This window comes from Anolis sagrei, chromosome 1, assembly GCF_037176765.1.
Source record: "Anolis sagrei isolate rAnoSag1 chromosome 1, rAnoSag1.mat, whole genome shotgun sequence".
Taxonomy (NCBI): domain Eukaryota; kingdom Metazoa; phylum Chordata; class Lepidosauria; order Squamata; family Dactyloidae; genus Anolis; species Anolis sagrei.
Window position 1 is genome coordinate 121,584,505 of NC_090021.1, and position 1,153,433 is coordinate 122,737,937.

The window sequence follows — 1,153,433 nt, forward strand, 5'->3', positions numbered from 1 at the left end:
TTGATATGTCTTTTACCTGTTTCATATAATATAGTGAGTTCAAGGATTTTGGAACACAGCATTGGGAAGCCAGGTTTTTGTGTTGTACTTTTATTTTTATTAAGGTAAATGTTTCCCTTGACAAGTCTTGTTGTGTCCAACTCTGAGGGGTGGTGCTCATCTCCATTTCTAAACTGAAGAGCCAGCGTTGTTCGTAGACGCCTCCAAGGTCATGGGGCCATCATGACTGCAGCGAGTGCCGTTACTCTCCCGCTGGAGAGTATTGATCTACTCACATTTGCATGTTTTTGAACTGCTAGGTTGGCAGAAGCTGGAGCTAACAGCAGGAGCTCACCCTGGCCCCCAGATTTGAACTGCCAACCTTTTGGTCAGCAAGTTCAGCAGTTCAGAGGTTTAACCCACTGCACCACCAGGGAACCCATTCTTATTATGTTGTTATTAAAAATATGAGAGTGAGTCAAAAATTATCCACACTCTATCTATAGAATTTATTTCAATCAACTTTCAGAAAAGACAAGTACATAAATTTTCAACATAATCTCCCTGCTTTTCAATAAATTTTCTCCATCTGCCAACAAGCTTTCATATTCCCTTATTTAAAATGCTTTAGACCGTGCTGTGAGCCACAAATGCACCACTGTCTTCACCTCTTCATCAGGCATTAATCTTCCTCCTCGTAGGGGTCCAAGCAAGTGATAGTCCAATGGGGCAAGATCAGGAGTTTAGCTTTAACACTTCAAAATGATTTTTTTAAAGGGTGTTGACACTGACAGTATGGGCTGTGGTGTGCAGACGTGCATTGACATGCATCAACACAACACCCTTGGATAGCCAACCTCTGTGTTTTGTCTTTTAGGCTTCAACTCTTCACTGTAATGAGCACTATTGATTGACCTTTCTTACTGCATACTCCTCTTCGTTCGTGCAAATCACAAGGGGACAGCCATTTTTTCTTTCACCACAATTGCAAATAAACACTTTCCAAACTAAACAGCAGTGACTGTGAAGACAGTGACCTCACGCAGATGGCACTAAGAAGACAGTGCAGCCAACAGGAATTTCAATATTACCAGAGTGCAAATAATTTTTTACTCGCTCATCTTCATGTGTATGTGTGTGCATAGAATAATGAGAATAACAGAGTGTCATAGAAAAGCAGTTTCGATGAGAATCTTTGCATGTGAACTCAAAAGAATCTCTTAAATCTATCATTTCTTTGAAAACTAGGTCTTGGACAGTTGGAGAATACTTATGGAAGGCAAGGAGAGCAATTCTTCCTTACTCATTCCCTGCCTGTTTTCTGCCCACTGCATTGATCTGCTGACAGGGAGGATCAAGTTGAGTATGTCCAGGCACCATCATGCTGCCAGAAACAGAAGCATGTTTTCAGCATTCCTGGGAATGTTTTGTGTTGTTTTGAGTCATGGTTATCATGGCTTCGGCTAGCCAGTCTTTGGGAGATTCAGAAAATTTCTAGACTCAAATTGACCTTTTCTCCTTCAGCACTGGGTCCTCAAACAATGAATGTCCCAGACCAATTTCTCCAATGGCTCTGCTGATCATCTAGCTCCATGAGTCACAGGGGCATAGCATCCAAATCCAATTTAAAAACAAGTGATAATCATGTTATTTCAGTACATGAGGCAGAAAATCCCACAAGTCCCTCTCCCCATTCTGGCAGTAATAACAAATCATTAAGCTATTTTGCTATTTTTAAGGACTCCATAGTTTCCAGTGATGAATTATATACCTGAAATTCTGGATGACATCCATGCATTTATTGAGTAGGCTGTAGACCATGAAAGCTAATGCCACCAGACTTGTATTTTTGCTGCAACAGTTGAATATGGTTACCACTTTAGAAAGTGACATAATGAAGTTTCCAGCTGGAACTGATTGGCCCTCATTAATTCCTCATCATTTTAGGATGGAAAGCCAATTAGCATACCCATGCTGCATTCTAGTTCCGTGTCTTTTCATGTAATAGAAAGAAAGCATTCAGACTGTTGCTGCATACATCTTATTCCTTTGTAAAACATGCAAGAAACCACATTCCAGAGCTGGATTAATTGACACGTGACTTACCACCACAAAAAAATGTTGTGTGACTTTAGAGGACCACTGCCATTTAGAGTAGATGAAATTGGATTACATAGGCAAGTAGTTTGTCTTGGAGTAGGACGACTTCCAATGGTCCTTCCAACAATAAATTTTAAAAAAAAACAATTGGCTGCCCATTCACGACAACAGAAGAGGCAATGATCTGATTCCTCTTACGGTAGAGGGGCAATGACTACTGCTAACAAAAGACTAAAACAGAAAGTAGGGAAAGACTAAACCAGTCTGTTTAGCCCACATCTGACCTCAAGATCGAAATGTCTATCCACCAGTCTGCTTCAGTTCAAACCATAACATCCTAATATGAGTCTCTTGCAGAAGAGTCATAGAGGGGGAAATAGGCAAAGGTGAGTTGAAGGAAGGAAGGAAGGAAGGAAAGAAGGAAGGAAGAAACCCTTCCTTCCTAAATTTAAAGTTTAGAAAAAATCTTCTCTAATCCAAGATGGTGACCATTCAGACTGTACAAATAGGATATATTGACTCACCAACCCAGACATTGGGTAATGGCTTCTAGAACCATCCAGAAATTATCTGACTGGGGGATTCTGGGACCATTGTTCAAAATAATAAGTTTCCAACCTCTAAATAGTCTCCCTAGACAAAAAATTACTCTAGCACATCACTTTGAAAGGAGAAACTAACCAGCTTGGATGCTTTCTCTTTGTGTATATGCATGTGCCTTCAAGTTGTCTGTCCATTTATGGTGAACCCAGGAATTTCACAGGAATTTCTTTGGCAAAGAATGCTCTGATGTGGCTTTTCCTGATATTTATTGGAAGTGCTATTCACTAGTTAAATGTATGTGTAGGACTTGCTCTTTCTCTCAGTTGTGTTTTGCCGTGTCAACACACATGGAAGAAATTCACTGAGCAGGAGCTCTGAATTTCATTCAGCACTGCATCTTCTGTCAGTCAACACAAATGCAGAGTGTGATTCATAACAAAATCTGCCTGTTTACAAAACAGCAAGGATCCAAACAGGCTGACAACTAGATGTATCTGTTTTCAATATTACAGTGAAGCTTTTCTCAGATTTGTGGACGCATGTATGAAAATGTTAGACAGTTGGTAATGCTGGGAATCTGATCAATTCATGGGGTTGGGTTCTGTATTAAAAGAATTATGCCACATTAATGGGCACATTATCATGATAAAGAATTACAAAGTAGCATAATTTCAGAGAAGTACTTACCTAAGAATTTATAGCTGCTCCAGAATAATTCTATATGAAGTTAATCATAGCGATGCACTGGATGACCTGGAGTTCCTAGAAATGTTGTCTCAGATAAAAATTGTGTTATTTTAATTGTGGTGTTTACATTTTCATGGTGGTCTTGCACCCCTAACACCAGTGAATGTGATGAGATGACTGAATTTTGTTGCTTAATTTTAGTGTGCTATCCAAGGTGTTGAACCTATTTGGAGGAAAGGGTTCAGTATGCTGGATAGCTCCTTGCACACTGAAATATAATCCAGAGCAGATCCTTCCTCCCCAACATGGAAATAATCAGCAGACATTGCTTCTATCAGTTACTACTTGCTATAGCTTTGACTTTTGCATTAGAGGTTTATTATTAATTTAAAAGGCTTGCACACATTCCCTTGACATTTCAATTGGAATTTACATTGGAGTTATATCCTCCCTTGTGTCTAGCACAGTATAATGACTTCAACTGCAGCAAGGACATGGTGTCAATATTGCTTCTTTAGATTTAAATTACTATCTGGATATCTCCACCAATATTAGAGATGGCAGCATTTTTCTCTCTCCCCCCTCCTGAGATTTAAGAAACATGGTTATTTCATTTGTTCAAATCTTTCTGAATAACCTTTACTTTTAGTCAGTCCAATTATTTTAAAATTTGAAACTAATTCTCTTATGGCTGAGGAGTGAAGAGTGAAAGTCTATTTGTAGCTATAGGGATAGGAAAGATCAGCACAGCATATTTAACATTGGTCAAGCAAGCTTAGTTGGTATCCAGACTCTTTTTTTCTAAGAAGTCAAGTTGCTCTCCATCTCTCCCTCTCCACCTTCCTCTCCTTGGTAATTATTTAGTAGAAAACAAGTCTTCTAATTTTTGTTTGATTATGTTTTGTTTGATTTATTGATGCTAGGTTCTAATGTTGTACTCATATGTGGGCTTATGCAGGATTACTATGTTGGTATTTGTTTGTTTTATGGAAGCATTGAATGTTTGCCTCTTTGTATGCTGGAATTTGCCCGGATTCCCCCTGGGAAGATATGGCAGAATATAAATAATAATAATAATAATAATAATAATAATAATAATAATTATTATTATTATTATTGTACTGACACAAAAACACAGTATGTCACAGCAAATGAGATCTATATACTGAATTTTGTATAGTTGTGTTTCAAAACTCTTTGTATTAATGTTATATGTCAATTATGATTATGATTTATAGTGCATTTTATTATTGTTGCCCACCTTAACCATCATTTTTTGATGGAACAAGAAAAGAAATATTCAACCAATAAGAGAACAGCCCATTTCAGCTGTGGATCCCTCAAAAACCTATACTAAACTCACTATTTTTAGTTGTTCCTGCAAGGCAGAAGTTCCTGCATGGTAGGCATTTGGACTGGATGGCCATTGTGATATCTTCCAACTATATGATCCTGATATATTATTATCTCTACTTTTTCCGTTGGTGAAAAAGGACAGGATATAAATAAAGAAGAAGATGATGATGGTGATGATGATTTGAAACACAAGATGATTCCACAGCAGACACTCTACTGGCTGTTGTATTGGATCACACTTCCTAAGTGTCTAGGACTGTGTGATGTATCAGCGAATAATGCATGCAGATCCCAGTAAGGTGGCCTTCTGCAGCTGGCAGATGGTAATCTTGTCAGTGCCAATTGTGTTTAAGTGCAGGCCAAGGTCTTTAGGCACTGCACCCAGTATGCCGATCACCACTGGTTTATTGTTCAGTGTCAAGAGCAAATGTGACTCAAGCGATGTCTTTGTGGTTGAGAATTTACTTCCTCTACAGTACTCCTTATAGAAGTCCTGAGAGGCAAGGATCTTCTGGGTCTCTATTGGAATGTCTGCACTTCTAATGGCCCTTCCACACAGCCCTATATCCCAGAATATCAAGACAGAAAATCCCACAATATCTGCTTTGAACTGGGTTATCTGAATCTGGATTCCAATAACCCAGTTCAAAGCAGATATTGTGGGATTTTCTGTCTTGATATTCTGGGAAATAGGGATGTATTGAAGGGTTCTTAGAAGGAATTTTAGTGTCAAGAAAAAGGATCTTAAAGAGGGTGGATGCTAAGGCTGCCCATTACATCTTGGTTTGGTTTCTATAGAGTGTAGCATTCTAGATATAAATGTGACAAAGTGGAAACCAAAGAACTGATGCTGCTGAAGCTGCTGGTGACTTTGCTATTGTGCCTATGGCCCCTTCCACACAACTGAATAAAATCCCACATTATCTGCTTTGAACTGGAATATATGGCAGTGTGGACTTAGATATCCCAGTTCAAAGCGGATATTGTGGGATTTTCTGCCTTGATATTCTGAGTTATATGGCTGTGTCGAAGGACCCTTAGACTTTTCTTTGTAGTGCTTAAGAATCCCCTAAAAGAAGAACAGTTTAGGCCAGCTTTCCTCAACCTATTGCTCTCCAATAGTTTTGGACTACAGCCTAAGGCTGAGGGGTTGATGAAGCTAGCACCTAAAGCTGCTGAAAGACATCAGATGTTGGCAAGAATTTTTAAACAAGAGCAGTAGTTTTATCCTACTAGGCAATTTGAAAAAAGTCCATTCGGTACAAAGATCTTTTAGCACTAATGCTAATGATGTACATTTGTACATTGCTTAAAAAGTGTAGTTTATGTGAGTTCATGGGAAGTGTGTTAATATTAAGCCATTCTTTCTCTGGAAACAGTGCCTCCGAAGGCCTGAGTGAAAATTTCATGAGCAATCTTTCATATATTTTGTTTCAGCAAAAAGGATTTGTCAGCTATTAAAAAACTTGATATTTCGCTATTTGTTGGGAAGATTAAGATCCTTGCTTGGTTATTAGTCTCTTCTTATGTATGAAGGACCAGGTAGAGTGATTACATTTAGCCCATGCCAGAATTCATCCTTTAATCCCTCCATTTAGAAGATCTTGTCAACATAAAAATGAACACTTTAGTAACTTAGCTAAGATGTATGAAATTCCATAGAGCCAGATGGTCTTACTGAATCATTTATGATCTTGAGTTGGCAGTGTGTGGGGGACATGCACAAAAGCTCCAGTTCATTTTCGGATGAGTGAATGGTCCTGAACTACAGTCAGGAGAGGGTGCAGATGACAGACTGATTCTCAAGTGGATGTGCCTTATTCTGTAGCATGACCTCCATGAAATAGGATCCTCTTTGGTGGAGGCATGAAGGGTACCACTGTGTCCATTCTAAAAAAATAATCAGAATCAAGGCTATCCTGCAAAAATCAATCCTACGGAGGCACGGGATGCTACATGATTGAGGTAGCCAGGCTCCCAGGGCATTTACTAAAATGTTAAAAAATGGCTACATTGTCGAAGGATTTCATGGCCAGAATCACTGGGTTGTTGTAGGTTTTTCGGGCTGTATGGCCATGTTCTAGAAGCATTCTCTCCTGACATTTCACCTGCATCTATGGCAGGCATCCTCAGAGGTTGTGACCTCACAACCTCTGAGGATGCCTGCCATTGATGCAGGCGAAACATCAGGAGAGAATGCTTCTAGAACATGGCCATACAGCCTGAAAAGCCTACAACAACCCAATGGCTACATTACTCCAACTATAGATCTTCAGCTTATGGTGGAAAATCCATACCTAATTCAACAAGAAGACTATTCTATGCGACAGTAGATACAAAAGAGAAATCCCTCCTTTGCACCAAAACCAAATGAGGCTCATTAGGCTGCAATACACTTGACAAAGCTTGCTCTCTCAGAACGTAATGACAGATGCATCCATTCAATAATAAAAAAACCTCTATTTATATTCCGCTCTATCTCCCCAAAGGGACTCAGGGTGGATTCAAAACATAAAAGGCAAACATTCAATGCCCGAATACAACAACAATACATCCATATTAACAAAATTTATACAATCCAACATATAAATACGAATTATAACTGAACAAACTAAAATTAAATAAAAAGCACAGCCTGTTATAACAGACATAAGACAAAACATCAAATGGAAATAATAAATTCCCATTTCTTTGGGGCAAATCCATTAATAATTGCTCAAGATATCTATTGAGCTGGTGGGGTGAGCAGGGCATGGATATGGATGGCAACTATTAATCAGAGGTATAATGGTAGTAATACCAACTACTATTCCTCCTCCTTGTAAGCCAGTAAGCAGAGGTATGTCTTCAGCTGTTTTTTGAAAGTGGGGAGGAAGGAGGCCAACTTTCAATCCTTAGGAAGTGTTCCGTCTCCCAGGAGACTGGGTTTATTGTCTTTTTGGGTTGCTTAAATTGGTTGCCCCTTGCCTTTCTCCTAGGCCTCTGCAGCCTCTGCAAAGGCCTAAAAAGTTAGCAGCCAGAGGCAGGAAAGCCAGTTTTCAGGCCCTCTGCAATAATTGGCCAAAGGGTAGCTCTTTGGGCACGCCCCTGTTTCCAGGATAGAAGCAGCCATTTTGGAGGTCTCCCTGCCCCTTCAGTTTTAGAAAGAATCCATGATGTGCTGCTGGCAGACAGGTACCTCAGAAAATATCATTGTAAAAACAATTTAGCTTAATTTAGTTATAGATAGATAGATAGATAGATTTAGTATAATAGATTAATTTAGTTTAATTGAGTTTAATTGAGACCGATAGATAGATAGATAGATAGATAGATAGAGTGATTGAGTTTAATTGAGTCATAGATAAGGAACAACTGAATATAGATAGAGTTTATTAATATAGATGGATTTTATTATTCATTGATTGTTTTGTAGTATTGATAAGCTGAGCCAAGTCTACCAGGACTTCGTGAATAAATACCCTGTTTATTGTTTAAAATTGAAGTGGACTCAGTTATTCCAGAAAGCTCAATCTGCCTAAAGAAAGACCCCAGCAGTTTCGCCCAGACATAGATAGCAGCACGTCAAAGTTTTATTTTAAAGCGTCTGGGCGTAACGGCACAGGAAGGGAGTTCCAGAGGTGGGAGGCAGCCACGGAGAAGGCCCTTTCTCTCGTTCTCACCAGCCTTTCATGGGACGGGAGTGGAAATGAGAGAACCTCCTCCGATGACTGCAGTGTCCGAGTTGGTCTGTAGAGGGAGATGCGGTTTGTCAAATAGTCTGGACCTAAGCTGTTGAAGATAAGATGATCTTTAATATAGTCTTGTCCTGAACTGCATCGGACTCCAAAAGTGTCAACACTTTGAACACGGCTAAAGTTCTGTTGGAATCCACTGTAGATCTTTTAGCACTGGAATTATATTTTCATGATAGGAAGCCTTTGTTATCTAATGAGCTGCCACATACTGCATTTGTTACAACTTTCAAATGAAGCCCAAGAAAAACTCTGTGTAGAATAATAATAATAATAATAATAATAATAATTTACTTCTAGACTGCCCTTTCCCCCCAGAGAGACTCAGAATGCATTACAGTACTCTGATCATAAGGTTAGGTAAAGGTAAAGATTTTCCCTGACATTAAGTCCAATCGTGTACAACTCTGGGGTGTGGTACTCATCTCCATTTCTAAACTGAAGAGTCGGCATTGTCCGTAAACACCTCCAAGGTTATCTGGCTGGCATGACTGCATGAAGCGCCGTTACCTTCCCACCAGAGGTTGTTTTGTTTTGTTTTTTTGTCATGTCAGCAGCAACTTGAGAAACTGCAAATCACTTCTAGTGTGAGAGAATTGGCCGTCTGCAAAGACGTTGCCCAGGGGAAGCCCAGATGTTTTGATGTTTTATCATCCTTGTGGGAGGCTTCTCTCATGTCCCTGCATGAGGAGCTGGAGCTGATAAAGGGAGCTCATCTGCGCTCTCCCTGGATTCGAACCTGCGACCTGTCGGTCTTCAGTCCTGCCGGCACAGGGGTTTAACCTACTGTGCCACTGGGGGCTGATACCTATTGATTTACTCACATTTGCATATTTTCAAACTGCTAGGTTGGCAGAAGCTGGGGCTGACAGCGGGAGCTCACCCCATTCCCTGGATTCAAACCTGTGACCTTTCAGTCAACAAGTTCAGCAGCTCAACGGTTTAACCCACTGCGCCACCGGGGTCTCTGATCATAAGATTATTATGGGCTAATACTATAGGCTATCATTCATGGCCGAGTATGATTGTCTTCCAAGGCAAGAGATGGTATTTATGTTTGTTTCCTCCCACAGTGGTACCCTGTTGCTTATGGTGATACATACATTTCCATAAATAGAAAACAAGTTGAAAACAACTATGCACAAAAGCCTTCGAGTGGAAGCCAAGGTTGAGTGTTGTAAAAAGAATCAGAATACAATAAAGCATTTAATACGTGGGAGAAAGGTATCAAACACTTTATTATCCCATTATACATAGTGAGAAATCAAATTTAAAAGGCCAGATGTGTATTTTAACATGCATCCATCCTGAACCAAGAAAAATTACCATGAAACACAGAGGACACAAAGGCACATCTACACTATCACATAATCTAGTTTCTGAATCTAGGTTATCTGCTTTGAACTGGATTATATGGCAATATAGACTCAAATAATTCTGTTCAAAGCAGATAACCCAAATTCAGAAACTGAACTATATGGCAGTGTTCATCCAGCCAAAGAATGCAGTCAGAAACTTTCTGATTCAAATGCAGGCATATTTTTTGTTGCCATATGTGTGTGTCTATTCACTCTGACAAAAAGAAATCAGGCATGGAAGACAGGCTTATATGGAGAACACCCTATTAAAATGAATGAGGTTCAAAGACAGTATCAGTATGTTGTTTCAGATTTCAGTAATTAAATGTAGTAGGAATACATTAAGATTCAGAGCATCATTACTATGCAATTATACCATAAAAACAATGCATTACTTCTGGTATTGCCTCAGCCTTATTGCACAATGTCATTAATTTCCTGGCATTGTTGTGTTGTAGGGTCATTGAAAATGTGCTTTCTTAACAAGTTAATTAATCTTTTGTCCACAATGATTCCTAAGGAAATCCTTGGCAGAGACCACACCTGCTGCTTGTGCAGATTTTTCTTGTATGTTCAAATCACACCGTAACCCTCTCTCTGAGTTTTCTTTTGTTTTCTGCTATACCATCTTGGTGGCACAGTGGGTTAAACCATTGAACTGCTGAATTTGCTAACCGAAAGGTCACAGGTTTTAATTCGGGGAGTGGCATGAGCTCCCGAAGTTTGCCCCAGTTTCTGCCAGCCTAGCAGTTCAAAACCATGCAAAGGTGAGTAGATCAATAGGTACTGGGAAGGTAATGGCACTCCATCAGTCATGCTGACCACATGACCTTGGAAGTGTCTACGGAAAATGCTGGCTCTTCGGCTTAGAAATGGAGATGAGCACCAATCCCACAGAGTTGGACACAACTGGGCTTAATGTCAAGGAGAAAATGTTTACCTTTTTATACCATCCTAACATTATAGCATTATTCCAATAAAACCAATTCCATTATGAAACAATGCCATGAGGAAGGAAAAACTGGCACAGTCAAAAGCATGGCAGTCTCTTTTCTTTCTGCAGGCAAAAGGAGGGAAATGTCTCTAATAGAAGAGTTATTCCAGTGAAAGAGCTGAGCAGTTGCACAGGGCTTTGTAACAGACTGTATACTTGTACCATCATTACATCATTGCGGCATCATTGCACCATTATAAAAATTAGATGAAATCATGAAATGAAATCATGACATGAGGAGCAGGGTACAGCAGTTGATAATGACACCATTAATGAAGGCAAAAATAAGCAAATAGTACTATTAAAATAAAATTGTGGCAAGGGTTTAACAGAGAACACCAGAAAATATTAACAGATTACAAATGGAAGAAATGTGACATAAAGACATAGTGTGTCCACAAGACAAGCATTCAAGGTTCTTTTTTAAACAAATGGCTTCTTTTAAAATTTGGGAAGGGACAGGGAGGATTTCAACATAGTTAAAACTGTTATTTTGAAAAATTGAAGCATGTTTGGAATTTGTAGTATGTGTCTGGGGAATTAATTTTCTTTGTTTTCGCAACTTTGCTCAATAGTCTTCTATTAGACTCCTTGTAGTCGGGCTTTAGGCCAGGTCATGTAACTGAAAGAGCCTTGGTCTCCTTAGTAGATGAACTTGACAGGGGAACCTGTCTCAGTTGGTTCTCCTGGACCTCCCAATGGCCTTCGATACCGTAAACCACAGTATCCCTCTGAGGCACCTTGCAGGAATGGGGCTTGGAGGTACTGTTTTAGAGTGGCTCTGGTCCTTCCTGAAGGATCATTGTTAGGGGGACAATTGCTTGACCCTGCAGCCATTGTCCTGTGGGGTCCCACAGGGTTCAGTACTGCCCCCACATTGTATATGAAGCCCCTGCATTCATACCTTGGGAAGTCAGACTTGGCCATGGTGATCCAGGCTCTTGTTACATCTCAAATAGACTACTGCTACACAGTCTACATGGGTTTGCCTTTAAAGACTGTTCAGAAGCTTCAAGTAGTCCAATGGATGGCAGACAGATTTCTAACTGGAGCGGCACGCAGGGAGCATACAACCCCCTTGTTGTGCCAGATCCCTGAATGCCAGTTTGCTACCGAACACAATTCAAAGTGTTGACTTTAGCCTATAAATCCCTAAATGGTTCCGGTCCACCTTACCTATCCGAACACATCTCCCTTTATGAATCAGTTAGAGCATTCAGATCAGCTGAGGGGGTCCTGTTCTCGGTCCTGCTGCCCTTGCAGGTGTGACTGGTGGGGACAAGAGACAGGGCTTTCCTGGTGGTGGCCCCTTGACTGTGGAGCTCCCTCTCCAATGAGAATAGATCTGCCCCTCCTTCCTGGTGTTTAGAAACCAACTTCAAATTTTGCCATTTACTTTGCTGCAAACTGCTCCGAGTCCCCCCAGGGGTGAGAAAAGCAATATAAAAATGAAATAAATAAATAATATTATAAGGAGTAAAACAGAGATGCAAATAAAAGACCTATCTTGGGAATGAGACATGGATTAAAATCAAATATGGCACCCAGCCTCCCAGCCTCCAGATCGCATTAAAAGAAAAAAAATGTTAATATTAGAAGCAACCTTGTATTCACTGAACCACCACTCACTACACTCTTGAATATTATCAAACTAAAAGCCACATTATCATTGAGGGGACACCTGGACAATAATAAGCTCTTGTGCATATTTTTCTTCCCCAAACCATGTATTGAGTCAGCAATGTATTTCTGAATTTCTTGATGAGAGATCATGCTTGGAACCAAGGGGCCCTTTTGTTTTCCAGTTAAGGATTTGCAGTGGCCTTGGATTACAACCCTGACATTCTCCTTCTCACCTCTTCATTAGCAGCCTCCTGTGATCGGATCATCAGATCTCTCTTCTTGACCTTGAACATACCCTGAGTATAGCTTTCCCTCCTTCCATCTCTTTTCTCACACATAAAGAAGCCTAACAGACACAAACTTTCAGCAGCAATGAGCGTGATGCATTTTGCTTTCACACAGATAATTAATTCTGCCTTGTCCTCGTAAGAACAACACATCACTACAACGCCTCCCTCTCTGTCTTCTCTTGAACAAGAAGGTGTCCAGTGGCAGGCCTATATTTGGGGCCCTGCCAAGACATTAAATTTACAATCCAATTGTCCTGAATTGGAAGAAACAGTCCCACTTAATCCTCATCACATTTTTTCAGTTGCTATAAAACTATACCAGCTTCTCCCTAACCGCATTGTTACCTCTCTGCTCCTAGCTTTGTTCAGTTGTGCTTTGATTGTGATTTTTCTGCATGGCAAGGAGTTGGAATAGATGGCCCACATGGTCTCTTCCAACTCTCTAATTCTGTGATTCTGTGATTTATTACAAACTGTGTTCAAAGTGCAAAAGAAGTATATACTTGATTTACTCAGCAAGGGGGAAGGGAAAGGAAGGAGAAGAATCTTGGTCCTGACTATTTGAGCAATCGCATCTCCTCTTACAAACCAGACCGGTCACTATGGTCTGTGGAGGCGGCCTGCTCTCAGTCCCATCTGCATCTCAAATATGACTGGTGGGAATGAGAGAGAGGACCTTCTCTATGGTTGCACCCACCTCTGGAACTCCCTCTCTAAAGAACTAAAGCTGGCACCCTCCACCTCTCCATTAAAAAACAATTGAAGATCTATTTCTGCTCACTAGCATATGGAGAGGAGAAGGATTAGAAAATAAGAGATCACTACCAGGCCTTGCTTGAGAACTATTTTGTATCTGGGCTCTGCTAGTTCATGTCAGCCCAATTACCATCATTGGCCACATAACCAACCCACACAACTCCATGAGCTCCAGTTGTCTTCTTTCAATTAAGGCTGGATGTTTGTCCAGATTTTATGTCCTTATATAATTTTTGTCTGGCTACATATGTTCAATTTATTGATGTTAGATTTAATTTGATGTTAGGTTTTATATTGTTTTCATCTCTTAGTCTACATGTTCTTCCTTCCTTTACCCATCTTGACCACACACTGATGTTGCTTTCCCCACACTTGCTCTATTTGTCATTTGTAAAATAAAGGACAGCATGCACTACAGACAACAAAAATTATAAGCCCATAACATTACCAACACCTGAGCGGAATCAAATCCAGCAATCAATGATCATCGGAGGACTTTCGGATTGCATGGTGTATTGGCAATGAAATTAACTTCCATAAGAAACAGACACATGACCACATACAGCGCTTATCAGATTGCAGAAAATTCTAAGTGTTCAATGTGCTTACTCATGGTTCTTTTTAAAAAGCTGATCCAGCTTTCTGCTGATTGAATTGCTTTTATGCAAGAAAAACTATCTTCTGTTGATTGGCCTCAAAAGTCAGCTGGCAGAAAGATCTGCTAGTGGAGTCCAAAACATCTGGAGGGCAGCAGGTTGTGCAGGCCTGGCATAGACAGTGGAAACATAATATGCCGAGTACCTTCAATGTTGCATTTCTTTTCAATAGTGCAGTTGTACTCATTTGCCATTTCATAGTCCCGCAATCGTACTTCTCCACACCTAGTAATATTAACTTCCTGCACTATTACAGTTTTTATTTTTTTAATTATTATTTTTATGTTTAACACAATTCTGTAATGTCAGCATTTTTTTTTAAAAAAAGCAAAGATACAGTATACATAAATAATAAAAGAAAAACAGTAGATGGAGAAAGGTCAAGAGTCTCCAATTCCCTGACATCACATCACTGCTGGCAAATTAGCACAGCTGCCCAGTTTGGCTTTAAAAAGAAAGTTAAGGAACTTATCTGAGCCTGGCTCCTGTTCAATTTCCAAATGAAAAAGGCAGCAATGCTGCATGAGAATATAATCCTCATAGGTATACAGGGCCCCCTGGTAGTGCAGCAGGTTAAACTGTTGAGCTGCTGAACTTGTTGACTCAAAGGTCGGTGGTTCAAATCCGGGGAATGGGGTGAGCTCCCGCTGTTAGCTCCAGCTTCTGCTACATGCAAATGTGAGTAGATCAATAGGTACCTCTTTGGCAGGAAGGTAACAGTACTCCATGCAGTGATGTTGGTCACATGACCTTGGAGGTTACTATGCACAATGCTGGCTCTTTGACCTAGAAATGGAGATGAGCACGACCCTACTGAGTTGGACACAACTAGACTTAATGTCAGAGGAAACCTTTACCTTTACATAGGCATGCCTGGGACCTAAATAAATAAAGAATAGCATTGTTGCCATGAGGTATTCTGCCCAAAGTGCACAACAGACTGGGATTAGACTGAATGCTTTTGCTTAAAAGAGGAAGCAAAGGATGAAGGAAGAAAGGATGCTAATTTGGTACCTATACATCTGTTCCTGTCTTCATTTGAAATTAGATTTTTCTCTCTCTCTTTGGAAAACTAGTCACTTTGATATTTTTCCCTCATTTAAATGGATTTTTGATTAACATCTCTTAATGCTGGATACACTACAAAAGTGCTATATTGTGAGATTTTCTTTTCTTGGCTGGAAATTATTCTGGCAGAAGTACTGTTGTGAAATGCAAACAATTAGGCGACCCCTGTTTTCTTAACTTCAAAGTTCTGTTAGAAAACTATTACTGGCAGGTGCTAAAACTGAAAGGCAGAAAAGCGATAATTCTCTGAGAAAAGCCAGTCATCATATAGAAACTCTGATTAAATTTGGTAGTGTTTAAAACTCTAGTGAGAACCGCTTGAGGGCGAACATATGACCTCTTGAGCTGTATTAAACTGGCATTCAATTAAGCTACCTTTTAGTTTAGGGTTGACAAGCAGTATGAAAGAGGGCAAAGGATATCCCTTTTGTTGCTTTTCTGGGCAATATTTCCTGATTAAAAGACTCACAGGTTTCTCTGCATTTTGGAATTGATTCTACCCTTTCGGACTCCAGACGACCTTCCTCCCATTCTCTAACCTTTGTATGGCTTTACATTCATTAAAAATACAGAAATAATTCAAGTTCACACTGAAACAGAACATCCTCCTGAGAGAAAGATAAGATTACTGCTTGTATTTCATAAATGATGATAAGTTAAGGTATTCTTTTAAACTCTCTATCAACTTTTGAATGAAACAAATGATTTTCGTTAATTTTGTTGATCATGCAGCTGTCTAGAAATAAGTTCTACTGAATTCAGTTGAAGGTGTTCAATGGAGCCATAACTTACAACAAGATTAACCTTACAAGCTGAGTTATCCTTCCCCCTTCAGTCTCATTTTTAACTTCAATCATAAAAAATAAATAACAAAAATCTCTCTCCACAGTTTACCACTGGTCAAACTACCAGTATATCTGGGTAACAATGTGTATAGTTGGTGTAAGATGTCTGCTCCTTGGTCCAGAATCAGAAATGGTATCCCCTCACACTTAGAGAGACATCCATCCAACTTGTTGTAGAACCATGGCACCCCCCGCAAAAAAAAAAAAGATTTATAGAACATCAAAAGCCTCCATGCAAGATTTTTATTTTATTATTCAAACATTTCTGCAGCTCCAGAGTTGTGAAAGGTTGAAACGCTAGATGTTCTGGAATGGACCTAGCAGCAGCTGTACCCCAAAACTCTATAGACTGTATCAAATAAAATGTATCAAATGTATCTAGGGAGCAGCTACTGTTCCATGCCCCCAGTTTGCATAATCCCTTGGGAAAGGAAATCACAGCCAGAGTCCCTCCGGCTATTTCCCAAGACAGATAAATATCAAAACGTTTGTGTATGTATGCAGATAAATGATCCCCCTTTGTCACCAGAATAAGCTCAGGGTATTTGTTCATTCAACTTGAGATTGAGAGTCTGCCACTCCTGAGAAAGAGAGGGCTCAACAAATATGAATACACCAACTCTCTATAGGCAGCCAAACCTTTGATTCTTTGGAATCACCACCTTTGTCATTTGGGTCTTGCAACTTTGTTTCACACAGAACTAGACACTTGAGTTAATCAGGGAATCATTAGCATATCCAAATCACCATTTCCTCCTGGATTGTGCCCTCGAAGGGGCATCTCTACAACAGATTGGTTCTTTAAACTAACAAACAACCAGTTATTCTTCCCACCACAAGAATCTCCTCCTGAAGGCTGTGACGTCAAAGGAAACCTGGGTAATCCAGGCATGGAATCTGGCCTGCCTTTCTTTCAGCCAATCAGAGGAGGGAGCAGGCAGTCTGAATAGTTGTCAGAACTGTATAAGATGTCTTGTAGTTTTCTGTGAGATTATGCTTGCATTTTTGAAGCATATTGCTTGTACTTGCATCTTTTTTGGCCAAACTATAATAAACCTTTGTAGCTTTGCCTTCAATCTGGACAGCTTGTTCTCTGTCCTGGCTGATATGGTTTCACAGATGCTCAGTGGGAACAGACATCTTGAAACACTTAAAATCACTACAAACTAATGGTTGTTGGTGTTGGGTGCCTACAAGTCCTTTCTAACTTATGGTGGCCCCATCACAGAGTTTCCTTGGCAAGGTCTGGCTACTCATGTTGATCAGGGGATTCTGGAGGTTGTAGTTCAAGAAATAACTGTCGAAGTAGTGAGCATGATGTACCTCAGTTGTAAATATAATATCTATTGTAAATTTAAAAAGGGGATCTGATGACTGTTCAATTGTTTAATCTTCATTATTGCACCATTTACAAAATTAATCCTTATAAAATACAACATGTTGCAACAGACATGATAAGCACTTGTCCAATGGAAGAAGAGATAAATCCGCTATTGATACATTTCTCCAAATATTCCATAAACTTGTATTAAGTTTGTTTCCTACTTCCCTGAAAGCAGAGCTTGAAGAATGAATGTTTTGCTAAACAATGCAATATTACAAGGAGAAAGAAATAAGTATAAGCACTCTAGGTAATTTTCCAGAGAAATACCTCTTCAGAAACTAATTGACTAATTTGTTTGAATACATTAAATTGTTCTTGGAAACTAAAGAATTAACATTGCAGCTTACAATCTTAAATCTGTTTGTCATTTATAATATTGCATTAAATAAACAGGAAGGAAGGACATATTCAATAATGGGGGAGTGTGTGCGATGCCTGACAGTGGTTGAACATAAATACCATTTTCAAAGAAAATAAGTTTGACAATCAATGCATGGAGAAACATTATTTTACAAGAAACTCGGAAAAAAACAATGCTAGTTTTGTTCTTTGAAAAAATATTGTTGATGAAAGCAGTCTTTGCACCAGAGAGCAGCCTGTAAAAGAATGTTTGTTGTCACTTTGTTCTTTATTGTGGTGAACAGAACACATCGAAAAGGCAAATTCGGTTCCCTGCAGAAATCAAGATGTATTATCAGATCTCTGAGCAACCCAAAGGGAAAATGATCAAATACGCTGTAGTCCTTTTAATGTAGAAAACTCGATGCTAAGAGTGCAAATTAAATACAATCTTCTATTATAAAATACCCCTCCATTATTAGCAGTCATATGTTTTTGGTGGAGTTGTACCTACACATCAAAGTCTGTGTTTCTGTGTAAGCGAAATATGCTGCCGGAGCAAAACAATGCCTCATGAGGGTAGCGCTTTCTCTCTTCCAAGCATTCAAGGATGTATATTTCACGCTCCTGCACTGCAAATACCATGTCAAACAGATGGTCTGACAATCTGTAACAGCAGCACTGTGCACGAATCTTTGGACAGGGGTCTATATATAAAACAGTCTAAGCCCATTCATTTCTTTTTAATTGCAAGTGCTGCTTTGCGCAAAATTCACACCTGTTGCCTGAAGTCTTCCTTATTAGTGCACTGACATTTCTATATCTATAGCCAAATCACTCTAAATGTGGATAAAAAAGTAACACTAAAGCTTCTCTGTCATGGCTCTTGGCAAGGCCATGTTAAGCGTTACCAGCCTTTGTAAGTAAATGTCCTTCTGTCAGCAATTATTTGCTAAGGCAAGTAACAAGGTGGCCCTAACTGAACACAATTCAATCTGTCTGCACTGCTCAGACATTAATTATCCATTCAGGCATTGGTGTCCTTTTGTATGTATTGTATACAGCAAAAGAAATCCATCACATCTGAATTCTGCAGGCACTCCATCTTGCTGTAAAGTCAAATGTCTCCCACAGCTAGTGGCTATTTGTTTTCTCCTGGAAAAAATATATGTGCAGTTCTTCTTCAATCCCTTAAGCGTTGCAATTTAAAAATGATGCGCATAAGAAATGTGTGTCTTGTGATGGCATCATTCCTGGGACTGTCATGCAGGTGGAAGATTGGTCTTGTTGAACAGACTTCTTCTTTTGGTGGAAGTAAATGTGTTCTTTGGATCATATCTGAGATCCCAGGTGAGGCTAAAAAGTCAAAGGGAATCTCTTCTTCTGAGTGAGCTGAAGGGTGCTGTAAGTAGACATACTTATTCCAAACATGCCCAGGAACACAGCTGCCCGTTGCATCAGGTTGTCTGTTGTGTTGATCACTATTTTCCCAGCTGCTTGGGTCTGCAAGAAAGAAGATTGAGGCACATGTTGAGTTTTCAAAATGAAGAAAAGCATTTTAACAACATGAAATCTTTTTTTTGTCTACTACAACCAAATGTTGCAATATATCTACTCTCTCATGGATCCACCAATCCATGCTCTCTATGTAAGACATTGCAATCCCACCAGCCTTTTGGAATCCATTCAGCCTTACAAAAAACATTCCACATTTCGTGCCTACCAAACATGCCCCACCTTCACTGGGCTCACTATGTGTGTTTTGGGCGGAAGTACTGACCACATAGGGCAATACATCCATTATGTTTCTGAATGATCTCATTTTGGATCCAGTTCTTGTTAGGACTCAACCACTTAAGTTTTAAACTATCAAGAGAGTGATGATATCCAATTCATCCCATCACCTTTCACTGCCTATCTGTACTGTAAATCCAAACAATGACAAACTGAATATTCAGCCTATGATAACTTATCCTTTGGGGCAGTATGTGCAGCTGGATTGGACCTAATTCATCCTGATTCAGTATCCAGATGGGACACCAACATCATCAACTTTTCCTTATCAGTGCAGAGAAAGGGCATGATGAATCATGGCCATGTTGCTGCCTCTCCTAGCTGGCTACAGAACTCCATAAAAGCTCCTGACTGTGGTAGGTGCCTTTGCTGATATCAGAACAAGGTGCTCGGGCAACCAGCATGAAGAAGGGGGCAAACTCACGTCCTTCCTGATTGTGCATGTGCCCCATTTTGACACTGACTGACTGCACTTGCATGACCAAGAGATCTTCCCTCCTTCTTCCTACTTGTGCAGACATCTATGCCGATACTGGAACGTGGCACCTATGCCATCAGAAAAAAGGATCCTGCTGGTTATGTGGTATCCCTAATGACTAGAAGCTTCATGGCTCGCCAAGAACGGCAGTGGTGACGGCAACATGGCAGCTGTGCTCCGTCACTATGTAAATAATGTTCATAAATTTGACATGAATGTGCTATATCCCAAGTTACTCCGTGGGGGCCCCAGTAGTGTAGTGGGTTAAACCCTTGTGTCAGCAGGTCTGACGACCAACAGGTCGCAGGTTCAAATCTGGGGAAAGCATGGATGAGCTCCCTCTATCAGCTCCAGCTCCCCATGCAGGGACATCAGAGAAGCCTCCCACAAGGATGGCAAAACATCAAAACATCTGGGCATCCCTTGGGCAAGGTCCTTGCAGATGGCCAATTCTCTCACACCAGAAGTGACTTGCAGTTTCTCAAGTCGCTCCTGACATGGAAAAAAAGTTACTCCGTGGCACATTTACACTAGCTAAACTATCCAGTGTAGCTGAGCTGGTTGAGTCATAAGTCTGGCCAGTATCTATTATTTCTCAGAGTAAGGAACTGGCAAAACCACCTTTGAGTATTCCTTGTCCAAGAAAACACGATGAAATTCATAGAATCATAGAGGTGGAAGAGACCACATGGGCCATCTAATCCAACCCCCTGCCATGCAGGAAAAGCACAATCAAAATATCCCTGACAGATGGACATTCATGGGAGTCACCATAAATTGACAGGTGACCTGAAGGCACATATGTGCACATCCAGCTACAAAATGGGAAAGAGTTACAGAAGCTGAGTTTTATCCAAATTTCCCAGATATAATTTATGTAATACTTGCCCTCTTTCTGCAAATGTGATCCTGGCATAGCTGTGCCTATAAAGTCTCACTTCGAAAAAAGCCTTTATCACATCTGAGGAGCTTTTGGAACAACGTTCCCATAGCCCTCACAGGCCAGGTTCATCATTATTCTACGTAAGTGTAAAGCATGCAAGTTATGGCTTCATCCTTGATGAATGTTTCAATGCATTGCAAACAAAGATTCATAAAGACATGTAGAAGAATATAAGAATCCAAGTTAATAAGAGACAGAGGGGTGCAAGGTGACAAGAAAGTCATTCTCTATTGTGTTGCCATAGAAACCATCACTCTGCCTTTTTGCTTGTATGATAAACTATTCTGCCAAGACCTGTGGGACTTCCTGCTCAAGCAACAGAGGGGTGCCGTAAACGCCATAAAACTGCGCTCCAGGCCTTCATCTTTTATGCTGCAACCGTGGCCGCTTGCATTCTGCAGCTACTCTCTTTCCGTGTACACAGCAAAATAAATTAGTTCCCCTGTGATTCTTCTGTATTGGCTCTAAATTGAGAACATCATCACCAAAGTCAGCAATATCTCTCCATTTGCCAGCGCTTAAGGATTTCAAAACCTGCCATATGGATGTTATTGACATTTTCTTCAGATTGTAATGCCACAGTGTTACATCAGTCCGCTCAGAAGAAAGTCACACTACATTTAATGTCACTTCCATCAAGATCAGCTGCGGAGTGTGATTGGTTGGGACAAGAGACAGGACCTTCTCATTGGTGGCCCCTCGGCTGTGGAAATCTCTCCTCAGTGACATCAGGCAGGCCCCATCCCTCCTGAATTTTAGAAAGAAACTTAAGACCTGCCGTTTTACACAGACATTTGGTGAATAGGAAACTACGGAATGAGACTTTAACAGCTTGAATAATGGACTATTGATTTTGGGAAACAATTTGGATATGAGACCATGACATGGCATTTTATATGTGGTTTTTAATCTGTTTGATAGATTGGTAAGAGTTTAAATTGTTTATATGCTTTTATGTGTGTGTGTGTGTGTGTGTGTGTGTGTGTGTGTGTATAGGGAGCCCCCAGTGGTGCAGTGGGTTAAAGCACTGAGCTGCTGAACTTGTTGACTGAAAGGTCGCAGGTTCAAATTTGGGGATCGTTGTGAGATCCCACAGTCAGCCCCAGCTTCTGCCAACCTAGAAGTTTGAAAACATGCAAATGTGAGTAGATCAATAGGTAGCGCTCCAGCAGAAAGGTACCGCTCCAGTGGGAAGGTAACAGTGCTCCATGCAGTCATGCGAGCCACATCTTGGAGGTGTCTAAGGACAACACCGGCTCTTCAGCTTAAAAATGGAGATGAACACCAATCCCCAGAGTCAGACACGACTGGATTTAATGTCAGGGGAGAACCTTTACTATATGCTTAGATTGCTTATATTTTATGAAATGTGTTTTATTGTTACCTGTGCGGCATTGAATTTTTGCCGGATTTGAAATGCCTCTTTGAGTCCCCTCTTGGGTCGAGAAAGGCAGGGTAGAAATGAAGTAAACACATAAATGTGGTGTATGGTAAAATATTGTTTTGAGTTCAATGGGGTATACAACCCTCACTAAACCTTTTTTTCCCCATTTAAAGATGATAGGACAATATGAGACTAAGAGACCACGCCCACTGGAGAATGCTAGCCGTTCAACACCATGTTAACTTCCATGGCTCCATCCTATGGAATCCTGGAATCTGTAGTTCAGTGGTTCTCAACCTGTGGGTCCCCAGATGTTTTGGCCTTCAACTCCCAGAAATCCTAACAACTGGTAAACTGGCTGGGATTTCTGAGAATTGTAGGCCAAAACACCACGGGGCCCACAGATTGAGAACCACTGCTATAGTTGGTTGTGGCACTATAGCTTTCTGACAGAGAAGGTGAAATATCTCACAAAAATGCAAACTCCAGAATTTTATAACATTTGGCCATGTTGAGTAATGTACTGTCAAACTGCTATAATTTTGCAGTGTAGGTATGTTACATAAATTGAGTTTTTTTGCACAATGGGATACTCTTTTCCTCTCATTTCTTATTCAGACCCCCCAACTTCCTTCCAGAAGTTCCTCTGCTCTTCCAGAGCCATTCTTCAGTTTTCACTTGAAAGACACTCTGAGGTGTGCAAATTTGTTGCATCAGTGGTGTCAATTCCATGGACGGGTGGACTCAATACCGTAGTTATTGTTTAACTTTCACCCAGGTAGAATTTTTTAAATGCTCTTAGGTAGTTTCCAACTTTGAAGGAACTCTAATATGATGAGGTTTAGGTTTAATTAATGTCACAGATGGGAATGCTAAGATTAGCGTTAGCGTCAAAGTTAACTTTATATATTTTTGTTTCCTGAATCTGGGACCTTAAAAACCCCAAAGACACCAGATCCTGTCTAGTCTTGAAAACTAAGTAGGCAAGTAATTGGATAGGAGGCAAACAACAAATAACTAATAACACCATCTATGAATATTTTTGTTTAACAAAAGGCTATAAAATTCATGACATTGTCACAAATTGACAAGCAATTTGAAGACACATATAGACCAAATTTCCTGAATTAATTGAATATATATATATATATATATATATATATATCTTCCCACCCAACTTTATTGGTGGGATCAAACACGACAGGAAGCATTTGGATCGTTGGTAAATCCATTAGGTGGTTTTGGGCAAGTCCAATTCTCTTAAATCTTCTCTGAAAAGGTCTTACCCAGAAAACCATGTAAATGCATCATAATAAATCACAGTGAACATGACGACACATAATAGATGGATGGACAGAGATAGATAGGAGAGAGAGTAATGGAGGGGGAACCAAGCAAGAGAAATTTGGAGAACTCTATTTTCAACTTCATGTTTCATACTTTATATATCTACATCTGTTTTGAATTCTGCAAGAAAATATGATTCCTGGGGAGCAAAACATCCTAAACCGATGAGAACTAAGAAATTATAACATACGTATAAAGTGCAATGTACATGTTCTTGCCTTTTGTAGCGTAGCAAGACACCAATGGTCAACATTTTTAAATAAATGCACTCCCCAGCGAAGATTTGATCAGACATCTATGAATTTAGCTGCACCAAATCAGTTATTGTTTTTGCTGGTACACGTATTGCAAGCTTTCCAAGCTAAAGAGAGGATTTCTAAAACATAAGGAGGGAGGGCAAGAGAAATTAATATCTTACCTGCAGTAATCTTATATATCCTGGTGTGATCCTCCGCAAATGGATAATCATTTTATCCAACTTTTTGGGGGTGATGTTCAACTTCTAAGACTTCTGCCTTTTTATACCATTAGTGAGTAAATGACACCTTAATGCAGTCTCGCAGATGTACCAGAGGTATGCATTATAACCAACATAATTAGATTGAAGACCTAACAAACAGTGAGACAAACATGCGTTTTCCACCCCAGTCCTGGGTATAGTTCTTCCCATTAAGATTTGCCCATGCCAATGGTCTATGGATATATAAAGCCCTTCCAATTATATAAGCCTTCACATGTGATCCATCTACAAAGCTTAAGTATTGGCAGAAGGCCTTAAATCTCCTGCCTGGAGCAAGGTATGTCTCCAATATTGGAAAACTCTCTTGGTATGTCCCAAGCTCATTAAGAAAGCAAATCAAAAGCTACCCAGCTTTAGAACAAAGAGGTCTAAGCCTTTCCCTTCTCTATAGATAGAAAGGTTAATGTTTATAAACTGTACTGAAAATAAAGGAGAGGGGGAAAGGAGGTCACTGAAGAGCTGTGACAATGCAAATTGGATTCTACTGATTTAATGTAGCATAAGGCCAAGGGCACCCGAGTGGTCTGTCTATGCATGGAGGTTTTAAGAGGATGAACACAGATTACTGCCTGATAAACAACCTGTGTAGGTGTGGAAAGGTGAAGTGTTTCCATTTTTCTCCTGCTAAACACATCACTAGTGCCAGTTCTCATTTTCTACTGCTAAAGTATTAATCCACTTCTTTTGAGCCTGGACACTTCCCTGCTGTGCGACTTACCATATATAGTTATTTTAAAAATAATGACCACTCAAGGCAATGATGCGCTGCCATTTTGGAGTCCCAACTGAGAAACCAGGGACACTATCCAAGGACAAAGTAGGATGGTTTCTTTAAAATCAGGCAACTCAGCCTGGTAAGTTGTCTGGTCTCCTACATCAGCCTTCCTACTTCATAGATTGAAACAACAATCATAACAACCCTACCCATGAATCTAATTCTAATCGGGACTCAAAACAAAAAGTCACCAAGGAAGATATGAGTTGACACAACGGACCAGTGCAATGAAAAGCCTAGATTGGTTGACATTGTAGTACAGGGGTCCTCAAACTAAGGCCCAGGGGCAAGATGTGGCCCTCCATGGTCATTTACCCGGCCCTCGCTCTGGGTCAACCTAAGTATGAAACTCCTTGAAAGCACACAACAACAACAACAACAACAACAACAATTCTATCTCATCAGCCAAAAGCAGACCCATGGTTTCCACTGAAATACTAATAAGTTTATATTTGTTAAAATTGTTCTTCATTTTAATTATTGTATTGTTTTTAAATGCTTTTTGCACTACAAATAAGATATTTGCAGTGTGCATAGGAATTCATTCATGGTTTTTGCTAATTATAATCCGGCCCGCCAACAGTTTAAGGGACTGTGACCCGGCCCTCTGTTTAAAAAGTTTGTGGACCCCTGTTGTAGTATGACTGATTGTATTGCTTATGACCACCTGCCAATCCAAAGATCCTATTCTTGGGTAGAAGAAGAAGAAGAAGAAGAAGAAGAAGAAGAAGAAGAAGAAGGAAGAAGAATCTCTCCCCAAGGGGACTCGGGGCAGCTTACAAGGGGACAAGTCCAAAAATTACAGATAAGAGCAACCACATTAAAATCAAGCTTAACACAACCACAACAACAACATCACAAACAGCTATTTTGATTTAATAGGAGGGGTTAATCCTCTTCAGAATGCCTTCAGAATGGCATTACCTGGCATAGGAATGGTGCACTGTGGCCTCCCAGATGTTTCCTTGACTATAAAAATGTTACTTTTCTTGTGATTTGCATAATGATTTTTGAAAATACATTCTATTAACTTTTACAGCACAAAACCTATGTAACTAAACTAATGACTACAACCTCGTGGAGAGCTGCATGATTAATCTTACAGCAAGGAAGCTATTAACTGTATAAATGGAAATATCCATCACATAGGAAAAGCATATCAAGAGAAAGTGTCTGTCCAGGCCAAGCCAGGGTTTTATAAAGTGATTGGAAGTTCATCATCAAGGCAAAAAGGCAACAGTTCATTGATGTGTTTGGTCCCTGGTGCTAAACTGCCTCTGTGGATGTTGCATAGAATCAAAGAGTTGGAAGAGACCTCATGGGCCATCCAGTCCAACCCCCTGCCAAGAAGCAGGAATATTGCATTCAAAGCACCCCTGACAGATGGCCATCCAGCCTCTGTTTAAAAGTTTCCAAAGAAGGAGCCTCCGCCACACTCTGGGGCAGAGAGTTCCACTGCTGAATGGCTCTCACAGTCAGGGATCTCCTTTCTTGTAGTTTGAAGCCATTGTTTCGCGTCCTAGTTTCCAGGGAAGCAGAAAACAATCTTGCTCCCTCCTCCCTGTGGCTTCCTCTTACATATTTATACATGGCTATCATATCTCCTCTCTGCCTTCTCTTCTACAGGCTAAACATGCCCAGCTCTTTAAGCTGCTCCTCATAGGGCTTGTTCTCCTGACCCTTGATCATTTTTGTCACCCTCCTCTGGACACTTTCCAGCTTGTCAATATCTCTCTTCAATTGTGGTGCCCAGAATTGGACACAATATTCCAGGTGTGGTCAGACAAAGGCAGAATAGAGGGGTAGCATGACTTCCCTGGACCTAGACACTCTCCTCCTATTGATGCAGGCCACAATCCCATTGGCTTTTTTTTGCTGCTGCATCACATTGTTGGTTCATGTTTAACTTGCTGTCCACAGGGATCCCAAGAGTTTTCAGAAAGCAGTGACTTCCTGACTTGACAAAAGTGTGTTATGCAGGCCTCAAAAAGGCGAGAGCCCTGACTGAATGCATACAAGTGGCCAGTAGAACATTCAAAGTATGGGGGTTAAACCAACAAAAACTTCCCTCCCAGATTTTGCAGGAAAGGGGTTCAACCCTTGTCTTAGAGCAGTGGTTCTCAACCTGTGGATTTCCAGATGTTTTGGCCTTCAGCTCCCAGAAATCCTAACAGCTGGTAAACTGGGTGGGATTACTGGGAGTTGTAGGTGAAAACACCTGAGGACCCATAGGTTGAGAATCGCTGTCTTAGAACCTCAGTATGGATCTCAATGAAGAGAAGCATCCTCTGTTAATTTGTCTCATACGCTTTCAGAAAGCCACCTAAGATAGTGTCCAGGGCCACATCTTGTAGTAATCAGTTCTTTTGCTAAATTACACTATGCAACATAATTTGAAACATTTTTTGATTCCGGTTTGAAAGTGTTATTCCCTGTTTAAATGTGTGGTACTTACTTTGAAAGTCATTGTTATACTCCAGAAACTTCTTTTTTTGTTGTTGTTGCTGCGGGTAGTAATATTATTTCCTTCAGTCAAGCCACTTTGTAATTTTCCTAAATGAACATACACCGTTTTAAACCTTTCAATGTGCACACCGCAACAAAGATTTTGCAGTTTAATCAACTTTTTCCATGTTTTTATGATAGAACCAATTAGGAATCCAAGAACAAAAATTGTGTTAAAAAATCTTATTGTTACACACTGAGAGCAACTCTTGATCAACACAAGGCAAAATTACCATGAAGTCTAAGCAAAGTTGAAATATCAAACCCTCAACTTCATCAGGAAAGATAGGAGCTCCCGTGGCGCAATGGGTTAAACCTTTGTGCCGGCAGGATTGAAGACCAACAGGTTGGAGGCTTGAATCCAGGGAAAGTGAGCTCCCTCTGACAGCTCCAGCTTCCCATTCAGGGGCATGAGGGAAGCATCCCACAAGGATGGTAAAACATCAAAACATCCCGGCTCCCCTGGTCAATATCCTTCCAGGCAGCCAATTCTCTCACATCAGAAGTGACTTGCAGTTTCTCGTCGCTCCTGACACAAAAAAATAAGAAAAGATCTGAGAGCTACCTTCATTGCCTCATATAAACAGATGAGACTAAACTCTATTTTGGAGAGATGGACAGGTAGGACAGTGGGGTTTTTTTTTTTTTTACAGATTTTAACCTTCACAGATTTCATTATCTATGCTACTTCCATGCAAATAAAGTGGGGAAAATCCATAAATATTTCTCTGAGTGTTTTTCAAATGTGTACATTAATGCATGCTTTAAAGAACATATTATGTACTGACTAGTGACAATCTGAGTGAATTCTTAAAAAGTATCCAGTTAGACTTTCAAAGCACTGCATATTTACCAATGTATATACATTATTTAATCTTTATCTCCTCCTTGCAAAAAATGTATGCTAAGCTCAGATATGAATTGTACCCTATGTTTAGTTCAGGTGGCACGGAATTGAACAAATCAATTTTTGAAAAACCATTTAACCTAGAAAATTGATCTCAAATACCTGTATTCAACGCTGGCCAGATCATATCCCATGGATTTGGCTGATTAAATGTCCCTTTATTCCTTCCAGTCTCATCATCGAAGCAGCTCCTTGAAAGAGCAAATGTATTGTATTTCATGACTTTCTCCTATCAATCCTAACTTGCTCTGGGTTTAAAGTCACAAAACTGTAACAAACAATGAATCAGGCAACAATTTCAAACACTGCAACAAGTAGACTAGAGGTTCATATGGAGCAGACATTTTGATCACAAAAGTCTTAAGAGCTGGACTGTGTTATCCATCAAAATCTAGAGCTATTCCACACCGCTCTGCAAAATCAATGGCGTTTGACTTAAAGACTTCATTTAAGTGCCTGAATCAGTCTGTTAACACAGAAGAGGATTTTCTGTTTTCTCACAAAGATGACAAAAAGTCAGTTTTGCTCTTTAAAAAGCAGCAGGTTTGAAATGTGAGTGAGTGTGATTTCTGTTTGCAGGAAAGGTTTTATGGCATGCACCCAGTGAACCTAGGTGATGCTTATCCTTTCAGCAATCTGTGATAGAATGGCTACCCGAGTGTAGCTCAAATATAGTGCCAGGTCTGGATAAGAAGCTAATGTAGACCATTTATTATGTGCCTTTTGGAGTCTACATTCAAAGATAGCATGCAAATAGGCACTATACTTGCCAGCATCAGAGTGAGGAATTAATAAGATACATGTCCTTCTGGCTATTTATTGCTGCTCTCTAGAAAGCCAAAATAAATAGGGCACATTGCCTAGAATGGTAACATTGTCTGCATATTTAAGGTGTTCTAATGAACTTCGGGTCCAATCTAATTGAGACCAAGCATTTTTAACATGTCCCATTGGCCAACAATTAAGTATGTCTTTAATTCTCTGCCACACAAACCAATGGAAGAGACCAAAAAGGCCATTCACTTCAATCCCCTGCCAGGAACACACAACCAAATCTCTCCCAACAGATAGGCATCCATCCTCTGTTAAAAAACCTTCAGAGAAGAAGATTCCACCTCATTCCAGGGCAGCATGTTCTACTGCTGAACAATTCTTATTCTCAGGAAGTTGTCCCTAATGTTTAGTTATTTACCCCTTGTGATTTGAAGCCATTGCTCCATGTCCAAGTCTCTGGAGCATTAGAAAACAAGTTTGCTCCATCTTCAATATGCCATCATCTCAAATATTTAAACATGGCCGTCATGTAATTTCTTAACTTTCTCTTAACCTTATCTTCTTGGGTCCAGGCTACTTAACTAACCACATGGACCTACATGGACACTGTGGTCATCTGTGGGGGACCTTCTCTTGGTCTCACCACCGACTCAAGCGCGGTTGGTGGGAACGAGAGAGGGGGGCCTTCTCTGTGACTGCCCCCTCCCTCTGGAACTCCCTCCCTCCAGAAGTGAGAACAGCTTCCTCACTCCTCTCCTTTAAGAAACAATTAAAAACACACCTCTGTATGCTGGCCTTTGGAGAGGAGGATTTTTTTGTCATGTCAGGAGTGACTTGAGGAACTGCAAATTGCTTTTGGTGTTCAAAAATTGGCCATATGCAAGGACGTTGTCCAGGGGATGCCTAGATGTTTTGATGTTTTACCATCCTTGAAGGAGGCTTCTTTCATGTCCCCTCATGGGGAGCTGACAGAGGGAACTCATCCGTGCTCTCCCTGGATTCGAATCTCTGACCTGTCGGTCTTCAGTCCTTCCAGCACAAAGGTTTAACCCATTGCATCACTGGGGGCTGATTAGCTTTTATTAACCTCTTATGATTCTATTCTGCCTGTTGTGCCTGACTGAGAACTTATGCCCTAACCCATTGCACAGCCACATTTTAATTGTTCACTTCTCACACTGGTTTTATTAATTCACTATGTTACTTATGAAACCTATCGTTTGCTTTAACAATTGCTGTGTTATTTGTGAACTTTAATCACTTGTTTTAATTCTTCTTTTACTGCTGTTTATCATATTTTGTTTTTGTCCTGCTAAGCTGCCCTGAGTCCCTTTGGGGAGAGAGGGTGGGTTATAAATAAAGTTCTTCTTCTTCTTCTTCTTCTTCTTCTTATTATTATTATTATTATTATTCTCCAGGCTATTATTATTATTATTATTATTTATTTATACCCCGCTAACATCTCCCGAAGGATTCAGTGCGGCTTACAAGAGGCCAAGGCCCAACACATCAATAAAATAACAGCATAACAAATACAACAATAAATAAACTCATAAAGCAAAGCAATAAACATTAAAACGATACCAATAAGCATTACACAGTAACACCACAACGCATTTAAAAACTAAGGCCGGGCCAAATGTAATGAATAAATTTTTAAAAATGCTGGACATGACAGGTGAAATTGATAGGTTTTTGGAGATAGGTGCAGTGTGCAGACAATCTTAAATCTCTAGTAAAGTGCATTTGGGACATGATGCTAGGAGTTTCCTATTCTGGGAAGGCACACTGGTACAGCCACGTCTTCAAGCTCTTCCTAAAAACTGCCAACGTTGGGGCTTGTCTGATGTCCTTGGGGAGAGAGTTCCAGAGTTGGGGGCCACCACAGAGAAGGCCTTGTCCCTCGTCCCCACCAAACGCGCTTGCAACGCAGGTGGGATCGTGAGCAGGGCCTCTCCAGATGATCGGAGAGATCGTGTGGGTTTGTATACGGAGATGCGGTCATGTAGGTAGGCGGGTCCCAAATCATTTAGGGCTTTGTAGGTAAGCACCTGCACCTTGAATTGGGACCGGAAAATGAACGGCAGCCAATGGAGCTCCTTAAACAGGAGGGTTGACCTCTCTCTGTAAGGAGCACCAGTTAACAACCTGGCCGCCACCTGTTGGACCAGTTGGAATTTCCAGGCCGTTTTCAAGGGCAGCCCCACGTAGAGCGCATTACAGTAGCCCAATCTAGAGGTGACCAACGCATGGACCACCCTGGCCAGATCAGCCTTCACAAGGTACGGTCGCAGTTGGCGCACGAGTCTCAGTTGTGCAAAAGCCCTCCCAGCTAAACATACTCAGCTCATCATAAGCTCATAAGACATTATTTTCAGGTCTTTAATCACTTTGGTCACCCCTCCCTCCCCCAGCACCTTCCAGTTTGTCAATAACAGGTAAATGTTTCCCCTGACATTAATTCCAGTTGTGTCCAACTCTGGGGTGTAGTGGTCATCTCCATTTCTAAGCCAAAGAGCCAGCCTTGTCCATAGACACCTCCAAGGTCATGTGGCCAGTATGACTGCATGGAGTGCCATTACCTTCCCGCTTCTACTCACCCTTACATGTTTTCAAACTGCTAGGTTGGCAGAAGCTGGAGCTAACAGCGGAAGCTCACCCTACTCTCTGGATTTGAACCGGTGACCTTTTGGTCATCAGGTTCATCAGTTTAACCCACTGCACCACTGGGGGCTTAATACCTTCTTGAATTGTGATATCTAGAAATAAAAACAGTGCGAGGTTTGACCAAAGCAGAATAGAATGGCACTCTTCCTTCCTTAGTTGTAGATAATATTATACTCCTGGTGATGCAGCCTAGAATCACATGGATTTTGTTTAGCTGCCGCATCACACTGTTGACTCATGTAGAGCTAGTGGTCTACTTAATTCTGCTTAACATTGGCTGGACATGTGCCCAAAGTGAGCACTCAGGCAGTCGGTTGACAAATTGGGATATAAGCCACCTCTTCCATCAGTGCCATGAAGAAAGCCACCCAGAAGTTCTATGTACACAAGCCTTGCAAATTAGCAATTAGCAATTCAGGCATACAATTTCAGCATTCTTCACACTTCACTACCAGTGTCAAGGTTTCCTGTTGCCAAGTATTTTGTACAGATGGAAAGAGCTCCAAAATGAATCTATTCCAGAAAGATTGGGTCACCCCTATGTCATATACATACGTTGAAATTGCCAGCCTCGTAGTACAACCTAAATGATGGCTCTCTACTTGGAGAGGGGCCAAATATGCTGAAATAATCCCCACCCTTTCTATATTAATTTTAGCTCTCATCAGCTTATATGACATTTTTCTCTCAGTGGGATAGCTATCCGCATGTTGATTACTTATGCCCCCCTTTTAGGAAATGATTGAATATTCCTATTTTAAGAGATTTATATGCTAATCTGTAACAAGGCCAGCTCTTATTTGGGGAAGAGCCTCACGGCAGCACAGTTGGTGGTGATTTAACTGGATCAGACAGGTCTTTTTAGAAATATCTGTAATAAGAAGTACATCATGTTGTATTTTGGCTTAATCCTGCCTTCCTTTTGACTGATTTGAAAGTCTTCTACCGTCAAAACCACATTACTTATCATGACCCTTCTAAATAGGGTTGGAGTAATCTCTCTTGGAACATTATGTTTTAATTTAGAAAGATCTTAATTACAAATAAATTCTGAGAGAAAGGGTCAAGAAAGTGATTGTAAAAGAATATAAGAAGGCTAACATTGTATCTCTCTGTGTGCATACATGTGTATGACGCAGTGGGTTAAAGCACTGAGCAGCTGGTCACAGGTTCAAATCAAGGGAGCGGTGTGAGCTTCCACTGTCAGCCCCAGCTTCTGCCAACCTAGCATTTTGAAAATATGCAGATGTGAGTAGATCAATAGGAACCACTCTGGTGGGAAGGTAATGGCACTCCATGCAGCCATGCCGGCCACATGACCTTGGAGGTATCTACGGACAACGCCAGCTCTTCGGCTTAGAAATGGAGATGAGCACCACAACCCAGAGTTGGACATAACTGGAAGAGAGAGAAAAAATGAATGAATGAATGAAAAAGATCTAAGGGTCTAGGGCAGTGTTTCTCAACCTTCCTAATGCTGTGACCCCTTAATACAGTTCCTCATGTTGTGGTGACCCCCAACCTTACAATTATTTTCGTTGCTACTTCACAACTGTAATTTTGCTACTGTTATGAATCGTAATGTAAATATCTGATATGCAGGATGTGTTTTCATTCACTGGACAAAATTTGAATACTGGTGGAATTGGGGGGGGGGGATTGATTTTGTCATTTGGGAGTTGTAGTTACTGGGATTTATCGTTTACCTACAACGAAGAAGCAATCTGAACTCCAACAATGGAATTGAACTAGTCTTGGAACGCAGAACTCCCATGACCAACAGAAAATACTAGAAGAGTTGAACTTTGGAGATGTAGTTCACCTACATTCAGAGATCACTGTGAACTCAAACAATGATGGTTCTGGACCAAATACTCAATATGCTCAAATGTGCTCACTAGTTTGGCGAAAATAGATTTTGACATTTGGAAGTTGTAGTTGCTGGGATTTATAGTTCACTTACAATCAAAGAGCATTATGAACCCTACCAATAATAGAATTGGGCCAAACTTCCCACACAGAACCCCATGACCAACAGAAAATACTGTTTTCTGATGGTCTTTGGTGACCCCTCTGACACCTTCCAGGAGTCTCAACCCCCATGTTGAGTAACACTGGTCTAGGGGAAGGAAGGGAGGATGATGGGAAAAAATGGCTTCCAAACTTCTCCATGGAGGTTTACATTATCCTTTCATAATTACTTATAATTCTGCTGTCCTCTCTTCATTCATTTCTCTTGGGAAACATTTTTTCTCATAATCATCAATTAATTTCTATTATCAGCTTCATTTTTTTCTTTTCTCATGTAGTCTCTTAATAATGACCAGTCTGTTGTTTTTATATCTCCATCTGAATATTTGGTTGATAATTGGGTTAGTTTGTCCATATTAATTATTTCAATTATTTTTAGCACCCATTGTTCTGTTGTAGGTATTTCTTTTATTTCTAGTATATATTTCTAGTGCATATTATTCTGGCTGCCGTCACTAAATAGTTAAATGGTCTGTCTTTATCAGGAGCCCCCAGTGGTGCAACAGATTAAACTGCTGAGCTGCTGAACTTGCTGACCAAAAGCTCAGTGGTTTGAATCCAGGGAGCAGGGTGAGCTCCCGCTGTTAGCCCCAGATCTGCCAACCTAGCACTTCAAAAACATGCAAATGTGAGTAGATCAATAGATACCACTCTGATGGTAAAGTAATGGCACTCCATGCAGTCATGGTGGCCACATGACCTTGGAGGTGTCTACGGACAACGTTGGCTCTTCAGCTTAGAAATGGAGATGAGCGCCACCCCCCAGAGTCAGACATGACTAGACTTAATGTCAAGGGGAAATCTTTACCTTTATTTTTATCCATTTCCATGTCAGTAATTCCCAATAGAAAGTATTCCAGTTTTAATTGCACTTTTATTTCTAATATCTTCTGAATTTGTAGATTCTTCCATGAATTGAAAGGGTAGTAAATTTGAGACGTGGCATGCTGTTTACAAGTTCAGCAAAGATAGGATGGGAAAAATAATCATTAAAATATTGTTGGTGAAGATTCATCCCTCTTCCTTCCTTTTCCTACATCACATGACCAGACATAACAAAAACAACAAAAAACACCCTCAATGCCATAGCTCATTGCTTCTTCGAACATTGTTTACTTGTCTCCCAAATGACAAGCTGAATGAGATCAGATTTTTCATGCTTACCCATCACAAACTCCCTCTTTCTCTCTCTCTTCATCTCTCGAATGTGACTGTATTCATTCAAAGCGAAGGTAACAGACTTTAACGAATTTTAATGGTGTAGGCATCTGTTTCCATCGATGGAGAAACAGAGGTCACGCCGGCACCACAGACGTGTTTCTGTACTTAAAGAAATATCTTATCCTCCTTCAAGCCTGTAGTCTTCCCAAGGCAGTTTGAAAGCTTATAGATGAATTAATGCCAAACACAAACAAATTTAAATAGTATCAGCTGCAGTAAGAAACAATTCCAAATATCCATCAGCAGTGAATAGCATTAACGTTTTTAATTAAAAGCTGGAGAAAACAGATGGTCAGTTTGAAAAAAAATGAATTTATTGACTGGAAGAGCAATTCTAATTAATTGTATGACTAACTTTTTTGTGATTCCATGTGCATTTTCCCACTTGCATTTTCCATCCAGCATTATTGCTCTTTGCATATCCCAGGGGTGCGTGTGTGTGTATATATATATATATATGTGTGTGTGTGTGTGTGTGTGTATTCTGTATGCCTTGCTATGAGTATGGGTAGGATTGTCAACTCTTGAAAGAAAAGAAAAATCTGGTGGTGGAATCTAATAGTGTCAAGAGTTAGAGCCCTTGGAGCCCAGTAAAAGTCTATGGCATAAGGGCAGATTTTTTTTCTTTTCTTGTGCAGTCCTAGGGTATCACTCATGGCCTAGTATGATTGTCTCCCAAAGGTAGAAGATTGTCTTCCAAGGGCAGATTGTATGGCTTCTCCCATACAATCCTACCCAAACACTTAGGTCCTCTGGGGGATAGCTATGTATTTACATTTGTATCCAGCTTGCCAGAATCCAACTGGCGACCATTACCCAAAGGACCTTTTCATCGGTGGCCCCAAGACTGTGGAACGACCTGTCAAAAAAGCTCTGAGGGCAAAATGAGTTGTCAGAATTTAAAACACTTTTGAAGACCTATCAATTCTAGCAGGCCTACCCAGCCAGTTTCAAAGAATTTAAAACTTGTATTGTAAATATTGAACGCATTTGTTGTGTGTATTTTAATATGTATTTTGTAGAAATATGTTTTGATATGTATATTTTATAGAACATTTTATATGATTATGTGTTTTAGCTATGTTGTAAACCACCTCAAGCCATCAGGAGAGGTGGGTAAGAAATATTATGAGGATGATGATAATGATGACGACGACGACGATGATGATTAGAGTCTTGGTGACAGTATTTACATTGACTCATGAATAACTTGGCCCTGCTTTTTCTGGACTAAGCTTTTTTACTAAAATTTCTAGACATATACATGAGTATACATCTTGCACTGCTTATTATTTCTTCATTTCTTTCTGTTGTTTTGGGAGTGGAAGTCTGTATTCAATGTTGCCAATTTTTTAAACTGATGTAGGTTACTTAAGGGGCAGTGAAGAGCTAAGTGATAGATATTGGCTTTGAGTAATACCACACAATGCAGAATCTCAGATACCAGCAATCATAGTCTATTATGTTATTACTTAATTTTTGTTTATCTGTTATTATTATTCATGAAATGCTCAGTCTTGGTGTTATATAATAGTTTAGTTTCTTATATGACTTGAGATATTTGTCTTTTGCTCTGTTTCTCAGTTTCATAACATGTGTTCAAGTGACATATTTTTGTCTTTTATTTGCAGAATAAAATATACAGGATGAAACAATGAATCTGAGGCCTTCAGATGAGAGGGTGTCACAAATGCTTTGATCAACCACCTGCTCAGCTTCAGATCCGAAAAACATATTTACCTATTGAACTGAAGATAGACATTTTAAACATTCTTGTTTCCCACTCCAAGCTTTGCAAGGCCAAGCTGAACAATGCACAGCAAGAACCATGCTGTGGTTAGGTAAGAGGAATCATAGTTGACCTTCATTCACCTGATAGGAACTTGGGCTTTGGCTATTTCATTATTACTCTTTAGCCCTTTGAGAATATTGTATACATATCTATTTATTTCTAGTTTCTCTTGAAGTGCAAAGGCTTTGCTGTACAGATTTAACTCTGTTTACTAAGCTGTGGCAGAAGCAATTTATGGCTTGCTTATCTAAACATTTCAGAGTTTGCTTTGTCGGCTACAGTATGAAACACAGTAGCCAGGCACAATTGTAATTCATTCAAGGGAGATGATTTTGCGTGTTTGCTCTTTTTCACTCTCTTTCATACACAAACACACACACACTGAAGAGCTAAAGAAGCATTCATGTGAATAGACTTCTGCCATACTAAAGGGTGGCCCATCATTTTTTGGGGTCAAAGAGAGGCCATTCAAAATGTTAAAGTACAATAATGATTGTGTAAGGAGCAATAAGGACCATAAGGAAAGAAGCCCCTCGAGTGTTAGACGAGTGCCTGACCGCTGTGGCTGTCTGGATGAGGACGAACAAGCTGAAGATTAATCCCGACAAGACAGAGGTCCTCCTGGTCGATCGTAAACTGGACCAGAGTATAGGGTGGCAACCTGTGCTGGACGGGGTTACACTCCCCCTGAAATCACAGGTCCACAGTTTGGGGGTCCTCCTGGATTCTTCACTTACGTTTGAGGCTCAGGTGTCGGTAGTGGCTGGGAGGGCCTTTGCACAATGAAGACTCGTGCACCAACTGCGACCATACCTCGGGAAGACAGATCTGGCCAGGGTGGTCCACGCCTTGGTCACCTCTAGACTGGCTGCCCTTGAAAACGGCCCAGAAATTTCAGATGATCCAACGGGCAGCAGCCAGGTTGTTAACTGGGGCTCCTTACAGGGAGCAGTCATCCCTCCTGTTCAAGGAGCTCCACTGGATGCCATTCATCTACTGGACCCAATTCAAGGTGCAGGTTCTTACTTTCAAAGCTCTGAAAGGTTTGGGACCTGCCTACCTGCGTGACCGCATCTCTGTGTACGAACCCATACGATCTCTTCGTTCATCTGGAGAGGCCCTGCTCTCGATCCCACCAGCATCGCAGGCACGATTGGTGGGGACGAGAGAGAGGGCCTTTTCGGTGGTGGCCCCTCGACTCTGGAACTCACTCCCTAAGGACATCAGGCAGGCCCCAACCCTGGCAGTCTTTAGGAGGAGCTTGAAGACGTGGTTGTTCCAGTGTGCCTTCCCGGAATAATGATCCCATAGCACTTTGTCCCTCCAAAGCACTTTATATTTTTAGGTCTGCTTGTATGTCTTCCACAAACGCCACTATCACCTTTACGTCCAGGCCTCAGCAATCTTTCCAATTTTAACTTTTACATTTGGCCTTCCCATAGTTTTTAATTTTATGTTGTCTTATTGATAATGTTATATGTTTATCGTCTATGTCTTATTTTAATTGCTTGTATTGTTGTGATTATTGCTTGTATTGTTGTGTTTGGGCTTGGCCTCATGTAAGCCGCACCGAATCCCTTGGGGAGATGGTAGTGGGGTACAAAGAAAGTGTTATTGTTATTATTATTATTATAAGGAAGGATGAGCGAAGGAAGATAGACACTTTTGAACTGTGGCATTGGAGGAAAATTCTGAGAGTGCTTTGGACCGCAAGAAGATCCAACCAGTCCATACTTCAGGAAATAAAGCCCGACTGCTCAGTGGAGGGAAGGATATTAGAGGCAAAGATGAAGTACTTTGGCCACATCATGAGAAGACAGGAAAGCTTGGAGAAGACAATGATGCTGGGAAAAATGGAAGGAAAAGGAAAGAGAGGCTAACAAAGGGCAAGGTGGATGGATGGCATTCTTGAAATGACTGGTTTGACCTTCAGGGGTGGCAACGGCCGATAGGGAGCTCTGGCGTGGGCTGGTCCATGAGGTCACAAACGAATAAACACCAAAAGGAGCAAAAGGCCAATGGCCATGTAGATTTGAGTACTACAGTCCAATTTATTAGGAAAAAGGAGTGGTAGTTTGTGTTGACATATCTTTTAATCAGTTCCAAGGTGCTGGCGAATCAATGAGATCTTTATCCCTCAGATAAAACCATCTATTTTTTGCTTAATATGGCTTAAGACATTCCCTGGGCTAGGGTTACAGCTTTTCTCTCTCAATTTCTTCCAAAATACATGAGAGTGATTTGCTTGTTTTTCTGTGTCTTAATTTTCATCAGTGGGACATTCTCAGGTCAGTGTACCTAGGAACACAATGGGGTTTACTTTGAAGTAGACATCTGTTCGGTCAATCTGTGAGAGACATCAGCTCCATTGCTGATGCTGATTAAAACTAAAATAAATTTTGGCTCTGGCAGAGTTAAGGGAAAGAAAAATGAAGAGTGCATAATGTAGATCAGGAACATTCCACTACATTTTTGCAGGATGAGTTAAGGACCACAATGATGCTCTACCCTCTACTTTGTTGAGGTACAAAACCTAAATGGAAAAGCAACTGAATCCTCTTTTACTTCTGGTATTGGAAATATGGGATGCACTGCACTGGAGGGATCAATCGAGCATAGAGGGACCATTATAGGTTATTTAACTCAAATATAGAAAAGCAACCGCTTGGGATGATCAGGAGAAGTAGTCAGATGCCTGCCATTGCTTTTCCTATCTACTTCTTCCAGGATTTGGACCAAGAGTGGGTCAAGGACTGTAGAGACAGCCACTGGTATCACTAAGGAGGATGCAAGGGATGCAAATTGCATCAACACAATGGGGGGGGGGGGGGGGGGATACCAAAATGACTTGTCTATACAATTGTTGCAGCAGAAATGTATTGCTTTTTTTAAAAAGAGAAAAGAACAGCCCTGTAGTGAGATGACTTCACGTTACAAATGTTAAAGAACTTTATTAATGGATGTTTTTCTTTGCACATTAAAGAAGAATCTATGTCCTAACTAGCTAATTAAAATATTAAATGAAAGACAGTCACTTCATTAATAACTCACAGTCCTGCTGATATTTTATCAAAGCATGGCCAAAAAAAGTAGAGATGAGAGAGAAAAGAAAAACAAAACAACACAAACAAAAATGAAGAAGAGAAAAGAGACATTATTATTGACCTTAGCAACTTTCCCAAGTTGTTGAATGATTTCAGCTCCACTAAAACCATGGATTCCACCCCACCCCCCAGTGTGTCCAGCTTCCCAGAAGGCCAAATCAGAGACAAATGGGCCGAAGGAAAAAGCAGAGGTTTATTCTCAATGACCAGAGAGGATGTCAGCGGAGAACACACTCCAAATTACAGAAATAACACAATTGAAAATACAGAGTCTTTTTATTTCATTTGACAGCTGTTCAAGAAATCTGCATCAATTCCTGATTGGTTCACAAACTATGCAGCTAGGATCCATGCCCTGAGTGGCTCAGGACTACATTATGTTATCTCCTCAAATTTCTCAGTTAATTGTGAGGGAATTGTGGAGATCAGAGAAAGAGGGTTTGGGTGTGATCAGGCAGTATTCCAGAGACAATTTATACAAAGACTTACTGTGAAATAACGGTTGTACATGCTTACCATGTCTAAGTGGAATCGTGGTTTCTATTTTATATATTTTTATAATTTGGGGACCTGATTTCTCACCATCACGGTCTAGTTACTGGGATATACAAATGGCAAAAGATAGGAGCGTTTTACATATAGGAAATCCTGTCCCATCTACACCCCAACCAATCTAACAAAAAAGAGTGGGGAGAGATAATGCGGAAATTTTCCAACATGTGGTTACTATTTGAATGGGAAATTATCTTTTATTGCCAGGTGCTGTGGGCTGTAGAGGAAGAAAGTGGCAAAAACCTGCTCTGAGTATTCTTTTCCTAAGAAACCCCTATGAAATGTATGAGGTCACTATCAGTCAACCTGAAGGAGCACACACATATAGATATACCTACTCTTGAATTCAGGGAGCCTTTAATAAGTGATTATTGACTTGAAGCCTAAACCAGTTGAAATGAAGTGGATTGAAGTGGTAAAGGGAAGAAGCTTACTGTTTTTATGCCAGCTGCTGCGTTGTAATTCCATTGATCTTTCCCCCTCTTTCTTAAAGAAAAGAATATAGAAGAGCCATTACAGTTTATCTTGTTTCCTGTCCCTATTCAGGTTTCCTTGAGTCATTAAGTCCCATTTTTTTTATCTGCATCTTCTTTAGGTTTGCAGGTAATCCAAATTATCTTGTGGGCCTGTGAGACAGATTTTTGCCAGGTAAATGATCTGGAGCATAATCTTTACCGTGTGATTATTCCTTTTTGGCATGAAGTATAGATGCATAACAACATTGTATTATACATACACACACTTAATATGGCCCCCCGACTCTGGAAGTCATTGCCCAGAGAGATTAGGAAAGCCCCTCCCTTCAAAAGCTTTAAAAAGAATCTCAAGACCTGGCTCTGCCATTGCGCTTTGGAGAGTAGCCATACAACCTTATGCTATTGCTCCCCTCCATGCTTTTGTCCTTGGAGTACACCTCCCCCTTGTATGATGGCCTTTTACTACCTCGTTTCCCTATGAACTCTCCCTTGCAAATAATCTGCTCCTTTTATCTCACCCTGAGTTTTTAATCATTTTATTGTACATGCGGCCCGCTCACTGTTATTGTGATTGTTCATTGCATTTTTATGTTTTGTGTTCATTGCTTATTGTATTCATCATGTTTTTGTATTTTACTGTGTTGTTGCTTGCGTTTCGGTTTTTATTTTATTGTATCTTACTGTATTGTAATTTCCTGTTTGGGCCTGGCCTCATGTAAGCCGCCCTGAGTCCCCGTTGGGGGAGATGGTGGCAGGGTATAAATAAAGTTTATTATTATTGTTGTTGTTGTATCATTGAGTTATATACGTGTGAAATGAAACACTGGAAGGGGGCAGAGACGGTGCACAGTGCAGCCAAGGTCTGTAGCACTGAAGGATCAGACGCTTTGATTAATCAGGATAATGGTGTCATCTACAATTACCTTCATGCCTCCTTGTTTTGCCTGAGTTGGCTGAAATACTCACAGTAGCGGGCCATAGGGTTATGTAAAAGAGACCCTCTCAACAGCAATATATTGGTGCATTTTATTGAATTGGATGCAAACAGCAATGAAACAAATAAGGAAATGTTTCAAGGAACATTTTGATTTATTTCCTTGCTGCATTAGTTCCAGGTGAAATATTTGCTAGTGAATACAGAACAACCCAATTATGGTTGTTAAATCTGTTTCAAGTTTTTATATGTTTGTTTATTGTATATTTAAACCAGGCTTTCCAAGTTGCTGTTTTCCCTTATTAATGTATTTTAAGAAAATTCTTACTCATCTAAATCTTTATGGGTAAGACAGTTTAAATCTGAAAAGCATACCGTATTTTAAAAAAACCATATTCTGTTTCCTAGATCAAGTGAGGCATGAAGTAGCAGTACTTAAGAAAATCAATTCCTTTATAATATGGTGATGCAGAGGGGTTTTACAGATACTATTGAAGCACTCAAAAGACAAATAAATGGATCCCAGAGCAAATTGAGCTTGAATTATCCCTAGAAACCAATATGACTAAATTGAGGCCGTTCTAGTTTGACCATATCATGAGAAGACATGACTCATTAGGAAAAAGGCTTAGTAAGGTAGAAAGCAATGGAAAAAGAGAAATACCACATTGCAGCTGGAAATACCACATTGCAGATGAATGTAGTGACATCACAAAGATCAACAAATTAATCAAAGAAGCCACGGTCTTTAGTCTAAAAGACCTGAGCAAGTCAGTTGTTGATAAGCGAACTTAGAAGCAGCTCATTCCTGGGCTCAGCAGAAGTTAAGGTTGACCCAATTGCAGGTAACAACAATTAATCTGCCATTGCTTAGCCTGATTTGGCTTGGCTTGAAAATGAACTTACCTGGATAATCTTATTATGGCAACTGTAGTTCAAAAAGTATCTTCCTAAGCTTTGGAAGAGACAATTCCCATTTACTCTTTTGATGCAGCCAATGGGCTAATCAATAAAATGTAATATTACTACTTTGCATTTCCCAAGGAAAGACATAGTTTAGCTGGAAGAAACTATTTCATCAAAACATAATCTATGAGAGAGAAGTCAAAAGCATTGGACTTTTCTCAGAGACAGCTGTGAGCTAAAGAAACCTGAGGTCTATTCAGTAGAAAATTGTTAATTTCAGTATCTATTTCAGTCATAGACTAACATAGGAAATAGAAATCACATTTTCATACAAACTTGGTACGTTTAGTAAATTAAAAATATAAATATAACTACTGAAGCAATTTCAGTAATACTAACGGTGCAGTCATGATGTCCTCCTGCAGCTTGGATACATAGCACCAACCAGGAATACTTTTGGCATTGTCTGAAGTCCCATCAAAATTGCCAATCATAATAAAAGTTATATAATAACTTCTCATCAGATGTTATGATTTCTGCAAGGGTCCCTGAGTTAGTCCGCTTCAGTGCAAACAATAAGGAATGCAGTGGCACCATTAAAATCAACAGATTTCATGTAACATGAGCTTTTGTAGATGACACTGTTGACACTGAATTTAATGTCCCTCTGATCTCACTGATTATAACTCCCCAGCTATGTATCTCGGGGTACACCTTCACTGTGGAATTAATGCAGTTTGGCACCACTTCAACTTCCATGGCTCAATGCTAGGGAATCCTAGGAATTGTAGTTTTACAGTCTTTTCTGCCAAAAAGTGCTGGTGGCTTAGCAACCTACAAATCCCATGATTTGATAGCATTGGGCCTTGGCAGTTAAAGTGGTGTCAAAGTGCATTAATTCTACAGTGTACATACCTCCCAGGGATGTGTATTTTACATAACACCAGAAATTCTAGCTAATACTCAATGGATCTGATGTCTTGACTATGTGACAAAACTCATTTTCTCTCAACCAGTGGTTCTCAACCTGTGGGTCCCCAGAAATCCCAGCCAGTTTACCAGCTGTTAGGATTCCTGGGAGTTGAAAGCCAAAACATCTGGGGACCCACAGGTTGAGAACCACTGGTCTATACTCAGTATCTGACTTTAGAAACAAAAAACCCTCACCTCCTCACCTTAAATCAAGATTGGCTATTAGTCTATCTAATTAATTCTCTCTCTCTCTCTCTCCCCCCCCCCCCCTCTCCACACACTCACATTTGCAGCAGTCTTCCAGGGGTGCTGTTTTCACTGCAATTGTGTACATGCAAACTATCCAAATGTTTGTTATAGTGCCTTGTTCCCTGCCACCCCCCTTTCTTCTTTACCAAGGGGAGTAGAGTGGAGCATTGAGGAAAACGTTAAAGAACGCTATGGTTCCTTGCTTCTTCATATTTCTGCTAAACCCCAATAAAAAAAATCTTAATGGGGAAAAGAAAGGAGAGGATTTATTTGAGTTCATCACAGCTTCATCTCTAACAGCCAATCATACCAAAATATTTCTGTACCTGTCATCAGAAAATAACAGATAATGCAGATAATGTGACATATCCATCTGGTTAGTTTGTTGGAACAGTGGGAATGTCAGAAACCTAAACAGCCCATTGCATGTAGTTGGCAGTAATAATGGAATGCAATCATAACGTGTTAGGGAATGAAATGAGCATAATGCGTCCTTTGACGATTCGAGAGAATGAAACTTTTGGAATAAACAGTCTTCACTAACACAAACCATTTCCTGGTAGAACCATAAAGTGAAAAATAAATACCTGACATCTGCAGGAAATGCTGTTCAGTGTAAAACACTCTGTTTTTTCTCAGGCTTCCTCGATACACCATTGAAGCCGGTGCACCGTTGGCCTGATTTGAGAAGCTCATTTATTTATTTTGTGGAAGGGGGAGGGGTATATCATATAGATATTCTTCCAAATCTGAAGCAGCAAATGGGCTCCCTGTAGTGAAATCTCAAGTTAATACTTTTTCAGGGCGATGTTTTAAAACAAGAGGTTTGGAGGTCGGATCTGCTTTAGTGATAGATGTCTTCAGTTCTTGGAAATCTTCTTGATTTCAGATATTCAGAGGTTGCTTGGTGGAGGATGAGAAAGCATAGAGGTGCATCTTCACTCACTACTCTGGTTTTTTTTGGGGGGGGGGGGGGAGAAAATGTAGTTCTCTCACTTTACTTTCTTAAAAATGAGGTGGTGGATCCATTTCACCTTTTCCCACCATTTTCCAGCAGCTGATAAAAGGTCCCTTCTTCATCCCAATTACCAATGATGTGCCTCACAGGGAGTGAACAGCAAGCATTAAATAGATTTAATCCCCTCCCACACTGTGATTTTCTTTGCCTTGTGTGTTGTGTCTTATTTAGACAGTAAGCCTGAGAACAGGTAACGGTCAGGTCAACAATTTCTAAGCTGCTCTTTTTTGACTGAAGGGCAGAGTAGAAATTCTCCAAACAAAAAAATAAAAATAGAGCTAATAGCCCTAGGTAGCTCTTTTAAAGTTTGGACCAAAACCCAGGACAAATTTATTGCCCCACTGTCATGAAATTCACCAGCAGTCACTGAGTAAAGGAATACTTTTCTACTTCAGTACTGACTGGGAATGAAAAGAACAAGAACATTGAAAACATTAGCCAAGATATTGAAAGACATCTTTGGGGATTGAACTGGAGGACTGTTGCAATCTTTTCAAACATTACAATGCTCTGATTCAATGTTTCTTGACTGTCAAGGAACTGATGAGAAGGATCTTGGACAGTTTACGTGGCACTATTCTAATGTAATGTTTGTGTTTCTGTGCCTTCAACGTGCCTGTTGACCTATGGTAACCCCATGAATTTCATAAAGTTTTCTTATGTAAGAAATCCTCAGAAATGGCGTTGACAGTTCCTTCCTTTGAAATATAGCTTATGACATTTGGGATTCATTGATGGTCTCCCATCCAAGAACCAGGGCTGCTCTTGCTTAGCTTCCAGGTTCAAATGGGATCTTGAGCCTTTAGGGCAGTGGTTCTTTACCATTGAGGATGAAAACCTGGTCCATGAGTCTCTTCTTTATTTTATTTCATTTCCATTCCTTTCCTGCCACCTGTCACTCCTTTCCTGTCACTGTCCAGCCCTGCCCCCTTGGATAGACCACATCAGCTCTAAATTATGAAATATGGTTTTAGGTGGGCGACCAAAGGCGACTACTGGATGGCGTATGTGCTGTATCAGAAACTAGAGCTGATGTGGTCTATCCAATGAAATTTTCTGGATCAGCACCAAATCAAATCGAAAGTTGACCAAAAACTAATTCATAACCCTTTTGGCACTAATGTTGGAGAGTGGTCCCTGATCAATTGGTCCTTGGTCAATTGGTCCCTGGTAAAAAAAAAAAGATTGGGAACCACTGCTTTAGGGTATTTAGACCTTAATGCACATATGGAGAACTCAGCATAGAAATATGTAAGAGCCAGTAATTTGGGTGGGGGAAGGGCAAGCTGTTTAAAAAGCTGGTTTTTAATACAGATTAGTCAGGAAATACAACATCAATTTTGTTTGAAGTATCTAAAGCCCCTTCTACACTACCATATAATCCAGATTATCAAAGCAGACAGTTCACGTTATCTGCTTTGAACTGATTATATAAGTCTACGCTGCCCTGTCACCCAAGGTAGATAATCTGGATTTTATATGGCAGTGTAGAAGGGACCGAAATCCACATATTGTATTTGTGAAGTCTGAAAGGGTTAAGCATGAAACTAATGAAACTTTTTTGCAGTGTGCTTAGCTTAATGTAATTGAAAAAAAATCAATGCATTTCAGCCTGTCAGTTAGCAATCTTGCATTTAATTGAATAACATGCCAAGTATTTTAATCTGTTTACCAGTATAAATGGAATCGTGCAGTCCAGTAATTCTAATAAACAAGAATGCTTTGCCTGACTTATGATCAGATTTGAACATGACCTTCGTTGTTAGTTTCTACTGTACATGAAATAAAATCACAATCACTGTTGTTAATTACGGACTTTGTATTGTCTTAAGCTAATCATACTATTTTTCTGTGTATATAATTTCTATCATTTAGCTAATATTTTAGTAATGTCATTGTTGTCACATAATATTTAATTAATTGAAAGTGGATATAAGCAACGGGGTAAAATTATAGTATTGTTCATTTTTCATGTCGATCCTATCAATTCACTATGTTATTTATGGACCTTATTGCCTGTTTTAACTATTATTGTGTTATTTCTGAATTTTTAATTACTTGTTTTAATTGGGTTTTTATTGCTGTTTATCTCTATTTTCTTTTTGCCTTTGTAAGCCACCCTGAGTCCCTTTGGGGAGAGGGGGTAAGTTATAAATAGTTATTATTATTATTATTATTTATTAATCTTACTCATAACTACATGGATTTTAATGGGATTTATTCCCAATGAAAAGATGTAAGGCTGCAGGCTTATTAAGGCTTAATAATTTAGGGACCCTTCCACACAGTCATATAACCCAGAATATCAAGATAGATAATCCACAATATCTGCTTTGAACTGAAATATCTGAATCCACATTGCTATATAATCCAATTCAGTGTGGATTTTATACAGCTGTGTGGAAGAGCCCTAATTTACTTAATATTGAGATAAGTAGAAGTAATATCTGCAGGCTTAAACATCCCTGCAATACCATCCTATACATATCTACTCAAAAGTAAAACTTGTGGAATTCAATGGGACTTATTTCCAAATGAGGAGGTAAAAATAGTAATCTTATTGAGAGGTTAGCTGTAGTACCCAGATGTACTGAGAAGAATCACTGGCATTGCTCATAACAGTTTTGCTTCATCCGCCTTTTTAATGTGCTCCATATTTTCACTAGTCTTGCCCTTTAGACAGCATGCCTCTCCCAGTCAGAGATCAACTACATTCATGTTCCTGAACGAAAAATAATAATACCTGGGCTGCCTTCACAGGGCCAGCCTCTAAGTGAATGCTACATTAGGCAGCGTTGTATCAGATCATCCCAAACATGTCCTCCAAATTTGGTAAAAATCTACCCAGACAGTTATGTTTGATGTGATAACAAACATACCAAAAATACAGTTACAGAAACAGGCTGAATTCAGAATTTCCGTGGAGTTAGGGACCATGCATATAAATCAGTTGCTTTAATTTTTACACATTGCGTTTAAGCACACAACTGAAGGAGTGGAAAAGGAAATAATTGATGATCTTATTTATTATAAAATTATGGTCGTTTTTATTCATTTATTAATTTGTTTACAAACTGACCTACTGCTTAGCAAAATAATTTATTACCAACAGAATGAACCATGTAAATGTCACATAGATATACAATATATATTTTTCAAAAAAATCATATGAAACTATTTCATTATTCATACATTAGGAGGAATTAATGCTCCTAGAAATCAACATGGTGGGGGGGGGGGGGAAACCAGCCATTTGGTTAGATTGAGTAGGCATTTGATAGTTGGAGTGATTCAAATGGAAGCTCTGAATAAAGCACACTGACATGGAACAACCCCTATTATATTCTTGACTGGGATTTAATTTTATTTAGTATCTTGCTGCTTTTCAGTGTTTCTCTTTCATCCATCTCGCAGTGCATTTCCCTTCCAACTAAAATCACTGTTCTTTAAAAAGCCACAGCCACTACTTGTTTTATTTGGTGCACTGTGTTCAATTTCTTCTACTCTAGAAGCTTTAACTTAGGATAGTGAACAAGTTAATTTTGTGCTACATATTCCATGATACTATAAAGCATGTTTATTTTATGTTACAGTTAATTTAGAAAGGTACCAGGAAATATTGACCTCAATTGGCTTCCTCTCCATGTTCATAAAGCTTGTTTGGTTAGAAGTCATGTTGTAGAGGCTGATAGTTAACTGATGATTTAGAGGATTGTGAGCTTTTTTGTGGCACAAAGTGAAGGTCTCAAGTCTGGGAAATTTAAGTCTGGGAAATGATGATTCTCTCTATGAGAAAGTTGCCTTGGAAAGTGCAGGGCCTCAAGGGCATTCAGGCGAGGCAGAAGCAGCAACAGCAGATAAGGAACCGAGTGAAGAGCTGAGTTATAGGGGGGTTTCATGGGAACCCACCTGTAGCTATGGAGATTAACAAGAGTCTTCATTTACAAATTAGAGCTAAAAATAGACGGCATCATTTAGAGAGATTAGATGGGAAAGTTGTGAAGGAAATTCATGGGAAATAGAATGATTTCATGGGTGTCTATTAAACAACAAGTTATTTACCTTAAGGTCAGTTCAGGCAACACTGCGTTTGAGTGAGAAGCTAAGACTGAGTTCTCTTGTTCCTAGTTCAAGTCAAGCTCTGATTTTGGATTTAATATATTCTGGAAGTTTTCTATGTTCCTATTCATGGACTCCTGTTCAAGTTTTATTAGTTATACCTTCTTGATTGTGGATTTATGCTGTATCTGTGATTTCTGGCAATTCCTGGACTTTGTCACCTCTGAAACTTCATGAGACATTTGGATTATTGTTTGGTTATTACCTGTTGCTAAACTTTGTCAGATTATATATCTTTCTTTCTTATTCCTGATTTTATATGCTTTTAATATGTTTGTACAGTAAACTGTTTGCTTATATTCCTGGACTCTTGTGTGGTGCGGTGATCATAGGTGTTTCCAGGCCTGGAGTGTATCAGTCCATGACAAATGAAATTCAAAAACTTTTAAGCGGTTTTCTGCACTAGAAACTATAGTTTCTGTTTCAACACCAGAGTTAGTGATGAAGGAAAACTTAATTTCATCTGTATTTTTATGCAAACAAGCTTGATCCACGTTTCTTACACTAATATATGAATTCCACTTGCTGCCATTATCAGAATTTTGCAATATATTCAATAATGTAATCTTACAGGGAAATATATTTAAAATGTTTGTTTTAGGGAGAATGGATACAAAGTACCAGTTTTAGGAGAAGGTGCAAACAATTTTAATGTACATTTTTTGCTATGATTATGGGACTACGTGGATATGAATCACATGGGCTAGAAACAAAATGATCATTCTATCCTAAATTTATCCTTAATCTGTACATATAGAAGAGATTGATCAGACCAAGACTGTGTTTAGTCTTCAAAATGTTACTTTGCAGTTTATAATGCCTAGAATCCCCAAGCACTATGGACACTGTCAAGGTCAAATTCTCCAACTGAAATGGGCTTCTTCCTGTAATGATTGAAGCAGAAAAGGTTTTAGTTTAGTGTGGTTCCTTGCACTTTGCCTTTTTGAGTTGGGGAATTTAGTTAATTTCACCTTTTGGTTATGAATCATATTCTAGTCCACCTCAAAACAGACAACATTGTTGCTCAAAAAGCTTTGAAGTAATGAATCTTTGTGGTACCCATAATATGCTACGTCACAGAACAGTGAGAGTCGCTTTAGTTCATGCATTTTGCCCTTTACATAATCTTGCAAGCTGCTTTGGAGGGATTGTTCTCCTTCTTAAATCTCCCCCTTCCTTTCTCTGATTTCTGTGAGTCCTTTGTCCAGGGCTGCTGCCCGGGCGTCCATTCTTGCCTCTCTAAATGATTGTTTCAATTCTTTGTAGGTTTTGGACAGAACCCAAGAAAGATAGGTAAATGTATCTCTCTCTTAAAGATTTCCTTCTCTCTAAATGGCTTTTAAACCACGCTTCTCTTTCCTCCACTTCCTCTGAAATCAGACTGCTGAGATGTGCTGCTCACACAATGCTTTCTTCTCTTCCACCTGTTATTCCATGACATTTCTCCACAGGCTACTATTCAATTGCTATACTTGTTCTAATTGTTACACAACTTCAGTAAATCTCTCTTTTCTGGGAAATCTTTTATATCTTCAGTGTTGCTTGCTGAAAACCTCACCTGGGCACTCTTGCCTAAGGAATTAGGCATATTTGGCTCTGTTGTGTTTGTTCAGAGTGCTAGTTTTGGGGTCGGTTTTACTAGACAAACAGCACTGTGTCCTCATTCACGATATCCAGCTATGATCAGAAGGAGGAATAATTTTCCAGGCACATCTCTGAACCTGGAAAGTATATTGTTTAGATCTCTTTAGAAGTGCATATCCTGAGCAAGCATGATAGGTGAACACTAAAGGCTAAGAAACATGTCTAGGCTTATCAATGGTCCCAAATACCTCTCCTGTTTCTCATTTCAGAAGTTATTCACGCTATATACCAATAAGAAATAAATAATGATTTGCATAAAAAATCTGAGAGAAGGAAGGCAGGAAAGAGGGAAAGAGAGAAAGGGAGGGAGGGAGGACCAAAATGTTTTTCTAGTAATCTAAGGCAGTGGTTCTCCACCTGTGGGTCCCCAGATGTTTTGGCCATCAACTTCCAGAAATCCTAACAGCTGGTAAGATGGCTGGGATTTCTGTGAGTTGTAAACCAAAACACCTGGGGACCCACAGGTTGCATACCACTGATCTAAGGTGTAGTTGTATTCTAATCTCAATGCACTGTAATAGAGCTGCAGTTTTCCTATATGCATATTTTCATACAATAAACAAACAAAAACACAAAAAATACATTTGTCTCTGTGATAGTAACAAATAGAAGATTGGCTCTGTGATAGTAACATATAGAAGATACTAAGTAAAAATTAATGATTTGCATTAAAAAAAATCTCAGAAGGAAAGAGGGAAAAAGAAAGAGAGAGGGGGGAGGAGTGGACCAAAGTAATATGTATTTCTCATCATCTAAGGTGGAGGCCCCGGTGGCACAGTGGGTTAAACCCTTGTGCCAGCAGGACTGAAGAACGACAGATTGTAGGTTTGAATCCGGGAGAGTGCGGATGAGCTCCCTCTGTCAGCTCCAGGGGAGAAGCCTCCTGCAAGGATGGTAAAACATCAAAACATCTGAGCATCCCCTGGGCAATGCCCTTGCAGAAAGCCAATTATCTCACACCAGAAGCGACTTGCAGATTTTCATTTTCAACCCAATCTCAACTTCTGATGCACATTGTAATATTATTTCCATGCAACACTAGTAGATTACCCTCCTGTTTAAGGAGCTCCATTGGGCTGCTGTTTATTTTCCGAGCCCAATTCAAGGTGCAGGTGCTTACCTACAAAGCCCTAAACGGTTTGGGACCTGCCTACGTGCGTGACCGCATCTCCGTTTATGAACCCATACGCTCTCTTCGTTCATCCGGAGAGGCCCTGCTCGCGATCCCACTTGCCTTGCAGGCACATTTGGTGGGGATGAGGGACAGGGCCTTCTCTGTGGTGGCCCCCTGATTTTGGAACACCCTTCCCAAAGACATTAGACAGGCCCCCACACTGGCAGTCTTTAGGAAGAATTTGAAGACCAGGCTGTTCCGATGTGCCTTTCCAGAATAGGAAAACTCCAGTAAGCACTTTATTAGAGTCCCAGAAGCACTTTATCGGAACTTTAAGATTCTCTGCACACTGCACTTCCTTGAAATCCGATAGACCACCTGTCACATCCAGCACTTTTAATCTGTACCCATTACATGGCCCAGCCCTGTTTTTATTGTGTTATGTTGTATTGTTTTTACTGTTATTGCTTTAATGTTTTTGATTTGCTTTGAATTGTATTTGTTATGCTATTGTTTTGTTGAGGCCTTGGCCTTCGTAAGCCGCATCGAGTCCTTTGGGAGATGCTAGCAGGGTACAAATAAAGTTAATAATAATAATAATAATAATAATTACTGTAAACTACCGAGTCATTGATTTTCGATACTGATTATATATACATCTCTTAATTGAGAATATGGGGACCTCAAACTCCACTTGTTTTTGAATTTACATTAACAAAGTGTTCTTTCAAAGAAAAAAAGAAAATTAAAAAAAATTACAGAAAAATGTCTTCATGTTGCTATTTGGAGGTGGTTGTTTTTTAAGGAAGTGGAATATTGGTTTCTCATTTCAAACCATGGATTTCCAGTGATTTCTGTAGGCAGCTCTCACTTTCATCCATTGAGACATTTCAAAAGAGTTTTTCCCAGGTAATCAATCTAGAAAATGAGTGATTTTCATTGCCTTTTAGAATTCCATGTGGTGCGACTGAAGACCTTTCTCTTCTGGCAGGAGTACCCAGTCCATTCCAACATTGTTTATTGTATATGTTTTAATATGTGCATGTTTTAATGTGTGCTTTTATGTTTGCATTATGTTGTTCATTCGTTCAGTCGTCTCCGACTCTTCGTGACCTCATGGACCAGCCCACGCCAGAGCTCCCTGTCGGCTGTTATCACCCCCAGCTCCCTCAAGGTCAGTCCAGTCGCTTCAAGGATGCCATCCATCCATCTTGCCCTTGGTCGGCCCCTCTTCCTTTTGCCTTCCACTTTCCCCAGCATAATTGTCTTCTCTAGGCTTTGCTGTCTCCTCATGATGTGGCCAAAGTACTTCAACTTTGTCTCTAGTATCTTTCCCTCCAGTGAGCAGTCGGGCTTTATTTCCTGGAGGATGGACTGGTTGGATCTTCTCGCAGTCCAAGGCACTCTCAGAACTTTCCTCCAACACCACAACTCAAAAGCATCGATCTTCCTTCGCTCAGCCTTCCCTAAGGTCCAGCTCTCACATCCGTAGGTTACTACAGGGAATACCATGGCTTTGACTAGGCGGATCTTTGTTGCCAGTGTGATGTCTCTACTCTTTACTATTTTATCGAGATTGGACATTGCTCTCCTCCCAAGAAGTAAGCGTCTTCTGATTTCCTGGCTACAGTCTGCATCTGCAGTAATCTTTGCACCTAGAAATACAAAGTCTGTCACGGCCTCCACGGTTTCTCCCTCTATTTTCCAGTTGTCAATCATTCTTTTGCATTCGTTTGCATTATAATATGTTTTAATTTGTGATTTTACAGATTTATTTGACTGTGTTATGTCCCACCTCAAGCCGAAAGGAGAGCTGGGTATATAATAATAATAATACCATCTGCCAGCTGCAAAAGGCCACCTTACTGGGATCTGCATGCATTATTCACCAATACATCATACAGTCCTAGACACTTGGGAAGTGTCCAACGTGTGATCCAATACAACAACCAGCAGAATGTCTGCTGTGGACTCATCTTGTGGTGTTAATAATAATAATAATAATAAATAACCATTTTTACATCTTGAGGTCCATTTGTTCATCTATTCTCTTTTTGGATTGAACAGATAATGGTCAATTCAATCTAAGAGATAATGATCACCTACTCTTACACTTCACCTTCTGTCTCAACCAGACTTTTGTGTCTGCTTGCCAGCCTTATGAAGCCTTCCTTGATGAGAATCCTCCATCAGCCAGTTGCAGTCTTTTCCATTATTATTATTATTATTATTATTATTATTATTATTATTATCATTAGCAACATTTCTACCCTGCCTTTCTCAACCCTGGAGGGGACTCAAGGTGGCTTAACAACATAGGCAACTATTTGATCCTGTTAAAACAATATAAAATTAAAATAAACATTTAAAATAGGATTATAAATACATCAAAACATTTAAAAACATTACTTTTCCTGTTGGTTCGAGATTTCATAGCTACTGAACATGCTTATGCTTTCTGTTGCTTTTGGGGGTGGGGGTGGGAGTTGCCACTCTCCAATTAGACTTCTGTAAATATTTATTTATTTACAACATTTATATTCCACCCTGAAGGGGACTCAGGGCAGATCACAGAACACATACATGGCACACATTCAATGCCGTTCAACAAACAGGACAGACAGCAGATAGAGGTACTATGTTGGCATTTTTTCCAACTTCGGTGTCCTGGAGGCTGTGCTCAATTCTGGTCACAGTGTGGTGCTGTCGCTCTATCCTCTATGACAAAGAGCCCTTGATCACAGACTTTCTCCTTCCTTTGATCGCCGGCATTTTCTGGTATTTCCTTTACAATGCCATAAAATAACTCCCTGCTTAAGTGGTGCTGTATTTCTCTACTCACAGCTCACAGCTGTTTTCAAGCTTACATGGACAGTAAGCTGGGCTGAAGGTCGGGTGCTCACCCCAACTTGCGCTTTGAATTGCCAACCTTTTGATTGGTAAGCTCTATTGCTGCTGGTGAGTAACCAGCTGTGCTAAAACCCGGCCAATACAAATTCTTTCCTTCGCTTTGAGGAATTTTTGTCAGTGACAAAGAATAATACTACTTTAGCTGCATAAAGGTTATCACTCAAGAAATGGATTCTATACTAGTAGGAGGGTCAACCAGGATGTCTCAAAAAAGAGGGACCCAATTTGAAATCACTACATCTCTGCAACCATGAATGAAACCCTTACCCTTGAAAGGGTGGGCCATAGAGTTTAAATGGATTACCGCTAGATGCCTCTCCCAGCACAGTAACAGCCCCTAGTCTTAGTCATTCACAAGATGGGAATGTCAGCTATTGACAAGATGGAGTTTATTAGAATAACTAAAACAGATCAGCAAGTTAATTTTTATTTGCAGAGTTGTTAGTAAAACTTGATGACTTGATGACTCATTAAATTGCAACATGTTGTTATCATTAAATATATTACTTTCAAATTCGGGACACTAATTTGAAACACCCTGGGTTATCTGAATAATGAAAACACATGCAATGGTTAGATCAGGAAAATAACCCCGATTAATGATGCAAATTTCAGGTAAACAGAGCACTGAGTCAGGAACTTCCCACACAATCCAGTTATTTATATGCTAACAGAGTTCAAATGGAAAGCAAATTGTGACATACCAGATACACAGGAATTGGTTCTTATCAACCATGATTTGCTGAAGAAATGCACTAACTGGAAAAAGAGATGGGCCCATTGGTAGCAACTGCATCTCTCACTCACTGTCAACATCACATGTATTTGCATTCATTTCTGAACCTTTGGAATATGCTTTTATGTATTGGAAAAACAGACCGCAGTCCATGAAAGTTAATGCATTCATAACTCTTCTAGTCTTGAAGGTGCTGCAGGTCTTCCTTTGCATAGTTTGCAAATAAGACTACTATGGAAACTGGAAGCATACTGCTGAATGCTATCACAGGGGCATAGCTAGAATAAAGTATGTTGTTACGATCTAGGTTTTAAATTAGATTTATTCTGTCTTCTATTACCAAGTATACTGAACACCCATGTTAACCAAAAAATAACACATTTTTATTCAGAGACAGGACATATTCTGTGACTGCCAAAGGTTTGGGAACAACAAATGTTGGAGGAAACACGATTGGATTGCCTGTCTGCAAGTAGGACCTCTAGATCCTGACAAATAAATGAAAATTTTATTGTGCGGAGTTTCCTCTGGATATTAAACTTTAGTTCTTCTAGGGCATGCTGCCCCCTAGGGTAACCATATGCTGGATCTGCAAGGCAGGGATTTCGAGAGATTCAGCCTTTCACGGTAGGGTTAGCAAATGCAAGGCTGATTAAAACGTAAACAAAATGAAACAAACAAACCCTTTCAGTACAATAATTATTCATGACACAGAAGCCCTGCATTTAAGTGTCTTCCTCCTCTCTATGCTAATGGTAAGTGAACTGCAGTTTGATAGAGACCATAATAATGAGAAAAATGATTATTAAATAGACAGGTTGTTTAGAATAGCTATAATCTTTATAATATGTAAAGGTCAAGGTTTGGGCACTCCTGCAATTCACAGTGTAAGATATGCATTTCACTGTACAGCATTTACAAAGAATGAACCTGCTTAGAGTTCTATACAAAATCTGTCCCCATTATATGCATTAAAATACAGATTCTGGCAAAATGTAAACAACAGGTCAATTTGGCAGTGTACACTTCCATTCAGCTATGGCCACCAAGCAGATTGGAGAGATATGATGCTTCTCACAAATGACTCCTCCTTTCAAGAATCGAGCTGCAGTAATAAGTCAAACAAGTTAAACAGGTGCATCCATGCTTCTCTCTTAACTTAGCACACATAAAATAAAAGGTCCTGATACCGTCAGTAAAAAAGAAACCCACAGCTATGCCTGATGCAGCTGCAATCTGTTCAATGGCACTGTCATTTCTGAATATTCTTGGAATCAATTCAGAATGGTGCATATGAAGTTCTAACTCTGTACAGATGGATGCGCACATTCTGCTTCCTTCATGTGCTTTCCAGGAAGTATATCTGTAATCCAGTACAGAAACAGAGAAGAGATTGACTTGGCATGATCTACAAAGAAAAGGGGGGGGGGGGGGAGAATTTTTCATGAAACATTCATAAGATTGTTTTCTGTAAACAAATTCCTTATGATAAAAAAATCAAGTGCACATCTGTTTCCAATTTGCCGTTGGAATGATGATGAACTAAGCACCTATTGACTGAAGCTAGAGACAGCAGAGGGTTTTGTGAGATCAGTTACTCTCATTGCCGTGTGGTTTCGAGGCAACGGTGTAGATCTAAAGTTGCTTCATATAAAAGGGAAGTAAACATAATGAAATACACAATTAAAGATAACAGCCCAGTTTCTATTGCTTTTACTGTATTATTACACTAGTGGACATTTGTATATTCGAATACTTATACTTTGTGAATTCAACTATGTACATAGTTTTAGAACTCATTGCAACTCACATTGAGTTCTTATGAGGATAGCTGGGATAGAAATGTGAACAGAAACACTTGTTTGTTAGTTCTTTTCTTCATTATGCTAATATTATTCTTTGCTGCTTTCTGATATCTTCTTTCTGTTACTCTTTTCTTTCTTTTGCGCTTTTAAGTCTTGCACCTCTCTCATTCCTTGTTTCTTTTTTATAATAATTGTTATTGAGGTTTATAAAGCAATAATAAAAATAATGATAGAGTAATCATATCCAACATACCAGTTTAGATAGAAGAAGGGAAAAGAAAAGAGAAAAGAAAGCTAATATATAAAGAAAGAAAGAAAAAAGATAAGTAGATAGATAGATAGATAAGTAAGTAAGTAGTTAAGACAGTCATAAGGATACCATAGTGAGATAAAGATAAGGATAAAGATTTTTGACTTCCAGATATCTTCCTGAGGTCTTTCCCCTTTCTTTCCTGTTTTTCTTTCTTTCTAGCCTCTCTCCCTTCTTTCTTCAACTCTTCCTTTTATAATACCAATTTCTTCTCCGTTAGATCAAAATCTTCTTATTTCTTTGTTTGAATTATTCAGTAACTTTTTTCCTATCTGTTTCCTTCATTTTTATTCCTTTATTCTTTAACATGAGAAATGTAAGTCTATCCATGTTTCTAATCTCTAATATCTTCGTCATCCACTTGTCTTCTTCAGGTATTTCATTTTGTTTCCACATTTTTGCATAGCAATTTGTCTGTGTTTTTCCCCCACTTCCATCTCATGTATTCCTAATAAAAATATTTCTGGTTTCCAGGGGATCTGTAGCTCTAATTTTTTTTCTGTATCTCTTTCTGTATTTTTTTCCAAAATCTTTTTGCTCTGTCACATGTCCACCACATGGGGAAATATGATCCTTCTTTTTCTTTACATTTCCAGCAGGCTGTAACATTTTCCAAGCTTCTTCGGGGTCATATACCACCTATATGCCATCTTTACCCAGTTCTTTTTTAGGTCAATTGCATAGGTTTATTTTGCTTTTTTCTTCCATATTTCCTCCCATTTCTCTTGTCTGATAGTCCTTTCTATGTTTTCTTTCCACCTTTTCATATAGTTCTTTTCTTCTTTCGAGTCTACTGCCCATTCTAGTAATTATTTTATAGATTTTTGTTATCATTTTTTTCTCTGGTTCCATTATTTTGTGCCCCTCAAAAATTGTCTGCAAATCCTGATTCTTTATCTTTTTTTATATCTTTCTTTTATTTGCCAATATTGATACCACATTTTTTGTTCAATTGTATTCAATTCTTGTTGTGATTTTATTTTTAATTCCCCTCCTTTCTTCTTTAATATTTCTTTAAATTTGGGCCATCCATTCTAGCCCAGGACCCGTCTTTGCCCCACTTCTAATGGAGATATCCATAGGGGTGTATTCCCATATAATTTCTTTTTGTATTTTTCCCATATTCTAAGAATAGCTGGTCTTAAAAATGATTGCCAAAGTTTTTTTTCCCTTTTTTGCGCCCTCATACCAAAGGTATGAGTGCCATCCCACTCTCAATTCTACTCCTTCTAAATTTAGCAGCTTTATTTTTTCCAATTTTGCCCAGTCTCTAATCCATAGTAGGGCACTTGCTAAGTATAGTCTTAAATATGGTGATGCAAGTTCTCCCTTTTCTTTTCATTTGATCATATTTTTGCAATGCGTTTTGCAATGAATTTTTTTCTTTTCCCAATTAAATTTTGTGATGTCCCTATTCTAATTCTGCAATAGTTTTTGATTTCTTATGATGGGCAATTTTGAAATAAGAAAATTATTTTTGTTAGTATCTTCATTTTCACAGTTGCAATTCTACCTAAAAGTGACAAATTTATGTTTTTTTTTTACCATCCCTCTAATTCTTTTTTATCTTCTTCCATTTTTCTATGTAATTATTTTGTAATAATTGTAGATTTTTAGATGTTAGGATGATCCCTAGATATTTTAGTTTGGATACAATTTGAATATTCCACTTTTCTTTTATCTTGTTCTTTTTTCTATATTTTTGTTATTGCTTTTGTTTTTTTTATATTTATTTTAAATCATGAAACTACACCTATTTTTTAATTGTGTTTATCCATCCTCCTAATTTCTTTTTGAGTTCTTCAATTATGCAGATTATGTCATCAGCGAATGCTCTGAATTTGTAATCATGTCCTTGTATCCTGGCACCTTTCAATTCTTGTTCTTCCCTTGTCTTGTTTAATAATATTTCCAAAGTGAGGATGAATATTAAAGGGGATAGGGGGCATCCTTGTCTCATTCCTTTTTTTTATTTCCAGGATTTCCGTTTCTTGTCCATTTATTATAATTTCTGCCTCCTATTTTTCATATATTGCCTCTATTACATTTTGGAAGTAAAACCCTATATCCATTTTTTTCATTAAAAATTTGAAAAAAATCCAATTAATATTCCTTCTTTTTCCTTGACTTTTCCTTATATACCTTCTTATTTTTTGTACTGCTCAATCTAATCGTCTAGTTTCTTCCTGACTCCTCAGCATTCTTTCAGCATCTGCCCTGTGTTCTGGCCTCCTTTTATATTTGGAAATATCTGTCTCCTTACATCTGCCCTTCCTGTTCTCTTTCTTCTTCTGTTAGTTCTGAAAACTTTTGTTAAAGTCATAAGTACAAAATGCATTCTTCTTCTGTATTTCCTGTCTTTTTTCTTTCATCCAGCACCTTTCTGAAGTATTCCCCCTTCCTTTCCTTATCAACATATTTTGGATCATGAGTCTGTGGCCTTGGCCCAAACTTTTTATTGTAGAGCATCAAGTAGGTACTTTATAAATGAAATAGAATGATAGTGCTGCTACCTCTAATTATACCCACAACAAAGACCAACATGTCTGACATACATACTACACCAATCTACACTTCCATTTCTGGTAATAAGGAGAAAGAAAAACAGTGACACGCTATATTTTTTAGGGGTTTATGCTGGGAAAAATCCAAAAATCAAACCTTAATCCTGCTGTTTTATATAAGGGACACCATAAGTAAAGATAAAGATGTCCACCTCTGAGGGGTGATGCTCATCTCCATTTCTAGGCCAAAGAGCCAGCGTTGTCTGTAGATGCCTCCAAGGTCATGTGGCCAGTATGACTGCATAGAGCACCTTTACCTTCCTGCAGAAGCAGTCCCTATTGATCTACTCACATTTGCATGATTTAGAACTGCTAGGTTGGCAGAAGCTGGGGCTAACAGTTGGAGATCACCCTACTCCCCGGATTTGACTTTCGGTCAGCCAGTTCAGCAGCTCAGCAGTTCAATCTGCTGTGCCACCAGGGACACCATACTACTATGAAATTGTCTATAACGGGACTTTAGTATCCATGAATTTTGGTATCCACAAGAGGTCCTGAAGCTATAAAGGAGGGTGGCAGGTTAAATGTCTCCCGTACATTATTCTGACCATTCACAGTTGCATATACTGTATGTGTGTGTTCCAGGGATCTGTAGATGAATTTGCAATATGATTATATGATGGGAAGACCATACATTAAAAAAGAGGTAGACTTGAACCATATTAACCCCACAATTCCATGTGTCTTCAATGTTATTTCTTACTAAAGAAATATGGGAAGAACTAAAACCCAAGTGCCATAAACTTTCTACAGGATAGGAGACTCCACCTGAACATGAGGAAGAACTTCCTAACTGTGAGAGCTGTTCAGCAGTGGAACTCTCTCTCTCTGCCCCGGAGTGTGGTGGAGACTCCTTCTCTGGAGGCTTTTAAACAGAGGATGGCCGGATGGCCATCTGTCAGGGGTGCTTTGAATGTGATTTTCCTGCTTCTTGGCAGGGGGTTGGACTGGATGGCCCACGAGGTCTCTTCCAGCTCTATGCTTCGATGATTCTAGGTATTCTTGGATGTACTTATTGTGCACATCCAAATCTTCTCTCCACATGACCCAGCTCTTTCCTCTTACAGTTTTCCTGTCTACCAGATGGCATTTATTGGGTATGTTGCTATGGTCCACAAAAGAGAAGATTCTGTAGGTTGGTTCTTAAATTGAATTTATATGTAAGTTGGAACAGACACATTTTAAAGTGTAACTCCAGCCAATGTTTTTAAATTTTGGGGTAATATAGGGAAGGGTTAACACCCCTGTAATGGTTGTTCAGAAGATTTCGTCTCACTTTTTGTCTCAGCAACATGTTGGATTTTGAAAAATTTGAGTTGTGGAAACAAGGATAGTGATAAAGCTTCACTGGAGACACTCGTGATCAGAATTTCTCTTCCTAGGGATAGATTTCCTCACACTTCCTATTGTCTTACCTCTGTTCTTAACAATGAGTCATGTGTAAATTAGATGTTTGTAACTTGGGGACTGCCTGTATAACCTACTGTCTATCTCAGTAGTTCTCAATCTCTGGGTCCCCAGATGTTCTCTCCTTCAACTCCCAGAAATTCTAACTGCTGGTAAACTGGCTGGGATTTCTGGGAGTTATAGCCAAAACACTTAGGGACCCATAGGTTGAGAACCACTGGTCTATCTGATGCCATTTATTTAAATGCTAACTGTTTTTCTATAGTACTCCCTGTAATAATAAGCTAATTTCTTTTTTATACATCTTAAAAAAAAAAAACTAAGTGCAATGCATGTGGAGAATCCAAGATGTGCATGGTGGGTGAAAGGGAACTATAATGTCTACTGGTCTGCAAAATTCACAAATAAATGGAGGAGGAATTATTAGGAGGACCGCTCTGCAGATTTTTAGAAAGCCTTTCATAATTCGTTTTTAGCTTTTTAGTGGGTGATAATTTCCTAGGCAACAAGGGAGGAAGCTATTTTTGACGTGATGCTTGCTAACAAGAAATAAAATGTTAGCAAGGAACAGGAAACCCCAAGGACCAAACCCAGCCTAGAAAGAGGAATGGCATCTTTATAACCTTTTGACACAGTTGATATCTAATTCTAAGAGTTTTTCATTCCCCCCAGTATGCGTGGCTCTGCCATTCTTCTCCTTATCCCATGTCAAAGCCACCTGGGAAATGCTGTTCTCTACAGTGCCTTTCCATTTCCTGTTTTTGAGATGTTCTGAAATATGTGAAGTACCTGCCAAGTGGATCTCTTTACATTCAGCTCTTTGCCCCAAAGATCCAGACAGTCTGGCATTAGAATATGAATGGAGGCATCTAGTCAAAAACACAGATTTTACACAACAACAAAACCCTCAATGTTAAAAGCAAGGCAAAATAATTTACCCTTTTAAAAAGCACATCATTTTACAAAAAAAAAAAACAAAAAAAAAACACACATTTCCATTATGTAAGAATTTAGCCCATTCACTTATTGTATCCAGCTGAAAAATGGAAAGAGCAACCTCCACTCCCAGCACTCGACTGTGTTCTATGGACTCGAACAGACAGCTCTTACACTTCCTCTACTCTTTTCCATCTTGGATATTCTAAAAAATGAAGTCATTTCAATGGGACCTCAATCAAAGTAGAGAGAGCATCAGAAAGCCATTGTGGTGTAGTGGCCCAAGAGCTGGGTTAGGAACCTGCGGGCCAAAGTTCAAATCCCCACACAGCCATGGAAGCTCACTGCATGACCCCCTTCCAAGCTCAGATGAAGCCAATGCCAAACATCCTCTGAATAAAAAACAAACTCAATGTATTTCCATCTGAGGGTCGCCACAACTCGGAAATGACATTGTGGTGAACAACAATAAAGAGAACATCTCCATATGTCTAAACATTAGAAATGGCTTTCAACCTCTCAGCTGTGGTTTGCTGATGGCTTTTTTATTGTCAGGAGCAATGCATAACTCTCTCTCTCCCTCAAGCTGTCGACAGTGGGAATCATGTATTCTTTCCTTATTTCTTTGCACACCTGAGAGCAACATCCTTAAACATCCTTGGGATGAAGATTCTGGCACTAACAGTAAATCTTTGCACACACAAGAACATGACCTGTCTGGTTTTGCTCAGCTACAAGGCCCTTTTTGCTCGGGTGGCTAATATCCCTATCATTGATCTAAGACAGTGGTTCCCAACCTCTGGTCCGTGGACCACCATGGTCTTCAAGAATGAAAATATGGTCCACGGCCTCACCATTACTACACTGTTGCCTCGAAACCACATGGCAACGAGAGCGACTGGCCTTGTGAAACCCTCTTATAGTGCAGAGGCAGCGGGGATGTCAGGAAGGGAGGGGCTCACTACCAGCAAAAGATTACAGCTACCACATAAGCTTTAGATTATTAAATATGGTTTTCTGTGGGTAAGCAGATGGCTACTACTCAATGGCATACGTTCTGTATCAGAAACTAGAGCTTATGTGGTCTATCCAATGCAATTTTCTGAATCAGCACCCCAAATAACCAAGCCGAATCTAAAGTTGACCAAAAACTGATTTGGAACCCTTTAGGTACTAATGGTGAGTGGTCCCTGGTCAAATGGTCCCTGGTCAAAAAAAGGTTGGGAATCAATGATCTAAGAAGAGGAACAATCCTCACATTCTGGTAAGTTTGCATCATAAGTGCCAACTATAGTCCCTCACTTTCTTCCACATTAGTGCGAGCAAAATAAAGGATTGGAATTGTGCAAGAGGGATTCAGTGGCATTTTGCATCAACTTGTGCTGGTGATGGAAGATGTGCACTCCCATGTACAAATGGATGCATGCTACTGGATTTTGTTACATCAAGATCTTAAGCAGGAAAATATTATACATGTAAAGCTTATGCTCATGAAAGAGCACCTCTATATCAAGCCCTATAATATATGCATTTACACAAATATTGAATATAGAAAAAATGTCAAAGAAGAATACATTTGCCATTTTAGCACAGGAAAAAGAAAATCTGAATCCAAGTCCAAGAAGAATAGTAATGGCACAGTTGGGTGAAGAACATACCAGGAGGCATCACTGACTGTGAGAGGAACTCTTCCACAGCAATTCTGAGTCTCTCAACATCTCGCAGCAGAACAAGAGCTTTCATCTGATGCAAAAGGTCAACGTCTGACAAAGGCATATGGCGAGATTCGAGACTGTGTAAAATTTCATGAATGCTCTGTGGACTCACAGCTGACTCTTCACATTTCGATCGTTCTAAGGATTGAAAAATAAGGAGTTTGTTTAGAAAAAATTCTTATGTAAAGTGTATCACCCCCTCTGCTCAACATCCCTTTCCTGTTTTGATATGTAAATCAAAATAGTAGGCTATGCAATCCTGATAGATATTACAGTCCAGCAGCATTTTAAAGCCTTTTCTCACTCATGATTTAAGGCCTTCACAAAACACGTTATTATTCATCTCCTGGTGGATGAAGTCAAATGTGTAAAGTGACTCATTCGATTGAAAGAACAGCTTACTGTGGGCTTCCTAATGTTGTTGAACTGCAATTCCCCTGTGTCCTAGATAGTATAGTCAATGTTGTGGGATGCTCACAGTTGCAGTCCAGCAATATCTGGAAGGACCCAGTTTCCCACTTCTGATTTAAATAGGCTCTAGTGTGAGATGCTGATATGCATACTGTCTCATTATATGGAATCTGATCTCATTCACACACACCAAGCAGTAAACATATATTAGATAACCAGCCCACAGGAATTGTATAATTGTGTCAATAATAGCAAATAAGTCTGCAAGTGCTAGATTATGTTTAAAAAGTAGCTTTGCATTGGTTCTAAAGTCTCTTTTAAGAGAAAAAGCAGCATACAAATAATAATAATAATAATAATAATAAGTAGCAGAAGTAGTAGTAATAATAATAATACAACTACAGTAAAGTCTCGCTTATCCAACCTTCGCTCATCCAACATTCTGTATTATCAAACACAGTCTGCCTCCCGCCCGGATCCACATTGCAATGTTTTGGTGCTAAATTCATAAATATAGTAATTGCTACATAATGTTACTGTGTATTTATCTGCTTTTTCTGAAGATTTGTTGCAGAACATGATGTTTTAGTGCTTAATTTGTAAAATCATAATGTAATTTGACATTTAATAGGCTTTTCCTTAATCTCTTCTTATTATCCAACATTTTTGCTTATCCAACGTTCCGCCAGCCCATTTATGTTGGATAAGCGAGACTCTACTGTAGCTTGCAACTTGCAAATCTATGACTATTGCATATGATAGTTGTGTCAAATGATTATGCTTCCATTCTGGATGCATGAGTTTACAAGAGCAGGGTCCTTCCACTGTAGGATTATTCCAAACCATTTTTGTGATCGTCACTAAAAATTCCAAATATATGGAGGTTGCTTCATATGAAAAATCATCTGTGTGCGACAGAGTGCAATGATGCTCTGGAAATAGTTTATAGTGGCACTACATTAGCCAAATATAACGCCTCAGGATCCTATACAAAAATATTTCCAGGTCATTGTTGTGAGGTACTTCACATCAAGAATTTTTCCTTGTGGAACAAACGCCATCAATTTTTAAATTCCAAGTGACAACCAAATAAATATTAATACAATCCTATGTACTGCAACTTCTGTTTGCTACACTGACAGCTGAGGTACCATAGAGACCATTTCCCATTTTCTATCATGAAAACCTTATTACCAGTTAATGGTTGAGTAGCACTTTTGGCTCTTGGGGGCTGACATGTATTCACTCTTGCTTGGTCAAACTGAGACCCAAAGATGAAGGAGAGGGAGGGGAGGGATATATATATATTTCTTTTGCATTTTACAGGGGAGAAATAAGCAGTACTTATGTATTGTCGAAGGCTCTCATGGCCAGAATCACTGGGTTGTTGTGCGTTTTTTGGACTGTATGGTCATGTCCCAGAATCATTCTCTCCTGACGTTTCACCTGCATCTATGATAGGCATCCTCAGAGGTTGTGAGGTCTGTTGGAAACTAGGCAAGTAAGGTTTATGTATCTGTGGAATGTCCAGGGTGGGAGAAAGAACTCATGTCTGTTCGAGGTAGGCGTGAATGTTTCAACAGGGACCACAAAAACACAGCGCCCAAACACGAATCAAGGAACATGAAAGGCACTGCAAAATACTTCAACCAGAGAAGTCAGCCACAGCAGAGCACTTGATGAACCATCCTGGACACAGCATATTTGTTGAGAACACAGAAATGCTGAATCACTCTAACAACTACCATGTCAGACTACACAGAGATGCCACAGAAATCCACACGCACGTGGACAATTTCAACTGAAAGGAAGAAACCATGAAAATGAACAAAATATGGCTACCAGTATTAAAAAACATCTAAAATCATAACAGTAAATAAAGAACAACACTCAAAAACAAGGGAATTCCAGACATGAAACAATCAGTGCCAGCTAATCACCTAACAACAAAGGATTACCCCAGGCAGTAAGAAGCCAGACCTTGAAACCGCTGGTCCATTAAATGCTAATCAAGGTGGCCATTTGCAACATTCGCACCTACCTCCAATAGACAAGAGTTCTTTCTCCCACCCTGGACATTATTCCACAGATACATAAAAACAATTTTCCTAGTTTCTAACAGACCTCACAACCTCTGAGGATGCCTGACATAGATGCAAGTGAAACATCAGGAGAGAATGCTTCTGGAATATGACTATATAGCCCGGAAAACTCACAACAACCCAAGCAGTACTTAATTCTCCTAATTTAAGCTACAAATGAAATGTAGGAAAGGGGATGTACCTACTGTCAGAGAAATGGATTTCTTGTGTTGCTTGCAAAAAATCTAGAATACTGTCTATTTTCTTATCTGTATCTTCAAAGTCTGTTCCTCTGTCCATCTTGGGCTTGTACATGAAATCTATACCAGTTGGCTTTGTTAACAAGCCAGCTGCTCTCATCTTTTCTTTCTGCCGCTTCTTTTTCATTTTCCTCTTTTTGTTTCTACTTAGATTCAGGGCTTCCGTGTGTTGCAGCTGTAAGTTATCTTCAATCAGATTTTCAGGCTTTCCACATTCTGCCAAGCCTCCTTGTAAGTTATCAGGGTTTTGCAAAACATTCTTCCGTTTCTTCCTTCGGAGACGTTTCCTCTGGGGTTGACCTTGATCATTCTCCTCTGCAGGTTTAAAAAGAAGCATATTGTGATTGTAAATAAAATGGGAAGTAAAAAATACATTTTACTGTGAGGGATAGGAAGGAATGGGAGTCAGCTTCGTATACTGGTTTGAGCGCTAGACTAGGACATTGGGAGATGAAAGTTCAAATTTCCTGCTTGTCCATGGAGTCCAGTTGGATGGCCTTGGGCAAATCGTACTCTCTCAGTCTCAGAGAAAGCAAAGCCAAACCCGCTCTCAGCACATTTTCCCAAGAAAACCCTGTGAAGGTTTGCCTTAGGGTCAACATAAGTTGGAAATGACTTGAAGGCACACAATAACAAAGAAAATACTGGTTCTTTCAGCCAATACTGGGTTGTTTTGGTAGATAGGCTATAGAATGCCTATTTGTTTAGCTGTAAATATATTATTTAATCAGTAAAATTAAAACACACATTTTTCTTCAGAGCAGTGCTTCTCAACCTTTGGGTCCTCAGATGTTTTGGCCTTCAACTCCAAGAAATCCTAACAGCTGGGAAACTGCCTGGGATTCCTGGGAGTTTGAGACCAAAACACTGTTTCAGAGCAACTCCCAAAAGGAACAAAAATGCAAATGCTCTACTCCAGAGATTCTCAACCCTTTCTCAACCAAAGAAGGAGTCTCCAGTACATTCAGTGGTACTCTCTGCCCTGGAGTGTGGTGGAGGCTTCTTCTTTGGAGCCTTTTAAACAGAGGTTGGATGACCATCTGTCGGGATTGCTTTGGATGTGATCTTTCTGATTCTTGGCAGGGGGTAGAACTGCATGGCCCATGAAGTCTCTTCCAACTCTATAATTCTATGATTCTTCATGGATCCACTTTTAAATACTTTTGTGGTCATAGACCCGCAAAACTTAACTCAAGATTTAGGGCATATCAAATAATTATTTTAGTTTTCTCAAGAATGTTTCTTCAAATTTAGAGAAAAGGAAATATAAATTAATCTGTTAATGCACACACCCCTGCTTTTTAATATTTTGGTTATGATTCCATACAAATTTAAAATAATAATACCAACAAAAATAGTACCAACACTAATGTAATAATTTAATCCTTTGAAGATCCCCTGTGACAACACTGCAAATCTCCAGACTCCACATTGAGAACCATTGCCTCAAGAAGCCATGGTCAACTCAAGCAGCTATGGGCGGGATTCATTCTCTGTCTTCTGAAGGCAGAACCTGATATGTTTTTACCCAATTCACAGGGATCTTTCCTCCTGGCTCAAAGCACTGAGATGCCAAATTTTAAATTGTTTCAAATTACTCCATGCAGAGACTGAACCACCGTCTACTCCCTTCAGCGGGTTATCCCAAACTTTTGTGCAGCAGAATGAGGGGGAACGAGGACCCAGTTAAACAGATCTGGATTCATTCCTATCTATGTTCCAATAGCCAGGAGCCACCAAAAAAAAAAAAAAAAGGGAGGAAGGAACATAGAAGGAACAAGAGGCATAAATAAGGTCTGGTTTGTGCACTTAGCATTTGGTTCATCTGGAGATAAGAGATAAAAAGTAAAGCTGTAAGCTTTGCAGAAATAATGAACGGTTTGAAGAGAAAAAGGTGGGCTCCTGGGGTGTTTTCAGTGCCATGTATCTTCCTCTCAACACAGTACTAAAGGAAGCAGGAAATCCTAGGTCCAATTCCTGGCATGTCTAGTGTAAAAAGATAAAGGAACAAGTTCCATAAATGGCCTTTGCTGGTGGAAGTGTCAGTCAGCCAGAGGAGATAGTACTGGGCTAAGAAAATCAATAAAGCCAGCTATTTTGGGGATATATGTCACATATTCTTTTCATATGGTAAACTTGAAATCACCATGTCACACATGGGATCTGATTTAACTACAGACAGTAAGGCACACATAGGGGTTCTGGTGTTTGGCTCATCACATAAATGCAAGCCACAAGAAAAAGCAGATGAGTAATGTTTCCCCTACCTAAACCCAGTTATAGTTCTGCTTATTACACGTCATGCTGGCGCGGGGGGGGGGGGGGGGGGTAGAGGGGGGGGGAAACTAAGCTGGAAGGTGGTGGGATGTGCATCCATATTTCCTGGTTATGGAATGGGCTTGCTGATGTGATTGCGATTTGCGGTTCTGTCCTAAATGGAATGATAAACTGCTTTCTAGCTGATGGTGGCCAACAGATGGGAATAACAAGATGGTAAGCAAGACCCAGTGGCACAGCGGGTTAAACCGTTGAGGTGCTGAACTTTCTGACCGAAAGGTTAGGGGTTAAAATCTAGGGAGCAGGATGAGCTCCCAATGCTAGCTTCTGCCAACTTAGCAGTTCTACAACATACAAATATGAATAGATCAATTGGTACCTCTCCAGTGAGAAGGTTTTTTTTTTTTGGTCGTGTCAGGAGCGACTTGAGAAACTGCAAGTTGCTTCTGGTGTGAGAGAATTGGCCGTCTGCAAGGACGTTGCCCAGGGGATGCCTGGATGAATTGATGTTTTTATCATCCTTGTGGGAGGCTTCTCTCATGTCCCTGCATGAGGAGCTGGAGCTCATCTGCCTCTCCCCGGATTCGAACCTGTGACCTGTCGGTCTTCAGTCCTGCCGGCACAGAGGTTTAACCCACTGCGCCACTGGGGGCTCCTAGTGGGAAGGTAATGGCGTTCCAAGCAGTCATGCCCACCACATGACCTTGGAGGTGTCTATGGACAATGCTTGCTTTTTGGCTTAGAAATGGAGATGAGCACCAAACCCCAGAGTCAGACACAACTAGACTTAATGTCAGGGGAATCTTTACCTAAGCAACACTAGTACTGTGCTTTTAAAAAAGCCAGTAAGTCAAAAGAAAGGGTTCATCTGCTCTCCCTAACAATGAAAATGAGAATGGAGCAAATGGCAGTAGTGCTAAAGGATGCGAAAAGAGGTTAGCCTCCATCAGGCCTTTCCTTGGTATACATTGCCTTATAGTGTTAGTTTTGGCTTTGAGTGCAAAGAGCTTACAGTTAAAATGCCAGTCATGACCAGGATCATACTCAGCATAGCCAGGAGTTAGAAAAAGTTTTGGCTTTGTTGTATGACACTTTCAAGAATTGCCATGGGCTGTGGTTTTTGAGAGTTACAATTTCACAAACACACACACACACTCATGTGAGCCAACCAGAAACACTTGTGATTGTTCATAGAAAGGGCCTGAAGGCACAAAACTGTCTCTAGTAACTTGTGTTCGGCCACTATGTCGAACAGTCACTGAAATAACGCAAATATGATAAGAGATCCAGAAGAATAAAACTTTTGGGTGGGACAATACAATAAAACCTTTATTTGCATCCTGATTGGAACTGGTTGTTCAGGCAGCTCTCCTTATCCTTCCAGCTGCAGACCTGTAAATTTATTTGGCTAATTGTTCACTAAGATTGGAGAACTCACAGGGCAGCTCAGCTATCGGTCCATTTGGCTCAGAATCAGTCTTGGCTCCTCTGCCATGAACTGCTGCGGAATAATACTTGACCCTCAGCTAGGCCACATCAGAGAGAGCATGTCTGCCCATCAAAGCCACAGAGATTTTGGCAGGGGCTGTACTAGCACATTAATGCTGTGATTTATGTCTCAAATGACTTCCTGTCTTAATTAATAGCCTTTCTTTTTTCTGGCCTAACTAAATACCACTTCTCATAAATCTCAAGGACCCCTGGATATTTCTGTTATTTCACCCTTTCACGTCATAAGTCAAAACTATCCCACATCTTCTGCAAGGCTGATTTAAACACTTACAACTCAGTTGTGGGGGGTTGCAAAGTGCAGCTTTATGAGTAAACAAACACACTCACTGTGAATATCAACAGGAATCCTAAGTGATCATATTCTTCAAATATGGACTATTCCTGTGGGAAATGGCAGCACACAAGAGACAGATGGGGTTGGAGGGACTATTGAGACCTCTGAATTTTCTAGCTGTCAATGGGGAAACACAGTCTAACCGCTTTTACAGAAGGAGACTGGCACATGGATCAACGGCTCTCTTCTGGTGTCTTTTAGATGACAATTATTGCTAATACACGAGGTCTGCATGCACCTCCTTTGTATGGAATCATTGACTTCATTTACCCACCAGTTTGAAATGTTTATTTTTGTTATTCTGTAAACATTTATTTTCATTATTCTGAAAAGAGCAGAGAGTTAAAGACTGGGCTTTTTTTGGTTGCCAGCTCTGAAAGCTAGAAATACACTGATAGAGTATATACAGAGTATAACTAAGAACAGAGTATTGCTGTACTTGGAACCAGAAGTGTTTTCGATTTCAGATTTAATTATTTATTTGGATTTTGGAATACCTGTATTTACATTAATATAGTGAGGTCCAGGTAGATAGGCTCCAATATGGAATTCATTTATTTTTCATATACAGTTTACACAAATAGCCTGAAAGTGATTTTATATAATATTTTTAATAATAAAGGTTTGTGTACATGGAACCATGAAAAAAATAAATGTGTCAACATCAATCAACCATGTGGAAGATTCTGTATTTTGGACATCTGGATAAGGGATGCTCAACCTGTATAGCATACACTGTATAATAAAGGTAAAGGTTTCCCCTTGACATTAAGTCTAGTCATGTCCAACTCTGGGGGTTGGTGCTCATCTCCATTTCTAAGCTGAAGAGCTGGTGCTGTCCATAGACACCTCCAAGGTCATGTGGTTGGCATGACTGCATGAAGCACCCTTACCTTCCCGCCAGAGCAGTACCTACTGATCTCACATTTACATGTTTTCAAACTGCTAGGTTGGCGGAAAATGGGCCTAACCCTGTTCCTCGGATTCAAACTGCCAACCTTTCAGGCAGCAAGTTCAGCAACTCAGAGGTTTAACCCACTGTGCCACCGGGTGCTCCATAACATATATAGTATAAGATACATTGGAGAAAGTTATGAATATTAGAAAGTGTGTGTGTTGTGTGTGTGTGTTACTGGGAACAAAAAGACATAATGCTGGGCAGAACACCTACTCAAACATGAATAAAGAGATGAGAACATCTGCATTTCTACCAACATTGAGAAATAGGCAGACCTGATTGCTAATAACCTTCCTATGAGGTGCAATGCCTGATGTAATCCGATGGAAGGCAGCCAAAAGCCAAGATCCAGCTCTAGACAGTTTATCTTAACTCCAACAAAACCAAAAGTGACATATTTAAGATCTCTGTTTTGATTGGATAACATAAATGAGGAAAGGTAAACTACCTTATTTATGATAGAATAGCTGATAGCCAGAGGGTTGCTAGGGATGGAATGAAAGAAGCCAAGAAGTGACCACCAGTATCCTTTGTCTGAAGAGAAGCCTGTAATATAGCCCCCAAGCCAATAAGACTCTTCCTGATAACTGATAAAATGTACAGACATGCTGATGCTGCTAGGAACCAATTAGGTTATAATAAAATAGATATAAGAATGTTCATAACTATGCAGCAGAGGTTTATAGCTATAACAATGCTCAAGGATATTAATCCTTTTTAGCAATGCGTAGTGCTTCAACAGCTGAGGCTGAACTCCTTGATGGATAGATGGTTATGAATAGAATATAAGGACAGAATTCTATGAAAGTTAAAGGCTTTATGAAATGCCTCTATAATGCCTTAACAGCCACTATGGAGAGTATGAAAGAATCTGATGACACTATAAGTTGCATCTCTCAGCTGTGTGGCCAAAGGAGAGCAAAGGAGATGGATTGACTGAATAGCAACAAAAGCAGAATACTTTCCATGGCTCTGGTCTGGAATTTTATGATGAAAGGTTTGGAAAATAATTTAAAGACACATATTTTACATTAAATTTGAATTATCTTACTGTTTTTAAGACATTGGAAGTAGATCTACCAATAATGAGAGGAAGGGAAACAAGGTGTAGAGGTTTAGGGGCATAGCTGTTAAACCACCAGTTCTCCAAATGTTTTGAACTTCAGTCCCTTTGGCCATGATGGTTGGAGCTTTTTTGTGGGTGTCAGGAGGGACTTGAGAAACTGCAAGTCACTTCTGGTGTGAGAGAATTGGCCGTCTGCAAGGACATTGCCCAGGGGACGCCTGGATATTCGATGCTTACCATCCTTGTGGGAAGCTTCTCATGTTCCTGCATGGGGAGCTGGAGCTGTCAAAGGGAGCTCCAACCCGTTGGAGGTTTGGGGCATTGAAACCAATATATCTAGAGCAGAATTTTCCAAACTATGTGTCACAACATGTTAGTGTGACAGCTGCAGTGTGTAAGCTTGTCACATGAATGTAACAAGAAAGCTGTTTATGTTTATGTGAAATAAGCAATGCTAACTTACATGCAATTATTTTATTAGTGTCACACATTTTTTAAGATTTCTGCACATAGTTACATACTGTTACTCATCAATGGCATTAAAAAAATGTCTGTTAATTATCTTACAAAGATAAATGAACAGTTTTCATTAGGTACTTTGTTTACTCAATACATTTTATTATTGAAATTTATGTATATGTCCATATCTCTTATCAGGCTTGCAAATGAAATTAAATTACTGTTACTTGCTGCACAGTTACAAAGCTATATTGGGCTCACTACACACGACATCAAGGACTCAGCCCACTTCATTGAAAAAATCAGCAATTTCAAGCTAAATACCAACGACAAACCAATCAGCTTCGATGTGGTGTCTCTATTTACCATGGTCCCGGTAGCAGACACCATGGCACTCATCAACCAGAGGTTCCCAGAAGACATCGCGGCTCTGTTTCACCATTGCCTCACCACCAGCTACTTTCAGTGGGACAATGAGTTCTATGAACAGAAAGATGGAGTAGCTATGGGGAGCCCTCTCAGCCCAGTCATAGCTAACTTCTACATGGAACACTTTGAAAAACAAGCTCTTGAAACAGCAACCAAAAAGCCCACTATATTGTTCAGATATGTGGATGACACCTTCACTATTTGGAGCCATGGAGAAGAAGAACTCAACAGGTTCTTGGAACATCTTAACAGTCTCCACCCAAACATCCAATTCACCATGGAAAAAGAAAATGAAGGAAGACTGCCTTTTCTAGATGTCCTAGTCATCCGCAAACCAGATCAACAATTGGGTCACACCGTTTACAGAAAACCCACACACACGGATAGATATCTACATAAAAACTCCAACCATCACCCAAGTCAAAAAAGAAGCACCATTAAAGCCTTGGTAGACCGTGCAAAAAGAATCTGCGAAGCCCACCTCCTCCAAGATGAACTGAACCACCTAAACTGGGCTCTACAGGCCAATGGATACTCCACCTCAGACATCAGAAGAGCTGCAAGACCAAGAACAAGCCACGAGAGTAAAGATGAAAATCCACCCAGAGGAAAAGTGTTCTTGCCATACATCAAGGGAACCACTGACCGCATAGGAAAACTGATGAGGAAACACAACATACAAACCACTTACAGACCCACCAAGAATATCCAACAAATGCTAAGTTCAGCAAAGGACAAGAGGGATCCACTCACCTCTGCAGGAGTCTACCGTGTACCATGCAGATGTGGACAAGTCTACATAGGGACCACCAAACGCAGCGCCCAGACACGCATCAAGGAACATGAAAGGCACTGCAAACTACTCCAACCAGAGAAATCAGCCATAGCAGAGCACCTGATGAACCAACCTGGACACAGCATATTATTTGAGAACACAGAAGTGCTGGACCACTCTCACAACCACCATGTCAGACTACACAGAGAAGCCATTGAAATCCACAAGCATGTGGACAATTTCAACAAAAAGGAAGAAACCATGAAAATGAAAAAAATCTGGCTACCAGTATTAAAAAACTCAAAAATTACAACAGCAAAAGAACAGAGGGGAAACAAACAGGCTCATAAAATCGCTCTCAACAAAAGATTCCCCCCAGGCGCTTCCAGGCCATTGAATGCAAATCAAGGTGATCAGCTGAAACATTCACACCTAGCCCCAGCAGACAGGGGTCCTTTGTCTCACACTGGTCATTCCACAGATATATAAACCCATTTTTCCTACTTCCAACAGACCTCACTACCTCTGAGGATGCTTGCCATAGATGCAGGCGAAACGTCAGGAGAAAAACTGCCTCCAGAACATGGCCATATAGCCCGGAAAAACCTACAACAACCCACTACCTCACAGGGTTTTTGCAATTACCAAGTGTGTCACCCTATGCTCCTGGGGAAATGAAATACACAAAATTTGACACAATTGCCACACTCACCTCAGCTCCATAAATGATTATAAGACAAAACCTTGATTATGTGATAGAGCTGATGGGTATTATAAGGCTGCTCAAGCAACCTGCAGAGTCAACACAGATAGAATAATGTTGATCTTGCTGCCTTTAAAATGCTTTATTTTCACAGCTTTGGCCTTTAACAAACAACATTTGTCTTTCCTTTTCCCTGCAACTCATCCCTGGTCCTTATAAAAATAAATTTTCTCTGAAGATGAGGACTGGATTTCATTTCTGCTACTTCCCTTTTCTCAAGTGGTGTTATCCCAGAAACACCCCTTCTCTTTTAATATCAGCATCAGACCTTCAGCTCTTCTTCTGCTGACAGATGACTGATTCACTGCAGCACAGTTGTGATACTTTCTATGAAGGAGGCGGAGGAATAAAAATACATTTGCAATTCAACATTGCAGCATGGCAAAGACTAAAATAATTTGCTGTATGTACCTACAATTCAAAAGCCTCTCTCATGTGTGACATTTGAAATTACCATATTTCAGGAGAATACAGGCAGATGGGAGGAAGAACAAATGCCTGCAAAATAGCAGTACTGTAAAAAGGGATGGGGAGAGTTTTAAAAATCCACTGAAAATTGGTTTGGATTTGAATACACCATTGTTCTGGTCAAGCTCTTTTAGGAATTATTATAAAACATTTTTCTCTATATAAGGAGGAAATGGTACTTGGTTGCTCACCATGTAGGTGAGGCAGTTTTCTGCCATGGTATTGGCACTGTCACTTTTTTTAAAAAAAGAAGGGAGCTATAAGACCCCAAACAATATAAAACCAGGAATCCTATTTTAGAGCTTTGGTGAAGTCAAAAAGGCAGCCCATACCTTCCTTCCCTGTTCCAGACAAAACTGAACAAAAGTGAGGCATGTTGTGATGTAGAGGACCAAAAGATATGTTGACAGAAGCCCAGCCCCTTTGTTTGTTGAAGAGGGGATGGAAACTGGGTGTTAGAGTTCAGCAGGAAAATTATGCTACAAGTGTACATTTCCATTAGAGGAGAAATATATTCCAACACAATAAACTTGCCAAATCAATCAAGAACCTTCAAAGTGAACCAAGAGATGCTCATCAATATCAAGAGAAAACTAACACATCTCCGTGTTGCTCATCAGAATATAACAAAACCTGCACACGGAAGACACCAATACACATACATGTTTCCAGATGCAAGCATTCTGCAGTGATACGTACCACTTGGAAGAGGTGGGTGTCTCAACACCGTGGCCACATCTGTATAATAGCTGTGTGTTCCCCCCTTTGTAAAACTACTGCAACATGCTCTACATGGGGGAGCCTTTGAATACTGTTTGGAAGCTTCAAATAGTCCAATGAGAGGCAACCAGGTTAATAACCGGGGCAGCATACAGGGAGCACAACTCCTATGTTGTGCCAGCTCAGATGGTTGCCATTTTGCTACCGAGCTCAATTCAAAGTGTTGGCTTTGGCCTATAAAGCCCTAAATGACCCTAGCCCAATTTACCTCTCCAAACACATCTCCCTCTATGAACCACCATGGAAACTAAAATCCTCTGGGGAGGCCCTGCTCTTGGTCCTGCTACCATCACAGGCACGATTGGCAAGGACAAGAGAGACGGCCTTCTTAGTGATTGCCCCCCTGCTATGGAACTCCCTCCCTGGTGAAATTAGATCAGCCCCCTCCCTCCTGTCCTTCAGAAAGATGGTAAAAACTTGGCTGTGGGACCAAGCCTTTGGGACAGTGAAATAAGGTAGTAACAGGAAACCCATCCCTGCTGACTGGATCCGGTATGGCTGTTTTGAGATGGTTTTTAACAATTGATTTTAAAGTGGATACAATTGAATTTAATGTTTATATATATTTATAATTTGTTTTATGTTCCAGCATTGAATATTTGCCGTATATATATTGTGCTCCGCCCTGAGTCCCCTTTGGGGTCAGAAGGATGGAATATAAATGCTTTAAATAAATAAATAAATAAATAAATAAATAAATAAAGTAAATCAACTAGAACAGTGTGTGTTATTTCCAAACACTGTATTATGATTAAGCATGTGCTCTTAAGTGACAGTTCATATGACAACATCAAACTTAAAGGTGGCTCAAGATTCTGGCCTGTATGGGTACACTTAACCATAATCCTAGTTTCAGACATAAAATGAAGCTCTCTCCTTCCTTATTGACTTATAAACTTTTGGAGAATTAAACTAAGAATGAATGGATAATGACTGCCAGCACACCGCTCATTCATATTTTGTTTTTGTTTTTTTTCTGACTTAAGACAGGATCCCTACCTTAAAAAGACATATATATGTGGCTAATGGGAGAGCCAGTATGGAGTCCTCGATCTGGCATTGGGGAGAAACTATAAAGGTAACAGCCTTTTCAGATTTACTTGTCTCACTCAGTTAATAAAACAGGAAACTCTCCTCCTATCTTGTCCAATATAAATCACAGGATGACATATTATAAATGTGATCATTCATAAACAGAGGCTACTGTATACTTGAATAGTACTAACTGGTATGCGAATATTAACTGATACATGAATAACAGTGGTGGCTGAGGAGGACCACAGTTGTGGAAGTTTCCTCCTTTCTTTGAACGATGGCATCGGAAACCCAAAGAAGGAACATCTCCTAGCTCTAAAAGACACACCCTTTATACAAGATGACATAGCAGAAAAGGTTTGAAACAAACTTGCCAAATGAATTAATACTACTGCTGTTTTCCTCCCTTTTTCTTTGTGGAAATTATACCCAAAATAGCTGTAAGCATACTTAATACAGGATCTTTCAGGTTTTGCAGTTCAGCACCTGCAGGAATTAATTGCTTCTAAAGGGACTTGGGGTTAGGAAGATTAGTTTTTACCTTGAAACTCAAAAGTGGCAGCTGTGTTTATTGCAGCAATTTATATTCATAAATGGAGATTTTTTAATAAAAAAAAAACAACAACCTAAAACTACATAACATGGTTTTATTTGTTTATCTCCATAAAACATTTCTAGCTTCTTCACTTTCAGATTTACATTTGAAAATGTTTCATTTTAAAAGTTTTGCCTTGCTTTGACCAGAAGATTAGTTTTCAACTTTTGGCTCTTTGTGGCAGCAAATTTGCAACAGCGGGAAGCTCATTTGCATGTATCCATGGACAAAGAAAGGGGCTGCTTTGTGGCTATTTTTAATTTATGTTTGAACAGACTGTACTTGGGCAACTCTCACAGAGCTTCAGATAAAGTAAACAGATAAAGAAAACTTTTACAATCGAAGGTATTTCTCCTAAAAGGGGCTTGGCAGCTCTTAGAAAGGTGAAGTGATAGTTATAGCCTCTGATAAGTTTGATACGTATTCTTTAGGAACATCTGCACACCACACAATGACATCAATATGATTCCACCTGAACTGCTTTGGCTCTGTCCTATCATATTCTAGGATTTGCAGTTTTCGGATGGACATTTAAATTCTCAGCCAGAATTGAACTAAATCTCATTGAACTAAAATCTCCAGGGTTCCACAGGATGCAGCCATGGCAATTAAAGTAGTATCAAAGTGCTGTAATTACCGTATGTAGTATGAAAGGGCATCAGGTGATTGTCAGGAGGCTGAGATAGCTGCAGTGTGCACAGATGCAAAATCTAAAATCTCTTGTACCTGGAAATGCTTGTGCCTGTTCTTGTTAAAATTATGAAAAGGGGAAAGCTAGTTTGACTTATCACATTCTCTCAACCCTCTTATTTATAGTCATGGGTCTAAATCTAATAGCTAGTCTTCAGTAGAATATGCTAACCATATCAAAGGTATTGTCGAAGGCTTTCATGGCCGGAATCACTCAGTTCTTGTGGGTTTTTTCGGGCTGTATGGCCATGTTCTAGAGGCATTTCTCCTGACGTTTCACCTGCATCTATGGCAAGCATCCTCAGAGGTCTCCTGGAGCTGGGAAAAAGGGGTTTATATATCTGTGGAATGACCAAGGTGAGACAAAAGGCTTTTGTAAGTTGGGCTAGGTGTGAATCTTTTCAACTGACCACCTTGATTAGCATACAATGGGCTGACAGTGCCTGGAGCAAACTCTTCTTGAAAGGTGATTAGATGTCCCTGCCTGTTTGTCTCTCTGCTGTTTTAATTTTAGAATTTTTTAATACTGGTAGCCAGATTTTGTTCATTTTCATGGTTTCTTCCTTTCTGTTGAAATTGTCCACATGTTTGTGGATTTCAATGGCTTCTCTGTGTAGTCTGACATGGTGGTTGTGAGAGTGGTCCAGCATTTCTGTGTTCTCAAATAAAATGCTGTGTCCAGGTTGGTTCATCAGGTGCTCTGCTATGGCTGATTTCTCTGGTTGGAGTAGTCTGCAGTGCCTTTCATGTTCCTGGATTCTTGTTTGGGCGCTGCGTTTGGTGGTCCCTATGTAGACTTGTCCACAGCTGCATGGTATACGGTAGACTCCTGCAGAGGTGAGAGGATCCCTCTTGTCCTTTGCTGAACGTAGCATTTGTTGGATTTTTCTGGTGGGTTTGTAGATTGTTTGTATGTTGTGTTTCCTCATCAGCTTCCCTATGCGATCAGTGGTTCCCTTGATGTATGGCAGGAACACTTTTCCTCTGGGTGGATCTTCATCTTTACTCTTGTGGCTTGTTCTTGGTCTTGCAGCTCTTCTGATGTCTGAGGTGGAGTATCCATTGGCCTGTAGAGCCCAGTTGAGGTGGTTCAGTTCAACTTGGAGGAGGTGGGGTTCACAGATTCTTTTTGCATGGTCTGCCAAGGCTTTAATGGTGCTTCTTTTTTTACTTGGGTGATGGTTGGAGTTTTTATGTAGATATCTATCTGTGTGTGTGGGTTTTCTGTAAACGGTGTGACCCAATTGTTGATCTGGTTTGCGGATGACTAGGACATCTAGAAAAGGCAGTCTTCCTTCCTTTTCTTTTTCCATAGTGAACTGGATGTTAGGGTGGATGCTGTTAAGATGTTCCAGGAACCTGTTGAGTTCTTCATCTCCATGGCTCCAAATGGTGAAAGTGTCATCCACATATCTGAACCATATGGTGGGCTTTTTGGTTGCTGTTTCAAGAGCTTGTTTTTCAAATTGTTCCATGTAGAAGTTAGCTATGAAGTTAGCCCTCTCAGCCCAGTCATAGCTAACTTCTACATGGAACAATTTGAAAAACAAGCTCTTGAAACAGCAACCAAAAAGCCCACCATATGGTTCAGATATGTGGATGACACCTTCACCATTTGGAGCCATGGAGATGAAGAACTCAACAGGTTCCTGGAACATCTTAACAGCATCCACCCTAACATCCAGTTCACTATGGAAAAAGAAAAGGAAGGAAGACTGCCTTTTCTAGATGTCCTAGTCATCCGCAAACCAGATCAACAATTGGGTCACACCGTTTACAGAAAACCCACACACACAGATAGATATCTACATAAAAACTCCAACCATCACCCAAGTCAAAAAAGAAGCACCATTAAAGCCTTGGCAGACCGTGCAAAAAGAATCTGTGAACCCCACCTCCTCCAAGTTGAACTGAACCACCTCAACTGGGCTCTACAGGCCAATGGATACTCCACCTCAGACATCAGAAGAGCTGCAAGACCAAGAACAAGCCACAAGAGTAAAGATGAAGATCCACCCAGAGGAAAAGTGTTCCTGCCATACATCAAGGGAACCACTGATCGCATAGGGAAGCTGATGAGGAAACACAACATACAAACAATCTACAAACCCACCAGAAAAATCCAACAAATGCTACGTTCAGCAAAGGACAAGAGGGATCCTCTCACCTCTGCAGGAGTCTACCGTATACCAGGCAGCTGTGGACAAGTCTACATAGGGACCACCAAACGCAGCGCCCAAACAAGAATCCAGGAACATGAAAGGCACTGCAGACTACTCCAACCAGAGAAATCAGCCATAGCAGAGCACCTGATGAACCAACCTGGACACAGCATTTTATTTGAGAACACAGAAATGCTGGACCACTCTCACAACCACCATGTCAGACTACACAGAGAAGCCATTGAAATCCACAAACATGTGGACAATTTCAACAGAAAGGAAGAAACCATGAAAATGAACAAAATCTGGCTACCAGTATTAAAAAATTCTAAAATTAAAACAGCAGAGAGACAAACAGGCAGGGACATCTAATCACCTTTCAAGAAGAGTTTGCTCCAGGCACTGTCAGCCCATTGTATGCTAATCAATGTGGTCAGTTGAAAAGATTCACACCTAGCCCAACTTACAAAAGCCTTTTGTCTCACCTTGGTCATTCCACAGATATATAAACCCCTTTTTTCCCAGCTCCAGGAGACCTCTGAGGATGCTTGCCATAGATGCAGGCGAAACGTCAGGAGAAATGCCTCTAGAACATGGCCATACAGCCCGAAAAAACCCACAAGAACTGAGCGTATCAAAGGTATTTTCAAAACTGTTGACTTATGGTATGATAGATCTACTCCAGCTAGAACAATGTTTCCTAACCTTTTTTTTGACCAGGGACCACTTTGACCAGGGACCACTCTCCAACATTAGTACCAAAAGAGTTACAAATCCATTTTTGGTCAAGTTTAGTTTTGGTTTGGTTATTTGGGGTGCTGATTCAGAAAATTGCATTGGATAGACCACATCAGCTCTAGTTTCTGATACAGAACGTATGTCATCAAATAGTCGCCATCTGCTTACTTGCAGAAAAAACATATTTAATAATCTAGAGTTGATGTGGTCTATCCAATGCAATTTTCTGAATCAGCACCCCACATAACCTCAGGAACAGACCTAAAAATGAAGACACCAAGGTGCCCCCACTTCCAATTGCCACATGGAATGGCTCCGCTCAGGGGGAGGGAGGAGGAGAAGCAGAAGTCAGGAGGCTTGTTGCTGCACCTTTCATGGGTAGTCAGCCTCTCCCCTCCTGACATCCCCATTGCCTTGGCACTATAAGAGGGTTTTGTGAGACCAGTCACTCTTGTTGCAACGGTGTAGTAACAGTGAGGCCGCAGACCATATTAGTTCTTGGGAACCACTGGTGGTCACACAGACCACAGGTTGGGAACCACTGAGCTAGAGCAAGCAACTAGATGCAGGCCATTTTATTGAAATTACATGTCTCCTCGAGTTGCATTTCTAATTTATAGTTCCATCTGCAATAAACTATCTTGCTTTCTAATCCCACCAGCCCCCCAAGTGCCACCAAACACCAAGTAACAGCATGCCCCAGTTCAGCTCAGCTTGTGTCTACCTGGGGACAAGCAAAGCTAACTACTTACAGTTCTGTAAGGATGCTTCAGTTGTAGCAGCATGATTTTTCTTTAATTTATCATTTCATACGTGGATAGCCTGGGAATGATAGGCTTTTGAATGCTGAGATATAATTGGGCAAAGAGCACCTTGAGCCAAATCAGATTTTATTGTCTTGTGCCAATCACTATGTGCTCAGTGAAACTGACATTGGAGTCTGATGAAGGCAGACAGGCAGGACAGAAGAGAAGAGTACTGGTGTTCTGACTTATTTTTATGTTGGTTTTTTAAAAACCTTCTTTAAAAACCCAAGAAAGAGGAAAGGATGGCTTTGAACGTATGTAACTGAATAATGAAGATCTTGATATGGTAGGACAGCAAGGTTGAATGTTTTTTTAAGCAGGTATACCCATCAATCCTTTTGGATTACGGTGGTGGATTGCAGTCATTGGCCAAAAACAAGCTTGCCAAAGTTCATTATTCTGACGAAAAAAAGCTTTTGCTTTTGTTATCTAGTAGGAAAAAACATGCTTATGTGGTCAAGGTCATACTGTATGAAAAGAAAGGAAAGCAACTACAGTTTCCAGAGTATTAGCAATGCATCTCCCCTGTTTTAAAAATTATGACAGATTTCTACTGTACTGTGTAGAATACAATTCTATACATACTTACCTAGGAGAAAGTCTCATTTGACTCCAGTCAGAATTATTTCCATGTAAATATGCATACAGTAGCACCGTAAAGTAATTTTACACTGACAAGATGATTATTATACAATGAAAATGTTATTATTTTCTGTTTTCAGCAATATTGTAAAGGGCAGGAGTGTTTATGAAATTGCCATAATCTGATATCTATCAATTTTGTTTGCTAATATACTTCAATCTATTGATCTTACTATTAAATTAAGACAATTGTGCTTTTTACAGGATTGCTTAGAGAAAAATCACACAGAAACTGCCTGCGCAAAACGTATCTCATTAAAAAAAATCTACTTCATTAAAAAGACTTCCTCCCACATCATGTCTGGCAATTGTCCCTTACCTCATTATTGAAAATTCACCTAGAAAAATTACCTACAGCACAAATTGGCTTAAACGGTGTTACTTTCACTACTTAATTCTTCTCAATTGAAGCGGTTCTTTTTTATTATTATTATTCCTGAGTTTAGTTACTCTACAATCCCACTTAAATCCTTCACTATTTTCCCTCTCTCCAGGACAGTGTTTTAGATACATTTATTGTATTTATTATATGCATGGATGCTCCAATGTAATGAACATTAAGAACAAAAAATAAAATAAAATTCAGACCTTGTTTATAATTTAGATTTTAAGACCGAAATAATCACTGGCAAGCTAAAGGATCCAATTCAGTGTACAAATGTGTGACCATCTATTTTTTTATTTTAGTATAGACTTATGGTACTGTTTGCAGTTAGACTATCTTTTATCTGAACAATGATACTGATGATCAATAGTTCATGACAGTTCCCATTCCACCATATAATAGACCAGTAATGCAAAACCTGTGGTCCGTGGACCACCAGTGGTCCCCAAGAATTAAAATATGGTCTCACTGTTACTACACCATTGCAACAAGAGTGACTACTGGATGGCATTTGTTCTGTATCAGAAACTAGAGCTGATGTGGTCTATCTAATGCAATTTTCTGAATCAGCACCCCAGATAGCCAAACCAAATCTAAAGTTCACCAAACTGATTCGTAACTCTTTTGGTACTAATGTTGGAGAGTGATCCCTGCCAAGTGGTCCGTGGTCAAAAAAAGGTTGGGAACCACTGTAATAGACAGATTCAAAAAGGAAGAGGGTGTATGCATTGGGGGAAAAAATGCAAAATCCACCGCTGGGTTTTATTAAAGTCAACCAAAATGTCACAAAGTACTGAACCAATAAAACTGGTACTGGAGTGAAACTGTACATAAATATGAACATAGCTGTGTTCGTAATGCCTGATAACATTTTCCCATAAAGGTGCTATAGTCCATTTCTGTATTTTCTTTTATTTGTGGCTTGCCTTTTCCCCGGGCTGAGTCTCAAGGTGTCTTACAAAATAGCGAACATCTATAGAAATAAAAATGTAATGTTTGTTTGTGGAATTAACATAACTCAAAAACCACTGGACGAATTGATACCAAATTTGGACACAATACACCTATCAGGCCAAAGAGTGACCACCACTCATAAAAACACTGAAAAACACAGTAGAAGAGACTTAAAAGGCAAAAAACAAAAACAACAAAACAAAAACAAAAATTGCATTACAATGCATGTGCAAAACCACATATATACACAAACACACACACATATATACACATACACAAATATATATACACACACAAAACACATACATATAGACTGGGCCACAGCAACATGTGGCAGGGGATGGCTAGTTGTAAATAAAAACAGATATGGGTAAAGCATACAAACATTGCGATTAAACAAGTTAAATGGTCCAACAACATTAAAACAATTTAAAACATTAATTTAAACCAAAGAATCAAAGCAGTACGCAGCAACATACATACATCCATGTAATACCATGTTTGTTACATTCCCGAACTTTTGTCCGAAAGAACAGGAAATCCGTCTCTCCACAGTGAAGTATTTTTTCAGCTTTTAAAAGAAAAATGCAAACATCTCTAAAGGCTCCCGCTCCTGTGCAGAAACTTAAAAAACAAACAAACCCCCTGCAAATGTGTTTCCTCATTTCCAGACATCAGCATCCCGCCGGGCAAAACGGAAGGAGCATCGCAGGGGCGATCTATGTCAGTACTTCATTATACCTTGGGTAAGGTATCTCTAACTTAATTTTCAGCAAGGGTGCACATGTTTCTGAGTGGTGCTAGGGTAACAAATCACATTATTGATGTACTCTGCTATCTTTACTGAATTCCTGCCAGGCTGCTAATCGGGAAGCTTCCAGACCAGCATCATTTGCCGGCTCTCTTTTGAGTTTCAATGGCACCCTTGTATATCCCTTGGTGCCAACAGCACCTTGAACTGGGGCTGCAATTATAAACAGGGAATATAAAGATGCAAAGTTTTGCTTTGGGTCTCTTATCCAAAGACAGCTGGACCACCAGAGATTTTAAAATACTATAGAAAACGGTTCTAAACGTTTTAAAAAGCAGTCAGGCCACAGTAATCTGCCTTTACATACAATAATCGGAATATCTGAAGGATGCCATTATTTGGGAAGCTGAATTTAATTTCTCCAGGACATATTTACTGTGAATTTCAATGCCATGGAGTTAATTCTCAAGATGGGCGAGGAGCTCCTATATGCTTAGATATTTCATTTATCTCAAACTGGGGAACAAACTAGCCTCATTACACATGCAAGTAGGAAGCTCCATTTGTGAGCTTGAGTTTTCAAATGTACGTATAAGAAAGTAGTAAGCATACCCAGAATGCTCTGTTCTTGATACTAAGGTATCATAAAGTGCAACCAGCTAGGGTGCCACAATTATTTGATGCCATTGTATACAGAAGAAAATTCTCGGTGTGAAGGAAGCCAATGCAAGCAGCGTGACACTGAGAATGCATCTACACCAGTGGTTCTCAACTTGTGGGTCCCCAGGTGTTTTGGCCAAAATATCTGGGGATTCACAGGTTGAGAACCACTGATCTACACTGTAGATTTAGTGTAGTCTAATATCGTTTCAATTTCTATGGCTCAATGCTATGGAATGCTGGGAGGTGTAGTCTGGTGAGTCACCAGCACTCTTTGGCAGAAAGGGCTAAAGACCCTGCAAAACTACAACTGCCAGGATCCCACAGCACTGCACCATGGGCAGCTAAAGTGGTGTCAAACTACACTGATTCTACAATGTAGATGTGCCCTTAATCCATACTTAAGGAAATGTTACCAAGTAGCTTTGACCCTGGCCTTCCATGCTGTATCCCTACATCACATGTCCCATGAAAATGACTTGTGCAGAGCTGTCAGCCTAAATCAGCAGATGCTACAGACAACCAGAGATAAAATACTCTCTACACAGTACAGGTGAGTCCATCATCAGTGTTAACAATATGACTTGCTTTAAGAAAGGGAAACAGCAGCACAGAGCACTGTGAACCTCAATGCCCGTCATCACTGCCCTCTTTAGGACCAACACTGAAGATGAGTGCCATCTTGTGGGTGAGGGAAACAGGTACATAGATTTAAAAACATACATCAAGAAGAACAAACAAAGCTTTTTAATTTCCTGCTCACTGCTGGATAAGATGCAGCAAACACTTTTAAAGCAAACTGGGAATGTTTTGGACTCTTAATAAATGATTATGTGACGAAAAGGGCACATCTCTGTGAGATGGCAAATCAAAGCACACAGAACTGCAGGTGAAATTCAGTCCCCATTTTGTCACAAAAATATGTAGCACAGATTGATAGACTTGGAAGAGACCATAAGGGCCATTCATTCCAACCCCCTGCCATTCAGGAACACAGAATCAAAGCACCCCCAAATTCATTGATGCGCCGGATGAGTTTTCATGCCTTCACATTTCACTCCAGAAATACGAGAAGACAGAAATAAAATCAAAAAGCTCTTAGTGGCTCGCTCCCACAGCCCATGTTCAACATCAAGAATCAGTCCCTTTCTTATAACTTCTGAATTCCCTTTCTCATAATCACTAAACAGCTCCCATCAGAGATTGGGAAAAGGAACCTTCAAACTAGATGAGCAAGATCTCTAGGCAGTCTGGAGAAATATCTATAAGGAGCATGCTTTCATAAAATTGTTATTTTTAATGGCAGGGCTTGGTCTAGAATACAACAGTCACAGGGTTGGAGAAGGTTCCAAGTGTCATCTTGTCCAACATCCTACTGGTGCAGAAATTCAGCATTAAAGCACTCATCTAACTTCATTTAAAAACCTCCAGCCAGAGTCTACCACCTTCTGAGATATTCCTTCCCCTCTAAAACAGTTCTGACAGCCAGATGACTTTATATAGACCTCTGCCCACACAAGTAACAACTTGTGAAGCAAATAGTATCCTCAATTGCAGCTTCATGGCTCAATGGAGAATTCTCAGGGAAAAACAAATTACATTAGCTGACTTCGGCCAAAGTATTACTGTACTGGGTGCATGAGACAAAGATTGTGTACAGAAGTTATTCTTTCCAGTGGAGTTCATCCCAGACAATTTTATCTTGTAGTAGGTGTTCGTCCTTTGGCACCAACATAATTGCATATGTGAAATGCAAGAAACATGTTGCCTCATCTTCTTATACACACTGCAAAATGAGACTACATTAAAGCTTTGATTAAGTAAACATTATTTTCATACTGTTGCTGTAGCAAACCATATTATACTTGGAGTTCTGCTGTGTAAATGTCCTAGAGACAAATAAAAATCAGCCTGATCCAAGACGAAAAAATGAGGACAGATAAGGGAATTAAGATGGTTTTCTAATTAAACAATTTCTAATTATTTTCTAATTAATCACCCACTGGATTATAGGTACATATTACAGTGATTAGGACCAAAAAAAAGGCATTTTACACATCCAGAGTGAACAAAGCTTCCGTAGTTCGGTTTCCATAAAGAATATTGGAGCAGTTTTATGAACAAACATATCTAGAGAATGAGTGATGTCTGGAGAATCCCAAGTAAATCACAGAAAAAACACAAGATTAAAAAATCTGGGCATCATGACAAATGAGATGATTCAGAGTAAGACACAGCTCATAGTAAGACCTAAGACACTAGAAAACTTGTTATGGCAGTAAGGCTACCATATGTGGCTCATTTAAGTCTCCATCTCTTGTAAGACTCTGTGGTCCCTACACACACTCACATGGCTACAATATTTTACTGCGGATGAGGCAGGAGACAATTGTGGGTGCTTCTGACTTTCTTTCTCTAGACAGCAATGGGACTGAGAGTTTGAACAGAATGATCATCTTTCTCTTCCTCACCTTTATTTGAAAATAAATAAATAAATGGGTCTTGTTCTGCTCTGCGTGCTTTCTTTTAACTGGAGGCATCTTGCCCTCTTTCACTTTAGTTTTGTTCAGATGGATGCCAAGCTAGATGGCCCTGAGTCTTCTCATAGTAAGAGGGAAGGATATAAGATGGCACATAGAAATTAGCAAAGTGATACCTCTGGGGTAAACTGGGTTACCTCCAGAGACAGAGTCTCCTTCATACAGTGATTCCCAACCTGTGGGTGCCCAGATGTTTTGGCCTTCATCTCCCAGAAATCCTAACTGGCTGGGATTTCTGGGAGTCATAGGCCAAAACACCTGGGGACCCACAGGTTGGGAACTACTGCCTTGCTACTTGAGCCTCAACTGTAGCACCTGTTCTAGTCTTTAAATGCTATGTAAAAACTCTGTTGTTGGTGTTTCAGATATTTAGTGGGCTTTATTGTGGCATGTTAGTATGTGCTTCATGCTAATCATCAGGTTTTGTTAACTTATAATGATTTGACTAGTAACAGTGGTTGACTGTTAATTTTTTATGATCTAAATTCAACGTGATTTCAACATGATGTAGAACAACTGAATTCATTTAACCTATATAAGTATAATATTTTCTTGTTCCTAATAATTTAATGTATCTACTTTATACAGGAGTAACAGCTAGATCTGTCAGCTTGATCGTGCATGGAATATTCTATCAAGACAAGTATGTTGTGAATTGATCAAATCAACAGTGTTAAATCACGTTAAATCAAGGTGGAAGTAATGTGAACTTCGGGATTTTATTGGACTGCTAATCCCAGCAATTGTTAGCTTTAGCTACGTAGCTACCAAATGTAGTTAAAGCTAACAATTGTTGGGATTAGCAATCCAATAAAATCCAGAAGGTCACATTACTCCCACCTTGATTTAACATGATTTAACATGGTTGATTTAATCAATTCACAACATACCTCTCTTGATAGAGTGATAATAATAATAATAATAATAATAATAATAATAATAATAATAATAATAACTTTATTTGTACCCCGCCACCATCTCCCCAGTGGGGACTTGGGGGGCTTACATGGTGCCATGCCCAACAACACAGCAACAAAATAAAATCAGAACATAAACCAAAACATAATCAATTACATAAAACATACACTATAAGAATATTACAACCAATATACAGTAAAATAAAACCAATCAGGACACACACAAAATGTCTTGTGATATCACTTACAGACCAGCAACACCTGCACAATCTCCACCTTTGCTTTATAAAAAAATTAAAATTGCAGAAGTGCAATGTTCGGGTTTCTAAAGGCTAATTTTAGCTCCAAGGCCATATACAATTTTGTCTTGGAAGGATATGTAGAAATACATAGTAATCTAGAAAGGAGTAATTTAAAGCATCCAGAAAAACAGGACTCTAAAAAAGATTAGTATGTTCCAACCGAACACAAATTTATTCCCTATTTCAAAAAAGCACATCTCCTTGTATAAACCAGCACAAGCACTCTGGTCTGTGGAGGAGGCCCTGCTCTCAATCCCATCCGCATCTCAAGTGTGGTTGGTGGGAAGGAGAGGGGGGCCTTTTCCGTGGCCACTCCCTGCATCTGGAACTCCCTCCCTAAAGAACTAAAAATGGGCCACTCCCTCCTCTCCTTTAAAAAGACTCATTTGTGTAATCTAATTTACGGAAAGGAGGAAGACTAGCATATTTGATACACACTCCCACCCTGACAACGGATAGTTACCCCAGCTTGCTAATGTGTTATATTATGTTTTTAATGTTTGATGTATTAACTTATATATTTTTTGTGTTTATTACACTAATTTAGTTTATACTTAGTTTCGGTTGTTTATATATTATATTGAGTTAATAAACTCAATATATTTTATGTTTCTTCCTTGACTATCTTTTTGGTATTTTTGTAAACCACCCCGAGTCCCTTTGGGGAGAGAGGGTGGGTTATAAATAAAGATTATTGTTATTGTTATTATTATTATTATTATTATTATTATTATTATTAACTTCAAGAGCAATACAGTAACAAACAAGATCTAACACATTACTCTTTATTCTGAAATATTAGACTACAAGATTTCAGGACCAACTGGACTAATTGTCGAAGTAAACACAAATATGATTGATGATTACATGTCTTTGCCTTTCATTGCCAATCCAAACCACTTATAATATATAAAGATTTTCATTTAAAAGACATCCACAGTTTATAGTTATAGGAAGATTAAATGCCTAATATTGTCTTCCTAAAAGTCATGCAAGGTAATGTACATATATTGGACTCACTATGCCATAATTCTTTCTATATTACTCAAATTCATCTCAAGGTATTTTAAAACCATCAAAAAGTCATTTTTTAGAAAGCAAATTTCATAGCCATCAGAAAAGCAAGGCAATTACCATTTCAAGCATGCAATGACATTGATCGGCACTAATAAAGAAATAATGCCCACTGCAGATAAATGGATGCTTCAGGGATTTTTTTGTGTGTGCTCTGCTTTAGTGGGAGCAATCACACAGTCTCAGCAGTGGCAGCAACAGCCAATGATTAAGTTTTAGAAACTTTTCTGTATATATTAATTTCTGCATCCTAACATTAAATTTATCTGTTTTGCCATAGTAGCAGTAACAATAGTATTCCTATATATCCTGTCCTAAAAACTAGTCATTACCATTGCTGCAATGCATAAGATCAGAGTGTCTTTCAGGATATAGAGTGGGTCTTTTGTATCCATTGGGTTTGGTTCTAAGACATCCACTGGATAATAACATTTGTAGGAGCTCAAGTCCCATTAAATATAATGTTCTAAGAAAATGATATCCCTCATATAACATGGCAAAATCAAGTTTTGATTTTTTTTACAAAAAACATTTTAAACCATGGACAGTTGAATCCATGGATGCAGAATGGGCTATATTCCCCTTTGATTTATTTCATTTCATTACAAAAAGCCAATCCCAAACACCTGGGATAACTGGTTCATGGCTCAATGTAATTTGGGAAGGAAAACTGTGGTGAGATTTCTTCAACACTTCCCCCAATGGTGTGAGGAGAGTCAAACAGGTCAGCACTTATTTTAGGATCTCCCAAGAAGGACTAATCTCTTGCCTCAGGGCCCTTTCAGACAGGCCTATGTCCCAGGATATGATTCCAGGGTTTCTGTTTATCCCAGATTATCTGGCAGTACGGATTCATACAACCCAGTTTAAAGTAGAAAACCTGGGATCAGATCCTGTGATATAAGGCTTGTCTGGAAGGGCCCTTTGTCCATCTTGCAAACTCCTAAAAGCAGGACTGACCTGCTCTCCTCTCCCTGCTGAGGTGCTGTTCTTTGAGAGACTCAGAAGGTCTCACTCCATGCCACTTCAATGGCCTTCTAATGCAATGACCTGGTGGCCTCACTGCCTTGAGCCAGCATCACCTTTGCCTCCTTGGGAGGGGAGGGATGAGATGGACAACCTTCAACTCCCTTCAACCTCTAAACTTTGTGCTGACCTTTGCAGTTCTCTAGATTTTCTTTTTGACAGTGTTATCTGAGCAGCTACCTTGGCTTTGGTGGCTTCAGTGGATTACAGTCCCACAGTCTGTATTCCAGGAAGCGTTTCCCCATTTTTAGCTGCCTCTGATAATTAAGAAGACTAGAGGAGACGGGAAGATGGCATGTGGGTTTTATGGGAGGGGGAGAAAAGAGATCCCCACCTCCTTCCATGCGATTCTATATCTTGAGATGACTTCTCAAGGGGAGAATAGTCTTCTTGCCTCTATCCTTGTCCCCCTTTTCCCTTTGCTTTCTTATCAGGAGCAGAGACTATAGTTGCCATAAACTGCCCAAACCCTTCAATTGATTTTTTTTCCTGGAAAGAAAAGTATTCACTTATGGTGTGCAAGTTGACACCTCCTTATCTGAAATATTTGGGTCCAAGGAGTGTTTCACATAACAAGTTATTTTTAATTTTGGAATACATGTACAGTATTTGCATTTGAACGAAAGGTAAGTGGGAAAGGAGACTAGTGACACATCCAGAACCCACAGAATTTTCCCTCAAGAGAACTTGCTCCACCACTGTCAAAAATTTGATGGAGGCAGGAAGAGAAGAGGGAGAGAGGGGAGTATCCTGTAATCCCACTCATAGAAATCCCCCCTAAAAGGAAGACATCCCAGGGCTCTTCCATACAGTCCTATATCCCAGAATATCAAGACAGAAAATCCCACATTATCTGAGTGTGGACTCAGATAACCCAGTTCAAAGCAGATAATGAGGGATTTTCTGCCCTGATATTCTGGGATATAGAGCTGTGTGGAAGGCCTGGCTGTTAGCATACTTTCTTTCCTTTTAGCTAAGAAGCTGGGGGAAAGTGTAGAAAAAGTAGATGTGAAAAGTACTTTTCTTTGAACAATCAAGAAACCCTTTTACTTCCCGGGACTTTGACAGTGTGAGGTGAGACAGTGAGAGGTTAATAAATTATTATTAAGCAGCATGCAATTTCAACTGTCTCCAGTACATCTGATAAAGATGAATTGTGCTATCCAATTCAGTACCAGTGGTCGGTGGGGCAGTAAATCAAACTGTTTACCAGTTATACAGCTGTGAAAGAAATATTTTGTAATATTCTGTAAATATGTTATGGAACTCTTTAAGAGTGCTATAAAATTATGTTGACAAAATGCATAGCTGTATGAAAACAATGAAATAGAGACATTACAAAATGCAAGTGTATGGCTGTACTTCATACTGCATTGAGATACAATGCAACTTTATGCCATTTTTCTCTTTCACAGCATTTATTGTGATTGCTGCAATGAATCTAATAACTCAGAGATCATTTCATATTTTAGGAAGAACATCTTATGATCATGTCTGTTTCCTACTGACTGACATGGAAGAGCCTACAGTCGGAACTGTAATCGGCTCCCTGCATTCACACATTCTACCAACAAGCAAACCTATTATGATATGTGAGCATATCCTGATGCCTTCTGCATTTTCACAGATCCTCAAGCTCTCTCCATAATTTTTTACATATAAGGGATGCATTTTATAATCAGATTTGAGCACCCACGGATTTTGATATTCAGAGGGGGTCCCAGAACCCAACCTCAGCAGATAAAGAAGACTCACTGTCCAGTTAAACTTTTGCTGAGAATAATGGGGTTAAAAGCTACAATTGTATTTAGTTTAAATAAACACTTGACATCTTTACCGTCACGTGTGCAAGACCCATGAGTTGAACCTGGCCCACCATGTAGCTCTTCAAATGTTGGACTACAAATCCTGTATACCTCATAATTAGACATCATGACTAGAACTGATGGGAGTTATGATACAGTAACATCCGGAAGGCTGTAGTCTGTTCTGTTTAGTCAGGATGGTGAGGTTTGAGTTTAGATACAAGGCTTGTGAATAGAATGCCTGACTTTAAAATGTCCTTTGACCTTTACTCAACTTCAGATCCACAAGTGTGGTTGAGCAACAATTCCAATTACCTCATCTGCATAGCAGATAATCAAAAGTGATGAGAGTTATTCAATAACACATGGGGATCCAAACTGGGTAAAAACTAGTGAGCATTGACCATTATGTAATCAAATTATAGTTGGCCCTCTGTATCCATGGATTCCCCATCCACTGATTCAATGGCCCTTAGAAGGTAACCATAAGACTGTTCCTTAGTGAAAATGAGCTTAACACCCATACTTTTGATTTTACATAGATATATCTATATCTCTATCTATCTATCTATCTATCTATCTATAAAATGTTCTGCAATGTGAGGAAAAACTCTATGTACAAATCTAGCATAGCACAGAATGGAGTAGAAATCTGATTCTGATGAACAAATTCAGTTTTTGTTTTCCTTGTAAAAACACTTGAAATCAAGACGGGTTTCTTCCATCTTCTAAATGTTACTCACTAGTGACCTGAATCGATACAATGCACCTACCACCTTCGGAGCCTGCCTCTTTTATTCCTCTGTACGCGTATACCATGCCAAAGTCTATTGCTTATGGATGCCTTCCAGTGAATTCTATATCAGCACATTTTAAGACACGAGGATTTTGTAAGATAGGATTAGTCAGGCTTGGCAATTTGCTGCTTGGCAATCTTTTAGTTCAAGAAGTACTAACATTTTGCCCTCTGAAATGTGAAAATATAAAATGCTGCAAAATTAAAATGGAATGCCTGCCCAGCTACTTGCTAATTTTTTTAAAAAAATAACTAAGGAGGCTATGTTGGAATCATGGCAAAGGTTTTGAGCATCCAAGGTCCAAGGAAGACCTAATGTAGTCCCTGACCCCTGGCAATTTCTCATCTATGGGAAAATGGTCACGTACAGGGTTAAGAAGAGTTTGGGGCAGAAAGCTGTAGAAAAATCAATTAATTGTTTGTTTGTTTTTTAAAAATGAGGACCATATTACCTTAATTTGTGGAAATTAGATGATTATTTACCTCCTCCCTCCTTTTAAGAAATGTTCTTATGTCACTTCCACAATGTATTTTGCCAAGTGTGGCTGATTCCTTCTGCTTGAATGGCCATTACATATGGTTCGTGCTCTCATTGGCTGGTAGTCTGTATTATGTATTCACTATCGATACTGAAATTGTATACCCAAAATTGTATTCAGTAAAGCCCAAAACTGAAACACACAGTATGGTCAAAACAGTGAGTATATCTAGTATAAGGGCTCAGACTATGACTGAAGACATGGGTTTAATCCTCCATTCAATTCTGAGTCTTAATTAGCAATCCTAATTGAATCACCAACTCTCAGTTGAATCTACTTTACTATTGCTGGGAGGATAAAATGAGAGAGTGGAGATAAAAATGTTTCCTGGGGAAAGGGTGAAAGCAATAGGAAAGATATCTAACAGCATAGCTTGAATCCATCAACATGGATTCTTGACATCTTCTTTGAAAGTTTCCCATGAGCAATAAACTGTAAGAGTTCACGGTGCACTCCCATTTGCCAATAGCCCAGGCGGAGAAGAGAGTGTCACTGTGGAAGGAGCAAAGAGCGGTCTCCTGATGTAGTTTACAAGCTTAAAGAAAGCAAAAACAAAGGAGAGATGCTACAAATCATTTGGGGGGGGGGGTCCATAGCTTAGGATCAGCCATCAAGAAGGCTCTTTCCTATGTCTTCACTAGACAAGTTCTGGAGGATGGGTTGTCATGAAAATAAAATGGGAGAAAGAGTTGTGCCTGCTACATACCACTCAAAGGAAAGAAGATGTGAATGGAACTAAGAAACATTGCTTCTACCAGGAGACTTCCTTCTGAGAAACCTTGTCATCATCTTTTTTTCTAACTGGTGGAGATAAAGATTTCTGAAGGCAACATGAAAGCATCCAAAGCATGAAGAATCCTTGCACATGCATGCAAGGAAACTGCCATCTTTGTGGCTCTTTGTAGGCACCTGTGGAGAACCAGCTGGGTTCTGGCTGCAATGCCACAGATTCTTTTCCTTTCCCACAAGTGGCCTGCTGTCACTATGACAACAGAAAGCCTGCTGCAAATCTACAGGGGATAAGGAGAATATGAGGTAGAATAGAGCAAAAAAGAAGGTTTCTGGTTGGGTGTGAAATCAGAGAAGGGCAGAGAGCAGAGAAAGGGAACAAAAAGAATCGAGGTGAAAGAAACGTTCCTTGCGGCAGCAGTATGCACAATAGGTAGCAAAACCTCAATACATCACCACCACCACAGATCTTGTATGGATATAAGAAAATCAGAGTAAAGGTTTAAGTGGAGATTGGCATGAGGCAGCCATGAATTGTTAAGCAACATCATACAGGTGAAATGTCAATTGCAGCAGGTCAGTCTCTATAGTGATATCCTCACAGAGAGTCCAAAGGTTGGGTAACTATGCTCACCTAAAACCATTTCTAGAAATTTCTATCTCTATCAGGAACAAAATCTTTGTCAAGCCATTATAAATACTTAGAATTACAGCAGGGATATCTCACATCTACACATCTATGCTAAGAAAACCAATTTCTCCTTCATTTCCTGTGGGCATCTGAACAATGAGACAACAGGGAGTCCAAATGAGAATAGAGGTAGCCAACATCATAGTGTGCCCATGAGAATGCCACACACTGAAACATGTGTAATTATCATATTACAAGTCAGATACATTTTAGTTGGCAACTCTTTGGCATCTGCATATCCCATTAAAATGTTTAATGGTAAGCATAATATCAGTAAATCAGTAAATAAGGGCATACAACCTGTTTTTTACTATGATAAATAACCATATATAACCTGGTTTTGATTATGGGAGTCCTGAGTTCACTATCCCTCTGCTGCTAGTACAGTAACTACTGGATCCAATGCATAGGTACACACAGATAGATACTGTTTTGGTGTAGGACTTCTAGTGTCTTTTTGAAAAAATGTATACCGTAGTTTCTACTTTAGTAAAAGCTAGTCCAAGCGAAACTTCCAATGAGTTTTTTCCTACAGTGGAGGGCAATGTTTAAGAATTGAGTGGCCAACCTGCCTCACCTGTACCACTTGCTTCAAAATGTAAAAAACAGCAAATAACTGAAAATGTCTATTTTTGAAGACAAGAAAGGAAATACACTCTGAAAGGAAAAGCAGGGATAACATTAGCAGACTCTTTCATGGTATGGACATTTATGTTTTCATAATATACACAAATGGCACAACCATGCTATGCTGCACTCTTTCAAGTTTTGTAGCAATTGAACTGATATATGTGCTCTTCTATGGCATTCAGGTTCTTGCTTTAAAACCATCACATTATTATAGCCATGTTTTAGTGTTATTGTCCTATTAGAAGGTGAATCCCAATACTGAAACAGGCTTTCATCTAGAATTGGCCTCTATTTGTCTGCATCTATCTTCTTCTCAGTCCTGCCCGATATTTCATTTACTGCTGAGGAAAAGCAACCACACTGCTGCTATGCTTCACCATGGGGATGTTGTCCTCAGAACAATCAGCGCTGTGGGCTTTGTGCCACAGATAGCATTTTGTAACAAGGCCGAAAGGTTTCATTTTGATCTTGGAATACCAGAGAACCTTTCCCTACATGGTTGCTATATCTCCCACACGCCTTTTTGGAAAGTCCAAAGGGACTTTGATATGAGTTTGTTTCACCAAACACTTTATATTTATCACTCTTCCACAAAGACCAGCTTTGCAGGACATTCAGATGACAGTTGTCCCATTGATGATTTCTCCCATCTCAGATACAGAACACTACAGCTCATTCAGATCAACCATTAACCTGGTAAGACTTGAAAGTGGGTGTTCAGCAAAACAGAGGTACAACAATGGGGAAAACCTAACAAATTTGAGATGTACAAAGCTGATGGAGATTTTACTCTTAGATGTAACTGTGTTCTCTTGAGTCCAAAGTATGGACTCAAGGGGTTTTTATACTTATGTAATCAACAAATTCAAGTTTACTTTTGTTTACTTTACTTCTGTTCCACAACAAAATATTTAGCACCTTCATAGTGTTGAGTATCTTGTGTAGATCAAGTGGTAAGACAGCCAATTGACTTTATTTCAATTCTAGGTTGCAACACAATCAAATGGGGAAGTATCAAAAGGATGTCCACACTTCCATCAGACACTATATGTTAATATGAAAGCAAAACATAGTAATAAATAAAATAAAAATACTATTTGTTTTATTGTGTTAACTGTTTTACAGACAAATAATGCATCAAGAGAACATTTCTAAAAGATATATTCACAAATTCTGAATAAAAATAGTTTCAAGAATTCAGGAGATGATTTAACTTTCATCCATAATCCTCTCAAAGAGATTTTTAGGCCCTTTATACTGTAGCAATAGATGAGATCTACAAAAGCATTTTCATAAAATGTAAAAACACCTTCTTTAGTTTATATCTCTTTCATGCATTATCCATTGCCACAACTGAAGCAAGAGGAAAAATATGATTTCACCAGAACCTTAGTTTTTATTTTACTGTTGTCATTTTAATTTTTCCCTAATGAGGCTTTATTGTTTATTTTCTGATATTTCTGAAAGGCTGTTAAATACAATACACATGGAAGAGTACACAGTTTTAAAATAACTTTTAAGAAGTCATGTTTTCATAGATTGCATCAGATGAAGAAAATATATGATCAAATAGCAAGGGGTACAGATGTCTGATTTGTTTTTGTTTTTTAAAAAGGAGAAACGTTTCAGTGTGATCCTCATCTTCAAAGCTATAGACTTTTAATTTCTTCCATAAGGTTTAATAATGAGAAGGAGATCCATAATCCCTATTGAGACCTTGGTTCACACAGAACTTTTTGTTCTGTTACCTCACATTCCATCTGTCCATTTGTCTGAGGATAGTACTCTGAGGTATTTGATGTAATAGCTAGGGAGAATAAAGTACTTTCCCATGGATTTGTTGTCATTCTGTTCCTTTCTGGTCAGATTTGTGACAATTATCCTCTGCTTCAACAGGAATTGCTGTGGCCTATTCAGACTACTGATGGCAGAGCACTGAAAATATATAATAGTGCTGCACATTTTGCAGCCTTAAATACTGGTAGCTTCATTATTAGGGCTTGCCATAACATTTTCAGAGGGCATAATTGGCAAATGCAGCAGGTTCTGAAGTTGTATGCCTTCATGCTGGTAGTGAGCTGGTTGCCAGAGAACAGCAGCATCTAGTTTAATGTCCAACTACAGGGTATGATAGATCCTTTAAATATCTTTCCAGAGACAGATCACTGAGGGCTGGTCTAAATGTCATTAACAAGCCAAAGTTCTGCTGAAGGGAATGCTAACATGAGAGTTGAATGTAAAATAACAATTTTGTAGTGCTTTTGCAGAAATTATTCTTGGGCTACAACTCTGACCTTCATCAACAGTTCACTGTAGTAGGACAAGAACTGAAGCTTAACTGCCAGTCACCAGCAGTTTTGGCCAGTTTTTTTCTATAAGTTATTGACGTGATGCTTGTAAAGTCACCAGAGGATGGCATAATTGGCTGAAACCATAGCTTTGAAGGGTCTGATATGCTGAGACTGATTTGACTGGTGGTCTAGAGGGCATTCTTCAAGCCTAGAGAGCTCAAACTACTGTAGCACTGTAATAAGATCAGAAGCATAACTGGCAAGGAGATAAAACCAGACTGACGAGAGAGCGCATTCAACCTTCCAATCAAGGCTGAGTTAAGATGGTTGGGGAATAGAAGGAGTTCCACTCCCTGCTCATTATGCACCCATTCAAAGCTTGTTTTTATACTCTGGCAGATTAGAGTTAGCACTAATGCACTAGCCACTTTTGTCCAGCTGTGAACAAACTTCCTGCTTTTGTCCCAACCAGGATGATTGAGATTACAGTCCCAGAGGAAGTGATTCTAACCATCTCCAGAGTTAGGAAAATGGGCCAGAATGAGTGGTAAATGTTATCAATACTTTGAGGTTATAGAGATTGACAGTCCCATTCCTTTCTATGGGAGAATGTCTCTCATAACAGCACTACACTGAAAGAAATGCAAGCATGTGTGAACACACATAGAACACACACACTGGCAGAAGCATGTGGCCCTTTGTTACTAAAAACCCAGAAGCATTTGTTCCAATTCTACCATTAACAAACTAGCTTTGCGAACAACTCCACTGCTATATAAGAACAGGTCTCCAAACAATTTGCTTCTTAATGTCTTAGCTATCAAGCTTAGATATACCATACAGGCCGTCTTTGAGTTACAATAATCCAACTTACAAACTACTCCTAGTTAAGAACAGATGTAAGACAACAGAAGTCAGAGAAATCTACCATTCAGAAGGGAAATTCACTCCTGAAAGTTATCATGGGGAAAAGAGGTCTCTACTGAAGATTTATCACCAACCTTTGTTTCCACAACATTTATCATAGGGACAGAAAGCGAGGAGAAATCTTCTGAACAGGGGTTCAGATGGCAAAACATCACAGGGGTGTTAAGTAGAACCCTTAACACAACTCTGAAGTGTATTATGTGGCTCCCCAACTCTGGAACTCATTACCTGGAAGATCAGGAAAGCCCCTACCCTAGAAACCTTTAAAAAGAACCTTAAAACCTGGCTCTTCTGCTGCGTCTTTTGTGAGTAGGTGCACAATATGACACTACTGCTTTCCCCAACGCTTCTGTCACTGGAGTACACTCTCCCCCCCAATGGGAAAGTTTGGGTCCACAATCCTGTGTTTTTTATGAGCTCCCTCTTGCAAATAACTTGCTCCTCTTCTTATCTCATTTGAGTGTTTTAACATTTTATCCTGCACATGTGGCCCGCCCACTGTCACTGTGATTGTGTTTATTGTAATGTTATATTGTTAATATAATGAAAGGATATTCCATCTGAACATGAGGAAGAACTTCCTGACTGTGAGAGCCGTTCAGCAGTGGAACTCTCTGCCCCGGAGTGTGGTGGAGGCTCCTTCTTTGGAAGCTTTTAAACAGAGGCTGGATGGCCATCTGTCAGGGGTGATTTGAATGCAATATTCCTGCTTCTTGGCAGGGGGTTGGACTGGATGGCCTATGAGGTCTCTTCCAACTCTTTGATTCTATGATTCATATGTTTTTATGTAACTATGATGCCGTTGGTTGTTCTTATGTTTTTGGTTTTATTTTGCTGTAATATGTTGTCTGGACTTGGCCTCATGTAAGCCGCCCTGAGTGCCCGTTGGGGAGATGGTGGTGAGGTATAAATAAAGATGATGATGATTATTATTATTATTCTCATCAAGGTGAACCAGAATTCAGGGATCCAGGCCGCTCATGGATAAAAGCCTAACAGTACTGTTCAGTGAAAAGGTTTAGACACAGGGAAGAACCAAAAGATACTCCCAGCCCTCACTTTGCTCTGCTATTCAGCACCGGAGAGCTGCTAGCTCCAAACAAGTGCACACGTACATAAATGACATGCACGCCTCTCCCAATCTCCTTTCTCTAGTATACTGAAATTTAAGCTGGCCTCAATTACCCAACCATATTTTAATTTTTTAAAACTGTCAACATCATTCTCAGTCTTAGCACAAACATATTAGCAATCCACCTATTAGTTTCTTTTAATACCAGGCTGGGGAAAAAACCCTCCATCAGCTTTATATATTTTTTTTTCATCCTGTTAAGAGGTGAAGGAAAATTTACTTCCATTTCCAAATGTGATGTGAAAGTAATATATTGTGTGTGACATAACCTTATGTGACATAAAGCAGCAGAGAGTTTCTTTGAGCCTTTTCTTCTTCCTCTTAAGAAAAGGCTGCTGCTATGATTCAGTGGCACAAGGCCATTCCCATTTAGACATTCTAGAGGACAGAAGCAGCTAAAATAGTCTGGCACTCAGTTTTGCCATCTCCATCCTGTACCATTGTGTATTTTTCCAATTAAGAAAAAAAAAACATGAAGTGACTTTTAACTCACTTCTAGTTTAAACCACACATAAAATATTTTTTTAAACTAAATCAAAATTGCACACCTTGCTTCAGAGGAGCAGCACTCCTGGAACTTCCAGAAACAAGGTTCACTTTGTTTTGAACAACAAAACCCTTCGTGATTGGTGGGGAATAGTGGTCTAGGATCCACAAAAGTGGGAATTTTGTGGATTGTACTTCTCTGCTCTAGATGCTTCTTTCCTCATTATAGTTTCATTATAGTTCTCTGAAATAGAGAATTACATTGACATTTAAAACAAATATGGTTGGGAAGTTGAGGCCAGCTTAAATTTAAGTATACTAGAGAACTTACACATTCTTGTCAGGTGTTGGGTCTATGCACTTATTTATTTATTATTTACTTTATTTGTAGCCTGCCTTTCTCTAACCCGAAGAGAACTCAATGTGGCTTTACATATGGCAGCTATTCAATGCCTTTGGACAACAAACAGTTAAGAGTACACTTAAGTTAAAAATTAAAATTAAATGCACATTAAAACATTGAATTCACTATTAAAATCATGTCAGCCTCAATCATAATCTGGGGCTGTTCCAAAGATCAACTGCACATATTTTGTGGCCATTATTGCACTATAGATTAATTTCCAAAGGTTTAGAAGACTTCTGCATATTTCAGAAGTTTTCAACATATGTCATAATCATAGTCTTTGTGCATGTGAGTGTAAATATGTGAACCAACAGCCATTCCCTTCTTCATGCATTCAGTTCTCTGATGTGTACAAGCTAGACAATTTTTGCCATTTGTACTCCCTCTTTTCACAACCCACTTCTGGTTATGCAAATTCCCAGAAGTTGACTGCCATATGCATGTACCAGATATGATGGGCTCCTCTCTAGCTCCATGAAGCTCCACTGTGACTCTGGTTCTTTGATCATCTTGAAGGACATTTTGCTAATTGCACTGAATTGCTTGTCCTCCTGCATCTCCAAACTCTGCTCTGTAACAACTGTTATCTTCACTCACTCTTGTACAAGGTTTCTCTGCTCCTCATCAACCTTTACACAGTATCAGGAGTGTCAGTGCTATTGAATTATCTACCAGATGTCACTGATGACAGTGTTAAGAAAATGATTGTCAATTTGTTAACTGAATCGGGAACTTGCTTAGCAGAACATAGCAACACCTTTGTGACTCCCACTGCTACAGAATGGTTATGACATTAGTTGTAACTGAAGTGTTGTACAGATGAGCTGTACAACAAATATTATTACTGAGTACAAAATAAGATTTTCTTTCCCCAAATGCCTGGCTTGTTCTATTTTGGAACTATTTATTTGCTTTTAATAGTGTGTGTGTGTGTGTGTGTGTGTGTATATATATAATCACATTTGAAATAAGGTTTATTCCTTTATCCCTAACCTTTCATTTAATGGAAAACTGCTCTTTCATTCTGGGATTTCACAGAACATTATGAAGAACAGCAATAACAATATTTAGACTTCACTGATTTAATGTGCTAGTATGAAATATTACAATATTCACATTTTAGCTACTATTTAGAATCTATTTTTAAGAATGTTCAGGTAGCGGAAAGTCCACAGTCCCTCCGGTAACACTCTCATCTCTTGGCTCCTTTGAGCTATTCTATCATTAACTTTCCTGCCAAGAGAGACTAGGTCTTAAATATAGGATTGTTCACATTATTAAAAAATATTTCTAATCTAAGCACATTCCATTTATACAACTGGCCAACCAAAGTCTTTAGGCAAGGATGGCACAACTGCTCCCCTACATGCTGCACAGAGTACATGGCTGGTAAATAAACTAAGCATTCATAGTAATTGTCTGAGCTTAGTATACATAATTGGAACAGTCTTGTTTAAATGCCCAAAGATGCACATTCAACACTCCGTTTATGGCATTCAGACATTGGGAAAGGATGAATCAAATTATAGGAAGAAGAAAATCACCACCTAACAGAAATAACTGAGTGCTTTAAGAATGTAAGGATAAATGATATGAGAATGGGAAGTGGAGGAGGAACACTCCTGAATATTCAGAAGGTTTAAGACTGGAAAACAGCATTCTGTTAATGGACAGAAGGAACAGGAAAAAGCATATTTTGCAGAGATATAACAATTTACATCTGATTACACTATAAAATCCTTCATAATAAAATATCCACTAACAATGAATTCCAAAATAATCTTTAACAAGAAAAAGCTTCCAGATGGAGAAGAAATGTTACTTATCCATTGATTTAATGAATACTGTTACATCAAATTAAGTCTCTGACACCAGCAAAGTTAATCAGTACAACTCTAAAGGGTTCTATATATAAGAGTTTATCAATGAGAAACATACAGGAGTTCAAAAAAACCTTTACAATTAACTGGAAATAGGCTAATGGTTTCAGACTCACAAGAGTGAGAACACTGTGTTCTTAAAACATGTCAGAACAGTTTACTGTATTAGGGTGAATTTCCATGTTGATACATTATGCTCAGGAATGCATTTTCAATGCATATCTCTCCATATATCTAATTGAAATGCCACTGGTGATGGGACTTTCAACAACTGTGATTCCACTGATGATGTAACTAGCATATGGAAGGGGTTATCTACAATATGCCACAGTATCACAAGTATGTTTTCTTTAAACTCTAGATCATGCTGAGGAGTTGCTTGAGTAGAAAGAATCTGGAAACTACATCTTTAGAAGCATGGTAATCGAACCCAAGGAACACAATATGTCACCAGATCCAGCTGTTCAATGAAGAAGGCAGAGAACTATGAACACCAATAACCCTGACATGGCAACTTTCCCTTAGCAGCAAACATGGTTCAGGCATTCCATTTTTCACTGATCTCTGCAGCCCTTCCAAAGCTTATCTTGAGGATTGGATGAACCCAGCAGAATGAAGAGAAAATTGTTCTGAGGCAGAACCTATTGGATCTGAATTCAATGTTCAGGCACCATGTGCATTCACCAGAGGAGAGAGACTAAAATTGAAGGAAGACTTTCACTGGCTTATACAGTACTGATAATTTTATTGTTAGCTATCCATTAAGCCCAAATTTACATGAGAGGTACAAGTATAGATTTCTAAGACTTCAAAATACTACTTCTATGAAGCAATGTTTCATTATACCATTATAAAGTGAGAACATGACTAATATTGTGTCCCCATTGATGCTTTCACTCTATTTCTTTCTAAATCCGATGGTGTGTCTTAAGACATTATACCTAAAGAAATATTTTTAGATGAATAGATAATAAAAATACACTAAATGAATCAGAGTTCAAAATTAAACTCTTTAAAGCAATGAAGTCATTAAATTAGCTACTGGATGTTGATGGATGGCAATTCATCTATGGCCCAAATATCAAGTTAGAGCCCTTGAGAAAAAGATCGGCTACCAAAATGTTTGCAAAGGATGTTATCAAAACAGCTATTTCAGTTTCTTTTTAAAAGAAAATGAGATGTGATGTTTCCATAACCCTATGTTTTAACCTATTTCATCCGGAAACCTGTATTTTCCGAAGTCGTCTAACCATGTCCACAGTTTACCCAATCATTTTGTAGGACTATTTTATTGCTCTTATTTCAGTATAGTGCACTGGAGTTGCTATAAATCACAGGTTTTTACAAAACAGGATCTAGCTTTTGAGTGCTCATGTCCAAACATCTTGCTCATCCTGTGCCCTGCTAATTATACTAAGCTATAATCTTAAACATATATTCAAGTAAAGGGGAAAGTAACTGAACAGAGTTTGAGCAAGAAGTTGATGTGGTGGGCGGGGGAGCAGTAAGACTGGAAGAATATATCCTTCACATTTCCTATGATTGTTCAAAACAGAACTCTGTACAGACACATTTCTTAAAAAAATAGATATGCTTCTGATGCATAAACACTACAACATAAATTATTTTCTATAGGGAAGCTTTAGAAATGTCTATGAGTTTCTGAGTATCTGGTTACATTTATCTGACATACCCATTCTCCTAAGGCTTAATCTCATGCAACTCTGTACAGTAAGATCTCCCTGTATGCATGAAGGGTATGTTCCTGGGTTTGATCACAGTCACCTGAAATTGTGACTATGAACATATGGGATTAAATTATCTGACTCCTACTCTCAGCATACCCTTGTTGCCCTGGAAGATCTAGATGTATCCTTTCAAGGAATTTGCTAGGTGGGATCTGAGGTAAGCCTGCCACAATATCATTTGGAGGACCTAGAAGATTCTTATGTGGACCACTTTTCCCTTGCCTGTAAGTAAGATGGCCCTTCAACGGTTCTTACTATATGTAACAGAAATAAGTTTAGCTCACCTGGTAGTCATAACGAGATATGGCTGTCTATGACACAGGACAATATGGATCTCCAAGAATATTAGTTTACCACTTTTGCTGGTACATGTTGTTGGACTAGATCCACATGCAGAGGGAGAGACTAAACAAACTATGGGGATCTTGATTTATTCCATGGCTAATTTATTGTGTCATCTGGCAACTTTACTTTTTTGCTCTTTTCCAAAAAAGAAAAAAAAACAATAACAAAAGAATCCAGAGTTTGCTTTTGGATTTTTTTTCTGGACAAGGAAAAAAGAAGACATAACTGTTTCCTGCTGCCAGACAAGATGATAAACTCAACTAGAGACGGAAGCATCATGTTTGTTTAGCACTACAGCGTGGAACAGGACCAATCAATCAGTGCATACCAGCAAATTGCTATGTGATGACAAATAAGGACTCCTGAAAACATAACCTAGGTACCACTGCCACTAAATCTGGCTTGGAACTTGAGTACTTCTGGAAAACGAATGTTGTGATGGGAAAGAAAGGGAAGTTTGAGGCTCCTGGTCAATTTTTGTCCTGGATGGTAAAAGAAAGAAGCAACATTATAAAGAATTTGGTCTCAAATAAAACTGAGTGGTGAGGCTTACTTATGGGAAAAGGCTTTTTATTGATAAAAACATTAAGGGCTTATCTACACTGAACATCCAGGAAATTCCTATTGGTTCCACAGGGTAAAACTGGTTTCACTCTAGATTAGAAGTCAAAGAATGATCCATGATTTTGATATCATCTGGAGCTGTCCTGTACTCTAGGCTTAATGTGGACAGAAGGACGAGCTGTAATTTGAACCAGTCCATTGTCCACATGACCCAACGCTGCCATTCCCTTTCCCTACACTGTGATGTCAGAATAGATGACAGACGACTGCCAACAGCTCTCTGGAGTTTTCCACCATTTAAGAGTGACCATCCAGGAGGGTCAAAATGGGTTCAGGCCAAATGAATGATGGAGATTTTGTTCCCAATACTCCTAACATCTCCAAGGGATCTGGGGCTGGTGCAAAGTAGAAATGCTTCAGACTGGCCCCAGATTTTGGTGTCTGTGTAAGTGCGCCCTTACTTGTAATTACGTCCACTCAAAAATATGTATATTCAAAGAACTACAGAAAAAATGAGCAATTAAATATAATTCTACACAGTCTACTGGAAATGAAGAAGCTTGAAAGCTTTTAGAAGAGGATTTATGCTGGAATATATTCCAATAGCTAAACTTTTATTGTTCCTTTTCTTCTTTGGTCTCCATTTAGACAAGTTTGTCATAAATTAGTCCTTTTCATTCTTCCTAGGCTATAAAACACCCATCCATACAGAATGGGGAAGGAATAATGAACAGAAAAATGTGATACCTTAAGTCTTAACCTGACATATTTTACGACTGACAAATTTTGTTCTACCTGTAAGCCTTAAGTACTTCCAACAAATTTTGAAAGCTGTGACTTTATCACCGGAGTATTAACTGACTGAATATTTACTTGTGTTTTCTTACTGCTTCTCCCCATAATTATCTTATTGTTTCCTGAGTGAGTCTCAATGACACATGGCTTTGCTTAATTCCCCTCCTTCCTACGTTTTCCTGCTTTAGCTAAATATGTCCTGAGATACTCAACATATAGTCCACAGTTCAAGTGAAACAAAATATTTCTTTTTCCATGTGTATATTGTGTCCCTTCATTCTAATAAAAAAGAGATCCTGCTGTAAGAAATAAACTTCTATTTAAATTTGCTTGCTTGCAACAAATTGGGGGAAAGTTGCTATTACATAGCCTAAATATATTTTCTATTGAAATGAACAGAAATTTAAGCAAGTCTTCCTGACAATGGACAGTAGTCACTATGCACTGGAGCAATAAACAGACATAAACATCATGCTTTTATAAAGTGAATGTGTCTTATTATTAAAATTCAGAGAATACATTCGTTTTGCTCCTGTCAGATCAGGCCATTTAACAATACAAATGAATGACACTGCAAGCTATTTTTCATTATGTACGAATCTCTTTCTATTTAGGAGCAGCACAGTTAAATAAAAAAGAACATGGCATATCCAGTTTGGAATTACAGTTCTAGACTATTTCTCTCACACTTGCTCTTTCTTAATCTGCCTCCTCTTTTCTCTCTCTGCCACACACCAAAAATCTCCAATCTTATGCATACAGTTCCATCCTTATCAATATTATTCTCAAGTTAAGCAAACAATTTAAAATTTACAAAAATACTAAAAATAAGATCAGCAGTTGGCTTCGATTAACAAGAATTAAAAGGATTTGACAACATTTAAAAACAATTCTGTGCTATAAAGATTATATTTTACAAAGTATTGAAGAAATACTTAAAACCAGGAGTCAAGAAGTCAGCTAAATGGATTTGTGACAGTGCATTTCTTAGACTGTCATCAGTGTAACTGAATGTTCAAAATTACTTATAGGCCACTGACAAAATTAAAAATGTTGAACTCAGAAAAATGGAAATTCTGTGTGCTTATCCAACCTTTGCTCATCCAACATTCTGTATTATCCAACGCAGTCTCCCTCCTGCCCAGATCCACAGCTGTTTCAATACATTGCGATGTTTTGGTGCAAAATTCGTAAATACAGTAATTACTACGTTACTATGTATTGAACTGCTTTTTCTGTCAATTTGTTGTAAAACATGATATTTTGGTGCTTAATTTGTAAAATCATAACGTAATTTGACATTTAATAGGTTTTTCTTTAATCCCTCCTTATTATCCAACATTTTCGCTTATCCAACGTTCTGCTGGCCCATTTATGTTGGATAAGCGAGACTCTACTGTAATGGGCATATAGTTTTATGATTTTGATTTGATGCAATTATATCTTGTAATTCTACAAGATACACAAAAGTCTAAAGTGCTGCAGGCCCACATGAATTTTCCTCCGTTTTTGAACACAGACCATCTATATGTTTGATCACTTGTTATCTGTTTATCATAAAAGCTATTAGGATCTTCATGTGTCTATAAAGTTATTATATTAAGGAGAAAGCTTACACGAGAGAGATGGTCTCTTGCACTAACAGGGGCCACCTAGTGGCACAGTGGGTTAAACTGCTGAGCTGCTGAACTTGCTGATCGAAAGGTTGGCTGTTCGAATCTGGGGAGCAGGGGGAGCTCCCACTGTTAGGCCCAGCTTCTGCTAAACTATCAGTTCGAAAACATGCAAAGGTGAATAGATCAATAGGAAACGCTTCAGCAGAAAAGTAACAGCATTCCATGCAGTCATGCCGGCTATATAATCTCGGAGGCGTCTACGGACAACGTCGGCTCTTTGGCTTAGTAATGAAGATCACTACCCTCCAGAGTTGGACACGACTAAACTTAATGTCAGCATCTACTGAACAAGCCAGTACCTGCCACATACCAGTACTGCCATCTTTATCTTTACTTGCATGAACATATAGTGACAATTTGATGTGATGCACTCCAAGCATTTAGTCTCCAATCTTTATAACTGTTGAAGACCACAAAAAATGTAGGAAGAGTATTGTACTTTGTTGTACAATGCATTTAGAACAAAATAGCACTCCCCCCCCACAGAAAAATGGGTCTCTTTTAAAGGAAATTAAAAATGTTACAAAATGTTTTAAAAATCCACCCCCACCCCCCGTCAAACGTGCATGTATTATATACATGCCATCTTGTTTATCAGGGAGATAACCAGTTCCTTTGGTTTCACAGATGTTAACAGCTCAGATATCCAAATAACTGCATTTGGGACAACATTAGTATTTGAACAAATTTGACAATTTGTTTTTGTCACATGCAGGTTGAGCATTCCTGTAATCCAAAACGGGGATGGTGAATAGTGACATCTTTGTTTTCTGATGGTTCAATGTACACAAACTTTGTTTCATGCACAGAATTATTTTTTAAAACATAGCATGCAAAATCACTTCCAGGCTTTCTGTATAAGATATATTAGAAACATAAATGAAGTTTGTGTTTAGACTTTGGTCATACAGCCAAGATACCTCATTGTACACCTATTCCTACAGGTATTATAAAATCTGGAACAAAAAATTAAACCCAAAACACCTTTGACCCCAAGCATTTCAGATATTTTCCCACTTTTGGCAGAAAAGTTTTAGAGAATACCTAAATAACTGTTTGCTAAAATCTTAGGAGGCGTACTGCTTGGCTCAGAATTGTTGTCATAAACACCATCATCACAATCACTACAACCAACATTTATTTATATAATGCCATTGCTATATGGTACTTTTAAAAGTAAAAGAAAAGCAACATGGTTCTCTGCCCCCAGGCTTCCAGCGAAATGCCTGCTTTCATCTCTCCCTTTCTGTATGGGGCAATACCATTGTTCCATCCAATACTCCGTGCTCCTGAAAACCAGTATAACTCTACAAATCCTCAAACAGTGTGTTTAGTTTCAAGTGCTGAATAAGAACAAAATCAAGAACAACAACAATACTGTAACACTGTTTTTCACCTGGAAAATCCGCTTCATGATCATCACTCTCTGAATGTTCAATACTGGTTTCGGCATTAGCAGGTGGTACATAATCTTCAGGAGGAGGAGTTACTGTGTAAATTTTCCTTGGAGTCAAAATGTCATTCTTTTTATCTAGAAAATAAAAGCAAAAAGTCCATAATTTTTGCTACAACATTTGTTTGATTATTAGAACTGAGAGAATGAAAATGTTTTTGTACAAAACAGGGATGGATGTCTCAATGCACTGCCACACTTTGTCCAAAAAACCAATCTCATCATGAGATTTCTACACTTTGGGACTGATACATTTTGTTTGTGCAAAAATGTTGTCCTTAAACAAAACACCCATTTTCACGGAGAATAGTGTATTTTGTGCATGGTAGGGCCCTCCTTGTTTCTTTTTAGGAATAGAATTTTCATGAAAAGAGTTTCGAAACACAAAAAAGGGGCAAGAACCTACATAAACTCAGCAAGGAGAAAACCTCTGAAATTCTTCATTCTTTTAAAGCTGGAATACGAGGGTTGAATGAAAAGTAATGCCTCCACCTTTGTAACTTCTCAACAGATGGTAGTACTGCTATGCGGCAGGTACTGGCTTGTTCAGTAGACTCTCCTCTACAGTTCCATTTTGTTGGGAAGACTTAGCATTGAAGGGTTGTGTTGTTAAAGTGTGAAGTATAAAACCCTGCACAGACAGTCAGTCAATGCAACTTCAGCAATGGACAGTCATTGAATTCTTGACAGCAGAAGGTGTCACCTCAACATCTTTAAATTTACTCACCCAATGACGCACAATACTCACATCTACACAATTACCATAAACAGCTTACATTCTCTGATAAATCTCCTTTGGGGTGACACCTTCTGCTGTCGAGAATTCAATGACTGCACGTAGCTTAAGTCGCATTGACCAACCGTCTGCGCAGGGTTCCATACTTCGCACTTTAACAACACAACCGTTCAATGCTAAGGCTTCCCGCCAAAATGGAACTGTAAAAGAGAATCTACTGAACAAGGCAGTACCTGCTGCATACCAGCACTGCCATCTGTTGAGGAGTTATGAAGGTGGAGACATTACTTTTCATTCAACCCTCATATATTTAAACATACATCCCTACTTTGCATCATCTGTGAATGTGGTCCTGGAAGTAACAAGGATCTCTGTCACATTTTCCCAGATCTGGAAAAGCCTCAGCCAAATCTAAGTTAGTAAACATTTTCAAAGATAGGGAATCATACAGAAAGAGCAAGTATGAAAAAAGAAAAACTTTACACTCCTAATGCATTCAAGTTTGCCTCCACTGCCTTAAGACTGCACAAATAGGGAGAAATATGTTTTCTCAAATAGGACAAGAAACTCAACTAACAGTTACTCATCAACTACACAACCGTTCCATATGGAAGAGACTGTTGTATTCCACTGAATATCCCTTACCCAGATAACTGAACTATTCCAAAATACAAAAGTGTGCACATAGGTGGCTGAAACAGTTTCTTGATATTTCAATATACATCAACTTTGTTTCATTTATAAAACTATTTTGCAAAAAATTACCTTCAAGCAATAGGTACAAGGTATACAAGCAGTCCCTAAGTTCTGTACATTTATTCTTAAATTGAATCTGTATGTAAGTTGGAACAGGGACATTTTTTAAAGTGTAACTCCCCCCTCCCCCTCCCCCCAACACACATTTTTAAAGCTTTGGATAACATAGGGAAGGGTTAACACCCAGGTGAAATTTATTTTGCTGTCTGTGCTCCTGTCAGCTCACTTTCCGTACCTGTGATAATTGAATTTTGAAAAAAAAGTCTTGTTGTGGAAACAAGGATTGGTGATAAAGCATCAGTGGAGACCTCCTTTTTCCCATGAGAACAGTCTCACTTCCTGTTGTCTTACCCCCGTTCTTACCAAGGCATTGTTTGTAACATAGGGACTGCTTGTATATGAAGCAAACCTGAATTTGATGTTTAGACTTAGGTCCCATATCCAAGGTATCTCCATTATGTATGTGCAAGTACTCCCACCCCAATAAATAAATAAATAAATAAATAAATAGATAGAATATTTCTGGTCCCAAGCATTTTAGATAAGGGATACTCAACCTGTATGTTCTGATTAAGACCACTTGCAGATGTACATTTTTCCAGAATTCAGGGATATTTTTTCTTTCTCATCTACATGATTAAAGGACTAAGCCTCTCACCTCACAAAGGTTATGAAAAGACTATAATATGGATACATCCTCAGTATCTAATCAATAGCAACTGATCTCCAGCTCAGCTACGTGTGTCTTTTCCCAACATTCAATAATGCAAGTGATAATAATTCTTCCACAAATGACAATACACTCTCGACTTCTACAAAAAAACACACAGGAACTTTGCAATAATATACAGAATAATTTTGTTAAACAGAAATCTTCTTGCAATCACCTTGTGGAAGAGTAGAAGGAGAATCAGCACTCAAATGCAATTATAGTGCATTTTACAAAGGCTTTTAAAGGAATCTTTACAGGAACATGGCTACCGTTGTCAAAATGCATTTTACTATTATCTCGTGGGTTTTACATCCTAACTACTGAGAAGTTCAACATAGTTCAAGGAACATCTACTCTCAAAATGATGGTTTCCCACAGGTCGTCACTTTACCAGGTTTCTACACACAGAAACCAGATTCCTGACTATACGATAATGGACTCCTACTGAGCCTAATGAGAAATCTAAAACTTTTTCTTCAGCAATAGAAATAAGGACATTATAGGAGGCTAACTCTTTAATGGTCATTCCATTGCATGCCTTCAATGACGATGATGATAAAAATAATAGTGCTAAAACAAACTTTCTCTCTCTCTCTCTCCAGAAGCTAAGATAAAGTCTTCACTTTTAGAGGTCAATAAAGGAAACAGAGAAATAACACCATGAGATATAAACTGATTAATCATGCATTCTGAAGAGACAGACATAAAGTTAAAATTAATTGGAACTATTTGGTAAATTCGTTTCTTTAAATTCATGCTAAACCCCCTGAACTGCAGAGTCTTGGGGCTGATTTCTCCTACCACTGTTGATTAATAATGAGGTGTTAATCAGTGCTGGAATTAATGAGAAATAAATGTGAAAGTTCTTCAAGATGTCATAATCTATTGGAAGAAATAACTTTTGCTTTGGAGAAATTCTTATATATGTCATCAGAGTCTCTAGCAGAATCTTTCACTCATGAACTAAAAAGAATTTGCAAATGGTCTTGGGAAATACTAGAATCCTCAAACGTACTGTACCCTTTCTGAAAATACTGGAAGCTTTTATGCTTAGAAAGATTTTAAGCCAAGGCGTTCAGAAGCCCATAAACAGGTTGCTTATATGTAACTGTAGTTCTTTGAGTGGTCTTCTGTGATTTCACACCAATGAGTTAACTGCGCTCGTGCAGTGCAATCTGGAACCTTCTAGAGCTCTAAAGGATATTTTTTTGATGATAACTGTGTCCACTGATAGCATTCTGATAGTATATAACAGACATGGACAATCTTTGCACACACACATACACGGGTGTTTTGGACCAACTCTCACAGTTTCTAACAATCTACCGGATATTAGGAATTGTGGGAGTTGAAGTCCAAAACACCCAGAGGGCTGAAGTTTGCCCATGCCTGGTATATCATGTATGTACGCCATTGCTTCAGTTCAATTTCCGTGGAAACATAGGTACACATGTGAGAGGCATGGTAATTAGGGAAGGCAGGTAGGTGTGGTATGAATTCACAGAAGACTATTCAAAGAACTACAGTTACAGGTAAGCAACCTGTGTTTCTTCTTCGTGGTCTCTGTGAATGCACACTTATGGGAGAGTGGCGAGCTAACGCACAGGAGGAGGGTAACACAGCTGAGTGGTCACGAAGAGTTACAGGCAAGAATGTCAAATAAGAAGAGGTTTACTGACCAAACCCAGACATGTAAAATTGTAAAGAAAACATTTCAATGTAAATAAAAGCTTTACAGCCCATCCCTGGACTTATAAAGTATGAAGTATTAAAAAGTAAGCATTTCACTCTTGAATATCATAATAAAGGCTTCATCAAATGAAAAACAAGCAGCACCATGTGTCTTTGTTAGTGGGAATAGGCACTAAGGCAATAGGACACACAAGTATAACATGTGAAGTGTCACAACCTTAAGAAGGCATATATTAAAGCATGTAAAGCTATAGATTTCAAACAGCTGCCCAAGAGGAAAGGGCACTATCAGGAGGTAGATGCTGTAGTTGTATAAACCAACAAATATAGGGTAATCCTGGAGATGGGGCAGCCCCATAAGGCACATGACTTAAACACTGAATGACATACAACAGTAAATTGAAGTCAGGCAATGCAAGAGAACAAGACAACTTGACCAAAGGAAATATCCCTTTAGATGCCGAGTCCACCCTATAGTGGGGTGCAAAGGTGGAGGGTTGGGACCAGGTTGCAGCCCAACAAATGTCTTGCTAGGAGACTCCCTTAAAGAAAGCAGCCAAGGCCAAAGTCGACCTCATGGAATGACTCCTAATGGTCTTTGAGGCAGGTACCCCTGCCAGATTGTAGGTTAGGTGAAGAGCATTTGTGACCCCTTTGGACAGTTTTGTGGTCAAAATTAGGAGCCCAAACTTCATTAGAGTGTGTGCCTCAAACAATGTAGGTGTCTGACAGAAGTGAGATAGCCAATGGAGGCAGCAGGACAGGGCCTACCTGACATCAAGAGAAGGCAACTTTCTTTCAAGCTCTGAGGAAGAAGATCGGAGGAAAGGCAGGTAACACAATGTCTTTGTTCAGGTGAAAATGGGAAACCACCTTAGATTGGAAAGAAATGTCAGGTCTCAAAACGACTTTGGCATCATAGAAATGGAGGTAAGGTTGATCATTTTAAAGCACAGCAAGCTCACAGCCCCTATGTGCTGTAACTGCCACCAAGAAGACAGTTTTCTATCACAGGAGATGAAAAGTGCAGGAATCCATGGGCTCAAAATGTTTCTTGGAATTGCATTGCGCGATGCAGTTCACCCATTGGTGTGCATTCACAGAGACCATGAAGATAACCTCTGTATTTTTGTGGGATACAGTCACACAACAATATTTCTGCTTTGGCGAAACAACTATGTATCCTGGATAGAGATTAGGAATTACTATTCCAAGCCATTAATGAGTAGTTAAAAAGCTTCTTGCTTCATTTATTGCATTGGGGGCTTCTATCTAGCACCCAGGGAATGTATTACCACCTTTTAAAAAGATTGTATAGCACTTGATTGTAGAGCACAGCCTGAATACTCAGCATTTATGAATGCACTGTGTTGAAAGGGATTTAAAATAAATTATTTGTAGGCAACCTCTGTCTTCCCAATATGTGGTTTTGTGCTGCACTTCTTTTCCAATATTGTTTTTATCTTCTAATCCTATTAGCCAAAGGTTTGCTGCTGTTATGTGAACTACTTTTCATAACAAACAAGAAGTCAAGCATTTATCTTAAGGGATGATTTATTTGATACTTCTACTAATATGTGGATCTTCAGAATACATACTGAGGATATTGTTTTTATCTGACTAATTCTATGGTGTACTGAAGAAGAAAAAGAAAGAGTAGAAGGTAGCAAAACCTATTCTATATTTTTGTAGATGTCAAATGGAGAAATACAGGTTGCTATGGTTTCTTTGATACCATCTAGAGAAGACACCATAGAATTAGTCAGATAAAACAATCTAGCAAAGACTGTTTGAGAACATTTGGGAAGAGATGGAGGCCCAACAAAAACTGGGCATTGAAAGCAGCAGTTTGTTGACCTAGAACATCATGAACAATCCACCATCTTATTGACAATTATTCCATGTTAATATAAGCAGTCAACAGAATACAAATTCTTGAAGGAAAGGCATTTAAAATGTCATATTCTACTCTACAATGAAATAATTACAGTCTGTTGCTCCTTCTTGTCATAGTAATTAACTGCTAAAATGAATTGTTTAATCAGTCTGCAAAAGTTGTTTATTCCATTTATTACACTGCCAAAAAATTCCTCATGAATATGCATCGGCAATATTTGCCTTGCTTGGCAGTGTATCACTGACACTGAATCCACAAATCAAAGTATTCGGTTTTTTAAAAACCACCTTCTAATAGAGACAAGCAAAAGAATTTTTAATAAGAACGTGTGAAAATTCAAATGTAATCGAAGTCTTAGGACCCTTCCACACAGCTGAATAAAATCCCACATTAACTGCTTTGAACCAGGATATATGGTAGTGTGGACTCAGATAACCTAGTTTAAAACAGATATTGTGGGATTGTTCTGCCTTGATAATCTGGGGGCCCTTCCACACAGCCATATAACTCATAATAACAAGGCAGAAGACCACAATATCTGCTTTGTACTGGGTTATCTGAGTCCACACTGCCCTATATTCGAGTTCAAAGCAGATAATGTGGGATTTTATTCAGCTGTGTGGAAGGGCCCTGGGATATATGACAGTGTAGAAAGGCCCTAAGGCCCCTTCTACACAGCCATATTAAATCCAGATTATCTGCTTTGAACTGGATTATATGGCAGTGTAGACTCATAATCCAGTTCAAAACAGATAATGTGAATTATATGCTTTGATAATCTGGATTCTATGACAGTGCAGAAGCATCCTAAGACAACAGCAATACCAAAATGTACTTCTTTCCTTCCATATGAGCAAAGCAGCAGAAGAAAGACGCACCCTGCTGATTTTTCTTAACTGAATTCTAAAAGAAATAATTAATCTGTACTTTCAAGACTTCATTTTCACAGCTTCCAGATACATTATTTTAATGGCAAATTGTTAAAAGTGACTTTTGATTCTTAATTAGATGGATGTTGGCTGAATGTTTCAAACAAGAAAATGTACAGTTAGGTTGGGGAAAAACCGAACACATAATATAGTAGTGAAATTCAATTCAGTACAGAAACCCAGCACAAAGAAAGGTACAATGCTGTATTTTCTTATCCATTTACTTCTTCTCTACTGAAAGCAATTTGCCTTATTGTGCCAGTTTCACTACCTCATTCTAAGTATGCCATACTCACACAGACACACAATAATCTATACAACAGCTGAACGGAAGCCACAAATTCTCTCAATCTGCAAACTGTATTACCTGGTAAACTGGAGTAGCCTGATAGAGCTGCTGTATTCTCAGAGCCTTCTTGATCTGAAGCTGGAGCTTTTGGAACAGTACTTGCCTCCACACTTGAAGAAACCACACCAGGAGGAATGGGAAAGAGTTTCTCCAGTACCTTGCTTCTGAACACTGAAAAGGGGGTGATAAAATAGGGGGTTTTAAATTGTTATTTAAAACTTGAAACGTTGTTCTGCATCTGCAGTAATCTTTGCACCTAGAAATACAAAGTCTGTCACTGCTTCCACGTTTTCTCCCTCTATTTCCCAGTTAGCAATAATTCTTGTTGCCGTAATCTTGGTTTTTTTTTTTATGTTTAGCTGCATCCCAGCTTTTGCGCTTTCTTCTTTCACCTTGATTAGAAGGCTCCTCAGCTCTTCCTTGCTTTTGGCCATCATAGTGCTGTCCCTAAAACATTTCTGGGATAGGAGAATACTTTTTGGAGCATGAGTAAGTGAAACTATAGTTGTTGTTGTTGCTCTTGTTGTTTTTAACAGGAAGACATTGGTTATTATATGGTTTTAAAGGTTTTTGTATTGATTTTATAATGTTGTTTTAAATGTTTGAATTGTATATTGTGGGTTGGAATATCAAATGGCTGACAATTTGTAAGCCGCCTTCAGGCTTGAGAAAGGCGGGATAGAAATATCGTAAATAAATAAATAAATACTACTATTTTTTATTTATACCCCACTTTTCTCTCAAAGAAAAAGACTGAAAGTGGATTACAGTAAAACCAATCCAATACCATTTAAACCCTAAAAATATGCAAATCTATACACATAATAAAAGTGAAAAATATGTGTGTGTGTGGCTGGTGTGTCCACTTACACAGACATGCTCCTGCCTCCACAAACAGCTATAGTTCCCACTACTCAGGAGACACTAAAGGCCATCCTTCCAATGACACTGAAGATTATAGTGAGCACCATGAACATATCAAAGAGCCCAGCCAATGTTCTCCACAAACACAATCCTGCCCACCACCCAAATGGGGACAATTTCATCCTAGATTTCATATGGGGACAATTTCATCCTAGATTTTATGTGTTTCCTCCATCACAGACATCCCAGTGTTTCTTACTGTCTCCATTGGTGTGGAATTTGCATGATCCCGTCCACTTCTCCCTTAACCCTTTCCTATTCTTTTCTATAGCGCACAGCAAACAGCAACTGAACATACTGGAGAGGTTTGGGGAGACTTCACCATGATTTATAGGAGTTGTAGGTACTGGGAGGAATAGTTTGCCTGCAATCTAAGAGCACTCTGAATTCCACCAACGATGGACCTGTAACTAACTTGGAACACAGTACCCATGGCTGTAAACCGGGCTGAGTCCCTCAACGAGGTTGAGAAGCTCGGTATACAAAACTGTGAAATAAATAAATAAATAAATACCCCTGAGCACTTTGGACTGCACCAAAGGTGGAATTGGACCAAACTTGGCATGTAGAACCCCCATGACCAGTAAAAAAAACACTTGAGGTCTTTGGGGAAAATTCACCTTGATTTGGGGGAGTTGTCGTTCACCTTCATACAAAGAGTCTGAGAATCCAAACACTGATGATGGATCTGGACCAAACTTTTAAAGAAGGGTAAAAACAACCTTCTTTAAAAGTTGGCCTGAACAAAATATGTTTCAACCTGTTGTCAGAAAGACCATTCTGGCTTCCTTGGGAAGAAGGGAGTTTTGGAGTCAAGGGGAAGCCACCTTGTAGGAAGGCCTGCTCTCTTATTCCCACCAATTGAGTTGAAATTGAGGTGGGACCGAGATAAGGGCTTCTTCCTGGAATCTCAGGACCCGGGCAGGTTCACACAGGGAGATGTAATCAGCCAAATATCCTGGACTTGTGCTGTTATTGTAGATAAGATGATCATGCTGTAGATGCTAGCACAAGTTGTAACTAGTCACTAGTTTATATAAAATTGTAATTAGAATTCAATCTTGAGGGTTTTTTTTTTTAAAAAAAACTATGGTCCTAATGAGCATACATGAGTAATTTTGCTTCAGTCTTTCCCCCAAATGATTCCCAGAATTATGCCTTGTCATTATAATGCCACACAGGTTCACAGAAAGAATTCACAGTTCTAAGGAAAAGATTTCAATGGTGTTCCTCTTTACCCTGGAGTTTTTCAGTAGAAAGACAGAAGCTCTGAACAAGAAAATGACACCTGTGCCTCCAGGGCAGCCTACTCGAAATCCCCAGAAAAAAATAATTAGAATATTGCCTAGGGACAAAAATGCCACTCAGGGGGTTTTATGAATTCCCAGGTACAAAGTAATATCAGCATAGAAAATGCAAATTTCCGCTTTCATATTATGTACCCTACTCAGAACAATGAACAGGACTCATTTCGAATGGAAAAAGGACACAAGCTGCTTTAGTACTGGAAAGGATATACTTCTGAGGATGAATATGGGAAATCGTTGCCTTTCAGCACTGGTCGACCATAAAGAATCATGATAACCATATCTAAGAAGCTGGAGCCGATGCAGTCTTTCCAATGAAATTTCTTGAATCAGAGCCCCAAATAACCCCAGGAACAGACTTAAAAACCAATACACCAAAATTTTGTTTTTGGTTGGGCTGTGTTATCAAGCACTCACAAACAACACACTGGTATAAGATTGAAATACAGAGACCTAGTATTAATCCTGTGGTTTTGTACTAAAGAATTCCATTATTTCAGGGGCAACCAACTGAAACCACGCTGGTTTCCCCTTAATATGTCCAGCATAGTATGTCATAATGATACTGTCATCCTACACTAACAATATAATGAATGCATACCAATGCTCCTGTCCTCATTAAGGAAAGGTATCTTGACACACAAAGATGGACAACTAAGATTGCTTTACTTTTTGGATTAAAATAAAATCCATGGACAATCTGGAAGGAGTTTTGTGAGAAGAAAAGGGGGAAAGGCTCAACACTAATAGTCCATATTGTAGTTAATAGCTTGTTTGCTTTGCAAAGTCTGTTTATGAACTTGTGTGTGTGCGCACACACACACACACACTCATGAAATACCATATACTGTACACTCATATATGGCAATCTCTTTAATATGTCTAGAGCATGTTTTGGGCCAAAATTATGGGTTTTAATATTGCTGGACAATGGAAAGCATCAGTGACCCTTCAGAGGGCCAGCTGCCTCTGGACGTCACTGCCATTTCCCTGTTCAGACTAGGAAAATTGCTTTATGTGTGAAAGACCTATGATCTAAGCATTGAATAAAACTTGTCTAGGAAAAGGCCAGAATTAGTACTATAGTGGGGAAAGTAGAAGAATCTGGTACTTATTTTTCATTCTCTCGGGACAGACTGGGCTCTTTCCATTTTCCACTGAAATAAGAGAAGGGGATAGTTAGTTTATTAACAAAAGTAAAGGCACAGTACTCAAATTGCCCCATGGATAACACAACCTATGTTTTGGGATTTATTTTCTGACTAAGGTTTCTAGACTTATATGTGAATGAATATAAAGGGTAAGGCTTTAATATTATCTTTTCCCCCCAGGCAAATTGCCAAAAACGCACAAAAGGTCATGAAATAGTGCCTAGAAAGGAATTTTTTGTTTTTTCATATGTGGAAGAACAAAATGCATTAAGATTTGCATCCATGTGATTCACCAAATGACAGTGTACAACTTGAAAATAGCACTGATGGACCTCTATCATTTAGTTCCAATATAGAAATGAACCTAAGTCAAGCTGAAGGCATTGTCAATTTTCATAAATGGGGAAAATGCTGAAAGTAACTCAAGATAACACATCAAACAAAATAGTGTGGAGTCAGTACATTGATTGTTTTATCATGCACCAGATGTCTGGGGGGCACATCTACATTGTAGAATTAATGCAGATTGACAACACTTTAACTGCCATGGCTCAATGCTATGGAATCCTTGGAGTTGTTGTTCTACAAGGTCTTTTGCTTTCTCTGTCAAAGAGTGCTGATGCCTCACCAAACTAAAAATCCCAGGATTCCATAGCACTGAACCATGGCAATTCAATTCTACTGTACAGTATACATTAGGGGCAGACATGTAGCCGGGGGGGGGGGGGGGGCTGAGGGGCTTCAGCCTCCCCCCCCCCCAAATTCTCAGGGCGGTCCGTGAGAAGGCCTTATTGGTACATTATTTAAACTGTTATGTTTATTCATATCATGATCTGATCACCATGCTCAATATATCCCATATACATGGGGCTATTGGGATAATGATACAAAAGGTTTGCTAGGGTAGATCCTCACCCCCCCTTGAATCAAACTCAGCCCCCCCCCTCCACGAATCAAACTCAGCACCCCCGAATCAAAATCCTGGCTACGGGCCTGATTAGGGGTATGTGAAAAGGCTGAAATTCATTCTCTTTTCATTTCAAATTTTGTCCCCCCCCCCCCATTTTATTTTTGGGAAGATTCTGGGAAATTAGGATGGAGGTGCATTCGGATTTGTAATTCGCGATCTGGAGTTTTGTATGTTTTCCGAAAACAGAAGGGACGGGTCACCTGAAATTCAAAACAAAAACAGAATGAATATCTGCTGTTTCGCACACTCCTAGTATGCATGCACTCTTGGAAAGAAATCACAATTACAGTACTTCAGAGGTACTGGACAAACATTTAAAAACAAGTTTGTACAACCTCAATATCTAGTTACATAATTTTCAAATCTTATGTCCTCAAAGGGTCAAAGAACATGAATAAAAATTAATGGTGGAAGTGGGAAAAATACATTTAATGATAATTTTGATGTGAAATTGCCATCCTGCATGGTACTTCAGCCTAGACTATAACCAGAATCTGTTCGCAAACAATGTGACATGATCACAGGAGGTGCAGAATGCATGAAGAGAAAATTATCCCCCTGCTTTCTCATTTTCACTAAAGCCATTTACATAATGCATTAAATTGAAGAGTAAGTAAAAAAAATAAACTTGGGGAACATCTGCTAGCCTCTTTCCATTCTTTACTCAAGAAGCTCTAACCGAAGACAAAATCTAGGAAAACCCTTTTTAGTGTTCAGCACTTCATGCTTTGCTTACTATTTATTGTGGTATTTAAACAGCAACTCCATAAAATAGTTCTCTGGGCAGCACATAAGTATACATAAATGCAACAATAAAAGCTCTTAAAATTAAAACAGTTAGGAAAAAACAGACTTTTAAACCCAAAAGCTAATGCTAAGGGGAAAATATTGCCTGCACATAATGGGTCAAGAAAAAGGACCCTTCGTTCTACCTAGAGACACCTAAGATAAGTGCCAAGTAGATGCTCCCAGAAGGCTGTTCAACATTAGTGTGCCATCTTTAAAAAGGCTCTTTCCATACTGATAACACTATGTAACACGATTTATGTCCTGGGTTATAAATGCCATTTCCTGATTGGTTCTATCATAAAAAACACGGGAAAAGTTTGTTAAACTGCTAAAACTTTGTTTTTGAGGGACATCCTGCAGCATATTTTGCTTTAGGCTCTCAATGGATATCTCATAGAGGCCTCCAGTGCAATTCAACATAGTTTGTGGCAGGCACAAAAACAAAGTTTCTGGAGCACAGCAACTACTTTCAAAGTAAGTACCACATAATTAGACAAGAAATAACACTTTCAAACCAGACACAGAAACATTTTCAAATTTTCTTACATATTGCAATCTGCCTCAGCACATTTGACAAGAGTAGCCAGTTTCTCAGGTAAAGGTGTTGAAACAGGCATCAACAATCATAATTCCATATTTTTTCTTTTAAATCTGATGGTTCCCATCATTTTCCGATAATCTGGATTTTTTTTCTGGAGTTGCCTGTCATCACTTTGCCACCATATGAGTAGTTAAACCATAAAGTCAGGACTAGCATCAACATCCACTTAAGCAGTCTTGAGCACTGCAATTTAGGGTATTTACATGGAAAATGAAAAGACACTTCAGTATTCTTTTAGGATATTTCTTCAACTCTAAGATGTCACTGATTGTAAGATGCACACAAATGTCAGTACCACTATGATTACATTACGAAACATACATACATCTCTTATATCTATTTTAATATAGCCTTACCAATATTAGGATATCAGCATATTAAACAGCATGTCAGGGCAACAAGCGGTCCATTACTTTACGAGGAACAGTTTGGCTGTCACACACAACATTAATGACAGCTGGAGACATGCCAGAAGGCAGTCTGGCATGAGCTCTATCTGAACTTCCTTTACTTTTTTCCCTTCATCTATTAAGGGCCCTTCCACACAGCCCTATATCCCAGAATATCAAGGCAGAAAATCCCACAGTACCTGCTTTGAACTGGGTTATCTGCGTCCACACTCAGATAATGTGGGATTTTCTGCCTTAATATTCTGGGATATAGAGCTATGTGGAAGGGCCTTCAGCTAATCAGTTATCCAATCAAAACAAACTTTGGTTTATTTCTATCAAATTAAAACATTATGCTTTATCTTAAGCACAATAGAGCCTTTTGGCTCTGGCATGATGGGTTATTTGTGCTTATCTTCATTAACCCATGTCCTCAGGCTCCAATAAGTGTAAGTGATTCAATTACAATGGGCCAGATGGTGCTTTGGATACCTCCGTTAGCAATGATACAATCAAAATCAATCCAATATTTTATTTCATTAACAGATTTGCGCAACTAGGTTTCTGGCCAAAAGATAAAATTCAACTATAAAAACAATTGATTAAAGTATACATAAAAATGAGCCAACTCATCTAACAAACATCTAGCAGTGGTTCCCAACCTTTAGTCCTCCAGGTGTTTCAGCTCCCACAATTCTTAATAGCAGGTAAGATGGCTGGGATTTCTGGAAGTTGAAGTCCAAAACATCTGGAGGACCAAAGGTTGGGAACCACTGATCTATGGAGTGGAACAGAACCATTAAAATCCACCAAAAATCATCCTATTTAACAAACATCTAGCAGTGGTTCCCAATCTTTGGTTCTCCACGTGTTCTGGGCTTCAGCCCCCATGATTCTTAATAGCTGGTAAGATGGCTGGGATTTCTGGGAGTTGAAGTCCAAAACATATGGAGGACCAAAGGTTGGGAACCACTGATCTATGGAGTGGAACAGAAGCACTAAAATCTACCAAAAGCCATCCTAGCCTGAAACTTGTCTTCATAGTCTGACTAAATTGAAGCAATTGCTAGGTACTATTCCATTATCTGGGTGGAGGCCACAAGGGGGAGGTAGAAAGAGAAGACGTCCATTTTACATGAGGGGAGTTGAAGGAGGAAAACCATTGCCTCTGTTTTTGCAGGTTATTCACTTTTCCCACTTACCATATCATAAACGAGAGTTGTTTCTACGATGGGGATATGGGTGAGGGAACAACAGGAAATCAGGGGAAAATATTTTTCTTCCTTCAACCAAACCTTCACCCTCTGCATAAAATGGAATATCCTTCTCTCTTTACCCCCCCCCCACCATTACCAGTAGCCTTCGCCCAGATAATAGAACAGTATCAATTGCTTCATCCTCAATTTTGCACAATTTGTGCTCCAGTCATCTTCCCACTTATTCCATTGCTCTCACAGTAGGTGTACTACAAGGGAATGTATGGGCTCAACTTAATGAAGGGGGAAATTCTTGAAATAGGGATCCCCTAGTAAAGGTTTCCCCTTGACATTAATTCTAGTTGTGTCCGACTCTGGGGGATGGTGGTCACCTCTATTTCTAAGCCGAAGAGCTGGCGTTGTCTACGGCCTCCAAGGTCATGTGGCCAGCATGACTGCATGGAGTGTCATTACCTTCCCACCAGAGCAGTACCTATTGATCTACTTACATTTTCATGTTTTCAAACTGCTAGGTTGGCAGAAGCTGGGGCTAATAGCAGGAGCTCACCTCGCTCCCCGGATCTGAGCCACCAACCTTTCAGTCAGCAAGTTCAGCAGCTCAGTGGTTTAACCCGCTGTGCCACCGGGGACTCCAATATAGAAAATATAGCTACTGTTAGAAGGTTTATTTTCTTTCAATCAGGAACTCTCATAAAACCTCTACAAACCTCTAGAAAGCAGAGCTCTACTTTTGGGGAACCCCAGCTGAGAAATCACAGCAACCTTTGCTTTGAGTAGCCACATTTTTTTAAAAAAAAAAAGTTTTATATTTCTACTCTAAATACAGGTGAGCCAGTGTAGCTATTCCTGCCAAATATCAGTATAATTACGCAACCAAATTCCTGTTCATATTACAAGGAGAGATGAACCTTGCCATTTGGCTTAATTTCAAACATAAGTTACAATAATTTGAGCTTTTAAGTCTATCCCAGCCGTAATGCAGCACTCAGTAAAAGAAAGTCCTCAATAAAGCAAAGTAAGTTTATAATTAAGAAGCAATGTGAAGACACTTCTTAGAATTGTTAAGAGAGAAAATAGTGAAATAAATTATTTGTAACGACAGAAGTAAGGCCAGAGCTACCTTCCAACTTTTAATAGCTTTAATCTTAGTTGCCCTCTGAAAAAGTGACATATCTTTGCTAAAGTAAATGCATGTAGTTATATTACTTGACCATTCATCTTCATTACTATTCACTACAGTTAAGAGTACCTGGAAATGGCCAGAATCCCAAGAGACAACTACTTTGAGATATTCCCCTTGGAATATTCCCTATTAAACCATCTTTATGGGATCATTTTATTCTGTGTACTTTACATGCATCCTTGCAGATCCAAGGAAATATATTTCATGCAGTTTGAATTGGATGACTGCTCTGCTCATATATAGTGCCCAAAGAACCATACCCCTTGAAAGCTAGAAAAAATTTATAATGTTGATCAATGTGTACTTGACATCTTCCAAATCAGATGGTTAAGAACAAGGTGCCTCTTGCTAGAAGCCATGATTGCTTTGCCCCAAATACACAACATACGTACATAAGGGCAGCTTCAGAAACAGACATGCCTATATTTTGAACTGAGATAAATGCTCATTTAAGTTGGGCAGTCACACTTATTCTGCTACAGTAATGTTGCTACCATTGTTCAATTGAAAAAGCTCTTTTTGGCAAAATTAAGGCTTTTAAATGTCAAGGTAGGCTCTTGGTACCTGCTAGGGTTTGGTTCTGGGACACACACACACAAATACCACACACACACACACACACAGATAATCTGTCCCACTACATACAATGGTATAGTAAAATGGTGTCCTTAAAATGTCAAAATAAAGGTTTATATTAAGATTTCTTTTCAAATTTTGAAGCCATTGAATCAGTGGATATGGAGGGCTGATTGTATTATTACCATATATACTCAACTATAAGCCAACCCGAATATAAGCTGGGATACTTTATTTTACCACAAAAAACTGGGAAAATGGATTGACTTGAGTATAAGCCGAGGGTGGGAAATGCAGTAGTTACTGGCGAATCTCAATATAAAAATAGATACTGAGGCATCAGTAGGTCAAGTGTTTTTAATATTTACATAAAACTGTAATTTAAGATAAGACAGTCCAGCTCTGATTAAACCATTATTCTAAGCTTCTTCAATGTAAATGTGCTTACATATCCTTCCAACAACAACAAAGGGGGTAAGATAATAAATGTAATAAAAACAACAATAGAGTAAAATAATGGAAATTTAATAATAACAGTAATAGAGTAAAATAATAAATATAATAATAATGATAGAGTAAAATAATGGAAATGCAATAGTAACAGTAGCAATAGAATAAAATAATAAATTTCATAATAATAAATAGCATAAAATAATAGATGTAATAACAGAATAAAATAATAAATGTAATAATAGAGTAAAATAATATAAATGTAATAATAGTAATAATAAAGTAAAATAATAAATATAATAATAAGAAAATAATAGCAGGGTAAAATAATAAATAACTTTGACTCATGTATAAACCAAGAGGGGCTTTTTCAGCCTTAAAAAAGGGCTGAAAAACTCGGCTTATACTCGAGTATATACAGTAGCTGTCTTTACCATTACATATTGGTAAATCCAACATGGTACCCTACAAACATTTCTTTTTATGGCATTTTTGGTAATCATCCCCCCACAACATGTTTATTTATTTTAAAATGTAAAACATTAATGAACATTGGCACACTGCAATGTGAAGCACCAGCTTCCAGTAGTAACTTTATTTCTATCAAGCTGTGCCAGAATCATTCTTGGAAATAGACAGCAGGTGGTTACTGCACAATGATTTATTCTGAACAGACCCGTACAGGAAAAAAAGAAGATTCAGGGTTATAAGGAGGGTATGGAGAACTAGAGATGGTAGGGGATTGGGGAAATATCTTATGTCTCAGAGAGTAGAAAACCCTATATTCAAAGAAGTGGTTTTCTATATGAGAACTCAAATGCTATTCTATCTTCTACTGAAGAAGTTCTCCAGTTTTCCTGGAAAGCAATTTCATGGCTGGCTATGACCACTGTGGAAGCCATTATATGCATTACTATTTTATTTTATTTTGTGTCAAAATCATTGCATAAATAAATAAATAAAAAGGGAACAGAAGCAGTGAAATAATTTTATCTCAAAAACGAGCAGCAGTGACTGCATTGTCTGTAGCTCTAAACAGTTCTTCCTTTATAAATGGGGCAGAGCACTGTGGGCAAGCATACAGGTGCAGAGTTGTTTTGTTGTTTATTTGTTCAGTTGTTTCCGACTCTTCGTGGCCTCATGGATTAGCCCACGCCAGAGCTCCCTGTCGGTCATGGCCACCCCCAGCTCCACCAAGGTCAAGACAGTCACTTCAAGGATACCATCAATCCATCTTGCCCTTGGTCAGCCACTCTTCCTTTTTCCTTCCATTTTCCCCAGCATAATTGTCTTCTCTAAGCTTTCCTGTCTTCCCATTATGTGGCCAAAATACTTAAGCTTTACCTTCAATATCCTTCCCTCCAGTGAGCAGTTGGGCTTTATTTCCTGGAGTATGAACTAGTTGTATCTCAGAAGAATCCTCCACCTTGTGTGATTGTGGAGCAGAACAAACAACTCAGTATTTCCAACTATGACAACAATTCTGTGAGAGTGTTCATAATATTTCCTCAGAATTTCAGGTGTACCAACTAGTGTGCAGAATACCAGCCCTTGAAGCTGAAAGACCCACTTTCAAATCCTGCCTAGGATAAGAATCTTAACACCCCGTTCTTTAATCAATCATCATGCTTTAGTTCAGTTGGCTCAACAGAAGGTGGGAGATGGGACTATCTTGAGCTCTTTAGAGGAAAAGGGGGATAAAATGTTAAACAAATAAATATTTATTTGAACCAGAAGTCTGTAAGGATAGTATAAACTTTGAATGATAAATGCAAGAAATTTCTTAGAGTTGGCTTTGCTATGTATGTGTTGGCATACAGTTTCAGCACATAAATATGTCAGCACTGCTATGCTAAAATCTCTCCTGCTGGCAATTCAGTATGTGCTTAAGGAATGGAAAACCTCTGCCTCTGTCTGTCTGTCTGTCTGTCTGTCTGCCTCCCTATCTATCTATCTATCTATCTATCTATCTATCTATCTATCTATCTGTGTAAGTGTGTCTGTCTGTTTCTTTGTATCACAAAGTCTATTGCTAGGTGAAGTGGCCCTCTGTAACGTCACTGGGAAAGAAAGGTGGAATGTGTATAGAGGGAGAGAGGGAAGGAAGCCATAAGAAAGCAATGTTGTCATCAAGACATTGTGAGATATGCCCTCTCAGAGCTAGAGAAGGAAGATAGGGAAGGAGATAGAAGGGAGGGAGGGAGGGAGGAAATAAATAAATAAATAAATAATGAAAGAGCGATGAAAGACTCTTAGGGAAGGGAAAGGGTCGTGAAGAGATGCTGAAAGGGTTTGGGGGCAACTTGAGGGGAGAAAGAGGGCTCTGTGCTCCAAACCACTAGGAAATCTGGATTGTTGTAGGTTTTTCGGGCTATATAGCCATGTTCTCCAAGCATTCTCTCCTGATGTTTCACCTGCATCTGTGGCATCTGTGGCATCACCTGCATCTGTGGCAAGCATCCTCAGAGGTTGTGAGGACCACACTACTTCTGAGGATGCTTGCCACAGATGCAGGCGAAATGTCAGGAGAGAATGCTTCTAGAACATGGCCATACAACCCGAAAAACTTACAACAACCCAGTGATTCCGGCCATGAAAGCCTTCGACAATGAAAAGGGAAATAGTATGAGCAGAGGGAAATAGTATGGGGGGGGGGGGCAACCCCTTCAACATCCAGGCAACATTTTCTCTATATCACATCTGAATTTCTACTTCTCATTGTTTCATGCTTTGCTTTTTCATTCCGCATGAACTTTTAGGCATATTTTAATATGTACTGTCATCTTCACAGCAAGAAATTGAAAACTAGACAGGGATTTTTATTAATAGACTTGTAATTCCCAAATTGAAGAAATCAGTGATTAGTGGCTAAAATTTGTGCAGCAGCTATAAAAAAAAATAAGGAAGCAGTTTCTGGATGATGCTAGCAGATAAAGTTTTAGCTTATTCATTTTATTATCTATACTCACAGATTTTATAAGAGTCATATATGAAGCCATGGAGATTGACTCCATATTATGGACTTTCCGCTTTTAGTGTTGTGAATTTCTGGTCTTAATGTTAGCATTTTTTTAAAAACACCTGTTTTAAATTTTTAAAATTTTGCACTTTTGGTCTGTGATGGTAATAATAAAATTCATTCATCCAGTGATTGAATAATCCCATTATTTTGCCACAAGTAATCTAGTTCGAATAGAAATGGAACTAGTGACAAAAAAAATGCAAAATAGCTGTTTGGCTGTGGAATATAGCTTCAGAGGGTGGCAAAGCTATCTTCTTTGCAGGTTTTTAAACAGAGGCCTTGATAGACTATTTCTTGCATGGCAGGGGACTGGGCAGGGCAGAACTTGTAATCTTTTTTAACTTTATGATTTTATGAATGCTTGATTTTAGTCCCTGTGCTTTCTATCATTTTATATAAGTGAATTAATTGTGGGTAAATTGGGCTGTTTATCAAATCTGCACATTACAGGAAGAAAGGAAAGACAATCTTAAGATGCTGAAGAATCTAAACACTCCTCCTGAGAATGATCTGAACTCCACTTAGAACTCCAGTATTCTTCTGGCATGGACACTCTATATAGCCTCAACAGGAGAATTATACTTGCTAAGATCTCCTATTACACATTATCTAATGTAGATTACTCTGATGTTTTGTGTGTCTCAGGAGTGACTTGAGAAACTGCAAGTTGCTTCTGGTGTGAGAAAATTGGCTGTCTGCAAGGATGTTGCCCAAGGGACACCTGGATGTTTTGATGTTTTACCATCCTTGTAGGCCTCATGTCGCCGGAGCTGACAGAGGGAGCTCATCCACACTCTCCCCAGATTCGAACCTGAGACCTATCGGTCTTCAGTCCTGCCGGCCAAGGGTTTAACCCATTGCGCCACCAGGGGCTCCTACTCTGATGGTGGAAAAACGGAATTTGAGAACAATTACAACCTCTTACAGAGGGTATGAACCAAGATGAGAACATTTTTGCTAATAAGTAACCAAAGTCTTGAACTCATTATTTTGGGCTTATACAATGTGGAACATCTATTTTTGGCAGGTTTTGTTGTGACAGATAACTACAGTTGATATCAAAGAATTAATCACGGAAATGACACGAGGAGGCTCAGAGGAGAATCAGGCAGAATATGAACTAAGTATCAGAAGTTCGAATTCTATGAAATAAAGGTCTGTTTTCCCATTCTTAGAGAACATACACTATGTATTTATGTTAAGTCTAGAAAATTTAGTAAAAAAAATAACCCTTATGTAAAGTAAGTATTGAACTTTAACTCTCTGCCGCATCCTCGCTTCTGTCTTTTCTGAAAATTGGACAGGAAAATGGTGGTGGCAACAGCAACTCTTGACATTTCCTCTCAAAAAGTGCCGAGAGAAGATGAGGAAATCTATGCTTCTTTTAGGTTCTCCCTGGATGGACTAAGCTCTCAGCTTTCGCCACTCTACTCAGAGAAGGGAATAATTCTCTTTTTGTTAAGAGTTAATACTGGACCTTAGCTTTTACCAAAAAAAAGGAACCACCTTCCTTTAATAGCATGGTGAAAGGACTTCCTGAATGTCTGAGCTAGAAAGTGGTGCTTGAGTGTATCAGAGCTCTAAGGCCATTTGGAGAAGCTCTTCTCTCTGGGCACTTCCACACAGCCCGATATCCAAAAATATCAAGTCAGAAAATCCCACAATATCTGCTTTGAACTGGGTTATCTGAGTCAGCACTCAGATAATGTGGAATTTTCTGCCTTGATATTCTGGGATATAGGATATAAAGGCAGGAAATCCCACAATATATACTTTGAACTAGATTATCTGAGTCCGCATTCAGATAATGTGGGATTTTCTGCCTTGATATTATGGGATATAGGGCTGTGTGGAAGGGCCCTTAGTCTCATTGCTTCCTTGGGCTCATTTGATGAGGTTTTCAGGTGGCTGCTCCCAAGCTAAACTTAAATTTCTTTCTTTCCATCAGCAGGTCAAAACATTTTTAAGATTTCAGGATTTAGAAAATGATTAGAATAGGCTTTTAATACTCTGGAGTGATGTTTTTAACGTTTAGATATAGTTCTTTTAATGCTTTTTAATGCTTAAGGGTTTTAACCTTATATACAGTACTTTTAAAATAACTCTTAACATTTATATTTGGATTAATGACTGTAGTTTTCGATTTCCATTGTTCATAAATATATTACCCAACTTGAGTTTCATTATTGAAAGAAAGGGGGGGGGCATAAATGAATAATAATAAAATGTTTTCCTTTTCTTTTAAAAAAACTGTTTGGCTAATTTGAGGAATAAGAGGAAGCAGCACTCTCATTCCATTCTGAGGTCTACCAGTGGACCCTTTCTACTCCCATTTGTACAGTTTCGTGCATTATTTGCATTTGTGAATCAAGCAGGATCTTATCTGAAACATTTACTAAAACAAAACACTACACTCTCCACCCTAATACATAAGCAGCTCTGTGTAATAAGGTCAGTGGGTACAACTACATCCTATTCTGTGTAATAAAAGGACTGGGCTGGCAATATCACAGCAGTGTAAGCACTTGATTGGCACGTGAGTCCTATTTCCGAAATGTCTGGCAATGGGACATCTAATCTTTTACTGCATTCCACAGCAGTAAGGAAGGATTAGAGACACTGAGCCCACCACAGGACACACAAAACTCTTTCCTTCAAAAGTTAGCCACCACCCACTCCTTGCTACCTCACCAAAACCATGGCATTCCACCATCTCAGACAGACTGATATTAGTAGATGATGTAATAATAAATGCATCCACTTCTTTCTAACAAAGGTATTCTTCAGTAATGAACACCAATCCATCCCATGATCCCACTCTTCTTTGTGTGGTTCCTATCAAGTTTTCATGAAAGAAAGAAACAACTTCAACAAAGGGGAACAAATATGTTAGCTAGGCCTTGGCACAGTGGGGAAAGCATTGCCGATCTGCCGCATCAGATAGCCTGAGAAGCACTGTGTTGCTGCACAAACTTCTGTACATCCTCTCATACCTTTTCCAATTGCAACACTCACATTTGCCTCCAACAGACAAGAGGTCTTTATCCCAACCTGGACCTTTCACAGATATATAAACCCCACTTTCCTAGTTTCCAACAGACCTCACAACCTCTGAGGATGGCTGCCATAGGTGAAGGTGAAACGTCAAGAGAGAATGCTTCTGAAACATGACCATACAGCACAGAAAACTCACAGCAACCCAGTGATTCTGGCCATGAAAGCCTTCAACAACACAGTTCTTTGCCAAACACTTTTCAACATTTTATTAGCCTTTTCCTTCTATTCCTTGAGCCTGCAGGCTATAGAAGAGGACATTCATTGCTGTGCATTACTTGGAACGTGTTTGCAGCTTTGTCATCTAGAAAAAGCAGCCTTGGTTCACCTTGTGTTTATCTGTGGCAACTTCAGTGCTGCCTAATTATACTATTTAACACAAGTTTTGTTCCTGGGTTATAAACATCATTTCCTAATTGACCCTATCATAAAAACTTGGAAAAAGTTTATTAAAGTGCAAAAACTTTGTTTTCGCAAGACAACCTGCAGCACATTTTGCTATAGTTTTTCAATGAATACCTCATCCAGTCTAAATCAATTAAAAGTAATTTGTGGCAAGCTGATATTGCACCACCTGACATCCGTCAGGAAGTAGCAACTAATAATGAAAGGACCAAGGCAGTGACATCTCTGGCCCATTCTCTGTTCAGATATCAGCCAGCACGCCAATGTCAAGAAATAGGTTCCTAAGATCTACAGAGATACTTGCAGGAACACCTCAGCAAGTGAGAGTCCAAAAGTAGCAGGTTAAAATACAGAACCTCAATCAATGGCTGAGACTGGATGAAAGACTCCCTCTTGGGTACACAGAAAACTGGGTGACTTGGAAGATGCTGTACAGACTGTGCTCTGGCACCACAAGATGCAGAGCTAACCTTAAGAAATGGGGCCAAAAGTGGAGTCCACGACATGTGAGTATGGAAAAGAGCAAACCACAGACCACATATGGCAAAGCAGCCTGAGCCCTGCCACATGCACAATGGAGGATCTTTTTACAAGGACATCAGTACAATGCCAAGTCCTTTTTTTTAACTTTGTGTTTTTAAATGCATTTTAACTGTACCCCCAACTTACTTCTGACATGATAAATACATATATGTTTGTGACAGCCACCAAAACAAAGTTTCTGGAGCATAACGACTGCTTTCAAAGTAAGTACCACACAATTAAACAGGAAATAACACTTTCAAAACAGGAAAATATTTTTTCAAGTTTTGTTACATAGTGTTACATTCCAGACAGGAGATTCTAATCTTGGGAGTTCAGGATAATCAGCCATGGAGAGAACTTAGGTGGGAGACTTCCACCCAAGACCATTCTAAAGGAGAATGGTCTTGGTAGATTCCACTGTATGATCTGATCTTGGAAACTTTGCAGAATCATTTCTGCTGAGTACTTGGATGGGAAGCCACCTTGGATGGGAATGCCAGGTAAACTATTTCAGAGGAAGGGACTGAGTATTCCTTGCCTAAAGCCCCTTCCACACAGCTGAATAAAATCCCACATTTTCTGCTTTGAAGTGGGATATGTGGCAGTGTGGACTCAAATAACCCAGTTCAAAGCTGATACTGTGGGATTTTCTGCCTGATATTCTGGGGGCCCTTCCACACAGCCCTATATCCCAGAATATCAAGACAGAAAATTCCACATCTGTTTGTGGACTCAGACAACCCAGTTCAAAGCAGATAATGCGGGATTTTCTGCCTTGATCTTCTGGGATATAGGGCTGTGTTGAAGGGCCCTAAGAAAACCCTATGCAGTCCATGGGATCACCCGCAATTGACAAGCGGCTTGAAGGAAGGCACATATCATAGATACACACAGAACACACGCCCCTTCGGTGCTGTTCGCTAATCTCTTCTGTGCAGAGAGCATCAAAGAAGGACATCAGCCCAGTCATCCACACCCTCTTTCCCCCCAAACCCTCGCCCCCTCTCCATTGGTTTTCCAGGTTTCCCCATCCATTTCTCTCTTCCATTTGGAGGGGCTTCAGAGAGCTGACTAGGTCCCCTCCTTGGCGCAGATCCCCCTCCTTTGCCGCCCTTTGGGCCTTACCTGCTGCTTTCCTCTTGCTCAGGGACATCCTCTTTCTCTTCACCAGCAGCCGAGTTGTTTCTGTCCGGCTGGGAAGAAGCAGCAGAAGCGGCAACACACAACCTCCTTTTCGCTTCTTCTCCCCTCCAGCTTTCCTCTTCCGCGTGGGCGTGGCTCTCCGTCGGAAAACCGGCTTCCTATTGGTTCGGGAGCCGAAAAGTGGGCGGGCCCCTTTGAGGAGTGATGGAACGTCGGGGCTGTACGGGAAGGGAGGGAGCGGAGCGCGCCTGCGCAGAGCGTGAGAATTTTGCCTCGAGGGTGCCTTTTTGGGGCAGCAGCAGCAGCAGCAGCAGCAACATCCGCGCGCGCAGTTGGCCAAAGCAGCAGCGGCAGGAACGCTGGCGCGCGAACGGGTTTTTTCCCCCTTCTCTCTCTCTCCTTTCCCCCTTTTGGCTTCTTTTCAGCATGTGGATGGAGCGCGCGCGAGACGGGGAGAAAGAGAGCGCGCGAGGTGACAAATCCCAGGGAGAATCATGTTGTTAGACGCGCGCCTCTGCCTCTCTCCTTCTTCTTCTCCTCCTCCTCCTTCCTCCTCTTCCTCTTCTTCTTTTTGCACAAGTATTCCTTGCACTGTTACCACCATGACAACTACTACCACCACCACTACTACTTTCTCCTGACTCGCTGACCAGCCCAGTTATGCAGCCCACTCTCTACCCTCTCTCTCTGCTCCATGAATAACGCGCTAGAATATGTCAGCGCTGAAAAAGGTAAGGGCTTCCAAGGGTGGGAGGAAAGGGGGGCCGGGTGGGGGGGGGGGGGGTCCAAGGACACAAGTTCTCACCGCGGGGCAGAGGCATAGAGGGTGGCTTGGTTGGGGTGCATATGGTGGGGAAAGCACATCGGATGGAGGTTGCGTGTGCAAAGTGCGGAGGACTGAAACGGGGCAGCTCAGGTCGGGTTTGCAATCCGGAGTGCCTCGTTACCCCGGATCTTTCGGAAATGGGGGCTGCAGGGCTTTCTCTCTGTTGTTTTTCGCACCCTTTCCTCCACCTGATTCAACTTGTCCCGGGGGTTTGACAGAAGGCACAAATACAGGGCTTGTCCATTGCTGGGGAGCCCTGCAAACTCTCTCCGGGGAGGGAAAAGACCAATTGGAATGAGGGGGGGGGGGGGGAGGATGAAACCTTTGAATAAAATCCCACCTTACCTGCTTTGAACTGGGATATATGACAGTGTGGACTCAAATATTGCGGGTTACTGTGCCTTGATAGTCTGGGTTTTATGGCTGTGTGCAAGGGCCCCTTATCTGCCATACATGCATGTAACTCTCATCATCATAAGTAGGACTGTCTTCCAGTGGGTCCGTAAGTGAACCTATTCCGGATCCACATCACCATGCCCGGGGGGGGGGGGGTCTCATGGCAGCGAGTAAACAACCCCAACCCCCCTTCACAGGGACCCCTATACATGTCTATAGCTAACCATTGCCTTGTCCCTGCAAACTCTCTCGGGGGAGGGAAAGTTCCCAGAGAACTGAATGAGGAACCAGAAGGATCAAACCACCCCTAACATACATACAACAGACCGCATAACCTCTTAGAATGCCTGCCATAGATGCAGGCGAAACGTCAGGAGAGAATGCTTCTGGAACATGGCCATACAGCCCGGAAAACTCGTAGCAACCCATACCGTATATATTCAACTCCAATATTGATAGATTGATAGATTTTTTCCATGTCAGGAGCGACTTGAGAAACTGCAAGTCGCTTCTGGTGTGAGAGAATTGGCCGTCTGCAGGGACGTTGCCCAGGGGACGCCCGGGTGTTTTGATGTATTACCATCCTTGTGCGAGGCTTTTCTCATGTCCCCGCATGGGGAGCTGGAGCTGACAGAGGGAGCTCAATCCACCCTTCCCCGGATTCTAACCTCCGACCAGCAGAGAAGGCTCATACATAATCCCCATTGCCTTGCCTCTGCAAACTGTCTCAGAGGAGGTAAATAACCGATAGGACTCAATGAGGAACTAGAAGGATGTATGTCCCGATAGGTAGATCGATGATAGATTGACAGCCCCATATAGATAACCCCGTGTATAGATAGATTGACAACCTCCATAGATCTGAAAACCCCTATCTGTAACTCTTGTCCCTGCAAACAGTCTCGGAGGAGGGAAAGAACCCATAGGACTGAATGAGGAACTAGAATGATATATGTCCCATATAGATAACCCCGTATATAGATACATTGAGAAACCCCGTAGATATAAAACCCCTGTCCCTGTAAAATCTCTCAGAGGAGGAAAGAACCCATAGAACTGAATGAGGAACTAGAAGGATATACTCCCACCCTGGACATCATTCCACAGATATATAAATCCCACTTGCCTAGTTCCCAACAGACATCACAACTTCTGAGGATGCCTGCCATAGATGTGGGAGAAACGTCAGGAGAGAATGCTTCTGGAACTTGGCCATACAGCCCGGAAAACTCACAGCAACCCAGTGATTCCGGCCATGAAAGCTTTCGACAACATAGAGAAGGATATATATCCCGATAGATGGATGGATGGCTGGATGGATGGATGGATGAATGAATGAATGAATGAATGATTGAGGCCCCTTCCACATAGCTGGGACTCAGCGTGACCAGAAAATAAAGTCAGAAAATCCCATATTACTCAGATAGGTAAAGGTTTTCCCCTGGCATTAAGTCCAGTGCAGGCAGATAACCCTGTTCAAAGCAGATATTATGGGCTTTTCTGCCTTGATATTCTGGGATATAGGGCTGTGTGGAAGGACAGTTGTATGGCTATGTGGAAGGGCTCAGATAGACAACCGCATATATATAATCCGGTATTCAGATAGATTGATAAGCCCCAAAGATATCTAACCCTTGTCCCTACAAACTCTCTCAGAGGAGAGGAAGAACCCATTGGGGGCGCGCGCAGGAGGAGAAAACCACCCCTGAAATAGATGATAGATAGATAGATAGATATAGATAGATAGAGAGAACCCCCCATTTGATTCATCACCCTTATGTGTGTGTGTGTGTGTGTGTCTGTGTACACAAATGCAATTGGGAGGCTATTTTGCCCTGAGTTTTCCCTTGTGTGGGGAGGGCAGTCAGTCCACCTGGGACTTTAAATGCCACGGTAAGGGCTCCCACTTCTCCCCATCTTCTGTGGCCGTGGATTGGAGTCTGCCATAAGTTGAGTAGAAGGAGGGAAAATAGCCCTTTGGGCGCCTATTGCGGGTTGAAGGGAGGGGGCAGCGATCATGAGGTCACGGTTGCAGTTAGGAAGCTGGGTGTCCAATGTCGGGGTTTTGAGGCGCTTGTCCCTATGAGGGCCATTGATTCCAAGGGACCATGAGCGATGGAAGACTCTTCGGGAAGGGAAAGGGTAGCTTAAAGAGTTTGGGGGCAACTTGAGGGGAGAAGGAGGGCCCTGTGCTCCAAACCACTAGGAAATCTGGGTTCTCCCCTGCATCTATGGCAAGCATCCTCAGAGACTGTGAGGACCTCACAACCTCTGAGGATGCTTGCCATAGCTGCAGGCGAAACGTCAGGAGAGAATGCTTCTAGAACATGGCCATATAGCCCGAAAAACCTACAAGTGATTCCAGCCATGAAAGCCTTCGACAATACACTAGAAAATCAATGGCTATGTTGAGAGGAGTTGGTTGAGGTTGAGCTGAAGAGTCTCTGTGTTTGTGTATGTGTGAGAAAGCATTAGGTAACGGGGAGATGTGTGTGGAGGGTACAATCACCCATCATAAGTAGCAACGTGATGTGGGGAATTCACTGGAAAGTGTGTTTGTGAGGGAGAAATCACCAGTAAGTGATAATTATTGATCAGAGTCCCTGAATGTGTGTGTGTGGCCAAGAACGAATGGTCAGCTATGCCTGGAAAGTGTATGTTTTGTGTGTGTATATCCTGTATGTGTGTGTGTGTGTGTGTGAAAGAGAGAGTGGAGAGTTCAGTAAGAGGAATGACTGGGGAGCCAGGGAGGGCTGAGTTTACGTAACACTATGAAGGTAACAGCGCTCCATGCAGTCATGCCGGCCACATGACTTTAGAGGTGTCTCCGGACAACGCCGGCTCTCCGGCTTAGGACTTGAGCTGCTGAACTTGCTGACCAAAAGGTTGGCGGTTTGAATCTGGGGGGCCGGGTGATCTCCCGCTGTTATCCCCAGCTTCTGCCAATTTAGCAGTTCGAAAACATGCAGATGTAAATAGATCAATAACTACGGCTTCTGCGGGAAGATAATGGCACTCCATGCAGTCATGCTGGCCACATGACCTTGGAGATGTCTACGGACAACGCCGGCTCTTCGGCTTAGAAATGGAGATGAGCACCAACCCCTATGCTGGACTTAATGTCAGGGGAAAAGCTTTACCAATGAAGGGACAGAAAGCGCTTCTGTTTACACCTGGCATGGGCAAACTTGGGCCCTCCCTCCAGGTGTTTTGGACTCCCACAACCTCAGGCCCCTTCCTTTCCCTCCTCAGCCGCTTAAACGAAAGGTTGGCAGTTCAAATCCGGGGAGTAGGGTGAGCTCCCACCGTTAGCCCTAGCTTCTGCCAACCCAGCAGTTCGGAAACATGCAAATGTGCTTAAGCGGCTGAGAGGGGAAAGGAAAGGGCTCGAGGCAGTCAGGATTTGTGGGAGCTGAAGTCCAAAACACCTGGAGGGCCTATGCCTGGTCTACACTGTAGGATGAATGCAGTTTGGTACCACTTTGACTGCTGTGGCTCAAGGCTATGGGATCCTGGTTAGAGCTGTTGTTTTTTACACCTGTCTTCAGCCTTCTTTGATGCCTCATCAAAAATCGTGTAGCATTAAGCCATGACAGTCAAAGCTGCATTCATTCTACGGTGTAGGTGAGTGCTCTGCTTTCCCCACACACAGGCGAGGGAATGAATGGCCCAGAGCTGGGAGGGGGCAGAGGTAACGCTGGAGCTTGTGCGCATGCGCGGGGCGCGAGAGGGACGTGTGTCCGCGCGGTGTCCTGCTCCCAGTCCGCGCGCGCCTTCCTCCCTCTCTCTCCTTTGCCAGAATGCTTTCTGCAAAAGCGCGGGAAAAAAGACGACGAAGTGCGTGCTTGGAAGAGTTTATCTGATGGGGTGGTGGTGGTGGGGGAGAGACTTTCCACACAGCCCCTATAACCCTGAATATCAAGGCAGGTAATCCACAATATCAGTTTAGAACTGGATTATCTGAGTCCGCTCTGCTATATAATTCAATTCAATGTGGATTTTATCCAACTGTATGGTATTGAAATCAGCCCCAGTTGCTTTATCACATTTCTTATCTTGGCATAGTTCATAAAGCAGCTGTTCTTTGGCAGCTGGCATGCCAGGCATGTAGGAGGGGGGGCTTGAGGGGCTTCAGCCCCCCCCCCCCCAAATTCTCATGGTGGTTCGCGAAAAGGTCTTACAGGTGCATTATTTAAACTGTTATGTTTATTCATATCATGATCTGATCACCATACTCAATATATCCCATATGCATGGGGGTATTGGGGTAATGATACAAAAGGTTTGCTAGGGTAGACCCTCTTTCACTCAGACTCAGCCCCCCCCCCCCCGAAACAAACTTACCCCCCCCCCCAATTGAAATCCTGGCTACTGGCCTGCGGCATGCCTTCCATGTTGATTGAGATTATTGTCATAGGGCCCTTCCACACAGCCCCATATCCCAGAATATCAAGGCAGATAATCCCACAATATCTGCTTTGAACTGGGTTATCTGAGACCACACTCAAATATTGTGGGATTTTCTGCCTTGATATTCAGGGATATAGGGCTGTGTGGAAGGGTCCATAGTTGGTTCTGAAAAGGTCCATTGGTTGGTTTGTTTGGCTGCAGTTTCTAAAGAGGCTCCGTCTTCAGGGATTGTTTAGCGCACTTCGAAGCTAGCTTCAGACTCCCACATGAAAGAAAGCCCTCAATGTGGCTTGTGTAATCACCACTCCAGGAAATGCACACTGCCAGATCTCAATCACTCAATTCAGAAAGGGAGAGCATCACTGCAGAATCAATGCCATTTGGTAGCACTTTAACCACCCCATCTCCGTGCTATGGAGTCAGAAGAGTTAACATTTTTATCCTGTGCATTTGGTCCGCCCATTGTGTTCTATCTTTTCATTATGTTATTTTGAAACTGTTTATTTTATTTTGTTACTTCATGTATCTTATTTTGATGTAATATTTTGTTTCTTTGTATTTTATTTTGCTGTATTGTATTTTTGGGCTTGGCCTCATGTTAGCTGTCCTGAATCCCCTTGAGGAGATGGTGGCAGGGTATAAAGTTTTATTATTATTATTATTATTGTTATTACTTTTATTATTATTATTATTATTATTATAGTCGCCGACAGGCTGAGAAAGGCGGTATACAAGCAAAGCAAATAAATAAATAAATAAATAAATAAATAAATAAAATGAAACACCACAAGATGTGTCCACAGCAGAAAAGATCACTTTGCTGGCTGTTGTATTGGATCACACATTGGACACTTCCTAAGTGTCTAGGACTGTGTGATGTATTGGTGAATAATGCATGCAGATTCCAGTAAGGTGGCCTTCTGCAGCTGGCAGATGGTAATTTTGTCAGCGCCGATTGTCTTTAAGTGCAGGCCACAGTCTTTAGGCACTGCACCCAGTGTGCCAATCACCACTGGGACCACCTTTACTGGCTTGAGCCAGAGTGAAAATGGTGTCAAATGGCATTCATTGTACCATGTAGATCAGGCACAGGCAACTTGGGCTCTCCAGGTGTTTTGGACAATGAATACCCATAAATCCTGACAGACTCGGGCCTTTTCCTTTTTCCTCTCAGCTGCTTAAGCACATTTGCATGTTTTCGAACTGCTAGGTTGGCAGAAGCTGGGGCTACCAGCTCACTCCGGATTTGAACTGCCAACCCTTTGCTTAAGCAGCTGAGGGGAGAAAGGAAGGGGCCTGAGGCTGCTAGGATTTGTAGGAGTCAAAGTCCAGAAGGTCATGATAAGGAACTGCTCAAACAGAAGAGTTAAGGGTAGTACAGGGAATCAGAGACAGAAGTGTTAATCCAGAGTGTGTGCTAGTAAAGGCATGTGTATGTGCGTGTGTGAGATAGAATGTTTACTGCAAGGAAAGAATTGCCACATTCCCGGCCTCCAATCCCATTACAATTTGGCCCCTTCTAGGGACCATGCGCCTTGACAGTGGCAATAGAGGAAAGCATAATATACTGTGTTCACTCTCTGGCAGCAAAATGCCCTCGATGACCCCAATTGGGAAGATGCCTTACCTATGTGGAATGCTCATTGCTTGCTCTCTCTCTTTTCCAGTCCTACTCTGGGATCAAAAAGACTCCGGGGGGGGGGGGTTATTTACACTCACTAACTACATCACTGTTGATGCTGCTTTAACTGTTATGACTGCATCCTCTGGAACACTGGGATTTGCAGTTTCCGTAGAAGCATTTTGAAATTCTCAGTCAGAGCACTTCTGTGATGCTTCATTGAAATACAAACCCAGGATGCCATAGAATGCAGGCAAAGCAGTTCAAATTAGATCGTAGTGCTATAATCATGTAATGCGAACAGGGCTTGGGTTATGCTCAGCTAAGCTTACATAACCTTTGTGGATCATGATACCTGGCTAGTAGATTGTGTTTAGTTTGGTGGGTTAGATGCAGTGGCATCCCTGTCTGATTGGACTGTTTCGCCTTTTCATTTGTGTTCATTGAGAAAAGGTAAAGGTTTCCCTTGACATTAAGTCTAGTCGTGTCCAACTCTGGGGGTTGGTGCTCATTTCCATTTCTAATCCAAAGAGCCGGCGTTGTTCATAGACGCCTCCTAGGTCATATTGCCAGCATGACTGCATGGAGTGTCGTTACCTTTGGCCCAAATGTATATTTTTGGCATGCACAACATTTGCATGTTTTCAAACTGCTAGGTTGGCAGAAGTTGGAGCTAACAGCAGGAGCTCACCCTGCTCCTTGGATTCAAACTGCCAACCTTTCCATCAACAAGTTCAGCAGCTTAGCAGTTTAACCTGCTGCACCACCAAGGGGGCCCTACACAGAATGTCAAAATTTGTGTTTATTCTTCCCCCTCCCTGAAGAAGTGATGTTTAGCTTGCAGAAGAGAAGGCTGAGAGGAGACACAATGATAGCCAGGTATAAATATGTGAGGAAAAGTCATAGGGAGGAGGGAGCAGGCTTGTTTTCTGCTGCCCTGGAGACTAGGATGTGGAACAATGGCTTCAAACTACAAGAAAGGATTCCATCTGAACATTAGGAAGAACTTCTGACTGTGAGAGCTGTTCAGCAGTGGAACTCTCTGCCCTGGAGTGTGGCGGAGGCTCCCTCTTTGAAGGCTTTTAAACAGAGGCTGAATGGCCATCTGTTGGGGGTGCTTTGAATGCAATTTTCTTGCTTCTTGGTAGGGGATTGGACTGGATGTCCCACAAGGTCTCTTCCAACTCTATGATTCTATAAACACTTTCCTAGGGAGGATGTTGTCACATTTTTTTGAGATCAGATGGAGGAAGGTCTCTAATTTTATCATTGTATTCTGTGACATCTGAAGGACTAATTTTATAGTAGCACAGGCTCTCATGAACTATCGTCTAGGTGACTGAAGAGCTACCAAAATTTCCGGTATATATAATGTATTCATGCTTGAAGGTAAGATTGTAAAGAGGGACATTAAAGAGAAATTAATTACTGACAGTGTTTATTATTCACACTTGCCATTTACCAAACTCCTGTAAACATCCAGGCACTAGGTAAACTAATTAATATGCATAGTTTGATAAAGATCCATTATTACAATGCGGCCCTCAAGTGATAGAAACACACTGGTTTATGTTAAATGATTTCTGATATCATCCTTTTCTCCATTCATTGTACGTAGCTGTAGAAAGTATTGTTGGCTACAGTGATTTAGGCCCCTTTCACACAGCTGAATAAAATCCCACATCTGCTTTGAACTGGGAGATATGGCAGTGTGGACTCATATAACCCAGTTCAAAACATAGATTGTAGGATTTTCTGCCTTGATATCCTGAGTTATATGGCTGTGTTGAAGGGCCCATAGTGGAGTTTACTGCAGAATAGACATATGTAGGAGTGTGTCCAGGCTGTAAGAAAGACTTTTTGCTGTTCCATTTTTTCAGTCTCCAAGGCTACACAGTTAATCTCAGTGGGATTTACTTGTGATGTGTATTGGAAAATTTTGGCAGGTTGTTTCAGTACAGTTTACTAAATGCACAATCTTGTCCTCTGAAATTGAATTGAATATGCCACTGGGTTCAGTGAACTTTATGCCATTATTATTATTACCATTACCATTATCATTATTATTCAAACCCCGGTGGCACAATGGGTTAAACTCTTGTGCCAGCAGGACTGCTGACCGAAAGGTCAGAGGTTTGAATCCGGGGAGCGGGGTGAACTCCTTCTGTCAGCTCCAGCTTCTCATGCGAAGACATGAGAGAAGCCTCCCACAGGATGGTAAAACATTTGGGAGTCTCCTGGGCAACGTCCTTGCAGATGGCCAATTCTCTCACACCAGAAGCGACTTGCAGTTTCTCAAGTCACTCCTGATGTGAAAAAAAAATAGTTTCTTGTCTGCCTCTCCCTGTGGATCAAGGCATGGAAAAACCAACAAATAACACTGTGTGTGTGTGTGTAGGGAGGATGTTATATAAAATCAATACATATTAAAGTCCATATCAGTGAATATTTTAAAAACAGAATTTTAAAATAATCTGAATAGTCATGTTGGAACAGATTTATCTTTCCTACTGATTCAAAGTCAGATGTCATCTTCAGCTGAGGAAGCTCTTCCACCAGGACATTCCACAATTTGGGGGGGGGGGGGGTGGGTGGGTGGGTGGGTTGCTGGTTATAACCGAAAGTTGCATTTTCCACTTAGCATTGCGCTGTATCATCCTTCACATGTACACTACTTAGTTTTATGATCTTTCTATGACTAGTTTCAGTTTATGCTAATGTTTCAGAGTATTACATATTACATAAGTAGCTGTGCCCAAGACACTTGTGTTATTCTCTCATTTTAGACAGTTCTCATGAATGAAGATCTAAGAATCATCATAAGAGCTGCGTGTTTTCAATACCATTGCAGTGATATGTAAAAAAAATATTACTGGTATGCAATGTTTCCCCAATTTGCTCTGAATACATTACAAAGAAGTCTCCCACTCTCAACGACAGCAGCATTTTAAAAAGGCTTGTAGGTTTTTCTGCCTTTAAGGTTGGATTTTGTTCATGAATCATCTTGCTTCCTTTTTAAAATAACTAGTATATCATGACTCATTTAAGGTTATAAAATAGATTGTAATAGTCAGTATTGAAACAGCTTATATGTAATGATTTTGTTCTCTATACAGTTATTCATCAAAGAACTAATTCTGAATACTTTTTGCTTGAGGGAAGCAATCTACCCTCCAAAAAGAGAAGGGAAAATAAAATACCCTAGTGGTTATTTTGTTTAACCACGTACTTAAGCAAAATGCTTTTATTTGCAATGAAATAGAGACTTAGGATATGTTGTCGAAGGCTTTCATAGCCGGAATCACTGGGTTGTTGTGGGTTTTCTGGGCTGTATGGCCATGTTCCAGAAGCAGTTCCTCCTGAAGCATGTGGACAATTTCAATAGAAAGGAGGAAACCACAAAAACGAACAAAACCTGGCTACCAGTATTAAAAAAAACTCTAAAATCAGGACAGTAAATAAAGAGCAACACTCAGAAAACAGGGGAATTCTAGACAGGAAACTATCAGGGTCAGCGAACACTTCCCAGCAAAGGATTCCCCCATGCAGGAAGCAGCCAGGCTTTGAAGCAGCAAGGCTATTCAGTGCTAATCAAGGTGGCCAATTGGAACATTCACTCAAGCAGGCAAGAATTCTTTCTCCCACCTTTGACATTTCACAGATATATAAAAATATTCTTGCCTAGTTTCCAACAGACCTCACAACCTCTGAGGTTGCCTGCCATAGATGTGGGTGAAATGGCAGGAGAGAATGCTTCTGGAACATGGCCATACAGCATGGAAAACTCATAGCAGCCCAGACTCAGGATAGTTATAAACTTAGTGAGAATGAAAAATATGTGTAGTCTTGGATTGATTGTGTCTATGGTACACTGGGGAGGATTTTTATACCTTTATAGCTCGTGAGAACATACCTGTTACACTTCAAGTCATGAGATATATAAAGCATCAGGCGGGGAACTGGGTATGTACTTTGATATGAGATACCATGGTATTCCCCGTAGTCATCTACGGATGTGAGAGCTGGACCATAAGGAAGGCTGAGCGAAGGAAGATAGATGCTTTTGAACTGTGGTGTTGGAGGAACGTTCTGAGAGTGCCTTGGACAGCGAGAAGATCCATCCAGTCCATACTTCTGTGGTATGCTTCCTGCACAAGTATAGTCAAAATATTGAATTCACTATTATTCATGATTTCAAATGTTCACAGAGAGTCTTGGAAAATATCTCCTGCAGATACAAGGGTTGTACTATACTATTCAATAGTCCTTAACTCTGATATCCTCTATGACAGGTTGAGACCCCCAGGTTCTCAACCTGGGGGTCATGACCCCTAGGGGGGTCACCTGGCCATTTTGGAAGGGTCCTCGGCGCGAGGCCTGACTTCGCCCAAAGGCCCCTTGTCCGCCTCGCACTTTTGCCATTTGGCGAGGTCGCGAGGTGGCCAAGGGGTCCTCGACATGAGGCCTGACTTCGCCCAAAGCCCCCTCACCCGCCTCATGCTCTCACCATTTGGCAAGGTTGTGAGGCGGGCAAGGGGTCCTCGACGAGAGGCCTGACTTCGCCCAAAGCCCCCTCACCCGCCTCATGCTCTCGCCATTTGGCAAGGTTGTGAGGCGGGCAAGGGGTCCTCGGTGCGAGGCCTGACTTTGCCCAAAGCCCCCTCACCCGCCTCATGCTTTCGCCATTTGGCAAGGGTGCGAGGCGGGCGAGGGATCTTGGCGCCTGACTACGCGCAAAGGCTCCTTGCCCGCCTCGCGCTTTCGCCATCGCTGGGACCCCTGAGCGGGTCACAAGGGGGGTGTCAGACCGGTCACCAAAGACCATCTGTTGACCGTGGGGCTTCTGTTTGGTAAGTTTGGCTCAATTCTATCATTGGTGGGGTTCAGAATGCCCTTTGATTGCAAGTGAACTATAAATCCCAGCAACTATAGCTCCCAAATGTCAAGGTTTATTTTCACCAAACTCCACCACTATTCACGTTTGATCATATTGAGCATTCATGCCAAGTTTGCTCCAGACTGATCATTGTTTGAGTCCACAGTGCTCTCTGGATGTAGGTGAACTACAACTTCAAAACTCAATGCCCATTAAATCCTTCCAGTATTTCTATTAGTAATGGGAGTTCTGTATGCCAAGTTTAGTTCAATTTCATCATTAGTGGAGTTCAGAATGCTCTTTGATTGTAGGTGAACTATAAATCCCATCAACTACAACTCCCAAATGACAAAGTCTTCCCCGCCCCGATCCCACCAGTATTCAGATTTGGGCCTATCGGGCATTTGTGCCAAATTTGGTTCAATGAATGAAAATACAACCTGCATATCAGATATTGACATTACGATTCATAACAGGAGCAAAATTCCAGTTATGAAGTAACAATGAAAATAATTTTATGGTTGGGGGTCACCACAACATGAGGAACTGTATTAAGGGGTCGCCGCATTAGGAAGGTTGAGAAACACTGCTCTATGATGTCATTCTAAAACGGTTTTACTTTACTTTATTTTAATTTAATTTATGTATTGCATTCTGATATTGCCTGATAGCTGAAGCTCTCTGGACAGTTCAGAAAGCAGTGAAATTGTCATAAAATAAAACATATAGTCCCCCTGGTGGCGCAGCAGGTTAAACTGCTGAGCTGCTGAACTTGCTGACTGAAAGGTTGGCAATTCGAATCCAGGGAGCTGGGTGAGCTCCCATTGTTAGCCCCAGCTTCTGCCAACTTAGCAGTTTGAAAACATGCAAACGTGAGTAGATCAATGAGTACCGCTTCGGTGGGAAGATAATGACACTCCATGCAGTCATGCAGGCCACATGACCTTGGAGGATTCTATGGACAACGCCGGCTTTTTGGCTTAGAAATGGAGGTGAGCACCACCCCCGAGATTTAATGCCAAGGGGAAAGCTTTTACTTTACCTTTAAAACATATAAAGTATAAAATTAAAAGTTTTAAAAATACAGGAAATAATTAACAAACTGCCTTGTTTTGCTTTTCTTTTATGATAGATAAATGTTTCATATAAGTAAGTAGTAGTGTCCTTTATAACTGTATGATCATTATACACTTTCAGCCTTCAGCTTTCTGTCTGAGTATATGTTGTCTGCACTGTAGTAGCTGTGGACTATCATTAGCCTCTTTCTGAAAGTGATGGGTCCAGCTTTGATCTCATCTGGAGTGGGAGGTAATCTGACCCAAGGGAGTCAGTGTTGCTTCATTTAGGATGCAAGTGTCAGATAAACAATACTTGTTCAGGAACAATAATTAGGAAGTAAAGAATACTTGGTGAGACAGGCCAGCCTTCTGTACCATGTTCAGCAGGGGAAATGAAAAAGCTGAGCCAGCTGTTACACATATTGTACTCACCTACTTGGTTCCTTTCAGTCACAGTGGGGTATAATAAACACGTCTTTCTGTTTCCTCCATAATGACATTGGCCTTAAGAAGTTACTGACAGTGCAAACCTATGCATGTTTACTCAGAAGTAATCCTATTAAATTTAGTGTGGCTTTAAAATCATGTAAGTTTGTATAGGATATTTGCCAAAGCCAGCGCAAAATGTGATAAGTACTAAGGAGACATCCAGGACTGCATCAAAGGCCCCTTCCACTACTGCCTTCCAGAACTGCAAGCAAATATTGACAATTTATTCACACTGTCATTACTTGCAGCAATAGCCGATGTAGTGAAGCAACCAAGTTGGGAGGGGGGGAATTGAATGCAGGCCAGACTTGGTGGAAGTGGTTGACAGGGGCGGAGCTGCAGGCTATTGAAGGCTGCTCTGCCCCCTGCTGTGCTCTTTGCTTCAGCGTGACCCTAACCCCCCCCTGAAATTTTCAACCCCCCCTCCCGAAATGTTCAACCCCCCCTCCCGAATTTTTCAACCCTCCCCGAAATTTTCAACCCTCCCCGAAATTTTTTTCTTGCTACGGCCCTGGTGTGGACTCAGATAACTCAGTTCAAAGCAGATATTGATATTCAGGGTGTGGAAGGGCCCTAAGTGACAGAGCTCATGCAAAGCCATGGAAGTAGTTCAGTGGTTCAGTGACTACATGTAGGGCTGAAGTCTAAGAAATTCTGAAATTAATGTGGTTATTACAGTACTACATAGGTACTTAGATTCTTGTCATATTCAAAATAGAATTGAAAATTGGCAAGTATTTTGGAGCAAGTTTAGAAATCCAGTGGCTAGGTATTTTGGAACACACTCAGAATGGGGATGTTTCTCTGCCTTCTATTAGGACCCTTCCACACAGCCATATAACCCAGAATATCAAGGTGGATAATCCACAATATCTGCTTTGAACTGGGTTATCTGAGTCCATACTGCCATATATTCCAGTTCAATGTGGATTTCATATAGCTTTATGGAAGGGGCCATAGGGCCCTTCCACACAGCCCTATATTTCACTTCACTTCACTTTATTTCTTAATTAGTCGCTCTCCACCAAGGTGCTCCGAGCGACTTACAATTTTAAATAGCATTTACACAATATAAAAGCATTCAACATAAAAACATTCAATAGTGACTATTTGGCAAATTAGATCTGATCACTTTACTTAAATGCACTGAGGGCCCTCCCACACAGCCCTATATTTCAGAATATCAAGGCAGAAAATCCCACAATATCTGCTTTGAACTGGAATGTATGACAGTGTGGATTTAGATAGCCCAGTTCAAAGCAGATATTGTGGGATTTTCTATCTTAATATTCCGGGATATAGGGCTGTGTGGAAGGGCCCTCAGTCCACACTCAGATAATTTTGGATTTTCTGCCTTGCTATTCTGGAATATAGGACTGTGTGGAAGGGCCCATAGTATTCCATAACAGTAAGAATGATAGACAAGAGCCCCTTCTACAAAGCTGAATAAAATTCTACATTATATGCCATATATCCTGGAACTGGGATATATGGCAATGTGGACTCAGATAACCCAGTTCAAAGCAGAGATTGTGGGATTTTCTGCCTTGATATTCTGGGTTATATGGCTGTGTGAAAGGGCCCTTATCTAGTTGCGTAAACTGTTTGATTTGTTACCAGATGAAGAACATATTTACTTGAAAGTAATGATTAGTTCTTTGAGTCGTAGGGCCCTTTCACACAGCCAAATCAACTATGCTGATTAAGAAGCAATGTTTGATTAACTTTAGGAAAGATGTTAATTGCTTCATCATAACAACAATGAGGACATTTATCAACTGTGGGATTCATCAATTGGTAGAATGTTGCTGAAAAAAAGTGTGATCACATTAGAGTAATGAGGGACGATAATCAGAGAGTGGGAAGTTTGTAGTGGATTTTTTAAAAAGAAAATTGGTTTAGGTGTAGCTTGGATATAATGGACAGTATGTAGTTGTGCAATTGCAGTAGTTTTTGTTGGAAATAACAACCTTCTTCAAGCCTCCACTTGTAATTGATTTGTATATTATTCTGTTTTGCTTACTGTATTGTATATGTTTTGGTATGCAGCTTTCCCTTTATGTTTCTTGAAGTTGTGGGAGGGGCTGCAGATCACATGATCAGATCTGGGGATTGTTCAGACTCAGAAGCCAATTTAGAAGTCAGGCTTAGTGTGTGTGTTTTGCATCAGAAGCAGTATAGTACAGTGTAGAAGTCTGTAGAAACAATGCTTTAGAGCAGGGGTCCTCAAACTAAGGCCTGGGGGCCAGATAAGGCCCTCCAAGGTCATTTACCCGACCCTTGCTCAGGGTCAACCTAAGTCTGAAATGATTTGAAAGCATACAACAACAGCAACAATCCTATCTCATCAGCCAAAAGCAGACCCACACTTCCCATTGAAATACTAATAAGTTTATATTTGTTAAAATTGTTCTTCATTTTAATTATTGTATTGTTTTTAAGTGTTTTAAAATGTGCAGTATGCTTAATTCATTTTTTTTCAAATTATAATTTGGCCCTCCAGCAGTTTGAGGGAGTGTGACCTGGCCCTCTGTTTAAAAAGTTTGAGGACCCCTGCTTTAGAGAAAGGACTATTAGACTCTCAGTCCAGAGAGCTGTTTTGGACCTTGGACTGTTGATTATAAGAAAGATGCCCTGTGTTATCTGCACATAGAAACTACTTCAAATCCCATCTGTAAGTGGATTGATAAGAAACATAGCTATATATGAAGTTTGTGAGTAAACTATGTTACTTTTAAAGAAGTCTACTTATTTTTGGTCTTTTGAGAGCCTGATTTAAACCAAGATGTTTTAAGTGAGTGTAGATTTTTTTTGGACTACCGAAATAACACTTCTGAAACTGCTGCTTTTTGTGCATTGGCACATCTTTGTCCCTAACAGTTGAAAGAGATATCTAGGTATATCAGTTTAACAGCAGAGAAACCTGGGTTTCCTTGCATAAATACTATCATCATCATCATCATCATCATCATCATCATCATTTATAACTTGCCACAATCTCCTCAAAGGGGACTCGGGGTGGCTAACATGAGGCCAAGCCCAGTAATACAACATAATACAACATAAACACAGAATACTAGTGGATATTTACCACTAAGGAGAAGGTTGACTCAAGCAAGTTTCTAAACTCTTCTCAGGAAGATTCCTGGTTTTTCCAAATGGTTATGAATGCCATCCTGTGACCAGTGGTTTTCTAAAAGGTTATGAATCCCATTTCCCAAATGGTTATGGGGATTCACATTTCCCAAAAGTTTTATATATCAAAAATTCTGGTTTGTGTGTTTTGTCTCTTTCTTGAATAACAATTATTATTAAAACATTGCAGGAAGCATCTTGTGTATAAATAATCCATCTCTGAATCATATCTGTCTTTTCTTCTTGTAAGCTTTCTACCAGCAAAGTTGCTAAGTTTAAGAAACAGAGCTAGAGAACTGATTAATTACCTTGTCCATCTGCACATTTTCTGCTCCTTAGTCATGGTGGGCAAAAAGGGTTTACTCACCCTCATGTATGTGTGTGTAAGAAATCCACCATGTTAAGGAATATTTGTTTAATTTTCATCCGATATTAGTAATGTTTTGGCAGTGCTTTCTCTGCTTTTCTGTTTACATAATTTTCCTCTGTCAGTTTCAGGTGTATAACTCCCCCTCTTTCTCTGGTAGGTAGTATATGTCAGTGTTGGAGGAAACTCATGAGTGGTCATTTATATTGTCACAATTTCAGCTTGCACACTAATATTATATTATTAGAAGCTTAAATAATCCATGCAATATTTTCACAGATTTTTAAGTTAGGGATAAGCAGATTGTACACCGATTCTGAATGCTTATGAACAATTAAGAAGTGGAATTACATCAAGGCAAATCAATTTTCTTTTACAGCTCTTATAATCCCCTAAGCAATTTTTGGCAACAGAATGCTAAAATGGGCTTTTAGCCTAAGGTAGGTCACTTGAGGCTTTTCAAACTACACAAGTCAAAGGAGAACAGCTGCTGCCATTCTGTTTTATTAACAGGAGAAACCTTTCTTGACACTTGGCATCCAGTTTCCTCATTTAAATGGGCATGGCAAACCTGAGGGCACAGGCCCTGTGTAAGGTTCACCTTGTCCAATAGTATGATTCTAAAAGTTACTATTTAAAGCAATTGCAGCACAGTCCTATCAGATTTATGTGAGTTCTTCCCTTTCTACTTGGCATGATAAATCAGGTAATATATGTATTATTTTTGTTCCGAAAAGGGCATTTTTATCCACTATAGCCAGGTCACTTAGCTTGAACAATATATCAGTATCCAAAACAAAGGTAGCTTTTAGTTGGTTTAATAACAATTCTATACTGTTGTGCACTAAATAAAAAATCTTTAACAAGGGAAAGGACTATGTCCCTGAACATTTAGATTTTTGCGTGTGTGGCTGAAGCACCGTTGTAGGGGCACGGGCTCACCAGCACTCCAAATGCACAAGCTTAGAAGTTCTCTCAAAGGCCCAGGTAGCAGTGCAAGGAGGAGGCCATAAATTAGATTCTTACTACAAAGGCTTTCATTGTGGGCTTAGCAATAACGACAGAGATGCATACAGGAATGCAATCAAAGGTTTTGTTGCACCCCATATGGGGTTGCAAGGCTTTTATCACTCTGACAACAAATTGAAAACATATTCTCATTGGTGTTCAAAGATCAATCATTTCATTGGTCTAAGCTGGCTAATACAAATTTCATTGGCTCTTTATGACTTTGACAGGCAAGAAGGCACACATGGGATCTTAACAATGGTACAACTATAGTCTATTGTTATCTGACCATGAACACTCAGTTCTATAAGTTGATACTTCAGGTAGCTGGGAAATTAGGGAAGTACAAGCGAACTAGTTCAGTCCTGATGTACTTTTATCCTGCAGCAATGTTTTTCCCAAATCGTCAGCATTTTCTGCAAAGAAAGATCCCCTGCAAAAATAGGCACATATGGTAGTAAATTAGGACATACGGGACCTACAGTCATTGGAAGCATAACTGAAAATTCCCTTTTTAAAAACTGTGTCTCCCTCATGGCCAACATAGATGAACATTATTTACTCCCCCCCCCCCCCCGATGATGTGATGAAATGCTTTTGTTTTCACTGTGTATCCTTGGTTTAATTTTTTTATTTCTGTAAAATGTTTATGTATTCCTCGTATGTTATGTTTTACAAATGTATATTATACAAAGACAATAAAATCACACATTTTAGGGCAAAATGTGTTTCTGGGAGTTGAAGTCCAAAACACCTGGACGGCCAAAGTTTGCCCATGCCAGCACTATCATAATAGGACTCTTTCCATCTCTTTTTGTGCTCTCCTTGAAACTGCTGTGGAGGGTATCCTAGACCTGAAGAGCGGGTTTTGTGTGCATATAGAAGTCCGCTTGGTGTGGGTCTCTGTGTTAAATCACACCCTCCCAGTTCTGCTGACCCTTTGAACATCCTATCAGACTCTTGGAAGCCTTAGGCTTTTGCATCTCCAGCAACAGCTCTTCCGAGGATTGTGCCTGGGGATAAGGAACGGCACCAGGCCACAACTGTGAGGAGAATTGCAACCTTTTTGATAGAAGTGATTAACATATGGCTCCCAAGATTCTCCTTTTTCCATTAGTAAAATTATATTGACAACAGAGAACAGTTGAAATCAAATCTAAGTGCAACTAAGTAGGAATAAATCAAAGTCTCCTTTTATAGCTGGCTGAACTTTTAGAGCTGACCTACATACACTATGATTTTCTTACACTATGATACAAAGCAGTTGGAGTGTTTGTTGTGCCCATTTATCCAATGTGGATGCAGACTGCCAACACCACAGAAAATTATTTATTTCCCACATTTCTATCCCATCCTTCTCAACCCCCGAAGGGGACTCAGGGAATTGATATGGGAGCTGATAAATTTTAATATAAATGTTTCCTTGCTAGTTCTCATGCTTCCAAGACTCCTGTTCACATCTTCAGATTGAAGCATATTCTATAACACAGGATAAGCAGGAGCAAAATTTATATCCATCTCTAGCGGTTCTGAGCCCCATTGAGTCTAAACCCTAGGAAATAATGATGTCCCATTGACAATGAAGCTACGAACCATTCTTCCATTTCCAGATCACTGATACCTGACACAGAAAATTAGGTCTGGAAGTACAGGCAGTCCTTGAGTTACAAACATTTGACTTACAGATGACTCATAGTTAAGAACAGAGGTGAGACAGCAGGAAGTGAGATAAAACAATCCCTAGAAGGAAATTCACTTATGAAAGTGTTATCACGGGGAAAGGGGTATCTACTGAAGCTTTACTGTCAATCCTTGTTTCCATGACAAGTCACATTTTTCAAAATCCAGTTATTACAGGGACAGAAAGTGAGGCAAAATCTTCTGAACAGAGGCAGAGACACCAAAAAATAAAAAATCACAGGGATGTTAATCTTTTCCTATGCTAACCAGAGCTTGATTATCTGTCTGTCTGTCGCTATCACTGGAGTTACACTTAAAAATGCATCTGTTCTGATTTACATATAGATTCAACATAAGAACAAACTTACAGACCTATCTTGTTTGTAACTTGGGGACTGCCTGTATAGCCAACAACCCGGGGGCAGGGAGCAGGGGAAATACCATATCTCTTGGGACAGATTTGTGATCACCATGGGAGTAATGTTTTGATAACAACCAGGAGTTGAAGTGACCGTTACCAGCTTAGGAAGGGAAACATATGAGCAGTGAGGGAACTCTAACAGAACATACAGTCCTTGCTACCCACCTTCCAAGAGGTAGGAAAGAAGGAGGTCAGAAATGACAGAGAGAAGAACGGGTAAGACGGATAATGCAGATGGAGGACTGATAGTGCAGCTTAATGTCTGAAATGTTCTGTAGAGTTCTCAAACCATCTAGAATGCTCGGAAAACCTCTGTAATGTTTAGGAATTAACATAAAAGCCAAATGCTATGCATTATATAAAGTCATAATGAAAAGTCAAAAATATTTTTGGGATTAGAGCAGTGGTTCTCAACCTGTGAGTCCCCAGATGTTTTGGCCTTCAACTCCCAGTAATCCCAACAGCTGGAAACTGACTGGAATTTCTGGGAGTTGTAGGCCAAAACACCTGGGGACCCACAGGTTGAGAACCACTGGACTAGACTGAGACTACTCTTATTTTCAGCAAACATTTCCTCAGACAGTCTGTGTGGGTATTTCCCTCTCTGTGTGTCTTGCATGTATTTTAACTGATTTTTTTTAGTATTGTTTGTGTTCAATTCTGTTTTAATGTTTGCATATTTGTATATTTTTAATTGTATGTTAATGCTTCGGGAGAGATAAAGTGGGGTATATATAATAACAACAACAATTGCAGACAACAGTGCAGAATTATTTTGTTCACATGTGTGGATTCGCCTGTGTTCCAAGCTAAGCAATTTGCACAGTATCAAGAAGCCAGTGGTGTCAAAGAAGACTTATTGGTCAGTAATGGCTTCAGCAGATATTCTTCAACACCTTTTAGCCAATAGAGAGCTGGAATTCCTTCACAGGAGATGGTGTGACAAGTCCTTAGGCAATACCTGGATATATCTCGGGGTCAACAAAGCACAGTTTCTCTGTACTGGCCCATGCATTTTCCTTCCCCAGAGCAAGACCCCAGTATAAGACAAAGGTGAGGAAGGATTCAGCAAAGGAATCCCTAGAGTGCAGGAAGGAGCAAGCTCTTCTTTCTCTCAACTCTTTAGCAACATTGAAGCCAGGCAGCCAGTTCCTCCAACTAGTTCTCACAACTAGTCTGAAACATTCTCCTAAGAAAATAAGCTCATACTTTTTATTTGCTGATATGACAGGCCAAGGTGATTGTGCAAAGAGTATTTTTGTCTGCATTAAATAAAATGCCAATCTCTTCCATGCCTACAGAGAGCAGTTAAATCAATGAGACCACGACTATGTTTAATTGGGTTATGCGCAATCATTTTACTTTTACGATATCCAATTATTTAATGTTTTAAAAAGAGAATTCTTTCTGAAAATGCTGACATAATTAAAGGTTTAAGTGTTAAAGAAGAAGCTTTTAAATTAGGCTTACTCACACCTAAACACTTACTAAAAAGTATTAATATTTCAAATTTTATGTGAAATGTGATCCTTTACCGTTATTGTTAATAATATTCCCATTTTTCTTGTGAAGGATACACAGCATTTTGGTTTTATTTTTGATTCTTCATCTTTTGTTCTTTACTTTGAGGTTGTAGCAAAGTCATGTTGAAGTTTTCTCTATAACATTGCCAAAATTGGGTCTTTTCTTTAGGGTTCCTCTGCTAAGAGCTTAATTCATTCATTGGCTAGTTCCTGCTTTGATATTGGGATCTTCTTTTGACTGGTTCTCAGTTACCAGTATCCCACTTATTCCTCTGGTTTCCATTCAGCATTCTGTTGCTAAAGTTATCTTTTTTTCCATGAATCTTGATCATGTTACCCCACTTCTTTGGTTGCCATTTCTTGTTGTTTTAAGGTTTGAAGCTCTTCACAGTTTAGCTCCACCCTATCTTTCATCCTGTATTTCTTTTTACTGGCCTGTTTGAAATATTTCAAAGAGTTCTAGAGTTCACACTCAATCACACCCTGTTCTTCATTCGGGTTCATATTTTATCACTCACTGCTTCATATTCTTGGAATTGCTTCCCTGAACATTTGTAGAATGTGCCTTCTGTTATTATAGTTAGATCTTCTTGTTTTCCAAAGTTTTTGAAATTTTGTACAGTATATATTAAGACATCTGTCTATCAGTTTACTTTAAAGTATATTGTATTTCATCTAAATAGTTTGTTTCACCATTATTTTGTATAGTGTTATATACACATTGTAATGGTATGCCTTTGGCAGGGCACACCTTTTTTTTTGGTGATGCACCGCATACACTGATGGTACTATATATAGTAAAGACCCCCCCCCCTCCCCAATTGATTCCATTAGTCAAATGGTACTTTACCTACTGCGGTTTCTTGAGATTTAGTTAGCTACTTCCCACATATGGGTTGAGGAATATATAAAATTTTGTGTTTTTTCTTTGGTCAGTTTTTAATGTTATGGGTACAGTTAGCAATGAATATTTTTAATGGGGTTTGGATTCCACTTATAAGTTGTATTTTTTTTAAAAAAAAAATCCCTACTGTTGGTATTTGCTTTCAAATGTGTTCTAACTCAGTTTGAGCCTTACTGATACGGAAAAGAAAAAGGATCTCAATATATTCTGTATAAATTCTTCATCACATCCCATCTTTCCAAACAGGAGTAAAAGATACCAAGTCTGTATTGTGGCCTCGAGACTGCTCTTGTGATTCCAAGGCAATAATTATCCTCGTTGGCTGTGTCCACTGCTTGAATTGCACTAGCTGGTCTGCACCATGCTGTCCTTTTATCAGTAGGCAAAGCTGGTCAAGGGAGACACCAAAAGTAGTATTTTGAGCCAGCCCTTCCTTTCTTCCAGAAAAGGAAGGAGTTTAGCTTTGCCCTACAGGCCACCAGGACTTATGATGTAGGAAGACAGTCCTGGGGCACATCTATATGGGTCGGAAAATGTGGATCTGGTGCAGAGTGCAGTACTCCACAGTAGCCGTAAGAGTGGCTTCACTGCCTACCTTAATTCCAGTGCAGCAGCGAGAAAGAGTCCTGAAGATCAACTGGGGCTTTTCCCAGTTCGGTCCCACTGAACTGTCACCTCTACCTTGGTTGCCCTGTCACTGTCATTATGTAGCCATGAAGCTCCAAAGATGTCTGTCTAGGCAACATTTCTGCTTGTGTAGATATGCCCTTGGTCCTCTGCAATTGCTGTCAGATTTTGATGGTAGTGATGTGAACCTCAGTATCATCCACTGTTTTGGTGCAGCACCAGTAAGTACAAATGTCACAGCTGAAGCTTCAACAAGCTACCTTTGTAGGCTACAATTTCTATTATTACTGAACCAGTGTTCTCTCCGAGTGTTTCTTGGAAATCCAAAATGTGTTTTCTTCATGCTTTAGTTAAAGGTGCATTTCCCCTTCCCCTGGAAAGTGGCCCATTTCTCTTTGTAAACGGAAATGTGAACACAGTATATCTAGACCTACTTGTGACATATAAGCAAGCCACTGTGATGGATCTAACTCTGAGTAGTAATGAGATTCAAGATTCAAATTAAAAGACAAAGTAGGTTTCACATTTTTATGTTTCCTTGGTCTTAGTTTGCAATTCTTTTTAATAAAACAGATGAATGTCTAGAATTAATAACATGTATTTGTTCTGAATGGGAGCTTGCTGCATATTGGAAAGTGCTGTAATGTTATTTGAGTTTCGGGGACATCATATTCTCTGCCTTTTTCTCCTTATTTACAGTATGTGTTTTCACTTAAAAGTGTTTGTTTTTCCTTGGTTCTTTCCACTCTAATATTGTGCTTCTCAATTATTGCATATATGGCAGAATTGATAGCTTCTATGTCCATGGGATCTGAGTGAATGAAGCAAGAGCAATAAACTCTTTTGGGAAGTCCGGTGCAAATATGAAGAAAGAATTTCCCCTCATTCATCTAGTGAAGAAGCTATTCCCATTAGAAAGATTGGATTGCTGAGATTAGAACTAGCAATCTGTCATCTCTTGCAGTAATAACCCTCTGATAAGAGTTCTCTTTGGCCATTCTGATTATTTTTATCTTTAGACAACTTGATGCTAGTACTTAATTGATGCAGTAAAACACAATTTTTCAGTATATGTGTGTGTTTATAGTATAGTTCCAGACAATATTGTTAGTTAGAAAGCCCTAAACAGTTCTGGCCCAGCTTATCTGTCCAAACACATCTCCCTTTATGAACCACCATGGAGTTTAAGATATCTGGGGAGGCCTTGCTCTTGGTACCACCTCCCTCGCAGGCATGATTGGCCAAGACGAGAGACAGGGCCTTCTAGGTGATGGTCCCTCGGCTGTGGAATTTCCTCCCCAGGGATATTCAATCAATCCCCTCCCTTCTGATGTTCCACAAGAGAGTGAAAATGTGGTTTTGTGACCAAGCCTTTAGAGAACTTGTGCAATAGATAGACTTGGAACAATGTGGAATACCATTGGAACAGCCTGGATCACGCTCGTGGATTACATGTTTAACTCTGAATGTATTGTTTTTAAACGTTTTAATTGTTTTTAATGTACTTTTTAATTCTGTTTTAATATTTATTTGTGTACATTGTGTTTTAAGGCATCGAATCGTTGCCTTAAAAGCTGTAAAGCTGCCTTGAGTCCCCTCCGGGCTGGGAAAGGCGGGGTAGAAATGTCGTAAATAAATGAATAAATAAATTAGTTCTTCAGAAATACATTGTGTAATGTGTGAAAAAATTCAATTTAACATTTTGGTCATAATAATAATGATTTTTTACCTTCCTTTCCTTATGGTATCTTAACAGGCTTCATATAATTAGGAGTTAAGAAGATATACCGGTTGAGTACCCCTTGTCTGGAATTGCATAATACTAAAAAATCGAAATGTCCACATGGGTGACTGAGATAGTGACTTTTTGCTTTCTGAAGGTTTGACATATGCAAACTTTTATTTAATGCACAAAATTATTAAAATATTTGGTAAAAATGCCTTTGAGCTCTGTGTATAATGCGTACAAGAACATACATGAATTGTATGTGTTGACTTATAATCATAGAATCATTGAGTTGGAAGAGACCTTGTGAGCCATCCAGTCCCACCTCCGAAATACCTCATTGTGTAGATGAATTATTCCAAATCAGGAAAAAAAAAATCTGAACTGTGGAGCATTTTAGGTCCCAAAGATTTCAACCTGTATCAGATACTTTATTAAAATTCAGCTTGAGTATTCTAGTACTTGTTAGTTTAGGAGGCCATCAAAATAAGAGAATAAGTCAGCGGTTCTTGACATTTCTTATTATCCTTCCTGCCCATATTAGTTTTTGTTTAGTTTAAAATTCACCATGAGAAGAGGATCGGTTTTGCATCCAGTTCATTTAGGAACATAGGATTCCATATAGTTGTTGAACTTCTTGATTATGCAGAAGTATATTATTTTGCAAATGAAAATGAAAATGCTCCAGCAAGAACCTCTGCTCATGAGGATGAGGTTCTTATTCATCTGCTCAGCTAATAGCCAACTTAATGAATACAAAAATAATTTCTCTTTCTTTTGGATAGAAAATGGAATGAGAATGTTTAGCTCAAAGGGTGACTGTTTGGGAGAATTATGAAAGGTGGTTGCCAAATAAGCTTTTCCACCTTTGCAGTATTTATTGCCTGAAAGACAATATGCATTTATTGTGCTAGCTTTGCCCCATCAGAAAGAAGGATTGACAGACCTTTACAACTGGGGAAAGTAATGCGATAAAGAGAAAATGTTCCTATTTCTCATCTTGTCTGAAAGCAACATACCCATTAGTGCAGTGAGCTCTAAGTGGAAGTGTTTCATTTTGGCAAAGGCTGGGAGCATACTGTCTTAACAGAACTCAATCTGGCATCATATTTATAAGATGCTTGTATGTAAGTAGATAATTTAAAACCTCTGCTGGATATCATTTTACTGCAGCAATAATAGATTACTACTTAAAACCTAGACTTTAGTAATATTGAAGGACCTTGAAGAGTGGAGACACTCATTCATTTTGTACCTTCATACATTATGACTGTTAGAACCTACTGTTAAAAAAATGCTTGGGTGTTTACAGGCCCGTAGCCAGGATTTCGTTTCGGGGGGGGCTGAATTTTTTTTCAGGGGGGGTTTCGGGGGGGGGGGGCTGAGTTTCGGGGGGGGGGGGCTGAGTCTGAGTGAAAGAGGGTCTAGCCTAGCAAACCTTTTGTATCATTACCCCAATACCCCCATGCATATGGGATATATTGAGTATGGTGATCAGATCATGATATGAATAAACATAACAGTTTAAATAATGCCCATTAAGGCCTTTTCGCGAACCACCATGAAAATTTCGGGGGGGGGCTGAAGCCCCCCGAGCCCCCCCCCCCTGGCTACATGCCTGGGTGTTTAATACAACTCTCGGTCCTTTATATTGCGGTTTACCTTAATGTAGTATAGTCCTAGATGATCATATACCTTTTTTGCTTCTTGGATAGGGACTATTTTCTTTCCTAAACAGGCTGCAGTTGTTTCAGAATTGAACTACAGGCAGTCCCCAAGTTACAAACAAGATAGGCTCTGTAAGTTTGTTCTTAAGTTGAATTTGTTTGTAAGTCAAAACAGGTACATTTTAAAGTGTAACTCCAGCCATATATACGAGTGTGTGTATATATACATAAAAGGCAAAGATTTCCCCTGACATTAAATCTAGTTATGTCCGACTCTTGGGGGTGGTGCTCATCTCCTTTTCTAAACTGAAGAGCCGGTGTTGTCTGTAGACACCTCCAAGTTCATGTGGTCAACATGACTGCATGGAGCGTCGTTACTTCCCACAGAGGCGGTACCTATTGATCTACTCACATTTACATGTTTTCGAATTGCTAGGTTGCCAGAGGCTGGGGTTGGCAGCGGGAGCTCACCCCGCTCCCTGGATTCGAACTGGCAATCTTTTGGTCATCAAGTTCTTTAGAGGCTTTTTGGTCCTTCTTTGGAGGCTTTTAAGGAGAGGCTGGCCATCTGACAGGGGTGCTTTGAATGCGATTTTCCTGTTTCTTGGCAGGGAGTTGGATTGTATGGCCCACAAGGTCTCTTCAACTCTATGATTCTATGCTTCTGTGTTCAGCAGCTCAGCAGTTTAACCCGCTGCGCCACTACGGTATATATATCTATCTATATCTATAGCTATTGTTTTATATCTATATACTTGAGATAGCATAAGGAAGGGGTAACCAAAAGATTTCACCTCACTTTTTGTCCTTGTGATAGTAGATTTTGAAAAATGTGGCTTGTTGTGGAAACAAGATAAAACTTCATTGGGGACCTCTTTTTCCCATGATAACTCTTCCAGGAGTGATTTTCCCTTCCTAGGAGAAGATTTATCTCACTTCCTGTTGTCTCACTCCTGTTCTTAATTATGAGTTGTTTGTAAGTTGAAACAGCATGTATATAGTAATCAATGCAAAAAAAATGAACTGAGATAAAATGGGATCCTGCTCTTGGAATCTTTGTGTATCCTTTATGTGCCCTGCCTACAATAGGCAAGGTAAATAGCAGCTGGCTCTAGAATTCTTTAATGACCAAATGTAAACATCAAAGCAGAAAGAAAGGGGGAGATTGACCTGCCTCACTAGGTGTACCCACTACGTTAAAAGAGAAATAATAAGACAAATAGAAACTGGTGAATTTCCCCTCACTGAATCTAGAAGAACAGGGGAACATGATCAATCCCATGACACAACAATAGTGGGTAGAAGGATTTTAATTTTAATTCTTTACCTATTCTAATCCAGATTGGGCCTCTTTCCTCTGAAGTTTTTACTCTCAAAAAGGGATCTGTTCAAATGGATCACTTAATGATAATACACATTATGGGGCCAATCCCATATACATGACGAATACAATCCTTGACCTGCTTCTCTGTTTTGTTACATACGGCAAAGATGGGTGATTAATATCGTTGTTATAGTTACTGGCTGTTTACAGTGAATCATGGTTAGCTATGATTTTCTATCAGTAAGGCATCATATGTGTGGCCAAACCTATACATTTGGTATTTTGTAGGAATTCCATTTAGAGTTTCAACTTTTAGTGTTCCAGTAAGAAAGGGTTTTGGTGCCCTCTACTGCCTACATTTGATTTGATTTTTTAAAGATGATTTTTATGATCGCTGGCAACTACTTCATTGCTATTAATCTCTCCTCATTCCTCAAAGCTTCCTTTTGCTCTAGGAAAAAATACATGTAGCAGATGTTGCTGGTACTACCGACTGTGGCATTTCTACTTTAATGCCAAAACAGATAATATAATTTCAAAACTAAATTTTGGGAACAGAAAGTTGTATTGTTTGCATTTCAGAATGGAAATGGGAAATGTCTAAAGATATAAAATAAAAAGTCAATTTATTTCTTCTCAGTTGCTTGTTTTCTTTTCCTTTTTCATGTGTGTGCACATTCACCAATTAACTATAACCCACATACTTTATATACTCGAGTATAAGCCTAGTTTTTCAGCCCCTTTTTTAGGCTAAAAAAGAACCCCTCGCCTTATACTCAAGTCAAGGTTATTTATTATTTTATTCTGTTATTAGTATTTATTTTTATTGCATTTATTATTTTACACTATTATTATTATTACATTTACATTATTTTACTCTATTATGATTGGTATTATTACATTTACATTATTTTTTATTATTTTTATTACTCGTATTATTTTACTCTATTTATTATTATTACATATGTTTTCCTAGTTTTTTGTGGTAAAATTAGGTGCCTCGGCTTATATTCGAGTATATACAATAATTACAAAATATGTGTAATTTTACTAAGCACTCAGGATCCTCCCTCTCTTTTTATGTTTTATGATTATATTAAATGATTATATATTTGATATTGTAGAATGGTCCTTTGAGAATACAGAAATTACAGCTAGTTTTACCAGTGTTCTAAAGAAGTCCAGTGTGAGGTGTTTCCATATATTTGCGAGGGAAAAATATGCTATCAAAATGCAGATGTCATTGAACTGCTGATGTCCTTGCATTCCTCACCATTATTGGGGCTACTAAGGAAGTCCTGTCCAACAACATCTGAAGAGGTGCACATCCCTTTTCTATTTTACCCTATTCTTTTTATTCTAAGGCACACTTTCTCCCCACATAAATATCTCTTGAAAACAGGGTGTGTCTTAAAATCATTGTTGCTTTTCTTATATATAAATAATGGTGATACTGAAGTTAGTGTGTGCTTTATAATCGATGGCATTTTAGAATCAAAGAAATATGGTATATTCCATTATTTTCTAACTATTTCTGTAAACAAACCGCATTTACAAGGAGAGTTATGTTACCCCTATTGAATGTAGGAGTGATATATTCATATGTAACATTTACAAGGAGAGCTGACATTTAAGTCAAAATCTCGAGTCCCAGAGCATTTCCTCTTCCCAATCTCTTCCTTTGTGTTAGGTCATTGTGCTGCTCCTTGATTTCGGCACCTCCCTTTACTTCATAGTCAACAGACTTCATATATTCCAGACATGGAATACAGTATGTACCATGTACAGTTAACACAGTGAGTCCTGTATTTGCAATTGCCATACTGCAATGTTCATAATAAACTTTATTCTACAACTGGGAAGAAGAAACCCCATAGTTGTTTGCAGATACTCACTTAACTGAAGATTTGGCTGAAACCAGCAATCCAGGACTAGGGCTATAAACATTATTTCTCATCTTGCATCCGGAAAAGGATCAATGGCTTCAAGATTTTTCATCCTACAGCAAGACTCCCAGCACAAATGAAGTGTATATAAAATTCCAAAAATAGGAAAAATAACTGGAAACTGTGAAAAAAATATCTTTTATTCTGTGGAGAAACTCTTTGAAGTATTTTCTTACCTTTTTTGCAAAAATGAAGTAGATGAAGATTTATATCTCATGCATACACCGTAGCTCTTTCAAGCTCCTTTACCTACACATTGTCTGAACCGACATCCAGAATACCTTTCTGCCACTTAAATTGCCATATGAATACTCCCATTTTTTATTGTGTCAGAAGCAACTTGAGAACAACCTTCACACCTTTAACCCAATCTTAAGGTCAGCAGTCAAGCCAGCACAAGGGATTAACCCATTGCCTCACCACGGCTCAACAATAATCCCATTGAAAGGAAACAAGCAAAGCAGAGAAATGACCTCTTGGAATTTGTTTCTATGTTTCTATGTTTGCCTTTTGCTTTCTTCTTATTGGTCATGCATTGAACTGCTTCTAATTATATTGTTTGTTTTGTTATATTGTCACTTACATATGGATGAGTTTTATTTAACATTTGTAAGCCACCTTGTGTTCAAAAATGGGAAGAAAGATGTGATATAAATAAATGCATATTATATGAGAAACTACACTGAGTGCTGTTTGCCATGCATTGCCAGCTATTTCCCTTCTGGGTTGCTGTGAGTTTTCCAGGATGTAGTTTCCAGTGATTTGGCCATGAAAGCCTTCGATAGCACATTTTCCCCTTCGGTTTACTACTACTCTGTGTCAGCTGCAAATAACACTCCATGTCTGTGATTTAAGTGGTGTCTGGTTCAAAAAGATTATGTTACACTTAGTAATGTAGAGAGGGCAACCATTTAGGCTCAGAAAAGCAAAACAGTTTCTGGGCTGTTGTAGGTTTTTTGGGCTATATGGCCATGTTCTAGAAGCATTCTCTCCTGACATTTCACCAGCATCTATGGCAGGCATCCTCAGAGGTTGTGAGGTCTCACAACCTCTGAGGATGCCTGCCATAGATAGATGCAGGTGAAAAGTCAGGAGAGAATGCTTCTAGAGCATGGCCGTATAGCCCAAAAAACCTACAACAACCCAGTGATTCTGGCCATGAAAGTCTTTGACAATACACAAAACAGTTTCCTTCAAATTTGGAAAAAATGTAGTTCAGTTCCAAGGTCAATGTATACCTTTTAACATCAGGAATGTGATAGATCCCAGTTCCTCCTTTATTCCCCAACTTCAGAGTGCCTTCTTCCCCATTTTTGCCTCTTTCCCTCTATTCTAATCATTTAGTACTCCAGCCATGGCAACAGGGAAATGTGGGAAAATTGTCTTTCTGTGTCTTTTCACATTAGCACCAAACTGTGTCTTTGATCTAACAGAGATGCGGGAAACGTTCAGTCAAATGTATTTCCCTGAACAAGAAGAGAAGTCTCAACACAATGCAGTAACCTTTTGAAAAATCAGCAACTGCAGCAAGATATTCTCCCTTCTGCTCATAGTTGAAATGGCAAACGCTGCCCTCTTCTCAGATCCCTTGCAACTTCAACAAGAAACCTCTGTGCAGAACGCAATGCAAAACTAGAATCTTTCCTTTTATTAAAGTGCACATGTGTTTAAACCCACATATGGGCACAGGATGACAAGAATATTGGTTCAGAAGGCATAAATGACTTCATCTAATACTTATTCATTCTAGAAGTCTATGCAAATAGGCAATGCTCATTATGAGGTTCAGAGGAGGGTAACTAAAATGTTCATCAAGGTCTCCAGAGAAGGGCGACTAAAGTAATCAAAGGACTGGAGACCATGCCCAATGAGGAGTATCTTAAAGAACTGGGTATGTTCAGCCTACAGAAGAGGTGGTTGAGAGGAGACACTATAGCCATGTATAAATATGTGAAAGCATAAGGAAGAGGGAGCAGGCTTGTTTTCTGCTACCCTGGAAACCAGGACTCTGAGCAGTGGGTTCAAATTACAGGAAAGGAAATTTCACTTGAACATCAGGAAGAACTTCCTCGCTGTAAGAGCTATTCAGCAGTGGAACTTCCTTCCTCAGAGTGTGGTGGAAGCTCCTTCCTTGGAGACTTTTAAACAGAGGCTGGATGGCCATCTGTTGGGGGGGGGGGTGCTTTGTGCTTTTCCTGCATTGCAGAGGGTTGGACTAGATGGCCCATGCAATCTCTTCCAACTCTGTGACTCTATAGTTTCAACAGAAATAATGTGCATGGAAACTTCAAACACTATTAAAAATGTTCAACTATCTCTTGCCTGACCAGAAAAGGGCATTGAAGGTTTTATTGCCTCATTCATGAGAATGAGAAATGGAAGGGCTTGCATCCCTATGCTTTGGTGATGACATTCAGGAGACCATGGTACATAAGACTTAAAATCATAGCATTATAACTACATAATGTGAAAAGGTTTCTGGTTTTGTTTAACTACACAAGAACTTGAATAATTTCATAGTATAGGTTAACAGGACAGACCTTCCATTATCTCTCACTGGTCACAGCATTTCTGTAAACATACGAATGCATATCAAGTTTTCAGAAATTGTTTCATGAAATACTTCATTGGACCCATCTCATCTGTGGGTTCACAATCCACAAATTCAACCCATTACAGGTTCAAATAAACGTAACACTGTACATTTGAATCTGGAGAGCTTGTGCGTCATCTGTTTCTGCCTTCAAAATAGAAGGGTTCCTTTGCATTTTTCATAATGAGTTGAGCATGCATATTTTTGGTATTCGCAGAGGACCCTGGAATCAATCATTCCCCCATGACTACCGAAACCTCACCTTATATGCATAGTTGGTTGAATAGTTTTATAAAGTAAGTCAGTAATAATACTGATTAGCTCCAGACTATGGTGGAAACAGTAGGGGATGGTCCAGATTGGAATGATGTTACACATTCCAGTCTTGTTGTTTATTAGTTCAGTCACTTCTGACTCTTTCTGACCTAAGGACCAGTCCACGTCAAAGCTCTCTGTCGGCCATGGCCACCCCTAGTTCCTTCAAGGTCAAGCCAGTTACTTCAAGGATGCCATCCATCCATCTTGCCCTTGGTCGGCCCCTCTTCCTTTTTCCTTCAATTTTCTCAGCATGATTGTCTTCTCCAAGCTTTCCTGTCTTCTCATTATGTGGCCAAAGTACTTCATATTTGCCTCTAATATCCTTCCTTCCAGAGATATCTAGTCTTGCTGCTGTGCAGTTTAAAGCATAATATTCCCAATCTTCAAAAAAAAAAAACCCCAAAAAAACCTGATAGGATAATTGGGAAGATTAGAATTCAGTTGTTGTGCTAGTTCAAAGAATTTCAAAAGCACTTATCAGTAGATATCTAACTCGCATCCCCAAATGTATTCATGATTTGTTGCTACACTTTGGATATCAGAAGCAGATGCAAAGTATGAGAATTAGCTTGTAGTAGAATGTACCCCATAGAGATTGCTAAGCAACACTTGACAGCAATATATATAGGAACACTAGCATTGTCTGCAAATGTAGAATCACATTAATTTTCACACGAAAAATGTTCAGCAGATAAAGATGAATGACCTATTGCTCTGAGCACTTCTAACACCAAAAGTAGTAGCGATAGGTGAGGAAAATGCAAAAGAGTCAGTGAAATATATCTGTCTTCATTTTGATTTTATGTGAAGATGGTAAAAGATATTTCACACATCAAAGGACATTCTGAGATGTTATCCATGTGATAGTTTAGAGGGTTGTTCCTTGGATTACCATAGAATTATTTTGGAATAAACTAAAATGAACACTTGTATAATGCTTGGTGAAATTACAGGTGGAATATATGATTGTTCAAGGATTATGATTTTTTTAAAATAAAATAAAAAAATTATCAGGATTCTATCTCAATTATGATGCAGTTATTGAATTTGATTTCCATGCGGTGGATGAAACTAATCCGATTTAGCTGAGAACAGATCTGCTACCTATGGAGCTAAAGATATACGTCCTTAAAAAATATGTAATATTTTTGTGTATTAAATTGAATATTCTGCTCTTTCATTAGGGCACCTAAAATAGCTTATATGAGTTCTCATTATTTTGCCATTGCAAGACTGATGACCTCTTCACACATGCAAAAGAGTTGCATGCTAGTGCCAATTTGTTTTGATCTATGGATCATTTGTTGTGTTGTGCCTTCATGGTATCCAGTATTCCGTATAAATCAGTTGATAACAATGCTAAATAAATCCATTATACTTGCAGGTTGCAACACAATGAAGTGTGAAAAAAAAATCAAAGGTAAATACAATACTTCAACACTGAATATAGTTTAAGGAAAATGTTTCTTAAAATATACCAGCAGTCCTGCACAAAAAGAAAAATAATATGAGAGGATATTATTTTAAATGATATCCACAATGGAGTAAGCCTAAATTTGGATTATTTTACAGTACACTGGACTACAGTACACAAGACAAAATTGAGTCTATTTTCCTGAGCTCCTGGTTCTTATACTGCCAGAGAATAGATAAATATATGTATTATTATCTTTCATTAATAATAATTTCCATGGTGGCGCAATGGGTTAAACCCTTGTGCCAGCTGAACTGTTGACTTGAAGGTTGGTAGTTCGAATCCATAAGATGGAGTGAGCTCCTGTCTGTCAGCTCTAGCTTCCCATGCAGGGACATGAGAGAAGCCTCCTACAGGATGGTTAAAACATCCAGGTGTCCCCTGGACAACATCCCTGCAGACAGCCAATTCTCTCACACCAGAAGTGACTTGCAGTTTCTAAAGTCGCTTCTGACACAATAAATAAATCTTTAACTTTAAACAGTGAAACGTATTTTCTTTCAAGCCAGTTTTATCTACACCTGTGAGAAAAATGGTCTGAGAGAAAGCTATTATTACAGCGTACTAAAGATACTGTATAATCAAATGAACCCCATGTTCTAGCCACATAGCACACTTGGAATCTGGTGACTCTTTTCTGTTACAATGAGCCCTTGTATGCTCAGTTCCTGTTGCTCCATTCTTGCTTAAGAGGCACAATGTAGGCCATGTTTAAGCCTTCTAAGCCTTCTATCATAGTATAGGTAAGTAATCTGAGGTATATACGAGAAGGAGCTAGAGCTAGGGAAAATAGAAAAATACAAACCAACATAAAGTTTCAACAAAGTCTTGCATGCACTGTAGAGCAGAAGGGAGTGAGTAACTGAAAGAAGGGGAGAGTTCAAAGAGAGGCACCAGAAGAAAACAAAGGGGAAAAGAGAAGTGTGAACGAAATAGTTTATGTGTGCATTCTCAAGTATGCCCAAAGTTTTGCCTATAAAGTTAAACTGTTTTAGTTTTGGTGTGGCACTTTTTTTTGTTGCTCCACCCGGCAGGAAGATATAGCCAAATAAACCTGTTGAACGATCTCCTTCCTCCTAGTGTCTGATTGGATTGAGACCCTAGACGTTTTTGGGCCAGAACTAAAGAGGGACATGGCAGTTAGCCCCAACATATTTAAAGATGTAAGTGAAAGAAGGCCTTTTTACAGGGACTCCATTGGATCCCATGTTACTTCAGTGGAGCCTTTTTTTTCCATAGATGAGTCTACAGTAGTTCATTGGTTCTTTCTCCCTAAGTTGTATTTCTATCCTGATTAGGTCTGACCCGCAATCCTTTTTGCCTTTTATCCACCCAAAGACAGCTTCGATGCCATTTTGCTGAACAACATATGGCTAGTGCCTCCCATTAGGAGTAAAGAGATGCATTGACAATTATAGCACTATTATCACACTTTAACTGCCATGGGTCCATCCTCTGAGGAATGAGAATTATAAATGTTTATCCCTACACTGCAAATCCATAAGACAGAACCATGCTGTTTTTTAAAGTGTAATAATAGTGCTATAATTTTGTGGTGTGAAATGAAGCTTGGCATCCATTTCTCAGGACTGATATCTCCCAGTCCAATTCTCTTGCTCCCATTTTCAAACTACTTTCCTCTTTCTTCCCATTTCTCCCCAAATTTGGGTACTCTTGAAAACCAAATCCACATCAATGGTGTGACATTTTTCTTCTCTCTCTTTCATGCTGCTATTCCATGTTTCAGCACAACCCCTTTCTTTTTTTAATATTGGAAGAGCTGAATTGGTATGTCTGCTCATGCCTGACATTCATTCATTCACTCACTCACTGTCCCATCTTTCTTCCAGAATGAGACTTGAGGCATCTTACAATGTACATTAAATTTATATATTTTTTAAAAAATCATTAAAATTACCCCAAGTCAAGTAAAAACATGAATTTGAAATCATAAAAGCATGCATTTGAAAAAGTAAAAGCATAATAAAAATACATCGCACACTACTGAAAAGTCTTTCAGCTTGAACCAGTTAAAAATATAAGCCTTGTTTAAATTGAAACGTCTTTGCCTGCTTGAAAAAGGGAACAGAGACAGGACCATTGGAAAGGAAGTTTCAAAGTCTAGGACCAACCATCAAGAGGAATCACCTATTTTGTCACTATATATGCAAGTAAGGATGGTGAGCTGGAAAGAGATTCCACCTCTGAATTTTAAATCTTGTCAAGTTTACAGCTTCAAATGGGAAAATAGAGTTTTTCAGATAGTCTGGACCTAAGCCACATAGAGCTTTATAAGCAGCTGTTAATTTTCAATCGAGAACAGACTGCAAATGAAGGTATTTAAACGGGAGGAGTTCAATTTTCCTTATAGCTATCCCCAGTCAGCAGTCTGGCTGTAGTGTTTTGCCCCCACTTTCGGACTGTTTCCAAAGGCAGCCCCACGTAAAGTGTGTTACAGTGAGCCAAACAGGATGCAATCATGGCGTGTGTTACGAAACCCTGACATTTCAAGGAAAGGGTGCAGCTGGCCCACCATCTTTAACTGTGCAAATGCACCGGGTGGCTGCAAGATGATTTGGAAGCCCTCAAAAAACAGCAGGACAACTAGGCATGAATGCCAAGCTGAGGGTTATTAAATACTTCGCAAACGACAAGAAGAATGAAGGATGGTAATTTAGATGGATAATGAGGAAAGGGTAGGAGACAGCTATGGGTAGAGCCAACAGTCTTAAAAGAGATTTTTCTCAGGTGGATGTTTGGACTCAATTGACATGTGATGGAGTTAATGACTAAAGCAGGGCAAATGGAGAAAGGAAATCAGGAGAAAGGCTGAGAGATAAATACAACTTTCTCTGCATTAAATCTCTATTTTGAGGGGCAAAAACAGTAATAAAACACAAATAAAAATTGGTTGTAGTTCCAGAGATGTGTAGTAGTTTTTTCTTTCTTTCTAGTCTTTCTCAAAGATAGATAAACCCTGAAGGCTGTGGAGGGAAAAATCAGTCCTTCACTGCTTGTACAGCTCACCACCCTGCCCCTTCACCCTTCTTCTCCCTTTTCCTGCATTTCATGGTCCTGTACCTTTTGCCCATTACCTTTCCCCAGGTTTGCTTCATTGTGTTATTTTGCTATTTCCTCCTCAATACTCTTTTCTTTTTCCCGACTTCATATCACAATGCTGTCTGCCAGAACAGAGCAACCAGTGTTGTTTTAAGTTGAGGACACACAATCTGATTAGCACAGTGCTCCTTTTTCTTCTTGGAGATGTGGAGAAGGTGGAGTTAAAGTGGAGGAACATGGCAGCGGGGGCAGTTGTGACAGGAGAGGGGCAGGGAAGTTGAGGCAGGAAAAATGTCAGTAGTGGAGATGACTCATTTCCTCCTAGTGAAAGAACATTAACTACACTTTGTAAAACTGAACCTTATCCCCCTTCCCCAGATGTTTGTGAAAGATGCACAGTATTTCTTCATCAAAGCAAGTCAAGTCAACCAGCAGACTCCATGAACTCTTACAATACTAATTATTATTGCCTAGATTCCAACAGACCTCACAACTTCTGAGGATGCCTGCCATAGATGTGGGCAAAATGTCAGGAGAGAATGCTTCTGGAACATGGTCCTACAGTTTGGAAAACTCATAGCAACCCACTAATTATTGTTGTTCAGTTTTTGCACTACTTTGTTGCACTTTTCTTCTGGTCCTATAGCTTTGATTTGCAAAACAGACTTCAGTTAGACTTTCCTTCAAAAGCTGTACCAACCCACAGGCTTGAGAGAGAATGGATCCTAAATGTCAGTTGTATATATTAAACTTCACTCATTGGTTAAAAATGAACTCACAAAACACTTGATATAGGGGAGTGGCTGCAGAGTTTGCCAAATATTTCCATTACTCCAAAAATTAGTGACTTGTTTTTGTTTACATATTTATTTATTGTGTGTGTGTGTATATATATATATATATATATATATATATATATATATATATATATATATATAAGCTTGAAATTGTGGCCATTAGAACAGTGGACACTGAGCATTGTGCTTAGAAACTGGATGAAACATGGACAACTGGGTGGTATGGCAGCCTGTCATATTAGAGTCAGAAATACAAACAAATCAAAAACAAATTTGAGACCAAAGTGCTCTAGCATCCCATACTAGTTTTCATTTGGATGGAACAAGGCTTAAAGGCGTCTGGGACAGCCTCATCACACCAGAGCATGGATCCACTTTAAATCCGGTTTCTGCTTCCTGCAGAATCACAGGGTTTGTAGTTTAGTGAGGCCCAGGATCTGTCTGGCTGAGCAGTTTAAAGGCTCCTTCCTAAACTACAAGCCTCAGAACTCTACAGGAGGCAGAAACTGGATTTAAAGTGGATCCATGCTCTAGTGCAGTGGTTCTCAACCTTTTTTTTTTTTTAACCAGGGACCACTCTCCAACATTAGTACCAAAAGAGTTACGAACCAGTTTTCGGTCAACATTAGATTTGGTTTGTTTATTTGGGGTGCCGATTCAGAAAACTGCATTGGATAGACCACATCAGCACTAGCTTCTGATAAAGAACATATGCCATTTATTAGTCGCCATCTGCTCACCCACAGAAAACCATATTTAATATGCCTTGGCACTATAAGAGGATTTTACGACACCAGTCACTCCCTTAGTAACAGTGAGGCCGCGGACCATATTTTAGTTCTTGTGAACCACTGGTGGTCCACGAATCACAGGTTGGAAATCACTGCTCTAGTGTGATGAGGTACTATTGGAGGTCAGTGGGAATGACCAAACCACCCACTGAAAAAAAATATTGAGAGGGGAAATGCCTCACGTTCAAAAAATTCTCCTTGGTGTCAGTCCATAGAGACACTTTACTCATCCCTGGTTTCAGAAATAGAATCCATCAACTATCTTTTAAACCTCTGTATTTCCTACACAGAGGGATAGGAATATTGCTAAGGAGCAATATGGTACTTATCTGTGAAGAGTGTATGCTATACAAACTATGAAAAACATATCATATTTTATGAGTGCTTTTGTTTCTAATTTGTGGCTTTGCTGTAATTGTGGTAGCTTGCTCCATTACTTCAAAATCTTAATCCTAATGAGACATAAGGATTCCACATTTCTTGGGCCCAATCATTTATGTTACCCTTGGGCATTAGCTTTAGGTAATAATTCGTTGGCAGCATCTCCTCCATTGCTGTAATTTTTACCAGCAAGACACTAATATGCCTGAGATGATACAAAATGTGTTCCTTTTTCAGTCTTCATCTTGATTTTATTCTGTTTTCATATGAAATAAAATGAGAAGTCTTTTTGAAATCAGCTTTCCAACTAGAGCTACCCTCATTTCTATCTCAACAAAAGAAATAGAGACTGAAATTTTTATCATTAGGCCATCAACATCACTGCCAAACAACAAACATAGTTTTTTTGTTTTCTGGCTTTACTGCACTGCAAGTAAGCAGTAATTTAGAGTAGCCAAATAGAAATATGATTAATCCGGTAGACAAGGGAAGACAGTGGGCACTTTAAGAATATTATATATATATATATATTATTTTGTATCAAATGCATTGCATAAATTAGTGTAAAATAATAAAATAGAAGGTATGCAGGTGGCTAAATATCTTTTGACCAAAAACGGGCAGCAGCAACGGCATTGTCTGTAGCCTCTAACAATTCCTTCTCTGTACATGAGGCAGGGCACAATGGACAAGCATACAGATGCAGAGTTGTCTGTTCTGCTCCACAGTCACACAAGGTGTGGGGTTCTTTTAGATAGTGCCATTTTGCTAGGTTGTGTTTTGATCTGCCCACTCCACTTCTGAGTCGATTCAAAGCCCATTCTTGGTTTGCCCCTGGAGGATGGCCCTCCATGAGGATTTCCTGATTTAGCTGCCCAGAGGGATACCCTTGCTGTTGCTGGAGGGATGCCAAGATGAGTGGTAGTTCTCATAAAGCTTTTCCTTGATTTGAGTCTATTGGGAGGAGCTGGTAGCCATGTAGTGGATGGCTTTCACAGTGTTCAACCTTATTTCTCTCACATTTAGCAGCAACTTCCCATCGCACATGGGGGGGGGGGGCAAACTTTAAGAATGAAACTATGCGAAAACAGGCATAGAGAGGAATGAGCATCATAGGGTCATTCCATGCTTGAAGGAAGAAAATACAGGTCAAGATTTGGGAGTGAATTGGAAGCAACCAAGACTGCCTTTCATCTCAGTAGGAGAGAAAACTATGGTGTGAAAATTTTCATTCATCTTGGGAGTGTTTGCTTTGGTGCACTTTTCCTGGGATGGGCAGAATTATCTCCCCTCCCTTTTTGTTATTTTCATCCCATCCTTTTTCCTTTTGGTGCAGATACCTGCAGAGGCACAATTCTTTGTTATTTCAGTCATCATTAAGTGTATTCGCTTTGGGGGGCCATAGCTTTGTGGTTGCAAATGAAAGGATCCAAGCTTTTGTTTGCTTGGGGCATTTCTCTTTGTAAATTGCCTCAAGCACTTGATGTTCTGAGGTTTTGTATGGTGGTATTATCTCCTGCAGCCCTTTCAGCACAGATTAACTGAGAAGAAGATGTTTTCCTGTTGCATTCCTTGTGAAAACTACAGACATATGGTACTTGCCACTTGGCCTTTCAAAAAGATAGTGAAGCAGCACACTATTCTTTCCAGCCACTACTTGTGTTAAGGAGGGAGTAAAGAGCGCCCCCGCCCTCTGCCTCATACATATAGCAGCAGAAGTATCCATTAGGGCTGGGCGGTTTCGTTTTGTTAATTCGTAATTCGTTAAAAATTCGTTATTTTTTTTATAACGAAGCGATAACGAACCATTCTGGAGCAACTTAAAAACGAAACGAATTTTTAAATTTGTTTCGTAATTGTTTCGGATTCGTTATGTATTCGTTTCGTTATCGTTTTGAAGTCGTTTCGTTATTATTTCCGCATGTCTGGGGCAAGTTTTATAGTTGCTTTTTGTTTAATTAGTGAAAAAAACGAACGAATGAACAACAAAAGCAGCAGAGCTTTAGAAGTGTTTTTCAGTTGCCCCAATATATATATACTCTCCCATAAAACAACTTGTTTTATAGCATGCGCTCAAGAGACAAAAATGAAGTAGAGTTGGATAAAAATAACATATTTAGTTTACTCACAAACTTCATGTGTTTACCATAAACAGTTACAAAACTTATCAGTCCAGTTTCAGATATGTTTGAGACAATTCCCTGTGCCATCCAGCCAGGGCACCTCTCTTATAACAAAACAGCTGTCAACAGGTCACATAGTCAAAAGTAGAGGGAGAGCATGTGGTCTGCAACCCCTTCTGTAACTTCTCAGAAACTACAGAGTAAAGGAAACTGCATACCAGAACATACATACAGGAAACAGTAAGCAACAGGATCATAGATCAAACCCAGTTCAAAGCATGTATTGTGGAATTTTCTGCCTTGTGTGGAAAGGCCTTGTCTTCTAGCATATACGTAAGTCACTCCTCCCAGTTTTGTGTCATCTGCAAACTTGTCAAGGATTCCCTCTACTTCTTCATCTTGAGTTCCATTTTAAGAATGTTGAAAATTAATGCCCTACAGAGAGAACGTTGATGTTGGAAATGACAACTTTCTTCAAGCCTTCTCTTGTAATATATCTCAGTCCACACTGCCATATATTCCAGTTCAAAGAAAATAATGTGGGACTTTATTCAGCTCTGTGGAAGGGGCCTCCAATAGAATTCAAGAGGACTCAAATCAACTAGAAAATGGAGAAGAAAATAATAAATTAAATTTAATATGAAAAAATGCAAAATTCTACATTTAGGCCACAAAAAGGAAATGCACAAGTATAGGATAATTGATACATGGCTCAATAACACTATATGTGAAAAGGGCTTTGGGATTATTGTTAATATAATTTGAACATGAGCCAAACGTATGAGGCTGCAGCAAAAAAGTGAATTCTATTTTAGTCTGTATTAATAGAAGCATAGTTTCCATGTTGAAGAGTCCCTCTATATTCTGGCCTGACTTGGAATACTGCATACAGTTTTGGGCACTTCAGTTTTAGAAGAATATACACAAGCTGGAGCAAGCTCAGGAATGAGCATTGAGGATAAAAGGAATAATAGAATCATAGTGTTGGAAGAGACCTCATGAGCCATCCAGTGCAACCCCCTGCCAAGAAGCAGGAAAATCACATTCAAAATATCCCCAACAGCCTCTGTTTAAAAGCCTCCAAAGAAGGACCTTCTACTACCGTCCAGGGCAGAGAGTTCCACTGCTCAACAGCTCTGACCATTAGGAAGTTCTTCCTAAGAGTTATATTGTACTCTTTAAATACCTCAACGGCTATCATAGAGAGGGGAGGGAAGCCTGTTCTTGTTGTCTCAGGCCCCTTCACTGCCCTATATCCCAGAATCCAATCCCAGATTTTCTGCTTTAAACTGGATTATATGAGTCTCCACTGCCATATAATCTGGGATAAACAGATTATCTGGGATCAGATCCTGGGATATGGGGGCAGCATGGAAGGGGCCCTCAGACTAGGCTTGAAGTTATAGGAAAGTAGATGTCATTTCAACATTAGAAAAAAATCTCGTGACAGTAAAACGAGTTCAGTATTGGAACTAATTGCCTAAAGAGGCCACGGTTTCCCTTTCTCTACAATCCTTTTGAAAGAGGTTGGACAGCTAGTTACCAAAAAAAAAAGTCACAGAATCAAAAAGTAGTGCTTTGGACTAGATGACCAAAGAGGTCTCTTCCAATCCTATTATTCTTAAAAAATAAAATAAAATATTGTACACGTAGTCTCTACACAAACCAATTTAAATACTACAATAGCTAACAAAACAGACACATTACAACATCCTAACAAACCCTTTCCCTCCCCGTGAACCCACCATCTACTCAATGTGAATCTTACCTAATAATAACCCTTATAACTTCTTTATTAGAAGGTGGCACAGTGGGTTAAAGCACTGTGCCGGCAGGACTGAAGACCGACAGGTCGCAGGTTCGAATCCGGGGAGAGGCGGATGACCTCCCTCTATTAGCTCCAGCTCCTCATGCAGGGACATGAGAGAAGCCTCCCACAAGGATGATAAAACATCAAAAATCATCCAGGCGTCCCCTGGGCAACGTCCTTGCAGACGGCCCATTCTCTCACAACAGGAGCGGTTGCTCCTGACACGACAAAAAACAACAACAACAACTTCTTTAATAAATTCCTCTCGTGGCAACTTTAAAATCTACATTTCTAGAGATACAAATGCCAGCTTCCATTTTTTGTGAACTCTTCATTTTTTTCTCCTTGTATACCATTAGATAGCCATTTGTATATAATCTAATAACTTTCCTTTCCAGTCCCTTTTAGATAATACTTCTCTCCCCCCCCCCCCCCCCCCAGCCTTTACAGGATGTTGCTAATATAAATCTGGCTGCTTCAAGGCTGTATTGACAATTTTCATCATCTCCCTAATTTCCTCCCTAAATAATCCTAAAAGAAACATTTCTGGGTTTTTCTGAACATGATTGATAATAATTTTGTTTCCTTACCACATTTTCCCCAAAACTTTGAAAACTATGATTCTGTGACGTTTTTGTGGTACAGTCCAGGAAAACTTGGGCCCCTTCCACACAGCTAAATGAAATTCCATATTATCTGCTTTGAACTAGAATATATGACAGTGTGGACTCAGATAACCCAGTTTAAAGCAGATATTGTGGGTTATTCTGCCTTGATAAGTAAAGGTTTCCCCTTGACATTAAGTCTAGTTGTGTCTGACTCTGGGGAGTAGTGCTGATCTCCATTTCTAAACTGAAGAGTCGGTGTTGTCCGTAGACGCCTCCAAGGTCATGTGGCCTGCATGACTGCATGGAGCGCCATTACCTTCCCACCAAGGCGGTAATAATAATAATAATAATAATAATAATAATAATAATAATAATGATAATACTTTATTTGTATTTCGCCCTGTCTCCCCGAGAGGACTCAGGGCGGATTCCAACATAACAATGACAAACAGTCAATGCCTACATAAAACACACGATGCTAACATAAAATCCCAGAAAAACCCCACATATAAAAGTAACATTCAAACCTAACATCACATTAAGACCTAACATCAGTAAATTGAAACCTGACCTCAATAAATTAAACTACATGTAGTCAGACAAAATTCTATAATGACATAAATCTAAACAAGACATCCACATTAGTGTACAACAGCCAGCAAGGGATCACAAAACAGTGTGGGTTGGTTACCTAGTCAAATGAGGTCATTGGGCTGATGTGGACCAGGAAAGCCCAAATACGAAGTACCTATTGATCTACGCACATTTTCATGTTTTCAAACTGCTAGGTTGGCAGAAGCTGGGGCTAACTGCAGGAGCTCACCCCGCTCCCCGGATTCGAACCACCAACTTTTTGGCCAGCAAGTTCAGCAGCTCAATGGTTTAACCTGCTGCGCCACCAGGAGACTCTTCTGCCTTGATATTCTGGGTTATATGGCTGTGTGGAAGGGCCCTAAGAATAACTAAAAAGCACCAGGCAAAGAGGATTGGGTCATGAAAAATTCTACACCTCTTACTAAATATATCAGTGGGGGACAAGAACAACAACAACACATTAAACAAGAAATACATTTTAACACACAACATCTTAAATGCAGAATCATGTGCACAAAAGGGCAATGTAGAATTTGAATTTCAAACCACTGTTTACTTTTTTAAAACTCTTAAACTAGGAATTATTTCCAACATAAATGTATTTTTTCCATCCTCATTTTATTTATTTATATCTTTTTCCCCAGCTCTGAGATTCAAGGCATGTTGCAAAGGTTAAAACAGACACATTCAGGCCACTGGAAGCTTGATTAATAGACTTGTTTCCCAATTACCTTTTCAAGACCTTTCTTGTTATTTTATATAACCACTTCTGTATCTCATCTTCAGTGGGAAGGATCGTATTCATTGTTTCTCTCGGCCGTATTTCATTTTGGTGTTCCTACTAAATATATCTTATACTTGTTTCTACTCTTCCTTGGTGCTTCATTGTGAAGCCCAAAGGTTTATTTCGGTACTCGGGGGCCTGCTAGAAATCGATGCTGCGGTTTGTAGTGCACATTACACTCCTAGCTGAGCTCCCTTGTGCATTCTGAAATCAGACTTTATTCTGAGTCTTTATGAAATACACCCCAGAGTCATCTGCCCTTTCTATATCCCATTTGGCTGCTTATAGCTTTACAGGTGTAATTACATTCTGTTATGGAGTGTGACACATTTGTATTACAGCAATGCCCACATCGTATATTGGGCAGGAAGCTCATATTTGTGCTTTTGTATATATATTTTAAAAAATCCTGGTAGTATTCTGATCATTAAAATAAAAGTTGTAGAACCAATAAGTAACTAGCAGACATCCATATTTTATGGCATGGCACAGAATTTTACATATAATGTGGTCTACAAGTTTTATCAGCTGTTGTTAAGATAGATAACGGTGAGGTGGTGTTAGTATTAAGTGTATTTATGTATCCTCTTTCTCCCAGTGTGGGAGAAAGGGAATACCGAAGCAAGCTCACAATATAGATTAAAGCAGAATGCAGGAGAATAGACCATAAATTAAAAACAAATTTTCAGATTGAAAGAATTAGCTGCTAAAAAGATAACAGATAAGGAAGAAGAGCAAACAAACAAAATGCAGTATCCCCATTTTTTATATTAAAAAAAATCTGTAACAACAGCTAATGAATGGCTAAAGCCTGTTTAAATGCATCTTTATAGGAACAGATGTAATAGTATACCACTACTATTAGGATACTGAAAATCTCAGTACAAAAGATTTGGAGAATAATAACTGCACACACCTCTTACCTTTATCCCAGGAGCTCCCACGGCAAACCGGAAAGTGGTAAAATGCCATTCTCTGTAAATGCAGAAGCAATAGCTGGCAAAATGGCAAAAAAATGTGAGATTTTCAAGGGTGGGAATATCCCAGTTCTGAGCCGAAAATCCACATCTTCAAAGGTCATAAAGACGGGATTTCTTATTTGGATTTGTTCCTGGGTTTTAGATGCTTGTTCTTGATTCGTCAGTTCCTAAAAATAAGGTGACAGTTGAGTAGAACACAAGAACTTTTGTTTGTGTGCCAGAAACTTCATGAAACATGTGGAGTGCACATGTTTTCTGGCCAGGACAAAGTTGTGGCCCTTAGCAATAAGGAACAGACATGTATAACCCAGGAACAAATCCTGCCTTCAAAAATGGTCCATGAAGGGAACTTATACAATGATTCACATTTTCTCATTTTTTTAAAAAAATGCTGAAATTTCTGGTGGAAGTCCTGCAGCAACCATCTTGGGTGCTGCAAAATCCCACAACAAAGCAGCAAGTGTGGATGATGGAGGCAGAAATCCCAGGACCAACAGGTCTGTATCTAGACATCTCAGGTCCCAGGTTTATTTGCTCCTGACTAAAGCGTGCAATTTGGTGCTGTCTGGAACTGCCCTGAGGCTACAGTCCTGTGTACATGTACATGATTTCAGTAAGTATTTTTTCCTCTGGAAATTTTTGCCTAAGATTGCATGGTATGCTTGCAAAAATCCCATGAATATATCAATGCGCAAATATTATTTTCTGAACAGAAATTCTGCAATATGTGCATGTGGTTGATTTGCCCAGAAAAATAACATTTTTCTGCACAGGAAGATGTGAGTGCAGTAGTCTGAGAAACAATGGTGCTCAAACTTTACAATAACCCAGTGAAATGAGTTAAGCAGAGAGTCTAGAGAAAGAGTCATGGAGCCGCTGTCCAATTTGTAAAGTATACTGTCTCATCAATTGTTGAACAGTAAGTCAACACATGAGTAAATCCCATTCAATAATTAGGTCTATCCTAGTAAGAATTAGCAATAGGCCAACAATACAATTTCTTAGGTTATAGGGAGGGTGATTGGGGACTTTTTTCTACTAGCAAAAATATATTAATGCTGAATGGAAGGCTGTCTCCATAATGCACGGTTTTGTTTTGTTTTTGTTGTGTCAGGAGAGACTTGAGAAACTGCAAGTCGCTTCTGGTGTGAGAGAATTGGCTGTCTGCAAGAACGTTGCTCAGGGGACACCTGGATTATTTGATGTTTTTATCATCCTTGTGGGAGGCTTCTCTCATGTGCCCGCATGAGGAGCTGGAGTTGATAGAGGGAGCTCATCTGCCTCCCCCCGGATTCAAACCTGCGACCTGTCGGTCTTCAGTCCTGCCGGGACAGGTATTTAACCCACTGCGCCACCGCGGGCTCAGTGGGTTCAATGATGCACGGTGATATCTGGCAATTATCCCATTTTTGATTGGGCAAAATTAGGGAATACTTTTGAGTTTCCTAGAAACAAACTAGGGCAAATGATATTAACTTATGCATTGACTTACCTTTCAATAATTGATGAATGGGGTGTTTTTTAGTTGAGACTAATAAATAGGATTCTGCTTTTATTTTCAGAAATGCTTATAATATTAGATACAACCACACATTTGCTAATTTTGTTTAACCTAATATACATTTTTCCAGGTAAATTTTGGAGAGTAAGAGTTAAGATTTTATAATGTTAAAAAAGCCACACTATTTTTGCATTATGTCAGAACCATACAAGTAGACGAAGGTAGTTATAAGCCAGTCATTGCATGCATTGACTGAATTATTTATTTACAATATTTCTATCCTGCCTTTCTCAAACCCAAAGGCGACTCAAGGCGGCTTACAAATTGGAAACAATTTGATGCCATAACAATTTGATGCCATATTACTTATTTATACTTATTTATACCCCTGTAATGTAATTCTCAAAGTTAGATAAAAAACGTGTGGATTATTTCTAGTAGTATATATTAATTTTAAAAGTTGACATTTGTAAGGTGAAACCTCCATGTTAGCAGCCTTGTAAGAAATGTAACCTCCCAGCAGTCCTTGTGGTAAGATGCTATTTTTGCTTATTTCTTGCCTTCAGGGGTTTTATCTGCTGAATCATTAGTAATTGATTTTCAGATGCTAGGAATACTTCTTAAAAATATGTTACAAGCACCTTGTGTGCTATATAAAAATCCTGCCTTGCAATTTTAATTAAAGTGTGTGCTATCGGGACAGAAAATCTACCTGAATTCTAAAATGTAATATGAAAATAATATATACAACATCTTCTTGATGGTAATTAACTTTTATTTTAGTTATGTGATAACCAGAGGTCTTTATTACGAGGGCATCACTGCTGTGTTGAAACCTTAACCACCTTGAAAACGCTGCTGGTTATATGTGGGAGTTTAATTGTTTGGGGATAGAAATCTTAGGAAAGTTGCTTTTGTGGACGAAGGCTCCCAGAATTCCTGTGCTAGAATGGCCAGTGAGCATGATACCGTCATGATTTGGGGAGTCATGGTCCCAAAATGTAATTTTATGATGCTCTGGTTGAAGCTGACCAGATCTGAACTTGAGGTTCATTTACACTGTCAAATTATTGCAGCTTGGCACCACTTTAATTGGCATGGCTCAATACTATAGATTCCAGGGATTTGTAGTTTAGGTGAGGTACCAGCATTCTTTGACAAAGAAGGTTAAACACCTTATAAAACTACACCTTTATTACTTTACAACTTAACTTTGGGGCTGGGAGAAAGGTTGGTATTGCATTGATATTGATATTGGTATATTGGTATTGCATTGATATTGGTATTGCGTTGATATTGATATTGGTATATTGATATTGGTATTGGTATATTGGTATTGCATTGCCTCCTCTTTTGCCTGCCTGGATCTTGCTTAGTTACTGAATTGCCAGCAATGTCAAGTGACTTTAGATAGAACTGCAAAACAGGGGTTAACACGAACATGTTCCTTTACAACTAGTCTTTTCAGCAGCCAAAGATTTTTCATTTCATGCTGCTATGGTTTAATAACTGACATTTTTGTTCCTTGTTTTATTTGTGTGTGAAGTGAAGAGCCGTAGAAATGCTCTGAGAGGTATCTATGAAAGAAGGTGTATAAGGTAGAACAGTGTTTCTCAACCTTCCTAATGCTGCAACCCCTTAATACAGTTCATCATGTTGTGGTGGCCCTCAACCATAAAATTATTTTTGTTGCTACTTCATAACTGTAATTTGGCTATTGTTATGAATGATGATGTAAATATCCAATATGCAGGATGTATTTTCATTCGCAGGACCAAATTTGGCACAATTACCCAATACGCCCAAATTTGAATACTGTTGTGGTTGGGGGGATTGATTTTGCCATTTGAGAGTTGTAGTTGCTGGGATTTATAGTTAATCTATAATCAGAGAGCATTCTGAATTCCACCAACGATGGAATTGAACCAAACTTGGCACACAGAACTCCCATGACCAACAGAAAATGCTGGAAGGGTTTGGTGGGTATTGACCTTGAGTTTTGGCGCTGTAGTTCACCTACATCCAGACAGCACTGTGGACTCAAACAATGATGGATCTGGACCAAACTTGGCATGAATACTCATTATGCCTAAATGTGAACACTGGTGGAGTTTGGGAAAATAGATCTTGATATTTGGGAGTTGTAGTTGCTGGGATTTATAGTTTGTCTACAATCAAAGATTATTTTGAACCCCACTAAAGACAGAATTGGGCCAAACTTCCCACACAGAACCCACATGACCAATAGAAAATACTGTGTTTTCTGATTGTCTTTGGCGACCTCTCTGACACCCCCTTGACACCCTCTTGGTTGAGAAACGCTGAGCTAGAAGCTTGTCTGTTCAGCAGTGAGCTGAAGCCAGAAAAAATAAATAAAGATTGGTTCAATTGAAAGTAGAGTTGGATAGGAATAGTTAGGAAGAGGAGAATGGAAGAGATCTGAGCTGGTTGTCCAATACTGATGTGTGGTGCCAGCATAAGGCTGGATCTTTATTATGTATCTCTATTATATAACAAATCTTCACTTCTTTATGTTCTACATCTCTGTCTGGATATTTTCATTTCATAATTAACTGGGAAGATTGGTACTGCATTACTACCCTATGCTATGACTAGCAATTTGGTGGGTTTGGTTCAACTGCTGCTAAGTGCCTGGAAGGGGTGAATCTCTGCCACACAGGTTGCAGAGATTATTGCTGATGGCCTGCTGATGATCTGCAGCTGGGAATCTCTCTACAAAAAGAGGTCTGGAAGAGTTATTCCTTTGGGAAACAGTAATGTTGAATTATGGGATGTGTATATTGGTTGTTATTTCTGGGTTGGATCTCAATATCCACACCGTGTTCTTGATATCTGTCTTGAACTCTGCTGTATGCTGTTTTGTACTTCATTATCCCTGGGGATCTGAACTCTGGACTGATTTCCTGGCTTGACTTATGGTCTTGAATTCTGTTTTGTACCTTTGGTCTGTGAACTTCAGTTTAACCTAGCTCGTCTGACTTGGCTTTGGAAACCCCTGACTACAGTCTGTACCTTTGGAACATGTCACTTTGTTTGTATTACTTCTGCTCTGTGCTATTTTTCTGTTCTGTAGTAAATCCTTGGGATGATTTTATGTTTTAGTTCTTTACCTAAGTAAAATAGGTTTTTGGCATATCCTGGGTGTGTTTGGTTAAACTATACCCTTGTTATCAGGATTTATTTATTTATCATACCAGAAGCAAGAAGAGAGTACAGTTAAATGTATTTAAAAACACAAACAAAGTTTTAAAACTTGTCATTGTGTAAATGTCCTTTGACCAGAACTGCCCACTTTGGAGTGCCTCTGGTGTTGCTCTAAGAAGGTCCTCCATTGTGCATGTGGCAGGGCTCAGGTTGCATTGTAGTAGGTGGTGTGTGGTTTTCTCTTCTCTGCACTCGCATGTTGTGGACTCCACTTCATTATCAGGAGAGAAACTTGGACTGTGACATCCTAAAGTCAATGACCAATTGGTCAGATACAGTGGTGATCTTTAGACCCAAGTACTAGAACTGAGAAGTGATCTTAAAGGTCAAAGGACATGGTGAATGATAGGAGCCCAAGAGTTGGAAGTATCAGTCCAACTTGAATATGCTTTTGATTTTTTTTGCGACAGTATGCAAGGTTGAATTAATGTTATACATCTTTGTTTCTTGACAGTCATGGTGGGAGCACATGGAAAACATGTAGCATGAATATGTTATTTGGCTTCAGTCTATCTTTACAATTGGCTCTGCAGGTTAGGACTGATGGGAGTTGAAGCCTAGCCACATTTGTAGGAAAATATATTCTGCCTCTCCTTGTTTAGAGTCTATAGATATACAGCTGTACTTAAATTGAAACTGTAGTTGCAATGTTGCTCACCTTGCTTGGGCATCATATATGTAATCATTTCTATAGCTTTAGTAAAGACTGCACCATACCTCTGATCTTTGAATACAAAAGTCAGGCACTTTCCAGACTGAAATGGACATCAAGAGGCTATGTGGAGATCCGGATAAATAGTGGAAATTGAGTCTCCCATCACTGCCAGCTCACCCCACAGTGAAAAAGACATTGATCTGATACTGTCTAATCCAAACAATATTTGCAACATTTGAGATTTCCTTTTTTGCTAGATTAAAAACTATTTACATTTGTTTTGCGTAACAATGACCAGAAGCAATGGATCAGATCCATAATCCTTGTACCCAACATTTGCATAACATGCAGCTTGCAATTCTATACTTATTTGCTTCAGTTCCATTGCTGCCCTTGGTTGAAAGAAATGCTCTGTGGGACCATTTTTTTTTTACTATTAATTTGCTTTGACTTGCTCTTTACCCCTATATAAATACCATATGCATTTATCTTTTTTCTTTTGCAAAGGGGTGGGGGTCGGGTGCTTCTAACCTTTTGCTATGAAATTGTTTTCTTTTTTCCATTTCTATTCATTCCTCATCTTAGGGTTTCTCATCCCCGAAGTGTGAATGTAACTACCAGAAGTTCACCTTCTGCTGCTTCTTGTGAATGCCTTCAACGTGCACGAGACTCAGACATTATGGGGACAACTCAGGTACGGTTAACTTCCTAGGGCAAATGCCTCCTTTTTTTGAACAGAGTAAATATAATGTGCATTGAGCAGGCAAAATACAAAAAGTAAACTCTATGGTGACTCATGCTGAATTTATTCTGCTGTTCTTGTTGGTACTGAGTTTCCTGAAGATCAGTTAGATGATGTTCTATCAAAAAGTGGATCCTTAATGGAAAACTTGTAGTATGAATATGTATGTTGGATGGCATTATCACTACTTTTTTGCTTTGATATCTTGTTGAACATTTGCTTGTTTAATCAACCCTTTTGATGAGGACTGCAATGAAAAATATGTACATTTATGCATTTATGTGGCTGGATTTTCCAAACAGCAATAATTTATGACAGTTGGGAAGTAGCTGTGAAAAAGTTTGTGTTCAACTTAAATTCCAAATGAAAGTATCGATTTCAGTTAACTGAGCCATGTATTTTTACATAAAAGTAGCATATTGACTACATGCATACATTACATGATGTACACATTTGTTTCTTTATGACAGGCCCACATTCTAAAATATACAGTTTTTGGCATCTTGTTCCATCTACATAAAAGGAAAAGTTTTGAACACTCAAATAAGGGTCCTTTTATTATACAATACCAAAAACTAAATCTTGCTGTAAAGATCGCTTGAATAGCAAAATTATTTAGAGGGCAAATCAGCACAGATTGGCTCAATGCCCATGGATCAATATGCAGCTTCTGTTCTCTTGAAGATTCAGTGTGCAAGAAAAAAGAAGGGGCGATGCTATTCATCAACTATAGCAAAACTGATTTTAAAAGAGCAGCAACAACAAAACGATACACAAGCTTCAGGGCTGACCTCTAGGTTACTGCAGGTTATTCCATGCTTTTGGTTTCACCTTTTAACTTCTCGTCACAAACTCTTAAAGAGATGTCTCGGGTTAGCATTTCAGGGGCCTTAAATTCCCTACCTGGGACTTTTCAGGGCAGGGAACTCCAGACTTTCACTCTCTGGGAAAAAAAAAAACCTTACAAGAAACAACTGCATTTAATTAATTATTTTGGAGTGAGCATTTCTTTTCTAAGCAGGTGAGTGATGGTTCAGCCTTTCAGTAGTATACCTGTTGTGTGTGTGTGTGTGCGCGCACACACAAGGTAAAACAAACAGCTCACAAAAGTTAGACAGAAAGGCCTGTCTACATTTTGGTTTTGTTTTTTTTAAATTGGAATATTGTCCTATTACATAATGAGATGTCTTGGAGATGGGGCCCAAGCCTAAACAGATAACATTCACTTGTTTTATATGCATCTTATAGACTTAGCTTGAAAGTAATTCTATATGCAATTTTAATAATTTTATGCATTAAATAAAAGTTAAATTTGCTTTATGAGGAATCATAAGGCAAATTTTTCATGGTTACAGTCATATATGTGGACAGTAGAGTGTTTATGAATTCCCAATAAGGGATACTCAATCCATGCTCAACACTGCTTTAACTGCCAAGTCTCAATGCTATGGAACCATAGAAGTTGCAGTTTTGCACAGTCTTTAGCTTTCTTTTCCAAAAAGTACTGGTGATTCACCAAACTTCAGATCCCAAGACTCCATAGAATTGAGCCATGGCAGTTAAGGTAGTGTCAAACAGCATTAATTCAACAGTGAGGATGCGGCCTTGGTCTCTTCACCTTTCTTAAGCAAATTACATCTTACATGAGGAGGATCTGTTTCCCTGCTATTGGAAACAGGGCACAAGACAGAAAAGTTAAGCAGTAGTTCTCAACCTGTGGGTCCTCAGATGTTTTGGCCTTCACTCCCAGAAATGCTAACAGTTGGTAAACTGGCTGGGATTTCTGTGAGTTATGGGCCAAAACACTTGTCCTACAGCAACTCTTCCCAATCTTCAAAATTATGTGATTCCTTGAATCAAAATTACAAATATCCCAAGAACCTGATTCTTTGTTATACTTTGCTTTGAGCCTAGGTGATTGGGAGTGCCTGGCTTGGGCCATAGAGGATATAGTATATATCCTTACTTAGTAACAATAGACATATATTCAAAACATGGCAAAATGTTTTCATTACCTTTCTTTGTCCTGGAAACAAATACCCTGGAATGCAGAGAGTTTACCAGCATCTCTTTCATGGTCCCAGCTTACCTTACAATAACTTATTTCCAGTTCTGAAGCAACTCCAGTTCACTCAAGGCGCAACTCTTGGCCTTCTGCTGCCTGAAATCAAGAACAAGATGAAGATCTTTCCCTTTGTTTACATAAAAAAACAATCTGGAATGAATACTTTTTATTTCAACAGCAACAATAGAAGACTGTATTCCACAGCATGTGCAAACAGCAGGACAGATTAGGCATGTGCCACCGGAGGCTGGATCTACACTGCCCTATATCTCAGGATCTGATCCCAGATTACCTGCCTTGAACTGGATTATATGAGTCTACACTTCCAGATAACGTGGAATAAGCAGATGATCTTGGATCAGATCCTGGGAGATAGGGCAGTTTATATCCAGCCTGAGACTTGGGCTCATTTTGTCTTATAGTGCAGCCAGCAGGAGTCTTATGGTACAAGTTCTGTTTTAGCCATTCGTAATAAATTGCCAATTTATTTAAACGCAAAGCCTTTGGACCTCATATTTTGAGGGCCCTGGTGCTTCTAAATGGCCATCCCACAATGGTGCCAATACATCTATTTCAACTTTTTCTCCTTCACAATTGAAAACAAAATTAGGAAAATTGCAAATGAAACACTATAAAACTCATCTATTATTCCTGTAAAATTCTGTGAACGAGACCATATGATTTCACAACAGCAGCTTCATCTTGCCCTCCATCTCCTGAACATATTTCATACCATTGGTGTGACAAAGCGATAATTTTGCATCCTAGTTGGTTGTCTGTGTGTTCATTATTTTAATTGGGCAGATTATTTCTGCTGTATTATTGGTTAAATAAAGTATTTCACACTTATATCATTCTCTTCCTCAAACCAATGTGTTTGATGTCACTGGGGATACTGTACATTAAAAATACATTATAGATCATACATGTCAAACACAAAGCCCATGGGCCAAATCCTTCCCTCCATGTCATTTTATGTGTCTCGCAAGACTTTTAATGCCAGGGCAACATAGTTACATTTATACAGTCTTAAAATTACAAATAGCCCTTTCAACGCAACCATAAGGCTGATGTGGCTCTCTGGTGAACGTGAGATTGACACCTCTGCTATAGATGAATGTTCAGAACCTGGGTTCTTTTAAAAAAAAACTTACATAAATACAACAGCAGCACCCCCTAGTGTGTGCTTAACATGTCATAACATTATCAGCAGTACATTGCTTTGTGCAAAGCATATGAGTGCTTGTAAGAAACAGCAAACTGAAGCAAATGTTGACGAAGCACCTAGTACACAGTAAGGTTGTTTTTGCTTAAGTGTATTTTCAAACCACCTTGCTTTTATGCTTGTGTGATTCACATAATTTTAAAAAGAAATCCGACTTGCAAGAAAGTCTTCAAGGAGATGTACTATTAGGATTAATTTATTGGTAGAAGTTCTTCAAGACAGTCTATTATTAGGATTAATTTATTAGTAGAATATTGACTTACTGCTGTGAGGATGAAATGAATTTTATTTCGTTTGCTAGCGCTCATTTATTAGAGTTCTTCTACCAACATAATGTGGCTCTCTAGATCCAAATGTAGTATTGCTCACACATTATGATTATCTCAGTGTGGGGAACCTGTGCCCCGTGTCCTCCCGTTGTTGGACCATAACTCCCATTATCTTATTATTGACCAGTCTGGCTGTGGCTGATGGGAAATGCCTCTGCTTACAAAGAGACCACCTGGCAGCATCCATGTCAGAAGAGTGGTAAAATATTTCCTTCCACGCATGTACAGTCAACCTTACATAGCCATGGATTCTGCATCCATGGGTTTAACTGACCACAGGTTGAATTTTTTTTAAATCCCAAAGATATCCCAATAGTAGTTTCCTTGGCTTTATCTCCTATCCTTGTTGTATCCTGGTGGTCAAACTGCGACGAAGAGGACTGTGAGTTAAAGGAGCTAACCCAAGTTCACCCAGGGCCCTTCCACACAGCCATATAACCCAGAATACCAAGACAGAAAATCCCACAATATCTGCTTTGAACTGGGTTATCTGAGTCCACACTGCCATATATTTCAGTTCAAAGCAGAATATGTGGGGTTTTACTCAGATGTGTGGAAGGGGCTCCAGTGAGTTTTCTGTTGAGTAGGGACTGGATTTCAAGTATTATTTTCAGTTATAGAACATTACAAAAAGCAACTTTGTATTTGGTGCAGAATTTTTCTAATTTGCTCATTTTCTCTGCTGTGTTGCCATTTACCACACGTTGATCTATCCGTGGAGTCTGTCTCATTGGCCAACTGGGTGTTTTTCAGAAAACTAGTAAATGATCTTGCTCTTATTTTTGAATACAGATACAGAGTCATAACACAAGTCCTTTAATGTTTGTACTGTTTGGTATTAAACTAGAAAGTGCTGATGTACTTTTTATTGATGCGATTTTAAATTGCTTCTTAATAGAATAGTGTTTTAGCATAGGTTATTTAATTGGCTTTTAACTTAACCATGTTTTAATCTGTATCCATTATTTAATTATCCTCAGTTCTACAATGAAGGTTGGATATAAACTAAATAATGTGCTTGTATGCTGTTTCTGTTAAAATACATTGGTGCATAGGGGCCCGACTATGCCTGCATGCGTGGAAGGAAATATAGGGAGAAAGCTGGGGTCTATGTTACCCGAGTTTCCACACTTTATCATGGCCCTCTGCTTTATATAATCTGATATTTTTACACCCAAGGACATGATTCTCCCAGCCCTGCCTTTTTGAATTTTGCACCTTCTCATAACTCTATCTAGGAATTCTGTGCTTTATTGCTCAGCATGGTAGTATTTTTATGATATGTTTTATTGTGATATGTTCTTATTTTGTTTTGTTTGATTGATGGTTTTAACTTTGTGTTCTTCGAGTTTGTCCCTTTGTAAGCCTCCCCAAGTCCCCTAGGGGAGATGGAGGCGGGGAATAAAAATAAAGTTGTTATATTATTATATTAACTTTGTTTAGCTATGGATGGTGGATCTAATGTAGATCAGGAGCTCTATCCAACAACATCTTGGAAAGTTTTACATGCAGGTGGTATGCACTTGCTTTTTACTTACTTACTTATGTGCCAGGGATAAGAAACCTGTGTTTCTCCAGACATTATTGTTCTGCAACTCCCTGGGAGATCTACGAGCAAGTCCTCTTCCACTGTTGTTCCCCGCTGATTGATATTCAGGTATATTTAGTTCCCAGTTGCCAATCAGATGGTTATGGAATTACCTACAGCGGGGACTGAATGCAACCATGCCATCTGACTAGTAATCACTGAAACACAAATATTCCAGTATTTTGTATTATCCACATTTTGGATCTGTCTATCATTACATCTTGTGATACCCGATTCCATATCTAGCAGTACTTACTTTTATCTGTTCTGCATTCTCCTTCATTGGATGATACTTCACACATTACACTTCTTAGCAAAAAGGCTAAGAAGTGATAATATTAGATTGTAGTATAAGTGAGAGGAAAAAAATACACATGAGATGGCACTATGAAACCATTACCTTTGCATGAACAGCACTTAATTCAGCAGGAGCTAACCTCTATTTACATATGCATCATTTTGAGCCATAGGTATACATATAGAACTCTTCTGTGTGATGACCCTATATCATTACTAAAACAACTGGAAAAATGGCAGTCCTGTGAAGGAGGAAAAAGTATTTGTTACATAAGCAATTTCCTATAATTTAAAGGACACAGTCTTTCTTAACAGGTATCTCAGATTTGTGTTACTCAGAGAATGATGGTTAAGCTGGTCAATGATTATTGAATGATTATTAAATTATTACTGAAACAACAAAGATTTAAATATTGTCTCTTATATCACACATCTAATAAATCATTTATCTATAATATTAACAAAATAATATGTGTCTTTAATCCTTTTCTATGCCCCCCCCCCCATTTTACCATTTATCTTTTTAAAAAATTGGTGTTTTGTCGTTGTACATTTTTCTCTGTAAAGAAACCAATTACATTCTAGGTCTACCACAGAAATTCTAAGCGGCAGTAAATGAGGCCATGTGTCATATTAATTTTAGTTGTGGATTAAGTGCCATCTGAACATAATATGATGTAGGAGGAATGTAGGAGAGCATAGCTCCGGGATTTTTTTCTTCAGAGAAGGAATACTGGTGCCAGGATAACTTGTTATATCAAGTGAGTGAGATGATGCAGCTTTTAAGTTGTGTTATTTTATCTGGCAAATGATTCTTTCTTTCTTTCTTTCTTTCTTTCTTTCTTTCTGATTGATTTATAGCCTGTATTCCTTGTACTTCACATTAGATAACAAATTGCTAATTTAACAGTTTCCTGCCCTAATGCTTACAATCTAAAGATAGAGTACTTAAGGAAAAGGACATTGCAGTTTGGGAGTGTATTAAATCCAACAGATGCTGCTGGTTCTTCTCTCCCTCTGTGGCCAGGCAGTGGCATTTGGAATGAAGGGAGGGTCTTTTCTCAATTTCTAAATAGATTCTGAACTTTCCTAATAAATGGGATATAGTACTATGAGTTGCTAGTTAGAACCTGGGAACATTTTCTTTCTTGACAAATTATTATTATTATTATTATTATTATTATTATTATTATTATTATTTCTTACCTGCCTGTCCTCGTGATTTGAGGTGGGTTACAACATTGCTAAACACACAGTCATCTAAAAACATTATACAAAATACACCTATTAAAATATTTCTACAAATTATATGTTAAAATACAATAAACAAAGATTAAACACAAGACACAAGTTTAAAATTTGTGATTAAAACTAATAAGATTGCCCTGATCCACATATACCCCATCTGAAGTCAGAAGAAACGTCTACCTCAAAATATTGGTTGCTATTATTATGAATAGTCCCCAAGATCAATTTTCTGGCCTAAAGCTGGAAATAGCTTTTTGTTCTTTTTCTGCATTTCCTCATGTCTGTTTGCATGAACAATATAATCTTAAAGAACGCTAAGACCACTTTAGAATTGATTAATATCCAGGGAAGTAAAATGTGCAAATGTAGGTGCAATGGGATTTGCTCCATTAAGTTATCAATCAGGTCTTTTTAAAAAAGAAGGACCTGACAATGTAAGTGATTTTCTTGAACTGTTTCAACAAATTTAATAAGGTAATAATAGTATGATATATTGCTAACTAACATTTTCTAACTGTTCAGTACTGCTTACTGGTGGTCTTTCCAAAATGTAGAATTCAGACAGTCCCAATTCCCCCAGATAATTTATTGGAAGCACATTGTGTTATAAAGAATGCATAATTTGGGAACCACTATGTTAACCACAGCACCCTAGCCATTTTTTCTGGTCACTGCCAGATGTTTGACAGCCCATCTGTCTTTAGCCCTCTAGGGAGACAACAACTTTTGGATTCTGACTGAGCCTATGGTTTATTAATCCTCTTTTATTCAACTTTTTCAGTCGGTTTTAAAATGTCCCAGTTTCCCTTTCTTCATTCACAGACTATTTCAGTTTGAGTTCAAAGTACAAAAGTTTGTACTCAATTAACTCAATTAGTCCAGAGGAAGTGAAGTGGCTAAGTTTTCAATAAGCTCAAACTGAAGCACACTGCTGCAGTATCTCCTAATTGTATATTCTTTGCCATCTTTCTCATATTTGACTGTGTGGCTTCCCCACATTGCTTCCTGGGCAACACAGAAGTTCCTGTGCATCCAGTTCTTGTGGGTTTTTTCGGGCTATATGGCCATGTTCTAGAGGCATTTCTCCTGACGTTTCGCCTGCATCTATGGCAAGCATCCTCAGAGGGTGAGGTCTGCTGGAGCTGGGAAAAAAGGGGGGTTTATATATCTGTGGAATGACCAGGGTGAGACAAAAGGCTTTTGTAAGTGGGTTAGGTGTGAATCTCTTCAACTGACCACCTTGATTAGCATACAATGGGCTGACTGTGCCTGGAGCAAACTCTTCTTGAAAGGTGATTAGATGTCCCTGCCTGTTTTTCTCTCTGCTGTTTTAATTTTAGAATTTTTTAATACTGGTAGCCAGACTTTGTTCATTTTCATGGTTTCTTCCTTTCTGTTGAAATTGTCCACATGTTTGTGGATTTCAATGGCTTCTCTGTGTAGTCTGACATGGTGGTCAGCTTCCCTATTCCCAGAGGAAAAGTGTTCCTGCCATACATCAAGAGAACCACTGATCGCATAGGGAAGCTGATGAGGAAACACAACATACAAACAATCTACAAACCCACCAAGAAAATCCAACAAATGCTACGTTCAGCAAAGGACAAGAGGGATCCTCTCACCTCTGCAGGAGTCTACCGTATACCATGCAGCTGTGGACAAGTCTACATAGGGACCACCAAACGCAGCGCCCAAACAAGAATCCAGGAACATGAAAGGCACTGCAGACTACTCCAACCAGAGAAATCAGCCATAGCAGAGCACCTGATGAACCAGCCTGGACACAGCATTTTATTTGAGAACACAAAAATACTGGACCACTCTCACAACCACCATGTCAGACTACACAAAGAAGCCATTGAAATCCACAAACATGTGGACAATTTCAACAGAAAGGAAGAAACCATGAAAATGAACAAAGTCTGGCTACCAGTATTAAAAAATTCTAAAATTAAAACAGCAGAGAGAAAAACAGGCAGGGACATCTAATCACCTTGCAAGAAGAGTTTGCTCCAGGCACAGTCAGCCCATTGTATGCTAATCAAGGTGGTCAGTTGAAAAGATTCACACCTAGCCCACTTACAAAAGCCTTTTGTCTCACCCTGGTCATTCCACAGATATATAAACCCCCTTTTTTCCCAGCTCCAGCAGACCTCACCCTCTGAGGATGCTTGCCATAGATGCAGGCGAAACGTCAGGAGAAATGCCTCTAGAACATGGCCATATAGCCCGAAAAAACCCACAAGAACTGAGTGATTCCGGCCATGAAAGCCTTCGACAATACATTCCTGTGCATCGTTTGATGGGAGCTAGTGGGCTCCATGGATGACCTAGGGCTTAACTGGTGTATGCAGCAAAACAAAAAACAAAACCCTGTCTTCCTTCAAGTAGGAGGACTTGAAGGAATTTTAAATAGATCTATGTCCATCTTTCTTCCTGATAATTATGTAATGTATGCAGAGGCCAGGATATCTCACACACTCTGTTGCTGACCTTAATCAATTGCTTTCTGAGCTAACTGCACCCAAGGCAGCCATTACTACTACTATTACTACTACTACTACTACTACTACTATTTGAAACACAACAAGATGAGTCCACAGCAGAGAAGATCACTCTGCTGGCTGTTGTATTGGATCACACGTTGGATACTTCCCAAGTGTCTAGGACTGTGTGATGTATCGGCGAATAATGCGTGCAAATCCCAGTAAGGTGGCCTTCTGCAGCTGGCAGATGGTAATTTTGTCAGTGCCAATTGCGTTTAAGTGCAGGTCAAGGTCTTTAGGCACTGCACCCAGTGTGCCGATCACTACTGGGATCACCTTGACTGGCTTGTGCCAGAGTCTTTGCAGTTCAATCTTTAAATCCTTATATTGTGTCAGCTTTTCCAGTTGTTTCTCTTCAATCCTGCTGTCACCTGGGATTGCAACATCGACGATCCATATTTTGTTTTTTAACATGATCGTGAGGACAGGAGTATTGTGCTCCAAAACTCTTGTCAGTCTTAATTCGGAAGTCCCAGAGTAGTTTGATGTGTTCATTTTGTGTATCATCATCATCATCATCATCATCATCATCATCATCATCATCATCATCATCTGCTTAATCTCTCCCAAAGAGGACTCAAAGCATCCTTTGTTGATTAAAACAACTGGATACCCATAAACTCTTTTATATGTTAAGCCAACACAGAATTCAAGACTGAGCAGAAGTGAGTTGGGGATGACGGTGGAGTTGAGGGTGAAATACAAACAAAAAGTATAATACTAACCCTGTTCTAGTGTCCAGCCAAATTCAGGAAATAACAGCCAATGAGATTGAGGTATTCAGGCATATGCTGAGAAGGTTGCAGTAAAACTTAGGGACTTTGTGTCCTTTACACAGTAGTTTGATACCACTTTTCTTGTCATGGCTCCAATTACAAATTCCAGGATTCTACAGGATGGAGCCAAGGCAGATAATGTGGTACCAAATAGCTATAATGATGGGGGTGGCAGAGGGGAGGTGTTGACTGGTTGGGTAGATAGTATCCTAAACCATTCACATTTATTTGGCACCTGAGGCAGAACCCACCTCTATTTCCTTTTTGTCACTAAAATGCAACCAAATATATTTACACCCCAAATATATGGGGATGAGAATAGGTTGGTGGTGCAAACTGTGAGTGTAAGCAGGTGTTGTATTTTGTACAAAGCATCTGTGTGGCCAAGCTGTTTGCTTTCCTTACATTCCCATTTTGTATGGGAAATATTGCTGGTTTTTATTTCCACCCTTTCTCCTGTTACTACTACTGTTCTAAAACCCTTCTCCAAACTTACACAAGACCTTTTGTCAGCCTCTTACTGTGTTTGTTATTCAAATTTCCCTACATGTTTGCAAGTAAGTGGGAGGAAGGCAAGTTGGCCTTTGAGTGTTCCTTGCCTAGGCAAAACTCTATGAATATTATGGTATCACCATAAGTCAGCTGGTAATTTCAAGGTATGTTTACACACACAGCAGGGAGGTAAGAAGCTAAGATTCTCATTGGAAAGGGAAGAGCAAAGGTAAGATGTTTCATTTCCAAGCATGGGGTATTAGCTTGCTGACAGCATTCGCTGGCAGTGTTGATCTTGTTCTTGCTCCTCCAAACATTTAATTATGCGGTTGTTGTGAGGACGCAGAGGGAGATAGTAAGAACCTCTTCCTACCCTTCTGATGAAAGACTGCTTTGAGTGAATAGTTTATGAGAAAATGTGTACTTCATTAGTACTTTCAATCATGGACTAACCTCAGCAATTGTAGTAACTCAATAGTCAATAATAAGGGGCATCTCCCAGCTCTTAACCGGGCTGTGCATTGCAGCTAATACATTAATTCTTCATTTTTTCAATTTTCTCTGCAGCATACTCCAGGCTTTGTTGTAAAGCTGTAGTAAAAATGATGAGCATACCTGCAAAGGCAGTATAAGCATATTCAGATGAACATACTTGCTCTGTTCCACAAGACTAGGGGCATATCGTACCAAGGCTTTTGTTGGAATGATATTAAGCATATTTAGGTGAATTTGTTTTCCAACTCTCCTTGCAAACCTCCCTTGTCATCATAAAATGGTCAGGAGTAGAAAGTGTAGGAACAGAGCATCCTCTTCAGTAAATGGAAGATGAATCTATTTGAATTCTAGCATTCACGTAAAATATGGACTTGTTATTTTGGTTTTTAAAATTTTTATGCATTTTAATTGTATTTTAATTGATTTGTTTTAGTGATTGGATATTTTAATGTTTTTCATATTTATGTTGTGTACATTTTTTTTGCTTTTCAGATGTGTGCCACTTTAAATCTCAGTTCTGAGAAAAAGGTGGATTAATAATCATGATGATGGTGGTTATAATAATGATGATGGTACAGTTATAATAATGATGATGGCAGTTTGCAGATTGGAGCCTTATTGCTGAAATTGAGATAAATGATCTCTGTCTAGAGAAGATCCTTTAAGTTAAAAGTCTTAAATACATAGTTAAAAGTCATATTAAATGTTATTGATTTCTGCCAGGCTTAAGAGGACATCTAATATCCTCTGGAATGTGCCCAATATGACCACAGTTTGTGAATGGGGAACAGCATGTAAAGCAAGAGGAGCACAATTTTCCTTGGCTAAACAACTACAGTTTGTATTTTCTACTGGCCAACTAGATGCCTCTGGAAGCCCACAAGCAGGGCATGAGGTTAATTGCACCCTTCTGCTCACTTTATACACCTTCTGCTGGAGAATCATTCAGATGATGGACAGGGAGGCCTCAGCTTCCATGAATTTCTTGGCTGCATTCTAGCGTACCTTGACAAGTGATGGAAGGGTTTATACCTCCCCTTCATGAAGAAAATCACTTTTTGTTCCTGCAAGAGCATGCACCTGTTTTTACAAAGTAGATCATTTAAATCTGGCATCAAGTTTTTAATACTAATTCATGCCAAATTAGATGCCCAGTGGCTAAACTGAGTGCATTCTCAGAGAATAAATCCTCAGTACCAAATAGTATGAAGAAACCTCTTTCTTCAGAGCAGGATTTAGCAATTGAATGTTTGAATTCTTGATGTCACACACAGAACGAAGGCAGCTGTCTTGGTCATCCGTTCTCACCTTTCGTCATATGACTAAATCTCACTCCAAAATGTGGAATATTCTGGTCAAACATTTCAGGTAAGGGATGTTCAACCTTTACCTCAAGAAGATGAAAATGTTAAGACGAGAGACCACTTGAATCAAATTAAGTGCATTTGCATGATCACAGTACAGAATATAAAATAGTAGCATCAGGTGCGCATTTGTGTTTGTGAATTAGCCATCATAGATGAATCACAACATAGATATCAACAGACCCAATTACTACCAACAAAGGCATCAACAGATTATCAACAAAAACAGCAGAGCCAATTCAGGCATTAATCTGAGTCATTAAGTGTGAGTCAAAGGACATAATGCATATCTGTGGATAAGCTTTAACCCATTCCACTCCTAAATTACAAATAGTGTTACTTTTGCTGTCTCATATTATTTACTTCAATGCCTCACTGAAGTTAATGCTGTAACCGACTCACAGTAAATAGGGATAGCAGCTATCTTTGTATGGAATCGGATTGATCATAAATCTTCATGATTAAAAAAAAATCTCCTATACTAATAGAATTTCATGAACTTTACTTTCATACATCTTCTTCCACTATCTGGTTTTCACGGCATTTCTGAGCATTTTCTTTGAGTGATCAACTTTTAAATTACATTTACATCCCACAACTTTAAGCCTCACCTTTCTTCACTCATGGATTTCAAAGGTTCATATGCAGAATGCTGGTGACTGCTCTGTTTCATGTTTGTGGCATCCTTTAAGTTCAAATCATGTATGTACTATTATGTCAGAGCTTTCCAGACATTTCATGTTGGTGATGCACAGTTTTGATATGCATCATTTTCTAACACAATAATTCCGTTTAACTAGTGAACTAGAACTTAAACCAACCCCTTATATGGACACTTACATAAGTGCTAACAATGGAATGTATGGGGATGCAATATATTGCATGAAAAATCATATATATATTTAAAAATATATGATTTATTGCTTGTTTCACATAGATTCAGAGGTTTCTCATTATGTTTGTGTGATACACCTACACACTGCAGCAGATACACTAAAGTATCACGCGACACAGTTTGGAAAGCTCTATATTAAGTAATTCTTAGAACCTCAATTCCAACAATTCCTAACAGCCTACCGGTAAGTTGTTAGGAATTGTGGGAGTTGAAGTCCAAAACACCTGGAGGGATGAAGTTTGCCCATGCCTGCTATAGGCCCAGGAAAAAACAAACTCCTACGACTTATATTAGCTTGTATTGTTTTCCTCACTTTTGATAACTTTTGGAATTTTCATCATATGCTGGTGTTTCTTGGCAACACCATCTACTGGTTTTCATGTGCAAAATGTTGGAGATTATATCAAAGGAGAGTGTTGGCACTAAATGGTTTGCAGTACAGTGTAAAGAATCAAGGTATTTCCTTTAAAAATCTATGTTCTGATCTTACCCACCTTTACTTCAATCAAACTCCTTTGATACCTACCAAATCCATTCCTACAGATAAATGAAACTTCTTTAGGCTTTGTCAAAATGGTGGCCATTTTTTCTCTTAAATGTGGACTTAAAAAAAGAGATCCATTTACTATTAAACATTGACCTGTTTACTTTTCAATGAGTGGAGAAGTTTGTGTTTGAGTGTGCCAATTCTGCATTCATATTATATATATTTAGGCTTTGAGCCAAACAACAACCTGCTTTATCTCTGTGTAGTCAAAAATAGAGGTTAATAAAATTTATGGTTTTCAGTTCCCTATGCTGGTTTTTTTTTGGATGACAAGCTTTCCTTGATTTTGATGGAATACTACAATTACAGCTTAGACTTGAGACTTACTCAACTAGCAATACAATGAACTAAATGAAACTCAGCAGGCAAGAGCTGTTTTGCTGTCTATTTAGAACTGCAAATGTAAATATATGTGGGGTGGTAGGACATGGTAGCTCACATGTATTCATGCTACCAAGCTCTGTAGCTTAATTCCAGTTGCTGAAAACTAGCTATATTACATGGTCAGTTATGAGTAACAAGATAGTAGCTATAAAAATAATCTTTTGAGGCAGGTTGTGGGGTTTGATGATCCATGCATATTTTTTCATAACATTTTCTATAGATAGTGCCTAACTGAAATTTCTTTCACTGTTATATGTTGGAACAATTCAGCATTTCAGCAATTGTATTTCCTGGCTTGTTTTTGCTATCTCTGCTTTCTGTCAGTCCTGTGTTTCTATATCAACCACTTTTCACTTCCCCCACCAATTCTCCAACCTGCCTCCCACATGTCTTGCATAAGCTGTATCTACAGTTCATTCAGCGATGCTCCCAGTAAATATTTTGCAGAAGAAGTCCTGGATTTTGGTGATGTTGTCTCACTATACTGCATTGGAGAAAAGAAAGAGGCCATTTGCTATCTGATATATTAACAAAGCGAGAAAAATGATTAACGATGGAGAAAAGAATTTGGCAGAATTCCTATGTAAAATGAGGTCTCTTAATTCTTAAAAAGGAGAAGTCGGAACAAAAGGGAGGACTGAAAAATTGGAAGACTGTCTCTTTCTCTCCCTTCTCTGATATGTCTTTAAGATCAATGTGAACTTCCTTCACAAAAATAGCAGCAACTGGATGCTTTCTTGTAGGCATGGAAAACATACACAAATATTTTGTATAGATGTGTGTTGTTCAACCAACATGAGAAGTTACAATACGCTGCAAGAGAACATGGACATTTTACAAAATGATAGTGTGCATATACTTTCAAGCTATGTGTTGTCTTATGGTGATCCCACAAATTTTGTAGGATTTCACAGCCCAATATAAGTATTCTTGTTGTCTTGGTTTTTAGGCCTGTTCCTGGAGTTATTTGGGGCACTGATTGAGAAAATTGCATTGGGTAGACCACATCAGCTCTAGTTTCTTAGATATGGTGATCATGGTTTTCTGTGAGCGAGTAGATGAAGACTGGGAGATAGCATATGTTCTGCTTCTCAAAAACTAGAGCTGATAGGGAAGAACCAGTGTCATTATTGGACTCAGCAGATCTAACATTTGAGGCACCAAAATGTGTGTTGGCTAGTGTTTTCTTTAGCAATGAATACTCAGTGGTTGTTTTGCCAGTTCCGTCTCCTAAAATGAAGCCCACAGCACTTGGTGTTTGTTGCGGTCACCCATCTAAGAACTAACCCTGTTTAGCTGACCCCGATTAACTTCCAAGATCATCTAGTGTCATCGCCTTCCAGAAATTCAATTCAGAAAGAACCCTACACCCCAACTTTATGGATTTTTCTTCCAATAAACATTTTAATAACATAGAACTTTCTGACTGTGAGATCTGTTCAGCCGTGGAACTCTCTGCCCTGCAGTGTTGTGGAGGCTCCTCCTTTGGAGGCTTTTAAGCAGAGGCTGGATGACCATCCGTTGGGGTTCTTTGAATGCAATATTCCTGCTTCTTGGCAGGGGGTTGGATTGGATGGCCTACGAGGTCTCTTCCAACTCTTATGATTCTATGGAATCCCCAAATGTAATGGAAGCTGTGGAAGAAATGTGAACATAAAGACTTAATATGGTAGATTATTACATACAGAATTGAAAGAGATTAAGGACAGCACCAACAATTACCAAGGTGGTTCTATAATTTATTGTTAAGTTAAAAAGATTTAGGTAGTATCATGAAATTTGGGCAAGAGTGATTATTAATTGGCAAGGGTACAATAGAGGAAAGGAGGGATACTGTCTCTGCATTTATGAAGCTAACTAGAGAGAAAGGGGCTTATTTGGAAAATGTCTTGCATCAGCATTGCTTCTTCCCTGCATATATATTCCCTGCAAACCTCTCTGGCATCTGCGGAGAGTGCCTCTATGGTGTCATATCACATTCAGGCATAATGGGATGTCTGTGTGCAGACAGCAGTGTGAAAAATGGGACTGTCTGAGTATTCCAGCACTAGGTTTGCATACCTAGCAAGATTGAAGGAAAAAGAAAAGAACTGTAAAGTTCAGGTTTTTGTAATGTGAAAACAATAGGACTGGGCTATGATACACCTGAAAATGTGCTGAATGAATATAGCTATATGTCATGATTATGCTGCATTGTCAGGCACAGTTCACAAAGCAAACACCAGAAATTTGTACAAACAAAGCCAAGGTTAGTGTTCCAAAGTCAAAACATAGAGTCCAAGCAATAACTGATCAAGATGGTCCAAAGCTCTAGTCTAAGTTCAAATACCAGAGTCAAAATTGGAAGAATTACAGGAGCAGGTCTGGAATACACAATAGCCAAGGTCTGAAAAGCTGAGCATTCAAATATGAGTTTAGTCAAAGAACAACAATGACTGCCACAAGGAGCCTTCAGACTGAGCTTTATCCTAAGATCTCAGCTGTTGTTTGTTGAGAGCTTGTTTCTCCATGAATCTTGTGAACCTGCAAGACTCTGCATGCTTCCATCTGTGTTATACAGCTGGAAGCATGTTTAACCCTTTGCTGGCTGGTTTTACCGTATTTGCCGCCGCTTGCTCAGGCTGCGAGGGAATCTTGCTGCTAAAGGCTTGTCCTCAGTAGTGACTGAACTGAGCTGGAGAGATTGCTGGGAGCAACTTACCTCCATCTTCCTCACTGGCCACTCCTCATCCTCACTGTCATAACTGGCCATGATACTGTGACTCAGTTAGTGAAACAAGTGTTTACCTGTGCAGTAATTTATTTAGATCATAGTCAGAGGCATGCAAAGAATAGGTTCCTAAACTATAAAAAGAATTGCAATTCAGTATATTTCAGAAAACCTTTTATTCCAAGCTAACAGTATGCACATGAACAACAGAGTCAACAAAGCCTTGCACAATCAAACATTTTGAACCCTTTAGAGAACACTTGAAAGATTCTTCTGAAATACACCGAAAGAGCTTTTTTTTTTAATCATAAGCCTCCACTTTCTTATGATTTTAATTTTGGTAGTTAAAAATCTAAATCTCTGCTTTTTTATTTACATGCTGAGAGGAACTAGAGGAGCAGGCTGATTTCATGTTTGCTTTATACTTTATTATACATGCATACCCAGGAAAGGATCTTGAAGGCACCTGCTGTATACCTTAATGGTTTTCTGCAGGCACACACAGTTATACTAGGACCAGTTACAATACATTCCTGTGCTTTCTCAGCTGAAGCATTGCTGGAGGCACACTGTTGCTACCTGTTACCAAAAATCTGTGTTTCTTCAACCAGAATCCTTCATGATTGATGTAAAGCCAATGCTGCTAAAGAAACTTCCAGTTAGTTAGCAGGATAAAATAGTTATTGTTAAAATGAGCTTTTTTATTATTTTTAAGTTAAGTCTATGTTAGCCTGCTTTAGTATTATTAAGAAAAAGGGTAGCTACATGAGAGATTCCAGAATAAAATATGCACAATGGAATGGACATACATCGCTTTCACTGTTCCTGTGTGTTTACTGAGAGGTCCCCTACCCCCTGTACAGGAGGACTAGAGTGCAGCATGGGTACAATTGATTTAAGGCAGAGATGGGAGTATTGCAGAGCTCCAGATGGTATTGGACTGCATTAACCAACATTCATCACCTTTGCTATGCTGGATCAGCATAGCTAGGATTTGCAGTCCAACAACATCTGGAGGACCACAGATGCAGACTGCCAGATCATTTAGTTCTATCAAGAGAGTCTTTGGCAGCTTTCCAGTTCCATGTCTGACCAATTCTGTGTGGCTTCCTTTTGAATTAATTAAATGCCTTATATTTATATTACATTGCACATTTCAAACATTTCAGAGCAGTTCTCAGACCAATATTGTTCAAATCTGGTATCATTTGGAGTAGGGATCACTGAAGTGATGTAGAATTTTTGCAATTATACAATTGTACGATCAGTATGAAGATGGAGGCGAATAGTGGAGGACCACCACCAGGAACTAGATCAACTTCCTCACATGAGATATCTGTGAGGGTTGACAAGTTGTGTGCCTTTCTGATATTGTGGAACTGCCATATTTATCAACCCTGGCAAATCTATCCAGTAGTGAGAGAATATGCCATTTGCAACCTGACAATATCTGCAGGACCATGATTTCTGTGACCATCAGATTTGACCTTATTCACTACTACTGGGTGGTACAATATGCCTCAATTAAACATCTGGCATAAAACCTTATAAACTTCCCCTACCTTCCTCCTTGTTTCCAAGAGATCAACACTGACTTTCCAACACCATCTAGAAACAAAAAAACCAACGTTTATTGACAAAATCTCAAACTTTGATGAGTAGCCTCTGCTTTCAGAGAAATCCAGGATGACAGTTCCACCTGCAAGATTTTAGCTAAAATATTGTTCACGATAAGAAAAATATTGTAGCTAAGTAAATTAACCACAAATTTCATATAAGGAGAAGAACTGATCTTTCCCTATTCAACAGCATTCCTGATCCAAGTCACAGAACTTCTTCTCCATATATGATCAAACTTCACTGTGAATTTCCTTCTGTGGCAACTGCATGTCAACTTTAGCAAAGGTGCAGTGGATCTGATTGAGAGCAACTCACTGAGCCAGGGCTTGAAAAAAATCCCCCTTTGGACATCTAAAGCTAAGCGCAGAATCCTCAAACAATATTTTTCACGTATTGAAGAAACCAGATTTTTGCAGTTTCTCTCCTTAAGGCTCTTGCACCCCCTCTTCTCATCTGCCCCAGGTTCCCTGGGAGTTAGAGAACCACCTGGAACAGAATGAGAACTAATTCAGCAGTCTAGATCCAAGGAACAGTTTAAAAAAATGAAAACGCTTTCCTCTGTTTGGAAGTGCTTTCCACTAAGATAAATCAACCATAGGATCCAGTCTTTTGTCTTGAATGCACATGTCTAATTCAGGTGTCACTGCGAACAACAGTGATCATTTTTGAGCTGGATAGAAACACTGCAATTATGCAAGATGTTGGCAAGAATAAAGAAACTTAATGATAGTTGCTGCTATAATTAAGCAGCAACCTCTGAGATCGTGACTCGTTTGCAAAATGACAGATGCCGTTTCTGTTCCACTGTTTCCGTAGTCACCTTTTAAAGGAAAATATTGGCATCCTTAAAGATGCTTCTGTCATTGGAGTGTACTAGGGATGTTCTAAAAAAGGCATACAGGATGTATGTGTAGTGGGGCATTGCTGTTACTGAAAATAAAGTGCATGGCCATTATGCAATGTCATGATTCATGGTGGAGAAAATAATTATAATTGTGGGACCACTTTTCTGCTGGCCCTGGTAGTATCTGTCACATTTGCTCCACTGGCTCATTAAATAGTCCCTTTTTGAGACTTTGGGATACTTTGAAATACTTTGTCTAGCAATTTAGTTGTAATTGCTGTTTTTTCTAGCAAATACAACAGCTCAGTTTGATTTCAACCACACACACTTATTACAGGATATCTAAAGTGTATTCAGGGCTGGGTATGTGATGTAATTTGGCAAATATGATACATTTAAGAAGTTATTGCATTATTTAATTCAACATTTAAAATTCTGTAATACATACATAAGAAATATTAATTGATCGGGTAAAAAATCACTGTTTCTTGTTGTCTGGAAGATAATTGGCAGAATTGCAGTGATGTCATGAAAGGTTTATGACAATTTTAACTACCGTATATTCTCATGTATAAATCGAAAGAAGTTTTTAAGTCCAAAATTATGGTCCTTGACATAACCCATGGATACAAATGTTATATCCAGAGTTGGCCCTCTATATCCATGGATTCTCCCTTCATCAATTCAATGGCCCCTTGAATGCAACTATAAGGCTGATGTGGTCCTTGATGAAAGTCAGTTTGACATCCCTACATTAAAGGATGCAGTTATAATATGCACAGCATTTTCTAACATGGGCAATGAAATGATCAGAATGTCTTTGCAAGTCCAATATTATCTGTCCCGATTCCATGTGTGCAATAAATCCAAATCATTGCAAAATTGTCTTTTTCTTTCCTTTATTTAGCCATTTGAAATGTATTAGTCAATTTTTCAGGTCAAAGCTAATTGCTACATCGTATAACACCATGTTGTTACAGATAGCAGCCTTAAATCCTTCTAAAATAGAGCAATAGCCAGCCCGACAGCTACCTATAAAGAACAATTGAAGAGAAAGATCAGCACCATCATAAAAATAGGCTAAATACCTCAGAGTAATAAATATAAACCATCATAATGATTCAGAATACCTGAAAGTTGAGTAAAAAAAAAAGACAGAAATTAAAACAAATAGTTGTACAAATAAGAAATCACACTTAAAGCTAAATTCATTGAACTGTAATCCACATTGTGGGCTGGAAAGCAGGGTTGGAAAGCAGGGTTTCAAAACTGTGGACAACTGATTGTGAGACCACAGATTAGTGAACAAGCATGGCTGTCCTAATGATGATGAGGGTGAACAGGGGTTGTGCAAATATTTCTCTGGTGAAAAGAGATTTCAAGTGAAAAAACATTAAGAAGCTCAGCACTTGTGAATAATGCTGTGGTCTTGCACTGAAGTTACAATCACAAAGTTGAGAGAGACAATAGTTGAGGCCACCTCGCTCTTAACCTTTGCATTTAGTATTAAATGGGTGTTCAGGAGATGGCTGCCAACTTGATTTTCCCATGCTTGGTCCAGGTAATTTAATTGACCAAAGCAAAGCGTTCTATCGCATCTAACTAAATGGTGATTGAATCTTACTTTTATAGCATCAGTGAGTTGGCATTTCCATCCACCACAATATAGGGAAGGAAAAGGTGGGAGGCAGTCTACTGAAAGACTCAACTATCTCACCAGCAGAAGAAAAAGTGAGGTCCCTTCTATGGCCACTGCATAACCCCAGAACACCACCTCTCAGTGAATACTCTCCAACATTTCACAAAGAGAAAGTGGGACTTGAGTGAAATCAACATCAGTGTGGAGAGGCTGCAACAATTTGCTTCTCCTCTCTCCTCTTCATTTGTGCAAACTACTTTTGTATGTTGAAAACAGGTCTTCAACACTTGAGGTAACTTGAGGGAAAAGGGACGGGGGAAAGAGTCATTCTTAAAGAAACTGAAAAAAGCATGAGGGCAGAGAATAATCACTATGGTCCTTGTCAAGTTGGAGGTTATAGTAATGCAAAGGCTGAGTCTCTTCTCCATCTTTCCTGTTAAAATTACAAGCTTTCTGTCTATTATATACTTTCAGCATACATTGTATAGAAACAATGGGTGGCTTTCTAAATACATGTAAAGCACAGAACACAGTGTGCCTTCCAACTCAGTTGATTGTCAAAAAGATTGTCCAGTAGTGAGTTAGATAGGATTGTAGTAGAATCTTGGGAACAATTTGGAGAGAGCAAGAACGAGATTCTATTGCTTACATTTTGGTCCCTCCACCCTTTGTTAAAGGATGGTTGCAAATTTAGGAGTGTACTCAAATTTTCTGGACTCAGATGTGCTGTAAAATGGATGAATACATTTTGAGATTTATGTTTTTTCCTCTATAGCTATAGGATGGAGAAAAGATCAAAGCTGTAGCTCCTATGAATGGTGCTGCTATTTTTTTTAAATGTTGCCCTTTGACATTATTCTGATGAACAGTAATTCCTCCCTACCCCACATTAATGATATCACCGTTCCAGAAATGGTTAAGCTATTTCTTAAATGATGGGGATTTGGATGGGGAATTACCAGGGATAATAGAATTCTGTCTGAGCCACTACCAATCAGATTGTACACTATTTGGCTAAATCAGGCATTCCCAAACTGCAGACCTATAGCTGTTTGGGCCTCTAACTCTCAGAATTCCTGACTATTGAACAAACTGGCAGGGGCTTCTGGGAATTGGAGGGCTGCTGTTTGAGGATGCCTGGGTTTAATGGTCTAATTTGATATGAGATGGTTTCTTTGGTTCACCCTAAAGCTACTAACTGTGAGTGTAAAGCTTCCATTGGCTATTGTAGCGCAGACCTTGTCAGGAGATCCTTACTTAAAGGTAAAAATACAAGTGTTGAGGTTGTGTTTCTCCAGAATCATAGTCCAACAATCAAACCAGTCTACTTTGCTCAGATGAATTCCCACCTTTAATATTATGTCATCACATCTGTCTTGCTTCCTTGTCAGATGATCCTAATACTGTTCTATATGTAGTCCAGTCAAAGCTCTTGTGTTATAAACTTTTGTGTATTGAAGTTCACTTCATCAGAGGCATGGAGTGAAGAAGTAGACTAGATCATGGCTTTTTAAACTTTTTCACTCAGGACCCCTTTTGGCCCAAAAACTTTTTACATGATCTCAGGCATATAAATATATAAAATAGATATAAAAATTAAACATTTACTGATAACTAATCATCATTTGCAAGACTTGCTAAGCAGACTGATTTTCCTATTTGTGGAATACAGCTGAAGCTTCTTCAAAGTCCACTGTAAACACTATACAACAAATCCATATAAACACTTAAAACAACCACTAGGTGGCATTCATAAAACATTTTCGGGACCCCAACAATGAGCTGGGGGGGGGCATTTGGGGTTGGGGCCCACAGTTTAAGATACCCTGAACTAAAGCTGCTAAAAGGCTGCTGCCAACATAAATTTGTTAGTATTTGAGTGTCTCACAAGAATCTTTGCTATGGCTGTCCCTCCAGTAATAGAAATGTAATAATATGCATATAAAAGTCAACAATATTTCCTCCTTGTCTATATATTATCTGAAAATGTAAAGGATATCGGGTACAAATTTATTGCATTTGCAGTTATTTAAGTGGAGATGCACTTTCACATGACTTTCCTGTTGAAATGGCTATAGAAAACAAAGCAAATACTGAAATTTGTTTGTCTCAGCCCTTACTTGCTTTGTTGTATTTGCATCTACTCTGAGCCTCTAGAAGTGGGTGCCAACCATCATGGAGCTGTCAGATACGAGCAACATTGATCAGAGTGGGGGCTGGAGGAACAAGTTGTTTGCTGAGTGATATCACCCATTTGCTGTCATGATTTATTGGGGGAATCATCTTGTGATGAGGGAAGCGCATCGAACAAAAAACCAACCTTAATTTGTAAAGGTGTGCGTCATGCCATTACTCATGAGCAGTTAACAATTTTTTTCTTGCATTTACGGATTTGACGTTACAAGTCGAGTGACTGGTTGGTTGTCAAATCTACTAAAGCAAGAGGAAGACTTTTCATGATTTGATTTCCCCCATAAATCACCGGAAAAAAATATGTTGCAAATTAGATATCACTTAATTATGAAGGGGTGCCTGGCATCAGTTTTTGAGATTCCAGCAAGTTCTTAAAGATCTCAGTATATGTGAATTCACACATAATTTTAAAATCATAGTATTTTACTGCTATGATGGTTCTCATCATAGTAGTATCTGAAACATTAATACGAATTGTTATATGACTTAGGATCAATATATCTAAAGGAGAACCCTTCTCAATATTCCATCCTCAATTATTATTAAGGTTTTCTTGAAATATTTTTTCTCTGTGTTGGTTTCTACAGTGTATAATTGATAGATACTAGGTAAAGAACAATCCACACAGTGATCCCTAATTGCTACTTCATTGTGAACCCAGAGGAATGCCTTGTCAAAAGAGATCTGTCCAACACTCTTATTATAATAAATTCAAGCTTCAGATTTAGGCCTTTCTCTTCTGCCAGACATTTAATATATATAGCTTCATTTCTGACCCAGTATATTTAATATTTTAACATTTTAATATTGAAATTGACTGCTTTATTATTTTATTATTGTTTTACTTGACAAATATTGTTTTTTTATATATAAAAGAAATGATTACTAACTACCTTGAGGACATTTGCTATTTGGGCAGTTAAAAACTTTTATTAAGCATATATATTACAAACGAAATATTAAGTAAAACAGTAAAAGTAAACAAAAGAGAGTGTTTTCAGCATTTGTTATCAATTGATATTTGATAGATTTATTAGAATAAACACACAATAAAATATAAAATAGGATTTGTTTGACAAAATCTTTTAAAATTGCTTTTGGTCATGTAAATACCTTTACTCTCATATAGTAAGAGCACATATTGTTTTGTTCCTTTTCTTACAGGTTTTGCCTGGCATTCTGCAGAAGCATTGCTGTATTTTACCAGATCGGAATACAGGTAACCATTAGATTCTTTTAATTCAGATTTTCTCAGCATGCCTTCCAAGCTATGGTGGACTACAACATCCATGGCCACTTTGTTTAGGATGATGGGAGTTTTCATGTAGCACATTTCAAAGGCACTAGTTTGACACAAGCTACTTGAATGGATCCCATTGAACTGCAATGACTTCTGGGATTGGGAGCTGTGTTATTTCTCAAGAAGTGTTGAGAATGTTTGCAGAACCTCAGACCAGTGTGTCCAGCTAATTATTCTTTAGGCAGCTGTTTCCATTGTGGTAGTTGAGGGCTGCACAAAGTGTGAGCCCTCTTGGCATAGAAGCCTGAGAAGCTTCAGTCCATCATCACATTTTGCCTAATGCTGGGACATAGAGTGAAAGGTAGAGTGGAATCTTTACATTGACACCATCCATATGACCAGATTGGATCCATATAAGCCAGTGGTTCCCAACCTTTTTTTTATCATGGAGAACTTTGACCAGGGACCAATTGACTAAGAACCAATTGACCAGGGACCATTCTCCAACATTAGTACCAAAAGGATTACGAATCAGTTTTGGTAAATTTTATATTTGGTTTGGTTATTTGGGGTGCTGGTTCAGAAAACTATATTGGATAGACCACATCATCTCTAGTTTCTGAAACAGAACATATGCCATCCAGTAGTCACCATCTGCTCACCCAAAGAAAACCATATTTAATAATCTAGAGCCACAGACCTTTTTTTAGGGAACCACTAATATAGGCCAAGGGTGGACAGCAACTGTATGCAAATAATTGTAGAATTGCAACGTATATCACACTTCCGGACACCTTTTCAACATGGTTCATGGTGATAACTGCAAACCAAAATGTGGAAGGAGCATATTAGCCAATAGTAATCAAATCCATGAAATATAACCTTATTAAGATAATATGCATTAATGCAACCTCATTCAAGGGGTAGCGAATGAAATGGAGTCCACAGAGAGCTTGCTTTACAAATATGGGAACAGAAGAGTTTGAAAAACAGATGGAAACAAAGAAAAGCACATTGCAATGATTGCTAATTAGTTTAGTTAATTAGTTTAAATGTCTAAAAAGTATAAAATTAGTTCTGAGTAATGATTAATACTTGATACGGTGATCCCTCCCCCAAAATAAAACAATTGACTCCTCAGCCATGCATAAAATAGACCCATTGAATTCAGTAGGATTTAAATAGGAACCATTTATCCAAAGCCTGTGAACTCAAAGTGTGACTAAGTCTAAATTTGATCCAGTTCATCTCGCTCTGTTTTTAAACATTTGACATAACCTCTTCTGTGCTTAGCAATATAATTAAAACTGTTTGGCAGATGAAATACAGAGAGACAAGGCAGTGAACATCTACTGAAAGGGTGTCTGGATTCTCAAAGCTAACATTTAGTGTGGTGTTATGTATCCATTATACTATAAATGCGTTCCTCTACTAGAAGGGAGAGCAGCTAAGGGTCCCTGGAAAATACTAATTACCCTTGCAGTTATCAGTTAAACTTGCTCTGCATTCCACTGGTATTAGAGTTTGTAACTGTCAAGAAGCTGTGCTCCTGCATCTCCTATAAGAAATGGATTATGCATTATGCAGCTTCTAACACATACAGATTTGTATTAATTGTTTAGGCCATAGTCTCCTCTTTAGATTACTTCAAAACTATATTCAGTAGGAATATTACTTGGTGGCTCTATTTTAAGTCATGTTAATTGTGTATTAGGAATAAATAAAATAGTATCCTCTAAAATATACAAGAAAAAATAAAGTTCCATTTGGTGAAGCTTGTGACATCTTGAGAAAAAGCTTGCTGCACATAGTTATCCATGTGGGAGTTGCAGTTTTGCTCTACAGCCCCCAACAACTCCAGCTAGTAATTTTGAAGCCAAAATTCAGCTTACCTGCCAAGGAGTGGGCTGAGGATCTAGTGCTTGGCGCACCCTGCTACTTTGCCAGCCAGATGAAGACACACAAACTGGGTTGAAGGCAGCAGGAACAGAGGTTATTTATTTTTAGACTTGAAAAGATGTCTGACACAGAGTCTCAGTTCAAAAAGAATGGGACATAACCAAGCTATACAGTGCAAAGCATTTTATCCCCTTTGACAACCATTCAAAGTCTCTGCACCCTATGCTGATTGATCCAAAATCAGCCCAGTTCAGTTGAGGTCATTGGTTGGAAAATCCTCCTAATATATAAGGGGTGGATGGAGTCTTCTCCCTGGCAGGAAAAATAGACAGCTGTCATTGGTAGACTTGAAGCTGGAGTCATTTGAAAAGACCCACTCAAAAAGGAGGCGGGCAGGTAAACATATGGTGAACCAGTGTATATAAAGTTCATGATAAGATTATGGTCTGGTTTGTACAAAGGGTGAGCCTCCAAATACAATAGGGTTGTTATGCAAATATTATTAGTTCAATGAAAAACATGCAGATTTTATCTGTACGGTTTTGGAGTCTGCCAGCGTCTCCTCTTCGGATTTAGTTTCTGCTGAAAGAATTTGGGTTTTCCAATTGGCATTGTCTTCTCTTAATGGACTCACCTTATGGTAGATGGGCAGCCAGCAAAGCCTCCCTGGGCACATACATAGACAACAAGGATATTTTGTTAATATTTTTCAAATATGTTGGACTGCATTTATACAAACATGATTCCCCGCTCCAATGTATCCTAGTTATTTTTAATATAAAACATATATGCATGGGTCTCAGAAGGATTGTAATTATAAATGGCAATTTGAGAAAAACTATAGATGTATAGTTTTGAAGCATGGAACAAAACCTCTTTTGCCAGGGAAATTGGGATAGGCTTATTGTTCTGGATTTCATGGGCATGCTTCACTTCCCTCTGGGGACTAGTCTTATAAAAGGTTAATTAATCCCCTGCAGAATGTGTAGTTTCAGCCTGGGCTGCTGAAAATTAAGTCTACTGCGGACCATCAGGAAAGTGATGTTTCAATACTGTGAAACTTAATATAGTGTAAAAATAAATGATAAAATTAATATTTTGGCTTTGAAACTTGTGTTGAGTTTTTTGGGGAGAAGGGGTTGATTTTTCAACAACAATTTCAGTAATGTGGAATCATAGGGGTTACAGTCCAATGGAGCATATCACATTAGCATTGTAAAGTGGAGGCGCCTGTTTTGTTAGTGCCCACCTTGCTCCTGCAGAATTCTGGGAAATTTAGTTTAGAGCGGGGCCTTTGGAATTCGTAGCCAGAGAGGTCCTCTGTTTCCTTAAACTACAAACTCCAGATTTATGTAGGAGGTAGTCACATGATAGCAAAGCGGGCACTTTCACTTTAGAACGCCAGTGTGATATCATCCTCAGAGGGCCAAAGCTGTCCACCTCTAACTTATTGGACAAGCCTTGTGCTCATTGATAATATTTCTTTCTTGGGAGAGGGGCATGTGGTGCTCAAGGTGATGATGGACTAAGTCCTAACAGCCCTAGCCAATGTTGAGGAAGTGTGAGAGCTGGAGTCCCGCAACATCTGGAATTCTGCATGATTACCATCTCTGTCATAGGGCTTTGGGTGATGTGTAGTTATATCTATTTATATAATTCAGCATTAAAACTAAGGAGGATTCTGGTTCAAATAAAGCACAAATGCCCTCTCAATTTGAAGACATGAGCCTTCAGTGGAATTACCTTTGCTCCATATCCATATGATCCTTTAGTTTGTTGTGCATGTGTTTGTGTGTATATTAGTTGTGTGCCTTTTCAATTTATATAAATTCCCATTAAAAGGAGGCCCAACGGTTCCTTTGTATAGCGTCAAATGTCTTCTGTCTTTTGATGAGATATTTTTATTCATAATTTATTTCAAAGGTTTTTTTCTTAAAAAAAGCAAAAAGGCCCCATTCTTCATTCTCATGGTTACATGGGCATTGTGCAAATATAACTCTACATCACCAACATAAGATGACAACAATCACCATCATAAGATGGCAACAAATGCAATTTTAAAATACAATACAAAATAAAACCATTATAATGTCTGGGTAAACAAAAAGATTTTGAGACAGTGCTGAAGCAATTGCAATGTTGGCACCATTTGCAGCAGCTTAAGTACTCCAGAGACATCAGATCCTGTCTGATCTTGGAAAATAAGCAGTGTCAGCTCTGATTAGTACTTGGATGAGATACCACCACAACTACCTGTTGCTATAGGTTTTTTTTTCAGAGGAAGGAACTAGCAAAATCACATCAGAATATTCCTCACCTTATGAAATTCATGGGGTCCCCATAAGTTAATAGGTAATTTGAAGATGCATACACACAGCTCCATTTGTATTTCTAAAGCAGGATATTTTGTAAGGGTGCCACTGTTTTCAGCAGGTCAATTAGCAACATGTATTGGCAGTATCCCTGATCCCAGTTGTTGCTCACCAGAACCTGCTGTAACTTGAAAAAGTGAACTGATTCACCCTACCTTAACCTATGCGTTTGTGAACCTTCAAGCCACCTATCTATGGCCCCACGAATTTCACAGGATTTTCTAGGCAAGGAATAGGCCAGAAGTGTTTTTGCCAACTCTTTCCTCTGAAATCTAGCCTACAGCACCTGGCCCATTCAATTGGCCCCTGCTTAGCTTCCAAGACCAGACAGAATGCATTTAACTAACTAGGACCATATATATATCAGTATACCTCAGTTTTACTGAGTTCAATCTGAATGTATCCAACTCACCACATATCTTTCCTGGTGAACCTTCAACCCCTAATGAAAAAGGATAGGTATGAGAAGATATACTCTTTTGCTTCTGTCTTTAAATTTCATAGCTATTGCTATGAACAATGTCTGTAAGTCAATGGATAACCACTGGGGATACAGAAAGATATATATATATATATATATATATATATATATATTCCTTTCAAAAGGAAACAATGAGTTGATTCATCAATCAACCATTGCTTATGAATATATATACACCCAGTCTAAATATTAACTTGGTATGTTATTTCTTCTTGATAGTTCACAAACAATATGAGATTATTATCTGTCAGTATATGCATGTGTTGTTTATTACATAATTGCAGAGGAAGGTGCAATGAAACCTTAAATACTTAAATGTTCTGCTGTGTTGTCTGTTTGATGTTTAACAGAAACATGATTTCATTCCATTTGTCTGCTGAAGCCTGTAAATTGAACATCAAACACTAGGATTTGTGCGGGGGGGGGGGGGGGTGTTGTAAATTTAAAAAAGCTATTGACAGAGTTTAAGCCTTCTTTCTTTTTAAATTGGTCAATAGCTTTTACTGTAAAAAGTAGTGCTGAATATTTATTATTCAAGTGTTAATAAATCTGTTTACTGAAAATTCAGTCTGCTGTATAACATTCACAACTATTTTACAATTCCTTGATCTATTATTAAGTGTCTTTCATTACAGCAGCTGGGAAAGGTGAAGATAACCAATGAACTCACCAGTTCTTGGATTTTTAATTTAAGAAATGTTTGGACTAGTTGTTAAATAAGTGATATGCAACAACTGCTTTGCCTGGACCGTGTGCTGTCTCTCTTTTGATGCACAAAAAGTCTCCTACTGGGCATCTCATCTAGCAGTGAAAACTCTCCAGGTTGTTGACCCTGCTTGTCTTGGTTTTCGTCCAAGACCAAGGCCTCCTGGAATGGCCATGCTTCACTGGAACTCTGAAAAATGTTGACATTGATTAGATGCCATGTGGGGAGCCTTTCTGAGCAAATATATTGCTGCCTTAAAAACCAACTGGTGCCACACTGCTGTACTTGTTGAAGGAACGAGTAACAAAGTCATTAGATTTCCTGAAAACTACTCATTTTCAGATCTCAACAAGTTTTTGACAATATTTCCCCACAGCCAATATCATCCTATATCAAGATGCAGCTAGGTCGAACTTTGTTAACCATTTGCAAGCCTCATTTGCAAAGACATTTTGGTGGGATTTTAAGTGGCTCTTTTCAAATATCATAGGGAAAAAGGAAAGGACATGGAGTTTTGCAGCATCATAATAACAGTCAAAATTTAATATATTTGGTTATCAAACAGTATGACAGACCTCCAGACAACTATAAGGGGAGGTACAAAACTCTCCTTAAATGTGGTCCATAGCTAAGGGATGGGTAAGGTTTGGCCTTTGGTCTGCCCATGTGTCTCTGGAGTTTCTGATGCTGTGAAAATGGCTAATACTGCTTCCAGAAACCTCTGATAGAAATATGAATGGCTATTTAAATATTATTACCTCTGTCAAATGTTTAAAGCCTAAAAGAGTCACAACATCTCACAACAACATAGAAGCGACAACCAACCACTGCTGGTTTCTAAATAAAGAAAACTATTCCAAAGCATTCAACTTTGCTCCCATAGCTTGGAAATAGACTCCAGAGGCTTCTGGAAGCATATTGTCCATTTGCATGCATATTTTTCATAATGGGTTTTCTTGAAGAATCAAAAAATAACCCTCAGTTGGGGTGATTCCACCATAAATATAGCAGAGTACCAGAAGTAAACTTTATAACCAGCAGAAACTTATGCGTGGTGAACTGGGATAGGCTTCTATTCTTCTGGATTACTTAGGATTGCAGAGTCAGAACTTTAGGTTCAAAAAAACATTCTTGATAGAAAAGGTCTTGGAGCTAATTAGCACACTAAATTTCATATTCTAAAAAAGATAAAAGGCAAATTGTCCATGCAGCTGCATTTTGCCCAGACAAAGGCAAAATGTGCATCTTCATGGGTAGAAAGAAAAGCAGAACACTGAAAATGGTCAACCAGGACAGTTTAAACTTAAGAGGAAATTCCCTCACAGAATTCCATTACTACACCATCAAAGGGGAGGAGACAGTGCTAGCAGTGAAGAGGAAAGACAAAACCCTTTAGGGAAACATGCATGGGAATGTTTCCCTCATCTTAGCCCTGTCTCCAGCCTAGCTATTCATTGAGTACTAGAAACTTGATGACACAAAAGACTTGTGTAGTCCAGGGATGAAAAACAACAGATCTCGGTATGAGTGTGGCTTGCTGGTCCTCGTTGAAGATGAATTTGGCCCCTGGAGCAAATGGTGATATATTCAGTGTAGTGTAGTGTATGTATTTATTTTATTTATTTTCTCCATTTATATACCACTTTTCTCAGCCCTCGGCCAACTCAAAGCAGTTTAAATAGCAATAATTAAATGCTTAAACATCATAAAACAATTAAAACAATTAAAATCATGGCATCAATATACAATCATACAAGTCAATACAACATAACTCATAGCATCTCTTAGTTAAAATCAAGATCCAAACTCGTCACCCAGTCGTTTCATGTTCCGATATTTGTTACACTGCCTTTTCAAATGCCTGCTCGAACAACAAGGTCTTAACCTTCCTACAAAATGCTAGCAAAGAAGGGGCCGATCTAATGTCTTTGGGAAGGGCGTTCCATAGCCGAGGGAGCATCACAGAGAAGGCCCTGTCTCTCATCCCCACCAAACGTATTTGTGAGGCAGGTGGGATTGAGAGCAGGGCCTCCCCAGACTATCTTAACATCCTAGCTGGTTCATAGGAGGAGAGACATTCGGATAGGTAAGTTGGGCCATATGTACACATTCATTTATGTGTGCATATGTACACATTTATGGGTATATATCAGACACCCCCAAACTGCCCCAGTTGTCCTCCAACTCCCAGAATTCCTGACCTTTGAACAAATTGGCTAGGACATCTGAGAGCTGGAGGCCCAAATAGCTGGAGGGCCATAGTTTGAGGATGCCTTGTACATAAGGCAAATGAAAATATTATATATTCCCTTCTACTTTATGGGTTGGCTGATAGTGAAGAAACCCCAGTTGGTGTTATGTGAAGGTATGGCCCTTCAGGTTGCCCAGACCTAAATTGTATAGAGCTTTATAGGTCATCCCCATCATTCAAATTATGCCTGAAAATAGTACAGTAACTAATAGATTTGTTGCAACAGGTGGGTGAAATACCCTCTTTCCCAAGGTCTTACAATCTAAAAGAGATGTCAATAGAAGAAGTAAAGTGGGGGTAAGAGTAAACATCGGGAGAATATTAGTTTAGTCAATTGTACTTGGGCTTAGTTACAAAACTTGGGGTGGTGAAGGTGTTCTTGGATTGAAATTTCCACCAGACAGAAATAGCCAATACAATTGGTGAAGCCTTATGAGAGTTCAGTCTGAACACATCTGGACGTCACTGGTTCTACAGTCTTGATATAGAGATAGTCCATGGGCAGCTCTTCCAAAGGCTTTGCAGAAAGGTCACTTCCCTACCCCACTGTCAGTCATGATAACAGGAGGAACAATGCCAATTCTATTGTTCCTGCTATGGTATGGCATATCTCCTTTGGCGGGAGTTCTTATTCTTACTTTATCTTGGAATAATGTCATAATATTTCATTGAGAGCCTTTCCTTGCAACCATTTTGCTCTGGCAACAGCTGTTTCTCAACTGTAGCTATTCTATCTTTGTAGTATAGAGTACCTGTGCTCACCTGCAAAACAGAGCAGTTGGAGAGGAACATGGAGTAAGTGAAACTCCAAGGCTGAGAAGAAATTATTGTTATTATTGTTTATTTATACCCCACTTTTTCTCTCCACAAGGAGACTCAAGGTGGCTAAATGGTCACATGAAGAAACCAGAGTCTGCCTGTACACAGATGCTATGAGAGCATCACCTTTTTGTTTGTTTGTTTTGAATCTCAAGACCAATGAATGCAATTTTGCCTAGTCTCAAAGAAAATCAGTTTTTGAAAAGAAAGCCCTATAGATCTTTGCCTCCAAAGTATTGTTTCTTTTTTTGAAAAAGAAAATGAATATCCCCTGTCAGCGACACAAGTTGCTTCAATTAAAGTTTTATAGCCTGTGTTGATGCTGATTAACTACAAAGCTAAATGAAGATGGGAAATGGCAAGAATGATTGATGTTTTGTTTAAAAGCCACTGTTTGTTTGTTTAGAGGTTCAATTTAATTCGTAAATAGGTATTAAGGCAGTATATAAATCATACTGAAGCATCTACTTTATATGGATGGCATTTTGACATGCAATTGTGTGGAACATAACATTGAAGTGCCTAGCCTAAAACTTGATGTGTCAAATTCATAGTATGTGGGTGTGATGTGAAGAGGAAGGGATTTGAAATATGAATACGCTGTCTTTTAAAGTAAGCATCTGCCCAACAATATGTAATATATACAGTTAATAACTTTCAGTTACAACAAAACAATAATCCTAAAAATTAAGGACAAACAAGAAGTAGTAATAACACTGAAACACACACGATCTTTTACATTACAGTGATAACATCTTATATATTTAAGAAGACAACACAATTCTATTTGTAAATTGAGGCTACAGTCATATATTGGAAGTAAGCACCATTGAATTCTTTGGAGACACATAGGCTTGTGAGATGTGTGCAAGAGAGAGAGAAGAGAGAAGGGTGGTTCTACACTGACATTATAATGTGGTTTGAAACTGTCTCGAGATCGAGGTGTCCACAAAATGTACACTTCCACTGTGTGCTGTGCTGTGGCACAGATCAAGCCAGAAACAGCACACTGAAAAACTCAACAGAAAATCCACCCCCCCCCCCAAAAAAAACTAGCTAATGCACTTCAGCCGATCTCAAACAGACATGGATATGTGCATCAGCGTATCTCAGTGGACTGGTTAAGAAAAAATGCTGTTGTCCAACAGCCTTTTCTGGGTTTGTTCAGCTGAAACCAGTTCATTTCAATCCACTTCCAAACTAGATTATAGGATCTGTGTAAAACTGCCCAGAGATATTAAAAACTGCATGTACTTTACAATACCCTTTCCCTTTGCAAAGGTTTTGTTGTTGTTTCTGACTTGTGATGGCCTTAATATAAATTTATCAAGGTATTTTTCTCACAAGATTTGTTCGGAAGGAGTTTGCCCTGGCTGAGTTAATGTGGCGGGAAGAGTTTACTTTATTTCTGCATATCAACAGCATCAGAGACATTGGAGAGAGAAGCAGATTTTTCCCCCGAGGGCAATGGTCCTAATTTGGTTTGCCCCAAACCGGATGATTACTTAAAAACAAGGAAGGGAATAAAACAGAGATTAGTGATCCTATAATTCATGCATATCCACGATTCTTGGATGATATTTGGCCTAGGCATTAATCCAGATCATAATGAGCTTTGTATAATCCTTAATTGTAGGTCAGAATACCCCTTTAGCTACAGTCTAGAATTGTACTACCGACTGCATCAAATGTGACATGTACTAATGGTGCATACTTTTGCAGATATCTGATGGTCTTGGATATATAATAGATGAAGGGTCTATTTTGTTCCCTCATGTCATGTGTATAGGAAAACAGCTTCCAAATTGGGGCTTGGTAATCTGACTATATCTTTGAATTTCTCTCATGCACTTTTGCCTGGTGACTAACAAAATAAAATTGAATTTCACCATATTCCATGTTTATATGCAACAGAATGACATGACTTTATGGTCTGAATCAGAGCTTTCCAAACTTTTCATGTTGATGACTTTTTTTTAAAACACGCATCCTTTTACAACACAGTAATTCAGTTTAACTAGCAAACCAGAGGTTAAACCAACCCCTTCTAAGAGTTTCATACTCCCCCCCCCCCCCATATATACAGGCAACAAACAAAATAGGTTCTGTAGGTTTGTTCTCAAGTTGAATTTCTGTGCAAATTGGAGCAGGTAAATTTTTAAGTGTAGCCCGTGTAATGTTTGATTTGCTATCTGTGCCTCTGTTCAGAAGATTTCACCTCACTTTTTATCCTTGTGATAATTGGATTTTGAAAAATTTGGCATATTGTGGAAACGAGGATTGGTGAGAATGTTTCAGTAGAGACACCTGTTCCCATGTTAACTCTTCCAGGAGTGAATTTTCCTTTTGAGGGGTAGATTTCTCTCACTTGCTGTTGTCTCACCCAGTTCCAAACTATGAGCCATTTGTAAATCGGAAGTTTGTAAATCGGGGACTGCCTGTTATCTTTACTGTATAAAAGTAGTTTGTACTACAGTTGATTCTTGTGTAGTTTCCTTTATAGCTGCTCCATGTAGTTCATCACAAACATCATTGTCAACAAATCATATTTTCTTAATTATAAACTTACTCATTTTAGTGATAAATACTACAACTTAATCAATATATTGTGCAAATTATAAAAGTTATAATAGTACCTACACTTGAAGAACACCAGCACTCCACTTTTGTAGTAATTAAACCTATCTGGAGGTTGTTAAACAGAGGCTGGATGGCTATCCAGGGGTGCCTTGAGTGTGCATTCCTTGCCTGGCTGAATGGGGTTGGATTAGATGCCCTTTTGCGAGGTCTCTTCCAACTCTGGTGAAGTATAGACTGCCTGAGAGTCTAATACTTTTTATTTTTTTAGGGGTAGGTTCTCCTTCTCTGGAAGTTTTTGAACTTAGGCTGGATGGCAGTCTGTTGGGAGGAATTTGATAGTATCTCTCTGCCTGACTGAAGGGGGTTGGACAGGAGCCTAGCTCTCCCTTCGGCAAGGGGAAAGGCTTGGCTCTCCCTTCATCTGGGCGCCTAGCTCTTCCTTCGGCTGACTGGAGGTCTTGAGCTGCAGACGATGTGTAATAGGGTGATGGGGCCTCGGGCTTGACACCTGCCCCCAACATTGTGCCCGCTGGTACATCGTCTTCTCCCTCTTGGAGCAACCAACACACTCCCTCTCTAGGTGATGCACCTGTAGACTACGGGCAGCACACGAATGTGTCACGCAACACAGAGTTTAGAAAGCCCTGGTCTAGATACTATGGCAACAATGACATTTTATGGTAAAATCCTACAATACATTACCCTTCTCAAGCTGGTGTCCTTCAGACATTTTGCAGTACTGTTCCTATCATTTTCACCCAATATGACCTATGGTCAGGTATAGTAATCAAACATCTGTAGAATGCAACATATTGTAAAAGAATGTATTAGACCCCTCAATTACCCATAATTTACTGTATGGACCAAGGCAGTGCTTTAGAAGGCTGATGTTCAAACAACTATATTTTAAAATGGTCCCTATAGTTTCTTAGAGAACACTATAACAGATTCCAAGCACAGTTTACAAAGATATTTTCATTTTTGTCAGTAAATGTAAATGCATATTGTTCATTTTCACAGTATGATCACAAACTTAGTGATAAATGCATTCCCTGTCTAAAAGCTTTTCCCTTAAATTTAAAAAGTCACTTCCAGTTCTCAGTAGGTAGAAAAAAGACTAAAAAGAAAAACACTGAAATGATTCTCTCCTTACAAAATAGAGAATTAAACAAGAGCAAAATTAGCTAGCCGTGGTAATCATACAGAGCAGAGTTCACAAGGCCAGTAAAATAATAATGCCAAATATTCAGAATGCAGCATTTTAGCTTGCAAATCATTTGGAATTGTTTTTCTGGTTGGGTTTCAAAATAGCCATGTGGTAGAAAACAGCCTCATTTTGAGAACTCCTAGTGGTTAAAAGCTGAGAAACAAAAGAGTTGGAATAATGGTCACATCTGAAAAGGGACAATGATAAATTACTCTTCCTGACATCTGGCCTATTTAAAATTCATTATTGTAAAAATGAAATGGGAATACTTATCTGCACTTGAGAGTTATTTAGGTTACTCTACTGAAGATAGAAGTAGCAAAGGCAGGATAGTTTAAGACTTTTAGTATGGCTAAGGTATAGCTTAAAGGGACCAGATCTTGTCTGATCTTGGTAGTTAATCAGCATGAGCTCTGGTTAGCATTTAGATGCAAGACCACCAGTGAATACCAAGTGCTCCAGGATATATTTCAGAGCAAGGAAATGGCAAAACCACATCTGAGCATTCTTTGCTTTTAAAAAAGCCACAAATCAACAGGAGACTTGAAGGCTCACATAAAAATATACAGTACTTTCCTCCAGATGTTACATAAGACTTCCACAAACAATAGTCAACATGGCCAATCAGCAGGTACGATGGATTTGTAGTTGATGGTGATGATGATGATGATGATGATTGTGTTTATAACCCCCCTTTCTCTCTCCACAAGGAGTCTCAAAGCAGCTTTCATTAAGATCATTTCTGTACAATTTAAAATCTACAAATATACAAACATTAAAACATAATTAAATATCATGGGTATTAAAAAATTCAGTTAATACCAATAAATACATATTCAAATGAAAAACCACAGCAACCCCTGACTTAATCTTAAAAACCATCTCCTTTAAAAGCCTGCCTAAATAAAAAGGTTTTAGCCTGCCTCTGGAAGGAGAAAGACAGGGGGCCATTCTGGCTTCCCTGGGAAAAAGGAAGTTCCAGAGTCAAGAGGCAGCCACCAAGAGAGAAGGCCTGCTCTCTTGTTCCCACCAACCGAACTTGAGATGGAGGTGGGACTGAGAGAAGGGTCTCTCCTGAAGATCCCAGGGCCCAGGCAGATTCATACAAGGGGATACGGTCAGCCAAATAGCCTGGACCTGAGCCGTTTAGGGATTTAAAAGTCATAAACAGCACTTTGACTTATGCCTGGAAACAAACTGGCAGCCAATGTAGCTGCTGCAAACGGGGTTGTCCACTCCCTGTAGCCAGCCCTAGTTAGCAAACTGGCTGCAGCTCTTTGGACCAACAGATGTTTCCAAGTACTTTTCAAAGGCAGGCTGATGTGGAGCATGTTACAGTAATCCAGACAGGATGTAACTAAGGCATGTACCACCGTGGCCAGATCTGTCTTCTCAAGGAATGGGCGCAGTTGGTGCACAGGCCCTTGTAGATACTTGGGCCAGGAACCTCAAACTGCAGACCTCTGTCTTCAGGGGAAATGCAACCTCATCCAGCACAGGCTGGATCCCTATTTCCTGATCTGCCTTCCAACTGATCAGGAGCACCTCTGTGTTGTCTGGATTGAGTTTCAGTTTATTTGCCCTCATCCAGTCCATTATGGATGACAGACATTGGTTTAGGATTAGGACAGCTTCCTTGGCTTTAAGTGGAAACGAGTAGTAGAGTTGGGTGTCATCTGCATATAGGTGGCATTGCACTACAAAACTCCGGATGACCTCTCCCAGCGATATCATGGATATGTTAAGCAGAACAAGGAGCAAAACAGTACATTGAGATACCCCTCAGGTCAATGGCCAGGGGTTTGAATACTAGTTCCCCAGCACCACCTTCTGACTACGGCTCTCCAGGAAGGAATGGAGCAACTATAAAACAGTGCCTCCCAGTCTCATGATTTCCCTGCTTCTTGGCAGGGGGTTGGACTGGATGGCCCACGAGGTCTCTTCCAACTCTATGACTCTATGTGTATTAAAGAATAACGTACGTAAGGGATGTCTATATTAAAGGCATGATAGGCGGAGTGAATATGTACATGTAATAGTTTGCAATCGTAGGCAATATTGTAAAATCTGACATTAAAATTTTGCTTGAAAAGTTTCTATTTTTCTTAGACAAAGTAATTGGAATAATGCAGAATTTATGACTAACCAAACTTGCATTGTAAAGCATAAGAAAGCACATTGTATTTACACTGTAGCTGACAATCATATGTAGGATGAAATCAAATGGGCCCCTTACAAAGAGATAAAGTTGGAAAAGATTTCGTGTTCATTTCTCTTTATGTTCCTCTTTCCAGAACTGCCATTGTTGTTCTGTCACAGTTTGTCTCAGTACAAGCTTCTGCAGTAATTAAACAGTATTCTTTTTTAAAAGTTGGCATCCCTTGATTTTATGTAATTGTCTTTGAGTTAAGTTTGTCAAACTTATAGAGTAACAACAACAAGGCAAAAAATGGCACCAAATAGTTTTAATTGTATGGTGATCGAGTTTGTGTGTTTGTGCTGCCTTTTTTTAAATGGATGGAGTGAATTTTTTGAACGTTTCCCAGTACCAAAATTTTAAAACATTCTAACTGTTGCTATAGAAACAACAATAGTGAGATAGATACATTAACCAGATGGACTCTGTTATATGCGCCTCTGTCTGTTGGATTATGCATTTTATTAATATCCAGACTATTTTCAATCTAAGCATTGCCTCCATCCATTTGAATACTGCCACCCCCAGTTGTGGGCACTGAGATGTTTTCCAAGCTTATGCTTTGCTGTTGAGCGCATCCCCCTTACGAGCCATTAGGAGATAACAGCCACGGGGAGCTCCTGGAGTATGCAAATGCTTTCCTCTTTCAGTGGATTGGGCTAAAGATTTATATTCACGCAATTATTTCCAGAGATGAAAAGCAGCCAAAGCAGAAGAGGCTGTTATTAGCAATGCCCCATTTAAGAAAGGGAAAAAAGAAGAAAAAAATAGTAATTCCTTCCCTTAATGTTTCCAATGTGTTGCCATGGAACATCCATCCACCTATCACTTGGTGACTCAGGTGGTATAATGAAACTGAGTTAGGATGGATTACTCACTCATTAAGCCCCTTTTAATATTCATCAGTATAGCTGGTGGTGTGTGTGTGTGTGTATGACACCTCTTAAACAGGATTATGTGACTTTGTTAAATTTATGATGTAATCTGATGATGTCCACGTCCATGTCTAGTATCTGGAGGAGTAGCCCTTTTCAAAATCCAGAGAAATGATGTCTGCCTGTCACTTCTAATTGATGGTGACCCTAAGGCAGGCATGGGCAAACGTTTTTGCTTTGGGATCGCATTGTGGGTCTGGCCAGGACGGCTGAGCTGGGAGGGTGTGGGGCTATTCGCACTCTGGGTGAGTATGGGCTCACAAGGGGTAGGGCCCGGAAGAAGGTGCAGCCAGGAGGGGCCAAGCCAGGGCCATTTGGCCCTGCAGGTTTTGTTTTTGTTTTTAAGGTACTCATTATGCACAGAGCATTTTTATATATATAGATTGTCCCCCCAACCCTGCTATACGCCTGTGAGATGTGGACTGTCTACAGACATCACACTCAACTCCTGGAACAATTCCATCAGTGTTACCTCCAAAAAAATCCTGCAAATCTCTTGGGAAGACAGGTCAGTGTGTTGGAAGAAGCAAAGACCATCAACATTGAAGCGATGCTCCTATGCCATCAACTCCACTGGACTGGCTACATTGTCCAAATGCCTGATCACAGTTGATTGGATGGATGTTCATTGTTGCAGAATATTAGTTTCTCTAGATAGTCACAACTCTTTGTGGATCAAGACAAAATTAAGGGCACTTGCTGCTCCTTCCTAGAATCTTATTTTGTTGAAGACTGTACAGTCAGCAGGGATTGATCCCTTGCATTCATTCTGATCCCCTTCATCTTTAATCCCAGGGAAGCCTCTCGGTTTGCTCTTCTCTATGGTTAGCCCTGCTTATGGAGGAAACGTGTGCCTTGTCTTGAGCATTTATCCTGATGTTTAACCCTCTGCTTAAATCATGACTCATTCATTTTGCCCATTAAAAATGAAACAAGACATGATATGCCCCTGAGCAACATCTTATTGAATTAAACGTAGAATTAAGAAATGTGTAAGCGCATGTCAATTTCTATCCTGTAAGCACAAGAAAATAATGGTATTTAAATGGTGTTTTAATGGGCACACCATACCACGTGAGCATGATCTGTTTTGTTTCTCTGAGGTGATGAACAATTATGGTTTCTGTGAAAGTTGAGCTTCAGTTGGGGAGTGCGGTGATACATATTTTTATGGAGGTTTTATGAGAAGAGAAAATCATTTCAATCTTGATTATTGGGCTGGTTCAGAAGAAGTACAAAATAATTTGAAAACATATTCAAGGCAGTGTGTTAGCCATGCAGCAAAATACAAGATCCAAAATCCACAAAGGAGTAATATCTTTATGGCTCAACCAAACTCCAGAAAACAGGTCATGCAAGTTCTTGAAGTTTCCCTGGCTTCTTCATTGGGCAAAGATGAGGAAGAAGTTTGCAAGGTGTGTTTTTTCTGCATTTTCATTGGCCAGTGAAATTATTGGACATTCAGAAGGATAGCATAAAATTCTACTACTACTACTAATACTTGATTTATAGGCCGCCATATCTCCCTGCGGGACTCAAGCTGCAAACTTGTCAATAAAACAAAATTTGACTTTTTTAATCCTAAACCTTCAAATCCATCATCATAATTGTAGAAAAGAGCCCCCGGTGGTGCAATGGGTAAACCCTTGTGCTGGCAGAACTGCTGACCTGAATGTTGGGTTGCTGATCTGAAGGTCACGGTTTGAATCTGGGGAGAGCGCGAAAGAGCTCCCTCTGTCAGCTCCAGCGCCCCATGCGAGGACATAAGAGAAACCTCCCACAGGATAGTAACACATCCGGGCATCCCCTGGGCAATGTCCTTGCAGATGGCCAATTCTCTCACACCAGAAACTACTTGCAGTTTCTCAAGTTGCTCCTGACACAAAAATGTAGAAGGCATCTCCTGATGAACTTGGGTAGAGGATGAAGACGGTAAAAAGGGCAAGAATAAGCTCCTTATATCTCATATCTGAACAAAGCTGTATTCTGGGTCTCTATAAAAAGACCATAAGTAGATGGTTATATGTATGTGTGTAAGGAATGATATCTAAACATTATATAAGCACTCGTTCTGATTTATAATGGGATAATGATATATCTAATGCTTTCTGGATTGTACTTTCTCTTCTCTCTTGAATGTTCAAGGTTGCATGTTATTTCATATAGCAATGGAAACAACAGCATCTGCTTGTAGTGAGTTGCAGACAAAGCCACAGGATTTCAAGTGTTTTTGTGACAGGGTAATACTGACAGCTCTGACTACATATTAAAAGATATTAAAAGTGCATACATATGAAAAGAATCAGAAACTAAATTAGGATACAGCTTCAGCTTTGTAGGTAATTTGGTGCAGTTACATATAAAAAGAAAATTAGGATAGAGTTTCTGCTTTGTAGATATATTGATGCAGTGCATGTAGGATGGATTTATGGGAAAATTGTGATTATATCTTTCTATTTTGTGGTTATATCTAACTATTGGCTTTTGGGGCTTTTTGAAGTTTCTCCATCACATCACCCAAGAAAATAATTCTGAGTGGCAAAAAATCCAAACCAAACTAAAAACTTTCTCTGTCAGGTGCCCTGTTCTTCTTTAATATTTACTGTCAGAGATTTTGTTACTTCTCTATATCTCAAGCATTTATCTATATGCTTCAATTTTACCAATTCTGATGACTTACAGGTTGTCGCAGCTGTACATAACGTAGCCTGCATTCCAGTTACAGGAGCTGTTTCAATCTACTGATGAAAATTGGTGTATAAATATGCCTGACTCCAGGTTTAGTGGCAGTCAGTGTTCTGATTTTACAGATTTCCCTGTTCAAATAATGCTCATAGTGGGATTGAGGGGTGAAGGGTAGGTACTGGAAGTAGGAGCACAAATGGTAGAATGTTAGCCTCTCAAGTTCTGTAATTGTAATCCTCTGCTGTTGATTTAATAACTAGTAGGGGTTTCCCATGTTGTCACAAATAAATAGGAAGATTTATTACCTTATCACAAAGGCCCTTGATGCAAATGCATCCCAGTACATAATGTGTATCCCAATCCCACTGACATCAATGAATTTAGTAGTCAAACTACATGCCTCCTTTCCGAGGCAATATGTTGCTTTCTAGGGATGTGTGATCCATTAAAAAATGGTTCAAAAGTCATTACAAAACTGGGGATGCTGGCACTTTGTTTCTAAAGTATACTTAGTGAACATTTCATTACTATAACAAAAGTAATGAAATTTTGTTACTATTCCATTACAGTAATTGCACATAATTAAATTATTATAATTGGGGAAAGTTCTGGGGCTCCTATCTCCCTATTTTTTAAGATATTGGGGTGAGACTTGATACAGTGGTAGAACACATTTGCCACTGTTAGCCAACCAAATTTCAGAACTTTTCATTTATCCACAGATTTTTGGTGAATTTTCAAAGTTTTAGGGAGGGACAGCCCTCTCTCCCCACTATCCTGATTGGTGCTTTCTGATGCTGATGCAGTCTAGGAAATGTAGTTTAGGGCAGGACCTTTTGAATTATCTGGCATAGGGCTCCTCCATTCCCAAACTACATTTCCCAGAGTTCTGTGCTGTTCCCAAAATGCACTGTTCCCTCTTTTGCCCGCTGCTAATGCTGAGACTGAATTAATTTCACAGAGGAATGGGAAGGCACTAAGGCAGCCTTTGGCTTTGCTTCCTTGCCTTGCGCTGAATATGAAACCGATTTTGGGAGCCTTCTCAGATTTACAAAAATAAAATGAAAAAGTATGAGGGTAAGTTTTGATTCTAAAATATTTAGTGTGGGCCACTCAAACACTTTGAATATGGCTTCCGACTTACAAAACTTCCAATTTCCAAAACTTTTGATTTGCTCAAGCCTATTTCCTTCATTACATCTTTTTTTTATTCAAGCACATAGTGATCTGCTATGACTGCCACCTTAGTGTGGGGTATAGAAGAGCTTTAATCTGTCCCCATTCATCTCCTATGGTAAGGGCCCCGATTCAGATTACTGTACTTTGTTTAACTGACAAAGGACAGGTGTGGCTGCACATAATAATAATAATAATAATAATAATAATAATAATAATAATAATCACCATCATCATCGTCTTTGTTTATACCGTGCCCCCTCTCCCCAAAGGGACTTAGGACGGCTTACAACAATTCATAGATAGAAAAAATAATATAAACAAAAATAACTGTAAACAATTATCACTACATAAAATTAAAATAACATACTAATTAAAACATTAATAAATAACAGTTTAAAAGCTATTTTGCATCTAAAAACAATTTAAATATAAATATAGTTTAAACCAGTCCATTCCTGTTGTCAGAATATCCAGCATTATGTTCTAGTAGTCATTCAAGTCCTGTCCGATAATTACCGTAAGTAGTACTCTAACCATTCTCAAAAGCTTGCTTAAGTAGCCAAGTTTTTAACTCCTTCTTGAAAGTTAAGAGTAGATGCTTGTGTTATTTCCTTAGGGAGAGCATTTCAGAGTCGGGGGGCCACTATCAAGAAGGCTCTCTCCTACGTCCCCACCAACTTCGCTTGTGAGGGGGGGTGGGATCGAGAGGAGGGCCTCCCTAGCTGATCTTAAGGTCCACGCCTTAATGCACATGATGCAATGAAGTTGACATTTGGTTCAACTCTTAACATATTCCTCATTCTGTTCAGCCCTTGTAGCACGATGTAGGTGACAAAAGCTTTGGCTGCCTGGTGACTGGGGAAGAGCAGGAGTGCTTCCCAGTCTCTGATTGAGAATACATCTCGAATATCCTCCTTTCTTTTTCTGCATTTTGCCGAAAGCACTACCTGCTGTGGCCTCTACTGAGTTGATTATTTTATGAATTGGTTCTAATCAATGCAGTAGAAAAAATCTGAGCTATTGGATAATTTCAGTTCCTATTCCTTGTTTTGATATTTTAAATTTTATTTTGTCATTTCATTCTGCTGAACAATGCGATCGTTGTAATTTTAGAGAGAAGGGACCCATTATGAAGTCTGGTCCATAGTTAAGCCTTGGTGTGGGTGAGCTGGGGATTTGTAACTTCTTCCCCAGTCTATTATGATGGCTCCATAACAAAACACGTCTTTGTGTGTGTGTGTGTGTGCGCGCTTATTTGCAATAGATGCTTTCTTTTGTGCCTTTACAACAGGGCTATGGCAGGAACTGGTTCAGAAGGGAAACAATTCCTCTTCATCTCATCATTACACATACCAGCCCATACACAGAATGAAAGTCCACCAAATTTCCTGTAACCCACTCTAGCCTGTCTTTTCCAACACAGAGTAATTTGAACATGCCAGCTTGTGTTTTTTATGGTGGGAGGAAGTGGGAGGTATAAATGTTTTATTTTAACTGTGATTGCATATCAAAGTATTCAAAATGTGTACATGCATTTCTCTTACACACACGCACACACACACACACACACACACACGGGTTGAATGAAAAGTTATGCCTCCATCTTCATAACTCCTGAACAGATGGCAGTACTGGTATGCGGCAGGTACTGGCTTGTTCCATAGACTCTCCTCTACAGTTCCATTTTGGCGGGAAGCCTTAGCATTGAACTGTTGAGTTGTTAAAGTGCAAAGTATTGAACCCTGTGCAGGTGGTCGGTCAATGCGACTTAAGCAATGCGCAGTCTTTGCATTCTTGATGAAAGGAGAATCATTAGAGAATGCAAGCTGTTTATGTTGATTGTGATGATGTGAGTACTGTGCGTCGTTGGGTAAGTTTGAAGATGTTGAGGCGAGAACATCTGACTTGCGTGACAAAGAGTTGGATGTCCTGTGACAGCAACCACGAATTTCACAAGCAAAAGGTTGACAGATTGATTCAGGACGATTGTCGTACCACTCAGAGAGAAATTTCAAGTGTAATCGGCATTTCACAAGAGCGTGTGAGTCACATTTTTGCTTTGCTTGGCTATGAGAAGAACTGTGCACGATGGGTTGTGGAAACAGAGGGTTGACTTCTTCCGTGACAGCTTCAGAAAACTTGTTCATCATTGGCAGAAATGTATCCAATTGTCTGGTGATTATATAGAAAAGTGAATAGTGTTAGTTAAAGAGCATATTCTAAGGATTATTTCTGCTTTTGATTTATTAAAATCTTTCCATCCAAACCCAAGTAACGAAGGTGGAGGAATTACCTTTCATTCAACCCTCATACCTTCCACAAAACCTATATGCATTTACCTCACTAGTATATAACATATACTAACACATAACATATAAACTAACAGTAAATATTATAAAATTGAAATAAAATAAGAATGAATTCCTATTTTCTTTGCAAAAGATTATATGCATGTTTAACTTCAATTCCCATTAACTCATAGTATTTCTGTAATACTATGAGTTAATGGTATGTTATGACTTCCATTTGGTAATTTAATTTGATTATTTAATAAATTATTGTCGGAACACAGACGCCTTAAAGGGCCAGACTCAGAGTTAGTTCCAAAACAGAGTTTATTAAATAAAGGTAAAAGACTCAGAGGCGCTTAACTCAGTGCCTCTGGTCAAAACTCAAAGTCCTGGTTCAAAAAGGTTAACCAAAGTAATAATCCGGATTATCCAGAGAAAAGAACAAAGTACTCTGAAAGCCACACAAAATGGTTAACAAAATAGAGAAGCCGTGAGGAAGAAAGCGTAGTCAAGCGAAGTCCAGGGTCGTAGCAAGCAGAATCCGAAGTAGCGAAGTTCCCAAGTCCATGGAAGCAGCGTTGTAGTCAAACCGGTCCAAGGTCAAGGAAGGGAGAAATCCACATTCACGAGAATTCAAGCCAAGTCAAAAGCACACACGAACATGAGCAGCAACCTGCAGATCCCAAACTCAAAGCCAACACAGAACAGGCAGCGACAAGTCCAGACAGTACCCAATGCATTAGCGTATACCAACACCTTGCCTTCTGCAAAGATTCCCCATTTCAGAGCCTACTTTTATCTTACACATCATCATCAGAAAATGAGCTTACATCTGCCCCATCATTATCCCTTGCAGCTGTTCTTGATTCCACACGAGAATTCCTACTCCCATCTCTCCAACTTCTCCATCTTCTGTCAAGACTTAGATCCCCCCAAGACTCAGATGTATTCCCCGATTGCCAGTCCTCATTACCAGATAACCCTACAAATGTATCACTAGACGTTGGCTCCGCACATACAGCTTGTACCTCTTTTACCTTAGTCCAGTCCAACGTGTCATCTCTGTCTTCATCACTCTCTAACCCATTACCCCCAGAGAAACCCATGAATGATTCCTCATCTGTAGGAGCAGTAAGTATATCCCAGATCCTCTTCCTCTGTCGCTCCTCATCCGATTCCTGCTCCCAAGTAACCCTCTTCGTTCCCCTATTCCCATTCATTGTATCTCCCTCCTCTGCTTCACTCATTGACCCTTCATCCCCAGAAAACCCCTCGAATGAGTCCTCATCGGTAGGTGCCATAAGTATATCCCGGATCCTTTCCTCTGTTGTTCCTCATCTGACTCCTGCTCACGAGGACCCCTTTTTCCCCTTCTGGCACCCATACTACTGCTTGCAATGTTACTTACAGGCTCTACTACAACAATTATACTTCTGATATAAGACTTTCATTTATTTTTAAAATATATGATTTGTAAGATGATATCATATATTTCCAAGATTTTTATCGGTTTTGAGTAACAATATGTAAACATGTGCATTTTTTTTAAAAAAAATGTACAACAGTTGTGTAGTTTCTTCTATATCTGCTCCATTATGTAATTGTTGTTTACCTTAATTTCTTAGTTTCCCCCCTCAAAGTCCTTAACACACACCAACTTTAAAGTTTTCCTCCTTGCTTCCTTCCTCTGTCTCTGTTTCTGTCTCTGTGTCTGTCTCTATCCTCCCCTTTTTTGTGGTACAGTTGGCATGTGGGCTTTCCTAAGGCCTCTCATACCCTGCCCATTTTTGTTTCAGCTGCATAAGGATTGGCTCTCAGAATTCACTATCAGTGTATATTTTGCCACGGAAAATAAATACCAACATTTACTTTGTCCATGGCATTCCAAAGCATGATTGTGACTAGAGGGAAGCAGGTTTTGTAATCTCTTTACCTCTTCCTCATGTAAAATAACAGAACTTTTGAAGTGTGAAGAAGCCTTCTCATGATTAAATGGAACAAAGTATTTGAAGCATATTATCAAAGGCAGCTGTTCAGTAGGAGGAGGTGGAAATGTCTTCAGTAGAAACACAGCAGTTTCACATGCACACACAACTATTTTGGTAGCTTATTAACATGCAGATCTTGAATAGTTGAGCTGAATCCCAAAGGAAAAAGTGAAATAAAATGATACCTTCTGAGTGAACAATAGCATTGTTGTCATGAGATGTTCTTGCATTGTTTGAAGAATTGGCATCAATATGTGCCTCCCGGAGGGGCTGCAGTGTGATTGGGTTGTAATTTTAGCCTGACAAATTCACAAAGTTATTTAAAGATCCTCTTTTTGGACACAGGCCTGGTTTCTCATTATGTACCTTAGGATGTATCACTTAAGTGGAAATCCCACCAGATTAATTGGCTCTTCTGTCAGCAGAATCATGTGGGGTGCTGTATCTTGTAGATGGAAAAGTGGTCTTACGAAATACTGAAATACCAAAATACTTATTTTGCTATGCAAACAAAATTACATTTATATTTAGTTTGGTTTCCCAGAGAGTTCCCAGTCTAGCTTTAATAAAAGGGCTGGTCTGATTATTATTTCTGGTCTTTTATTTCACTGTGGTTATTCACTAAAAGCTTATCTACTTGACATTCCATAGTTACTGTAGTTTGATATCACTTGATTTCCTGAGAAATCCTGTTATGTGTAGTTTGCTGAGGAACCTAGAATTCGGTGTGGTTGATAGCTCTATGCTATAGTTCAAGGATGTGGGGTTGAGTATCCTAGCAAAGAATTCTAAGAACTTCACCAAATTACAAATCACAAGATTGTTTACAATGGATCCATGACAGTTAAGTTGGGATCAAATTGCTGTAATGGTACAATGTGGATGATTTCTTCCAGCTAGCTGGTGATTTGAAAGGATGCTTAATGGCTTGTCACCAGAAGTAGCTGAGCATCATGAAGATAGCTAAGCTTTCAGATATAGTAATCCTGAAGTATTTGGTTTCTTTACACAAGCCCTAAATCTCTGCTTCAGACGCATGTGAGGAAGTAGACCTAGGGCACATCTACACTGACTGTTTAGAACAAAGGGTGTCTGAATTGGCTTTGTGGCAGCCAAATTATGTATAGAGCTGACCAGTTTAATACAGCTTAACAAGGTCTTGAACAATATTAACCAAAATTGTGGAGTCCTCTGAATTCTGTCCCAGAATTCAGAGCATCCAGTGACTTTGGACCCACTGAGATTGTGGCGCAGCTGCATTAAGATCACTTCTGACCAAAAGGTCATGAGTTTGAAGCCAGCCCGGGTCAGAGTGAGCGTCTGACCAATTATGTAGCTTGTTGTCGACCTTTGCAACCCGAAAGACAATTGCATCTGTCAAGTAGGAAATTCAGGTACCACCTATGTGTGGGGAGGCTAATTTAATAAAATTTACGAGGCCATAAAAAGACTCCAGTAATGCACTCCAGCAAAAAGCATGCGGGGAATGCAGAAGTACTTCATCAGTGTCGCAGATGGATGATGAAAGCGACACCTCCCCTGGCGGCCAGAAAAAGTTAAATAACCTCTGACTGTCTTGTCTATGTTGTGTGTCTTGGCATTGAATGTTTGCCATATATGTGTACAGGGCATATATATATGTGTGTGTGTGTTTGCCATATATGTATATGCCCTGAGTCCCCTGCGGGGTGAGAAGGGCAGAATATAAATACTGTAAATAAATGTGAACAGTTGGACTAGTTCCAAGATAGAAGTGGACACAACTGTTTACACAGCCATCCTGTGTTTGCTAGGCTCAGGCACCCAGGGACACAGGATGTCCCTTCCCATTCTCCTTTTTGGGGCAGTCTCTGGTCAAGCCATGCATTCTGCTGGTCAATTATTGTCTAAATTATTGCAGCTAGGGTGCCAGGATAATTGGAGAAGAAAGAAGGGAGAGGAAAAGGTCATTCCTCCCCCCCTCCCATCAACCCATCTGATGGTAACCAACCATCAGGTCCCATGTTGACTTGGAAATTGCCAGGACAAGGAGAATGAGAGAAGATGGCAAGGATAGCTAGCTGGTTCAATGCCATCGGCCAGTGAAGAATCCTTCCCACTTTGGCTGTGAAAACTATCCTGGGATTGATTTACATATGTTATACCAGATTTGCCTTGAGAGAAGTGGTTCATATAGATCTGTCCCTACTAAGTGGTTCATATAGATCTGTCCCTGCTACTACCTTCATTCTCCCTGATCACTTGAATAATTAAAGTTAGTTGGAATAAAACTAGGAGTGCAGTGGAATTGGGCGATTTCTTGTTCCTGTAGCCTTTGCTTTAACTACTCTGTCCCACCACACACTCAAGTACATTTGGTAGGAACACAAAAGAGGGCCTTTTCGGTGGCTGCTCCCAGACTGTGGAACTCCCTCCCAAGAGAGACCATGATGGCCCCATCTCTACTGGCCTTCCACAACCACGCCAAGACCTTCCACTGTCAGCAGGCATATGGAGAAAGATAAGGGTCACACTGCTAGGGAGGTTGTAAGTGGGATATTTGGGGGAGGTTGTGTGTTTTAAAATACATTTTAATTGTTTTTATTTTATTTTATTTGAACTGTATTTTAACCCAACACATTTTTTGTATATAGTTTGTTATAAATTGATCAAAGTGTGTGGTTGTTAGCTGCCTTGAGTCCCCTCAGGGAGAAAGGCTGCCAATAAACAAACAAATAAACAAAGTACTCCTGCTATCTGGAGAAGGGTATGTAATATGGAGCAGAGGCTGCAGGTAGAAAGGTGAATCAATGGATATAACCACTCTCTTGGTCTAATTCATAGGACCTAAGACATTTATTTCTGATGGGGTGGGCAACCACCAAGGTTTGGAGGCACACTGGCCAAGCATGAGACCTTGAAGGGCCACCGTGTATCATGCTCCCTATCCCTCAGTCTTTACAAGTATTTCTTAAATGGCAGTTTTTATCAGTCTTTCCCTCTAACATTCACAACATCTTTGGTCCTTCCCAATTTCCTTAGGTTCAGGAGAGTTTCCCCCTACTAACTCAGAAATAAAGCATGAGTTGATTTGGGGAGCGGAGCATTTGAAAAAGAAGCAATGCTGAAGAACCGAAAACAGCTTGTGTGAGCTGCTGCAAACAGCTTGTGCACAACAGTTTGGCTCAGGTGCAAGTTACAGAGGGAGACTGGCAGCTGTTGAGAGAGGGGTTTTGGATTTAGTTACCTTCCATACTACTACCTTATTTGGCTGATATAGCCCAATGGTCCCTAGCAGTTCATTAAATGTAGCATGAACACCTTTGTGCTTAGAGACTATCATTAAAAATATAAATTTAAAAGACCAAATATACATATCTAACATTTGTCATTACTGATGGGAACAGAATGAAAATGGCAATAGTGTAACCAGCCAGTAGCTAATATAGGCAAAGGAAATTGATTTAGAATGAACAGAACAAACCCATTCGTCTTGGAATTATTTGCATTTTACTAGTCAATGCTGCTTTGCTTTAACATATGGATCTCACTGCAGAGCTGCCATAATTTGTCAGCGTGGCGCGAATACGACAGTAGAACCAGCATGTCATAGTATTTAATTCTTGATGGATGTAAGCCAGTGCTGGAATGTGATGAGTAGTATAATCCTAGAGCCCATAATGGACATATTATTGTGCCAGCTGCTTTTACTTCAGGATTGTGTAGGAGTGATACAACAGCCTTTGTAGGCATATCTTCTCTGCTCTTTTATCTAGGGAGCTGGTGTGATTATTTTCATGTTAAGATGGTCCACCAGCATTCTAGCTATGGGTCCACTTTTTGTTTACCAGGCTCCTCTAATGCTGTAGATGAGTTATTCTTCCCTGGAGAAAGTTGCCCAACACAACATAGGATGATCTTTGGGGAACAACTGGTTTTTTTTCATGGGTGAGATCATCTAATGGAGAATTTGTGAGTAATGATACAGACTACAATTAGATGTTTTGCTTCAAAAATAAGTTTTTATGGTAATTCAAGAAATGGTGGTGGTGTACACTCAAAATCTCCTGACTGTTTATAATGAGAGGAAATAGAGACTAGGACACGGAACAATGGCTTCAAACTACAAGAGAGGAGATTCCATCTGAACATTAGGAAAAACTTCCTGACTGTGAGAGCCGTTCAGCAGTGGAACTCTCTGCCCCGGAGTGTGGTGGAGGCTCCTTCTTTGGAAGCTTTTAAGCAGAGGCTGGATGGCCATTTGTCAGGGGTGATTTGAATGCAATATTCCTGCTTCTTGGCAGGGGGCTGGACTGGATGGCCCATGAGGTCTCTTCCAACTCTTTGATTCTATGATTCTATGATTCTATGAAATGTGCCTTCTGATCAGTTAATATTTTTAATGATGCATTAACCTATACTTGTAAAATGTGGAAGTGAACATTCATGTGCTCAGCTAACTTTTAAATTGTTCCAATAACATTTTCAAAATATTGAAAAGAAAGTAAGCAAAGATATCAACTTCATAATGAATTTGAATGCACAAGGATGGGTCCAGAGCAGCTCAATCCCTGATTCTTCCTGATTGCCTCTATGGATATCAGCATCGGGTGCCTATGATGGTCAGGGGTTCACATGGGGATCTTTGGCCATCAGATTGCAGTGATGACAACACAGACAGGAAGGTGATAGTCTAATGCAGTGGTTCTCAACCTGTGGGTCCCCAGGTGTTTTGGCCTACAACTCCCATAAATCCCAGTCAGTTTACCAGCTGTTAGGATTTCTGGGAGTTGAAGGCCAAAACATCTGGAGACCCACAGGTTGAGAACCACTTGTCTAATGGATCCAATGAAATCTCATCCCAGCTGAATCATCTGGACTCTGAGGTCTGATGTTCTACAGTCATGTGTTCAGGACTGTGTCCATGGCCACCTCTCAGGGACTGACTCTAAATTAACCACTCAGTGTAGATAAGGCCTGAGTCAGTCTTGAATTAATTTCTCAAGCCTATGAGAGTTGGGTAGTAAAGGGAAGGCCTTCAAGGCATAAATAGAATTTTATTGCTACTTTTTGTGGAATATCAAGTAAAGCAGGGAACTTGAAGTGGACGACTGAGTGCACAGATGAAGTCACTGAGGAAAGATTGTTTCATGGGCCATGACCTCCATTTCCATGAAAGGTGGTGGACAAATAGAAATGTATATTTCTTGTCAGGATCCTTACAAGCATGATCAGGAGGAGGAGGAGGAGTCTTAGAGGTAAAGATAGCAAAATCTAGTACTACATACTGAGACAAATGTTTGAAGGCCCTTCCACACAACCCTATATCCCAGAATATCAAGGCAGAAAATCCCATGTTATCTGAGTGTGGACTCAGATAACCCAGTTCAAAGCAGATATTGTGGGATTTTATGCCTTGATATTCTATAATATAGGGTTGTGTGGAAGGGCCCAGAGATAAGAACATGAGTGACAAAGGAAGACAAAAAGGCACTGGAGCTTTACTTGGCAATTTACAAATAAATATTGAGAAACTAGGAAGAATCATATAAAGGGAAACACAAAGCTGCTGGACTCACTGGATGTATATCCTACTCCATGATGACATGACCTCGCCACCCTCTATGCCCAGGAGAATATCAGTCCCAAGCCCAAAGCCCTCTTTCTACATTTAGACTCCCTGCTATATGTATGCAGTTTAGGAACATACCTGCTTGGGAATGTAATCTCATGACAGGAGATGAAGCAGTAAAATGAACACAGATCCAAAGTTTAAGAATCAGGGGATCCAACAACCTTATTACACATGCCCCTGTGCCATTTCAACATCGATATTTCCTTATTTTTTTAATATAATGAAATGTACAATGTAATTTCTTGTTAAGTAATGCTAGGAGTAACTTATAATTATAGTCTGATAGGGTAAATTGTGGATAGTATTTCAGTTTTGAGGTGTGAAGTTATAATTTCATAGCTTGATTCTTGCTTTTGACATAGAAAAGATTTCCAGGTTACTGCTTGGCAGCTCCAGTTCAAACTGAAGGGGAAATACTCTAAGAAGCATAAAACGCTCAAGCGACACTTCTGCTTTTTCTGGTAAAATTGAGTCCAATTGGGAAATAGTCCTCTAGGTGGAGCTATCCACTAGAGTTATAGCAAAATGAAATTGGGGAATATTTTCTTGAATGTAAAGTGTGAAAGTCCTCAGGGGATAATGCCACAAAAATGGATTTAAAAGTTACTGTGAAAAGTCCAAGCAGGTCCTGTCGAGTGGTATCTTCACTTCCCCAAATGGCCTTTTGATTTTTAGCTATGATGCTAAAAGCAAAGCACAACAAGACATGTACTAGGTAATCTTTATAGAGGAAAATTAGGGACTGCCTCATAATTTGTAATTAAAATTTGGACTGTGTTATTATCTTCTACTTCAGGGTTTTCTGAGGCTAAGAGTGTGTGACTTGCCCAAAGTCACCCAGTGGGCTCGGTTAATTGAGATTGCTGCTTGATTTCTAATGAGGTAAAATATGTTCTTTGTATTATGTTTGAATGAGATGCGGTAAGCAATTCTCACTGGAATTCAATGCATAATTCTTAATCATATCACCAGAGGTCATAGTTTGGTCCCAGGTTTGGACTACAAACTGCTAGTTCTGAAATGATCTTGAAATGGCAATTCTGTCAGCAACCTAAACTTCTTAGATATTCAGATATGTCACAAGGCCTTGGTTGGAAATCTTAGATGATAGACAAATGCATGCAGAAAGAGGCAATTTTTCCAACATCCTGGCCTGAGCCCCCAGTGGTGCAATGGGTTAAACCCTTGTGCCAACAGGACTGCTGACCGATAGGTGAGTAGTTCGAATCCGGGGATTGCAGGTTGAACTCCCTCTGTCAGCTCCAGCTCCCTATGCAGAGCTCACACACACACACACATAGCACCTTGAATTGAGCTTGGAAGCAGATTGGAAGCCATTGCTATACTTCCAAGTATAGTCTGTAAAGTGCAGACCTAAAAACAGTCTGGAGTCTGCATTTTGTACTAGCTATAGCTTCCAAACACTTTTCAGTGATACCTGCATGTAGAGTGTGTTACAGTAGACTGGAAGACAAATTAATGCATGAACCACTGTGGCAAAACTCCCCCTCTTCCCCTTTTCAGTGGTAACAGCTTCCTGTGATATATAAAAATTGGTAAAAAGAGTAATATAACCTCAATTTCGACTGTCTGTATTAAAGACTGCCTGTGAGGGTCGTAACCAATTGACCTGAATTTATGCTGCACTTCTGTAATTGGTGCACACTCAGTGGGGTGCATTAATAACTCAAAGTTGTTCAGCTGGAGCTTTTGCTTGTATCTTGTCCTAAAGACCCTTTTGAGATGGTCTTAGACTTTTCCATTGGTCCCTTGCATGTATGAAGTCTCAGAGCCTACACATCTGCTGATAACTGAGTCATGTTGTGTGGGTATTACTACACTCTTGGATCCTGAAAAACCAGGAGAGATATTGGTCCTTCAATCTTGCATAGTACTGCACTTCATGAAAATGAAAAGGGATATATCTGATAAATGAGGAAGATACTTGATCACACATATTGTTTCCCTCTATAATCCACTTGTTTCTAATGTGTCCTCCCTGCACCCCCTGCAAAGAAGGTAGGCAGGGAAATACATTGCAAAGGAGGTAGCAAACTAATGAAGCCCTGGCTTAGTTTTTCTTCCTTTTACACACAAGTATTTTGCTTTTTGTAGTTTGTTTGTTTTGTTTTTTTGAGTTGCATACAATAATAAATACAACCTGGGGTTGATAACAAAGACCCCATCTACCCTGGCATATAATTCAATTTCACAATGCAGTCTAGACTCATATAATCCAGTCCAATGCTGTTAAATTGCATTATAAAAGTAAATTATTTGGCAGTGTAGATGGGGCCAAAGCGAGAGGATCTCCTGGATTTTTAGTCGGACCCATTGGCTCTCAGTCATCTTGTTTTTGTGAATTTTCCTCATGGAAATTTAGTAGTGAGAGCAATACAATGTGCCTTTCAATGTTTATTGATTAATGTTGACTCCAAAAAATTAATGAGATTTTCTTATGCAGGAAGGACTCAGAGAAGGTTTCAACTTGTTTTCCTCTGAATGTAGCCAATAACATGGTTTTCCTTCACATTACAATAAATTCAAACATCTTTAGGATTCCACAGTATTTTTAAAGTTTCCCCCCAACTTGCTTGTGTTTCTAGTGGGCATTGTAACATCCCAGGGATGCTTTTGGTGGGGTCCCTTCAGTGAATATAAGTGTCTACAACCTGAGTTTTAAAACCCACTTGCACAAGCAGAACATGAGGCATTATTGTGGCTGCTGCTCATTGACTGCGGTACTCAGGATCCAAAGGAGGAGGAGAAACAATAACAGCATGTGTTCATACTAGGTTTGGACCCGAATCACTGTTAACAAAATAATTTCTAGTTTTTAGTGGACTGTTTTCAATAATTTTCAATAATAGAACGAGGAAGAGGGAGATAAAAAAGCCCAGCAAAATGGATTCAGAGTGCCAGATAGTTTGGTTCTGGAGAAGAAAAAGTTAAGTCCACAAGGGGATCTATGGTTTCTCTTTCTCTCCTCGCAGTAGCAGCCTCCATCCATTTTTTTCTTGGAAAGTTCTCTCCTCCTCCAGAGAGGGCCCTGGGAACTTGCTTTCCCAGCAGCCCTTGCATTGAAAAGTTCCTCTAGGATCATGATGGGAGTTGAAGCCTTGGTGGTGTCCAGGCTCTGATTGGCTGAGAATGGACACAACCAGCGACTATAATTCCCAAAACCCTCTCATGCGGTTGGTCTTGTTTTTAAAATTGTTATGTTTACAACTTAAAATAATTATTTAAAAATCAGTAGATTGGTGAATTGTTTTGAAACTTAGCAGGCCTGCAGTTGTAAGTGTGATCTACAGCTGAGGTAGGTTTCAAGCAGATAGGCCTTAAAACTGCTGAGAATTGAGCCTTTAAAGTTTCCTATTGTAGCCAATGGGCCAAATCTCTGCCGACTGAAAACGAAAACACCCTTCCCCTTTCAAGTAACTTCCCAGTAAACAGAATGAGGGTAAGCTGGCAATGGAACCCGAAATGGCATGTCTTTTGGCCGAATTGCACATCTCTAGTTCTTACCAGGTTCACTTCCACATTCTCTATCCCATTTTTCATGATCTCTGATGAGCTTGTTGAATGTCACTCAGTAAACTGAAGTTGTCAAGCAGGTGTCTTATTTCTGAGTCTTTTTGGAATGTTTTTATTGGATCATATCAGAGAAAATATAACTATCTTTGTATTTTCCACTTGAGTATGAGAGTCTGAGCGAGTATTTAGAGTTGGAAGGCCAAGCCAGTTTCATTTAATGATTTGAGGAAACACATGTACAGTGGCATCCAGCTAAACTGTGTGTTTCACTGTCATATCCTTCATTCAGTTCACACATTCCAAAATGTATGGATTCTTTGCACTATAGGAATGGTGTGCTTCCTGATTTCCTGGTTATCTTTAAGATTATCTAATTATGATCTCATAGTCCTCATCTACACTGCCATATAATGCAATTTGAAACTATTATATGGCAATGTAGATGGGGCCAGAGTTGTACTGTCTCTTCTCCAAACATGTTGAGATCCAGAATTCTGCTTAGCAATATAAACTAACAGTCACTCCCTGCAGGCATGTAGCTAGGGGGAGGGGCTTGGGGGGCTTCAGCCCCCCCCCCCCCGAAATTCTCATGGTGGTCCGCGAGAAGGCCTTACTGGTACATTATTTAAACTGTTATGTTTATTCATATCATGATCTGATCACCATGCTCAATATATCCCATATGCATGGGGGTATTGGGGTAACAATACAAAAGGTTTGCTAGGGTAGACCCTCTTTCACTCAAACTCAGCCCTCCCCCGAACCAAACTCAGCCCCCCCCCCCCCCGAAACAAAATCCTGGCTATGGGCCTGAATCCCTGGTAGATGAAGCAAAAGTGATTCCTCCAGAATATCTTGCCTTGGATTATTATCAACAATGTGAAATAACTGCAGCTTGTTCTCTTTAAAAAGTATGGCCCACTATCTACCTTTATTGGCCAACCAAAAAGCATAAAATACATCATGCAGGCTTCAAAGGCTCCACTGGTTTTTTTGACCAGATAAAAGATGTTTAAAAGCCATAGAGGAAAAGAAGACAGACAAATTTGAGTCACAGGCCTGCCTTTTGTATCAGATGTTTCTTCTGTAGTTTATATTGCAATGCAGGCAATGTCCACCCCCCTTTTATTTAGCAGCGTGGGGGCTGAGACAAAGGGTAGTAAAATTTTTAACTCCATGAGAAGCAATAAAATGATTTTTCTTTGAATCTAAGTTGTCTCTGTCTTTCACTTTGAAGTATTTTATTGCTGCTCATAGAGCTTGAAATTAACTGTACTTAAGTCCCCACATGACCAGAAAGGAAGGCAGCCTCTACCTGCATTGAGATGCCCCCAGAACAACAAAGGAAACAATGTATTGTCAAAGGCGTTCATGGCTGGAATCACTGGGTTGTTGTAGGTTTTTTCGGGCTATATGGCCATGGTCTAGAGGCATTCTCTCCTGACATTTCACCTATGGCAAAATCTATGGCAAGCATCCTCAGAGATAGTGAGGTCTGTTGGAACTAGGAAAAAGGGTTTATATATCTGCTGGAGCTAGGTGTGAATGTTTCAAGTGACCACCTTCATTAGCATATAATGGCCTGACAGTGCCTAGAGCAAACTTATGTTGAGAGGTGATTAGATGTCCTTGTTTGTTTCCTCTCTGTTGTTGTGCTGTTGTAATTTTAGAGTTTTTTAAATACTGGTAGCCAGATTTTGTTCATTTTCATGGTTTCCTCCTTTGGGCTCCTTTGGGAGTATCCACTGGCTCTACAGGCCAATGGATACTCCACCTCAGACATCAGAAGAGCTGCAAGACCGAGAACAAGCCACGAGAATAAAGACGAAGATCCACCCAGAGGAAAAGTGTTCTTGCCATACATCAAGGGAACCACTGACTGCAGAGGGAAGCTGATGAGGAAACACAACATACAAACTATCTACAGACCCAGCAAGAAAATCCAGCAAATGCTACGTTCAGCAAAGGACAAGAGGAATCTTCTCACTTCTGCAGGAGTCTACCGTGTACCATGCAGCTGTGGACAAGACTACATAGGGACCACCAAACGCAGCATTACCCAAACACGAATCAAGGAACATGAAAGGCACTGCAGACTACTTCAACCAGAGAAATCAGCCATAGCAGAGCACCTGATGAACCAACCTGGACACAGCATTTTATTTGAGAACACAGAAATGGTGGACCACTCTCACAACCACCATGTTAGACTACACAGAGAAGCCATTGAAATACACAAGCATGTGGACAATTTCAACAGAAAGGAGGAAACCATAAAAATGAACCAAATTTGGCTACCAGTATTAAAAAAAACTCTAAAATTACAACAGCACAACAACAGGGTGCAGTAGGTGAGACTTTTTTGGGGGAATCAGACCCAGTTCAGAGATGAGATTGGAAAGGAATTGATATGACTCAAAAGGAACCAGATGTTTAATGAGAAATGGGAAATTTGTATACCCACTATATAGTCAATGTTAGATCACATTTCTGGATTTCGAGTTAATCTGTTTTTACATGTGCTCTACTGTAATGAGGATTTTGATAGGCACCATATGTATAATATTCTCATATTCTCACCTGCCCTTAATCTTTTCATTGGAAACAAATGCAAAGTATTAGCTCTTTTAAAGAATTAAAAAGTAGACTGGTCAAACTATTGACATACCAACCATGTTGTTCTTAGTTGTGGGCAGATTTACATTGTGGCATTTTGTGAAAGTGAAGAGCTAAACTACTGAGAGAAGCAAAGCTGTTTCTTGGTCATAGTGTTGAAAGACAGAGAAGCCATTGCCTGCCTCTTAAAAGCACATCCCTTGAAATTGATAAAATTGACTCATCTTCTGAAACTCTCCATGTATTAGCTGACTTAGGCCCCTTCTACACTGTCCTTATTTCCAAGGATCTGATCTCAAGTTGTCTGCTTTGAACTGGACAAACAGGTAATCTGGAATCAGATCCTGGAATATAAGGACAGTGTAGAAGGGGCCTTGCAGCCATGTCACATGGCCACTGGAGTTGCTCCATGTCATTGGGGGGGGGGGGCATGGGGAACCCTTTCCCAGCTGATCCCATGGGGGAAGCATTGATCACACGGCTTCCCCCCATTGCTTCTAATGGCAACACAGGAAGCTTCCCATGTTGCTACAGTGGTGGCATGCAGTGGCTCTGCCCTCCTTCACCCATAGACCCACAACAGTATCGTTTCGTGGGAGCCAGCAGGCTCCAATGGTGACCTGGACTAAACTGCAGCATGCCACCGAATTTAGTCTTTTGTGATGACTAAACTCTCTAGAGATGGAGAGCTCATCACTCTGCAAGGCAGCATATTCCTTTGTCAAACAACTCTTACCATCAGCAATTTCTTCCTAAGGTTTAGGTGGAATCTCTTTTCCTGCAATGTGCAGCCATTGTGCCATGTCATCTCCAGAGCAGCAGAAAACAACCCTCCCCCTCCTCAATGTGACATCCTTTCAGATATTTAAACATGGGCTATTATGGCTCCTCTTACCTTTGTTTTCTTGGCCTTTTGGCTAAGATCAAGTGTAGTGTACCTTTGTTTTCTCCATACCCAGCTCCCTAAGTCATTCTTCCTAGTGTATTATTTCTACACCTTTTCCCATTTGATCACTCTCCTATGGACATGTTACAGCTTCCTCAGCTTTAAAAGGTAACAAGGAAAATTCATGCAGTTTAAGGCTACTGATGGCTACTTGCCAGGGTGGTTATGTATTTTATTTCCAATAGCAAGGGCCTCTTTAACACTGAGACCTGGTGTTTACCATGGTGTTTATGTCCTGCTTATAGACTTCCCATGATGCATCTTATTTGCCAAAGTGGACATTGAATGCTGGACTAAATAAGCCTTTGGTCTAAATCAGCATGGCTCTTTTTTACCTTCTGGTCCCTTTCTTCTTTTCCGGGGAGATTTGATCCTATCAAAATGGTGAAAAGCGGGCAAGCAATGTTTGACCCAGCATTGGGTACTTTTTTAAAATCAGGTTTCAGTTCTGTTACCAGCATGCAAAGTCAGCTCTAATGTGTCGGACAGGTCCACTGGAGTGATAGAAGTCTTGTTAACATAATTACACAGTTTTTGCTAACGTAATTACACAGCCTTTGCTAGGTCAGCACTCACAGCTTCCTTTGTAGATCTGACCCTGCCATTTTCTACTCAATTGCCTTGTATTCCTCTAAATTACTGATACCTCTTTTGTCAGTACTGCTCTCTGTATGCCAGAAAGTATCTTCAGTATCTTCCTTACTGGTTTATCCTCCACACCCCCACCTCACCCTGATAGTTCACCCCACTTCCTTACCAGTTATTGCTAAGAATTCCCTTGCTTCTTCATCTGCCTGCATTAATATATTTCAGAAGAGACTTTAAAACCCCATTTTCCCTTGTCTCAGCATTTTCTTATGAAAAGGCACCGAGGAGCCAGATATTGACTTACCACTTCAATGGTAATATTAAATCCGGACTTGGGGGAAGCTTAGGGAAATATTGGCAGCAGAAGAATGAATTAAGTGCTACTGACCCTATTTAGAACCTGGAAACTTAAAAGAAGGCATTTTATTTGAAGAAGGAAAAGAGCAAGAAAGCACGCATGCACCCAAGACATGGGAAGTGGGTGTTTTTGGTTTGCACTATCATCATAGTGCAGATTGCAGCTGCCACATATGTAGCCTTCTGCTGACACTGTGGTCGCGCCTTTGTGTGTGTCTCCTAACTGTAAACTTTGTGATTCCCACCCATTTGTTCTTTTGGGTACCACTCTGAGCATAAATGCACCCACACAATATCTCCAATGGTGGACTACCAAAAGGCTCCTTACTTCCTTTCACCAAGAACCCATTTTGTCCTCGATCTCTGAAGCCAAGAAAGAACAGTGGATAAAGCTGATGACACAAGTCTACATGGGCAGGAGCAGCCGGAAGGCTTGGAGGCTGCAAAGACGGTTGAGCAGTGACCCCTCACAAACTAATACCCATGCCAACATAAAGGCAGATCAGATAGCACACCAGCTCTTGAAGAATGGGAAACCCAACCTTGCCACCAAAGAAGGAAAGAAACCAATAATCAGACAACCAAATAGCAAGAACAACAACCTCCATGAACCTTTTACATCTACTGAATTGGACATGGCTCTCAATAAATGTAAAAATGGCAAAGCAGCTAGCCTGGATGACCTACGGATGGAACAAATCAAGAACTTTGGTCCAAATCAAGGTGCTGGCTGCTGGAGCTGATGAACAACTGCACTACGTCCTGTCAGATCCCCAAAATCTGGAGGAAAGCAAGAGTCATAGCCATCTTGAAGCCAGGCAAAGACCGTAATGATCCAAAGAGCTATAGACCAGTCTCCTTCTTGTGCCACCTTTACAAAGTTCTGGAGAGACTTATTTTGCATAGAATTATGGAAAAAACAGACCCATGTCTGATTCCACAGCAAGCTGGCTTCAGGAAGGGCAAAAGCTGCACATCGCAAGTGTTGAACCTGACACAGCACATAGAAGATGGCTTTGAAAGGTAGCAGATCACAGGAGTTGTTTCCATAGACCTGTTAGCGGCTTATGATACTGTAAACCACCACCTCCTCCTGAGAAAAATGTATAATATCACAAAGGACTACCACCTCACCTGCCTCATAGGAAATCTGCTACAAAACAGGAGCTTCTTTGTTGAGTTCCAGGGCCAGAGAAGAAGATGGCAGAAACAGAAAAATGGCCTGCCTCAGGGGAGCGTGCTTGCTCTATCAATGTTCAACATTTACACAAATGACCAGCCATTGCCAGAAGGGACAGAGAGTTTCATCTATGCTGACGATCGTGCCATTACCGCTCAAGCAGGGAGCTTTGAGATGGTAGAACAGAAGCTCTCCGAAGTTCTAGGTGCTCTTACTACCTATTACAAGGAAAACCGACTGATCCCTAATCCATCTAAAACACAGACATGTGCTTTTCACCTTAAGAACAGACAAGCATCTCGAGCTCTGAGGATCACCTGGGAAGGAATCCCACTGGAGCATTGCAGCGCACCCAAATACCTGGGAATCACCCTGGACCGTGCTCTGACCTACAAGAAGCACTGCCTGAATATCAAGCAAAAAGTGGGTGCTAGAAACAATATCATACAAAAGCTGACTGGCACAACCTGGGGATCACAACCAGACACAGTGAAGACATCTGCCCTTGCACTATGCTACACTGCTGCTGAGTATGCATGCCTAGTATGGAACACATCTCACCACGCTAAACAGTGGATGTGGCTCTTAATGAGACATGCCGCATTATCATGGGGTGTCTGCACCCTACACCATTGGAGAAATTACATTGTTTAGCTGGTATTGTACCACCTGACATCCGCTGGGGAGTAGCAACCAATAGTGAAAGGACCAAGGCAGTGACATCTCCGGCCCACCCCCTGTTTGAGTATCAGCCAGCACACCAAGGACTTAAATCAAGAAATAGTTTTCTAAGATCTACAGAGACACTTGCTGAAACACCTCAGCAATCGAGAGTCCAAAAATGGCAGGCTAAATCCCAGAACCTCAATCAATGGCTGATACCAAATGAGAGACTCCCTCCTGAGCACACAGAAAACTGGGCGACTTGGAAGGCGCTGAACAGATTATGCTCTGGCACCATGAGATGCAGAGCCAACTTTAAGAAATGGGGCTTCAAAGTGGAATCCATGACATGCGAGTGTGGAGAAGAGCAAACCACAGACCACCTGCTGCAATGCAACCTGAGCCCTGCTACATGCAGAATGGAGGACCTTCTTGCAGCAACACCAGAGGCACTCCAAGTGTCCAGATACTGGTCAAAGAACATTTAATCAACTACCAAGTTTGCAAACTTTGTGTTTTGTTTGTTTGTTTGTTTTTAATGCAGTACAACTGTTTGGTTCGCTCCTGACATGATAAATAAAATATCAAGATCTCATATTGGCTCTTCTATAGCAGTACTTCCCAACCTGTGGTCCACCAGAACTAAAATATGGTCCGCAGCCTCACCATTACTACACCATTGCAATGAGAGCAACTGGTCTCACAAAACCTTTTTATAGTGCCGAGGCTTATTAAATATGGTTTTCTCAGGGTGAGCAGATGACAACTACTGGATGGCATATGGCCTGTATCTGAAACTATAGCTAATGTGGTCTATCCAGTGCAATTTTCTGAGTCAGCACCCCAAATAACCAAACCAAATCTAAAGTTGACCAAAACCCTCTTGGTACTAATGTAACCCTTTTGGTACTAATGTTGGAGAGTGGTCCCTGGTCAAGTGGTCCCTGGTCAAAAAAAGGTTGGGAGCTACTGTTCTATAGCTATCTGTTGGTAAGAGACACAAAGCTACTATAATACAGTTTGATAAACTACATTTCCTTCTTTCAGCCCATTTGATGCTTTCCAGCATCTTAGTTTCAATTAAATGGACCTTTTTCATTCTCTGCTCTTCTCGAGGTGCCCTTCAATAGCATACCTGTAAAATCCCAGAATTGCTCCTAGCTAAAACTCACTGCTTTTCAAAGCACTCAGACAATCCTGCAGTCATTTTAACATGCCTTGCTTCACTCTCTCAGTCTGTAAATTGGAGACAATGAAGTGTAGCTCCTTTTGGGTATGATATTTTGAAAACTACATGAGGATGGGGAATGCAGTGACGGAGTTGGAATCTTTGCTGTGATTAGAGCACAGCAAAGAAAGGTCCATGGAAATAATTTTAATATAAGATAATTTTTAATATAAGATAATTTTAAAATAAAAATATATTCAAAATAAACATTTTGTAGAGAGAGGAGAGTTTATGTGATTGAATCATCATATGTAAAGGAATATGATGAAAGTTGATCCTTGCTTTATGTATTGTTCTTTAGGATTAAGGGGGAATGATGCAGGGTTACACTAAATCAACATAATGGCAAAGAAAATACTGGCAGTGAAAGAAAGCAATAGTAAGATTCGTAGTGGCAAAGAGCCAGTCAAGCAGTTACTTACAATTGCAATTTACGTCCTTGCTAAGTGAATGAATGCAGTGCAGTCATAGGTAAGAAAACTGATCCCTGTGACGATAAGGAGAAATAATGAAATAAATACTTATGACCTCAAAGTCTCCAAATCTGCATTTTTATGCTTGTGAGTTATGGACAGTTTATCTATCCATACTCTTTGGCTCCACTGATATCATTCAAGCAAGACCATATGTGTGAAAGTCCCATAATTCCTGCACCACTGTAAGCTTTGGACATTCACACTCCACTGCAAATATTTCATGTTCGGCACTGAGCATGAAACACTTCCAGGATTTCAGATTGTACATTTGACAGGAGCTGGGAGCTGTTCATCTCTTGAGTGCTGAAATTTGCATCTAATGAGGTGTTTATATGGTAAATTTTCTAATGCTAGTCTTTTGGCTTTAAATAGGCTTGTGAAATAAGCACACAGGTAACTGGGCCTCTCTTCCCCCTCTCTTTTGCAGAAAAAAAAGCTTAATTTGAAAATAAGTGACTTAAAATCAAAGGCCTTCCCTCACATTTAAAATTTAGTGCCTGTGTTTGAATATTTTGAGGCATTTGGCGGATGGCAGTGCTTTTCAAACCAAAGCGTTTCATTTTAAGCTTTGTGAGTGTAGGCTGTAACCATAGTGATTCCTGCATATATAAGCTTTGCCGATGTACTTCAGCTCTTGCATGCAACATGCTTCTCCGTAAGCTGGAGCTGGCTTTCTTTTCGATGAGTGCTTTTTGGCAATCTTTGCAAAAAATCGATGGTGAATCTATCTGGAAAAAAAATTCCTTTCCCAAAGGCAGTGGAATCATAGGCATTGTGGTGATTTTTCCACTTTGTTAGGCCCATTGGCCTTTTTGACTATTCTGTACTATCCAAGGGGCCAAAGGCTGCTGCGCATGCATGGAAACCAGTGGCGCTATGGCTGTGAATAGAAAGTCTTGTAATGAATCAGGGGCACTTCTGTAGCGCACAGAGGCCAGAACGAAAGGGATAGCATTTATCACAAAATAGCTTTTGTGTGAATATGTCATGTATTTTCTATTTGAATTTGCCAAGCTCTGTTACAGCACCTGCTCATAAGGCTATAACAAGAACTTTCATGTTGTGGTCTTTGCAGTGGGAGTCATATTCTGGCTCTCTGTCACATCTGCCATTAGCCCTTGCTTTGCACAAGTCGATGCCTGCGGCTGCTGTGACAAAAGAGTGGTAAAGGGCCATTACCTTTTGAAAGGGATCTGATAAAAAGGGTATAATTTCAAAGGGCTGCCCTGCTTCTCAAGCCTGTGTTATGACTTGGGAGAGAGCTTTCTGAAAACGTGAAAACATTTCATACACTGGTTGAAACTGCCACTTAAAAGAGGAGCATTTCGCCGTCAAATGTTTTCATTAGTATGCTATTTATTTTTCTTTCAAAGCTACAACAATGGGATAAATTAATCACAGCTTTCCCAGCTTTTGTTGACTGTTGCTTCCAGTAAATTTTTCAAATAGCACATATGGGCATTTAAATATAGTTCTCTTTGTTTCCTAGGACAGCAGAAGGTGAGGCCACAAGATGCTGACTCTTTTAGTCTTCCATTGCAAAAATTGGCAACAGTTGGCTCTTATGTGAAGCTTTTCACCTGAGACGCAGAGTTTGCTTGAGTACATTCAGAAACAAAACCAGAATAAACGTGGGTTTTTACAGAAAACACACACACACAACCCACACTTCTCATTTAATCCCGTAGAGCATGCTTGATTCTATTACATGCTGCCGTTGTTATGTTGTGCTGAAGAATATAACTAACATGCTACACAGAATACCTTTAATTCATTAGAACACAGGGAGAAGGTGTTTTGTCCTATGGTATTTACTTCCATGCTGTTTGGGCTTTTGCCAAATGACTGGAATGGTAAAAAAAAACATGTTTGAAGATATTTTAGTTTTATAGCAGAAGCTGGATGCAAAGATTGACAGGCAGTGCAGCTATCTGTAATGAGACAAGGAGTCCTTTTATTTTATTTTTACATAAAGGGTGCTATGAACTTGCATTTCAGAAGTTATGTAACAGATGGGAATGAAGCTGCTTTGCCTTGCATTCTACTTGCGACGTGCCCAGTGTAACCGAAAGTGCCCATTCTTGGAAATGGCACATAGAGTTATTCCATACCCCAATCTGCAAAATTACGCCCCCCCCCCTACCAAAAAAACACCCCTCATCACATCCCAGGGCCCTACCACACAGCCATATAACCCAAAATATCAAGACAGAAATTTAATTATTTATTTATTTAAAACATTTCTATTCTTCCCTTCTCACCTCGAAGGGGACTCAGGACGGATCACAGCATATATACGGCAAACATTCAATGCCAGCATGAGAATTCATTATATGCATACATAAAAATTAAAAACATTTATCTCAGCATTAAAATACACTGTTTAAATCCGTCCCGATAATCCGCATCAAATCTAATTGGCCTGGTAAGGTTTTCTATCGCTTCTTTATTGCACTGTGCCGAAAGCTTGGTCCCACAGCCAAGTTTTTACCATCCTTCTGAAGGACAGGAGGGAGGGTGCCGATCTGATCTCACTAGGAAGGGAGTTCCATAGTTGGGGGGCAATCACCGAGAAGGCCCTCTCTCTCGTCCCCACCAATCGCACCTGTGACAATGGTGGGACAGAGAGCAGGGCCTCCTCAGAGGATCTTAATCTCTGTGATGGTTCATAGGGGGAGATGCGTTCAGACTGGTAAATTGGGCATGGACCATTTAAGGATTTATAGGCCAAAGCCAGCATTTTGAATTGTGCCTGGTAGCAAACTGGCAGCCAGTGGAGCTGGCGTAACATGGGAGTTGTATGCTCCCTGTATGCCGCCCCAGTTAGTAACCTGGCTGCCTCTCGTTGGACTATTTGAAGCTTCCAAGCAGTCTTCAAAGGCAAACCCACTGAGAGAGTGTTACAGTAGTCTATCCTGGATGTAACGAGAGCATGGACCACTGTGACTCAAGTCTGGCTTCCCAAGTTACAGGCACAGCTGGCGCACAAGTTTTAATTGTGCGAAAGCTCCCCGGGCCACTGCCATAAACTGGGATTCTAGGCTCGGTGATGAGTCCAGGAGAACTCCCAAGCTGCGAACGTGCACCTTCAAAGGGAGTGCAACCCCGTCCAGCACAGGTTGTGACCCTATACCCTGTTTGGCCTTGCAACTGACCAGGAGGACCTCTGTCTTGTCTGGATTCAACTTCAATTTGCTCGCCCTCATCCAGACCGTCATAGTGGTCAGGCACCGGTTCAGGACTGGTGGAAAATCCCACAATATCTGTTTTGAACAGGGTTAAATAAATCCACACTGCCATATATTCCAGTTCAAAGCAGATAATGTGTGATTTTATTAAGCTGCGTGGAAGGGGCCTCAGATAATCCAGTTCAAATCAGATATTGTGGATTATCTGCTCTATGTAAGGACCCTCAGTGCTATGGAATCCTTGGCAAGGCACCGGTACTCTTGGGCAAAGGAGGCTTAAGACAGTGCCAAACTTTATTTAGCTCCCAGGATTCCATACCATTGAGCCACGGCAGTTAAAGTGGTGTCGAACTGTATTAATTCTACTGTGTAGATCAGGCATGGGCAAACTTTGGCTCTTCAGGTGTTTTGGACTTCAACTTCCTGAAATCCCAGCAAGTTTACTGGCTGTTAGGAATTGTGAGATTTGAAATCCAAAACACCTGGAGGGCTGAAGTTTGTCCATGCCTGATGTACTTGCACCCATCCTCATATCTCAGGTTGCAGACACACGGGCGAAGGCTGACTTCTTCCACATCTGCCCCAGCTAGTAAATTGGCTGTGGGAGTATGTGACCAGACTGTAGATGTAGTGTCCTGTAAGTGAGGAGTGCGAGGATGGGAAAGAGAGAGAAGTTACACTTGGTAATGACCATCCATTTATCATTGCACAAATGCTCAACTTTTGTTAACACTGGTGTACTGAGTGCCATATTTCAGTTACTTTTCAATGTTTGTATTTTTATGCACTTTGATTTATGTCATCTGCCAAGAAAGTAACAAAACAGTAATGAATAGCATGAGTTATTTTCTTAAACCTTTCCATGAGTAGTGAGAATGAACTACTTTTTAAACAGTGCAGTGAATAACACTGGCTCTTTAAAAGACATTTTCCCTTTAAATTCTGTGCTTAATGTATTCTAGAGAGTGTGGTTGCTGTTATCTAATGCTCAGTGGCAAGGGTTGTGTGCTATTCTCACTTGTCTCCATGCAGCTTTGTCCTTTAGCCAGAGCTGTGTGATAGCAGTACATAAGCTGAATGCTTGTTGGATGATAACTTTCAAGCCACCAGCTCATGTTGTGAGAGTTATTTGCAGCTGCAAGTTTTAAAAACAGATACATCATTGTTCATTCCATAGGGCTGAAGTCTGATGACCATCCATTTATCATTTGCAGCAATGCAATGTGTTGGGCCTTAGGAAGACAGAAAGTAGTATTCAGGATCTTTAGGTAGTTGTGTGGCTCATAGTTTGATGATTTTGAACAGCTCTTGTTGACAAATAATGCATTGCTTCACCCTGCCCAATATACGGTTGATAATAAAGGTCTTGGCCTTCACTGGACAAAGCCCACTCAAATTCCTCAGTGAAGATTTTGTTTCATTGCTGCTTATAGCCATGAGGAAATTGTGTGTGTCTGCCAGATTGCTGTGTCTGCTACATTATTCTCTTTGTGTGTCTTATTTCTGGGGTTGTAAATTACAAAACCAACAGTTATGAAGCAATGTATTGTTTAAGGCTTTCATGGCCAGAATCACTAGGTTGTTGTAGGTTTTTCGGGCTGTATGGCCATGTTCTAGAAGCATTATCTCCTGACATTTCGCCTGCACCTATGGCAGGCATCCTCAGAGGTTGTGAGGTCAGGAGAGAATGCTTCTGGAAAATGGCCATATAGCCTGAAAAACCTACAACAACCCAGTTATGAAGCAATGTAAGGTTTTCACCCTGGCATTTAATAGGCTGATGCAGCTTTATTTTGAATTGGAGGATGGTCATATTTTATATTTTGTGCCCAGTGTGCAGCGAGTGTTGGTTTCGGTTTTAGATGTAGCCATTTCACTATTGCAGTACACTGCTAAAGTTTGCTCTCTTGAATATGTGTATATATACACTGTAAAATTAATGAGCTTTGAAACCACTTTAACTGGGATCCTAGTTTGGTGAAGCACTAGCACCCTTTAGCAGGGAAGTCCAAAACACCTGGAGGGCTGAAGTTTGTCCATGCCTGCTATAGACCTTGGAACACTACAATTCATATGATTCCATAGCATTAGGCAATGGGACATAAATTAGTGTCAAACTGCATTATGCAGTGTAGATGTACTCAGTATCTCCCCCCATTGTAACAAACAGTAGAACATGCAAATACTACACTTCGAACCATTGCAGTCGAGCAGTATCATACTGCATTAATTCAGCAGTGTAGATGTCTCCAGAGAGTGGTGACGCCTCACCAACCTCCAAATCTCTGAATTTTATAGCATTGATCCATGTCAATTAAAGTGGTATCGATCCACATTAATTCTAATGTGTAGATGCACCCAGAAACTTGAACTCTGTGAATTATTTCCAAGCAAAGGAAACACATTCACTCCTATAGAAGGTTGAATCAATACATAGGTAATCCCATTAATTCAATGCCCCCCTCCGCCCAATCTGGCCAAAGGATGGTATCCATTACAAGTGTCTTCCCCCAACAGAAGGGGATAGATGAGCAGAACCGGACCTTCTTGTTCTACCTGCTTTCCAAAATCCCTTCCAATGGGTTGTGGATACACTGGAGCAGACTCAGGACAGTTCAAGGAAGGGCTAAAGAGAGAAAGAGAAGATTTGGCAGTTAGCTGTCACCCAGAGATCTCTAATTACTTTTATGCATTTTTATTTTAATATGCATGCAAAGGTTGGTGGAGAATTCCCATCAGATTTAGTCACTTTCTATTCTGTGAACATTGATTCTTCTTTTATTTTTGCCCATTGATTCTTATGGAGCGTGAAATTGAAGTGCCTGCTTCCATTTTCCTTCCTTTTGTGTTCAATATTGTTGCGTATAGGAGAACAGTAACTTTCTTTTTATTTCAAATTGTTCTATATTTTATTGTCTTCAGAAACCATCCATTTTTATATTTATATTATCAACAAGCCACTAGTCACTGCAGGTAGTTGTTAATTTTTCGATTTTTAATAGGGGAGGAGGTGGAGGGTAGAAAGCAAAAGAATCTCAGATTGCTTTTGTAGATATGAGCAACTTGTATCTGCCACAGCATGAACATTGGGGAAATATATAAACAACTGGAGTAATGAAGACTAGATGCATGGAAGTTGTACCTGAATGCTTCCCCTAATTTGGAAAAAATGTTTTAATGCTATTTTGAGTTTTTGACTTGAGTTTTTAAATTGAAATTTTGTTTAATTCTTGTTATGTTTGTGTGAATGTTTTTTAAAACATTATATAGTAAACATTATATAGTATGACCCTTGTATCTTCACAACCAGTATCCAAATTTTCATTTATCCATGTCTGACAAAATATGTCCTCTCTAGCCATTTACTAGTTCTCCCAGTATGTTTCTATGGCACAGCATTCCAAACATTTCATGTTAGTAACATACTTTTTAGACATGCATCATTTTGCGACACAGTAATTCAGTTTTACTAACAAACCAGAAGTTAAACCAACCCATTATAAGAGATACAGACAAATACACAATTGTAATAGCAAAATGTGTGGGGACACAATACATCTCACAAAAACCTTTCATTTTTAGTTTTAAAATATATGATTTATTGCTTACTACACACAGACACCAAGGTTTCTCATTACACTTGTGCAACATTGCAGCTGACACACTAATGTGTCATGGCACACGGTTTGGAAAGTTCTGTTCTATGGTATTCTTTGGCTGGAGATTCTTCATTTCAATGGGGATCATTATAATATATGGTTTTATGTATCCAGTGAAGTCAAGAAATGTATCCCCAACAGATACAGGGTTATACTGTGTGCCATTTTGGATCCTAGAAAAAAAGGCTGGTATATCAAAAAATAAACTTTTGGGTTTTTTTTTTTGTCTGTTTAGTACATAGATAACATTGCATTCATATAAAATTGGTCCAAATTAGAAGCAGTAATGGAAGCGATGGAGATGATAGTATGGTGATGATTATTCCGACAGTACTGAATTCATTTGTGTATTAATGTAGATATAAGATCTTGGAAGAACCTGTCAGTACTATTTTGTGTACGTGTAGAAATTTCTCTCACAATTGGCTATCAAAAAGCTGTTGATATATTTTTAGTATTTACCTGCAATTCAGCTAGGAAGCTGGTGAAAAGGATTGACTGGTCTGACTTTCAACAGTTTTGTCAAAAAGGAAAAGTTAAGATGACTCAGTATGTCTGTGGACATTTTCCGGAGTCTGTATAGGATAAATGTGTTTGTTTTCCTATTGTCATTAAAAGATTGTGCCTTCATGGTGTTTCTGATTTAGGACAACTCTAAGGGGAACCTATCATGGGGTTTTCTGGGGTTCAGATTGTGTGACTTGTACCAGATCATCCCGTGTGTTTCCATGGTCAAACAAGGAACTGAACCCTGGTTTCCAGAACCATAGTCTAATGGTCAAACCACTACACTATGCTGGCTCTCATAATTGTAATTTGACATCACAAATTGTTTGAGTGTGTGGACAAGATATCTATTTTATGTTCTTGATTTTACTGGTTACTGGTGGCTTCCATGCTAGTGAAGTAACAGCTCTACAGTGGCCTTTAACCTGAACTTTAGGGCCTAACCAAGTTGCTGAGCCTATTTTGTGTATACATTTCAGTAAATTGGATCACTCCTTTAAGTCTGGACCAAAACTTAGAAACTTACTGACATCAAATCCACTAGCCAGTACAACTTCAACTACATTGCAGCCTTGTAAATGCAATTGAGGGCATGAAAGGGGAGCTACTAAATGGACAAACGGAAACACCAAGATTTCTGATTATCTATATTCACCTTAACATGGTGATTGGTCATCCACAGACAGTTAATAATGGACTTCTAAGAGGCATCAATTAAATCTGGATGTGATCTGAATAAATACACGACTGAAAACCCAATTCTGAAATATGAAAATCAAGGAACACATGTAATAAGAAAGAGAGGTGATTCTCAAACAATGCTGATCAGTGAAAACTTGGTTCCAGCAAGTGATTTATTATTTTGTTAACATTTTGTTCTAGGACAAGGGATGCGATTTGCCCACATGTCTGTATTTTGTTGCATAATAGTCGCACCCCCCCCCCACACACACACACTTTTGGTCCTCGTTTTGGTATTTTAGGATTCTTCACATCATAGTTGTACTCTTAATTCATGGGTGTGACTGTTATGCAAGGGGCAACACCTACCGCATTGCCTCTGTCCTCCGAGTTATGGAGAGAATGAAGGAAACTGTCTTCAGAGTTTAAGTCATTACTAGTTACTACTTGTAAATAGATTTTATCTAATTGCTGTATAAATATTGAGAGACAATGGTTTATGGAGAAAAAAAGGGAAAGCATGCATGATTCACCTCAAACTTAGTGGGTTATAATTACTGTCCAGGGAATGCCTGCACAAATAAATGTTGCATGATAACCACATATCCGAATGATTGTAAAGTGTAGTATGGGTTTTGAGTCTTGAAGTACACATGGGATGATGGGAGGGTATTCCAAAGAGTGGGTGCAGCTACTGCAAAGACCTGCCTTCTTAATGTTAGACAATGGCATTATGTTCGTTGCAGAACAGCCAAAAAAAAAAAAAAAGCCTCCCATGAGGGCAGTGGGATTAACTTAGCTTGTATTAGGAAAATTTAGTCATCTATGAGGGGAGTAGTGGAAGGGTTGTATTTTTCAAGCTGGTTTTAAAAAATATTTTCCCTGTCTTTTACGTTTGATTATTAAATATACAAAGGTTCCATGAAAGGACACCCAGCTATGTATTCCCTGTGGTTTGTACACCATAAACACCATAAACACCATAAACACCATAACACAAAGATTCAATGTTGCCTTTAGTACACATTTTCCATTTTTTCGTGCAATATGGGGTGGGGAGTTAGAAGATCATGGATGCATGCACTGATTTGCCCAAAATAGCTGCTCCTAAATATATAATCTTCAACCCAAAATTGAAAATGAGGCATATCTGTGTGAACACTAATCGGTAACTAAGAACGTTTCTGACTCACTGGATGCAAACTGTAGAAAGGAAGAGTTCAGAAATGGTTTACAGAAATATAATGTGGTGATAGGGAGGTTGTTGAATCAGGCCTTTGACTGGGAAGATACAAAAGCCATCTCCATATATATCTGGGGAGTGAGAAGTTGTGGGGTTGGTGAAGTACTCGAAGGCAGAACGTTTTGGTGAATTGCTGTCCTCAATTTTTGAAAGATTAAATATTTATTACTTATTAAACATGATAAACTTTGCCAAATTCCCAACTCATTATTAATGAACAACCCCCCCTCCATTCATACTTGTTTATTAGTAAATGAATTTAATATATACATGAATCATAAATGGTTTAAATGGACTATTGATAATAAAGCAAAAGAAACAGTATTGACAACAATATTTATTTATTTATTTATTGTGTCAGAAGCAAATTGAGGGTACCGTTATAATGTATTTAAGAAAACACAAACAAAGTTAGAAACTTGGCATTATACTAGAATTCCCTTGATCAGAAGATGGCCATTTGGAGTTCCTCTGGTGTCTCTGTGAGAAGACCCTCCATTGCACATGCGGCAGGGCTAAGATGGCATTGTAGTAGGTGGTCTCGCATGTCATGGACCCCACTTTGTGGCCCCATTTTTTAAAGTTAGCTCTGCATCTTGTGGTGCCAGAGCGCAGTCTATTAAGCACCTTCCAAATTGCCCAGTCTTCTGTGTGCCCAGGAGGGGGTTTCCCAACCAGTATCAGCCATAGATCGAGGTTCCGGGTTTTAGCCTGCTGCTTTTGGACTCTTGCTTGCTGAGATGTTTCTTTGAGTATCTCTGTAGATCTTAGAAAGCTGTTTCTTGATTTAAGGCATTGGCTTGTTGGCTGATATGCAAACAGAGGATGGGCTGGAGATGTCCATGTCTTGGTCCTTTCATTACTGGCTGCTACTTCCCGATGGATATCAGGTGGTACAATACTGGCTAAACAGTATAATTTCTCCAGTGGTGTAGGGCATAGACATGCTGTGATTATGCGGCATGTCTCATTAAGAACTACATACACTGTTTTAATGTTGTGAGATGTATTCTACACTGGGCATGTGTATTCAGCAGCAGAGTACAATACTGACTCTAGGACATTTAGGATCCCATTAGATAGGGCTTATTCTCTGTCTGAGGGCGGTGCCGAGATGCAATCAAGATGGAGCCCGCTGGAGTCTATCATATGATTCAGGGCTACTTCTGGTGGGGCTCGGTCCTGAGAATATGGTCAGGGGCACCTCTTAATGTGTATTATGTGATTAGGGATATTTCAGAAATTGTTGAAAGCTGCCCATGATCTACAACTCTGTGGCTGACTTGCAGATTGAAACCCAAATATTACGTTCCCCAAATATGCTGTTACAGCTTTTGATTCCTACCCCACCTCTTCAAAATACATTTTTAATTGAAAAAATGCAATTAGAGATGTGTATTTAAATATGCATTTGGATGCCAACATCTATGTAGATTAACATAGCAACAAAGACACCAACAGCAACTGCAGATCGATGCAGAAATAGGATGGAAACAATTTAGGCGTGATCACATGTGAAAGGGACACAGATCAGACCTGAAACAGATGTGTTCATCTCTAACTGTGACTGAAAGCTTCAGGTGCAGAGAGCTGTCGCCTTTGTGCCTCCCATGACAACCACTGCAGCTAGAAAGAACAATTGCTTGAAAGTTTGAGCAAACCCATCAATCACCCTCTTCTGCCTCAAGCCCTATAAGAGGTCATTGAATTGGCTCTTAACATTCTGTTTGGACACAGGTGGATTGTGGAGTCCGTGGTTGTTTTCTAGACCCCCCAAAGCACACAGTTTCTTTTCAGATTTATCTTATTTAGTATTACCATCAAACTAGTCATGAATGAGTAGAAGTGATGCATAGGTTCAAAAGTAATGTTTAGTCCTACTCTTCTGTGTGGATCATTGTGTCTAGAGGCAGTGAGAGAGTCTTTGACAAGCCTTAAAATGAGCTCTATGAGTGAAACATGTGGTTTGTATGGAAAAGTGCATAGTGTTTTTGGACCCTACACTAGAACCTCACACATTATTGTTAAAATGGCTGTTGTTAATTCTCTTTTCCAATAAGGAGAGTGCAAATGATTTATATTGCAATTGTTAACTTGGCAAAGGATCACTACTTGGTTTGCAGCATAACTGTTACCCGTAATATGTTTTTATTGCTTTGTGGCCTTATTAAATGGTGGAGGAGGAATATCACGTAGTTTAGATGCTGGCTGGTGCAGTGCCTTGTTGCTGCTGACTTCGGATTTTTGTTAAAAGTAATGAAAATTAAAGGGTTAGTTACAAAAATGGGAAAGGCAACTTTAATGGCTGCTACTATTGCACTTCTCCTCAGTCCTCCCAAGGAATCACTGCACTTACTCTGAGCCCGAACCCAGTTACAAATTGTGTAGACAGGGTATTGTTTTTATGATGTTAGTTGATTTTTAAGGTTTTATTATTTGTTGTTATTGATTGTTTTTACTGTGTCTGTTTTATTTGTCATTGTTGAGCTTGTCCCTCTGTAAGCTGCCCCGAGCCCCTTCGGGGAGATGGAGGCGCGGTATAAAAATAAAATAATAATATTAATAATAATAATAATTATTATTATTATTATTATTATGACTTTTAGAGTGATTGGAATTAAACCAGTAATTAAAAAAAAATAACACTTCCAAGCTGAACCTTACATATAGCAGGGATTCTTGCTCACCAAATGTTTTGAGTACCCAATCCAGATCACCTCTCACCTTATTGAGCCATAGTGCTGATGCTAATGTTTGGCTTCAGAAACCTTAGACTTGTGCAATCCCATGTACATTGTCACCTTATCCAAGGGACCCTCATTTGCTAAACTGTGAATGCGTTTCTTCAAACATATGCCATACTGAAGTGTTTGGTATACCTTTTGTGGCTATTTCATGGGAAGGAAGAGGGAAAAGGAGCCTAAGGTGGAGTCTATACTGTGGCTACAGAAATGCTCCGATTTTACCCTGTTTCCTTAGAATTAGATAGAAAAATCTTCCTTAGAATCATGAAAAAGAGAAATAGTTTCATGCACATATTTAAGGAACAAAATTGAGCCCTGAGGGACACTTATAGGTCAGTGGCCAGGGCATCCCCCAGGATCATCTTTGAGTTTGCTCATCTAAGAAAGAATTAAACAATGCCACCAAGTTCCATCCCAAAGATGCAAATCAGAATATTGTGGTTGATGGGATTATAAGCACTAAGAGATCCAGAAGAACCAACAAAGAGACACTCCCTATGGCATAGGTCAGCTACCAAAGTTACCAAAGCAGTCTCTATCCAATATCCAGGCATGAAGTCAGAGTGAAAGAGATATAGATAACCAGTCTCATCTGGAACCCTTGAAAATTGGAAGACACCACATTCTATAGAACCTTACCCCTGAAAGGGATATTGAAGACTGGATGACAGTTTTTCCAGTATGTTAGGGCACAGGGAAACATTTTTTTTCAATGGTGGTCTCAATACATTCTCTTTTAGGCAATTTGGAAATCTGCCTTGCTGTAGGCATTGACCACTTCCTTTCCCCATGTGGCCCATTTGGCCATCATATTTCCAATGATCCTGTTGACAACCTCACGTCAAACAAATGGAAACATGTTGAATAATAACACAAGGTAAAGAGGGGCCAAGGTTCCGACAACATCCAAATCAGATTAGATCCAAATGATTTTATATGCAAAGTTCTGTACAAATTATTCACAGCAGACTGTCAAATTGTTTGCATACTGCTCTTGTGGGACAGGCTATAAAAGGGTCCTGACAACTTGAAACAGCTACACTGAATGGTAATATACAGATTCAGTGGTGGCAAGGAAGAAAGATTTCTTTGCTTCCATCATGACCATAGCAAAAGCTTTCTAATTAACCTTTCCTTAGAATTAGATAGAAACATCTTTCTTAGAATCGGATTAAAAAGAGAAATAGTTTTATGTACATATGTATGTGTCATATAGCATGACTGCCACCAGATACTACTAGGGCTAGACCCACAAGAAAATAAGCTTTTTTGTGTTACGTTGGACTTTCTCTCGATCTCCCACCACCATCACTCTAGTCTCTGTCACACTCTTGCTGGTGGATCGGGGTACTTGCTTGGTTCTGTTTCATGGGATAGGATTGATAGCAGCAATTGCGTCCACTAAAATGATCAAGGGTCTGGAGAACAAGCCCTATGAGGAGCGGCTTAAAGAGCTTGGCATGTTTAGCCTGAAGAAGAGAAGGCCGAGAGGAGACATCATAGCCATGTATAAATATATGAGAGGAAGTCACAGGGAGGATGGAACAAGCTTGTTTTCTGCTGCCCTGGAGATTAGGATGCGGAACAATGGCTTCAAACTACAAGAAAGGAGATTCCTTCTGAACATTAGGAAGAACTTCCTGACTGTGAGAGCCATTCAGCAGTGGAACTCGCTGCCCCGGAGTATGGTGGAGGCTCCTTTTTTGGAAGCTTTTAAACAGAGGCTGGATGGCCATCTGTTGGGGGTGCTTTGAATACAATATTTCTGCTTCTTGGCAGGAGGTTGGACTGGATGGCCCATGAGGTCTCTTCCTATTCTATGATTCTATGATTCTACACCCTAGGTATTTCCCTGTTCCAGAGATCCACTATGTCTTGGGCAAGATCACTTGCCGAGGCAACAGGAGACTGTCCCAAAACCATCAAAAATCCACCTGAATTCATAAACCTACTGGAGTGGATTCTCTTCAGTGGACTCCACCTCTGCAGAGACTCAGTCCCAGTAAGTTTAAATACCATCAGAAAAGGATCTGTCCATAATAGTCACACACGTACAGCCTTTATTGGCATACAACAACCAATCACAACACAGGCATATACAAGAAGAGAAAGTCACAGATAAAAAGGAAATATACTTAAAAGTTATTAATCTAAGAATAAAATTTGCAACAGTTTGACAAAAGAATGCATCAAAGTTATTCAGGAGATATGGAATTTTATAACACCCTTGCCATTGAGAACACTGTGAAAAAATGGAATTCCTGTATTTTATCGCCCTGGTGGTGCAATGGGTTAAATCCTTGTGCCAGCAGGACTGAAGACAGACAGATCAGAGGTTCGAATCCAAGAAGAGAGCAGATGAGCTCCCTCTGTTAGCTCCAGTTCCCCACGTGGGGACATGAAAGAAGCCTCCCACAAGGATGGTAAAACATCAAAACATCCGGCCATCCCCTGAGCAACATCCTTGCAGAGGGCCAGTTCATTCATACCAGAAGCGACTTACAGTTTCTCAAGTCACTCCACACACACACACACACAAATCCATATGTTATATTTGGGGCAAACAAAGAATGGTGAGGTGTTTCAACAGAGACCAAGTCACAAGAACAAACCCCTTTGGAGCATTCTACATTTTTATGTCTCCCATTCAAAAGACCTGATGGCAACACATTACATTTTGCAGTCACCAAAGCTCTCCTCTGTTGGGATTACTCCATGATAATAGGATTATCGAAAGCTTATTCACACAGAGATCACCATCATCCCAGCATGCCTTGAAAAAAATAGCATGTCATATAGCATGACTGTCACCAGATATTACTAGGGTTAGACCCATGGATGAGGTGGAGGACATGAAGACTTGAGTTGCTGCCTGCATATTAGTTGAAGTCAAATAGAACAATAAGCTAAAAGGATTCTTAACACCACAAAACCAACTCATCCAACTCAGAAAAAGGACTGTTAAGCAGTGGATTGGTGGTACACAAATCCATATTCTGTCCCACTCACCCTTCTATTCAAACTGTGAAATGGAGCACCAGTTGATAGAGATGGAATCCTAATAGACCTTCCCAGCTACCAGACTTTTAATGTAAATTTACTGTTCACAGTTGCTTTCTAAGCTTTTGAATCCATCTACTGGCAATTGTGAAACAAAATTAGTGAAACATAAAAAATAAGGGCATGCCTTATCATTAGGGAGAGTTGGGTGATCATTACAAGCAGTAGATATCTATTACATTGCTAATGGCCAATTTTAATTGCCAGGGAGGTGGAGGGGTGCTTTGGAAAGTTCTTCTCCCCTTTGACAATACATAGAATCATAGAGCTGGAAGGGACCACAAGGATCATCCAGTCCAACCCTCTGTCATGCAGAAATACACATGATAAAGACTCCTGAAATATGTTCAACCTATGTCGATTTAAAGACTTCCAAAAAAGGGTGAATCCCACCCTCTAAGTACATTTATAGTAACGAAGTTCTTTCTTATGTTTAGGTGGGATCTCTTTTTTTGTAATCCGAATCCATAACGCATCCATAATGCTTCTACATTTGGAAGCACTGTGGAGTTTCCTGTCAAAGTGTTGCTGTGGTGAGATAGGAAGAACAACTTAAGTGTGACACTCTTGTTGAAGAATGCATCCCATCCCATGTACAGATGGATTTGGTTTAGTCTTGCTGTTGCCCAGCTCCATAATGGCAAAAGGCTCAGCTCATGGGTTAGCTGTTAGGTGTCTTCCTGTCAACTCCAATTGGAAGACAACTTTTCCTTTCTTTTCTTTTCCTTTCCTTTTCTTCTCCAACTGAGCTGTGCCAGGCAGCTTTCTCAGTACTCCTTCTCCATTTGCAGCTCTTCAGATAACAATGTTGGATTCAGGGTTATCATGGCACTCGAAGAAGCAGCAGCTGCTCCAAATGGATGGGGCCCCATCCACCTCCCACCCCCACCCCCCTGCCCACTCAAATATTATCAAGATTGGTTTCGTCAGTGGCCGTGACGTTGAGTAGGAAGTTGCCCATTTATGGAGACTAGAGCAAATGATATCATCACAATAGGTGGCTCCTCTCTACATAGGGCTCATTTGTGAAATGAGATTACAGGCATTTATCTGGGAAACAGGAGGCAGAGGCACCTGGTTTATGTAATTGATATCCTGGGGAATAATGCTCTCCAGTAATCAAGACAGATCATCTCCCCTACCCCCATCCAGTCCTGGTGATGTGATTATGGGGGGAGAAACCACTCTCCTTGCCTCCTTTTTGCCTGAGCAATAAAACCCTTTCTCCACATGGAATAAGCTCCAGACCATGTTTTCTCTTGCGCTTGAATATATGGGACATGCATTGCAATCCTATGCTTGCCACACTGCTGCAGTGTAGTTGTTTTGCAGAGCTGTGTAGCAGGCTGGTCAAAGCTGGGACTAAGCAGGCTCTTCCTTGGATACATAGTTCCATCAATCTGCTCTTGGTATCTATCTCTATCTCGGCTGGGTTTTTTAAAATCTAAATCATTCATTGGTTGCATATTTTTTCCGATCGGTGTGAAGCTTCACGCTCTGTGCTTGGATGCTGCCTGCAGTACAGCAAGAGGCTTGCATACGGTAAGTCACAGATGACTCAATTCTTACTTGCTTGCCTTCTGTGTATACTTTCATTCAATGCCCTGCTGAGACACAAGTAAGTATGCCGTGTACGCGTGTGTGTCTGTGTGTGAGGGAGGGGGATACTGACTTAATTAGCCCTTCGCCCCGTTAATTTGCAGCACATTCTTTCTCCCCCTCCCCCAGTACTTTGCACCATGTTTTCCCCTTCTTCCCAGCTAGCAAGGAGCTGCACTGCCTTCAAGTTAAATGCAAGGGCTTTCAAAATTATTATTTCAACCTTGCTGAATGGTGTGGCATCTGTCGCCTGCAGGAACAGATTGGAGCAATACACATATTAAGAGAAAGTACCGAACTTAACAGGTGATGAGGGATGTGGACAAGGATAAGTTCAGCCTATGTAATATGTCATTTCTAAGGGGACTCCTGTGAAGACATATGTTTCTTTTCTTGGAAGTCTGTGTCATAGACATTGCTGGCAGTCTGTATTCTTTGGAATATAAATGGGGACCTTCATCTGCATTCCCTTTCACTGGAAGTGAAGACAGTAGTTTGGAAAGCTATGCCTGACAAAAGAAAATAAAAGCCTTTCTTCTCTCTAATGCAGGGTGCTGGAGATGATTCAGTAGTACCTCTTACAGCTGCATAAAATGTGACAAATGAGGAGTGGGGGGATAAAGTGAATTGCCACTGTTGTTTTGCAATGATGCCACAATAGATTTTGTTTCAAAAAGATGCTGGTATGGTGATTCAAGAACTGCTAAAATTCCACTAATAATGAGGTTGCTACTTTATCAGTTATAGAGAGGATGGCATACTGTGCAAGAATTGCTTGAGAGAGAATAGAGGGTTTTGTTATATCATTAGTTTACTTGGTCTTCAAACAAATTATTTTTAAATAATAATAATAAAAACTTTATTTATATTCCGCTCTATCTCCCCAAAGGGACTCAGGGCGGATTCCAAACATAAAAGGCAAACATTCAATGCCCAAATACAACAACTATACATCAATCTAAGAAAAACCCTAAGTCTTACCTCTGATCTTTTTTATGGGAATGGACAACTTCATAACAACTCTCTGTTAGTGACAGGGAAGGATTAAGTACATGTATGTGAGCAGGCATTAGATTCCTGTCTTCTCGATGCAATGTGATTTTCAAGGGTAAGTGATTCTAGGCAATGACACACAAATATACAACATAACAAGATTATTCATTCAATGTGGATGCTTAATGAACTATTAGGTACCCATCCATGTAAAACAATCCATTTGATTTCATACTTTTCTCTTTCTCCCTCAGAAGAAAGCATAAGCACTGTGACCTGTGCTTTGGTGACAGCACACCTTTCTATGCATGATGTTACAAATTTGACGGCATGTCTCAGAATATCAGCTCACGTAATCTGTGCCCACATATTTAATCAATGCGACATCCTTCCCCCCCACCCGCTCCTACTGTAGGTGGCTTGTCCATAGGATCCATAGGCAACATGCTTTCTAGCCATATGGTGCAGCTTGTATGTTCTTTGTTCAGCAACAAGTGATCAGATAAGATCATCTACCAGGCAGAAAAAGCTTATAAAGTCCTTAAAACTGTCACTAGCTGGTTAGAAGGACTTTACAGAACCTCTACCCACAGACAGTTGTTTCTGAGAGCAGCCAATTTTGCATAGCGTTTTACTGTTTCTTGAAAAGCTGGAAGGCAAACCAAATTACTTTTGCTCATCAGTACATTAAATGGATGTGTGCTATTTTGCATTCAGTCTGAAGCAAAACTGTTTTGAAATGCTTATTTTAAAAAAATTATTCTCATCTCCTTAACACACTTGAACTTGTTCTAAATGCAGAAAATAAACCTTTGTTTCCATTTCTTGAGCATATCTCTATGGAAACTATAGGTATGAAGGCTAAGGTTTTCTTCAAGCACTGGATCCTTTATATGTTGCAATATTGTAATTGTGGCGTGCAGCATTTATGTACTCTGTCTGATTGAATTTTAATTGTAATCTGATTGGCATAAATTAACTTTCAGACAAAATTTTTGGTCTTTTTCCTCGCCTGAACAACTGCCAACCGTGCTTAAATAGTCTATTCCAATGATAATTGCACACTTTAAAGCATGCTGCTGATTTACCATAGGGAAGGAGGACAAAGTTAAGACAGGCGATGCTAGGATACAGGAGCAGCAACTCTATAAACACATTTTCCACATTCCAAATCCATTACAAATCATGTGAGGTAGCTATTTCTTCGGCCTATTGAATGAAAATTATATTTTTCAAGAAACTCAAACACACTGTCCAGATTTCAGAAAACTGAGTCTATATGGAGGAAAAGAGCACTGAACGTTGACTACACTAAATGGAGTTTGCACCAGGTGCAATTTGAAATATAAATGTCTAATTTGAAAATGTAATCTTTAATTGGAGACATGTTTCTATCATGTGAAATAAGGTTTGACTCAAATTTGATTACTCTGGAGTGAAATTGGAGCGATATTGTTTAAAGCCAGAATACCTTCTCCTGGCAGCTTACAAATGAAGTAGCCACATGATCACATGAAATGAAATTACAGATTTCATAGCATCATCACGATAAAGCTATTTTATCACCCGATCCCATTTCCAGCTAGGTTAGGTTAGGTGTACTTAGTTCTGCTGATACCAGTGAGCCCAAATGTGCATACATCTGCATAGGATTAGACTGTGGTTAGTCTTCCATGATATGTTATGGGCGATGAACTGACATTCAACATATCAGTGGGGGCACTAGTGCTAATATCATGGAAATGGAAAGTGAGAACTTCACCATTGATGGTAGTTCAGAAATGGTGCATAGTAAGTAGTTTAAAGAATGGTTGTAGAGGACATGTGTGGTAGACTATATATATTGAATGCAAAAGGACCAGTTCTTGGCATCTCCAAGTAGAAGAGCAAAATAATCAACCATGGAGAACTCCTGCTCATCCACCTGAACTGTAAGGAGTACTGACTTACATGGACCAATAGCCTTACTTGATCCATTCCTTGATCCAAGGCAGTTTCCAATGAAAACCAACATACAGTGCTTGATATCGAGAGGAAAGAGCAGAATATGTTCAAATAATGGAAGCAATCCAAAAGTATTAAAATACTGGGGAAATACTTATGGAATGCAAGGATTTGCCTTGTTGAATAGTCATTTTGTAAAAAAAAAGGGGGGAAGATTTTTGTATAATTAGAAATATATAGGTAATCCTTGTCACTGAATATAAATTACCATCAAAGATGACACATTGCAATGTATTCTGTATAACATAGTTGATTAAGAGAGACTGGCAAGCAACACACATGTTCAACGTAAAACTAGTATGATTTATATTTTATTATGCTTGAGAGTATTAACTGGAAGTTAGCATGCAGAAATGGAGTTGTAAGATGGTATGTGTCTACATGCAGGGAATGCGCAGTCCCATCTTTTCATGCTGATTTAGAAGCACCATGGAAACTCTAGTGAAATCACAATGAGTTTAATGGGATTTTAAAGGTGTGTGTAGGATTTCAGCCCCAATGCACATAGGATTGCCACCCTCAACAAAATGTTTTCTTTCTTTTCGTTGTGGCTCTAAACAAACCTAACCACCCAATTTGCATTTGTTGAATCGTGAACAATAAACTAGAGTGCAATACAGTTTTGTTACAAAACCTTCTATTCGAGCATTCAAAAGCTTAAATGCAGTCTTCTGTATGGCTGAATAAGTGTTGTAAATTGAAGTGCACCATGATCCTCAGCATTTTAATTCAGATGTAAATCTCACTGCCAAGTAAAAATGCTTAGGATTGCATCTTTGGTATTACATCAGATCCTGTTAAGCATCCAGGAACCACACTGGCCACTTTATACCACCATAGTTACTGGGAATATGCTAAATTACCGCATTATTTTTAATTCAATGCTATGGTACATGCAGCAACCTGAAATGATCCAGTGAAGAACACACTTTGTTCATAGTTGTTTTTAATAAGTATTTAATTTTGCTATTGTATTTATGTGACATCTGTAACAAATGGTAAAATCAAGCAGATGTTTATCAGTCTGTCAACTTGGGAATCAAGGGTCATCCCTACTCTCCAGTAGAATTACATGCAAATTCGTGGTAGGATTTACCCCTTTGCACCATGAAAGCTGTGGGAAAAAATGAGCTTGAATCCTTATCGGTACTTCTGTCTTTACATCTTAGGCTTTGGGTAAATTTATAAAAGGCTAATATTTTTATTGGGTGGTTCTTTTTTAGACTTACCAACCAACCAGAAAAAAATCTGAACCTTTAAAACAAAACATAATCGGAATGAGTTGCTATAGTTTTCTTTTACAAAAGGCAGTAATTTTAGCCAGTTGTTAACTGAGTAAAACTGATTTTGTTTCAGTGGAGGTCAGCCCCTTCAACTGCATGGTCTAGACCAATTCACTAAGGGAGGAGTGATTTCGGTTTAGTGTCACATCCTACTGTATGGGAGATAAGGAAGCACCCCACCATTCACCTTGAGGGTTGAACCTTTACAAACATTCCAGTCAAACCATCTCAGAATCCTAAATGCTTTATGACCCTTCACACCAAATATTTCAAAGATTTGAATGTACATAAAGTCTGAACTGCCCTTTCTAGAGAATCGGAAATGTTTCTTTCAGAGAGGTTAAGATGGTGGGTGCATAATCTAGCATTTCTAAGCCCTCAATTGAGTTGTTTTGTGTGTGTATGTTGAGTGAAACTAAACAGAAATCTCTGGAAGGAGACTGACAGGCCACAAGCAAGGACAATTTGCTGGGGTGCTGCATGCATCTGTCACTGCCCTGCCTTTACCTTTCTTGCTTTGCTTGTCAGAAGATCTATAAGGAGAGTCCATGACAGCTTGTACAACTGAGGCCAGTCTCAAACCTCGTATGAAACATTTGAGCAGGGATCCATGATTGTATGTATAGGACCTCTGCCTCAGTGGTACTAACAGCCCAGTAAATGCCACCACATGCTCTTCTGAGCCAACAAGGAAAGTATAGTTGTGGGAACTGCTATCAATTTAAGACAAGATCTGTTATACTTTTAGTATAACATAAATATATTATTATACATATTATGATGGATCCCACTGTTCCCTTCTGGTGATGCCCTGTGAATTTCGATGGACTGAAACTAACATAGTTATGCAGCTGACTGTGCAGTGTGTTTTGAGACAAAAATGGGAGAGAGGTTTATGTGTGGGTTTGCAGGTTGATTGGCTATGCTAGGGACCATACTGATAAGGACCTCATCATATTTGCAGCTGAAATTGCCATAGATCATGTTGAATCTGGTGGTGCCTGGCATGGGGAACCCGCCGCCGGATGCCCCGCATCACCCAACTTTCCCCTTACCTGTCTGACACCCAGCTTTCCCTGTTGATATCTATGCAGCACAAGAAACTTCCCGTGTTGCCGCTGTGGCAGCATATGCTGGTTCCACTTCAGTTTTGCCCCAGAGCCCTGTGAGAAGTAGATGTATTTCTGGCGGGCTCCGTGGCAGAACTGAGGAGGAACTGACATAAGCCGCCAAAGTTTAGCCTGTCTGATGAGGTCATAAAACCTCTGAGAAAGCGCCCAGTCTTTATAACTATTTTTATGCGATTGTAGTAGGTCAACAGCCTTACTTTATCCTACATTAGACAAAAAGCTCAGGCTACCATGTTTACAAGTCATAGAAAAAAATCGATTCCACTTTTGCTAGAGTTTGTTTGGCTGTGCTTCCCAACGTACCACTGGCTATGCTGCACTGGCCCCACACAAGAGCCCAAGTCTTTTAAAAATTATACATTGCCAACTTTCTATACATTTGAAATTGTCCTGATATGATTTGGAACAGCCCATGGAGCAAGACTACTGAATGCTCACTCCTTTTTTCTAAGTGTCTTTCTGATGATGCCCTGTAATTTCTGATGGTCCAAAATACAGAGAATGCTACAAACTGGCACTATACATGGGTAATGCTTGGATGGAACTTCCTTTGGACTTTCCTGCTCCCAAGGATTTTGCAGTTCATTGTTAAGTTTCATCTCCCAGTATCTTTGTAAAATTGTCAAAATTATAGAATAATCATTTCATTTTCTTTTAAAGACTAAGGAATCATGATGTATGTTTCTGCAAAGCAAAACAAAAATTTAAATGTTACTCCTGTATTGCACTGATGAAATAATCAGATACAGGAGATGTTCAGTGCCATCAACAGAGAGAATTGCATATCTTTGGGATCAGTATACACGAGTTTTTCAGGGTTTCTGGCACATTGTGGAATGACTGAACAGGAAAATGGTTATCCTTTCAAATGTACCTTTGCCAAATCTGTGTGTTCGGTAGCACAAACCAGATCGGGTATTGATGCTGTTTGGAACAACTGTTATCTTCAGATAGATGGCCCCTGTAGACACAGCTGTACAATCCTAGGAGTTAAGGCAAAATTTATGTTTCTCAAAGGAACTATATTGTCAATAGGGGAACTGACACAGCTGTATCATTGAGTTGCCTTTATAGGGGTATAAACATGTACTTTTATTTATTTTTAGTGTACCCCATTATAAATGTTGCCTGTGTGAATTACTATATCAATTACATATTAAAAGAGAGGGGTTCTTTAAAAACAGAAGGCCCTTAAGAGAACGTAAGATTTTCATGCATAAGATCCCAAATTTAAATTATGCTTTGCTCTTCAAAATGTCTAATGCATGAAGGCTGGGTTACATCCCAAGAAATCTGCTGTGAAAAGTAGATAATATGGAGTTAGTTGAATTGCTGCTCTACCTTGTCTTTGTGGTCCCAAATTCAACATAATACCATCAAAGGGAGGAAAAATGGGTAGGGTAGGTCAATTGGATTATACTATTGTATAAAACATTGTGCACAACAATTAGCTGTGAAAAAAGAATGGTATTTGATGTCATCCTGTGCTAATTCTGGAAGTATGCAACTATTAGGACCATAGGCTACTATGCATTACTATAGTGAAGAGACCAGATAAAGGCCTAAATATCCAGGGCCCATTCTCTTTCTCAACCCTCCCCTACTTTTTGGATATTTTCCTTGGAAGTTTTTGGAATACAAATCAGTTTTTCATAGCGAGGCTGCACACTAAACATGATCATATTATATTTCGACATAAGAAGAGCATAATTTTACAGAATAAAATACCTGCTAGTACTCTGAATACATTCGCTTTATTTGAAATGCTGCTTCTAGATGGCTCTATGACACTACACACATTTCTGTCTGATTAATTTTGTTCACTGATGAAAAAGATGGAACCTAAAAAGATATAGACAATTTCTTTTTGAGAAATTTATTCGTCTCTATCTTTTCACATACATTTTCTTCCTTTGACAGCTGTTTATATTCTTTGTAGTCAGCTTTGCCTTTTCCTCTTGAAATGTTTCCTGTTTATGCAGAACTTTTGCATGGCAACTAATACCATTAGAAATAGGAAGTTTAGCACTGGCTAGATAGATTAGACCATAGTTTTCTTAATCATCGCAGACAAACTGTTTTGCAAGTACACTCATGTAAAAGGCTACTCATGCTTGCTTTTTAACTGATCCAAGTTTGTATTCTACTTCACAGTGCAGTCTTCTGCACTGACAAAGGCCCACTTCAGGCCAAAGAGATGGTGGTTGGGATCCTCAAAAATAGATTATATATACCCAAGAGCTTTTACAACCTATATGGAATATCTGAATCCTCCTCCCTGCAGTCAACCATCATTCTGTATCACAAACTCCTTTTGAAAATCTCTCCAGCATATTAAAGGCAACTTGCCATATGGCATAGGACAAAGCACCATGTATTAAATAAAAAAAATAACGATGTCATAATCATAATCATCATTATCATCAAACTGGGATGTGTGGAATATCTGCATATTCAACCAACAGTGGACAAGTCCTTCCTTTTTAGTACTGAAGAATCCCGCACATGATGTACCCTTGGGGAAAATGAGTATTCACACTTGTTTCTTAACCTGTTTCCAAATTATGTTAAAGCTGATATGTTTGCAAAGCACATCTCATGAATTTAATATATATGTAGTGTGAATCATCAGGAAGTACTATCAGGACTAAAGGTTATTGGGCGTATTTGTCAGGAATGTAGCTTGCTGTAGTTCTCTGTATCCCTAATAATAGTTCTCACTAGATACAGGAATAAACAAAAGTATGAAAAATGCCCATTCCTTGAAGGGGCAAGCAAACTTTAACCTGGGCTCTTGTCTTTTCATTGGGGAAGCCACTGAGAACAGTATAATATTAAATCCCCTGCAAATTTTTGCTGAGGGATTTGGAAATGCTGAACCAGCATTTGTTGGCTTGACAGTCAGAGCTACATTTAATGATCACGTGCAGAAAAACGAAGGACGCCTGGATATATTACTTATTGCTGGCCTTACAAGCAAATTATTTAATACGTTAGTAATATACATGGAAGAATTGTGCCTTAAGCTAGGAACTGGAGATTGCACAGCAGAATTCAGACAAATTATTGAAAGTCTGAAAGCAAAGCTAAGCAGTTGTGCCTCTCTTACATACCTTATGCTTTGGAAATGATATGTATGCATAGATTCTTGATCCTCCTTTTATCTTCCATTTTCTTACCAGTATTCCCTAAGAATTGGATATGCTTAAGGAAGGGGAAAAATATAGCTTTCATAGCTTACCAAGGGTATAACCTATAATAAATATAAGTCAGGGTAATGATAATGGTAGAAACGTTAGAGCTAATATCTGATTTTTCTTTCTGCTTGTATATACCAAACTTCAAAAGATATTACTTCTGCTTCTGTTGTTCCCTTTGTTAGATCTGAATGGCAACATAGTAGAGCAAAGACCATGACAGGTTGGATGGCTGTTCCAATGGTTTTGAGCAAACCTTTGACAACTACGGAAGTCAGGAATCTAGAAGAAGAATTCACAGTACATAAAAAAGTGTTTTGACAGACTATCAAAGGACAAACAGGGTAGTTTCAAAGGTCAGATTAAAAACTAGAATGCACCTGGCAAAAATGGGGAAAGGGCATTTCAGAACTATGAAGGATGCTTGTTGCAAAAAATCTTGAGTTTTGCATAAGTCCAGGAATGGCTAATCATTTATTGCCTACCTTGTAACTTTCTCTCACTGTCTATCAAGGAAGTATTCCATGAAAATTTTGTTTGACAGGATTATGCAATTTAGCCACCGCATCAGATGGCCGGCGGCGAAAGGAGGAGGGGGTCCACTTTGCCGCGAGGCATGGGGAATCCAGTGCCCCACTCTTCGCTGGAAGGGTAATCACATGGGGGGAAGCATGGAGTGTGCGGCTTCCCCCATAGATTGAGAGACCCGGGAAGCCTCCCGTGTTACCAGGCCAGTGGTGGCATGTCAGTGCCACTCCTCTGCACTCCAGCACAATGTTGTTTGATGAGAGCCGGTTGGCTCTGTGGGTGTCTGGGTCTAGATTGGCATTTGTTGCCGAATCTAGCCCCATCTGACGAGGTCGTAGCTCAGATAGTGAAATTCTGCCACTATCCCTTTGGCTTCAGATATGTTGTAAACAGTAGCAGCCAGTGACCTAGAAGGATAATAGGGAAGGGCAATTTATTTTGAGATTGCTTTCCCAAAAGGAGCCCAACAGGCACTCTGCAAACCTTTAATATTGCAAATGGTTGCATGAGGATATAAATCCTTATATTTTATTTCATCCTCGCATATGATAATGAACAGTTACTATCTTTTCTTTCACCTGCAAAAGAAAATGGATATTTCTGCAAGATATTGGGCCCATATTAAAACTTCCCAAAGTATTGCTGAGGAATTCTTCTCTAGAGAAAAGTATGTAAGGGAGGTTTATGCACACAAAGATTTTTTCCCTGTAGAGAAATGCATTTCATACAATGTTTTCTGTATAAAAACATGTTTTTGAGCAAAAATTTCATGTACTTTTCTTCATAAAATAATTCATTCACAACACTTTGGGATGTTCAAATACTAGGGGAATATTGTCCAAAAGTATTGTTACTCTCATATTCTTACCAATAGGACTTCTAGAACAAAACATTTGGACTATTAGAAACCTTTTTAAACCTCAAAACAGAAGTTTGTGAGTCGAAGTACATCCAAATCGATTAAATACAATTGAAAACCAGGGTTAAAATCTGTAAAAAGCAACCCCTAGAAACTATGCCCATCTCTGTGTTGGGATAGCTGACTCAGGTTACTTTTAAATGAAAAGTAAGCAATCCTTTTTGTTGGCGTCATATTTTTTTCAAAGCATAGCATTATATATCTGCATTGCAAGGCCGCCCTGTGTGATGTTTCTTATCTGTTGTGTAAGTGAAGCTAAATCTCTCTATGGGCCCTGAAGCAGTAAGGTGCCTTGGAAAACATCATAGTTAGATAGCTCTGACGGGGACTAGTTGAACCAAGCAACTTACTAGATTTTGTAAGAACACTGCATATGTTTTACATTTTGTTGAGCATGGCACTCAAATTAATACATCTACACGTAACCCACTTTTCAATATTATAGGTTACTGTCTCTTTATTCCGTCATCCCAGAGCACAAAAATAGGGTTAGGCATATAGGGCCACAGTGATTCTCAGCATTCTACTTCTATAACATATCGCCATCTGTTCACTTCTATAACATGTTGCCATCTGTGCTGAAAAGAGGAAGTAACTTCACCAAACGATAAAGTGACCAGGTGCTGAATTAATTTGGTGCGCATACAACTCATAGTAACAATTATTTAGAGCAGGACGTCTTAAATGTTTTCACTCACAACCCCCTTCCACCCAAAAATATTTATGTGGACCTGTGTATATAGGTATAGAAAGTAGGTATAGAAAGTAGGTATAAAATCAAACATTTACTGATCATAAATCAGCATTTGCAAGACTTGCTAAACAGGTTAATTTTTCTTTTTATGAAGTACAGCTGAAGCATCTTCTGCACAGTCCACTGTAAATACTGCACTACAGATTCATGTAGATATCTAAAACAGATGATGTTCAGAAAACATTACTGTTGGCAAATTTTTCATGACCCCAGCATTGAGCTAAAGGGACCCAATTTGGCATTGGGACCCACATCCTGTTCAGCATCAGGGCACACTATACTAGAGAACTAGTATGGTGTAGTGGCTTGTGGATTGGATTCCCTGCTTTGCCATAGAAGCATATTGGGTGACCTTGAAGAAGTCATGTTATCTCAGCCAAAGAGGAAAGCAAAGAAAAAAACCCCACTGAAAAACTCATACCAAGGAAACTTTAGCGTCACCAGTGTCAGAAATGACTTGAAGATTCATAACAACAAAATCTCTGTATTCCATTTTACAAATAACTATTGGAACATGATTATCTCTTTTGCACAGCAAATCTTATGTGTTCAGATGCTAGAAATGAGAGGGCAATGGGCATCTATTATGTTTTATTTACTATAAATATTGTCTACATAGGTTGAGAACCACTGGTCTAGAGGAAGGAAAAAGGCAGTAAAACAGTAGGGGTGCAGGAATATAAGGAGGAATATAAGGATGACACGCTCTGAAGTGTCATGATGCAGAAAGACAAGGTGTTATGAAAGCCTCATTTAGAACTGAACTAAAGGCCTGAATGGCGAGATCATGGTGGACTCTTCCCACCTGATAATCATAGTCTTAACATGTTAGCTATATGGGAGTTTGTAAAAGTTAGGTAGTATCCATGCAGCATCGAAATGTTGTTCCAGTTAGGATTTGCCCCCCACCTTTTAATTCTCTGTTGTAAAGAAGTATTGAAAAGGAGCTTTTTAGCAATCCGCCAAATGATAAATTTCAGAATTATATAGGATGAATCCATTGCAAAGTATCATAACTATATTCTTAAACCTTTTCCACTTACAAGCCCCTTTGGTCTAAGAATTTTTTTATGTCATACCAGTCATATAGGTTTATAAAATAGATATAAAAATTGAGCATTTACTGACAATAAATCATCATTTTCAAGGCTTGCTAAACAAGCTGATTTCCTTTTCTTTTCTTTTCTTTTCTGTGTAGGATATAGCTGAAGCATTATCTGCAGCGTCCACTGTTAACACTGTATATTATTGCTAACAGATTTGTGATGTTCAGAAACCTTTTCCTATTTGTGTTCTCAACATTAAGATAAGGGAGGGGGTTAGGTCCACACTTTAAAAAGGAATGTTATATACTAGTCTTGTGCATTTGGGACTTGCCTTGGTCAGTTTTGTGTCCGACTTTCGGTGGGGCCCCCAATCCATTTTTTAACCTCCCGAAATCGGGAGGTTAGATATATGTTTTCCATTTTTTGTTTTTTGTTTTTTTTTTGGGGGGGGGGGGGAGACTTCACCCTCCCAAAGCGCCCAGACCTATGGGTTCAGACTTTAGACCTATGCACCTGGGCCTGGCAGGGCCTGCAGACGAGCACTCCTTACTCGGCACTCAGCTGCAGGCCCTGCCAGGCCCCACACAATCTATCCAAAAGGCAGCCTGCCTGACTTTCGTATCGATTGCATTTTTGTTTCATGAAGGGCCTTTTCATTTCGTGCCATCCGAATGGACGGGAAGTAATGGGAATACAAATAAAATGAATGGGACAAATTTTGGGCCCATGACTACTATTTACTGCAGATATACTTGGGACTATTATTAGGAGGAGGGAATTAAGTCCTCTAATGTAGGATTTCAGATTTTGCCTATAGAAAAAAACCTCAGGATGTAGCCTAGGCTTTTTTCTGGGACGGAAGTGAAGGGAACCTGAGTTGAATAGGTCCGAAGAAAACATCTGCCTTTCCTTTATTTAAACAACTCAGTATGTCTGGAGGTTACAGACAAAGGAATTAGGGCAGACATGGGCAAACTTGGGGCCTCCAGGAGTTTTGGACTTCAATTCGCACAATTGTAGGAATTGTGGGAGTTGAAGCCCAAAACACCTGGAGGGCCCAAGTTTGCCTCTGACTGAATTAGAAGAATCAGAGATTACAGAAAGGGTGCACTGGACAATTAGGGCCAATATTATATACTCTGCAATATTTAATTTTGTGCTCAATGCATTCAGGAATAAAAAAAACTCAGTTTAGACCTTCTTCCTCTTGCCAACAAGTGTTCGGCTCACCTAAGGACAGTCCTGATCAGCTAAAAGATGGATGGAGCTACTCACCAAATTGCAATGATAGCAATGTGTGGAGTGAGCGTATTGGGTTTTTGTTTTTAAATCGATGATAGTGGTTTGGAATGACAACCTAGATCTTTGGTATCGTTTGCTGGTGAATTATGCCTGTAGTTCATTGGATTTGGCTGCACTTATTGGTTTTATTGCTTGCTTTTAAGCCAGTTCCATGCTATTGAAAGTAGCTTTCTCCTGACATGAATTTCATTCCAGCATGCCTAATGTTTCCATCATAGAAACAGCTTTGGAACAATTATATAAAAATTGAATGGTTTTGATACAATGGCAGAAACATTGCAATGGCAAAACTTTGAACATTCTGGATGCAAAGATTAAAACCTTGGTGTTATGTTGTTTCTTCCCATCAATTCTATAACACCGATTTGTAGTTAATGAGAAGAAACAAAGAGACTGCAGAAATATAGTTTTATGTTTCCTGAAAAACGAACGGATTGATTGTGGCCTAAGGTTTTGCAGAAGAGGGTCATCAGGTATATGAAGCTATCTTCAGCTGACAGGTGCATGGGCACATGCACATTGAGGGAGGCAAGTGTAAACAGGGAGGCTAAAAGGCTATGAAATGCCAGAGATACTGTCTGTAGAAACAAATAATTCACTGAACGTGTAATTCTGAACTTAGAGAGTCCTGGAAGGATGAATTTTATGTATCCATGGGAACAGACCTAGCATAACATGGGGGGAAAACGCTTCAGATAGACAGTAGCTCCCACACTGCAAGTAATTAATGAAAAGAACATTTTGAAATTTGAAAAAAGATTGCTTGCATTTTTTTTAACCAACCTGTCTTTGGCCTTTTTAATGGATGTGTTGAAAATACAGAAAGTATTACTGCATTTTACGAATCAATTTTTATGATTCTACTTAATGTGCCTTTACCTGTTTTCTTTTCTGTGTCTCTGTTCTTTGAAGAAAAGGTGAAATATAAGCAAATAAAAGCATCACCACTATCACAACGGTTAATACTGTCGTCTTCACCACCATCACCACCATCTTAACTTTTAACCACAACTCTCCATAGCCAGTTGCAGTATGATATTGTGTTCAAATATTGATCATCACATAATACATGCTTGTATAGAAGAGATTGTTTCATAAATTTGGGTTTCATTTTGCATCTAAGATACAGTAAAATACCTGACTCCCATAAGTTATTATCAGAGAACTGTGAAGAGACACAATACTCAATTTACCATTGTTAAAATACAGAATTCCTTAAAACCTAATCATCTAATTTTCTCTAAGAAATACTTTAGTAATTTGTTTAAACTGAAACACACATTTAGTTTTGGAAATGCAGATTTCCCCCTAGTCCTTTCACAGTAATTCAGGGGTTTTTCATTCCTTTTTTATTTCTCATTTCCATATTTTGGAGCCCCCAGTGGCACAATGGGTTAAACAGCTGAGCTGCTGAACTTGCTGACCAAAAGGTCAGCGGTTACAATCCGGGGAGTAAAGTGAGCTCCCACTGTTAGCCCCAGCTCCTGCCAACCTAGCAGTTTGAAAACATGCAAATGTGAGTAGATCAATAGGTATCGCTCCAGTGGGAAGGTAACGGCGCTCTATTCAGTCATGCTGGCCACATGACCTTGGAAGTGTCTATGGACAATGCCGGTTCTTTGGCTTAGAAATGGAGATGAGCACCAACCCCAGAGTCAGATACTACTCGACTTAATGTCAAGGGAAAACCTTTACCTTCCATATTTAAGAAGTGTACTGATCAAATGCAAATACATGTTTTTCTGGTGCTGAAACATTGAAATGGAATGGAATGTATAAAGCGAAATGCATTGAATGGAGAATGAATGGAGGAACTGCAATGACACTGTGTCTGAATAAAATGTAGTATATACAATTACATATATCCAGTTAGTTTATAATGAATTTGTGAAATAACAAAATATCACACTAATTCCAATCCAGTGACTGGCCAATTCTGCAGATAATGAACCTGAGATAGTCAGCCAGATGTTAAGAAGGCTGAGATAAATCTTAGGTGTGGTGTCGATCTATAGTTTATGACAATTCGATACTACTACAGTTTTTATGACTTCATATAGAAATTCCAGGATTTCACATGATTAACCCATGGAAGCTAAAGTGGTACCTAACTGCTAGAACAGTATAATGTAGATATGTTGATATAATGGATATTGTAACCCAGAAGGGCTATAGCTACACATTTGACAGCAGACCTGGGTTAGGGAAATTCTGCATTCCCAATTGGCTAGGGAAAAATTGGATCTTTCCTAAATTATTTGGTTTGGATACTGTTAAGAATAAAATGCATATCCATTGTGTATGTGCCTTCAAGTCACCTGTCAATGTATGTGGACCCCATGAATTTCCTAGGGTTTTCTTGGGCAAAATATACTCAGAGGTGGTTTGCCAGATTCTGTCTTTGAAATATGTATATTTATTTATTTAAAGTATTTATATTCCGCCATTCTCACCCCGAAGGGGACTCAGGGTGGAGCACAACATATAAACGGCAAACATTCAATGCCGAAACATATTAGACCATACACATACAAAAGCATTAAAATCCCATATCTCAATGTTAAAATCCACTAGTTAAAACTGTCTCAACAACCATAGAATCAGAGAGTTGGAAGAGACCTTATGGGCCATCCAGTCCAACCCCTGCCAAGAAGCTGGAATATTGCATTCAAAGCACCCCTGACAGATGGCCATATCGAATTTGGTTGGCATACTAAGGGTTCCTATTGCTGCCTCATTGCACAGTCCTAAAGGCTCACACCCATAGCCATGTTTTTATCATCCTTCTAAAGGACAAGAGGGAGGGGGCTGACCTGATCTCATTAGGAAGGGAGTTCCATAGCCAAGGGGTAATTACTGAGAAGGCCCTGTCTCTCATCCCCGCCAAACGCATTAATGGTCTCCTATCCAAATATAGCTGTATTCCAGAGCACTTGATGATAATGATACATAGCCAGGGTGGCGGAGAGGGAACGGCATTGCAGGCAAAACTCCCAAGGAGGAGTTTTGTTTTAAATTATGTTGGTGGAGCTCCATGGTGAAATAGGGCAGACCTGGCTTCCCACATTGCCACTGGAGCAGTGGTTCCCAACCTTTGGCCCTCCAGGTGTTTTGACTTCAGCTCCCACAATTTCCAACAGCTGGTAATTTGGCTGGGATTTCTGGGAGTTGAAGTCCAAAACACCCGGAGAACCAAAGGTTGGGAACCACTGCTTTAGAAGCAATGGAGGAAAGGCATGTGGTTTACGCTCCCCCCCCCATGGGGGGATCCACTTACGCAAGAGCCAAGTGATGCAGAGCATGGGATGCCAGGTTCCCCATGCCCCCCGATGATGCTGGGTGATTCCAGCAGCCATGTGACAACATTGTTAGTGACTCCAACCCAGCCAATATCATCTAATTCACAGATTTGGTGTAGGAATGTGTTGGAAGAGGGGGTTGGTACAATTCAATGGCTCTTGAGGTAGAAGAATAAAAGCTTGGTTCTCTCCCCTATACCTCTCTGGAAAGTATTGCTTGCTTGTTTTGACCTTTAGGTTTTGCTGGAATTCGCCTGACGTTAACCAGAAACCAATTAGCATCCTCCAGATCCATTATTCGGCAGCCTAAGTAAGATATTCTGTAGATTTTATGGCTATAGGCCCTATCGCCCACACACAGGTGAACAACAGATCCATTTTTAATGCATAGCTGTCAAGCTGCCTCCATCACACATATCCACACATCTCTCCCTCGCACATCCCAAGCTCTCTTACACATGCTTGGTCAGGAAATCTCATTACCTTGCCTGTCTAGCAAGAAACCTTTCTCTCTCATTTCTTTAGGTCTTTGGGGAGAGGTGAAATTGTCGATTTCCAAGTGTTTGAGTACTGTGTGAGCTAAAAAAAACTTACCAATTTAGCTTCAGTACTGGCCTAATGTTCAAAAATCAATTAGTTTTCAAGTGCGTCTAAAGTTGTGAATTTGTGTAGGGTTAACCTCAACTGCTGAATGTTTACAGGAGGTAAAAATGTACCTTCTCAACTGGGTAGAGACTGCTCTGATTAATCCTCTGCTATCCCACTTTTTTCAGCTGCTTTTCTAAAAAATCCCATTTTTTCTCTTAACTTCTCATTTTTTCCCTTGTCTTTAGCATATTTCACTTGCTTTAAACTGAGTTGAAAGTCCAAAGCTGATGTGTGCTTACTTAGCAGGGGTAGGTAATGGCATATCCCCCTTACTAGTGTTGTTGTTGTTCATTCATTCAGTCGTTTCTGACTTTGTGACCTCATGGATCAACCCACGTCAGAGCTCCCTATCAGCCGTCACCTCCCCCAGCTCCTTCAGAATCAAGCCAGTCACTTCAAGGATGCCATCCATCTATCTTGCCCTTAGTCAGCCCCTCTTCCCTTTTCCTTCCAATTTCCCCAGCATCATTGTCTTCTCTAAGCTTTCCTGTCTCCTCATGATGTGGCCAAAGTACTTCAACTTTGTCTCTAATATCCTTCCCTCCAGTGAGAAGTCGGGCTTTTATGGACTGGTTTGATCTTCTCACAGTCCAGGGCACTCTCAGGACTTTCCTCCAGCATCACAGTTCAAAAGCATCTATCTTCCTTCACTCAGCCTTCCCTATGGCCCAGTAGGGTTAGTCAAAAGCAGACTGCTGCAATCTCTTCTGTTCCATGGCCATACTTAGTCTGGCTTTCATCTGGGAAATTTGGGAGGATATCAAAAAATCAGTTTTGTTATTTCCTTCTCTCTAGTACTAATATATCTATTTTAATTTGAGAGTTGGATTTTGACATGAAAAGGAAAGATCAGGAATAAGTTGTAAACTTCCATGAATCCCCTGAGGGGGAGAAAGGCGGGGTATAAATGAAGTAAATAAATAACAAATACATAGACTGATAATACTCAAATAGCAGAAACTCTAGAACTTGGTTGATAGCCTCTAGATTCCGACTAATCTTCTTCCTAAGCAACATTTTTATGGTGACTGATGACACTTCTCTATTCGTCACATTGGTAGAAAATTAGCTCCAAAAGACAGAGTTGTGATGAATCCTTGGGTGGCACTCTCTATTTTGCCATGAAAGGTTCTGTTCATTAGACAGATTAATACCTGGAATGAAATTCTTTCTGTAGTGGGTTGTTAGTGAAGACAGTGTTAACCAAATTCTTTCTTAGCCTCAACATTTATTAGATAAAGTTGGGCCAGTCACGACCTCTCAACAGAACTCCCATCAAGAGTTTTCTTGTGATAAATAATTCAATGGGGAAGACTTCCTGTATACCATCCTGCTTTTACTAGAATAATTGTCAAGTATGCACATTAAGAAACAATTTTACTCAGCTACAACAAGTGCATCTTAAAAATAATGTAATATAATTTTATAATTTTATGTGACAGAAAATGCACTTAAATGGGAATATATGGAAGTAACAAGCCATAAATAACAGGTTATCCACTTCAGCTATGCTATAAAATTAGCCAGTATGAATCTCTTAAAGTACAGTCTTCCATTTCTTCTTTCAGTAGGTGGCAAGGTGTTAATATACGGTTACTCAATTGGGAGAGCCCAGAGGGATGAAGCCCTAGACCAGATTAACATCAGAGGTGCACCAGGGTAACTGGAACTCAGTGGGGCCATTGTTTTGTTCAATTCTGCTACCAAATTGAATGTAATGTGCTTGATGTGACAATAAGGGAAAACACAGAACTCTGCATGATTACTGTATTGGATGGCATGATTTCACTGGCAGGCGTGATTGGTTTCATGAACCATGTGGGACAACCAGCCACTTATTAGGAAGGCCAATCTCAAAGGTGGGCTAAGTACAAAGCATGCAGACAATTAAATTTAAGAGATGAACATATGGTTATACTTTATCCTTGCCAAGATTTGACTAGGAAGCTTTACCAGAATGTGGACATAACGGTTATACCAAGCTGTGTCAATCTGTTCCTATTCTCTGACTGACTGCCTCTTTGATTCATATATGCTATTTCTTTTTGTGCCACATTTTTGAAATTTGGTGTCAGAGAGGCTCTCTCCCTTCTTCATGAACTGTCCGATGTGTTCTTTTATCTAGTATAAAATGGTTTCCATTAATCAATAGAATTACTGCTTGTACTGGAGTTATTCTTTATGTGGTAAACTGACCATCTTGATTCGTTTTGTAATTAGTTTAAAATTGGAATCGAGAAGCCTTAATCAGTGTCACAGGGTTTATTTCCAGAAAGGCTTTGTTGCTTCAGAAGGTTTGGAAGAACATTTTAATAAGCGTTTGAGCTCATCCAAATTGATTGTGTATAGATTGTGTCTGAAGAGAGATGGCAGCAACTTCTCCCTAAATGCCATTGTCGGGAGTGTGATAACTGTACAAATATAATTGGGCATCCTAGCCTTAGGAGGACAAAGGAGGCATGCGAATTTCTAGATTAATGCCTTGTGGAGTATTGGTTGATGGGAATAATTAACTTCACTAGACTAGATCTAGTAGGTTTGGGTCCAGGTTATGTAGACCATAGAAAGAAGTTGCATATCTATGAGGGCCAACTGTTGTGTTATATTCCATTGTCCTTTTATAAGCCATAATTTACAGCAGTGGTTCCCAACCTTTTTTTGACCAGGGACCACTTGCCAACATTAGTATGAAAAGGGTTATGAATCAGTTTTTGGTCAACTTTAGATTCGGTTTGGTTATTTGGGGTGCTGATTCAGGAAATTGCATTGGATAGACCAAAGCAGCTCTGGTTTCTGATACGGAACAAATTCCATCCAGTAGTTGCTATCTGTTCACCCACTGAAAACCATATTTAATAAGAGGGTTGATTTTTTTTATTGTTTTTTATTTTTTACATCGTGTTTTAATCTATGTTTTCCTGGGCTTGTCCCTATGTAAGCCGCCCCAAGACTGGCCCTTGCGAGACCAGTCACTCTTGTTGCAATGGTGTTGTAACTGTGAGGCCATGGACCATATTTTAGTTCTTGTGGACCACTAGTGGTCCACGGACCACAGATTGGGAACCACTGATTTACAGTCATCCAGTTCCCTTACTACTAAATCACAGAGCACAATCAAATTGGATAAAACACCTGCTTATAGAAAAGACGCATTGTGATTAATCAAACTTGTGTGGTAGAATCTAAGCTATTGAACACTTCCTTTCATTTTAGCTGGGCTGAATTGGAGGTTTTCCTTATGAGTTGCATTTCTTTTCCCTTTTCCTCCCTCTCTCTTAAATGCCTAATTTATCCCATTTTGTGTGTTTGTGCAAGAGAGAAGAAATGCTTTGCCCATTGTTATACTGCAGTCCTGACTACACAACTACTTTTGTTTTGTGCCAGTTGAAGGACAGAACTTTCTCAACACGTTTGTTGCTAGGATTGCTAACTGCTTTTTTTTAAAAAAATGCAAAGAACCATTTTGTAGGTTCTAACATCGTTTATTATACCATCCCCTTTTCTGTTGCAGAACTTAAAGGTAAATAATAGAAATAACTTGGATAGACAAAGATACTGAAGGAGGGCTGAAGATTAGACCAGCATTATCCCAGCTACCATAGGGTGCTTTGTAGTGTTTTATGTATTTTAATAGTTTTGGTGGTTTTATGTGATTTTAACTATTTTAATACTTCTATGTTTAAATCTATTTTAGTATTTGTCTATTTTGAATTGTAAATTGTGTTGTTTTAGAGTTGCTAGCCAGTTTACATCTCCTTTAGGAGATGAAACCAAGATGGTGATGATGATGATGATAGTATGACAACATCTGATACTGCATGACTACTGAGGCTACTTTTATACACTACAGATCCACCATCTCCTTTTGTGGTATAAATGTGACATCTGTAGCTTAGGCCTGTGTGAAAGAACTGAAGATGAGGCCAGCATTGCTCCAGTTGAAATAGGGCAATGCTCAACTCCCTGAAACCTGTTTACATAGTCTGAGCGTTCTTAATTATGTCATCATCTCTTAGAAAGGAGCTCCCAGTGGTGCAATGGGTTAAACCCTTGTGCCGGCAGGACTGCTGACCAAAAGGTCAGCGGTTTGAATCTGGGGAGTGGGGTGAGTTTTCATCTGTCAGCTCCAGCTTCTCGTGAGGGGACATGAGAGAAGCCTCCCATGGGATGGTAAAACATCTAGGCGTCCTCTGGGCAACATCCTTGCAGACAGCCAATTCTCTCACACCAGAAGTGACTTGCAGCTTCTCAAGTCGCTCCTGACACACACACACACACACACAGTCTCTATACATTCCATTTAGCAGGGATTCTGTGGTATGTATTTAGGAAAGCCATGTCAACGAAGGCCAGGATGAGGCTATGGATGCAGCCGTCCTAGAACTAGACTTCCTCAGAGAGAGCCATACAATGAACTGGGAAGACTTAGGCATGGGAAGAGGTTGAAGAAAGGAGTAAAATAAATTTGAAACTTTGGAGCTAGGAGTCTGATGAAAGGTGAAGAAAACACAGTTTTATCATACTTATTAGGAAAGATGAAGTTCAGGTTGGTCACTTCTTTAAGGTTCACATATGGCTGCTTTCTAATGAGTCAGTAACACTCTTAACAGCAGCTATCTAGAGGCCAGAGCAAGTATCTGAGATCTGTTTATCTGAAGATGCTGGGGATGCAGCATGGGATCATCGGTGTGCCTGTCCTATGCCACTGAGGTGTCATGCTGGGTTTCAACAAGGGTGTGCTTTATCACCGAATAATCACATCTCTGATGGTCTTGTAATGTGTGGGGAATATGCTGAAAGGAGCAGAGGTGTTTATCTTTTCTAAGTGAAATCAAGTCTTCATGGTTGGCTTCCTTTGTTCTCAATAACATTTCAAATGGTATATAAGCTTAGCCTTATAGTTTTATCCATGCAATTCATCCAAGGGACCTCGTGGCTCTTTCAAATCTTCCCATTACATGCAATGTATGTCTGACAACAGAGAAAGTAGTAAGACTGAGATTGTTAGTTCAACTCCAATCTCTGCATGTTCAGTTGAAGAGGTGAAAAGGGTTTTTACATGTCTACAGCTGTGTACACATTAAAGCAAGGGGTGTGTGAAATGCAATCTCATTTCATGTCTCTATTAGACACATTATGAGGAAACATGTTTCAGTCAATTGAGAGGTCTAGGAGGTTTGGGATGCATAGAAAAAAGTTATCATCCTTTTCATGCTGGCAGACACCAAATTTGTTTCCAAATAAAGTTTCATTTTGTGAAGGAAATAGTGACCTACATTGATGGTTCCTCATAGCGTATGATATATGGAGTTTTGAAAGTGGAAATTATATCTATCAGTCCAACTTGAATAGCTACAAACTCATAAAAATCACATTCACATAATCCAGCCCCTGGAGAAGCTATACTTCACAATGCATAATAAATGTATACTTTGCACAAACATAGTTGAAATAGTCAAGAATTTCTTGGGGACTCTAAAGAGAACAGTTCCTAAGTGTCCAGCAGTTAGGAAGAGGGAGAGAGTGGAATCTCTTTGACTGTATGGATTAAATGGAAATATTTCATCAAAAATAATTATTAGGAATGAATTGTGGCAAGTTTGAGAATCTGACCATACCATTTCCTTCACTGGTCTACATGCAGCAAGTCATTCATCATCCAAATATTGTGGTCAGGTAAGTCCCTTTTAGACTAAACATCTGCTTATTGGTGGAAAGAGAAGAAACTTATCTTAGGAGTAGACACTATCATCAGGAGATGGAGGCCTCACCGGCACTGCCATATAATGCAGTTTAAAAGTGGCCAGTGTAGAATCATATAATGCAGATTGAACTGCATTGAACTGCATTATATGAGTCTACAATGACCATATAATGCAATCTCAAACTTGTGTCCAATTCTGGGCACCACAATTCAAGAGAGATATTGACAAGCTGGAATGTATCCAGAGGAGGGCAACTGAAATGATCAAGGGTCTGGAGAACAAGCCCTATGAGGAGTGGCTTAAGGATCTGGGCATGTTTGGCCTGAAGAAGAGAAGGCTGAGAGGAGATATGATAGCCATGTATAAATATGTGAGAGGAAGCCACAGGGAAGAGGGAGTGAGCTTGTTTTCTGCTTCCCTGGAGACTAGGACATGGAACAATGGCTTCAAACTACAAGAAAGGAGATTCCATCTGAACATGAGGAAAAACTTCCTGTGAGAGCCATTCAGCAGTGGAACTCTCTGCCCTAGAGTGTGGTGGAGGCCCTTCTTTGGAAGCTTTTAAACAGAGGCTGGATGGCCATCTGTCAGGGGTGATTTGAATGCAATATCCCTGCTTCTTGGCAGGGAGGTTGGACTGGATGGCCCATGAGGTCTCTTCCAACTCTTTGATTCTATGATTCCTCTATATGGCAATGTAAGTGGGGCCACAGATGGATATAGCTGAGGCATGGGCAAACTGGCCCTCCTAATTTTCCCTGTCCTCAACCTCACTTACCTCAGGCCCTCCTCATTTTCCCTGTCCTCAGCATAAAAATACAGTGCCTCCCCCCCCCCCCCCGCCCGGCTTCCTTATGCAGAAAGGATGGGAAAGGAAGTCCCGCAGCAGCTGAGAGCCCTCTGGAGCGCTCTCAGCCACCACATGTCTCGCCTTCCTCCTGGGATAAGGATGGTGCAAGAGGCCCTGTCCTTATACCAAAAGAATGGCCTAAGGAAGGCACACAGCAGCTGTCTGTGTGCCTTCCTTGCCTGTTTCATCCTCTTCCCGGCATAATGCCAAGAGGACAGGAGGATTGGGGAGGAGGTTTGGGTCAGTCGCCGCACGTCTTGTTTTCTTCCCTGCATAAGGATTGGGTGAACAACCCCATCCTTATGCCTGGAGTACAACCTGAGGATGACCCAGGCCCTGCCCCACCCTCTCCTGCCCCACCCTCTCGCAGGCCCTCTCCCTCCCTGACCCACTCCACTGAGTATGTGCTCAGCCCCCCTCTCTCCCAGCCCGGCCCGGCCTGGCACAGCCCAGCCCTCTCAGTTGGGCCCACAATGCAGCCCCAAGACAAAACGTTTTGCCCATGCTTGATATAGCTATATAAGAAGTAAGTAGTATTACTTGGAGATTCCAAACACAAAATTGTGTTACTGCTTTTGGAAAAAGAAGGAAAATGTTAAAATGAGTGATGATTGGGCAAAAACATTCTAACTTCAATAAAGATCATGAAAAGACAGAAAAGATAGTCGTGGAGATATAGAATGTAGCTGAGAAATCAAAATAGGAAAAAGTAAGTAGAACTTTTTTTGAAAAATGTGCAGAGAAAAAGTTAAAGAGATAATAATATAAAAAGAATGAAGATAAAAACATTGTACCTTCAAGGAAAGATGAAAAAGAGAAGGCATTCACAGACAGGAAATCATCACTGGATATTGAGATTTGCAGAGTAGCCATTTTTCAGAAGTTGCCTGGAAAGTAATGGTAGAAATTTATAAAAGAAGCAGAAAGACCAAAATAACATTCCCACAAGAAGGAAAGAAGTTTTTGAGAGCAGTGGCAACATTGAAGAAAACCAATAGCTAACCATTTATAAAGTTAGTAGAATAAACTCACTCTCACACACGTGTTCATAGCATATAATACAAGGATCGTGAAAGGTTTCAAATGCCAGCAAAAATGTATTTTCAGTTTACTGGAACTTCAATAATCCAATAACAGTGGCATAGGTGATATGTGTTTGTACACATGTAAGTTTTAAAAGGACACAAAATAATTGTGAATGAATTTAGGGGAAATTTGAATTTATATTGACAATAAAACAAATGCCATTAACATTGTAAATGACATAGAGTAGGAGGAAGCAGAGAGATGGGCTTTATGTATACCATGAAATAGCAATATCAGTATATGTATAAATGTACTGAAAGCCAGACAAAATTATTCTCATTATAAAAGGCCAGGAACACAAAGAAAAGCCCACAACGCACAGCATTAATAACAGTCTGAAGTAATATAACATTAAGGTAAATGGGAAATAGAAAAATGGGAGGAGGAGGAACTATGTATTGAAAAGTAGACTGCCAGAAATAAAGTTGGACGTGTTATGCTAATTTATTTAGAAAGTTGCTAAGATTGTACGCTAGGCCTCGGTGTGAAATTTCTTTCAGCGTGCCCATTTTGACACAGATAATTTAATATGTGCATGTGTAACTATTGCTCAGCCTCTCATTCCAGATATGAGAAAAGTAAGCACTCTGCAAGGTGCTTCCTTCATTTGCTCTTCAGTTTAGTATCCTGGGCTGCTGACTTCAGACTATGGCCCATTGAACTCAGTGGGGCTTCTTTCTAAGAAGAGATGGCTAGGATTGCACAGCGTAATGCTCACACCGTTACTTGGCTGGTGAGCAGTCTTGTTCGCAGTTATCCAAGATAGTTTTTGCCAATATTATCTGTTGGCAAGAGAAAGCTTCTCTAAGGTTGCTTTGTAAAACATCTGGGTATGGAATTTATTGTTTTAATAATAATAATAATAATAATAATAATAATAATAATAATAATCTTTATTTGTACTCCACTACCATCTCCCAGAAGGGACATGGAGTGGCTCACAAAAAGCACACAAAAGTGCAGAACACACAAAATACAACAAGATACATAACACCTAAAAAAATAACAAAATAAGTTCACAAAATAATAATGGCACAAAATAACATGCAACCCTACTAATTAAAGTGCAACAATGCAGCAAAGCTGCAGATGCAAACAGGCTATGTACTGTCTTAGTGCATAAGGTGCTAACAGAATCAGTCACTAAGGCCTCGAGTTTAGTGAGTAAGGTGCTTTTTTTCGTGTCAGGAGTGACCTGAGAAACTGCAAGTCACTTCTGGTGTGAGAGGATTGGCCGTCTGCAAGGACATTGCCCAGGGGACGCCTGGATGATTTGATGTTTTTATCATCCTTGTGGGAGGCTTCTCTCATGTCCCCGTATGAGGAACTGGAGCTGATAGAGGGAGCTCATCCGCCTCTCCCCGGATTCAAACCTGTGACCTATAGGTCTTCAGTCCTGCCAGCTCAGGGGCTTAACCCACTGCACCACCGGGGGCCCCAGTAAGATGGTCCAAAGGCTTGTTTTTTAAAAAACCCATGTTTTCAGTTGTGTCCAGAAGACTTGAAGAGGGGGTTAACCTGATCTCCTCCAGGAGGAAATTCCAAATATAGGGGCCACCACCAAAAAGACCCTCTCTCTTGTTCCCACCAACTGTGTTTGAGACAGAGGTGGGACCAAGAGGAGGGCCTTCTCGACAGATCTTAAAACTCATGATGGTTCATAAAAAGAGATGTGGTCTTGAAGATAAGTTGGACCCTAATAATAATAATAATAATAATAATAATAATAATAATAATAATACCAACAAATAATAACATGCTTATTGTTAATAATTCAACAAACCAAAATTGGTTTAAATTCCTGTTAACCTGGGGAGAGATGTGGATGAAAAAATTGTGGGGGACATTTAACATACCTGTATGTCAGCTGGGCTGAGGAATGAAAGCTGGGCTGCTTGGTTTGGGGGTGGTTGGTCTGTAGTTAGTCAAGTAAACAATAAGGCCTGAAAGAGGCTGGAGGGCAGGGATCAGCTTGAGGGTTTGGGGAGAGATTCCTTGTACTTATTATCTCCTGCCCAGGATATATGTTTTTATTTGTGAAATCAAGGTTATTTCTTGAGGAATATATGTTTTCAAAATAGGGGGCACAAGGCAAAACAGCCACTAGACTGCCATCCAGCATTTAAAGTGAACCACCGGAGTTGTAGTAGACTAAGGAGAAACAGAGATATGAAATTGGAAAATAGCTGTATTATCATGTGTGATGACTGCAACAGGGTAGTGGTAGCTGCCTAGCTGTTCCTCAGTAGAAACAGCCTGTACAGCTTTGTTAATAGGCTCCTCTGGGTTGAATATGTTCCTGATATATGCCAAGTCTACACATAAAAAACACCAGCTATCCAGGATTTCATCCAGGACAACAATTTTCAGTGGGACTTGTATCATAGAAATCTATCAGGTTGAGACTTGAGGTGTCAATCTCCCACATGGGTAAACAAATTTGTCATACAGTGCTTCCAGCACAGTTCCTGGACAGATCCCTCTGGGGTTCCATCCATGAACTGTGCTGGAAGTGTTGTTCGACAGAACAAGAAGAACATTCAAGGCTGCCTGTGCTCTCATAGTGTAGAATGGGGAAAGTGGGGTGGGGGAGGAGAACCTGGTGGTGACCCCACCCCATGGGATGGGGAAGGGAGCAATTTGGGCAATGATGGGTGCCCTCAGGATTTGCTCTGCTGCCCAATGAATGCCCTCACTTTTCCTTAGCCTTAGGACCTCTGTGATGAGGTCCATAAACTCACTTTGCAGCCATGAAGAAGGTTTGATGGTAAGAAGGATGGAATTTATTGTGAGTCCATCCTCCTGCCTAGGTACCCTTCTGGGATCAAGAACCTGCATTGCAAGGTTAGCAGCTGGGACAGAATGCTAATACAATTAGCATGCCACCCATCCATCTTTTCGTAACGGTGTCCTTTATGAGTTATTTATTATTTATTTCCTTCATTTCTACCCTGGTCTTCTCCCACAAGGGGACTCAGGACAGCAGAGCAGGGTTGTGGGTGGTGTTGGAGTCTCCTTGGCTTGTTGTGCCAGATTTCAACTTTCCGCTGACACTGTCCTGGCAGAAAAGGCTCAGTACTTCGTGTCCCCTATGACAATCATGGGTCTCTCTACTAAGTTATATCTGGCCCTATTATTTATTATTTATTTATTATTTATTTACTTTGCTTCTATATCGCTGTATCTCAAGCCCGAAGGCGACTCACAGCGGTTCACAAACAGTAAAAACAGTAGAAACAGCAGTGGTTCCATACAACATATAACAATTGACTTAACACATTATCCATAAATTACCAATAAGCAATTACAATGCACAATTATTACAAAAAACAACCGTACCCAATCTTCTCATCATCCAAGCGTAGTCCAGGTTCGTCATCCATTGTTCCATTCCTATGTTCCATTACCAGATTGCACTAAATTACTCAAACGCCTGCACTATTAATGTGCAATATGCTCTCTAGAATGCATTTTTAATACCAGTTGGGATGATGGTGATTTTGAAGTGGAAGAAATCTACAAGGTACCATTACCATGTAGTTTTTTGGCTTGCTCACACTTGGAACATCTGCAGGAGTGTAGGGATAGCCTCAGGAGAGTGATAGATCTGGAAGGTCTTCTGATAGATCTTGGGTACTTTCCGCAAATGATTTCATTGAAGCCCTAGTTCAGTGTTTCTCAAACTGTGCTCCTCTAGGCAGGCCCCTAGCCAGGATTTCGTTTCGGGGGGGGGGGGGGGGCTGATTTTTTTTCAGGGGGGGGTTCGAGGGGGGCTGAGTTTCGGGGGGGCTGAGTCTGAGTGAAAGAGGGTCTAGCCTAGCAAACCTTTTGTATCATTACCCCAATACCCCCATGCATATGGGATATATTGAGTATGGTGATCAGATCATGATATGAATAAACATAACAGTTTAAATAATGCACCAATAAGGCCTTTTCGCGAACCACCATGAAAATTTCGGGGGGGGGGCTGAAGCCCCCCGAGCTCCCCCCCTGGCTACATGCCTGCCTCTAGGTGTTTTGGACTTTGGCTCCCACAAATCCTAGCCAGCTTCCCAGCTGTTAGGAACTGTGGAAGCTGAAGTATAAAACTTTTAGAGGAGCACAGTTTGAGAAACACTTCTCTAGTTGATTTCTGGAAAGGCCATAGTGATGGATGCACTATGTGCACATAAGTGATGGATGCACTTCTCTGTCTTGTCTCACAGAGCCCAATCTGCACCGTGGTGTGTTTGTGTATGAGTGTTTATGCTTTTTGGTTGGTTGCTTGTTTTAGAGATCTAATAGCAAAGAAATCAGTGAGATGGTGGTTAGAACTGTTGTGGTGGAAAATAAGTCCAGTTCAACATAGGATTCAGCCTGTTAGAGATTTGTTGACTGCCAACAGCAAAATAATATAAAGTAATAATTCAAATACCTATACTACTAATTTTGGTGTGGGTTCTTATAGGTTTTTTGGGCTGTATGGCCATATTCCAGAAGCATTCTCTCCTGACGTTTTGCCTGCATCTATGGCAGGCATCCTCAGAAGTCGTGAGGCCTGTTGGAAACTAGGAAAATTGGGATTATATATCTATGGAATGTCCAGGGTGGGAGAAAGAACTCTTGTCTGATGGGGGTAGGTGTGAATGTTTCAATTGGCCACCTTGATTAGCATTTAATGGCCTAAAAGTTTGAAGGTCTGGCTTCCTACTGCCTGGGAGAATCCTTTGTTGAGAGGTGATTAGCTGTTTCTGATTGTTTCTTGTCTGGAGTTTCCTGTTTTTTAGTGTTGTTCTTTATTTGCTATTTTGATTTAATATTTAAGATATTTTTCATTTTCATGGTTTCTTCCTCTCTGTTGAAATGGTTGTGGATTTCAGTGGCTTCTCTGTGTAGCCTGATATGGTAGTTGTTAGAGTGGCCCAGCATTTCTGTTTTGGTATGACTGCCAGAGTTATCTAGTGGAACTGTTTTGAGTAGTAAGATGTGTTACATCCTGACCCATTGGTACAGATGCAAGCAACTCAACAGGCCATTGCAAACAACTTGCACAAGACTTTTCAGATAAAATTACTTCAGTCTTTTCAGACTTGATAATGGTATAGTGCTGCAGGTTTAACCCCTGCTTGCATGGTAATAATGATAATTTTTAAATTATATTTTTCATTACTTTTTAAAATTATGGGCCAGAATTCACACACACAGTAATGAATAAATTACCTTAGTTCTACAGTGTGTCTCTCTCATCCAAGTCCCTCTTACTGTAATCAATGTCGACTGGTAAGCTGATGTTACTACTCACTCCCTTGAGCAATCTTTGGTGCAACAGCCAGAAACAGGATCTCTGTTGTAAACCTCTTGTTCTGGACATTGCTCACATGAGAAGTGGGTGATTATATTAGTCAGCTGATAGGAGAACAGTTGATAGGGTAACCGATCCCTGCCAATCACAGCTGTTACCTAGAAAGTGGGATTTGAAGGATTTTTATAGCCCCTATATATTCTCTAAATTAGTGGATACACAGGAATCATGAATAAAAGCAGTCACAAATACATAACTATGGCTTTCGCATTTGTAACTCCTTTTGTGAATTCGGATCATAGATAGATTGGTTCATTTTAATGGCACTTTTTATTGTTCTTACCTATGTTGTATTTTAATTTTGTAAGCAACCTTTTGTAAGCAGTCAATTCCAGGAAGAAAAGGTGAGGATACAGAATAAATACATACATAGATAAAATACTGCCTGCTGCCCTGATCGGTCACATATGTCTTAGACTCAGATGCTACTCCCTCAAATGTATTGATGCTCAAAGAACAGCATGGATGTATTCTATTGATTCAGCAGCTTAGCTCTCTCTCTCTTTACGTCTTAGCAGATTGTTATTGATTGAATTTACTTGATAGGATTTCTCCCCTAGAGAGAGAGTAGCAATATTGGGGGCGGGAGGGGGGAGGGCAGCAGCAACGTGGAATGAGGAGGCAGCAAAAACCTTTCATCACAAAACAATATTTTCTGATGTCTTATTTTTGATATATTTGCAGTGCAATCTTTTGATACAGATAGGGTTAGGTTGATGCCAGAAATGATGTTTTGAAATATTGCAAATTAGAACTCCTCATGGGGTCCCAATAAGTGTGACTGATATAATTTTCTATCTGGCAAATTTGTGCTGAAGATGAGCTGTTTGTTAAAAGATTTTTGAAAGACGAATTGTTTGAGCAAGAAAAAAATGTTGCTGTTTTGGAAAAAAAACTTTGGAATTTGATTTTTGTTTTGTTTTCAGGAAGAAATTGTAAATGAAGGTACTGAAAGAGTATTTAGGATATTTTAAGCCATTTGAACATAATATGCAAATTAAAGATGAATAAAAATAAAGATGTAACATGACAGACCCCGCATTACTATTTTTGTCCCATTATTATAGAATCAATACAAACAAATCACAACAACATTTAATTCTCAACTACGTATAGTATTTTACAATACCACCTTCACTCAATATTGGCATTTCCCTGGTTCTGCTAAGTCCCAACCTTAGGTCTTCTGCCAAGTACTTTGAATGAGTTCATTAACCAACAAGAACAGCAATGTGTTGTCCATATTTTGTTATATATTTTTAACCTAAATAAAAATGTCAAACGTGTTGTTTTAAGCAATTATTAATGTTTAGTTATTAAGTATTGTTTCTGGTTTATTAATGAACAACTTATATGTATTTAATTACTTGAGGAGCCCCTGGTGGCACAATGGATTAAATCCTTGTGCCAGCAGGACTGAAGACCTACAGGTCGGAGGTTTGAATCAGGGGAGAGTGTGGATGAGCTCCCTCTGTCAGCTTCAGCTCCCCATGCGGGAACATGAGAGAAGCCTCTCATAAGGATGGTAAAACATCAAAACATCTGGGCATCCCCTGGGCAAAATCCTTGCAGGCAGCCAATTCTCTCACACCAGAGGCAATTCTCTCACACCAGAAGCAATTTGCAATTTCTCAAGTTGCTCCAGACATGATTTTTTGTACTTTCCAGTTTGGAACTCCTTTAGAAAAAAATCCAGATGTAAAACGAAAAAGAAATAAATTAAACCATAAAATGTAGAGTACAAACCATTAAAGTAAAGCTGCAACAGAACTAAGAAATTGAAATGCTAGAATATTATGTGATTTAAATGTCATGAGCCAATGATAAAACACATACAGTAAAAATAGAAATAAAAATACACTAGTCTTATGTTTAGACACTTACAATGATGGTGCTAGGCAGGTTCCTCATGGAGGGTATTATATAGGTATGTAGGCTGTTTTCCTTATAGCCACTTGTCACAGTATTATGCTTTGTTTCAGCTAAGACAAGTGATGGCTTTAGTAATCAGACAGGAACACATGAGAACTGATGGTCCTTTAGTGTACTCTTAAATTTCTAGTGATTTAAGGGTAAGCATAAGCATTTTGAATCTCTTTGCTGCACTGCCACTCACTGGCATAAGGAAGGTGGTTATGTCATCCTGTTGCCCCCTTTTCACCAACAGAACTCCATTGGTTTCAACAGCTGTTTGGCTTTAAAGGTTACAGGGACAAAATGAGATGGAGTATAGCTGCAAGATCATATCTACAGCTGTACACACAGCAAATTCTTTTTTTCAGCAGAAGCAGTGATCAGTATCCCGTTGGGCAGATACAAATGCATAATCTAGAGTTGCAAACTTGTGAATGTTTAATATTCACAATACTTAGGCTACGAGCTTAATCTAGACTGTGAAACATCTCCAATCAGTGGGAGTAGATGGACCTGTTCCACTGCTTGACCGGGAAGCAATTGAGTGAAGTCCAGTGTGAAATTATATAAAAGATCCTAATTCTGCTTGTCACAATGGAGATTACTCGCAGCAGCATGAAGAAACATCAACAAGAAAGGACCCCATCAATTGCAGAAATTGGGGACTGAGGGGATCAGTCTGGGATTCATTATATAATACTGTAATTACAGTACTTACATACATGTAAATCCCAAACAGGGTCCAGACCAGTGTATTTTTAAGCAAATGGACCCTAAGTCAGTTTTGCAGAAAATCATTGAAATATATAATTTTTACATCTTGATTTATCTGGCTTTGCTATGAAATGTAGAAACCAATTTCCTTATGCTTTTAGGTTTCCAGAAAATCAGTTATTCATGAACAACGAATATGGTCCATTCTCTAAATTAATTAAAAGTGTCTTGGTTACATATTTTAATTTGCTCCCTTGAATGTTAAGTTGAAAGATCTCATGTAAAAAGGTGGTGATTAATGTCACTTGTCAAGTAAGCTATAATCGTGATGGGTGAAATAGCATTATCACAATTAATAATCTCATCGGAGATATTATCCAAAGCAAAGAACTAAGGAATATTTTAATTAATTTGGGTATGTTGCTAGATATATGCCAGTTTCTATAAAAACTCTGCTTGCCATTACTATTTTACTTTATTGTACATCACTCCAGTTCTTTCACATCACTTGCTATTTTTGACTAGCGAATAAACCCAAAACATAGCAGTAAACTTCACTGCAGTTAAATTCAAAAGTCCCTCCAGTTTACTGCTGAGCACCAGGAAGCCTCCATATGCCTGGCTTGGCCGGGGTCCTCTCTCAGCTCTTCACACAGGGGGAAGTGTGGTGAGTTGGTGGAGCGTGCAACTTCCCCAATGAAGGAATGGCAGCATGGGAAGCCTCCCATGTTGCCAAACGGCAGTAGTACACCAGTTCTGCCCTCCTTCTCCCATGTTGGCATGACATCGTGTGATCGGAGCCGGATGGCTCTGTGGATGATCGGGGCTATATCTGCATTTGCTGCTGAATCTAGCCCCGTATGATGAGGTTCTAAAAGTGCATGGATGGGGAGAACATTAAACAAAGAAGGTAGAATGTGTAATGAAGGTTAACTTCAGAGAACAATGGAAAATTGGAAATGAACCACAAAAATATATTGAAAAGTACTTGTCAATAGGATGCAGAATATCATGACAGAATATCTGTAGCAGTTGAGACTTTAGGTTTATGGACAGTTTGCAGGCTAACGGGCTGGGAAAGGTATCCAGAGGTATTGCATTATGTTACTGAGAATATTACTCCTCTTTCTGAAAAACATTTAGTCAGTTTACAGATCCACACACAATTTGCTGAGACTATAATGTGCAACAAAAAGCAATGTGAAGCATGCTGCAATGACAGAATTACCTTTAGGAATCAGTCATCCAAGGGAATAAGTTGCCTTTGCCAGTACTGAGTGACCTCAAACAGAACTGTCAAATCTGCTTCCAGGTCATTCCTGTTGGGAGTAACACTTGGAGCAATACCTGCAGGTTGTCAATTTGATTCTGCCTTCTTAGTAAATCCTTTTCAGTTAACCACTGCCAAATCATGTTCAACTTCCGAATGAGAGGCCTCCAAGTCACCAAAACACAAATCCACCAAAAACAATCACAAGCATATACTTGTTTCCACAGCTTGTAAAAGACACAATAAGCATTAATACACAATTAAACATAAGTATGTTGTATTCACAGTGCTAATTATTATTTCTTTTTATAGAAAAGGATCTTCCACAAGATATAACAAACAATAATATATAATGAAACATAAGTTTGTTACATTCACATTACTCATTGTTATTTCTTCCTTGTAGGAGGGAGTTTCCAACCAAAGATTCTTTGAAACAGATTTCTTCCTTAAGGCAACAGTTTCATTTACTCTCTTGTAGAAAGAATTTTAAAAAAAGTTTCTGTACACAGATATTCCTCTATGATTTCTTGTGGAGAGCTTCTGCTTCCTTGTAGAAGACTTCCACGACCGGTTTCGACTTTAACAATCTTCTTCAGGTGGAAATATACTAATTTTTACAAAATAAAGTGGACCTGACGTGAATGAACAGAAGTGACTTTAGGAATGGTTGCTTAATAGGAAGTATATTCACATATTTCAAACTCACAAATTATAAATTACAAATAAAGACACAATCGTTCACACCAAGTTCTCCTGAGTGATGCTTTGGTTGAAAACTCCCTCCTACAAGGATGAAATAACAATTAGTACTGTGAACGTAACAAACCTAGGTTTAATTATATATTATTGTTTGTTATGTCTCATGGAAGATCCTTTTCTATGCAAAGAAATAATAATTAGCACCGTGAATACAACATACTTATGTTTCATTGTACATTAATGCTTATTGTGTCTTGTACAAGCTGTGGAAACAAGTATATGCTTGAGATTGTTCTACTCCTGCAATAGCGGATTAGTGTTCTGTTGATTCAAGGGAATCCTTTTTCTTTTCAGACCTCCAAGTCACCCCATCATCAACAGTCCTGCCCAGGTCCTGCAGACTTCGGCCAGACTTGCTTCCCTGGTTGAGCCTCTCCAATTGCAATGCCCTCTTTCTTTTTGCCTACTGCCTTCTTCCTTACCAAACACTCTTGTCTTTTCTAGTCTTGTCTTCTCAAGTACATCAGTCTCAGTTCAGTCCCCTTGGCTTCTTAGGGAAGGTACAGGGTTGATTTGCTCTAGGATGCATTTATTGTCTTTATAGCAGTCCGTTGCACCCATACAACTCTTCTCCAGTACTAAATTTCAAACAAGTTCATTTTCCTCTTATCATCTTTCTTCACTGTCCAGCTTTCACAACCTTGCATAAAAACGGGAAGTACTGAACAGCTTTTGGCTTCTGTTGATTGTTATTCTGGCCAAAGGGCAGGAATCAGGCTGGTTTTCCTCGATAGCATCTGGACTGTATAATCTGTTTTACAGTGTTAGCATGTTGTTCATAAAAAAATTCCACAAGAAGCAGTTTTGCTTGTCATGCAATTGTGAGAAAAGCTGCACCTGATGAAATTTTTGCTCATACAAAGTTTATCTGAAAAGACAGAGAGCCCTTTTATAATTAAAAAACCCCCAAAAAATCATCAAAATACTTTATTTTTCTTTATTTGTTTGATTTAAAACTGTAACATCAGGAATGTAGATCCATTTGTAAGGCAAGGAACAGTAGTGGCAGGAAAAGAAATATGAATTGCATGCTTCACAGCTGAAGAAATACACAAAGCCATCTAAGCAGAGGCCACCATGAGACCATTAAACCCAGGGTTTAAAATTATCCAGCTGTGCCTTTGATACTTGAAAGCCTGCGAAACATAAAATCATTCCATTCCACAACAAACAGAGGCATCTATTGCAAGTTATGCAAGCTGCAGAGAAGATATTTTTCTCAAAATAATGAGTTTAACTTGATATTTAAATGTAGCCTCCTGGGGCTTATAATTCAGGTCCAAGTCATGGCGTCACCCTTCAAGTGGGGTCTGTAGAAAGGTGCTGATTTCACTGGAGGGATCTGGGGCTTCCATCCCATTTCTTCTGCTTTGTGATTGAAAAGTTTTTTCCGACCAGCACAGATATGTTTATATTTCACAGGCTTTCAAAAAAGGTGTTTTGTTGAATATAGTTTTGTTTTCTTCTTGTGTGACTGCTTAGAGTTTGTGTCTTCTAGAAGTAAAACCATGACTCATTGTAGTTAAGATACAACCAAATGCATTGGCCTTATTTACACTGCCATATAATGCAATTTGAGCTGTGTTATATGGTCAGTGTAAACTCATAAATGCAGATTGAATTGCATTGCAATGGATTATGAGTCTACACTGCCATGTAATCCAATGAGAATAAATGATTCACAGTAGCCCCATCTACGCATAATCCAGTACAATGTAGTTAATCTGTATCTTGAAACAGGATTGTATGGCAGTGTAGACTGGGCCTGTATGTTTCCCTACCTCCTACACCCTTCTCCAAGCAAACTCTTAACTAGGGGTACAGCTATTCCAGCATTTCTCAACCTGGAGATTGGGACTCCTGGGGAGGGTCACAAGGGGGGTGTCAGAAGGGTCGCCAAAGACCATTAGAAAACACAGTATTTTCTATTGGTCATGGGGGTTCTGTGTGGGAAATTTGGCCCAATTGGGTTGTTGTAGGTTTTTTCGGGCTATATGGCCATGTTCTAGAGGCATTCTCTCCTGGCATTTCACCTGCATCTATGGCAAGCATCCTCAGAGGTAGTGAGGTCTGTTGGAACTAGGAAAATTGGGTTTATATATCTGTGGAATGGCCCAATTGTATCGTTGGTGAGGTTCAGAATGCTCTTGGGTTGTAGGTGAACTATAAAGCCTAGCAACTACAATTCCCAAATGTCAAGGTCTATTTTCCCCCAAACTCCACCAGTGTTCACAATTGTGCATATTGAGTATTCGTGCCAAGTTTGGTCCAGATCCATAATTGTTTGAGTCCACAGTGCTGTCTGGATGTAGGTGATCTACAACTCCAAAACTCAAGGTCAATGCCCACCAAACCCTTCCCATGTTTTCTGTTGGTCGTGGGAGTTCTGTGTGCTAAGTTTGGTTCAATATCATCGTTGGTGGAGTTCAGAATACTCTTTGATTGTAGGTTAACTATAAATCGCATCAAGTACAACTCTTAAACAACAAAATCTACCCCCCCCCCCCACACACACACACCACCAGTATTCAGATGTGGGCATATTGTGTATTTCTGCCAAATTTGATCCAGTGAATGAAAATCCAACCTGCATATCAGATATTCATAACAGTTGCAAAATTACAGTTATGAAGTAGCAATGAAAATAATTTTATGGTTGGGGTTCACCACAACATGAGGAACTGTATTAAGGGGTCGCAGCATTAGGAAGGTTGAGAACCATTAAGCTATTCTGTAGTTTGGCACCACTTTAACTGCCCTGACTCAATGTTACAGAGTCATGGGAGTTGTAGTATTACAAGGTTTTTTAACTTTCTTTGAGAAAGAGTGCTAGTGCCTCACCAAACTACAACTCCCATGATGCCATAGCACTGAGCTATGGCAGTTGAAATGGTCTCAAACTGCATTGATTCTCCAGTTTAGATGTCCCTTTAATGCTACAAAGCTGACTTCACAAAACAGAGAACTGCAAAACATAGATGAAAAACTGAAATTTTTACAACAGTGAAAGCTGCCAGAGTGAATTATGTTTCCACAGAGATGATGATAATGGCAATAGCAAAACGCTTGCAAGAAAGAATCCAAACAAAGCAGCATTTCAGCTTCTTTCTTCTGAATCTTGGAAAGAGAAAGATCAGCATCTCTCCACTCCCAATTTATATTAACAGAATGCGAATGAATATATATCTGTGTAGAGGTGAGAAGAGAGAAGAGAGCAAATGAAGAAGATCCGTCTTCTGTGCTTTGGGGGCCTTTGAGTGGATACAGCAGATTTCTCAGGTGTTCCAGTGAAATTAGATTATGTGATGAATTTCACTACTGAACAAAGTTGTAGCAGTGCTCTTGGTTATTTATTTGCTTCTTTTGAAGAGGTTGGAGGAGGCTACCTTTTATTAGAAAAGCTCTCAGTTCCTCTGGCATAGAATATCAGCTGCCCACCACAGAACATTGCAGGAGTGTGTACAGCAAATGCAAAATACAAATAAAACCTCTTGAATTATCTCAGATAAGAGGAAAACTGGAAAAATGTTTTCAAATGTATAGATTTTAGGAAGAGACATTGATGCAAGAGAGCTTCAAAGATTTACGATGTGCACAAAAATGCTTTCTCTTTAGAGGTTAGGTGTGAATATATGTCAGGGGAAACTGAGTAAAGCATAACCAATAGCTTGTCATAGTTCATCTTCAGTGCAGATATATCACATATATATTTCTACAAATGCTTCAATATATAAACTGTCCGCAGAGAAAATGTAGATTGTGTTTCCTGAATGCCAAACATAACTGAATTTTCTCAGCTAGATTCTTGATTGGTTAAATTTGAATGTATTAGTTTCATCTATCGACCTCTTCACACATACTTTATTTTCAGCGGCTTGATAGTATTTTAGAATTTCAGCCACACAGCCCGATGGCTCCCATCACACACCAGGTAGCTACTTCCGGAATGGCTTCATGGCTGAAGTGCTACTGCCGTTGAAAAGATAGCAACAGCAGGCTTCCCCTCTTTCCATAAGGAAAGATGGGTCGAGCTGCCAAAAAAGGGCTTTCCAACATGTGATCAGGAAGAGGAAAGCCGTAATGGAATGGGATGTGGGGCAACAGGCCCCCACATCCCCTGTGCGACCGTCAGCGGGACACGGCGATCCGGGACATTTTTGGTGGCACTTGTAACAAAGCCATACAGCTGGAGATAGTGTATGACTTAAACTTTCACACTCAAATAGCTTTGCTTGCAAAGAATGTGTCCAGGAAATTCCCTACAGTTAGGGCTTAACCTCAGATTCAAACAGAAGCAACCATAAAGGATCTCAACTTTTATTTTAGGCACTCCAGGGTTTTTCTGTTTGAAAGGCTGGCATGAATATGAGCTTGCTGTATGTGTGGATTGCTAAATGCTTGTATGTATTGTTTTTACATTTAGATTAGGTAAAGGCCTGTATTCATGAGGACCTTGGAAACAATGCACTTGCAGTTTTCCATTAGTTTCTACTTGACTTTTCAACCATATGGGCTTAGTTTAAAATTATGTTCTCTTTGCTTACCTGTCACTGATGTCAGTTTGGTGTTACCTTTTGAAAACCAGAAGCAGTTTAGATTTCCCCCACTTCAAGCACTCGTGGTTAGGTGTTGTGCCAATGCTGGGCTGACTTCATAATCATGTGATGCTACACTGTTTTGAAGACCATCCATGAAATAATGAAACTAGACACCGAACTGGGTGGAAATCTAGAACACATTTTATTGAGTTGCTCCTTAGACTCAATCCACAGTACCATATAATCCAGTTTCTGAATTGAGATTATCTGCTTTGAACTGGATTATATGGCAGTGTAGATCCAGCCTGAGATGAGCAGAGTAGCAGAGAACAACCTAATGTGGATCTCACTGAAGCCACCCTGAATCAACCCATGACCACTGTTCCTTGGATGAAACATGTAACCTCTAAGGCAAGCCAATGCTGTGTGTTATTCATCTCAGCGGGGCACTCTTTCTCAAGCCCTAGATTTATAAAAGAGAGCAAACCCTTGGGTTGGCTCCAAAGACAGGGTCTTTCACAACCTCTCAGGTCCCAGGACCCAGACAGGTCATTCCAGAACCCCAACCTTCACCAAAATGAAGTGTGAAAGTTTACATTCTCCTCTTAATAATTCTCCTAATAACTGGCAGCAAAACATATTAGTCAACACCATCATTAGACAATTGTCAAAGTCCCTCTGATACAGCATTGGGTAGATAAACACTCTATGTCCATGGGAGAAAATTTCTTCCTGGACCTGAAGTATCCAGCAAAGCTCCCACTTCATTGAGGGCAGGAGGGTGGGTCTCACGGGATGTAGCAAGCAGAGATATACATCTTCAGTCCTGTTTAAATCTAGCTCCACTTCAGTTGCCCCTTCTTCTTTTTTAGTATGGGATTGGGACATACATATGAAACAGGAAAAAGTGTGTCTGAATAACCTTGTTTTGCTTGAAGGATTATTTCTCTGTCTTGCTTTTTTCTCATCAGTTTTGAATCAGATAGAGCAAGCTTATTTTCTACTGCTCCAGAGTCTAGGGATGTTATCACCCAAAGCTGCTATTTCTTTAGTCACACATCTAAATGAGCACCTACACAATCACATGACTCAGCATTTGCATAATTGCAAATAGGATGTTCATACTATTATGCAATAAGGATGATTTTCCTCCTTTGTATGATAAAGTTCGAGAACATAAATCAATTGATTAGCATGACAAAAAAAAGAGATTCCATTAGAAGGAACCTCTTTATTATAAAAGCTGTTTGACAGTAGAATGGTATAATTGTTTATTAATATACATAGTTGAAACAAGGTCTTCTACACTGTAGAATTAATGTAGTTTGACACTACTGTCCTGATTCCATGCTTTGGAATCTGGAGAGTTGTAGTTTGTTGAGGCACCAACCATCTTAGACGGAGGCATATATAACTTACCATCCCTTAGCATTTAGCCATAGAAGTGGTGTCAAACTCCATTAAATCTTCAGTGTAGTTACACCCTTCAAGCAATGACTAACATGTGAATGTATATTTTACTGCATTATCTGGGGAAAATCAAACACAATGTTTGGACCTTTTCACATGGGGCAAAATAGCCCCATTTTGCCACTTTTAGCCGCAGCTTGGATGGGGCCTGCCGAGCACCATCAGACGATGCACTGCAGGCCCTGCCCAGAATCCTCCCAAAGTAAAGGGGAGGCGCTAGAAGGCACTTCCTCCTCCACCATGAGGAGAAAAGTGTTTTTTGTGTAGCTCCGACAGAGCTACCCACACTTTCCTCCCCCTTTCCCCATATGATGGAGGAAAGGGTGACAGAACAACACGCATTGCTACCTTTCTCCCATCTGATGAGGACAGGGACAGGGTGCCAACATGTCCTGTCCATCCCCACCATGTGATAGAAAAGGGAGGAGGGTGCATGAGGCACCCCATGTGCCTTCCATTTCGCTGGCAACTGCTGGCACAAGGGCACAGCTCCCTTGGACTTTGTGAAGAGGTCCTTAGTCTTTCTGCGTACATTCAGGACCTTATCACATGGAAGTCCTTGATGCAGGGAATCCATAGGGCAGTGGGGCAAATTGTGGGGCAGCGGGGTGAATCTGTCACCCAACGCCTTGCATTGGCTGCATCACACAGGTCATTTCCCATGTTCAGAATTACCCATAGTACAACACTTTGCTGACATAGTCAGCATGGAGCTCCGCCAGAAGTAGTTGTGCATCATGTGATGAAACCTTGCAGGCTCCATACTGGCTGCATCAGCAAAGTGTTCTACAACAGGGAAATTTGCCCATGTGATGAGATCCTCAAAGGGATTCAGGAAATATGCAGTGCTCTGGCACCTTATTTTTCGTATATATCATTGAAATAAAGTGTACAAGCTCATTAGTAGTGATTCAGTCCAGTTTCAATTTGTGTTTTGTGTTTTCCTTCATTTTGTTTTTAGCGGAAGATTTTACTAAAAGGGCATTGAAGGTAGACACTCGGGAGTCAAATTAAACAAGAAAAAAGCAATATTGCAGAGACCTCCACATTTTATTGTGTTTAAAGGAGCATATGATTAACCTTAATTTAACTCAGTTTATAACCAATGAGATTTTAAAGATTCAGTTTTTTCATGTTTTTCCAGAGGGGTTTTTTAATAGGTTAAAGGCAAATAATCTAAAAATAAGCATCTAGGAGTGGTGAGATTTTACAGGACTTAATGTGGGGGCTGTAGCAGACCCCTGATGTCATCTCTGTACAGTCAAATTATCTGCTGCTTTCTTCTGTGCACATAACTGCAAAGACTCTTTGATCAGGCTGAGGAAACACTGATTCTTTTTACATCTAATTGTTTGCTGCATTTCCTTCTCCACCGTTTCCAAAAATAATAGGTTAAAGAAAATCTGTCAAAAGGGAAAACTGTGAGTAGTACATATACACTGTAAAATTAATGCAAGTTGACAGGGCTTGAATTGACATAGCTCAATGTAATAGAATCATAGAAGTTGTAGTTCTATATGGTCTTTAACCTTCTCTGACAAAGAACGTAGGTGCCTCACCAAAATACAACTTCATACCATAGCAAACAAGTCCTGAAATGCAAAAATGAACCCTAATAGCTATGCTGTAAAATAATTCCAGGTCCTTGGTAGTCTTTGCAAGTGATTTGATGTCCAAACGAGATGTGAGCAAGCATTTGGGAAATCTCCATACCGCCATCTTTGGCACTCTGAGAAAGAAAGAGATTGTGGGCAGTGAAAGGGAAATAATGCATTATCTGTGCCCTTGCTTCCCTTGCTATCATGTCTGTGTGCTCTTCCAATCCTGAACCAAGATAACGAGGATATTATTATTATTATTGGACTTGCCTTTTCTTCAACTTTATGTTGAATCAGATTTCCAGAGAGACAAAATACTTTTTACTCTGATATAAGAGTTCACACTTTCCAACCTGGAGATGACCCAGAGACTCAAATCAATGTTTACCCCACAATTCCCCCCCCCTCTATCTTGACACCTTTTCATGTTGCCAAAATGGATGTCAAGGAGGTAATTGGAATCTCAGAGTTGCATGCGGATACTATTTTGTATGGACACACATTTACCAGCCTTGCCTGTTGTGCTGTCAATATGCCCTTGTGAAGTGCTTTCTTCTTCCGAGGATTATTTACTGAATGTGCAGCAGTGTGGGAAGTTACAAGAATCTTTCACTTGAATGAACCAAATAAGTTATTTGGTCTTATTTGTTCTTCTGTGTTTTACAGTTTATGCTTTTTGTACACAACTGTCTGAAAGGGTTTTTTTTAAAAAAGCAGTTTCAAGAATAGATAAATACATGTGGTTTTATTAGCTGAAACAGAAATATAGAAAGTAATTAGGATAGAGTAATTATGGTCTCTTTCAGACAGTGGCAACTGTTGTGAAGTGAAGGTAAAGGTTTTCCCTTGATATTAAGTCCAGTCATATCCAACTCTGGGAGTTGGTGCTCATCTCCATTTCTAAGCCAAAGAAGTGGGGTTGTCCAAGGTCATGTGGCCGGCATGATTGCATCAAGCACCATTACCTTCCCACTGGAATGGTACCTATTGATCTACTCACATTTGCATGTTTTCGAACTGCTAGGTTGACAGAAGCTGAGGCTAACAGTGGGAGCTCACCCCACTCCCCGGATTTGAACTGGTGACCTTTTCATCAGCAAGTTCAACAGCTCAGCTTTTTAACCCACTACACCACCGGGGGCTTCTGTTACAAATAATTGCTGTCATAGTGTACCCTCCAACAATCCACATTAGGCAGAGATCGTCCTGATTAATCCTATGTCTTCCCACGTTTTTAGCTGCCTTTAAAATGTCCCCGTTTCTTTCTCCTCTTCTCACTTTCATCCTTTGTCCTCAGCTTATTTCAGTTACTGCAGATGGAATAATAATAATAATAATAATAATAATAATAATAATAATAATAATATTTTATTGCCTGCCTCTTCCTGCAGCTCAAGGTAGGATACAACATCATTAAAACAAGAGATAAAATACAATTAAAAGACATGAAACAAGATACACTGGGTTAAAATACAAGCTAAAATGTACAGATAAAATGCAGATTAAAATTCACAATTTAAAATTGACCCAGTAGGCCTGCTGGAAGAGATGAATCTTCCATTGTGTCTTAAATTTTGACAGCTAATCTAGCCGTGGAAGCCAGCCATAGGTGCAGGTGAAATGTCAGGAGATAATGCTTCTAAAACATGGCCATGTAGCCCGAAAACTTACAATAACCCAGTGATTGTAGCCATAAAAGCCTTCGACAGTACATTGTGGAAGCTCTTCTGGTAGGTCCTGGGCAGCTGATGAAAAGGTCAACTGGATTATGGTTGCCAGTTGGGTTCTGGCAGGCTGAAATAGACACCCTTCAGAGGACGTAAGTATGCAGGGTGGATTGTAGGGGAGAAGGATATCCTGTAGGTTTGCACTCAGTTCACTTAGCCAAAGTGGGATTGATAACACAGTCCAAAATCATGACCTTTTCTTTAGATCAAGCAAAGTAAACTGCAAGGTTGGATTTTCTTCCTCATAAATAACTTTTGCCATCTTATCGATATTCTGATGTTGTTTGGTCACATTTGTCCTGGTTTCCATCTATGAAATGTTAAGAGAGTATTCAATATTTGTAGGCAACAGATTCTGTCTGTTCTTGGAAGCTAAGTGGGGTCAACCCCAGTTAGTCCTTTGATGGGAGATCATCAAGGAATACCAGGTGCTGTAGTCTGTATTTCAGAGGAAGGAACTGGAAAAAACAATTTTGAGTAATCCTCACCTAAGAAAACACTTCGAAATCCTTGTGATCACCAAAAATCGACAAGCAATTTGAAGGTCCATACACAAACAAACGCGCGCACGCGCGCGCACACACACACACACACACACACATATTTAAGAATAGTTTTGAAGTGCGGGCCTCCATTGTGTTCAATTGTGTCAATGAGGGAGTGCATGCTAACTTAGAAGCCCTCTTGATATTAAAGGGAAAAGATGTAATGCACTCTTAGAAATGTCAAGGCAGATGCTGAGATAAGGCCCATTTGGTAGTTGCTTCCCCAAGAGAAAATGTATTAATAGATGTTCCAATAAGAAAAGAAAGCTGGTCAGCCATGAAGGAGGCTGTAAATAACAAAGTATTTCTTTTCTGTCTTCCACGCAACCTTCTTGTAAATTACTTCAATATCTTCTGCACAAATCCAGAACATATTTTCTCCGTTGGTTGTCCATGATCAGCTAATGGAAGTTAACACTGCGAGAGAACATAAATATTCCAAGACCATCAAGGTTCATGGTGAAGGGAAAGTGCTTTATGAATTCATGGAATGGGCGAGATTGCATTTTGCAAGCATTGCAAGAGAAACATTTATTTGCTTAATAGATCTGCTGCTCTAGATTAAGCAGTCCTCCCCGCATTCCCTTGTTCTATTTAACAATTCTGCTTTTATAAACTGTGCATGGGAACAAGACTCGTTCTTTAAAAAAGGACTTAAAATTCTTACAATTACCAAAATGGTTTGAACTACATGCTGTGATGCTCTTGACAGCCAATGCCATGATATTTTTTTCCAAACATATCTCCCCACCCCAGAAATATAGTAGGGGAAAGACTCTGTCTGGAAGTGTATGGATTAGTGGGTCTCCTGTCACTACATCTCAATGTCTGGCCCCAAGTCCATAGTGGGCTATCTCCAGGTAGAAAACAAACGTTCAGATTCTCCAACTGTGGTGATCTCAGTTTCCAGCAAGATGAAAAGGCTATGGACTTCATCACATTGAGGTCCAAAGGGTGGACAATAGCATTGGGATTTGCCAGGCAGCATGGCAAACACAGCGAGCAGCAGGGGAAACCATTGCCCTAGGCCCTGCATTGCCCCCTTACCCTCCCATGGAGGTCAGCATCATTGCCCGGCTCCCCCCCCCCCCCTACACACACATACTGGAAGCATGGATCCCTGCCAGAAGTAGCCCTACCTCATCTGATTGACTTTGGCAGGCTCTGTCTTACCAGCATCCCGGAAGCGTCCTAGGACGGTGAAATTTTCAAATGTGATGTCCTGTGTGCCAATCTCCAACTCATCTAGCAGCTAGGTACAATTTTTCAAGTCTTAAATATTTTGTTGTTGCAACTCTTCAAGCAGATCTATGTATTTGCTTAGTTATCATCTTCCCTCCCAGGCACTATATCTCTGTTTGGTATCCACCTTCTAGATAAATTAAGTGTTCTTTAGCCAGTACCCCTAAGTAAAAACAGTAATGGCCTAGTTTCACCTTCATCTGGAAACAGTCCCTTTAAATAAAACAAAAAACATGTCATTCTTTCTTTCGCTCTTTCTGGGTATGGACAATTGTGGCTGGTACTTAGTACATAACGGTTTATGCATTAACAAGGACTGTCAGAAACACCAGAGTCTGGAATAATCTTGAACTTGCAGCTTTAGCTCCTGGGATAAATACATCCTTGTAGCCGTGAGGAGAGGGGGATAAAAAATAAAATTATTATTATTATTATTATTAGTAGTAGTAGTAGTAGTAGTATTTGCAATAGAGAGACATTGGGCCAAATACAATATCTGTAGTACATCTCCCCCTCCCAGCCCCTTACCTCCCCAAAGATATCAGCAATTTTCCCACTATTGTGGGGGCACTGCACCCCTAACCCTTGCCAATGTTGAGGGCCGACTGTACATTTCCATCCTGAGACCCAACCAAAATATTGTTACAAAAATCACCATGATAACGTTGACACTGACAATAACCAAGCACTTTTATTTGCAGCAATTGAAGAATCATTTTCAACAATCCATAGTTATCATTCTGAAGTATGTCCAAACACTACTTGCACTGACTGACTCCAATTTTCTCCTCTTGCAAACATGATCTTTTTTTATATTCTCTGAAAACATCCTCAATGTAGAAAAATTTGGGAAATAATAGACAATCTGAGAACATGGTAGAACAATGTGGACAACACTAAAGCATGATGCACATTCTGAGTAGTTTTGATTTTGCTATTTAGTAGTTATTTTGTAATTATTATGTGGTTTCAGGTGAAAATTTGTACAAATAACCAACAGACGGCATTGAGGTCATTGTATGATTATCTTTCTGCTCACCACCTTCCTTCCTTAAATATTAAAGCTCACAACTTTAATATTTAGGATTTCACATACCCTTTATGAAGACATTGTGCCTCCCTGAGGTTCTACAGACTACAGGTTAAAAATTGCTTCCACGGGGATTGCTGTGAAGGATTAAATAGGCTACCCCTTTGGAATATACACTTTGAGGGTAACATCTCTTAAATAATATTTGCTTTGTTTATTTACAGTGTCACTTGGTGATCTTGTAACAGGGGTTTGGTCATAATAAGAGACATCCAGAGTTTTATTGCACATTGTTCTTTTTTGGTTATACTTATTGTTGTACATCATCCAGGAGTGGGGATCATGCCACTCTTCAGAAGTTGTTGGAGTGCCATTTCCAGCATGCCTAAAAATCATAACTGATGGTGAAGAAGGGTCCAAAACTGTCTGTAGGCTACAGGATGTTTATCACAGATAGAATCGACAGTATGTGTTCACATTCCACTGATTTTTGGTAATACAGTCATATAGGTTTATTTCAAAGGAAGCTGATCAGTTTTCAGTGGTATTTACTCCTAGATATAGCTCAGAAGTTACCCTAGCAGATGAGATCCTTTTTCTCATCACCTTGCTTGATGTTCAACATTTTCTTTGTTTCTGGTGAGTTTTATGTTGTACACAGTCACCTTGTTTACATCTCTGAGCCTAATTTAACCAGGAAGTCTATCAATTCAGTTCAGAACATCCCCATTACTCCTGTAAAATATACAGAGTACATTTAATTCAGCGTAAGGCTGTCAGGGTGCATAATAAATTGACTTTTCTTTGTTTTGTATGACTACAGAGGCAATGGATTCTGGAGAAACTGATATTTAATTACAAGACTCATTTATCCACTGAAAACAACAACCAAGTTCTTCACTAGCATTTTCCCAAATTCATTAGACTTGATCATATTAATGCCTATACATTGCTATCTGCTTTGCTTTAATTCTTTTATTTTGACCAGTGCTTACACTTTAAAAAAATAATTTAAATCATTCATATCAAGCATAAAAGGAATTTAAAGACTGAGCCACCTTGCCATATGTGAAAATGCCTTAAGTAATCTTTCAATACAGTGATGGAAGCAAATTTCCTTCCTTGCTTTACCTACTAACAGAAGCATGTAGATAAATTCAAGCAAAAGGTCCTGGGGAATGGAGAAATTGAATTGGAATATGTGAAAATTGGCAATTATCATCTTGTCCTTGGTACAATATGAAACCTGCAAGGCGTATAATGGAGCCTAATTCATTTAAGCCTATATTTCCTCTTCAACTCCATTTTAGGTTTCTAGCCATGTAGTTTCAACCTCTATTTGACCAATCCCTTTCCTTTCCATTGTCCTTGTCTTTTGCAACATCTTGGCAATGAAGCAGCCTCCTATCTAGGAATAAAAACATCTTGTGAATTGCAGGATGGTTTTTCTTAAAAACAATATTATTCTAATATTTATTTATTTATTTATTTATTTACAGTATTTATATTCCACCCTTCTCACCCCACAGGGGACTAAGGGCAGATTGCACTGCACATATACATGGCAAACATTCAATGCCATTTAGACATACAACGGATATAGACAGACGTAGAGGCAATTTAACATTCCAGCTTTTCTGGCTTCATGAGGGTATGCTTGGTTCTGACCACAGGGGGAGCTGCTTCTTCACCATCCACTTGTGACACCGGGTCCTTTGATGGAGTACTTTCTCATTCTTCTGCATGCTGCTGGAAGGTTTCATGGCATTGTAAATTGGTTAAAGTAGCCTCCCCGCGTAAAGCGGTATCTAAATTTCCTACTTGTCAGATGCAACTGTCTTTTGGGCTGCACAAGTCGACAGCAAGCTAGACTATTAATGGTCAGGAGCTTACTCTGACCCGGCCTAGCTTTGAACTCATGACCTCTCAAGCAATAGTGATTTCATGCAGCTGGCTACTAACTAGCTGCCCACAGCCTGGTCTTTGTAGTCTGTTATCAGAAAACTGAAATCCAGATATGATCTGACATCATAGTTTTATGAAGTCTAAGAAATATGTCTGGAAAGTCTAGATATTTGATCTATGGGATTGATATCCTCTTTTCTACTAACTTGAGCAACAATGTATTGTTTTAGTTTCCAGGCAAAGAAAGGCATTGCTCAGAAAACAATCTCACTAAATTGGTCTGGGAGAATGGCTCCTCCACCAAGATCATGGATTTGGATCACTGCTAGAAAGTGATTGGGAGATAAGAGATGTTGGCCAAAATGCACTTGTGATAATTAAATTGACAGCTGGCAACATGTCAATAGTTGGATGTTCTTGCTGCCAGATCACCTCTTAGCTTGCTGTAAGTTGATAGAGGTCTGAAAGATCTGTCAATCATCTGGATGTGCTTCTGCCTATAATAATAAATAAACTGTATTCCAGGATGTGTCAGTTTTGTTCATATTAAAGTCTGAAGTGCTCTTCAGTCATGAGAGGCATGCAAAATCCGCTAGCATCACAGACAGTGTTTCAGTAGTTTACAAATGGAGGACTCTTTCTCCCTGAGCAATTTAGCAAGTCTATTTTCTTACAACTAAATTCTCTCATTTGGAAACTCATAACAGTGCATTTTTATTCATGTTAATAGTGTTTCAAAAGATGCATGTTAGGAAGACAAGCTGATTTTTTCAAGTAGAGTTATTTTTTCTATACTAACATACATAATCAGGTAAGTATCTTAGCCCACCTTCTCCGGGTTTCTGAAAATGATTGGAAGAGGATAACCAAAAAACAGAAGGGGTGGAGAATAGATGAAGGCTTAATAACTAGAGGCTTTTGAGCCAAATCCTGAACCCACCTTCTGGAAAGAACTAAAGACATGGATATTCCATTGTGCCTTTGACTAGCTAGTCCCCCCAAATAGTTCTGGCTCTCAGTTCGATCCTAATTAGATCTTGCATGCTACCACTGCCCTGGTTAGAAATATAATGCTCCCTTTATACTACTCTTTAGGTCCAAATCCTGTTATGTCCTTTCCTTTAGCACTTTACCCATCAACCCTATTCTTTGCCAAATGATCTGCAACAGTTGTCTGTCCGAATTCAGTATTGTACACTATTCAGACCATTGAAGGTTGCCAGATGTTCGCTATATAATGCATTTTGGGGTGGTTTTATATTGTTTGAAATATTTTTATAAATTGTGTTGTTATTTTAACAACGTTGGATTTCGGGCTTGACCCCATGTAAACTGCCCCGAGTCCCTTCTGGGAAATGGAGGCAGGGTACAAAAATAAAATTAATAATAATAATAATAATAATAATAATAATATACTTAAAAACTCTTTAACTAACAACTCAAATAAGAATGTATTTTGAAAGAGAATGCATCTCTGACCCCCATCTACACTGCCATATCCTGCAGTTTCATAATGCAGTTTATCTTCATTAACCTGCCTTATATGAGTCAACACTGCCATATAATTCAGTTCAATGTAAACTCCATTATGAAACTGCATTATAGGTCAGTGTAGATGGAGCCTCTGTGACAACTGAATAAGCCAAACAACTAATTTTAAGCTTTGGTTCTCTACACGTGCCTTCATTTACAAACACTACCACCCAAAGATTGTGAAGAATATTTGGTTTTCCATCATCCCACCACAACTAATCACCAAGTGAGGAACATCAGATTGGTGTTTTTTTATAATCCCATCTCATTCCACCAAAATGCCTCCTATTTCCAATGTCCTTTATTTTATCCACTCTTCCAATTCCAGTTGTCTCTTATCTTCTTAACACAATCAGTAGTGAGGTTCGAGTCTGTTCTGGTATATTGAAAATTAGATATTATCAAGATGATTTGATGGTTATTTGCTTTTAAGGGAACAGATGTTTCTTGAAAGTAGCAGCTGTCTCTTGAAAGAAACAGATCCTCCCTTATTCTATTTTCTTTCCTTTGTAAAGCTTTGTGGCCCAGGACAAAAGTCACCACAATTAAGATGTAACTCTTCTGCTTTTCTACTAGTCTCAGAGCTTCTTGAAATCAACTACCTTTTACTGACAATTTGGCCAGAAGCCGCCTTCAAAGCAGCTTTCAGGTCTCTCCAATTTTACAAACGAACTTCAGACATGTTGACTTTCTGACATGTGCACAGTGTGATATGTATTTATTTGACATAGTTCTGACACTTGGCTCAGTAAGCCATTTTATTCAAGAAGGAACAGTCTGAATTGCTGCCAGGAACAAACTTAAGATTCTGGAGTGTCTGCATAAGAATGAATGCCAGAATGTTATGCTGTCCTGCCTTGATTAGATTAAGGAGGCATCTACACTGCAGAATTAATGCAGCCTGTTACCAATCTAACTGTCTCAGTGTATGGAATCATGGATGTTTTAGTATGGTGTAATTTTACAAGGTCTTCAGCCTTCTCTGCCTAAGAGTGTTGGTGCCTCACCACTTTAGTGCTGAGCTGTGGCAGTTAAAGTGGTGTCAAACTGAATTAATTCTGTAGGGTAGATGCACTCTGTGAGAACAGAATTCTGGTTCAGGTAGGCTTTTGTTATGATCTTCTGTAGTTTTCCCTATGCCCAAGCCTGAATAGTCATAAGACTAAATTAAAGCTTAAATGTAATAACATACCCCTAACCTAAAACAATGTGCACTAACTAAAACACTAAAGTATAAATAGGCGTATTTATTCAAGTTTAACGTTCCATTGAATGTAATACACATTTCAATTCCGAAGGTGCACATTACAAAAAAATGGATCTGCCCTCAAATGTAATGCACCCAACAACACAGGCATAGCATGTCAGGGAAGCAGGCAGCATGAATGTGTCCATTTGGGAAGTCATGCCACTCTGTCAGGCTATGCACAATTCCCAACTGGTCTCATTCACAAGGTCTTCAAAGTAGGGGCAGTTTTTGAAAGCTTCGTGAATGGGGCCAATTGAGAACCTCAAGGGACTGAGCCTGGGGATGGAGGGGTGGCAGGATGCATGGCAAAGCAACAGAGATGACTGGGTCATTAAGCAGGTGGGCTTCCTTGTGGTGCCACAAAGCTCTGAGACTGCTTCCGCCTCTGGGAGCAGCCTCTTCGTGTGCCCACTCCTTCATCCACTTCCGAGCTCCTTGGGCCTTTTCATGCAGGCTTATATGTACAATTCTAACACACCATCAAATTACATTTGCACCTCAGTGTTGGCAATGTAATTTAGCTTTAAAACAGGGGTCCTCAAACTAAGGCCGGGGGCCGGATACGGCCCTCCAAGATCATGTACCCGGCCCTCGCTCACGGTCAACCTAAGTATGAAATGACTTGAAAGCACACAAGAACAACAACAATCTCAACTCACCAGCCAAAAGCAGGCCCACACTTCCCACTGAAATACTAATAAATTTATATTTGTTAAAATTGTTCATCATTTTAATTATAGTATTGATTTTAAGTGTTTTTTGCACTACAAATAAGTTATGCACAGTGTGCATAGGAATTCATTCCTTTTTTTTTTTCAAATTATAATCCGGCCCTCCCAACAGTTTGCAGGACTGTGACCTAGCCCTCTGTTTAAAAAGTTTGAGGACCCCTGCTTTAAAAGGTGAACATTAGACTCAAGTAAATACAGTAACTGAAACACTAGTATTAAAGAACTGTAACCACCATCCAAACTAATGAAAAAAGTAAAAATCGAGAGAAAAGGATATTTTCCCATTATAGATCAATTAAAAATTAACACAATTACTGATTACTAGACCCACATGAATATTGTATTGTTAGATCTTATTGCTCGCATTGTCCATAAACATTTGAAATGTCTTCAGTTGATTTATCCTTTTTAACCCATATTAGTTTGACAATGTAGCTAACTTGGCAACCTTAACAATCTATTTTTTCTGTTGTCAGTGGCTCAGACCATAATCAATATTTACTATCCAATTCTTTACCTATAATACCCCTCTCCGGCAACAAAACCCATTTCTAACAGCATTGCAAGATCTAGGACCAATAGTTTTTTTGCTTACTAGTCAATTACATATGAAAAAGGCACCTTACATATGTTGACAGCCTCAATATTGATTTGAGATACTCCTACAAACTTATTTGTTGTTTGATACCCTTTAAACATGATCTTATACACATTTTCTTGTACATTACAGAGTGCATTTGATGTCTTAAAGAAGTTTGCAGTTGTCTCACAACCTCAGTTGATTCCACTTAAAAATAATGATTATTTCTCAGTTAAAAGAAACCTTTGAAACTCTCGTATTTAGGTACAGCAGAGTCTCGCTTATCCAATCTTTGCTCATCCAACGTTCTGTATTATAAATAGCAGTCTGCCTCCCACCTGGATACACAGCTGTTTCAATACATTGTGATGTTTTGGTGCTAAATTCGTTAATACAGTAATTACTATATAACATTACATGTGTATTGAACTGCTTTTTCTGTCGATTTGTTGTAAAATATGATGTTTTGGTGCTTAATTTGTAAAATCATAACGTAATTTGATGTTTAATAGACTTTTCCTTAATCCCTCCTTATTATCCAACATTTTCACTTATCCAACGTTCTTACGGCCCGTTTATGTTGGATAAGCGATACTCTACTGTACTTATAATTATCAGTGTCAAATTGCATAACACTAATTTATACGTTTTATACAGTTACGTCCTTCAGAACCTGAAAAAAATAGCTGGAAAATGTTCATTCTTCCCTAGTTTCTCATGGTATGTTCTTCACCAGCTATTTTTCATGTCTAAAATAAACTATCTGAAGTAAACAGATAATATCATAAGGCCAATTCAGAAAGATGTCTGTAACCATTATCCTTACTCTGAATAAACATGTAGAAGCTGCAGAATAGACAATGGCTTGTCCTCTGCTTGGCCTCCTTTCTTCTTTATGCATTAGTAAAAATGTTCATGAAAAATGACCCTATGTCAGCTCATCTTAGAATTTTCTAGGAAAGAAAAGTACAGTTCTGCGCATAGCGTACAACAGAGCCAAAAGGAAGCTTTAATTCTCTTGTCCTAGAAAATTACATTTCCATGTTAAATGTTTCACTCATGGTAGAAACAAGAAGAAGGTCAAGGGGGCTTGTCTCAGTAATATTCGCAAGCTTAATTATTTAATGATTTCCAAAGTTCTATAATTTTGGGGGGGGGGGCAGGACTCATCATATTGCAAGTATAGAATTATCTTATGTATTATTTATCTGTTATCAGACCTGACCAGGAAATATAGAGACTGCATTTTACTTATTTTTAAAAATTAAAAAATGTAGTTTTGCTTTTAAAGTTATCAGCTCAATACATGTAATTCAAAATATGATTTACTCTGATGTTTTTTGGTAAAGAATAGGTGACATTTATCTGGATAGTATCAAGAATGCTTGGCCACATAAGATGAAGTACTTTGGACACATAATGAGAAGACAGGAAAGCATTGTTGGAGAAGATAACAATGCTGGGGAAAATGGAAGGAAAAAGAAAGAGGGGCCAACCAAGGGCAAGATGGATGGATGTTATCCTTGAAGTGACTGGCTTGACCTTGAAGGACTTGGGGGTGGCCATGGCCAACAGGGATGTGGGCTGGTTCATGAGGTCACAAAGAGTTGGAAGCAACTGAACAATAAACAACAACAATCTATGGTGCAGTTTCACCAAAGCAGTGTCTATGGCCTCATCTTATGTATGTCAAAGAACAAATTGGCAGAAGCTTTAAATAACAAAGTGGATGAAACAGTTTGAAGTTAAAGATTGGGATGCCATTTTTGGGGAACCTCCTTCAGAGATGAAGAAATCTTTGACTTTTACATCCTCTTATTATATAGGGCATTCTGCTATTCAGAATGAACAAAGCCCAACCTATACTCATGATTAAATCTACATTCATTATTCTCCAAAACTGATGATGATTGCTGTTAATCACTGAATAAGTAGCAATAACATTGCCCTTCTCTGCATTCTCATTTTATTATGAATACCCGTAATTCATTGAGAAAGAGCATATTATTTATTATTATTTATTATCCGCCTCTCCTTGTGGCTCAAGGCAGGTTACTACACAGCTAAAACTCATAATAATCTATGAGGATGCCTGCCATAGATGCAGTTGAAGCATCAGGAGAGAATGCTTCTAGAACATGGCCACACAGCCTGAAAAACCTACACAACCCAGTGATTCCAGCCATGAAAGCCTTTGACAATAAATATCAAAATCCATAATGTTGTCTGCCGCCACCCCCAACTGACTTTGACTTATATATGAGATTGACTTATACATGTGTATATAATAAGTCTTACAAATTTCATATAGCTAGATTTCACTTTGTGGGAAATTTGGTAAGAAGTCAAAGAAAACTGCTCACAGGTAATGACATTGAGTGGTGCTATGGTGGCTAGAATAATAGAAGGAGCCATAGGGAAACTGGATTCAAATCTCTGCACAGCCACAAAACTCATGATGTGACATAATCCAGTACTTTTCAGTCTAAATTCATAGTGAGAATGAAAATGTAATAATCTTCTCTGTGCTGTGCTAGACTCCATAGAGAAAGCATGCATTATAAATCTGTAAAATCTAATTCTCTTCCCTCCCTCTTGTTCATGCTCCATGAAAGGGATAGATGTGATATTCCTTAATATGATGAATCATAGAATGTGACCTGAACCCTCAACAAAAGGAACAGAGAAAGGGCAGCTGTACTGCAGAAAGTTTGGCTCACAAATTACTGTTCCTCTCGGCACACATATATCCCAAGGGACAGTGGGACACAGTTGACAGAGGTAGCCTTTTCTCTTCCTGCTTAGTAAGGTAGCCTTTTCTCTTCCTGCTTTATTTCTAAAAAAAATCCACACATTTAGCATCATAAAACTGGCCAAATGGCAATGGTCAGTCCTACAATTTAGGTCAATCTGCCCAATAATTTCACAGATCTCTAGGGCTTAGCCATGCTAAAGATGCTTCCGGTTCCAAACTATCTTTATGATGGGGTGAAGAATGTGTGCTGTTGGGTTGCAGTCCCATCAGTCTCTAGCCAGCAGGATCAATAGTGAGGGGTGGTGGTAGTTACTCTTCTGTGGCATTTGGGAGACTGCATTCTGTCAGCCCTTCCACACAACCCTATATCCCGAAACATGAAGGCAGAAAATCCCACAATATCTGCTTTGAACTGGGTTATCTGAGTAGTCCACACTGCCATATATTCCAGTTCAAAGCAGTACTTGAAACCATTTCTCTCAAAGCTTGCTGTATCAATAGCATTCGTATACAAATGTTAACCTCTTTTAAAATTAGTTGGTTATTTTAGGCACAGACTGCCACCAGTTCTGCAATGATTCATTGCTGCTTGATTTAAGTCATAGTGCCTAATCATTCTAAAAATCTCCATCTGGACTTCTTATTCCATGAAACAGACTTCCTGTGCTATGTTCAGATGCCAGGGCATGCTAGTAAAATATTGTGGTGCAATAACAGCATCAGAATCACTCCAGAATTACTCCAGATTATACTCCAGATTTAAAAGTATAGCTGTAAAGCAGTGGTCCTCCACCTGTGGGTCCCCAGGTGTTTTTGGCCCACAACTCCCAGAAATCCCATCTAGTTTACCAGCTGTTAAGATTTCTGGGAGTTGAAAGCCAAAGAAATCTGGGGACCCACAGGCTGAGAACCACTGCTGTAAAGCATGCCTTCCCATACACAGAACTTTTTATCAGTGGCAACATTTAAGCGTGTTTTTATCTTATAGAACTAGCATGGAAATACAGAAACACGTATGGAGATGTAGGTGTTTATGAAAAGCACTTTTCTTCCTTTAAAAACTTTGTATGGACCAGAGCTTTCCAAAGTGTGTTTTGCAACACATTCATGTGCCAGCTCCAGTGTGTTGCATGAACGTAATGGGAAATCTCCGAGTCTATGTGAAGGACGCATAAAATCTTATAATGAAAGGTTTTCATAAGATACACTTCATTATTTGAATTTATATAAGTGTCTGTGACCTCATCACACAGACAAACTTATTTATTTATTTACAAAATTTCTACCCCGCCTTTTTCCAACCTGGAGGCAACTCAAGCCGGCTTTGCAGCCAGGCAGCTATTCGATGCCTTCAACAATATGCAGCTAAAACAACATTTAAAACAGAATTATAAAATACATACATTAAGATATTTAAAAACATATAAAATAATATCTTCACTGTTACCCATCCTATTACATTTTTCCTCCAGTTCAGGGTCAGAGCCCACCAGATCCCATCAGATGATATAGATGTACTTCCATCGGGGCTCCGTCCCTGAAGAACTGAGGTGAAAGTGTTGTAAGAGGGAGCAAGGAGAATTGTGGGGAGCTGGGTGGTGAAACCTTCCCCCTATGTTATAGGTAAGGTGGTGATGTGGGGCATGGAGTGAGGGGTTGCCTTGCTGCCCACTAAATTCACCATGATACATATCGAATCCCCTCTGCTATTGTCCGCAGTTTCGACCTTGACCTGTGATGCGGTCCCATATCTCTTGTAAACAGTTGATTTAACTTCTGGTTTGCTAGTAAAACTAACTACTGTGTCACAAAATGTTGCATGTATAAAAATGGTGTGTCGCCAACATGAAATGTTTTGAAAGCTCTGTAGACATTATACTGGAAGTAAGATATATCCCAAGTATGCATTCCTTGCAGATGCGATATTATGTAGTCATTTTTCATTGATATGTCAGTCCTTTGTATCATGATGCACACAATTTTGATTCAGTCAGCGTTGTCATAGTACTGGAAGATATAACCCTCTGGTCCTCAACCGGGGGTCCAGGGACCCCTGGGCAGGCAGGCGATACTGTCACAGGAGGTCCACAAAGGATTGAAAAAACATTATGATGTTTTTGTAGTTAAATCTGAATTAATGAATGAAAGCAAGCCATAAAGGGAAGTGGAACAAAATCTTAGTTTTCTATGCTTCATTCTGAAAACCTGGCTTTTTAACCTACTACCTCAATAAAAACAATCAGAGGTAGAAATTGGCAATGAGAGTAGCTGGGTGGGAAGTGTACCATATTTACTTGAGTCTAATTGACCTTTTTTTGACTAAATTAAGTCTTCAAAAATAGAGCCTGCACATTATAATTGTGTTTGTATAAGGTGAGCCCCTTGTTTGCCTGTAATGCTGCCAGAAGCACATTGCTCCTTTCAGTTGCTGTTTATTACTACACTATTATTTCAAATGTGTATGGAATCACATTTAATCAGATATTATATAATAATGGTATTTGTGTACATTAACAAATTAACTTATATCCCCTTATCTATAAATCTGAAGGAACTTTATGGGAAAATTGAAATAATTACCGCATTTACTCTAGTTTAATGCACCATCAAATCCCTGAAACAAAAAAAGTATTTGCTGGCTAATGTAATGCATAGCAGCAAAAAGTGCACTCTTTGTAATTTGGCCAAAAAAAGGGCATGCATTACATTGCTGCCTGCTTAGAATTCTTTTTTTTCAAAACAAAAGTTAGACTACCAGAGCTTCCAGCAATGGAAAGGAAATCTTGGGGTGCAACTATGCTGTAAAATGAATCCACTTTAACTGCCCTGGCGCAATCATATGAAATTATGTAGTTTTACGTGTAGTTGAACTTTCTCTGCTGAAAAGTACTGGGGGCTCACCCAATTACAAATCCTAGAATTGCATAGAATTGAGTCGTGGCAGTTAAATTTGAGGTGATATCCCTCAAATAGGAGCTCCAGGTGCTCCTGATACAGCATCTCCCTTTGTTTTGGCTCAACATTAAGATTATCATATTTTGCAAATCTAGATTGCCTAATTTTGGTGAGGCAATTTAGACAGAAAAGGTGAGCATTAGTTTTGTGTAAATATGGTATTAGATGCAGTCTAGTGCCTTAAATCTTGAGTTGTGTCTTGGGGGTTTGCTGCCACTAAAGGGGTCTGTGGTTGTGAAGAAAATGTTGAGTACCACTGATATAACCAACTCCAGCAGGGATGTTGTCCGGGCTTGGCCCCATTTAAGCCGCTCCGAGTCCCCATCAGGAAGATGGTGACGGGGTAAAAATAAAGTTGTTTATTATTATTATTATTATTATTATTATTATTATTATTGGTTTGGCTTGGTTTTTCGCTTCGCTTTATTTCTTAATTAGTCACTCTCCACCAAGGTGCCCCGAGCGACTTACAATTTAAAGCATTTCATAATATAAAAGCATTCAGCATAAAACATTCAACAGTGATTATTTGGCAAATTAGATCTGATTACTTAAATGCACAACCAAACAGTCAAGTCTTGAGCGCTTTGACAAATGGTCGCAACTCCGACATTGCTCTAACATATGGTGGCAATGAGTTCCACAGAGTTGGGGCATAGGTCGAAAAAGCTCTACGCCTTGTAGCTTCCATGTGTACCTTCCTAGGACCCGGTATTTATAAGAGATTTTCGTGGGTGGATTGAGGTAACCACTGATGGAAAAAAGGAATGAGGCGGTCCCTAATATATAAAGGTCCTTGGCTATTTTGAGCTCTAAATGTCAGGATCAGTATCTTGTAAGAGATCCGGTGTTCTATTGGTAGCCAATGTAGTTGTTGCAGAATCAGTGTAATATGGGATCTTAGATGGTCCTGCTAGCAGCCTGGCCGCCGTATTTTGGACCATCCGAATCTTCTGAGTTGTTGACTTCGGAAGGCTGACATATAAGGCATTGCAATAGTCCAACCTAGTGGTGACTGTTGCGTGGATTACCGTTGCCAATGCTTTTACCGAAAGGTAGGTTGCCAATTTCCTTGCCTGGCAAAGATGTGTGTGTGTGTGTGTGTGTGTCAGGAGCAACTCGAGAAACTGCAAATTGCTTCTGGTGATGTTATTTTATGTGATGTATTTAATATTGTTTGATGGTTTATCAGAGGAGGGTCAATTTTGATGTTTTATACTGTTTTTTATTAATGGCATTGCATTGTTGCCAACACTGTGAACCACCCTGAGTGAGTTGAGAAGGGCAGTATACAAATACTGCAAATAAATAAATAAATGGTGTGAGATAATTGGCTGTCAGCAGGGATGTTGCCCAGGGGACACCCTGATGTTTTACCATTCTGTGGGAGGCTTCTCTCATGTCCTTGCATGGGAAGCTGGAGCTGGCAGATGGGAACTCACCCCCCTCTCTGGGTTTGAATAGTTGACCCTTCGGTCAGCAATTCAGCCGGCACAAGGGTTCAACCCATTGCTCCTCCAGCTGAATGTTTGGTGGCAAGTATGTTCTTTGGCTATATCTCAGAGGAAAGAACCAGCAAAACTACCTGTGAGTATTTCTTGCTGAGGACAATCCTGTGAAATTCATGAGGCTGTCATAAATCAATAGGTGACTTGAAGGCAAGAACGCACACACAAAGGCACTTTCTTAAAAGCAAAGCATGATTCCTTCCTAGGCAAGAGAGGAGGCAATGTGAGCAATGGCAAAAAATAAAAGCTAAACATAAACCCTGTCATTGCTTATCACTTCTGTTGCTTGGGAAAAAATCACAAGAAGGAAGATCACATTTCACTTTGAGACTAGAGATGTTTCATTCATAGAATGAACCGGCCCTAGAGTCTTACAGTAAATATCAATCATTCATATATCCGACATTCTTCACTTTCCTGACACCTTTGCTGCTGCCAGGGACAGTGGACTCATCACCTACAATATAACAAAATACAACAAAAGTCTATTGCTATTATTCCATGACCTTGTGTTCCATCATTTTTACCGTCTCTACTTTATGCAACATGAGACATGATATACATTTCAAATCAGGTCCATCTTTTTGAAACACCTTGTACTATACACTGGTTGCCAATGAAGGGTGGAAGGTAATGCATAGTCTTAGCATAGTATTATCATAGTTTATACTACATAGTGAATCGTAAACCAGAATTCTTGAAGACTGGGTTTTTATAAATATAACTGTAGTACATTTTTTCTGCTTTGCTTCTCTTGATAAGCTCAACATTTTGCCTTCTGTAAGAGGTGGAGGCATTAAGCTAGTATCTCCCAGTGTTTATATGATCACTACTTTGCAGAGCTTTCAGGCCAGATTATGAAATTAGGAGCATAAATGTCTTTAATACTTTGACTTTTATGTTCCAAAGCAGAGTGGAGCAAATTGGGAACAAATGGTAACCTGCACACAGCAATAATTCAGGAATCCCAAGAGGTGAAACATACAATTAAGAACCTAACTTCCTGAGCATGATTCTGGCGCCTATTCTTGGAGATGTGAATCATCTTCGACTCTTTGATTATATAAAGGGATGCTTATGTCATTGAAGATGGTTATAAAAGGGCTTTTTTTCTCCCAAAAACCCAGAGAAAAATGGCAATCAAGAGTTCCAGTTGAGCATTTTCAGACCACTTGAAATTTTGCTCTATTTGTTGGATCACACAGTTATTAATAATCATAATTCCTGTCCTTTTTGTGATTTCTCTTAAGACAGAGATTTGTATGCCTTCTTTAGCTAGAGCTGTATCTACTCTGAGGAATTAATGCAGCTTGACACCACTTTCACTCCCAGAACACAATGCCATGTGATCCTGGGAATTGTAGTTTGGTGAGATGCCACCACTCTTGAGTACAGATTATATAAAGGGATGCTTATGTCATTGAAGTTGGTTGTAAAAGGGGTTGTTTTTTTCACCCCCAAACCCAGATAAATATGGCAATCAAGAGTTCGAGTTGAAGATTTTCAGACCACTTGAAATGTTGCTTTATTTGTTGGATCACACTGTTATTAATAATCATAATTCATGTCCCTTTTGTGATTTCTCTTAAAAATATAGAGATTTGTATGCCTTCTTTAACTAGAGCTGCATCTACTCTGTAGAATTAATGCAGATTGACACCACTTTCACTCCCAGGGCTCAATGCCATGAGATCCTGGGAATTGTAGTTTGGTGAGGCGCCACCACTCTTGGGCAGAGAAGGCCAAAGACCTTGTGAAACTACAAGTACCGTGATTGCATAGCATTGAGCCATGGCAGTTAAAAGCGGTTTCAAACCTCATTCATTCTACCGTATAGATGCATCCTTACTTTATTCTGTATATTGACTGGGGATATTTTGAGTTGTTCATAGAATCATAGAGTTGGACAAGACCTCTTGGACCATTCAGTCCAACCCCTTGCCAAGAAGGAAAATTGCATTCAAAGCACATATATTAGATCAATACATGTGCCAGTTGATTGGAACTTTCTTTCTGTCCATGCACTTGACAGAAATATTGTCACATGCAGAAACTAATTGCTCACGTATTTATAAAGTCTCATTTTTAAATAAAGAGATATTACTTCTAGCACAGACTTAAGTTCCAATCATATTTATCTTCAAGTTTTGTTTCACTTTTTCCCTTCAAAATAGTCACTTTTTAATTATAAGGGCACTGAGTTGGAACGAAATTAACGGTAGACTCATCAAATTAGTTATTAATGGCAAAGATTCACCTTGAAGTTGATCTCCCACATTGCCAGGTTTTACAGAGATCAAGCAGTGATCCAGAAATTATCAGATAATCAACAGTGTTTCTGAGATATAACTATAGTTCCATCTATTATCAAGTTGCTTACTGCAATTCGAAATGGTCAGACCTGTATGTCTAATGAAGTGAGTTATCCTAGAGCTCAATTAATCCTTTAATCTTTAGAAATTCAATAAAATTAATTGGACAACCCTCCAGGTCCCTCAAATGTGAATATTTAGAAGAATATAATGTATCATTATCTGAGCCAATCCTAGCATTAAAATCGGAAGCGATAATTACATGAGCTGGCGGACAGCGAAACTTAAGCCTGATAAGACATTGTTCCACTTATCTCAATAGGCTGTCATTTACTGCCTCTAAGGCCATGATGGTGTACACGTAGACATGCGTACATGCATGCGCGTGGACACACAGGAAAATTAGACTACAGTTTTATAATTTTACCAACTAGATCTTAGTGGCAATATACATCTAATGAAAGAGTGGCATAAGTGAAGCAGTTCCTGTACTTGGTCTTTAGCCTTCATCTTTTGGTAGGATCTCTGGCACTTTATTCCCAGACTCCAGCCTTACAGTTTATGTTGCACTAGCCCTGTCCTGCCCTATTAGTCTCAAATTTGGACATGCCCACTTTCTCGGCCATGGGTTGTGCGTTGTTTGGTTATGTTTTATGATGTCTTAGAGTTTATTGCTTTTATTATTTTGATGTAGTTTATTGTTATATGTTTTTAATTGTGTTACTTTGCAACCTTGTTTATATTGGGCTTAGTCCCCATGTAAGCTGCCCTGAGTCCCTTTGGGGAGATGGTGCCGGGATATAAGAATAATGTTGCTGTTTTTATTATTACTATTTAGTTATATCCACACACACAAACTTCAGGATACCCAGTGATTGCTCTCACTTGTACATATTTTGTAATAAGTTCAATTGCTTGAATACATGCTTAAGAAAGGTAGTTAACTCCTTTGTATTTCATTGTAGAATCAATAATAATAATAATAATAATAATAATAATAATAATAATAATACTTTATTTGTATTCTACCCTATTTCCCCAAGGGGAGTCAGGGTGGATTCCAGCATATACAGACACAAAGGCAAACATTCAATGCCTAGAAACAATGACACACAGATACACAATAAAGGTAAAGGCTTCCCCTTTCATCTTCAGTTCCAGGGGTGGTGCTTATTTCCATTTCTAAGCCGAAGAGCCTGAGTTGTCCATAGATACCTCCTTGATCATGTGGCCAACATAACTGCATGGAGCTCTGTTTACCTACCCACCGAGATGGAACCCATTGATCTATTCACATTTGTATGTTTTTGAACTGCTAGGTTGGCAGAAGCTGGGGCTAACATCAATACAGTTTAGTACCACTTTACCTGCCATACCTCAGTTCTGTGGAATATGAGAGTTGTAGTTTGATGAGACCTCAGCTCACCCTGGCAAACTAAAACCTTTGTGAAACTTCAACTCCCAGGATTTCTTGAGCCTTGGCAATTAATATGGCATCAAAATGTAATAATTTGGGAGTGTCTTTTGGAAAATTATGTAATCCGTATTTGCAGTTGGTTTTAGCATTTTGTTTTCTTTTGTCCTTTTTTAAAAAAAACTGAACAAGGCTGTTAAGAATAGCTGCCACTTCATATGACCTGCTAAACATTTGTTCCTCGAGTCTCTTCAGAGATTTCTCACTTGTGACAAGAGCTGTGCGACTTCATTGTAGCTCCTAGGAAGAAGCTGGTCAATAGTTTCCCCACTAGGCTAAATATGTGTCTGCTTGATGGCCGCTGATGGAAATATTCTTAAAACTAATCTGTTGGAAGTATAATAGTGGTTAGCACTGAAGAGTCAAGAATACCTCAAAGTGGGCAACGGTAATAGGGTTAGTTTTCATAACCCAAAGTGTCCTTCCTCCTTGTCTCTTTATTTTGACCACTGTGTGATATAAACTTGATACTCTTAGGAATGCCTTTTCCTTCTCTTTTCTTCTAGCCAGTTCTCTCCCAGGTCTTCTCTAGAATGGAGCAAGATTAGATAACCCCCTGAATAACTTTCCTATTTTAGGTCCTTATTGCACAAACTCATTATTCCACTACAGTCACACTGTCATTGATAATGGGCACATATTGGATTGAGCATCTCTGATACCTCATCTCTCTTCAAATGAGCAATTCCACTGATTGCCTATTTGTATACCTGCGATCACACTTTTCCATACCCATGTGACCTTATCTTCCTTCACCACCACTCTTCTGTAATGTTTTATTTTCATTTTTATTTAGCAATTCCATCTTTGGAAAGCAAAAAATAAAAGCAAATATAATGATAACTATACAGTATGAAACAGAAAATGTATGTCTTTGGAATGATGAGGGACAATGGAGAAGGACAGAAGAGGGGAAACCTGCCCTCTGACTATGGTCGGTCCTGGCAGGGACAGTCCTAATTACTCCCGTGTATAAGACTACTCCAGTGCATAAGACTATTCCCATGTGTAAGACTACTCCAGTGTATAAGACTACTCCCGTGTATAAGACTAACTCCAGTGTATAAGACTACTCCCGTGCATAAGACTACTCCAGCGTATAAGACTACTCCCGTGTATAAGACTACTACAGCGTATAAGACTACTCCCATGTATAAGGCTACTCCCGTGTATAAGACTATCGCATAGAAGACGACCCCGCATATAAGACGGCCCCTGACGTTTGAGAAGATTTTCTTGGGTTAAAAAGTAGTCTTATACACCAGAATATACAGTAAGCAAAAGCAAAGCGCTGCAGCCTTTCCCAGCTCATTAATAACTTTTTTTCATCCAGATCACATACTAATGTTACTTGGAGAATGTTTCCCAGTTATGTTTCTGTGACATTAAACAGCCTCATTCAATGTTATGAGAAAATGTGTGAGTAATGCCACATCATTCTTTCTTGAGAGGTGAGGGTAAGAACATCTATTTGAGAAAAGATTTTTTGAATGGAATTGTCCATTCTTTCTCTGCTTACCACTTCTTAGCACTATGGATTTCCAAACACAAGTTTACCTTTTAGTTCTCCTCTCACCCCCCCCCCCATTATTTAATATCATAAATAATATCATAAAACTGAACCATAGCTCTAGTGAATATTGTGAATTATATACCTTAAGAATTATATACAATGCGTATTCATTTGGCAACATCCAGTGCGTAATAAACATTACAAACAACGCATGTTCATATATTTTAAAAATCTTTTAAAGGCCTTTTGCTACTATTGGAAATGTCATCCATATTACTAACTGCTTAAGTGTATGTAAGTGCAGCTTATCAATCCTGTGTGATGTGTAACTCTTCAAGTCACTAGAAACACAATTGCTGTGCAAACTATCCTTCTGCCGGGTTGTTGACAGCCTTTTTCTTTTTTTCCAGTTTTGGGCAGTCAGCAAAAGCCAGTTTACTGAGCCTCTTGAGGGCTGCCAGACATGTCTGGTGTTTTCAGTGGGTCAAATGTTGGACAGGCCCGTTAACAAGGAATTTCTGAGGCAGTACTGTGATCTACATTTACCTTGTTGGTCATGTTCAACAGATTTTCCTTTCAGGTTTACTGTGACAAGCAATTTTTGTGCCAAGGTAGGGCAAATAAAGATACACTGGGAGTTCAAGACTGCTTTTGTCAAACCACAAAAAACATTTTTCACCGTTTTGATCCATGGCAGAGATTCTTAGTCCATCTACTAGCGGACTGATACTATGCAATGCATATCTGGACAGGTGCAACAAAGTTAACTGCAGAGCAAGATACTCTGTTGTTGACCTCCATGGTTAAAGAAAATACAGCTTTGTGCCTAGAACAAGGTACCAGAATACATCGTATGATGGGGCTGGGAACATAGACAATTTAAGGCCTGGTATCAGTGTACAGTTTGGCACCCTTTTGTTAAAGTTCTGGAGGATGCAGAAGAAATCTACCCTTGAGGTTGACCTGGACATTTGGCTCTCACTTATAAGGTCCTGGGACTTACTCTATATACTCGTGTGTAAGTCTAGAAATTGTAGCGAAAAAATAATCAACACCTCAAAACTGAATTGACTTATTCCTGGGTCAATTTAAGTACTGTACTTTACTATTTATTTGTAAAAAAAACACACCATCCCCTTCTCTGAGTAAATTGGGGAAAAGGCAAGAGTGTTGTCCATTGCAGGAGAACCTTACAAAAGCAGCACGGTTAGATGTCTGGGTAAGAAAATGATGGCTGCTCACCAAGGCATCTTTTGTTCTTTCCTCTCCATGGGATGACATTTGACTTATCCATGGGTCATACAAAAATCTATAATTTTGGCTCCCAAACCTGCCCTCAAGTTATACATAAGATCAACTTATACTGTGCATAAGTATAAATTGTAAGTGGGATTGCTCTGGGATTATCTTCCATTACATGCCCAGCTGGGAAGCAGCCCAGTTGTTGGGTTGCCATCAAGGCTTAGACGTTTCATCATAGAGAAGACTAAGAAGATAGTCTAAAGTAGGGACCTGGTCTCATCTGGACCTGCATCAGCTTCCTCTTCCCTCTTGCTCCTTTCAAGTCTAATTAACTAAAACAGAATGTAGGTAAAATAAACTCACGTTTATTTAATTATGATCAAGTGTGACAAGTAACTTGTTTTATGAAGGCAAATCTCATTGAATGTGAACTGAGAGACTAGGATAAGGAAGCAGGGCTTTCTCGGTGGTCTGGCATTCATTTCACACAGTTTTCTGTGTCCTGTTTTGTCATTTCATGGTTGGACATCAAAAGAGAAGTTGTATACTGTCAGAGATATCAAGTTTTTGTACAAGTTTGATAAAAATCTAACATAGAGATGCAGACAGTCAGGCATAGACACAATATACACGATATGCTATGGAACTCTTCAGACATCCTGCTGGAATCGCCACAGACCATGGTGATTCCAGTGGTGCCCATCAAGGGACATGGGTAATCCAACGCCCCACACCCCACATTGCCCGACATACTAGTAAGTCCATCCCATAGAGAAAAGCATCCACCGCCTGGCCTCCTTCTTGACACAAGGCAACATGGGAAGCCTCCCGTGTTACCACATTGGCAGCATGCACCTCTTCACCTTCTCTTTCACAATGTAAGCCTGCCAGAAGTTGCATTGTGTGATGGGATGAAAGCCAGCAGGCTCCATGGTGCAAAGGATGGCAAACTAGTATGTAGTACTGATTGCACCCTAGTCTGATGAGGTCAAATATCATACCCTACAACCTTTGTTATTTGAAATAGATATTCCCAATGAATCCACTGTCTTTCCACTTTCTCAGTTGCTTTTAAAATGTCCCAGTTTCTTTCTACTCCCCCCTCCCTTTCTGCCTTTTCCACCACTTACTTTAAATACTGCAAATGAAGGGCAAAATATTAAAATACTTTTCAGTTCCGGGAGGAGAGGAGAAGAGAGAAGAGAAGAGAAGAGGTGAGATTGGTCTCACCTTTCCTTGTCGATTTATGCAAAAACTTGCAATTGCAACCTCTTCTAGCTTTGGTATTCTTCCTTAATAATGTTTCTCATCTTGCCCACACTGTGATGTTGTTTGGCCACATGAGTTCCAGTTTTCATCTGTGCAGCCTGTGTGCCGCATGCAACCTTCCCTGCAAGGATTTTGGGCTGCCTGAAGAAACTGCCACTCTCAATGGTTCCCCTGCACCCAGAGTCTCTAAGCTTTTTCACTGACGCCTCCTCCTCCATCGGCATTGGTATTTCTGTATCCCCTTAAATGTCCTCCGGCCCATAAGGATGCAGCCCCACACCTCTCTACCTCAGCACCCCACAGCAGACCACAGAGAGGTGAGAGAGCCCCTTCCTGCTCACTAATTGCACTGCCCAAAGCTCCTGTTAGTGCCATCTTCTCTGTTGGCATGGCTGGGGAAACTCTTTTTGCCTAGTGGCACGGACCTTCTTGCCCAGACCATCCTGTGGGCAGGAAGGAGCCCCCCCCTCCAGCCCAGATGCCCTAGTCCCCAGATGGATGGGCCACTTGCCTGCCACACGAACCATGGAGTGGGTGCCTTGAAGGGAAATGGGTGGCCAGGCAGAGATGTCTAGTGCTGGGCTAAGGTCAGAGGGAGCAATAGCAGATACAAGGCAAGGGAGATGTGCAAGGCAGGAGTGAAATGAGTCACAGCTGCTCATGGGGAGGGAGTTTGTGGAGAAATGAGGGGGGATGCTTTTATACAAGATGGAGAATATGGGAGAGAGTGCATCTATACTGTAGAATGAATGCAATTTGACACCACTTGAACTGCCATGGCTCAATGCTGTGGAACCCCAGAACTTCTCATTTTAGGCATATCTCACCAGTATGCCTAAGCATACTGGTGAGATACTAAAAGCCCATCTGTGTCTTGAAGAAGCTTAACTTATTTTAGTTTTGGCCTCTTACTACTGCCAGGTTGTGCAGGGTTAGTGCTACGTCCTTCACAGATACACACACAAACCACTTGATACAAAACAATGAAAGAGATTGTTGAAATTGTTGCATCAAAACAATAATGAAAAACAATTGTTTTTTTTAAAGGCCAGCATGGTTATAGTAAGCTATTTTTTTTCCAGAGAAAAGAACACCAACAAAAACATGTCATTGTGCTTCTCTTGTATCAACCACTCTTTTAATACTCTGAGAGCATTTTCAATTTACATAATAATGATACAATATAATCCAATGTCCTATGACCACTGAAGTGGGGCATAACAAATCGCAATGGGTTGATATGTTAACAATTTACAATTTCACTGGAGGATTGAGAACGGACACCCTCAGCCCTACATTTCTGTCAGAATATATTGTTTTGATGGCATATTTGCTTTTGAATTAAGGAAATGCAATTTAACAGTCACAGACAAACAAGTTTTTCGAAATGATAAAAACAAAGAAATGCATCTTCAGTAGGGCAATATTATTATCAGAGCTAAGGGAAATTTCACCAAATACTGAACAAGTTATATATTGAGCACAGAATTGGGCAATTGATAAAACTACTGTCGTGATTCTGAATGAGTGTTGGTTAGCAGGAATAGGAAGCAGATGTAGTCTTTGTTTCTAGGATATCATAACATTCAGTACTTTTTTGTTTATATAAGAGCTGCCCATCAAATCTGAATGAATAAACATGCAGTCATTGTCAGCAATGCTCATAGCTTCCTCTTAAGTTGTTACAAAATATTTTTTCTTCAAAGGTGAAAGCGCCAGCATGGTGTAGCAGACTAGGACTCTAGAAGCTATGGGTTAAGACTCCACTTGGCCTGGGGTGAATCACCCTCTCTCAGCCTCAGAGGAAGGCAAAGGCAAACACCCTGTGAACAAAACCCATCATGAAAAACCCATAATAGGTTAGAATCACAACAGATTAGAAACAGCTTGAAAACCCACAAAAAAAACAAACAAAAACCCAATGATGTCATGGGGAAATTATTTTCCTCCACAAAAAAATGTGGTTTGCAGAAAAAATAATGGTTTTTGAATGAAAGTTTTTTTTCTGCATACAATGAATGTGTACTTCTGAAAATGTGTTTTCCCCCTCAAAAGATGAGTTTTTTTGCACAACACACAATGGTGTTTGCATAATAATTTCTCGCAGTCATTCATACGGTAACCTAATGAAAACTGGGGAAAATGCTTAACTCTGCATTATATTGCTATCCCGAGTGTTGGAAAATTTCTTTGGAAAATGAACAATAGCAAATATTCTTTCCTTCCCTAGCTCTTTTCTCTGGACATATATTTTAAAAAAATACATGTAGCTACAATAATTAACTGAATAGGAACTAGAGATGAATGCACCTTATACAGCAACACAGCAGTGTGCATTGTTTAGTGTGACAGTCCCCTTTCCTTTTATAAAGTGTTCTTTGAGTCACCAGGAAAGGGATCAACTTTAAGGTTTTTTTCTGTCAGTCACTTTCCTTCAATTTCTTCTCTGCCTAAAGCTTCATTTATCCTGCAAGGTTATATATCCACGCTTGTCAAGTCAACATGGGATTGACACATTAGCAGATGGGGAGGTTGACAGGGGAAAAGGAGATGATTTTTCCTTGTCTCCATATTGAAAGAGGCAAGAGTCAACTAGTCTAGCATCATATTGGCTATATAGCTGCATGTGGTTCGATTCTCTTGCATTTTGCCTCAGGATACATGGGAAAAGGTTATTTTCAAGAATGTGGATTATATTTTGTATTGGTCAATGTGATTGCATTCATGTGGCATGTTTCAAAGCTCTTACTGTGAGGTTTATGAAATCATATGTTGAGAAATCTCCACTTCCTTGTCCCCAGATATCTATGGTGAGCATTTCTGTAAAGTTATTTGTTTTCTTTCATATTCTTGGTGAGATTTTCCCATCTACAGCCAGCCATTACCAAGAAGTAGTAGTCGTAGTTGTTGCTGTTGTGTTGCTACTGCTGCTGCTGCTGTTGTTTTGTGTCCTCATGAATCACCTTTTCTGCAATTACAAGATGGATTTACCTGAAATGCTTGTGACAGGAAATTATTTAGATTATGTCATATTTTGGAATACCTTTATTATAATAGTCATAGTGAAAACGGGATGGGGGAAAGAGAGCTAGTTACATACTGATGGATCCCTGATGGGAGAAAGAGAAGTGAGAAAACAGGGGAAGGACTCTGCTTACACAAGCCCCCTGTATAAAGCAGACATTCTAGATTTTTCTGTACTGGTCTTTTTCCTGGTGAACAGCACCATGCAGCAGAGTGTGCATCCAAGAAATATCCACAATGTGTGACCCAATTGGCTGCCATCTATACCTGCCTAAAGAGAATTTAAAAGACTTATGCAGAGGATGACTTTTCCCTCTCTACCTGGCTACTTGGCTAAAAGGGCTTGGGATGCTTGCTATTAAAGGGTCTTATGCAAGTGGAGGACCCTCTTTTCCCCTCTTCTCTCTCTCCCATCAGGGTTCTTTGAATTAAAACTCAGCAGTCTCCGGATGTGTGACTACCCCCTTTCCCTGAAGGCAGACGTGGCAGCAGAAAGTTTCAATTTTTGGAGTATTTCAGTTTTCAAGTTACTGGATGAGAGAGATCAATGTAATACTAACAACAACCACACTTTATTTGTATTCCGCCCTGTCCCCCTAAGGGGACTCAGGGTGGATTCCAGCATATACAGACAAAATGCATGAATGCATGGAATGCCATTTACCTTCCCGCCGAAGTGGTACCTCTTGACCTACTCACATTTGCATGATTTCGTGCTCAGTGGTTTAACCGTTGCTCCATCACAATATATTTTAAAGTGAGGTAGACCAACAATCAGGGCTACACCAATTTATTTATTTATTTTACAAAAAGAAGTGGGGAAACGGAATTGTTTATAAAAAATATTGATTCCTGTTTCTCAAGTAGGATCAGAAAAAACTTACAATTGTACTTGAAACCTGCCAAATTGTTTGATTACCAAAGAATAAGATTTCATAAGACAAAGTTTGTTCTAAGAAGCCAGAGAGCGAATTCTGAAGAGACACTTCTCCATTAGCTCCTCTGTGGCACACATTATTTTGCATGGATGCATACAGTGTGCCCATGACATTGGCCCACTCCATACTACCCCACTTCTAAAGCAAGATGCTATTCTGATTGCAATATCTGTGTGTGCATGTGTGGTGAGGGAAGTTATACAGAATCAGTAGGTTGTGTGTAAAGATGTTTCTAGTGGTCAATCCCACACCTAAAACATTCAGAGAAATCTTGATTTCCTCTGCTTCTAGGGTGCACTGTACACGGCCACATATAATGATGGATGGAGACAATTATTAAACCCCCTCTGATTAAACTCATTGCTAACACAAAATTTCCAATCCTGTGAGTCAGGCATGTAGCCGGGGGGGGGGGGGAGGCTTGAGGGGCTTCAGCCCTCCCCCCCCCGAAATTCTCATGGTGGTCCGCGAGAAGGCCTTACTAGTATATTATTTAAACTGTTATGTTTATTCATATCATGATCTGATCACCATGCTCAATATATCCCATATGCATGCGGGTATTGGGGTAACGATACAAAAGGTTTGCTAGGGTAGACCCTCTTTCACTCAGACTCAGCCCCCCCCCCCTCCTAATCAAACTCAGCTCCCCCAGAAACAAAATCCTGGCTACGGGCCTGCTGTGAGTGCTTTCTAAGGAAAACCACAAGAGGCAGAAAGGAAAATGAGAATGAAATGAGAAATTTAAAGATTTTCAGAATGGAGGAAGAGATTGCAAAACAAGAAAAGGAGGGAGAATGGTAATATTTTATTAAGATACTGGGGACAGAAACTTCATGAAAAACTAAGAAGCTAAGAACCTACTGCCATGATAATAACTGTCTCTTGTTAAGGATTATTAGAGATGGTCTCACCCAGTCCATTAGCTGAAGATTCACTGTCTCTGCAACTGTCCCTGAAGTGTGATGGCACTCTGGACCAAACCAAAATTCAATAATAATAATAATAATAATAATAATAATAATTATTATTATTATTATTATTATTATTTCTTACCCATCTTTATTGTTATGCACCTATCATCATCATCATCATCATCATCAGATAGACAGATTAATTTATTGACTTTCGGAACTGATCATTTCAAGCAATTTCAAATATACATCAATACAGAGTATGAATGCCACAATACTACTACAATAAAAAGATTGCCATGTCGAATTATGTTAAGGTTACATTAAGCAAAAACAAAACCATGCCATGCAATAAAATAAACATTTCCCCTTCCATTTATGACTTGTTTTGAATTTTTTGGCCTTTTTGAATATATTGATGCTCACAAGCACATTTCCATTTCCTAAAAAAGTATTTGACAATTTGTGGTTATTTCAGTTATTTTCTGCTCCTCTTTTCAACCCACATGGAAAATGCCTCAAATGTAAATGTTAAATTCTAACTGCACTCTAATAGAAAAGATATCAAGCTGTAAACATTTTCAATAAAGCTGAATAGTTAGTAGAATAGATCAAGAAATAGCAAGACTAGCAGGAAGCAATATTTTCTCTTTCTTGTAAAGCCAGGCACATAAATAGACATACATATTTCCCTAGTTCTGTTAGTTTTGAATGTGTTTAGTTTGGAGAAAAGAAGACTGAGAGAGGACATGGTAGCCACATTTAAATATTTGAAAGTAGTAAGCTAGTTTTCTTCTGCTCTGGAGACTAGAAACCAGAGCAATGGATTCAAATTGGAGGAAAAAAGATTCCACTCAAACATTAGGAAGAACTTCCTGATGGTCAGAACTGTTTGGCACTGGAATATACTGCCTCAGAGTGTGATGGAGTCTCTCACTGGAGGTTTTTAAGCAGAGACTGAATGGCTTTCTATCAGGGATGCTTTCATTGCGTGTTTCTGCATAGCAGGAGACTGGACTAGATGGCTTTTAGGTCACCTTCCAACACTATGATTCTATGATGCTAATATTTCCAATTGGCTCAGGCTCAGGCAAAAGCATCATTAAGTTTTGACGACTTGACCACATTCTGACATTGCTGAGATAAATGTGTCCCTGTTTTCATCTGTGAAAAGTTGGAGGCCATGACTCAATTGCTTCCCCTGCCAATGGCCATTGAAGCTGAGCTATAAAGATTACTATAGAGAATGAATGAGAACCTAGATCAGGCATCCTCAAACTGTGGTCCTCCAGCTGTTTGGGCCTTCAACTCCCAGAATTCCTGACAATTTGAACAAGCTCATCGGGGCTTCTGGGAGTTGGAGGCCCAAACAGCTGGAGGACCACAGTTTGAGGATGCCTGACCTAGACTGAACTCATTTTTTCTTGCATTTTCTTGCTTTGCTGGCACTTTGAAAAAATGAGATTTTACTTAGAATTAGTTTGGATGAAGTATAGCTTTCCTTCAGATATTATTGGACTACATTTCCCACCAGTCCTAGCCAGTGTAGCCAGTGGTGATGAATGCCACTGGCTACAGTACCCCTCTGCCTCAGAATGAAGGCTGTCTGTGTTTACTGGACCTTGATTGTCACTTCATCCACCATCACAGCCTTCTTCATCCCAACTTTGCTAGCTTTCCGTTACACCCAGCTTTATCTGTTCCCATATTTTCTTTTTATGAAGAGCACACCACCTTTTCAGTCATCATGACTTTTCAACAAGCTGTCCTTCATTCTTCTGTCTTCTGACCTCAGTCGCTTCCACCTTTCTTCTCCTCAAGGTTCTTGTATTTCACCATCGTCCATGTAGAACTGGAAACCTGTCAGGAAGACTTGCTCTGGAGAAAATCCGGATCAAAGAGGATGTTTTGTTGTGATGCATAGAGAGGCGAGGTCTCTGTAAACTACTTTTTTCTAATAGAGCTGTCATGTTTATTTTTCGGTTTGAGGTACTGCGTTTTAGGAAGGGGAGTGACAGGTTTAACAAAAATATAGGCATAGAGAAGGGGGAAATGCCAGCAAACATGACAAGAAAGATGGAAATTGAACATAATTCTTAATGCAGTCAGACTTTATAGCTGTGACACATAGTTGTATTTAGATACAAATCCTGAAACCAAATCCTGAAAATGACTAATAGCCTCTGAGCATTGCACTAAATTATACCTTGGCTCCCAGCTGTAGTCAATCCCATGATAATATATACATATTTTATTCGTCTTTAAATGCCAGAAAATGGACTGTAAATTCCATTTCCCTGACATCGGTAAAGCAATAGGCAGACAAATGATGACAACGAAATATTTTGTAGTAGCCTTTCATTGACATAAATGAGAAGAAAATGTGAGGCATTAAATGTGGTATTTAGAACAAAATTTTCAGTGTTCATTCTATGTCAGACTAGCTAGATCAATAGTTTCAGTTTAGTGGCGGGGAGGGGGCACATGGACGACGACAACAACTGATTTTTCAAATTTATAACCCCTTTCCAGATGACATGTCATTTCATGAACTAACCATACTTTAATGCTTTAATCAAACCCACAGAAGACAGACATAAAAATGTGGGGGTTCAACTATATGTCCTCCTTGCAAAACATAAATCAATACATTTGCAAAATATAAAGGTCCATTTCACCTTGACCTGTTCTATTATAGCCAATCCTGCTATTAGGCAAGAGCTGAAATTGACTCCAATGTCACTGATGATCCTTTCCCTTGACTTCTGTTGGAGAACATAAAAGCATATGACCTATGCTGGATCAGATGAAAGGCTAATGTAGGTCCAACATACTGCTCTCACAATAGCTAACTAATTTCCATAGGATGTCTATCAGCAAGACATGAGTATAGCTGCTGAAGCTTGGATAGGCCATGACTAACATTTTAGGGAGTAATTTTTAAAAAAAAGATATCCAGAAGGCTTCTTGTCAAAATGGTGCTTTATTTATTTCATATCAAAAGCATTAGTATAAAACGGATAAAAATACAACGAGCACAAGTGGCAAAATATCTTTTATGACCAAAAACAGGCAACAGCGATGGCATGGTCTGTAGCCTCCAACAATTCTTCCTCTGTACATGAGGCAGGGCATAGTGGACAAGCATACAGATGCAGAGTTGTCTGTTCTGCTCCACAGTCACACAAGGTGTGGGATTCTTTTAGTGCCATTTTGCTAGGTTGTGTTTTGATCTGCCCACTCCATGTTTGAGTCTGTTCAGGGTCTTCCAAGTTGCCCATTCTTGGTTTGCCCCTGGAGGAAGACCCTCGTGGGGAGGGGGCATCCAATTGGGATTTCCTGGTTTAGCTGTCCAGAGGGATACTCTTGTTGTTGCTGGGGGGAAGTTAAGAGGAGTGGTGGTTCTCATGAAGCTTTTCCTTGATTTGAGTCAAGGAGAGGAGAGGGGACTGATAGCCATGCAGTGGATGGCTTTCACAGTGTTCAACCTTATATTTTTCACAGTTTGCAGCAACTTGCCATTGCACATCGAGGAGGGGGGCAATGCCAGCTAGCTTGTAGAGTTTAGCAACAGGTGTAGGTTTAAAACATCCTATGTTTATTCTGCATGTTTCATTCAAAGCTATATTCACCTGCTTTGCATGGGAAGACTTGTGCCAAATAGGGCAGGCATACTCAGCAGTCGAATAAGACAAGACTAGGGTACTGCTATTACTACTTATTTATTTAGATATTTTCTTTATTTGAATAGTCATTTTCCCTTCCAGATACAAAAGAGCTGTCACAGATTAAAACCAATGTAAAATACAGGGAAAGAGATTCAATTTAAACATTAAGAAAAACTTCCAAATAGTAAGAGCCAAAATTGACAGTAGAAGCAGCAAAGTGTTGGCAATCAATTCTATTTTAAGACATTGTGATTCCACAAAGCTAGAGGTGCCTACATCTACAGCTAGATATGGACCCCGAAGTCTCTGTGTATCCTCCTCATTCCATGCGCAGTAACCTTTTATTTCTTCCATTTATCCCCTACCTTTCTCCTGCCAAGGGATCCAAGGGCCTCATCAAAAAGGCCAGGTGAAGAATCCTGCTCTGTCTGGCCTTGTAGTGAAATGAGAAAGGCAGTGGAGTGAATCTGTCACCCCATGTGCAGCTCCTTCTCAGTGATGCTTTCCCCATCACACACGGGAAGCGTCACCCTCCTGGAGAGAACCTGTGCTGTCTCCACTGGAGCCAGCACAACACAATAAGCCTCCTGTGTTGTGGGAGAAGCCTGTTGCAGTGCTTTCACCACAGTTGGGGGTGGGGACTCTGCCAGAAGCCACACAACATTATATAATGGCCATAGTTGGGCTCCTTCCAGAAGCCAGGGTAAAAGCATCCCAGGACACTAAATTCCCCCCATCTGATGAGATCTGATGATGGCTTATGATATTTAATTATAAAAAAAATAGGTAAAATGTATCATTGTCTTCAAATAACAATCAAACATAAATAACCTTAAAACCTATAGTTAAAGCAATGTAAAATAAATTTTAAAATAATTTAAAACATATAGAATGAAAACAGAGCATACCACTTTGAGTACTATTCTGCCATAGCAGGTCTTAACATGGGCAGGAGCTAACCAGACTGCCTGTGGGAAGAACTTGCACAGTTTAGGATCAGCCCTGTCCTCTGTCCTCATCAGCCATGATTTTGGAGGTTGTGGGACATATTCCCCCACAAAAATGTTGGGATTGATCTTTTAGATAGTCTATGATCTTTTAGATAGTCTAAACCCCATAGTGTGTATGGGCACTTTTCCTTGAGCTGTTTTAGGTTTGAGGGACTTTTTTCAGCTTTTCTTATTTTACTCTTATATGCGAGAAGGAGGACTATCAAAGGTTTTCTCCATGTTAGGTGAAATAATAAAAAATATACTTTTTAATTATTTCACATAACAGACAAGGATTCAGATGTAAAACTGTTATAATTTCCACAAAGGTCCCTTTGTGAAATTTTCCATAAATGTCACCAACACGTGAAAACCTTTTTTAAAAAATCCTTCGGCATTTTCTCATCCTTTAGATTTGTGGGAGAAGCCACCCAAATTATGAAAGGCAATATGCAAACATAATGAAATCCTTCCCCTTATTCTATACCTAGAGTATGTGAAAGATCACTTTCAGTTTTTAAAAACTGGATGTAGGGAAAAGATCCAAAGGGATTGGTGTGGAAGGTCATATGTAAATTCAGATTGTGGGAAATTGCCTTTAAAAAAAAACCTAAAGGCTAATACCAGTATTAGAGGGCCGCTTAGCATTATCTCTCACCGAGACAGAATCATAGTTGGAAGAGACCTTGTGGGCCATTCAGTCCAACCCCCTGTCAAGAAGCAGGAAAATCTCCTTCAAAACACCCCCGACAGATGGCCATCCAGCCTCTGTTTAAAAACCTGCAAAGAAGGAACCTCCGCCACACTCTGGGGCAGAGAATTCCACTGCTAAACAGCTCTCACAGTCAGGAAGTTCTTCCTAATGTTCAGGTGGAATCTCTTTTCCTGTAGTTTGAAGCCATTGTTCCGCGTCCAAATCTCCAAGGCAGCAGAAAACTTTCCTCCCTATGACTTCCCCTCACATATGGATACATGGCCCTCATCAAGTCTCCTTTCAGCTTTCTCTTCTACAGGCTAAACATGCCCAGCTCTTTAAGCCACTTCTCGTAGGGCTTGTTCTCCACAACCTTGATCATTTTAGTCACCCTCCTCTGGACACATTCCAGCTTGTCAACATCTCCCATCAATTGTGGTGCCCAGAATTGGACACAGTATTCCAGGTGTGGTCCGATAATTGTTCTAAAAGATTTGTGAGAGAAGTATTTAGAGGTGCTTCATACTTTGAGGCATCAAACTGTTGCTTGCCTAGCTTCTGAATAAATCTTCCACTGCTGGAACTTCAGTCTGAACTAAAAATTGAAAGGAAACATTTCCCCACAAAACAATGGGGAGGAAGCAAGGAATTTTAATTAAGAAATTATTAATTTCAGTGGAAACTTCAGTTATGAACCAGAGGTGCAACTGTGGGCATTAATGCTATAACAGTGCCTGTCAATGTTATGCAAGACATACTTTCAGGTGTTTTAAGTTTGTAGACATAAGAAAATATTCAGCACTGAGCAGACAGTTGGTTTAGGACTGAGTGCATTTTTTGTATGACAAGCATTAATTAAAAATTGTTACTGCAGCAGTTATTGATATAGACTTCTATCTAGGTCAGAAGATACTCACATTCTCACTGTAAATGTATGTTACATCTGTCATATTTTCTGACAGCAATGGAAAACAACTTAATTAAGAGGTTAAATGAGTTGACTTATTAAAACATGTGAACTCCACAGTGTGACTGGGCAACTCTGCTAAGCCACAATTGTAGCATCGGAAATATGGAATGTTCATAATTAGCTATACATTTTTATTTAGCCCTAAGGTGTAGAATTTTTGTCTGTTGGAAGTAATGCTGATTAGCATGTTAATTTGCTTCTAATTTTGTAATACATTTTTTAAAAAAAATCTCTACATCAAAACCAACTAGTTAATTTCAACCCACTGCAGAGAGAAAAGAAGTGGGGAGAATGAGTGCATGAGCTAAAGAACAATTTCACTCAAACAAAGGGAACTATAGGTCTTTGCAGTGTTTGAAAATAGTATTATGCAGACTTTTTGGGAGAAAAGTGGCACAGCGGTTTAAACCACTGAGCTGTTCAACTTGCTGGCAGAAAGGTTTGCAGTTTGAATCCGGGGAGTGGGGTGAACTCTGACTGTTAGGCCCAGCTTCTGACAACCTAGTGGTTTGAAAATATGCAAATATGAGTAGATCAATAGGTGCCACTTCTGCAGGAAAGTAATGGTACTCCATGAAGTCATGCTGGCCACATGACCTTGGACAAGTGTCTATGGAAAATGCCAACTCTTTGGCCTAGAAACGGAGATGAGCACCACCCCTCAGAGTCGGACACGACTAGACTTAATGTCAGGGGAAACCTTTACTTTATTTAAGTAAAGTTTAATTTGTTATGCCTTGCAAAAGCTGTTCTTGCTGTAATTAATTTGTATCCCAATTTTCTCTCCAAATTGAGTCTCAAGGCAGCATCCAATTTAAAAGAACCCTACAGCTAAAAAATACAAAGGGGAATTAAAATAACCACAGTTCAGATCTACATTTAGCTACAGCATGTGTAGGAATGTGGGAAGAGGAACTTGGTCCATGTTGGATAGGAAATTATGGGAGCTGTGATAGAAAAACACATTTTTTTTGTTTTCAATGTCCTAGGGAGAGGCATAATCACATAACCATACATCAAAGGTTCAACTGAATGCTAGAATGGGACAGGAAGTGTTGTGAGGCAATATTATGACATGGGAAATGAAACTATGGTGGTTCAGGGTTCTGATCGGACTAGAAAAGGAAGTTGGGGGAAAATGAAACATTAATATGCCTTAGGAAGATACAAGACGTCTTTTCAAAGGCTTGCCCAAGTTCTAGAAATAGTGGAACCTAGCAGACAAAAGAATATGGAACTCCCTATTGCTGACACTCATACCTTGCAATGCCAAGTTTTAGAATTCCTTCAGAGAAGCTTATGACCTCATCATACAGGCTAATTTACCCATCATACGGCTGTTCCTCTCCCCTTTTGCCACAGAGCCCATTACATGACATAAATCTACTTCCGGCAGGGCTCCATGGCAAAAGGGGCAAGGAAGTGGTGTACACCACCACAGCAACACAGAAGGATTCCCGTGTTGTATTTGCAACAATGGGGGAAGCCCGGCAGCAGACGCTTCCTACCGTCAGATGGGACCAAAGGTAAGTTGGGCAATATGGAGCGATGGGTTCTCCCGACCCCTGCCAGGACTGCATGGATTTGCCACGATGTGTGGCAAATCTCAATGTTATTGTGATTAGGTCCTTATTTAAAAACTGCTATTTAAGAAAAAGATATCTCACAATATATTTTAATTACTGTGAATGATCAATGTCTCTTTCCTTCTCAGCTGAAAGATGGCACTTCCCAATAGCAGAAAGGTAGCTGAAATAAAACTGAGATAATAATGACGTAAAGAAGAAACAATGCTATATTTTGAATGATTGACACAGAAACGTTTTCTTTAAAATCTGCAGTTGTTTGTGAGATTTAGACCTTCATTTACATGTTCTGTTTTCAAATTAGATGTTTCCTCTCATCTTCTGTTCTACTCCCTTTCTATTGCTATACATATTTCTCTTTGTAAAATAACTCCATCACACATCTCCGTGATTAAATTGGTGTGACATTAATGCAAACAATGACAGAAAACATATACTGACTTTTTAGTTATTCCTGATTTCAAAGGTCTTCAAAGTGAAGGTGAAATGATTTGTATTTGAACATACACTCTTATTTTTTAGACTACAATGAGCTGGAGAATTCTACAGTTGTATTCCAAAAAATAACTCATCCAAGTTCATAGACACATAGATAGACTTTATACCAGGGTGTCAAATTCATTTTCATCAATGGCAACATCAGTCTTACGGTTTTTTTCAAAGGGGCATTGAATCCATGGACAAAGAATCTATGGATACAGAATGAACTATATTTTTTTACATAGTGGTCGGTGCTCTTTAGTTTTTATCCAGTTTGAGTCCCCAGAAGTTATTGAACAACAACTCCCATCACTTCTGCCATGCAGAGTCGGGATAATTGCAACCCAGCAGCACTTGTGGTACTGAGATTGGGGAAATATTAAAGACCTGAGCATGGATGAAGATGGGGTCTTATAAAAACTCACACCTCTTCCACACTGCTTCTATATACCAGGACCTGATCCCAGATTATATTCACAATGCACACTCACTTCTGGCAAGACTCCATAGATGAACGGTGCCACAAGCATCGTAGGATGCTCCACCCAAAACATTATATAGGCAACAACCGGGCCAGCACAGTGGGAAGCCGTGCAGCAACACTTCCCCATGTGTGATGAAGAAGTGTCAATGCGGGGCAACAGAATTGCCCCACTGCCCTGCATATTAACCACAGAGGCTGGCAAATCCCTACAGATCCAACAGTTAGTGTGATGAAGACATTGAGAGTGTGAAGGGGCTGTGTATGTTGGAAAGTGGATCCTTCGTTTTTTGTTAGCAGTAGAATCCAAATTGAACAGAAGCAAGATTTTCTCAAGTTCCAGTCGCCCTTCTCTACCACCTTGCTTGTCATACTTTATACTGAGCCATGGCAATTTAATGGAGATCAACCACTGTGTATAATAATATGTGTGTTGGCGGGCAAGAGTCAATTGTTTAATAATCATCTAGTCATAACCTGAAGGGCAAACAAACTTGGGAACTTAAGAATATGTAAACTACACTCAGAATATGTTCATCAGTGGCTCGGAGGAAATTACTGTAGGAATACAGTAGACACAGAAAACTTGTTTACAGTATTTTTTTTATAAGTGGACTTCAATCTTTTTAGAAAAAGTCATATAAGAACTTTTAATTGTCATTTTTGTAATAATAGATTGGAGTAGATAGGCTTCTCTTTTTTGCTTTTTAACTGGATGGCTAACACAGTGTATCGGTTTGAGTGCTGGAAGTGTGCTCTGGGACACCTGGGTTTGAATCCCCACTTATCCATGGAAACCCCATTGGGTGACCTCCTCTGAACGAATCCTGCTGCATAAACCTTATGATAGGATCACTATAAATCAGAGGATGACTCTGCAACATACAAATTAGCCTACATATTGCATGTAAATCTGTACTCGGAGTAGTATAGTGTATTAATAACTTGGGGCTACATCTGCCCTTCTGGAGTGTCACCTAATCAGTGTCACCACCATTATAATTCCTAGCCAGCCAGATACCATCTGAGCTCCTGGCTGTCTCAGACACTTTTGCTGATGTCAGAATGGCAAACTCTGAAGTATACACAAGAAGAAAATGGATTCCCACCAATACAAAAAACACAAATTCACTAAAAGTTGTGGTACATAAATCACAATGGTCGATATTGCCTAACAGTTTGTATATTACAATATTCAACAAATGGCAAAATTAAATGGTATAGGCAAAACCCAGTATATAATGAACAACAACCAGTTGTTTACAAAGATTACGCATACATAACATAAAGAGTCTTTTGGTGTAAAGACAACTTGTCTTCAGGGCATAAGATCACTTGCTTTAGAAAAATTTTGGATATCCACATCCACGACCGGTTTCGACAGGAGTCTTCCTCAGGTGGATATATGAGACATCAAGTTCTTCACAATAGTAATCCCTCCTCGGGTGTTTTAAACTTTGAAGTATGCCTCGACTTTATTTGAAGTTGAGCAAAGTCAAAGTATAGCTGCCCACCCCCCAAAAAACATGTGATACTCAAATGGAGCCTCTCTGCGTCATGAAAATAGCCAGTGATCCATTTGTGCTGTGGCTGGGTTTTTGGACCACTGTAAACAAGCCAAGAGTCAATTCAAAGGCACATGACACCAACAATACAGGCTGGATCTACACTGTCGTATAATCCAGTTTCAGAATGCAGATTAACTGCTTTGTATTGGATTATATGAGTGTATACTGCCATATAATCCAGTTCAATGCAGTTAATCTGCATTCTGAAACTGGATTATATGGAAGTGCAGATGGGGCCGCCGAGCTATTCTTAGATATATATTGAAAACTGCAGCTCAAGTAATTAAAAAATTAAGGAACAGTGTTCTTCTGAGCACATCTTCATTCCAGAAAATTATAATCAGTATCAAACCAATCTCTATACCACAATGCATTCCTGTTTTCCACTCAAACATTTTTAGCAACTCACTCCCTCCTTCTGTACATACCATTCCTGTATAAGTGGGAGTTAAATACTCTTGCAAATTTAATTGCTCAGGTCTTCAGTAAATATAATTGGCCTTCTGAAACCCACTGCTTCTACAGAGGTGCCTCCTCACAAAATCAGTATCTTCACTTGTTCTCCTCTGGTGCAGGAGGCATCTCAAAGGAGGCTCATAGTTTGAAAACAATAACATTACATATCCTGGGTCTTGCTGCTGACTGCTAATGATGAGGCATAAAATAATAATGGATAGCCATTGCTGGAAGAAAATTCAGAGAGTGCCTTGGATTGCAAGAAGATCCAACCAGTCCATAGTTCAAGGCAAAACACCCGGCTGCTTACTAAAGGAAGGATATTAGAGGCAAAGATGAAGAACTTTGGCCACATCATGAGAAGAAAGGAAAGCTTGGAGAAGATGCTGGGGAAGATGGAAGGAAAAAGAAAGAGGGGCTGACCAAAAGCAAGATGGATGGATGGTATTCTTGAAGGATAGGCTTGACCTTCTTGGAGCTGGGGGTGGCGATGGCCAAAAGGGAACTCTGGCGTGGACTGGTCCATGAGGTCACAAAGAATCAGAAATGACTGAATGAATAAACAAGCCATTGATTTTGCTGAAGGGAAAGAGGAGTTTGAAACACAACATTACCAGATCAGAAAAGAACTTTATCTCCTCAATTCCAAATCAGTCAATCAATTATAATTTCTACTGCCAAAAGACAAATACAAGTTTCCCTGGCTTTTTCAAACTTCAGGTGAACAATTAGCAGACAAAAAATAAAACCAGGTCTTTGACAAAAAGCTATTCATACCTGTTCAGACCACAATTTGAAATATGTCAGGTAATGTAAATGGGAAATGTTTTCAATGTATAGAACCACCTGTTATATCAGAATATAATACACAATTCACGAAGTGTACCAGAAAATATACTATGTCATGTTCTTTCTGCAGTCATATGGAACATATATTATAAATCTTATTCCAAAATGCCTCTGTAATCTGTTTCCACCTTGAAAAGTCCCTCTTTGAAATGTTTCTTTGTAAAAAGTTTTCTTGAGCCAGTCAGCTTTCCTACCATACTCTGGCTTTGGATCTCTGCTCTCTTTTGTTTCTTGTACTCTTTGTAAATCCCTCTTTTCCTGAGCCCCATATTCTCTAAATCAGATTATAAACATTCCTGACAAGGACTTAATCATTTTCCACCCCTTCATTCTGTACAGCCTCTAATTTTCTGTGAGCACCAATGTCAATAGATTTAATTATGATTTTCATGTGAACTCCAATAAAGAGGTATCTGAGGGAGGAAGGAAGAACATAACATTTAAGAGTAAATTATATAGCATTTGTTGGCTTTGTCATAACGGGCTAATGTGGCTATCTTTCAAAAGTGGTTAAAATGGAAGGCATCACTTGTAATGAGAGAATAGAAATCCAGAAAAAAAATGGTAGTCTTTAAGGTTCCTCAGTTTTCTTTGCTTTTGTTGCCAGAGAGTAACATGGCCATCTCTATGATAATCATGGGTTTGGCCAGCAATGTAATCATTTCATATTTAGTTAAATGTACTTGTAAGAATTATAGATCGAAGATCTATGATAATTGTGTGCAGCTTTTCAAATTCTTACAGTATTCTGATTTTTCCCTCATTTTTTTTTACAAATGATTAAAGACACAGATTGCTTTAGGTAGAAAACCTGGGTCATCTCAGTTCATCTTATCCCTTCTTTTCCATCTCTTTCTTTTTTGTTCTGCTTTGTCTTTCATCCCACCACATGTGCTGATATTATTTTGAGTATTTTTTTTAATGCTGGAAAGGGATCATGATTGGTGCACTTAGCCTAAAATGTTTGTGGACATAGATGCAAATAATGTATCCTATGTATCCTATTGAGACATGTTGATCTCATGGCTGGAGATCCTCCATAGCAGTCATACCATCGGGCAAATTTATAACTTTTGACCATAGAGATTAATAACATAGAAAAAGTACATAATTATCACAATACCCTTCCATGTGCACATAAAAATAATGCCCAAAATTCATTTGGTCAGTTACGAATGTGTAACCATTTTTGTTCAATAGCTAGTCCTAGACTGACACTACCATCCCCACCATCCCTGCCTACCGGGTAGCAGCTACTGCAAGCAACAGAGGCTGGTTCTCCTTTAAATTGGGAAGCAGATGACCGATATCTCCATTTTACCCCACAAGTAATCTGTGTTACTACTAGTAGAAATGTGAATGTCTAATTTATTGAATTCTGGCCACAACCCCCCCCCCCCCCCCCACTCTATCACATATGCAAGATTATTCCTTTCCTTCATGGTTATCCAAGACTGTAGGTAAATACATCCTGTTACTCCTAGAAAAAGAGAGACAGAGATGATCTGCCCTCTGGTGTTTATTGTCTGAGATGTAATACATCAAAGGAGTGCAACAGCAGGCTAGGAGAAGCTCAAGGAGGCATTCCTGTCTTAAAAACAACAATTTCTGTAAGAAGAGAATTGTATTGATGAGTTTCTCTTTCTCTTTGCTTTGCAGAATCACAGTGTACACTCTGTGGTGAGCCTGAAGGTGAGTTGTATATCTATATTGTTAATAATTTTCAAAGCCAACAATGATGATGTTTGAGTTGCTTGATCTGTTTAATCTGTTAGCAATCGTTCTACTGTGACATCAGACTGAATATGGAATATTGGAAGCAATGGTAAAAAAAAAGTCAAGGGAGGTGGGTGAGACACACTGCTGTGTGGTAGATGCCAAAAACTGAATTGAATTAAGTGCTGAGTAAAGCACAGTACATGCTTCGGGCAGACAATGACCAATATTCTTTTGCAATAGAAATGAAAATGTTTGCTCCTTTACAGTAGTTTTGTGCATCCATAAAAATAGGAATAAGCATGAGCACAAGTATTCAAGCATGACTATGTTTTAATGCAGGTGTTTCATGTTCATTTGTTGAATTCCTTCATCATCAAACCGATTCTTTGGCCAAGACAGAGGTGCTTGTTTCTTTTCTTGACATTATTATTTTATCCTATGAAAACTCTAATAAGGTAGATTAGGGTGAAAGATAGTGACTAATCCAGGATAATTCACCATAGCTCATGGATCACTGAAAAATTGAACTTAGGGTTCTCTTGGTATACTTTAACTGAGAGGTGATTTTGTGGCTAGAAAGTTGCTCCGCCATTTTATATAGCCCCAATCACTTGTGTGAAGACTGGCATGTTTAAAAGTAAGAGGGATACACACCAACTAAACTGGGAAAATCAGTTAAATTAAGTATTATTATTATGATGTTTATAATGTTTCTTTATACACCGCTTTTTCTCTCCACAACAAAACTCAAAGTTGCCTGATCCCAACCTCCAGTGACTCTCAAATGCTGTCACTAATGTGAGTGGGGAAACATCAACCTCATTGGAGATTAGGAGTACTTCATCACACTAGAAGAATAGTTCTCAACCTGTGGGTCCCCAGGTGTTTTGGCCTACAACTTCCAGAAATCTCAGCCAGTTTACCAGCTGTTAGGATTTCTGAGAGTTGAAGGCCAAAACATCTGATTACCCACAGGTTGAGAACCACTACACTAGAGCTATTAATCCAATTGCCACCTACTTTTTTTTAACCCAATTGCCACCTCCTATAGAATTCTGGGATTTGTAGTTCGGGGAGGGGGCATATGACAGTCTCAGGTTTGAAACTTTTGCATTCCCTTGTTTGTGGACTGGTTTCCCACATGCTGGTTCTGTCAGTGTTGTTTGGAAATCAAAACTGTTAAACATGACAATGATATAATCACAAAGATTGCAAAAAAACAAACAAACCCATATGTCACTGAATATTATTTGCCAGAATAAAGGCCTAAATCAGAGGTCCCCAAACTAAGGCTCAGGGGCCGGATACGGCCCTCCAAAGTCATTTACCTGGCCCTCGCTTAGGGTCAACCAAAGTCTGAAATGACTTGAAAGCACACAACAACAACAACAACAACAACAACAATCTTATCTTATCAGCCAAAAGAAGCCCACACTTCCCATTAAAATACTCATAAGTTTATATTTGTTAAAATTGTTCTTCATTTGAATTATTGTATTGTTTTAAAATAAGATATGTGCAGTGTGCATATGAATACATTCATGTTTTTTTAAATTATAATCCGGTCCTCCAACAGTTTGAGGGACTGTGACCTGGCCCTCTGTTTAAAACGTTTTAAACAGAGGGCCAGGTCACAGTCCCTCAAACTGTTGGACCCCTGACCTAAATTTAAAAAGTCGTCCAACTTCCCACAGGATCACAGTGGCACAAGGCAGAACAAGAACAGCCTCTTTGATTTCGTAGGAAAAGTATATAGCACGTTACTTACTTGCCCTTTAAAACAGTTTTGAACAAAAGGTGCATAGTGTTGTATGCAGGGTAGCTCTAGATTTGGTTAAGCTCTTGGCATGTTAGCTCTTAGTCTGTGCCTCCTACAGGTCCCTTACTCCAACATCTTGTACTGAAGGGATGAGGAAAGTATGGCTTGCAGGATATGAACTCTCTTTATCATCTTGTTGGTGGCTTCTGAACTCCCCAAGAGACCTTCAAACCATCAGATCTCCCATTTTTTTTAAAAAAAAAAAAACTTTGACTATGAGTTGCTGTTGAATTTGTTGAACAGAAAGAGAATCCTAGCAATAGGTGGAATCATCTGGATAGAATGGAATGGATCCAGTGATTAATCCCACTTGTAGAAAGCCTCTTATACTCAGGGAAGAGCTTTATGCAAATTAAGTAGAAAGAGTTATGTTCAGAAAATGACCTCAAGTCCAGCAGAACTTCTGCTCATTCTTGTGTAAGTCTTTACATGATTTCAATTTCACCATGTATTTATGTGCGTCAAGAGTTCATGCTCATGGCTTCTGGCCTGATCATTTGTATAAGCATTGAGAGTTTATATTGTCTGTGTTTTTCTTATTTGTTAACCAAACTCTCTTACGTGCAATTGTTTGATGTTTCCTGCTAGCTTTTTCACAAGAGGTCACCCTACAATGCTCACATATTTTCTGGTTTTGCTCATGGTTCTTTGAATCCAAGCCAATATATTCCATAGCTGTTGAAAACTATTTCTCTGTCTGCCATTCATAACGCAACCCTTTGGAAATCATTACCCAGGGAAGCCTGACTGCTGCCACTTTTGTTTTCATATCAGTACCAAGGAGGGGCTCTTGTTCTGCATCGTTTTAGAAAGTAGAGTATGACTGATGGATTGTACTGGCTTTTGAAATGCTCACCCATTCTGATCTTCTGCCTTCGTGTTCATCTGTACTTTAAAGATTTTTGAACTTCAATTTGGAAGCTATCCACATGTATGACACTGGGGGACAAAATTTTGTCCTACAAGTTGTGCTCCTCTGTTCTTTGTCCTATAAGTTGTCCTACAAGTTGTGCTCCTCTGTTCTTTGTATTTTCCACTGCAGCCAATAATCTTATTTTTTCTAAAAAAATTGTAGTTATCTATGAAATCTATCAGTAAACCATTAAATTCATTATAGTAAAGAAGAAAAAGAACAAAAATGCGATAATGTGGTTATCATTTAATTGTCAACTGTACACTTTATCATTGTCAATGGTTACTGATTTCACTCAATGACATTACCTAATCTATTGTTAAATAATGGTATGAACTAAACTATAGTTAAAGTTCGTCCATATTTATTTGTTAATATTAGAAGTCATTTTTCTAAATATGAATTAATTCAACATGTGAGATGGACTGTTTTATTAATAATTATAGAGACTAGTCTGTATTGTGTATTTTTTTCTCATTAAAATGTGAACCCCAGTCCTTCTCTTTAGACCAGTGGTTCTCAACCTGTTGGGCCCCAAGTGTTTTGGCCTACAACTCCCAGAAATCCCAGCCGGTTTACCCGCTGTTAGGATTTCTGGGAGTTGAAGGCCAAAACATCTGGGGACCCATGGGCTGAGAACCACTGATTTCGACCATGCTATTTGGTCTAAAGGTTCTCAGCCACTTGTCTACACTGAAAAGTACTCTTAGTCTCATGGAGGTTGACCATCTCTGCATTTGCTCCTAAGTGGAAACCTTTTTATGGAAACAGGCCTTCTCTGACTACACACAATAACAGCTTATCTCGGTCAGACAAAGCTCACATGGCCAAAATATTGGAGCTCTGAGATGTTCCATTTAATGTTTTAAAATTTTAGGACAAGCTCAGTGGCCTGAGGCATAGGGATTTTAAATTATAATTATATATGTGATTGTTTTTATGCTTATATTTATGTAATTTGGGTTTTATGCAATCTGTTGATTTAGTGTTTATTTGTCAGACTGGTGGGAGGATGTTAATTTTTTTTATTATGTAGTTTGTGTTTTCTAATTTATTCATTGCTTTGAGTCCCATCTGTGGGAGAAAAGTAAATAAATAAATAAATGTTATTCTATATAAACAGCCCAGCCAACTCATAAAAAGTATGAATTCTTAGTCAGTTCAGTGGGAGAACAATGTGCACAAATGTAGATGGGAATTGTCTCTTTTTTAAATGAAAATTATTTTATTATAAATAGGTTTGGACAGAAAACAAATAACAAATTTGATGTTTTATTTGGAAATGTCAGTAAAGTGCTCTATGAAAAGAAGGCTGCCATGTCTGAAGTGTACTGAATAGGGATTCCTTCAGAAAACAATACTTCTCAGGTGAAAGTTACTATAATTCATCTAGCTTTTTATTTTCCTTCCTTCCTTCCTTCCTTCCTTCCTTCCTTCCTTCCTTCCTTTCTTTCTTTGTGGAAGAAGTCTGCTCACACAGCTGATGCCAAAGCTTAAATTTCAAATGCAACCATGTGGCTAAAAACAAGTGTCGCAAAATGTTGTGCTATTACATGATAAATTACTTTATTTTGTTGACACGGAGCATGGGCAATACTGCTAATCTGAAAGCTATTATAATTTATAACTAAAGTTTGTATAATTTATGTCAAATGAGTTTGCAAAACCTAGAGAGTATGATATGATGTGCCATTAAGAAAGAGGAAAATGCAAAGCACAGTGAGTAAAAATATTTGGCCAGTATTTATGATGGAAAATTGTCCAGTATTTATGGAAAAGATGTCCTCCCCTAGCATCTATCCATATTTTGTCATTTTAAAGCATATATATTATATAGAATATTTGTGCAATATTAATGCTTAAATGAAGTGACTGAAAATATGAATAGATGCAGGAAAACATTTCCATGAAAAATTATGTTGTTTGTGTTTAAAGGGCCACTTCAATATTAGTACACACAAACGATAAATAAAATTATTATGGCCTTCAGTGTTATTATTCAGTTGTAATAGATGGCTTTTATTTTCAAGATGATTTTCTCATTCCCTTGGCTGAGATTGGAGAGGATGTGGAATCAGATTTTACCAAGCATGGCCATAAAAATACAATATGAGATTTAGAAGAAATCCCTCTTGGGCCCTTAAGTTGTAAATCTCAAATATCATTTTCATGCTATCAATATTAAGCTGGGCTTGGTTTTAAGATACTGACAGCCTTACTTTCAGAGCTGATAAAAGAAGCTAGTGGAAATATTTAGTGAGAAAGATATGCAGGTGCCCAACTGGGTCAGAATTATGTTTCAAGTTAGGATTTTTCTTCAGATTAAGTCTAATTTAACCCCCAGCTAAACCAAGCTTCAGTTCCACTCATACTAATGTAGATGTGTGAAACACTGGGCAATGAAGAATAAGCTGTACCCAGTGATACCCATGAGAAGACCCATAAACCATGGAAAGCTGAAATTACTTATGGGGCCACTAATATTTAGGCAGAGACCAATCTGCATATACAGCCAGCTCTGGTGTTAGGGGTGCAAGATCCCCGTTGAACTGGAAAAAGATATTAAACCCCTTCTTTAAACATCTGAAAGAACATAACTCTGGGATTTTCTAGGCCCTATTGATGATAGAGCTTGATTCTGATCAGAATTAGGCAGATATTGACCACAGAATCCAACTAAGAAGATAATCATATCCACAAAAGGTGAAGGGCAAATTTTGTAGCAAATCGTGGCTTTACAAATACCTATGGTAGACAACACTGTCTGATTTCACTGAGAACCACAACCAGAAGCTATTTCCATTCACAGCTTTGGAGTGTGCCACCCATTGTGTCATAGATTGGAGTTGAATTGAAGCACCTTAAATCTGTTACTTTCGTAAGCAATACAGAGCAACAACTGATCTTTCAGAGATTGGTTTTCCTCAAAACAGGAGGGGCTTAGGGGCATCTTAGGAGTCCCAGGAATGGCAGGGGAATTTCATGAGATCTGCAGGCTTTTCTTTCCCTTCCACCAGTTTCTATGTTCTGAAGGTCATGACTCTTTTGTAAGCAAAATGAACTTGTTTAAAACATCTATCTTGCCTTCAAAGAGATGTTTTAAGGAAAACATGATAAGGATCTGGTGAAAATGAAGAAATCCAAATTGTTTATACCCACTGCCTGCACCGGGATTGGAATGATATCTAGGTATTTATTTATTTATTTATTTATTTGCCATATTTATATACTGCCCCTCTCAACCCAGAGGCAACTCGAGGCTGTTTACAGTTGGCAGTCAATGCCCCCAAACAACATAAATACTGTTAAAAACATTACATATAATATAAACCATATAAAAGCAATAAAACTATAAAAACCATAAAACACAAGTCCTCAGCGTCCCATCACTAAAATCATTTCTCCGTCGCATCGTCCAATCGTTCAGTGGATCTCAATTAGTCTGTTACACTGTGTGTGCAAATGCCTGCTCAAACAGCCAGGTTTTGACTCTCTTTTGAAATGTTAGGAGGGAGAGGGCCGATCTAATATAATATAATAGATATGTAACACAGAGGCACACCTTCATGATTTTTTGTAAACAGAATTTGCAAACAGAATTTGTGATACCTATTGTAAAGTGTACATTACTATACTGAGCATTGTCTGGCCATGTTTTAGGGATGAATGGCCTTGAAAGACATCTTCATGCTGAGCAATGTCTAACATAAAATTGTTAGAATAAGTATTGTTTAAAGCCTGTAGAATTATTTTGACCTTATTAGCATTACCATTTCCTTCAAAATGTTACCTGTGAAAATGGTGGAAAACAGTATAGATATTAGGTTGGAGGATTAGACACCTACTCATCATATTAGTATTACTTGCATCTGTTTTTTCTAAAAATAGTTGGGCAGAACGTTTCTGAAAATAGTTGAACAGAACTATTCCATTTCCTGTAATATTGACTTTTATGTCACAAAAGTATAGCTACTTGACTGATGGATTAGAAATTCAAATCCTTCAGATTATTATGATTTTATAAGTGTTTTTTGTGCTAGCCTGAAAATAGTTGAGCAGAAAGTATAACTATTCTATTTCAGGTAACATCAACTTTCACATCACACAGTATAGATGGCTGGAGGATTAGAAACTCCAACTCTTCATATGGTTATCATTTTGTGTCTGTAGGATTAGAAACTCCAACTCTTCATATGGTTATTATTTTGTGTCTGTTTTGTGTGCTGGTCTGAAAATAGTTGTGCAGAAAGTATAGCAATTCTATTTCAGGTAACGTCAACTTTCATGCCATCTGTGCTTCGTGTAAGCCTGATGTTTCTGAACATCTTTTATCCTCCCCCACCTCAAAAAAATTAAGAATCTGGGCAGTCATTCAAGAATAATCACTTAAACATGCAATAGATGGTTCTCAGAAGGCTTTGATTTCCACCCGAGTGGTTCTGTGCTGTGATGGTTCAGTGGCGTTTTCTCTGAGTCTAAAAGAAATCAAACAGAGACTCATAAGCAGCCCCAGAGAACCTTTGCAAGCACTACTGGAGCAGGGATTAATGCTTCATAATTCCTGGCAACCTGTGAACTCCCAATAATGTATTCAGTAATTTTGTTTGACTGTCACAGTGAGATCTAATATTACAAACTTTACACTAAAAAAGGAAAAATGGAGGAAGGAGGGAGGAAACCTCAAAAAAACTTCTTGTTGTTGTGTGTCTTCAATACAAAAAACAAGAACTCTTTGTGTGTGTGTGTTGATATGTATTTGCATGTCTGCATACACTTGCATAATAAAGCATGTATTTTGGTCTGAAATCTGAATAAGAGTGTTACACAAATTTTTCTCCAGTAGGAAGGAAATTGTTACTCTGAAACAGAATGCAAGACTGATTCAGAGGAATGAGCACATTTCATAATTACAACACATATTTAGAAGGCATGGGGCTGACAGAAGGGCTTATTTTATCCCCACACCTTCCTGTCAGGACCCTCACCTCTCCGCACAGCAACCCAGCTCTCCTTCCTTTCCTCTCTCGCGCAGTGTGCATTTTCCTCTCCTCCTCTCTCAGCATAGTGTGTGCTTTCCCCTCCTCCTCTCTCGGTGCCGTATGCCTTCCTCTCCTCCTCTCTTGGCACCAATCTTTCCCACTTTTCCTTATTCATATACACACAGCATTTTCCTCATAATTTATAGTTAAAATAAACTATGGTGATTATTGGAAAGATATGTAAGCACATTTACATTGAAGAAATAATAGAATAATAATTTAATCAGAGTTGGGCAGTCTCTTAAATTACAGTTTTATGTAAATATTCAAAAACATTTAACCTATTGATGGCTCAATTGATGTAATTTTATTGTTATTTATTTTCAGTTTGAAATTTACCAGTAGCTGCTGCATTTCCCACCCTCGGCTTATACTTGAGTCAACAAGTTTTCCCAGGTTTTTTTGTGGTAAAATTAAGTGCCTCGTGTTATATTTGGGCCGGCTTGTACTCGAGTATATATGGTAATTTGTATATGAAACAGAAATAAAGTTCATGTTTAGACATGAGTTCCACATCCAAGATATCTCATTATATTTCAATTGCATATATGCAAATATATATATTTAAAAGTCCAAAATCCAAAACACATCTGGTTCCAAGGATTTCAGATAAGGAATACTCAACTCCTATTACATCTTTAAAATACTAGTGCTAATTGTCCTTGGTCAGATTTTCAATTTATTTATTAGCAAGCTGAGCCGAGCAGCATGTAAAACCTTCATTTGATTGCTGTACTGCTACATGAAAGATGCCTTGCAGAGATTACAGTTTGCAGAGATTATTCATTCCCAGCAGCCCCTCCTTTGATCATGCTTCAAGGAAACAACTCAAACCTCCAGAAACCAAATTATAGTTTTATGGTGAACTCTTAATTAGGTGCTGAATTCAGCGACTGAGATTTGCCTTCATTCTGCAGTGACAGAAGCCCAGGGAGTTCCGAAGCTTTATTGCCCTTTTCTTATTGGTTTTTTCCCCACTCAGAAATCTTTAGCTCATCACATTGTTATAAAATTTTTGTGGCAGGGGCATATAATTCTCCCCACACCACCACCAACACCACATAAAAATTATAGGGCTGGCCTTCGTAGTACAAAATACCATTTTGTTCTTTCATGTGAAGCAGCTGTACACCTGGCACAAACAGTTGTGTAAACCAGGTTAATGAGTGCTGTGCATCATGGAAAAGCACAGAGCAGCTGGAAAGTAATTGTCAGCAAAAGGCCAAAATGCTCTGCTTGTTATATCTATTTGCCATTTTGAGAGTAGATGTAGGGTAGTAGAGTTGTGCCCCCAACCACAGTTGCTTATTATTTACAAATGTGGCAAAGAGCACAACAGCTGATGCATGCTTTTGCCACGTTTGTTTCTGCCGGTAATCTAGCCAGGAAATCTCCCATGAAGTGGTGGTGGTGTTCTAATAATATCTCAAAGATCTATATCAGGGGTCCTCAAACTAAGGCCCGGGGGCGAATGCGGCCCTCCAAGGTCATTTACCCGGCCCTTGCTCAGGGTCAAACTAAGTCTGAAACTACTTGAAAGCACACAACAGCAACAAAAACAATCCTATCTCATCAGCCAAAAGTAGGTCCACATGTGTAAAAAAAAATAGAAGTTTCAGAAATCATAAAAAATTGGAAGGTTTGTAAGTTGGAACCAATATTTGAAGTGTTTCTGTGGCCCACATCAAATATTTTAGAATCAAAACTTACTCCCATACTTTTTCATTTTAGTTTTGTAAATCTGAGAAGGTTCCCAAAGTCAGTTTCATATTCAGTGCAAGGCAAGGAAGCAAAGCCAAAGGTTGCTTTAGTGCCTTGCCATTTTTCTGTTAAATAACTGCAGTCTCTCGACATTACCAGCGAGCAAAAGACGGAACAGTGCATTTTGGGAGCAGCACAGAACTTTGGGAAATTTAGTTTGTGAAGGGAGGCGCCCCATGCCAGAGAATACAAAAGGCCCTGCCCTATACTTCATTTCCGAGGCTGCATCAGCATCAGAAAGCACCAATCAGTTCTTTAATTTAAACTACTTCCAAAGTAAAGAGCACACAATTAAACAGGAAATAACACTTTCAAAGTGGGAACATATTTACTTTATTATTAAAAATGTTTTTTTTAATAAAAACTTTGATAATTCACCAAAATCCGTGGATAAGTAAAATTTGGTGGGCTAACAGTGGTAAACGTGTTCTACCATGGTAGCAAGTTTCGCCTCAATACCTTTTATAATGAGGGAGATAGGAGCCCCTGAAGTTGCCTCAATTATAGTCATTTAATTATCCGCAATTACAATAATAAAATAGTAACAAAATTTCGTTACTCTCATTATAGTAACAAAATTTTCACTAAGTATACTTTAGAAACATTTTAGAAACAAAGTGCTACCACCCCCAATACAGAGCTTGGCAGTAATTAGTTGTGAATAACAACTTACTGTTTACAAATAACTACTAATTAATTTCCTTTTTTCAAAAATGGGCTATAAAAACATTAAAGGGTGTCTGCGCCCTACACCACTGGAGAAATTACACTGTTTAGCCGGTATTGCACCACCTGACATCCACCGGGAAGAAGCAACCAATAGTGAAAGGACTAAGGCAGTGACATCTCCAGCTCATCCCCTGTTTGGATATCAGCCAGCACATCAATGACTTAAATCAAGAAATAGTTTTCTAAGATCTACAGAGACACTCACTGGAACACCTCAGCAAGTGAGAGTCCAAAAGTGGCAGGTTCAAACCCAGAAACTCAATCAATGGCTGATACCAAATGAGAGACTCCCCCCTGGGCACATAGAAAACTGGGTGACTTGGAAGGCGCTGAACAGACTGTGCTCTGGCACCACGAGATGCAGAGCCAACCTTAAGAAATGGGGCTACAAAGTGGAATCCACGACATGCGAGTGTGGAGAGGATCAAACTACAGACCACCTGCTGCAATGCACCCTGAGCCCTGCCACATGCACAATGGAGGACCTTCTTGCAGCAACACCGGAAGCACTCCAAGTGGTCAGATACTGGTCAAAGGACATTTAATCAACTACCAAACTTGCAAACTTTGTGTTTTGTTTGTCTTTTAAAAAATGTAATGTAACTGTTTGGTCTGCCCCTGACACGATAAATAAATACAACATTAAAGCTATAATTTAATGATGGATAAAATCACAACTTCTTAAGTATAACTAAGTTACATGTGTAATTATGAAGGTGTGTTCCCACTAAATATTTGGAGAATGCTTCACATTTCAAGTATTGTGACATGCTGTGACCCATCAACTGAACAAAAGGAAACCAGTTATTATACATATACATATATATATATACACACACACACACACACACACACATACATATACATATACATATATATATATAGAAAAAAGTAGTCACTTTTGGAAAAAGGGGCCTGGCTAGAGTTGATCATCCACAGTATGATCCAGCTAAAAATCAAACAAGTCGGAGACAGTAACTAGTTACAAATAAATAAATAATTCTGGTTTTTAATACATTAAAGCATTGTGCTATGGTTCCTGAGGGGCTGCGTCATTCCTTTTAGAATAGTATTTTGGTAGTTGCTTTGGTAGTTGTAGTTCTGGGATATAGTCTCATTAAAAAGTGGAAGAGGAATACCAAATGGTTCTAATGCTGCTGCATGTTCTCTTGTGATTGTTAAGTCAACAATGCAGAGGCCTGAGGAGAATACATTTTGTATTACTATGGAGCACACAGGTACTTTTTCTTAAAGTAAAAAAGAAACAAAACCCTGCTATATCTCAATTTTATTTTTTGCGCAACTCTAAAATTACAACATTACTTGAAACTTGCAAAAGTTCTAGAACTGAAATGTGATGGTTTCCTTTGAAAAAGATCTGAGTGCAAACCCAGACATGCCATCATCCTTTGCTTGAATTTCATTTTGAACATCAACAATGTGCATATCTTCTTTGGCACAATCCTCCAAACAGTCTTGCAAATGAGAGACCTCTCGGGTTTCCTGATATGATGAAAAGAGCTGCCATTTTTATGAAACTCTGAACACCAGTGGACATTGTGAAGCATCTATATCTGCACATCTATTCATTGTGTGGAGGTCACCAGGAACTGATGACAGCTGAAGAAGCATGTGATAATTGTGACAGTGCTGAGCTTTTCACGGCTTTACTAGGACATCCAAAGCTGTCCAATATCTCCAAGACACCTGTAGGAAAATGTTTAAGTGAATACAAAGGGAAAGATGTGTCTGTCTTGCAGAACGAAATTAACTTGCTTTCACTTGTCAGTGATTAAAGAAAGCCATTAGGAAGGATGTTAGACAGTTTAAGAAGAAACACATCCATAATCTAAGATGTTCTGAGTGGCCTTATTTACACCTGCCAAACATCATGAATTTTAATATTCATATTCACCTATTCCTCTCCCAAAAAACATAATTGGCTCAAATAAAAAAACACATTTGGGAGGGGGGGACAAATAATATATCTTTTATCAATCAATCATTCATCCATCACTCACTTCATTTATACCCTGCCTTTTACCTATTACTGAGATTATTCTTGGATTACATAGCTGTGTAGAAGCAGCCATTGACTTCTCAGACTTTTAAGACAGTTATTATTCTTGAACCAACCTGTGCTGAAAAGATGTTACAGACTTCAAATTTGTTTTACTATGGAAGAAAGAGGATTTCCGTGATTAGAATTTCATTTACAATATCACAGTAGCACATAGGACATAGTAGAAAAAGAACTATTCTTCAAACCCTTCAAATTCATTAGAGGGGGTGACAAAATAGGCAATGCCAAAATAGGAGAAAATAGATAGTTTTCTTTGATTTTCCAAATAAAGTAGAGTGCATCCAATGATGTAAACAAGGGGAAGATTCAAGACAGAGGAAGTAATTCTCTTCACAGCATTTAGAGTGTGTTTATGCTGGATAAACACACTCTACATAATGTCAATCTAGTCTTGGAACAACTTTTCATTCAACACTTATGTGCTGACTCTGGAGCCATTGTCCAGTAAAGGTGTACAATTCGGACAAAAGGCATGCTGTTTCGGGGTCCATTGTCAACTAGCCCCTCATTCTGTTTACCGGGAATTTACTCGAATCGGAAGGGGGGGGGGGTTTCCATTTCCATTTAGCAAAGATTCTGCCCATTGGCTAAGATGGGAAATTTTAAATGTTCAATCCTTGGTCATTTTAAGGTCTATCTGCATGAAATATACCTCGGTTTTAGACCCCATTTAAAACTGCAGTTTTGCCCAGTTTCTAAACAATTCACCAATCTACTGATTTTTTAGAATTATTTTAAGTTTTAACCATAACATTTTTTTTAAAAAAAATAAGACAAATCGCAAGAGAGGGTTTTGGGAATTGTAGTCGCTGTTTGTGTCCATTCCCAACCAATCAAAACATGAACACAACCAGGTATTTTATCAGCTGAGAAACAGAGAGAGAGAGAAACTTCAGCTCCCATCATGCTCTGATAGGAACTTTTCAATGGCCAACCTATGCAAGGGCTGCTGGGAAAGCAAGTTTCCAACAGGGCCCTCTCTGGAAGAGGAGCCTAGGAAACTTTCAAAAAAAGAAATGGAGGGATTCTGCTTCTGCTGGGAAGGGAAAAATAGAAAGCAGGGTCGATCCCTGCCTGAGGTGTGCAGACTTAACTCCTTCCTCTCTGGGAACTGATAAAACCTGGCTCCCTTAATCCATTTTCGCTGGGCTTTGCAGCTCCCTCCTCCCCATTCTGTTTTTGGATATTATACAAAACAGCCCACAGAGTATTATAAATAATTTTTGCTCAAACTGATTCGGGCTTGAATGTATTGTCCAGACAATACATTCTTGACAAAACCTCTGCATCTGCTCTGCTGGACTGCCACTTCCTTGACAGCCACCAAACTTTGTCTGAGCTCCACGTCATCACTGAAGCTTCTGCTAATGTTAATACAGCATGAATTTCAAGAAATTGAGTGGCTAGAAGCATTGGTCGAGATGGTGACACAAGGACAATCCATTCTCCTTCCCTACTCTGATCAGTGCAAGGAAAATGTTATGTCAGCAGTGTCTATCTAGATAGCAAATTTGACTCGATTCTGCTGTTCAGATTGCCCCAACTGCCCTGAATTCCCCAGAGTTTCAAGCAAATCTGAAGTATCCATCTATTTTGCAAAAAAAAGAAAAAGAAAAAAAAGATCACCATCAGAAGCCACTGCGCGTTCTGGAGACAACCCTCAGCCCATTCACAATGGACAAGCCCCTTGTCAACCTATGGAATTCACTGCAAGAAAATGTCAAGACAGCCATTAGTGGCTTTTAAAATCGATGGAGGGTAGCAGCTGCTGGTATTAAAGATGATTCTGTATTATTGCATCTATAGCTTCTGAAGACATACATATAGGAACAACTGCAGGAGAGAATGCTGCAGGCTTCCCAAGCAACATATGGTTACCTTTTGCCAGAAGCAAGATCATGGTGTGCATAGGCTTTTATTCTATTCAGCACATTTTATATCCTCATTTTCATCACTGTAACACTCAATATTCTCCATAGATTTAAAACTGCACAGTGTCAGAATGTTTTTTTATTGTTTGCCTTGTGTTTGCTGTGAAAATGTTGTCAACTCAAATCACTTTTTTATTTCTATAACCAGCATGCTAGTGAACATTCCTTCAGCTCCAGTGGAAGCAATGCATTTATTATAGGAGAGCGTACATTTTAAAATCCAAACTTTTTTTTTACATTTGATCTTACGTTGGTCTTTATGCTGATTCTTAAAGTTCATGCCAGTTCTAACAATGTCAGAAATACTTAGGAAAAAATCACATTAACCCTCCCTGTTGTTGTTTATTAGCATAAGGGTTTCTACATAAAATCCTGCCACCTTCCACATTTCAGCATGTCTGAGGAGCAATGCATGATTGTATTCAACATTCTGGTTTTGACTTGCAAACCCCTTTAAGGTTTGGATCTGGTCCCAAATCTGTCTAAACTGAATTAAGGGTGAATCATAGAATCAGGCTCCAAACTGCATTGGAAGATCTTGGAGCAGCCCTGTGATTTATTGGGACCAGAAACCATTTGATGGACTGTTTTAGTGGATGGGATTCTACTACTCGTAGTGCTGGCTCCTGACCTTAGAAGCACCACTCTTTTCCTTTGAATTTTTATTTTATTCTGAAGGAAAAACAGAGGCAACAGAAACAAGGTTATAAAAACACAAGAGGATGACTAAACCATAGAGAACTTCACTTAGCATAATTCTTGTTACGTCATGTGGTGAGACAGCTAGAGCAAAATAGCCATTCTGAGTGGGTGGGTGAGTGGATGGGAGTGTGCTTTAAAGGCTGGAAATAAATACATTGCTACTTGATTGTAGTTTGAAATTTGAAGGACTTCCATATAAGATATTACTGAAAAGCATGATCCTACTGTATCTTTTTTTAAAATAATAATAATAATAACAGCATTAAGATGCATTGCTTGGTGCTGTTTCACTGAGCAACCTTGTAAATTATAATTGCTTCCTACATTATATTGAAAGATTGCTGTTTAGTTTGTTGGTTTGGTGATGTTTTTGCTGTGAGGTGCAGTTGTTTTCATAGGAAACCAGGTCACTGAGTTCAGAAAGAAGAGACTGCTACATGCATTTACCTGCATGGCAAGCTGTTGGTAACACAATTGCCTTGTGCTGCCATCAATCTGATTTTTATGTTTATGGTTTTATTATTTTTACAGTTGGGTAGTTCTGTTTTCACCCAGAGGCATTCGGGAGTATTTCTTTCATTATTTTAAATGAATCTTACTCAAGAGTGGAGCCCAATGTTGTGAAACTTCCACCAATTAGTACCCATCCTGGGTTTTTTGCAAAGTTTTCATTGTGTTTTTAAAACCTTCTTCAATGCGTCTAATATTTACTGATAGATGTATTGAGACGTTACTGGTGCTGGTATCCAGTGGGTACTTTGCAATACTTCTCTGCCATCAGGGTATCTTTACCATAACATCTCTGCCCACAACATCGCTACCTTGGGGAAAATGTAATTGCTTCTGGAAGTTTTATTGTCAGTCACGGTACAACTCCAGTGCTAAGGTGATAACCTTCATGCATATTTCATATTTTCCCCCAAGCATGTTAATTCAGCTGTGACTAAGAAAAAAAGTTTCAGTGACTAGTCTATACTGTGTAAGCAGGTCCTTTTCTAGGGGAGCTCCGTACCTGTGTTGTGCCACAAGGTCTATTACCTTTAATCACAATTGATAAGGGTTAAGGTTGATTGATCAGGGAGGATTCCGTTTTTGCAAATGTTCAGATCAATTTCACTGTGAAGTCCTGCAATATATGTTTGTACCTGCTATACATGTTATACTATGCCATTCTAGCCTACAGAACCTGGCAGTTTTCGTTACTCTATGAGTTTTGTTATGATCATTTTGAAGCTATAGCAGTGTGTTCAGGAGCAGCTGAAGATTCCCCTGTCAATTACAAGTTAAAAACTCAATTTAAGATTTTGGTGTTAAAGACCTCTCTAAAGTGCTGAAACCATTAAAGAGGGGGATGGAGTTCATCACTATGTAGATTCCTTGGAAAATCAAGTTAAAATGCAAACCACATTCCTTGCCCCTGTTGCAATCCAGAGCAGGGAACGAGGCCCTAAGATAACTATCCACCACACTTGACTGTGAAAAACAATCCTTTTTATTGAAGAAAAAATGGTTACAAAATAAAGGAAAAATGCAAGTCAAAAGCCACAGCAAAATCAGCAAACATGAATTTAAATGCACAAGAACAAAACCCAAAGCCACACTGCAAAATACTGGAACCTGTTTAGTGATTCACTAACCGTACTTGATATCCTAGAAATCTTCCCAAGCTATGGCCAGGGAACCGGGAGAGCTGCCAAGGTCTTCATCAATTCTGAAACGATGCCTGAACTGAGACAGTCAGCCCGGCGGAAGGCAATTAAAACCCAAGAATTGGTTCCATGAACCGCCCCTCTTCTTTGAAGCCAATGTTTTTAATTCTTGAATTCGGGAGGATCGACGCAAGCTGAGTGATTTATTTCTATCTTGCCAAATTTGGCCCCTTCTGTTGTCATTACAGTTAACAGGTGCAGAAGGGAGGGAAAGTTCAAGGCTTCCCTCTGAAACATTCTCATGAACACTGGTACTTTCATTTTCCAAATCTACAGAAGTTCCTTCCTCACTAATTTCAGGAACATTGGCATTTTCCAAACCTACAGCAGTTTCTTCCTCACTAATTTCAGGAGCATTGGCATCAAGAGGTACATTTCCATTAGCATCAGTAAATATATTTTCATTAGCATCAGGAGGAACAAACAGAGAATCAGGTTCAAGTTCAAACTCAGGCCGAACCCCAACAGCCCCATTGAGAATGGATTCACCTGCTGAAATCTAAAGGATTCATGACAAATTGTTCCTGAGGATTAGATGTCTAGTGAAATGCTTTATGTTATTAAAAATGGAGTAGAAGGTGAGAGAAAAAAGCTCAGCTTCATAAATGCAACTGTTCAGCAACTGGTAGTTAGGATGGAAGAAATCAAACTATTACAACCATTTCAAAGAAATAGAAGACTATGTAAAAAGATATCTCTTCTAGCAAGATCTGATAAATTAAATTTAAACCAAGAGTAGGAATGCTATGTGACCAATAAGGAAACATGTATGATCAGAAAAAAAGAAAAAAGAATGATGGAAGCAGTAGCTGAACAAATGTATCAACAATAAGATGACAGATTCTGTTAAAGAAGAACATTTAGATGATGAACCCATACATTGAGAAAGTGAAGTGGAAGTGACTCTCAAAGCTCTTGGAAGAAATAAATCACCATGATCAGATGGCTTACCAACAGAGCTGTTTCAAACCATAAAGCACCAACAGCTTGCCAGCAGATATGCACAATAAAGCAAAAAAAAAAAATGGCCCTAGAAAATGGAAATGCATCAAAATATATTTCAATGGCCAAGAAAATGTCCATCAGAAATTGCAATCCCTATTATCCTATCTTAATAATCTTCATGCAAACAGGTGTTCAAGATATTACAGCAAAGACTTTTTTCAGATAAATATTCAAACTGGGTTTAGGAAAGGAAGTGACACTAGGGATCACATTGCAAGGACATGTCAGCTAATGGAGCACACCAAGGAACTTCATAACAAAACGAACCTGTACCTGTAGAATGGCGGGGGGAATAAGGACACACATTTTGGACAATTTCATCCTCACATGTTTCTGTGGGAGCATCAACAGTGTAGAATTAATACAGTTTGAGACCACTTCCATTGCTATAGCTTAGTGCTTTGGAAAAATGGGAGTTGTCATTTTATAAGATCTTAAGTCTTCTCCGTCAAATAGAGTTAGTGGTTTACCAAACTACAGTTCCCATGATTCCAAAACATTGAGCCGTGAGTGTTGAAGTATTGTAAAACTGTATTAATTATACAGTATAGATACCCCCTATTCTATCCTTCTTAATATCCTTCACATATTGAAATGTCTTAAAGTGTTGCATAGGAAATATTTTGCAAGGAAAAACAAAAGTGTGTTTTCTTTTGAGGAAACCCATTTTCTGCACAGAAAATGAGGTCTAGGAAGAGATGTGCCATCCAGGAAAAACGCCAGTGTAGTTCTCTACAGACTCATTCCTTTGCAATCCTACAGGACATTCGAATATATCAGGAAGAAATTGTGCAAAATTCTCACTGGTTTAATCTTAACAATGAGTTTTCCAGACTTTTGGGAAACCCATTTTGGACCAGGGAAAATAATATTCCATCCCTTATAAAAGAGTCCCATGCAGTGTGGAAGAATTTAATTCTCAAAATAGCTTAATGAAATTCAGCCTGAAAATATTTGTGTAGGCTTTTTTGTTACTTTTAATAACCCCTGAAGAAATCCATACAGATATTTTCAGGCCAAATGCAGCTGGCTATTTTTGAAAGAAAGTTTTATCTCTGTGTTGTCGAAGGCTTTCATGGCTGGAATCACTGGGTTGCTGTAAGTTTTTCAGGCAGTATGGCCATGTTCCAGAAGCATTCTCTCCTGATGTTTTGCCTGCATCTATGGCAGGCATCCTCAGAGATTGTGAGGTCCGTTGGAAACTAGGAAAATTGAGTTTATGTATCTGTGGAATGTCCAGGGTGGGAGAAAGAACCAAACATATTATTTGAGAACACAGAAATGCTGGACCATTCTAACAACTACCATGTCAGATTACAAAGAGAAGCCATTGAAATCCACAAGCATGTGGACAATTTCAATAGAAAGGAAGAAACCATGAAAACAAACAAAATCTGGCTACTAGTATTAAAAAAAACCCTGTAAAATCATAACAGTAAATAAAGACAGGAGAGCTACAGACAAGAAACAGTCAGTGACAGCTAATCACCTCTCAACAAAGGATGCCCTCAGGCAGTAAGAAGCTGCACCTTGAAAACTGCTCGGCCATTAAATGCTAATCAAGGTGGCCAATTGAAACATTCACATCTACCTCCAATAGACAAGAGTTCTTTCTCCCACCCTGGACATTATTCCATAAATATATAAACCACATTTTCCTAGTTTCCAACAGACCTCACAACCTCTGAGGATGCCTCACATTGATGCAGGCGAAACATCAGGAGAGAATGCTTCTGGAACATAGCCATACAGCCCAAAAAACTTACAGCAATCCAGTGTTATCTCTCTCTTTTATACCGAAGTATGGGATGTTATATTTGTATTGATTTAACTAGTTTGATTACTAGATTACAGCAATATCTTTGACTTTGTAGATCATAAAAATATGGATTGCTCTGTTGCATCACAACTTTTGATTGTTGTGATGTGTAACCTGTGATCTGGAGAAGAGGCTATGGGCAGGACACAGAGTGGATTTCAATTGGCAAGAGAATCAGAAGAAGGCTGCATTTTTTTCCTGTTTCTTTAATTTATATGCAGAACATACATATGGAAAGTGGGATTAGATTCAGAGGAAAAAGGTGTGAAAACTGGTGAAGGAAACATCAATAATTTAAGATATGCAAATGACACCATTATTCCTAGACTTGGAAGGACTACTGAGGAAAGTTAAAGAAGAAAGTGCAAATGCAGGGTAACAGCTGAATCTTAGGAAAACAAATAATGACAACAGAAGATTTGCATAACTTTAAAGTGGGATCTGAAGACATGGAAATTGTTAAAAGTGTTCTATAACTCTATCTCAAATGGAGACTCTGTTCAAGAAACATGAAAATAATTAAACTTGAAAGGATAGCTATGAAGAAACAAGACAAGATTGTCAGGTATAAAGGTATATCATTGAATACCGAAGTCAGGAACATGTGTGTATTTTTTGTGTATGGCTATAAAAACTGTACAGTGAAAAAAAACCTATATAGTAGAAAAAAGTCAATTCATTGGGAATGCAATACTGGAGAATAGTTCTACAGATACCATCAACTGCCACGAAGACAAATGAATTGGTCCTAGGGCAAATCAAACCTAAACTCTCAGTAGAGTCAAAAATAACAAAAGTGACACTATCCTATCTTGGACATAAGACATGATTCACTGGGAAAGATAGTGCCTGGTAAAGTTGAAGGCAGTAGGAAAAAAGGAAAGCTGTATTACATGGAGTCAATGACAGTAGCCACTGCTCCGAGTCTGAAAAACTTGGAGAAAGCTGTTCTTAGATTATCTTGGAGATCATTCATACTTTGTCATAAGTTGAAGCTCATTTGTAAGCAAATAACACCAGTGAATGTGAGTCAGTGAGAACAAAACCAGAACCATATTATATGCTGTGCAGGCATGTAGCTGGTGGTTCGCGAAAAGGCCTTACTGGTGCATTATTTAAACTGTTATGTTTATTCATATCATGATCTGATCACCATACTCAATATATCCCATATGCATGGGGGTATTGGGGTAATGATACAAAAGGTTTGCTAGGCTAGACCCTCTTTCACTCAGACTCACCCCCCCCCCCCGAAACTCAGCCCCTCCCTAAACCCCCCTGAAAAAAATCAACCCCCCCCCCTCGAAATGAAATACTGGCTACGGGCCTGATGCTGTGACATAATTTGGAAAACTTACCCTTTGGCATTACAACTCTTTCCCATCCCCTGTTCTATGCTCGCATGTGAGAGATATCACTTTCAAGTACAGTTCATCAGAAGTACCGATTTCCACTCTGGTTGCTGGCATAAATTCACTTGAGTCTGAAAAGTAGAAGTAATGGTTACTTGATTTTTCCTAATCCTTCCTGTTATGCTTCATACCTCTAGAGCTGTGTATTTTTTCTCAGACTATACTTAGACTAATAGGATAGATTTCCTTTTTTTCCAGACTAGTAGCAATAACATTGGATTATAAGAAAGTATAGAAAGTATTGTATTATAAGTCACTAGAGGTTTCAACTCTGGACTTCTGCCCGAGTGCCAGGAGACATACACTTTGAATTACAAAGTTATCTTGTATGAGGAGGTGACCTAAATGCTCAGTAGCTAGTATTCACAATGGTTTTATTATGCTGCTTCCAATACATATCTGTATCTCTCTCATTGCCAGTAATTTTGCCACATTGGCTTCCAGTGATGAATCTAGTTTGCAAACAAAATGCTGAGTGAGAGAGGCCTTTGAGTTGTCCCCAAAGTAACCAAAACTCACATGCCATTTTCGTCAGTTGCATCACAGAAGGTATTTTTTGTTATGCTGCACTTTAGTATAATGCAGTTGTAACCTATTTATAATCTAATTTGGTCTTAACATTAATTGACAAAAAATTATCAAATAACTACTTATTTGGAGTTAACCAGTCACCTGTTAGTTGTTTTTAACTGGTCACCTCCTGGCCTTGCTAAGAGCAGATTTTTCTTACATCATCCATGTGGTGACATCTACAAAAAAGGACATCTAATGGAAATGGAAAGTAGATATTTGTCCTGTGACTGACTAAAACCACATTTCTCAACCTGGGGGGGGGGGGTGTCATAAGGGGGTGTCAGAAGGGTCACCAAAGACCATCAGAAAGCACTGTATTTTCTGTTGGTCAAGGGGGTTCTGTGTGGGAACTTTGGCCCAATTGTATCGTTGGTGGGGTTCAGAATGCTCTTTGATTGTAGGTGAATTATAAATCCCAGCAACAAAGGTAAAGGTAAAGGTTTTCCCCTGACATTAAGTCCAGTCGTGCCTGGGGGGTTGGTGCTCATTTCCATTTCTAAGCCAAAGAGCTGGCGTTGCCCATAGACACTTCCAAGGTCATGTGGCCAGCATGACTGCATGGAGCACCATTACCTTCTTGCCAGAGCGATACCTATTGATCTATTCACATTTGCATGCTTTTGAACTACTAGATTGGCAGAAGCTGGGACAAACAGCAACTACAACTCCCAGATGTCAAGGTCTTCACATTTGGGCATATTGTGTATTAGTGCCAAGGTTGGTCCAGATCCATCATTGTTTGAGTCCACAGTGCTCTCTGGATGTAGGTGAACTACAAGTCCAAAACACAAGATCAATGCTCACCAAACCCTTCCAGTATTTTCTGTTGCTCATGGGAGTTCTGTGTGCCAAGTTTGGTTCAATTCTATTGTTGGTTGAGTTCAGAATGCTTTTTGATAGTACGTTAACTACAAACAGTAACAGTAGCAAAATTACAGTTATGAAGTAGCAACGAACATAATTTTTATGGTTGGGGGTCACCACAACATGAGAAAGTATATTAAGGGGTCGCAGCATTAGGAAGGTTGAGAAACACTAGGTTAGACCTTGAAAATATTGGGAGGACAAAAAAACAAAACAAAACCCTGAACCTTTGCCATTCCCTGAGCACTAGCCTGATACATAGGCAGACCATGTCAATATTTTACAGATCCTCAGTGTCACATTAGCACTTGTATGAGTTGTTCACTACTGAGCATTCATGAATTTTGGTATCAGTAAGGGGGTCCTGGAACCAAACCCAAGCAGATTCAGAGGGCCCAGTGTATAAACATATGATATTGGTGGGTATATGTGTGTGTGTTTGCGTGTTAAGGTCAATTTAGAAATATGTCAAGTCTTAGTATGACTAAAGTATTACCATTAAGACTAGGGGATATAATGCATTATCTTATAAAATTCCCTTTGATTTGTTGTCATTGTTGTTTATAGTATAGGATCACAGGTTGTATGTATGGTGTGCAGCAACAGCCTAACTAGAATGAAATGATGTTGTTTAACATCTACATGAAGCCGCTGGGTGAGATCATCCGGAGTTTCGGGGTGCGGTGTCACCTGTACGCAGATGACGTCCAACTCTGTCACTCCTTCCCACCTGCTACTAAGGAGGCCGTCGAAGTCCTGAACCGGTGCCTGGCCGCTGTAATGGTCTGGATGAGGGCGAACAAACTGAAATTAAATCCAGACAAGACAGAGGTACTCCTGGTCAGTCGTAAGGCCGAACAGGGTATAGGGTTACAGCCTGTGCTGGACGGGGTCGCATTCCCCTTGAAGGCGCAGGTTCGCAGCTTGGGTGTGACCCTGGATTCATCCCTGAGCCTGGAACCTCAGGTTTCAGCGGTGACCAGGGGAGCATTTGCACAGCTTCGGCTCGTGCGCCAGCTGCGCCCGTATCTTGGGAAGTCTGACTTGGCCACGGTGGTACATGCTTTGGTCACATCCCGCCTCGACTACTGCAACGCTCTCTACGTGGGGCTGCCCTTGAAGACGGCCCGGAAGCTCCAGCTAGTCCAACGCGCGGCAGCCATGTTGTTAACGGGAGCAGGACACAGAGAGCGTACAACGCCCCTGTTGTCCCAGCTCCACTGGTTGCCGATTCGCTACCGGGCCCAATTTAAGGTGCTGGTGTTATCCTACAAAGCCCTAAACGGTTCCGGCCCAAAGTACCTTACAGACCGCATCTCGGCCTACGAGCCCACGAGGGCCTTGAGATCGTCCGGGGAGGCCCTTCTCTCGGTCCCGCCTGCCTCACAGGCACGTCTGGCGGGGACGAGAGAGCGGGCCTTCTCGGTGGTGGCCCCCCGGCTGTGGAACACCCTCCCTGCTGAAGTTAGACAGGCGCCCTCCTTGATGGCCTTTCGCAGGGGCCTGAAAACATGGCTCTTCGAGCAGGCCTTCAATTGAGTGTATTGTGAAACGACTCTGGAATGAACTAGGATTATGAATCTCGGCTATGACCCCAGGACCTGACGAAGCGGATTTTTAGTATAAGTATGTGTTATGTTGTAATTGTCTGGTTTGTACTGTCATTATTCACTGTACACTGTCTTTTTGTTGTTGTTCACCGCCCCGAGTCGCCCCTAGGGCTGAGAGGGGCGGTCAATAAATGCAAGAAATAAATAAATTAATAAATAAATAAATGATAGCTGTCTCAGTTCTTTGGCAAAAATTTCCTTGTCTAACGGATGCCAGAGAACTGAGATAGCCATCATTTTGTTCGTTATTAAAATATTTATATTGTACCCTAAATCCTAAAATCATAGATCAACTTACATTAACTTCAAACAATAAATTGTAATGATACATATATTTTTAAAAACCTAAAAATACAGCCCAGTGTCCATATTCACAGAGGACATGTTCCTAGACTTCATGCCTCTTCAGTCACTTATGACAAACCAGATGTCACCTTGCTCAGCAGAGTGCTTCAGTTGTATGAGATTTGGGTTCTGCCTCCTCCTCCTTTTGTAAAGGAAGTGTATCTTGTAGGGAATGTTAGCTACAACAGGGTTGGGGCTCACACCATTGGTTGCTTTTCTGTGGATTGTATGCTGATGGCTCCATCCCAGATGACCTATCCAAATATATCTCCTCCTATGAACTAGCTTTCATGCTAAGGTCTTCTGGGGAGATCCTGCTCTCAATTCCACCCCCTTCGCAGGTGTGACTGGTGGGGATGTGGGACAGGGTCTTCTCAGTGGTGGCTCCTTGACTGTGGAACTCTCTCACCAGTAATATTAGATCGGCTTCTTCCCTCCTGGTTTTCAGAAAGAAAGTTAAAACCTGGCTGTGGAATTATGCATTTGGGGAGCAGGATATGAACAGTGCAATATGCAACCACAAAGTTAAGACAAACGAAATGGCTTGGACAATGACTGCAGGATTAGATGCTATGGTTTTAATCAGTTATTTAAATGGATTTATATGGCTTATTACGAATTTAACTTTTAATGTGTTTTATATTTATCTGCTTTTATGTTGCTATGTGTCATTGAATCATTGCCAAACTGGAAACTGCTCTGTGTTGCCTTAGGGGTGGAGACAGAGTGGGGTAAAAAAGCAGTAAATAAATAAATAAATGGTGTTGAATAATAATAATAATAATAATAATAATAATAATAATAATAATAATCTTTATTTATGCCCCACCACCATCTCCCCAAAGGGGACTCTGAGTGGCTAACATGAGGCCAAGCCCAAAAATAACACAGCAAAATAAAATACAACACAACAGAAAGTTTACATCACAACAAAATACATAAAATAGCAAAATAAAATAAACAATGCAAAATAATATAATAAAAGTCAAACACAAAGAATGCAAAGATAATCCAGAACCAAATCAATCCAAAATTTGATACCATTTGGACTGGTTACATCCCCAAGACAAAACCTGGCATTCATACTAATATCTGGTATAGAGGTAGAATGTAAACGAAATCAAATAATTTTTCTTGGGACAGTCCTTTCTACTGGAAAATAGCACAAGATTCCACTTTGAAAGCTGAAGAGTGTGGGAGAACATTTTTGTTGCAACGACATACTGTCTTTTGGGAGGCTATTTGGGAAACTTACTGCTGTCTTCCAGGAACAATAAGGGATACAGAAAGCAAAAATTGGAAGGGGGGGGGGGGGGGGAGAGAGAGAGAGAGAGAGAAGAAGGAAAGGCAGAGTGTAGATAAAGTGTTTAAAACACTTCATCATTCTACATACTGTGATGGAGTTGCGAGGAGCAATTCTAATATTTTTTTTTCCGCTGGTTCTCTCCCCACTTCTTCCATGTTGGTTTCTACAATTGTACCAGGGGCCATCAAAGTAGACGTGCCACTTTACTAGGAGAGATGTCTTTCACTACCAACCCTTTTACCCTGCGCCCTAATCCCCATGAACGAGTAGTCCTAGGGGGTATCTTGCTGTGTAATGCTTCCTTTCTTATTTCTTGCCTTTTCTGATCTGCTGATATATTCCTGTTGGCTACGATATTGATCAATGTGCTTTTGTTTTTACAGTTGTATTGTTGGTGTAAACTTTTTTCCCCGAAAAAGCAGGTTGTGATAAATGTTTGAAAGATGTTGAATAAATAGATAAATACTAGATAAGATAAGATAATGAGGATTCCAAGGAAAATGTACACTCTTTTCCTCCATCAAATGTGCTCAAAATGCAATAACCTTCATCTACCTTCCAGCCTATCTACTTTACATCCATAGCATTGTAGTCATGGCGACGCCACAAGTCTCCTGCTCCTTCAAGTATGACAGCTGACAGTATTGCCCTTGAGCTCTTAATGGCTTGGGCACTGCGTTGATGAAGAAAACGTGCAACAAAACTTGGGGAAATGTGGCAGTTGTTTGATCAGCCATGGCATCCTTATTAGACACTCAGGTGCTGAACTCCGGGTCTGAATTGTCTCAGAAATCAGTTTCATTTGGGGCTTTAATAAGGATAGCAAGAGCAAAGCTAAAGGCACCTGATGATATTTAACGCGGTGATGCAGATTGGTTCCATGATCATGATTAGACTCATTTAAGAACCATTGATTTCAATGGAAAAGTCAAACACACGTTCCCCTCAATGCCATTGAAATCAACAGGACATGAATGCTTTGTGGCAAATGACACTGAACATCATGTGCATTGAAATATACAGCACTAATTGTGGCTTTTTGAACTTTGGGTCGTGCCTTGTATTTGGAATGAGAATGAATACAAACAGGCCCACCCTGGAATCGAAAAGTCATCATAATGCAGATGTATGGAGTATGGATTAACAACGTATGGTGATATAATCATTCATTTTATCACGGCAAATGTATAATGGTAAATGTCAGAATTTGGTTTTCAGTTTATAGGTTGCATAAAGCTAGCATCTGTTATACAAGGATTTATTTTGAAAAGAATGGTGCTTAAAGTAAGAGACATTTTATCCATAGCATTCCATGTTCCTCCAATCTTTGGGATCAGCCTCACCTTTACAAGACTAGTGTTTTCTTATTTTTGCCTAAACCCCTTCTTGCCTTATGTACATCAGTTGAGGTGAGATTGGCATTCTGGAATGCTTTCCCCCATCTGGAGGATAGAGGCCATGCTGGACATCACACAACGTCATGTGACTTCTGACATAACCCCGCCCCCAACATGTGAGGGCGATGCTTTCCCCATGTGATGGGGAAAGCGTTGCAAGATGGAGCTGCATGTGGGGTGAAATATTCATCACACTGTTACCTCTTTCTTCACCAGAAGTCAAGCAAAGTGGGAGGCTTCGCCTGGCTTTTCTGATAAGGTCGAATGATGTATCAGCTTATGTAGACCTTCGCACACAGAGAATCATACATTTTGCAGTTAGATACAATACTGATGTAAATCAACACTTTGTTTTTCAACCCACAAACCAACCCTCCCTCCCCACAACCATAGGTGAGACTGAAAGAGTTTTTTTCCACATTTTCCCAGTGATTATTTTTAGCAAAATGATGCTACAGTTGAGACATCTTTTCTTGTGTGTGTGTGTGAACTTTGGTCAACTCCCTAGATTGAGGGGGAAAACAGGAGAACTCTAAGAAAATCTTAACAGCACACAATGGAGAGTCTTATTGTTTCTTATTGTAAGGAAAGCCGCATCAACTTCCTTTAAAGGAGCATAAATTTATGGTGAAGTATAGGTAATGGGCTCAAAGGAAAAAACAAAAAAATAGTCTCATACAGGAGAGGACTAAGCAAGGGTTCACAAGTTTGATTCAGAAGAGTGAATGACTGCAATTCTATGATATGTGAATTCAGCTAGTTCTTGTATCAATGTTATGGCCATCCCATTTGACCCATAATATGATGTCCAGGGTACTGTTGGTAAGCTGCTGTACATTTGAGAGGAGGGACTAGGGAGACAGAAGGTTTTCTTGGGTAGTGATTTGAACATTGGACTACCATTCTAGTGTTCAATTCTCTGTTCAGCCATGGAAGCCCATGGGATCGCCTAGGTAAGTCACATTTTCTCAATCCCAGAAAACCCTTTAGGGCTTAGGAAATAATGTGTAGACACACCTCAAAATCAACCTCCTTTGTTGATGCCAGTGCCTGCTCTTGGAAACAGAGAAGTGAGAATTAGCAATATTAGCTAATAATAGTGCCTGAGTCTCAGGATCCTAATGTACTGAGATATTACTGGTGGTGATGAAAGCTGGCATAATGAAGAACAACTGCAGCCATCCTTGTGTGTCACAGTTTTTGCTGTTCTCCAGCTATACAATGAGAAAACCTGTTAAACCACACAACTAAGTGAAGGATGCATTGCTATCTTGACTGGTTACAACTGTCAGAGCAAAATGATGGTGAGACACACTACAACTGTAAACAACCCTTTGCAGTAGTGTAAAGAATTCAATGTGCACAGGTGGTTCCCCTTTTCCTTCTCCAAAACCCCATTTTTTAGCCCATATCTGAATGAGCTGAGATCCATGGGGTAAGCTATCATTGTCTATCTACCCTAATTGAATGAAGCCACCCAGACTATCCACCTAATGAACTATTCCTTGCATTAAGTTTACCTGGAGCCTTGTCATCTCCATACTGACAAGATTAAGATCTTCTGGGAAGTCCCTGCTCTTGTTCCCGCCAATGTCACAGGTGCGATTGGTGGGATGAGAGAGGGGGCCTTCTTAGTGATTGCCCTTTGGCTATGGAACTCCCTTCCTGGCAAGATTAGATCAGTCTCCTCCCTCTTGTCCTTCAGAAAAACGGTAAAAACTTGCCTGTGGAACCAAGCCTTTGGGACATTGAAATAGGCAACAATAGGAAACATTACCCTTCTGACCAGATCAGGTATGGCTAATCTGAGATTGTTTTAAACAATTGATTTTATAATGGAGATAGTTGATTTTAGTGTTTATGTATATTTATAGTTTATTTTATGTTCCGGCATTGAATAGTTGCTGTATATATGTTGTGCTCTGCCCTGTGTCCCCTGCGAGGTGAAAAGGGCAGAATATAAAGGTTTCAAATAAATAAATAATACCCCATATCTTGATAGAATGAGAAATAGAAACCCCACATACATGGTGGCTTTGCTTTGTCATGTTTTGGCTTTGAGGACTGCAGATGTGTCATATGCTGGCGGCTGCACAGTAAGAACAAAGAAGGACTACCGACTTTAATTGCTCCCATCTCTTTCACCATATATATATATAGATAGAGAGAGAGAGAGCAAGAGAGAGAGAGAGAGAGCCCTTCCATATAAAAATGTGAAGTCCATCCAATCCTCCGTGACTTTTGTATCTGTGGGTTAGACAAAATTGAAAAGAAAGAAAAAGAAGCATTTTGGAAAAATGGGGAGGCAAAATTATGTTTCATGGGAGATTAGGAGCATCCTAGAAAAGAAAACATTGCTGATGCAATATTTTAAAGTAGGTAGGCCTGTGAGTTACTCCGGGGAACATTATCATAAAACACTTTCACAGTACACTGCTGACTGACAGAGCCAGGAGGAGAATAAAAGAGAAAATGAAAGAAATCTTTCATCAAGACCTCTAGAGACGTGCTGAAGTACCCGGCTGTCAGCATTTCTGGATCAAAAGGGGAGTAGCTGCACTATGGAAAAGAAAATACACTGTGGCACATTCTTGTTTGCCATTATTTAAAGAAGATCAACATGTTAGTTGAGGAACCAATCTAGCAACTCTTTTCCTGAATGGAATTGCTTTGAATTAAATCCACCCCATGAAGCCCTTTACAGATTTTAGAGCAGCTGCTGAGAGAATGTCATAGGCAGAAGACTGGCTTTTGTTTCTGTTTTCAGTGGGACCTGCACTCTTCATGCAATCTGTGAAGGAAGCTTCATAAGGTCCTCCTCTCTCCCAGCAACATATGATGGCCTATCACTTCATGTTGCTGTTATTCCTTGCACTGGGGATGTAATTATATACTGATTTTGTTCTTCAGTGAAGCAGTGAGCTCTGTGGAAGTGAGATAAAATTGACTGGAGGGGGAGATTTTGGCAAAGCTGAGTGAGATGGGGCCAAAATATAATTTCTCCTTTGCACCATATCCTCTCGCACTGTCACATTAGTCAGACTGAAATAGTAAGAGAGAAGGGAAAGCAGAAAGCAGGGGTGATTTGAATGCAATATTCCTGCTCCTTGGCAGGGGGTTGGACTGGATGGCCCATGAGGTCTCTTCCAACTCTTTGATTCTATGATTCTATGATTCTATGAAAGGGCCAGAGCAACAATACAGGTCTCTTTCTCCCCATCCTCCATCAGCACACTGGTGAAAGTGATGGAGTGATGGAGAAGAAGGACTCTTCGTGTACTTTCAGGCTGTTTTCTAGATGGGATATCTGTGTGCATACTCTTGAAAAAGGTATAGTCTGTCTGGGAGAGAGTCCACTTCCATTCTTTTGACCATTTATAACCAGAATCCATTCATTATGTGGTCAAAAAAGCCAATCGCACATCAAATATATGTGTTCAGAATGGTTTAAAGAGCAAGTTGTTAGAAAAAGCAGTCAAAACAATGAGTCATTGGGGAATGAGTCATCAAAAAGCATGGGATGCCTATATAAAGCCAATCTCAAGAGCCAACATCATGTTATAGTGTATGTCTTAAAGTAGTTTCTTGGAAACTTTGGTTCAAATCCCTGCCAGGCCATGGAAAGCTCACTCAATGACTTTGGTAGGTCACACACTTGCAGTCTCAGAAGAAGGAAATGACAAACCTTCTTTGAATTAATCTTACCAAGAAAATTCCACCTTAGAGTTGTCATGAATCAGAAATGGCTGGCAAGCAACTATCTCATGCTACGTAGTAAAGAATGTTGTCTAGTGATCCCACAGATGAATACTGGAAGAAATTACAGTTCAGGAAATTCCCCATAGAGACAGAGAATTAAATCTGAACAAATATTACCCCAGGGGCCTCAACCAGGCACATACAATTTCCCAAAATACATACATAAACATAATCAATTCTGGATTGCCTATCATAAGGACTGGAACATGTGCCTCTGGATATATGCACAATACCCCTAGACCATGTGGCACCAAACTACTGACTTCTTATAGAATTTGCAATCCATCCACAACATGCCAAGGAACACCATTTTAGTCACTATGGATGTGAAATCACTGTATACGAACATCCCACATAAGGATGCACTACAAGCTGCTAGAAATATCGTTCTAAGTGGCACCATAGCAAACCTAGTTGCCAAGATTTGCCACTTTTTATCTTCAAACACATCTGTCTAACTTTTAGCAATTTATAACATTCTCATTCAATCCATTCAGCATGTGTGCCATCAGATATACATTGATAAATCGCACCTTCCCTTCAATACCACACATGGAATATTGCCTCTTGTACTAGAACCTTTTCTGTACATACAAGGTGTTTTTAACCAGTACCAATTCAAATCAGTGCACTATTTTGTACTCTAAAGTTAGCTGCTTTCATCTTCATTTTCTGCATCTTCTTGTGTGTCAACTTAGATTCCTTTTTGTTCCTTTAGTAAACAAAGGACCTAATTATCACCTCATAGACTAGAAGATGGTGCTACATGCCAACACGTTGCCTCTCCTCCTCCACATTATCTTTTCAATTTGTTTATTATGAGTTGATATAGCTGCCCACCAGAAATGTGGACACGTTCTTCTTCTTCATACTTTTAAGACTCGTTTCTACTGCATCTGCACTGTTTTCCTGCCATCTCACCCTATGCATTTTCAGATTCAACAATTGCCAGTCTTAAAATCATTCACATGCCACTCTTCTGCTAATTATGTAATATTTAGGTGTGAAAATGTTAGAACATGGTATGAACCCAGCTTGTCTACACAATTGATTTCTTATATTACTCCCTCCCACTACAATACATATGTCACGTTATTTCTAGCAACACACTCAGAGACAGGCTTAGACCTATTTCTAAACAAAATGTAACAGTGATCAAAGTGTAATGTGTTGATTAATTATTGAAAGTGGTCATGGAAAATGACCACTTCATCTGTAATTTATGTACCATTTTTTCCAGTCTTTAGGTCAGTAAAATGAACCTCTTACCTGGTAGTATGAAATGTTTGATTGTAGCCTTGTTCAAGGGCACTCCACTTTTGACTTGACCCATAGGAAATAACGGAAAATACTACTGTTTCCATTCCTCCTGCAGGCATCATCATTTTGTGAAAGCTTCTTTTTTTGTAATTTATAAAAACTGTTCTTACTAGGTTGTGCACTCCCCCTCTTTGCCATATTTAGAATACACAGTTTTCCTGATTTTTTAAAAAGTGGCAACATGATGTTCCTCTTCAGCATGGCTATTCCTGCACCATCTGTTGCAGACAGATAGGATATTGCTGGAAATGGTTGGTTCCAGTGTTGAGCATAATGTCCACATTTTAGTTTCCTCTGAAACAGTCTTTGAAATTGTATAATTCTCAGTATGGTCATATTTTGGTTATGCTTTCCATTTATCTGTCCCATTTTCTGTTCTGAATATGGGTTTACTGGTCTGATTTTTTTTTACATTCTGTAATTGGAAATACTTGTGTTAAAGATGCTTATGGTAATTTTAACACATTTTTTTCATTTGAAATACTTATAGATATATAAGATAATTTAAATTCCTCCCACTCCATTCCATCTCTGGGATGGAGTGGGAGGAAAGAACCCTTAATATGCCAAAATATACATCTTTGGCTAAATCACCAAAGGTCTAAATCAGTTTTTCTCAGCCTGGGGTCCCCAGATGTTTTTGGCCTACAACTCCCAGAAATCCCAGCCAGTTTATTAGCTGTTAGGATTTCTGGGTGTTGAAGGCCAAAAACATCTGGGACCCCAGGTTGAGAACTACTGGTCTAAATCATCTTGAAAGCACTAAGAAATCTATGCTACAGTACATAACACTGACATTGAAAATTCATTTTTTTTAAAAAAAATGATCAGATTACAGTTTAAATCTCCAATTCATATCAATAACATAAATAATAGAGCTTCCAGATTGCTTTGAATACATCCATTGACTTCACTTCATCCTAATACCACTGTATAAGTATAGCCTTTTACTTTTGAGCATATACTGCAAAGAAATTGCACAATTCATCCTTTCTTTTCTTTTCAATTTTCATAATTATGTTTGGTGCTCACGTAATACATTTTGCTCAAGACAAGGAATGGCAGATGTGTCCTATTTTAGAAACAGCCCATTTTGTATTGCTAAGGTCTCTCCTCTGATTCATTCCCGCACTCACTGCTTTGGAAAGCCAGGGCTCCGAATTAGATTGCTGACTAGCAGCATCCCTGGCATCTCCAACTAAAAATAGAATTTGGTAGCCAGAGATCTGGAAAGTTCTCTGCTAGAACCCCCAGAAAACTGTTGCTTGTCAGATTGGCTCATTTTGGACTAGGTCTGGCCTGCCATAAGAAAAAAATAAAAAAAGCAAAACATACCCTTCAACTGTCCCAAGTTGGCAGAGATGGTCCCAGTTCATCCTTTTCCATTCCACTTTTACAGCTGCTTTCAGAATATCCTAGTTTCTCTCTTCCTACTTTTCCCCTTTGTTTGCATCTTAGTGCAATAGCTGCAAACGGACTTCAAAGTGCAAAAATAATTTGCATTGATTTAACTCATTGGGGGAAAGGAGAGGCCGGGACATAATTTTGCTTTTCCCGTATGTTCTAGCAAAGCTAAAAAGCTTTAGCCTCTCCTTGGATTCATCTGCATTATAAAATTAATGCAGTTTGACACAAATAACTGCCATGACGCAATTATCTGAAATCCTGGGATTTATAGTTTGGTAAGGCACAAGCACTCTTTGGGAGAAAAGGCAGAAGCATTCTAAAACTACAACTTCAATGAGTCTATAGCATTAATCCATGGCAGTTAAAGTGGTGTCAAACTGCATTAACTCTATAGTGCAGATATGCCGCTAATTGTGTCAGCTTTCTCATTAATAACATATATAAATTGCCCACAATCTGATGGTGCTTAGCTACCCTTGTCCCAGTTTTTATCCGTGAAACATTACAAGAAATGGCAAAATCTTCTCCACTTGGTAAGGTTAATGGGGTAACATTCCCAAGTTGTATTCCAAACAGAGATCTCATGCTCAAGGTCTGCTTGATAGTTTGAGTCTACAGTCTTTGTTATTGAACAAAAGCATTGGTAAACAGGATGCTCATTTAAAATCACACACCATGCCTTTAAAGTGTATTTCTGCAAAACAGACTGTTGTCTGTGATTGGAAAGAAAGTTTAAAATGTTAGAATTCAAGGAAGCATGCCTTTACATTTTGTAGCTATTGCTATCCTTTATACCAGGCCTGCACAACATGTGGCCCAGGGGCCGGATATAAGGATTTAGTGTGGCCCTCAGAGGCTCCGTGTCTAAGCCTTAGAAAGATATCACACACAACACTACAGAAGAGTAGCCAACAGAACCCGACATTCTGCCTCTTCTAAGTTCTTTACCTCTACACATTTCCTTTTCTCATGCACCACAGTTACCAAACTGACTTGTGGCAAGTGGGGTACCACTAACAGATCTGGTCAGGATGCTTGAAGTGATGCTCTCAGTTAGAACCTCAGGATTGGGAGGTTGTTGGATTCAGGTTGGAATAGTGGGAAGCAGGGATAAAATGTTAAGGTGTACTGGGCCTCATTTCGTTGGGGGTGGAATCTTGGGCTCCAGGTTATGTTAACATTTAACATTAGATTGGCTGTTTTAGAGAGAGGGGAGGTGATAAAGAAGTGCCTCAGTTCTCACCACTGCCGCTCTTCTTTTCTCTTTGCCTCTGTCATCTCCTTCTCATCCGGCAACAAACCAGCCAGCTCCGCACCATTCATTCCCCTTGTTTATGAAGAAGCTTAATTTCATCATGAAATGGTTTTGGGGTCTTCATGGAGTAGCTAAGTTTCTCCCTCATAAGTGAGGGAAATGAACCTGTGGGTTGGCTGTTTCCTTTCTGTGGAGTACAGCTGAAGGATTTTCTGCAGAATCCATTATAAGTATTGCATGTTGCTAACAGATTTGTATCAATGGGTGCAGTTGAGAAACTGTTTTTATTGTTGTCAATTTTAATGACCACTTAACATTGAGCTAAGGGAACCCCATTTAAGGTCAGAAACCACAATGTGCTAGCCAATTTCTAATGCCTCAGAGACAATTTTTCTTCTGCCTGGACTTGGAAGTCATGTCCACTTTTACCTTCCCCAGACTGCCCTAAGAAAGACCTGAGGGGAATTATAAATTTGGATAGTATTCAGAAAGGCACTAAGGGCCCTTCTACACTGCCCCAAAACCCAGGAGGAACTGGGTTTTTTTTAACCCAGTTCCTCCTGGGTTTCTGTTCCCAACCCAAACCCTGGGCCATCCCTCCTCCAGCCCCCAATTTTCCCCCCAAAAAACTTATCTGACATGCCAAAATGACACATCAGGAGGTGGGGGTGGGCTTTCCTCCAGGAGCTCAGAGCACCAGGATGGCTGCAGACGCAGTCCTGGGAGTCAATTCCCATAGGCCCAGCACCTTCAAAGAATTGAACTTTGTCTTAACGTCCGGATTTTTGCAGGTGTCAAATCAATCCAGATTAATCCGGGTTTAACTGGGATGTCATTTGGATGCCTCAGGTAAACCCGTGACCCATCATGCATTAATGGGCAGTGTAGAACCACTCACAACAGGAGCGGTTGCTCCTGACACGACAAAAAAAAGTGTAGAAGGCCCCTAAGATGCCCAGTGGAGATATGGAAATGATCTGTAGACTGCAGCCTACATTTTGCCCCTGCCAGAATTAGATTGTACATCACCTTTGAAGGCCCTCGACCTGACTGCTTGTCCACAAAGCATGGACTACATTTTGGACTGCAGTTACCAAAATCACCAAGCCAGTTTTTCTATAGTCCACACTGGCCAGTACACTCTGGGAGTCATAATTCCCCAAAAGACAAAAATCCCAGTCTCTGCATTTCCCCCATATTACTCCATGCATCCCATGTCCCCAGAGCAACATGAATTCCTTGATCTAATGGGGTATCTTATTTGTCACTTCTCTTGGACCTTAGTTTTCTTGATGAAAAGTACATTTACATCATAGAAGAAGACAATAATCTTCTGTTCCCTTGTTTTGAAAAGGTGTTCATATATCCCAACACATTTTGCTCAGCATCATTTTAATGCTTTTATTTGGTTCATAAAGCAGCCGCTTTTCTGGAAAAAGAATAGTACTTAAGTGCAATTCTGGAAGAACATAGTGAGTCTCTGCATAATGAGCTCAAAGGATCTCTTGCTTACTATTTAATAACAGCATTGCTTACAGTGAAAAAAGAAAGTCTTTATCATTGTTTATCTATGTAAATTGGAATAGAGAATGGGAAAGAATGGTCATATGATAAAAGTATTTAAATGTTCTTGCTATTTTAAAGGCACTTTAATCTATTTTAAATGTGTGCCATGATTTAAAAAAAAAAGATATTTCTGGATTGTGAAGTATTGGTACAATCAGAGTGTTTATGTCAATTAAAGTGGATTTTTTAGAACAAGAATTAAGGCTATCTTTGATGTAGAAAACTAACACTGAAAAAAAGGTGTGGATGTGAATGACAGGCAGAACATTTTGACCTAGACATCATGAACCTTCTATACGATGATTCACAGACATCAATCTGCATGGTCTGTAAACAAAGAAAGCCACAGTATAATTGTATTGAATCATTCTCATTGGTATGAATGCCTTTGTGGTTGCTGCTTGATTTTAAAATGTTTTATTCCTTAGTGATAGTTGTCATATTGATTTCTTTTATTTATTGGTCATATCTCTAGACATCGTGAAAAAACAACTTTTTCAGTGTGCAAACTATTTAGGAATATTAATTTGTTCCACCTTGGAGGGTAAAGTTGGTGCTCACTCGTCAAAAGCTTAATGATTGTTATACTCGTTGCTTTGATGCAATCTTACTTGTTCCTTGAATTTATTAGACCTTCTTTGCATGCTATGGCAATTGGATAGGTGATTTTTCTTTTTAGTACGATTTTACCAGAAAATAAAAGAAACCCCCTCCTCTACAAATTCCAAGAAGGATGATTCCTTATGTGCTAGAAATGTTGCATGTCAAAGATGTATACATCAGACCAACTGTGGCCCACCTGGCTTGTCCATCCGCCTCCACCCCCACCCCAAGGCCATAAATATTGAGCCTATTATTTACATTAGGATTTTGTAAGACTGTGAATTGGAAGCAATAACTCAGGGCCCTCCCTTGCAGCCATACAACCCAGAATATCAAGGCAGAATAACCCACAATATCTGCTTTGAACTGGGTTCTCTGAGTCCACACTGCCATATATCCCAGTTTAAAACAGATAATATGGGATCTTATTCAGCTGTGGAAGGGGCCTGAGTCTTTTTCAATTCATTTTTATTGTAAAACTTTTATTTGGATGCACTGTAACAGTAGTCACTTCTCAGTTGTATAGGAGATTAATTCCATGCACAGTGATGTTATTAAACTGCTTATTGGCCCTAAATATTACAATTTTCGTGTAAGATTATTATATTTTCTTATATTATTCTCACACTCTTTTATTGCAATCAGAATACATGGCAACAGGTAACATTAAATTCCGACAACATTAATATTATCAATTAAACTAAAACATCAGAAAATTAAAATTGAAATAAAATATTGCCATCGTGATCATAAGAAAAAGTCCCCATTTAGCAGAATTATTTTATTCCACCAACAGAAGAGGTCATGAAATATCTACTCTGGCTCAGTTTTCAAAAAAGTAGTCTTGTTATTTTCTTGCCATATAAAAAGAAAAATCCAATCAATTAACAGATGTGTGAACAAAGGCATTGGCTTCATGGTGCACTAAAAGTATCCCCCGCTTACTGATGATTTATTTTTCGGCTGTTTCAGTGACTCTAAATTGTAGGCATGTACCACACTTTCAGTCCATGGCCTGGTCTTTCTAATGCTTTTTGATCATTTTAATGTGCCTCGGTTTGTTAAAACAATATTAAAGCAACTCAACCACAAATGGGTCAAAGCCAGAATGTCTTTGATAAATGACATATGGTCAAGAGAGAGGAGATCAAATTAGCCTTCTGAGAAAAGGAGCTCAAGAACTGGGGATTTGGCTACAGACAAGCCCGTAGCCAGGATTTCATTTCGGGGGGGGGGGGGGCTGATTTTTTTTCAGGGGGGTTTCGGGGGGGCTGAGTTTCGGGGGGGGGGGCTGAGTCTGAGTGAAAGAGGGTCTAGCCTAGCAAACCTAGCAAACCTTTTGTATCATTACCCCAATACCCCCATGCATATGGGATATATTGAGTATGGTGATCATATGAATAAACATAACAGTTTAAATAATGCACCAGTAAGGCCTTTTCGCGAACCACCATGAGAATTTCGGGGGGGGGGGCTGAAGCCCCTCAAGCCCCCCCCCCTCCCCCGGCTACATGCCTGGCTACAGATAAGATCTATTCCACATACAAAAAAAATGGTACTTTCACCATTCTTGGGATGAGGAAAGGAGCAGGCAAGCCTGTGTGATAGAGCACAATCTTTCAGGAAATGGTGTGCTGTAGTTACATGTAGGAAGCAACGTTGGTTTCTGGTACATGGATTGGGGTCTTCTATTATGGACCTTTGGGATTTGGTTCCAGGACCTCCTGTGACTACAAAAATCCATAGATGTGCAAGTCCCTTATATACAATAATATGGTAAAATGGTTTCCCTTATATAAAATGGTAAAATCAGAATTATCTTTTAAAAATAATTTACATCTATGGATGGTCAAATCTATGAATACAAAGGGATGATTATACTTCGAATAAGGGAGTTGCCCCCCATTTGTCATTGTTTTGAATGTTGTTCGGAGGGAAAAGAAGACTGGGGAACTCATCCTCATTGCTTAAAAAAAATAAGAAGAAGCACCATTGTCTTCTTTCATTCTTGTTAAACAAGTCATTCGATAACTTGTTTTGGAGAGTTGTAGTATCATTCAGTGAGTTGACTTCTTGCAAAAGATAACTTTAACTGATTGTGCAGATGGACTGATGGGAGGCAGAAGCTACAGTTCTGGCTCAACCTTTTTTTCCCTTTGAAGAAGTGCAAAACTTGTGGGATCTTGCTTTGTTGAAGCATGAAAAGTAAAGAGTAATGTTTTCTCTGCATGTTACCTTAGAACAGGACTTTGGGTCCCAATCCCAGATGGGGTCCTCTTAGTTCACTGTTGCGGGTCATGTAAAGTTTGGCCTCAGTAAAAAGTGTTTGAACCACCTATTTACACTAATCTGTTAGCAACAATGTGCAGTGCTTACAGTGGACTTTGCAGAAAATGCTTCAGCTGTACTTCATAAAAAGGAAAATCAGCTTTTTAGCAGCTATCAAATGCTTAATTATTTTCATTAATGTTTAATTTTATGCCTATTTTATATACTTATATATTGGGGATCACATAAAAATTTATCAGCTGGAATGGCATCACAAGTGGGGGAAAATTAAGTAGCATTGCCTTTGGCTGGAACTACACTGCTTTATATCCCAGAAACCGATCCCAGATTATCTTTTTGCCTCAGATTATTTGGCAGTGTAGACTCATATAATCAAGTTCAAAGCAGACAATCAGGAATCAAATTCTGGAAAATAGGTCAATGTAGATGCAGCTTTAGGCCCCTTTTATACAGTTGTATAAAATCCACATTGAAGTGGATTTTATTTATTGTATCAGAATGCATTTAAGAGATACAACTTTTTACAAACTTGGCATTATACTAAACGTCCTTTGATTAATAGCTGGCCACTTGGAGTGCCTCTGGTGTTGCTATAAGAAGGTCCTCCATTGTGCATGTGGCAGGGCTCGGACTGCATTGTAATAGGTGGTCTGTGGTTTGCTCATCTCCACACTCGCATGCCGTGGATTCCACTTCGTGGCCCCATTCTTAAGTTTGGCTCTGGTTGCATTGAAGTGAATAATATGACAGTATGGACTCAGATAATCTAGTTCAAATCAGATATTGTGGATTATCTACCTTGATATTTTGGGTTATACGGTTGTGTGGAAGGGCCCTTAGAAAACAAGTAGTGGAACATTCCCTCTGAAGCCAGTGAAAATCGGCTAGACTAAGCAGTCTGTCAAATGTTTCATGTCCTCATTTTACATTGTTGGTAATATTTATAGATAAGTATTCACATGCTCTGAACAAATGAATTTTCATATCATGAAAGCTTAAACAGCACTAAAAGACATATTTCTATTAAGTGCAGCTAATTACTAATAAGATTGTTTCTTACCTAATCCTTTAGAGCAGGAAAATTACTATTGTTTTCATTGTGTTACATATAAAGTTCATTAGCAGTAAAAAGATCAATTGATGATGAGACGCCAGCTGGGAAAGAAAGAAAATGCTAGGAAGAATATAGAAGGACCAATATTTTTAAAAATATTAAATATGATAACTCAAGTGCTCCAAGAAAAAATTGAGTTATGGAAGGAGGAGTTTACGATTTGTGCTGCTTTAAGTAGGTGTTTAATCATGCAATTAAATTCTAAAGAATGTAAGAAGCAAGTAGTAACACCATAACACTCATCCTTGAAATCTTTAGGCATTGCTAGAAATTAATTTTCTTTGCTAAATGCTTCTGCCTAGCCTGGGAAGAATTTAATGGAGCATGAGCAATGAACAGAATTTGCCTTGTTTCATAACTTTTATGTATTAGATGTAAATTTAGGAAGTTATTTTTATTGTTGTGTATGGCAACATCGAAATCTTATTCATAATATTTCGTCCTTATCTTTGTCACTTATATAACAATGGAGCTTTGAAAGGCATAACTTGAAAAATTAATTAATTAATAATTCATTTTATGCAATTCCAGAAAATTTTCACCATAGTAAATTCTAGTGTTTGTTGATTACTGGTCACATGTGAGAAAGTAAGAAGTGGGTCTACAAATTGTGGGGGGAACGTAACTATCAAAATACCCCAAGAAAGGAGTGTTAGTCCCACACAATATAACATTAGTGTTTTAAAGCTGATGCACCCACTTTGCTATCACCCGCTTTGCTCCTGAAGAATGTAGTTCAGAATAGACCTTTGACATTCTCAGCCAAAGATGTCCTCAGCTTTCCTAAACTATATATCCCAGGGTTCTGCAGGAATACAACAACATGATAACATGATAACAAAGCAAGCCCTTCTGCCTTAGAATGCTAATGTGATATCGTCCTTTATTTGGCTAGTGTAGACATGGCCTCAGTTCTCCTCTCGGTTTTAACTACCTATTTATAACTATTTAATTTCATCCACATTCTCCATCATAGTTAATACTGATTTTTTAAATGAAATTAACTTATCTACAGCTGTTACTTGCAACATATTATCTCCAAACAATTGTATGTTCAAGAAAAAGGAGTGTTGAGGAATAAATAATCTTTCTAAAGAAGCGAGATTAATTTCTTTATGTCGGAATAGTACTGATTTCACAGAAATGTTCAGAACTCTCGACAGAAAACTTTTTCATTCACCAAAGTTGACATTTTGTCATCAAGAGCAGGGACGTGGGATACGGTTTTAAAAGGTTAACCTCAATGATGTATTAAGTTGAAAATTTGATGGAGTACAAATGTGTAGCTTAAGGGATAGCAATTTCTAAGGCAAGGAATATGTATGTTTGTGAATTATGCTTCCAGTAGTATTAGTTCTATTTTTTCTTTGATTTTGTTTAGTTAGTTTTTTTCTTCCATTCTCCCTATCAATACCATCCTAGGGATAATGCCTAGCGTGACAGCTGCAGATCTGTCACAGGAAGACTGTATAAAGTGTACTTATGTTGTTGTTCATTGTAAAATCTGGACATTGTAAAAACTTGACTTCATATAATGCTACAAGGCATGGTACAGTTTCAAAGGAGATATTCCTATGATGCTATAGTAATGGTATAATTTTGTATCACCACTACTGCATGTTCATGGTCTCATCTTTTTTCCCCAGAACTGGAACTCAAATTAGTAAACAAAAATTAAAGCAAGTAACAGAGAAAACATAAAGAAATACATTTTAATGATTAAAAAGGAGCAAATGTGTGGAACAAAAGTTTACATATTGTGCTATTTGGGGTCATGCACACCTGCTAATCAAAATTAATATTTTAGGAAACGCACAAAAATGGAAATCACCATGGCATAATGGGTTAAACCCTTGTGCTGGCTGAACTACTGACCTGAAGACCTAAAAGTCGACAGTTCAAATCCACAAGACAGGGTGAGCTCCCATTTGTCAGTCCCAGCTTCCCATGTGGACACATGAGAAAAGCCTCCCACAGGATGGTAACACATCGGGGTGTCCCCTGGGCAACATTCTTGCAGACAGCCAATTCTCTCACACCAGAAGGAACGTGTATTCCCAAGCTGCTTCTGACACGATAAAAAAAATCCATAGACAAATCCATTAGCTGGAAATTTTACTGTTCCATTATCTGGACGGAGGCCACCTGGGGGCAGGAGAGAGAGAAGGATTGTCCCATTTATACAGGTGGAGGGTAGATTTAAGGAAGAAAACCATTTCCCCCTATTTTCCTGTCATTCCCCCCACCCATGTTCCTGTCATGGAAACAACCCTCATTTATGATATGGGGAGCGGGGAGACAGAATTACCAGCAAAAATGGGGATAAAAAGTTCTCACCTGTAAATGGGACAATCCTTCTATCTCTAGCATCCCCTGATGCCGTCCACCCAGATAATGGAACAGTTCTCTGGAAATGTATACTTAAATTACACGTGGGGTGAGGTGTTGAGATATAATATAGTTGTCACTCCATTGTCACTCCAAAGGACTGGAAACATTTGCTCAGTCCTCATACTAAAAATGGTAAGCCTTGGGGGATATTCTATTCAGATTATTTTAAAAGGGGATACTAGATATTCCTTGGATAATTTTGCAGAAAAACAGAAGCAGGCTTCAGCAGCTGGCTAGCAAATCCAATACATTTCTTTAGAGGAATATGCCTTTCCCAGATGTGAAGTAGTGGCCTTAATTGATGGTTCATGGGTTGAACACTTCCACCTTGTTGCTGGTCTTTGAGACAGAAGGTTCAGAAACATGGGAGTTATGCAAAGGGATCAGGCAACAGAAGCACCACAGGAGTCTAACTTGCTTCATTAGACCCATGGGGCTATGATGTAAGTGTACAATGACTGGAGATTATTGCTATTTTCAAAGCAGGAGATACTGAGAGAAAGCAGATGTAGCACATAGATATGATCTGGAGGTTTGTCATATCTTTCAGTGTGTTTGGACTTTCGATTTGTTTTTTGTTTGTTTGTTTTCTCCAAAGAATTTAATAATTTGTTTTTTGGCCGCAACAGGATCTACTATTCAGCAAATAAGTATGGGGCAAATGAAGATGAATAAGGCCACTGGAAATGAGTACAAGGTGCTTTGGTCTTTTTGCAAAGTTTAATAATTTTGGATTCTGACAATATTAGGGGTGCCATAGATGTAGAGAATACTCAAAGAACAGAAAACTAGCTAAGGACTTTATAGTATATTTTTAAAAGAGAGAGAAAGAAGTCCTGCTCCACCTAAGGACTTAACCATACAATCACAGTAACGATAACACCTCTGCGCTATACACTCCATTTTCACTTACTTACAGAACTGTTACACAGATTGTGTGATAAGTGGAAACTGTGAGAACGACAGTTGTTCTCAAAGTCAAAACTGTCAGTCAAGCACCACTCAAAGAAACTGCTTAAATCTTTGTGCTGGAACTGTCAACCAGATGGTTAAAATGCACTTTAGAAAAAGAGAGAAATCAGGTTTCCAAGACCAGCAGCATTCTCTCAGTATATTGAATGTGTGTGTTTGATAAGGCTTGAACATTTCTGCAGATGTCCCTGGTGCCTTTTTGCTGGAGTTCTCAGGTGCAATCGCAGTTTGCAGCAACTACAATTGCTTTGCTGACAGTGAGTTTTGTTGATGGGGTTTGTGTGGAGGCTGCTTGCCAGTGGATTACTACCTGAGCCATTTTGAAGTGAATCTCAAACTGAAAGAGATAGTCATGGCAGAACCTATATACTTGTAGTTAAAGTCATTGATGGTACTTAATAGACTGTGGATTTCAGCCTGGGCTAGGCTTTCTTTAGCCTTTATGTTCTAAATGTGACATTTGTGTGCAAGTGCTCATGGAATGCTTTTAGTTCAGGCCCTTCTTCAAAAATGTAAAGGCTGACATCTTGGAAATCCTTAGTAATGATGACCGAGGCTGCAATCCTGTATCAAATGATAAACCAAGTGGGATGTAATGACTGAATCAAAAAGCATCAAATCACACGGGGGTCAACAAATGTCACATATAGGTCACAATAAAAGCAATGGAAGTGAACATTGGGATTCCTAACTTTAAAGTCTCATTGATTTCGGTGGATCTGAGTTGTGACTAATTTTGACTGGCTCCGACTGCCTTTCCATCTCTCCTTCTCCAATTGTGGAATAAATTCACTAAGCCCACCACAGTTGCACATAGTACAATAAAAACCTACAGATGTGTTTATAGGTGCATGAAAACAATTAAAATTGTATACATTGTGAAAAAAAAGTGAAATCAATTGGATCCTGATGATATGAAAGTCTGTATCTATGTTGAATCTATCTGAGTTTAAAGATGTTTGGGGTTAGGGTAGGGGTAGTGTGAAAGAGTCTTTTCAGACCTCACAACCTCTGAGGATGCCTGCCATAGATGCAGGTGAAACGTCAGGAGAGAATGCTTCTAGGACATGGCCATATAGCCTGAAAAACCTACAATAACCCAGCCTTTTCGGAGACTGTTTCCAGACTGAAATTTCCTCCCATGGAAAACCATATTGTCCAACTCCTTGATCCGACTCCCAGATGAAGACTTTTCTGTTCATCTTAGACTTTTGAGTGTCAGAAGTTATTTTAATGGAATTCATATCTCTGGTATTTTTGTCATAATCATCATCAAGGTAATATTTTAAGAGCTATTGAAAAACTATTTTAAATTAATATTTTATATGAATGTTTTAAACTTTTGTATTCATTGTTTTAAATCTTGGGATGAATTAATATGAAACGATGAAAGGGTATTGTCGAAGGCTTTCATGGCTGGAATCACTAGGTTCTTGTAAACATTCACACCTAACTGCAGCAGGGAAGAGCTCCTTGCCCCACCCCAGCCATTCCACAGATATATAAACCCATTTTTCCTACTTCCAACAGACCTCACAACCTCTGAGGATGCTTGTCATAGATGCAGGCGAAACGTCAGGAGAAATGCCTCTAGAACATGGCTCTATAGCCCGAAAAAACCCACAAGAACCTGATGAAAGGGTAGTTATGAATTGAATTACAAAACTGGGAAAATACAAAACTGGGAAAAGGGTAGATATGAATTAAATTAAATGAATGAATAAATACAATCTCATTTATTAGAATCATAAATGACTGGTGTGCTGTCCTTTTGAGAATTCTGTGTGATCTGAAATCTGGATGCTCTCTGCAAATTTTGTTGTTTCTGCAACTTAGCAAAATTCAGTCATTGCATTACAGGTTTAGTGTTATTCTCTGCATATATAGAGAAATTTCCATTGGCATATATAGAGAAATTACTTTGTGTGTGGGGGAGGGGAGGGGATTTTACCTCATTCTTCAAACACAAAAGCTAAATAGGATGTAATACATAAGACACAACGTGGATGTGTCTTGTTGGCTGCCTCTCTTCCACTCAGCAGCCAGTAGAATGGCCATTGAAGCTATTTATATTAATATTTATGCCTGGTCCACATCACAGATTTATTTATTTATTGTGTCAGAAGCAAATTGAGAATACAATTACAATGTGTAAAAAAACCCACAAAGTTTAAAACTTGGCATTATGCTAAGTGTCCTTTGACCAGAAGCTGGCCACTTTGAGTGCCTCTGGTGTTGCTATAAGAAGGTCCTCCATTGTGCATGTGGTAGGGCTCAGGTTGCATTGTAATAAGTGGTCTGTGTTTGTTCTTCTCCACACTTGCATGTTGTGGTCTCCACTTTGTAGCCCCATTTCTTAAGATTGACTCTGCATCTTGTGGTATCACATGACAGATCAGTTTGAAAGACCATATTTTTTCACCTTACTCCTTACAACATAGAATAAGGTACTCTTGAGGTCACTACTTTCCATCTTTTGCAGAAGAAGAGGAAAAAGGCACCGAAAAAACCACAATGTGATGCGGTGATAAGTTACATGCTATCCCAAAGTATATAATAGACACCACAAAGCCTTCCATACCAAACATAAAGAAAATCAGAAACCAGTTCAGATGAAGAATTAATAATCCCGATTGTTGTAGCTGTTATTCAGATAATATTCTTAATATTCTTATACCAAATCCAGAATGTGGCATTCTAGACCTTCCTTACTCCTGCATGTTATTCCAATATGTATTGGGGGATCAGAATGGGCTTTTCTCTATTGAATTGGTGTTTCCTAGTTATAAAATGGCCTTTATTTAGAAAATTGTAATGCCAGGAAAAACAGGTTCCCTCCGCCTCCAGTTGCCATTATATTCACAGGTATGTCCTCTATTTTTGTGCACTAAGGTACTTTTATTACATTTTTCATAAACATTTCATCTGATGTCTTGTTAATGGGTTTCATTCAGAGGTGTTTCATGCACATTATGTACATTTCATGTTATGAGTAGTTGGCTGCATGCTACAACAGGCCTAACAGAACTATCTTAACCACACCGTCTGATTTTTCCATTAATGCTCTCAATTCAATCTTTATTTGAAAAGACATAGAAAGAAATTGTGGTTTCTTTCTTACTACACTTAAACAAGCATTTTCATAGTTTCCGTCCTTGATAGAAGGAACAAAAATAAAATTGTTGAAAGGAAGTTTTGTCAAATTACTGGAGTACATTTGCTTCTTCCTTTTATTCTCTTTCTTTCTCCCACACTTTTTTGGAAACTATATTTTTTGCTGTATTTTTGATTTGGTGTTTCGTAGTGTGTTCATTCAATGTTTTCTGTTCTGAGCTTAAGGCAAAGAGTGATTAAAGAACAGCGGGAGATCTATTCTGAGGAGTCAAGGTGACGTATTTTTTCCCCTCCAAGTTACATGGGTTTATTTTTATTTTTATTTTACATAATGGTGACCTGATTCACATTTCATATTGCCCAGTTTAAGCAACATTTCTCGCAGTTTATAGTGGCACAATTGAGCCTTTATATATAAATAGGAAATCTCAAACCATTAACAGGAAATGTATTTGTGGCTTTCTCAAAGGCCCAAGAATGTTTATCTTTCCCTTTCTACTTTTAGCTAGTATGGCTTTATAAAATAAAATGAAAAATGAAAGCATTTGTGTCTTTTCTTTTCATTGCAAGGTGGTTATAAAAGCACATCAGAAATAGAATGTCAGATGAATAAAAAATCCCTTCAGATAAAATAGTTGTAAAGTGGTGAATTCAAACTTTTCCAGTGTATCGATTTGGCAGAGATAGTACAAATTAATCTTGGTACTACACTGCCATGTAATGCAGTTTGAAACTGTATTATATGGTCAATGTAGACTCACAAAAATAGTTCAATGCAATCAAATTGCATTATATGGCAATCTGCTTTTTCAGCTCCTTTTCACATCTCCCAGTTCCTCTCTTCCTCCCTTTTCCCTTTGTTCTTAGCTTCAGGTGCTACAAATGAGTTTAAAGTGGAAAAGTACTTTGCACTCAATTTACTCAGTAAGGTGCAAGAGTTGACAAATGTGTGTAATCTTGCCTTTCTCAGAACTCAGATGGAAATGTCTTCTGGAGACTTGGACTCCAGGACTTCTGAAAACTAGGATTTGGAGCAATGGGTTCAAATTACAAGGAAGGAAATTCCACCTGAACATTAGGAAGAGCTTCCTGACCATATGAGCTGTTCAACAATGGAACTTTCTGCCTCGGAGTGTGGTGGATTTTAAACAGAGGCTGGGTAGCCATCTGTCAGGGGTACTTTGATTCTGCTTTTCCTGCAAGGCAGGGGGTTGGACTAGATGGCCCATGTGGTCTCTTCCAACTCAATAATTCTATCAGTCTTATGAAAGGCAAACCACTGCAGTCTCCCCCCCTCCCCCATTTACTCTTCTTAAATGCACTCTAATGTTGGTTAGTTAGATGCATTCTAGTTTTCATCTGTAAAATAATAGAAGTATGAGCCTAAAGGACACAGGAAGAATATCTCACATGTAGACTTTTGAGGCCTTCTCTGGCTCTTCAATAAATCTCAGAATTCATAAATGCTATTCTACTGGTGATCTGGTTGAGCAGGAAGTTTCTATGGGAGAAGGTGGTGCTTCAAGGCATTCTAGTTATTAGGGCAGAGGTGGATTGTGGCCCTAATTCCTAGCAATGGCAAAAAAAATAAGTTAATTGCAATGATTAAAAAATGGATTCAATGGAATTCAGGTTAGAAAGGGGAAACTAAACAATTTCATAAATGTAACATCTAAGTGTGTGCACTAAAACCCTTACCAGAATGATGTTTAAATAGCCCCCCTATATATTTTTTTTCCCTTCAATTTTGTCAAGGAATTGCCCATGCAATGCTTTGTTGTGCCAGCTGTCAGCTCTGGTTTGGAGTGCAATAAATTATTATTATTATTATTATTATTATTATTATTATTATTACTTTGCAAATTCCTGGCCTTGAAAGGTGATGCAGACAACAGTGGGGAAGATAAATCACTCAAGTCATTATTTTCCAAGTCATATACTGTCTTAAATTGTCAAGAATTGTGCAAGGCTCTCTTGAGGCAGCAAATCTACTTTCATTTTACCCAATTGTCCACCAATAGGTTTGGTCCTGAGAACAGTATCAATGCTGGAATTGCTTCCATTAATGTATCTCTACATCTCACCTGGTGTATTAAATTTAGTCTATAAACAAGCATCGAAGCAAGACGTCAAAGTTTGATGCATGGTGATGCCCTGTATTCTACCCACATTTCTAGGTGTCACCTTGGCAATAAAGCCAAGATAACATTAACAGGTGCTTACTGACTTATATCTGTTTGTTGTCAGATCTTATGGTTTACTGTGTCTTAGTGACTGCCAAGGGTGTATTATTGATCTGTTGAGACATCTGTTCTGCTTGCATTAATTTGACAATTCTTCCTTGATGGATGGATTTCTTCTTCTGTAACACAGGTTTGTTAACCAGGTCTCTGCAGCAAAGAAGTTAAAAAAAAAAGCAGAGTCAGCTTTCATAGTGTTTATTGACTTGGAAGCAAACGCCACTTGCAGTGGTGAAGGTGTTTGCATAAATACCGGGGAGGAAGAGATCTTTCAGTGATTAGATGTTTAAAATCATATTTGTCCTGTCTTGTGAAGGAGAGTAATAGCAATGATTTTATAAATATAAAATACATCAGACTGTGAATAGATAATACAAAACTCACAAAAACATACAACTGGATGAGTTGCCTCTAGCAACAACAGAAAAGAAAGCGAAACAATAGCAGTATTCAGTCAGTGGTTGAACAGAAACCATCAATGGTTTCCCAAGAAAATTGTTTTTAACTGGTTATTGGAAGAGGAGCGGTGATGGGGCCAAATGTGGAGCTTACTTCCAAAAGGTACCAAATCCATCTAAACATATTTTCAGGAATTAAAAAAACTTGCTGGAAGTATGCATTTTCTGTTATAAAATGCAATTTTCCAGGCCCTGTACTGAAATGGTTTTGTACATCTTGATGGTTTTGAATTCTACATAATATTCTAACCCTAATCCTAGCCAACAATGTGCTGTATATAATATTGCACATTTTTAAATTTGGCACCTTTTGGAAACAAGCTCCACAAACAGATCTATATTACACAGAGATTTGGAACTACAATTCCTGGAAGTACTCTGCCATTGGCCGTACTGCCTGTGATATTATGGATACTGTTGTCCCCAAGTAACCATTTTCTAAGTTATGACATCATTGCACAAGAGTTAGGAATGGGACAAACTAAGATCATTGACTATGCAAGCCATATTGCTCAAATTCCTATGAGCTGAATAAGATTTATTCAAGTTCTCTTGCTTTGATTCTGCTCATGTGAGCATGATAGTGGAACCCTATCCCCAAATGAGAGTCTGCACCTTGGATTAGAAATTATTTTAAAAACATTTATATTCTGCCCCTCTCACCCCGAAGGGGACTCAGGGCAGAGCACAACATATATCAGGCAAACATTCAGTGCTGGAACATAAATAAAATAAACAAACATAAACCCTAAAATCGATTATCCTACATTGATATCAACTGTTTAAAATTTATTTATTTATTTATTTATTTATTTATTTATTTATTTACAGTTCTTATATTCCACCCTTCTCACCCCGCAGGGGACTCAGGGCGGATTACAGTAAACACATATATGGCAAACATTCAATGCCAGTTTGACAAACAACATTTAACAGGCAAATACACCAAGGCTATTTAACTTTTTTCTGGCCGCCAGGGGAGCTGCTGCTTTCCATCATCCATCAACGACACCGATGAAGTTCTTCCGCATTCCACATTCCCCGGAGTCTTTTTTCTTTATGGCCTCATAAATTAGTTAAATTTAGCCTCCCACACAAGGTGGTACCTTATTTTCCTACTTGACAGATGCAACTGTCTTTCGGGTTGCAAAGGTCGACAACGGGCTACACAATGGCTGGACACCCACTCCAGCCCGGGCTGGCTTCGAACTCATGACCTTTTGGTCAGAGTGATCTTATTGCAGCTGACACTCAGCCAGCTGCGCCACAATCCCGGTGCTGTCTCAAAACATCCATATCAACTTATTTCAATATTTTTGGTAAACCCTGAGTAGGAAAATCCTAGATGGACAAGAGTCTTCACAATTTAAGAGTTACTCTATATAAGGCATCTGTGTGGTATTTTTTAATAGAAAACTATAATAGGATCATCATACCAATGATTGCCTGAGCGGAAATACTGTTTATTGTGCAAACAAACAACCAAATAACCTGTAAAAAAATAAGTACAAGTCTCAACTACAGAATTTTCTGTATAGTAAATCATATTTATGCCCTGAAATATTATCTTCTGCACTGAAAAATGATTGTACTGCTTAGATAACCTTATACCTTAAGACTTACTCAGCTCAAAAAATGCTATGTGCAAAATTGCCACAGAACCTGACCGTTTGGAAACTACAGTTTTCAAAAATTTACTCACAGTGGAAAGATTGCTAAAATGATTGCTTTCTTCCTTTGAGGAAAAAATAGCAAATAATTGCATCCCTAAAAATAAATACCACAGCTCTTTTAAAATTAGGGCTAAAATCCAAAGTGGACTCACCATACCACTGACATCTGAACTACCAGGTTCCATTGAAGCCATCCTTTCCACAACTCTTACTGTTTCCCTCCTGCAAAGGAAGGAAAAGCCACACAGTGTGGAAGAAAGATTTCAGCAGGATCTGAACAGCATGTTGAGATGCCTTGACTTGTCAGAAGGACTCAAGACCTGACTGTTGTTCTGTTCCCTTTCCACACTTCCTACATGAGAAAGGAATGGTAGGTGGAGAAATGCTAGTAACTATAGGGTCAAAATGTTCAACACTGCCTGTGAGGCTTTTAAAAATCTGACATCTCATTGATTTGGGGGCTGAGCATGAGATTGCTTACCCTTTCCTCCTAAAAACCACTTTGCTGGATCAGAGGAAGAGCTATTTAATGCAGCAAGCTAAAACTGATACAGATTCAAGTTTGTGAATCTTCCACAACTTCTCCTCTCTATAGCATCTCCTCAAGAACCAGCCAATGTTACAGAGAGTCGGGTGGTCCTATAGAATAGGATAGATACTTGACAGTCATGGAAAACCAAATAAAACATTTTTCATGGTTGGATTTCTACTCAGATAAAGTGAGTAGAAATTTGAGAATGCTCTTTATCAATCTTTCCTTTCCCTGGGTGATAGTGTCTCCCAGAGGCAGGCAACTATGGTCCGCCACATGTTTTTAGGACTATGACTCATATCATTGGCTATGGTGGTTGATGGGAAGCATGGACCAAAAATTTACCTGGAGGGCTACACCCTTTGGCTTCACTTACATAAGTACCTCCTGGTCCTTTTTCTAGTATAGGGATGTGGTCTTGTGGAGAAAAGCTAGTTGCACGCATCTAAAATGTAGATCCAGCTCAGACAACATTTATGCATATATGAAAATGTTGGTCTTGTTTATTCTCAGTCCCTGGTAGTCAAAAGTACACTGCCTCTTTGAAAACAGATTTTCTATTTAATTGGCATCGGCAGACACATTCTATCAGGAGACTGTCTCCCTAGGAAGATTCTCCATATTAACAAATAAGCTAGCCTTTCCAACTGACACTTTACATCAAATATGTGAGCACTTCTTTTTCTTACAACACCCACCGATCCTTTCAATACAAATCTGAAAGGTATGTCATCACTCCTTATTTTCTTGAACAGTTAACACAAATCTGGTCCCAGTGCATTTTTCAAACAGTTGTTTGCAGCAATGACATTTCCACATTAATTAATAATAAATTCCGTTTGCCATAGATGCTTGTGGACTGCACAAATGTGATAAAACATTGATGCAATAATAGCTTTCCATATTTCACTCTTCAAATCAAATGCCTGCAAGTAATGTACTGTGTAATATTCTCTGTTAACAAATTGCCTATTGATGGTAATAAATGGATCTGCTGCAACAATCAAGTGTTTTAAAAGATTCTTTCCAATAATCTCCAGAAGTTCACTGAGCAAATGTACAATTCCATGTAGATGCCCACTGACTGAATCAGCTCCAGAATATATAATGAGAAAAACTACATGGGGATAAGTGGGTGACTGAAGAGTCAAATTCCATATTGCCTATAGTAGTGTGCAGCTAGCTACAGGATTGCCTGTCCCTTACTCAGAAGTAAGAGACTAGAGATGTATCTACACCAGTGGTTCTCAACCTGTGGGTCCCCAGATGTTTTGGCCTTCAAGTCCCAGAAATCCTAATAGCTGGTAAACTTCCTGGGATTTCTGAGAGTTGTGGGACAAAACACCTGGGGACCCACTGGTCTACACTGTAGAATGAATGCAGTTTGACAGCAATTTTACTCCCATGGCTCCATTATAAGGATAATTGTAACTTGGTCCTTATGCCAAACAAGCTGGTGATTATAAAAGTTCCTAAACCAGGAAAGATTTTTAGAAGATCGGAAAAATCATGTGATAGGACTTTTGAATAATGTTCTTCCAGGGGGGTTGTACACACCGGACATAGACCAGATTGATTACTGCCATGGCTCAATTCTATGAAACCATGGGAGCTGTGATTTTATAAACCCTTTAACTTCTCTGCCTAATAGTGCTGGTGGCTCACCAAGCTAAAGCTCCCATGATTCCCTGGACCAGATCAGTACAAAGTAGGAAACATTAGTGAACTGCTCCTTACTGTGGTTCTAGTACAAAATAGTGCCTGTGTCTCCAAATTGCATAGGGAAAATTAGAAGGCATCTGATCTAGATCAGGATAATGGAGAAGACAAACAACTGGAAACTCCCTAGCTCCCATAAAGATATACTAGATTTCTCCCCCAAGCTGAATTTGGAGTGAGAAAAAATATGCGAAATTATCTGTATGTCATATGTGAAATACAATGCACAGCAGATAAGACATGGGTGGTTGTGGTGGTGATAACTTAAACCTACAAAAAACTATTGAAATGAGTAGCTATAAGTTTTTCAAGCTGTATGGCCATATTCCAGAAACATGGTCATACAGCCATGTCTGGAACATGGCCATACAGCCTGGAAAACTGACAGTAACCCAGTGATTCCAGCCATGAAAGCCTTTGACAAGACTATTGTAGTATTGGAGAAGTAGGCACTCTCCCTAATACTCCTCAGCATTTGTATACATAACTTATATTATTCCAGAGATGGAAAGAATATTGAAAGTATCCAGAAAATGGTTGAAAAGCATGTTTTTTAAGAGTCAAGAAACATTGACAAGAAGAATTGGGCTGATGAGAGTTTTCATGGTTTGGTACTTACTCTTTTCGAATTTCACATATGGTTGTTTTGTGGAACACTTTCTAAACATGAAACAGCATCTTCTGCCCAGACTTGTTCAGTGTAAATTGTGCACATGTTTGATTTGCTCAGAAAACAAGATTTTTTTCATGCAAAACAATATTCAGAAATAGTATGTTCTGCACAAAAAAATAGCTAAAATCCTACATGGCCTGTCAGGTTCTCTAACTTCACATATATGAGAAGAGCTAAGAAATCTTTACAGAATTGCATAAGTCCATAATGGGATACTGGCCAGAGTGTCCAGTATACATTAGTGTCTAGTGCATACTGCTGTATGATTGACATTGGTGCTAAATGCACATCAGAATGAATACATACAGATGCCCATAGTACACTGGTGTACATTTCACCCTGGTGTGCATTGAATACTATGCTGGCTATGCTACATAATAACATAACAGCAGGCCTCTGCTGCATATGGATGTTACATAACTGCACAATTCTAATTCCTGCCGACATAAGTTAATGAAGAAGAAAGATCCCCAAGAGTATTCCAACTAGTGTATCTTGTGCCGAAAATTGTGAAGAATAAACCTTGTCTGCCAAAAATATATACATATAATCTGCCGTTTTTCATGTAGTGGGGAGAAATTACTAGGATTTTATTACTTCATTTGAAAACAAAATTATTTAAAAACTACAATCCCAGTGGAGTGAGATTGTCAAGGGACACAGGAATGCAAAGGATAGAAAGGTCATATCTCAATGATAGAAGAAATATGTTGTATGCTGATGGAGCACTCATTCAGTCTCTTGGTATTTTCCACTCTTAGAAGGACAAACTCCAGGTTGAAGCCCTGTACATTACTAGCTGTGTAAATGATATTTAAACATTGTCTCATTTTTGACACAAAAATATATTTCAGTATTTTGAGCCATCTGATCATAAATTACATGAGATGTGTATTTTGATGACATCACAGAGACTTTTGCACAAAAGGGTTGGGTTTGCAACAAAAAAGGGTTTTTGACAAAACATAATCTTTTTGGAGTATTTCATGGGAGAACACATCCTCAAAGTCTAGAACATATGAAAAATCATTGATTGTTCTCTCTTAGAAAGTGTCCGTGTGGAAATATTTGATGTTTTTTGTGCTTGGATGTGCAAGTGAAATAAATAGAGATGTACATCACTGGCAGGCTTAGATGATATCCAGCTAGACATACCAGCCATATTTTTCACAGTAATGTTGCTCTGTATATTCTTATTTTGCATAACTTACTTCTCTTAGTTACTTTTTTAAAAAAGTATTTTACAGAGATTATTTGGTTATATCCTCAGAAACATTTGGTCATCTAGTGGATTTTGTGACGTGAAAGTAAAGATAAAGGTTTCCCATGACATTAAGTCTAGTCATGTCTTACTCTGGGGGTGGTGCTCATCTTGATTTCTAAACTGAAGAGCCAGCGTTGTCTGTAGATACCTCCAAGGTCATGTGGCCAGCATGACTGCATGGAACACCATTGTGTTGTGATCTAGCATGGCAAAAAAAAAACAATTCTAAAATTGTATTATGACCAAGTGGAAATGTTGATGGTGTTTCTATAAGTCAACTGGACTATCTTCTCACCAGTGAATGACAGCTATTCCAGTCTTATGCTTCTGTAACTCCTCTCCATTTCAGTAATCATGATTTGTGTTATGTTGCTGTTAGAGACATAAATCCTAAACCTCATTCAGCATATAAGGCTAAATACATGGCAATTTGGTTCCTGTGCAAAACTAGGTGTCATGAAGATTTTGCATTCATCACTTCATTTAAAAAATTATGAGAATTTAGCAGTGAACAGAAGGCATTGTAGGAGGTAATTTTTAGTAGGTGAAATGTTTCACTTTTTAAAAGCTGCTTTGAAAAATGTCAAATCTTTTTAATGACTCATTTTCAGGTGTAGGGCATAAGATATATTTAAATGAATTGCCACTGGGGGAGCCATTAGGGTGGATGGAATGGATCTGTACTTGTCGAAACGATATTATCTTAGGCAAATGTATTGAATGGGTATCACTTCCCAACTGTGCTGAAACTAATGGTTATATTTATAATTTGGGGACAGGAAAGGGGTTTGTTTGTCTTTCTGGAGAGAAAAGGCAAATTGTTTTGTTAAGTACTTTTAAGAATACAGGTCCATGTATAACAAGGTAGCTAAAATCCTGGGTTTGATTTGGAAAGTTGTAACTTTCAATTCTTCTCTGGATATCATATTGCATAGGTTTGACTTGGGGCTCCTTATGCCTCTGCTCTTTCATTTCTCAAATATTTTGAGATGTTTGCAGTGCAGTAGACCATTATCATATTTCCATTTCCATATTTAATCCAGTGATGTGGGGAAGAGGGGGGAAATAGTACTGTGAAATGATTTTGCATGATGTGGTGAGCAGTCCATAACTTTTTCATCTTTGCATGAAAAACATAATTATTGCCACCTACATGAGCATATGAACATCTGTCTGTAGCATATTCTTGTATCCAAACTTTCTGAAGTTTTGCATAGGGACTCATATGTGGATTTTCTGCACAGAAATGTGTGAATTTACTTTTCATCCTCTATTCTCAGATATTGAGGAGGAAAGGTTTCCTTCTTTCATTCACTCTGATAGTGATGCATCATAATTCAGATCAAGATGACATATTTGTAGGGGATATTCATGTGCAAGATTGGTGGATTACAACGTGATTTTATTGGGTATTTTCTCAGAGTTTGGAGAAGTTATTATTTTGGACTATGGCTCACAGAATTAAACGCACGTGATCCTTGTGCCCCCCACAATTCTGAGAATGGTGTCCTCAAAACTAATTTCCCTAAGCCCTTTCAAGAAATCCTGCTTATGTTTTACACAGCTCAATGGTTTTTGTAAAAGTTATGATAATCATTGGAGAGGAAAATGTCTCTTTTAAAATAGCTGCACAAAATGATCACAGCCCAAACCATTGCTCCATTATTCAGGTTAAAATTGTTTTTGCATACTGAATTGTAGAGATGAGAAAGGAAATAGGCTGGCTCTATTAGTGTGCCATGTTTCAAACAATATTTTTAATAACCTCATTGCATTGTAATTTGTATCACAATATCAATTTCTTTTGGAAAGATAGTGTGAGAAGTAATTATTATCTCATTAAGCTTGCTCTTCATGCTCTTTCCTGCAATAAAGTCACATTTTCAGAGAGAATGAAAATCAGAAATTCATTTCTGAGAATTGTGGGAGGTAATTTCTCAGTGTAGATCACTAATGAATGGAAGAAGTTGTTGTAATAACAAATACAATGGGACTTTAATCTAAAACATTTTGTCTGGCTGCCTAGTAGTGCTTGATTATGGTGACCTTCAAGTTATACGAAAGCAGCAGCTACTCATTGGAGGGGGTGGTACCCTATAGGAGACAAAATATTTTCATGTATCCTTTATTACTAGGCAAGGTGCTCCATTTTCTAACCAATCTGAAATCTTGTGGATATTTAGCCTTTGCTGGGTGTTTCCAGCTGTGTTGTATTTCTTCATAAAGATAGGCAGAAAGACAGCTAAAAATAGCATTTTCTGGGAAGGTTTGGCGGTGAAGTAAACAGCATTTACAACAAGCTATAACAAGGGTTAATTATCTTCCCATTCAGAAGGTTGTAATTGCTAAGAATTAAGCATCAATTACACCTGAGCAGCTGTTTCCATACAACAGATGAAACTAGATGGAGGACTCAGACAGAAGTCAGAAGATTGTCACTTTTTCTCTACTCTCCCGTGCCTAGTATAAAATTGCAGTTGGCCTTTTGCCCTCCTTTCTTACTTCTGATTTGCCATTGAGCATCTATCTGGCAAAGCAGAATAGTGGACTGCTTGATCTAGCAGGACTCTTATGAACCCAAGAATACCTCCATGTGATCTCATAAAGTTCCATTCCTGCATTCTGAATGGTCACTACATATTGGTGTGTCATTTTCAGGACTGATGGGAGAGACTCAAGGCCAACATTGCATCATTTTCTGCTCAGGAAAAGGCAATTTTTATGCAGAAAGCAATGGCCAGAAGCTTACATTGCATTTGGAACACTAGAAATGTAAATCTGAGGGATCAACTCCTGCAAACTCAGCTTAAACTTGTCAGGAGGCATTTAAAATTGTCACCATAATGCCAAGGTCATATAACCATAGATGAGTACAGGGCAATTATGGATCTTTAACTGCAGGTTACAAATTAATAACTGCAGTGCAGAATGCCAGATATAGTTTCTGCACAGAAATATTACCATACTTTTTTTAATTCTAAGACTCACTTTTCCCCCACATAAAATTCTCTGGAATTCAAGTGGTTTTTAATATACAAAGATAAGTCTTTCTTCTGTTGGCGATCCTGAAATTAGTCTGCATCTTACAATCACTGGCATCTTAGAATCAAAGAAATGAAGTATTATTTGTTCAGTAATTAATGTTTCCTGTACAGAAAATGGTGTTTTCTGAATGTAACAATCACATGTGAATTTTTACATTCACATGAGTAAGTCTCAAACTCTGAAAGTTCTCTTCGGTTCTGGATTCTTCACAGCAGAGTTTCTTATCACTTGGAAAACATGTTTTCACCCATTTTTCAGAATATTTTTGAATATTCTCAAAAACTTGTACAAGTGAATTTTAGCAGTCATGCCATTATAATAAATGGAAATTTGACATTTAAGTCCAAAAGAAAAGACAGTTAGGAAAAGAATATTGTTTTCTTTAATGCATGTACTCTTTTACCTTCTTTCTTTCCCTTGACACAAGCTGTTTGGATTTGTAAAATAGCAAGCTCATTTGCTCATGATTTCAAACAACTTATGAAAAGAGCCCTTGAACCCATCATTGATGTTTTTCTGACAACATAATCCCTTCAGGTTGTTGGTTGTTGGAAATGGCATTTAAACAAACTGTCATCTAATTCATATCCTACAAAGATATATGTTACCTTTGATCACCTGTGTTCTCCAGAAACATACTATGAAATGTCAATTATCAGTGTTGTCTGTGATATGGATGTAAGGGATGGCAGAAGTTTAAATGATCACAGACATATATTTTTGAACATATTTTGGTTTCATAAAAGTGTGAACTGTCATTTCAGAAATAATTGCAACCATTTTTGGTCTACTGCTTCCCAGTTTTCATTGTATCAACATGATACATGAATCCTGGATTAAGCGTTAGTCTCTCTCTTTGTGTGTAGACTTGTGTGTGAATCTGAGGACCCTTCCACACCGCCATATAACCCCGAACATAAAGGCAGAAAATCCCACAATATCTGCTTTGAACTGAGTTATCTGAGTCCACACTGCCATATATTCCAGTTCAGAGCAGATAATTTGGGATTTATTCAGCTGTGTGGAAGGGACCTGTTACATCCAATATCATCCTAGTGCTGCAGTGGAAGAAGAACAAGATTTTCTCACCTCTCAGGAGCTCTTATCACTCTATAAACATTGACTTCAGAGAGATCCATATTATTTTACTCTATTTTTTAAAAATGGGGTCTTCAGTGGAGAAGAGGTCATCCCACCATGTCATCTTAATGGAAGTAGTTTTATTGACACACATTTCCAACTGGTTTTTACTACAACCTGTTTCTAATTTGAATATTATTTTGAAAGTTATTACTTCTCAAAGTTCTGGAAATACACTTGCAGATTAACACATTAGCTGCATCTGCTTGACTGGTTGTAAATATTTATTCATAAATATGCATGAATTTATTCATTCCATCAACCCTATGAGGGATTTTATTATCAATAGTATAAAAGATATGAAAAAGTTATGGAATATCACGGAAAAGGTTGCCCTTTGGCTTTTCTCTCACACTAACTAAAAGCACATTGGCTTTATGGAAAGGATGTAAAACCATATTTGGGTTTTTGAAGTTTCTTGGAGTTTGGGTTCTGAGAATCTCAGGTTTTCCTCCCTTACCTCTAAGATTCAGAATTGTCCTTCAGCTTTTATCACAGATCATATACAGAGGCTTAAAACCAACAATAGAAAATTTTGAACAATTTTCTCTTGATTTCCTATTAATGTTGAATGGACCAAAAGTAAAAACAGTTTTAGAGGCAGCTAAAAAGTCAGTGGTTGTGCGTGGGCAGAAACATGTTTTATAGTCTCAAGAGAAGCCTGTTGTAAAAAGGATGTCACTATGTAATACATCTAGACAAATTCATATTCCAATCCAAGTAAAGGCAGTTAAAATAGTCATAAAATACTTTAGCCCCTTCTACAGTCAGTCCCTGAATTACAAACACCTGGGGGTGAGACAACAGGAACTGAGAGAAATCTACCACTTGGAAGGGAAATTCACTCCTGGAAGTGTTTTCAAGGGAAAAGGTGTTCCACCGATGCTTTATCATCAATCCTTGTTTTCACAACAAGCCAAAGTTTTCAAAATCCAATTCTCACAGGGACAGAAAGTGAGGTGAAATCTACTGAACAGGGGCAGAGACCGCAAAACAAACACCACAGGGGTCTAACCCTTCCCTATGCTCTCCAATTTATTTCTTTACTATATTTGTATACCACCCTTCTCAGCCCTTAGGCGACTAAGGGCGGTTTACAATGGCAACGATTCGATGCCCAAAAACACCATAAAACTTTTTAAAACATTAACACATAATATAAAACCATAACAAGAATACTAAAAGCATACATCATTTGTGTCTCCTAATAAAAACATTGTCTCATCTTGTCATATCTATCTATATATTATAATATATTATACGATAATGTATTATATAATATGCACTCTTAGATTCTATGGCTCTAGGGCTGTTTTCATCAGATTTGACCAAAGAGAAAGAGCTCTTGACAGAGTCTGCAGAAGAAGTAGAAGACCCGCTTAGTAATTCTCTCTGGCTCCAGCTGCAATTCCCCTCTGGAGACTTCCTGGCAAATCGTTTGCAGGATTCACCAAGCACTAAAGTCCACAGGATGTTGGGGTTTTTTTGCACAACTTAGGGCCCTTCTTGTTCCCTCCATAGCAAGCATCAACATCCCATCACTTCTCTCTCTCTCTCTCTCTCATCTACAGTTACACTTTCACTTTAAAAATGTGTCTGTTCCGACCTACAAAAAATTCAGCTGAAGAACAGCTACAGATTCTATTTTGTTTGTAACCTTGGGACTGCCTGTATTTATCTCATGCCATCTTTTAGTTTTAGATTAGGGATAATAGTAATATAGAGTATGAAAGAAGCAATGGTGTTTTTAGATATATAGATATAGTTAATTCAGGGAAGACTGCTCGGAAGCTCCAACTAGTCCAACGCTCGGCAGCCATGATTTTAACAGGAGCGGAGCACAGGGAGCATACAACCCCCCTGTTGCGCCAACTCCACTGGCTACCGATCTGCTACCGGGCTGAATTCAAAGTGCTGGCGTTGGCCTTTAAAGCCCTAAACGGTTCCGGCCCAAGCTACCTATCTGACCGCATCTCTGCCTATGAACCCACCAGGACTTTGAGATCTTCCGGGGAGACCCTGCTCTCAATCCCGCCTGCTTCTCAAGCTCGGCTGGCGGGGACGAGAGATAGGGCCTTCTCTGTGGTGGCTCCTCGGCTGTGGAACGCCCTTCCTACGGACATTAGACTAGCACCATCTCTAATGGTATTCCGCAAAAAGGTGAAGACCTGGATGTTTGTGCAGGCGTTTGAGTAATTTAGTACAATCTGGTAATGGAACATAGGAATGGAACAATGGACGACGAACCTGGACTACGCTTGGATGATTAGAAGATTGGGTACGGTTGTTTTTTGTAATAATTGTGCATTGTAATTGCTTATTGGTAATTTATGGATAATGTGTTAAGTCAATTTGTTATATGTTGTATGGAACCACTGCTGTTTCTACTGTTTTTACTGTTTGTGAACCGCTGTGAGTCGCCTTCGGGCTTGAGATACAGCGGTATATAAGCAAAGTAAATAAATAAATAAATAAATAAATAAATAAGTATCATTCATGGAATCATTTTTTTCCTCTAGATCTTTTCCATCTTGAATCCAATATAGATAAATTTAAGAAAAGCCAGACAATTGTTTAAACAGAAGTGGAAATTCTGGCAGATTTCAATTAATTTTACTGCAAAAAAAATTCTTACGTTCTCACATTTAGAAATTAAATCCCTTCGCCTTCAGCTTTGGCCACAACACCTAATGTTCCTCACTGAATCTTCCATCAAAGTTAACAGGATTTTTTGAAAACACTTACAGAGTGGATCCATGCAAGTGTAAAATCAATACCGAGGCCCTTCTCAGTGGTGGCCACTCAGCTATGGAACTCCCTCCCCAGTGAAATCAGATTAGCACCCCCCCCCCCAGGCCTTCAGAAAAAAAGTGAAGGCATGGCTGTGGGACCAAGCATTTAGTCAGTAAAAGAATGTAGTGCAATAAATGGATATGGAATATGTGCAGTTGACAACTGGAATGGCTCTGGACTATGATCCTGGACTATGTAGTTTTAATGTTAATGTTAAAATGTTTTAATTCTATAGTTTTAATGTAAATATTTCAATTCACTGTTCATTTTATATGGCATTGAATAATTGCCTCTGAGTCCCCTTCGGGTTGAGAAGGGTGGGGTATAAATGTGGTAAATAAATATATAAATTCAAGGGGATGGGGGTAGAAATGAGTAGATGGAAGGAGTAAAAATGCAACGTGGGGGGGGGGTAACTGTACATTTTGCAGATTGCCTAGTAGGTATGCTGGCTGGGGGAATTTGAAAATTGTAGTTGAAGAGTAACTCTTCAAAGAAGGAAAATGTCAGACTCAAGAGCCAGTTATCAAAAATAAATCTCTTTGTCTGTCAAATAGATTTGATATTGCTTTTTGGAAGCTGAACCCCCTGCCCCGAAGACAATCAAGATTCAGAGATACTGTTTTGTATCTTCCAGTCCACTATTTATATCACTCTTCCTAAATGAGCATTTAGAATGGCAGATTAGGTTGGGTAATTTCAGTGGAAATGAGCGGAAGCAATGCATTATTTCAATAGCTATCCAACAGCATTCTCATTGAGGCAAAATGAATACTGCATTGTGAACACCACTGTTATGTGATGAACCATCCTATTAGAGAATATTATTTGTCAGTGATTTCCGAGTGTAGAAAATGAGACATTTCTACACACACACCAGTATATTTCCATTTTATTAGAATTGTTGCAACATCAACATTTTTTTCCATTTCACATCAGGAGTTGCTAAAGGCTGAATACCTTCCTTTAAAAAAGAAAGCATGTTCCATTTTTAACAATAAATTGTGTGTTCAGTGATGTGTTGCACTACAAACTTTTAAACAAATTTATGGTTATAGTTATGATAAAACACCAAAACAAACAAAAACTATTGATACCTTGTGTTGCAGAGAGTGATTCTCATGCAGGTTGGGTTGTTTTCTGGGTTTGTTTGGCCATGTTCCAGACGCATTCTCTCCTGATGTTTCGCCCGCATCTATGGCAGGCATCCTCAGAGGTTCTGGGGTCTGCTGAAAACTAGGCAATTGGGTTTATATGTCTGTGGAATGTCCAAGGTGGGAGAAAGAACTCTTGTTTGAGGTAGGTGTGAATGTTTCAATTGGCCACCTTGATTAGCATTTAATGGCCTAGCAGTTTCAAGGTCTGGCTTCTTACTGCCTGGGAGTGATTTGCTGACTTTAATTGTTTATTGTCTGGAATTCCCCTGTTCTCGAGTGTTGTTCTTTATCTGCTGTTATGATTTTAGAGGTTTTTTTTTTTAATACTGATAGTCAGATTTTGTTCATTTTCATGGCTTCTCCTTTCTGTTGAAATTGTCCACGTGCTTGTGGCTTTCAGTGGCTTCGCTGTGTGGCCTGCTGTGATAGTTGTTAGAGTGATCCAGCATTTCTGTGTTCTCAAATAATATGTTGTGTCCAGGTTGGTTCATCAGGTGCTCTGCTATGGCTGACTTCTCCGGTTGAAGTAGTCTGCAGTGCCTTTCATGTTCCTTGATTCGTGTTCGTGCAATGCTGCATTTGGTGGTGTCTATGTAGACTGGTCCACAGCTGCAGAAGTGAGAGGATCCCTCTTGTCCTTTGCTGAACAAATCAAGGAGCATGAAAGGCACAACCTCTGAGGATGCCTGCCATAGATGCAGGCAAAACATCAGGAGAAACTGCTTCTGGAACATGGCCATACAGGCCGGAAAACTCACAACAGCCCAGTGATCCTGGCCATGAAAGCCTTCAACAATAGATCTCATGCAATTTGTTTTTTAAGAGGTGGTTAAATCTAACAGCCTACATATACATCTTTGAGCAATAAAAAACAATAATTCTGGTATTTTGCATTTTCACATTTCATTTCATTAAGGAAGTGTGGAGGGGCTGTAAGAAGGAATATGTTTCCAAAACAATGTAGAAGTTTTAGAAATGCAGATTTGACTCTAAATCTCAGTATGGTGCTAAGATTGCCTGCTTCTCATCTTTTTTTAAATCTGTTAGATTTTTAAATTAACACAAAGTATGAGAAAAAAATTCTAGGAAATAGACCAGCATGGTGTATTAATTTGAGTGCTGGGTTATGGCACTGCAATCTCTGCTCAGCCATAGTGACTTTGGACAAGTCACATGCTCTCAGCTTTGGAGGAAAGCAATGACAACCCTCTCTGAACATGTCCTGCAAAGAAAACCCCATAATCAATTTTTTGTAGAGTCATCATGAATCAGAATGACAATTTCTGTCTTCACGGGCAGTCTTTGAATCTGGCAGTACTGTCAGTACAAGGGCTGAAGAGTCTTAACTATTTCAGTCTTGTATTTGAGACAGCAACGTCCCCTTCCACTGCATTTCTCCAGCATTTCATGCCAAGCAACATCAGAGCATGGTCAAGAAGGCAAAAACTGTTTATTAAGAAAAACACACCAGCTGAGAGAGGCTGCAGCACTTTGCTTTTCCTTGAGCCTACTTTTATATTTTGAACTCAGTGTACAGGGGAAAACGTAAACTGAGGATAAAGGGGGAAAGTGTCAGGAAGAGACAGATATTGGGATGTTTCAAAGCAGCTGAAAAAATGACAAAAGAGAGGATTAATCAGAATTTTCTCTGCCTTCATCTGCAAATATATGTCCTCAGTGTGAAAGGTCATGTAGATCCAGAATAGGCCCTTATAGTCATTTACAGATCTGCCTCTGGAAGACAATCATACTCAGCCTTCAGTGATCATGAGTTGGAATAAACACAAATGCAGGAAAAATTAATATTTCTCCACAGAGGTTTCCCCATATTCCATACTTTAGTTTTGGAGCAATTATTCTGCATAGAAAAATATATGAGGGTAGTTCTCTGCCCAAAATAGTGTTTTCTGTTTAGAAAGCAGGATTTCATACAAATCCCCTCTTCCAATGAGAGACGTCACACTGACAATAAAGATCTGCATAGTTAAAGCAATGGTATTCCCCATAGTAACCTATGGCTGCGGGAGCTGAACCATAAGGAAGGCTGAGCAAAGAAAGATAGATGCTTTTGAATTGTGGTATTGGAGGAAAATTCTGAGAGTGTCTTGGACTGCAAGAAGATCAAACCAGTCCATACTCCAGGAAATAAAGCCCGACAGTTCACTGGAGTGATGGATATTAGAGGCAAAGATGGAGTACTTTGACCACATCATGAGAAGACAGGAAAGCTTGGAGAAGATAATAATGCTGGGGGGAATGGAAGGAAAAAGGAAGAGGGGACAACCAAGGGCAAGATGGATGGATGGTATCCTTGAAGTGACTGATTTGATCTGAAGGAGCTGGGGGTGGCAACGGCCAACAGGGAGCGAGTCGGAAGTGACTGAACAAATAAACAACACACCCCCATCCTACATACACACACTTTTTTCTGTGTAAGGTTTTTTGTGTGCAAGATTGTTGCAGGTCTATTACTCTCCCCAATGGGATACCTGATTGCCAGAAATACTAATAATAAATAGTATTTCCAGCTGTAGCCAACTCCTCTTAGTCCTTTTCCTGTTGCGTAGTGTGAGCACTCAAACAGATTTACTCTTTCATTTACTCAGGGTAATGCATCCTGAACTGGAAGCTCTCTTTTGTGATAAAAGGCAGAATATTGTAAATCACTCATGGGGCCACCCACCAAAGATGGTTCACAAGCTATAACTAACAAAGAATCCTGCATCTAGAGAATTTGTGGAAATGACACAAAGTATGGGTGATAACATTATTCATTTTCTATACCAGTTACCAGTATATTGTTTGTCAATTTGTGTCTAGACATGATGGAAAGTTTTAATTTGGGATTTTAAGGCCCTAAATGTTTTAGTTTATTTTTTCCAGCCAAGTTACCTGGTGTTTCTTTTCTTTTCTTTCTGGATGCCTTGCATTCCTGCCTCATTGTTTATGAGGTGGCTTCTAAGGATGCAATGTGAATAAGGGTTTGCTTCTGCCTCAGGCAGCAGGATAGGTTGGGACGGTCCTATTCTAATGTGCAAAATAGATATATGCTTTGGACTTCCTGTTCTTCTTTTTTAATGAAATGCTCACGTTGACTGTTGCAGACAAGAATGCATGTGTGACTAGAAACTACCTTGGAAACGAACTGATCTTGCTGTGTTTGAATGTCAGACATGTCAAAACTGGGTGGAATAAATTTATAATTAAATATGTTCATACTGCATACGTATCAAAGATAGGCAGATTTCTAAAGATCATTGGGGGCTTCGAAACAGAACCAGCCTAACCTACCTCTCAAGGATGTTATGAGGATAAAATGGGGAAAATGGAATTTTTGACATCATCACACAAAACTTGAACTGCTACCCTCCCTTACGTGAACTGCTACCCTCCCTTACCATCACATGATGCCATTCTGTATACATCACAAACTAGTTTGCAGCTCATCTGTAGCCAGCACTTTTCAAAACAAGAGAGAATTTACATTTTTAGGCAGCTGAACATGCTTTGAATCTATGTTCAAAGTGTTTTCAGTTGCGAGATAAATTCAAAAGTACATCAGGCATGAATTTAAGGACAGTGGTGTATCATAGGGGGCAGGGGGGTGTCACTTTAACAGTCTCATTTCTCTATAGCAATAGTGCTAGTCATTTTACTTTCAGCCATCAGAATAAGAGGAATTCTGACTGCAAAGTCACAACTGTCCTCTTTTCAATTGTCTGCTACACAATTTCAAAGCTCCTTTCGGACACTTATAGGAAATTCCCCTCTTGATTTTTCTTTAAGTGTCTACTTTTTCCATATTCCTTGTTATCTTTTCTTTGTTCTTTTGCAAATGTTGAACAGGATTTTTGCAACTGCAGCCTGGGCTCCAATGAGAAATTGCCCTCTCCCTTGCAGAACACACAAATCAGGGAAAGGCTTCTCATTGCAAAAAATCATCTTTCTCTTTTTATTAATTGAAATAATTTGTTTTGCAATACGAGGAGTTACTGCAAATCAGCAGTAAGTCACCTTTCCCACTTGCAAGACACAAAACCAGGAAAGACTAGTAAATGTAAAATGTATATCCCCTTTTTATTAATATCTAGTGTTTAAAAGGGTCAGTGCTGATGAATTTGCAGAAGTATTTATTCATGAAGCCCAGTCTTATGAGATTTTGAGCTTATGGGGTTATGCAATTCCTCGGGGGTCGGGGAGTCAGAAACATGAATGAATGGCAATGCACAGACTGGGAAGAAGAGAAAAGTTTCAGCAGCTGCAGTAAGCTATTTAGCACTTCCTCGTTTTTTTATACACCTGGGGAACTGATCAGTGTGATAAGAAGAATGGCTATCCAAGCATGCTTCAAGTGAAACCTAAAATGGGCTTGCAATACCAAATACATTTTTGGACCTTGAAGAAAAGGCAGGTGATACATGTAATCAACAAATGAATGCATTCCTGATTCTCCTCCTTAAATACAAAAAGCTCAAATTTAACTGTTTATTTATCAGAAAGGGACCATAAATGTGTTAAAATTTCCATTTTTGTTGACATTTAGTGAGAACTCAACATAAAGGAGATCTGGTACACTTTCTTGTTGGATAATTATAATGTTACAATTCTATTTTAGCTGCCATGGCTATACAGGAGTCCTGGGGCTTGTAGTTTGGTAAATCACAAGAACTCCCAAAGATGTCAAGACTTGATCTGAGTCTGTTTTTACAGGCCTTGGGCCCCTGCTCTCTTTCAAAATTGTTTGAAAGGGCCCATACCATATTTCCGGGGGGGGGGGGGGGGCACAGGAGTTACTAACATGTATGAAAATGGTAGCCTTTTGAGGTTTTGGAGGTCCATGACACATTTCCAAACCTTGCAAGTTACTCTTCCCTGATGCACTCCTGAGTCTAGAAGAACATGTAATATCAGTTGCACCAGTTTAGATTGAGAAGTGTTATGTGATTCACTGAAAGTATTTTAAGTACAGTGTGTTGTACTTCTTCAGTCTTGCTCTGGCATCTGTACTGAAATAACTAGGGCCAAAGATACTTCCGGCATATTCAAAAGATATGTAAACTGAAGGAGCACTTGAGTCTTAAAGCTTTTATGCAATTTGGAGTGTCTGCTTAGCTCTGCTTGCTCTCAAGCAATGTTCCATTTTGGTCACCCACAACTATTATGGTTCAAGCAATTCCTGTGAAGTTCTCATCACACAGTTACAAAGAGACACCTGCTAACTACCAAATCAAATTGGATTAAATCGTATTAAATTGTAATGTCAGTGAAAGCTAATTACACCTATTCTCAAATTCTAGAGTTGTTTCTGTTAGAACATCCGAATTTATTTTTTATTTTTGATCATGTTAACATCATTTTAAAAGCTTATTCTTCCCCAGTTACCAAGCTATGCTTGACATAGCGAGGTTACAACTGGAAGGGGAAAATGATGCTTAAAGAAGAATGAGGATTCTGAAAATGCAAGCCTAAAATATGTGGGATTCATGGTTACGGATCTTCCAAGAGACATCTGATTGCCCACTGGGTGAGGCAGGGTGCTGACATAGGTTGACATTTGTCTTGATCTAACAAGGCTCATGAAAACTGAGCAAGAATTCAGCCTCCAACCCAATCTATGGGAAAGTCACTATTCATGAAGCTTGCCCTTTAAATCATGCATCAGCCATATGGAGGGATCCTGTGGAAAAGTATTTCTCTGTGACTAGAGCAATATTTAACAACCCCATCCTTGGTTACTTGTTTAAGTTTTGTTCTCATGTGCAATTATTTCCCTGACTCTTCAGGAATGCAAGGCTTGAAGCACACTTAATGCTAATTACTCTTCAGCATTTTGTTCACAAAAATTCATTTTCACAAACATTCACTTGGTTTTGTGGGAAGGCATGAAGCATATTTTCAGCACAAAAAACCCCCAATATTTTTTATGTAGAAAACATGGATCCGTATACACAACACTAATGCTTTTTGAAGTGAAATGAATTTTCCTGGACAAGGCAAGAAATGTGAAAAATTTTATCCTCGGTGTTCTAAATAGGACTTCCTTGTATTGTCGAAGGCTTTCATGGCCGGAATCAATCAGTTCTTGTGGGTTTTTTTGGGCTATATGGCCATGTTCTAGAGGCATTTCTCCTGACATTTCGCCTGCTTCTATGGCAAGCTTCCTCAGAGGTGAGGTCTGCTGGAGCTGGGAAAAAAGGGGGTTTATATATCTGTGGAATGACCAGGGTGAGACAAAAGGCTTTTGTAAGTGGGCTAGGTGTGAATCTTTTCAACTGACCACCTTGATTAGCATACAATGGGCTGACTGTGCCTGGAGCAAACTCTTCTTGAAAGGTGATTAAATGTCCCTGCCTGTTTTTCTCTCTGTTGTTTTAATTTTAGAGTTTTTTAATACTGGTAGCCAGATTTTGTTCATTTTCATGGTTTCTTCCTTTCTGTTGAAATTGTCCACATGTTTGTGGATTTCAATGGCTTCTCTGTGTAGTCTGACATGGTGGTTGTGAGAGTGGTCCAGCATTTTTGTGTTCTCAAATAAAATGCTGTGTCCAGGTTGGTTCATCAGGTGCTCTGCTATGGCTGATTTCTCTGGTTGGAGTAGTCTGCAGTGCCTTTCATGTTCCTGGATTCTTGTTTGGGCGCTGCGTTTGGTGGTCCCTATGTAGACTTGTCCACAGCTGCATGGTATACGGTAGACTCCTGCAGAGGTGAGAGGATCCCTCTTGTCCTTTGCGGAACGTAACATTTGTTGGATTTTCTTGGTGGGTTTGTAGATTGTTTGTATGTTGTGTTTCCTCATCAGCTTCCCTATGCGATCAGTGGTTCCCTTGATGTATGGCAGGAACACTTTTCCTCTGGGTGGATCTTCATCTTTACTCTTGTGGCTTGTTCTTGGTCTTGCAGCTCTTCTGATGTCTGAGGTGGAGTATCCATTGGCCTGTAGAGCCCAGTTGAGGTGGTTCAGTTCATCTTGGAGGAGGTGGGGTTCGCAGATTCTTTTTGCACGGTCTGCCAAGGCTTTAATTGTGCTTCTTTTTTGACTTGGGTGATGGTTGGAGTTTTTATGTAGATATCTATCTGTATGTGTGGGTTTTCTGTAAACGGTGTGACCCAATTGTTGATCTGGTTTGCGGATGACTAGGACATCTAGAAAAGGCAGTCTTCCTTCCTTTTCTTTTTCCATAGTGAACTGGATGTTAGGGTGGATGCTGTTAAGATGTTCCAGGAACCTGTTGAGTTCTTCTTCTCCATGGCTCCAAATGGTGAAAGTGTCATCCACATATCTGAACCATATCGTGGGCTTTTTGGTTGCTGTTTCAAGAGCTTGTTTTTCAAATTGTTCCATGCAGAAGTTAGCTATGACTAGGCTGAGAGGGCTCCCCATAGCTACTCCATCTTTCTGTTCGTAGAATTCATTGTCCCACTGAAAATAGACATCACGGCGCTGTTTCACAATTGCCTCACCACCAGCTATTTTCAGTGGGACAATGAATTCTATGAAATCTGGCTACCAGTATTAAAAAATTCTAAAATTAAAACAACAGAGAGAAAAACAGGCAGGGACATTTAATCACCTTTCAAGAAGAGTTTGCTCCAGGCACAGTCAGCCCATTGTATGCTAATCAAGGTGGTCAGTTGAAAAGATTCACACCTAGCCCACTTACAAAAGCCTTTTGTCTCACCCTGGTCATTCCACAGATATATAAACCCCCTTTTTTCCCAGCTCCAGCAGACCTCACCTCTGAGGAAGCTTGCCATAGATGCAGGCGAAACGTCAGGAGAAATGCCTCTAGAACATGGCCATATAGCCCGAAAAAACCCACAAGAACTGAGGACTTCCTTGACTTGTCTAGACACATTTTTAAAACTTAAGCAAATACTACAACTGTTTGTTTAGATTACCTTTTTTTAAAAAAAAAAAGATCTGTAATAGAAAGGTACATACATACACACATATCATCCCCTCAGATACATAGGCATTTTTTTTAAAAAAAATCTCACTATAGTGTGCATGTGTGTTCAATTCAGTTTTAGAAACACAATTTTAATGTAAATTATATTTTATATAAACATTTGACATCTTATCATATAAACAGCAAAAGAAATGAAAAATTTGTGTGTTTGTTGATAAGGTGACTAGTTACGTTTTAATGATGTGATGGTCACTGAGAGACAAAGGCAGGAGGAAAGATATTCCCTGAAGCCAATGTGGATTCATGAGAATGGGGTTTACTGGGATGTGATGTGATGTTGCTTGGGACCAATAAAGGAGATGTGATAAACTGGCCAAGTGGGCCCTCATGAGACTGGGTTGTTAATTAGGGCCACAGTGTGTACTAGGTAAGCATTATCTCTGTTTAGCCCCCTCTCAATAGACTGGAATGTGTGGGTATGTTCCATTTCTCCTGCTTTGCTTTCCAATCAATCTTTGTATGGCTATGGATTTTGTTTTGTTTTGTTCAAGAATTGCTGTTTTGAGGTCCTACATGAAATGCCTAGGAAGGGTGAAGTGCTCTACACCTGCTTGTGTGTGTGTGTGTGTGTGTGTGTGTGTGTGTGTGTATCTAATGCCTGGTTTATGTCAATTTAATTCACATTGGTGCAGAAGCCGGCCACTTACTCAGTGTAGAGTGCAGAAGGTCATTGTTATCAGAGAGTGGTATACATCATATTAGCGGGTGTTTAGGTAAAAGTACCTTTAATATTGTGGGTGATATGATTATGTCCTGTGATGACATTTCCCAAGTACGTAGATGTGTGGGTAGAGTTGGCATCTGCGTTACTGACAATATCTTGTATTCATCTCCATATCTGTGTTGTGTGTCCTCCTTTAGTTAAGTTACGGTTTGAGATTGGGAAGCAGTCTGTCAGCAAGTAAAGCCCTGCCACCAAGAGCTCTTCTTGTCCAGTATAGGTTGTAGTTCATTGATAAAGGTGTAAATGACCTTCATCAGTTCTACAATAGATTAGTCCAGGGAACAACTCTTGACTTCTTTATTTGTTGTGTGTGTTGTTTTGTTTAGAATTTGTATGATCAGTATTGTAGTTTGAGAAATGTTCTATAGATTTGATAAGTTTCGCATGCCTCTCTTGTGGGTCAGAGCAGATGTGATTGTTCTTGGAGGGCTTAGCTGTAAACAATGGCTTGATAACAAACTTAAGGTAGAAGCTGGGGGCATGTAAGTATGTGTAGAAGCAAGTAGGTTTGTGATATGGTTTGAGACTTAGATGCCTATTGTGTAGCTGTATATTGACGTCCAAAAAGTGAACTTACTCTGTTGATAGTCGAAGACTGAGAATAATCATACACTGGAAATTATTGAAATTCTGTTGGAATGTTTTTAGTGATTCCTCTCAATGAGTCCAAATTATGAAGATGGCAGTGTAGCTCAGGTAGAAGAATGGTTTTGGGGTATAAGAGATACTGAAGTATTGTTCCAGGTCACCTATGTAGATGGTGGAGGATGGTGGTATCTTGATGACATATGTTATTGCCAAAAATGAATTTGGGCTAAGCTGGGTTGCTCTTTCTTTTGTTCTGTGACTCAGAGAGGGATCCAGCCCTACATCCACCAAGGTGCCAGGGCCCAGCATCACACTATCTTCATTTCTTTCATGAAGGCATTATCATTGATTCTCCTCTTTCACAGCAATAGCATACAGTTGTCTCCTGCTTTTTCAGCAAGCTAGGGATCAGAGCACTGTACAGTAGTATTCATAATGTCCCAAATGCTTCCACATTTCAACGGCTTTGGCTTTCTGACAGTGTTCTGATTTCTAACCTATCAAATAAATGTGGGACATCTACTGATACCAAAGTAGAAAAACTGGTGTGGATGTTATGTGATGTCAGTTTCGCTAAAATCACATGTTCGGGGGCCTGGGTGGTCAAGCTTCTAAAGGTGTAAATGAGACACAGATGGGTTGAAGGCAAAATCAGAGGCATTTATGCACCCTGGCCAATATTTATAAGACCTTGACAGCAGTTTGAAACAAAGGGGTTCTGCTGGTCTGAATGTCGATTGGTCTGATTGTGACAGGCTAGAATTTGTAGGCTGCTTGGCTGGCATGTGTTGTTGTTGTTGATTAGTTTCTGGGTGTGAGCGAAATTTAATAAAATGTCATTGGCATATTTGAAGGCTTCTGTGTGTTTATTGATCCACCCAGGAGAAGGGTGCGGGTGGAAAGGAATGCTTCTGGGCTAGAGATAATGAGTTTAAATGGGTTTTGATATTTCCCTTTCTGTTACTACAATGGGTGCAAGCCAGGTCGACAAAACGGGTACTCTGGGTATTGGCAAATTGAATGGAGACCCTAGGGAAGGCAATAAAGGTGAAGAAATGTTCCTAGGAATAAAAGGATCATATCAGGAAAACTCCATGGCTGTCTTCCAAGCCCTTTATGTGTTCTGTTTATCATCTTAGGGATGACAAATGCTGGGAGAATCCTCACAAGAATCCTTGCAAACCACCTTCTACCTGTCTCAGAAGACACCCTCTCAGAATCCCAGATTGGCTTAAGCCCCTCCAGAAGAAATGTGCACATGATCATCACTGCACGACAGCTCCAAGAAAAAATCAGGGAACAAAATCCACCTCTGTACATGACATTCATTGACCTTGCAAAGGCATTCGACACAGTTGAATCACACTGCCCCCTCCCTCCCACAATGGATGCCCTGATAAATTTGTGAACATCCTGCAGTTCCTCCATGACGACATGATGACAATAGTCTTGGACACCAGTGACTCCTAAAGTGACCCATTTAAGGTGGAACCAGGTGTCAAACAGGGATGTGCTATTGCCCCAACCTTATTTTCCATCTTCATCGCTATGATACTTCATCTAGTTGATGAATTATCATAGTGGAGTGGAAATCATCTATCAGACAGATAGCAAGCTATTTGAACTCAGGTCACTAAAAGCCAGAACTAAGGTCACAACAACATATGTTATAGAACTCCAATATGCAGATGATAATGTGGTCTGTGCGCATTCAGAAGAAGAACTACAAATCACTCTAAACCCCTTTGCAGATGCATACGAGAAGCTCAGCCAGTCATTAAACATCAAGAAAACCAAAGTGCTCTTCCAGCAGTCACCAGCCAGTCCCTCTGCAATGCCAGAAATATAGCTTAATGGTGTAATGTTAGAAAATGTTGACCATTTCTGCTACCTTGGCAGCCACCTCTCCACAAAAGTCAACATTGACAATGAAATACAACACTGCCTGAGCTCTGCAAGTGCAGCGTTTTTCCAAATGAAGTGAAAGTGTTTGAGGACTCGGACATCCATAGGGAAACCACTGTGCTTGTTTATAAAGCTATTGTCCTCCCAACTCTGTTATATGCCTGCAAAATGTGGACTGTCTACAGACTTCACACTCAACTCTTGGAATGATTCCATCAGTTTTGCCTCTAAAAAATCCAAATCAGCTAAGTAAGTAAGTAAAGTATTGTGAAAGGATTATGCAAACTAATGTGCAGGCATTCCTTGCAGTCTGAGGTGTGTATGGTGTTTGTGCAACGCTATGGGTGGTTTTAATGAAAGGTAGCTCGAAAATAAGAATATGGTCAATGTAGACTTCCCTATCAATCTTTATGGAGCCACGGACTTTGGGGTTCATCCTTTTTCGGGGTCCTGTTTTCGATAACATGCAGGTAGTTTTGCCTTTGTCTTCCAAACTAGTGATAAAAGTTCATAAAGAAATAAAGGAAATGGAAAATTAGCTTCTGTTGTGTGTGCCTATTACATGTTTTTCCCAAAATTGTTCTTAACAATATGTCTTGCCGGCTGACTTGAGAGCTACTTCATTCAAATTTCTAATAGTCAATGTGGATTCTTAATAGAAAGTAATAGCAAGTACTTAGCTAAGTATATGGTGTATAAAGAAATGTGATCCCAACGTTAAAGATCCATGAAGCATGCTTCAAATAAAGTACATTCCATAATCGTTCCACTCTCAAATGTTAATGTTGGCCTCTGAACTTAATTGACAAACAACTTCTAGGCTCTCGTCTGAGCCATTGATTTTAAGCCCAAAAGTGCTAAACTATCGTAAGTTAATGGAGTTAAAAACACACGAAGAAATAAAACAAAGCTACCCAAGAATTACGTGGTTGAACTATTTACAAATAAAAGAACAATATAATCAAGATAAAAAGCAAGTTTTTCAAATTAAAGAAGAGTTTTGGGATAAAATCCTAAAAACTGAGACAAAATGTATAACAAAACTATATGATAAGCTGTTAGAATGGTCCACGGAAACTGAACTGATAAAAAACTGTATGGTAAAATGGGCGGAGAATTTCAAAAAACCAATAGCAATGGTGGACTGGGAAATAATGTGGAACAAAAAATTAAAGTATACTTATGCTACTGATTTAAAAGAAAATTGGATGAAAATGTTCCACAGATGGTATATGACACCAGTGAAATTAAACCATTTGTACAAGGAAGTATCAAAAATTTGCTGGAAATGCAATGAACATGATGGAAGTTTTTTTCACCTATGGTGGAGCTGTGAAAAATCTCAAAAATATTGGAAAGGGATACACGAAGAAATGCAGATAATATTCAATAAAAAATTCCCGAAAAAAGCTGAATATTATTTATTGGGAATTATAGACGGAGATATATGTTTAGATACAAATGAAGATATCTTATTCATCTACTTGACGACAGCTGCCAGAATCGTTTTTGCGCAACTATGGAAGCAGAAAGAAGTACCGGCGAAATTCCAGTGGGTAAAGAAAATAAATGAAATTAAGGACATGGATACATTAACTTTTTATTAAAAAAGAATATAGGCAATCCAATAAAACAGACAGATTGGTCAATAATTGAAGAGTACATTGAAAATAGAGCTAAGGACTTGTAACTAAATAGAAGAGGTAACAAAACCTCATAAGGACGAATACAAAAAAAGGTTTGTCAAGAAGACAATATATGGGCAGAGCCAGAAGGAGGTCCAATTTTTGTGGTCTTTTTTCTTTCTTTCTTTCTATTTTTATAGCATTTTTCTTTTTTTTCTTTTTCTTTTCCTTTTTCGAACTTTTTAAACTTTTTTTCCCTCTCTCTTTGTTGTTGGTGTTGTGATTTGTATCTATAACTTCTTCACTTTCCTATCTTCTACACATTATTCTCCCTCTTTCGTTGTAGTTTATGATAATTTCATAAAAATTTATTTTAAAAAAAACTATCATAAGTGCCAGTTGTACCATTCAAATTGCAAGGGGAAACTATAATATTAAAATATTGATTACAAACACAATGACATGTGTGCTTCGGTCTCTTTTTGTTCTAGTCAGGCATGAGTAAATTATGCAATTTTTGTGTGTGTCAGGAGAAATTTAAGAAACTGCAAGTTGCTTCTGCTGTGAGAGAATTGGCCGTCTGCAATGATGTTGCCCAGGGGACACCTGGATGTTGTGATGTTTTATCATCCTTGCGGGAGGCTTCTCTCATGTCCCCACATGGGGAACTGGAGCTGACAGAGGGAGCTAATGCGCTCTCTCCCCGAGTTCGAACCTGTGACCTGTCAGTCTTCAGTCCTGCTGGCACAAGGATTTAACCCATTGCGCCATCGGGCGGCTCCAATATAAAACCATGGTGTATATTTCTTTCTTTTTAAAAGAACAAGAAAACCCATATACAAATGTTGGAGAATGGACAATAATTTCTGTGCTTCCAAAATTCAGAAGCTGTTGCCTTGTTCACGATACTGTCTCAAAGCAGAATAAAGGATCGCATTCATGCATACACCTAAAGAAGATGTGAATTAAATTTGTTGTTCGGTGACCAGTAGCTGCCAAACATTTTCCAGCTGAGTAAGCTAATAAACCTATTTACTCTTTCTGGATGCTGAAGCACAAGGCTATTAGTTTCAGATGCCTTCAGCAATTTCTTTTGACATATAGAAGGTCATCCGTTCATTATTTCAGTATCTGTGCACTTTAATGATTAGCAAAAAATAACAGCTGCCTTAATGCGGGTTGCAACAAGGAGCTAATGAGTAATACAGGGCCTGACATTCAGCTGCCATACTTGAAGCCTTCTTTTTATTGGGATAGATTGAGTTTCTTCAATCTATTTTGGAAATGCTTACATTAAAATAAAACTGCCTGAAGTCATTTAAATTAAAAGGTTAAATACCATAACCAACTATTCCCCCCCACCCATATATATATATATGTGTGTGTGTGTGTGTGTGTGTGTGTGTGTGTGTGTAGACAACACTTCATCAAGCATGATTTTCTATTTCATGCTAGCAAGGAACTCTGCCAAGTAATTCATTAAGTATGTTGCAGTATACAATTTATCACACTATATTATTCAAAATTGCCAACCTCAAAAATTGTATGGGTGACTTCAAAAATGTAGAAAAAAATTTAGAAGCAGTGTTTATAGAATAATACTGCCACTAACAAATTCAATTTTACTTGATTTAATATCTGTTTATTAATTGTGATGGCATGCCCTAGCCTTTGGGGAAACTATATTGTCGGGCTTTGCTCAGGAGCTATCTGTATATCTTCTGTTAAGATTAAGACCCTTTAACACAGGAGCATTTTAGGCAAGGTGAAAAGATAACAAAATGACTTTAATGAAACAAGATGAATAAAGGGTTAACGCCACCTGGGATTATCATAAGGTAATTTAAAACAATACATTACAAAAGGAGATCTTGCAGTCATCTTTCTGGGGTCTTTGAAAGTCTCTCTTGCCTCTCATGAAAGTGATGGATTATAGGTTGTTGCTTATAAACTGTCTTAATCTTCTTTCCTGTGAAGCTTAGGCTGACCAAAAGCTTCTGTTGTCCTTTGGACTGTTGGTAGAATAATACTTCTAAATGCAGCAGCAGATGCTAAGAATGCCTGTTTTGGATTTCTAGGCCTAGGATTCCAGACAATATCCAAACCTCTAATTCACTGTAGCTCTGCTGTAGAAAGAAGGCGGAGTCTAGCAAAAAGCTCTGTGCAGGGAAAATGAATAGACCAACTAAGACTGGCCTATGAGGGGTGTTTAAACTCCACCCAAAAACTAATACAGAGGAAGGTCTATAAATAGGGGGGAACTAAAGCAGAGGAGAGGAAAGGCAGAGTCAAGACTTCACATTAATCAATCAACTGATAGCATACATTTTTAAAGTATTGTCATCAATGAGAACATTAGAAATTTTAACAACCTAAGGCCACTTTAATAAATAATTATAAGACAAGGATCCTTGCTTAATAAACTGAAATGTGAACAATCTGTGTAATATTGCATGCAACCCTAAGGAGGTAAATGTATTAAGTAAATATTCCTTCTGAATGATTGTTTTCATACATCAGAGATGTGATCCCTTGACTATTTTGTCCTTGCAGTCAAGGACAAATAATGTTCACCATTTCCTCCCTAGAGTAGAAAAAAAATTCTGTACAGGATTTTTCCACGAGTTTGCAATTTGCTTCTTAAAATGTTTGATAGAAAGTGGGGAAATGATATAGTTCTTGATGTTGCTGTCCAGTAAAGCTGGCATAGTTGGGAAAAACTATATATGTTTTTTAAAAATGTAATTTACTTTCTTTTCCTCTTGGGAATCCAAGGTAGGAAAGTTCCAAGCTGTAATATTTAGAATCACAGAATCACAGAGTTGGAAGAGACCTCATGGGCCATCTAGCCCAACCTCTTGCCAAGAAGAGGAAAATTGCATTCAAAGCACCCCCGACAGAATGTATTTAACCAATACATTCATCACTCTGTGATTAAAATGTGCATGGATTAAGTAACTAACTTGGTCTATTATTGTGTTTTAGAGTAAAATCATGTTGTCATATTTTAGTTTTTCTGAGACATTAGGAAAATTAATTACTACTATGAAATATTTTAAAGATTAAAGCAGTGTACATTGCTTTAAACCAGAGCCAATTTTGACATTTCAGATAAAAGTGCAAGGGTTGCACATGTTGTCGTTTCCAAGTAGAGTATTTTTTTTTGCTATTACACACAACTTTTTTTATTAATATTATTATTTATTTATTTATTTCATGCCAAAGGCATTACATAAATAAACATGTTGCAAAGCAATGCTTTTGGTTTGGAAAGATTAGTCGTTTACAAGAAACGCTGCCCAGGGAATACCCGACTATTTACTCAGTCTTTGACGAGGCTCGTTCCATGTCTTTATCTATAACCCACCCTATCTCCCCGAGGGGATTCAGGGTGGTTTCCAGCAAAGTTACAAAATGGCAAACACTCAGTGCCAAAAACAAACAAATAACAAGTCAAAACAATGGGTAAAATAATCTCAATATAAGATTATAAAACTAAAAATAACCAAAAATTAAATAGACATAACATAAGGCTCCTGGTGATGCAGTGGGTTAAACCACTGAACTGCTAAACTTGTTGTCCGAAAGGTCACTGGTTCGAATCTGGGGAGCAACATGAGCTTCCGCTGTAAGCCCCAGCTTCTGCCAACCTAGCATTTCAAAAACATGCAAATGTGAGTAGATCAATATTGCAAACATGCAAATGTGAGTAGATCACCGTTACCTTCCCAGCGGGAAGGTAACGGTGCTCCATGCAATCATGCCAGCCACATGACCTTAGAGGTGTCTATGGACAACGCTGGCTCTTCGGCTTAGACACGGAGATGAGCACCAACCCCCTGGACTTAATGTCAGGGGAAAACCTTTACCTTTTAAACATAACTTAACACATCACATGAAAAGCTAAGATGGTTTACAGTATCCAGTGGGCGGCGATAGGTGCCCAATATTTAGATGAGGATATATATGGGAATATACTATTCCTCCCAGTTGTAAAAACATTATCAATAATGTTTTTAAAGTAGAATCAGGATCTTACCATTTTTTTCTGGTTTTTGTGCATCTTGCATTTACAAATGTACTTTGAAGCATGTTTATTCAGAAGTAACTTCTACAGTTTTTAGTGAGAGTTAATCTTTAGTGTTTGGGTTTTAGAAAAATGATTGCAGCTTAACCATGGAATAATAAGCCTGTTGCTTGGAAGTAAATCTCTCTTGTGTTCAGTGGGATATGATGACTTCAGCCTTAGATTCTTTAACTAAAACTTTAAAGGTAATTTTCTGTACACCTATACTCTTCCCTTGAGTGCAGGAAAGTAATGAAAAAAATATCCTGCATTTTATTTTTATGATAGTGATAAAAACCTGATGGTTGGAGAAACATTTCATACTATGCGTACAGATATCTTCAACTGATCTGGAGATGCTGTAACTGGTGTTTAATGCTTCAGTGGTTCACTCTAAATGGCTCCCTGGTTAATATCAGCACTTGAGATACAGGGCATGGCCATCCTGTGCTAAAATGAATCTGACAGAGGAGTAGTGGGGAAGTTGTCCCAAGGAGAATTCAGTGAGCTATGAATGTATTTATTTTCTACTTTTTTTTAATTTGGGGAGCCGCTGAGAAAGTGTGTTCATGTACTAGCATTGCCAGTTTTCTAAAACACTCATATCGAATGGTTGATTTTTCTTTTCAAGACTGGGTAGAAAACATAGAACAGACAACTGATCTACCCGAGGACTCATGGAAGAACGTCTTGTGAGATTTCTTGGTTCTCAGAAGCTGTAATCTCATGGGAACCTCAAACGAAAAGGCCAGCAACTATTGCATAATAATGAATGTGTGTATGCTACTTATCTCAGCATACAAGAACTTTATCATACAAGGCAGTCAAACCGCCTCCCTTTTCCTAATGTATTTTTGCCATCCCTAGCTATTTACATGTAAACCCATCAATGACTTGCAATCCACCAATGTTCCTGTCACCTATCTTACCTGTGATAGGTCCCTTCCACTTCTGTGCCAGTTTGCCAGCAGTAAAGTGATATCAGTGGCCATGATTCTTCTCCGCTCCTTCTCCCCCTTGCTATTCCCAAGAAGGCTGTTTCTTTTTACTTTGTATTTATACTTACATTTTGGTGAAATTGCCCAGTTGCATTAAAATTGAAATAATGGTGAAATTACAGAATTGCATTAAAATTGATATAATAATGAAATAGTAAGGAATCACGATTGTGCAGGAAGACAGGGTTTGTGGTAGTACAATAGCAGAATCGCTGAATGGCGAATCAGAGCAATTGTGCTAATGAAGAAAAGTGTGATATCAAAGGTGTGTATTCATTATTTAAGCTAACATGACTGTAGTTCAAGTAATAAAATAATAAAACTGGGAAACATGAATGACACCAGCATTCACAACATACATCATGGCAGGACTAGGATGGAATTCACTGTGTAACTTCAGAACGACTGTGCTTATGCACCAATAAATCCCAACTAGGCTCCAAACCATATTTTCTGAATGAAACCTCTTGTGCAGAAAGTAATGTTTTCTTCACAAAACATAACTTTGTACCAAAAAAGTACCAAAAATGTGTTTTTCTCCACAGAATAATTCCTCCACAACACTTCAGAATGGCTGAATGTGGGGTGAATCCTGCAGAGGAATATTCATATATCTCCTAGGACAGGGAGAAAACTACTGATTTTTTTCCCTACAAAAGGGGATGATCTGAAAGATTTGCATCTGTAGCATTATACAAATTACAAAAAAGGATAGGAATTTAACATATAAAATTAAGGATGAAGGAAAAAAATGAAAAAAAAATGAGAACTGGAAGATATATTCAACTGGGAAAGAATATGTGATTGTTTCTTTGGGTATGTTATCTTAGTGATGAAATTTCCTTGAAATATTGTAATTAATTTCTCTCTACCTATGTGGTATTTTGTGATGTTGTTATTTTACTCTCTCAACAAGCTTGCATGCCCAGTGTTGTGTTCTATTGAATCATGTCAGTTCTATTATCTAAAACCCTTTTGAATTATCCTTGCTGCATGAGCTTGCCTAGCAGGATGTCCATTAAAGCAAATAAGACTGAGGTCTCCTTCATTATTTGCTTCTTTCTGATCACGGATCCACTCTTAAACAGAAAATCACTTGTCATGCAGAAGACTGCAGTCCTTATAGTGTTCAACACTAGGAACAAAATTTTCATTAGCCCATCAAAGAAAAATGGGCTTTCCTTTGCTTCTTTGAAAAAAGTGAGCAGCTTCACTCAAGGTCAACTAACGTTTTACAAAAGGTATCTCTCCTCGCCATTTTTATTTTTCTGCCTCCACTCACTTTGTAATGTTTAATAATATCTAGCCATGTTTTGAACCTGCATTTTCCCAGGACCCTATATGTATATGGTATATAGCCTTATATCATTGTCTGCTGGTAAGGAATGGGAGATCTCACATTGTAATGATATAATGTAATATAATTATTTTATTTATATCCCACTTTCTATCTCTTAAGGAAAATGTAAAATCTCACAATGTAATGATGTGAAGTCTCAAGTAGATTTAAATTAAAAAAAATTTCTAGAGATCGAGTTGGGAAGGAAAGGCTTGACCTGGAACTGACATTTTAAGAGTCCATTTTCTTTGGAATATCTAATTCTGCCAAAAGTATGCCAGAGAACCAAAATTATGAAGGAGAGGTAAATGAATATATAAATTAAATCTCAGAGGTTGGCCAGTCTTTGAGTTGACAGGAATTGGAGTAATTTCACTCTAAAACTATTCATAACACCAAATCAAAACTATTTTTGCAGCTCTTGTTTTGTTCTGTTTTTAATTTGGCACAATTTAGCAAAGGTTTGTAGTTACCCTTTTGGTCTATATTCCCAAACAGCATGGCCAAATTTGTGTTGGAGTCTAAAAAGTAACTTCTCTAAGCTCTTCAACAAAGTCTTTCAAGGAATGAGTTTCTAATCTTATTCATTGATAGCTAGGATTATCATGTCAATCACTCACTGGTAGGGGAATATTTGATGACTGTATTTTCTGCAGACATATGGAGGTCTCAAAAGATAACTTTTTGATTAAAACACTAATTGCTGGATGAGTTGGTCTAACTTACCATGTGTTTCCTGGGCTGTAAATGGAAATTTTTCAATGCATTCTCAGAAAATAATCTTCTAGGATAATTTTACCTGAGCTGATGTGCCTTTTACTCCAAGTATCCTGTGATAAGAAAATTAAATTTCCAAGCAGTTTTGTTTAATTTACCTTAATATTGTAAGGACTTTTTGATCCATTTGACTAAAAGGTGTATATTATTAATATTTTTTCTCATTTTCCAGAATATTAAACATTTCAAAGACCTATTTTTGATGCTTCTGTATCACCATGGGTCAGATGTTTCACAGCTCCCTCTTGCTCCACAGGTGTCAATAGAACTTATACACCTGAACTGCCAGTTCCCTTTTCACACATTAAGAGTGAAATTGGGAATTGTCATCAATAGGACAGAAAGCAAGAAAATGTGGTCTGAATCCTAATGAGATCTATGATCTGGATGTTAATGGCAAGCTATCAGATTCATCAGTGTAGTAGGTAACTAGCAGCAGGCTGCCAGTAGAAAATGAACTTGGAATGTGTGAAAAGGGGCATAATTTTTGAAGGTTAAGGAAAAAACAGGGAATTAAAAAGTCCTTAAAAGCATTATATACTTTATAGAAAGTTCCCTATAATAAGGGACTGACATCTTATCTATAAAGCCATCCCTATTAGTTTGCATACATGAAGAGAAAATGGGTATCAATCATCTTGCTGAGGAAGCCATAGTTGAGAATGAATATATAAAGGCATGCCAGTTCATTATTAAACATTTAATCTCTGATTTTGTTTCCCAGCAATGTGAATTTTTAACTTCATTTGTCAGTAAAACCCTAGGCATGCCTACTCAGAATTTGAGAAAGCTTTAAGAAATTCAGTAGCTCTTTGAGACTAACTAGTTTATTCATGCATCAGCATTGTGAGTGTCAGTCTATACCAGTGTTTCTCAAACTGTGCTCCTGTGGGTGTTTTGGACTTCAGCACCCAGAAATCCAAGCCATCTTACCAACTGTTTGGAATTGTGGGAGCTGAAGTCCAAAACATCTGGAGGAGCACATTTTGAGAAACTTTGGTCTATATAACATGAGAGTTGCCCTTACTCAGAATTTTGGAAACTTTTTCCAATCAGGTGAGTCTTTGCAAACAATGAAAAACTCAGAGCACACGTATGACATCTAGGCATAATCAACCAGGCCATATGTACAACAGAAAGATATTTTTTCCTAAATCATAATAAAAAAGATTAAATATATTCATTACCAAACTTCAAAGAGCCCAAAACAATTCAATATCATGCAGAAACTTTTAAAAGCATGTTATTATAATGGAAAATCCCAAAGAAGAACAGGAAGAAGGGCAGTCTCCACATAAAGCTCTATATTTTGTGGGGGAAGGGGGTTACAGAAGTGATTTGTCTCCCAACAAGTAATAGAACAATAAGAGAAAAGGCCTCCTCATTCCCTGACTGGGACAATAGTGGTTTTTTTGTGGGGTTTTTTTTTTTTTTGCAAAGTCTGTATTCCACCTTTTCAGTTCAATGATTTGATGAGAAAAGATGGGGAGAGAGACTTGTTGCCAGATTGAAAACCTTACTAGATTGTTTGGGCTAGCAAGAAGCAGTGACGGAGGGCATGCCCCAACTTTGGCAGTCTTTAGGAGGAGCAGGAAAACGTGGTTGTTCCAGAGTGCCTTTCCAGAATAATTGAACCCTTAGCATTATGTCCTCTAAAAGCACTTTATACTGATTTCCACCAATGCCCTACCTCCTCTATCTTGTTCATGCCCAGCATTATTTTTTAACTTTAATTACATTTGGCCCAGCCATAGATTTTAGATGTGTTTTGTGCTATTGTTCAATGTTTATGCTATTTATGTATGAGTTTTATTTTTAATTGCTTTTTATTAATATTTGTATTTTGCTTTGTATTGTGGTGGTTGTTGCATGTATTGATGTACTGTGGGCTCGGCCTCATGTAAGCCGCACCGAGTTTCTTGGGAGATGGTAGCGGGGTATAAATAAAGTTTTTTATTATTATTATTATTATATTTTACACTTACATTATAATACAGCTTGGAGCTGGTTTGAGAGGAGCTGGTTTCACTGAATGGGTGATCAGATTGCCATGCCTGGAAACAGTATAAGGCCAGGAAGGTGATCATTTTTACCATGGATTCTGGCTGAACTTTGCAGTCCATCCCTCCCAGCATTCCCTGGAGACATGAAAATTGGTGTACTAGAAGCATATGGGGTGGAAAAAGGGGAAAGTAACAGCAGTGGGGTAATCAACCCCCCCCCTTCTCCTAGGGAGTCAGTATGGATTCCTGCTACCCAACCATGCTGTAAAGAGGCTAAGGAACGAGGGGTCCCTTAACGCATGTGTGACAGGGATATGGTAGGTTTGCTGCCACCACCTCAATCACTGTTTGAGGAATTAACTGGTTGTAGTACTTGAGGTAATATGTCCCTATACACTGGTTCTTCTGTTTCGGCTCCCTTTCTTGTGACTAAACTGCAGAGATATAGAGGCTGGCTGGAACTAGCTTTATAGGACAAAACAAGGCTGAGGTAGATTAAAAGTAAACTAAAGAACTGGTTTATTGCAATATTCGAAACAGACAACTCATTACTGAGAGGTACATATGCTTAGTTGGTTAGTGAGGCACAGACTTATAAAACAAATGGTTTCTATAGAAGGAGTAACTTCTCTTTGACGTGAGTTACTTTTCTCACACTATCCCTATAACAAGTAACAGTGTGTTTCTTAGACCAGCCGCCCTGGCTGCCTGCAAGAGTAACTAGGTTCCTTCTAGCCTACTCTGCACTGTAGGGAAATAAACCCACTTGTATTCTCTCTTAATACAAGTCAGCAAGTCTTCCCTTTGACTACCCAAGCCAAAGTACACTGGAGCACTTGCCCTCTATTATTCCCTATCAGTCTACTTTCTAAATCCACTCAGAAACTCACTTCTCCCTGCCTGAAAATCCTAATCCTATCTCTTTCAGATCACAACCATCTCTCTCTAAGATCAAATCATTCTCCCCTCTCTAACAGAAAGTACAGCCTTTTACACACTACTTCAACTCCTCCCCTAGGGGTCTGAGCCTATCAGGAGCTAGCTGACTCCTCCCCTTGCCTCTCTGCCTTACCAACATGTCAGCTATCCTGAGCTGCCTTCTCAACATGGAGGCCTGCTCACTGACTCCCAGGCTGCGGCCTACGAAGCAAAGGTATGAGTTTACTACACATGCCCTTGGCAGCCACATCTGGTCTTCAGCAAGAGCAGTTGTCTACAATGTGCTCTGCATTTTGCAGACACAATTTCACCCTGGATCTGGAATATACTTGCAGCGCTCCATGCAGTAATGCTGGCCACATGACCTTGGAGGTGTCTGTGGACAGAGGCGGCTCTTCAGCTTAAAAATGGAAATGAGCACCACCCCCCGAGTCAGACACGACTGGACTTAATGTCAGGGGAAATCCTTTACCAACTGCAGCACATTATATGGTTAACATCATATTTTCTTGTTATATTTAAATGTGCTGCTTCCCATTTAATCTGTACTGCAGTGTGCATTGACAGCATGTGGCCACCATGGCACTTAGTCAGCTTCAAACAGAAGGAACCTTAGATTACATCTGTACTATAGAACTGATGCAGTTTGATACCACTTTAAGTGCCATGGCTCAATGCTATTGAATCATGGGAGCTATAGTTTTACAACCAAAGAATGTTGATGCCTCACCATACCCATGATGCCACAGCATTCAGCCATGACAATTAAAGTAGTGTCAAGCCGCATTAATTCTACAGTGTTAATGCACTCTAGAATGTAAATCCTGTCATAATATACCCTCACATGGTAAATAGGAATTTTTCATTTTATCACCTTGATCTGAGCTGCCAAGAAAATAATACACTTTAAATGGGGGGTTGCATAGTTTCTCAAGTGGTTTTGGAAATTTGAGATGTCAAAGTGTAGTATTGAAAAATGCTACAATTGTCAACTTGTTTCATAAACTAATAAAGGAGTAGCATTGTTTGACTTATTTGTGTCTCTGTAATCAATCGCCTTGTCCTGCTGAGCCTGCTCTGTGTTTGTGCTTAGCTGCACAAAGGGGGAAGCTGTAATAAAGCTATAACAGTCTTGCGCAGCAACAGGATATGTATGGAAATAATATTTAGTACACATTGTATTAAAGCTCCAGGTGACATTTTAGGATGGATCAACACTACCCTATATCTCAGGATTTGCTCCCAGATTATCTGATTATCCCAGATTATCTGTCAGTGTAGATTCATATAATCCAGATAAAAGCAGATAATTTAGGATAAGATCCTGGGATATAGGGCCGTGTCAATCTAACAATAGTCTCATGCCAGATCTGGGATCTCTCAAAAGCTTTGGAAAAAAGCTGATGAACTTTTTCACCCTGGTGAGGTTGTTGGTCATGACTAACATGTCAGCAGTGGAAGATTTTCTCATGTTTCGCCTTTAATTCAAATGTAGCCTTTCCTCAAAAGTGATTTTAAGATGTCTTACAGAGTGAACCTCTTAAATTGTCTGAAAATGTTCTCTATGTAGGAAATGCAGTTTCCTCTGCAAAGCAACCATGTCTGAATTTTGTACAGACTAAGTCCTAAACTGCGAAAAATCTCAACAGGCTAGGATTCTTCTCATCAGTAATTTCCAAAAATGAAAAAAACAACATATTTTCAGTCATTTTTTTCAAATATTCTTTCCATTTCCTAGCAAAAAGATCTTGAAAATAGACATGAGGCAGGAAGATACTGAAAAAGCAATCGGTTTGACCTGAGAAAGATATATGGTATTGCTATGATTTGGTTTATTTTGCAGGGGACGCACTTACAAAACTGGTACACAAAATTCTGGAGAACCTTAAACTAACAAGTTACCGTCAACAATTGGAAAATTGAATTTTCAGCTCTAAATGTTTGACAGTCATGTTAGCAGAACCTATGATTTTTCTGCTGTGGGACTGAAAGTCCACACAATGCACTTTCATAATTCAGATTAGCAGCATTGAATTGGATTATATGGCAGTGTAGACTCATATAATCCAGTTAAATTGAGTTAATCTGTACTCTGAAACTTAACTATATGGCAATGTACAACCAGCCTATATGGGAAAGATATTTAAATTAATTTTGCGTGTGCTGTCCTCAAGTTGCCTGTTGATTTCTGCTGGCCCCATGAATTTCATAGAGTTTTCAAAAGCACGAGATAGTTTTGCCAGTTCCTTCCTCTGAAATCCTTGGACCATTTTGTTCCTGATACTTTCAGAACAACATGTTCACTCTCCTCTGGGCTTGCAGCAAATGAATTACCTGACTGGTAGGATTATATTCAGAGGATCACACATGATTAGGGTAAAGGGCTGGGATAGATTATTTTAAAGTTCACTGCAGCCCTTTGACTGCCCAATTATTCTTTCCCAGCAAGTAGGCTATTGCATTGTAAATAAAGCACTTGAATATCCCTGCAGGATCTTTGGCTCTGCTTTATTGGTCATAGTGTGCTGTCTTTAAATGAAGTTGCTATAGGCTGGGATGGTGGTGTCACTACTGATTCCTTGAGGGTTTTTCTTTTTCACAAATACTGCTTTTTCAACAATTGCCACTAAGTGCCAAACTTGCATCTTTGTTTAGTTCAGCAAAAGGTGAGTAGAGATACGTATATGGCCAGCTTAAACACCACAATACACATTACAAACATATACACATACATAGACAACCCACCACCCACAATACAATGACCCCTCAGCCCACCCCCGGTGTGACCCCCACCTTGGCTCCCGACACTGATTGCTGCAAAGTTCATGCATGGTTTTATTTAACCCTCTGTACTTCCAGATCAATAAATTCCTCTTGTTTTTATTTCTTAAATTTTCCCATCAGGTATGCTAAGGCCAGCTTCCAATTCCTTTCAAAAACTTATCCTAAAAAATATGCATGACTTCCATATTTTAGATTGCTAGAAATCTTGGCCATCTGTGCATAATTCCACACTTTATCTTTCCAATTTTTGATACTTAATGTGTTTTCACCTTTCCAGTCACTGGCAATCATAATGCATGCAGCCCCAAAAATGGTACAGGCAAATTTTTCTTTCCAGCTTCACAAGTTTATCACTAAATAACCCTAATAGGCACATCCCTGTTTTGTTTTGTTTTTTTACTTTGTTTTGGATCATTATATTTGTTTCTGTTATGATTCTTTTCCAATAGACCTGCACCAATACACAAGGCCACAATATGTGAAAAAAAGTCCCCCCCCCCCCCTTTAATTTACATCTCCAACAGCATCCTGATTGTGAGTTATCTATTTTGGCTAGGAATGCTTGGGTTGTGTAACATCTGTAGAACATTTTCTATAAATTGTCTCTAATTGAAGCCGCCACTGTAAATTTGAAGCCTTTGTTCCACAGGTTTTCCCAATTATCAAAGTCTTATGTTTCTCCCTAGATCTTTTGCCCATGAAATTGTGGAGGTTTTCACTCAATTGTTTTATTTATACAATCTGGCTATTAAACCTTTTTTTCCCTTTGTCTAATATAGTTTCCAGGTCTGATTTTTTGAGGCAAATCCCCTCTTTTCATCCTTTTTAAACCTTTCATATAATTGGTGATAACAAACCCAGTCTTTGATGCTGTTGTTGTTTATTTGTTCAGTCGCTTCGACTCTTCATGACCAGCCCGCGCCAGAGCTCCCTGTTGGCTGTGGCTACTCCCACCTCCTTCAAAGTCAAGCCAGTCATTTCAAGGATATTTATTTATTTATTTTACTTGTATACCGCAGTTTCTCAGCCCAACAGGCGACTCAACGCGGTTTATAACAAGGATAAGAATCAATCAACGATATACAATTTAAAACCATAAAAGCATAATATACAATATTGACACAACAATAGACAACACAATGCATCTCATAACTAGAGTCGTGATCCAATCCGTCGTCCAAATTTCCATTCCTGTAATCATCACATTCATTGCACTGTTTAACCGAATGCCCGTTCAAACATCCAAGTTTTTAATCTTCTTCGGAACACCATTAGCGAGGGGGCTGATCTTACCTCCATAGGAAGGGCATTCCACAGCTGGGGGGCCACCACAGAAAAGGCTCTGTCTCTTGTCCCCGCCAGCCGCACCTGTGAAGCAGTCGGGATAGAGAGCAGGGCCTCCCCAGAAGATCTTAGGGTCCTGGCGGGCTGATAGGCAGAGATACGTTCGGATAGGTAACTTGGGCCAGAACCGTTTAGGACTTTATAGGCCAACGCCAGCACTTTGAATACCATCCATCCATCTTGCCCTTGGTCAACTCCTCTTCCTTTTTCCTTCCTTTCCCCCCAGCATTATTGTCTTCTTCAAGCTTCCCTGTCTTCTCATTATATGGCCAAAGTACTTCATCTTTTCCTCTAATATCCTTCCCTCCAGTGAGCAATTGGGTTTTATTTCCTAGAGAATGGACTGGTTGGATCTTCTTGTGGTCCAAGGCACTCTCAGAATTTTCTTCTAGCATCACAGTTCAAAAGTGTCTATCTTCCTTTGCTCAGTCTTCCTTATGGTCCAGCTCTCACATCCATAGGTTACTACGGGGAATACCATTGCTTTAACCATGTGGATTTTCATTGCCAGTGTGATGTCTGCTCTTCACTATTTTATCAAAATTGGTCATTGCTCTCCTTCCAAGAATTAAACGTCTTCTGATTTCCTGGCTGCAGTGTGCGCCTGCGATCTTTGATACCCAGTTCATCTTTTCCCCTCAATGCCCATTGGCCATTAATTCTGATAACTAATCCCCCATATGTTCTTACATCATCCTTAGAGGTGGGTCTCACAATAGCTTCTATTGGGCCAGCTTGCCTTGAGGCAGTATAACGAAAGCTCAAAAGATAAAATTCTTAGCTGTCTTAACACTACATCAATTAAACAATATTTTTAAAAAACAGGGAAGGGACAAAAGTTAGCTGTTTTAGTACTTGTAGTTATCCCAACCATTTTGGAGATGTGCCAATCCTAATGTGGGTGTTTCCATTTTGATCTGACTACAGTAGCTTTGAATATATGTAACACATAACTTGAGAGTCTTTGTAGTATTATTTTCCTTGCCGAGTTCAGCAGTTGTGTCATGCAAACATGGTTGCACCAGTTACTTAGCAACCTTCACTGAATTTCCAAAGAAGAAATACTACTTTTCACTGTGGACCGAGTCCAGGCAGATATACTAGTTTTACAAATATGTTTACTGTCAACAAAAAAATTAAGATCTCTGGGTACTATGGCTTATAACTGCAAACTCAGCATGTTCAGGAATTTTGAAAAGAGAACAAGTTTATCCTTTACGGTCTCTTAAGAATCCTAAATAATAACAACCATACTAAAAAATTCCCCATTGTTATGACTGAATGTCGAAAAAAATAAATGCTTTGAGCAGAATACTGTAGGGAAAACGAAGTGGAGAATAGAAGCAATAAAGCTCCACTGTAAACATTACATAATATGAAAACGCTACCTAAATTAGGAAGACCAGAATGGCTGACAAATTAAACAGCAATATGTGTTATGCTCATTTTATACAGCATGTATTTCTTATGGTATATAAACTTGCTGGTATGAACTAGGTCTTTTACAAGGTCTTTAGCCTTCTCTGTCAAATACTGCTGGTGCCAAACCAAAGTACAACTCTGAGGATTCCACAGCAATAAGCAATGGCAGTTAAAATTGTGTTGAACTGTATTAATTCTACAGTGTAGACATAGGCTGCATCTACACTGCCCTATTTCCCAAGATCCGATCCCAGATTACCTGAAAGTGTAGATTTATATAATCCAGTTCAAAGAAGATAATCTGGTTTTGGATCCTGGAATATAGGGCAGTGTAGACTCAGTCATAGATGCACCCTTACAACCTTATCAAACAGATTAGTCTACCTATTGGGATGAGGTGGATTGGCTGCTCTCGTGGTGCAGGGACAATAATCTGGCCAAGGAGCTCATAATGGACTACAGAAAGAACAAACCAGAAATCCAGCCCTTGATCATAAATGGGGACCAAGTGAGGTGAGAGGCCAGTTTTAAGTTCCTGGGTGTCACTGTTAAGGAGGATCTAACCTGGGGTACCCATACGGCAGTGTTGATTAAGCTCAACAACTGAATGAAAAACTGCTGGTGATTTTCTGCTGCTGTGCTATAGAGAACCCAATGCAGCCAGTTGTGGCCAGCTTGAAGCAGTCCAAGAATCATATCAGCAAGCTTTAATTTATACAGAAAAAGGCAATGAGCATGACCAAAGATCTAGAAAACAAATTTTATGAAGTATGATTGAGTGAGTTGGGTATGTTTATCTCAGAATGTTTATTTCAGAAAAGACTGAGAAATGACATGCTACCTATCTTTGAAGAGGTGTCATGTAGAAGATGGAGTGGATTTGTTTTCTGCTGCTACAGAAACTGGAACATAAATAAATGAATTCAAACAAACTAAAAAAGAAATGATCGTGCTTGGGATTAAAGTCTTTTTCTATGAATGGTTTAACCATGGAATAGACTGCCTTGGAAGCTGTAGGACTTCTCTTTTTTGAAGGTCTTTAAGCAGAATCTGGATGGACTTTCACCAGGAGTGCTTTAGTTGTGCACTCCTGCATGGCAGGGGTCAGACTAGATGGCTCTTCTGGTCCCTTCCAGCTTTATATTATTATGCAGTCACAAAAACAGGCAACTTTTTAAATACATAGCAGCAATAATGAGCAAGGATGAGAGAGAATCACTGCTACATTTCTGCTGATGTGAACAGTTTTATTTATGAGAGACTAATTGGATGCAACCCTTTTAAACCCCATTTTTAAAATGCTCTAGAGTGGGGAGTTTTTGACCTTGCTTGTTCTTGGGAAGTTTAGACTCAATTTCCTAGAATTCTCCAGCTAGAATTATTGCCAACATTGCTGCCTGAGAAATCCTTGGAGATGTAACCCAAAAAATTACATTTTCTATCTAGTTGCATTGTTCTAAGTGAAATTATGTAGCCCAAGTCTTGTATTAAAATGACATGAACAGGTGATCACTCCAGAAATCTCAGCAAACCCATAGATTGGGAGAGTGGACATGGCATTATTTAGGGTTTTTTTTATTATATTCTAAATGTTGAATCAACACAGACACACACTAATTTTTGTTCAAATGTACACCTTCAAATGGGTCTAAATTTGATTGGATTCTCAGGAATTATAATTTACAAAACAAACAAGTAGGCAGTTTAAAGCTGCTTGAAAGCATTTTTCCCAGTAGCAATTTCTAGCAGGAATTGATGTTCCAGTCACAGATAATAAATTGTATGATTGTATCTTGTAAGACTGTGAGATCAACTATATCATCTTCAAAGCCAATTACAGGCAATCCTTGAGTTACAAACACCCGACCTACAAACGACTCATAGTTAAGAATGGGAGTCAGACAACAGGAAGTGAGAGAAATCTACCCCCCAGAAGGGAAATTCACTCCTGAGGAAAAGGTGTCTCCATTGAAGCTTTCTCACCAATCCTTGTTTCCTCAACAAGTCACATTTTCCAAAATCCAATTCTCACAGGGACAGAATATCTAGTGAAATCTTCTGAGCAGGGGCACAGACAAAAAAACAAACACCAAAGGGGTGCTAGCCCATCCTTATGTTGTCCAAAACACACACACACTCACACACATCTTGTGTTACACTTAAAAATGTACCTGTTTTGACTTAAAGACAACTTAAGAACAAATCTACAGAACCTATCTTGTTTGTAACTTGGGGATTGCCTGTACTAACTAAAAGAGGCCTTTGTGTGACAGCATGCAATTCATGTATGCAAGTATCTTTTCTGTCATGATCTGAAATTATTAAAACTTTGGTAGCATCATTCCATATAGAGCTGCTAAGCAAAAGAAATCAAGTGATCTAACAATGGTAAAATAAATAAACCACAACCACATAAGGCTAACCAACGGTCAGCCGAATATTTGAGTATAATTTCATCTCTCACAATGTAGTAAATGACATAGATATGGTTGTTGCTGCATCTGCTATTTCCTTCTCTCCACAACAATAAACGTCCGGATGGCAGTGGAGCAAAGAGGTTGCATATTTTGGAGGCTTTTAGCTGATTGTTGGTTACAAGCAGATAGAGAAATAATTAATTTGAAAGGCAATAATTCAACGAATTATAACCAAACATAGAAGTAAACAAAAAGGACAGCCAAAACGATAAAGATATGCCATGCTGAGTAACTTGTGAGTCTTAACTTATGGAGCTTGCTAATGGACTTTGTTTTATTTAAGCACAGACAATTAAATCTGTTCTGTTGCTGATTTAAGTCATTCTAAACTATTTTTAAGACTTCTAATGATAGGGAGCCTACAGCTTCCCTTGGTAATTTGCTCCATTGCCTAACTACTCTTGGAAGCATCTTCTTATATATTACTTAAACCTTTCTTTCTTCATTTCCAGCAAAGGACATGCATGTAGTCTGAAACAGAATATTTGGTTGCTATTATTATTGAATTCATGAAGCCAGTATTTAATTTATTTAAGTACTGAAAGGGAAAACATGGTTTTTTTTCCCTTTCCTCTGAGCTTCAAAGATACATTAAAAACATAGCTAAGCATTTTGGTATTGTTAGATTATCACAAATAAAAATCAATCTTCCTGTTTCTAATTACCGATACACCTTTCATATCTTTATTTTCCATGTGAGAAGTATGCATGTCACATGTTGGTCCTTCCCTGATTACAGTCATCACCCATGTGGAATAGGATCAAACTGCAAGGCATTTTTTACCTAAAGCAAAAACAAATTCAATCCTCCCTCTCCTGGCCTATCTACCAAAAATGGATTCAACTGGCATAATGCTAGTAATGAAACACCATCCTCTTGCACCACTCCTGAAAGCAACAAGTAATCTTACAGGATGGAGGAGAAACTGCTTTACACATAGCATTTTCTTCCAGCACCCTACTGTTGTTTCTCATTTATATACCAAGTATTCATTCTATCTACTGGTAGGGTTCTGCCAACTTCCTAGTCAAAGGTTAGGAATCAAGTTATATCAACAATACTATATATTGTCTGGAATTCTGTTGGGGAATTACAAATGCATGACCTGGAGTTACACATATGAAACTGTGTGATACTCACAATCTCTTGGTGGCCCCTAGTTTAGGGATCACATAGTGACCATGACAGTTCTCTAGTCTGCATGTACTAGAAAGCAGCTGCTGTAATTGATGAGTATCTATTTATATGTCCTTTCAGAAGGCAATTTACCCTTCCACCAAGATATTGCTCTAACAAGATGGTGGAGAATTACAGTCCCACTATGCCAACATGCTGCCCCATAAGTTGAGATGGCGGGAGGGAGGACAGCAATCACTGTGACTGATGAAGGTCCATTCCCATCAGTTGGGAAGCCGCTGACTACCATTATCATTCTTTCCTGTGAATGATCTCTGGTACAACACCCCTAAAGTAGATCTCTGTTATAATTCCCTCTTGCACCAGATAGTGCTTACATGTTGGCGGAGTGGGACTGTAGTCACTCCACCACCTGTTAGAGCAATATCTTGGGAAGCCGCTGACTGCCATTACAATTCCTTCCTTGGGCCGAAATTCATTGCAGAGCTGCATAATTGTTGTAGATATTTGTAACTTCCCAATAGGGTTCCAACCAACATGTAGTGTTCCAATTGTAAATTATCTTCCATTTTCTGCTATGACTTTTCACTAGAAAAGACAATATTTAATTTGAGTCCAACCAGGGTCTGGAAAACATGGACAAAAGGACTGATATGGATAAGGGGTGAGGGTTCTTCATGCCTTCAGGAAGGTTAACTGTTTCCTGGAGGAAACCCTTTTCTATTGAGAGAGAGAGAAAAACAATCACAACAATTGTTTCAAATATCTTAGTAGAAAGATACCAGTCAGGAGCACAAATTATCTCAAGATTTTCACATGACCAAGAGTAACAATGTAGTTCCCCCCATGTGCTCTGAAAGCTACTTTCAGGCAATATATTATCAGTACTCTGATGGGAGTGAGTGAAGAGATTGCTACACCCTGGACAGGAACCATGCCAAAACTGTATGTACCATCTCTGGCTCTCACAGACCCCACTTCCACCCTCAGGCAGATGGCTGTATGATCTACAGACAGAATGAAACATATGTCAGCAAAGAAGACAGGAAAAATTATGGTTCTGAGTAGGAAAGAGGTGAAATGTGTTTAATTGGCAGTTTAATTCCAACTGCTCTAACTTACAATTTCCCAACTAATACATGGCTTATTGTCCTCCTTGAGTTTTGGGCTTTCTCAGAATATTATCATTCATTTCTCTGATCAAAAGTTGCATACACTGTGTGGAGTCATTGAAATTTGCATAAAAGATCAGAAAAAGAAACAGCAATGTGATAATGCTTGCAAAATCCAATAAGGGAAATTGCAGGGGAAAATATATGAAAATACTAATGAGTTTTCCTGTGTGAGTGAAAAATTCTTTTTTGTGGACTTTAAATATCATTTTTGCCTAAATTAAAAATATATTTCTCTCCTGACTAGGAAAACACAGAAGGGAGTAAAACTAGCTTCCAGTACAGGATAGCAGTGCTCAGAGCACTTTGCATATTATCTCATTGTTGTCTTCCGAAATTGTGCTGGATGCATTATTTCTTTTTATGTTTAACTATGTTTATTGATTTAGCTGTCAATCAGCTTGAGAGAACCTTTGAACTGACAGATGTCATTAAAACACCCTTAAAATTTAAGCAAGTGATTTATAGCTCAGGCTTTCATTCACCCATTCTCAATGTCTATCCCCTCTAAGTTTTCTGATAGATAAAGGTTAAAAAAGACTGAATACAAATTTTGTTATGGAAATGACTTGTAGCATTGCAGTGGTTTTAGAATCAATGTGCAGGATTAGACCTTTAGGCATTTGTTTAACTCATAAGAGCTAAAGTGCTCCCCCCCCCCCCAGAGGTGTGCTAGTATACCTGGTAATTTCTATCCCCTTAGTGCTCTTCAATGATAGATAAAATCACCACTATCATCATCTCCAAGCTCTCATCCTTTCATCATGTGTTATAAGAACAGGTGAAATTTCTTAAAATCCCATTTATTTACTGGAACAATGTGAACACTGGGAAACTTCAAAGATACCAAGAAAATGCTGATCAAATAATTACTTTGATTTTTAGGATGGAAGCTCTTTAAATAATATGCACATACCTGCCTGAGATGTACAGAATGGGTATTTTTCAGAAGTTTGCAAATATTCTACTTACACATTGAACAGAATATTTAACAGCAATCACAGAAAGGACTTTAAGAGTCTTTTAATGCCATCTGTAATATTGGTACTCTCCAGACCAGGGGTTCCCAACCTTGTTGACCAGGGATTACTTGACCAGGGACCACTTTGACCAAGGACTACTCTCCAACATTAGTACCAAAAGAGTTACGAATCAGGATTTGGTCAACTTTAGATTCAGTTTGGGGTGCTGATTCAGAAAATTGCATTGGATAGACCACATCAGCTCTAGTTTCTGATAAAGAACACATGGCATGGTCATCAACAAGGGAGAAGTGGCAGACAGTTCAAAAGAGGCAGAAATAAATAAAATCAAATAAATAAATAAAGAGGAAGGAAGCTTGTGGACCAGATTTCTGTCCACATGGCCCACTGGTGGTCCACGGCCCACAGGTTAAGAACCACTGCTCTAGACTAAAGCCAATGCAAGCATGTAAACAAAAGAATGGGAGTCCTAGATCAGGTCAGTGGTGTGATGCAGCATTTATTCACACAACTGTCAAATGGTTGAGTATTGGAAGCTCACAATCAGGATACAAATACATTGTCAATCTCCATCTCACACTGTCTAGCAGCTGAAACACAGCCTGGAAATGTCATAAAGGCCATCTTGACTAATAGTCCTTGATCTTTCCATTCTCTATGAATTGGCAGCCATAGCTACATTTTATGGAGATTAATTCCGCAGTCAATCAGATGCTTATCTGGTTTTCTCTTTGAGAACTCCTCAACCTTTAACTTTTTTTTGCACTATTATAGTTCATTGGGCTCAATTAATTCCATTCCATTGAATACGTACTGCTCCAACTGTTGCCTGTTTTTAAAATAAAAGTTTTTTAAACTCACGTTGTATTCCACATCTTTAACGGTGTTGCTAAAATAGCCCTCTAGCAATAACAACTATTAACAGAATTAGTTGTCTTCCCATTTCCAAACCACTTCAAAAGGCCATAGAGGTTATGGCCTGTTATTAATTGCTTTTTAATTACTAGTTTCCCGTGCTTAGGCGGAAAAAGCAAAGCAAATTCATTAAGTGGTATCCTGTTCATGCTTTCAACATTATCCATCTGTGTCATTATATTTATTTTCCAATTACATTCTTCAGATATAAGATAAGGCCTTTGGAAATAAATATGCATTCAGGGAACAGTTTTGCTGAATTAATATGTTAGTGTGCAATTGCCTATACAGAAAATGCTATTTTCAGTGCAAAAAAAAAATCCCCACTGTTCAGGACTTACTTTATGCAAAGTAAGGCTTTTCACACCCAAGCATAGGTTCATCTAATCCAGTGGTTCTCAACCTGTGGGTCCCCAGATGTTTTGGCCTACAACTCCCAGAGATCCCAACCATTTTACCAGCTGTTAGGATTTCTGGGAGTTGAAGGCCAAAAACATCCGGGAACCCACAGGTTGAGAACCACTGATCTAATTAAAGAACTGGAGGCATTATAGTAGAAGATTTTGGTTCTCCGGGATTTTGGACAATAACTACAATCTCTTACAATATGCCACTGGCTGCGTCAAATATCAAGAGCAGGGTCCCAAGGCATTGCTTATAAAAATGGCTAGTAATACTGCTAAACTCACAGATGTGATGGTGAAGTGATAGTCATTCCCTGTTGTCTATCCGTTTGATTCCCCTAGCCAACAGCCACCAACAAATCTATCTGCAAAATTTCCCAAAATATTTTGATTTCTATCCATTTATTGTGATTACTTTTACTTTTCAAGAAAGTGTATTCTGGAACACCGTTGTAAAGAAACAAAACGGAATGGGTTAAACATCCCCTAAATTATTCTATGTGGCACAAGCACCTCTAGGGATCAAGAGAGTGAAATTGTGATGAATAGGAACAGCAATACTTGCTGATTAGAATTTGGTGTGGGAATTGCCTTGATAGCAAGAAGTGCTGTTGCTGCTTCTTCGGGAATGCTGTTTTAATGAATAATGCACAGGCGTTTCTGCAAGCTGTAGCAAAGCTTTTACGCTAGTGCTGCTAGCACACAAACCTTGTGACTTTTTTCTTGTTGCTTAATGCAGAAGTCCAAGTACTTGCTTTTTGTTCTAGAAATCATAGTCAGGCGTTGCCGAGCTCCCTATCACTGCCACCATCACCACTATCTTTTTGCAATAAAGGAAAACCAATAATCCCTTTCAGCGAAGAGTACATTTTGTACAGTTCAATCCTAGCAGTTGTTAAATTGTGACTTAAAAACCAAAAGTAAAAGTTAGACATCCAATTCGATTCTTAAATATTCCCCACGTTCATCAGGCTAAAACCATAGAGAACAGTCCTGAAAATGGACCTAGTCTCTCAAAAATGGCTCTTTCCACAGTACAAATGGCGTGAGAAATTTTTCCTGGCCAGCACAGATTTCCCCATGTGGTCATCTATTTTTGTTCCATTATAATCGCAAAGGACAAGTGCTTGTTTTTTGAAGGTTTTCAAGTGCTGTCCCTGGTGGAAGTAAGTAGTTCACAAAAAACATGAAAGATCACATAATGAATTTCAGCACAACAGAAATTAATTTGAGAACCACTGTTCTGTTGCATATTCAAAGGTATTTAGAAATGCAAATTCAAGCTGAATCTCATACAACACTACTTCTTTGTGTGAGCAAAAAGTTGTTCCAGCCATTATCCTCATCTAACATTAGCATACTCCAGGTACCGAAAAGTATGATGTTGGCAACAATATCTTATTAAAGACTTTTTCACATGAAGCAATTATTCCACAGCAGTTGTGAGTAGCAATAGCTGGGACATACAAAGATCAGTGACTCCACATTCATGAAATAGAACTGATATACTAATTGATAGTCCTATAGTGATATTTTCACTTACCCATTGAGCCCCTGGTGGTTCAATGGGTTAAACTTTTGTGCCGGCAGGACTGAAGACTGACAGGTCGCAGGTTCAAATCCAGATTGAGCGTGGATGAGCTTCCTCTGTCAGCTCCAGCTCTCCATGTGGGGACAGGAGAGAAGCCTCCCACAAGGATGGTAACGTCCTTGCAGACGGCTAGTGTTCTCACACCAGAAGCAACCTAGCAGTTTCTCAAGTCACTTTTGGCACAGAAAAAAACCCTCTAATAAGCCCACCTTCTCATTCTTCAACTGAACCCTGCCTCTCCGCACTTCTGCTGCTCTGTACTTGTTACTATTTTTAACATAATTACACAATTCTAGCACTAGTTAATTTAAAAAAAATACTGTAAGGTGAAACAAAACAACTTGGACATGAAAAGGAACAATTACTTCAAGGTAGGTGATAGGAACATGGCAGGATTGATTGATGACATTTATATCCCACCCTTCTCACCCCAAAGGGGACTCAGGGCGGCTTACATAATTGGCATTATTCCATGCCCAAACAACAATAACAATTAAAAGTAATTAAACAACAATTGAAAACAACATTAAAACAACATATGTAAACATTAGACGACTATTGTGCATACAGTGTTCTCTTACTTATCACGGAGGTTATTTTATTTATTTATCGTGTCAGGCAACCGAACAGTTGTATTACATTTTTGACAGAACAAACAAACAAACATACAAAAGACACAGAGTTTGCAAGCTTGGTAGTTGATTAAATTGGAGTGCCTCTGGTGTTGCTGCAAGAAGGTCCTCCACTGTGCATGTAGCAGGGCTCAGGTTGCATTGCAGCAGGTGGTCAGTGGTTTGCTCTTCTCCACACTCGCATGTCGTGGATTCCACTTTGTAGCCCCATTTCTTGAGGTTGCCTCTGCATCTCGTGGTCACGAGATCACGGGGGTTAAGTTCCAGGACCACCCGCGATAAGTGAAAAACCGTGAAGTAGAGATGACCCTCCCCTTTCCTCTCACCATCTTTACCTTCCTCTTTCTCCTCCTCACCCCCAGCCGAGCCTCTTGCCACCACTTGGGCCTTGAGATTGAGGAGGCAGCAGAGATGTCGCAGGGCCCAAGCAGTTGCAAGAGGCCCAGGCTATGAGGAGGGGGAAGGTAAAGAGGGTGAGGAGGGAAGAAGAGCCACCCCCTCACCCTCTTTACCTTCTTCCTCCTCCTCCTCATCACCACCTGGGCCTCTTGCAGCCCCCTCACCCTCTTTACCTTCCTCTTCCTCACTGCTTTCAGCAGCAAGAGGCCCTGGTGGCAATGAGGAGGAGGAAGAGGAAGGTAAAGAGGACGAGGAGGGAAGAATACCCCCCTCGTCCTCTTTACCTTCCTCTTCCTCGTTACTGCCGGGTCTTCTTGCTGCCTCCTCAATCGACACCTCCGCTGCCTCCTCAATTGCAAGGCCCTGTTATAATGCCTGTGAGGAGGGAAGAAGTCCACCCCTCACTCTCTTTACCTTCCTCTTCCTCGTTACCACCAGGTTATATATATATAACTGCGAAATAGCGAGTCTGCAATAAGTGAACCGCGAAGTAGCGAGGGAACACTGATCCAAAGTGAGATAGTCATATTCATAATCATTTTCGTAAATCCAAGGTTAATTCCAATTGCATTGCACAGATAATTATGCTGTGTTTTGAGGACCAGCTAAAAACAGGGACTAATCAGACCATCAATGAGATACTCACATTGTCCTGTTATAATGCCTGCTTCAATGCCAGGTTGCCTCCCTCATGCGAAAATGTTCTAAGAGTCACAAAATATTTCAGGTTTCCTTTTCCCTTTTGATTTATTAATAGATTTCTATACCACCTTTCAAGACTTAAGGCCCTTCAACAAGTTGTCAGACTCTGCAAAAATTTATCTTCTTTTAGGTGAAATATGCCAAGATCTTCCTGTCCTCCTTTGACTTATCCCTTTGAGCAGTTATAGCTCAGGTTTATCAGCATCCTTTTAAAGCTGTGAGATAGCACTGAATGCAGTCCTCCATAATATGAGATCAGTCATCACAGAACAATATTTCACAAGTCTTGGACACAGAGAATCATAGAAAAATAGAGTTGGAAAGAGACCACATGGGCCATGTACTCAAACCCCCTGCTATGCACGAAAAGCACAATCAAAGTATCCTGATGGATGGCCATCCAGTGTCCAATGAAAGAGCTTCTACCACACTCCAAGGCAGTGAGTTGGACATTCCAGAGGATGAGATTGTTAGCTTTTGCTATACAAAACTTGCTTCTTGGCTAGTCCCATTCAATTCATTTTGCTAACTTTTGAGTCAACATCCATAAGAATGCATTGTTAATTTATATCTTTTAAGAAAAAATTAAAAGGACAGCCATGATCGTTTAATCAAGCTGTGGTTATCATCCTGGGGGTTTTCAGGGCTAAATTATAGTTACTTGCAGAGGTTAAGATCCTCACATCCCAAGCAAGTATAAGGGATTTATGCTTTCCTCGCCTCTAACATCCCAGTGAGATCTGCTTTCAAGGAACTTCTTCTGCGTAAGAGGTCTGAAAGGAGAATACAAGCTCATTTGGACAAATATGCATAGGCACATTTATGTCACTGGGGCTGGATCTACACTGCCATATAATCCTGTTTCTGATCCCAGATTGTCTGCTTTGAACTGGATTATATGGCAGTGTAGATCCAGCCTGGGTTTACCAGCCATGCAGTCAGGGATCCCAGGCATGTGGATACAAGCTTAACACATAGATCTATGCATGTAACATTTATATTCAGTTTCCTTCCGTGATAACAAGAACTATCTGAAATAGGTCAGGCTGAACCAGTGTTGCTGCTCTGAGTTCACCAACTGAAGTCCCCATCTACACTTTCATTATAATGCAGATTGAACTGAGTTATATAGTCATATAATACATTTCAATGCAGGTAAACTGCATTGTATAACTCTACACTGACCATATAATACAGTTAAATCAGCATTATAAGATTGACCCCTTTGCTTTAGGGTTTCGGGAAGCTGTTTTCGTGGACTGCAGCAGCCAAAATGCCTCAGCCAGCAAGGGAAGAAGCCATGCTGGTTAGAGGATTATGGGAGCTGGAGTGCAAAAAAGTTATTAGTCACCTTCAAGAATGAGCCCCTGGTGGTACAAAGGGTTAAACCCTTGTGCTGGCAGGACTGCTGACCAAAACGTTGGTGGTTCAAATCCAGGGAGCGGGGTGAGCTCCCATCTGTCAGCTCCAGCTTCTCATGCGGGGACATGAGAGAAGCCTCCCACAAGATGGTCAAACACCTGGGCATTCCCTGGACAACGTCCTTATAGACGGCCAATTCTCTCACACCAGAAACAATTTGCAGTTTCTCAAAATGCTCCTGACATGAAAAAAAATTATAGTAGTGTAGATGAGACCTAAGTTTCACAGCTCAGCGTGCAAAGGCTTAGGTTTTGTTCCCATTCTTTCTGATTTTACACTGGGTTAAAATAAAATAATGTGTGCAGCAGGCATAAAAGACTTTGATCATACTGGGAACTTAGAGAAAATATTCTGGGATAAGCGAAGCATGTGCAGATATCCAAATTAAATCAGGAAAAATAAGAACAAATTCTAGGACTTTTTAGTCTTTTCATTGGGGTCAATGCACCCTATGTGGGGACTCATATTCCAGTCTTGTGAATCCCAGTCTACTATCTCAACTATTACATTCGTTTCCTCATTTTGAAATTTCATTCAATATGTAAAAATTTGACATTGGACCTGACGGGAACATTGTGGGACACATTTTTCCTCCTCCCCACAAGCCTGGTTGCAAAGCATGGAGAACTTCTATACAGGGCTTGAAAATGATATGCTTTCATTTATTGGTAACAGTTTAATGGTTCTATATATAGAGATTAGATGCAATATGCATCAGTGCTACCTCAATTTATACTTCCAGTTGGCCACCCATCAGAACAATAGGGTTTACATAGTATATTCTGCTATCAATATATACATATAATTATAATGTGACATTAGAAGGGAGATTGATTGACTTATTATACATTTTATTAAACCATTTTGAAAGCAATGATGTTACAATAGTATGGGCAGAAGAGAAATGCATTGCCTCTAGTCTCAAAATTATGTCAAAACGGCATTATCCATATTCTCCAGAAAGTAAAATAGAAGGCTTCCTGAGGAGAACCTTACACAGCACTGTGAAATGACACTGTACAAAGGTGTTTTTTGGATCAGTTATTTTTGCATGAGATGTTAAAACCAAGGCTACTAATGTCACAGCTACAGCAAGAGGGAGAGGTTCTGGACACGGGAAGCTCTCTTGCTGTTGTTTGCCATCTTCTTCGCCCCACATTGTTCTGTGAATCAGATTCCGCATGCTAGGAACATAGTGTGCATGGCTTAACCAGAGCCCTGTGTTCAGCAAAATGAGTTTCAGAGACTTGTATCCACCCTGATGAGATTTGCTTAGCTGAAAATCATCTCAACAAATACAAAGCTTTTGGTTAACAACTGAGAATATTGCTCTTCTCCTGGCCTTCAGCTCTCAGGAGAGGCTGCTTGAATCCCTAAAGCAAGCATGCACTTAACGTGTAGTCACAGCAAAAAAATTCATTCTGTTGTTAAGTATGGTAATTGCATGCATTGAAGTCTGGCTGGGAACTCTGTCAGGGTATATTTATCTTTATTTAAGCAGGGCGTATAGAGCTTTCCTTTGCCCTCCTCATATGGTATCAAAGAGCCTCCTTGTGTGTGTGTGAAAATAAAATGGGGAAGAAGCATCATTTGTGGGTTCAGTATGCTGCTCAGCTTCTGCGGCTGATTCAAACTAGCTAAGAAGATAAATGAAATCAGAGGACCATCATCTTCCTTCTGTTACTACCCTCATATGGGCTCTAGTTTCAAGGAGACGACATGGTTGCTAGGATAAAAACTAGAAGAAAAAACATGAGCACATTTAAAGATTGTGTAGAAGAGGTAATTTCAGCTGTTGTGCTTGTCAGATGAGCAACATGTTCTGAAATTCTCACTCGTATACAAGCTTTAAAGATGCAAGAGCCCTTTTCTGTACAACACTGTGAATTAATTACACAAGAAATTCAGCAAGCTAGCAGGACTTCATCCTGACACCAGTCTCATTACAAAGTGAGCAAAGTTCAAAGTGTTGGATTTGACCTTTAAAGTCCTACATGGTTGGGGTCCAAGTTCCCCACAGCATTGCCTTTTCCCATACAATCTGCCCTTTAGAACACTGAGGTCCTCTGCGGGGTGGTTACTCCAGTCATCCAGAACCCAATTAGTGACCATCATCCAGAGGACCTTTTCATTGGCCACTCCAGCACTGAGAATGACCTGCCAAAAGAGCACCAACAGCTAAACAAGCAATCTCTATATTCTATGTTTATTATGTTTTAACTTTATATTATGTTTTAAATACATGTATGTTTCCATATATGTGCTTGTAGTTGTATTTTAACTATATTATAATACTAGCTTGGTCCAGATCTGTCATTTGTGGGGTTCAGAGTGCTCTGGGTGCACGGTGAACTACGACTCCCACACAGGTAGGTTGGTCCCCCAACAAACACCTCCAGTATGTTCTGTTGGTCACCAGGGTTCTGTGTTTGGTGTGGTCCAGATTTGTCATTGATGGGGTTCAGAGTGCTCTGGGTGGGTGAACTACAACTCCCACACAGGTGTGTCAATTGGTTTTGTGCTCCAACTTTGGTCTACGCCCATCATTCGTGGGGATCACCATGGTCTGTGGAAGTGGGTGAAGGTACTGCAAATCCCATCATCTGTGGTCCATTCTCCCCCAACCCTTACCAGGACAGAAAATGCATCATAGAGTCTGTGTGTCAAATTTGGTCCAGGTGCATGATTCATTTGGGTCGCAATGGTTTCTGGAAGTGTGTGAAGATACTGCAATTCCCCTCGTCCCTGGTCTATCCTTCCCCAATCTGCACCAAGACATAAAGTGGGTCATGGGAGGTTTGTGTCACAAGCTTGGTCCAGGCCCGTCATTCATGGGGGTAGCAGTGGTCTCAGGAAGGTACTGCAAATCACATCATCCATGGCAAGTGTGGTTCAGATCCATCGTTGGTTGGGTTCACAGTGCTCTCTGGATATAGGTGAACTATAACTCTTATAAATCAAGGTCAATTTTCCCCAAACCTCTTATTCATTTGCTGATCAATTCCTGTTTGCTGTGTGCCATAGGAAAGGATAGGAAAGGGTTAAGTGAGAGGCAGTGGGTGGGGTCATGCAAATTCCACACCATTTGAGAGAGAGAAAGGAACTCTGGGATGTCCATTCTGGAGGAAAAACAGAACATCTAGTATGAAATTGTCCCTGAATTAAAGCCTTCACTTGGGTGGTGGGCAGTATGGTGTTTGGGGAGGACATTGGCAGGGTTTGGGTTACATGTTCATGGCAGCCATTATAACCTGCAATGACAGGGGAAAGAATGCCTTTGGATGCTTCTCAACACTTGAAACTATAGCTGTTTGTGGAGGTGGGAGGCTGTCCGCCACATGCACGCATACACATTCTCCCTGTTATTATGTGCATAGATAGATGTGTTTTTATCTGACTATGTTGTGCCTTGCCTTGAGTCAAAAGGAGAGGCAGGTAATACATAAAATAGTTATAGTAGTAGCAATAGTAGTATTACTACAGGTTGGATTTATTTTATGTGGAATGGTTGGAACCAGAAGTATTTTGAGTTTCAGATTTTGAAAGGAGACTTTGCAATACCTACATTTGCCTATGCATGCACCATCAGATATCTTGGAGATGAGACACAAGTCAAACCACAAAATGTATTTATGTTTCATATACACATACTGTGAAATTAATTTTATGCACAGTACTTTACATATGTTTGTGCCTGAAACAAAGTTTGGGTGTACTGACTTAACCAGCCATGAGGACAATTTTGGATTTTGGAGTATTTTGAATGATCAACCTGTACTCAATAAATGAAATGTTTCATCTATGGGTTTTTCAGACTCTACGTGTACAACCATTTCCTTTTTACTTCCTTTCTTCATCTCAGAGAGGTATATCATTTATGATTACAGCTGTTTTAAGTCTGGGATAAAATGTGGCACAAATCAAGAAAGCCCTCCGTATTAAAATCATCACCATAATCAATAAACAAAATATAAACTTTTATTTTGTTTATTGATTATGGTGATGATTCTAATAGGAAGGGCTTGATTCATTTGTTTTTAATTCGCCTTGAGTAATGTTTGTGAGCCACATTGATTACTATTTTTGGAGTGGAAGCATGTAGCAAATTAAATGAATGCATACATTTGACTCATTTGAGATTCTAGGCAGCTAGGTTGGCATTAAAATTAGAGCTCTGGCTTCAGTGGATGTAAGGTTGAAACATGAGTGTGAATCCTGCATGGATGGTAACATAGTTTAAATGAGACTACCTGAAACTGACAAATTGTGGCAATAGTGACCTATTGTGCTAACTCCTCAGAGCTTGGTGGAGTCCCCTTCTCTGGTGCTTTTTAAACAGAGGCTGCATAGCTATCTGTTGGGGGTGCTTTGATTGGGTGTCCAGCATGGTAAGAGGTTGGACTGGATGGCCCTTGGGGTTTCTTCCAACTCTATGATTTTAGGGGAAGCTGTGAAGGGAAGTGGGGAGGCTACAGGGAGAAAATGTGGCAAATAAAAGGCCTGTGTCTATGAAGTCAGAGTTTTGATTGGAAAGATACAGGGTTGGATTTCATAGAGATTTTTCACCTTGTCACATGTGCCATTGGAATCAGGCTGTCTTACCGTCTCCTAGCAGCACCCGCGTAGGGAGCATGGCAGCCTGTCACCCCACGCTCTGCTCCATCACGGCTCCCCCCTGCAAGAAAGCCTGTTTTCAGCAGCTAGACCCATCTTTTCTTATGGAAAAACAGGGAGCCTTCCATTGTCCACTGCCACCATTTTTTTCAGGTGGTGGCAACAATTCATCCATGGCGCCATCCTGGACATAGATCTCTGGGGTGTGATAGGAGCCTTTGGGCTCCGTGGCTGAACTCTAACCCTAAAAAAGGGTAAGTGTGAAGGGGTCCTAAGAAACAACAAGGGTTGTAAGAGAGACAAGATAATCAAAGGAGAGAACTGACTGGTTTTAGAGACCTGTGGAGGCATAGAATATTTAGGGATCAATGTGTTGGGTTGCTGTGAGTTTTTCAGGCTGTATGGCCATGTTCCAGCAGTATTCTTTCCTACATGTTATTTCCTGTGATTTGATAAGTTTCCACTTGTTTGTTTGTTTTGAAATGGTCACTGGTTATCTCTATCAAGCCTGATGAAGAGTCAGGTCATTCTTTCTACATTGTCCTCTCTTCCCTTGATGAATGCTCCACTGACCCCCAGCAAGTATAACAAGAAGAGTCCAAACCTTTGCCCTCCTCTTCCTCTCCAACCTGGAGATGGCAAATGTATAGGGAATCATCCCTGCAGTTGCACTGTATTGAGAAGATCAACACATGCCAAGTCTTCTCCTGATTGGGGATGGTGAAGAAAGCTGAGGTGGTGATGGATGTTTTGACATCCCTGATCAGGCTTTTTCTGTGTGATCTACAGCGCATTGTTCATTCAGTTCTCAGGACATGCAGATATTGTTGTCTTCCATTTGAAATTTGCCCATGTGTTCTGCCCTGTTTGGTAACAGAGAAAATCTGTTAAAGAAAAAGGAAAGGTAAAATAAGAACACTGTTACTTTTAAACTACAAATGATAGGAATCCTTCATCTGAAAGTTCCCAAAGAGTAAAATATGGGTTGATTTTCTAGTTCAGAGCTTTCAAAATATTTCATGTTGGTGATGCACTTTTTAGACAAGCTTCATTCAGACAGTAATTCAGTTTCACTAGCAGACTGGAGGTTAAACCAACCCTGTATATATATGAGAAAAAGACACATACATAAATTGTTGTAACAAAATGCAAGATAATGGCATACATTTCCAAGATTTTTGGAGTGGGGGATATACTAGTGCACAGTACTAATTAGTACCATTGCAGTGTAAAAATGAATGAAATTGGTATTGCTCATTTCACATAGAGAAATTTAAGTTTCTTGTTACATTCATACAACATACCTTCACAACGCAGCCATATCTCCACACACAGTTTGAAAATCTCTTCTCTAGTTTAATCCATATGTCTCTATTCATTAGATACATACGTTTTTCAAAATGAAGAAGTTTGGAAACAGAAGGGCTCATCAATCCAAGTCAGGGTCAAAGCGCACACAGTATTTTAAGCATGTTTTCAAAAGAGTTGCTCTTCCATGTACCAAACAGTAAAAGGACAGTAATTTATGTGCTTTATTATTTAAATGTTTCAATTGTTTTTAGTATATGGGATAGGTTTTATGACTATGTTTTAAGTGGCATTGAATCTTGCCAGAGTTGTAAGCTGCCTTGAGTTCCCCTATGGGGTAAGAAAGATGGGATATAAATGAAGCAAAGAAATAAATAAATAATCTATATAAATAAAAATGCAATGTTTGTTTGTAGGAATAACATAACTCAAAAACCACTGGACGAATTGACACCAAATTTGGAAACAATACACCTATCAGGTCAATGATTTACCATCACTCATAAAAACACTGAAAAACACAGTGGAGGGGATTTAAAGCAAAAAAAAAAACCCTACAATTACAGCGCATCCGCAAAACCGCATATATATATATATATATATATATATATATATACACACACACACACACACACACACACACACACACACATACATACATACACACACACATGCAAACACACATATACACAACTATATATACACACAAAACAGACTAGGCCATAGCAACACGTGGCAGGGGATTATTTCCCCCTAATAACCAACTAGGGGAAATGCCCCATGGGTTTAGATGTCTCTTCATGAATGCACAGAGCATGGGAAATAAAAATGATGAACTGGAATTAAGCACAACAAAACAGTTACAATGTAATAGGCATCACTTGAAACTTGGTGGGGTTAACCCCTATCATTGGAATGTAGTAATGGAGCGGTATAACTTATTTCAGAAAAATAGACCAAATAGGAGAGGGGGTGGGGTAGCATTATATGTTAAGGATATTTACATCTTTAAAGAAATATGGAACTTCAATCCTGACAACCAGATTGGGAACATCTGAATAAAAATTCAGGGAGTGAGAACTGAAAAAGATGTAGTTGTGGAGGTTAAACCAACCCTGTATAAGAGAAAAGGACACATACTATTAAAGACCTGGATGAACCCTTCCTTGAATAAATGAGCAAACATGTGGAAAGAAGAGAGATAGATGTAATGGGAGATTTCAATATTCCAAAATTTGTTTGGGGGGTGGGGGTGGGGGTAGGGAATGCTGCCAAGAGTACAGAGTCCAACAAATTCCTCACTTGCCTTGCAGATAATTTTATTGTCCAAGAGGTGGAAGAAGCAACAAGGGGATCGGCTATTCTGGATCTGATCCTAACCAACATTGAGGACCTAGTAAATGGAGTTTAAGTGGTGGGAACCTTAGGTGGAAATGACCATCTGCTCCCAGATATTGTGATGCAGAGGAAAGTGGAAACTAGGAGATGTCAGACATGCATTCTAGATTTTTGGACAGCTGACTTCAGAAAACCTAAGGGAATACTGAGTGTGATCCTACAGCTAGGAATGTTTAAAGAGAAAGAAGTTAATGGTGGATGGAAGTTTCTTAAAAGCGAGATACTAAAGCCAGAAATGCAAACAGTGCCAACAAGGAGGGGGAAAAAAGTGTAAAGAAACCAGAATGGATGTCCAAAGAACTTTCAACTGAGCTAAGATTTACAAGGGACATGTGCAAGAAATGGAAAAGGAGTGAAATCACCAAGGAGGAATTCAAACAAATTACCAACTCATGTAGGAAAAAGGTCCAAAAGGCTAAAATGCAAAATGAGCTCAAGCTTGCCAGAGAGCTTAAAAACAATTAAAATTCGTTATTTTGTTATGTCAGCAGAAAAAAAGAGGGGGGGAGGTAGGGTCTCTGCATGGGGAAGGTGGTGAAATGCCAACAGGGGATAGGGAAAAGGCAGAGCTGCTCAACACCTTCTTTGCCTCAATCTTCCCACAAAAGGATATCGGTGTTCAACCTGAGCAACATGGAGTGGACAAGGTAATAGGGGAACTGCAACTCAAAATAGGTAAAGAAGTAGTCTAGGTATGCCTTACTATTCTAAATGAATTCAAATCTCCAGGGCCAGATGAGCTACATCCAAGAATATTGAAGGAACAGCAGAAGTCATTTCAGAACCATTGGCAATCATCATTGAGAATTATTGAAGAACAGGAGAAGTCCCAGCAGATTGGAGGAGGGCAAATGTTACTATCTTCAAGAAGGGAAAAAGAGGACCCAAGCAATTACCACCCAGTCAGCTTGACATCAATACTAGGAAAGCTTCTGGAGCAGATCATTAAGCGAGCAGTCTGCAATCACTTAGAAAGGAATGCTGTGATTACTAAAAATCAAATGGATTTCTCAAAAACCAGTTATGCAAGACTAATCTTACCTCTCTTTTTTTTTTTGATAGGGTTACAAGCTTGGTAGATGCAGGGAATGCTGTGAATATATCATATATTGATTTCAGTAAGGCCCCAAAGGGTGCTCACCAGTGGTTCATCTTCATCCTGGAAAGAAATGACTAGTGGAGTGCTGCAGGGTTCTGTCATGGGCCCGGTGTTGTTCAAGATCTTTATTAATAACTTAGAGGGTGTGATTATCAAGTTTGCAGATGACACCAAATTAGGAGGGATAGCTAAAACTCCAGAAGAGAGGATCAGAATTCAAAATAATCTCGACAAATTAGAGAGCTGGACCAAAATAAACAAAATTAATTTCAACAAGGAGAAGTGTAGGATACTCCACTTGTACTGATGCAGGGTGGGTGACACCTGCCTCAACTATAGTAAAAGATCTTGGAATCTCAATGGACAACAAATTGAACATGATTCATGTGTGATGAGCAGCTTAAAAAGCCAATGGGATTTTGGACTGCATCAAAAAGAGTATAGTTTCTAGATCGAGGGAAGTAATGATGCTTCTCTATTCTGCTTTGGTTAGACCTCATCTGGAATACAGTGTCCAATTCTGGGCACCACAGTTTAAAAGAGATATTGACAAGCTGATAGGTGTCCAGACAAAGGCAACTAAAATGATCAGAGGTCTGGAGACCATGCCCTATAAGGAATGTCTTAAAGAGCTGGGTATGTTTAGCCTGCAGATGAGAAGGCTGAGAGGAGACATGATCACCATGTTTAAATATTTGAAAGGCTATCATAAGGAAGAGCGAGCAGGATTGTTTTCTGATGCCCTGGAGACTAGGACTCGGAGCAGTGGGCTTAAACTATAGGAAAGAAGATTCCACTTGAACATTAGGAAGAACTTCCTGACCATATGAGTTGTTCAATAGTGGAACTCTTTGCCTTGGAGTGTGGTGGAAGCACCTGCCTTTGAGGCTTTTAAACAGAGGCTGGATGGCCATCTGTTGAAGATGCATTGATTGTGCTTTTCCTGTATGGCAGGGAATTGGAATAGATGGACCATGTGATCTCTTCCAACGCTATGATTCTATGTGATGCAATATGGCTATTGGTCATAACATGATTGTCTTCATTCTCCATCTTTTTCATTGCTATGTTTTCTGATTGTTTTTGGGAAGAAAAGAAACATCTTTGATTTGTAAGTCTGAAGGTGCTGAAGCATTCTTCTTTGGAAAAACCTGAGCATACAAGCCAGAATGGGTTTGTCAGAGAGAGTACTGATTGTCCTTAAATTTTTCTTTGACTTATTTTTCGTAGTATGATCACAATATTTCTATGTATGGCTTTTGCTCAGTAAAAAATGCTACTTTTTTGGTTATGATATTTATATCCTGCTCTTCCAAAAGAAAAAAATGTACACAAGCAAACAAACAAACAATAGACTTTTTAAGGATGACTTTACTATTAAAGGCACATTAAAAAAATCTTCTCTACAACTTTGTGAGTTTCATGCTGAGGCAGCCTGCATCTTTTCTCATGTCTGATTATTGTACAAAGCAGCAATAAATTGGTCTCTCAAGGCATCATTTAACATTTGACCAAATTGACAGTATTTTGACATCTTCTTGAGTCTCACAAACTGTACAATTGATTCTCCACGTCTCTGACATGGTGCATGGAACTAGGAACATTTGGCAAACATCGATGGATTAGAAGAAAAATGATGTTGCAGAGTTCTTGGGCTATGTGAATTTTTTTTGCTGCCTCTATTCATCTCTTTTAGTTAATTAAAGCTCTTTCCATTACAGAGCCGCCACACACAAATATTTCTTTCAAGGGTACTATATTTACTACAAGACAAATTTATTGTACTTTCCAATACTGTGGATTTTATAGAAATGCACAGAAAATTATTGTGGGAGATTCAAAAAACTAAAGGCTAAGCTTATGGAGGCTTGCACATGTGATAGGCTTTTTAAAGTTTACTGTGCAAAAATAAAGCTAGTTATGGTTTGCATCTCTAATTTTAAATCTTTCCTAAAACTAAATGATATTGATATCTAGTTAATGGCCCATTTGTTGCTTATTCTGCATTATGGCTTTAAAATGTTTCATTCTGCTTGCAGTAGGTTTTCTACTGCCTGGCACAGTAGTTTATATTCTTAAAGGATTTTTCTTTAGCAACTGCCTAAGAACTGTAAATGCACCATATCCCATCTAATCTTGGAAGCTCAGTGAGGACAGCTCTGATTAGTAGTTGGATGGGAAATCATTAATAAATAACAGGTCCTGCAGGCTATATTTTAGAAGAAGGAACTAACCAAAACCATCTCTGAGTATTCCTTAGAATCATAGAGTTGGTTACACCATATGGGCTATCCAGTCTAACCCCCTGCCATACAGGGAAAGTACAATCAAAGCACCCACAACAGATAGCCACCCAAACCTCTGAAAGTCTCAATGGCAGAGGGTTCCACTGCTGAACAGCTCTTACATTCTGTTCAGGTGGAATTTCCTTTTCTGTAATTTCAACAATTTTTCTAAAGTCCTAGGATAGTAATTCTCAACCTGTGGATCCCCAGGTGTTTTGTGCAACAACTCCCAATTTACCAGCTGTTAGGATTTCTGGGAGTTGAAGGCCAAAACATCTGGGAACCCACAGGTTGAGAACCACTGTCCTAGGACATCAGACGAGCAAGAGAAAAGTGTGGGACAGTGGAGGGAACCACCAGGCTCTTCTCCTTCCTATCAGGGTCTGTATTCTTTCTTCCCATGTTATTTCCCCATCTGTCTCCGCTTCCTCTTTGCCTGTTCTTCAATGAGGAGTCAGGTAAACACACAGCTCCTCTAGGCCCTGTTTCTCTTCCACAATGGAGCCACATGGAGTCCTGCTGGAACTAGATCTGCGTCATGTGATGGGCTCAAGGACCTTCCTTCTGGCAGCAGAGAGAAGTATCTGATAAGACCCCCTAGTCTTGGGGTAGCAAAAATCAAGCCTGCTCCCTCTTCCTTATGACATCCTTTCACATATTTAAACATGGCTATCATGTCTCCTTGACAACATACCCCTTTTGATGAAGCGCAAACCCTTTCACATGTACTGTTGTCGAGCCAAGCATCCTCCATTCTGCATCTGTGCATTTCATTGTTTCTGCCTAAGTGAAGTATCCTACATTTCTCCTTGTTGAGATTCAATTTTTTTTTAAGTTTTGGCCCAGCTCTCTAATCTGTTAAGGTCATTTCTGATCCTTTCTTCTGGAGTCTTAGTTATCCTTCCCAATTTGGTGTAATCTGCAAACTTGATAAGCATGCCCTCTAAACCTTTCTAAGACAACCCATACCTAAGAAAAATATGCAAAAATCATGGGATCATGATAAGTCAACAGAGGACTTGAAGACACACATACAAACACAGTGCATTATATTATGTAAAACTCAGAATTGTTGATGCATTAAAATATTTCTCTTCCTCATTTTGGAGTGCATGCTCTTTTTTTAATTAGAAAGAGCCAAATAAAATATGCCTGATGTAGCATTTGATCATGTTTAGAACTGGAATATTTTCCGAATGTGGCCATAATGAAAATGTATAATCAGGGTACAAACAGCTGGTCACACTACTCTGCCCTGCTCCATCATTATTATACATCTATTTCAGTGAGAGGCATACTCCCCATAGTCCACACTTGGCCCGCAAAGGTCCCAGTGCCCCCTAAACTAGCTAAAGGATCTAGACTCTAGATTGATTTACATTATCCTAACCACATTATCTCCACTGAAAAATAGAAATCTTCATTGTATTTTTCCTACAATGGTCTAGTGACAGTCTTAACTTAGTAATTGTCAACTTTATTTGAAAGAAAGGCAGCTATTAAACACACAACACATCTGATTTTCATCACAAAGAAAGAGAAAGGGATCGCGATAAGATAGAATTATTATTTTAGCAAAGAGGCATACTACTAGCAAAACAAGGTATCTCCTGCCCCCTGCAGAAAACTGAAACATTGATTATTCTTCAAAAGAAGCAGTACTTATCAGGCTTATTTTTCAAAATAAGGGATCAGCCCAGAAAATGAACAGCATGAGATTATTTCTAAATAGCCTCACAGTGCCACTTTTGATTCTTAGTAAGAGAAGAAGAAATAATAATAATAATAATAATAATAATAATAATAATAACTCATTACACCTGCGTAGTGATGTCGACAGACTTTACCTGCCCAGAAAATCAGGAGGCTGAGGGCTTCTGCAAGTGAAACAAATTATAGAAAAGAAAAACATGCACTGGCAGATTATGTGAAAGGCAGTCAAGAACCAACATTGGGAGAAGTCAATAGTAGTAAACCGCTTCAAGTGCAAAAGACAGAGAGTGAATACCATAAAAATACAATGCAGGACAGAAGAGAAAAGTGGTGAAAGAAGGCTCTCCATGGATAGTTGCTGGGGGAAATGGAGAGCCAAATTGACAAAGAAAAAACATGGATGTGGCCCACAAAAGGAACTTTGAAAAAAGAGATGGTGGGCCTGATTCTGGCAGCCCAAGAACAAGCCATTAGAACCAAGGCCATCAAAGCCAAAACTGAAAAGTCGATAACAGATCCCAAGTGTAGACTCTGCAAGGAAGCAGATGAAACAATAGATCATATCCTCAGTTGCTACAAGAAGATTGTGCAGACAGACTACAAGCAGAGGTATAACACCGTTGCTCAGATGATTCATTGGAACTTGTGCCACAAATACCATCTGCCTGACACAAAGAACTGGTGGCATCACAAGCCGGAAAAGGATACAGAAAATGAACACGTCAAGCTGCTCTGGGACTTCCAAATTCAGACTGACAGAGTTTTGGAGCACAATGTTCCTGACCTCATGATCATGTTAAAAAACAAAGTATGGATCGTCGATGTTGCAATCCCAGGCAACAGCAAGATTGAAGAGAAACAACTGGAAAAGCTGACGTGATATGAGGATTTAAAGATCGAACTGCAAAGACTGTGGCATAAGCCAGTAAAGGTGGTCCCAGTGGTGATCGGCACACTGGGTGCAGTGCCTAAAGACCTTGGCCTGCACTTAAACACAATCGGCACTGACAAAATTACCATCTGTCAGCTGCAAAAGGCTACCCTACTTGGATCTGCACACATTATTTGCTGATACATCTAACAGTCCTAGACACTTGGGAAGTGTCCGTGTGATCCAATACAAAAACCACCATAGTGATCTTGTTTGCTGTGGACTCATCTTGTTGTGCTGCTGCTGCTGCTGCTGCTGCTGCTGCCGCCGCCGCCGCCGCCGCCACCTCCTCCTCCTCCTCTTCTTCTTCTTATTTGCCTATGACAAAAAACTGGTGGGATCATAAGCCTGAAAAAGTTACACAAAATGAACACATCAAACTACTCTGGGACTTCCAAATTCAGACTGACAGAGTTTTGGAGCACAATACTCCTGATCTCATGATCGTGGAAAAAAACAAAGTATGGATCGTCAATCTTGCAATCCCAGGTGATAGCAGAATTGATGAGAAGCGACTGGAAAAGCTTACACAATATGAGGATTTAGAACAGTAAAGACTCTGGTACAAGCCAGTAAAGGTTGTCCCAGTGGTGATCAGCACACTGGGTGCAGTGCCTAAAGACCTTGTCCTGTACTTAAAAACAATTGGCGCTGCCAAAATTACCATCTGTCAGCTGCAAAAGGCCACCCTACTCAGATCTGCACGCATTATTTTTCAATGCATCACACAATCCTAGAAACTTGGGAAGTGTCCGACGTGTTATCTAATACATCATAGTCATCTTTTTTGCTTTGCACTAATCTTGATATGTATCAAATAAATAAATAAATAAATAATAACAACAACAACAACAATAATACGGCAATAATCTGGCATTAAAAAAGAGAGTTCGCAATTTCTATACAGATCATGGTCACTAGGTCTATATAAGATTAGAATGGGGTAAAGATGCAGTTATTGCATAAGGTTAATTATTCCTTTTTTCAATTTTCCATCTATACTAATTTGAATAATTGTGACCTACCTCAGTGGGGGTTTTTTTTTGGGGGGGGGATGAATGAAGCAGAGGTTATAAGGCATTTTTGAGGTGTTACATAGTGTAACAGTGCTGTACATTATTAAAACTTTTATCTGAAGTAATGGGTAACTTTCTGGTCATTAATCCAGCAAACTGCTTAATACCTAAATATTTTTTTTGTGGCAAAAGTAGTTTTGATTGGGTTTAAACTAATTCTTAACATATATGTATTTTGTTTTTGTTTTACTTCTTTAATTTCAGGTTTGGATTCACTAACAGGGCATGCATTCTCAGGTAAAGCTACAGTTAGACTGGAATTATGTTATACGTACGTCTTACACGGTGATTGTCGATTTACATTTGTGTGTCCCAGTGCTTGTGCTGAAAGCATGAATGTCATATCACCTATGAAACATGCTTGAAAGCCAGTTTTAACAAATAAAAAATCTATATAGCAGCTTAAAAAAAGAAAATGAAATATTAGATACTACAAAACTACATTCAATTTGGAATTATGGAAAATATGTTTTATATTTGCTTGCTATGTGTTAAAAGGCAATGGATGTGTTTTTATAAATGCACACCTATGTATGGAGAAATTGGATTCATATATAACTCTATAATAGCCAAGATAATATCTAAGTATATTTAGCATAGACCTTAATTTCGCAGTATTTTCCACACAATATATAAAGAAACCATCCATTTCTTTTAAACTGAATCTTATACAGATGTCTTATTACTCATCTGAATGTTTAGGCGCTGGACTGTTGTGGATAAAGTCAACAGGAATGATACACAGCTGCATCTTCGCCTTGGAATGCTTTGAAAGATGGGGTCTCATCATGAGACTTTATACTGCTTTAAAACTCGTGGCAGCTAGTGGTTTTCATCTCGGGGCCCTTCCTGATAGGGCTAAATCCTGAAAGGAACTAGAATTTTAAATCCTAGTTCCTTTTGGAATTTAGGCCAGACAGTGGGCCCAAATCCCACACTTTTAGTGTTGGCAGTGGATGGATTCCCCCTCCTATCTCATATGGTTGGAGGCAGGCCTGTCCCTGTTTAGGGACTGGTAGGGGAGGGTGGCACTGCCATCCCAGTTCTTCAGACTCCTGGAGCCCAAAAATAAAAACAAAATAGGATGGCATTGGGGACTGATCCTTGGTATCATGGAAAACCTGCAAAGGTCAGAATCTTTGGATGTGTTTTTTTCAACTCGGAGTAACTCTGGAAATCCAAATTTACTCTGAGTTAATCCAGATTAGACTGAGATGTTGTTTTGGATATCTCAGGCTCATCTGGAACCCATCATGGGTTTTTGCCTTGTCTGGAAGGACCCTCAGAGAAGTGATGAATTTGCTCAAAGTTTTGTCTCAACTTTAAAGGATCTATTCAAAGCACTAGACTTTGTAAAAATTGGGTTCAGTGCTGATAGCTCTTTCAAAACTACAGCAGATTTATCATCCCACTGAAACATCCAGTATTTAAAAGTTTGGATTCCAATTTCAAGTGAAATCCAGCTCCATCTGAGATAGGCACTTCTGAAAATGGGATGACCATATTTTGCTGCTACCTGGCCTTCTATGATTATTTCTACTGTATCCTCAATCCAAAAGAAGAAAAATCTGGTCTACAGGGAACACCAGGGGAGGATCAGGAGAGGCCCTTTATCACATAAGAGATGTACCATAAGCGCTCTCTGAAGCAGGCATGGAAGGTTTTACTTTTTTGCTTTATAAGCATTTCTGTGAACCCTCTGGAATTTAACATGAATACCTGAAAGTTTTTAGGGGTCAGCAAGGCATGTGGGATTTAAAATACAAGGAAAAATCAACCACTAGATATAATTATGGGATTATATGTGTATTTGTCTGCAGATACATAAACACACATTTGGTAGTCATTTTCGCATTGTAAGACTGTTTTTCAAACAGAGGAATTGTAACACCGCTTGAGCTACACAAAATGTTATAACCTGCATTCTGAATCTTATCAAGAGCCAATACTAACAAAACAGGAAATCAGTGCAGGGGGTTGTCCAACCTACATCATTTCCCTGGTGAGTGATGGAACTCCCTAAATCATCTCCTTGGTGGATGATGGAACTGGCAGCAAAGTGGAAAACACTATGTTGGCCTATACTTCTTTAAAAATAGGGGATTGTCAACGAAGTGGATTTGTCTCAGAATGCCCCAACCAGCATGACCAAGTGTTGCACTGGCTAAGTTTATAAAGGGGAAACTAACTTTTCCAAACTTTCACTTGTCCGAGCTACTACATTCCCCACTAGCCCTTACATATTTAAGGTTCTTTTCCATGAAATGGCTTCTTTCTCTCGCTACCTTGTGGCTGTTCAAATACCCCATACAATTGGAATCATTATGTGAGAGTCTTCCTGAACTTAACTTGGAAGAAAGAATCAGTACAGGAAGGAGGAGAATAATGGAATAAATGGAGCAAAGACTTGAGCTGAAGCAGCAGGAGGGAGGAATAGCCAGGAGTATTATGCTAAGCTCTGTGGCAGATGGCATTATATCACAGCTAATGAATTGGATAACAGACTGAATATGTTGAAGAGAATAAAAGGGCATTGTTTAGACATTGAGAGAGGAAGAAAGTGGAACACCAAAGGTAAGCTGCATCCTCAAGATCTGTATCAACAACTGTAAACAGCATGTGCAGCGGGAAATTTGAGAGTGTTTGACCATTATGTCAAATGCTTAATAAGATGCATTTGCGCACTTTCAAGTTGCCTGTTGCTTTATGCCAACACCATTCATTTCATAGCGATACTCCGTGATGGTTTTGATTGTTCCTTCCTCTGAAATATAGCCTACAGCACCTGGCATTTGTTGGTGGTCTGCTACCAAGTACTAACCATGTCTGTCTCTGCAGAGCATCCAAATTCAGACAGGATCTGATGCCTTTAGTGTAGTGGTTCTCAACCTGTGGGTCCCCAGATGTTTTGGTCTTCAACTCCCAGAAATCCTAACAGCTGGTAAACTGGCTGGGATTTCTGGGAGTTGTAGGCCAAAACATCTGGGGACCCACAGGTTGAGAACGACTGCTTTAGTGTATTTAATACATCCGGCCAAATTCAGAAACTTTCATTCTAATCTTGAGAGTGGTAATCTATATATATAAATCTGTTAGGTTGGTTCAACCGGACAGCAAAACTCCACAACCCCCCAACGAAACTGTACCAAAATTGCCATGCCCATAACACAACCCACAAGGTACAAACATATCTACTCAAAATGAAAAACAACACAACAACACACTCACAAAACGGCAAAACAACAAAACTCAAAAAAACCCAACGAAACTTAACCAAAATTCCAATGCCCATAACACAACCCACAAGGTACAAACATATCTACTCAAAATGAAAAATAACACAACAACACACTCACAAAATGGCAAAACAACAAAACTCAAAAAAGCCCCAATGAAACTTAACCAAAATTCCAATGCCCCTAACACAACCCACAAGGTACAAACATATCTACTCAAAATGAAAAACAACACAACAACACACTCACAAAATGGCAAAACAACAAAACTCAAAAAAACCCCAATAAAACTTAACCAAAATTCCAATGCCCCTAACACAACCCACAAGGTACAAACATATCTACTCAAAATGAAAAACAACACAACAACACACTCACAAAACGGCAAAACAACAAAACTAAAAAAAAACCAACGAAACTTAACCAAAATTCCCATGCCCATAACACAACCCACAAAGTACAAACATATCTACTCAAAATGAAAAACAACACAACAACACACTCACAAAACGGCAAAACAACAAAACTCAAAAAAAGCAACGAAACTTAACCAAAATTCCAATGCCCATAACACAACCCACAAGGTACAAACATATCTACTCAAAATGAAAAACAACACAACAACACACTCACAAAACGGCAAAACAACAAAACTCAAAAAACCCCAACGAAACTTAACCAAAATTCCCATGCCCATAACACAACCCACAAGGTACAAACATATCTACTCAAAATGAAAAACAACACAACAACACACTCACAAAACGGCAAAACAACAAAACTCAAAAAAACCCCAATGAAACTTAACCAAAATTCCAATGCCCATAACACAACCCACAAGGTACAAACATATCTACTCAAAATGAAAAACAACACAACAACACACTCACAAAACGGCAAAACAACAAAACTCAAAAAACCCCAACAAAACTTAACCAAAATTCCCATGCCCATGACACAACCCACAGGGTACAAACATATCTACTCAAAATGAAAAACAACACAACAACACACTCACAAAACAGCAAAACAACAAAACTAAAAAAAACCAACGAAACTTAACCAAAATTCCAATGCCCATAACACTACCCACAAGGTACAAACATATCTACTCAAAATGAAAAACAACACAACAACACACAAAACAGCAAAACAACAAAATTAAAAAAAAACAAACCAACGAAACTTAACCAAAATTGCCATGCCCATAACACACTCACAAAACGGCAAAACAACTGAGCATGCACATTGGTGCCCAGCCGCAAGTTCCCTGGTGCGCGCACACAGTTCCCTCTGCGGAAGCCATGCCCACTCCAAGCCCCGCTGCACCGCTTCCCACACACACACCCCCCGCCGCACGCACACACACAACCCCACGCTCCATCACTCCCCCCGCCGCACACACACACGCAACCCCACGCTCCATCACTCCCCCCACCGCCACACACACACGCGCAACCCCCTCCCCCCGCTGCCGCACACACACACGCAGCCCCACGCTCCATCACTCCCCCCACCGCCACACACACACGCGCAACCCCACTCCCCCCCCGCTGCCACACACACACACGCAACCCCACGCTCCATCACTCCCCCCGCTGCCGCACACACACACACAACCTCACGCTCCATCACTCGCCTGCCCCAATCTTACCTCCTTTTACTTCACGCCACCTCCAAACCCCACCCCGCCCTTTCCCGCCCTGTCAAAATCCAGGAAAGACAGGAAGGAAGAAAAGAAGGAAGAAAGAGAAAGGGAGATAAAGAAAAGGGGGAAGGAAGGAAAGTTAGAGAAAGAAGGAAGAAGAAAAGGAAAGAAAAGGAAAGATGGAAGGAAAGAAAAGAGAGACGGCAGAAGAGAAAGAAAAAGAGGGAAGGAAGGAAAGAGGTAGAGAAGGAAGAAATGAGAGACAGAGGGAGGGAAAGAAAAAGGGGGAAGGAAGGAAGGAGAGAAGGAAAGAAAAAAGGGAATGAAGGAAGGAAAGAGGGAGTGAAGGAAGGGGGAAGATGTAGAGAAAGAGGGAGGGAAGGAAAGAAGGAAAGAGAGAAGGAAGAAAAGAGACCAGAAGAGAAAGAAAAAGGGGGAAGGAAGGAAAGAGATAGAGAAGGAAGAGGAGAAGGAAAGATGGGAGGGAAGGAAGGAAGGAGGGAAAGAAGGAGAGAAAGAGGGAAGGTTGGCCACAGCAACGCGTGGCGGGTAAAGGTTGTTATTTCTATGATTATTATGATGCTATTATTCCTATGAGACCCTTTTAGGGGGAATGGGAGAGGTGTTAGGTCCCAGAGGCAATGCATTGCATTATTGTTATTGTTATGATTGTGGTGAAATAAAAGGAAATAAAAAGAGAAAGAAGGAAGCAAACAGGGAGGGAAGAAAGGCAAAGGAAGGAAGGGGGGGGGGGGGAATGAAGGAAAGAGAGAAGGATGAAACCAAGTAGTGAAAGAAGGAAAGAAAGAAAGAGGTAGAGAAGGAAGAAAGGAGAGAAAGGGGGAGGAAAAGGGGGAAGAGGTAGGTACCTCTCTTTCATAATAGTCCAGATATCTACCTCAACTTTGATAAGTTTTACTATAGGCCACAGCAACGCGTGGCAGGGCACAGCTAGTTCAATATATAGGTAAAATACCTGAAAACCCTGACTATCAATCAAACAGGGAAAAGTAAAAAGGGAAAGGATAGAATAAAGGTCAGAGCAATTGACAACTCAAATAGGAAGAAAGGTGAAGCAGGGGAATGCTAAAACAAAAAAGGACAAAATGAGCAAGCAATCAGGCAATGGACCAAGATATTAACTTGGAATCCCATGGAATTGAGCAAAATATCTGTTATATTTCTTTGAATAGAAATGCATTCAAGTTTTGTATCCTAATTTAATGTCACACATAAGTCCATGAAATTGGATTTTATAGCCAAGAGTAAATCCGTAAAGAAGGTAATTTAAATTAAAGCATTTTGAAGTGGTCTGCTAGTTTTGCTTGGGGCATAATATTCCCTTTAATGAGAAAGCATGAGATTCTTTTTTCAAAGAATTGCATCAAATATCTTCATGTAGACTAAAGTATAATGAAATATATTCCTGTTACTTTACTTTTCATGAAGACATCAGTTGCATTTTTTATATTGTAGTTCTCCCCTGCCAAATTATAATCACTAAGATCAAGAACATTGTGCATCTCTCTTCAAGTTGTTTAAATAATCTTTCTACCTATATTTAAAGCAAACTATAAATTACATGCAAGGAGGAGTATATTCCTTGGGCTCTTCCATGAAGCCATATAACCCAGAATATCAAGGCAGAAAATCCCACAATATCTGCTTTGAACTGGGTTATCTGAGTCCATACTGCCATATATTCCAGTTCAAAGCAGAAAATGTGATATTTTATTCAGCTGTATGGAAGGGGCCTTTGGGAGACATTGGAACACATAGGAATAGTTCAGACATAATGGGAAATCAGAAGATTTAATTTATTTTAAATAAAAATATTTTTAAAGTTTGCCATTTTATCTATTCAAAGAATATAACTTGTTTTAAATTATTATTATTATTATTATTATTATTATTATTATTATTACCCACCTCTTCTTGTGACATGAGGTGAGGTACATCATCATTAAAACATGAGATAAAATACTATTAAAATAATTACAACAAGATACACACAATTAAAATACAAGTGAAGGTTTTTTTTTAGATTTTGCACTGTCCAGAAACAACAGATTGTGGCCCCTTCTACAGTGTCCTATACCCAGATTATATTCTTATCCTAGATTATCTGGCAGTGGAGACTCATATAATTGAAGAAGGTTAGAATAATGGTTTAATCAGAGTTGGGCAGTCTTATCTTAAAGGTTTATGTAGATATTTAAAAATATTTAACCTACTGATGTCTCAATTAATGTAATTTTATTGACATCTATTTTTATTGTGAAATTTACCAGGAGCTACTGCATTTCCCACCCTGGGCAATATATTTTCCCAGCTGATGTTTGGGTTGACTTATACTCAAATATATATGGTAATAGTTTGAAATTCACTTGTCCATATTATGAGCTTGAATGAAAACTTTCCCAAAACATGTTAAGCTGCTTTTTTTAGTGTGCAATGTTGAAATGTCTTCTTTCAGTTATTTCCATGTCTGATAGCAGTTTTTCTGTTAAAGACGTAATGATCAGGAAAAATCCTGTTTCATTCACTGAAGAATAAGTGTAGACCATTTCCAAACTAACGAACACTTCCCACATTCTCAGCTCCTGAAACCCCTCTCCAGATCTTATCAACAATCGGCCCTATCTGTCACAAAAGCTTTTGAATTTTCCATGACTGTTGAATATGGTACAAAAAAATTGAAAAAATTACAGAAGAAACAAAACCTCTAAAACTCTGGACAGATGTTGCCTGCCATTAGATTAACTCCCAAAGTGGAGACTGCAGAGTGAAAAAGTGTTAGGCACGAATGTGGCAGTTTACACTTAGTGTAATGAATGGCTGCTCTCTTCTGGGATCTAAAAGGCTGGCTGAAATTCAGAGATCGGTCCATTGCCTCAGCAGAAGTCTAATGGGTTCCCAAGTCAGTTCAGCCCAGAGGCATGGAATAAAACAAACTGAAGGTTGTGCATATACAGCATTTTGCTGAACATGCACATGTCTTTATTGTTTTAAAATGCAATAACTGAGGTTTCCAAATGCATTGTTTCTCTTTTTCAAACGCAGCCAGGAATATTTGATGCTCTAAAATCTGGGCAGGAATTCAGATGAGAATTTCAGAGGTATCTCTATCAATGAGCGGGGGTTTGTGATTGTTGTTTCTGGTAAAAGGGTGCACAACTGCTCATGCATTGTCTCTGTACTGAACATTTGGAACCTGACTTCTGACCATTTATTTCCAGACCATAAAATATAGGGAATTGCTCCCACAAAGTGATAAAAATACTGATATTGCACAGACTATAATTGTCAGATTGCTTGTTAGGAAGATTTAAGACCATATGCCATAATTTCACTTTTATTATAATAAGGCATATTTAAATTACAAATGGGCTCCATTTGTTAAATTGTCACAAGATCGGTTTGATGGATAGAAGAGGTTGGAATATAATTTGTGACTGCTTTGCCTTTCTCATTTGCCTATAGTTAACACAATAAAACATGGCTAATTGGGTTGTTGTAGGTTTTTTGGGCTGTATGGCCATGTTCTAGAAGCATTCTCTCCTGACATTTCACCTGCATCTATGGCAGGCATCCTTAGAGGTTGTGAGGTAACCTCACAACCTCTGAGGATGCCTGCTATAGATGCGGGCGAAACGTCAGGAGAGAATGCTTCTACAACATGGCCATATAGCCCGAAAAACCTACAACAACCCTGTTATTCCAACCATGAAAGCCTTCAACAATACATGGCTAATTGTTCACCATACAGTCATCCTGGGATAGAGTTAATACTAGACCCAATTCCACATTTATGAAAGCTCTGGATAGACTATCCACGATCACTCTCCCTATCACCCAGCACAATTCCTCTCTCCTTTACTATTTGTGACACCAACAAAGCTGGGACCATCTGCTCCCTTCCCTTCAAACTTTTCATGTGTATGGTCAGGCAACATCAAAGAATGCTCAAAGTTATAAATAAAGAAGAACAGATAAACTAGGGACCTCATCCCATGAGGAGGGAAAGCGGGGATTATTGTTTTCTTACCATAATCTTTTGTTCTGGCCCCAGCATACGCAATGTACTTTTGTCCTTTTCTACTGTAATCCTCTGCATTCTGAGCAATCACATGAGTTAGTGAAGTCCCCGCTCATTTTGCATTTATCTTTTTTTTTTTAGGTCGGGGGGGGGGGATATAGTCATAGCTGAGTGGTAATATATTAAAATTACATAATTCCTGAAGTACAATTTTGTTTCAAAATTCCTGTAAAAGTTTCAGGCAAGAGGATTACTGGTGAGAAAAGGAGCATGAAGTCTCATTTCAGGATCATCCACAGGAACGACCACTCTTTAAAATCACTAAAATTATCTAACACAGGAGAATCTAACAGTTTCCATCCCATGTGTAAATCAGTGCCTTTTCCTATTTCTGCACAAATTGCTCTGGAGACTATTGCAACCTGACTCCTAAAACCTCAGTTTCTACACACTTTAAACATATTTAAAAGATGGATCCCCTCGCAGAACAGCCAGAAGTAGCTTTGAGCCTCCCGATTTGCTCTATGGGACTCTGTCTTTAAACTGATTTTAATGTATGTAGAAATTGGAGGAATTTGCATCCGATGAGGTACCAGGAGAGGCTCCAGCACTTTTCCTATGTCTGATCCTACTGGGAAGGGCAACAGTCTGTCCCCTCTTTTGTTCTCCCTCCTACTGATCTAACTGTGCACAAAATATTATTGCAATGAGGGGTGCAAGGTGAAAAGAAATGAGGAAAACAGGAGATGGGAGATAAATTAAGAAGTGTTTTAAGTATCTAAAATTGTAGCAGGAAACAGGCTGATTTTCTTTTTTTATGAAGTACGGCTGAAGCATTTTCTGCAGTCTACTGTAAACACTGCATATTGCAGTTAACAGATTTGTGTGGATGGATAGCATCCAGAAAACACTGTACTATTGCCAAATATTTTGTGACCCCAACATTGAGCTAAGGGGACCCCATTTGGGGTTAGGACCCATCATTTAAAAAGCAATGATTTAGCAGATTTGTTACTAGATTGGGATGTATATAATTTCTTTTGCATTTCTTAGAATCCCAGCAGCATTTTGGCCCATATCAGTTGTGTATTGGGTTGTAAGATCATGCAATTAGAAAGTGCATCATATAGTCAGTATAGACTTATATGACACAGTCATATTATGCATTGAACTGCATTATGAGGCCACACTGACCATATAATGCAGTTTCAAACTTCATTATGGGCCCTTCCACACAGCCCTATATCTCAGAATATCAAGGCAGAAAATCCCACAATGTTTGCTTTGAACTGAGTTATCTGAGTCCACACTCAGATAATGTAGAATCTCTGGCCTTGATATCCTGTGTGGAAGGCCCCTATATGGCAGTGTAGATGGGATCCTTGTCATATTCATGGCTGAGTGGAAATCAGAAAAGACTCTTTTGTGGTCCAAGTATCTGGCTATTTCACGTCAGACTAAACCCATGCTGTAGCCAAACTACCATTCATGAATATTATCTGAAGTCAGCAATGATCCTCACTGTTAATTTCTTTGGGGTTTAATTAGACCCCTGATACCTTCCTTGTGCATTTTTCCTTTGATGCAATTTTTTCTGGTATGAACAAAAGGGGGAAAAGCACACAATTCTTAACACCTCATTATCTTAAATACTTCATCATTATAAAGTAGCTATTGTCCTGTTAAATTAGTTTTTTACCCTGTCACAGTCATTTTGTGCCATTATGCCTTAGATATGCAATGTTTCATTTTGTTAAATTACTTTTATATGGGTCTAACTCATAGCTATAAGATGGAGAGAGAGAAAGAGTGTGCTGTTGTACCAGCCAAAGTTCACTGGAGCTTCACAATCCGGACACATTATGAGAAAAGGCACTTCTTCCCAAGAATGCCTTGAAGGAAAAGGAAGAAAAAATATATAACACAGCATAGTTCAGAAGTGGATGGAAATCTTTAAAAATGTATCTTACATACATATGTCATTGTGGCATTTATGTTATTCTGATGCCAAAATATTTATGTATTTTTATATAAAAGGTAGTCATTCCTTTCACATGGTGTGATGATGATTACAGTCATATAGCCAAATAACATAAAATGATAGCCACTTTATTGTAGTGGCTCAGACAGACTATTCCAAATTACTATAAATGTTAAAGCAATCTCTGTGTCTGTCTACTCTTCTAGCCTCCTTCTCTCAAATGAGCGGCATCCCATCATTCCCAATCGTGGGGCACTCCCTTATGTGTTCTGAACTACAAGTCCCATCATCCCTTGTCATGTTAACTAAGGATGGTGGGAATTATAGTCTTGCACAACTGAAGATCCTTGGATTGGGAAAGGTTAGTTGAAGCCTGACTTTTTATTGTGCAAAATTCAGAGAAAAAAGAGGAGGAAACTATTTTCCAAGACTTTTTTCTCCTTAAAATGTTTGTATATATTTGTGTGTGTGTGATTTTCCAGTGAATAGCATGAAAAAAATGGATTCTTTCTGCTTTTTTCTGTTTTAAAAAGATTTCATTCTGACTCAGAATCCTATAATACAGGACTCCTTAATTTTTTTTTCACTCCTTTTGGCCTGAGAAAATTTTATGTGATCCCAGATATATAGGTATATGAAACAGGTATTTAAAAAATCAAACATTTTACTCATAAATAATCAGCATTTGCAAGGCTTACTAAACAAGCTGAAACATCTAATGCAGAGTCCACTATATACACTGCACAATAGATTCATGTAAATATCTAAAATGGATGAGATTCAGAAAACTTCATTGCTGCCAAATTTTTCATGACTCCCAACACTGAGCCAGGGGGACTGCTCTGTCCCCATGATAACTACTTGAAAAGTGAACTGGCTGCACAGGGAAGAGAGCGGAGACTATACAGTAGAATCAAACAAGAATTTATTAACTGACAAGAATGTTAGACTTCCTCTCCTCTTGAGTCTCAGTACGAAGTCTTTATGAGGAGAGGTAAAGATTTTGAATGATAGACATAGTTCTGGCTGAACTGAGGCTCTTGAATCTTTGTTTCTTCTTATTGTCTCTTTCTTATATAGTGTTCAATTGTCTCTAAGATATTCTCAATATTTAACTTACTAGACTTGAATACAGCACGACGGGGATCCTACTTGGGGTTGAGACCCATAGATGATGATGCTGATAATAATAATAACAACAACAACAACAATAACCATAACCATAAAGTTTATTTATATCCTACCCCTTCTCCCCAGGGAACTTGGGGTGGCTTGCAACATAAATATTACAATACAAGGAGCAGTGCTATAACAGACTTCTCAATGCCCCCCTCCCTATAAATTGTTGTTGTTTAGTGCCTTCAAGTAGTTTCCAACCTATGGCGACTCTAAGGCAAACTTTTCAACAGGCTTTGCATAGCAAGATTGTTTTAGAAGAAGTTTGCTATTGCCTTCTTTGAAAATTGCGAGAAGGTGACTTGCCCAATATCACAGAGTGGATTTTCATGGTTAAGCGGGGATTCAAACTGCAGTTATCAGAATCATAGCCCAGTCTTCAAGGGACTCTTTAAGAATTTTAGGTGGACAAAAGTTAAAGACCTTGGAAAGAACCATATTTAGATCATGTGGAGAGTGGAAAAGGTATGATTCAAGTAAGAAGATCACTATAGTGGAAAAGAGATTTGGCTTTCTGTTTAGGAGTCTTAAAATTGGAATTTTTCTATAGGATGTATGGGAATTACCTCCAATGTGATGAAGCTTTGCAGCCGAACAAGAAATAATGATGGCAATATCCAATAAAGCAATGTTTTGTAAAGGTATAAATGCTAATCCATGAAATACACATTTTAGCCCAGAAAATAAAACCATTATCACCAGTACCATCCAGCATATCTTCCTATGTTTCAAGAAGAAGGTGAGGGCGATGACAGTTTTCCTGATGAGCCGTGAAGAAAATATGCCTAATCACAATGAATGCTTGTTTGTAAGAACATGGCACAAGTGAAAATGCTAGAACAAAGAGATCCCAAAGGGAAAACACATTTGGGAAGAAGCTGGAAGGGAGGTGAAACATTTCAATCAACCATCATGAGATTTTTCTGGTGTCACACTTGTCAAAATATGGGCTTCTTAGTGGGAGAGAGAAAAAACTAGTTACCTATCTATAGACTATGATAACAATGAAGCACCTATAATGAAAACGCTCAATGTTAGTTAAAACTGATTTCTTGTTTCTATAGGAACCATCATTCACAAATGTTTTATGCAAGAGCTGAAGGCAAAATGTATGTGTGGACACCCACACATACAGATATACAGTATATATTGTGTTATATACTATATGCATACACATATGTTTATATTTTTTAAGTCACCACTTCTGATTTAGGGTTATTTTTCTTTTCTTAATAGAAGACAAATTTGAGGAAATAAGTTCTTAAATTTAAAGATGAGTCATGAGAAGAGAAAGAAAAAGGTTTATTTCAAATAGGAATGTAACACGAACATAACTTTCTTCCCGCATCCCAAGATAACTATGGGTGTAAGCCAATGAATGTCAAAATGTTCCTTGTGGTTTATATTGTGCATATATTAAAGAAGCAAATTTTATTGCTAAGAGAAGGTTGGCTTTTAATGAAAAAGTAGTTGAAAAAAGATAAGGTGTTCACAACTATAAAACTGTAAAATTATAAAATTATAAAACTATAAAATTAATTCAGGTCCATGGTATGGCAGACCTGTAAAGCAGACAAAATGCATCTGTTATTGTCGAAGGCTTTCATGGCTGGAATCACTGGGTTGTTGTAGGTTTTTTGGGCTATATGACCATGTTCTAGAAGCATTCTCTCCTGACGTTTCGCCTGCATCTATGGCAAGCATCCTCAGAGGTTTTGAGGTCTGAATCTTGCCGGTCATGCAATGTAGCCAGTAGCAGGCTTGTAAGTTTGCAGATGAGCAAAAATATAGGTTTACTTATAGCACTGGGTAGGCTGCCTTACATGACTGGTGAAGAACGTTCAGTTTGGGGAATCAAAAGGAAAGCTTGGAAAATTTTCCTTTGAGGGCTCCACTAATCTCAGAAACCCACAGTACCACGATGGCTGAGGCATAGCAGGAATGCTACTTCAAACAAATAAAGAAATCAAAAGGGTCTTTCAAGCTATGATCCCAAAAAGGATGGATGGATCTGCCTAATCCAGACTTCATTTTATCATGCATTCACTCATCAGTCTGTTCCATCATGTAAAGCATCACATTTCATATGTAAATGTGTATTTTAAATGCATTTTCTCTCAATATGTGCATTTCAAATGTATTTTGATGATGTGCCTATTGAACCACAAGCTGCATCACAAAAGTCAGAAGAGTATGAAATCCAAAGGAAAAACTAAATACACATGTTCTGCTAGGCACTGATCAGCTCAGCTTGTATCAGAATTCAAAAAGGAAGCGAGATCATCAGGCAAAATCATCCCAAGTTACTCAGGCCTGATGTAAATAATTCAACAGCAGTGGGACACTATACCAGGAAAATACCTACAAATAATTAAAATTATTAAAATGAGAGCAGAAGCATCTCTGCAGATAAGAAATTTACACAAGAATGGGAACATTTTCTTGCTTCACTATGACTTCATAAGCAATTTCCCAGTCCGCAAAACTTGTGGAATCACATTTCACACTATAGTTCTATTAGCATAGCAGCACTTAATAAGGGGGTAGAGTAGATTTTCTTTTTTTCAACCCTCCCTTGTGTTGTTAATTGCCATCAAGTTGACCTTGATCTGTGGTGAGTGACCCTCTGAATGAGAGATCTACCTCAATCTGCAGTCCATAGACCTGGCAGAGTTGTTGCACTTGTAATGTGGCCTTCCTCTTTTCCTACAGCCTTCCACCTTTCCACATATCACTATTTTTTCCCCAGTTAGTCATGTCTTCTCCAGATACGTCCAAAATATACCAGTCTCAATTTAGTTATCTTGGCTTCTAGCGAGAATTCAGGCTTTATGTGCTCCCATATTTTTGTCTTTTTGGCACTCCATAGTAGCTAGAACTCTCTTCCAACACCACATTTCAAACGAGTTGATTCTTTTCCTATCAGCTTTTTCAGTGTCCAGCTTTCACAATCATACATAGAAAATGGAAATACAATGGCATGGAAAATCCTTACTTTGGTAGTCAAAAATATTGTATATCTTTACATCTGGGGATCTTATTTAGCTCCTTCATAGCTGTCCTTCCAAGTCCTTGTCTCCTCTTGATTTCTTGACTGCAGTCTCCATTTTGGGTTGTTGTAGGTTTTTTCGGGCTGTATGGCCATGGTCTAGAGGCATTCTCTCCTGACATTTCACCTGCAGCCTGAAAAAACCTACAACAACCCAATGATTCCAGCCATGAAAGCCTTCGACAATACAGTCTCCATTTTGATTATAACTGAGCTATATTATAGAGAATCCTGAATTATCTCAAAATCTTTAAATTCATGTAAATCATCTGTGGTGATTTTGTTTTACTGATGTTCAACTGACCTTCTGTACCCTAGACCATCTCCAATGTTGTTTGAAGTCTTTGCTGTTTTCTGCTAGTAACATGATGCCAGTGGCATATGATAAATTGTTGAAGTTCCTCCCTCTCCTTTTCATGCCTCCTTTTTTCAAGCATAATTAGTTTTGTATATAATACAGTTCAACATACAAGTTAAACAAGATGATAAAAATGCAATCTCCCCTTCTCCAATTGAAAACCCTCTTGTTTCTCTGTATTCTGCCCTGTGGGCAGACTCTTGTCCTGAGTACAGGTTACTTATCAGGACAATCAGGTATTGTAGCATATCCATTTTTTTTAGAGTGATTCATAGTTTCTCATGATGTAAAACTAAAGATTTTGCTGTAATCTTAAAAGTGCAGGCTAACTTTTTTTTTGCAATTCTTTTGTGTGCTCCATTATCCAACATATGTATTGTCGAAGGCTTTCATGGCCGGAATCACTGGGTTGTTGTAGGTTTTTGCGGGCTATATGGCCATGTTCTAGAGGCATTTTCTCCTGACGTTTCGCCTGCATCTATGGCAAGCATCCTCAGAGGTAGTGAGGTCTGTTGGAACTAAGAAAAACATCCAACATATGTTTATAATACAATCCCTAGTGTCTCTTCTGTTCCTGGACCAAAAATTGGCATTTTTCGCTCTATATACAGTATATGATCTGTTATAGAATTTTGAATATCACCTTGTTTGCATAGTAAATTAATGCGGTCTTATGATTACTACAATCTCTTGGGGACTGGAATGTATATTGAGTGTTTCCAGTCTGTGGGTAATTGTTTTCTTTTCCATATTTCTTGTTAGATTTTAATTAGTACTAGAACAGGCTCGGTCTCAGAGGCCTGGAACAACTCTATTGGTATGTATCTGTTCTGGTGATTTATTTTCTCCATGTACTCTGAGGAGCAGCTTCCACTTAACTTTCTAAAATCAGTGATTCATCTTCATATGGTGCTTCCTTGAATCAATCTGTCATCCTTTCATCAATGAATTATTTCCTTCGTCTTTTTATTTTTACTTCATCAAGTAGTGTGTTTCCCTGCTGATCACAGAGCATCCCGTCTCTTGGTTTAAATTTTCCTTTGAATTCTCAAATCTTGGGGAAGATCGTGTGGTCTTCTATTGCACTGCATTGATTGTTCTAGGAGTTCTATTTGTTCCTTCGTACAGGTCATTAGACAATTGTGTTTAAGTTCTGACTCTATTTCTATCATCTTTTATTCTTGATTGTCATCTTTCCTTAAAGGATTGAGAAATTTAATCTGTCATCCAGTGGGGGTTTTCTTTTATTTAAGTAAAGATATTTTTGCCTTTTCCCCTGATAGTGTCCCTGGCTTCACTCTAGACTTTTTTCTGATTCTTTGTTCATTAGTCTTAATGCTGCATATCTATTTTTAGATTTGTCGAAGGCTTTCATGGCCGGAATCACTCAGTTCTTGTGGGTTTTTTCGGGCTATATGGCCATGTTCTAGAGGCATTTCTCCTGACGTTTCGCCTGCATCTATGGCAGGCATCCTCAGATATTTTATCCTCAGATATTTTATCCTCAGATAAAAATAAAGATATTTTTAGATTATCTTTAAAATCTAAGGATAAATTCTTCAGGTCTGTTAGTCTTTATATTTTTTAGGTTAGTTCTTCAGATGGCATTTTGAACAATAATTGATTTAATGTTTTTCTTTGCTTTGCTTTACTCTAATTTTGATATTAGCAGTTGATGGTCTGTGCCATAAGCTGCTCCCAATCTCGTTTTTTCAGAGAGAACAAAACTTATCCAACTTCTGTTCCAAATTATGTTGTCTCCTTGATCTCTATATTGACAATCAGATGATGTCCATGTATGCAATCACCCCCTTTGCTGTTTTATATTCACAATGAACAAACTGCTGCCCTCATCAAATTAAATCAGACACTCTCTTGCTTCATTTCTTGAGTCTTTGCCATTTTCTACAATATTTGAATTGGCTGTTTCCTGCTTTTATATCCCAGTCACCTATGATTACCCACAAGTTCTGTTTTTGTAATTGACCAATTTCCTCCTGGATTCTGCTGTGGAGTCTTTAAATGATCTTCCTCTTCTGCTTCTATAGTTGAAACATAGACTTGGATTATGGTTATATGAATGGCTTTTCTCTAAAATCTTATTGATATTATTGATCAGACTGTATTATATTTCTTAACTGCTTTTGCTACATCTCTCAGTATTAATGCCATATTTCTTAGAATTTCATTTCCTGAGTAAAACATTATATAATTATCTGACTCAAAACATTCCATTTCTCATCCCAAGTATTGTTATGTATGTTTCATTTCTTATTTTTCTGTCTAGCTTCCTCTGATTCTTGCATCTTACATTTCATAGTCCTATAATGTATGTTGTGCAGCTGTGGACTTTCCTTTTATCTTTAAGTGTATCAACAGCTGAATTTCCTTTTGGCTTGAGTCCATAAGGTTGCACCATAGGGTTGTCTTTGTCCTCTGCTTTTCCCTATTGGTGACTTCTGACATGGAAGATTCATCTTCTGGCACTATCTCTTGTTTCATTTTGAACTGTCTCAGTATATAGCTTTCTGGGTAAGGGCTTCAGTTGTGGATTGCCATCCCCTTCTTATGCTCATTGCTAACAAGCATTAGCTATGGTGATGTTGTCTCTTGAGAAAACCACCAGTGTCACCATCCTGAGAATTTGATATATATACAGGGTGAGGCAGCATAACTTCCTTTTTTTAAAAAATGTGCGCCATTTAGTCAGTTGAAAACGTAGTGGAGCGCTAGTGGTCTCGTTCGAGAGGCGGAAGTATAACGTTTTGTCCTGACACAGTTCAGTCACCATCATGCGTTGGAACAGTGAAGAGCACGCTTTTGTCGTTGAGGCCTACTTTTTGCGCAAATTTGGAGTGGCTGGCCCGCTCTCCAGATTTGGCCCCTTCTGATTTTTTTCTATGGGGTTTTTTGAAATCCCGTGTTTATGTGAACCATCCAAGGACCATACAAGATTTGAAGACCAACATCCAGGAAGAAATTGCCAACATAATGCCTGCTGTGCTGGCAAGAGTCATGACAAACGCCAAAAATCGGTTTACTCAGTGTATGGAGAATGGGGGACATCACCTACCTAATTTGATCTTCAAAATTACATAAAACAAAACTTTAGGTATGCACCTACATTATAAAAAAATCTGATTCATACAATGGGTTTTATTAAGTTTTGAAAAAAGGAAGTTATGGTACCTCACCCTGTACTTATAGGGATGTCCAGGCATACACACAGGCAGGTAGACTTTCTTCCCCAGCACACACAATTTAAATATGCAGGTTTACTGATCTCTGCAGGCTCCCATCCTCCAAGAAACTTTATTGAGAATACAGAAGCCCCTCATTAAGAGTTCCTTATGAAAAACCAAATCTCTCCTTGAAGACTGGTAGTAAAGGAAACCAAGAGGGACACAAGGGAAGAGAGTTCTGCAACTTGGAAATAGCCACCAAGAAAACTCTCTCCTGCGTCTTAACCAAATGTATCTATAATCATAAGGAAACAATTGATCTTAAAGCTTTAGTAAGCTCATATATGAAGACAGGTTTGGGTTTTTTTGGTTTTTTTTCAGATAATGGGGCCTGAAGCCATGTATAGTTTTCAAAGGCCATAAGCAACACTTTGAATTTTGCCCAGAAATGAGTCAACTGCCAATGGAGCAGTATTGACAAGAAGGTTATGTTCACCCTATATCGGCTGGTGGTCTTGAAATAATGGCATAAGTCTGGTACGAGTGCTAATTTAAAGTGAAAGTAAGCCTCCCTTTACCCTGCAGCCATTCCAAAAAATGCAGGATCTTGCCACTGTTCTCATCTCAACACTGTTTTTTTCTGAGGGACATTTGGCTGCTGTTAGCTAAAAGGGTCAGACAGTTCATGCATTTGTTATTTCCTGCCCATAGCACTATATTTCTGTTCCATCCTTATTTGGAGCACTGAGATTCTGGGAATGCAGCCTAAAGATGCAGGAGTCTTGACCACTTCTCTCCCTCCCCACTCATCCTTTTGATTTATCTATCTATCTGCAGGCAAACACCTGAGTATTAGACAACTAGGTTGATATGTCTTTGTTTTATTCTGCTTAAAAAGGCCTCTGAAGCTGGCATGTGATTGGCATGAAAGAATTGGAATTATCTGTCACTTATTCTTTTGCAACCTGAGTGCAATCTTAAGAACAACATATTTAAATAAGAAGAATGTTCTCCTGAAATCTCCAGAAGCTGCATGTCAGTAAAGAGGAAAGGACCTCATGATAGAAAATAGCCAACCGCCCATATGAAAAATACTCTTGGGAATAAGAACGCTCCCTGAAGCATTAAGGAATATTCTGAATCATTTTCAAGATGTCGGGTTTTTTTAAACTCTGATATTAGATTGTTCATTTTCATTTCAGTCTCCATAGAAACTAACTGTTCAGATGTTATTTTTTGCCTTTGGAATTTCCATGTGTCTCAGAATTTGGACATGTGTTTAGAAAAAAATATCCCAATTAATGATGTTGCCATATGTACAGCTGGCAAGGTATGCAGGGCATAAGGATGTTCTGAAATGACAAAAGCTGGTGTCTCAAAAGGAAGGCAGATGGCCCTGTACTTGCCGTTTCTTATGCAGAATGACCAGCAAACTTCTTTTTCTTTGGCTAAATACTCTCTGGAGAGTTGCTCAATCATCTGTTTTGAACATTTTGGTTGAATTTCAGTGGAAATAAGATAAAACCCTACTATGTGGACATTTGCCATGTTGCTGCTTCTGTTGTTTGGACACCTAGCAAAGAAATTCCTTAGACTGTAATTCATAACTTTTCAATGCGATCTTGACTTCATTACTAATGATAGTCAACTGGCATGGAATTTGGAATAGAAACTATCACATAAGGATCTCATCAGATGCAGTCTTCTCTCTGTTTCTCTGTGCTGCTGAAAGAGAGTCCCACAGAAGCCATCACATGACACAAGGCCACTTTCAGTGATGGTCTCATGTGAGAGTGCTACTGAACCCCTAATGGGAGAATCCAGGTAGAAGCGGGGAAAGGACATGGGATGACCGCCATCCCAGAAAACAAAAAGGCATGGGATCTGACTGTAGGAAACAAAAGAAAGATGCTTCCCTCCACTTTTCCCCATTTCCCCCCACTTTCCCCACTTTCATATGATGAGGTCCTTAAGAAGATTAAACCTTTAAAAAGAGAAAAAATTGAATCTTCCCTGCATGCTGCAGTATGTGATGTGAAATGCTAAATGCTGATCGGCAGGTTGTAGGTTTTTTTTGGGCTATATGGCCATGTTCTAGAGGCATTCTCTCCTGACGTTTCACCCACATCTATGGCAAGCATCCTCAGAGGTAGTGAGGTATCTCTGATCAGTAGGATTGACTAGACTATGGCCCTTTCACATGACGTGAAGACACACTTGATGACATCAAATTAAGGCAGGTTCTGTAGGGTCTGAGTTGGATAAGACAGAAGTGCTCAGCACAGTGAACAAAGCAGTGTGCACAAGCTATCTGAAGAGCAGGAGGGAACTGACCCAAGCTGGTGTGAGATAAGGTTCACCTAAGGGCACTGTGATCCAAACTGACAGTGGATCTGGACCAAACTTGGCATACAGGCGCAACAGTGTTTTCATGCATATGGAAAGGGATAAGTGGGAGATCAGGTGCTTTTAAAAGTTAAAATATAAACATAACCTTTTGGTTCTGAAAGACTGGGAAACCAAAAAGAAAATGGAATGGATTATTGTAAGGAACAGAAGTAAGCTGTATTTCAAAGGGCCACTTGAAATATAAAGGAAGGATTCTTATGATGACTGCAGAAAAAAAGGAAGAGATGAAGGTAGAAAATGTGAAGACCACCCCATTGAAAGCAGCTTCCTCCAGGCTTTGTTGTTTTTGTTGCTTGCTTGGAAACATTTTCTGGGTTCAGAAGCATTAAAAGAAGTGTTTGCAAAGTTACCAGAGCTGAAACAGGGCAACCTGAGTAAGTCCCAATTGCCACAACACCAGGGGATTAACAAGTACACATTCTGGGTTTTACTTAGGAGCTTCTACTGCTTACAGACTCTTCTCCTCAAGTTGAATCCACCCATGACACATTTCCCTCTATCACCATTGGCTGGAGGGTCGAAAGGGAGGCTAGAGAAAAGGACGGGATCCTCCCCCAGTCAGAGGAGCCCACTTTGGCTGTGCTCCTTTGCATTGAAACCGATATCTGCCTGGCTTTTTACAGAATGAACTGCAGACACTGTTTAAACGGGGTCAGACGGGATGCCTACAGAAAGGAAGAAACGTCATATGATCTTGTTTGAAAGAGTCAAAATTAGCACAATCTAGATACATGGAATAGCATCTTTAGTTCAACACTCAAGCCACTACACTACACAACATTGGCTGTCTCTATTAAAAATACTTATTCGATTCTTAGACACACTTTTCCCCTATAAACATCTCTAAAATGGGCTGTATCTTAGAATCTCGAGTGTATCATGTATTTTTGGTCATGGTACTGAAATTAGAGTGTGTCTTACAATCAATGGCATCTTATAATTGAAGAAATACAGTAATACTTTACAATACAATTTAGTCAGTTTATTCTTTTACCTATCCTCTAGTTTATAGAAGTGCAGATTTGATGACAAAGTCTAATGAGGCAGGCAATAACGCTCTTGCTTTCTGCTTCATAGAGGCACCGTGATAAAAGATGGTGCATGTATGTATCTTTATGGCAATTTTATGGGAAAGAATGTTGCAGCTTCTGAGCTATGGCTCATGTCTCATTTCTCATTAAAGCGTTCTGTTAACTAAAAGCCAACAATATGTGTAGTCTGTGCATGTAGCAAAAATTCATACTTTTTTAAAAGTAAAATCAAGGAAAGTATGTTAAATAAGGTTTAATAGCATTGAACAATGGAGGATTAAAAATAGCTTGCCTTTTAAAACGGGATGTAAGTGTGACGTCAAGTTGCTGTAAAAAGGTAATAAGGCTGTTTTAACATTCTTCTTTAACCTGTGATGAATCTGATAGTGAGAAAAACTCCAATCGTGAAATGGAAAGCATAATTATTTGCTCTATTTTCAGTATTTTTCTATGTATGGCTACTCAGAAGTAAGTAGCACTTAATTCCATTAAGTTTACTTCCAAAGGCACATAGGTTATTATCCTCTTCAAACATATGTGTATGTCTTCCAGAAAAGAAAGAAAAAACCTTACCCATTAAATTTGTTGTGTAAAACTTACTCACTGCAACGAAGTGGAGAGTGAATTCATTACGCTGTGTGCAAGAGATCTCAGCAAAAGATGTGTTTTGACAGGGAATGGATGACTTGTGAGAAGGCTGTTTTTTAAGTTCCTTTCAGTCTTTGATTTGTGAGATGTCACTCTGTATTGCTGACCGGAGCACTATAATCCATGCAGTACCAAAGGAAATGGTTAACCACAATTTATTAGTGCTCTGAAGATCTATGTAAAGGTTAGCAATGCAAATGCATGATCAAAGCTATTTAAACACATAGCATGAAGGCTCAAAAAGGGGTATCTCCAAAAAAAACCCCTTCTTTCTGTAAAGGTAGGGGGCCCTTCTAGACAAGCCCTAAAATCTGAGAGAATCAGAGATAAAAGGGGAATGGGTGGCTAGATGACGCTTGCTGAAAATAAGTGCTGAATTGCATCATTGTCTGAAAAACATGGGTTAAAAAGGTGCATTTGAAATCTGAGATTGGCCAAAAAAGTTCATATTTGCATCACTGTATATCCCTTCACAGAGCCCCCGGTGGTGCAGCGGGTTAAACTGCTGAGCTGCTGAAATTGCTGACCAAAAGGCCAGTGGTTCTAATCCAGGGAGCAGGGTGAGCTTCCGCTATTAGCCCCAGCTTCTGCCAAGCTAGCAGTTCAAAAACATGCAAATGTGAGTAGATCAATAGGTACTACACTGGTGGGAAGTTAATGGTGCTCCATGCAGTCATAACCTTGGAGGCATCTACGGACAATGCTAGCTCTTTGGCTTAGAAATGGAGATGAGCACCACCCCCCGAGTCAGACACAACTAGACTTAATGTCAAGGGGAAACCTTGACCTTTTTTATATCCCTGCACACGAAAAACATGGAACTTAGTTGTGATATGCTGGTGTGGACTGCACATTCAAAAATCCTGAAACAGCTGATAAGGGGTATAAACAGAGGGAGCCACAGACAAACAGGTAGTTAAATGGAAGCTCAAATGGAAAGCAACTCCCACGAGAAGACTCTGCAACTATTTCTTTGTTCTCATATTTATGAAACTAAACAGAGCTTGAATTTATACAATGGGCACCTTCATGGCAGACAACTGACCCCAAAAAGAAGCAGGGTTCAAGAGGGGAAATGTAAAGGAAGCAGGAGGGTGAGGAGAGATAATGACAAGAAATCTTGTTGTGTGCACATTCGTATATGCATCAGTGGTTATGAGGTCCAGTGCATCTCAGAGAGTTAATAAAAATAATTTTTAAAAAACTTCAGTCAGATGTCCTGTGTTCTTCTTGTGGATTACTAAAATCCACTAGAAACAACCCTTTCAGAATGCCAGGGGACTATTTGCTGGGGCTGACAGCTCAGTGTCATGACTTGCTCTTGGATACTGGGTACTACAATTTTTTGCCCCACTTCTTTGTCCCAGGTTATTAGGGTGTCTGGAAGGGCCCTCCGTTTGGAAAAGTTGGAGACAAAAACTTTTTCTGGAATAAGTCCATTGCTATGATTTGAAGAACACAACCCTTTCACCCAAACTGAAATGGTTGGTCAGTTGACATATGCTAAAGATCTGGAAATAAATATAATACAAACAGATTTGGTGTCCATGTGAAAACAAACTCATTAACAAAATCAGTTTCATCATAAACTAAGGCAAATTGTGAACTAATTTACCATTAGTGCTTAACTCCATTAAAGTTGATTTACATAAACAAAGACTTTAGATACAAATGTTGGAAGAACATTTCCTTTCAATCTTGATGGAGACTGCCCTAGAGTCATGTAATTTGGGGAGATTGTTTTTCTTACAGTAAGTGAAATCATAAAGCAGTCCATCAAAGCATCTCTAGAAGCTGAGGCCCCTTCTGCACTGTCATTTAAAATACAGATTATCTGTTTTGAACTAGATTATATGGCAATGTAAACTCATATAATCCAGTACAAAGCAGAAAATGTGAACTATCTCCTTTGATAATCTGGAATTATATGGTAGTATAAATCAAGTGGCAGTATGATTTATTGTCGAATGAAAGTCAAACACAGAATCAAAAGTACTCTGTTGCAGAAAGGAGCCAACCACATGGAGTAAAAAAATTCAATTAAAGCTTTCTAGGCCTAGTTGTATATTGGGGGGGGGGGGGGGGGGGAGAGAATATGAGCATTTCATCAGGGCTATTTATTACCATAATAGTCAGGTAACTCATAAATCCACCCTTCATCAAAGCCATATATATTCCACTTTTTGATGATCTCACGGACCTCAAGCTGGTAATGGTAGATCCTCACCTTCAATCCTGGCTACCAGGCAAGGAATTATATCAAATCTGTCATTATTGCCAGTTGCATCGGATTTCTTAAGTTTGCCTTGCAACATGCATTGACTAAAATGTTTCCTTCCATCAAGGCTACCTTGTAAATACTGTAGTTGTATTATCACCATGGTCATTTCTATATCATCAGAAAGCAGATGATACATCAAGCTATTTTCCTTTAGCAATGGCATTACCCCCAAAGAATATCCCAAGGACCCCTGGAGATCCTTGCTTGTCACAGCATATCCAGCTGAAACTAAACAGCTGAACATATTATCACTGATCCCATTGCTCTCCAGCAATTCAGAAATTCTCATGTTTGGGTTGAGTAGGTATGGCTCACAAGGTGAGTCTGGGGTGAAATAGCATCAAGAGACATAACAACATGAGACATGGTAAAGGGTCTTGGCCTATATTTCCAAATCATATCCTGTTTTTATATATTTATATGTATTCCATTGTTCTGATGACTTACTGAAGACAGCAGGAGACTTAATAGCACTCTAAACATCAGTTATGGCATAATTGATGTCCTGACCTTTAAATCTCCTCAGATCAAAACAGGACATTGTTTAGCAAAATTAGTGAAGTTACATTTGCTTTATTCCCACCTGGATATTGTCAGATTTTGTACTTATATTCTCAAAGCCAGCTTTCCTCATCCTGACACTACTACGACCCTGATCAGGCTTGCCCAACATGGTCATTAGATATTCCTGTTGGAGATTTTGTGTGTGTGTGTCAGGAGCGACTTGAAAAATTGCAAGTTGCTTCTGGTGTGAGAGAATTAGCCATCTGTAAGGACGTTGCCCAGGGGATGCCCAGATGCTTTTGATGTTTTTGATCCTTGTTGGAGGCTTCTCTCATGTTGCCGCATGGGGAGCGGGAGCTGACAGAGGGAACTCATCCACATTCTCCCCGGATTTGAACCAGTGACCTGTTGGTCTTCAGTCCTGCTGGCACAAGGGTTTAACCCATTCTGCCACTGGGGGCTCCTGTTGGAGATGATGGGAACTCTAGTTTAACCCATCTGTAAAATATGTGGTTCAAAAATATTGCCGGAAAACATGTTGTCTGAACCTGTCAGTTTTTCAGTAACTTGCTTCTATATTTACTATGGCCTAAATCCAATTGTTTGTCCCAGTAGAGTCCCTGAATTGGGGAAATTTCGATAAATGTTGACTGAACAAGTCCCACTGGTTCAGTGAGATTGCTGTTCGTGGGACTAAAATTGTATTTAGGTTCAAGATTTTCCTGTCCAACCCTCATTTAATTCCTGAGATTTTCTTTTCAGACCCTGCTCTGAAGAGAACCCCTCTGAATATATAATTGTTCACCTGCTCAGCAACACACCTATCTGATTAGCAGCAAGAAAATTCACCGAGTTTTAGCTCAAGAAAGGGGTTTGGGGGAGCAGCTTGTCTCTTTAAGATCCAGCCGTAGCAAAATGCTGCCTCACAGCTGTTGATGATTAAATAGAGAATTCTGGCCAAGTCGAATTGCAGCAATTTGGCTGAGCCAGCAGCTTGCTTCAGTGCTGACGGTTGGAGAAGGCAGACAGCATATAAATTGACAGCGGAACGGAAAGGAGGAAGCCGACATGTGGCTTGGGAAATGGAGAAGCTGCTCTAGGATCTGTGACTTGGAGAGAGTGTCATCTTCCTGAAAGGACCAGACACAGAGATTTTTCACTGGGGCAATTTAACTGAATCGTGGGATTGTCAGGTTGCCACCTAGAGAACCTCTTTCTCTTTTGAACAGTGTCATGGCCACATCTCAGCTGGCCAGATAGGCTGATGCAAGGCATTTTGCTGCTTGAGGGGAGAGGTATGATGGCACCTTCCCCCATTTCAACATGTTGCCAATTGAATCTTGGTTCCATAATGGGGACAAGATTGTCTCCTCTATAAAGAACTATGAGCAGACTAGCAGGTGAACTTAGGCGCAAGCTCAACTCTGCTTATTCTCTGCTCCACTGGACAGCTATCTCACACAACCTAATGATAAGGCTGGCTCTTGCTTTTTCAGGTCCCCTCTGCTGTATGCCTTGCTCTACATGTGTCAAATGCAAGGGCTGCGGGCCAAATCTGGGCCACCACATCATTTTATGTGGCCCATGAGGCTTTCCATGCCAGGGCAACATTATTAGATTTCTAAAGTCTTACAATGACAAATGACCCTTTGAAGGCAACCATAAGGCTGACGTGACCCTTGGTGAAAATGAGTTTACACCTCTGCTTTGGTCTGTCTGCATTCCACCTTCAATTTTGTCCCCCTCCCTCCCCTCCCCAAGAGATAGGGCACCCAGCAACAGCTTGAGCCAAGCTGATAGCAATGATATTTCACACTCAAATTTTTTTGAAGAAGTAGGCTGAAAGGTAAGGGACAACAACAACAGCAACTTTATTCTTGTATCCTGCTACCATCTCCCCAAAAGGACTCAGAGCAGCTTACACATGGCACAAAGTGTGCTTCAGCTCCTTTGCTGAAACAAGCTGCATCAGAATTACCCAATAGATAAAATAATGACATTTATTTATTTATTTATTTATTTATTTATTTGCTGTATTTGTATACTGCCTTTCTCAGCCCTTGGCGACTCAAGGCAGTTAACAGGGCAAAATTCAATGCTTACAATGTCATAAATACAATTAAAAACATAACATATAATAAAAATTAAACAAATAAATAAAATATAAATTCATAGTGTCACTTTGTCCAGACTCATTGTCTAGTCGTTCCATTTTCCTTTGTCAATTACTCTGCATTTGCAAATGCTTGTTCAAAAAGCCACGTCTCGACTTTTTTCTGGAATGTTAAATGGGAGGTAGCCAATCAAATATCTATAGAGAGGGCATTCCACAGCCAAGGGGCCACCACCGAGAAGGCCCTGTTTCTCATCTCCACAAAACGTACTTGTGATTAAGGCGGTAATGAGAGCATGGCCTCCCAGACGATCTTAATGTCCTAGATGGTTCATAAGGGGAGATGCGTTCGAACATGTAAGTTGGGCCAGAACCGTTATGGGCTTTTATAGGTTAAAGCTAGCACTTTGAATTGTTCCCAGTAGCAAACTGGCAGCCAGTGAATCTGGCTCAACAGAGGAGTTGTACGCTCCCTGAGCGCCAGTCCTGTTAGCAATCTGACTGCCGTTCGTTGGACAATTTGAAGCTTCCAGACAGTCTTCAAAGGCAACCCCACATAGAACGTGTTGCGGTAGCCTATACGGGATGTAACCAGAGTGTGGACTGCCATGGCCAAGTCAGACTTCCTAAGGTACTGACGCATTGGGCGCACAAGTTTTAACTGTGCAAATGCTCCCCTGGTCACCACCGAGACCTGGGGTTCCAGACTCAGTGATGAGTGCAGGATCACACCCAAGCTGCGAACCTGTGACTTTAGGAGGAGTGTAACCCCATGCAACACAGGCTGTAACCCTATGGCTGTTCGGCCTTATGACTGATCAGGAGGTTTGAAACAAGCTTAAATAACAAGAATTGAAATATAGTAGAGTCTCAGTTAATCTGAACTCGAGTAACTAGAACTCTCAAGCAACCAACCAAAAAAAACAACAACAAAGAAATAATATTTTTAAAAATGAAAATACATATATACTACAGTAAAGCGGTGCTACATTGAGTTGATCTTTATTTGTCTTAAATTTCTTTCAATGGCTGTATTACAAGTCAATACAGAGTTTATGGTATGGTATAGTATGGGGTATAATATTAGTTAGACCTATTTTTAATGATAACTTTCAAGCCACTAAAAACATTTATCTGGGAAGTCTACTGAACTATATTCATATGCAAAATGATGAAAATATGATTTTCCTGCTCCCTTTAATTTCCCATAACTCTCTCACACCTTCTGTCAGTTTTATTTTTATACACCAAACATGCTAAAATCAAGTGTGTTCTATACCATGTGCCACTCACTGCTTCTCCACAAACTGCTGCTGTGCCTTGAAAACTTCTCTGTACTGTATAGGCCTATAGGAGACAGCAGCATAGCAAGGAATACCCATGAATCCAACAGTCATGGTTAGTGAGGGGAGAATTCTTTACTACCCTATTAAAAACAATTGCATCATTTACAGCAAAAGAGGTTCTATACCTTCTTCCTCTCGGCTGATCATATGAAATGACTGGCTGAATATAGCACTTTTTATAGAAAGTATTTTTTATTTTATTTTTTGTTCTAATGGGACCGTTTCCTACCTTCAAAATGAAACCTCTATTGTCCAAATCAGTATTGCTTTGATTTTTATCTATCAGTTGATGGGGACGTTACACTTTTCCCCAATGTATAGCTGTGGCAGCTATTGTAGTTAGGGAATGTATATATTTATGTATTCATTTATTTATTCTTTGCTTTCTTGGTTTTCTGTTTGTCTTCTGGGACCCATAATAGCCATTGTGCCACACAGTTTGTAAAAAGACCATCTCTGCCAGCAGAACCTTGTTATATTATGGGAAAGAAACAAAATAAAAGAGAAAGTGGTAACAAAGGTTAGAAATGAGTTTTCCTCCTAAATTAATTGTTAGCATGGTAGAAAATGCACTTCTGGAAATGCATTTCTGGGACAAAAACAAAATTGTCTAGCCAGTTGTCATTACGTTTGTATTGCTTTTTTGTTTTGTTTTGTTTTGGTCTTGTGCACATCTTCCACTTCCAGAAATGCCCGATGTATGTGGGACTCAATTTAACATTTTGATTACATTCCTAAGTATAGCCTACCCCTCCTTTAAACAAAGCAAAGCAAAACAAAACAAAACAAAAGGACACCAGGAGCTGCTCCTACCTAGAAATATCGATAAGTTTTAGAACTCTTACTTCATGCACAACTGTTTATTTGCATATTGTCCATTGTCTGTGCTTTTCTTATACTGTGAAAAAGCAACATTGTAAATTGACCAGGGTTCCCAAGTGATTGTGTGTATTTTAAAATATACACCTTTGCTTGAAATGTAGACTTCATAACTAACGATGGCCCCTTATACATTGCCATATAACATCCACTTTGAACTGGATTATATAGCAATGAAGATTCATATGATCCAGTTCAAATAGATACTGTGGATTATCTGCTTTGATAATCTGGATTATGGTATATGGCAGTGTAAAGGGACCTAAACTAGATACAGTTCAGCACATAGGAAGTTCCCATTTGAGGAGGAAATGGAGGTAGCCTGTGACTGGGATCTTCTGAATCCTGGTCCCTTCTGTGACTAGAGGTGCTTCTACACAGCCCTATATCCCAGAATATGAAAGCAGAAAATCCCACATTATCTGAGTGTGGACTCCGATAACCCAGTTCAAGGCAGACATTATGGGGTTTTTCTGCCTTGATATTCTAGGATATAGGGTTGTGAGGAAGAGCTCTATGACAGGGGTCACAAAACTAAGCTGAATGCAGCCCATCAAGGACATTTTCCTGGCCTCCGCCCTAAACTTTAGATTTAGGGTCACCCTGAGTCTGAAATAACTTGAAGGCACATAACAGCCCTAATTAATTTGACTATCTCATCAGCCAAAAGCAGGCCCACAATTGCTACTGAAATACAGATCAGTTGATTTCAGTTAAAATGTTCTTCATTTTAAATATTGTATTGTTCTTGTGTGTGTGTGTGTGTGTGTGTGTGTGTGTGTGTGTGTGTGTTTGCTCTAAGACAGTTGACCTTCAACTCCCAGAAATCCTAACAGCTGGTAAACTGAGCCTTGTTGCATTTCCAGGACATGGAAGGGCCAGTCTAAATAAACCATGTACTTTGATGTTTGATGAAGTGGGGGCAGCAAGAAGAAAACAAACAAAATTAGATACCTTTACTAAAAATTTAAGCAATCTGCATTTTGAAGCTCTAGTTGGTCAGTATTAGGCACAAGATTTGTTTCTAGATCAGTGGCTCCCAAACCTTGGTCCTCCAGGTGTTTTGGACTTCAGGTCCCACAATTCCTAACAGTTGGTAAGATGGCTGAGATTTCTGGAAGCTGGAGTTCAAAACACCTGAGGACTGAAGGTTGGGAACCATTGTTCTAGATGGACCCTTGGCTTCATCCACCTAAGTTCTTGTGTTCCTTCTTTCAAAGGATTTTTTAATAGATAATTGCTTCTATGTTATGTGTTGGTTCAGCCCAATTTGGTTGCAATTGTATGGGGTAGGGAAGAGGGAACAGGCCTATAATGGCCATGTTTTCACACACAACAGCAGCCAAAATAGAAGAATTAATGGAAAAGTATCACTAATTGCATTTACAGGAATGAGCATGCACAGTCTTCCCTGTGTTGTTGGGAGGAGATTTGTTATACTAATGTTCATTTTGATTTGGTGCTAAACCCATGGAAACATTATTACATTACTTTCCAGATGTTTGGACCTTTAAATCATAATTCCTGAATGTTGACCGTGTTGCTTGAGATTTTTTGGGAACTGAAGTCTAAAAAACATTTGGAGGATCAAAGGTTGAGTACCACGGTTCTAGAGCATGGTGCCACTGCAATAAATACAGCTGTGTTCTTCTTTCCTTCAAATGTTCCTGGAGTCTTTTTTCTCATAATGATGTTTCCTGTGTAAATATATGAGCTGCGCTTCCACTCATATGGATTAGCTTCTCAGAAACAGTGGCATTGACATGACAGTAATGATTCTTAAATTATAGCAGCATGTAAATTGACTGAAACTTTCACTTGCAGTATAGTTAGATGGAGCTTCATTGTTTTCTACTGCTTTCTATTGAACTTATTCGGTCATATCATTGTGCAGTGGGCGGCTATGTGGAAGTTTGAGTGCATCTTGACATTTCCCCATCTACTGTTGATCATCCATCCTTGGGTCCTTTTAATATGATAGATAGAAAATTCAATACAATGTAACATTGCAATATAATAAATGCTATTTAATAAATTTAATAAATTTGAAAAAAATACACTTCCTCACATATGGAACTGTGGTTCTGATCTGCAATTAGAATATAGTAAAGCAATTTTTAAGATGCAACGATAACTTCAGTGTTTAACATGAGACATTATACAAATACACTCTATAAATCTTAACTCTGCCATTGAGTCTTCAAATTACTGTAATTACTGTGATTAACAGTGAATTGAGTCTTATTATTACCTATTAAATAAGTGGTTTTTATTTCTGTTCTCTAACCCTGGGCACCCATTAATATTCAATTTATTTTGATATTTAAAAAAACCAACCATGCCTTCCTCTTTTTCACATCCGTAAGTGGAAAGAGACTATAGGTCACTCAACTCTTGTTAGCATGAAAGATCTACAGGATTTCAAGATATTTCTCTGGACTTCTTAAAATATTGGAAGAAGACATACATATCCTGAAGAATCAGCTGAGGATCAATCCTGACAAGACAGAGGTCCTCCAGGTCAGTCGCCCATCTGACCGGGGTATTGGGTGCAACCTGTGCTGGACGGGGTTGCACTCCCCCTGAAGTCACAGGTCTGCAGTTTAGGGGTTCTCCTGGACTCAGCACTGACGCTTGAAGCACAGGTGGCAGTGGCTGGGAGAACCTTTGCACAATTAAAACTTGTGCGCCAACTGCGACCATACCTTGTGAAGTCTGACTTGACCATGGTGGTCCATGCCTTAGTTACCTCTAGACTGGACTATTGCAATGCTCTCTACATGGGGCTACCCTTGAAGACAGCCCGGAAACTACAACTTGTCCAGCGGTTGGCAGCCAGATTAATAACAGGCAGGCCCGTAGCCAGGATTTCGTTTGGGGGGGGGGGTGAATTTTTTTCAGGAAGGGGTTTGGAGGGGCTGAGTTTTGGGGGGGGGGGGGGCTGAGTCTGAGTGAAAGAGGGTCTACCCTAGCAAACCTTTTGTATCATTACCCCAATACCCCCATGCATATGAGATATATTGAGTATGGTGATCAGATCATGATATGAATAACATAACAGTTTAAGTTATGCACCAGTAAGCCTTTTCACGAACCACCATGAGAATTTCGGGGGGGGGGGGGCTTAAGCTCCCTGCCCCCCCCTCCCGGCTACATGCCTGATAACAGGAGCATCTTACAGGGTGCGGTCAACCCCCCTGTTTAAGGAGCTCCATTGGCTATCGTTCATCTTCTGGTCCCAGTTCAAGGTACAGGTTCTTACCTATAAAGCTCTAAATGGTTTGGAACCCACCTACCTTTGTGACCGTATCTCTCTCCATGAACCAACCCGAATGCTTCGATCTTTGGGGAGGCCCTCCTTTCGCCCTTGCCAGTTTCTCAGGCTTGCCTTGTGGGTACAAGGGAGAGAGCCTTCTCCTCTGTGGCCCCCCAACTCTGGAACTCATTGCCCGGAGAGATTAGGAAAGCCCCTACTTTAAAAAGGTAAAGGTAGTCCCCTGACATTAAGTCCAGTCATGTCTGACTCTGGGGTGTGGTGCTCATCTCCATTTCTAAGCCGAAGAGCCAGCATTGTCCGTAGACACCTCCAAGGTCATGTGGCCGGCATGACTGCATGGAGCGCCGTTACCTTCCCGCCGGAGCGGTACCTATTGATCTACTCACATTTACATGTTTTCGAACTGCTAGGTTGGCAGAAGCTAGGGCTGACAGCGGAAGCTCATGCCGCTCTCCGGAATCGAACCTGCGACCTTTTGATCAACAAGCTCAGCAGCTCAGTGCTTTAACCCACTGCGCCACCGGGGGCTCTACTTTAGAAACCTACTTTAAAAGAGTCTCAAGACCTGGCTCTGCCGTTGCGTTTTCAGAGAGTAGTCACATCATTTTATGCTATTGCTCCCTCAATGTTCTTGTCCAGTAGTTCTCCCCCCCACTCCCCCCGTACAAAGGTTTGTTTATTTCTCTGTCTCTCTATGAGTTCTCCCTTACAAACAGTTCTGCCCCTTTATCTCACCCTGAGTTTTTAAATCATTTTATGTACATGCGGCCCACTCTCTGTCATTATGTTTGGTTTTATGTTTTGTGTAGATTGTTCATATGCTTTGATGCTTTTTTCCTTTATTGTTATGTTGTTTATTTTATTGCAATTTGTTGTTTGGCTTGGCCCCATGTAAGCCGCTCCGAGTCACCGCTGGGGAGATGGTGGCAGGGTATAAATAAAGTATATTATTTATTATTATAAAGGCAAAAAAAGCTTAAGAATAATTTTTGATAGCATTTTATTTGAGTAATGAGATTGACTATCTCAAAATATAGACATTGTCTTCATTATCTTTCCTAGTATGTTCTCAATCTCAGAAAAACTAGAAGGACTAGAGCTGAAAATATGAGATGCAGGATTTTTTTAAAAAAGTTTCCAATTATTGAAGTCGTTGATTGGCACTTGCTTATTTTTCAGCACATTGTACAGCTGCTGTGTTTTGCCATTTTCTGCCATTCAGCTCAAATAAAGAAAACTTCACAGCTTCTCCATGGCAACCATTGCCTCACTTGATACTTGTTCTATTTCTAAGGTATCTTAAAGGATCCAAACCAGAGTGGGAAAGGGGGAAAAAACTCCAACCTGGCATGAGAAATAGAAGGTGGGAAAGGAAAAGGGTGGGATTCATAAAGCATTTTCAGTCTCCCACTTCAAGTGGGGCTGACTTTTCTCCTTCTTAGGAAGTTTTTGTCATTGAAGCAGAGGTGATTCAGTTCCTCTTCTCAGCTGCATATATAGCTTTTGTCTGTATGGCATTGTTATCCAAAGGCAAGGAAGAAGGAGCTTCCAGAGATTCAATGGCAGTTCTAATTCTCCACCCAAGGGTTCTTCAGTTCAACAGATCAAAGATTGCTCTTTTCTCTTTCCCTCTTAGGGTGACCAACTTTCAACCAGGAATTGAGTCACAACAAACTTAATACATTTATAGTGGTGTTCAAGGAAAGGTTCACAAAATGTGTCCCAAGATAACAAAATGTCTCTCAGCAAAACGCTGTCCATTTCTCTTTTTATATGCCCTTCTCCCAAAGCACCTTCCAAGCCTTTCCTCACCTGATTATGTGTGTCTGGTATCATCCTCCCATACAATACAATACAATACAATACAATACAATACAATACAATACTTTATTACGGTCATTGACCAGCACAAAGTGGAGCACAAGGAAGGAGAAACACAGCTCCCCAGTGAAGCAGTCATTTAAAAAACAGATCCTCCATGTCAGGTTGGCTTTACTTCAAAATATGATGATGATGATGATGATGATGATGATGATGATGATGATGAATCTGGCACAAGCCAGTAAAGGTGGTCCCAGTGGTGATCGGCACACCGGATGCAGTGCCTAAAGACCTTGGCCTTCACTTAAAAACAATCGGCGCTGACAAATTTACCATCTGCCAGCTGCAAAAAGGCCACCTTACTGGGATCTGCATGCATTATTTGCCGATACATCATACAGTCTAGACACTTAGGACTGACATGTGATCCAGTACAACAGCCAGCAAAGTGATCTTGTTTGCTGTGGGCGCATCTTGTTGTGTTTCAAATAATAATAATAACTTTATTTTTGTATCCCGCCACCATCTCCCCGAAGGGACTTGGGGTGGCTTACATGGGGATCAAGCCCAGTCAAACGCAATTAAACATGGCACAATAAAATTATAAAATACATGTTAAAACCTCACAACCTCTGAGGATGCCGGTCATAGATGCAGGCAAAACATCAGGAGAGAATGCTTCTAGAACATAGGCATACAACCCGAAAAACCTACAACAACCCAATAACCATTAATATAGAAAAGAAGTAAAAAAGCCTTAAGGATCCCACCCTCAAATTAGTTGACATATGAGCGTTCCCATGAAATATGGCAGAGTTTATGAACCTTATTTCATTAAGGCTGGGATTTGCAATGCTTCGTGGTGAATCCAACTGTGTCTGGCTGGGGGCATGGGGAATCTATCACCCTGTGCTCCACTTTGCCAACTTTCCCCCTCACTTCATCCCATGGCTTCCCCCTGTTGTTTCCTATGCAACTTGAGAAGCCTCCCGTGTTGCTGCCGCTGTCTCCTGTGGTACCTTCACTTCACTTGAGGCACGGGGCCCCGTCAGAAGTAGACTGATGTCATGTGATAGGAGCCAGTGGGCTCCATACCTCAAGTGAAGTGGAAGTGTCGTAGGATGGGCCATTTTGCCCATTCAAAGAGGTCATATTACTCTAGTCCCTGCCTACCCTCTCCCTACTCTAGAGATCTTCTGCAGAATCAGTCCTTCCCTAGGATGGAACAGGAAAAGTTTGATCTACTTGATGCTGGAATCTACATTAACAAAAGGACACAGGCTGATTCAAGCCATTGTTTCAATGCTCCATTCTTGGATATGGATATAAAGATAATTCTTATGTACACTGCTCTTCCCCCCCCCCCCCCCACTTTTTTGGACAGCATTAAAAATCTCCCTAACAGCCTGATCATTGGGATCACTATGAGAATATGCTTCTCATTGTTTTTATTTTTTCCCTTTGATGTAGGCGAAAATGAATGAGTGTCAACCTTTTACAATGAACCTCAGAAAAAACTGGTTGTGCAGCAAACTATTGTGTTGTACCAGCAGAGCTAATAAAGTAACAAACATTTTAGTGATTTAGTACACTAATTACTTGGGGAGATATGTGTGAAATAATAAAGCAGTACAGGATTTCAAGCAGAGGACATAATCTAGCTTCTTTTCCTTCCACTGAGTACTATGCTTCCATGCTAAAAATGTTCAATTATTTTGCACTCTTGTGTTTTATTCTTCATTCTTTCATGCAGCCTTGCATCAAAAAATAATTCTCCAGTTTCGTTTTATCAAATTTCAATAGATATAAGTTTGGTTATGACACAATATTGACATGCTGATGACCTTTGGCTTTTCTTCTTGACTGCAATTTTAGTGCTTATCAAGAATTTCACATTTTGAGTTGGGATTAGAGCAACCTAATTTAAAATTCCTCTGAATAAGACTGAATAATTCTGGTTCTGCTATGTAGTAAGCAGGGGGAAGGTGATACTTATAGCTAAATAAATTCATTTTTTGGGCTCCAATCCTATGCCCATTTGCCTGACCATAAACTATTTAAAATGCAATGACTTACTTCTGAGCAGTATGTATGAGATGGGTTAGGGATCCCTTTGTGAAGTAGTAGTTTACTCCAGATTTTCGCAGCCATAGTTCTTGGGCCCCTTCTACACTGCCATATAAAATTCTGATTATTTGCTTTGAAGTAGATTATATGACAGTGGCCCCTTCAACACTTGAATAATCTAGATTATCAAATCAGATAATCCACATTATCTGCTGTGAATTGGATTATATGAGTCTACATTACCATATAATCCAGTTCAAAGCAGATAATTTGGATGTTATGTGACAGTGTAGAAGGGGCTGTATGAACTGACTCATACAAGTCAGTTCAAAGAAGATAATCTGGATCGTCTGCTTTGATAATCTGGACTATATGGCAGTGTAGAAGGGGCTTTGGAAGCCCATGCAACACCATAATACTTACGTCACCCATTTTGCAGAAATCAGTATGCTGCAGACCACAGAAACAGGATGAAGAAGAGCCTCTACAAATTAATATGGAAGTGAACAGGGAAAGGGACAAGCTCTGAAAAATGTGAACTGGTGGATTGGATTTTATGAACTGCTCCTGCCATGCACATGGAACAATAGAATATTTAAACTTCTCATAAAACCAAGAAAGAAAATGAATGCGGGGCATATAACCAAAACTAAAGCCTTTGACTGTGTGGATCATAATAAATGGTGGCAAGTTCTTGGTGGTATGGGCATGCCAAATCACCTTGACTCTCTTCTGAGGAATCTGTATAAGGACCAAGTAGCAACAGTAAAAACTGACCATGGAACAACAGACTGGTTCAAGATTGAGAAAGGCATACAGCAGGGTTGTATACTCTCACCCAACCTATTCAACGTGTATGCAGAACACATCAAGCAATGTGTGGAGCTTGGTGAATGCAAGTCTGGGGTTAAAATTGCTGGAAGAAACATTAACAACCTTAGATATGCAGATGATACCACTTTGATGGCCAAAAGCAAAGAGGAGCTCAGGAGCCTTCTAACTAAGGTGAAAGAAGAAAGTGAAAAAGCTGTGTTGCAGCTAACCATAAAAAAGGCCAAGATTATGGCAGCAAGAATGATTGATAACTGGGAAATAGAGGGAGAAAACGTGGAGGCAGTGACAGACTTTGTATTTCTAGGTGCAAAGATTACTGCAGATACAGACTGCAGCCAGGAAATCAGGAGATGCTTACTTCTTGGGAGGAGAGCAAAGACCAATCTTGATAAAATAGTGAAGAGTAGAGACATCATACTGGCAATGAAGATCCACATAGTTAAAGCAGTGGTATTCCTCTATTACCTCCTCAAAGTCCATGACATCATTATGCCAAAATGAGGAACCTGACCCCAGGACTATTATATGGCACAAGGTATATTAGGAAGGTTTTAGAGATATGTCTTTTATGTATTGCACAGCTGATTCATGGCCTCCAAAATACCTTTACCCCAAGTCTCCCAAAGAAAATGTGATAAAAGAAATCAAGCAAATAGGGCACGCAAATTGAAATCCTGTATTTCTACAAAAAAAAAGAGAGAGAGAGAGAATGGAAAGCTATGCCAGAGCAGGTTGGCAACTTTTTCTTGATTATGCCTTTATGTTTTTCAAGATATTTACAGGAGGTTATCATTAAAGCAAGCTTTGAAGGTGAACTATAAAGAAAAGCCCGTGTTTTGCCATTTAAAAAATTCGCACGTTTATCTAGGGCCTAACTATTCCTTGGAAATGATGAGTGGAAACCTTGGCAAAATGTCTTCCTTCTTGAAAAAAATCAGTTGTTTCATTTCCTTTTCCCCACCTCTCCCACCCAAGGTACTCATTTACATTGCCCAATTTGTCTTAGTAACAGTTTAGTATCTGCTGTACCACAGCCGAGAGCTTGTAAACATGGTGGGAAGAATCAGCATAATTAGTAGCAGAATATTTATCATCTTGCTGCTTTTCTGGGCTTTGAATAATATCTAAATATGATGTGCCAAGTAGAACAGTTCTAATTCTCAAAATACATAAATGGCTAAGGGCAAATATATTGTTAGTGAAACTGTTGATGTGCTAATCATATTCCTGAGTCTATTCGTTATTTTAAACCGACATGCGTCGGTATCATTAGTGACTTCATGAAATAGTAACAGATGAAAAATGGGTTTTCAAAACAGTGACAGTTTCTAGGTTTCTTGTTTTCCTTTCCATGTTGCTTATAGGTACATAGGAAATTGTCTAATACTGAGTAGTAACATGGGGTTTTTTTTTATTCATTATTCTTCCTTGGAGGCTTTTAAACAGATGCTGGATGGCCATCTGTCAGAAGTAATTTGATTGTGCTTTTCCTGCATGGCAGGGGGTTCAACTAGATAGCCAATGTGATCTCTTTCAGCTGTATTATTCTATGATTCTTGATCCTAATTAGCAGAGATTTTCCAAGGATTTGGGTTATGTGAAATATCAACCTGGGATCGTCACATTGAGCTACATCAACTCTTTTGGTTCATATGTATCACAGTTTCCTTCGTGACTGACAAGATCAGCCTTTAAATGAAAGGTAATTCAAATATAATTTGATTCTTGACAAATAATGTATCATTGGATTACGAAACAATCCCACTCAGGGGTTTGTTTACAATCAGAAAAAAAGGTTTCTCTGAGAGTTTGCAAACTAATTAATGTTATCATTTATTGAAGTATAGCTGCTTTCAATTCCATAATAATAATTCAGTTAATATGTTTGACATCTTGTGAAATCAAGAGGGGGGGGGAGGGATGTTGTATAGACATGTGCAAATTCTACTCAGGACCCAGGCCCGTAGTCAGGATTTCAATTCGGGGGGGGGGGGGCTGACTTTGTTTCGGGGGGGGCTGAGTCTGAGTGAAAGAGGGTCTACCCTAACAAACATTTTTATTGTTACCTCAATACCCCCATGCATATGGGATATATTGAGCATGGTGATCAGATCATGATAATAATAAACATAACAGTTTAAATAGTGCACCAGTAAGGCCTTTTCGCGAACCACCATGAGAATTTCGGGGGGGGGGGGGCTGAAGCCCCCCAAGCCCCCCCCCCCCTGCCCCGGCTAAATGCCTGTCAGGACCCCATCATATTGGCAGAGGGAAAGCAGAGGGAATCATCCTCCTTCATTCCCTGCCATCTTCTGGGATGGCTTTCCACATCATTTCCTGTCCTTTCCTGTCCTTTCCCTGTTTCCTCCCACTGTTCTCCAATTAGGAGTCTGGTAACACCCAACTCTTCTAAAGGCAATCCGAGCTCCGTTTGGTTTTGTTGTGCATAGCGAATGCAATATCTACTCTAGTAACTAATACACTGTTTCAGAAAGGTCCTCCCATGTACTGAATCCTTCTTTACATCTTTGGCAGACATCTAGGAAAATTACATAATTGTTAGACATGCTGCTAAATCTATTAACGATTTTTCTTTAATTTCTGCATCCTTAAATAGCTCAATAGCAGCCAGTGATTCTATCAGACACAGTTTTGCTCTCTTAACTGAGAATATTTTCATATTGTCTCATATTGAGTGAAGATGTAAAATATTTTTAAAGCCTTTTTTCAGTGTTTTCCATTGATGATGTAATGAATATTCCCTGCTTTTTATTTTGGAGCCTCCGGTGGCGCAGTGGGTTAAACCCTTGTGCCAGCAGGACTGAAGACCGACAGGTCGCAAGTTTGAATATGGGGAGAGTGCGGATGAGTTCCCTCTGTCAGCCCAAGCTCCCAATGTGGGGACATGAGAGAAGCCTCTCACAAGGATGGTAAAAACATCAAAACATCATCCTGGGCGTCTCCTGGGAAACATCCTTGCAGACAGCCAATTTTTTCACACCAGAAGCGACTTGTAGTTTCTCAAGTTGCTCCTGACATGACAAAAAAAATCCCATTGCCAAAGTATAAGGGATTGGGATTCTTTTCTTCAACGATGTGTGAATATATGCAAAAGATAGAGTTGCTCTTGTTTCATGGCTCTGTGAGTACTGCCAATCCTTTGTTTGCACAAGTCAGCAAAGACTGAATGGATTGAAGATACATTTACTTCCATTGTAAGATGATGATGGCAACACAGAAGTATAATTCTGTACAAGTATGCACTGAAAGCTTCCAGATTGATAATGAAGTATCATGCTTATAGGCATATGTGGCAGCTGCCATCCAGCAATGCAGTGAAGCCAAGGTTCATTCGTATTTTTAACTAGCAAGGAGATAACAAAATCTGCTGCTGTGTTGGACTTCTATATCCTACCTGATCTTAGCTGAACTTTTCACATGGAGTTGTGAAGGGAATGGTCAAGTGAGTTTTAACCCCAGAAATAATATTTTGTTGCATCCTACACCTATTGTTATGTGAAGTATTTTGGAGTGGTTTGGCTTTGAGTGGGTAAATGATCCCTTCATTTTACATAGGATATAGTGCTGGCAGAGCTAGAACTGGGCACATCTGCCTTCTTTTTGGGATCCGTCCAGGGGTTATGGCTATCAAAGTTGTCATGGTGAGATTCTGCATCTCTAAATTTACCACTTTTTGACAGTAAGTAAACCCTTTTCAGGCCTCATTCGTGTACACATCAGCAGGCAATCCTTCAATACTTAGTCATAGATCATATTCATGGAATAAGTATGCAGGATGTTTGGTCCTCCCATTGTTGAATGCCTCAGTTGTGTGTCTCTTTAAACATTGCTTCAGACCTTTCATTTAGATACTTTATAAGTATTGAATTTACTTTTAGGTACCTTAATTCAAGAGCCTGTGGTATCGCATACTACTAGCACACTGTCTCTTTCCCTTGCCCACAGCAAGACAAGAGAGATGCTCAATTAATTAGTCATTTTTGCGCTATCAGGACAATGGCAGTGATTAGCCGCGAAGCCTGACTTCCACTTCCATTGGGAACACAGCTGTACTACCAAGGCTCCACTCAACTCCCACTCTTGATAGCAAATGGGATTTACTCAGCAATAAAGCTTCTCTACGTGCATCCTGATCTCTGAATGAAACTTTGAGATGGGATTATATAAATCATGCATACGTGTATTCTCTGTACTGGAGAGCAATTAAGTTCGAGGGAAGATGTTAGCACATACAAAGAAGAAGACTGCATAAAATAAACAGCTGCTAAAATCAAGGACAGCAATAAGTACAATTATTATTTTTAAAATATCAGATCAGTTTTTGGAACATCTTTTTCTAACCTTGGGTTAAATGAGGTCAACAGCGAATGCAATTTTGTTTACATGTAAGCTGTGAAATTGTGTTCAAAAGAAAGTTGACCGTAAGTGTAAGTTAAAATGAACTCAATTCACAGTAGCTCCATCTGAGAAAAAGCGGCATATTCTGTGATTAAGAAAAATACTTGCCTGAGTTTTGTTCAAATAGTGTGAAAGACTGCAAGAAATATTGGGCTTTCATTTTACAATAAAACATGTGCAGTGAGAGTTAGATGTGCTGACTAGCAAGAAGGCTACAAGTCTTCCATTTAATGAAAGCAATGCTCATTATCATTAATCAGATTTAACTAAGAGATTTTCCTCAAATCTATAGCCAAGACTTCACAGATATTTTAATCATCTCTGCTTGAGCACTTCTTCCAATTAAAAATGAAGAAGAATGCCCTGATGGCAAGAGCTCCTTTGGATTCCATATTGGGAATATTGGGATATAAATTAATTAAATAAATAAGATGTTTAACAATGTGATAGATTCCTTTGGAAGGCGTTGAACTCTTTTTGATACAAATGTTCAAACAGAAATTAAATGGACACCTTTCAAACATACTTTAGTGGTAGGTTCCAGTACTGGCAGAGTTTCAGAATAAATGACCTGGAGTCTCATCCATGCCTATGATTGTATAATCTTTTGAAAATGCCTTTATCAGTAGGGTGATACAGAGTCCAAATGACACTGTAGTGGCTTATAAAATGGCCATAAATGAGCATGAACTCATTGAAGAGACACAAATAGAGGGCAAAGGGGGAGAGATGTGCCAATTGCAAAGTGCATCAAACAAACTCTTGTTGTGACCGACTTACATCTAGAAATCTATGTCCTCATTACAAAACACCATGCAGATCCAGAATAGGTCTCCACAGTCACTTACAAACCACCACCAAGACCCTACCCTTGAAAGACAATCATCCTCAGCCACAAGTGATTGCTGATAGGTAGATTAGAGCAGTAGTTCTCAACCTGTAGGTCCCCAGATGTTTTGGCCTTCAACTCCCAGAAATCCTAACAGCTGGTAAACTGGCAGGGATTTCTGGGAGTTGTAGACCCACAGGTTGAGATTAGAGGGACTGTAGGTCAGCTACTGTCTCTCTGGCAGTTGCTTTTTATTCAGGAGCTTCCAGGATTCAATTTCTGGCATTTGCTGTTAGAAAAAGGAAGCAGCAGATAATGGAAAAGACTTTCGCCTAAGAGCCTCAATAGCCACAGTTAGTCAGGACATTCAGTGCTTGGCTAGGTGGACAAATAGTCTAAGTTGGCATGAAGATCCTGTGGCAGTCCTTATATCTCCATACACAAAGCAGGAAGATAGGCACAGAAATGTGATAACATTTTTAGAAAACTATAATCCCTGCAAAGCTGCCAGAAACAACTCTTTGGGAGCTACATTCATTGCTGTTTCATAACTCTTGCTCTTTTTAAAAGTCATCTACTCAAAGCTTAGCACTTCAGACAGTCCTTTACTTAAACCAGTAAGTGGAATGAAACATAACTTTATATAACTGTATGTACTCACAGTCAACTCTTGTTAGCATGCCCCTTTCTTCTATTATATTTCCCTCCTTGTATTTGTTACTACACTCTTCAGCACAGATATTTTACTTTTGTAAATGACCGCAGTCTACCAAATTCTGTTCCAAATTACCAAACACTCTAAATTGCCATAATCACTGATAGTGCTTTAATCACTAGTAGTGGTTGGTGTTATTGATAATTTAAATATTGAATGGCAGGTGGAAGACTTGCTCATCCTTCATTTCATTTTGGAGTGCATTTCTCATGGCATGTCCTGAATATAATGATTTGAAAGACATTGAGTTCCTCAAGTGTTTTACTGCCTATCATACTACCAATGTGCCTGTGGATCCATTCAAAAAGGGCCGCGAACTACACAGAAATGGTTAAAACACACATTGTCGTGATTTTACCATGATGTCAGAAATAAACACGAACATCTGGACTACTTTACAGTGAATAGCGCAGATGTAAGGACGTCAATACTGTATTTTAACTCTTTTCACTGCAGATCTTTTCGCTCCAAATAAATGTGAAGCATTTGATATGAATAAAAGCAGAGTGAGCCATCGGAACTTTTAGCACCACCATGAAAAAAGCGATACAGAATGGGGAACTAAATAGGGTGCTTAAACAGCACTATAGATTTATATCCATTCAAATGCAGTCATCTGACTGCCATTTACTCTGGTTGTTATTATCCTGAATTTTGATGGTTTATGCTCAAGATGCTCTTTAAATTCTTTTAATGATTTGCTTTAGAGCAGAAGAAAGTGGCATAAGAATAAGTCAGCTCTATAAGTGGCTGGGTACCCAAGGATAAGTTTCAACTTAATGGAGGACCTTGTTACTGCATCCAAACGCCAGCCCCTGCAGCTTCAAGGAAGAATTACATTGTCATTCTTCTGTATATCATTGCAAAGATTCACCTTATTTGACTCTATAACTCGATAGCTTTTTCTACAGTGGAAACTTCACAACTTCCCCAAGCCCAACAATTTCTGTGTTTCTTAATCTGACAACAGAAGAGAAGACTTATTGAGGTCATCGTCCAGAGATAGATAAATTGTGATCCTCAAGGTGTTGCTGGATTGCTGTTTCCACCAGTCCTCTGACCAAGTCCTCTTCCCAAGTGTTGATGGGAATTGCAAACCAACATATTTGGAAAGTCAAAACATGACCTCCAGTGACCTCATGAGACAGCATGTATGGAAGGTCACATGTTGGACAGACATAGATTAAGGCAACATTGAAACAATGTGTAATAAATCTATGGATCTGTCAGGATCAGAGTCTCATTTTTTTCAGTTTTTTATCAAATGTTATTTCTCCTCTTCCCCCCACCCCTCGGCTTGAATCCAGTGCTAGTTGAGCTTTAAAGACATTTTCAAATTGTTTGCCTCAAAGTGTATAGCCATTTTTTGTGTGTTTTTCACATAATACACGTGTTTTCACACATTTCTGTGTGAATATATGTAATTAAGGTAATATGAATATTATTTCCCCTAATATGCATATTTTCAAAGAAAAACAATACAAAACTCCATTGCACAATCCTGCAGGTTGCCAAGATGGTTTAGAAGTACAAAATTAAATGTGTTTACATTACTTGTGAATGGAATAAAATTTTATCTCTGTACAGTATAATTTGCTTCAATAGCTCATTACCACCTCATCACAAAGGGTTAAAATCTACAGTATGTGCCGATTTTAGCCCAGGTCACCCACTGAGCTGGCTGGCTCCCATCACATGATGCTGTGCTGGCTCCGTGGGTAAAGGGGGGCAGAGCTGGTGTAGGCCACCAGCAGGGCAACACGGGAGAGCTCCCGAATTGCCGTACAATCTATGGGGGGAAGCCACACACACCATGCACGCTCATGTTTCCCCCCATCTGACTGCCTTTACCTGGATCTAGGCAATTCCCCACACCCCACTATGAACGAGAGTGATGTTGGCGGCTGTCTGATGAGGTTGTTGGTTATGATGCTATCTGTTTAGATATGCTCCCCAGCAAACTTTGGGACCTTCTGAAAACAATTGTATTTTATCTCAGATCATGTAGTAGTGAAATAGCACACCCATGCCAAACCATTGGTTTGCAGATTCATTAAGCCCTTATAAATGATACCAAATAATGAATTTATTGATCAAAAAACTGTCTAGTATCCTGTAGAGTCACTACCACAGTTAATAGTTCTTTTCCCCATATGGCAGACCTTAGTAATCAAGTGTGTTATAACTCATGTCCCCCTACTCCACTTTGTCAATGTGCAACTATATCCATACCTAGGTCTCTTGTACTTAGTGGAGTGCAACTGCACCCAGGGCTAATGCCAAGGAGACTCTTGGATTGTAATCTCAGCATTTTTTAGACCAAAAGAGATAGTTTTCCTTTCTCTCTTTATATAAAGTAAGGTGGACCACAATCCCTTCCCTCTTCCTTCTCATTATTTTACTTCTTAAAAGCTGCAAAGCAAACAATATATTATTTATTGAGAACTCTTTGGTTCATCTGCGCATTCATAAGTCTTCCTTAGCAGTTACAGAAATCTGTGAAACCTTGCAGACTTTAACAGTGTGTCAGACAGCTATGCACACTTATTAGAGGGAAAAGCTACAGAATCCTTTTAGTTTACTGTGAAAAAGCTATGGAAATAATTGGTGTAATGAGCAGATGTGAATCAAAACAGAGTTTCCTAGTGTGCAATGGTCTACAAAAATTGCAATATTTGAAAAACATGGTATTACAGAACCCTTTAATCTGAAACTTACATTTCTCCGAAGCAAACAAACACAAATGGCTTTTATTTAAGAATGCCTGGTCTCTGTTGTTTTTGACACTGCAACAAGTCTGGATGGCTTGACTCAGAGCCTGTGGGCACATTTCAGAGTGAGCTTTATATTAATCCATGATCATTACAGGAGAAGACTCCAATTTGATTGTTATTTACCGAAGAGAAGGGAGCATTCTCTACAATCGAAATGATTTGTTAATGATCTCCATTGTTCCTCTCTTCCTGTCTTTTTTTTTATCAAGGGACTTTAAAAATCATTTGAAATTTCTTGGGATAGGGAAAATATTTCCGGTATAGCTCTTTCTTATTTGAAGCTGACATTTTATCCAAACCCAATCCCTTTGCTGTAACTACCAAAGCTAGTCTTCAGGAATTATGTATCTGTCTACTTGCCCTTCCTGTCTTGAGGATGAGACAATCTTAAGTGAAAGCAGATTTTAATACACATCACAATAGCAGTAGGGTTGGATGAATGTGAGAGTCTTGAGTCAGAAATGGGTGATATGAAAGACCATGAGTAGTCTGCTACACAATTTCATATTGTGTTGGATCAATAAAGAAAATGATTCTTGACATTAAAAAAATCATTTAAGTTGAGCAAGAGAAAGGCAGACATGACAAGTGCTGAACAAATAAACTACTCTGTTCTAGTGTTGTTCAGCTTTAATTGAGATGATTGGTAACAGATATATACTCAATGATATAGAGTATATACGAGTTATTAGAAACAACAACATGAAAATGTTCAATGCTATGATGCATAGGTAGAAGCGGTGTTAAAATGGTGCCTTCGTTTCATTCTGTGTATTGAAAATCTATGTGCCATCCATTCTGAATGTTGACTACCATGTCAGTTGAGTCTTATTTCAACACTGGTGATAGGGCAATGTCTTTTATCACACCAGTGGGTATAGCAGATTGTTTGACATCCCTATCTTTAACTTTGGAATTGATCCCAACAATGCCTTGTTGTTGCTTCTGGCATTTGCCATTTGCTTCTGGCATTTGCCCTGGGAGCAGGGTGATGTAGTGATCTGAGCAGTGGACTACAATTCTGGAAAACAGGATTCAAATCCCCACTCAGCTATGAAAACCCACTTTGAGTAAGTCACAAACCTTTTGCATCAGAAAACCCATTGATAGGTTTGCCTCAGGATCACTATGGACATTACCCCACGCCCTCTCCTGTTTTGAAGCATTTCTGATCCATTGAGGGTACAATTTATGCCAGCGCTCTTCCCACAATGCTAGAGAACTTCCTGTCAGCTTCATCATGATTCATCAGTTAAACGTCAGAAACAGTCATTAAAAAGGGAGAGGGAGAAGATGGTCTGAAGACAAAAAGTACAAAAACATGTGAGATAAGAGCTGTCAGAATCGTCCGCACTGAATAGAATCTATGATGTGGGCAAATGGGCAGTCCTGTGGGCAGTCTCCTAACCAGCAGTGAGTCCTCGGTACTCTGCCATAATGCAGCCGCACCATCCTTTTTAATATATATATTTTAAAAACTAAGAAATATTGCTACTTTAATAGGTTGCTATCTTTATTTGCCTTTTTAATACAAATCTCAATACTGCAAGAGTTTGAACCCGCGCAATGTCCAAGTAAGACCCAGTTGGGTTGTTGTAGGTTTTTCCGGGCTATAAGGCCATGTTCTAGAGGCATTTTCTCCTGACGTTTCACCTGCATCTATGGCAAGCATCCTCAGAGTTAGTGAAGTCTGTTGGAAAATGGGTTTATATATCTGTAGAATGACCAGGGTGGGACAAAGGACTTTTGTCTGCTGGAGCTAGGTGTGAATGTTTCAACCACCTTGATTAGCATTTAATGGCTTGGAAGTGCCTGGGGTAATCTTTTGTTGAGAGGTGATTTGATGGGCCTGATTGTTTACTCTCTGTTGTTTTGCTGTTGTAATTTTTGAGTTTTTTTTAATACTGGTAGCCAGATTTTGTTCATTTTCATGGTTTCTTCCTTTCTGTTGAAATTGTCCACATGCTTGTGGATTTCAGTGGCTTCTCTGTGTAGTCTGACATGGTGGTTGTGAGAGTGGACCTCACTACCTCTGAGGATGCTTGCCATAGATGCAGGTGAAACGTCAGGAGAAAATGCCTCTAGAACATGGCCATATAGCCTGGAAAAACCTACAACAACCCAGTGATTCCGGCCATGAATCCCTTCGACAATACATTAAGGCCCAATTTTTTAAAAGGAGAGGGTGGAGAATCCACTCGCTCATAAGATAAGGATGAAAACTGTTAGTAATGGAGAAACTGGGAAATTCAGATGACATGTGATAAGCAATGAATAACATTACGGTTACTGATGCTACAGGACTAAAAGGTCACGTTTACATTATTCTAACCCCCCCCCCCCCCAACATGGGATAAGGCCTTATCAGAAACAACTACACGGGCCAGTCTTGGATGGTAGAGTTTCATAGGTTGATATGAGAAAGAAGAGGGGATTTGTCTTCATATCACAAAAGTATATGGTTGTCCACTACCAAGTCAAAAATAATTACCATATTTACTTGAATCTGACGCTCACCTTTTTTTTACTAAATTACATTGCCAAAACTGAGGTGGAATTAGATTTGGTGGTGTGTTTAAATGGTACATAAGGTACCTGCATGAAAAGGTCCAGAAGAACCCGGAACCCCAGAGGCCAAATAGGGTTCTGAAGGGCATGAGGAGATTGTTCCCAGTGCTCACTGGGCTCAATTTGGAAGGCCTTGTGAATGAGGCCAGTTGGGAATTATGCACAGCCTTGGCCTGATGAGGAAGGGCATGACTTTTCAAACTGCCTCATTCATGCTCCCTGTCTCCTTGACATGCTAATTCCTGCTCGGTTGAGTATATTACATTTGAGAGCAAATCGATTCAAAATTAAGATGTACTTTATATTTGATGACACATTATACTTAAGTAAATATGGTAAATGGTGCAGTCATTGGGATCATACATCAAGGGCTTTCCAAACGAGAGACTGTGGAAGTTGTGTTTCCAGGAATTCTGAATGAAAAGTACTTTTGGATATGGGTATATATGAGAACTTGATCCTATTTCTTCCTGAAGTATACATGGAACTTAACAATCCTGAAGACTTTTTCCGACAGAACACCCCTTTTCTTGTAATTTTGGAGATAAAGAATAGAGATAAATGATAGCGGCTTGTTCCTTTCAATTAATATGGCTCCTTACTTGCTTCTTTTTAAGCTGCTTTCCTAATTAAGTTCCACAAGAGCTTTCCCCTCATTGTTTTCATCCAATTCTGTATTACAGGCCATACATATTGTTTCTTCCTCTTATTGTCAGCCGCCTTATTGTGAAGCCAAATTAGAGACTCCACTTGTGAATTTAACTTGTAGACAGATCACATGCGCCATTTCCATGGTAACTGCCTGATTTATGTTTGTATTTAATTAGAGTTGTCCATTACCTCTCCAAATAGAATTTAATTTGAATGCATGTGCCTGTCACATTTTAAAGGATTCATTATGCTTAATCTGAAAGTTGAATGACTAGATTTCCAGGAGGTTGCATATTATAAGCAGAGTTCATTTAACTCTTTCCGATGGAATCGGCAGTTGTTCCTCCCTCCCCTCTCCAGATTTGTGACTTTCCTCTTTCCTTGTCCTTGTAGAAAATCAGCACAGCATTTCCCATTGGTACAGTATCATTCACATGAGCTATGATGCTGCTAAAAGCAAAAGCGGGTGTCAAACTGCATTGATTCTAGGGTGTAGATACACCCTGAGAGAGTGTAACTTGCCTGAGGCTGTCCACTGGGTACCCATGGCTGAGCAGAGTTTTGGACCCTGGTCTCCAGAGTCATAATCGAACGCTCGAACCACCACACCTTACTGCTTGTATTTGCAACTAGTTACTGTCTACTAAATCAGAGACAAACATAATTTAAATAAATATTATGGCTGCTTTCTGCAACCATAAGTAAAGGTAAAGTTTTTCCTCTGACATTAAGTCCAGTCGTGTCCAACTCAGGGGGTTGGTGCTCATCTTCATTTCTAAGCCGAAGAGCCGGCATTGTCCAGAGACACCTCCAAGATCATGTGGCTGGCATGACTGCACGGAGTGCCGTTACCTTTTCGCCAGAGTGGTACCTATTGATCTACTCACATTTAATGTTTTCAAACTGCTAGGTTGACAGAAGCTGGGGCTAACACCGGGAGCTCACGCCACTCCCCGCATTCGAACCTATGACCTTTCGGTCAACAAGTTTAGCAGCTCAGTGGTTTAGCCCACTGTGACACCAAGGGCTCCCGAGATTTTAACATATGTATTCAAAGCAGGAATGTGAAAACCTATAACCGAGGATTGAATAAAGGTCTCTTAAAATCTGTATCCAGCCCTCCAGATTTCTGCAGAAGAAATCCATGATCTCTTCCCCACACATCCTTCTCATAACACCATTATATGGTAAGTTTAAAAAGAAATAATTCTATATACCCCCTGCTTCATTTTAAGGCAGATTTGCTAAGACATATTTACTGGTTTTAAGAGCTTCAAGCAAGAAAAACCTTAATATTTTAGGCCCATCTTTTTGTTGGTTTTTTGGTTCTGTGCATCAATGGAATATGAAGCCCCTGAAAACTTCCTTGAAACTCAGCCTGGAATGAAAATGGTTCTGTTCCACTAGCCCCATAGCAGGATGTATATCCCAGCCTTGAACAACAGGGAGGCTTAAAAGAAAATAAAACACAGTAGTGATCAATATCAAGATATTGTTGTATGTAGGATCATAGATTTTGAAAGGGCTCCATGCACTATCAGGTACAACCTCCTCTGCAATGCAGGTTCTCCAGGAAAGGCTGGAGCTGTCCAGAGAAGGAAACTACACTGCCTCTTTAGTTAATTGGTGGCATTGCTGAATTGCTCTTACTGTTAAGATGTTCCTTCTAGTATTTAATCAAAATCTCCTCTTCAGTAACTTAAAACCATTAGAATCATAGAATCAGTTGGAAGAGACATCATGGGCCAACCAGTCCAACCCCCTGCCAAGAAACAGGAAAATTGCATTCAAAGCACCCTCGACAGATAGCCATCCAGCCTCTGTTTAAAAGCCTCCAAAGAAGGAGCCTTTGCCACACTCCAGGACGGAGAGTTCCACTGCTGAACAGCTCTCTCAGTTAGGATGTTCTTCGTAATGTTCAGGTGGAGTCTCCTTTCCTCGTCCAACGAAGCACAGTAATCACATCAACACAATCACCATAAACAACTTGCATTCTCTGATGAATCTCCTTTGGGGTGACACCTTCTGCTGTCAAGAATTCAATGACTGCACGTTGCTTAAATTGCATTGACCGACCGTCTGTGCAGGGTTGCATACTTCGCACTTTAACAACACAACCGTTCAATGCTAAGACTTTCCACCCAAATGGAATTGTAGAGGAGAGTCTATTGAACAAGCCGGTATCTGTCGCATACCAGTACTTCCATCTGTTGAGGAGTTACGAAGGTGGAGGCATTACTTTTCATTCAACCCTTGAAATATTGGAATAGTGTGTGCATTCCAGGGCATTGTGTTTTAAGGAGTATATAGCAGCAGGTTCAGAGAAGGACAACAAGGATGGTAAGAGTCATGGTGAATGATTGAAGGAGCTGGGCATGTTCTGTGTAGTGAAGACAGGGATGCGTGAGTGCACTCTTTAAATACTTCAAGGACTACCACAGAGAGGAGACAAAAAGCCTGTTCTCTGCTATCCTGGAGGGTAGGGCCAAGCTCTTTCAATCATTTGCCATGACTCTTATCATCCTTGTTGTCTTTCTCTGAACCTGCTGCTATATACTCCCTTGGTTTAGCGGCCTTTAGAAAATTCCTACCACAGTGTTGTAGTTTTTCTACTTCATATTTTATCCAAATGCTCCCAACTGTTCCTCTCTGATCTCTCTCATGGATTTCTGTGCAAATGAATTTGTCTTTGACATATAATGCTACTCCCCCTTCGTTTCTGCCACACCTATTCTTTTCAAATACGCTATATCCTTCAAATGCAGTATTCCAATTATGTGATTCATCTCACCAGGCCTCTATTCTGCCTGTAAGGTCATATTTACCTTCTTACACCGGGATTTCAAACTCATGTTGTTTGTTTAATGCATAGACATTTGAAACTGGATTTGTTATCACCTACTAATTTATTGTCAGTATTTTTTTTCATTGTGCATAGTCTTCCACTCAGCTTCTCCTCTAGAACTTAGCTTGCCTTTTAATTTGTTTTTAATTCTGCTGATAGCTTCACTACATTTTAATTTGGGTGCATTTTAGCGATGTGAATTTTTTATCTATATCTTTAGAACTTCTCTACCCTGCTTTGAATTTCATGGCTGGGCAAAGGTGGGATAGAAATAAATTAATAAACCAAAATATACAATAAACAAGTTAATACAATAAACACGTTTTTGTGTGTGCATGTAACTTGTGTTGCCACAAGGACATGTGGTCTCACTACTATGGCATTTTATACCATTATCCAGAAGCTTTTATCAATTCAGTAGATTTTTTTAAAAAGGAATAACTAAAAGTGGAATCATAAAATTATAGAATAAAGTACTGAATGTAATTATTTTGACTAATGGGAAAAGTGTCTTTATGGCTCTTTGTCTATCTATATCTGTGTATATAAATCTGTAATGACAACTAGGAAATTTTAGCTTGTTAGAATTGCATGCTGAACAAATATTGGGAAGGAATGTTATGGAAAGAACCATCAAATATTAATGTGATAAGAAAGAGTAGGGGAGAAATGCTCATCTAAAGAAAAACAAAGATGGTTTGCACTGTGTTAATTTAAAGGAGTTTGCATTGATTAACCATAATTGTGACTACATAGCTGTGGTGATGATGATGATGATGATGATGATGATGATGATACATCTATTCTGTTTCTTTTCCTTCTTCCTTTTTCAGAGGAAGACGGTGGTGACCTCCTCAAGACGGGGATCAGTTTTCCGGGGACACCAGAGGAAGAGCTAGGTACTAATGTTATTTTCTATCTAAAGAAAACTAGTTGTAAACAAATACAAACTGCCATACAACCCCTTCAAGGATTGAAAATCAACTATAATTATATGTACCTTTCAATTTTTATCCAAAAAGTGAAAGGATTTAGTATCAAAATGACTGTTTAATATTTTTAGTGTGTGGGAAGCATTTCAGTTATATGGCCTTTTTCTTCCCCAGCTTTTCTTACTATTTGTACTAGACCAAAAGACAAAATAAAATACCGTGAGTTGAAAGAAAGAAAGAAAGAAAGAAAGAAAGAAAGAAAGAAAGAAGTAATCAATAAAGGGTTTCTAAGGGACATTCTAGTTCTACATTTCTATCTAGGCAAATTAAACACATGAATCCATACTGTGTAGCTGATCTACCACTTGTTGACAGCCAGATAACCAAACATATTTGGAAAGCCTCCAGTTGTCCAGATGTTGGGAACTGGAGCTCACAGAATTCTAAAGCATTGGCCATAGTGAGAGTTGATGCCCCAAACATCTGGAAGACTAGTTTTTGAGAACCACTAAACTAATTGAGATGCCTAGAATCCCTCTTGCACTCCATTAGATATGTTTGACTTTTCAAAAGTCTTCGTTGCCACTTATATGCAATGTGAGCTTGCCCAGCCACTCAAAGGTATCGTTATCACATCTGATAGGTACAGTTATTTGCTTCATAGAGACTTGTTGAGCATGAAGGAGGCCTGGCTGTACAAATCACACATCCACCTGTGTTAAAAAATTCAAAGCGTAGTAGGTAACCTCCTTGAAAGAGCCATTAAATAATGCAGTATCCACTGAATATCATATTGTTTGTCAGTCACATGCATGTACATGTTGTTAATATTTCTGTCAGTTGGCTATTGTCACTTCACAATGCAATGAAAGGGGGCAGTGGTTGGAAAAGCTCTGCACGTTTTCAGCAAATAGTGGCTTTTGTTCCTGTCATTAATCCCTTTTTCTTTAAAAATGTCCAGAGGGTTTCAGTGGTGGTTATATATTTTCAGTCTTTTGGTACACATGAAAAAGGCACTGTTTTCCTCCCTAAGCTATAGTGCAGTTTAGTCTTGGTTGTTGATAACTGTTTTACATATTGTGGTTGGAATAAAATGTGGCACAATAAAGGGCAAGTACAGCATTTTTACTGATGAGGGTGTAGTATGGACCAATGGTTCTCAAACTGTGAGTCCCCAGATGTTTTGACCTTCAACTCCCAGAAATCCTAAACTACCTGGGATTTCTGGGAGTTGTAGGCCAAAACACCTGGGGACCCACAGGTTGAGAATCACTAGTATAGACAATATGTTGTAGAGGGATCAGTCCTCTCAAAATAGTTGTTTCAGTTGATTTTCCACCACAAAAGATGAACCTGGATAAATCTGTGTCTTGCCCACATCCTGGCCATGCCTTTCTTGTTGTTTTGTAAAAAGAAAAGGTTTATTCAGTACTAGGTCTCACAAGCCACCAAGGACCACACATCCCAAGACTGCTCCACTCATTTCTTATAATTTTATTAAGAAGCAAAGGAGAGGGAAGCTCTGAGGCTTGATTATAGAGGGCCAGCAAGTCCATGCTGCAAGGATCCGTATTGAAGGCTGCTATAATGATTCCCAGATCCTGGGCTAATTTATTTCATCCTTTCATTGTGCAAATCTCACGTGTCATGTGAAACACAAAGAGACAAACTAATTGAATAGATGCCTCGTTTTATTTCATTACCTCTAATGTGCTACTTAAACCACAAATTATTCAAGTAAGATGCATGCAAGGTGTAGTAAGCCTGTTAAACACCTGATAGGTGGGATAAAGTGATCCCTGACTCCTGCCTGAGAAATTTGTGTTCTGCCATTAATCTTGGCAGTCCACATTTTTATTGCGATTCTGGAAACAGAAGAATCAGTTGTTTGGAAAACATATTCAGCAATTTGTCAGAGGCATTCAAAACAATTCTGATCAAGATTCTTATGCAATGACTGATCTTTGCAGAATTTGCAGTGGGTCATTTTTTTCTAACACAAATAAATACCTCATTCTTTCCTAGCATTTAACATCAGTACCTTCTTACCTTTAAGAACCCAAGTGTTTTGAGCCTGTATTTTGTTTAACTTGTGCTGCAAGTCATCATGGATCCCATCCTGGGGGACATTTGTGATAGTTATTTCTTTGGGGTTTCTTGAGTGGTGGATGAGCAATGAACATATTGGCAAGTGCTGGAAAGAAAAGGGAAGAGACCAGTGTCTAAACATAACAGAATGGTATGAAGTCATATCTTGTGGCTTAGGAAGGACATTTTTTTCAAAACCTCATTTCTAGACATTTAAGGAATTTCTCAACCAGGCATGGATTTCCCTCACTAATTTTCTTCTCCCTGATTTTAGAAATGTTCTTCCCACCATTAGAAAGTCTTTGAAACTGTTTTGACTTTGAAACCTAATTAGGACATATTCTGCACAACATCTCCATATTGTTTTTCAGAGAAGAAGAAATTTGGGTACAGGAAATGGCTTTTTCGATGCATAAAATACTTTCCTTTGTGATAAAGGCTATTTTCTGTGCAAAATAACTATGCACAAATTGGAACAAATCCTGTAATGCAAAGCTTCTTTGCAATTTCGGTTTCTTCTCATCAGCATTTCTCAACACTCAAAAGGGATGTTCTTCAGCTATTTGTTTTAAAATATTATTTCCACCCCCATTCCTACCACCATCTCCCCAGCAACAATTCCCTATGGAATTTATAGGTTATCTGGAAACAACTTCCAGAGCAAATTGAACTATAAAATAGAGTTCATTAAAAAAATAAAACAGTGTCAATCTCACATCCTTTGGTTTGTTTAGAAAACTAATGGCTTCGGCAGTAAATTGATATAATGAAAGTACACAATTTCTTTCATTAATATTAATTTCTTGAATTTTAATGGGTAACATTAACAAAATAGTTTTGATTCCTAACATTCTAAACTTTATTCTTAATACCATATTTCTTCAATTCTAAAAAACAGTTGATTGTAAGGCACACATTAATTTTAGTACCACCAACCATATATATGTATATACACACACACATAGTATGTGTGTTTGTGTGTGTATAGGAGCACATGATTAACCTGTGCCCAGATTTAAGAAACCCGATTGGGTGCAGGTTGAAGTGCGCACATCTCCCCCCAAAACCCAAGCTTTCCGGGGGGGGGGGGTGTCCAGATGCCCCGCTGGACCTTCTGGCAAGGCACCTGAACTCAAAACAAAACTCCCCAGAAAAGCCTTTTAAAAATATAATAACTGGCCCGACCACCATTACCGTGCTGCCAGAGCTCTCCTGGTGCATACAAATGACGATCCAGGAGTAGTGGGGCTGAGGAGTGATTTTCCTCCCCCTCCCCCTTTCTCCTGGTTCATTATTTCTATCTACCAGAAGAGCTCCAACAAGTAAGTTATCTTTTAAAAAGGTTTTTTAAAGGGTTTAGGGAAGGGGGCAGGAATTGCCTTGTTTTTTGGGGGGTTTGGGGGGTTCCAGGAGCCCCAAAATCCTGAGACATCTGTGTGAATTGGGACCAGAAATACCACATAGAATACACAACTGGAAAGACCCCAGTCTTCTGAAAGACCCGAGTGTTTCCAGCTGTCAAATTACTTCAGGACAAAGCAGATTTTCCTGCTTTGTCCCAAAGGAATTCGTTTTTACATGGAGCGTCATTTGGACGTCCCACGTAAAAATCCAGGAGGGCATGTATTTTCCACCCTGTGTGAATGTGCCATAAGATGCACCCCATTTTTAGAGATGTTCATATAAAGGAGAAGTGTGTCTTACAATTGAAGAAATATCTCAAATCTACATGTGTGTTTATTTATGGCATCCTTATATACTGTGTTTCATGAATATTTACTAATGGCAGTTTAAAGTGTAAATTAGGCTTGCGCCTTTTAAATTCTGGCAGTGGTACCCAATTTTCATTTTTCTAACACTGAGATGATCCTTTTAACTAGCATATAGTTACGTTATGTCTTTGTTGTTGTTTCTTTTAATTATGAGATGATTTCCTGCGTATTGCCAATGTACAAATTAAATTCTGGAGGCATAGGCCAGCAGGAGAACAAACATTATAGGGAAGACAAAGCAGGTGCAAAAATCCCTAGATTCTTTTTAATTAGCGTAAAAAATATGGAAAACCAAATTGAAATTTTAGGCAGCCCTAGCATTTCTTGGAGTAACGTTCCCATTACACGCCTGAATGATTTGATAACCTTGTCTATTTTTCAGAGAGATTCTTCAGCTGTCCTTAAATTACACTTGAACTTGTTGCGAGGATAGGTTAAGTTCTGCATCATTGCAAATATCATTTTACTGATGCTGGAGAGGAATCTACGGGATATGAAATATTTCTCAGTCCAGCAGGTAGACTTTGCGGCCGGATTCATGCACCTTTGGATAGCTGAAGGCATGTTATACTCTTCCTCCCAGATTTCATCCCAGTAATTCTTCGACCCAACTCACCTTGAGTGATCTCCGCTACTCAAAATGGTGCACAACAGTCCTAGCAAAGATCAGGGAATTTGGGTTATGATAGCGACTTCTTGAATATGCTAACTTTCACTGAGATGTTTACCCTCATTAAAAAGAGGTTGCTAGAAAGAGATTATAAACAATCGCTGAGCTTGGCCAATAAATCCAGTTCACCTATGAACATGGCATTCCCATTCATGCAGAGAGACTCAGCCTTTTATATTGCAGCACTCACTAACTCCTCATACAGGAGAGCCTATGTGCTGGCTAGATTTAATATTATGCCATATCCGCTCCATAGAGGAAGACTCAACGGTCTACCAAGTGATAAGAGGCTTTGTCTCTGTAGCACAGGACAGCTGGATTCCATCCCGCATATTCTTCTGCACTGCCCAATTTACCAGGAACTAAGATCTAGCTTACTATCACAAGTTATAGAATCATAGAATCATAGAATTGGAAAAGACATCATGGGCCATCCAGTCCAACCCCCTGCCAAGAAGCAGGTATATTGCATTCATAGCACCCCTTATGTATTCTTTGAAAAACCATACTGACCCAGACCATGTAATTATGCTTTTAAACTGCCAAGATTTTAACTGTTGCCTTTCAGTGACAAGGTTCCTGAATGAAGTCTGTAAATTGAACATGTAGCAAATGTGATGTTTCCTTTTTTATAATTTATACTGTATTTTATACTGTCTTGGTATATATGCCAGTAAAGGCCTATTGGATAAGATTGGATTTCATCTCATTCCTAAGAAACAGAAAGTCCTGAAAAAAGTTGTCTGTTTTGAATGTCAGCTCCTTCCCCACTATTCAGCCCCAATCTTGTGCATTGTTTACTTACACTAGGAAGCATTGAAAAATTAGGACTGCTCCACAGGGGAATAAGGCTCAAAAGGTACTATTTTGGGGGATGCTATTTTGAAAATCTCTGGCTCAAGTATCTTCTGGCTGCCTGTTTTCACTCTGGGCTTGAATGCTGGGTCTATGTTTAGTCCCCAAAACACTAGTGTTTCTAAAAAAAAAACACTGATGCCTCCCATCTGTATTTGAAATCCTCATTGCTGATCCCCATGACTGTGCATTTTCTGAAGAAATCGTATAATAAAGGTTGGTATGTTGAAGAATAATTACACATATGAATGAGAAATGACGGACATTGATTTTCTGTTGGAAAGTTATTTCCTGTGGAAGAAGAGAAAGAGAAAAGAAAAAGTGATGTGTGGCATGTTACTATATCCTAAAAGGAAAATTGTCTATTGTGGTGATTTATTTTTATTTTATTGCATTGTGGTTTTGAATGTTTTTGCAAGAATAGGCCATGCAAAAAAAAAAATCTTTGGAAAAAGATTTTTTTTAGGGTTTTTTTTTCCACAATCGTAAGATTTTTGCACAGATGTTTCCCCAAAAGTCCCAACATCTGAAAAATCGTAGAAAAAAAGTTTTACATTTCTGAATGAGATCCACACAGGTTCTTACAACAAAATATCTCTGTGTCCTTTATCAGAACTATATCTTGTAAGGGCTGATAAATATTCCCTGGGGAAGCCTTTCAGGAAGGCATGAGCTCCATGTTCTTTAATGTAGATAGATGTGTGGTTGATTATTGGGAAGAGAGTATGCAAAGAGTCCAGTGTCTGAATTTAATAGTGTGAAAGTTAGGCCTTCAAAGAATATTGAAAGACTCCAGGGTGAAAAGTGAAAATGGCATTTCTTGACTGACAGGAAATCCTGATGAGTAGAATCCTGGATCCCAAGTTCTTCCCCAAATCTTGGAATGATTTCTGCCTCCACAGTCCAAATTCCCATTTTTCCACTCTCCCAATTTGACTATGTAATGACTGGAGGAGGGCAATTGGTAGCCAAGGCTCAAACCAGCTACGTCCAACCCACAATGATGGCATCCTCCTTCAAGGCTTTTAGAGGACCTTGGCATGCTTGTCTTTCACGTTCCGCAAGCGGTGCGCCAACTTCTCATTCAAAGAAAACTGCCTTCCTGCAGCTTTTTTCATGCTCCTCAGGAAAAGCAATGATTCTCAGCTTGAATGAGTAACTTCTATATTTACCCCTATCCATGGTCAGCAGTTTTGTGGAGGTAGGCAAATTTGACAATGTTAACACTCCCCAGCGTCACCATGTGTCTTTCTGCCCTGCCCCGAAGAGCTTTATTACACATCAATCACTCACTCACTCACTTGCTTATCAATCCACCCAAAGACCCACATGCCCATTTCACTTATTTAACCCACTCACTCGGACGTCCATCCATCAGCTTCCAATCCCACCCAACCACCCACTCATTTGTCCACCCACCCAAATACCCACTCGGCCATCTATCCACCCATCCATTCTCCTGCCCAAAGAACCCACCTACTTACTCACTCACTTAGATACTCATCCATTCACAGCCCACTCCCTTCCAGGAATGCTGCTTGAAGTGGTGTCTCTGGAAGAGAATGGGTAGTGGATGGATGGGTGTCTTAGTGAGGGAAGGAGTGGATTCATGGGTGAGTGGGTCTTTGGGTGGGCAGGCAGATAGAAAGGTGAGCAGTGGATGGATGGGCATCCGAGTGAGTGGATGGATGGGCGAGTGAGTGAAGTGGGCAAATGGGACTGGGTGGGCAGATAGATAAGCAGATGGATGTTTACAGTGGGGAGGCTTCCTACTGGTAAATCAAATGTACGACTATTATGCAAGGAATTTGAAAATACCTAAACCAGAATCCAAAAATTGGAGGTATGACTATTATGAAATGGCATATGGTATATAGGCATGCATTGAGTGTAATAAAAAAAAGATATATGGCATGTCTGTGTAGTGCTGCTTCCTCAATACAAAGCGGTGTGATTGTTCATCGAGTATCTATTCAGCATGACTAAAACATATTTTACATGCATTTCTCTAAACCTTTTAGAGATCTTTCCAGCTGCTATCTTTGGGAAACACATTTCCTTCTGAAATAGGCCTGTTCATTAAAGAGGCCTGCATTCAAGGCTCACAACTGTAGAACTTCAAATTTAGTGGACGTGGCAGTTTAAGTTTGTGTTAACCTTCTTATATTTAGGTTTGTCACCTGTCCAGAATACAGCATTAAAATCTAGCATCACTAGCAACAGTTCTTGAGGCATATTAAAATGTTTGTGTATTTGTTTTGAAGTCTTGTGTTCATGTTGTTACATCTGAAAAACCTATGTATTTCTTCATATTTCTTCAGTGGTTCTCAACCTGTGGGTCCCCAGATGTTTTGGCCTAGAACTCCCAGTTTACTAGCTGTTAGGATTTCTGGGACATACAGGTTGAGAGCCACTGATACAGCAGCTTCAGTGTTAGACTAGGAATATGAGAAACCAAGAGTCAAATTCATATCAAGCTATGGAAACCCACTAACTGAGCAATACTGACTCAGTCTCAAAGGAAGAGAAAGGCAACTCCTGCAACTCCTGCAAACATATATTGAAAAAAATCCCATGTCATAAGTTGGCAATGACTTATGACATGGGATTCTTTTTCAACGTATGTTTGCAGGAGTTGCCCTCCTCTTCCTTTGAGACTGAGTCAGTATTGCTCTCAACCTGTATAATAATATTACTAATTGTTCCATTACTATAGAGAGAAAGTGAGAGAGAGACTTTGAAATTGAGAGAGCAACATTATTACTTCTAAGGCATTATTTCCAATCTCTGGACAGAACAGTTGTGGCTTAGGAAAGAAAAAAAATAAGAAGGCTTAGCTATATTTCCCTAAGGTATGTTAATGTGTGTATAGGCTGCTAAAATTATGTTGACATTCACCCCAAAAATGCATTTGCTCTGTTGGCCAGTCGTAACTATAATTGACCCATTCATTCAGCCAATGAACAGGGAGGAAGCACATAGGTAAATCATATTGAATCAATGAGTCTACTCTAGTTGGCAATAAGAAAAGAATTTTGACCATTAATTACATACTAGCGTTAATTCCACTGTGCACAAGAAATGAGTCATCTGAACAGTTTTGTGCTGGCAAGTCTATTTATAGTAGAATGTTTGCAGCAAAGCCATTCTGCTGATCTGTTCACTCCATGAACAACACATTTCATGCTGCTTTGTAGAAAATGTGGTTGGTTATTCACATATTGGTTTTCTTAATTGTCCTATTCTGAATAATGTGTAAGAAATTGGCCAAAGCAAGATGCAGGGAGACACAAACCACATTCATTCATTCACTCGTACATGTATAGAAAAAGACAAACGGTACTTACAACGTATCTATCTATATACCACCTGTCATTTACAATATATTCAGACAATGAATTATGTGGTGTACAATATTATGAAGACCGTAAGACAAAAAAACATTAAAATCAAAACACAAAAGCTTTACATAGTAATCAGTGTTCATCAGTGAAAAATAAAAGTGACAGCTGTCAGAAATTACAGTAAACAGGTTTTCAACATATGCTGAATGTACAGATGGGTTGGAACAAGCTTTATTTCTTTGCTGAGAGTATTCCATTGGAACACTCACAATTGGTACCTTTGGATACGTGGACAATATCTGTAGATCATATTGCAGTAACAATCCCAACATTGTGAATAACACTGCCAACTTCCTGCAGAAATAACCATCCATGTTCCAAGTACCACCATGGATGTGGAACTCCTACATACTAACGTCCCACACAAGGATGGACTACAAACTGTCTGAAATATCATTCTAGATATTTTTTTCATGTCAGGAGCGACTTGAGAAACTTCAAGTCGCTTCTGGTGTGAGAGAATTGACTGTCTGCAAGGACGTTGCCCAGGGGATGCTTGGATGTTTTGATGTTTTACTATCCTTGTGGGAGGCTTCTCTCATGTCCCCGCATGAGGAGCTGGAGCAGATAGAGGGAGCTCGTTTACATTCTCCCCAGATTCGAACCTGTGACCTGTCAGTCTTCACTCCTGCCAGCACAAGGGTTTAACCCACTGTGCCACCGGGGATCATCCTAGATGAGATCATACCAGACCTAGCCACCAAGGTTCTGCTACTTCCTTGTCAAACAAAACTGTTTTACTTTTGGAAATAACATACAGCTTCAAGTTAAAGGCACTGCCATGAGCACCATAGTGTATGCCAGGCATGTAGCCGGGGGAGGAGGGGCTTGAGGAGCTTCAGCCCCCCCACCCCAAATTCTCAGGGTGGTCCAGGAGAAGGCCTTACTGGTACATTATTTAAACTGTTATGTTTATTCATATCATGATCTGATCACCATGCTCAATATATCCCATATGCACGGGGGTATTGGGATAACGATACAAAAGGTTTGCTAGGGTAGATCCTCAGCCCCCCCCCCCCAAATCAAACTCAACACCCCCCGAATCAAAATCCTGGCTACGGGACTGGTGTATGCCAACATTTTCATGGCTGTTCTTCCCCAGGTAGCATATCCTCATAGACCTAGGGAGAGAGGAAGCAATTACAGTAGTTCAGATTTTGGAGAAACTTCAGGCAAGGACAAAAAATCAACAGGACTTAGAAAGTGTCCCCTGTTTGGCAGGTGTGTCACGAAGACTAGTTCAAGTTCTATAAACCAAGCAGCCCTGACAAGCAATCCAAGGTCAAGAAATCCAGCCAGGTCAGCGGATAGTTGAAAGGGTAGAATCATGAAACAAAAACAGCAGCTGGAAAGAATGAAAGTTGCTTCCAGAAATCAGCACCAGCCAGAAATGGCTTTTATATGAGCTGCAACCAGCTGCTCCTAATCAGGAGTGTCTGTCATGCTGTTTGGCAAGGAGCCTCAGTGACTGTCTCTCTTTTGCTCTGCTCTGCTCTGCTCTCTTCTCCACTTGCCAGCTCCATGGGCTATGCTGCTTCCTCAGCTGATTCCATTGATGGGTTTCCTGCCATTAGGTCTGGGTTTTGTGCCTCCTGAAGCTTCCCTTCAACAGGGAGAGTTGGCAGGGCTCTCTTCAGATTCCAATTTTAAATCTTGTTCTCTTCAGATTCCAAGTCTGAATCCTGGCTTGTGACAATGGCTAAATAGTTTCCAATCTCTCAGAAAGTCTTCAATTGGTTTGTCCTGATGCTCAGTCCATTATCTCCTTGGCAACCTAGGTAAAATCTGCAAATATACATTGAAATGAGCAATAAAAAAAAGTCAGCTTCTGTATATGTTGCAGGAGTTGATAGGCATTTTCAAAATTTTTGAGAAAGGGGATACAACATTGTATTATGCACAAAAACTAATTTTACATACAAACAGATTGATGGATTTTTTAAAAAAAATAAAAAAGACCCAAGGTGTGATTTTTTAAAAAAAGAAAATGGTGCAAAAAAAGTGAATAGGAAGAAAACCTGGATATTTTTCATTCTAGAATAGGTGTTTTGTTTTGGGGAAAATGTCATATCACATCTTCCAGGTCCACATATTTTGGGACAGGAAAGCAAATTTTCATTTTGTTTAATACTTTATTCCTAGGTGAAATCAGGGTCTCGGTTTCTGTAATCATGGGAAAATTCCTCAAAACACTCAAGAATTCAGCGGGTCTGGTATAACTCTTTAGTGATGAATCCTAATCATACTTGCATTCCTGCAGGGGGAAACTCATGTTGTAAATTCAAATCTCACCAGGAAATAACCTGACCATAATAATGGGGTCATCATAAATCTTCCTATCTTGAGAACACCTCTAATGACTGCTTTGTGTAACAAACTTGGATATCCTCATGCTTGTTCTGGAAATTATGAAATTTTGAGTCGGTCTAATAGTGTCTTTGACATGAATGCTCGTAGTAACAAAACCACATTTGAGACAGCCAGCTTCACATCCCATTCATTTCAGCCAATTTGAGAGGGAGGTTGTAGTGTGCCAAAGTGGCTGGTATGCTGCTAATATCCTAAGTCTGTCTTTATGCTGCCCAAACAAGTTTTGCCTTTAAACTCTAGGAAGAGAGATCCTATGGTGAGGACAGTGGCATCATTGGGCTCTTCCACACAACCCTATGTCCCAGAATATCAAGGCAGAAAATCCCACATCATCTGAGTGTGGACTCAGATAACCCAGCTCAAAGCAGATATTGTGGGATTTTCTGCCTTGATATTCTGGAATATAGGGCTGTGTGGAAGGGTCCTTAATTGACCTCAGCAGCTCCTCCAGAGCTGTGACCCAAGCCCCTTTTGGTGGCACAGCTCGATAAGGCCCATATTTTTGCTTGGCTATAAGCCCCATTATGTTGAACTAGCCGTAATAATTTCCTTTTATGCTAAATATGCACTTCTCTGGATTTTCTTCCCTTTTCTTCTTTCTAATGATCACAGAAGCAATACATTAGTGCTAGTTAGCTGGGTTAGTAAATTACCTTGCCAGAGTCTAATTTATTTGAAGATACTTAAGTTTTACGCTTTTGCATCTGAAAGCTGCTACTGGAAGCGGGGCATGCGTTACTGTGTTTGACATTTAGGCCATAAGCCAGCAAGTCCATTTACATAGCCACAAAAGGATTATGCAGTAGAGCTTTTTTAAAAATTGCATTTCGGAGCATCCGCCTGTGCGTTACTAAAAACACCTTTGAAGAACTCTGTGTGGGCTGCTGATAGGGAAAAAAGAACAAAAAGAAGAAATAAACCTGCTTGCAAAACAGTCAGACCCGCACACTGTCCATAACCATATCTCTAATCTTATAGTGTTGTTGCTGTTTGAAAAAAATAAACAGTTTCTTGGAACATAGTAGAACATGGGCTTAAAATTATAACATGGGATACGATTCTTCTTTTTATCTAATGTAAAGGACCACTGTCGGCCCCAGCTTCTGTCAACCTAGCAGTTCAAAAACATGCAAATGTGAGTAGATCAATAGGTACCGCTCTGGCAGGAAGGTAACGGCGCTCCCTGCAGTCATGCCGGCCACATGACCTTCCAGGTGTCTACGACCAACACTGGCTCTTCGGCATAGAAATGGAGATGAGCACCAACCCCCAGGGTTGGACACTACTGGACGTAATGACAGGGGAAAACGTTTATCTTTACCTTTAAAGGACCACTATATTAAGAAAAGGAACAAACTGTGTGCTGGAGGTTGGATTCCTAGAAATGGAACAAAGTCCCTCCAAAATAATGAATTGCACAGTTAGTTAGATAGATACGTGACTATTCATGACACAATTTCTGTTGTCATTCTCCTGAACCTCAAGTATTATGCTACTGAAAAGATTTTTAACAAGGAAAATCACAATAATTACCCCTTGAAGCAAGGGATGTGCTACCACTTTTGCAATAGATTTTACAAAAGGCCTGATTTTGCAGTGCTTTCAGAAAAATAACCTTTTCAGTACTGTGTTTTCTGGGCTCCCATCCAATCTGCTTGTAGTAACCTTTGAATAATACAATAGCCAGTCAGAGTACTTCAGACAGAATTTGAGAGGCCGTTAATGGGTACAGACCACCAGGAACAGTTTCTTCTGAGTTAGTTGACATGGAGGCAGATGAGCTCTGCTGGGCAATTCCATTTATTTCATTTGAAATTGTGTTGAAGATCTTCCAGTTTGCTAAACTGGTTTAATCTTTAGGCGCCTGCTGCCTGCTGCTAGATTGCACCAGCACTTTCGCCCCTTCCCCATCCCTCCGTGCCGCACTTTAATTATTGTCGAATAGAGCACTTTAGACCTAGCACTTTATGATTGTGCCTGATAGCACGTAGTGTCTGCTGCTGATTAAATACTACCATAGACAGGGCTGCATTTAAAAACTTGCACTTTAAGATCTAGCCCATTGGTGTGGCGGGAACACCACCACCATCTGTATTGCTGCTATCCATGTGGTTCCCCATCCCCATTTATGTACTGTCCCTGTTACTTCTGTGTAGCGGAGGGGGCAGAAAAGGAGGTGGGTTGGAGCCTGCGAACGAGAATGGGATAGGGAGGGAGGGGGAGAGAGGATGTTGGCAAGAACCAAAGAATCTAACAACGAGCAAAGTAGAAAGCAATTTCTTGATTATGGATGGCGGCATGGAGGGGGGGAGGTCTTCCACTAGCCGAGGGGCCCCCATAGAGGTCGTGGTGGGAAGGAGGAGATGCGGAAAAAGGAGACCTCAAATTCGGCCTAATTCGGAACGCTTATCCATATTAACAACCCCCAATCGGTCTCCTAAGGTAAATTGGTGTAACCAGGTGAGCGGACCCTCCGGCTTGAAGGTGGTGTTGTTGAACGCCAGATCTGTCAACGGAAAAACGACCTGGATCCAGGATCTAATCCTGGAGGAGCGGGCAGATCTGGCGTGCATCACGGAGACCTGGCTGGATGAAGCTGGGGGCGTAAACCTCGCCCAGCTTTGCCCGCCGGGTTTCTCCGTGCAACACCAACCAAGAGCCGGAGGACGGGGAGGCGGGGTCGCAGTGGTCTATAGAGATTCCATCCATCTGACCAGGAGCCCCATCCCGCAGACCACAAATTTTGAATGCGTCCACCTGAGGGTGGGTGACCGGGACAGAATAGGGATTCTGCTAGTGTACCGTCCACCTCGCTGCACTACAGTCTCCCTACCTGAGCTAGCGGGGGTGGTCTCGAGCCTGGCAGTGGAGTCCCAACGGCTTCTTGTGCTGGGGGACTTCAACATCCATGCCGAGGCAACCCTCACAGGAGCGGCTCAGGACTTCATGTCCGCCATGGCGACCATGGGGCTGTCCCAACGAATAACTGGCCCCACCCACTGTGCTGGACATACATTGGACTTGGTCTTCTGCCAGGGATGGGAGCAGGGTGGCGGTGTGGAGGAGTTGTCCATCTCTCCGTTGCCATGGACCGACCACTTCCTGATCAGATTTAGGCTCACTGCGCCCCCTAACCTCCGCAAGGGTGGAGGACCCATTAAGATGGTCCGCCCCAGGAGGCTTATGGATCCGAATGGATTCCTGACGGCTCTTGGGGAGTTTCCCGCCACCTCGGTAGGTGACCATGTCGATGCCTTGGTCGCTCTCTGGAATGGGGAGATGACCAGGGCAATTGACAGGATCGCTCCGGAACGTCCCCTCTCAAGTAACCGAGCTAAACCAGCTCCTTGGTTCACTGAGGAGCTGGCAGCGATGAAGCGAAGGAAGAGGGTACTAGAGAGCGTGTGGCGCTCGGACCCAAGCGAGCCAAATCGAACACGGTTTGTGTCCTTTCTAAGGGCATATGCCGCGGCAATAAAAGCCGCAAAGAAAACTTTCTTTGCGGCCACTATTGCGTCTGCAAAAAACCGTCCGGCGGAGCTGTTTCGGATTGTCAGAGGTCTTTTAACTCCCCCTACCTCAGGTGGGAGCCCTGACAATTCGGCCACGTGCTGTGAAGCATTTGCTCGGTTCTTTGCAGACAAAGTCGCTTTGATCCGCTCTGAGCTGGACGCCACATTAAAGGCAGTCTCTGTGGATGTGACTCAAGCACCTGCTTGTCCTATTTTGTTGGATTCTTTTCAGTTTGTGAAGCCCGAGGATGTGGACAAGATACTTGGAGGAATGAGACCCACCACGTCCATCCTAGACCCCTGCCCATCCTGGCTTCTGAAGGAGGCCAGAGGGGGATTGGCCGAGTGGGTAACGGTGGTGGTGAATGCCTCCCTTCGGGAAGGCACGATTCCAGTGAGCCTAAAACAGGCTATTATAAAGCCGCTGTTGAAGAAGCCATCACTGGACCCCACCAAATTCGAAAACTTTCGGCCTGTTTCCAATCTCCCCTACTTGGGCAAAGTCATGGAAAGCGTGGTGGCCTCACAACTCCAGGTATTCTTGAGAGACACGGATTATCTGGATCCGGCACAGTCTGGTTTCAGACCGGGACATGGTACCGAGACGGTCTTGGTCGCCTTAGTTGATGATCTGCGCCGGGAGCTAGACAGGGGGAGTGTGTCCCTGTTGGTGCTCCTGGACCTCTCAGCGGCCTTCGATACCGTCGACCACGGTATTCTTCTGGGGCGCCTTGCAGAGATGGGTCTCGGGGGCACTGCCTTGCAGTGGCTCCGGTCATTTCTGGAGGGCCGTACCCAGAAGGTGTTATTGGGGGACTCCTGTTCAACACCACAGCCTTTGACCTGTGGGGTTCCTCAGGGTTCCATCTTGTCCCCCATGCTGTTTAACATCTACATGAAGCCGCTGGGTGAGATCATCCGGAGTTTCGGGGTGCGGTGTCACCTGTACGCAGATGATGTCCAACTCTGTCACTCCTTCCCACCTGCTACTAAGGAGGCCGTCGAAGTCCTGAACCGGTGCCTGGCCGCTGTAATGGTCTGGATGAGGGCGAACAAACTGAAATTAAATCCAGACAAGACAGAGGTACTCCTGGTCAGTCGCAAGGCCGAACAGGGTATAGGGTTACAGCCTGTGCTGGACGGGGTCGCACTCCCCTTGAAGGCTCAGGTTCGCAGCTTGGGTGTGACCCTGGATTCGTCGCTGAGCCTGGATCCCCAGGTTTCAGCGGTGACCAGGGGAGCATTTGCACAGCTTAGGCTCGTGCGCCAGCTGCGCCCGTATCTTGGGAAGTCTGACTTGGCCACGGTGGTACACGCTTTGGTCACATCCCGCCTCGACTACTGCAACGCTCTTTACGTGGGGCTGCCCTTGAAAACGGCCCGGAAGCTCCAGCTAGTCCAGCGCGCGGCAGCCATGTTGTTAACAGGAGCAGGGCGTAGGGAGCACACAACGCCCCTACTGTCCCAGCTCCACTGGCTGCCGACCTGCTACCGGGCCCAATTTAAGGTGCTGGTATTATCCTACAAAGCCCTAAACGGTTCCGGCCCAAAATACCTTGCAGACCGCATCTTGGCCTACGAGCCCACGAGGACCTTGAGATCATCCGGGGAGGCCCTTCTCTCGGTCCCGTCTGCCTCACAGGCACGCCTGGCGGGGACGAGAGAGCGGGCCTTCTCGGTGGTGGCCCCCCGGCTGTGGAACGCCCTCCCTGCCGAAGTTAGACAGGCGCCCTCCCTTATGGCCTTTCGTAGGAGCCTGAAAACGTGGCTCTTCGAGTTGGCCTTCAATTGAGGACTATATCCCTGGCAATGACGACCGGAATGGACCACGACTGTGAGACTGACTATGACCCATGATACGACGAAGCGGATTTTTAGTATAAGTATATGTTTAGTAGTAGTAGCATGTTATGTATTGTTCTGATGACTGTAAACTGTCTTTTCTATGTTGTTGTTCACCGCCACGAGTCGCCCCCAGGGCTGAGAGTGGCGGTAAATAAGTGCAAGTAATAAATAAATAAATAATTAATAATCCAACAAGAGGGATCAGGGAACTCATGGGACATATTTGCGCCAAATCTATGTGTGTTCTGAAGACTACACGGCTCCCTAGTTTAGAGGAAATATGCCTAATTATATAGTTATATCCTACACAGCAACAAGAACACAAAGCGACAGCTCCTTTGGGATTCCGCTTCTATCCTATATCACTTCTTTTTAAAACCATTTCAGGTGGTGAGTGTCAAAGAAAATGAAGCAACTGAGGAAGGGGAAACCTGCCAAGTTTTACATTTTTAAATCTAAAAAGTAAAGTGACATCTCTCTAATCAAATAACCACCCAAGGAAAACAAACCATGCTAATAAGGAGGGTAAAGGAGGGGTTGGGGCCTGGGAAATGTCTCTATGGGTTTGGATAGTGGAGGAAGACGCTCAGTACATTATGAAATAAATGTTAATATTTAAAGGCACCAGCTTTTGTTTGATCTTGAAAGTAAAACAGAGTTAGTCTTGATTGTATGGAAGTCACCAGCTAATATCAGGTGCTTTAGGCTGCATTTCAAGGGAAGGAACTGACCAACCACCTCCAAGTATTCCTTTCCTGAGAAAGCCTGGAGTCACACATACTTCTGGTCTTAGAAGAGGTGGTAGAAGATGGTGTTTCATTCTTGGATGAAAGACAAGGTACAAAGGAATGACATACAAATAAATCAGTGGTTCCCAACCCATGGTTCATGGAGCACTAGTGGTCTGCAAAAACTAAAATACGGTCTGTGGCCTCACCGTTACTACACTGTTGCAACAAGAGTTATTGATCTTGCGAAACCCTCTTATAGTGCTGAGCATTAACAAAATCCAAGAATAATAACACAACACAACCAAAAAAAACTTTTCTTTGTGTCTTCATTTTCAGATCTGTTTCTGGGGTTATTTGGAGTGCTGATTCAGAAAATTGCATTGGTTGGCCAACATCAGCTCTATATTATTAAATATGGTTTTCTGTGGGCAAGCAGGTGGCGACTACTGGATGGCATATGTTCTGTATCAGAAACTAGAGGTAGTGTGGTCTATCCAATGCAATTTTCTGAATCAGCACCCCAAATAACCAAACTGAACCTAAAGTTGACCAAAAACTGATTCGTAACCCTTTTGGTACTAATGTTGGAGAGTGGTCCCTGGACAAAGTGGTCCCTGGTCAAAAAAAGGTTGGGAACTACTGTAATAAATGGAAAAATTAACAAGTTCATGCCAGTTTGTGGTAGCCAATTATGTGCATTGGCAAATGCAACTTTTTTTCACTAGCGTCTTTGGCTTTTTACTCTTTCATTGTAAAGATTTTTTAAAGGCGTATATGGGCAAACTGCACATACAAATGACATGAACTCTGTGAATATAATTAAGCCGTGTGCATGGTTTTTGTCATGCAAATATTATCTGCAAAGAAGATTTAGCACATCTGAGACTGATGGATGGGATGGAATGGTTAACTCCTCTTGTTTCAGTGAAGTTCCCAACAAAAACGTCCTCTTTTGAAGCTGTCATCTACATTTCATTGAGGAGGATCTCTCTTGATATGCAAGTAATGCATTTGATGGAATAGTCTGGACTGCAACAGGGAAATAAAGAGTTCTAACCCACCCACTGTTAAGGCTTCCACTTGAATTGATATTTACATATCAGCAATAGTCACATAACTGTGGGATGCATGCAATTAATGTCAGATACAATTTAGTCTATAAGGGATAAGATCTCGGGAACCATGAGTGGAAGGAAGTTGATGAAAAGATGCTTCCTCCCATTGCACACCCCATGCTGTTTGCAAATCCTCTTCTGAAGGTTGGAGGAGTCTATAGAACAGGTTGAATTATAGTTCAGAAAACCTGAGCAGAGGAAACACTGAGTATTTGACAGGTGCATGTTAAAAAAGCAGAAGCCATGTACTTTATTATTGGTTTTGTTTCTTCTGCTTCATTTTAGAGGCTTCTCAGTTATAGGATTAAACCTCATTCAGTCACGCTATTTTGTCTTTTTCTCATCATGTGGACACTTATTTATCACAACCATTCCACTAATAATTGTTTTATACTCTCTGTCCATGCTGTTGAGTGTGGGAATGTTTGCATGATGAGCTGGAGTTTCCCATTTCTGGAACCTTATTTCACCCACCCCTCCAATTTTCTTATACAGCTTTTGTGTATCCTCCCACCCCATCACTTTCATCTTCCCACTGCTGGATTGCTTACTGCATTTTTCAAAGCAAGTGTCACTGCTTCTTTGAAGAGAACTAACAGGATTTTTGGGGGGGAAAATCTGTTTAAGACATTTTAGTTCATTATTTTCAGATTCATTTTCCACATCTACAGAAGGCCTAGGTCACACATGCTAAAATCCCTCATATAGCTTGATCCCATGGCCTGGTGCAAATATTACATAAGCTAGACCACATCGGCTTTTCTCCATGAATAAAAAAACTGCTGTCTCATCTGGATGCATTTTTTCTAGAAGTCTTTGTACTCCTGACAAATCTCCCTTAGAAAGCTGATAATGGGTACCTGTGTGGGGAATGGGATTATAAGATGCATGAACTAGGGTTGTACAGTGTTATATGGAAAGTAATGCCTGTCAAAACTCCTTTATTGACAACATAAGAAATTTACTCTGTTGATTTGAGATGGCTTAAACAATTGATTTTAAAAATGGAGCTAACTGGTTTTAATGTTTATGTATGTTTATAATTTACTATATGTATATATGTTGTGCTCCGCCCTGAGTCCCCTGCGGGGTGAGAAGGGTGGAATATAAATGCTTTAAATACATAGATAAATAAACATGACAGATAGTTTAACTGTAGTTTGGTGAGGCACCAGCACTATTTGAAAAAGAAGTCTAAAGATATTATACAATGATAACGCCCATATTTCCATAGCATTTTCATTGGAACTAAAGTGGTGTCAAACTGCATTAATTCTATAGTGGAGATGTACCCTTGCTCAAAAACATGGCAAACAGTCAAAACAGTCTCAATTAACAGCAACATCACCCTTGAACCCACTCATTATGTCCACTTTGCAAAAACTTTCTGGTACTCCCTGGCTAGTGTGTGATAGCCCTGATGACACTTCTTCTTCTGGCTGAAGAGGGCACCAGATTAGATCAGCTAGGAAGACATGACACTAGTGACCACCCCATTAGTGCAAGAACTTGTGATATTGCAAAGGAAGCAAGAAATAATGCATTATTGCAGTGCACCTGGATCAAATTTAACTTTTTCCTCTGGTCTTTTTTTATGGATTGTTTCTCAAAGTTTCCAGAGTTATGCAGTATTTGCATTGGAGATGGGATCTATATGGTCCAAAGACCATACAGCCCCATGGACTGGTGGCACTCCATCTGCCCTAGACCGAAAACATTCAAAAGCCAGTGTTCAGCACAGAAATGTATGGTGAATGTCCTCCAGAGTGACAAGGGGGTGATTTTTCTTGATTTCCTTAAGTGTGGGACAGCAATGAACAACAACCGCTACATTGCATCACTGCAGAAATGTCAGTTTCAGAAAGACTTCAGAAACAGTAAATGCAATCCAGTTATGCCAAAATAAATGCACAACCCCACTCTTCTTCAGCCACATCACATCACAGATTTTTGTACAAATGATCTTCCACCACATACATTATGTGTTCATTTAGATGAAGAAAAGCCTTTGCTGACAACATGTTAATGATGTAAGAAAAGTCAAAGATGCCATGAAACAGTGGACTGGGCAGGGACTGTCTGAAAGAATTTTTGAAAGTGGAGTTGATAATTGAGTTCAAAAGTGGCACAAATACATTACTATTCATATATGCTTCATTTTGTTAATAAAGGAGATATAATCTGAGAAGTATTACTTTCATTACATCCCTTGCATTTGGTTCATCAATAGAAACTCTGTTCAAGAAATCTTAGCGACTTTGAATAAGTGTGGGCATGATTCCATGCAGAATTAAATTATTAAACTCTTTTTTTCTTATAGTTTAAATACTAGTCCAAATTGTTAGTCCAAATTGTTAACAGACCGACTGAATCAATACATTTTTTGTGTTTGTGGCTCTGATTTGTGAACTAGTGAACTAGCGTGTCAGCATTGGCCTGTTCACAGCCATACTAGTTCTGAATATGGAGGAAAGTTCTGTTTTGTTTGTTTACAGGAAGGAACATTCAACTATGAGACCCTCCACCTGCAGTCTGAAGTGGTACAGTCCAGCAACAGATAAACTTCACTGCTGATCATGTGCTTTTCATCTGAGACCGGCCAACACTAGACACCATTTATTTAACATGATAAGGTTTTTTGTGCAGCATGATTTGTGAACGTTCTTAGGCAAAAGAGTCCTTATTAAAATAGAGGTTACACTCCTGTTGTAAAGAACTAGACGGACTTCACCACACTCATTTGAGTTAGCCTTAATTTCATGTAACTGCCTAGTTGGTTGCATTATATGTTCAGCTGTCATATAATTCATCCTATTTGTAAAAATGGAAAGACTATCTTTAAAAATTCAAGAAAATGGTTGAAAAACATGTTTCTTGAGAATTTGGGACCCTTGACAAGGAAAAACCCAAACTGATCATAATCTTTACAGAAAATATTTCCTGCAAATGTTGTGCAGAATAATTATAGCTGCAACATTTCCACATAAGTATCATTTTCTACACAGAAAATGCTGTTTCCTGTGTAGAAAAGAATGTTTTCTGTGCACACAAAAAGCCCACATACAAATAACAAGTTATTTTTCTTCTAACTTTATCGAGAAATAGGAAAAGCCTAGCAAAAAGCCACAATAATAATAAAATATAATGAACATTGCTATCTAACTAGTGAATAGCTGTCTAACCAGCCACTACAACATAAAACTACATCAAGCAAACACAATACCCTAACACGTATCTGCATTAACATGTACATACTACATACACATAATTACAGAAACTATTCTACAAACCTCACACTTTTGTCTGTTGATTTTTATCCCTTATTATTCTACTGCCTTTAGATCAGTGGTTCTTCACCTGTGGGTCCCCAGATCTTTTGGCCCTCAACTCTCAGAAATCCTAACAGCTGGTAAACTGGCTGGGATTTCTGAGAATTTTAAACCAAAACATCTGGGGGCCCAAAGGTTGAGAACCACTTTAAATAGTGTTATATAACTACACTTCTACTTTATTAACATTCATCTAATTCACAGTTTAGTTTTGCCCTCATCATTGTTGTAAAAAAAGGTAATTAGCAAACCAGCCTTCCTTGACGTGTCTCAGAGATTTTTCCTTAATCAGCATTGTCAGTTTGTTCCTCTCAGATCTTCTCGCATTGGAATAACTGGCTCCTTTCATCTGTGTGCATAGACTATTCACACTGCAGTTATCATATACTGTAACAATTTCCCATAATTTTTTCTAGATGATCATGCAGTACACCCAGCAAATAAAAGTCTAATTTCATCATCATTTTAATATCAACCATTTCTTCCAGCATCATATGTATTAGTATCTAGTATTTCTAGACCACTATGCAAGACCACCACACCTGGTAAAATGTTCCAACAGTTTCCTCACATTCCCAACATTTACTAGAACTGTCTTTATACATTTAAGAAAATATCTCTGGTATCAAGTACCACTTATACATCATCTTACATTTTTCTTTCTTTTAGACCATGACTCAAAGTAATCTTCAAGCTCCCTGTCCACACCCTCTCCCATTGTTCCAGCTGAATTTGTATACTTCTATTTTGACCCATTTAACCATACAGGAAATAGCATTTGTACATAGGCATTTGGTTTTTCATTTAGAAAATCCTGTTTTCTTTGCACAAAATATTTTCTGTAAAAATCACCAGCACATGAATTTTGTGCAAAGTAAGTCCATAAGGCCAACATTTTCTGTACAAGAAATAATATTATTTAGAAATATTATTTTCTGTGTATAAACTGCTCCTCCGTGTACAGAAAATGTTTACTTCTGCAAATGTGAGAATTTTATATGAAGCAAATCCAAAAATGTGAAGATTCTCATCAGTCCAGGAGTCTTTACATGTGGGTTTTTCAACACTCAAAAACATGCTTTTTCAAACCTTTTCATTTTGTTAATATAACGGCACAAAATGTGGTTCAGAACTGGCATGAAACATGCTAGTTTGGGGCTGTGTTGTAGCCAGACCAGGGTGTTAACATCCACCTCTACAACATGACACTGGACCCACACTTCAGCATGGCTGGGAATGGGCCCAACTTCCACTCCCTTGTATCTTTATTTTCCCCTGAAACAAAGTAAAAATGGAATGTACCTTATTTTTTACCAGTCTACATCCTGATCCCTCTCCATGTGACCAACAGGGCGGTGACCAACAGGGAAGGGGTTCTCACTATATTGCTGTCATATGGAGAGGGACCAGGAAGTAGAGCTGCCAGAGATCAGGCATGTCACCTTTTTTCTTTAGTTTGATGGGAAAACTAAAGGTGATGACAGAGGGCAGAAGGGATAATCATCCCATGGGGATTATAGGATGGCCTTGGGAGCACAGGATGGTTATCCCCTATTCCATATAATAATTGGAGATTGGTGCCTACAGTGCTGTAACCAGAGATGGGAAGGCCTGGGGGCAAATGGAAAAATTGGGGGGGGGGAGGGAGAGAACATGGTTTGGGGGCTTTTTTCAGGTTTTTCCAAAGTCATTTTTCTGGAAAAAAATGAAAAGTATGTAGAATATGGTCTTTCTCAGTGATAAATAATATATCTGTGGCATGATATTCAAACTATATAACATGAATACCTTAGTGAAAGATTTCGGAGACTTTTTGTTTTTACACACTTTTTTCAATTTTTCTGGGAAAATGGCTTTGCAAAAATTGAGGAAAAATTTGTTTTTTTCCCCAATATGTTTGGGTTTTTTCCAAGCCTTCCCATTTCTAGCCATAACACAGGCTAGAAAGTCTAACCTGTGTTATGGCTAGAAATGGGAAGGTCTGGAAAAGTCTGAATCCTGCTGCAATATTCAGATGTTGGCTCAAGGATTTTGGCATCTGAATATTGCAGCAGGATTTAGGCTTTCCTCTGTGTTATGGCTAACTGTTTAGTAACTGCTCCCAAATCTGGTTCACGTGTAATGCTAAGCCACTCTTTAGTAGTTTATATTAACACCTTTAACTATCAACACTCATTGACTCCCTTCTTCTTGGCATATGCTAGCAGAGGACATCAGAAGCATTCACTTCAGATTAATCTCATCTTAATCCAGAATCTCACATATCTGAACCCAAGACAATTCTGATCAAATCAAATGATACTTTGTGAAGAAGGTTTGAACATAGTTTAATTTATAGATTAGTTTGAGCCTAGCTTAATTTAACTAATCATGGTTTGAATTTATCATAGTACCTCTGCTGTTGCAAGAACCCTGGTTTAAAAATGAAAGCTTCCATTTAACTCCTCTAGTGTATGCCAGAAGGAAATACATGAGGTTGAGCCATTACCATGGCCAATGGCTCTGATATTTTATGTTGAGTATTTGTTAGGGATATGCCCAAACCTGGATGCAACCTTCTGGTTTGCTTTTCTGCATCCTTCAGAATGTTAAAATTCAGATTAATGTAATGTTTATATTTAGTGTGTTAAAAACTATTAGTTATTTTCCAAAACACTAAGCATTAAGTATTATTATTACTTTCGCAGATTTTGTTGTATTCTATGGAATCCAATTTTTCAAATAAAAATGGAGTTTGGGGGCCTCCTCTTTGAAAAGGTAACATTTCTTCTGTAGTTACATGTTCGGTAGCAGTAAATGAAATTAGCTTTGTCTTTCCACTTTGCAAGTAGCAATCATATAGTGCATCCTTTTTTATCTTAGCCTATGAATCCACAGTTAGAATTCACAAATGTTGCATAAGATGTCTTGTGGAGTGTTTTGATTTTGTTGATGCACTCAAAGATGTTATCTCTAGATTAATCATATTTCACCACATAATAGTCACACTCCCCACCCTTTTTATTAATTAAGGAGGTGTGGAGACTATTGCGCAGTAAAAAAACCCTCATAGCTGCAAAAGATGCAGGCATTTGGGTGAGTGAGGCTTCACCCACTCACACACCTGCCCTTTGAAACTAGAAGGCTTACCTGGCTGGGAAACCCTGTAGCTTCAAGGGGCAGGTGTGAGGGTAGGCAGATGCGACTATTATTTGAGAAACATCTCAAGTACCCATTTTGGCACCCCAGAAATAAGGATACAACTTATATATGGTGGTGATTATTATGTTATGAAATATGGTACATCCATACATCTACGTTGATATAAGTGGAATTTGCCATCCTCTTCCCATAATAGTTTTGCAGCCTCTTGAAAATTTTATACAGTGAGTATGTAGGCAGTGCTGCTCAGAGTGGGCTCTATTGTAGGGGACTAATGGGGAAGAGAGAAGCCCCCAAATTGTTGGATACACCTTCTGAGAGCAGAGCTCCACTCATAGAAGGTATTTCTGCCTGAGGTTCAGGAATCTTCCTCTCCTGTCAGCACTACAGCATCACCTATACAGTGGGTTTCTTGACTGACCACCATCTGCAGGAGGGAGGAATTACCTATCTGCACTAGTGACAAGGGAAAGAAAGGAAGAAAGGCAAGGATGTGTGGGCAATATTATAATTGCAGTCTTGTCCAGTCCATAATGGGTATCACTGGAAAAGAGTGGGAAGCACCATATGAACCTGTCAGCCATAGCATTTACATGATTCTACATTCATTATGCTGTTTTCACGAGCATTTGGCTGATCTGTTGCCATGAGGATTGTGAGTCTAGTTTCAGTGTACTTTTGTTCTCTCCCTGTAATGCTTAATAGTGTATCACACTATTTGGAACACAGATCAATAACTTGGAAGAGCTGTTACAAACTGTGGCATTTTGTGAGAAATGTTGACCCAAAATGATGGCTCAAGGAACTGCTCTTGCCAATTTTCCCCTTTCTTTCTTCTTAAACCATTCATTCATTTCCCTCTAAAATGACAACTCATTTCTGAGATCAGCTTATGGTATTTAATATCTGACATATCCCACATAAGTTACATTTCAAATATGGATACAGTACTACTTTTATCATCCTATGCCACTCACCAAAATGATTGGAATTGATGGAAATTGAGATGACATAATATCTGGTGGACCAGCAGTTCTTCAACCCTGGTCATTCCAGAAGGTCTGAATCCCACTGAAAGTGTTCAACTTGGAGAGTAAGCTATGAGGTATTTGGTGGGAAATGAATAGGAGATAAATACCAAGGGTGTTGAGTTTCACGAAATCCCAGCTTTATTCTGTCATGTAGATTTCCTTTTGTTACAATTGTAAATGAGGGTCCTAACATTGTCAAGGAACTCTTCTATTAGTATGCTGCATATGAAGTAGCATAGACAAATGACTTGCCAGGTTATATTGGCACCCAATAAGTTTGTAATCAAGATTAGAGTCATTTTGAAAATGTATAATGCATGGGTATGTAGTAAGAATGGTTTATTCATGGCACAATTCATTTTTGTAATGGATGTTTTCCATTCAGCAGCAAAGAAGCTGATGTTAGCATTCAGTCTGTAATACCAGTTGTTCCAAATGTCCTTGAAATTTCCATTTCTTTCTGCAATATTTCAGGTTGTGCTGGATTCCTGGATAGGCTTGCTACTCTTTTTAAAAAATCATAATTTTGACTTATCCAGTGACATTGACATTATTTCTGCATTGTAAGTTGAGTTATATCAGGGTTTTAAAATCATGACTTCGGTGATTAAAGCTCATTTGAAAGAGCGATATCATTGCATTTCTCAGAACTGTATTGATATTGCGATCCTATCACACTCCCTTATTGGGTTCCAAAACATACTTTCTGTGTTCCTGCATGGAAATCTGTGCCTCTTTTGGTATATCTTTTCTTTAAATATAGATTTGTGTGTATATTTTTCTAGCTGTGTGTATTTTCACATATATTTCCATTGATCCGATAGTGAAACAGAATGAATACAAAATCTTCTCTGTACACATAGATCATCACCCAAACATATTACATGCTGCAGACATATATAGAAAAGAAGATTATACTTTATCTCAGGGACAGGTTCATGGGATCTACCAGTTTTTGCTGGAGTGTAACTCCCATAGGTCTTAAATTGCACTGACAAAAATGAAGGATAATTGGAGTCGCAGTCCAATGACATTTGGAGAACCATTTTTTGTAACTGTAGTGAAAGTAGGAAACGTATGGTCTGTGAGCAACATTCAGCCTTCAGGGCTCCAGATTCCTTTGATTGTACAGTGATCTTGGTGCAGTGGTTCTCAGCTTGTGGGTCCCCAGGTGTTTTGGCCTACGACTCCCAGAAATACCAGCCAGTTTACCAACTGTTAGGATTTCTGGGAGTTGAAGACCAAAACGTCTGGGGACCCACAGGTGGAGAACAATTGTCTTAGTGGGAAGAGTCAGAAGAATTAAAAAGGGGTTCCAGAATGCATAGTAATAAGCAGTTGGCCTCTAACATCGGGCAAGGCCACTATTTGTAAGGCTTGGAGATCCATTTTGTTTCACATCAGGAGCAACTTCAGAAATTGGAAGTCATTTCTGGTGTGAAAGATACTTGGAGATACTGAAGCTGGAGAAGCAATAAGAAAGGTAGACAGTGGGAAGAAGGCAGTCAATATTAATAGTGTACCTGTAGCTGTGACTAATTCTCTAGATGTGATTTAAATTATCTCTATTCAGCAAACCAGAAGCAAAACTACACTAGACATGGAAAGTTGAACGTTGGTGGTTTTGTTACAATTGATTTCTTGATGTGCGGCTTCTAAATTGTTAATTTATTTTTGTTGCTGACTGCCTAGTATTCTCCCCAGGAAAATAAAGGCCTGTATGTTTTAAATAAAGAAGAGAAATGAAAAAAGAATAGACCAATACCAGAAATAAAATAAATGGAATTTGGCTATGTAGAATAATCATTTTTTCCCCTGGTGGAAGTCTTGTGTGTAAATCAAATGCCAGTGTAAAGGAGCTGATGCGTGATTCAGCTCTGTGGAATTAAAGGTGGTGGCTTGTGAGAGATAGTGTAAAATAGAGTCAGGAATTTCCTATGTACCCAAGCCTTCTTTAAAATGACGAGGGACTCCATAAAATCACAGAATATGTATAGGCCTGGGAATACAATCACAGCAACAAGCTCCTTGTCCCTACATGAATATTATCCAGCAGACATCTGATTCCTTACCAATGACTTACTTATCTTTCTCAACTTTCTTACGTTGCTCCTGACATGGAAAAAAGTTACTTATCTGTAAAGACCATGTATCAGCAAGGCTTCTAGAGTGCCACCATTCCATCTATCCATATGACCACTGTTTTGTTGAGTATATTATTTTGATTATATTGGCTTGTAAAAGATAATAATAATAATAATAATAATAATAATAATAATAATAATAATAATAGTCTTTATACCCCGCCCTCTCTTCCCAGAGGGACTCAGGTCGGTTTCCAAAGTATAACAAAAATGGCAAATATTCAACACCAGGGGCAAATAAACAACAGTCATAACAAAATATGAAATGAAATGAAATAAATATAACTTACAAACCACATAACTTAAACCAAGGATAAGCTAAATGCCAGTTAAAACACAATACATTAATACATTAAAAGCTGAATAAATTATATCACAATGGCGGGCTGCAGTAGGTATTTTCTGCAAGTACAGAACATTTCTGTATTTCAGATAACATGCAGAAGAGTTTAGTCTTTCCCTCTTATTAAACCCCTAAATCCTCAATCAGGAAATCTATGCATCTTAGAGATCCTAGAGCTGTAGTCCAAAGTGTGATTTCCAATGTTTATGCAGAAGTTGATAGTAATGACAGTGAAAGGAGTGATATCACAATGTGTGTCCCCTGCCCCTCTGTAGACCATAGTCTCCCTATTCACATGGATAATACATCATTGCAGTAAATTACAAATAGTATTTAAAATGTAGTAATACATGGGGAAAGTAAAAAATCCTTCTTCTTTCCAGATTTCCTTCTTTACATCCAAAGAGTTCAGTGCCTCCTTCCAGCATTTCTGTCCTGTGACCTCTCCCTCAAAATGGCATATGAGAAGAGTTGGTTCATTCCTCCTTGTTTTTGATGACTCTCTCTTAAAAATAAAACAAGCAGCAAGTTTCAACACAATATGTTCTGTAACAGATCTCATGCAGACAGAGAGACTTTGATGTAAAGCTTGGCAAGTTACTTCTATTGGGGTCACGCTCCCCTAGGAAGCATGGCCAGTTGAAGAAGCTGGAGCCCCCAAAACTAATTCAATTGAGTAAATTATTTCACACATATATAGTGATCACCCAAGTCTTTTGATTATTATTTCAATTTTATTGACATGCTGACTTCATTATATCAAGATGATGGAAATGTTGCTGATTTCTCCAAATACTAACCCTTACAAAAAGAACTGAAGCTCCATACAACTGTTCCAAACAAGCTCCGCGATGATATATTGTGTAACCTTGTAAATGTTTGGAACAGAGGCAGATCTACATTTTTCAAGCAGTAGCTTCCTTCACTGCCTCACATGAGTTTTTAGTTGTTTATGACTCTCGGGGACATTTTTCCTACTCTGACAAGGGGACTCAGAATACAACAGCACCTGTGAGACATTTCCCCTATTTTTCATCACAGCCAAGAGGTAACTTACTAGTGCTAAGAAATCAAGGACTCAAAAGTTCAGTTCAGAAAGAGAAGAATTCCCATAGTGCAAAGCAGCTTTTTAGTTTAGAAAAGGTATTGCTCTTTCTTTGCAGTAAAGGATAGTGAAGATACAGAAAGCCTTTCCCACAAGGTCCCATAAAGTCTTCTTTCTAAGTTGACTTTAAATCTCGTGCACCAAGAGGCGACATTTTATTCCTCCAGAGCTAGAGAAGACACTAAACTCAGAATTAGATATATAATACATGCATGTTGAAACCTTCTCAGCTGCACAGTTGTAAACGAGTTCTCAGTCTTCAGTTAAATGCCATCTACATTTTTCAAGAAGCTGAAACCAAAAGAGAGAGAGAGAGAGAGTGATTCCAATAAACATGGACACTGTGGTTCTTTTAGCCCTTTTGCAAACAATGCAAGATACTGGAACAAGAATAATCGTGCAATGATAATGTTGTTAAACAAAAGTGATGTGATCTGATTGTCACCTGGATTTTTCTTCTCTAGGGAGACATTAGAATTTTCATTGGAGACTGGAAATATTGCATTCTATATGAAGTATATGTCAAATCCCAACCCCAACCAGCTAAACATTAGAATTATCAGAAGTACCATCATACAATTAAATACTAAAATATATCAAAACTTATACAATGCAGTGATTTTTGTTTTAAAAATCCTAATATATGAAGATTCAGTAGGATTAGACACATTTACAGAAAACATGTCTGTAATTGCTATATAAATTATATAAGTATAGAGACAGCATATATGTATACGCCAAGTAATGAGCCTTATCGCCCTATTCAAGCACAGTCATCTAGCTGTCTATTCTAACATCTAAGATGCTGAGTTAGTAAGCCATATCCTATGTAGCTGATAACTATCCAGCCATGTTGTAAAGTCATAGCTAGGTAAAAGAGCAAACTTGGGGTAGTTTTCTATAATCAACTCCAACCTTTTGTATTGTCCATGCCTAGCTTTCTTCTTGGCACAAAGCGAGATCACATTGGCCTCATTCCACCTCACCTTCCATGTTGCCATCACCACTCCCAACTTTCATGGAACTGGGAATGGCAACAGAGACATGGCGGGTGTGACAGTGGACCTTATCAAATGCAGGGAGAGGCATGTCTTCTCCCCACCTCTTTCCCCTGCCAGAACATCACATAATGCAGGGCTCTGCTGCAGCAGTGGAGCCCAGAGGAATTGGGTACACCCAACTTTTCACTGAAAAGGTAAAGAGAAGCCAAAGAGGAAACGGAGACAAATGGGGAAACTATGTGGAAAGAAAGAGCACAGATCCCGATGGGAGGAAACAGGGCCTGACGGTTCCCTCTGCTGCTCAGCGATTTCACCCTCTGTCCCCTACTTTACCTTACCCATCTGATAAGATCCACTGTCTTGGTCCAGGTGCCCACACTGCCCCCAAAGCTGTAGGATATTTCAGTTTCCACTGAATTCTGGGGCATCACCCAACTTTTCCTGAAATGGGGCAAAGCTGGTTTAACCCTGAATTATTGACAATACTCACAGAAGTACTGAAACATTGTGAGAACAGCCAGGAGTCAATTCAGGGTGAGCCCGTGGCTTTGTGCCAGTGTAGATACGCCCTTAGACTCCCAAGTGGAATGACATCAGCATGAAACATGTGAGTCAAGGAACTGTGAGATTTGGAAGGGGAGATGAAGAAAATTGGAAACACCACTATTTACTCTCTTGATTTTGATCCTTTTGTCCCCCATGCAAGTTAAGGTGAGCATTGCAAACTTGAGTCTTATGAGGGTCAATGATATCGGTGAAGAGCAAGGTGCAGCAGGGAAAACACAACTCGAGCAAATTAAGCCATTCTTTTTCTAAACCATTCATACACTGTAAATAGGGTTAGGTTGAAATGTTCAGTTCTCCTGAATGTTTTTTTCTTCTGTGAAAGAGGACTCCACATCTCTGTCATATTCTTTAGAGATTCCGTTTCTGGCTTGTTTAGATTGGCTTACTTTAGGTGGCTGAATGTATTTTTCTTTTTACTTATATCTTTCCAAGGCTCTGCAGACTTCCTGGATGCCAGTGGCTCCTAGTCCAGTAAAAAGCACAAAGTTGTGAGGAGTCAACAAAATCTTGTAAAACTAGATGTAAAAATAGAATATTATTAAATGCGTGCAGAACAGTTTGTGATTCAAAAGCAAGGGAGTACACCTCAACTCAAAGTGGTCACCCCCCTCCCCGATTAAACCACAAGTCTCTGGTGATTAAAATAAAAGATAAATGGAAGATTCCAAGTCATAAGACATTTTTCCACCTTTGAATCTCCCCCACTCCAACCCCTAAGATATATCTTCCAAATTGAGTGAGAATGAATGACAATCATGGATGAGATACACTAGTTTGAAAAATCTGAATCAAGAAATTGTCCTAGATGCTGAAGAAAAAACAAACAAAAATAAATTAGCCAAAAGACTTTTATGCAAGCCAGAAAATGTAAGGGAAGGCATCTTAGCAAGATAGAGCTAGGCTGATTCAGGCCAAGCTACAAAGTGTTTGTTATGAGTTCAATTAAAGATTGCATCCTCTTTCAGTTCTTTTACGTAAAACAGAATATAGCAGTGGTTCTGAATGTTTAATGTTTGTCCCAGTTGAATTATTGAGTAGATACTGTAGACAGAAACCTTGTCCATTCTTCAATGGCTGAGCAGCAAGTAAGATATTATAGGCTGTCTTTCCAAAGTCAGAAAATATCCAAGGTCAAACAAACCTTAGCTGTGTGCTTATAATCCCCATGATGTCACAAATGCCAAAGAATTGTTATAAAATGTTTGTAAAATCTAGTTCCCCGCTCCATCCCAAGCAGTTTTAACATGCAAAGCACAAAATAGAATGATGTCTTTATAAAGAGAGTTAGCCACTCTCAATTTCAATGTTGTTACATGGCTAGTCCCAGAGTGGTGCTTTGATCTGTAGCTTCAGTGAAAATTATGCCATTGACAGCTGAGACAGAAGCTTCTACAACTCTCCACCATGCTGCTGGCCACTTTAAAACCTTGCAGCACAGACTGGTAAGAACAGCTGAGAGAGGAGCCTCCTGTGAATGGCCACATTGGGCTGCCTCTAATGTTGGGCCGTTACCATTGTCGCCCCCTCTGGTATCACTGCTGCAGCGTTCAAACCAGACAGGCAGTCTTGGGGCCTCCTCCACCATTGCCCACTTGGCTGCTGTGTTCCACCGCTGGCTTATTCAACCACCAGCTTTGCCCCATTGTCATTGTTGCCTTGGAGGAGATGCTCCATCGCTCAGTGTTTGATCTTTTATTAGCAATCCATCCCCTTGCCCCCCCCCCCCCCCCCCGGACCAAATGGACTGGTCTGGGCTAAATAGAATGGACCAGCTGGGTGCCTTTTTGGGAATCTTTCATCAACCCATTGACCATTCCTAAGGACAACTGGGTCTGGGGTGGATTGGACTAATTTTAGGTTGGGGTAGGCAGTTTGTGACCATGTTTTGAGGGTGTTGAGCTGTTATTTACCAGGCTTTTGGCCATTTAAGCCACTGGACTGTAAGACCTATAGTCGTGCTTCAATGCAATATAAGTTTGACATGTTTGAAATGGTTTAATGTGTTTTAATATGTTTTAATCATTTGAAAGAGTATTTTAATTGATATGTATGTGTTTTTTACAGTTTTATAATATTGTGTTCTCTTGATATTGTTATCTGAATCTGGCATTGAATTATTGCCATAGTTTGTAAGCCACCATGAGTCCCCCTTTGGGGTGAGAAGGGTGGGATATAAGTACAGTAAATAAATAAATTGAAGTTAAGCAATTATTTCTTCATAGGTGTTTCCGGTTGTAGAAAAGTAAAAGTCTTGTGGAATCTATGAATAGGAAAATCCTAATCTTCTGAAAAAAATTAGTTCACTTGTAATAAATTATCACGCTACAACGTTTACTGGATCAGTCACCAGGCTAGTCACTGTGACGAAAGAAGAGAAAGAAGTCTGCTTTTGTTAAGTCTTCCTGCATGTTACCTAAGCACCTGGAAGAAATGACTGTCTGCTAAAGAACTCATCATAAGAATGAACTATCATCTATCTATCATCTATCTAATAATTCACACATGTTAAATGCAAGTCCCATGGGCTGAATCTGGCCCACCATGTCATTTTATGTGGCGCAGGAGCCTCTAAATGCCAAGGCAACATAGTTACATTCATGCAATCTTACAATTACAAAGGGCCCCTTAAAAGCAACCATAAATCACATGTGGCCTGCAGTGAATAAGAGCTTGATACCCTTTTTTTCATGTCTGGAGTGACTTGAGAAACCTCAAGTCGCTTCTGATGTGAGAGAATTGGCCGCTTGCAAGGACGTTGCCCAGGGATGCCCAAATGTTTGATGTTTTACCATCTTTGTGCCAGGCTACTCTCATGTCCCCATATGGGGAGCTGGAGCTGACAGAGGGAGCTCAACCTGCTTTGCCTGGATTCAAACCACGGATCTGTCATCAGCAGTCCTGCCAGCACAAGGGTTAAAACCATTGAACTACCAGGGACTCCTTACCCCTGATCTAATTGATTTGTATACTGGCTTCTTCCTGGAGTGCAACCCAAGGTGGCTCACAAAAAGAATAACCTGAAATCAAAACAATAAAATTTTAAACTCAGTGAAAATTACATTAAAACAATATATTATAGACAATATAAAATTATGAAAATGTATACACATGCTCACTATTGATATAATGGGAGAGTAAAGACAGGAAAATGGGACTTAATTTCATCTCTTTGATCGACTTTTAAGAAATATCAGAGGGAGAATCTCCTCCACTAATGTGTTTTTACAGATATTATGGTGTGTTCCTTCTCTTTCTCTTGTCCTCTCTCCAGTATTAAAAATTGTTAATACGCAGCAATTCAGATTTTTATTTTTAAAATCCTTATGTATTGAAAGAAGAAGAATAAGCTTTATTTTACTACTACATCATTTTAATACTCCATTCCTACATAACGTGAGAATTCAAGTTGCCATTTTGTTTTGCTCAGGAAAAGGGCCCTTTTGACAAGCATCACTTCTGATTTGAGTCATTCCATGCTAAGATTCATGTAAGCATCAGTCTTGTGAAAGAGATCCAATTCCATTTTCCTCAAGTAATCTACTGGCTGAATAGTACACTCAATTTATGATGCTTGCCATTTCCACTCTAGTTAAGGAGCCAATGTCATCTATTAGATCAAAATTCTCTGTGTCCCATCAGAGGACATTTAAAAGTCAGTCTATTGAAGTGACAAAAGCTGTATTCTCAGCCTTCCCATTTTTCTTGAAGTCTGCTACTTATTTGTATTGTGCTTTCATAATATCTTTCAAGGACTATATTTTGAAGAGCAAATATGTCAAAAAGATTGTGAAGACGCCAATATCAAGTATAATTACTGGAATGTTTGGCTGCTCCTCTAAAGGATTGCTCGTACAGCTCAGATGTTCGTCTTTTTGAAAAGTTTAATAAACTGAAATTTGAGGACTCTGAATACCTAAATCAAACTGAAGTGTTTTCTCTTTTCTCTGATTAGTTTGCAAAATTCCACAGCTGCAAGATTGTGTATAACACTGAGCAAAAGAATTCATCAAACTGTGAACACAATAGACCTTTCTGTAGGACAAAAAAATCCCACTTAATTAAAAGTGCTTTTTTGTTTATTAGGCATAACTTTATTCTGAAAGTCATAAGGCAATATTATTACATTTAGCAAATTCTGCAGTTTATGTAGTTTATGTCTTCTTAACCTTGTGAGAATGCAAACAACATCAAGAACTGCTGGTGCAGCCCTTTGGTAAAACTGTATTGCATCAATAGCATTTTACTGTAACAGTCAATGACCAGATTAGGAGCCATGGTGGTGCAATGGGTTAAACCCTTGTGCCGGCTGAACTGCTGATCTGAAGGTCAGCAGTTTGATTCTGTGAGATAGCTTGAGCTCCCATCTGTCAGTTCCAGCTTCCCGTGCAGGGACATGAGAGAAGCCTTCCACGGGATAGTAAAATATCCGGGTGTCCCCTGGACAGCATCCCTGCAGGCGATCCATTCTCTCACACCAGAAGCAACTTGCCATTTCTCAAGTTGCTCCTGACACAAAAAATTGAGATTACAAATTGAGATTCAGTAAATGTAAGAAAGAATAATTGCACTAGGTTTGCACTGGTCTGGAAGAGAGAGAAAAAAAACAAAATATTTATTTATTACACCATTCCCAGTATTTACACTTTTAAAGTGTTTCAAGATATTATTCTGTGCTCAAACTCTTGTGAGTTTATTTTGTGCAAAAAAAAATACTTTCCAAAAATGTACTTGTTTGTTTAAAAATGTGAATATAGATTATTTCTAGAAATGCATTGGATTATTTATGCAAAATCATATTTTTGCACCAAAAACACAAGTTTGTGAAAAAAATTGTGTTTCTATTCACAGCATGCACAAAAATGTGCATTTTGCACCAAAAATCTCCCATATATTTCTGCATGAAATAATCCCCTGGGGAAAAAATGGAATGTGTGAAAACTGGTAAACTTCAAAATAAAAATAGAAAGCAATAAAAATACATTAATTGAGGCATCAGTAGGTTAAATGTTTTTGAATATTTACATAAAACTGTGATTTAGGAGAAAACTGTCGAACTCTGATTAAATCATTATTCTAACCTTCGTTGATGTAAATGTGCTTATGTATCCTTCCAATAATCAACATAGTTTATTTTAACTATACATTTTGAGGAAACTGCTGTGTGTACATGAATCAAGAAAACTGAGAAAGTCTGGCTTAGAAAAAGGGTGGAAAAGAAGGACTGGAAACCTGAAAAGGTTGGAATAGAAAGGGGTGGTTGAAAATGTAGGAAAATGAGGTGGAAAGGGGGTAGCTGGAAAAGTAGGACAGATAGGGGTGGGAAGGGGCATAGTGAGAGGAGAGGAAGGCATGCAGCCTCTCATCCTCTCTTGACACAACAACCCAGCTGGGTTGCTGTGTGTTGAGATGAGGGTCCTGGCGAGAAGGCATGGGGCTGAAAGAAGGACTTCTTTCAGCCCCATGCCTTCTCACCAGGACCCTCACTCGAGTATAAGCCCAAGGGGACATTTTTAGCCAAAAAAACCGCTGAAAAACTAGGGTTATACTTGAGTATATACAGTACATCACTTCAACTGTGGCCCTAGGTTCATACTTCCACATACCCTCATAACCCTACCTTCCTGCATTACTGTCATTCCATTTTTAGAGCTATTTCTGCAATTTCAGCTTTGAAAAACAAAATATAACTATAAAATAGGTAACCACCAGCTTTGGAAGAACAAGGAGGAGGGGAAAAAGGGAGAGAATCCCATCTCTGACACCATTTTGCTACCATTATGCTGGCACAAAAGCAAAAGGGACCCATCATATTAAGACAACGGAATGAAACATTGTGGGATTGGGAGCTCTTAATGGGTTTTAGCTGTCAAGGGATGGGATAATAACAGGGAGAAGACAGAGTGGTAGGAATGCCAGTTTGCCTACCTTGTGAGATAAAGTCCTCAGATACAAATTATAAAATTATATCAGTTCATTAGTAATACAAATCTCTTTCTTCTCTTGTCAACATTTTGAGGGTCTCATTCAGACTTTTTGTTTGGTATAGGGTACTGAGTGTAGGGTACGTGTCAAATATGTCTCCTTGCTTCACCATGACATCTTCCACAAATTGTTTTGGTGGTTACTTCTGTAATCCTTGATATATAAATGCTGTATAATGGGTTCTATTTCCCCACAATGTAGGATGAGCAAAAGAGTTGAGAATGAATGTCCTCTGTACCTTTAAGTATTTTTAATTTGTATGTATGGCACAAGAAAGATCCAAACTTTGGCTTTCACAGATTACTGAGCAGCATTACATAATAAATGTATAAACCAAATTTAAGTACTGGAATCATGTCAGAATAGCTGCCTGTAATATTGCTATTTCAGTTTTCACTGGCTATTTAAAATCCTGCCTTTTAAATAATTAGTTGGGGCAATGTAATTGGAGGATTCTGAACAACTACATATGCTTTAGAAAAGTACTCTTTTCTTACACTCTTACTATAATCCTCATTTTCATCACAGTTTCAGTGAGGGAGGAGAAGGAAGAAATCATGTTGGGGGAGGCATTGTGAAGCTTAAAAAGCTGAAGTGTGTGGTCATACAGCCAGGGTGGGGAAAATGGTGTCAAACTGCACTAATTCAGTGTTGTAGATGCAGCCAGGGATGAAATACTCCCTCAGTCTGACTCCCCATAGATGGATTGGGGCAGAGAAAAGTGATCACATGGGGATCACATGCCAGACAGGGGAAAAGCAGAAGGAAGAGGAAAGTCAAGAGAAAGGAAGGAAGGGTTTGAGATTTAGTTTTAAATATAAACCATGAATGGAGGAAAAAATAATTTAAAATTAAATTGAAATAGTAGAGGGTCTCACACGGTGCCAAAGCGATCCTGTTTTTGCAGCACAAATAATTTAATATTAATTAGGTTGGATCCTGCAATATTATGTCTACAGATAAGCAAAACAAAAGAATTGTTTCAAGGGTGCCACAACTGTGGTTAATGCAGTAGCTTGTGCAATATTGAGTCCACGTAAGTAGTACCTAGTAGTGGGGAAGTGATAGTAAGTACTACAGCAGATAGCAAACAAAACATACCATAAGTAGAAAATTTTTAAACAGTCAGTTAAAAATTGGAATAACTTCAATGGATACAACAATGTGTGTTAGTAAAGAACAAAATCCAGATCTAACTTAAGTTCCTGCCTATCTTCATGACCGCATCTCCCCCTTTGAACCAGTGCAGACTCAAAGATCAGCCAGGGAGGCCTTCCTGTCGCTCCCACCACCATTGCAAGCCAGGTTGGTGGGGGCGAGGAAGAGGGCCTTCTCTGTGGTGTCCCCCAGACTATGGAACATCCTCCTCAGAAAGATTAGGCAAACCCCCAGACTGTCCTCCTTTCACAGGGATTTGAAAACCTGGATGTTTCAGCTTACATTTGAGAACGGCTAGTCCCTAGTTATGAATGCCCAGTCTCTAGGACGCCTGATAATATTCTGTTCTCTGCACTTCATCCGATATCCCTACCCTATGGTACACTGCTTGCACTATCCCATGCCCATCCCTTTTTATAGCCTGGTCATGCCCATCGTATTATTGGTTATTGGTTTTTTTTGGTCATTGTTTTGATTGAGTTTTAACGCTGCTGCTTTATATTCTTATGTTTTATTTTATTGTGTTTTACTGGATTGTTATATTTTGCTGTGCTTTTATTTTAATTGTGTTTTAGCTTTAATTGATTGTTTTGCTTTTATGTCTTGTGGGCATTTTGTCCCATATGTAAGCTGCCCCAAGTCCCTTCAGTGAGATAGTGATGGGTATAAGAATAAAGTTGTTGTTGTTGTTGTTGTTGTTGTTGTTGTTGTTGTTGCTGTTGTTATCTTCAAGAGAAAACTGGATTACAGAGACTTTTGAAATGTGGTTAACTTCTTAAAAGGCTGCAAGCCTTTCTTGTTTTTATTTTTAAAACAATGAAAGTATTTAAATGCTTTTGTGAATTGCAATTACATATAAGAATAATGTAGTAAAGAAGTAAAAAATGAAGACTGGTAAAATCATATAACAACAAAAAAGATGACTAGCTGATTCTAGAGAAATGTCTTGGGAGATGTTAGGCAGCACATCAGGTTTTAGCTCTTTTCTTTTCTTCATTTCTAAATAAGAATGTGGATGACATAGGTTGTCTAAATAGTACAAGTCTTATTTCTATATGAAGTGTAATATTTTACTTATATTATCTATCCTATAACAATGTAGCTAGCTTGTTATGTAATACAGAAGAAAACCCAAGCTTATAAAGAGTTTGAGTTTGCTAAAAAAGAGAAATTGGTTTACTGTACTTATGTGAAAAATGAGCACTCAATGAACCATGCTGGGTTAGGCCAAAGTTCATTTTCCTGGTCTACTGTTCAGTGCTTATGGGAATTTTACAAAGAGGATATGAGCAAAATGCCACATACACCACTTGTCTTCAACAGCAGCTGGTATAGAGCAGAGTACCACCCTGAGACTGGATGATAAATATATATGTAGTTGTCATGACAAGTAGTCAACGAAGTGTACATAGTCCTTTTTTTGGAATTGTGTCTTAGATGCTGTTGTATTTGTTCTAATCTGAGTAATATGGCTGTCCTTTTTTTTTTTTTTTTTGTTAACAGATCAGCTGTACTCATGGTCTCCTACTCAGCAGCTCTTCGATGAAGAAGGATACTCTCCTGTTTCAAGGAACATGAAAGGATTATCTGGCAGTCGCAATCAATCACAGCTATGTTCTGCTCATACTTGTGGTTTAGCATCCCCTGAAGATTGTGAACACACCCATGATCATATTCACCATGGCCAGGAGTCAAGGCAATCATATCTTCTCAGTCCAACGGAGAGCTGCCCGATGGACCACCATCGCTGCTCACCGCGAAGCTCCATCCATTCAGAATGCATGATGATGCCCATGGTTATGGGCGATCATATGTCCAGTAGCACCTTCCCCAGAATGCACTACACCACTCATTACGATACTCGGGACGATTGCACCATGTCTCATGCTAACCCTAAGGTCAACCGGATTCCTGCAAATCTGTTGGATCAGTTTGAGAAACAGCTTCCTCTCCACAGAGATGGTTTTCATACTTTACAGTACCAGAGGACTTCAACGGCTGCTGAGCAACGCAGTGAAAGCCCAGGAAGAATACGTCACCTTGTTCATTCAGTCCAAAAACTTTTCACAAAATCTCATTCTTTGGAAGGCTCTTCCAAGAGCAATGTCAACGGAACAAAGGGAGATGGCCGAGGGGATGACCATCATCATGGACATCATTCTAAACATGGCAAAAGAAGTAAAAGCAAAGAGCGGAAACCTGAGACTAAGCATAAAACTGGAATGAGCAGTTGGTGGAGCTCGGATGATAATTTGGACAGTGATAGCACCTACCGAACACCAAGTGTTGTCAACAGGCATCACGTAGATCATATTTCTCATTGCTACCCTGAAGCTCTTCAGGGACATTTTGGGGACCTCTCATTAAAGACTTCAAAGAGTAACAATGATGTGAAATGTTCAGCTTGTGAAGGGCTTGCCATGGCCCCTGATGGCAAATACATGAAAAGGAGCTCTTGGTCTACGCTTACAGTAAGCCAGGCTAAAGAAGCTTATCGCAAGTCATCCCTTAACCTAGATAAGCCTCTAGTTCATCAGGAAATCAAACCTTCCCTGAGGCCATGCCATTACCTTCAGGTAACAGCTCAATGTAGTTAATATTGTTATTAATACTAACTGTTCTAAAATTTGCTGGAGGGCTTTCCCTGTGCACTCTTTACCAATTTTTTGAACATCTCTTAGTTTTGGACTATTCATGTATACCTGGAAATAAAACGTAAGAGGAAAATGGGGGATTGTACTTATTAATAAGTGATCCATAATAGACATTTACTAAAATTATAAAGGGTAACCAAATTGGTCATATAAATTAGGATTACAATAAATCAATGTTGTAACATAACAAATCCCATCCATATCTTGTGACTTCACAGAAGTTCAAAGAAAGATTTGCTGTCAGATTTCTTTGAGGTTTGTTTCTGACATCTTCAGCTACTACTTTTCATCTTTTGAACCTTCTACAACTCTTACCCAGAACCAGCATAGATCAACCAAAGAGGAGCCCCCCACTGTTGACCAAAGGAGTGAATACTGTAGAACACTGCACTGAATTCCTTAAGTAGAATAGGAATGCTTTGTGGAATAGATCCTCCATTATTTACTACCCTTCAAGGGAATGTGTTGCATTTGAAGAAGGTATTCAGTCAGAAAGGGGAAAAAATCAATGTTGGCCATGGCTTTCAACTCATTTAGGGATGGGCAGCTTCTGCTAGAAGAGGGCTACCTTTCAGGGTAGTTCAAGAACTGCATCCACTAGGGTATGGTTTTTGGGAAGTGGTAAAGGTTTTTTTTAGTTAATAACATAAAATTAGCTACATGCACATATCTGGTTTAAGAAGAATTCCCATTGGGGATCAGGTAGGGGAGGTGTTTATTTGTTATGGCTTTTTGTTGATAATAATAATAACATGTAAAATTAGCTTAATGTACATGCCATGCTACTTTCTATTAGAAAGACAAATACAAATCTTAAAGCAAAGTAAGTAGACTCTCTAGAAGCCAAAATGAATAAAGTGAGGCTGTCAGACTTTTGCCAGAGGACAGGAATCAGTATGAAAATGCTTGGTAAGGTAGAAAGCAAAAAAGAAAAGAGGAAAACCACATTCCAGATGGATAGATTCAGTCAGAGAAGCAACAGCTGAAAGACTTGAACAGGTCAGTTAAGGATAGTATAACTTGGGTCCCTTCCAGACAGTGTTAAAGTGCTGGACAAAGAAAGGGGAGCAAAAAATCGGGGTACCTTAAGCAGATGTGAATCTGACATACAGACAGATTCTGTTGTAGCGGATTTTAGAAATCTACCAGGTAGAAGCAGGGGTGGGATGTCTGCTGGAAGTTTACTGTTACTTTTTTTATTAATGCTATGAGATGTGTTGGTCTTCATAAGTGCGGATGCAGATTTATGAATGTGCACAGAAGCAGATTTCTTGCCATTATCTCTCTACACTCCCCTCCTGCCTTTACTTTTTCCCTCTTTCCCATTTGGTGTCACTTCCCTGCCATGCTAGTACCCACTGTGTAAATTCAAGCTCTGTTAAATGTCATAAACATGACAACAAAAGAATGCTTGGAGAGAGTTATCATCGGAATTGCCTTCCAATTGTGCTTCCATTTAGCCACCTGTGTGTCCATGGCTCCGTCTGTTTACAGCCCTCATCAACTGTATCGGGATTTTAAAATGTGTGCATGCGCTGGAACAGTCCACACTTTCATTGCGTATAGCAATGAAGTCATGTGTTTTTCTTGACTCAGGGATATATAATTATACAGATATGTGGATTTTAAATGCACCTTTTAAACACATGTTTTCAACCATTAATGCAATCCAACATGCATTTTCGACAAACGTTATGTAGCCGCCACCACTCCATTTTAAAAATCCGAGTTTCCTGCATTTTAGGACATGTGTAGAAGACCCCTTGGAGATCTCTCATTCATAGGGTTATACATCAAAGTCAACTTGAAGGCAGTTAACAACAACAATAAATATGCCATTCCATATTTTCCAGACTAGAACTAGACATATGTTGCCAAACACTATCGCCGTGGGGTCAAATGGCAAGAGTTTATAATGAGTAAGGGTGTACAAATTAAGAGAGGTTTCTGCGGTTTTTCTAGCCTGAGTCTATTGTGCAAAAAGAAAGGAAAAGCCAATTCTTAGAATTTTGATTTTTTTAAAAAAAAGAGTGCATGTAATTCATTTTTTGTAGACAATTAACCATTTTGTGGACTTTTTCATTGTGTTAGGGAAAGGATTTGCTTTTGTGAAATTGTACATATTTTGTCTAGTCTTTGATATATTATTCAAAAGAAAATATAAATCTGCTTTTTATGTTATAATTTGAAGCAGCAACTGCTGATCCTGCTACTGCAAGAAATTATTTCAGGTGGATCTCTGAAATGACAGGGTCTGAAGAAGGGAGGAAGGGAGCTGGAATTAAAGTGAAATCCTATATACATACCCTTCTATATTAGACTTCCTTCTCCCCTAAATTCTGTTGTATCTTTTCAAGCAGGCCAAAGAAGTAGGGAAATATAGTGGTTTCACTGTGGAACTAGAGGTGCATCTATACTGTAGAATTAATGCAAATTGTCACCACTGTAGATGCTTTGGTACTCAGTACCATAAAATCATGGGAATTGTTGTTTTTGAACATCTTTTGCCATTTTTGCCTCATCACACTACAACTCCCATGATTCCATAGCTTTGAACCATGGCAGTTATAATGGTGTCATGCTGCATTAATTCTACAGTGTAGATGCATCCTAGGACTCAAGCTTATTTTATTTTGTGTCATGAGTGACTTGAAAAATTGCAAGTCGCTTCTGGTGTGAGAGAATTGGCCATCTGCAAGGACATTGCTGGGGAATTCCCGGATGTTTTGATATTTTACCATCCTTGTGGGAGGTTTCTCTCATGTCCTTGCATGGGGAGCTGGAGCTGACAGAGGGAACTCATCTGCGCTTTCCCAGATTCCAACCTCTGACCTGTCGGCCTTCAGTCCTGCTGGCACAAGGATTTAACCCACTGCGCCACTGGGGGGCTCCTAAGACTCAAGCTGATTAGAATGAAAATCCTGCTCAGCCACAGAAACCCATTAGGTGACCTTGAGCAAGTCAGACTGTATCTATACTGCCCTATATCCTAGGATCCGATCCCAGATTATCTGCTTATCCCAGATTATCTGGCAGTGGAGACTCATATAATCCAGTTCAAAGCAGATAATTTGGGATCGGATCCTGGGATATAGGGCAGTATAGATCCAACCTTACTCTCTTCTTCTCTTTAGAGGGAGACAGTTGCAAAGCACCTCTCAATAAACCTCACTATAGGTCAAAATCTGAATGGACATAACAATGGCACGTTTAGGGAACATGATGGCTCCTGGAAACTTAAGTGCTTTCTTACCCCACCACAATTTGCTTATATCTTTGATCAAAAAAACTGAGTGGACCAATCCACAAGTCAATGTAAGTACTGTACCCTGACTCTTATTTATCCCTGAGTAAAGTGGTGGAAGGCAAAAACTTAGTCCATCCTGAGAAAACCTTTAAACAGCACCAACTTGTGTAGAAGGGCCCTCGGTTGGCAGTGGTGTTCTGAAGAACAACGCTTGACTTATCCTTTGATCATATCAAAATCCATAATATTAGCCGCACAACTTGCCCTTGACTTATATGTGTCAATTTATACCTAGCTATATACAGTAATTTTATTTCCTATTCCCTTCCCACACCCACACCCAGTTGGCCAATGGGATTATTCTTCCTCCTTCTTTACTTCCTGGATTGCCAGGAATTATCCCAAGTCTTGAACCCCCAATGGCAGAATTTGAGCCCGGGGGGGGGGGATCCTTGTGATATCTCAGTGGACAGGATTTGATGGTAACTTTGACCATAACTTAAATCTCAATAAAATCACGATGTCTAACAAGTTCGAAGTCTTTTTGACATTCCTCTTTCTTGCCCTGAGGACTGGAGAATACAGATGAACCCAAAAGTCTTAGGGCCAGGCAGTTAAACTTGGGAAGCCTATTCTCGTAGCCTACAACAATAATCCAATAGTAAATGGGGGCCCACAGTACTTTACTCACTTCCAGAGACAACTGACTGATCAAAATCAAACTTGGCACACAGAATCTCCATTACCCACTATGCATCCTGGTGCAGTTTGGAGCATGGGACTTGCATATGGGAGTTGTAGTTCACCCACACCCACTGAACCCATCTGACATTAGATCTAGACTAAACTTGGAGCACAAACAAACAATGCATTTCCCAAATAATCCAGGCACTGCCGGGTCCCCAAGCTACACAATTACATTATTATGATTCCATTAACTACTTCTTAGAATACTGAGGTTTGTAGATTGTTGAATTCTTTGAAGCTCCTACTACCCCTCCCTAAAATGTAAATCCCAGGATTACATAGGAAGTTACCATGACAGTTAATTGTGTAGTGTGAAAGGGCCCTGGAGCAACGCAATTTTCTTTCTGGTCATTGGTTAAATTTGTAGGTCTGCTGGAACATTTTTGCCTGTGTTAACTATATGTTTTAGCCTCACTGCATTAAATTAATTATTCAACTTATTGAATGATTAATTAATCTGTTCCAAGCTTTGGGTAACTGTCCTGTTTGAAACGGGGGGAGATTTAAATGTGGAGGGGACAGAGATTTCAAATCAACCCTGAGGATTGCTTTAGTATTTTCCTCTATTAAAATTTTTGCTTGGGAAATAGTGAGTAGCAATTCCCCTTTGCTATACCTCAGTGTTTCTAAACCTGGGGGTTGGGACCCTGGGGGGTCACAAAGGTATGCCAGACGGGTCACCAAAGACCATCAGAAAACACAGTATTTTCTGTTGGTCTTGGAGGTTTTGTGTGGAAAGTTTGGCCCAGTTCTATCGCTGGTGGGGTTCAGAATGCTCTTTGTAGGGGAACTATAGATCCCAGCAACTACAACTCCTGAATGTCAAGTCTATTTTCCCCACACTCCATGAGTGTTCACATTTGGGCATATTGAGTACTTGTGCCAAGTTGATCCAGATCCATCATTTTTTGAGTGAACTACAACTTCAAAACTCAAGGTCAATGCCCACCAAAACCCTCCCAGTATTTTCTGTTGGCCATGGGAGTTCTGTGTGCCAAGTTTGGTTCAATTCTATAATTGGTGGAGTTCAGAATGCTCTTTGATTGTAGGTGCACTGTAAACCCCAGCAACTACAACTCCCAAATGACAAAATCAACCCCCTCAACCCCACCAGTATTCATACCAAATATTTGTACTAAATTTGGTCCAGTGAATGAAAATGCATCCTGCATATTGGATATTTACTTTACAATTCATAACAGTAACAAAATTACAGTTATGAAGTAGCAACGAAAATAATGTTATGGTTGAGGGTCACCACAACATGAGGAACTGCATTAAGGGCTTGTGGCATTAGGAAGGTTGAGAACCACTGCTTTTAAAGGAGCTATTTTGAACTACGAGCTGTGTTTGGTGTGGTTTTTAAAAATGAGACCCTGGCCACTGATTTCCCACTCCATGTGGAGTCTCATCTTGAGTAATGGCCGTACATGGGTATGGGCTGTTAGCGCTCCTCGAGTTTCAAGATTCATCACTTGAGTGCCATCATCTATCACTGTGTTCAAACTGCATATGTTAACTGCTCAGCCTGAGCCATTGGGTCAATATTTGGCAATAATGTTTTCCTAAGCCAGAGGGAAAATGTGTAAGCCTTGACTTAAAAAGTCCAATGGTAGAAATATCTAAGGTTGCTCAGTGAATGAGGATGAGCAGGTCCCAAAATCCCAAGGTAGTAAGCACACCATTGCTGATCCGATTACTCTTAAGAAATATTTGGAAACAGATCCTGGTGGAGAATGACTCATTGAATTAAGATCATACATTTCAAGTTGCAGTAATGTTATAAAGGGGGGGGGGGGGGGAAACCAAGCTGTGTCATTAGTAACATGGAATTCAGTTAACTAACTATATTCAGTACTCCTAACGGAACGATGCCAACTTTACATTTAGAAAGTCGCTGCTAAATTGTTAAACCTTCTCTGTAAAATATATCCAAGGAGTTCACCACTATTCTTATAAAATGTCTAAGGAGATTATAGGAAAATATTGATCTAGAAAATAAAAAGGTGGGTAATCAGAGACCCAACAGCCAATGCTCATCTTTATATACCAGCACATATATATTTGTGTCTGTTTGTATATGTAACACACACTATTTATGTATATTATTTCAATTAAAACAAGAATCTGTAAAAAGTATGAATAGAGATTGTATTAGAGGAGGCTCATAGTTTGAGAAAAGCTGAGTAAATAAATTTAGAGGAGTCAGTTGATTGTATCAAAAAGTGTCTCCATCCCCACCAGTGCAGATTTATGAAGGCTTCTGTGTATTAGTAGGTTTATTCTCCTTGGCATTAGCAATAGTATTCTTGGCAGTGTTGTGACATCAAATATGCTCTTATTTGGAGTAGGCATTAATTCTGTCGTCATTCAGTCTCCTTGGATATATGGATTCTTGTGTGTGATCAATGCAGACACAATAAATTAGGAACAGGAAAATGGGTTTTTTTTAGACATTAAAAATATCATCACTTGTTGCAAGTCAGTAAATAGTGAAATTATTCCCAATTACCAGATGCAAACTCTGCAAATGGGAATTTCAGGCCCCAGTAACTAGTTGCACAAGCCGTAAAGTCACTTGGGCAATTTCGGTACATGTATGCATATTTTACCATACTGTTCTGAATGAATATTGTAGGGGGAAAATGAAGTGCTTCCTTATGAGATGTGATAGACTTCTGATGTGCAATGTAGTTACCAGGAAACTGTCACATCACAGAGGCTAGCTTCTTAAGGTATATTTCAGATGCCTAAATTATTCGGATTATACTATGGATAAAATATGCAACTATTCTGAGCCCCCAGTGGTGCAGTGGGTTAAAGGCTGAGCTGCTGAACTTGCTGACCGAAAGGTTGCAGGTTCAAATCCAGGAGCAGGGTGAGCTCCCACTGTTAGCCCCAGCTTCCGCCAACCTAGCAGTTCGAAAACATGTGAGTAGATCAAAAAGTACCGCTCCGGTAGGAAGGTAACCACACTCCATGCAGTCACATCGGCCACATGACCTAGGAGGTGTCTACGGACAATGCTAGCTCTTCAGCTTAGAAATGGAGATGAACACCAGCCCCTAGAGTCGGACACAACAGGACTTAATGTCAGTGGAAAACCTTTACCTTTACCTATTCTGATTTATTTGTTATGATGGAAATATAATCTACTGACATGTTCAGTTTCAACTTTAGTGTCAAGATCTTTTTTCTTCATGTTCCTACAATGTAGACATTCCTGCCATCATTAAAAATATCCCTGTGATCCTCATAGCAGCCCCTTATTACTCCATTTTAATTATCAATCGGACAGTGAAGGATGATTTTACCAGTTTTGTCAGACTATAATATCAACAGTTGACTGAAGATTGTAGTTTGTGTGTGCGCGTGTGCATACATGTTTTAACTCAAGTAACTTCCCTCTTTTCTCTGTCAAACTGACAAGAACAGATTCCTTCTGTTCTTCTGCATTGGAATTATAGTGCAGTCAGTCCTCTATATCCATGTATTCCATATCGAAGTATTTCATTCTCCTCAATTTGAAAATATTCAAAAAGATTTCTGTTGATATGGCATCAATGCTCCCAATTGTAAGGCCTCTGAGTCCCCTTTGGGGTGAGAAGGGTGGAACGTTGTTGTTGTTGTTCATTCGTTCAGTCGTTTCCGACTCTTCATGACCTCATGGACCAGTCCATGCCAGAGCTCCCTATTGGCCATCACCACCCCCAGCTCCTTCAAGGTCAATCCAGTCACTTCAAGGATGCCATCCATCCATCTTGCCCTTGGTCGGTCCCTCTTCCTTTTTCCTTCCGTTTTCCACAGCATCATTATCTTCTCTAAGCTTTCCTTTCTTCTCATGATGAGGGCAAAGTACTTCATCTTTGCCTCTACTATCCTTCCCTCCTGGCAATGAGCAGTCAGGATTTATTTCCTGAAGTATGGACTGGTTGGATCTTCTGGCAGTCCAAGGGACTTTCCTCCAGCACCACAATTCAAAAGTTTCTATCTTCCTTCACTCAGCCTACCCTATAGTCCAGCTCTCACATCTGTAGGTGACTATGGGGAATACCATTGCTTTAACTATGCAGATCTTTGTTGCCAGTGTGATGTCTCTACTCTTCACTATTTTGTAGAGCTTGGTCATTGCTCTCCTCCCAAGAAGTAAGCATCTCCTGATTTCCTGGCTGCTGTCTGCATCTGCAGTGATCTTTGCACCTAGAAATACAAAGTCTATCACTGCCTCCACATTTCCCCCCTCTATTTTCCCGTTATCAATAATTCTTGTTGCCATAATCTTGTTTTTTTTATGTTTAACTGGAACCCAGCATTTGAGCTTTTTTCTTTCACCTTGGTTAGAAGGCTCCTCAGCTCCTCCTCGCTTTTGGCCATCAAAGTGGTATCATCTGAATATCTAAGGTTGTTAATGTTTCTTCCAGCGGTTTTACCCCCAGCCTTGCATTAATCAAGCCCTGCACATCGCATGATGTGTTCTGCATACAAGTTGAATAGGTTGGATGAGAGTATACAACCTTGCCATACACCTTTCCCAGTCTTGAACCAGTCTGTTGTTCCATGGTCAGTTCTTACTGTTGCTACTTGGTCCTGATACAGATTCCTTGGGAGAGAGACAAGGTGATTTGGTATGCCCATACCACCAAGAACTTTCCACAGTTTATTATGATCCGAAGGGTGGGATATACATATCTATATAAATAAAAATGTAATGTTCATTTATGGGATTAACATAACTCAAAAACCACTGGACGAATTGACACCAAATTTGGACACAGTACACCTGTCAGGATAACGAGTGACCATCACTCATTAAAACACTGAAAAACACAGCAGAAGAGACTTAAGAAGCAAAAAACCAAAACATGCATTACAATGCATGCACAAAATCACATATATACACAAACACACATATATACACATATACACAAATATATACCCACACATATACACACATATATACACACACAAAACACACATATACACAGACTGGGCCACAGCAACGCATGGCAGGGGACGGCTAGTAGTAAATAAATAAATAACTTGATTTTGACATTTTATATAACTTTTTACTACACTATTTTATATAATAGGGCTAGAATATCGAGGGATTTGGGGACTAACAAAGGTTGCTGAAACCAAACTGCAGTGGATGCCACCTGCACACTGAATTAGGCAAATGTGAAAAAAAATGTTCTGCAAACTTGTATTCACCTCCATTTTCCTTTTTGCTCCCCTCACTTCTTCCTAAACATTTCCTATCACTCTTGTAGATATCTGTATGCTCCTTCACATGTGTCAATGACAAGTTTCCAAAATTTGCTTCTTAGCCCAGTGGATATGTCAACGAGGGAGCCAAAGTGTAACTGCAATGTACTGAATCATTTAATCATCTGCTTATATTACCTTAAAATAGAAAATACAGCCTTTGTCTGGTGCCAAAAGGCACTTAGGTGCAATCCTGTCCAGTTCCTTTTTCAAAAGCTGAAGCTTAAAACTGTGGTATGTGCATTGCATCTATAACAAAACGGCCAACTCCCATGGCACTGGAAGCCACATTTCCAGTGGCTCAAGTACTGGTGGGGTACAACCTAAGATGAAAGTGGAACTTAGCCTACTTTTTAAATAAATAAAGCACATACAATTACTTTTCCATTTATTTTTCTGATTTATATTTTATTTTTAAGAAAGAATAAGTGTTCTAACACTCATTATTGACAAATAAAATCCCACAACTCCTAGTTGATTACTTAGCATTTAGAGAGCTTACTTTCATTATTAACACATCAGATCTCATCACTCATATTTAATGAACGCTCTCTCTCTGTCTATACACACACACACACACACAAATGCATACCATATAGAAGAAGAAGAATAACTTTATTTTTCTACCCTGCCTCCATCTCCCCGGAGGGATTCGGGGCAGCATACATGGGGCCAAGCCCAAAACAAAATACAATTAAAAGCAAAACAACAACAAATCAAAACAGCATAAAAACAGCATAAAAACAGCATAACAGTAAAACAAGCATCAAAAGCAACAGCAGACTAAATTTTGGAGAGGGGGGACAAGGACCACTATTTGAGATGGTTAAGGATAAGGTGGGTCAATAAGGCAGATAGCAACGTATAATAGTATAGGCAATAGCATGGAAACAGAGCAATTTAACAGGATCAATTTAACTTAACTGAAGGATATATATAATAATGTAATATAGGAATTCGGAAATAGGTCATGATTCAGGTCATGATATAAGTTATTTATCATAGGAGTCGTCAGTCGAATGCACAGCGAAACATCTACATCTTTAATTCCTTATGGATAATAGCGAGGAAGGGTGCCTGCCTAATTTCCCTGGAGAGAGAGTTCCAGAGATGAGGGGCCACCACCAAGAATGTCCTTTCCCTCGTCCCCATCAACCGCGCCTGAGATAGGGGCAGGAGCGAGAAAAGAGCATCCCCAGAAGATCTTAAGGAATGTGTGGTCTCATAGGGGAGGATGGGGTCTCGAAGATAGGCAGGCCCTGAATCGTTTAGAGCTTTATAGGTAATAACCTGCACCTTGAATTGGGACTGGAAAGTTATTGGCAGTCAGTGGAGCAGTTTAAACAGGGGGGTTTACCACTCCCTGTAACTTGCTCCAGTTAACAATCTGGCCACCGACCTTTGCTTCAGCTGTAGTTTCTGAACTGTCTTCAAGGGTAGCCCAACGTAGAGTGCATTACAATAGTCCAATCTTGAGGTAACTAAGGCATGGACCACCATGGTCAGGTCAGACTTCTCAAGGTACGGTCGCAGCTGGTGCACAAGTTTTAGCTGTGTAAAGGCCTTCCCGACCACCGCCGACAACTGAGCATCAAGCGTCAGCACTGAATCCAAGAGGACCACCAAACTGCAGACCTGTGTCTTCAAGGGGAGTGTAACCCTGTCGAATACAGGTTGCCATTCTATACCCCGTTTGACCGAGCAACTGACCTGGAGGACCTCTGTCTTGTCAGGATTCAGTTTCAACCTGTTGGCCCTCATCCAGCCCATCACAGCAGCCCGAGGGGCTTCCTTGGATTTTAGTGGAAAGGAGTAATAGAGTTGCGTGTCATCTGTATAGAGATAACAACAAACTCCAAAACTCCGGATGACCTCACCCAGTGGTTTCATGTAGATATTTAAAAGCATGGGGGAAAGAACCCCACAGGTGAAAGGCCAGGGGTCCGAGCAGGTATCCCCCAATTTCACCAACTGGGTGCGACCCTCCAGAAAGGAGTGGAGCCACTGCAATGCAATACCCCCAAGACCCATTCCGGAGAGTCGTCCCAGAAAGATATCATGATCGATGGTATCGAAAGCCGCTGAGATGTCCAAGAGAACCAACAAGGTCACACTCCCCCTGTCAATTTCTCTGCGGAGGTCATCCACCAAGGTGACCAAAACCATTTCGGTGCCATAGCCAGGCCTGAAACCAGACTGCGATGGGTCCAAAAAAGGGAGATTTGAGATTGGCTGATAGTTGTTCAAAATTGATGAATCAAGAGATGCTTTTTTTAAGAGCAGTATCACGACTGCCTGTTTTTAGGCATGGTAGAATTTGCCCTTGTTCAAATGAAGCATTTATTATCTTTGACAACCAATCGGCCAACCCTTCTCCAGCAAGTTTTATAAGCCACGATGGGCAAGGGTCTAGCGCGCATGTGGTCGCCCTCACCCCTCCAAGGATCCTGTCCACGTCATCAGGCACAAGTTGAAATGAATCCAGTAAGATCGAACAGTCAGGTGTCTCTGTTACCTCACCTGACATTGTAGAAAAGTTGGCGTCCAAATCTGAGCATATCCAAGTGACTTTATCAGCAAAGTGATGCATGAAGTCGCTGCATCGAGTGATCAGATTGTCGAGGGGCTCTTCCATCCCAGGAGGATGAAGGAACTCCCCAACAACCTGAAACAACTCAGCCAGTTTATTTTTTGCAGACGCAATGCGGGCAGTCAAGAAGGATTTCTCGGCTGCCTCCAACGCCGTATATAAACTCATATATAATTGTAGACATTTTAATCAAAAAAAATTAACCCCCCAAAAACTGGGGGTCTTTCCACACAGCCCTATCTCCCAGAATATCAAGGCAGAAAATCCCACATTATCTGAGTGTGGACTCAGATAACCCAGTTCAAAGCAGACATTGTGGGATTTTCTGCCTTGATATTCTGGGATATAGGGCTGTGTGAAAGATCTCTGGATTGACTTATCCATGGGTCAGTGTGAGTGTAGTACCAGCAAAGGAACCATCCCCTTCTCTGAGTGAAGAGAGAACCTAAAAGAAGCAACAACTACCTCGGCTCTCACTGATGTGGTGCTTCTTCTGTGATTTTTTTTAAATGCCTGGGCAAGAAATGGTCCCAGCAGCCCCTTCAGTTGGCATTGGTGACTTCCCTTTCCTGTGGAATGATTCTTGACTTATCCATGGGTCATATCAAAAACTGTAATTTTAGTCTTGAAACTTGTCCTCAATTTACACCTGGGGTTATTATTTACGTATTCATTTCCTTACTTTATCTATATCCCAACTTCCTCCCTGAGGGTACTCAAGGCAGCTGACAGGCACACGCTTCGATCAATTTAGAACAAAGCAAATACAAAATTAAAAACAATTAAGCAGTTTTGTGTGTGTTAAGTTAAAAATACTGTAAAATATAATAAATATAATTGAAACGCATTTGAAAACACCCAATCCCCCCAAAAATGACTTATCCATGAGTATATAAATTTCGGTTATGGCACCTTTTCTAGCCCCCTCTCCATGTGGGGTGAGCAGAGTGGATCCTAAAATGCGCTGTTCAGTTGTGGATTTAGCTGTCAAATTACTCAACTGGCTCAGACCTGGAGGTAGAGCGACTGAATCCATTTCCACTTCCCATGTGCCAGTCTGACTAGAGGCTTCCAGATTTCACAGTCCTGCTCCCGTCACCACTCGCTGATCACTGTGGGACTTCTGTTGGTTTGTCTTTATTTTTCTTGGAAGACTCCTATGCGTGAATTTGATTTATGTGTGGAGATCAGTGCACAGGCAATCAACACACAGTCTTCGCAGTATAAGGGTCCTGTCCAGTGGCAAGATTAACACAACGATGGTGACTTCTCATTGATATGATATGTACAGCTAAATCAACAAGACAAACTTTTGTCATTTTTTTAAAAAAATCTAAAAACACTGAGAACATACAAAAGTGGTTCCAGTGTCTATGCAGAATTCAGGCCTTGCCTTGCCCACTTCCAGATTTATTTTCTAAGGCTGTAGGTAATACAAATACATTAAAGCTATTCCCCAATCCTTTATTGATCCCTGATCCCATATCCAAATGTGTAAATTTTAGTTGCAGATTCATCAAAACATCTAATATAAATCACGCAATAGCTGATAATTAAGATATTGTATAATGTAACTATGTTTAATGAAATGTTTATGGAAAATACATGCTAAGGGATGCCTCACTAATTCGATTTGGCATGTATGTGCTTTCCTCAGGATATTGGTGGGAAATAAAAAGAGCAAGTCTAAATGTATGTTATGCTGTGTGGGTGAAGATAACACTTGGTTTGGAAAGAGAAACAGTTCCAGAACACAGAAGGTGGGATGAAGTCGTATGGCCATTTTGAAGACAGCCATATGAAGTTGTCTATGTATTAGAGATAAATATTTGTAGAGCAGATGATACACAATAAAAGGGTTGACTAAAGTAGCTATTCATACCGTGACTCATACTATTCTTTTCCTATGAATTGTTTTTCTACAATCCAACATAACATTCCTAATTTAGTGTATCTTGAATGCAGCACAAAAATTGAGAAAAAAAACAGAACTTAATGGTTATTCATTTATTGTATCAGAAGCAAACCAAGGGTGCAGTTGTGATGTATTTTTAAAATACAAAGTTTAAAATTTGGCATTATATTACATGTCCTTTGACCAGTAACCAGCTATTTGGAGTGCCTCTGGTGTTGCTATAAGGGGGTCCTCCATTGTGCATGTGGCAGGGCTCTGACTGCATTGTAATAGGCAGTCTGTGTTTTGCTCTTCTCCACCAACTTAATGGTACAATTAAAACACCAAACATGAGTATACTGATACACAGTAAGAACCTTTTTTTAAAAAAATCTAGCTATAAATTAGTTCTGTGTGTCTGTACAATGCTTGTTGAATGTCTTGATTCATAATCCCCATTTTTTTTTTGTTAACTGCTTGGGGAATAGCCTTCTGCATTCATAGTCCATGACTTTATATCCTAACAGACTGACTAAACGGTCCTGTTGAAGTCTTAAGGCATTTATTAATCATAATGATGTTCCTTCTTAAATTGCTATAATATTATTGCTTTTTGTGTTTCTTCTAATGGACTGTCCTAGGTGCCTCAAGATGAATGGGGTGGGTATCCTGCTGGTGGAAAAGATGACGAGATTCCCTGTCGAAGGATGAGAAGCGGAAGTTACATTAAAGCCATGGGAGATGAGGAAAGCGGAGATTCCGACACTAGCCCCAAAACATCACCAAAGGTAGCAGTTCATCCAGAGTCCTTGTTGAAATCTATTGGACAAAGAGCTCTTGGAGACCACCAAAAGTAAGGCTCACAATTTCCCCTCACAATTCATTAGTATGATCTTCGGAATACATTTCCTTCTGCATGTTTCTGCTCCATCACAACTGATATTATTCTAAAGAAAATCATGATTTAACTAGTTTTCTGTTGATAGTGAAAAAATGAATTATTTATGGTTGTTCTCTGCCTTCAAGTAATTTCTGACTTAACGACAACTCTAAAGTTCTCTTGGCTGGTTTTGTTCAGAGGGGTGATTGCCATTGCTTTCTTGGATGGATGAGAGAGTATCACTTGCCGGAGTTCACCCAATGGGTTAACATGTCTGATTTCAGATTCAATCAGAGCCATAGTCCAACACCCTAAGAGCAAACTAACTCTCACTGTTATTTCTTACCTGAAGTCACGAAGAATGGAAAAACTTTTTGTTCCTATTTACATATCCAGACTGGAAGGGAGAAGGATTGGTTATATGTTGGTTGTTTTTTCTTGACGCTATCACAAGCATGTATCCGAACACAGAGGACAAACTAGGCAATCACTTGAAGTGCCCAAAGTGACAGAATTTATAATTTAGTGACGCTCCTTTGGAATTAAAAAATTGGTCATGTCAGGACTGATCATTATCAAGTGGCCGCTACAGGTGAATATCGGAGGCTCTTCAGGACAAATTATCTTTTGGGCTGCTTTTCATCCTTCTAACTAGTTTCTGGACCCTAAAACACTTCAGTTCCCAAAATACTGAATTCCTCAGCTTTGTCTTGGAGGGACAGCTGCTATTTTCATAGAGGCAGCTTGGCAGCTCATCGGAGATACCTTTCAAAGTAAGCCCATGGAGTCTTCACTATACATTGTAGTTCTGTATTATCCTATAGCATTTTTTAACCCCGCTCTGTAAAGAGGCATTATTCATGTGAGAGGTTGGGATGATGACAAAATAATGATATATCAATTTTCCATGTTAGTTTTTGAGGTTTTTTTCAAGACTGCCATCTCTAATGAAGGAGCTATAAACAGTAATGGCAGAAAATAAGATGGTAGAAGATATTTTTGTTTTATTCTGTTTGTTTGGAAAATATAAATTATAACTTCTATAAATATCAATTGGTAACTTAAAGCTAGTTATGCCAAATAAATTATATCTGCCTCTGTGTGTGCTGTTATTTTAGAAATACTGCAGAAATTAAGAAATTGCTAACAAAGAGAAGGATTAACAACTACAGACAAACAATATCTTGAGTTCCATTTCTCCACTGTTATGATCCCCCCCCCCCCCCCAGAGTGCTTTTTCAGAGTGACTGGGGTTGTGGCAATCTAGAAAAACAGAGGGCCCATCTACACTGTCATACAATTCTGTTTGAAAATGCATGGTATGATCAGTGTAGACCAGTGGTTCCCAACCTGTGGTCCATGGAAAATATGGTCCACAGCCTCACCATTACTACACCATTGCCTTGAAACCACGCGGCAACAAGAGTGACTGTTCTCGCAAAATCCTCTTATAGTGGCGAGGCAACAGGGATGTCAGGAGGGGAGAGGCTGACTGCTACTATCACATCAGCTCTAGATTATTAAATCATGGTTTTCTGTGGGTGAACAGATGGCAGCTACTGGATGATATATACAGTGTTCCCTCACATATTGTGGAGGTTTCGTTCCAGGACCCTCCGCAATAAGTGAAAATCTGTGTATTATTTTACATATTATTTTCTTACCCGTGCTTCCTTACCCACCTCCTGGCCATGCAGGCAGCAGCAGGCCAAGGAGGGAAGCTTCACCTCACGCTGCCGCCCTTCCGGGGTCTGTGGAGGCCAGGGAGGCAGGCCTTCCCCAAGGACCTCAGGCCACCACACTTCTGGGGTTCCTGGCCTACACTGGACATAAATATTTTATATTTTTATTAATATTTTCAAAGACCCGCAAAAGAGCGAGTCCGCTAAAAGTGAACCACGAAGTAGCAAGGAAACACTGTATTCTGTATCAGAAACTGTAGCTGATGTGGTCTGTCCAATGCAGTTTTCTGAATCAGCACCCCAAATAATCAAATCAAATCTAAAGTTGACCAAAAGATGATTCGTAACCCTTTTGGTACTAATCTTGGAGAGTGGTCCCTGATAAAAGTGGTCCCTAGTCCACTTGGAACCACTGGTGTAGACTCATATAATGCAGTTAAATGCTGTTAAACTGTATTATATGAGTCTACACTGACTATATAATGCAGTCTCAAACTTCATTATATGGCAGTATAATTAGGGTCAGGGATTCACGTATTACACTGAAGCCATCAGTCATGTGTAGAGACTATTCATGAAAGATTTTGTCACTATCAAGCCACCTTTAAATAGTGTTGAGGTATTTTCCCCCAGTAGGTCAATTGTGAATAAATTTTCCCCACAAGGCCAGAATTTCACTATAGGTGAACTGTTTATATAGGGAACTACCGTCAGATGCTCAGCACTTGAAATTTTGTGCGGCTTCTATATCAGAAGTGGACAATTGTTAAGGGAAAGGCAGTTGCATTGATCCACCAGAAGAGCTTTGAGTCCTGCACATCCCCTAAAATAGCCCCTATTTATTTTATTTATTTTTGTTAGATACTACGGATCTCTGGTTACAAATTCTAGATATCGCACTTTTAAGCTGTCAATCCCAAGAATCCATATAATGGAATCATGACAAATGGAATGGGATCAAAGAGTTTTTGTATCTATGTATTTTGCAGTAGTGTGTTTTAATGAGTATATTTTATATTGTGTAGTTCATGATGATTTGTTTTAGCTGTGTTGTACCCCACCTTGAGCTGTGAGGAGCAGTGGGTAATTATTATGATTATTATTTGTGTAAAAGAGATTTTTGTGAGCTGAGATCATCAAGAGGATGAACCAATCACAGATGAGTGTTGTTAGTTTAGTTTTCTGATGAGCATAACATAAGAGTGTAATAGAGAGCTGGAGAGGATCATTCATCATAGACGACACTTGCTTTTTCAGCATCTGTTTTGTTTTTTAAGACAAGATTGGGGAAAATATGATGTGAATCTTCAGTTTGTTTGTGTCTGTAGAATATTGTTGGTAAAGTGGTTGTGTGTTGCTAGGTAAGATTTAAAACAGACCCTGTTTCTTTTTTATATAAAAAAATAAGTCAGCAGCATTTGGGGAATTCAGAATATAATCACAATACTCACAATGAATGTAACAAAGGGTTTTAAATAGAATTATGTAATAAACCAACAAATGTAATTGCTTTAATGACATTCTGTATGCTAGAATAATATATAAAATCAATATAGATTATGCTGATTGCTTAATGCTTCATTCAAGAAACAACACAAGTTAATTCTATGTAAATTAACTTTTGAAGAATTAGCAGCTCTACATTTTATATCCTAATGCAATCTTTCTCAAGCAACCACTCCTGTAAGAATAGCATTAAAACATGAAAAATGCTGAATTTTCTTGCAAGACAAGAAGGAGAAAAAGATGTTTACTCCAATTCAGTCATAATAGAGAAAAAAAGTTTATCACATTTCAGTGATAAAATTTATTGAAAGCGTAAAGAGCAAACACTCCTTTTCCTAACCCAATCTCATTTTATTAAATTAATTGTTAACCAATTAGAAAACAGATTTTTTTTCACACAAAGGGACACATACAGTTCCTTCACCAGAACAATTAAATGTTATTTAGCTTGGTATACAACTAATTCTCATCAAGTCACACCAAATAATTGCAGTTACAAGACTAGCCAAGGTTTAGAACACAGATCTAATTGTCTTTACTGTGGCTCCATCTACACTTCCACATAATGCAGGTTGAAACTTCATATAATGATTAGTTAGATTCATATGATTATTGCATTGAACTGCATTACTTACTTAATTACTTAGACAATCCCTTGCTGTTCGAGTATGATGGCCTTCCAAGTGTGGTGTCTTAGGCGGGCATGTCGATGACTGTGAAACCCTATTCTTGATCCACATATTATTCCACAGTGAGGACATCGGTTTCCAGGTTGAAGGTGGTACAGGTCAGGGTTGGCATGACATGCCTTCCTCCCTTTCTTCCTCCATTCATGCCTTTACAAATTCCACAGCACTGTTGATCACAGCTGACCTCCAGTTAGAGCTCTCAAGGGCCAGGGTTTCCCAGTTCTCGGTGTCTATGCCACAGTTTTTAAGGTTGACTTTAAGCCCATCTTTAAATTTCTTTTCCTGTTCACCAACATTCCGTTTCCCGTTCTTGAGTTGGGAGTAGAGGAACTGCTTTGGGAGATGGTGATCAGGCATTCAGATAACATGGCCAGTGCAGCGAAGTTGATGATGGAGAATCATCGCTTGAGTGCCAGTGATCTTTGATATTTCCACAATGCTGACATTTGTCTGCCTGTCTTCCCAAGAGATTTGCAGTATTTTTCGGAATTGTTCAAGGAGTTGGGTGTGACATCTGTAGATAGTCCACGTTTTGCAGGCTTATAACAGGGTTGGGAGAACAATAGCTTTATAAACAAGCACCTTGGTATCCCTATGGATGTCACCCGATCCTCAAACACTCTCTGCATTATATGAGTTTACACTGACCACATAATGGAGTGTCAAACCACATTATATTTATTTATTTATTTATTATTTGAATTTATATGCCGCCACTCCCCTGGGGCTCAGAGCGGCTTACAAGAATGGATAAAATCTAACAAAATTTAAAAACAATTTAAAACAATTTGGCAATGTACATGAGATCCTTGCCTCAACTCCAGCCCTGTTGGAAAATGCTATGTCTATCTCTTGATGTGAAAACGCTATGATGTGCAAACACTCCTTTTCACTAACTGAAGGTTTTACAGTATTTTTTTTAATCCAGTTTACTCCACATTTTGGGGGAAGAACCAACCTTTCAAAACATATGGTTTGACCTCAAATTGGGATCACAGAGGAATAAGACCTGGCATCGTTAAACCAGATTAATGAGTCATTTGATCTTTCCTGCGCTGAAGGGCAGCTCCTTTGTTTGTATTGTTATCCAGAAAAGGCAGTGCTGCATTTTCCTGTTGTTTTTTAGTAGGAAAGTTTTGTGGTTGTTTTTTTTTTAATTTGGTATTTGTATGAATGTATTTGAAAGTCAGTGTTTTGCCTTCCTTTTCACTTCTCTTTATAGAAACGAATGGCAATCAGAATGAAGGGAAACAAAGTCTATTCAATTAAGCAAATATGAGCATATATCAAGGGAATTCAAAAAGGTCATAACTGATGCGATTTTGTGACCAGACATAAACTGATAAGTAAAAGCAGCCCTTTGCACCAATGCAACTAAGTAGTGGGCTTCCGTGTGACTTTCCAAACGAACAGTAAAATGGCCCAACTCTGGCAAGAATCCTATGCAGTTACGCTGAGACCCCTTCCACACAGGTGTATAAAATCCATATTGAACTGGATTATCTGGCAATGTGGACTCAGATATTCCATTTCAAAGCAGATATTGTGGATTATCTGCCTTGATATTCTGGGTTATATGGCTGTGTAGAAGGGCCCGGAGGTACAACCCTCGTGTAGACTCAGTCTTACAGGTACAAAAAGGACTTTCTTTATTTAGTTCTTTATTTAATTCTTTGATCCTGCTCCTCTTTGTGGTCTAATCTAAGATCAATATTGTGCTTTAATATATAATACAAATATAAAAGAACTATCTTCTGTGTTGTTAGGTTGCTTAGAATATAATCAAGGAACTTTAAACCTTTCATTTGGCAATTATTTATTTACATAAAGATTTGTTTTCTTTGATGGGATAAGTGAGATTTTTTTTGTCTCAAAAAGTGCAGTCAGAGGGGTGGGAGTAAGTCTCTGCATGTCTCAAGATTTCAAGTTATGGGATTTTATTTTAATTGTGCTTGGGTTTTTTTACCAGTTGCATCCAGTCTCTTACTTGAAATACATTGGGTTTCCCTCTCTTCCCACTCCCTTGTATCCCTCCCCTTCGCACTAATACTGTGTCACATCCAGTCCCACGCAACATTTGAGGAATTGATTTTCGCCAATTTCCACTGAGTCCTCTGAGTTACAGCCAAAGTGCTGAAGTGTGTTAGCCTTATTACAGTAGTTAAACATTAGGATCATTTTGTTTTAGCGCTACCATTCCCTTTTGATTGATCCTTTGAAGCTGTGTCCTGGAAACTATAGCAGTATTTACTAGCAGCCGCCACTTTTATTGCTTTTGAGATAGTACAAATGCAGAGGCAAGTAAAGATACATTTCATTTAGAAAGGAGTTGGGTTTAATTTAAAACAGCCGGGGGAGCAGGAATGAAAAATCCTTAGTAACGCCAGGAAATCCCAGGAAGTATTTTAAGATGGAGAAAATCTCATGTGGATTCCCTCCCCCCCCCCCCAAAAAAAAAAAAAGGTTTGTACAAGAACAAAACTTGAGACTTTGGGGGTTTTTTTCTTCTCTAGAAGCACTATCAGGTTATTTTAATGGATGCCTACATATCGTCAAGCAGACCTTGGGAAAGTCCCCACTCCAAGAAAAACCCTACAGTTCCAGACAGCCCTTTAATCTGAGAACATTCGCGTTTTAAAAACACTAATGTTCCCAGATCCTAGTCTACATACACCAGGAAAATGCATGCTTACTAGGGTAGGTGTCCAGAACTTTCTAAAAGATCACCCAGACAGAGTTATATGGTTTTTTGTCCATTCTTTTTTATTTCTGAGTTATTTTTGGACAAAATACCCTCTAATATAAGTTTTACTGGCATCCCACACTAACTGAATATCCATGTCTTGATTTAAGTTAAATTTGAAAAATTCTTTAAATGTTTGCTTACAATTCTTCATTATATCCTCGTTTTGAAGTAATGATTCATTCTATCGCCACCTAAATGTTTCTGCTTTCTTTTCAAGTACTAGGATCACTGGGTTATGATCTGAAATTGTTGTAGGTAGGATTTTTGTCTGTAGATCTTGAGGTGTAACCTTGGTGGATATGCATATCATATCAATTCTAGAGATTCTAGAGAAAATCTTATGTCTTTCGGAAGTTTGAACCTCCCTTACCTGGAATTCCAAGGAGCCCCCGGTGGTGCAGTGGGTTAAACCCCTGTGCTGGTAGGACTGAATACGGGGAGAGGCGGATTCGGGCGTCCCTGAGCAACGTCCTTGCAGATGGCCAACTCTCTCACACCAGGAGTCCTGACACGACAAAAAAATCCTGGAATTCCAAAATTCACCCAAATACTTCAAAATCTGTCCATGTGGCAGGCTGAAATAGTGAAATCTTTGCTTTCAGTATATACAAAATAATTGAAAGTATTGTATCTAAAATTACCTTCAGTGTATGTATTCAGGTATATATAAAACAGTGGGTTCTGTGTTTAGATTTGTGTCTCATCCCCAATATATCTCATTACATATATGCAAATGTTCCCAAATAAAAAATACATAAATTCAAAATCGGAAACACTTCTGGCTACAAGCCTTTCAAATCACAGATATTCATTGTGTATTAGGAAGTTAAAATCCTATGTAATTCAAGATTCTGCTGTGCTAGCAAATAAAATGATGTACTGGGGATGTCATCTGAACTGACTTTAATAATATTAAATCCTGTTCAGGGATAATATAAAACAATACAATTTGATTTCAACAATGTATAGTGCTATTCAACACTTGTGTGCTTTGACAAAATTGAAGAGTGAGGCCAGTGAAACAAAACATTGTTTACTTATTATATGGTACATTAGCAGAGTCAGCTCTTCCTGCATTCATTGACAGCTATGTCAAAATTCTTGTAATACAATGATGGCAGGGGAGAGAGATCTTGCAATTGGGAAGGTTTTAGGTGAGAAAGAGCCAAATAGTCTCTTGAGGGTTCTCCATCCCCATGAGAATCTTTACTTCCAACCTGAAAGAAAGGCACAAAGCACTGCTTTTTCCCCATTATATTTTTTGCCATTTGCGCAAAGCTTGCGCAAGTGTGTTTTGCTTTTGGTAACTGCATGTGCACAGCAAGCAGAAAAGGATATGCTGATAGAGCCAAAAGACTAAGAAAACAAACAAAATGACAAACTAAATGCAGCTGTACTGTTTTTTACTATCCATGCCACAAGGCAATGTTTACTGAAACATTAAAGGTTATATTCTTATAGAATTGTGCAGAAATCAGTCTTAACAATGTGAAAAATCTTTCCAATAGTTGCAGGAAAACAAGAAATCTGACCATGTATTTTTCTTAGTTCTTCTAAAGCAGTGTTTCTCAACCTTCCTAGTGCCATGATCTCTTGATACAGTTTCTCATGTTGTGGTGAACCCCAATCATGAAATAATTTTTGTTGCTACTTCATAACTGTAATTTTGCTACAGTTACAAATCATAATATAAATATCTGATATGCCCCTTTTTAATGTAAGGACTGGATCTTTCCAGGCCTGGGCCCTGTGGGGATTGATTCCTGGGACGGCTTTCATGATCCTGAGGGTCAATCCCCACAGCTTGAGGGAGCAAGATGGCACCCCCTCTCCCCTCCCCCCCCCCAATTCCCCCCTCAAAACTTCAGTGAGGGCCCTGGCTGCATATTTGGGCTCCTCAGTAGAAATCCTTCCTTCCCCTCCCAACCTCCCGATGCATCATTTTGATGTGCCAGTACCCCAGGGAAAGCCCGTGGTTTAGGGTGGGTGTCAGGACTAAATCCTGGGAGGAACTGGGATATAATACCCCAGTTCCTCCTAGGAGTTAGTAATATCTGGAAGGGCCATTAGCCTTTCCTGGGAGAATCTAAAAGAAGCATCAAGGCTCTCTTTTCTCTCCACTTTTGGGCTTTCTAAGTATTGCGGTGAAAAATACATATTCAGCTTAAGAACAAACCTACAGTACCTATCTTGATCATAACTTTGGGTCTGTAGTGGTGAAGGGTCATTGTCCCCCTGAGTAAGTGTTTTTCTCTTATCTGCAGAATGCTCTGTACTTTATCTATGGATCATACCAGAATCCATAATTTTGATTTCACAACCTGACCTCAACGTATACATAAGATCAAGTTATGCACATTGTATTTTCATAAATTTTGAATGGTTTGAAATACTGTAAGGACATGTTCTACAAATAATATCCATCACCAGCAATCAATCCTTCCTTCCTTCCTTCCTCCCTCCCTCCCTCCCTCTGTAAAAACACATACATATATGTATAAAAGCTGCCTTGAGGTGTGGTAACGTCTCCTTCTCTGGAGGGTTATAAACTGAGACTGATGTCCATCTGCCAAGAGTACTTTGATTCTGTATTCCTTCATGGCAAGGTATACGACTGATTGGCCTTCACAATAAGCCCCAAATTTATGGTTCTGTGGTTCATTTTTTCAAGATTTCACTGACTCCCCATAAGGATATTGTGACTCACTAATATTTCAATCTGGGCAAGATGTTGAGAACCACACTTTTAAATAATCCCGGTTGAGTAATTTCATTATGGACCTCATCAGATAGAGGTCCAAAAACCATAGGGTAGCAGAGGAAACCATGGTGTGGCAACCAGCTTCATCTCCTTACCATGGTTGGTTGTTTCCTGTCTGTCCCCAGATTCTACAATGAGGCTAGGATTTGGGTAGTAGTCACCGATATCCTCAGGGCTTCCTCTTAGCATGTCTAAACCGAGCCCAGTGGAGCCCCGCTGGAAGTAGCCCTGCGTCATATGAGAGGCTGTGGTAGACTCTGTCCCAGCAGCATGCTAGGACAGAGGAAACCCTCTGTCTGATGAGGTCTTTAGAGCTTTAATACTGAGTTTTAATTCTAGTTTAGTTTTAGTTTTTTTCTTTTTTCTTATGTTTTCTTTTCTTTCATTGATTTCTTTTTTCTTTTTTCTATTTTACTACATACATATTACTATAATTGCTAATCAGCTTGTTTATGTTAAAATGAATAAATAAAAATATTGCTATGATGCCAAAACAAATGTAAACAATATAACTAAAAAGAAAATGGAAGATGTGGGACTCATTTTCTTTTTTAGTCCATGACAAAAATGGCTGTCCCTTGGGAAGTCAGTTGATCCCACATTTCAGATCTTCAAGGGCCATTTGTGCAATTAGAGACAGCCATGGAAACACAGGGTCTGGGCTTTTCTACCAGAGCCGATTTTTATTCTTTCCCATTTTACCAAATAGTTTAATCTCTTAATGTTGACAGTGTGGGCTGTCAGAGATTGAGTGCAGCCCAAACCTCTTTCCATACAGGATTTTTGGGCTCTCTGTGGTGAAGGCAGATGTTTGCAGCCAAGACATGCTCTGCTGGGTCTGGGCCAGCATTTCTCCAATATGATCAAGAAGGCAAAGCCAAAAATCTTGCAGTGGAGTTTTGCTCTCTTTGGGTGAAACGAATACACCACTGTGAGGGAAATTTGAGATGATTGTTCATTTTTGTTTAGAAGATTTATAATGGGTGTGAAGGCATTCGTGCAACCCCTCCTGATTTTTTTTAAAGTCTCAGATTCTTTTGCCTCATAATTTGTCTCTCTTGATCTTTCCTTTATAGTCAGAGCTACCTGCAAGCTGCGAGTGATGTCCCTGGTGGTCACAGTTTGGATCCAGCGGCAAACTACAATTCCCCCAAGTTCCGCTCAAGGAACCAGAGCTATATGAGAGCAGTGAGCACCCTCAGTCAGGCCAGCTGCGTCAGCCAGGTTGGAAACTTTTAATTCTTCACTTTCAACTTTTTAAAACAGGAACAGCAATATTAATGTTTGTCACATGTTTTAGCCTGGTTATCAGAAATGTAGCTGTCTTCATTTCTGAATAAATGCCAGGGAGCTGTGATTTAAACAGTTTCAGATTACACAAAGGGAATATTATGGGCTTAAACCGTTTGTGATGGTTTGAATAAAAATTACTAAATTGGCGTGACTGGTCATTTGCCTGATTTGGAAGTTAATGGTTTTATAAAAAGCAGGACTATATTGGACCCACTCATAGAACTGTTTTTCGTAATGGGAAACTGGTTTGTACATATTGGATTACATTTACATGCCCACTCCATGATGAATATGCATTTGATAGCAAACGTGGGTTTGCCATCCTCCTTTCAATAAGAATATTATAAAATCAGTATGTGTGTTGCTTTGAGCATAAATTGTGGAAGACCCCAATTGGGAATTGCCAGCCTACACACACTGTACCTCTCATCTTTTGAGAATGAGAGATAGGAGAATATATTGATTGTGCTTTACTACACTTGTTAGAAACCACACTGTGTTGTTTAAGTCAAACCCCTGGAGGGTTAAGCTGTGACAGGATTGGATGCTTCTGGTTACTGGATATGTGAATAACCTTAATGTTCTTGGATTAGAAATGTATGAAAGTCATCTAAACTGGAACAGAAAGTTCTTAAGCTGTTTCAATCAATGAGCTTTCCTAAATGATACAAACTTCTGATTGCCAACTTGAATTCCAAAAGGGTCTGATTGGCTGTTAGTAGTGTATCACTGTCATTTCCAAGAGATGAAGTTACAGAAGAGCTCAGACCAGTCAATTATATTTGCCAAATGTATTGACTCTTCCAGATAATGAAATATAAATCAGAAAAGACAGAGGGAAAGATAGCAAGAAAGAAATTCATTATCTCTGTACAATTGACTTGCAAGCAAACTGATAAAAATTATACTAACAGATGGCCCACATTCTCATTGTGAGTCCTAGTATCAGAGAAGGTGTCGTCTCTCCTAAAACAGGAAGGGCGCAGTATCTTCAGTCCTTTTGTTCCCATGACACAGTTTCAATTTGAATCCATCTTAAATGTAGGAGCAGAGGACAGCGCTTCCAATGAATTGTTGCAGAGGTTGAAGGAGCACCAAAAGGGGGAGCATGAAAATCAACCAGAGGGATGTTTCCTACACCACTACTTCTTAAATGGTGGGCCCCAATCCCAAATGGGGTCCCCTTAGCTCAGCGTTGGGTTACAAAAAAAATTGGAAACAGTAAAAAAGTCTGAAAATCACTTGGTGGTTTAGATATTTACTCAAATTTGTTGCACAGTGTTTACAGCGGGCTCTGTAGAAGATGCTTCAGCTGTACTTCATAAAAAGAAAAATCAGCTTGTTTAGCAAGTCTTGCAAATGCTGATTTGTTATCTGTAAAAAAAAAATTTTTATACTTATATTATGTGCCTGTATACCTGAGGGCATGTAAAAATTTCCCAGGCCAAAAATGGCCTAAGTGGAAAAGTTTAAAAAGCCCTGCCCTACACCATGTGGCAGAACACCTTGCACTGAGTGCAGTGCCTTTTTGAGATTCACGCCAGTTATGTGCTCTCCATCCCCACCCCCTCAACCATAGCATAGGCATGATTCATTGAGCATACATTAATGCTACAGATAAAGATTTATATACAAATTCATTCCCCTCTGCATCTCCTCACTGGAGATAATTATACGTCCTGCCAGCAAATTGAGTTTACAGGCAGCAAATAAGATCTTCATCTTACTTGTAACTATATTATCCCATCTTTCTTTCTTAATAGGGTTAGCATAAGGCTGCTCAGAATAAGAATGTTTGTCTTACATTAGTTGATCTAATTTGATTAGAATAATAATAGCAATTACAAGGATCAGAAACAATTATTTTCACACTAATTTAATTATGGAAGTTTATTAATGGGAAACGAAGAGTAGGCTTTTCAGTGTCAACAGATGTCCTTCACTGAAAATGTCTGTTTAATCCAAAAATGTATCTTCAGTCAACTGGATTTCCCCTCCATATTATGTTGACCCAGTTTACTCATTACAGTTGTAGGGAGCATGGAATCATATATACAAACAGTCACAACTGTCCATTAGCAAAGTAAGCAAAGGTAGTATCTGTCAACTGGGCTATAGTGTACAACAGAGGTGGCCAAACTTGAGGTGTTCCAGATCTTGTTAGACTACATTTCCTGCCATGCGTCATTGTTAGAATTGCTACCTTTGGCAAATAGGTTTTACAGTTCAATGACAACTGGAAAACTGTACATTTTCCACTATTGGTCTACAGAAATTCCTGTCTTGCAATATGACCATCACAGTTCTAGGAACAATTGTTGAATAGTGGTCATTCATGTTAACATATATCTGTCAGAACAGGTTTTCAAGGACAACAATATGTAGTGCAATCTAGCCCTATATTCATAATGACAACAAACCTAATCTGGGTTAGAAATTCAGCGTACTTCTATTTTAAAGGATAAATGGTTAGTGGAGTTTCTCCCAGTATGCTATAGGTCCCTCAAGATAAGTGCTTGTGAACCAAGATATTCTGATGGATCATTTTATTTGGTACTTGTTCTTTTACTTGATACTAGTCCAGATCTTATTATAAAAGATACACTATATTAATTCTCAAAAAATATGTGATGATATGTGATCTTTCTCTAAGGTAAAAACCTTTCTGGTATCCAACTCTGAAATATTTGCGGGTCTACTTTTTTCCTGTGAAGGAAATTTTCCACAGAATATTTTCATTCCTGGAAAGCCCTTGTTAAATTTATTTCTGTTTATCACTTGGAATTTTTACTTGGCTTTTCACAGTCAATCATATCCCCTGAAGCATCTTACAGACATCCATTAAAGTTCAGCAGCATATCAGAAGCATTCAACAATAAGTTAACAAGAAACAAAATTGCAGCAGCGCCCCTGGGGAATCCCAAGATGATTTAGAGGGGTAGAGCCACGTCCTCCAGTCTGTAACTCTGGGGCTACAACACACAATTTCTTTCTTCTTGCAGCCCCCCTCTCTTTGTACTTCACATCTAATGTTGTGACAATATCCCGCTCTTCTGGTAATACAGTGCAACTCAAGCAGAATTCTCAAGGGTGAGCAATTTTGAATATAGATGGTAGAATAGCAACAATAATATAACTGCCGCAAACCATGGTTCCCAGTGGCGGTTGTTCATTTTAGTATCCAATTTTGCCTCTAAAGTGCACCCCTGAATGAGAAGTTTTGGATGGATTCATAATTTAACTAATCTAAAGGAAAGACAACAGAACAAGCCATGGCCTTGTTAGATATAAGAGGAGATCGTGCCCATAGTGGAGCTATGAAATGCCCCATGAAAGTTCCCTCCTATCATGCCCTACAGAGAGACCTAAGCATCCACGTTTCCCATCTCCACCTACTTTGCACACAAGTGGAAGAAGATTTACATTTTTTAGTTTGCAATTTGAAACAAGTTATAATTTTACTATTACTTCTGAATATGGTTATAACACCTCTGGTTCCAGATTATGCCTTGTTACCTTGAACAAAGGAACATCTTTTCCCAACGTTGGTTGTTATTATAACAAGACGCCCTGGTTCTCCTCGAGATACAAGTACCAGCCTTAAACTTCCTCTCATTACATTTTGAAATAGAAAATTGTGGGTTTTCCATTACAGATTGAATGACTTTCCAAAAGCTACCTGTACTTTGAATCTTTGAGGAAGTATTTTTAAAATACCCATATATCTGTTTTGCTTTGAAGATGCATTCCGGAAAAAATATATGGAGAGAGGGGGAAAAAAACAAACATTATTTACCCAGTTATTCTAATACTGATTGTGTAAATGTATACTTAGAGGATTATTTTTACAAGATACTTGATGTAGTCAAACTGAAAACCAATCTCTCAATACGTTGCCCTGAATTCATATCAAATTTTTCAAGTCAAAGCCAATGTATGCAGTTCAGTTATGTTAATATTTATTATTATGTGATTTTAAAAAATGCAAAAAGGGTTTGGGTGTTGGGAGTAAGTGGGTGTTTTTGTATCTTCAGGTAGTGCCTGTTTTTGAGGTGTTGCAGCAGAGTCCATTTCTGACAAAGCAGGCCAACACAAAAAAACAAAACAAATGCAATGTTGTTGTTTATCTAGATGAGTGAAGCAGAGGTCAATGGGCAATTTGAATCTGTTTGTGAATCAGTGTTTAGTGAAGTTGAAGCTCAGGCAATGGATGCCCTCGACTTGCCAGGTTGTTTCCGAACCAGAAGCCACAGTTACTTGCGCGCCATTCAGGCGGGTTACTCTCAAGATGATGAATGTATCCCTGCAATGGCATCTTCCAATATCACCTCAACAATCAGGTCAACCACAGGTAAGATGTTCACTTTTGTAGTGAATGGTTCCACATACGATACATTGAAAAATGTGAAAGTTGTTGCATGAATATAAAGTTATGTTGCTGCATAGCCAGCCATAGCTTCTTGTGTGGAAAACAATTAAGTTTAATAACACCTCTCATTTTAGTCTCAATATTAACTTAAAATTTGCATATATTTAGTGTATTTTTTCAATGTTCTTTCTCAGCTCCACAGCATAAATTGTAGAAACAGCAACAAGCATTATTTAATGCTGGATCCAAAATACGTCTCTTTATTTTGAAAGTTTCATTTGCTTAAGTTTCCTCTTTTCCATCTTTTACCCCTGGAATTTTAATATCTAATTTTATGCAAGAGATAACAATTTGTTTGATGTGACTCCGGTGTTCTTAAAATTGCACCTATGGTATGGAATATTGAGTGAGAAAGAGAGAGAGAATGAGAGAGAAAACAGTAGAAACAAGTTTGAAAGTTCAAACTTTGTTCAAAGCAGCACATAGGGAAAATCTCAGAGCAATTTTATGGAGGGAGTGGTGCATCATGTATGTAATTTCTCCATCATTTGCCACAAATCATTATCTTTGCTTCCTGTTAGTTAATCCCAACCAGATTAGATCTATTCAGTGAACTGATGAATGATGAGTCAACAGGTTGATAAATCCAATTGTTTCAATAGATCTACTTGAGTAGGCTGCAACAACTAATTTCTGGCTCTTACTATAAATGTGTCAAAAGTCAGGTCTTCCTAGATCAATTAATTTGGTAGCCTGCAGAAATGTACACTGAGGAACAGCTGCCCCTTTCGCCTAGTTGTCACAAACAGCAGATCAGGAGCTACTATTTGGTCTGCAAGTGGATTTGATGGGATTTGTGATACACTTAACATTTGGGAGGCTGCAGTTTGTTTTGTTTAGACAGGATAATGGGGTTTGAATTTAGATACAAGGCTTGTGGATATAATGGCTGATTTTAAAATGTTATTTTACCTTTCCTCAATCTCAGGGCAAAAAGGGCTGTTGAGTCACAATTCCCATTTTCCCCAGTCCGCATAGCAGATAATCAGGGCCGTAGCCAGAAAAACTTTTTGGGAGGGGTTGAAATTTTTGGGGGGGGGGGGGTTGAACATTTCACAGGGGGGGGTTGAAACCTGCCTCCTAGCTCACGCTGAAGCAAAGAGCATAGCAGGGGGCAGAGCAGCCTTCAATAGCCTGCAGCTCTGCCCCTGTCAACCACCTCCACCAAGTCTGGCCTCCTTAATGAGAGCATTCAACACCCCCCCCCCAAACTTGGTTGCTTCGCTACATCAGCTATTGCTGCAAGTAACGACGGTGTGAATAAATTGTCAGTATTTGCCTGAGATAGTGTTTGCAGTTCTGGAGGGACACTAATTTTTTTGCATCTCATAGACTTAGCATGGGGATTTGGTTAACCAGTTAAAAGTCATGAGTAAACCAGGTTTTTTTTAAAAAAATCTGAAACATTTCGGGGGGGGGTTGAACCCCTAAAACCACCCCCTCGCTACAGGCCTGCAGATAATCATAAGTGATGGGAGTTGTCATTCAATAACATCTGAGGACCTAAACTTGGTAAAAACTAAGGAACACCAACTACTGTGTAAAAAGAGTATAGTTGGCTCTCTGTATCCACAGATTCCTCATTTATGGGTTCAACAGACCTTTGAAGACCACCATAAGGCTCATGTGGCTTGACACACCTGACTTATAAGAGCATTTCCAACTCATCTCCTTAGTTTTATAGCAACGGCACAAAACCTATCCCCTTCTACAGTGATCTGTAATTCCCTATCCTCTATTAGATATTTCAAATAGTAATCAGCACATTTATTTCTCTGTCCTGGTGTTTTAATGTATAATTAAAAATTCTTCTTGTTAGAACAAAGTGTGTTTTATTTTTTAATTTGGGAAGTGTTTGGTTTTCACTTTACGCATGAAGATACCTTTTCTGTCTCATGAATTCTTCAGGTAATTCCTTCTTCAAATATTTCATTGTTCTGATATGTTAATCTAAATAACAATGTCTATAGAGAAGGAAGCGAGTTCATCATTCTAAACATCACTAAATCTTTGTAGGCTGGAAATTTTGAATTTGCTTGCAGGCATTGTAATTTGTAATTTCAGCACATAAATTATCCATACTGTTGCATAATTCTGTCCTTGCTGACTGGGCAAATGCTACAATGAGAAGACTATTCCAATGGGAAACTGTGTATGTGTGTGTGTTGGCTCTCCAAGGAAGTGTAACGATTATATGCTATCACGTTAAGTGAAACTTTCAATTTCCAAACTGAGTTATTGGCTTCCCAAATGATAGAATAACTATTTCCATAATTCTGCATCTGAATTGCCGTGGACAGCACTTTCTTTGCACATTATTTTCACACTTTAAATGGCCATTTACTTATTAATTTGAAGCTGCCCAAATTAAATATAGAACAGCATGTTAGAAATAATTGGATATGTATAGAGGCTTTTATGTAAAAGGCAGAAAGGTCAGACTTTAAATTTGTTGAAAATGGAACTGCTTTGAATCGTTGCGAACTTTAATCATATATCAGATTAATGAATCTTTTTATTATTGTTTCCTAATATAGCAAATCATAAAGGTGGTTCTCATAAATTAATATTTTTACTTGATAAACTTGAACATTTGAGATTGTTGCTAGTCTGATTTCACTTAATATTTTGATACATAATCTGCTTACAAAAGGAACCCGTGGTGTTGCAGTGGGTTAAGCGAATGAGCTGTTGAACTTGCCGACCAGAAAGTTGCTGGTTTTAATCAGGGAAGCAGGTTGAGCTCCCACTGTTAGCCCCAACTTCTGCCAACCTAGAAGTTCGAAAACATGCAAATGTGAATAGATCAATAGATCTGGTGGGAAGGTCCCTGTTGGATTTGAAAAATTTATATTGTTTTAGAAACCAGGATTGATGATAAAACTTCAGTGAAGACACCTTTTTCCCCATGAAAACTCTTCTAGGAGTTATTTTTCCTTCCTAGATGTAGATTTTTCTCACTTCTTGTTGTTTCACCCCTATTCTTAACCATGGGTCATTTGTAAGTCAGGTGTTTGTAACTTGGGGGCTGCCTGTATGTGTGAAAGTGTCAGAACAGACATCTATATTGACTAGCATTTGATCAGAATCACAGTTGCACAGATTTTATCTGCTGTTAACTTGGTTGACATGGAGATTTTCAGTTTCTTGCTCCTTGCTGCTTACCGTGGTTTAAGAAATGCCTTTATGCAGGAGTCTGGGGTCATTGGGTTCAAAAATGAAGAAGCAGCACAGCGCTGGGAGTTACCAGTGATCTAATATGCTCAGGAAGACAGCCGTGTTCTGAATACCACCATCAACTGCTATTGTGACCTTTTGGATGTTCATGAAATCTGATTGCCTGCCACAGCCTTATACTTATCCATTTCTTATAGTGGTATTGATTTCTATTTTTCCGCAATAGGCAAAGGTCAATCTTTCAGCATCAGAAGGTTTAAGTGATCGGTATTATTATTTCCAGAACTTTTTAACTGAGGCTCTCTGGTGTGGAGGTTGAGAATAAACTTGCAAAAGGTTTTTGAAATGCTGGAGAGTCCTAGGACAATATCACATTCCCATTCTAAAACAGGTGCTCTTGCTTTCCTATCATAGGACTTTCTCCTGCAGAATTCTGGAAATGTAGTTTAGGAAAGCCAAGGTGCACTCTAGCTGAGAACTCCAAAGTCCCCGTCCTTAACTACATGTCCCACAATTCTGCAGGAGACAGTCACATGATAGCAAAGCAAAAGCTCCTGTTTTAGAACATTAATGCGATATCGTCTCTAGATATTTTAATGGATTTCTCTTAGGTCCAAATCTGACATAGTTGCATAGACCTGCAGCAATTTGTATCTGTGGCCTTATATTTGTGGAAAAATAGATTTTTTATGTTACTTATTAATAAGTTTACTGGACTTAAAGTTCAAGGTAAGGACAAGCTTATCAGTACACATCCTCTGACTGCACAATTTTCAATGGGAAATCAGAGACCACATGCTTGACTCCTCTTCATCATATGAAAAAAAAGTACATTTATCCATTCATTTATTTACTATATATCTACCGTGCCCTTCTTACCCCGAAGGGGACTCAGAGCGGCCTTACAAATAGTCAACAATTTAATGCCATGTAACATACATACAATAAAATAACAGACATATTTAAACCAAAAAGTTAAAACCAATCACTAAAACCATGCAGTCAAAAATAATAATCTGAGGCCATTTCAGTCGTCACTGCACTATTCTGTAATCACTTGTTGCACTGAAAAATTACTGTACAAAAGCTTGGTCCCATAACCACATTTTTAATTTCTTTCTGAAGGTCAGGAGGGGGAGAGCTGACCTGACTTCGCTGGGGAGGGAGTTCCACAGGTGAGGGGCCACCACTGAGAAGACCCTATCTCTTGTCCCCACCAACCGCAACTGCAAGGGAGGTGGGATCGAGAGCAGGGTCTCCCCAGAAGATCTTAACCTCTGAATGTATTTTTCTGTAATTCTGACCTGAAGTCTTAGTTAGCCTAGTTGAATAATATCTACATTGGGTAATATTTTTAAATGTTTAATTCATTTCTAAGAGGTGTGTGCACATGTGTGTGCATTTTAAAGTACACTTCAAGATGGAAAACAGAACTTGACATCATATAAGTATGTTTAGGTATAATTTGTTTTTTACAAAACTTTTTTCTCAGTGTATATCTGTGGAAACAAATATAGAGTCATTTGCTTGGAAAGATAAAGATTTTGTTCCTCCCTGATTTTATTTGTACATATGAGATGCTGGGCTATCAAAATATTGTCAAATATAAATAAAATATTTAAAGCACAGCAATTCATTTGCTCAAATTATTTCTTATTGTGCAGTCCAGGTGTTTGTCTAGGTTGGATTTTGAGGCTGAAAACATCAGGGGGGTGCTAGTCACCATGGCGTGTTCAAGTAAATTTTTCTTATTCTGTAGAATAGCATCTTTTTATTTTGAAATAGAATTTAAAACAGGATGAATGAAAAAGGAACACACCAAGATCAATAAAACATTGTTTACATTTCTTGATTTATCATAGAACTGCTTGTGGGATAGCTAAAGGAAAGGAGTTTGCAGGGACTATGTAATGAAAGAATGGAGAAATAAGTTATATAGCCGCTTTCTCTCTTTTGCTCTGAATGAAATTAGTAAGAAAAAAATAAACAGCTGTTCTTGACTGGCATTTCACCAGAGGCTTTCGCAGAGGAAATAAATGAAAACCATCATACTATAAAGCCTAAAAAGATTGCTTGCCACACTTGCAGAGTGCAGGATAATATCCAGATCTGTTTAGGCGATTGCTTTAGAGCAGATGTGTAAAATCTAGCTTGTGGTCTCTTTGGTTCAATCCCCAAATAACTCTAGAATTTGTTCTTTGAAACATGCTGAAATTTGGCTGGAAGCTGCTAAATGCACTATAATAAATGGGGGAAAGAACTAAATGTACTATAAGTATTAGCATAGTCAGTATCATGGGCAATTTGATTTCCTTAAGTTTAGTATCATTCATCAGTATCACAGTCAATATCAATTAATTTCAGTTTAAGAAGTTTTTATTTATGGATGAAATATAAATTTGATAATAATTAATTTTGTTTAAACAGGAGTGTCACTTGTTATTAATGAGTGGGAGAATTTAAAATACATTTAATAATATGTCATAAAGAATTACTTTTAATTAACTTCAGCTAATTTTAATCTATTTTATTAAATCAAATTTATATAGGTGAAGATAATGTTATTTTGGAAAATAGGAACAAAAAACACATCCCTTGAATAGTTGGCTAATGTGAAAAGTGGCCCCTGGCTCTGAGGACTTTATCACATGAAGCACGTAAAGCTATTTTCCATGGGATGATTAGTCATCACACCACAACGTACCTTTCCTGTTGCTGCTTTGTATTCCATCAGTTCTTGGAGTGCACCATTTACTTGATGGATGACACCCATCAGCACCTCCCAGTTGTACTGCTTTCTCAATAGATTTACGGCAAAAAGTTCTTCCTGCTGCAATTCTGCTTTTCAGGCAGTCATGTGGTATGGATAGGCATGATTTTATGGTACCACTGCTGAATTTGTTCCTCTTGCCCTCCCTCACTCCTTTCTTCCTTCTCTTACTCCCTCTGTTCCCCAGAAAGGAAGAACACCTGTTCCTTCCTTAGCAGGATGCTGAACTGTGTACGCAGCTCTTCCCCCATCCCTGTCAAAGAACGAATGACAGCCATTATTCACCAGGAAGATGCCTCCCCACAGTAAAGGACTCTCTAATTGTGAAATTTAGAAATTTCTAAAAATTGAAAAATGCAGGGGTCAGAAGGCAACATTATGGTGGCAGTGGGGAAAATACATCATGTAACCATGGATCTCCAAAGTAGCGCTAAAACACTAATGCAGAATAAGTGTGATAAAAATTGGTGCAAAACCAGGAAGCTCCCATAATTGAACCAGCTTGATTACAATGGGACAATTGGCGCATGTGATAAAGTTCTCAGAGAGTTTTCCACCCCCACCCCATCCCCAGCTTGAGAGATAACAGCTTCTGTGCTATATTGTAAAGGACTTCCAAGGTGATTGGATTGCAAATAATGAAAAAAACAACTTTCAAACTAGAAAGCAAGTACAGAACTATTCTGGATAAATATGTAAACAAATAAATAATGTCTAGGACAAGGCCAATCTTCCAATTTCATTAGAGCTAATGGATGGTTAAGTTTTGTTTAGAATCAGTGTGTTTCTCTCTTCACATGCCCATATAAGCTATGTTTATTTGGAATGAAACCTTTTTAAGCAAGGTTAAGAAAATGAATCATTATTAAGGAAACTGATATTTCATATAAGTTATAGTTATGAAAAGCGGTAGATCACCCTATGAACCTTTTCACACGTGCCGCTGGAATCACCATAGATCGTGCCAATTCTGGCAGTGTCCATCTGGGGATGTGGGTAACTCGTTGCCCCATGCCTCACATCACCTGACTCACTGATGTCCCCATCCCACAACAGGAAGTGTCCACTGCTTGTTTTCCTCCTGTTGATCCATGGTGGCAGCATGCACCCATTCACCTTCCCCTTTAAAATGGAGCCCCGTTGGAAGTTGCAATGCATTCTGTAATGGAAGCTGGCAGGTTCCTTCGTAAAGGAGAAGGTAAACCGGCACATAATGCCAATTTTGCCCGTGTCTGATGAGGTCATATAAGTGGCCTGATTTAATCATGGAAGGGACAGTCCTGAATTTGCAAAACCTGAACAGGGCAACTGAAGCCTTTTGGTCATAGAATCAACATATATTGAACTCAATGGAAATAACAGCAACACATATTTTTTTTTATTTACTACATTTATATGCCGCCCTTCTCATCCCGAAGAGGACTCAGAGCGGCTTATATAGGACCTTAAACACGACCTTAGTGCATTGTGGCTGAAAAGTTGGAGGAGCAAGACTGTTGAGCAATAAGTAATTGGGGGAAATGCTTACATTAGCTATTGGAATCAGTCCTTCTGTTAAGCAAAATAGCTTTTAAATCCTAGTAAACATCCTTAGGTTTTCAGTGTACATTGGCAGTAGAGTTCCTTTACCAGTCCAAACTGAAAGCAGCACGAAATCGAAGACACTAAGGCACTAAAAGAAATAAATGAGTCTTGTAGTACATCCTGAAAACCATCAAAGAGGTGCTGGCAGACCATCAAGAAGAACGTCTCCCCAAGGGAAAGCCCCAAGTGTGAAAAAGCTCAGCTTCTGGTCTCTTAAATTTCGATCCCGGGAACTGATAACAAGAGCTGGGCAGTTGACTTCAGCTGCATTAGTGGGATAGAGCTTGAAAGGCTGTTTTTAAAACAAACATCCTCAACCATTCTGGCTGAAGTTAAAGGTTATCGAGAGGAGAGGTGGGGGCTTTTGCTCTTGAGGCTGACAAAGTGAGCAGCAGCAAGAATAGCATTTTGGAAGTTGAATAAGGTCGTGCTCCGTGGAATTATGCAGAGCAGTTTCAATCAATCATCTTGGTGACCCCATAAAACCAGCTGTTAGGAGGTCAGTTGGGGTGGGGGAGTCAGTCTGCTTTAAGTGCAGGTGAATAGCAGGACGCTGTTTTGAAAATAGCAGGAAGCAGTTTTAAAAATGAAGCAAGGAAAAGAATCAGGCAGCTTTTGGTTCACTGACACTCAGTTATAAAATACTTTTGAGATGGTAATTATATATTTTTGCCTTTACTTCTAAACACAATTCATTCAAGCATGGCCACACAGCTGGAAAAAAATATGCCACCAAAATTGCATAGTCCTCAGACACAGTACTTGAAAGTCCTTCAAGGTCACTTGAAACACAAAATACTGGATGTTGTTACATCATGAATGGCACCAGTGTTAGAGATACCTAAAGCCTTTCTTCCTATCGTTGAAACATTACAACACTGATTCTCAATGAAAATTCTGATTTTAGTGAATTTGTCTGAGAGTCTGCTGATTAATTTATACATAGACGCTAATGTTCAGTATAGGAAGCACTGCCCACAGGTACCATATTGCAGAGTATCCAAAGATTCACATCTGGGATATTTGGCAATCATATCCAGCTTGCAGTTTTCTCATTTGGCTGTTCTGTCATCTAACAGGGCTTTTGGTTCTGCAGTCTAAAGGTAATCACTGTGTAGAGATGGAAAGAATATTTTTAAATGGTTGAAAAGCAAGTTTTCAGGTGTCAAGAAATCTTGACGGAGGTTGGACTGATGAGAATTTTTGTAATTTGGGATTTATCATGTGCAAAATTCATACCTTTTTTAAAAGGGATTTTAGTGACAGAACAATTGGAACAGAGTAAAACAAATTCTGTTTTAGTTGGAAACTGCCTCCCTCTATTTATTTATTTTATTCATTTACTTTGCTTGTATACCGCAGTTTCTCAGCCCGTAGACGACTCAACGCGGTTCACAACAAGAGCAAAAAGACAATCATAACAATATACAATTTAAAAACCATTAAGAGCATAATATACAAAGTAATGACACATCAATACAACACATTAACGTCTCGTAACTAGAATCGTGATCCAATTCATCGTCTATAATTCTGTTCCTATATTCATCGTATTCATTGCACTGTTTATCCAAATGCCTGTTCAAACAGCCAGGTTTTTAGTTTTCTTTGAAACACTATTAACGTAGGAGCTGATCTAATGTCCAAGGGAAGGACGTTCCACAGCCGAGGGGCCACCACAGAGAAGGCCCTGTCCCTCGTCCCCGCCAGCCGTGCTTGTGATGCAGGCGAGATCGAGAGCAGGGCCTTCCCAGAAGATCTTAGAGTTCTGGTGGGTTCATAGGCAGAGATACGTTCGGATAGGTAGCTTGGGCCCGAACCGTTTAGGCCCAATTGTAAGCATGGGCAAACTTTTTTGCCTTAGATCTGCATTGCAGTCCCAGTCAGGAGACCAGGCACATGCTGGGTGGAGAGGGCCAGGAAAGGGCAGGGGTCGTGCTCAGGTTGTTCTCCCAGCATAAGGACGGGACTGCTCACCCTTTTCTTATGCTAGAAGAAAGGCAAGACATGTGGCAACTGCCCCGATCCTCCTCCCCTGCACCTTGAGCTGTCTTCTTAGCAGTATGCCAGGAGGAGGGTGAGACAGGTGGTGGCTGAGAGTGCTCCGGGTGGCTCTCAGCTGCTGTGCGACTTCCTCAAGCTGTCCTCATGGCATAAAGATGGAGCTGCTAGCACTGTCCTAATGCCGGGAGGAGGGTGAGACACGCAGTGGATGAGAGCGCTCCAGAGGGCTCTCAGCTGCTGTGTGCCTTCTTCCCTTGACATTTTGGCATAAGGATGTGGTGGGCCACCATGTCCTTATTCCAAGAGGACAAGGAAAATAAGGAGGGCCTGAGGTAAGTGCCCAGAAGGCTGTATGTAGCCTTAGTTTGCCTATGCTTGCTTTATTGCCATTCAAAACCTAGAATGTTTTGACCATCAAGGTTGCAATCCTTTATTGGCCAGCATCAAAGAATACAGGACTTTATTGCACAGAGATGACAAATTGGCATAGAAGTTTGATGTCGTGTCTATTAAGTGCTATGCACAACTCATTGCCAGCCTCTGACTTTTTTCCAACAACCCAGTCCCTAATCTTACCACTGTAACACTATTTACCTGGAGCAAATGATCTCCAGCTATTTCTTGACCAGCATGCTGCCACAGAAGCGATGCCAGAGAGTAGGATCATTCTCCTTTCCCACTCTTTCCTTATAGGGAAATAAAACTGTTTTAAATTTTTTTAACCACATTTTGTTGGAATGGCAAGTTTTCTTAACAGATTTTTTAAAATCCACAGCAGCAGAACTACAGCATGGTAGAGTTCCCCTGCTGAACGAGAAGTGCAGTCATTTGAACTCAGATTGCTGAAGCATCACACTTACACAACTCTTGGAGGAGTGTGATACCAAAGGTCATTATGTGGTAAATTGCCATTATCCCTGATCACATGAATGGCGTGGGATAGTGGCATCATGCAATACAGTACGCTTGTTGAGTAAAACTGGGTAAATGTTCCATATTCATGATCACTACTTAGAACAGCGATACTACTGGCACAATGATAATTCTCCTCTAAAACTAATTTACTGAGCATCTGCTGCATAGAGAGAAGGAGATCTAGTCTAACAGTGATTGGAATGTGGATGAATGATGTTTCCACTGGAAGTGGGGCAAGCAAGGTTATTTAACTAAGTAGAGGATTTTGCAATGCCATTACATATGAACTTTCTAGAACTGTTAAGTATTAGATACCATTGTTTGACAATCATCCCACAGTGTCAGATATTTTAAAGTGTTTTCTGGGCTGATTTCTTGAATGCTGTGGAAGATTCTCATAAGCTCCCTTCTCAGTCAGTGTGGATACATTTCCCTAAAGGTCTGTTTGCATCATTAGGAGTGCCAACCTTCAGCTATGTATAGCCTCAAGAAAAGGCTAAATTACAAATCTACAAAGAATTCTCTACAATGCTTGGAGGAAGATACACAAATTGAGATTTGTTTTCATTTTATTTTATTTTTGTAAATAAAATATGTCCAAAAGGCAGATTTGAGAATGATTGTGGTATTTTGTTGCAAGTTATTTATCAATGTTGTCAAGAACTACATGCCATTGTGGGCCAACTGTCCTACGTCAATAGTTAGAGGGAGGGGGAGAGATACAGGCCTGTGATGAAAAAGTTTTTTTTTTAATATTGCAGTATCCCAGTGCAATTTCTTTTAATGTATTTTGGGATGTTGAATTTTAAAAAACACAATTAAAATGTTGTACTACACAGTCATTTAATATTTTTATCAATTCAATTGTAACTCAGTTTAGATTAAGTGCAGACCCTGACGTCCCAGTGCAATTTCTTTTAATGCTTTTCAATGGATTGTTGTGTTTCATGTCAGTATATTAAAGCATTTTGAAAGTCTATTGGAAGGTTTTAACCCCTTTCTTACTGTTTTATGCCCCAAAGACATTTTACTCAGTCACATATTACCAATGTGAAAGGAAGTTGTTTTTTTTGGGGGGGGGGGCTGCATGTGATGGAGCAAATCTGAGGGCATTTGGGGATTTAGAATCCCAAATTCCTATAAAACCACATACCCATATATACTCATATAAGCTGACCCGAATATAAGCCAAGCCACCTAATTTTACAAAAAAAAAAAAACTGGACGAATTTATTAACTTGAGTATAAGCCAGTTATGGGAAATGCAACAGGTACTGGTAAATTTCAAAATAAAAATAGATACCAATACAATTACTTTAATTGAGGCATCAGTAGGCTAAATGTTTTTGAATATTTGCATAAAACTGTAATTTAAGATAAGATTATCGAATTCTGATTAAACCATTATTCTAATCTTCTTCAATGTAAATGTCCTTACATATCCTTCCAATAATAATAGAGTAAAATAATGTAATAATAACAGAGTAAAATAATAAACATAATAATAAAGCAAAATGATAAATGCAATGAAAATAATTAATAGAGTAAAATAATAAATGTAATAATAATAACAACAACGAGTAAAATAATAAATAACCTTGACTTGAATATAAGCCAAGGGGGACTTTTTCAGCCTAAAAAAAGGCTGAAAAACTAGGCATTTTTAAAAATATGACCTTAAATTTTGAAGGCTTGTGTTTCCATTACATGCAAATAACTAATAATTAACAGATTTCCACACTTTTAGAGTGCTTGAAAAATATCCTTATTCCGAAAAGCATTTTGAGAATGTGGGAAAGCAATCTCATTTCAGGCCTAGCTTTGCAAAACAATGATTAATTGCACCCACCAAATAAATTGATGTTAAAATTAAAACATCTGCATTAAATGAATTCCCACAGACACATAGAAAGAGGGAAGGGAGATGAGGGGCGGGAGTAATTTGGCAGATGCAGTTAAAATTGCAGATATTGTGGCAATCCCCTGTAGATGTACAAATACAAAAAAAATCAATATGAAATAAAATGAATATATACTAGGTCTCCATAATTATGATTCACCCCATGACTTTGCTTAATTAGTACTGCCAGAGCTCTAAGGAATTATTTGACTCTTCATTCTCCGCATAAAGTATCGAGAGTATGCATGGCACAATGTTTATGGATTCTGAAAGTGTGCCAACATTTACTAGTGCACAGAACAGTAAATTCTATTTCCTATCAGATGGAAATAAGGATTGTCTGGGGAGGGTCGGGAGGGGACAATACAGCCTCCGTCAATACTTAGCTGTCTTGAGGATGCTAACCACTTGCTACACTGCAATTTATTGCTAATTAACTAAACTAAAATAGAATCTTTTGTGAGCTGTCCATCAGCCATTCAGTTGCTTCAGCATCTGCCCACATCTCTCCTGCTGCAGCACAAGTGTTCAAGGGGGGTGACCTTGGAGTCTTGTTTGCTTGTAGCTTTGTTAAACTTCAGCACATAAACTGAAGGTGGGGCAACACTTTGTCACCTGCTCCCAATCTGCATGGCAAAGCTAAAAAAGGGAAGGACAAACTCAAAAGTGAATATGACTGAAGCAGCACTATTTGTACTTTTTCTTTCTCTTTCTTTCCTCTTCTTGGGTTCCTCTTAAATTTTTCTGTCTACCTCTCTGACATTTCTCTTTCATGATCATTTCTTTTCTCTCCTCCTACTTTGTTTGGTTGTGGAGCCAGAAAATCTACCTGGAGCTATTTGGGTTCCTGGACCTATTTTAGGGAAAAATCTTTGAACAGCTCCTTAAAAATTCTTACTAAAACTCAGAATGGACTCAATATTTTTATTTGTCGTGTCAGGACAACCAGTCAAATTATATTACATTTCTAACAGAACAAAGCAAACAGACAAAATACAAAATTTGTGAGTTTGGTAGTTGATTAAATGTCCTTTGACCAGTATCCGGCCACTTGGAGTGCTTCTGGTGTTAATGCAAGGAGGTCCTCCATTGTGCATGTGGCAGGGCTCAGGTTGCATTGCAGCAGGTGGTCAGTGGTTTGCTCCTCTCCACACTCGCATGTCGAGGAATCTACTTTGTAGCCCCATTTCTGAAGGTTGGCTCTGCATCTCGTGGTGCCAGAGCGCAGTCTGTTCAGCGCCTTCCAAGTCGCCCAGTCCTCTGTGTGCCCAGGGGGGATTCTCTCATTTGGTATCAGCCATTGGTTGAGGTTCTGGGTTTGATCCTGCCAATTTTTTGCTCTCGTTGCTGAGGTGTTCCAGCGAGTGTCTCTGTAGATCTTAGAAAACTGTTTCTAGATTTAAGTCGTTGACGTGCTGGCTGATACCCAAACAGGGGATGAGCTGGAGATGTCTCTGCCTTGGTCCTTTCACTATTGGCTGCTACTTTCCGGCGGATGTCAGGTGGTGCAATACCGGCTAAGCAGTGTAATTTCTCCAGTAGTGTAGGGCGCAGACACCCCGTGATAATGCGGCATGTCTCATTAAGAGCCACATCCACTGTTTTAGTGTGGTGAGATGTGTTCCACACTGGGCATGGATACTCAGCAGCAGAATAGCACAGCGCAAGGGCAGATGTCTTCACTGTATCTGGACTCGATGTCCCAGTGACATGGAAGCCGTTGGTTCCCACTAGTGGGTTGGAGGAACGTTTTGAGGAGGAAGCAACTGAATAACAGGGGGAATGCCTAGTAGAAGGGTAGGGCCAGGAAGAGTGGAGAGAGCCAGTATGCTGAACAGAAAGTGGGATGAGCTTCCTGACCTGGCAAGTTGAAGATTCCACACCCTAATAAACAAGGAATGTTATCCATTATGTAGTATTGCTAGTCTCATGGCCTTTTCTCCATGGACTAGCAGTACTTCAGAGTCTCTTTGCTGAGTTGTCCCCTTAGAAGGCATGTCAGAGCATATTTTAAAACAACCAAATCAATCTACTGCACAGCTACAACCTATCAAATAGTTGCCTAATTAGCCCCCTTGAAGCTCTGTAGGACATTAAGAATCCAACTCTCAAAGACCCAAAGAGTGTGGGAATGGCAAAGAACATCTAGTGGCTAGGTTTCCACCTCCTTTCTAGCTTCAGTAAGTGAAATTCCTTTCATATTGTTCCTTTGTTTTAAATTTATCCTTTTCACATCCTAGATCTAAAATATATTAAGAGCCCATGCACATTTAATATAGAGCATACGCAGTGCATATCTCCTTCTTTTACTACCACTTCTGGTCCTCCCTTTTCTATCTATTATGTTCTTAAGGCACATGTTCCTGCCTCAATCTCCTTCTTTTCAAGTTCTTAGGCCCCTGACTCACAGATCCTTCTTGCCACCTAGCCAGTGTCCCGACTTCCTGCCAAAGGCAATAGCTCTTCTTAATCCACAATATCTTGCACTTACTCACACTGTGTATAAGGCTTTTCTTTTATCCAAAAGATGAACTACTTGTCAAGATTCAGTCGTCTCTTACTGTGTCTCCTCAACCTGTCCATCTGTCTTTGTCTTCCTTCCCCCTCTACCCCTCTGACTCTCTCTCTCTCTCTCTCTGTCTCATACACTTCCAATAGATTTGTTAATATATTACTCAAAATATAACAATTGCAGTCAGACCTCTGTATTCCACAGTTGTATAGCCACAAATTCAAATAATCACAGCTTGATTTTTTAACTTCACAAAGCAAACCTTTGGGTTAGTCACCATCTATGTAAAAGGCATCATTTTGCTGCATGATTATATATGATGAGACATGCACTTTCACAGATTTTGGAATCCATGTGTGTACCTGTTTTGAGTAATCCTGGAACCAAACGCTGGCAGATACTGCGGGTCCACATTTTGATATTTGGGGAGTGTGGGGATGTCCTAGAATGAAACTCCGGCAATTACCGAGGGCTCGCATCATTTTTAAGTTTGAAAAAAAAAACCAATATGTAACAATATAGTTTACAATATAGTTAGAGTTGAGACATTTTTTGTTATTGAAATAACAGAAATAAAATATTATTTCATCATACCCCAATTTCTGTGTAATATTTATGCTTGTGTATGTGGACCTTCAAGTCACCTGTCAACTTACAGTGACCTCATGAATTTCATAGGTTTTCTTAAACAGGAATACTCAGGGCCCTTCCACACAGCCCTATATTCCAGAATATGAAGGAAGAAATTCCCACAATATCTGCTTTGAAGTGGGTTATCTGTGTCCACACTCAGATAATGTGGATTTTCTGCCTTGCTATTCTGAGATATAAGGCTGTGTGGAAGGGCCCTCAGAAATGGTTTGGCCAGTTCCTTCCTCAAAAATAGAGCCTATAGCACATGGTATTTGTTGGTAGTCTTCCATTCAAGTACTCATCGGGAATTATCTTACTTGGCTTCCAAGATCATACAGGATCTGGTGCTTTTGGGTATAAAATTCACTATCCAAGTTAACAGAATTATAAAGATTCAGATACCCAGTGGTTAATGAGCTTACCTTATGGTTGCCAAATCAGATCTATGGGCTTTGTATGTACTTTGATTTGAAAGAAATATATCTAGCTGATATTTCACCTGTGCTTTTTAAAATTTTATTAAAAGGAGTTACAAAATCGAAAGATATGTGGGCAGAAAACTCTCTAGAGAACGTAGAACTAATCCTATGTGAATCATATATATATATATATATATATATATATATATATATATATATATATGAAAATATTATGATGAATAACAATCCTAACTTCAGGGGGAAATTTCAAATACTCGATTCAGAAATGTGAAAGCATTATTAACAAACAATCCAGCACCCAGAAAACCCCAAAGCTACACTGAAAATAAATTATGGAAAATTATGTACACTGATCTGTTTTTACAAATTATTTTGGTATGTGTTGAATTATTTAAGTAGATTTATAACCAAGTCTGTCCGAAATGGTTTGAGCAAATGGGCTTAGATGGCTGTGGTTCTGTTCTCAAACAACTCACAATCTGAGAAAGAGCAAAATAGAAAAACAGAAAGGTGGGCGGCTGGTTTGATGTTTTCAACAAATAGAATCAGAGTAAAAACCTGGCTTCTATTATTCACTGTTACCCAGATAATCACAGTTCTCATTTGACCTTATTATCTTTCACTGAACTGCTGAATAGTCCCCTTAACAATTGTTTCTACTCTGTCATTCTCTCATTTCTACTCTCTTGTTATTCCCTAATTGCCGTAGTTACTTTTCCAAATAATATGTAATTTATTGGCAAGGAATGGCATTACAGAGATAAGATAGTACAAAGCTGTTCAGGTAAATAAATATGCGCATCTGTTTGTTCCTTAACTTACCAACCAGCCCATATCTCACTGAAGTCGAGTCTTCCATCACTCCGCCCGTCCAGTTGTGTTTTATATTTAAAGTGGAAGCATTCTTATCATATTCAACCCACTCATGTGTCTATTTAGAATAGGTTTAGCTATTTTGTTGTCAGGGCTGCCTTCTTCCCAAGCCAAAGCATTTCTGCAGGACTTTCAAAGCCTTTGTAAAAAATACCTGAACTCTGCACCATATCCTCTCTTACTACCCCAAGCTTAGCTGATTTCAGCATTCATATCCTGATGGGGGAACTTTTCCATCATTGGGACCAAGAATGGCTGGATAGTGAATTTAAGAGAACGGTTCACTTATGCATACACACACACACATTATCACATATACCAAAATGAACCAACATACTAATTTAATTTGATGTCAGTGCTATCAGTAGGGTATATCTGACACCAACACTATAGGCTGCTATTGTTGTTGTGTCCTTACAAGTGATTTGTAAGAACCCTAAGATGGGATGTTCTTGGCAAGAATTAGTTCCTCTGGGACTGGTGAAGTGTAACTTGGTCAAAGCCACCCAGTGGGCTTTCCATGGATAAGCAGAAAGTCAAACCACGGTTTCTACTCTTCAGAGCCCTAGTCCAACATTCACTACAACATGCTGGCTGTCTAGAGCAGTGGTTCTCAGCTTGCGGATCCCCAGATGTTTTGGCTTTCAACAGAAATCCTAATAGCTGGTAAACTGGCTGGGATTTCCAGGAGTTGTAGGACAAAACACCTGGGGACCCACAGATTGAGAATCGCTGGTCTAAAGGCTGTAGGGTGTCCTGTTTTGCTCTTAAAAAACAGCCTCAATACAAAATTGAAAGTAAAAGAAAACTTCTTTAGTCCAGCAAACAAAATAACCAAATGCAATTGAAAAAGAAAACAAGGAAGTCTTACTACAGACACCAATGAAAGTCTTTTGCAAAGTCCCAGCAAAATCAGCAAACAATAAAGGCACAGATCACGGAGTCACAAAGCAGGTCCCAACAGTAACAGAGTTGTTGTTAGCAGTGAAAAGCTAAGTTCTCCTGCTTCTGATTTATACCCCACGCAGGAGAGCTTAGGGTGTCACCCAATTAGTTCATCAATCTTTTAGCAGCTAATCGAGCTGACCGCCACCTGTTCTCTGACTCCCTCCATCTTTCTACAAAAGTAGGCACCTGCAAATCCTCATTGTCGGATTCTTCTTCCTCTCCCTCCAAGACCTGAGCACCTCCCTGCTCCCCTTCCTCTTCTGACGATGAGGAATCCTCAACATAGGGATGGCCATAGGGATCAACCAACTCTGAATTTAAGTCTGTTGCCATCACTTGCTCAGTTGTTCCACCTGGTATCTACTTGTTGTAGACTTCATCAAGAGCTACAGTACGGCAAAACTGGTATAAACATGTGTCACAAGTCACAGATTCACACATGTGATGCTTACCTAGGATGTCTGTCTCTGTGCCTGCAAAATATGACATATTTACCAAAGGTGCTGTGTTAAGCTGGTAGAACCAAGCTTCCAGTTCAGAAGAATAGGAATGATTCTGGAAGACTATCTGGAAAATAGTAGTAATTGATGGCTGTCTAATGCTGCCTAATTGTTGGGCTGATCTCACTGCTTACATAGAACCAGAAACATATTTTTGGATTGGAAACAAAATATATCTGTGTTACTTTACTGCTTGCCTTCTTTTAACAATGAAGGACATTTATAAACACCACATTTATGCCATTTATTTTTATTATTTATTTTATTTTGAACATTTATATTCCGTCCTTCTCAACCCCCGAACAGGGACTCAAGGCAGCTTATGACTGGCAATCATTAGATGGCAACAAACAAACAATCGCAGTACAGACAATTAACATTAAGTAAACCAACAAGGTTATAAAAATACATTAAAATATTGACCATTAAGTATTCAAACACAACTGAGCCTAAGTCTATATTTTAAGCTATATTTTATTGGAATTAATAAAATATAAGTTATAAAATATAAGTCATATTCCCTTTTCCTGTCCTCCTCTGTATTACATCATGCTTCCTTTTTATTAATTAAAAAAATCAGAGTGTAAAACAGGATGCCAGAAGTGTTTCCTCAACACACAACACATTTAAACAATGTCACAGTAGAATATGAAAGTAAAATCCCTAAAGTGAGACATGAGGTCAAAGGATATTTTTGAATGAGGCCATTATGTAATTAGAAAGTGAAATATTTACAGTCAAAACTATCATAACTCAAAACTGACTTTGCTTTTTAAAGCTGACCCATAAATTAGAACACAGAGAGTTCCAAATTCACGGAACATGAAACGGTTATAAATCACTGAGGTCAGTCCTGTTTACCTCAAATCAGTGCAAAAATATCTGAAAAGTTTCCCCTTTTTGTCCTTTAAGTACCTTGACTTATATTTGATTGAATGATGGTACCGACTATTTAGGTCAGATCTTCGTGGAGACACAAATCAGTCTCTCTGTTCCTGTGTTCCTTGCATCGATGGATAAACCAGGAAACGTAACGTCTTTGAACTCGGCAAAGCCACTCCTGGGATCCAAGATCCTATTAACCCTCATCTCACCTTTCATTCAAACACATGTTAAGAAAATGGAGGCTTAATTGAAAAATTCTGATGGTTGCAACTTAATTTGGGATGGAGAGGAAAATCTCTCTGGCTTCAAGACAAGTCCCTGTAACATGTGTGTTATCCCTGAATTTAGACTATCATGCTTGGGAAGCAAGGCATGCCTGAGCCGTTGATAAAAGAAGCTTATTATGCAGAGAGTGGAATAGACTCCCGTATATTTTTCAAAAAGAGGTAGCAGGTGAAATCCAAGTGAAATTTTGTCTTTCTTAGCCTAGATATTTTTCACTTAGGCTAGTGTTTATAGTACTTCTTGGAAATAAGGGAGATAGCTGCTTTTAAATAAGGAATTTAAGAAAGGATTTGTACAAGATACACCTTTGAGAGTTCCATGAAGCAGAGCTCCACTTGGCAAAAACTCCCATCAGGATGAAGCTTCTGACTTCCCATCTGTAGATATTTTGATTGGTTCAGCTAATGCAAAGCAAGACATAATATAATGCCCAATTGAAAACACAACATATGCTTAACACGACTTTGGAGAATGCTGGCTAGTTCTTTCTGAGCTAGTTCAGCCAAACAAAGAATGAACTCAGGGAATAGAACAAGTTCTCTACATGTTATACAAGTACAAGTGCAAGTACGAGGCTGACCTTGCAAATCTCATCACTGCGAATTCACATGTGCAAGATCTGAGAGAACTCCTGCGAGTAGTTATTATACAAGCAAAGTCAATTCCAGGAATGCTGTTGAATTTAGTACATCTGCCATGGCATCCAACATGGTGAATTAATATAAAGTGTGCTAAACATAATTGAACAACATTCTTTGCAACATCTGAACCTCAATAGCTGGCAAAAAGATTGCGACCTTGCAGCTACTGCTTGTGGGTTTAGCAAAAGCATGAGGAAGAGGTCTATAAAATTTAGGTTGTTTTTTTTTACTGTATTTTGATACACCTCCATTCTTCTTTCTGTAGTGGTGTGCATCAGGATACAAATAATTTTAAATCTTTGTTTCTTGATATTCACCCCAATTTAAAAGATATGTAACCAGCAGCACATGCTCAAATTATTGAATATGTAAATTCTCATATGATAAATTCTCCCTACTTGCAAGAACTGTGTATCCACTGAATTGCCATTATTATTATTATTATTATTATTATTATTATTTGAAAGAATTTTTATTAAATTTTATAATAATTACAACAAAAGAGTGAGAACAATAACAATATAGGAAAGAGAAGGAAAAGTGATGGATATATAAGAAAAAGAAAGGATAAAAGATGAAAAAGAAAAAATGATAAAAATGATTAAAAATGACTTCCATTCCATCTTCTTGATTAATGTCTTTCTATTGTCAATAAAAATGTTAAGTAAAAATGTCTATCGTAAGTTCTATTTTTGCAAATTCTCCAGATAGCTGTAGAAATTATCCCAATTTGTTCTTTTTAAAGTATTACCAGTATTTTTCTTCAGCAAAAAAGTCAATTCATCCATATCTTTTATCTCCCTCATTTTGTCTAACCACCCATCTATGGGCGGACTTAATTCTTGTTTCCATTCCCTCGTGAAAACAATTCTGGCGGCTGTCGTGATAAATGTAATAATATTAATAATAATATTTCATTGCAATAAAACCTTGCGGTAGTGGATTAGCATTGGGTTCAAAAACTACCATGTTTCTCTGAAAATACGACACTGTCTTATATTTATTTTTCTTCAAGAAGACATACTATGACTTATTTTCAGGGGATTACTTATTTTTATTAAATATGGTACAGCAATCTGCATTTATTCAAATATAGTGCTGTATAAAACAGCAACCATAGCTTTACTTCTTCCCCCTGAGGACACACAATACCTAAAGCAGAGTGTCCTCCTCCTCACTTCACTGAGGAGACTTCCCGAGGAATGGGCTGAAAGGATGCAGCAGCACCACCAAGCACGGCCTCATTGGAGCCGGTGACTCATGCCCTCTCTCACCCCCTCAAGGAGGAAGCCTTGGTTTGCCTGGCCTGTCCCGAAGGGAAGAAAGAACAGGAGGAGGAGGAAAAGGAGGAGGAGGAGGGCGGCGGAAGAAGGCAGGAAGTGAGAAGGAGGGAGGCCCGGACTCAACTCCACCTCCTCTGCAGAAAGTTCTTGCATTTCTATGTCCCCCTCTATGCCTCAGCTTGGATTACTATGTCTTATTTTGGGGTTATGGATTATATTCCACAAATGCTTAGGAATCTTGCTAGAGATCATTTTATGGGAATGTTTTATTTCCACAGAAACATGGTACTGTATACTCTAGTCCAGACCTATTGATATCATTGGTCTGTACCACAGAACGGGGTTATTGTTTTTTACTATCTTATGGATGTATTGCAAAGCAATTGCATAAATGAATTCCCATTCTGAATAATTGGGGCTAAATAACAGCAGCAGAATAACAGAGTACAGAATACAGACCATGTTTGCTATAGTCAAGTTTTCATTGATATCACTGAATCTATTTTTAGTACAATCAAGTATGCAAAAAAGGCACTTTGCAAAAAAAAACAAAAAAACCCCTGAATGTAACTACTCCCATCTTCTTACATCTGCATCTGATCCACTCATTCAGTGGACTGCAGCATGTGCATCTGAGCCTACTAGTTCCATTCTGTCCTGAAGCTTTGTGAAAACTGTTCTGCAGTTTCTTCAGGCAAATATCCAATTCTGTATGTTTTACAGCTAATGTGTTTTAACATGTTTTGTGGTTTTTAGTTTTGTTATGGCTTATGGCTAGGAAATTTGAACTGAATATATGTAATGTTTTGTAATTATGTTGCAATTTATTCAGTCTTCTCACATGTGAGACTGCTGTAACATGAAAGATTAAATGGGGAATAAGTACCATATACTCCGTTATACAACAGTTTAAACCTTTTGAGAATTTTGCTTGAGGAATTATTGGGTAATCATTGCATACTTACAAGGCATGTCACAGATTGACCCTCTTCCATTGGAAGGGGAACTTGATAAGCCTCTTCTTGCATTGTATTTACTTCTCCAAATAAGAATCTGCTAAAGAAAACAAGCAGCTACTTCTTCCTCAGAAGCTTTGGCAAATTGAGAAAAGTCCTACTTCCTCCCAACCCTAGGTGCCAGCTCTCTGGCAAACAGTCAGTAAACATCAGGCTGGCAAATATAAAAATATGTATTATTTCATCTTTGCAGAGAAGTCAAAGGGCAAAACGAATGTCTCTAAATCCTTCCGTCTTTCCACATCATATCCTTGCTTCCCTTTTCAGTCCTCCTTCCCCAGTCTCACTTCTCATCCTATATTCCCCCCAATTATTCAGCTGTCTATTATCAATATGTCTCAGTGTTCTCTCAGTCTCCCACAGCTTTTTTTCAAGCTAGGAGTGGATAGTTTAGTTTCTCTAAGGGCCCTCTTTACTTTTTGGTCTGTTACAAGGCAGACATAGAGTTTGAAAGTATTCTAATTACCTATGTAGCTATATAGTAGCTATAAAATTACTATATAGTTACTTCTTTGGAAAGTTAGATTGGTAAAGTTAGATTCCAAATATAATAATAATAATAATAATAATAATAATAATAATAATAATAATAAGGCTCTGGCATAAACCAGGACAGGTGATCCCAGCTGCCATCAGCAGACTGGGTACCGTGCCAAAAGATCTCAGCTGGCATTTGGAAACAATAAACATTGACAAAATCATGATCTGTCAACTGCAAAAGGCCACCTTACTTGAATCTATGCACATCATTCAAAAATACATCACACAGTCCTAGACGCTTGGGAAGTGTTCGATTTGTGATTTTGTGATATGAAATCCAGCATATATATCTCGTTTGCTGTGGCATACTGTGCTTTTGTGTCAGTATTATTATTATTATTATTATTATTATTATTATTATAACAACTACTTTATATATACCCCACCATCATCTCCCCGAAAGGGACTCAGAGCGGCTCACAAAAAGCACACAATAGTGCCATGACAAAACAGCATACATTTACATGTGATGATATCTGGCATGCTCTGTGATAGCTGTGTTGGCGTAGTGTTCTACGATAGGGAATTTTCCAAATGTATTGTTGAAGGATTTCATGGCCGGAATCACTGGGTTGTTGTAGATTTTTCCGGGTTATATGGCCAGAACATCATCTGGACAACTCTGGACAGGTGATTCACCTCTCAACAAAAGATTCCCCCAGGCACTGCCAAGCCATCAAATGCTAATTAAGGTGGTCAGTTGAAACATTCACGCCTAGCTCCAGCAGACAAGAATCCTTTGTCTCACCCTGGTCATTCCACAGATATATAAACCCTTTTTCCTACTTCCAACAGACCTCACCACCTCTGAGGATGCTTGCCATAGATGCAGGCAAAACATCAGGAGAAAATGCCTCTAGAACATGGCCATATAACCCGGAAAAATCTACAACAACCCAATTTTCCAAATGTGATGAGGTCCTTTGTCTTGCACTGAAATCACTATATCACACTCCCCTTTTTGTTGTCTAGTTCTTTAAAATTCACAGTATTGTAGACCAGTGGAAAATAGTTTATATTGCTATAACCTTTCCAACCCCAATGTGCAAGGTCTGCATCTGTAGCAGTTCCAAAATGGCTCTGCATCACAAGTTTAGACCACGGTTTCCAAATTGCCTAGTTTTGTTCATTTTTGTATGAAAGAAATGGTTGGAGGACTTTCCAAATCCCACCTGCTATGGATCGTAATCTGCAGAGAGGTGTTTGCAGCTAGAATTGTCAGTTGAGGTGTCACAAAGGGCAGGAAATTTAGATATAATAATATATTTTTTTAAAAACATATCCACAGCAGATTCATTCTTAGCCTGACTGAGGATACCTCAAGCCATGGCGAAATGCCATTAAATAACCTGACTTCTAATTCCAGCATACCATAAAGTTGCTTTGGAAGACCTAGAGATTCCAAGAGACATATTCTCCCTATGAATTTGCGGGAATTAATTAGAGAGTGGGTTTATTCCATGCCTTCTTGGAAGGCATGGGATAAACCCACTACTTCAGGTGTTTGGATTGCAATCCAGACAGCATTCCCACAGTTTTCTGGACTAAATTAATCCGGAAAACTTGGGGAATCCCACCCCTCTTCCTCAAAGCCCCCAAACTCTTTTTTAAAGTAAGGAAGATTTACCTGGTCTCCATTGCAGTCTTGCCGGAGTTCTCTTGGCGCATAGAAATAATGTGTCAGGAGAGTTGGGGGGAGGAGGAAAATCACTCCCCTCCCCCGCACTCTCCTGGTGTGTCACTTCTACATGTTGGGAGAGCTCCAGCAGCACTGTAATGGAGGCCGGGTAAGTTTTCCTTACTTTTAAAAGGAGTTTGGGAGCTTTGGGGGAGGAGCTAAAAATTTACTGTCAGGACTGTTCTAGCATCCTGTGTTTCATTGGTCAATAGAGCATAAATAGGGCAATTTGAAGAATCCTAAAAGGTGGAAAGACAGCTCATATAAATGACTTTTAAAAAGATTAGATATCTATATTCAGATATTTCAATGCTGCTCCACCTCTTTCTGAAGGGGCAAACTACATGTTACGCTGCTGCTGTGTATAGCAAATCCCTCAATTCTGCCTTGGTCAGGCCACACCTGGAATACTGTGTCCAATTCTGGGCACCGCAATTTAAAGGAGATGTTGACAAGCTGGAATGTGTCCAGAGGAGTGCAACTAAAATGACCAAGGGTCTGGAGAACAAGCCCTATGAAGAGAGGCTTAAAGAGCTGGGCATGTTTATCCCGCAGAAGAGAAGGCTGAAAGGAAACATGATAGCCAGGTATAAATATGTGAGGGGAAGTCATAGGGAGGAGGGAGCAAGCTCGTTTTCTGCTTCCCTGGAGACTAGGACGTGAAACAGTGGCTTCAAAGTACAAGAAAGGAGATTCCATCTGAACATGAGGAAGAACTTCCTGACTGTGAGAGAAGTTCAGCAGTGGAACTCTTTGCCCTGGAGTGTGGTGGAGGCTCCTTCTTTGGAGGCTTTTAATCAGAGGCTGGTTGGCCATCTGTTGGAGGTGCTTTGAATGCAATTTTCCTGCTTCTTGCCCGGGGGTTGGACTGGAGGTCCCACAAGGTCTCTTCCAACTCTATGATGCTAATAGTCTACTCTCCTGTGCAATACAACTTTCTCAGGAAGTGGCATGGAGCAGAAGGAGCCCCTGAAGCAGACTGAAAGAAAGGAAAGCAGGTTGGCAAAGGGGTGTTGGAGGAAAGGATCACATACTCCCTCATCCTTCACTCTAACACAGCATTACTACAGGGACTTTGCAGTGATGAAGGAGGTTAGCAGGACTTCACTACACAGTGTAATTGAAGTCCCTGCCCCTTAGTTACCTGTTCTTGCAGCCTTCCCTTGAGCCATTTCTCAGAGTTTTATTAGGTGACAAAAAGGAGCATAAAACTCCGAGGGCTTAAAGCCTCCCTCCTTAGTTAGAGGGCAAACCACTTCACTGTGCAGAAGAAGGGAAATGGGTTTTTGGGAGCATAATTCATCTTTGACCATTTCCCTCTTCCATAAATCATAAGGGCATTTGTTTGATTCATTGTGTTTTCTCTCCTCTCCTCTCCCTCTCTCTCTCGGTCTCACTTGAACTTAATTCCTCACATAGTTAAAAATTGCCCAAATGCTCTCCTGTTGTGCTTCGAGTCTTGGGAACTCAGCTTCATTATGATATTGTCAAACACTGTCTTTTAATCCATTAGACCAGGCTGAGGAAGCCCGCCTGGCTTTGAACGGAGACAAAGAGAAAAAGCAAGCCTTTGTTCTCCTGCCACTTGCGGTCTGAATCAATGAGCATGCCTTATTGGGTCTGCATTTACTGACCCTCCAACTCAGGCTGAAAGACATTTGCAGAAATTCCCTGCTAGTTCATTTCTAATCTTCATGGTGGCTCCGTTTGGGCAAGAGGAACATTTGCAGCCATTGTTTCCTCTTTGAAATGAAATCAACCTGTTGCTATAGCTGCCTGTTCTCTGTCTGCGGGAAGATTTATGCCAATTGTGAGGTCCATGGATGAGTTTATTACATAATTGTGTCAATTTTAAGCAGAGTAATCAGCCGGTTGATTGTGTTGTTGCTGACAGCCATGTGTATTTTTTGAAATTAATTGTGTTCTCTCTGCTCTTCCTTGTCCCAAATTTCTTTTGCAGCTGTGACTTATACGAGTTACAAAAAAACACCGCCGCCTGTACCCCCTCGCACCACCTCGAAGCCACTAATCTCAATTACAGCACAGAGCAGCACAGAATCCACCCAGGATGCCTATCATGATAGTCGGACTCAGAGGATTTCCCCCTGGCCGCAAGACAGTCGAGGGATGTACAACTCCACAGACAGCCTGGATAGTAACAAGGCCATGAACCTGGCCTTGGAAACGGCAGCTGCACAACGCCACATGTCAGAGAGCCAAAGCACCTCGGTCCGAACCAGTGACAAGGCCATCCTGGTGACAAAAGCGGAGGAGTTCCGTAAGAGCCGGCGTTCGTCTATAGGGATTCAGGTAGCCTGCCATTAACACCTCCTTTGTGATGAGTTGCTCCCCCTCGTGCTGTAAATAGCGTAAGAAATGAGTCATGCCACTGCTGGGCTCCTAATAACCTCAGTGACAACCCTCAGCTGCTGAGCCTCAATTGTCATTTACATGGTGACTGTATGGTCATGATGAAAAGGGTTCAGCTAATACAAAATGCCTGGAAATGAAATGAATGAGTATCTCTCTAGGCAAGTTACTGGTCATTAATGCTTGATATGAAAATTATATGTCTGGGCCACAGGTGAACAGCGTGTTCCCTGCTCTTTCACATTGCCTCCCCAGCACTTTCAATTCAGAATCTTTCACATAGGAAAAACATCAACAATCCCTCTCCCCTCAAATATCCTGTTTGTTCTTTTGCCACCAGGACTGCATTGTGTTATGTTTTTTTATGATCATGTTTTATCTATGCAGGACCCCCTGGTGTGCAGCAGGATAAACCACTGAGCTGCCTAACTTGCTGATTGATAAGTTTGTGGTTCAAATCTAGGGGGCAGGGTGAGCTCCTGCTGTTAGCCACAGCTTCTGCCAACCTAGCAGTTAGAAAACTTGCAAATATGAATAGATCAATAGGTCTCACTTCTGTGAATAGATCAATAGGTCCCAGTCCATGCAGTCATGCTGGCCACATGACCTTGGAGGTGTCTATGGACAATGCTTGCTCTTCGGCTTAGAAATGGAGATGAGCACGAACCCCCAGAATCAAACACGATGACTTAATGTCAGGGGAAACCATTACCTTTACCTTTATGTATGCATCCATGTAGGCTGATAGGATGAAGGGTGTTGCAAGACTTAAGGTGTATCAACACTGTAGAGTAGAAGGAGTTTGACACCACTTTAACAAAACATTGGATCACACTTGTAGTACTTGATTATTTGTATGGCACTACTAGTGGAACCTAGCAAATTGTCACTCCTTCAAAGGAATAGTGCTGTGTAGAGGGATGCCCCAACTCTGGCCCTCTCCATGATTTTTATCTCCAGCATAGTGAGAAGTGAAGGCTTATGAAAGTTGCAGATCGCAAACATCTAGAAAACCACAGCTACACAGAATAGCAGCTGGCTAGCCATGTCTCCCCCACAGTATTGTGAAGGGCTACACCAAGCTATGCACACAAACATATTCAGCTGTCTTTCCATCCTAGTTTTGAGAATGCTGCAAAGGATGCCATTTTGCTTCAAATACGAGAACGAGTTTGTCCTGTAACAAAATGTTGTACACAGAATGGAGCTCTCATCTCATTTCCTCTCCTAGTTGGTATTCCTCTTTCTCCTCCATGCTTAGTTAGCATTCGGTCGGCATCATCCTTCTCTATACTGTTCTCTGATTTGGACTGTTTTCTGGAAGATTTCTCTCCCCGGTTCTTTAATCTCTGACAATCTCACACCTGCTGATACTGCCCTCTTTTGTATATGAAAAATTCTGTTTTGGACAGAACTATTGTTTGCACTTGTTTCTGAACATTAAGACTAGAGGAAACAGTAATCCCTTCACTGCAAGTAACAATGAACCAAATGATACCCCGTAGTTAGACCTTGGAAATGTTATCAGAGGCTAGAGGATTGTGTCACTTGTAGACCAAAGCCTAATGTTCCCAAGCTCTGCATATGAGTCAGAATTGCTATAACTTTGGACAGAACTATTGTTTGCACTTAATATTCTTTAAAATAGTCAACAATACTGCTTGTAACTGTGGAAACAGAAGGATTCAGCATGGATTTGCCTAAGGAATTAGATATTCCAAACCACAATGTAGAGTGAGAAATAGTATTTTAAAGAAGTTACTTATTTATTTATTCCATTTACATTTATTTATTTATTTATTTAAAACATTTATATCCCATCCTTCTCAACCCGCAAAAGGGGATTCGGGGCAGCTTACAATTGGCAATCATTAGAAGCCGACAAAGAACAATTACAACACAGCAATTAACATAAACAGGTCAACAACAGTAAAATACATTAAAATACATTAAAAATATCCTGTATTTCTTCCATTATAAGATTTAAGGCAATATAGGGCATCTACAATAACAATAAAAAAAATTACTGAAGTAAAATTCAATGTTAAAAACACAGGTTAAAAACAGCACTAAAACAAGGAAACAATATTAAAATTAAATTCAAGAAATGACTAGAAACCCTATTAAAGACTCAGCCAGTTGCGATATACTCAAAACTGAGCTCCTACGTAAATAAAAAGGTATTTACCTGCCAGTAAAAAGACAAGGAGGGGGCCAATTGGACCTCCCAGGGAAGGAATTCCTGAACTTTGGAGCAACCTGAGAAGACATGTCTGGGATGTTGGTGAGACCAAGAGAAAGCATTCCCTTTCAGTATGACTAAATTGATATAGGGAGATATAATTTTTCAGGTCGTCTGCACTCAAGATGTGTAGGGCTTTAAAGGTTATTATAGCCAGTGCTATGAATTATTCCCTGAAATTGATCGCCAGCCAGTGGAGCTGTTTTCAGCAAAGAGATATAACCTCCCCTATAACTTGCTCCAATTATAAACCTAGCTGCCGCATTTTGGACCTGCTGAAGTTTTTATACAGTTTCCAAAAAGAGCTCCAAGTAAAGTGCACACAGTACAATAATACAAACAGGATGTAATCAAAGCACATGTCACTGTTGCCAGATCTGATGTCTCAAGGAACAGATGCAGCTGGTACATTGATTTCAGCTGTGCAAACACACTCCTGGCTACGGCTGAAACTGGGGCACCCAGGCTCAGATTTGAGTCCAGGACAATGCTCAAGCTGTCAACCTGAGAGTTCAGGGAGTGGGAACCTCATCCAGGCTGAATCCCTATTCTTACAACATGTCAGGAGCACCCTTGTCTTGTCTGGATTAAGATTCAATTTGTTTGCCTTTATCAAATCCTTTACTGACAGCAACATTGGCTTAGCACAGAGACAGCTTCCTTGGAATTGGGTGGAACAGAGAGACTTAGTTGAATATCATCAGTCCTCTGCATAGACCACCCATCAAGGTAGCCAAAGCTGTTGCTGGTCCATAGCTAAGCCTGAGGTTGGATCAATATAGATCTAGATCAGTGGTTCTCAACCTGGGGTCCCCAGATGTTTTTGGCCTTCAACTCCCAGAAATCCTAACAGCTGGTAAACTGGCTGGGATTTCTGGGAGTTGTAGGCCAAAAACACCTAGGGACCCCAGGTGTTGAGAACCACTGATCTAGATCATCCATTTGATCCAGAAACCTTTGGGCTGCCCTCTAAAACCTTGCCCAGAAAAGGAATATTGGAAACTGGTTAGTAGTTATCCACTCTAGTCAGGTCCAGGGAGAGCTTGTTTAAAATTTTAATATAGGCCTCACTATAGCATCTTTTATGACTTCATCACATGGGCTTCCTTGCCCATCTTAGGATGCTTCCAGCACAGTTCAGAGATGGAGCCCGATAGATTCCATCAAGCAACACACAGCTACTTCTGGTAGGGCTCCGTCCTTGAACTGTACTGGAAGCGTACTACAATGGAGCAAGGAGAACATGGGAAGTGAAAGCGGGGGGGGGGGGGGGGAGCCAGGCAGCAATGCTTTACTCCATGGAGAAGACACCAGTGTGGGGTGATGGATTTCCCCGCTGTCCCATGAATTCACTGCAATGCCTGCAGACACCCCCCTCCCCCCCCCCCGCTGTCACCTATGTTAAGACACTCAATGTGACGAGGCCTTGCTGAATTATGGAATTGACTAGTGCTGTCACCCACTCAGACAGCCACCTCTGACTGCTTTAATAAATCAATATAGTCAAGGGTCCAGTGTACATATGGTGGCTTTCACCTCTCCAAGAATTCTGTCAAGCAGGAGCCACAATTACATCACTGGAACCACAGCACTTCATGATCGCTCAGCTCTGCTGGATGACAGATGGCAGACAAAATAATGGTAGATGAGGGGGGAAAATTCACTGCTGCCACTGCCACAGAACAGGCCAATTTTACAGCATTGTGGGGAAGAGATGGGTGGCACTAACCAGTTGCCCTGAGTACTCAGTGGCCAGGTCCTTTTGGGAGCAATTTTTTTCATATCAGGAGCGACTTGAGAAACCGCAAGTCTCATCTGGTGTGAGAGAATTGGCCGTCTGCAAGGATGTTGCCCAGGGGACACCTGGATGTTTTGATGTTTTACCATCCTTGTGGGAGGCTTCTCCCATGTCCCCACATGGCGAACTGGAGCTGAGTGAGGGAGCTCATCTGCACTCTCCCTGGATTCAAACCTCCAACCTGTCATTCTTCAGTTCTGCTGGAACAAAGGTTTAACCCAGTGGTTCTCAAGCTGTGGGTCCCCAGGTGTTTTGGCCTACAACTCCCAGAAATCCCAGCCAGTTTACCAGCTGTTAAGATTTCTGGGAGTTGAAGGCCAAAACATCTGGAGACCCACAGCTTGAGAACCACTGGTTTAACCCATTGTGCCACCGGGGGCTCCTCTTGGGAGCAGATGATAGTAGTCCTCAGGAAGAGAGAGATGGAAATAAGCAGAAATCAAGGAGAAAAAACTCCTTCCTCCTTGAGGCATGGTAATGGTCTCAATGCTGGTTCTCCCACCGCTCTACTGATGCCTAACTAACAAGGGCTAGCTTGCAAATCATTGCAGGACTAGAAAATCATTGATAAATATTTAAATGTGATTTGTGTGACTTACATAAAGATATAAGGTCTTTTGAAGTTACAAGAGAAGATAATTCATGATAATGTATTAAAAAGCACCAAAATGTTGGGTAACGTGGTTAGGTTGAGCTCTTTTTAAAAATGAAAACTTGCATTTTGACTTTGTTCCTTACATTAACACGGCAGCACCGCTGATATCCAAGTGGCAGCCAGGTCCCCAGATAATACGAGTATCACTTCTCTGTCTCAAGAATAATGGAGAATTGTTGCAACCCTGTGTTTTTTTTAACTTTGCTAAGTAGAATTACTGTCCCTTTTAAGCAAAAGCCATTCTGCTGACAGTACTTATTTCAGGGCTTAAATAGATGCTATGAAAAGCTTCCTGGTTAGTTATATCTCTTTTAAATGAGATCTTCCAAAAGCTCTTCTGCCATAAAATGTTACAAGAGCTCTTAATGAGGATTTCTAGCCAAAGTTCTGGGCCTATGTAGTGGTACTGAGTTTGGAATGAATTCCATCTTGCTATCTCAAAAGTGGCTTTGATTCAGAATGCAGTGTAGCAGACACATAAAATCTCCAAGTTAGTCCTTTTCTGTGTAACTGAGCATTAAGCTCTATTGTACTGCAGTGCACTGCAATGAGGGTTTTGTTGTGGTTTTGTTTGTTTAGAATGAGGATCTTGGTAGATACTAATAAAAAAGCCCAGAAGACACACACACACCATTCATATACATTGGGTTTCCTGTTCAGACCTTTTTATCAATTGGGGAAGGGGCAGATGGCTGTTATCTTCTTCATGTCAAGGTTGGGTCCAAATTAGATTTAAAGCTTCTCTATTTTAATCCATACACTGGGAGACCCCAGTGGCGCAGTGGTTAAACTGCTGAGCTGCTGAACTTCCTCACCAAAAGGTTGCAGGTTCGAATCCAGGGGGTGGGGTGAGCTCCCACTGTTAGTCCCAGCTTCTGCCAACCTAGCAGTTCAAAAACATGCAAATGTGAGTAGATCAATAGGTGCTGCTCCGGCAGGAAAGTAATGGTGCTCCATGCAGTCATGCTGGCCACATGACCTTGGAGGTGTCTACAGACAACGTCAGCTCTTTGGCTTAGAAAAGGAGATGAGCACTAAACCTGAAAGTCAGACACGACTGGACTTAATGGCAGGGGAAAACCTTTATCTTTACTATTTTAGTCCAATTAGTAAGAAGCATTCCATCATTTCATTTTTTTTCCATCTCTCCTTCTTCGCCCTTTAAGGTGATGCCCTCTATAAGAGCTATGTCTGCCTTTATATTACCTGGTTTACTTTTGTTATTTACAGACTCCCTTAATATATTTGTCCAGTTATTTACACAGTCACAGTAGAATCTCTATAGCAACAAGGCATCTGATGTTCAGTCTCCATCGCTTTCTTTCAAGTCCAACAAATGACAAACATTATTTGTCAAAGGTTCTTAGGCTGTTATAAAAAAAAACCCTCAAAGCTGAACTGTATATTTTCAGTAAGTATAACATACCTACACCTAGGCAAATCCCACAGAGAATACAAAGCTCTACAACCCAGAAGTAGAAAATCAGCAAAATATGATTTCTGTAGGCTCTTCCAAATGCTCATGTCATTTGTGGAAAAAAAAGTATGTTTTTCATTCTGATTGCCTTAAAATAAAATAGCATTTATCTTGAATGGTAATGCAGAAAGCCTATCTTTCATCAACCTTACTGGTTTCTCACTGAAAAGGAATGTGTTTGACTGGAATTCTCTAAGGCAGTGCATAACCTAGAGTTAAGCATTCATGACTGGATCTTATTCACAATCCCTCCATACTCCCTAATATACAGGGTACTTAGGGCCCTTCCACGCAGCCATATAACACAGAACATCCAGGCAGAAAATCCCACAATATCTGTTTTGAACTGGGTTATCTGAGTCCACACTGCCATATATTCCAGTTCAAAGCAGGATTTTGTTCAGTTATGTAGAAGGGTCCCTAGTGAGCCTGAAAGTCATCTAATCTCAAGTTACAGGACAGCAGCTGCTGTGAGTGTCACTGGTCTGTTTATTTATTGTTTATTTATTTATTTAAAACTTTTATATCCCGATCTTCTCTACCTCCATAGAGGGACTCAGACCGGCTGACAGCAAAAATTCAATGCTTACATTAAAATCTAAAATATCATAAATCAACATTAAAATTAACCAATACATATAGGATAAATTACATAAGAGCTGTTCGCCAAGATAAAATCATGTCAACTCAGTCCGTATATTCAGTCCATATAGTGTGGTCAGTAACTTTGGTCCATGTTGGGACGCAGCTTCCCTTGTAGTTTCAGTCTCTGGTTTGGGGGAACATTGTGATAGGGACCCCAATTCTGCATGTAATACTGGAGATCGTCCACAGGAGCGAGTCAGAACATCAGTCAGCTGCTTCCTGATCAACTGGAGAACAGACCCCCATTGATGGCAGAGGCTGCTGTCCAGTAGATACCACACACCTACTATAGTGATTACATAGCTGTGTAGCTGATAGAGAATTCCAGCTCCTGTTTACATATCTGTTTGGTTCAGGCCACTGCTAGCTTTCTTATTAGAAGGCTGTGGTGTAACATTGCGGTGCACCTGTGTCTGTTTTCATTCACAGCAGGATCATTAATTAGCGGATTTTTAAGAACATGCTCTGATTTAACATGTTTTGTAAGCCAACAGTAGTGGTGTGAAGGAATGAAGCTTAACTTAAGGCAGAAAGCTACAGCGACACTCTTCATTTAACCTCATGGCTCCTCAGGTGGGAATCAGCTACCATCTCTAGCTGTAATTCCATACAGAGCAGTTAAAGAACACAGATTTTGAGAGGAATAAGCAATCATGCAGACAGCATTCAGACCAGTGGGAGTTATGCCACCAACACATCTGGGTACTGACTAGGAAAAATAAAAACAGAAGTAAAATGTTATATTAAAGCGCTCAGTTGAATGGTAGTAGTTGGAACTTTACAGCTCAGTTTACCTTGCTATTTATTTTATTTCCAGCTTTTTTTAAAGGTGTGTCTGTGTTGTAGAATTAATGCAAGTCAACACCACATTGCCATAGCTCAATACTATGGAATCATGGGAGCTGTAATTTTGTGAGATCTTTAGCCTTCCTGCCAAAGAGTACTGGTGACTTAACAAACTACAAGCTACACTATTGAGGTCATAAGTGTCGATCAGCCTTCCCCAAATTGATGCTCTCCAAACTACAAATGCTATTATTTTTTACTACGTTTTCACATTGCCCCACAACTCACTGGTTGTGTATGAGCAGAACTCTCATAAAGGTTTCAGGCATATTGCAATATCCTCATGGTCACATTTATGTAAATGATTGCCATGTCTTACTCAGTCATTTATAGAATCATAGAATCAAAGAGTTGGAAGAGACCTCATGGGCCATCCAGTCCAACCCCCTGCCAAGAAGCAGGAATATTGCATTCAAATTGCCCCTGACAGATGGCCATCCAGCCTCTGTATAAAGCTTCCAAAGAAGGAGCCTCCACCACACTCCGGGGCAGAGAGTTCCACTGCTGAACGGCTCTCACAGTCAGGAAGTTCTTCCTAATGTTCAGATGGAATCTCCTCTCTTGTAGTTTGAAGCCATTGTTCCGCGTCCTAGTCTCCAAGGAAGCAGAAAACAAGCTTGCTCCCTCCTCCCTGTGCTTACTTTCAGTATTTTGCTACAGGAAGTCTAGGTCACTGGCGTATGTTATACTAGGGCATGAATACTAATTATCTAATACAGGCATGTAGCCAGGGGGGGGGGCTCGGGGGGCTTCAGCCCCCCCCCGAAATTCTCATGGTGGTTCGCGAAAAGGCCTTACTGGTGCATTATTTAAACTGTTATGTTTATTAATATCATGATTTGATCACCATTCTCAATATATCCCATATGTATGGGGGTATTGGGGTAATGATACAAAAGGTTTGCTAGGCTAGACCGTCTTTCACTCAGACTCAGCCCCCCCCCCCCCGAAACTCAGCCCCCCTGAAACCCCCCCTGAAAATTTTTTAGCCCCCCCCCGAAACGAAATCCTGGCTACGGGCCTGATCTAATACATACTATTGGTAGGTGCCATGGTGACCAAAGATTATTTGTGCTCTTTTTGCAATCTCTTTTTGAAATATAATCCTTATAATGCAATGGTGGAGGAACTATGAACACATATTTTTGCAAACAACCCATCATAATCTTTTTCCACAACTGGAAAAGATTATCAACATAGTTACTTAATACCATTAGGAGAGGAAAAACACACTGTGAATTATCAGTAAGTTACTGGAAAGGTGTCATAGCGACATAATAACAACATTTTATGCAATAATGATGTACTTGAAATAATCTATCTGTTCTTTGTCATTGTTATTAAAAGGAATTCATGAAATGACAGGATGTAATTTAGCAGTGGAAATGCAGGTGGATTGTGCTTTGTTTGTAGAGAAATGCCTAGCAAAATATGTTATAAAATTTTGTTATGCTGAGGCACCTAATTTTACCACAAAAAAACTGGGAAAACGTATTGACTTGAGTATAATCCCAGGGTGGGAAATGCAGCAGTAACTGGTAAATTTCAAAATAAAAATAGATACCAATAAAATTACATTAATTGAGTCATCAGTAGGTTAAATGTTTTTGAATATTTACATAAAACTGTAATTTAAGATAAGATTGTCCAACTCTGACTAACCATTATTATAACCATCTTCAATGTAAATGTGCTTACGTATCCTTCCAATAATAATAAAGAGAGTAAAATAATAAATGTAATAATAATAATAGAGTAAAATAATGGAAATGTAATAATAATAGAGTAAAATAAGAAATGAAATAATAACAACAATAAAGCAAAATAATACATGTGATGATGATGATGATGATGATGATGGTGTAAAATAATAAATAATCTTAACTTGAGTATAAGCCAAGGGGAATTTTTTCAAGCTAACAAAAGGGCTGAAAAATGAGGCTTATACTCGAGTATATACAGTGTGTTATTTATTAAAACAAACTTCACTGTGATTTTAACATATGAGCTTCTTTTGTTTCCTTGGAAATTAAAAAAAAATCCCTCTTTCATTTTGTAAATGTTCCTCCTGCCCCTTATTAGTTCCCAGATTTATTTTTGCACACTCGCTGCTAAAATATTTACTTTGCCAAACTGCATTGAAAATCCTCATTTGGCAATGGTTTCTGCTTCTAGGCATGGCAAGGAAACGAAAGGTATTAAAACATGGAAGTAATCATTGGGGTATTTAGTTGATGTCAGCACTGGCAAGCTGCAGAGAATGATAATTTGTGAAAGAGTATATGACCTTTGTATTGATTTTCTGGCAACAAAAATTGAATATTCAGAACATTAAAGGTATAAATTAAAAGTTCAGTCTCCATCAGCTGCTATAGGATTAGGGATTCCTGTGGGTGACTTTTAAGCCAGTCAAGTTTGCTTACCCTTCTGCTAACCTCCACGAAATCAAGGGTATGCACAGGTCGCACTGATCCAGCATGTGGCCAAGGTATGTAAGGAGGTTAGTTGGTTGCATAGAACTGGAAACCTGGGTTGGGATTTCAGTCTACACCAGAACTGATTCAGAGTGGGATACTTCAGACCAGCTCTGGTGGGAGCCCATGTGGTCAGCCTCTCCACCATCCGGACAGTTAGGAGTCCATACAGTCTAACTTTGATGGAACTGGTTTGGTTGTGAAGGACTCCCACACTTAATGTCTCCATCTTCTTGTCATAACACACAAACACAAGGCACAAAATGGTCAATGACTGTCATTTGTTGCAAGTTCTGACACTGGCCAAATACCGGAGCAACTCAGGAGAGGGCGGGAGATTGTCCCATCCTTTTTCCCTCCCTTCCCCAATTGTCACCTCATAGGAAAGCAGGATGGCCATGTAAACAGTTATGGCCAGTTCTAATTTTAAAACTGGCAAAATTATTTGCATGTCCCCAAAGTGTGAGAGAGCTCAGAAGGCTGGGGCATCCCTAAGTTTTGGTTAGTATGGGCCAAAGCCACATTAAGCAGCCTTTCTGGGTATGTAGGATAAATCACTTCCTCCTCAACTCATTTTGCCTATAGAAATGGGCCCACGGAATCAGAGTAGATCTGTGGGCCCATTGAAGGGAAGCCTCCAATGGATTCCACTTTCATACAAAAATGGAAGCTATCCTGTCATTCACAGAAGAAGTCCCATTCCAAGCTATGCTCAGAAGGAGACTGCCTCTCTGTATATACAATGCCATATATATCAGATCTGTGAATTAACTAAGTTCTTGAATTAGGCCAACATGTGCAATCCCACAGCGTGAATTCTACGTTCATAGTTTTCAAACCATAGCAGGATAAAAATAGTTCACAGTTTTATAAAGTAAATCACACTATCTATACTGGACCATTTATTGTATACCATGTGACATTTCCTATAGTACCTTGCGTTGAAAATCCAAGCAGCTGGTTTGTCAGTAATAACAGAGATAACAGATTTGCTAGTTATCGTACCGTATGACTTGGTTTAAATCAATGAGATAGTAATAATCCCAGATTTTCAATGTTAACTTCTGCAGATTTATCTTTTGTGTTGAACTAGGTGGAAACAGCAACTGATTCGGATACTGAGAGCAAAGGTCTACGGGAATATCATTCAGTTGGAGTGCAAGTGGAAAATGACAAACGGTATGTTAAGCATGTATACAAAAAGCATGTACATTGCTGTGTGCTTGATATGTACTATATTATATATCAAGAATGCAGATAGATGTGAGGATGTCTATGTACTGAGTGTCTATGTACTAGACATATGCATTTGGGGTAAACATTATTCCGTTTCATGTCCCAGATTTCGTTGGGGGCCCCGATCCGTTTTGTGTAAGCCTCCTGAAATTGGGAGGGTTGTTTTCGGTTCTTGCATTTTAAGGCCCAAAAATTGGATCGGGGGGGGGGGGGCTTCCCACCCTCTAGCTCCCCTTTCCAGTGTGTGCTCTTCTTACTTGGCACCTGCTGTTTCTACTCTAGAGCAAGAGGCACTCGGCTGTAGGCAGTGGCAGGAGTGTGTGCTTTCCAGGCCTGCCTGCACACCCTGCCACACACGCACTCTCCATGGGAAGAGAGTGCGCGTGTGGTGGGGTGTGCAAGCAGGTCTGGAAAGCACACACTCCTGACAGTACCTGCAGCAATGCATCTCTTACTCTAGAGAAAGAGGTGTTCATCTGCTCCAGGCCTGTCTGCACGCCCCACCACCCATGCCCCGCCACACTCTCTGAGGGTGTGTGTGTGGAGGGGTGTGCAGGCAGGCTTGGAGCACACCTGTAGCTGAACCTGTCTGCCTGCCTGCATTCCCTGCCACACACTCTCTCTCTTTCAAAGGCAAAGAGGCAAGTTCAGATACACACAAAAGCAGGATTTTGTGTTGAGCAGATTTTTGTATGGGGAGGGGGCTTCCCATTTAGTGCTTCTGAAGAAACAGAAGACAGAAAAGAAATGGTAGGAACAGAATGAATTTTGCACATATGTCTACTATGTATTCTATCAGTATTTTCCAGAAGTTTGATGACTCTATGAGCAAATGTCCTACCTCCCCAGCCCCCACATTTGAAACAATTATAATTTGTTTATTTGCCTTTATTCAGTTCAGCAATAATGTGAATCACTGCAATATTTGCAGGATATTACTAGTTCACTCACAAGGTATTTTATTTTCTACTGTGTGAACAAATCAATGTTGGCTTCCAAATGTGGTCTAAATGATTTTCATTCATATCTTTGTTCAGATCGGTACTAACAATGTACCCTATGTAGACTATGCTCCATTCATATGCTTTCTTAAAATAAACTGCAATTATTTTCCTTAAGCTTTCTGAAGAAGAATCCTTTTTAAAATCCTGAATAGTAGGCAATTTGGCATAATGTATTTTCAGGAAAGCATTTTTGTCAATATATGAATGCTTTGTGTGTGTGTGTGTATGTGTGTATACATATATATGTATATGTATATTCCCATTCTTCTTCAGACATGGCCGGTTTAAGCGATCAAATAGCGTAACAGCAGCAGTTCAAGCTGACCTGGAACTCGAAGGCTTTCCAGGACATATAACAATGGAGGACAAGGGACTTCAGTTTGGTGGCTCTTTCCAGCGGCACTCAGAACCAAGCACCCCTACCCAATATGGTGCAGTAAGGACTGTACGGACACAGGGGCTATTTAGTTACCGAGAAGATTATAGGACCCAAGTAGACACCTCTAATCTCCCTCCACCCGAGCCCTGGTTGGAACCAGCCATTGAAACAGTGGAAACAGGACGGATGTCTCCCTGCCGACGGGACGGGTCATGGTTTATGAAGTTGCTACATACTGAAACAAAAAGGATGGAAGGATGGTGTAAAGAGATGGAAAGAGAAGCAGAAGAAAATGATCTATCTGAAGAAAGTAAGAACTTATCTATATGTCTTATTCTTTCGATTTGAAATTTTCTTTGTAAGTTGTCTATGACACTCCCTCTCTATTTTTTATATTGCTGCTATGATTGCTTGGCTAACGGTTATTGTTATTACCACCATCATCATCATCCCACTTTCAACTCATAAAGGAGACTCAAAGTGGCTCTGGAAACCTGGCTTCTAGTGCACAGTTGTATTTGTCAATATTCTTACTCTCATTGCACCAGCCCCCCATGCGAGGACATGAGAGAAACCTCCCACAAGGATGGTAAAACATCAAAACATCTGTGCGTCCCCTGGACAACGTCCTTGCAAGTGGTCAATTCTCTCACACCAGAAGCAACTTGCAGCTTCTCAATTCGCTACTGACACAAAAAAAAATTGCTAACATTGGGTTCATCTTTAAGATATTGGTTTTAGCCAATAATATGTATCCTGTAATTTGGAAACTACTGAAATCTTTGTGCAAATGGATAATTAAAATAAGTTGCAGACACTCATAGCCCTTCTATTCAGAGATTTCTAGTAAAAGAGAAATTCTTTTAAAAATACATAAATGACTGCTACTTGACGTTCTAAAATCAGGAAATAAGCAGAATATGGATTGAAGGGTTGAATTCCAACTTGTGGTGGAAGGCTATGTCTTTTTTATTCCTTGTAATTTCTTCTTCAATGATAAAGTCATAAGTTTTTTTAAAAAAAAATGCGGTAGGTTAAGCTATTAAAACATTAGGAGAGGAGAAAAGATTTTATATATATATATATATATATATATATATATATATATATATATATATATATATATCCCATTATTCCTAAGTCAAAGTCCAGAGTTTGATGAAGGTTGTATTGTCGAAGGCTTTCATGGCCGGAATCACTGGGTTGTTGTAGGTTTTTTCGGGCTATATGGCCATGTTCTAAAGGCATTTTCTCCTGACGTTTCGCCTGCATCTATGGCAAGCATCCTCAGAGGTTCAAGCCATATAGCTTGAAAAAACCTACAACAACCCATTTGATGAAGGTTGCTTGGTGGGTGGTCATTTTTAACATTAAATGATAGCAATTACAGAATTCTTTTTTTAAATAAAATGTCCCTCAATTATCGTGTTTCTGAAAATATATTTTCAAATCATGTGAAGCAGGGGTAGTACCTGAACCCCACCAGCTGTTGTGAGAGTTCAACTTTCTTTTATGCTACCCTCAGACATTATGATAAAGATATAAATATTTGAATAAATAAGCAAACATATCAGACTCAGTCAGAGATTATTGAAATTGTAACCTAAAAATATATAAGATGGGCTGCAAATTTACCTGTATGCTAAAGCCTGTTCACATTTACCAAAAAGTAAGTTCCCCTGTATTCAGTGGCTCTTACTACCAGTCATAAGAGTGCAGCATAAACACAGGGCATTAAATATGCGTTGCAGAAACAGACACTTCTGAAAGGGGAGAAATTGATGCTTTATATGAGCCCATTCGGGCCTGTTAAATCAACCAGATGAAAATTCTTCCTTTTTTTTTTAATCGTACACAATCTGACACATTTATACCAGGATACTGTGGTGATATCACAGCCTTAGACAACAAAGAGTCCCATGACACCTTAAAGGCTAACTGATTTATTGCGGTCTTTTTATTGTCATTTGTTGTGACATACTCTGGAATTTGTCGCAGCTTCAAATGTATCTTGATCTTGACATAGATGATATGAACACTTCTTGATGAGTACAAGTTATTTTGGCGCAAGGCAGCTCTATTCAACAGCCGCCTTTTTCTACGGTGACATACAGCTTCCAATAGGCTTTAAAGGAGAATCTGTATATTTAAAATGTCAGTGCTTGCCCGTGTCTGTATTGTAATGTAGCCTGAGTAGATACTTCTCTAGAATATATCTAGATGATATTTATCAGCGAGTACATTTAGGCTGTTTCTTGTCTATGATTTATTCCATCATATAAAGATTTAGTCAAACTAGAAGTGCATTTCAAAATACAAGGCTGCATCCTTTGCATGAAGATTTGTATAAACACGGTGGTAATGGGATTCTAAAGTACTGTATGGATAACCAAAGGATCCCACAGCTGTGGTATTATTTGTTTCTTTTCCACACTTGTACCCTGCCTTCTCACCCCAAAGGGGACTCAGGGAGGCCTTACAAAGGTCACCCTGAGTCTACTTCGTTCAGTGCCTTCATTCAGTGCCTTCATTTAGTGCCAGTACTTCATATAACAATGTCCAGACTCCAAACACCAACAAGCTAGTAGCCATTCTGGTGAGAAAATTCTGTGAGTAGTCCAAAAGTATTTTTTTCTTCCATCGCTCTAAATTAATTAACTTTTGGTGTTTTGGTGTTGTGCTTCAGCTCAACAAAACATTAAAATCAGCTGGTTTTTTTATCAAAATGTATATATTGCTGTAATTTATAACAGGGATTTTGCAGACACAAGGTCAGTTCCAATGCACAGAAAAATGTGGAGTCAGAATATATTTTGCTGGCTCAGCCAAAGATTGATTTAATCCAGCTTTCTATACCCAAGAGTGCATCTGGGAAATTAACCAGTATTATGGTGAGAGCCAGCTATTTGACCTTGATGGCTGATCAGCTGAGGTTAATAGATTCTGATTTTGCCCTCTAGTCTGGTTCCTGACCTTTGTGCATTCATTGGAAAGTGTGAATCGAGTTTACACATTACTGGAAAACCTGGCTTTTGAAGGAGTACCAACCATAGGGACATAGCTGATATGGTTATGAGCATACTGTATCTATTTTGGAGATTTCACCAATTAGAAGGAGGCTGGAGTGAAGGCCAGACACATTTCCACTTTCCTCTATTAACATGGTCATACTCAACAATACATTGAATCACAGTTGAGAATAATTTAGCCTTCTAGGCTCTTAGGCTGTGACTGTCCACACTTCTCAACAGTGGCTACTATTAATAGTTTTAGCTTTATAAAAATTAACACATAGACAAATAAAATCTCCCATCAATTAAAACATAAAAAATATTAAACTATCGTTGAACTATCATTAGTGCTAAAAACGATTTAATAGATTCATTTAAAAAGTCAAAACAAGGACATTACAGCAAAACTATTAAGAGCTTTTTCATCATAAATGGAAAGTTTCCAAAAGACCAACTGAAGTAAAAATGTCTTCATTCACTGGTATAAAAACAATATGAAGACTCTCCAGGAAAGTCTTTCTCCATGTTTTCTCTAAAGAGCTAGTGATGAAGAAGGATGTCTCTATTGAAGTTCTCAAAAACCAAACCAAAGAGAGAAGCTTGTATGTAACAATAAGGTGCAGCATAACCTTGTTTAATAGACTATAGCAAGCTTGAGACCAACTTAGAATTATTCCTAAAGGCTGGAGCCAATGGAGTTGTTGGAATCAGAGAATCGCATTAAACCCTAAAACATGCCACACTCAATGATCTAGCTGCAGCCATTTGGATCTGTGATCACTCGTTAGAGCTAGACCCACATTACATTGGGAAATCATAGAATGGAGAGGGACCTTACAGGTCAGTGTGCCTGACTCAGTGTGGGATCTCCAGCTAAAGCATCCTCAGTCCCTTTTGAAGATATTCAGGAAGGAGACCCCACCACCTCTCTAGGCAATTTATTCCATTGTCAACCCACTGTTACCATTAAGTTCCTTCTATTGATAATTGAAATATATTTTTCTGTATCTTCAAACCATTCGATTTGGTTCTGATCTCTGGGGCATCACTCCTCTCTGTGGCAGCTCTTGAGGTAAAATTCAAAGGCATAGCCATATTTGTCTGGAATATCAATATTCAAAGGAATTTTAAAGCACCATACCACTTCATCACACAGAGACAAGAAAGTGTCCTAGCATGTTTCCTAGACAGAGCCCACTGGACGCCACCACACAATGTAAAGCTACTTTCAGTGGGGCTCCATAGCAGCAGTGGATTCATTGTGAATGTGGGGTTGGTTTTTTTTTTGTACTGTGTAGACAAGTCCTAAGTCTGCTAAGTCTACATTTGAGAAAGTAGACTTAATCTATGAAAGGTTATGCTGCCAACATCTTTCTCTCAGTTAGTCTCTAAGGTGCTAGAAAAGTCCTTAAAGAGTGTTATTATACTAGCCCTCGGTCTCCAGTTTGTTACACTGAACAAGATGTGTCATTAGACAGTCATCAAATGTTTTAGTCGCCATAACTTGTATCATCTGAATCTGCTACAACTTGCCTATATACATTCTTAAGATGTTCCCAGAACCAAACACAGCACCTCAGATATATAGGGCCAACCAGCATTAAATATAGTGGGGCTATTACAGGCAGTCCCCAAGTTACAAACACCCAACTTACAGATGACTCATGGTTAAGAACAGGGGTGAGACAACAGGAAGTGAGAGAAATCTATCCCCAGAAATGAAATTTCAGTCCTGAAAGAGTTCTTATGGGGGAAAAGAGTCTCCACTAAAAATTTCTCGCCAATCCTTGTCTCCACAACAAGCCACATTTTTCAAAATCCAATTATCACAGGGACGGAAAGTGAGGTGAAATCTTTTGAACAGGGACACAGACAACTAAACAAACACCATAGGAATATTAACCCTTCCCAGTGTCACCCAAAGCTACAATATATATATTTTGGCTGGAGTTATTCTTCAGAAATGTACCTGTTCCGACTTACAAACAAATTCAATGTGTTGTCGAAGGCTTTCATGGCCAGAATTACTGAGTTGCTGTAGGTTTTTTGGGCTGTATGGCCATGTTCCAGAAGCATTCTCTCCTGATGTTTTGCCTGCATCTATGGCAGGCACCCTCAGAGATTGTGAAGTCACAACCTCTGAGGATCACTGCCATAGAGGCAGGCAAAACATCAGGAGAGAATGCTTCTGGAACATACAGCCCGAAAACTTACAGTAACCCAATCAAATTCAGCTTAAGAACCTACAGAACATACCTTATGTGTAACTTGGGGACTGTCTGTACTTACTTTGGCTTGCTTCTCTTAATGCAGGCTAAAATAGCATTTTCCTTCTTTGCTGCAGCATTACGCTGTGGCTCAGGTTCAGCTAAAGTTCAACAATGACCCCAGTGATTGCATGTACTGCTGAGCCGTGCACTTCTCATCCTATGAATGAATGTGGAATAAATGGAGAATTTTACACTTGGCTCTATTAAATTCCATTTCCTAATGTTTGCGTCCTTTTGAATTTTCTTTTTATCTTCCACCCCTCCTAGTTTTGTGTCATTTGCAAACTTGATAAGGATTCACTCCACCTCATCCTTAAAATCTCTATGATAAAGTTGTTGAAAGTATGGCCCTAGGCAGACTCCAGAGGGACTCCACTCAAGACTTCCTTCCAGTTTGAAGTGCAGCTAATGTTCCAACCAATTATGGATCCATCTAGCTCTCATTTAATCAGTTTACTAATAAAAATATTATGAAAGAACTATATCAAATGCTGATATCCACATAAAGGCCATCTACAACATTCTCACCATAGACTAAATTTAGTGGCTTAATGAAGAAAAAGGTATAAGATTAATTTAGCACAATGTATTCTTACAAACCTTATGCTGGCTGTTACTGATCACTGCATTGTCACCAAGATATTGCAGACAGACCCCTGTATAATCTAGATGAATAATTTCCCCAGTTTGGGGTCAGATTGACTGGCCTGAAGATTCATGTCTCTTCTAATTTTCCTTTTTCAAAAAGCGGGGCAATGTTTGTCCTTCTCCAGTTCTTTGGGATGCAATTTATCTGGCGCTGCAGATTTGAACTTGCTTCAATCAGCTAAGTGATTTCTAACTAACTCTTCATCAATCTTGATTTGCAATCCAGGCTCCTCTCGGCTGCTTTATGGAAGTACACAATTCTCTTTTGAGTGAAAGAATGAAGCAAAATAGATATTAGATAGATCTGTTAGCATGTTACCATCCGTACCATGACAGTTGCTGTGAGTTGTAGGCCAGCAACATCTGGAAAGCATTAAATGAATGCGTCGAGTCAGGGGTCTCCAGCCAGTTTGGCTAACCTTCAGGAATTCTTGAAGATGATCCGAACATGGAAGACCAAAATTTGGAAATAATTGCTTTAAATCAGTGGTTTTTACCCCATGGGCTGGGGACCACCAGTGGGCTGTGAAGAAGAAAATCTGGTCCGTGAACCTCCTTCCCCCCTTTTTTAAATTTTCCCTCTTTTCACACTCCTTCCCTGTTGCTAATCATGGCATATGTTGTGTATCAGAAACTAGAACTGATGTTGTCTATCCAATGCAATTTTCTGAATCAGCACCCCAAACCGAATCTAAAATTGACCAAAAACTGATTCGTAACCCTTTTGATACTGATGTTGGAGAGTGGTTCCTGGTCAAGTAGTCCCTGGTCAAAGTGGTCCCTGGTCAAAAAAAAGGTTGAGAACCACTGCTTTAAATAGTCTTATGGTCTTTAACTATTTAACCAGACAATGAAAACTAACTTCTTACTGCTTCTCAATGTTTGGAAAAGCAAGTGGAACAGATTTTGCATAGTAATTTCCGAAGCTGGGTGTTGAAATGTTGTTGGAGTTCTACTCTCAGACACTCCAGCCAACATGGACAATGGTCCAGGATTTGGGGAGTCAAAATCTGGCAATTTAGACTTGGAAACCAGATTTGTCTTGGAAACCACTATTTTCCAACCACTATTTTAGGGAAGATGATACTCTTAATTAAGATAACTATGAACAGGATGTAGACAATGGCATGTGGAACGTGTGCACCTGTGTTTGAAAAGCTGGAAGTACAATTCACACTCTGCCAAGTACATGGCACAATACTTTATTCATTCATTTTTGTAATTAAAGTAAAACAACAGGTGTGTGTGGTCTCTCCCCAAAAGCAAAGATTGATCAACAAAACTCTCACAAGATACAGTATTTATCTTGGAAACATTGTTTACTTTCTGACACCTTATTAAAGGAGTTAATCTTAACTGGTCCCTTTCTAAAATTAAATCTTATCTATCAGGCAGCCATTAGAATTTAATGTCAACTAAGGCTTTTTAAATACTACATGCATAATTTTTGTGATATCTCCCACCACAGAGAAGCAAAAAATGCCCTTGCATAATAATCCTAATTATGTACCATCCCATTCGGAGGGTCTTTTTAAATCATCAAGCAGGTCTTCTGGCTAAACAATTTGCCATAATAATACAAATTACAAGACAATATTCTGATATTTGTGGACATAACATACTCGGATTAGTCCATTCCATTCCTTTGTCGTCTACAAAGTTGACACTGTGCATTCAAGTTAGGGAAAAAAATCACAAAAACCCTTTCATAATGTTTTAAGTAAGTTTAGGATTTTGCGTTAGATTGCATTAATAGGTACCCTGGACCACATGCGGCCCCTAGTCATGGGTTGAACATGACTAATTAATTTTTTTAGTGTAATAGCACAGTGTAAACTAATTAGAGAATACTATTTTTTGTTCACTCTTTATGCTACTCATCCTATAATGGATGTTGCACCATGGTAATAGGCTCAATTTGCTTGAGCAAGACAATGTATCACTCAAATGGATATTTCAAAACAGTCCTGTAAGATTTAAGTACTGATTTCAGTCAATTCTGTTTCTCACTCTGTCATGTTAACTGGTTTCTGAAATGTGGAGAACTGACATCATGGCCATAAAATGCAGTTCTTTAACTCGTGTTATTTCTTCTATGGCTCAGTGAGCCTTACTTGTAACACATGTACATCCCAGGTTTTTATTGTTGGCTTAAAATGCAGCTCCAGGATTTCCATCTGTGTCTTGCCATTTTTCAAAAGAGCTTGATTGGCTTGCTGATCATTTTCAGAGACAATACAATGTTATTGTTTAAACTAAAGCTGCATCAAACTTTGTGAAGGAGAGAGATGGAAGGGGGCATTCTCAGACGAGCATCCAAAAATGATTGGTTTAAATCCATTAAGCTGGAGAAGGTGGCTTTAGGTACTTACTTAGGCAATCCCTCATAGCTTGAGGATGATGGTCCTCCAAGTGCAGTGTCTTGGCAGTGGGTCCGTAGGTGGCTGTGGATACCTATTTTTGATCTGAATGTTCTCCCACAGTGAGGACATTGGTTTCCAGGTGGAAAGCAATCCCGGTCAGGGTTGGCTTGACACGCCATCTTCTTGGCACGTTTCTCCCTTTCGCCCTCCATTCGGGCCTCTTCGAATTCTGCAGCACTGCTGGTCACAGCTGACCTTCAGTTAGAGCGCTCGAGGGCTAGGGCTTATCAGTTCTCGGTGTCTATGCCACAGTTTTTAAGGTTGGCTTTAAGCCCATCTTTAAATCTCTTTTCCTGTCCACCAACATTATGTTTCCCATTCTTGAGTTCAGAGTATAGTAACTACTTTGGGAGACAGTGATCAGGCATTCAGACAACATGGCCAGTCCTGCGGAGTTGATGGAGTAGGAACATTGCTTCAGTACTGGTGGTCTTTGCTTCTTCCAGCACACTGATATTTGTCTGCCTGTCTTCCCAAGAGATTTGCAGAATTTTTCAGAGGCAACTTGTTGGAATCGATCCAGGAGTTGAGTGTGATGTCTGTAGACGCTCCACGTTTTGCAGGCATATAGCAGGATTGGGAGGACAATAGCTTCATAAACAAGCACCTTGGTATCCCTATGGCTGTCCCGTTCCTCCAACACTCTTTTTGAGGCATTTGGTATTTAAAATGAGATAGGAAGAGCACGTTATTTCTCTACCATTTCTGAAACAAGAATTAAAGTTTTCACCACTTGAAAGATTTCATTTCTGGGAAAGAATAGGTGGCTGCTTGTTCTGCCTAGTCAAAACAAATATCTGATGTTCCAAGAAATATGGCATAATGTCATACCCTCTGTCCTACTGTGCGATTCACAACACCAGCAGGCCTCTTTGACATGAGACAGCATTACTGAAATGCAAAGGAAATCATTGTGATGTTTACAGCTTTTGAGGTCAGCTGTTTTACTATGGATCTACAGACTCTACAGCAGGAATCCTTGAACTAAGGCCTGCGGGCCAGATGCACCCCTCTAAGATCATTTCCCCAGCCCCCGCCCACACCCTGAGCTTTAGACTTAGGGTCATCCTAAGTCTGAAATGACTTGAAGACACACAATAATAACAATCCTAATTAATTTGACTATCTCATCAGCCAAAAGCAGGGCCCCACTGAAAAACTGGAAAGTATATTTTGGTTAAAATTGTTCTTCCTTTTAAATATTGTAGTGTTCTTTCATTGTTTTTTTTGGGGGGGGGGGGTTGCACTACAAATAAAATATGTGCAGTGTGCATAGGAATTCGTTCATTTTTAAAAACTATAATTACCACCACCACCAATCTGAGAAACCATGAACTGACCCTCAGCTTAAAACATTTGAGGACCCCTACTCTACAGGTACTATGTGTGCTACCAATGCTATCACATTCACAGTCCATGTATATCTAAGTACATTTATCGGAAGTTATAGCAGTTTGACACCACATTAGTGTTATGGATTGCTAGGATTTGTTGTTTTGTAAGATATTGACCCTCTTTTGTCAGAAAGCTCTAGTTATGTTTTGTTTTTTTCATGTCAGGAGCGACTTGTGAAACTGCAAGTCATTTCTGGTGTGAGAGAATTGGCTATCTGGAAGGACATTGCTCAGGGAATGCCTGGATGTTTGATGTTTTACCATCCTGTGGGAGGCTTCTCTCATGTCCCTGCATGAGAAGCTGGAACTGTCAGAGGGGACCTCACCCCACTCCCCGGATTTGAACCGCTGTCTTTTTTGTCAGCAGTCCTGTCGACACAAGGGTTTAACCCATTGCACCACCTGAGGCTCCTAGAAAGTTGTGGTGCCAAATTCCAGGAATTCGTAGGATGGAGCTATGGCAGTTAACATGGTCTCAAACTGCTATGATTCTGCAGTGTGGATAGGAAGTGGGAGTGCAATTGGACGAAACAGGAGACTCCTCTACTTTTCAAGCTATTTGTTACCATTCAAGTACCTCATTGTGACAAGTTGCAATATAACAGACCATTCACAAGGCATACCACAGCATTTCCCAGTAATGATGCACTTAAGAGTACACTTCTGAAGCATCTTCGTCTATTTTATCATGCAGTTTCCGAAAGATAAATGTCTTTATTGACTGAATGAGCCCTGACCTCCTACAATATTCAATTCAACTGGCATGATTACAATGTTTGTTTCAAGTGCTAATCTCACCCTGGATTTTCTGGGTGAGTTGGGCTGTAAATAAAAGGAACTCAAGTGTTCAGTTAAGATTCTTTACTTTTATATAGTTATCAAATGATGCAGTTTAATTCCTTTAAAAAAACAAATGGTAGAGATCTGTGTGCTAATGCCATCCACCTACGGTTTCAGCCCATTGCACTTAAAACTGATTGCCCAGAACATTTCCATTATTCTATTCAAGCTCCATCCTCTTCAGCTAATTTGTCTTCATTTTGCACATTAAATTAAGCCAAATGCTAATATAGCCCCAATGACCAGTATTTTTTAATTAAAAACACATTGGTGACTGTGGCTGCCATCCTGTCCCTTTTTTGATCCATGGTTAAACAGGTATAATTCACTGACTCTGGTTGAACAAATGAGCCGCCTCTTCCTGGTTTCAACTTCATTTAATCGTGATAACAAGTGAACCATCCCAAATTCAGAAGATGGTTTATGGATTATTGAATTTATCTTTCGCATCCCTTTAATATCCTGTCTGTTGCTGGTCCTAGAGGTGACAAAACTTCCAGGTCTTATTGGACCACATCTCCCAACGTTTCTGTCTATTGACCACTCACATAAAAGGTGCAATATCCAGCAACATTTAGATGGCCACAACTTCGCCATATTGATATATCTGATGAGCAGTTTTGCTATATGGGTAAAATTCAGTAAACCTTAAGACTAAAATCCTATAAACGCTTACTTGGGAATAAGTCTCGCTGAATATTTTGTTTGGGGTATTTCCAGATCACTGCCCAGCCCACAATACATAGCTCCTGAGGCATTGCACAACAAACAAAAGCAATTAAAAACGGCACAAAGACAAAAAGCATACAATTCATTAAAATACCCTCTTAAAAGAATCCTATAATATAATTGCATAACAAACAAAATAGAGTGTTTCCACTCATCAGTGGCCAAGGAAAACAATACTGTTTCAGCTGCCTGCCAGAAGCTCAATACAGTCCAGATGAGCCAACTTAACTTCCTTTGGCAGGAGTTCCATTAGGAAGCCTAGTTACTTATGCTTACCAATTTAACCTCACAGTGTATTAGGCCGTGCAACAGGAGCTGTCCTGAGAATCTCAGATTTCAAGCAAATTGATTCTGGAGGAGCCAGACAATCCTGGGCCCTGTTGCATGTAGGTCAATATCTGTGTCTTCAGTTCAGCTCAAAAGAAAATGTGAACATAATGAAATTATTTTAAACTGGGGTCACCGTATATTCTCATGCATGAGTAAACCTCATATATAAGTCTAGGGCAGGTTTGGGAGCCAATTTTGGATTTTAATCCAAATTTGACTATTGGAACAACTCAGGAGGCCAACCACTTCTGGCCACCAATACTATTTTTCCACCCAGGCATTGAAAAAGGCCAGGAGCGGTGCCATAGCGGAGACAGAAAAGGTGGTCAGTGGTTCTTTTCGTTTCTCCCCCAAGTCAAACTAACTTCATGTCATTCTACTCAGAGAAGGAAATTGTTCATTTTTGATAACAATATAAGGCACAGTGGCCACATTGCATAAGTAGACCCAGGGGTTGATTTTTTTTGGGCGGGGGGGGGGTATTTTTTTGACTAAAATGCCTAGACTTGTACATGAATACATAGTGTATGTAGCAGGCATGTAGCCGGGGGGGGGGGGCTTGAGGGGCTTCATCCCCCCCCCCCCCCCGAAATTCTCATGGTGGTTCGCAAAAAGGCCTTACTGGTGCATTATTTAAACTGTTATGTTTATTCATATCATGATCTGATCACCATGCTCAATATATCCCATATGCACGGGGCTTTGGGATAATGATACAAAAGGTTTGCTAGGCTAGACCCTCTTTCACTCAGACTCAGCCCCCCCCCCGAAACTCCCCCTGAAAAAAATTCAGCCCCCCCCCCCCAAATGAAATCCTGGCTACGGGCCTGGTATGTAGTCTCTAAAAATGGAACATAATTCCAAGTAATGCTGTGAGAACCATTGAAAGCAACAAAATTCAGAATTGAGTCTTAGTTTTTTTCTGGAAAAGTAAATTTTGTACACTAAAGCTGGAGAATATAAAATCTGAGCATGCTATAAATTACTGTGCCTTTATTGCCAGAATACTTCCCTGTTTGGTCATGCTTATTAAAGATGTTAAAGTGGCACATACAATGTATAGAATTCAGAGCCGGTGCGCCCCCCCCCCCCCCCCCCCCCGCAGATTATATCTACAAGTAGAACTTTTAGCTTGAGAGAAGGTGGGAAACTTTAGAAGTGAAGATTAAGAAAATACAGGTTGCGTCCTCCCTTTATCCAAAATTCATTAGGATTTAATTTTAAGAACACTCATCTGATCCATGTTTCCTAGGCTAACAAGTAGTTTGTAACACCATGATTATGCTGTATGTTTTGCATTTCTACTTTGAAATACACTTAGTCCTCCATAACTGCATATGATTATTCACAAATTTGATTAATATGGGCTCCCAGGGACTCTTTAGGTCCTACAGTGCAAACTGTGATTAATCTTCACTGGTAGTGGCCATAAAGATGCCCTCAAAGACCAGTGGTCTGCAAGAATGAAAATACAGTACACGGCCTCACCATTACTACACCATTGCCTCAGAACCACCCATGAATGAGCGACTGGTCTTGCAAAACTCTCTTATAGTGCTGAGGCAACAGGGATGTCAGGAGGGGAGAGACTGACTACCCACAAAATATTATTACCACCACAGCACCTCTAGATTATTAAATATGGTTTTTGGTGGGTGAGCAGATGGTGAAACTAGAGTGGATGTGGTCTATTCAATGTGGTCTATTCAATGCAATTTTCTGAATCAGTATCTCAAATAACCAAACTAAATCTAAAGTTGACCAAAAACCGATTTGTAACCCTTTTGGTACTAATGCTGGAGAGTAGTTCCTGGTGAAAGTGGTCCCTGGTCAAAAAAAGGTTGGGAACCACTGACCTACAGGTTCCTCAAGTGGTTGATCAATGGGCTAGCAGATTTGAAATAACACATGAAAAACCAATATGTGCTCTTCAATGAAAAAGGGTTTCTTGGGGAATAGAGAGATATGTCAAGCAAAAGATAAGAGAAGGATTCTTTGTCTTCCTTCCCTTATTTGGAGGGCAGGCATTGACCTTAGACAAGTGGCATTAGGCACCGATTAGGCAGTGCCGTGTACAGAATGGGGGACGGATTTGCTAATTAAAAGCTTCTGTCCATTAACCACAAAATACAGGAAATGATTGATTAAGGGTCATTGTGTCAGTCCTGAGAGGGAAGCAACTAATTAAAAGAATTGGGACACGGTTTCAGTGGTGTTTTGGCCATTACATTAGCTCGCCCAGTGCTGCAATTCCTGCTTAAGTAAATAAAACAATTTCATAAAAATCAGTTTGAAGTGGGGAGAGAAAGAGAAGGAGAAGAGAGCTCACATTAGAGTATGCACCAGGGTGGTGACAATATTCTGTATACAAAGGCACTGAACAAAGAATGCCAATTCCAGACAAATTGGTAGTTTCAAAGCAGCCCAAGTGACAAAGTATGCTTTTCAGGAAAGAAATAGCCCGGTAATCTATCAAGGTCTGCTTATGTGTTTTCACTTTGATTCTTTTAACAGGAGAGAAAATTGTATCCTTTCCTCTTTTTATGTTCTTAAAGTATTTCCTAAAGCATTCTGTCTCTTTTTCAAATGAACCTGAGAGGCTGATTTTGGAGTTTCCATCTTGCTTGAATACAGCACAGCTATGAAAATCTTCCACAACTTATTGAATCCTAATGCCAAATGCTTAAAGTTTAATATTTTGTTACATAAATATATTTTATTTTAATCTTTTAATAGTTCCAAAAAATGAAAAACACATAACGCGTTTGACATGGCTACCACATAATACAGCATATATTCCAATAACAAAAGCAAAAGAAACAATAACAAAAGCAAAAGAAAAGAAACACAAAAGCAAACACACACACACACTTTTTTATCGTGTCAGGAGTTACTTGAAAAACTGCAAGTCGCTTCTGTTGTGAGAGAATTAGCTGTCTGCAAGGACGTTGCCCAGGGGACGCCCAGATGTTTTTCCATCCTGTGGGAGGCTTCTCTCATGAGACTCTGGAGCTGATAGACAGGAGCTCACCCCTCTCCCCGGATTCGAACCACTGACCTTTCCGTCAGCAGTCCTGCCAGCACAAGAGTTTAACCCATTGCGCCACCGGGGGCTCCATACACACACACACATATAAAAATGTTTTCCTGTTTTCTTATCATTTGTTTAAATGTATAATGAAAGTGCATTATTTAAATGTATTATACTTGCGGATTACACATCATAAGGGAAGACAAATATAAAAAGCGAGAGAGTTTATTATGACCTAATAGGAATTTCTACTTATAGTTTAAAATTGCAGAACGTCGGTTTCCAAAACCTCCACATGTAATATTTTCTTTACTGTCTCGTAGGGATTGCAAGAGGGGATCTCATTCATCTTTAAACCTATTTATTGACTTCTCTCTAAATAATGTAGTTACTTTATCCATTTTTGCAAGTCCAAACCTCTTATCAGCACAGTCTTCTACCTCTGGAATTTCATTACTTTTTCACTTTGGGTTATATAGGATCCTTGCTGCTGTGTTTCAGGATCTCCTCTTGCTTTGTTTTTATTTGATCATCCATCACATTTAATAGTAGCAATTCTTGTTTAATGCATACATATTTTATAAGCTGGGTGTCCGTGAGCGTTGCAAGCCCAAACTGATTCCAATCACTCTTCCTGTTCAGTTCTAGGTAAGATCCGGAGTGCCGTGGGAAGCGCTCAACTGCTTATGTCTCAAAAATTCCAGCAATTCTATTGGCTATGTCAACAGAATCTGGTAAGTTGGTGTTCTTAAAATGACTCGGTGCCAAACTATTTTAAGTGTTCTGCCTTGGAGTTTACCTGTTGTCCTGAGAAACATGAAGCAACCAATTTACTATTATAACTACTGTTACAACTCTATAAGATCATTCTGAACTCTCTTTCTAAAGACAATCTAGACATGCTGAGTATGCTGTTTTAGGACAAGGGTTGGGACTTTATTTAATATTGAATTAATATCCTGCTTTTCTTCCAAATCTAAGATTCCAGGCAGCTTATTGTTTCTGAAAACAAAGAAAAAAGAGAAGGGTTGTTCTTCAGCAGTTAAATTGGGTCACGAATCAAGTTCAGCTGAGAAATCACTTGTTGCACTTCAGTCATATTGCAACTCCAAATGGTCTATTTACTCATATTATTAATCAAGGCTGCATTGACGGCAACAACATACATCATTATGATTTACATCGGGGATGAGATACATAACCATGTTTGTGAATTAGGTTGGCACAGTGCAGCATTGTGCACCAAGTTATGGAGGCGTCTCATTTTGCAACACGTCCTGTTGCGTAATGTGTTGCAAAGGAGATTTCCCATTCTGTATTGGAAGACATCACCCTTCATGACATGTTGTGCACCTGGATGCATTGTGTAGTGGTCACATGACTGGTTTCATTTACATAAGGTCCCAGAGATGTAGCTATGTCTATGCACTCTCCCTGTGCATGTTGCACAACATAAAAATTCACCTTTACATGTTCATAAGATAGTTTAGAATCACACACATAAAATAGATTTTTCAAAGATACCTCCATGCATGGTGGAAGGTCTCTTTCATATTGTTGCTGTCCAAATGAAGTCAGAACTGATGAAGACTTCATCGTAGCGCTATATTTGTGTAATGTGAAAAGGCTCATAGCCCATACAAATCAGTTGGCATTTCATTCTTGATATACTCCCTCCATCTCTTTTCTTTTCACACTAAATTAGCTGTGAAGGAGCCTTCTGTCAGGATACAGGATGATAGTGAAGGACAGCATTTCCTGTTACATTTACTTTCTTGTTAGGATGAGAGAACTAAATAATCCTTTGAGTTGGCGCTAAAGGATGTGACCTATAAATCTGTCTGATTTAAAATATTTACAGCATAACCTTTCCCAGCATGACAAGGCATTCGTTTTGTGCATGCCTATTTGAAACTTGTTATCTAATAAGGTTAAATCAACCAGTCGTTTGGAGGGGGACGCATTGAAATGCTCCAAGTTGCAACTACATGCACTGGTTCAAAGTGATTTAGTTGATATAGTGCATACACTAGGTGAATTTTGTATGGCGGTTATATTAGCACTTCCCAGTAGAGTTTTGAGTTCTGAATGAATTGGATGACCCTCTCTGGTCTTTTTGGCATTGTATGAAAACTATAACTCAATCTTGTATCATATAAACACATAGTGACTTAGCCATAGTGGGATTCACAAATCTGAGCAGTTGGGAAAAAGAAAAGTCTAGACTAGTGGCATTCAGCCTTCAGTCCTCCAGGTGTTTTGGACTCTCAAAATTCCTGACCACTGGACAAGCTGGCCAAAGTATCTCTACCCTTTTATTAGTGGTTACCAACCTTTTTTTTTTTTACCAGGGACCACTTTGACCAGGGACCACTCCCCAACATTAGTGCCAAAAGGGTTAGGAATCAGTTTTTGGTCAACTTTAGATTCGGTTTTGTTATTTGGGGTGCTGATTCAGAAAATTGTATTGGATAGACCATATCAACTCTAGCTTCTGATACAGAACATATGCCATCCAGTAGTCACCATCTGCTGGCCCACAGAAAACCATATTTAATAATCTAGAACTGACGTAGTAGTAGTAATCTTTCGTGGGGAGTCAGCCTCTCTCCTCCCAACATACCCATTGCCTTGGCACTATAAAAGGGTTTTGCAAAACCAGTCCCTCTCTTTGCAACAGTGTAGTAATGGTGAGGCTGTGGACCATATTTCCGTTCTTGCCGACCACAGGTTGGGAGCCACTACCTTATACGTGTACATACACACATGTGTACGTTAGCTGGGATCCAAAATACTAAACTAATTTAGTGAATTCTTTGCCTTATTTGTGTTAGCACATGTTCAGAAACACAAGCACGCATCTTCTAGTTCTATATAGTTTTCTTTTTTAAAAAAATCATACTATGCTCTGCTTTGCAGATGCCCTTGCACCAGAGATGGATGTTGCTAGCCTTCTGAATTGTAATGAGATCACAGCTTCAGGCAATGCAGTTACAGCCCAATACAGATGGGAAAGCATTATCCTTGCCCCTTTTGTTTGCTATTTTGTCCTCTGGACATATTCCATGAATTTAAAGCTACATTTCTATGGTTTTATTTTTGGTTTTCTTTTTATAAAGAGGCCCAACTATCTAAGTAAGATCAAATTTAAGATGCCTTAAAATGAGGTATCTCTGTATTAATGTTTTTTGGGCAGATGTTACTAATCAGAAGCAGCATACTTTATCCATGTATGTATATAGTTATATTTCAGCAGCAGCAGGCAGCCCTCTTGTGGCTCAAAGAAAGTAAAGCAGCCATTCAGGGAAGGAGCAATACTACAACATCTGTACTGCACCAAATCAATGCTTTCTATAGCTTTGCCAAGGAAACAAGCATCTTCACCATAATCCTCTCACACCAGGATTAAACCACTTACATCATTTGAATGGTGGGGCATTTTCTAACTCCAATGAAAATTCCAATTTATTGTGACATTGGAAGGACATAAAAATGAATCCTGTCCAAAAGAGTGTGTATCTACAGAAGCAACTATGCCTCCTTTTATAAAAACTCGTACAGTAGAGTCTCACCTATCCAACCTTCGCTCATCAAACGTTCTGTATTATCCAACACAGTCTACCTCTTGCCCGGATCCACAGCTGTTTCAATACATTGCGATGTTTTGGTGCTAAATTCATAAATACGGTAACTACTACATAATGTTACCGTGTATTGAACTGTTTTTTTTCTGTCGATTTGTTTTAAAACATGATGTTTTGGTGCTTAATTGGTAAAATCATGAGGTAATTTGATTTTTAATAGGCTTTTCCTTAATCCCTCCTTATTATCCAACATTTTCACTTATCCAACGGCCCGTTTATGTTGAATAAGCAGGACTCTACTGTAGTCAAAACACAGAAGGTATTCCACCTTCTATGTTTTGACTACAGTAGAGTATTGCTTATTTGATCTTTCAAAAATAGATAAAATAAAATGTATACTTTTTGAGTTATGGGTATTTCCTCTCACCCAAGAATTCCAGTGCTTTCGAGGAAGAAAGCTAAACTCACCCTGAATAGGGATATTGTAATAACAACTAGAGCATAAAATTGCTGCCTTGCTATACCATGATTGGCTCTTCATGAATTTCATTTAGAACTGATCAGGTTTTGCAGACTAAGAGTGATTGCTTCCCAGATTACTTATTTACTTAGGCGATCCCTCGTAGCTCGAGAATGATTGTCTTCCAGATGTGGTGTCTTGGTGGTGGGTCCGTAGGTGGCTGTGGAGCCCTGTTCTTGATCCACATCTTTTCCCGCAGCGAGGACATCGGTTTCCAGGTGGAAGGTGGTCCCAGCCAGGGTTGGCTTGACGCGCATTTCTCTTGGCACGTTTCTCTCTTTCACCCTCCATTCATGCCTCTTTGAATTCTGAAGCACTGCTGGTTACAGCTGATCTCCAGTTAGAGCGCACAAGGGCCAGGGCTTCCCAGTTCTCGGTGTCTCTGCCACAGTTTTTAAGGTTGTCTTTAAGGCCATCTTTAAATCTCTGTTCCTGTCCACCAACATTCTGTTTCCCATTCTTGAATTCAGAACAGAGTAGCTGCTTTGGGAGATCGGGCATTCGGGCAACGTGGCCAGTCCAGCGGAGTTGATGGCGGAGGAGCATTGCTTCAATGCTGGTGGTCTTTGCTTCTTCCGGCATGCTGTCCTTTGTCTGCCTGTCTTCCCAAGAGATTTGCAGGATTTTTCAGAGGCAGCACTGATGGAATTGTTCCAGGAGTTGCGTATGACATCTGTAGATAGGCCACATTTTGCAGGCGTATGGCAGGATTGGGAGGACAATGGTTTTATAAATAAGCACCTTGGTTTCCCTACAGATGTCCCGGATTAAATCTATCCCTCTGTAATGTAGTCTTCCTATTGCCTTTTAACTTACTAATCATTGTATTTTCTAATGAGTCATATCATCTCTCGATATAGGCAAAATGCAAGAGTCTCAATTTAGTCATCTTGACTTCTATGAAGAATCCAGGATTGATTTGGTCTAGGGCCCATTTATCTGTGTTTTTAGTAGTCTATGGTATCCATTCAATACAATTTGCTTCAGCATCACAATTCAAATGAATTGATTTTCTTCCCAGCAGTTTCTTCATTGTCCAGTTTTCACATGTAGGAGTGGGAGATATGATGGTATGAACAATTCTAGTTTTAGCATTCAACATTATAAGATCTTGTCTAGCTCCTTCATCTCTGCCTTTCTTAACTGAAGCCTCCATTCTAATTAATGACTGAGCCAACATATGAAGAATCCTACTATTTCAATGTTTTTGTCTTCTTCCTTAAAGTTATTGAAATCTTTTGTGATCATTATTTTTATTTCCTTAATGCTCAACCGTAAACCCTTCTTTGCATTTTCTTCTTTAACTTTCTTCATGAGTAATTTCAAGTCTTTCAAATCTTGGCTTTTTTAAAAATGGGTGTATCTACATAATTGTTCATGTTCCTTCCTCCGGTTTTCCTATCTCCTTCTCCTGAGTGTAATTGTGCTTTACATATTATATGTTCGGCATGCATGTTATTTCTCTGCGTTGATCATTATCGTAGTTCTAGTAGTCCCTGGGTAAAAGTCACCGAACAGTTCCTTCAGGGTTCTGAATCTATTTCAGTCACTTTTTATTTTTCCTTTTCATATGTCACTGGCTGCTTGAAGAGTTGTTTTCTATCATCCACCGGCTTTTCTCTTTCTGTTTAGGTGCTGATCACGTCTTTTTGCATGCCTCCCTGACAATGTACCTGGCTCCATCAAAAGGCGCTTCTGCCTTCTAATCAATTAGCCTTAATATTGTAAATCATTTTTTAACTTCAAATACTATAAAGTGCAGACTTTGGCATTTGCCAGAGCTAGGAGTGCAGCAGCCTCATAAAAAAGGGAAATACACTTTTTAAATAACTTAAGAGAACACCTCTGAATGTCTAGGTTTTCCAACTTAGAGCTGGCTTGCACAACATAAGGCCTGCAGACTACTTGAGGCCCACAAAATGATTTTGGGCAACATGCAAAAATGTAGAGAATGTAAAAGAAAAGCAATTCTTGGCTCCATCATTGGCTTCAGGTCTCTTCTTTTCTTATGTTTCCATGGCCAAAAATATCAGGCCAGGTCGGCCCAATGCTCACTGGTAGGAACCGTAATCTTCCCCTTTCCTGTGGTTTATTCCTCTCTCTCCTCCAACCATGCATCACAATGTCATGGTTGCAAATCTCTGAGACACAGATTTGAGATCACAGCTTGAGGAACAAAGCAGGGGGGAGGAGGTTGGCAAATGAGAGGAGCAGAGCCTTCATTGAGAAGGAGGAGGAAGAGGCATAAACAACAACTCCTGCGAAAGCAGCAGCAGAAACAGGCTGCTTCTCTCCTCTAATTTTTGATATTAATACTTCATGGTATTTTCTATAATCTACTCTGATTCTTTTTTGCATAAAGAATTGATCTTCTCCATCTTCTGCATTCCATCACGCCATCTATTTGATTTCTATTTTGGCCATCAGATGATGCCTATGTATACAGCTACCTCTTTGGTTGCTTGTAGAATGTGCTTCCAATAAACAAACTGTTGGCTTTCCAATTCAGTCATGTGGCCTGCTGCTTCATTTCTTGAACCTAAGTCAGATTTTCCTACAATCTTTGATTCTGCTCCATGTTTGGTAATCTCTACATTACAAAGACAAGAATAACAATTAAATAGATGTTAAAAAACACTTTCATGGCACCTAGAACAAGCAACCATTGTGTCCTGTGCTCTGCCTAATGATAGGGCCAGTTCTGTGTTGTTAGATCTATTTATTTATTTACTTCACTTGTATACCACTTTTCTCACCGCAGAGGGGGATTCAAAAGCTATTTCCAACATATTTATAACAAAATGTAATGTCCCACATACATATAAAACCTAACATAGAGCAGCAATAACATATAACTATCATTTAGATCATAAAACTTAACAACATTTAGACATTCAATGTGGAGTTAAAAACATATTAATATAAATGTTAAAATTGTGTAATCTGGAAATCATGGTCCAAGGCTGTTCCAAATGTCAAATATGAATTGCATATAATCCCTGATCATTCCTTGTATTGCTTATTGCCCAAAGGCAATAAGCGAGTTTTTACTTTTTTTCTGAAGACCAGGGGGGAGGGCACTGATCTACTTTGGTTTCAATTCCACTAAAATATGTGATCTACCTCCCCTCCCCCATAATTAGAGGGCTTAATCTTGCTCTTCATTAAAAAAAAAACATTTAATATATAACTTTGGCTGGTTCTGTTAAGCTTATCTTGAGAACTTAGAGTCTACTCAACAAAGTTATGAAGATCTTGAAACATTGTTTCTTCCTTTTAGACCATTCAGGAAGCAGCTTATCAAAGAGTTTACCTTCTGCCTAATCCATTTTCTATTCTAACTTTCAATTAAGTGACACTTTCTTTGTTGTGTACACGTCAGGATCCCAGTGCTATGCCGCGGCCAACTTCGCAGGATCTAGCTGGATTCTGGGACTTGTTACAGCTTTCAATTGAAGATGTCAGTATAAAGTTTGATGAACTACACCAGCTGAAACTGAATGAATGGAAAATAATAGAATCACCTGAAAGGAAGGTAAGTAGAATGTAGGCAGAACCATTCATTTGCAGTTTGAATTGACACCCATCTTGTGTCGTACCCATTCATTTTGAAGCCTGCACTTATTTCCCTTTGAGCTAGTCATTGGGCAATATGAACAAGAAATAAGGAGTTCTATTTCAAAAGTGAAAATATCGGTCACTAATAGTAGCCCACTCTCTGTCATTTGGCCATCCTAGTCCTGACAGTGCTTTATTAGAGTAATCAAAGGATTCTTTAGACTTTGGCTCAACAGACAAGTTCTCAGACAGAAATGGGACAAATGAGATCTTCCAAATGACTGCCTGCAACTCCTTTGTCCTCCACCATGCTGGCCAGGGCTGATGTTAATTGCAGTCCAGAAATATCTAGAAAATCACAAATTCCATGGCCAATGATGGTGGTTCCAAACTTGAAACACACACACACGCACCTGAATTTGTTGGAGAAGAATTCCCATCTTGGACAATCATTGTGAATTCTGGGAGTTGTAGTCCAACAATGTCTGGTAACTCATATTTGTCAAACAATATCCTAATCAGTAACTAAAGTATGACCCCTGATAGTGTTTTCTATAAGTCAGTCTAGGCTATAAATCAGGACTTATCTATGCACGATCAGGAGTCATAAAGGCCTGCTGTTCTCTTGCTTCAAATTATTTATGCTATTGAAGGAATGTATTCTGTCTCTCCATCACAACTCTGTTCTTATGAAGCAACTGTTCCTCCAGGGAACAGGGCAGATGTTGTATGGTTTTGTGCTTGGATTTTGTTTCTAAAATTAAGATAATCCTCATAAGTGTGCCTTCAAGAGAAATGCTGACTCACGAGGCTCTTTTAAAAGAGAAAAAGCAACATATGAATAATAATGACTCTCTTGTTTCATTGATGTGAACATCAACTCTGGTAGGGCAAGCGTGGGCAACATCCATAGGATTAGGGGCTACTTTTCAGGTTGGGAAAATGTTTGAGGGCTGTATGCCCCAGAACTATGTCTTACAGGGAACAATAACTACTTTCTATTCACAGATTTGTTTCTCATATTTAAATTTCCTTGTTAACAAGGTACCATTTCTCCCACTCGTTATTAACAGACAATAACCTCCCTACTCATTTTTAACAAATACATTCTCCATGCATGATTTTTTTATCATGTCAGAAGTGAATTGAGATTATACTGCAAGTCACTTCTAGTGTGAGAAAATTGGCCGTCTGCAAGGACATTGCCAGCGGATTCCTGAATGTGTTACCATCCTGTGGGAGGCTTCTCTCATGCCCCCACATGGGAAGCTGGGACTGACAGATGGGAGCTCACCCCATCTCATGGATTTGAACCGCTGACCTTCAGGTCAGCAGTGCAGCCGGCACAAAGGTTTAACCCATTGCACCATCGCAGCTCCATGTTTGATTATTTATTATTATATGTACATATAAATTGGCTCCAAATGTAGTTAAATCAATTTTAATTGATATGATATTGCCAATTGACTATGACACTGACTATAATATTAACCATTTCGTTGACAACTAAATACACTGTGTATTCACCATGTAGTACCTTTTCCCTTTGACTGCTTCATAGTTAGTCAGTTTTAATGCATGCACACATATGTACATGTAATGTGAACTGGGGTACCCTTTTAAAAAGCCAATTGAAGTGCTGCATACCATCAGCATAATAATAATAACTTTATTTTTCTATCCACCATCTCCCCAAAGGGACTCATGGCGACTTACAGATGGCACAAAATGCCTAAAAACAAACATACAAGTGAACACAATATAAAAAATACAATAAAATAAGACACATGCACATATAAAAACAGCACTTTACGCAGCAACAACTTAGAGAAGTATTTCAACTCCAATATAACTGTATCTGTCTTCTCCCTGCTGCTTATCATTTTCACTAGTTCTGTCAATCCTGACTTCCTAGGATATTCCAAGGCAGGACAACTAGGCTGGAGCACCCTCTAATGGGGAGACTAAAAACTTCCAGTGGCCTACTCGAAAAATGCATCTACATTGCAGAATTAATGCAGTTTCATATCACTAACTGGCATGACTAAGTGCTGCAGAATCCTGGAAGTGGTAGTTTTGTGAGGTCTTTAGGCTTCTCTGCAAAGGAGTGCTGGTGTATCACCAAACTTCGTATCCCAGGATTCCATAACATTGAGCAATGGCAGTTAAAGTAGAGTCAAGATACATTAATTCTGCAATGTAGATGGAACAGGAAACAGCATTTTGGACACAAAAAATAATATTTTCTGCGCAGAAACTAGTGCTCCCTGCAAAACGCGCTGTTTTCCACATAAAGCAACCACATGCAAATTTTGCAGAAACATTCCAGGATTCGTCACACCAGGGTCTCTCAAAGTATGTTTTTAGGCCATTAAAATAGTTCCCACCCTCTATTCTGACTAGTACTAATATTTTGTAAGTAGGAACCAAGAAGAGCAAGAACAAGAACCGGGTTATATATTCATCTTCTTCATGGTGGGCTATTTTTTTATTTAACAGGGTTTTTTTTTTTTTGACAGATGAGCATTCAGAATGGCACTCTCCTTCCCCACTCAAGGGTATGGGGCACAATTGAAGCCCCCCCCCCCCTCCTTAGCCAGCAATAAAATCCTCCTTAGATTTTTCTTTTTGCATTCATTTCTTGCACTCATAAGAAAAAGAGGGTGAGAAACTGATAATGATAAATACCTAGATTTCCTACATTGCTGTGTTCACATTCCCATGTTAACTCTGATTGCCCGTTTCATCTGGATGTCTAAACCAGAGTTTCTCCAACTGTGCTCCACAGATGTTTTAGACTTAGCTTCCACAATTCCTAACAGCTGATAAACTGGCTGGGATTTCTGGGAGCTGAAGTCCAAAACACCTGGAGGAGCACAGTTTGAGAAACACTGGTCTAAAGTATATCTCTAAATGATCAGTGGGAGTTACATTACGGAAGTTTTAAAAATGTAGGAGCTTGGAAAAGAGTCATCAGTGAACAGAATTAAACATTCAGCTTATTTTCTGTTGCATTTTTAGGCTAGCTATTAGAAATATGTTTCCTGATCCCAAATGGGATCCCCTTAGCTCATAGTTGGGGTCATGAAATATTTGGCAACAGTAAAAGATTTCGGAATGCCATCCATTTACATGAATCTTAGCAACAACATGCAGTGAACTCTGCAGAAATGATTCAGCTTTTCTCCACGAAAAGGAAAGCCAGCCTATTTAGCATGCATGGCAAATGCTGATTTGTTTTCAGTAAATATTTGGGTTTTATACTTATTTTATATACCTATATACCTGGGGTCACATAAAAATGTATCGGCCTCAAAGGGGTCACGAGCAGAAATAGTTTAAATAGCCTTGTTTTAGAACATGTTTATCTGATTTGTTTTGAGCTAGTAATAGGCCCTACATGTAGGTTAATACCTGGCTACCACAATGGATTTTCTTCTTTTCTTTCTCACAGGACAGACACCAAGGTGCCATTAATACCCCCCAAGACTGGCAGAGCAGTTCTCATATTTTATGTTAATAATAATAATAATAATAATAATAACAATAAGTTGTTGAAGGTTTTCATGGCTGGAATCACTGGGTTGTTGTTGGTTTTTCGGGCTATATGGACATGTTCTAGAAGCATTCTCTCCTGATGTTTCTCCTGCATCTATGACAAGCATCCACAATCCTCACAACCTCTGAGGATGCTTGCCATAGATGCAGATGAAACGTCAGGAGAGACTGCTTATAGAACTTGGCTATATAGCCTGAAAAACCTACAACAACCTAATAATAATAATATTAATTTATATTCCGCCCTTCTCCCCAAGAGGAGAATTACAGCATTTACATACATAAGTAAACATTCAATGTCTTTACAATCGTATACAATGAGACACACAAATACAAACAAAGGCAGAGGCTTCTCCTTTCATTTCTGGCTTCTGGGGGCAGTTCTTATGTCTGGCCCTGGGGAGGTGCTTTCTCCATTTTCATGCCATTGTCACCTCCTGGTTGTGTGGCCAGCAAGATATCTTGAAGCATCTCTTTGCGATTTCCTGCCAAAGTGGTACCTATTTATCTATTCACATTTCTATGTTTCTGAACTGCTGGGCTGGCAAGAGCTGGAGCCGACCTATGGGAGCTCACCCCATCTCGTGGATTCGAACTGCCAACCTTTAGGTCAGCAGTTCAGCAGCACAAGGGTTTAGCCCATTGTGCCGCTGCAGCTCCAATTAAAAGGTCAACTTACCTGAATTAAGAATTTTTAGAAGACTCACTAGTGGCCAACCCTTCTGTACCTCCTTTCAGTTGTCCTCTTTCTTTCCATTTATTTATTGCTTTGCAAATTTTGTTATTCTATAGAAAACAAAGCAACGGCAAATGAAATCAAAAGAGGGTTTTTTTTTTAATTTGCGTTACAGCATAATATATATTGAAGACTAAGAAAAAAATAACATATTTATGCTTAAGCACACACACTCAACCTGTGGCTTTTGATGGTATATTCTGTTATGGGATTTGCTAAGGCCAGAGGGTTTTTTTTAATTGCCTTGTGAATGCTATATGCTCAGTGTTGCATGCAATCATCTCTCTGCCAGCAGATTATTGAATAAATTGTGAATATTGACTTTCACTACCTTATTTCAAGTCCCCCGGGGACCTATTCAGTCAGTTGATATTCTGGGACGTACCTGAGCAAAACATTGGATGTGTTTGCAATGCATTGAAGAGAATAAAGATGTATATATAATTACCATCACATATTAATGGAAAACCCATTTTTCCAGCATGACAATAGTCAATGAAGCCTTGTACCATGCAAACCAGGAACTCCAGAGTCCTCTTGATTTTATAGGAAAGAGTTTAATATATCCTTCACTTCCCCATCTCTTGGTTGAAATTAAAGAAGCTAGACATCTTCCTAATAATAAATAAAAAAAATTCGTGTCAGGAACGACTTGAGAAACTGCAAGTCGCTTCTGGTGTGAAAAAATTGGTTGTCTGTGTGCTGTCGCACGCTGGGCCTGTGCATCAGACTGTAGACAGGACATAAATTCTGTGTGCCCAACGGGACGCCGGGGCTGCCTCAAATTAAAAGCCTTTGAATTTCCTTAAAACAGAGTCTCTAGATTGCTCAAAGGTTCAACAAAGTTCTTTATTAATGAAAACAAACAGGTACTTTAAGGCTTTCTTAACAGTCTATTGGCTCTCTCTGAATCTTGTCCACAGGGAACAGGCACTATCTTCATAACTGTAACTAATGGGGAAATCCTTAACTTCTAATCTGGGCAGTCTGTCTTTGCCTCTGTTGGCGTGGAGCCCCTGCACCCGGTACCAATTGCTTCTGGCTTCTGCGAGTGACCCTTACCAAGCAGAGCTTTGTAAACTTCCAGGGAAAAAGGAGTTCAGGTTTCAGTGATGGCTGACTGAAGTCCCTCAGTGAAGGAGCTGTAGGGCTGTATAACCCCGGTCAGGCTGTAGGCTGTATATCTCCCCAGCCAAGCCATAGAAGACGAAGCTTTCTACAGGAGCTCTTGGTATTATGTCCTGCAGGAAAGGCTTCTCTGTATGGACTGACCCAAACTGGCTCCTATTCCCTCCAAAACCCAAAAAGGGGGCAGGACCAGGGAACCTAACTATAATTGACAGGTGGCTTGCCCTATGATTGCAGCCAAAAAAGCCATCTATCTGCAGAGTCCCTGAAACTTAGGACTACAACAAACATTCAGTGCAAAGCAAACAAAATTGGAGCTCCTGGTGCAGTTGTACCAGCACAGTCTGCAAGGACATTGCCCAGGAGACGCCCGGATGTTTTGATGTCTTACCATCCTTGTGGGAGGCTTCTCTCATGTCCCCACATGGCGAGCAGAAGCTGACAGAGGGAGCTCATCCGCACTCTCCCCGGATTCAAACCTGTGACCTGTCTGTCTTCAGTCATGCCAGCACAAGGGTTAATTAATTAATTAATTAATTAATAATTGTATTCATATATCCCGCCACCATCTTCCCAAAGGGATTTGGGGCTGCTTACATGGGGACCAAGCCCAGTCAAACAGAGTTAAAATATAACCAATAAAATATACAAAACATCATAAAAACATACACCTCAACAACCAACAACCAGTAGCCAAACACAGTTGACATGTTCAGAACTGAAAGGGCGGGACAAGTGTTTGTGCAATACAACTGCAAGGGCGGGGCTGATAGTAAAGTGCAAGAGTCAGGTATTAAGTTAGGGATAGAAGGGCCAAAGCACTAGTGAACCAGTTAATCAAAGGCACATTGGAACATCCAAGTTTTTAGGTATTTGCAGAAGGTGGACAGGATGGCCGTTAATCTAATTTCCCTGGGGGAGAGAGTTCCAGAGCCAGGGGGCCACCACCAAGAAGGCCCTCTCGCTCATCCCCACCAACCATGCTTGCACCGGAGGTGGGAGCGAGAGAAGGGCCTCTCCAGCAGGTCTTAAAACCCGTGCAGGGATCATAGGGGAAGATGTGATCACAAAGATAGGCTGAACCTGAACCATTGAGGGCTTTGTAGGTGGTAACTTGTACCTTGAATTGAGACGAGAAACTTATCAGCAGATCATTCCAAACTTTTCATGTTGATGACACATTTTTTATATCTACAGCATTTCATGGCACTGTAATTCAGTTTGACTAGCAAACAGGACATTAAACCAACCCCTTAAAAGATATTTGGATGTATACATAAGTTGTAATAATAAAATATATGGGGCACAACATATCTTATGAAATCCTTTCATTTGGGTTTTCAAAAATGTATGATTTTTAAAGTAAAATTATACATTTCCAAGACATTTGTCATTTCCCATTATGTTTATGCAACACACCTACACATTGCATCCAACATACTAATATGTTGTGACACACAGTTTGGAAACGTTTGCCCTACAGTCCTTTTTCGTGCCCTTTTGTCTCTTTAATTCGTTTCCTTTATTCTTTATTTTTTTAATTATAGGAAGAAAGAAAGGTTCCTCCACCTGTACCAAAGAAGCCCCCAAAAGGAAAATTCCCTATTACGCGAGAGAAGTCTCTAGACCTGCCTGACCGACAGCGTCAAGAAGCTCGTCGACGGCTAATGGCCGCTAAACGGGCCGCCTCTTTTCGGCAAAATTCGGCCACAGAACGGGCAGACAGCATTGAGATCTATATCCCAGAGGCCCAAACCAGGCTTTAAGGACCGGAATGCTGCATACATTCTTCATCTTTTTTAAAACAAAACAAAACAAACCGAAAGAAAGCAAAAGCAAAATGCTTGTACAGTTTGTCTCCTCCCTGCTGGTTTGTCACCCACATACACATATATTGCCCTCCCCACTGCCACCGAATGGCTCTTGGTGTTGTGTCCTTTGTGCCACATGCACAGTGGAATGCTTTCTGATTCCCTCGGAGTCCGCTGAGTCCATCACAAGAACAACCGTTCTGTTCTCTCTCCCCTCAATTTCTCTTTGCTTTTGTTTCTTTTTCCTTTTATATTTATGATTAGACTAAACAATCAGCTCCAGTGGATAGGGCTTGTTGAGACCTTACTTATCCAAGATGTTCTCAGAGGACAACAAGAAACACCTCCTGAGATGGAACCCAGCTTCCTTTTTTGTTATTTATATTTTTATAAAATGATGTGATATTTAGGGATAAGAATTACAAACCTTTCAAATGGGTGTGTCTTACCATTCACCAGAGGCATTAGCTAACCCAAGTAGAAGGTGCTACAAATGTCAAGTGCAAGAAAGAAAGAAAGAAAGAAAGAAAGAAAGAAAGGAAAAGAAAAGAACCCATTTCTCTCCCCTACCTTCTCCTCCACTTCGTCATCCCTCTATCTTCCGGGACCCAACTTTCCTTGCCTTGTTCTGAGCTAGTTTCTGCCCATGTGTTCTGCCATACCGCTCACCTTTCTTACGGCAAAATAACACTCGGCCTATCATCTCATGTCGAATTGAGGTTTTGGAGATGAACAGGGATATCCAGCCATTAAACTCCAAAATTCATCAGGAACAAGCAAACAAAAAAGCATGGAAACCTTTTCATACTAGGAGAGTCCAGCCTGGAGAGAGATAAGACGGTACAGACAAGCATCTAGATGCCTGACAGAAAAGCGGAAACTGAATTGAGTGCAAATAGGGGGAAAGGAGGAAGCCTTAAGAATTTAGATCTTCTGTAGCAAGATATGAAAAGCTCTATCTGCTCCTTTGGAACATTCATTACATTTTAAACAGTTATTATTTTTATGTTGTGGGTATTTTGTTTACAGGCACCTTTCTTTGGTTCCATTTCAAAAGCGATGCTACATGTAATATTTGAAGTTTCAAAATGCTATTTCAATTGAGTTTCCAGGGTATCCTTTAAAACAAAACACACAAAAAAACCTTTTGCTTGTTTAAATTACCAGTTTGTGACATTGTAACCAGTTTAAGAAATATGAATGTGAGTGGTAAGTATATCTCAGTTTAAATGGTAATCTTAAGGTAAAAAAGGTGAACTGTAGTTTACAATTGTATTTATTTTTCTCCAGAATACTTTTTTTTCCTTTTCCTATGCAGTATTACTTTAAAAGATAAAGAAAATCCTCTTGATTGTTTTAGATTTAAAAGATGATTTCAAAGGGTGGGTGACTTCTAACAGCAAAATGTAAGGGGAGTAATTTGTTTCTAAGCACCCCATGGACACCAAGACAAAAGCTAGAACTTATGGAGACAAGAAGGAAATATTCCCAAGTAACATTGTTCTAATGCATTTGCTTTCTCAAAGGTACTATCCCAGTTGTTGTTACTACAGTAGAGTCTTGCTTATCCAACATAAGTGGGCCGGCAGAACGTTGGATAAGCGAAAATGTTGGATAGTAAGGACGGATTAAGGAAAAGCCTAATAAACATCAAATTACATTATGATTTCACAAATTAAGCACCAAAAATCCTGTTTTACAACAAATCAACAGAAAAAGCAGTTCAATACACAGTAACGTTACGTAATAATTACTGTATTTGTAGAATTTAGCACCAAAATAGGCAAGGGTTCTTTCTTTCTCCCACCCTGGATGTTATTCCGGGTAGGAGGCAGAGTGCGTTGGATAATACAGAACGTTGGATGAGTAAAGGTTGGATAAGTGAGACTCAACTGTACTTTTAAAAGGGAAAAAGTCTTGATGTGTGGGCGCAAGAAGTGTTATCCCATGAATATTGAAATCACGATTTTGCAAAAATATCAAAACTTAAATCCATGAGAAAATAATATTCTTTTATCCCTCTTATTTGAATGATATGTATTTGGCCATAGGCTACTTAAACACTACTAGAGCACTTTGGTTTTTCACCTTGATGAGCACTTTAAGTACGTACTTTGCAACAAGCCCTTCAGCCTGTCATGCGATTGAAAATGCGAGGTGTTAAAGGAGCGTTAGCAGGTCTGATGTTGGGTTTTCCCATCGCCTCTCCTCCCCAAAACCCTTTCCTCCAGTGTATTTTGTTAAGCATGCATTCTGTTTTAGGGCAAAGCTGATATAAGCATGTTTAGCTTCAAGATATGACTCTTTAGAACTGAATGTTTGAGAAAGGTGGGAACACTGTAAATTGAGCCTGATCTCTTATGTAGATTTTACCAAATAGCCTTAAACTGCATTTGGAAGCAAAAAAACCAAGAGGAATGTATATCATTAAAAATGCAAAAAAAAAAGTTAACGACTATGACGCAGATGATACTCCTTAATGATTGTTCTGTATCAATTAGGATATTCTCTTCCCCAGTGTTCAAAGAATTCCTGTACCTGGAAAGAGTGGATTCCTGGGTTGTGTAAAATGCTGCTTATTGCTCTGTTTTAAATGCAAGACTATTTGCAGGTATACGCGACTTTAAAGATGGGTGTTTGTTTGTTTGTTTCAAATGGAGCTGCTAATTAGAAGTAATCACATGAAAGTAAAGTTATACAGTATGCATTTCCTAGAGAGAGCAAATCTGATTATATATATATATATATATATATATATATATATATATATATATATATACTCATTCTGTCGTTCCTCTCTTCCCGCCACATCCCAATTATGGCTGCTGCTATGTTTTTATCTCATTTTTTAACGGGTATTGCCAAATTGTATGTGCTTTTCTCCTTTGTGTACTCCTTTGTAGATCAGGGACTGATGGTAATAAGGTAATCTCATTTGATTTCCCACCATGTGTTACAGTATGGAAACTACAGAGAGAGAGAGAGATGAAAAGTTCCACAATGATTAAACATAAAGTCTGGTGCATTAAATATTATTTGCCTATAATCCCCATTGAATTTAAACCGTTTTTGCTGAAGTTGTGATTAGGCTAAAGTGCTTCTGCATTAGGCATTATATGACTGTCACTTGCAACACTACAGTAATGAACCAGCTGTTTTTCTAGGAAAAGCACACTAACACATACAACTCCAACAAAAATGGAAGGGTGTTTTTAAATGTGTATACATAAGATCACATGCAAGTGAGGTAATATGTAGTTTGACCCTGTTCAAACTATATAAGCCTTAGGCCAACATGCCTCCAAATTTCAGTGCATCGGGGGGGGGGGGGGGAGGGGGAGCATTGAAGAACCCCATAAATGCACTTGTGTAGCCCGTATATTGCCTGGCCCCAATTGAAGGGAAGGTCTTCAAAGGAAAGCTAAATTCCAGCTAAATTCCAGCATAAATAAAGGTTTTGCTCTGAAACAATTCATGAACTTTATTTTGCTGCATTTAAACAAATGCTCAGGCCAGGATCAAATGAATGAAATACACAGGTGTTTTCAAAACAATGTACCCCATTTCAAATCAGTATATTTCACGATAGTAACATGTTACAATTCCATGAAAAATTACAAACAGTTTCTTGAGTTTTTGAGTTATCCAGTTTTACTAACTATTTTGAGCCAGAAACCAATTAAAAAAATAATTCCACAAATGGAGAATATCCTGTTGGGCCTTATTTTGAGAGGTTGCCATTTTTCAAATTACTAAGGCTAGGGGTTGTCTGTACACTTTTTTTTCGTGCCAGGAACGGCTTGAGAAACTGGTGTGAGAGAATTGGCTGTCTGCAAGGGCGTTGCCCAGATGACACCCGGATGTTTTTGATGTTTTACTATCCTTGTGGGAGACTTCTCTCATGTCCCCACATGGGGAGCTCGAGCTAACAGAGGGAGCTCATCTGTACTCTCCCTGGATTCGAACCTCCGACCTGTACACTGGGAGAGGCATCAAGAAGTAATCCTCTGAAACTCTATGCCCCATCTTTCCAAGAGTTAAGAGTTTCATTTATTGTTGGATTGTGGTTGCAGAGAGATTGCAATTTCAAATCTGGTCCATCTTTTTGAAACACCTAGTATTTCAATGGATGTTATATGGGAGAAGTCTAGGGCACCCCCTTTCCCAGCACAATGCAGCTTGATGGCATGAGATCCATCCTCTTGATCAGTTAGCGGCCAAGGGGCAAGAAGGAGTTCCAGCACCATCCAGCTGCAGTCATAGAGCTGAGATAAGGAGAAAGCTCCCATCCTCCTCATAACATATATAGCATATATAGTCCCAGATGGTGACAGCTCAGTCAAGGAATGTAGAAGCCCAGCTTTATGCCCAACAGCATGACCGTTGGGTTTTAGTCCCTCATTGATAAGGAAGGCACCATTTATAAACAATAGATTAGACCTGTCTGAATCAGTTAAACACTAAATTGCATGCTATTCATGCAATGATGGTAATATATTGATCATAAGCCTTTTCCTCTGTAGATCACCTTCTTGGTTCCACTTTTGTTCCAAAGAGAGAAAAAATGTTAAAATATAAACCAGATGCCTTCTGCTAACTGATAAAAGGTTAACCGATCACAAGTCAAGTTTTTAAGTGCAATATATTCACTTTCTTTTGTACATGAAAGATTCAATCAACAATGGCAGATTATAAGCCTAGCTTCTTATTATACATTTAGTTTTTAGGGAATGGGGTGGGACTAAATTTAATATTTATAATATTTGCGTTGCAAGTAAGTTGGCTTCAGTCTAGAATGAGTGCTAAAGATTATATAGAGAGTATTACTTGACATGCTTCAGATTTGAAGTCCTTTATACATAATTAAAAGGGAGGGGGGAGATACAGCTGTATACTGCAATCATGCTGAAAATGTACAGTTTCCAGTTAAACATATTTATATTCCGTTTTGAAGGTATGTTACAATTACCATTTCTGAAATAATAATCTCCAAAATAACATTAGCACCCAGAGTAACGGCCCAATCTTATACTTGTCTATGCAGAAACAAGTACAGATAAGTTCTGTGAGACTTCCATAGGCTGTAAAATACAAATATAATAAAGCCAACAGCAGAATCCTCAGAAATAAACCTCATTGTGCCCAGTGGGTTTTACTCCCAGTATTGGTTCATAAGATTGTTGTGCAATCCTAAACACAGAGACAAGGTACTGAGTCCTTACTAAGTAGCAGACTTGTGCAGGCATATCTGTGAATCTATATTCTTAGACACAATACAGCTGACTACTGAATAAGCTTATGAAAGATTGGACTAAATGGAGCAATCTCTCTGAATAAAGGTGAAAAATATTCTAGACCTCTTCCCGATGTCTGGGGCTATGTTTTGTATCATCAAGATCCCATCTTGTGTCATATTTATTGATTTTCATTATTTACTCCTCAGTTTTCAACCTCATTAAAATATTTTGTATGCATGTCTATAGTTTGCTGCTTAGATAATCAGAATGGCCTTGTATAAATATGCAAGGTTTAAAATGCATTTTCCTTTAATGTCATTAAAAAAAATCAAGTAATTATCACATCCATTTCAGAACATAAGACTACTTGGAGATGCCGAAATATACTGTAAGGGCACGTAGTTCCATCTAATGTTGAAGCTAAGAGGAATACACTCTTGATAGTACTTGGATGAGTGAATTCCAACAAAAATCAAATGATGTAGACAATATTTGAGAGGAAGTAACTGGCAAATCACCTCTGTGTAATAGTTGCCTTTAAAAACCCAATTTAATTCCATGGGGTCACCATAAGACAACAGGTGACTTGAAGGCACTTATATACACACATTCATGCAGATGAGTTAGGAGACGCATTCTGAATTTAGAATTCTTTTGCTACTATTCTAAATTGCACGATATATGCCCATTAGGTGGCTAAGAAAGACAATAACCCAAATTAATTAGATGCCTGGTAAGACTCGGATCTTCCAGGTGTGGACACAGTGTGGATTGGGCCCAGGGACAGCATCATGCGATACCTGAGCCCAATCCACACAGCCATCTCGGGTTTTTCATGCTCCATGAGCCTGGAAAACCAAGAGGATACCTATACACTCCACAAAACCCACAAAATAAGCCCTTAAAAATTAAAACAACTTACCCAGCCACCATTAAACTACTGCTGGAGTCCATGTAGACCCGCCCCCCAGAAAAGTGTAGGTGTGGAGACTTAAACCTGCTTCGGCACGCATTTAAATAAAGTCTGGAAGCACCCTCAGAAAGCCAATCCCCTTAAAAATCTTGTTTTCAAGCTAGCTTTAAGCTACTAGACAGAGAGAAACAGACACACACACTTTTTACAAAGGACCATTTATCCTCAGCAATGGTCTAGTAAACAAATATCTAAGCAATTTCTAGCGTGGGGCGGATGGAGCAGTTGACTTTAATTTGACAAGTTGACCAAAGTTTCCCTCCCCCAAAAACCGTCAACAACAAAATAGCCCTTCCTTTCATTCATACTTTCAATAAGCCTGGTTTGAATTTCCCTAACCATAATTCTTAATACAATCTCATTCTTATTGGTAATTCTGGCTCAAAAAATGTGACCAAGAGGTTGTAGTCTAATCTATAGTAGTAGCCTCTGGTCAGAAAAAAATTATTGAGTATATTTCTCCCTTTCGAATGGCAGCTATAGAAGATGCCGCTTGCCACAGTTCCTATTGCCATCGACAGATATTCAGTCTTAATTCTGCCACCCCATTGTAAATGCTGGAGGACTCTGTAGCACTGAAGGGGTTCAACACTTGATATGAGACATGTAATCAAAGGAGGCCAAATCTTATCATATCACCTTTAGTAGCTATTGTTTTCTATATACTGTAATGCATAACATCTTGAGTTTTGTTTTAGAAATAGATGCAAGTCTATAAAATATCTGTTTCGATATTCAAGAAGTTCCCTGAGTTAACTACAAAACTGTCGTAATGAGTTCAATCCTTTATGATAATGTCAATCAAATGTATTACTGATTAACTTCAATTTTCCTAGCATGCCATGCTTATCTGGGTTTGATCATTCTGTCTTAATTTCACATGTACCTTTAGGAGCTGCATTCATGTCTGTGCAATGATTTACCTCTGAGAGTTAACGTTTGTTCTCCATTCCACCTTTAAAGGGCTCAGCATGTCTGCATTGCTCCCTCCATTTCATACATTCATGGGGAGGAGATTTACAAAGCGAGATAATCCCTTTCGAAAGGTGCCAAGAATACTGCTCCAAAATTATTCTTTCCTGTAAAAACAAAAAAGCCACTATATCTCGCAGCTTTTTCCTGTACAGAAATAAATTCTTAGATTCACTTAGTATGTAATGTGCCAAAATATCCAAGTATGGCCTAAGGACTAAATAAAATGCCTCCTGTCAAATTTCAAGGAATGTTAGAAACAGGAAAGTAGCTCTTTAGTTTATCATTAAAGAATTGTGTGTGTGTGTCACACACACACAAGAAATCATAATAAAAATGAGGATGAACTGAGTGCCAAATATTTGCCATCTGTATAAATCTACACTTCACTAGAGTTAAACTAGTTTATGTAATTCTCTTACTCATGCTTTTATGGTTCTTTTGAGAAGTTCTGTTTAGTAGCATGCTGGATACCTAAATTGAATGTACAGTATATTGTTTCATTGCTACAATAATTTCTTGTTTCTCAGTAATATCTGATTTACCAAAAATGTTAGTTTATTGATTTGGGGACATCTTTGGCAATTGTTTTATTCTTGATTTTCTCCTTGTCTCTCTCCCCCCCCCCCCCCCCAATTATCTTCTATTTGCCTTCAGCTAATTGTAAGGAGAACAAGAAAATGTGCTTCACTATCTCCCCCCACTTCCCATAGCTCTTTTATGAAGCTGCCTCTTTTAATTGATTCCTGTATTGTTTATGATCATCTTCTGTAAATAATTCTGCAATTAAATTTTTTGAGAAAACTATCTTTGCCTATTATTAATGCAGCCGCGATCCACATAGGAGACACAGTATATAACAAATAAAGTAAGAGAAAAAAAGATAGCTCTTTTAGCAACTCATTGAGCAGAAGTAAAGTTGGACATGTATATAGTAACTGTATAAATTGACACACAAATCTTGCTTCAATCTTTCCAGAGTATAGATGTGGACAGTTCCTTATCTACTAGGCATGTGCAATCCATGTTTCTAAATGGTTCTAAAGTACTTACAAAACCAAAGTTCTGGTGGTGAAAGCTAGGGGGTGCTGGTGCTTTGCTTCTACAGTGTTACTAAATTTCTGGTGGTGAAAATTTCAGAACTCTAACAAAACTTTCAAAATTTCATTGTAAATGTCAGTTCCTAATTGGTTCTGTCATAAAAATAATCAATAATGAAATAATAATGAAATTTTGAAAGTTTTGTTAGAGTTCTGTTATTATTATTTAAAGGGATCGCGGGCATCTTATAGGTAAAATATTCAAAAATTAAAACAATAAAAGCACCTTCTTCCAGCCACCGAGCAATCTGTCTAAGGGCACATCTATATGAACAATACCAAGGGTGTGTATGAATCAGATCTGTGACAGTTATATGATGCAGAAGGCCAATTTGGATTACTGCAGCCTTGAACTGCAATAACTGAGTTGCTCCAGGGTTTCCCAGAGAGTGCGACCAAACTTTGGGCTTGTGTAAACAGTTGAGCCAGTTTCAAGACAGAATTAGAGAGAGAGAGAGAGAGAGAGAGAGAGAGAGAAACATATGTCATCAAATACCTAAGAGTAGAGAGAACAAGATGAGTCCACAGCAAACAAGATCACTCTGCTGGCCGTTGTGTTGGATCACACATCGGAAATTAGGACTGTGTGATGTATCAGCGAATAATGTGTGCAGATCCCAGTAGAGTGGCCTTTTGTAGCTGACAGATGGTAATTGTGTCAGTGCCAATTGTGTTTAAGTGCAAGCCAAGGTCTTTAGGCACTACACTCAGCATGCCGATCACCACTGGGACCACCTTGACTAACTTGTATCATTCTTCTTCTTCTTCTTCTTATTATTATTATTATTATTATTATTATTATTATTATTATTATTATTTGAAGCACAACAAGATGAGTCCACAGCAGACAAGATCACTCTGCTGGCTGTTGTATTGGATCACACATCAGACACTTCCCAAGTGTCTAGGAAATATGGCGAATAATGTGTGCAGATCCCAGTAAGGTGGACTTCTGCAGCTGGCAGATGGTAATTTTGTCAGTGCCAATTGTGTTTAAGTATGGGGTTTTTTGAAATCCCGTGTTTATGTGAACCGTCCAAGGACCCTACAAGATTTGAAGACCAACATCCAGGAAGAAATTGCCGACATAATGCCTGCTACGCTGGCAAGAGTCATGACAAGCGCCAGAAATCGGTTTACTCAGTGTATGGAGAATGGGGGATGTCACCTACCTAATTTGATCTTTAAAACTATGTAAAACAAAACTTTAGGTATGTGCCTACATTATTAAAAAAATCTGATTCATACAATGGGTTTTATTAAGTTTTGAAAAAAGGCAGTTATGCTGCTGCACCCTGTATTATTATTATTATTATTATTATTATTATTATTATTATTATTATTATTTTAATCTGGCCCTGAAAGATATAATTTAATTTCTTTGATATCATCATAGTGATCTAGAATCTTACCTGCACTGTGCTTCATTAGCAGAGAGAATAACCTTTTTAGAGCACATGAAAACACACCAGATAATGTAATTAGTTGCTAGAGTATAAACAAATTAACATCCTATTAGCAGCTGATCTTAAGCACCACCGTGTTTTTGTAAATACTCTGTTCAGTACAGATGTCATTTTTTTTAAAAAAAAATCTCACTTATCTCCTAAATCTGAGAAAGTGAGAAAACCTGATTAACATTCATCATCAGCATAGTAGAAGTGATTGCAAAAGATAAATTTGAAAGGATGTTAAATTATTCTACACTGGTGGTTCTTAACCTATGAATCCCAACGGGGAGTTTGCAAAGACTTGTTAGCTTTCAGCAGAGGCGGCCCTAGGTAATTTTCAACGGTAAGCAAACAGTATTTTGGCGCCACCCCCCCCCTCCCCCAACCAATCACTGATATATATTTTCTGTTTGTCGTGGGAGTTCTGTGTGCCATATTTGGTTCAATTCCATCATTGGTGGAGTTCAGAATGCTCTTTGATTGTAGGTGAACTATACATCCCAGTAACTACAACTCGTATATGTCAAGGTCTATTTCCCCCCAAGAGTGCCTCAAAAGCGCCCCTGGGCAAAATCAACTATACTGCAAATGCTTACTTTGCGTAATGGGTAGAGCCGCCCCTGGCTTTCAGGAAAGAAGATAGACAGTTATGCATTGTTCTCAAAGAGTAACAGTCTGTTATTATTGATAATTTTTAAACAAATCAACTTTAAATGAATCTTTGGGGCACTTCAGTGTTTTAAATCCCAAGTTAAGTCTTGGTGGCTTTTGGCAACAAAAGATGTTTAAAGAAGGTCCACTGTGAAGAAAGTATTAGAGACCACTAACTTCATAAAATGGCACAGAACTCTAGGGCCATTACTAAAGTTCTGTGCCATTTTGTGAATATAGTGGTATATATAATATGATCATTTATCTATATAGCACTATCACTGTACACTGTTTTACTTTTTACAAGTAAAATACCAACCAAAAGCACCTAGTCTAATTAATTTGTGGTTGGAAGAAAACTGGAAATGTTGGCACACAGCTGTGTTATTAAATAGGGAGGTAAAAAACACTCTTGGGGATTATGTGTTCCTAGATTGAAAAACCAGATTCCTGACCATCAGAAAACCCACTTGAGAAGTATAACAGAGAAGTTCAAATTATGCACAATTTTTGGCCAGTGTTGAAAGGTCCCAAAGCTATTGAAAAAATACATTTTTTAATTTTTTTTCAAGAAACTTGTATATACTACTCTTAAGAAAACAGGCTTCCTAAACAAAACAAAAACCTTTTCTATGTAAAAACATACAAAAATGCATGCTTTTTTATACAAAACAATTCCTCTACAACATTTGGAATTACTCAAATATGAGAATACTTTTTTTGTGTGTCAGAAGCAAATTGAGAATATACTGCAAGTTGTTTCTGGTGAGGCCTTTAGGCTCTCTGAGGTTGCATCTATGCTGTTTTTTTCCTGTCAGGAGCAACTTGAGAAACTGCAAGTCACTTCTGGTGTGAGAGAATTAGCTGTCTGCAAGGACGTTGCCCAGGGGACACCCGGATGTTTTGATGTTTTTACCATCCTTGTGGGAGGCTTCTTTCCTGTCCCCGCATGGGGAGCTGGAGCTGACAAAGGGAGCTCATCCACGCTCTTCCTGGATTCGAACCTCTGACCTTTCGGTCTTCAGTTCTGCTGACACAAGGGTTTAACCCATTGTGCGTCCAGGGGCTCCTATCTATGCTGTGGATTGAATGCACGATTAGAGTCAGTGATTTGATTACTGTTGAGTGAAAACCTAGGCTGCTGTTACCTCCAAAATGGTTGCATCTACACTAGACTGAATGCAGCTTGACACCAATTGAACTGTCATTGCTCAGTGCTGTGGGGTTCTTGGATATGTAGTTTGGCAAGGCACCAGATCTCATTGGCAGAGAAGGCTAAAGACATGAAACCACAACTCTCAGCAGACATCAAAGGTCCACTGTAATTCAAGATGTTAGGTGGGGCTTGAAAATAATTTCCTTCCCTATCATACAAAAAGGAAAAGAAACTAAAAGTACACCCTCCTCCTTTCGGACTGAGACTGGAGAATGAGGACGTTCAGCTATACTACAGGAGCTGGATAGTACATATACGTCCAGTATAATCAGTATGTGTAATCTATGTATAGATTCCGAGATGGAGGAAGCTCTCATCTTTCCTGCTTCATCCATCTACCAGAGTTACATATGAGGAATCCTATTAGAAAAGTAACAATGAGGCAGGGCCTACCTCCTCCTCGAGCAGCTGACCAAGTGAATAGGCAGTCCCTTTACATCAGGGCTAAAAGCTAGCCATCGAGCCAAACTATAACCCTCCAGTGACTGATGAACTGATTTCCACTTCATTGGACTGGTATTTCTGTCCAAATGAGACTGTGGTCCATTAATCAGCCCACATGGTTCAATCTCGTTGCCTTGGTTGTGTTGCCGTAGGGTAGCCTGTACCAACTTGCCACATTATTCATAAAAGCAGTGCAGCAAAACCAGGAAAAGAGGCCATTTGCCATGTAATCCTGTCCAGGCTTGCTGAACTGAGTGGGAGGTAGGACACATCTATACTCAGCACTTAATTGAAGGCATCTTGAAAATGTGTTCAACTGATGCATGGTGTCAAAATACATAGGACACACTTTAAAGACCTTAAACCAGGATAAACAAAATGACAGGAAACATATTCCAAAATGGCCCTATAACATTGTGGTAACCCAATGTTACATGCATGGCAAAATCAATTAAGCAACAAGTACTCCAGTGCTCTGCACATGTGAATTGCAATGGCGGAAGTTAAAAGCCCCCAAATCCTTCAAAGTTAGGAGACTACAGATACTGCAGATCCTAGAATCAGGTATTTATTGTATCAAAAGCCAACCAAGGGTACAGTTGTAATGTATTTTTTTTAAGCAAAGAGTTTAAAAACTTGGCATTATATTAAATGTCCTTTGACCAGTAGCTGGCCACTTAGAGTGCCTTTGGTTTTGCTATAAGAAGGTCCTCCGTTGTGCATGTGACAGGGCTCAGACCGCATTGTAATAGGTGGTCTGTGGTTTGCTCTTCTCCACACTTGCATGTTGTGATCCCATTAAAGGATCAGGTTAAAGCTGAATACGCTGGTGCATATAAACACCACCCAGGACTTGAACCAGTTCCTGCACTTGATGTTTGATTAGGTGTATGTTCACGTTGCTTCCACCTCTGCTGCTTTCGTCCCACATTATTTGGTCAGTGTAGATGTGCCCCTGATTTTCTGGTAAGTTTTGCAGGATTACTCATAGCCTTCACAAATGAAGATTTTGCATGCCGGGATTTTCTTACACTTGGTAAGCCTAGGTAAAGGTAAAGGCTTTCTCCTGACATTAAGTCAATCGTGTCCGACTCTAGGGTGTGGTGCTCATCTCCATTTCTAAGCTGAAGAGCCGGCGTTGTCCGTAGACACCTCCAAGGTCATGTGGCCGACATGACCGCATGAAGCACCATTACCTTCCCCGCCCCCCATTGAGCTACTCACATTTGCATGTTTTCAAACTGCTAGGTTGGCAGAAGCTGAGGCTGACAGCAGAAGTTCATGCTGCTCCCCGAATTCAAACCTGCAACCTTTTGGTCAACAAGCTCAGCAGCTCAGCGCTTTAACCCACTGCGCCACCAGGGGCTCCTTGGGAAGCCTAAGGAAATAGTAAAATGGAGTTTATTGTACATGTATGACAGTGAACTCATACCAAGAAACCCTGCTCAAATCAAATCTTCTCTTCCTTTTTGTTTCTTCGTCTTCATAACTACTTTGGTGACCAATGAGGGAAGTGAAAGTGCTAAGAGTTTCATTGTGTGACTTACTGCTTGTAAAAATATGAGAGTTAATATGTGGCAGCAAAAACACCCAGCAAGAACAACATCATACTCAAGAAGAGGTGGTGTAAATTGGCAGTTGCTCCACAACGACTGGCTTGTTATGTTTGATTTGTGTTTTTCTAACTGGCTTAGGAAACAGAGTCTCTTACCATATTGAACGTGCAAAGAATTCTTTTCCTGTGCATTTGCATTGCCCCATTCACTGAGAAGGAGGCAGGCTGGTGTGTGCATTGATCAGTTCCCTCTAATGCAGTGGTTCTCAATCTGTGGGTCCCCAATTGTTTTGGCCTTCAACTCCCAGAACTCCTAACAGCTGGTAAACTGGCTGGGATTTCTGGGAGTTGTAGGCCAAAACACCTGGGGACCCACAGGTTGAGAACCTCCATTCTAATGAAATGAAAGGCCAAATCCTTCAAACAGAGGTGATCCATACTCCAGTTCAAAAACGTGTAGAACAACCCGAAGGACTCACAGCACAGACAATTTCATCTGTCATGGACACAAATGACCGGCAGAGGGAACTGCTGGAACACTGACAGTTACACTTCTAGATGAGACACTGAAAACATAAACTGATCCCCAATCACTTTGATATAGAGCTTTCTTTCCCCAAATAAAAACATAACTTTCCCTTTTCATGGTAGTCTGAATCTTTGTAATTTTTGGCGACCTCTGGTATATGAACATTGCCTGGTTTTGATAGCAGGATTTCCATTTTAACATCAATCCTAACTTTTCACCCTATGATGTACGCTGAGCATATATGACGCTGCTGCCTTTCAGTATGACATACCAGAGCATGGCTGGGTTGCATCACTCTCATGCGGCATCATCTGCAGGAAACCCTTCAACCATCCACGTGTCGGGGCTTGTGTGGCTAACTTGGTGAATCCATCTGTGCTGGTGTGTTGAAAGGACTAAACGAAAAGATACAGCATGTAATTCTGCAGTGATGTGATCGGGGTGTGGGTGAGAAAATTACATGGCTTGGGTGAACACCTACTTCCACCAACTCCTAAACAGACTGGAAAGCCAGGCAAGGCTTGAAGCTCAGATATTGCCTTATTGTGCCATCCTCTCTGCTCCTAAGAAGGAGGGGACAGAGAGAGGAAGGAACTGAGATCCAAGAAAGACAAATAGATCCAAGGGTACTTTTTGTAGCAAAAGCATAACAAACTGCATTAAAAAAATAACTTGATGATGGGACCAGAGTTGCTTCATCAGACCCGCCAACTATCCCAATTTTGTAGAAACAGTATAATTAATCTTCTGTTCTCATCATTTCACCCCTTTTTATGCTTTTATAATACCAGTTTCAAATTCTCAAAATTTTAAAAGGACCATAAAACTGAGTTGCTTTGTTACATTAAGATACACTTATCTTTATTTGTCTTAATTTGCTTGATATTGATATGATAAAGTATGTGGCATAGTATTACTTAGGCCTATTTTTAATAGTACCTCTCAAACCACCAGAAACTAAATCCTGCAGCACATTTTGCTATAGTTTTTCAATGAGTCTCAACCGATTCAACATAGTCAACCATGTATTGTATTTGACTAAACACCATTATAAATCAGTTGTTTATTGTATTTGACTAATCACAATGACAAATCCTATAAAATCCAATTAAAATGCATGCCTATATATACATCCCTGGTGGTGCAGCAGGTTAAACTGCAGAGCTGCTGAACTTGCTGAATGAAAGGTTGGCGGTTTGAATACAGGGAGCAGAGTGATCTCCCGCTGTTAGCCCCAGCTTCTGCCAACCTAGCAGTTTGAAAACATGCAATTGTGAGAAGATCCAGAGGGAAGGTAACAGTGCTCCATGCAATCATGCTGGTGACATGACCTTAGAGGCGTCTACGGACAACGCTGGCTCTTCGGCTTAGAAATGGAGATGAGCACAACCCCCCAGAGTTGGACACAACTAGACTAAATGTCAGGGGAAACCTTTACCTTTACTTTTTATATGTACATGTGCATCCAGGTTAATGGATCTCCAAAACAATTGATAGCAATATCTCTTAAATAATTAGCATGAATGTGTTTAGCATCTTTAGAGAATTTGGCAGTTTTCTGTTTAACATGAATCGCAGTCTAATAGTAGCCAGAATAGCTTCATGTAAGAGTTCTTCTCTTGTAAGGATGCCAAAAATTTGTCGCAAGAATCTTCTTGGGATTCTGATCTTACATTTCTCTGACCATGTCTATATTTTGTTTATTTTTAATTCTAGGAATAATAAAATTATATTGTGAAAGAAATTATAGAAGTTATTAAGTTTTGGATTAGGTTTGCCCAGCCAACTAAATAAAGCTTAGGGAGATGGTCCACTGACATATCCCAGACCCTCTTATAAGAAAGGCTACCACCCCAGATCCCTGTTTTTGAGTCACGAGGAGAGGCGGGTAAGAAATAAAATAAGAAGAATAAAAATTGATGTTGTTGTTGTTGTTGTTGTATTTATCTCTGTCTTGAGGAATGCAGCTGCAGTCTTTCCCTCAATAGGAGGTTGTAAAGCAGTAATCCTAATATATGCCAATGACATTGCATTATTATTCAAGAATAAAATTGGCCTGAAGAAAAATCTAAATACACTTTATGTCTTTTGTCAATCAGAACAACTTAGAATAAACTATGGTATTATTATTATTATTATTATTATTATTATTATTATTATTATTATTTCATGCCCACTTCCCCTCACAGCTCGAGGTGGGTCAAATCTAAGGTGATTTTAATGCAAATGTTCACCTGAATTTAATTAGAATTTAGGTGGAAATAAGGTACAATAGGGCTCCTTTTTCAAGTATTTTGGAATTTATATTGATGAGAAAGATTATTAGAAGAAAGCTACAAAATAGTAAAACCACAATACAGAAGTCAGCCTGCACTATACTCTTTTCTATTCTAATGTTTTTAGGAAAAGTAGTTGTTCACATGCAAAATTGTATTGTGATTGTGGGGAGAGGCAAAATAATTTGAAAAACCTGAAGCTTTATCAGAACATGTGTTTGAAATAGTTGTTAGTGTTGCCTCCTTTTAAAAGTCATAGGTAGCTTCTCTGTGTTCCAGATAAATCACTTTTAAGTTTGATGGCCTTCTTTGTATTTGTACTGTATTGTTATTTTTCTTGAAAGGCTTTGAAATATTTCCCATATACAACAACTGAATACTTAGATACAATCTGAGATTATACCACCATCCCTTGTCTTCCTTGAAGCCCGGAGAAGAATTACATGTGGGTCAACTGCTTCTCAGGATGCTTTTTATTTAGAAGCAAATAATTTTGAAGGTACTGTATATTGGTGTGAATTCCTGTTTACTGTCTCTGGGCCAAATATTTGCAAAGTCAGTTAACTCAAAATACCTGCTTCACTAGGCACAATATCCAATGCTGAACTCGTTGCTTTGATAAAGGCACAGTTCTGTCCGAATCAAATTCCTACAGAGTTTTCTCTTTTACTGTTGCAAAGTATGAGGGTTAGCAGTCAAAATAGCTTCTTGCAACTTCAGGCATTCCCTACATGCCACTCACTCAAAGAGGTCAAGACATTAGAGGATCAGCAAATTTAGAGAATTATATCTTTGTTCATTTTTGTTTGTGTGTGTGTGTATCAGGAGCAACTTGAGAAACTGCAAGTCACTTCTGATGTGAGAGAATTGGCCATCTGCAAGAATGTTGCCCAGGGAACACCTGAATGTTTTACCATCATGTGGGAGGCTTCTCTCATGTCCCTGCATGAGAAGCTGGAGCTGACAGATGGGAGCTCACCCCACTCCCTGGATTTGAACCGCCAACCTTTTGGTCAGCTGTCCTGCCAGCACAAGGGTTTAACCCATTGCGCCACCGAGGGCTCTTATCTTTGTTAGTAAGATCACATAAGACAAGTAATTCCCAAGCATTCCTAACCTGAGGGGGCAACAGGTGAAATGAATGGTGTTTTAGGAAGGTGGTGCATCACACCTCACTGAGAAAGGAGTGCATATGGAGATTCTACCAGTCAAGGATAGGAATGAAAAGAAAATCTGCAATTATTCTTTCCAAGGTTGCCAAGCAGGTTTCCCAAGTTGGGGAGCCTAATCAGGAAAAATAATAGACCTGTGAGAATCTTATGCTATTTTTCTCATGGTATTTGACATTCCAGAATGTAGTGCAGAAGATATTTGACAGAGAAAAACACTTTTTGGGCACAAATACATCTGGATTTTTCTGCAAAAAATAGTTTTCTTGTATAAACTTTCCTGTGCGGAAAGATGGGGAGATGCTTAAGTACAGGGAGAATCATTGAGGATTATTTATTTTCTTCTGCAGTGGAGAGAAAACTAGTTATTCATCCTCACATGGAATAAAGCAATAATTACATTTTTAGATTACTAGTCAAGGAATCTGCCTCCAGAACAGTTTGGCATGGTTTAATAGTATGAAATGTGCAGCCCCTGGGAGCGCAATGGGTTAAATACTTGTGCTAGCAGGATTGCTGACTGACAGGTCAGCAGTTCAAATTTGGGGAGACAGGGTTGAGCTCCTCTGTCAGCTCCAGTTTCAATGTAACGACATGAGAGAAGAACTCCCACAAGGATGGTAAAACATCAAAACATCTGGGCATCCCCTGAGCAACATCCTTGCAGACAGCCAATTCTCTCACACCAGAAGCGACTTGCGGTTTCTCAAGTCACTCCTGACATGAAAAAAAGTATGAAATCCTGATATTTGTAGTTTATTGTGACACCAGGACTCTCTGGCAGAAAAGGCTGAAAACCTTGTAAAACTCTCAACTTCTATGATTCCATAGTACTGAGCCGTGGCAGTTAAAGCTGTGTCGAACTGCATTAATTTTGTTGTGTTGATGAATCCTACGAAGCAAAGAACCTAAAGGAAAATACCACTTTGAGGCTCTTTTAGAAAAAAAGGTAATATACAAACAACAACTCATCTTAGTTTAAGCATGAAGTGAAAATGTTCCCTGAAAGAGGAAGCCAGAAAGCTGATACAAGTCGATGATGATGATGATGATGATGATGATAGCTAGTCATTTGTTATTTGTTATGCTTTTAGATAGGTATCTCCAACTAAGCAACTAATTTGTGCAGCTTGTAAATTCAAGTCTCTCGAAACTGTCAGATTGGAGGAGGCAGCTTAAAGTATATTTTTAAAAAAAAACAGTTAAAAAGAGGAAGCAGTATATTGTTAAAATAAGGGACATGTTAACCATAGTACCATATAAAACTATCCCCCAAAATTTATTTTCAAGCTAACTAGTGTTTAACTTGACGATTGATTTAATGCAATAGAAAATGTCTGTAATATTGGGAGTTGAAAATAATTAAATCTGAGGTGGCTTCTAATGAAATTCTAAGTTTTGATCTTCCCAACAGTAGCATCACGAGGGCTAGTGACACCCAGAGCAGAAACCCATGGGGCCACCTCCATACCACAGTGTTACAGCTACAATACCAGTCCAGTTGACAAAATCAGCAACTAAAAAAAAAAATCCTGCCACAAAACAACAACAAGGCTTTGTAGCACATGTAAGCAAAACAACATGATTCAAAGTAATTGGGTCATAATCATAATCTGATCAGAGTTCATGTGCATTAGAAGTTTCAATAAGTCAATTAGCAGAGTTTTCTACATGTAAACAGGGATTACAAAATAAGTGTGGTTATCCCTAACTACAGGGATGTTATCATAAACATAATATATTCCTGCTGAAACATTACACAAACATTTTGTAGACAGTAATTTGGATGTCACCTCATTTGGTGGTGTCACCCGGTTTGGTCTGTGAGCCCTGCACCTCCTTAGTGATGCGATTGCTTTCCAATCACTAATTAGAATACTTTTTTTATCATAACCACTCTGATAATGGGTGGAGATTTGCAGAGTAAAATGGTCAGCAGCAGTTCTCTGTTTTCACATTCCAAAAACTAGATTTCCCTCCATAGGAAAACCAGCTTTGGCTCAAAACCACAGAGGTGGCCCACAGTGGCTTCCATTCACAGATGTGAAGATGACAGAGCCTGCAGATGAAGGCTGTAGATGTTCTATGTTAATCAGCTGCAAAAAAAAAAAAGGACCACTAAAACAATCCTTTATTTGAAGGACTCCGAATCCTTCTCCTACAGCTATTGCCCCAACCTGTTCCCCCCAAATAGGGCAATTCATTATTTCCAGGAAGGGACAACAGCAGATTTTGTCACTAGAACAACTTGAAATTTCCTCTGTTGTGGCAAGTATATGAAGGCAGTTTATTTGAATTTGCCTAGCTTTCATGATGAATGTTTTTGCATGGGGAGAGAGTGGGTTGTGCATTGCTCTAAAAAGACCAAGGACCTCTTTTAAGGACCTCTGTGATGATAGGCGACAGAATAAGGACCAAGAAAAATCTTTCACTCTAGACCAGTGGTTCTCAACCTGTGGGTCCCCAGGTGTTTTGGCCTACAACTCTCAGAAATCCCAGCCAGTTTACCAGCTGTTAGGATTTCTGGGAGTTGAAGGCCAAAACATCTCGGGGACCCACAGATTGAGAAGCACTGCTCTAGGTCAAAAGTGTGTAAGAGAAAGAGGGAAATGCATTTCTCTCTATTCAGAGGCCAAGGACAATATTCAGCCTAGATGCCTATCTTATGTAGTAACTGGGGGATAATTGTACAGCTACATGGTTTAGGCTGCTTTTGAAAATCAACATTTGTTATTCTCAGTTCCTTAGATTATAATAAACAACTTCTGGTTATGAATGTGTCTGGTATGCACTGTGCAGTGCTCAAAATGTTTCAAGATGAAGGAGGGTGCTTGGCTGATATCATTTCTGCTGCCACAACACACATCCTGCCTTCCTCATCCCGTTGTGTTTACAGGTTCTGATCAAACTGGTTTTTTGAAGCTGAGGCTGAATCAGAGAAAAAGTTATTTATTTATTAATTAATTAAAATAAGCCTACAATGTCATGTTTGTTGCATACAGTGATAATATTGGGACTTCTATTATATTTTCAAGCTGCTGAGAATTCGTTAACATTTCTAACATATTATCTATATTTAAGGACTCTCTGACATCTATTTCAGTAACACAAATAGGAGAGTCCGAGATCCTAAGCTAATATCCGTTTCCTCTGCCTGCTGCCTTGTAGGATCCTCCGTGGATATTTCTACAACCAGCTTAACTTTCCTTTATTGTTGAGTTGTTGGATTCCCGGCTACCATTCTCTAGTTTCTCTCCTCTTAAACATACAGTTATTTTATCCTTTATCGCAAATTCAATGAAATATTTTTACCATTCTTCTATATCAGGTAACGCTGAGTTTTTCCAATATCTGGCGTACATTGTCATATAAAATAAAAATTTACCAAATTTCTTTTCTAATTCTTCGCCTGGAATATTCTGAAGATACATTTGTGGTGTCATTGCAAAGTTTGTATTTAGCATCTTTTCAAGATATAGGTTGATCTGTTTCTAATAATTACTTACCCACCACATGTGGTAAAATTTGCCTTTTTCGTTTCCGCATTTCCAGCATTTGTCAGTTGTACATTTTTGCTAGTCTTTCTGGAGGGAGATTCCATCGTGGGTGCATTTTGTGAACATTTTCTCTCAGAGTTTGGCGTGCCATGTATTTCATTCTTTTCTTCCATGTTTTTTTTTCCATTGAGCCATTTTTATCTCTTGACCTATATCTTGAGCTCATCAAAAAAGAGAAAAGCTTTTTGAAGTTAAGGCTGAATCAGAGAAAAGCTATCTGAGAAAGAACTTAATTGTTCTTTCCAAAATTTTATTTGTGACTCTTATTGAAAAAGCCTAGAAAGTAATAAAAGCCAAGCAATCCCACATACAGCCACATCAATGGAACTATTGTGTATTTCTGAAATGCCTACATTACCACCAAAGTAGACCTCAGACCTCATTTGGAAACAATAAACATTGACAAAATCACAATCTGTCAACTGCAAAAGGCCACCTTACTTGGATCTGCGCGCATCATTGGAAAATACATCACACAGTCCAAGACGCTTGGGAAGTGTTCGACTTGCGATTTTTTGATACAAAATCCAGCATATAGATCTCATTTGCTGTGATATACTGTGTTTTTGTGTCAGTAAAATAATGATGATGATGATTTATTTTTAACCCACCCTATCTCCCAGAGAGGACTCAGAGTGGTTTCCAACTAAAGTGGCAGACATTCAGTGCCATAATAAAGAAGACAAACAACAAATCAATCAACACAATAAATAAATAAAAATTAAACTTATAGCTAACAAAAAATATCCAAAAGGTAAGAACTTGAAAAAACATAATATATCACAAAGTACTTAATAATACCTTGGGTAACATGTTACTCTATAGCTATCCCATCCCAGATGTCTGAGACATTGATAGCCTCTTTCTAGGTTTGCACTGTGGCTTTGAAAACAAAGTGTATATTCCCAACATTCCTTGTTCCTGGGCTGGGTCTGCCATTAGACAAGGTGAATCATCCAGGAAATTTGAGGTGTCCTAAAAGCACCCCAAATTTCTAGATATTTCTCTTGTGATTATCAATGGAGTCACAAGGGTTGGCGTCACCTAGTGTGGTAGCTCATGGCCTCACCCCCATGGACCTCATCACAAACCAGACCAGACTGTAATATTATAGCTATAATGCCAGAAAGTTTAACCAAATCAGCAACTATAAAAACCCTGCAGCAATGACAACAATGTGTGTTTGCAGAGTGTGCAGATGAAACCACATGATTGGAAACATCCTTATAGTTGGCTAATAATGACTCCTCTGGCCAATAGCACATGCACATGAGAAGGTTCAAAAAGTAAAGTAGCTGAGATATTTCCTTTAGGTAAACATCTGTAAGTTTATGGATACAGGATGTGAAACTGGGCTTAGAAAAATATTTTTGTAGTTGTACCTATGCAAATGTCTAAAAAAAATTCTGCTGAAACACTGCACAATTTTAATTGTCATTTTGGTGACACCTCCCACAACCAAGCACAGCTTGAAAATATTTTTTTTAAACTCAAAAAAAAAAAAAAAACCCAACCCATGAGATTACCATGTGACAAGCAATACACTGATTTGTAGATATAGCTTGCTATAGCTTCCCATAAATCCTTAGGCTTTCTTGGGCACACATTTGAGTTGTTCACATTTTATGGGATGTCATTCTATTATGATATTATGCTGTATATAAAGGGATTGTAACATCCATGGATTTTGGTTTCCACAGGGTTCTTGGAACCAGATCCCCGCAGATTCCAAGAAACCACCGTACTGAAGTGGAGAGCATTTCTTGTGTAACTGAAGGAACAATATTTCTTTACCCAGCTCTGCTTCTTAAAGAGAGTTGGGAATGTTTATTGTCATGACAAAAACTAGTGGCAAATGGAACGGTAACAGCAGTGCAGCAATGCATAATCTGCCCCCCAGTTCTGCACACCTTACCCTCTTCTACTCAACACTTGGAATAATGGTGTTGGCGAACTGGCAGAGTTGAGGATTGTATTTTAGACATAATTTTGCAAGATCTGTTGAGGTACAAGTCACTGGGTGGCCTAAGGCATTTTACTCAGTCATCTAGTCTTTAACGCTGGGTATAACATTTTTTGCTTATCTTACAGCTTTGTTGTTAGGATTACAACTATGCAAGGCATGTGCGGTGCTTTGAAAATGCTATGCAAATGTTTAATTTGTATTAAATATTGTTTCCTTCTCAGTACAGGCAGTCCCCCAGTTACAAACATCTGACTTACAAATGACTCATAGCTAACAATGGAGCTAAGGTACAGTAGGTGAGAGAAATCTCCCCCTAGGAAGGGGAATTCACTCCTAGAAGTTTTATTATCATGGGGAAAAGGTAGGAGCCCATGTATCCCAATGAGTTAAACCCTTGTGCCCGAAGACCGACAGGTCAGCGGTTCGAATCCAGGGAGAGCGGGTTGAGCTCTCTCTGTCAGCTCCAGCTCCCCATGTGGGGACATGAGAGAAGCCTCTCACAAGGATAGTAAAACTTCAAAACTTCTGGGCACCCCCTGGCCAACATCCTTTCAGCCAATTCTCTCATGCCAGAAGCGATTTGCAGTTTCTCACGTTGCTCCTGACATGGGGGAAAAAATGGGGAAAAGGTGTCTCCACTGAAGCTTTCTCACCAATCCTTGTTTCCACAGCAAGTCAAATTTTTCAAAATCCAATGATCACAAGAACAGAAAGTGATATGAAATCTTCTGAACAGGGGCACAGACAGCAAAACAAACCCCAAAGGGGTGTTCACCCTTTCCTATGCCATCCAAAGCTACAAGATATATATAGTGGCTTGAGTTACACTTAAAAATGTACCTGTTCCAACTTAAATACAAATTCAACTGAAGAACAAACGTGCAGAACCTATCTTGTTTGTAACCTAGGGACTGCCTGTACATTAAATACATCTCAATGCTTCAAAGAAACTGATGCATCTTCAAGCTTATTCAACCTGATGATAATCTCTTTAGCAAATTGCTGCTTGAGCGGCCTTTAATATAAAATGAAGCCACGGAGAAAGAGATGTTTACACAATGAGTTGTCATAGATGACAAGCACTGCAATCCCTTTAAGCTATATGTCTGGGTTTGCTCTTCCTTCAATCATATGACAGGTCATGTGCCATTAGAAATTTGGGTCAGTCTTATGATATTGCTATTGCTCAGTAAAGTCATAGTCATGAAATGTAGGTAGTCAGGGGGTTATTATATTGCTATTCTCTTCTCTAGCTAGCACTTCTGTACAATAACAGAGTGATGACTATTTTTCGGGAGAGTGAATTCACAATTTAGCAGTAGGGATGCATTTACGCTGTAGACTTAATATAATCTGACACCCCTTTAATTGCTCTGACTCAGTGCTATGGAAGTAACACAAACAAGCAGCAGTAGAAGATGACATAAAGGTTTTTTTATTCTATGACGGCTTCTAGAAATTCTTATTAGTTACTGAAAAATAAATCTATATGGGAATACCGAATCTCAAATTAAAGCCAGATCCTGAAGTAGGGTATTACTATTGAGAAAACCCTGCCACGTATGCAGGCTCCTTCTTTGGAGGTTTTTAAGCAGAGGCTGGATGGCCATGTGTCTGGGGTGCTTTGAAAGCGATTTTCCTGCTTCTTGGCAGGGGATTGGACCGGATGGCCCACAAAGTCTCTTACATGCATACATACACACACCTCATTCCAAACTATATGCACGCTACCCTGATAGCCCTGGAAAACTGGGAAGTAATAAATAAACAAATACGTAAGCTTTAAATGATTGTCTCCATGCTTTTGAGGTGATTTGATTCATCCAAGCTTTCCAGGTATGCATACATCAGTATTTGAGGTTGTAGATGTATGTACAGCATGAACAATATTTCCTCATTGAAACTTTGATGCAGGAAACAATAATGTGCCCTGTATGCTTCATGTATATTTATAATATTTTATCATCCTTATATCTGATTGTAGTTGTTGATGTTCCGGATTTTGGTGCAAAGGCCGTGTGCCATCACACCCAGACGCCTTAAAAACAAAACTGCGATGTGCTGCTCTCTGTCTGGGCGGACCGCTGGGATCTTTCTTTAAAAGCTCGAACTTTCTGAGTAACTGAGTCCACTCCAGGTATGAAACAGCAAACAGGGTATTTACTAACGAAGTCTTTGTAGACTTGGCAAGGCTTATCAACGTTACAAGCAGTCAACTGGTAAAGCGTAGAGATGAGCTTTGTTGCATTCAGAGATTGAGTTAGCTTTCCTCCAAAGGTATAGTGAATTCTGAAATTCCTCTACCCTAACCCTGAGCCCCTATGGTTGGAAAAAAAGGCAGGTCTTTCTTCCCTATCTCTGGCTCAGAGTTATTTTGGAGGCAAATGCTCCATACTATCTATCTATAATTTCTCTATAAACTCAACAAGCTTCTCTATCTATAACTCGATTGTTCTCTATTAAACTATCTATCTACGACTCAATTACTCAATATATTTGTATTTCTATCTATCTATCCCAAATTATTTAGTTTATCTTTCTATCTATTGCCTAATTTATTTAGTACTTTATCTATCTATCTCTATCTTAATTTAATTATCACTATCTATCTCAAATTATCCCAATTTATTTAATTTATCTTTCTATCTATGGCCTAATTTATTTAGTTTAGTACTTGCAATGGTTTCTCAGGACTTTCCTGCTGGCCTCTAGCACATCTGAATTCTTCCTGACTGAAAGGGCAGGGAGGCCTCTAAAATGGAGGTCTTTCCCTGGGAGAAGGGGTGGGCTCAAAAACTGCTCTCTGGGCCAATAACTGTAAAGAGGCCTGCAGGCAGGCCTTCCTGCTTCTGAGACTGTTAACCTTTAAGCTTTGCAAGGTTGCAGCAGCTCCTGAGAGAAATACAAGGGGAAGCATCTTAAGGTAAGACAAACCTGGCTCCTGGGAGACGGAACAGGCCGTTATTAATAAATTGGTGGATCTAGGCCTAAAAATCCCTTCACTGTGTAACGTAACATAAAGGGAATTCAGGAACATGTGGAAAGCATTCGATTTTCCTCTTTTTAATGGACCCATCACCAAATCCCAGTAGTAACATCACAGCCAAAACAAGACCAAACAAAAACCCAAACCCATCTATGTAAATAACATATCCTAGGGTAATATACTTTCCAAAATTGAGGAGGATTGAGCTCCTCAAAATTATATGGCACTTGTGTAGCCATGTTTTCTTTTAAAATTGTGGGAAAATCCTAGTAGATCATGTGCAATAGAGATAGATGGCAAATGCCAAGATATTCTGTGGCATTCCACATGCCACCTCCTACTTCCTAAAAGTGGTCTATCTGTGAGTTAAGGCATCCAGTTGCATCTCCGCTATTGATTCAATCTTGAGGTGCATCTTCACTGTAGACATATTATAGTTTGATCCCACCTTAACTGCTATGACTCAATGCTATGGAGTTGTAGTTTTACAAGGTCTTTAGCTTTCTCTGAGAAAGAGTGTTGGTGCCTCACCAAACCACAACTCCCTTGGTCCTGTAGCATTGATCCTTGGCAGTTAAAATGGCATTAAACTGCACTAATTCTATAGTGTAGATCAGTGGTTCCCAACCTTTATTTGACCAGGGAACACTTGACCAGGGACCACTCTCCAACATTATACCAAAAGAGTTACGAATCAGTTTTTAGTCAACTTTAGATTCAGTTTTGAGTGCAAATTCAGAAAACTGCATTGGATAGACCACATCAGCTCTAGTTTCTGAGACAGAATATATGCCATGGTCAGCGACAGGGAAGGAGTGGCAGGCGGCACAAAAGGAGAGATAAATAAATAAATAAATAAAAAGAGAGGAGGCTTGCGGATTTTTGTCCTTGTGGCCCACTGGTGGTTCACGGCCCACAAGTTAAGAACAACTGGTGTACATACACCCTTAACATTTCTCTCTTCATATTTATTTCCCTATCACTCAAAACACATTTATAGACTATATCTGAATCTCATTTTTCCACCACTGGTGTTCAAGATAACCAAGAGTAAGAAAATACAAACAGAATAAAATGATGCATATATATACACAGTAGAGTCGCTTATCCAACATAAACGGGCCGGCAGAACGTTAGATAAGTGAAAATGTTGGGTAATAAGACAGGATTAAGGAAACGTCAAATTACATTATGATTTTACAAATTAAGCACCAAATATCACGTTTTACAACAAATCGACAGAAAAAAGCAGTTCAGTACAAGGTAACATTATATAGTAATTAATGTATTTACAAATTTAGCACTAAAACATTGCAATGTATTGAAAGAGCTGTGGATCTGGTCAGGAGGTAGACTGTGTTGGATAATACAGAACATTGGATAAGTGAAGATTGGATAAGCAAGACTCGACTATAGTGGAATACTGTAAAAAAAATGCTGTAATAAAATAAAAAGTGAAAGATGACAACACAAGACATATACAATATGGGTAAATATGTACTGTAGAATTAAAGCAGTTTGACCCCAGTGTAATTGTCATGTCTTGATGCTATAAAATCATTGGTTTTATAGTCTTACAAGGTCTTTTGCCTTCTCTGCCAAAGATGACTGGTGTCTCACCAAACTATAAATCGCAAGAATCCATAGCATTGAGCCATGGCAGTTAAAGTGGTGTCAAACTACATTAATTCTACAAAATCGTTGCACCCTAGTGTCAATTAAATGGGTGAGAATTTAAACCAAAGGCACTATATTTACAAAAGCCTCAGCAAATCTATTTATGAATTAAGCATCTGAGTAAACAAACCTTTCCTACTATATCTTGTATTTAGCAGAAACCATTGTTAAATGGGTTTGCATCCATGCTCCTTCTAGCAGTCAAAGCGTAATCAGTGACAAGGAATACAGACTCAAGAAACAAGGAAACCAGATTACTAGTGGCTCTTAGTGTGGCATCTGCTTCACTCCATGCAGCCAGGCAACACTGCAGTTGTTTAACCATGGAGACAACAGCCACCACTGCTCATGTGCAAAGTTCAGAGGCATTAGCATTGGTTAGAGGGAATATCTTGCCTATTGCTTGAAAGTGGTAAAAAGGGCGAAAGAAAGATTACAAACAGATGTCACGAGAGAGAAGCTGGCTGAGCAAAAGAAAAGGACGTGAAAGGAAGCATAGACACACTTTCAATAAATTACAAGGGAAACTTAGGGTGCATCTACATTGCAGAATGAATGCAATCTGACACCACTTTAGCTGCTCTGTCTCTGTGCGATTGAATCTTGGGAGCTGTAGTTTTACAAGGTCTTTAGCCTTCTCTTCCAAAGAGTGTTGGTGATTCACAAAACTATAAATTTCATGATCCCCCAGTTTTTAGCCATGGCAGTTAAAGTGGTGTCAAACTGTATCAATTCTACCCTTATAGATCTGTGGTTCCCAAAATGTTACTACTACCATATCAACTCTAGATAATTAAATATGGTTTCCTGTGGACAAGCAGATAGAGACTACTGGATGGCATATGTTCTGTATCAGAAACTAGAGTTGATGTGGTCTATCCAGTACAATTTTCTGAATCTGCACCCCAAATTACCAAACTGAATCTAAAGTTGACCCAAAAACTGATTTGTAAACCCTTTGGTACTAATGCTGGTCAAAGTGGTTCCTGCTCAAATAAAAGTTGAGAACTACTGGTGTAGAGGCATCATGTGAGAGAAAGGCTGGAGAAGCACTCAATGGTATCTCATGGCCAAAGTGAAGAATGACTTTGGCATAGCACAGAAAAAAGAGAAACTAAATAAATATGTATGGCATGATCATGAAAGACAGTTTGGATGCCATATAACAGGGCAGGAGAGAAGGGAGGATGATCAGAGAGGCCTTTAGAGTAGTGAATGATTGATTTCTTTCTATCAGTAATTACTAAGCCCTGTATTGCATCCGCCTACTACTTCCTCCAGACTAAGTAGTTCATAATCCACACTTTATTTCACTGAGGCCCCATCTACACTGCCATATAATGCAATTTCAGAATACAGATTAACTGCATTGAACTTGGTTATATTACAATGTAGACTCATATAACCCAGTTAAGTGCAGTGCAATCTGAATTATATAAGTCTACACTCACCACTATAATGCAGTTCAAACTATATGAAGGATGGTGAGTGAAGGGTGCAGTTTAGTCTATTCTCTCTCTTACATACAAACCCAACATTATTTGGCAAGGAAGGCTAACCATCTTGTAAAACTACAACTCTGAGGATTTCATACCATTCAGCAATGTCAGTTAAAGCAGTCTCCAATTGCACTGATTCTACAGTGTAGACATATTCTGATTTGGGATTCAAATTGGCACAAGAATCCCTGAAGCAAAGATTGTGGGATATTGCCTTGGGAGGGCGTAGAGCTTGCTCAAACTCACCATGCTCCTCCTGAGTCCTAAAGTTACCATACAGTGAGCAATTTAAGACATGCTAATACTTTTAAAAAAACTTACAGCGATTAAATACCGCAGATTCTTTACAAAGGTGAAACTAAACATATATTCCTTCAGAGCTGCTAAGAGACAGACTGTCTGGAATTCCTTACTCCCAAAGACTAGGACCTTGTGAAGGTAAAGAAGTACAAACAATAGAACACATTTATTACACTGCCGCTATTATACAGTGAAACGCAGCCAACTTCTATATCCAATTTTGTCTCACATGACGAGCCATCCTCTGCAGGGGATTGTTAGATATCTTAGAGGACAAGTGCCACAGGGTGACTCTCACAGTGGCAACATTCCTCGCAGTAGCAACAAGGCTGAGAAAGAAACAAATCTCCGATAGGGGAATTACTTGAAACCGTGTAGATGTGTCTTGTACAATGAACTTATCCTGAGATGGGAGAATTTATAAACAACTATTTATTCACTGATAAGTCTATGGACTGTAATAAATATTGCTGTTGTCATCGTGTAGACACATTCAAAGAACGAAAAGAAGAGGGAGGGGTTGAAGGGAGAAAGCAACGGCCAGAATGACCAAGTTCTGCTACTATGGGAATGTAAATAGAAAAAAATGTAGAACAAACCTTGAGCAAACAGAAAACAGATTCTTCCTTCTGTTGTTTAAACGTGAGACACACTTGTTTTTCAATTAGGAATGATGGCCCAAGGTGATGCTTCTGGGACACACTATAGTTGCAAAGCAGAAAATGTAAAATGTTGCTAACTAAGGAGAATTCATGTAATCTTCTACCAGTTTCTTTTGAAAACAAAAACTAAATATGATGCCAGTACATTGTTCTTTCCTCCAACTATAATGTTAGGCAATACTTCCCACCGCATCTTATCAAGCACACTGTTTTACTCTCATTCAAAGTGTCACATTTTAACATTATCTCAGCAGGAATTACTGGTAGCTCACACAGTGCTGGGTTTTTGTGTCTTTTTTTTCTTCTTCCTGAATTTGAGAGTTACTTGAGGTCGAGAAAAGGAAGTCAGCCGTGGTTTTTGTTCTGATTTGAACAGCAAATAGATTGTTGGTGGATGGCATCTACACTGTGGAATTAATACACTTTGACACCAATTTGGCTGCCGTGAGAGTGTAGGAGATGTAGTTTTACAAGGTATTAAGCTTTCTCTGCCAAAGAGTGCTAGTGTCTCACCAAATTACATATCACAGCATTACATAGCATTGAGCCATGGCTGTTAAAGTGGTGTCAAATTGCACTAATTTCACAGTGTAGATGCACCCAGTTTGGAGATAACAGCAAGCACAGATTTTCACTCAACGGGAATTAAAGAACTGAATCTAATCATGGATTGGGGTGGAAGGAGGAAGTGTGAAGTGGCAGATCTGGTATAAATGTAACATAGTTCATTTTTAAAATTACACAATGATTAAAGGGTAGGCAACACAGTGCCCTTCAAGTTTTATGGATCACAACTTTTAGCTGGAACTCATGGGAGTTGTAGTCCAAAACATCCACAGGTCAGATGGTCACGCGTGTGTCCCCTGAGAAGATCGTCAAAGAAATGCATTTTTTAAAAAGCTTAAATGAAGAACAGCTATATGATTGCATAAGATACATTTATTTATTTGCAGGAGATAGTCTTATCTCATTAAACTATATATGACTTAAGAAGTGAGTCCTCTTCTTGAGGATCCATCCAAATGAAGAAATAGCCTAATTATGTTATCCTGGTACAACAGGTTAAGAAGAACATATTGGCATACTAGCCTGAAACAACAATAGGTTGGTGCAAGATCACTGCTCTACAAATCCAAGAGGAAACGCATAGTACTACGAGTAACCTTTGGGGTAGGGCGGGGGACTTTCGTAAGGCAGGATTACACATCTAAGCAAGGATTTTTCATGGAGTAAGAATTACGAGCTGTCCTCGTATTATGTAAACAGGGACCGGCTATTTCACAACTAAATTCAGATACTGTAGATTAAATACTTGTGTATTTATAAATAGCACTAACACTGGCTAAACATACCATTGGAGAATTTTAGTTTTGAATCATAGAAGTTGTGTGTGTATGGATGTGTATATCTATTGTAACTTTTAATTCTATTCTAATGTTTTTATATTGTATTTTTAAAAATAGTACAGTTTTTAAGGTTCTGTGCAATTTTGAGATTTTGAGAGAAAAGAGGGATACAATTATTATTATTATTATTATTATTATTATTATTATTATTATATCATATTTAATTATTTATTTACTCTATTTGTATTCTGCCTTTCTCTACCCTGAAAGGACTCAAAGTAGCTTTACATATGGCAACTATTCAATGCCTTTGAGCCACAAACAGTTAAAATACTTTAAACAGAAGATTTAAATTTAAAATTAAATGCACATTCAAATCATATAAAACATTACAATCACTATTAAAAATCATGCCATCCACAATCGTAATCCAGGGACGTTCCAAAAGTCATTGCACATAATTCCATAGCTATTATTGCACTGTAGTTAATCTTTAAAGGCTTGACCCCAGAGCCAGGTTTTCACTTTCCTTCTGAAGGCCAGGAGGGAGGGAGCTGCTCAGATATCACTGGGGAGGGAGTTCCACAACTGAAGGGCCACCACCAAGAAGGCCCTGTCTCTTGTCCCCACCAGTAGCGCCTGCAAAGGAGGCGGGACCGAGAGCAGGGTCTCCTCAGCCAATCTTAATCTCCGAGGTGGTTCACAGGAAGAGATACATTCAGACAGGTAAGCTACATGTTGTATCCTACATGGGATACAACATGCAGAATGGGATCCATGGGATCCCTGAATATTGTATGGCTAAATCTCCCATTGTCTCCCATGACTGACTGTGGTGGAAGTTATTGTCACTCAGTTGCGGGTATATGAATAATCCAAGTGGAATGAAGTGCTAAAGCTCTAATCCCTTTTTGACAATCTCAAAATTCCTCTTGGGATATTTTTTTAACTGCTGTGCTGGCTATAGAAATGCAGAACATATTAGCCTGGTCACATGTGTATGACAGAGCAGAGCCACAAAACCTGCAAGTGAAGCATGCTAATTTATGATTAAGACCTTGTGATTTACAAACATGACTTAGCTGAGAAAAATGGATGGGTGTGAGTGTTTCTCCTTTGCATGCATTTGTCCAGAACTGAAGCAATTATTGTCTCATTACAGTGCAATTGTATGCATGGCTACATGGATCAAGTCCATTGTGTTCAGTGGGATTTACATGTAGGATAGCCCCTGTTTAGTTATGTAGAAAGTACAGGCAGGCATAAAAAACAGAGCCATCTTAACAGGTATTTAAAAAAACCCGGGCACAACCACTTATAGCACAGCTTTCCAAACTGTGTTTTGGGACACATTAGGGTATCATCTGCTCCTCACCCCCACAAACAAAGGCTGCCTGATGGAGGAGCATGTTGGCCACCCTGGAGAAGGAGGTGGAGGAAGAAGAGGAGGAGGTGCCAGTAGAAACAACAACAGCAGCAGCCACTTGGGGAGCAGTCCAAGCTTGAGGCTTTGCTATCTTCCTCCTTGTAGTCCTCCACTTTCTGCCTTGTCTTCGGTCACAATGATCCAAACAATGGCCCCAGCCTCAAAGGGCATTAGGCCAACTTTCTTCAGCCAGGCAGGAAGACACAGTCAAACCTCTCCCAAAAGACAGCCTCAGTTCTACAACTTCCAGAGAAGGAGACTCCACTGAACTCTCAGACAGTCTAAACTTCACTGGAGTTGAAAGAAACCCCTAGAGGGCATCTAACCCAACCCCCTTCAGCCAGGCAGGAAGACATGGTCAAAGCACTCCTGGATGGTTATCCAGACTCCCTTTGAAAACTTACAAAGAAGTTTATTTATTACAGAGGTTGGGTGTTGGTGCTGTACAAGATTAGGTACTGTTATAACTTTTAAAATAGGCACAGTTTGTTGATTCAGTTGCAGTAATTAGATGAATAGGTTTCTAATTACGAAAAGAAAATCTGTTAACAATTACATATGTGATGAACCACATGGAGTGGCTCTAAAGGAAACACACAAGGATCAACTGTAGTAAATAAAGAGCGTAAAAGAAAAAATCCAAACCTCATGTATACAGTAAATAATATTTGAAACACACACACACACACACAAAATATATATAATATTTTGTATGAAATTCTTATAAGGGGTTGGTTTCACCTCCAATTTGCTAGTAAAACTGAATTACAAAAAGGTGCATGTCAAAAACGCGTGTCTCTAACATGAAAAGTTTGGAAAGCTCAGACATACAGGAATAAAAATGTAAATTATCGATAAAATAAACTTATATTCATGGGTACCTCCAACAAAAATTAGTGGTTTGACATTTTAAAAATATACTGCATGGCAAAGATTAATCAATACAAATATTTGGACCACCCTCAAACTCCAGCCCTCCAGCTGTTTGGGCCTCCAACTCCCAGAAGCCCTAGCTGTCAGCTTGTTCAACTGTCAAAAATTCTGGGAGTTTGAGGCCCGCAGTTTGAGAGTGCCTGGTTTGGACAATACAACATGAGCCTTGAACTTGGAAAGCAAAAATTTCAAGATAAAAATGCTACTTAGTTGGTAAATCATACTGATGGAGATGGCACAGGTGCTCATTATGAAATTAGGAAGGGGGCCCTAGACTCAAGGGGCCTTTGGGCAATTGTGTGAAGATGGCACTGATAAAAAGAGCTGCAGTACCATGCCTCCCCCTCTTAGGTAGATGTCCCAGCCTTGCCATTCACATTGTAACACAAGCATGTGAATTAGATCATGAACATATAAATCTGGGACCAGTTCAAAGCGTTTTGGCCTGGATTTTGAAATAAGTGATTCTGATTTCTTAACAAGTCTGGATTCTTTGGAGGTGTTACCATGGAACTAGTGGGAACAGAGTTCTCACTGTTCAGTGGTCCAGTTGGAGTCAGCACCACTGAATGGTTATCCTTACGTTTTCTAACCTTTGTCACCATGGCAGTGGCCACGGAGCTCTGGAATGCTCTGGGCCATCCATGAGTGCTGCTACAGGGAGAAACAACAGAAATTGTAAGTGCCCTCCCCCACAGAGCATAGGAAAAACCGAATGGAGGCACTGGCCCATGTGAACAGCTGGGCTGACTCAGAACTGGGTCAGCTGTTTACAACAGACTTGAGGTCTGAGTTTCAAGGGAGCTTCTGAGTATTTCCTAACTTCTGCTAATATGGGGTAAACTCGGGTTAACCAGTTTTACCATGCATTATAAATGAGAAAACTCTAAATTTAACACACGGACATCCAGAAGAAATGTCTGTTCTGATTTGGGGTTTGTGACCTGTGTAAACATGCCCTAGGAAGTTAGTGCTAACAGTGACTGTTCAAAGCCCTAAAATATAGGTCCTACATCTTTTGAGACAAGGAAAGGTAATCACCTTTCAGACTATTCCTGCTTGGGTCTTAAGATCATGGTGGGAGGTATGGTTCTTCCCAAGTAGAGATGAACCTGTTGGAAACCTGTGAGACAGCTTTCAGAGTTACAGTATAGCACCCATACTCTGGAGCTCCTTATTCTGAAAGATGCATATTACCTACTCTTTGACTGCTGCAGGATTTTGGTTGAGTTTTTATTTCTTGGAGAGGGAATGGTCTCCATTCTTTTGATATAATATAACAATAAGAACAAACTGGTTAATCCAGTCTGAGCTTTCTCCCAAACCATAAAAGAGATATCCGAAGTGCTGAGCCTTTGGAGGAAGATTCAGCACTTTGCATCGTTCTAACGAATTGTAAGCCTAGCCTTTGTCTTATCGTGACAAAACTGTTTTATTGCTTTAAGGCCTTCAAGGACTTTGCTTTTTACAATTGTCAGAAGACAGGAAGGGAAATGTTATTAGTTCCCTATAATCATAAAAACTTGCACAGAACATGGCAACAATTATGCAACTGCAACAAGATAGCCACAGCTTCAATTACCCACTGCTGTCCATTAGAGATTTCTTATCATGTAGTCACTGTCTGGAGTTTTTTGTACCTAAGAAAGCACAATTATATCTTCCTTTCCAAAGGGTCATTGAAAAGATTTTAGTCCCATGCTAATCTTTTGAAATAATTTACTAATTGTTAATTAAGTTGGTTGCCTTTTTTTCAGCAGTCACTGTGTTAGCACAGGAAGAACGCTGAAATTGGAAGAGAGGTTGTATGTCATTTTCACAGACCATATAGTACATGAGAGCAAAGTGCATCCCACATGTGACCCATGGGGATCAAATATATATATTTCATTAGGAAGAATTTTGGAGCTGTGTGTGTGCGCGCACACGTGTGCGCGTATGTGCTTTGCTCCAAAATGTAATGGGAATATCTTCCATACCGTCTGGACTTCATTAGGAAGCCTTTTTGGAGCAATATAGGTATGTATTTTGGAGCAAAATATGTATGTCCTCAAGGTGTTTTGGCTGTTAGGAATTGTGGGAGTTGGAGTCCAAAAACACCTGGAGGGCTGAAGTTTGCCCATGCCTGATCTATAGCCACACATTTCCCATGTCCAAAATTCAAATTGTTACCAAAAACGTCCTCAGATCCATAAAGACGGATAGCCTTGGCTCAATGCTATGGAATCCTGGAAGTTATAGTTTGGTTTTTTTCTCATGTCAGGAGCACCTTGAGAAACTACAAATCGCTTCTGGTGTGAGAAAACTGGATGTCTGCAAGGACGTTGCCCAGGGGACACCTGGATGTTTTTGATGTTTTACCATCTTTGAGAGAGGCTTCTCTCATGTCCCTGCATGGGGAGCTGGAGCTGACAGAGGGAGCTCATCTGTGGTCTTACCGGATTCGAACCTCCCTGTTGGTCAGCAGTCCTGACCCTCTGAGCCACTGAGGCTCCTATCTTTCTTCCATGATAATAAAACTTCTAGGAGTGAATTCCCCTTCCTAGGGGGAGATTTCTCTCACTTACTGTTGTCTCAGCCCCATTGTTAACTATGAGCCATTTGTAAGTCAGGTGTTTGTAACTGGGGGACTGCCTGTACTGGGAAGGAAACAACATATTTGCATAGCATTTTCAAAGCACCGCACATGCTTTGCATAGCAAAAAATGCTATACCCAGCATTATAGACTAGATGACCGATAAGCAAAAAAAAATGCTTATACCCAGATAAGCAAAAAATGATATACCCAGCATTATAGACTAGATGACCGAGTAAATTGCCTTAGGCCACCCAGTGAGTTCGTTGTGGCTTGTACCTTAGTAGATCTTGCAAAGTTATGTCTAAAATACAATCCTCAACTCTGCCAGTTCAACAACACCATTATTCCAAGCGTTGAGTAGAAGAGGGGAAGATGTGCAGAACTGGGGGGGGGGGGGGGGGGCAGATTATGCACTTCTGCTACTAGTTTTTGTCATGACAATAAACATTCCTAATTCCCTTTAAGAAGCTGAGCTGGTCCAAGAAATATTGTTTCTGGTGTGAGAGAATTGGCCGTCTGCAAGGACGTTACCCAGGAGACACCTGGGTGTTTTTGATGTTTTACCATCCTTGTGGGAGGCTTCTCTCATGTCCCCACATGGGGAGCTGGTGCTGACAGAGGGAGCTCATCCACGCTCTCCCCGGATTCGAGCCTGAGACCTGTCGGTCTTCAGTCCTGCCGGCACAAGGGTTTAACTCATTGCACCACCTCCATAATGGAGTTTGGTGAAGCACCAGCAGTCTTCGGCAGAGAAGGCTCAAGACCCTGCAAAACTACAACTCTCAGTATACCAGAGCAATGGGCCATGGCAGTTTCAGTGAGGCATACTGCAATGGAGATACACCATCCTTAGGGTGGCAATAGGTGGCAATGAACAGCAAAATCTCCATCTTTGCTGGAGAATTGATAGTTGGACTCCAATTTTAATTGCCATGCATAGATCAGTAATATGGAATCATGGGGGAGTGGCATTAGAGCAGTGAATCTCAACCTGTGAGTCCCCAGATGTTTTGGCCTTCAACTCCCAGAAATCCTCACAGCTGGGGTTTCTGGGAGTTGTAGGCCAAAACACCTGGGGACCCAAAGGTTGAGAACCATTGCATTAGAAGGCCCTTAGCCTTTCCTGCCAAACTAGAACTCCCAGGATTCCAGAGCATTGAGCCAGGGCAGTGCAAGGAGTGTCAAACTGCATTCAGGCTATTATTTAGCATAAAGCCCGCCCATTGTTTACGTCACCGGTCACGTGAGCACTGGCTTCCAAGGACTCTAACACAGCTAAGAGGGTTGCCTTTGTATCTATTTGTCAATAAAACCGACATAATTATGTAAATATACACAAGTATCTATTTGTCATTAAAACCCACATAGATATGTAAAATATTTTAGGGTTTAGGAAACAAAGCCAGCCTATTTTCTCCGGAGAATGGAAGCAGCCCATGGGGTTGGGCCTCCCCTTTCCTCCCCTCCCGGAGGAGTCAAATGGTTTGTTCCAAACGTCGGCAAAGAGACAAGAGGAAGCTTCTCCAGTCGCGGCCAACCCGGGGTCTGTGTGTACGCGCGCGCTCCTTTTGGACCCGGCTGTTTGGCCGTCGGCTGATGCTCGCGTGCTCCGGCGCGTGACCGAGGGGAAAAGCGTCCCCGCCGCGCGCGCAGCAGCAGCAACGACAACAAAGACTTGCTCCAGGGTTGGACCCTCATCACATTTTGCAAGAGAGATCTCCTCCCTCCCCCCTCCGAAGGGGAACTTCATCTGAGGAGCCTATTTACGAAGAAAGACCATCCAAGGCAAGCGTATCTTAAATATCTATTGTTGAACTTCCTTCCTGCTGAGCCTCCCATGCAACCTCCCCACTTAACCCCACCCAGATGCTATATATCCCCAATTTCTTCAATTAATAGTACACGGGTGGGGTTAAGTGGGGAGGTTGCGTGGGAGGCTCAGCAGGAAGGAAGTTCAACAATAACAACACAATTTCTTCTTAGTTTCTGTTTCTGGGGGCCCCTTTCACACAGCTGAATAAAATCCCACATTTTCTGGGATATATGGCAGTGTGGACTCAGATAACCCAGTTCAAAGCAGATATTGTGGGATTTCCTGCCTTGATATCTTGACTGTGTGGAAGGTCCCTGGGGTTATTTGGGGTTCTAGATCAGAAAATTGCAGTGGATACAACACATCGGCTCTAGTTTCATAGATATGGTTCTCATCATTCTTCATGGGTGAGCAGATGGCTACTGGTAAATGGCATATCTTCTGTATCTCAAAATCTAGATCCCATGAGGGGAAACTGGTGCCATCTTTGGAATCAGCAGGTCAAATATATCCAGAAATAGGCCTGTCATTTCAGGGCCCTTCCACACAGCCATATAACCCAGAATATCAAAGCAGAATGACCCACAATATATGCTTTGAACTGGGTTATCTGAGTCCACACTGCCATATATCCCAGTTCAAAGCAGAAAATGTAGGGTTTTATTCAACTGTGTGGAAGGGGCCTCAGGCACCAAAATGCATGTTGGACAGTGTAATATAATAATATTGCAATGTTGTCTAATAATAATAATAATAATAATCATCATCATCCAATATTACCTTTTGAACAAAGCAAGCAAGAAGTTGGAACTTATTGTTAGTGGATGTTTCTTTGTACTCAGAATGTTGTTCCTCCTTCCGGGTCTTGTTTAGGGAGTTCCATGCATGTACTGTAGAATGAATGCAGTTTGACCTCACGTGAACTGCCCTGTCTCAATGCAGTGGGATCCTGGGTATTTGTCATTCGGTGAGGCACCTAACTGGAAGGCTAAAGGCCATGTGAAACTTTTTTTTCTTGTCAGAAGCGACATATGAACATACTGCAACTCTCTTCTGGCGTGAGAGAATTGGCCGTCTACAGAGGCGTTGCCCAGGGGATTTTTGGATATGTTACCATCCTGCTGGGAATCTTCTCTCATGTCCCTGCAAGCTAGAACTAACAAACAGGAGCTCACCCCGTCTCACAGATTCAAACCGGCAACCTTCAGGGCAGCAGTCCAGCTGGCACAAGGGTTTAGCCTTGTAAAACTTCAGATCTCATAGTTCCATAGCACTGAACGATGGCAATTCAAGTAGTGCCCGACTGCATTTCATTCTATTTTGAGATGTTCTTTAAGGCAAGGGAAGTTTGGAAGTCCTGTGGGAATGGAATCCTGGAGGCCCAAACAAACACAAAAATGTGACTGTTTCATTAGTGTTTGAGGCTCTCCCTCCTTTTGTTATATGCCTTCAAGTAGTTTCCAACCCAAGATGATCCTATCAAGGGAGTTGCTTGGCACAGGTAGTTGCCTCACTCTGAGGCTGAGAATGTGTGACTTGTTCAGGGTCACCCAATCGGTTTCTTGAGTATCTGAACCCTGCGTTATCCAGCACTACATTGCCCCTTCTTACAAACTTGGTTTGTCTTGTATTTTCCTCCTTTTCCCCAACTAATGTTTCCCTGAAAGCCGGCTTCATTAAGAGCAGAAGACTCATGAGAGCCTTGTGGCATTTCCCTTTGAATGGGAGAAAGAGCCAGAGTGCAGGCAGGGCTTCTTTAACAATGGCTGAAATTAATTATGTATATAGCCTGTCAACCCAGTTATGTTGGTTTTCTTGGCTATTGCTCTGTCTCCTGCCCTTCAGTAGACTGAGGGCAGATCTTAAATCGGACTCAGCAATGGCTCACTAACGCAAACCTTTGAAAAAGTATTTAATGCACATCAAAGGAATTGGGTGGGGAGAAACATAGCACCCCTTTGGTACAATGCCTCCTTTTCAACAACCACCTATTTTCTGAAACTTTGCCAGAGCAAAAAAGCTGGTGAATGTAGGAAAAAGAAAGAGTTTCTCTCTGTAATACAGGTAGTCCCTGAGTTACAAACACCTAGCTTACAATCAATCCATAGTTAAGAATGGGCACAAGACATGAGGAAGTGGGAGAAATCTACCCCTAGGAAGGGAAATTCACTCCTGGAAGAGTTATCATGGGGAAAAGGTGTCTCCACTGAAGCTTTATCCCCATTCCTTGTTTCCACAACAAGCCATTTTTTTTCCAAAATTCAATGTTCACAGGGACAGAAAGTGAGGGGAAATCTTCTAAACAGGAGCACAGACAGCAAAATAAACACCACAGGGGTCTTAACCATTCTCCTACCTAAAACTGCAAAGTTCATATTTTTCGCTGGAGATACACTTCAAAAATGTGCCAGTTCTGACTTGCATACCAATTCAACTTAAGAACAAACCTATAGAACTTAAGTTGTTTGTAACCTGTACTTCGTCACACTAGAGAATGAATCCACTTTCAATCTGGTCTCTGCCTCCTGCAGAATTCTGGGGTTTGTAGTTTAGGGAGGAGCCTTCAACAGCTGCACTAAATGACAAATCCCAGAATTCTGCAGGAGGCAGAATCCATATTTAAAATGGATTCATTCTCTAGTTTGATAGGGACTGCCTGTGTAGATTTTGGCAGTTGTGCCATTCCATCTAATTGTATGGCTGAAGGAAATGTGAATATTTGTAAGAAGCCTGGCAGCTTACTGGTATGTCCTTTGGTTTTATAATATGGAGTTTTACATACTAAAAAAAACACGCAACACAGTTGGTCTGCAGGTTGCGTATCCACTATCTGAAGTGCTTAGGGCCAGATGAGTTTTGGGTTTTAGGGGTTTAGGATACCTCTGTTTTCATTTATATATATAATTTGATATTTAGAGATGGCACCCAAGTCTAAACACAACATTTTATATAATTTAATTGATTAATTTTGTGCATAGAATCATCATAAAGCAAAGGTATCACTATCTCAGCCTCTTTGGTATAATAATCTGGAATGAGGTCATTTCTGAAAAAATACATTTTAAATGTGACATCTGATGTAGAAGCAAACCATGAAAGTTACGATTTGGTGTCTAGAGAATTTATGTTGAGTTGTAACGAAGTTCTCTCAACTAATTTTCAAGCAAGATTATGATCTGAATCACATTTCTATGAGAGTATGAATAAGGGTGAGTCAGCTCTGGGTGATGAACATGACACACATGGGACCAAGAAGCAGACATTTTATAACACCCTTTACCTGTCAGTGACTCCTCTTATTGGGAAAGGGCTAAGAGAGATTGGAAGGCAGGGCCTTTCCCACAAGAAGGAGAACTTCAATCACTAAATAGAGCATCTTTCATATTTGTGCTCCCCTGGCCTCGCCATTGTGAGATGGACCCTTAAACTTACTGGTAAGTCTCTCATCTCCATCGAAGTAAGAACTGGTAGAGGAGATGTCACATATATTCAATGGAGGTAGGATACAGCTTGTGTGCCCTAGAGTGCACCTACACTGTTGACTTAAGACAGGTTGACACCACTTTAATTGCCATGGCTCAATGTTGTGGACTCCTAGGAGTTGTAGTTTTGCAAGCTCTTTAGCTTTATCTGGCTGGTGTCTCACCAAGCTACAGCTCCCATAATTCCAAGGCATAGAAGAATCTAAGTGGTTCCAGACTGCATTAATTTTGCTATGTAGATGCACCCCTTGGCTTCTCCTCACTGCTATGGTCGCAACAAATTCCTTTCGTTTCTTCTCAGTTTGTCTCCTAAAATCCATATTGCTCATTTTCTCACATGTAATGTTAATGTTTTGTATCATGGATAGTGGATTTGGATGCAAGAAGCCCACATTTTTGTCAAGAATGGAATGCTGTCAAGGAAGAGGAAACTTGTATCTGCTAGATAATAATGAGTGGTTGTTCTCATTGTTCATCATCATTGATGGGGTTGAATTAGACTCTGGTGTGTGACTTGTTAGTGTAAGTAACTATATGTATGTATTCATGTATGTGTGTGTGTTTGTGAATGTATTCTATACACTTCATTTCTCTTTCTCTGCAGATGGCAATTTTCATCTGGTGTCTGCTCATGTTAAGGACAGAAGTTCAAGATCCTTAAATAGACCTGCTACAAAGGTGAAACATCCCCCAAAGCATTCAAAGGACATAGACTACAACACAAAATGGAAGGAATGAATCTCAAACACGACCCAGTAATGCCCAGATCCATATTTGCTTGGGATTATGTTCTCTGGGAAGTACGTTTGAAAATAATAGCGGTTGGCTTCTTCCTATACTTGGGAATATTTTCTCTCTCGCATTGCCTGTCTTCATGGATGAGCATCACGTACCGCTTGCTCCCTTCAAAGGAGAAAGTCTTCTGGAACCTGGCGGTTACCCGGGGTGTATTTGGCATCCAGAGCTGTATTGCCGGGTTGTGGGCCTTGCTTTTTGATCCTGTTTTTCAAGCTGACAAGGTGTATGCACAACAGGACTGGAGCTGGTTCAATTGCCTAATAGCCTCTGGATTCTTCTTGCTTGAAAATGTAGCCGTTCACTTATCCAACGTTGTCTTCAGAACTTTTGACTTGTTCTTAGTTGTTCACCATTTGCTTGCCTTAGGTGGCTTTATTGGTTTGATTACCAACATAAAGTCCGGACATTATTTACACTTGATGGGAATACTACTTGAGATGAGCACGCCTTTTACCTGCATATCGTGGATTCTTTTAAAGGTGAGATATTAACAAGCTTAAGGAAATGTCTTATTTATTACTGAGCTGGTAAGTTCACAGTTCAGGTAGCAACTTGATTTTCAGCTCCTCACCCCTTTGTTGTGACAAAGTGAAATCTGTATCCTATGGAGACCAAGTGCATCCACAGAGCCTTTGTATGGTTCTTCATCCTGCACTCACCCAATTGTTATTTATATAACCTCCCTTTTCCACCAGAAATTATTTATATAGTTTGGTACCAAACTTTGGAGGCAAAGTGTGGCACATGCAGCTAGTAAACAAATCTTTTTCCCTCCCCTTGATGCTCCCTAAAGTGAAAGCAGAGAATAGTGAGTAGGTGTGGAGAGGTTAGAACAGGTATGGGCAAACTTTGGCCTTCCAAGTGTTTTGGACTTCAACTCCCACAATTCCTAATAACAGGTAGGCTGTTAGGAATTGTGGGAGTTGAAATCCAAAATACATGTCTTACGTCCATATGAGTGGATCCCATTAAACACATACACACACACACACAAGCATTACATGGAAATTTGATCTCATTTGTCACTCTTATGCTTCCATCTGCTTCATTGGTAGTCTTGCATCCTGTAGATCTAATGAAATCAGAAATTTCAGAGTTAATTAAAATGTTAATTTAGTTTGTAATTATTTCTACAGTGAATATTATTTTGAATACATATTCCAAAACACGCACAGAAAAAGATGTAACCCATGGGCAATTGACTTTCTGTGAGACCCACCACAGTGTCCCTGTCCTTTCTGTTTGACAGCCATATTGTCTTCTCCTTAAATGAATGAACATGGCCCAGGAAAGGTCAGAGTTGCAGAATCTTCAAAAGGTCTTGTTGAACAGCTTGCGCTAATAGAGTCTAAACTGGTGGTTCTTGACCTCTGCCCTTCCAGTTGTTTTGGACCCACTTCCAGAAGCCCCGAGCAGCATCCAGTGGTTGGGGACTGAAAGTCCAAAGCACATGAAGTACAGTCAGTCTGGTCTTCTAATCCCGTTTTAGTTTTCAGTTCACAGCTTTCAAGACTCACTACTTTGCTGGAGAATGGTGACCTTAAATGATTGGTCTCCTACTCTGAAGCTTTGTACACTGCTTCATATTTATTAGTTGCAATTGTCCTTGTTTGTTGTTGTATGCCTAAAAGTCATTTCTGACTTATGGTGACCCTGAGGGAAACCTATCTCAGGGGTCTCTTGGCAGCGTTTTTCAGAGGAGGTTTATCTTTGCTTTCTTATGAGGCCGAGAGTCTCTGACTTGCTGGGATTCAAATGATGGACTCCATAATCCAATGCTCAACCTACTACACTGTGTCCCTGTACCTTTAGTGGACTGATTGTATCTGGGGGATATGCTTCTAGCCCCCCAGTATCCTTTTGCTGCTAATTATGATGACTTGAGTCAGCAAAGTCAAAAGTGCTACCTGGGTAGGAGCATAACAACACACCTGTGCTTGAAAGTGAGAGCAGGAATATAGTTACAGCTTGAGATTAAACACATCATTCATGTTTCCGATACAAAGTAAAATACTTCAGGGAATAATGTAGAGTATTTAACTAAATCTAAATTGATTTAATGTTTTCAGTCATTAAAGACTTTCAGTAATTTTCATACATGTAATTGATGTTGTGTTTACAGTTTTATTAGGGTGTCTTAATATTAGAAGGAGGAGAAAACATTTATTCAAAGACATTAATACTAGACATGAGAACAGTAAAAGTATATTGCATAAGTCATTATAGATGTTAAAAATTACCAGGCTAATTAGATTTTGTCTATTTTTTTATTTATGTGGAGCCGCTATAAATTGGCAGGCAGTTTAAGGTTACATACTTGCAGTGGGGCAGCGAGTTAAACCACTGAACTTGCTGACTAAAAGGTTGGTGGTTTGAATCTGGGAGTGGGGTGAGCTCCTGCTGTTAGGCCCAGCTTCTGCCAACCTAGCGGTTCAAAAACATGCAAATGTGAGTAGACCAGTAGGTACCGCTTCTGCGGGAAGGTAATGATGATTCATGTAGTCATGCTGGCAACATGACCTAGGAGATATCTAGAGACAGTGATGGCTCTTCGGCTTAGAAATGGTGGTGAGCACCACTCCCAGAGTCGGACATGACTAGACTTAATGTCAAGGGGAAACATCTACCTTTTTCCACATATGTAGAAGAAGAAGGTCCTACCCCCGGCCCCTCACACTTAAAAGTGCTTCAGCACACTAGTGTTTCTAGCACGTTGATTTATATATAGGATCCTGAAGGATTCTTAGTGTCAAGCCAGGTATTTATATTTCTATGGCTTGTATAATGTATGAGCTTTCATAAGCAACCTGCAATATAATCTCCTATGCAGAACATTTCTATATATCACCAGTTCAAATGTTGGGTGAGATACAACTTAAGTATCCCTTATCCAAAATGCGTGAGACTTGAAGTGTTTTGGATTTCAAATTTTGGAATGCCTGTATTTGCATATACTATACATAATGAGGTATTTTAGAGATGAGACCAAACTAAATACACAATTCATTTATGCTTATATGCACCTTATACACATATATCAATCTAACTTTAAATAATATTGTAAAGCTCTGTGCATGAAACCAAACCAAAGTTTTAGGAAAACATTCAGTATTTGAAACTTACTTTAAATTTGCTTCTCTCATTCAGTCATACTACAAGCTCTTTGCCTGATTGGATGTACAGAGTTCCCTCGCTACTTCATGGTTCTCTTATGGCTTGCTGTTCGCGGTTTTAAAAAAAGAATTTAAGTAGTGAGGGAACACTGAAGAGGTGGCAGAGGTGTTGCGGGGCCCAAGTGGCAACAAGAGGCCCAACTAGTGTAGCAACGAGGCGGAGGAAGGTTGCAGGATGTGCTCTCGGGGCTGAGGAGAAAGCGAGGGAAGGGAAGAGGGAAGGAAGGAGAAGGGAAAGCCGGCACCTCTCCCTCCCTCCCTGCAGGGAGCCCACTCCATCAGCTGCAGTGGCCTCGCCCCCAAGCAACAAAGCCCCTCTTCCCCTTCTTCCTCTGTTTGACCAGAGAAGATCCCAGGAAAGTTTCCTTTTCCTGTGTGCAGGCACCAGCTCTTCTCCTCCTCCTGTCTCTGCCCAGATGGAGGCAGCACCTCTTCCACCACAACCCCTTCCTGGCTTCCTGCTGCAGTGCCTCGTGCCCCTGGCTCCTCCCTCTCTCTTCTCTCTCTCTCTCTCTCTCTCTCTCTCTCTCTCTGTCCTTGCTGCCTTTGCCGAGGCAGAGGAGAAGGGAAGAGTCCTGCAAGCCCTCTCCCCTCGGCAAAGAAGAAGGTCACCTTCTGGGCTGAGTGGGATGGACAGGAGCTCTTCTTTCCTCCTCACCCTCTTTATCTTCTTCCTCCTTGTCGCTGCCTGGGCCTCTTGCTGCCGTTTGGGCCCCGCGATTGAGGAGGTGGCGGAAGCGGTGTGGGGCCCAATCGATGGCAAGAGGCCCAGGTGGCGATGAGGAGGAGGAAGGAAAAGGAAGGTAAAGAGGGCAAGGAGGGAAGAGGAGGGGGCGTCCCTACTTCGCGGAATTTCACTTATCGCAGGTGGTCCTGGAACGTACCCCCCTCAATAAGTGAGCGACCACTGTAAACATATGGTGACAGAGCAAATATGTGATGCTGCTAGCTCTTTGAAAGCATTGAATAAAGGAATAAGAAGATTGCCAAAGGTCTCAGTAACTTTGCAATAGTTTTGTCTGAAGATCTCACTGTTTCTGAGGAAGTGGTTTTGTGGAAAGAAAATAATTGCAGCACAAAGGACAATCTGTTGTTTGGAAATCAAGTATAGTGATTTAGTTTCCTGTTGTTTCTCTCGTTACCAGCTTATAATATAGAAACTGATGTCCTTGTGATTTGGGGTCTGTAAGCTGTGAAAACAGCAGAACCTTGTCTTATAAAATCTTGCAGTAGAATTACAATTAAAATTCTCCAAGTTCACATTTCATACTGTCAAAGGAATTGTCTATGGGTTTGATAAACAACATGTTTTCCAGACCCAGAATCAACATCTAAAGCAGGGATGGGGAAAATACAGACCAAAAAATCCCTCCTTGGGTCAAAACCGCCTCAAAATATCTCCCAGATGTCCTCTTGGTGGAACATTTTCGCTATGCTTTTGATTCACCCAGCCATTTTAGGCCTCGGAGAGGTGACTTCTGTTCATTTCCTGTTATTAAACAAGGCCTCTCCTGGGGTTAAAACAGGACAGGAGAATGTCCTTTGTGGTCCATATGAGATTTTTTGAGAATAAAATACTGGTTTTTATTTTCTGCGGTAGGAGTTGGAGCCCTTCAAGCACTCCTGAGGAACTGATACAGCTCTCCAGCCTTCCACATTAGCCCCTCCTTGTCTAAAGTTCAAAGTTGGTTTTTAAAGATTTATCTAAAGAGTGCCCTTCAAAGAGTTCTGGGGTGAACTAGATGGTGGGAAGGCTTTGACTCTCCAGAAGTTGTTGGACTCCCAGCTCCTCTGATTTCCAAATGATTGGAATTGTACTCCAGCAGTATCTGGAGGGCTACTGGCTTGCCAGCCATGAACTAATTTATTTCCACAGTTGCCTGTAAATATATATAAATGTAAAAGAAGAAGAAAATACAAGCACATGATCTATGTGTTGTCGAAGGCTTTCATGGCCGGAATCCCTGGATTGCTGTGAGTTTTCCTGGATGTATGGCCATGTTCCAGAAACATTCTCTTCTGATGTTTTGCCTACATCTATGGCAAAACAGGACTTCATGATCCTTTGTGCCTGTAGGGAAGGAAAGCTATTTCTGCTTTCCATGTGGTTCTAAATTGCATGCCACCTTATTTTTTAGGGGATGCTCTCAAATCACTTTCTCCTGCATACTCCTGGAGGGGAAATCAGCAATTGCGAAAGTTTCCAAAATATTCTTTAACTGTAGTGCCTATCATCCATTACCACTGGTTTTTCAGCTAGGACAGATGGTAGATTTAGTCGATAGAAGTAGCTATAGCTAGCAAAAGAGAGCCATTTGTAAAAAACATGTACAGTGGGCCCTTGTTATCCACTGATGTTTGGTTCAAGAACCTCTGTGGGTGCTGAAGACCCATATAAACAATGGCATAGTAGAATCGTGCCTGAAACTACATATAGGAGGATGACAACCAGAGTAGTGTTGTTCTTTAAAGGGGAACAATACATGATAGAGCCCTATACTTTTATTTCATGCCCTGTTCCTTAGCTACAATTTGCACTATTACAGGTTGGCCATGTCTTACGGTATCTGTCACCACAGGTCATTGGGTGTTGTTCTGAGTTTCAAATTCTTGTTTTTATATGCCACGGTTTTTTACTTTATTGTGTTGTACTGTGCTTTTATTTTATGCTTTGTCTTAGGCACTTTATGTCGTATGTAAGCTGCCCTAAGTCCCTTTGGGGAGATGGAGGCGGGGTACAAAAATAAAGTTATATGTTCTAATAACTTTTAAAAGTACAAAGATCTGTAGTAATGTAATTTTAGAACACTGAGTAGGAAATGAATTCAAGCAATGAAACTGGGGATATTCTGTGACCTGATCTTGCACTTCTAGTGAAATTAAGGGCTTAAGTTGGTAGTCTATGGTTATAATTTAACTAATGTAGCTTTGCCAAATAGTGCCTTGCTATCAGGCCAAACACAAGTCTTCTTTTGTTGAATAACAACAAAACTCCCAAGGGAGGTTGAGCAAACCTGTTGTCCCATTTCTGTTCTTCAGCAAGTATAGCTGAGTATCACGTCTTAAGGTTTGGAAAATGATAAATTGGACTTTTTTACATTCTGCTGGGGGTTTTTTCACACTGTACTGTGTGTTTTCGAATTGCTTTAAAAATATTTATAACCACGGAGCACATATCTATGGATCCATTTATCCATAGTCGGAACAAAAAAACCTAGTCCCTATAGAAATTTGCTGAGTTCTCCAGTCAATACTTTGTTTTGAATCCCCTAGATCTTACCATAGAGAAATGTTAGAGGACTTAGCAAATTCCTATAGAGGATACCTCACTAGGAATTGTTAGGTTCTCCAGTGTGAATCTGGAATACTGGGACCGTAAGTGAGGTGATTTAATTCTGTTTGGTTGTATTTGCAGTTTTATGTAACTGAGACCCAGCACGTATCCCCTCTGGATACAGGGTTCTGATTTTAGTGTTTTAATAATATACGGTAGTATAAATTATGTTGTTATACAGTAGACTATCCCTTATCTGAATTACTTGGGACAAAAAGTATTTTAGATCTTTATTTTTCTTAAATGAATAGTTGCATATGCATAATGGAACTTCTTGGATACTATTTTCTTTTTCCATTTCACAGATCCTTGTGTCTCTCACCAGCCTTGTATCTTGTTGGTTTGCTACTTATGTTGCAACTGAAATGTGAGACTGAGTATCTGGGAAGCTGCGTGGAAATACAATGGGAGATCTGTGGGGAGCCCACCAGCTTGTCCTCTTTCAACTTACAAACTAGCGAGTAGCTGGCAGTAATAAGCTTCAGATTTGGGAACATTTCAGATTTCAGGGTTAGGCATCCTCAACCTGCATTTGCAATAAACATCTAAACCTATTTATTTGGATGCCACTTGCTCCCAATGTCTGGGGGATAGGCAGGATGTAAATCAGAGCAGAGAAAGTGAGAGAGTGTGTTTAATTAATAGGCTTCTGTATTTGTTATTCTCTATAATTTCCCAGCTCCTAATACACTTTAGTTGTGCCCAATATTTTCCATCCTGTGGCTTAGCCTGGCTACATGCACTGTAATGAGGACTCCTTGGCACATGCATTAAGCACTTTTTATCCTGGAGCAGCTCTTCAGAGTCACATGGCCAAAGATGTGTTGGCTCCTGTAGTGCTGACTTGATTTCTCTGCCTTTATAATCAAAGAAAAACTGTACCGCAATATTAATTCCTGGTAACAACCCATTTGTTGTTCTAAGATAAAAGCCATCTTTGTTTTTTGACTGTCTCTCTGCTCATAGCCTGATTGTATTCTCTTTCAAGTTGGCTTAACTCTCCTAGTTAGAACATAGTTAATTCAGAAGCCTCTTGAAGTTCTTGAAATACTTGTCTTCCCAAATATTATTGTGGGTGTTTTGCCAAGATTGCTCTTTGCAAATGTTCTTGGAGTTGTCATTATATACACAATATGTTATTTATCTTCCGTGTAGCTAGCTCATTAATAATCTGTGTGAAAATGCTGCATCATACACTTAACTTCTATTTATGTTTTTTCCTTAGGTTGGTTGGTCCAACACTTTCTTTTGGAAGGCAAACCAGTGGGTCATGATCCATATGTTTCACTGCCGCATGGTCCTTACTTATCATATGTGGTGGGTTTGCCTTTCCAACTGGAACGCTGTGCTGGAGAATCTGGGACTTCTGCATTTTGCTGTCGTATTCATTGGACTGGCTGTGGTCACTTCAATACTTAATCCTTACTGGATGTACAAAAAGACTCATCAGCTCCTCAACCCCATTGACTGGAATTTTGCCAACAGGACAATGAAAAACGGTTCATCCAAAAAACTGAATGGAGAAGTGTTCCAGAAGAAAGAGCTTTGATGCTAATTTTTTGCAGTTCTTGGAGCAGCAATAAGATTGGGCTGGAAGGATGCAGGGCAGGTTGCCAGTTAGCATTATGAAGCTTCTTTTTGTTAATTAAGAGATCTCAATCATATTTATTACTAGTTTTTTGTTTTCTTATCAGTATTAACCCAACAATGAGAGTGTTGCTAACTTAACAAAAATATATGTTTTGTGGATGAATCTTGAACTGTGGGCACATTTTAGATATATTGGAAGAAATATATTGAACGAAATTTACTCAGGCTTAATATTTCTTGATCGTGAGGAATCCAGACATGTACAAACATAACCCAGTGTTTCTTGTAGTCACAGTCTTGCTAGTCTTTGACAAACCTGTTCAGTTCAAACAGTGCAAGCCTTTCGCACCTAGGTAGAATGCCATTCAAGTTTGTCCTGACTAAACAGGAGAAGAATTAAATGTTCACACCAATTCTTCCTTCTCTTGTTGCTTCATCTGCCACCTCTGCTCCTGAGAGTCCCATCTCCCCAACTTGATAGAGTAGGTTGAAGAGGTAATAGAAAAATCATCCTCTCTTTTTTTTTTCTGCCGGTGGGATTCCTCCAATGAGTCAAAAGCCTTTTAAAGACAGAAGATGTCCTTCTGTTTGTAGAAGATAAAGATAAACCCTGAGCCAAAGTGAATGTTTCTTTCTGCCCAGCATAGGCAAAGGTAAAGGTTTCCCTTTGACATTAAGTCTAGTTGTGTCCAACACTGGAGAGATGATGCTCATCTCCATTTGTAAGCGGAAGAGCCAGTGTTGTCCGTAGACGCCTCCAAGGTCATGTGGCCAGCATGACTGCATAGAGTGCTGTTACCTTCCCACCAAGGCGGTATCTATTGATCTACTCACATTTGCATGTTTTCGAACTGTTAGGTTGGCAGAAGCTGGGGCTAACAGCGGGAGCTCACCCTGTCCCATGGATTCGAACCACCAACTTTCCAGTCAGCAAGTTCATCAGCTTAGCAGTTTAACCCGCTGCGCAACCAGGGGGCCTCTGCCCAACATAGAAGCGTTAAAATGTTGACTCTGTTTACTAGTCATAGATAAACAAAGGACACATGAGCCAAACCTGAGAGTGGAGAATAGCACATTTCAGTTATATTTCAGGGAGAAAGATTGGACTCTTCCCCCATCCCAACAGCCATTGCCCTGGTATCAGAGAAAGAGAAGAAGAGGCAGACATAGCTCCATTGTGCCTAGCCCAGAACCAGATAAAAGTCATTCCTCTACCCCTCACTGCTTCTGACCAAGAGAAGAGTAGACCAGGACAGCTCTATCATGTCTAAAATCAAAATTAGATTAAAGCCCTCCCTTCATCCCAGCAGCCACTGCCCTGGCCTCTGAGAGAAGAAGAGGTGGGCATAGCTCCATCGTGCAAAGGCCCAGAAACAGAGAAAAGGCCCTCCTTCCATCCCAGCTGCCACTGCCTTGGCCTCTGAAGAAGAGGAGAAGAGGTTGTGTCTTAATTAGATTGTAAATGGCAGGGAACTCTTCTGTTATTCTTTAATTTGTAAAGCACTCTATAAATCAATGATGATTCAATAATAAAGTGAAACTTGTTTTAAATTTGGCCATTCAGAAAAGCTTGTTTTTAAGCAAAGGCAAACTTAATTATGACAAATGTTTCAAATGTAGCTTGCCCTACTCTAAAGATGTTTAGATGGTAAAATTTTGAAATGTGTATCTCATAACAGGATAAAACTCAAATTGAAAGCCGGTGTTCCTATTTGTTTTAAAAAACTCAACTCCTGAAATCCAGTCTCATCTTGTAATTCTAAAAATGCTTCTAAAAGGTATCTGAACTTTGAAGGGAGGTCTCTTTAAATGTGTTGTCGAAGGCTTTCATGACCGGAATCATTGGGTTGCTGTGAGTTTTCCGGGCTGCATGGCCATTTTCCAGAAGCATTCTCTCCTGACATTACACCCATGTCTATGGCAGGCATCTTTGGAGTTTATGAGGTCTGTTAGAAACTAGGCAAGTGGGGTTTATATATCTGTGGAATAATATCCAGGGTGAAAGAACTCTTGTCTGTTTGAGGCAAGTGTGAATGTTGCAGTTGGCCACACTGATTAGCATTTAATGGCCTTGTAACTTCAAAGCCTGGCTGGTTGCTGCTGGGGGAATCCTCAGACCTCACAACCTCTGAGGATGCCTTCCATAGATGTGGACAAAACGTCAGGAAAGAATGCTTCTGGAACATGGCCATACAGCCTAGAAAACAGTCTCTCTAAAGCAGTGGTTCTCAACCTGTGGGTCCCCAGATGTTTTGGCCTTCAACTCCCAGGAATCCTAAAAAGTGGTAAACTGGCTGGGATTTCTGGGAGTTGTAGGCCAAAACACCTGGGGACCCACAGGTTGAGAACCATTGCTCTAAAGTTTACAGAAACTAGGCTTGACAGCATCTGTATTGCAGAAGAAAATTGTGGAGCACTGACTCCTAGTGGCAGTTGTAGTGAATAGCTAGCCTGTTTCTCTAAGGAAAATACAAAGAGAAATTGAACTTACGCACAATTTGAGAACACATCCAGATGGATTTTTTAAAAATTAGAAAGTGTTAGATTTTGTCTATGTTCTTAATGGTTTTATTTTGGAGATCTATAGATGCTTTGTTTATCCCAGAATATTCCTGTCTGCTCCCATTATGATCAGAGTCTTATCCCTGCTTCCTTGGTTAATATAGTTCAATCATTTGGGATGCATCCAAAGAAGAATAAATATTTCATCAGTTCTTCCATCCACAGCTTGAAAACATGCCCCCTTCGCCCCCCCCCCCAAAGAAGTGCTTGAATCTACAATTTTATATAAGTGACACCTTTTTATTGCTATTGTATATGATGGGATGGGAGCATCCATGGATTTTGGTATCCACAGAAGTTCCTGGAACCAAACCCTGATAGATATCCCCTGTACTTGAAAAAGTGTGGGTTTGTTTTATTTGTCTATAACAAGCATGGACAAACTTCGGCCCTCCAAGTGTTTTGGACTTTGACTCCCACAATTATTAACAGCCATTAAGCTGGCTGGGATTTCTAAGAGTTGAAGTCCAAACACCTGGAAGGCCGAAGTTTGCCTATGCTTGGTTTTCTTGCTGCCCAAATTATGCTACATGATTTTCCATCTACCAGCGCTGCTTAAGTTTTCATTTACAACTGTATGCTGATGGAATGGATATAGAATGCAATTGAATGCAACATAATAAATATGAATGTTCTAGATGAGAACCATTTTCATTGTTTCACCCTCTGGAAAACCAGAATTCAAGAACTGAAGGGACAGAATTATTCTAAGTAGCCCTACAGATCTTGAAGTGTTGGGACCACTGGGTTATATGAATGTGGATTGTAGGCTTGCTTTTCACAGAAGAAACCCAGAAAAAATTGGGTTGATTCATAGATTTATTATACAGATGTTCATATTAAGAAGCTTATAGATGGTTGCAATAGTAGAGGAATTGGTTTAACGAAGGCTGGGAGACACTGGAGGTAGAATAAACAGATGGTAATCCAGGATACTGTCAGAATAGAATCTGATCTGGAATATATTTAGTCCATGTTCTAATAATGTGGGTAAAGACTAGCATTTGAATAATAGTTCTGTTTGTATCTTAACTATTGGCTATCTTCATCAGTGAATTGTTTTAAGTCCTTGCAAACAGTTTTTTTTTGTTTTGTTTTGTTTTTTTGTTTTTTGCTGTTTGCAGTATATTACTAGTGAGTGAAATTTAACTAATAGTTGAACAAATAGGAGGATATACATATGATTCACAGGGAAGGCAAATCACATTTAAGAATAATGGCTATCTTTGTGATCACATTTTCCCCTACGATCCTGCACAAGCTCTAAGATCTGGGGAGGCCCTTCTCTCGCTTCCACCTCCATCACAAGCGTGGCTGGAGGGGAAGAGGGAGAGGGCTTTCTTGGTGGTGCCCCCACCCCACCCCTGGCTCTGGCACTCTCTCCCCAGGGAGATGAGATGGGCACTCACCCTGGCTGCTTTTCATAAAGTGCTAAAAACGTGGCCTTTGATTAAACAGTTCACTAGATAAATTTGAGTTCCCCCAGCCATAAGTCAAAATTTGTTCTCTTGCATGTTACCACTGTTCCCTGCCCTATATATATATATAATATTCTAATTGGCATTGCCCTTCTAGCCCTAGCCTGTCATCTGGCTCCTGCACTTTTTCCATCAGCCCTGTCCTTGCAACTGTATTGCACAAGCCCCTGCCCGCCCAGGTGTAGTAATTTGACTATTATGTCAGGCTATTGGTTGTCTGTTGATGGTTGTTTTATGTTGTTTTAGGACGTTGCCTTTCTAAATTGTACTGTGTTTATTTTAATCTATATCTGACTGGGCTTGTCTCCCTATGTGAGCTGCTCCGAGTACCTTTGGGGAGATGGTGGCAGAATACAAAAAAATATTATTATTATTATTATTATTAATGTTGGTTGAATAAACAAGAGACTGACTCTACCTGACCAATGGTTCTTGAACTCTAGCCCTCCAGGTATTTTGGACTTTAATTCCCAGCAACCTCCATTGCCTTGGCCAGTAATCAAGGATTCTGGAAGCTGAGCCCAGAGCACCTGCATGGTCACAATTTGGGAAACACTGTTCCGGACCAAATGTGGTTTATTCTGGCTGTCCAGTTGTTATTGGGATGCTGCAGTTCTGGTTAGTACAACCAGAAGTGGTAATTCATGGGAATTGTGGTCAATCAACATCCAGAAAGCCACAGACAAGTAGGCTCTTGGATTTTAGACCTAAGCTTAACCAAATGGAAACATGTGTAATAAGGAACCTTGTTCAGTTGACACCCAATCCTTTGTAAAATGTCAGTGACCAAATGGTAAACTATATATTGATAAAGTTGGATCATAGCTAGAGGTTCTCAAGCTTTCTCTCATGATGTTTCAGTAAAGCCAGTGGAAATGTCACTGTGTGTGGAAACAACTTGAAATGCCCTTTTAGCATCATACACAGAGTTCAAAAGTCAGATTGGCTATACCTTAGGCAACTCTCAATCCAATGCTTGTGTTGCTACTGCTGCTTTTACTAGATAGGTTTTATTATGTCAGTTTGCTAATAAGGTGTTGGGCCCTACCATATGCCCTGTTTCAGAAACTCTTCTGCCTTTGCCAAATTGTAACCTCCGGATGCCAGAGCACCTTTCCCTGTAATATCCAAATCTTCATACTAAGCAGTAACTTAATTTCCATTTAATGTGAGCAGTTGCTATTGAGGCTAAAAGGCATTGATCTGACACCCTGTAACAGGGTGATCTGCACCCTGTAACAGTTACAGGGAAATGTAAGTAAATGACAATCTTCTGACAGTGGCTGCTATGAATAGTTGCTAACTCCATGGAGAGTTTATTAAAATTATGAAGTTATTTTGAGAAAATGTGCCTTTGTAATATAATTTTTTGGATCATATCACTTTAATCATGAAGTGTAAAGGTTTACAAGAGAGGGCCAGAAAGCGATGGGCTGAAAAAGATCTTAGACCATTCATATCATATTTATTTGATGTGCCTCTTGATTAAAAGTTTATACCAAATTGACATTCAAATACAAAGTTGGTATACGTTTGGAGTGACTGGTTCCCAAATTCCTGAGGTATGGAATCTGTTTCCCAGAACAGCCTGCAAATTAGAAGTATATTTAGCAATTTAATCCCATTTAGATGTGTTATAAATGGAAAGCAGGTACTGTAATAAGCAGAGAATGGAAAGCAGAGAATAAATCCCTTTAATGGACATTCCTGCAAATCTGAAAAGTACAAAGCACTATATTTTGAAGGATTTTCCTTATAGTTACTGAAAACTAGATGTCAATGAAACTCTAGCCTGACATTAGGTTTGTTTTCCTAGAGATCCGTCTCTGTGTCTAAAGGGAAGTGAGTAGATTGGCTTGAAAATGTTATCTCTACCGTACAAGCTTTAATTCAGTCATGAGCCAACCACAATGTAGTCATACCTACATGACTACAGGGATCTCAGAAACAGCACATCACTGCTTCTGAGATTTTGGTCCTCCAGATGTTGGCAGTTTAGCTGCCCATTCACTATGTTGCACGGACTTGAAGTACAAACATCTGGAAGACCAAAGATTGAGAAGCAATGATATATACATCATGGTTGAACATGCTTCATATTATATTGTCTTAACATTAAAAGATGACCAATATTTCTGTGATACCCCCCTCCTGCTAAAAAATATGAAGGAGCACAAATCTGGCACTTATGCTTGTATTCTACCACATTTGAAGTGCATTTGAACTTTTTTTGTTCAATATGTGCATCCCTTACCTTTATCTTCTATTACTGTACCATTATCCTTTCTGCTTGGATCAAGTAGTTGACTTTACTTGGGTAGTAGACTATTTCCCATGTAGATGGTGAGGATTTTACTTTGCAGTTGTGCAAATCTAAAACAAATGTTTTCTTTTTAGAAATGCATATAATTCTGAGAGTTGTAAAACAAGTTAATGAGAAGTGCAGATGGAGAGAAGAGCAGCCACAATAAGAAATGGTGGCGGAGGGAATATAGTTAATAAGTTTTTTTTCCTCCTCATTTCTTTTAAATACTAGAAATAGGACTTACAGTGGTTCCCATCCTTTGGTCCTCCAGTTGTTTTGGACTTCAACTCCCAGAAATCCCAGCCAGTTTACCAGCTGTTAGGAGTTGTGGAAGCTGAAGTCCAAAACACCTGGAGGATCAACCACTGCTAGGAATGGAAAGAGGCTTCTTAATCCTGTTCAGAATTGTCTCTTCCCTTTCGTAATCCCCCTTAGCTTTATCCTGCAGATGGGCTTTGAAACGGTAAGCAAATCGATATGGCAAAAGATTTCCAGAAGAGGCCTGTTGAAAGGGAAATTGTGGATATTCAAAAGATGCTAAATGCTACTGCTTCTATGTTGTTGTGAGTTTTCTGGGCTGTATGGCCATGTTCCAGAAGCATTCTCTCCTGACGTTTCACCTGCATCTATGGTAGGCATTCTCAGAGGTTGTGAGGTTTGTTGGAAATCCAGGGTGGGAGAAAGAGCTCTTGTCTGTTTGAGGCAGGTGTGAATATTTCAACTGGCCACCTTGATTAGCATTTAATGGCCTAACGGTTTCAAGGTCTGGCTTCTAACTGCCTGGGGGAATCCTTTATTGGGAGGTGATTAGCTGGTCCTGATTGTTTTGTGTCTGGAATTCCCCCTTTTTTTTTACTTTTGTTCTTTATTTACTTTTATGATTTTAGAGATTTTTTAATACTGTCTTCTAAGATCTCCCCTACATTCCTGTTATTTTGATGATCACGCTTGATAACCTAATGTCTCATTCCTCTGTGCCTGATCCCAAGATGGGACTAAGAATTGTGAACTGACTATATAAAAATGCTGCTGCGTGAAAGAACTGGATAAATCAAGTTTGGAATCTGTTCTTGATCGAAAATGTAATTTAGATTTGAAAGAATCTCGGCCAGAAGCGACATTCTCTAGAGAATGATTTCTGTATATACATTATAATACAGATTTAATTCCCTTCCACATTTGTATGTGATTATATAGAATGGTAGAATTTCTGTCTAGATAATGTATCATTTTTGTTAGAAAGATGACGTTGTGACAAACAAGGACAATTCCCTGTTCCAATGGAGAAACAAAGAAGAAAAGTTATCCTTTACAACTGTTAAAAATTATATCAATGTTATTTTTTAAAAATCAGATTGTATCTTTATGGCCTAAATCCAGTTTGAGGCCTATTAAAGGATAAACATACAAATGTACATCCGTGTGGCTATTCTCTTGTGTTGGGACTAGCAGTTGGATTCACGCACCTGCATTTTGAACCTTTTTGTTGGTGAAGGACTGAATTTGAGTCACTTGTCATGTGTTTCATAACTCTGAACTGCAAATATTCCTGGCACGTCCATCTTCTGGCTTCATAGCAATCAAACTACTTTGCTTCATGCTCGCCTTCTTTTTCTTCTTAAGTAATCTGTTACCTATGTTCCCAAATAAATATGAATAGACACCACTTGAAGCCTCCTCCTAGTAAGATCTGTTTTTCAAGTATAATTTGTATAATAAAATAACATTTTATACACTGGATGTGTTGTCTTATTCCTCCTCTGTTTTGTGTCTGCATTAATTTAGTTTGTTTCATGAAAACATTATGCCTTCCCCTCTTTAAATGATGGTGGTATAAGAAGCTTAGCAATATATTGCCCTCATTTAAAATCATTTACATATTCATGTTAGCTTAGTGCTAACAGCTTCCTATTAGCACTTCAGTGAGAAAAGTACCCTCTTTAATGAATGTAATATTTCTCTTGAATGCATTGGATATTAAAAAAAATGCTGTGCAGACCTGCCGAATCTTACTAGAGTTCTGTCTGTTCCAGTATCTTCCTTTCTGTGATTGCAATTCAGACATTTCCAGGTCAGACATAAAATCTATTAGTCTCTCATCTCAGTTGGGAACCGGTGCTCTCTCTGAGTAAAGTTACTATCTCTAAACAATCCATGTGGGTTGCTTTGCTTTTTCTGGGCTGTATGGCCATGTTCCAGAAGCATTCTCTCCTGACTTTTCACCTGCATCTATGGCAGACCTCCTCAGAGTTTGTGAGGTCTGTTGAAAACTAGGCAAGAGGGGTTTATATATCTGTGGAAAGTTCAGGGTGGGAGAAAGAGCTCTTGTCTGAGGCAAGTATGAATGTTGCAATTGGCCACCTTGATTAGCATTGAATGGCCTTGCAGATTCAAGGACTGGCTGCTTACTGCCTGGGATAATCCTTTGTTAGGAGGTGTTAGCTGGCCCCGATTGTTTTCTGTGGAATTCTCCTGTTTTCTGAGTGTTGTTCTTTATTTACTTTATTTATATGACTCAGATAATCCAGTTCAAAGCAAATATTGTGGATTATCTACCTTGATATTCTGGGTTAAATGACTGTGTGGAAGGGCCCTAGATTAGCCTGCAGTCTGCTGCTACAGTGCTGTTATATGAACCAGTTCAAAAACTGGGAGGTGGGGACAAAGTTATCTATGATAACTTTTTACAAGAGCAAAGTAATATTTTAAATCCCTTCCCTGACTTTTAAATGTAGATTTTGACTCTACATTTCTTTGTGTTAATGTCTTGGAAGATCTCTTATTTAATTGGCACCGGTGTTTATTTGTTTATTGAAAAGGTAACCTGTCATGGAAATCTTTGGTTTTTGGAAAACGGCATTTAAAATATTTTGGAAAACACCTCTTGGAGATAACTTTTTGAGAAAAGCATGATCTTTCAGAAAAGAGCCAAAAATCCTTTAGATTATAATTTTCTCTTGTGGTATACAAACAGACATCATTATGCAAGGCAATGGTTTCAGTTATTAGACTGAATAACCTGTTGTCCCTGATCTGTTAGGAAAACAGAGATTTTGCCAGTGCATTAAAAACAGCAGTGCCCAAAATATATATACACTCTCACATAAAACAACTTGTTTTATATCATGCACTCAAGAGACAAATATGAAGTAGACTTTGATTTAAAAATGACATATTTTGTTTACTCACAACCTTCAGGTTTAGCACAGCTGGTAAATAATCAGCAATTATAAGATCTATCAACCAAAAGGTTGCAAGTTCGAAGCCCTGGGTTGGCGTGAGCTTCCAACTGTCAGCCAAGCTCATTGTTTACCTAAGTAATATGAAAACAGCTTTAGCTGTAATTAGAGAAATTAGGTGCCACTAAAAGTGGGGGAGGTGTTTTATGACACCATAAAGAAAGATCAGAAAATGCTGGGTGACCAAAAGGAAGGAGGAAGTCCTGACTGCTCTTCGTCATAGAGAATGGAGCAACAGCACCCCTTGGACTTGAACCCAACCTTCCATGGCTGAACCCTCCTTCTGTTCTGTCTGTGTATTGTCTATACAAAGTGGCACTGAATGTTTGCCGTGTATGTGTAATGTGATCCGCCGAGTCCCCTTCGGAATGAGAAGTGTTGTTGTTCAGCATACATAGGTATAAAACTTACCGGTCTAGTTTCAGGGAGGTTTGAGATCATTCTCTGTGCCATCCGGCCAAGACATCTCTTACAGCAAAACAGCAATCAAGTGTGTGATCTGAGGTCTAAAGTAGTCTGTAGATGGCTATAGTAGTCATGTAGTCTGCAGCCCCTTTTATAACTTCTCAGGAACTATAGAGTAAAGGAATCTGCATACCAGAACATACATACAGGAAACAGTAAGCAACAGGACCATAGATATACATTACTGGAGAAGTCTTGAAGAAGGTTGTCATTTCCAACATTGGTAAGGACAAAAAACAGCAGATAAATGTTTGAATAAGCCAATGTAGTTGAAGTTACACTAATGTAGTCTGTGTGCAACACAATACGTTTGGGGACAGAGAAGAGGGGATGAATGAATCCTGTATTTATTGTTAAAATCTGGTACTGAGAGAACTCATAAATAAGTCAGTCCTATGGTTGATGAAATGTTGCTCATAGTGGAAAAAATTGGACTTGGTATTGATTGAAAAACTATACATGGTTTATACAGTCTTAAACAATTAGGCAGTATTTGAAGGTCACTTGTCATCTGACTCTCCCTCGGGTTCAACTACAATCACTTTCCTGGCAGACCTGACTATTTTTAACTGAAACCATTACATCAGTGTTTTCTGACAGATGTCCTTGCAGACAGACAAAATAATGTTAGAATGTTGTATTTTGAACCAGTATATAGAGTGGTGGGACAGCATTATTTTTCAAAAGAGGAAGAGAAGTTGTTGGGAAATGCTGTTAGTCCTACCCCGTAAGTAGATAATGTTTACTTAACCTTGAAACAGATTTTGCAAGTTATGGATGAGAAGTAACATAAGGTGCATCTATATGGGCAAACTTTGGCCTTTCAGGTGTTTTGGACTTCAACTCCCACAATTCCTAACAGGTAGATAATTCCTAACGGGAATTGTTGCAGCATGCAAGCAATCAGTGAATGTGTGTGTGTCAACTGCAAAATAAAATGCATGAAGCTGATTGGTTGGGTACTCAGGGTGATGGCTGAGCCTGGGACTTTTGGATACTGTTGCATTTTATTCAGGCTCGAGTTATGCTGTTGCAGAGAGAGATGAAGAGAGAAGCAGAGAGAGAGAGACTAATTTGCTTTTTGGCTGCTGAAAAGAAGGTCTCTCATATGAACCCAGAAATGACCATTTTAAATCTCTCAGGAAAGGACATTTAGTTAGTTGTGGCAACTGATCATATTGTACATATGTTGTTCTGAACTAAAAAGAGTAAACTACTTGTATTGTCAAAGGCCAGAATCACTTGGTTGTTGTAGGTTTTTGGACTATATGGCCATGTTCCAGAAGCATTCTCTCCTGATGTTTTGCCTGCATCTATGGCAGGCATCCTCAGAGGTTGGGAGTAAACTACTTGTTCTTTACTGTTCATTTTTTCTTTCCCTGGCAAGGCAGTGTGTGGCCTGATCAAACATGAACTACATGTGGTTTATTTTACATTTTACATGATCTACACTGTGGAATCAATGCAGTTTGATACCACTTTAACTGACATGGCTCAGTACTATGCAATCATGGAAGTAGTAGTTTCACAAGGTCTTTTATCCTTCTCTGACAAAAAGTGCCGGTATCTCAACAAAGTATAAATCCCAGGATTCCGTACCATTGAGCCATGGCAATTAAAGTGATGTCACACTGCATTAATTCTACAGTGTAGATGACTCAGTTGGAATAAGAATGAGACATAAGCTTTTTACAAATTCTTTACAAGCCATAAGACTATATGGCAAGATCAAAATAAAGCAAAGAAATGCTTCTATAAACGATTATGGCCAAATAAATATCCTCTTGTAATAATACTGTAAGGAAGTTGTTTCTTAAGAGGCAATCGAGCCAAGACAAAATGAGAGAATGACACCATTGTGTCATATTTCATTTGAAGTAAGATGGTAATTTTCTGGAATTTGAGCTTTGAGCGGTGAAGGGAATGACTGAATCCAATATTGATCAAGAAGAACAGCCCATTGCTTTGCTTTCGAAGCTGGAACACTTAGGATCAGCCATTGTACTGTACTAAGTGGTCTAACATTGCAATGCACATTCCAGTTATAGCTCCCTAGATACATTCAATGAAAGAACATCTATAGTATTCAGAGAAATCCACAAATGAATCCCTACTCTTGTTCATGATGAAAAGTTCACGTTAACATCCCAAATGCTCAAATATGATTTGGGGTGGGGTGCTAGCTATGGGTCCTTGGTACACAATGGGTTTTGATTGTAGTGCATCTCCACTGCAGAATGAATGCAGCTTGACACCACTTCGGCTCAGTGCTGCAGAACCATAAGAGCTGTGAGTTTTCTGTGAGTTTTCTGGGTTGTATGGCCATGTTCCAGAAACATTCACTCCTGACGTTTTAGCCACATCTATGGCAGGCATCCTCAGAGGTTGTGAGATCTGTTCCTAAACTAGGCAAGTGAGGTTTATATATCTGTGGAATGTCCAGGGTGGGAGAAAGACTCTTGTCTGCTTGAGGCAGGTGTGAATATTGTAATTGGCCAGCTTGATTGGCACTGAATAGCCTTGCACCTTCAAAGCCTGGCTGCTTCCTGCCTGGGGGAATCCTTTGTTGGGAGGTGTTAGCTGGCCCTGATTGTTTCATACTGTTCTGATTCTAGAGTTTTTTTAAAATAATACTGGTGGTGGCCATAATGAGGGAGTCATAGTTTTAAAAGGGAATTTTCAGGGATGTTCCCATTGCCCTGATGTCCTGATTTACAATAGGAGTTGTAGTTTGGCAAGGTCGTTAACCTTCTTTGCTAAAGAGGGCTGTGGTGCTGCAGCAAACTTCAAATCCCAGGATGCCCCAGCATTAAACTCTGGCTTTTTCTTTTGTCTTGTCAGGAGCGACTTGAGAAAACTGCAAGTCGCTTCTGGTGTGAGAGAATTGGCCGTCTGCAAGGACGTTACCCAGGGGACGCCCGGATGTTTTGTTGTGTTACCATCCTTGTGGGAGGCGTCTCTCATGTCCCCGCATGAGAAGCTGGAGCTGACAGAGGGAGCTCATCCGCGCTCTCCCGGGATTCGAACCTTCAACCTGTCGATCTTCAGTCATCTGTAGCAGAGCTAGAACTGGACTGCACTGAGCGAGAGAGAGAGAGAGCACAGCTGTACAATAGAGCTCAATTAGGCGGGTCACGTGGTCATCCTCGGAATGCGAGGCCTGCGAGTGCGGGGGCGGGAAAGGGAGGACCAAAGCAAGCCAGCCTCCCCTTTCATTCCCCTCCTTCTTTTGCTCCTAGCAATACGGAGATGGACACCTCGGAGGACCAATGGAGGCGCGAGATCCCTTTTGGCCTCCTCCAATCGCGCGAAGCCCTCGGCTCCAAGCCGCCTCTTGGGTAGCATGGATGCGCGGCTCGCTCTGCGGCGGGGAGAGAAATGCTGATTGCGGGCGATGCTCTGGGAAGCCCGAGGAAGAAGAGAAGGAAAGAAAGAAGAGACACACAGAGAGAAAGAGAAGGAGCCACCACTCAAGGTGAAGGAGGCTCTTCCATATTGATAATACATCTGCTTTTTTAATTTAGGAGAGAGAAAAAAATAGAAATCGCGCGTGTGCTTCTTTTGTTCGCATCTGCACAGTACAGAAGATGCGGTTTGGCATCGCTTTAACTGCCAGGCATCACTACTATGGAATGGAGGGACTTTTGCAAGGGTTTTCAGCCTCTTCTGCCAAAAAGGGCTGGTTCTTCTTCCCAACTACCACCGATGGCAGGCAATGCATACCCTTGAGCCATGGCAGTTAAAGCGGTATCAAACTGCATTAATTCTGCAGTGTAGATGCACCCTTGGATGCCTGATTTCTCCACTCTGTCTTTAATCCAGTGAGTCAGAGGCTGGAAGTGGGTGTGTAGCCTTTGTTGGCTCCAGAAGCAGAAGATGTCATCGCCCAAAAATGCAGAGATGTGCACAAGAGAAGGATGCCAGGGCAAGGGCAGCTTTGGAATGGCTTTGCTGGGTTATGGGTTTAATGTAAGGCATATATGTGCATGTGTGTGTGTGTGTAATATATATATCTATATCTATATCTTATTCGATGTCTCTTTAAAACTTCCAAAACTAAATATTCCTAATTATTATTATTAATAATTAATAATAGTAATAATAATGACTTATTATTATAATAAAATGTGTGTGTGTGTGTGTGTATATATATATATATATATATATATATATAATGTGTGTGCACTATAATAATAATAATAATAATAATAATAAGGAAAATTTAGTTTTGGAAGTTTTAAAGAGATGTCAAATAATGTGGTGCAATTGATATTTCAGCCACCCTCCTCTTTCTGGCTCGAATTTGGCATAACTACCCTTTGGGTCGCCATGGCAGACAAAGTGGTATCAAACTGCATTCCTTCTACAGTGCAGGTGCACTCTTAGCCTTGTTGGTATTGGCTGGCTTGAGGTCCAGGAAAGTAAGCAATATTAGTAATGACAAGTCTCCTTTGGGAGAGGAAAGTGGTATATAAATAAATAAACCTAATAATTGTTGGGATTCAACCCCACACTGCTCAAGTCCTCAATGAGGAAGTATTCAGTTAGTTTAGAATAGACTAAGAGCCCCCAGTGGTGCAGTGGGTTAAACCGCACAGCTCCTGAACTTAATTATCGAAAGTCCATAGGTTCGAATTCGGGGAGCAGGGTGAGCTTCCACCATTAGCCCCAGCTTCTGCCAGTGTGCTTTCTTGCTTAGGTCAGAACAATCAGGTGCTTTCCCATGAAGGTCCGTCATTTATTCATCTCAGCAGGAGTTTTTATCTAGGAAGAATTATTCTAACTGGCTGAAAGGTCACTGGTTCAAATCCTGGGAGCAGGGTGAGCTCCCCCTGTTAGCTCCAGCTTCTGCCAACCTAGCAGTTTGAAATGTGAGTAGATCAATAGGTTGGGACGGTAATGGCGCTCCATGCAGTAATGCCGGCCACATGACCTTGGAGGTATCTATGGACAACGCTGGCTCTTTGGCTTAGAAATGGAGATGAGCATCAACCCCCCAGAGTCAGACACGACTGGACTTAATGTCAGGGGAAAACCTTTACCTTCTCTTCCTAAGTGTCTCCTGTATGACAGTTGGGAATGTATGTATTTTCTCTCTCCTCTCTGTTTCTGCTCTCATTCTGATTGTTTAAAATGAATACTTTTCTACTTCCCATGAAGAATCTGACTTCTGTATTCTTACACTAGTATGGAGAGTATGTGCTGTGTGCTTTGAAATCTCTCTCTGCTTGTGTGCCAGGAGAGATGTAGTGCTTGGATGATTTTCACTCTCTTGAAACCTTAGAAGAGATGGGTGTTAAGAGTAGCTCAGACTCAGTTCCTTACTATTAAGAAATTTAGTTATTCTTTTTGAAGTAAATACACTTTTTGTGATTTTTTAAGATTGGACTTTGCCTGCCTAAGCTCTGAATTCTTTACAGCCACATCACACGGCACCTTCACGCTTTGCTCACTTTTGTATCCTGTTTGCTTTGGATGCTCTGCTGTATATTTTAGGCCTTACAACAAGAACAAGAACAAGTTTTGCTTAACAACAAGAACAATATCAATAAGTTGTATTTGTTACCTGCATTTTGTTATGACTCGAGGTGTGATACAACATGCTTGTTATGCATATGTGCCTTCTTTTGCAAAGTATGAGTGTGTTAACTCAGAGTAAGCCTCCGTAGCAGGCATGGTCAAACTTTGGCTCTCCAGGTGTTTTGGACTTCAACTCCCACAATTCCTAACAGCCTACCAGCTGTTAGGAATTGTGGGAGTTGAAGTCCAAAACACCTGGAGGGCCAAAGTTTGACCATGCCTGCTCTGTCGGAATGGGATTTGTACCTGCTACTCTGTCCCACAACCACAGTTTCTAGCATGGCATCCTCTCCCCAAAATATTAACGTGTGTTTGCTGCAAAGAGGTCCCTTAGGATTGCAGCATGAGACGTGGAGTTTGTGTAAGAAGGCTTGGGCTCTGTGCGGAGGGGACAGGAATGCTTTTTCAATCACTTGCCACGTTTCCCCGTATTGTACTGATGTGCCAAACTGCAGCAATACTGGGAGCTGCTCTGTTCGCCTCTTTGTATAGAAATGCATTGTTGACTACAGTTCAGTGGACTGGTGATCACAATGTGTTTACAAGGCTTTCCAACAGCTGGCTTCTGAGTGGGCATCAACACCAGGCATGGGCAAACTTTGGCTCTCCAGGTGTTTTGGACTTAAACTCCCACCGGCTGTTAGGAATTGTGGGAGTTGAGGTCCAAAACACCTGGATGGCCAGAGTTTGCCTATGCCTGATCTACACTGTAGAATACATGCTGTTTGATATAACTTGATCTGCCACAACTCAATACAATAGACTCATGGGAGATGCGTTTTGGTGACTCTTCGGAAGGTGAATACCTTGTACAACTACAACTCTCCTGATTCCATAGCATTGAGCCAAGGCAGTTAAAAGTGGTATCAAACTGCATCCTGGAAATCTCAAATCAAGCCTTTTTATATATACTTCTGAGCTTGAGCAGACATAAAATTCATAATAGGTTGGAGTGTCAACTTCCGGCGTGTTCTTTCCCTTTGTGTAAGTCTGTACGGTATTTATTTATTTATTTATTTATTTACGACATTTATATGCTGCCCTTCTCACCCCGAAGGAGATTCAGAGTGGCTTACAAGTAATATGTAATTACAATATATTATATTATTACCGTAACACAATATTAGTATTATATATTACTATATTGTACTATACCATACTGTAATATTATTAGTAATATTACATGTAATATAAAATATATAATTATAATATTATATTATTAGTATTATATTGTATTACATTATGATATTATATATTGTATTACTGTACAATTTATTGACTGATTGATTGGTACCCCGCCTTTCCTCCAAAACTAAATTCAAACGTGGCTGACAATATAGTTAAATCAAAAAGGTTAAAACAACATGGGAGCTGCTGAACTTGCTGACCGAGAAGTCGGTGGTTCGAATTCGGGAAGCAGGGTGAGCTCTCACTGTTAGCCCCAGCTTCTGCCAACCTAGCAGTTCGAAAACATGCAAATGTGAGTAGATCAGTAGGTACCACTTTGGCGGGAAGTAACGACGCTGCATGCAGTCATGTTGGCCATATGATCTTGGAGGTGTCTATGGACAACTCCAGCTCTTCAGCTTAGAAATTGAGATGAGCACCACTCCCCAGAGTCGGACACAACTAAATTTAATGTCAAGGGAAAACCTTTACTTTACCTTTTACACTTACATTTAATGCAGTTTGACACCAGTTGAACTGTCATAGCTCAATCAATATGTGGGATGCCAGCTCTACTTGACAGAGAGGGCTAACAATCTTGTAAAACTACAACTCTCATAATCCCATAGCATTGAGCCATAGCAGTTAAAGTGGTGTCGAATTGTATTAATTCTGCAATGTAAACTCACTTTATTAAATACAAACATTTTAAATACATTAAACAATCCAATGAAAACATTACTTTAATAATGTAATTTAAAGCATATACAGCATTTCTGACACCCTTCTAGTTATAGGCGATGTGCATAAAAAGATATTTGCTTGGCATTGGTACCCATTGCAGTAAGCAACTTGTCTAAATGGTTTTTTTCCAGCTGCTAGTCAGCATACCAAAGCAAATCTGCCTCCAGATTTCAGTGGATTTACTAATCAGTGCTCATAAGGCTGGACAGTCACCGTAACTTTTGCAAAGGCTACAAGTAGCTTTCTCTAGTTACCGTATATACTTGTGTATAAGGGCAAGTTTTAGGCCCAAATAAGGTTGATCTTGATGAACTGATCAGACAAGTGTGATGCCTTTATATGCATGTGTAACGTTCTTGTGAAGTCTTATTTGGGGTGTAATGGAAAATGTTGGTTTATTAATGTCTCCAAACACATGATTTTCATTACACTCTTTTGGAGTGATGTGATCAGAAGCACTTGTTTCTGTCTGCAGTAGTATTTGCTATTTTTGGACATGCTAAATAAGTAAAGAAGCCATCTTCAGACCATGGTTTCTGAGCCTGTCTTGTGTATACAAATTGATGGTCACTGCAGTTCGGCGTTTGCACATAATTGCAAGTTGCCTTTACTTGAAAACTGGCAAAAGCCGAATTGTAGGCTTAAATACACGTATACATCAGTGCTTTAAAATGTAGATGGAGTCAGGCTGAGAAACAGAAGCTTACTTAAAATATTGAATGGATTCTAGGTTTGAATCGGGCAGCTCAGTTTCTTAGCTTTTGTGATGCACTAATATTTCATGATATACGAAACTGGAATGAGTATCTTACAGGGGGAAATGTATTTTATGCTGCTGTATTTTTTACTTATTGCTTGTAGCATTTCTGTGGGTTTCTGCTGTAATGGTTTGGTTGTTATTGGTGTTACCGATACTGTTACATGACTCTCAGTAACTTTAAGCTTGAAGTAATAGAACGGTTGGATAAAAATGCATTGGGCCTGAATTAAGCCATCATGTCCTCTAGATGTTTTGGGCTTCAGTGGCCAGTATGACTAATAATAAAGCTTTGCCCCTCTTTCAGGTTCAGCTGGTAGTTCGAGAAGGTGAAGATTTGCAGATGAACTGTAATAGTGTTGAATATTTCCCATGGGCTATTTTTCTGGATCCCTGTATTTATCCTAATTTTCAAAACCTGGGTCCCTCCCTATGTGTTAGACCTCAGCCTTTTTCTCACCTATAAAAAAACATTTTCTAGATTGTGGAAAAAGCCAAGGTCGGCATATGCGCATCCTCACAAGGAATGAAGTCTGTACGTGTATTCTGGCTTTCCGATGCCCATGTTGTGCTGGGATATTTCATTTTAAAGAACTGGGGCTGCTTTGTTCAGAGAGCCCATCTTGACAATTCACTGCTTATTTCAGTTTTGAGAACAGTCAAAAAGTCCCAGAATGCCTATATAATTAAGGCTCAATGAAAAGAAAAGCACCCTTTGTGTAAAAAGAAGTGGAATTCAAGGTTGAAAATCCCTGCTAGGCAGACTTGCAGTCAGTTATATATATTCAGTAGTCAGCACTATTTGTCCCTATTGTAGCACACTCTGCTTCCTGGAGCTAATAAGACTTGAAATACACGAATATCTGTAGTAGATAGACATTATTTTTGTTTGCTATAATGCCAATTCCTGATCTTAAGCTGGACTGCATTTACCATGTTGAATTTTTTTGCTGTCCTCTAAATAAATGGGTGTCATCGGCAACCTTGTCTGGTTGTCTCCTCACCCCAACTTTAAATACTTTTCATTCAGAAAACAATGAATGGTCCCAATTAAGATTGAAGGGGGCCCTGTTGACATCCCAATACTGCAAGAATGGATCAGTTATTCCTATTCTCCACTTTTGGTTTCTTCATCAGTTGGTTTTCTCTTCCCCATGACTATTAATTTACTCTGGTGTCTTTTACTCTCCAGCTGAAGAGCATCCCAGTATTTTGGATATATACAAATACAAGTAATCTAAACTGGAACCTGAAGCTTTCAGTCTTTATTTAAGAACAATACAATAGAGTCTCACTTATCCAACCTTCGCTCATCCAACGTTCTGTATTATCCAATGCAGTCTGCCTCCTGCCTGGATCCACAGCTGTTTCAATACATTGCGATGTTTTGGTGCTAAATTAGAAAATACAGTAATTATTACATAACGTTATTGTGTATTAAAATGCTTTTTCTGTCAATTTGTTGTAAAACAGGATGTTTTGGTGCTTAACTTATAAAATCATAATGCAATTTGATGTTTAATAGGCTTTCCCTCTATCCCTCCTTATTATCCAACATTTTTGCTTATCCAGTATTCTGCTGGACTGATTATGTTGGAGAAGCGAGACTCTATTGTAATGTGGAATTAGAAAGACTGAGAAAGGAAGTGATGGATTTCACTTCAGTGCCTCCAGGGAAATTAAGGGTGTATTTGTTAAGTTGTTTTTGAAAAGACTGAATGCAGCTGTGATCCAATAACTTAGTATACATTGTGAAAGCAATAGATGTGTTTTGCTAGCCTTTCAGATTGCACATGTGATGTACAGATCTATATGAGAATACTCCCTTTTTTGCTCCAATTCAGTCCTCTCCCTCGTGTTTACTCCCACTTAAGGTTCACTACATAGCAATACAGGAATGTAAAGAGCTATGTTTTTTGGATCCAAGGTTTAAACTTTTCTCTATTTAATTTACTACATTGAACACTGTAGCTGTGGTCTTAGAACAATATGAGGTTTGCCAGCACTATAGGCCTGTTGCTTTTAATATGTGATGGGGAACATCTGTAGATGTTGTTGAAGGACAACTCGCCTTATCAGTAGTCATTAACTGTGCTGGCTGCTGCTCATGGAAGTCCTTGTCTAGCAACCTCTTTAACAGAAAAATACTGCTTTTTAGAAAGTGGGAAGGTTAAGGAGAAATGAAATGAAAGCTGGACATTTGGATGAAGGGGTGTAAAAAGTATTTGCAGATCTTCTCCTTGATTAGAGAAAAGATTTTGACATGTTGAAACACTCCATCTAAAGCAGATGTTCTCAACCTGTGGGTCCCCAGGTGTTTTGGCCTACAACTCCCAGAAATCCCAGTCAGTTTACCAGCTGTTAGTATTTCTGGGAGTTCAAGGCCAAAACATCGGGGGACCTACAGGTTTTTCAAGTGCAATTCTATTATCACTTTTCAGTGGAAGTCAATGATAAAGTTGTATTGGAGGATCTATAAATTCTTAGATAGATGTTCTCTCGTCTACAAAAAATATTCACTGTTTTTCACTTCAATGGGTGTCATAAACCCTTAATCCGAGTGAATGTGGACGGTTGACTCTGTACATTATTTTCTCTATATATATCTCAGTTCACATGCCACCTGGGGGAAAATAAGTGAGAAGTTCTGTCTAGTAAGGATTCTTTCCAGGAAAATTGTGACCAAAAAACAGAACTTCTGCTTCTCATATGTGTGTAAAGACCTGAGGCTATTGAAATATGGCTCGTGTGGAGCCAGCCAAAAGGATATGGGTCGTTCAGCTTTACATTCTTATTGCAGTGAGCCAGATGATCAAGAGAAACCCAAAAGCATGATATGAATGCAATAGTACTCTTCCATTCCACTTTCTCAGCATCTGTTATTCAAAGAGAAATCGACACACCCCTTTACATCAACCAGCCTGCAAAATCTGAGCACCAGATGCTGAAAAGTTCTCTGCTCTGCGCTAAAATCTGGATCTGTGTTGCATATGAAAAGGATTGCCAAGGTTTCATTGAATCATTTTCTCACATGACAATGAGTGTTTTAATCTCGTATGTTTGCCATGTGTACATGCTTATTTGGTTGACAAAGAAGACCTTTTGCTTTAACAACAGCACCACAATATTGAAACGAAATGGCAATTGATAGTTGGTAGATAGATGTAAGTCTTAGATCCATCTGTTCACTTATGTGAACAGACTTATGCGAAGTCCGTGCTTCTGAAACTATTGTGGACCTTATATCAACCAGATCTTCTGACAGGCAAACTCCAAATTGAAAAAATAGGACCTCAGCGGGATAAGAAAGGAAGAAATGTGATTAGTAAGGCACCACACACTATTTAGAGGAGTTGGAATTAAAATCCAGCTTGACAAAAGCGAAATGATGGACAGTGCCAGTCTGTCCATTGGGTAGCACGAGGAGGGACTTCTGGTGGCAGGATGTCAGAAGTTGAGAATAGCCTTACCTTTTGGAAAATGGCATTCATAACCTTTTTGGAAGCACCATTTGGAGATGATAACTTTAAAAGAAAAGTATGACCTTTCAGAAAAGAGTCAAAACCCCTTTAGAGTACAATCTTCTCTTATGGTATGCAGCCAGATATAATTATGCAAGACAGTGGTTTCAGTTGTTAGACTGAATAACCTGTTATCTCTGATCTGTTAAGAAAACAGAGATGAACACCAGAGTCTCAGAGTTGGACACAACTAAACTTAGTGTCAAGGGGAAACCTTCACCTTTATAGTATGTGAGCAATACTTGCATTACCTATAAAGCCCTACACAGTTTGGGTCCAGTCTATCTACGTGACCACATTCCCCTCCCCCAAATGAACCTGTGCGGGCTCTAAGATCTGCCTGGGAGGCCCTCTTTTCAGTCCCATCCCCATCTCAGTCCCATCTCCCTCTTCCCCACGGCTGGTGGCGAAGAGGGAGAGGGCCTAAAAACAACAGAGCTTTCGAAGTGTTTTTTAGTGCCCCAAAATATATATACTTTCCCATAAAACAACTTGTTTTATATCACAAACTCAGGAGACAAGAATGAAGTAGAATTTGGTAAAAATAACGTATTTGGTTTTCTCACAGACTTCATGTGTTCAGCATACACAGGTACAAAACTTATCAGTCCAGTTTCAGATAGGTTTGAGATAATTTGCTGTGCCATCCAGCCATGGCATATCTCACAACAGAACAGCTGTCAACAGGTCACATAGTCAAAAGGAGAGACAGATGTGGTCTGAAGCCCCTTTTGTAACTTCTTAGGAACCATAGAGTAAAGGAAGCTGCATACCAGAAAATACATACAGGAAACAGTAAGCAACAAGATCATAGATAAACATTGCTGGAGAAGTCTTGAAGAAGGTTGTCATTTCCAACATTACCTTCCTCACTCCCCCTTGGAAATCCTCAGAGACATTATGGAGGTGTTCACTAATGCCAAAGACAGTCTCCTTGATCACCCTGCCCCACAATACAAGCCTCTAAGGAAGAGATTTATGCCTGACTGGCTCCATAGATTTTATATTTCTGGTGCTTCACAGATCATACCCTCACACATCAGGAAACCAGATTAGAAAGAGACAGTGATTTCTTGACATATATCAAAATCCTAGTTTTCAGTCCAGCTATGTCTGCTCTATGATGGTATTTTACAGGTTGTTGGCCATACTAAAGATTTAGACATTTCTCCATTATGTCTATTTTTGCCTGCTTTTCTGAACTTGAATGCAAACCTATCTTCCTTCTTTGCTTTTTAAAAACAATATTATTCTTGTGACTTGCCTTCCAACGGTTTCAAACTGATAGCAACTCTAAGGCATAGGGATTTCTGGAGCTGAGAAATGTTGACTTGGTTTCTGTGGCCAAGCAGGAAACTGAATCCCAGTCTCCAGAGTTGTTGTCCAGGGCTAAAACCACTACACCATACTCTCCAAATACTCTAAATACCATTTATTAAATTGATAATTGTAAGTACTCCAAGTTTTACATTTCCATTATGCAAATGGAAAGCTGAGGAACGAATTGTCTAAGCATCTAAGCATTATGTTAAAATCCACCCCTCTGTTTTTCTTTCTGTCCTTAGAGGTTTGAATCGTGTCTGATAAACTGGACTGTGTCCAAGGACATTAGCACACATGGCTCTTAATACAGCTTCTGCCAGGGTTAGCCCATCTTGCCTGAAACAGGAGCTTGCTTGCCCAGCCTGTCTTTTCAGTCTAAAAAACATTTTTGAATGCGCTCAAAGTGTGTTGATCTTATCACACATGCAGGGATGGTGATAAAGCCTTTTCATTTAATACATTGGTAACACAACTTGGATCCCCCGGTGGCACAGCAGGTTAAATAGCTGATCTGCTGAACTTCGAATCCAAGGAGCTGGGTGAGCTCCTGCTGTTAGCCCCAGCTTCTGCCAACCTAGCAGTTAGAAAACATGCAAATGTGTGTAGATCAATAGGTACCACTTTGGTGGGAAGGTAACAGTGCTCCATGCAGTCATGCCGGCCACATGACCTTGGAGGCATCTATGGACAGTGCTGACTCTTCAGCTTAGAAATGGAGATGAGCACCACCACCCAGAGTCGGACTCAACTAGACTTAGTGTCAAGGGGAAACTTTTGCCTTTACTAATATAACATGAAGCTTGATCTGGTGTGAGGTTAGGACGTCATCCCATAGCAAGAGTCTTTTTTTTTTTGGACATATTTTTATTGAGATTTTGTAGAGGTATCTTAAAATGATATTTTTAAATATATATATATATAGAAAAAAAAGAAAACAAAACAAAAAATGCAGAAAGAAGAGCAAGTGTCTTTTTTTTTTTTGAAATAATTTTTATTAAGTTTTTCACAATCCACACAAGGAAAGAGGGGGAACAAAAAACAAGAAGATAGAACAGTAGGAAAGGGAAAGGTACACACAAAAAAGAAACAGAAACCCACCATATCTAACTAACATCTAATACATACAATACAACTACTCAAACTATTCTAAAATGACTTCCACTCCAACCTCAGGGTCTTTTCAAGATATTTCTTCACCTTAATATCAATTCTCATCCCATTGTTTTTTCAACATTCTTTTCATAATCATATATCAGGGACCAATCTGTCCTCCTCAAAACTTTTCCTTCATTTCTTCTCAACAAAAAAGTTAATTCGTCCATATCTCTTATTTCTTTAATTTTCTTCCACCAGTCTTCAATACTCGGAACCTCACTATTCTTCCAGTATTTGGCAAAAACCATCCTAGCCGCCATTGTGCAATAGGTAAATAATTTATCTTCATTCTCATCCAATTTACAGTCATCGTCTGTGAATCCCAAAAGATAATATTCGGGTTTCTTCTTAAAGCATTTCTTTAATATTTTTTGTAGCTCCTCATGTATAATAGACCAGAACTTTGTTGTTTCTTTACATGTCCACCACATGTGGTAAAAAGTGCCTACTTGCTCACTACATTTCCAGCACTTATCTGATACATTTTGATACATATGACTCAATCTACTCGGGGTCAAGTACCACCTATAAAACATTTTATACCAATTTTCTTTTAAATCCATAGCATATGTATATTTCAATTTTTTATTCCATATCCTTTCCCATTCCCCAAAATGGATGGGCCTTCTTATATTTTCCGCCCATTTAATCATAGAGGTTTTCACCTGTTCTGTTTCTGTCATCCACTGGAGCAATTTATTATATAATATTGTAACCGTTTTCCTTTGTGTTTTTAGTATTCTGTCCCATGTGTTCTCATTCCAATCAAAACCTATTTTTTGATCTTGTTTGAAATATTCTTTAATTTGTAGGTAGTTTAACCAAGTTATATTGCTAAATAAGGTCCTTAATTGTTCAAATGATTTCATCTCTGTTGTCCCTTTCACCAGTATATCCTTATATCTTGGCCATGTCCTCCATCCTAGTAATCTTCTTTGATGCGCCTCCATTGCTGAAATCCATAGTGGTGTTGTTTTATAAAAAAAAGTTTTGTACCTAATCCATGTCCGTAATAGGGAGGCTCGCACAAAATGGTTGCCGAAATTTTTCTCCTTCATCTCTCTATTATACCATATATATGCGTGCCATCCCACTCTTAAGTCATAACCTTCTAAGTTTAAGCACTTCTCTTTATCTAAAGTCATCCAGTCCCTAATCCAGGACAGTGCACAGGCCTCGTGATAAGTCTTCAGATCGGGAAATCCCAATCCTCCTCTTGTTTTCTTATCTATTAAGTTCATGTAATTAATTCTTGGTCTTTTTCCTTTCCAAACAAATTTCATTAGATCTTTCTTCCACTGTTTGAACAGAGTTTGACTTCTTATTATCGGTATATTCTGGAACAAGAACATAAGTTTTGGTAATACATTCATTTTTATCAGAGATATTCTACCCAGAAGAGATAGTTTCAGCCGGTCCCAATTCTGCAAATCCTTTTGGACCTTCTTCCAAACTAATTCATAGTTATTCTTTAAAAGTTGTCCATTTCTAGCTGTGATCCAGACTCCTAGATATCTAATTTTCTTAACACCTTCTATTCCAACCTGTTGTTGGATCTTTATTTGTTTCTCCTTATTCACATTCTTAAATAAAAGTTTAGTTTTCTTCATATTCATCTTAAAGCCTGCCACCTTTCCAAAATCTTCTATTTTGTTTATCCAACTTTGTAGGTTTTTCTCCGGGTTTTCAATTGTACCTATCAAGTCATCTGCAAACGCTCGTATTTTATATTCAAATTTGCCGATTTTTGCTCCTTTAATCTTTTCATCTTCTCTAATTTTCTTCATCAGGATCTCCACCGCCATAACAAAAATTAATGGGGAGAGTGGACAACCTTGTCTCGTACCTTTCGTAATTTCAAATTCTTGTGTCACTTGCCCATTCACTTTTACCTTAGCTTTTTGAAATTCATAAATAGCATTAATTGCATTATTGAATTTCTCTCCCATGTCCAACTCTTGTATCAAAATCTTGAAGAAATCCCAGTTCAAATTATCAAATGCTTTCTCAGCGTCTATTGACAAAAGGGCAAATTCTTTCTGATGGTTGGTCTCATAATATTCCAAAAGGTCTAGAACGTTGCGTATGTTTTCTTTCATATGTCTATTTGGAAGAAAACCTGTTTGTTCTTCTCCAATCCACTTACTTAAAAAAGATTTTAATCTTGTGGCCATAATATTTGCGAACAATTTATAGTCCGTATTTAACAAGGAGATCGGCCTATAATTTTTAATATCATTTTCCAATGATCCTTCTTTATGTATCACAGTTATTTCTGCCTCCTTCCAGGAGTCTGGAACCTTTCGATGTTTTAGGGCTTCGTTCGCTATAACTTTAAAAATGGGTATCAACTGCTGTTTAAACGTTTTATAAAATCCTGCCGTAAACCCATCAATAAAGAGCAAGTGTCTTTATTGGTGTTTAGGGAGTCTCCAATGTGACTTACGGACTTGTGTGATAATCCCCAACAAAAACTTCTGTTTGATGTTGCTTCCTCATCATTTTGTTTCAAAGCTGTTTTTTTGAGCTAAAACAGACTAAAAAGGCTATTTCTTTGAACATGCCTGAACGGTTCAGCCACATAAAGAAGAAGGAGTCAGAAATGACATGCACATTTTTTTTCCTGAAAGGAGAGAACCCATAGACAAAACTAGGCAAGGGAGAGGCAGTGTGTTATAGTGGTTTGCACATTGATCTATGACTTTGGAGGGTTTGAATCTCCACTCAGCTATGGAAGGAAACCACTTGATAACCTCAGACAAGCCCCACTTTCTTTGCCTCAGGGTAAGCAAAATTTGTGATAGCTATACTTTTAGACAGAAATGACTTGAAGGCATGCAATGCAACCTTGCTTAAATTGGTTAGCATAGGTCACAGACTATATTGTTTGTGTGTTTTTACCCTTTGAGGCCCCAAAGTTGTTTCTGGGGGAATGTATGCAGATCAAACAATCGTGAGAAGAAATTATTTGCCACACATGTTCGACAAACAGCAAATTCCCAGTGCCTTTGGGGTGTATCCTGGGAGATACGAAGGTGCACAGAGTAGAAGAGGGTACAAATAGAATACAAATAAAAGAGGAGAAAGTGCTTTAAAAGTCTTCAGGCAAATATACATCCATGTCTCACTCAGAGATGCCGAAGAGAGCACTTTTTCTGCTGATGCCACTTGGGCCTCTGTTCTATAAAGTTAGAGTTGACTAGCCGTCTATTCTTTCCACTCCTTGACATTCATTATTACAAATAAGGTTTACAAAATACGGAGCCCAAGGGTTTTAAAGGGCTAACACTTTATGAACAATAGAGAGGAATGAGCATCCAAATTATTATTATTATTTTAAAAAACCTATTACACTACCACTATATTATATTACATGTAATATTACTGATAATATTATTACAGTATCACGGTACAGTACAATATAGTAATATATCATATTAATATTGTGCTATGCTAATAATATATTGTTTACATATATAATATTGATAATATTATAATGTAATACAATATAATAATAATACAATATAACAATTTTATATTACATATTACATGTAATATTACTAATAATATTATTATAGTATAGTGGTATAGTACAGTAAAGTAATATATAGCACTAATATTGTGCTATGCTAATACTATAATATATTGTATACACATATAATATTGATAATATTATAATGTAATACAATATAATAATAATAATACAATATAATAATTTTATATTTCATATTACATGTAATATTACTAATATTACAATATTGTGGTATAGTACAATATAGTAATATATAATACTAATATTGTGCTATGCTAATAATCTAATATATTGTGTACACATATAATATTGATAATATTATAATGTAATACAATATAATAGTAGTAATAATAGAATATAATAATTTTATATCTCATATTACATGTAATATTACTAATACTATTATAGTATAGTGGTATAGTACAATAAAGTAATATATAACACTAATATTGTGCTATGCTAATACTATTATATATTGTATACACATTTAATATTGATAATATTATAATGTAATACAATATAATACTAACAATAATATGATTTAATAATATTATATTTCATATTACATGTAATATTACTAAAAATGTAATAGTATAGAGGCATAGTACAATAAAGCAATATATAATACTAATATTGTGCTGTGGTAATAATATAATATATTGTATACCCATATAACTTGTAAGCTGCTCTGAGTCCCCTTTGGGGTGAAAAGTGTGGCATATAAAGGTTGTAAATAAATAATAATAAATAAATATATAAAAGTAGCATACTAGATGCTCTCTGGATTTTAATGTAAAAACTATTTCTTGAAATACAGAGTGTAAATGATAAATTTTAACCTTAGTGAAAGGAACCCCTGGTGGCATGATTGGTTAAACCCTTGTGCCAGCAGGTCTGCTGACCGACAGGTTGGCAGTTCGAATCCGGGGAGCGGGATGAGCTCCCATCTGTCAGCTCCAGCTTCCCATGCAGGGACATGAGTGCAGCTTCCCATAGGATGGTAAAACATCTGGACATGCCCTGGGCAACGTCCTTGCAGACAACCAATTCTCTCACACCATAAGCAACTTGCAGTTTCTTAAGTTGCTTCTGACATAAAGAAAAAAATCTTAGTGAAGTCTGTGAGGGAAAAAAGACAATACCCATAAGACTTCTAAAAGTTTAAATTTTTGGTAATATGAATTTTTTTCAGTCCTTTATCAAGCCTACGAGATCCTGTTGCTGCCACTCCCATTTCTTTTTAAGACAATGAAATGCAGTTCATTTAACCTGTCCTTCCTTACATAGGGCTGCAACGTCAACCCTTCAATTAATGCTGGAAAACATTCTGTTGAATTAAGTAAGTTTTTTCTATTTTTGGATTGTAATCTGATTTAAAGAACACCAAAAAAGCCACTTGTTTGAAAATGACCCTGATCTCCTTTAAAGAATTTCCTGGGGACTCCAAAAATCAGCTTTTGTTCCGAGATGAGAATAATGTCAAACTGAAATGTTGGAGCACAAAGCGTCTGCACATTAGAATCAACATTTAATCCTTAATAGTATCAATGAAATGCTTTGGAAAACAGCACAAAGTTTGATATACATAATTTGTGCATAGGCATTAGTTATTCTAAGGGACGGGGAAACCTAAATGTCATGTGTGGGCAAGCTGTTAACCCACAGCAACAACATTCTATTTATGTAGTAATGAATAGAAGTCTTATAATGAGGAAAAAATGGGATGCAAATTATTATATTGTACAAAACTTAGATTTGGCATACAAACTTCTTGAATATTTTATGATAACTTTCAAGGTTAAGAACTTGCCATCCTTTCTGTTCTTTAAAATTGATAGGATTATACTAAATGGCAATGTGAAACATATATCCGAGCTGTTTTCCAGTAAGGAGTAATTCTCATTTTGTGTTTGTTTGAAAGATGAGGATGAACTGTAGTAAAGTTATGACTGTCAAACAATTACGTTATAAACATTCATTAGAATCAACATAGTGAGAAGTAAGTAGCTGGTGTCAGGCCACTTACTATGTTTTAAAACCGGCCTCTTCAACCTATGACCTTCCAGATGTTTGGGACTCCACCTCCCAGAAGCCCTACCTTGCTCGGTCAGTGGTCAGGAATTCTGGGAGCGGAAGTCCAAAACACCTGGAGGACACAGGTTGAAGATGAGTATTTTGAAATATACTTTATTTACTAAAATATGGATGGGATAGTTAGGGTATTTATTTATCTAGAAATGAAATTCTTGCTTAAAGGTATATGAGTTGTTTACTTTCCTGGAGGAAATTAAACCTTTTTTCCCTGTATAGGTAGTTACGTTCTGTTTTTAAAGTCTGCATGAAAAAGCAAAAGCTATCTTCTGCATTTAATCCAGCACATTCATTTATTTGCCACGTTTATACCCCACCCTTCTCACCCCAAGGGGAACTCAAGGCAGCCTTACAACAGGCATCAATTTGATGCCAAACACACACATATCAAAAAATAAACCATTATAATTAAAACCAAACAATTAAAACATGAATGATTAAAACATCAATTAAAATCACGCCATCCAAATCATAGTCCAAGGTTGTTCCATTTGTCAATCACATTAATTCGTGGTTAGTTATTGGACTGCTCCAATTACTTGTGAAAAGCTTGGTCCCAAAGCCACATTTTAAGTTTTTTTCCTGAAGGTCAGGCAAGAGGGGGCTGATCTGATTTAATCAGGGAAGAAGTTCCATAGACAAGGGGCCACCACTGAGAAGGCCCTGTTTCACATCCCAATCAGTTGTGCCTGCGAAGGGGGAGGGACCGAGAGTAGGGCCTCCTTGGTTGATCTTAACCTCCGAGATGTGTCATAGAGGGAGATAAGTTCAGACAGGTAAGCTGGGCCAGAACTGTTTAGGGCTTTATAGGCTAAAACCAGCACTTTCAAACTTGGCACAGGGAATATGGAGAACCAAGGTGCTTTTAGAGTAGTAATGCATTTTTATTTCCATTCACACGGTTCTCTAAAATGTCTGTATAATCATAAAGATGCAGCTCTGCTTCTGGCTTATGACTTAAAATAATGACAAAGAAAGAGGGTAAGGACATACAACAGAGCAAATGTTAAGGAACTGAAAGTGGTGCAAAATGCTATACTATACATACCTGGCTTCTAAGAAGTTAAGACTGTTTAAAAGGGGAGAATTGCCACAGGCCTTGCTATTTATAACTATAATACTAAAATAGAAAATGATGCCATCTACAGCCAGATATGGCAATGTTGACCCAGAGTGGGGTACTCTATATAAATGCTGCTGAATTCCACACAACCAGACACTCAGTAGGTGTCCACACTGTGTGGTGCCAAGTGGGTCACGCTGTACCAGAACTACATGGGCTGGACTACCACCCTTCCCTTTTTCGATTGGACTTTAGCAGTGACCACCAGACAAAAAACACTGTGATCATCATTAGGTGTTCTATGTGAATACTAGCTGAAATGAAGTAACCCAAGACGGGAGGGAAAAAGGAGGAGTCACTTCCTCTGTCCCTCCCTTCTCCAATTAGTTTGTTGGCTATCAGTTTTGTGTCCTATGGTCACTGCAAATGGTAGAATGACAGGGAAAAAGTACATGCCATCCTTGTTCTCAGGCTGCCCAACATCTACAGCTGCTTCCAAATATGAAGCAGCACAACTGTTCACACCAGCGCAAAGCTCCAGTGGTTCTCAACTTGTGGGTCCCCAGATGTTTAGGCCTACAACTCCCAGAAATCCCAGCCAGTTTACCAGCTGTCAGGATTTCTTGGAGTTGAAGACCAAAACATCTGGGGACCCACAGGTTGAGAAGAACCACTGCTCCAGAGCATCCCACAACTTTTTTTTAAAAAATGCTGGACAAGGCTGCATTTAGACAACTGGATCCTATGCATCAAGTGGATGTCAAAGAGTCCATTCAGTCCTGCGATGACTTATTTGGCCCATGTAGACGACATATAGGAAATGATGACTTGTAGGAAAGATGGGGGGAGGCATGGAATCCCCATTGTGGCTAACTATTGGGAAAAGAAAGTGTAGATAAGCATTTAAGGAAAAATGTGTAGCAGGTTCTTCAACATTTCACTGCTGACAAGCAGAACTGAAATGCTGAAATGTGATTAGTATGCAGACTAATAGCAAGACATATGGAGAGCATAGGGAATACAGAAGAAATTACACTCAGCATAAATATGTAGACATGTTTAATTAGGAAACACTTAGCATGAATGGAGAATAGGACAGATCATAACCAAAGGTTTAGTTGAAGCACAATTTCACATTTTGGAATCTTAACAAGCATGGCTTCTTGCCAGTTTCATTGCTAAAGCATAATCATTTAAACTAAATGGTGCCAAAATTCACATTTGAAGATTAATCAAAAACTTTAAGCCATGTAGCCCATATGGACTGCAGAATGATCTGTTTAGAGATGAGGGGCAAGCACCTTAGTTAAATACAACCAGAATGGCAAAAAGAAAGCCATATTTTACTAAAGCAATGACTGCGATTTTTGAATGTTGTTCAGAATGTTTGACATAATAATTGTTTATTGATGGTTGGTGTTTTGCATTGATTTTTGTTTTATCTTAATTTGATATGTTATGTATTTTTGTTTATATTATCTAATGTGTTTTATTTCATGGTTGTAAGCCACTCAGAGTCCCTTTTTGGGAGATGAGGTGGGTATAAATAAAGTTTATTGTTGTTGTTACAGAGGCTACTGTCCTTTTTGGGAGGCAACCTGAGAAGGTAGTTCTGGCTATTTTTATTCAATCCTGTAGCCATTGCCCCATGGGGTCCATCATGTCTCTGTTTTGTCCCCAATGATATTTAAGAAATACATGAAACTGCTGGGAGAGGACATCCTGGGTTTTGGAGTTCATTGTGACCCAACTCTATTTCTCATTCCCATCCAGATCCAAGGAAGGCTGAAGAAATAAATGTATTTCATATCAGGTTGTAGTTTCATGTCCGCAGGACAGGAAAACAGAGAGAAAAAGGGGAAGCAGATAACTTGCCTTATCTATTGCTCCTTACATGTTAAAATGCATAGATTGATAAATTTAGGCTTCAAAATAGAAATCATTAAAAATGAGTGCTGGTGAAAGAAAGATTCCTTTCCAAGTATGTTTTGGAAAAAGCCTTCAGGGGATTTCCAGAAGGCTCATGATGATTCTGCTTACTTATTTAAGGCATGGTCTAAAGAAAAGGCAACAGACAGTTCAAAGTGGAAGGAAAACTCAAACTTGTCATGCAAGGGAGGGAGAGGAAGGGGGTGTCATCTTGTAATCCTGGAAAGTTTTATGTGATGGGGCTTCCTTCAGGGAAGCCTGGCTTGGGTCTAGAAAAGGAATGGGCAGGCTAAGAGCTCTTGACAGAGGGAAGTGACTCCTCTCTCCTTCTCAGGCTCCTTCCCACTTTCAACCAGCTGCGGAGTCTCTTCTAGGTCTCCATGCCAGCCCAATAGCCTCAGGAAGCATCCCATCCCAGAGCCGTCATCCTGCCTTCACAATGTGCTTTCCTTGTTTACATCCACCCAGTCCCCTCGGGGCCTAGCATCCCTTTCCAGTTCAACACTGGCAAGAAGCCTCCGTAGGGTTCCCCTCCAGATCCTGTGGGAAGAGCCTGGTTGACCTCTTAAACTCCAACCATGGGGAGAGAAAGGAAGGAACAGGGGCTCTCCTTTGGCTCTGATTGCAACTGGGTCGTGGAGCAGGGTCTCAGGGTAAACTTCTTATCTCACAAGTGCATGCAAGATTTGAGATGTTGTGGGAGCACCAGGAGCCCGTGAGATGATTTCCTGTCACAAGATTTGGGGGTCTTTCTACCTGACCTAATTTTCATGATTGGGGCCCTGGCCCCAGAAGGGGTAGATTTTCTAGTTTAAATCCCACCAGCATTTGGATAATGAAAGTTATGTGTACCAAATTTCGTCCGGATTTATCAAGCCATGTAGGAGTCCTTGAGGTACATACATACATATTTTCATTCACACACACATATTTTTTAATGCAAGTTTTTTGTGCACATGATTTTTTTTCTCCATGGAGCAACATTTGAACATGCACACCCCACAAGATTTTGCAGCATATGTAGACAAGTATCGGCCTACTTTTGTGATATTTTGAATGAATAAATAAAACCTGGTTGACTATGTACTTTTGTCTTTCCATGTTGAAATCAATGTACATTTAGACAAATATGTGAGAAAACCAAACCAGTTATGGGGAAAGATGAGGATATAGACATTTTTTTCAAAAAATAATGATATATTTCTTTGGCGGGGGAAAAAATCCACCAGAAATATATTTCTTTAAATGATAAATAACATCTTGGTCATTTGGCAGGAAGCGTACAACCACAATATTCTTTTATAGACAGACTGCTGAATAGACTTGATAAATTAGAATTTAATGATATTTATTTAAAGAGGCTGTACGGACAGCTCTGCTAGATACGATTCTTCTGGAGTAAACAACGTACAGCTTCTCTGTACCGAAGACAATGAGAGAATAATTGTTCAATTGTTAATTGTGACAATATTTAAGTTTTATACAGTAAAAATCCAGAGAAAAATAGGGTGAAGGGGAGTAACAGCAAAGTAAGGTCTTTAAAGTAGCCCCCCCATCTTTTCCATTCTTGCTGTTGTTGAAAATATGGAATTAGTAAGAGTATCTTAAATATGGTTAAAATACCTTTTGTCTGTTTTTACAGAGAGGCCATTGGACACTCCTGTGTTCTGAAATACAGGACTATTAGCTCTTTATTTTCTCCAATCTGTCCAATTTATAAGGTATATAATTTAAAAAAATGGTTTCAGCTATTAATGTCACTATGGTAGGAAATATAGTTGGTTACTACAAATGAGGGTATTAAAATTAACATCATGGCCAATTGCGACATTCACACTTGCCTCAAACAGACAAGAGTTCTCTCTCCCACCCTCTCCCATTCCACAGATATATAAACCTCACTTGCTTAGTTTCCAACAAACCTCACAACCTCTGAGGATTTCATTTTTTCGTGTCAGGAGCGTCTTGAGAAACTGCAAGTTGCTTCTGGTGGGGCCATCTGCAAGGACGTTGCACAGGGGACACCAAGATATTATGGTAGGAGGCTTCTCTCATGCCCCCGCATAGGGAGCTGGAGCTGATAATAGGGAGCTCATCCACACTCTCCCCAGATTCGAACCTGCGACCTATTGGTCTTCAGTTCTGCCAGCACAAGGGTTTGACCCATTGCACCACTGGGAGCTCCTGCCTCTGAGAATGCCTTCCATAGATGTGGGCGAAATGTCAGGAGAGAATGCTTCTGGAACGTGGCCATGCAGACTGGAAAACTCACAACAACCCAGACCATAAAAGCCTTTGACAACACATATATTTATTTGTATTTTTTGTATTATATTTTAACTGCTTTTAAAATACTGTGTTAAATTAATGTTTCTAATATGGTTGTTTACAGTCCACTCTCCACATTTGCTGGCATTAGGAACACAGGATCCCTATGAGAGTCAAAAAGCACAAATAAATTGTTATTTTTGTAGCGGAGAGAACACCTCCCTAGGAATGTCTGGGTTTTCCACCATGATTATATGGTTGATTTATACTGAAGTAACATTGGAAGGTCTAGAGATTGCTAGAGAGAATATTATCAAATCTGCAAATGTCAAAACTGCAAATGTGGAGGGAATAGTATCAATTTGTAGTCACTTTTGTACTGTCCATTACTTGGTCTTAACTCAAATTGTTAGCTACATTGGCCCCCATTTTGGGAGAAAGAAGATATATAAGTAACATTCTTTTCTGTATGTTTGTTAGACATGTATGAGCTGGGCATACTTTTTCCTACATGGAAAGGATATTTGTGGGCTGTTCCATGGCTTTAGCATATGACTTGGCTTCTGTTGAAGGGAGGTTCTGCTGCTTTCTTGCATAATAATCACAAATGTGAGATTCTTTGCACAACCGTACTCTGGAGTCAGTAAGAGCTGTTTGGCAGGGTAGTAACAAGGGCTATGAATACTGTACTAAAGAGATTTTGCATGCTCTGGTCTTCTCCACATAAGGAATTTGGAAAGCAGTGTTGGAGATATGCCCAGTTATTTTGCTCATAATTGAAAACTCTTGGTCAGTGAGCTGCAGTGCTCAAAAGTAGTCAACTGTGAAAGAGCATGGGAAGAGAAAACAAGCACACTTCAAGACTTAAGGTAAGAGGATGGTACTTTTGCTGTGTGTTTCTATGAGAGAAGAGGAGGTTGTTGCACTGTTCAGAGGTGACTGTTTTGCAAGGAGAAAAAAGTTAGTTGTCATGTTTCCTGACGTTTTTACTCCCCTATCCTCTGTTGATCTTAGTTTCTGTTCACTTTTGAGATTTAATTTGAAGCAGGGCTCCCCTGTGCTTGCCCTGTACCTCCTGAAGTCATAATAGGACTGCCGCAGTCTTTCCCTTCACGGCAGGATTAGCCCAGATACAGGATTAGAGAAAGGTTTAACAACATCCCATTCAGTTTTGTGCACTGCTGTTCTTGGTAACTGCAGGTTAGTAGGTGGCTGGTAATTAAGTATCCTGAAATATTCAGAAATATGTGGATAATGACATTTGTATCTAGGCAGAAGCGTATGGCAACCTGTTACTGTCAGCGACATCCCATTCCAATGCAAATGATTAGGCAGCTTGAACAACTTCAATGCTTGAACAAGTTCAGCATGGCTTGCGTCAGAGATCAGTTTCAAATCAGGCTTATTGTTGTGCAGTTTTGGGATGGGAGAATCTAAGCCCTGTCACTCCATATGTGGCGGCAGCAGCTAGATTTTTATTATTCATGCTCTGGAGATAGCTTCTTTAAGGTAAAGGTTTCCCCTTGACATTAAGTCTAGATGCGTCTGAAACCGGGGCATGGTGCTCATCTCTATTTCTTAGCCGAAGAGCTGACATTGTCTGTAGATACCTCTTAGGTCATGTGGCCAGCATGACTGCCTGAACGCCGTTACCTTCCCACTGAAGCGGTACCTATTGATCTACTCACATTTGCATGTTTTTGAACTGCTAGGTTGGCAGAAGCTATGGGTAACAAAGGGAGCTCACCCTGTTTCGCTGATTTGAACCAACGGCCTTTCAGTCAGCAAGTTCTGCAGCTTAGCGGTTTAACCCGCTGCACCACTGCAGCCCCTTGATAGCTGCTACATGTGTGTATATATGAACCTTCAAGTTGTCTATTGACTTAATGCTGAGCCAATGGATTTCTCAGAGTTTTCATAGGCAAAGAATATTCAGAGGTGGTTTTGTGAAGTTCACCCTACACCCACTCCAGTGTATCACAGGTGAAACGGAAATATGTGTCCAAGCAATAACAGAGTGTGATTGAGATGGCCAAAGTTATTCATGAAGGATTGCACACAAGCTAGGAGAGGCTTTCCCTTGAGCCAATTAGATTGGACAAGGCTCCCTCTTTCACTTTCTTCTCCCAACCAAGTTAATTGAGGGTGAACTTCTTTTGCACTTTTACTTAGTTTGCCCAAGTAAAATAAGTTGAGGAAATAGTGGGGAAAATGAGAGGAAGAGAGAGAAATTGGGGACTTTTAAAAGCAACTGAAAAAGTGGGGTAGTAGAGGATTAATTGGGACTATCCCTACCAAACTGGAACTATGGAGGGCATGTTGTTGATTGCTTGCATCTAACAAGTAGAAAAAATAGGATCTTTCTGAAAAAGGTCCCAATTTAGTCCTTGGTACTGCTCTGTGGGCCCTTCCACACAGCCATATAACCCAGAATATCAAGGCTGAAAATCCCACATTATCTGCTTTGAACTAGAATATATGGCAGTGTGGACTCAGATAACCCAGTTCAACACAGATATTGTGCGATTTTCTGCCTTGATATTCTGGAATATAGGGCTGTGTGAAAGGGCCCACAGAGACGTACCAAGGACTAAATTGGGACCTTTTTCAGAAAGATCCTATTTTTTCTACTGGATCTCTTTACAGGGAAAGATCTCTGTCTAAAACCCTGCAGAGCTGTTGCCAATACCTATAGATAGGTCTGAGCTAAATAGACCATGGTCTGACCTGGTATAATACTTTCACATAGTTGGAATGCTACTAGTTGCATTATGTTGTTTTACCTGCAGGAAAACCTGGACCCCAGCATATTGGTACTTAAATGTTTATTCTGTGTTTCAGCAAAGCATTTTGTCTCAGTGCAGCTTATGGCCATAAATATTCAATACCCTATACTGCTGCCTGTCTAAATTAAATTAAGATAAGACACAAGCTTTGCACTCATGTTTACAAACTGGAAAAAGCAGAAGGAGAACTCAAGAAGAATAGAGAAGGCAGTTACAGAGGGAGGTCAGATTTATATAGCCACTAGATGTAAGCGCTTCAGGCATGGTGACTCCTTACAATCTTTCATACTTTTTTTATACTACCTAATGTCTAACAAGTGTGTAGCAGATCCTTCTTTCCCTCCTCCTCCTTTAGGGAATTGAACTTATGAGGTTGTGGTGTGCTCCATGTTTATTTGGTATCGTGAATTTGTATTTAGATGCACATTTAATGCAACATTCCTGAACTAGTCCACCTTACCCAATTCTGAAATATTCCATATGTAGGCAGTCCCCAATTTACAAACATCTGACTTATAAATGGCACCTATTTAAGAACGGGGGTGAGACAACAGGAAGTGAGAGAAATCAATGTCTTGGAAATGAAATGAACTCCTGGAAGAGGTATCATGGGACAAAGGTGTCTAACAAACCTAATTTCTACAACAAGCCAACATTTTTCAAAATTCAATTATCACAGGGGCAGAAAATGGGGTGAAATTATGAAGTAGCAATGAAAATAATTTTATGGTTGTGGGTCACCACAACATGAGGAACTGTATTAAGGGATTACGGCACTAGGAAAGTTGAGAACCACTGCCCTAGGCTGTCCACTTTGGTTAGAGAAAGGGATGGCTTCTTCTTTTTTTTTTATCAAGAGCTAAAGTATAATGCTCCTATTGACCCACGAACAAGTCGACCCAGGTTTTTTGGGATCAATTTTTGTACTAAAAATTCTAGGATTTTTTTAAATTTGAAGAAAACGGCACTATCTAACTTGATGCCTTCCAAAGGTCTTGGGCAAATAAAGAATTGACTTTTCAGAATCACAGGCCATGATCCTTCATTTTGATTAAAGAAGTTAGTATTGATTCTGCAGCTTTCTGCATAAAAAGCATATTCTCTACCACAGCCGTACAATTCCTTCATAACAACCAGATTAGGTGATTAGAAGCAACATTAGAAAACGTGTCTGGGCATTTATTTGTTAAATAACTTCAAATATTTCTTCCCCCAAAAAGCCAATTGTGTTGCTTTTAAATTGTGAATGTGATAGTTATTAAATATTTTGAAGCATGTTTAACTGTTTTGCAATATTTATTTATTTATTTCCTATATTTATACCCCACCACCGAGGGGGGACGCAGGGCGGCCTCACAAAAGCACCATACGGTGTCATCATCATATTTAAAATATTTTAAAAAAAATTAAAACGGTAGTTAAAACAAGTGATTAACACACGCCTATATTGTTTTGCAGAATCATTTGCTAGGAGTTGAGAAGAAAGCAACGTAGAATGGACACTATTGGATTCCCTCCACCACCACCTCCTCCTGATGGTAGTACAAAAAAGCATTGCACTAGAGCATTGGTGTTTTAACAAAACTGCTTGTCAGTTTTTTCTCATTTATTAGCACACATCAGTATTTCTATATGACTTTGATAATATTTTATATTAGATGAATTATCTGTGTTCATGAATTCATGGGGATAGCAGCCTGCTTATAGATAGCATTTGAATTTGTTTAGTCATTTAATTCACTGGCACTTGCTTGTAATTCTGAAGCTTTGTTTAAAACGATTTTTCCATTTGTTTCTGTTCTTCCACAATCTAAAGGAATAGTGTACTGTAGGCAGAAGCTTACTTAAATAAATAAGTCGTTCTTTTCTTGTTGGACAAGAGAGCGATTTTCAAAAAAGTAAGCTATAGCATTCAATCGCCCATTAGCCCCGGTTATACAAATTCCTGTTTATGTAATTGGAGTATATGTACTGGGATGAGCCCTTGGAGAGGAATATATGCATGATCAGCATAAACTTTTTGGATACTTTTTGAGCTACTGACATTCAGAGAAGGATATTGTGTAGCTGGACGGTCTGGGTGTGGTAAATATTAATGGATTTATTATGATCCACATATAACACTCAAAACATTGCTTGGCTTTGGGCCTTTTTGGCATTCAGTAAATCTCTGTTTCTCACATATTTTGAGACATCTTCCATATCCCGCCCAAAACATCCAGTTTAAGACAGAGGTGGGAATCATGTAACTCTCCAGATGTTGTTGGACTGCAGCTCTTATGATTTCTCTTTATTTGGGGACCATTACATGGCCCAAACTTTCTATTGGAAAGTTTGCAGCTTGTGAGGAAAGGTATAATGGATACAATTTAGTTATCAAGCTGAATAATAACCACTCTTAATTTACACTGCAATGATTTATTAATGTAGTCCAAGAATAAATGCATTAATTGTCAGAAATATCAAATATTAACTAGGTATTTTTGATTACAAAAGTATGAGTCAAGCACTGAAAGAATTAGTAGGCTGAAGCCTGTTTGAGTTAGTGGGCAAAAGCTAGTGTCATCCTGAGGAGTGTGAGGTAAACCTCAGTGTGAGAGAAGCTCTAGTGTAAAGGCTCTGTGTATTTGTTTATTTCAGTTATGGAAACCTTGTTGTTGTAAATAGTAAATGAATGTAAAATCAGTGGTCTGTGATTTATTTTATTAAATTAATCTAAAAATGGTGGGAGTAGAAGATCATACATTTAAGAATACTTCCAGATATATGCACTGTGTTGATGGGAGTAGGTCAGAAAAGGGTAACCTAAAAAAAAGATAGAGCAGTGGTTCTCAACCTGTGAGTCCCCAGGTGTTTTGGCCTACAACTCCCAGAAATCACAGCCAGTTAGGATTTCAGGGAGTTGAAGACCAAAACACCTGGGGACTCACAGGTTGAGAACCACTGAGATAGAGGGATCTTGAGCAAATGCATCCTCTGGGATTATATCCATTGTGTTTTAGTTTAAGCTATATACGTAGATAGTTTAGACTGTGAAGAAGAGTAGATCATAAATAGAGAAACATTTTATGAGGTTCAAAGGGGATTTATTCCTTGTCCCTCGGATATGATATGAAATCTTTGAGAATTCCCGTATCCAATTTTCCAAATGAAAAAGACCTTTATCTTCCTTCATTATGTATACAGTGGTCCTTTAATATCAACTGAGGTTTAGTTTGAGGACCTCCTGTGGATGCCAGAATCCATAGATAGTAAAGTCTCATTACACTATGTAACACAATTTTTGTTCCTAGCTTATAAATGTCATTTCCTAACTGGTTTTATCATAAAAACATGGAAAATGTCTATTAAAATGCAAAAACTTTGGGTTTTTTTGAGTATATCCTACAGCACATTTTGCTATCAATTTTCAATTAATACCTGATTGAGTCTCAGCCAATTCAACATAGTTTGTGGCAGCCACAAAAACAAAGTTTCTGGAGTATAACAACTATTTTTTTACTATACTAGGATAATGTTATGCTTATCTGAATGTTTAAATTGTATGTACGTCTTATGTTTAATGGTTTTAATTGATTTTAAGTTCATAGTTATATGTAGTAATTAGTTATTATGATTTCTTTGCATATTGTATGTTGGCATTGAATTTTTGCGATAAATATGTTGTAAACCTCCTTGAGTCACCCCAGGGGAGGAGAAAGGCAGTATATAAATACAGTCAATAAATAATAAATAGATTTTAAATTAGTAGCCACAATTAAATAGGAACAACACTTTCAAACCAGGAACAGTTTTTCCAAATTTCATTATATAGTGTTATATGCATTGGCAAAATAAATGGTGTCCCATTTTGATATAGTTTAAACCTTTCCAATAACTATGTAAGAAAACAATTGAAAACTGTATTCCTCTACTACTACTACTTGCTCGCAAGACTTAATTTTATATTCACCTTAACAAATCTTGATATTTTATTTTATTTTATGTTAGTAGTTGTATCCTTTCAGTAAAAGGCTTCTTGCACTGAGAGCCATGGAGGCATTTTCAGGTTCAATCCAAACTTAGATATCCTCAATACAACATGTCTCACAAAATGATTGTTAAAATCTTTATGTTCTGTAACACCACGGCTTTTGTTCAATAGCAGTTCTTGCCACAAAAGGTCATATTGTATTCGTGACAGACAAGAGTCACACCCTTGTACTTGGGCACTTAGCAGCATGTCCTATTGAGTTTAGCAGGATTTAGCCCACATAATTGTGTGTACAAGTTGTGTATTTGTAAATTAAGGGCTATTTTCTTAGTTGTTTCATTACCTAGGATCAGGAGTCCAACATTAGAATTGAATAAGTCTGCATGACATAAGCCTTTGTGGATTGTAAGAATATTGCCTAACTACACAGCTACAGAGGAGGGAGTTGATCTTTGTCTCGCTGCATTTGTTCCTAACAAACACTCTTTTAAGCACACAGACAGTCACAAAGGGTGGCAAAATGAAAGGAAGATTTGAGATAAAAGAGAATAGGGCCTGGATTGTTACCATCAGTAGTCTTTTGTTTCAGACGTTGTTAGTAGTTTGTTTTGTGTCTGAATTTATTTTTAACTTTGTATAATGTCTGACCAAAAGAGGGTGTGGGGGAGGAAATCCAGTCATTTCCCTTGAATAGTAGGGAAAATAAATCTGATATTATGTTGATATTTTGCATACAATCTTTTATAATAGGAGAATGGCTCAGAAATCTCTTTTTTACCTGCATAAATGCAAACAAAATGCTTATAGATGAAAGAATAGATCAGTGATCTACAAGTTGCTTCTGATGACTATTTGGAAGCTTCAGGTTGTCCAGTGGGTGGAAACCAGGTTTCTTACTGGAAGAATGTACAGGGAGCATACAGCCCCTCTGTGCCGTCAGCTCCACTGGCAGCTAATTTGCTACCGAGCACAATTCAAAGTACTGGATTTAGCCTATAAAGCCTTACACAGTTCTAGGCCAGCTTTCCTGTCTGAACACATCTCCCTTTACGAGCCAATTACAGCACTAAGACCAGCTAGGGAGGTCCTGCTTGCAGGCGCGATTGATGGGAACTCCACCCTCGCAGGTGCGTTTGGTGGGAATGAGAGACAGGGCCTTTTCAGTCATGGCCACTCAGCTGTGGAACTCCCTCCCCAGCGAAATTAGATCAGCCGCTTCCCTCCTGGCGTTTAGATAATAACTTAAAACTTTACTATTCAAGCAAGCATTTAGTGAGTGATAGCAATAATAAAGAAGTTAAAGGACAACCTCGGGATTGGTGCAATGTCTAAGGTTTTATGTCTATGTCCATTGTTTTATAGTTTTAATGGTTGTAATCCACAGTTATTTGCTGTTTTAGATATGTGATGCATTTTATATATAGGTGAGGCATTGAATTTTACCATTATTACGTTGTAAACCTCTTTGAGTCCCCTCAGGGGTGAGAAAAGCGGTATAGAAATGTAATAAATAAATGAATAAATATACAGTAAGTTCTGGGGTTTTTTTAATTGATGTATGCCTAGAGAAGGTGCATTATTTTGTCAATAATGAGTAAACATTTTGCATTTGTTTGAAAACTGAGTTTTTGATGCAGTAGAGTGCCATTATTTGGGGGGGGGCTATATGACCCCCCCCCCCCAACATACACATCACTCCCAAAAAGTCATGTTTGTGCCGGGTGTCTACCTGAAGATAATCTAGAAGCCTTTAGTCTATTATAGTCTAATCTTATACCCCACATGACTTGATATTAATATTGAAAATTCAGTAATTAAAAATAAGACAAATAAAGACACACTTAACTTAATCACGCAGTATTACTGTATACTGGAAACAACTTAATGAATTATGTCTGCATTATTTCTTCAATTTTCTGACCAGTTAGTTGTGTTCTAGTTAACTAGAGTCTACTGTATTTCTGTTTTACCCCGCCTTCTATTGCATTGTGGGAATGGCCATAATTTTGATGTACATTGTTAAAGCGTCACAGTGTGTCCCTATTCATTTGTGTCATATATATACAGTTATGTAATTAACTAAGAGGGGATGCCCCGGTGGCGCAGTAGGTTAAACTTGATGAATGAAAGGAAAGTGGTTCAAATCCGAGGAGCAAGGATGCAAATGAGAGTAGACCTGTAGGTACCATTCAGACAGGAAGGTAACGGTGCTCCATGCAGTCATGCTGACCACATAGCCTTGGAGGTGTCTACAGACAACGCCGACTCTTCGGCTTAGAAATGGAGATGAGCACACACACACACACCCCAAGAGTCGGACACAACTAGACTTAATGTCAAGGGGAAACCTTTACATTTACTAATTAACCAAGAAACTTAAGAACTGTTCTTAAGCTTTGAAATGAAGTGTCTGTTGTGTTAAGATTTATGAGGTCACCAAGTGTATGACAGAAAGGAAAACACAGAGAAGCTTGTTGGATTAACCCAATCAAGATGAAAAGAGGAGCTATCACAGTGGCCATCTATATATAAAAATATTGGATGTGATTTTAGAAGAGTGATGGAGTTACCAGTAAGGAGATAGGAAGGTGGTGTTGGAGGACTAATCTCTGTGGAAAGTATTCCAAATTTAAATCACATGGTGAGTGCTAGAAAATGCAAAGTGACTGAAGACAATAGGAGAAAAGTTAGAGTGGCCTTTAACTATTTTGGTCAAGGAAGGATTGGAGAGAAAATTTGGAATATATTTTTCTTTCACAAGTGTGGGTTGTCCTTTTGTGGTTCTTCATAGTAGGGCTGGGGCTGGAGGGGCTCTTGCAAGTCCTTGAAAACTGATCATATTCAAAGGCTTTTGCTGGAAAATTCTTGTGAAAGGAATATAAGCAAAATAATGAACACGGTTTTGGAGGGGAGAGCTGTGGGAACCGATTAGGAGGCCAAGGAAGCAGAACTAATTGCAGATGGAAAGGAACCTGACTATCCAACTGCATATTCACAATGACAGGTAATCCTGTTTGGTTGGGGAGAAGTTATTCTCAAAACAAAAGCAAGGAAAGTTGAGCGGCAGGACAGCCACTACTGGTGCATATGAGTCCCTGGTTTTCTGACAATGCTGTGTATCCTGAGGGAGTATTTGTAGTGATGGCACTTCATGAATGGATTGTTTTGTTTTACTTCAGCCAGAGTTTTGAACAGGCTAGTCTCCCTAAGGTGGTTTGATCGGAACAGTGAACTGAATAGTCTGAGAATTATTTGCTGTTTCTTGAGTTCTCATTCTTTGCATTCCAGGGCCGGGTAATTTTGAGGATTTAACCAGGCCAGAAGTCAGCAAGTGCAATGACTGTTCCAGATGATCCTTTGTCAGCACTTCTCTGACAAAATGGAGATATTAAAAACAGCAATGCACTGAACTCCTTGGCAATAGCAAATTCATTGTGGCTTTGTCACCCATAATTGTACACATAATAACATTGTTGCTTAATAAGTGAAGAACAATGGTATACATATTCCTTGGATTATAAAGAGTGCTCTTATTCTTTTGCAATGTCATATATTAGAATATGGTTTCTTCTTGTTGACCTTACATTCTTTCTGATATACAGGCAATCCCCAAGTTACGAGCAAGATAGGTTCTGTAGGTTTGTTCTTAAGTTGAATTTGTATGTAAGTCAGAACAGGTACATTTTTTCAGTGTAACACCAGCTCCCTCCCTTTCTCTCTCTCTCTCTATATATATATATACACACACACATATGCACACACATATGCTTTGAATAGCATAGGGAAGGGTTAACACTCCTGTGGGACTTGTTTTGCTGTTTGTGCCCCTGTTCAGAAGATTTCCCTTCACTTTCTGTCCATGTGAGAATTGTTTTTTTGAAGAATTTGGCTTGTTGTGGAAACAAGAATTGGTGATAAATCTTCAGTGCAAACACCTTCCCCCCATTATAATAACTCTTCCAGGAGTAACTTTCCCATTTCCTGTTGTCTCACCCCCATTCTTAACTAGGAGTCATTTAAAACTTAACAACAACAACAACAACAACAACAACAACAACAACAACAACAATTTTATTTATACCCCGCCACTATCTTTGAGAAGGACTCGGGGCAGCTTACAGAAGCACATAAAAATGACAAAATACATAAAAATAGAGGTAAAATTACATCCCATATTAAACAATGACAACATCAGTTAAGTTAAAAGCAACACATTACAAAAAAGTCCAATTTAAAAATAAATAAAAACACAGTACAAATTGCCATATAAACAGTTGAATGTTTGTAACTCAGGGACTGCCTGTAATTCTCTAATCTGTACTTGATCCACTAATAAAAGTACTGACTCATGTATTCTTCCTCTGATCAGACTAGCAAGTCTATTAAGATACACTAAGTTACTTGACAGTTGAATTCTTCAAATTAAACCACATCAAGCAGGAAAATTTTGACCAACATGGGGGGAAATAGATAAAAACAACAAAGAATCAATGTTGTTTCGATTTAGCATAACAGATGATTATTATATTTATTTATTTGTACCCTGCTTTTTAATCTTGATTGGGACCCAAAATATGTTATGCAAAGATGCATGCCAATTAATTAAATATGCATTTGGCAGAAAAAGCAGTATTGATTCCAATTTGGAAAGTCTTTCACAAGTTTGTGCAAAAAGGAGAAGAAATAACATTTGTACTTCGTAAAAGCTATATTAGAGCCACAAAGTATTTAATGCTGTTCATTAATTAATTCATATAGTAGCAATCTCATATCCAGAAGACCAGTTTTTTACAATTTACTTTATCCATGTCTAACACATTATGCCCTGTCTAGGCATTTTATAGATCCTCCAGCATGACTCTTTGGTATTCTTCGCCCAGAAATTCTTCTTTTCAATAGGGTTTGCTATTATCCGCTGCTTTGTATATCCCCATTAAGTCTGAGAACATATCCCATGGTTAATCATGCTACACAGTATTAAACAAATGTAATGTGAAAATATAGCATCAATGATATATTTATAAGGCGTCTATTCCATTCGTACTGGTTGTGAAAGGAAAAGGAAAGGAAAAGATGGCTATGTCACACACATGCTCTGAATAGAGAGGCCTGTTCTGTTGCTTTACTATTTTTCTGAATTCAACACTTCCGAGAAATAGTTTCATAGCTCTAGGCTTCAGTCCAGACTCTGGCAGAGCCAAAATGAGATGTGTTCAGCCAGAAAAAGGGTGAGAGATTTTCCTCTTAGGCATCAGAACAGTTTGCTTTTTGCTGGTATTTGCAGTGTGCCAGTGCTGCATGGAGGCATGGCCTCTGAATGTAAACAGTTGCAGATTCATTGCTTCATTATGGCTAATGAGATGAGTAGAAATCCCTTCAGGATTTGATCCATGTCCTCTATGTAAAAAAGAGACTAATAGTAAAAGAGGGAAATCCACTGAAGTCAATGGGGATCCAAATAAAAGTGTCTGCAGTTTCTTTCCCCAACTATGCAGGGTTTTCCAGGACCTGTCTCTCCCTACTCCCAACATTGATTCTCCCAAAGAAAAGCAGCTTTCTGAAGTCTGTAGATGCTATATTCAGGAAGAGGTGGTGGGGATTTCCTTTGTGTATTAATGCGTGGCCCATCATTTCTAAGGCTTTTTCGAATTGCACAAGAAGACAGAACATTTTTGTATCACCTTGTCTTTTAAAACTCCAGAAAACTTTGTCATTACAGTTGAAAACAGTGTGAGAATTCAGATAGGTTTAAGATTCCAATGCATTTAGCCTCCATGATATTAAAATTGACAACACCTGTGCCTGATGTCACAGGAGAAGGAGTACCACAGCCAAGGGGCCATCACAGAAAAGGCCCTGTCTCTTGTCCCAGCCAGTTGCACTTGCGAAGAGTGTGACATGGAGAGCAGGGTCTCCACAGCTGATCATAAAGCTCTTGTAGGCTCATAGAGGGAGATGCATTCGGACAGGTAAGTTGGACTAAAACCATTTAGAGCTTTATAGGCCTAGTCCAACACTTTGAATTGGGCTCGGTAGCAGTGGAGCTGACATAGCAGAGGAATAGTATGATCCCTATATGCTGCAACAGTTAGAAAATATGTTTAGTTTAATAATAATAATATAACAAGGGACAAGCCCAAAAATTATAGATAAAAACAGAAACACAATTAAAATCAATCAAATAAAATAATAAAACAAACACAGACATAAGCAACATCATAAAACAACATGGCTGAGATAAAGGGAACATAGCTGAGTTCAGGCTCAATGAGTGCAGTAATTCCTAAAAGGAGCCCATGGGAGGTGCCAAAATCAAATGAACAGGGGCTGGGGAATACTATTTAGTTTACTAAATGAATTACAGGTGAAACCTTCATTATACAAAATGCTAGGAACCACAAGTGTTTCATATTCTGTCTTTTTTAATTTAAAAATTGAATGTATGTTTGTTCATTTGTATGGTATTTGAGAGGTGTGTGTGTAAGAGAGATGGATGGATGGACTGGAGAGGTGTGGGTTTATGCTGACCATCTTCCATTTCATAGATCCTAATTTTCTCTGCAACCTTGAGCTCAAATACAGCACAGGTAGCCTGTGAATGAGATGCGATACTGAAAAGAGAGACTCAGGTTCTATGAAATGACAGGAATCCAAGTGTAGTTCTCAATGTGAATCCACGCTTCCAATCATTTTACAGATTCTCCTGTCTCTCTCCAACCTCAATGAATGAATAACCTACTAGCCGGGTTGTTGCAGGTTTTTTGGGCTATATAGCCATGTTCTAGAATAGGGATCCTCAAACCTTTTAGACAGAGGGCCAGGTCACAGTCCCTCAAACTGTTGGAGGGCCAGATTATAATTTGAAAAAAGCATGAATGAATTCCTATGCACACTGCACATACTTATTTGTAGTGCAAAAACACTTAAAATTGTTCTTCATTTTAATTATTGTATTGTTTTTAACAAATATAAACTTATTAGTATTTCAATGGGAAGTGTGGACCTGCTTTTGGCTGATGAGACAGGATTGTTGTTGTTGTTGTTGTGTGCTTTCAAGTAATTTCAGACTTAGGTTGACCCTGAGCAAGGGCTGGGTAAATGACCTTGGAGGGCCGTATCCGGGCCTTAGTTTGAGGACCCCTGTTCTAGAAGCAGTCTCTCCTGACGTTTCGCCTGCATCTATGGCAGGCATCCTCAGAGGTTGTGAGGTCTGTTGGAAACTAGGAAATTGGGTTTTTATATCTGTGAAAAGTCCAAGGTGGGAGAAAGAACTCTTGTCTGCTGGAGCTAGGTGTGAATGTTTCAATTGGTCACCTTGATTAGCATTTGATGGCCTGACAGTTTTTAGGTGTAGCTTGTTAGTGCCTGGGGGAATCCTTTGTTGAGAGGTGATTAGCTGTCTCATTCTTTCTTGTCTGATCAGCCACCCAAGCTGACCTCACCAGCAACTAATGAAGATGACAAGATGACCTATCTAGCTTTCAGTCTTGTGATGCCAATGAATAAGATCATTTCAGATTCTGAGTACCATCACGGTTGGGAATTCCTGGCTAATCATTGTAATAGTTTGTCCCTGGCTCAGTTGTGGAGTGGATTGTTCACATTGAGTCCACTCTGCCTGAATTGGATAAATGTGATCAGGCATGGATTCACTCTTCCAGCAGAAGTGTAATGCATCTAATGCTGTGCCATAAGCTTCTTTGTTTGACCCTGCCCCTATTACTGCCCATTGGTTTTTTATTACTGCCTGCTTTGTATTGGGGTCTCCAGCTTTAAGTGTATCATTCTTAATTCTTTTTTTCTGCAGTGCCCAAAGGCCTGGAGATATTTTTATTATAACATTGGGAGCAATGGTAGAGTTGTTCCTCCACATTATTGGTGGATTTCATTATTTGTGGGTTTGATTAAAATGTTCTCTTTGGGACTTTCTGGGTTCTCGAGCGTGATTCTGTGGTCAGGCTCCCTCTGTCATGCTGGAAGGCCTAGAGATATCTAGAGAGAACATCTCAATTATATGGGTCAGTTTTCAATGGAAGTTGACTATAGAGTACTGCGGGAAGAGCTAGAAATTCCTAGGGAAGTATTCTCTTGAGTAAAAAGAAATAGTGTTGTCATTGTCCACTGCTACTCACTTTCACAGAAGCCCTGCGCCAGTAACTCCAGCAAATGTAGAGCTAACCATACCAAGATTAGGAAAAGATGACCTTGTATAGAAAGCTGAAGATATGTGGGAGTGTCCTCTCTCCTCCCCATATATCTTCATTCAGCTTCAGTTTAAACTACCAGTTCATTGTACTGGTAGAATCATAGAATCATATATATACCTGAAAGTTTGGTAGCTCTTCCATCACCTGGACTATAGTTCATGAGAGCCTGTGCTACTATGAGACTAGTCCTTAAGATATCACAGGACACAATGATAAAACTTAGAGACCATCCTCCATCTGATCTCAAAAAAAATGTGACAACATTCTCCTTAGAGAAATGTTTATAGAATCATAGTATCATAGAGTTGGAAGAGACCTTATAGACCATCCAATCCAGTCCCCTGCTAAGAAGCAAGAAAATCTCATTCAAAGCACCCCCGACAGACGGCTATCCAGCCTCTGCTTGAAAGCCTCCAAAGAAGGAGTCTCCAACACACTGTGGGGCAGCTTAAACTGATGCCGATTCTCCCAGTTCTTTCATATTTCCAATTTTGATTTCACAGTCCCATAAAGCAATCACTATATGAGGTATTATGGGAAGATTATAAAGCTAACATATATTTTCTGTATGCAGCAGAATACTTGTAATGTTACCTGATTACTTCAAATGCCTTTCCTTGGTGACCTTTCAGAGTGATTTACTCAGCACGTTACAGTGTTTGACCTTCCTAGTCAGCAGCAACTTTTCACTTCTGATTCTTTGTAGAGATATTGATTTTTAGACCCTGTAGGATTGTAAGAGAGGATGAGATGCACTTGAATACAGAAGTGTTGAGTGCCGACAAAGCCCTTAAGAAGCACACAAAATAATTCAGCCATATGACATAACATCAACTAGGTAATGAATACCCTTTTAGTTCTTAAGGTCAAAAACTATTGAACTTCCTTTTACATAAACAAAGCATTAGTGGTGTAACTTACTGTCTGAAGAATAAACCATGCTGACTCAGCTTGGCAAAAGAAATTCAATATCTTGGAAGATGACTTTTTTCCTCCAGTGGCAGGTATGCTGTGGAAAGGTTTATGTTTATATGGGTTTTGCCATATAAATATGCAGGACATGTTCATGCTGGTAGAACAGTTGATAAAAGCCTTTACAGTTCAGGAAGCATGTTAAGGTTTACACAGTGTTGCCCTGACCTCATGTTACCTGAAAATAAGTTAAATAATCGTGGAAGTGAAATATGTGCCTGTGATGGTTCTCTTCAAATTTATCTTGAACTTTCATTGAGAAGCCTGAAAGAGTATAAAATGTTTCTAGTCGTGTCCAATTCTGGGGGGGTGGTGCTCATCTCCATTTCTAAGCCAAAGTGTCAGTGTTGTCTGTAGACACTGCCAAAGTCATGTGGCCAGCATGACTGCATGGAGCGCTGTTACCTTCCCACCAGAACTTTGCCTATTGATCTATTCACATTTGCATGTTTTCAAACGACTAGGTTGGCAGAAGCTGGGGCTAACAGCAGGAGCTCACCCTGCTCACCGGATTTGAACCACTGACCTTTTAGTCCACAAGTTCAGCAGCTCAGCAATTTAACCCGCTGCACTACCAGGGGCTCCCTTGAAGGAGAATATGTATATATAAATTCTGAAGGAAGTTGAGATTCTCATTTTGAGGGAATGAGAGAATTTTGAGGGAATGAGAACAGGAGTGGAAAAGATTGCTTTCAAAACACAGATGCTTTTATATTTACTGGTGACTGCACCACCAGTAAAGAGAAAAGCATAAGAGATTGTCTGAATGCAGTACGTGACCCTGAAAAAATGCCTGTGTTCATTAAAACATTAAGGAAGTGTTCTACAGCAACCAGTTTTAAAGGTCAAGCTGATTTGGGGATTCTGGACATTACAGTATAAAAGGAGTGTTTTCTGCTCTGGTTTTCAACACTAATTCTGTAATCAAAATGCTCATTTTAACTTTGAAAGCAGATGATTTCAGAAAGCTGAATTCTGTGTTTTTGCCACTTTACTGAAGGTGCTTTGACTTGCCTATTCATATCTGGGTGATATCGCAGATATTTGTTTTGAATGTGTAACAGGAAGTCTGTTGTTTTGTTGTTTCATTAGTGATATTTTCTTTTGCATTTTTCAAAAAACTCTCTTTTTAGTTTTAGGCAATGAATTAGCAATTGCTGCTGATGATGAAGAAGAAGAGGAAGAAGGGGAACAGTTTGACTTTGACAGTGGAGACGAGATACCAGAGGCAGACCGACAAACCATTTTGCTGCCCAATTCTGAATCCAAAAATAGTGCCGAACAGGAAGGAATGGATCCTATAGGTGTGTATACTCACGTCTGAGAAGCTGTGAAAGCATGACAACATACTGTTTATTTGTGAAACCAGGTCAGATTTCAAAAGAACTCTAAAGTCCTTTTTGTCCCACAAAGGAATGAATCCATCCACTGACCTCAGGATAGGGCTTGCAGCCTATCCTGAGGTTAGTTTTTGCAGAAACAGCAGACTCCATTTGTCATATGAAGAAAACAAGTTGCCCATATAGGGAGTCCCTGTGAGTTAAGTTTCTTTCTATTGGCAGCATGAGTGTATGAAATCAGAAGCAGTATTTGCCTCCATATCCTCCCAGTGTTCATTTCTTCATAAAATAACTGCTTAAGACAGTATTCAAAATGTTGGTGAGCAGACATACATATTTTTGCACCATCAGTCTTCTCAAAGGTACTTGCAGTAGGTTTCTCTAACTAACTATCATATATACTCGAGTATAAGCCGACCCAAATATAAGCTGAGACACCTGATTTTTCCACAAAAAAATGGGGAAATGTATTGACTCGAGTATAAGCTGATTGTGGGAAATGTAGCAGCTACTGGTAAATCTCAAAATAAAAATAGATGCCAATACAATTACATTAATTGAGGCATCAGTAGGTTAAATGTTTTTGAATATTTACATTAAACTGTAATTTAAAATAAGACTACCCAATTCTGATTAAACCATTATTCTAACCTTCTTCAATGTAAACGTGCTTACATATCCTTCCAATAATAACAAAGAGAACAAAATAATAAATGTAATAAAAATAATATTGATAGAGTAAAATAATAAATTTAATAATAATAGCAACAATAATAGAGTAAGATAACATAAATGTAACAATAATAAATAGAATAAAATAATAAATGTAATAAAATAATAATTATAACAATAAAATAATAAATAACTTTGACTTGAGTATAAGTCGAGGGGGGCTTTTTTAGCTTTAGTAAAAAAGGGCTGAAAAACTCAGCTTATACTTGAGTTTATACAGTACTCAGGAGAAAACCCCACTGAGTTGAATGAACTTTGAGTAAGGTAAAACCTTACTCAAGTGGTTTGGAATTGAACAGGAAAAATACTGGCCAGATCCTGTGTCACCTTACAAGGCACTCAGGAGGGCCATGGGGAATGTTGCCATGGATGTTAAAGTGTGGCTGGAAATTTTCTTACAGGATCCTATACAGTGGCTCATTAGGGTTAGCTTTAACTCAGACACCATGCCAAAACATAGTTTGCAGTAATTATAATGGGCAAAGTAAGCCACTTTTTTGGTATCCAAACTGTTGGGCAAGTTGTAGTTCAGAATTGCTAGCCTGTTTTCCTTTTGTTTGTCAGACCTGATTTCAAGTGGGGCAGGTTCTGGGTGAAGAGTTTAGAGTGGATCTGAAGAGCAAAAAGAGAGGAGAGAATTGCACTGGTTTTCTGCAAGTGAAGTTGCCAATTGAATGTCTCTTTTACATTCAAGGGAATGAGAATCTAGAAAATGGAGATGGAGCTGAGAAGATGGAGAAAACCGAAGCCAAAGTAGAAGGTGTTTTGCCAAGAGCTAATCCATATTCAGTCATAACCATTTCACCAATGCAAGAAAAAGAGCCATCCTTATCACCAGAGCCCAGTCCAAAAGATGGAAGTATAAGTCCTACTGTCTCAATTGGATATTCTGTTCCTGTGCCCTGTGGCTATGCTGTGCCATCCAATTTACCCTTAATGGTGCCAGCATATTCCAGTCCTGTTATAATTCGGAGTGTATCCGTGGATGAAGAAGGTAGTGCTTCTTACAGGGTTGGGGGAAAATGTATCACTTATGAACTAGAATTATAATTCAGATGCTCTCTTAAAGAAATGTTAAAGCATGGATCTCTGTGGAGAATATAAACCTCTAGAAGTCATTTCACTGCAGCTGTATCAACACCATTTATCTGATTGGGACAGATGGGAGCTGCAGTATAACAATATGTGGAGGACCACAGATTTCCATCTCTATTCTTTGAGTGACTATATTGAGAATAAGGGAGGAGAAGCCTGTTGTAGTTCAGACTGATGACAATGAGGGGATTGGGATTCCAGACCCTAGAGAACCTGGGAGAGTGGTGGATGGTTCTTTCAATGAGGGAAGTGAAGGGATTTCAAGGCAAGAGTCTGTCTGTGAGACAGGGCTTGAAAGTGAAACTGTTTTGGAGTTGAGCAAACAGGGAGACTACCTTTCGTCCATGAGGAATTTAACAATCCCTGATAAAGACCTAGCAGACCAAGGTAGTTTGTCTGAGGGAGCAGCTGGGCTAGACAAGGGAGATCAGGCTCAATTTCAGGGAGAAAAACATCAAGCTTAGGAAATCAAGGTGCCAGTGACGACATGGGTACAATCGTCCCTTTCTATGCGCTGATGAATGCAGAGAAAGGGTGATGATGCTGGTGTCCAGAATGGCCTGAATTAAACCCAATTCACACTGTCTAGATTGTCCAAAGCTCCAGGAGACTCCAGAGTTTACAGCAAACTCTGAAGTATCCCCCAACTTTGTCCAAAGTGGGGCAAAATTGGTTTAAAGAAACAACCCATCAGAAACTACATTATGGTGACAGCCAAGAGCCCATGTTAGTTGAGTGGGGTTTTCTGCCAGTGTAGACAAGCCTTAAGAAGGACTCTTTTGGACATCAGGGGTGATCTACAATAGGGCTGGGCAACTCATAGCTCTTTTACACATTTAGCTGGGTATGCTCCAATGTACCAGTCTTCATTTAGAGAAAAGTAGTTTGTGTATGTGGGAGAAAATTATCGTTCTAGTTTGGATGCACTATCTCAAGTATCACAGTATGCTAGTAATCAGGGGGATTAAAAATCACAGTGAAATGCTTTTATAAGAAAGTTATTTTACTTTATTATGACAAGGGTTAGTTCAAAAGAAACGTATCCCAACATTACTGTAACTCCAAGCTCGTCTACTTCTGTTTCTTTCAGCAAACATTCACGTGGTTCCTGAGGATTCCCATTCAAATTCTCAGAGTTCAGAAGATCCTCAGAACAAGTATGTAAAAAAAAAAAAAAAACAACTCTTCACGAATTAATTTGCGAGGGAGTCCCTTATAAAGACTGAGATGTTTCTGCTGGGCAGAATAATTGACAACAGCACTCTTTTATCTGATCTTTAATAATAATGTTTCCTCAAGTCCCATGCTAATTTATGGCAACCTTATGGCTTTAGTATAGCTTTCCTGTATGCACCCCACATCTTATTACCCTTCATTAAGTGTAGTAAGAGATCAGGAAGAAATTGATGTTGAGTGATTGCATCTGTTATTTTTTTTAAAAAATATTTTTGGTCAAGTATCTGTAGCCTTTATTTGTCAAATCAACTGATTTGTATTACAATAGCCTCCTTTTGTCACCTGTAGGCATATCTGTATGGTCAATAACCAGCACCAAAAAAAGAACAGACGTCAAAATAGGAACATGTCATGCATTTAGATATTAGGAAACATTGTCAAAAGCAGATTTAAAGGCCAGTATTGAGTATGGTAGGCCCTTGGTATCTGCTGTGGTTTGGTTCCAGGATCCTATGTGAATAGTAAGATCTGTGGATAATAAAGTCCCATTACACAAAAATAGCATAATAAAATAGTGTTTCTTATATAAAATGGCAATATAAAAACTTTGGGGTTTTTTTGGAGTGAGAAAAAAAATTCAAGCTTTGGGTGGTTAAATCTGTGGAGACAGAATGTATTTATATGGAAGGCCAATTGTACCCCTGGCAGCCAGTGGAGTGACTTTAGTATTGGTGTAATATGCTCACTCCTGAATGTTCCATAACCTATACAGCTGCAAGAATAAGAGTTAGAAGAAGAAGGTTCAACCAACCATAGAGAGAAAGGCAAAATAAGTGCTCTGTAGATTTTAAAACAGGTCTGTCAAAACCAGCACTGTGCTCCCAGTGGTATCCTGTTTGCAGAAACAGTGGACACCCTGGGAGTACAGTGCTGGTTTTGACAGACCTGTTTTAAAATCTACAGAGCACTTATTTTGCCTTTCTCTCTATGGTTGGTTGAACCTTCTTCTTCTAACTCTTATTCTTGCAGCTGTATAGGTTATGGAACATGAGGAAGAACTTCCTGACTGAGAGCCGTTCAGCAGTGGAACTCTCTGCCCCGGAGTGTGGTGGAGGCTCCTTCTTTGGAAGCTTTTAAACAGAGGCTGGGTGGCCATCTGTCGGGGGTACTTTGAATGCTATATTCCTGCTTCTTGGCAGGGGGTTGGACTGGATGGCCCATGAAGTCTCTTCCAACTCTATAATTCTATGATCCAGGAGTGAGCATATTACACCAATACTAAAGTCACTCCACTGGCTGCCAGTTAGTTTCCAGGCAAAGTACAAAGTGTTGGTTTTGACCTTTAAAGCCCTACATGGTTTGGGTTCAGGTTACCCAGGATCACCTTCTCCTGCACAATCTGCTCCAGACACTTCTTTCTCTCTGGGCTGGGGCGGAGGGCATCCAACCAGTCTGAACCAGGCTGGGGATCCTCTTCCCTCCTTTTCATCCTTATTAGACAGGCTGCTGAGTTAGTTAGCCCCAGGCTGTTTCTTATGCCTATAGCAGCTGTTTGCTGTGTCAAAAGTGTTCCAGTCTGCTTCTTCACTCCCTCAGCAGACAGACTAGCTTTGCATTCCCTTTAGCTGTGCTTCCCTTTGACTACAGCTGTGACTCATGTTTGAAATCCTTCTGCCTCTCCCTGTATGACATGTTTGGCTTGTTCATCTTGTAAACAGTCGGGGTGGAGGCTACCCAATTAGAGCTGCTGACATTGATTTTGTTTTGTTTTGTCTTGAGCCAAAACATTTGTTTTGGGGAGAAAAAAAAATCAAGTAATTCTGATAAAACCAAATCAATGGTTTTTTTTTCTCCAGTGGGTAGCATACTGTCAGTGATCCATTAGGGCACACATGGAACTACCTCCCTGCTCAGGATTGTTATTATCTGTCATACAAAGGCAGATTCCATCTTGCTTTCCAATTCTTACTCAAAAACAAACAGAGAAAATGTAAGAGGGGTAACTGGATGGAAACATTATGGATACAGTGGCCAAATACGTTTTAAGAAACAAAAATCTACCTGGGAGAAAAACAATATGTTCCACATCACTGTAATTTCAGAGAGAAAGTGGTACTGTTCCATTATCTGGGTGGAGGCCACTAGGGTGTGCTAGAGAGAAAAGGATAATCCATTTTATGGTGGGGAGGAGTTGAAAGAGGAAAACCATTCCCCTCATTTTCACTGGTTATTCCCCCTCCCCACTTCCCATATCATAAACAAGGATTGTTTCCATGACAGGAACATGGGTGAGGGAATAACAGGAAAATGGGGAAATAGTTTTCCTCTTTCAACCCACCCTCCACCCCTATAAAATGAACTACCTTCCTCTCTCTGGCACCCCCCTTGTGGCCTTGGCTCAGATAACAGAACAGTATCCAGAAAGTTTTTAGTTATTAAGGGCCCAGTCCTTTGCACCTTGACTTGGAATAAACGTTGTTGAACTTAGTGGGATTTTGTGTATAAGACTGTGTCCTAAGTAATTTTTAATCTTCTTTATTTTTTCTCATGTGTGCTTATTTTAAAGTGAAGATAACCAGGGGCAGAATGATGATAATGTTTTGACTAAATGGGTTGCCGATCCTGTAAACACAGAATGGATGGAGAGTAAGTATTGATGACTACAGCTATTCTCTTTGATCAGTTGATGAATCTCAGGGCTCTTCCATACAGTCCTATATCCCAGAATATCAAGGCAGAAAATCCCACAATATTTGCTTTGAACAGGGTTATCTGAGTCCACACTCTGATAATGTGGGATTTTCTGCATTGATATTCTGGGATATAGGGCTGTGTGGAAAGGCCCTCAGTTATCAACTGAAAACCAAAATGTATTGAAATTTCTGAATTAAATCTGGAATTATTTTTTATTTCCATTTCTTGACGCTTGGACAGATTTCACCATTTTGGATAGCTTTGGGAAATACCAAATTCAATTAATCAGCTTGTGAGACTATTGCAGTAATCTACCAGATTCAATTTAGAATATGGACATTCCTGTTTCTCTGGTGTTAAACAGTAGTTTGCATCCAGCTTGTGTTCAATTTATTTTGATTTTATTGAGGGAAAAATATTTTGCAGTACCTGCATATATGCAGGTTGTATGAATACTGATTCATAGGGGAACAGATGAAATTGGGAAGGGGACAGTACCTTGTGAGAATTTCACAGAGCTTTATACAAAGACTGCAAAACACAGCAGTAGTTGTGACTTTTCCTCTAATACTTCTGGAGGGATACAAAGATGACACAACTGGAAACTGAATATCAGTCTCTACTACATTATAGGCATGAAATTGATAAGGAGCTGTCATGTGTAAAGAGATTGATTTTGAAGCCTTTCTGCAGACCATAAAAATGTATGGCCACCCAGTTGTTATTGGGCTACAGCTTTCATTATACCAGTGGTTCTCAACCTATGGGTCCCCAGATGTTTTGGCCTTCAACTCCCAGAAATCCTAACAACTGGTAAACTGGCTGGGATTTCTGAGAGTTGTAGGCCAAAACGCCAAGGGACCCACAGGTTGAGAACTACTTATACCTTACTATAGTTGACCAAGATTGATGAAAATGGCAGCCCATTGATAAATCCATATGTTCTACACATCTAAATGAGATTAAAATGTTAATAGGTGTATTAACAATCAGCACTTTAAAATGTGCATTTCAACATGCTCTGAATTATAAAGGCACTCAGTTTCACCATTTAAAAGTCTTGTAGAGAAGGCGTTTGGAAGAACAAGGCTTTTTAAAAAATGGGAAAATGTTGCCTCCTTATTTGTTATATAGGGCCTTTCCAAACAGGCCCTATATCTCAGGATCTAATCCTAGGTTTTCTGTTTATCCCAGATGATCTGGCAGTGCAGACTCATATAATGCAGTTAAAAATAGAAAACCTGGGATCAGATTCTGGGATATAGGGCCTGTCTGGAAGGGCCCATAGATTGCCATCAAAGGAACAGGTTGCCTGCAGATGAGTTGGGTAATGAATCCACTCTTTAGAGGAGCTATTGAAAGTGCTGAATCCTACCCCAGTCCCCATATAAATCCAGTACCTTGGATAGCAGCTTTTATTGTACAGAAAACATGGAGTCTCCAACCTCTCTGATATGAAAGTCATGGAAAGTCACTGCAACCATTCTAGAATTAGATGTTTTGATTTACAAATCCTTATTCTAATACTTTCCTGATGAACGTTTTCTTGTTTTGTTGTTTAAACTACACTCTGATAATTATGTATGGAAATATTTTCTTTCCTCCCTCCCTTGATTTTAGATCCAAATGAGGTAATATATGATGATGTGCCAAGAGAAAACTCAGACTCTGAACCAGGTATGAGTTTAAATTCTTTTTGAATTGAAACAATTACCAAAAAAGCACAACACCTACCAATCCTTTCCCCAACTTCAGGTCACTTTCTGTGTCCCAAACATATAGATCATACCCTATGGAGGGTCAATACAGTTGGGGTGATTTGGACCAGTTAATGTACTGGTTTTGGTAGTGTCCGGGAATAATAGTAATCATCATCATCATCAAAGTATGGATCGTCAATGTCGCAATCCCAGGTGACAGAAGGACAATGTCGCAATCCCAGGTGCAGAGAAATAGCAGGAAAAGCTGACACGATATGAGGATTTAAAGATCGAACTGCAAAAACTCTGGCACAAGCCAGTAAATGTGGTCCCAGTGGCGATTGGCACACTGGGTACAGTGCCTAAAGACCTTGACCTGCACTTAAACACAATCAGCACTGACAAAGTTACCATCTGCCAGCTGCAAAAGGCCACCTTACTGGGATCTGCACACATCATTTGCTGATACATCACACAGTCCTAGACACTTGGGAAGTGTCCGACGTGTGATCCAATTCAATAGCCAGCAAAGTAATCTTGTCTGCTGTGGACTAATCTTGTTGTGTTTCAAATAATAATAATAATCACCACCATCACCTTTATTTATATCCTGCCACCATCTCCCAAAAGGTACTTTGGATGGCTTACAAGGCACTATATGTGTAGTATATAACATATAACATAAACGGTACATGAATATAAAAACAATATCACATAAAGATGCAAAAACAACCACTATTAACACATAAAATAAAAACACAGTTTAAAACTCAAACCATCTATAGTTAAAAGTAGCTGCCTTCAAATCACAACTAAAGTGCCAAACTGTCAGCCTCATATGGAATAGTCTCCCTGCCCTCATGAAAGAAAGCCCACTCCTCCGAAACATAATCTTTTCATTTCATTGTAATTCATAGCCATTTCCTCTCTTCTGCCCTTGCTGTTTATAAAGGTTATTTACTCTTCATCATGTGGTTTCAGCTGAGCATACATAATACTGTGATGGTATGATAGCCAATGTGATCAAAAAAACTTTGATATCTCTCATCACACACCTGCTTGTGATGATCACATAGACAAATATGTTTGGATGGAAGGAAAAGGAAAACAAATGAGAGGCCTTCCTTTTTCCCCTCTATTCTTATGAACAGTTTATCACAAGCAATGTCTCAAATGCATCTGTACAACAACTTGTGAGAGTGTTGCTTCTGGGCTTCATACAGCCAATCCCCATTAAAAAAAACACCCAGCATTTTTGCAAAGTATCTTTGTGCCTATCCAAGCCTGGAGAAACATAGACTTTTGCATGTCTAGCAAACAACATAATGAAGTGCAAGTGGGGAAAGAACAGGAATCCAACTATATTTGTCTGTCTACACAAAAAAAGAATTTGCAAAAATCAATGTTCACTATCAGAGGATATATTAACTGAAGTATGATTGCTGCAGTTTGATCTAGTGAAGAAAGATATAGGATAATTTGCTTTATTGTATAAAGTTGTAATTTGTAACAAATCAGTCTTGGGGGGGGGATATTTGCCCATTATGTAAATAGAATAGACTGGCATGGGTTTTCATTATTATTATAAATAACAAAAATGAAGTTGGTAGAACTTGAAAGAAATATGATGCACCTGTAATTCTTTAATCAATATAGGACCATATATGATATTAGTTTTTTATTTCAAGCATTTTTGACCAAAAGGAAGATAGAGGCTAGATCTACACTGCTGTACAATGCTGTTTGAAACTGCATTATATGGTCAGTAGGCTTGTGCACGGATTCAATTTGGCCAATTCCTTTTGGCTAATCCATCTTGTTCCGGTGGCCATAATGGCAGGGCTCAGCCTCCATGTTTTTTTCTGCCACAGCAGAAAAGTGGCTGTTAAAAACTGGCTGCCTTTGGTTACAAGTGGAGTGTAGGAGGGAGTGCTAGAAGGAAAAGTGTGAGGGGGGAAAAGGCATCACTCCAGGGTTTGCAAATCAAGAGAAAGGAGAGGACTTGTTAAAGAAAACCCAGGGTAGGATAGCTCCAGGTCAATTGCTCTTCCTTCCCTGGGAAGTGGGGAAGCCTCCTTAAAATGCCTTGGAAAGCTGCATGCTGCAGGGAGAGAGTGCCATACATGCCTACAGCGCTTGTCTCTTCTAGCTTTAACTAAACATTACATCTGGTCTCCTCTACAGACAGAAGAATCGCAGAAAGAGTGATATTTTAACTTTGATGCTTTTAATCCAGGTCTTAATGAAGGATGAAAGGCTAAATGATGTCTAAAATGACAGGAAGGGGAGTATGGGAAGTGTGTCCCCCCCCCCCCGTCCCCCATAATGGGCTGGATAGAAAACAAACCTTTCGGCTTCCCAGATCGAAAATGGATTTTGTCAAATTTGGGAGGCTCTCAAAAATGGATTTGGACCCCACTGAAATTGGGGACACTAAAATGGATCACAGTTTACCCAGATTGCACAAGTCAAATGGTCAGTGTAATCCATATAATGCAGTTTTAACTTTTAAATGAGCCTGCACAGACCACACAATGTAGTTTCGAATTGCATTATATGGAAGTGCAGACCCAGTCTAAGAAAAAAAGAGAAAAATGAAACCACATTATGAAATGAGATTCTTCCAATCCTAAAATGTATAGCGACGTAATAAAAACATTTGCATGCTCTCTCTCATCTTTCCCTCTCTCTTTTTTCTTCGCTAATTTTTATGTCCTGAACTGAAAAGTACGTTCTATCCAATGTTTTGCCACTTCTGCTTGCCACTGTCTTTATTTGGCTTTCAAATAGAATCTACATTGAATCTCAACTTTTTCTGTAAGTTAATAACATATTATCTTGTATATTTCATGCATGCAGAAGAGATGATTTACGATGATGTTGAGAATGGAGAAGAAGGTGGAAATAGCTCCCTAGAATATGGGTGGAGTTCAAGTGAGTTTGAAAGCTACGAGGAGCAGAGTGACTCAGAGGGTAAAAATGGAATGCCCAGTTCTTTCCTGCGTGGCAACCACAGGAGACAAGTACGGCTGCACTTTTCTCGCTTGGTGTTTAGATAGCATATCGCTTCCTAGAACCATAGTTGCCCAGGCTTTACGTTGTCCAGTTTTTCTCATGCGTCTGATTTCAAACCAGAAACATAGTAATTTAAAGAGAGAAGGAAAAGAAAATCTGGGCAGAGGGATACTTTTTTGAGAGAAATGCAAACAAATGGCTGTTTTGTATTTGCTGACACTCTATAAGCAGAACCATACCAGTGATACTGGTATGGTTCATATTCTAGACAAGATCTTTAATATGTGCAAACCTATTTCCAGCCTTTTTTTTTTAAAAAAAAAAAAAAGAAAACTGTTGTTGGATGTGTAATTGTGGAGTCTGTTTCCAAAAGGTACCAAATCCGTCTTAACAAATTTTTGGAAAATTTGGAATTGGAAAAACATGCCAAGGATATGCATTAGTATGTTGTAAAATGCAATTTTCTAAGCCCTGTACCAAAGTGATTTGATACGTTTTGATAGTTTTGATCCAGAGATATTATTCTGCTCTTAGCTGACAATGTATTGCCGCCTATAACTCATTTTTCTTTTTCTTTTTTTTTAAATTGAAAAGAAATTAACATATTTGAACAGATAATAAATGTATATTGTAGGTTTACATTATAATAACATATTTCTATATTACCCATTCACATTCTTTACAGATTCGTTCATATTACATTTTTTTTCTCCCCCCTCCTCCCACCACTTTTCTCTCTATATTTTTATTTTTAACCATGAGCACAACCTTTTTAATCTCTGTACAATATCAGTGCTGGCTTCCCTTCTTCTACCCATTTTGTATGAGTTCCTATAACTCATATTTCAATATTTTTTGGGAGAGGGATTTGGTACGTTTTGAAAGTTTACAATTGTTTTTCCATTATATGAGCATGCCTGGTTTATGCCTTGGAATTTATTTGTGACAATCCCATTATTGCCCATCATGTCATGGTATAGTTTACAGCACCGGGCAGATACATTACTTAAGAGACATTTCAGTAATCCAGTGTTTTTTTTACAAAGGACAAACTTCATTTTGTATTTTTCTTTAATTTGGCAGTTTCCAGAACAAATAACAATAAAAGAGATTCATTAAAGCAACATCCAACCCTTGAGTCTAACCATAAGATACATTTCTAATCCCAACAAACTTTTAAATGATGAGACATATAAGTATTAGTACTACTAAAATTTTAAGGATTGTAAAGTAGGAGTACCTTGCAAGGTTAATATTGTTGTAGATGCATAAAAGATACCAGGTTCTGCACATTTGGAACATTTGTCTTGCCAGTGAACTGGAAACAAACCCTTTGCTGAGTTGAAGTTGTCCTAAAAGCAAAACATTGTTCCTTTGGCTGATTCTGAACGCTTTTTCCTATTTAGCCACCCGCATGCATGACCCAGCGCCAGTGCTTTTAGAGTAAAGTTTAAGATTGTATCTTTTTGTATGCTATAGCTTTCTCATGACCTAACCCGTTTAAAGGAGCACTATGAGAAAAAGATGAAAGATTTGATGGCAAACACGGTGGGAGCAGTAGAGATTCAGCAACTAAAGCAAAAACATGAGCTGAAGGTAGCGTAGTTGATTTTTGTCACAAGATAAATGTTAACGTTGTTGTTCTTCAAACACAATGAATGTGTGTCTTAATAAAGAAAACCGATGGGAAAAATTGGACACTGTGTATTCAAATTTAGGCTGTCTGCCTTACTTACTTACATCAAAAGAACACTGCCAAGGACATTCATGTCAACATCTCTTTGCTCTGCTGCTCTTCTCAATTCTCACTTCATCTTCCATATTGACTTTTAGTTTACGCTGTTGCAATTCAATCCATATGGATTGGATATTTCATTTTGCATTAAGTCAGCAGACATTGCCAAAGTGACTTCCAGTCGCAGACATGCAGTAGATGCATTTGAATGCCTATGAGATTAACTAGGTTGCTTTTCTCTTTATATAACTATATACTAGCTTAGGTACCCAGTGATGCCTGAGTTAGGTTGTAATGCTATTGATTAGAAAAATAGTCACTGTTTGGTTGCAGGTTTTATGAATGGTCCCGTTAGAGCAGGCATGGGTAAACTAAGCCCTTGGGGGTGGATGCGGCCCCCTGGGTGCTTACCTCAGGCCCTCCTCATTTTCCCTGTCCTCTTGGCAGAAGGACACAGCAACCCACCATGTCCTTATGCCAAAAAGATGGAAAGGGGGGTGGGAATGGCACATAGCAGCTGAGAGCCCTCTGGAGCGCTCTCAGCCACCGTGTGTCTCACCTTCCTCCTGATATAAGGACGATGCTAGCGGCCTCATCCATATGCCAGGAGAATGGCTTGAGGAAGGCACATGACAGCTGAGAGCCCTCCAGAGCACTCTCAGCTCTCACTCTCCACCTATGGATCCCCAGGTGTTTTGGGTTACAACTCCCAGAAATCCCAGCCAGTTTACCAGCTGTTAGGATTTCTAGAAGTTGAAGACCAAAACACCTGGTGACCCACAAGTTGAGAACCACTGATCTAGATCCATTGGCACTAGCCATGATGTGACTCACTGAATATGAGAGCCATCCTGGGAAATATTTACATACATGTATGAGTTTATTATATACATAGATTTAGTGCTAACCAATTCTCCTATTATAAACAATTCAAGAATAGATTATATTAGTGTTGCCTATATAGAATTTTAGGAGCCCCCGGTGGTGCAGTGGGTTAAATCGCTGAGCTGCTGAACTTGCTGGCCAAAAGATTGGTAGTTCAAATCTGGGGCGCAGAGTGCCAACCTAGCAGGTTAAAAGCATGCAAATGTGAGTAAATCAATAGGTACCGCTCCGGCGGTAAGATAACTGTGGTCCATGCAGTCATGCCAGCCACATGACCTTGGAGGCATCTGGACAACACTGGCTCTTTGGCTTAGAAATGTAGATTAGCAACACCCCCCCCCCCCCCGAGTCAGATTCTGTCAAAGAGAAACCTTTACCTTTACTTATGTAGAATTTCACTTTATTTGAATGAGCCAGGGAGAATAAATCTGCAAATGAAATTAGATGTTAAAAATGTGAGCTATTCGTCTTCATGCTAATGTAAGGTGAGCTATGCAAGTCAAGGTATTTCCAGGTCATTTGATTCCCACCTTATTCCTGTATCTCCAGTAGGGTGTAGGTCATCCCTCTAGAATTTAATTTATTATGTTAATAAATGTATGCTTTTGTCAAATTAAGTATAAAGAATTGAGTACTTCAAATGCATTACAAATGCAATAGTGTTTTAGGAATATAGTGCTGACATTCCTTAACCTATTTTTAATTCAATTCAAATGAGAATGGGCAGATATGGTGTCTTGCTCCTATAACTCTTTTGAATGCTGCAGTTCTTAGTGCAGAAAGCAACAGAACTCCATTTTAATTTATTATGTGCTTCCTGGGTTTCTGTTTCAAAATAGGAAAAATCGAATTGGTTTGTTTTGTTTTGTGAAGTGGGAAACAAAAACATCATTAGTGGAAAATTTGTATGGAAGGCATGTGCATAGAATATGGAAGATTCCTTTGAAAAACATGAAAGGTGAAAGGCCGCACGCTGATAGTAAACCTGCATTGATACAAAGCATGAGATGTTGTCTTTGGCCACCACAACTTGACAGTGTTCTTTTCCAGAGCAAGTATTTGAAAGCAGTCTCTGCTGTATTGTTGTTAAACCCCTGAATTCTACCCTTATTTTTCACACTGAACTTGTAGAATGTGTTTCTCCCTGTTTTGCAGGTGCAAAAGCTCATGAGGGCTGCTAGGGAAGGCACCAAAGATGGACTTGAAAAGACTAAAGCTGCTGTAAAGAAGGGCCGGTGCTTCATTAGAACTAAATCATTTATTAATCAAGGTATGTGGCCAACACTTTTTAAAAACATTAGTACTCATTTTGAAAATGTGCAAGTTTCCCAGCTTTTGGAAACAGTGCCCTTATTGTATAGACAAAGACTTTGATGGCCGGAATCACTGGGTTGTTGTAAGTTTTTTGACCTGTATGGCCATGTTCCAGAAGCATTCTCTTCTGATGTTTCACCTGCATCTATGGCAGGCATCCTCAGAGTTGTGAGATCTGTTTCTGGAACATAGCCATACAGCCCAAAAAACTTACAACTACCCAATATCCTTATTTCCTTTCGAAAGCTGTACCTTGCATATCAAGAAGTGCTTTACCAATTTGATTCCATAGAGAAATTGTGCAATAGTGGGTAATCAAGCAGATTTTTTTCTCTTCCCAGATAAATGTAATTGTTGTCACTAAGGACAAGAATAGTAATGTTAATTTATTCAAATGAAGGCTTCAGAGCACATAAGCTCTTTTTGTGTTTAAATAAATTCAGCTAATTTATAAGTGAAGTTATATATATAACACTATATAACACGATTTTTGTTCCTGGATTATAAATGTCATTTCGTAATTGATTCTACCATAAAACATGGAAAATTTTTATTAAGGAACTACACATTTTGCTGTAGTTTTTCAATGAATATCTCATAGTCTCAACTAGTTCAACGTAGTTTGCAGCAGCCACAAAAACAAAGTTTCTGGATTATGACGACTACTTTCATATATATACCGCAAAATTAAGCAGGAAGTAACATTTTCAAACCAGGAACAGATTTTTTTTTCCAGATTGTGTTACATAGTGTAATTTATTACTTCATTCCCATATCAGGAAAAGATGCCCATGATCGTGCTGGTTTGAGCAACTTGGAAAGAGAGTGATAGATTCCAGCCAGTCTCTTGATCCAAAATAGCAACAACTGTAAAACAAATGACTCTATTTGTCAAGACCCAGGCCAGGCAGGAACACAACAGGCACCCTTAGAGTTAAATGAAGGTGTTTAATGTCTATTAGCAAAACAAAAGGAGACTCTTCTCTTCAGAGATGTAAACAAAAGAGGCTTGCAGGCAGCAGAGAAGTAAACAAACCGGTACCAGTCAGCCTTGGCTGACGAAAAGGAAAGTCAGTCTTAAACTAAAACAAACAGCTTGAATTCAGCAAGAAAACATAGTCCATTCCAAAAGCCAACGAAACAGCATACAGCAATCCTCATGAGGAGCGGTCCAACGAAGTTATCAGGATTAAGCAGGGGCGTAGTCAGGCAGTCCGAGGGTCAAAGCACAGAAGACTCACGAGTCAGGAACCAGCAGGATTGTTCACAGGATCAGGTAACACGAAGCTGCAACAAGAACTCAGGCAGGAGTTAACACAAGGCACACGGCATGCGACACTTTGAACTCTGCGATTAGTCTGTCCCCAAGCTGCTGCTTAAATCTCATCCGAATCGCTGGAGTTACTGTCAGCTGGGTCCAATTCCTCAGGTGAATCCAGGCTGCGCCATTGTTGCCAGTCAGCACTCCGTGCTCCATCCTGCAAGGAATTATCTACATCCCAACTATCCTGAAACCCCTGGAATTCATCGCTTGAGGTGGGGGCGTTAAGGACATCCATGACTTCTTGCACTTTAGTCCAGTCCAGATTTTCCTCTTCGCTGTCAAATTCCCCACAATCTGCTACATCTCTCAGGCGTTTAGCAACAGATCCTACATCGCTATTTGAGCTGCTGGCTACTCTTTTTACACCTCTGTAATCATCCAGCTCCATCTCCTCGCGAGTAAAACCTGCAAAATCCTCCTCATCGGTCGTCTCTAGGAACAAATCCCTGATCCTTTTCAGCTGCCGCTGAGCTTCATCATTCTCTAAGCTACGTTTCCTCCTACTACTAGTAGTAGGTGCATGAGACAGACGCTGAGTCTCAACACTATTGCTATATCAGTCAGCTAACTTTGGTGATTTTTCATATCATAAAGATGATGTATTGAGCTGCCTTCTTGAATGTGCTTCTTAGGTCCCTTCCACATAGCTGAACAAAATCCCAGCTATGCATTGGGATATATGGCTGTGTGGACTCAGATAACCCTGTTCGAAGCAAATATTGTGGGATTTTCTGCCTTGATATTCTGGTTATAGGGCTGTGTGGAAGGGCCCTGAGAAAGGAAATAGGTTTAAATGACAGTTGGCCACCTATATCCATGTTTTCTGCATCTGCAGATTTCACCACCCACAGCTTGAAAATAGTCCCTCTTTGCCCCATTTTCTCCCCCAAAAAGCCAACCTTGGTTTTAAAGGACACTATTTTACTATGCCATCGTATATAATGGAACTTGAGCATCCACTGATTTTGATGTCCATAGTGGATCTTGGAACCAAATCCTAGCAGATACCAAGGGCCTACTATATACATATCTGAATATTAAAGTGGCATAGGCACACATTGTGAAACATAAGTCAGTGCTTACAATGTGTGGGATCTCATGCTGCCATTTTTATTTTTAGTATTTTAGCAGGATTTTTGTATTTCATTGTGCTTTCATTTTTGTTATTTTGTTTATTAAGTTAAATTAGGTTGTTTTTCATACTGTCTAGGTGTTTGTCTTAATGTAATTTGTCTTTGTGGCAATTGAGTGTTTCCCTTATATGTTGGAAACTGCCCTGAGTCCCTTTGGAGATATAGGGCAGTAGACAAATAAAGTTTATTATTATTATTTGAAACACAGCAAACAGGATCACTATGTTGGTTGTTGTATTGGATCACATGTCGGACATTTCCCAAGTGTCTAGGACTATGTGATGTATTGGCAAATAATGCATGCAGATCCCAGTAAGGTGGTCTTCTGCAGCTGGCAGATGGTAATTTTGTCAGCGCCAGTTGTGTTTAAGTGCAGGCCAAGGCCTTTAGGCATTGTACCCAGTGTGCAGAACACCACTGGGACCACCTTGACTTGTGGCGGCGGCTTCTTCTTCACTCCTGAATTGTGGTATATACATTCTAGTGTATTGTTTGTTATAATATTCCAGCATGCTAGCATATTCTTTTAAGGACAGTGCACACTTAGTCCCCGCCTACACTGCTATGTAAAATCCAGATTGTTTGTTTTGAACTGGATTATATGGCAGTATAGACTCACACAATCCAGTTCATGGAATCGGGATCCACCCTGTGTTAGATTAATTTACACTCCCTCTGAAGATGGACGATGGTAGCTTGGGCTCAACTCTAAGCTTGAAAGGTCAGGTTCAGTGGTGACTAGGTGTGAGTTAAAGCTTAGGCACTGGCTGCCTTGAGACATCCTACCTTGAGATATCCTATCTGGCTCCAATGGCACATGCCTATGTTACATCCTGGTTGGATTGCTGCAATGTGCTAACTCCCTTGTTATAACTATTCCACCAGTCCATTTCTGGGCACAATTCAGAGTACTGGTTTTGACCCACAAATTCTTATATGAATGAGGTAGAAATTATTTGAAGGAGTGTATTTTCCCTTTTGAGCCTTTCTGTTCTGCTTAGGAGGCCCTTCTCTCTGCCCCACCACCCTCACAGGTACATCTGATGGGAACATGAGAGAGGGCCTTCTGAGGCTCTGGAATTGCTTTCCTGGAGAAATTAGTGTGTTTTCACTCTGTTTTCTTTTTACAGCTAAGTAAAGACTTTTTGGCTTAGCAATGCATTTGATTAGTGTCTGTAAAGGCCCATCTCACCTAAGCACTGTGTTGGATCTTGCTAATTATTATAGTGTGTATTCATGTTTAATGAGATATGTTTAACCTGATTTTACTATTGGATTGGTTAACAAGCCATTCTTAAATGGTTGTAAACCACTATGAGTCCCAAACTGGGGAAAAGGCAGGATAGAAATAATAATGATAATAATATTAATAACCATCTGCCAGCTGCAAAAGGCCACCTTACTGGGATCTGCATGCATTATTCGCTGATACATCACACAGTCCTAGACACTTGGGAAGTGTCCGACGTGTGATCCAATACAGCAGCCAGCAGAGTGATCTTGTTTGCTGTGGACTCATCTTATTGTGTTTCAAATAATAATAATAAGAAGTCTGATGATAAGGGATCTGAGGAAGCCAATTTTCTATTCGGGAGGCCCTCCAGTGAGTGACAAGAATGCCATCAAAACAGTGCCTTCCCCTGTGGAAAGGCCCTGAAGTCTCTTATATCCTTTTGAAACCTTTTAAAAAGATGAATCACTGCTCTGGAGACTTCCAGAAGTGGCAGTACACTTTGATGGACATGGGAGGAAAGTTAGCCATGGAACTGTAAAGGGACCAAGAGGCATAAGAACACCTTTGGGTGGGCTGCTTTCAGTCCTAAGACTGCACTTTGCCCATCCCTTTATATCTCTTTCTCTTTGTCTTCCTCTGTGTGAATGTAATTCTAGAATAATGAATTGTTTCTAGATCATAGATCAACCTGCCTGGAAGAAGAGGAGCTCTTTATTGATGTTGACTGTATGAACACAGAGGCAATCATGACTCCTATGCCGGATGGGTTATCCCAACAACAGGTGTGTGCATTGCATGCTTTTGCATCATAGCAGAAAATCTCCCTGTGTGCCTTTCTGTGATACATTTGTAGAATGAACTATATAGAACCTTTCATGGATATACTCTTCATTTGCTTTCTACGACACTGAGGTGCAAAACTAAGCAGGGTTCTTTCTTGAAGTAAAATGGATGACCCAATTTTCAGTCCCTGCACTTTACTATTGCCCCCTGCTTAGAGATATAGTGTTCCACCTTAAATTACCTTCTATCCCCAATTTTTGTCATCCAGCACTTGCACTTTATCTATCAGCCCTACCTCACAATTGATTGTATCAGTCCCCCGCCTGAGCCCAGAATACTGGCTGTCTGTTTGATGGTTTTTATATTGCTTTATGCTGTTTTTATGAATTTTAATGTGTTATTTTATCTATGTTCATTGGGCTTGTCCCCATTTAAGCTGCCCCAAGTCCCTTCTAGGAGATGGAGGCGGGGTACAACAATTATAATTATAATTATTCTGTTGGGTTTTCTTGAAAAATCAACCCAGAGTGTTGAATCATCATCATCATCATCATCATCCAACATTCTGGGTTGATTTTTCAAGAGAACCTGACAATAGAGATGAACAATGTAAGCCTCAATAATAATTACAGGTTTAGCCAGTGCTCTGTAATAATGATGACACTTTAGTAGTTTGGATCTGTTTCAGTGGTTCTCAACCTGTGGGTCCCCAGGTGTTTTGGCCTTCAACTCCCAGAAATCCTAACAGCTGGGAAACTGGCTGGGATTTCTGGGAGTTGTAGGCCAATGTAATAATAATAATAACTTTATTTTTATACCCCGCCAACCATCTCCTCTAGGGGACTCGGGGTGGCTTACAAGGGACAAGCCCAAAAACAAATAAAACACACAAGTAAAACACTTACTAAATAAAAACATCAGATAAAAGCAATACAACACAATTATACACAACATAAGAGCAATATGGCTGAAAAGAAAGAACATAGTTGAAGTACAAATTCAATGAGTATGATACATTTTACAGGAGCGCAAGAAAAGTGTGATAAACCAGTAGATTGGGCAGGAAATACTGTCATAAAACATGCTGAGGTAGACCATATGAGGGTCAGAATACAGTGCTATACTCAATGGGGACAGGAAAAATGAATTGAAAGCACACTGGAAAACCCGGGGACCCATAGGTTGGGAACCATGGATCTACCTAGTCCCAATGGCAATTTCCTGTGGATTCCAGGCATTCAAATAATAGCATTGGCCAACACTGACACAGGAAGAGATTTGACCCATATATCTTCCAGGTGAGATTCCTTTTCTATTCGTTTTAACACAGAAGCCCATTAGATTGAGCTCAAACTTAACCAAATTTCTAAAGCTTCCATTAGGTTGTGCTACTTACTGCCAGTGATCAGCCTGTTGAATATTTCAGCCCTTACAAAGGTTGTTTTTTAAAAAAAACACCAAAAAAAAAAACAAAACAAAACAAAAAACTAAAAGACTTCCCTGAGCAAATATTACGAGTAAGTATGTTGTCAGGATGATCTAATGCCCAAAATACCACTTTTTCAAGCTCTTCCTCTTTTAATCCCTTACTTGAAGAAGAAATCGTTATTTAAACCTGTATGTGCTGCTGTTTGCCACATGGTGGCATAATAGGATCCTGCTTCTTCTTTTCCACTAGGTATTTGTGCTTTCCTGAATTTTTTTAAAGGCAAGAACCAGAACTATTTTGGCTCTTGGGATGAATTTTAGTAGAGGAAAATCTGTGGTGAACCACCTTTGCTTTCTGAAATGAAAATAATCCCATTACAAAATTGTTTCCCATCAGGACTAATTATGTCATGCAATAAAACCCTGATCACAGTAGTAATTTTGGATGAGCCGTGGGTACTTTTCACATGACTGTACAGTCCTAAATGTAACATTTAGCAATAAATAAAATATTAAAATGGCAGTGTTGGATATTGCTTTTCTAAAAAGCTTTTATAAATTCCAAGAAATTCAGGAAAATATAGGCTGCCTTTTTGAGAACATCCCTAGTCAATAGCTGTAACAACTGCAGGTTTCCTTAAACAGAAAATGAGATGTTTGTAAATATGCTACAAAAGTCTGACTGGCTGGCTGGTTGTTCAGAGTATTTGTCTACCTGCTTCTTAGTCCACTTGACCAAAGAGACCTAGATGTCTGTAGCTTGTGGGAAGGGATGAATCCCAGACATGAGGAAATATGGTCGATTAGAGAATGGTTATTCTAAAAAGGAAGAAACATCCTGAGTGAAGAAATAAGAAATGAATTTGAATGATAAAGCAATGCATGGGCTCATTCTGGACCTCCTTTCCATATTGTGAAAACTTGGGGAACATTTTTGTTTTAGGGTACAAAAGCATGTTTCCTCTATAACAAAATTTGAAAAAAAATCTGTTCCTGTTTTGAAAATGTAATTTCCCGTTTAATTCTCAGTACTTACTTTGGAAATAGTAGTTGTGCTCCAGAAACTTTGTTTTTGTGGCTGCCACAAACTATGTTAAATTGATTGAGACTCAGTGAGATATTCATTAAAAATCTATAGCAAAATATGCTTCAGACTGTCCCACAAAAAAAAAAAAGTTTTTGCGATTTAATAAACTTTTAAGCTTAGCTGATATTGCATCACCTGACATCTGTCGGGAAGTAGCAGCCCATAATGAAAGGACCAAGGCATGGACATCCCTGGCCCATCCTCTGTTCGGATATCAGCCAGCATGCCAACACATTAAATCAAGACATAGCTTCCTAAGATCAACAAAATACTCACATGAACAGCACAGCCCTTGAATTATGAGTAATTTTATTGACAGTGCATAAAATTGCTTATTTTACATGTACTGAATATATAGAAACTGCATTTGCAGAGGTGAGATTGATGCATACTTTATCACTGCTGGGAATCTTTTCTATAAAACTACAAGAATGCCACATAATCTTATTCATTTATAAGTAAAGGTAAAGGTAAAGGTAGTCCCCTGACATTAAGTCCAGTCATGTCTGACTCTGGGGTGTGGTGCTCATCTCCATTTCTAAGCCGAAGAGCCAGCGTTGTCCGTAGACACCTCCAAGGTCATGTGGCCGGCATGACTGCATGGAGCGCCATTACCTTCCCGCCGGAGCGGTACCTATTGATCTACTCACATTTGCATGTTTTCGAACTGCTAGGTTGGCAGAAGCTAGGGCTGACAGCGGAAGCTCACGCCGATCCCCAGAATCGAACCTGCGACCAGAAACAATCTTCTGCTATTTCTATTTTCAGCCCTTAATATTCATTGGTTCTAAGGATAAATGACTCCTGTGAAAGTGAAAACCCATACATTAAAAAAGGACTTTTTTTAAAACCTGAGTGAACATCTCTCTAGGCATTCCTATGTTCTCCAGCATGATTCTGTGGTCAATTTCCACAGAAAGCTGACCATTCAACCACACTGGAGGACTTAGAGAATCCTAGAACGAACATTTCAATTATATCAGTGAATAATAAAATCTGCAAAGTCAAACCCACAAATGTGGAGGGCTGACTATATGTTGATACCATTTTAGAATGAGTAAGCATGTTATCTATTTCATGAATATGAAAAATCATGCAAAAATATTGAACCAATATGTGTCCAGAGGAGGGCGACTAAAATGATCAGGGGTCTGGAGAACAAGCCCTATGAGGAGCGGCTTAAAGAGCTGTGCATGTTTAACCTGCAGAAGAGAAGGCTGAGAGGAGACATGATGGCCATGTATAAATATCTGAGGGCAAGTCACAGGGAGCAAGCTTATTTTCTGCTGCCCTGGAGACTAGGACGCTGAACAATGTCCTGAACATGTTCAGGACATTCCTCCTGAACATGAGGAAAAACTTCCTGATTGTGAGAGCTGTTCAGCAGTGGAATTCTCTGCCCCGGAATATGGTGGAGGGTCTTTCTTTGGAGGCTTTTAAACAGAGGCTGAATGGCCATCTGTTGGGGGTGCTTTTAATGTGATTTTCCTGCACGTTCAAAGCCCATTCAAAGCACCAGGGGGTTGCACTGGATGGCCCACGAGGTCTCTTTCAACTCTATGATTCTATGTCTCAGTAGGAAACCATGTGTCATATCATTTTAAAGATGTATTTTAAGTTTAATTTTGCATATTTGGATCTGGAGCCAGAGAGGGAATGTATACTGAGCTCCTGTTTGGTTTCTTGTATGTGTGAGATGTTTATGATCATTTTCCATGATTTTATTTTAAACTTGGAGTAAAGAAATACCAGTTGGGGAAGGAGAGAGGGAGCCATTGCCCCACTGATGTCTTCTTGTTCCCTCTCTTTTGAACAACCTTTCCTTTCTGTCTTTGAAAGATTGCACATATGATTCAATTTCCTAGAGATCAAGTTATCTGAGATGTCATTTGGAAACAGCTTTGAATTCCTGACCCCAGAGGATGTTTCAGATATAACACTGCTACTCCATTAATTCTTGGTTGAATAGTTTGAACCACAGGATGAAACTCTGGCTCCTTTCCTGCATAATGTCAGTCTCCTTCCTGTTCCCCCCCCCCCCCCCCATTGTGGTTAACTATCACTAACTTCTGCTTATAAGCAGGTTGTGCAGAATGCCAACAAAAATCTGGCCAGTGTTAACCCTGTTCAGTTACTGTGCAAAGAAATCCCTTAATCAGATTTGAATAGGATTTTTTGTGTGCTTTGTTTACCAGGTGGTGAGAAGATATATTTTAGGTGCTGTGGTTGACAGTGAGAAAAACTACGTGGATGCTCTCAAAAGGATTCTAGAGGTATTCCAGGGCCTTTATACAGATTTGAAAGCAAATGATAATTCATTTACGTTTATTTTTGCTAATGTGTTCATTAATAAAGGTAATATTCTAATTTGAACATAGAATGTAGTAACTTCTAAATCAGTGGGGTCAAGTTCATTTTCACCAGGGGCCACATCGGCCATGTTTTCAAAGGGCCTTGAATGAATACATGGATGAATCCATGAAAACAGGGCCAATTGTAATTCTTTTACGTACCGATTGGTGCTTTTTAGTTTTTACCCAGTTTGGGTCCACAGATGTTATTGAACAACAACTCCCATTATTTTTCATTATTTGCCATGAAGACAGGGGATAATGGGAATTGCAGTCCAACAACTCTGAGGTTGCGGAAACATCTGTTAACATCACAACTCTCATTTGCTCTAGTCATAACGTCTAATGATGATGACTAAAGGAGTTGGCCTTGAATCTGACTCATGTGTTCTAAATATTTCGCTTTCTTAATTTCAGCAATATGAGAAACCTCTTTCGGAGATGGAACCCAAATTATTAAGTGAGAGGAAACTAAAGATGGTCTTCTATCGAATTAAGGAAATTCTTCAGTGCCATTCATTGTTTCAAATCGCATTGGCCAGTCGTGTGTCTGAGTGGGATTCTGTGGAAATGATTGGAGATGTCTTTGTTGCATCGGTATGTAAACCATCAGAGTAGCATAGGTTAACTATTCCTGTCTGATTGATACATGGCCCTTCCACACAGCCATATAACCCAGAATATCAAGGAAGAAAATCCCACATATTTGCTTTGAACTGGGTTATCTGAGTCTACACTGCCATATATTCCAGTTCAAAGCAGAAAATGTGGGATTTTATTCAGCTGTGTGGAAGGGGCCTAAGAATCAGGATCAGCAAGCTGAACTAGTCCCCATTAGCCCAGTATAATAAGGTCTAGAAGCTTGCTCGCAATATTTCCATGGTTCCATGAATTCTGCCGACTTCTTTTCAAGTGCCTGACAAGCACAAAAACAGGAGTAATCTTGGAGATCTCAACCTCTTAACACCTGCTGGAACATAGCTATAGTGTGTCAAGAATGCTAGCAAACATAATTTTCTCCCGATTCCTTAGGTCCATATAAAGGTCTTAACCTAAATTGCCACAGTGCATGGAATCTTGAACAACTTCTAATTATATTTTACCATATTTCAGTTTTCGAAATCTATGGTGCTTGATGCTTACAGTGAGTATGTAAACAATTTTAGCACCGCTGTGGGGATTCTCAAGAAATCATGTGCCACAAAACCAGCCTTCCTTGAGTTTTTAAAGGTCAGTGCATTTGGATTTCAAATTCCTTAAGGGAAAGGGGACTCCTCTAACTGAGGACCTTTCCACATAGCCCTATACCCCAGAATATCAGGGCAGAAAATCCCACAATATATGCTTTTGAACTGGGTTATCCGAGTCCACACTCACATAATGTGCTGATTTCATGCCTTGATATTCTGGGATATTATGTGGAAGGGCCCTGAGCAAAGTATCAAATTATGTGTAGATTTTGAATATCAGTGTATTGCTGTTTGTTTTAATGGGATTTGCAGAAACAGAAAGAAATACAGGGTTTGTACAGCAGGGTTCAGACTGCATTATTGGTTGACTAATATGGCAGGACACATGGGGAGAGGGGAGGAAGCCCTAACTTACTGGAATACTAAAGAGCAAATAGAAACAATTAGGATATGAATATAAAAATAAATATATATTGTGTATATGTGTGTGTGTGTAAAGGTATGTAACAAATATAATAATTCTCTAAAATAGCCAAATGAAAACTTTACAGTCCAAAAACAATATGGCAGGAGGTTAGTAAAACTTAATATCTGTTCATTATGAGAAAAAGTGAGGGTCCTAATGAAGCATTTTCTTATTTCAGCAATGCCAGGAATCTAGTCCTGACAGAATTACACTCTATGGCTTAATGATGAAACCCATACAACGCTTTCCTCAGTTCATCCTCTTGTTACAGGCAAGTCATGATTTTATCACTATGGGAATAATATATTGTTTTGAAGTTATTTTTTGTGTATTTCTTTTTCTTTCAGAAATCCTTGGGCCTCCTTTGATTTCAGTGGCTATAATGGAAATAAACTTTTTTTTTATTTGACTGCTTGATTTGCCTTTTGGCATGGGCGGAGATCACAAAGAATCGGAAGCGACTGAACGAATAAACAACAACAACAACATGTACTGTTTTAATGTGTAGTTCACACTTTCATAAGGCATTTGTGAAGAACAAAGGAACAATTGATTGTAAACATTGATTGGAAATTACTTTTTAGTTCAAATGTGATAGAAATTCCCTAATTTTATCCATTGTTCCAAGGTTAGTCCATCAAATAGTGGCAGGAATACATCTTAGGCTTTGTGAGTCAGCATATCAGAATTGAGCTTTGTAAACATGAGGCATTGACATTGCCTTCTGTGGTCTTTACTTGACATGCTTATCATATTTCTAAGTGTGCGATACAGGTGGATTTTAAGATCAAGATGGTGATGATGGTGATAGATTTCCTGGGTATATCACAGTCAAGAAAAACAATCCTGAATTAAGCTTGTTCTATGACTATGACCCTTCTGCTTTTTAATCCCCTCTTTCTCTCTCCTCCCCACACCATTTTGGGTTTCTTTAGGATATGTTGAAGAACACTACAAAAGGCCACCCTGACAGGCTGCCTTTGCAGATGGCTCTCACGGAACTTGAAACCTTGGCGGAAAAATTAAATGAAAGGAAAAGAGATGCGGATCAGCGTTGCGAAATAAAACAAATAGCAAAAGCCATGAACGAGCGTTATCTGAACAAGGTTGGAACAGCATCATTTGATCTTCTCTTGTAGAGGAAATAGATTGTAGGTGAAATTGAGTGGGTGTGGGCTTTTCATTATCTTGTCTCTGTAATGGAACATGAAGAACATGAAGAGATTTGTAGTGTTAATTTCCTGAACTACAGCTCACAGAATTCATGTGGTGGAATCACGAGGAAAATTGTGAGAATCTGAGAGTTGTGGTCCTCAAAGGAAGACCTTGGTTCCCATTCCTAAAAAGTAGCTTGTTAATGGTGATAAGTCATCCTCCAAAGATATTATTGGAGATTGCAAGAGTGAATCAGGTCTTCTGTGTACCCAGCAACACTAAATGACTAAACTTAATGTCAAGGAGAAACTTTTACTTATTTAGCAGAGAGGGATCCCATGTAACTACAGCTGTTGTCAGACTATAATTCCCAACACTTTGCCAGAATAACCAATGATTTGCACCATAACAACATACGGGGGCAGCCATTTCTGTTTGACTGTGCAATTTCAAAATAGTAACATGAGACCTTTAATAGGAAAGATACAATATCCTCATCAAACAGGAAACATTGACAAAGGCACTATTCATATAATATTGATTCGTGTATTTAAAACAATAGAAGTGTAGGTAATGTGTTAACTAATGATTTTTTTTCATTTTATTTTCTTTTTAAAAGCTACTTAGCAGTGGAAACAGACACCTCATACGAAGTGATGACATGCTTGAAACTGTTTATAATGACAAAGGGGAAATCGTCAAAACCAAAGAGCGACGATTGTTTATGTTAAATGATGTCCTAATGTGTGCTACTGTGAACATCCGGTAAGTTTCCAGTTATAATGACATAAGAGAGAGAGAAAAAGTGGCAGTGCTCAGCGGAAAGCTTTATATTTATGGCTTTTTCTACTGATAACTTGGAACATGGAACAGGGCCCCGGCATAGTAGAAATACTTTATCCTTTTTATTCAGAAAATCACTTGTTCACCCTCTGATATAAAAACATATCTCCTTTATGGACTGTTGAAGGCCTTCCCTTGCATTCCATTAGAGGAGCTGCCATTCGGAAAGAAGCAGGAAGTCTCAACTTTCTGATGAGACCTATCTCTTTGTCACTGGTTTGATTTATTTTTTAAGTATCTGGAATGGACTGTACCTTTTGTTCACTTCCACTAATATTGTAGTGACCCATGGAACTTGGGAAATGCAACTTAGAATTACAGCTCTTGCCTAGATACTGTATTTCTGTATATAAAGATATTGTAAATACTTAGCTGGACAGCATAAATAGATACACAGATCTGACTGCACATGCAGATACTACTACTTGATTTCCATGGGGAATGGGTTTTAGCATATTTGCTAACTTGACTCCTTCATTGAATGTGAAACTCCTCCTACCTACACGCACAATACATTTAAAGGTCGCATTAAAGGAGATGGAATTATGTGCAGTATTGTTCCATCTGTAGGGTTGGGAAGTCGCTCTCAGTCAAAGTCTTTCCTTAATGATTATACCAGTTTTCTCAGAACACTGCTAAAACATATGGAATCATAGAGTTAATAGATACCTCATGGGCCATCCAGTCCAACTTCCTGCCAAGAAACAAGAAAATCACGTTCAGAGCACCCCCGACAGATGGCCATCCAGCCTCTGTTTAAAAGCCTCCAAAGAAGGAGCCTCCACCACACTCTGGGGCAGAGAGTTCTATTGCTAAACAGCTCTTACAGTAAGGAAGTTCTTCCTAATGTTCAGATGGAATCTCCTTTCCTGTAGTTTGAAGCCATTGTTCCACGTCCTAGTCTCCAGGGCAGCAGAAAACATGCCTGCGCCCTCCTCCCTATGGCTTCCCCTCACATATTTATATATGGCCCTCATCATGTCTCCTCTCAGCCTTCTCTTTTGCAGACTAAACATGCCCATCTCTTTAAGCCGTTCCTCATAGGGCTTTTTTAGCCCATATGTGCTTTAGAGACTTCTTTTCCTGATAAACACACACCTTCACCCTCCACTGCAATCAGGATAGAAGCAGACAATGTGTGCATGTATATACGGAAGCAAAAGAAAGGACGCAAGAGGGAAAAAATGAGCTCATTTCCCTCTCAGCACTTCAATTCCACCCAAACCATCCCTGAGATAACTGCAGGTTGATAAGGAATATTTGGAGAAGTTGAGCAGAAATAAGAAATGTTGCAGTATCCGGATTCTGTGGGTTTAAAGCTCAATATTGCCATGGAACCTTCCTATGTAGTACTTTGTGTGCAGTTATGTGGGAGTGAGTCTACCCAGCTTTATTTTGGGAATCAGCTGCTAATAAGAATCTTGTGTAACCCATGGCAACTTCTAAGCAGATATAGTCATTTTCTAGACCAGAGATTCCCAAACTATGTTCCATGGCACCCTGGATAGCACAATAGCATTGCAGGGGTTCTCTGAAAAATCTGAAAACTCTGTTTAAAACATCTTTATTAAAAGTCTATGCCAGAATATGAATCTGTGCCACTGAATGACTACTGAATAGGACTGACATGTACAGCTGTCAGTATTCGGAAAGGCTATCTGTGCGATGCTCCCCTTCATGTCCACATATCTGTGTAAACCAAGCTTTTTAGCTTATAAGTTAAAGGTAATGTCTTTCCCTTGACATTAGGTCTAGTTGTGTCCAACTCTGGGAGGTGGTGCTCATCTCCATTTCTAAGCCGAAGAGCTGGTATTGTCCGTAGACACCTCTAAGGTCATGTGGCCAACAGGACTGCATGGGGCACCATTACTTACTGATCTACTTTCATTTCCATATTTTCAAACTGCTAGGTTGGCAGAAGCTTGGGCTATCAGCGGGAGCTCACCCCGCTCCCTGAATTCAAACCTCCGACCTTTAGTCAGCAAGTTCAGCAGCTCAGCAGTTTAACCCACCGTGCCACTGGGGCTTATACTTAAACAAAAAATAAATTTAGATTCGAATTGGATGCTGCCCTGGATTTATGTATTCAGCTGTTGAACATAAAGCACAAATTCAAAAGTATTTCAAGTACACAAATGAAATCATTTCATTCATCACTTTAGGTGTAAATCCAGCATTTTCCTTTAGGTTTGTGGTTATATGTAAACGGTTTCCAAACTTACTACATTATATAAAGCACTCCGGCTATAGGAATAGATGAAAGAACGAAAAACGTGGGTTCACAATGAGGTTTGGGAACTGCTGCTCTAGGCATCGCCCTAACTCTCCATCCCCTTTTCCCCAGATTAAGGCCACTTTTACATATCTATAATTCAGATGACTCTTGTGACTCTTTTGACTTTGGTCTTGTTTGTTGCTTTCCCCCTTTATCTCTTTTATGGATTTTTCTTATCAGTCTCAAATTGTATGCTTTATCCTTTCAGTTGGCACTTCTCTCCATGTTGTATTTTTTTAAAAAAATCTGGAACTATGTTGTATACATACTTTATAATGTGAAAAGTCATCAAAACATAAATATAATCTATGACAATGATCTCAGAATTGCTACACAAGGTGTTTCCTCAAATTGCTGCATCCTATGGGGCAACAAAAGAGAAGGAAAAGGAAACTGCAAAGTTGATTTTTCCTTTCGGATGATAGCATGTTGTCCTTTAACTAGAGGAAGGGAAACATTTTTTGGAAAGTTTTACTATTAGAGAAACAGCTTAAATTGTGAAATACCAGAAAAGTTTTAAAAAGAAAATAATATCTTTATTTTCAGCTGTATGTAAAAAATACATTAAGAATGCAGTCATCTATATATCTCATGTGTTCATACATCTGACGAGAACTAAATGCTATCATGTTTAGTGGAAGTTGTTCCTCAGTAGGTGCATATAGTGTTGCAGTCTGAAGAAATGTAAGCAAAGGAATCATCTATGAACTGCAGATTATTTGGCTGAATTTGAATTCTGGATAAGATGGCTCCCATATAATAAAATATTTTATTGTGCCCTTAATTTCAGTTCTTCCCATGAAAGTAGTGGTGTTGTGTCAGGCCAAAGGTACTTGCTAAAGTGGAGTGTGCCCCTTGGGCATGTAGATGTCATAGAATATGGAAGCAGTGAAAATCAAGACGAGAACTGCAGATTTTCTTCACAACATACCTCCGAGAATATTGTTGTCAATGCCAAACCAAGTAAGTCTCAGACAACCATTCTCTATAGCTATTACTTTCTCCTTGTACTTTAAAGTGCTTAATGAGACTTTGACATTATTTAAGGCTTTTAACATGGCATGTATTACATCTGCCTAACTATGTACAGATGGGTGGATTGATCTATATATTAATGTACAAAAGTCTTGATTTCCCACTACTTAACACCGCTGTGAGTCGCCCCCGGGCTGAGAACAGCGGTATATAAGCACAGTAAATAAATAAATAATAAATAATATTCAGAAAGTGTGATATTCTAGGCTGGATCTCATGTTGTGAAACGTCCGTTAAGTGAAAAGTATGAATGCTTTGTTGCAAGTTTGCAACTGACTGCTGTAATTGACTAGAAGTCCCCAAGGGGTACTTGTGAGATAACCTTTGAAGCTCACCTCAAGTCCACATTTTATAAGCATATATTTAGTCCATTGTGTTGTCGAAGACTTTCATGACTGGAATCACTGGGTTGCTGGGAGTTTTCCGGGCTGTATGGCCATGTTCCAGAAGCATTCTCTCCTGACGTTTCGCTCACATCCATGGCAGGCATCCTCAGAGATTGTGAGGTCTGTTGGAAACTAGGCAAGTGGTGTTTATATATCCGTGGAATGTCCATTGCTGCAGGAAAACATTATGTATGTAACATAGGTATTTTGTGTTTGGATAATATCGTTTTGAAGTAATCTATATATATAAATCTGTTAGGTTGGTTCAACGGGACAGCAAAACTCCACAACCCCCCAACGAAACTTAACCAAAATTCCCATGCCCATAACACAACCCACAAGGTACAAACATATCTACTCAAAATGAAAAACAACACAACAACACACTCACAAAACGGCAAAACAACAAAACTCAAAAAAAAACCCCAACGAAACTTAACCAAAATTAAGGAGAGAAGAAAAAAGGGAATGAAGGAAGGAAAGAGGGAGTGAAGGAAGGGGGAAGATGTAGAGAAAGAGGGAGGGAAGGAAGGAAAGAAGGAAAGAGAGAAGGAAGAAAAGAGACCAGAAGAGAAAGAAAAAGAGAGAAGGAAGGAAGGAGAGAAGGAAAGGAAAAAGGGAATGAAGGAAGGAAAGAGGGAGTGAAGGAAGGGGGAAGATGTAGAGAAAGAGGGAGGGAAGGAAAGAGAGAAGGAAGAAAAGAGACCAGGAGAGAAAGAAAAAGGGGGAAGGAAGGAAAGAGATAGAGAAGGAAGAGAAGAAGGAAAAATGGGAGGGAGGGAGGGAGGGAGGGAGGGAAGGAAGGAAGGAAGGAAGGAAGGAAGGAGGGAAAGAAGGAGAGAAAGAGGGAAGGTTGGCGACAGCAACACGTGGCGGGTAAAGATTGTTATTTCTTTTATTATTATGCTATTATTCCTATTAGACCCTGGGGGAATGGGAGAGGTGTCAGGTCCCAGGGGCAATGCATTGCATTATTGTTATTGTTATGATGGTGGTGAAATAAAAGGAAATAAAAAGTGAAAGAAGGAAGCAAACAGGGAGGGAAGAAAGGCAAAGGAAGAAAGGGGAAGGGAATGAAAGAAAGGGAGAAGGATGAAACCAAGTAGTGAAAGAAGGAAAGAAAGAAAGAGGTAGAGAAAGAAGAAAGGAGAGAAAGGGGGAGGAAAAGGGGGAAGGAATAGGTAGGTACCTCTCTTTCATAATAGTCCAGATATCTACCTCAACTTTGATAAGTTTTACTATAGGCCACAGCAACGCGTGGCAGGGCACAGCTAGTAGATAATAGAAATAGATAATAGTTTAAACATGTTGTTGTTGTTGTTCATTCGTTCAGTCGTCTCCGACTCTTCGTGACCTCATGGACCAGCCCACGCCAGAGCTCCCTGTCGGCCGTTACCACCCCCAGCTCCCTCAAGGTCAGTCCAGTCACTTCAAGGATGCCATCCATCCATCTTGCCCTTGGTCGGCCCCTCTTCCTTTTGCCTTCCACTTTCCCCAGCATAATTGTCTTCTCTAGGCTTTCCTGTCTCCTCATGATGTGGCCAAAGTACTTCAACTTTGTCTCTAGTATCTTTCCCTCCAGTGAGCAGTCGGGCTTTATTTCCTGGAGGATGGACTGGTTGGATCTTCTCGCAGTACAAGACACTCTCAGAACTTTTCTCCAACACCAGAGCTCAAAAGCATCGATCTTCCTTCGCTCAGCCTTCCCTAAGGTCCAGCTCTCACATCCGTAGGTTACTACAGGGAATACCATGGCTTTGACTAGGCGGATCTTTGTTGCCAGTCTGATGTCTCTACTCTTGACTAGTTTAAACATAGCCTCAAGAAATTCCCCCAAATTCAAATGAGAGTTTTATTAATTTGGTGCTACTTACAGTGGTGGTCCATTGACTGGTGCAAGTCTGATTAACCCAGACAAACCCTCAGTTCTCACTGGAAGTGGATAAAGTCTGTGTAGGAGTCAACTCAGGATGAGGCCAGGTTGTAATGTGTAGACTGGCCCTACAACTCACTTGAAAAGCTAATATTCTGCAGAATAAGGAAGAGTTACCTTACAATTCCCAGACTTAGCAGCCATAATTAATTGGGCATTGCTGGCTGATGGATTTTGGAAATTGTATTCCAAAGTGAAACCTTTCCAAAGAGGTATCATATCTGGAATGATAGATCTGAAGCTTTGATGCCAACTTGCAGAGTACTCTACACAGTGTTACTTTCCACTCATCTAACAACAACATTTTATTTATATTCCGCTCTATCTCCCCGAGGTGATTCAGAGCGAATTACAACATACACAGATAGGCAAACATTCAATGCCTTTAATACAGTGGAATAACAATGACATACAAAAATACACAGAACAAAGGTAAAGGCTTCCCCTTTCATCTCTGCTTTTCTGGAGGGAGTGCTCAACTCTGGCCATGGGGAGGTGCTCTTGTTCCATTTCCAAGCCGAGGAGCTTATTGTCCCTAGACACCTTCTGGTCGTGTTGCTGGCATGGCTGCATAGGTACCTTTATTGCCTTTCTGCCGAAGCGGTACCTATTGATCTACTCACATTTGCATGTTTTCGAACTACTAGGTTGGCAGGAGCTAGGGCTAACAGCGGGAGCTTACCCCAACCCGTGGCTTCAAACTGCCAACCTTTCAACAGCTCAACCCATTGCACATATGGGATTAGATATCTGCTTTCATGTGTATTTTAACATAAACAGTTTGAGATTTTTAGATTGCTTAATATACAAATTAAGCAATTTAATTTGTTAAATTAAACAAATTAAAACAAATTGAAGGCCGAGCGAAGGAAGATAGATGCTTTTGAACCTTGGTGTTGGAGGAAAGTTCTGAGGGTGCATTGGACTGCGAGAAGATCCAACCAGTCCATCCTCCAGGAAATAAAGCCCGACTGCTTATTGGAGGGAAGGATACTAGAGACAAAGTTGAAGTACTTTGGCCACATCATGAGGAGACAGCAAAGCCTAGAGAAGACAATTATGCTGGGGAAAGTGGAAGGTAAAAGGAAGAGGGGCCGACCAAGGGCAAGATGGATGGATGGCATCCTTGAAGTGACTGGACTGACCTTGAAGGAGCTGGGGGTGGTGACGGCCGACAGGGAGCTCTGGCGTGGACTGGTCCATGAGGTCACAAAGAGTCGGAGACGACTGAACAAATGAACAACAACAACAACAATATACAAATACTATCAGAACATAAACCATCTGTTAAGGTTCTCAAATTATATGTACCATTTCCATTAGATATCCACCAGAAACCTAATGTACAGTTTCTGTGAAGATTTCTATAGAGGCTCTTCAAAGCTTCATGCAGGTTCATCCTTATGGCTGAGAGGATTGTTGCTTTTTATGGTTCAGCAGCTTTAAAAAAATGATTTCACACTTAAAGCTCAGTTGTAACTGGCTTAATTTCCAATAGAAACTACTAGTGTTTGATAAAACTACCATGATAGAGATCTGCTTTCTAGTGATGAACAAGAAGAACTGCTGTGATGAAATCGGCTTGTTTTTACAATTTAAATGCAATCTCTGGGCAACATTAATACTATTTTAACTAGCTGTGAACATGATCTAATCGTTTAAATCCTCTTAACCCTAAAAGAGAATGAAGTGAAGATCAGTTCTTAAGTCTGCCTTCCCTTTTTAGACAGATAGGCTTGTTTTCCTTTTCTTTTTTTCCTCTTCATTTTTGGCATGGAAATGCAAACTCTCTTAACTATTGGGTTGATCGTTCACATTCATTGCTCTCTGTTATTTCAGCCTTGGACTTCTAAGGTCACTTGTAGCATTGACACAGATGTTGTGGTGAAGATTAAATGTGGTCGGGTTTTCCACGGGGGTTATATCTGTTGGATTGCTTCATGCTACAGAGAAAACAGACAACTGAGAAACGCTTAAAGAGACATCACATGATGACAGCTTTTCCTTTTATCGAACAGAAGCTCTACTGTACTTTAGCATGATAAAGGATTAAGCAGTTTTGTTTCACTTTGCTTCTTAATACACACCCCACATGACCTGCTTAAAGCACCAAGGATTTTGCTACTAGACACACAGCTGCTTCTTTCCTGACCTTGGGAAAGGCGTACAGGATTTTTTCCCCTTCTGCTTGCACAGATAACAATTCAAGATAGTTAATGGGCTATATAAAAATGAAAAAAAAAATGCTTGTTCAACTCAATTCTCAGAATATAAGGTGCTTTGCAGTATAACAATATAGGGTTTTTGAGTTGCTGTGAGGTTTCTGGGCTGTATGGCTAATGTTCCAGAAGCATTCTCTCCTGATGTTTCACCCACATCTATGGCAGGCATCCTCAGAGGTTGAGAGGTCTGTTGGAAACTAGGCAAGTAAGGTTTATATATTTGTGAAATGTCCAGGGTGGGAAAAAGAACTCTTGTTCTTTTATTTTCCGGTCCCAATTCAAGGTACAGGTTCTCACCTACAAAGCCCTAAATGGTTTGGGATCCGCCTACCTTCGTGACTGTATCTCCCTCCACGTACCAACCCAGGCCCTTCGATCTTCGGGGGAGGTCCTCCTTTCACCCCTACCAATCTCACAAGCTCATTTTGTGGGCACAAGGGAGAGAGTCTTCTCTTCTGTGGCTCCCCGACTTTGGAACTCATTACTTGGAAAGATCAGGAAAGCCCCTTCACTAGAAACGTTCAAAAAGAACCTTACACATTCAAAAAGAACCTCTTCCGCTGCACCTTTGGTGAGTAGGTGCACAACATGACATTACTGCACCCTTCAACGCTTTTGCCACTGGAGTACACGGCCTCCAAATTGGAAGTTTAGCTTCATAACTGCTTGTTTTTATGAGTTCCCTGCAAATAACCTGCTCCTATTTTTATCTCATTAGATTTTAATCGTTTTATCTTGTACATGTGGCCTACCCATTGTTATCATGATTGTGTTTATTGGAATGTTATTTTATGACTATGTTACTTTTTTTCTATATAATTTTGATTATGTTGTTTGTTGTTTATGCTTTGTTTCTATTTTGCTGTAATATGTTGTCCGGGCTTGGCCCCATGTAAGCCGCTCCAAGTCCCCACTGGGAAGATGGTGGCGGAGTATAAATAAAGTTTATTATTATTTATTATTGTCTGCTTGAGGTAGATGTGAATGTTGCAATTGGCCACCTTGATTAGCCTTTTAATGGCCTTGCAGCTCCAAAGCCTGGATGGTTGTTGCCTGGGGGAATCCTTTGTTTGGAGATGTTAGCTGTCCCTGATTGATTCTTGTCTGGAATGCCAAAGATTTTGAGGGTTGCTCTTTATTTACTGTCATTATTTTAGAATTTTTAAATGGCGGTAGCCAAATTTTGTTAATTTTCATGGTTTCCTCCTTTCTGTTGAAATTGTGCACATGCTTATGGATTTCAGTGGCTTCTCCATGTAGTCTGACATGGTTGTTAGAGTGGTCCAGCATTTCAGTGTTCTCAAATAATATGCTGTGTCCAGATTGGTTTATCAAGTGCTCTACTATGACTGACTTCTTGGGTTGAATTAGTCTGCAGTGCCTTTCATGCATGCTGCTCTGGACAAGTCTACATAGGGACCACCAAACTCAGCGCCCGAACACGAATCAAGGAACATGAAAGGCACTGCAGACTAATTCAACCTGAGAATTCAGCGATAGTGGAGAACCTGGTGAATCAGTGTGGACACAGTATATTATTTGAGAACACGGAAATGTTGGGCCACTCTAACAACTACCAGAAAAACCACTGAAATCCACAAGCAAGTGGACAATTCCAACAGAAAGGAGGAGGAAACTATGAAAATGAGAAAATTCTAGCTACTAGTATTAAAAAACTCTAAAATCAGGACAGTAAATAAAGAGCAAAACTAAAAGAAATAGGGGAATTCCAGACAAAAAACAATCAGGGCCAGTTAACACCTCTCAACAAAGGATTCCCCCAGGCAGGAAGCAGTCAGGTTTTGCTATTCAGTGCTAATCAAGGTGGTCAGTTGCAACATTAACACTTGCTTCAAGCAGACAAGTGTTCCTTCTTCCACCCTGGACCTTTCACAGATATATAAACCCCTCTTGCCTAGTTTCCAACAGACCCCTCAACCTCTGAGGATGCCTGCCATAGATGTGGGCAAAACGTCAGGCGAGAATGCTTTTGGAACATGGCCATACAGCCTGGAAAACTCACAACAACCCATTGATTCCAGTCATGAAAGCCTTGGACAATATAGTGTTATCTTAGAGCTGTTTCTCATAGCTCTGTAGTACTTGATAGTCCAAGCTAATTTAGGAGGTAGATTTTCCTGTCCCCAACAAAAGATTTCTTCTTGATGATCATGGCCAGTACTCTATTTCCATATGCATACACCCCAATTGCATCAAGGCTGTGTGTATATGCATTTCCTTGACACAAGTAATTTTCATGTGCATGAAACTCCTTTTGATAGTATGCGGAATATCGAGTCTTTCCACCTAGCCATTTCAACACAAGCACAATTTTTGCTTTTGGAAAAAAATGTTTTGATTGTTACAACTGAACAGAATACAGCTAATGAAGTAGTGGAAGTTGCAATTTTTTATAATTCAGTTGTTCTAGTTCAGCTGGAGATGACACTTGTATTTAGGTCATTGCTGCTGTACTTTTCTCAATTCCAAGAGTTTTGAAGAATATGCTACTTGGGAAGATTAGATTAGTGTAAAGATCATGCTTGAGTTTCTACGCTGAGAAGCATCTTTAATCCCTTGATCGCTGTACTAAATTAGGTGAAATTGAAGTAAATAGGATTTGGGGTTGTAGATCATCTTTGAAACTCAGTTACAGTAAGTTTTTTGCATAAAATTGCACAGGCATAGGTGTTAATCTGAAAATCAGGACTTAATTCTTTCATTTGAAATGTGTCAGCTACCTCTTCAGGTTTCTTTGGGTCACCATTGAGGCTTTTTTGCGAAATACACTTTGAAATTGAAGTTTTGTTGTTCTATAGATTTTGTACCTTTTAATCTTGTGTTTTTACCTTGTGCCTTGAAGATTATGGACTAGTCTTTATCTTGGGACTATACTGTTTTTACCATTTTTATTGCTTTGCCAACATTTATTCTTTAATAAACTGCTTGCTGTTTTTATCAAGCTGGTATGGTGTTTAAGGTCAGAGGTGCTCCTGCTCTGGTGTACAACAGTATTTAGCATGGTGAATCCATGTGAAATACTTTATAAAACTTCATTTTCTCTCATCCTCCTCCAAGCCCGTGTATTTGTTCAAGTGTTGTTGTGGGAGTGGGTGGAAGAGGGAACATTTCAGGGGTAGCTATGGAAACACCAATAGTCCTAGGGCTAGCCATAGTGAAAGACAAATGCAATACTATTGTTGAGGATGGTGCAGATGTAAAGAGGTCCACTTACATAACAAAATGTTCAGGAAGTTTGTAGAGCAGCAGTAGCTAAAAATAAACCTCATTTGCTTTATGGCTGGCTTTGACATTAATAATGAATCTTTAGAGCTTTAGAAGTAAGAGATCTACATCTAAATCACTGCTGGAGCTTTCCCCTCTCATCTAAACCTTATTACATAGTAGTTTAGGCAAGAATTGGCTGTTTCTTGTTATACAGTTTGTATCTGCTGCATCATCTTCCCATACACAGTTATTTTTGGATATATAGCAAGAATTGCTGTGGATATATAATGAAGTTTCGCATTCTTATATCGTTTAACATCCATGTTCTTGTCAGTCCTGAATTTGTGTGCTTTTTCAGTATGCGGCTTGATGACAGGCAGATGGCTCAGTGGGTGGAATGAAGACGTGCCTCCTTGTCCTCACAAGAACCCTTGATGCCATCCTTTGCAGTATTATTGAAAATTGGCATCACATTTCATTTTGTGTTTCATCTCAATAATAATTCAAATTATCAGGAAAATCCTCTGTTCTTGTTACATCTACTGCATTTAGCATGTTAACGTGAATTGTCAGATTTATTAACAGGAAGATTGTGGTCAGATCTTGATAGATATTCAGTTTATGATCACTTGATTTCAGTCATATGGTCCTTAGGCATTGTCCCTTTTCTTTGGAGTATCAAAGCTTTGATTTCCAATCTGCTTGTATTAGTGATTTGTGGTTAACAGGTGCAGCGAATTGATAAAATTAATTTATAGCTCTGACACCTTTTCTGGCTATTACGTTAATTGGTCTAAATATGAGGCTATGTTTGATGGGGTTATTTGCCAACTAGCATCCAGAAGCTATTAGATCTTCATCCATATGGTTCCTTGGGATATTAATCAGACAATTAAACAACTTTTTACATGCTTGTGGTAATAGCTCTGGATTTGGATAGGTAGGTGAACATCACACAAGTTCACAATTTATGACAAGGTTAATATACTTAAGATGACAGTTCTCCCACAGATACAAAATGTTTTCAAGGAATAATAATAACAATAACAACAACAATAATCATACTTTATTTGTATTCTGCCCTATTTCCTCAAGGGGACTTATGGCAGATACAATCATAAAGCCAAACATCATTTCATCATATATCCTTCAGGTTTACTTTCAGACAATATGGCTTTAGGAAATTTAAATGAGATTTTTACTACCCCATTTTTTTCATTTGAAAGGAATGCTGTTTAATTTCCCAAGCTTCCCATTTTCAGAAGGTGGGTATAATTTCCCATCGTGTCATAAAGTATCTTTTTTGACTCATACAAATAACTGGCAGTTTTGGAACCAACATAGAACCTCTTTTAGTAGGCTGCCAACCCTTCCGCACAGCCCTATATCCCAGAATGTTAAGACAGAAAATCCCACAATATGTGTTTTGAACTGGGTTACCTAAGTTCACTCTCAGATAATGTGGGATTTTCTGCCTTGATCTTATGGGATAGAGGGCTACGTGGAAGGGTCCTGCCTTTGGTTTGTTCACTTAAGGAGGAAAGGAATGGAACCTCTTGCAATTTCTGCTACCAGTATGGCTTGTCATGCAATATTTAGGGGCACAGAGCCTCCATTAAACTGAAAAACCACAAATAAAAACACCCAGGAGAACACCTATTTAGGAATGTATAGGAACTCCTGCATGAGACATTCATCAAAATCACATTGGGGGAACTAGAGGAACTCTAGAGATACTTATTCTTTTCTCCAAGTGTCCTTTCACAATGACCTATATCCCAGAATATCAAGGCAGAAAATCCCACAATATCTTCTTTGAACTAGTTTATCTGAGTTCACACTCAGATAATGTGGGATTTTCTACCTTGATATTTTGTGATATAGGGCTGTGTGAAAGGCCCTCAGAATCTCATTCTTCCAACATGACTCTATAATCAACTTATGGTGGACATTGACCATTGAGTTGCACTGGAGGGCCAACAGTGCTTTCATCATCTGTTTACTTTCTGTTATTTTTCCACATTAACTATACTAGAAAAACTAGAAAAATAGTTAAACATTCCTTCAAAATGACCTTACCACCAATGTTTTAGAACAGTGGTTCCCAACCTTTTTTTTTTTTTTTTTTGGACCAGGGATCACTTTGACCAGGGACCACTCTCCAAGATTAGTACCAAAGGGATTATGAATTAGTTTTTGGTCAACTTTAGATTTGGTTTGGTTACTTGGAGTGCTGATTCAGAAAATTGCATTGGATAGACCACATCAGCTCTAATTTCTGATGCAGAACAAATCCCATCCAGTAATCACTATCCCCTTGTGCACAGAAAACCATATTTAATAATCTAGAGCTAATGTGGTAGTAGTAATCTTTTGTGGGTAGTCAGCCTCTCCCCTTCCAACATCCCTGTTGCCTTGGCACTATAAGAGGGTTTTGTGAGACCAGTCACTCTCGTTGTCCCGGGGTTTCAAGACAACGGACCACAGGTTGGGAACCACTGTTTTAGAAAGAAAGAGTATTTTGTGTTTTTAATAGTGTGAAAACTAATGCAATTAGTTTTTATGGTACTTTGAAAAAGTTATCGCTTCATGCACTCTTTGCTATTCAGAGCAATTTCTTTTTTGTCTTTCTGAACTATATCTTGGAAGATAATGTTATGAAATATTACTTCCAAGGTGATAGTCTGCTGAAAAACAGGTGCATAGTTGTTCCATTCTATGCTCCCTAGTGATTTGGAGTAATGTTTCAGGTTTTTGATGGCTTTTTTAAAAAACAGTGTTCTCTTCTGCATTAACTAATCAGGTGTTATTTATTTTGAATTAAATAAGAAAAACTGACAGTGAAGGAAGCTTTTCTTTTCCAGTTTTCTTCTTCTAAAGCTTTACATTGAGTTTGACTCTATTCCTGTGTCATGAGTTCCATCGAGTTCTCACTATACTTAGAAGCCAACTAGCTGCTCCCCTGCCACGCGTTGCTGTGGCCCAGTCTGGTGATCTGGAATATAAAATAATGAGAAAATGTTGGTTTCTAATATATGTAATTTCTTTATGCTTGTGGGTAAACAGTATTTCTTGCTGTTTCTTTGTCATTGTTGATGTGGAAATTGTCTGGTTTGCCCACTCTGGAACATGCAACATACAATTGTCCTTCTTTAGGGATCCCTTTCAAATCTATGATACTATATCTGTATGTGTGTGAGTCATATATATCTCTCTATATCTATGGCTGGATGGCTCTTTGTCAGGAGGGCTTTGATTACGTTTTCTTGCCCTGGTGAAAGGAGTTGGACTGGATGGCCTTAAGTTTTTTCTGTTGGTCATGGGGGTTCTGTGTGGGAGGTTTGTCCCAATTCTGTCGTTAGTGGGGTTCAGAACGCTCTTTGATTGTAGGTGAACTATAAATCCCAGTAACTACAACTCACAAATGTCAAGGGCTATTTTCCCCAAAATCCATCTGTGTTTATATTTGGGCATATTGCATATTCATTCCAAGTTTGTTCCAGATCCATCATTGTTTGAGTCCACAGTGCTCTCTAGATGTAGGTGAACTACAATTCCAAAATTCAAGGTCAATGCCCACCAAACCCTTCCAGTATTTTCTGTTGGTTATGGGAGTTCTGTGTGCCAAGTTTGGCTCAGTTGCATCGTTGATGGAGTTCAGAGTACTCTTTGATTATAGGGGAACTATAAATCCCAAAAACTACAACTCCCAAATGACAAAATCATAATTTTTTGAGTGATGGTCACTCCTTGTGTAGTGAGACATTTTGTTGCCAAATTTGGTGTGGTTTTTTTCATTGGTTCTTTTGTTTTTAAGGTACTCATTATGCACCAAGCATTATATATATATAGATTGAGAAACCTCAAGTTTAAAGAAGTCTTGTTTGTGTTGTTGCCAAATAAAGATGAGAGGGTAGGAAACTGAGTGAATTTTACAGCACTGCTTCAAACTCAAGGTCTATCTTTTGTGAATCTGGATGAGCAAAATTCTTTAAAGATAGGATGTTGTAATTTCTCTAGTTACAAAGCTGTGTTTAAGGAATTAATGAATGACGAATTAATATTTTATTTTGTTTAATGACTAGTATTAAAACAAACAAAAGCTGGGTTCTAGATAGCACGTGTATATAAATGCATATATTTTGTTCTTTTCAGATAAGCTTTATATGGGACCAGGACAACTTTATCACGATTTGCAGAATCTCTTGCATGATTTGAATGTAGTTGGCCAAATCAGTCAACTGATAGGGAGTCTTAAAGGAAACTACCAGGTAAGAAATACTAGATCTGCTTTGAAGTTTAAGGCTTTCTGAATGCCCTGGTGGCTTGAAGTGGTCTTTCATACAAGTATGTATGTCCAAGCAAGCACACATAATCTGTTCAGACCCTAATTGGTTTATTGTTAAATGTTTAACTTCAGAGTTGTAAGTAGATTATCGATGCCTTGCTGATCTTGTTTTTCCCTACTGCCTTCATGTTTGAGTTACAGTGCAATAATAACAGGGCCTTCCCATTAGCTGCTAATTTGATACGGAAATGCTTAGAATTGCATGGGAAGAAAATACGATCATAGAATTAGCATGTGTTGGTGGTAATATTTTTTTTAAAGATAGAACACTCTGTTGCCTGGCTTCCGTTTACGGCTTAATCAACCACAAGAATGTTTTTGGCAGTGTTCAAGCAGTGCTTAAAATTTAAGCACTAATTAAGACTTTTTGTTCAGCGCAGCTTGGTGTATATGTGTGTGTGTGTCCCCTTTCTGGGTACAATGCACACATGATGACCACATGGAGAAATGCCACCCAGTATAAACAGGATATGGCCAGATTCCTCATTCCATCTATAATGAAGGTTGTAGTTAAAGTAATGAAGGAAGTTATGTGGGAAGAATACTGAATCCTTCCCTACTACCCACAGACCCTTTTGTCTTTTGCTTTTCTGAACTATATCTTGGAAGAAAAATGGACTACAGCAAAATGGTGTTAACACCAAGGTTCACATTCCTACTCACATATCCTGAGGCTTTTAAAATTCCTTGTTGTCCCCTTAAGATTTGAACTGTGTAGACCAATGATTCTCAACCTGTGGGTCCCCAGATATTTTGGCCTACATCTCCCAGAAATCCCAGCCAGTTTACCAGCTGTTAGGATTTCTTGGAGTTGAAGGCCAAAACATCTGGGGACCCACAGGTTGAGAACCACTGGTGTAGACTATCACCCTTACTTTAGGTTTTGTTAAATTAGTACATTTATAAGAGCCAGCACGGTATAGCAGTTTATGTGTTAGACTAGAATGCTAGGAGACTAGGGTCAAATCTCCGTGGAAACCCATTACATGGATTTTGAAAAAGTCATACTCTCTGAGCCTCAGAGGAGGTCAATGGCCACTCCTCTCTGAAGGAAACCACATGATAGGGTTGCGATAAGGTGGAAACAGCTTGCACATTAAAGCAACAACTTATATACTAATTCATTTGTTGTTTTAATGTGCAAGCTGTTTCCACCTTATGGCAACACTATCATGTGGTTTCCTTCAAAGGGGATTGGACATTGATCTCCTCTGAGGCTAGTTAAACAATAATTGTATTCAAAAGTTCATTAAAATGTAGTGGTGAAAATAGCAGTTCAGGACTTTGCTAAATGATTTTTAACAACTGACTTATATTTTGAACTACATTTCCATGGGAATCAATTAGAAAGTATGGATATACACTTAGTCAAGACATGGAACTATATGACCGTGACAGTTGTACATCTCTATGTTAGGAGTTCCTGGAATATCTGCTGTTCTAGTTGTTGACAGAAAATGATTGAAATTTGATTAAGGTATCATTGGGTAAAGATGTGTGCTTTAAAGGACTTTTGACGTATATCAAACGGCCAGTTCTCACAACTTGCAGTTTCTCAAGTTGCTCCTGACACAAAAAAAGGCAGGAAAGACTTCTTCTGCTCTTCCTTTCTCTTTGCCTCTATCATCTCCTCACCTGGCAGCAAAACCGCCAACTCTGCTCTGTTGGTCTGTGAAGAAGAAACTTGGTTACGCCGCTGTTCCTTTTTCTTTGTCTCTAGGTGGCCTTTGTCGTCTCCAGTGGGAAAAACCATCAACTGCCCACTGTTTATTACCCTCCCTTATGAGGGAGAAATGTAGCTTCACTATGAAGTTGTTGTGGGGTAGTCATAGCAAAACAATGTTTCTCCCTCACAAATGAGAATTTGCGGCCCAAAGACCTTTATCCTATTTCATTTTTGCCAAGTTGTGCAGACCTGTTCTAGAGTCATAGTCTAGCATTCAAATCACTATACCTTACTCTCTTGCTCTTAAATACTTTTGCAATAATAATAATAACCTGACTGTAAATAGGTCAGCTGCTGCCCTCTCCTTTTAGCCTTGCCTTTTACCTGTGTTGTATTTTGAAATGGTCATATGTCTGTGGTCAAAAAAATATTATTATTATTATTATTATTCTTACTATAATAAGTGGAATGTGTCCCATGCTAGCACCTATGATGGTGAATCCTTGATGGAACTGGAAATATACATGGAAAGCAACATAAGGTCCTTTGTTGTTGTTTTTTCTCTTTTCTGTCAGAATTTAAATCAGTCAGTGGCACATGATTGGACCTCGGGCTTACAAAAACTTATCTTGAGAAAGGAGGATGAAATCAGAGCAGCAGACCGCTGTAGGATTCAGCTTCAGCTTCCTGGAAAGCAGGACAAGTAAGCACCAATCTGGCAACACATTTAAGTCCAGTGCTGCAAGAAAGCAAACCCAAGGATAGATTTTGCTGTCACTCCTTCTGCAGCTCTTGAGGTTGAACCAGATTTCTTCCTCCAAGGCAGGGGATGGTTGAGGTTTCTTTGAAAGAGCACCCATGGGATGGATGGGAACATATCTTTCTTTCTTATTCTGATATTGAATATGAATCTACCACCAAGGGTTTCTGTTTGGTCTGAGATATATTGGAAATCATGTCTGGTTTTATACCCTTGGAGGCAGTTGCACTCTCATTTGTCCTTTATCTTTCAGACTTGATAGACCTCCACCCCGTGTCAAATAGTTATGCTTTTCAGTTTTAAATTAATTCATCTCAATACTAAGAACGTAGGCTGTTGCATTTGGATTTACAATAATTTATTTTGTGCTATGCTTGTGACCCAGAAGACCCTTCTTGTTTCCCTACACTGACTTCGTTTTATTTCCAATAGATCAGGCCGACCTACTTTCTTTACAGCAGTGTTCAATACATTTACTCCTGCCATCAAACAATCTTGGATCAAAAATTTACAAATGGCTAAGCTTGCTCTGGGTAAGGTTTTCTTTTAGTACCTTTAAAGCATCTGTATGTCAAAAGAACTGTGAGCGTTTCCTTCTCATTCATTTTGAATGTAAATTTTTATTAGAATTGTGATGTTTGCCTTTGGAACTGGATATACAGATTGGGTTTCTCTTGTTCAGAAATCCAAAATGCTCCAAAACTTTTTGCTGCCGCTCACTTCTTCTTTTGGGGAAAGGGGGCTAGTCACGAGAGAAAGAGAAGAGGAGGAGTGTGAGAAGGACTCACTTTAACAAGACCTCTTTAGATCTTCCATTACAATTCTGTGATATGTTTTTGGGCCTAATTTAATCAAAATATAAGGTTCATTATTATCCATGTCTTCCACTCTTGAAATATATCCATCCCTCACAGATACAGTGTTGTACTGTATTCCAAACTCCCCCAAAAACACCCAAATCGCAATGTTACAAATCAGAAAGTCTCAACCTGTATACATCAATGTAATGATGAGTGTTATTCTTTTTCTAATCTGTGTTTGAACCTTACTGTCTTTCTTATTGTATCCTGTTGTGTTATGATATATTCAAAGTCTCAGTTTATTCATTTTTGTTTTCTGAGGAGAGTTGAGACTTTCTTTGCTCTCAGAGCTATTTTAAATGTCCTTATGGCAGTCCAAGATAATCCGTATAACTGTTTTCCAGCACCACATTTCAAAGGAGATAATTATCTTCCTATTATTTTTTCCCCATTGTCCAGCTTTCACAACCATCATATGTATAGTTTGGCCTAACAGAACAAGTTTAAATAATCAGGCAGCTAATCTGTGTTTCTACCAGCAGCATTTGTAGATCAAGCCTACCCGTGTGACACTTTGGGAAATGACTCAAGACTGTATAAATACCAATAACATTTTGAATAATGTCCAAAACTTCTGATTTCTCTTCGCCACTCTACCCTTCAATGTTGCATTGAGCATGACTTTGGACCTCTAGCATAAGTTTTGAGGGTGAACCAGAAGGGACCATTCTGGAGACGAGGAATTTCCCTCTCAATTACTCTGACAAAAGCAGTTCTATCAGTGGAAGCACCCCACTGTATCCTGGCCTTTGAGATCTCTAGGAATAGAGAATTCCAGATAACTAGCACTGCCTAAATTGAAACAATATATGATCGGAGATCAGTTCTGAACAATCACTGTCACTTCCCCCATACTAAGCTTTTTGTCTCACCCTTACACAGCCAAAGTCCTAAACAGTTCTGGCCCAGCTTACCTATCTGAATGTATCTATGAATCACGGAGGTTAAGATCTTCTGGGGAGGCCCTACTCCTGGTCCCACTTTCTTTGCAAGTTCGGTTGGTGGGGATGAGAGACAGCCTACTCAGTGGTGGCTCCTTGGCTCTGGAACTCTCTACCCAGTGAGATTAGATCAGCGCCCTCCCTCTTGGCCTTCAGAAAGAAAACAAAGACATGGTTGTGGGACCAAGCCTTTAGCCAGCAAAATAATGCAGTGCAAGAAATAAATAGGGAATATGTGCACTTGACAATTGGAATGGCTTTTGTTTACAATTTTGGATCATGTGATTTTAATGTTTATGTTACAATGTTTAAATGTTGCTTCTGTTTTATGTTTAATGGTCTTAATGATTTTAGCTTATAGTTATATGTTATTGTTTAGATGTGATTTGGTTTTTTACATGTATGTTTGACATTGAATTTTGCCATTAATATGATATAAACCACTTTGAGTCCGCCCAGGGTGAGAAAAGGGATATATAAATATAGTAAATAATAAATAGATAGATAGATAGATAGATAGATAGATCCGTGCATGAATATTTGAGGTCACCTAAATATCATAAAGAGACATTATTTTTATTATGATGGCAAATATGTTTGACTATCACTTTGTCCTATAAAGGCTGATAATTAAGAAAATGCTTATATACAATAATCTACTTAGTTGTTTACTTGTTTGCTCTTACAGCTGAGGAAAATCTCCTAGGTTGGTTCTGTATAGATGATGATGGGAATCAGATAAAAAAAGAGAAACATCCTCTCCTTGTTAAGCATATGCCTGTGATGATGGCCAAGCAACAAGAATTTAAGGTGAGTAACATTAATTTTGATTGATAAGGATATAAAACATTTACTGAAGTGTGCTTAGATATGATCCACTTAATGGAGGTTATAAGGAGCCCTCAGTGATGCAATGGGTTAAACTATTGTGTTGGCAGGACTGCTGACTGAAAGATTAGCTGTTCGAATCTGGGGAGTGGGGTGAGCTCCTGTCTGTCAGCTACAGCTTCTCATGCGGGGACATGAGAGAAGCCTCCCACATGGTAAAACATCTGGGTGTCCTCTGGGCAACGTCCTTACAGACAGCCAATTCTCTCACACCAGAAGCAACTTGCAGTTTCTCAAATCACTCCTGACACAAAAAAGGAGGTTATACCAGCATATTTTTCACTGAGATCAAAATTGTAGAGTCCACTAAATGCACAGGATGAAACCAAGTCTTTTTTTTTTTCGTTAATGAGGACCAAATCTTATTTGTTGTAACTGAAAGTAAAATTGTCCCTAAAGCTATAAAATCTGCCTGTTGCCAGGACCAATTCAACTAACTTGGAAACAATCAGCATCCAATGGCTGCAAGTAGATAATCCCATGTGCGCAGGCGTGATATGATTATTAAACACTCTTTGCTAACGTGCTAAATAAGTGTTGTATTGGACATGGAGCGACACAGTCCTTGCATAAAATCTTCTACTGGCTATAACCAAAGGGATAGAACAGGAAGCGTGGAGACAAAAGCAGCTGTGATTGTAATCGTTCAAGATTTTTATTTATATACACACACACATATATAGCAAGGGTGGAGCTTGTGTAATGTTCCCAGTGCAGTCTTAGTTTCATGATATATCAATGTTGGGACAATGGCAATGATAAACTATTCAAAAAGTATTGTGCATTTTTTTCCAAATGTAAATGAATTAATATAACTTTATTTTCTGTGTTAAGGTTGAATGTGCTGTTTATAACCCGGAACCATACTCATGTGAAGAAACCGATCCAGATTCCCTCTCTAAAGAACATGGTTTTCTGTGGGTAAGACTTTTAATTTTTCAGAGTAAGTTCTAGAAGTGGTGCCATTTTTGAAGCCAGAAGGGTTGATCTTTGATTTGTGGCCAATCTCAAGAAATATTGGTATATATACATAATTAAGTTTCTTTCTCTTTGTTTTGTTTTTGTAATTCATTGTTATGTTAGCTTGTAGAAGATGTGATGGTTGACTCATGAATAGTGTTCTAACTTCCTTTCCCATATATCATTGTGATAAGACCACCTCCCATCCAATTCTCCTTTGGCACTTTGTTGAGCAGAAAATACTACAAGTTTTACCATGAAAAAATGTAGATCATGTTGTAGTTAAACTGGAAAAGTGAAACGAGATACCAAAACACGAAGCATCCGATTTTGACATACACATACCAAGACAAAATATGGTTATATGAATCACATCTGGTCTAAAAGCTCAGTCATCTCATGGCATCTTCTCTAGCATGGCTCTTGATGGGCAAAAGAAGTGAGTTTAGTTGCTAAGAGTGCTGGTTCATGCAAAATGAGTCCTGTGGTTTTGAAATGAGGGATGTGAGACTTATTTACTACTTAAAATCTCAGTTTAATGCCAAATGTTTAATTATCCCCCGGTGGCACAATGGGTTAAACCTTTGTGCCGGCAGGACTGAAGACTGACAGGTTGGAGGTTCGAATCTGGGGAAAGCATGGATGAGCTCCCTCTGTCAGCTCCAGCTCCCTATGCAAGGACATGAGAGAAGCTTCCCACAAAGATGGTGAAACATCAAAACATCTGGACGTCCCCTGGGCAACGTCCATGCAGACAGCCAATTCTCTCACCAGAAGCAACTTGCAGCTTCTCTAGTTCCTCCTGACACGAAAAAAAACTATCCCAACCAGTGCAAGCATTTGAGGCATTTATTGGTGGAAGAGAACTGAGGAAACTGTTGTTTGAAATGGGAAATTATATTGGCCACATGCCTTGATCGTAATCTTTTGTGTGCCTTTCTAGAAGGTGCCTGAGTCACACAAATACCCAAGCTGTTTGTTCTGCCTGATGTTGCTTTGGAATTACTCTCATGGTCAAAATCAACTATAATGAAACTATTTTTAGATCTGGAGGCTTAACAAACAAAGCCTCTTATATCACTCAGTACACATTTATGTTTGTAGTACCTTATGCAGTTAAAGCCCTCAAAGGAACATAGAACAATGACATTCACAGCTTCCTTATTACGAGTTTTTTTTTCCTTTTTTAAAAACCACTTTCTCCTCAAGTGTCATTATTTAGTTATGACATTTAGTTGACAGAAAAATGTTTCACTGAATTATCAAGACCTTGATCCAATTAGCTTTGATTAATTTTACCATGCTAGCATTATTGTTTACAAAGATCTTCCTTACAGAAGAACATTAATCTTTTCTTCCTAATTTAGATTGGCAGTTGTACTAATCAAATGGGCCAAATTGCCATTGTTTCGTTTCAAAACTCCAGTCCAAAAGTCATTGAATGCTTCAATGTGGAGTCGAGAATTCTGTGCATGGTCTACATTCCAGAAGAGGAGAAACAGAAAGAGCCCAATGTGCCTTCGGAGACAGAAGATACACCCACAAAACCCTCCAGTGTGCCTACCATAGGTTTAGGCATGGAAGAAGGAAGGTGATTTTCCAGTTTCTGCTTCACTATTATTTATTTAGATTTACAGGATAAAGAGAGAATGAGTGGAAAGAATACATGTTTGACACAAACACACACACTGTGTTCACAAATAAAAGGTAAAGGGCATTAAGTCTAGTTGTGTCCAACTCTGGAGGGCAGTGCTCATCTCCATTTCTAAGCTGAAGAGCCACAACACTGTGGCCAGCATGACTGCATGGAGCACTGTTACCTTCCCACCGAAGTGGTACCTACTGATCTACTCACATTTGTATGTTTTTAAACTGCTATGTTGGCAGAAGCTCAGGCTAACAGTGGGAGCTCACCCCACTCCCCAGATTCGAATAGCTGAACTTTTGGTCAGCAAGTTCAGCAAGTTTAAAAACACAAGTAGTTTCTGCACTGTATCATAGATTTTCTGGGTCATGAGATTCAGGTGTTCCATTTCCTTATTTCTGTGTTGAAATCAGTGTACAATATTGGAATAAATGGGGAAAGCTGTTCATTCTGTAATGTACTCAAATAATAGCTATAAATGGCACTTTCAGTTAAAATGTGAAAAATTCTAATTACTATTAATCAAGGGGTGCTTAATTGAATTAGATTTTGCTCCAACTTATTTTATGGCCCATAAGCTCATTTTGAGCTCCTTAAGACACACAATCTTTCATCATAGAACTTTGTAACTGATTTGGAGTCAGGAAAGGAGTGAGAGCATTTATTTAAAAGCCTAAGCTGTGTGTGAGAGAGATTTAGGCTTTGGGATATTGCATCATAATAAGATATTAACTGATAGGCTGATCCCAAACCCATTTAGAGCCAAGATAAGCCTACTAGCCTAATTTCGGTGCTTAGAATTAGATTTTTAATCAGCTGCATAAACATTTTATCGGGCAGCTTGTTGGTACAGTGACAACAATTTTTCAAGGAGACATTTATGAAAGTACAAATGTTTATGATCAGGAGGCAAACTTTCACTCATTTTCATCATGAATGAGAGAACCATTGACTTTTTTTTTTTTTGCTGGAACAAGCATGTGCTTTGATTTGAATTTTTGAAACTGAATATTGTAATATGGGTGAATGTCTTCCATGGATAGTAAATGTTGGCCGGGTACATTACAGCTCTCAATTTGGAATACTCTGGCTGATATGTTAGAGCTAGGGCAGAGGGCCAGCAAAGTGATGGTTACAGAGCATTTATAATCATACTAGGCAAAAACTATTGCTAGGAAAAATTAGTTATGTTGGTGAGGGAGATTCTGGAAGTTGTTGTCTAACTTATTTATTTTTCAAGGTCTAACAAAAGCTCGCATGTAAACTTTATTGCAGTAGTTCTCAACCTGTGGGTCCCCAGATGTTTTGGCTTTCAACTCCCAGAAATCCTAACTTGGTAAACTGGCTGGGACTTCTGGAAGTTGTAGTGGAAGCTCAGCCCGCTATCTGGATTTGAACTGCCAACCTTTCGGTCAGAAAGTTCAGCAACTCAGTGGTTTAACCCGCTGCGCCACCAGCGGGCCCATAGAATGGCGCTCCATGCAGTCATGCCGGCCACATAACCTTGTAGGTGTCTATGGACAATGCCACCTCTTCTGCTTAGAAATGGAGATGAGCATCACCCCCAAGAGTCAGACACAACTAGACTTAATCTCAAGGGGAAACCTTTACTCAATTATATGCCCCATTGAATGCAAACTTTGCAGCTCAGCCAAGCTTTTTTTTACTTTCAGGCAAGCTCATCAGAGTTTGATCTATCCCTCCCCCTACATTTCCCAGTGTTTTCCTCTAAATTTATGCACATTATTACTAATGCAGTTTCCATGTTCTCGCACACTTAGCCTCTGAATGAGTGGAGCATGAATTCAAAGAAAAACTGGCTTGCATGAAGGATTAAACTTCTTTTATTTCCATGCAGTGGTCCAGATCCAGGTCAGAACCCAAACACCTATTAGGAAAGGGTGGAAGGTCCAATTGCATACAGCAAATTCTAGAATATATCAATATGATTCATACTGTATTTTGTGTCCATCAAGTGGTAACTGAACCCGTTATTCCATTTCAGTTCTGTTCTTTATCCTAACCAAAGGCACTATTATCTCATTTATATAAATGGTTCTAATGTAAGCGAAGGCTTGGGCTCAACCATGTTCATAAAAGAACTGCATAAGACGTTATAAGAAGCACCACGCTGCCACCATTCTTTCTTGGAATATTGTACATAACCAACGTATGATATGACACTATTATGCCTCCCTCCTCCTCAGTGCGCAGCCAGGAAGGTGAAAAATGCAGATTACATTATACAAGAGAGACTAAAGTGACACAGTGGAGTAGCATTGCAGCACTTCTTGTCATATCTTGTTTGGCTTTTTTATCATATTAAGGTTTCTTCCTTTTTAAAAATATATCTAGGGAATATCATACCACTTTAAATATTAACATGTACTAAAGGGCTTCTCACCTCCCTTTTATATTTTAAACAGCATTTCTGTTTACAAAAGTAGCCAGGGCTCAAAGAAAGTCCGACTTCAACACTTCTTCACTCCAGAAAAGTCTACTGTCATGAGCCTAGTGTACAAAACTCACCACTTGTTTGCTGGCCTTGTCAATGGGAACATTGCCATCTACACAAAACTGGAAGGTACGGAAATATTTATTGTTATTTACTTATTTACTATAGTTATACCCCACCCTTCTCACCCTGAACAGGACTCAGAGCAACTTACAAGTAGGCAACAATTCGATGCCACACAACATACATACAAATAAAATAAACATACACATTACAACTAAAGAGTTAAAAACATCTCAACTCAACATTAAAACCAATTATTAAAACCACACAATCCAATATCATAGTCTGAAGCTGTTCCAGTCATCATTGCACTATTCCGTATTCACTTAATTGCACTGAAAAATGGTTGTCCGAAAGCTTGGTCCCACATCCATGCTTTTAATTTCTTTCTGAAGATCAGGAGGGAAATGAGCTAATCTGATTTCACTGGGTTACACAGCCATGGGGCCACAAGAAGAGCCTGTCTCTCATCCCCACCAACCGCACCTGCAAAGGAGGTGGGACCATGAGCAGGGCTTCCCCTGATCTTAACCTCCGATAATGTGCAATATCCTGAAGATTGTTCTTTTTGGGATTATTTTGGCTACATTGGATTTGGAGCCCTGCTTTTCCTGCATTCATATTTATTATTATTATTAATAATAATAATAATAATAATAATAATTGTTTTAATTTTTTGTTTTCTTTTTAAAGTACTGTCATTGATAGACAGTTTAAACAACAGAGATAGCCTACTTGGATCTCACCTTGATTTCATAAAACTTATGTCACATCTGAGGAGAACATGTCTCAACTATGCAAAGATAGTTGGAATTTACGCAGATGCACTTTACATCAATATATTGGCATATGTGACTACAGCCAGCCAATTGCTGGGTTTAAGGGCACAAGGCGAATAAAGAAATTGCTATATTTTTCTTACCCGAGAGAACGTCTCTCTAGGAATTTCTCAGTCTTCCTGAGTGAATCTGTGGTCAACTTCAGCTGGAAACTGACTATCGAATCACATTGGAGAAGATTGCTAGATTGCTCTTTAGAAATATCTTGGTCCTCCAGCACAAGTGGAGGAGGTTGGCCATAGAACTTGGCTAGAGATTCCTAAATTAGACATTTTAAATCCACATATTATCAAAGCCACAAATGTGGCAGGATGTTGTATATGCAAATATGAGGGGATCAAGCACATGTGAGAGAATGCAGCAGTTCCTTGTCATGACGGCTGGATATTACCTCTCCCAAGCAATATTTTTCCCAGTGCTTCTAGGGAATCCAGGCAAAATGGAGCTGTTGTGTTCATGTTTTGATGTGAGCTTTTTATTGGTTGCTGTGCCAGTTGCTGTGCTATGGGAAATCTGTGCTGAGGATTTCCTTTGTGCATCAGTTCACAGTCAGGCATACTGACAGAGGGGATATAGTTAAAGAGGAGAACAATTGCTTGTGTGACTTTTTACTTACGGCAAAACCAATTGGGTAAACATGTTCAAAAGACTACCTTTTCAAATTGACTGGGGTCCCTTCCACACCACTGAATAAAATCTCAAATTATCTGCTTTGAACTGGGATATATGGCAGTGCGGACTCAGATAACCCAGTTCAAAGCAGATATGGTGGGATTTTCTGCTTTGAAAATTCTGAGTTATATGGCTGTATGGAAGGGCCCCGAAAAAATACCACCAATGGCAAAACATTCACATAATGACACGATCACTATTGATCACTATTTTGTTGTAATCATGCCTGTTTTCTCTTCCTAATAAAAATGTGCAGTTATTGTGACCACTTCACACCAGCCAAAACAGAAAGTAATCCCTATTAAGACTCAACCTGTTTTTCTAGTCATTCCTGAAAAAAAAAGCATTTCATGGAGTGCTGACCTATTTTGCCATACTTATCAATCAAATCTGAAAAGTAGTAGAATAGAGAATTCAACACGAATTATTGCTGGAGAATCAGAATTGCATTACTTAATTCTTTAGTTTAGTCACTTCATCTAATATGGGAGTAGTTTTTTTTCTAGACCACAGGAGTTGTGCTGAGGAAGCTGCCAAATATTCAAAGGAAGGAAGGCCAATTCCATTCTCTAGGAAATTGGGCATTAGTATTAGAGGTTTGGCACGTGATATCCAATTTATATTGTAATTCAGAAACTCTCCTTCCAGTGGTTTTAAGGGAATGCTTTCAGTAATGTAGCTGACTAAGCAACATATTCAAGGTTACAAAAATATTGTAGTGGAACTATTGTTGACTTGATTCATTCAATGTGCCACCCCACCTTTGTACAGTCTCTAATAAAAATGGTTTCTGAAGCAGCACAAAAAGCTATCAAAGCCAGTTTGAGGAGAGTTTGGAGCAAAACTGAGAAAAGAAAACAGCACATTTTGAGCAGGAAAAGCTATACTAGTGTCGATAAAAGCATGCCATGTCATTATTTACACACAGACAACTATATTCTTAATTTAATGACTTTTGTTTCTTTTTATTGAAAGATGGATCGTGGAATGCAGAACCTCAGAAGGTAGTGAAGTTGGGTGTTCTTCCAGTACGAAGTCTCCTTGTGATGGAAGAAACCATCTGGGCTGCTTCTGGTGGACAAATTTTTATAATTAACACAGAGACTCACGTTGTAGAGGTAAAGACATTTTTCAGTGTATGCCTTTCTATTGTGTACTATGTCTGTCTATACTTTTTATTTAAGTAAACCTGTAGATATTATTCTTTGGAAAATACCATTTTATTGTCATCTGCTTTGTTTGTTCTCTAGTATACCTCAATCTCTAACTTAAATGTAATCCTTTAAAAAACATGTTCCTCTTGTTATTATTCCTTAGGACTAATTATTAAAGGAACTGAGGCAAGAAAGCTTGATGCCAGCATGAATTGCATGTGTTTAACTCTGCTCTCATGTCTACTCTTTTCCTCATTACTACAAATTAGGTAGAGTTGCCAAGTGAAATAAGGGACAGGGCTCTGATATTGTTGATAATAGTGTCAAAGAGGGAATTTCAGCAGATGAAGGTGACAAGTAACACCTGCTAAAATTCTATCTTCTATGTATACATGTAAATTTAAGTCACTAGTTGAAAGCCACCTTAATGCCATAAGATCATGCAAGGAATAGTAGCCCCTGATGGCACATTGGGTTAAATCCTTATGCTGGCAGGTCTGAAGACGGACAGGTGGAGGTTCGAATCTGGGGAAAGCGCAGATGAGCTCCCTCTGTCAGCTTCAGCTTCCCATGCGGGGGCATGAGGGACGTCTCCCACAAGGATGGTAAAACATCCAACATCCAGGCATCCCTGGGCAACGTCCTTGCAGACAGTCAATTCTCTCACACCAAAACTCGCTCCTGACACAGGGAAAAAATGCAAAGAATGCCTTTGCCCACTTCTGAAATGCATTCTATAGCACCTGGTACTCCTTGGCTGTCTCTCATTCAAATCCTTTTTTTTTTTTCATGTCAGGCGCGACTTGAGAAACTGCAAGTCACTTCTGGTGTGAGAGAATTGGCCGTCTGCAAGGACGTTGCCCAGGGGACACCTGGATGTTTTGGATGTTTTACCATCCTGTGAGAGGCTTCTCTCATGTCCCTGCATGAGAAGCTGGAGTTGACAGATCCCACTCCCCAGATTTGATTCATTGACCTTTCGGTCAGCAATCCTGCCGGCACAAGGAGTTTGAGGACTTTTTAGAAAAATGGAAGTTGGCCATGGCATATCTGAATAGAGAGTCAGTAATATAGAGGAGCTTCACTAGGAATTTAGGTTTACCATGAATAAGGATAAATAGGCTTAAAGGCTTCATAGTGTTTTGGTGTTGGAAGTCATGGTGAAGGGTGCACGGGTGTGGGGAAGAGGTTTTATTTTGTTTGGGATGGCCATCCAGCCTCTGTACCTTAAAGTAGTGTGGGTGATGATATACTGAGCTATTTGAAATACCAGTTCACACTTATATAGCTTCTAGCTTCTGCCGACCTAGCAGTTTGAAAACATGCAAATGTGAATAGATCAATAGGTACTGCTTTGTCAGGAAGTTAACAGCGCTCCACGTAGCCATGCTGGCCACATGGCCTTGGAGGTGTCTATGGATAACACCAGCTCTTCGGCTTAGAAATTGAGATGAGCACCACCCTTCAGCGTCGGACACGACTAGACTTAATGTCAAGGGGAACCTTTCCCTTTTCACACTTATATCTGTGAATATATGGCAAGCTTTGTGAATTAAAAAAAGAAATGATAGAGGCTAACAATTATTCTGCTACCATCCTAAGCTGGTCAATTTCTTGTAAATATAAATGATCAAGTCCACAACCCTCTTGACCAGTATTTTGACTTGATGTAAAATCACAGTTGCAACCAGTATGTAGTGTCAAGAAAACTAGAGGACCGCCTCCTCTTCTATCCACCTTGCCCCAGTTCCCAGCATCACAGCAGAAAGAGACTCACACAGTTAATAATCAGTTACCCTGATAAAAGGCTTCCTTCTCAGTGGTGTTAACTAGCAGCCAGTTCTGTTTCCATAGTAAATGCTGCTTGAAAGAAAGCCAAAAGCAGAGAACAAATGAGTGGGATGGTGTGCTGCAGCTGTGCTTGTGGCCCCTGTTTCATCACTTATACAAGCTCAAAATGGGGCAGAGAGGCACTGTTGCTTTCTGTCTGGTGCCCCTTTTGCCTCGTCCAAGGTGAAACATTTCAGAGGCCATAATATAGCTACATGGGACCCTTGTACGTTTGCATGTCACCCACTATGATTGCATTGCCCTTCCCCTGCAAACGTTTTCCTCTCCTCCTGAGACAAGGAACAAGCATGCTTTAGCCTGGCAATAGTCCTTTGTAAACAAACAAGCAAAGTTCATGAGCACAGCCAAGACGTTCTCAGATGTTAAATATTTTCAAGGCAAAAGAACAAGTTGGCACATTGCTCTGCATTTCTAGTTTTCTTTCTTGCTGGTTATTTATGACACTCAGAATGCTCTACTTAGCATCCAGGTTTCAAGTTCAAGAGGGCAGAACTCACGTATAATTTTTTAGGGTTGAAATAACATATATACTCAAGTATAAGCTGAGATTTTCAGCTCCCCTTTTTAGGCCTAAAAGCCCCACTCAGCTTATACTCGAGTCAAGGTTATTTATTATTTTACTCTGTTATTATTTTTATTATTACATTTATTTTTAATTTATTATTGTTGTTATTATTGTTATTATTATTAGTATTACATTTCCATTATTTTACTCTATTATTATTATATTACATTTATTATTTTATTCTATTAATTATTCTATTAATTATTTTCTCTATTCATTATTGTTATTATTACATTTATTAATTTACTCTATTATTATTGGAAGAATACGTAAGCACATTTACATTGAAGAAGGTTAGAATAATGGTTTAATCAGAGTTGGACAGTCTTATTTTAAATTACAGTTTTATGTAAATATTCAAAAACATTTAACCTACTGATGCCTCAATTAATGTAATTGTATTGGTGTCTATTTTTATTTTGAAATTTACCAGTAGCTGCTGCATTTCCCACCCTCGGCTTATACTCGAGTCAGTATGTGTTCTCATTTTTTTTGTGGTAAAATTAGATGCCTTGGTTTATATTCTGGTCGGTTTGGCTTATACGTGAGTATATACGGTAGTTTAGAAGTTTTATGCCAACCACTGAGCATCACTGATGTTGGCTGCAGCATGTGTGTGTCCCTATTATTATTACTATTATTTTACTGACACAAAAACACAGTATGTCACAGCAAACGAAATATTTGTTGTTCATTCGTTCAGTCGTTTCCGATTCTTCATGACTTCATGGACCAGCCCACACCAGAGCTTCCTGTCAGTCGTCACCACCCCCAGCTCCTTCAAGGTCAATCCAGTCACTTCAAGGATACCATCCATCCATCTTGCCCTTGGTCGGCCCCTCTTCCTTTTTCCTTCAATTTTCCATTTTATATATTTTTGAGATATATATGCTGGACGACGTATCACAAAATCGCAAATTGAACACATCCCAAGTGTCTAATAATAATAATAATAATAATAATAATAATAATAAATCACAGAGATTTATAATAATAATAATAATAATAATAATAATAATAATAATGTTTTATTATTACTACACTTACTTATATTAAAGTAGCTCAAAACATTTTAAAAAAACAGTGCAGTTATTCTGTAGCATTGTTTTCTCTCCCGCAAGACTGGGAATGTATAAGGACTATTCTTAGTGTAGTGATTCTCAACCTGTGGGTCCCCAGATGTTTTGGCCTTCAACTTCCAGAAATTCTAACAGCTGGTAAACTGGCTGGGATTTCTGGGAGTTATAGGCCAAAATACCTGGGGACCCACAAGTTGAGAACCACTTTCTTCATGAGAGAAGTCTCTTGTATTTCAACTGGAAGCTGGCATTCAGTTTTGCCAGCATTGGTAGCTAGAATGGTGCTGAAAAGCTGCAGATAATAAAGCCAGGATATAACTGTAGTAGCAGGAGCTGGAAGCAGTATCTCAAAGTGCTATAGCTGACACTATTTTTACTATTTTGTGGAGAGATTGATTTCCTGTTGCAAATTCTGTCTCTTGCTGCTGCTGTACTGGTTTCAGTATAAATCTAAAATTGCCGTGCCCATTGCTAGAGATAGTTGTACAAGTACAGTAGCATATCACATTGAGATGCCTTTCTCTTTCAAAGATCAAGCAACAAAACAGTCTTGGGTTAGTTTCATTATCTTTAATCTGCTTTCTTGTCATTTTTGTTTATGCAATCAGTTTTATAGGGATGTAGAATTAAAAACATAGCATTTGCAGTATATCAGCAGTTGTAAAAAAAATATTATTTCAGTGCCTGGAAAACTGTATTATTGTAGCTTCTGATGTAAAACAGTTGTACACCAGAACATTTCTTCTGTGGCTGAAATATATCTTCATAGATTGCATTCTTAGTGTAAATAAAATATATTATAACTTCAGTAAAACCTGTGGAAATTTGCTAAACAAAATTCCCTTGTGTTCCTTGGAAGCATTCTTAAATGCTACTACCCCGCACCCCACTCCTCGCTTTTCTCCCTAAAATGAGTTAGTCACTTTTCATGAACAATGGGGTCCATTATACAGAACTTGCTATGCTTGAGAAAGCATGGCTCAGTCCTTGGCACAACTCTTTGGGCCAAGAATCACAAAAGGATTTGTACTCTGTGTAAGTAGGAGGGAAGAGAAAGATGTGAACTATGTATTGGGCTGTTGTTAACGGTGGCTGGGTATCTCGGGCGCCACTGTGTCAAAAGACTTGGCTGGGACATCGAAAATCAGTGCTGGAGCTTTTACGTTGCCATAGAGTTGGAGCAAGCAAGGAGAGATGCAGACTTCTTCAGAGAGGCAAAGAGTGAAGATGGAACAGGGCTAGAGAGAACAAGAGAGGAATGCTAGAGCTGCTTCGTTTTGCAAAGGAGTACACTGAGCATGACAACAACCATAACTTTTCTCAGGTTTTTGCCATGGCTACGGCAATCAAAATACTTTTCTTTTTTCTCTTTTGATAGAGGAGAATGATAGTTGCCTCTCCCACCCACCACCATGAGAAAGAAGCAGCAAACATAATTACTATCTTGCCTTTTTCCTCTGAAAGAAACAGTGGGATCACTGTAATTGTGCTGGATGATTTGACACCAGAAGAGTGATTCAGCAATGATGGCAAATGGGAAGTGTGGGTGGGGAGAGGCCGGGTACCTGACCTGAAAGCCTATCCAGCATCATTTAGTTAGAATACTTCTCATTTGTTCTTATTGTAGTTATTTAAATTAGTCTCAGTTATATTTTCAAATTGCTTTCTGTAGTTAGATATATGTATATGTATATCTAACTTTTTATAAAGAGACCAGCATGGTGCAGAGTTTTATGCTGAACTAAGGGCCCTTCCAAACAGCATCTAATTCCAGGTTTTCTGCTTTAAACTGGATTATATGAGTCCATACTGCCAGATAATCTGGGATAAAAAGAAAACCTGGGATCAACAGAAAACCTGGCATAAAGGCCCTGTCTGGAAGGGCCCTTAGTTGCATTATTGCTGTATTCTTTTTTTAAAATAGGCTTAATTATTATTTCAGTATTGTATTATTATTATTATTATTTCAGGTTGTAAATCCTCCAGTGTGACTCTATGCTCAGTGTCTGCCAAAGAGTCATCACAAAGCCATATTGAAGAACCTAGAGATTCTTAGAGAGAACGTTTTAGTCAAATAAATGAACACTCAAATTCAGAAAAGTGAAAACTCATAAATTCAGAGCCTATTTTATCAGTGAATTGCCTACTTCGATTTAATGGTTGGAATTTAGTACGGCAGTGTTCACAATCCCAGAAGAGTCACAGTTGTGGTAGTTAGTGCCATAATTGTAACTGTCTCCCCAAGCCTACTTCATTAGCCATCAGCTGCACTGAGAGAATAGAGCCTGTTGGGTTGGTTATCAAGGCGCAAATAGATGACATATCCACTTATACAAAGAAAAAAAGCACGATTGCTCAGTGCAAAGGTGGCCCTAGGTAATTTTCAAAGGTAAGCAGACAGTATTCCCCCCCCCCCCAAAAAAAGCCAAAAACAATCACTGATATATATTTTCTGTTCATCGTGGGAGTTCTGTGTGCCATATTTGGTTCAATTCCATCATTGGTGGAGTTCGGAATGCTCTTTGGTTGTAGGTGAACTATACATCCCAGTAACTACAACTCGTATATGTCAAGGTCTGTTTTCCCCCAAGAGTGCCTCAAGAGCGCCCCTGGGCAAAATCAACTATACTGCAAATGCTTACTTTGCGTAATGGGTTGAGCCGCCCCTGGCTCAGTGGTGGAATGGACACCAGGGAATAGGAGGCAGTTGGGGATGTGATCAATTACCAGAGCATATCTCCGTGTTCTGGTTTCTCCCTCCCAGGCCTCCTCCAACTATTACATGCATTTCCACATGGAATATATTTTTCCCTCTCATACCAGGAGAAAATTAAGGGAATTATTCATGCTTGCATACAGTCACACAATAATTTAAAATGTACGTCCCTATGGCAACAGGGAGCTTTCCTCTTTGGAACCTGAACAGTCCCACAAGTCAATATCCCCCCCCCCCCCCCCCCGTTTCAGTTTCATCAATTAATAAAAATAAAGAACAAGGCATTGTGTTTGCTGAAAAGCTCAATCTAAGAATCTTTAAATTACAACTTTTCAAATCTTGTTTTCAAGCAGGACACTTGTAGGGTCACACTGACTAATTAAACAGCTGAAAATGAAAGGAAGCAACTAAATAAAGGGGCAGTAGGAAACAGAAACCTATTTTTTTGAGGGGCAGAAGGTGTAAGAACCAGTTGAAAGAACGATAACTGGAAATTTGGGTGTGTGTGTCAGGAGCAACTTGAGAAACTACAAGTTGCTTCTGGTGTGAGAGAATTTGCCATCTGCAAGGATGTTGCCCAGGAAATGCTTAGATGTTTTACCATCCTGTGGGAGACTTTTCTTGTGTCCCTGCATGAGAAGCTGGAGCTGACAGACAGGAGCTCACCCTGCTCCCAGGATTCGAACTGATTCTTGCCAACACAATGGTTTAACCCATTGTGCCACCAGAGGCTCCGATAACTGGAATAAATATTTTATTTTATTTTATTAATATTTTCAAAAACCCGCGATACAGCGAGTCTGCTTAAAGCAAACCGCGAAGTAGCGAGGGAACACCATAGTGCTGTTTCCTGCAATTCCACTATAAACAACACACTCTGAAATAACTTTCCATTGTGAGGAGCTAGCAGTCAAGTTTACAAATACACTTTTTCTGAACCTGATGAATTAGCCGGACCTGCAGCAGAGCCTCTCTCCTCACTCGGCATAGTCCACTGGGTGCCCTGTGGCCCTAATGAAATACATTGACCGATAAACTTCTTTGTCTTGTACTGAGTGATAGATCCTGAGAACTAAGGATGTATATCGAATGGTGGTTCACCCGTCAACCTCTTGCTAGAGGGTTAGCTTATCTTCAGGGGGTAGTGTGTGCTCCCTATGTAGAAGAAAATAATATTTTAAAGATAACATGTTTTTAGACGGAAATTTGGAAACTTTACTTGCCTATGCTGAGTGATGAATTACTGTTATCCAAAAAGCAAACTACTCTCAGTATTTCACAAGAGTATATATGACATTCCCACTGTTGTCAAGTAGCTGAAGGAGCACTGAATTAGTTTATAAGCAAGACAGAAGAATCTGTGTATGTCTCACATATAACAGCTAAACAGACAATTCATTTCTCATGTTTTGAAATCAGCACCAAACTTCTTCTAATCTCTTCTTAGCATCACAAATTTCAGTGCTGCTCCTTTCAAAGTGGTATCCAGCCAATTTTATTGTGCCTCTTCTCAAAAGATGGTATTGGAATGTACAAATATTCATAACTTTCTCTATCCTGTGTTAAATTTAATGCATTAATACTGTGTATATGGTTTAAAAGATTTTCCTCTATTAAATCAGGATTTTCCTACCAGTCTTCAATTCCTTTAGTAAATTCGTTTACTTTGATATAGAGATAGGTATAGATATAGATAATTTACTGATGTTTTATGTGTACATTATCCTTTATTATCCTATTATTTTTTCATGTTTTTCAGAATCACATACATGATTCCTTCACACACACACACCCTTTTTTTCTCTCAACAGTATTGTGAGGGTCTGGGTCCCAAAGTCATCTTGCAACTTTTATCAGAGAGTTTAGATTAAAGTCTCCTATTTTGTCTTCTAATGAATTTTAGCTAGTGTATATAAAGTATAGAAGGGGAATGTTAAACTTGAAACACTTGATAAAGAGTAAAATTTCTTTCCCTGTTGAAACATCTCCGCACGGACTGCATTTAGTATTGTTATATGATTTTCAGTTACTTCTATCTGTTATTCAGTGCCATTTTGAAGCTCATCAAGAGGAAGGGATGGTGATTTCTCATATGGCTGTTGCAGGAGTTGGGATCTGGATCGCATTCACATCAGGATCTACGCTTCGCCTTTTCCACACCGAAACTCTTAAGCATCTTCAAGATGTTAATGTTGCTCCTCTCGTCCACAACATGTCAGGTACCAATTTTATATATAAGTATTGATTGTGTGTGTGTGTGTGTGTATTTTGTAGATTGAGTGACTCTTGTTAAGGCTCTATTACTGGAATTGGAAATAATAGTAGACGTTCTTCATATTTGTGCACAAATAATTTGTCACAATTGTGAAAAAAATGGGGTTGGCACAAAAAAGAAACTATTTGGAGAATATGTTATGAAAGACTTTAATGGCTGGAATCACTGGGTTGCTGTTAGTTTTCTGGGCTGTATGGCCGTGTTCCAGAAGCATTCTCTCCTCACATTTTGCCCACATCTATGGCAGGCATCCTCAGAGATTAAGAGGTATGTTGGAAAGTGAGGTTATCTGTTGAATGTCCGGGGTGAGAATCTGCTTGAAGCAAGTGTAAATGTTGCAATTAGCCACCTTGATTAGCATTTAATGTCCTTGCAACTTCAAAGCCTGGCTGGTTGCTGCCTGGGTGAAACGCCAGGAGAGAATGCTTCTGGAACATGGCCATATAGCCCGGAAAACTCACAGCAGCCCATTTGGAGAATAATTTTTCCATAATCTTTCTGAATGGTGGAATATGAGAATGTTGGTTTTCTCCCACAGCAAGGAAAAGCTTTGCATGTAAGGACAAAGTGGGCAAGAATTTGCATCCTTATCTGCATGGACATAATAGCAAATAGAAAATTGATAATCCAAAAGCCAAGTGTTTTTTCAGCCATAATTTCTGTTTGAATTGAATCCTAATACAGCTGAGGTCAGAATGTCAAAATAATTCTAAAATGCAAAATATGTATAAAAAGCAAAATATGGTGAGGCATGAAAATGGAACAATAGAAGATTTCTAACTTTCCTTCTCCTAACACCAGTAGTAGACCTGAGCATATGCATGGTTTGGGCGTACTTCAAGAATATTTATTGAGATAACCTAAATGACTGGTCTTACAGCTCTATTCTGCCACCTTTTTTCTAGAACTGCATACAGAGCTCCCACAACTCCGTAATGTAACTTTAAAAGTGAAACATAGGCTTTCATTCCAGGGAGGCAGCCATTCCAGAGAACAACAGATGTGATCTGTGGACTCTGATACACCTAATAAAAACGAATTACTTCCCCATGAAGCAATTGTTTTATATTTACGACGTCTGTTTAATTTTTGACAAAAGGGCAGGAAAAGGTCTCCTGTTAAGTAGTCAGGTCAAGACCTTTGTGTGAAATGTCACTGCAAAGCCCTCTTGGTTGTCACAGAGGCATGGTGCTGCCGTTTTTCTTTTCTTTCTCTCATTAGTTGAGAACAGATTTCAGGGTCATAAGCACTATTTTCCTTTTCCCCCACTTCCATGCACTGCTCAGTTGTAATTACTATAATAAAAATATGAAGTCTGCATGTGCAACTTTATCTGGCTTAATTGCAGTGGATAAGGTTGAAACATGGCAGCTGTTTTAAAAGTGATTTTTGAGGTTTTGTTTTTCCACAAAAATTGGGGGGAGGGTTCTTTTTTAGTGTCAGAAGCAACTTGAGAAAGTGCAAGTTGCTTCTGTTGTGAGAGAATTGGCCGTCTGCAAGGATGTTGCCCAGGAGATGCCCAGATTTTTTGATGTTTTACCTTCCTTGTGGGAGGCTTCTCTCATGTCCCGGCATGGGGAGCTGGAGCTGACAGAGGGAGCTCATCCTTACTCTCCTCAGATTCGAATCTCTGACCTGTTGGTCTTCAGCCCTGCCGGTATAAGGGTTTAACCCATTGCACCACCAGGGGGAGGTGTAGAGATGGGACCCTTCTTACATAGTCACAAATATGATAGTATATCTCCATCCCATGCTAGTTCTACATTTTTTTCTGTTAGCTTCAACATTTTTTTTCTGTTAGCTTACTTTTACAATATAACATTTCCTGGACTCTCCCTATACCTACAAGAACTCTTCTTGATTTCATGTTTCTTATTAACCAATATGGGACCCAGGGCAACTAACAATAAAAATAATACCAAAGTTTAAAATATAGCACATCCCAATTAAAAAGACTTTCTTCAAGGGCCATCTTGGAAAATAAATAAGTCTTTGCTTGCCAACAGAAGGAGAGCCAAGAGGGAGCCAGCCGAGCTTTTTCTGGCATGGGGCTCTATAGTCTGGGAGTGTTGGAAATAGCAACCTTCTCAAGCCTCCACTAGTCATTGCTTACTGTATTGTATGTGTGTATTTATGCCTGTTGTACTAAAAAATGAAGTGGCCCTCTATGGCAGGGGTCCTCAAACTAAGGCCCGGGGGCCGGATATGGCCCTCCAAGGTCATTTACCCGGCCCTCGCTCAGGGTCAACCTAAGTCTGAAACGACTTGAAAGCACACAACAACAACAATCCTACCTCATCAGCCAAAAGCAGGCGCACACTTCCCATTGAAATACTAATAAGTTTATATTTGTTGAAATTGTTCTTCATTTTAATTATTGTATTGTTTTTAAGTGATTTTTGCACTACAAATAAGATATGTGCAGGGTGCATAGGAATTCATTCATGTGTTTTTTTTTCAAATTATAATCCGGCCCTCCAACAGTTGGAGGGACTGTGACCTGGCCCTCTGTTTAAAAAGTTTGTGGACCCCTGCTCTATGGTGTCACTGAATGGGCTGCTATTAGGAGAAGGGTAGGCTGTTGCTAGGTGAAGTGGGTCTCTTTGATGTCAATGGGAAAGAAAGATGGGGGAAAGGAAGGAAAGAGCCACAAAGAGAGCCATGTTGCCATGAAGACATTGTGTGGTAAGCCCTCTTAGAGCTGGAGAAGAGAAAAAGTAGGTGACCTGAGGTCCCAATGACACCTGGGCAATGCAGAGATATATTCCAGTAAGTCATAAGCAGGACTTTGAATTGTGCTCTGAAATGAACCAGCAGCAAGCGAAGCCATTTCATCTGGGAAGTTATAAGTTGCAGCCCATGTCCTCAGACCTCTGAAGAGTTTCCAAAGGCAGCCCCACGTAGAGGGCGTTATAGCCATCCAAACAGGATATAATCAAGGCATGTGTTGGAGCCGACTGTTTTGATCAGGACTAATTTGCGTATAGTTAATGGACTTGTTACAGTTTCCTTTGGGAAAAGGAACAAAGGACGGAATTGAAGGCCACACCTCACTTCAGTCGTGTTTCTCTAGCATTTTGACCTTTAATGATTTTCTGCTTTGGCGGTTTTTACAAACCAGATGTATATTTTGCAAAGTCGAAATAAACTAGCCAGCATGTTAATTTCAAATTATTTAGGCTCTGTAAATCTCTTCTTAGTACTTCAAACATTCTTGCCCTTGTTCAGATATAATAGACTCAGTTAACCTATGGCACCCAGGGGGATTGGCAGATGCCCAATAAAAAGTAATTTCTGGTCGCTTGAAAGCTATTATTAAAAACAGACCTAACTAATATTATACCCTATATTATATCATACCATAAAGTCTTTATTGACCTGATACTAATATTTAAATACAGTATTTAAAAGCAAATTAAGACAAATATAGACATGCTTAATGTAACCCAATTTATAGTTTTGCTTTATTATAAAAACAGCTTTTTAATTTAAAACATTTCTGCGATGCGGCAGCTTAAAAAGCCAATAGGATTTTGGCCTGCATAAATAGGAGCATAGTGTCTAGATCCAGGGAAATCATGCTACCCCTCTATTCTGCCTTGGTCAGACCACACCTGGAATATTGTGTCCAATTCTGGGCACCACAATTGAGGAGAGATATTGACAAGCTGGAATGTGTCCAGAGGAGGGCGACTAAAATGATCAAGGGTCTGGAGAACAAGCCCTATGAGGAGCGGCATGTTTAGCCTGCAGAAGAGAAGGCTGAGAGGAGACAACATGGCCATGTATAAATATGTAAGGGGAGCACATAGGGAGGAGGGAACAGGCTTGTTTTCTGCTGCCCTGGAGCCTAGGATACGGAGCAATAGCTTCAAACTACATGAAAGGAGATTCCACCTGAACATTAGAAGAACTTCCTGAAAGTGAGAGCTGTTCAGCAGTGGAACTCTCTGCCCCGGAGCATGGTGGAGCCTCCTTCTTTGGAGGCTTTTAAAGAAACACTAGATGGCCATCTGTTGGGGGTGCTTTGAATGCGATTTTCCTGCTTCTTAGCAGGGGGTTGGACTGAATGGCCCATAAGGTCTCTTCCAACTCTATGAATCTATGCTTCTTTGAATTTTTTTGCTAGTTTGAGAGTTCCAGTTGCTTGAGTTCTGACTAACTGCGAGTCTACTTTATTATTCTCCCCATGCAATTGTATCTAGGAGAGTTCAGGCTTCATATTTATCTTCTCTGTCCCTTGTTCTTTCCCTGACTTAGAAGTACATGGCTGAACTAAAAGCAATATCATTTATGTGAAAGAAGAACTTCCTTATTCTTTTCAGTGACATACAGTAGTTACAAATTCATTGAAACCTGTCAATATAATCATATAGACTCACATGAGGAAAATAATATTACTTCCCTTTGAGGATTTGGTTTTAGTAGGATCTGGGATTTCGCAGTAGCAACTAAACCTAGATAATATACATGTGTGTGGGAGAAATAAATGTATGATTCTTTTAGTTTGTTGAGGAACAGGGTGACTGCTATTTTTATAATGATGCATTTAGTTGTGATATTTGCTATTATGTGTCATCTAATTTAGTAGTGCTGACATTGATGTAATCATATTTTTACATGTTTTTGTATTAAAAATGCAAAAGAAACGTGGTCTCTTCTGACTCAGTGAAATTAAACCTTCATTTTAGAAGGTTAAGTTTTACATGGTTCCTTCTTCTGGTTTGCTTGTTTTTCCACTTTGAATATCTAAACAGAGTAATTAATCTATTACAAGATTCAGGAGATTAGCAATATCTGCTTGGTAATCTCTGAACGGGCCATATTGTACCTACTGGAGCATCCCAATGCGTTTAATCCTATGTCTTGCTCATATGTATTGTTTGTTTAGTGGGTTTTTGTTATTGGACTCCTCAATTGAGAATATCATGTGAATGATTTATTAACAATTTATTTGTTAATAAGTCATTCCTTCCTCATAGGCTGTCATTTAAAACACTATTATCGGGAAAGAAAAGGAGGAAAAGCAAATACAGTTAGACTTCCGCATTTCCTGGGGCTAGGGGAAAAGATGTCTTCACGCTATATCCTTGATGCCAATTGCTTTAAGCATTTCCTATCTAACCTGGCTCATTTTCTCTTACCAAGGGAAGAGAACTGCTTAAAGCCAAGAGGATACATTGAGGAAAGGTACAAAAGGAAGGTAGATTTAGCTCTTCCCTGTCCCCGATCACCTATGTACACCATAATGTATGCTGAGACCCAAGCAAGTCATGTTAGAGGAAATGTTCACATGTCCACATATAAAGCAGGGACATGATAGGTTTTCTTTATTAAAAGGAAAGAAACAAAAGATATCCAGTCCCTTCTGTGCATGTGGACATCCAGATACGCCCTCTAACATAGTGGTTGTCAACCTGTTTGGCCTACAACTCCCAGAAATCCCAGCCAGTTTACTAGCTGTTAGGGTTTCTGGGAGTTGAAGGCCAAAACATCTAGGGACACACAGGTTGAGAACCACTGCTCAAACATGTCTTGCTTGGGTCTCCCAATAATAATAATAATAATAATAATAATAATAATAATAATAATTGTGTCAGGAGCGACATGAGAAACTGCAATTGGCCATCTGCAAGGAGATGTTGCCCAGGGAATGCCCGGATGTTTTGATGTTTTATCATCCTTGTAGGAGGCTTCTCTCATGTCCCCGCAATGGAGAGCTGGAGCTGATAGAGGGAGCTCATCTGTGCTCTCTCTGGATTCGAACCTGTGACCTGTCAGTCTTCAGTCCTGCTGGCACCAGGGTTTAACCCATTGCACCACTGGGGGCTCAATAACAACAACAACAACAACAACAACAACAACAACAACAACAACTTCTTTATTTGTACCATGCCACCATCTCCCTGAAGGGACTTGGGGTGACTAACAAAGTACTCAAAATGCCAAACATAAACTAGAATTACATATCATCAAAGCAATAAACAATTTGACTGAATACAACATGAACAACACTGACTGAAAAAATAAAAAAAAATCAAATTTCTAAAACTAACATACCTGTGGGTCATTGGTTTCTTCAAACACGAACTAAAGTGCCAAATAACAATGGTTGACATCATCACATGACCATAGTACATTACTCTAGGTCAAAGGCCCATGTAAATAGCCATGTTTTGAGACTTGGAACTGAAGGTTTGGAGATTTGGGGCTAATCTAATCTCTCTAGGGAGAGCATTCCAAAGGTGGGGAGCCACCACTAAGAAGGCCCTCTCTCTTGTCACTACTAACCACACCTATGATGGTGTTGGGACCGAGAGAAGGGCCTCCCCAACAGATCTCAAGGCCTGCACCAATTCATAGAAAGAGATGTGGTTTTGAAGATATGTTGGACCTGAAGCATATAGGGCTTTATAGGTAATAACCTGCACTTTGAATTGGGCCCGGAAACTTGTCGGGAGCCATTGGAGCTGCTTTAATAGGGGTGTGGTATATTCCCTATAGCTCCCTATAGTGATGGTGTGCTCTGTTTTACTAACTAAACAGCTATCAGATGGTATTTGAACAATGTGAGCTACGGAAGCCAACAGAGTGGAAATTATAACTTGAAACGTGTTACAAACATTTGTCTTTACTCCAAACAGAACAAACAGTATCTGTGAGCTATCTTTCTTTCATATTCTCTTCATGTAACTTGCACCATATGGTGGGAATATTGGATTAGGCTAAGATCTATTAAAAGAGGATGTGGTTGGAAAGGAAGAGAAATAAAAAACACCAGGAAACACAAATGTAGCCCAAATTATTTCATTTAGCTAGGCACAACAGGGTAAAACTATGGTGCCTATCTCTCTAATCTTTCTGAAACATGAGCAAAAGAAAGAAATCCATAAGCTGCCTGTAACAGATTTTTACTACTCTTCAGAGGAAACACCAACAAAAGGGGCATGTGACCACAAAAACATTTTTGGTGTATCATACCTATAACCTTCAGCTAGGAACGTTTTAGGCTATGAATTAGGGAAATACAGTATCAAACTTGCTGTGTTTCAATTGTGTCATCATAATTCTGTTGGGTTCTGGTCCTCATTAATTTAAGACAATCTTTTAGATTTATTTGGTCACTGGGATCATACAATTTTCTTGTTGGAACAGCTTCTCGGTCCATTGGTATGTTTTAGGCACAATTCAAAGTGTTGGTTATGACCTACAGTACACTCATGTGTAAGTCAACCTCGTGTATAAGTCAAGGGCAGGTTTTGGGGGCCAAAATGATGGATTTTGGTATGACCCATGGATACCTTGAGCGTCATCTGGAGGAGGGGGGAAAGCACCGATGCCACCTTAGAGGGATAGCTACCTCTGGCCACCACCGCCATTACACTACCCTGGCATTCAAATTAGGCCAAAAGCTGTGCCATGGCAAAGAAAGTAGAAAGGGCTGGTGCTTCTTTTAGATCAGTGGTTCCAAACCTGTGGTCCATGGACCACCAGAGGTCCGCAAGAACTAAAATATGATCCATGACCTCACTGTTACTACATCGTTGCAATGAGAGCGACTGGTCTTGTGAAACCTTCTTATAATGCTTAGGCAACAGGGATCTTGGGAGGGAAGAGGCTAACTACCCACAAAAGATTACTACTACCATATCAGCTCTACATTATTAACTATGGTTTTCTGTGGGTGAGCAGATGGCGACTACTAGATGGCATATGTTCTGTATCAGAAGCTTGAGCTGATGTGGTCTATCCAATACAATTTTCTGAATCAGCACCCCAAATAACCAAATCGAATCTAAAGTTGACCAAAAACCAATTCGTAATCCTTTTGGCACTAATGTTGGAGAGTGGTCCCTGGTAAAATGGTCCCTGGTAAAATGGCCCTTGGTTAAAAAAAAGGAACCACTGTTTTCTATTCTTTGGGATGGACTAAGCTCTTGCATTTCACCAGTCTACTTAGAGAAAGGGATAGTTCCTTTTGTGAAAAGAGTTGCTGTACAGTACTCATGCTGACCTATTGATAAATTAACCTAGGATTTAGTGAAATAAGTTTGCATAAACTGTGCTATATTTTTCCTGTGTCGGAGTATTTGATAAAACTCACATCCTTTCACAGTGATTTTGCTGATTCTAAATAAATTGTTCCTGGTGACAGCTTACTAATATAACAAAGAGTAATTTCCACTCCCTGACTTGTTGTAGGACACATGTGTTTCCTGGATACTAAGGGGAGATAGAAAAACATTTCCTCACTTGGAAAAGGACAAGCAGTACAATAATATTGTCTTGTAATAGACTCTCTCTGTCTAAATACCAGCATCCTATCTTCTTCTTTTTTGAAGAATGTGGATTTGAAACATGAAGATTTGAGATTCTGAAATTTGATGGTCTTAGGGGTTTTCCTTTCAGAAGAAAAAGCAAATTGTTTTGTGCTGATTTGGCAGTGGACAATAACATTTCATAGTGTGGAAAGTTTGTCATCCAAATACATTTATAAAGTAATACTAATAAGTAGTTGCATTAGAATTAGAAGAACAATTGGACTTGACTCCCAGGTGACAATAACCTAGATAAGATATGGTAGAGTATAGCAGCGAATGCAGACATGGACCCTAAAATTGGGGAAACATTGAGCATTTGAGTGCCCTGAAATAAGGCTTAAACACTGAGCCCCCCCCCCCCCATTTGTTTTGGCAAAATGGTACCACTAAGTCTCCAATGTAGTTGAACTCCTAAGGAATTATGTATCAGAAGTACCATATGCAGATGACACCACTCTGATGGCCGAAAGCGAGGAGGAGCTGAGGAGCCTTCTAATCAAGGTGAAAGAAGAAAGCACAAAAGCTGGGTTGCAGCTAAACATAAAAAACCAAGATTATGGCAACAAGAATGATTGACAACTGGAAAATAGAGGGAGAAAATGTGGAGGCCGTGACAGACTTTGTATTTCTAGGCGCAAAGATGACTGCAGATGCAGACTGTGGCCAGGAAATCAGAAGACGCTTACTTCTTGGGAGGAGAGCAATGTCCAGTCTCGATAAAATAGTAAAGAGTAGAGACATCAGACTGGCAACAAAGATCCGCCTAGTCAAAGCCATGGTATTCCCTGTAGTAACCTACGGATGTGAGAGCTGGACCTTAGGGAAGGCTGAGCGAAGGAAGATAGATGCTTTTGAACTTTGGTGTTGGAGGAAAGTTCTGAGAGTGCCTTGGACTGCGAGAAGATCCAACCAGTCCATCCTCCAGGAAATAAAGCCCGACTGCTCATTGGAGGGAAGGATACTAGAGACAAAGTTGAAGTACTTTGGCCACATCATGAGGAGACAGGAAAGCCTAGAGAAGACAATTATGCTGGGGAAAGTGGAAGGCAAAAGGAAGAGGGGCCGACCAAGGGCAAGATGGATGGATGGCATCCTTGAAGTGACTGGACTGACCTGGAAGGAGCTGGGGGTGGTGACGGCCGACAGGGAGCTCTGGCGTGGGCTGGTCCATGAGGTCACGAAGAGTTGGAGACGACTGAACAAATATATTCTAAATGTTAAAGGACATAAAATCTTGCTGTGGAAACAAGTATTAGAGAGAAAACTTCAGTGGAAACACTTTTTCCTCGTGCTAACTATTTCAAGAGTGAATTTAAGATGCTGGATTCCTGGATAATTGCTTGCAATTTTCGCATGCGGAAACAATGTTATTTAAGTGGTACAGACCACCTGTTAAATGATTTCGTAGTTTTCTGGTTTTCCATGGTAACCCTTCCTTTCTCCCCCAGATGCTAATGATCAACACTATTTTTTCAAGCATGATAGACAGAAGATAGTAAAGACCACAGATTTTAATATAGATGTACCTGTAGACAAGGAGTGCATCTACACTGTTGAATTAATGCTATTTGAGACCACTTTAACTGCCATGGCTCAATGCTACAGAATCATGAGGTCTTTAACTTTCTCTACCAAATAGTGCTGGCTCCTCATCAAACTATAAAGCCCATGAATGCATAGCACTGAGTCATAGCACTTAAAGTGGTGCAAACTGTATTAATTCTATACTACTGATACACCCTGGGTTTCATTTATTTGGCTGCTGGGGAAGCATGCCAAATACCAGTCATCTTGGCCAGCATGGCCAGTGGTGAGGCAGACGGATCTGTGGTCCGGCAGTTTCTGCAAAGCAATATTCCCATATTGTCAATACTAAGTGGTTCCTACCAGAGAACTCCTGAAAAAGGTGAAATGCCTCCATCAAATCTTTACCACCAACCTTTTGAACAAGGGGGAGATGCACCATGCAAACTCCAATATTAACTATATGTGTACGCTATGCTGCATTATGCAGCAGATGGGCTGGACAATGAATTAGCACAAGCTATTCTCCCCAAACAAACAAAAGAGACTGATGACAAAAATGATGTCAAGCTGGTCAGCTGTTTGTCAGTGGCTCAGACAACATGGTGGTGATGCCAGGCTGACAGCAACCTATCTCCTATCAGCTATGTTTTCAGTGCTGTACACATGTTGATTGATTGATTTTTGGGGGTGAAAAATAACCAAACAGCTCATTGGCAAGGAGATGGGTTATTACCAGGCCTACTGTGAAAATAAGCAGCTTGGCATTCCAATCCACAACTTCAATTATGGCATCCAGTCCAAAAGCATGGAGTATTATAGCCACAGTGGTAGGGCTTCCTTGTTACCAAATTGTCAATCAAATGTAATGAAGTGATAGAGGCTACAGAGATAGCTGGCTGTTGGCACTTTGCTAAATTACTGAAATGAACCACACAAAAATACATAGTCATGCTGTTCTGATAGCTGCATTATAGGCATCCTCATCCAATGGCCTTCTTCCTAAAAACAAAGTGTGCCTGAACTGTGCCCATGTTTCATTTCCATGAACTTTCTTTTTCAACAGCAAAATTACTCTTTCCCACCATTATCCTCAACTACCTCTAGAATGTTTTGTTTTTCTGTGTACTGTCACATCTCACACCAAGTTATCTACATAAATATTTTAAGCTATTCCGCATAGTTGCTGTACTAGAGGGGCAATATTAGTGAGTCTAATAGTGCTTCCACAATGCCTCATAATGGGGCTGGAACCGTCATTAAAAGTGCTGGTTCCAATCCACCTTGCGGCCACATGTGGTTTTATGATGTCTCAGTAGCAGGGGATAGTCCACACCAGCTTGCATGCCGGGCATGGGCACAGACCCCCTACACATCCTGTATCTAGTTTCTCTCACAAAATGGCAGGAATAATTCTTTACCTTCACAACAGACTCTGTAGCTCCTGGATCTTCATCACTAAAATGCAATGGGAGCTTTGGAGCAGGAAGTGCCCTACATTAATGCTGTTTGGGAAAACCAACCAAAATATATAAAGCAGAGCATCCAAAAAATTCAAACAAGACACTTAAAGTTGAGCAACAGCTCACAGCTAGCAAAGCGTGGTGCCATGATATGTGCCTGTAAAGAATTAAGAATTAAGGCAAACATGCAGAGTCCAATCTTAAAAATAAAAAAGGTTTATTTATAATAATAAAGAACGAACTACAATGGCTGTTCTTTCTCTATGTGCAAATTTGCCCAAATAAAATGCCCATCCTTAGCTATCATTTAACCTGTAATGGAAAAAGGCATACATGTAGGTAAGCCAAGCTGGGCAGGCGGTATGCATTTGATTAAGGAAGCAGTTAAACACCCTGTAGCTGCATTTCTTGAGGGAAAAGCCACAAATCTATTGAGAAATTAAGTTATGGATCTGCCATGATATATCTAGCCTGGACATATTGGTTCCATTAACATAATGGCACACAGGACTGAAGCTTCAGAGAGGAAGAACTTTTACTGTATCTGGTAATAATCTGATTTGAGTAACTTAATCCTTAACATTTAGAACTAGAAAGTGATTACCTACCATATGGCTTCTATATTGAGCCATTCCTCTTTTCAAGGAAGCAAGGGAACCGGAATGTGCAGGTTTCCGTCTTGAACCACATTATTTTGTACATTCAACAACATTGTTATTTTCCTTTTGTGCCTTCTTACTATTTCACAACCATCTGTATTTCGATCGCATGTAATCCTAGGCTGGAACTCCATACAAGAGATGGTAGTTGTGTGGAAGGCAAGTAATATATAAATCATGGATATTTTTGGACTGCATCTCACGTAAATTATTTTATTATTTATTTTCGGTATTTGTATCTGCCAGTACAACAACCCATTTGTATCTGCCCTTCGCAACCCCGAAGGGGACTCAGGACAGTCCAACAATCCCTCATTGTTGACTATATTGGCTGAGGGAGCTCATAGGAACTGTGAAATAATAGCAATAACAACAGTTTTAGTAGTAGTAGTAGTAGTGGTAGTAGTAGTAATAGTAGTAATAGTAGTAAAACTTTATATTCCACCCTATCTCCCCAGGGGGACTTAGGGCGGATTCCAACATACAACGTACAACATTCAGTGCCTCCATAGAACAAACAAGTACCAAAATAATAATCCCAGAAAAAACCCACAAAAACAATATTAGAACCTAACCAAATGTAATCAAACAAAGATTATATAATGACATATAATCTGAACATAAAGTATCCATATTGATTTACAGAAGCCAACTCTCATTCACAAAGTTGTGTGGGTTGGTTGTGTGGCCAATGATGATAACTGGGCTCACATGGACTAGCAGAGCCCAGATATGAAATAGTTCTCAACCAGAGGTCCGGTAGTGATCTCTCATTGTCTAATCCTTCTCCTCTCAATATGCTAGTGAGAAAAAGTATGTCTTCTTGAAGGAGGGGAAGGGGGCAGCTTTATTTCTTTAGAGAGAGAGTTCGAGAAGTGGGGGTGACCATGGAGAAGGCTCTCTCTCTTGTTCCCACTAGCTGAATTTGAGATGGGAGTGGGACCGAGACCAGGGCCTCCGGGGCTGACTCCAGTGCCTGAGCTAGTTTGTAAGAGGAGATGCAATCGGTCAAGTCAATGCTTCTGAAAGACTGCAGTTGCCCAAATCCAGATTTATGACTATATAATTATTCCTAAAACATTTGTTTACACACTGCTTTTGACCTCTCCCCAGTTTCAGTGGTTCATTTGGAAACAGATTTTGGGTAGACACACATCAGTTCACATTATATGATTATGTTTTTAATAAAGCTGATATAAAATTTTTACATATAATTGAAATAATGGCAGGCTTCCATCAGAACTCCTTTCTCCTCCTCCTCATATTTGTTTTTCCAGGAATCAACACTTGTAATTCTTCTTTTTCCAAAGAAAATAATTTCTTAATGCATGCCTGTATTGTTTGCTTTTCACAAACAGATCTGGGACCAAGTTTTTGGCGTTGTTTGAGAGGTCCAGTGACCTTCCCCTGACAGATGTCTTCCACTTCTTTCCAGCTGTGATCATCTTATTGTCATTCCCCTTTTGGCTTGAAGAGCAGACATTTCAGTTTCATTCAAGGCTGCCCTTCTGATCCATTTTGACAGAGCGTATGGGCATTCTGCCTCTTGGAAGCTAGTACTGTTTTATCATTTTAATAGCCATCCTTAGCAATCACATAAGTAATTTATTTTAAGCACTGAGTGAAAGGTTGCCCAGTTCATGTGATTCTCTAAGCAGAAACAAGAGTGAAATCTTTAGCTGCACAGATTCTATTAAGCAAAACATGTTCGCTATTTTGAACAGCTCTGCAGCTAACCGCCCCTAAAACAACATGGGAAACAGGTTATTTTGCTCCCTTTTGGGTTTGTCTCTTCATAATTATACAGCCATAGAAAAATACCCATTAACACAGGTCTTTGTAATGACTGGCTTGTCCCTATGAGTGTGATATCCTGGGCTGGAGAACACATTTTGAGTCTAAGAGTAAGTGCAAAGGGGAAATTGGAAATAGTAATAACTGAATGCTGTAGGGTCACTGTTTGTGGAGAAGTTCAGGGTGGTACTCTTTATTCATGCTGTATGTTGTGATCGTTTCATTTTCCTCCATATTAATCTTGAGTCGAAGTAAACATTAGACAAGAACATGGAGGAATTTCTGTAAGATTTTTCCCCCCCAACAAAACAAAAACTTGCATTTTAGAGAAAGGGACAGAGCAATTAATATGCTGTAGCTCCACTTTTATAGGTAGTACAAAAATAACTTCCGCAAAGAAAATTTCCAAACTCTGCAATCTATATATAGTTTATAGGGCTGCATTATTTGGTTCAGATGTTCCTAAACTCAGCAGACTTACAAAACATCCCTACATATGACAACTCAGAAGTAAATCACATTGTCATTATTGAGGCTTACTTTTACGTAAACAGGTATAAGACTATTCTTTTAGTTACCAAATAACTATACATTAATCTGATTATGTGCCTGCTAGATATATCATTATAGTTGATTATATCAATCATACTTCTAGTAAAACACAAGGACAAGGAAACAAGCTTCATGGAATAATGTTGAGAATGTAGGAAGTCAGCCAAAGTGGCAAAACAGCAGTCTGACAGAAAGCCATGGATGCTGAGATTATCTAGACCTATAGCCACGATGTAAATTTAAGAAAGAGTAGCAATCCATTACAGTTCTATAGTATATCCTCTTTTGTTTTTCACACCTCATTTTTTGAAAAATAAAACTGCATTTTGAAATGTTGTAGTCCAGCCTTTGATTATGCCTGCACCTGGTCTCTCTGGGGATTCTGAGTCTGCAAGTCAGCAGGGGCAGCAGGAGAGCCAGCAAGAGATTTAAGCCCTGAAAATGAGCAGTGTCTGCCTGAAGGCCACATTCCAGAAAGGCCATTGTTAGGGAATCAAAGTCAGGAACTGAACTGAGTTCAGAGGATGAAAATGAAAGTCCGGGTGGACAGATTAATAAGCAGTTAGATAGGAGATTTATGTTCCGTCAACACAGAGCTTCTCAGGAGAGTGTACAAAGGCCAAGACGCCTATTAGCCAAGAAGTCCTTATCAGTTTTCCAGGGGAGAAGGCATGATTTTCTGTCTATTATTGCTAGTCAAGGCAACATTGATGTTTGAATATAGAACTTCTGTCAAGTCAAGAGATTTCTAGTTCCATATTTTGTTTATGTTTCAAGTTTCCAAGTTTTTGAGGACTATTCCTGAATCCAATGTTTTGGATTTATTCTGCTTTTGTATTGCTGATTTTTGATGTTACTCATGTGCTTTGGTTTCTGCGGATGTATCCTAATATTTAGACTTTGGTTTTTTATACAATTTTTCTGAATTGCTTTTCATATATTCTTCAATAAACTGCCTTGCTATTTTATCATGGACTGGAATGTGTGTTAAGTACAGAGATGATTTCCAGCCTTGGATAGCAACAGCAAATGTGTATGTGCTGCTTTCCTTAGGAGTGTAATGAAAGAACAGCTTCAAGTATAACTGAGATCTGATAAATACTGGTTGATAAAACAGAAGTATTGGTTAGATGAGCTGCTTGTCAGACACTGAGATCAATGTTAATTAACATTCTGGGTTAATGGTTTGCTTCATGATTAACCTTTTTATAAAGTAGTCAGCTTTGCAATAGGGTCTACTTTTATAACTGCAAACATCCTGATGGGAAAGTAATTCTGCCTTTTCCAAATCTTTCAGGACAGCAGCGTGTGTCTGTAACAAGCCTCCTGGTGTGTCATGGCTTATTACTAGTTGGAACAAATCTGGGGATTATAGTCGCTCTCCCAGTTCCTCGTTTGCAAGGAATCCCAAAAGTAACTGGTGAGTAGAACATTAGTGCTTTAAGTAGAATGAGCAAAAGGTGGCTTATATTGGCTGATGGTTCTTCATATTGCACAGCAATTGATGTAATACTGTGTTTATAATAGTACCGTTCCTGCTTTTCCAGCTTCTTAGTGCTACATTGCCTTGCTCAGTAGACCTTGGTAAAGGATGACTCTCCCACACTTTTCTGATTCACTTGTTAAGACATAAGCCCACCAAGATTAAGCTGCTTTTATGTAGCAAATAGGATTTCTGCATTTTCTCTCATGGAGGGGTAAACCTCGCATGGAATTGTTCATTCTGACTGACCCATGTAGGAAGTCAATCCTTATGAAGATAGTTCTGTACATATTAAGAATGTCTTTGCTAAAGTGGAATAATTTCACTTTAAGAAGCAACTGTAGTCTCTTTGTGTTTGTGTAATGTAAATTAAGCTTTGACACCCTGTTAGGAATTACATATAGCATGCTTGATAAACACCCTAACACCTCTGAGAATGCCTGCCATAGATGCAGTCGAAACGTCAGGAGAAAAATTGCCTCCAGAACATGGCCATATAGCCCAGAAAAACCTACAACAACCCAGTGATTCCGGCCATGAAAGCCTTCGACAATACACCCAAAGAATACATTCAGATGACATATAAAGATATTTTGCAAAATGGCAATCTCCATAACCTTTTGGGAAATGGGTATTCAGAACCATTTGGGAAAAACCAGGAAAGTTTTGGAAGGGAATGACCTTGTTAGAAAGCACAGTCTTTTGTAAAGTATGATCTTCCTGAGAAGAGTTAAAAACTCTCTTGAATCAAACTCCTCATTAGTGGTAAATATACCCACTAGTGTTCATTTAAGGCAACTGGATTTCTCAGCTATTAGACTGATATACCTATATATCTCTTTGACGATATGCCAATGCCCAAAAACATATGTCTATATCTATCTATAGATATACATAGCACATTTTCAGAAGCGGCCTTTTTTGTTGCCCCAAAACCACCTACTCTCCCTTAAAACATCTTGGTTTAAATCATGTTCTCAAGAGACCAAAAATAAAGTAGTCTTCCCTTGCTATTTTGCTGACTCGCTGTTTTGCGGGTTTTTGCCTCCCAGTTTATGAATGGTTGTTGTTGTTTCCCAGAGCAGCGTTCTAATCCTGCCTCCTGACAATGATGGAGAGTGGAAGGGGGTTTCACCCTCCCCCTCGAGAGAGAGAGAGAGAGAGAGAGAGAGAGAGGCATTTAATTAAGAGAGACTGCAAAGCAAAGCAGAGATAGCTATGAAAAAAGGTGCGCGGTGCCTTTAAATCTCTCCTCGCTTCCGTCTCACCCTCAAAATTCGATATACATATATAGCATCCCTACTTCACGGTTTTTCCCTTTTTGCGGGTTGTCCTGGAACATAACACCCATGATAAGTGAGGGAACACTGTAATAGGTAAATGGGTTAATAGATACATGGATAATAGTGTAGAATCCCGTATTGTTGTTTCACCGTGCCACAGTAATTAGAGAGTTTATAAAATCCAGGTCCTGGATTTTTGAAGTTCTCATCTGACCAGTCCAGCAGAGCTTGAAATCCTGTTCAGTGTTGCAAGCACTAACATGTAAATATACAACAAGTATAGAATAAGGAGAATTCAAAACAAGGATAGTGGAGACAACTAGTAATCTTAAAACCGTGGCAATGCCAACTAAAACAAGTCATCTGATTCCCTGACTTGTGATATTATGAAAACAGAGAACAAAGCATGAACTGTATGTCAACTTCAGCTGTGCGTATCCTGATTATTTATTCTAAAGGCAGAAGATAATTTCAGTGTACAATTTGTTGGTTTTGAGAACTTTTCAAATATGTTACAATTCACCTGCAATAGTTCCAGGAGAGAATTATCAGAGATAGTATCAACTGTACTGTTTCAGGCTGAAGTGGTTGATGCTTTCCAACATTAAAAACATATTTAGGAAAACAGAGCAGAAGGGAAAAGATGTATCTATTTGCTTTGGTTTTTTTAAAAAAATCAAATATAGCATGGCCCAGCTGCAGTCTGGAGAGATGCAGTGTAGTCATTGTTTTTCCATATGTAGACCCAGGGGTAGGTAAGCAGGAAGGAAGAGTAGCAGCAGGGAAAGATCAGAAGATGTGGAATCAGAGCCAAAAACACAGAGAATCCTTATTGCCTGGCGAAAGTTAGAAGGCAACCTGCAAAAATGCATAGGCAGCAGGGGTTTACGTCAACTAATGAGCAGAAATCAGTTCAATTCAAATTACCAAAGAACTGCAGCAAACACTTGCTATGGGTTGGCATCCAAACCCAGTGTTGAGGTTGTAAGGTTAATTCAATTATGTTTACCATGTGTAGATAGACCATTACATTGTGTTGGATCCAGACATGAGAAGTCCCCAACCAGCCTAGACTCCCCTCCCCATCCAGCTTCCTTTGGCAACCCTCCCATCCCAGAATGTTACATTGAAGAGGAAATCCCCCCACACTGGGCAAAGTCATCTCTCATGAATTGGGCTTCCCATGAGGAACCTTTTCATATTCTGGATCTAAGTCATTGGGTTTCCCCATGTCAGTGAGTAATGCCTCAGCAAGAGAAATGTCACTAAACTCATATTAATCTAATAATATGTATCCTAGTTAACATAACAGTATGCAAAAGACATACAATAATTCCACAAGGGATTTGTTCAGTGTTGCATAACTACTAGTTAAAGAGAATAAATCCTAAGGATAGAGTGACTAATGAAACAATATTCAAGCTGCTTTTTAATAATGTCCAGTTATTTGGCAGTCAAGAGTAGCTGAGCATGAGGTCACTGTATTTCTTCAACTCTGAGACATACTTTTTCCTGTATAAACATATCTAAAATGGGGTGCATCTTAGAATTGCAAAAGTATCTTATGCATTTTTGATGGTGGTGCTGGTACTGAAATTAGGGTGCGTATTACAATCAACAGTGTCTTACAGTCGAAGAAATGCTCAATTCCAGAGCAGATGTGGATTGTTCCATAACCCCAGGTTTCAGTGCTGGCCAGGGGAGCTTTTGTACAATCAAAACTTGTGCACCAGTTGCACCCGTACCTTGGGAAGTCAGACTTGGCCACAGTGGTCCACGTTCTTGTTATATCGAGAATAGACAACTGCAACATGCTCTACATGGGGTTGCCTTTGAAGATTGTTTGGAATCTTCAAACAGTCCAACGGGCAGCAGCGGAGTGGCATACAGGGAGCACACAACTCCCCAGTTACGTCAGCTCCACTGGCTGCCAGTCTGCTACCGAGCACAATTCAAAGTGCTGGCTTTATCCTATAAAGCCCTAAATGGTTCTGGCTCAGCTTACCTGTCCAAACATATCTCCCTCTATGACCCACCTCAGAGATTAAGATCGCTGGGGGAGACCCTACTCTTGGTCCCATGTCTCTCACAGGTGCAGTTGGTGGGGACAAGGGGCAGGGCATTCTCAGTGGTGGCCCCTTGGCTGTGGAACTCCCCAGTGAAATTAGATCTGTGCCATCCCTCCTGACCTTCAGGAAAAAACTGAACACATGGCTCTGGTATCATGCTTTCGGCCATTAACAAGAGTAGTGCAATATACAAATTGATATAATGACGACTCAGACTGGCCCTGGAATAAAATTTGGACCATGTGATTTTAATTGATGCTTTTATGCTATATTTTTAATGGGTTTGGTTTTAATGTTTTTATTTATTTACCAATGCATTAATATATGGCATTGGATTGTTGCCATTGTAAGGCCGCCCTGAATCCCCTTCAGGGTTGAGAAGGGGACGATATAAATGCAGTAAAATAAATAAATAAACAAACAATTCCATCGGGTTGCATTTATGGACATACCTGTTTCCTGGTGGTGGATATAGAAGCTGTTTTGTCAATCAAGAATAGAATACATTTGCAAGTATCCCATCTCACCTACTTTTCATTTTCCTGTTAGTTTCCAGCCACTCCAACTCCACCTGTCTGGTTAACCTATCTGATCGTTTTTTTCTTTTCTTACATTTTATTCCAGGAAGAGGAATGGTCTCCTACCATGCCCACAATGGCCCTGTTAAGTTCCTTGTCATGGCCTCTGTGACAAGCAAGCGTAGCAAAAACAAATCAAGGGATCCTCATTCAGGACTGAAAGATGAAGACCAGCAGAATGCTGTTCCCAGCGAACAGCCGAGCTCTTCCCTGAGCAACCCAAATGACAGTGCTATTTGGTTGGGAGGTTCAATAGGATCCATTGCTCAAAAGAGTGACTTGTCTTCATCTTCTGGATCGTTGACGTTGTCCCATGGATCAACCACGACTGAACACAGGCCTGAGGAGAGTGCGGTGTATGAGCTTTTGAAGGAAGTCTCTCTCAACCAGGGTAAGAAACGTCGGTCCAAAGAAGGGAAAGCGATCTCGGTCTTAGTCATCTCTGGAGGACAAGGACACAGAAGGGTGAACAAGAAGGCAAAGCAGCAGCGTCCCGACGAACTGGTTTCATCTGTGATGGTTTGGCAGATCCCATTGCTAAAGATTTGAAACTGTGTCTCTGTAAAAGACATCTGCTTGAGCTCTAAAAATCTAAACCCATGATAGTGAACTTTCTTCAAAAGGAATCATGATTGCATCATCTTCATATGAGTTTTGAGTTAAGCATTGATTCTTGCAAAGCTCTACTTGTAAGACTAGTTTGTTTTGAAGTCTTGTGGTTTTTCTTTCTGAAGGCACCTACAGATATCCTGAAAAGTCTCATTCAGAACTGTATTTGTAAATATTTAACTCTAAATGGAAGCACTCTAACAGAAGAAGAGGTGTAATTCAAGAGGGTTTTTTAAAAACCGTTAATGCCTTCATTTGATTTATAGTTTATGGCTTGCAGAACACAACATGAAGGCCAGGAGCAAACAGCATTCCACTGATTAGCCTTTCCTAAATAATATCTCCTTACAAAGCAGTACAATGCCCATGCTGCTTATGTTACCAAACATATTGGAGCAATAATTATTTCAGTATAGTCTGCTAGTTTAACTCCTGGGTGTATAGATAAATCTGTAATATATTGCCTCAAGGAAGTATCACGCAAAATGAAATGTAGGGTTTTTTTCATATACTACCTTAGTTTATACGCTAATGAACATTTAATGCTAATTTTAATATTTAGTATTTAAAAATGAATGTTGCGGAAAATAAATGTTTAAAAAACGGAAACACAAAACAGAGGTTTTACACATTTTACTTATTAAGAATCTTTGTGGAGGGGAAAATGAATCATGTGATCATTCCCAATACCTATACGGAATGCATAGTTTAACAAGTATGGACTGTAGTTCATATTTTGGTGCTCATTTGACAATAGTACATTTTGTTGCTGGCAATGGAATGTTCTCCCTTTACATATAGAGCATATATGCTCTGACCAACATTGGGAATGGGGAAAATCGTAGCGAAACATATGCAAAATAAAGCGATCTCTCATATTAAGAGAATACAACACTATACAAAACATCAGTGCCTGCTGACAGGATGTATTGTTAATGCAGGATTTGATTGGAATTTAGTTGTTGTGAATACTGGTAAAACTCACTCCCTAATATCTGTAGAAAGAGGCATGTTATAACGTGCACTTCCATACAGAACGCAGAATCCTAGAGTTGGAAGAGATCCCAAGGAGCACTCAGTCTAACCCCATTTTTGCTATGCAAAAACACACAGTCAAAGCACTCCCGTCAGATGGTCATCCAGACTCTGCTTAAAAACCTCCAGAAAAGGAGATTCACCACACTCCAATTCATGAGATGTGACATGTTTTAAGTGTCAGATTTTTTTAGTGTCAGCAACTTGAGAAACTGCAGAATTGGCTGTCTGCAAGGACATTGCCCAGGGATGTTTTAGCATCCTGTGGGAGGCTTCTCTCATGTCTCATGGGAAGCTGGAGCTGACAGATGGGAGCTCACTTTGCTCCCCAAATTCAAACCGTCATTCTTTTGGCCAGCAGTCTTGCTGGCACAAGAGTTTAACCCTTTGCATCACTGGTGATGTCTTTATGGTATACACCCTCATCCAGTCCCCAGAATTTTGATACAGGAGGAAATCCCATTCTAATTTGCTATTACTGGGAGGAGACATTGTAAAGCTTGCAACCTGTGAATTGCAAGCCCAGAGCACACCTCTTTCCATCCAAAATGCATTACAACTTCTCTTAAACAGTGCTTTGAGAGATGCCAGCTTTGAAAGTTGCCAGCACTTCATTTCCTCTTCATTGACTTCTTTAAGCCGGCTACTTTACTAGATAGATCTGAGTTTGTGGAAACACAAGACTGTTTTGACCCATTTCGCTGTATGAGAGAGAATTTCTGAAGGTCTGATGGTTTGGAAGTTGTAGATAAATTGCTAAACCGGTTATGATAGTAGATTCACAAGGGGTAGCTATGTCATAATCAGTGGTGCTGGACCTCCCGAAATGTTACTTCACTCTTTTATTCATTGATGTAAAGTGGACTCCAATGGGAAACTTTAATATGGAAGACCATACAGTCAGCCCTACATATCCACAGGCTCTGGGTTTCTGGATTCAGTAAGCACTGCTTGAAAATATTCAGTTTTTTAAAGATAGGACACCTTAGTTTTGCTATGCCAAACACATGGCCGATGTGTAGTTATACTCTGCTGTCATCTGCCATTCCACAGATCCTCAGGCTCCCTCCAGCACTCATTTCAGCAGTCTGCCATTTTACATAATGGACATCATTTTACTAGGCCATTATATATTGGGGCTTTTAGCACCCACTAATTCTCGTATCCACTGAGGGTCCTGGAACAAAGCCCTAGCAGATACTGAGGAGCCAATGAATTATGGCCAGTTACTGAAGGCCCCAGTGGTGCAATGGGATAAACCCTTGCGCCTGCAGAACTGCTGACCGAAAGATTGGCGGTTCGAATCTGAGGTCAGCTCCCATTTATCAGCTCCAGCTTCTCATGCAGGGACATGAGAGAAGCCTCGCACAGGATGGTAAAACATCCAGATGTCCCCTGGGCAACCTCCTTGCAGACAGCCAATTCTCTCACACCAGAAGTGACTTGCAGTTTCTCAAATCGCTTCTGACACACAAAAAATGACCAGCTACTGGTAAGAGGATCACTAAGATTGAGACCAGTTTTGGTCATGCTTCAAGTAGACAGAGAAATCAATGAGATTTCCTTCAAATTATATTGGTAGAACTACTGCAAAGATGACCAAGTCTGGATCCAGTCCTAGAATGATGTAGGCGAATAAATCTAAGAGTATCAGAAATAAGAGTTGGCTTGTTTTACTTGGAGATGAAGCCGAAGATCTGTTATGCGATCACTAGATAACTTGTAATAATAAACTGACCAATCTTTGTAGCTCCAGCTGTTTTTACATTAACATTAACTTCAAACCCTGCCTCTAAAACCACTGTCTTGGAATACCAGAGCTGCAAATATGGCCAAATATAAACTGAAGTAAATAACATCCAGTTGAGTGTTGGGTCATTTACTGGAAGGACAGGCAGTGGTCAACAAAAAGAGCTTATGGTTTCTATGACAGCTAAGAAAAAATACATTACCTCATGCCCCAATGTGCCCAATACATTCTTAATTTCAATCTAGTTGGAATAACTCTTCTCTGTTTTAGTTTGACTGCTCTGTTTGATTTGCTGTAAAGGTTGTCATATGTATTAGGTGAACCCATTTGGCCAGGAAAAAGGAATGTGTGGCTCTCTAGATGTTGTGGACTATGATACAGAGTGGACTATGCTGAGTAGTGATGATGGGAACTCAAGTTCAATGACAACAGGAAGGCAACACATTCCCCAACATTGACTACTACTTAGAGAAGACCACTAATTCCTAAAACGAATTGGTACCAATTCAACATGTGCGCTCTTGTATCCATTGTGTACTATTTGAAAAGCCAGTGGACTAAATTCTAGTGGCATAAGCAACAGGATTGACCTGCATTTGTCATTTATTGTAACTGTCGAGTTGCATACCTCAATGCTTTATGGAGCTCATTGTGTTTCTGGCTCTAAGTAGCCTCATTAACTTTGCTGTCATTCACCAAGAAGGTCCAGAGAAACAAGGACAGTTTTCTGAATTCAGCGGTTTTTGAAGCTGTTGGTCTTGAAACAACCTCCTCTGCAATAAATATTTCTATTTTAGAAGTAGTTTGTCATATGTAATTGAGCTCAACTGCTCAAAGAGAAAAAGAAAAACCAAACATGGATCCCACCATTAAATTCTGATACAGATTCTGTGTATGCGCCACTAGGCATTATGGCAAAGAAAAGCTTTAAAGTATTATAAAACTGTATGTAGGTATATAGACAAAAATGCTGCTAACAAGTTACTAAGTGCAAGATACAATATTTGCTTTGTAATATAACGCAAACTGGTACTATATTGCTTTGATGTTGGGTGCAAGCCAATAGCAATGTACTTGTAGAGTCAACAAACAGAAAGATATACAACCAGGTTGCTAGGAGGAGCAGAGCTTTGTTTCTGACTCCTCTTGAAAAGTGAAAAAAATAATAGGAAGAAGGGGAAGTAGTAGTACTACTACAGTGCATTTAGTATTTTCTAACATTTAACAGTATATGCATTATAACCTGAGCCATAGATATTTATGTGTATGTCCACAACAAAGTCAGCAAAATGTTTATTAAAGAAAACTGTGAATAAACAAGTCCTTAAAACATGTCACGTTTTCCCTTATTTTACAAATGAAATGCCTATGAAAGGGTACATTGTCCTGTTCTGGCTGTAAATGTCCTTAAAAAGGTGGGTTGTTGTAGGTTTTCCGGGCTGTATGGCCATGTTCTAGAAGCATTCTCTCCTGATGTTTCACCTGCATCTATGGCAGGCATCCTCAGAGGTTGTGAGTTCTCCTCACAACCTCTGACTCCTTATAGTTTTAAAAGGACTCCTTATAAATAGATTTTTAAAACAGAATTGTAATGTATTCATATTAACACTGATACTTTACCTCCAATCTGATTACATCTTATTCATATACCAATGTGTATTGGTAAAAGTACCAGAAGCATTCTCTCCTGATGTGTCGCCCACATCTATGGCTGGCATCCTTAGACGTTGTGAGGTCTCTTGGAAACTAGGCAAGTGAGGTTTGTATATATCTGTGGAATGTCCTGGGTAGGAGAAAGAATTCTTGTCTGCTTGAGGCAAGTGTGAATGTTGCAATTGGCCACCTTGATTAGCATTTAATAGCCTTGTAGCTTCAAAGCCTGGCTGGTTGCTGTCTGGGGAAAACCTTTGTTTGGAACCTTGCTTGGTTAGTTTCCAACAGACATCACAACCTCTAAGGATGCCTGCCATAGATGTGGGCAAAACATCAGGAGAGAATGCTTCTGGAACACGGCCATTCAGCTCGGAAAACTCATAGCAATCCATGGGCATTCTTCGAACCTGGGGCTATAACAATGGAATTAATTATCTGGCAAATAAATGGCAAGGCATGCCTCTGCTCAAAAACCTCCAGAAAAGGAGACTTCACTCGACTCCTGGGAAAAATATTCCACCACCGAATAGCTCTTACCATCAGGATGTTCTTCCTAATGTTTAGGCGGAGCGTCTTTTCCTGCCATTTGAATCCATGGCTCCATTGTGTCCACTGGGGAGTTTGACAGGGAAATGTAATGGCTATTAAGCCATAAAAAGAGAAGGGATGGCACTTACCAGAGCAAAGCCTTTAAACTGATTCTAACAAGGAGAAAAAACAGCATTTCAAATACCAGAAGGGAGATCCCTTAGAACAATGACTTGTTTATCTTGTAGCTGAAGGCATCTCATTCGACTTTCTTGGGGTGCTTCCACACTCCTATATCCCAGAATATCAAGGCAGAAAATCCCACATTACCTGAGTGTGGACTCAGATAACCCAATTCAAAGCAGATATTGTGGGAGTTTCTGCCTTGATAATTCTGGGATATAGGGCTGTGTGGAATTGATGCATTGACTCTCCCCATACAGTACATTCTAAGGATTCAAAAGTCATAGTTGGTCAACTGATTGAAGGATACTTTTTGGAGTGCCAAAGAAGAAAACTGTTCTGCAGGGAGGGAAATCCCCAAAGTTAGTCTACATGGGAAATGGGTTCTTTGAGGCCTCTTCTACACAGCTGTATAAAATTCCACATTATTTGCTTTGAACTGAGTTATATGGCAGTGTGGACTCAAATAACCCAGTTCAAAGCAGATATTGTGGATTATCTACCTTGATAGTCTGGGTTATATGGCTGAGAGTGGAAGGGCCCTGACTCCCACTTGTTATATGCTTACAATTCCCATAATTGCTCACTCTTACTCTCTGGCCTCCCCAGAAATGATGTCAGATTTGAGCTTTGTGTTGGAAGCACCATTGCAAAGAAGTCGTGTAGCAAGACTGAAAAGAAAAGAAGTAGAAGTAAGTGTGGAGGTAGCTGATTTTGAAAGAACATATTCAGCTTTCCAAACTTCCTTGTAACAGAGATTCAGTTATTAAAGTGCAAGCTTTTATACAGAATGGGGAATATATTGCTCTCCAGCTGTGACTATACTGTAGTTTCTCTTAGTCAGGGTAGCCGAGGTCAACAGAGGATGAACGTTGCAGTCCAATAATATTCGCATGTGTCCCATCCCTGTTTCATACTTTGTCGGGAGTTTTGCTTCAGCTAAATGGATTTTGACCCATATATGTCACTTATTAAAAATTGGTTCCTAGCAGTCCTACCGCGGTACTCCAAAGCACCACAGAATAAATAGCTTACACATTACAGCCACTAATCTGCCAGTGTCCTAGATATTCCACCAAAATAAAGTGATCACATGCATCTACATACACAATAGTGCTCACAAACAGTGCTTTTCTGTGGTACGGAGAGCTATTCAGCGTTGAACATTCCACCTCTGACATGTGAATAGTAAGACCTTGGTAAGATGGATCCATACATTTGATAAAGATGAGAAAAGACAGGTGTCTTGCCAATAAAACAAATCCTTGGCTATGCAAATTGGACATGGGTAGATAGGGATTCTGTTGTCTAAACCTATCTTGATATATTTTAGTATAGCATTTCTCAACCGGGGGGTCGGGACTTCTGCGGGGGTTGCAAGGGCAACACCCCGCTGGGTCAACAAAGACATCAGGAAACACAGCATGAAAGCTTTCGACAATACACAGCATTTTCTGTTGGTCCTGGGGACTCTGTGTTAGAAGTTTGTCCCAATTCTATGGATGAGAATGCTCTTTGATTGTAGGTGAACTATAAATCCCAGTAACGACAACTCCCAAATGTCAAGGTCTATTTTCCCCAAACTCTACCAGTGTTCACATTTGGGCATATTGAGTATCCGTGCCAAGCTTGGTCCAGATCCATTATTGTTTGAGACCATAGTGCTCTCTGGATGTAGGTGAACTACAACTCCAAAACTCAAGGTCAGTGCTCACCAAACCCCTCCAGTATTTCCTGTTGCCATGGGAGTTCTATGTGCCAAATTTGGTTCAATTCCATCGTTGGTGGAGTCAAGAGTGCTCCGATTGTATTCTCTTATTTCTTAAAACAGTAACCATATCCTTCTCTGAGAAGCAAAAGGCAAGAACTTTGTCCATTCCAGAGGAACCTAAAAGAAATACTAAACCCTCTATGCTGTTGGCATGCCTTTGAGGGGAAGTGCCAAAGGCCCACTGCCATTTTCCCATCCAGCCATTCAAGAAGGTTCCTTTTCGGATGAGAGCTGAGATACAGTATTTACATTGACCCATGGATAAGGCCACCCAGATTTTTTGGGTCAATTTTGTGGCTAACATTTCTAGACTTATTTGTGAATTTATACAGTAACTATGGCTGAAGTCCTACATACAGTTATTTGGAAATATATTCCATGAAACTTGAGGTAACCTACTTTTGTATAGCCTTGTATGGGTTGTCACTACATATTAAGCAAAAACCCAGGAGTCCAAAGGGATTGGAGCACATCCTTGCTGTCTCTCTTGATAGGTATCCATGCTCAAATATCTTGCCCTAGAAATAGTAGAAATAGGCCATTTTTAAAACAGAAAGGAGAAAATTAATGTCAGGATCACTTCCCCGCTGTCTCCCAAACTATTTTTTTTACCTTTAATTTTTTTAAATTAATTGTAGACACAAATAGAGTAATACAAATCTCAATAATGAAATTCCACTTACATTCTTGCTCAATATAATGTATCTTATTTACTTAACCTTACCAATCCCAATTCCATACTTATCAACCACTTGTGTCCACCAGTTTTTCTTCCCTCCGCCTTTGACCCCCACCTACTGGGAATAGTTGTATCTGTATCTTAACTTGTATATTTAAAGGTTGACTGATGTCCAGGGTTGTAGTCCAATACCTGCACTACTAATATAATAATAATAAAACTTTATTTATACCCCGCCACCATCTCCCGGAGGGACTGAGGGCGGCTCACAAAGCACTCAAAGGTGCAAACCCAAAAATTACAATAACACAAAGCAATAACACAAAGGTATAATAACCAACATAAACATCACAACCCTGGCATCTTGAATCTTCAATTTAAGTATTATTTGAATTGATCAATCATGAAGAGTTCTTTATATTTTCTTTTTCTTTTTACTCTAGCTATCAGAGTTCCCTATTTCGAGTCCCAATTCTTCTTACTCTGCTAAATATTCAAACTATGTTTTAATTCCCATTTTTTCTGCTCTTTCCAGCCCAATGCTACTCTCGCTTGGGTCATTTCTATCATATGTTTTATGATATCTGCCCATTTGTTAGTGCTGCTCTTGCCCTCATTTTCTGAATTATTTATCGTGTCAGAAACGAATTGAGAATAAAGCTATAATGTATAGAAAAATCACAAAGTTAAAAACTTGGCATTATATTAAATGCCCTTTGACCAGCAGCTGATCACTTGGAGTGCCCTGGGTGTTGCTATAAGAAGGTCCTCCATTGTGCATATGGCAGGGCTCACGCTGTATTGTAGTAGGTGATCTGTGGTTTGCTCTTCTCCACACTCACATGTTGTGGATTCCACTTTGTGGCCCCATTTCTTAAGCTTAGCACTGCATCTTGTGGTGCCAGAGCACAGTCTGTTCAGCACCTTCCAAGTCACCCAGTCTTCTGTGTGCCCAGGGGGGAGTCTCGCATGAGAGAGTTTCTTATCTGGTATCAACCACTGTTTGAGGTTCTGGGTTTTAACCTGCTACTTTTGGACTCTTGCTTGCTGAGGAGTTCCTGCAAGTATGTCTGTAGACCTCAGGAAGCTATTTCTTGATTTAAGGCGTTGGCTTGCTGACTGATATCCGAACAGAGGATGGGCCGGAGATGTCCGTGCCTTGGTCCTTTCATCACTGGCTGCTACTTCCCGATGGATGTCAGGTTGTGCAATACCGACTGAACAGTCTAATTTCTCCAGCGGTGTAGGCTGTAGACATCCTGTATAGGAGTCAAAGTCTGTTTACCATTTTGACTAGAAGTCATATTTTTTTAAAATAAAAGAAAATATGGAAGTGGGTAGATGCTTCATGTGTCTAATCTTCAGAAGGCCAAACCAGAATTCTGGCCTTGAAATTATATCAAAGCACAATCTACCAGAACGGAAGACTCTTCCAGTGCTTCATTTTCTATCTCTTCCTTCACACTAGCAGGTCTGTTGTATTTTTACTAGTAAGTGGTGGCTACCTGTCAAGGAGCATACATGGCCACAACAATGTCATGCCATTCCCATTCCTGTCAGTTGTCATTCCTAATTTATTCCCAAGTTTTCCGTGGAGAGCAAGAGCCCACCTCAGATGGGGGCCAGGGATGCACATCCTACCATCAGCAAATATCAGTGCTGCCATGTGATGTATAGAAATGGCCAGGAATAATGAAGATGGAAAAGACGTGGGTGAAACAGCGAAACAAAAATTGTGAGGAGGCTCCCTATAAATTCAGTTGCTTCCATACAAGCAGTAGTTTTTGTCCTTGGTTTGAAGTAGTAATTCATCAAAAATGGAAAATAATAAAGCTTCTTCAAAAGCTATGCTTATGTGTCATTATTGATGATAATTAATTATTATGTCATGACAGCCCTAGTATAAGTGTAATGATACTCATACTTAAGATGATGGTGGTCAGCCTCAATGGATGTATAGTTTCAAAATGTATATGAGTTGTAGTTGTATAGATCTTTAATCTTCTCTGTCCAAAAGTGCTGGTGCCACACTAAACCACAACTTCCATGATTCCATAGCATTGGGCCATGGTCATAAAAGTGATGCCACAAAGCATTAACTCTGCAATATCTCCAAGAAATGTCAATGAGTCAGTTTTCAAAATGGAAATATTGGATCCTTAACGTGGAGGATGATAAGAGCCACACTGGACTCTGAAGCAAAGGAAGACCTTCCTGTTTGACAGGAACCAAGATGGGAGCAAAGGCTAAGCTACTTCCATGCAGATGCCCTACTCACTTGTTAATGGGTGGATCCCACTCTACACATGAATATCTAGCTTGCTAATTGCACCCTTCATGCCTGGTTAATAGACCCCACAACCTCTGAGGATGCAAGTGAAATGTCAGGAGAGAATGCTTCTAGAACATGGCCATATAGCCCGAAAAACCTACAACAACCCAGTGATTTCCAGCCATGAGAACCTTTGACAATACATTAGACATTGGTTTCTTTCTCCTTCCTTGGAAATGCCAGATAAATATACTCCACTTGCTCTACCCATATCAGATCCTCTAAAGATGCCAGCCACAGATGCAGGTGAAACGTTAGGAGAAAAGGCTGTTACAACACAGCCATACAGCCCCAAAACCACATTTAGATAGGTTCTGCAGGCTTATTCTTAAGTTGAATTTGTATGTAAGTCAGAACAAGTACTTTTTTCAGGTGTAACTCCAGCGATAGATAGATAGATAATAGATAGACACACACACACATGCTTTGAAGATATATATAGATATAAGCTTTGAATATCATAAGGAAGGGTTTACACCCCTGTGGTGTTTGGTTTGCTGTCTGGCCCCTGTTCAGAGATTTCACCTCACTTTCCATCCCTTTGATGGTTCACTTCCATCGTTGGTGGAGTTCAGAATGCTCTTTGGTTGTAGGTGAACTATACATCCCAGCAACTACAACTCCCAAATGTCAAGGTCTATTTCCTCCAAAACCCACCAGTGTTCACATTTGGACACACACACACACACACACACACACACACATATATATATATTTGTCATGTCAGGAGTGACTTGAGAAACTGCAAGTCGCTTCTGGTGTGAGAGAATTGGCTGTCTGCAAGGACATTGCCCAGGGGACGCTCAGATGTTCTGATGTTTTATCATCTTTGTGGGAGGCTTCTCACATGTCCCCGCAGCTGACAGAGGGAGCTGACAGAGGGAGCTCATCCATGCTCTCACCGGATTTGAACCTGCGACCTGTCGGTCTTCAGTCCTGCCGGCACAGGGGTCTAACCCACTGCGCCACCAGGGCTCCATACATTTGAGCATATTGAGTATTCATGACAAGTTTGGTCAGATGCATCATTGTTTGAGTCCACAGTGCTCTTTGGATGTAGGTGAACTACAACTCCCAAAGTCAAGGTCAATGCCCACCAAACCGTTGCAGTATTTTCTGTTGGTCATGGGAGTTCTGTGTGCCAAGTTTGGTTCAATCCCATTATTGGTGGAGTCCAGAATGCTCTTCGATTGTAGGTGGAGTATATATCCCAGCAACTACAACTCCCAAATGACAAAATCCATCAAACCAAGTATTCAAATTTGGGCGTACAGGGTATTTGTGCCAAATTTGGCCCAGGGAGTGGAAGTCCATCCTGCATACCAGATATTTACATGTCGATTCATAAGAGGAGCAAAATTACAGTTGTGAAGTAAACAAGGAAAATAATGTGATGGTTGAGGAGTCACTACAACATGAGGAACTGCATTGAGGAGGCAAGGCATGAGGAAGGCTGAGAAGCCCTGCCTTGAAGTGGTGGGCCAGGCTGCATCCATTCCATAGCCTGGTGTCCTAAAGGCAGTCGGGGGGGGGGGGGGGCAGGGCAGACAAAGCGGCGGCCCAGCCTCTCTCTCTCTCTCTCTCTCCCTCTCTCTCTCCTTGCCTTTTTCCCCTTCGAGGAGGCGACAGAGCCGGCCTTTGCTGCGTTGCGGCGCATCTCCTGGAGGCGGGGAAGCCAGTCCCTCCCCTTTGCTTTGCTTTGCCTTGCCTTGGCTCGCCTTGCCTTGCATTGGAAGGAGCCTCTCTCTGTCCCTCTCTCTCTCTGTCTCTCCGAGGACCGCTTTCCAGGAAAGATCAAGGTGAGTGAGACCAGGTTCCCTTTCCTTTGAAGCCACCCCTTTCCCTTTGATTTCCCCCCCAAAAGCCAGGCTTCCAGCCCTGGAGCCGTTCTCCCAAAGGCTCCCTCTTGGAGCCTTTTGCTACACCCCTCGCTTTCATTTCAGGCCATCAGAACAGGCACACAGCCTGCTCCAAGTAGTATCTACTAGGTTCCTGGGCTCTGCCATTGATACCAAGGTCTCATGTCCCATTCTTGGCAATTCCGTAGTCGACATGAGATCCTTGATATACAATGGAAAAAAAATATTTTTTTGGATCCCCCCCCCCCCCCAAGCCGTGGATATTGGAACCCCTGATGCAGGATCCGTGGATGGGGAGGGCTGGGAGGCTCTTAGTATCAGCTGGGGTTTGGATCCAGGATCTTGCCATAGATACCAAAGTCTGTGAATAATCAAGTCCCATTTTATACCATTTTATATCCTTATTACCAAATGATCAAATCAAGGGTTTTTTGGGGGTTTATTTTGAATTTTTTTTTTTCAAGCTGTAGATATTGAAAACCCTGAAGCAGAATTCATAAACAGGGAGGGTTGGCTGTTTGTTAGCCCCTTGGTATGCACTGGGATTTGTTTCCAGGACCCCCATAAATAGAATTTCAAGTTATATTATGTATCATGGTGTCGTACAGGTATGGGCAAACTTCGGCCCTCCAAGTGTTTTGGACTTCAACTCCCACAATTCCTAACAGCCTACTGGCTAATAACAAGGAGGATTTAAAGATCAAACTACAAAGACTCTGGCACAAGCCCGTCAAGGTGGTCCCAGTGGTGATTGGCACTAAAGACCTTGGCCTGTACTTAAAAACAACCAGAGCTGACAAAATTACCATCTGTCAGCTGCAAAAGGCCACTCTGCTCAGATCTGTACACATTATTCACAAATACATCACACAGTCCTAGACACTTGGGAAGTGCCCGACGTGTGAGCAAATAGAAAAGCCAGCATAGTGATCTTGTTTGCTGTGTATTAATCTTATTGTCTATCAAATAATAATAATAATAATAATAATAATAATACAGACAGTAGTTCTCCTAAAGAGAGTCAACCCTAATAATAATAATAAGTGATCGTGTTTGCTTTTTGTGTTTCAAATAATAATAATAATAATAATAATAAGGATTTAAAAATCAAACTGCAAAGACTCTGGCACAAGCCAGTCGAGGTGGTCCCAGTGGTGATTGGCACACTGCATGCAGTGCCTAAAGACCTTGGCTTGCACTTAAAAAGAACCAGATCTGACAAAATTACCATCTGTCAGCTGCAAAAGGCCACTCTGCTCGGATCTGCACACATTATTCACAAATACATCACACAGTCCTAGACACTTGGGAAGCGTCCAATGTGTGATGAAATACAAAAGCCAGCATAGTGATCTTGTTTGCTGTGTACTAATTTTGTTGTGTATCAAATAATAATAATAATAATGACTATTAGAGCCTGTAGTTTTCCTGCAGAGAGCCAACCCTAATTATTATTATTATTATTATTATTATTATTATTATTTAAAGATAGAAAAGCAAAGACTTTGGCACAAGCCAGTAACGGTGGTCCCAGTGGTGATCAGCACACTGGGTGCAATGCCTAAAGACCTTGGCCTGTACTTAAAAACAATCGGAACTGCACGCATTATTTGCTGATACATCACACAATCCTAGACACTTGGGAAGTGTCCGATGTGTGATCAAATACAAAAGCCAGCATAATGATCTTGTTTGTTGTATACCAATCCTGTTGTGTATCGAATAATAATAGTAGTAGTAATAATAATAATAATAATAATAATAATAGTAATATAAGAACTATTACAGACAGTTTTTCTAGAGGGAGCCAACCCTAATAATAATAATAATAATAATAATAATAATAATAATAGACATGGAATCTGGAAATCAGCTATTATTATTATTATTATTATTACCCATAGAATCATATCTCCATTGACAGTGATTTCGCCAAGGAGATTTGACTCTATTATTGTTGTTGTTATTATTGGAATCAGATCTCCGTAGCCAGAGATTCTGCAACGGAGATCAAACTCTAATAGTGTCATCATCATTCTAATCAAAATTGGACCTCCATATCCACATATTCTTATTATTTTAAACTCTTCAAGGACAGTCATGTGGTTATTATTCATATGCAATTTCTTTCATGGTATCATGCTTCCAGCATTAGGAAAAGATGGGTGAGAGGGGTATGCACGCACTTAACATTTTCATGGCTCTCCCAGTGCTGCTTTTGGTCATTCGTGCTTTCCAGTGCCACAGTGTATGAAATATCCTTCCCCTTCCCTGAAGGCATTGAACTCGGGGAACGGAGGGAGATCCAGCCAGCCAGCCAGCCAGGAAAACAAGCGGAATGTATTTGCTGATGGAGATGGGGAACTATGTCAGTACTAATCGGGCCTCCCCCCTGCCTCCGTCTTCTTGCAATCCAGATTAATCCACTTGACTGCCCCCAGACTGTCCAGTCGGGCCACAGCTGCACTGCGCAGGCGCTCTTCTGTCCATAGGCATATTTTCTGGTCCTCTCTCCTAAACTGAAAAACCAGACAGAGCGCGTTAATGTTATTCTTGCAGCATTATCACTGCAGTGTCAGTTTCTCCCTCTGGCTTCCTCCAACGCTGAGCAATTTTGCAGCATTTTTTCCTTCCCCCGACTAGTTTGCTTGCTTTGCACTGTCTAAGTGTTTGATGAGAAACTGGTGCAGTATCCCCAAATCACCAAACCTTCGGTGTTATACAACAACCCTCGCCTTACATCATGGTGGCTGGCAATGCTTGCGAACTGCGTACCAAGGCTGGGAGGGGGGTTGCTTTGTTTTTGTGTCAGCTAGGTAAAAAATATATATCTCTGCACTTGGATTCTATAGGATATTGTCTAAATAATGCTTTCGTTGATTGTCAGTAGCAATGTTTATGCTAAATTGAAGACAGCTTTAGTTATGGATATTTGTAACAGAGGAGTCTAATATATTTCAGTCTGCTTTACATCGAATGAGCTATCCATACTTTCAAAACAAAACAGTCTTTCAATTTTTTACCTTCTAAATATGTGCAGAATATAGTCTTGCTGATCGTTTTAGTGTTGGGAATCATGAGGTGCTCTGATGTCATTGGACTGCAACTTCCACAATCCCTAATTATTTATTCTCTTGACTAAGGGTGCTTCTACATTGTAGAGTTAATGCAGTCTTATACAACTTTGATTGCCATGGAACAATGTCTTGGAATCATGGGAGTTCTCGTTTAACAAGGTCTTTAGCCTTCTCTACCAAAGTGTGCTGTTGCCTTACTAAACTACAATTCCCAGGATTCCATAGCACAAAACCATGGCAGTTAAAGTGGTGTCAAACTGCGTTGATTTTGGGAAATGGAAATTTCCATAACCTTTTGGGAAAATGAATATTCATAACCTCTTGGGAAAATCAGGAATCTCCCTGAGAAGAGTTAAAAACTCACTTGAGTCAACTTTCTCCTTAGTGGTAAATATCCACTAGCATTCATGATATACCTAGATATCTGTCTGAGCTGTTAGGAAAAAAGATATGCACAAAAACATATATAGCAGAGTTTTAGAAGTGTCCTTCCAGTTGCCCAAAAACATCTACTTACTCTTAGAACATCTTGCTTTTCAATCAGTGGTTCCCAACCCCCTTTTTTTTTTGTTGACCAGAGAACACTTTGACCAGGGACCACTCTCCAACATTAGCACCAAAAGAGTTATAAATCAGTTTGTGGTCAACTTTAGATTCAGTTTGGTTATTTGGGGTGCTGATTCAGAAAATTTCATTGGGTAGACCATATCAGCTCTAGTTTCTGATACAGAACATATGCCATCCAGTAATTGCCATCTGCTCACTCACAGAAAACCATATTTAATAAGCCTTGGCACTATAAGAGTCTTTGTGAGACCAGTCACTCTGCTGCAACGGTGTAGTAACAGTGAGGCTGTGGACCATGTTTTAGTTCTTGCGGACCATTGGTGGTCCATGGACCACAGGTTGGGAATCACTGTTTTAAATCAAATAACATCGTTAGTTTACTCACAAACTTCATGTATTCAGCATATGGGTCCATTCCATATCAATCCAGTTACAGACAGGATTTGAAGTAGTTTCTCTGTGCAGATAACACAGGGCATTTTTCTTAGAATCTTAACAGTCCATAGTCTAAAGCATCTCTCCAGTCTGAGAGTCTAATAGAGTCTCTGTCTTCCTAAAGCATATCATTTCTACTGACTTCTGAAAGCATACTGTTTATACTGGCGTCTAAACTGTACTGTTTCTAAAATGGAGTCTGAGTCCTGAATAAGTTCCATGGTCTGCAGCCCCTCCCATAACATAGAATTAAGGAAAACATACAAATACACACATATATAATGCAATAAGCAATCTGAATTATATACATAACAAATAGCTAGTATAGGAGGATTGTAGAAGATTGCTATTTCTAACCATAGATGTACCGTAGGAATGATGGGAGTTGCATTCATGCAACATCTGGAGAGTTAAACATTTCCCATCCCGGCATAGCACATGGTCCTGCATTCTCTCCTGAAAACTCACCTATTCTTCAAAGTATAACGAATAGGTAAATTCCTGTAAAGAAGCTACACAAATTGCAATTTTATTTTCATATAATCTTTCCCTGTTATTCTTGCTTCTGGGTTGAAATTTAAATTGTACAATGGACAGGGATCTGTTACATGCAATGCTTAATGTTGTGGCAAGATGAAATGATGTGATCATTAATTTAAACATCTCTGTAAGTTAGTATCTTGAACATCCCCAGTTCCTGAGTTTTGGTGAGTGATCTGTAGCCCATCAGATGTTGCTGGAGTGCAGCCCCCATCAGATCAGTGGTTCTCAACCTGTGGGCCAGGGACCACCAGTGGATTGCGAGGACAAAAATGTGGTCAGTGAGCCTCTTTCCTCTTTATTTTATTTCTGCTCCTTTCGTACCACCTGCCACTCCTTCCCTGTCACTGACCAGATCATACATTCTGTATCGGAAACTAGGGTTGATGCGGTCTATCCAATGCAATTTTCTGAATCAGCACCCCAAACTGAATCTAAAGTTGACCAAAAACTGATTCGTTACCCTTTTGGTACTTATGTTGGAGAGTGGTCCTTGGTCAAAGTGGTCCTTGGTTAAGTAGTCACTAGTCAAGTGGTCACTGGTCAAAGTGGTCCCTGGTCAAAGTGGTTCCTGGTCAAGTAGTTCCTAGTCAAGTGGTTCCTAGTCAAGTGGTCCCAGGTCAAAAAAAGTTTGAGAACCACTGCATCAGATGATGGAAATAATAGGAACATCTGGAGAGACACCACTAGTCTCCAATCCTGGTCTGTAGACTAATGCAGTAAATGTAGTACTGTAGAACCAATATGATTTGAGTGTTGAACTAAGACAGTAGGATACCAGGGTTCATATCCTTGCCTGGCCATAGAAACCAGCTTTGGGTAATTCACACTCTTTTGCTGAACAAATATTGCTAAGAAAACCTTGTGATAAGACGGCCTTAGGAGCCATTAGGGTTGCCAGGGATCTTTAGGCACAAAACAACAACAACAACAACAGATAGTATTATAAGAGTCTGAAACTTGATGACAGCCATTAGTAACAATTTCTTGAGATCAGTATATATCCTCGTGATTCATTTGGTAATTTAACAACAATCATAAATCTGTTGTCTGCCCAGTATAATTATGTAAAAGCTGCCAGCCTCTTTCCAATGACATATTGATTGATATTGTACAAACAAATGGAAATTACAGCACATGGCTGTCTGCGTTGACTCTTTGAATCTGTCTGCATAACACACTGAGTCCAGTTATTTCCTTTGCCTAGGGGACTTGGGGAACTGTAATCTGAGGGAGAGATTACTCGGTGTACAGAACTCTTGCCAAATTGCCATTTTTGGATTCTCTGGAATGACATGAACATTATATGGGTGTACAACCCACATAATCCCATGGAAACACACAAGGTACATATCTCTGTAGAATGCATTATGTTGCATTTGATCCGTCTGTTATGACTAAAATATGCAGAGGAAGCAGTTGGTGAAGTTTGCGCTTCATCCCTTCAGAGAATTTCATCAAGAGTTTCATTTTGGTTTTATTTTTCCAGAGGAGCAAATTGTACTGGGTAGAAAATAGAACAGCACCTAACAACTCTGAGTGATATGAGTTACAGTCGGGTCTTATAGCCACAGATTCTGTTTCCATGGCTTCACCATCCATCATTTGCCAAAAGAAAAAGAGGCAAAAAGCAATTTTATTTAAGGAACATTTTATTGCTTACAATTGAGTATAGGTTTGCTTCAGGGAAGATCATTTGATAAAACCAGAGATCAAAAAAGTACTTTGAAATCCCTTGATCATGCTCTGCAGAGATTACCAACTTTGTAAATCAGCCTTCTCCAACTTACGACCATCAGAATGTCAGACAACATTTTACTTGGTTGTCTCACTTTCTACCAAGTATAGTTACTGATATGATTGGAGTTGTCGTCCAAAACATCTGCAGGAAACCAAGTTGGAAAAGGTTCTTCAAAACCATGTCATTGCACAAAATATTTAGAGTGAGCTTTGTTGAGGGAAAAGCCTAAATTATGCTTGGATGGTTATGGATTTTTCTTGTACTGATCTGGTTACCTGGAGGAAGTATAGACTTGTACCAATCCTTATGCCATCTTTGCTAAGAAAAAGTAATTTTTAAGTAGCTCTTAAATAAGTATGCAGGATGCTAGAGCTTACTGAATACATTACTTACTTACTTACTTACTTACTTAGGCGATCCCTCATTGTCTGAGTATGATGGCCTTCCAAGTGTAGTGTCTTGGTGGTGGATATATAGGTGACTGAGGAGCCCTATTCTTGATCCATTGTTCTTCCACAGTGAGGGCATCGGTTTCCAGGTGGAAGGCGGTCCCGATCAGGGTTAGTTTAACACGCCTTCATCTTGGCACATTTCTCCCTTTCGCCCTCCATTCATGCCTCTTCAAATTCCACAGCACTGCTGGTTACAGCTGAACTCCAGTTAGAGCGCTCAAGGTCCAGGGCTTCCCAGTTCTCAGTGTCTGTGCCACAGTTTTTAAGGTTAGCTTTAAACCCATCTTTAAATCTCTTTTACTGTTCACCAACATTCCATTTTCCATTCTTGAGTTAGAGCAACTGCTTTGGGAGACAGTGATTGGGCATTCGGACAACATAATTCCAGCGGAATTATTGGCGTAGGAGCATTGCTTCAATGTTGGTGGTTTTTGCTTCTTCCAGCACACTGACATTTGTCCGCCTGTCTTCCCAAGAGATTATGCAAACCTGAATACACTATGACTTATTTTTCAGTATACGCTATTTAGAACAAGTCTGGAAAAGTTGCTTTTTTTGGACTGCAGCTCCCAGACTCCCCCAGGAAACATGTATAATTGGAGTGACAGTCCAAACAAATTATTTTCCCAAGCTCTGGGATAGCATAAACCCAGACCAAGTCCACTTTTCCTGTTCTGCTGCATTGTAAATGGATCCTGCAGCCAATATGCTGATTGTAGACTGGAGGCTCTGCAGCAATGCAGCTGAAAAAGTTCTGTGCCCTTCAGTAGGACTGAAGACTTGACTTTCTTACTCATTTCTTTTCCTTGACTTAATGGCAGGTTCACTTTTAGGTAAGTGAAAAAAAAACAAGATTTGGAACCACTTTGTTATTTACACTGGAGTGAAAGATTATAGTCCTTCAGATGCCACTGTCAGTTTTTGCCAGCACAGCTTGTGGTGAGACATGATGAAAGTTGCATTCAAGCACTATTCGGAAGCCTTCAGCAGCCCCCCTTCCATTGCCTTGGGCTTAGATTCTTTGGCCTGGGTCCAGTGTTTCTAGCTTACATTGTTTAAAACTCTATCAAAATGATGACAGAAATTTTTTAAAAGAAATTGACAAGTCTACCTTCCAACTATAGGACAAAAATAAATTTACAGTTCATGCTTGCAATAGCAAAATATAATGGCTGAGATCCTATGTTGGAGTTGTGTAGCATAACTCCGTGCGGGTAGAGTTACCCATTAGTTGTGATATGCAGACCTTGTGTTGAAGGGCACTGTTCACCAATGAAACCAGGACATCCAATATACAACCATACATATCCATAAGCAATATTCATCTATGCAAACTGTTTATTTTCATGTTGGGTGGCACCACATGTGCAAAATTGAAGACAGATCTTCCATATCAGACAAAAATGTCCAGTTGTTTCCATGGGGAATATACACATGTGTGAGATTTCAGTGAGATTCTGGTCAGTATTTAATATATTAATATATATGTTTATTAATGTAACAGCCAAATCAACCAAGTTGGGCAGCAGTGCAGTTTTCTGAGCATTAAGCAAAGTGGTCAATGGATGTGACTGGGCGGGTAGCATTATATCTCACAAGGCAGACATATAGAAAAACATTTAAAAAAAAGAAGAAAAAGAATCTATTTCTAAACTCGAGAGCTAACATGGTGTAGCAGTCTGAGATTTGCAAATCCTTACTCAGGTATGGAAACCCACTGGGTGACCTTAGACAAGTTACACTCTCTTAGCCTCAGAGGAAAGCAAAGGCTCACTCCTTCTGAACATAAATTTAAAAGAACTTGAAGGCACACAAAAATAACAATTACTAAAGCCAAATTCAGTTTTCCAGTCTTCCATTTACAAATTCCTTCTCTGCAAAAGAGAATAAGAGTGCTTATTGTTGAATCAGGGAAAAGCTCCTTCAAGTGAACAGAGTTATTCTAACTTGACAACTGAAACCTAGGGCCATGCTTTCCCAAACCAACGGACTTGGAAGTACGAGGATGCAAGCTCATCATCATCATTGTAGGATGCAAGCTCATCAGATTTGCCTGAGACCTAGGACGAGCTTATGGGAAAAGAGTCAAATCCTCATCTACTAAACTTTTATGTTCAGTGCAAGGTTGACATCTCTAGGCTATAAAATAGATGGAGTGCTTTCCATTCCACAATTCACCCATACTCTGTTGTGGAACTGCACAATCACAGTCAATGCAAACTGCTACTTGATGGCATTTACCCTATATATACTTAAGTATAAGTTTAGAAATTTTAGTCAAAAAATCAATACAAGAAACCTGGATTGACTTATCCACAGGTCATTGTGGCTACTGTACTTTAACTCTTTTCAAAAAAGGAACCACCTTCTTCTTTGAGAGGAGTGGCAAAAGGTAAAAGTTTAGTTTATCCCAGGAGAACTTAAAAGAAGCACCAAAACCTGCCCAAATGCATCTCCCTCTATGAACTATCATGGAGGTTAAGATCTTCTGGGGAGGCCCTGCTCTCGGTCTCACCACTTTTGCAGGTGTGACTGGTGGGTATGAGAGGCAGGACCTTCTCAGTAGTGGCCCCTCAGTTGTCGAACTCCCTCCCTAGTGAGATTCGATTGGCCCCTTCCACCCTGTCATTTCGCAAACAATTCAAAACTTGGCTTTGGGAGCAAGCATTTGGGCCATCATAATTCTCTATGCAATATAGTTGGAATTGATCCTGCATTGATTTTTGTGTGTGTGTCAGGAGCAACTTGAGAAATTTCAAGCTACTTCTGGTGTGAGAGAATTGGCCGTCTACAAGGATGTCGCCCAGGGGATGCCCAGATGTTTGATGTTTTACCATCCTTGTGGGAGACTTCTCTCATGTCCTTGCATGGGGAGCTGAAGTTGACAGATGGGAGCTCATCCCATTCTACCCAGATTTGAACTGCTGACCTGTTGGTCAGCAGTTCTGCCAGGGGCTCCACCCTGGATTGATGAATATAATTATTTGATTATCTGGCTTTGGGTCTATGCACAATAGTCGTTTAATGTTTACATATGTTGTTTAATGTTGTTTTAAATTGTTATTTAATTGCTTTTAAGTGTTGTTATTGTTTGGGAATGGATTAATACCACTTATGTGGGCCTGAGTTCCCTTCAGGTGAGAAGGGCAGGCTAGCCTTTTAAAATGCCTAGGTAGGGAAATGGTGATGGCTGCAAGGAGTGACAGTCTCCGAGTCCATTGTGTGCTTTCCCCTCTCCATGAAATAGCCCTCAAATTATCCATGGGTCATATCAAAATCCATAATTTTCACCATAGAGCCTCCACTTATTCAAGAGGTTGACTTATCCATGAATGGAAAGTGTTGATAATGTGGCAGGCCTCAGTGTTCCCTCTGACCCTTTTCCTTGGAGGCACAGATTCAGGAAGCAGGCAGCTTCTCTCTGTTCAGCCTGAGGAGTGCCCATGCTGAGCACTAGCAGGCTCACAGCCGTGATGTCACCTCCTTGGTCTTTTGTGAGTCAGCTCTGTGCTGCATCACACAATGGCCTCTGTTTGCTCTGTGGATGAACTGTCAACCAGTCTGAGTTGGACCTCCATGAAGGAAGTTTGCAGAGGGAACCACTGGAGAAGAGGTATGTGTGTGGCCACAGGATGGAGAATTCCCTTAATCTCTAGAGCTGCCTCTCTGTATTACTAAAGTGGAGTTATCTCAACTCCAGATCTCAAGTGTATGATTACTTTTTACATTCATTTCTTCTTATATTTACTGCAATGAGCCTTTGGTCAGAAGGAACAGATGTGAACCAGTTTAACTCTTGGCATGAATGCTTCAAAGTTCTGTCAAGAGATTCCATTTGTATGGTCAGGCCAGTCCTATTATTAGGCAGAATAAAGTGGATGCTTCATGTACTAGGTTTGAAGACTCATGAAAATACAGCATATTGTTAGGTACTAATTTGTTGTTGTTGTTGTTGTTGTTGTTGTTGCTGTTGCATTTTACTGCTCATATGCCAAAATAACATGGCTAGCTTTGGACTTTGTGGACCTTGATTTGAATGATTACAGAGTGCCCAATTGTTGCTGGTTTAACTGCCATGTCCACTGCTGTGGAGTAATGGAAGTTGTAAAAAGTAAAGGTAAAGATTTCCCCTTGCCATTACATTAGTTGTGTCTGATTCTGTGGGATGGTGCTCATCTCCATTTCTAAGCCGAGGAGCCAGCATTGTCCGTAGAAACCACCTAGGTTATGTGGCTGGCATGACTGCTGGAGCGCTGTTACCTTCCCGCTGGAGCAGTACCTATTGATCTACTCACATTTGCATATTGGCAGAAGCTGGGGCTAACAACGGGAGCTCATCCCATCCGTGAATTCAAACCACTGGCCTTCCAATCAGGAAGTTCTGCAGCTTAGTAGTTTAATCTGCTGTGCCACCACAGTCCCTATAATGGAGGTTGTAGTTTTACATAATCTAATATGTACTAGATAGATCAGGCAAGGATTCGATGCCCAGTGGCCAGGAAGTCTTTAGCTTGTTACACAAACTGAAATTAATTTGAAGAAATTCCTACAGTCTTTTCTGATTAACATTTTCCAACTGTTCTTTGTTCTCAAAGTCATTATTTTTGGACTCTTGGTGCTTTTCTCAGCACAGAAGTAGTGGTGCTTAGCAGAAGGAGTTGTATTTGTTCCTCACTGAGGATCTAGATCAGTGGTTATCAACCTTCCTAATGCCATGATCCCTTAATACAGTTCCTCATTTTGTGGTGAACCCCAACCATAAAATTATTTTCATTGCTATTTCATAATTGTAATTTTGTTACTGTTATGAATTGTAATGTAAGTATCTGATATGCAGGATGTATTTTTATTCACTGGACCAAATTTGGCACAAATACCCAATACACCCAAATTTGAATACTGATGGGGTTGGGGAGGGGTTGATTTTGTCATTTGAGTGTTGTAGTTCCTGGGATTTATCTTTAAACTACAATCAAAGAGCATTCCGAACTCCACCAACAATGGAATTGAACCAACCTTGGCACTCAGAGCTCCCATGACCAACAGAAAATACTGGAAGGGTTTGGTGGGCATTGACCTTGGGTTTTGGAGTTGTAGTTCACTTACATCCAGGGACCTTGACATTTGGGAGTTGTAGTTGCTGGGATTTATGGTTCACCTACAATGAAAGAGCATTCTGAAGCCCACCAATGATAGAACTGGGCCAAACTTCCCACACTGAACCCCCATGCCTTGTAGGGAATCACTGGCATGAACCTCTCTCTACCCTCACACCTGCTCTCCCCTACCCACTTAAAGCCCTTCCCTTAGCTTAGAGGCTGGCTGAGAGGCTGGCCAATCACAGTGGAGAAGGGTTTTTGGTGGGAGGATGCGTCATCTGTTTCCATAAAGGAAGAGAAGGACAGGTGGAAAGATCTTCAGCCTTCTGTGCCAAATGGGTTCCTAAGACCATCAGAAATATATGCTTTTTGATTGTCTTTGGCGGCCCCTCCGAAACCTCCTCGTGACCCCCCCCCCAGGGGTCCTGACCCCCAGCTTGAATAACACTGGGTTAGGGGCATAGGATCTACATGGAAGTGAAAAAAATGAATTTGGGGGTTTGTTTGATTTCCTCTCCTATCTTAGAACAACCTTCCTCATGTAGTTTAGTTTTCAGCTATGCTGAATTTAAGCTTCTACCTGGCTGGGGATTGTGGGTGTTGTAGCCCAGGACTCCTAGAAGGCATTAAGTTGTTCAGATTGTCATGGATATGGTCAGCCACCACTCATTCTCCTCCTCCCTGGCCTTTCTCTGTTAATCCTTACTAATCCCTTAACATTTGTGTATGTTTGTTCAGCCCCCACTAGCCGAGTTTGAGCCAAGATTTTACAGTGTTAAGCCCCTTGTAGTTCATGTGCAGTTTTTTGTAGCTGTTTCTTCAAGAGCTCACTGCTCTTTCCAAATTTTAAAAATAACTATAATTTAGCTATTATAAAAAAGAGAGAAGAGGAGAAGAAGCATGCCTGTCTGTGGCTCTTTTTCTGAGATTCTTGACAAATTATTGAAAGCAGCTGATAAAAAAATCTTCATTGTCAGTGTAACATAATAAAAATTGTGCCCACTCACATTGGCTCGGCTTTGTGTTGCAAAACAGTGCAGAGAATAGTGTTGCACACTGTGAAATCCTGCTGCCTCATAAAACAAAGACCCCTTGGTGGTTAATAAATAAGTCAGTAGATGCCAGAACATCTTCGGTGGGGGTTGGGTGGCTGGAAAATGCCTGTTTCCAAATGCCATATTTGTTTTGACTAATGCACCAAGTTCAATCAGAGGAAGGAGGAAAGTACGTATGTTGCAGCCCCATCTATTCAGCACAATAGAAGCAAAGGTCTGGAAGGACATCCAGGCGAAACAGCTTCAACCCCAGGGCAACGTGGCAGGATGCATTTAATCTTAAACAATCACAGAAATGTAAATCTGCCCATCCTTCTGCAGCAAGAAATGGTTAGACCTTCTTCTCAATTTAAGTCCCCACATTCATAAGAATTGACACTTTTTAATATTTTTAGAAGTTTATAATCCCTCCTGGTCATATTGATGGTTCTGGTTCTAAAGGAAGAGCCTTGCACTTCCTTAGCATCCGGTAAAGGTCAAGGAATAAATTTGTTTGTTTAGTTTTGCTTCAGCCTTTGTAATGTGGGGAAAGTGTCAAGTCAGCTCATGACTAAGGTGCCGCCTTTAAGCAATACAGAGCTAACCTTTGATGTACTTATCACGAACAGAGGTTGCAAAAAATCTTTCCTTCCTGATAGTAGCAAATACTATCCACTTCCTACACAGGTGAAGGTGCAGAGTGGAACGCTAGAGTACATGGAGTAGAAAAAGCTAGAATTCACCTCCCTCCCCTTTCTCTCTTTCTTTGAGAGAAACCAAAAATGGATTGTTATGCAAAGGGATCTTGCAGCACCTTAGAGACTGAGAAAACCAAGTTGGTAGCATAAGCTTTCACAGACTGAGGGTGCATCTATACTGTAGAACTGATGCAGTTTGGCACCATTTTAACTTCAATGGCTCAATGTTATGGAATCATTGCAGTTGTAGTTTGCTGAGGCACCTGCACTCTTGAGCAGAGAAGGCTAAGGATCTTCTACTCCACTGGTGGCCAGTTTGCTACCGATCACAATTCAAAGAGCTGGCTTTGGCCTATAAAACCCTATATGTCCCTGGCCCAGTCTACCTGTCCGAGCGCATCTCCCTCTATGAACCTCCACAGAGATTAAAACCTTCCAGGGAAGCCCTGCTCTTGGTTTCACCACCATCACAGGTGTGATTGGTGGGGACGAGAGAGAGGGCCTTCTCAGTGATTGCCCCTCGACTATAGAACTTCCTTTCTGGTGAGATTAGATCAGCCCCCTCCCTCCTGTCCTTCAGAAAGATGGTAAAAGCTTGACTGTGGAACCAAGCCTTTGGGACAGTGCAATAAGGCAGCAATAGGAAACTTTACTCTGCTGACCGGAGTTGATATGGATGATTTGAAATGGTTTTAACAGTTGATTTCAACGTGGGATAATTGATTTTAGTGTTTTATGTTTGTTTATAGTTCATTTATGCTCCGGCATTGAATATTTGCTGTATATATGTTGTGCTCTGCCCTGAGTACCCTCCGGGGTGAGAAAGGTGTAATATAAATGTTTTAAATAAATAAATAAAACTATAACCCCCACGATTCCCTAGCATTGAGTGGTGTCAAATTACATTAATTCCACATATGGTATCTACACATCTGAGGACATAAGACTTTGAAAGTTTATGCTACCAGTTTTTTTCTATCTCAGTTTCTATGGTCCTACAAAATCCAATTATAGAGTGAAATTCCAGACTAACATGACTATGTCTTTAAAAAGGGGATGCTTAACAGGACATCCAAAATCTACTCTGTGAAGAGGGTTGCACCACTTTACTTCGTGGAAGGACTGGCCTCAATTATAAGTGATGCAGGTGGCAGCGGTGGGTGACACCGGCAGCTGGAAGTTTCCATTTTAAAGATGTGGTGAGCCCACTCTGTCTTTTATTTGAGACTTCAAAGGAACTGTCTTAGGTGCTGAATCCATTTTGGAAGCTAGGCATTGAAATATTGGATAGCAGATGTAAAGTTTGGAATAGACGAGCATTTACAAGTTCCAGACCTGGAAGCCACTGAGTGGCTCTCATGAATGGCACACCCAAAATCAGAAAAAGGGGGCTCTGTAGCCAAGGTATCAAATGAGAGCTGGAATACCTGTTTCTCCTGTTTTGGTGATTATTTACTTCCTGGATGAAAGGATTAAACTATACCAAGGAATGTCTCTGTGAGTGTGCATTTGTGTGGAGATCTGCTGCATGCTCAAGATAACAGAGTTGCACTTTGGGCCTTGCTTGTGGGACATTTCCCCTACTTTGACCAGTTCTACCTTTGATCCAAGCATTTCTTGGTGAGTGGAAGGTCTGTATAGTGGTGGTTTTAGAGAGGGGCGAATATCCCTGGAATTAGTTAAAGCAACAATGTCATGGAAGAATGGTTTTATCCAGTGAAGGCTTTTCTTTAGTAGAATACATTGTCATTTAAACAACATAAGGGACATGTGATCCGTACTAATTTCTTGTAACCATTACAGACCCCATCTACCAGAGCTATTCCTGGAAATTGGGAAGAACTTTCCATACCAGTCCAGGGGAATTACGGAGGGTCTGCAGTGAGATCTGTGTATAGCTGGGGATGCATGTGTGTGGGAGCAGTCAGTACAGATGAATGCCTCCATCCAGTGCTTTCTGATAAGGCCGGCACTCTTAGTCATGACCGTTTCTGTTTAAGCATATGCTGTTAAATGTGAGCTAGAACACTGAAGTCATCCAGAAGAGAGCCTCACATACAGATTTGCCTGCCTGCCTTGAAAGATACATCAAGACTTCTTCCCTCCCTCCACTTATTCCACATATAGAAGTAGAATTTGGTGTTTTCTGTGACAGTGTGCCCACGTGAGGAATCAGGCAAGCAGACTGTGAAGCGTGAATGGATCAGCCCTCTGACACATCATTGCTTCCATATTTCTCTACAGTCTGAGGTGGGTGCCTCACTTTGCCTATTGGAAGGACTGGCCCCGCTCAAATCATCCAAGGGAACAAAAATATTAAACATTGAATTAAAGTCCCATCTCACAAATTTCAAATAATAGTGGCACTACTGGAATAATGTATTATGACCTGCTAAGATCTCAACCTATTGGAGATTATTTATTTATTTCCCACATTTCTAACCCGCCCTTCTCAACCCCTGAGGAGGGACTCAGGGCGACTTACACCGGCAACAATTCGATGACACAAGATAACACAAATATAAACAAATGTAACAACAGTTTAAAACAGTAAATAGAACATTAAGTTAAAAACACATTAAAAACATTGTCATCAATCCAGATTATGGGTAGCAGAGTAATGGATGATAGAGTAATGACAGGAATCAACTGGGCTCGTAAATATTTTGTTTCTATTCAATGCTCTCACCAGACTTCAAATTCAAGTAGACTTCTTAAAAGAACATGTTTGTTTACTCATAACTTCATGTATTTAAATATACATGCGCATTTCTTGTCAGGTTAAACTTTAAACCTTCTCAGTTTGTATCTTTAACAGTCTCTTCAAAACTATATTGTTCCGTACAGCTCTTTTTCATAACAGTCTACTTTCAAAGAATTCAGGCATCGACAGTTTTCTAACTTCCTACACTGACATCTGACTGAAAAACAGACTTCTGTACTCAAGCTGACTCAAGGGTTAACTGTCTTCTAACTTCTAACACTAACTTCTGTATTCTAACTGACTCAAGCCTTAAATGTCATTCCTCAACTCTCATCATGTTTAAAATGCATTCCAAACAGTCACGTGATCTGCAGCCCCTCCCACTGCCTCAAGTATATAGAGCTAAGGAAATTGCAAACCAAAGAAGACATACACTTCAGGAAATAAAACAACACATTATAAACAGACAAACATCAAATAGAGGAGGCTTGAGAAGGTTGCTATCTCCAACAGGTACTGCCTCTAAAAAATAATGTGTATTCATGCACAAGTCTACCATGAATAACTTGAGGCAAATTATGGATTTTTATATGACCTGTGGATAAGGCAAGGGTTATTCAAAACATAGAGAAAGCATCTTAGGGGGGCAGCTGCTCCTGGTTGCTATCACTGTCATTTCTCCAACAAGAGTAGATAAGGTAATACCAGGAATAGTGAGAGTGGCATTCAACTCAATACATATTTCCATTAGACAATCAATGTTAAAGATTGTGGCAGTAATATATTATACATCGTTGTTACAGTCCCTGATATTTTAAAAAGAAAAATATTATCCTTACTACATGTGGTTAGGCTTGTGTGGTCTGATTATGGAAATGTAAGCTTGGAGGTTTTGTTGTTGCTGCTGCAGAGATTATCTGGGAAAATGTGTATTTACCTAGCAAGGGAGAATTCAGTTCTGTTAACTACCTTGGGACTGTACTACAGCCAGTAGTGGTTCATGAAGAAATTTAATAAGCACCCTGAGAGCAGATGTAATGGGGAAATCTCTCCAAGACACATCCTATAGTTAAGGCAAAATCACTCCCAAGTTAAATTACAGACAATGTATCATGAAACAAACACAAACATTATTCTTTTCTCATGCAAAAAATTCTCATCTCACACATAGATATGAAAGCTAGAAATATTTGTTGACTAATAACAAATATATGTCATATTTATGTTTCCCATCAAAGAAATCGGTAATTTTAATCCAATACTGGAGATATCTATGAGACAACTAAGCATCATGCAATGTTATGGGTTGAATAGGGGAGAACTGAATGTTGGTGTGAATGCTGATTGGTTTAAAAGTTGGGGAAATTTGCATATTTTTGTGAATGACAGTAGGGTATTCAGTTTGAGTAGGGAATTTATTGGCCCAGGGTTTAAATAGAGTACAGTTAGGAAGGTGATTGAATTAGACCAGAGGTGGATTGAGAGAAGGGAGTTTGAGTTGAGTGATTAGTAAGGATCTGCATTAACTTGAGATGAATGAACAAGTGTATTGCGTTTTTAATGACATATGGTACATACCCGCACCTGCATAGTGAACGGCTTTATGTTTTTGATAGCCTTCAGGGATGGAGACCAGAGACCATTGCATGTGATGCTATGTGTCAAAAATGCTGCATGTGGTAGGAGAAGACCCAGAGGCTATTCTATCAGTGGGAGAAGACCCAGAGGCTATTCTATCAACACCTGGCTGCCCCTTCACATGCCCTCTTTGGATCTTCACTTTGCAACCCACCTTCACACCTCCAGTGAAGTGTCAGTATTCAATTGTTGTTTGGGGGCTAGGTAGGAATTTTCTCCCATTTGAGTCCCCACTCCCCACCCTATACTATATGGTGATTGATTTAGGACAGTTTCTGTAAATAGGTAGCCACTGGCAGGTAGCAGGGAGAAATATATGACTTTAGCATACACCTCAACACTTTTTCAGAGAAGGGTAGGGCTCTGGAATCACATCTTTATGCTTGGGACCCAGAAGGTGGTCTCTGGGGATTTTCGCTCACTGTGATTTGGAAACTGGGAAGTCCCCAGGGTTATCTTCCAGTAAATGGCTGTCCATGGAACCCAATTTTTGTATTCCCCTTGGAGTTTGGTTGTTTCACCCAAGGGAAGGCTGAGGAGGTTTTCAAAGATTGATGCATGGCCTTCAGCTGGACCTGCTCTGCATCAGGTTGCTCCTCTCTACTTTCTCCTTTCCAGGTTCAATACAAACTAAACAGGTTATAGGTCAAACAGTGTTTCTTTCTGCATCAGGTCTCATTATTCCATGGCTGGTCTTCTAGAAATAAATCTGTGTCATTTTCAACATTTGTAAATAAAGATGCAATTTTGTATGTTTTTGGTCGCTAGAAATGCCATATGTCCGAGAGCCTGGAATCAGACAAAGTGGCTGTGGTCACAGCCTTGAATATAGATGGATGATCCTCATTGAGGACAGAAGTTGCATAAAATATTGTATGTACCTCGAGAACATTTAGATCCTCTCCGACTGCAGGACATGGTGGCAGTGATGGAGATCAGGGAAAGCCCTAACTCTTGGTCATTGCAATGGAGACAGTGAAATCTTTACAGTTGGTGAACTAAGGGATAGACCACACAGTTGGTGACATAGTTGTGATTGCTCAAGTGGAGACTCCTGCAGTTGGTAATATAAGAGTTGGATAGGAGATACTGGTAAATACTTAATCTTGAAAGCTTTGTGGGGTGTACTTGAGAAATGTATCCTGCTCATAGTTCACAAGATCATGTTGAAATGCTTTTGGGTGGGATCGCAGCTCAGTGATATTTCCCATGCATTGCATGCGGTAGCCCAAAAAATGGAATGGCAGGCAATAAGCAAAACTGGTCTAAGCAATGCAGGATTGGATTGTTACAGTGTGGTAAAAGAATGAAAAAGCTTTACCCATAAATCAATTAGACATTTGGCGAAAGCTTTAATTTTTTTTTTTAAAAAACCCAGCAACTAAAGCTAAATTAAAATTATAACATCACAAAAAGCAATATTAGGAAGTAGGCAGTGAAGAAATGAACCGCACTAGTACTAAGGAATTGGTGACCTTCAGTACATAACAAAAACATCAGTCTTATGCAGAACGTTATCTCAGAAGACTCCCTTATTGCACCGCCAAGACTTTCTTAGGCAAATTAAGTTCCCGTTTGCTAAATGAGAGGCACATGTCCAAGACATTGCTAGTCTGCTACTGCCAAGACCGTCAGCAGAATTCTTGATTGGAGGAGGTTCTCATGTCTACTACTTTAAGCTTCTCTTAAATCCAAAACTAAATCGACAGGAGCAACACAAAAAACACAAATACTATAAATTCTTTAATAAATGAAAAGGTTCACTGATAATGCACTAGAGGCTAACGCTTCGTCTGTAACAATGACATTGTATTGCAAGCTTTTCTTAGTTTTTCTTACCTAACCAAGAGGAGTACTTGGACATAGAGAAAACCAATCTTTAAAAGTGTTTTTTTTTGGGGGGGGGGGGTGGTTGTAAGTGGGGTCTTTGCATTCCTGCATATACGTCACTCACCAGTTTTTAATGTTTACATAAACTTTGCGGAACACTTTGGGAAGAGCTTGTTTCTTAACTACAGCATAAACCTTAGCTTTGTTCTGTAGGTAAAAAATGACATTCCAGAAAATGAAGCACATGCAAAATGTGAATTGTATGCTTTCTGAAATTAATGAATTTCTTTCTGGTGAGACAGGCAGACTAGGACTTGAAGCAATGGGTTCAAATTCCAGAAAAGGAAATTCCACCCGAATGCTAGGAAGAACTTCCTGACCGCAAGAGCTGTTCAGCAGTGGAACTTTTTGCCTCGGAGTGTGGTGGAAATTCCTTTCTTGGAGGTTTTTAGACAGAAGCTGGATGGCCATCTGCCAGGAGTGCTTTGATTGTGCTTTTCCTAGTGGCAGGGAGTTGGACTAGATGGCCCATGTGCTCTCTTTTACTTCTATGAATCTACAGAATACAGAAAATGAACTATTGATTTTAGCCATCCATGTGTTATTAGACAAAATTACAGGCATGGGCAAACTTCAGCCCTCCGGGTATTTTAGACTTCAACTCCCACAATTCCTAACAGCCTACTGGCTGTTAGGAATTGTTGGAGTTGGAGTCCAAAACAACTGGAGGGAGGGCTAAAGTTTGCTCACGCCTGGATTATAATGTTAAACTGATCTGAAAATCTTTAGGATTCATTTGGCCCAAATGCTGAAACATGCTCCTTCTGTCAAATGGGGCATACCTTTGGGGCATGTTTTTATCATAAGTTTCAAAACTGGCCTGAAATTTGAAATAATATTCTGAATTTATAGTGTAAACGAACACCAGGCATTCCGCTTAATTGATTACCTGGACAAACTACTTGACTGACAATCTAAGTACAGGGGTTTCTGAAATGTCTGAAAATTGTGGAAAGTTTCTACCCTGTAGAGAGGATATTCTCTGATGGAAGCTGTAAAGGACTGGGGAAAAGGATGGTGTCTTCCTCAGGCTTGAGGACACATTCTCTGCCCTTATGTTTTATGCTTTATGTAATTTATTTAGGTAATTTATTATATTGTTGTTGTGATTTCATTTATTGTATTGTGTTGTTGGGCTTGGCCTCATGTAAGCCGCCCCACGTCCCCATTGGGGAGATGGTGGCGGGGTACAAATAAAGTTTATATTCAGCCTGCATTCAGAATAAGAGAAATTTAGATCCCATGCAACGGGCAGGAATGAAACCTTTGATGTGGGTGGAAACACAGACTTCTTTCCAGGCGCACTGTTCATTGTGCCAGGCTAATTATACAGTACTGCATCTAGACCTGCTTTAGTAGATAGGTATGATGGGAGTAAGTCTTAATTAGTGGATAGAAATGTTATCCCCTCTTATTCCAGTAAAAAGCAGAAGAATTAGGATATGAACTACTGTATTGTGGTGAGTCTTGCATTAAGTCAGAATTTTTTTCTCCAAGGGGAAAAGAGTGTTTAGCTTATGAAGCATAGAACTCACTATTAAAAGCACAGTAGTTATATATACAGGCTTCCCTGGGAGGAATTGGTCTAGACAAAAGGCACAGCATGAGGATAGTTCCATTTTAAACTGAATTTGATTTTTTTTATTTCTTATATAGGTGGAGGAAAGCTGAATCTATAAGACATGGAAGATCTCTTTGAAGTTGATTGACAGCTCCTATACTGAACAAGAAGAGAAAGATGAATCACTTTCTAAAATGTTCTGACAAAATGTACAGTGTTGCAGTTAATTTATTCCACTGAAATAATTTCAGAACTTCATTTTTCAATGACTATTTGATTCTGTTAAAAATAATCAGAATAAACAATCAACATAATTTTAAAAGGACCACATTTTTCACACTGCATACACTGAAGAAGGAATACAAAAGATGCCATCCATCACAAGAACTTCAGGTAGCTTGATTATAACTGTGAACTAACTTTTGATCATCCTTTGGGCTGTCAGCCAGCTAGTAAATAAATGGAAAAATATCTAAGATGTGTAAATTACCAAGACCACACTAGGTTCATTTTCCCGTATTAGATTGTTATAGAATGTTCAAATGCCACGTTATATGGGATTCTCTTTGCAGTTCTCATGGGCCGGGGAGATTGTACTTTTGAGGTTTAATTAAGAGTAGGAATATTTAAAGTCCAAGTGCCTCAATTACTCAGAGAAATCGTTATGCAAATGGGAATGCTTTGATAGATTAAAAAGGTAAAGGTTTCCCCTGACATTAAGTCTGACTCTGGGGGGTGGTGCTCATCTCCATTTCTAAGCCAAAGAGGCAGCGTTGTCCATAGACACCTCCAAGGTCATGTGGCCGGCATGACTGCATGGAGTGCCGTTACCTTCCCACCAAATTGATGCCTATTAATTTACTCACATTTGCATGTTTTCAAATTTCTAGGTTGGCAGAAGCTGGGCTAACAGCGGGAGTTCACCCCACTCCCTGAATTTGAACTGCTGACCTTTTGGTCAGCAAGTTCAGCAGCTCACTGGTTTAACCCACTGTACCACCTGGGGCTCCTTTGATAGATTAATCTCACCAAATTGAATTGAGGGACTATAAGTCTTAATCACCATTGTTTTAAATGTCTTTATTACAATGGAAGATTTATAGAAAGAGTGCATATTTCCCTGTTGCTGGAATGGAGTTTGTGTGGCCATCAGAATATTGTTCAACTGTGAATCTCGTCATCCCTAAACATTGGCTATAGTGTCTAGAAATGATAGAAGCTGCAGCTGATTAATGTCTAGAGTGCCATGCCCTGTACTTGGTTGTTGTTGTGTGCCTTCAAATAATTTTGGACTTATGGCAACCCTAAGGCAAACCTATTATGGGGTTTTCTTGGCAAGATGTATTCAGAAGAGGTTTGTCTTAACCTTCCTCTGAGGCTGAGAATGTGAGTTTCCCAAGTGACTTTCTGTGTCCGAGTGGGGACTCAAGCCTTGGTCTCCATAATCCTAGTCTAACACACTCACCGCTAAACTGTGCTGGCTGAGTTTATACTGCTTGCAAATTGTGTGTGTGTGTGTGTGTGTATATGTGTGTATATATACACACACACACACACACATACATACATATACATATAGTTTGTTCATCCATAGCTGAATCACTTTGTGGCTGATTCAATAGGCTTGAGCTCAGGCTGCATTCGAAAGGTGTTTCACACTCCACATCAGGAATGGTCAAAATGCATCCATCCAGAGGTTGAACCAGCATATCCCAGCATTCCTCACCAATACCTATTTTGCAGTGATGAGAGCTGCGATCTAGTGTGTGTGTGTGTGTGTTTACATGTGTGTGTGTTTGCGTGTATGTATGTCATTCAAGCTATATGGCCATGTTCTAGAAGCATTCTCTCCTGATGTTTCGCCTGCATCTATGGCAGGCATCCTCACAGGTTGCCTCACACTCTCTGAGGATGTGTGTGGATATATCTCTGAGGATATATATATTGTGTGTGTGTATAAACACATAGCTTCCTTTTTGCCGTTGTTTTGCAAAGGGGGTGTCCCAGACCAATGGGTTTGGTTGGGGGAGTTGGAAATTCGAAACAGCTTGGAGGGCCGAAGTTTGCCCAAGCCTGTTATAGCAGGATCTCCTCATGTGAGCCTGAAGCCCGGCAGTTCAAAGGAGGGGGTCCAGGCTCCATCCCAGGCATGCTCAAACTGCGGCCCTTCAGCTGTTTGAGCCTCCAACTCCCAGGAGCCTTAACGAGCTTGTTCAATTGTCAGGGATTCTGGGAGCTGAAGGCCCAAGCAACGGGAAGGCCGCAGTTTGAGGATGCTGGATCCATCCTTTCCTAATGGGTGAGTGTGGCGGGAAGGTTGAAGAGTTCAGAGTCTCTGCCTTGGAAGGAAGGGAAGCGCGGGGAGAGGGAGAGGCGCGCGAAGGGGGCGTGGCCAAGGGGAGGGGCGCGAGGCCGAAGCGCGCGCCCTTCCAAGGCAGCCAGGCAGAACAGGGGCGCGAGGCTAGACCACTCAGTCCTCTCCTCTTGTCTCCTTGATGTGCAGGTGAGAATGGCAGCGCTGCGGCTGAGGAGCAGCAGGAGGAGACCGAGAAGCAGCAGCAGCAGGAGCAGCAGCAGCCACTGACGCCTCTGGGGAAGGAGCCGCCCGAAGCCATGGAGAGTAGCGGCGGAGGGGCGGCGGCGCCCTGCAGCCTGGGCTCGGCGCTGTGCTTCGGGGCAGAGCAAGGCTCGGCGCCCGCTGCGGCTCCTCTTTCCGAGGCCGCCTCTCCCTCGCCGCCGTCCCCCTCCTCGTGCAGCCTCAGCAGCAGCAGCAGCGGCGTGGTCCAGAGCCAGTGGGAGGTGAACAACAACCACCACCACAACGCCGAGTCGGACGAGGAGAAGCAAGAGAGCAGCGGCGTGGGCGGCAGCGCTGGCGACCCTTGCTCGTGGCTGCCGGAGGAAGAGCCGGACGTGGTGCTGGAGGTGTGCGGGAGGCGAGTGCGGGCGCACAAGGCGGCCCTGGCCGACAAGAGCGACTACTTCCGCGCGCGCGCCTCGCGGGAGGTGCTGCGCCTCAAAGGGGTCAGCTACGCGGCCCTGCGGCTGCTGCTGGAGTATGTGTACACGGGGCGCATGCGCGCGGTCAGCCCGGACAACCTGGCCGAGGTGCTGAGCGCGGCCCGCGTGCTGCAGATGCCCGGCGCCTTGCTCTGCGCCGCAGAGGCTGCTCGCGCCCAGCTCCGCCTCCACAACTGCCTCCAACTCTTGACTTTGGCCAAGAAGCAGAGGCTGGCCGAGCTGAGAGAGGCTGCCTACCGCTTTATGGGCGACCACTACCTGCAGGTGCTAAGGGAGCCTGCTATCTACGGGCGGCTCAGCGGTGCCGAGCGTGACCTCATCCTCCGACGGCGCCTGGAGGCCGGGCGGCCTTGTCTGCTGGCGGCCGAGGTCAGCGACGCCTTTGAGCGACTAGGAAGCGGCAGCCGGCCTCAGAGCCGAGAGAGTAGCCGGCCCCAGAGCCCCTCCTCGGTGGTCTCCTTAGAAGAGGGTGGATGCCTCCTCCACGCCTACCACGAGGCCGACCGAGAGTGGAGGGTGCTCACCCACTTGCCTGAGGAGGCCAACACCAAAGGCTGCGCCATGTGTGTCCTCTACAACTATCTCTTCCTGGCCGGTGGCATTGCTGCCTCACCTGGGGACCAGTCGCGGGCCAAGCTGTCTGACAAGGTGTTCTGCTACAACCCGCTGACAGACACTTGGAGCCAGGTGAAGCCCATGGGCCAGCCTCGCTCGCAACTCAAGCTCCTGGCCCTGGACGGCTACCTCTATGCCGTGGGTGGGGAGTGCCTCTTCACGGTGGAGAGGTACGACCCTCGGGCCGACCGCTGGAGCCCTGTGGCCCCCTTGCCCAAAGGCGCCTTTGCTGTGGCCCACGAGGCCACCACCTGCAATGGAGAGATCTATGTCTCGGGCGGCTCACTCTTCTACCGCTTGCTCAAGTACGACCCCAAGCGGGATGAGTGGCGGGAGTGCCCTTACAACAGCAGCCGGCGCCGCTCAGCCGACATGGTGGCCTACAAGAGCTTCATCTACCGCTTTGATGTCAGCGGGAGCCGCGGGGAGCCAGGGCAGGCGGGCGGGGTGGATGTCTTCCGGTACAATACGGTGGCCAAGCACTGGAGCCAGTGTGCTTCCTTGCGCCCCACCGGCAGCCCCGTCCAGCCCTTCCGCTGCGCTGCCTTGGGCAGCACCATCTACTGTGTCAACCGGACGGGGATGCTGCGTTTCAGCCTGTCCCAGAACGGAGAGGTGGAAGTGGACGGTGGACTCAAGGGCAGCTTTGATGCAGAACTGCACAAGGCCCCATCAGATACCAAAGGGGTCCTCCTCCCTTTCGTGCTCATCCTTCCGGAGAAGGAGAAAACGGGAGAGCCAGAGAGTCCTCTGACGTTGTGAGAGCTGGCTTGGCTTTGGGATGGGTTGCCTGGCACAAAGGTCACAGCAGGACCCAGTGTCATTTATTGATGTCAGTGGTGCAGAGCTTCAGGGCAGGAGCATGTCCCTCCAAGATTCAGTAGGAATGGTGGTTGAGGTGCCACAGGTAGGATAAGCAATGGATATTAACCCCAGGTCGAAAGTCACCTCTCTGGCACCAGCTTTCTTTTAACATTAGAAACAAAATGGAAGGGCATCGTGACACATTTCCTTAATTTATGTATGCATGCACCACTTTGGACATTTATTCTGGGATCCCACTTTCAAAGTGCTGACTAGAAGGCTGTAAGTCAGTGGTTCTCATCTTGTGGGTCCCCAGATGTTTTGGTCTTCAACTCCAAGAAATCCTGACAGCTGGTAAACTGGCTGGGATTTCTGGGAGTTGTAGGCCAAAACACCTGGGGACCCGCAGGTTGAAAAGAGCTTTTCTAGTCTGCTTCATGTAAGAACAAGCCTTGTGTTTATATAAACCAGCCTGTGAAGAGCTGGTTGATACATGTTAATGGTTGTATAGTTTCTGTGCAACTTTTCAGTCCAGAAATATTCTGGAGGTTCATATGGGTCAGCTTTTGAACTGACTTTTATGGAGTTTAAAAGTCGCAGTTATAGGAATGTCCATACTGTACATACACATCTTTGAAAGACGGGATCTTTTTGCCATCCTCTTTCTTGTATTCTAATAGTAACTTGTGAAAAGGAGGGGGAAAAACCCTACAAGCAATGAGTGTGGTTTAGTATGCCTTTTTTAAAAAAGTAATAGAACGAATCAATGCTTCTTGTGTTATAAGCAGCGAACGATCATATGGGTCAGAGTTATTATTATTTTTCTTTTTGAAAGCTTAACAGAGTTTTAAGGGAAGACATGGCGTTGTGCAGCCTCAGGAAGTTGTAACCACAGCTTACGATTTAGCAGAAGCCAGGCTTAAAAGGTTTGAAACAAGTTACATTTTCCCCATATGTGTCATATTGGGAATAGATGGGAACGAAAGCAAACATATTAAGGGATCTGTTGAATTCCACTTTGCTGCTTCTTTAAAAAAAATCAAAAAGCTGTGTATGTGTGTTTAAACACAATTGATCATAAATGTGTAATGATTTGATCTTAACATAGTTGTGGTGGCTTCGATCGTGACTCTGCATTATAACTCACAAGTTCAAAACTTGACAAATTGACAAGAGTGAACATAGCAGTGAGTTTTTCAGTGGGTTTAAAGTCACTGCTGTTAGCTGGACACGTCAATGAAAACCAAATGTGGCTTATTGCACACAACTGGAATACTTCACTTTCATCTTCAGAATCCTTCAACAAGAAGAAAAATCACTCTCCTGCTGTTATTCGCATGAGGAAGCAAGTAGTAGTTTCATAGGGAAAGTTATTTCCATTCTGCCATGTTAACATCCTAGTTGTAAACCAGTCGGATTTCATAGAATCATAGAGTTGGAAGAGATGTCGTGGGCCAACCAGGCCAACCCCCTGCCAAGAAGCAGGAAAATCACGTTCAAAGCATCCCTGACAGATGTCCATCCAGTCTCTGTTTAAAAGCCTCCAAAGAAGGAGCCTCCACCACACTCCAGGTCAGAGTGTGGTGGAGGCTGTCCACTGCTGAACAGCTCTCACAGTCAGGAAGTTCTTCCTAATGCTCAGATGGAATCTCCTTTCTTGTAGTTTGAAGCCATTGTTCTAAATCCTAGACTCCAGGGCAACAGAAAACAAGCTTGCTCCCTCCTCCCTATGACTTCCCCTCATATATTTTTACATGGCGATTGTGTCTCCCCTCAGCCTTCTTTTCTTCAGGCTAAAGATTTTGGTCAATAATTTTAGTCAATAATTCACATTTCAAATTTATTCTGTACAAAGCCCATGTATGTTCTGTTCCTTTTCTAAATCTTTCACTGAATAGTTGTTTCACAGCACATTTTGAGATAGAGATGGCTAACCTTCATACTTGTTGGCAGTTGGAGCACACTGTGGACCCTCAACATTTGCATTTTTGACTTTTGCAGATTTTATTTAAACGTTATCTCTAGGAATCTCTATGACTTGCTTCCAGGGAAAATTGACCTCCGATTTTTTAAAAAACGTTTCACTTTCCCAAGGGTCCTGTGCCCATAATGTCAGTGAATGTGGAGGGGTCACTGTATTTGTTTTTCAGATTGAAATTGAAATGGATATTAAAATTGGACAAACTCCAGCAAAATCCATCCAGCTAGTTGGCTCAAAGGCTTTTAGTAACTCAGAAGTGGATGAAATGCAACTTTTTCGCCCATCAAGACTGTTCATATGGCATCAATATGTCCATATTTGCCAAAAGAAAGAGTTCACAGTGAAGGCAGGCCACATTTTAAATTGGTTGGCAGTCTTTAAGGTGGCAGGTGGTCCCAAGGCAGGAATGTTGGGCCTTTAGGCCGCACAGATAATTTTATTTTACCCTTTGAATAGCTGATACCCACCATGACCTTTCAGAAGCTGATTTTGCCATTTCATTCTTGTTTCAAAAGCAGAAGTAAGTTGCTACTGGAGAAAAAACAGACCAAAATGTCTCCTGCTTGAGCTCTGCTTCCATAGAGTTTCAGGCAGTACAATTATGACACTTTCACTACCATGGAAACATCCTGTAGAAGGCTGGGATTGGTAGGTTAGGGAAGAGTATTTCTAATTCTCAGTTGGTGTGCTTCTTTACTGCCCCACCAGACACAAAACCTTAGGATCCCCTAGGACACAACCATGGCAGTCACAGTGGAACCATAATGTTACAGTTACAATCCGCCCTCCGTATCCACAGATTGTGCATCTATAGATTTGACCATCCATTGCTTAAAAATATTTTTTTTAATCCAAAAAGCAAACCTTGATTCTGGCATTTTATATGAGAGATGCCATTTTATCACACTATATAACAGTACAATGTATCCGTGCATTTTGGTATCCATGAAGGGTCCTGGACCCATACCAAGGGCCCAATGTTTGCAAAGTGAAAGAGACCTTGGAACAGACAACTTAGTGCTAATTTGGAAAGAATTCACACAAAAGTTAACGGCATTTAATCTTAATGTGTAAGCCACACTTTTTTCTTCAGAGATCTCCCATTTCCTTTTCCTCAACAATCTTAAGAGTTCAGTTTAGGCCAGTGGTTCCCAACCTTTGATCTTCCAGGTTTTTGGGACTTCAGGACCCAGAAATCCTAGCCAGCTTAACTGCTGTTAGGAATAGTGGGAGCTGAAGTCCAAAACACCTGGAGGACCAAAGGATGGGAACCACTGATTTAGGCTGAGAAACAATGCTTGACCTGAGATCACTCTGTCTTGTTTAATATTTAATTCCAGGTTTGACTCAAACCCACGCTACAGCCGTAGTGCTACATTGGCTTTGAAATGTATGTTCAGCTGCCCTTTTAAAGTTATAGCTTTGAAACCAGTATTCCAAGGACATGTTTATTGTACACAGAAGATTCATCTATCAGACTGACTATTTTTTATAATCATTTTCCGGATATATTCTTAAATATCAACTACTACAGGTGTAGTATTGTTGGGGCCTTATTTTCTCACCTCTTATGTGCTGTGAATATTCAGTGACTTCGGTGCATACGTTGGGACATCAGAAAGATGGGAGGCCTGTATACATTTTCTGTATCTGACCCAGATACAGAAAAATTACTGTTCTGGACTACATTTCCGCCCCTATCCCCAGCAAAGTATGACCACTAGTTCCCAAAGTAACCATTCCTAACTTTAATCCATACTATGTATCTCAGGGCCCTTGCGCACAGACATGTAACCCAGAACAGTGGTTCTCAACCTGGGGTCTCCAGATGTTTTTGGCCTACAACTCCCAGAAATCCCAGCCAGTTTACCAGCTGTTAGGATTTATGGGAGTTGAAGGCCAAAAACATCTGGGGACCCCCCAGGTTGAGAACCACTGACCCAGTATATGAAGGCAAATAATCCACAATATCTGCTTTGAATTGGATTATCCGAGTCCACATTTCAATATAATCCAGTTCAATGTAGATTTTATAGAGCTGTGTGGAAGAGGCTTCAGTGATCAATGCAACTTCTGCTCACAGATAACTTGTATAAAAACAAGATAAGAAAGGAGATAAATAAGAAATTTTTGTATGGCCATTCAATTCCGCCACATGTTTGTTCTCAAGGCAAAAGCAGACACGGGAATCTAGTAAACATTATTTAAATCTGGAGGGCTAAACAGTATGGTACCCATATTTTCACCATTGTTAATTCAAATATAGGCTTGATCTTGGTGTCAGATGGAGTTGATTGAAATATATAATAACTTTAGAGATGCCTCAGATAACAAATTTAATCTGACCTCAGACCTTAAAATGTACTATTTTTATCCAAAGAAAGGCAAGAAATCTCACTTTCATAGGATGAAAATCAGTTTCTGCTTTGAACCATCACCCAAAAATTAAAAAAAATTGACCTAACAATGAGATATTAAGAAATACCTGTTGGTTTAGAAAATTTTAGTAACTGACAGAATGATTGGCATGCAAATGAGAAACTTAAAAATTTCACTATTTTTAAACTGGATAAATTTTAGGAATTGATTGTGGATATTTCTGCTCCATCTATTGAGTTTAGGAACAGGCCATAACAGTTGAACAGGAAACATATGTCTGTTTGCTTATCAAATTTTATCTGAGAGTCAGTCTCTCTGATTTGGGGCTGGGGGTTACTCCTAAATAAGAGCAGTTTAGGACTACACTATAAGAATTATGTTGGATTCAGACTCAATCATATTTAGATTATATACAGTGAAATCAATGCATACCTTACGCATGTGAGTCATAATATGCTAGTGTGCTATAGTGGTTCAAGCACTGAATTAGTATTCAGGAGAATCAGATGTGAGTCCTGTGAGTACTCCTTGGGTAACTGAGGGCGGCTTAAGTACCTCTGCTTGGCTTACATTATTAGATGATTATGAAGGGAATGCAGGAGGTAAGGAAGACATGAACACCACCATGTAATTGCTGGAGAAAATGTGGAATATAAATGTAATCAATAAATTGAAAATCTTTTGTGGTTAAGTATAAAAAGGATTGACATCCTTCGGCTTTTTAGCTCCAAGATAATTCCCTATGCCTCGCTGCATTCAGGAGATCCTTTGCTGTCCTGTTCTTGGCATGGAGCTGAGAAGATCCACTCATCTATTATGCATTGAGGAATGAATTGACTCACCTCTGAAGGTTTTGTAGTGTAATGCATCAGATTCCTGCCCTTTCCTCAGCAGATCTTGGGGTATCTGGTGGCATCTATTTCAGTTTAGAGTGCATCATCTCATTAATACATTATTTTCTGCCACGGCAAAGCGACACAATAAAGTATCAAAGTTCCTATAGACCAGACATGGGCAAACTTCGGCCCTCCAGGTGTTTGGGACTTCCAACTCTCACAATTCTTAACAGCCTACTGGCTGTTAGGAATTGTGGGTGTTGAAGTCCAAACACCTGGAGGGCCGAATTTTGCCCATTCCTGCTATAGACTATGGAATAAATTTACAAAACATTTGGCAAAGTCCCTCTGTTCTGCTCTGCTGTGTACATCAGGGGAACAAATGACTCGTATGTGGTTTCCTGAGCATTTCAACATGCAGCCTGATACAGCTGTTTTGTAACAGTTTAGTAAGGGACACGTTTGCTGTGATGTGTCTGTCTTTTTGTGTCTAACTGGACCGTATTTTTTTAGTTGTATGGCCGGCTCAGAAGTGGAAAGTTGCTGCAGTTTTATTTTGTAGAAGGCTTCCTTTAGAAGTTTCTACAAAAGCTTGCAAACGGTGCCCCTGTTTTATCATGTAATGTATTTCCTGAATGTCTTTGCTTTTCCGAATAACTGCACAACAGCATTGTTAAGGAAATTGGACGAAAACCTTTACAAGCATCATTTCCCTGCTTCCTCTTTTTCATGTTGTTCAGAAACATATGTAAAACTTTAATCTTGCTGCACTGGTAAAACTACATCTTTGAATTCAAAGTAAAATTGAACACATGAGTGAGCATTTCCAGAGCCATAATCTGTATTTAATTACTGTCAATTTAATGTAGTTTTCTTTATAAGACGTTTGTATAATCATACCCAGATGAATGACATTTCTGGAATACAACTTCTAAACTGATTTCCGGCTTGGTGCCCTTTTGTTTTCTCATGTAGAGACTCTAAAATCAGGCCAGTGGTAGCAGTGGGTTTTTTTTTATAAAAAAAATATCAATACTGTTGGATAAATTAATATGCAGAAAGTTTTTCTTCCAAATGGCAGCAGTAAATGGAATTGATCAATTACCCCAAATACTTTTCTTGCTTGAACAATGTTTTTGTACAAATCCAGTTTGCTCTGTGAGGCCTTTCACAGGAATCGCTGGGAAAGGAATGACCCAATATTTGAATTGCAAATGATCTCAATAAATAGAATGGGGATGATGTTAATCATACCTGTTTGATGAATGCAGCGATTGTGCAGTACCTAATGAGTATTTTATGCACCGAGGGCTCCCATGTAAATAAACACCTGATACAATTTCAAATGCTCAAAAAGAATAAATTATTCCCATGAACTGAGTGTCTCTCTTGTGCTTTTAGTTGAACAAACAGGAATGACTTTCAATACCTTGAGCTATCAGCTCTTTGGCAGCTTTTTATTTTCTGTTCTCCACCTTGAAAACGAGATGGAATTTGATCCAGCTACAAAAACTCAAGTTAGGATTATGTCCTAATCCCAGGACATGTTTAAACAGGCAGATGTAGGAGCAAAGCGCAAGGTTTAAAAATAGGATTTTCTCTCAGTATTTTAGAGATACTTCAGTGGCATTGTGTATTGTCAAAGGACAACTGATGTGAACATGTAATTTATATATTCAAGGGAAAGATCTTTGGGAAAGATCAGGCACGGTATAGCCAGAGGAAATCACATGAGCTTTTCTTACGAAGTTGTCACCATGTCAAGATGGATCAAAGGTGACAAAAGGAAGTGATCCATCTTGCCTTTGTGTGCCTTTGCGTTATAGCATCACCATTATGTGAAGCTATAAGATGCCGGCTCCTAGTCCATATCTGCTGGTATAAAAAGAACTAAATTTTGGAGGAAGCAGATAATAACTGAGGTATTTTTTTTAAAAAAAAAACACTTTAACCTAACTTTATGCACAAGGCTTGCATTCAGCATTTTTCAGTTAGTGGAACTCAGGGCCCGTCCAGACTACCTTTATCCCAGGAGCTTCTGCAGCAATCAGGGTGGCCAGGAATTGCTACAAATGGCAAAAACTGAGAGGTTTTTCAGGTGTGGGAATATCCTGCTTCTGAGCTGAAAATCTGCATATTTGAATGTCTATGTCCCTACAATCGGAAATCTTCCCGGATTTTAAATATTTGTTTCTGATTGGTCAGTTCCTAAAAAGAAGGTGTTAGTTGAGTAGAACCCGGAAACTTTGCTTGTGTGCCAGAAACTTTATTAAATGCATGGAGGGCACATTTTCTCTGTCCAGGACAAAGTTGTGGCCCCCTAGTCAATGTAATGCATCGTTTCACAATAAGAGCAATTGGAAACAGACATGTATAACCCAGGAACAACACCCTGTCTGCACAGATGGCCCTGCAGCTTAAATAACCCAGAAACTGAACTTATACAATGATTTGCATCTTCGCATATTCGCATCTTGAATTTCTTTTTTTAAAAAGAAAATGGGCATCCCAGAGTGGCTATCTTGAGAGTTTCTAAATCCTGCAACGAAGCAACAAGTGTGGACGATGGAGGCAGAAATCCCGGGACTAACAGAATGTAGACCTCTTCTAAAGTCCCAGCATTTTTTTTGCCCCTGATCAAAACCCGCGATTTGCTGCTGTCTGAAAGCGCTCTCGGTGACTCCTTTTACTTATGGGTAGACCAGTTGAAAATCACATTTTATGATAGCAGCTTATTATTTTTAAATAGTTGAACATGTGTTTTTTAACATGTCTTTCATGCTATACACATTCCAGATTGCTTACCAATCAATATGTGGATTCTGGCGCAACTAAAGTCAGCATGAAAAAGCAAGTAGGGAAGAGAAAATGTAAGTATCTATTCAAAGTTTCTTCCCCATTTTTCTTTTTGTATTCAATAAAATATAACTAGGCAAGAAGTTACACACATTGGGTACAGTCATACTCCACAGTGTCTGATAAAATTGTTTTCCCCATTCTTGAAGAATACCTGATGGCATTAGGTGATTTCAAGGAAGCTACTGCACCATTGATTTCTAAGAGTAATGAAATCTAAAAGTGACCATCCTGTGTTGGATTCTTTTGGCCAATCTATGCAATTCTTTAAGCAATTCCTTCAGATATATAAACATGCTAGTCTGTTTCATACTCCCATCTAGCAAAGTTATTGGAAGAGGAGACCAATAATATAAATCTACCCCCTTTCAGAGGAAGGAACAGGCAAAGCCACCTCTGAATATTCCTTTACTAAGAAAACCCTGTGAAATTCATGGGGTCATCATAAGTCGACAAGCATATACATACCTCCCCCACCATCTCCAATGCCAGAGAACTATTAACAAAAAGACTGTTAAGACATGACTAATTGGATGCAGGCCTGCAGCCAAATTTCACCATCACGAGTCTCATTTTATTCTAACTGGTTTTGAACACTTGACCTGTTTTCCAGCACATTCAAGCCAGTTTTCAACACATGAGAATGATACGTAAAATAACGTTTTCAGAACTGTTACTTCATTCCTGCAACCCACCCCAGCTTGGGCCCTTTTCTGTAATGAGGGAAACGTCTAGGGCACTATGCAATGTTTTGCTAAGCTGTTTTGATGCTTTATAAGCTTTGGTGTTTGCAGTGAAAACGCCAGAATATGTTTCTTCTGGGATTGTGTTGCTGCCACCTCTCATCACAGATTAACCAATGCAAATGCTTTGGTTACTGCACAATTCAAGTGAACCGAATTTTATATAGATCAAGTATGTTTCAATAGGCATTTCTAAACACACAGGCAAACATTTCCATAAAGATTTTATGTATTTGGAGGAAGCTGTGATGGAATGAATACAAGAAGGAAGAATTGAGCTAGGTTTTTTTAAAAGTATGATATGTAATTTGGTGCATCCTTATAGTCATGGCCAAGAGAACTGTGTTCTAAGTCAGATTTTATTTTAAGTTTTGCTATAAATCTTAATGTAAATCAACCCTACTTCGAAGCAATGGTTTCTGACAGCATGAACAGTGTACTTTGCATTTACAGTTTTTGCATTCACAGTGTGCTGTTTCCCAAAGTGGGAGATCATAAAGTAGAGGTCTCACCAAAGTGGGAGGTTATGTTCAGCTTTCAGACTCTCAGGTATTTTTCATTGCAGTTCCTAGAAATCCTTATCCTGGCCATGCTGGTTGGGGCATCTGGGAATTGGGAAAGAAATGGCAAGAATTTAATAGCAAATTCAAATGATGAGTATAAAAGATTGGGAGCCCAAAGAACCACTGAGAAGCAAGAAGGAAGTGACAACAAGTTCAAGGAAATCTTACAGTTTGCAAAAGAACAGTGTTCTAAAAAAGACATAACTCTTATGATAACTGTGTATGTATGCTCACAATTCAAGGAATGCTGATTATTTGTTGTAGACAGATCAATAATGGAAACTAGAATGGGGAAAAGGAAATGCCCTTTTTTCAACCTAGCTGTAGCAGAGTATCCAGGTCATGAACAAGAAGAAAGCTGAAGAAGAGCATTCCTGATAGGAATACAAAGCAATTGCAGACTTGACTTTTCCCTCTTGACAAAGGGTTCCGAACCTTTTTTTTTTTAACAAGGACCACTTTGACCAGGGCCACTTTGACCAGAGACCACTCTCCAACATTAATACCAAAAGGGTTATGAATCAGTTTTGGTCAACTTTAGATTTGGTTTAAGGTACTGATTCAGAAAATTGCATTGGATAGACCACATCGGCTCTAGTTTCTGACACAGAACATATGCCATTGTCAGAGACAGGGAAGGAGTAGCAGGTGGTGCAAAAGGAACAGAAATAAAATATATAAAAATAAATAAATAAAGAGGAAGGAGGCTCACAGACCGGATTTTTGTCCTTTTGGCCCACTGGTGGTCCATGGCCCACTGGTTAAGAACCACTGCTCTTGATGGTGAATGAAAGTCTGTTAATGAAATGGCATCACTCTCTTCATCCAAATACGTAGTGGTTTCTTCAGAAGACTGTCAGTCTGTAGAAAGAAATGTTTTAAAAACAAGCTTTGAATTGCCTGATAAGAATCTGTAAGCTCTCCAGAGTTTTAGAATGGTCTAGAATGCTGTGATGGACAATGAGCCAAGATTCAGGGTTTATAGCAAATATGTCACATAAAGGTTTGCTGTAGAACTGATGGTGGCAAAAAGCTATCATTTTAAAGCAAGGAGAGATGCACCTTGTTTTCAAGTTGGACCAAAGTTCCATATTTTGCTTTTTAAGCAAATGCTACCCACCTGTGGTTTACAGACAGCTGCATTTAATCTGTTTATGAGTGAACAGTGCCACTCTATGCATAACTACTTATATGGAAGCCCACTAAATTCAATGCAGTTTACTTCCAAGCAAGCGAAAATGGTTTCATCTGATTTGGTAAGTGCCTTAGGTTTCATATTGGGAGAAAGGTGGGACAATGTTAAAATAAAACAAAAAGTGTGTGTTCTAAATCTTCAGTTGAAATGTGGAGTATTAGGGTCAGTTGGAAAGAAGAGATGGGATAGAACAGTGACATGGAAAGAAAACTCAAAGGTGAGGTGAACGGGAATTGGCTTCCTTATACTTCTAAGACTTCATGTTGCTATTCTTTAGGTATTGTTTGAGACATACAAAGTCTGGTGGTGGTGTTGCATACCACATTTTCAATCACACGGAGAACAAAAATAATAAAATACAAGCCCAGTAGCACATATCCCCTTCAAAGTGAGTGTGAATACAACCTAGACATTAATGCAAAGTCAAGCCAGGAAGAATACAGACTGATATTCAGGACCTTGCAACACTACACAAGAGATCTGCTAGGAATTGAAGGTCAGACAAAAGCAAAACCTTGGATACCTACCAAATAGCGTTCAAGCCTCATGAATATTCCTCCAAAGTGTTGAGTTTCTTAAGAGGAACCTTTGGGACCCTCGTTACTTACTGGGCTGTGAGGGAAATCACAGATGCTTCCAAAGCCTGACAAAAAAAAAAAACAACCTTTCAAGAAAACACAATAGTTTTTCTGACTTGTAGAATCCAGAGGACCTGTGATTCTGTTAGGTTCATCCCCCATTTCCTTGCAGCTCCTGTCTGCCTTTAAAGCCAAAGAGCAGGAGAAGGAAAGCATGTGGCCACCGTGACTCCTGGGCCCCTCCCCAACATAATCTCTAGGTTGGTTTTCCTTGGAAAAGATTCAGTTTCTGCTTAGGATTCCAGGACTTGAGGTGTTTACATGATCACCGTGGAGACCGGGTAGTTCTGGGCAAACTTGACTCTTCCATAGCTGTTAGCATTGGGAACTGCCTTTCTGAGGCCACCAAGTAGCCAACCCTTTCCAGGCTCTGAGGGTGTCTATTTTAGACACCTATGGAAGGGAGGTCCCTGCAACTTCTCCAAGGTGAGCCAATCCAGCCTCCGATTCTCTTCCACGGTCCTCCTGTCAGATTCCCTTCCTCCTTCCTCCTCTATCTCCTCATAAAGGCCACAGGTCCTCTCCTGGCCCAACAGAGAGGAATCCCAAATTATTAGAGGAAGGGTCTGTGGTCCCCCCAAGTCAATTCTTAGGGCATCATTTCACTGGTTGAAAGTCCTAAACTCAGAGGGTTGTATGTGCAGACTGAGTGGCAAGAGTGGATTTGGAGGCAGAGAGTCGGTCTGCATGTGAGTGTTGAATGACCAATGGAGGGAGTAGCCCAAGTGTGATTGAGGATGGAGTGGATCAGTCAATTCCCCCACTCCCATGGCAGATCCCTCTGTATTTCACAATCTGCTCCTGCAACTTGTGCCACACAGGAAGGAGAAAGGAATCGGCTTCTGCAAGGTAAGTGATGTGGTTTCTGGGGATGACTCCTTTTTCCAGCAGTGGTGCCCTATTACTCCACTTACCCCGGGGGTCATTTGCCGTTTTTCTATTTTTTTTCAGGAGAGATGTGTCACTAGAACCATAGGATTATATTATGTAACTTGATCTTGTTCCTAGATTATAGATGTCATTTCCTAATTAGTTCTATCATAAAAACATGTAAAAAGTTTATTAAACTTCAAAAACTTTGTTTCTGTAGAACATCTTGCAGCACAATTTGCCATAGTTTATGGCCACCACAAAAACAAAGTTTCTGGAGTATAACAACCACTTTCAAAGGATGCACTGCACAGTTAAGGAATAACACTTTCAAACCAGGAACAGATTTTTTTAAAAATCAAATGTTGTTACATAATGTTATTTATTATTTCTTGTGTCAGAAGCGAATTGGGGGGTACAATTGTAATACATTTAAAATATGAAGTTAAAAGCTTGGCATTATACTAAATGTCCTTTGGCCAGTAGCTGGCCACTTGGAGCGCCTCTGGTGTTGCTGTAAGAAGGTCCTCCATTGTGCATGTGGCAGGGCTCCGACTGCATGGAATAGGTGGTCTGTGATTTGCTATGGGCAACTTTTATTAATGTTATCTAATTAAACTTTGTAACTTGCATGTAATTCTAAAGTGTGCAATGACCTTGGTGTGGGTAAAGCCAAGGTAGCTACCTTTTCGTCCTACCCCTAGACTACTTTGGGTGAAACACCTGTGTCCCCGGTTGCAATAACCCTGAATGACCACGAAGGGAAACATAATGGAAAATTCAGCCCCAAGGATTTATTGAGGTCGGTGTCTCCCATTCCAAGGATATTTCTATTTGCCCTCACCTTCTTTATTTACATTGTAGATGAGGTTTCCCATTCCTGGCCTACACCCAAAAACGGGTACCTTGGATGTACACCAAAATCAAATTTTATTAAATATGCATGCTCTTTTCCGGCATATCTCCCAATTTGTCCTATTAAAACAGTATTGAGTAGATGACCCCCCCACCCCACCCCCACAGAACACTGGAGGGAAAAATTCCTACCCGGCCCCTGAGGGCGACCAATTATACTGTTAATGGGTGGGAGTTGGAAAACATCACAAGGCTCATCCAATCCCCTACAATGCAGGCAAATACAGGGTAGGCCAAAAGTCACAAAGGGATTTCTGTATTTAATAACGACTTTCTTGGTTGTTTTAAAAAAATTACAATACCATAGCATCATATACAGTATATATAGGAACGCATTTACATTATGTGCAAAAAATCAAATCTCATAAATGGCATCCAATCATATAGCATCATATACAGTATACTTTGGTCCACCCTGCACAACCAGAGCACTCCTAACCGATAGCCATCCAGCCTCTGTTTAAAAACCCACCAGAGAAGCAGACTTCAAGGTAGCATACAAGTAAAAGGCTCCTCCCTTCTTCCCCTCCATCAGCCAGTCACCACCCAGATGCAAATTTCCTCTCTACCTCACAATCCACTCCTACCACTCAAGCTGCATATGGACAGCCAGTTGGCAGCTGTCACCATATCTGCAATGGCAGCCAGTTTCAAAAGTCATTTCTTTGCTGAGGACCATATGTTGTCCAGAAGCTGTCCCCAGAAGAATTTTAATATATCACTGGATTCTTCAAGTGTGAAAGTAAGGTAGGGGAAAAGACTTTAAAGTGGGGGAAATCCCCGGTCCTTACTTTGGGCAATGGGTTTAGATTCAGAGCAACTCCGAGACCTGTGGTCTGAGCCCAATGGCAAGATGGTGTTCCTAAACAGCTCAAAAATGTGGACTGATTTATGCATGGCTCAGTGTAAGTATTGTATCCTACCAGAAAAAGAGCCATTCCCTTCTCTGAGCAGAGTGGCAAAAGTAGCAGGAGGCGAGAACTTAATCCACCATGGTAGAAGCTAAAAGAAGCACTGACTCCCTCTGTTCTCTTGGTCGTGAGGCTGTTTTTGAATGCCTAGATGGGAAAATGGTGGTGGTGGGGATAGTACCCTCTGAAGCTGCACCAGTATTTCCCCCTTTCCATAGAATGGTTGTTTCAGCCATGAGAGCTGTGTCCAGTATGGTTAGGCTGTTGTTACAAAAATGCAGCTGAAGAGGGTACTCAATACCTTCTTGAAAGACTTCTGAAAAAGTAATTATACTGGTATAGCCCCTAGTATGAGGGTTGAATGAAAAGTAATGCTTCCACCTTCGTAACTCCTCAACAGATGGCAGTACTGGTATGCAGCAGGTACTGGCTTGTTCAGTAGACTCTCCTCTACAGTTCCATTTTGACAGGAAGCCTTAGCATTCAACGGTTGTGTTGTTAAAGTGTGAAGTATGGAGCCCTGCACAGACGGTCGGTCAATGCGATTTAAGCAATGTGCAGTCATTGAATTCTTGACAGCAGAAGGTGTCACTCCAAAGGAGATTAATCAGAGAATGCAAGCTGTTTGTGGTTATTGTGTTGATGTGAATACTAGGCATTGTTGGGCGAGTAAGTTTAAAGATGTTGAGGTGGGAACATCTGACTTGCGTGGCAAACAAAGAGTTGGATGCCCTGTGACAGCAACCACCGAGTTTCACAAGCAAAAGGTTGACAGATTGATTCAGGACAATCGTCGTATCACTCAGAGAGAAATTTCAAGCATAATCGGCATTTCATAAGAACGTGTGGGTCACATTATTGCTTTGCTTGGCTATCGGAAGATCTGTGCACAATGGGTTGCGGAAACAGAGGGTTGACTTCTTCCGTGACGGCTTCAGAAAACTTGTTCATCGTTGACAGAAATGTATCCAATTCTCTGGTGATTATGTGGAAAAGTGAATAGTGGTAGTTAAAGAGCACATTCTAAGGATTATTTCTGTGTTTGGTTTATTAAAATATTCCCATCCAAACCCAAGTAATGAAAGTGTAGGCATTACTTTTCATTCAACCCTCGTATAAATATTTTTTCAGAGTTTGGTCACAACGAAAAGCAATATGGGCATGGGCTTGTCTCATGGCATGGCTTCTACTCTTAGAGGGCCAACTGGCCATCTCATTTCCACTTCTAGTAGTAACAGGTAACATAGAATGTACTCATCTAAACACATTCTGTAGTGTGGGAATATGTATGTATTAGTGTGAATTCAAATACTGTCATGTTACAAACACGTTACAAATGGCTGACACCACCTCGGAAAAGAAAGTTTTTAAAAACCATTAGCAGTGCAGCATTATAAAAAGGGACAGAAAATTATATTCAAAATATGTGCATATGCAAATATCTGAATGTACACGCAAGCACATTTCTTAACTCGCTCTTCCCCCAATTCAAATGCAAGCTCTGTTTAATATTATAAACTGTGAAACAAAGTGTTTCAGAGAGATCTAATTGCTCTCTGTTTGTGCTTCCTTTAAACCAGCTGTGTGTCCGTTTGACAGCCCAATCAGATGATCAGCTGTTTCAGGTTTGTTAAAAGCGGATGTGCACTGGTCAGTCTTCACGGGGGAGAAGGAAGGAAATCATGTGTCTTGCATGACTGCAGGGTTATACACTCATGCGAATATGCACATTTTCTGACCGAAATCAGGATATAAGGGGACCTTTTTACCATGTAATTTTCCTCTATTAATGTGAATGAGCACAGATTTAGCTCTAGCATCATTTAGTCACCTTTCTTTTCAGCCCGGTAACTTCTGCATTTTAGGTGCTGTGTGGAAGAGTCCTAAGTAAAAACTCAGCAATGACCCCTGGTTGAAAACTGTGAAAAGCCTTGGAGTGAATTTCACTTGGAAGGATCGGAAGCCAAAAAGAGGATGAAACTAAATCTCTATATTATCCTCAGAATGTATTGGCCCACTGAGCATGCTTTTGACTCCAGTCTCCCTGAAGGCTAGAACATGAGAGGCAGTTCTTCTATGATGCCTGCTTTTTCCTGTCCAACGAGATCGTATGACTTTGCCTCCAACAAAAGCACCAAATGAGGCAGAGTGAGGATGAGGTGATTCTGCCAAGCTGATGATAGTCTTTCAGTGCCGCTAAAAGGCGGGGAACACTTCGTCCTTTACTTTCCTATCTCTTTTTGTATTACAGAAAATAATGGGTGAAGTAAACTGTACATCCTAATAGACTACAGGAAGATATTAGTTGTAATTCACTATCACAGCTAAAGATGCATAAGCTATGGTTACCCAACCGATCTGTATTCACTGTCCCTAGATATTCATGGTTGGGGCACTATCGCTACAACTATAACCCCCTCTTCCAATCTTGTTCTTGATCCTTGGGGAGAGGCAGGTAACAACAACAACAACAATTTTCACAGGTGGTTTTCATGCATGGCTGTAAGCCTCATGGTTGCTCCTTCCAGACAAAGGGAACAAAGGTACTACCAGATATTCCCATGTATAATTCAACCTCATGTATAATTTGAGGCATGTTCTAAAGCCAAAATTATGAATTTTGATATGATCTGCTATAGGGGGCAGTTGCTCCTGGTCATAATTTCCCCACTCAGCCATTTGAAAAGGCCAGAAGCCATGCCAGAGCGGATAAAGTAGAAAGGACACTGTTTCTTTCAGGCTCTCCATGGATGAAATAAGCTCTGAGTTGCCTGGATGTAATTGGGATCACTGCATGTCTGCTTTCTCCCTAACCCTAACCCTAACCCTAACCCTAACCCTAACCCTTATCCCTCTCATTCCTCTCCCCCTTTCCTCCCAATACACATGTCACCTTTCTGTCCTAGTGACATAACACAGGGCCACTTCACCTAACAATAGCCAATCCTTCACCTAGCAACAGAGGAGTCTAGGCAAGCATTGTAAAGAGGGAAGGACAAAAAGGGGAGATGGAGAGATAATGAAGTAATGCTTAGCTAGGAGTTATGCTGGGGAAAGAGAATGAGCAAGAAATCAAATATTCCAAAAGGGAAGTATCAAGTTGGAATAGTGGAGAGACATATGGAATGCCCTTGGATTACGATTTTGGGTGGCTTGATTTTAATAATTGCTTTTAATATTGATGCATTTAGTTGTCTGGTTTTAAGTATTTGTTTATTAATTTTCTGTATGTTTATGGCATCGAATTACAGCTTATCTGTAAGGCCGACTAAATTGATCAGGGCGACTAAAATGATCAAGGGTCCGAAGAACAAGCCCTATGAGGAGCGGCTTAAAGAGTTGGGCATATTTAGCCTGCAGAAGCCTGCAGAAGAGAAGACAGAGGAGACATAATACCTATTTATAAATATGCGAGGGGAAGTCATAGGGAGGAGGAAGCAAGCTTGTTTTCTGCTGCCCTCACTTCAAACTACAGGAAAGGAGATTCCACCAGAACATTAGGAAGAACTTCCTGACTGTGAGAGCTGTTCAGCAGTGGAATTCTCTACCCTGAAGTGTGGTGGAGGCTCCTTCTTTGGGGGCTTTTAAACAGAGGCTGGATGGCCATCTTTGAACGCGATTGTCCTGCTTCTTGGCAGGGAGTTGGACTGGATGGCCCATGAGGTCTCTTCCAACTCTATGATTCTAAGGCCACTCTGAGTCCCTTTTGGGGTGAGAAGGGCGGGATATAAATGTAGTAAATAAATAAGTTCTAGGAAAGGAAATTGTACTGACTTTGGCCATTTAGAGCAGGGTGACAAACAGCAAAACTTTGGTGCCATATGCGGAGACTCCTGAGATGGCAAATCCTAAGGCAGCTTATTCTTTCCTCCCACTGATTGCCCCTTCCTGTTGAGTCCTGGCTCAGTTTGAGAACTTTGTGAAGCAACAGAGGAAGTGGCCACTTTCCCCCTTTTCTTTCTTTCCATTATCTTCCTCCCTCCCTCTTTCATCCCTTTTCTTTCTTCCCCCTCCCTTCCTTCTCTTTCTCTTTTTTTACAACCTCCCACCCTTCCACACATACACATCACCTAGCAAGCAACATCCAATCTGCATCACTCCCTTTATTTCCCAGTCACATGGCAGAGGGCCACTTCACCTAGCCACAGTCAATCTGCTTTGTTGTGTTGTTGAAGGCTTTCATGGCCGGAATCATTGGATTGCTGTAAGTTTTTCGGGCTGTATGGCCATGTTCCAGAAGCAATCTTTCCTGACGTTTCGCCTGCATCTATGGCAGGCATCCTCAGAGGTTGCCTGCCATAGATGCAGGTGACACGTCAGGAGAGAATGCTTCTGGAACATGGCCATACAGCCCAAAAAACTTACAGCAACCCAATCTGCTTTGTTCCTTTTCTTTCCCTCCTCTTTGGGTTCAAAAGGGCTCATTTTTTCCACAACCCCCAATTATTTAAAGTTGGATAATAAAGGGCATATGTGCCAAATTGAGTCCAGATCCATCAAGTCATGGTACAGAGCAAGCAAGCAATCAGCCAACATACATACACATACGTTGACTTTTACCTATATAGAGAAATACTTTGAGGAGCATACTTGCTGAATGGTACAAGGTTGATAGGACAGTAACAAGTGAGACAAGAAAAGGATAGCTAGAATTTCTCCCCAAACTGTACTTTCAGTCCTTTTGTAGAACATGTTACATGAGGCAGCAGTAATTTTATTAGGAAGTCCAAGCAGCACAAGCAATTTAGCGACAACCCAATTAAGAGGAATTTAATGTTCTCGCTTTGAACGAGTAGCACAATTCTCTATTCTCGTCAATCACTTAATTAGGAGAACTGCATCAGGATGCAAATCCCATGGTGAGGTTAGGCCGGAATTGCTGTTAGGATTCTCACCCCATCTTTCCCAAATAATTATGTTGCACTTCAAGGCATTGCGATAGATATGGCGATGGGAAAGGGATTTGTTTGTGTGTGAGGCAACAAACTTCACAAGACTTTGCAGAAAGGCCAACCTATCTCCTTGGAGTTAGTACTTTACCACAAGAAAATACATTTGCTTTGTGTTTTCTGTATGTTTGATAGTGTTTGAAAAACTGTGCATTGTGTTCTGTAGTTTCCATTTTCAACATCATTAGAGGAGAACCATTATTGATCCCCATATTTTGTCTTCACTGGTTCGAATCCGTAAGACAGAGTGAGCTCCCATCTGTCAGCTGTAGCTTGCGGGAACATGAGAGAAGCCTCCCAGCTAACACATCCCGGCGTACCCTGGACAACATCTTTGTAGACGGCCAATTCTCTTGCACCAAAAGAAACTTGCAGTATTTTCTCAAGTCACTTCTGGCATGATATAAAAACACCTTGATTATTGATACTGCTCCCATCTTCGGTAGAAACCAGTACGGGCCCCACAAAGCAAATGGTGCGTGCTACTCTTCACAAACAAAGTCCATTAAGTCTAAATCAGAACTTGGACTAAATTCACTAATCAAGTTCGTAAGTTATGAATTTGTTAGATATTTCTAGTGACTTCTGCTAAGTGATTAGATTCCCCAGTTAAGTTGAAGCTTATGAATATGATTTAGTAGATTAAAATTCATTAGGGTGATTTCGTTTCTTTTGTCAGCTTCAGTAAAACGGGAAGATCAACTGCAAAATGAGAAAAAGTAATGTACAGCCATCCCACCACTTGCAAATTAGATTTTGCAAATTATTCATGGATTTGATTTAAAATATTTCTTGACCCTCCAATATAACTCTATGGTCAACTTTAGTCATACTGGAGTACCCAGAGATTTTTAGAAATAAAACCACTCTAGGAATTTTTATGTCTACCAATACTAATCTAGGGTCACCTTCCAGCAAAAGTTATCCATAGCGTTGTGCTGGATAGCTTAGAAATTCCTAAATCTGTTCTTTCAGATTAAAAAAAAACTATCAGTTTCTTCATTCACATTTTTTTTTTGCTTATTTAAGTGAACATGGAAGGCAAGCCATATTAAAATAGTATTAGAATAATAGGAAATATATAATTCCACTATTAGGAATGCTAAATAGAGAGACCTTTTTAGAGCCCAGATCACAAAGGCAGCATAAACAATAAAAGAATGGGAGAAGAAAGAGAAAAAGGTTATAAATGCAATTGAATAGATATGGGTTGGATGGAATTATGATTTATTTTTTCTTTATCCCTTCCTTTCTTTCACCTTTCTCTTTCCCCTTTCTTTCCTCCCTCCCTTCCCCTCATAAATTTGTCATTTAGCAACAGCCAATCCGCTTCATTCCTAGGTCTTTCCCAGTCACATGGCAAAGGGCTACTTTACCTAGCCACAGCCAATCCGATTTGTTTCTCTTGTTTCCTTCTTCTCTGGGCCTGAAAGAGATGTTTGTTTTAATTAAAACCCAGCAATTATTTTAAGTTGGCTAGTACAGGGTGTGTGCCAAGTTTGGTCCAGATCCATCAAACCATGTAGGAACCTTTGTGGTACAAACATACACACATACATATAGACCAGGCACGGGCAAACTTGGGCCCTCCAGGTGTTTTGGACTTCAACTCCCACAATTCCTAACAGCCTCAGGCCACCTAAGCAGCTGAGGGGGAAAAGGAAAGGACCCGAGGCTGTTAGGAATTGTGAGAGCTGCAGCCCAAAACACCCAAATTTGCCCATGCCCGATATAGACAGACAAACATTGACATTGATAGATAGATAGACCCCAGTTCTAAGCTGTCTGATCAGTCTAGCTTGTGGTAAGATGGGAATTGTCATTAGAAATGCCAAGGATTTACCACTCTTTTATACTTATTGTACCATCCGGTTTAAGCTCTGGCTTCAACTGCATGTTTCTTTCCAAATATTGTGGATAAGTAATAACCGCATATCTATTATTACTTTAAGAACCAGTTATGTACACTGAGTTCTTCCACGTTGCTTGTGTTTACCTCAATCACAGCATCAGTGCTGTGTAATGACACCATTGTGACAAAGCAGCATGGTAGCTTCCATTTGTCATTAAGACACAGGAGAGGTCCCCTAGCAACCATTTCACATCTCTGACATCACCCAGATGGGGAAAGACAAGTTGAGAAAGCAAACGGGAGAAAAAGGGAGGGTAAGAACAGGCACAAGAAATAAACCAATGCTGTTTTCCTTCCAAAGTACAGCTATTTAAGTGTCTCTTACTCCCACACATGGCTTAATTTTTGAGCACTTACGAGGAAGCACCAAGAAAAAATGAACTGGCAAATTTTCCACAGCAGTATTAATGCTGTGGGTGTAACTTAGCCCAAACAGTTTGAATCCTGTTTATATCAGACTGTTGCCATTTTAACTACTTTACTCAAGACCTCATCACATGAGGCTTGTGCTCCGTCCTAGGATTCTTCCAGGACGGAGCCTGCTAGAGCCCATCACATGATGTTAAGCTACTTCTAGTGAGGCTCTGTCCTGGAAGTGTCCTAGGATGGAGCCCAGAGAACACAGGAGGCAGGCCCGTAGCCAGGATTTTGATTCGGGGGTGCTGAGTTTGATTCAGGGGAGGGGCTGAGTTTAAATAATGTACCAGTAAGGCCTTCTCGCGGACCACCCTGAGAATTTCGGGGGGGGGGGGCTGAAGCCCCTCAAGCCTCCCCCCCCTCCCCCAGCTACATGCCTGACAGGAGGCTTCCTGTGTTCTCATTACATAGAACAGGGCCAGCGTGCGGGGAAGCTGGGCAGCGATTCTTTTCCCTTTGTGATGGGGAAAGTGGTGATGTGGTGCACGGGGCAATGGTTTCTCCTGCTGACCCATGCATTCACCACACTGCCTGGCAAATCCCCCTACTCTCGCCCGCATTTGGGACCCTCAATTATCTTGTATTTTCTCATTTATAACGGAGAAATGTTGAACTTTGGCCAAAATATTTAAAGGGTTTTTTCTTCATATTATTATTGTTTTTCATAGTTTCTTGTTTGAAAATTCATGATCCAGAAGAAGACTATCTTTTATGCCTAGCAGAACTTTATACCCTAGCCTTCTTAAATTTGGTGTCCTCCAGATATGTTGGACTGACACTTTTCTAAGGTCCCATTTGCACTGCCATATAATGCAGTTTCAAAATGCCATATATGGAATCGTACATGGATCTATACAGGGATCCCAAGTCCTTAAGTAACGATGATGTCTGCAGATGGTGGGAGATGTAGTCCAATGTATCTATCGAGGGAAGCTTTGCAGTTGACAAGTTCAGACCACCTAGCGTTTCATTAGTGTGTAATGCGCTATCTCATATTAATCTTTTTCTCTTTTTTTAGAATGTAGGCCAACCCCTTCTTTTCTTATTTTTGCATACACAGGACATGATCCAATTATCTGCCCAGCATGTTTAGCTTGCAGCTTGAGATATATTCTCCCCAAGGCATTAACTAATTGAATCAATAAACTGGTGACATATGATCAAAAAGGAGAAAGTGCCTTATTAGAAAGAAGACAGACAGGGATGTCAATTTGTGTAGGCTCATTTTTTATCCATGGAGCCTGACCCCGTATCCACAGAAGATATGTTCCCGATCTTACTGTGGAAACAGGAAGCCATGGATAATACCGAACCTTGCTGAAATGAACAACCCCAACTGAAGGTTACCATAGAGAATATGTTCTCACTAGGGATTTTCTAAAGAAGACATTTTTGGGATGTAATTAGGTGAAACCACAGATATTGGTCCTGCAGTTCAGAGGTCATAGTGTAGATGCAAATTTTGATCTAACTACTGCCATTTTAGTAGAAATCCAATGTACATCATCATGTGGGATGAGGAGGTTAGAACCTTTGTATTCACTTAATTTTCTAAAGACCTCTTCCCATATTGTAATGTATTTTTAATTTTTGCTGTATAAATCTTAAATGTATCAATAGATTTCAAACAAAGAAAGTCAGCAAGGACAAAAGTCATTCACAAAAAGTCCCAAAAAGGTAAAGATAAAGATTTCCCCTGACATTAAGTCTAGTCGTGTCCGGCTGGGGGATGGTGCCCATCTCCATTTCTATGTCAAGAGCTGGCATTGTCCATAGACACCTCTAAGTTCATGTGGCCACCATGACTGCATGGAGCGCAGTTACTTTCTGCAGAAACAGTACCTATTGATCATCTCACATTTGCATGTTTTCGAACTGCTAAGTTGGCAGAAGCTGGGCCTAACAGAGTGGGAGCTCACCCTGCTCCCACATTTGAACCACCAACCTTTAGGCCAGCAAGTTCAGCAGCTCAGCGGTTTAACCCACTTTTATCAGGAGGCCATGACATAAAGATATTTCATAAATCAACTATGATTTCTTTCCATGAGGATCCATGTCGAGCTGGTGGAAAATATGCATCAAATTGTAAGGCAGCATATTACCTAGATGGGCTCATAGGTTTCAGTATTTCTTGTAATTGTAGCTTGTCGTGACAACCATTTCCATCATTGCAAAGTTTTAAGGCCCTGGTTTCGCCCCATTATCCAGGCTAATGCATTTTCAAGCTTTCCAGTAAGCCCTCCTCCCCATTTCCCATCTCACTGCAAAAGCAGTGTTTTTTCTTGGAGTGTCTACAATTATCTCCCAAATAAAGACCACAATCTATTTTTGGAACAACTGGTCTTTCTTGTTTGGGAATACATTCTGCTTTTTTTGCAAAACCTCTAACAAAAACTGCTATATTGCCTCGAATTACCACTCACATAAATTCCTAGTTCTTTATATCCTTCGGAATAAAAAATAGTTAAATAAGTCAGTTTCTTGGAATAACCCTGGTGTTTCCTGGTTTTAGGAGATTTCAACATAATGGAAGCAGAGTCACTATGATACAGTGATTTGAGTGCTAGATTAGGATTTTGTGGACTCCAGGGTGCTAGTCACTAGATATCTCTGGACAAATCACACTCTTTCAGTCTAAGAGGATGGCAATGGGAAAGCTCCTCAGCGTAAATCTTGCACATCACCATCTTGTCACCCCATAATAGAGGTGTCATAAATTTTTCGTAGGGGCAGACAACACTCTGCTCTGCTCTCTGTTCTCCCTTATCTTTATCTTTCAACCAGATTTTGGTCAGGCAGCCTTTCAAACAGTGGACACCTTTAGATGATCATAAAAGAGAACATATGATCCCCAAAGTAGTTCACTATGTGACTTTCCCATAATCACGTCTAAAACGTATTACAGGTGTCAAAGAGGTATGTGTTATTGCCCCAACTTTATTTTCCATCTTCATCGCTATGATACTTCATCTTGTTGATGGGAAGCTTCCCACCGGAGTGGAAATCTTCTGTCAGACAGATGGCAAGCAATTTAACCTCAGCAAACTGAAAGCCAAAACTAAGGTTAAAACTTCTGTTATAGAACTCCAGTATTCTGGTGACAATGTCATCTGTGCGCATTCAGAAGAAGACTTACAAGCCACTCTAAACACCTTTGCAGAGGCATACGAGAAGCTAGGCCTTTCATTGAACATCAAGAAAACCAAAGTGCTCTTCCAACAGTCACCAGCCAATCCCTCATCTTAATTGTGTAACATTAGAAAATGTTGACATTTCCACTACCTCTCCACAAAAGTCAACATTGACACTGAAATACAACACCAACTGAGCTCTCCGAGTGCAGCTTTTTTTCCAAATGAAGCAGAGTGTTTGAGGACCGGGACATCCATAGGGATACCAAGGTGCTTGTTTATAAAGCTATTGTCCTCCCAACCCTGCTATACTCCTGCGAGACGTGGACTGTCTACAGACGTCACATGCAATTCCTGGAACGATTCTATCAGCTCTGCCTCCGGAAAATCCTGCAAATCTCTTGAGAAGACAAGTAGACAAATGTCAGCATGCTGGAAGAACCAAAGACCTCCAGCACTGAAGCAATGGTCCTCCGCCATCAACTCTGCCGGACCAGCCACATTGTCCAATGCCCGACCACCATCTCCAAAAGCAGTTGCTCTACTCCGAACTCATGAACAGAAAACAGAATGTTAGTGGGCAGGAAAAGAGATTTAAAGATGGGCTCAAAGCCAACTTTAAAAACTGTGGCATAGACATTAAGAACTGGGAAGCCCTGGCCCTTGAGTGCTCCAGCTGGAGGTCAGCTTGTGACCAGCAATGCTGTAGAATTTGAAGAGGCACGAATAGAGGGTGAAAGCGAGAAACATGGCAAGAGGAAGGCATGTCTACCCAATGCCACCTGGAAATGAATGCCCTCACTGTGGGAGAAGATGCATATCAAGAACAGGGCTCCACAGTCACCTCCGGACCCACCAGTACACTGATCTTGGAAGACTATCCTATTCGGAAAATGAGGCATCACCTAAGTAAAATGAAGTTGAACTTTTGTTAGCATTGCACCATCTTTTCTTCAGTGTCCCACTTTTTTGTTTTAGCATTTTGTGGTGCATAAAAAAGTTGGTGATTTTTTTTGTTGGCTCCAATAATTGATACTGCGGTGATGTTACTTAAAAATAATAACAATTGAGCAGCATGGTTATCTTTACTTTCTTAATAGCTACTAATATTTGCATGTCTGTAAACCAGATCTTTTTCTGGAGAACATTCTAGTTTTAAATTAGTTTTCAAAAGTGCAAGTATGGAAGACAGATTGACTTTTACTCTATCAGTTATAAATGCATAAATACATACATACATAAACGTACTGCTGCACCCCCTGACATTAGCATCTCCCAGGTAACAAAGAGAAGTCATCTGTTAGTGTCACGTTGCAGCAGTACAATGAAGTTTGGGGGCGGAAGAGACTGCGGGCATTGGCAGAACTTCAAGTCACATTTACACACATCTAACACCGGCTTGTGTTGATGTCAACTTCTGTTTCCATTTTTGGTGCACAGAACCTGAGGCAGGATGATAACCATGTAGCTGATAGCAGTATTTGAGAAGCATGATTTATCTAGTAGGTAAGCTACTCTGCTGACATGCTTTCACAAGCCTGTTTCTTTAATGCCATGTATTAAGCCTTCATCTTGCGGCAATGAATAGTTAAAATAAAAAACTAGCAAATTATTTTTAACACTTATGTAAGTGAGTAAAGGAAAGGAAGGACTAAATCAAGGCTTCTTAAAGCTTATCCACTGGCAAAACCCTTGTGTCAAATAAATTTTTATGTGACCCCAAGTATATAGGTATAGAAATCAAACATTTACAAGTAATGCATCAGCATTTGCAAGACCTGGATTGGAGGACTTTTATGGTCCTCACATCTCTCTTAAACTAGGGATTGTGACTATGAAACAGTCATGCGTACAGAATTCTCAGGGCGGATCTACACTGACCTGTTATCCAGATCAGCTTTGAAATGGTTTATACAGCCAACCCCTGGCTACTGCAGGGGTGAGAGGAGTCCCAAAAACTCGGTTTGGTGCCCCTGGACTGCAATCCTTACCATCATTTCCCATTACACTTTGTAACAATTTTTTTTCGGTTCAAAAATGTTATTTCCTTTTAATTATGTGGTTGTTGTTGTTCATTTGTTCAGTCGTCTCCGACTCTTCGTGACCTCATGGACCAGCCCACGCCAGAGCTCCCTGTCGGCCGTCATCACCCCCAGCTCCTTCAAGGTCAGTCCAGTCACTTCAAGGATGCCATCCATCCATCTTGCCCTTGGTCGGCCCCTCTTCCTTTTGCCTTCCACTTTCCCCAGCATAATTGTCTTCTCTAGGCTTTCCTGTCTCCTCATGATGTGGCCAAAGTACTTCAACTTTGTCTCTAGTATCCTTCCCTCCATTGAGCAGTCGGGCTTTATTTCCTGGAGGATGGACTGGTTGGATCTTCTCGCAGTCCAAGGCACTCTCAGAACTTTCCTCCAACACCACAGTTCAAAAGCATCTATCTTCCTTCGCTCAGCCTTCCCTAAGGTCCAGCTCTCACATCCGTAGGTTACTACAGGGAATATCATGGTTTTGACTAGGCGGATCTTTGTTGCCAGTCTGATGTCTCTACTCTTTACTATTTTATCGAGACTGGACATTGCTCTCCTCCCAAGAAGTAAGCGTCTTCTGATTTCCTGGCTGCAGTCTGCATCTGCAGTAATCTTTGCGCCTAGAAATACAAAGTCTGTCACGGCCTCCACATTTTCTCCCTCTATTTTCCAGTTGTCAATCATTCTTGTTGCCATAATCTTGTTTTTTTTTTTTATGTTTAGCTGCAACCCGGCTTTTGCGCTTTCTTCTTTCACCTTGATTAGAAGGTGGTACTTGGTTGTTTTAATGTTTTTGTTTATTCACTGATGTATGTATTCATGCGGCATTGAATTGTTGCCTTTGTAAGGCCGCCTTGAGCCCCCTTCAGAGTTGAGAAAGGCAGGATACAAGTATGGTAAATACTAGGCATGGTTAGGTTTGGTCAGAATCTTTGTAATTCGGAATAAATTTGGAAAGATTTCCTTTTTGAAGCAATTTTGAAGTTTTTAAGGAAACCGGAAGTCCCTTTGCCCTTCTGAAGCTTTGTCCGCCATTTCTCTTATGAATCAGTAAGTGAGCTTTTCAAACTAGTGTGGATGGATTCCCTTCAGTTTCCTTTCCCTCCTGGTCAGCCTTGGGTAAGAGATGTAGTTTAACGCAGTTTGCATGGATTCCCTTTGGTTGCATTTCCCTCCTGGTCAGCCTTGGGTGAGGGAAGCAGTTTAATGCAGTTTTCATGGATTCCCTTCGGTTGCCTTTCCCTCCCGGTCAGCCTTGGGTGAGAGATGTAGTTTAACGCAGTTTGCATGGATTCCGTTGCCTTTCCCCCCTAGTCACCCTTGGGTGAAAAATGCAGTATAACGCAGTTTGCATGGATTCCCTTTGGTTGCCTTTCCCTCCTGGTCAGTCTTGGGTGAGAGATGTAGTTTAACGCAGTTTGCATGGATTCCGTTGCCTTTCCCTCCTAGTCAGCCTTGGGTGAAAAATGCAGTATAACGTAGTTTGCATGGATTCCCTTCGGTTGCCTTTCCCTCCTGGTCAGTCTTGGGTGAGAGATGTAGTTTAACGCAGTTTGCATGGATTCCCTTCGGTTGCCTTTCCCTCCTGGTCAGTCTTGGGTGAGAGATGTAGTTTAATGCAGTTTGCATGGATTCCCTTCGGTTGCCTTTCCCTCCCGGTCAGCCTTAGGTGAGAGATGCAGTTTAACACAGTTTTCATGGATTCCCTTCAGTTGCCTTTCCCTGTTGGTCAGCCTTGGGTGAGAGATGCAATTTAACAGTTTTCATGGTTCCCTTCAGTTGCCTTTCCCTCCCGGTCAGCCTTGGGTAAGAGATGCAGTTTAATGCAGTTTTCATGGATCCCCTTTGGTTGCCTTTCCCTCCCGGTCAGGCTTGGGTAAGAGATGTAGCCCCCCCCCCCTTTCTGGAATAAAACAACTGCTTTCAAATAAAGACCACCCAATGAAACAGGAAATAACACTTTGAAACCATTAACAAAGGATTCAGAAGTCTCAGAAGATTTGAACTTTTTTTCTGTGAAAATCGGAACCACCAGCGGGGCTACATCCAAAACGGGTTTTGAACCTCTTTTTTTTTTTATCAAACAAGTCTAGTAAATACATAAATACTTACTTGGAAAGTAGTTGTTTTGCTCCAGAAACTTTGTTTTTGTGGCTGCCATAAACTCCGTTTAATTGGTTGAGACTTTATGAGAGATTCATGGAAAAATTATAACAAAATGTGCTGCAAAATGTCTCGCAAAAACATTTTTGCCATTTAATATTTTTTTCCACGTTTTATGATAAATCCAATTAGGAAATGACATTCATAACCAAGGAACAAAAATGGTGTTGCATAATGTTATCCATCTTGAGGCAGTCTCTGGATAGAATATGGGGCCTTCCAGTTGGAATACAACACGAGTGTTCCTCTGAACTACTGGATGACAATAAAGGCATTTCTTTGCTGAAAATCCCAGGGATATTCCTCCATATAATGTTTAATTTTCCTTTGGTGGTATTGCTAACTACTCTGTCAACAGATTTCCCCTTTTTGTTTCCTTTGAAAGGTTTTAGTAAAGCAACAAGAGCATTTTGGCAGACATGGTGGAGGTCAGAGGGTGTTCTGTGTTATATTTGAAAGCCCTCTCAGCTCATACTTGAAGGCTGAAACATAGCCTGGGGCCACGTGATTGGGCAGCAGTTCTAGGCGGCAGACAGCACAAAATGCTTTTCTTCAATTGCCTCCTGTGGTTTCAAATGATTTTGTTAAAAAATAAAGCATTTTAAAAAGTATTTTATAATCCCTTTGAAATTCATTTGAAACCACAGAGGTCATTGGTTAGTTTAAAAAAAAAAAAGAATTTCGCATCTGAAAATCGTATTCCAGCCCCTGAAAGAGTACAAAGGATTTCAGGAAGATTTCTCTTCTCTGTGATTAAGCAAAAACCATAAACTGGACCTTAAATATATACTATTTTTAAAAGGACCCCACAAATATTGGGCTTGGTGGAGTTTCTTTTTAAAAAAGTTATTTGTTTCCATGACTCATTGGAGTGTTTAATTGATTGCTTCCATCCATTACAGTCTTTGGAAAGCAATGTTTTCCAGTGTTTGGAAAGCGATGTTTACATTACTCAGTATTTTTTCTACCTTAAAAAAACTCCACACCACATATTTCGTGTAGTGAAGCTATAGATTGCAGGATCCAAGCTCTAGAAACATTTAGTTCATGATCATTTCATCTCTCTTACGTCCTTGAATTCTTCGTTCTTGTGAGTTTACCTGTGATCCTCACAATTTTAGAAAGGATAATGTAGATCTGGTCAGTGCTGGGACTGGAAATTCCTAGGCAATCTTAATAATGTATGCACCCATAGATATCTATCAACAACCTGAAGTGTAGTGTACAACCTATTGGTCCCATGGCCTTGGGTACCACCATCTGAAAAGGTCAAGCCTACCTGCATAAAGCTCTATAGTGTCAGCAAACCTGTGTAGTTAGGTTTCCCTTTTCAGACATCCATGTTGAATCCACAGTTGTAGATGTCAGAAGCTGAGATTTACACATTTTCTTCCCTGAGACCTGTCTTTTACCAGGAAGACTGTAGTCAACTCGAAAGACCGGAAAAAGGTGAAAACCGTCAAGATTTGCTGCAGCTCTGATATGTTCTCTCCAAATTATGTCCAGCAGGAGCATCAACATAATGCAACCCTGAGGAAGCAGTGGTGGTCTGGCAGTTTCTTGGTCAAGCTTGGGCTTTTCTCTTGAAGTCACTCCTACATCACAAAGCCCTTTTGTGATCTGGCTCTGCTTTTGTCAAGCTTTCATATGAACATACAAAGGACAGGGACAAATAGCTAAAGAGAAGATCTTGCTCTTTGTGCTTCAGTAAGTAAAACCTTATCCCCCCCCCCTTTTTAATCTGAGAGGTAAAGAAGAATATTTCAGAGAAATTGTTCCTTTTTACACAAGACTCAAGCCTGCCACATAGGATTTTGAAGGATGTGGTCCCAATTGAAATGAGACTACTCATGGCTATGTCCCCTGAAAATTAATGTGGTTTGAAAATCCTAACTAAATAAAGCTTCCTATGCCTTCCCTTGGTACCATAAGTCCAATAAAACGTCACCATGGCACAATTTCCATTATTACTATAGCTACAATTAAGACATTTCATGTAGATAAAACAAACAAACAAACAAACAATAAAATGTTATTTATACACCGCCACCATCTCCCAGAGGGACTCGGGGCAGCTCACAAAGCACTCAAGGTGCAAACAATCAAAACACAAAAAGTGCCAAGACAATATCACAAAAGCAGCAACAACCAACATAAACATCACAACCCCCCTGGCTAAGATCAGTAAAATGCAACAATAGCTGCAGGTATAAAACAACTGTAATGTAAGTGCCCCATTCCAACATTATAAAAGTATGTTTCAAAATGGGTTGTTGTAGGTTTTTTCGGGCTATATGGCCATGTTCTAGAGGCATTCTCTTCTGAAGTTTCACCTACATAAATGGCAAGCATCCTCAGAGGCAGTGAGGTCTGTTGGAGCTAGTAAAATGGGTTTATATATTTGTGGAATGACCAGAGTGGGACAAAGAACTCTTGTCTGCTGGAGCTAGGTGTGAATGTTTCAACTGACCACCTTGAATAGTTAAGAAATAGCTGTATTAGTCTGGGACATATGCATGTAAAGGAATTTCTATCAACTACATGAAAGACTTCATACCATAAGCTTTCATCAACCTAAATGACATTTACACATGCACTATACTCTGGAGTGTGTGGTAAACGGCTCTGTTGTGTTTATACAATGCATGGAACCATCTTGCCCCCCCCCCCCCAAATACAGGGCACATCCACCTAATGCAGTTGTGCCCACATTGGGATAAGTATGGGAATACCATACATCAGGGAAAGTTGGAGAATGGCTTTGTCCAACACAGGGAATGTGTTCCTTTTGTGTACAGAAAGTCAAACATTTTGTTGGTAAGTATTAGAAAAGTACTAATTTGAGAATGAAGGCTATCACTGATATAGACCAAGCTCCTGCTACAATGTCATAGCTAGGCTGTGTCTCTCAATGTGATTCCCTAAAGCCCACCTTTAAAGGCAAGTATCCATGAGTGAAGGGATCCTGTAGTATGCATGAATGAGGCTCTGAAGGATATGTTCAACCCCTTCCCACCAGCAAGTTGTAATACGTCGAACAGAAGACACTAAGGGTGGGTGGAATGTCCCTCCTGCCTTTCCTTGCTTCTTTTGATTGTTTGTATTCCTTAGTAACTAAACTAATATTAAAAAGTTCCCATGTGCCTTGATAAAATGTCAAAACTAAACAGCACCCAGGATATAGTTGCTAATAGGCAGTGCATTTTATTGCCAGCAGAGGGAGATAAAGCAGAGTTGAAGAATAAAATACAACCCTCCCCTTGAGTGGTAGTTGGCATTTATTGAGGTCCTGGTTCTTTATTGATTTTGCTGTTGAAAACAATCTCCATAATCAATTATTATTGATTATGGGTAAACATCTGCAGGACTGAGGAGAAAGGAAAATGGATGCTGGGTCCTTGTAGGGCTGTGTCTGCACTGTCCTATTAATCTAGGACCAATCTGGAGTATTATGATTTGGATTAGCTCTAGAGCAGGCATGGGCAACTTCGACCCTACTGGTGTTTTGGACTACAACTCCCACAACTCCTAACAGCCGGTACAGAACAGTGATGGCAATCAGAGGTATTGGTCTTGTACCTTCCCCGGTACCCCATCCTGATATCAGCACTTGTGATTGCAAAGGCCAGGCAGTCGCAGAGAGGTCTGCAGTTGGCAGGTAGTGGCAGCGGTTATACAGGAATCACCTGCCCCCTTCCTCTGTGCTGGTCATGGATTATGGTGGTAGTGTCTGGGCAGTGCAGCAAGTCAAAACAGATGTGATCCAGTTGTCCAAGTGGCTGTGAAGCCCAGATTCCCCAACTTTGCTTAAAGCAAAACAAACTCAGGATAAGGGCAAAAGTTGATGTACATCATTTAGATTACTAAGAGTGAATTCCAGATAAGCCTACATTTTTTATTCAAGTCCTAAGTCAGGTTTCCTTGGGAAACCCCCATGGTAGCATTCCATTTGTGCACTATTTATAAATATATTAGAGAGAAGTAACATGTCTAAAATTCTGTAGTAAAGTTTGTGTGTACATAGATATTTAATGTTTAATTTTTTGTATACTTCCATAATTGCTTTCTATGATAAACAACTTTATTCCTTCATAATCTTGAAAAGATGTAAATATTAATATGGGTTGTCACCTCTTTGCATCAATGCAGCATTAGGAGTTGCATTACTTTGAGTTATCATCACATACAAAAAGAATTTAGTCACTTTCCTATTTTTATTGTGATACAACATCCTGCCTTTTGTGAAATGTGAGATTCAAATATTGACCTCTCAGTGGTTGCCCTGCATCCTTATCCACAAATCCATGGGAGCATAGCCCTTGAAAGCATCTTGCTTGGATTAAATGCTGTTTGTTTATTTCTCCTCAATGTTTATCCATATGCACAAGTGACTTGATTTATCACAGATGTAGCAGATCAGCATGCCAGTCTCCCAATTTCCATTTTTGCATTAAAAATGTGTTTCTGCTGTTTACAGAACTCTGATTTGCAAGGGATTTTGTGCTTCAGACTTTGCAAAAACTGAAGAGATGCATGTTTGTGGGCCTTAGTGGTGCATGCATGAAATTCCTCCTATTCAGCTCAACAATGGGCTCTTTCTCTTTGCTTATTCCTGGAAGCATGTTTCTTTTCTCTTTTTTCTTTGCTGTTCCCACTGTTCTTTTCCCTGGATACCATTCAACAATCTAATTAGGAGAACCATGTGCTTTTTCTACAAAGTGTTTCCCTCAAAGAGGCAATGGGTATTATTCAGGAAATTTATTTAACAAATGAGAATGTTAATTTTATCTATTCACTTATTTTCTTCCCCAAGACAGAAGCCACTATGTACATTCCTACAATTATTTTGAAAATAGCTTTGGCAGCATGGGTCAAAAGACTGAATTATTGAGATGATTTACAAACTTCAAATTATTCATGCCCACTGAATTCAACAGGAAAGCTATTCAAGGACCACACTGAAATGCCAGAAAACATGGTGAGTTTGGAGAAGCTTTGAGCATTTCTGAAATCTCCAGGTAGGGTGAGGAAGTTCTCTAGACCAGCTTCCAGCCAAACAAATCAAAAGCAACCTTCAGCTGATTTGCACTAAAACTACAATCATCATCCGGTGGTGCAGTGGGTTAAACCGCTGAACTTGCTGACCGAAATGTCACAGGTTTGAATCTGGAAGTGGCGTGAGCTCCCATTATTAGCCCTAGCTTCTGCCAACCTAGCAGTTTGAAAACATGCAAATATCAGTAGATCAATAGGTACTGCTCCGGCGGGAAGGTAACGATGCTCCATGCAGTCATGTCAGACACATGACCTTGGAGGTGTCTATGGACAACGCTGACCCTTCGGCTTAGAAATGGAGATGAGCACCAACCCCCAGACACAACTGGACTTAATGTCAGGGGAAAACCTTTGTCTTTCATTATCCTTGACCATTGGTCATGAAACTTGGGGCTGATGAAAATTGTAGCCCGAAACATCTGGAGAGCAAGATGTTGCTGACTCCAGGTGTAGACAATGGTAAGTTAGATAGACCAATGGCTTATGTTATTTCTGTCCACTTCAAATACAGCCTGTCATTTTGGTGATGCTATTTACCATCAGATCGTTCTTGATTGGTTGTTGTGGCTGCTTGTGACAACTTCAGTATCTAATAGTGAAAGATTCTTTGAAATTTGTGATTCTTGGCCCCTGCTTGGTTAACGGATTAACTACTGAGAAGAATGAAACTTATAATGCTCAGTTCCTTTGTAATTGTCTCAGGATGCATCTACATTGTAGATTTATGTATTTATTTATTTGCAATATTTGTATCCTACCCTTCTCTCCCCAAAAGGGACTCAGAGTGGCTACTGTGCAGGGCTCGTGTTTGGTTCCTTACAGGCCAGAAGCCAAGCAGCCATTTTCTTAGCTTAGAGCAGAAGGGGGTGGAGCCGGCAGGCATCGATTTTGTAAGCACAAGAGCCAAAAGGGGGGCGGAGCCAACAGGCAGCCTTGAGGGAATGTGTCAACACCTGATTGGTCAATAGCCCTGGAGGGAGAAAGTGGGCAGAGCTAAGACGAGGCAAGGAAAAAAAAGCAGCCATTTTAAAAGTCAGGAGTTGGAGTTTGGAATTGACAGTTGGAGTTTGGAGATGGCAGTTAGGAATTGAAAAGAGAGAAAGAAGGAAGTTTAGCTTGTGGTATATTCTTAATAGTTGCTTTAAGGAAGAACTATTGGTGTAAACGGACCCTGGAGAATTGGGCTGTTTGTATTAAGGAACTGTTTAGTGGAATACCAAAAGTTTCTCAGTTTAAAGGTTTTGACTGGAACCTGTAATTCAAGCACTGAAATAATTCTGAAACCACAACGCTTTGTACAAGAATATTGCAACCACTAAGCTTCTGTGCCTGTTCTAAGTAAATAAACAAACATCTCTCATTGTTCATACCAAACAAACCTCTACGTGGCTCCTATAAACTACACACATAAGGTAGCTTGAGGAAGAGTTCTATATTTGGTGGCAGTGTATAATAAACTTTAAGAAGAAAATAAGGGCACAGACTCCTTTGCAGTTGAGGGACACAAAAGGGGAATATTCCTAACATCTTTTAGGGTTTCTCATTTGGTGATTTGCCCCAGTTATTTCCTTTACAGCGGCCTTACAAAGACAACAATTTGATGCCATATCAACAATGGTACAAAATAAACATATACATTTAAACGTAGATTTAAAAACTATATAGAAATTAAAACACATTATTAAAACCACGCGAACTGAGGTCAAAGTCAAAAAGCCGTTCCCGTTGTCATTGCATTTTTCATCATCACTTATTGCACTGCACTATTGGTCAAAAGGCATGTTTTTATTTGCTTTCTGAAGGTCAAGAGGGAGGGACCTGACCTGATTTCGCTGGGGAGGGAATGCCGTAGCCAAGGGGCCACCACTGAGAAGGCCCTGTTCCTCGTCCCCAGCAATTAATGCAGGATGACACCACTTACTAGCAGTTGTGACAACCAAAATGTGTGTGTGTGTGTACATACTTTTTTCAGTCCTGGAAAAATGAACTGGGTGCATTCCAGATCAGTGCTATGTTTTTGCTATTGTTTCTAGCATAGCATCTTGTTCTTAGCAGTGTATCCTGAAGCAAGTGGATTAAAGGCTGATCACATACCTAAAGAGCAAGTAGGAAAACCCTTGCCATTGCTAATAGCCACAAAATTGTATTTGCAATAAAAGCTGTGGACTCAGTCTGTGGACTTAGGGCTTGGCATATCACTGAGAAAAAACAAGGAATCTTGACTGTTAAACAAGGCCCTCCTCCTTCAACTTCTCCCCCTCCTTCCTCATTTCCTTCCTTTCTTTCTCATCTCCTCCTCTTCCTTCTTCCTGCCTCTTCCTCCTCCTCCATGTGACTGGGTTTAAAATACTTGAATTGTGTGGCAAGTGTGCTAATGACTTAAGTAGAACAATGTTTTGGGATGGCCCTGCATAGGTTACAATTAATTCAAAGATGGCTGAATTGCACTTTCAAAAGCAATGTATAATTTTGAGCTTCTATTCTGCCATAAGGCAGGAATAGGCAATGTCAGTGGAGCTATGTAATTTTCCTCCCACAGACCTGCTTTACTATCCCAACAGAAAAAAACAGCTCCTGAAATTGATCAGAAGTATATTATCAGGTGCAACTTCCAGGTTTACAATAGCAGTGGATTGGGCTTTCTGGGGGCAGGGAGAGAGTGGGGCAAGAGGTTTAGAGGTAAATCAGTCTAGGAAAAGGGATTTGCCTTTGGGGGACATTTTCTGCCATAAGCATATTTTGAGGAGGTGTTTAGCAACCCTTGAGTCCCCTTGAGGAGATCGGGCAGAACATAAATAAAGTATAATTATAATTATAATTATTTCATATGTGTCATTGGACTGTACATTACACACACACAAAAGTATGGGGTTTGCATGCAGCCTAAGACCTGTACTTTCTTGACCCCTGGCCTAACCTATATACAGTACATGTCTTATCTGCATATTAAAGCAGCAGTGGCCAGGGTTTGCTTTCTCTCTAGAGTGGTAAGAGGGGGATTCTTGTCACCACAAAGCAAGGAGACCAGTCTCCCCTCACAGCTAGGAACTTGGAGATTCAGCCCGATATATACAGGATCAGACTTGTAAATGGTTGGATCTGTGACTGTGATTTGTTGCAGAGCTAAACAATGCTGGCTGAAGATTGAATTTGTCAGCATCTTGAAAGTTTGGTTCTTCCTTTGGATTCTTTTGGGGGACCGTTGCCTTTTTCTCCTTTTTTTGGGGGGGGGGGGGGAACTGAAGCCACACAGTGTGTCTACAGCAGACTGGAGCCTGCAAAAAGAAAGGAAAGAGCAGAAGTCAATATTACAATTATTGTTGAATTGTGTGATGTTTATTCTTAAGTTGTATAACATTGCTTTATACTGCTTACTTGGTTGTATGCTTCTGTGCACATTTGGGGATTCCTGTAACATGAGGTGTTTCTTGTTTTGCAAATGCCGACAGGAGAATCTACATGTCCATATCTTTTCGGTTTATGGCAATGTCTTGGATTAGTGCCCAGGGACACGAAGGAAATCCCTTCCTGTCTTTTTGTGGGAGGCAAGGGCAACCATCCGTAGCTGGTTGGGGGCAGAGATGGAAGGGAGAAGAGCCGGAAGGGGCCTTCAAAGGGTGCCCCACTCCCTCCTGAGCATTTCCCAAAGCAGCAGGCGTGTCCCCTCCACAAGCACAGGGCAGTTGGCTTTTTACCCTGCAAGGAGCATTGCCAGATGGAAAACGTAAAGCCAAGGGGAAAACGAATGGTTTTTTTTTCTTTTGTTGCTTTCCCTTCTTTTCTGATGACCCTTTATTCCATTCTTAAAAGTTTAGAAAAATTATAAACCACTTTTGATGACAAGACTCCCAGGGCAATATACAATTTAGAATGCCAACACAGACAAGACTCCCTCGTTTAGACTATGGGCCTTTTCACACAGCCCTAAATCCCAGAATATCAAGGCAGAAAATCCCACATTATCTGAGTATGGACTCTGATAACCCAGTTCAAAGCAGATATTCTGGGATTTTCTGCCTTGATATTCTGGGATATAGGGCTGTGTGGAAGGGCCCTACGTGTGTATGGGGAGAGGGGGTGCTCTAATGTAGTTGAAAAAATTATGCAAAATGAAAAACTGTGTCTTAATCCTGCTCTTTTATATTGCTTAGGATAGGTCTTTTCTGGGCCCTTCCACACAGTCATATAACCCAGAATATCAAGGCAGAAAATCCCACAATATCTGCTTTGAAATGGGTTATCTGAGTCCACACTGCCATATATCTCAGTTCAAAGTGGATAATGGGTTTTATTCAGCTGTGTGGAAGGGCCCCCAGTTTCTTCGCCCTAGGGTGGATGTATTTCATAATAGAGGCCAGGGCCTGGAGTTTGTTGGGACTTTTGAGGCCTAACATTCATGGGGTTGCCCTGAATCAGTAGTGGCTTGATGGCAAACAGCAGCAAAATAAGTCTTAGCATTGAGCAAATAGGCAAAACACTGAAAAACAGAAACAAAGAGAAATAGACAAGACTTTGCATGGGAATAAAGCAATCCGCAGCTTCCTTGTGGGAGAGAGTGGTGTTGCCATAGTGTTTTGCTTGCAGACTGGCTTTTTCTTCCTTGATTGGCAAAAGAAGAGAGTGTGGAAGAGAAATAGAAAAGAAAAAACATGGCAGCTCCTGCTTGCCCTTAAGCATCTCTAGAGGCCCTTTTGCATCACACTCCAGAGAAGCCAGCCATATCCTGGCACATCAGGGCTGCAGAAAAAACTCCTTGTAGGCATCGATTTCCACGTTTGCTCTCTATTTCCTGAAGTGTGCTTTTCTTCTGGAATTGGAATTCAGCCCCATTTCCCTGGAGTGGTAAATTTTAAAAATGTCTGTGGGCCCAATTTCCTCTATGACACAAAATATAGTCTCTGTATGCCCTCCTCCAAATACATACTTTCCCCAGCTGTTTTCCCTTTGAAATGTGAAAGGCTATCGTGTGGCCTTTCCACACAACCCTATATCCCAGAATTATCTGAGTGTGGACTTGGAAAAACCAGTTCAAAGCAGGGATTTTTCTGCCTAGATATCCTGGGATATAGGGCTGTGTGGAAGGACCCTTGGGCCTATGTGCCTCCTCTGGAAAGGCAAGAGGCAACTTCTTCCCAATAGGGTTCTGCAGGGACAAAATGGCTGCTTTCAGTTGGAGGTTTGAAAATCACATTATTCTCCAGGCCTAAAGAGGGGGTTGCTAGAAGCCTTACAGCTCCTTAAATATGAAGAAATAAAGGCCACATTAGTATCAATTGTTTTGAAATTGCATCCCAACAGCCATGTTTTTCGCAGTCTTCAGCAACTTTTCCCTTTCCAAAGGAAACACTTCAGGGTCTTTAATTGGGCAAAAACTGTTTTAGCACAGGGAATGGGAGAGATGCCAAAAGAGCCATATTCTGCCGTACTGATTTAAGAGTATGGTATATTCTGATTTAAGAGAGGGCATGGAAAGAGTGTGCCCATTCACGGCCAAATAATGACCCAAAATTGCCTTTGTCAAGCATGAGTTGGATTCCTCTTATTACCACACTACACTTGGAGCCAATTTCTTGGAAATCAAACATGTAGGAGGAAGCGTGAGGGGAATATTTTAAATATCTCAAATGAGAAGGGCAGACACATTTAAGGATGGGATATAGGGACTGCATAGACCCCACTTTTTGAGACGTTTTGCACCTGAGTCTCGAAATGTGGCAAAACTGTGCTCCTTTGAGGCACCTTCCACACTGCCATATAATACAGATGATCAAAGCAGATAATCCACATTATCCACTTTGAACGGGATTATATGAGTATACACTGCCAGATAATCCAATTCAAATAAGATAGTCTGGATTTTATATGGCAGTGTAGATGGGGCCAGAAAATGTATGTTGTTTACCATGGTTTAAGACTAGGGCAACCATAAAGGACTGGTTTGAAATTTGAGGGTCCTTCCAGACATCCATATAACCCAGACATCCATATAACCCTGCCTTGATATTTTGGGTTATATAGCTGTGTGGAAGGGCCCTGAGATACACACCCAGCTTTGGTTTGACAAAAGCAAATTCTAGTTTTAAAAATCGCTTTCTCATAATATGTATTTTAATAATGCTTCTTCTCATTTTTTAAATAATGTTTTACCCTGCCTCGAGAGGTGGGCAACAAATTAAAAATAATTATTATAATATTTTTTTTGAGATCACTTAAATGTGAGTTTGGAATAAATATAAGAACATGATTTTGTTCAAGGGGAGGCCACAGTGGTGGTCTCTGTGAGAAGATTGTTCAGAAGATAAATCTCTTTTCAAAAGAAAATGGTTGATTTTTAAAGACTTGTTAACTTTTGATAATGTGTCCAGAGGAGGGCAACTAAAATGATCAAGGGTCTGGAGAACAAGCCATATGAGGAGCGGCTTAGGGAACTGGGCATGTTTAGCCTGAAGAAGAGAAGGCTGAGAGGAGATATGATAGCCATGTATAAATATGTGAGAGGAAGCCACAGGGAGGAGGGAGCAAGCTTGTTTTCTGCTTCCTTGGAGACTAGGACGCGGAACAATGGCTTCAAACTACAAGAGAGGAGATTCCATCTGAACATTAGGAAGAACTTCCTGACTGTGAGAGCCGTTCAGCAGTGGAACTCTCTGCCCCAGAGTGTGGTGGAGGCTCCTTCTTTGGAAGCTTTTAAGCAGAGGCTAGATGGCCATTTGTCAGGGGTGATTTGAATGCAATATTCCTGCTTCTTGGCAGGGGGTTGGACTGGATGGCCCATGAGGTCTCTTCCAACTCTTTGATTCTATGATTCTATGATAATGATCAATGTTGGTTAAATTCAAAAGACGTTAAGGTTGGAGTGTTTTCCAGCACTTTAGCATGCCGCCCCCCCCCCCCCCCCGCTTTACAATCCCGACATTTTAATGCCCATGATTGTACATTATCTTCCCAGCCCTGCCTTCTGAATCTGCACTTTCCCTTAGTTCTATCTTGGAATTTGCACACACCTCTGAAGTCAGCACTTTTATTGTTCTGTATGGTACTGTTTTTATGATGTTATGTTTTATTGTGGTATGTTTTTATTTGGTTTTGTTTTGATGCTATCTTATTCTGTTATGTTTTTAATTTTGTGTTCCCTTTGCAAGCCGCCCCGTGTCCCTTAGGGGAGATGAAAGCGGGGTATAAAAATAAAGTTGTTGTTGTTGTTATTATTATTATTATTTCCCAAGGTTGGCTCATAGACAAATCACTGAGAAGTCGAAGATGGATTATTATTTATTTATTTATTTATTTATTTCTTGTATTTATTGACCGCCCCTCTCAGCCCGGAGGCGACTCGGGGCGGTGCACAACAACAAGGAAGACAGTATACAGCGAATCGAGACAGTACAAACCAGACAATACAACACAACATATACCTATACTAAAAATCCGCTTCGTCAAGTCCTGGGGTCATAGCCAAAAACATAGTCCTAGTTCAATCCAGAGTCAATTCCACTACACTCAATTGAAGGCCTGCTCGAAGAGCCATGTTTTCAGGCCCCTACGAAAGGCCATCAAGGAGGGCGCCTGTCTAACTTCAACAGGGAGGGTGTTCCACAGCCGGGGGGCCACCACCGAGAAGGCCCGCTCCCTCGTCCCCGCCAGACGTGCCTGAGAGGCAGGCGGGACCGAGAGAAGGGCCTCCCCGGAAGATCTCAAGGCCCTCGTGGGCTCGTAGGCCGAGATGCGGTCTGCAAGGTATCTTGGGCCGGAACCGTTTAGGGCTTTGTAGGATAACACCAGCACCTTAAATTGGGCCCGGTAGCAGATCGGCAGCCAGTGGAGCTGGGACAGCAGAGGCGTTGTATGCTCTCTGCGTCCAGCTCCCGTTAACAACATGGCTGCCGCGCGCTGGACTAGCTGAAGCTTCCGGGCCGTCTTCAAGGGCAGCCCCACGTAGAGAGCGTTGCAGTAGTCGAGGCGGGATGTGACCAAAGCATGTACCACCGTGGCCAAGTCAGACTTCCCAAGATACGGGCGCAGCTGGCGCACGAGCCTAAGCTGTGCAAATGCTCCCCTGGTCACCGCTGAAACCTGAGGCTCCAGGCTCAGCGATGAGTCCAAGGTCACACCCAAGCTGCGAACCTGTGCCTTCAAGGGGAGTGCGACCCCGTCCAGCACAGGCTGTAACCCTATACCCTGTTCGGCCTTGCGACTGACCAGGAGTACCTCTGTCTTGTCTGGATTTAATTTCAGTTTGTTCGCCCTCATCCAGACCATTACAGCGGCCAGGCACCGGTTCAGGACTTCGACGGCCTCCTTAGTAGCAGGTGGGAAGGAGTGACAGAGCTGGACATCATCTGCGTACAGATGACACCGCACTCCGAAACTCCGGATGATCTCACCCAGCGGCTTCATGTAGATGTTAAACAGCAAGGGGGACAAGATGGAGCCCTGAGGAACGCCACAGGTCAACGGCTGCGGCGTTGAACAGGAGTCCCCCAATAACACCTTCTGAGAACGACCCTCCAGAAATGACCGGAGCCACTGCAGAGCAGTGCCCCCAAGACCCATCTCTGCAAGGCGCCCCAGAAGAATACCGTGGTCGACGGTATCGAAGGCCGCTGAGAGGTCCAGGAGCACCAACAGGGACACACTCCCCCTGTCTAGCTCCCGGCGCAGATCATCCACTAAGGCGACCAAGACCGTCTCGGTACCATGTCCCGGTCTGAAACCAGACTGTGCCGGATCCAGATAATCCGTGTCTCCCAAGAATACCTGGAGTTGTGAGGCCACCACGCTTTCCATGACTTTGCCCAAGAAGGGAAGATTGGAAACAGGCCGAAAGTTGTCCAATTTAGTGGGGTCAAGTGATGGTTTCTTCAACAGCGGCTTTATAATAGCCTGTTTTAGGCTCGCTGGAATCTTGCCTTCCCGGAGGGAGGCATTAACCACCACCGTTACCCACTCGGCCAATCCCCCTCTGGCCTCCTTCAGAAGCCAGGATGGGCAGGGGTCTAGGATGGACGTGGTGGGTCTCATTCCTCCAAGTATCTTGTCCACATCCTCGGGTTTCACAAACTGAAAAGAATCCAACAAAATCTGACAAGCAGGTGCTTGTGTCACATCCACAGAGACTGCATCCAATGTGGCGTCCAGCCCAGCGCGGATCAAAGCGACTTTGTCTGCAAAGAACCGAGCAAATGCTTCACAGCGCGCTGCTGAGTTGTCAGGGCTCCCACCCGTGGGGGGAGTTAAAAGACCTCTAACAACCCGGAACAGCTCCGCCGGACGGTTTTTTGCAGACGCAATAGTAGCCGCAAAGAAAGTTTTCTTTGCGGCTTTTATTGCCGCGGCATATGCCCTCAAAAAGGACACAAACCGTGTTCGGTTTGACTCGCTAGGGTCCGATCGCCACACGCTCTCTAGAACCCTCTTCTTTCGCTTCATTGCTGCCAGCTCCTCAGTGAACCAAGGGGCTGGTTTAGCTCGGTTACTCGAGAGGGGACGTTCCGGAGCGATCTTGTCAATAGCCCTGGTCATCTCCCCATTCCAGAGAGCGACCAAGGCTTCGACACTATCACCTACCATGGTGGCGGGAAACTCCCCAAGAGCCGTCAGGAATCCGTTCGGATCCATAAGCCTCCTGGGGCGGACCATCTTAATGGGTCCACCACCCCTGCGGAGGTTAGGGGGCGCAGTGAGCCTAAATCTAATCAGGAAGTGGTCGGTCCACGGCAACGGAGAGATGGACAACTCCTCCACACCGCCACCCTGCTCCCATCCTTGGCAGAAAACCAAGTCCAATGTGTGTCCAGCACAGTGGGTGGGGCCAGTTATTTGTTGGGACAGCCCCATGGTTGCCCTATTCTGTCCCGGTCACCCACCCTCAGGTGGACGCATTCAAAATTTGTGGTCTGCAGGATGGGGCTCCTGGTTAGATGGATGGAATCTCTATAGACCACTGCGACCCCGCCTCCCCGTCCTCCGGCTCTGGGTTGGTGTTGCACGGAGAAACCTGGAGGGCAAAGCTGGGAGAGGTTTACGCCCCCCGCTTCATCCAGCCAGGTCTCCGTGATGCACGCCAGATCTGCCCGCTCCTCCAGGATTAAGTCCTGAATCCAAGTTGTTTTTCCGTTGACAGATCTGGCGTTCAACAACACCACCTTCAAGCCAGAGGGCCCGCTCACCTGGTTACACCAATTTACCTTAGGAGACCGATTGGGAATAGTTAATTTGGATAAACGGTCCGAATTAGGCCGAATTCGAGGTCTCCTTCTCCTGCATCTCCTCCTTCCCACCACGACCTCTATGGGGGCCCCTCGGCTAGTGGAACACCTCCCTCCCTCCATGCCGCAGTCCAGAGCCCTGAGATTACACTCTCCTATGTTTGTTGTTAAGTTTATTGGTTCTTGCCAGCATCCCCTCCCCCCCTCCTCCCCCCTCCCCACCACACCTTCAATCACAGGCTCCAGCCCACCTCTTCTTCCGCCCCCTCCAGTACATAAGAGTAGCAGAGACAGTACACAAATGGGGGCAGGGGACCACATGGGTAGCAGCGGTACAGATGGTAGTCAATGTTTCCGGCTGCTTCAGTGGAACAGTTCTTAAAGTGCACAGATTTTAGGAGCAGCCCGTCAGTGGAACAGTTCTTAAAGTGCACAGATTTTAGGAGCAGCCCGTCAGTTATCGTAAATGATCGTATTTAGTCAGCAGCAACACACGATAATAACACACACATTAATAAAGTGCTGGTCTAAAGTGCTCTACTTAGCGATAATAAAGTGCGGCACAGAGGGATGGGAGAGGGGTGTAAGTGCTGGTGCAATCTAGCAGCAGGTGGCAGGCGCCTAGGTGCTCTATTCGTTCTTATCCCAATGGGGACAGATGACAATAAATGACCAGGAATGTACTAGTTGGTATTATACGACTACAACTTATGGGTGGAAATAGTGGTAGTTAACTAAATATTGCTATGACCCCGGTAAGTCTCTAGACGGTTGGTAGCCAGCGGATGGGCTTCCGGAGATGATAAATCAAGGATGGGGCAGCACAGATGGTCAAACACACTCTCGCTCAGTAAGTAGCCGCGAAAAGGCCAGCATTAAAGGTCTACACAAGAATCTACAAAAATGGCCAGCAGGTCCATACAACGGTCTACACACAGCGGTCTACACACAGCGGTCTACACACAGCGGTCTACACACATCGAACTACCCCAGAGGTCAGTTCACGTCCTTTCATAGGCAGAGATGGTGAAGCCTAGCTGGCCCAACGGCCAGGAAATGAGACGAACAAGCCCAGATGGAAGGGCCGCGGCAGGATGAACAAGCCCAGATGGAAGGGCCCAGATGGAGGGGCCGCAGCAGGATGGCAGCCGCGGCACGCCTTTCGCGGCGTGTCTCCTCCGCCTCCTCCTTCGTCGCGGCTGCAAACTGCCGGTCCGGGCCGCACTGCGAGAATGGCGGCCGCAGCGGGCCTCCCTTCAGCTCGGATTCGGTCCACTGGCCAGACGGTGGTTGGGCCCAGCGCTCGGCGGCAAGGCAGTCGACCAGCCACAGGGCCAGCCGCCAGCAGCCCCGATGGAACCAAGCGGCTGTCGTTGAAAATGGCGCCGCCAGAGGCGCCTAGAAGCACCATCCAGAGCGCCGCATACATTCACCGGGCGCCGGCGGAAGGGCCGCCGGGGGAAGGGGCCGCCTACTCTTCTGCCAAGGCAGGGACCCGCACGATGGAAGATCAGCCCCTCCCGGGCCCGGGAAAACGGCCGCCGGCGAAAATGGTGCCGCCGGAGAGTCGCCGAGCTGCCGAGAGTCGCCGAGCTGCCGAAGCCGCAGGAGGTGGAGCGACAGCTGGAACCAGGCCGAGAGGGAGCTGCAGGCCGAGAGGGGGCTGCACGTCGGCCCCGCGCGTCGCTCGCGCCACCTCAGCAGCCCGGATCGTGTTCTACGCCTGATGGCCGGCGGCGGGCGTCAGCGGCAACGCGCCCAGCAGCTGCGGGCGATGCAGCAGTGGGTGGCTTCGGTAACGGAGCGTCCACGAAACGCCGAGCGGTGCAGCTCTCCACCCACAATGGCGACCGGAACGGAGCACAGGTCAGTCCCGCTTCCCTGATGGCGTGAGGGGACAGGCAGGGGCCAAACGCACACCTCTCGGGCTGTAGTTCAAGAGGGTCAGGCAGTCCGGCAGCCACAGTCTTTGGAGGGAACGCTTGCTTAGGCCCTGAGTAGAAAGGCCTGAATGGGAAGGCCTCGGCGTTCTCCCTCTCTTCCCTTTCTTCCCTCCTCTCCTTCTTATCTCCCTTCTTTTAGATGGAAATTCACCGATATGCCCCCCAGACGGTTCATTCGAACCTCTGGGAGCCAATGGTGGCAGTTGGTGGTTGGGGGGAGGTTGGATGAGGGGGATTGGGTTCGGATGGATAATCTCACCGGCCCCGCTCCGCAAGTCCGCTGTTAGCTGTCCGCCATCTTACCGGAAGTAATTATGGCCCTTTCTACACTGCCATATCATCCAGATTATCAAAACAGATAATCCCCATTATCTGCTTTGAACTGGATTATATTAGACTACACTGCTAGATAATCCAGTTCAAAGCAGGTAATCTGGATTTTGTATGGCAATGTAGAAGGGGTCAATGACTCATTCGGATTTGTAACAGTTAAACCTATTGTATTTAGGGGATGATCATCTGTTTGGAAAATGTACAAAGATATGAAATGGAGGGAGGAAGCACCCGTTTCTGCTTCCAGTTCCATAACCTCCTGTGTTGCTTTTAGTGGAGATCGGTTTGGTAATTTCATCAGGCAAAGAAAACATAGTGGAAGGCTGTGGTTATGTGCCCTGAAGCCCTTTCCAACTTAGGTGGCAGGATTTCATGGTAGGGGTTTGCCTTGGCCTTCCTCTGAGGCTGAGAGAACGTGACTTGCCCAAGGTCATCCGGTCGGTTTTCATGGCTGAGCAGGGATTTGAACTCTGGTCTTTAGAATCATAGTTCAAAACCCACACACTACGACACAAGAAGTGATGGGTGTTCATACTGCTATGGTGATTATGTTTTTTGGATTTTTCTCCCTGATTTTGGAATGCCTGTATTTACATATAAGTTCATAAGGAGACATTTTGAAGATAGTACCCAGGTCTAAATGAAGAGGAGGTCAAGGATTTAGGGGATCCCTCGGGAGAGAGGAGATTGGGGCCATTGCGGCAAAAAGTGAGATGGTTTAAGCTCCCGGATGTCAGCTGTAGCGTTAAAACAATGTGAGTGTGGGGGCTTGTGTGTTCGGCATCATAAGCACAAAATTCATTCATACTTAATACACAAACTCATACACATAGCCTGAAGGTAATTGCAGAGAGAATATTTTTGATAATGTTGTGCACAAAACAAAGACTGTGTACCATCAGGAAGCAACAGTGTCACTATTTTGGACATTTTGGTAGCATTTTGGGTATGGGAGTAGTGGATATGGGGACATTCAACCTGTAGTTTAACTGATTGTAAAACGAGTATTTCAGGCACTCTCTCATTGTAGGATATTTGCCTAAATAAGGAGAAATAAGGAAAAATAAAGAAAATAAGAAAAAAAAGTTGTATTTCTGCTTTTGGAAATAGCAACCTTCAACAAGCCTTCTATACTAGTTATTTCTTATGTATATAATTCAGGTTGTTACTGCACTGTATATGCGTGTATTCGTATGCAGTTTTACTTTATGTTGTGGGCGGGACTACAGACCATGTGATCAGATCTGGGCCTATGCAGACCTGAGATCCATTTTAGAGGACAGAGATGCCATTAGACTCTCAGACTGTACAGACTCCATTAGAGACTGAGAGATGCTTTAGATTTTGAACTGTTGATTGTAAGAAAGATGCCCTCAGAGAAATTACTTCAACTCTATTTGTAACTGCATTGATAAGGAATGGACCTGTATGCTGAATACATGAAATTTGTAAGTTAACCAATTATGTTACTTTTAACAAATTTGTTGTTGTTGACTCTATTGTCTTTATTTTGTCTCTTGAGAGCATGATTTAAACCAATGTGTTTTAAGGTAGAGTAGATGTTATTTGGGCAACTGAAATAACACTTCTGAAACTGCTATATTTTTGTGAATTGGCAAATCTCTGTTCTTAACAGATCAGACACAATAGTTTTAGTCTAATAACATAAGAATCGCCTTTCATGAACATTAGTGAATATTTACCACTAAAGATAAGATTCACTAAAACGAGCTCATCTCTGGAAGTCATGCCTTTCAAAAGGTTATGTGTCCAAAAGGTTATGAATGCCTTTTCCCAAAATTTGCTTCAATAAGAGAAAATACTTTTTAAAAGAATAGATGGCATCAATTGCAAACTCTCCTCACACAGACCTCACTCTTTTCCTCCTTTGCCAGTCGATAAAATGAAAGGCACCTGTCAGAATTTATAGTGGTTCTTTAGTAAGATTCCTAAATTTGTGGAGGCCAACTTCTCTGAAATTAATAATATTACAAACCAGCATCTTACTAAGGGTGTTTCTGTAGAGTTAATGCAGTTTGGCACCACTTTAACTGTTGTGGCCCCATACCTTAGAATCCTAAGAATTGTGGTTTGGTGAGGCACCAGCACAATTTCAGAGAGAAGGCTAAGGACCTTGTAAAACTCCCAGAACTGCATGAATCATACAGAATGGAGTCAGACATAGCCAGCTGCTGGTTTAATAGGTGATTCCCCACTCTCCCTCAGTTGAAATACTTTCCTCTAACTCAGTGTTTCTGACCCTTCCTAATGCCACAATCCCTTAATACAGTTCTTCATATTGTGGTGATTCCTAACCATAAAATTATTTTCGTTGCTACTTCATAACTGTAATTTTGCTACTATCTGATATTCAGGATATATTTTCATTCACTAGACAAAATTTGGCACAAATACCCAATAGGCCAAAATTTGAATACTGGTGGTATTGGGGTGTGTGTGTGTGTGTGTGTGTGTGTGTGTTAATTCTGTCATTTGGGAATTGTAGTAGCTGTGGTTTATAGTTCACCTACAATCAAAGAGCATTCCGAACTCCACCAACAATGGAATTGGACCAAATTTGGCACACAGAACTCCCATGACCAACAGAAAATACTGGAAGGGTTTGGTGGGCATTGACCTTAAGTTTTGGAGTTGTTGTTCACCTATATCCAGAGAGCACTGTGGACTCAAACAGTGATAAATCAGGACCAGATACTCAATATGCCCAAATGTGAACACTGGTGGAGTTTGGGGAAAACAGACTATGATATTTGGGAGTTGTAGTTGCTGGGATTAATAGTTCACCTATAATCAAAGAGCATTCTGAACCCCACCAATGATAGAATTGAGTCAAACTTCTCACACACAACCCCCGCGACTAACAGAAAATCCTGTGTTTTCTGATGGTCTTTGGTAACTCCTCTGATACCCCTTGTGATCCCTCCAGGGGTTCCAACCCCCAGGTTGAGAAACACTGCTCTAACTCTTCTCCAATAAGGAAAATGAACAATCTTGGGTTTTTTTTTAAATCCTTATTTTGTGTCCACAGGGTTCCTGTCAAGGATGCCCCTTTAATTAGCTGAGCAAAACACTTGAATAATCCCAAGTGTGAAATTCAAGTCAAAATTGCTTCATGTCAGTTTATTTATTTATGACATTTATATGCCGCCCTTCTCACCCCGAAGGGGACTCAGAGCGGCTTACAAGTAATATACAATACAGTAAATACAATAAATACAATACCTTCCTGGACCCCTCTCTTCACTCTGGTCCCAGAGCAGCAGTTGGTGTTGGGGGAGGGGCTCCCAACTGATGACATTGAAGACAAGATGGCACTGTCTTCTTGGCCCCTCTCTTCACTCTGGTCCCAGAGCAGCAGTTGGTGTTGGGGGAGGGGCTCCCAACTGATGACACTGAAGACAAGATGGCACTGTCTTCTTGGCCCCTCTCTTTACTCTAGTCCCAGAGCAGCAGTTGATGTTGGGGAGAGGGGCTCCCAACTGATGACACTGAAGACAAGATGGCACTGTCTTCTTGGCCCCTCTCTTTACTCTGGTCCTAGAGTAGCGGTTGGTGTTGGGGGAGGGCCTCCCAAATGATGACACTGAAGACAAGATGGCACTGTCTTCTTGGCCCCTCTCTTTACTCTGGTCCAAGAGCAGCAGTTGATGTTGAGGAGAGGGGTTCCCAACTGATGACAGTGAAGACAAGATGGCACTGTCTTCTTGGCCCCTCTCTTTACTCTGGTCCCGGAGCAGCAGTTGATGTTGGGGAGAGAGGCTCCCAACTGATGATAGTGAAGACAAGATGGCACTGTCTTTTTGTCTCCTCTCTTTACTCTGGTCCTAGAGTAGTGGTTGGTGTTGGGGGAGGGGCTCCCAAATGATGACACTGAAGACAAGATGGCACAATCTTCTCCGCTCATCTCTTTACGCTGGTCCCAGAGCAGCAGTTGATGTTGAAGAGATGGGCTGCCAACTGATGACACTGCAGACAAGAATCAAGTACCTGCTAGAGTCTGCAAGAAAATGGGTCGTTGGGGTGAAGAATACATTTATATATTCAAAAATATCTACTGCTGTATCTCGGGATGTCCCTGGCCAGGAGGTTCGGACTAAGGGTTGCGCCCCTGGATCCCCCTCTCCTTTTGGTCCTTTTGGGGATCCTAGTGGCCAACCCTGCTCTGGCACTGAGAGTCTCTCCTTTTTTGCCTTTCCTTTTTAGGAGAGCAGGAAGAGGTGCCCACATCTCCCCCAAGTGGGTGAGCACTTAAGATGGAGAGGAGATTCTGTGGCTTTTCTTTGACATGTTTTATTCCAATTGGTGCAGAAGAGTTGACAGAGAGAGGCCCATTAAGCACTGAAGGCGGGCAACACATCCGGCGGGCCCTCCCTTCTACTGGAAAAAAACAAACAAGTAAAGAATGCTTTAATTCTATATAAAACACACAGAACATGAACAGGAGCCTTCGAACGCAAGGAGGGGAAACACAGGTGGTGGTGGTGGAGGGAGCGGCCCAGGAAAGGAAGGACTGTCATACCCGTTTGGAGCTGTTCTTGTTGTTTTTCCTGCTCTTTTCCTTTTATAGAAAAAATACATATACATATACAAAAAAAAAAAACACAAAAGAAAGACAACAAACACACAGAAAAGGGCTTTAGTGACACATTGCAAACAATGCGGGGAGACCGTGGGTGTGTTGTCCCCCCGACTTTCCTTGAAAGGGAGGTTGCAACAGAAGAAAGAGGTAGAAGGAGAAAAAGTAGGCAAGGGAGGGATTGCTCTGCTACAGTTTGTGGAGGTGGGGGGAGGAGGTCAATAAAAGGGACTGACCCTCCATTGGTTTCATTGGCCATCTGCCTTGAAAGAGAAGTGAATGGGAAGAAAGAAGGCGCAATGGAGGAGGGAAGGAAGGAAAGATAAAAGGAAGGAAAGGGAGAGAAAGTTGGAAAGGGGAATGGAAGGAAGGGAAAGGAAGTCAAAAGGAAGGAAAAGATAAAAAGAAGGGAAGAGAAGGAAGAGGTGGGGAAGGGAAAGAAAGACCAGAAGAAGGAAGAATAAATTGAGAAGGGAGGGAGGGAAGGAAAAAGAAGACAAAAGGAAGGAAGATGAAAAGGAAAAGATAAAAAGAAGGAAAGGAGGAAAGGAGGGAGGGAGGGAAGGAAGGAAAAGGTGAAGGGAAAGGAAGGAAAACAAAAGGATGTAAGTAAGGAAGGAAGGGGGAAAGGAAAATATAACAAAGAAGAAAAGGAAAGGGAGGGAAGGAGGAAAATGTGGGGAAGGGAGGGTTTAGGGAAAAGAAGACAGAAGGAAGAAAGGAGGAAGGAAAAGGAAAGTACAGACCAGGCTTTTATGTGGGTGGGAGGGAGGTGTATGCATAAATTCAGTGACAGTTATGCTTTGTGAGATAGAGAGAGGGAGAATTTGCATGCGGATAGTGATTGGCTAGTGGAGGGAGAAGAGGGAGGGGTCCTTGGGGGGAGAGATTCATATGCAAATTTTGGCAGGTGGGAATTGTGAGGAAGAGAGGGATTTTGCATGTGGGCGGTGATTGGCCGAGGAGGGAGAGAAGGGCGGGGCCATTGGGAAGGATGAATATGCAAATTGTGGCAGGTAGGCATCTTTTGGTAGAAAGGGATTTTGCATATGGGTGGTGATTGGCTGATGCAAGGGGAAGAAGGACAGGTCCTTGGAAGGGAGGGGTGTACCATATTTCAGCAGGTAAATATGGTCCAGCAATGTCTGGGTGATGCCAGTCCTGAGAGAGAGAGAGGGTAGGAGGGAGGGCTGGAAAGGTGGGATCTTGCTTGTCGCCTTACTGTGAGAGAAAGATTTCACTCAGGGCCACCCTAAGACCCCTTGTGGGAATCTTGCTGCCCTCAGATGTTATTGGGCCACAAGTCCCAGCAGGCCCAGGAAGCATGGCCATTTTAGAGGAAGGCTAGGGTTTGCAGTCTGTGATGAATTGCCTACCTGTAGGCCAGGGAAAAGCTCAGGAAGTAGGCCCAAGTATTTTGGCAGCCATTTTGTGGGATGATGCGTGGAGGCATCCATTTTAGGTTAGGAATTTCCTAGAGGAGGTGGAGCTTAGGAGCAGCCTGGAGGGAAATGTGGAGAACCTTTGTGATTGGCTGGGAGAAAGTGACTGGAGCTTAGTTGGAGTGCAGGAAAAAAAATGCCTTCAGGAGTGCATTTTAAAATCTGACAGTTTTAGTCAGGGTCTGAGTGTTGAAGAAGAGAATTAGGTTTTGGGATAGAGTTAGGAGAAGAGAAGTTAGTGAAGCCAAAGTGGTTCGAGAATTCAGTTAGCTATTAGTGAAGAATAGCTGGTGTAGAGATTTTAAACAGATCCAAAGGAAAAGGATTGTTTGAAGTATTATGAATTCTAGTTGGAAGGGAGTCTGCTAGTTTCCTGAGGGAGTGAAGAGTTGTTATTGGAACCAAGTCCCAAACTGTTTTAAAGTAACCATAAGTTACATCTCATTCTTGCAACCGTTATGCTTAAGTGCCTGTATTTTTGAAATCCACACAAATAAACAACTTTGTTCTTTGTTAATCATATAACTGTCTCAAGAGTGCCTCTGTGAGAAGAAGTTCCATAGCAGTTTAGGGAAACAGAGTTCCCAGATTGGTAGCAGCGACTATTTAGGAGAATCTCCCTGTTATTCACCTCAGTGTTCAGCGCCCTGAGGCAAAAAAAACAGATTTGGAGAAAGGAGGTTAAAGGGGAGGCAGGATGAGGCAAAGGAAATGGGGTGAGCGTCCCCTTGCCATTTGGCTCAGGTAGCACCAAGTCTTGGGTAGCAGAGGAAGGATTATTTTATTGCTCGCTTCCCTTACTTATCTTTGATGTCTTCTAGGGGGGCCTGTGGGCACTGCAAGGAGAAAGAGACAACAAGATAAAGTTCAGAAGCCCTCACCTCTCACTCATGTGGTGCCCCCAAGGTGATCCTGATCCTTCCAGATTTGCAAGCTCCAGTGCAATAAGGCTACAGCTCAGGCTGTCATGCACCCCTAAACTTGGGAAGGAGAACTGCTCTGAATTGAGGGTCTGGGCTGATTTCTTTTTTTTTTAAAGATTTTATTAAGTTTTATAATAATACAACAAAAGAATGAGAATAATAAAAATATAGGAAAGAGAAGGGAAAGGATCCCACACCTTGTCCTCCAGGCCAGCAATGTTATCCAGTGTTATCCCTTTGGGGTTCTGCAAGAGAATTGGAGAGAAGGGAGAAATAGGAGCTCCCCTCTTCCCACATGAGGCATGAGGGAATAGGAAGGCAACCTGGAGGAGGAAAACCAGATTTGGAGAAAGGAGGTTAAAGGGGAGGCAGGATGAGGCAAAGGAAATGGGTTTAAAGTCTTTCTTTTATCAAAATCATCAAACAAAAATGTCTATTGTTGCCTCTGTTTTTTGGAGCTCTCCAGATAGCTATCGAAGAGGTCCCAATTTGTTCTTTTTAAAGTATTCCCGGTATTCTTTTTCAGCAAAAAAGTCAGTTCATCCATATCAACATGAATGGCAAGAAACTGAAGATGTGGCCTGGTTTGGAGGCACCCAACAAGAACTGGAGCAGTAATTATGTTCCTCCAGAGAAAGGGGAGGATGGGGAGGAATTTTCAGCTGCTGATGCTGACCAGCTTCAGACTCCTCAGAACACAACTGAATGCTGTTGCTGATCTGGTTTCAACATGTCATTCTACGTGCCAGGAGAGCTCCAGCAGCCCTCTAATGGAGGCCAGGTAAGTACTTTTGTTTTCTAAAGGGCTTTTTGGGGCTTTGGGGGATGGGATTAGAGTGTCTGGATTTTCTCCCAGGAAGTTCAAGGAGAACATCTGGACACCCATCCCAGAAAGTCTGAGCTTTCTGGGGTGTGTGTTGATGGGCCCCTGGGAACATCCGTGTTTTTTAAACGTGGATGCTCCTGGGATAACGGCCTATCTGTAAGCAGCCTTAGACATTGCTGTGCTTTGACCTGGACCGTCTTTCCCTTTGCAGATGATGGATGTCAAAGAGCTCCTGAAGGAGATCCTCAGGGAGTTCTGATCTCCCAACACCATGGCACCTTGAAGAACAAAGAGAAAGTAGAGAGGAATTAAATAAGAGTATTTGGTTTTGTTGTTTAATTGTGTAATTTTAAACCTCTTGTTCATTGGTACTTAAACTTATAGAGTTGTATAGTCTTTGTTATATAAGAGATAATCACAGTACACTGTTAAAGTGTGGCTATTCCCTTTAGTGGCTATAGCTGCCTCCTGTGGAAGAGGTTTGGATTTTAGTGAGGCCTAGGACCTCTCTCTAAACTGCAAATCACAAAATTGCGTAATCATAACAGTTTAAGTGGAATAACCATGCTTTAACAGTGTAGTGTGATCATCTCATTCTCTGTTTATTGTAACTTAACATTATATAATTGTATAGTCTCTGTTGTATAGGGTTTGTAACCAGGGTTGTCATGTTGGGCAACCCTGACGTAAATTGTAATTTCATGTTGCATTATTCTATAGTCTGTTTTGTATAGTGCCTGTAACCAAGAGTGTAATTACCTGTTCTGTTGTTCTTGAAACCTTTGTTTAGAATAAATGTTTCCCTTTCTTTTTAATTGAGCGCTTTCCCAGGATTCCATTGGAAGGAGGGGGATGGAGACCAAAACAGCAGAGAAGAAATGAGAGAAGACGATAATACAGCCGTGTAGTTGGTGCAAATGTGTGTATTTTTAACCATGAACACAACCTTTTTAATCTTTCTACATTATCAATGCTGGCTTCACCTTCTTCTACCCATTTCATATAAATTGCCCATTTCTCTTTAATTTTTTCTGGTTTGTCTTCCTGTGAACCTTCTTAGGTTATTCATGCAATAATATGTGATTGGACTTGCACAAATAAATAGTTATTCCAATTTTCCAGATTACATTTTTTTTAATCTCTCCATCCCCAGGCTATTATTGCCTTTCCGGCTAAAATCATTGTTTTAAATAAGTCTTAGTTCTTCACAGCAATGTTTTTTATTACCTGTAATTGCCATTAACATAAATTCCATGTTGACTTGGATTGTTATTTTGAAAAGTTTTCCCAACTTTTGAAAAGTTGTTGCATTTAAACAGTCTCATCATGTTAGGATCATATTGTGACCGTGATAGCACACTAAATAAATCTTTTATATTTGTTTAAGAAGAACTATTTGTTTGTGTGTTTTTTTTTTTAAATCCTTTTGCTGGGAGATACTCTCTTTGTTGAAGTATAAAACTGCGGATAGTAACAAACCTTATTCTTAGTAGTCCACAAGTGGTAAATGAGAAGAGTGTGATGCTGCAGTTAAAAAGGCCAATGTGATTCTAGGCTGCATCAGTAGGAGTGTCATGGCTAGACTGAGAGAAATCAGTCCCATTGTATTCTGCATTGGTTAGACTTCACTTGGGATTATTCTGTGTCCAATTCTGGAAAACACAATTCAAGAAGGGACAAGACAGAAAATGTCCAGAGAAGGGCAACCGAAATGGTCAAAGCTCTGGAAACCATGAATCCCTCTGAGGAGCGAATCAGGGAGCTACATATGTTTTAATATGGAGATGAGAAAGTTGAGAAGGGACATGATAGTTATGTTGAACTGTTTAAAGGGATGTCACTTTGAGATGAGGGCAAGCTTGTTTTCTGCTGCTCAAGAGATTAGGGACCTTTTCACATGGTCCTTTGGGGCTGTGCCCTTGCACCGGCAATTGCCAACGAAAGGGAAGCTGCATGGAGCAGCTTGTGGTACCCTGTGTCCTCCTTTCCCCATAATATGGTGGAGGGTGTGTTGGCACCCTATCTCTGTCCCCATCAGATGGGAGAAATGAAATCAGATGCATAGATTAAGATTGTCTGGGGAGGCCTTGCTCTTCCTGACAAGTGCAGCTGGTGGGGGCGAGAGACAGGGCCTTCTCAGTGGTGGCCTCTCAGTTGTGGAACTCCCTCCCTAGTGATATCAGAGCAGCCCCCTCCTAGTATTTAGAAAGAGGGTCAAAACCTGGCTCTGGGAGCAGGCCTTTGAAAAATAGAGAAGTGCAGGAATGTTATTATGGAAAATGTGCAATTTTGACCTTGGAATGGCCTTAGACTCAACTCTGGATGGAAATGTATTTTAATTATGTGTATAATGTCTTAATTTTTAACTTAAGTTTTTATCTGATACTGTATGTTTTAAGGCACTGTGGAGGTGCGATTGTAAGCTGCCTTGAGTCTCCCTCAGAGAAAGGTGGGATATAAATAATGTAAATAAATAAATAAACAGGCTTTCTGGTCTGACATCTTTGCACATTGCTTTTCTCAAAGCCAAACTAGACGTCCAGGGAGAAATGCACACAATGCAAAGAGTCAGCCAAAGAGTGAGCAAGTGCTAAATAAAGGACAGAGCAATGGATACCATTCCTAGTCTTAGGGTGAATCCACACTGTAGAATGAATGCAGCTTGACACCACTTTAACTTCCATTGCTCAAGACTGGAATTGTAGGGACTGGAGTTTGGTGAAGCACCAGATCTCTTTGGCAGAGAAGGTTAAAGATCTTGTGAAACTACAATTCCCAGGATCCCAGACATTGAGCCATGACAGGTAGCATGCATTTATATTGTAGAATCAATGCGGTTAGATGCTACTTTAACTGACACGGGTTCAAGCTCAGGGGCAGATTCTAGGAAGGAAGAATGGTGTCGTTTGTGCTGTTGAGTGTCAAACTCTCAGTGCATCATGCGTAGAAAACTTTTTGAGAAGTTAATAACTAAGCCTGTGTGACCCTTAGTGTGAAGGATAATACTTACTGTGCTAGCCCAAAGGCACCTCCTGTTTTCTGCAAAATAATGATGCAACTCAGTTCAGAGGTTAGCTTAGTGTGTGTATTCATGTATTAGTTGACATCAGGTATAAGTTGAAGGCAGATTTTGGAGGTGGAATTACGGATTTTCATATGACCCATATATAAACAGAATCATTCTGCAGAGAAAATAAGGTACCAGGAAACATTTTCCTATCTAGACGTTCAAGAAAGATTTTGTGTCACTACTCAGAGAAGGGAAGAGAACCTGCAACCTTTCGGTTATCAAGTTTAGCAGCTCAGCGGTTTAACCCACTGCGCCACTGGGGGCTCTAACTAGATCACATATTTATTTGTTATATAGTCTCTTTAAAGTCTAACTCTTTGTATAATGTAGCTTCCTGTGTCTTGATGCATGAAGAATAGTACAACCCTCAAAACCTTTTAGACGGCATGCTATGGGAATCTGCAGCAATCCCCAGCTCTATATGCATGAGAGGATGGGAAAAAACATCAACCTTCTCCAAAGCTAAACAAGCTGTGATTATCTATTTTTGAAGCAGTGATAGAACCTGCCCTGGAAAGTCTTCTTCTGTAACCTTTCTTTATTTTGGGTTCTATCCAGTTGCTATAGAGAGCAGTGTTTTGTGCTTGCTAAGTATCACCCCCACCTACGCAGACAATGCAGGGAGTGTCACAACACTCCCTGCATTGCAAGAGGCAAGGTAAAACTTTGTGACTGCACTATTTGGATGCCTTACAATTAGGGTAGGGGATGTTGAGCTGAGAGAGCTAACTATGAGTCAGAATTAAATTATACTATACAATAGCTCCAGGGTGGAAGGGCAAAAGAAAGCCAGTGTTCAGTGTAAAGTGGTGTTGAGTTGTGGGAGGGCAACTTCAAGAAAATCAAGCACTCTTCAAGTGCAAAACCAAATATCTTCAGTGCAAAGCTAACTATAGTCATATTTCATAAAGTGGTATTGGGAGGACAATGGGCTGAGGACATGTGGGATGAGGGATGAGGGATGAAAAGCCGAATAACTGTAGAAGCACAAAATCCATTCTCCTCTTTAGTCTCCAAGAGCTTATTTGAGAAGAGAAAGGAATGTTGTTGGTTATTGTATGTGTTCTGCTGGCTCTTTATACATGCTGTACATTGCTAAGAGTGACAATCTGATCAGGTGCCTTATGCACATAAATTGGAGAAGATTTTGGATATGCTGCTCAGCTTACCCCCACATACACCTTGGCCATCAAGCAAACATCTCTCTCTCTGCAATGTGGTTCATATGTGGGTGATTCAAAAGCACTATCAGTGTGCTAGAGATCAGTGGCACCATTAAAATTGGTGTCATCTAGTCAAGAAACTCATGAAGTCACCCCCACCACACACACACACACACACACACACACACACACTCCTCCTCACATACCAGATTTTACCACAATATTGTAGCTATACCAGAAAATTTGAGAAAACCAGCAACTATTAAAATTATAACAGATATGTGTACTTGTAGTTCATTATAGACCAGTGGTTCCCAACCTTATTTTGATCAGGGGCCACTTGACCAGGGACCACTTTGACCAGAGACTACTTTGACCAGGGACCACTCTCCAACATTAGTACCAAAAGGGTTACTAATCAGTTTTTGGTCAACTTTAGATTCAGTTTGATTATTGGGGCGCTGATTCAGAAAATTACATTGGATAGACCACATCAGCTCTAGTTTCTGATACAGAATATATGCCATCCAGTAGTTACCATCTGCGCGCCCACAGAAAACCATATGTAATGATCTAGAGTTGATGTGGTAGTAGTAATCTTTTGTGGGTAGCCAGCTTCTCCCCTCACGACATCCCCATTGCCTCAGCACTATAAGAGGGTTTCGCGAGACCAGTCATTCTTGTTGCCACGTGGTTTCGAGGTAGCAGTGTAATAATGGTGAGGTCACGGACCATATTTTCATTCTTGCAGACCACTGGTGGTTCACAAACCACAGGTTGGGAACTACTGATGTAGACGAAACCATGTGTGTCACTGTAATTGGGTAAGAATGACAGCTCTGACAAGAGGATATGTGCATTAGAAGGTTCAAAAAGTAAATTAGCATAGCGATGGCACCGTGTAGGTTTATGGACAGTTATTTTGGTATATTGTCGAAGGCTTTCATGGCCGGAATCACTGGGTTGTTGTAGGTTTTTTCGGGTTATATGGCCATGTTCTAGAGGCATTCTCTCCTGACGTTTCGCCTGCATCTATGGCAAGCATCCTCAGTACCGTTTTGGTATTGCTCCCTTGGATGGTATCACCCAGTGTGGTCCTCACTCCTTGCACCCCCCTAGTACTTCTGCTTCTGGAGACAGGAGGCATACAGACGGCATCATTGAAGCCTATGCTTCTGTAGGGTTTACGTGCCTAGGACACCCTGCTTATGTTCTTTGTATGTGTGTAGGCTGGATGTGAAGAAAGGATTGAGATGATGGAATCATGATGCAGCTTCTCTCCTTGTTTAGAAAATGTACCTTAAAATAACCATTCAGAGACTCAGCTCTGGGAAGATATAACACAGGCATATGTGAACTCTCTGCAAGTTAAAGGGAAAAATTCAACTAATTGATTGCTGCTGAACCTCATAAGATTACTATGCAAAGGAGGAGGAAGCAAGCAGCATTTAAAACACCCACAGAACATTAGAGAAATAAAACAGCTTGCTGAATGTTCCATAATGAGACAAATGAGGAGTGTTTTCGCTGCTCCTTCAGAGGATCAGGCTGTCTTTAGAAAGAAAATTTACATTCAAATTGCACGTTCCTCTAGACCAGTGTTTCTCAACCTGGGGGTCAGGACCATCAGAAAACACGGTTTTTTTTCTGTTGGTCATGGGGATTCTGTGTGGGAAATTTGGTCCAATTATCTTGTTGGTGGGGTTTATTTATTTCTTTATTTATTTGCCACACTTCTATCCCCCCCCCCCCTTTTCAGCGCAAAGGCGACTCAGGGCAGCGTACAGACAGCCAACAATTAATGCCGAACACACATAAATGCATTGTTTAAAACAGGTTAAATCACATAATAAAATTCGTATCAAAACAATTTAAAACTATAAAAATCAATGACTTCCGGGTTCAGAATGTTCTTTGATTGTAGGTGAACTATAAATTCTGACAACTATAACTCCCAGATGTCAAGTCTATTTTCTCCAAACTCCACCAGTGTTCACATTTGGACATATTGAGCATCCATGCCATTTTTGGTCCAGATACACCATTGTTTGAGTCCACAGTACTCTCTGGATGTAGGTGAACTACAACTCCCAAATTCAAGGACAATGCCCACCAGAACCTTCCAGTATTTTCTGTTGGTCATGGGAGTTCTGTGTGCCAAGTTTGGTCCAATTCCATCATTGGTGGAGTTTACAATTCTCTTTGATTATAGGTGAACTATAAATCCCAGAAACTACAACTCTCAAATGGCAAAATTAATCCCCACCCCATCAGTATTCATATCTGGATATTTGTGCCAGATTTGGTCCAGTGAATAAAAATATATCCTGCATATCAGATATTTACATGAAGATTCATGACAGTAGCAAAATTACAGTCATGAAGTAGCAATGGTTGAGTGTCAACGCAACACGAGGAACTGTGTTAAGGGGTAGCGACATTAGGAAGATTGAGAACCACTGCTCTAGACAAATTCCTTTTTAAAATATCCTGAAAAAATTCTACTCCTTTTTGTGGATTAGTAATTGGCAAATATGACTGTTTCATCTCAGATTATTTTTAAGGTGCATGCATTATTAAGAAGGAAGGGACCCAGATCTTTATCCACTGTGGTTGCCTCTGTCTTCGCTTCTTCTTGCTCTGGATGGCTCTCTGTCTCTTCCAGCCACTGCCAAAAATAGATCAGGCTGTTGTCATCCACATACAGCTGTGCTAATTATTGAAAGCTCTATTTAGAACATTGATTCTTTTTCTGATGTAGTTTTGTCCTTGCTCCAACTATCAATCTTGAAAATGGATTGGCACATTTTTCCGCACCCACTTTCAGGTCTCCCCTCCTTTTAGCTGCAGCTTGAATCTTTGATGTTTTGTGGCACCATCTAGTGGTTCCAAAACGAATTGAGGGGGAAAAAGCATATGGGATCACCATAAATCAACAGGTAACTTGAAGGCATGTAGATACACAAATTAGCAGTAACGATCTTCCTTCTTTTTGCTTGACAGGTAACAAATAAAACTTGAAACAGACCAAAAACCTATTGCTGACACTCCACTAGGATGCAAAGACTCAAGATCATGTAGGCAAAATATTTTAAATAAAGTGGAAATAAAGAAGTAAATTTTTTGGGAGATTGTCTCTTTCTTCCTCTCCTCTTAGGGCCTTTCCATACAGCCCTATATCCCAGAACATCAAAGCAGAAAATCCCACAATATCTGCTTTGAATTGGGTTATTTGAGTCCACACTCAGATAATGTGGGATTTTCTCCTTTGATATTCAGGGATATAGGGCTGTGTGGAAGGGCCCTGTGTGTTTCTTGTAATACTTCAACTGTTATGGGATTCAGTAACTGAAGAAAAATTGTTGCTTTCATAAAGGAATTGTAGCTTGACATCCACCATCATTTAAACACTTGTGTCAGGTGTATTAATTGATTTAGAGATTCATGGCAGTGCCGCAGTGAGAAGCAGAGTACATTTTCTTGGCCTCTCCTCTGTGCAGTTTCGTATCGATTACCCTGAAGTACTTGAATATAAGAAGACAATACTACTTGAGTCTCTAAAAGCTCTGTGATGAATGCCTTTGATGACAGAATTGAATGTTCACACAAGAACAAGTGCCTGCAATGGACATATTGTATTGAACCTATTATTTTCAGTTATGTTCTCATAAACCTTTCTATTTTATATTATTCCAGAGTAACATTTCACTTATCCTTAGATGGCAGGATGGTTCAATTCATTTAAAAGGAATTCATTTGCCTGTTTAGTCCTTTCTACTAAACAAATGGCCAATGGGAACCCTGCATTTTTCAAAATCTTTATGATTTTTCAGATGTCACCACTGGTCGGTGGAGAATTTGCCCAAATTTAAAAAATGACTCTAAGTCCTGAACTCCATTGCTAATAAGTTCAATGCTGCTTGATAAAGCAGACCCAGGTTTTAGCCTGGGCGGATGTAGGACTGGAAAAAACATCAGTATTCCAGTTGTTTTGGAATTCAGCTCCCGTGACTCCTTAACACTGGCCATGCTCAGAAGGCTGATGGAGACTTTAGATTTATTTATTTATTTATTTATTTATTTATTATTTAAACTTATATGCCGCCACTCCCCTGGGGCTCAGAGCGGCTTACAAGAATAGCTAAAATCTAACAAAGTTTAAAAGCAATTTAAAACAATTTAAAAACAACAGTATCAAACATTAAAAGCCTGTCGGAACAGGTATGTCTTACATGCCCTGCGGAAAGCTGGTAAGTCCCGCAGGGCACGAACCTCAGGTGGCAGAGCATTCCAGATTGATGGCGCCACTGCTGTGAAGGCTCTGCGTCTGATTGCCGCTAGACGCAAGGTCTTGACACTGGGGACCTCCAATAGATCTTGGTCCTCAGAACGGAGGGATCTCTGGGGTTGGTAGGGGGTGAGACGATCCCTCAGATACATTGGCCCCAGACCATGCAAGGCCTTAAAGGTGAGTACCATCACTTTGAAAGTGATCCGGTGCTCAATTGGTAACCAATGCAGCTGTAGTAAGATTGGTGTTATGTGGCATCTCATCGGAATTCCTGCAAGAAGCCGAGCAGCTGCGTTTTGTACCAACTTGAGCTTCCGAATCACCAACAGAGGGAGGCCAATGTAGAGGGCGTTACAGTAGTCCAGTCTTGAGATGACCGTGGCCTGGATCACCGTAGCTAGGTCATCCCTGGACAGGTAGGGGGCCAGCCGTCTAGCCTGCCGCAGGTGAAAGAAGGCGGTTCTGCTCACGGCGGAGACCTGGGCCTCCATTGTCAGCAGAGGGTCCAAAAAGACTCCCAGACTTTTTACCAATGATGACGGGCGTAACGCCTCGCCATCCAGGGTGGGCAGATGGATGTCCCCACTGCCCGGTCCACCCAGCCATAGGATCTCCGTCTTTGCTGGATTCACCCTCAACCTGCTGGCACGCAGCCATCCAGTAACGGCCTCGAGGCACTGATGGAAACAATCGGGTACAGAGTCCGGTCGGCCTTCCATCTTCAGCACCAGCTGAGTGTCATCGGCATACTGATAACACTCAAGCCCAAAACCTCGAACCAGCTGAGCAAGTGGTCGCATATAGATGTTAAACAACAGAGGGGAGAGAATGGCCCCCTGAGGAACCCCACAAGATAGAGGGGACCTCTCAGAGACCAGGCCTCCCCTCTCCACTCGCTGTCCACGGTTGTGAAGAAAGGAGGACAGCCAGTTTAAAGCTGCCCCCTTGATGCCAGCAAGAGCAAGGCGGTGGATCAAGAGATTGTGGTCGACTGTGTCAAATGCTGCTGTGAGATCCAATAGCACAAGCAGCGCTGACCCACCCTGGTCAAGCTGGCATCGAAGGTGATGGAGACCAGCACAGTCTCTGTCCCATGCCCTGCACGTAAGCCGTAGTTTTTCAATCACATGTGAAGGTAGCACTATCTGGCCCATATAATTTCATTCCACATCTTATTTATACAGATAAAATAATTTGAAAGAGTAAACAATAACTGAAAATAGAATTTCTATGTTGAAACATTGCTATTTCTACTCATGTTGTTTAAGGTAAAGGTAAAGGTTTCCCCCTGACATTAAGTCTAGTCGTGTCCGACTCTGGGGGGTGGTGCTCATCTCCATTTCTAAGCCAAAGAGCCGGTTTTGTCCATAGACGCCTCCAAAGTCATATGGCCAGTATGACTGCATGGAGCGTCATTACCTTCTCGCTGGAGCAGTACTTATTGATCCAATATGATGATTGGTCATTACACAAGGAAACCTCAACAGTTGTAAAATGGACTGACATAGCAGCCCATAGTATCCTCCCAGGTGGGACAGGAAGCTAGATGAGCTCTGAAACTGAGCAGGAAGGCAAATAGACAGCAAACAGCAACTTTTGCCAAAGGATTTACTAAGGATCTTATTCCATGGACATGAGGGAGTGGGGGAGGGGAGGAAGTGGAGGAGAGAGTCCTTAATATTGGGGATGTGACCTACCCCAGCAAGATCCATCTTTGCGGATGGCCAGCCACCACACTACATTTCCCCACTTTCATCTGGTTTCTGCCACTGTCTTCGATCAGGAATCAGAGGAATACCCGGCTCCTGAAAATAGAGTCATTTAACCGTCTTCGCAAGCTGGCAAAATGGATTTCAACACAAGGCCACTGGAAGTAATTGTGCATCCCGGGAAGATCGCCATTGGACTACGTTATGCCAACATAACAATAAGGTCAGAAAATGGGGGAAATTTAGGGTGGGATAAGGTCATAAGATGCAATATTGCTTTTGGTCTTTGACTTACAGCACTAGTCAGGATAGATAAAGTTTATTCCAAGCATTAGAATTTTTCAGAGCTACAAAGAAAAATACAAAGTGTGTATGAGCAATATAATTACAGTCCTTACCTAAGGCCTATGAGATCTGCAGAGAATGGAAACAGAAATTATTTATGAGGATGTTCTCAGAATCTGACACCACAGCCACAAGATTAGATGGGGTGATGCTGGGCATATAATATTGCAGTTTCAGCATTTCTAGGATAGCACAAATGGCAGAGTTCGGCAAAACAATATAGTCTGTGGGTGAGATGTCAGCCATTGTCAAGTTGGAGTTGATCAAGCTAATTACAACAGAGTAGCTGAGCTTGTAATTCCTAGAAAGGCATGTAAATTAGACACATCAGATTATATCATAAATAGCTTACCAGATTATAACTGGGGATGGGGAAGGGAATGACACCAAATGTATTGTCAGGCTCCCTTTATCTGCAAAACATCCCTGCAGAGATTACAATTTATTTTTTTGCACATGTTAAATGAAATAGAAGGTTAAACTGAAGTCTGACTGGATAAGCAAATAAGGATGTAATTCTTAATTTTGTTCTTGAATGACCCCTTCTATTCAAAGGTGGAAGATGGGGAGAAAACTCTTAACATGGTTTAAGGGACGATGGGGAATAACTAATGACACTGGGCCCTTCCACACAGCCATATAGCCCAGAATATCAAGGCAGAAAATCCCACAATATCTACTTTGAACTGGGTTATCTGAGTCCAAACTACCATATAGTAGACTTCAAAGCAGATAATGTGGGATTGTATTCAACTGTGTGAAAGGGGCAACTGTTGGGACAGTATCCTTCTTTCAAGTGAAATTACTTAGAAGTAAGAAACCTGTTGGGTGACCTTGGCCGTGCCATACTCTCAAGCTAAGAGGAAAGCAATGATAAACCTCCTTGCCAAAAATTCATATGATTGAGGTTTTCAACATCATAAGGTTGCACTGACTTGAGGATACACACCAATAACAATTAGATACAGATATTATAAATTTAAATGTTTGCTATATTGTGGGTCTGGACAGTGAGTCCCAGAAATTCAGACAATTAGAGATTTTTCATTAATTTGTTTATTTGTTCTGCATTTACCTTTTCTTTTTTTTTTCTTTTGTTGCTGTTCTTTTCACCAGATTTGTAGATACAGTCATTTCACTGAGATAAAGGGAACAATGACTTTAATGCAGACTGTCAAACTCCCAGACTTGGGCCGTGAATGTGGTGATGCATCTCTCTGTAAATTCTCTATTCTGCTCTTTTAACTGTCATCAGACCTACTTCTCTTCATTTTTTAGTTTGATAAAACAGGCAATGAACATAGCAACTGAGTTACCTATCAATATATTCCCACCCCAAGAAATCCAATATAGTTTTAGGAGAGGTGAAGGATTTGATCTTGTTTTCTTTGCAGTAGCTGTAGATTTCTGCAGTTCTCTTGCTACGCTTCGCAATGCTGCTGTAGCATGTATGGCACTTATGGAAAATTGCCAGCAAATGTATCCAGACAGGCTAGTCAGAGTGGAGTGGGATAACAGCTGTCCCAAGTGTTCAGGGCTTTATCTTCTCTGTGATTTAGGCTTCAAGATATGTGTTAGGTTGGAAAGAGGCCATTTTTGGCTTTCTCAAGTGTCCAGGTTCTTTTATATAGGTTACAGAAAGCAAGAGTATTGCTTCCTGCCCTACCTTTGATCCTTGATTGTCTATGGATAGGGTCTAATGTTTGGATGGGATTAATACATTTGAAATTCAATTTGTTTTTAGAGATGTTTCACTGTGCACTTTATGAGACTTATATTGATTTCAGTTTGTTTTGTATTCTGCAATTATTGTTGCATTTTATTGATCTTAATCGGAGGGAGCGGTTGTGATGTTTATGTTGGTTGCTGTTGCTTTGCACATTTTATATATTGCATGTTTGGACCTTGAGTGCTTTGTGAGCTGCCCCAAATCCTTCCGGGAGATGGTGATGGGGTATAAATAAAGTCTTATTAATTAATTAATTAATTTGTTATTTAATATTATACTCGTTCAGACAAAATCATATAATTTTGGCTGACACATGTAGCATTTCAAGCACATTATTTAAAAAAAGCTATCAGCCAATTGTTGACATTTTTTAAGCAGTAGAGGATTATTAGATTACATGTGTCAAACGCAAGGCCCGAGACCAAACTTGGCCGGCCTTGCCATTTTATGTGGCCTTCCAGATACTAAGTTACAACTCCTGTATTCCTCATCATTTGACACCATGACTAGAGTTGATCGAAGTTGTGATACTGTAACACCTGGAAGGCTGCAATTTGTTCTGTTTAGTCAGAAAAGTGGGGTTTAAATGGAGATACAAGGCTTGAGGATATGAGGTCTGAGTTTTAAATGGCCTTTAAATTTTCCCCAACCTCAGAGTCACAAGGATTGCAATTACCATTATCCCATTATACCCAGTCCACAGAACAGATAATCAAAAGTGTTGGGAGTTGTTGTTCAATAACATCTAGGGACCCAAATTGGGTAAAATCTAGAGTACTAACCACTATGTAAAAAAAGATAGTTGGCCCTCAGTCTCATGGATTCTCCATCCATGGATTCAACTGCCCTTTAAAGGTAATCATAAGGTTGATGCAAACCTCGATGCAAAGGAGTTTTATATTCCTGTATTAGATTATGAGAAGATACTAGGTTGCTTCCAACCATGTGAAAGGGCTGGACCTGAGGGCAGCCATACCCACCATTATCCCAGAACGCTTATGTGGAATCTGCAAAGTAAATGGCAAAATATTAGAGCACAGATCTGCATGAATGATGCACAACCTATTTCTCACTCTGTAATCTAGTCTGCTGGCCTGCTGTGCAATGGAGGATGTGTTCCTGTCATCAGTGTTGAAACAGGATTCAACTACTAACAGTAAATGTTGCATATGGAATGTGGGTAGGTATGTGTGGGTGGTGGAGAAAAGCCACATCTTATAACTAGTCTCAGGGAAAACATGTTTAATGACTGGTCTTGCTTCTAAGTAATGAAGCATTGGATTGAAGCTGTGACAATTGTAGTTTTCATTATTTAACTGTTAGAGGATGCTACAAATGCTGTTGTTCTTTACAAAAACAACAACAAAACCCAAGCATGGTGATTTTGTTTTGTTTTGTACATACCATGTATATTTGAAGTAAGTTGACCCCCACGTGTCTAAGTTTGGGGGCCAAAATTATGGATTTTCATGTTCTGTGGGTCATTCTATGGAAAGGGGAAAGTGTCAGTGCCCTCCCAGGAAGACCGCTATTTCTGGCACCACAATTTTCCTGTCCAAGCATTCGAACAAGTGTTTTGCCACTCTATACAGTAAAAGAGGTGGTTTCTTTTTAAAAATTAAAATACAAGTTAAGGTTCAGCATTACAAGTTAAGGCACACCATCTCCTTCTCTGAATAAAGTGGTAAAAGGAGAAAACCCATCTCTTGCCTTTTGACACTCTACTCAAATGGCTCCTTTTTTTTAAAAAAAGAGCTAAGGTATAGCATTTAAATTTGTGGCATAATGAAAATCACACGCAGTTCACATTTTATCAGTCCACACACTGTCTTGCCAGAGAAAGAAAATATGCCATGCAGATGATCAGTAAAGAACAAGTAGTTTACTCTTTGTAATGCAGAGCAACATATATACAATCATGTGATCATTTGCATTGACTCACACAATGTCCTTTTGAGAGAGATTCAAATGGTCTTTAGGTGTCCATGTGGAAGATCTTCTTCCAGCAGCTCATTAAGCAAGAATTGTTTTTCTCTCTAAGCTCCGGCATAGCCTAAAAATGTAACTGTTGCCAAAACTCCCAGGTTCAGCTAGCTCCCCAGGAGTGGCCCAACCAATCAGTTTTCTGCTTTGCATTTTTCAGTTAACATACTAACCAACTGAACTTTTACATACCATAACAACATTGACCCAGATTTTTGGAGTTGCTTTTTTAACTAAAATTTCTAGACCTATGTATGAGTGTATACATTTCATAAGATGTGTGATTATAGTATTTAAAGCTTATTCTATGTTTATTATGTTGCTTTGGGGAAGTTTGGTACAAAATATAAATATTCATGAATATTTAAAAAATAATTTTGAAAAGTTGTCAGATGCAACCAGATGGCAAATAACTTGCCTGATCTTTATATAAGCATTAGGGTAGATAGTTCTTGACCAAAACACAGGTCTTTTCTAGTTTAGGCGGCATAGCCATAGTACAGAGATTGGCAACTACGTTATGCTGTCTTCTTCCAATTCTGGTCCTCAACTCAATCACCCATAAAAATAAACACTTGGAAATGTTTTGCTGTGTTAAGCAACTCAATCATCAAAGTACAAGTAAATGACATCAGCCCCTTAAGGAAAAACAACAGAAGAACTCAGGGTATGTGTTTCAATGTCTTCTACAGTGCAATCCTATATGTATCTATGCAGAATCAGTACTCTTTATCTAAATGGCTCTTACTCCCAGGCGATTTGGCATGGAGTGTAAGTCCAAATAGACTTTAGTAAACCAAGTGTTTATATTACCTTATTTTCACACACGTTCACAGATGAAACCTTGTCTACCTATGACTGAGCATGTAAAAATCTTGGTTGATCTTTCCAATGAGGAACATTAATTATCCATGTAGGCTGAATGTATATAAAGTACAGCATAAGCTCATTAATATTCACTCTAAAATGTATTTTCTACTGTTAATATACATATCAAGGAAATAAAAGATTAAATTGGAGCTGGCTGCACCATTACACTATGGCTCCATCTACACTGACCATTTATTGTGGTGTGAAACTAGCTACAAACACTGCTGACCAGATAAAGAACTCCATTAAAGCATGCAAAAGGAAGCCTTTGTTGAAGCCCAGCCGCCTGCTTGAGCCCCCTTTCACCCAAACATCACACAGATGAATAAGAATAGTAAGTTTATTAAGAATAGAGTATCTAATATAAAAACAGTTTCAAAATACATCCATGAGCTAGTTTTCCAGAAGCTTAACAAAAAGCAATGACTAACTCTGAATAAACATTAAAAAAATCACTTAAGGCAAAAGCAAGAAATCATAATCCAAGGGCTGTTGCGCTAATAATAATAATAATAATAATAATAATAATAATAAACTTTATTTGTACCCCGCTCCATCTCCCCGATGGGGACTCGGTGCGGCTTACATGAGCCCAAAACAACAATTACATAAAATAAAACAAAACTTAAACTAGAATTATATCCAAAAGCTTGAAAGCATGAACATGGCCATAATCCAAAGGCTTGAAGCAAGATTTATAACCCAAACAGGAGGCATAGAACTTAAACAGGAAAACAAGATACAGACCTAAGAACAGAACTCCTAGCTAGGAGTTCTCAAGATAGGCAACTTGACACAAGAAAATCCAATATTGATCTCCACACCAAACATTGATTCTAGTTCCTTAAGAATACTCCCCCTTACCCATGAAATCACTCTTTCTCAAACCTGGGTTCCCTTTGTTTATCTTTCAGCCTCTGGGAACACTGGATTTGTCTTTGTTTCACAATATCTCTTCTGATGTGTAAACACTGTGTTATCTGTTACCCTCCTGTCTCCTCCACCTTCCTTTCAGAGTCAATCCCGGCCGATTCTCATGAGACTCACTGCCTGTTGCCTCAACAACAGATCTACCCAAGACATCTCCATAGTCTTGAAAAACACTTTCGCTTTCCCCCACAAAACATCAGGCTCAACCAGAAAATCCCCATCCTCATCCTCAAAGGCTTCACAGGGCTCAAACCACAGAGCATCACTGCTCTGTGGTTTGTGTAATCACCCTCAAAGCTTCAAACTCGTTCCAGGACTTCCTATTATCGACACAACGGAATCACTTTCTTCAGTACCAATTTGAAACTGCATGAAATGGTCAGTGTAGCTGAGATCACTACTGAACTCACAGCTCTTCCCCTAATTCAAGTGATGGAACTGTTAAAGGAAACAGACTCACTTATATGACCTAAAGTAACCCTGTCTCCACGTTTAGTGGGTGATTCTATCCGGGTGCCAATATAGAATTAGGTTTAACTGCTAGTCCTGTTGACTTCTATGTGTGTTAATTCTGCCCTTTCCACAGCCAAAAAATTGTCAGGGGCTGGATATGGCTGATACTCTGTAATAAAAGAAAGCGCATAAAATCAAATCAAAGTATTCGAATACTGAACTTTCAGTGGTAGGAAACAGCAAATGCTGGTAAATTGACATAAATGGGTCTACTGTGTGCCACTTTGTGTTTATCGGGGTAGGTGAGAGAGAATGGAAAAGAAATGAGAAAAGTTTGTCAGTTCTGAAACCAGATGGTAGATACAAATTGTTCTGGAGAGAGGGGAAAATATTGCTTTTATTAAATATAACGGTTGGCTTTCCAAAGGTTTCCAAGTGCCTTTAGATTAAGGCCAATAAAATATTTATTGCCTAGAAAGTTAAAACAACTTAGGGCAATATTGGGAGTGGGTGTATAGTTTTTCAAGGTGTCTGGTGAAAAATGAAATTGCAGAAGGTGTCCTCTCTATTTTTCTTAGAAAAGAAAAGATCACTCTTGAGTGCAATAGAATCACAGGCTTTCTCCATTTATATCTCGCTAAGTGAGGAAACTATGATAGGCAGTATGTTATTTTTAGATATTGCCACCACTTTCATCTAAGAGGGCTATCCACTTTCATTAAAATTGGTGGGCTTTTAAAGAATCTGTGCAATAAGAATTAGTCTCCACCTGATAAAACTCATCCAATAGCTGTTGAAGCTGCAATATAAATAAAAAGGTTTGCTTTGACCTCTTACTTTGAAAGGTTTTTGGATTTCTATCCCATTTTTACACACCAGATGCACTTCTGAGGGCTGAGTCAACAGTGTGAACATTCAGCCCAGGGCAATTTTTGAATACTTTTCTTCTGAGGTTTTAATGAAAGTGGCTCAAATTACATTAGTGAATGGGTATAATGGTAGACACTTCCATCACCATATCCATCTTTTAGAATGAAGAGGAATGATCTCAGCAGCTTAAGCAGGAGGCAGTCATTGCTCCTTTTTTGGCTCAGCTTATCCATCTAGTGTGAATAACTTCTAGTGAGAATACCATACCATACATTTAGACTGAGATTTATTTTGAGTCTCTAAATTAATAGAGGATCCATTTCTGGGCAGAATGCAGTGATGATACTGTGCTAGTTCCCAAGTAGCTCAGGTGCTGCCAGAACAGCTCTATTTCTTTCTTTCTTGTTTGACAGTGATAACTACCAATGTCATCACCCCATCCTGAATATCAGTGGGGTCTCACAGTGCAATATGGTTGCATCCAAGAAATGTAACTTTGTCTTCAATGCTTCCATAGGTATGATGCCCTGTTTGCGCATGGCTCCAAAGTGGTTCAAACAAAAGGGAAAGAATTCTCATCCTGGAAATATTAGTTAAGCACAAAAAGGACAGAAGGTGAATGTTTGTTGTATCATTAGGAGTGGACTGAATGTCAAGCAACCTCCAGGCAGCTCATGGCATTGTATGGGAGAGTGTCTGATCTCAGTAGGACCTATTAACCTGATACATTGAGTGCCTGAACATAATTGGATGTAGGATGGGGTAGAACAAAAGATTAATAGTACAGTGTTCCTTCGCTGCATCGCAGTATGCTAGCCACGGACTCGGTGTTTTGCGGCCTTTTTTAAAAAAAAATAAATAAAATAAAATACAAGTAGTGAGGGAACACTCTATATTACAGACTTGAGAGCCCCATGCCAATGGGGAAGCAGGGAGGGAGGGAGAAGGGTGGCTCCAGCAAGGGGAGGGGAGAAGGTGGGAGGAAGGGAGGGGGAAAGAGGAGAGGAAGAGAGAGAGAGAGAGGAGAAGAGAGAGGAGTGGGTGGAGCTATACTGTACATATACAGTATAGCATCCTTACATCACAGTTTTTCACTTATTGTGGGGGTTCCTGGAAGGGAACCCCCACGACAGGTGAGGGAACACTGTATGACTCTTGAAAATGAATTTCCAAGCCAGTACAGCCAGTAATCATGTTGGCATATAGGCTCTGGAAGTTGTTGTCCAGAAGAAAAGATGCCACAGGGTAATAAGATGGTGCCTTAACCTGCTGTTTAGTCCTGAGAGTACTTCAGGCTTAACTATGGCTAGAAACCTACCATGGAGAAATTATTTAAATGTTGGACGAGGACTCTTAACAGGATATGGATCCCTGCACAGGAATGAAAACCCACTGGAATAGTTTAGTCATGTTTTCAGTCTTAGGGGAAGGCAATGGCAAACTTCTTCTCAGCAACTCTTGCTGAAAAAACTCTAGGAGAAGGTCACCATAAGTTGCCTTTTACTTGAAGTTGAATAACAACAATGAAGTATCCTTTTTGTGATTTGCATTGTTATATCCCTACACAACACCAATGCAACTATTTAGAAAGATGCCATTGAAGAAAATATCCTGCATCTCATTGGAGAATACCATCCTCTCCAAATGCACTATGGCATCCAAAGGCTCTCGGGTAAAGTTCTAACACTGGATTGCATCTGAGAGCCATCTGGCCCTCATGAACCTAGGAAGAAAGTGGCAACTCATGCTTCTTTCTTAGAGAAATGGTTACTTCTCCTCCTCACTGAGATACAGAAGGGCGGCTGGATAACTCCTGGACCTAGTCTCACAGCCAATCTTGCTGGAAGATTGCAGCTGTGCAATGCCTCTGTCATCCCTAGATAGCAACACTGGCAGAGATCCACACTTTGCCAATAGTTGTATATGTCTCACCAAGGCAATTAAGGGAGCCTTTTGGTTTGCTTGTGTAGGATGGTGACTCGGTCGTCAGCAAGATATTTGCATGTATCTGGAGTTCCCAAGCTTGGCATACTTCTGAAGGGCAACTCCTTTGATTAAGTTACAGTAGAGGACACAAAGGTCAATGTACTTCAATTACCATAAAGGCATATGGCCTAGAATTACTAACTGCAGGAGCTTTTTGCTCCTATGAGCCCTTGCTCAAAACAAAATAAATGTTAGCAAAGGTGCAAAAGTGATGCTAACACAAATATGAAATTCACACGGTTTTCGTGGGTCTGCTGCTCAGTGACAGTTCACCGCAAAGAATGCTAAGGGCTTCACATCCAAAATGTAATTATTTTTCATATCCAAGAATTCACATGTAACCTGACTATGCTCAGACATATTTAGCTAAAGAATGATTTGATATTAACCACAGGGGTAAAATGTGAATACTTCAGGGTTTTTCAGTCTTATGCGTCATTGTGGTACTTGTTTTATTTATTTTTATTTATTTACGACATTTATATGCCGCCCTTCTCACCCCGAAGGGGACTCAGAGCGGCTTTTTGAAGGCTGCTCTTCTTTGAAAGCTTTACATGTAAGATCCCAGCTTTCCCTACCATTGACTTCACTGGTTATGGCTATGGGAATTGCAGCTCAACAACATTTGGAGAACCACAAAATTCTCATACCTGCGGTGTATGCTCTTTCTGGTGATCACATTATTTTTTAGAAAAATAAAAACTGTGCTGGCAAAGATCTGAACTATAACAAGATTACATTGCCAACATTGTTGCATTTTTAAAATAATTCCAAAGATTTTTTTTTTGGGTGAAGTTCTTGTATTAATTATAAGGTGAAATTCTTGTATTAATTTTGGTAACATCCTTGTTGACAACACTTAGAATCTGCATTACTAATATTTGGAAACATTTTAATGAATAATTTCTGATAGAATTTTACTTTTCAGGTGGATTAGCGCCTTAATATTAACAACAGGTAGAACATCTCTTATCTGGAATTCCAAAATCCAAACTACACTTAAAACCAAAATTATCCACCTGGGTTCTTTGTACATAAACTTTGTTTCATGCACAAGATAATTAAAATATTATGCACAAGATAATTAAAATATTATACCTTCATTTTACATGCATAAGGTATTTACAGGGAATCCCCAAATTAGGAACAAGATAGGTTCTATAGGTTTGTTCTTCAGCTGAATTTGTATGTAACTGGGAACAGGTACATTTTCAAAATTTAACTCCATACATATATATGTGTGCATGCATGTATGCTTTGGATAGCCCAAGGAACAGTTAACGCTCCTGTGGTGTTTGTTGTGTTGTTTGTGCCCCTGTCTCTGTGATAATTGGATTTTGAGAAATTTGGCTTGTTGTGGAAACAAGGATTGGTAAGAAAGCTTCAGTGGTGCCACCCTTTCCCCAGGATAATATTTCCAGGAGTTAATTTCCCTTCTGAGGGGTAGATTTCTCTCATTTCCTGTTGTCTCACCTTCCTTCTTAACTATGAGTCATTTGTAAGACCGATGTTTGCGACTTGGGGATTGCCTACATAGGTATATATACCTATATGCAAGTATAGGTATTCCAAAAACTGAAGAAAATCCAAAATACTTCCGGTCCCAAGCATTTTGGATACATGATATTAAACCTGTACTAGAATTCGGGTAAACATTGATTTTTCAAAGATAAAACTTTTGTTTTCTTATTTGTAACTTGAATTTCTATGGTTACTTCAAAAAAGAAACATGGTTAAGGCATAAGCTTACACACCCTTACGTGGGATGGAGCCACATTGAGTAAGAAGTATGCAAAGCTTCCCTGAAATCACATTTCCACCTGTGTTTTTCACATGACTAGATGTTTGCTGGTGGCCTACAAGTACCCACAGTCTGCCCTTGCAGGCGTGTGAGCTTTGATTCATCTCGTCACGCTCTCTTTGCACTCAAGAATCAGGGCAGGGTAAACGTGCCTCTGCACTTTCTTTTGAAAATGAAGTGATTGCATTTTCAGATGTGCCACAGGAGCAGGGTGTTGTGGGCTGGAAAGCTGAGACTTAAATGACCTTTCAGAAAGATGAATTCACACTGCTGTTAGAAATCTGATTTCCAGATGGAGGATTTTGTTCTGCCTGCTTACGCCAGGAGATGGAGCTGTGTTGTACTCTATGCACTTCGGATGGATGATATAATATTACTGTTTGTTTTCCTCTCTCAGCCGTAGTGAGGTGTTTGGGAGGATATATAAAGTATAAGGTATGCAAAATGCAAGCTAACAAGGGGGTAGGTGGGTGACATTTGTTGGAATGTGGGTTTTGGGGTTAGGAGACCTGCTATGCATTGAATCTCCATGTGGCTTCAAAGCACCCTGCATAGATGTGAAGGTAAAATGATGCAAGTAGTATAATATGGGAAGTAGGGAATCTAACTTTTAATGAGAGCTTGGAAATTCTTACTTTTTTGAACTATAGTTTTTAAGATACTCCTAGCCAGCTCCATTCTGTAGGTTTCCAAATACAACTTTTCCCATCTATATTTTTAGTTCATGGTTAGACCTAAATACCCTAAAGACATCAGATCCCATCTGATCTCGGAAGCTCAGCAGTGTCAGCTCTAGTTAATACTTGAACAGGAACCCACTGACAAATACCAACTGCTGTAGGCTATATTTCAAAGGAAGGAGCTGGCAAAACCAGCTTGGCGTATTTTAGCCTAAGGAATCCCTTATGGTATCCATGGGGTCACCATAAGTTGAAGGTACATACATACATTCGAATGAAAATCAATTGTCTGTGTAACTCCCCCCGCTCCTCAGATGTTATGTGGAAGAGTACAGAGAATTCCTATTTAGTTTTTTCTTTTAAAAATGACACAAGGAGTAGACCTTTCAAAGGTGGAAAGCTACACTTAAGGTACATTTATAGTATATTAGAAAAAAAGTAGTTTATTAATCAACCTGGATGAAGTTTAATTAATCTATCATTTCTTTCTGCTTAGCCTTATCTAGTTAACAGATTTTCTGTCTTTACTTTTGCTTAGCTGCCATGGTTCTGTACAATGAAATACTAATCTAGGGAGGGACTTCTAGGCAGTCTAGGGAGGGACTCCTGAATCTGAAAGCTTCTCTGGGGCCTCTGACCAAACTACAAATACAAAATTTCCATAGGATGCCTCCCTGGCAGTTGAAGTGGAATCATAGCACTATAATTCTGTAGTATGAATGCTCCCAAGGAGTCCGTACACTATTCTTTCTCCCTTTTACACCACTAAGAGCTTAAGGTATGACACTTGAGAGAACTGGAACCCTAGCCAAGGGTTTAAATCAACTGGCCTCCATTACATCTTGCCCGTTTTTGGCATTACATTCTCTTTTTAACTCCCACCCCCAATTTATTTATTTATTTATTTTGTTCTCATTGCTTATCCAGTGGATAGGGTGTTAGCTTGCCTGATGGCAAGTGGGCCCCATTAAACAATAGACAATATGTGTTGTTGTAGGCTTTTTTGGGCTATATGGCCATGTTCTAGAGGCATTCTCTCCTGACGTTTCGCCTGCATCTATGGCAAGTATCCTCAGAGGTAGTGAGGTCTGTTGGAACTAGGAAAAAGGGACATCTAATCACCTCTCAGCAAAAGATTGCCCCAGGCACTGCCAGGCCATAAAATGCTAATTAAGGTGGTCAGTTGAAATATTCACACCTAGCTCCAGCAGACAAGAATTCTTTGTCCCACCCTGGTCATTCCACAGATATATAAACCCCTTTTCCTAGTTCCAACAGATCTCACTACCACTGAGGATGCTTGCCATAGATGCAGGCGAAACGTCAGGAGAGATTGCCTCTCGAACATGGCCATATAGTCCGAAAAAAACCTACAACAACCCAGTGATTCCGGCTATGAAAGCCTTCGACAATACAATAGACAATATGTTAAAAATGTTAATAACCTTTTAGTAGCTTGAAAATATAATAGAAGTTCTAATATTATTACTGTATGCTACTACAGTTTATGTTGTATTACCATTTAAAAAAAAAATCAAAGTTTTGAGGATACTTTATATTTTATAGAATCATAGAATCATAGAGTTGGAAAAGACCTCATGGGCAATCCAGTTCAACCCCCTCCTAAGAAGCAGGGCGGTCGTGTTCAAAGCACCCCCAACAAATGGGCATCCAGCCTCTGTTTAAGAATACGATCATTGACTCTGAAAAAAGCTTCTGACTCCAGTTATGTGAGGCCAATGTATACATTATATAGAATGTTTACTATTATAAAATTAAATGATAGCCCTATAGTTGTCAGTGGGCCCCCTTTGTCTCCTAGCAACCAATATTTTTAGACTAGGGGCCCTTCCACACAGTCACATAACGCAGAATATCAAGACAGAAAATGCCACAATATCTTCTTTGAACTGGGTTACCTGAGTCCACACTGCCATATATTCCAGTTTAAAGCAGATATTGTGGGATTTTCTGCCTTGATATTCTGGGTTTCATAGATGTGTAGAAAGGCCCTCAATCCACCATTGTGCTTATCTCATTGCGAGCTCTCAGAACATGAACAGGAAATGATTACTGCTTTTGGACTTTCTACTGGTATCTATCAGGTTCCACCAAAACCACCACCCTTGGAAGACCTCCCACTGATTGACATATCTATGCAGTGGGGTAAAATGGGGCCAAGTACAGATGGGTTAGGGACAGACAGAGGTATCTTAATCAAGTGGGCATGCCTGCACTTTTGGCTGTTGAGATGCTTGGAAACTAGCAGGGCAATTTTCTTTGGCAATTGAGATAGCTTTTTCTTGCACTTCTTCTATGCATCATGACAAAACATGGGCTATGCCAATGTGACTAACATCACACCAGTGTAATGTTCCAATAGGCTTCCAGTCCTCCTTTGTCCAAAAAAAGATCTCATCAGAAAAAGACCCTGTAGAGATTTTAGCTGCTAGTTCTAGAGCAATGGTTCTTAACCTGTGGGTCCCCAGATGTTTTGGCCTTCAATTCCCAAAAATCATAACAGCTGGTGAACTGGGTGGGATTTCTGGGAGTTGTAGGCCAAAACACCCGGGGACCCACAGGTTGAGAACCACTGTCCTAGAGAATCTCCTGTAACAGCAAAGCAACCCGAGTTATCCAGACTCCATATACCGTGTCAGATCTCCTCCTCAAACTACTTCGCATCTTATTATTAGTCCCAAAGCATTTATTGCCATGGTGGGGAGGTCAGAAGCTGTGCAGGAATGCTCATCCAGATGCAGGTAGCTTCATTGTCAAGGCATTATTCAGGATGTTGCAGAGGCCAGGGAATAGCTGAAATGTAGCAGATGACCAAAGACCAGGAGAAATTGTGTAGAATGATACAGTATAACCACAACTTGAACTCCCATCAGTCTTACCCGCCATAGATGAGCATCACAATTCTGAAGGCTCACAGGTTTATGATCCACGGGGCATTTCAGTTGAAATCAGTGGGTTTCTTCTGTCTTCTCTTTAAGATCCATGGATCTATGACCAGTGAGCTAATACAGGAGTGTATGTATGCACACATGTGTGTATGTTTTTATGAGTGCATATATTTGCCACACAAAATTAAATCTAATTTGTTATTTATATCATTGTAATTTTTATTAGACAGGTTTCTTTCCAGTTTTTTTTTTGTTTTGTTTTGGTAGACTTTCTATTGAAAGGTTCAATATGAATTTGGTTGACTTAAATTGTTTACAAATTGTTCTATCATTAGGAATGATAATTTTTAAATTACATATTGTCATGTTGCAAATATGGTTGTATATTTTACAGCAATTTGCACATATTTAAATAATTCCCAACTTAATTTCCATTTTGGGTACCTGATGCTAAATAAATAAAGCTTCCCACATATACAAAATGTTTTTCCCATCTTGCCAGCAGCAACTGAATATTTCACAATCACCTCAGATATCATTTCATGTATATCTAATATACTTTGTTATACACATACAAAATAATACAATTACAGTATCATCATCCCCTCCCCATTTAAAACTAAGTTTAATGTGATTGTGTTATAACCTTTCCTCAGATGGCTTATATTCTAAGACCTTTGCAACCTTCATTTCCTTGATTTAGAAGCTCTTCTAATTTGCCAGCATACATAAAGCTGACGTTACAACATTGGTGGGAACATCCTGTCCTATTCAAAAGAGAGATGCAGACGCATCTAGGAGCTTGTGGCAGGACACAGCTTCATGGTGTACTGTTCCTTGTAGGCCTTGGTTACAACTTTAGAGAAATCAAGTAATACTGTCTTGGAGACATAGTCCTTTTCAAAAGCTAAGAGCTTTTGATATTACCTGTTGCTGTGGGCATAAAAAGCATTAATATGGCTGAAGACTAGTCATTATTAGTTTAAGTCCTACTGACTTCTTGAGTTTCCTCTATGTAGGAATAGGAATGGATTTTGGCTTCAGTTTACACAGTGGGTTATAATCTGTGAACCATGAATCTGATCTAAGTAACAGCAATTCAGAAAACATCCTTGACAAAAGTGTTTTTCCTCTCTCCTTCAACATCTCCCTATCCCTAAAATGTCAGAAGAGAGTTTTATGGATGTGGTTCAGCTGACAATTAACAGCCAATACTCAAAATGTGATTTACTTACCGGGAGTCTCAAAGTGCTCTGCTGGCATGCAGCCTGTTCTATTTTGAGGAATACATACAAGATGTGGACGAGAAGCTTGAGGGAAATAATGCATACAGATTATGGGGACAGAATTTCATTCACCTATTTACTATGTCAAATAATTTCTTCCTCTTGCTGTCTTTCATCCAGTATTTCTCTATGCTCATTCTCCTTCCTTAAGCCATGTAATGAGGCTTTGTAATTCCTTCCAGCACATATGATGTATCAGGGGTGGGAAAAAAGACCATAGGCTATGATCTGGAGTACATTCAGTGGTAGAAGAATTTCCATATAGAGGTCCAAGTGAACAGGACTGTAGCCAGAAAAAAGGGGAGGGCTTGAAATGACCCGGGGGGGGGGGGGGAGGCAGTAGGGGGAGGGCAGACAAGTAGGCACAAGCAAAAATTTTGTTTTTGGGGGGTATGGGCTTGCAGGTGAACATAATTCTCCCTTTCACATATGTCTTCAGCTCATATTATCTTATTTTTCTGTGATGTTCCTAGTACTTTCATGAGTCGCTTGCTGGGAAAAGATGACTGGCTGTTTAGAAATGAACATTTGGAGGCTCTCCCACATACACTGAGCTCAGTGAATAAATAAGAAACTGCCTCCTTTCCAGCTGCAGTTGGACTCCCAATTCTTATCAGGAACACTCAATGTGGCCAATGGTTAAAGACTTCAAATTGTAGTTTAGCAACATGCAGAGATACGCCAGTTCCCTACTCCTTGGCATGACTAGAGTAATTGCCTTTGTTGGTTAGGTTGTCCTTATCTAGCATGACAATAATTCATCTGGTCTTCAGTGAAGATTCAGTGTAGATTCATAGTACATTCAAGTCTTCCCCTGTATTGGGCAGATTTTTTCTTGCTAGGATGTGTGTGCATATGTGTCAAGACATAGAAAAGGATTCAGTACAGTGTGGGTTGACATCCTGTTAGTTATGATGATGACTTGCACAATTTTGATCCATTATTTTGGTCATTGTGGAGATCAGAATTATTTTCTGGCCATGCAATGCCCGAATCCTCCCAACTCACCATTTCAGGGTAGTGGTTACCAAGACATTAATTTCTATTTCCCAGATAAGACAAAGGAGTTGGAGAGAAGCAGCCAGATATTTTCCTATAGTTTGATGTATATTATGGAATCATCTTCAGCCTATAGTTTCTCAAGGATGCACGTGGAGAGCTCATTCATCTTGATTTTCAAGGATCATCATTTTTGTTTACCTTTGTGCTAGATACAACAAATTGCAAATTGATTGCATTCATCTTAAGGAAGGAAATAATATCCATCCTTATTTGTTTACCCTCATAGAAAAGGATTTTCTACTATTACAAAAGCAACTGCAAGACTGCTACAAATTCTACACACTTCAGTGCAAAAATGTACTTTTTCTTGTGATGGAAATTACCACTGGGTACACTCCAGACTAAACTAGGCAACTTTGAGACTCATTGATTTAGACTGGAGAATTGCTTTCGAAAACCAGCCAAATTGCTGTCCAAATCTAGTTAGGTATACACTGCAGTAAGATTACAATGTTATTATACACCCAAGAGTTAGTCCCACTGCACCAAAGCTTGGTTTTTTTCTATAGACATATGTAGAACTGTACTGTTAAGATCCACTAACTTTAACTGGGCTTACTTCTTCATGCTAGATTAAATTGATTGCTTTTAGTACCTGTTTAATTCATAACAGCCAGCATTATAATAGAGTCCCAGAATATTTTACCTGTCCAAACATATCTCCCTCTATGAACCATTTTGGAGGTTAAGATCGTCCAGGGAGGGCTCCTTCAAAAGTGCGACTGCTGGGGACGAGAGACAGGGCCTTCTCAGTGGTGGCCCCTCGTCTATGGAACTCACTTCCCAACAAAATCAGATCAGCCCCTTCTCTCATGACCTTCAGGAAAAAAACTTAAGACATGGCTTTGGGACCAAGCCTTTGACAAATAAGTGGAGCAGTGTAATAAGTAACCACGAATCAATGTGATTGACAAATGGAACGACCCTTGATTATGTTTTGGATGGTGTGATTTTAATTGATGTTTTAATAATTGATGTTTTAATTGTTTGGTTTTTATTGTAATTGTTTATTTGATATATGTGTGTATGGCATCAAATTGCTGCCTGTTGTAAGGCCACCTCCGGAGTCAGTAGGGCGGGATACAAATATGGTAAATAAATGTGTTGTGGTTACATCTTGCTCCTCTTGGATCTTGTTCTCCACCATGTACTATACAAGAAATACATTTTATATAGATTTATGTAACAGAAACACTTTGCATCTTCAAGCAGGATAGCTATGTTGAAGACCTGACATCTGATACAGGAGACAAAACCTAAGCAGTGCTTGCCGGAGCTGGCCTTGATTTCTTCCCATGTTAACAAGCTTTTTTTAACTTAGAAGATATGGCTTAACATATGGCAACAATGTTTTTTAATAATCCAAGCAGCCCTTAAGGAGACTTCGGGGAGGATCAATTTACAGCTCAGGGCACCGGGGAAGATCTTGTGTCAGCACTAATAAGATATCAAAACTTAATGTCCCTTCCTTGATCTTTTTTTTTTTTTACTATATTCACCATTTATACAAATTATATAGATTATTTTTTCTTTCTTTCAGCTCCTCTTTACAACAACAAACACAAGGACAAGAGCAATAACAGCAGAAAATACTTAATGTGTGCCAATTGTTAGTGTAGAAGGTTCATCCTGCCCCATCAAATGGTTTCTAAAAGATGACAACCTGGAAATGTTCATTTACTTAAATGTGACTTAAATGCTTATTAGACACATATCTGGTTTGTGAGAGCAACTCAATTGATTCTATATATAGCGTCATAGCTGCCCATAAATGGGAGGCAAGGGGCAGTAGCTTTCCTTTAGAGTTAGGCATTATTTTTGTTTTCCTCAGCCCAGAGCTTGGTACCAGCTGGGTAAAGCTGTTCCTCCCCTCTGCTTTGCCACACTGACAACTTATTAGGTAAGTAGGAGCTTGTCTAAAAATAAATTATATACATTACTTAGGTTAGAAGAAACTACTGGTTTTGGAAAATTTATGTTTTTTGCTTTTTCCTCTCCTGTGTGCAATTACTGATTTGCATGTCTTAAGGGGGAGAAGGGGGTTGGAATAAGTAAATGGTCATTGTAAACTATTCTTTTAATATTCAGTTTGCACCCATTAATGCCATAATTCAGTGGTCCCACTGAAGTCAATAGAATTGGAGCAGTTGAAGAACTGGAACCTAATGGTCCTTCCATCTCTATCAAAGTTACTGGATTGCTGAATAGTATGTGCTTATGAACATCACAAAGAGGACACAAGTTATAAGTTTTCCCTGTAATACATCTATGCCGGATGAAGAACCAAAAATGGATAATTAATAAATGTAAATGCATTGACATAAAGGAAAGACTATATGCCTATTTGAGACACACACACATACACACACACAGGCATATATTCTTTCCTTTATATCAATACATTCACATTGATTAATTATTCATTATTGGTTCTTCATTCAACATAGATGTATTAGAGGTAAAACTTGTAACTTGTGTTTGACTAGCAATCGTGTTCAGTTTAATAAACAAAACCCACCAAAATGCAGGTTGATTATCCCTTATCCAAAATGTCGAGGATTTATATGTTCCCTGTTTTGGATTTTTCTTGAGGTGGGATTTGGAATACTTGTATATGCATAATGAGATATTTTTAAGTCTGGACCTAAATCTAAACATTACATTTATTTATGTTTTGTTTATATTTTATGCACATAGCTTGAATGTAATTTTCTACATATTTTTAAAAATAATCTTTAACATAAATAACATTTGTATATATTGAACTATTGGGAAGTAAAGTTGACAGTCGCTCAGCATTTTGGAGTATTTTTGAATTTGTTATTCCAGATAAGGCTCAACTTGTATTTAGATTTCTTAAAAAAGATTTTCATCCTGTTACTTATCAGAAGTCCGACCTTCTAACAAGCAAATTTCTCATTATTGATATTGCCCGATTCTTATTGCCTGGCATATTTCTATAACATTTAAGTATTTCCTATATTTTTGGTGAGAGACAGAGAGTGATGACTTTTGAAAAGCTGTTTGTGCACTTGAAATGATGTCTGCTACGAAGTGAGTGTGTGATCAGATGAATAAGAGCCAAGGATAATGTCCTCATAAGGGAGAGTAGAAACTGAGATGGCTAGACCTGGCTCCTTTTCATGTTCTCACTTGCTTTACACGATTTGTCTGTCAACAAAATGCATAGGAAGTATTCAAAGTAGGGGTGCACTCACACAAAGAACTAGAATGCCCATTGAAAATAGCGGGCTCTATCCACAGGGTCATAAGAAATAGTGAGATTTATGTAAGACAACTGAGGGGACTCTGGCTCATTGACATCAATGGGCTGACTACTGTAAGGTTCAAAGAAAACAGGGATTAACCATGTTTTCCAATAGATGTTGGAGAATTGACTAGAGTTCCTGCCCAGCTGACTTGTCTGAACGTATCTCCCTCTACGTCCCGCCTCGGAGTTTAAGGGGAGGCCTTGCTCTCGATCCCACCTTCTTTGCAAATGCGTTTGGCGAGGATGAGAGACATGGCCTTCTCGGTGGTGGCCCCCCACCTGTGGAACACACTCCCCAGCAAAATTAGGTCAGCTCCATCCCTCCTTTCCTTTAGGAAGAAGCTCAAAACATGGTTTTGGGAGCGGGCATTTGGGTAACAGACTTGACAGCAGTCACAATGTTTTAGAATGGACTATGGACAGGCTTTGGACTGGGTCATTGGTCGCTGAATTGGACACGAATATGGCAATATGGTTGATAATAATGTTTTAAATGGATTTTAACCTAGTGTGTTATTTACTCTGTTATGTCATGTCGTATTATGTTTTTGTATGTGTTGGCATTGAATTGTTGCACCCTGAATCCCCTCTTGGGAATTGAGAAGGACAGGGTACAAATGTTTGAAATAAATAATCAATAAAGTAAGGTACGAATAGAGCAGGGGTTACCCATTTTTTTAAATATACATTCTTCCCTTTCATTTCACTCCATGCCCTCCAAATACATTTGAGGTCTTTACACTTAATTGGATGTATCTGGAAAAGCTATTTTCCTCCCTCAAGGGGAAATGAGTGGAAGTAGTAGTGTAATGATTTGAGTGTAGGTCAGATTCAGGGTTCAAATCCCTGCTCAGACATCAAAACCACCAAGCAATTTTGAGCAAATCACAAACTCTCATTCTCACAGGGAGGCAAAAGCAAAATCCCTCTGTCCAAATCTTGCCAAGAAACTCCCATGTTAGCATGGAGTCACCCTTAATCAGAAATAACGTGAAGGTGCACAATGGCAACAACAAAATTTCCAGATGAATCTGTATTAAGAAGGAATGAATTTGTGAAGTCAAGTAGCCTCTATGTTCCTAGTGAAGCATGATAACGCAATGGAATAAAATAATCACCACTGATAGCATTAGCTGAAAATCAGTTCCACTTTGTTAAAGATTCTGTGGGTAGGTAGGAATGAACTAGATGAAGCAGTATTTCTCTTGACAGAACAGACTGTACTCTGCAACGATACCTCAATTCAAAGATGTCATTGGAGGACACACTGACCTCAGTGGTACTGAGAGATTATGACTGATTATGGCTGCTTTGCCAACGATGACTCTTCTTGAACCTAGTGATGCTCTGCGCACTCCCCCTTTGGATTATTGGAGTGCTATCTATTGAACAGTGCTATTCAAAGTGATGGTCCATGGACTGATGCCAGACCACAAGCCATCAGATGCTTATCCAGATAATATTTCCAGAAAAAAAACAACAGTTGTAACCAATGGGCAGAAATGAGGTGCTGGTCCCTGATGTACTGGTACTCAATGACAGTTCCATACAACAGACAGTTTAGGAAGCATGGATCAAGAATACCACCTTAGACGCTGCAGCAGGGCCACGTGTCGACAAGGGCAATCTAATATGAGGATATAACTCCAATTTTGAAATCTGCAGTGCTTGCCAATGAGCTACAAAGTCAAATTCAAGACGTTAGTGTCTAAATTGTTTACTTAAAATCTTGAAAAGGGGACTTTCTGGGAAAGTTCCACTTGGGAGGCCCGGTCCAGAGAGCAGCCATCTATTCACCCCAGTACAGATCTGGTTGTTTCTTATGCTGTTGTCCATTAAAATGTATTAAATGTACAAAATAGGTAAGTGCTTCATTCATTTAGTTGCTACCCCTTTCTGGTGTTTTTCCTTCTTTTTTATATAGTTATATAGCTGTGGCTTTAGCATTTTAATGGCGCCATGTGTTATATTATGTTTCGTGTAGTTTATTGGCCACCCTGGGCTTTTGATGAAGGAGGGTGAGATACACATAACAGTAAATAAATAAGCTTCCTCTCACTGTTTGCTCACCACCATTGCAAATAATTGTAGGTCCTATTTGGATATTTTATATGCTAGTCTTAAAATGAGATTTCCATTGATTTTCATAGCAAGGAGAATGGTTCCCAGTACAATACTCATGTAGGCTCCTCCGCCCAAGTTCTAAATGTTGATACAGTCTATCTCTCTTTTGTAACAACTAACCAATCAAGTAATTAATTTCATTAATGGGCCAACCTCTGTCTGTTATTAAAGGTTTTAGAACCAATATGGAAGAACAGGTCATGTTCAAAAACAGAAGGTTCCTTTAAATTCCAATTCTGTGTTCTGAATATGGCTGAGCACTAATCAAGCTTAGCACTGATGATGACAGCCCTGGGAAGATGAGAATGAAATCCTGGTTCCTTCCATATAGTAGGATGATTTCAAATTCCATCTGACTCAATGCAGATATCCTGGACATGACAACAGAGGTCCCTTCTACACTACCATATAAACCACATTATCAAATCAGATAATCCAGATTATCTGAATTGGGTTATATGAGTTACACTGCTATATAATCCAGTTCAAAACAGATAATCTGGATTTTATATGGCAGCGTGGGGACCAGAGTCTTGTGGTGGCTTTCCCTAAGACTTGTTAAACATCCTGAGGAAAATTAGTGTCATTGATCTATAGGGAATTTAAGACAAACCTATCATGGGATTTTCTTGGCCGTTGCCATTGCCTTCCTCCCCCTGAGATTCTGAGAATATGACTTGTTTCAGGTCACTCAATGGGTTTCCATGGCAGAGTGGAAATTTGATCCCTGATTGCCCAGATTATAAATTGTACTCAAACCGCTTTAGCCCTCCAAGGAAAAGCTAAGACACATCTCCTTGTTTTGCTTCACTTCTGAAAAACAAAAATGGATGGTCTTGGTTTTCATGTGCAATAAGGCCTCCCATTTCTGTGGGCGATATGTTCTCAACTGGTCCAGAGTTGCCTGAAACTCCAGATATGAATGAATGCCTTTAAATTAACTTCCAGTTTTGTAGGGTAGCATTGGAGGATCTAACACTCTTAGAAGTATCCTCTAGGAATTTTCTATGTCCTCCAATCAAATTCTATGATAACTTTTAAGGGATAACTTTTCTATGATAACTTTTAAGTTCTGATAAAATCCCATAGAATTACTTAGATGACCTAGGAAATTTTTAGAGAGATCATTTCCTCCCAAGCGTGGGTAAGTGAAACTGCAGATACGTGTTCCATGTTTACAGTGATCTTACTGCTTTAAAGAAGGAAAAGGTGGACATATTCACTGGTCAAACATTAACTGGTTTATTAATTCTGTTACAATCTGTTGATGATCTCAGCTCTGCTCAGAATGCTATTATGTAAGTAAAAGGCAGTATATGATGTCTGACCCCAAGAAAATTTATTTATTTACTTAGAATATTTATATCCCAAAATGTTTCCTAGAAAGGCTTACCATTTGCTATTTTGACAGTTCCCTGCCCTCAGTCTTGCAATATAAATATGCAAAAGACACAATACACAAGGAAAAGGACATGGAATTAAGGTGGGGATTAAGGATATGCTGCCGACCCTTGTTTTATCACAAATCTTTAATCACAAATCGAAGAGCATCAGTGGCATGAGAAATGTGCACATGAGGGCTAGGATAGGCATAGAGGGTCCTCTGCTTAAATGTAAATGAATTTAATATGAATTTAATATTACTTTACATAGTCTTGACAGACACACTTGGCTTGACAGCAGTCAGGGTTCCAATAGGGGTGGTATTTGCCAGGAAACCCACACGCCGGTCCTTGAGATCTATTCTCAGGGTAGAATTCTCTACACTACATATTGTGTTGTGTAAGGTTTTATCGATTACTTTATTAAAATCAAAACTGAACCCCACTCAACTATGCTTAAGTACAGATTTATCTACATTGTAGGTAAAGTAGAATTTTCAAGATAATTTAAGCCAGTATAGTTTAGAGGTTTGAGTGTTGGGCAAAGGACCTCATCACATTGAAGTCACAATTGTGGGCGCTAGCAGAAGGATTTGCCATGGATCATGGCAAATCTGGCAGGGTGTGAGGGGCACCTGTCACCCTGTGCCCCACATCGCTTGCATTGTCCCTATTCAGCACGGGAAGTCTCCTGTGTTACTGGCACTGCCTCTTACGACAGTTCTACCTCACTTCAGGCACAGAGCCCCACAGGAAGTAGATCTATGTTGTGTAATGAGATCTAGTGGGCTCTGTGCCTGAAGTGAGGTTGAACTGTCCTAGGATGGACAGTTTTGCCCATGTAATGAAGTCACTTGACTCTGCAGACCAGGGTTCAAATGCCTGCGTGGTGATGGACAACCACCTGGAGACCTTGGGGAAGTCACTCTTTCTCAGCCTCAGAGACAGATAACAGCAATACCCACTACGAATAAATCTTTCTGATAAAATCCTGTGATAATTTTCCCTTAGGGCTTTCATAATCATAATCTGGAAATGACTTGAAGATCCACAACAACAAAAATAAGGCAAATAATGGAGAGGGGAAACACAGAAATAGAGATTTCATCCTTTTACTAAGCTCAGCATGAAAACTATCAAAGGAACATACTTCCAAGCAGCTTAATGAACAGGCAGTATGAAAACTATAGTGTGGAATTGTGTCCCTAGGACTTGAGAGTACACACCTCAAATAGGCAGAATCTGGGAGATGGAGTGACAAAATACTTTCTACTGTTGCACAACTATTACTAGAAGATGTCTTTAAACAGTCAATTGCATGCATTGCAGTCAAACTATTACTAGAAGATTGACTGCAATGCATGCAATTGACTGTTTAAAGATTTCCAAAATATTTAATATATTCATAGCCTTACCTCCTACTGACTAGATGCCGGAGACACTTCTTTGAAACAAGATATATCTAATAATATCCTTTATAATTAAACATTTAAAGCAATATGCCAGGCTTGCTTGCAAGTGGAGATTCTTGTCCGCGAGCAACAAAATGGTAACTATCTCGTTTTGTCAGGTGCAATAAAATGGTAACTAACTCATGCTCATACTATTCTGAAAATTGATAAATGGGAAATACCTGAGGATCTAGATGGATTTGATTGGGCATTTAAGATTCCTAGCATCAGGGGTGTAACAAATTCCATGCAATATGTTTCCAGTTAGTTTGCAGCCTACAGCAGAATTGTAGAAAGCAATTAGGTCTTCTCTCTTTCTCTAGGGAACTAGTCGGAATGACCTTGCAACAGATTCTATCTGTCCAATGAATGCAGCTGGCAACTTCTCCCTCATAAAGAGACGTGGAACCTATCAGATTCCCTCTCTGCACTCCTGGCTACAGTTCTTAGTGGGAACAAGACTCAAAAGCAATGTCCCTGTGGAAAATACCTGGTCCTAATGAAATAACTTCAACTTTTGGCCCAGGTTTTTTGGAGATTTTAAGAATGGCTTGAGCCATAGATGTAAAGTGACCACCTTTAGTGGGGAAAGTGGTGCATGCACAACTGCTTATTGTAATAGAGTCTAGCTTCTAAAGCAGGGGGCGTCAAACCTTTTAAACCAGGGGTCCTCAAACCTTTTAAACCGGGGGCCAGTTCACTGTCCCTCAGACCATTGGAGGGCCGGACTATAGTTTTTTTTGGTTTTTTTTAGAAAAAATCAATAAAAAAATTCCTATGCATATTGCACATATCTTATTTTGCTGTGTGGAGGGGCCCTTAGAGGGGGTTCTTTCTAGCCCTCTTTAGGCAGTAATTCCAGGAGCAGAGAATGAGAAATCTTCCTTTTTCTAGTCTCCTCCTCCGCGGGCTGGATAAGTGCCCTTGGCGGGCCGGAAGTGGCCCACGGGCCATAGTTTGAGGACCCCTGTTTTAAACAGAGGACCAGGTCACAGTACCTCTTACTGTTGGAGGGCCGGATTATAATTTGAAAAAAGCATGAATGAATTCCTATGCACACTGCACATATCTTCTTTGTAGTGCAAAAAACACTTAAAGCAATAGAATAAATAAAATGAAGAACAATTTTAACAAATATAAACTTATTAACATTTCAATGGGAAATGTGGGCTTGCTTTTGGCTGATGAGATAGGATTGTTGTGTGCTTTCAAGTTGTTTCAGACTTAGGTTAACCCTGAGTGAGGGCCGCATAAATGACCTTGGAGGGCTGTATCCGACCCTCAGGCCATAGTTTGAGGGACCCCTGTTCTAAAGAGACTTGAACCTTGTAGTAACAACTTCTTATGGGAGTGAGATTTCCCTCTTTCCCTCATCGATGAGAGAAAGGAAGGAAATAGTTGCTGGCTCTCTTCACAGTTCAAGATGCATAGTTATGCACCTTGATCAAGTTATGTTAATATTTCTCCAAGAAATCCCATTTCTACCTCTCCTCATCCATGGTAGCAAAGATACGTTACACGAAATAATAAACATGGTGATACGCTTTCAGGACTGCCCCAAAAGGTGCCACAAATAATAATAACAATAAACATTATTTATACCCTGCCACCATCTCCTCGAAGGAACTTGGGGCAACTCACAAAAGCACTCCAGAGTGTAGCACATAAAATAAACAATACATAAACATAAAAACAATAACATCAAATTACCATCGCAAACACACTGAACACACATAACATCACATAGCAAAATTTATAAAATGCAGTAATGCTTGCAGATAAAACTGGCTGTCTTCAATTAATGAACTAAAGTGGTGGAGTGAACAATTAGTCCCCACATGCATCCATTGCAGATTACTCAAGGTCAGAGGCCCGTTTAAAAAGTAATATTTTTAGGCTAGATCTGAAGGTTTGGAGAGCAGGGGCTAATCAAATCTCTCTAGGAAGGGCATTCCAGAGATGAGGAGCCACCAGCGAGAAGGCCCCCTCTCTCATCCCCACCAACCGTAACAAGCAACTTCTCACACATTCTACTGAGGGGGCTTGAACTGTAGGTGATATCACATGGTTACATTTTTTTTAAAAGAAGAATTCTCCAACAAGAGAACTCCTAATTCTTTCTTGGCCACTCACATATAGATGATAACTGCTTATAATCTATAGTGGATTATCCAAATATTTGTGTAATGCTAATTCATTGAGAAGTGTGACACCTAAGCCTGTAGCCCCGCTCACCCTGCAAGCTCGTTTTATACTCTCATCAACCCCCTCCCCCCAAATTTATTTCTGGCTATGGGCCTAATGACATCAACAGAAAGGTTGTTCACAAGAACTTTCTTATCTCAGTCATAAGTGTCTTTGCATCATGGTGATGTGGAGGAAGAGAAGGTGACAGTGCTTAAATAAACCAAACAAGAACTTTTCAGGGATTTTTAATAGTACAAGACACTTCCCAAAGGCAGAGCCCCCAGTGTTGCAGTGGGTTAAACCCTTGTGCCAGCAGGACTGAAGACCGAAAGGTCACAGGTTTGAATCCGGGAGAGCGTGGATGAGCTACCCCTGGCAGCTCCAGCTTCCATGTGGGGACATAAAAACATCTGGGCATTCCCTGGGCAATGTCCTTGCAGATGGCCAATTCTCTCACACCAGAAGCAACTTGCAGTTTCTCAAGTTGCTCCTGACACAAAAAAAGGGCTCATAATCTGAGAATGATCTATAGTTACAAGGTAACAATCCCACTTTCATCCTATTTTTAGGTGCCTATTTTTAAAAAGTTTTTCAGTTGATTGGCACAGTATTGATCTAATCCTAAGTCGCAGATAGGGATTATTATTATTATTATTATTATTATTATTATTATTATTAGGACTCAATACGGCTTACAAAGGCCGAGGCCCTCAATAAAACAACAACAATACATTATATAACTCATAAGCAAATCAAAAACATTAAAGCAGTAACAATAAACAATAAAACAATACACCATGACACATTTAAAAACTAGGGCCGGGACAAATGTAATGGGTACAGTTAAAAGTGCTGGACATAACAGACTTTAAAAATAGAACAAAAGAAAGTACTGGTTTCTTGAGAACTTTGTGTGTCTTTCTATTTTCTGAACACCTTGAACTTTGTGGAAGTTATAGCTTCTGTTCTGTATGATAAGGAGGTATGAAGATGTTTATTTGACAACAGTGTTTGCCCTGGGAATGACTGGTTATCTTGAGGCACCCAAAGAGGTGTAGAAATAGATGTGTGAGTAATGGACAATTTCTGTGAATGATAAATGCAGAGGAGAATATTTTATACCTCTGAGCGCTAAATGATAAGGCAACCAAGAAAAGATAGGTGAGGATATTCCATTCTTCTTAAAATGAAGAGACATAAAAAAACAAAGCAAAAATAAGTCCTGTAAAATTTGGAATGAATAAATATCATTAGGCAAAATTCATAAATATTCCAAAATGTTCATCTGAATAAAAGGTCTTACTTTGTTTAAGAATTACATTTATTTTTGTTCATAAATGTGTATAACAAATTTCATAGAACTTGTCATAGCTAGAAGTAGATTTAAAAAGTCACATACAAATTGCAGTATACTTTTTATTATTTATAAGGATCAATACATGTGAAGCATATCCTACCTGGAAAATACTTGGTTGTGGGAAAAAAGAATGAAACTTGAGGAGACTGAACAGAATAATGATACTGTGATAAACTACTATATAATCTACTCTAAAATAGAGCAGAATAGAAAACTTTAATATAATGTCTATTTTGGTCTTAATAGATAGTATTACCTACCTAGTTTGGTGACTGGTTTTATAGAACAGAACAGATAGATCCCACTGTTAACTAAGTCATCAAACAATGTTATCTATTAAGCTATTAAACACAATCTAACAATTTCTTCATGTACCCCTCCAAAATGTCAAATTTTTATATTAGTTTTAAAACACACATTTATGAAACAATTTTGATCACACTCAGTATGGCGACATAGGCTAATATTGTGGATTGATTGGTTAACAAAAATGTTTTTTTTAAGGGGAGATCATCATTTTTGAGCCACTTTGCATGGAATATTGCTAGAAACCTTTTTTTTTTATTACAGAATACAGATGATATCTTTCAAATTTAATATGAAAAGCTATCAACTTCCACCCAGGGAATGCAAGTACAATTTCATGTTAATGATAACCTAATGACAGCATAACTAAAAACCCTTGGGTAAAATAAACCTGTGACTCAAAACTGGCTGTGATAGAAAAAAGAGTAGTCTCAGAATATTCTTCAGAAGGGAAAATATTTGAATTAACAGTGGTTCACAGTGGATACATAGATGAATCCTTACATATTCATAAATGGACTTATGTTTGTAATTATGAGATCCAGCCAGTCCCGTAATATCCATATCTCGTATAGGTGACTGTTGCATTACTATGTAAGAGAGTCAGCAGAATAACTGATGCACAATTGGATTGATGCACAATGGGACCAATGCACATCACTTCTGTCATGCATTGCTTTATTGTGCATTGGTTCCATCAGAAGCCTTTACTTTTTTACTAATTCAAAGTGCAGGTTATCACCTATAAAGTCTTATATGCTTCGGTTCCAATGTATCTTCGAGACCGCATCTCCTTCTATGATTTGGCGCGGGCTCTGAGATCTGCTGGGAAGGGCCTTCTCTCGGTCCCACCGTCTCAAGTATGGTTGGTGGGGACGCGAGATAGGTGGCTCTCTGGCTCTGGAATGCCCTCCCTAGAGAGATTAGGTTAGCCCCCACTCTCCAAAACTTTCAATCTAGCCTTAAAGCATGGCTTTTAAAACAGGCCTTTGACCCCGAGTAATGGGTGCATGTGAGGACTGATTATTCACATCAGCACTTTAGTTCATTAATTGATGACAGCCAGTTTATCTACAGGTACTGCTATGTTTTAGACATTTTAACAATGTTATTATTATGTGATGTTATGTGTGTTATGTGCGTTTGTTTTATGTTGTTATTGTTTTTATGCTTATGTATTGTTTATTTTATATGCAGCACTCTGAAGTGCTTCTGTGAGCCGCCCCGAGTCCCTTCGAGGAGATGGTGGTGGGGTATAAATAAAGGTGATAATGATGATGATGATGATGATTATTATTATTACTCAGTAGAAAAACAAACCACCAGCAAAACTAGATGCAGTTCATCATATTCAACAACCCTGTTAACATGGCTGTCTAGTATCTTGTTTCCACATCCTGAAATTTAAGATAACACTTCTGGTATTATGTGAAGAAGATTGTAGGACATGAAGGTTCATGGTAGAATACTTTCATGAATCTGAAAGATGCATCAAGCTCATCATCATCATCATCATCATCATCATCATCATTTTATTTCTTACCCGCCTCTAATCACGGCTCGAGATGGGTTACAACTATCTGCTACATTACCCCTATTTTCTATTGGTTGTGTTTTAGGTGTGTCTTTAAAGTTCAGTAGCCCTGATCCATGTCAATTAGTTGCAATAGTGTTATACAGAAATATAGAATTAATAACTAAATTTCATTTCTGTTTCCTTTAGTAAAACTAGAGTCTTTCCCATGTATGATAATTAAGGCAAATGTCAAAACACTGTGGTTGTTAAGTTGTTAAGCAGTTGTGACTACAACACCAGGGTGCAATCATAAATCACTTAGAGCAAAATTTATATCAGTTGAGTGAAATACGATGAAATTTTGAAGACTTTAAACAAAGCACACTGTAGTACATATCAATGAATGCAGTGGGATTTCTTTCCGGATAAAACATACATGGTGTGGCAAGTATATTTCCTAATTGATGTTCCTGAGTAAACTAGATAACCCCCACTACTTTGTCTGATAAAGCAATTGAGAAAAATGCCTCCACTGGTGGTACCAACCTTTTGATGGGAAGATTTTAAAGGACAAGAATGGAGTGGAATGAAATTCTTGATTAAAACCTTTTCACTATTGTATTTACAGGAACAGTGAACAGTAGTGGATTCCAAGATGTCATCTAAAAGGGTGCCGTTTTATCAAAAAAGGCACAAGCATTTTGACCAGTCTTATCGCAACATTCAGACACGATATATGCTTCAGGAATATTCAGCAAGGAGGTAAGTCCATATGAAAATGTCACAGCCACCACAGCTTTTGACCAGTGATGCAAAATGATCCCTTCTAGCTCACTAGGTTGTGGAAAACACCTGTTTTCTCCCTCTGCTTGCATGATACTGTAGAGACTAACCTGTTGGACATTTGACAAGTTGCAGTCCATGACCAATAACTAAGATTTTTCTTGAACCATTAAGAAGCTTTCCATATGCAATGGTTCAGTCCTGCAGTGAACTTAGTCCACAACCCAACAATATGTAGGATTGATCTGAATGACTCTTGTGTCCATGTTTGACTCCATAATATGGGGCAGGGATTCATTCTCTGCACCATAAATAACCTTATTTCTCTACCAGTTTTCTTTTCCTAGAAAACTTCATTACAATCTACACAATTGAATTCTTAAACTTTTAAATTTCCCATAGAATTTATTTCTTTGTTGTCTAGCAAAGAGTGAAAATGTAGGCATTCCAAATACAGCTTTTTCCCAAATGTGAATGTAAATTTGGGAATAACCTCAGGTTTTCATGAGGTGTCAGTGAGAGTCAGCTTTTAATAATCTGGAGCAGCAAAACAGTTTTTTTTAAGATAGTGAAACTCAGATTTTGTGGACTAGAAAATGTGAATTTATTTATTCAGAAAAAGCCTGTTAAAATAAAATATATATCTCTGAGTTTGGCCTGAAACCTAGGTTTTCACATTAAACTCTAATGAACAACAATAACTACTACTACTACTACTACTACTACTACTACTACTACTATTTGTTACCTTTCCCCATTCTTCTGTTCATCTTTGCATCAGCAATGGGGGTTTAGCTCTGTTAATTTATTTCTCAGGTGTGCACTTTCCACTGCCAGTGGGAATACATACAAAAAGCATCATCTGTAGCATGAGACTAGATGTCAGGGAAAAGGCATGCAGGATGGATTAAATCCTAGACTGGAAAAGATTAATCACTAAGCAGCTCTTTCCAGCTTGGTTCCTATGTCTTGAGCCATGTTTCAACAGGCCACAAGTGCACTGTCCTCTATAGCATGAGCTTAATCACTTGAGCTTGGAAAAGTTCCCAGACTCTCCCAGCAACATGGCCACTGGCTATGTTGGATGAGAAATCTAAGGAGTCGTTGCACAAAAATGTGATATGCTCAACCTCTGGGAACACCCTCGTTGTCTCTAATAGAGTTTGCAAAGTTCCCAAAAGCTTGACTTTAACAAATAGTTAAGCAGCCCCAGGGAAGACAGGTGGGGGGCTCCCTAAGTTTTTATGAGCTGGGAAGAGTTTATCCTGTACTGTGTAGGACCCTGCCCACTATGTGCAACTGTGTAAATTACAGCTTCATTTAGAACAAGATGAAAGAGATGAAGGGTTTCATTTAAAGGTTAATTTCAGCTTTGCTGCTTGTAAGGTTTGAATATTTTTTTTCTCTTCCTTCACTCGTCCCCCAACTTTTTGAGACAATTTCATTGTCCTTCAGTTGGAAGCTATGGCACCAAAAGTTTTCATCCCAGCAATGACCTTTCCACCTTCAATCTGGTTTCATATTTTTCTTCTGCCTTACTTTCTCTGTGTTAAGTGAAATATTATTCTCACACTGGATACATGAGACATTTACCTCCCTTTCCTCATGCAAATAATTCAAGAAGGATCATAGAGTTGCTGTCCAACTGAAATGCCCTTTTCTGACCTTTGGGTGCCAGACCCACTCTTTATATAGATGGAGAGAAGTTCATTAGGTTCTCTGTTCAATTTTAGGTTTTAATTTAATGCACTTCCAGGTGTATATTAGTGCACGGTGACTAGATTAGATTTATATTGAATATTTCAACCACTTTTTATCTAGTCAGAAGAGTTGGTTGCATTATAGCCATTTAGAAAACCATCACTTCATTTTTTTAGAGATAAAGAAAAAATGCAACCAGTGGACTTAATCAAATTTCAAAAAATGTGGGATCTGACTTCCAGGGGAAATGGAGACAAAAGCAAAAGAGTGGAACCATCTCTGAGTATTCCTTGCCTAGTAATGTAAAAGGTAAAGTTTTCCTCTGACATTAAATCTAGTTGTGTCCGACTGAGGTGGTGGTGGTGCTCATCTCCATTTCTAAGCTGAAGAGTTGACTTTGTCAATAGACACCTCCAAGGTCATGTGGCCAGCATGACTGCATGGAGTGCCATTACCTTTCTGCAGAAGCGGTACCTATTGATCTATTCACATTGCATATTTTCAAACTGCTAGGCTGGCAGAAGCTGGAGCTAACAGTGGGACCTCACCCTGTTCCCTGGATTTGAGCCTGCAACCTTTTGGTCAGCAAGTTCAGCAGCTCAGTGGTTTAACCCGCTCTGCGCCACCAGGGGCCCTTTGCCTAGTAAAGCCGTATGAAATTAATTGAGTTCCATAAGTCAACAGGCAACAGACATGTGTGTCTCCCCTCTTGACTTGTGGCAACATTAATTTCCTAGGGCTTTCCTAGGTAAAGGTAGTTTTGTCAGTTTTTTCATTCTAAAATATGGCCATCAGCATCTGATAATGATTTGCAGCCTTCCATCCAAGAAGTACTCAGGAATGACCACTTAGCTTCCAAGATTAGAAGGGATCCATTACCTTTTGGGTGTTTAGGTAGGAAATACTGCCAGTAAAAGCCTTAATATCCATCTCTTAGGAAGAAGGAAAATAATACAAAATGCAGGGAAATATTAGTAAACAATGATATCACGAGGAAGGGGGAAAGGCCAACTGCGGAGCTTTATATTAATTCCCAGGACCTGATGCTTATAGATTTCCCTTCAGAATCTATGTCCACCAGCCTTTGTTTTGTACAAATGACCCAACAAGTAGATTTCATTTGTTCATAGAGTTGTGTAACTTTTTCACTGCATTGTGGTTATTTCTGCTTTACATTTGAAGGGCTGCCTCTAGACAGGCTGCTTCCTATGATACATCTTCATCGTCCAACTTGGGAAAAACAACATGTGTGCTTTGTGCCAGGAGACAGCATGGTTTATCTCATGAAGAGTCTGCATCACAGGAAGTCCTGGCAAGGTAAAGCTTTCTCCAGTTGTATTACATATATTTTGATGCCTTTAAGGGTGTGGGAATGGGACTGAAGAAGCAGTGGAGTGGTGGTGTGGTGTGGGAGACGTCTGGGCAGGATGAACTCCAAGGCACAACAACTCCTTTCTAGGCCATCACTGCCTACTGCCTAGCTCTCTCTGTGTACAAGGTACAGAGACAGTATTAGCAAGGAGTGATTGTAGAAGGATGGTCTGCAGTGGTGTTCAACCTGTGGTTCTCCAGGTGTTTGGGACTCCAGATCTCAGAAGCCCAGGCTAAATTGTCCAATGGTCAGGAATTCAGGCAGATGCAGTCATACACACCTAGAAGACTAGAGGTTGGACACCACTGATCTAGGACCTCTTCATATGGCTGTTTTGGGCTGTGTCATTGTGCTGCTAAAGGGAAGGCATGCAAGGTGGCTCATGGCACCCTGCACACTCTCCCCCTTCACCTCATCGCACAGTGGGGCCTCCCCCCTCCATCCATCAGATGGCAGAAAGGGTGGTAACATGCAGCGTGTGTTGCCCGCTGCCCTTTCTGCAATCACACGGCAAAAAGGGGAGGAAAGTGTGGGAAGCTCAATTGGAGCTAACCAAACAACACTTTCCTCCCCGTAGTGATGGAAGAAATGTGTGTGTGTGTGTGTGGGGGGGGGGGGGGGTCCTGTCATGAGTTGTGTGATAGTGCACGGCAGGCCCTGACCAAGCCACACATAAAAGAGGAAAAAGGGGGCAAAAATGCCCTGTGTCAATACTTCCTTAGAGTAAAAGTGGGCAATTTTGTACTGGTCCAGGGGTTAATTTTTGGACAGCATGTTCTATAATTTACCATCATTTCATAAAACTAATCACATTTGGAAGCAAACTAGAAAGGCAGTTTTAAAAAAAACAAACAGATTTTTTTAAAAGGGGTTTTTTTGGGGGGGGGGGGGGGGTGGGATTCCTAGAAATTTCATTGACAATAACAAAATCCTTGTGAATCATTTAAAGTGTTACCTGCTTAACTTAAATGTGGCTTCCAGTCAAATATGGATGATACATTTGGAAAAGGGCTGGTGAATGTGATATATTACTTGGTGGCCATGTTTAGCCTATCTGATGGGTGCTGCTCATCCCTCAGCTAGAAGGTGGGGAGGAATCTCCTGGAGGGAAGTGGGCCTTGACAGGTAACCATAATACCTAACTCTGATGTCAATCCTGTAAAGAAGTTTTTGTAGCTTCAGTGTCACAGCAAATCCTGTTGGAGTCATGAACTGGTGCCATTGGCTGAGGTGCTCATAAATCCAAGAGAGAGTGATATGCAAAATAGTGTAGAGCAGTGATTCCCAACCTATGGTCCGTGGACCACCAGTGGTCCACAAGAATTAAAATATTGCAATGAAAGTTACTGGTCTTGTGAAACCCTCTTATAGTGCCAAGGGTTATTAAATATGGTTTCCTGTGGGTGAGGAGATGGCATCTACTGGATGGCATATGTTCTGCATCAGAAACTAGAGCTGATGTAGTCTATCCAATGCAACTTTCTGAATCAGCACCCCAAATAACCAAAAAGTTGACCAAAAACTGATTCATAACCCCTTTGTACTGATGTTGAAGAGTGATCCTAGGGACTAAGTGGTCCCTGGTCAAAGTGGTTCCTGGTGAAGTGGTCCCTGGTCAAAAAAAAAAAAAGATTGGGAACAACTGGTGTAGAGAATGGAGAAGATACCCTTGAGAGTATAGAAGGTTTCCCTGGGTTTAGGAAAAGAGAAAGAGGGCCCAAAAAAGCAGGAGACCAATTAAATAATGGGCAATACGAAGGAAAGTTTGGAGAAGAAAGACCTCAGTCCAAATGTCTGAGTTAGAAGAGTCAGAATCAGAAATCTACATGGAACGGCATTAACTGGGTCTATACTTTGTAGATCCAGCCTAAGGAAACAAGATAGATATTTCGTCTAAGCTATAGACATTTGAAGGTGGATGTTTAAGATCTTGGGAAAATTGCTTTTTTGGATGAGAACTCCCAGAATCCTTCAGCCAAGAATGCACATGATGACTTTAAAAAGTGTTTTCTGCCTCCAAACTGTGAGGGCTCCAGAATTTCACTTGAAATACCAAGCTGGATCTTTGATTGCATGCTGTTTTTAATGTTTATGTGGAGTGTTTTCTTATCTCTATATTACCATAGAGTTGTATTGTGTCAGGCAAGTCAAGGAATGTGCTATGGGACATTTATTTATTTATTGGATTTTCTATCCCTTCTTTCTTCTGGGATGGGATCCAAGGCAGCTAAGGTGGGCTAAAGGACTCCCCCATGTCTTCAAATATGAAAGTAAATGAGTTCCTATTTTAAGATCTCACATTATCTTCCCTCTTGAATCCCCGAATGCTCAGGATAAGACGTTTTACTGGCAGAATTGTCAACATGGCAAGACATTTCATAGTGTGCTGAGTTTTTCATTAATTTGTTATGCCTTACATACCAAAGCATTGAATGTCTCATAAATCTCACAGCTGAATATGCCAATGCTGAAGATAGACTTTAAAAGTGGGTTAAATACCAGCCTGTGCTGAATGTGTTTGTCTGTTTGCAAGCAAATGTAGTACGTTCTTGCTTAATTCTGAAATGATACGTTGGAGTCATTTACTTATAATAGAGTTATCTTCTTCACATCCTATTTTTCATTGGGGGTGGGTGGGTGGGGGGCTCCAGTGACATCTCGGTTTCAACTGAGAGATGTAATCCTGTAATAAAAATGCTGACAGCTCTGTTCCTGTTTTGTGTGAGTGGCTGCATGCCCACTGACGTACTGTACGACAAATACACCAGAGACATGGACACAGTGTGTTATGAAAGGCAGAGTTATGGAGATGTCATCATCTCTTCCCTTTGGACAAGTTCAGGTACCTCAAATTACCTGTTGGCAGCACTGTCTTTGCACTGCAGATGAACACTGATCTTTGTTTTAATAATTCATCCAAATTTGAAGATGTAGTCAGTTGTAAGGAGATAAATCCATAATACCAAAAGCTCTCATCTGGATTGCTGTCATGCTGCTTCTGTAACACTTATACATTTTTGTCACATAGGCAGAGATGCTCAGCTTAAACCTTTTATCAGGCAAATTCAATAGAAATTGAATAGAAGTGTCCATGTGACCTGGGCCTTATGTTTCACATTAACATACTAGTTATCTATGTTTCAGACAGCTGTACCACAACAATATATCAGTATCAATTCATGCAAAAGTTAATATCGGATCAGTGGTATGGAACCATAAAGTAATACTAACAATACAAAATGGAAAACTACTTGAATCCTGTGTCCTTCCTCTTCAGTAAACCACATCATTCTTTTAAAAACTTTTAAAATTCAGGCCCATTCTTCAGGATGATGGATGCCACTCTCTTTAGTATAATTCAGAAAAAAACATGGATATGCTCCATTATTTATTAAATATATGAATAAGTCTTGGCATTTGACAATTCTGAAATGATATTCTCAATTCCCTGCCATCTGTACAGGTTTGTTACTTATTCATCCCACTGACCAGACCTCTTTGGAAGCTGGATACTGGTCTAGTCATTTCTCCTTTTAACGAAAATAGAAGTATTTTCTCCTCCATCCTATAAAGAATGTTAGTGTCACAGAAAACCTTGTTTGCATCATGTTGTGATGGATACATTCTGGAATTTCTATCCATACACTTGCATTTGACAATCATCCTAAATGAGTTACAATTAAAGGTTTGGTTAAATTCTGACCAGACAAGGTCGCATTGGCCTTAGTGTAGCCCTGGGCTGCTCCAGGCGCTTGGAGGTCTGGTCCTGTGCCATTTGCAACCATTTCTGGGCTTTTGTGTGTGGCACTGGCCCTTTCCACCCCAAACCTGGAAGTGACAAGGAGGATTTGGGGGGCGGGGGGAAACTACTGAGTCTTAAAGTTTGCAGGCTGAATGCAGCCTGCAGAGGGCTTCCCTGCTACCCACAGAAGGCAGGCAGGCAGAAGGGCCCATCAATAAGGGGAAGACCTCACGCAGGTGAAGAGGGGCGGATGACGTGGTGAGTTGCAATCAACCATGATTAAGCACAAAGGGAGGGCGGGCAAGTGGCCTACAGAGGCTTTTTCAGAAAAAAATATTAGCCCTTTACAACTTGCAAATGTGCTGGCCCCTGAACAACAAGGAAAAGAAATCCCTTGATGGCATCCAGGGGTGCATTTTACTTTTTTTACAGTGAAGTTTCCATCTCTTGACCCCAAATATGAGATGGCTCATCTGTGACCACACCATGCCAGCATTCTCCAATTAGGAACCATTTGAATATACTTGGAATAAATGTGTTAGCATTTTAAACCAGCCTGCTCAGCATCTCTTGAGAGAAATCTGGATGAACATCTACTTCGCTAAGCCACTTATAGAGAAGGAATGTAGGAGATGAGGCACGTGTGCTTCTGTTCCTCAAAATCCTGGCTGCATTATACTGTGTGTGTATGTGTGAGAGTTCAGAATGCAGAACCTCCACTTCCGTAAAGCTGCTAATGCAACTTCATAGCATTGTTTGGCTTGCCATAGCATTTTAGTCCTAACACCACAGCTTTGATGTTGGCTCAACTCTCCCTGGTTTTTACTTTTGTAGGAGCCAGGAGCAAAAGTCCCAGCATTGGAGTGAACAGAGGAGAATTCGGTATGTCAAAAGTTTGTCCTCTTTGGAAGAGGAGCTGCGCACAGCCAGGCTTCTTGCTAGAGAACAATTGGATAAAGTCACCATACAGAGGATGGTACTGTGAGAGCGTTTTCTTCATTCAGTCTTTCCTTAGCTTGTGGGTTTGCTAAACAGGCTCTCAAGAACTTCTTATTGTTTGTCTTTGTTATTCCTATCAAGACAGATGTGCTCCTTCATATTTCTGCTTATTTCAATTATTTATTCCCTCTCTCCCATTGGTATTTCTGCTTGCATTTCCAGGTACAGGAAAAAATGGCACTGGAAAGGTATGCTGTTGAAGAGAGCATTGCCCGAGCCCCAGAAATTCTGGTACGGCTCCGATCCCACACTGTTTGGGAAAGGATGGCTGTCAAGCTCTTCTTCACAGTCCAGGGATTTCCCACTCCTGTTGTACAATGGTAAGGCTTTGACCCACTCAAGGGATCTCAAAATGGTGTTAAGCCGCTTTCATTTGGTTGCTTTAGCCCAGCTATTCAGTGTCACATGTATAATGGCTATGTTAAAACCCATTTATAATCCTCAAAGACATGCTGGATTGGTCTTGTTGACATTGCTGCTGAAGGGAGAAAAGTTTTAGGCTTTGTACTGCAGTGCAGACATACACTGCATATTTCAGAACTCAGAATCTGTTGCCTGCTGATGTAATTGCTCAAGAGAGAGCAAAGGAAAGATGTGCTACAGGCTGCTCTTAGCAGTCTCTCTTTGAATGTCTTACATTACCCTGCAAAACAATGGTAGAACCTGCATTGATTTTTAATAGAGTGGTGTAAAGTTCAAAGATTCCCATTCCTGACTGAAAATATGAGTCAAATACTACAAAGTCAGCTAGGACTGGCTTGTTCAGCCCGTGTTGGTTTCCTGAAAACATAAACGCATGTAAAGGGTATTACTGATTACCTCCCATGTGTCATAGGAACATGGAGAGGTGTTGTATAGCAAGTCAAACTATTGTTCTGCCTAGCCTAGTATCAAAGTTTGGAAATGTTACTTGTTTGTTCTACAACATCCAGAATATAACTGCTAGCCGTGAGATTTACGGAGTTATAGTAAATACATATATACAGTAGAGTCTTGCTTATCTAACATAAACGGGCCAGCAGAACATTGGATAAGCAGAAATGTTGGATAATAAGGAGGGATTAAGGAAAAGCCTTTTAAATGTCAAATTATGTTATGATTTTACAAATTAAGCACCAAAACATCATGTTTTACAAAAAATCGACAGAAAAAGCAGTTTAATACACAGTAACGTTATGTAGTAATTACTGTATTTACAAATTTAGTACCAAAACATTGCAATGTATTGAAACAGCTGTGGATCCAGGCAGGAGGTAGACTGCGTTGGATAATACAGAATGTTAGATGAGTGAAGGTTGGATAAGCAAGACTCTACTGCATATCATTTTCAAGTATTTTTTATATTACTTGACATTGCCCCTCCCTAACTAGCAGCAGCTAGCCTTTCCCACTACACAAATACCATGCTATGATCCTCCTTTAATTGCCATGGTTCCACCAACTTGAATCCTGAGATCTGCAATTGAAAGAAAATTATTAGGTTTTTCAGCCAGAGCTCTACTACTGCTCCAAACTACAAAGCTTGGGATTGCAAAGGATGTTTCATGGCAGATAAAATGAAATCTATATAGCACGATGAGCTTGTACTGTGAATGGGCCCTGGGTTTCAGAGTGGAATTCTTCCTTTGCTCAGAGTCACTGAATAAACATATACTTTGTTATTGAGCCACACACAGCCTTCCTGTCAACCTTCAGAATCCTGATGACCAATTTCAGTCAATGTTTTGATAATAGGAAAAAAACCAATGATTCAGTGAAGTCAATGGAAAAAACACATGACTGGTGACATCATTTACTAATACTTATGGATAATTCATTGAGGGTTTGAATGACCCATTGGGGATAGAAAAGTATCTTGCTCGGTGTCTGTCACTCCACAGATCGTCATCTAGGATCTATGACCTAGATCCTAGGTATGTTCCCACAAACCGCCCCATCATTTTCGCCCATGTCCAGCATTATTTTTTAATTTTTTAATTTTAATTTCATTTGGCTTACTCATAGATTTTAAAGTGTGTTGTCCTATTGATAATGCTTAGGTTATTGTTCTATGTTTTGTTGTTCTTAAATTGCTTGTATTGTTATTATTATTGCTTGTATTGTTGTATTTTGGGCTCAGCCTCATGTAAGCTGCACCAAGTCCCCTGGGGAGATGGTAGTGGGGTATAAATAAAGTGTTATTATTATGACCAAGTAGTTGTCTCAGGAGCTGGATGCCATGAATGATCCTCACCTTTTGTTGTAAGCTTCAGAATGGCTTCCATTCTCTAAAATGTCCAAAAAACCCAGTCAGCAGAAGAAGAAAGTGCTAGAGGATCCAGATTCTCATGGGACAATTACTATGATCATATGCCAAAAAAAGATAGCTTGTGTAAACCTTCAGTTGTAGTTTAGTGATTCAAGGCCACCTCCATCTGCTAAGAATCTCTCTTTGGCAAAATCTTAAAAAGACACAAGCCCTCAGTGTTCAATCACTGTAATTACACTGAATTGCCTTGACTTAGATTAGTTTAAGTAAATGGGATGTACCCCATGGTTGGTTATGTTTAATTACATTTTAGCAAAGATCAGCCACATGATGCTGTTGTGAATTTCAACTGGGAACTTGGTCATTGAGAAACTGGGGTCACCAACAATTTGCTTTATTGACAATTGGTTCCCCTCCCAAAGCTATTTGTTATGTTGGGCAATATATATATGTAGAATCACAGAGAGACATGTAAAGAAGACTTCTGGATATTAATTCTGCATTGTTCCTATATCATTGGTGTTTTTTTTTTTCATATTCAGATTTTCACAACTTGTGTTGTTTTGTGTTGTTGCTCCTTTTGTGTCCAAACTACATACCCCCCCCCCCCGCCAAAACCTGGTTACTATTTCAAATTGTTTTCCATTAATTTGCCAGGTACAAAAATGAAGAACTGATTACTCCTGCCAGTGAGCCTGGAAAGTACAGGATTGAAAGCAAATATGGAGTACATGTGCTGGAAATAAACAGGTAATGTGGGAGAGACACTACTGGTGTTTCCTCAGAAATAATTACCATTGAATTCAGTGGGTGTTACTTTCTGGTTAGTGGATGGGAGAGTGCAGACTTTGAGGTCAGTATGTGAATATACTTCTATACATTTGGTGTACTGTCTAGCAACCAGCATATCAAGGTTCAGATGCCCTTCTTCATAACTCAATGTTTACGGTATATAGAGGTTTATGTGAACCAACCTGACTGGTTATATTTGATAAAAAAGCCCTATCGCACTGTTTTGCATGCATGAAAATGAAGTTTGTGTGCGCATTGACACTGATTGAGTTAGTGTTCCACCTTTGGTAGCAGAGTTCCATGTATATATACAGATTACAATTGGCTCTTCACATTACTTTTGCAGATTTGATTATTCATGGATTTGATTAAAATGTTCTCTCTAGGGATCTCTAGGTCCTCCAGGGTGACTATGATCACCTTTTGCCAGAAGCTGACCATAGAGTTTTGCTGAAGAATGCAGAGAACACCTCTCCGGGAATCTCTAGGTACAATTCATTGAAACTTCACCATAGAGTGATGTTGGAAAAACTAGATATTCTTGGAGCGGTGTTCTCTTTGGTTATGTTTTATTATTTGAAGTTTTAAATTTTTTTCCTGTGCCTCTAACCAACAAGTGTTGGTAGTAGCCCCTAGTGCAGTAGTTCTCAACCTGTGGGTCCCCAGATGTTTTAGTCTACAACTATCAGAAATCCCAGCCAGTTTACCAGCTGTTAGGATTTCTGGGAGTTGAAGGCCAAAATATCTGGGGACCCATAGGTTGAGAACCATTGCCCTAGTGCAACTGAGGTAGTAGTTTTGATGTGTGCCATTTTCCAGAATCCCCCATCCAGTATGAACTCTAGTCCTGTTGGTTCAACATTCTGAGAGATATACTAACAGATGATTTTTTTTCAAGCTATTGGAGAAAGAGGAAGAAATGTTAACTCTTTCCCATTTGAAATAGTTACATTAGATACCATTCTGACCAGGCCTATCGTAGGTAAAATCCCCAACCCCCCCTCTCCCACTGTGCAAGAACTCCAATCTAGTTCTTGCACAGTGGGAGAGGGGGGGGGGGGGTTGGGGATTTTATTTTCTCTAGTTTATTTATTTCTTCTCTCCTCATTGGGAGAGAAGAAATAAATCTCTCTATGTCATAGTCCCAATGGAATTTACACCTATGTCTGATGTACATTTAAAAACATTACTGGGAATGTGTCAGGATATTTATTTAGCATAATATATAGTTAGGCCCTATACCAAAAACAATCTGAGGAGGAGTGGGATACAAGGCTTCTGTTTTCTTGATCAAAAATACCATCTAAACCCGCTATTTTCCCTTAAAAAGACTTGTGGGTATATGACTGTATTTCATTTCAGGCCCCTGAGTTGTTTTTGCAACAATCCCAAGAGAATGACACTCTGATTGTAAATTTCTATAATCTTTTTTTTTGTTGCTTTGCTTATGTTGGTATTGGAGATTAGATGTATTCCATTAAAAGTAGTTATCTTCCAGATCAGATAGATATGGTTGCTAAATTACATTTTCTAAATGATAAGATTCCTATCTCACTAATGAACCTCCAGCTTTTGTGCAAGATCTATTTGCCTATTAGACTAAACTTCTCCCATTTGAGTTTTAAAACCCATGCATTTTGGAGGCCTAGAGATGTGCCTTGATGTGGAGTAATAAGCATTGATGTGAAGGCCATTCCATTGCAGTTATAAATACTGAAAAAGATTCACATATCTTTAGCATTAATTTGGGGGGGGGGTTACAGAACAGTTAGGATTCTCTGCCTATTTCAGTATTCTTCTCAGCTGTTCATGCCAATATGCTGAGTTTCAAGTCATCTGATATGTGGCTACTTAAAGCAGCTTAGGAATTTCTTGGCTGTCATCTTAGCAGTTCTTGAAAGCTTATGCAGAGAACTTTTCCTTCTGATGCAAGTGTGACATTTATTCCTATGAATATACTAGGTGCTCCCTGGCTCCAGTGGAAAGATTCTTGAGGAGCCAAAGATGTGGCATCACCCCACCATTTTAAAGTTGCAATGGGATACTCTTTCATCTCTCCATTTGCCTGTCTCTGAGGACTCTTCATTCTCCTCAAACATCTAGTTTTCCCTTTGGGAAAACTCTATCTACACTATTAAAAATTCAACCAAATGTTATAGCTATTTCAGGCTTTATTAGTATTGATTTTTTAATACCTAAAGAAGACAAAATAACATATCTTCCATATTTTATATACTTTCTAAGTTGCCCAGTAAAATCCTAGTCTATTAAACTGTATATAATTCTTCTCCAATACCCAATATTTTATCTGGCTCCATCCTAAAGTAGGTTGGAAAGCTTAACCTCAATATTTGATAAAATCAGTAGCTCTCTAATCCCTTTTACATATTACGTTACTAGGCGTCTTCTGCCATGCATTGCTGTGGCCCAATCTGTGTATATGGGTTTTGTGTATGTATGTGTGTATATATTTGTGGACTTAATATCAGGGGAAAACCTTTACCTTTACCTATGTGCATATATGTCTGTTTGCATATATATATATATATATATATATATATATATATATATATATATATATATAAAAACACACACACACACACACACACACACACACACACACACTAGCTTTACCCGCCACGCGTTGCTGTGGCCAGCCTTCTCTCCCTCTTTCTCTGCTTCTTTCACTCCTTCCTTCATTATGTTTTTTTCTTTCCTTTCTTCCTTCTCTACCTGTTTACTTCCTTCCTTAGCTGTTTGCTTTCATCCTTCCTTCTTATTTCTTTCCTTCCCTGTGTCTTTCTCTCCTACTTTCTCTTTTTCCTTTGCTGCGTCTTTCCTCCCATCCCTTTTTTATTTCCTTCTCTCCTCCTTCCTTCTGTACCTCTTTCCTTCCTCCTCCCTTTGTCTTTTCCTTCCTCTTTGTCTCCTTTCTTCCCTCTCTTTCTCATTCCTTCCTTCCTTCGCTCTGTAGTTCCATACTTCCTTTTCTTTCGTTTTTTCTTTCTTTCTTTCTTTCTTTCTTTCTTTCTTTCTTTCCTTCGCTCCCTTTCTCTTCTTCATTTGCTTTCTTTCCTCCCTTGCATTTTCTTCTGTCCTTTCTTCCTTCCTTTCCTTCGTTCCTACACCTTTCCTTCCGCTCCTTTCTTCTTCCTTTCTCCCTTCTTTCCCATGCTCCTACTCTCTCTTTCTTCTTTCTTTCCTACCTTTCTTCCCTCATATACTTTCTCAACTTCTCCTTCCTTCCTTTTTTCATACACTTTCCCTTCCCCTTCCCTCCTTTTGTTTATTTCTTACCTTTCTTCTTTGATATACCTTCCTTCCTTCCTTCACCTTCCCTTCCCCTTCCCACTTTTCTTCCTTCCTTCCTTCCTTCCTTCCTTCCTTCCTTCCTATTTACACCCCTTCCCCTCATTTCTGTCCTTCCTTCCCTCACCCGCTTCCTTCCCTCCTTCCCGTTCCTCATCGTCCCCGATGGCGGTGTCCTTCCTTCCCTGGAGCCAGATGCCGGTATGTGGGGGCGGCCTGGGCTGGGCGTGGCGGAGGCCGAAGGGCTGTCCTCGGGAGAGGCGGGTCGCGGCCTCTCCCGGGCGGGCCACTAAGGCGCACAGCGGGGGCCTCCCGGGCAGCCTCCGCTGGTCCAGCCCCGGGAAGGCCACCAGCTGTCCGGGCCCATGGAAGGTGGACAGCCCCCCGCACCGCACGTGCACCAGGCCGGCCCCCAGCACGCTCAGGTGGGCGAGCTCCCACTCCCAGGCCAGGGCTTCAGTGTCGGCACCTAGGCCATGCTCGGTTTGGCATGGGGGAAGGGGCGGGGTGGCGATGGGAGGGGGCGTGGCTTGCGTGGAGGGGGCATGGTGCGGCCATGTGTGCGCCCCGGGCGACTCGCACCGTGACTCCTCTGCGCATGCTCCGTTTGGTTGTGTAATTGTGAGTTTGTTGTTATGTTTTTTGAGTTGTGATGAGTGTTCTGCATACCTTGTGGTTTGAGGTATGCGTACGCCAAGTTTGGTAATTTTTTGTCTGGGGGTTTTCGTGTTTTGCAGCCCCTAACAATGCCCTTTTGGATTTTATATATATAGATATGTGTGTGTGTGTGTGTGTGTGCGATTTTGGGTTTTTGTTTTGGATTTTTAAGTCTCTTCTGCTGTATTTTTCAGTGTTTTTATGAGTGATGGTCACTTGTTGGCCTGATAGGTGTATTGTGGTGTCAATTTATCCAGTGGTTTTTGAGTTATGTTAATCCCAGAAATGAACATTACATTGTTATTTATATAGAAGATTGTTTTCACCAGCAGTGTGCAAAACAGCAGAAATTGTTCTGTTTTCATGCTGTTTTTGTTGTGAATTTTGACTGTCTTGTCTCCTCCTTGCCCCGGTTCTGTTTTAGAGAAGATTCTTCTTGAAATGGAAACAGAACTCTAAATCCCAAACTATGGCCTACTTCCTAATCTCTTGGAATCTTCCTGAAAACAGAGCAGAGGGGTGCCCGAAATTCAAAATGAAAACAGAATGGACTTCTGCCGTTTCACACACTGTTGGTTTTCACTGTGTTCGGTAGCATGATAATACTTAAGTACAGTTGCCCCTCCATTTTCACAGGGACTCGGGATCTGTGTGAAAATGGAAAAGACATGGATATCTATTGAACTCCCAAGTCATATTTAGTATGCACAAAAAATATACCTGTACTAGTGGGGTAACTTGGCAACACCAATGTTATCTAAGTCATCATCATCATCATAGAATCATAGAGATGGAAGAGACCTCATGGGCCATCCAGTCCAACCCTCTGACAAGAAGCAGGAAAATCACATTCAAAACATTTAAAGTCCTTGTTAAAAATAGCATAGAGCAGTAGTGAAAGTGGTGCAGTAATCTATGGATAATCAAACCTGCAAATGTGGAGACCTAACTGTAATAGCATGAGAGCGCGGATCTTCAGGGACTAGTTTCGTTTACACAAAACCAACTCAAAGTCCATGCTATATTAATATCTTTATCATGTCATCTGAATAGGGAGATATATATCAGCATAAGCTTTCTAAACCAGGCTTTTTTTAAAAAAAAGCATGCATGGAAAACCATGGTATTAAGACTTGGGTGATATGCCTGTTGTCTGAAGATAATATGTCTTCAAACAGATAAATTCATCTCCAGTCCAGATTTTTTTCACCTCTAGCTCTAATAGTATAAAAAAAATGCCTATGGAACTCCCTATCTGATCTTACAAAGAGGCATATGAATATCATGCTAAATTAGGGATGTAAATCTTCACTAAGGACCTCATTACACAAGGTTTGAGCTTTGTCCTAGGACGCTTCCTGAGCCAGAATGGAGTCCACTGGAACTCATCACATGATGGAGGGCTGCTTCTGGTTGGGCTCTAGTCTGGCTTCATCCTGGAAGCATCCTAGGATACCCAGAGAACATGGGAAGTTTCCAGTGTTCTCATTAGGTAAGCCAGGAAAAGCGTGGAGGGAAGCCAAAGCGGTGATGTGGGCGATGCAGAGCTTGGGCGATGGTTTCCTCCACTGCCTGCTGGATTTGCTCTCCTGTCCCCTAGCTTGAGGACATCAATGTGATGAGATGTTCAGTTTCTTCTGGAATAAAGTAATGAGTCATTTTCATGATTTTCTTCTCTTTGTGTGAAGGAGTTGGAGAATTATATCGTTTCCAAAGCTTATCCATAGTTTAAGATTTATTCCATGCAAAATTTGCACAAAATTTGTAATTTCCCCATTACTTCTTCATGTTGTTTTGTGTGGATTATCACTAAGGTTTGGTGGGACAATGTTTGAAGATGCCTTGGGGAGGCACACAGGCCTTGGGAGGTTGCAGAAGTAGTTTGGGGGAGATCACACAATTCTAATTATTTGTATATATTCATTAGCCATTCATGTAAAATAATTATATTGGAATATAGCTTATGTGTACGGAGTTTCCCTATGCTTTGTGTCTATTTTGTAGAGGAAAATGTTCCTAATCTTCCTTGTCCCTTTATAGCAGGCATGGTCTTACTTCAGGCCCTCCTCATTTTCCCTGTCCTCTCAGCATAAGAACATGGTTGCCTGCCGCATCCATATGCAGAAAGGATGGGGGAGGGAGACATTTAGTAGCTGGGAGCCCTCTGGAGCGCTCTCAGCCACCGCATGTCTCACCCTTCTCCTGGCTTAATGCTGAGAGAACAGCCCAAAGATCATGGGAGAAGGATTGGGGCAGTTGCTGCATGTCTCATTTTCCTCCGGTATAAAGATGGGATGAGAAGCCCCATCCTTATGGCAGGAGGACAACCTGAAGATGACCCAGGCCCTGACGGAGATGGTTGTAAGTAGAGTTTGCAATGTGCAAATTCCCTGTAAGACCTGTAATTTTAGCAGAGGACAGCACATATTTATATTTATTATTTCGCTTCTTTGAGTTTCCCTATAAATAATGTTTAGGTTTTTAAAAATATATTAAATGAATAAAGAACTCAGGACATCCACAGCATATGTTTTTGAAATCACCAAATCATGCACACTTACAATATAGCTCACAATGGCATTAAATACTGCTGATTTGCCTCTGGATTATTTTTTTGCACTGCACAAATAGTGATCTGCCTCTAGGGGGAGCTACAATCCTTACATATTATCAAAGTGATGTCTCCCAGGTATACTGCTATTCATAAGCAAGTTATCCAAGTGCGGTGACGATTCTATCTTTCAGTGGTCATAATTCAAAGCAAATGCTCTGGCTGAAACTCTTTTCTGTGCTTTCTTTTTGTTCTTTCTTCATGGCAATCGGACGGAGACATGCTTGTCCCTTTCACAAAAGGCACGCTGTGCACACAGCCACACAGTCTCCAAGCCTGTCATACTTGGTATTGAGGCCTTGTCAGATCAGATGCTCAGAATGCCACAGACAATTGTGAATCAATGTTTATATCTCTGTGACCTGATGTTTTTTTTTTTCTTAAAAAAAATCCACCTCCCACCCAAATTGGTATTTTGGTGAAAAAATAATATTTAAACATTCTGAAGAAATGAAAATTTCAAAATTGTGACTTCTGACACATAGGATGAAGTCAGATTGGCAAACAGGTTAGGATATCACTGGATTTTATATAAAATGATGCTAGTAGATCAGTAGTCAAAGTTTTTGAAAAGTTACTGATGTGATGTCCAGGGCCTAAGCTTCAAAAGAAATGCAATCATAACATTTTATTTTATTTTTTCATGTCATGAGCAACTTGAGAAACTGTAAGTGGCTTCTGGTATGAGAGAATTGGCCGTCTGCAAGGATGTTGCATAGGAGATGGCCAGATGTTTTGATGTTTTACCACCCATGTGGGAGGCTTCTCTCTGGAGCTAACAGAGGGAGCTCATCTGCATTTTCCTTTTATTCATACCTGCGACCTGTTGGTCTTTAATTCTGCCGGCACAAGGATTTAACCCATTGCGTCACCGGGGGCTCATAATCATAAGATGTGTTTCAGATAATGTGAGTCTCCCTGAATCCATGGTTGTTTGTTTGTTTGCTGCAGTGGAAAGTCTTGACTCTGGTGCAGAGTTTATTACAGTTTGGGTTTTTACTCCCAGGACTTCCATGACTTAGGTGCAGAGTATGCATGCAGCCCCTCACATATTGTTGGATTACAATTGTTGTAACTGAGGTGTATCTCCTAACAGGCCCTTAGGCCATGCTAACTGAAGCTGATTGAGTCTGGCAATTTCTAGAGGGCCACAAGAATCCCACACCTTCCCTAGTGGGAATCTGTGCATGTTGACAAGTAATTTGCAAAGACAATTCTCACTGGATCTCTAGCAAACACATAATTAGAAGCTGGAAGGAAATGGATTTTATCCTCAGCCCAAGAGGCCTGTTGTTGGTATTCCATAAGTCATATTCCACATAGGAAATATCATTTATTTTGCAGTTCCTGAGTCTTTACTCCGAGTCTAAAAGGAAATATAAAGTTTTATGGCTCTATCCATAGCATTATTTGATAGCAGGAAAAAAGGAAGATCGCATTACAGATAAATTCAGGCCCCATCTATAATGCCGTATAATACACTTTGAAACTGCAGGAGAATGGACTAATGGAATTGACAATTGGACAGGCCTTGGACTACAATCTGGATTATGTGGTTTTAATTGATATTTTAATAATTAATGGTTAATTATATGGTTTTAACTGTATTTGTTTATTTTTATATTTCTATGTATTGACATCAAGTTGTTGCTTGCTGTAAGGCTGCCCTGAGTCCCCTTTTAGGGTGAAAAGGGCGGGGTACAAATATGTGAAATAAATAAATAAATAATGGTCAGTATAGAGTCATTTAAACTGCAGTATATGAGTCTGGGGTCTGACTCAACCAAGGATACCATGGCTTTGAGTTTTCAAGATCAAACAGAGCTGTTGATGACTGGAATTATTGGGATTATGCCATTCATAGGGTTAGCATCATGTGATGGAAAATAGCAATAGAGACAGTGCAATTACTAAAGTTTGATCAAGCAAATTGTGGTTGGAGAATCCCATTTTGTGAGCAGACGTCTGAAAGATGCCCATGATGTTACCAACCCTTGTTTCATCGTGGAGTGCTGGAGCCCCTGGTGGCGCAGTGGGTTAAACCCTTGTGCTGGAAGGACTGAAGACTGACAGGTCTTAGGTTCGAATCTGGGGAGAACGTGGATGAGCTCCCTCTGTCATCTCCAGCTCCCCATGCGGGGACATGAGAGAAGCCTCCCACAAGGGTGGTAAAACATCAAATGTCTGGGCATCCCTTGGGCAACGTCCTTACAGACAGCCAATTCTCTCACACCTGAAGCAACTTGCAGTTTCTGACATGAAAAAGTAGCTCATTTTAAACTAAGTTTTGTTTTGCTTATGAATTACATAATTAACCTTCCTGAAAATATTAAATGTGAAAATGCATAATTTTGAAAGGTAGGGGGATGACCTAACCTATTTGCGGGAGGGATAAAACACAAGCCTGATGACCAAATCAACACCAAGATCACTGTTATATCTGCCTCTGCTGATCAAAGAGGGAAAGAAGCTCAAAGCAGGAACTGTGCTAACTGCAGTTTTAAAGTGATGTGTGTATAAAAGTTACCTAATCATTTTTAACAATGTAATATAATACAAAAATGGGCCTGTGGACTGTATGCAAGCTTGTAGTTAAATGTGGGTTATGAATCCAAACAAAATGACCCTGCTATTGCAGTGCTCATTCGTTTATTCCCCTGTTCCTGGGTTTATGTTAAGGTGTTCTGGTGATAAATTTGATTATGGAGTTGCTATGTCAGCCAGCTGCTGAGATGACCTGGAATCAGCTTTATGTGAAATTAAACCTCCAGACACCAATATAGCATGGCCTATATGGGAAAGCACAGCGCTATATAATAACCCTCAAGGTGGTGAACAATTGTTTGGTTCTTGTGATTCCAGACAGGCCACAAAAACATGTTTGCAGAGTCTGTGGCAGGGCAGTATACCAGGTTGGTAAGATGTATTTGGCTTGTGAACTGGGAAGTAAGTAGGTCGGTTAGATTACCTCTCTCTCATATGTAAGCACTTCACTGTGAATATAAACCAAAGAATATATTTCTCCTTCTTACCATGTTCAGAGCTACCTATGATGACACTGCTACTTATACTGCAGTGGCAACAAATGTGCACGGACAAGCATCAACCAATGCTGCTGTCATTGTGAGGAGTAAGTAAGCTGCAGAAACCTTTGAGACAGTAATGTGTGTTTAGGATGCTCGTGTCACAATTATCTGTCCCTTTCTTTCAGGGTACAGAGGAGATGAAGAACCATACCCTGCTGGAATTCTGTCTGGCCACTGTAAGCTTACTTTACAATTTGATGCAACTGTATCTATTCCGGAAATTAGGCCTCTTATAGAATCTTTGTAACATTGGTAATCCAGTTTAAGAAGCTAGCTATGTCCCAAAATATTTCAAATGCAATGTGAAATGCATATCTCCCATTTCTTTGGAATGCAAGCAAGCATGCAGTTGGCCATCTTGTAGTTGCCAATAGCAGAGCCTTCTTGCAATGACACTATGTTTCTGATATTTATGGGTTTCTTTAGTATTTGTAACTTGCCTTGATGGTAACTCTAAAAAAATGTAGATGAAAACTTCAGAGGCTGATAGTCATTCATGGTGATATTGATTGGAAGCACACAGCTGGGCAATAACTGGAGGTGGATCTAGACAGCCCTTTATCCCAAAAACATCCATGTTAAAAAAAGTAGATGTTTTGGGAGGGCTGTCCGCACCCACCCCAGAAAGCACATGCTTTCTGGGGGGGGGGGGGGGTGGGATGTCCACACATTCTTCTTGGAACTAGCCCAAGAGAACGTGGCAAGGCCCTAGTCCCCTCCCCCAAGCCTCCAGACCCTTTAGAAAAGTAAAAAAAAAAAGCTCACCAGCCTGCAGCGATTTTCCTCCTTCTCTCCTCCCCTCCCCCACTCTCCTGGCGCATCATTTGTACGTGCCAGGAGAGCTGCACAGAGGAAAAATTGCAGGCTGGTAAGCTTTTTTACTTTTCTAAAGGGTCTGGGCGACGGGGGGGGGGGGGGGAGGGAATGGGTATACCCACAGTTTACTAGGCTTAAACTGTGGGAATGGTGTCTGGACTCTAGTCCAGACACAAGAAATAGTGCATTGGTGTGGGATAAATGGACTATTTATAGTCCAGACACCGGAAATAGTTCATTTATCCCATACCATCCAAGAAGGTGTAGAATAAATGGACTGACAAATTAATTAATGTGGGAGTGTCCAGAACGTCGTCTGGACAGCCCCCTTTTTATTGTGGAAGTTTCTGCAATAAAGAGACTGTCTGGATGGGCCCTGGGTTAGAAGAAACCAAAATGGTATGGTGGAAGACCTAATAAAGTCCAAAAATTAAGTTAAGAGGTCCATAGTGTGGACAGAGATGGCATACTGAATGAGATACTGCTGCAGCTTTGCCTAGCATTTTGTACCAAAGAGGTAGTGGATGATTTCCATTTTAAAGACATTTCTGGAACCATTAATAACCAGCTGTATTAAAGATCTGATGTTAGTATGCTCTATTTTTGTTTGATTATATCTAGCTTCACCTGATTCATGCTTCTTCTGTGCCATGTCCTTATAAAATGTGAAAGCACAATATGACTATGGGACAACCATAAGTAAGGTGTCTTTAACCCACTGTAACTGCACTTTAAGGAACCTTGAGTGATATAGTCCATAGGCTACAGTGTTTGTAAAGGCCAGATGTCAATACATATTTTAAAGTAAAAAAGTTGAAGTTCCACAGGTACAGTAGCTACACTATGGTCTTTTTTTGTTTGTGTCTTACAATCAGTTGAATTCAAATGAAGTTTGCAGCAACCCCTTGAAAACCCTGTTTAAGGAGAGGCAATTTTATGATAAGTGTAAACATCAAAAGTAAAGATGTCTTCAGCTCTCTGGAAAAACACTCCTGCCTCATTTGTTTCACCTTTAGAGTTGGTTCTGCCATCTCTATGTCATCACTGTTCATAATGAAGTACTGAAATTATTCATTAGTTTGGCCTCTACAACAGCTCTTTTTGTTTTCCTCACAGTGCCAATGCCACTAGACATCTGCTTCACCCATTTTGATGTGCAGTTTTTGGAGAGATTTGGTGTCACTTTTGGTGTGGAGGGGGATACACTTACCCTCAGATGTGGTCTCCTGGTGACACCTGAGCTGAATCGTCTCCGACCACGATCTGAGTGGTATAGAGATGGTAAGCTTTTCATTGTTCTTTTCAGGTAAAGCATGTGATTTTTTTAATAGATCTATTACATAGTTGAGTGGCATTAGCTAAGACTCCTTTGGGGTTATCCTTCACCTTTGTAAATATATACAAATAAATACAAAGAGATTTATCTTTTCAAAGAAGCATTCCATTCAATTCTTAATAATATAAGACCAGAACAGCAGGAAACCTATTTTGATGCAGAGAATATTAGTGGACTGAACATGAAGCATAATTTTCCCAAAAGGTCCTGACTTTATGCCTATTCAATGGGGCAAGATTGGGTTTACATTTATTCTGTCATACTCTTCATGCTTCCCCATGCTAAAATATTTTAGTAATCTCTCTTCTTGCATCAAATTAATTATATAAATTATAGGCTGATAAAGTTGCCTTTTGGGTGTATGTTTGCTAATTAGAGCTCCACAAAAGATATATATTACTCTGAATTACTGTAGTTTAAAGTATTTATTGCTATTAAACTCCAAGGGATATGATATATGTTAGAATCTCTTAAATCGGATTCTATGATAGTGCTCAAGATAATAAAACAGATATAAAATACATTTCATATCCATGCTCCTAAATTCAAATACTAGCATTCATAATACAGAATAATTAGAGAAAATCCTGATCTAACTGGTACCAGTAACATTACAATTGGCATTCATGATGACCAACTGTTTGCCTTCTTCTGAACAAAGGAGGTGTTGCACTCCAAGGCTGGGAACCACCTCTGTACTTAGCACACTCGCCAGTCCAAGGTAAAATAGCAAAGCGGTTTATTGAAGAAGATATATATATATTCAGCAAAATAGTATAAAATCCCAAAGTCCAAATATCAAGAATAATCCACATAAATCAAAGAACATGAATAGCATCAAAAAACCAGGAATACAAAAGCAGAATAAATCCAAAACATGATATTCAGTAACAGTCTTCCAAACTTCGTGAGACATGAACAAAAGGAAACATGGAACTAGAAATCCCTTAACTCGACAATAGATCTATAATCAATCATCTATGTTGCCTGGACTAATGGACCCATCTTCTGGGCTAGCTAATATAGAGAGAAAATTATGCCTTCTCTCTTGGGAGACTGATAAGGACTTATTTGCCAATAATGGTCTTGACCTTCGTACACTCTCCTGAGAAGTCCTGTGTTGATGGAACATAAATCTTCTATCTAACTGCTCATTAGTCTGTCCACCTAGACTTTCATTTACATCCCCTGAGCTCAGATCTGTTTGTAACCTTGGCCCAAAAAACTCAGTCTTGTCCTCTGGTATGATGGTCTCATGAGCAGAGTTTGTTTCACAAGAAATTTGGATCCAGCCCAGTACTCTTTATTATAAGCACAACCTCTATCCTTTCACTTGCGACTTGCAATCAATTTTTGCAATGTCTGCACAGTTGCTAGAGGAGAGCATTACTATTGTTCATTTAACTTTGCAACCCACATTGTAAATGGGTCCCATTTTGCATCTGTTAAGTCAAAAAGCCTTTTGCTGCAAGTAGCTAACTGTAGTTCGAGGCAAAGGACAAAGAAATAATCAGTCTGATCAAATATTAGTTCTTCAAATGGTTCATACATTTTGACAAGTTTGCTAATGCAAAGAAGTACAGAGGGAGAAAAACTGTCTAAGAAGTTAACAGAGTTGACAGAACGGACTGGCCAGTTATCCAGATTTTCCTTTGTCCAGAAGTAGGAGAAAAGTTTTGATTATGTAAGAAAAAAAAACTAATCATATTAGCCACTTTGAGTTAATATTTGCATTTAGAATTTTTTTCCAGAATGAAAAAGGGAAGACAAATTATTAAACAGAATAGAAAAGGAACACAACATAATAAATCAATAGAAGGAAACTGTAACTTTTTCTTATGTATGGGGACAGTATTGTGGAAATTTTGTATTTAAATATTTCTGGTATTCTTCCCAACCTGCAAGGGCTCCCAGAGTAAAGAAACCCTTCACTGGGAGTTAGAAGTCTAGAAATGAAACAAAATCTCACATAATTTTATTTTCCCTTCAAGAACTATGTTTTCTTCTTCATCTTAAAACTTGGTTAAAGACAGAGTTTAGAAAGCAGGCCTTAAAAAGACTGAGTAAAATGGCATAAAGAAAATGTCGTGCATAAGTAATTGATGGTAAAATGATGCTCTAGTCCCTGAAATGTACATTGCCAGAAGTGATCAAGTGAGAAAGAAAACACTCCAAAGTTTGACTCTTAGATTGATCATCTGGGTTTATGTACACCACAGAGTTTAGCCTAGTGTAAATGTGCCCTGGAACAGCTCTACAGCTGGTTGAGTCTTTTTATGGAGAGAAAAAGTGGTGTAATAATAATAATAATAACAACAATAATGATGTTGAATCCAGGACTGTTGTTAAGATGGTCCAGGAAAAAACCTGTCCCGCTGAGGTGGCCTGCATCCCACCTCTCTATGTGGCTGCTGCCACCACTCTTAGCCAGCCATGGAGCTCCATCCAAGGTGCATCTGCAGATATCAGAACAGAGCACTAGTATAACCAGCAAGAGGGAGGGTTCAGCTCCTCCCTCATTCTTCCTGGTCATATGGGGGCCTCTGCTAATGTCAGAATGGGGCACATGCATGACCAAGGAGAAGAAAGGGAGATTGCCTATCTCCTTCTTGCTGGTTGTGTTGGCATCCTATGATGACTAGTAGCGTTGGGGTTGACTAGAAGTGGTGGCAGCAGTGATATGGGGCATGACCCTTCCTCTTTCATTGTGCTGCTGATGGCACTGGTTTCCAGTCTAGACAGTGGATCAAGCCAAATCAGACCCAGCCCCTTGGTTAGTACTGCCCCAAAACCTAGAAAACTCAAAAGTAACCCCAAATCTTGTCCAAAGTGGGGCAAAGTTGATTTAAAGCATAATTATCATGATGCTCACCAGAAGTCACTGTACATTGTGGGGGCAGCTAGCCTTTTATTCAAGTTGTTTCTAAAGAGTTTGAGGGGTTTTTTTTTTTTGCAAGTGTAGACAAGCCACAAGTGTACAGAGAATGTATCATGGGGATAGACCACTCCACAAAAGTAAGCAACCTATTATTAATGCAAGAGAAAAGATACAGTATTTTTCACATTCCATTGCATCAGTAGGACTAGTCAATCAGATTAATTTAGATTAATCATGAGTCACAACCTCTCACCTGTGAGAAATTCAAGCTTAATTTGATTCAGCACTCAGCAGGAATGCCCCAAAGATTTTAAATTAAGTGTATATTTATAGCAGACTTCAGATTAAAATGAAATCTGGCCTGCAGTTATTTTCCCCCACACCTTTCAGTTTAATCTGACACATGCTTCGAATAGAGAAGTTTATTTAAAGGGATCAAAAGTACATGGAGAGATAACTCCTGATTAGGGAGTTGTCTCCAGCCAAAGTTAAGCATATTTAAATCCCATTGATTTCAGAAAAGACCGTGTTTAGCTTGCTGTTGTTGAAATCAATAGGGCTTTAAAATACTTACTTTTGGCTAGATCATGCTCAAGATTAGTACTTTTAAAGATGACATGGCTTCAAAAAGGTTGAAGGGAGTGGGAAGGAGGTTCAAGTGAATTGGTTTCTTAAGAATGCCACGGTGGGAAATGTCCTGTCAGTGGATTTCTGAGGGGCACTTCTGAGTAGTACAAAAATAGAGCATTTGTATCTTTATAATAATCAGAGGTGGCATAAATTTGAAGACTAACAGTTCACCCTTTAAAGGTAAGAATTTATTTTAAAACTTTATACTGCCCACATTTGCCCTAAAATTGACGTCTAGGTGATTCAGAAAGATAGAACAGGGTCAGAAATGGATGACATAGACTTAATTATTGTAGGAATATTAAGTATTTTGGGGTGGAAAGGATATCCATTATTATTTATCCCAAGTTCATAAACAACGTTCCTGGTAGTCAGGAACCACAGTTGCAAAGAATAATAGATCTGTGAAAAGCTTGTGAAATATTATCGTCTTGAACATGTTGAACTGTCACAAAGCTGTTTTTCTGTGTAGAAAATGTGGGGCTTTCTGCAAAAATCTGCTTTTCTGTTCACAAAAACTGTTTTTGTGTGCATGTGTGTGTGCAGAAAATACATTTTTGGATAAACAATAATTTGTTTTTCTATGCAGAATAACACCCATGTAACTTTGGGGTCTTCAATGAGGGACAATATTGTGGAGGAATGTTTCAGAGAAAATTTCTATTATTTTTTGTTTCCATTGGTGAAATACAAAGTGAACTTCTATTAGAAAAAGGAGCAATTGCTCTAGGTGTTCTACTAATAAACTTACATTTATTGTCACAGAGCATCTCTGCAAAGGAGATGTGAAAGAGTTAATTTAGATCTGATTACTGGAACCCCTAAAAAAGATTCATATACATGCAAGTAATTTAGCAATTGTTTCTGGGGATGTATGGTAACCCCACGTGGCTGTTCTCTTATAGAGACTGACTCCATGAAGACGTAATTGCCTCAACAAGTAGGAAGGAAATAGAAACAGAAAGACATCAAATGGAGAAAATGGTAGAATAGAAAATACCATGGACTCAATATTTGCCTATTTGCCCTGATCATGATATGTGTATTGATCTTTTTTTTTCTATTTCCAAAAATCTCCAATCTCTTCCAGATGTGTTAATTAAAGAATCCAAATGGACAAAACCCTTCTTTGGGGAAGGTCAGGCAGCATTGTCTTTCTCCCACCTGAATAAGGATGATGAAGGCTTGTACACAGTGCGCATAGTCTCAAAAGGAGGAGTCAGTGAATACAGTGCATTTCTGTTTGTGAGAGGTATGGGTTTTTGCTTGTTTCTTTGTATGGTAATTGATTTATTTTACTCACTCTGTTTGTTTATATGTAGTCAGAGCTGGAGAAAGAATATGTAGGTTCTAGTTGTGGACATCCATAAATGCTGTCACTATATGATGTTGGAGAAAACCTTCTTAGACAACCTGACACAAAATCAGAGCATTGTCCCCATGCACAGACCTTAAGCAAGTTGCATAGTACAACTACCAGCAAAATGATCTGGTCAACAGAGAATCCCACCAATGCATTTCCCATCCTTGGCAATAAATAATGCAACACCCACCCACAAATGAAGTATTCTGCAATACGTTGTCCTTTCATGATGCCCAAAATGTGCTGCTTGAGGTAACTGTTTCTTTCAGCATAAGGACCTCATCGCATGTATGAAATTCAGTGTTGTGATTCACCAGCTTCCATGGCCAATCTAAGTGGCAACTGCATGGCAGTAGGGCATTACTGGTGCCCCGGACAGCAGCTGATGTTTCTCCATCCCATGTGGGGAAAACATTGCTGCGCGGCTTCAGTCTGCTGGAGCCCCATTGTTCCTTATGGAGCATGGAGGCTTCTGTGTTGGCACCAGTGTGCCGCCACACTGTCATCCCAGTTCACCCACAGAGCCCCACTGGAAGTCACCCTATGTCATTTGATGGGTGGTGTGGGGCTCCATGTGTGAACAGGGGCAGATGCGTCCTAGGACACCCCACCCCCCTCCATGTGATAAGACTGTATATGTAGGCTTGCCTGTGCCCTTAGAGAGGAGATGGACAACTGCAAGTATTTGAAAGCTACACTCTCTGTCTCCACATCTGGTTTTTTATATAAAAACTATAATTTTAATTTCTTTTTACTTTTACAAAAATGGCAAAGTGAGGTGTAAGGAGTATTTTTGCCTTTTATAATTTCAGTGTCAACACGGGCCTTCTTTTTTTCAGAAGAAAACCACACTCAAAAGCCAAAATCCTGTAAAAAGAAAAGTCCTATGCCTTATCTGGGGGCATTTCAGGCCAATATTTTGGGGAAGTATTGCTGGCCTCAAAACGCCCATTGGCTCTTCTTGCAGCCCAAGAATCACATTTTGCCAGCCCCTGCTATACAAACAGGTCAATGATTGTGATGGCAGTTGTTCAGAGAAAGTGTTAAGAATGTGTGTATTTGAACCACATTATTTAGATTTATCAGAGAATTTAGCCCTGCTTATGTAGTGCCTGAGGAAGAAGGGCAAAAGGTATGCCTAAGGGTTCTTTTTTTTTCTCCTTTCATCACGAAAAGGAGAGGAATACATTAAAACTCAGTAAGGGTCACAGTTTAACCTCACATTTGCATTGACAATTCCCCCTGCAAATCTGAATAAAGTAACCTCAATCCTTGCGGGCAGAAAGTCAGTGATACATTTCTTTGTCTTTTAAATGAGCACATTTCTGTATCTGTATTTGTGTGAAATACTTTGGGCTGAATTGTCAGCATTAACTCCCTCATTCTCTTTGATTTTTCTGATGATGATGATGATGATCTAAATAAATAAAAATGTAATGTTTGTTTGTGGGATTAAAATAAGTCAAAAACCATGGGCGAACTGACATGAAATTTGGGCACAATACACCTATCAGGCCAACGAGTGACCATCACTCATAAAAACAGTGAAAAACACAGTGGAAGAGACTTAAAAATACTACTACTACTACTACTACTACTACTACTAATAATAATAATAATAGAGCAAAAAGACACTACAGCGCATGTGCAAAATGACTCCCTCTGACAAAAAACCCCCCACACAATAGCATATCCACACTCTCTTCCAGACTACAGTTCGTGGCATATACTTGTAAGGTTATCCTAATGCATTTCATTAAGATTTACTTCTCATTAAGCAAGTCTGGCCCAAGACATTTTGATCCTACAGATAATGACAAGAAGGCATGCATTATATGCATGTATTCTTGTTATTCTCCCTCTCTTTTTCTCTGCCAGGCCCCATCTACACTGACCATTTAATGCAGTTTCAGATTGGTAGTGATGAGGATGATTTTGCTGTGTTGATGATTACATAGAAAATCCTGAAAACCAATTTGAGTCCTGGATAGTAATTGCACAAACCACAAACCACTGCTGCATATTAAGGACTTTCTTTTTTGTGCTTTTGTGGGTATTTTTTTATCTGGCTGCTGCCTCACTCACATCCACATATGCAGATAGGTCCATCAATTTTCATATAGGAAGTATCAGGGACAGTTCATTTTAAGAGTGCCATCATTATCAGGATTCCTTAGCCAACATAGCCAGTTGGATCTTTCACGCTCTTGTTGCTGTTTTTTGCAAAATTTTCAGCTTCAGGCAGCTGCGTAGTGATAAAGCCAACCAAGTAGATGGTATATTCTCAGAAATACACTTGTTTGTATACACAGTAATAATAATAATAATAATAATAATAATAATAATAATAATCCTTTATTTATACCCCGCTAACTTCTCCCGAAGGACTCGGTGTGGCTTACAAGAGGCCGAGGCCCAACACATCAGTAAAACAACAGCATAACAAATACAACAATAAATAAACTCATAAAACAAGCAATAAACATTAAAACAATAGCAATAAACATTAGACAATAATACCATGACACATTTAAAACTAAGTTCTTCCATGTGTGGGCAGATGTGCGCGAGCACAATGTAATTTCTTCGTCTGAAACAACCCTCTATCTACTTTTGCCTTCTTTTTTTCTCCATTCTATTCACAGCTTCGGTGTATTTCACAAGGTTTAAGACGTTGGTAGGAGGATGCAGCAAGTGGAAGACTGAATGTTCATATTAACTTGCTCTCTAGAACATAACCACCAATGAAATTCTAGATGTTGAATATGCTTTCATAAATAGTGCATACAATGTGTAAAATAATAGATGTAGAAATAACACCTCTGCACTTAGATGAAATCTCTGCATGAACAATGGCTGACTGAAATGTCAAATTCAGGGTTTGATTTCTTTTTAGTGCGGCTTTATTTAGAATGATGTCTCCCGTGGCACATTTAGTTGAATTAAGTCTCAAATGTGACTTGAAATGGGCCTCTCTTTGATTTTAGATGCCGATGCATTAGTAATGGGGGCACCAGGAGCACCGATGGATGTGAAATGCCACGATGCAAACAGAGATTATGTTATAGTTACTTGGAAACCACCAAATACAACCCATGAAGCTCCCGTTATTGGATATTTTGTAGACAGGTATGAGACTGCAGGGAACGGTTTTTGTTTCTTTTGTGTTAACTTGAAGGTTTACATCCATTTTGTTCCTTGTGGGAAGTTAGAACACTATTCTCCAATTATTTTTTATTGTTGTTATTTCTGTATGGTGTTTTACAGTGCTGTGGCCAGTGGCTCCACAAGCTATTGTTGATGTTTTATGGTTTCTTTACAGATGACAAGTCTTTAGGATTTTTTGAGCTAGTTCACCTATGCATGCACATTACTTTGTTTACCCAAAAATTTATATCACACAGCTAAATGTGTGAACTAACTTCATCTGAATGCACCTGATCTAAGATATCTTGAAAGTCCTATTATGATGCACATATCTGCACTGAGATGGTACAGAATCCATATTAGCTAATTTTAAATATGATTTTATCCTATACATACTATGCAAGACTCTTAATAAAAATGTGCACATATTTTCCAGTTTTCTGTCATTGAGAAGAAACTAAATTTTGGATTTGTTTTGTTCTCTTTGTTTTGGAATCATGAGCTTTGAGTCGCTGTATGGCTGAGAAAGGTGGGTGAGGCTATAAATGTCGTAAATAAATAAATAAATGAGTAAATAAATTCATATTTATAGCTTAACATACATATTTGTAAAATTGCACCAATATGCTTTAGTCAGAGAGGAAACCACATGTGAAGTACATATATTAAGAAAAAATGCAGAATAGGTTTGGCATGAGGAAGAGTGTGTATCAAAACACACACATATTTTATTCATCCTCTTATCCTCCTCAATTTCAAAAGCTGTTAGGAAGTAAAGACAGGAAGAAAATGCAGGTGCAGTTAGAAGAAATACAAGGGAACCAACATTGGGAGATTTTCAGATACTTAGATTTTCAGACTGTGGCCAGGAAATCAGAAGACGCTTACTTTTTGGGAGGAGAGCAATGTCCAGTCTCGATAAAATCATAAAGAGTAGAGACATCACACTGGCAACAAAGATCCGCCTAGTCAAAGCCATGGTATTCCCTGTAGTCACCTATGGATGTGAGAGCTGGACCTTAGGGAAGGCTGAGCGAAGGAAGATAGATGCTTTTGAACTGTGGTGCTGGAGGAAAGTTCTGAGAGTGTCTTGGACTGCGAGAAGATCCAACCAGTCCATCCTCCAGGAAATAAAGCCTGACTGCTCATTGGAGGGAAGGATACTAGAGACAAAGTTGAAGTACCGTGGCCACATCATGAGGAGACAGCAAAGCCTGGAGAAGACAATTATGATGGGGAAGGTGGAAGGCAAAAGGAAGAGGGGCGGACCAAGGGCAAGATGGATGGATGGCATCCTTGAAGTGACTGGACTGACCTTGAAGGAGCTGGGGGTGGTGACGGCCAACAGGGAGCTCTGGCGTGGACTGGTCCATGAGATCACGAAGAGTCGGAGACGACTGAACGAATGAACAACAACAAGATGCAAATAGTCCTTTTGTGATGCATGTATTATCTGTGATCCATTCATGTGGACTCCACTATGATTTTCTAATTAGGAAGTCATCAATAATCCTACATGAATCTTTTTGAGTAGGATGAATTAAAACAACTACCAGTCTGTACAAAACCTTACTTTCAGAGTACAACTGCATTTCCAGAGTAAACAAATTATAACTACTGTACATATAATGAGGTCCTCTTTGCTCCCCTGAGTCAGTAAAGTTATGGACTGGAATTCATTCAGGCAGGTACAAATGCATAATCTAGAGTTACATATTTGCATTCACAATCCCTATGCAAGGCAAGGCAAAGTTTATTGATTAGTCCACTGACCATATCAACAGTAAAAGACAAAAACAAAGAAGTACACAAATAGACACTAATCACTATCCTAAAACTCCTGTAATGGTGAACTAACATACATTAAAACACAATTAAGACTTGAATATGCTAAACGTCATTAAAAATATCATAATTAAAATGCCAAGGTAAAACTTCATATTACAAAAGTTAAAAATGAAGGTTAAAACAGAAGTTAAAATAGACCAGTTATTACAATACCAATCCAGTTCAAATATCTGTGTCACCCCTACAGTTTACCCCAATCCCTATGCATTTTTCAATTTAAATATCTAGGGGCTGTGAAAGTTCTCCTTACCAGGCAGCTGCTGTTGTGAACATTAGGTTCCTTTGTACATTGGGAAGTTGCTGGGTAGAGGGAACCTGCTTCTAATTATCACACATGGAAGGAAACATCATTTAGGTGCTTCCTGATTGACGGGGGAACAGACCCTTGTTGCTCACACCAGTTGTTGCCAAGAATACAAGGTGGGGCTGTAATCAGAATTTTGTACACTGATCCTGCTTCAAACTTGTGAACGGAAGATACAGTTAATATCATTGGTATTTTCAACAAACTAAAGATCATATATGAGGACCAGATGTTTAAAAAGGGTTTCTTTTGGACCGCAGGACCTCAAATCACAGATATTAATTAGCATAGAACTTTCTGTATGATTTGCCCTTTCTATGTGATTCCTTCAGTCAAATCTTCCTGCAAAGGTGTTGATTCCAGTGACAGGGAAATATGCAGCACAGATTGTTTACTATAAAATATTGGAAGCCACTTTTTGTCATTTAAAAAAAACAACAGGTGTGAAGTTGGTACTGAAAACTGGGTTCAGTGCAATGATGCTCCTGTAAAAATCTGCAAGTATCCAGTGACGGGGCTGTTTGAAGGACGCTCCTATGTGTTCCGTGTGAGGGCAGTCAACCAGTCTGGCATCAGCAGGCCATCCAGAATCTCTGAAGCAGTAGCAGCTCTTGACCCCTTGGATTTGGAGAGACTTCAGAGTAAGTGAGATGCAAACAAAGAGTGTTTGGGTTGCTGTGAGTTTTCCATGCTGTATGGCCATGTTCTAGAACTATTCTCTCCTGATGTTTTGCCCACATCTATGGCAGGCATCCTCAGAGGTTGTGACATCTGTTGGAAACTAGGCAAGTGGGGTTTATATATCTGTGGAAAGTCCAGGGTGGGAGAAAGAACTCTTGCCTGCTTGAGGCAAAGAGTGTTTGCTTAGTATTGAGTCAATCTGCAAGCCTTAAGGCCTTACTCCATTGAATGCAATTGCTGATCCAAGTTACAAATATAAAACTATGCAATACAAAACAACTTATTTCAACAGAAATACAAAATCAAAGCAATGTGATGCAAAGCAAACTGACAAATATGTGTAACTAAAAGTATTCAAGATAATAAGATAATAAAACAATATGAAATGAAAACCTTGGAAAACAAAGTGGTTTAAAATTTAAAGACAGCAAGAGAAGGACTAATGCACAGATGTTCAAGGAGGCAAGTGTATGGAGCAGCAAGTGAAAAGGGGCAGAGTTGATTCAAGTGAGAGAAAAGACTAGCAGCTGGATTTAGGCCATATTGTATACCTGAGCCTATACTTTTTTGTTTTTACATTTTTTTAAATGTGAACTCCAATCTAGACTGAAAAAGCTACATACCCGGAGTAGAGGTTTCAACTTTTCTCCTCCCAGTGCCCTCCTCTACTATTTGTGTTTGTGTTTATAAAGCTTCATTGGAGTCAACAGATGAAGTTTCTTTTCCGTAAAACATTACTATGTGGGTTACACAAATTTTGGTTGGGGATACTTTGGGAGGAAGGGTATTCTGTTTATAACAATCCATAATACTGAATAGGAATAGCTAATTAAGGTACACCAAAATGAATGTATTGTTTATTAATTGTAATCTTTCAAAAATATAGGTGCTTTCAGCTAGTCATATAAAGAACTGGTTTTTGTTTTGATCTTCAGCTATTCACCTGGATGAAGGCAAACAAATTGTAATCTATAAGGATGATCTTGAAGGTATGTTACTTGTCTGTTGTGTTGCCTCTGTACATCTAAACCGGCCTCTTCTGTTGTAATTTTGTGTTGCTTTGCCTGTTTTCTTCTGCTCTTCTCTCTGCAATTTTCTCTTATGTAATTAATTTTATATAGACAAATTAATACAAAACCCACATACAAACTAATAAATCAAAGTTAAAAACACCTTTTATAGAATAAAAACATATTACTATGCCATTCTGTACATCAAAAACATCAATTACATACACTCTACATTATCTAATCTAAGGGCTTTACATTCTCCATCTGATGGTTATAGACTCTCAATTTTCTATACCTATTAAATGAAAAAGAACCAGTGATACACTCTTTCCCCTCATAATAACACCCTTCCAATTGAAAAAAACCCCCCTAGTGATGGAGTTTTGACTCCATCTTTGCTGAAGGAACACAATTAATTAATTCCCTATTATTTTAGGTTTACTTTCTAGAGCAGTGACTCTCAACCTCTGATCCTCTAGATGTTTTGGACTTCAACACCCAACAATCCCAGCCATCTTGCCAGCTGTTAGGAATTGTGGGAGCTGAATTTTGAAACAACTAGAGGACCAGAAGTTGGAGTCCTTGTGGACAACAAGTTAAACATGAGCCAACAATGTCATGTAGCAGCTAAAAAAGCCAATGAGATTTTGACCTGCATAAATAAAAGCATAGTGTCTAGATCCAGGGAAGGCATGCTATTCCTCTATTCCAGTGCTTCTCAACCTGTGGGCCCCCAGGTGTTTTGGCCTACATCTCCCAGAAATCGTAGCCAGTTTACCAACTGTTAAGATTTCTGGAAAAGGAAGGCCAAAACATCTGGGGACCCACAGGTTGAGAACCATTGCTCTATTCTGTCTTGGTCAGGCCACACTTGAAATACTGTGCCCAGTTTTAGGCACCACAACTTAAGGGAGATGTTGACAGGGTGGAATGTGTCCAGAAAGGGTGACTAAAAAGATCAAGGGTCTGGAGAACAAGCCCTATGAGGAGTGATTTAAAGAGCTGGGCATGTTTAGCCTGCAGAAGAGAAGGCTGAGAGGAGACATGATAGCCATGGATCAATAGGTGAGGGGAAGTCATAGGGAGGAGGGAGCAGGCTTGCTTACTGCTGTCCTGGAGACTAGGATGCAAAACAATGGCTTCAAACTACAAGAAAGGAGATTCCACCTGAACATTATGAAGAACTTCCTAACTATGGAACTCTCTGCCGTGAAGTGTGGTGGAGGCTCCTTCTTTGGAGGCTTTTAAACAGAGGCTGGATGGCCATCTGTCGGGGGTGCTTTGAATGCAATTTCTTGCTTCGTGGAAATGGCTCATGAGGTATCTTCCAACTCTATGATTCTATTCTATGATCAAAGGTTGGAAACCCCTGGTCTAGAGTAAAGTATATGCACACAGCAAACTTTGGAGGAAGTAGAACTTGGAAACAAATTTAAAACTTAAGCAATACAAAGTTTTGAATCCTGGAGTGGCAATAGATTTATGTAATGTGAGCAGCTACTGCACCGTGGAATTACATTATAGCTGGAGTAGTGTTCAAACTGTCACAATTTTCAACAGATTTCTGGCAACTGTAGGTTGTTGAAGAATATTGCAGCAGGGGTGGGCAAGTTGGTATCCCCCAGAAGCTTTGGAATATGTCTTCCATCAGCTTCAGCCAACATAGCAAATGGCCATGGATGATGAGTAGCCATGATCATTTACCATTGTGACTGGGACTTCTTAGTCCAACCTGTCTGGGGGAACATCTAATTGCCTTCCCCTACCCATTAACCAAGGTATTATTTCAGGCTGTGTGTATTTGTTTTCTCATATCAAGAAGCTCCTTTCTGTTTTTCCAAATAGGACGCCTACAGAGATAGAAATTTCTAGAGTTACATGATCACAATGCTGTTTGGCACGTCCACTCTAAAACTTAATTGTTTTTTGAATTCTTACTTTTAGTGTCAAGTTTGTACAGCCAAGACTGCATCTAAGCAATTTTAGGCCTGGGACTTCATTTTCTGTGCATTGTTTCAGCTGTGAAGCGTACAACTGACATCTTTCTTCTCTTCAATCCACTACCATTTCATGCTCTCCAGCTGCTTCTGTTTGTCTGATACGTTCAAGCAAAATGACCCAAAGCAAAACAAAGAAATGACCAACACAGTAGAAAGAGAAAATAATAGCAAGTGTATGTGCAGTTTCACTTTGTTAAATCACTAAAATCAGGGCATGTTGCTATAAAGCAAACTGGAGTTTGCTTTTGCTGTGCTGATAATACCATTTGAGAATCCAGGAAAATAGTTTAAAAGTAAAACAAGGATAGTTTAATGAGCATTCATAGCCAATGTACATGTCAGGATGATAAGATCTGATGTTGTATTGAAATAGGAAAGACAGGATGAGCGATCTGCATCTCTCTCAGCATGCTCCTGCAGCCCCCAATCCCAATACTAGGCCAGTTTGCTCCAGCTCCTTTGCCCGTTTCTCTATGGAGCTCTAGAAACTGGGTCCAAGGCATGGCCCCAGCTGCACCAACTGATTAGGTTTCACAACAGAGATAATTATGACTAATGGTGGCTATCCTTTTAAAAAAAATGTTTAGGTTCTATGTATTATCGAAGGCTTTCATGGCTGGAATCATTGGATTGTTGTAATTTTTTCGGGCTGTATGGCCATGTTCTAGAAGCATTCTCTCCTGATATTTCACCTCCATCTATGGCAGGCACCCTCAGAGGTTGTGAGGTTCTGTGTCACTTTAGGTTTCTTCTCTCCTTATAGTGAGTCACTGTTTCTGCCAAATATCCTACCTGGTGCTCAAGGCAATTTCACCTATAGTTTGACAATTTTATTTTGCCTGTATAGTCTTGTCCCATTGTGTTTTGCGGCTAATATGCCAAATGTGAATTGTATATATTTTTAAGCTCCTATAAGTGGACTGCATTTTCTTATTGCATGTCCATATTTTCAGGACACATTTAGCTGCCCCAATGTACCATCTCCTCTCATGGCTTATGGCTGCTCTACACTGCGGATATTAATATGCCATGCTATAGGCATTGTATCATACTATACCAGACATGGGCAAACTTTGGCCCTCTAGGAGTTTGGACTTCAACTCTCACAATTCCTAATAGCTGGTAGGCTGTTAGGAATTGTGGGAGCTGAAGTCCAAAACACCCAGAGGGCCAAATTTAGCCCATACCTGTACTATACTCTGACTACTTTGAGTTTCAAGCCCTCGTTGTACAGAGGAAGGAAACAAGGCGGAGGAGGATGTCACCTCACCTATTTAGCATTGTTATTTTTGTAGCAATTCATTCCATTGTCTTTGTTTTACCCTCTGGTAGAGTACATAGAATGGGATCCAAATATTCCCAGGGTGCTGTGGACAGACAGATGGACTTCAAGGCTCTGTCTGCTACTGATTGCCAGTTTCTGAACTGGTACTTGTTGAGAATTGGAGAACAAAGGCAGTGAGATAGAGCGGGTGGGGGGGGGGGGCATTTCATTCCTATGCATGTTACATTGGTCCTCATTGTCATTCCCGGGGTATAAGAGAGATTTCTTGCATGATGTTTCCTCCCCCCATGCTTTACCTGTACTGTTTCATATTTAATGGCTGTGATCTCTCATGCAAATTCTTCTCCTTGCTCATATTTTTTCAGGGGCAGAACTGTAGGGCTCCTGTCTTTGATCAATCCTGTCTTGCATTTGCATAAAGCACAAAGACTTTATCAAGCCATTTAGTATAGCAGATTAAAGTGATTCAAATGTGATCAAAGTAAAGCAAAGAAAAAAATCTTGTGCAATGAATGCACAAGGATCTCCTCTTTTTTTCCTGATTTTTTAACATGAGCTGTGGAAAATCAATGCTGCACTTTTAATTGGCCTGGTTGGGTTTTCTCAAAATAGAAATGACGCAGCCATCGGAAACTGTAAAGCTTATGTTGAAGCCCTTAACAGCCAACCAATGCACTCTAGCAAGGGAGTTCAGCAAGACAAACTCTCACATAAGCGCTGACCTGGGAGGTTAATCTGGCATTTAACACTTACTGAGTTTATTACTCCTCTAGGCGACATTAAGATTCCAGGACCTCCCACCAACGTACACGCTTCAGAAACCAGCAAAACATATGTTGTACTCAGCTGGGATCCACCTGTTCCCCGTGGCAAAGAGCCATTATCATATTTCATTGAGAAGGTACTGTGCGATATAGTTGCATTTTGCTGTAAGCCATTTCATGGCCACATAACCATTTCATTTGAAATCATTTCCTCAGCAAAACAATAAAATTAACAAGCACGGGCTAGGCAATGAGGACATAGAAAGCACCATATCAATAATAGGAGGTTTGGGTTGCATATATTCAAATGGGCAATGAATAACAAAACTTGAAAAATAAAAGTTATGTTTTATGTAGGATTCAGACTGTTCACAAATGGTGACTTGTAGTATTACAGCTTATTTGTGGTCTGGGGCCTTTTATCATGTTTCTGTTGAAAGAGGGGAAGGTTCTTTTAACCATTACCTTAGAGTAGGGCTTATAATGAACCGTGGGTACTTTCTTTCATTCTTAAGGCCATTGCCATTTTGCTGTTGCATTTGATGCAAATGAGTGCAGTAGCAACATCAGTTCATCCACTATGTTATTCCCTCCACAAAGTGGTAGACATGTTGTCATTCTGGAACACCGTGAAGCGATAATGGTGCCTAATGCCTATCCCTTTCCCCAAAGTTGACAGTATTGGGGAAAAAATTGCAAGGAAGAATATGTGTGTCCTTCCAATAGACAAATTCCTGAATTTTCTCAGGAAATAGTATGTCTTCTGAGAAATTTCACTTATCTGTTGCTTGGTTACTCTTGGTTATAATGACTACAGGGTAAGTGTCCTGTAGGCACTATTGCAAAAGTGTTCTGCTTTTCAGCGACACATAGTCTGTGGGTTTCAGACCCTGAACAGCTGAAAGTTCCTATTGACCAATGTGTGGGAACATCAGTAATCCCTAATCAATTGCTAGTGCTTAACCGCCTATTTTCTGTTACCATGCCCAAGTGAAAGAGAACTTCCTCTCTCCATGACAGATTAATAGGAGAAAACACTAAAATGCTTAGGACTGGGAGTAAGTCCCATTGAATGCTGGCCTTATCTGCACCAGGCTGCTTCACTAGGTGTAGCTCTGCCTTAGAGCAGCTCCAGATTCAGCATGCTCATGCTAAATCTGAAGTCATTGTCTGGGGCCATTGGAACAGTTCACATTTTGACACTGCTGTTCCTAGGTGGCCATGGTGCTCTGTCTGATTTCCTTGCTGTTATGGGTGACCCTGTTATGTCAGACTGGGCCACCCATGCGAGCAGCAAGAGGTATGGGAGGATGATCATCCTTCTTGCTGATCATGTGGGCACCCTTTTTTGACATCAGCAGAAATCTGGGAACAGCCAGGAGCCAACGCAGAGCTCCATGGTTGGTTAGGAGCACGAGCAGAACCGGAAAGTTGTGCAGATAGGGTGGAATATAAATAAAGTTATTATTTATTTATTTATTACCATTCATCCCCTTTCCCTGCAATGATGAGCTCAGGGAAAGTGTGATAGTGCTGGTGTCCAGTCAGGACAACAGATTGGGCTGAATTAGACCCCATCCTAATGCCCAGATTGCCCTGAATACTCTAGAGCAGTGATTCTCAACCTGGGGTTCCCAGATGTTTTTGGCCTACAACTCCCAGAAATCCTAACAGCTGGTAAACTAGCTGGGATTTCCGGAGTTGTAGGCCAAAAACATCTGGGGACCCCAGGTTGAGAACCACTGCTCTAGAGTTTCCAGTAAACTTCGGAGTATCCTCCACCTTTTTCTTAAAAACCAGCAATGTTAGTTTAAAAAACCTGCAAAACCCACAGGAAATCAGTGTGCTTCATGGAGATAGCCAGTGGCCCATTCCGATTGAGTCAATTTTGGAGGGCAGATATAGACAAGCTCTTAGGTAGTAGAGATTACTTCTAAAAAGTCATCTGAGGACCCTTCCATACAGCCCTATATCCCAGAATATCAAGGCAGAAAATCCCACAACATCTGCTTTGAACTGGGGATATCTGAGTCCACACTCAGATAAAATGGGATTTTCTGCCTTGATATTCTGGGATATAGGGCTGTGTGGAAGGGCCCTAAGAAACACAGCATTGGGAACCTGTTTCATTCTATCTTTATTGGGACCTCGCTCCAAGCAATGTATCCAATGTTATTTCTCTGTAATTTGCCTTAAACAATTTCCAAACTCCCTGAAACAAAAGCCTTTGCTTGAGGAACATCTTTTTCAACAGTCTTGCAAACAACACCAATAGTCACTCTGCTTTTATATTTCTATTATTATGTCAAGCTTCGCAGAGATTCAACTACCACAAGGTAAAGGAAAAAGATTATGTTATATTGGATTTGGCAGCACAGATCAATGCTTTGTGATTTTGTATCAAGAAGATCGCCAACCAGAAAGCTGGCAGCTCTCTCTCTAGAAACAATAAGGATTTATGTTCATGGTTCACCAGTTCACATATTTTGAGAACCTCTGTCTACAGCTCTCTCACAAAATACTTACAGTCTCTCTCACTCTTTTCTTTTATATATATATACAGTCTGTTGTTGGCAGTGGGAGCTGGCAGAGGGTCAATGCTCAAGTGGCAGTGAGATCTCCGCGCTATGCAGTGTTTGATCTGGCTGAAGGGAAACCGTACGTGTTTCGCGTATTAGCAGCAAACAAGCATGGTATTAGTGATCCTTCTGAAATAACGCCTCCCATTCAAGCACAAGAAGGCATAGGTGAGAATGCTTTTAAAACCCCAGCCTTTAGCGAATATGTTGAGTTGTCACTATATTATTTTGTAGTCTCTTACTGCACTGCTCCCATTTACTGATCAAAAGCTTGGTCCCAGAGCCATATTTTTAGTTTTTTCCTGAAGGTCAGGAGGGAGGGGGCTGATCTAATTTCACTGGTGGGAGAGTTCCACAGATGAGGGGCCATCACTTAGATAGCCCCGTGTCCCGTCCCCACCAGTCATGCTTGTGAAAGGGGTGAGACCTCCCCCAACAATCTTAGCCTCTGAGATGGGTCAGAGAGGGAGATAGATGAAAATTCATATTCTACCTAACAAAATAAACTACAATATTCAAGAATTTTAAAGTTGTTTACCTGTCTAAAGACAGATGGTTGTTGAAATATCTGGAGAGCCACATAATTCCCAACCATGCCTTAGACACAGAGAGTGAGTTGAATGTATGTTAACATGTCTAGAAATAATTTAATGACACTTCTCTGTGGCACAGTTGTTCCATCTGCCCCGGGACGTATTGTGGCGACCAGAAACACCAGGACCTCTGTGATTGTACAGTGGGACAAACCAAAGCATGAAGAAGACCTGTTTGGCTACTACATTGACTGCTCTGTTGTGGGATCGAATCACTGGGAACCGTGTAATCATAAGCCTGTCAAGTACAACAGGTAAGAAAGGTCTCGTTGGTATTTGCAATATTAAAAGCTACATCACTCCTGCCCTCCTGCCCTATAACTCAAGAAATGAATATGCCTTTATGGTAGCATCTACGCTGTACCATTAATGCAGTTTGTCACCATTTAAACTGCCATGGATCAATGCAATAGAATTATGGGAGTTGAAGTTTTACAAGGTCATTAGCCTTCTCTGGTGCCTCACCAAACTACAAGCACCCTGTGGCAGATAGTGTCCAGAGTCAGAGCTTCTTGCCCTCAATTTCTTTCAGGTTTGCTGTGCATGGCTTGTCTACAGGAGAGAAATACATCTTCCGTGTGAAGGCTGCCAATGCAGTGGGAATGAGTGAAAATTCTCAGGAATCTGAACCTATAACAGTACAGGCAGCTCTCAGTAAGTGAAAATGTGCAAGGATTTAAAAGGATTTTAAAAAGAGAATCATCAAACCATTTTGGGATCCATTGTTACTTGCATGTATTTTAGGGTTGCTCTATGTTCTTGAAACAGGCAGGTAGCTTAAATGCATGCTTATATTAATTCATTTTTAGTATTTGTTCATCACTTGGTATTATGAAATGTTTAGGCAGTCCATATCAAAGTGTAAAAATAATAAATTGCTAAGTAATTAAAACATCAGTCAGTACAAGGCAGAGAGCAGTGGGAATAATAACTGATTTTATGACTGAAATACACCTAGTTATTAGTCTGATTTTATTTCAGACAGAAACAAGCAGGCTCTTGACAAGAACATTGTTTCTTCTCCTCTACGTTCCCAGGGAAAAAAATGTCCACGTCTGAAAGTACTTCTAACACTGCTTCTTATGTAACATGTAGACAGATGTTCCCTCGTTATTTGTTGATGTTTCTGGAAGCATTTGCGTCAACTTAGCATGATGACTTTCCACAATGCCTGGAGTTTCCCTATGAGAAATGAAAATGAATTTATCATTTATGAGGAAGTGACGTTCCATTCAGATCGGTTCACTTGGTTCTTTATAGATATTTAGTATATTGCCCCTGAATTCGATTTATTTAGATAGAAAAGGCAGCTAGTAGCTCAATGTTTTCTGAGTGTAGTATTTTGCCCACCCACAAAGAAATAACGCAATAAGACAACTGAGTTGGGATAACTATGGGCAACTTTTATTGAATTGTTACCTATTTAAACTTTCTTCATGAACCGCAACCAACTAAAAGCGGGGGTTTGAACTTGATGTTGCGTAAGCCAAGGCAGTGGCCAACTCAGACCCACTCTTCAGCTGACTTGGGCAAGAAACCTGAGTTCCCCGCATAACTCACCTGAGTTATAACCAAGATAAGTCTTGGGAAATTGTAAAATAAGAATTCAAAACCCCAGCTCAATGTTTTCTCTGTGTAGTGTTTTCCGGAGATGATGATTTTTGTAGTCTTATGTCAGCTTCACATTCGCAGAACATAGAATACTATATCTAAAAAGTGATGGGGTAAAATTGTTTGGTTGAGCTTTTCCTAGCTTTTAATGCCCTTAGACCGTAAACACTTGCTAGGGATAAGCTCCACTGAACACAGAGAGACTTACTTCTGAGTAAACATGTATAGGATTGCACTGTAAATTTTTGTGTGTGTCAGGAGTGGCTTGAGAAACTGCAAGTTGCTTCTGGTGTGAGAGACTTGGCCATCCGCAAGGATGTTGCCCAGGGGACGCCCGGATGTTTTGAGGTTTTACCATCCTTGTGGGAGGCTTCTCTCATGTCCCCGCATGAGGAGCTGGAGCTGACAGAGGGAGTTCATCCATGCTCTCCCCGGATTTGAACCTCTGACCTGTCAGTCTTCAATCCTGCAGTCACAAGGGTTTGACCCATTGGACCACCGGGGGCTCTTGTACTGTAAATGAGTTCCAATCCATGATTTTAAAATAGAGAAAATAGAGTACAAAAGAGCAGCAACCTGATATGTGTTGCTATGTATATATGCTCTTGTCTTTAGGTATGGTTGTAATATTCTATGCACTTGATTTCTTCAAGCCTGCCCGTCCTATCCTTATGGTATCACACTTCTCAACTGTGATGGCCACTCAATGACAATTGGATGGAAACTTCCAAGATTCAGTGGTGGATCAAATATTCAGGGTTATTATATAGACAAACGTGAGGCACATCACCACAACTGGCATGAAGTCAACTCTTCCCTTGTGAAAGAAAGGATTTATACGGTCAGTATTGCTTCCAGTTTCTGGTATTTTACTCCCTTTTTATGATGCCATTTTGGGTATGGTGTACCCAAACAGATATAAAATACTGAATGAAAGAGAAGTTTGATCTTTCCTCTCACACCTGCAGATATATCTATGGGGAAAGATCTTCATTTTGAATCTGTGGTATCTTATTCCTAGCTTTCTGAAGGCAAGCTGCTTGTAAAATGTTTGCAAAGTGTAAACAGAACTGAACAGCACAGTACTGTTGAGGATCTAAGGAACCTACAATAAATATATGTAATATTTGAGATTATTCAATAGATTTTGAAAGGGATATTCCTGGATAAGAATAATCTGATTTGTAGATCATTGCCTTCAAGAGCTTATCCCATAAAAAAACTTCTCCGTAAATTACCAAAGGTGATTCCCACCATTTTTTCTAAAAAAAATGGAAACAAACCAAAAGAAACTATAATTCCTAATTTAAAACTAGATCCTTTCACAGCACTTTCCCTTGTTTATTCTGCTTTATATACTGTAGAAAAATGATGCTAAATAAATTACTCGGTTTTTAAACATGCAAGTTCTATTTTTATTCCTAGTATTATTGTCTTAAGAGGATCAGCATGCACATTATACTTGTTAAACTTATTTTTGCTGTCTACTGTTATTTGCAAAGATTGAAGAGTTGACGGAAAATGCATATTATGAGTTCAAAATTGCTGCTGCCAATATTGCTGGCATAGGGGAGCCTTCTGATCCCAGTGAGCATTTCAAGTGTGAAGCATGGACTATGCCAGAGCCTGGTGAGTAGTTTATTTGGTTATTCTTATTGTATTGTTTACAGTTGCAAATATGTTGCTTGGTAATGACAGTTGCTGCTTAACATGCTGGATTTTTAATACCGTTCTTGGCTAAAACTAATTATATTTTGTTGGAGTGTGGACTAGTTTGCATCCAGTGATCTCTCTATATGTGAATCAGCTATGTTATGTTGGTTACCTTATAGAAAATCCCTTGTCAAATGAAAGGCCTCAGGGCCAGATAATGAATGGGTAGAATTGTCGGTTCAGGATCATCCCAGTTCCTGAGTTTTCCAAGTCGCATCCTAAGATTTACAATGGCTCTCGTGATGTCATTAAGACATTAAGTACCAACCACAGTTGCTCATGGCTTATCATACAAACACATACACATAAAGGCAGAACATATTTCCCTTTGACAATTAAGGCAGGGATCCTAGCTGAAGAGGCCAATCCCAGATCACAATGAAATAGAGGCAGTGGCTTCTCTACACTTACTTCAGAAGATGATGAACATCAATGATCACCTATGAAATAATGAGACCAGACTCAAAAAGCTAGGTTACATATAAATGCTTAAATAGGGCCTATATCCTATTTGATTGAACCTGGAAGGAGCAAGAAGAGGCCAGATAACTACCCTGGACTACTTTCTCAGCCTTCCACTGGGCAAAACACTCAAATCCTGAGGGCAATCCAATATTTTGTTTTTCCCTGGCTGGCTACTTATTGGAAGGTAAATCCAGGGCATTCCCCCACCAAGTTCTAGAACTTTGTAAATGAAAGCAAAACCACCAGCCTTTCCCCATCCCTGAAGATGACGCCCTTCACCAAAGGGTGTCTAGGTATATACCACATCCTTAACCGGCGTGGACTCTGGGATCTGCCACGGAGGACCTCCTCTCACTTCCATCACTGTGACAAGCATGGCTGGTGGGGGTGAGGGAGAGGGCCTTCTCAGTGGTGGCTCCTCAACTTTGAAATAACCTTCCCAGGGAGATCAGGCAAGCCCCTCCTCTGTCTTCCTTTTGTAGGGATCTGGAAACTTGGATGTTCCAACAAGTCTTCGAGAACGCCTAGTCCAGGCATCCTCAAACTGTTGCCCTCCAGCTGTTAGGGCCTCCAACTCCCAGAAGCCCTAACAAGCCTTTTCAATTATCAAGAATTCTGGGAATTGAAGGCCCAAACAGCTGGAGGGCTGCAGTTTGAGGATGCCTGGTCTAGTCCTTAGTCATATGTGCCCAATTCCTAGGTCAACAGATATTATTCTGTTTTGCACTTCATCCATTTCCCCGGCTCTATGGTATGCTGTTTGCATTTTCCCTTGTCCAACACATATAGCTTGGTCATGCCACTTTAGTAATCTTGGCCATTGGTTCTTGTTGAACCTCGCTTGTTGGAGCATTAATGTAATTGGCTTTATGCTTTTATCCTTAGTGTGTTTTATCTGGATTTGTAATTTATGATGTTTTTATTTTAAAGTTTTTTGTTCTGTGAATTATTACTTTTATGTTTGTTTGTTTTTTTTTGTTTTTTTGCTTTTATGTATTGCGGACACTCTGTCCATATGTAAGTCACCTTGATTCCCTTCTGAGAGATGGTGATGGGTTATACAATTGTTGTTGTTGTTAAACTCCCCACTCCCAATTTTACTTTGGGTGTAATTCAAAAGCAATCTAAAATACCTTAAACTCATGTTTATACGGAAATCTCAGGTAAATTTTCAAAGCCAATGTGAATTTTTAGCATAATGCCCTAAGTTCATCCCCTGCACATGATGTCTACCCCAAAATCAACGCAACCAGTTTCCAAACTTCTCCAAATGGAGTTACTACTTCCTTCATTCAATTGAGCAGTGGAGAAAATTAGAAAGTAGAAGGGGCGCACCAGCACGCACATACACACACACACACACACACACACACAGAATGGAAATCTCTCTCTGTGTGTGTGTGTGTGTGTGCTGGTGCAGAGTTCCAAAAAAATTCTTCTGCTGCAAGAAAATACCAATGTCCCTCTATAATTCATAGAGGAGACACAGATATTTTCTGGGTTCATCCAAGGATTGCTTCTAGATCATTTGCCTCTTTCTATAATCAGAGAAAGCAAACAGTTCATTCTGGTAGTGTTGTTTGCTTGTCTTATTTTTGAGTAGGAGTGTTCCTTTACCCTCGTTTTTGTTTGATCCTAAATAAATGAATGCACCGAAAAAGCAGCATTTCTCATGCTGATAGAAAAGAAATAATTGTTTACAGCTTTCAGCCCTTTTTCTAACTTCCACAATGGCTTCTTGTCTTGGTACAATGCTTACAAGATGTCTGTTGAATTTCTGACAAATCTCACAGTCTGTAATGGATCTATAGCTGGAATAACGTTTGCTTTATTTAAACTCTGCCTTGTCCTGCCTTGTTTGAATAAAGCAGGGTGAATTAATTTGGAAGACTGGTACAAAACTTACTATATTTTCCCTCAGTTCTTGTGGGTTTTTTCGGGCTATATGGCCATGTTCTAGAGGCATTTCTCCTGACGTTTCGCCTGCATCTATGGCAAGCATCCTCAGAGGGTCTGGTTGCAATTAGTACAATGGGTTTATATATCTGTGGAATGGTTGGGGTGGGGCAAGGAGCTCTTCCCTGCTGCAGTTAGGTGTGAATGTTAGCTAATCACCTTCATTAGCATTTGAAGGCCTGCCTGAGTCTGGGAAAATCTGTTGCTGGGAGTTGTTAATCTGTGCCTGGTTTCTTCCTCTCTGATGTTTAGCTGTTAAAATTTTTGAGTTTTTTAAAACTGGTAGCCAGATTTTGTTCATTTTCATGGTCTCTTCCTTTCTGTTGAAATTGTCCACATGCTTGTGGATTTCAATGGCTTCTCTGTGTAGTCTGACATGGTGGTTGTTGGTGTGGTCCAGCATTTCTGTGTTCTCAAATAATATGCTGTGTCCAGGCTGGTTCATCAGGTGCTCTGCTATGGCTGACTTCTCTGGTTGAAGTAGTCTGCAGTGCCTTTCATGTTCCTTGATGCGTGTCTGGGCGCTGCGTTTGGTGGTCCCTATGTAGACTTGTCCACAGCTGCATGGTATACGGTAGACTCCTGCAGAGGTGAGAGGATCCCTCTTGTCCTTTGCTGAACGTAGCATTTGTTGGATTTTCTTGGTGGGTTTGTAGATTGTTTGTATGTTGTGTTTCCTCATCAGCTTCCCTATGCGGTCCGTGGTTCCCTTGATGTATGGCAGGAACACTTTTCCTCGGGGTGGATCTTCATCTTTACTCTCGTGGTTTGTTCTTGGTCTTGTAGCTCTTCTGATGTCTGAGGTGGAGTATCCATTGGCCTGGAGAGCCCAGTTGAAGTGGTTCAGTTCTGAACCACCTCAACTGGGCTCTCCAGGCCAATGGATACTCCACCTCAGACATCAGAAGAGCTACAAGACCAAGAACAAGCTCTTCTGATGTCTGAGGTGGAGTATCCATTGGCCTGGAGAGCCCAGTTGAGGTGGTTCAGTTCTGAACCACCTCAACTGGGCTCTCCAGGCCAATGGATACTCCACCTCAGACATCAGAAGAGCTACAAGACCAAGAACAAACCACGAGAGTAAAGATGAAGATCCACCCCGAGGAAAAGTGTTCCTGCCATACATCAAGGGAACCACGGACCGCATAGGGAAGCTGATGAGGAAACACAACATACAAACAATCTACAAACCCACCAAGAAAATCCAACAAATGCTACGTTCAGCAAAGGACAAGAGGGATCCTCTCACCTCTGCAGGAGTCTACCGTATACCATGCAGCTGTGGACAAGTCTACATAGGGACCACCAAACGCAGCGCCCAGACACGCATCAAGGAACATGAAAGGCACTGCAGACTACTTCAACCAGAGAAGTCAGCCATAGCAGAGCACCTGATGAACCAGCCTGGACACAGCATATTATTTGAGAACACAGAAATGCTGGACCACACCAACAACCACCATGTCAGACTACACAGAGAAGCCATTGAAATCCACAAGCATGTGGACAATTTCAACAGAAAGGAAGAGACCATGAAAATGAACAAAATCTGGCTACCAGTTTTAAAAAACTCAAAAATTTTAACAGCTAAACATCAGAGAGGAAGAAACCAGGCACAGATTAACAACTCCCAGCAACAGATTTTCCCAGACTCAGGCAGGCCTTCAAATGCTAATGAAGGTGATTAGCTAACATTCACACCTAACTGCAGCAGGGAAGAGCTCCTTGCCCCACCCCAACCATTCCACAGATATATAAACCCATTGTACTAATTGCAACCAGACCCTCTGAGGATGCTTGCCATAGATGCAGGCGAAACGTCAGGAGAAATGCCTCTAGAACATGGCCATATAGCCCGAAAAAACCCACAAGAACTGAGTGATTCCGGCCATGAAAGCCTTCGACAATACATTACTATATTTTGTTTTTATCAAAGGGGGTTTTAATATTTGGGTGCACATAGGAACTGTCAATTACACAAAGTGAAAATTCAGCTTCTCACAGAAAGCTATTCAAGGGAAATATTACATTTGTTGAATTTCCCCTTCAGTTTCATGCCTCATTTTTTTCTGTGTTAGTATCAAAGGTACTTTCTGATGAAACAGAAAGCAGATTGATATAAAGCTTAATGAAAACAGAAATTCAAAGACACTTGCTGTTTTGGTAAATTTTAATACACTTCATGTATGCTATTCATGTGGAAACAGTAAAACCAATATAACTGTTAATGAAATCATTTGTATTCAATGACAACATTAATTCCAAACACAGTGGAGCAGCTTGGTGCACCAGAATAAGAATGAATTAAAATAGCATTCAAAAGGAGAATTTGTATATGCACGTGAGCACATACACAATGATAGGTTTTGAAGTCATGGATTTTCCCACTGAATTGCCTCAAACTGAATTTAAACTCTTTGAGTATTAACTGTTGTACAAGGAAAATAGAGAATGGATACATGCAACCTTTTAAGACATTGCACTGGTGTACAGGTCCGTAGCCAGGATTTCGTTTCGGGGGGGGGGGGGGCTAAATTTTTTTCAGGGGGGGTTGGGGGGGTTGAGTTTCGGGGGGGGGGCTGAGTCTGAGTGAAAGAGGGTCTAGCCTAGCAAACCTTTTGTATCATTACCCCAATACCCCCATGCATATGGGATATATTGGGTATGGTGATCAGATCATGATATGAATAAACATAACAGTTTAAATAATGCACCAGTAAGGCCTTTTCGCGAACCACTATGAGAATTTCGGGGGTTGGGGGGCTGAAGCCCCTCAAGCCCCCCCCCCCCCCCCGCGGCTACATGCCTGCTGGTGTATATAATACAGAATGCACATCATTTCTTTGATAAAGTGATTATTGGCTCTGCAGCATAGGGAAAACAAGATGGCACTTACATCTGTTTTGTGTGTGTGTGTGTGTGTGACTGCAGCAGTGGCCACATTGTTCCAGAGAGTTCCCGGGCATTGCTGGGTGCTTTTGCCAATGCCACCAAATCTGCCCATGCAATTTGAAGAAGAGGGGGAGATTGCCCCTTTGTTTTTCCCTTGCCCCTCCAGGTTGTGCAGGTGCCTTTGCTAACATTGGCAAAAGCACCTAGCAATGGCCAGAAGCTCCTTGGAACTCCACTGCTACCACTGGGATGACAAACAACAACAAAAATAAGGATGATCATTCAGTGAACCAGGGCAGTCAGTACTCCAGTGCCATGGTTTGGAGCCAGAGACATATAAACACCATGGCTGAATCTGAGGCTGGCCCAAAATAGAAAAGCCACTGCCTACAAAAAAGGAATGTAAGGTTCAACTAGGGGCACTTCCACACAGTCCTATATCCCAAAATATCAAGGCAGAAAATCCCACATTATCTGAGTGTGGACTCAGATAACCCAGTTCAAAGCAGATATTGTGGGAGTTTCTGCCTTGATATTCTGGGATATAGGACTATGTGGAAGGGCCCTAGGCTGCTATGGAGATACAGGTTGAGCATTATATTGAATTCCAAAATCTGAAATGTTCTAAAATACAAAATTTGCCACATGGGTGACTGAGATAGTGACACCTTTGCTTTCTAATGATTTTATGTACATGAACTTATTCAAATTATTTAAAATGTTCTGTATAAAATTACCTTCAGGCTAGGTGTATAAGATGTACATAAAGCATAAATGAATGTCACGTTTTAAATAGGGTATTGTTTCCAAGATATCTCATTATGTATGTACAACTATTCTAAAATCCCAAGCACATTGGGTCCCGAGTATTTCAGATAAGAAGTATTCAACTTGCCTGTAGTTTTTCAGACAGTGTTCATCTCTTCATATGAATCCGTGGTTGGATTTACACTGCCATATAATGCAATTGAATCCAGTTCAATGCAGTTAATCTGCATTCTGAAACTGTATTACATGGTAGTGAAGATCCAGGTTGCTGAAGCCCCCATCTACACTGCCATATAATACAGTTTTGTCATCATTACCCACTTCTCCTTGTGGCTCGAGGCAGGGCACAACATGCATTAGGAAACTGCCTTTTATGGTGGCGTAGATGGGGCCACAGTCTATGATCTTCAGGGGAAGATTTTCTCTGCATCACATCACTATTCCAGGCTTATTTGGTGAGAATAAAAAAGAGAGCTTCCACAGCTCAATGACTCCATGAACACAGCAGGAATTTAGTCACTTATATATTTTAGGACTCATTATCATGCCAAAACATCTTTGAGTATTCCTTGCCTAAGAAAACCCTATAAGTCAACAAGCAACTTGGATGCACACGCATACACACATGTAATGGAATCATGATGAGAGATACAGCAGGTATGGTTATTCAAGATGGAAAGTATAAACAAAGAGCTATTGTCTGCAGAAGATGTGCATGTGCGTGTGTATGTGTTTTCTCTATTTGAGACAATATTCTGATTTTATTTGTAATCTGCTCTATCTATCTGCTTAAGGTCCTCCCTATGATCTGACATTTTGTGAGGTCAGAAATACATCTCTTGTGATTCTTTGGAAGGCTCCTATTTACATTGGTAGTGGCCCTGTTACTGGATATTTTGTGGACTACAAGGAGGAAGATGCAGAAGAGTGGATCATGTTCAATGAGAAACCAACTTCGCATCGCTACCTGAAGGTAGAAAATCATCTTCTAGGGTATTTTCCCCTCATTGGGTTCCAACTTAGAGGTGGATCCAATTGTGCAAGTGGGATGTAATTGAGGAAGAAGTATCGTCGAAGGCTTTTATGGCCGGAATCACTGGGTTGCTGTAAGTTTTTTGGGCTGTATGGCCATATTCCAGAAGCATTCTCTCCTGAACATGGCCATGCAGCCTGAAAAACTTACAGCAACCGAGGAAGAAGTATTTTTTTTTCCTCGTGGTTTTCCCCTCTCCCTCATATCTTTGAAAAATCACCCAGTATCCCTCTGGAGTAAAATTCTAGGCAATGGAAAAGGTTGAGGAGAAGATGCAAAAATCTCATTTGCTATTGACTGCCAATAAGTGTGGCAATAGATTTCAGCTGGTATATTAATGTTGCCATCTGTCTTTCAAGGTCACTGAATTACATGAGGGCAAATGCTACTTATTCCGAGTTCGCCCAGTGAATGATTCTGGCATTGGCAAGCCATCAGATGTTTCTGAAGCCGTGCTTGTTCAGGCAAAACCAGGTACGAGTGTATGATGTTGATCCCAATACTAATACAGTGTTGAAATATTTTCTGTATAGAACAAATCTTAATGTATGAACTGGATTCAACATGTATTTGTTTCCACCTTTCTGCATTTATATCTGGCATTTACTCTGAAAGAGTTCAAAATGTTTTGCTTGCATTTCATCCACAGAATGACATTGTGAGATAGATTACACACACGGGCACACGATGATCCAAAACTCATCCAGTGAGCTTACTGAGTATATGGGAATTTGAACTGAATATGTAACACTTAAACGGAAACCACATGGAAACCACCCTATATTTTCAAAAAGACATTACAGAAACAAATGTATAGAATAAAAAAGTTTTCAAGATTTTCTTCTTTTCAAAAAGAACTTGAACAGTCCCAAAAAGTAATGGCAGTGGTGGGATTTGATGCTCCTTTGAGGCAAGAGGCTATGATTACGACAGCTGTGCTGCTGGTAGAGTGTCACAACAAATATGCCAAACAGCTACTGAGCAACTACTTGTGTATGAATTCGTGTGAGTGTGTGTGTGTGTGTGTGTGAGAGAGAGACTCTTGTTAAGGACCTCAGAGAAAATTCTAGGATGGGACAGTGTGAAATGAAACAAGACACAGTGCCAGAAGATGGAACTCCCTGGTTGGATAGCATTCAGTGAGCTACTAGTGTACAGCAGGAGACAGTTATGAGTAGTGCTGTGGTTAATGCCACAACTGGACTCAAGCCAAAAGGATGTTCAGTTGTTGACAGGTTGAGAGGAGCTTTTGAAGCTGCCCAACACACATTATAAAGACATAGAATGTGAGAAGCATAAATCAAGGGAAGTTAGACATTGGATACATCTACACTGTATAATTAATGCAGTTTGACAATGCTTTAACTGCCGTGGCCCAATTTTATGGAATCATGGGAGTCTTGCGACCTCTTCACACAGCCCTTTTGGGCCATGACATTTTGCCAGCAGTTGCCGGTGATAGGGAAAGTGCCCTTCCTCCTTCCCCCATCATATGGTGAGGACAGGACAGGGCTCGTTGGTACCCTGTCCCCATCAGATGGGAGAAAGAGTGGCAACACGTGGCAATGCGTGTTGTCCTGCTGCCCTTTCCATTATATGAGGAAAATGGCAGGAAAGTGTGGAGCTACCCAAAACACACTTTCCTCCCTGTAGTAGTGGAGGAAGCATCTTTCAGCACTTCCCCTCCACTTTGGGAGAAATGTGGACGGGGCCTGCTGTGCATCGTGTGATGGCACATGCCAGGCCCCATCCAATCATTGTGTTGCAGCACAATGATTTTCTATAAGGCAGAAAAGACTAAAGATCTTGTAAAATTACAACACCCATGATTACATAGCATTCGAAACACACATATACAGTATACACCTTGTATGCAAAAGCCTTGACTGAATTAAAAGGTCCTTTTGTAGCAGTAGGGAAAAAAGAGAAAGGGCTGCCAGGTAGCTGGCCTGTGGAGAGATCTACCTGTAGTCTACTGCAGGGTTTCTCAACTGGAACTCTAGGATTCTGCAAGAAGTCAGAGTTTCCATGAGAGACCATGATTTAATATAGATAACATTTTCTTAGCTGTAGATATAGTTATGTTTCTGCAGAGTTTTCTTGATATTTGCAAATCATTCCATGGGTCCCTCCGTGGTAAAAAGGTTGAAAAAGGCTGGTTTATGTGCATACCAAAAACCATTTTGGCCATGGAACTTTCTTCTTGGCTGGATGCTACCCTGGTGAGTCCTCTCACAAGTATCTCCTGGAAACTACAGAAATTAGGCCACTGTGAGGATGCAAAGCCCCAAATATACATTATTATGTGTGATAAAATAACCTCATAGTCCCTCACAACATGACCCATCTTGGGATATTAGAAGCTAGAATAACACCTGCAGTATCCCAATTTTTCCTCTACTCCAAAATAGAATTGCCCTTTCTCTAAGTCTTTAAGCTATATGCCTTACTTCTGGCTGCTTAAATAAACTGATCTAATTAAAGGACAATTTCAGATTTTGTTGAAGTGTTCTTAATGGAACTAGACTTTTGGAGAAATACACTTTCTTTTTATAAAGGCATTTCTAACAGTAATCCTATATTACAGACACTAAGGAAATCACCTCAGGTGTGGATGAAGAAGGCAATATTTACCTTGCCTTTGACTGCAAAGAAATTTCAGATGCTTCTCATTTTACATGGAGTAAATTTTATGAAGAGATAGGTGATTCTGAAAGATTTTCAGTTGAAACAGTTGGAGACCAGTAAGTATTTAAACCCTTTTATGTAAGCCTTTGGAAACCTGGGTGACTTCAGCAAACCGCTAATTAGAATGTCTATCTCTTTTAGCTCTAAACTCTATTTTAAAAAACCCGACAAAGAAGATTTGGGGACATATGCTGTGGCTGTTAGTGATACTGATGGTGTCTCATCCAGCTTCATTATGGACGAGGAAGGTAAGACCAAAATCTTCTTTTCTTATAGATATGGCTAAGTAAAGATAAACAGGTGGCTTAATTATTCCCAAATGAAATTGACATATCCTACACTTTCCCCAGAATGTTTAAGAGGACCTAATGGTTTTTATATTATGGTCTACATTTCATTACTTTACAAGTTGCAGAAATGAAACAAAACCCTGTTAGTGAACCTTGAAGATTCATAATTTGGCTTTAGATAGAGATATCTGATGTGCATTGTGTGCTTCCAATTCATACCAGATGGCTCTGATGACCATCTGGTATGTCTCATGTGCATCTGATGTACATTGGACACTCCAAATGTGCATTGGGCACTTCTGATGCACATTGGATATTTCTGATGTACATTGGGCTCTCCAGATGCGTGCCAGTCACTCCTAATCCATACTAAGCAATTCAGATATATATTGAATACTTCTAAGGAGCACTTGAAGTGTACATTCCATTATGAGTACATTCTAAACCCATGTGTCGACTCCAAGTCACCTGTAGGAATTACATGGTTCCCTATACATTATTTGACTGTGACTGTGACTCCCAGCAGCCATAGCCATTATAGGTAATGATTAATGTTGTACACCACATCCATGGGCTGTGCATGCATTCCATGCTATGTTATCCAAACATTTTATACTCCCTCTAAGTCCTTTCTCCTCCAGTGTGGTTTCAATGATAATTTTGGAAGCTTTTGCTTCTGTTTTTGGTGAACTTCAATATACCTTTGCAGCTTATCTCTAAACTTTTGTCAATGTAATTCTGAACTTCAATTTATAATTGCATGTGATTCTTTAAACAAGCAAGTTTCATAAAGCATGGTTTCCTTCAGTCAAACCATAGGTGAAATTAACCGCAGTTTGTTGAGTTCAGAGACAAAACAAATACTGTAGGTAACATATACCATATGTAGCAACACATATAAAGGAAGTGACAGTTTTTGACCTTTTCTTTCTGGTCACATAAGAAAGTGGAGGGAAGTAAATAAAATGGTGGTGTGCAATCTCTGACTCCTTTCATTGTCTCTCCCCCCCCCCCCCCCCCCGGAAATTGAATGTTCATATATTATTAGTGATTTATAGACTCATACAGTTTTTAACATTTATTTTGATGGACAGAATAAATGAAAATATGATTTTGTTTTATTCATTTCAGAACTTGAACGTCTGATGGCACTAAGTCATGAAATCAGGAATCCAAGTAAGCAAAATGTTTGGATCTAACATCCAGTCTCAAAAGGGATTTTTTTACATACCACTGATAGGAGTAAAATAATATCAACTTAAAAAAAAAAGCAGAGCAGCAAACCTATCCTTCTATTAATTAAATGTAAATATTAGTTTCTGTTTAAGAGAGGTCCTCTTCACTGCAATTTGTATGGATAGATCCAACTTGAATATGTCTAATATTTACTAGATCACACATTTAAAAGCCCTAAATAGTGCAATAAATACACACTTCAGTTTGTGCTCTGACTCATGCAAAACCAACTGTAATACACATCTGTGTAAATAAAGTTGAGAGTTCTGGTTTAGTTTTCATAACATGTCACTTGTTTGTTGCTTAGGATTCTCAAAAGCTTTAAGCCACTGAGATTAATCTTTTGCTAAGTTATTCCAAAAAGCCTTCGCATGTTTGCCTTATGCTGTGCTCTTTTCCTGCAGCAATTCCTCTGAAATCTGAATTGGTTTATGAAATTTTGGATAGAGGACAAGTTCGTTTCTGGCTTCAGGCAGAGAGCATTTCGGCTGATGCCAGCTATAGATTTGTAATCAATGACACGGAAGTTGTCAACAGTGAGGTAAGGACAAACCTTGGACAATGAAGTGCGAGAGCTTGTCTAAGCTGCTTTTTGAAGGAAAAGTAGTGAAGAAATATAAATGGAAATGTAAGCCCAGACTGTCAGTATGAATTGCTCATATCACCAATGTTCATTGATGAGGGAAATGAGTGACAGAGTTGGACGTTCATAGATAAAAGAAATATTTCATTTATTACTGGAAAACATGAATGGGATAGTCAACCCCACAAGCTTGTGTCAAAAAAAAAACCTGCAAAAATTATTCCATACCCAGGGATTAGAATAATAAAGTCATAGGATCACAGAGTTGGAAAGGGCATCATGGATCATTGAATCCAACCCCCCGTGATCAATGGAGCATCTCCAACTAAAGCATCCATGGCAGAGATTAGTTTCTTTTTGAAGTTGTCCAGAGAAGGAGTCTTCGGGGCTTCTCTATAAAACTGGTATTATTGTGAAACTGCCCTTACTCCCTAGAACCCACTTCTGATGTTCTGTCAAAATCCATCCCTCATAACTTGCAATTTTATACCTGTTCATACTCTTTGGGGTAGCAGAGACTAGGCATACTCCAACTCCCTTCTTGGATTGTTGAGGGTGGTGATGGTTTAAAGGTGGACCTAAGGCAAGTGATAGCAAATGTGGTGTAGTGGTTTGAATGTTGGGCTATGGCTTTGGAGAGCAGGGTTCAATCCCTGCATGGTCATGGAAACCCACTGGCTGACCTTGAGCAAGTCATATTTTTTAGTCTCAGGGGAAGACAAAGTCAAATCCCCTCAGAACAAATCTTGCCAAGCAAATACCATGATAGGTTCACCTTAGGGTCACCATAAGCTGGGAATGAGTTGAAAGCATGCAACAGCATAGGCAAGTGCAAGCATAGTGAGCCTTGGCAAGGTGCCAGAGCCCCCAACTGCTGCCTAGGAATGCTGTACACTTGTGTCAAATCTACCATGCAGGATCACATCATGAGAGAGCTGGACATGGTTGAGAAAATGCTGGAGCTCCCACTTTGACTTGCAAGTCTAAATTCTGGGCTCAACTTATTTCTCCTTTGTGATGCATAAATCTGCAGACTTGCTGGATTGAAGAATGGGAGGCAAACAAAACAGTCCATAAAATCATCAGAGCCCATGTTCTATTAGTGTCTCTTATATTTCCCAGACAAGAAGTGAACCCAAGTGAACCCAAAATTGCAAATATTGCACTAGAATGAAACAAATATTCAAAGTAGTCTGCTTCATTAATTCTATGGTATAGATTAACCAACATACCACTGGAATAAAATAAAATTGTAGCAGAGGCACCTTCAAGTCGTTTCTGACTCATGACAATCTTAAGGTGGGGTTTTCTTGACAGGATTTCTTCAAGGGAAAGGTTGCTATTGCCGTCTTATGACGTTGGGCAATTGTGACATGCCCAGAGACACTGAGTGGGTTCCATGGCAGAGCAGTGATTTAAACCCCTGATCCCTATGTAGTTCAATGCTCACTACACGGTGTCCCTTGAAGCCATAGTAGTAGCAGCTTAGTCAACTTTTCTCCACTCACATTCTCATCCTTTCTATCATTTTCTACTGAAATGGCTTTAGAATGCTTTCCAAGGCTTACATAAAATAATATTTCTGGGATTCTTTTCCATCTTTGTATACTCTCTGGAGCAAAGGTAATTTATATAGACAGGACTAAATATGGCATGTTCCCTATTTAGAATATCCAAAAATTTGCCTACTTTTTGCTTCCTTGTTGGAGATGTAATGTCTAGGAGTTGTCACAGTTTCCTCATTCTTTATCTGAGTCATCTATCCCATCATACTTTCTTTCCTTAATCTTTATACTTTTACCAATGATATGATAATGTTGGCATCAGATCTGCCCTTAGGAGGAAAAACACAGAGAAAAAAGAACCATAGTATTATTTCACCTCTTTAATTAGTAAGCCACAAGTGACGTTTGCATTTGGAGATTGATGATATTTTTGTAGAAATTCACATAAAAGCCTTGTATTTATGGCTGCCATAAAACCATTGAACTTCATCTCGCCACATAATGGCAATAGCTAGAAACCTAATTATATCTGAAAACCTGCCTAGAGACTGCTACTGATACTGCTGATCATGTTCAATAGACCATCATACTTGCAAGAATACAGTTTTGTTTCTGACACTAGCCAAAAATAGATAATTTCCAATAAGTTCCTAATTGGAACAACTTCCTCTGGCCTTTCTTCCCAAGTATTTTTGAAACAAAGTACAATAAAAAAGGAATAAATTTGCTAGTTCTTTGAGTTTGCAATTTTAATCCTGTGGCTGAAAAAAGAGAGAAAAAAGATATTCCAGTGAAGCATGAGGAGTAGGAGATGAAACTGTTGCTTCCTTGTTTTTTGAGTGGAAACACTGTTAGGTTTTATGTTTTGGATAATGAGGTATTGCAGATGTGTGTGTATACGATATATATCACCAAGACCTGGAGGGAAGAGAATCTAGTGGAATCAATAGGCGGATTGCCCTAAAAATACACTAATATTAAATGGTACACACTACCCAGCTTTGCACTACTTCCATTAAAGTCAGTAGGGTTTGTCTAGTACAGGGTTCTCAAACTTTTTAAACAGAGGGCCAGGTCACAGTCCCTCAAACTGTTGAAAAAAAATGAATGAATTCCTATGCATATTGCACCTATCTTATTTTTAGTGCAAAAAACACTTAAAACAATACAATAATTAAAATGAAGAACAATTTTAACAAATATAAACTTATTAGTATTTCAATGGGAAGTGTGGGCTTGCTTTTGGCTGATGAGATAGGATTGTTGTTGTTGTTGTTGTTGTTGTTGTTGTTTTTGTGTGCTTTCAAGCTGTTTCAGACTTAGGTTGACCCTGAGTGAGGGCTGGGTAAATGACCTTGGAGGGTCGTATCTGGCTCTCGGGCCTTAGTTTGAGGACCCCTGGTCTTGTAGATGTTCCTTACAAATGGTGGAAAGCCACTAAGAGGATAATGCTATTTTTTTAAAAAAATGATCTGATGCAAATAAGATGGTCATTTGAGCTTGTAGAGCTCTTTCTCTATAATAACGTTCTGGTGTAAATGATAAAATATCAATTGAATCATTTGAAAAAAATGGCAACTACCTCCTTTTTACAAAGATAAAAACAGTGTGAGACAAGCCACACATCTTAGCAACCATTTTATGAAATAACATCATCTATAACAATTTCAGTTGTATTGCTTAGCAGACAGGTGATGGAGCAATAAATCAGGAAGCCCAGGTTTAAGATGCCATCTCTGTCATATCTAGTATATGTGGAGTTAGACAAACGCTTCTCTGCCTCCATTAGAGGCAGCACAACATGGAGAAAAATGAAATTAGCCCATTCCCCTAGGCTTGAAAGGGTTTAGATTCAGAACAGTTTCACCTGCTTCAGTTTTATCATTTTTGGATGATTGTTAGCTTGGCTGTTAATTCATTACATTATGATGGAACTGAACAAATGAAAAAACAAAACAAAACAAACAAACAAAGGAAACAAATCAGTTGATTTTTTTTTTACAATTTTCTAAAATGAAGTTTGGATTGTCACAAAATAGTCAGTTATGTCCACACATATCTCCCTCTATAATCCGCCTCAGAGGTTAAAATTGTTGGGAGAGGCCGTGCACTCAATTCCATGCCCCTCGTAGGTGCAACTGGTGGGGACGAGAGACAGGGCCTTCTCAGTGGTGGCCCCTAATCTGTGGAGCTCCCTCCCCAAGGAAATCAGGTCAGCTCCCTCTCTCCTGACCTTCAGGATAAAGCATAAGACATAGTTGTGGAGCCAAGCATTTGAGCAGTAATTGTAGCAGTGCAATAATGATAATGAATTAATGTGATTGACAAATGAACAGGCCTGGGACTACGATGTGAATTTATGTGATTTTAACTGTTGTTTTAATAATTGATCTTTTAACTGTTTGGATTTTAATGTATTTGTTTATTTTTGGATTGATATGTGTTGGCATCGAATCATTGCCTGATGTAAGGCCGCCCTGAGTCCCCTAAGGGGTGAGAAGGGCAGAGTACCTATGTGGAAAATAAATAAACACATAAAGAAGAATTCCTTAGCCATTGTCTGGGTAGAAAAGCAAAACTAGGAAAGTTATCTATAAGAAAAGTGAATGTTACAATATGCTAGAGCCAACCATAAATGAACAGTGTGTAAAGAGACTGCTTGTGGTTTACCAGTGCTGATTTGCGGGGTATTCCACACATCATTATATCCATTCTTCTTAAAATTAACTTTCAAAGCCTTGCAAGAAGGTACAGCAAGTTTTGGACTGTGTAGAAAAAAAGGAGAGGGAAAGCTAGATTGCTCATAGAACTGTTGTTGGACTAGTGCTTTGTAGAATCTGAACTGTCCATCTCTACTGTTGATGGGGTTTCCTCTCATTTTATTATTTCTTGGTTGTGAGCAGTAGTTTATGATGATTATACTGAACTGAGAGGGACATCAGTTGTTCTGTTCTTCATTGTGTTGATGCTTGACCAGTTCAATAAACCCATAGATTACAAATATACTGTTTATTTTGAAGCAATTTTTAATCTTTAACATTTCATACAACAATGACCTCCCAGTTTTAATTGGTTCCCATTTAAATTGTGTCTTGCATAATGTAAGAATTCCCAGATGTGATAGACCTATCCTCTAGATATTTTATTTGACTTTTTGCATTTTCAGACACATAAAATTAAATGTGATCATTCAACTGGTATCATTGAGATGGTTATGGATCGCTTTACTATTGAAAATGAAGGCACTTATACTGTTCAGCTCCAAGACGGAAAAGCCAAGACTCAATCTTCATTGGTTCTTATTGGTGATGGTAAGTTACCATCTATCTGGTCTAAAGCAGAATACATCTGAACATCCAGGTGATAAGGTGATTTTTTCTAATCTTACTCCTTTCTTGTTTTTTTTTAAGCATTTAAGGCTGTCTTGGCTGAGGCTGAGTTCCAAAGAAAGGAGTTCCTGAGGAAACAAGGTAAAATGAAAACCACTGGGAAAACTTTGTTTTTCATATCTGATAGAAGTAAACATTCTGGAAAAATAATGCATACCCTTAATACTCTTGGACTAAGTTAAGCATTCAAATAATCAGTACTCCCTGTTCTTGGGTCTTTTATTTCTCTTGAGAGAAATGCATAATGCTCAGTCTTTCTCCTATATTGCTGGACAATCCTTCTTCCGGAGTTACTATCTGAATATCCCTTAAGATTATGTTCTGCCATACATTCAAGCTGCAGTGCAGTAATGTAAGTCTGGGTTTTCTTTTGAAAGGAGGTACCTCTATCCTTTTCGTGATAGAGTGTCAAAAAAATAAATATTTGTAGTCTATTTTCATTTTTCCCCAAAAGATGAATCTAAAAAAAATGGAAAATTGTGGCTATAAATACATAGCTATACTATTGGAAGCATCATATTCCTTTTCTCTGAAATAATTTCTTTTCACATAGCTTTTGCAAATAATGAGACTGATTGAAAAACAGACTTAAACTGCCTGAATATAAGGCAAAGATTAAGGATGCATCTGTATTGTAGAATTAATGAAGCTTGACTACTCTTTAATTGCCATGATTCAATGCTATTTATTTATTTATGAATAAACAAAATTATAATATAAGGGGGGTCAGAACTTGATGAGGAGATTCACTAGGATTATTTTTTTGTTATACGTTTATTAATGATATGAAATGTCTGCATATTCTTCTTTACAGGTCCTCATTTTCTGGAGTATTTATATTGGGACGTTTCAGAAGAATGTGAAGTACTGCTGCTCTGTAAGGTGAGCAATCCTTTCTTGATAAATGTTTTGTAAAACAAATTAATTAGTGAAACAATCCTCATTTCTGAAGGGACAGAAATATGAGCAACTGTAACATGGAGGAATTTAGAATAAAAACTGCACTATTATCTACTTATTATTCAAAGGAAAAAGGACTGGTAGTAATAGCAAAACTGTGTGTGTGTATATATATATATATCGATAGAGATGAGAACAATCATAGGAATAACCTAAGAATATTTATGTCATGAGCCTATACATGCCTACTCAGAAATAAGCCCCGCTGAGTACAGCCTGAGTGACTATAGTGGGATTTACCTTCAGGTGAGTATGGATTATATCCCAAGGAAACAGCCAGAGTGGTGTATTGAGATGAATATTGGACTAGGGCCTCTTCTACACTGTCATATAATCCAGATTATCAAAGCGGATAATCCACTGGATTATATGAGGCCCCTTCTACACTGCCTTATAAAATCCAGACTGTTTTGAACTGGATTATATGGTAGTATAGACTCAGGGTCCTTCCACACAGCCCTATATCTCAGAATATCAAGTCAGAAAATCCCACAATATCTGCTTTGAACTGGGTTATCTAAGTCCACACTCAGATAATGTGGGATTTTCTGCCTTGATATTCTGGGATATAGGGCTGTGTAGAAGGGCCCTCGTACAATCCAGTTCAAAGCAGATAATCTGGATTTTATATGGCAGTGTAGAAGGAGGCTAGGATTTTGGGAGATTGGGGTCAGCAGATGAAACCCTTCAGCAAGTCACACTTTTCAAAAGGACAGTGTCAAACCTCCTTTGAATAAATCTTGCCTAGAAAAACATATGAGAGGATTGCTATAGGCTGGAGTCAACTTGAAAATGTATATAGCAAACAGCCCAAGATAGAAATTCCTTGTATATTTGCTTGATGATATGCTTGTTTACATTCATTGCAACCTTTTTCTGAATAAGCACTCAAAAGATTTACACCAACATTTCTAGCAAAACTAAATTGTGGCTTTCTGAGACATAGGAAGCATTTCTCAAGTTAGGGTTGTTTTGTTTTTTTTAGACAATCAGGCCCTTTACAAACAACTTGAAGTGATTCTTTGTTGGAAAACATTAAGACTAGTTTGCTAAGAACAGGTGATGGCATTAAACAACTTTTTCTAGCATTAGAATCTGAAGAATCTTGTTTTTCACCTGCTCCATAAACTACACTTAAAAGCAAATAGCTGTGTAGATCAAGCATATTTCACAAATCGATGTGCACAATATTGTAGATCTATATTAAAACATGTACGAATTTCAGTGAAGAAAGAAAATAAAAAGATTTTTAGAACTCTACAAAACAAGGAAGCCATTGAGGTCTGAGATCTGAGCCTTGAACAAGGATTCTGGAAATCAGGGTTCAAATCCTTGCTCATCCATGGAAACCCACTGGGTGACCTTAGCTAAGTTGCATTCACTCAGTCTTGCAGGGAAAGAAGGGCAAACCTCCTCTGAACAGATTTTTGCTAAGACAGACCCATGAGAGGTTTGCCTTACTTGGACAGGCACTCACCAGCATCAGCATCAACATCAAAACAAGGACAGCAAGGAAATGAAGGTGAAAGTCAATGAAGTTCAATAGGATGGAAACAAAGAGATTTTAAACTTAATTGTTCAAAACTTCACTATCAAAAGAACATTTTCAGCATTCTGGCATCACTAATATTTTCTGTCAGTCTTCCCAACTTACAATAATCATAGAATCATAGAATCATAGAATCATAGAGTTGGAAGAGACCTTGTGGGTCATCCAGTCCAACCCCTTGCCAAGAAGCAGGAAAATCGCATTCATCTCAGGGAACTCACATTTCCTTTTTCAATAATGCAGTGATGAAAGTGCAGAAAGTTATACTGATGGATCCAAGAAGCAATGTCTCCTACCAATTCAATTTTTAGCTTCTTCCCCTTGACTAATATAATATGTTTTCTCTCAAATTGCTTTGAGAAATTTCTCTAGATTCAAAAGCATTTTATTTTTTTCTGTTTGCAAAGTTGTTCTCCGGAATCAGGATATTTTGCCTCTGTGACTATCACCATGAAATAGAGTTACAGTCCAGAAAATGTAATTTTGCTGTGTCCTCTTTTACTTTGGCTCTGGCCATTGTTACATGAATGCGACAAAACTGCAGCTACAGAGCAAATAGTTCTTTGATGGACAGATCTGTCAGCAGTGTCAAACAGTATCTCTGAATAGCAATCATATATTTTCTTTGAAAACTTTCTGAAATTGATTCTTTCTTAAATGCTGTAACTTGAACATCTCACATGTCAACCAATACACTTTTATTTGAAGTATCACACAAGATAGTGACACATTTGGACAAGCAGAACCTAACAAACCAAGATACGAATGATCCTTCTGCATATTCAGGTGTTCCCTTCACTTTGCTCAAAACAGGAACACTTCAATTAGCATTTCATCCAAGTGAGGAAAGTATGGTTATGAATGTTGCCAGAAGTGGGGATATAAAACCAGCATGAGATCTTCTAGCTTATTTCAAAACTGCTGGTATAATTCCTTGGTTCAGATGCAATTGAAAACTATAGTTAAGACTTTCTGCTTTGTTGTCTAGCACTATTTCCAAAGAGGAATTTAATGGTCAAGTAGACTCATAATGAGAAGGCAGGTAGTGCTTCATGTTTGTCATGTCCTCTGATGGCCTATAAGGCACACACATCACAGTATAATATTCCCATGGTTTTATTGTTATCATTGTTCAGGTAGCAAATACCAAGAAGGAGACCTTTTTCAAGTGGTACAAAGATGGAGCTGGACTTGAGACTGAAGAGATACCTGATCTGCAGAAAGGAGCGTGCTGCTTGACTATTCCAAGGGTATGGTAGAATTATTCATGAATGATACAATGGGATGTTTCCTTCCTAACATCATGTTGAACAGTTTAAGAACACAGAGGCTGTTGCATGCTGGCTGTTTCATCCATTTAGAACTGTACTGCGTGTGTTTTGATGCCTTTATTCGAGTCCCTTGTTGGCTGGGAGATTATGCTTTGCGTCTGTAGATTACATTTTAAAGCATGTTGTGGGTTTCCATCAGGTTTCCTACCTGTTTTATATTTGAGTTTATATCTGGGGCTTTGCTTTGTTTTCGAAATCCTCTTTGAATTCTAGTTAGGCAGGATGAAATGAAAAGGCAAACACTGAATGCCTTCTTTCTGTTAGCACAAGTGACTGATTGCATGAATAGCATATTGAGGCATTCAGTGGACTTGAATGAACTTTAATCTATCCATTTATTTATTTAGGGCTAAATCCAACAAATGTCTGTTACTTTGGTTAGAGAAATAGAAAGGATACAATTCCTTATTTCCTCCTGCATCCCTTTACATTCTACATATTTGCTTTGGATCCTATACAACAGTGATCCCAACCTTTGGCCCCCAGGTATTTTGGGCTTCAGCTCCCAGAATTCCTGACTGTTGGCCAAACTGGGTGGGATTCTGGGAGTTAAAGTCCAAAACACTTAGAAAACCAATGGTTGGGAACCACTGATCTAAGGAATCCATTGTAGCAGATTTAGGTGATGGAGGATTGATTGAGGTGTCCACAGGCTGAGAAAGGCGGTATATTAATACGGTAAATAAATAATAGAGAGAATAGAAAGCTGCATGATATAAATGAAAGTGTGACCACACAATCCTGGGTATACCTTCATATTTGTAAAGCTATTTTTACAAATATGAAGTTCTACGCAGGGTTGTGTGGTCACATTTTCATTGTTGTTAGCTGTCATGCTTGCATAAGCATGGCAGCTAACAATAAGGCAATGCAGTAAACAAACACATACTACATAATATAATGTTGTAAATCATACAGGAAATATATCGTAATATCAGATGAAATAAAACCATGATATTGTAGTGAAATAAAACCGATGCAAAGAAAATAAATAGAGTGATGAATAATACTCCTCTGCATTCTGCTTCACACAAATCAAGCCTATACAATATGCTTGCAGCACATTGAGGTAAAATATGTCCCAACAAGGTACAAGGGCACTGGTGATGTTTATGATAACATTTGAATTCCAAACAGGCCAAGATGAGGATAATTCCAAATTGAAGGGAACCTAAGGTGGTTTATATATGGGAAACAGATTTTGTTGTTGTGGGCGGGGAGATGCAAAGAGTACATGAACACATTTGATAAGCATCAAGGATAGAAAAAACTTCTGAAATATTTGAAAAATGATCCAAAAACAGGAAACACTAATGAGAAGAAACTTAAATAGGTAAGAATCCTCATCATGTAGAGAGAGAGAGAGAGAGAGAGAGAGAGAGAGAAGTGGGTTGGGCCCTTTCTCCCATCTGATGGGGACAGGGACAGGGTGCCGTGTCCCATCTGATGGGAAAAAGAGGGAGGGCGCACGGGGTGCCTCACGAGACTGTCAGCAAAATGGCACAGGGGCCAGGAATACATGAAGAGGTCCACAGAGACTTGCTAGGAAGCTCCAGAAATTCCTATGGGAAACATACTGTATATTCATATCCAAAAACTTAGTGCAAAACCATATATTTTTGAAAATCCATCCTCTATATATTATTTACCTAAATAAAACTTAAGGGAATGTCAAGCAGCTGTACCTGTACGGTTGTTTTTGTTAGCTCACTCCCAACCATGCATTTCCTGTCTTCTTAAAAGCTGTTATACATCTTCAGTTGATGTCCCTAATTTCTGTTATTTTGGAACTAAGAAACGTTTACAGTGGAAGTTGAGTTGAAATGTATAGGGCTTCCCCCCTTTCCCCCATGTATACACAGCTAATAATCTGTGGTCAGCAAGCATTTTTTTTTCTGATCACCTTTGGTACATGGGAAGGGTGAATGAGGTAGTTTAAATTGGCTTTTAAGTGCAATTGTGCATTTCACTGTTACTCATCATTAGTCTTGAGAAGAAAACAATCCTTACTTCAAAGTGGTTTTGAGAAGCATCATTTCTCCTGATGTATAGACATATTCCCTTCATCTCACTGTCCCTTTAGAGAAACAACTTTGGCAGCTATTTAAGTGCTTGGAACTCGCCGAAAGAGTTTTACTCTTTCTTATATTAATTTTGTCTGCTTTATTCGTTGATACTCTCCATGTGAGAGCAAACATGGCGTAGTGATATCAGTCTGAATCTGCATTATATGGTCAGTGTAGTACATTTAATGATGTTGATCTTCATTGAACTTCATTATATGGCAATGTAGATGGGTCCAAGGTCAAATCCCCTTTAAACAAATCTTGCTAAGAAAACGTTATGATAGGTTTGCCTTTGAGTTGCCATCAATTCTCAATGGCTTGAAGGCTTGAAGGCATGCAACATCAGAAGTGGAACCCCCGGTGGCGCAGGCCAAAAGGTTGGCAGTTTGAATCCAGGGAGCGGGGTGAGCTCCCGTCTGTCAGTTCCAGCTTCCCATGTGGGGGTATGAGAAAAGCTTCTCACAGGATGGTAAAACATACAGGCATCCCCTGGGCAATGTCCTTGCAGATTGCCAATTCCCTCACACCAGAAGCAACTTCAGCTCCTGACATGAAAAACAAACAAACATCAGAAGCAATTCATTTAATGTGCCATTAATGTACATTTTGGGTGTTTGTTTTCTATTTTCTTCACAATTTCTTCTTTAGTTTAAGTTTAAGCAAATGATTTTACTCAGAAGTTTTTTTTAAATGGCTTTTAGCTTCAGCTCTATAAAAAGGTACTGTGTAGTGGTACAGAACAAGATCTTTAATACTATTCAGCGGTCTTCACGTAGCACGCTAACCTTTCTGCTTCTATTTTTATTCAATATATGCACACATTCCGTGAAGTGTGAGTCTGTTATAATATATTATTCCCACATGAGACTTCTGTATTTTAATTACCTCACTTGAGACACTTGATCTTTTGACTAGCTGTTCTTAATTTTTATAGTATCTCTTTCATGAGAGAAGTGCCCCTGTTCCGCTTATAATAAGAATTCACTAACTCTCAGCTTGATCCTAATTATAGACACAATCTAGTTAAAGCTTAGCATAAACTCTATAGTTTCCATTGGAAAGGTAAAGCATTTTCTTGTTCAGTTGCCCTGAAATCTATGGGACTTACAAACACCGAGTTTAACTGTATCATGTCCTTAATTTCGAAATAAGTTACCAATATATTATTATTATTATTATTATTATTAACTTTATTTGTACCCCGCTAGCATCTCCCGAAGGACTCGATGCGGCTTACACAGGCCGAAGCCTCAAACACAATACAAAAGAAAACATAACATAACAGTAAACAAAGCAAATCAAAACAAATTAAGCAAAATAAACCACAATGACAATACATCAAGACACTATTAAAAACTGGTTCGGCCGGCGCGGTGGGGTACAGGGGTTAAAAGTGCTGAAATGGCAGGAGGAACGTAGGATTAAAGTGTGGTGTGCAGCAACATTGGTTTTACTAAGGTGCTTCTAGGATTTGGGATGGAGATTCCTAGTCTGGGAAGGCACAACGGAACAGCCAAGTTTTTAACTTCCTTCTGAAGACGGCTAGAGTGGGGGCCTGTCTGAGATCTTTTGGGAGGGCGTTCCAAAGTCTGGGGGCCGCCACGGAAAAGGCCCTGTCACGGGTCCCCACCAAGCGCGCTTGCGACGTGGGTGGGATCACAAGCAGGGCGTCTCCGGATGACCGTAACGAGCGTGTGGGTTCGTAGGTGGAGATGCGGTCACGCAGGTAGGGTGGTCCCGAACCGTTTAGGGCTTTGTAGGTAAGCACCTGCACCTTGAATTGGGCCCGGAAAATAAAAGGCAGCCAGTGGAGCTCCTTAAACAGAGGGGTAGACCTCTCTTGATAGTGAGCCCCAGTTAGCATCCTGGCTGCTGCCCGCTGGACCAATTGAAGTTTCCGGGCCGTCTTCAAGGGCAGCCCCACGTAGAGCGCATTGCAGTAATCCATTCTAGAGGTGACCAAGGCGTGGACCACCCTCTATATTTTCTGTAACTTTCATGGGATCTACTCTAGAAATATCCTGATGTAGTGGCACTTGCTTGTTTAAGAAGCGGTTATGACTATTTAATTTAGGCTGCAATCCAATATCTACTTACCTGGGAATAAGCTGTACTGAATTCAGTAAGTTTTCTGAGTAAATACACGCTGCAACTCTGTATTGAATCTTTTATCTTAAATTACCTCCCATATGTATACAATGGGAATATGTGAAAATTGAGAAGGGCATTCTTGATAAATATTTCAATGCAACTATAAATGCCTCTCTTTAAAAATGAATAGTTCTTTCAACTTTACAAAGGTTGTTTTGGTTTACAGTGATTGAATATTGATGTGATTGGCATGAAAAAGTTAAGATAGGTAGCTTAGTTAATTTTAAGTAGTAAAAACTGTCATTTCATCTTCGTGTCCTTTCATGTAATTTCTGTTTAGTCAAAATTAAAAACAAATCTTTCTGAAACAGAAAATGTAGCAGCAAACATGTAAAAGCTTCCTTTCACTTCGGATGTCCAACAACATTGCTGTATTTTATTTCTAGCTGTCTAAAAAGGAACAAGGTGAATATAAGGCAACATTGTCAGATGACAGAGGTCAAGATATTTCTGCTCTTGATGTATCTGGAAAAGGTAAATCTCATTTTGCCCCATATATAACATTGTATAGAAACAACATCAATATACCATAGAGCAGGCATGGGCAAACTTCAGCCCTCCAGGTATTTTGGGCTTCAATTCAATCCCCACAGCTGGTAGGCTGTTAGGAATTGTGGGAGTTGAAGTCCAAAACACCTGGAAGGCTGAAGTTTGCCCGTGCCTGCTATAGAGGTAAATGGTGTGTACAGATCACAACCCTTTTTTCCATTGTGGGAATTAAGTCTTCTTGAGACTTTAATTCTAGGGCTTTGCTCTTGCTCTTGACTTCATTTGCAAACAATTCAGCTGTATTTCCCATATTAACCAGATGTTGTTTCTCTTGCTCTTCTCAGTTTATGATGACATGATCCTGGGGTTGACTAGAGTCAGTGGTGAGTAAACAAATGTTCTTTCTACTTGATTAAATATAAGTAAATATGTGTATCTTAATTATTTCAGAAATGATAGCAATATTGACATTTGTGTAATCTCAAGAAATCCGTATCTTGTACTTGGTATGCAATTAACATTCTGAATGCATTTTGATTTTTTTTTAATTCTGAAGAGAAAACAGTTAATTTATTACCTTTGATTTTTGCATCATTTTCAGAAAGTGGAATAGGAACCTACTATCTGTGGGGCTAACTGTAAAAAATGGGTGCCTTGCACAGACAACACCATTAAACTTGCGTACAACATTTAGCTGGAAGTGAAAAGGCTTCAACCTTATTATTGCAACAGCTGTAATTGTTTAACCTGGCTTGAAGTACAGATCCAGTAACTAATAATTAGTATTTCAGTGTTATTCCTTGCCACCCAGACATGAAGCAGGAACATGACCATGAGCATAATCATGTGTGCCAATATTCCCTATGGGGAATGACTGGGTAATAGGATTGTCCCCCTACCCAACTGGATCTTGTTCCATACCGCACCAACAAAGGAGACAAAACACCATACACATTCAATAAGACAGGGTCTGCAGGATTGGGAAAGTAACTCAAGCCTGTGTGGGAAATGAGAGGATATATTTCTTCTATAGGAGGGCCTAATTTAAGCCTGCAGCTTCAGTGATCATGATTGGGAAGCCTGCTTCTCCAAGGCTACTGACTGATTGCTTTTTCCTCAGACTGTGAAAATAGCACAAAGGTTTCTAGCATGAAGGAAACATGTTGGGGAGGACATGTTGGCTCTCTGCTGTCAACTTGCTGTCAATTTGGTGCATTTGTTGGCTATTAAGATAGATGGGGGATTTTTGATTGTAGCAATAGAGTCATGATCATAAACATGGATATCAAGCAATGAGGAATGCATAGGCCTAAGAAAACCCTATAAAATTTATGGGTTACCAGAAGTCAACAGGCAATAAAGCCGCATACACACATAAGTCTGTGCATGAATATATCGCTGCTCAATGGTATATCAGCCATCCTCCTTCTCCTCATTATTGTCATTGTCATCATCATTCAGCTGTTGCAGTATCTGTGGGGACTGTATACTGGTATTTGTGGTTTCATTTACCCACTCTCAACAAAATATGGCTTCTGTAGGCATTTTCTAAGTCCGGCAGTGCATCTCTATAGTATTCTGGGTCCAGAAGCCCTTCATTTCAATAGGTTTCAGTGCAATCCAGGATTCATGAAGTCCAGGAATGCTTTCCCTGTAGATACATGGATCATAACCATACTTTGAGACTTTTTTGGCATTTCACTCTAGTCAGTGTATGTCAATTCAGCCCCCGCCGGCGTAGTGGGTTAAACCCCTGTGCCGGCAGGACTGAAGACTGACAGGTCGCAGGTTCGAATCCAGGGAGAGCGCAGATGAGCTCCCTCTATCAGCTCCAGCTCCTCATGTGGGGACAAGAGAGAAGCCTCCCACAAGGATGATAAAACATCAAAACATCCGGGCATCCCCTGGGCAACGTCCTTGCAGATGGCCAATTCTCTCACACCAGAAACGACTTGCAGTTCCTCAAGTCGCTCCTGACATGACAAAAAAAAAAAAACCCAAAACAAACATGTCAATATTTGCTTTCCCCCCTAATATTTCATTATGACATGTGCAGGTTATATAATAGCAGTAACTCTTAAAAATAGTTAGTGTTAATTAATGCATTTTTCCTTAAAAATGCATTAATTAACACTAATAATAAAAGGGCAGTTCTTTCATAGAAGTACTTCCCATCTTTTTTACTGACTGAAATGTGAATTTTGGTGTTAAAAAGAATTAAATTAAGAATCTATTTTTGTTTATCCTAATTTGACATCTTAATACCAAAGCTTCAGATCTGAACAAAGGTTTAAACTTTCAGGTAAATCTGCTTCTGAACTGAAGATCCACTGCACTCCGGAAGGAATAAGACTTCAGTGTTACATGACATACTACACAGAGGAAATGAAAGCAAGTTGGTATCAGAGGTAAGTGAGAATCAAGTCCTGAATTTTGACTGACATTCACAGACATAGAAATGTATACTTTAGCATCAACAGCGATATTATAAGGCAAGAGAAAATATTAAGCCCCTAGCATTCCTCTCTAACTTGCTTTCCAAACCCCCCAACAACCACTAATAAGCGAAATTCTTCATAAATATGAGCCCGTCCCTGTTTTTCATACTGTCATCAGCACAGCTGGTAGCATTGCAGGCAAATCCCTAATCAGCCTTGAATCATCCCAACACTTTGCATAGCAGGGAGCATAAAACAAATCCTAAAGCCAGCATGCAATCATCTACTCATTGCACTGCAGGGAATCTAACCGAGTTTCCATCTAGAGGTCTGTTTGGTTCAGTGAGCTGAATCTAGGCTAGTAAAGCAAGCACTAATTTATCAATATCTCCCCCCCCCCCCCCCCCGTCATCATTAGGTCAGGTCACCTCATTTGAACTAATTTTAGCAAATCAAAAGGTATCTAAACTTTCTATTATGTTATTAATGGAGGTACAATTGGAGAAAGTAGGCTGCAGTTATCTATGTGTTAGCTACTGAGATCAGGTGATTTCTGGATGGAAATATATTTGCGGAATATGTGTATGTGAATGTACTTCTCCTTCTCTGGTGCCCTAGTACTAGGTATTTCCTCATTCATGTTCCAGATATATCTTTTCAGTGTATAAATTAGATTCCCAGTGAAGCTGTAGGACAATTATTTTTTATAAGCCAATTCTTCAGTCACCAACATCAAGCATATTGCTCCAATTGTTTGGTAGATCAGCGAATGCTAGTTTCTCCAGCATCACTGAGTATTAAATCCACTCTGGCTTTTAGTATTAACATTAAAGGAGGTGTCCAAGGTATAATATTGTTTGGTCAAATGTTGAATGATGTCCCATGAATAGCTCTTTTAAAGTTCTGAATAAAATTCAGACCAGATGCATCATCACACCACCATAAGAGCCACCAGCTTCCATTAGGTAGACCATAGCAATTTCCTTAAGACAAATAATAATAATAATAATAATAATAATAATAATAATGGGGGGGGGGGAGAGAAGGGGTGAAAATATGCTACAAGTTGGGATCTTGAAAAATCCTTGAAGGAAAAGAGGGCTGTGATGAACAAAACGTGACACATCACATTCCCTTATAGAGATCAATCATATCATATTTCTCATCTCACCAGAACTTGAGTCACCTTACATGTTAAAAGGAATTTGTTGAGTACATATATTTATTATATTGATTTAAAGGACACCCATGTAGATGCAAGAGTTTACTTTTTCATCCCAGCTGCTCCAACTTTGAAGGTCTAAGGCAGCGACAAGTGCAGCAGTTGGAGGGGTAGGGAAATGTTCTCAGATATACGTACAACCAGAACCTTTCAGCTCTTTGCCTGAAAGGGGCACACTAAATCATTAAATACATTCAATTGGAGCAAGAGGAAACGTCAGAGGTCTCTCTCCCAGGTACCACTCACTTTTGTTTGAGTGATTTCTTTCTAAGGACCTTATCAGATGGCAGTATTGAGGGGCATTATTAAGTTGAGTAAAGAGAGGACCTTCCAGTCTTCCCTCGCTCATTTTCATTCATTTTCCTCTCCCCAAACTTTTAGTGCTTCTCCATATCACCTACTATTTTCACACATAGGCGATAAGTCTGCACCCCAACTTTTTTTCTTCATGTAAATCTGCCAGAATCCATAGGATGCAATAGTTCTACATAAAATAATGCAATAGTTCTACATAAAATAATTGGACCCTTGAGACAGGGATGCTGTTTTAAACCATTGTTTTCCATAGGATCCAATTGTTCTGCATCAAAATCCGTTGGACCTTTGAAACAGGGATGCTGTTTTATACCACTTCTTTCTATAGGAAGGACTAATCATGCATTTCTATAAACAGGGACAGCAGCTCTATGGTAAATACTAGGCCTGGGTAATAACGCAAAAATTTGTTTCTAAAATCGATTTGTATTTGAGGGGTTTTTGCGTTTCGATATTTAAAATAATTACAAAACTTTCCTTTAAAAAAGTTCAGTATTTACGAAATTTCGTTAATATTAACGAATCGATTTGTTAAGATGGCGGACCCCCCCACGCATGCGCAAATCACCTCTGAAACTTTGTTATGAAAACGGGGGTCGATTCGTTAAGGTGGCAACGAATCGATTCGTTAAAAAAGAAATATTATTTATCAGAAATATTTAAAAATGGAAAATTAACAATGCTTGCCCTGTTGTGGAGCGAACACAGCCACAGGACAGGGACAAACTCACACACACAGGCACACAAGGGTCTTTTCTTTTTTTAGAATATTTTTTGAATTTTTTGAAGAATAAAAGAAAGATATTTTTCAGAAATATTTAAAAATGGAAAATTAACAATGCTTGCCCTGTTGTGGAGCGAACACAGCCACAGGACAGGGACAAACGCACACACACAGGCACACAAGGGTCTTTTCTTTTTTTAGAATATTTTTTGAATTTTTTGAAGAATAAAAGAAAGATATTTTTCAGAAATATTTAAAAATGGAAAATTAACAATGCTTGCCCTGTTGTGGAGCGAACACAGCCACAGGACAGGGACAAACTCACACACACAGGCACACAAGGGTCTTTTCTTTTTTTAGAATATTTTTTGAATTTTTTGAAGAATAAAAGAAAGATATTTTTCAGAAATATTTAAAAATGGAAAATTAACAATGCTTGCCCTGTTGTGGAGCGAACACAGCCACAGGACAGGGACAAACGCACACACACAGGCACACAAGGGTCTTTTCTTTTTTTAGAATATTTTTTGAATTTTTTGAAGAATAAAAGAAAGATATTTTTCAGAAATATTTAAAAATGGAAAATTAACAATGCTTGCCCTGTTGTGGAGCGAACACAGCCACAGGACAGGGACAAACTCACACACACAGGCACACAAGGGTCTTTTCTTTTTTTAGAATATTTTTTGAATTTTTTGAAGAATAAAAGAAAGATATTTTTCAGAAATATTTAAAAATGGAAAATTAACAATGCTTGCCCTGTTGTGGAGCGAACACAGCCACAGGACAGGGACAAACGCACACACACAGGCACACAAGGGTCTTTTCTTTTTTTAGAATATTTTTTGAATTTTTTGAAGAATAAAAGAAAGATATTTTTCAGAAATATTTAAAAATGGAAAATTAACAATGCTTGCCCTGTTGTGGAGCGAACACAGCCACAGGACAGGGACAAACTCACACACACAGGCACACAAGGGTCTTTTCTTTTTTTAGAATATTTTTTGAATTTTTTGAAGAATAAAAGAAAGATATTTTTCAGAAATATTTAAAAATGGAAAATTAACAATGCTTGCCCTGTTGTGGAGCAAACACAGCCACAGGACAGGGACAAACTCACACACACAGGCACACAAGGGTCTTTTCTTTTTTTAGAATATTTTTTGAATTTTTTGAAGAATAAAAGAAAGATATTTTTCAGAAATATTTAAAAATGGAAAATTAAATGCTTGCCCTGTTGTGGAGCGAATGGCAAAGCCTCCCCGCTGCTCCCAGCCCAGGGAATGAATGAATGCAAGCAATGAATGAATGCAAGCGAAGCAAGCCAAGCCTCCCTACTGAACCTCCCGTCTCCTCGCCTTCCCCAGCAATGAGCAATGCGGCCACGCGGAGCTGCTTTTAAAGGGCAGCCCACCCAATCACAATCAGCCATGGTGCTTGGGAGTGCAGGATTGGCTCCCGGCGCACCCAGCATCCTCCATCCCTAAAACGTCATTTCCGAAATGGGCGGAAGCCCGTAAAAAAGATGGAGGATGCCGTTTCGATATTTAAAAACACTTCCGGGTTTGAAAATATGTTTTGTAATCGTTTTGTAATTGCTAAAAATAACGAATATTTAACGAATTACAAAATTAACGAACGAAACCGCCCAGGCCTAGTAAATACAATATAATAATGGGAACAAACCAGCAAAGGAAAACTGCCTGTTCTCTGTTCTACAATGACTCTATTATGCTATATCTGTCATAAGGGAAGGCATTATTATGCACTTCTGTAAAGAGGGATGACAAACCCTTTCCACCCTGGCAGCCTCTGAAACAGAATGGACCTCATCACATGTTGTTTTGAGCCAAAATAACGGGTTCTTCATGCTATTTTGGCTAAATTTACCATTACAGATCTACCCAATTTCACTATTGCTCTGTAGTTCTGTGACAGGGGAAGGGAGGGGGAGGAAGGAGTGATGAGCAGAAGTCATCTGATGGCAGCTGTGACTCCCAGTAAATTTACAGTGGTTACCTTTAAAATGACCGAGGGGGGGGCTGTAAGTTTGATGAGGTGGTAGGAAAGGCCATCATGCCCTCTCTCTTATACTGAAGTCAGTGGAGGATGTGCCTTTTTTAGTTCACATAGGACCATAATAGGGAGTTATCACTATCAATCTATATCACATAACTGCCTGTACTAATACAGTAGCAGCTCGAAAGGGTTTTAGGCAGTCCTTATTCCCAGGTATATCAGGAGATAAGGGAGAGCACATCTAGGATTTTTGTCATGATGGGCAGAGCCTATCTTTGCATCCACCCCAAGCCATTGCAAGAGAAACATTTCTGGGATTTTTTTGGGTGTCTGGAGAGACTTGAGAAACTGCAAGTTGCTTCTGATGTGAGAGAATTGGCCGTCTGCAAGGATGTTGCTCAGGGGACACCTGGATTTTTAATGTTTTATCGTTCTTGTGTGTAGCTTCTCTCATGTCCCCACATGAGGAGCTGGAGCTGACAGAGGGAGCTCAACCTGCTCTCCCCGGATTCAAACAGCTGTCAGTCAGCAGTCCTGCCAGCAGAAGGGTTTAACTTATTGTGCCACCAGGGGCTCCTGTATTCTAATGAAGCCCTAGAATCATCATAGAGTTAGAAGACGCTCCATAGACCATTGCATCCGACACCCTGCTCAGTGCAGGATCCTCACCAGGTAGCTGTCCAGCTGAGTTTTGAGAAAGAAGGAGACCCCACTACTTCTCTAAGTACTTGATTCCATTCCCAGACCAGTTTTACTTCAGGAAATTCCTTCTGAAAATTATCCTCTGCCTTGTAAGAAAACCATTATACCTGGTCTCACTGTTTGAGTCAGCAGAGAACAGGCCTTCCCCCTCCTCTCTGAAACAACCCTTGAGATATTTCAAGAGTGCAATCGCTTCACTTCCCAGTCTTCTTTTTACCAAGATTAAAAAGTTACAACTTTACATTGTTCGCTATAGTTAAATGAAGTCCATATAATATACAGTGCATAATACACATGTATGGTATGCTACTGAGCTGAAAGGCTTATTTTCTCACTCTGCCTCTACTCGCTTCCGGCGTTTACTCACAGAACTTTGACTAATCTAATCCTACGTCTTGCTCTCCTGTTGGGTTGTCTTTCATCTCCTTTCTTTTCCCTTCCTCTTGCTGTCACGCCTCCATGTTTTGCCTCTTATTTTACTCTGAAAATGCCACACACATCTTGAAAGCACTATAAATGATAAATAGCAGAAGTAATAGAGCTATCTCTAGGTGACAGATGTTCTTTCTGTAAAAGTGGGGGGAAAGCCTTTAAAGCTGGATGTAGATTATTAGACTGAGATATGTACAGGTCAAAGATAAATATAAAATAAGGTCAGAGTGACAGAGGAAGAAGCCAAGAAAAGAGAAGGACTGGGTGTGGGTCCAGGGGAAAAAATGGAATCTTATAGCAATTATGAAATTGTCTCCAGAATCACCACCTGACTTCAGGTGCAGAATATATTTCAATTTGAATAAATTCACTAGGAGCCCTTTCAAACTACACAACTATAGACCTGTGTTTCCATTTTAACCACTATGGTTGCATCCTAGGCTTGTAGTTTGATGAGGTACCAGTGATGCATTGAATGGGATCATATATGAAAATGTGTCTATCAGTGTGGGGAGTGATTTCCCATGTGGCCTCCGTGCATTGTCTATACTTGTTCTACTGGAGTTTTGTGCTCTACCAAAGGCTACAGAGGGATGCTTGCTAGCGTGACATTGAGTTTAGCCCTTGTTGGTTTGTGGGTTAATCTGCAACCCTTCTTGTGCTTCTTGATTCCGGAGCTGTTTGTGAATTAATTGAATGGAAAAGTCCATGCCCTAGGACACTTTTGTTTCTCTTTTTAAAAGGACTTTACCCTTGTACCAGTGGATTTTATTGATTTTTGGATTGGAATTGAATTTCCCGTATTTCTTGAATCAATATATTAACTAGAACATAGTTATCCTTCAAGGACTAGCACTACCCAAGTGTTTACACTTAGAGAAATGCATGCACAACAGTATGATTGTTAGGCAACCCATATAAACAAACACAAAGAACATTACATTAATGAAAACGGCTTTTTAGAAGATGGGAATATTGGGCACACTTGTTTATGTTACGAAAGCCTCCACAGAGGAATATGTACATTGGGGGAATTATAATCATCCTTCATGCCATTATTTTATTCATTTATATTCTGTGTTTCACAATAATGGGAATCCACAACTTATTAAAGACCATCCAGATTAAAAACTGTACAAAAACAAAAGTAAAAATAAATAAATATAAAAATAGATTTTAAAATGATGAAACTATCTGTAGACTTAAAGAAATGTTTTAAAAGCCCTTCAAAGACGATCATGGTAAATTTCTAATAACATGATGGCTTTTACGAATTCCCATGTTGAAAGCAAAGCTTGATGGTGTGGATGCAGGACAGAATAAACTGAAAGTAAATAAGAAAATTAAACTGATGGATTCTTCCATCCCAAGAACTTTGGTGTCTGAGCTGCAGCAATAAATAAGACCTCCACCTAAAGCAAAATACTCAAAGTTAGCCAGGTTGTTTTGGAACAAGCGTAAAATGCCATAGCACTCTCCCAATCTCTAACAGTAAAAATAATTCAACAGTACAGTACGTAACTAACTATTTGCTGCTCTTTCATGACAGCACAAATACACTGCCTGAGGCAATTGCCTCATTCTGTTTAATGATAGGACTTGCCCTGAACCCTAACCTCATGGCATTAAAGAAAGAGATGCCCAAGAGTATGCTTGGGTGCTTTGAACAAGTTGTAAGAAGGTTTGAAACATAATGGCCATACATTTTATGGCCAGGTCCATCAAAACTGTGCCCGTATACTCTGAAAACTGCCTATGTTTACTTTCTTAGGGAATCTAAGATTTCTTCAAGTGAAAAGATGAGGATTGGAGGGAGTGATGAAGTTGCCTGGATGCAGATTTGTGAGCCGACAGAAAAAGATAAAGGGAAATACACCTTTGAGCTATTTGATGGCAAGGAAGCCCATAAGAGGACAATAGATCTATCTGGGCAAGGTAGGAAACTTTGGCAACAGAATTTATCCCACTGTAAAGATGGTCTGCTGTACGGTACAGAAATCTTCTTTTTGCATGTCATTAAGTAATACATGTTTATATTATGCCAAGCATGTTAAAAGCAGAGCTCCAACTTCTATGGTTTTTATCATCATTATTGCCATCACCATCATCATTTTTTATTTCTTAAGTGTCTCTCCTCATGGCTTGAGGTAGGACACAACACAGTTAAAATACATGACCATGAAACATAAAGTACTAGACATGTGCTTTCAGGTAAAACTTTCTCCGTTTTGTGTCCCGGCTTTCGTTGGGGGCCCTGATCCATTTTTGTGACCCTCCCAAAATCATCAGGGTTGCTTCCTATTCTTTTGGTTCAGGGCCCCAAAAATCAGACCATTGGAGGGGGGGGGGGTCCTCATCCACTGGCTCCTCTTTCTGGCATTCGTTCTTCTTACCTAGCACCTGCTGTTTCTACTCTAGGGTAAGAGGTGCTTGTTGCAGGTGCACTCCTGGCCTGCCTGCACACCCTGCCACACATACCCCACCATACTCTCTGAGAGTGTGTGTTTGGCGGGGCGTGCAGGCTGGCCCGGAGCATGCCTGCAGCCAAGCTCCAGGCCTGCCTGCCTGAATGCTCTACCGCACACGCACACTCTTTCTAAGGCAAGTTCAGATGCACACGAAAGCAGGCTTTTGTGTCAAACAGATTTTGTGTGGGGATGGGGCTTCCAGTTTTGTGCTCCCAAAGAAATAGAAGACACATAAGAAAGGGTAGAAATAGTAGGAACGAATTCTGTGCAAAACTCGGTAAAATACATACATTAAAACACACCATCACAATACATTAAAATATGTATTATATTTTAATCCTTGTACATAGTACAAGGATTAAAATACAATACAAATACATGCATTAAATTACAGATAGACTGTAAATTTTAAATTCACATCGATCGCTTGATTTATATTTTTTGATATTTCTCTGCCATATAATCAGTTAAAAATAGAGAAAAAATGAACATGTCTGACAGTATTTGTGCTGATGCAAGAGGCAAATATATAATGCTGAAATGTGTTTCTTTGTAGCCTATGACGATGCCTATGCAGAATTCCAGAGACTCAAGTAAGTAAATTCATTGCAGTTACTTTAACTTGTCTATCTATGTTAATTGTATGAGATAATAATTCTTGTTTGTTTTGTTTCCCTTTCTCTCCACTTTAGGGCAGCTGCTTTTGCTGAGAAGAGTAAGTACATTGTTTACAGAGGAACCAATATGACTGTGTGGCAGGCTAGTATGCTATGTATCATTTTAGTGAGGATGAATCATATGATGGCTATCTATGTAGATCAACACACTGGCTGGGTTGAAACACACTGAGTTTCAAATGAAGTAATGTAGTATAAAGGATTAATGTTATAGTGTTTGCTGTATAAAGAACTTCATAAATGGAAAGTGTTAAACATAGCATAAAAATGGCACAGAATAGATATTACTATTAATCATTTGCTTTATATACAAATGTCATAGTTTACTTATTTTCTGAGTTTATGGCCCAGTGTACACTGCTATTATAATGGAGATTGAATTGCATTATATGATCTGTGTAGACTCCTATAATGCAGTTTAACTGCATTGAACTGGATTATTTGATCATATAATGCAGTTTGATTGGGATTATAATGATGCACTCATTGTTGAATTAGCGAGTGACACAAACATTTTGTTTAACATTTAAACAAAATACATGGCAGATGGGTGAAAACACTGATGAGACCAATATTCTGCATGCTTACTCTATTGTCAGTAAATGCACTTGCAATGATTATATATTTGATCTTTTTATATTTATAGATCGTGGTAAAGTGATTGGTGGATTACCTGATGTTGTAACCATAATGGAAGGCAAGGTAAAGCTAAAATACACTATATGGCTATCTTGGCTATTTTTAAGCAAAGTTTTGTGCTGTTGGGAAAAAGTAAGCAAGTTTTTGAACTATGTAATGTTTGATTTGTCTTTAAAACATCCCTATAAACCACATAGGATATTGCTCACATATTGTCATCTGTTGGCAAAGCAGCGTGACAGATCAAGATCTGAAGAAATAATGTCATAATACCACACTTGTGGCAATGCAGTGGTCCCAGTGTTAGTATTGCTACAGTGCTACTCTGCAACATTTACATCCTGTTCTTAGGACAGAGAAGATTTTGCTCCAGCCTTTCACCTTTGTGAAACATCATAGCAATTTGGCTGGGTTTGTTCCTGGCAAGGATGTATTTTACTATCTAGATCTATCTTATAGAGTTCTCAGATACAGGTCAGAGATCAGTTTCATAAATATATATTTTTTGATTCTTTTAAAACACCGCCCCTGTTTGGGTGGAGGAAAGGGTTGCGGAAAGGAATGAAAAGTTTCTGAAGTGCATTTCTTTGGTAAGTTTTTTTTAAGTCCAAGCCTTTATCCAAATCAGTGGATAGCATCAATGCTTAAAAAGACTCTGGATAAACACAGGGGAAGTAGAAAAGAGACTTTTAATGTGCAAGAGCATGTATATTCATGTACAACAACAAACGTACAAAAAGAGCCTATTAATTCCCCAGTGGTCTTTAAAGCTAGGCGTTCATTTATGTCAACACAAAGCAGGAGCATTATTATTTAATGTGCATAGAATATACATTATTCCATTTTAAAAAATATATATGTCCTTTATGTGCTCCGCATATACCTTAGCTCACAGTGAAAGGGCTGAAAAAGACAAATGTTCCTTCAAATAAGCTAGAGAGGGAACAGAACAACAGCATGAAACAGAAACTTTAAAAGAGGGGAACACAGCAGTTTTTGATGAGTTTTTAGTGTGTTTTTCAAATAGCACTTTTTACATCAAAAAGTATGCTTTTCACCAGTGTAGCAAAAATTCACCCCAAATAAGGTCAAGGCATAATCTAATGTGGAGTAATTCCTGTTTATCCAGTTGCCTCTCCACCAAACAGAAAAGAAGATGTGGAAAACTTTCCTTGCAAGCACTTCCTGTCTGTTCTTCCTTTATTTTAGGATTCTCAGCCATTGATGAACTTGTTTCATTGGCCTAATGTTCCATACTACTAAAGAAAGACAAAATGTCTAATACATTCCTTTCTTTGCTTTCTTAGACCCTGAATCTGACCTGCACAGTGTTTGGCAGTCCAGACCCTGAAGTGGTTTGGTTCAAGAATGACAAGGAGCTGGAACTGAATGACCACTATGCAGTGAAACTGGAGCAAGGGAAGTACGCCAGCTTGGTAATCAAAGGAGTGGCATCAGAGGATTCGGGAAAGTACAGCATCAATGTCAAGAACAAATATGGTGGAGAGATGGTAGATGTCACCATAAGTGTGTACAAGCATGATGAAGAGGTGCCAGAAGTTAAAACCGCTGCAGGAACTAGTAGAGTCAAGCCAATAGCTCCAGCATCAGTTTAAAGATCCTAGAAGCAGGGTGCAGCTGGCAAGAAGTAGATTTGGAAAGGTTGCCTTTGACAAACAAAGGGGAGGGTGAAGTATTTGGTAGTATTTCTTCAGTAATTGGAAATGTTCAAGGAATTGTTAGGCTTTTTGATGTGTGTGCCAGAGTTTTAGATCCCATCGACACTTCCATATGATGCACTGAATTGCATCGTATGGCAGTGTAGACCCATAGAATGCAATTAAAGTGCATTAGATGGCAGTATCGATGGGACCCTAATTGTGTCACAATACCACCCCCAAATGCAATCACATTATTAGGAAGAGAAAGATTATTCAGTTTGCCAAAAAAACCCAAAAAACAAAAACAAAACAAAACAAAAAAACAGTGGAAGCCGTCATTCTGCTCATTCATTATTATATCCATAGGGTTCAGCTCTGCCTCTTGCAGCCATGGGTCAGATCCAGCACTTTTGGCTGCTACCAATTGGCTGCTACTTATGATGCAGCTCCCTGCCTGAAAGCTGGCTCCAGCAGTCTCCGTCCTCTCCACATGTAGGGAGACGCAAGAGGAAGGAAGTTTCCCTTCTTCATTGTTCTGATCATGAAAACAGCGTAGTCAGAGAAGATACCTAATAGCACCTATTTAGTTACATAAAGGGAATCTTGATTCTTAATCTGAGCTGTGATTCTTGGTGCTAATGTAAAAGCTTGCTGAACTCAAATGGGTTGATGGGTTGCAGCGATACACTCATATGCAAGTTTGCAGCCTCTGATACATCAAGTGAGCTGAAAAGAAATGACCTTCTAAGTTTCCCTTTGCAGCACTGTTACCTTTTAGTGCACTTGACCTTTAGTAATATTTTGCCACCACAGTGGACTCATTTGAGCCAGTGGTTTCACTGTCTGTTTGTTTCCCCCTGCTTTGTGCTAATAAAAACTTGAAAAGTCACCTTGTGTTTCTTACTGCACCAAATCACGTTTAACTAGTTCTGTTTACTCTCTTTCACCGTTTAATTATGGCTTATTGCACAATTTCACAGCTGGTAGCATGCAGACAATGGACTTACAATAAAGAAAACAAATTATGGTTAATCATAGTCACTCCATGGCTCTTAACTGCATTTAATTTTATACTTTATGATGTGGTCAGTAAGCAGTTGGGAAGTGGTCTCAGGAGACACCTTTGCCATTTACTACCCCCCAAGGCTATTTTGGTCTTAAGAAGGCAAATTCAAAACTTCCTTTGCTTATAAAATAGGTCCTGAACACAATTCTGGAAAATGTTACCACTTGCAAGAGCATCACATTAGTGAGGTTACTCATGTGGTTTGTAGATGAAAGCAAGAAGCGAGGCAAAACACCGAGGTAGTACTTCTCCATGAGGTTATCTCTGAGGTGGCACCACAAATCTATAAATGTGTGCATATGTGGCTTGCAGAAAATATACTTGTAGCTCTTCAGTTTCAGATGTTTCCAGAGTTTGCAGATCCTTGCCAAGTTTATGAATTAATGGGGAGTGAGCCGAATCCAAGATGGTCTCTAATTTCATCTCTCTTCCTCAGATTTTGATTATTCCTTAGGCCAGAGATACCAACTACAGTATTCCAGAAATGATGTTAGAATCAGCTTTAAAAGCTACTTCCTTAACACTTAAGTCCCTGTTCCCTATGTATGGAAATTATGTCTCAGCAAAGGAAAAGAAAAATAATAATTCACCTTTGAAGACCATTGGGTAACTAGATTGACAATATGGCACAACCCATGTGGTTTCATTTACCTGTGTCCAATGAACTATATCCTTTCTGAGCATTTCCTAACTCCTCCACATGACTCTATGGCAGTGGTTCTCAACCTGTATGTCTCCAAGTGTTTTGGCCTACAACTCCCAGACATCCCAGCCAGTTTACCAGCTGTTAGGATATCAGGGATTTGAAGGTCAAAACATCTGGGGACACACAGGTTGAGAACCACTGCTCTATGGTATGCTTCTGTTAGACCAGTGGTTCTCAATCTTCCTAATGCCGTGACCCCTTAATACAGTTCTTCATGTCGTGGTGACCCCAACCATAAAGTTATTTTTGGTTGCTACTTCATAACTATAATTTTGCTACTGTTATGAATCATGATGTAAATATCTGATATGCAGGATGTCTTTTTATTCACTGGACAAAATTTGGCACAAATATCCAATATGCCCAAATTTGAATACTGGAGGTGTTGGAGGGAATGAATTTTGTCATTTGGGAGTTGTAGTTTCTAGGATTTATAGTTCATCTATAATCCCACCAATGATGGGATTGAACCAAACTTAGCACACAGAACTCCCATGACCAACAGAAAATACTGGAAGGGTTTGGTGGGCATTGACCTTGAGTTTTGGAGTTGTAGTTTACCTACAGAGAGCACTGTGGACTCAAACAATGATGGATCTGGACCAAACTTGGCACAAATACTCAATATGCCCAAATGTGAACACTGATGGAGTTTGGGAAAAATATACCTTGATATTTGGAAGTTGTAGTTGCTGAGATTTATAATTTGTCTACAATCAAAGAGAACTCTGAACCCCACCAATGATAGAATAGGGTCAAGCTTCCCACACAGAACCCCCATGATGAACAGAAAATACTGTGTTTTCTGATGGTCTTTGGCAACCACTCTGACACCCGATTGTGATTCTCCCAGGGGTCCTGACCCCCAGGTTGAGAAATGCTGTGTTAGACAGTGGTTCTCAACCTGTGGGTTCCCAAATGTTTTGGCCTTTTGCTCTCAGAAATCCTAATAGCTGGTAAACTAGCTGGGATATCTGGGGGTTGTAGGCAGGGACGGCTCAACCCATTTACGCAAAGTAAGCATTTGCAGTATAGTTGATTTTGCCCAGGGGCGCTCTTGGGGGAAAACAGACCCTGACATAATGCGAGTTGTAATTACTGGGATAGTTCACCTACAATCAAACAGCATTCTGAACTCCACCAATGATAGAATTGAACCAAATATGCCACACAGAACTCCCACGACGAACAGAAAATATATATCAGTGATTGGTTGGGGGGGGGTGTGGCAAAATACTGTTTGCTTACCGTTGAAAATTACCTAGGGCCGCCTCTGGTTGTAGGCCAAAACACATGAGGATCCATAGGTTGAGAACCACTGTTAGGACATGTTATTTCCATATGGTTTGCTATTATTCATAATTCTCACTAAACACAGTGGCAGTCTCAAAACATATCTCCCATGTTCATAGTTTAAAAATTTTGGATGCACAATCACCTGTAAATTTCGGAAATGGACTCCAGCGACTCATTAAGCCTGGCCTGAAGAATTCTTTATTTGGGATTTTCATCTGAGTTGAAAAAAAGAATGCATTCTGTCACTAACCCATTCCACTTCCTTTAGTTCATTTAGTGGCATAGATGGCAAGGATTTTAGGATACGCTCTGCACACTTCCTGTTTCTGGCACTTGGAATGCTACAACTTGTAAACCATGAGCATGGCAACATGGTTCTCTGGAACGATCCATTCTCTAAAATGGATTTGAGCATAATGGAAAATTGAACTTGAAAAATATATTTTTGAGTGACAACTCACAGAATAGCCCAACCAACCTGGGATAATCCTACTGACTGGAGGATTCAGGGAGCAGTCGTTTACAGAAAAAACTTTCCATATTCTTTCTGGTTGTTGTTGTGTGTCTTTAAGCTGTTTCTGACCTATAGAATCCCCAAAACAAACCTATGATGGGATTTTTCTGAGGCTAAGAGTGTGTGAATTGCCCAAGGTCAACGTTCTGCCCCCTCCTCTCTCCATGCCTGAATTAATTGTGTGCAAATTACTCTTGCACTTTGAACTCATCTTACAGCAACCTAAAGACAAGAGGGGTCAATGGAGGGGGGAGCGATATGTAAGCTGGTGAAAGAGTGGGAAGGTAGAGGATTAATTGAGACTGCCCCAGCCAAATCAGAACAGCTGGAGCATATGTAAAAGCTGATCAATGCTGAATATAAAACAGATGTAATGATCTATTTGAATATGTAAATGTGGGGTGAGTGGATGAGGTTAGGGGTATTTTCTATTGCTCAGGTTATATTTAGCAGAATCTTTAGTTACTGCCTATTATGGCAGTTTTTCAGATATATCCTTGGGTGCTGTAGACAAGGTGAGACTCATCTTAGCAGCACTGCCTTCAGCCAGCCCTTTTTTAGCTAACTAAGCTTCAGCCATTAACTTTCAGGTAGAGGGGAATAATTTATGGTGACATTTAATCCTTTGCTGAAGTAGAGAAATTAGCACTTTCTGGAACATTGTTTTCCAAGGGGTGAAGATTTGTAATAATAAGCACTTATATATATTTCCAGCAAATTTTGCTGCATTTTAAAAAAAATGTTTGTGCTAATGGCAGATACTGAAACACCAAATTGTATTTATGTCCATGAGATATATGTTCACAGAGGTTCATTCCTAGTCTTGGGGAAAAAAAGTTTGTTCATGTGAAACAGCCTATTTGGAAGGTGAATTGCTGCTCCTAGCTAGAGGATTCCAAGAGAAGCAATTTAACCTGGAGCAATTCATACAACAAATTCACTTTCTTAACACCACTGTGCAACTGTGCATGCATACTGGACTGCTAAGCTTCACATTATATTGAAAATCCACTGATTGTTACAAATACTTAAATGCTTCTATTTTTTATCCAATCTATTTTATAGTCAGTTCCTCAAATACAACTGCATCTGTTCAGAACCACAACACAAAGGCTCTGAACTCTGAGGCATGCAGCTTACAATACCCACTTAAGGTGGTGACAAACCAGCAAAGCAAGACTGGTACCTAGGAAAATGATATAAACAGCTCTAGTGGTCATCAAGAACTGTTGGATTTTAATTTTAACATCTGTGATCCATCCTTTTTTATTTGTTTGTTTGATTTAGTCCTTGACTTTGAGTGTGATTGATACCATGTATACTGTTTTTCATGTTGTGACCCGCTCTGAGTCCCCTTGGGGAGAGGGGTCCCTTTCCACACAGTTGAAGAAAATCCCATGTCTTCTACTTTGAACTGGAATATATGGCAGTGTGGACTCAGATAACCCAGTTCAAAGCAGATATTGTGGGATTTTCTGCCTTGATGTTCTGGATTATATGGCTGTGTGGAAGGGCACAAGGTGGGATATAAATAAAGATCATCATCATCATCATCATCATCATCTACAGCCTCCAAATAAGGGTCCTTTCAGACAGGCCCTATATCCCAGGATCTGATCTCAGGTTTTCTGTTTATCTCAGATTATCTGGCAGTATGAACTCATATAATCCAGTTTAAAGCAGAAAATCTGGGATCAGATTGTGAGATCAGATCGTGGAATGGCCCTAAGACATCATCATTAAGGGCACATGTTGCGGGTTAGCCCTCTTTCAAAGTAAATAACCAAAAACTAAGAGTTTAATTATGTTACATATGTCTTCTAAGTGTCCAGATTTCCCATAGACAGCCTTAATTAATTTTCTGTCTTTCTATTTCTGCTTGTGTGATGAAGTCCCTAGTCTGTTGCAGTTGGTTGACTTCACAAACGGAAAAGGTTATTGCAGGCCTAGTAAAATTCTCAAGTCAGCTTTGGTCTGAACAGCTCAGAACTCCATATATTCACTAATTTCATCTGCTACCCCTCGAATCTGGCCACCTGCTTGCCTTTAAAATATGAATCCAATGCAGGAAAAAGTCAATTCAAACTGATGTTACACATTAAGATCTTATTATTACCAAAGATAAGGAGAACAACCACATCAATAAAGAATAATGACAATTTACCAACAATGACAAAAAAACCAAAACAAACAACAACTAAAGAGAAAGGCAGTGAAATTGTTTGTGTGCATTTGTCTTCAAGCTGCTAATGAAATTAAAGAATACTAATACTTTTAAAACAAGTTGGGTAGAAAAGAGATTAAGTTCTGGTTTATTTCCAATAAATCAAAGTTGGAAAGACCAGTTGTCAGATTGGACCTTGTGATACACTGGCCAGATATAGTTCAGTTCGAGAGTGGGCAAGTTTTGGGGGTTCAGTGGCTAAACCCTTTGAGGTACTGTGGGATGTGAAAATGATGTCAGGAAGTGTGTGTGTGGGAAATCCCTCCTCTTCCCACCTTCTAACATACCATTTTTGCACATGAGGACTGCTCTGAAGAGGGGCTTGCAATGCTGGCAGGCTCTTCTGGTAAGTGATTTGGGGGGGGGATGGGGGGCTGGAGGGCAGGGTGTGTGTGCCCTCCTGCTTCTTTGGGATGGTTGTGGGGATTGACACCCAGGACTACAAAAGCAGTCCTGGGAGTCAGTCTCTACAGGCCCACCACCTGGAAAGATCTGGATCTTAGCTTCAGGCCTGGATTTTTCCAGGTGTCAAATTACCTGAGATTACGTTTGGATGCCTCAGGTAAAAGCGAGATAGGTCCTGCATTTTGGGCCTGTCTGGTATATCAGTATATCAGTATATCTGATATATCTGGTATATCAGTGTATCCAATGAAGTGGATTGAAATTAAGAAGTGCTCACTTTAAAATCCAGCAGTCACTCTTAAAAGGAAATGACTGGATTCCTGTATGGAATTTATGAAACTATGGTCCTCTGCATGGATTCCTACCCAATCCCTACTTACCATGAAGCAGCTGCTGCAATCACGGGGGGGGGGGGGGTCTGTTCCTCTGTTGTTCAGGAAGTAGTAAAATCCCCATGTTCTCTCCTTCTCAAAAGCAATCTTTGGAGAAACAGGCAGAAGCAGGATCCTGGTCACAATGTGTCCTCATGCCAGAGATTACTTGTGTGATGGGACTGCATCTGACTGGTGGGTGGGACCATCAGCCAGCTGCTTCCTGACTGACAGGAGACCAGATCTCTATTAATCACAGTGGCTGCTGTATGGTAAGTAAGGCTTGGGGGATTTTCACAGTCCCCACACAACTCTGGGATATGTAGATATTGGAAACATAACAGTTATGAGTGCATAACTCTATTCATAACTGGCATAGATGATTCCAGTCAAAGTTAGGATTTTTTACCTTGATTAGATACAAATTCAGCTCAATGGAAATAGATTGTGAACTACCCATGATGGAAATAGGTTGTGAACTTTCCAAGGGGAAACAGTCTTCTCCTTGAATGAGGTGACCATATTGAGCATCGTATTGTGAGACAGAGCTTGGTAAAGTTACTTTTTGGAACCACAGCTTAAAGATATAACTGAAGGATTCTGGAATTTGTAGTAGAAAAAAATATGTTTCTGTATTTTGTTTGTGGGTGTCACAAATGGGGAGCAAATGGTTAGATGCTTAGCTTATTATTATGACATTTTTACTTCCAGATCCGGGGAGTGTTAGCGATGGGTTCTCCTATGCCTTGTGCCAAAAGTAACTTGCTTTAGTGTGTACTATGCTTAGATAGAAAGGGGCTAACATTTGCTGTACTGTCTCAGGCAGGAACATAATTTGAGCCATTCCTCAGTGCAGGGAATGGGTGGCGAAAGCATTCCTGGAATAATTGGTTCAGATTATGATTGTGATCTTAAAACAATTTATAAAGAAAATATTTGTGGAACAGTTAAGGGGCATATTTTTACAGCATTCCCAAGTACGATGACAAGGCCTCTAGGTGGCACCAAAAGAACAAAATAAAAATAAGTATAAAAATAAAACATCCTTCTAACTCTTTTCATATCAATCCAATTGTCTTGATGCAAACACATCACTTAGGGAAGAGGAGATTATTAAAAGCATTATACGTCTGCCAAGTACAAGGACAGGTCCAGCAAATTATAGTTTCCAGGAAACGGGTGATTTTTTGCAATAATGCAGGCTATTCATCTTGGCATGATACGTGTTAGGTGAAATCAAAATGCAGTCTGTGAGAGAGCATAGGACTCTTATGGCATTGTGATTTACGCTGAAGGTGACGTAAATATCGCATGCAACACAGCCTTTACAAAGGGCCATTATAAAGAGAAATATATTTCCACCTCCAGAATGTGGGTTTTTTATTTTTTACATATTTTATTTTAGCATTATAATGAAAGGATCTATGCCCCCTCCAAGCATCTTGGCTGTAACTATGCAGCTGGAAAGTCCAGTGATGTCACATTTATTACATTTTACAGCCATCAAAATTAGGTAGAGTCATCAAACCATTACTGAACAGTTGGACCTTTTGTCTACTCATGGAAACAGACTTTCATTCTGTATGGAGCTGTTGTAACTAGCTAATAAATTGCGTTATATAGGTTGAGTATCCCTTATTGAGAATTTCCAAATCCAAAATATTCCAAAATCCAAAATTATCTGCATCAGTGACTGAGATAGTGACACGTTTGCTTTCATATAGTTCCATGTACTTTGTTTCATATACAAAATTATTTTAAGATATTGTCTAAAATCACCTTAATGCTATTTGTATGAAGTGTATATGAACTATAGTTGAATATTATGTTTAGACCTAGGTTCCATCTCCAAGATACCTCATTATGTATGTATATGCAAATTTGGATATTCTGAAATGTTAAAAAATCCAAAATCCAAGACACTTTTGGTCCAAAGTCTTTTGGATAATGGATACTCAACCTGTAGTAGTATGAGTGACTGGCTGAAAGGTACGAAGTCTCCCAGTTCCGAAACTGCAAAGAAAAAAAATCTTTGTATCCAAAAGAAATATATCTGCATTGGCCTTTGCCAAGTTGTTGAATGTGACAGTCTGAATCTCAATTATGCTTCCTTCTTGGACTTTTTGAGATAGGGTTCATGAGAATTGTCTCCAAAGCTAAAATAAATGTTATCACAGTTCTGCTTTGGTTCGTCAAAAAGTAGTTCCTGTTTCAATTTACTTCTAAAGTATCTTTTTAAAATGGAAACTAAATTGTTTAGCTCATTGTATTTTTTTTTTACTTTGGAAGTTCAGCTTCACAGGACTGGTTATTTACCCTGTTTCCCCAAGAGTATGATAGTGTCATATATTAATTTTTGCTCCTCAAGATGCACTAGGTCTTATTTTCAGGAGATGTCTTATTTTACTATGAAGAATTCATGCTTATTGTTGAACAACAACAAAAAAATGAAAATTTTTATATGCTGTACAGTAGTTGTCAGTATATAATAAATATATAGGCCCTCACACATAGGGCCAGAAAAAAGGGCTGAAAAGTACCTGGCTCCTATACACTGCTTGGAGACGGTAACATCTCCCACAGCAGTTCCTGGACCACTTGTACAGCAGGGACAGTATTGTAGCTTCCAGCCATGAGGGGGAGCATGCTTCCAAACAAAAACTTTGCTAGGTCTTACTTTCTGGGGGGGGGGGGGGCTTATATTTAGCAATTCAGCAAAACCTCTACTAGGTCTTATTTTCAGGGGATGTCTTATTTTTGGGAAAACAGGATAATAGCCCATTTCAGATGTTTAGGATAGGGCTATATGAACACAATGAAAAGATGCAAGCTAGCCCTATCTTCCTCTGTTGTTACTCCATTGTTCCAATGAAGAAGGATAACCTGAAAAGCTTTTATAGGAACTCACCACCATTTGGGATTTGGAACAAAATCAGAGTTTCACATTAAGTGGAGAAGCCTCAGAAAAGAACAGTGACAAATCCCCTCTGTACAAATCTTGCCAAGATAATTGTGTAATAGGTTCACATTGGTGTTGCCATGAGTCAAAAATGACTTGACTGCACTCAACAACAACAACAACAACTTTACTTCAGTAAAAAGGTTTAAGGAAGCTTCAAAAAATTAGTCTGGTTTTTCAGTAGCTAAAACTTTTGATACACATCTTGTGTGGCTACTGAATGCTTGTTGCAAAAAGTTCTCATATCATGCCTAAATGAGTTGGGGAGAAAAGGAGATGGAAGGAAGTAAAAATAAAACACAAAAGGGAAACTGAGGCCATACTCAATTACATCCCCCTGAAAAGACATGGGATAGCATCCAGTCCTGCTTCAAACATGGTTCCTTATAGAAAGAGCACAATCAAGCTTTGACTGTCATATTTAACATTAAGGACAAATTTATATATACCCTGTTATGATGTTTGTGGGTTTCCCCCCCTAATTTTATCTTGTTGGACACTCTGCTTTGGGAACTGACATAACTGAAAACACAGCTCCTAAAGGAATTTTCCACCTTCCTTTTTGGGTCTTTATTATGTAACTCACATTTTAATGTCACCCTAGATCTATTTTTCCTCATTCTCGTTTGCATTGATGTTTTCCAAACTGTGGAAATAATTAGTTGCATACTGTGGTTGGGTGAGTGTGGGAACCCCTAGTTTGCATGGCTGATCTTTGATTTTTCCTCCTTCTGCTCTACTAGTTAAAGATTTGTCCACCAAGTTTCAGGCACATCCCCCACATTGGTCTGGATAAGTTATAAAAAGTCCTTTTTGCTTTATCTGACCAGTTAATGAGGTGCCTAAAAATGTATCTGAGCCATTCCCCATTAAAAGCACTCTTGACACCATTGCCATTGTATCTGCTGCCCATTTTAAAATCCGGATTTGTAAAAATGTACACTGTGCCTGCAAATGAACAATCATTTATACATGACCTCGAGATTTTCTTAGGAGAAAACACTTTTTTCTTCACAGCCCAGTAGTGAAAAAGAAAATGATACAATACCTTTTAGTTATTAAATGGCCTGGAATTATATTTGTGCCAGAAACACAGTTCATCAAGGAAAATAAATCGTAATAATATAATATTCGCGTAGACTCCTATCTGTTGCTTGGCCAGATACACCCACAAAAAGACACACACAGAGAATCTCTTATCAGCACAAGGAACACTCTTGATTATATTCATTGGACCATTCACTTGCTACAACACACCAGACAAAACAATAATATGATGTACAGCTTTAATGACATGCTTTTATCTTTAGGAGGCAAACTCATAAATATGCCCTCTTTATCTAGACAAATGTGCTGCCCTTTCCATTCTTCTCACACTTGTTGGCGTGGCTGCAGAACAAATTACTTTGTACTAATTAGCATAATTATCAATTTTTGTGTCCGACATCTTGAATTCAAACACATCTGACTGAAGCTGCTTCTTCAATACAAATGCCATATCTCTACCTCATGCATATACATGGAGAATCACAGCTGAGGTTCATTCTTTTGCAAAGAAGCCTCTTAGCCAACAGGCAGTTGTAACCAATCCTTTCATTTTTTTTCTCTCTCTCTCTCTCCACTCTATATTCTCTTTAATAACTTAAATCTGGCCTATGGGTGGAAAGAACAATCTTATGGTCTAATACAACAAGAGGTGCTATTTTTCCAATGGAAATGTGGTGATGACCTTCAGCCTTATTACATGAGGAAAGAAAGCATCCTAGGACACTTCTGCCCCAGTTCACCCATGGAGCCCCATTCTGCCCATCAGCAATGTAGGGTGACTTCTGGTGGAGCTTGTGGGTGAATGGGGGCAGCAGGGTGGTGGGCCACTGTCACTGCCAACACAGAAGCCTCTCTGGTTTAGTAAGAAACAGTGGGACTTCAGCAGTCTCGAGCCAGGCAGTGAGCCACATGGGATGGGGAGGTGTTTGCTGGCAGCCAGGGCACCAGGTTTGTCATGCTGCTGCCCCACTGCCACCCATATTCTTCACAGAGGCTGGTGAATCGCAACTCTGGAAAACATCCATGTGATGAGGTACTTTATGAACTTTTAATATCAAGTGAGGTTGCCTGAAACAATAGATAATGTATCCACTTCCACAGATTTCCTGCCAATTATGTTTCCATCACCTAATCAAAATATTGTTATCCTAGGATGCCTCCAGTGCCCATGATAGGATGGCAACAATCAATACTCTGGACCTAATCAGACAGGATAAATTGCCTGTCCTACGACAATCATACTCTACTTGTACCATGGAGCCCGCTGGCTCCCACCCCTCCACATCAAATTACTTCCAGCAGGGCTCTATGGCGCAAGTAGAGTAGGACTGTTGTATGCCACCACCACAGCACCATGGGAGACTTTCTGCTTCTCTTGCAACCAATAAGCAAGTTGTGACATTTGGTTATCCTAACACTCTGCGTGAGTCTGTTTCTTTTGGTTGGTATGGAAAGATGTTGGTCACCCCTGCAATCAACCTAAGTAGCATTTGTGTAGGAATTGTGTGCTTTATATGGATGGAGGTTTCAAAGTCACAATGCAATACTACAGTAGTTGCTATATAACATGATGCACCAAGTTGGTGAGAAAGAGCAAGCGAAGACAAAATATCCAAAACCATTTGGATTTTTTTTGGGCCAAAGGGAGATGAAATGATGATGCTTTGTCCTGAAGTAATTTGATAGCTGGAAAGACATGGGTCTTTCTAGCTGTGAGTGCTGTCTGGACTGCCCCCTCAGAAGTCCTTTTCAGGGCTTTATAATCCTGGAATAACCAAGAGGGCTCTAACACCCCCCCCCCCCCAGAAAAGCCCTAAAAAGTGAAAACAACTTACCCGTCTGCCATTCCCCCTTCTCTGGAGCTCTACATGGCAGGAGAGCTCCAGAGAAGGGGAATGGTGGCTCGGTAAATTATTTTTGCTTTTTAAGGCTTTTTTGGTGGGTTTTGTTTTGTGTCTGGGTGCCCTGCCGGAAAGCACACTGCCCCCGGAAAGCACGGGGTTTCTAGGGTATCTGCAGACTCCAGTGTGGGCCCAGTTGGGTTTCTTAAACCTGACTGCACTTGCATTAAAGTCCTGTCTGGAACCTCCCTAGATGTGTTGGATTACAACTACAGCAAGGATGATGTGGTCTGTAATTCCTTATATATAAATCTTCAGCTTAGGGAAGGCTGCTGTCTACTGTCTTCTACCTATTACAATCAGCATTAGAATAAAGTCCTCTATTCAAGACATCTGGTTTCAACAGTTCCTGGGAGATATTCTGCTTGCAATGCAGTGTAAATAATATACATGCCAGGGTGAAAATTCTGGCCAGCAGGTTTTCCACTTCTTTGAAATTTTATTAATGTTTTGGATTCTACTTTGCCTGGTTAATCACAAGAACAAATTTTGTTTTAATTGCAAAGCCCAGATCCAAGAAAGCCCCTTTAGCAGTATCAAAGGACTATTCATCTGGGAGAAATGTTTTTCACAGAAAACCAGCATTATTATAGAAATTATCCTTTAGCACGACAACATCCTCCACTCAGTTGTTTCGGTGTGATCATATTATCACATGTAGAAGCAGCCTGCCTGCTTGGATGTCTGCTTTTGGATGATAAGTATTATCTGTTGTATGGCAGAGTTTTCTGTCAGAGCATGCTTTTTTTCTTTGCAGCTTCCCAAATATACTTCCAGATCTTAACTTTGGCCTTTATCATCTGAAGATAATTGCTACAGCAAACTTGCTGAAATTAATCTAGCGAAAGAACTGAAAGCAACATCTGCAGCCAGAGAGACACCAGCGTGGAGAAGATCTGTGATGAACTGGAAGAAAATAGGGCAATCCTAGCAGGAAATGTTTCCTCGCTGTCTTGGCAAATAAAATCCATGCTGTTTAAGGCACAAATATAAACCTCTTAAGGCCTGACAAAACTACAACGCATGAGAATAATACTCAGCCTCATAAAAGTGTATGCCTGCCTGCCTCTCCTTATATTCTGATAGACTTTGCTGCAATGGCAATTTACTGAGGCCGTTTCAAGGATTTGAGTTTGGAAGGATTATCTCTTGCTCCAATCCAGTGTAGCAGAATTTGGAGGGCAGAGAAATGATTGGACCGATCTGATTAAATAGATCAGAAAAGCAATCCAGAACTTGACTTCCCTTCTCATCCAAATATATAGCTGCAAGGTGGAGTGCTGCAGATCTAGGAATGAGGAAGGGATGGAAGGTCCTTGGATAGTAGAAGAGGGGCAAACCATGCCCTTTTGACCTTTGTGAAACCACACTGAGGAAGATCATGACAAAGTGAGAGATCTACTTTGTCTATTTCCATCTATTTCCATCCAATGCAAAACAAATCGAACATACCCAGGATGTTCTCCAGGAAAAACCCTTATTCCCATCTCTTTTTCACAGTGATGAATGCAGAACATCCTCAGCACAGATACAACATGGCATCAAGTGTCTGCAGCAATGAGCTAGAATAGCATGGCAACACGATGGCAGAATGGTAGCTGCTATATTCTAAAACAGGACTTCTTAAACTTTTCCCACTTGCTATTTATTTCTGCCCAATGAATGTTTATGCAACCCCGGGTACATCTATCTATCTATCTATCTATCTATCTATCTATCTATCTATCTATCTATCTATCATCTATCTATCTATAAATGCTTTGTGCATAATGAGTACCTTAAAAACAAAAGAACCAATGAACAAAATCACACCAAATTTGGCAACAAAACGTCTCACAACACAAGGAGTGACCATCACTCAAAAATTATGATTTTGTCATTTGGGAGTTGTAGTTGCTGGGATTTATAGTTCACCTACAATCAAAGAGCATTCTGAACTCCATCAATGATGGAATTGAACCAAACTTGGCACACAGAACTCCCATGATCAACAGAAAATACTGGAAGGGTTTGGTGGGCATTGACCTTGAGTTTGGGAGCTGTAGGTCATCTATATCCAGAGAGCACTGTAGACTCCAACAATGATGGATTTGGAACAAACTTGGCACAAGCACTCAATACGCCCAAATATGAACACAGATGGAGTTGGGGGGAAATAGACCTTGACATTTGGGAGTTGTAGTCACTGGGATTCACAGTTCACCTACAATCAAAGAGCGTTCTGAACCCCACGAATTACAGAATCGGGGCAAACTTTCCACACAGAGCCCCCATGACCAATACTTAAGGCCATCCAGTCCAACTCCCTTCATCAGGGCAAGAAAATGTAATCAAAGTCATCCTGACAAAGAGCCATCCAGCCATAGATATAGAGATAGATAGATAGATAGATAGATAGATATAGATAGATAGATAGATAGATAGATATGATGCACACACACAGAGATATAGTATCATAGATTTGAAAGGGACCCTTAAAGAAAGACAATTATATCTTGCATGTTCCAGGGTGGGCAAACCAGACACTCTCCACATCAACACTGACAAAGAAACAGCAAGAAATACTGTTTACCCACAAGCATAAAGAAATTACATATATTAGAAACCAACACTTTCTAATTACTTTATTTTCCCGATCAACAGACTGGGCCACAGCAACACGTGGCAGGGGACAACTAGTGTGTGTGTGTGTGTGTGTGTGTGTGTGTGTGTGTGTGTGTGTATATATATATATATATATATATAGAGAGAGAGAGAGAGAGAGAGAGAGAGAGAGTGTGTAGAGAGAGAGAGTATAAAAAGCAAGCATTTATTGATAATAAATCAGCACTTGCAAGGCTTGCTAAACAGGCTGATTTTCTTTTTTATGAACTTCAGCTGACACAATTTCTGCAGAGTTCACTCTAAACACTGAGCATTGTCACTAATGGATCTATGCAAATATCTAGGTGGTGTTAATTTTTTTTTGGCCATTTTTTTTTTTGCAATTCCAACATTTGGGATCAGGACCCAAAGTTTGAGCACCAATGTTCTAGAGTAAGCTGCAGCATGTCTAGAATGTTATCACGGGGCCATGCTTATTTTGTGGCACAATCCAAGCATGTTACATGTGAGCAAAGAATGGCCCCAGTTGGCAGAATCATGTGGCTGCCTCAATCAGTAGGCTTAGGCTGTCCAGAAAAGACAGAAGATGATTATTTATATACTCTATTATTGTGAAATTTTGTTAGTGACAGAGAGAAATACTGTCTTATGTGTCAAAACAGTTTGAGTGTCTTGTGACAATATGCACCTTGCTCAAGAGATGCTTTGCTTCAGGCACTGAAATGTCTTGAGCCAGTCTTACTAGTTTTCTGCTAACCCAATGTGATCTGATGTGGAAAGATCGCTATGGTCCATTTAGTGTGTGTGGCTTTTGGAGAGCATGGCACCAGATTTTCTTTTTTTGAAAACTGGGTGCATACTGGCATGCCATTTTTTGCTCAATCACTTCTCTTCCTTTACTGTCAGTCTAAGTTAGTGTAAGCAATCTGGGTATGCTGTAATAGTTTCAAGGAGAACTAATATTAGATTCTTTCTTGAAGTTATTGAAATACCTATTTTCCTCATCTATTTAAAGGTTTTTAAAATTATAAGTTTTGTATAGCTGCTGCACTGCTGACAGTTTATATGTGCTTCACTAGACACATCAAAAGATCTTTGAATATCCGTAGTGCTCTGGAAGAGGCAGGTTTCTTATTTCTTGAACCTTCATGATTTGTATTGCAGATAATTCTTTAGGAACAATTCTAATTAACCACAAATGATTTCTGCTACAAAACCCAATAATATCAGATTTAGCAACGACCCCATTGAGCAAGTAAGTCAACTATTTCAGACAACAGATAAGAATGTAGCAACAAACCCTTCTATATTTTCTTGGAGTCCTATGACCATCCCTTTCTGTTAGAGGGCAAGGCTGTGTGTAATGTATCTCAGGGTTATTCTGCAAGACCGATTTCCTCCAGCAATTTCTCAGTGCTCCTATCAACCCAATAAATGGTCCGAGATTATATATATATATATCTTCCCAGAAGCCAAAATGGCCAGACTGAGGAATTTTATTTTGGCTGTCCCATAAGATCATAATGCTTGGTAAAGTGACCATAATGCTTGGTAAAGTGGGAAAAGGGAGAAACCATATCTACTGGTGGACAGACTCAGTCAAGAAAGCCACAGCTCTAAGTTTGCAGGACCTGAGAAGGGCCGTTGATACTAGAAGGTCTTCACATTCAAGGGTCAAAGCTGACTTTATTGCAATAAATAACAACTCTAATTACACAGTCTCAACAAGGTTAATTCAGTTTCTCACCCATGTTCCAAGTGTAAGCACATGTAATAAAATCTAAGCCATTATGCAGCAAATAGCCCATAGTCACCCGAACTCTGACACTCATTTGATGGAAGCAAAGGAGAGCCTTCTCAATCGCTGCTTTCACATTTCGGAGCTCTCTTCCCAAACAGTTGTGTCTGCTACATCGCTGTCTGCCTTTTGTCAGCAGACAAAAACATTTCTCTGCTTTCAGGGATTTATAAACTGATGAATATTGAGCTTTTATATGTAAATTTTATGTTGACATTAAGTCTTAATGCACTTAATAGTTGTAATTTTAATAGTATAAATAGTTTGTTTTTAATGTTTTTATTATTTTAAATTGTAGATTAGTATTATCCATCTTGAATCCCTGTATTATGAGAAAGGTGGGATAAAAATAAAATGAAACAAATAATCAATGGCACAGAGGCATATGCCTTGTCTGCTGTAGCACTCTGTTTGTAGAATTCCCTCTCCTTGGCGTCCTGTCATGGGTTTCTCTAGGAGCCAAGTTTAAACATGACTCTTTATTAAAGTCTCAGATTGTAAGCTAAAAATGTCAAGGTACTTGTGCAACCAGCACATCTACCAAACATTAGACAGTTTTGCAGTATAATTCCTGGGCCCGTCATGATTGGCAAAGTTGTTTGCTCTATGAAAGTCCTCGGTGGTGGGATGTTGACTTGGGTTCTATTCAGATATTCACATTACTAGCTTGGGGTATTTTTTATTGCTTGCTATTGTATACAGACTTCCCTTTTCAGAGGATGCAAACTTCTGCTCATGAAATGTCCTGTCAAACAGAGGGATATGTCAAATTAAGGTCAATTGCCAGTGCAGTATATCTCAATAGGAACTCACCCAAGATTTCCTCCATTTTTTCTCCCTTTTATTTCTAAAGGAAACATGTGAAATATGAATATACCAGTATAAAATATAAGAGTGAATGCATGGATGTGAATGTTTTGTGTGAAACATTAATAATCCCCTATTCAGCACAAGCATGAATATGTGAATGTGACTGTTTTGTCTGAGTGTGATTGTCTGGGTGTGAATGCTTAATTACAATTCCAATCCGAGGTAATTTCAGAGAGACTAAAGGCAAATTAAAATGACTAGGCTCCTGTATGCAAGACTTTTAGTAGAGTTAAACACAAACTAAGACTAAATCTATATGGGGATAGTATTTAGTTGTTAGCTGGGTATTTTTAATCTGGATGGAATGGACGCTTAATTTGATATACTCCCTATAACTATTCTGGTGAAGGAATAACTCAATTCTACAAATTCCTTGTTGCTATTTATCCTCTGAATGCAATTCTAATCAATCATTCCACTGCTCAACATGGAAGCCTCCTCATGTCTAAAGGAGTCATTGTAGAATATATTGGAAAGGGATTCTTGGTTTGAGGATCCCTTTCCAAGATGTCCTATAATGGCTCCTTTAGCCATCTTAAAGAGTCGGACCTACTTTTATGTCAGTCAAGGATGGACAGAAAAGAAAGAAGTATGCACTATCTGTAATACTTTAAAGCATAAATCTGAATTATCTAAACATTTCATTGAAGAAAGCAGGCAAGAATATAATATGGTAGTTGAAATGAGAAGGATTTACATTCCCAGGGAATAGAAGTAATATCCCATTTTTACTATAGCCATAGATAATAACGCTATATCTGCCCTTAACAGCATGGTAATGTCTATAGGGCAAAATAAAATTATTTTCTGCTTCACAAAAAAGGTCCTGTGACACAGCTGGTAATTCAAGAGGAAAATAGTGAAATGGAGCTAAGAAGGCCTCACTTCCTTTTCCTCACAAATGTTGAATCATGCCACTAATAATGCATTCAAAATGTATTGAAAAATTAATGAAATTTGCTACAGTTTCATTCAGCTTTTTCCCCACCCCTGCCAAAGGATAATTATAACGATGGGAATTCTTCACTTTGTGCACATGAACAGAAAAAAGGAAGCTGCAAAAGGAGCCCAGAAAAATCTTTGCAGCCTTTGTGACTTCAGAGAAATCTATTTGGTTAAATAGAGCATCTGTTCCATTCCACTCCACACATTTTCCATCCTTTCTTACAAGAAACTAATTCGTTTGCCGATCCCTGGATTATAGATTTGAGTCGGCTGTATAGCCTAAAGTGGTCAAGGGACTTCATGGTTTGAGTTTAATTTGTAGAGTTGGGTGAGTTTATGCATCTTTGTCAGCATTACAAAGGATCCATTAGCCCCTGTGGCTAATTAATAGAGGTGAGAGGAACATTGGCTCCCTTCCTGAGCCTGTGTGAGGTTTGCATAGCTGGGGATGAGGCTTGCCTGGCTTTCAGTGGCAGAGCTGTGTCCATTAACTCTGGAAATGAAGCTCATTGTTTATTATACAGAGTAATTGCAGGTGTGGACTTTGACGCTCTGCTGTGTGCACTGACAGATTAATCTGCACATAAATCTGGAGCAGTTAAGCACACTGTTATTTACCTTGACTTGATTTGGGTTCAGCTGTGCTTGGCGGATTTGTTTCCTTGTAGTCCTGCCATCAACGGACTCCCCTCATCCTTTTGGAAGTACTTTGATAACTAGTTTGAAGATGCTAAATCTAGTCTGTCATAAATATACGCATGTCATGAGGACACTAGGCTTGATTATGCAAGATTGAGCTGGCATATTAAAAATCATATTAAGATCCTGAATGAGGAAGATGGGCCTGGTAGACGGTACTAGAGCTAATGCTATGGAAGAGGATCTTCATGTTTAGTCCTTATCAATCCATATGATTATTACAGCTCCCTTGGGAGAATAAAAAGAGAAAAAGGCTGGCATTCTATATTGCAGTTAATGGATTCATAATCTACTTGCAGAATCGTTTTAGCTCCAAGTGCACTAAAACCATATAGCCACAATTGTGGCATTGTTACTATGATCATAAATGCCCTCCCAGAATACTTTACCAAGTATCGACTGCACCAAGAGATGGAGATCTATTCAGCCAGTGATCAGGAAATAGGACTATGATGTTCCCACCCTCTTGCTACCAGTCAATGAGTTGTGACAATCAGGAGCAGGACCCCCTCGCAATTCCATGTGGCAGTTTCATTCATTGGCAGGAGGTAAGTGGAAAGGCTGTTTCCAGATAAGCAGAAATCCATTTCCCAGTGTGGTTGCTTCCTGATAAGGTAGGTTGAGGGGCATGTCTGTGAGTCCAAGAGATGTTATTATGGACCTCATCAGATGGAGCGAGGAAAAAATTGGGAAAGTGGGGGAAGCTATTTCAACCCATTCCATCCCATCTTTTTCTGTCTTCTGGGATGGCCAGTCATCCACCATGCTTACCATCCCTTTCCCCGACTTCTTCCCACTTTACCTCTCTTTCTCTATGGATTAACACCCAACTCCTGATAGAGATCTTCAGACTCAGTTTCCATGCACTTGGGAAATGGAGCACCATAGAGTCCCACCAGAAGTGCTCTGTTTCCCAAGTGCATGGAAATGGAGCCTGAAGACTGTCTGATAGCGTCCTTAGTCATTCATAGTTAACTAAGCAGAAGGATCTTATAATACCTTTGAGACTAATTGAGATAAAGAATCTGGTAGCATATGTTAGACTAAAATCTACTTAATCTGTAGTATATGTTATCAATATCTTTCTCTCAGTTGCTTGAAAAAAGTTTGTTGAAGATTTTCAAATACATAAAAAGTAGACATGAAGCAAAAGATAACAAAGAAAGAGCAAAGAAGAGAGAGAAAAGGCAGGGAAATAAAGATGATTTCCTTTTTCCAGCAGTTATCTAAGCCTATATCTTTCCTATCTAGTAGCTAGCATCCTCCTCTCTAGAAAATCTATCTTCTAATAAGTTATTAAGTTATTAGTCTTGATAAGCTCTGTCAACTAACATACTTAATGAAAGGCTTATCCTAGCTCTCTACATCCATTTTTATAAGCAAGCTATCCTAATAAAACATCTCAAAATGCTTTCTTTTTATAATAAGGCAGCTCTCCGATCTTTTTCTAATTTAGCTAATACTTCTTCATCTGATGTACAGTTTCAGCACAGCTACCAAGCACATTTGTATACATCCAATCTCCTCGCATATTTATTAGTTTGCCTTATAGCTAACCTATTTTATATATAATTTAATGCATTACATTTTTCAAACCATCTTTTCAGATTTAATATAATCAAAACCATCCATTTATAAGTATTTCCTATAATAAATCCAGTATTCCACATTACTTGTAAAAATAACATACATGTTATCTTCAAAGCAGAAGATGCCAACTCTTTGATATTATGCATATTTAAATCTCACACATGTTTTTCTTCCATATTTCAGCCTGCATACAGAAAATATGTGGGATAATTATCCATCCTGATCTTGAACAGTCTGCGTAGTTCAACTTCTATTCTCTTAGTAGAATCCCCCCTTCCACATTCTTTTAGCTTCTCTCTAAAATGTCTCATATATTTGGGACATACGTGCATCAGTGTACAGTCTGATGTTTGATTCTGTTATAATTCCATTTTATATCAATACTCTTTTCACTGTTACAGTTTGATAGTTTTGCCTTTGGAGAGCATTCACTGGAAATGTGTATGTACGTGGGAGATAAGGCCCATCTACTCGCCTTTCCTGCTCCTAAAGGAATATGACTGTTAAGTTTCCCAGGTCACATCCAGCTTGATAATTGTGAAATCTGTCTTATTGGGATGGCAGGGGAAGCACATTTTGGCTTATGTTCATAAGAGTCCCATTTCTTGCCATTCCATAGTCCCCTAGCAGTCGGGCTGGGGATGTTTTTTCATTAGCTGACACAAGGGTTTCCTGGTCCATGAATTTGCTGCATTATACTTTAGTAAGGCCCTAGAGCTGTAAGCAATAAAACTGTAGGCACTTTATGCCAGCAAAATTTTTCTAAGGTGTTTGCATCTATCCATAGCAATAATTCATTTTTAGGACTGCAATGAGCTGTGCTAAGAAGGAAAATATGAATTAACTTTGCATCAGAAAGATTAGCTGAAGTGTATATATGTATTCTGGACGCCATGGCCTAAACCCTATAGTTAGTTTTGACTGGAGCAGAAACATTGAATCAGTCGTTTAGCTGTCACCCACTACTTCTCACCCGTCAGCAACTGGTTCAATGGGCCTACTCAATTAGCATTCCAGTCCATGTCTGGAATGGTACTCGAGATCAAAATTCATCCCATGCATCATCACTTTTTGGACCTAGAAAGCTGGAAATCTCTCAGGAGCAAATGTATTTCATTCACATTGTCTTCCAAAATATTTGGATTCACCATAATTTTGGCTAGGGCTGCAGATAAGGAGGTCTGTGCCTGGTGAGATTCAGCTAAACCAAATCAGTGCTCCGGGTTGAAACCAAACTACAGAGGTTTATTACAAGGTGGTCAAAAGGGATACAAAGTAGTACCAACAAAGTGCTTCAAAATGTACAAGTATAAATTCACAGAAAAATACAAGGTATTTTATGTAGTTCTGACAGAGATTCAGACTTCCTGTACTTCCCCTGATAGGCTGAGAAACCACGCCGGCTAGAATCCACTCAAGGATTTGCCTGAGATTTCTCCGACGTCACTGACAGAAGCAGGAGTTCCCCATGATGGGGAGAAAAACAGCTGGTGGTTGGTCAGTTTAAAGGTTTAGACAGCTGCAGAAACACCCCCTGAGGGGGTGCAAAACTGGAGGAAGTGATGAAGTGGGCATGCAGGTGATTCCTTGATTAATACAAGTGTCCAGTTACATGCAGACAAAGTTCCAAGACCAAAAAGACAAAGGCTGACAATCCCAAATAACCAGAGGTTTAGTTGCCTACTCAGAAGACTAATGCATTCATATTTGTTTAGACTTCTCTTCTGTAGAAATGACAAGTCTCCAGCTCTCAATTAAACAGGTACACATCTTAAGCTCATCTAGGTGACAAAAAGGATCATCTGTCACAGGTACACACACACAAAGGGTTTGATTTTATTGGCTTAAGGGATCACTAGAAAGACCTTTTGTTATATAGTGGTCTCCATTCCCAGGAGGTTATGCAAACAGGGGGCACAAAGACAGCAGATACCCTTAAGATACATTTTATACAAGTTTATATATTTCGAAATTGATACACTACACAAGCAATACAAGTTACACAAAAAGTATAAGTTTATACATTTATTAAAGGGTTTAGATTTGATAGAGTTTGGTGTACAGCTGCTGCAGAACTACCAGCGGCTTCAACATTTTGAAACTTTGAAACCATGGAAGATATTTTAAAAATAAATAAGAAATCAAATTTCTTGCTTGACTTTTCTTTGTCCATAAATCTTTTGGGAAGGGGAGTGCCATGGTTCAACAACAAACATTCCTGAAAATGTACTCCATCTAGGAATCCTTCAGACCAAGACTTGCTGTATCTTTCTCCTCTGAGTTACCTTCCTGCTCTCTCCTCAGGAGCTCTCCCAGAACTTGACAGTTCCTAGGAAGGTAGAGGTAAAGGAGTCGTGTGGATGGAGCACTGTGCTCCATCTGCTTGATCCAGGATTTTTGCTACTGGGCTCTATATAGCACAATGTGAGCAAACTTCATTGTATAATGGGATTTCACCTTTTTTCTTTTACGGATAAAGATAATCAAGAGTGCCCGGTACTATTTTCTGTATCTTCACTACTCACTCATAATCAAGCAAGTTGTGTAAGAAAATGCTAATAATATGAAAATGCCAACACTATCCAACACTTGTGTTATAGATATTCTGCTTTTCCAAGGCACCAGTTAGCAACAAGAACACACTTTGCAAATATTTATATTTTCTAAAGGACACAGGATTCTTGCTATACATATATGTAAGCACTATAGTTACTGTGAATCCCAAAGCAATCCCTGTGATCTACACTTACTGGGTAGCAACACTGTCATCAAAGGGGTCTGTCTCCTGTTGATTGGAATACAGCTGGCTATCATGTCCATCATCTCCTGAGAGTGGTCCTCATCCTCATGGGAAAAAATGGGATCCCCAATAGACTCCTTCCTCACACAGGAGATTGCTCTTGCAAGGAGACTGAACAGTAGCACTAGTACGTAACTCCAAGTTATGCATTTATAACTGTGATAACAGGTTCAAGAAATTACAAATTATGTACACATAGTAGCATTGGAAGGGGCGGGGGCTTACCTGTGAAGTTTGAAGAGATTTTTTCCCTTTATATCCACAATAAATAATTTGGAAAACATTGTTTTAAACTACTTTCCTGCTTCAATGGGATATGATGAATGTCTTCATTTTTGTATGACTTGCAGAATTATAGTTGATTGGTGGGTTAGACTCAAGTTCATTTTATGGGCTTATATGTGACAGTTTTTTTTAATATGGAAGAGCAAAATGCTTTAATGTTTAAATCTGCAAGAAAAAAGCACAAGTTGTTAGAAAGATCCATTATAAAAGAATCAATTCTTGAAGTGTTTAATTTTCCCATTACTTTCAAGTACATTATTTTTCACTAAGCTTGAATGTCATTTTCTTCCTCTAGAAACTCACGATTTTGATTAGGGAGGAAGAAAAAAAAATCATGTAGAACCTTCCAAAATACTAGACAGCACAATAAAGGTAGGCGATAGGTGGTGATTTACAGTATTCCAAAGCACTATAAGTCAAGAAAATCTCGCTATTTATCAAGTCATAGCAATGAATAAGGCCTGTCGTTCTTTGTAGAATATTGTTTCTGTCCTCACATTGCACTACTTTGATGCCAGTAACAAAGTGTTGGTCTTTTAAGTGTATGTGTGTTTATCCTGGTTATCCTACTTTTTTTTGTTGAAAAACTTATGTAAGGTATTTTGGAAAATTGTAACTTTATTTTTCAGCTTTAGTAAAAATGGGCAACATTATAATTATTATTGGTCAGAGTCCAACTGGGGAGAGACAAATGTATAAGCATCATAGTTATTGTGCTATACCATGACTCTCATCCTTCTCCCTTTAAGCCCCACTTACTGGGCAGCAGCTGGAGGTCAGCTGTGACCAACAGTGCTGCAGAATTTGAAGAGGCACGAATGGAGGGTGAAAGAGAGAAACGTGCCAAGAGGAAGGCACGTCAAGCCAACCCTGACCGAGACCGCCTCCCACCTGGAAACCAATGCCCTCATTGGAGAAGATGCAGGTCAAGAATAGGGCTCCACAGCCACCTACGAACCCACCCCCAGGACACCGAACTTGTAGGACCATCATCCTCGGACTACGAGGGATCACCTAAGTTAGTAAGTAAGTAATTAAGTAAGTAAGTAAGTACTGGGCAGCAGCCTTTGTGATCAATGGGGGTCTGTACCCTTGTTGATCAGGAAGCAGTTCATACTCCCTTTCCTTTCTGTGAGTGATCTCTGATGCAAGACGCAGAAGAAGGACAACTGTCATCCCAGAAATTATTTGTGTGTGTGGATGATAAGACCACCAGCCATCTTCCTGATTGAATGGGGAACAGATTCCTATCAATTACAGCAGATGCTGCCTAGTGAGGACTGGAAGACTTTCACAGTCCTTACATATCCCTAAACTAAGGGATTGTGTATATCATACAATCACAAGTATGTAACTCTAGATCATTTGTAATTGCCCAATAGAATTCTGAGCAACATGTATTTATAGTTTGCTTTCATTATCCTCTAATATCAATACTCCTCTGAAAAAACAACTCTCTCTAGCCACCTTATCATAAAGGCTGGAGCATAGTGAGTTAAACCCTTGTGACGGCAGGACTGAAGACCGACAGAGAGAGTACGGATGAGCTCCCCCATCAGCTCCAGCCTCCCACAAGGATGGTAAAACATCAAAACATCTGGGCATCCCCTGGGCAACATCCTTGAAGACGGTCAATTCTCTCACACCAGAAGCGACTTGCAGTTTCTCAAGTTGCTTCTGACATGAAAAAAAAAATCATAAAGGCTGGCAAAATGACCCACTTTGCCTAGCTTCCAGGGAGGAAAGAGGGAGCAGTGGGGCGAACCTGTTGCCCTCTCGTAACGCTTTCCCCATCACATGGGGAAAGCATCATCCACTTGGGGAGACCCTATGCTGGCTACATTGGAGCCAGCACAACATGGGATGCCTCCTGTGTTGCTGGGGAAAGCATCTGGAGATACTTCTACCCCGGTTGGGAGAGGAGCCACAGGCAATGTCCTCTGATGGTTGCCATGGGGCTCCATACCCGAAGCTGGCTCCGAGCATTGTAGGATGCTTATTTTGAGTTATGTGAGGAGTTAAAAGGTAAAGGTAATGACTTCCTCTGACATTAAGTCTAGTTGTGTCCAACTCTGGGGAATAGGATTCATCTCCATTTCTAAGCTGAAGAGCTGGTGTTGTTCATAGACACCTCCAAGGTCATGTGACCAGCATGACTGCATGGAGTGCCATTACCTTCCCACAGAAGCGGTACTTATTGATCTACTCACATTTGCATGTTTTCAAACAGCTAGGGTTAAAAGCGGGAGCTCACCCTGCTCGCCGATTCGAACTGCCCACCTTTTGGTCAGCAAGTTCATCAGCTCAGTGGTTTAATCCACTGCCCCACTGGGGGCCCTTCTGTGATAAGTTAGGATATGCCAAAAACATCATCTGATAGGCACCTTACTACAAATGTGGGGAGCATGATTCTTTTGGAAAACAAGAGATATTCCTTGCATATTATTTTCTAGTGGAAATGCATTTTTGTTGCAAAGATTTTAGGGAGCACACATGATCTGAACACCCCTATGTTAATTCTATGATCTGCTATTAAGACAATATTGTGTGTGTATTTTTGAGCAATTTAGAGTTAGGTACATCACATAGTATGCTCTTGGTCAGAAGATGTTTTCAATGGACCCCCCCCCCCCCCCCAAAAAAAGCAGCTATCTATTTTCCACAGTGGGATATAACAAGAAAAGACTGTCCCTTTCCTTTACACTCCAAAGATTAAGGGGAAATATTTGCTTAGTTAATTTGGTTAATTCGGCTGTATTTTATTTTGTGCTTGAAAACCTATTTTATCAGCTCATCTATTGAGAAATAACACTGATGTCTCATTACTTAAGGAGAAATGACAGAAACTAGCCTGCTATTTATCCAGAACTGGTAATAAATTGTGCTAGGCATTTTGTGGTAATTTTTTGCATTCTTCTGGGCCAAGATTATTCATGCTGCTTTCCACTGGTGTTTATGTGACAACCTGTCCAATAACAGAGTTGGAGATCTAAACCTGCTCTCATTAGACAAACACTTATTTTATTGTGATATAACCATTTTTCAGTACTAAGGACAAATGACCCATAAAGCTGGTTTTATGTTGAATGTAAAATGTCACTCACTGTATTTTGTTCCTAAGGGACCTTTTGTTGAAAGTCAGTCAAAACTGTGAGGATTTGAAAAAGGATGCCATAATATGGTGGGTTATCTGGAGAGACATTTTAGCCCACACTCAGCTGATTGGCTGGGTGTGCCAGGAGCCAGAGTTCTGATTGGCTGCTGCCTCTGGCTAGCTGCTGAGACCAACAGTTCTAACTGCCATTTCACTTTGGACAGTGAAAAGAAAGTGCTGGCTGCCAACTCTCTTAAATACTGATTGTTTTATGGCATGAGGCTTATTTTAAAGACTATTTAAAAGGGCTATTTTACTCTCTCTGTTCTCTGCCTGAATTCAAAAAGACTGATGTATGTATTGTTACCCTCTTTGAGCTTTTGAAGTAAAGTAAAGATGCTGTTACACAAGCCTGAGTATAATTTTATTATACTGCGGGGTATATCTTGGTTTAAATACTGTGGTAAAGCTTCTGCTTATTCTGCTTATTCACATTTATCAACCCGCAAAAAACCCCACCTGATTGTGTTTGATATGTCTCTGGATCAGGGCCAACTGGGAACATTTTGCAGCCTAGAGCAGTTCAGTAAATGGTTGCCATTTCTGAATCGACATGCCCAATACAACCTATTTTGGTACATGAGGCAGAAACTGCAACAGGCACAAATTTAACTCTCCCTCTTCGAAAGCAAAAATACAACATTAATAATACAACATTTAATGAATAATTTTCTCTACTTTCATTGCCTCTAAAAAGCAGTTCTCTAAGGTAGTTGCCTCACTCTACTTAATGGCAGGACCGGTGCTATTCTCAAATTCATACTTAATAAAAGAAAAAGCAGCCAAAGTAGATAGAGGATTAAACAACATGGAAATAATGTCTTTTAGAGACATTTCAAAATGAATTTCTTAAATTCCAAAAAGAATATTCCATGATTTAGGTGATGAAACTTTCATCTTTCAGAAGCAGTAATTTCTGAGCTATTATTTTGCACAACCCATTGCAGTAGAACACTTCTAAAGAAGCGTCCCTTAAAACAGATGACATTGTTTGTTTTTCTGAGCACAGCATTTACTTTCCAGTATATTCAGAATGTGCCCCTTCTCCAGAGCTCAGAAAATTATGGGGATTTCAAAAGAAATCCAACAGTGGCTTTCAATTCTAAATGGGAAAGAACCCAGAAGAAACGTGAAGCTAAGCAGGAAGTCTTGGATAATGGAAACAGAACTATTAACAGGATATGCAGGGCATTCAAATCAATTGGTGGGAGGGTAGGAGGAGTTCTCCTGAAGATATTGAACACCACGGAGTAGTGGCTAATTCTCGGGTTCTTCATAGAATAAAACAAACCAACTTCTCCTTTTCCTCCAGAATTTTCATACAATCCCATTGCATTAAAAACATGGAGGTTCAGTTTCAAACTATCCTGGAATTGCAAAACTAAGCATATATTAAGCTCCACACTGTTTATTTTTATTCTATCTGAATTAACCAAATTATAGAACTATCCCAGCAACCCAACTCTATTATTGAAAAATATTTTTAGATAGGATACAGGTACTAGTAAAGGTAAAGGTCTTCCCTGACATTAAGTCTAGTTGTATGTGACTTTGGGAGGTGGTGCTCATCTCCATTTCTAAGCCGAAGAGCCAGCATTGTCCGTAAACACCTCCAAGGTCATGTGGCCAGCATGACTGTATGGAGCACCATTACCTTCCTGAAGAAGTGGTACCTATTGATCTACTCACATTTGCATGCTTTTGAACTGCTAGGTTGGTAGAAACTGGGCCTAACAGCAGCTCAGCCTATTCTCCAGATTCGAACCGACAACCTTTCCATCAACAAGTACAGCAGCTCAGCAGTTTAACCCACTGCACCACCAGGGGCCCTCAGAAATAACAAAACAACCTCATAAAATAAACAATTTTATACAATTCAAGATGACTACAATAAAATGAAATAAAAGATCAAACCTAAATCCAACAGGTTTGGAGTGTTATGTGTAGTATGGAAATTTGGGAGTTGCAGTCACTAAACTATTAGCATTGTCAGATCTAAAATTAATCAATGCTTTCTGGTTTCCAGAGGAATAAAAGGTGTCAGCACTTGAATAAAACGAGATTTTCTATGGAGTGTGTGAATTTCACAAGGACAGCTGCCCTGTTCTACCAATGATACAGATAATATCCAGGAAGATGTTTCAAGCAATTTGTAGGGTTTTAAGAAAGCCTGTGATCAAATAAACATAGGATTTTTACACACACCCCTTTCCTATTTCTCATTGCCTGTCCTGAAGGAAGGTGGGGACCTTGTGGCCCTGTGGACTATTACTCCCATCAGCCCTTCCACTTGCTGAAGATAAATGGTTTTGTAGTCCTAACAATACAGGAAAGCCATGGGTTTATAAGCTTTGCTGATTTAACAATCTGCTTTAACTGTGGCATCATCTTAAACAGAAAATGGTATCTATCCTTAATGAGCTCTGAAAGGCATTTTTTGTTATGTCTGGATTTCCTATTTCACTAACTGGGCGAAATATGTTAAAAAAAAAGTATTGTAGCATGTTCCAGACAGAAATAGGATGATACTTGCTGGCTTATAACAAGAAAAGACCTCTTTCCTTTAAACTCTGCCTGATATCCTGTGGTTTGGTTACATTTTATCTTACTGATCAAGGGGTTCGCTAAAATGTAGTTCTGTGACAGGATAATAGACATCACACAAAATAAACTGTAGTTGGCGGTCCTAATGACATAGTCTGATTAGGTATGAAAAATAGGCTGGTCCATTGCTTAAGGACCACTTAAAATTTTCAACAGTAATTAGAGTTGAAACATTTTGATCAGAGGACGTGGGCAAGGAAATACAGATAGTGAATTATTCTCGTTGATAGAAACAGAAAGCTGGCCTCCCCATCCCCCATCCACATTCCCCTTCAACCCGTATGTTGCTGGAAAGCATTTTATCCCACCCTTCATTCAAGGGGTTTCCAGCAATTTTTCAGCCCTATCAGTTTTTTTTTTTTTAAATCATAATCAGTTTGAACTGTAGATACATGCACTCTGGGATTTAGCCTAGACTTTAAATTTCCAAGATGCTGAACCCAACTTTTAAATGAGTTCAACATATTGGATAGCTTATTAACTACTTCACAACTACACTAGAGAAGGGATCCACTTTAAATCTGGTTTCTGCCTCCTGCAGAATTCTGGGGTTTGTAGTTTAGTGAGGCTGTTAAAGGCTCCTTCCTACACTACAAACCCCAAAATTCTACAGGAGGCAGCAATTGGATTTAAAGTGAATTCATTCTCTAGTGCAGTGTTTCTCAACCTGGGGGTTGGGACCCCTGGGAGAGGGGTCACAAGGAGGTATCAGAGGGGTCGCCAAAGATCACCAGAAAACACAGCATTTTCTGTTGGTCGTGGCAGTTCTGTGTGGGACGTTTGGCCCAATTCTATCACTGGTGGGGTTTAGAATGCTCTTTGATTGTATGTGAACTATAAATCCCAGCAACTACAACTCCCAAATATCAAGTCCATTTTCCCCAAACTCCGCCAGTATTCACATTTGAGCATATTGAATATTTGTGCCAAGTTTGGTCCAGATCCATCATTGTTTAATTCCACAGTGCTCTCTGTATGTAGGTAAACTACAACTCCAAAACTCAAGGTCAATGCCCACCAAACCCTTCCAGTATTTTCTGTTGGTCATGGGAGTTCTGTGTGCTAAGTTTGGTTCAATCCCATCATTGGTTGAGTTCAGAAAGCTCTTTGATTATAGGTGAACTATAAATCCCAGCAACTACAACTCCCAAATGACAAAATTAATCCCCTTCAACCCCACCAGTATTCAAATTTGGGCATATTGTGTATTTGTGCCAAATTTGGTCCAGTGAATTAAAATACATCCTGCATATCAGATATTTACATTACAATTCATAACAGTAGAAAAATTACAGTTATGAAGTAGCAATGAAAATAATTTTATGATTGGGGGTCACCACAACATGAGGAACTGTATTAAGGGGTCATGGCATTAGGAAGGTTGAGAAACACTGCTCTAGTGTGATGAGGTCCTAAGTACTTGGCTTCAAGTCTAGAAAGATTCATCCTCCCACTCTTCCTGTGCAGACGCGGTTCCTCCAGCCACTAGCTGTGGTGGAAGAGCACTACACCAACTGACCACTGCTGGAAGAGGTTGGGGCTGCCACTGGGTTTGAGTTGGGCCACTTGAAGACAGCCACCAAAAAAAGATTAGGATAGTGTCATAGTTGCCAAGTCAAGCTAGTCAGGCCAAGCTGATATCCAGTCAGTCAAGTACCACCACCAGCTCTACATAGAAGGCACCTGACATGTTTTTTTTAGAGAGAGAAGGAGGAAGAAAATGAGGGATAGATGGTTGGGAGAAGTTAGAAGATTAATAACTGTGGTGAGAGAATGGGTTGCTGGTGGGGCTAGGAAGAGCATGAATATATATGTTTCTTGGGCATGGGGAGAAAGAAATAGAAATTTGTGTTGGGAGAGGAGAACATTTGGTCCCAGGGGTCCTGGGTCATAAAATATGAAGGACATCTAATTTGGCTTGTCATTGTTTTACCCATTTCTTAAATCCTGCAGCATTATATATTTAGTTTGTTGAACATAACAGCCTATATGAATAAGAGAGAAAGAAAATAATATTACCAAAACCAGAGTCCCTATAATAGCCCTGAGGAAGTCATGCCACTATCTTATAGGGTAGGTAAAAGGGCAAAGGTTTCCCCCTGAAATTATGTCCAGTCGTGTCTGACTCTGAGGAGTGGTGCTCATCTCCATTTCTAAGCCAAAGAGCCGGCATTGTCCGTAGACACCTCCAAGGTCATGTGGCCAGTATGACTGCATGGAGCACTATTACCTTCCTGCTGGAGTGATACCTATTGATCTACTCATATTTGCATGTTTTTGAACTGCTAGGTTGGTAGAAGCTGGTGCTAACAGCGGGAACTAAAGCCACTTCCCAGATTTGAACCTGCGACCTTTCGATCAGCAAGTTCAGCGCTTTAACACATTGCACCACCTATCTTATAAGGGTAGATATTGGCAATAGCAAGCCCATGAATGGCATATAATCCTGCAATCTTTTTCATGATAACCTCCTTCATGTGATTCTTTCCACCTTGTTTTCAAAGGAAATTGAGGATATTTACTTGTTTGCTTTTTAATTTATTTTGCAGTTAGCAAACTGCAAATATTCATTAGAACTGCCGAGCCAGAAGTCCAAATCAAACCAGGATTAGTAATGCACAAAAAACACCCATAAACACAGCATAGTGTTTCCAGAAAGCTATGTTAGATTACCAGAGTTCCACCAACAAAGGTATAGAATCCAGATGTTTCCCTCAGTTTAGCTAGATTTATGGAAACATGGTTTGCTTCCTTTGAAATTCTTCTCATGCTTGAAATTCTTCTCATGCTTGACCCAAGACAATCTATTATGTGAGGTAAAGGACAAAATGCCCTCCAGACCTGTTACCCATACAGAAGTCAAGTGGACTGGCATACATTCAAATCAAGCATCAGCATAGGTAATGGGGTGACGTCCTTCACTGCTCCCAAAGTCAGCAGAGTAGTTTAGTGGTTGTGTGCAGAATAGGGCAAGGCTTGTGATAGACTCACCTTTGCCTCCAGTGTCTTCTCCTGCTCCCCAACCTTGCTCAGTACCTATTATTTGAAGTAGTGACCTCCCTTTGCTTAATGGTTGAGCCAGTCATGTCATTCTTGCAAACTCAATTTGACATTCTGCTTGAGGTACAATGTGGTGTCAGTTTGACTGTGAAATGCTCCCGCTACACACCTACGCTGACATTTAAATGTGTACAACAGAGCTCTAGCATTCCCATTTTTCCCACTCCACAGTAACAACAGATTACTGTGTTAGTTATGCATGTTGACAGCCTCACTGTCGAGTGGGTTAGAGGGGAAGAAAGTAATATGTTCATTGAAGGAATTGAATTTGCACTGGAAAAAATATTTATTTGTTCTCAGGTGTGTTTCTTAATAAAGGTTGCTTCCCCATTAAAACCTCCTCTTGGTGCTTTGTCGGTTGCACTTCTCTTGAAATGCAGAACAATTCCCATTTCTCTCATAAAACAATATCCTCTTAATTGCCTCGGAGATCATATCTGGATTGTAGTATGCCAGGTACGTGCCATTGGAGTACCAAGTATTGAAATCAAAATCAAATCATGTCTTTGCTAAGATGAGGATGCCTTTGATTAAAGGCTTGGTGGCAAATCACTTTTATCATTTCGAATTTATATCTACGGTGCATATATCCTCCTCTCCTTTGTGTTCTGTAGCTTTCATTGAATCTGAGCCTTTGATTTATGAGATATATATTAAAATAAGCAAGCCGAGCTTCCAATGGAGTGTGAAAAGTGACAGTGTAATCCAAGTGAAGGATATCCATTCCTAGTGTCTGTAACCCTTTTACAGAATGTTGTTATGATCAACTGCCAGGGTCGTCTGCATTTTTATAAACCTGATTCGGTCAGGACTCTTTTAGTAAACTGAGGTATACATGCTTTATCTACCTGAAGTTAATTTTACCCTTTCGTAATCCAGAAATACATTATGTGGATATTCACACACACATAGAACACTCATGTGTTCTTTCACCATTTCCTAGTATTTTGTCAATTAAACTTCCATCATGTTGCTGATTAAAGGGAAAAATCTTATGTGCACAGACATGGTGTTGAATGAAGCTTACTTCATACTATTGAAGCCCTTCTTTTCTTTGGCCTCCTCCTCTTTCTCCTCTTCCCAGCTTGCTTTCTTCAACAAACTCCTGGAAGGCTGGGCATCTCCTAAAGAGCTTTCTGGAGGACTGGCTTAGGACTTCTGATCCATTTCCAACCTGTTTCCCTCTTTACAACCCACATTTCCTATTCATTCTACTCCTCACAGTATAAGATCAGAAGTATTATCTGTGAGAGTAGACATCTACTCTTAATAGCTGTCTGTAAGACTGTGTGAAGGATGCATTTTTAGACAAGCGCTCCCAGAATCCTCCAGTCAGCATGGTCAATGGTTATGCTTGTTGGGGGTTCCTGAGAGTTGTAGTCCAAAAATCAACTTTTCCAAGCCCTGGGTCCTTCTCAATGATTACTATTATCCCGACTCCAAAATTCCCTACAATTGTACTATGTTCTATTGCATTTTGGGTTAAATCAAAATGTTTACTGCCAGGTAGGTTCACCATTGCCACCCGTGACAGCAATACATCTGCTGATGCTCCTACCAGTAATGATACTAATGGACTGCTGCTTCAACTATTGGCATACTATTGCCTTAACTGTGGTAAGTCCAATACTAAATCTTTAAATAATTTTGCTTCCTCTACTGGTTGAAATGCCTGCTTGAATTTGTTTTCAGACATGTGGGGAAGATGAAGAGAGACATATTTGTTTAATACCATATAATATCTTCAAAGAGTAACAGAGGTAGAATCATGCTTCCTAGCACAATGTTTACATACCAACTTTTTTCATCCCTTTGCTTTTGGGGTGCAATGTCTCTCAGGATTTGCCCATTCCATATAACAAAGGCACTGGTAAGAGAGATCATCCAGGGATTTAAGATTGGCTGTCACCAATATGCTTTTGAAACACAGCTCTATTTCTCCTTTGCTCCAGTCACCAGGGAAGCTGTTGCTATGCTGTGATTTGGTGTCTGGAGAAGATAAGGGCTTGGCTGAGACTTACTGATGAGACAGAGGTGCCGCTAGTCTGACAAATGGACTCTGGAATCCTTTCAACCTATTTTGAACGAGACAATACTGAAGAAACAAGTGTAAACATGAAATAGCTTCTGGATTTAGCTTTAAGCTTGGGTGCTCAGGTGGATTTTGTAGATACGAGTGTCTCTATCAACTTGGGCTTGTGAATTCGTGACACTGGTGACATGTGCCTTAGTTACGCTGAGCTTGGTTCACTGCAATGTGAACAGCCTTCAGAAACTACAATACAGCCATGGGAATATTGTTGGACATTTGCTTAGGGGATCATATTGTACCTTTCCAGCAAGAGCTTTCCGGATGTCTCTGGATTTTTGCTCCCATCAATCCAGCCAAGCTTATTTTAGGGTACAATGTTGGTGATAATCTTAAAAGTACCAAATAGTTTTGATCCAGACTACTAACCAGCTAGTACCACAGAAGACTACCCATATCCTAAGGCAGAAGTGGCCAACCTGAAGTCCCTCGAACTTCTTGATCTTTAGATTTTATCAACATTTGCTGTTGACTCTTTTTGGCTAAGGTTGGTGGGAGCAGATTGTATTTTACTTGTTATTCTATTTCATAATTGGTTTTAAATATTTTGTGAAATATTTTGTGAAAGGATGCCTGCTTTGTATAAATTAAAAGTCACATACATACATATTACATGTTCTCTAACACTGTAAGCAGCTGGGCTTTGTCATGTTTACTGGATCATGTAATGTAATACTATGAGCCCTTCCACATAGCTATACAACCCAGAATATAAAGGCAGATAATCCACAATATCTGCTTTGAACTGGGTTTTCTGAGTTCACACTGTCATATAATCCAGTTCAATGTGGATTCTATATGGCTCTGTAGAAGGAGCCTTTGTTTCATCTAAAGATATGGTCACAAGAACAATATTTATTATTTATTTATTTATTTACTATACTTGTATACCACCCCTCTCAGCATGGAGGCGACTCGAGTTGGTTTACATTTGGCAATCAATGCCCCACAAGATAAAATACAGTCAAAAACAATTACATAATATAAACCATATAAAAACAACAAACAATTAAAATCATAAAGTACAAGTCCTCAGCGTCTCATCATTAAAATCATTTTCCGTCACTTCATCCTTTCGTTCCATGAGTCTTAATCAGTTCCATGAGTCTCATTTAATTAGTTATACTGCATCTCCAAATGCCTGCTCAAATAGCCAGGTTTTAACTCTCTTTTGAAATGTTAGGAGGGAGGGGGGGCGATCTAATATACCTAGGGAGGGTGTTATATAGCCAAGGGGCCACCGCTGAGAAGGCCCTGTCTCTCGTTCCCACCAATCGGATCTGCGAAGAAGGCAGGACTGAGAGCAGGGCCTCTCCAGACGATCTTAAACACCTAGATGGTTCATAGGAAGAGATGTGTTTGGACAGGTAAACTGGGCCAATAGACCTATTCCTTCCCATGAGTGCTGATGCTTTGATACTGGAAAGAAGTGCATCACAGGACAAGCTAATGTAGAAATCACTCAGCTGTAAAGAAAGGGATAGTTGACCGTATCACACTAGGTGCTTTTGTGGTGCAACTATCTAGCGTCCCTTGATTCACGTGGCTTAGGGAGCTGACCCCATTCGATGAAAGAGGCTGCCACTACTATTTGTATAATTTGAACCTCTGCAATTAACTCCAAGGGAAGCAAGCAGGTCTCACAAAGTGAATTCACATCAATTTCAAAAGCTCCTTAACAAATGACTCTAGGAGACACAAGCTTTGGATTTATCCCAGCCCCAAGGAATTCTTGTAATACTCTTCTCCTAAGCTGTGCCACCGGTTTCCTGCATGCGGATCTTATTCATGTTGTTTGTTTTAATTGAGGAAGTCGATGCACATTAGCATCCTCATAAGCAAAGGCAGTCTTGAAATCTCCCAGTTTCTTTGTAGTTGTTTTTGCAGGTGGCAAATTGGCTGTTTGCGTTCACAAACAGCTCTTCTTTAATGGTTCTAATTTGTCTGTCCTTTCAAGTGCCTGATCCAGTTTGATTTTATTGAGTCTAGCAATGTGTTGCTATTTTCGTATTTACTTTCCGTTCTTCAAGAACTGAAGTTCAAAAGCATCTCTTTATGTGAAGCACCCATTAGGGAGCACCTGGTCTTATTTTTAATGTCTCCTGTGTTTACATATATGGAAAAAACATTGGCTTGATTGACAGCTGCAGAAACAGTTCTTGATTCCGAAACTGTTTATAGGTGTGACACATGCAGGTTTTCCCCTGACGATTCAGCAAGAGGAACTGATCTACCCAAGAGTAGAAATGCCTACTGAATGTAGATCACTTTTCCCCACTGAAATAAAAGGAACCCTTTGATGTAGGTGCTGCTTTAGGGAAAAGTCTGTTAGTACTGCACAGAGAAAAAAATCTTCCTTTAGCACCCATCTCCTCTGATCATATTTGAATTACTTTTTTAAAAAGTGTAAAACCACTTGTTTGGTCACCTATATTTAAAAAAAGGAAGTAAGAGCCCAAACAAGTTGTAGCCTAGTCATCATCAAAGTGAGAGAGCCACTTCATACAGATGTTAAGGACCATTGCATGTGCCATTGTGACTTTCTTTGCAACCTTCCTTCCTATTAATTTTCTGTCCCTGGCACAGTGGAAGATAATCTCTGGTCAACGATCACTCCTGTTGAAATTAGATTCCACTGGTTGGTGTTTGTATATGGAATTGAAGAGGGACCATTTTGTTTTCCTTGTCTCAGGAGACATAACATTTGAGCCTTTTTATGTTAACATAAGGGTGGGTTCCTTCCTCTTTCAGGTTGTTGAAATGCTAGAAAAATAACAATTTAAGAAATATTCTAACAATTCTTTTGCAATGTATTGTCGAAGACTTTCATGGCCGGAATCACTGGGTTGTTGTAGGTTTTTTGGGCTGTATGGCCATGTTTTAGAAGCATTCTCTCCTGACATTTTCCTGCATCTATGGCAGGCATCCTTAGAGGTTGTGCAGTCTGTTGGAAACTAGGAAAATTGGGTCTGTGGAAGGTCCAGGGTGGGAGAAAGAACTCTTGTCTTTTGGAGGCAGGTATGAATGTTTCAATTGGCCACCTTGATTAGCATTTAATGGCCTGGCAGTTTTCAGGTGTGGCTTGCTACTGCCTGGGGGAATCTTTTGCTGAGAGGTGATTAGCTGTTCCTGATTGTTTCCTGTCTGGAGTTCCCCTGAGTTTGAGTGTTGTTCTTTATTTACAGTTATAATTTTAGAGTTTTTTTTTAAATACTGGTAGCCAGATTTTGTCCATTTTCATGGTTTTGTCCTTTGCATTCCGTAAATATATAATGGAAGCTGAAACATACTGTGTAACCATGTTTTTCCCCAACAACTTGAGATGTACCCAATAGATCATCATTGTCAGATAATATGCTTCTAGAAGGGGATCTATAGAAGCACAGATACATGTGAATAGCTTCACATTGTTAATGAATGTGTAAAAGTGGTCTGAGTGAACTGCCTTATCCAGGTTGGCCCTACCATTGTGCTAAGTGATGTGGCCTCCATGAAAGGTTAGCCTAGTCATTAGTTTGCTTTTATTGTATGTTGAGTGCCAGAGATAGAAAGAATTGCCTTCAAGATTTCCTGATCCAATGTAACAAAATTACATGGATTTGAGTTGGTTTGGGGATATTATATACTTTCATTTAAAGTCATAAGGCCCATCATTTATTGTTTTGTTTCAGACAGTCAGATGTCTTGGCCCAACCCAGTTTCCTATAGTTGTTTGTGAGAAAGTCAAGGCATCATTTCTCTTATTTTATTTGTGACGCTAGAACAAACAGCACTTGGAAGGCTAGAAAATGCTGAAATTGTAGAGTTTGTGATTTTAAATGTCTGGAACAGAGCTGAGAAAACAGCAGCAGAAATGCTTGGCTTGTTATGACTCAAAGCCATGCTATTAACCTATGACACCATATGAAGGATTGGCTGAATGTGTAGCGTCCCATCTTCTTGTCTGGCAAAATATCACCTCTAGTTGCTTCTGCAGAGCTAACAAAAAGAAGGTTTGCAGGAGAGAGAGAGAGAGAGAGAGAGAGAGAGACTCCCAGGGCATTGCTCTTTTTTTTGCAAAACTGGTTTGGCCATGGTCTTATTGAACCCTCGGGAGAAGGTCAGTGAGGAATGCCTAAGCACAGCAGTTCACTCCTCAAAGTGCCCTTTCTGCACGTCTTAATTGCCCAGGGATTATTAGACTACTTGGCCCTTCCAAAACAGTTTATAATCTCTTGGTATTAATAATACATTTTTATTTTTTATCTCCCAGGAAACTTCCAGTTAGGCTCATAATATCACACATTTATCTATATGCATACGGTTTCAGACATCTCGTTTCTTTGCTAAGGATCTTGCTGTTGGGATGTAGGCACTTTAATAACCCTGTTTTAATGATCATGCTTCCTCCTTTATTAGCCTTCATAAATCCAAATTTAATCTCTTATTAAGCTCATTTCCACCTTGAGTGTTCACTTCAGTTTTATCTTTTTATTACCCTCACTTTATCCTGTCCTTCTTCCCTTATTACTCTGCACATTTATTGTGCCCATCCCTTCCTTTCTTTTCTGCTCCTGCTCATGTTCAGGAATCTGCTTCTTACTTGTGAGCAAGGAGACCAACCAAAGGTGCATGACCCATCTCAGGCATATTTGGTACAGGCATGAGCACTCATGGCAAATTTCCAACTGAACCATGAGAGCACCGGCACAGATATGCGCTGCTATGAGGGGTCTGAAGAAATTAACTCACATAGGGAATACTTCAATATTCAGTAGGAGAAATGACAGTAAGTGAAGTTGGCCCACTTTCCTTTTCTTTGAACAGATAACTGGGGTAGCTTGCTGATTATTACTCTAAGGTTGAAATGCTGACATTTTGGAGCCTTCATGGGACAGAGCAAACTTCTCCATATCTTCTCTGCATTCATTATGGCTTCTTCTAGGGAGATACTGTCTCCACTGCAGTACCTCCAAAAGAAAATTGCTTCTTAAACTGGCAATCCATACTTGGGCACATTATGGGTTTTTAGTTCCATAGCATGGCATTAGGTAGGCATTACATGGCTATAAAGCCAGAATGTGCCCAAAGGTGAATGCAATATGGATTGCTAATTTCAGAAGCAGTTTTCTTGGGGGAAGTACTGCAGTTGTAAAGAAAATGGATAAAATCAAGTGTCTCCCTAGAAGAAGCTGGAATACTATTGCATAGTCCTTTATGAATAAATTGCTTGTTTCTGTATCTCATGGGTAGTTGATTATAAGGATTATGCATTTTTCTAAGGTGACATAGGCGTAGCCTTGTGTTACATGAGCAAATGGCATACATTTTCTTACATGAAATGAAGAAAACCTCTGAGTTTCACCTCAGTCATGAGCCAAGTGATACTTTTTGCTTGCATTGAAGCAAAGTTTGATAGTAGGGATCCTCATGACTTGGTATTCAATTCAGAATGTCGAGGTTCCCAACCTGCTCCTCTGGGCACCCAGATTGCTATGACCATATTGCACTGTCATTTGTTGGGTTTTCTACTTTTCTACTCCCCATCCTAATTCTAAAAGACTTTAAATGCCTATCCTAAAGCTTAGTTATTGGCAGTAAGAGCATAAACTAAAGTGTGCTGGCATTTTGGTTACCAAGGTTTTGTATTTCTTTTTTGGCTTTTAATTTCATCTGTGTTACCCAAGAAATTGCAAAATTCTAATTTGGTCCCTGGGTCAAAAGTGGTTTGATAATTTATCCTAGTGTCAGAACACAAAGAAAACATGGGGTTGCTACCTACTTCAAGTTATAAATTATTTTGTTTCTTCTGCAATTGCTTTTTGGGAGATTTTCTTGTATATAGTTATTTGATGTTAGAGACTGGTAATTGTGTTTCAGTAATGTATCATCATATTTACTTATATCATAAACAGAGAGAAAGCCAATAATAATAATCATCATCATCATCATCATCATCATCATCTTTATTTATACCCTGCCACCATCTCCCCCAACGGGGACTCGGGGCGGTTTACATGAGGCCAAGCCCAAACAACAAATTACAATAAAATAAAAACCAAAGACACAAACGACAACACAGTGACATACATAAAACATACAATAAGCAATATAAAAATACAATATCCACAATCACAATGACAATGAGCGGGCCACACATGCAAGATAAAATGCTAAAACTCAGGGTAAGATAAAAGAGGAGCAGATTATTTATAAGGGAGAGCTCATAAAGAAACAGGGCTGTATAACATACAAACAAAAAAACAAAAAAACAACAGGCCTTCATATAAGCAGGGAAAGTGTACTCCAGGAACAAAAGCATTGAGGGGAGCTAATAGTGTATGGTTGTGTGGCTACTCTCCAAAGGTGCAATGGAAAAGCCAGAATTTGAGATCCTTCTTGAAGGTTTCTAAGGTGGGGGCTTTCCTAATCTCTCCAGGCAATGAGTTCCAGAGTCGGGGGGGGGGGGACGGACACAGAGGAGAAGGCCCACAAGACGGGCCTGTGATACTGGCAGGGGCGAAAGGAGGGCCTCCCCCAAAGATTGAAGAGCTTGGGCTGGTTCATGGAGAGAGATACGGTCATGAAAGTAGGTGGGTCCCAAACAGTTTAGGGCTTTACAGGTGATAACCTGCATCTTGAATTGGGACCAGAAAATAAACGGCAGTCAGTGAAGCTCCTTAATCAGGGGGGTCCACCGCTCCCTGTAACTTGCCCCATTGGAGTGTTGGTCAAGTTGTAATTTCAAGACTATAAATGCTTTTATGAATAAAATGCAACAAGATTAAGGACCTTTAACTCTTAACTTCAGGAAGAACAACAACATACCTTACAAGCATCTGAAACTCTGCAGAGAATTGTGAACAGTGGTATTAAACATATTTGGAAACAAATGAGACTAAGGTGGTCAGGGAAACCTTTGTAATTGATAAACTTTACTTTAATGAACCTTTGAAATCAAGTGAAAAGCTATTGTCTTCTGTGAGTTTGGATTAGGCCTTTAATTCACTTGCAAACACACCTTTAACTTCAATTTAATCAGAATAATGTGTAAACTTTGCTAAATCAACACACCTGCAATGCACAGCCAATTACAACAAATCCTTGGTTTTTGAAGAGATTTCAGTAGGGAAGGAAAGACTGGATTATGAGTTTACTTGGCAAGTACAGTGGCATTATGTTGGTTTTCTCTAATGATATGACATTAAAATCAGAGCAAACTACACTTGTTTAAAAATATACTAACTGACCACTAGTTAATTTGATACCGAGCCAGAGATCTGTGTATGAATTATACTTTACAGAGTAGTACTATTTATTTCAGAATAGTGCTTAACTTTCCTCCAGCAATCTGGAGTATAAATACAACTGTCAGTCAAAAGTATTGAAACAGAATCCTTTCTGGATGAGTCGAAAGGCCCATTTTGCTCAGCATTCAGTTCCCACTGTGGCCAATTACATGCCTTTGGGAAGCCCACAAGTGAAGCAAGAGGACTACTGCAGGATCCTGCTAGTGTTCTCCCAGCAGCTGAAATTGAGAGGAACACTGCCTCTGCTACTGGAGGTAATATATAAACAACATCATTAGTAATCACCCATCCCTTTATCCTCTATGAATTTTCTTTGTCTTCTTCTAAAGGGTTGTCCCCCTTTAGACCTCCACTACATCTTGTAGGAGGAAGTACTCAGCTGAACTTAGTGTTTGGTGAAGAAGTCCTTTTCCTAAACACTCTTCTTCCCATATTCATGGGATGTGAAGTTCACATCAAAATGAGAATTACGTTAAACTTTTTATTTATTTGATGTAGTATAGGGATGTTGGCATAGGGCTTGACAGATCAAATCTTCAATGAGCCAAGGAATTTATTGGGAATTCATTGACTTTGGGCTTCTTTTTGTTGGATTTAACTCACAGTTAATTGTTGTGATGTTTAAGTGGGCAGAACGAGGACTATCTGCGCTGGCTTGGGATCAGGGATATGATAAAAGACAAAAATTCTTTAAAATGCACCAATCTCCTCTAGTTTCTCTACCGTGGTGCTACTTCTGGCTTTTTTGAATGTCTGAGCAAAGTAATGCCGTGAGGTGGCCTGCTGCGGTGCCATTGGTGCTTTCTCCTCTCTGTGGAAGGACCCTCAAAGTATCCAAAGGTCATATAAAATCCATAATTTTCAGTCCAAAACCTGCCCCTGACTTATACAGGAGGTTGACTTATCCATGAGTTTATACAGTAGAGTTTATATCAGCAGTCACCAAATGCATCCTGTAGAGTGCATTTTCTTTCATCCACAGTCACTGGTCATCATGTCTGATGAGATTTACATTCTGTAAAAAAACAAAAAGGAAAACACCAAGCTATGAATACATACCTTCAAATCACCTCTCAACCATAAAGAAAGAAAATTCTAAGAAAGCATTTATTTCACATCACAAGTCTAGTTATGGGAACTCTGGTATGCCTCCACAGTTTTGCTTCTCAAGAGAGCATCAGCTATGTTTATAAAAATCATAGTTTGGAGTGCTTTGCATCTGATTTTTCTCTTGTCTACCTTTTTCATTCCACCACACTGAACAGCATTTTGATTTAAGTCTGCTCCCAAGAAAATCTTCTTACAGAGGCACCCACTTCAAAAGTAATTTGACTGGAGAAATAAATGATCACAACCCACTCAGTAACCTAATAGAGGAAGAAAAAGAGAAAAGATTATGTAAATATGTGGGACTTGCAGACAGAAGAAATGCTCAGGCTTGTTTACCTCACAAGTTTGATTCCTTCTCTGCCACTTAATATTCGCTTTGAGTTGAATTTTTGAGAAAAGGAAATCATGGAGCTGTACTTTTCCTGAAGAACACTAAGCCATTTTGTCATACAACAGCTCAAGCAACTTGTTCCTTGTGGTGAGTGCCTTCAATAGTGTACTAGAGTAGGAATAAGAGGGGAGATCTGCTTCAGGATTATTTCCATAGCAGGAACAACAATGTCATTAGAACTGAGAGAGATTTCCACTCTTTATGCTGGGGATATTTGGGAGACTGTTACTCAAAATGACATTTCCTATGCTTTGCTAGAGCAATATATGTCACTGTTTTAAGCCTGAGAGGGAAGTGTTGAAGGACAGATTTGTTATGCTTAGATAGTAACTGGCACCAAGAAACTCAGGCAAAAGTATGATAGCTGGGACCTTACGCTGGTTACACAACATGGGTCTGAATTAATGAGGGGAACACTTGCGCGAGACAGCGCAGCGAGTGAGAGACGCAACTGTATCAGAGTCGTGGCAACATTGTTCGCCAGAAAGGGGGAGAGGGAACACTTCTATCCCGTTTACCTTCTTTGTAAGCAATCATTTAACATTAAATAAGTCTTACATTACTTCACCCTTATCCTCTCCCACCTGAATTAAATTATTTCACTGCTATCCTGTTGCAGCTGCGCCTCTCACTCGCTCTGCTATCTCACGCACGTCTTCCCTTCATTAATTCTGAGCCGCATTGCGCAACTAGCATAGTGTAGGGTCCCAGCTATCATACTTTTGCCGACACTCAATAAACTTCATGGTTGTGATCCAGACCTCTACAGCCAAACACTTAGCCCAGTTAGTGTTAATGTGGCACCATAGTTTATCAGCATACTTTGTACAATGGCAGCTGCCCCTAATAATTTGGCTATTCTGCTACATTCTACATCCTCCGAGGTGCAGTATCCAAAAAAATAAGATAGCAGTTTGCATTTTTGGATCCTCCCTGGCTATGGGGTTTGTCACAATGAAATCCTACAGTCCAAAATATACCCCTATGTAACTACTTCTCCATATGTTAGGATAGCATTCTGTTAGCTAGTGGCATATGCCAGTTGTAATCTAGGATCTTGGTCTTTTTTTGGATCACTGAACAGAGAGGAATTCACTACTACCCTCATGCAATGACTCCCAACCCTCTCAAAATACACCTGTCCCAAGTTGTCCCATACCATCACATGAACATTTCATGTCTGATGAACAGTGGAGGACAGCAGAGAAATATCTAGCTATGTGCCTATAGCCAGATACACAACATTGAACATGTCTTCTGGAACTTTCCAGGAGTTCTTCAGTGGCCTCGAGAGTTGTTGTGCCTCTAACTATAGACCCACAGACAGATACTTAATGTATTGTTTTAATGAATTGTTTTAAATGTATTTTTATGAATGTGGATGCCACTGAATGGGTGCCTGTTGTGAAGCTGCCCTGGGTACTCCCTCCGTGGTGAGAAGGACAGGGTACAAATGTACAAAATAAATAAATAATTACTTCTTTGACTAATCCCTCTCCCTGTATTGGTCATTAAATGGTCATGGGTCAATTGTTTGATAGCAGAGATGGAAGACAAGGTCGTTCTGCCTGTATGGAACTTTATACTACATTTCTCCCTTCAGGATCTTGGTCTTGGTGTGTGTCCTTCTCTGTTGAGATGCATTTTCCATAACTACCTCTCTGAAACACATCTTGCACTGAGTTCTGTTTCCTTCTAAAGCAGGCCTGCACAATCTGTGGCCCTCGACATGTTTTGGACTTCAGCTCCCAGAATTTCTGACCTTTTGACAAGTTGGCTAGGGCTTCTGGGAATTAGTGTCCCAAACACCTGAAGAGTTGTGCAGGTTTGTCTTAAAGTCTTATCAATAAATCACCAATATATCTAACAGGGACAATCATATTGATTTGTTGCAAGGATTATGTAAATTGGAAGACAATTGTAAAGGTACTGAATTGATACATAGTATACATACATGACAAATTGTTCCATAAATGATAGTGTTATTATGATAATGATCTTCTGTAATAAAATTCCAGCTGTGCCTGCAAGTTCAAGTTTATCAGCACACTGAGACAATAAAAAGAAGTATCGTTCAAAATCTGAATCCAAAGTATTTGGTTTCTACTCATGGAAGGGTTCTGCTCATGGAAGATACCTTTACCTAGTTTCAGTGATTCCCTCATCAGATTTGCATCATGATTCACCTCAAACAACAGGATATTATGATTATCTGGATAGCACTTTTCAAGAGCCAGAAGCTTACAGTTGAAATGTAGGGAGATCCTGCTCTGATTGGTTTGCTGAAAGCCTGTCTGATGAAGTCATGAGATTGCCCAAGTAAACATTCCCTTCTCAGTCATGAGTTTTACCTGCTTAATATTTAGAAAAGGATACCATTAATTTCACTGTCTTCTGCACCCCCAAAAATGTCAAATTAAATCACAGGGCTCTATAAGCGAACATTTAAAGCCATCAAGCCACTTCCTCTCCCAGAAATTGTTGAATTGCCTGCTATAATGTGTGGTAATCACACTAGTATGAAATGCTAGAGATAAATGGTTGATTATCTTTTGAAAAAAAGAGATTGATTTTAGTGGGCATGATTGCCTGGCATTGTTCTTCTCTCACAGGGATAGGAGGTAGTGCTGCTAACTCACCAGGATGTCTATTCCTCTAGCATGCATGGAGGTTTTAGAAGGGAAGAGTAGATTTTTTTTTAAACTAGAATTGGTGAGTGGATATCACATCCACATCCTATCCTCTCTTTGGACCTAAATTTGCCGGTGGGGATCAAACGCATGGTGAAAATGTTTCCATGGCACCAGAGGTCATTAGAGTCATTCTAATTTTTTAAAATTCCTAAATGTCCTGGGGCCCACTAAAACAGCTCTGGAGTCTCATGTTACCTTTTGGTTGCACTTTTCCAATCTTAGTCTATCAGAACATACATTGATTCAAATTCTACTCCTTAAACGGTTCAGGCCCCACTTATCTTCATGATTGCTTCTTCCTCTATTTACCAGTGTGAACTCTAAGATCCACCGGGGAAACCCTTCTCTCGCTCCCACCACTGTCATTAGCATGGTTGGTGGGGATGAGGGAGAGGGCCTTCTTGGTTTTGGCCCCCTGCCTCTGGAACGTCCTCCCCAGGGAAATAAGTCAGGCCCCATCCCTCTCCTCTTTTCGTAAGATCTTGAAGACTTGGTGATTCCATCAGGCCTTTGGAGAACGATTAGTTCGAGCTCCAGCCCCCGGTCACTAGTTAGAATCTGGTCCTTCACCCCCACCTATTGCCCTGGTCAGTTCCCCAATAGGCTCAGGACATGAGCAGCTACAGGGCCCACTATCACGATTGTTGAGTCTGGTTATTGCACTTTACCCATTCCCCTGGCCTCAATTGATTTACTTTGCATTGGCCCGGTCTGGCCATCTCAAATTGCCCAGGTCCTTTCTGAAACCCCGGCCTTAATAGTTTAATCTCGACACGAAGAATAAGGGGGATTGGTTTTACTATATATGTCTTGTTCTGATAATTTTATGCATATGTTTTTGCTTACTCTGTATGTTTTTGTGCTTTTTACAATTTGGAAACCGCCCTGAGTCCCCTCGGAGAGATAGAGCGGTATATAAATAAAGTATTATTATTATTATTATTATTTTATTATTATGCATTTTTAATACTACCCACTAAATAACCAACACTATCAGAAATTTATATTTAGCCACAGAAGTGCCTTTAAACTGTCATCATTGTAGTGGTGGTGGTGGTTTATTAATGCTTAGTCCTTAGCCAATTTCATACAAACTAAATAACTATGATATAAAAGTGCAACAACATAAAACAATAATTGGCATATAGAGCTTGCACATTAAAATTCAATACAATTATGATATAACACAGCTCATTAAATATAAACAATGCTAAAGTTTTGATTAGATAAAGTTAGATTAGATAAGAGCATCCCCAACAGTGTCAATTTTAAACACCATTTCTCAAATGGTGAAAGCAACTCAGTGGTTTGTTAGTTAATTTTTGAAAGTGTGGGACTTCCAGGGGGTTGAAATCAAAGTCTTAGATCAGTGGTTCTCAACCTGTGGGTCTCCAGGTGTTTTGGCCTACAACACCCAGAAATCCAAGACAATTTACCAGCTGTTAGGATTTCTGGGAGTTGAAGGCCAAAACATCTGGGGACCCACAGGTTGAGAACCACTGTCCTAGAGCATCTTCATGGTGCCACTGTTAGTGGAAAGAGTCAGCTAACATCAGCATACTTTATAGTGTGCTAGTTGATGTTTGGTTCTGGCATTTTCTATAAGTTTTCTTTAAGTTCAAAAATGATTTGGAGTTATATTCTGAAGGTGTATTCTATATTCTGGAGCTGTGGTACATTACCTGTGATACAAAAGTCCATCTGAATATATTTAATTGGTTGCAATCATCGCTACGGCTATTGTTGAGTATTTGGACAAATTCTTCACACCAACACTTTGCTGCTAATTTTACATTTTAATTAATCTTCTTGCTGCTACTGATTAAATTAATAAATTAATCAGTAGACTCAAATATGTTAAGTCATTAGGAGCAGAGATGTTGTTATAAAGTAGGGATCAGCACATTATAGTCTTCATCACTTAATTTAAAAGCACCCTTTCTCTGCCTTCTGTAGATCAATGTGTATGTCAGAAACCAGAGTTATCTAGTGGGAAGGCTCAGTTTTACACACATGTGCTTAATTTGCCATTAAAAAGTGGGGTTACTTTAGCTCAGCTGAACCCTTTTAGAGGGAAAGAGCAATTTTAAATTGGCCACAGAAGACTATAAATTCCCCCAAATTTCCCTGCATAGCGGTTTAGACATATTTTTCTGCTGATTCACATATTCTTTTAGTCAGTGACAGTGAGATCAATTAATTGAAATTAATTAATGCAGCCCTTCTATACCAGCATTCACCAACAGCACTGCTGGGCATTTTTGTCTACTTGAAGGATGCTGTTCATAGCTTCCAATTATAAACTAGCATAGATGCTATACCAAGATGTTCAATAAGTAAACAAATAAATAAATAAGAGGTGATTGATAACACAGCTATCTAGTATCTATACAGTTAGGTTACAATGATGAGAACCTCTATGAAGAGAAACATGCAGGGAGTGAGGACACGATTTCAGAATTCTCTTATGATATGAATTATTCATTTGACAATCCCTTCAAATCTGGGATGGATACCCGCCCCCTTTTATAAAACAAAAATCAAGTGCAGAGGAAACAGAAAATCATAGAGAGTATTGGCTTTAGATTTAAATGCAGGACTGGGCCACTGTAGGAGGGATGGCAGCCCCCCCCCCCCACCTCTGTCCAATTTGTCATGTGCTCTAGATTCTTATGGACTTCACTCACCCATTTTCTCATACTGGAAGTGACCAGATACTTAAGTCTTTTTGGAAACAGCCTGCGGGAGAACTCCAATAGCATTAAATGATCACCTTAAACCAAAGAACTAGGCCCCATCTACACTGCCACTTAATGCAGTTTAGTAATCACATTAGCCTGTTGTACCCACATGATGCAACTGAACCCGGAATAAATCCATTAATGTGGATTGACCCTGGGTTGAAAAAAGCCCCAGGAAATGTCTGAATCTTCCAGGATGATCTGGACCTTTCCCAGTGTTTTGGCAGTGGAGACTGACCTCTTGGATGCCCATATGAGATACCCACAACTATTCCACAACCCCCAGCCTCAGGCAGCCTGAGAAGGTGGGATGGCAGTGTCTTCCAGCTTACCTGTACAAACATATCTCCCTCTAATATCCGCCTCAGAGGTTAAGATTGTCAGGGGAGGCCCTACTCTTGGGCCCACCTCCTTCCCAGGTGAGGTTGGTGTAGATGAGAGATAGTGCCTTCTCAGTGGTGGCCTCTTGGCTATGGAACTCCCTCCCCAGTGAAATTAAATTGGCCCCCTCCCTCCTGACCTTCAGGAAAAAAACTAAAAACATGGCTTTGGGACCAAGGTTTTGATCAGTAAATTGGAGCAGTGCAATAAGAGATAAAAAAATAACATAATGATGACTTGGATCAGCCCTGGAGTATGATTTGGATTGTGTGATTTTAATTGATGTTTTAATGTTAATGTTTTAATTGTTTTGGATTTGTTTATTTATCGATATGTATATGTGGCATCAGATTGTTGCCGCTCTGAATCCCCTTTGGGGTGAGAAGGGTGGGATACAAGTGTGGTAAATAAATAAATTCCTACCCCCTGTCCCCACAGTACTCCCCCCAAAACTACAGAATCAATATTCCTTTTCTGCAGCATTCAGAAACCGATGGAACTTTGGAGGCCAGAAAGGACCTTACTGCTCCCAGACGCTGACATTTCCAGAATGAAGAAGAAACAGGAAGATAAGACTCTGTAAGTAACAGATTATTTTCTGTAGCTTTTTTTTTGGGGGGGGGGGGGATTAGGGTCCACAAAGGGTTGGAAACCCAGCCCATGCCCAATCCGGCTAAACCAGCTTCGGCAGGGCTGGGCTATATGGCTGCTGTCTACCATAAAGATGGCTTAGGGCAGCCATATATGGACACAATGCAGCTTGGAACCAGCACTGTAATGACAGTTCCAGTCACATTTTGTGTTTGTGTGGAAGCACCCCTATTTTCATTGTGGGACATATGGAGATACAAAATTCTTTATTCAGAGATTATTTCTTTTCTGGCAAATGTATTTATAAATCAATTTATAAATAACTGTATTTATTTATAATGGTGTTACTCCATTCTTCAACCACCAAGGCTCTCAGAGAAGCTTGCCAATTGTTAATAGCTAAATTGTCCTCAGGCTTACTGTATAAGTAAAATGGGACATCCAATGAAAAGGAGATAGAAGTGAGTGGGGGAATTAAGTCCAGTAGAAAATGCTACTAAGGCAGGTTCACCAGAAGTTGGGACGGAGCAGTTGGTATGGAAGGCCTTTCTCCTGTTTTGATTAAGTCCAGTGAGATCTATGAACTCTGACATGTGGCCAGGACTTGTGCATCTCAACAGAGAAATGATGGAATGGTTTGTTCTTGATATATGGCACAGAAGTGGAAATAAACGTGCTCATATGTAACTTCTGTATCTCTCAAAAGGCTCTCTTTCTGAAGCATAATGCTGACTTGTGAGAAATCTTCTCCATTTTTGAGAAGTTTGAATATCTTCCCTGTGCTAGAATGACCAAGAGAAAGCTTTTTGCCTTTGAGTTGCTCAAAATGAATCTGAAGGAATATCTACGGCCCCAGTGTGTTTGCCTTTATTCTAATTTATCAAGAATATCTTGGATGGAGAAGATGATGTGTTTTCACTGAGAGGTATGAATATCATTGAGTCTGTTGTATGATTGCACAGCATGGAGTCATCGTTGGGATTCGGCAAGAGATGAAAGGAATGTGTAGCTGAGGAAATGGGTTGACACTGCTTTGCCTGCAGGGATGTTTGTTCTGTGCTAGGCTGACTAATTTATGGCTGACAAAAAAGAGAGGGGAGGTACATTCTCCCACTCATTTCTGTCATCTTTCGCTTCCACGTTTATTGCTTTATTTTTCCCAACAGCCCAAAAAAAGTCTGTCTAAAATTATGAACAGAGCAAAAACACAGAATTGAGATCAGAAGCTGTGGAAAAGAATGAGTTCATTATGATAACATCTAGGAGAGCGGCATTTTGATTTTCACAATGCAAATAACTTGTTATCAGTGGAGTTGGAAAATTGCATAAACTCTAATGCCATAGTCATATATGCACTTATATAAGGGTAGTTCCCACTGAAATCAGTGGACTCATTGCTCATTAGACACATGTAAGAGCATTCTATAAATATACTATGTGATCTACCATATACTCTATCAAGAGTTGGAATCATGTAGCTCTAACCCTAACCCACTGGTGGTATTGCATTACTACATCTCTAGCCTACTAAACTAATGTGAGGGATGCTGAGAACTGAGTCCTGCAGCATCAGGAGGAATGCATTATTGTACCATACTTTTTAATTATATTGACACGATGATTGCCAAGCCATTGATTTCAGGGGGTGGCAAGATGTGACCCTCCAGATGTAACTAGGTTGCCAAACCATTCACTGTGAGTTGTATTTGATAAGATAGAAGTTGCAATAACATCTGGAGGACCATCAGTACTATCACTCACTCCTGATCCTCCAGTATATGTTTGCACATTACATATTGAGCACCTCTTATCCAGAATTCTTATGTCTGAAATGCTCCAAAATCCAAATTTGTCTACCTGGGTGGCTGAGAGAGTGATACCTTTGCTGCTTAATGATTCAGTGTACACAAATGCACTTAATTGTAAAAATAATGGATAAAGGTTCCATCAGGCTATGTGTATGACATGCATATGAAACATATAAGTTCTGTGGTTAGGCTTGGGCCCATCCCTAGGATATCTCATTATGTACAAATATACATCAATAGGTATTCCAAAAGCCTAAAAAATCTGAAATCCAAACTACTTCTAATACCATTTCAGATAACAGATATTCAACTTGTATTTTTAATAGTATATTTGATTAGCAATTTTATTTATCCCAAAAGGAATAATGATATTCAGAAACACTTATTTTGCAGTACACAATTGCATTTACATGCAGTGGACTCTAGTGGCATCAGTACTAGTGTACCAAAGGGAACCAATGAGCATGTATGAAAACTTAAAAGCAAATCAGGAAACAAAACCCCATGTGATGGCAGATGCCACCTTTATTCATTTTGAAAGACGCAATGCATTTCAGTTACTATCAGAGTTGTCCTTTGTCCTGGGCTACACTAAAAATGCAAATATAATTTCATTTGTTACATCAATAAGTACAACACAAAATTAGTTATATTTTCTAGAATAAAATTCTCTATAACATAAATTTTTTTGGAGGTATATATCTTACTTTGAAAAGGGTGACCACCTACTTTTTTGAAAATAAAGTGACCATCTCTCTGTAGTCCATGCCTAAGAAAACCCTGCAGAATCCATAGCACCACCATAAATTGACAAGTACCTTGAAGACACATGGTAACTCCCAATTGTTTCATATTTAGCTGGTGGAATAGCTAGCCATGGCTCTGAATGCAGATAGGAGGCTATTGGTGGAGTGCCTGTTGTACTATCCAAGATCCTGATCTAGCTCAGTCGCAGAATGTGCAGTTTGACAACCTCATCAGATGGGCCGCTGGAATCACCATGCATTGTGGAGAATCTAGCGGTGCCCATCAGGGTGTGTGGGAAATCCATCTCCCCACGCTCCCCATCACCCAACTCACCCGAGTCCCCATCCCACAGGAGGAAGCACTGGCCTCCCGACTTCCTCCTGTTGACTTTCCATTCAACATGGAAAGACTCTCGTGTTGTTGCTGTTGTGGTATGCACTGGTTCACCTCTACTTTTATTATGGAGCCCTGCTGGAAGTTGCTCTATATTGTGAGATGGGAGCTGGCGGGCTCCCTCATAAAAGTACAGGCGAACTGGTGCATGCTGTAGAAAAGGACCTTATGTAATGAGTCATCACCCTGATGAAATCCCCAATAAAACGGGACACTGTGGTCAAGATCTAACTGTTTTGAGCATGACTGGATTTGTACAGAGGTCAGTAAACATCCTTTCCCTTTAGTGGCCCACACATTTTCTGTTATGCTTCCTTACAGCCAAGTGGTTCCTCCCTGTGAGAATGCTAAGCTTTGGGACTTGGATGATAAATTGCCCCCCTCATTTGTTGTCCTTAATTATACATGTTTGTTTGTCAGCTCTTTAGAGAACATTCTGTTTCCCACTTCCTCAGGCAACCCTCTTTTATCTTTCACTGCTCTGACAACTTGAAAAGGTGGCTTCTGTTTGAAGTAAAGCAGTTGATAGTCTCTCCTACCCCTGTCACAAGCACATTGTTATCTTTCCCACTATCCAGGCATGTGATGTTGGGGTCAACTTTGAGTGTGTCCTTTCCTTGTCCTGCCACTTTTAGGTAACAATTGCAAAGCACAACCTTTCTCCCCTCCTTGTCAGCTGTCCCAAATATCCCACTTACTGTCCTCTCTACATGTCATCCGCTCTTCAAACTCTTGACTTTGCCAGAGTGCCTATTTTCTCATAGAACCCTCTTTCAGCTTTCTCCTATTGAGCTAGCATTAGACCGATGCTCTTTAGTCAGTTGCAAAAAATATTTTAAAATCATCCTTGCAGATTCTCTATTTTTCTCTATTTCCCTTCTATTATGCCTCCATACTACTCACTCATTTCACTAAGGATCAAACCAGATGTAACATTAATTTTGTGTGAGATTATTTTTCAAATGCAACTGTAGGCGGAGATGACAATTTAACCTTTCTTAGAATCATACAGTTGGAAGAGGCTCCAAGGGCCATCCAGTCCAACTCCTGCCATGCAGGAACACACAATCACAGCATTCTTGATAGATGGCCATCCAGCTTCTGCTTAAAATCCTCCAGAAAAGGAGAGTGTTGTCTAAGGTGAGTGAATCATGAGTTAATCTCCCTACATGGCCATGAAACTCACTGTCTATTCCTGTCCAAGTCACGAAATTTCAGCTAACCTAACTATCCAGTAGTATGGTAACCTGAGCTCCTTGTCCAGAGATAGGGATACAGAAGTAAACAAAAAGTCATATGTTTTATTACTTAAGACAATAGCTTATGGAGCTTTATGACTGCATTGCAAATATCTTCACATTTTTTCTTTATTTCCAATTCCCACTCAAGAGAAGATTTGTTATAAATCTAACATTTGTCTTTCCAGAGTCTGCACTTGTTAATAATATTGAATTTTTTCCCCATCCTTTTTCTGATCTCTAATTAGATCTCCCCCTCCTCTGTGTTATATTCATTTTCCTTCTTTGGAAAGACGTGTTTTCTTGTGTCTTCTGAAAATTGAGGTCATCTTTCTTGTTTTAATATTGTGCTTTTCATTTTCTTTCAATTTGTTGTCTGAATAAACATAGTCAAATCTGTGAGGATGATATACATTGATTGAGAAAACTCAGTTGAATCTTTCCCACCTATACTGTAATAAGTCTGAAGTTACAATTCTAAAAAAACCCTTGTTTTCCAATTGTATTCATGTTGGCAGGTCTGTGAGAAAAGTGAAGCATTCTGAATGCTGTGTGCCAGCATTCACCATTTATGCTGGGCCTTTGGCCATTGGGGCGGTGGATTTAAAGGAGTTCATTGAACATGGAAGGAACAAATCAACACTTTAAATTTCTTTGTATGTTTCACTTCAACTGAAGCCAGAAGCCCAGAGAATGGTTCTGTCAATAGAATTGGTTCCGTTAATGGAACTGGAAGAAGCATGGTTTCTTCTCTCCCAAAGATTGAAAACTCATTCCATAGGGTTGGAAAACTCCTTGAAACAGGGATTGGGGCATCATCAAGGGTCGCATGAAGGAGAAAGGGAAGGAGAAGGAAGTCCCATCATAGTAGCAGTCAATTATCAGGATAATGTTGAGTTTAGACCTAAATTGATTTAGATCAAACAACTGCTTAGCTCTGAAATGAAATGTTGCAGTTCTATGAACACTCATGTACACACACACACATATACATGTGGGGTGGGGGAAAGGCCTGGCGTGAATTTCAAAAATACAGCTCACTAGCAGTTCCAATACTTTTAACCAGGGGTCCTCAAACTTTTTAAACAGAGGGCCAGGTCACATTCCCTCAAACTGTTGGAGGGCCGGATTATAATTTGAAAAAAAAAATGAATGAATTCCTATGCACACTGAACATATCTTATTTGTAGTGCAAAAACACTTATTAGTATTTCAGTGGGAAGTGTGGGCCTGCTTTTGGCTGATGAGATAGGATTGTTGTTGTTGTTGTTGTTGTTGTTGTTGTTGTTGTTGTATGGTTTACAGTAATTTCAGACTTAGGTTGACCCTGAGCAAGGGCCGGATAAATGATCTTGGAGGGCCTTATCTGGCCCTCAGGCCCTAGTTTGAGGACCCCTGCTTTTAACAATCAGTAATCTTGCAAAATGGATCAAGGGTTTGCAGATCTTGTTAGATCCATTTTGAAGGACACCTCACCAGTAGTACCCTGGCAAGCTCAGTTCATTGCCATATGTATTAAATTTTTCTCACTAGAGAGTTTTCACAACAATTCCATCTTTGCTTCTCATCTTTCAATCTTGCCATTGCTCTGGATAGATTATATCATCGGTGGCTTATTGCTCTTGGAACTTTCCAGTTCCTGCTGGAGATGCTGAGGGCGCATTTGGCCAACCATTTGGCCAACCATTGTTGTGCTTCCCGTGATGCATCTGGTTGGCCACAGTGGGAATAGAATTGTGAACCAGATAGGCCTGTCATCCAACTCAGAAGGGCTCCTTTTATGTTAGCATAGTGATGAGGAAAGGCTTCTCTCTAGTTCTTCTGATCTCAGTCAGACTAATCCTGCAGTGGCCATGAGGGAGCAACCCTTCCCCACCCATTCCAGAAGTGTGCAGTCATATACTTTCCATACAAGATATATGCTCTTGAGTTCCATTATTTAATGTTTGCCGTAGGCATTTCTACACCTGATGTGAAGAGTCAAAATGGCATGCTTCTCCCTGATCCCTTTTAAATGCACACAAAGGAGCCCGAGGGCAGGGAAAGAATGCCTCCTTTCAAACCAATTGCCCAAATGGACTCATTCCTCTTACTTTCTGATGAGGCCGGCTCTGCTGCTTTTACTGCAGCCCTTTATGAACCAAAGTCTGAACCAGTACCAGTGAATGTGTCAAGATGCCAGGGTGAATTTCATCTTGCCCTGTTTGCTACTTATGATTAAAAGCTCATTTTCATGCTCAGCACAGTGTTGCGTAAGAACCTTAACATGTTCTTCAAGGTGCCGGATTTGTACCTTTTGAATTTTTCTCATGTGCTTTTCCTTGACAACAATGCATAGGGATAAATATTTCAATAATCCCATTACTTGGTACAGAAGGAGGTCAATGCTAGCTTGTGCAGAGATATTTTAAACCTTCTGAATAGGTGATTGCAGTATCTGCATATAAATGCACAGAGGAAAGGCTCTGTTGAAGTGTTCAGCCTGAACTGAGATGATGGCTGAGAGACAATACTGTACTGGTACATGTGATTCATTTTTCCCTTGTTCCCCCCTCCAGCTTTCACCACCAATGCCTAGAAATTCACTGCAAGAACAAATAATTTCATTTTTAAAGCAACTGAGGTGCAGAAGGGATGGGAAAGTTCGGCTCATAGAAGTGGTTTTTGCCAGTTAATGCCTCCTATTTGATTTTACCAAAGTGTATAGTTTGAGTGTTGGATTAGCACTTCAGGAGACCAGGGAGCAAATCCCTGCTCAGCCATGAGTGCATGATCTTGAACAAGTCACACTCTATCAGAAATACTAGAGGAAAGCAATGGCACACTGCTCTGAACAAATTTTTCCAAGAAAACCCTGCAGTTGGTACACATAGAGATGCCATAAGTGGGATATGCCTTGAAGACACACCACCCTCCCCCTCATTTCTCCTTATCTGTTAACCAAACTCTTTCTACTTCTTATATCCATGCAGCTAGAAGCCTAAATGTAGAATCTAGCAAAGTCTGGAATATTACTTTTAAAGGAATAGATTGAGTTACTGCTGTCCTTACAAATGTTAAAAGCATCTTTTTCCTTCCATGTTTGACAAAACTAAAGTAGTTCATTGCATTTAGTTCACATACAGATGTGGGATTTCTGATGCAGATTAGGAAGGACACAGAGCAAGTTACATGGAACAGAAAGCTCTATCCATATTATATCTTGCAGTATCTATTATTATTATTATTATTATTATTATTATTATTATTATTATTATTATTTTCTACCCCGCCTTTCCCAACTACATTAGAAGCAATTCTGAAGTTTCGTTTAGACTGACCTTAATGTTAGAATTGCCTTTGATTGAATGAAAATGTGTGCTTGAGTTTCATAGAATGATAGAATCCTGGAGTTGGAAGCGACCTCGTGGGTCATCCAGTTCAATCCCCTGCCGAGAAGCAGGAAAATTGTATTCAAAACACCCCCAACAGATGACCATCCAGCCTCTGTTTAAAAGCCTCCAAAAAAGGAGACCCCAATACACCCCAGGGCAGAGACTTCCACGGCTGAACAGCTGTCACAGTCAGGAAGTACTTCCTAGTGTTCAGGTGGAATTGCCTTTCCTGTAGTTTGAAGCTATTGTTCCACGTCCTAGTCTCCAGCTAAAAACAAGCTTGCTCCCGTCTCCCTATGACTTCCCTTTACATATTTATACATGGCCATCATGACTCCTCTCAGCCTTCTCTTCTACAGACTAAACATGCCTAGCTCCTTAAGCCGCTCCTCATAGGCCTTGTTCTCCAGACCCTTGATTATTTTAGTCACCCTCCTCTGGACACATTCCAGCTTGTCAACATCTCCCTTCAGTTGCGGTGCCTAGAATTGGTTACAGTATTCCACATGTGGTCTGATCAAGCCAGAATAGAGGGGTAGCATGACTTCCCTGGATCTAGTCACGGTATTCCTATTTATGCAGACCAAAATCCCATTGGCTTTTTTTGCCGCCACATCACATTGTTGGTTCATGTTTAACTTGTTGTCCACGTGGACTCCAAGATCTTTTTCACATGTACTGCTCTCGGAGTCAGGCATCTCCCATTCTGTATCTTTGCATTTCATTTTTTCTGCCTAAGTGGAGTATCTTGCATTGGTCCCTGTTGAGCTTCATTTTGTTAGTTTTGGCCTATCTCTCTAAACTATTAAGATTGTTTTGAATCCTGCTCCTGTCCTCTGGAGTATTGGCTATCCCTCCCAATTTGGTGTCATCTACAAACTTGATGATCATGCCTTCTAGCCCTTCATCCAAGTCATTAATAAAGATGTTGAACAGAACTGGGCCCAGGATGGAACCCTGCGGGACTCTGCTCATCACTTCTTTACAGGATGAAGAGATGAGCATCCTTTGGGTTCACTTAGCCAATCACTTAGCCAATTACAGATCCACCTAACTGTAGTTTTACCTAACTCACATTTGACTAGTTTGTTTGCCAGAAGGTCATGGGGGACTTACTGAAATCCAGGTAGACTATATCCACAGCATTTCCTGCATCTTTTAAACAGAGGCTTGATGGTCAACTGTCAGGGGTGATTTGAATGCAATATTCCTGCTTCTTGGCAGGGGGTTGGACTGGATGGCCCATGAGGTCTCTTCCAACTCTTTGATTCTATAATTCTATCTACCCAGCTTGTAACTCTATCAAAAAAAGAGGTCAGATTAGTCTGGCATGACTTGTTTTTGATGAATCCATGTTGACTATTAGTGATGACCGCATTCATTTCAAAGTGTTTTCAGACCACTTCCTTAATGATATTTTCCAGAATCTTGCCTGGTATCGACATGAGGCTGACTGGATGGTAATTGTTAGGGTTGTCCTCCCCACTCCCCCTGTCTTGAAGATAAGGACCACATTGGCCCTCCTCCAATCTGCTGGGATTTGTCCTGTTCTCCAAGAACTCTCAAAGATGATTGCCAATGGTTCCGAAATGACTTCTGCTAGTTCCTTCAATACTTTTGGATGTAGTTGATCCAGCCCTGGGGACTTGAATTCATTTAGAGCAGCCAGGTATTTCTGGATGACTTGTTTCCCTCTTTCAATTGTATATTTGTTATCAGCAGTAGTGCTTAATCCTTTCCACATCCAGGAATTATAGTAAGCAGCAGGAAATATAGGCTGCTTTTGGGGAGTCAGATCATCGGTCCATCTAGCTCAGTATTGGCTTGATGGCTCTTAGGGTTCCAGGTCAAGTTTTTTTCTGTCATTAGCAGAAATGGGCTCTTTTGCATGCAAAGTATATGTGCTAATACTGAGCTACTGCCCTTTCTGCAAATTACTTTTCCTACCAATTGTAGGACATAATTCTTCACTGTTCTCCCTGATACTTTAATTTAATGCAAATATTAAGGCAAAAAACATGCCTCCATGGCAATACATCTCCAAGGGCATGATATGATCTGTGCTTTAAAGGGGGCCATATAAATGACCTTTCCTGGATTTATATGCACATATTGATCTCCCTGTGTTAGAAATCTTTTCTCTGAAACTGTTAACATCTGACTAGTGAGCCTTAGAATTTTATGTCTGTAATAGACCTGATTCTATTGCTCAGATTATGTCTAAAGTCAAAAAGAGAAGCAGCTCGTTTCTTAAGGCCATTCTTCAACAAGCATTTGAGAGTAACATAAGAGGCCAAAAGTTTGAGAGACCTACTAAGGACCTCATCACACTAGAGAATGAATCCACTTAAAATCTGGTTGCTGCCTCCTGGAGAATCCTGGGGCTTGTAGTTTAGGGAGGAGCCTTGAACAGCCTCACTAAACTACAAACCCCAGAATTCTGCAGGAGGCAGAAACCGGATTTTAAGTGGATTCATTCTCTAGTGTGCTGAAGTAGTTATAGAAGTAGATTTTTCCTATACGCTTTCAAATAGTCATCAGGAGGCCCATTGTTCAAAATAATACTGATGTTTTGTTTAAGATCTCCTCATACCATTTGAACAGAGTAATACGATATTTATGAACCAATAATGGAAAAAAGAGAAATTAGCCTTGTACTCCATATAAATTAATCAAACATCAATCAAACTTTGAGAAAGAAAATGTTAAAATGAAAGTAAATGTAAAAAATCTTTTAGTCTTCTAAAAGGCTGGGCTAGCACATCGGTTTAAACCGCCTACTATAGAAGATCCTGCTGACTGGAAGGCTGGATGTTCAAGTCCAGGTTGAGATGAGTTCCTCCTGCCATCAGCCCAGCTTCTGCTCACCTAGCAGTTCAAAAACAGCAATTTAAGCAGATAAATAGATACCACTTTGTCATGGAGGTAAAAGGCGCCCTGAAAACATGCCAGTAAAAATCTGACCAGGCTCTTCAGCATGGAAAATGAAACAACAGCACCTCCCCATGGTTGGGTCAAACACAGCCAGATGCCAGAGATGAAAAGACGGAAGCCTGCCTCTGTTTATGTACTGCCTGTCTTTGTCAATTGTATAACGGCATTGAATGTTTGCCATATATGTACCTGTATTCCACTCTGAATCCTCTCGTGGAAATAGAGCATAATATAAAGATTATTATTATTATTATTAAAATATTAGAATAGCTCCAGACAGTTCATTACTATCTTATAATTCCCCTCTTCTACACTTCATCTTTCCTCAAATGAATTCCAGGATTCCCTGTTTTATCCTCACAAAAATCTCTGTGAAGTGGATCAGCCTGAAAGAGAATGACTAGTCCAAAGTCACTTAATCAATTTTATTGGTCAGTTTTGGCTTGAACCTGGATTTCTCCAATCCCAGTCTAACACTTTGATCATTAGACCATACTACCTCACTCAACCATGTCATTGCTAACAACAATCAGTCAATTCTCACAGTACATCATGAAGTAGATCTTGAGTAAGACCAAAGACCTGGGCTGGAATCCTGTATCAGCGTATACTTAACTAAGTAACTCCTTGTGGACCAACTATCCCAAACCTGATGTAAACCTCATGTACCAGTACTCCAATTACTAGCAGGATTTACCTTCTTTTCGTCATGCAGCTGAGCCCTTGTAAAGTAGGTTAAGTTTGGGGGGGGGGGGTGGAGTGGATAACTTTAATGGCTAGTATGATTGTTAGTAGACCAACTGTTGCTACTGAAATATGTGAAAGTTTAAGAACATTGGCCTAGTGACTGGACTTGTTTATAAGGGATCTAATATGAGGTTCAGTTTTGCCCCAGTTTTACTTTGGAAGACCTTGGGATTGAGAGATTTGTCATTTTGTGACAAAGGTTAAAGGGAAGGCAAGTAAGATGCAAAAGCACAATTTTTTGAGTTTCGTTCTGTCAGGGAAGGCTTGAACAGATGGCACATTTGAATAGAAAATGTTACATTTTGTATGAAAATAAGTTTTACCTCAGGCAGACATGGCACCACTTGGTAGTCGCTTGCCATTCCGATCAGCATCACACAAAATGTGTAAATGTGGTGTTTAAGCACAACGGGCTGATTTTAATTGAATTTGTGAAAATGCATTTATTCATCTCACATATTTTGCAAGGGTAAAAAGAGGGTTATGTGGACAGTGTTCCTTTAATGGAAAAGGTCTTTTGAAAGCATCTCTGGAGACCTGTTTGAAATGCAGATTCGAAGTGAATTCTTTTAGCTCTTGCAATGCTTAAAAGGGTACAAAGGGAATGCTTGATATATACTATAGGCATATGCATATACACATCAATATATAGTGAATTATATAACATTACAAAACACGTAACAAAATGAAAATGTTGAAAAGTTGTTGGAGACAAAATTGCTTGTTATAATCACTTTTTAATCATTAATATAGTGTTAGCCCACTGTGTCCGCCTTTCATGGGGAGCTGGAAGTTCTCTTACCGTGTGATTATCATGATGCTCTTCTATCAGAGAAACTAATACCACTGACAAAGTGGGTTTTCTACATCTACAGTCCATCACTTTCTCCATACCTGCTCGGGATAAACTGGAAACCTTTTGGAACAGATTCGTAGAAGAAATGTCATTTGGTGTCTATAGGGAGGAAGAAGGAATGAAAAGGTTTGGTTGTGCAAGCACAAGTGTGGACCATATTGGATATAGCGTATGGAGTCAGCCCATGATATTATCATAAAGGCAACCTAAACAAAGTACAACTCACCTGCTCCTTTTAAAACTAAGTGCTATTATAAATGTACAAACCTTTCCTATTTGCTTCCCAACAAGGAGGCAGAGAATTTGGATTCTTTTGGCTGGAGAGGTTTTACCAGAATAGTGATCTCTTGGTGGAGAAGAAATTCAGCAACTGCATTTCAACCTGTTTGGAATGGAATCGCACCAAGTTCATCTGGAAGCCAAATCCTATGAGAAGCGGCTTAGAGAGCTGAGTGTATTTAGTTTGGAGAAGAGAAAGTTAAGCAGGGGCATGATAGCCATATTTAAATATTTGAAAAGATTACATATTGAAGAGGGAGCAGGCTTGTTTTTGTTACTCCAGAGATGAGGATAAAGAGCAATGGATTCAAACTGCAGGAAAAGAGATTCATCACACTAGAGCACATATCCATTTTGAATCCAGGTACTGCCTCCTATAGAAATCCGGGGTTTGTAGTTTAGTGAGGCCCAGGACCTTCCTGGCTGAGCAGTTTAAAGGTCCCTCTATAAGCTATAAACCCCAGAATTCTGCAGGATGAAGCAGCTGGATTTAAAATGAATAGATGGTCTATTATAGGGGTTCTCAAACTTTTTCAATCATGGAGCTCTTTTTGAAGCAAACATTTCTTGTGGAGCCCCAAGAAATGTTGCTATATTATATTATACATTAAACATTATGTTATATTATATAGTCAGTAATAGGCGCAACTCCAGGGGTCATCCATTTCAACCCCCTTCTGCTATGCAGGAAAAGCACGATCAAAGCACCCCCTGAGTGGTGGGAGGGAAATAGAGTTTTGGAAGCAAGGAAGGCTAGGGAAAAAGGATCCCAGCCCAAAATTGGGGAAGGCGAGGAAGGTGAGGAAAAAGGCTTTTGAAAGCGAGGGAGGTCGGGAAAGGGGCTTTTGATGACAAGGGACGCAGAAGAGGGGCAGGAGCGGCCAAGAGGAGGGAAAGCTAGGAGGGGAGGGGGAGAGCAGAGCCCTCAGTATGCTTCGCAAAACCCCAAGGGCTCTGCAGAGCACACTTTGAGAACCACTGCTCTAGTGTGATAAAGTCCTTAAGTCTTCCTTCTCAATTTAGACTGTTGAAGAAAATTCAGCCTTAGTTGTCATTGTGTAATTACACTTGTTTGTTTCAAGTATACAGCACCCTGTGAATCATTGGCAGTTTGGTAAGTCAGCACTTTTATATGTTCCATATAACAATAACAATTTGATTCAAACGTTGATGATTTAATCAGGGTGTGTTTGAACACTATCTGGGAAATCCAGCTTGCTCAAAATGCTGCAATGAGATTTCTGACTAGCATCATCTTTGTTGTAACTGACTTTCCCTGGCTATTAAGACATTTTTGGGTTGAATGCAAAGTTTTTCTTATCTTTATATCATATAACTTTCAAATTGGGGAAATGGGGTGCTTAGATTTGACTATATGAGCTTTTAGTTTGCCTCATTTAGAGCATTTTGATGGACTGTGTCTCCTTCATATTTGTTTTAGTTTGCTTCCTATATTTATTAATGGCTTGCTGTTTATGAGTCTAGCAACTCCAATGCATGTAGAAATCCAAGGAATCAATCCTGTAAACAAATACAGAATAATTGCTTTAAGTCTGGTAATGAGTATCATGATGTAGTAAAAAATATACAATTGTAAAAATATTTGGCCAGTAGTTGAAAATATAACCATTTCTATGACCATATTTTTGAATGTATAGTGAACCAATTCAATTAAGAAAGTCATGGCTCTAAATTAGCAAGACCTGAGCAGGGTAGTTGATGATCTTGAAAATCTCTTAGGACCTCAACATATGAGGAAATTTAGCATCCTATAACATTTTCACCTGTACTTGATATCACACGACATCGTGTGATTTGGGGCAGAGACTCTGCCTCAAACTGGAGTGAAAGTATTGCCGAAGGCTTTCCCCACAACACAGGAGGCTTTGCATGTGGTGCTGGCTCCAATAGAGCCAGCACGGATTCTCTCCAGAAGGGAGATTCTTCCCTTGTGGGATGGGGAAAGCTCCCCATTGCTATAAATTAGCTTAAGCTGCCTGTGGTTCTATGAGTAAGGGCCTCATCACAAAGGCCAGGCAAAGTGTCCTGTTACAGATTTGCCCTGCTGCCCCTCTTTGCCTGGTCTTTGTGATGAGTCCCTCACTCATAGAATCACAGTCAACCTAAGCTAATTTGATAACAAATAACAATAAATACTTTGAATGCATGTTTGGGATGCGTGGCCCTCCAGAGTGGAACCTGAAAGCATATCAAATCCAACCATTATGGACAATGGTCAGAAACAATTGGACCATAGATTCCCCATCCTTTATATGGGAATACACCCAGAGCATATACTGTATGTTATAGCTAAATATATGTGGCAGTTGTAGAACAGATGGTATCTTTCTCCTGCCAAAATAAAGTTTTAAATTTAAAAAAGCCCACTCTGCTGTACCAAATCATTAGGGTTCAAATTAAGAAGATTTAAGGGAGCCGGACTGCACATGGCATCTGTTTTGATGTCTTGAAGGTTTAAAGATTGCTACTTTTTCCTCCTCCTCCTCTTTTCATGTCTGTATTACATGCAGTGAAATCCCCCAATGCTTCCAAAGCACAGATACTGTGTTGAACTGTCTGCAACCTCCCACAGTCACAGAATGCCACTTTCTATTCATCATTACACATAAATTAATAGTTCTAATTGCATAGTCATATTTCCTTAGCGGTAAGCGTGGCTGCATGCAGTCAGGCTTGCAAGAAAGATTGTGACTTTATTAAGTCATAAAAACATCTCTTCATTAAGCTGTTTCATGTTATGTGGATAGACAAGCTCTACCGTTACGGCACTAAAAGTCATGTTTTCTTTTCTCTCATCTTTCTAGTAAAACTTCAAGTTAATTCCCTTCCAGAACATAAATTTAATTGTTCTGTTCTCTACATTTCATCTTTATCATTGTATCAAATAACTAGGATCTATTGCAGTTGAACCTCTGGGACTGGGGAGCCTTCGTTGATTAATTTCCAGCAGTAAGAATATTAGGTGCACTGAAAAATTGGGTAAATACGAGTCCTAAAAGTTAACCGTATTCTCCCCTGCAAATAGGAGAATCTCTCTATCCTCCTTTCATTCCCCCTTTCTCTCCCCCCCCCCCCATGTGTGTTGGAATACAGAATTTCTTCACTTACCTTTTATCCAATATATTGGAATTAAAGTGGTCTCTTAAAAAGATGAGAAGCAGAAGTACACATTGTACTACCAAATCACATTGTATTACTATCACATCCCCTGGTCCACTAATACAAAGTAGAATGTGACCTTGACATATTGTATGATATATTGTAGATATATTATAGAGTGTACATTTTCTTGCCTGTGGGAGAAACAAAATGGCTTCCAATTGGCAAGAGGGTTAGACAAGATTGCATGCTATCACCTACCTGTTTAATTTGTATGCTGACTGTATCATACATAAAACCGGATTGGACTCAGAGGAATAAAGCATGAAAAATGGAAGAAGGAGAATGAACACTTTAAGATATGCAAATGATACCACACTACTAGTAGAAAATTGCAAATTCTTTGAATGACTATTGAAGAAAGTGAAAATAAAGTGGAAAAAAACAGTATTACAGTTGAACAATAGGGTAAAAAACAAATAATCTACATAGCCTTAAACTAAATGATGAAAAGTTGAAGAATTTCCTTACCTTAGCTCAGTTATTACTCAGAATGGATAATGCAGTCAAGATATCAGAGGACTAGGACTTGAAAGGGCAGTTATGAAGGAACAAAAAAAAATTCCTTATGTGTCAAGATACATCATTGACTACCATAATCAGGACTGCCAATGACATCAGATTTCTGATTTCTGTATATACAGTAGTTGTGAAATCTGGAAAATGAAGAAAACTAACAAGAAAAAAATCAACTAATTTGAAATGTGATGCTGAGAACAGATATACAAATACCATAGACTCCCCAAAAATGCAAATACATGGGTCTAGAGCAAATTAAGTCTGAAATTTTCCTAGAAGTCAAGACGATTAAGTTGAGTGTGACAGCTTTGGATATATAACAGAAAAAATGATTATCTGAAATTGACAATAATGTTTGATAAGGTAAAAGGCATCAGGAAAAGAGGAAGACCCCCGCGGTGACTTGGGGGTGGGGGCTCTCATTCATGGGGATGCCATACTTAAAAGTTAACTTGATAACAATTAACAACAGCAAATAGTAATATAATGGTAAAGGTTTCTCCTTGACATTAAGTCTAGTTGTGTCCGACTCTGAGGGGTGGTGCTCATCTCCATGTCTAAGTTGAAGAGCCAGTGTTGCCCATAGACATTTCCAAGGTCATGTGGCCAGCATGTGGGGTTAAATGGGACTAACAGTTGGAGCTCACCCTACTTCCTGGATTCAAACTGCCGATCTTTTGGTCAGGATGTTCAGCAGCTCAGCAGTTTAACTCGCTGCACTACCGGGGGCTTAATATAGTAATATAATACTCCTCAAAAAGAATAGCAGAAACTTCCCTTTGGAATATGGAAGGGGAACAAAGATCCAAAATGTTGTGATGTAGAGGCCTATTGCTCACAATCACAGACAGATTCTCTGTCAAGGTACACTGTATGCACCACACTCTGTAATGATGTTCAACTTGGAATATATTTGCCAGTTTACATGGCAATGCATCCTTTGTTTCACTTTTCATCAGCTTGTGGCATGAATGCATCAGCCTGTGGCAGCAATCACAGGTGATACATGAGTCTGTGGCAACCCACAACTCCCTTGTTGCAACAGTTTCACTGAATTGTTTCTAGGCATCATTCAAAAGCCTTGCATAGCTCAGGTTCAGTTGCCTATTGGTGAAGTCTCTTCTCTCTGCTCCACAACCTTCACAGGCCCAACTAGTAGGGACATGGGAGAGGCCTTTCTCAGCAGCCGCTCCTCCTGTTGCTACATGTATAAGGGCACTGATCTTGGTGATTTTTGCTTTGGTTTTTTGCATTATTGATGTTTGCATATACTGTATATATAAAATGCAAACAACTGAAAAATTGTTGCCTTGTGTGAACTAATAAAAGTATCGATGTTTGATGGGCTCTTTATTATGTCTTTCTGATCAACTGCTCAGTCTTTTTATGCTTAGCTTCACAAAAGGAAAAAATGACACTTGTTATGCAAAGGTCAAAAAATTAGATGGTGTCTTAGTTTCATCCTGAGGGCAGGATCTCTTGAGGTTGGCAGATCCTTGACTGTCCCTTCATGTCGGAACAATCTGCTTCACCAAAATTTTAGCAACTGTGATTTTTTTTTTTCCATATCTAAATGACAGTGCCAAGGTTGCTTTAGCTTTTGAGTCTGCTTTTGACCTCAATGTTAGCGAGTTTAGGAATGGGTTTTCTGTTCGCTGGGGTGCATGTCTGATAAGGATGCTTAATCTTTACATATTTCTTGCTATAAGATTTAATTGCCCCTTCATTCCATTTTAAGGGGAGACCATTTTATTTCCATGTTTATTGTTTTCCTTGATGGACAATTTGCTGGCATTTAAACTATCTGAATAACTTTTATCACCACACTTTATGAATTTAAATCAGGCAGATCAATGTTGGCTTGTTCATTTCGTGCCTGTAAAATCTCATCTCATTTGAATTGCTGTGTTTTGCTCTAACCACTCACTGGAAGAAGTCAAGGTCAGTTCTACGGATTTGAGCATGGCTAGCAAGCCAGAGTATGTCTTCTAAGGTTAATTGTCACTGAGGATTGCAATAAATAATCATGAGTGGGGGATGAAAAGAAGCCTCCATAGCCCTGGTTCTTGGAACAAAGGCCCAGGCTTACCAGACTAGAAGGACTAATTCATTCCTCCTCCTTCAGTGAGAAATAGGCTTGGGACCTTTGGAGAGCCAAACCCTCTGAAGCATATTGGTAATGTTTTCCTCGTAAAAAAAAAAACTTTGGAAATTTTGATGAATTGATACTCAAGTAGGAATGTACATAATTTCCCGAAATGTCCTCATGCTCAATGAGAATGGGTATCTTGATATGTTGAAACCATCTCTCCACAAGTTGTCCCTTTTCACTGGACATTCTCCCTATCCAAGATGAAACAGAACAGCAGTAAATGCAGCTCAGGGGATGCTGTAAATGTCTGTGTGTGCTGTGGCGGAGAAACGATATCCACTAGAGCAGTAGTTCTCAACCTTTCTAATGCTGCAACTCCTTAATACGGTTCCTCATGTTGTGGTGACCCCCAACCATTTAATTATTCCTAGATGTTCCACTGTGACTGAGATAATTTCTTCATTTCAATAGGGTTCATTATTATTCATTGCTTTGAGCCCCAAGTATCAGATCCCAGGAGGAATCCTGATGAGCAAGGAATCATGTTAGTGGTGGGGGCCCAATGGTTAGAATGATGGGTTCTGCCTGGAGTGGAGTTCCATCAAAGTGTTTTTGCTATTTTATAAAAGTAGTTGTGACAACCAGAAACAGAATCCCTATAACAAGTTCTTGTTGTGGCCTCACTCACTGGTGAGAGAGTGGTAGAAATGTCATCCTCCTTGCACCCCAATTGGAAGCTGAACAAACAGCAATCAATCAGGCTGGTGATTAGCACTTACTTACATTAGATTAAGGTAAGATTAAGACTAGGAGTTGTTAGCTACACAGATGGAAATATGTATCTGATCTAGGTTTCTGGCACATGTATCTTGCATCAGAATGTTTGTCAAAATATATAAAAGTTTTTAAAAAGGGAAATTTATCATATTCATAGTTTACAGGGAGAAAGGATGCGATTTTTTAAATTTGTATGTGCATGAATGACATGCATTCTTTCATTTTTGTGGGTAAGAATGACATAAACAAATATGTACATCTGTGTACTAAAGGAACTTGAAGGCTAAGCAGGATCATACCTGGTTAATAACTGGATGAAAGTACAGGAATGAATGTCAAGGGCATTAGGCTACATTCCAAAGGAAGGAACTGAGAAGACCAAATCTGAGCATTCCTTGCCTAAGAAAATGTAAGAATGGTGTCCCCATATGTTGACATTTGACTTTAAGGCATATGTACACACACACAAACACATTGCACATCACCTCCTTACCTCTCATGCCACAGCCCCTTCTAACCTGATAGAAACACATTCATGGTGCTGTGATCAATGGTAGAATATACTCCCTTCTCCCTGTACAGGTGATGCCCCAAAAAGTAGGTTCTGAAATATAGAAAAGTTTCAGTCATAGAAATAATATACAGTCATGACTGAGTGAAGATTGTGAATATGGCACAGCTACAGATGGGTAAATCTATGTTATTTAACATTATTTGACTATCAACAAAAATTAAACACATTGAATATGGGTTAAAGGGTTTGAGGAGATTTATCTTCATATGTCATAAGGCAATGTGCTTGAATCCAACCCTGTTGATAGTTTGCAAATAATGATCTCAGCCTGGAACTATGCAACTGGGGCCTATTTTTGGCTGACATTATTTTCCCTCTTCTGAAGGAATATAAAATGATTATAGAGTTTCATTCTATCCTCTGTCATTTGGCTTTGAGCTCTTCTCTCTCTCCAGGATTTTGCTGCATTTTCATTTCTTGAAACTTCTGAGTTTATGTTAGTTTAATCATACTGTGTGGTTGGTTTGCCCTCAAGGGGAGACTTAGAAAAAGCACATACAGTTTGAATCCATATATGATACCATTCAATTTAAGAACAATCTTTACAATTAAAACATCATGCAGTAGTGCATTTGTGCCATTATTGTAAGATAGCAAGAAAATGCACGGCTTTGGAATAGACTAGTTTTATTTCACTTGAACACAGCGTTCTTTAGAAGAGTAAACAGTTAACTAAATCTAAATGTGAATCCAAACTAGAGGAAATTAATTGAATCCATGGGAATATGTAAATTACATTGTTTCATCAGGTATATGCAACTTTAGGCTAACAATTTGATTGAAGTCCTAGTTATATGTACCATATCAGAAATTTGGGGACAGTGTGGTTAAGTTTTCTGATGTAGTATGAATAGTAATCTTCTAGTTTTCTTCTCCAAGCATATCACCAGTGGCTGCTGCAAACATGGAATTAGGAAGATGAAGCTTTTAATCCTCCCCCCCCCCTCCATTTTTTTGGTAGTGTAAACAACATTACTCTTCACTCATCAGCAGCACCTTCAGTCAATCTCAATTGAATTATCAAGCACTAAGTGAAGGGGACAGCAGGAAAGTAAGTGGAGGGAAAACACAATACAAATCGATGCAAATGATTTGTTTCCTGGATGTTAGATCAAATAGCAGAGTGGATAAAATTAACTAGTGATCTGATTAAAGGGAAATCATTACATGAGTCACTGTAGCCATGCTGCATTTAGTCTGCTCTCATCCCAAATAAAATTTAGTTGAGGTTTTTGGAAAACTCATCCTTTCTCAGTTAATTTCAATGGAAGTGTAGAATATAGCCCATAATTAGACAATAGAGTGACATTACTGGGATTTTTGCTGACCCAGCGGCACTCATTCTGGCAGTCGGAAGAGTAGACAGAGTAGGCATATGGTTATATCTCTGCTTCAACTAAGTATTGATCATCTGTCCATCATTTAGTCCAGGCATGGGCAAACCTTTTTTTGTCTTGGGCTGCATTGCGGGCCTGGCCAGGAGGGCCGGGCCAGGAGGAAAGAGGTCCAGGTATATGCTGGGTGGGGTGGGCCTGGGACAGGGAGGGTCCAGGAGAGGATGGGGGCAGGGCAGGGCCTGGTTCATTCACAGGTTATCCTCACAGTATAAGGACAGGGCTGCTCGCCCTTACCTTATGCCAGGAGGAAGGCAGGACATGCAGCAACTCCCTGATCCCCCTCCCCACCTCCCCACCTCCCCCCCCCCAATCCTTGGGCTGTCCTCTTGGTATTATGCCAGAAGGAGAGAGAGACAAGTGGCAGTTGAGAGTGCTCCAGAGGGCTCTCAGCCATTGTGTACCTTCTTTGAGTCGTCCTCCTGGCATAAAAATGGGCCGCTCACACTGTCCTTACGCCATGAGGTCAAGACACATGGTGGCTGAGAGTGCTCCAGAGAGCATTCAGTTGACATGTGCAATGTGGCAGGCTGCCATATCCTTCTGCCAAGAGGACAGGGAAAATGAGGAAGGTCTGAGGTAAGCACACAGGGGACCACATCCAAGCCCCGGGCCTTAGTTCGCCCATGCCTGATCTAGTCGTTACTTTTCCATGATGCTACTGGAGTCATTCCCATCTATTCCAAAGATTTATTTATTTATTTATTTATTTATTTAGCAGTTTTGTATACCGGTCTTCTCACCTCCGTTCGAGGGACTCAGGCCGGTTTCCAACATCAATATTACAGACAGTCATTAAAACATCATTTCTTCTTCTCTCCTTCCTAAACAGTTTGACAAATGCATTACCTAAATGTAGAATATGAATGTAATTTTTCCTTCTCTCCCACCCTCCCTGCATTGGGTACTAAAATACGTACATGCATTCAAAGACCCGATCAGAGAGAGAAGTAAAGTCCCGACTGCCTTGTTTCTCCTATGATTTAAAAGATCAATGCAGCAGATTCATGAAACTGTAGAAGACAGATGATGCAAATTGCATCATCTGTCTACCCTCAGATCCAGCTCAGACATTTGTATGTTTTTGGATGAATAACTGGAAAGGTTGTTTTCACTTTCCCCAATGTGTGGCTCATCACTAGCAGTGTAATTCCATGGAGCCAAAGAAACGAGGGAGGAAGGGATAGCTGGGGTTAATATATGTACTGTATATATTTTATGGCGTTCAGCTTACCCTCCCAGGAACTGCAGAATTGCAACAGCAATCGTTTGCATACCAGCTACCTCTATATGGTTGAAAAGTTGACCAACAAGTGAGCTAGTAAACTGGATTTGTGTTGACATTATTGTTGGAACTATAGCATTTCACCATGAAAGGGACTAAATATCATGAAGGAACCAGATCCTATGTTTTTGAAACCTAAGCCAGGTCAGGCTGGATTAGCATTTATTGGGGGGGGGGGGGGCACCAGAAAATACCAGGCTATATTTCAGAGGAAGACAAAAGCAAACCATCTCTAAGTATTCTTCGCCTGGGAAAAATCCTTTGACATCCACTAAATTATTATAAAATACTAATTGACAGAAAACATATATGCATATACATTTCACCAGGGATTGTACTAACTGGGGCTGGAAATGATAGGAGCACAAACAACCACTTGAGTGATGTGAATATTAGCAGATTGCAATACATCTTGTGTTGTGCTCCTGAAACAGTTAACATCACATATACAACAAGAACATCCACCCACACAAAAAGGATGATGGAAAAGCAAAATCTTACATATCTTTTGTATCTCATGCTGGAAAAAAAGTAGGCTTGTTCCCCCTTATTTCTTTTCTTTGAATGATGTCACTATTAGCTCAGTATTTATTAGTCCTTAGACAGATCCAGAGGCCATAATGCTTCAACGGGGGCTAGAAAAGCATTGGAGAGGATAAAACAGACTGATGGCTTTTCTTTGTAGTGCCACCGATTATTTTTCCCACCCATGAACAGTCTTTGAATGAAATGAAACAGCCATCTGACTTCTACTTTCTCAGCTGATGAAGAAACCCGCAGCTAGAATAAGGGCATTGATTTTATAAACAATAAAGATAATTGCAGTCAACCTAGATTCTCCTCTTGCCTCTATCACTCCCCATGAATGTAGCAGGAAATTGAAAGACGTATGTGGTGCCGATGTTCAGAATAATAACTAATCTGAAGTGATTAATCAGTGACTACACAGCCTAATAGCATTTGGAAATGAACTGATTTCAGCTATATTAGCACTCCTGTGGTGTCTTTGTCAGTGAACCGAAGAAGAGATATGCCTAGAACAAAACTACATGCTTATTGAGAGCTTTGTGGAAGGCTTCTGATGCATGAATTTCCATTGCTGAAGAGAAAAGCCACGGTTCAATTCCAATGTTATCTTCCACTGCAAGCTGTATTATATGCCATATTTGGGGTGGGGTGGGGGGTTGTTGCCAATATATTTCTGACATTTCTTTGCTCCAGTGTACTCCTGTTTTACATGTAACTGTTCTTTTTTTTGTTTCATCACAGCTTCAAAGAACTAGGTAGACATTCTCCATAGAGAAAGGAATCTATGATAATAAATTGTGTGTGTCCATCCAGCATAGCTTCACAGCCATGAAACTCTAGACCCCTGCTGTGCATACTAAGTGAATCCTGAGATAATGCATATATATTTAGCTTCAGATATTTATTTTTATTTTGCTTAGATTACAATTCCCCAAACCTTCTCAGCCAATGTGGCTAATCTAGATTATTATCTGACACATTTTCCCAGTTTTTTAAATTTGTGATTCACAATGGAATATGTTTCAGAATGGGGTGGAATCTCTTTCTCTGGAGATTTTTAAGCAGGCTATAAGGCTGTATCTCAGAAGTGACAGGGACTTGGATTAGATGGTCTTTGTGGTCTTTTCCAACTCTTTGATTCAATAAAATAAAATAAAATTCTTGGTCTTATAGTTTATTCTGGTTCCTCCCATAAACTACAAGCCCCAGAATTCTGCTGGAGGCAGCCACAGGGTTTCAGATGGGATGCATACTCTTTGCCTGCCCTATCAGCTCTACTATCTCATCAGGCAGGCCAATTTGCCTGTTGTATGCTGCTTCACCTCCCTTCTGATGATGTAAAGCAGGGGTCCTGAAAACTAAGGCCTGGGGGCCAGATATGGCCCTCCAAGGTCATTTACCTGGCCCTTGCTCAGGGTCAACCTAAGTTTGTAATGACTTGAAAGCACACAACAACAACAACAACAACAACAACAACAACAACAATCCTATCTCATCAGCCAAAAGCAGGCCCACACTTCACACTGAAATACTAATAAGTTTATATTTGTTTAAATTGTTCATCATTTTAATTATTGTATTGTTTTAAGTGTTTTTTTGCACAACAAATAAGATATCTGCAGTGTTCATAGGAATTCATTTATTTATTTTTTCAAATTATAATCTGGCCCACCAACAGTTTGAGGGACTGTGACCAAGCCCTCTGTTTAAAAAGTTTGAGGACCCCTGATGTAAAGGGACTTCTAGCCAGGCTCCATGTTGAAAAGGGAGGTGAAGTAGTGCCTGCTGCCACTGTGGGAACATGGGAGCCCTCCCATGTCACCTTTCTTTGAATGGGGGAAAGCCAGGTGGTGACGCTTGCCCCCACAAGATGAGGAGGAAGGTAAGGCGGGTGATGTGGGGCTTCTCCACGCCTGCCACAAAGAACACATGGGTTTGCCCCAATGCAGTATGAATCTGTGAGCCTTTCCGATAAGGTTGCAAGTGTGATACTCACCTCACAGCAACGTTTGATAAGTTATTCCAATGGAGCAGTTGTCAGGGTATGATTGTATGCTTCCAATTAGGTTGAGTCCAAAGTTCTGTTCATGATATGGATGAAACCAAACACAAAATGCCCTCATAAGTCGACATGTTGCAGTGGTGGTCAGTATGAATGAAAATTGGTAGTAACATAATTCAATCAAAATGGACCAGTTCTCAGAAAAGAGTGTGGTTTTGTGTGTCCGTTACAAGTGGTGTAAGAGTGTTTTTCAAGTGACCATGCATTCCAAACTCTTGTCCATCATTTTCCAAGGTAAGATCAACCAGCTCATACCAGGCAATTACTGTATTTCACTTCATGCTATAGCCAAAAATGGATAATAATTTTTAATTAAAACATATTGACAATGGTTGACAATGAATCTCTAGGCAATTAGTTGAGGGAAGAATTAGTTGAAACCTTAAAATTTGGTTCAAATGTTTTCATAGATCTCAAATGAAGTACCAGGCTGGTTAAATTCATGAACTTTCTCAATTCAGAAGCAATAAAGGCTCAACGCCATGGCACTCACCTGGTTGGTGAACTTTGCCTGTTTCTGATTCAAAATGAGTGTATATGTGTCTGAAAGAGAGAGAGAGAGAGAGAGAGAGAGAGAGGAAGAAAGAGTGAATATGAATAATAGATGCATTTGTATCAAAGAACGGAATGAGAATTCCTGCTACCTGATATGCATGGGGAAGAGAATGAGGATGGGGAAAGATGAATGAATATGTGAGCAGTGGAATAAGAGGGGAAAAACAGTTTGCAAGAAAGAAAAAGAGATATATGGTGACTGCCACATTTCCCAGTTAGCTGGGCTTTGCTTGAATTCTAGCCATGTCATTGAATGTTAGTTGGGGCTCAACTTTATTCAGTTCATTTATTTCCTGCCTGTTCTTTCAGAACTGGAACTGAAAGCAGCCTGACTATTTAAAATAAATGCAATATAGATAGACAAAACAACAAAGCAAACTGGGTTGCTGTGAGTTTTCTGGGCTGTATGGCCATGTTCCAGAAGCATTCTCTCCTGACATTTTGCCCACATCTATGGCAGGCATCCTCAGAGGTTGGAAACTAGGCAAGTGGCGTTTATATATCTGGGGAATGCACAAGGTGGGAGAAAGAACTCTTGCCTGCTTGAGGCAATAGAGAATGTTGCAACATTCACATATCATATCTAACTAGTCTTCACAAGGCATAGAATAACCACATTTGTATGTGAGAGAGTTTTACATTTTTTATTATTGATACCAGAAAGAATTGACAAACACAAAAGAAAAAAGTCAATAAACAGTACATTGTTCGTATCCCCACCACCCATTAAAATTGACTTCCCAATCTGACTGCAGTAGACTAACTTAAATACATTATTCCTCCTCTCTAAACTACATTGATTCTATTTACTATCTTCCTTTATGATAAAGAAAATGTTTCTTTTCTATATTTCAAAACCTATGATTATAGTGCATCTTTTTTCATAGTCTATAAAAGGCTGTCAGTGTTTAAGATGAGTATCCTTTTAACAAGATTATCAATTTATCTTATTTAGCCAAATCCATTTTTTCATCCATTCCACAAAATTTGGAATTTTATTATTTTTCCAGTATTTTGCATAGGGACAGAATAACTATATGTTTATGAGAGTTTGTATGGTAAGTCCAGGAGGGCAACCTTTGGGTCAGTGGTTCTCAACCTGTGGGTGCCCAGATGTTTTGGCCTTCAAATCCCAGAAATCTTATCAGCTGGTAAACTGGCTGGGATTTCTGAGAGTTGAAGGTTAAAAACACCTGGGGACCCACAGGTTGGGAATCATGGCTCTGGGCACTGCAAAGGAAGGAAGAAAATATCAACACTCATGATATTCCTCACCCCCCACCCCCCAAGGCACATGATAAGAAAACATGACTATATGCCATAACAGGATACCAACCCAATTTGTGAACCTCTGAGTGTTTGCTGGATTGCAATTCCCAGCGCCCTCACCTACTAGCTATGCTGAATACAGGCAGAAGTTGAAGTCTAATCCTTGGAGGCTTGGAGTTGCTTGGCCTAAAACATTACTGGGAATGTACTAGAACACTGTGTAACAAAACTTGAAAAAATGTTCCTGGGTTGACAGTATTCCTGTTTAATTGTGCAGTACTTTGAAAGTAGTTGTTATGCTCCAGAAACTTCGTTTTTGTGGTTGCCACAAACTATGTTGAATTGGTTGACACTCTGACATATTCATTGAAAAACTGTAGCAAAATGTGCCACAGTGTAATACACATTTTCCATCTCCAGTTAGGAAGATATTTATAACCCAGGAACAAAAATCGTGTCACATAGTGTCATCATTCCAGTATTCAGAAGAAGGTTACCAATAATGTTCATGGTTCAAATGACCTGTCTAAATCAGCCAAATACTTTAGAGAAGCTCATGTTTTGTCAATAATAAAACATCAGGCATGCCCTGTGTAGGTAAAGAAAAAGATTTAATTTACATAAAAAATTCCTTCTTGCTACCACCCAGTATGGTCTCATGTGGCTCGATCTGAAAGTTTTGCTGAGACTTCAATAGTTTTTGAAAAATCCCCTAGAAAGCTCCAGGTCCCAGTGGTAGCATGAAATCTTCTCCCTTTCCTTTGAGATGTTTTGCTGTTCCATTCCCAGAAATAGTTCTATATTGTATCCTCTTTAGAATTAAAAAGAAAAAGCACATTAAAATAATTCAGTGAAGTGATTCATTGTCTGGTTTGCTTGAAACTATAGAGGATGGAAAAAAATACAACCCCATTTTCCTTCCCTTTCTGTAATCTGGTGGCTTTGTGTGGTCACTGAGATGCATGCAGCTATTTTCCTGTAGGACTCTTGGGGAACCATCTATAGATGGTTATTGTGACACATTCAAGTGCAGAAAATAGCTGGACATATCTCCACTGGTCTTCCTATTCTCAAATGGTATGGATATAGGTGTGCGAAGGGGAATGCTGCATTCCTTACAAGGGCCCCCATTAAAATTACACTGTTATTCCACTTTAACTGTCATGGTTCAATGAGTTGTCACGAGTTTGGTATGAAAGCATTTTTAAACCAAATCTCTCTAAGTTTGAAAATTCTTGGAAGAAATCTACAAAAAAAAAATTATTTGTCCCTTCATATGAGAACGACATTAGCAAATATTTCTTTCCCCAAAAATGATCTTACTGTGCAACTACGACAAAACAACCTTCCCTCTCCCAGGGAAGGTTGTTTTGTCATAGCTGCACAATAAGAAACTGACTGAACTGCCTGAAACCAATTGTGGAAGTTTTCCTAGCTTTGGGGAGCAGAGTTTTGGGATTCACTGGGACAAGGCATCCTTTGTATTCTGCTGCAAACCCAACAGTGGATTCTGATCTTCAAAGATGTGCAGACAGGAAAAAAAAAGTTATTTGCAATCAGTTCTTCTCCCCAATAATATATGGATTACTTCACAATTCCAACTTAGCAAGGGATAAAACTAACTGTAACGGTCATGTTTTCATTATGTTATACTTACTAGAGTGTCCTAAACTCTTCTTTATGTTGGGATTTAGGTAGGTGTTCAGGCAAGAGGACAATGCATGGTATTCAGGAGTTGTAATCTGCTGCACATCCAACATCGGATTCTGATCTTCACAGATTACACTGAAAATTGGTATTTTGTTTCCTTTACCATTTTTGTGTACCAAATAGATTTTTTGATGCTGATCACATAAATAACTTCAAAATTGTCACACCATGTAAGGTTTTTGAGAAACAGCCAATTTTGTTTTACAATTAATGCAAAATTTTGAAACATTTTCTTTTTCAACAGTAATTTGCATGAATTTTTAGATTGCTCATATGTTTGACAGCCATAACCAGCATTATGTAATGTGTAACAGAGACTCAGTCTGCTAAAATACCACAAAAATACATTTCTGATCATGTAAAAACTTACTCTGGTATGCCAAAGGCATGGACGACCACTAGTGGATCAGGAGGTAGGTGATGATGGTGATCAGATGCAGATGGAAACTGATGCTAATCCTGACTTTGTGCCATCAACATCCAATGATCCTCATTTAATATCTCAGGCAGAACTGAATGATCTGGTCAGAGATTTTGGTTTATTGAAGAGTCAGGCAGATCTGCTTGGATCAAGGCTGCAAGGATGGAATCTCTTGTCATCTGGTACAAAAATCTCAAATTTTTTCCACTGTGATGAAGATTTGACAAAATATTTTAGCCAAGCTGACAGTGTGACCTTTTGGATCAATTTATTCTTTTCATCACTTTGAGTTGCCTGAGGGCTGAGAAAAGTGGTATATAAATAAAGTAAATAAAGTAAATAAATTCTTTTGTGCTCAAAGATGTAACTATGACCCAACAGAATGATGATTGTTTATTGACTCATCAATCATTGAATTATAGAGCTGGAAGAGACCACATGGGCCATCTAGTCCAATCCCCTGACATGCAGGAAAAGCACAATCAAAGGACTCTTGACAGATTCTTAAGTTTGAAGGCTGGTTTGCAGCACAATGGCAATATCTACTCTTTTATACTTGTCGGATGTGCAATTCATATGAAAGAATCAGATGAGAACATGCAACTTCTGCTGAACTACCTTCAGTACTCAAAGCACAGTGGGATTTTTGTGGTGATCTTAAGGTAGTTGCAATTCTGCTGGGTCCGCAGCTTGGTTACATGAAATATTTCTATTTCCTTTGAGAGTTGTATAGTTGAGCAAGAGATTTGCATTATATTGGAGAAGTCTGGCCTCCCCACAATAAATTGGTTCCAGGGCAACCCACTGGTTGATCCATAGTATACTTTTTTGTCGTGTCAGGAGTGACTCCTGTTGTGAGAGAATTGGCCATCTGCAAGGACGTTGCCCAGGGGACACCCGGATGATTTTGATGTTTTTTTAATCATCCTTGTCACACGGGGGACATGAGGCTTCTCTCATGTCCTCGTGTGAGGAACTGGAACTGATAGAGGGAGCTCATCTGCCTCTCCCCAGATTCGAACCTGCGACCTGTCGGTCTTCAGTCCTCCGTTTTAATGTTAAGGGGTATTAATAATAACAACAATACATTGTCTTTTCCTGGAAAACTGTATGCGATACAGACATAATAAATACATAGTCGTGTTCAGCATATTAAAAACTACTTGGTTCACCCCAAAATGTGGAGGAAACAAAACATTCCCAAAAATTTGTTGACCAGTGTTATATTTAAAAGTAAGTATTGCTCCAAGAAGCATGAGAGTAAAGAAATATAACTATGCTTGTAATGAACTATTGTATGTGGTTCAAAACTATAACTACAAGTAATTACTTTATGAAAGAAATGTTCAGCCTCCACCTCCCAGGTCCCTTGGTGATCTCAGATTATTTTCTGCATCTTATGTCAGTACTCTTGACATGATGTGCTGTATACTTTTAAATATTCTAATAGAAGATTTTTCCTTTTGATTTAAGAATGAATTCAAAATATTGCACATTATCATGTGGGTTGATTAAGCAGAGGTTACACGTCTGTCAAAAAATAGGAACGAAAGGCTGTTTAGAGGTTTCTGGTTGGGGCTTCCAAATTGTTTTCATGATGGGATGGCAGGGCTGTCAAAACAGACTGGTTTTCATTCCCTATCTGAGTTAGCTTCCTAACCTTCTCTGGAGTGAGAGAATAATGAGGAGAGTGCATTACTTTATGGGATTCAATTCAGTCTTCACACTATCTTAGACTTTCACATTGTAACATAGGTTGGCACAAGGACAGAAATCATTATTGCAGAAGACCTTTTGACAATACCTGAACAACAGGGTCAGGCAGTATCAGATAGACTGGTATCTGTTTGTGTGTGTGCATGAAATGATTTTCAGTGACAATGCTTAAAAATTCCCCTTCTTCTCTTTCTCCAGGGATTAATCATTAAATGGGTGGGGGACATAGTTTCTCCC

General features: G+C 39.7%; 6 protein-coding genes and 1 long non-coding RNA gene across 20 annotated transcripts; 5 read left to right on the forward strand and 2 right to left on the reverse strand.

Moving 5' to 3' along the window:
• Positions 1-16,217: 16,217 nt before the first annotated feature.
• Positions 16,218-24,517, reverse strand: LOC132760681 (uncharacterized). The gene is made up of 2 exons (XR_009629869.2): positions 24,077-24,517; positions 16,218-19,215 (listed from the first exon to the last, which is right to left on the reverse strand). It is a non-coding gene; the product is annotated as an uncharacterized lncRNA (long non-coding RNA).
• A 31,428-nt stretch (positions 24,518-55,945) lies between these two features.
• Positions 55,946-135,971, reverse strand: ERICH1 (glutamate rich 1). 2 transcript variants are annotated; one of them, XM_067468241.1, is made up of 6 exons: positions 135,824-135,971; positions 118,154-118,306; positions 111,008-111,142; positions 67,020-67,388; positions 64,265-64,459; positions 55,946-56,992 (listed from the first exon to the last, which is right to left on the reverse strand). In XM_067468241.1, the coding sequence occupies exons 1-6, from the start codon at positions 135,849-135,851 to the stop codon at positions 56,886-56,888; spliced, it is 987 nt and encodes a 328-aa protein (XP_067324342.1). In that variant the 5' UTR covers positions 135,852-135,971; the 3' UTR covers positions 55,946-56,885. The 2 variants fall into 2 exon arrangements, with proteins under 2 accessions (XP_067324342.1, XP_060608700.2); XM_060752717.2 differs by lacking the exon at positions 55,946-56,992 and adding an exon at positions 57,221-62,539.
• Positions 135,972-136,142: 171 nt separating this feature from the next.
• DLGAP2 (DLG associated protein 2) lies at positions 136,143-668,735 on the forward strand. Of its 6 annotated transcripts, XM_060752711.2 has the most exons (16): positions 136,143-136,572; positions 188,125-188,233; positions 212,703-212,757; positions 356,452-356,484; positions 474,960-474,992; positions 528,269-528,334; positions 568,037-569,109; positions 583,572-583,783; positions 594,271-594,418; positions 598,619-598,838; positions 625,461-625,810; positions 637,101-637,186; positions 638,521-638,936; positions 653,945-654,036; positions 660,789-660,941; positions 667,934-668,735. In XM_060752711.2, exons 2-16 carry the CDS (start codon positions 188,219-188,221, stop codon positions 668,150-668,152), a joined length of 3,171 nt encoding a protein of 1,056 aa, XP_060608694.2. In that variant the 5' UTR covers positions 136,143-136,572; positions 188,125-188,218; the 3' UTR covers positions 668,153-668,735. The 6 variants fall into 6 exon arrangements, with proteins under 6 accessions (XP_060608694.2, XP_060608693.2, XP_060608695.2 ...); XM_060752710.2 differs by lacking the exon at positions 188,125-188,233; XM_060752712.2 differs by lacking the exons at positions 188,125-188,233; positions 474,960-474,992.
• A 37,229-nt stretch (positions 668,736-705,964) lies between these two features.
• On the forward strand, positions 705,965-720,442 carry CLN8 (CLN8 transmembrane ER and ERGIC protein). Its single transcript, XM_060752709.2, has 3 exons — positions 705,965-706,486; positions 710,601-711,273; positions 718,527-720,442. Exons 2-3 carry the CDS (start codon positions 710,722-710,724, stop codon positions 718,848-718,850), a joined length of 876 nt encoding a protein of 291 aa, XP_060608692.2. The 5' UTR covers positions 705,965-706,486; positions 710,601-710,721; the 3' UTR covers positions 718,851-720,442.
• Positions 720,443-732,238: 11,796 nt separating this feature from the next.
• ARHGEF10 (Rho guanine nucleotide exchange factor 10) lies at positions 732,239-859,956 on the forward strand. Of its 6 annotated transcripts, none has more exons than XM_060752706.2 (29): positions 732,326-732,415; positions 758,315-758,394; positions 771,142-771,312; positions 772,775-773,074; positions 774,266-774,332; positions 776,918-776,997; positions 778,666-778,722; positions 781,605-781,768; positions 783,240-783,356; positions 785,536-785,650; positions 790,061-790,167; positions 794,879-794,956; positions 795,452-795,631; positions 796,148-796,264; positions 796,869-796,961; positions 797,626-797,796; positions 798,465-798,610; positions 801,754-801,926; positions 813,923-814,038; positions 816,357-816,484; positions 816,974-817,074; positions 819,031-819,152; positions 820,065-820,151; positions 821,558-821,781; positions 824,262-824,419; positions 826,840-826,982; positions 835,277-835,448; positions 851,115-851,237; positions 855,277-859,956. In XM_060752706.2, the coding sequence occupies exons 2-29, from the start codon at positions 758,352-758,354 to the stop codon at positions 855,777-855,779; spliced, it is 4,056 nt and encodes a 1,351-aa protein (XP_060608689.2). In that variant the 5' UTR covers positions 732,326-732,415; positions 758,315-758,351; the 3' UTR covers positions 855,780-859,956. The 6 variants fall into 6 exon arrangements, with proteins under 6 accessions (XP_060644508.2, XP_060608691.2, XP_060644509.2 ...); XM_067468275.1 differs by lacking the exon at positions 732,326-732,415 and adding an exon at positions 732,781-732,909; XM_060752705.2 differs by lacking the exon at positions 732,326-732,415 and adding an exon at positions 754,842-754,939.
• Positions 859,957-867,325: 7,369 nt separating this feature from the next.
• On the forward strand, positions 867,326-900,077 carry KBTBD11 (kelch repeat and BTB domain containing 11). 2 transcript variants are annotated; one of them, XM_060788524.2, is made up of 3 exons: positions 867,326-867,569; positions 889,161-889,458; positions 891,569-900,077. In XM_060788524.2, the coding sequence occupies exons 2-3, from the start codon at positions 889,434-889,436 to the stop codon at positions 893,461-893,463; spliced, it is 1,920 nt and encodes a 639-aa protein (XP_060644507.2). In that variant the 5' UTR covers positions 867,326-867,569; positions 889,161-889,433; the 3' UTR covers positions 893,464-900,077. The 2 variants fall into 2 exon arrangements, with proteins under 2 accessions (XP_060644507.2, XP_067324392.1); XM_067468291.1 differs by lacking the exon at positions 867,326-867,569 and adding an exon at positions 885,597-885,788.
• A 76,175-nt stretch (positions 900,078-976,252) lies between these two features.
• Positions 976,253-1,072,865, forward strand: MYOM2 (myomesin 2). Of its 2 annotated transcripts, XM_060788523.2 has the most exons (37): positions 976,253-976,355; positions 988,678-988,811; positions 991,716-991,850; positions 996,482-996,623; positions 996,809-996,966; positions 999,552-999,644; positions 1,009,305-1,009,393; positions 1,009,475-1,009,525; positions 1,011,282-1,011,446; positions 1,016,100-1,016,261; positions 1,019,360-1,019,501; positions 1,022,113-1,022,312; positions 1,023,288-1,023,341; positions 1,027,421-1,027,548; positions 1,029,975-1,030,158; positions 1,030,663-1,030,837; positions 1,031,116-1,031,237; positions 1,032,848-1,033,035; positions 1,033,697-1,033,823; positions 1,040,783-1,040,961; positions 1,041,381-1,041,495; positions 1,043,609-1,043,765; positions 1,043,851-1,043,957; positions 1,045,131-1,045,175; positions 1,045,640-1,045,776; positions 1,050,490-1,050,634; positions 1,050,734-1,050,793; positions 1,051,527-1,051,594; positions 1,054,358-1,054,471; positions 1,059,156-1,059,243; positions 1,059,603-1,059,641; positions 1,061,561-1,061,666; positions 1,068,882-1,069,045; positions 1,070,135-1,070,171; positions 1,070,271-1,070,293; positions 1,070,902-1,070,957; positions 1,072,202-1,072,865. In XM_060788523.2, the coding sequence occupies exons 2-37, from the start codon at positions 988,705-988,707 to the stop codon at positions 1,072,508-1,072,510; spliced, it is 4,371 nt and encodes a 1,456-aa protein (XP_060644506.2). In that variant the 5' UTR covers positions 976,253-976,355; positions 988,678-988,704; the 3' UTR covers positions 1,072,511-1,072,865. The 2 variants fall into 2 exon arrangements, with proteins under 2 accessions (XP_060644506.2, XP_067324400.1); XM_067468299.1 differs by lacking the exons at positions 976,253-976,355; positions 988,678-988,811; positions 991,716-991,850 and having other exon boundaries at positions 996,511-996,529.
• The last annotated feature ends 80,568 nt before the right edge of the window (positions 1,072,866-1,153,433 follow it).

Excerpts from the sequence above, each read along its gene's own strand:
- DLGAP2 (XM_060752710.2), top strand. Across the intron at positions 569,110-583,571 it reads GGCCATGCCATTACCTTCAG|GTGCCTCAAGATGAATGGGG; the intron begins GTAACAGCTCAA and ends GGACTGTCCTAG. Across the intron at positions 598,839-625,460 it reads AACAATCAGGTCAACCACAG|CTGTGACTTATACGAGTTAC; the intron begins GTAAGATGTTCA and ends TTTCTTTTGCAG.
- MYOM2 (XM_060788523.2), top strand. The coding sequence starts at position 988,705 with ATGTCATCTAAAAGGGTGCCGTTTTATCAAAAAAGGCACAAGCATTTT. Across the intron at positions 1,016,262-1,019,359 it reads TGCATTTCTGTTTGTGAGAG|ATGCCGATGCATTAGTAATG; the intron begins GTATGGGTTTTT and ends CTTTGATTTTAG. Across the intron at positions 1,070,958-1,072,201 it reads TAACCATAATGGAAGGCAAG|ACCCTGAATCTGACCTGCAC; the intron begins GTAAAGCTAAAA and ends TTGCTTTCTTAG.
- KBTBD11 (XM_060788524.2), top strand. The coding sequence starts at position 889,434 with ATGCCATCCATCACAAGAACTTCAG. Across the intron at positions 889,459-891,568 it reads ATCCATCACAAGAACTTCAG|GTGAGAATGGCAGCGCTGCG; the intron begins GTAGCTTGATTA and ends CTTGATGTGCAG.
- ARHGEF10 (XM_060788525.2), top strand. The coding sequence starts at position 732,319 with ATGCTGATTGCGGGCGATGCTCTGGGAAGCCCGAGGAAGAAGAGAAGG. Across the intron at positions 796,265-796,868 it reads CCTTCCTTGAGTTTTTAAAG|CAATGCCAGGAATCTAGTCC; the intron begins GTCAGTGCATTT and ends TTCTTATTTCAG. Across the intron at positions 819,153-820,064 it reads CCAAGCAACAAGAATTTAAG|GTTGAATGTGCTGTTTATAA; the intron begins GTGAGTAACATT and ends TTCTGTGTTAAG.
- CLN8 (XM_060752709.2), top strand. The coding sequence starts at position 710,722 with ATGGAAGGAATGAATCTCAAACACGACCCAGTAATGCCCAGATCCATA. Across the intron at positions 711,274-718,526 it reads TATCGTGGATTCTTTTAAAG|GTTGGTTGGTCCAACACTTT; the intron begins GTGAGATATTAA and ends TTTTTTCCTTAG.
- ERICH1 (XM_060752717.2), bottom strand. The coding sequence starts at position 135,851 with ATGTCCCTGAGCAAGAGGAAAGCAGCAG. Across the intron at positions 67,389-111,007 it reads TCATGAAGCGGATTTTCCAG|AGGAGAATGATCAAGGTCAA; the intron begins GTGAAAAACAGT and ends TTAAACCTGCAG. Across the intron at positions 62,540-64,264 it reads ACAGTCAGTGATGCCTCCTG|ATGCCTCCATTCATATTCTA; the intron begins GTATGTTCTTCA and ends GTTTTTGACTAG.